General features: G+C 41.9%; 2 protein-coding genes, 1 long non-coding RNA gene and 1 pseudogene across 4 annotated transcripts; 2 read left to right on the top strand and 2 right to left on the bottom strand.

The window, feature by feature from the left end:
- Positions 1-105563: 105563 nt before the first annotated feature.
- Positions 105564-144208, top strand: LOC124721822 (RING finger protein 11). Of its 2 annotated transcripts, XM_047246942.1 has the most exons (4): positions 105564-105723; positions 105819-105969; positions 117453-117604; positions 143497-144208. In XM_047246942.1, the coding sequence occupies exons 2-4, from the start codon at positions 105856-105858 to the stop codon at positions 143669-143671; spliced, it is 441 nt and encodes a 146-aa protein (XP_047102898.1). In that variant the 5' UTR covers positions 105564-105723; positions 105819-105855; the 3' UTR covers positions 143672-144208. The 2 variants fall into 2 exon arrangements, with proteins under 2 accessions (XP_047102898.1, XP_047102899.1); XM_047246943.1 differs by having other exon boundaries at positions 105569-105969.
- Positions 144209-300524: 156316 nt separating this feature from the next.
- LOC124722006 (hepatocyte nuclear factor 6) lies at positions 300525-894187 on the bottom strand. The gene is made up of 5 exons (XM_047247178.1): positions 892969-894187; positions 892443-892848; positions 434607-434630; positions 335772-335884; positions 300525-303952 (listed from the first exon to the last, which is right to left on the bottom strand). The coding sequence occupies exons 1-5, from the start codon at positions 894040-894042 to the stop codon at positions 303710-303712; spliced, it is 1860 nt and encodes a 619-aa protein (XP_047103134.1). The 5' UTR covers positions 894043-894187; the 3' UTR covers positions 300525-303709.
- Positions 894188-894683: 496 nt separating this feature from the next.
- On the top strand, positions 894684-1148487 carry LOC124723059. Its single transcript, XR_007006490.1, has 3 exons — positions 894684-895215; positions 966109-966166; positions 1148150-1148487. It is a non-coding gene; the product is annotated as an uncharacterized LOC124723059 (long non-coding RNA).
- LOC124723499 lies at positions 1038713-1038830 on the bottom strand (annotated as a pseudogene).
- Positions 1148488-1153433: the final 4946 nt, after the last annotated feature.

Here is a 1153433-nt window from a genome sequence, read left to right as displayed (position 1 = left end):
GTGACTTGGCACGTGACTTGGCACGTGACTTGGCACGTGACTTGGCACGTGACTTGGCACGTGACTTGGCACGTGACTTGGCACGTGACTTGGCACGTGACTTGGCACGTGACTTGGCACGTGACTTGGCACGTGACTTGGCACGTGACTTGGCACGTGACTTGGCACGTGACTTGGCACGTGACTTGGCACGTGACTTGGCACGTGACTTGGCACGTGACTTGGCACGTGACTTGGCACGTGACTTGGCACGTGACTTGGCACGTGACTTGGCACGTGACTTGGCACGTGACTTGGCACGTGACTTGGCACGTGACTTGGCACGTGACTTGGCACGTGACTTGGCACGTGACTTGGCACGTGACTTGGCACGTGACTTGGCACGTGACTTGGCACGTGACTTGGCACGTGACTTGGCACGTGACTTGGCACGTGACTTGGCACGTGACTTGGCACGTGACTTGGCACGTGACTTGGCACGTGACTTGGCACGTGACTTGGCACGTGACTTGGCACGTGACTTGGCACGTGACTTGGCACGTGACTTGGCACGTGACTTGGCACGTGACTTGGCACGTGACTTGGCACGTGACTTGGCACGTGACTTGGCACGTGACTTGGCACGTGACTTGGCACGTGACTTGGCACGTGACTTGGCACGTGACTTGGCACGTGACTTGGCACGTGACTTGGCACGTGACTTGGCACGTGACTTGGCACGTGACTTGGCACGTGACTTGGCACGTGACTTGGCACGTGACTTGGCACGTGACTTGGCACGTGACTTGGCACGTGACTTGGCACGTGACTTGGCACGTGACTTGGCACGTGACTTGGCACGTGACTTGGCACGTGACTTGGCACGTGACTTGGCACGTGACTTGGCACGTGACTTGGCACGTGACTTGGCACGTGACTTGGCACGTGACTTGGCACGTGACTTGGCACGTGACTTGGCACGTGACTTGGCACGTGACTTGGCACGTGACTTGGCACGTGACTTGGCACGTGACTTGGCACGTGACTTGGCACGTGACTTGGCACGTGACTTGGCACGTGACTTGGCACGTGACTTGGCACGTGACTTGGCACGTGACTTGGCACGTGACTTGGCACGTGACTTGGCACGTGACTTGGCACGTGACTTGGCACGTGACTTGGCACGTGACTTGGCACGTGACTTGGCACGTGACTTGGCACGTGACTTGGCACGTGACTTGGCACGTGACTTGGCACGTGACTTGGCACGTGACTTGGCACGTGACTTGGCACGTGACTTGGCACGTGACTTGGCACGTGACTTGGCACGTGACTTGGCACGTGACTTGGCACGTGACTTGGCACGTGACTTGGCACGTGACTTGGCACGTGACTTGGCACGTGACTTGGCACGTGACTTGGCACGTGACTTGGCACGTGACTTGGCACGTGACTTGGCACGTGACTTGGCACGCGACTTGGCACGCGACTTGGCACGCGACTAGGCACGCGACTAGGCACGCGACTTGAACCAGACAATCGTCGGAGACGTGTGTGGAGGCAACCTGGTCAGGCTGAAAGCCTTGGACACACTGTCCAGCGAGTGCATAATGGTGGAGGTTCCCTGCAGTTTTGGGGTGGCGTTATGTGGGGCTGAAGTACGCTGCTGGTGGTCATGGAAGGCGCCGTAATGGTGAATGCCATCCTCTGAGCGATAGTGCATCCATATCGGCAGAATAATGACGAGGCATTCGTCTTCATGGACGACAATTCGCGCCCCCATCGTGCACATCTTATGAATGTCTTCCTTCGGGATAACGACATCGCTCGATTAGAGTGGCCAGCATGTTCTCCAGACATGAACCCTATCGCACATACCTGGGAGGTATCGAAAAGGGCTGTTTATGGACGACGTGACCCACCAACCACTCTGAGGGATTCACGCCGAATCGCCATTGAGGAATAGGACAATCTGGACCAACAGTGCCTTGATGAACTTGGGTATAGTATGCCACAACGAATACAGGCATACATTAATGCAAGAGGATGTGCTACTGGGTATTGAGGTACAGATGTGTACAGCAATATGGACCAGCACGTCTGAAGGTCTCGCTGTATGGTGGTACAACGTGCAGTGTGTGGTTTTCATAAATAGTAAAAAGGACGGATACAATGGTTATGTTGATCTCTATTCCAATTTTCTGTACAGGTCCCGGAACTCTCGGAACCAAGGTGATGCAAAACTTTTTTTTGGTGTGTGTACATCTAATGGAACACAGTATTGATTTGTTCCAGGTTTGGAAGCATGTAGGCATGTGGATATACAGTTGTGATTGTTACATTCATAAGCCCTCGTGCAAATCATTCAAACTCTCTCTTGACTATTAGTTGGCACGTTATGTTGATCACGACATTTCTTTGCTTCTGTAGTGAATTTAGGACGTATCTGTGCAGTCCTAGTGCTGTGACTGCTCACCGACAAGCGCAGAGTTGCGGATCAGCATCAAGAAGATGCTGCCCACACGTCAATGCGGGCAGTGCCACACCTCCAGGAAGGCAGAGTTCAGTGCCCCCTGTCGACGCTGATTTAACCAGCCACCCATCGCTGGTCGGACTCAGTTCGGTTGCAGACTTCAACAGCATCAGTACTGATTAATAGGAAGAGTAACTTAATCTGCATTCTGTGACTAGTAATTGAAAGTAAATGTAGTTGCATGTAGGAGCCACAAGAAGCAAATCAAGCCAGTTCATAACGAGAAGTTCAGTTATGTTTCTTTCTTTTGTAGGGGTAAAGAGTTCTATTAATTTGAAAGTGAATGTACAGATCATTTTGGATTCCTGCCACCGGCCATTGCAGTTTCTTTCTTTCCTTGTTTGTGTCAGTGCGGACTCCGATAGTAGCCGACACAACAATATTCTACATCAGAATCCGCAGCCACAGCTTGGGTCTTAGCCAATCTTACAATTTCCTTATCAGATAGCTGTCGAAACCCTCCACATGGCAGATATTGTTAAATGACATACCAGTGTAAGTTGTAATGTTTACAGCCAAGTACAGAATGTAACTCGAGTCGTCAGATGCCTTGTACTCCTCACTCATTCACAGGTCATTAGCCTTGGCATACTTTATCACCCACTAACAAAGTCTCCCACAGGTTTTTATGGCTGCTTCCACGTGTCCCGCGAAATGCAGGGAGTTGACTGGACAACTGAAGACGTGAAGTGATATCAGAGAGGGATATTGAAAATTGGTGGCAATGATCGCGATTCCTACAAAATGTGGGATTTGGCGGAGTGCACTGAACACAAAGAATTGGTGCATTTTTCCGCTGTCTCATACGACTGGAATCATTCGAGCGTGGTGGGGTCGCGAAACACTAGTTTTCAGTGTTAGTGCGCTGAGAATGAGAAGTGTTCTCTGAACTTCCAAGGGAATGGGTATTATGATAGTGTCTCCTCCCGGAAATACTCTTGCACAGGATTAGAAGTAAGATTGTCTCACTGATCAAAACAGAAGCTTGGATTCTATCCAAAATTTCTCTCATTGGGTTTTATCCGCGGTCCTCGACCACCAGAGGGACTGGCAGTACAGCGGTCAGCGGCTGCACCCTCATTCTGCTGTTCGCTGTCTGCACACTGCCTGAGATCTTGGTGTAAAATATTTGCAGAATCGGCGTAATGGGACCTGTAATTCTTCTGATACCCTCAGCAGTGTATGCTCTTATCTTGGCGCTATAGTATCCATGATTTTGCATGTGGATTTTTCACAGATTTCTAATATCCGATAGGCATTCTGTCCCACATTCAGGCTATCATTGATTAACCCACTCATAATAGATTACCATGTTCAGTATTTTAGAATAGATGCCTCATGTTTATTAGATAAATGTTTTGTGATACTTAATTTGTTTATCATTTAGTAGTCTGATACATTTGTTTTCCTTCCTATTTTTATAACTACTGAGTGTGGAGATTGATTAATAACGTCATTAAATTATAGGATTGTGTAACCCTTTTTACTACTCATCTACAGGGTAATTTTATTAATCCTTTTAGTGTTGATTTCTCGTTTGTGCTTACGTTAAGATGGTAGTTAAAATGGAGGGGGAGGAGGTTGAGTGTATGAGCAGCTCTCACACAAATTCAGTTGAATCCAAGTGTTATACAAACTTCTCCACCCCGATAACTCGCAACGTAACGACTAAGAGCAGCGGCCTTTCCGTAGACAAGCAACACTGCGTGATATGACAACAGAAGTCAATGTTGGACTACAACGAATGCATCCATTAGGACACTGCTGCGTAATTTGGCGTTAACGGGCTACGAAAGCAGGCAACCGCGCCTGCAGCACCTCTCCTGGGCTCTTGGCCGTATTGGTTGGACCCTAGATGACTGGAAAAGAGTTGCTGAGTCCCGATTTCAGTTGGTTCGAGCTGATGGTACCGTTAGTGTGGCGCAAACCCCACGAAGCCATGGACTGTATTGTTAACAAGGCACTGTGCAAGCTAGTGGTGGTTCCATAATGGTTCGAACTGGGTCTTCTGTTCCAACTTAACCGATCACTGACTGGCAATGGTTACGTTCGGCTTCTTGGAGACCATTAGCAGCCGTTCATAGACTTCACGTTTCCAAACAACGATGGAATTTTTATGGATGACAATGCGCCATGTCACTGGGCCACAACTGTTCACGATTGGTTTGAAGCTCCCTTTCCAAAATGGGTTGACATGCATAAATGAATGTGGCAGGCTCTCTGTAGCTCACAGCAGAACTGTCTATGGGTATATGCAAGATCCAGTCCCCAAAACTGGCTGCAGCTACAGAGTAGTTCAAAGTGGACGTGCGTCTAGCCTGGAGTTCACTAACAGGATTGGTTGGTGGACTGCTGCTAGGCCCAGGATAAGGTGAAGGCACCTGTTGAAGTGATGACCGATGCAAGATGTTCTATGGTGCAGCAAGCCTGTCATCGATGGACCGAGCTGGGGTGACACAGTGAACATGGTATCGACAGATAAAAGATGCTGTTTGTGAACAATTTGAATCCATCTTCGACGGGGTCCAGACGCACTGTTGTGGCGCAAGCCTGCCTCCGGATGTTTCCAACACTCTTGCAAAGGAAGAAACTTAAATGAAATTGATAATTATCACTTGTAACGATTAAGAATAGACATATGGAGTATGTAGAAAATCATCAGTTTCCATATTGGTAAAATACAAACACCTCATCTCATCATCAGTTGAACTGCCTCTTAGCTGCGTTTCCAGGTCATAAATGTCCTTTTCCTCCCCCATTGCAATATTTTTATCGAGTGCATCTAGAAAAAAATCATAAGCATTACATGCAAATTTATAAAAATTATTATTGTAGAATAGAAAAGAAACGAACTAGTACAACTTATGCATCTATCCCTGGACAATTGGTGTCATTTCAGATGAAGTCACGCTGGAGAAAGATGTCATGAGTACAGATAAGCTAAAAAACGTGTCATTGAGATGGATCTCAGCAGATGCAGCATAAACCCATTCTCCCATAACCATATCGTTATCGGTACCATCAAGAAAGAAACAAACTCTCGTCAGCCATGCATACAAGGGTAAATTGTTATAGAAGAAGAAAAATCAACATACATACATACATACATACATACATACATACATACATACATACATACATACATACATACATACATACATACATACATACATACATACATACATACATACATACATACATACATACATACATACATACATACATACATACATACTTTGTATTTGTTAATACTAAAGTGCGCGTCATTTATGTTGGCGGCCGAGTTTAGGTTCGTTCTGCGCATCTGACGTCACAAAAGTCAGCCAATGAACAGAGAACGACGGTGCCACATCTCTAATGCAGTGCAGAGCATGGACGAATGTCTTCAGTTTTAGAAAGGTTCAGTCATAAATAAAGTAATAGAACAAAAGCAATGTCTTGATAGCAGACTTTCTTTTATAGAAAGTTTGGAAAAAGCATTCTTTATACCAATTGCTTCTTATTCTATTAATTAAACCAAACAAGCAATAAGACTCCTAATTCAGGCGATAGCAAGGAAAGGTGTTTGTATCACTCTCACGAACCGCTTTCCTATTGTACTTCGACGAAGCGTGAGTAATTCATAGTCATACCAACAGTGTTTGTCAGTATTTTGCGTGTCGTGTTATAGTCATCATGGTATTATGTAGTCGGACGAGGTGCGTTAGCGTAACGGTTAAGGTGTTGGGCTGCTATGCGAAAGGTTATGAGATCGAACCCGCCGGCACGGTAGCTCAACGTGTTCGGTCAGAGGGTGAGCTGCCCTCTGTAATAAAAAAACTGAGTGAATTGACCAATAACGAACTTCAATGGGCGTCAGGAAACGTCCGTCACGAACAATTGCAACGAACTATAACGAACAAAATGAGATAAAAAAAACCTTATGCGGTGCTTAATATTTTCATTATTTAAAAACAATATCGAAGTGCCTTACTTCACGAATTATATTCGTTTGAATGCAGTGTTTTGAAATTTCTAGTGCTTTCTCATCATCAAGCCTTTCGCTGCTGCAGACACGTGCTCCCCGCATTCCGCGCTGTGTGCGATTTTGTCATCACTGCACTGCTCGCCTGTGCAGGCACATGGTGTTCCCACTGCTTTGACACACTTATCATTCGATTTCACAAAAAACTAATTGGCCCAAAAATTTGATTTTTACAAGTCTTCTTGACTGATACCTTCCCCCCCCATAAATGACTTAATTTTGTTTCGATGTTCAACGCAGTTATTATGTAGCATTAAATGTAGTAAACCATTGCACGAAATTTTGAAGAGTTTACAGAGGTAGAAGTCCATTGCGTATACTTTCCGTATGGTCGATTTTAGTTGCCACAATGTTGAGAATGAAATGTGGACAAGGTACCTAAATTTCATATAAAATTTACTGTATAACAGTATCTCATTTAAGTACGACATAGGTGTCGTATGTAATATTGAGAAATATTCAGTCTTTCGCGACTGTAATAAAAGTATTATTTACACCGGACGCGTTTGGCTTTATTTTAAAGCACTTCAGTCAAGGAAAGGTATGGCACATACACAATGGTATTCATGTTCTTTCTCGTTTTTGTTCCACAGTCGCTGTTTTACCAATGGTACTGAAATATATTCCTCTTCTGCAACTGTAATAAGGGACTTATTTAGACCAGACGCGTTTCTCTCTTTTTGAAGCATCTTCAGTGGACAGTATTTTGTCTCCTTCATTGCCAAGTCACCTTTCGTAGTTTTGTGCTGCAGTAACACAATATTCAACGTTTGTGTTGGCAGATCAGTGTTTTAGCAAATAAATGTTTGTGTGTGCCACACACAAAAATTATATTTGACATAGCTCAGAGCACTTCACTGATATTAAAGTCCTAATGTTTTTTTAAGTCCACAGTTTTGTTTAATGTATTTTGTCTACTTCCTTTTGATTGATTGAAGTGCTTTAAAATAAAGCCAAACGTGCTCAGTGTAAATAAAACTTTTGTTACAGTCGCGAAAGACGGAATATTTCTCACTATTACATACGACACATATGTGGTACTTAAATGAACTATTGTTTTACAGTAAATTTTATATGAAATTTAGATATCTTGTCCACATTTCATTCTCAACATTGTGGCAACTAAAATCGACCATACGGAAAGTATACTCTATGGACTTTAATCTCTGCAAACTCTTCAAAATTTCGTGCAATGGTTTACTAAATTTAATGCTGCATAATAACTGCGTTGAACATCGAAACAAAATTGTCATTTACGAGGGGAAGGTATCAGTCAAGATGTGTAAAAATCTAATTTTCGGGCCAAATAGTTTTTGTGGAATCGGTTGATAAGTGTCAAAGCAGTCTGAACACGATGTGTCTGCACAGGCGAGCAGCGCAATGACAAAATCGCGCACAGTGCGGAATGCAGGGAGCATGTCTTTGTAGCAGCGAAAGGGTTAATGCGGCCGTGGTGGCTTTACTTCACTTCATGAACTGCGCGCTCCAACACCCCCCCCCCCCCCCCGCCCCCTGACGTAAGCTTGCGAACTATGCTATACTATGGCGCTGCTTCTATTGGCGCGTGCGTCGTGTGCAACTGGCAACGCAGCGATCTCCCGCGTCTGGGCGGTCATGCGCGAGCCGCCAAGATAAAAGAATTGAACTAGCCCATTCCTGTGAATTTGTACCAGAGAAAGGCTTTATAACTTGGAATGGATAAACCTCAGATTTATGTGATAGGTTGGGAAATGTTAGCAGCTTCTTCCCTACGACACATCTCTGTGATATTATCAAAGGCTCCTAGAAAAGGATATCATTTCCTAATCATCGTATTCATGCACACTTATGTAATGCTCTTATGTGAATTACTAATACGTTTTATGTATTTGACTGTCCATAGTCAAGCCTTGGGAGCCCACACTACAGACCTGATCAGCACTAGGTGTTTCAATAAAAATACAGGAGATGGTGTCGTAAAAGTATCATGTACACGCAGGCGGAGGCCGGGAGGCGGAAACTTTGCTGTAGGGCGGGTTGGTCAGAGACAGCGCGAGGAGGTCTTTCAGTCTCTAATTTTATGCTAAGACTGCGAGAATGCTGTGTGACTCCTATCTGCATAGAGATAGATCGTAAATTAAGCACTATGCTCGAGGTGCTAGGTATATGTAGAGCGGTGTCTGGTATACTTTGATGATGTCTGTGTTCGTGAATTAACAATGAATGGACCTAATGCACAGTCATCTATCTACATTGGCAATAATACTCACAAAATGGAGAAGGGACAGTTTAGCTATGATACTGAAATTGGAAAACATGCTTCGCATCATTGGTCAGTGTTGAAATTATTGTAAAATTGCTAAAATTGTACACACTATCAGTTGTGATGCTTATTATTTCAGTACATTGATGGCGTCTTTTCTATCCCATTCGTCCACTGGTATCCTGTTGGTTACCACATAACGATCGACTGACATCACTTGTTTGAGTTGGAGAAAGAGTTTTGGTGGAGGGGCAACATCTTCTGGGGATGGCTAGCAGCAAAACAGCGATCGCGTACATGACTGCAGTATGAGGAATCAGTCGAAATGGAACGCAGAGCCATCAGCTATTCCGTCACTGTGACAGATGAGTTTATATGTAGAGATCGTCAATCACCTTCCGACAGCAGTTTGGAAATTCCCAACAAAGCCGCCGAACTCTTCCAGTTTCCTTATGTAGTAACTGTTTTTTATTTTAAAAAGTCATCCAGCGTGTGTGGTGTGTTATGGTAGCAGCAGTGAGAACATGACTTACACCGTGCGACGTCTAGTTTTCTGTGAGAAGCAATGGATCAGAACATGTTACTGACAGTTTAGAACCTGACACAAACCTCGTAGTCGCGGCGGAAAACACAAAATGTGTAGCAGTGTACAAAGCATGTTACAGCAGAAAAAAAAACGTTTCAAACAACAACACTGGGTCGCAGGGAGGGTCTCTTCGACTTATAGTATAGTTTGTGGGATAGGTCATCATCCTGCAGTACAGGCGGTGCAGTTTTACACTGGTCCGTGGAATGGATCAATAGCTGTATATTTAATAGGATCGTCACATGTGCTCGATGCCAGCATGCAGACAGTATTTATTTTCCATATATGGGGAGACAGAGATGCAGTAAAAATCTTATCGAGTTCTCTACTGGATGAAGTTAGTGGAGCTTTTATAGTTCGTAAGTTTTCTCTATTGGATGGTACAGAATAACAAAGATAGCATGTTGGAGTGATAGCCGTGAATGGGCCCTGAGGGACACGGATCTGCTTTGGACAGCAGTACTTGTATGTAGTTTGAGGCCGCACCACACTGCAGTAGTAAAATACTCGTCCTTCTACTAGTTCCCGCACTGTCTTTTATACTACTTCGTGTTGCATGAGAGCCTTCATTTGGCGCTGACCTTACACATCGTGTATACAGGGCTATTACAAATGATTGAAGCGATTTCATAAATTCACTGTAGCTCCATTCAATGACATATGGTCACGACACACTACAGATACGTAGAAAAACTCATAAAGTTTTGTTCGGCTGAAGCCGCACTGCAGGTTTCTGCCGCCAGAGCGCTCGAGAGCGCAGTGAGACAAAATGGCGACAGGAGCCGAGAAAGCGTATGCCGTGCTTGAAATGCACTCACATCAGTCAGTCATAACAGTGCAACGACACTTCAGGACGAAGTTCAACAAAAATCCACCAACTGCTAACTCCATTCGGCGATGGTATGCGCAGTTTAAAGCTTCTGGATGCCTCTGTAAGGGGAAATCAACGGGTCGGCCTGCAGTAAGCGAAGAAACGGTTGAACGCGTGCGGGCAAGTTTCACGCGTAGCCCGCGGAAGTCGACGAATAAAGCAAGCAGGGAGCTAAACGTACCACAGCCGACGGTTTGGAAAATCTTACGGAAAAGGCTAAAGCAGAAGCCTTACAGTTTACAATTGCTACAAGCCCTGACACCCGATGGAAAACCGCTGGATCGGTCGTGGTGGAGATGATGATCCGCAATTCATGTCATGGCCTCCACGCTCTCCCGACTTAACCCCATGCGATTTCTTTCTGTGGGGTTACGTGGAAGATTCAGTGTTTAAACCTCCTCTACCAAGAAACGTGCCAGAACTGCGAGCTCGCATCAACGATGCTTTCGAACTCATTGATGGGGACATGCTGCGCCGAGTGTGGGAGGAACTTGATTATCGGCTTGATGTCTGCCGAATCATTAAAGGGGCACATATCGAACATTTGTGAATGCCTAAAAAAACTTTGAGTTTTTGTATGTGTGTGCAAAGCATTGTGAAAATATCTCAAATATCTCAAATAATGAAGTTACTGTAGAGCTGTGAAATCGCTTCAATCATTTGTAATAACCCTGTAGTTGCGGGAGCTACGACAGTATGTTCCCATTCCCATCGAATGGTCAAAATACAGTCGTGTAGCACTTACTCAGCTTAGCCTGTTTCTACACAAGTTGCAGAAGGTGGTAGATATAGCTTTCTCTGACTTCTACTCAGTTCCGACTTAAAAGTGGAACGATCTCGTGCGTAAAGCTGCAGAAATGGCAGCAGTTGCAAGATGCATAGGGACTACCTAAAACGACGTTGGAATTTTACTGTAGCAGATAGGTACGAGAAAGGTGACAGTTTTCGAGATATGAGAGTGCCAGAAATATGATTCACTAGTGGCTGTAATCATTAAAGGACTTCTCCATATGATCCAACTCAGGTATGTGGTTGAATGGAGAGATTTGATTCCGAATCCCAGACAGCATTTCTAGCAGATAGCGGAACACCAGCGATCTGAAAGCTAGTGTACATTTCTTACCTCAATCAGCACACCATCTACTGTTTGTGAGCTTTCTCAATCAACCATCGCCTATAACCCAGTCGATATATCACGGAACCTCTGACATGATATCGAGACTGAATGTGTTACAAATACTGGAGAAATATCTAGCGGCGGCGGCGGCGGCGGCGTGAGGGAGTTGCAAATACCGGTTTCATACCACGTTCCTTAGCTGAATCACTTTCTAAATTCGGTAATTTCATTACGAGGTTGCTCTGTCAGCGACATGTAACCGCACTGTTGGTCTGGTCACCATCTATATTCTGTGTTACAGTATTTGTCTGGAAGAAAACACTTCATGCAGAGGTAAAGCTATTCCTCGATTTATAAAGACAGTATACCTTTTAACATGGATGCTTGTATGCACCTGTAGAACCAAGGCCGCTTGCGAAAGTAACACGCAGTAGTTGTTCCGATCGGGTTTCTTAACATCTGGCTGTTTGTAAGACGATTATGCCTCTCTTTTTAAGACACAGCGGTACCACTCACAAGAAAAACGTATGAGCCATGTCCACCCATCGTTGAATTTCGGTCAGTATTATTTCGTATCGCCAGCAATCAGTTATTGACGAAATATTATACTCTGAGCATCAGGCTTATAAAGTACGTGTTTGTGTTCTGACATGGCAAAGGAAATGACTATGTCCAATCGTAAGGAAGGTATGGTTTTGACGTGGAATACTGTGATAGCAAAGGGAGTCAAGTCATAAGAATGGTAAAGATATTTCTATTTCCAGAGCCACTGCCGTCAGCAGGGTCTATTTCCGATACTTCGTTCATTGTCGAATGTCGTTCAACTGAGACCGAAATCGTAACATTTATTTGTAAGACTGGCAATCAAATATATTTGTGACCGATTTCCTAGGACGATTATGTCTAGGTGTGCGTGGCACGCCGGCGGTGGCCTGTGGTGGGAATGATTCACGTTTCCCGTTAACGGCAGGAGCCGTCCGAATGAAAAGGCCTGTTATGATGCAGGAATGTAGCTGACTTAACCGTGTCATCCTCTACACGGCCGAATAATGAGCTAATACTTGGTATGTGATGGACAGCTTTTGTGATTGCGTGGAAATTTCGGAAGACTTAATATGAACATGTTTGCGCTGGACCATTATTTCCTCCCATGGAAATTGTCCAATTAACTGCTTCTCATTTCCCATTTTTATTTGGTTGAGAGAACATCGATTGTGGTGTGTGTTGAGTGCATCTAGCAGGTGAATGACGGGTGGAGGACATGTTCGCTGGTTCTCTAGACATGACAAACACCTTAGTTGAGTTTGTAAATTATAAGGATGATTTGGAATCTTTTTTATCACCGATGTCGGTGACATCGAGTTTTCACATAAAGGTCATCGCAGATGGGATAAGTTTCTAGTTACTCAATGGTTTACAGCACGCTCCACCTCGCTAAAGTTTGGGGTTTGTAGAGAGATTGTTTCCAATCTATATCTTCAGAATTCTGTTGCGCGAGCGATCGGTACGATACTGCTATGTGCTTGATATCGGGAAGCATCGGGTAAATGGTATAATGTTCTGGCAAACCATGTGAAAATACGTGTGTGCTTGTAATCCAAGAGTATGGAGATGTGTGTAGAAAGCAAGCAAATATGTCGGGACCAGAAGCAGTGACGCCTTTGTGCCTAGGGGAACCGACCTAGCCTTTGTACAACAGTCTTCACGGTATATGTACGAGTGTCTGGTCGTCGCTACTGCCTGTCCTATCGTGAGGGAGCTATAGATTCAGCACATCGATAGCTGTGAGGGGAATGAAATGTTTTTTTTTTTACGTGGAATATTATGTGCGCTATAGATACTAAAATTCGTTCGAGAACCACGGTTGCAAAGAGGAGACATGTCCAGTACATTGCTAGGTGTCAGACTGTGGCAGCAGTCCTAATATTTAATTGTGGTTACACTGATAAATGTGTGTCTGGTTCCCAATAGTCTTGTGAGCCTGGAGATGGCCGTAGAAAGTGTGACAGTAAACGAACAGGTCGGAGCTGGAAACAGTAATGCCTATGTTCTGAGTTGGGGCTTGCCCATCCTTAGTACATCAGTTCAGAGAGTCCGAGAAAGCTTATGGCTTATGACGATTTGGCTCACGGCTCCCCCTGGGTGGGTGAATGGTGAACTAATACTCAGTTTGCGTTGAGTTGCCTTCAGGACCGCGTGTGTCATGTGTATACTCGGCAGAAATTTGGAAAGACTCAATATGACTACTGTTTGTGCCCGGGATGAGGGGTCGTCCACGGCTTGCTGCCCTCTCTGGCTGACATGCTCTTCTACACCTGTAATCATGGTCCGCATTTATGGTGGTGGTTTCCTCCGTCGGCGTTGCACAGCGGCACAGTGAATATGAGGGATGTATTTGACGATCTGTAGATCACTTTTGCAGGGTTTAACTGTCACTGCAATATGGCGATCTGTACAAAATAGGTCTTTACTGCTGAAAGTCTCGTCTGTAGAAGAAAAAGACGGACAGTGTTTCCACACCGGCAGCTTCAGTATTTTGGCGGCTGAATTCAGTAAGAGCCAATTAGAATGCTCCTTTCATTCATAAGACATCCTTTGTGCTGGGGCATAGGAGTCTCTACATAGCGGTGAGAACGTTTGTGTTTTGGAGATGTTTGTTTAAAGCAGGACGATGGTTTCCAGGAATGATAACACATGATGGATGGGTTGTCTCGTTAGGACCATCAGGAAGGGTGCAATCGGTGTTATTTTGGGCTATTTTCGTGAACACGTCCTGTTAGGACAGGAACTTCCTTTCAGACAAGCTGAGACGTCACGAAAGCTACAACAAAAGCGACGGTTAACTATTTCTGTGAAAGGTTACCAATTCCTAGAAGGTACTGATAAATAATGGACAGGCTGTCCCATTAGGATGGCGAGGGAGAAAGCATTTGGTGTTATTCTGGGATATTTTCGTTAACAGTTTCTGAAAGCATTGCAGAAAATTTCTATAGTGCACCCAGAGGGGGCCTGGTTGTTATTTACATAGACACGAGATATCAGTATAACATTGAGAGCATTTAACTGCTCCTGTGCAGGTGAGTGCCTTGGCAGACAACTCTTGCTTGGCAATTAGGCTTGCACTGGACCGGCAGGTATGCGTGGTGGCTGGGTAAGCACGTACGTGGCCAGAGGCATCTTGCATGTCCCATTACGATCACTAGGAACAATGCATCCTGTGCTATTCTGGGAAGCATTGGAACAGATTCCTATAGCACCACCTGTGACGCGAGTATCCATAGGAAGAGAGTTTTTGGGCCAGCAACGGTAAAATGCGCGAGCGGCCCCGAGGGTGACTTGGCGCTTATTTACATAAACCTGTGATATCAGTATAACACTCGAAGAATTCTAACTGTAGACACTACTTCCACCTGCCATCTGCAGTGGCGTGAGAGTGATGGCTCGCTCTCCGGCTGGCCCTGCAATTCCCGTGTGCACGGTGGAACATCTGATGGTTGTGGTTGATGATAGTTCGAAAGTGTTTTTTACCTGCAATGAGTGTTTCTGCAGAGCATGATTTTTGGCAGTTTAAGCATTGTGAGTGTGTTTTCAGAGCCTTTTACATCCATTATTTTTTGACAATTTACGAGTTGTTTTCTTATCTGCGCATGAGTGTACTGCATTATTTCGGTGTTTGAGTAGTTTGCAGGTCTGTATGCTGTGTAACTCATTATTTCTGTGATTTACGAGTTGTTTGCGTCTCTCTACATCAGTCTACTGCATTATTTACGAGTAGTTTGCAGTACTGTAGACTATTTACTGCGACCTCAACCACGCCAGTGTGAGTGTTTTGTATCAATGTAATAAATATACTATGTCAAATCCGTCCCTAAATAAATTGTTCCAAAATAAATAAAGTACACTCCTTCCTCTCTCCAGCAACCCAGCGCAGGCTGAATCCTTTTCCTGCTATTTTTCGCCTCCAGACCGCCATCTTAGATCGTGTCACAGGAGAGAGAATGGCGCACTCTGGTGGCAGTACTGTGTACTATGTCAGTTAGACTCCAGACCTCATGGTGAACACACTGGATGGAGCTACTGCTTCAAATTGTTTAAGTAAAGACTGTTTAAATAAAGATTTACGTCCATCGTATCCAGCACAGGCTGAGTCCTTTTCCTGCCAATTCCTAGGAAGAGGTGGCAGCTGGATGACTTAGGTTAGTGGCGGTAGCCCAAGTGACCTATTTTCCCGCCATTTTCTTGGGTTAGTGGAGGTAGCCACGGTGTGTCCCATTGTCCTGCTGGAATTTGAACTTATCGCCATTTTCTGGGGGTTGGGGGTTGGGAGTGGGGAGGGTAGGAGTTGGGAGTGGGGAGGGTAGGAGTTGGGAGTGGGGAGGGTAGGAGTTGGGAGTGGGGAGGGTAGGAGTTGGGAGTGGGGAGGGTAGGAGTTTAGGTTAGTGGAGATAGCCTGATTGGTCTACTTTGCCGCCAAAATTTGAACTTCCCTCCATGATGTCATTGCAGCATTTTCATATCTATCGCCGCCATCTTGGATCCACCATGTTGAATAAATTTGGCAACAATGGAGAGTTGGGTAGAACATACTTGGTTCTACTAGTAATGTTCCTATTCTAGAGAACAATCCATAGATTGTACAAATTATTCTGTTGTTGAAATAGGAATTCATTGTGATATTACAGTCAACATAGATCATACAAACTGGTAGTATATCTCTTGATTGATCTACCTCGTAAATTTTATCAGTATTATTCTCAAAAAATGACATCTTGAGAAACCTTCCTTGCTAAAGTCTATCGTCTGCTTTGTCGTTTTTTTCTCTGTTTTTAAACGGATTAACGTTTGCCTGTAAGTCAAATACACTCCTGGAAATTGAAATAAGAACACCGTGAATTCATTGTCCCAGGAAGGGGAAACTTTATTGACACATTCCTGGGGTCAGATACATCACATGATCACACTAACAGAACCACAGGCACATAGACACAGGCAACAGGGCATGCACCATGTCGGCACTAGTACAGTGTATATCCACCTTTCGCAGCAATGCAGGCTGCTATTCTCCCATGGAGACGATCGTAGAGATGCTGGATGTAGTCCTGTGGAACGGCTTGCCATGCCATTTCCACCTGGTGCCCCAGTTGGACCAGCGTTCGTGCTGGACGTGCAGACCGCGTGAGACGACGCTTCATCCAGTCCCAAACATGCTCAATGGGGGACAGTTCCGGAGATCTTGCTGGCCAGGGTAGTTGACTTACACCTTCCAGAGCACGTTGGGTGGCGCGGGATACATGCGGACGTGCATTGTCCTGTTGGAACAGCAAGTTCCCTTGCCGGTCTAGGAATGGTAGAACGATGGGTTCGATGACGGTTTGGATGTACCGTGCACTATTCAGTGTCCCCTCAACGATCACCAGTGGTGTACGGCCAGTGTAGGAGATCGCTCCCCACACCATGATGCCGGGTGTTGGCCCTGTGTGCCTCGGTCGTATGCAGTCCTGATTGTGGCGCTCACCTGCACGGCGCCAAACACGCATACGACCATCATTGGCACCAAGGCAGAAGCGACTCTCATCGCTGAAGACGACACGTCTCCATTCGTCCCTCCATTCACGCCTGTCGCGACACCACTGGAGGCGGGCTGCACGATGTTGGGGCGTGAGCGGAAGACGGCCTAACGGTGTGCGGGACCGTAGCCCAGCTTCATGGAGACGGTTGCGAATGGTCCTCGCCGATACCCCAGGAGCAACAGTGTCCCTAATTTGCTGGGAAGTGGCGGTGCGGTCCCCTACGGCACTGCGTAGGATCCTACGGTCTTGGCGTGCATCCGTGCGTCGCTGCGGTCCGGTCCCAGGTCGACGGGCACGTGCACCTTCCGCCGACCACTGGCGACAATATCGATGTACTGTGGAGACCTCACGCCCCACGTGTTGAGCAATTCGGCGGTACGTCCACCCGGCCTCCCGCATGCCCACTATACGCCCTCGCTCAAAGTCCGTCAACTGCACATACGGTTCACGTCCACGCTGTCGTGGCATGCTACCAGTGTTAAAGACTGCGATGGAGCTCCGTATGCCACGGCAAACTGGCTGACACTGACGGCGGCGGTGCACAAATGCTGCGCAGCTAGCGCCATTCGACGGCCAACACCGCGGTTCCTGGTGTGTCCGCTGTGCCGTGCGTGTGATCATTGCTTGTACAGCCCTCTCGCAGTGTCCGGAGCAAGTATGGTGGGTCTGACACACCGGTGTCAATGTGTTCTTTTTTCCATTTCCAGGAGTGTATTTTATAAATGCATTTAATTCGCCAATATCATATGAGCTACGGTTTATTACCACAACTTTACTACTTCCTGGATATACTTTGTTAGAAATGCTGTTGTATGTTTAAAGACCGATCGGTGCAATACTCCACTACTTCTTGCGTAAACCTATTGCCAAAAAGTAATATGCGTTTTTAACGTTGGAGTGCACGACATCACTTCTAAACCTCAAATGCTACAGTGATGTGTATGCTACTTGTTTTTATGCAACTGGCAGGAGGAACGTTAGGCAGAGATATGACTCCAAGTCTTGGTAGTTGTTGGCAAAATTATTGAGGCAGGCTTAAATTACAACAGAAAGCAAAACATGTTATTTCGTTTTGTTAACATACGCTACCCAGTGGGTTCCGAATTTTATTGAAACATCTATATTTATAATCCCACATTCTTTGTATTTCCACACTATTTTTGGCAAACTATTCCTCATAAACACTCCATGAAATCTTGGAATTTTGAATTTGTTGACGAATTGAAGCAGACGTGTATTCGTAAAGTGATCTGTTGGGTAGCATAGCTAGCAGTTTTTTTAAATAGTCCATGTCCTTTCTCATGCAGGTTTAAATACAGTACTTTTTTGATACCCACAGCCTCCATCATTCTATTACGCCACTTAGCCTTCTGTTGTTGCTTTTCTACGATTCGTGACTTTTTCACTGTTTGGGCTATGGCTGCCATTCCTTCAGCTAAAGAGCCAATAACTGATAGTTCCACATGCGCTGAAATCAGGCAGGGGATAATTCCATCAGGTGTCTTAGGTATTGGTAAAGCCCTAGATGTTTTTACTCATTTTCCTCATACTTCTTTCCACTTCACTGCACCTGCAGCTGCTGACACCACTGATTGGATGCTGTTTATCAAACATCCCATAGGTTTTTTCTATTGCTTCTTTAGTGTCTGAAGAGCTGCATTCATAACTTGCCAGAAATTTATTGCAGCACCCTATTTAAGTTTGTCACACATTGCTTTATCAACTGTGAACGCTGCAATATGTTGTCCAATGCCTATGTCTCTTTTTTGATGTATTTGCTAGGTTTTATCGGCTAATATTCGACCAGCAGCGTGGCATCCTTCCATGCCTTTATTTCAGCATAAGTAAAACGTTATTCCTTGAAGCCCTCATGTAGGATATTAATCCCTTTATCACTATGAGCTAGTTGCTTTTCCAGCTCCATTCCAGGTCTACAATAGTTATTTTCAGGGACATGGACTTCAACTGATAGTTTGTCGAGAGTACCACCATATCTCTGATGCGTGTCCTAGCACTAATGCTATGTTACTGCTCTGTGTGAGGTTTGTGCACCCAGTTCTATACAAAATCATGAGCATTCACCTATCTGTTGTACAGAGAAAACTGTGCCATTTAACTAAAGCCTTGTCCCCTTGATGTCTTTTGATATGCTTTACGAGAAACGTGTCTAGTTCAGAGGTTCACTGTAATTGTTCTGTGCAAGAACTCCTAGCAACTTCTTCACTTTTACTGTCTTTAGGATGTAAATTCTTGGGTATGTTCGTTGCAGTCTGGAAACTGTAAATGTCTCCATTGACCAGTTCGGCAGGTAAAATTTCTCAGACACAGTTTTTCATTTTGAAATATGCACCAAATTTCCTACATTGAATTGCTTGCACGAATCCACTATTTTAATCTAATAGTGACTGTATTTAGCTCTTTTTCAGGAACATCAACTGGCCTCACTCATTCTTATGGCATGATTACAATTTAGTTATATTCCTCAATTACTTGTGGGAGAATTTTTAGTCATTCGCATGATCCTTGAAGATTAAATTGTATTTACATACGGTTTTTTGTCGTTCTGTTCAAACATCCCACAATACTCGCTTTCACGTGGGAGAATGTCAAGTAGTATAAACCACGCGACTACCATTTGAAATACCTATTGTAAAATTCGCCTCCATGGTTATTTTGAAGGTTGTCAGGGCACCCATTCGTTCCCATCTGCAGCAATTCTTCAAGTTGTTCAATTCCTTTCACAGTTAGGACCCATGCGAATTCGGAATACGTATCTGAAACCATTAAAATATACTTATAACTTCTATTCGTCCAGTCAAAGAAAATCTCAAAAGAAACTTATGAATCATTTTTAGAAATGACATCAGATTCAAGCATGAAATCATTGTTCAAAATAATGTAATTTGATGATTTTTGATGCAGCGTTTGTCATGAATATGCACAACGAGCCACACAGACTCTGACTATTCTTGTCCCATTCCCAACAACATGTAAGTTTGACAGGAGATTTTCAGCATATGCTGCTTCAAAGACAATGTACCACAATAAATTGGATGCTGAACCTGACACGTGTCTTCAAATCTCTTCAATGAAGCGTGACACTACAAAAAATAAATGAATAATAAAACTTCGCACCTCATTAAATGTAAACAAATTTATTAATTTACAGTAGAAATAATACAGAGTCATTTTGTGTGTTGTATTATTATGTGTTGTTTCATGTATTGTTTTAGAAGTCAGTTGTGTATAACGTATCTATTTTTGTATGATTTTCATTAAATAATTATAAATAAAGAATGAACATAAGAACAGGTTTTTCCTTATTCCATAAGATATTTAGTACACACAAAAAAAAAAGTTTTGAATCACTTCGATTCCGAGAGTTCCGGAACCTGTACAGAAAACTGGAATAGAGATCAACATAAAAATGGTTTCCGTCCTTTTTATTGCTCATGAAAACCAGACATTGCATGTTGTACCACCATACAGCGAGACCTTCAGAGGTGGTGGTCCAGATTGCTCTACACACTGGTACCTCTAATACCCAGTAGCACATCCTCTTGCATTGATGCATGCCTGTAGTCGTCGTGGCATTCTATCCACAAGTTCATCAAGGCACTGTTGGTCCAGATTGTCCCACTTCTCAATGGCGATTCGCCATAGATCCCTCTGAATGGTTGGTGGGTCACGTCGTCCATAAACAGCCCTTTTAAATCTATTCCAAGCATGTCCGATAGGCTTCATGTCTGGAAAACATACTGGCTACTCTAGTCGAGCGATGTCATTATCCTGAAGGAAGCCATTCATAATATGTGCACTGTAGGGGCGCGAACTGTCGTCCATGAAGATGAATGCCACGCCAATATTCTGCCGATATGGATGCACTATCGGTCCGAGGACGGCATTCACGTATCGTACAGCCGTTACGGCGTCTTCCATGTCCACCAGTGGCGTACGTCGGTCCCACATAACGCCACCCCAAAGCAGCAGGGAACCTCCACCTTGCTGCACTCGCTGGACAGTGTGTCTAAGGCGTTCAGCATTACCGGGTTGCATCCAAACACGTCTCCGACGATTGTCTGCTTGAAGGCATATGCGACACTCATCGGTGAAGAGAAAGTGATGGCAATCCTGAGCGGTCCATTCATCATGTTGTTGGGCCCATCTGTACCCATGGACGTACGGGTGAAGTTGCGCATCATGCAGCCTATTGCGCACAGTTTGAATCGTAACACGACGTCCTGTGGCTGCACGAAAAGCATTATTCAACGTGGTGACGTTGCTGTTAGGGTTCCGCCGAGCCATAATCCGTAGGTAGAGTTTATCTACTGCAGTAGTAGCCCTTGGGGCAGCCTGAGCGAGGCATGACATCGACAGTTCCTGTCTCTCTGTATCTACTCCATGGCCGAACAACATCGCTTTGGTTCACTCAGAGACGTCTGGATACTTCCCTTATTGAGAGCCCTTCTTGGCACAAAGTAACAATGAGGACGCGATTGAACCGCGGTATTGACCGTCATGGTTGAACTATAGACAACACGAGCCATGTACCTCCTCCCTGATCTAATAGGCGCTGCTCATGCATGGTTGTTTACATTTCTGGGCGAGTTTAGTGACATCTCTGAACCGTCAAAAGGTCTGTCTCTGTGATACAATATCCACAGTCAATGTCTATCTTCAGGAATTGTGGGAACCGGGGTGATGCAAAACATTTTTTGATGAGTATTTCAAAATGGTTCCAGCGCCAAAATAATTTGAGAAACGCTGGTCGACAGGGTCGATCGCCTACCCGATTCGTCGCTATTATTATTCTTTAATAAGGTGTGACAAGAAGCTCGCAACACTTCCGACCAATGTCTAGACCCAAAAATGCTTGTATAAGGGGCGATAAAAAAAGTTTCCTTTCAAAGGCCGTACAGTGCAGAATTGGTATGTCAGGCAGTCAAAACCGCTGTGAGCATTGAGGCAATCATCCCTTCCATGTACCAAGATGAAGATTTCCGCTTGGTAAAACACTTTGCCCTGCGGTGTGAAGAAGTCTGTAACTTCCTGCTGCACATCCTCAACTGACAGGAATCGTCGACCTTCAAGGTCTTTTATAAGGGATAGAAGGCGTGATAAAAGCAGGGAGAGAGATGAGGATTATTGGATGGGTGCATGAGTGACTCCCATTACAGTTAGAGTAACTTCTGCGTTATCATGAAGCAGGAGCACCTCATATCGCACCATTCCACAATGGTGGTTTTTGACATACAGCCCTATATACATTCTTCAATCTCCAATGGATGTCTACCGTTATTTGTCCTTCGGCGGCCAAGACAATAACAGCCCTAACAGGACGTCTGTCCTATTTTGATGCATTTGGTAACAACGTCGCCAGAGTTCACGATTCCACTCTACCACACGCACGTCTGAAAGACACGAATGTCACACTAATACCTTGCCTGCATGTTGTTGCTTATATACCTGCATCGGATTCGCGTTGCGCCGGCTGGAGTGGCCGTGCGGTTCTAGGCGCTACAGTCTGGAGCTGAGCGACCGCTACGGTCGCAGGTTCGAATCCTGCCTTGGGCATGGATGTGTGTGATGTCCTTAGGTTAGTTAGGTTTAATTAGTTCTAAGTTCTAGGCGACTGATGACCTCAGAAGTTAAGTCGCATAGTGCTCAGAGCCATTTTTTGATTCGCGTTGCGTTGCATATAAGCTGCAGCAACGGCCTTAAACGGAATCTTTTTGATCGTGCCTCACATTAACAGGTAAATTTATTATGTTTTAACACTACAGTTTACCAATGCCGTATTGCTTTCCCGAATCAATCTTTCACGTTATACACCGTCCAGTCACGTCAATGTGACCACCTATCAAAAACCTGAATAACCACCTTTTGCGCAAAGAACTGCTGTGAGACATGCAGGGAGAGAGTCAGAAGATTCTGAAAGGTACCGAGAGGAATGTGGAGCCATACTGACTCCAGTGCTGTGGACAGCTGCGCTAGGTTTCTCGGTTGAGGATCCATGACGTGAACGGCCCAGTCGAGCTGGCACTACAGATTCTCAATTGGATTTAAATCCGAGGGCGTTTCGTGTTAGAGGAGTAGGGTAAACTCAGTCTGGAACACTCATGTACACTGCCAGCTGTGTGACAAGTTGCATTGTCCCGGTGGTAGTCGCTATCGTGCCGAAGAAAAACAAACTGCATGTAGGGTTGGACATGGTCCCCAAGGATAGATACATGCATGCGTTACTCCATTGTGCCTTCCAAAATACCGAAATCGCCCAGGAACCGCCACGAAAACATTTCCCAGACTATGACGCACCCTTCTCCAGCCTAGGCTCTTCCGAAGATTGTTGCAGTGTGTTTGCTTTCAGACTTTTCATGACCATGGAGCATAAAACGTGAGTTACCTGAAAAGGCCACCTGTCGGCACTAAGTGGACATCCGATTGAGTTACTACCGTGCATGAACACTGCCCCTGCTGCAGAGGCCCATACGCAGCAATGTTCACTGAATAGTCATTGAGGAGAAATTATTGGTAGCCCCCTTGGTTCATCTTGGTGGTCTGTTGGTCAACATTTACATCTTTATTCGCCCGAACACATCGCCACAACTGTCGTTCACCCCTGTCATCTATGGCCCGTGGTGAACCACAGTTGCCTCAGAGTCGGTTTTGGATAGCACCAGCTTGCCATGCAAGGTATACTTTAACCACTGCGGCACGCGAACCGTTTACGAACTTAGCAGTTTCGGAATTGCTTCCACCCTTCGCTCAAAAGCCAATGATCATGCCCTTTTGGACGCTAGATAAATCGCTCTGTTCCTGCATTACGACAATGACTGCACCGTTAACCTCGTCCCGCAACACGTTTTACGTACCCTCCACTGCCAGTGCTACCACCATCCGTCTGTGCGTGGTTAAACCACGTTGATGTTGAGCATAGATGGTAGTCAAATTACAATAGCTTGATTGTGTAGCCTTTTTATAACAGTTCGACTAATATGTTCTGCCTACGGAAGCATCTGACCTACAACGATGATACTGTTTCGTCCAATGATTTCATAGGAAATTACATGCTACCCTTCGCGAATAAACCGAATCCGTACTCATTATTACACTAACAATCGACTTAATAGTTCTAAACTCATAATTCATCACTTTAGCCAACTATTCAAATAGTGAAACTTCCTGGCAGATTAAAACTGTGTGCACCGACCGAGAGTCGAACTCGGGACCTTTGCCTTTCGCGGGCAAGGTTCGCAGGAGAGCTTCTGTAAAGTTTGGAAGGTAGGAGACGATATACTGTCAGAAGTAAAGCTGTGAGGACCGGGCGTGAGTCGTGCTTCGGTAGCTCAGATGGTAGCCGGCACGGTAGCTCAGCGTGTTCGGTCAGAGGGTTAGTTGCCCTCTGTAATAAAAAAACTGAGTTAATCGATCAACAACGAACTTAAACGGATGTCTTACGACGTCCGCCCCGAGCAGATGCAACGAACGAAAACGAACGAAATGAGATAAAAAAAAAAATAAAAAGATGGTAGAGCACTTGCCCGCGAATGGCAAAGGTCCCGAGTTTGAGTCTCGGTCGGTGCACACGGTTTTAATCTGCCAGGAAGTTTCATATCAGCGCACACTCCGCTGCAGAGTGAAAATCTTATTCAAATAGTTTTGATGCGATGCAACTACGCACATTCGTTTTGCACGAACAGCGACTCCTCCTCGTCTTCTGGCGCAGCCGTTAGCGCTTGGGCATCGTTGAACGTAACAGCAAGAAAATTCCCCTTGCCGAGAAAAGACACGTTCAGCTACGAAAGTTCCAGAGAACCAGCGATGCATAAGGGATACAATTTACTACGTTACATTACTGTGGTTGGTACTACACATTATAACTTGCGGTCTAAGCATATTTAATGCCAGTGCTACATCTGAAGAGCTGTCCAAGTCGATAGCAATGATCCGATAACTGGCGCAGTGAGAAGATTCTGAAAATGTACACGGGAAACGCAGCACTACATGTGAGCTGCGCAGCTGGCCTCTTTGTGCGCAGGCCGCGGTCAAAGGTGTTGCTTAGGAGATTAAAGCTCTGTATACAGAGCTTTACACGAGATATCACGCGAGCTGCGCTGTATGGATAACACGTACGATGTCTGCGGGTCTGTTGTAACCACATCGTGGGTCCACGGTGCATGCGACTCTCCATCTCCGAGATCGTCCTGGCGGTTGATTTAGCACGCGATATTGTCTTGAGAGCGTAAAACGAGTACTTCCTTACGGGCAACACAACGGTAGCCACTCAGTTGTCATGTGCGTAACGTATTGATGATGTTCTAATATCCCGTCACTCCAGCAGTACGGAGAAGAGATCGGAGAGTAGCGGCGATGTGTTTGTGAGGTAAACAGTTCAGCTTTCGGCTGCCGTGTCTCCAAGTGTCGCCGCAAACATGTCACATAAGGATAGCAGCTAGTCCTCTACTGGAAATAAATACCCTGCCTGGTGGGTGAATCACCAGTTCGTACCTCGTCTCTGGAGCCCCCATTGCGCTGATTCACGAATACAACTATTACTTTGATTTTCTGGCCCTTGTAAGCTCTCACTACTGCCCCGTCCTTTTCCCATGCTCTCACATTTAAGAATTAATATGTTACAGGCCTATAGGTAACCTTGCCATTACGTTAGACTATGGGCGTTTGCAGAAATTTGTCCAGCAGTGGGCAAAAGTCTAAAATTGCCTTTTCTCAAAAGTCAAAAAAAATGGTTCAAATGGCTCTGAGCACTATGGGACTTAACTTCTGAGGTCATCAGTCCCCTAGAACTTAGAACTACTTAAACCTAACTAACCGAAGGACATCACACACATCCATGCCCGAGGCAGGATTCGAACCTGCGACCGTAGCGGTCGCGCTGTTCCAGACTGTAGCGCCTAGGACAGCTCGGCCACTCCGGCCGGCCTTCAAAAGTCATTCGATGAGTTTGGGGACTTGGAATGTCTCAACAACGAAGTTCGGCAGGATGTGCAAGAAATTTATTATATCTCAAAAGTTTAATAGTTACCCAACAATTTGTTTAATGTAAACTACTTTGATACTTAAAAAGATAAGCATAGTTCACTAGCCCATGCAAAGCGTATGGTTTTTATGTTATTTATATGGATGTGGATGCCACCTTTTTGAAATACCGATTTGAAAACACTTCCTTACAGTCAGAGTAGCCAATGAGTTAGGAAATACAAAATATTCAATAGCAGCTTTTATTCATGTACAAGTAATATTGGTTTGATTCTGAAAAGTAAACGTTTTAAAGAGAAAAAAGACAGATTGCTTGATGAAATTCTGTTCTACGTCGACAGTAATAACCCGCAAAAACCTCCACTGATTATTTCTCTTCTGACTGGAGAAATAGGTAACTTCTGAAAGCTTTGATGTTACCTGTAGCACTCTTTTCTTCTAAAAAAACCTGATATTTGATCATGTTAATGTACTTAATTATTCTTAATGCTGAATGGCATAATAAAAGTTGACCTAGATAAGATTTGAAAGCTACATCTTTTAAGTTGCTTGCGTGGGGTATAATACAGGACCAGCGTTCGACTAGATGAATTCGGGAAGCCTTCCTAAAAACCCTCAAGTTGGCCGGTAGAACATACTCATCTCCCCAGTTGACACGTTATTGTGTAGCCCTGCAAAACTGATTCAATAATTCGTAACTATAGGATTGCTTGTTGCTCTTTGTTGCATCCCGTTTTGTGTAGAAGGCCACATCTCTTACATATGTCATCTCTTCAACATTGAAGTTACACATTCTTTCTTGTGTCTCCTATGTTATAAAATGGTATTCTTGTTTTCGATTGAGTAATTTGGGTCCATGGCTGGAGTATCGATGAACTCATTACAGTACAGCATGGCGGTGTCCGTCAGAGACAACTACAGCCGCTCTGCTGTCAGTGTAGTTTCAACATGGCTTGGCGAGTCATCTTCCTCCGTACACAATGGTAAACTACGGTTGTGATTAAGTCGTGCAGCAACGGAAGAGTAAGTGGGGCCGTATTTACTTTGTGACGTGTGTTGAACTGTCCCCTCTTTCAACTTGATAGGGGATGTACGAAGAATCGACAGAGACAACAACGGGAATCCTATTTCGGCAATATTCTGTAAAGGTTCATATCCATCATGACTGAAAACCAGCGCAGAAATCGGTGCTGTCAACAGCAAGAGAACAAAACAATCCAATATACGTAGCGCTTGCTAAATGCCAAAACGTTTCTCGTTGCATTTGGTGATACGAAAAGTTCTAGCAGAATCACAATTCTTCCCAGAAATTAACAAATATTCTGTAATGAGTTAAGTCTGTACCCCAGATTCCTGGAGGGGATAAGTGCCCCCTCGTGTCCCCCCCCCCCCCCTCCTCCATGCAGACAGCTACGGGGACCAGTCAAAATCGCGTGCGGTTACCACTGACCGCGATGAACGTGTGAACAATGAGACGAAACAAAACTGATAAACGCTTATAAATGTTTATATCCGTTTTCAGTTGCTAGTGCTTGAGTGTTCTCAATACATTTTGCTCATTTGGATTATGAAAGAGATTTGAAAAGTGCGCTGTTGAATCTTCCTCCGAAACACGAGCTGAAGCCTGATGGTGTTCAAGGTCTATGTCGTCCGTCCTCCAGATGATTTAGGGGATAGTAATGATTTTATTGGCGACAGAAGAACTGAAGCACAAAAATAAGTTACCATAAAGAAGTAGAAGGCTTTTACAGGTAAATTTAATACCCACAAATGAAGAAACTACTAGCAGAGAGCAGGCCGGAGTGGCCGAGCGGTTCTAGGCGCTACAGTCTGGAACCGCGCGACCTCTACGGTCGCAGGTTCGAATCCTGCCTCGGGCATGGATGTGTGTGATGTCCTTAGATTAGTTAGGTTTAAGTAGTTCTAAGTTCTAGGTGACTGATGACCTCAGAAGTTAAGTCCCACAGTGCTCAGAGCCATTTGAACCATTTTACTAGCAGAGAAAACATTAACGATGAAAAAAAAAACAATGTTGTAAATGAGAAAGTGCGCATTCTTGACAACAGTTAAGAATTACCGAAAAGAAATAAAAGAGCTTATATAAAATAATAAAGATTTACAGGATCGTTAAGTAAAACACTCTGAAAAAGTGGTTGTAGGTTCTTTTTCTGTCTGTCTACAACAAGTAGTTATGAAAGAATGGTGTATTAAGTGTTTATCTGGAGATATTGCGAGGGCTGTGTCTTGTCATTGTACAGGGTATTTCAAAAAGAATATACGTATTTCGAACACATATATTTGTTAAACTGTAAGACATACAACTATAAAACTTGCGACACGTATTTACGAACCTGTCAAGTTTAGATTACAGATATTCAATATGTCCTCCGTCAGCAACACGAAGAACATCACATCAATACTCCAATTCCTTCCATGCTCAGATAAGCATGTCGACCGTCTCTGATGTTATGACAGTACGGATCAAGTTTTTCATCTCTTCTAGGTTCCGTGGTAATGTTGGCGCATTCACGTTGTTCTTAATGAAACCCACAGGAAGAAGTCAAGGGGCGACAAATCTGGTGACTGTGGAGGCCAGCTGATAGGTACTAAGTCGCTGGCTGTTTGACGATCAATCCAATGGCAAGGTAGGGTTTCATTCAGATATTCACGCCCTTGGCGACTCCAGTGAGGGGTGCCCCGTACTGTTGAAAAATGAAGTTGTCCTCTTTAAGCCTTGAAACAACCAGTTTTGTAACATAGCAAGATACTGCTGGTCGTTAATCGAGTTTCCATAAGAGAAGAATGGACTGTATACAGATGAATGGGATATTGCACAAAATCGATTGACCTTAGGTGAATCTGGCACATGTACAATGTGTTCATGTGGGTTCCGTAGGACCCACATTCGAACTCAGTGCTTGTTTACTTTCCCACTAAGGTGAAAAGTCACTTCATGACTGAACACGATGTGTTGTGAGAAAGTGTTATCATTGTCAATAGGACTCAGAAAATTCCACACGTTTGCGTCTGTCGTCATGGCGTAGAGCCTGTAACAGCTGTAACCTGTACGGCATCATAACCAACCGACCTCCCAAAACACGCCAAACTGTTGTTACAGGCAGTTATAACTCCTGACTGACACAACGAGTTGATCTTGTAGGATTACATTGTACAGCGTATTTAATTCGTGCGGCATTTTCGTTAGAAACACGAGGGCGTTCAGGACTCTTCCTTTAAATATGCACCATCCTGTGTCTACAAACTGTCGATAACACCTGCGAATATTCCATCGATTCGGAAGAACAGTTTGGCACCTCAACCTGAAGCGCCTTTGCACTGTTGTCACTGAATTACACTTCGCAAACTCCAGAACACAAAATGATTTCTGCTGCGGAGTACCCATTTTGTAATACGTGCCGATGACCAACTAAACAGAAGACAATCGACATATAGCAGCAATGGATACAAACTAGACACTGTATTGATTACTCCAATAACCGAGTCGTTCGCAAGGATCCATAGTTATGACAACATAACACTTGGTAATACGTATATCCTTTTTGAACCAACCCATATATCTAATAAAGTCCGCTCATCAGTACCAGTCATTGCTGTGTCTATAAATGAGATAAACGTTGCAGTACCTTCTGATGCCGCAACTGGCGAAACAGATCATGACGGCTGGGTGGTCGTTTTGAGCCACCTTTGGCAGCTCACCTTCTTTGAGGAGGTGTGACATTAGGGCTACAGTCTTGTATACAGGTGTCTCATACATACTGGGTGATTCACGAAGCTATGCAAATATTTTAATATGTTACTCTACAAGTTAAACTAAAGAAAAAAGTTCATATAAATATAGGTCCGCAAATGTTTAGTCACGAATTACGGCTAATATAAGATTTTTCCTTAAATTTTGCAGCTTCGCTAATATGAAGCCATCGCAAAACTGTACGAGGTTAAAATAAAGCACGATTTCCATTTATTTTGTTATTCTTGGTCTGATGAATCTAATAAAACATGTCCCAGATGTGTATCTGCAGTATATTTCCAGAACATCCCGAGAAGCAAAGATTATTATATAAGTAAATCTGTTTACTTTCTATTAAGAATGTAGAAACGTTTATGTCATTGTTTGCAACTGTTAGTGAGTTTCCAGAATGAGAAGGTAGGAGACGAGATACTGGTAGAAGTAAAACTGTGAGGACGGGGCGTGAGTCGCGCTTGGGTAGTTCAGATGGTGGAGCACTTGCCAGCGAAAGGCAAAGGTCCCGAGTTCGAGTCTCGGTCCGGCACACAGTTTTAATCTGCCGGGAAGTTTCATGTTAGTGAGTTGTTTCAGTCGTTTCCTAACCTTGAAACGAGCTAGTTTTCTGTATTGTTCAGTGCAAGAACATAATAACAGTGTATTTAAGCTAAACCACATAGTAACTGTTGTAATTATCTTCGTGAAACACTCTGTATACATGTGAGCTGACACTATCTAGGAATGCTGATGGACTGCAGTGCCAGTATACTCGTACACCTGCCGCAGTGGGCGTCTAAAAACACAGTCGAGTCGCATTGTTGGCCGCCACACGTGGCAGAGCTGTTTTCAACTCTCGTTGTTTCGACGTGAAATGTACGTCTTTTTCGGCTTACAAAGGGGTACTGGTACGTTCATATTACCTGGTGCCAGAATATCAGACACAGTTATGATGGGTCGGCATAGCGGGAGTGTTATTATTATAAACTGTTTTTAAGGAATAAAATGGTCAAGATTAATTGCTCAGTGTTCGTGTATTTCTGTACCCCTAGGAACCAGTGCATGAATAGTCCAGACAAATAAACCCATAATCCCCTATGGTTTATTTATTTATTTATATCACTAGCATACAAATATGTACTTGCATTTATTCTACAATTTTAAACATTCAATTAAACTTACAAAGTTAACTACAGGTACTAATATTATACGCAACCAATTGTTCTTAGAAAATAAGTTAAATAATATATATATGAGATACTGTAATATATCACTTTCCTTGTCCTATATCAAGAGTATATGCTTCTATAACATGTAACCAACAGGACCAAATAAAAATCAAATCAAATCAATCGGATCATGGTCATATACCAATAGTTATTTTTAAGTGCGCAATATGCACAATTATTTCAGAGGCATAGGTGAGGGTGCAAGAGTTTAGTTTAGTTCTATAAATTTACGTCTGCAGGAATGTGTTCGAAGGAAAGTTCATAATGCATGTGATAACCAACTTTTGTAGCTACACTAACCTCCGTATATGTAGGCCTCCAGCAGCTTCGTTTCTCCGATTCTTTTACTGTACAAGACGGTGCAGCAGACACTGCACCGTCATTCACATGAATACCAGTTCCATATCAATCACTTAACAATAAGCACACAACAGTCGAACAAATCGGATATGATGTACCATAGGGCTCAGTTTAAATTCCTGTGTTGTTTCTCAAATAGATAATGTTTCAGAAGATACAAACTTTGTACTTTCTACAAGTGATACAGGTATAGGAACAAAAAATAGTACATCTTCTATCTGAAAAAGTAGCTAGTGAAATTTTCGGAAACATCAACAGACAGTTAAAGGCAAATTGATATTAACTGAATTTCGACAAGGCTCAGTATATATACACTCCTGGAAATGGAAAAAAGAACACATTGACACCGGTGTGTCAGACCCACCATACTTGCTCCGGACACTGCGAGAGGGCTGTACAAGCAATGATCACACGCACGGCACAGCGGACACACCAGGAACCGCGGTGTTGGCCGTCGAATGGCGCTAGCTGCGCAGCATTTGTACACCGCCGCCGTCAGTATCAGCCAGTTTGCCGTGGCATACGGAGCTCCATCGCAGTCTTTAACACTGGTAACATGCCGCGACAGCGTGGACGTGAACCGTATGTGCAGTTGACGGACTTTGAGCGAGGGCGTATAGTGGGCATGCGGGAGGCCGGGTGGACGTACCGCCGAATTGCTCAACACGTGGGGCGTGAGGTCTCCACAGTACATCGATGTTGTCGCCAGTGGTCGGCGGAAGGTGCACGTGCCCGTCGACCTGGGCCGGACCGCAGCAACGCACGGATGCACGCCAAGACCGTAGGATCCTACGCAGTGCCGTAGGGGACCGCACCGCCACTTCCCAGCAAATTAGGGACACTGTTGCTCCTGGGGTATCGGCGAGGACCATTCGCAACCGTCTCCATGAAGCTGGGCTACGGTCCCGCACACCGTTAGGCCGTCTTCCGCTCACGCCCCAACATCGTGCAGCCCGCCTCCAGTGGTGTCGCGACAGGCGTGAATGGAGGGACGAATGGAGACGTGTCGTCTTCAGCGATGAGAGTCGCTTCTGCCTTGGTGCCAATGATGGTCATATGCGTGTTTGGCGCCGTGCAGGTGAGCGCCACAATCAGGACTGCATACGACCGAGGCACGCAGGGCCAACACCCGGCATCATGGTGTGGGGAGCGATCTCCTACACTGGCCGTACACCACTGGTGATCGTCGAGGAGACACTGAATAGTGCACGGTACACCCAAACCGTCATCGAACCCATCGTTCTACCATTCCTAGACCGGCAAGGGAACTTGCTGTTCCAACAGGACAATGCACGTCCGCATGTATCCCGTGCCACCCAACGTGCTCTAGAAGGTGTAAGTCAACTACCCTGGCCAGCAAGATCTCCGGATCTGTCCCCCATTGAGCATGTTTGGGACTGGATGAAGCGTCGTCTCACGCGGTCTGCACGTCCAGCACGAACGCTGGTCCAACTGAGGCGCCAGGTGGAAATGGCACGGCAAGCCGTTCCACAGGACTACATCCAGCATCTCTACGATGGTCTCCATGGGAGAATAGCAGCCTTCATTGCTGCGAAAGGTGGATATACACTGTACTAGTGCCGACATTGTGCATGCTCTGTTGCCTGTGTCTATGTGCCTGTGGTTCTGTCAGTGTGATCATGTGATGTATCTGACCCCAGGAATGTGTCAATAAAGTTTCCCCTTCCTGGGACAATGAATTCACGGTGTTCTTATTTCAATTTCCAGGAGTGTAGTTCAGTATATCTCATAGTACTGCACAGGCTTTAGGGATAGGTTTCTCAAACATTGAAATACAGGAAGTAGAAAGTGTTAAATTTTTAGTGCTACAGACAGATAACAAACTTAAATGGAAAATTCACAGTATAGCCCTTAAATTCACAGTGTTGGATATCGGCAACATGAATTGAAAATTATTTTGTATACTCTAGTGAAAATTTAGTGAACTAATCCAAGATTCACAGATGCAACGAAGTTCTTAAAGAATATGTCTGATACTGTAGTGCAATTCACCAACGATGGCGGTTGACACAAGTCGAGGCATGTGCAGGGGTTGCAGTGTTGCGGTATGAATATATGTGTGCTTTGCGCTTGAAGAAAGAGTGTTTCCTCTAAATTATGTCTCTGGCTTGCTCATACAGGGTGAGTCAGGAGGAGAGGTACATGCTTTGACGGGTGACAGTATTAGTGATTCCGAATAAAAAAACTCCCTATTCCAAATGGTTTCCGAGATACAATACATTTAATGTACCTTGTTATATATTTTCTGTCTTATTCAAACACTGTTATTGTTTATAACGCACCACGCAAGTGTAGAGGAAGTTGGGACGAACAATTTGACCCCGGACACTTGTGGTCTATCAAGTCGGGAAATTACCTAAAATAAGCCTACAAAATCTATAAGCTACAGCGCATGCACGTCGCGCGAGATTTCCAGTATTCTCGCACCTTTTTTGGAGGAAATTTCATGTAGTTTAACTTTGTACTTCGACACGTTTTTAATGGTGGGTGCGGTTTTCGAGTTATTGAAAAAAATATACGTAAATGAGATTAAATGTGTTCTGTCTCGGAAACCATTCAGCATAGGGAATATGTCCATTTGAAGTCTTTTGTTCAGAATCACAAATACTATCATCTTTCGAAGCATGTAGCTTTTCTTCTGAATCACACTGTCCAGAATTTGTCGCTTACCATCATAGTCAGCGATGACAGCTAGCAACAAGTGGAATAAATAACTCATTACGATCAAAATTGGTTGATTTATTCTAGAGAAAGAGCTTCACAAACTGAACGAGTCAGTAACGTGTTGGTTCACATCTGGCCCTTATGCAAGCAGTTATCTGGCTTGGCACTGATTGATAGAGTTGTTGGATGTCATCCTGAGGGATATCGTGCTAAATTCTCTCCAACTAGATCTACTAAATACAGAACCACTTGCAAGGTCCTGCCCACAATGCTCCAAATGTTCACAATTGGGGAGAGATCCGGCGATCTTGCCGGCCAAGGTAGGGTTTGGCAAGCGCAAAGACAAGCAGTGTATGGGTGGGCATTACCTTGGTGAAGTGAAGTCCAGGATGGCTTACCACGAAGGGCAACAACTCGGGACGTAGAATATCGTCGACGTACCGCTGTGCTGTAAGAGGGCCGCGGATGACAACCAAATTGGTCCTCCTATGAAAAGAAACGTTACCCATAACACTATGGTTGTCGGCCCGTATGTCAGGTTGGTATCCCGCCACTGTTCAGAGCGTTTCCAGACACGTCTTCATTGGTCTTCAGGGCTCAGTTCGAAGCGGGACTTGTCACTGAAGGCAATTCTACTCCAATGAGATTCCAGGCCGAAGACGAGTCTGCATACATCCCGGACAGCTGTGGGATATCAACCTGACTGTCACCCGCCATACAGCCCGACAGCCAGGAGTAATGGTCAGGGGTGCCATTTCTTTCCGTGGCAGGATCCCTTTGGTTGTCATCCGCGACAGCCTTACAGCACAGCGGTGCATTGATGATATTTTACGCCCTCATTTTGTTGCCCTTCACGGCAAGCTATCTTGGGCTATTTCAGCAAGGTAATGTCCGCCTACACAGGTCGAGAGCATCTACTGCTCTTCTTTGTGCTTGTCAAACCCTATCCTGGCTAGCAAGGTCGCCGGATCTGTCCCCAGTTGAGAACGTTTGGAGCATTATGGGCAGGGCCATCCAACCATCTTAGGATATTGACGATCTAATGCGCCAGTTGGACAGAATTTTGCAATATATCTCTCAGGAGGATATCTAAGGACTCTGTTAATCAATATCAAGCAGAATAACTGCTTGCATAAGAGCCAAACGTGGCCCATCGAATTACTGACTTGCTCAGCTCTTTCGCTTGAATAAATAATCCATTTTTTTCTGAAATTGTAGTAACTTGTTTGTTTGTACATGTGCATGACATCTACCGATTTCTGTCCCATTCGGGTAATTCCTGCGTGGCGCGCCTTTTTTGTGTTAGTGTGTGTACACATTTATATCTATTAATATCCTTTATCATTACCATTATTTCTCTCTTCACAAAAATAGTGAATAGCATGAATATAATACTACGACCAAATACACTACAGAAAATTCAGGGGGTTAACGTTAGTACAGAAAGGAGTCAGGCACATGGGTGCACATGTATTGAAATACGTACCACAGCGTATTAAATATCATTTAGACAATGTGGTGGAGTTTGAGAGACTCAACACTTTGTGCAGGGAGTAGGTGCTGACAATCAACGTAAGCTAATGTAAAACATTGCATAGAATTTGACATAAAGACCTATCATTGTTTAGTTCATTACCAGGAATGCTTATAAAAGGAGACCAGACTGGCACCAAAAGGGAACATGACAGAGACAAGACCGAAATACTGAATTTAGTCTTCTGAATCTTTTCCACCTCAGACGATCGTCACACGGATGCTCCTTTCAGACACTGCACGAACCCCAAAATGACAAATACTGGGATAAGTGACCATGGGAATATAATAGTAGCTACAATTGTTTAGTACTGGAAACGCATCTACACCAGGTGAGATACCTGTAAGATTCTACAGAGATTACGCGAAAGAATTTGCTCCCCTTCTAGCAGTAGCTTATTGTGGGTTGCTGGAGCAATGAAGGATGCCTGATTACTGAAGAGCAGCGCAGGTCATTCCCATTTTTGAGAAGAGGCGTAGGACAGATGCACATAATTATACACCTATACCGTTGACGTCAATATGGAACATGTTTTATGCTCACATTTTCTGACATAGTTGGAGAATGAAAATCTCTTCTATAAAAATCATCATGGATACTGAAAACAGCTTGAAAGGGGTCAAATTGTGGCCTTCCGAGTGGCGGGATGTTCCTTTCGGAGAATTGCCACACAAGTTGGATGTGCAGCGTCAGATGTGTAACGATGGTGGTATCAGTGGACACATGAACATTCTCACACCTGTAGACGAAGTTACTGACGTCCACCCAACACAGACGCCCGCGCAGTCGTCGTTTTGTAAGGGCAACAGTGACAGAACGTACAGATCCCACAGCACAGATAAGAGAGCTTGTGAGCCCACATGTCTCAACAAGAACTCTTGCGAACCCATTATTAACAGTGGGACCACACACACTTCTAGCCCGTCTTCCAATCACGCCACAGCATCGACGTGCACGGCTCGACTGGTGCTGTCAAAGGATCACTTGGAAGATGGAATGGCGCGCCGTGGTCTTCAGCAATGAAAGCGGATTCTGCCTGCACGCAAGTTATGGTCGTTTGCGTGAAAAACGTAGACGTGGTGAGCGCTGTCTCATAGAGTGCGTTTGTCCCAGACACACTGGTCCAAACCCAGGACTTGTGGTCTGGGATGCGATAAGCTGCAGCTGTCGTTCACCTTTGATGTTTCTGGAGGGGACGCTAACTAGCGCCGATACACGCAGAATATTGTTAGACCCGTTCTTTTACCGTTCTTGCAACAGAAAGGTGATGTGTTTTTCCAAGACGACAATGCTTGCCCACACCATGCCAGTCAAACAGAAATGCTCTGTAAGACGTGCAGCAACTTCCCTTGCCAGCACGATCTCCCGATTTGTCTCCAATTGAGCACTTGTGCGATATAATGGGACAAGAAGTGACTCGTGCGATTAGTCAATCCACAACTCTTACAGAACTATGTGAACAGGCCGAGAAGGCGTGGTATAATGTATACCAGGATAGTAACCTCCATCTGTCCAATCGGCTGATTGCCAGAGTGAGAGCATGCACTGCCGCTGTGGAGGCTACACCACATACTAATATGGCCACATACTAATATGGGTGTCTCATTATGGGTCGACAGTAGTACCTCACAACTGCTTTTGCCATTGGTTTGTAAATGTAATTGTTTCATGTATTCCATACTCATTGTCGCAACAATAACTCTTGAGGGGTTAGGAAACCTCTAAAGGGGTGTACCAGTGTTTTTAGGCAGTGTAGTTCCACATTGTCCTTTTGTGAAAAGAAAATACGAGCTTACCAAGTGTCGGACCAGATTTGTGATTATATTCAAGACTTCTGTTGGGGCATCGGGGGTCGGACTTGGGACTCCAGATGGCAGAGCTGAAGCCGAGACCCACTATGCCGTATTTTGTCAGGAGGCCGAGCAAGTTGAAGAACGCCAAGGGACAGTGCAGACTGATACAGCGGTATTTGGTAACATTTGTTTATTCCGATAATTTACAGTACTCAATGGGTGAAGTGTAGTGTCGGCGTGCCATCCGTGTGCTGTCCTGCGAGTCCAGCCGGCTCAGCAGACTCCTGGTATGCCGACGCTGCTGCTGCTGTCATCAAGGCCGCCCTGCTGGAAGTCGGGCGCCTGGCGATGCGTTGTGACTTACTCTGCACTGCTGCCCACGATTCCGGAGACTGCTCCAGTCCCTGGTCCTCGCCGCCCCTCTGCCCCATTTGGCCTGCTTTGTCCGACCATGGGATGAAGGTGGGTTTACTGGTCACCCGTAGCCCTTGGGCCCCCGCTGCTCCCAGTGCAGGACCGGTCTCGAACCTGCACCCTCCTGCATGCTGTGCTGCAACTTGCCACTAGTTGTGCTTGCCAGATGGCAACACCCGCCACCATCTCTGGCGCTGCTGCAGTGCTGCTGCGCCTCCCGTAGCGTACGCCTTGCCTGGACCCCTGTACGCCAGGTGGGAAGCGAACTTGCCCCGTAGACTCGAGTAGAACCGAGCCCCTCCTGGACCCGCTGCACACCGCTGCCACTGCCCTCTTACAGATAGACCATTCAATCTCCAAATTCCAGGCTGCCGTTCCGTCCCGCCCCAGTGTTGTGTCCCCGGAGGCGGAATATAGCCCGAACAAGTACATAGAAGCAAAGTACAAGTTTATGCAGAATACTTATAATATTGCTGCCAGACTGGCTCCTATAAGTGTAGACAAGCACAGGCCCGTCCCTATGCTCAACTGACCTGGCACATTCTGTGCCAAGCTAAAACTGCCCGTGTATTTATATTGGGTTCTCCCTCACTTCTGACATAGTGTCAGAGAGACAGAAAATATGGAAGGGATAAATTTCCACACGTCAGCCACTTACAAATCGCCACTCTTGGCTCTGCTCTAGTGCCTCATACATCGCAATAACTTAAAGCAACACTGCAGTTTCCCGCCTCGTCGTTGCTCCACTCAAAACAAATTGTGCGTGCAATACCACCGTCGCAGCTCCGCCCCTGTGAGTGCCATGTTTACCTTGCCTGGCCCGCTGGATGTCGACTGATACTACACTCTGCCAGTGGCCACAGGTTTCATCACCCAACTGCGCCTTCATTGAATTTTGATAAAATTTCCCTTTCCCTCGACTAGGACTGATACTAGCGCAGTACTTTCTTGCAGATGGAACTCTACATGTTGCCCTTAATGTAACAAAATCGACGTAGGTAAAGGTAGTTACAACACTACCTCAAGGAAGTGTGATAGGACCACTGCTGTATACAAATGATCTAGTGGATAATATCGGAAGCTCCATGAGTCTTGCAGAAGTCAGAAGACTGCAGCGAATTGCAGGAAGACCTGCAGAGGACTGATAAGCGGTACAGGGACTGATAATGGACCGTGGACGTAAATAAATGTAACTCATTCTCTATAATCATTGTTTTCTAATATATTATGCTTCTTGAGTGGGTATTGTTGCTGTATCTGTAATGGATTAACCAAAAACGATAAAATATAAACGCTTATTTTTGGCACAAATCGGAAATAATAGATAGAAATGGATGTCGTTTATATTGAAGCATTATAAAGCATTTTAAATATATTGTTGAGGAATCGGCACAAAGCAATATGCTTCGTGCCAAACTGATATTTCGCTTCCAACTATGTTGCTTGTGAAAGAAAAGATCTTTCAGTACGATGTTTCAAACTGTTTGTTACCTGACCAAATATAAAAATGATAACCATCGCATTAATATTTAGAATTTCAGAGAAATTAGGTTAACTGTCCCACTACATCTGTAATACTAGTACAGCAAGTCGTTCAGTTGTGATAATCAGTGCTTGAGTTCAGCTACAAATTGATTATCTGCCCCATTTTGCATAGTGTGTAATGACAGAAACTCGACGTTTTGCCCTCTGTCACACAATTCACATGTTGGTTTCAAACGTTAACACGGGAGAGATAGGGCCGTGAGCAGTCCATATGTACTTATGGTCTAAGGTCGTCACATACCGCTTCCTGTTGCTAACATATGATTTTATCCATTGCACTGCATGTCCACGTATACCGTACTTTTTCCACTTAGAGTTACACAGGCGATTATCAGAAACTTTAGACAAATCCAGAAAAATGAAAGACACAGAGTTCATTTTGCATAATACATCGGTAAAGGTTACTGTTTCTTGCTGGCGATAGCTCTTTCTGTAGATTTCACTCTTTTGCCGGAATCAGAATATTGTGTTTCTCTTGGAATTTAACCATTCTACTGTGTATAGGTGTCAATAACATTTTTGAGAAACCAGATAACGAAGACACTACTCTGAAGTTATTTAGTCCATATCTAACATTCTGTGTGGTGTCTTTTGTTCTAAGTCGTGTCTCCCTACCACTTTCGCGCAACGACGCTCTGAGCGTGTTTTTTAGGGAATTGACTAGTTTGAACCTGGGACCTGTTGCTGGTAAGGAGACGCCAGGCCACACATGACATGTAGAGTTCAGTGAGACTAGCGATGATATAATCAAATACTTAATGATTTCAGCGTCAGCTCCACTGCACTCCCTGTAAAAGAATCTTAATACTAACTAAATTTAGTGGAAGGGGTTCAAGTCTTTCCTATTTTTAGTTAGCTGGTAAAATAACGTCGAAAAAGCAGTTAAGTTTACCATTGGAAATTTTATTCTACTCACAAAACATTGTTTATAAATTGCACTATTGATAAAAGGAAATGTTTTAATACAGGATGATAAAAACCAACTGTGTTCAACAAAAATGTGAACGAATATTGCCTGAATGGTTTTCCAAGTTCTACAAAGGATCGAAGGATGACCTATGCCATATCACATCTATAATCTAGGTTTAAGTTAAGTTTCATAAAAAGAGAAAACTATCAAAATGGTCTACAGTGACCCTCAATTATCTTTAATTACTTATCTAACTTGTCGCAAATTACAGTGGCTGATGTGGCTTCTCAATAACTATATAACAGAAAAATCATTGCATTTCAGATTTTTATTTCAAGTGGCAAATGTGAACACCATGAGATTTAATTGACGATCGACACTAGTATTACGTAAGAAGGGGGTGTAACAGATGAGACTTCTGCAGTTCTGAGTGAAGCTTTATGCGCTGTTATGTGGCATCGCATGTGTTCATTACCTTGTCGTTGGTTAGGCAGCGTCAGGGGCAGCTGGCGGCGCAGCTCCATACAGCTCGCCGTCTCGGAAGCAACTCACTCCTATTTTCTCCTTACTACAATTTACCGAAGTTGGTTTTAAAAAAAAACTATCTGGCTGTGTTTTCATCTGACCAATCAGGGTCTCAATGTTAATCTTAAGCTCCGCCTACAAAAATTCTGTCTATCCAATGAGAAACGTTATACTTTTCGTGGTGGGTCAATGTTTTTTAACGTTTGCAACGTAACAGAGACGCGAAAAAGTCTCACGCTAAAACTTGCAGCTGGTGTGGCCCTTTTAGTGTTATCATAAGATCTATACTCTTCTTCTCTAGGGCTCTATCTGTTAACATGGGCTGGGGGGTGGTCCTGGCGGTTGGCTGGCGACGTGGGTGACCGTCCCTTATCGTAGGGCCTTCTAGCTTAACACGGTTCTGCTCTCAGCTTCTGTTCTCGTTTCTCCCCTCGGAACTGCGTCTGTTTCACGGTGGGAAGGTATGACATGCATTTAGGCATTCTTGTGTTCGTCTGTGGTATTCCATTTGCTCACTCGTTAATCGTATTACTTTGGTTAATTTAATGTCACGATTTATTCGGAGCTATGTGACATACTGCTGGATTTGCTTATCATGTCAGGGTTTTCATGGGAGGTGTTGGATTTGCCTGACACCTTACACATATCTGCTGCCTTTCTTATATATTGTTACTCATCTGCTTATTTTTAATATTTCTGGAAACACTCCTTCCCTTAATGAGCAGTTTATCACATCCAAGTGACCTTCTCTTATTGTATTATGCGATTAAATATTTCATCACCTCCTGCAGACTCCTTGAATTTTGGTTATGAATGGTTTTTTCTAAGTTTCTGTTCTGTCACTGGTTCCACGAACGTTAGTTGGGATGACTGTACATGTGCTGTAGGATGCTGTGGTCTTTTATTCTTTCTTTCTCACTTTAATTTTTGTAATACAACATGTATGACATTGTTATTGGGTACCAGTATGTTAGCAATTTTTACTCCATCTGTAAATACGGTGTCCTTAGTTTCCGTTGACTGTATAATACTTCTGTTATCTACCGTCTTTTTGCTACACCTGGCATTGTGAACTATGTCCCATGCTTTGAATTTGTTATGACTCTGTTTGTCGAACTCGTCTTTTCTTCTCTTATTGATTCCCTGTACTTCTTACAGACCAGTTTATATTTGTCCAAAGTCCCTATTTGAATGACATCTTTTAATCTAGTCTCGTATTATTTCTTTGGTAGTCTACTACTTGTTGTGACTGTGCTTTCCTAACAGGTCATTTTCGTGAAAACTACAAGTAAATGGCCCACTGGTGTATTAATTAATTAATCATATTTTTCATTTGTGTCATGAGCTTGCATTGTTTCCTTCCAGTTTTATGTCCTCAGAGTGATTTTTAAATTGTTCATATGTTGTTGACTGATAATCCTGACATCTTTGTACCCTGGTTTCGTTTCAGTTTTACAGCTCCTATGTTGTAGACAATGATGATTTCTTTTAAATGGCCATGGCTGCTTTCCTGTGTCATCCTTCCCGTGTCCGGGCTTGTGCTATGTGTCTAATGAAATTGTCATGGACAAGAAGCTATATACTGATTTCCTTCTTTTTCATGGCCTTGTACAGTAAACGAAGTGTGGATAAACCACAGCACTCTATTAATAGTGTATATGTATTTACTATCCTAGAAATTTTATTTGTTGAGAGAAGCTGTCATTTACTACAGTGTGTAATACAGGAATCTACGAACTAGCGAATTTCATGTATCACCTAATAACTCTATCATGCCCCAGAAATGTATTGAAGGAAAATACCTGGAAAGAGATAGTATGTGTGATACACTAAATTGACGTCATACAGTTCTTGCTTCGTAGACTGAAAAGCTCTGCTTGTTAATAAATGAATTAACGCATCTCAAATAACAATTAGCTGCAAAATCCGGAATGATGCACTTTATAGTCAAATCTCCTGGACTCCTACTGATGTTCATTCCGAAAGGCCATCAGAGAAACTCATAACGTGCAGGACCAACTGCGATTACTGTTACATCTTCCGATATTTGGGGACGCCTTTCCATTAGATTCTGATGCAATTAATGAGGAATTTGTTACCGTTATTCCGCTATTAAGGTGAACAGTGTACGTGAGTTTCCTGACGATTTGATTTGGTATGAAATCACTGCTCTAGTTTGTCTCACTAACACCCATTAGGTGTTCCAATTTGGGCTTCCAGCAGGGCAGGCGTCTAATATATTTGATTTCCTTTTAACAATGTTGGAAAAAAGGAAGCTTAATGTTTAACAATCTGACGATGCTAAAAAGTACACATTAATCGGTAAGATGTTGTTATTGGGTGTGGTATAAATCATACACTGATGAACCAAAACATTATAACCACTACCCTACCCGATACTGAATGTCGCCTGGTGGTATTGCGGGCATGTCAAGCAGTAAGGAAAGTATATAAGCGAAGCAGAGACAAATTGGGAATTATTCTAGCGACGAGACAGCCCTTAAATGGGGAATCCAGTGGAGACAAGCGACATTGAAACAGGGCAGATTGTTATGGCCCAGTGCCTGGAAACGGGCACCTGGGAAACAGCGAAGCTGGTCGGTTGTCGCATGCAGCCATCGTGAGCATGTACAGAAAGTCGTTGAAGACCTCTGGAACCACGAGAAATCGACAACGTGTTGGACATCAGCGTCACCTCATCTCAGAACGTGGCGATCGGAGGCTTACCCACTCTGGAAAGCAGGAAAGGTAGTGATGTACGTCAGATCTGATGACAGAATACAATGCAAATGCAGACGCACGCTGTTGTGTCCGACTTCTTGGACACTGAGGTGGGTAGTATTAGTACAGTTAACTAGAAAACTCTGAATAAGTAATACTTTACTAATTACAATCAAACTTATCTTTGCTCGATAGGCTCAGTTGTAGCTATGAAATGTCACACATGGACTTCTGGTTCCGAGCACTCTAAATGAGCCATGGCTACGGAATTGATGCAAGTTCACATCTGCCATGTAGTGGCTTCACTAGTCACTAGAAAACGGATTTGTAGACACTAGTTGCCACAGTTCTAATAGTGTTGGCGCATAGGCATTTCACAGGAGACGGAAGTCTCTTCACTCGCCGACAGTTGACAAGGGCTGTGTCACAACAAGTAGTCAGCACAACGATGTTACTCAGACAGGAACTTCCTGGGTGTGGGCAGGATTCGACCCCGAACAGAAGTGCCATCTTGGCATTTGGCGACGCTATTCCAGGGGGTGGGCGTGGTGGTGGCACCTCAGAACTATGGGAGGCATGGCTGCTTCTTAGCATCTCATAGGCGCCTCGTGATATAGCATTGGTGTGCGGTATCTCTGTGGTGGTCGATAGCTCTTGCGCCGCTCTCGATATTCGACGACACCGCATTCCTCCCCCCTAAACATCCGCCGCGGCGTCAGTTGCAGTTGCGTCGGCACTCCGTTCTCTCCCCCCACCCCCTTCCACCCACTCACTCTACCGTCGTGTCCCATTCTCATCTCTACAACTGACAATGGTATGCAACATGTCCTTACAGCGCTCTTTCATCCGCAGTTGAATGGTAAAATTGAACGTTTCATAAGTACTTTCAAATCACATATGGAATAAATGTGTGCGCCACCCACGCACAGGACCAGTCTTTAAAAGATTATCTGTCGTCATATCGCTCCCTGCCCAAAGTTGCCAGTGGAGCTTCTGCATGGTCGACGCCATATGCCTCTACCCCATTTGGAACGTCCCCCACAGAGACCTCATGTCCCTGCTGCTGCATCACAGTTCTGGCCTCGGGAACCAGTGTTTTTTCGTGTGTTTGGCAGGGGTCGTAGACGGGAACGGGGTATGGTATCTGAAGTGCTGTTCGTCCCACTCACATCATCCACAGTCCATCAGGGTCGTACAGGCGGTATCAGAACCAGCTTTGGGCAGTCCACTAGGGAGATTCTGCCACCCCCTTTTGATCACAGATACAGCGCATTTCATGCTGTAAGGACATATTGAATACCACTGTCTGCACAAAACCATTCAAACTCGCGAGACTTGAACTGCAGCACATTATCTGACACTGTCATCTCACGTAAGCCTCCTACGCAGAAAATAAACGTAAAAACTGATAGGGTGCTGTGTGGTATGGTGGACTTCATTGGAACGACAAAGGGAAAAAAATGAAATGAGCATTTGGCGTCATGGGCCGGGAGGCAGGTCCGGCAGCCTTGGTGCAGGTCTTATTACATCCGACGTCACATTGGGCGACCTGCGCGCCGGATGTGGATGAGATGATGATGAAGACAACGCAATACCCAGTCGCTGAGCGGAGAAAATCCCCGACTCAGCCGGGAATCGAACCCAGGTTGACCATTCAGCTATTGGGGTGGACACAACAAAGGGAAACTTGCTGTAAGCATTGGCAACCACTAGATATCGTGTGTTCCTGTATAGGCCAGCAAAGTCTATGTGCAGGATATGGCAAGTTCCATCAGGGCAGGGCAACTCAAAGTAGCACTGCAGGGGAGCAGATTTATACTCTGCACACACTGCACACTGTGGAGTCACGACCTCTGTTTGTGGATCCATTCCTGGCTGTGTATAATGGCGCCTTGCCAACTGCTTGGTGCAGACAATACCCCAATGTACTTAATGCAACAACTGAAGAACTTCCAGCAGGAAGGACTGTGAAACCACTTGAATTGCCACTTTCGGTATGCATCAGGAGGATGCCTATCTGGACAGAGATGGCACACTGATCAGCAAATCAGATGAATCACAGGAAGACGGATCTCCTTCAGACTTCGCAGCCACCCACAATGAACAAACTCGAGCACCATCTGCAATGCCAGGTCCGATGCTGTCTCCTGCACCACATGGCTGAAGGTGACTGAAAAACCTTCCGAAGTCCCAGTTTCTTCTGAATCAGTGTAATAACAGGAGGTCTCAGAGAAATCAAACACAGCATTAAGGCTCCCTATAGCCTCTACAGGAGGTCGGCGTTGGAGTGTTTCGTGGTGGGCCAGTATGACACCTCGTACTGGTAACTGGACAAGAGAAGGGTCGACCATTATAACTTCTGTGCTGTACATGATGGAACAGGCTGGGAGGATCTGAACAGAGCCGTCAATAGTCTGAGGTCTGTAACTTGAGAGAAGCGGAGGCCGTACGGGTATTGATGGAGGTGCATGACCCCATAAATGATAGCCAACACCTCCTTTTCATATTGGCTGTAGTTGTATTGGGCCCTGGTTAATCACTTTCACACAAACGTATTTGGCCTGCTATTTGACCCGACTGTGTGGCAGCACTGCTCCAGTCCCATAAGATGCAGCATCTACTGAAAGACTGACAGTCTTGCTAGTGTCGAAAGTAGGGGGACAATTTGTTAGTGTGGCTGCCCACATTCAGGGGTGAACCTATTTTTCTCTTTTGATTGACAAGCCCTTAACCTATTGTTCTGCTAAGAGGATTATGACCCCCTGAGAATAATCCTTCCTTTTGATTGACAGGCCCTTAACATATTGTTCCCCAACCAATCCACCTACCCCTCCTCCTCTCCCCCTCCTCCTACCCCATTACTCTGAAACTCCCCTCATCAATACAAGCACATCTTTGATGTCAGACTGACTAATTAATTATATCAATCAATTAATAAAGCCCTCCCCCATTGGTAAATCACCCCCCCTTCCACCCAAAACCGAAATCTGGCGGGAAAAAGACACAGTTGATCGGCCATTTGGAGGGAAATCGATTGCAGTCTATGGAATATTGTTTAAACAATTTAGACAATGTGTGTAATACTATTCATTTAAACAATTTTCGGTTAGAAGGCGAGATATGGAATATTTAAACAATTGCAGTACTTTTTCATCCCTATCGCTCAAGGAATACCATCACGAAACACTCATCACGCGTAATTACACTGTTAAAAATCTTTCGATGGCGAAACATGCACTGTCAGCCGTCCACTGGTCCCCACAGAACACCAGTTTGCACCGTGCTGGTCGCTCAGGGTCTTGTAAAGCTACTCGTCCATCAGCGGCCATGCCATGCGCCAGTGTCCAAGAGTGTCTACTCGGGCCCTGTGGCTGACAGACCAGATGTCACTCTAAGCCCCATTCAGAGGCATCAGGTGTCGGTAACCCTTTGATACCTGACATCAGAGACCAAACCGCAAACAAAATTGCGTTTACCCTGAATACCCCTGCAGAACACTGACGCACACAAGAACTCCTTCCAGGACAAATGCCTGACAGAATGGATTCCGCCATGGGCTCTAAGCTGCCAACTGTGCTGGAGAGGAAGGTTTCATGAGGGGAAGCTGAACTATATAGCACAGGATATACTGCTTATTTATAAAATTCAATTCGCAGGAACTAGATTTCACATTTATTTGGTGGGAAAAGCTCACGTCCAGCAGCTATACGTCCTAATTATGTAATTACACTGCTACAGATTGGACGTGTCGTCTTACTGGAAAATTTTCATATGTGCACTCACTTTGACATGCAGGGATCGACTGAGCTAGTGCACAGCGCCATTACCAGAGAACGTCCCATCCCCTATCCCTCGCCCCCTCCCTTCCCACCCATCCGAGAAAAAATTGGTGAAAAAAAAGACTCACTCTGTCCTGGAGAGGAAGGATCTCTCGACACGAAATGCAAATCAAAGTCAATAATATATTGATACATATCCTTTATTTAATTAGTTTGCAGGAGATGGGGTTCCCCCCTTGGGTAGGCATCATGACTCCACCCTCCACCCTTGCTCCCCATGACATAATAACTATAATCACCAGGGAATGGGATGAAGTTCGGTATAGTAGCCACTGTTTGAGGTCTCCCATGTTTGTGTCTATCATAACTGCGCCGTCACGAAGATCAAAACAGCCCAATACCCTGATTATAGATCACATTACTAAATACCATCGACCACGGACCGGACATCGACCTCCTTTGACCTCACGGCCGCCAAACAAAGCATCAAGTGTTGGCAGTCTATTGATCGGTAAATTCCAGACTCACTTCCTGCCTCTGCTTGTCTCAAGAAGCCACTCCCTACTTGTCAGTGTGAACCAGAGTCTCCAAAATACGAAGATGGAGGTTTTCATCTCTCCTCAGAATACTGTATTCCTGTTAACTAATGTTGGAGGCAAAGGGAAAGCTGAAGCAATATCGATATTAAACATAGAGTGAAATAATCAATCTACACTACCCTATCAAATTAGTTTTCTAACAATTTACAGGAGACAAATATATCGTTTAAAGACTCATTTCTACTTCATGGTGATCCTTCTTCACAATAATATATATTTTCAACGTTTGAGTATCACAAGCAAACATTATGCAGATCAATAAATGAAATTTCCGTCACAAATAGGTCTTAGCGCTAAATACACACATCAAAAAAGGTTTTTCATCATCACGGTTCCGAGAGTTCCGGAACCTGTACAGAAAATTGGAATAGAGATCAACAGAAACATCATTTCCGACCTTTTTATTGCTCATGAAAACCATCATACAGTGAGACCTTCAGAGGTGGTGGTTCAGACTGCTGTACACACTGGTACCTCTAATACCTAATAGCACGTCCTCTTGCATTGATGCATGCCTGTATTCGTCGTGGCATACTACCCACAAGCTCATCAAGGCACTGTTGGTCCAGATTGTCCCACTCCTCAACGGAGATTCGGTTGGTGGGTCACGTCGTCCATAAACAGCCCTTTTCAATCTATCCCAGGCATGTTCGATAGGGTTCATGTTTGGAGAACATGCTGGCCACTCCAGTCGAGTGATGACGTTATCCTGAAGGAAGTCCTTCACAAGTTTGCACGATGGGGGCGCGAATCGTCAACCATGAAGACGAATGCCTCGCCAATATACTGCCGATATGGTTGCACTATCGGTCAGAGGATGGCATTCACGTATCATACAGCCGTTACGGCACCTTCCGTGACCACCAGCAGCGTACGACGGCCCCACATAATGCCACCCCAAAACAGCAGGGAACCTCCACCTTGTTGCACTTGCTGGACAGTGTGTCTAAGGCATTCAGCCTGACCGGGTTGACTCCCAACACGTCTCCGACGATTGTCTAGTTGAAGGCATATGCAACACTCACCAGTGAAGAGAACGTGATGCCAATCCTGAGCAGTCCATTTGGCATGTTGTTGGGCCCATCTGTACCATGCTGCATGGTGTAGTGGTTGCAAAGATGGACCTCACCATGGACGTTGGGAGTGAATTTGCGCATCATGCAGACTATTGCGGACAGTATGAGTCGTAACATGACGTCCTGTGGCTGCACGAAAAGCATTATTCAACATTGTGGCGTTGCTGTCAGGGTGCCTCCGAGCCATGATCCGTAGGTAGCGATCATCCACTGCAGTAATAGCCCTTGGGCGGACTGAGCGAGGCATGTCATCAAATGGCTCTGAGCACTATGGGACTCAACTGCTGACGTCATTAGTCCCCTAGAACTTAGAACTAGTTAAACCTAACTAACCTAAGGACATCACAAACATCCATGCCCGAGGCAGGATTCGAACCTGCGACCGTAGCGGTCTATCGGTTCCAGACTGCAGCGCCTTTAACCGCACGGCCACTTCGGCCGGCTGAGGCATGTCATCGGCAGTTCCTTCTGTATCTCCTCCATGTCCGAACAACATCGCTTTGGTTCACTCCGAGACGCCTGGACACTTCCCTTGTTGAGAGCCCTTCCTGGCACAAAGTAACAACGCGGACGTGATCGAACCGCGGTATTGACCGTCTAGGCATGGTTGACAACACGAGCCGCGCACCTCCATCCTGGTGGAATGATTAGAACTGATCAGCTGTAGGACCCCCTCCGTCTAATAGACACTGCTCATGCAGGATGCCGGCCGGGGTGGCCGAGCGGTTCTAGGCGCTACAGTCTGGAACCGCGCGACCGCTACGGTCGCAGGTTCGAATCCTGCCTCGGGCATGGGTGTGTGTCATGTCCTTAGGTTAAAATTGTTCAAATGGCTCTGAGCACTATGAGACTTAACTTCTGAGGTCATCAGTCCCTTAGAACTTAGAACTACTTAAACCTAACTAACCTAAGGACATCACACACATCCATACCCGAGGCAGGATTCAAACCTGCGACCGTAGCGGTCGCGCGGTTCCAGACTATAGCGCCTAGAACCGCTCGGCCACTCCAGCCGGCTGTCCTTAGGTTAGTTAGGATTAAGTAGTTCTAAGTTCTAGGGTACTGATGACCTCAGAAGTTAAGTCCCATAGTGCTCAGAGCCATCTAAACCATCATCATGCATGATTGTTTACATCTTTGGGCGGTTTTAGTGACATCTCTGAACAGTCAAAGGGATAAAATATCCACAGTCAACGCCTATTTTCAAGGGTTCTGGGAAACGGGGTGATGCAAAACTTTTTTGATGTGTGTATAAAGATAGCCCCGTCCTGGCTGGGAGAGAGGGGCCTCCACCCGCACCGACGATGTCAGCCCATACCGAACGCAAGCGTGCGCGCAATACAGCTATCGGAAACTCGATTGGGTTTTTAAAAGTACTATAAAATTAGTAAATTGGTTCTCTCCACTACATTCGGAAGGAGGGAGGAAGGTTCTAATGCGTGATAGAACAGAGACCACAGCAAATATTACTGCGAGACAGTCCACTGCGATGCAATGAGAAGCGCTAAACACGACACACTTAAACGACGACCCAGTCCATAGCAGTAGTTGCAGTAGGTAGGTGTGAGAGATCACTGAAACACTCGTACATCCTGCGCACTCTCCTCCCAGACGTCCACACACAGCGCGCCAAACCCCTCAATCGCAGCCGGTGCCAAGGTTCAGGGACCGGAGGAAACCACAACTGCGAACGCAGCCGCACTCGTAGGCCGACATGTACGCCAGAGTGCACCATCCTCGACCGTGGAGGGCATCCGCCGATGATTGGAGTGCTAAGAAATCGGATGTTACCAATACGTCCAGCACAAAAACCCATCTTTTTGAATCTTCTCTCACGCAAAACACATGTCCGCTTCTGCCGCGCTCACCCAGTACACTGGTCACTTCGCCAGCCCTCGCTGCAGTGGGCAAAATGAGACAGGTCGACGCATTCTTCGTACCCGTCACAGGCTGAGCTAATCCGTTACTTCTGGTTGCTGACTCCTCGTGACCGCCACTGCAGCCAGCCGCGATCCACTGCGAAACAAGCAGCTGCATCTTGGACGTATACAATAGTCCTACACAATTCCACCCCGACATAGACCACCCAGTTTAAAAAACCCACTGTATGCTATCCAAAATAGTGATATTGTTGACCGTATACCTCGAATTTCTCACACGAAGTGTAGATTCCTCCCGTTTATACGAGTTATTTTCGGAGACAGAAGAAATCGGTCAATAAATAAGTTTTCACATCGCTTAAGTATCGTTACTTGGTCTGAAAATCCTGTAAAGGACCATGGCGTAGGCTATATTCCCTTTAAGTATTCTTTTATCAAGTAGAAAAATGTCTTTTCTTATCTGTCACGTCCTGCATAACAGGACTAGAATATTAAACTCATTTTTGGCTCATGATGGGATGCTAAGATTTACCACTGTCATAGGATGCCTCTTCAATTTCGGATTCTCCCATGAGGTAACAGCACTGAGAAGTTGTGAATATAAGGTTTATACTACGTATCAGTTTATAAATTTGGTAATACATCTGATTTTATTACGATGGTCGTCTTTCCCTGAGTGGGTGAGAGATTCAAATATCGTTAAAAGAAATTATCGAAACGAAAAAAACGCCATTGTAACGTCCTGTATCCCAGATTTATTTATTTATTCTTTTTTGCGTATCTTAGATGTGTAATGAGGCAAGATCGTCTTAACGTCATTGCCCTTCTTAACTTCAATACAGATGAAACGATGATGCCATATGTGACGAGTTCATATACAGGAATAATTTGAGAAGTATATTTGCAGCCAAAAATTAAAATCTGCGTTTCAAATTTATTTATTTATTTGTCTTGTAAAACTATTGACCTACTTTATCGGACATAAATAACTTTGTGCACCATTTGGTGGTGCTGCCAACGTATTTGCATGCAGCTGGCTGGTTGGGAGGGGCCAACTAATAGCGGTAATACTACCTGTCAGCTTTAACCCATGAACTAACCGCGTTGTCTTGTGTGACATCATGGTGACGTGACGTTTTTGTCTCAGATCTTGTTTGTAGGTGGCGTGTTGTAGTATTTAGCGACGCTCTCTTGTGTTGGATGTTTATGTTTCGAAGTCGTACCTTTTTATTTTGTGTTGTTAGCTCAGTGTGTGAAGTAGTGATTGGAATTCTTTTAGCCAGTTAGCTAGTGGAGTAACTTTGATTTTGCGTATTTTGGCTAATAGATTCGTGCTTTTGTTTGGAATTATTAGTGCCGTGTGTTTCTTATGACCGGAGATTTAGTATTATTTTCCTTGAATGAGATTTTCACTCTGCAGCGGAGTGTGCGCTGATATGAAACTTCCTGGCAGATTAAAACTGTGTGCCCGACCGAGACTCGAACTCGGGACCTTTGCCTTTCGCGGGCAAGTTTGGAAGGTAGGAGACGAGATACTGGCAGAAGTAAAGCTGTGAGTACCGGGCGTGAGTCGTGCTTCGGTAGCTCAGTTGGTAGAGTACTTGCCCGCGAAAGGCAAAGGTCCCGGGTTCGAGTCTCGGTCGGGCACACAGTTTTAATCTGCCAGGAAGTTTCATCATTTTCCTTTCTTGTAAGTTGTGGATTTGCGAAATAAATTTACCAAGAGGTGATTGCATGCAACTATGGGCAAAGATATGTTGTCGACTATCAAGTTCTAGTAGTTATTTGCACTGTTTACTCGTAACGTGTCGTGTGCCATGACGAAATAAGGTATGTGTGTTTACTTTTGTAGTTATGTTTGTACATCGAATGAGGTGATGATGCAAGTTTTTATGATTTTCGGGTTTTTATTGTTAATGTTTGGTAATTGTGTTCGAGTGTGATTGGTAGGTAATGTCATCGTTAGTTAGGGTACGTTTTTGATTTTAGTGATGGGAATGAGTTTTGTGTTGTTGTACTGCGTGCTTCGTTTATCTAGCTAGGATAAGTGACGGTTTGTATAAGGACTTGACGATATAGGTTTTTCGGTATCGTTAGCTTCATGTGAGCTATATATCTCAGGTGAAATTTGCGGTACTGGGTTTTCGAGTTGTGTGCCCTGCTTGGTTTCAACGGCTTTATCTGAACTACATAGGTCAAGTGAAATTTGCTATACCGGGTTTTCGAGTTCTGGGTGCATTACTGGTGTCGCGGTTGTCGTTTGAGCAACAAGAGTAAGCAAAATTTACAATAATAAGTGTTTTGCCTTGTCTGGTTGTCGATTGTTAAAAATTTTGTGTGCTTAATTTTTCAATGTTTCGTTTGGAATGGTGCTTCTATTGGTACTGTCGTATTTTTGGTTGGCCCCACCCAAACTCTCTACTCCCTGCAACTGCCCCATTTGTTTCATTTTTCTTTTTCTTCCTTTTTCTGTTTTTTGCTGGAGTTAAATATTTTGTGTGATTTATGTCTGTTTGTGGGTGGAACTAGTGATATTATGGTCGCCATATTGGCTGTGTTTGAAGCAGGGGTTTCTCCCTCTTGATGAAGTCACAGGTCAAACCAGATGGGTGGCTATCGCAACTTCCGGCTCTGTTGTTGGGGTATGCAGAATATCGATAAAATGCTGGCCACAAGTAAACAAATGCAAAGTTATCTGCCACATATAGTAACTTACGTAATGATCCTTGCTCCCCTCCCCTTATCCAACCCAGCAATATTTCAAGTTGGTGCCTCTGATGGGTAGCATAGCAAGCTTATCGATACTGCGCAAAGTTAAAACGACACATTCTTGATATGCACATGCGTGTCATAAGCGGAAATAACACTGGCAGATTTCGACCATCTGAAGCTCCGTGGGATAGAGGCCATTTTCTGTCAAAAAATGCATCACGCACTGACTGAGGAAGACATGAGTAGTGGGGTGAAGTGGGCATCTTGCAACTCTGCATTGTTGCCACATTTATTCAAGATGGAATGGTAGTCACCCCATTCTGCATGGCTGCCAAATTTATAATCCTCCATTTACCTATGGTTTGCGACTCCCTTGGGATAGTCCGTCCTTCTGAGCAACTCCCTCTCTCCCACCCTTCGCCTCCTTCCACCCCTATGGGAATTCTTCTCACCGACACAAGTACACATTCAGGACTGAGTTATTCGAATATCCCCAGCCCACTCTATCAATTTGATTGATTAATTAAATAGATAAATTAATTAACCCCTCCCCATCTGGGAAATCCCAGTCTTTCCCCTTCCCTCCCCCACCTGGAAATTGGCAGTAAAAAGACTCAGTTGATTGGCTGGTGGAGATTCGATTGCAGTGTATGGAATTTTGCTTAAATAATTTCTGGTAGACAAGGCAATGTGTGGAATATTGTTTATTTAAACAACTTATTGGATACAAGCCAGTGTATGGAATATAGTTTATTTATTTATTTATTTAAAGAATTTGGTAGGAAACCGACTGCAGTGTATGCAATATTGTTTAAACAATTTCTGGCAGACAAGGCAATATGTGGAATATTGTTTATTTAAACAGTTTTTTTGGACACAAGGTAGTGTTAAGAATATAGTTCATTTATTTATTTAAATAATTAGTTGGGAAACTGACTGCAGTGTATGGAATACTGCTTATTTAAACATTTTGAGAGTGACAAGGCAGTATGGAATATTTAATTTTGGCACTTTTTTTATTATGATCACACAAGGAATACCACCAACATAATTCACTATGCATAATTACATTGTTAAAAATCTTTTGATTGTCATGCATGCACCGCCTGCTATCTAGCGGGCCAGCCACCTTGGGTATTCCCCAACTCGTACAGAATGCAGACCGTAAGTTGCACTTTCCCCCAAGCAGAAGCCTCAGGTGGCAGCAAGCTTTTGCTACTCACATGCTCTCTCTCTCTCTCTCTCTCTCTCTCTCTCTCTCTCTCTCTCTCTCTCCCTCCCTCCCTCCCTCCCTCCCTCCCTCCCTCCCTCTCCCTTCTTCAAGTGGATGCTTCCTGTTTGTGTGAACCAAAGTATGCAAACACAAACACACAAAGATGTCCCCTCCTCCCTCTTCCATCCTCCTTCCCTGCCCCTGCCCCTTCGTCACTTATGCAGATCTGGCGTTGGTAGTCAGTATATCCCTCTGTTCTCACACTTCCACTGCTATGGAGACCTGTAGCGGATAGAGCAGAGACATTCGAGAAGAAGTAGGTAGCATCTGTCATGTGCCACACTAAACCCACCTTTGTCCTGAAAAAAGTTGCGGATACCTAGTAAAACCCCCCAACTATTGATGTCTCGGAAATATTCCCTCACTCTATCAGATTGATTGACTAATTAATTAAATCAATACTCTTTGTGTGCAGCCAGTTTTTTCCTCTCATCATACTGCTGGATATTAGGACTAGTGTATTTGGTGGGACTTGATCCCACAACTGCCCAGTTTCCGAACACTACTGGATTTTTTCCCTTGCTCCTATTCGTGGACACAGTTAGGTCATTTCGCAGAAATCCCATTATGATGGAGGTAGCTGAAAAATTTCGAATTTCAGCTCATTTGCATGCTATGTCCTTAAACAAGTTCCAGGATGTGCTGGACAGATGTATGCTCACAATCCAACTATCAGAAACAATAAATTTATCAATCGGGAATTTGACTTTGTGATTAGGTTTTTGAAGCACTAAAGAATTCCTAAATTGGTTCTCTCTACTACATTCAGAAGGAGGAGAGGGAAAGGCCTACTGCATGATATGATAGAGACAATAGCAAATACCACTGCAAAACAGAGTTCAATGTGATGTATTGAGAAGCACTAAACACAACACCCTTAAACCATGATCCAGTCCATAGCAGTAGTTGTCATGGCTAGATGTTGGAGACTACTAACACTCGTATATCCCGTGCACTCATATCCATATGTCCACACACCACACAGAAATTCCCTCATACACCACCGGCGCCAACGCTCAGAGATCGGTGAAAACTACCGCCGTGACCTCAGTCACAGCCATGGACACGTGTGTATGCCAGAGTGCATCACCCCCAGCTGTGGAGGAGATCCAAAGGTGATTGGTGTGGTAAGAATTCATATGTTAGCAATAATCCAGCGGCAAAACTTGGTAGTCATAGATACTAAATCGCTCAATTTTCCATGGAGAATAGACGCAAGACACACAATTGCAGAGACAACCCAATGGATACTTCAAGAGGGCGCCGCCACTGGGACTTGCCCCTGCAGCAATGGGCATGAACAGACTAGCCAGCCAGCTGGAAATTTTCTTTCTACCCACACCTCATGAGAGCCTTAAGCTGGAAATGTCAATTTGTTCCGGCCACAGGCTACCTCCTCCACGCACCCAACATACCAAATGATGTTGTCCTAGGAAAACAGCCATATATTTATCATTGTAATTACAATTAAATATTACGATTGCACGCCCAATCTGACGACATTCAACAATGAGTGAAGTATCAGAAATATCTCCTCCTGACAACTGTAGCTCTGTGACGAATCTCACACTGAAACATCAATATCTATATCCGCCTTATGACTTGACATAATTTTCCACACAAAATTTTTCACCCCTCTTACGGTTTTCGATCTGCTGGAATCGCAATTTTCCACATCAGTTCCATACCTCCCTTAAAAACGGACATCGTCATTTTCTTTGCACATGTAGGAACATTGACCAAAGTAACTTTACACTCCAACACAAGCCTGTCAATCATAGCAAATCTATTACACATTTCCTACAAGTATAATGCTTTACCAATAACTGGAACCTGGTGGCATCAAACAATACTGAGCGAAAATCCGTGATGCATGGACATTCTCGTTTGTTTTTCTTGAGAGTGGTACCAGTGTCTCTTTGGCCATGTCCTATGTGAGCGACTGAAGCGAGCGACAGCGAATGACTTCTGGATACGCGACACTCCAGCGACAAGCAGCAACATTGAGCGACAACCTTGAGAGTTCTGCATGTGATCGACCATGTCGCACTACAAGATGGCTGCTTAGAGCCAACCAGGTGTTTCTATAAAACGGCGTCCTTAACCTGTAGAATACTGTAGCTGAAGAGTAAGGCTACAGAATTAGGTTTACTTAAGAAAACAAAACGAAAAGGAATGCTCTGCATGAAATTTACAAATGGAGGCATCTCCAGGGAGAATTTCATAAGTATCGTCAACTACGAAGATCATCAGACAAGTTCTTCGAATACACGTGAAGGAGCAGAGGAGCATTCGACTACCTCATCAATAAATTAAATACGGATGTTTTTTTACATGATCAAGAACTTTTAACACCCAATAAATGTGGAGGAATAATTATTACATGACTGACTACGCTAAATACAAATATAAGGACAAAGAATGACATGCATGGGCAATAGGTAGGTGTGCTGAAAGGGTAGCATATACAATTCGTAATTGCAAGTGAGGACAAGGTCCTGAGTTTCATACCTGGCAATTCTTATATTTTTACTGACTCAATTACGATTCTGTATACTAAGTTTTATGTATACTGTTTACAATGCATCGCTAAGTATATTTTTAAGGTCTTGCCAAAGAACTTGATCTTCACCCCTATCCCAGTATATCACACACATTTAATTCCTAATAAATTACAATGAACCATGAAATTTTACAGATATTTCATGTTGCGAACGTAATTCATCAGCAGTCAGTGTTAAGGCCAAGCGTTTCAATTACTCTAAATAGTCTGTAAAAGCAAAGCTTACAAATTTTTTGAAAAGAAAGTCAAACGTTTTGTGTAATGATTTGTCTAAAAGTATGAAATAAAAATATTAGGGAAACGTTTGGTGCACCTCATTTTCTGTTCGTGATTTCGAGCATCATTCAAAGGCATGTAGAACGTTTCTCTGATCTACTTATTTCTTTTACACAAATAATTTCATAAAATATTTGAGTGATTTCTTCTATTTTTTAATTTAAAGTTTCATTCAGAAAGCATGATCTTACTGACTCCTCATTTGCCTTCCTGACGTACTTGATTCGAAGGAAGCCTTTTTAACATTTAAATACCGCATCGATGTATCTTTTTATGTGCAAAATAGCTAGGTCTAGAGCAGATGACATTTTTGACACTTCATTTAAATCAGTTTTTCGTGAAATATTTCAATTTTTCCTCAGCTTATTAATTAAGTTTTCGTTCATTACCGTGATTACTTTCAAGCAGTTAAATATTTTCATGCCAAACTAGACCTCATGCGGGTCACTTTGATACCCCGTTTGCCAGTTTCTCCCCCTTTGTTTGCCTATGAAAATTTGGACAAAACCTCATGGTGTAAGTTATAGGGAGTCTTGTTTTCGCTCTGCTCACGTGTTTACAAAAACGTATCGCGTGTTAATCATATAATAAAATAGTCCTTTCTGCGTGCTGTCATTTCCAAACATCGTCATTTCGATATCTTGAACCTTTTATGAGATACGACGATTTTTACGACCACTTGATTCCCGAAGCGCAGGAAAGGTTCGGACTCAACGCGAGCGACCCGTCCGCGGATATAACAACCAATATCTCAAGAATGAAAAGAGGTATCATTTCGGTCTCAACTTTAAATACAACTTAGATATATTGGTTACATTTCATACACAATAATGTATGGCCTTAAATGAACTATATGGAAAGTCCACACAATGTGATTTTACCTCTGCAAATTCATAAAAATTTCGTGCAGCCGTATACTCAATTTCGTACAGCACAGTAACTATGACGAATAACGAAAATAAATTCCGACCTGTATCATTTATGGATATCATGATATAGGTTGCGGAAGAATCAAATTTTTTCACCAAATAGTTTTCTTAAAAGCGGATGTTAAGTAATTCATAGCTGCCATCGCGTCCGCTCCACTGCTTTGCCAAGATGACACGTGGCTGTCGCTCTGTGTCGCGCGTGCTGCAGTGACAAGATGCAAACACGTTACAAAGAAATAAGTTGAATTCGAACGTCACCAGTTGCAGCGGGAGACAGGCAGCGACACAGATGTCGCTCACTTAGGACACTTCCATAACTACACCTGCGGTTGTGTTTTGTCGCCTGAAGCTGTCGCGCGCTGTCGCTCGCTTCTGTCGCTCACGCAGGACACGGCCGAGACGTAATCGTCTTATAAGCGACCACATGTTAAAAACACGATCGCAACGACTACGTTACCGTCACTCTGCATAAAAAGCTGTCTTGATTCTACAGACACACACAAGCATCACGAACGATAGCTGTGTTGAAAACTATACATGATTTATAAATCGAGGTATGGCATTGAATCTGAATGAAGCCACCTTCCACACAAATACGGCGACATTGAATATAAATGGTCGCGAGTTGTGTATTAACTGACCGAAAGTGTGGGTGCAAGTCGCCAGCGGCATAAGCTCGTAATAAATTCACCCTTCTCACCGAATTTAAAGTGATTTGGCTAAGGAACGTGGGATGAATCCAATATTTGATACTCCTTGCCGCTGCTACATATTTCCCACGCTAACAAACAGTATTTGTAACACAGTCTATCTTCATATCATGTAGACAGTGTACCAGAGGTTCTGCGATATATCCATGGGGCTATAGATGAGGGAGTGTGATAGCTGATTGAGAATGACCACATATTTCGGGAATCGCTTAAGAAATGCAATGCTGGATTGAAGTCATAAGAAATGTACAAAATCCTATGATCGACACACTGGCTTTTCAGATCTATAGTCTTACGCTTTCTGGTAGAATTGCTGTCTGCAATTTTAATTCAAATCTCTCCATTCAACCAGATACCTGCATTGGATCCTTTGGAGATGCCTTTTTAATTATTACAGCGACCAGTAAGTCATATTCGTGGCACTCTCATGTCTCGAAACGAGTCACCTTTTTCGAACCTATCTGCTAAGTACCCCATACAGCAAAACTTCTGCATGGTTTTAGACATTCCATCTGTATCTTGTAACTGTTCCTCAGTCTCTGCCCCGTCTTCCCTGCAGCTTTGTCCATGTGATCATTCCAGTTTAAGTCAGAACTGAGAGGAAGTCAGAGAGCGCTATATCTAAGACCTTTTGCATCCCATGCAGAAACAGGGTGAGCTGAGTTAATGTAACAGGAGCATGTTTTGACCAAGTGGAGGAAATGAGAACATGTTGTCATAGCTCCACCAACCGTGTACGATGTGTAAGACCAACACCAAACGAAGCTTCCTCGTGCGGCTCAGGGTAGTAGAAAAGACAGTACAAGCAGTTATGGTGGTGTTTCTTATCATGAAAATTAGGAAGACAGCAAATCACGCAGAAACCGCCACAGCATTGCGATGTGTCTCCAAACTACATACAAGTGCTGCATTCCAAAGGAAATCTGTGTTCCTCAGGGTGCATTCATGTCTGTCATTCAAAAATTCTCTCTCTCTCTCTCTCTCATCGTTATTTTATACCATCCAACAGAGAAAAACTACAAACTATAAAAAATCCGGTAGAGAACTCGATAAGCTATTACAGCGCCCCTCTATTCAGATATATCGAAAACAGATACCGACTACATGCTGGCAAAAAGCATATGTGGTGATCCTATTAAATGCAGAGGTATTGGTCATTGGAGCACGTGGCCAGTGATCAAAGTCGCTTGCACAGACTAGTGTAAGGTTTTGTCACCTGTACTATAGGAGGATCATATCTCACAGGCTATCAATTGCAAGAGAGGGGCCCCTGTGCTGTTCTTTTATAAGCAGTCTGATACATTGTTTTTACTGCTGTAAAACATCCAAGCAGTGTGTGACTACAGCTCTTTACATCTCCATATGTTTTGTTTTTGCACTACGACTTCGAGGTCTGCTTCAGGTGCTAACCGGATATTGGCGTATTTTGACAAGTGCTGTATCATTTGAGAGATCCAGAGGTGAGCGAGTGTGCTGGGACTTACCAGTTCACTGCTACTTGCGCCACATCCTCATAACACACCTGTGTGTAGCATACAAAGTGTTGCCCCGTAATCTAAGAATAAAGTTAAAAAAATAAATCAACTTTTCCTGAGTTTTTCAATGTATGCTTCAGTATATTAATGTTAAAACTGTTAAATCTCAGAATGATCAGCTAACTGTGTTTCACTAAATGTATTATTTTAAGAAAAAATGAGAAGCGCTAAATAATGCAGCCAGAAAGCTGAAAATTGTTCAGACTGTGCAAATATGTTTCACAATTAAATGTTAGAAGTCTCAACTTGATTGGAGCAATATTTTGATCAAAATCGGCGTTTTTACGAAAAATTGGAGGTACTAAATATTAGACTCAGAAAGACAAAAATTCCTATGTAGCCTCAGTTTGATATAGAAACATTAACTATGTTACTCCATTAAGCTACCTCTAATAGTTTTCAAGTAATTTACTAAAAACTAAATTTGGAACAGAAATGTCCTTATCCGGAATAGGTTAAGCATCATTTGTATTTATAACAAAGTTCAAATTACAGCACTTAAATGCATTCATTAAATTATACATCTGTACCAGGTTCAAGACTTTAGTGTGAAAAACAATCAACACAAGGTCTCTTAAAGAAACAGTTCAGAGGTCATGTACTACTGTCAATTCTGTTCTAAAAATTCTAGCTTGCCAAGTTTAAATGCTGTCGAACTGAAGCTTTTTAAGAAGCAAAAGCCAACTTAACTTCATTCATATAAAATTACGAAGATTGTAAATTATCACACAGTAGAGTTAAATAGTACATGCCCAAGGAAGCTGCCATTTAGATGCTGCTGACTGTGCCTAGTGTGGTTGACAGCAGATGTTCCTTTTGGCTGTCCGCTGCGCCCAAATATAAATATGGCCAGAGAGGCAGTTGAGAGAGATACTTTGTGCTAAGCTGTCAATCTGATCTGTCTGCGCCAGTCAAACACCTGCCTACGCTGTCTCTCGGATGATTTCACAGCCAGGCACCTTCCAAACGCATTTTTTGGTACAAATAGGAAGTGAACTTGTGAGGAGTGTACACCGTCCTGGATCTTTTAGATTTCTGGAGAAAGACACTTCGCACTGAGCTGTCAATCCGTGCATATCAGTCAAACACCAGCATACGTTCTGCCTTGGCTGATGTCAGAGTTAGGCACCTACCAAATGTGCTCAGTAGAAGTAGGAAGAGAACTCGTGAGGACTGTACACCATCTTGGATTGTTTATATTTCATGAAGAGAAACTTCACACAGAGCTGTCAATCTGTCTCCATTAGCTAACGCCAGCTTACATGCTGCGTCGGATTATGCCACAACTAGGCACCTAGCAAATGCATGTTTGCAGTAAAAGTAGGAAGTGAATTTGAGATGAGTATACACTGCCCTGGATCGCTTAGATTTCACGTTAGTAACTGTTTGTGTGCCACCCATAATGTTGGCAAAACGGCATGGCAGGTTGTGAGATTGTTTTCCACTTTTCTGGCGAGCCTATTAACTTTGATGATTAGAAATCAGGGTGATAGACCACTCTACTCGGAACTTACTGTAGAGACCGCCTCTGAACTGCTACTAGTGCTGTTTATGATAGGGACATTATTATTATTATTATCAGTAATATTATTATGTTTGTGCATGTGAACATTTACCGAATATATTGGTCAATTAGAATTCAAAACTTTTATTTATATTCATAGTTTCTGATCCCACTGAGCAAATAGCTAGTTGGAACATTATCTTTCAGTGAGCACAAGAATAACGTGGACTTGCAGACTGGAAATTATGGTCAGTATGGTCTCCATCGCTTTCTGGCTGACAGCAAAACTAGTTTTCAGGTTCTTGTAAACACGGCAAAGCTATATTTTACTATCTCACTGGCCGCCCAACACACTGGCTCTCACAGAAAGCTCGATATCGCGTGGTGTAAACTATGCCGCTACCACAACACACCGGATGGTTGAAATAAAAGACAGAGGTAGCGTTTCTTATTGACAAATATGTGGAAGACATTGCAACATACAGAAACTGGAAGAGTTTGCGGCATTGCGGAGCATTTCCAAAAAGCTGTCTAGAGGTGATGACCTCTACATTTAATCTCATTTTTCACAGTGACTCGGTAGCAGATGTCTAGGTGTTCTGTTTTGAAGAGACCAAGAGCGTTGATTCTTTGCATTGCAGCCATGTACATGATCACTGTTTCGGTGCTGGCCATCCCCAGAAGGTATTGCTCCCACCAAGACTGCCCATTTAAAACAATAGGTGATAGTCAACCATTACATTATGTGGTAATCAACAGCGTACCAGAAGATGGAGGGGATGGAAATGACATTGTCAATGTACTGTAATAAGCACCACAGTTAACAGTGCTATTAATTTTAGCCAGTTTACCAGTTTTTTCATAATTTCAATTCCGACCAATGCCATGGATGAATGCTGTCCAATTTCTGTATCATCGCTAAACAATCCCTCCACTATTTTGCATGTACCATATACTAGACTGCAGATGTAGGTAGATGACCGTGTAGTACATCCGTTCATGGTTAATTCCCAAACATACACCAAGGTATACCAGACAGCGTCCTATGCCAATGCAGTTTGGTTATCTACACATTTCTAGCACTTCAGTCATCGTGCGGAATTTACGATTACGATTGCCCATCTTTCCCTATGAGGACGGGAGTTGAAATGAAATGAAATGTCGTGTGGCTAGGGCCTTCTGTCGGGTAGACCGGTCGCCTGGTGCAAGTCTTTTGAGTTGACACCGCTTCGGCGAATTGCGCGTCGATGGGGATGACAGTTACAGAGTATTCTCTCACTAATGGGATAAAGTTGTATATTGAAAGATTTCTGTGCATTGTCTTTGAACAACCCTCCCTGCAACACTGTTGATCCTAATCACGGCATCTATCCAAGTCCACAAGATCTCTCCAGATGCATGCATGTTGAGGAGGTTAGCATCCCTTATTGGTGTATGGTAGATATGGGAGTGTTGTGATGATATAACAGACGGTTAAAAAGAAGCATGTGGTTTATGCATGATGGAGCTCCAGGCGGACAGAGCTTGAAGCATTTTACATAAATCAACTGTGCTATCAATTCTGAAGTATTGTTCTAACGTTTGGGCTCATACCAAGAAGGTATCAGCAAGAGAGAAATGGTCATATAACATAAACACATGCAGTTCTAATGCTACAAAGTTCTGCACTTAAATACGCTATAACATTAAAGACATGTGGTTTCTGAAATATTAGTCATGCAGAGTGCAACGCTTTTAATACTCTACACACCATGCTGCACTAATTCTGTAAACAGGATCATTGCAGTTACCGAATTGAAGGCTCGAATTATGTCCAAGACATGGCACACAAATGGAGTACTTTGCATACATCTTTGTTCATCTAGAGGAGGGTGCTGAAAAAGGATTTCCATTGAGGGACATGGTTCACCACATATTAACGATTGGGGGCAGATAGCGCTGTAAGTTACACACAGAACACGCAGTTTTATACAAGTAGAACGCAAGTTATACCAAACAGCTGATATACCCCGAGAGAACAATGGAAAAAAGTTAAATGCGTGATAAATGACCTGCTGCAACATCTCCCTCTCTATAGATGCATCATCAGTTTACCATTAAATCATACCACGTTACAACCCCTCTAAACCGATCACTTCATCTACTTTCTATCATCCTTTAATGCATAAACCATGTCAATTTAGAGGCAGATGGCTCTTTTTCCCAGGAAAGCATCAAACACAGCAGTCAGTTTAAATATATCCCTATTACGCTAATAGACATACAGCAGAATGTTGTTAAAAACCATGTAAATTCTTCTGTAAGTTATTTGTTAGCTGACACTGTATAGTTGTGACTGGTAGAGAGTACGGAGAAACACATTGCAAATACTGTTTATTAGGGTTTAAAACACCTAAACAGTCTTGCACAGAGTCAAACACGTGATCCACTCTGTTGTTGTATACTGCAGTCCTCAAGCTGGTGATAAACGTTCTTTAGCTAAGGACACTTTATACAAATTTATAAGGTTTGTAAGTAGGCTATTTATGTTTTCTCTATGTAAGTAGGCTGTTTAGGTTTCTTTATGGTAACGCCACCTCTGTATGAAAATCACTGGCTGTGCTGTGTGCAGTCTGTGGCTGCTTTGCATTGTTGTAATACTCGCCATTGTAGTGTTAGGCAGCTGGCTGCGAACAGCGCGTAGCGTTGCGCAGTTGGAGGTGAGCCGCCAGCAGTGGTGGATGTGGCGAGAGAGATGGCGGAGATTTGTAATTTGTCATGAACTGCTATATTTATACATGATGATATCAAGGTAAATACATTGTTTGTTCTCTATTAATATCTTTCATTTGCTAACTATCCCTATCAGTAGTTAGTGCCTTCCATAGTTTGAATCTTTTATTTAGCTGGCAGTAGTGGCGCTTGCTGTATTGCAGTAGTGGGAGAAACGAAGATTATTGTGAGGTAAGTGATTTAGTGATTTGTGAAAGGTATAGTTTAATGTTAGTCAGGGCCACTCTTTTGTAGGGATTTTTGAAAGTCAGATTGCGTTGCGCTAAAAATATTGTGTGTCAGTTTAAGCACAGTCATGTATAATTGTTGAAAGGGGACGTTTCATATGTCGACCCTTAGCCGAGGATACCTCACTGGAATCTTCTGATTTTTTGTTGTAGTTTGTGTAACTAGTGTAGCTATTGTTTATTGCTAGCGCGTAATTGTAGAGAAAATCTCCTTTGTAGTTGCAGACTTTCATTGTTGTACAGTAAAACAGTTGTGGTATGCATGTAGATTTGCACCAAGTATTTCGCAGCTGCAATTAACTAGATATTATGTTCAGTGCTATGTTAATGTGTTCTCTTATTTTTGATCTTCAAATTGTGTTTTTCTGTGTTGTCGTGTGAAATACTGTGACAATAATGGCGTGTGTAAAACGTAATACTAGGCTCCAAAGTAAACTGAGAAATGACAGTGAAAATGAAAGCAGTGTGTTAGCGCCACCGAGTAATGAATTAACTGATGTTCAAAGTAGTAATTTGGTAATTGTGCATAGGGAAATGGAGCGGGCGGCAAACAATGGTGTAGGCAGTGAAACAATTAGTGAAGAGGGAAGCATTATCGATCGATCGGTCGGCAATAGCTCGCCTCAGGAATCCGAAGTGACAGGACACAATTTTGCAAAGACTGTAGATTCAGGTTTTGCGTCCTCACCGTTTTCCCAAATGAGTCAAGACACGTTTTCCGCTTGTCAAAATGTGAATGTTGCCGGTGCAAATTCACTGCCGAAGAGCACTGAGGAACATGTTTCAGACACCAGTGCATTGTTATTACAGTTAATGCAACAAATGGGACAAAAGCTACAAAAGTTAGACACAACACTTGAACAAAATCAGAAACAAATGGGACAAAATCTTCAAAAGTTAGACACAATGGAACAAAATCAGAGACAAACACAGCAACAGTTAGACACACTGGAACAAAATCAGAGACAAACACAGCAACAGCTTCAAAAGTTAGACTCATTGGAACAAACTCTTGAACAAACGCGTGAAGATTTAACTACTGAGTTACATAACATTGAATCGAATTGTCAAAAAGTCTGTAATGACGTAAAAACTCAAATTTGTGAGCATTTTCAACCTATTTTTTCGCGGCATGAAAAGGCATTACAGAATCACGAAGCAGCCATAAAAGAACTGCAAATTATTATTCATGAAAATCATGAGACCTTGCAAGCTAAATTTGACTCAGTTGCATCTACCGATTCGGTTACGCAACTTGCAAAAACTCAGGAAAACTTAAAGAACACAGTAGATTCGATTTCAACACAAATGGACAATCTGAAACTTGGTTCAGAAAAACACATTGAGGAAATGTGTTCACTATCGGAGAAAGTAGCCGAACTTTCGGATCAGTTCACTAACTTATCTACGAAGGTAGATGATAATCTGAACGACACAAAACCGGTAGTCTTTAATGACACAGAAGAGTGCGAACAAATTAGGAAATTCAAACAAAATCAGAATCAAATTAATACGCAACACCAAAGAGAAATCCGGGAAGTACAAGATCAGCTGACTCAGGTAATACAAGAATTACGTATTTCAGAGGCCACTTGCGCTCCAATACGGGAAGAGGGACTTAGAAATACGGAACAACCACAAAATAATAACACAGGACACTTCGGAAGTTATGAAAGAAATTGGCAAGGTGCACCGAATTTTGAAATGGAACCGCCGAAACGACGTAACAATGACCGATATGCGACTCGCCGACATGATGACTTTGACTATAAGCTGTTCATTACTACACGTAAATTCAAAACATTTAAGAATTCTGGCAACGACATTCATCCACAAGCCTGGCTCCATCAATTCTCTCATTGTTTTCCTCCCAACTGGTCGTTAGAACACAGATTAGAATTTATGTGTGGCTACTTAGAGAATGAACCAGCTGTAAGAATGCGGTCGGTCATTCATTATTGCCACAGTGAAGGAGAGTTTTACCATGCCTTCCTCTCAGCATATTGGTCTCAGGCCACACAAGACCGAGTAAAACAAAGCATCATAATGATGAAACGTTTCGAACAATCTGAATTTTCCAGTCTTATGAAATATTTTGAAGACATGTTGCATAAGAATCAGTATCTTTCAAACCCATACAGCCCCTCAGAACTTATCCGCATTTGCTTAATCAAATTGCCTGAACATTTACGACACATTATTTTGGCAGGACGTTGCAAAGACGACATTGAAGCTTTTCAGGGACTGTTACAAGAATTAGAAATTGACACAGACAGTCACGGGATGCGAAAACAGGAAAGCAATCACTACAGGTCACATATGTCGCAATTCCGCGATGAAAGAAGTAATAACTTGACACGACAAGGCTATTCTCACAACACAAATCGTGACCAAAACAGACACCACCCATATGACAACCACTGGCAGAGTAATAATAGTTACAGAGAAAGATCGCATTTCCGTAGTAATGAATATGACAGAGATAACCATAGAAACAGACAATATGGTAATCAGAACTATTATTATCAAGGGAGACAGAATAATTTCAGACGCAACAGTTCAGCGCGCAGTTACGATTCAGGGAGAAATTCTCCACCACTTAACCGACAAGAAAGACTCTACAGAAACTACCGACAAAACGACAGACCTGAATTCCATCAGAACTGGCGAGCTTTAAACAGAGCTGGGCCCTCTCGGCAAGGCGAATTTGTGGAAGTTAGGCCTCCTAATCCCAGTAACGACGCGCGGCAACAAAGAGACAGACAATGACTCGCGCCGCAGGCACCCACGTGCGCCGGCTGGCTCAGAGAAAAATAACATAGACGCTAACCTTGTGAAAAATTCCAGTATTCTTTACCGACGTACACTGCATGATAATTGCGTTCAAGCTGAAATTCTGAGTACTTTGAAGAGTAAAAGATTGTACCACATTTCACATGTAAAACCGATTATTGAAAGATAATCTGCTTTTTAACTTTGTCTTTGCCATATAACTTTTCACTTTATGTTACTAGTATGCTTTAGAATCTGTTACCATGCAACAATGTTTGAAGTTAAATATCCAGTCAAGAACCAAGATAACTTATTTAAACAGAAATTACGAATCCATTGTTATAGTCAACAGACGACACAGTGTTGTTATTTCTACATTCTTGCTTGTTAGCTGCACGATTACGTAACGACTATCTGGCTTACATACTTCGAACATGTACCGGTACTACTAATGAGATTTTAATGCAACATTTTGGTTTACTTGAAAATATATTCTGGATTTAAAGTACTTTCTGTGAGATACCAGGTGACACAGTGGTTAGTTTATGTGACAGCTACACGATTTTATCACGACGCTACTAATGAGTGACAATTTACAATGTTGCTTTTGCAGTGTTTCTGTTTTATATCTGCACAGTTTTTCTGAATTCTTCTGGAAAGTAAAACAGGTTTTAGTAGTAACTTTTGTAGTATAGCTACAATGAGACTGCCTTTTCCGTAGCACAACAATACGTTACAGTACAGTACTTTCGTCATCACGGCAATAAGCGTAATAACTAAGACATTTATACGCAAAGCATTTCATTTTTGTGTATTATGAGGTAAGTACATTGACTTCTGCAGAACTTAGCTTTCGGAGGACGATAACTACGACACTTCCACACAGATTATGTTGCAACAAGACGCACATTTAGCGCTACAGTACACGTATTTGAGTGATTAATTTTGTACTTAAAACATTTATTTTTAAAGATTTTTGAATTACAAAGAAAGTTTTCCGTGATACATTTCATTCCATTGCTGTAATCTGTAACACCTGAGGGTATAATTACATTAATCCTCAGGGGGGTACACACTTACTTTGTGTACCATGTGTGTGGCAACCACAAGGAACCCTAGGTAATATGGTATTTGCTTATACAACTTTACACATCGGTACCATATTTCTCTAACACACAAATTACACAGCTATCTGATCATGTAACTGAGAGATAAACTTTTTTTATTACATCAGTGACAGATGTTTACGCAATTACACAGTTGGATAACTTCACACTTATGAAATTGTATTTTGTCTGTACTTTGTGAAATGCTCATATTTTTTCGGAACCATTGTGATACTATGAGAGCTTTGAATGATGTATTTGGTATGGATTCATGATTTTTAAAGTACATTTGAGGCAGATGACACTTTTGACATGAGCAGAGAATTTTTTTAATTATTGGAGGAAGCTACGACGATTTTGAGATTTGACTGAGGTGTTATAATGTTATTTTTATGACGACGATGTGTATTATGCTGCTGAGGTATGTTTACGATTAATAGGCTGAGGCTATATGAGTTATTTGATTATGCTTCATATTTATAATGACGAAATATTGACGAGTGTCGATGGATACGTATATGTGTAATAAGGTAAGGAATAATGAGTAGTGTTTAGGGACTCTGATTTATGAAAAGGATGTTGGAAACCAAGAAACGTACTTTAAGAGTTATGAAATTCGTGACTGTATCACAATGCTGACGAATATTTTATTTGGACACTTATATTTATAGGATTTTGTTTCTACAGATTTGCAACCCTAATTCTTGACCTGTGAAATATTTTTATATGAGACTGCCACGGTAGCAGAAACTGCTGTCGTAAATATTTCCGTACGAAAGTTAAGTGACCACCTGCACGTAATGCGTCGCGGGCACCCAGCTGTGTCAGACGCCTGGAGAAAAAGCCATTATTGCGAGCCCTTTCAGCGGCACAGGTAGAAAAAAAAAGGGAGGCCATTAACCCCGCTTCTGACATTCCTTTGTAGAAAGCATCGCAAATATTACACGCTCATTACCTGAAAACATATGATTACTCGTACTTTGTGCTAATTACTGCAATGCTTATGAATTGATGGGAAATATTCGTACATCTGCACACCTGATTATGACAAGTGTCTTTCTATGAGAGTTGAGAGCTACTGACTTACGAAATGCCACATGACTACTGAATGATGTTTTTATGCTTTGGTTTGCGTAATTGCTTATTTCATTTGACATCTGGTTTCCAGCTGTGTTGCAGCATTGCTTTTATAAAATAAAATGCATTTGCTAATGTGAACACTTTCTGTCAACAGATCTATTAAATAATTATTTTATGACCCACATTCTTCTATAAAGGAGCTCTTGGAAAGGAAAGGACAATAAGAAGGAACTAGTAACAGTAGCTGCATACATAATTTTCTTTTCAAGTACATGGTAATATTTCTTTTACAATAAGTTGTTGTGGTGCACCACTTTAATTACATAGATATTAAGATGTGAATATACATTTCCTTATCTGCATTGTTGTTTTTACTGTAATATTTTTTCTGCTTGAGCTTTGTCATGTATAGATATAAGTTTTATATTTTTTATATTTTTTATATTTGCTGCTGCTGTTTGCCAGGCATAGTGCTACTGAATTTTAAATTGTGTTACTCTGTTAAGCTAATTTTACTACTGACTTATTTTTCTTGCTACTGTACATTGGCCCATATTAGTTGTAATGTTGCATTGCTTGGTAATTTATATTTACTGTAGCTTGCTTTGCAATTTTCCATTTTTTTGCATTGCTGTTTGTGTTAATTTGTTATGTGCTGCTGCATTGCCTCGTCCCTTAGTTTAGTATCTGAGCTCAGTAGATTTAAGTTAGCTTAAGAGGAGACTATATAAGAAACTAACTATTATAAATTTATAAGAAATGCATTGAGAAGCTATCAGAAAATGGTCTAGCAAAATAAAAAGGATACTGTACAGTGGAGAAAAACTACTATTGACAGAGGATGTGAACAGAATACAGAAAGCAGAGAGAAAAACTATTTTTGACAGAGGATGTGAACAAAATACAGAAGGCAGGCTTAGATAGGACTTTTGGGAATAATGATGAATGAAGGGAGATCTCCAAGATGCAAAGAAAGTTTTGTTTGCAAAATACTGCAGTACAACAAACCCTGTCATTTCCCTTTTGTGTTATCCCACTATATGTTTGTGTACCCTTGTGTATTTGTTTTCTTCCTGTCTCTGTGTAGTTTCATAGAATTTTTTCTTCTTGTAATATTAAGCTACATTCACTATGATGAGGAATACTGTTATCCTCGAATATAATTGGCATTAATAATATGTTATTTACCTTATAAATATGCTTAGACATTATTTATTCTGGTTTGTTGCTCAGATGTGAAGGTGATGTTTCAAAAGTTCTTGTGATCTTTATGTATTTACTTATGTCATAATTCCTGTAACACTGATGTATATGTCTATTTCTATTCTTTTGTAAAGCCTGTACTACAAATATTATCTGTATTATTATGTTCTTTAATGATGTATTTTGTACCTTTGTAATTGTATTTTCATGTTGTAAATTTATAAAATTGTAATTGACACCAGTTCATCTTATTATTAACTTGTAAGTTACATTTCACTGCACACGTTTCTGTTGGTCATAGTACATGGACAATATGTGAGAAGTAGGGACTGTTAGTGTTTGCACGTGTGTTAATAATTCAGCAAGGGACTGGATAACAGCATTGCTGGTTCTAAGGACAATTCCAAATACTTTGTGAGTGCACAAGTGGTGGTTTATGGACTTGCTATATTCTCTGCAAGACTCTTCGATGGTGATTGTGCACCTGCACAGTCGCAACAGATGGCTGCTGGCCATTTCTACAAGGACTACAGTGGGTCTACACCTTTGCTGACTCACCAGTACCATTATTTCTACAAGGCCTGCAGTGGGTCTGCACCTCTGGTGGCCCACCAATACCGTAATCTCTACCAGGACTACAGTGGGTCTGTTCTGTGATGACTTACCTACCAATATTCTTCAAAACGTCGAATGACTCTGCTGTGGGTTTGCTATGTTGTGGCCCATTACCTGTCTGCATGTCAAGAGTCAGCACTGTCTTTCCGTTGGAAGGACCACACTACTTCTTCAAGACTGCATGGAAATCCACTACTTCTATGTGCATTTTCTTTTACTGCTCAGACTTTGAGAAAAACTCTGCATTTTTACTGTGATGAACAATGTGGACTGTCTTTATGGACTGTGAGAAATTTTTAGCTTTTGACCAACATTGTATCAATAAGTGTGTGCATTTGATTTCTTTGTTATTGTAATTATGAAAATTTTTTTTCAAATCTGTATTGGCCACTGCCCAATCCAATTTGTAAAAATTTTTGTGGGGAGCATGGGGGCTATGTAAGTAGGCTATTTATGTTTTCTCTATGTAAGTAGGCTGTTTAGGTTTCTTTATGGTAACGCCACCTCTGTATGAAAATCACTGGCTGTGCTGTGTGCAGTCTGTGGCTGCTTTGCATTGTTGTAATACTCGCCATTGTAGTGTTAGGCAGCTGGCTGCGAACAGCGCGTAGCGTTGCGCAGTTGGAGGTGAGCCGCCAGCAGTGGTGGATGTGGCGAGAGAGATGGCGGAGATTTGTAATTTGTCATGAACTGCTATATTTATACATGATGATATCAAGGTAAATACATTGTTTGTTCTCTATTAATATCTTTCATTTGCTAACTATCCCTATCAGTAGTTAGTGCCTTCCATAGTTTGAATCTTTTATTTAGCTGGCAGTAGTGGCGCTTGCTGTATTGCAGTAGTGGGAGAAACGAAGATTATTGTGAGGTAAGTGATTTAGTGATTTGTGAAAGGTATAGTTTAATGTTAGTCAGGGCCACTCTTTTGTAGGGATTTTTGAAAGTCAGATTGCGTTGCGCTAAAAATATTGTGTGTCAGTTTAAGCACAGTCCTGTATAATTGTTGAAAGGGGACGTTTCAGGTTGTTGTAGATAACTTTGGGATCATATCAGGACTTGTGATCTGACACCTATAAATTTATTACTCTGTGTTTGGTGTCCATCTACATTAAACATTCTATTCCAGCGATCTTATCGTTGTTGACAACAAAAACCCGCATTTTGGCGTATTTTCCAATTTATATGTATTTTCCGTCAATGTTCGTAATTTCATCGAATTTATGTCCCTTCTACCCATGCAGTTCGCCATAACTTCTCACCCTGAGTCACTTTCGAACCCTATCGTGGCTGTAACGCGTGGTGGATCCGCTTCTCAAACCTATCCATGGCCATAATGCATGGTGGACCCACCACCAAACACTATCGTGGCCATAGTGCCTGTTGGATCCACTTTCGCACACTAACCTGGTCATAACACATGGTGGATCCACCTCCGAACCCCATCTCTGGCTATACTGCATAATGAATCCACCCTCGACCCCTATCTCTGATGTAACGCATGGTGGATCCACCTACTAGCTCTGTCCTGATCCTAATCCATACCTACATAATATCATGGTTGGGTCCCATGTGAAAACAATACAAGCACATGCACATACAGCAAAAAAAGTGCATTTGCGCCAGGTGTTGACAACTGTACTACATTTACAAGCAATTGTAGAATATGTGGAAGAAGTTACGTCATGACTGCATGGGTAGAAGTGACATAAATTCGATAAAATTACGAAAATTTATGGGAAATACGTGTAAATGAGAAAACACGCGAAAATGCGGGTAAATTGAGGGGGAATGATGGAGTACTTGAGTGTCTTTCGCTTGATAAAGGAAAAATCTTGTACATGGAGACGAGTATGTGACAGCAAGAGGAATATGAGGAAAAGTTGATATGGAAGCACCGGGAACCAGGGAAAAATTAATTTTTTGTGGACAGACTAAGACGGCAGGAATAGATTTTTTAACGTGAATAATCACCAAATTTAGAGTAACAAACATGTATATGTCAGATCACAAGCCCAGGTCCAAAAAGTTATCGGCAACCGCCTTATAGATTTTTATAAAGTGTTCGTAGATAAAGTGTATTGTATTACCAGCTGGGGGAATGCAATATACAACTACAGAATGGATCATATATCTGACCCTATGGGAGACTGTTTAGGTGTTTTAAACCCTAACAACCAAAGGGGTCAGATAATTCCTTCACGGTGCGTCGTTTTCTTCCTTAAGTGTATATATAGTGTCAGAATACCCAGTATTTTGAAGAGGTCTCTGCCAGACGTAATTCTTATAACATACTTCTTTGTTTTGAAAATATTGTCTCTATATTTTTAGTTCCCTTAAAGACAATTCTGTAGCTCATTAGCGATTGGAAATATGCAAAATAAACTAGTTTCTTCATTTTCAAATTACCTATAGCAGTAATCATGTGGACTGCATACATACCCCACAGATGCTTTATTAATTGCAGCCTTTAAATGCAAGGTTTTTTATTTTTTAAGAAACTGTTTTTGAAGTCTTTAAATGGTTAATAAAAAGTAAAAGAAAAAAGAGAGAAAAACTCCTATCTTCTAGTTTTAGAAATATATATATGCGCAATCTTATGGTGAACAGATTTTGTAGATCTCGCACTAACGAACGTTATGTGTCAATATATGATTGCCAGTCAACATCCCACACAATTCAATATGGAAAAATATTACTTGTATTATTTTTGTTTCTAAGGTATTTATTAAAATCAACTTATACAACACTCTGAATATGCAAGATGATTGTAATTGAAGTTAAACTTTCAGACCACTGTAGAGATAACACCACTGGGCAGATGTCAAATTGCAATGGAATATTAGTAGAGAAGAAAACCTATGGCAGAAGAAAAATAAATAGTTACAAAATATAGTAATAGATGGAACTGTAAGTATCATAATTTAAAAGTGGTCAACTACAGACGATAAATGAATCATACAACAATGCCTAAGGCATATGACTGACGTTAAACAAACTGTACTACTCAGTGAGCATGGATGTACACGTGTGATACTGATAGTTACGTAAGCCCATCCACCACGACAAGGTCATATCACATTGGATGGGAAAAATCGGTTTTTAATTGTCCTGAGGCCAAAAACCACATAAAAAGCGTCAATCAAAATCAAATCGCATTATTAATTTCCATGTGAATGGTCCAAAACATGTTCAATATGCTGTTCACCGTTTCCTGAAATAAGTTGAAATCGAGAAACAGCATGTTCCACAACTGATCGAAGTGTTCCCGGGGTCACGTTCAGAATGTGTTGCACAATGCATGCCTTCAATGCAGCTAAGTCTGCAGTGGGAACACTGCACAAAACGTCTTTCAGATGGGCCCACAGCCAGAAGTCACACAGATTAACCCTGTCACTGCTCCAGACGTAAATATACACTAATCGTTTCAGTGCTCCAGACGTATATATACTATTTGCTATAAAAAATACAGCGGTTCCCTGCTACAGTCGTATAGTTACGTATAACGCCGACAATCAGGCCAGCGAGTCGGAGGTAATTGTTGCGCAAGTATGCATTTTAATTGTTGGAATACTAGGAAATACCTGAACGACCATTGAATGCTGAATTCTCTTTCTGCTGAGTTCATTCGTATCGCTATATTACCTAGTTTGTGTGCGGCCGTTTCCGTGTTACCGAATAAAATGACGCGACGTTACCGTCCGTTTACAGACGATGAGCTGCTGAGTATTCTAAACCAAAGTGACGACTAGGACATCATCATGCCCAATCCAGCTGATTATGGGTGGACAGGTAATGACGACGACGATCTGGCAGATAAATCTGTCACCACAAGTATAAAAAATATTTGTGAATCAACAAAAGTTGAACCAGTAAATGCTGATCCAGATTTTGATGTTACCGTCGATTCTTTCTCCGATTCCGAAGAAGAGCCTGAGCGTATGCCTGAAAAATATCGTAAGAGACACAAAACAGTTGATTTTAGATGGAAATACTCTGATTTGGACCCTGAAGTGTAACGATTACAAAATCGTCAATTTAAATGATTTATGTACTGTATACGACTGCTTCCAAGTTTTTTTAGATAAGAAATTGTGAGTTACATAGCTGAGCAATGTAATTTATATTATGAACACCTTTGCAATGATGCTAGTGAAAAATCAAGACTGCGACGTTGGAAAAACACAAACAGTGACTAAGTTTACTGTTTCCTTGCTGTAAATTTTCTGATGGCTCAAGTGAGAAAAAATGAAATAAACAGTTATTGGACCAATGATCAGTTACTGTCTACTCCAATGTTCGTGCAAATCATGCCGAGAGATAGATATCTTCTGTTACTTAGAATGTTACATTTTGCTGATAGCAGTAAGGACGCTGGAGATGACAAAAACTGGAAATTACGTCGAATTGTGGGTGACTTAGGAAAAGTATTTCCAGATGCTTTCTATCCTTTTAAAAATTTGTGCATTGACGAAAGTTTAGTTCTCTTCCAAGGTCGTGTCTTCTTCAAGCAGTACATTCCTTCCAAACGCCACAGATTTGGTGTAAAACTTTTTGTGTTATGTGATTGTGGAACTGGTTATATTCTTGACTTTATTATTTATGTGGGTGCAGCAACAGACGTAAAATTAGAAAATGACTTTGGTGTAAATGTTGGAATACCTGGAAGCATTGTTCTCACTTTACTTGAAAATTACCTTGGTAAAGGTCACACATTATATGTTGACAGTTGGTACACTAGCCCAACGTTATTTTCTTATTTGCATGACAGAGTGACTAATGCCTGTGGAACTGTGAGAACAAACTGCAAAGACATGCCTGCTTTATCAAAAAAAAATTTAGAAATCGAGTTTATGTCAGCAGATAAACTTCTTGCTCTGAAGTGGCAGGACAAACGGGAAGTGAGGATGCTTTCAACTCTTCATACATGCGAAATTACAGCGACTGACAAAATTGACAGAACCACGAATAAACCAAAAACAAAACCAGCTTGCATCGTAAGCAACACCGAAAATATGGGGGCCGTCGACAGTAGAATGTGTACGAAAAAAAGTAAAATGGTATTTTCATTTGGTGGATCTGTCTCTGCTCAATGCGCATGCATTATATAAAACTCAAACGGGACGAAATATTTCAGTATCTGATTTTCAACAGAAATTTGTCAAGGAGATCCTAGAGATTCACCACCAACCGCAAACAGAGGGATGTCGTGGAAGGAGATCGGCAGATGGTGACAATCCCTTACGCCTAAACGAGCGCCACTTTATCTCGCTAATCCCTGGAACTTCAAAGAAGGCCGCCCAGAGAAGGTGTATTGTATGTGCAAAACATAATAAACGAAGTGACACAAGATACATTTGTGTAAAATGTAATGTGCCTTTATGTTTGAATTTTTGTTTCGAGAGATATCACACTTTGACGTATTACTAATGTAATATGTTTTGTATTTTTTACCCTAATAAAGTATCCTTTTTGAACAAAATAAGACTTTATGAACAAAGATTTAAAAAAAGGAAACGATTTACACCGACAATACTGGATTTTGCGTCTCATTTTTATCTCAATAATAATGGTGGACTGCTACAGTCTTATACACTCCTGGAAATGGAAAAAAGAACACATTGACACCGGTGTGTCAGACCCACCATACTTGCTCCGGACACTGCGAGAGGGCTGTACAAGCAATGATCACACGCACGGCACAGCGGACACACCAGGAACCGCGGTGTTGGCCGTCGAATGGCGCTAGCTGCGCAGCATTTGTGCACCGCCGCCGTCAGTGTCAGCCAGTTTGCCGTGGCATACGGAGCTCCATCGCAGTCTTTAACACTGGTAGCATGCCGCGACAGCGTGGACGTGAACCGTATGTGCAGTTGACGGACTTTGAGCGAGGGCGTATAGTGGGCATGCGGGAGGCCAGGTGGACGTACCGCCGAATTGCTCAACACGTGGGGCGTGAGGTCTCCACAGTACATCGATGTTGTCGCCAGTGGTCGGCGGAAGGTGCACGTGCCCGTCGACCTGGGACCGGACCGCAGCGACGCACGGATGCACGCCAAGACCGTAGGATCCTACGCAGTGCCGTAGGGGACCGCACCGCCACTTCCCAGCAAATTAGGGACACTGTTGCTCCTGGGGTATCGGCGAGGACCATTCGCAACCGTCTCCATGAAGCTGGGCTACGGTCCCGCACACCGTTAGGCCGTCTTCCGCTCACGCCCCAACATCGTGCAGCCCGCCTCCAGTGGTGTCGCGACAGGCGTGAATGGAGAGACGAATGGAGACGTGTCGTCTTCAGCGATGAGAGTCGCTTCTGCCCTGGTGCCAATGATGGTCGTATGCGTGTTTGGCGCCGTGCAGGTGAGCGCCACAATCAGGACTGCATACGACCGAGGCACACAGGGCCAACACCCGGCATCATGGTGTGGGGAGCGATCTCCTACACTGGCCGTACACCACTGGTGATCGTCGAGGGGACACTGAATAGTGCACGGTACATCCAAACCGTCATCGAACCCATCGTTCTACCATTCCTAGACCGGCAAGGGAACTTGCTGTTCCAACAGGACAATGCACGTCCGCATGTATCCCGTGCCACCCAACGTGCTCTAGAAGGTGTAAGTCAACTACCCTGGCCAGCAAGATCTCCGGATCTGTCCCCCATTGAGCATGTTTGGGACTGGATGAAGCGTCGTCTCACGTGGTCTGCACGTCCAGCACGAACGCTGGTCCAACTGAGGCGCCAGGTGGAAATGGCATGGCAAGCCGTTCCACAGGACTACATCCAGCATCTCTACGATCGTCTCCATGGGAGAATAGCAGCCTGCATTGCTGCGAAAGGTGGATATACACTGTACTAGTGCCGACATTGTGCATGCTCTGTTGCCTGTGTCTATGTGCCTGTGGTTCTGTCAGTGTGATCATGTGATGTATCTGACCCCAGGAATGTGTCAATAAAGTTTCCCCTTCCTGGGACAATGAATTCACGGTGTTCTTATTTCAATTTCCAGGAGTGTATATACGCACCAGGTGAAAATAACGCACACAGGGCAGGAGCCGTTGAGAGTAAACGCTCAGTGAAAGGGTTAACATCAGGTGATCGGGACAGCCAGGCTGTAGGGAAATGGCGGCTGATAATTCTAGCATTTCCGAAATGGCGCTTCAGCAGCTGCTTAACTGGATTTGCAAGTGCAGAGGTGCGCCATCTTGCATAAGAATGATCCCATTAACACGTCCACGCTTTTGGAGAGCTGGAATGACGTGGTTGCGCAAAAGACACTCACAGCGCTTACCAGTGATGTTACACGTAACAGGACCGGAAGCACCTGTCTCTTCAAAAAAATATGGCCCTATGGTAAATGATGCCGTAAACCCGTACCACACAGTGACCTTTTCAGAATGAAGTGGTACTGGTTGATTTGCGTGTGGGTTTTCCATTGCCCATATTCGACAATTCTGTGTATTGACATATCCTGTCAGATGGAAGTGGGCTTCATGTGTCCACAAAATCTTCTACGGCCAATCATTGTCCACTTCCATGCAAGCAAGAAATTCTAAAGTAGAGGCCTCTCTTGCTGGCAGGTCAACAGGAAGCAATCGTGCACATGGGTAATTTTGAATGGATAGCAGAAATGATATTTCGTAGGATTTTATGCACTATGCTCGCGGGTATGTCCAATGTTCGGGCAATTCTCAGTGCACTACACATTTTCACATCACCACTCTCCTCCTCTTGCATTGCTGTGGCCACTGCTTCTACTGATGTCGAATCGATTTGTTTCCTCCCTTTACTAGTACTTTTCGAATTTCCTAATCATTTTCTCCAGACCCACGGCAGTCATCCGAGAAACGTCTTTTTTCAATCCCTGCAGTGTCCAGGACTTCTGCACAGCGACGTGTGCAAGGTCATCATTCTTATAATACAGTTTTACAAGCAGAGCCCGATCCTGCAGTGAGATAGATAGAACGTCGCTGACGCGAGAGGAAGAAAAGCCGTGCACACGGCGTGTTTATACCAACTTCAATGAGTCGTGCGAATGACATATGTTCTTATTTATGTATTCTGAAACATACAGCGCCATCTATTGATCAATTTTCACACTATTTATTTCTTCTGTTGTACGTTTTCCTCCTTCTCCGATAATATTCCGTTGCAATTTGACGTCATTCTGACCAGTGGTGTTATTTCTACAGCGTTTTGAAAGTTTAACTTTAATTGTAATCACCCTGTGTAATTAAATATATAATTGTCGCAGTCTGTTGTGGTAACATCGTGTTTGACTTTTCATCAGTGTTGTAGTAATGCTAAGAACATTAATAATAATTTTGTCTTCGTTGGAACAAGGGTACACATCACATTTTGTGCAACTAAAGAATATGTACTCACCACATCCAGGTCACCTGCAACGACTTCGTTTGGCATTCTACATAGGCCAGTGGTCAGTAGAGTTTTATGGTGTGCCAACAGTCCTGGGACGATTTTTCTTTCTTGTCTGAAGTTGCTGGTGAATTTCTTTGCTTCGTCTACTCCTCTTTTGTCCAGAGCTTCCTATGTTATAAAGACATTAGAACCACTGCAGTCCTATTGTTGCTCAGAAGGCTTCTTCTTCAGTAGGACTTCCATATAAAATATCCAAGCATCTGTGCTCGAAAGTTAAAGGAAGTTTTAAAACGGTCTGAAATAGCACTTCTTGGATTTCAGTATTATGTAGTGACGACCTACGTCACTGCCCATCAAATTCGCTCCTCCCGTTTGTTTACTCTACTGTTACAATTTCATGACAGCCAGCTGCTTTATATGTTCTTGAACTTTGTTCATAGCACCACACTTTCGTTTCTGGCACTTTACCTGCGCATGTTGACAGAAAATTTGCACGTTTGTTGTTCTTTCATGTCATAGAAGATACAACAATACCATCCATACTCAATATGGTTTCTTCTTATGTACATCCTGGCAGTTTACTCAGTTCTTTTTCTGTAGGTAACTTCTTGTCAGGAAATCTGTTTCTTCATACTGTTCCTAAATACAATATGCCCTGTCGATCAGTGGCGAAGCGTCCATTAAGGCTCCAAGGCTGAGTCTACCCAAAAAATTTCAAAATAATTCGTCCAAACTGATTTTAACCCGATATGACCTCGTACCCTCGTAAATGTTTTCAAATACTTAACGTTTGAAAGACGTATATTGAACCGTCAGTATAATACATACGTCCTCTAGCTTTGCAGTCAATAGCAGCTCGGAAATCCGTGCTTATTTCGAGCATGCACAGTAAGCCCGTTTCTTTCACTTGGCGGACTTGGTCTACAGCGTGGATACGGTTTTTAAAAGCTTGCGTTTGATTTGTTTCTACTTCTCGCCAGCAGGTGGATACACGCCCAAGTGGAGTGCAAAGTCATTCAGCCGTTTCCTAACAGATAGCGCTACTTTGCATCGTCTAATATGCTAGCAGCAAGCAGGGCAGAATGAAAAACCATTAACTTTCCATTTAAATGTTTATTTGAAACACAAAGAACAAGATAACAGTCATAATTCATAGAAAGTCAATGTAAATGCGTCATTGGATGTTGTTGCAAGAAATAGCTTATGTATTTTCACTGTTCCTCAGATAAAAATTTAGTAGCCTTACTTATTGCAAACGTTGGTAGTTCCGTAATGTGTCTGTAGGTTTTCCTAGCAACAGTACTAGGCGTGTATATGATGAAAGCAGGAACATGAATTTTGTAGTTGAAATGTAGTAAGTAGCGGTAGAGATTAACTGATTAGTGAAGTATATTTCGGTGTGCCCTGTCAAGTGTGAGGTGTCACTGTCAATTTTTCTTGTTGTGTTATCGGAAGGAAAACTGTAAGTAGTCTAGAATTTAAATCAGTATCTTGTAACGCATGGTATTGCCGACTACTTCCAACTGCCATGGACGCGTTTATTTCATCATAAGATCCACTGCAATTTTTAACAGAAAACCCTGCGTTCTTCGCTCGTGTTTCTTTGGCAGATAAACTGGTGAAAGAACGCAAGCCAACGCTAAGTCTGTCTATTAAAAATCTTAGGGAAAATTTTTAAGACATTTCCAAACACAATGGTACAATTCAAAAGCGTGGTTAGGTGGCAGCGTTGCAAGGAACAAACTTTTTTGTTTTTACTGTGTACTATTTGGAATGGGTAATGCGGGTTTTGAATGGCGTAAGTGGGGAGTACGCAAAGAGGGTCTTAAAAATTTCGTTTCGGAAGCTAAAAAGCTTAACTATTCCATTTCACATATCGCAGCGGCTGTTAAATACAATCAGCTAGGTACAGTAAGAATTGACCATACTCTTTAGAAGCAACACACCTGGAAGCTTTGAAGCATAATGAGGAGGTCGATCGAAACAACGACTATCTGCTTTTTAACACGGAAAAAGTTAGCTCTTCGAGGTTATTACGATTGTAAGGTGTCAGTAAATAAAGGAAATTATTTAGAACATTTGGATTTCTTACATGAAAGATCATTCACCTGATAGCGTATTTAAAGGCACATCCTCTGACACATAGAATGAATTCATAGCTTGTATTACGGACGTTGTTAGAGAACAAATTTCCAAGTGAAGTAAAAAGTAGTCCTTTAAAGCAGACGAAACAACGGATGTCTCAACTAGAAGTCAAATGTGTGGAATTTTTCGTTTTGCAGATAACGAATCAGGAGAACCACAAGAGAGATTCGTAGGATTTTATGAGGATCCAAAGAGTGTAGCGCTGGAGACGTGGCCACTGTTTTGTTGCAGCTGCAATATTGATAAAAACAAATTAGTATCGCAGGAAACATACGACTGCTGCAGTGCAATAGCAGGGAAAAATTATGGTGTCAATTCTATTGTGAATGAAGAATATCCTCATCCTCTTTCATCCACTGCTACCGCACATTGGTTGAACCTAGGCCTCCTCTTTGCTTGTACAAAAATTACACAAGTAAAAATTTTTGTGGCACATCTATCAGGATTTCACACATTTTTTCGCCGTGCCAGTAAAAGAAGTGAACTTCTGAGGGAAATGGGATTTAAACTACCATCTCCTTGTGAAACAAGGTGGAATTTTCATTCACGCACCTTACGAATCATTATTCTTCACTATACAGACCTGAGAGCAACATTTAATGATGTGATAAACGACGAAGGGTGGAATGATAATTCTTTACATCAAGCAGTTGGACTAAATATTATACTGAGTGATCAAAATTTTCTTTTTCTACTGCAGCTATACAATTCGATTTTCCAGCAGAGAAGTATCTTGTTTGACATCTTGCAAAGTAAAAACGTGGATATAAAACGCTGTAAGCTCGAAATTGAAACCTGCATTAGGACAGTTGAAAGACGAAAATGTGAGCAAATTATTCTGAAATGCAAGAGCCTCATAAACTCAGCAGGAATATTTGAATTTAATTTTTATGAAACAGAAGCAAGTATTCAGAAACTGAGAAGGCTAGCATTAGAAATAATTGACACAATAGTAGTAAACATGGAAACTAGATTCCAGGACGTCGTTAAACAGATTTTGCAGAACTTATAAATGAGAAAAATTTCGCAGGTTATAGTAGACCAAACAATTTCCCCATACATGAAAATGAAAAACCACTTAAATTATGATGGCCAAAGTGGCCGTGTGGTTATAGGCGCTGCAGTCTGGAACCTCAAGACCACTACGGTCGCAGGTTCGAATCCTGTCTCGGGCATGGATGTGTGTGATGTCCTTAGATTAGTTAGGTTAACTAGTTCTAAGTTCTAGGGGACTAATGACCTCGGAAGTTGAGTCCCATAGTGCTCAGAGCCATTTTTGAACTTAAATTATATCCTTCCTTTTACAGTGAAAAACCAAAAGGAGAACTCACGTTTATTTACAACAATGAAGATAAACGACTATAGCCTCAGGACCTCCTTAAAGCCAGAGTAAACAATGGTTTAAAAATCGTGTACTCTGAATGTGTGATATTACTGTCATTTGTTTATGCAATTCCAGCAACCACCGCGTCGTACGAAAGAAGCGCAAATACATTTAAATGCGTTGAAACCTACCTTCGCAACACAATTACAAATAACCTTTCAAACTTGGTGATTTTGGCTATAGAGAAGAGAACTATGAAATCTGTCACCAAACAACAGGAGTTCATATCCCGTGTTATGGAAGTTTGCATCCAGAAAAAGGACAGGGGGATAGATCTAATCTATAAAAAGATGTAATGATGAGTTATTATGTGTTATATTTTTATTAATCTGTAACTGTTTAATATTTTCATGCATTTACTTACAGCAATTTATGTAGTAGTTACAAACTTAGTAGAAATATGTAACTAAGTTACTTTCACAGTGTTTCTGTTTTACAAGATTTTGTTTTAAGATTTTTTCTTGTTTCGAAATTCGTAATTCTCACCCTACCCTACAATAAACGCCACACTTCACCACTGCTGTTGATATAAATATACCATAAGAGGGATTGATGTGAACGAGCTGTCAAACTTTATGACTGACATGTTTTGGGACGTCTCTTGCAGGTCGGACAAAAACATTCGCTCTTGCGCTGAAATCTGGCTCTGTAGGTAATCGAGCAGGATCATTCTCTTGGCCAGTGCAGATCTCAAATCTGTAGCCAAATCCTGATGTGGAACCCAGTACAAAATCACATGTAACTCCGTTTGTGAGGTTTATTCTAAACACACTGCCACAGATGATGCCTGATTTTTTTGTTGCATACATTTGTTCTTCAAGTGTCAAATTTTCATCCATTGGAACTGCTTAAAGCTTGTTAGCAGAGCTTCAACAATCGATCTGATTTTATGCATATTATTATGACCTGTTTCACCTTTAAGTATTTGGTAAAAGTTCCAGTTTCACAGGAGAGCTTTTGTGAAGTTTGGGAGGTAGAAGATGAGTTACTGGGGGGAGTAAGGCTGTGAGGACGGGTTCTGAGACGTACTTGGGTAGCTCTGTCGATAGAACACTTGCCCACAAATGGCGAACGTCCCGAGTTTGAATCTCATTCCCGCAAAAAGTTTTAATCTGCGAGGAAGTTTCATTTGCTTAAAGTTGTCATTAAAATGTAGACTTGCCCAATTCTTTTAAATATGTTCAACGACATTGTGTTCATCACAATGTTATTTCTAATTATGTCATGCCAAAATTCACATACGTTAGTACTATGGGTGACAGATGTCAGTAAACAGATACCATTGTACGCCCTCAACCTCAGACTTTGTTATGTGTAGGACTTTAGCTAGATCTTTCTGGGAAATATACAACATATTTTCGTCTACTAATTTTTGTAACAATTCATCTTTGAAGAAATATTTGAAAAAGTAGTATGGTGTCGGTAGTCGTTTTATTTGATGTGAAGAATCTAAGTTTCCATTAACTTTCTTTTTTTCTGCAGTGAGGAAAATGTTCTTTCTTTTCCTTTTGCACTGTAGGTTTTTTTAAATTTGCTTTGATGCTTTTATGTGCATCATTCTTGTTTGATTGCTTGTGAGCACCGTTAAGAGTGTTCCTGTTATGGTGGTCGTTTAGTAGCTTCACATAAAGGGAAACATGTTCATTATTGACCCTTTAGGAGGTACCGGCAGAAGAATGTGATTCCTCTACAGTTTATGTTTCAATCTAATAGCGGTCTTATATCCTCTACGTCAGCATCTCTACTTAAAAAACTACTGATATTGAATGATCAATCCACAACCAAAAAATCCATGGTAAATAATAAACTACCATAGTAACTGTATAACCCAAGGAAAAAATATTCCTGACAGTTGAATGACAATATTTATGCAAAAATGTTAACAAGGCAAAATAATCTTACTAGTGCTGTATGTCGGTATTCACACAACATGCACTTGTGTGATATACCAGATTGTCAGGTGAAACATGCGGTTGAATATTTGTACATCTTTTCTTGTAGGATATACACGTTCCAGTCACATGCATTTGACCACTGCCATGTTCAGCGTCAACATGCAATAATCATCCACAGATGGCAGGTGGCAATGCTAGTGGTGGGGGCTATATAAGGCGTGTAAGGGGGGGGGGGGGGGGGGTGGAAAACAGTGCACTCATTCTTGTAATGCGGAAACACAGCATTTTATCTGACGTTCAAAAGGGCCTAATTATTTGCTTTCAGGTCATGGATGGAATTATTTCCGAAATGGCTAAGTCTGTAAACTGTTCCTGTGCCACCATGGTTAAAATACAGTGCATGGCAATCTGGTGCTATCCAAAACCAGTGCTGATGCAACTGTGGTACACCACGGGCCATAGGTGACAGGAGTGAACGGCAGTAGTGGAGCAACATTAGTGTCAATGCATTTTGTTAGTGCAGGTGCTTACATTCGGGTGCAAGCATATATTCAGGGGCAAAAGTGACTGATTTATGTTCTTAACCTATTCTTTTGCGAAGTGGTTTAGGATTCCCTGAGGATTGACTTATGACTCCCTAGGGATAATCGCTCCTTCTGAGAAAGCATCCCATCCCTCTCCCTCCCTCTCCACCTCCCCCACGCCTCTGGAAATCTCCAAACGTCCCCCTCCCCCTTGCCTATGCAAGCACACTTTCAGGCCTGTGTTATTCGAGTATCCCCCATCCATTATATCACTTTGATTGAGTAATTAATTAAGTCAATAAATTAATTAACTCCTCCCCCTCTGATAAATATCCCAGCCCCTGACCGCTACCCCCACCTGGAAATCGGTCGGGAAAAATCCAGTTATTGGCTATTTGGGAGGAAATCGATTGCAGTGTATGAAAAGTTATTTAAACAAGTTCTGGTAGACAAGGCAATGTGTCAAATACTGTTTATTGAAACAATTTATTGGATACAAGGTAATGTATGGAATGTAGTTTATTTATTTCTTTAAAGAATGTGGTGGGAAATCGATTGCAGTTTATGGAATATTATTTTAATAATTTCTAGCAGACAAGGCAATGTGTGGAGTATTGTTTATTTAAACGATTTATGGGACACAAGGCTATGTTTGGAATATACAGGGTGATTGACAAAGATATGCAAATATTTTAATATGTTATTCTACAAGTAAAACTGAAGAAAAAAGTTCATATAAACATAGGTCCACAAATATTTAGTTATGGAGTTACGGCTAATAAAAGATTTTGCCTGAAATTTAGCAAATTCACTAATATGAAGCCATCTCAAAACTGTATAAGGTTAAAGTAAAACATGATTTCCATTTATTTGGTTGTTATTGATCTGGTGAATCTAATAAAACATGTCCCGGATGTGTATCTGCAGTAGTTTTCCAGAGCATCCAGAGAAGCAAAGAAGTAATTTTGTAAAATTTTTAATTTATTAACCACTTGGCCCAATGTTTTTTAAATTCCAGACAATTTCACAAAGTTTTCATCAGAACTTGTAGTGAATTTAATTTTGGAAAAATGATGGTAATGATGTTAACTGGAACTGTATGAATGAGTCAGATAATCTGCTTTTATTAATACGATAGCACACATGAATTCATGTTAAACCAGAAAAACAAAGCTCAGTGTTAAGGAAGTTGTGCAGTGTACATACAATACAGGAATCTAACTCTTCTCAAGATTGGGAAACGACTGAAACAACTCACTAACTTGTCAACAATGACATAAACGTTTCTATTTTCTCCATGGAAAGTAAACAAATTTACATGTATAATAATCTTTGGTTCTCTGGATGTTCTGGAAAATATGTGCGTAGCTCTGTAAAAACTTTTCACTACCTCTATTAGGTGATAAGGATATCCACATTCAGACATAATCTTCCATAGCTCACATGGTCAAAAGCCTTCTCATAGTTGATAAAGGCCATATGGGTTTCTGTATTAAATTCTCTGCATTTTTGTATATTTCTTTAACCACAAACTTGTTGTCTGTGCATGAACGACCTGATATAAATCCATTTTGTTCTTCAGAAATTATAGCTTCTGTGATATTCTTCATGTGGTTATTGATTATCTTTGAAAGTAGTTTGTAGCTAGTGTTTAGAAGACCGATGCCACTATAGTTTTTACAGTCATTGCATTTCCCTTTTTTCAAAAGAGAGATTACTTCTGCTATATACCAAAGGTTTGCGATCTTGAAGTTGTACAACTTTCATTTATTAATTGCAAAATTCTTTTATGTAGTGGTAAACCTCCATATTTAGTTAGCTCTGCATTTATTTCATCTATTCCAATAGCTTTCCTGTTCTTCTAAGCTTCTTGTAGTTTGTCCATAGTAATTGGAATTACTATTTCATTGTACATGCTTTCGCCAGTGTCACCTTTGGCCTTCTGTGTATGCCACAAGCCTGAATAATGATTTCTTAGTTAGTTAGGTAGTTGCGTGTTCTATTGATCAATCACACGGTACGGTAGCCGTTATGGTGTGTAACGTGTCAGGTGCACAAGAGATGCACGTATGAAACAAGATTTAATAATATATATAATACAGAGTTAAAAATTAATATTTCTGTTATTAGCCCCATTCCCTTAAATGGCACAAAATGCATATACTATATTTACAGATTTATTTATTCCTATTCAAGAATTCATCTATGGTATAGAAGGAGTTGTCAAGGAGATATGATTTCAACTTATTTTTGGAGCTATTACTGCTGTCTGTCAGACATATTATTTCATCTGGTAATTTGTCGAAATTTTTTATAGCAGCATATTTTACCCCTTTCTGTGCCAAATATAGGTTGAGTAAAGGATAGTGGAAGTCTTTCTTTTTTACTGGTATTGTAATCATGAATGTCACTGTTGTTTTTAAACTGGTCCATGTTGTTGAGAACAAATTTCATTATTGAGTAAATGTACTGTGAGGCTGTTGTAAGAATTCCCAATCTTTTAAAAAGATGCCTACAAGATGTGTGACTATGAACCCCACACATTATTCTAACCACTTTCTTTTCAACAGTGAATACTTGTTGTCTAAATGTTGAGTTACCCCAAAATATTATTCTGTATGGCATCAGAGATTGAAAGTATGCAAAGTATGTTAGCTTACTAATTTCTATATCCTCAAAATTGGCAATTATTCTGATTGCAAAAGTTACTGAACCTAGTCGCTTTAGAAGATCCAAAATATTAATTTTCCAACTAAAATTCGCATCTATATATACACTCAATAACTTAGTTTGCTCTACCCTGTGTACTGACTTCTGTTGATGTGTTATATGTATTGAATCAACTGTACTTTTTACAGCAGAAAATTGGATGTACTGCGTTTTTTCAAAGTTTAGAGCAAGCCCATTTGTAGAAAACCAATAAATGACTTTTCCAAAGACCTTATTTGTATCATTTTCATTTGGAATTTCTTTTACTGGATTAATAATTATGCTTGTATCATCAGCAAACAGTGTCCGTTCAGCTTCCTGTTTCAGATAGGGAAGGAGGTCGTTCACATATATCAAGAACAGAAGTGGACCCATGGTTGAACCCTGTGGAACACCTGATGTAATTTCACCTCAGTTAGACGAAGTAGCAAACTTATTTAAATCACTTGACCCATATAGGAAACTTTTTGCTTCCTGTCCTGTGGGTATGACTTAAACCACTCATATGCTATTCCATTTATACCATAGAATTGTAATTTCTGTAACATGTCATGGTTCATAAAATCAAATGCCTTGGACAAGTCACAGAAAATTCCTATTGGTGATATTTTACTATTTAAAGACTCTATTATGTGGACAGTGAATGTGTATATTGCTGTCTCAGTGGAACAGCATTTTTGAAATCTGAACTGTGATTTACTAAGTATCCCATTACTGTTTTGATGGCCAACCACTCTTGAGTACATTATTTTCTTGAAGATTTTTGAAAATGCTGTAAGCAAGGATACTGGTGGATAATTATTGACATTTGTGGTATCCCTCTTTTTATAGAGAGGCCTGACAATGGCATATTTTAACCTGTCTGGGAAAATACCTTGAGTTAGTGATGCATTGCATATGTGACTCAGCACATCAGCTGTATTTGCTCCAAATTGTTTTAATTATCGTATTAGAGATGTCATCTACTCCAACAGAACATTTATTTTTTCAAAGATTTAATAATTTTACTTATTTCACAAGAGGTTGTTAGGTGAAACTTAATCTGACTAATTTTTTTCAAAACAGACTCTTCCATGTACTGCCTGGCTTCTTCTTTGAACTGTTCTCACCAATATTTTCTCCTACACTTAAGGAATGGTTGTTAAATACATTAGCTACTTGTGTACTGTTGGTTAGGATTGTCTCATTCTCTTTAATAGTAATACTACCTACCCCAGTGGTTACTTTTCCTGTCTCCCTTCTAACAACATTCCATACTGATTTGATTTTATCGCCAGAGTTGTTAATTTCTTCTCTGACATACATATTTCTTGATTTCCATACAACTTTTCTCAGTATGTTACAGTAATTTTTATAGTGTAAAACTACTTCTGGATCTTTACTAGTTCTTGCTGTATCATACAGTTTTCTTTGTCTTTCTGGAGACACTTTAATATCTGGAGTAATCCAAGGTTTCTTTGAAAAGTGTGTGGTGTTACATTTAGTAGTTTTCTCTGGGAAACAATGTTCAAAAAGGGATATCAATTTATCAAGAAAATTTATCATTAGCATTTGGCTCATTATATACATCTCCCCAATTAACATTTCTTAAGCTTTCTCTGAAATGCTCCATAGATAGTGGGTTGAGCGACCTTACACTTTTAGTTAATGGTTTCCGAACGGTACACCCTGTTAGGTTTTGTAAGTTAATCAGTTGTGCATCATGGTCTGACAATCCGTTTACCATGGGGAAAGCATGTGTTTGTTTCTGTACAAATACATTATCTATTAGCGTGCTACTGTCTTGAGCTATACATGTAGGGAAATTGATCACTGATTCTGAGTTTTATGTTGTTAATAACATGTCTAGTTCACTTTTCCTATCAGAATTACTTAGAAAGTTTACCCTGAAATAACCACAGATTAATAACTTCTTCCTTTTGTCTGACAGACAGCATAATAGGGAGTCAAAATTTTTTAAGAATAGCTCCCAGTCTCCTAATGGGGACCTGTACACTGTTGCTCATATCATCTAGTTGAAGTTCAGATGCACAATCCTCAAAGTGCTGATCAACACAAAATTTGCTTGCTTCTACAGTCTTGCATTTATACCCTTGTTTTATGAAAATGGCAACTCCTTTATCCATCCTAGATGTATAAGTGTAAGATGCTAAATTATACCCATTTATACTAACCCTATCCATGTCCACAGTTACACGGTGTCCGGACAGACAGAGTATATCAATCGCATTCTTATTTTTGAGATCATCTAAACACACTAATAGCTCATCTACTGAATTTTTTATTCCCCTGATATTTTGATGACGTAAGTTGAAACTGCCCTTAGCTTTACCCCTATTTACTTTACATGAAGTTTCTTTTATTCTGTTTATCTTGGTTGTCATCTGTCTGGACTTTGGCTTTAACCTAAAAAATCTGTCTTCCTGGACCCATTAACCACAGCGATCACCCCTTTTGTGACTGTGGACCCTCTTACAGTTTCTGCTGATAGAGAAGATAACTTATTTTTCCCCATCCTATTCAGGTGCAGACCATGTGTAGTGTATCCCCACCTACAAATAGCATTTACTGGAACAACACTTATGTGAGATTTTGCCGGTGTCTGGAGCATCCTGTTCAGTTCAGTGTTAACATGCCTTACAGCAGTGCTTACCAGGGCCGATCATGGCGCTGAAAGACCTCCACAAATCCCACATTTGTGTGCTGTTTCTGCTGCTATTTTATCCAGGTCACTCCTAATACTGTATCTTGGATTCATAGCCAGGCTGTTTTCTGCTCCCCCAACTGTAATTACCTGATCATCCTTCTCAAAGTCCCTGCATAGCTGACCTAAGCTTTCTGTCACCTGGCTAAGGGTAGCACTTGGTTTCACAAAACTTGTGACCTGGTATCCATTACCTTGAGTGCACATTGCTGTCTACCATGTACATCATGTGCTAAGAAATTTATGAATGAGTCGCACATCTCTTGATGTTCTTTGTGCACTATTTTTTCACTGCATTCCTTTTGGTTTTGTATGTTTGCCAGCTTTCTGATGTTTTTGTCTTACAAACTTCAAATAAGCCATTTGTTTTTCTTTGCTGGGTTATTTAATTTCTGTGTTTCTGATGCTGCCTTAATGATGCAAATGTTGATATTAGTCCGCTCTGTATCGATGTCTTAAGTGACTGGTAGTGAAAAGAACTTTCCTTGTAGTCTGTAATGATAAAGTTTACTAATAGTATATTCCCACAGGAGGAGGAGGTGATTAGTGTTTAACGTCCCATCGACAATGAGGTCATTAGAGACAGAGTGCAAGCTCGGGTTAGGGAAGGACTGGGAAGGAAATCGGCCGTGCCCTTTCAAAGGAACCATCCCAGCATTTGCCTGAAAGGATTTAGGGAAATCACGGAAAACCTAAATCAGGATGGCCAGAGATGGGATTGAACCGTCGTCCTCCCGAATGCGAGTCCAGTGTGCTAACCACTGCGCCACCTTGCTCGGTATTCCCACAGGAGATGTACTTTGAGCAACTCATGTTGTGGCTTCTTTGGCGTTTCTTTGTCTTCTTCCAGATTGATAGTATCCTAATCTTACTGCCTAAAAGGAAGTAGTCGCTACCTAGTCGCTTCCTCTACAGACACATAGATCTTGCATAAGATTCTCATTTTATCATTGATTAGTGTATAGTCCATCCCAGGCCTTAATCCTTATGCACTCCATGTAAACTTGTAAGTGTCTTCCTCTCTGTAAAATGTGTTAGTAATTTTAAAATTTTTGTACATAATATTTGTATAATAGTTGCAATCTATAATTGGCAGACACATTTACATATGCACATTGCTGAAAAATAAGCATATGCCTTGCACTCACTCACATTACACGTCTGCAAGATTGTTTTGGTGTCTGGAACTGGATCGTCCAGTGTATGGCAATACCACGGCCACCAAATTTGGACTTCCACATTACGCTGCTCACTTCCTGGATGGCCGGCCACTGTGGCCGAGTGGTTCTAGGCAATTCAGCTTGGAACTGCACTGCTGCTACGGTCGCAGGTTCGAATCCTGCCTTGGGCATGGATGTGTGTATTGTCCTTAGGTTAGCTAGGTTTTAAGTAGTTCTAAGTCTAGGGGACTGACGACCTCAGATGTTAAGTCCCATAGTGCGTAAAGCCTTTTGAACTATTTGAACTTCCTGGATGTAGCAACATCCAGTCTGCCCCTCAGTTGCGCCTCATTGTATTCTTACAGTGCAACAATAAGTTCCCAGAAATGACTTTACATGATTGACATAAACGACAGTTCAAGGAAAAGGGAGTTGGAGGTTAAGAGTGACTAGTGACGACACCTCCAAGATCGAGTATGGTCCTTTCCATACCTTCTTAAACTTTTTGACCTGACTCTTCTTTAACAATTTGTAGCTCAAGTAGAAAAGATTTCCAAGTCGATACTGTGGTGCGACTGCTTGGCGATCGTATTTTTTCGCTTTCTGAAGAAAGGATTGATGGTTCCAGTGTTTCACTCCCCTCCACGCTTCCTTTAGCTTGTGGGATAATTCCTTCACATGCTCATTGCTGATTCTAGTGGTCAGTCAGACAAAGTCCAAGGGTAAATGCATCCTCCTTCCATATACAGTTTCATATGGACTTAGTCCAGTTGACATGAGCATTTTTGCATTGTAAACACTCATGGTACACAGTAGACACACTTCCCAATTACCATGTCTGCTGCTTACATATTTTTAATGCGTGTTCTGTGAACCCAAACAGTGGGCCCATTTCTTTCAGGGTGTGCTGGTATAGTCCTTAGCTGCATTATTCACATCAGCATGCAAGTCAGTTTAAGCAATCCACTCCCAAAAATCCACTACTTGATCTCTGATTATGCTTAATGGTGATCCAAACTTTAGAACCTACTCCTTAACAAAAACTTTAGCCACTGTCTCAGCACTCTGATCAGGTATTGGTCTCATGAGAACATATCTGGTGAAATGATGTATCATAGTCAGTATGTATTTATTCCCGTTTTTAGTCCTAGGTAAGGGTCCAACAATGTCCAATCCTGCTCTTTCGAATATTTCACGAGCCTCTGACAGTTCTTGTAATAGTACCTTAGTTTTTGCCAAAATGTTCTTCATCGAGCCATGTTCGCAGTGCATCTTCATCCAGAAAGAAAATGCCTTGCAGGCTGTTCGACAGAGAGCGAAAAACATGAAAATTTTGGGGTGCAAGAGCAGATGAATAAGGTGGGTGCAGAATGAGTTCCCAGCCCAGCTCCTGTATAGCGCGTTTTGTCAGTGTAGAAGAATACAGGCAGGCGTTATCATGGAGTAACATCACTTCACGCAGTCTTCCTGCTCGTTTTTCTTGAACTGCGTCTGCCAGGCGTCTCAGTTGTTGTCAATAAATGTCAGCAGTGATGGTTACCCCCCAGGGAAGCAAAAAAATGGCTCTGAACACTATGGGACTTAACTGCTGTGGTCATCAGTCCCCTAGAACTTAGAACTATTTAAACCTAACTAACCTAAGGACATCACACACATCCATGCCCGAGGCAGGATTCGAACCTGCGACCGTAGCGGTCGCGCGGTTCCAGACTGTAGCGCCTAGAACCGCTTGGCCACCCCGGCTGGCTCAGGGAAGCAAATTGTACTCACTGCTCTATCATATGCATGTCATTAACTTTTGTGGGTGCATTCAGGTCTTTATATGAGGAGTTGCTGCTTTGTTTGGGCTCAGCCACTCCTTTCTTTTCCTTGTGTTAGCATTAAGACACTATTTCTCATCACCAGTAACGATACAAGATAGGAACGGTCAGTGTTGTTCACGAATCAATTGATGATGAGCAAGCAGAGATGCACATATGGCCACCCGCTGACATTTGTGATTTTGGTGTAGAGCGTGCAGTACCCATATACTCGATTTTTGAACATTTTTCCTTGCTTGCAAATGTCGCACGATGGTGGAATGATCACAGTTCATCACATTTGCCAGTTATCGAGTACATTGACGTGGATTATTGTGGATTAATGTGTTTAAACTATCTTCATAAAATTCCAAAGGCTTCCTGAACATGGAGATCCACTAATGTCAAAACGATCCTCCTTGTAACGAGAAAACCATTTTCTCGTCGTGCTCTCGCCAGTGGCATCATCCCCATACACGGCGCAAATGTTTCGGGTGCCTTGGCTGCTGTCACATCTTCATTGAACTCAAACAGAAGAATATGTTGAAAATGTTCCGATTTCTCAACTTGGCACGCCATATTCTAGCGTCCACAGCTCCACTCACTATCTCCAAATGATAAAATGGCAATATGTAAACTCAAATAGCAACAGTGAACCACAAGTAAATAATGGCAGTCGATAAATAAACTCATAGTAATCGGAATACCAACACACAAAACAAAAACGCTACCAACTTTTGCTTCTACCCCAGTCTAATACTTTCACCTCCTCTGTATAATGTTCTTGGCCTACACATAATTCTTAGTTAACCCCCCCCCCCCAGGTTTGCATAACTTCACGACATTAAACCTGTGCACCCTTAACTGTGGCAACCACAACTTATCCCTTTTATCAATGCAATACCACATTAGTGAGGTCTGTGCTCCTGTGTCAGTAAGTAGTTTCATTCATCATCCATGATATACGGCACCCATCACAAAGATCTTGTCGATCTGATTTTCAGTGGGGCTAACATGAGTCTCTGTCTTGGGCAGGGCACATACATCCCTATACTCGTTTAGTGATCTGCCAAGTTATCTGATGCTCGCATCTTCTTTTCTTTTATTGCAGCAATCCCTCAATATGTATCCCACAATTTTAGCAAATTCGTTTCTTCTTACAGTCTTTACACTTCTGATTAGGTTTCTTACATCTGTAAAATTCTACATTTATGTTGAATACACGACACTCTTCTCTTCAAATATCATTCGGCCGTCTTAATGCTTCCAGGAAGCCAACAGATGGGTATACTGCTACCTGAAAGGCCTTACATCCATCCTGTTTCGCTGCTTTGCTTACTACCTCTCCATACAGCCTGTGGATGAATGTGTCTGAAGCTCTCTGATCGGCCTTGAACAGCTGAATGCCATTCTCAATCTCATCTTCTACTAGCTCGTATGTTTGAAAGTTAATGTCTCGAATTCTGGCGACAACCGCTCAATTGATTCGTCCTATCGCACCCACAAACTATGAAGTTGCCCTCTGTGGAATCTGATACCATTTTTTTGTTTGAATCACTGAACAACTGTCGCTGTAAACTCTTTTGATTTCGCACAAGTGTGCTCCATGCTAATGAAATCTTGTGCGGTTCCCTGAATTCTTGATTTAGCAACTGCTGACTTATCTGAATCAATCCATGAACCCAACAAGGTAGCTGCTTCACGTTTCCGAAAGAATATTTTTACATCTTCGTCGGGTTTCCTGCTAAACACTGGTACTGATGTCAACAATGAGTTCTTTATTAGGCCAGCACTGCATATCAGTTGACAAATCATGTGAAACACTGTGCTCGCTTCTGTCCGTTTTTAACCTGACTCTTGTTTCGCAAATCGTTTATAGCGATTTGGAAACCAACCGTGTTACTCGAATTAGATTCTGCGACTGGGATAACGGAAGTACAGGAAAAAGTTTTACAAATCCATCACTGACTTTCATATTTTAGCCAAATCTGAGTAGACCTACCTCAATCCAGCGTTGGATGTCCCCATGTTATTAGATGATGTCCATGCTGCTCTGCTGCTTTGTCATCTTGGAATTTCTCACATCGTTGCACCTCCTCAGGACTGTAAGGTTCCATAATTGATCCCCATGCTGACATCACTTGGATAGGGGGTTACAGGTTTTGTATCCTCAGCTGAGGACCTCCCATGGTGTTTGTCAGTATCGTGCAGGCCTTGGGTCCTTGAGGTACAGAAATATTTGAACACTGAGTAATTAACCTTCAACAATTTATTCCTTAAAATAGTTATAATACGCTCGCTGCGCCAATCTGTCATAACTGTGCCTGACGTGCAAGTACTGTGTAATATGGACTTGTCAGGACTCTTTTGTGGCGGAAAAAGACATATTCAGCATCCAAATCACACAAGTTGAAAACAGCCTTGCCTTGTTGAGCGGCCAGTGATGGGACTCTACTTTGTCTGTGGAGGAGCTTTGCGGCAGGTGCACACCAACACTGCAGTTCGTCAGCATTCCGAGATGGCGCCAGCTAGCACAGGTATGTTATTGAGATGGCTTGTCCCATCATGTAGCCCTTACAAAACTTACATTTTATCATCACAGTTTAAACGAAAATATAATTTTTTCCATTCCTTACATAGTGAAAGTATCACGTTTTTTCCTGTCAAAAGTATATTTTTACTTAAGTGGTTTCCTCAATTTTTTAACTAAGGTATATTATGAATTCATTAATTTTTAAAAAAATAATTGATCTGCGAGGCATTTTCCTAGTAGTCTTTGAATACATTTACACTATTAATTTCCCTTTTTTATGGGAAGATTATTGTATATTTTTGTACCTGACTCAGTAACTCTTGTGTGTACTTTTGTGTGAGTTGCAGAGCGTTAGTGGGCATTTTTTGCTTGTCTTGTATCATGGTTGTGAGTGCCACAATTAGTCTGAGAGAACTCCCTGTTCTTGGATACAAACTTCATCAGTGAGTACATGTATTGTCCTGTAATAGTAAATGAGAGACTTGAAGAGGTCGCTACAGGATGTTCTAAAGAGGCCTGATATATTATATTACTGGTTGCTTTTGAAGTCTGAAAACATTCTCAATTCCTGCACCATTTACCCAGAAGATTACACCACAGGAGACTATAGAATAGAGACATAAAAAATATAATGATATGATTCATCTGTGATGATGTTGGTTTGTGGGGCGCTCAAAATTGTGATTATTAGCATCTGTAAAAGTTCCAAATCTTTCCATTTCCAGTCTCAGCAATTCCCGAATGATGATGAGATAATGAGGACAACACAAACACCCAGTCCCCGGGTGGAGAAAATCATTGACCCAGCCGGGCATCGAACCCGTGACTCCGTGATCCAGAGACAGCAACGATAGCCACTAGACCATGAGCTGCGGACTGATTCATCTATCAACAAAGTAAGAAATGGTTCTCAGTGCAAAGTGTACTGCACTAAGTTTCTTGAGCAGCTGATCAGTTTCCTCATTCAATCTAATCTGATTGTCCACCTGGTTTCCTAGAATTTTGTATGTATGATTTCATTAATTTTCTGGTAATTAATATCAATTTCAGGAACTCAGAGCTATTTATTTGCTCTCTGAAACTGTATAATATTAGGTTTTGAAAAATTTATAATTAGTTTGTTTGCTGTGAACCATTTGAATGCTTGGTTAGTAACTGTCAGGGCTGCACCCTGCACCGTGAGTTTGGCTCTTTGACAGAATACTTGTGATACCAGAAAACATAAATATTTTTGTTCTGTAATTAATCATAATTGGTAAATCATTAATGTAGATGCACAAAATCAGTGGCACAGGAACTGAAATCTAAGGGACTCAATCCTTTACATTTCCCCAGTCTGAGTTTATTTTTAAATTTGCTCCATTAAGACAACACTTTGTTTCTTCTAACTTCTAACCAAACCAAAGATGTGTCTTTAATGCTGTAGTGTGAAAGTTTTTTAGTAATATCTTCCGGTTTATGCAGTCAAATACCTTGGCAAGGTCACAAAAGAAATTCCATTGTATCATTATCATCATCATCATCATCATCACCATCACCATCCTCATCCTTTCAAGGATTAGGCTGTTGCCTGTTCTGAGCTCTTTTCCAATCCAGCTTGTGGTTGAGGATCTTCTGGTGAGTTCTGTAACCTGCCATTTTCATGAGATGGTGTCTCCAATTTTCACACAATATTCGAATTTTTTTCACCCATGTTGACAAAATTTAATTCTGTTCCAATATCTTCATGTCTACTGTTCCCATTTTATTTTCTTGTTTTGAACCTCCAACACTTTATAGAATTTCATGATGGTCTCTGTTTGTACTTTATGGCCCAATGTTCTGCTAGTTGTATGACAGACAGCTTGGAATTTGTGTATTTTATTTTCAGTATCTGATTCAAGATCAAAACTTATAACACAGTCCAAATAAGAGAGCTGAGAGACTTGTATACCATCTGAAATATAGTCCACTTCGAATTCCATCCATTAGGCTAAATATAGCTCTCTTTATGGAAAATTCCTTGTGAAAGCCAAACTGTGTAGGTGTCAGCAAGCCACCTTCTGTATTGCAGCTATGAATTCTATCATACATTATTCTCTCAAATGCCTTTTGGAAGACTAGCAGCAGAGAGATGGGTCGATAATTGTGTATTACTTTCCTGTCTCACTTTTGTGCATTAACATCACTACTGCATATTTTAGAATACTGAGAACTACCAAAGTTTTCATTGACTGGTTACACAGTTTGCACAATATGTGACTGATTAAGTCTGCACATGATCTTAAAATTTGATTTGATACAGCCTTATATCCAGAGTATTTTGATGTAATTTGCATTCAGTTAGGTAGCTTTATAGGTTCTGTGTGTAACAGGTTATTATAGTTCCCTTTTTCTTCAGCTACAGTGAGAAAAAATTTATTGAAGTTGTTGTGGTTGGCAGGAGAGCCAACACTGTGTTACTAGAGGAAGCCGAAAGGTACGCGTTTTAGCTCACGCAGGCTGGCGTGAGGTATGGAACAGGACAAGGAAATTAGAATTTAGAAAAAACGGACGTAGTTGGTGGAATACTTAACTTTAATCCATTAATGGTGAACGTCGCTCTTGACGGGTCGATAATTGTGTATTACTTTCCTGTCTCACTTTTGTGCATTAACATCACTACTGCATATTTTAGAATACTGAGAACTACCAAAGTTTTCATTGACTGGTTACACAGTTTGCACAATATGTGACTGATTAAGTCTGCACATGATCTTAAAATTTGATTTGATACAGCCTTATATCCAGAGTATTTTGATGTAATTTGCATTCAGTTAGGTAGCTTTATAGGTTCTGTGTGTAATAGGTTATTAACTGAGGAATAGATACCACATAAATTAATAAGTGATGGTATTGATCCCCCATGGTATCCAAAACGGGTCAGATCGCTGTTGCAGAAGCAACGAAAAATGCATGCCAAATTTAAAAGAACGCAAAACCCCAAGATGGCAAATATCCTCGGTGTAGCAAAGCAGCTTAAATCACTTAATAAAGGCAAGGCCTCTTGTCCAGATTATATACCAGTCAGGTTCCTTTCAGAGTATGCTGATACAATAGCTCCCTATTTAGCAGTTATATACAACCGCTCACCCACGCTAAGACCTGTATCTAAAGACTGGAAAATTGCTCAAGTTACACCAGTACCCAAAACGGGAAGTAGGAGTAATCCGCTGAATTACAGGCCCATATCACTAATGTCGATTGCAGTAGGGTTTTGGAACATATACTCTGTTCGAACATTATGAAGTACCTCGAAGAAAACGATTTATTGACACACAGTCAGCACAGATTCAGAAAATATCGTTCTTCTGAAACACAACTAGCTCTTTATACTCATTAAGTAATGAGTGACATCGACAGGAAATGTAAAATTGATTCCATATTTTTAGATTTCCAGAAAGCTTTCGACACCGTTCCTCACAAGCGCCTTCTAACCTAACTGCATGCCTATGGAATATCACCTTAGCTGTGCAACTGGATTAGTGTTTTCCTGTCAGAAAGGTCACAGTCCATAGTAATACAGGAAAAGGCATCGAGTAAAACAGAAGTAATATCCAGCATTCCTCAAGGAAGTGCTATAGGCCCTCTATTGTTCCTCATCTATATTAACGACATAGGAGACAATCTGAGTAGCCCTATTAGATTGTTTGCAGATGATGCTGTCATATACCGACTTGTAAAGTCATCTGATGACCAAAACTAATTGCAAAATGATTTAGATAAGATAGCTGTATGGTGCGAAAAGTGGTAATTGACCCTGAATAAAGAAAAGTGTGAAGTTATTCACGTGAGTAGTAAAAGAAATCCGCTAAATTTCGATTACGCGATAAGTCACACGAATCTGAAGGCTGTAAATTCAACAAAATACTTACAGGTTACAATTACAAATAACCTAAATTGGAACGATCACATAGATAATATTGTGGGTAGTGCAAACCGAAGAATACCATTCACTGGCAGAAAACTTATAAAGTGCAACAGGACTACTAAAGAGACTGTTTACACCACACTTGTTGGCCCTGTCCTGGTGTATTGCTGTGCGGTGTGGGATCTGCATTAGGTGGGCCTGACAGATGACATCGAAAAAGTTCAGAGAAGGGCAGCTCGTTTTTTATCATCACAAAATAGGAGAGATAGTGCCACAGATATAATAATATGTGGCTAGGAGTGGCAGTCATTGTTCGTTGCGACGGGACCTTCTCATGAAATTTCATTCACTAGTTTTCTCCACCGATGGCGAAAATATTCTTTTGGCACCCACCTACATAGGGAGAAATGATCATCACGATAAAATAAGAGAAATCAGGGCTCGCACAGAAAAATTCAAGCGCTCGTTTTTCCCGTATTCGAGAGTGGAACGGTAGAGAGACAGCTTGAAGGTGGTTCATTGAACCCTCTGCCAGGCACTTTATTGTGAATAGCAGAGTAAATACTGATTCACATCGACCATAACAGCGAATTTGACGTTATGAATAGGATGATGTAATAGTATTGCATTGGCCGTGGCATCTTTTACTTCGTAGAAGACCTCCAACATTTCTCTCAGTCCCAGGTACCTTTTTGTGCCCTGAGGTGAATTTGTCTATGAGAAGTCCTGTCAACAGTCCCTGTTTCGCAGCTGCTTGTGGAAGATGGCGCTAGTAAAAATTTAATGTTTCTAAAAACTCATAATTAATTGAGAGATCTAGGAACAGGAAGTTTACAAATAATCTGCATCCTGTTAGGGATTGGAGACAGACCTCCTGCTGAAACGGTGGTACCCAGAAACCTACACTGTCTTTGCTGAAAACAAATTTCTCAGTGTTCACCACCGTCCCAAAATCCTTAAGTCCTGGAATAACCTTTGTAGATCCGAATCATGTTGTTCAGGGGTAGCCGAAGAAACGAAAATGTTGTCTATGCAACACAATAAAAAAAGGTAGGCCTCTTAGAACCTGGTGGATAAACCTTTGCTGGGATTGTATGACATTCTTCAGCCCAAAGGGCATGAAGTTGAAATGAACCAATCCAAAAAGAGAAGCAGCAGTCTTCTCTCTGCCTCCTTCGCCATAGGGGTCTGTGCATATGCTTTGTGGCAGTCTACTACACTGCCCCTCCTACAGTGTTGGTGCAGTCTGCCACCTGAGGCAATGGATATTTGTTGGGAATGGTGTGGGAGCTAAGAACTCTATAGTCCCCACACATGGGCAACTTCTGTCCGTTTTTTATTTAGATGTATAGGCAACGCCTATTTGCTATCAGATGGAGTCACAATGTCTTCACAAATTTGTCTGCTGATGTCTTCTTTTGCCACGGCATATTTTTCTGTTATGAGTCTGCAAGGATGATCCACCACCTGAGGTTTAGGAGATATCCAGATATAGTCTTGTGTGTCATGCTTGCAAATCAAGCCTCTGTAATTTCAAGGAAGTCCTGCAACACATCGTCATCCATTAGTAACTTTAGCTAACTGTGCTGCTTTGAGAAGGCATTTGCCAAAATGTTGGGATGTAATTTGAAGAATTGCAGATAGTCAGCCCCTCAAATAGCTGTGTCACATTTGATACAGTAAAAGACCACTTGAATGGAAGCTTTAGTCATAAATCTAGTGAAAAAAACCTTCCTTCTAGAAATTTCTATTCTGGAATTATTTGCTGCTGTTAGCAGAACTGGCTGCTTAGAACTGTTTTTCCTGTGAAAGATCTTTCCAATAAAATGCTGCAGTGAGAACGAGTGTTCGCCAAAAATGACTGCACATCCATGGAACACACAAATCCGATCTTTTTCTGTAGCTGTATTCTATCTGCAGATTGGAGCTGTTCAAAACAATAGTTCTTAAACTCGTCCATGAAGGCTGTGCTTTGTCCTCTTGTAGACTTCCTTGAAATACAAAAGTTGACACCCTCCGTCGGCCTGTAAACAGCCCCATGCATACCATTATACCTCTGGAATATGTCGTTCTGTCCCATAACTGTATGTGAAACATTGAACAATGACCCAGCACAAATCTCATGTGACATACATGGGTATGTACCGCATTGCCCCACTGAAGGAGTTTGAATGAGTGCACAGACTGTTACACTGACATACTGTTTTTCCGAAGTGCTAATGGTACCAACACCAAGAATTATTATTTGAGTCTCTGCACTCAGGTGGCTTTTGTTTAGCTTCATGTGTGGACATTGCTCCCATCGCTGTGCTTCCACTGTGGCATGCAATTTTCTCGCACATAGTGGCAAGCAAAATTTTGTGTTGGAGCTGCACTGTCTTTCTTCACTGCTGAGGCCTGATTCAGGGACCACAGCCCTGCTTGTCTGCTGCACAATGCAGCAGTCTTTGTGCTCCAAATATACAGCAGTTGCTCCTGATTTATCTGCCAGTGATAAATTAGTATGTGCTGCCAAGACATTGCTAATTGCCTGTGGAAGCTGGCTAAACCTTAAGTGCAAGGAAGTCTAGGCAACAAATTATTACATGTTTATTTTTATTCCGAGAATGGGCTTTTTCGTGAACTATTGATGTTTCCTGATGGCAGTTGCTAGTGTAATAATACACTGTTTCAGGATTTTGCCGCAGTTTCAACTGCATTAGAATATTAGTGGCATGAATATTTGCAAACTCTGCTGTGTTTTGACGAAAGAAGCAGCTTTTAACATGACAACAAAATAAGTTATGTATTACTCAAAACTTGTCATATTCCTTCATAAATCTGTCACCTCCACCTCTTGATATGGCCAACAACTCGATACCTGTCCTCTGGTGTAACATTTGCAATTGCTTCTATTGTTAGCTTTCAGTCTCACTGAGTGTAAAATTCTTGTAGTTTTTTTGTCACATTGCTGTTCATCTAGGCCCATATATTCTCATCTGGATTTAAACGAGCGTGATACTGAGAAAGTCTGATTTATACTATGTCCTTCAGCGTCAACCAGTTTGTCGACCTGGTAGCGTGGAATATGTGGCTTGTACAGCACTACAAGTTCGATTAACTTCGCCTTATTTTGCAAGGCATATTTCTTTGCACCCAGAGCCAAATATCCGTATTCCTTCACTGCAGTGTTGTAGCTGTATAAATCCCGACAGAGTGGTATGGCGCATTCTCCATTACTGTTATCGAATTGGGAGGAATATTTTGCAGCAGAACATTATCTTCAAAGTCTGTGAATATGTTTTTGGAAGACCACTCGTATTGTAAATCTCGTATTCAGTGTGCTGCACTGTTATTATTAGTGGAGCTCCAACACAAAACACTTGTTCACAGCACCTGACGACTGCAGAGCACTTCAACTCCAGAAAAATACTACTTTACAAGAAGAGCTGACGAACGTCGACGCATCTAATGTGCGACACCACATGGTACTGTTTATCCGCGGCATGGCAACCGGGCCGCTTTACCAGCCGAAGTGCTGGCGTCGTGGTAGGGAAAGCCGGCTCACCATTGGTGTTACCCCGGCCAGGGCGTCGCGTCCCCCCCCCCCCCCCCCTGTTCCCCCCTCACCCTACCCTTTGAACCAAAGTCAAAAGTCGCAACTAATTTTAAACGCTCTATTGACCACTCGTACAAAATAAGACCATATATTTAGATACCACTCGAAATTGCAGAATCATATTCATAGGGCAGCATCTAGCGCGGAAAATACAAAAGCAAAACTCAAAAAATACCTCAAATGCTAAGCAAAGGAAACAAACACAAAAAATTGGTCACTGCAGTCTTTGTTATTCAGGACGATATCATGTCGCTTCATACTTAATGGAAAAAATAACCAAGTTGTCATGGAACATGTGCAATTTGTCACAAAAAGAAAGCAAAATAATAAAATAAAGACTAAGGAGACGCAGAAGCACAAAATCTTACATAAATGAATGTGCGCGGTGAAAATAGGTTAACTTCTGATGGTAGCCGACGACGACCCGTTCCACTCACCAAAGTCAGCATGCAAAACTTCCTTCCCGAGAAACCTTGACGGCGATGACCCGTTCCATTCTGTCCCGTTCCATGCTGTTAGTAGCCTGTGCAAATACTGCCTTTTGAAATACTTTGTGGAATATTTTGACGTGACGCTCCATTCCGTTCTCTCATACGAAAATCGGATTTCTATGTACCGACGGGGCATATGCCAAATCAGATGGCGAACCATAGTAAACGACCGTATGAGCTGTGATGGGTTTCATAAATTGGTCACCACATCGCGTATTACACAAAGCAGAAATTTATGGATGGTTTTACACAAGCAAAACGTCGCCATGTAGTTTTGTGGTTATCACATAATCATGGTTACGTAGCATTGTTACTTTGGAATCCATATTACGCGACTATTGCGCTAGTAGCATCTTTGGCTTAAAATGCAGTTGTTTTTTCAAGTTTTGTTTAGAATGACACGGCCGCGGATTGTTTTGGTAAATTCCTTTTCCAGAGGAATCATTTGGCCGTGATTCTCAAAATTGAAAAAAAGCATGTGTGATCGTAATTGATTCCATCACAATTTTAAAATTTCCCGTTAGGTACTTGTTCTTTCGGAGTTTCCTTTGTTATGAACTGAGACGATTTGACAACTCATACTAGCAGGTAGAAAGTGATACATATTTTTTGTTGGCAGAATCGTTAGCCGATGTGATATAAATAAATTAGTGAACATGGGAAACTGTCTCAAAGGAACAACTGCAGACGACATTTCGCTTTTAAGGGGATCGGAAACAAACAGGGATTCAACTTCGTCAGATCAGCTTGGTCCACCACCTCCGTACCAGGTGCGTAGATGCGAAATAATTTGCACATTTGTGTATATGATTAATGGTAATGTGGTCTCCTTTCAGCCTGTGTCAAGTATAAACTGTTTTATTCTTATTGTTTCGTCCTTTTTCTTTCTTGGACATCGTTTTTAATGTCTCGGTTTCTTGTTTCTGGATTAGGTGTTTTGGTAGAAAAGTCTACAATAGCAGAAACCCGTCCATAAATTTTTTAATTTGTACTTGCGAATTTATGACGACGTACGGTAATGCTCACTGGGGTGCCAAACCGATTGGAATTCATCCATGGTTTTGGCTACAGCATCTGCAAAATCTGTTAAAATTTTTCGGAATCTCATCTGATGAGGTGTAGTTAATAGATGCAAAATTTTCCACCGACCTGGTCTGCCTCCGTAATCATGACAAGATGAAAAAGTGCGAGAATAAACTGTTGCAAAAATTTTAAAATTGTTGCTGATTTCTTGGTTTGTACAGTTAAGGATAGACCTGCTTTCAGTTACATGTTTTGCTATGCGACACAAAAAGATTTTATCGCGGAAGTTTGTTACTTCTGATAGGTGCACTATTTATAACAAAATTTTACCACAGTGGATAAATGTTGTGAAACATACAAAAAGCTGTAACAGTCTGATTTGTCGGTTGTCATGTCACTTTCAAAGTAGAAACTAATTCATTTATCCACATTTTTTTAATGTAGAATGTGTGTACAATAAAATACTTTACGTTGTATATTGGAACATAGATCTTCAACATAGAGCATAGACACTAGTAAGTTTTATGTGTATGGGGCACAGTTAATGTTCGGTCATTATTCCAGCTCTCTTTGTTATGTACATAGATTAAAATAGACCATAGGATAGTCATAGGTTGGATTCTGTGTTAAGCTGATAGAGAAACCATATTTATATGTACTATTTAACCATTAACAAAGTAACTGTATTAGTTAATTAAAATTGAGTATGACTTTCAGAGTACTTTAAAATATACTGATTACATGATAGTGCTATGACTGCTGACACAAACAATGTTTTCCTCAAGCCAGTCAGACTATCTGGATTGCATCTACCAGTATCAAAGGATACACTGTCTCTTCAACTTTAGCCTAATATGAAGTCTATCTTGACACACATTTTGAGCTGAATTACTTGGTTTTGAAAGTCAGAAAGTCCCACTCAGGTGTCTAAATGTTGAAGTGTTAAGCCCTATTTTTCCAACATTTTTTTTCTTACATTATCAAGTGTTTATGGAAAAATTCTGAATAACAGTGTTGTTCAGTACCCATGTTAAACTTTAACGTCCTCTTCTCTATCATGCCAAGCACTCTCCTGTTACTAGTTGCAAGAACTGGTGCCTGCTTGGGAAAGCACTACCATTTTCAAACATAGCTTTCTTGTCAATGACAGTGTGTTGTGTTTTGATTTTGAGAAATTATTTTACATTAACATAGTAGGGCCTACTGCAATATGTGGTCTCTCCAGTGCGTAAGAAATAGTGAGACTTTCAGGCAGTAGTGGTAAGAGATGATAAACCCTATATTTATAATTGCTTTGAGAAAATTATGAGCTTGCAGTTAACGAAAACTACATTACAGGTTGAATGCCATGGAAAACTTGGAGGGAGTAAGGTACACATTGACGTTTCACATTTGTAGAGAATTGCTGGATGATTTCTTGCCACCCTATTTTTCTCAGAGACCTTAATATACATCCTGTAATGTTACTTCACTATCACTCACTCACTTGTTTCCTGTCTTTTAGTAGTGTCCTTTTCAATCTTAGGAAGCAAGATGTTACACTGGTAAAAACACTGGCATATCATTCTGGAGAAATGGCATTCAATTCCCTGTCTATCCATCTAGTTTTAGGTATTTCATGATTCCCTTAAGTTGCTTAGGGAAAGTGTGTGGATGGTTCCTTTGTAAAGGACATGTTTGATTCATGTTCCTTTCCTTAGTCAGCAGAGTATTCACTCATCTCTAATTATCTTGTCATTGATGGACTGTTGAACCACTTTCTTCCTTTTTTGTTTCACCTGCCTCGAGATGACTGAAAGTGGCGAGATTGGACTGATCAATGGTTGGGAATTTGTACATGCGCTGATAACCACGTAGTTGAGTGCCCCACAAACCAAGCATCATCATCATCCTTTTTTGTATATTCATCCTCATGAGCTTTCTGTTCTGATGATCTATAAAAATTGCCAGCCAAGTTCAAGGGGGAAAAAAGAGAGTGGTTTCTAATCTTATTTATTACTTAGTGAGGAATGTATTGTTTACAGTATTTACAACTATATCAATGTATGATCCCTGCCTAGATTATTTCTTTACTCTATGTAAAACTCAAGTGTTTGACATTATCTGACTTATGTTTGTAATGTGGTTTGATATATCACTTCCTTCCGGAAGTGCCTTTAGTACAAAAACTACTTTAGCTGTCAGAGTCTTTTCTTGTTTGCTGTAGGATACTGAGATTATTTCTTATTTTTCTTTTCTTTTCTATACTGCTATTCAAACAGTTTGTACTTGCTGAGACTGCTGTCTGAGTCACTTGGTGGTGTTAGCCTACTTTTTTTTGTTGAGGAAATGCTGAAGGTTGTACAGTTCTTCAACGGTGTTGCTACTGCTGCTGCTATCACAGGTAGTTCAGTATTGGACCACCCAAAAACTTGGATAATTTTCTGTCTGGTGTAGAATGCCTTATGAAGTTGGGATGTTTGGCATATGTTAGGAAGTAATTGTTTCTTGTTGTTGTTGCCTTCAGTCCAGAGAGTGTTTTGATGCAGCTGTCCATGCTACTCTATCCTGTGCAAGCCTCTTCATCTCTAAGTAATTGCTGCAACCTACATCTATCTGATCCTGCCTGCTGTATTCATCCCTTGGTCTCACTCTACAATTTTTACCCCCCACACTTCCCTCCAATACTAAGTTGCTGATAGTTTGATGTCTCAGAATGTGTCCTATAACTAATCCCTTATTTTAATCAAATTGTGCCACAGATTTCTAAGAATCAGAAATTTCAATGAGGGTCATATCATTTACAGTACTTATAAGCTGTGCATATTTGACACACAATTGCACTGGCACATGAGAAACTAATAAAACACCTGTTCACTTATTTGTTTTTATTCATCTAAGGATCATATCACTATGATACAGGAGTTGCCGTGCTCATACATTGAAAATACTTTTTATTAACAATTTTGTACACAACTTATACACACATGAGAAAGGTGGCATGCGTTAAACTCTACGTACAGGATTTCATCTCTGTTCAATCAAAATATAGACTGTGAATTGATGAAAACAGTGAAAATTTAGAAGTGTCATCTTATCAGTCAATGAAATTTTGTTTATGTACTCACTCTAAGGCAGCACTTTAAAATAAATCTGTGTATAATGAATAAACAGTGATGTACTGCTATAACCTGCTTACGCTCACCAGGGAGTTGTTTGATAATTTGATGTTCTTTGGTAGATGCTTACAATTGTGAAAGCATAAAAATCTTGGCTGTAGAATTGGAACAAGTTTCACTGAACCTTGCAATGACCTTTAAGGCATTATGTCGGACAAAAAGAGTGGCTCTGGTTTAAAAGCAGACGTAAAAGGCCAATAGAGAAATGTGATAACCATTTGGCCAGCCAGTACTGTCACTAATGTTGTATTAGACGAAATGTAAAGTAAAATGTCCTGTAGTAAAATACTGCCAGTGAAATTTACATTAAGAGTAATGTAAATATAACAAGAGTCAGTGAGTACATGGGTAACATGTAGCTTTATTTCACTGAGAAAATGTATTATATTTAAAATAAATGGCATCTTTTACATAAAGTGAGGTATGATTGATGGAGCATTCAAATAATGTCAGTGAATCATTTCGCTAGCAGAACAAATGAGGAAAACATGTGCAAGTGATGCCAACAAAGAGAACAGTAAAGTGAAAAGACAAGATGAAGAAAATAATACCATTTCCAGGAGACAATATATTTAACACAAATGTGGCAGAGGAAGGTTTCCAGTGAATATCATATATTTTTATGCTACCACTTTCTCCAACACCTGGTTTCATTTTTATTTTATTACATATCCAGTCACAGACAACAAACATTTATCAACTAGTTTATTAATTCCAGTCTGTTGATGGCCAAAAGGTAAGCATACAAAGATAGCTGAATAGATGAAGTATACTACACACATCATGTCATTACATATATAGATGGTACAGTCATGATAATTAGCCATACATGCTTCATCATAAAGTTACAATTTTGAGTACTGTGAACAACATTGCAACTTACAAGTTGAAAGTGTCAGCATCTACATTACAATAGTGTTCATGGTACTCAAAATTGTAATGTTATGATGAAGCTTGTGTGAGTATGACTGCACCATCAATACTGGGTGGTCAGAAGAGAGTGTAGTGGTGTTGCAGGATAGAAATAGTTGTTAAGGAAAAAATGTGATACATTGCACTGCAATTAGTGTCACTTGTTCTTATAGCATAGATGATAGTGCACGAGACAGCCCATGTCCAATTTTTGTGTTGCTCTGTTGTTAGGTTTTAGGAAACAAAACGAAGATTGTGACTGGTGACACCTTCTGTGGTGGGCTGTTTGAAATTGAGCACACAATGGTCTGATTGGCTAACTTCAATGCTAATTAACTTGGGAAAGGTGCAACATATAGAATTTTTACTCAAAAATTATTGCTCAGCACAGCCTACTGTGCAATGTGCTTACAAGCTGTTTCTGGCCACCCTGTATATGTAATGACACGATACTTGTAGTCTATTGCATCTACTCAGCTTCATCTATATGCTTATTTTTAGGTCATTGACCGAAATTAATAACCTAAAACAAAGGTGATGAGACTTACCAAACAAAAGCGCTGGCAGGTCGATAGACACACAAACAAACACAAACATACACACAAAATTCTAGCTTTCACAACCAACGGTTGCTTCGTCAGGAAAGAGGGAAGGAGAGGAAAAGATGAAAGGATGTGGGTTTTAAGGGAGAGGGTAAGGAGTCATTCCAATCCCGGGAGCTTTCCGCTCCCGGGATTGGAATGACTCCTTACCCTCTCCCTTAAAACCCACATCCTTTCATCTTTTCCTCTCCTTCCCTCTTTCCTGACGAAGCAACCGTTGGTTGTGAAAGCTAGAATTTTGTGTGTATGTTTGTGTTTGTTTGTGTGTCTATCGACCTGCCAGCGCTTTTGTTTGGTAAATCTCATCATCTTTGTTTTTAGATATATTTTTCCCATGTGGAATGTTTCCCTCTATTATATTCATATCAGAAATTAATAACCTGATTGATAAACATTTGTGCTCTGTGACAGATGTTATAATGAAATAAATATTCCCTGAAGTACTGCAATATCTTATTGTGACTGTGTAGCATTTTGTGATTTCATTTTTCACATTTTTTGGGATCTATATTTCGACATAGATTCTGAAGGGGAGTTAGGAGCTGCTTAAGATCCAGTGTTTCAGTTTGACTATTTCCCATGCCATATGACTAGTTTTTGTGCACTGTGAACATGAAACTATTATTCATAGGAAAAACAAATATATGTAGTAAGTTACTCATCACTTTTCTTCCCTCTGGGGAAGAGGGAGAAATGTGAAGTATTCAGGTAATAGTTCCAGCCCTGTTGCAAGGGAGCATGTTACATACACAAGCAGAGAAGTCAAAGAACACAAATCAAAAGTAGACAAATGAAATATTGAGATATTAGTAAAACAAGTTTCATGAGAAAACAGTTTTGTTGTCTGGCAGCTATCAGAACAGAAAAGGCAAATCAAGCAGGCTGCTTTAACACAGAGGAGGATGCAGTAGGAAAGAAACTAAGAAATAAATGAATGAATGAACAATGAAAAGTAATGGGAGAAAGATAATCTAGAAGTAAAATAAAAGAAATGAAATAAAGAAGGTACAAAAGCAAAGATTAGACAGTGATGGAAGAAAACTGTGCAATATAAGTTAAGGTCTGTCAAGAATTAAGTACAAGCTGGAGAACTCAGTTCCCACTTCATAATTCAGCAAGTGGAACTCTGAAAATATTATGACATGTGTAGATGCCAAATTTCCAGGCACATAACATTTATACTGGATATTTTTCTTTCATAAATAACAGCATAAATTGAAGAACTTGTAGAAAGCACCTCCAAGAAACACCGCATTGCATTCATTCAATTGAAGCTTATTTGAGTAGCAGTCAGTTCTATGGTCAATTGCAGCAATATTCATAAACCTGGTTGGTTATTATGTATCATGGAGTTCCCACTTCTTCCATACTTACATATACTGTTGAAAGCACAATAAAGTTTTATACAATATGCTTGCCAAATTGAAAAAGAGCTCTTTGAAACATTAATTCAGAGAAGCTTCTTAAAAAGAATGGCTTAGGACAAAAATGTAAAATGTATACACAGTAAACAAGACATCCAGTTCCCCAATATATTCACCATCTTCAGAATGGGGAATAATCACTACAGTTGCACCACAGAGATCAATTCTGGCTCCACACTTGTTATTATTATAAATAAATGACCTGCCGTCATATAGCCAAAAAGCAGCAATAGTTAATTTTGCTGATGAAACAAGTAATGCAATCAAGCTTAATGGAAAAACTTCATTACTTTAAAATGTAAATAAAATCTTCTTGAAAGTTAATGGCTTGTTTTCAACCCTCGTGCATGAATCTTATTGAAGTCTTTCACTATGATGTGGAATGAGTGTTTTGCAGTTACAGTGCATTTTCTCACCGAAAAAAAAAAGGCAGCATGCTGACCACTTCCATTATTGTCTTGGGCTACGTAACTAATATGTAGCTATGTCAAATATATCTCCTTCCCCCCCCCCCCCCCCCCCTCCCTCTCCATGCTATTAACAGTCCATATTGGTATGCTTGGTGAAATATTGCAGGATATGTGGCTTTTGAACCATTTGTTTCAAACCTTTTAATGGATGAATTTGTTGCACACTGTGGCACAGATAAATTCTTTAAGAATCTGTTTTATTTTGTGTTCATGTCCTTGACCAGTTTACATTAATTAGTCCCATTCCTAAGCAGCAAGCTAGTAACTTAAGCAGCACTTAAATGAGTATACAGTTTACATGTGTACATCATGTGTATTTTTACTTCTGAGGCTGTATTGCATTTTCCGTTGATCTCTGTTTCTAATTACTCTTCTCTTCTTTTTTTTCAACCCACTTTCTTTTTTGTGGGAAAATTGAGTAATGTTAACCAATGTGGTGAATAGCACTACTCCAGTTTCTTGACCTGCCTTGTGACCCTGAAAAGTTCCCCAAACAAGTTTATCAGGAAATAGCAAGAACAGGTGTGATACATCATCATCTACAAGGGAGCAGAACTAATAATGATACGAACATAATGCTAATAGAAATGTGCCCATAGATCTGAATCAGACAGTGGGTATGGGATATACACTGAGGTGACAAAGTCATCGGATAGCGGTATGCACGTACGCAGATGGTATTAGTATAGCATACACAAGGTATAAAAGGGTAGTGCATTGGCAGAGCTGTCATATGTACTCAAGTCATTCATGTGGAAACGTTTCCAACAGGATTATGGCACAAAATGGGAATTAACAGGCTTTGAATCCAGAATGGTAGTTGGAGCTAGGCGTGTGGGATATTTCATTTCGGAAATCATTAGGGAATTCAATATTCTGAGATCCACATTGTCAAGAGTGTGCCAAGAGTACCGAATTTCAGGCATTACCTCTCACCACTGGCAGCGCATTGTCCGACAGTCTTCACTTAATGACAGAGAGCACCGGCATTTGTGCAGAGTTGTCAGAGCTAATGAACAAGCACCACTGCATGAAATAACCACAGAAATCAATGTGGGACATATGATGAATGTATTCATTCGGACAGCCGTGAAATTTGACATTGTTTGGCTGCAGCAGAAGATGAGCAGTGCAAGTGCCTTTGCTAACAGTATGACATTACTTGTAGCACTCTTCCTGAGCTAATGATTCTAGGTTATTGGAAAACTGTGGCCTGGTATGATGCACCGTAATTTCAGGTGGTCAGTGTTGATGGTAGGATTAGTGTGTGGTGCAGACTGCATATAGCCATGGACCCAAGTCGTCAACAAGGCACTGTGCAATCTGGTAGTGGCTGGTGTGGGCTGTGTTTACATCGAATGGACTGAGTCCTCTGGTCCAGCTGAACCAATCATTGGCTGGAAATGCTTATGTCCAGCTACTTGGAGACCATTTGCAGCCATTCAAAGTCTTCATGTTCCCAAACAACAATGAATTTTTTATGGACGACAGTGCACCATGTCACCAGATTGCAATTGTTCTTTATTGGTTTGAAGAACATTCTGGACAGTTCGAGCTAATGATTTGTCACTCAGACTGCCCGACTTGAATTCCATCAAACATTTATGGGACATTATCAAGTGGTCAGTTCATACACAACATCCTGCACTGGCAACACTTTCGCAATTACGGATGGCTATAGAGGCAGCATGGCTTACTATTTCTGCTGGTGACTTTTGACGACTTGATGGGTACATGTCATGTCGAGTTGCTGCACTATGCTGGGCAAAATGTGGTCTGACATGATGTTAGGAGGTATCCAATGATTTTTGTCACCTCAGTGTAAGAAGAAACAGTGGTGGAAAGTGAACATTAAGAACAAAAGAGGATTGTAAAAAGGAATAAGAAAAATTGTTAAAAATAGCGAGCAAAAATATGACAAAACCAGTAGCTTAGCGTGGGAAACAAAATGTTTGAAGGGATTTGTTTCTGAATGATAAGTGCATTTAGAATTAAGAAAATGAAGACCAGAAATATATAAACTCTGAGGCTTGATGTCCAAGAGTCCTTTGGCATTCCAAACTCATTTAACAGATTTAAGTATTTCGCATTTGAAAGCCTACATGTTATTTCATTTATTCTCATTTGGACATGAATACTTCTTTCACAGAGGATGAAACCCCCCTCCCCAAATATTATCCCAGAGGACATAAGTAAATGGAAATATGCAAGATGTTAACAATATAATTTCTGTGCCCCCATTGTTGCCAATTTTTCTTATGGCACTAGTAATTGAATCTATTTTGATTAGCAGATCCACTGTTTATGATTTTTCCTTTTTTCATTGGTATGAGCTGAAAAATGTATACTGTTTACATTGTCTTGTTTGTATAATGCGTTACTGGTATGCTTCATGAAGACTGGCATGACAACAGGTACAGTGCATATGTCTGAATAGGATCTTACCGTATTTATTGCAAGTGATTGTAGGCCTCATTGACTACCTGTAACTGTAGAACTGCTATTCAGCACAAAGTTATGTGCAGCTGAATACATATTTGCTTGGCATTGTATTTCCACACGATTTAAAAAAAATCCGTTTTAAAACCACAGTCCTCAATTCTCAAATTTTGTGTTCCGTTTACATTCCTTGTCCATCTTACACAGTCTGTTGAGATGTATTAGGGATAAATTTATTTTTTTGCCACAAATTTACATAATCTACATGGCTGTTTGTAATACGTGCTGTTACAGCTGTTCACCTTTTCATAGTGTTGTGGTGTAATGACATGTATGACATTTAGTTATTCTTTCACATCATGTTAAACACCCCCCTCCAACCTCTCACCTTGTATGTGCCATCTTTTGGATTGATTATTTCAAATTTGTGTCTAAGAAACCATTTTTCATTATTATTGTCATTGTTTTCTTACAGAAACTTTGTATTTTATACATTCTCACTTTTTTTACATTGCTGATTCAGTGTTATATTTTACCTGTGTGTTCTGTTCATTCTGTTCATCTAGCCACAAGTCCAGTTTTATTTTTTATTTGCCAGTTTTATTTATGTATTTATTTATTTTTTTTGTTTAAGTGTTTAGTTGATACTGACAACTTTCTGTCCTCGCTGAATATCATTTCATTTACCTTCCTTTTGGTGTGCCTGTAATTTGCAACAAGATCCATTATGGAAATAACTGTTAAATTAGGTTGTCAGAGTTCCATTCATTGGGAACAAAAGAACAACTGCAGCAACAGCAGTTACTTACTTCAGTCGACAGTGTAAATAAGTCAAAACACTTTCTAAGCTAATAGGTTGCACTGGTCTCCTGCCCGTAAATAATAAATGTGCTACATTTATTGTATAGGATTTCTTGTTGTGATTATTTAGCTATGTAATTAAATATGGGTTGGATATCCTGGAAATATGTTACAGTATGTATAGTGAAGTTCTTTTCGGTCTGTAGTAATTGTATTGTATCTGTCCCCCTCCCCCCTTCCAATAAAAGTGTTAGCAGCTTTGACCAATAACATTGGTTTATTAGCAGATTCTGTCTTTACAGTGACCCAAACTTCAATAGACAATTGTGTAGAGAGAGTTGTCTATGATGTTACATTTCCCTTCCAATACATTCTGAATAGGTGTGACATGCATCAAAAATTTTGAAACAACATATTCATTTGCTGTTTCTGAGGAATTACACATTTGCAAAGATAGAACACAATATGAAGACCTGTTAAAATTTTGCAGTGAAACAATATCAATAGTTATGACGTAACCTGTGTTAGATTGTCTGTCTGAACTACTGATGTGTTATTTATCCTAACACTATAATTTGTTGTAACTTCTGTATCAGCAATTTCGGTTATTAGTGAAAACTGTGAGTGTTCATCCTCTTCTGCGTCTGTGTTTCATGAGGAGTGTTACTGGTTGTTTCATACTTTATTGGGATGTGTTCCACTATGAACATGAAGAAGAATACTTTATATAACAATTTGAATACAAAATGTAAAAAATAAGTATTTCATTCCATATTCTTCAGCTAAACAGATATTATATTTAACAATGAAACTGTTAGGTTCTACTTAAGTTATTTATTCATGACCTGTGCCATATATCGGTGACTAGAAGATCACAAAAAAGCTGCATGCTGCAAACTGCATATCTTTTTTTGTATAAGGTGGGATGTGAACATCTTTCTGTTTGGATAAGTTGTGATTTCAGTATTTACTTCATGCTTTTCACATTGTTGTTTTTGTTGCTCCTTGGGAAACAGACTTCTAGTAACAGTCATTTTAATTTAAAGTACATCTTTTTCATATGATTTTAGTTGTGTAATTAATGTTTGGAGCTTTTTTATGCTCCAACATGTTCATCATGTTTTTTATACAATCAAAGAAAAAAAAGTTCGATTATTTAATACCTTGGAGGTAGTATATAACTGAACTTGAAGACATGAAGAATTCACAAAGTAATTGACTCATGTAGCTGTGAACTGACGTCCAGGAAGTTGCAGCTAAATAATCTCAATGTGGATTTGATTTCTCAGCTAATGTGCCTGTAGTTTGTGACAATAATATCATTTCTGTTGCATACAAATGCTTTTGTGTTACTGTGCATATTAATTTAAGGTAAATTTATATTTTATTTCCTTACTAAAATGTACAAAACTATTTTTATATAGCAAGAGCCTACTCCTGTATATTACCCATCTCCAAATGTAAGTAGGCCAGTGACCCAACTTACGGAAGAGGAGCAGGTCAAAATTGCTAAAAGAATTGGATTAATTCAACATTTACCTACTGGAACATACGATGGTTGTAAAAAGAACAGAGAGTAAGTTGTAGTTTTAGTCACAAACTGTTACAGTTTAAGATTTTTATTAGTAACAACTTCATTAATAAATCATTATTAACAATAGCTTATTGAGCACTGATGATTTGTTCATTACGCAAACCAAAAGTGTGGTTGGTTAGTTATTAGTTAGGTATTGCTGTATGTTCCATGGATCATTTTGCACGATAGAGTGTAATGATATCATATCACAAATTAATTTGCACATACAGTTTCATTCTGAACATTTATAAGTTTATTTATTCATTTGTTATTTCAAAGAGATAAAAGAGATGTGTGTTAGAAATTCCAACCCACCACCTCTTACGCATTACAGTAACAGAAATTCTTCTACGGAATTGGAGTTGTTGTCAAGGAGAAATTTTCTCAGTTTGTTTTCAAATTTTACTTTGCTGTCCGTCAAACATTTTGTATCACTGGGTAAGTGAAAACATTTATTTTTGCAGCATTATACACACCTTTTTGTGCTAAAGACAACATTAATGTGGAGTAATGAATATCATTTTACCTTATGGTATTGTAATTAAGTGCATCATTGTTCCTTTTGAACTGTAGTGGATTATTTACAACAAACTTCATGAGGGAATAAATATATTGTGAAGCAGTATTCAGAATGCCCAACTCCTTAAACATGTGTCTACAAGATGATAATGGGTGAGCACCACATATTATTGTTACAGCACATTTTTGTGCAATGAAGACATTCCTTCTCAAAGATGAGTTACCTCAAAACATTATTCCATATGACTATACTGAAAAAATATGCAACATACGTCAAATTACTGATTTCTCTCTCCCAAGATCTGCAACGATTCTAAGAGCAAATGTGGCTGAAATAAGTTGTTTTAGACATTCCAAAATGTGTTTTCCATTCAAATTCTCATTAATATGGGCCCCTATTTGTTGTAGAATTGTTGTATTCATTAGAAAAACACACACACACACACACACACACACACACACACACACACACACACACACACAGAGAGAGAGAGAGAGAGAGAGAGAGAGAGAGAGAGAGAGAGAGAGAGAGAATACAATGAGAATGTGTAACAATATTTAATAGCTGATAAGATCGCTTCCTTGCCAATTTCTGTACAATGAAGACTAAATTTTGAATGAGAAATGTAGCTTTGGAACAGCACTGTGTAGAAAAGGTTATGTATATTCTGTATTGAGCAGGCAGATGGTAGTCTTCAGATTTCAAGTTATGGTGTGTCATTACAAAACAGTTTACAGTGACCATGAAACCAAAGGGCAAAACCCCAACATGGCTGTTGCTTCATTACAGAAGCCATAATATATTCTAGTGTGACATGTCTGTGTTACTCTGGACTTACGCGAAAAAAGTATATGCGCTCGGCAAGCTTCTGAAGTCTGCCCAAAACCACATCGGCAAATGTTTTTCCAGGTATACTCAGAAATGAGATTCCACGGTGACAGTTGCAATCGTCGCGATCACCTTTACCTTTGTATAAAGTAACAATGTTGGCATCGTGCATGTCTTGCGGCATGGTACCCTCAGCCCAACATTTCAGTAAGAGGTTGAAAAGCAGCAGAAAAACTGGCTTAAGTTTTACAATTTCTGTGCAGATGTTGTCTTTGCCAGGGCTCTTCCTATATTTGAGCTGTGTTATTGTTCTTTGAAGCTCCTCCATAGTAGGCATGAAATTCAAGTCATGGTAAGGTGTCATCTGAGGAATTTCATCCATTGCGTTTGGACTAATGTTGATGAGATGTGAGTAGAGGCTGGAGTAACGTTCTACCCAAAGGTGCAATTGACAATTTTAATCTGTAATGACTTTTTCATCTATTTCCTTGAGTGGTACACTCTTCTTTGAATGCCCAAGCACACACCACCAATGTTGCCAGCATTGAAACACTCATGTATGCCAGTGCAAAGTTACTCCCAATAGGAGTTGACATAGTTACGGACAGTGCATTGAACAGCTGCCTTTGCTTTGCTTAGCTCCCTGCATGTAGAATTGCATGGGTTTTTATGCCAGATGACAGTGGCCTGATGCTGAGCTTCAAGGAGAGGTTTCAGGACATTTATGTTCTCGATGAACCAATCCTGGGATTTTGCTTCCAGATTACCGATCACATTTCCAGCCATAAAGGTAAGAAGTGATTTTATCTTCTGGCAGTCTTCAGAAATAGGAGCGGCTGGGTCCCAGGGATCCACCTCTTTTCATGCCTTGTCACTAAATACCTCTACTGCAGCAGTGTTTCTTGTTAGGCAAAGATTAATTTTTGTTTTGCAAGGTGTCCTGGCAGAGTGAAACATTTTAGTGACGAAGTGCACTTTTGTTGCTACTAGTGCATGATCCGTGTCACAGTCTGCTCTAAGGAAAGAATGTGTATGAAGAAAGTAATACAGATCTTTCGTTTTAGTTAGAACAGGATCTAATTGGTGCCAATGTTTTGAGTGGAAGTGCATCCAGGAAACCTTGTGGTCCAGTTTGCCTTTAAAGTATTTATTGGCGACACACAACTGATATTTTGCACAGAGTTCAAGCAACCGTTGACTATTTTCATTAATCATGCCCACTCTGTGTTTGCCTAAGCAGTCAGGCCCAGTGGCAAAATCACTACCAATACTAGTGTTGAAATCGCCAAGGATGCAAAGACGGTCCACAGAGTGCACTCCTTGTACATCACTGAGTTGTTCATAAAACTGATCCTTGGCTTCTGCAGCTGAGTTATGTGTTGGTGCTTATACAGATATCAGTGTCAGTGGTCCACTATTTGTTGTGAAATGCAGTGAGAATGTGTTCTGAGATCCCAATCGGGTTTTTGGTACAACACAGCAAGTCATTGCACACAGGAAAAGCGATTCCGTGCTGTATGGGGCTAGCAACATCTTTGCCCTTCCAGAAGAAAGTGTAGTTTTTTTCCCATATTGAGCATTCTTCTGTTAGCCTGGTTTCCTGCAGTGCTGAGTCTGACTAGCTCTAAGTCAATAGCAGCCATTTTGCGTAGCTCTTGCAAGCTTCCACAGGTGTCCAGGAAGCCTCGCAGCATAGTGCGGATGTTCCATGTACTAATGCGAAATGAAATATCTTCACTTTTTATTTTATTTTTTATTTTTTTACTTTTGTAGTAGCGGTGCCGAATATTATGATGAAAACTTCTAGCAGTGCTAGTGTTCCATACACCCAGTGGAACAATTGACACCAGGCCGGGCCAGTCCCTAACCGACTGCAGGCTGCTCAGCGTGAAGCATGCAGTTACTGGCCAGTAGACCCACGATGGCTCCTCCCATTGTCAATCGTGACCCGTGGCGGCTGCTGCTACACCCATTAGAGCGAGTTTATGACTGATAACTGCTGCTATCCGTGTTCTTCTCACTTGGATGGAGTGTCCTCTCCACGGATGCTACTGCGCCTGGGACACAGATTTTAGGTGACAGTGAGCTTGCCCACTACTCGTGCCACCCTCTCACCCTAGATGACTCGTTCCACAGGAGCAAAAATACGCGACGTGCAGAGTCAGGTTAGCTGCAGGCGATTGCCGCTCATTTCTGGTTGGACTGTACTCATGCACCCAGAAATGATTCATATGACTTTGATTTCCCAGTGCAAAACTGTCTTTCTGAGAGTAACAGAGTCATTGTATTCTGGTGGCCTACAATGGAGATTGTTTGGATCAAAATGTAGTAAGGTGTGTCAGGGTAAAGAATCTTGTATGTGCAGGGTTAATTGAGGTGGGGTTCAGAGTTGTATTACAGTCAAGGAAAATGGAGAAAATTGGTTTAAGAAGTAGTGATGGGCAAATGGCTGAAAAGAAAGTGAGACGTATAATGTACATCTACATACATACTTTGCAAGCAACTGTATGGTGTGTGATGTAGGGCACTTTGTGCCGGTATTAGTCATTTTGTTTGAAGATGCCATTATGGCCTTACCACTTTAGGACATGGTGTAAAAAAAGATCTGAGTATGGTCATTACGGACTGAAACCAGTCATCGTCTAAACAATTCATATTGTGGTCTAAGACTGGAATAAAAAAATTTCCTTTCCTGTTCCACTCGCAAATAGAGTGAGGGGAAAAACGACCATCCATATGCCTTGGTATGAATCCTAATTTCCCTTGCATTATGTTCATTGTCCTTATGCGAAATGTGCATTGGCTGCAGTAGGGTCATTCTACATTCAGCTTCAAATGCCAGTTCTCTAAAGTTTCTCAGAGCACAAACTTTTTTTATATTCCAGACATCTGTAGCTGTTGAAGGGCATGTTAGGAAGAAATCCACTAACAGCTGGTAGAATTGTTATTTATTAAAACACCGTCTGGTTTTGCAGCCTAAAGCTGCATCATCAAGTGCAACAACATAAAAAGATTATAGACACAAACATTGGTCCTAGTTAAAATTTACTATTCAGTGAATGTCATCAATACAATGATGACTGAAAGGCAACGAAGATGTGCTCATTCATTTAGGACAAAATGCTGTTGGTAGGTGCAGCTTACGGTTATGGAGCCATGTTTTAAATTTTCCTGCATCAGTGACGGCAGGGTAACCTGGTGTTAAACAAATTACAACCAGTCCACACAAACAACAAAGAGAGACGCTAGTAAAAGCACCCTGCACAAACGACAGAGACTCAAGAGTGTGTCTTTTTGTTGTTCGTGTGGGCCGCTTTTAGTTTGCCCAACACCAGGTTGTCCTGCCACACACTGTGGCGGGCCAATTTTAAAACATGGCTCTGTAACCACAAGTTTCACTTAACAGTATTTTGTCCTAAATGAATGGAGCACATCTTCTCTTTATTACTTTCTGCTCAGCATAGTATTTACAATATTCACTGAAAAGTAAATTTTGGCGAGGAGTGATGGATACGCCTATGATCTTTCAACTGTGTTGCACTTGATGATGCAGCTTTAGGCTGCAAAACCAGCTGTGTTTTAATAAACATTAGTTTTACCACCTGTAAGCAGAATTCTTCCTAATATCACGTTTCTCGATAGTGTTCCTCGAAAAGAACGTAGCCTTCACTCAGGTCTTCCCATTTGAGTTCCCGTACCATTTCTGTAATACTTGAGCATTGATTGAACCTACTGCTAACAAATCCAGCAGCCTGTCTCTGAATTGTTTCAGTGTCTTCCTTTAATCTGACCTGGTGGGATCCCAAGCACCTGAGCAGTACTCAAGAATGGGTTGCACTAGTGTTCGGTATGTGGTTGCCTTTACAGATGAATCCTGAAATTCTCTCAATAAAGTGAAGTCAGCAATTTGCCTTCCTCACTACAGTCCTTACATGCTCATTCTATTTCCTAATGCTTTGCAGTGTTACACCAGATATTTAATCAACATGACTGTGTCAAATATCACACTACTAATGCTGTACTCAAACAGTACAGACATTGTTTTTCCTATTCATCTGCATTAACTTAAGTTATTCTATCCTTGGAACCAGTGCCATTCATCACACCAACTATAAATTTTATGTAAGTCATTTTGTATCCTCCTACGGTCACTCAACTATGACATCTTCTCATACTCCACAGAATCAATAGCAAACAGCTGCAGATTACTCCTCACTATGGTCATCAGATCATTGATGTATATAGAAAATAATAACAGTCCAATCACATTTCCCTGGGGCACTCCTGTTGATACCCTTGTCTCTGATGAGCACTCGCAGTTGAGGACAACATGCTGTGTCCCATTACTTAGAGGCTTCCTTTGAGCCACATGCACATCTGGAAACCTAACCCATATGCTCATACCTTTGTTAAGTCACGTTGGGGCACCGGTTCAAACACTTTTTGAGATCTAAGAATATGGAATCTGCCTTTTGTCCTTCATTCTTTGTTCACACGATATCATACGAGAAAAGGGCAAGCTGAGTTTTGCGTGAGTGGTTCTTTCTAAAACAGTGCTGATTTGTGAACAGAAGCTTTTCTGTCTCGAGGAACTTTATTATATTCAAACTGAGAATATATTCAAGAAACGCAAACTGACCTCAAGGATATCGATGTGTAATTTTGCAGGTCACTTCTTTCATCCTTCTTATATACAGAGGTTACCTGCACTTTTTTCCAGCCACTTGGGACTTTGTGCTAGGTAAGAGATTCATGATATATGTGAGCTAAGTAAGGGACCAATGCCATAAAGTACTCTTTGTAAAACTGCATTGAGATTCCATCCAGACCTGGTGACTTATTTGTTGTCAACTCTTTTAGTTGCTTTTCTTGTACTAGAGATGTCTATTACTATGTCTTCCATATGGGAGTCTGTGCAATGGTCAAATGATAGTATGTTTGTATGATCCTTTGTATGGTACTTTCCTAGACTGCTTGATTGATTTATTAACCTTAGTAACCATGGTCGCCAAGATATCATGGTCGCTGGTCCCTGTTTCTATACTGACACCACTGATAATGTAAGGCCTGTTTGTTGTTACATTTCTAAATATTTCCATTGTGTGTAGGCTGTCGAACTAGCTGCTGAAGATGGTTTTTGGAAAACATGTTCAAAAGCACTTCACAAGACTGCCTGTCCATACTTCAATGAATCTATAGATGTCCCAGTCCATTCTCGGTTGGTTAAAGTTGTCTGCAATTAATATTGCATCGTCCATGCTACTGATCATAGTTTTTCTTAGACTGTCTGTAAAACTTTCATGGCATCATCGGGTAACTTTTATGGCGGAATGGAGTGGCTGATAAAAACATCCAACAATTAACTTATTTCACGTAGACCAATTGTACATTATACACATCCAGATAACTTCAAAGTCACACTCAAAATCGACCTCACAAGAGACCATAGTTTTGTTGACTGCAATGGACACTCCCCCTCCTGTGGCATCTAATCTGTCTTTCCGATATATGTTCCATGACTTGCAAAATATTTTGGAGCTTTCCACTTCAGGTTTCAGCCACCTCTCGGTCCTGAGAATAATTTGAGTGAGACAAATTTCCTAGAGGGCAGTAAATTTGGGAACCTTATTACAAATACTTTAAAGATTTACTGATAAAATTTTGACTTTCTGAATGTGGTCTGATTTCACTATTTGGGTGTCAACGAGCGAGAGCTGCTTCTTTTGTGTAGTGCACCCCTGACCTATCAAGAGGAGTCTTACAACTCTCCACCCGATAATGCAGGTCCAGAAATCTGCAGCCAAGACCATCACACAGTCAATAAATCGTTTGGTTGAGACCCTTCACTTGGCTGTAAACCATGGGACCCCAATTAATTCTGGGAACAAGACTGCGAATTGCGAGCTCTGCTTGCATCCCTTGCATGAGGCCAGCGGACTTTTATCATTTCCTCTAGCCACCCATATGAACTGAGGATGACGTCGGAACCCAAGCGACAGGCATCATTGGTGCCGATTTGAGCCACAACATGCCGACAGCTGCACTCGGCACACTTGATAGCCGCATGCGAGGCTTCCTCCACATCTTGGATGAGGCCTACCAGAAGACTTACAGATTGCACCGTGACAAGAACAGTGACACAACTCAGAAATGCAATACTTGAGAAAAATTGATTATATATCCATATTACTGTTCTGTAAAATATAATGGAATTAACTATCAAAAATTCTTACTTGAAATCAAAAGGAAAGCTTACGCAATTTCACTGTGAGTTTTATAGAATTCTCTAAGTTGATTTTTCTCAGGTTCTGGGTTTTGTCACTGTTCTTGCCGCCATGCGATATATAAGGGGCATTCAAAAAGAAACAAGCTGGAGGCATAATTACAGAAACCAGTACCTGTATGTTAGAAGTATTGACCCTGGCTGTTAAGACACTTGTTCCACTGTGACACAAGGCAGTGAATGGCTGTCTCATAAAATTCCCGGGACTGCGATGTTAACCAGTTCCACACGTACAGCTGGACATTGTCGTCTGAGGTGAATTGTTTGCCCCTCAGAGCCCTTTTAAGGGGACCAAAAATGGCGTAATCACAGGGAGAGAGAAACGGACTGCATGGAGGGTGGCCAAGAACCTTTCATTTGAATGTCTGCAGGAGTGCTGTAACTGTGTTGGCCATATGAGGCTTTGTATTGTTTTGTAGCAGTATTGTAAGGTGCTTAAAAAAGTTATTAGGAAGGCAAAAAGTATGTGGTATGCAGATAGAATAGCTAAGTCTCAGGATAAAATTAAAACCATATGGTTAGTCATAAAGGAAGTGGCTGGTCTGCAGAGACAGGTTGAGGATATAGAATCAGTGCGTAGTGGGAATGTCCGTGTTACTGATAAGTCGCATGTATGTACAGTATTTAATAATCACTTTCTGAATATAGCAGGTGAACTAAATAGAAACCTAGTCCCAACAGGGAATCATATAGCGCTCGTAGAAAAAAAGTGTTCCGAGACGGTTACCTGAAATGCTCCTCCATGATACTGACAAGAGGGAGATTGAGTTAATAATTAAATCACTAAAGACCAAGAACTCTCATGGATATGATGGGGTATCTAGCAGAATACTGAAGTATTTTTCCATGTATGTTAGCCCAGTACTTAGCCATATCTGTAACTTTTCCTTTAGGAGTGGTCGGTTTCCTGACCGATTAAAGTACTCGGTAGTGAAGCCACTTTATAAAACGGGAGACAGGGATAATGTTGATAATTATAGACCTATTTCTATGCCATCGGTGTTTGCTAAAGTTATTGAGAGGGTTGTACAGGGTGTTTCAAAAATGACCGGTATATTTGAAACGGCAATAAAAACTAAACGAGCAGCGATAGAAATACACCGTTTGTTGCAATATGCTTGGGACAACAGTACATTTTCAGGCAGACAAACTTTCGAAATTACAGTAGTTACAATTTTCAACAACAGATGGCGCTGCAAGTGATGTGAAAGATATAGAAGACAACGCAGTCTGTGGGTGCGCCATTCTGTACGTCGTCTTTCTGCTGTAAGCGTGTGCTGTTCACAAAGTGCAAGTGTGCTGTAGACAACATGGTTTATTCCTTAGAACAGAGGATTTTTCTGGTGTTGGAATTCCACCGCCTAGAACACAGTGTTGTTGCAACAAGACGAAATTTTCAACGGAGGTTTAATGTAACCAAAGGACCGAAAAGCGATACAATAAAGGATCTCTTTGAAAAATTTCAACGGACTGGGAACGTGACGGATGAACGTGCTGGAAAGGTAGGGCGACCGCGTACGGCAACCACAGAGGGCAACGCGCAGCTAGTGCAGCAGGTGATCCAACAGCGGCCTCGGGTTTCCGTTCGCCGTGTTGCAGCTGCGGTCCAAATGACGCCAACGTCCACGTATCGTCTCATGCGCCAGAGTTTACACCTCTATCCATACAAAATTCAAACGCGGCAACCCCTCAGCGCCGCTACCATTGCTGCACGAGAGACATTCGCTAACGATATAGTGCACAGGATTGATGACAGCGATATGCATGTGGGCAGCATTTGGTTTACTGGCGAAGCTTATTTTTACCTGGATGGCTTCGTCAATAAACAGAACTGGCGCATATGGGGAACCGAAAAGCCCCATGTTGCAGTCCCATCATCCCTGCATCCTCAAAAAGTACTGGTCTGGGCCGCCATTTCTTCCAAAGGAATCATTGGCCCATTTTTCAGATCCAAAACGATTACTGCATCACGCTATCTGGACATTCTTCGTGAATTTGTGGCGGTACAAACTGCCTTAGATGACACTGCGAACACCTCGTGGTTTATGCAAGATGGTGCCCGGCCACATCGCACGTCCGACGTCTTTAATTTCCTGAATGAATATTTCGATAATCGTGTGATTGCTTTGGGCTATCCGAAACATACAGGAAGCGGCGTGGATTGGCCTCCCTATTCGCCAGACATGAACCCCTGTGACTTCTTTCTGTGGGGACACTTGAAAGACCAGGTGTACCGCCAGAATCCAGAAACAATTGAACAGCTGAAGCAGTACATCTCATCTGCATGTGAAGCCATTCCGCCAGACACGTTGTCAAAGGTTTCGGGTAATTTCATTCAGAGACTACGCCATATTATTGCTACGCATGGTGGATATGTGGAAAATATCGTACTATAGAGTTTCCCAGACCGCAGCGCCATCTGTTGTTGAAAATTGTAACTACTGTAATTTCGAAAGTTTGTCTGCCTGAAAATATACTGTTGTCCCAAGCATATTGCAACAAACAGTGTATTTCTATCGCTGCTCGTTTAGTTTTTATTGCCGTTTCAAATATACCGGTCATTTTTGAAACACCCTGTATATACAAGGTTACTGCAGCATTTAAATTCACATAATTTGCTGTCAAATGTACAGTTTGATTTTAGAAATGGCTTAACAACTGAAAATGCTATAGTCTCTTTTCTCTGTGAGGTTTTGGACGGATTAAATAAAAGGTTGCGAACGTTAGGTGTTTTCTTTGATTTAACGAAGGCTTTTGACTGTGTTGACCACAAAATATTACTGCAGAAGTTGGAACATTATGGAGTAAGGGGAGTAGCTTACAATTGGTTCGCCTCTTACTTTAAGAACTGAAAGCAGAAGGTAATTCTCCGCAATATTGAGAGTGGTAATGATGTTCAGTCCCAATGGGACACTGTTAAATGGGGCGTTCCCCAAGGATCGGTGCTGGGGCCACTGCTGTTTCTTATTTATATAAATGATATGCCTTCTAGTATTACAGGTGATTCAAAAATATTTCTGTTTGCTGATGGCACCAGCTTGGTAGTGAAGGATCTTGTGTGTAATATTGAAACATTATCAAATAATGTAGTTTATGAAATAAGTTTGTGGCTTGTGGAAAATAATTCGATGCTAAATCACAGTAAGACTCAGTTTTTACAGTTTCTAACTCACAATTCAACAAGAACTGATATTTTAATCAGACAGAATGGGCATGTTATAAGCGAGACGGAGCAGTTCAAGTTCCCAGGCGTATGGATAGATAGTAAGCTGTTGTGGAAAGCCCATGTTCAGGATCTTGTTCAGAAACTAAATGCCGCTTTATTTACCATTAGAACAGTATCTGAAATAAGTGACATTTCAACACGAAAAGTAGTCTACTTCGCATATTTTCATACGCTTATGTCATATGGTATTATTTTTTGAGGTAATTCTTCTGATTCAAAAAGGCTATTTTTGGCTCAAAAACGGGCTGTTCGAGCTATGTGTGGTGTAAGTTCGAGAACCTCTTGTAGACCCCTATTCAATAGTCTGAGAATTCTGACATTGCCCTCACAGTGCATATTTTCTTTAATGTCGTTTGCTGTTAGCAATATTAGCTTATTCCCAAGAGTTAGCAGCTTTCACTCAGTTAATACTAGGCAGAAATCAAATCTGCATGTGGAATGCACTTCCTTGACTCTTGTGCAGAAAGGAGAGCAGTATTCTGCTGCATCCATTTTCAATAAGCTACCACAAGAACTCAAAAATCTTAGCAGTGGCCCAAACGCTTTTAAGTCTAAACTGAAGAGTTTCCTCATGGCTCACTCCTTCTATTCTGTCGAGGAGCTCCTGGAAGAGCTAAAAAATTAAGCACATTCCAGTGTTACATTCTTGATTTTCTTTATTTAAACTAACAACGTGTCGCCTGAATATGTTTCTTATATTTCATTTTATCTGTTTCTAATATCGTGTTATAATTTCATGTATTGACTCGTTCCATGACCATGGAGACTTCTCCTTAATGTGGTCCCACGGAACAATAAATAAATAAATAAATAAATAAATAAATGACCCAACATGTGAGATTGCCTGGTCGTTTTGATTTGATCACTTGGCGAAGGGTGGTCAAGGTTTGTGAGTAATGTTGGGTATTCACTGTTGTCCCATGCTGCAGGAAGTGAATCAGAAGGGGGTAATTTTGGTCAAAGAAGAATGTCAGCATAGTGGCAAACGATTCACCTTGGACGACGACGTCCAGCTGTAAGTGCGGAACTGGTTCACATTGCAGCCTTGGGAATTTTATGAGACAGCCATTCACTGCCTTGTGTCTCAGTGAGACGAGTGTCTCAACAGCCAGGGTCAATACCTCTGATATACAGGTACTGGTTTCTGTAATTATGCTTCCAGCTTGTTTCTTTTAGAACGCCCCGTATAATAAACCAGAGTTGTGTTATGTGAAAATGGGCATAAATTTGAAGCCATGAGTATATAAGGAACGAATTGCTGACCAAAACAAAGAAAAGATAACATTGATGGGAAGATAAATATGGCAAAGAACAGGTAGAAAAGAACAGAAATAAAATGGTCTTTAGGAAGCAAGGTAGGTTGGAGAAATGTCGGTCATCTAAGAGTAATAAGAGAAGCAAAGAATGCTTATATACTATGAAAAGAAATAAATCATGTCTAGGGAGGAGAAAAGTGCCAGAGAAGCAAAATATAAGGAAAAAGATAATACTTAATGAGATTATGGAAAATTAAAATGAAAGAACTACAGGTAACCAAGCGGGCCAATGGAAACAAAGCTTTCAGTGCATAGGAGACAGTGTGAGCAAAAGCAAAAGAAAATACTCTGACTTAAAATATGGAGTCATTGCAAAAAATACTGCAAGCCAGTTTTGAAACAAGGAAAGGATAAAATCTGGTGCTCCCTCCCCACATGTGACTGTAGTTTGCTTATTTCGGTGAACATGGTGCACAGAACTCCTAAAACTCTGTAGAGCTTAAATGTTGTTGCAAGAAACACAACAGAAATTAGTGAACCTGGTGCACAGAACTCTTAAAACTCTGTAGAGCTTAAATATTGTTGCAAGAAACACAACAGAAATTAGTCCAAAAATTTAGGAACCATTGACTTGGGCTAAAGTATTCTACTGTTAAATGATGCTACTGCAGTAAAAAAAAATCTGTGTTTGATTAGACTTTGTAAATGCATCTTTCTACTACATGAAACCATTCTGACAGAAAGAAAAGCTTTCTATTTGTTATATCTACTCGTAAAATTTGTTGAGTCTATTTACATTACATTGAGTGCAATGCCTGTTTCGACAATTGGGGGGGGGGGGGGGGTTGGGATATACTAGACATGGTGTACACCTGAATAGGAGAGGGAAAGATAGGTTGGGTTAGCTTCTTGCCAATAATATACATGGATCCACCACCAAACAAAGCAAAATCCCAGTGGTTGTAAGTGTCAGGGAGGTGCCCTTTTTAGATTCAATTCTGGATTCAGACAGTCAGTTTTGAAAGACATCAGAATAACACAAGAGCCCCACATAATGCTTAAGAAGGCACAGAAAAGTAAGGTTAACTTATTTCATCAAAATATTAGAGCATTGAGTAATAAGATAGAAGAGTTTCTTTTCTGTTTCGAAAATTTAGAGAGCTCTAACCACAGGGTTAGACAAGTTACATATAAAAGATTACACTTACTCGTGTAGAATTAAAGCAATAAAATGAGGAGTTGTTACATATATTAATACAGAACACAAGTTCAAAAACATGGAGGCACATAGATTTTGTAGTGATCAGCACGTAGAAGTCTTGTCTTGTGCATTAATGCAGGAAAATAGTTCAATTTTAATTGTAACTGTATATAGATACCCATTGGGAAATTTGGAACTGTTTATGAGTAATCTGGATTCCTTACTGTGCTATCTGTCAGACAGCATAACGCAATAAGTAGTCTGTGGGGATTTCAGTTTAGTTTTTTCTAAAGGATTCTGATGGGGAAAAATGATTTCCAAACCTTATTTGGATCCTACAATTTGATCTCATTAATTAACTTCCTAACATGGGTGGATGAAGATAGTAGAACTGTGATTGACAATGCTTTCTTTGGTGAAGCTCAAAGAAAAAAAATAACCATATCCAGTAAAAAATGCTCTCTTAAATCATGATGCACAGTTAGTTAGAATGAAATTTAACCTATTATTTGATAAATTTATACAGTTATTTGGAAATAGCTATCTGCATAAGCTAATCCTAAATTACATTAAACTGGCATGTGGAAAACCATGGATCACTAGAGGCACTGAAGTATATCTTAAAAGGAAAAAGGAAATGCTTATGTTGGCAAGAACAAATAGAGATACTGTAATAGTTGTACATACAAAAAATACTCAAAATTACTAAGAAAGATTATTAAAAAATCAAAGAACATACACAATATGCTAGAAATCAGTAATTCTGACAACAGACTTAAGGCTATATGGAATATAAGGAAACAAGATATATGAAAACCAACCACAGAGTAAGATAACATCATTTTAAACTAAATGGAAAGGCTATAAATGATGTGTCACAAGTAGCAAATGCATTTAATAATCGTTTCATAAATATAGCAGGAAGTATAGGTGCAAACAGTTCAAGAGAGAAATCGTAGCAGTATGTTAAAAACTGTAACTCCATAAAATTCAGTCTTAAAAGTGTATCACCAACATCTCCTTCTGAAATCAAGAAAATTATAAGTTCTTTCAAAAATTAAATCTTGTCAGGTTTGTATGGTGTCTTCAATAGAGTACTAAAGATTTGTTCCCATATAATAAGCCCAGTGTTAACTGAAATATGTAATGTGATAGGACAGATGTCAATAACTACCGACCTGTTCCACTGCTGATGTCATTTTCCAAAATTTTCTAGAATAGGATCTCACCTGAGTAACAGTGATATCCTCAGCAAATCACAGTTTGGATTTCAGAAGGGTTACTATACTGAGAATGCCATTTACATGTTTACTCACCAAATTTTAAAAACATTAAATAATAAAATAGTGCTGGTTGGTATTTTTGTGACCTATCTAAGGCATTTGATTGTGTGAATTACAGTATTCTCCTAGATAAATTGACAAAAAATGGTTCAAATGGCTCAAAGCACTATGGGACTTAACAGCGGAGGCCATCAGTCCCCAAAACTTACAACTACTTAAACCTAACTAACCTACAGACATCACACACATCCTTGCCCGAGGCAGGATTCGAACCTGCGACCATAGTAGCTGCATGGTTCCCTACTGAAGTGCCTAGAACTGCTCGGCCACCACAGCCGGCTATAAATTGACATTTTATGTGGTTGATTGTATAGCCAGCCAATAGATAATGTCATATCCAACCAAAAGAATTAGTAAGTAAACCAGTTAGTAAGTAAACCAATGTACTCTGAGGACATTTATTCTGACTGGAGAGAAATAATGTATGGGGCTCCCCAAGGCTCAGGCTTAGGTTCATTGCTGTTCCTCATGTATGTAAACGATCTTCAATCTAGTATAAAAGGAGGAGAATTAGTTCTTTTTGCAGATGATGCTAGTATTGTAATCATTGTAAGCATATATAAAACAACAGAAGAAATGGTAGACATTGTTCTTAGAAGTATCATTGACTGGTTTTCTGTGAATGGTCGCAACCTCAGTTTTAAAAAGATGCAACATATTCGGTTCTGCACATCTAGGGTTACTACACCAATGATGATGTAACACAGTGTGATGAAATAATAAATATGTTGGAAACTTCAAAATTTGTAGGGTTCCATATTGATGAGAATTTAAATTGGAAAAACAAACTGAGAAAGTTTCTCCTTGACAACTCCTATTCCCTAGAAGAATTTCTATTATTGTTGTGTAAAAGGTCGTGGCTAGGATTTACTAACTCATATTGTATATTTAAAAAAATCTTATAAATGTTCAGTATGTAACTGTATTTATAAATAAATTGGTGATGTGAATGTAAAATGACTGAGTTCACATAATTGTGATTTATCATGCAAAATGATCTACAGAACATGAAACAAACAAACTTAAAATGTCAGACATGCTGAAGTCTTCTTTTCAAAACTTCATTTATGCCTTACTTAATATATATTTGTGTACCGTTACCCTTTCCCTTCATTACTTCAGTGTGTTCGAGTTGTCCATTATCTTGTAAATGTTCTTGTAAATGTGTACACTGGACGAAAATAAGATGGTGAGAACATTTTATTTGAATTGAGTGTGGCTGTCGTTACCAGATGTATTGGGATACTCCATCCTTATAGTATAAAGAACTACATGACCCTAATTATTCATGACATCATTAGAGTATAAGATCCACTACAATGAAGACATTAACATTCACCATGGATGACCCACTAGTCAACTGTAGCTACTTTTTCAGCTGAATCAGCAGAAAATGCTGGGAACAAGTCAGAAACATTAAGCAAACCTTCAGTGACTAGCATAATATTAAAAGTTGTTAAGGGAATTTTAAATGTAACTAACACGACAATGAGACAGTCTTTGGTTCCATGGGATATGAAAACATAAGACACCACCACAGGTTCTTATGTTGAGGTCTTGTGGTAGGGGATAATTGCCTTAACTGGGCTTGAAACGTCTGTATTTCTTACTTGAAACCACTTCTTCTGCTTTGTCATGGGAAGCGTGGATGCTGTGAGCCTTTTTGTGTATGAAGCACTGTACAAGTTGGTTGTGACTGATTGCACTTGCGGGGAGGTATTTTTTGTGGCATTTGCTGGATCCATTGAGCTAGCAGCTGATAGTGGGCCACTCGTATACAATGTATATCCATCCATATATCAATAAAAAGAAAGAAATTATCAAATAGAATGATGAGAGTTCATAGGAGAAGGAATGACCAAGCTTGATTTGATTAATGATTCTGAAAATTTTCTGGTAAGAGCTTGGCCATCTACTTTGTTTGATTTGGACCTAGCCATACATTTGGAAGATGTAGACGCACCTATTCACGATGAAGAAATGTTCTTCTTAAAACAGATGGATGTCCAAATGACATTCCTCAGTATTTACCCCAGAGATTTTTCACCCGTTTACTACGTCAGTATAACAGTAAACTTCTTTGATACATGGAGGAAGTGTGTATGTTCTACAGTGTTAAGTATCGATAATGCAACTTCCCTTCTATGAACGTCATTGATATAATGGAACTCTTCTTTTCCTTACAGAAATAAGCCTCACATTAACCATTTTTACTTAACCATTTAAGGATCATTGCTAATGCCAGGTACAAGAGTAATTAATTTTATCAATAAACCATAACTGACCGAAAATGTTTCTCAAATAATCAATGTGCACAGTTGCTTCCAGAATGTAAATGAAATTTATATGACAAAATACTATTCTGCTTTCTTTATATTGTAAATTATTAAACATAAGTGGTGATAAATTGATTTCATTGCTTTGTTATTGTTGTGGATAAATGGAACAATACTGTAATTTACAAGTTATGTTCCTGTCAGTTTCAGGATAGGAATAAACTTACTTGTGTGTGACTGACAATTGGTCAGAATTGTTTTATTTTAACCGCTCCCAAAAATTTAAAAATCTGCCAATAAAACAATAAAACCAACTACATTTAATTATTAAAATTTAATTAACATACAGAATGTTACATAGTTAGCCTTAAACAAATGAAGAACAGCCATCGTCTTTATTGAAGGCAGCTATTTACTATAACAAGAATTTATTTTATTAATGTTGTGTTTTAACTTTTCTTGCAATATAAAAACACAGCTAAATAACATTTACACTTCCAGAAAAAAAACTTTCAAGTTGATGTAGAAATGTAAGGACTGTAAAGTACAATTTGCCAGTTTTTGTAAGCGTGCAGAAATGTGAAGATCGTCGCTAATTTCTCGCATGTTTTCTCTCCTAAATTATTTATTAATTTTGACCAAACAAGCCCTTAGGTGAAGAAGATTCTCTCAGTGGATGCAGTGGTGGCAGGGCAAGAAAAGAGGCAATAATAAAGTAGCTGTAAGACTGGGTTAGTTGTTTGAATAAATTTATAATAGGAATTTAAATTGAATTATTTAATTGTCAATATGAAAAAAAAATTTTAAAAAAACAACAGTACCCATAAACACCCAATTTTTCCCACTAGGTTGGTGTTTCACATACCTGGATTTTTCTCAACCATGCAATAAGGGTATTTGACTGTTTTCTGGAAATTGTCTTAAATGATTAATTATGTCATTCTATGCTCCTAACACGCTTTTTTTCCTTTTTGAATTTCAGTATTCTTTTATGAAAATGAAATTCAAATAATTTAAACACCTGCTAAAACGCTCCATTCGAGTCATGATGCCTGTGACATCACTGGCTAGCTCACTGCTCCTACTATCGTAATGCTAATTAACAGTGATGTCTTGTTTTGAAATTTATGTTTTGGGGGGAAATAGGTTACAAAAATAGTGTGTAGTATCATACTGTACAAATACATCTAAATTCCTGTAAAGTTGTTTTTGAGTGTCCAAGAGAATAAGAAGATACGTAAAATGTGGTTGCGCTGTACTAGCGAATTGCCACCATGTTGACGCACAAGTTCACTAACTTAATTAAAAGTGTCTGGCACTGTGAAGTTAACATTAACTTATCTCAAAGATATGCTCTCGCGCTGTTACAACGAAAGATAGTGTCGTTCAGCAAAATTAAACTCTTAGTGAAAATTGTCGTTTTACCTAACTACACTTTAATTATTCCGTAGCTCAGTTTTTAGAATGGTAAACCATTAAATGTTATAAGACAATGTTCATAGACCACTGGTTCGAGTCTAACCCAAAAGAACATTTTAACTTATTTGTAAAACAACTCGACAGTCCTCTCATATGAAAACAAAATCACAATTAAAAAACTTCACCACATGAATCAGAAACAGGATATTATTGTGTTTTCCTTGCTGTTTACATGCACATGCATTTGCAATTGCTGTCCACACACATCATGTTCAACAAGACATTTTCTAGTTAATTTAACCACACACTTTTTACTTTATTAGAAGCAATGTTTTTATCTTCATACTGTTTAGCTAGGATCCTTATTGTTTAAACTTTTGAGGTTTCATCATCTTACATACAGATGAAGTAAATCTGCTTCAGAAGCTAACATTAGTTTACACTCACAAACATCACAACCTTTACATTTGTGTCACTTGCGTGTTGTACGCACTTTTTATCTGTCTGTATATCCACATAGTACTACACCTCGTTGTACTGTGGAAGTCTGATGATATCTGCACTACTAGTAATGATTTCCAAAATGTGATGTTTGGTCCCAAATTAAATGCACTTATCCTCTGTTGTCCATTTCTCAGACTTGGACTAATGTGAAACTATATATGTTACATCCCATGATTGAAACAACTACTTCAATCAGTTCGTGCTAACATTATTTTCATACAGGGTGAGGCAGTGAAATGGCACGATTTCGACTCTGGCTGATGGGCGCAGTGGGGGGCTATGGAAGTGCGGGAAACGACCTTGAGCGTATAGACAGGTGGAAATTTCAGCAGTCATGAAGCATTGATCAAGCGCGCAACGTGCGTTTGCTGTAAAAGCATATTATAAAAACACGGATTGTGTGGTTGGTGTCCAATGCGCTTTCCATATTGAGTTTAATCTACCACCACGGTCTCCCATGCCATCAAGGAAAGCTATCCTCTTTGGGTGAAAAACTTTGAAGCCACTGTAAGCACGTCGAAGAAAATAGGTGGTAGTGAAAAAACAATCCGGACCCCAGAGAACAATGATCGTGTGCATGTTGCATTAGCACGAAGTCCGCAAAAATCAGCAAGGTGGCACAGCGCTGAACTTGGTCTCAGCAATCAATCAGTGAGACAGATTTTGAAGACTGACCTACACTATCATCCATACAAAATACAGATAGTGCAAACCCTAAAACCTAACAACTACAACCATCGCATAAACTTTTGCCAAGCGATGCTTAATGTTATCGGAAGAAATGGATAAAGAGTGCATAACTTACAGATGGGTGATGCACACTTTCACCTTAGTGGCTACGTCAGCAAGCTGAACTTCCGGTATTGGTCCGCAAATAACCCACGTGATTTTCATGAAAAACCTTTCCATTCTGAGAAAGCAACAGTTTGGTGTGCAATATCTTCTTGTGGAGTTGTGGGACCTTATTTTTTTTTTTTTTTTTTTTTTTTTTTTTTTAAAGATGTGCATGGTAACGCAGTAACGGTAAACTCTGAACATTATTCTGACATGTTGGCAACTTTTGGTCTGCCTGAAATTGTTCAGTATGATCCAGATGAAGAAACATTCTTCCAGCAAGATGGTGCAGCAAGCCATACCGCTAATGTCTCAATCAATTTGCTTAAACTCGCATTTCTAGAATGGCTAATCAGAAAGAATGGTGATATCCCTTGGGCTGCCCGTTTGCCAGATTTGACCGCCCCAGACTTCTTTCTTTGGGGCTATAAAAAAAAGGGGGGGGGGGCTCTAAACACTATGGGACGTAACATCTGAGGTCATCAGTCTCCTAGAACTTAGAACTACTTAAACCTAACTAACTTACAGACATCACACACATCCATGCCTGAGTTAGGATTCGAACCTGCGACAGTAACAGTCGCGCGGTTCCAGACTGAAGCGCCTAGAACCGCTTGGCCACAGCAGCCAGCTTTGGGGCTATCTGAAATGCAAAGTCGTCGAGGAAAGTCCACCAAGAACAAAAGATGATCTGAAGGAGCGAATCTGGCAGGAAATTAACAACATTACGTTGCAGATGCTACAGAACGTCATGGGCGGATTTAATCTTTGACAATGTGTGCAAAACCAAGGACGCCTCCTTACTGACACCATATTAAAAAAATGATTGTTTTTAACATTAATTTACACTCATGTACTTAAGATTCATGTTGAAGTAATTATACTCTTTTTGTAAATATATTATTGGTGATTTTTTCAAAACTGTGCGGTTTCACTGCCTCAGTCTGTATTTTATGTAAAACTTTTAAAAATATAAGACCCTTCAGGGATTCAAACATTTGATCTCTTTCACTGCAGTCAAATGTGCTATCCATTGCACTATGGAACGCCTGATGGGTGCAGAAGCTCTACTAAGTGCCTTCTACACAGGAAATCAGTACTAAGATTTGCCGAGAATAATTTTGTTGTGTTGTGGTTCGAAGCTCATGACTGATAGTCCACAATCTAGTTATAATATATGGACCCATTTGCAAAAGTTCTAAAGTTCCTTAGTTTTGAGTGAGGTTAATGATGTTGCAGGGAGCAGCAGGGAAAAGAATGTCTGTTGTTGCACATATCACTGCTCTAAATCGGTGGAGCACCTACCTCTTTCCGTATGTGCTCACAACAGTAGCACGTGAACATTCGACCAGCTTCACCATTTTCGAGATACCCATTCACAGGCTTTGCATAATAATAATCTGCCCTTTGTCAAAGTGGCATATGTCTAAAATGGTTTTGGTAATAAATTTGTCATATTGTACTAACTGAAATCAGATGCAGCATTGAGACACTGATTGAGGTCTTCTGAGAGAGACACTGGTTTTCATTACTTGAAGAAGTAAAGCTTTGTACAGCTTAATTTGTGCTAAGATGCATTTTGTGCTACTAGCCATGTTGATTGGCCCAATTCATTGATGTTTTCACCACTGCAGTGATTTTTAGACTGCATTTTGGGTGGAGCAACAGCAGCATTCAAAATGAAGTCAATAAAATCTTTTCTAAAAGTATTACCCCTGTTGAATACATGGTCAAGTCCAAAAGGTGTCTTGGCACAGATAAAGCTATATAAAAAGTTGCTGGTTGCTGTGTTTCTTCAAAATTCATTCAATCCACAGCCACGGAGCTCAACCACGATTAACACAGACAAATTGACATTAATTTTAATTTTTTTGTATATAAGGTTAAGAACTGGTTAGTCATATTTAAATTTACACAGTAAATTTCTTGGAAGTTTGGCCAGTGATAGACAGAGACTGTGTGTCCCACAAGTATACATGCCTTCCATTCCTTCTAATTGGGTGTTCCGAGGACCAAGGTATTAACAGTAATGCAACTGCAAGTATGATGTACTTATACTTCAAAGATGCACCCTTCTCCTTTAAATACACAGAGAATGCATTGTGAAGGAGTCCAGCATGCTACACAAATAGCTCAAGAAGAAGTGACAGAGTTTTACAATCCTACATATAACACAGCATAAATCATTGGCTGGTCGGTGAATTCAGTTTACTAAAATGAAAGTATATTCAACCAATACCTACAAAAATGGTTGAGTAATGGAAAGAGGAGGAATACATCGAATGATATTTAAGAAGTCAGTGGCATAAAAATCTGTATGATTTCAAAAGAACCATAACTACTCTGTACTTAGAGAATATTTACTACATGTATTTCCTTCCACGATATGTGTTCCTACAAGTTAGTGTTATAAAGTGTTGGAGTAATAGCTACTTGTGTCGTATTATGAAGTATACAACTGATTACCAAAACAACTTGAACACCCATGTTTTTTAATAAATAATATTTATAAAACAGTGAGAATGATCTTTGTTTTTTGAATAAAGGAAGTATATTTTGCGGTATGTTAGGCAATAAATATTTGTCCAACCATCTGGTCAGAGAAGGGCGAAGGAAAATGGTTGTCCTTTCATACTTTCAACATAGGCAGATTGTTGGACTGTGTTTAGTTGGAACAAGTGCCCAACAGGTTGCCAGTGCATTCAAAGTATTGATAGAAAAAATATCAGTGGTGGTAATGGCATACACACCTCATGGAAAAACAGCATCAGCCAGTGGTGATAATGGACGATAACCAAACCTTAGTGACAGGAATTGCTCAAGATTAAAGACAGGCACAAAAAGTCATAAACTAACTTACAGTTAAGTGACGTGAGAGCTTTATTGACATTCAAACAATCTGTATCTGCAATCTGTGACCAAGACACGCAGACTGAAGAGCATATCTGGGTAGTGATGTATACATGTCTGATCATAACCAAGGATGTATTATTACAAGGCTAGTAAGTACCAAGGTCATGCATCATAAAGAAAGAGAATAATGTAGTGCAATAAGTCAAGAAGTTAACTTAGTGTGACAAGCTCAAAAGAAACTTGTCCAATGTACTGCCTTTTTTACCATTAAGCTTGTAGGTAGCAAAAGTTTAATGTCATTTTGTCAGTTATAGTCTTTCTCTCAAAGGCTGAATTATAGCGAAGTCCTCATTTGAGACATCAGTACCCCTTCAAACGGGGTGATTTCGGACAGTTTTGTTGTTATTTTGATTGTAACTTTGGTATATATTGTTAGATTAAATTGATTGTTATGGAAGTGGTCGGGTATATGTGTAACGAATAAAATATCCCAGAACCAGAAAGTGTATGTGTAGGTATATTTATTTGAGGCAGTTAAAGTGTTCAAAGTCACCTTATGAGTTGAGGTGATTTCGGACACGTGTATTTTTTAAATCTCTGTCCGAAGTTACAGTATATAGAGGGTGAATTCGGACAATTACTGCCCTTTTTTTTTAATCTACCTGCTTTTTATTTGATTTTGGTGACATTTTACACATTTTAAGGTAGTCCTTTGTTAAGAATAAGTGATACAGAATGGTGGTTTCATCATAGTTGATCATGTTGCTAGGTGGGAGATTTTCCAGCTTTGCCTTGGTGTGTAAGAAAAACATCTTAACAGTCTCTTTGTCCACTTCTGCACGAGTTTAATATTTCCGCTTAAGCGAACGGAAAGATCTTCTGACTGTTGCTTGAGGAATAAATGCACCCATACTTCTCTTGGCAAATTATTATGAAATTTCTTCTCTTTTTGGCCAGGTTTATCAAGGTAGCCTTTAACTAAATATCTAATACCCAATTTAGTGAAGGGAAATCGCCAATGTGCTCAAGATACCTTGCTTCAACATTTCTTCTTCTTCTTTATTTAGCACTGGCTGTCCTCCCCCCCCCCCCCCCCCCCCCCCAGCCCTTTTTTTTTTTTTTTTTTAAAGGGTTGATTATACCGTACAAATGACATGCTTTTCTGTACTATAATTTACCACTCTGAATATCACACGAACAGCTTTATCTAAAAGTTCCAGGTCATAATTACACCGTACTGTAGCACCTCTCCTGCTGTTATATGTTCTTGGCATTATCCGAAATCACCCCACACAGTACACGGTTTTACAAAAACCGTCATTATTTTATAACCTAGCACGAGAAACTCGACAAACTTGTACAGAAATTGTCACAATGCTGTTAGCTACGGAGCGCGTCGACAATTATGGTTACAATAACTTCCCGCTTGACTCAACAATAGAAAGTTTCCACTTTACGATGATGTGTGGATTTTTAACACTGAGACTGTTCGTCAATTATTCACGTAGGGAAACAAGTGACACAAAATAAAAGTTGTGGAAAGCGATAAATGCAATCTTGCGCTTAAAATAACGTGCACGGATGATAAAATAAGTAACTCTTTGTTTTTATGCAGGGGCCAAAGAGCAAATAAGCCATACTGTCTGATTTTGCCCCAGTGTCTGAAATCACCCCCGTTTGATGGTACACACTGCCGAGTTTCTCTAGGTGTGTCCTGATGGACTTCCAGAGTCTTTGCTGGCCCACCCAGTCTCCTCCTTTGGATATTGTGCAGCATTTGTGGCCAGTTTTTGATCAGAGAAGCCAGTCAAGGCTCCCTCCATTATTATTGCTGATGGAACTAAATATCTCATTGTTCATTCAGAATCTCACATATATAAAATTAATGTGGGGACAGTATGTGCCTATTTTGTGTTTAATTGTAGCTGTATGAGTGGCTAAATTCCATACTTCTCATATTTGAGGGGTTATCAGCATTTTGATAACCATAGGTAGTGTTGCACATGTTGCAATCAAGACACACTGTTCTACATGTCATGAACTTTTCAGTTCGCATTATCAACAAGAGTTTCTTGACGCTGTTGATGCATGTTGCTTACAAATAGTTGGGTTCCTCCTCCTGGCAGATATCATAGTACTCTTATGCAATATTATTTTATTCATAGCTGTTATTTTTCAGCAAATGTAGCATATATTTCAGAATAAAATTCAGTCATCAGTTGCACAGATATTTTTATTTTGGTTCACTGGTTTCAACAAATGAGTCGTCTTTAGAAGCCTACAAAATGACGTACCTTAGTTATACTTTTTATATATGCTCCTTGCTCGTGGTGCAACAGCTGGACATGTCCACAGATGTGATTCATTTACTGTAAATGATCAATCTGTTTTTACAGTAATCACATACAGTACATACATTTTTGAACATATCATGGTATAATGAATCTGTGAAGAAGTTGACATCTGCTATACCTATACTAGGTTAGTTTCTGTAATATGTTTCTTATACTTTACATAAATGTGTAGCCCTCTGTTGATTTATAAGACCCGAATTTTGTAGGCTTCTGAAGATGACAAATTAATTTGTCAAAACTGGTAAAGCAAAATAAAAATAGCTGTGCAACTTACGACAGAATGTTATTCTGAAGTCTTGTATGGTAACAAAATTGTGTCGCTGTAATGTAGTTTGTCAGAAGACTGCATAGTATTAGTGTGCATAAGTTTTATGCTGTGACCAGCAATCCCTTTTCTTGTATTGTGTATCTTGCAGAGATCTACATGCTCACAGACTTTACCAAAAGCCTAAAAAATTCTGTTGTATCATGAATGTGAACAACATGAACATGTTTGTGAAGTACGAGATAAATGGTAATAATACAGCTATTCTGCCAGTTGTAATCTACACATCATGTCTACTTACATAAATTAAAACTTTCTTGTTGCTGCAAGCACTCATTTTGCAAGTCCTTTGTTAGATTTCAAAGTGTGAATGTCCCAGTGCATGGACACTCATATTATTTGAAGGGTTATGAGTAAAGAATCTATGCATTTTCCCTTACTAACATTTCCTTTGAAAATTCTTTGCTTTAAGGAGGCAAATGTGTTTCAGCTTGAAAGGTGTCGTAGCTATTGAACTAATGGGAATCATGTCTGGGAGGGACTTGGCAGTAGTTGAAACGTTTGTTAGGTATTCCACATGAAATGCTGTGAAGTATACGGGAGGGGGATTATTTACACTGCATTATATTAAATTCATCTAATTGTATCCAAATTTCAAGAAAGTTATATAATTTTGGAATGTTTGTTGCGTTTTTATTTATTTATTTATTATTATTATTTTTTATTTCAGATGTGTGATCTGTATGGTGGAATTTAATGTGAATGACCCAGTACGATACCTGCCATGTATGCATATTTATCATGTTCAGTGCATTGACGATTGGTTAATGAGGAGTTTCACGTGTCCTTCATGTATGGAGCCTGTGGATGCAGCATTACTGACAAGTTACGAAACGAATAATTAATATTTATGTTTCTCTTGCTCAGAGCAGTGCTCCGTCTTGGAACTCTTTAGGGATGCTGCACCTCTGATGAAGAGGTGACTCCACAAGACTGACTGTTTTATTGTTTTTACAAGCATAAAGCAGATTTGAAATTTAGAACTGTGCTGTGATGTGAATATGAGGTAGTGCTAAGAAAGTTAATAATCAGGGTACTGATAATGTCTTTATACACAAGTATTCTGTTGCTTTCCTTCAGATCAATAGTTGGCTTATACATAATTAATAATGATAAATATGAATAATCATAATAATCATAACAATAATAATTATATTTTCACATTTTATGGTTATAAGTAAAAAAAATCGGTAACTTATATGTGAAATCAGAAAAATACAGAATTATGTCTGGTACATTTAGTGAAATAACAGGAGGTTCTAATACAGTTTTATGCTTGGACAAAATATCAATTTTTATGTGTATGTTAAAAAGTTATTTGTAAAAACATCACACACACACACACACACACACACACACACACACACACACACACACACACAATGGAATGGGGAAATTAAATGAATTATTTTACCAAAAAAGAAAAAGATTGGTGTTTTATATATCTTGAATAAGTATTGATGTATATTTGTCATTTAGTTGAAATGACGATATTGTGCTGTAAAATCTTCTTTTAGCAACATTTGTTATTACAGATTATTGAAAAAGGTGAGTAATCTAGAATATGTAATGGAAAGAAGGAGAAAGAATACTATTACTGTCAGTTACATAGCATGACAATGATCTTTGTAGTCACAACTAAACTGCTAATACCATGCATATCACCACCAATATGAAACGGTTTTGTCATATTGCATTATTGGGGAACAAATGGTATGTATGTATTTTTGTTTTGTGAAAAATCAATTTCAGTTCTCAACAGTCTCCATCAAGTGACTGCTAGCCACTATTAACTGAAAGGGAAAAATGTTACATAAGTCTCTGCAGAATAGTGATTGTGGTTACAGTAGCCTTCTCCGTTTATGGAAAGTGTGTGTCAAGTCATTATATTTAAATGCAGGAACAAAAATAAATCAGCTGAGATCTGTCAAGCTGTACTCAACAGTAGCTCCCTCACTAACTGGCTGGATAAATCAGTCCAAAGACTGGTGGAAAGTGAGGGCATACCACCTTCAGTAGGACCGGGTCTAGTAATGAACTGGAGTGTTCAAACTAACTTTAATGGTGAGGACCGCCATACCTTTCCACTGTTTCCAAGCAACAGAGTGCTTTACAAATTAATTGAAATCTCAGTTCACACAATTTCTTTGTCACAATGATTGATCTGTTAGAAGGCAGACTGTTACACTGAAGCTTCTGTAATTGAGGCAGAGTACTTTAATTTTTCATTTGACTTTATTGGTACCTGAGAAGTGGATTCAGGATGAAGTCATAATTTTATAATCTTGAGAAAAAGTGACACATAGCTTAAATTACATTATGATAATGACTTTGAAAAAAAAGAGGTCTTGACACCATTTTTTTTATTTTTACAGTTTTGTTTCCGAAGAGTAAATGGTGAGTCAATAGTTCAGTGTCAGTCTGCAGTACTTTTTTCTTATATTCCACACAGAGAAATCTGTATGGCTCTTTCAGTAGATCTTGTCTTACCAGTGTCATATTGTGTTAATGCACCTGATGTTCCAATTCCTGCTGTAGATAAGTGCCCTATATAGTTGGACTAGCTGATAACTCCTCTTGGCAAGGATAAATAAAAATTCCATCTGATACACACTAGTAGAAATGACATAGTGAAACAATGGTCTAACAGTTTTATTCACAAAAGTGCACTGGTCTTGTATGTTGTTGCTTGATTGAACACCACCACACTCACAAATGGCCATCAGTTACAAGGCAAACTCTGCTCACACCCAAAGCACAACTTGGAGTTGTTCATCCCTCCAGTTACATCTCTTCCATTACATGATTAGAGACATGCTGCATGATAATGGCCTGTGAGAGGAATCCTGGTGAACAGTACCATTGTTTTTAGTACAGCTTCTATCTAATATTTACTGATATTCTTAGTTGACACTGTACATGTAACATTGGTGCTAATTCATGCTGTAGTGATTGGGAGATAAGCTTTGATTGCTACCAGCAGAGGCATGAATTTTTGTACTCCTGTCATCCAGAACCAGTGTGACAAGTGTTGAGCACCTTCTTGGACAACTGACACCAACATGCATGAGTTGGTTTTCATGTCCCTTTTTTCCTTGGATGGAGGGCAGTCCCCAACTGTTTAATTATTGCAATATTCACACTGCAGAACTAGTAGCATAGAAAGATTTTGTAAGTAATTCACAACTGGTTTCAATGAAACATGGTAATTGCCCTAGGTTATGACAAGCAAGCAAGCATAAGAAAATTTGCCTTACTCCTGTGCAATCAGAATGATGCAAATTATGTTACTCAACTGTCATGTTACGGTCCTCTTGTAGCTAATCAATGATGTTCTCAATTTGAAACACTGAAAAAATTCCAGGATGGTATGATGACAGTATTATGAAAATGATAGTTGCAACTCACAATATAGTGGAGGTGCTGAGTCACAGATAGACACAACAAAAAACCATGTCACTTCATGATAGAAATCTGCCACGGACAGTACTTCTACTTATGGCATGTATCGGTTAGAAAAATGCACCAGTGATGACTGATACCAGTCAAAATCAATTTGCAACAAGATAAATAAATTATGTTTCTGCAACTGGTTGCTACATTCTTTATAATTTTACTGTCAAACAACGCATTTGGCCAAATAGGCCTTCATAAGAATTAGGCAAAACACACACACACACACACACACACACACACACACACACACACAAGACCACAGTCTCTGCCCAGTCTGGCCAATAGTGCCACATGTGAATTTCAAATGCTCTTTTTATGCAACTAGAGCTGAAGTCTATATATTGTGTGGTTTCTGTTTGTTCACACAATTCGTATATATCTCCAATGTTCACTAATGACCTGACCCTGAATGATAGGCCACTTCAATTAAAATACAAATATGGACTCATCATATTCATTCTGAGCATAGTAGTTTGAATAACACAATTACTGCTCTTGTATCAGCACCCCATGGTATTACATTCTAGTCCATGTCGTCAGAGGTGTTGATTCAGTATCATCTGCTACTGTATGTTTAGAGAAACATTCGGACTCATGGTTCTTTTTATCATTGGTTTTATGGGCATTAGGCCATTTTCTGACATGTTTCTGTGCCTAATGTTTTGTTCCCGACTGCAGATGATGATCTCAGAGACTATAAAGACATAATATGTTAAAACTAGCAATTGCGTACCAGTTTCGAAGATTGCAGATTCATGCCATTTGTGCTATTGTGTTTGTACAGCTGTTTGCTTTGCGTAGCACTACGGCACTTCACTTGCTAATTTCAGTCCTCCTCCTTTTCTGCTAGAGTTGTTTGTGTATTTGACTTTCTTTAGTATCTCTGTATATCCTAGTATAATAAAAATTGTTTCATGTAAATCTTTAGCATTGGAGAATCGAATTTGGTGTTTCCTTGGTCCCAGTGCATGATCTGCTACTGCTATTTCATGTTTTCTGGGTGACTATTGTTCCTGTATTCTTTAGTATGGTGTTCATGCTCATGCAAACAGTTGTTGTTGTTGTTGGTGGTGGTGGTGGTGGTGGTGGTGGTGGTGGTGGTGGTGGTCGTCGTCTTCTTCTTCAGTTCAACGACTGATTTGATGCAGCTCTCACACTACTCTATCGTGTGCAGGCCTCTACGTATCAGAGTAACTACGGCAACATACATCTGTCTAAACCTACCCACTATATTCATCCCTTGGTCTCTTACAGTTTTATCCCCATACTTCCCTCTGTTACCAATCTGACAAATCTGTCTTGCATCAGGATGTGCCCTATCAATCAATCCCTTATTTCAGTTAAGTTGTACTGTAAATGCCATTTTTCCCCAATTTCGTTCACTATCTCCTCATTAGTTATTCAATCTGTCCATCTAACCTTCAGCATTCTTGTTTAGTACCATATTTCAAAAGCTTCAATTCTCTTCTTTTCATAACAGTTGATCACTCACATTTCTACACTCTGGACAAATACCTTCAGAAAGACTTCCTAAGATTTAAATTCATATTAAGTGTTAGCAAAGTCCTCATTTTCAGAAATGCATTACATGCTATAGCCTGTCTCCATTTTATGGCCCCTCTAGTCAGGCCAGCATCAGTTATTTAGTCACCCAAATAGCAAAATTCATCTTCTACCTGTAATATCTCATTTCCTAATCTGACTCCCTCAGCATCACCTGAGTTAATTTGACTGCAGACCATTAATCTTGTTTTACTTTTGTTGTTATTTCTCTTATAAACTTTTTTTACAACATCCATTCTGTTCATCAGTTCTTCGAAGTCCTTTGCCGTCTCTGATAGAATTACAGGGTCATCAGCAAACTGCAAAGTTTTCATTTCTACCCCATAAACTTCAAATTTCTTCTCCAAATTTTTCTTCAGTATCCTTTATTGCCTACGTAATGTGCCACTGCTTTCCTTTTCGTGCCCTTCAGTATTATACTGTAGTGTGGTTGCTGCAAAAATTGTAGATAACTTATTGCCCCTTGTATTTTATCCCTGCTGCCTTCAGAATTTCAAATGGTGTGTTCCTGTCAACACTGACTAAAACTTTCTCTAAATGTACAAATGCTATAAACATAGGTTTGCCTTTCTTCAACCTATCTTGTATGGAAAGTATAAAGAACAATATTGCTTCACTTGTTCCTCAATTTCTGTGGAACCCAAGCGGACCTTTCCTGGGATTGGCTTCTATCAGTTTATCCATTCTTCTGTAAATATTTTGTGTCCGTTATTCACACATATCAGTGTGTGCCTTCTCTATAATTGGGATTATTCCATTCTTCTCTGAAGTGTGAGAGTATTTTAGCTGTCTCATATGCCTTCCAAATCAGGTGGAATAGTTTTGTTTGGCTCTCCCAAGGACATCAGCAGCTCTGAGGGAATGTTGTCTACTCCAGGGGCAATATCATATCTCCCATCCTACCTTTATCTGTTTCCCCTTCCCTTTCTTAATACTGCTTTCAAGTTTGTATACCTTTCATAGCCTTTCTATATATTCATTCAACCCTTCAGTATTCCCTTCTTTGCTTAGTACTGTTTTTCCATCTGAGCGCATGATATTAATACAGAGGCTTCTCTTTTCTCCAAGAGTCCCTTTAATTTTCGTGTAGGCAGTATTTATATTTGTCTTAGTTATGCTTGCTTGAACACCCTTTCATTTGTGTTTTAGCCATTCGTGTTTAGCCTCACTTTTTGATCTGCATCTGGCCATCCAGATTAGGTTTTCCGTGATTTTGATAAATCGCTTAAGGCAAATGCCAGCCAACATGGTTCCTTTGAAAGGGCATGGCCGATTTCCTTCCCTTCCCTATCCTTTCCTAATCCGAGCTACTTGTCCATCTAATGACCTTGTTGTTGACGAGATGTTAAACATTAACCTTCTGTCATTTTTTTTAGATATGTATATTCCCTTGTGTCTGTTTTATTAGCTGCATTTTTATATCTTGTCCTTTAACCTGTTACATGCAATATCTGGTGCATTATCCAAAGAGTTTACTGGGCTTTGTCTTTTTGTCTATTTGATCCTATGATGCCTTCACTATTCCATCTCTCATGGCTACTCATTCATTTTCTATTGCGTTCTTTACCCATGCTTCAGTCAATCATTGCCCATTGCTGCCTTTGAAACTCTTTGCAACCATTGGCTGTTTCAAATTATTCAGTTCATATCTCTTTAGTTTTCTTCCTTTTTGTAATTCCTTCACCTTTAATTTGCAGTTCGCAACAGAGAAATTATGACCAGAGTCCACATCTGTCCCTGGAAATGTTTAGCAATTTAAAATCTAGTTTCAAAGTCTCTGTCTTACCATTATGTAATCTACTTGACACCGCCCTGTGCATCCATGTCTCTTCCGCGGTACAACCTTCTTTCATGATTTTTAAATGAAATTTTAGTAATGATTAAATTATGCTCTGAATTAAATTCAATGAAGAGTTCTCCTCTTTCACTGCTTTCCCCATATATGTTTCATAATATTTTTCCTTACTTTCAATTTGATACTATCAAATTTTAGTCCTCTATGACATTAAATTTTTGCTTCCCCTAAATATCTGAATAATTTCTTTAATTTCATTAACCTCTTCACTTGCAGAGCTAGTTGCAGTGGAAGGGGAAGTTTCGTTCTCATTCACAAAAACAATAACTGATCATTTGTACAGAGTGCTAATAAGAGTCAGTGTTTATTAAAACAAGAAAGGTGCATGAATATTTGAGTACTGCAAAAGTCAAACACCCACTGCCTTCCACAGCAGGAGTATACAAAATCTTTTTCTCATGTGGTTAAATGTTCATAGACACTATTAAAAGAAGCATCAACACCCAACTTAAAAAAGAATTGCCTGTAGCAGATAATACACTGGGACTATGATTCCACGAAATTCAATTCTCTGATATTAAAACTGTGTCAGTGTCCAGCCGTTACTGTGCTAGAATGTATAGAGGCCATATAAATTAGCTAAGCTATGGGACTATATTTTCAGCAATCCAATTCACAGAGGCAAAGAAATTTGTTGTAGTTCCTTGAGAATAATCACTTATCGCTTAGCTTCAATTCCTATACTGAGATACTAAGTAATTATTAGGACACAGAATTTTTTTCTTTTCTTTTTTTACATGCTTATGTGACGGAAGAATGATGCTTCAAAACAACAGCTACAGCAAGAAGAATTTGTGTCACAAGCAATTAAGCAATTCACCTTAACATATTTTCTGACAGCCTGTTTACTGATTTACAATTGCTTGGTATCATAGAATGTTTCACAACATTGCTGGGCAAAGGAATGAAAACTTACTAAAACAATGACTTTAAAATTTACACTCAGTTACCAAAACACACACTCTCTCTCTCTCTCTCTCTCTCTCTCTCTCTCTCTCTCTCTCTCTCTCTCTCTCTCTCTGTCTTCAAAAAATACATAAAACAAGCAATTTCTTTTGGGTCCACACGAGTACTGTTGATCAAGAGACAATGCAACCTATGGCCTCAGAATCCAACTGGCTGCCCCCAGGTAGTTATTCAGCGTAAATCTGATATAGACACCTCCCAGATAATTGAGACAATTCTGCGCACGGTGCTAGTAACTGCTGGTAGTATGTGGCAAGAAAAAGGATCTTTAAGTTCAACAAGTAATCTAATCATAAATGATCTTTAGCCTCTCAATCATGGAACTGAACACAATATATTTACGAGTGTAATTACACACCCACATACAAAAAGGGGCCAAAACTAAGCCCTCCAGTATTATAACAAAAATGCAATCACGGCCTTATTACTGAAAACACACACACACACACACACACACACACACACACACACACACACACACACACACACACACACAGATTCACCTGTCAACTGCAATTCAGTTTCAAAACAATGCCCAGTGGCACAAAAGTAACAAGAGGTCACCATGCGGGGCAGAAAATCAATGAGATTTGAATGGATGCACACAGTTGCCAAACGAACTTTGATTACATTAGCAGAAAGTACCTTAAATACAAAGAAATTAGCATGAACCCTTTTCTACCAAAATTAACAAGTTAACTAGCAAGCATCAAAGTCACTCACAGCAATAAAAGAGGTGACTTAAACCACAGTCCACAAAGTTATCATATAGGAAGGTAAAAGTGCAGTATGTCTTTAAATACAGAAAATCATAAATTTATGTTTGTATAATAAGCAGTTAGTACAAACACATGCAGGCGTCTTGAACTCCACCTCAGCATACTCATGACTGGGGCTTAAGCAAGGGGGAAGATTGAGCCGGTATTTTAATGGTTATAATAACTGTGAAGACGGGTAATGCGCATAAGCAAATGGCGGCACACTGGGAGAGACAATAGGAAAGAACATTTTGTGAACCTCATGCTGTCGCCAAATTACCTCAGCAGAAGTAAGGCACCTCACCATAGTTCTAAGATGGCACACTTCCCTCTTAACCAAAGCGCCACAGCCACAGACTTCTGCAATAGGAATAGCTGTGGCCATCTCACATCTTCGGAAGCTAGCGAGATGAAAACTTATTCTCAGACACGTGACCCCGATTGGAATACCGAAGTCCGTTTGTCCAACAGAGAACTTACAAGACTCAAAATCACAACACGTCATGCTTGAAGGGCCCTCCCTGCTCTGCCACCAGCCATTGTATGGCTCACTCCTCACACTGCCACTTGCTTATGTCAAAACAGCACGCCCTCCGTTAGAGACAAAGATGGCATGCGGAAAACATAACGACAACCTATCGACATGGTATGGCTCACCAGAAACTAATGTTTTTATGTTTTGAGTTAGGGGGTTACTTGATGTGTTTATAAACACTTTCTTTGGATGCTGCACATCACTCAGTATCATTTGTAATTAATTTTAATACAAGTATACTTCTCTTTCTATAGGACTGCTGATTTTAAAATTCCAGGCCAGGAAACAAGTCAAACAGGGGCAGTGTGTTCACAAAATCTGTAAATGAATTATTTCAGCTTAATATCAATAATGCATTGATACCATCATTTACACAGGAAAGCATGTAAGTTACTATGGCACAAAGACACGGTGAGAGATTTCTAGTGCGGACGCTAACGCCGGTGATGTTGAGCACCCTCCAAAAGCGCCCCCCCCCCCCCCTCCACACACCACACACACACAAAATCACAACTTGTGGATGGTATAGTATCTTTTTTTAAATCTAAATTGGGAGATATTTTAGTTGCATGAAGATGCAATTATTGTTAAAGCACAGGCCATTAGTACTTCTGGTTTTGAGAATTTGATTCTTGGTGCGAGGGTGTGCTCAGATGATTAAGGCAAATGCTCATGATGAGCAGAAGATCCAGATAGGGATTTTGGTGTGGCTGCTCAAATTTTTGTGTATCACGACACATTCAATATACTGCTTGTTCGACATTTCAGAACAGATTTCGCTAGTGGAATTCTATGTCACTGCATTTCATTGATTTCATCTCCATCTGAATAATGTAACAGCCTTCAGATTAGAAATTTATCATGACATTATTGCTGTCATTGCCGGAACAGCTCAACATAGTGTTATTGTCATACTCTTTCATTGCATTGAATGAGCCCATACACACAGTACATATCTGCCATCTCTTCATCAGTGAACCTATTTTGCTGTGTGTCATTGTCAATGTACAATTAACACCGCCGGAAAAACAAACCTGAGATAGAATGGAGCAAAACTGAAAGCGAACTTGAGGCCAAAGAGTAAACTGGGCTTTACTGTTGTCAAAAGCAGTTGCCATGAATGAATAGAACGCATTTGTTTCCAAACAAAACACACAGCACTTTTGTCAACACTTGCAGTGTTGTGCAGATGTTTTCAGTGCAATACAGATACAAAGGTACATGTGGTTATGAATCAAATAAAATGCAATTACTCTGCAAAGAGCCATGGGAGACTGTGGGTCCCTTATGCCAAAATACACTGAAAATATCCACGATCAAGCTTCGAAATTTTGTGTTGAAGTTCAGGTTCACACTGTGTAATCTGTCACTGAACCTTACGATTGGAAAACTGTGGTGTGGAAATCACAGTTTGGATTCCTAAAGGCTTTGGTACTAGAAATGGCTGTTTGTACATACACTGAGAACGTACTTAATTCTTAGACATTTACTTAGTATTTTGGTGTATTCTGTGGTCTGTCAAAGTATTTGACTGCATAAATTACAACATCCTTATAAGTAAATTAGAATATTGTAGGTTGGTAGGAAATTATGTGACATGGTTGAAGATGTCTAACAGCAAAGAAAGGGTGTGAGAAGTTCCAGTCTTAATGTAAAGGAAAACTAATTGAATGTGGTGTGCCACAAGTTTCCATCTTGTGGCCCTTTTAATTGTGTGTGTCAAAACCCTCCAACAGTAACAGTATTAGGTGCTAAGTTTGTTTTCTTTGCACATTATACAAACATTATGTAAACAGCAAATCAAATGCAGTTGTGGAAAGAGCTGTTAACAAAAGTTAACGGGCATTTGTAAATGGTTATTGACCAGCTCACTTTCATTAAACTTTGGAAAAAGATCCCCTCCCATTATGCAGTTCAGAATCTGGAAAAATTTCTTCCCAACATATACATAAAATATGAGTACATGCAAACAGAAAAGGTTGACAACACTAAATTCCCGTTATGAAGATTTCATAATAAATTTCATTGGGAGCAGCATAAACAGAACTGCAGATATGCATGAACAAATCTTTGTTTGCAATACAAAGGGTGTCATTCTATGCTTACTTTCATTCCATTATGTCATACAGGCTTATAGTGGTAGATCCGTAAAATATTTTAGTGTAATAATAATAATAATAATAAGAAGAAGAAGAAGAAGAAGAATATGAATAATAATAATTTGTTTGCATCAGTGAATACTGCATTGATTTAGCACAATGTCCAAGAAATTGCAATTCAGAAAAAGCATACATCAAAAAATTTTAGAAGTACTGGTACAAGTGTGATACAATTAATTAAGAATTATAATAACACCAAATTAATTCAGCTTTGACGATGTCATAATTTATGCAATGTTGTGAACATGGTTTTGCAGGTAAGACTCTGTAAATGAAGGAATGCTGTTTCTTTTAGACATTTTCTCCTACCTTTGGGAAGGCAGGCTTTTTTATACTCTTTGAATTTCCCTTTCTGTCTTGCCTAAGGATGGGTCCACGTGTTGAGACCAACATTGGCTATATTGGTACTACTCCGTTGCTTGTTGGTATTTCAACCAAACATAAAAGGCTGTTGGGGCTAATAGGGACATGTCGACCAAGCATTGGTACCAACGTTTTCTGGTTTGGTTGTTGTTTCGAAATCTGAATTCGTTTGTTTTTCACTTGTACTTCCAAGTTGGGATTTTGAAATCAAAATGTCTCAGGAGCAATGGAGTAACAGACAAGTTTGTGAGGTTTTGAAACTTTACTAGCAAGAAATACATTTATGGAGTCTCACTGCTGCGAGGAACCACAAAGCCACTCTGCATGGAAATACATCCAGCTAAAATTCGACATGGATTGCACCACAGTCGAATTAAAGAAGAAGAAGAAGAAGAAGAAGAAGAAGAAGAAGAAGTCTTTAATATGGACTTAACACCTCAGAAGAGGTCAAAAGACTCGAGTAGTTGAGGGGCACCAACTGCTGATGTATATTGAGGTTGTATGTTTTGTCTGCATTCTCATGCCTTATTTAATATTTACTGATTTTGACATGTGTGAAGTGTTGTAGCCCATCATCATCTTTTAAATGATTTTCTTTTCTGTTCTGCAATGACAGGGTATAATTATTCACGCCCAAAGTTGCAATGCATGTCCAAGATGTCTGCGTAAGACCTGTTTACATAGGTCCTCTACGAATTCAACTGAAAATGTAGTCTCGAATGTATGGGCACTGTCCTAGAAATGTTGGCACCAATGTGTAGCCGAAGATTACTGAATTACCTGTGATTTGCGGGTTCTGACTGTGAACTCATTTTTGAGACTTAGTTAAGGTGTGTCCAGAAGTAACGGAAATTTTGCAGTTTCGCTTGTTGCATAGGCTAATGAGATGTTCCAATTTTGTCAGGACAGTTCTGGTTTTCATATAAATGTCAGTGGTGTCCCTAGAAAATCTTTTGGGGACAAATAATTGTTCCAGTATGTGTGCAATAATATTTCTCATTTATTTAAATATTTGTGAAAAACAAGTTTCCTAAAAGCAGAACCTTATAGAAATGTGGTGTTGGTTTTCACAATACGTATATAGGACTACCGCATTTCCTTTAACTCGTCTTATGTGTAAAGAAAGAATAAGAGATATGTTGGGAAAAAAAAGCGGGTGTTACTTACCCCCACCTCTAACATTTAGACCTTCTTCTTTATGGCCCTTGAGACAAGTAAAACCAAAACCTAAGAAGATATAAAGGAGCATCACTAAAACCGTCTCCCATATTGGGACTGCCGCCATATGGAAGTTAATTTGGTGAAGAATGTGAGTGATGCAGTAAGTGTTAGCAGCGATCATTGAATATTGGTTTTCATGTATGCATCATTTGTGTCTGATTACTGGTTAGTAATATTACATACTTTTTAGGATTAACAAATTGCACCTAGGTCCCTAGTAAGTGACTAAACATTGCAGACGGTATACTCAGGCTATCACAATAAAAAAAAGTATATATCAGTCTTTCTTATTTCTGAAGAAAAGGATTTTGTGTGTGTAGCGTACCTACATTTCCCTTTACAATTCACGAAATGGAGATACATTCTTGCTATGGGTTTTTCAGCTGCTGCATTGTCATAGCCCTACTATCGATTTCAAAATATCACTATAAGTGCCAAGAAAGGTAAGCATAAGTGTAGTGATGAAGTTAGGTATAGACACTAGAGTTCTGGTTTATTCTCTTTGAAACGCAGTCAACCTATTGTAGCATTTTAGCCCAAGTAGCTCAGTTTCTTCTTTGTTGAGTTGGTAAACATGTCTGAAAAAGTATCTGTACAATGTTAGCCATATCTAGTATTTAGTCTGTCGTCAGTCGTCGAAAAAAGTTATGTGTGGTTTTGTAGTAGAGAAGATGGTTTATTTTGGATAAAAATGTTTCAGAGAAATTGTACTAAATTTTTCTGTAAGAATGGAATGAAGTGCATCAAAGTTTTTCTAATGTTAGATACTGCTTTTGTGAGTCTGTTTTGAGTAAGCCGTGGGTTTATGAGTGGTATAAGCATTTCGATGGCCATGAAGATGCCCGCCCCTCTCCCCAGTACATTATCAACCAAATAAATTGTGGAAAAAGTGAAAGAAATGATTATGAACTATCACTGAATCACAATTAGAGAAGGTGCTGGTGATGATGATCCCATATAATTTTGCTTGTGCTTTGATATTTTTTGCGTGTTGTGGTTATGAAACGTATGACAGCAAATTTACTCCGAATTGATAAATTTTGAACAAAAAAAGCACAAACTTTTCCCATAGTCTCTAAGTTACTTTAAGAAAATCTTACCTATGAACAAATAATTTTTTAAAAAAAACTACTGTTCAGTTTCTCTAGGCACACATTATGTGTAAAAATATAAAGGGTTCTACAAAAACAACTTGGGTGGGATCATGACCCTTCTTGGATCTGCTCCAACAGTCTCATATTTTTGGGTAACAGATCAAAACAAACAAAATTTTTGTAGAACCAAAAGCATGTAAGACAAATCATTTGCAGTGTGAATTCATGAACATTTTGTAAAAGCCTAGTCAAAGAACTTACTACTGTACATTAATGAAAGCTTCTCAGTGTATTTATTATGAAATGAAATTTTTCATTCAGATTATATCTCTCTATAGAACTAACAAAAAACTTCTCAGAACCAGTACAAGAAATAAGAACAATCTTTATAAAGACTTACAACCACTCATAATGGTCCAGGAAGGTATCCATTATCCAGCAACACACAATTTTTTATATTTTGCCAGTAATCATAAAGACATAGTGACTAATAAAGTACAGCTTAAAGGAGGCCAAAGGATTCATTTGTGGCCATGTCTTTCTACTCCACTGAGACTTTAAGAGAATCAACTGATTCATACATTATTACAAAGGCATGCTGAATAGTAATGCCTCCAAATTTTATACATCTATACTCTGAAAACCACCGTGAAGTGCACGGCAGAGGGTACTCCCACTGTACCAGTTGTATGGAGTATGGGAAGAATGATTGATTGAATGCTTCTGTGTGTGCTGTAATTAATCGTGTCCTCATGATATCTATGTGAGCAATACATATAGGTTTGTAGTATAATCTTGGAGTCATCATTGAAAGCCAGTTCCTGAAACTTTGTTAGCAGACTTTTGCGGGATAGTTTACATCTGTCTTGAAGAATCTGTTTGTTCAGTTTCTTCAGCATCACTATAACACTCTCCCATGAGTCAAACAAACTTCCCTTCTCTGGATACATTCAATATCTTCTGTTAGTCCTATTTGGTACAGATCCCACACACTTGAACAATATCTGACAATGGGTTGAACAAGTGATTTGTAAGCAGTCTCCCTTGCAAACTGATTGCACTTTTCCAGTATTCAGTTACATCGGGTGATGAGTCTGGTGAGCAATAGAAGGATCCAATTACAATATTATCATCACCTCTGATACTGAGTCTTGCCCGAACAATATGAATCTTCGATTTCTATCTTGGTATACTTGAATTTCTTGTCTGCTGCCTCCATGTCCCATTAGCCTATCATTTCAGCATACACTTAAATTTCCTCCAGAAATTTCAGGTTTCAACCATCTTTCTATGCTTAGTATTATGTGAGCTTCACTGCATTTCAGGAGCATTTTGAAGTCTCGCGCTTTGTTGCAAATGCTTCAGCAGTTAACCACTAGGATTTTAATATTCTCACCAATAATTCTGGGTTCCTACAGCTATCGTTATCTGGATTGGATGGAGAGTAGCCTGATCTCAAACACCCTTGTGTGCACCCCACACACAGTCAGCTACCTGATTAGCAGCCTCTGATGTGTAGTGCACATCTGGCACATTTAGGGGCACCCTACAGTTCTCAACCCTATGGCGCAAGTGCAGGAAGTCACAGACTAGCATGCCACAGGTCTTCTGAAGTCTCTGGTTCAGTCCTTCCACTCAAGTCAGAACCAAGGGCCCACGATGAGTTCTGGGCACAATGCTGCAAAGTGCGAGCTTCATTGAAACTTCTTGCACAAGGCTGGTCCTCTCAACCTTCTCTACCAGTCACTGGAATGATACAAGTATTACCTCGGAGCCGAGACAACAGGCATAATTTTTTCCAACATGTGCCACAATCTGCTGTTGCTTGCATCCTGTTCCCTCAATGGCTGCCGGAATAGCCTCTTCAACATGTTGGATGAGGCTCCCAGGCATGCAGACTGAGTGCACCTGGTGCCCTGTCCTGTACCTTGCTGCCATTTCCTTTAGGGGTAGCATCATTCACTGTATGTTTGAACTACTGAAGATTAATATGCCCCTAGCCATTTGTGTGTGCCTCCTGTTGATACCAGACAAAACAGGTTTCCACAAAAGAGGTGAAGTGAGTCCCACTGTCTCAGTTTCAGTGAAATACAGCACCTTGAACTTGTTGGCTAGGAGGATTGGTATAATACACTGTGTTCTCCCTGATCCCTGTCCACACTGTACAGTCTGCCAAGATCTATGACTGAAACGCCACTTACAGTCAAGTGGCCGAGTAATGACAGATCCCATACTTTCTGCAGAGGAAACAGCATCCACAGGAGACGATAAGATTTTGTGGTATCTTTGGACTGGTACTGAGGTACATGACTCTTGGGAGCTCTTCCAAGAGGTGGAGCAACTGTCAAGCGTTTGACAGTATTCAGGGCAATTTTCAGCCACTTATGAACCAACCAACTCATCCCATGTTGGAGAACAGCATTCTTAGGGGGATTGCATTTTGGCTGGTGCAATGAATTACAGGACAGTGAACAAATAACTTTAAGCCTGCTAAAAATTACTAATTCTCTACAACAATTGAATCAAATACACAAAAGGCAACAGAAAGACCTGTGGTAAAATTACTAATTCGTAAAACTTTTTGAGCTTAATTATAGATATTAACAAACTCGAATATAGAGTTAATTAACAATAGACGTAAATAATATATATTTCCTCGTAAAGGGAAAACTAGAGGTTACAGAATATGTTAGTTATGATACCTGCAACAGTAAATTACAAATGTCGATTTATTACAGATTACCGCGCGGTTACAGGCGCCATGTCACTGACTGTACGAGTCCTCCCTCGGGCATGGGTGGGCGTGTTGTTCTTAGCATAAGTTAAAGTAGTGCGTAAGTCTAGGGACCGATGACCTAAGCAATTTGGTCCCTTAGAAATTCACACACATTTGAACATATTACAGATTAGACTGTGCAATGGACAAAGGTACCGGTAACTTCCGAAAATTCTCAAAACCGCACATTTATTTGCGTTGATATACGATGAAATTCGGGCTGATCTATTCTTTAGTAGTAACTGTGAAACATAAATGCGGATTTGCTACGAGATAAGTTATCCAAAAACACCCATAACAGTAACTTACGAAAATATAGCTTTGCAAGCGTCCAAAAGTTACCTGTTTCTCATTTGAAGGCTGCTGGCGTCGCACGCGGGGTGCAAGCAGAGCTCGCATTTTGCAGCATTGTTCCCAGAGTTGATCGAGTCCCTTTGGTTTGGAGCTGAGTGGAGGGTCTCAACCAAAGGCTTCGTCAACCCTGTGATGGTCTTGGCTGCAGATTTCTGGACTGCGTTATTGGGTGGGGATTTGTAGGACTCACCTTGATAGGTCATGGGTGCACTACACAAAGGATTGCAGCTATTCGGCTAGCAGAGTACATGTGGATTGCACGTGTTTTTTTTTAGGCTAGGCGGCAGTTTGAGTAGATACGCATATAGGGAAATCGGAGCGTGTTTAGAGTAAAGACAGTTCAGTTCGACTGTAAAAATTTTATTAGTAAATTGTCAAAGTATTCGTAACAAAGTTCCCGAGTTAACTGTCCTCCAAGAGAGTTCTCAACCTCAAATTATTCTTGGGACTTGAGGGCTGGCAGAAGCTGAAGTAAAAAGCTCTGAGATATTTAGCGAGTCTTGGAATGTTTCAGAAAGACAGATTAGATGCCGAGGGACGGGAAGTGTTCATGGAAGTCGACAAAAATATTCTCTCTACTGAGATTGTGTGATAGTGAAGTTGTCTGGCCATGCATAACAGGTCTAGGTGAAACCAAGTTAATTGTTGAAGGTTTTTACCGACCACTCGACTACTCTGCTATGATAGTTCTAGAGTAATTCAAAGAAGGTCTACGGTCAGTTGTGCATAAATACCTAGATAATGCAATACTTGTTGTTGGTGACATAGCCTACCGAGTATACAGTGGGATGTGTGTGGATTCATTGCAGAGGGTACAGACAGATCGTCTTCTTAGTGTGTTGAGCAGCTAGTTCAGCAGCCCACACGCAATACAAGTATATTACACCTTGTAGCTACTTATTGATGGCGTCAGTATAGAGACGGGGATTAGTGATCGTGATGTCATCATAGAGAATACGGTTACGAAAGTTAATAAATCAGTCAAGAGGGCTAGCAGAGTTTTTCTGTCAGAAAGGGCAGATAAGCAGTTGTTAGCATCTCACTTAAACAATGAACTGCAATCATTTAGTTCCATAATAATCGTGCTCTGGACAAGTATGTGCCTAGTAAGTGGATTAAGGACGGAAAACACCCTCCATGGTTTAATAAAGAAATTCGGAAAATGTTGAGGAAGCAAAAGGCTGTTGCACTGTCGGTTCAAAAGCAGACACGCAAATGACGTCAGGCAAGGATTAGTTGAGATCCGTGCGTCTGTCAAAAGATCTATGCACGAAGCATATAACAGCTACCACCACCATCACACCTTGTCCAAGGATATGGCGGAGAAACCGAAACAATTCTGGCCCTGCGTAAAATCTCTAAGCGGATCTAAGGTTTCCATCCAGTCACTCATTCACAAGCCTGTTTTAGTAATAGAAGGTAGCAAAAGGAAGGCCGAAGTTTTTCCACGTTTAAGAACTCATTCATATGGAAGAAATGTAGAAACTTATAGTCGTCCGATCATCGCACAGCCGGCCGTTGTGGGCGAGCGGTTCTAGGCGCTTCAGTCTGGAACCGCGCTGCTGCTACGGTCGCAGGTTCGAATCCTGCCTCGGGCATGGATGTGTGTGATGTCCTTAGGTTGGTTAGTTTTAAGTAGTTCTAAGTCAAAGAGTCCCATGTGTATAACATAGTAATAAGCATCCCTATCGTCGAAAAACAACTGAAAGAGTTGAAAACAAATGAATCGAAAGGTCCAGATGGAATCTCAGTCCAGTTTTACAAAGAGTGCTTACTCTACATCATTGGCCCCTTACTTAGCTTGCATTCATCGCGAATATCTCGACCAGCACAAAGTGTCAAGCGACTGGAAAACGCGCAGGTGACTCCTGTATATTAGAATGGTGAAAGAACGGACCTGTAAAATTACAGACCAATATCCTGAACATCAGTTTCCTCCAGAATTCTAGAGCATATTCTGAGTTCGAATATAATAAATCTCCTAGAGACGGGAAAGGTCATGTCCATGAATCAACAAAACTTTAGAAAGCATTGTTCATGCGAAACTCAGATTGCTCTTTTCTCACAATACTGTGAACTATGTAAGAAGTGCAACAGGCAGGTTCCATATTTCTAGATTTCCATAAAGCAAAAGCATTTGACATGGTACCACACCGCAGATTGTTAACGAAGTTATGTGCATATGGAATAGCCTCCCAGATACGTTACTGGCTCAAAGACTTCCTAAGGAAGAGAACCCAGTGTGTTTATACAACGAGTGTTCATCAGAAGAAGGGGTAACATCAGGAGTGCCCCAGGGAAGTGTGATAGAATCCTTGCTATTTACTACACTACTGGCCATTAAAATTGCTACACCACGAAGATGACGTCCTACAGACGCGAAATTTAACCGACAGGAAGAAGATGCTGTGATATGCAAATGATTAGCTTTTCAGAGCATTCACACAAGGTTGGCGCCGGTGGTGACACCTACAACGTGCTGACATGAGGAAAGTTTCCAACCGATTTCTCATACACAAACAGCAGTTGACCAGCTTTGCCTGGTGAAACGTTGTTGTGATGCCTCGTGTAAGGAGGAGAAATGCGTACCATCACGTTTCCGACTTTGATAAAGGTCGGATTGTAGCCTATCGCGATTGCAGTTTATCGTATCGCGACATTGTTGCTCGCGTTGGTCGAGATCCAATGACTGTTAGCAGAATATGGAATTGGTGGGTTCAGGAGGGTAATACGGAACGCCGTGCTGGATCACAACGGCCTCGTATCACTAGCAGTCGAGATGACAGGCATCTTATCCGCATGGCTGTAACGGATCGTGCAGCCACGTCGCGATCCCTGAGCTGGGGACGTTTGCGAGACAACAACCATCTGGACGAACAGTTCGACGACGTTTGTAGCAGCATGGACTATCTGCTCGGAGACCATGGCTGCGGTTACCCTTGACGCTGCATCACAGACACGAGCGCCTGCGATGGTGTACTCAACGATGAACCTGGGTGCACGAATGGCAAAACGTCATTTTTTCGGATGAATACAGGTTCTGTTTACAGCATCATGATGGTCACATCCGTGTTTGGCGACATCGCTGTAAACACACATTGAAAGTGTGTATTCGTCATCGCCATACTGGCGTATCACCCAGTGTGATGGTATGAGGTGCCATTGGTTACACGTCTCGGTCACCTCTTTTTCGCATTGACGGCACTTTGAACAGTGGACGTTACATTTCAGGTGTGTTATGACCTGTGGCTCTACCCTTCATTCGATCCCTGCGAAACCCTACATTTCAGCAGGATAATGCATGACCGCATGTTGCAGGTCCTGTACGGGCCTTTCTGGATACAGAAAATGTTCGACTGCTGCCATGACCAGCACTTTCTCCAGATCTCTCACCAATTCAAAACGTCTGGTAAATGGTGGCCGAGCAACTGGCTCGTCACAATACGCCAGTCACTACTCTTGATGAACTGTGGTATTGTGTTGAAGCTGCATGGGCAGCTGTACCTTTACACGCCATCCAAGCTCTGTTTGACTCAATGCCCAGGCGTATCAAGGCCGTTATTATGGCCAGAGGTGGTTGTTCTGGGTACTGATTTCTCAGGATCTATGTACCCAAACTGCGTGAAAATGTAATCACATGTCAGTTCTAGTATAATATCTTTGTCCAATGAATACTCGTTTATCATCTGCATTTCTTCTTGGTGTAGCAAATTTTAATGGCCAGTAGTGTATATAAATAAATGTGGCAGAGAGGATGGGCAGCAATCTGAGTTTGCTTGCTGATGACGCTGTGGTGAGCAGGAAGGTGTCGAAGATAAGTGACTGTTGCTTGATAAAAGATGACTTAGATAAAATTTCTTGTTGATGTGATGAATGGCAGCTGGCTCTTAATGTAGAAAAATGTACGTTAATGCAGATGAGGAGGAAAAACAAACCCATAATGTTCGGATACAGCACTGGTAGTGTCCTGCTTGACACAGCCAAGTCATTTAAATATCTGGGTGTAACAGCGTGAAGCAATATGAAATGGAACTAGCATGTGAAGATAGTGGTAGGGAAGGCAAATAGCCGACGTCAGTTTATTGGAAGAATTTTAAGAAAGAGTGGTAAAGGAGACCGAGTATAGGCCGCTGGTGCGACATTCTTGAGTATTGTTCGAGTGTTTGAGATCGAAGCAATTCAGAGGTGAGCTGCTAGATTTGTTACCGGTGGGTTCGATCAGCATGCAAGTGCTATGGAGGGAAGAAGACATTCATTTCGAAGAACACTACTGAGAAACTTTAGAGAAACGGCATTTGAAGCTGACTTCAGAACGATCCTACTGCCACCAGCATACATTTCACGTGGGGGACCACGAAAATAAGATAAGAGTAATTAGCGCTCATACGGAGGCATATAGACAGCCGTTTCTCCCTCGTTCTATTTGCGAGTGGAACAGGAAAGGGAACAACTAGTTATGGTAAAGGGTACCCTCCGCCACACACCGTCCGGTTGCGGAGTATGTATGAAGATGTAGATGTAATTATGCAGTGAAATTAGAGAATGATTTTTTGAATAAGGAGAGGCCTACTGTTCTCAAAGATGTTAAAAGAACACAAGGAAGTTTAAGCCTACAATTGACGATAACAGCAGGAGTTTATCGCGGTGCTCACGAATGTTCGAAATTTCACAGTATATCACAATACAAATGGGTATTGGTACAATCAATGAAAGACAATGCAAAAGTCATGCGAATAGTAAAATATGTGAATCTGGAATTTCAATCGGCACTCGAATCTTGAACACGCTGTCTCGCACATAGGAAAATTACGAAATCGGCTTGTAGATACAAATAAGCGTGCAAATGGTATGGATTTTTTATTTAGCTGTTTCTGTGCCAACTGGTACACGGCATTTGCTGAAAAACAACACTACAGCATGAGTTTATCTCAGTCAAAATCTAGAAAAAATGTGCGGCATCAACAGAACATATCTCCTTCCTGTTGCAGCTAGCGAAAACTCTGAAAGCTTTTTAAATAACATTTTACATCTTTATTCTTCATGCCTACATATTTATTTCTCAACATAGTCAACCTTGCAATGAACACATGTCTCCCAATGAGAGACCAGTTTGTTGATACCGTCACTGCATAATGTTCGACTTTGTTGACAGAGCCGCAACGTCACCCTACGAGCTAACATCCCAAAGATGTTCGGCATCACATGCAGCTCCTCTTCGTAGAAATATCTTGACTCAAACTCGTCTAGGGGTTGAACCGCACGTGTCGCGTTACACGCCCTAAATTAGACAGTTGTGACCCTTTGTTTAAATTGTCTGGCTGATGGCAAGTTGGCGAATTTATAAGGACCATTCAAAGTTTATATAACATATAGCAACAGTAATAATAATATCGGGAACTAAATTAACGTCCCATAAATGATGTAGGCCACACAGTTGTGATTTGGTTAGAATAATGTTTATTCATAAAGCAAACTAATAGCGAAAGTGGTCGTATTTAGAGTTACTGTTACACTCGAGTGCATATCCATTTGATACAGTTCGATCATTCACAATCTCATCGCGAATTAGAAGTCCAATACTCCATCTCGTTAACTATGCGAAGAGTTAGAGTTCATACCAGGCGTGCGGCTGCTCACCGCTCAGAGACTAAGTTTCGTGGTACCACACATCGCGAAATTTTCTAAATCGTTTCACTTCCCAGCTGTCTAAAGACCGACTGTCCGCTTTCGTGTCTCAATCCGAACTGTACCCTCTCGTGTCTCCAGATGAACTGTACTCTTTGGTGTCTAGACCAGAACTGCCCTCTGCCCATCTCCGACCGCGTTTTCCGCGCGCCGAACTTCTTCGCTCAACCGACTAGCGCAGTTCCCTTTCCTGAAGCCGTCATCTGATTGGCTACAGCTTATTCTACATTACTTTACATTTTAACATATTTAAATAATCAATGTTTGACCACTTTCACGTTCTAAATAAAGTAACAATAATATCCATTACATAATAAAGGTTAAATTCTTTTACCGGGTGATCAAAAAGTCAGTATAAATTTGAAAACTTAATAAATCACAGAATAATGTAGATAGAGAGGTATAAATTGACACACATGCTTAGAATGACATAGGGTTTCATTAGAAACAAAAAAAACAAAGTTCACAAAATGTCCGACAGATGGCGCTGGACAGCAAAACCTCAGTGACTGCGCGTGTATAAAAGGAGCTGTAATGGGAGAGAGAATCTTGCTGCTGCCAGCCCGCCCCGATGGGGAATTGAAATACAATAAAGAAAAAAAACAAAAAAAAATGTTCACCTTATTCTCTCCTTTGCTGTTTTTATATGTCTTCTATTGTTTTGTTCTATGTCTTTCGGCTGAAGAGCAGCGCATATGCTGCTGCCAGCCCGCTCCGATGGGGAAATGAAATACAATAAAGAAAAAAAAAAAAAATAGAGAGAGAATGAGATGCGCCAGCAGTCGCAGCATGTTGACGATACCCGATAAGGCCCTTTTAGTGAAGTTGTATTATCAGAATGGGGAATGTGCTAGTTCAGTGTTATGATCCTATCGCCATAGGAAGGGGATTCGAATGGGTAAAGGTCCGTTCACAAATGCAGCTGTGGCAAGAATGATTTCGAAGTTCGAAGCCATAGGTTGTTTAGACGATAGACCCCGTAGTGGCCGACCAAGCACAAGGCGTAATGCTGCTGAGACAGTCCAGGAAGAAATGGAGACTGTAGAGTGTAGCGGGTTCGTCTATGCACGGGGAATTCAGCGCTCGTGCAGTCGCACGTCGCACCGGCATTCCATACACTACTGTTTCGTTGGCGCTTAGGTGTACCCTCCGATGCTATCCGTACAAAATCCATCGGTATCATGAACTGTTACCTGGCGATATAGTGAAGCGGAGGGCATTTGCGGTGTGGGCGTTTCAAAAGATGGGCAGAAGATCACGGTTGGTTGGGTAACATGTTGTGGAACGACGAAGCTCATTTCACGCTCCGAGGGTCTGTCGACGCTCACAACTGCAGAATTTGGGCTACCGAAAATCCTAGAACTGTCGTGGAAACTACATTGCACGATGAGAAAGTCACGGTATGGGTTGGATTTACCACATCTACCGTTATCGGGCCTTTTTTCTTCGAGGAAATGCGTGATTCTGGTTTTGTAACTGCTACTGTGACGGGTGAGAGGTACGCCGATATGTTACAGAATCGCATCATCCCCAGCCTGGCTAATAAACACCTGCTGGAACGTACGATGTTTATGCAGGATGGCGCTCCATCCCATATTGCTAGATGTGTGAAAGATCTCTTGTGCACATCGTTTGGTGATGAAGCACAAGGCGTAATGCTGCTGAGACAGTCCAGGAAGAAATGGAGACTGTAGAGTGTAGCGGGTTCGTCTATGCACGGGGAATTCAGCGCTCGTGCAGTCGCACGTCGCACCGGCATTCCATACACTACTGTTTCGTTGGCGCTTAGGTGTACCCTCCGATGCTATCCGTACAAAATCCATCGGTATCATGAACTGTTACCTGGCGATATAGTGAAGCGGAGGGCATTTGCGGTGTGGGCGTTTCAAAAGATGGGCAGAAGATCACAGTTGGTTGGGTAACATGTTGTGGAACGACGAAGCTCATTTCACGCTCCGAGGGTCTGTCGACGCTCACAACTGCAGAATTTGGGCTACCGAAAATCCTAGAACTGTCGTGGAAACTCCATTGCACGATGAGAAAGTCACGGTATGGGTTGGATTTACCACATCTACCGTTATCGGGCCTTTTTTCTTCGAGGAAATGCGTGATTCTGGTTTTGTAACTGCTACTGTGACGGGTGAGAGGTACGCCGATATGTTACAGAATCGCATCATCCCCAGCCTGGCTAACAAACACCTGCTGGAACGTACGATGTTTATGCAGGATGGCGCTCCATCCCATATTGCTAGATGTGTGAAAGATCTCTTGTGCACATCGTTTGGTGATGATCTTGTGCTCAGCCGCCACTTTCGTCATGCTTGGCCTCCCAGATCCCCAGACCTCAGTCCGTGTGATTATTGGCTTTGGGGTTACCTAAAGTTGCAAGTGTATCGTGATCGACCGACATCTCTAGGGATGCTGAAAGACAACATCCGACGCCAATGCCTCACCATAACACCGAACTTGCTTTACAGTGCTGTTCACAACATTATTCCTCGACTACAGCTATTGTTGAGGAATGATGGTGGACATATTAACCATTTCCTGTAAAGAACATAATCTTTGCTTTGTCTTCCTTTGTTGTGCTGATTATTGCTATTCTGATCAGATGAAGCGCCATTTGTCGGACATTTTTTGAACTTTCGTATTTTTTTGGTTCTAATAAAACCCCATGTCATTCCAAGCATGTGTGTCAATTTGTACCTCTCTATCTACATTATTTCGTGATTTATTCAGTTTTGAAATTTATACTGACTTTTTGATCACCCGGTACATAAAGCCAATATAATTTCCTTCTTAGCTTTGAACCCATGGCCAGTAGCCTTAGACCAATGTGCTTTCTGATGAATAAATAAAGAACAAAAGTAACTATTATGCACTAAACTTTACAACAAATATTCTATTACCTAATTATTCAATAAGGTGTCATACTGTCATCGTTCAGTGTGTTTCGTGTGGAGGAAATGATGATCTGATGCTTAACTGTAAATACTTATAATTTAAATTTACTATATCTTTTAAACAAATGAAGATACAGAGTTGATATTTACAACATTTGTCATTTTAATGATGGGCCTCTATATGATATGTCGATCGTTCAGATCGACTAAAGTGTTCAGATTTTATCATTCAGATCTTTGTTACAAAAACTGTGAATTTCACTTTAACAGTAAATCCTAAACTATTATAGATATGATCAATATTCAAGTTTTATTGGGATCACCACGAAAATTTATGAAGGATGGTAGATTCTAATTACTGTATTTCATTCCCTGCTTTACTACAGAATTAAATAGTTTCCATAAACGTTTCCTTTTATGACCGATCTTAGGTCCGCCATATTTAACACTGCTACGTCTCCTATGACGTAGGTTATCGTCTGTCTCACTCGCACACTACAGCACTTAGGCCTCAATAGAAATAGACACCTGTGAGTTTCCCCATCTCGTGGTGAATCTGTACCCTTTGTGGCAACCGGTCCTGAGCGACAGGGTTCATTTTACAATTCCTGAAGGCTGACTCTTTCGGCCATATACTTAAATGAGAGCAAAATGCTCGTGAACTCACAATCCCTCCTTGCACCACTTCATCACTCTCAAAGTCAAGCCCTCCATGGCGTTCTTTAAGCATTGGAAACACATGAAAATCAGATGGGACCAAATCGGGACTGTCTCGAGGGTGATGTTACGTTACATACTGCCATCTTAACGCTACAGTTCGGAATCATGTAATGGTAGACAGCTGCAACTTGCGTCAATAAAGTGGCAAAATCGGCCGAGTAATATCCACGAAATTCAACCTCAACCGATAGTAAGAACAGGACAAAAATCTCGGAGGCATTACTTTGCGTCTCATCCTCATTGCTATATTATGTAACATCATCAGTTAATCTAATATGTAACTTCAGTACGACTTCTGTGCAGTAAAACAATCTGTGTTAACAAGCCTTGTAAAGTGTTTTGTATTGACAATGCTTGGCTACAGTATTGTAGGAATTACTTTGTCCACATTAGTATGTATATAAATACACTTTTGTGGTGAGCTTCGTAATTGATGTGTAATTGAAAAAATGGGTAAAATTTTTGTCCTCCACATCCTTGAGGATCTTCTCAATGTGGATAGTGCAACTTAAGTCAGTTTCCTTCCTTTTACTTCCGAAAACTACAGCTGCAGATTCCCTCGTATTGTATGTATGGATAGTGAGTCGAGGAGGAGGAGGATTATTGGTTAACCTTTCACATAATAGCTGTCCAGTTGAAAAGTAACCAAAACGGAAAGTTAATATCACCCAAACTAATTTATATACAAGCAGTCAAGTTACATAGCTACAAAGAATCATTTCTTTTTGTTGCTTTCAGTTAAAATGGCAACAGTGCAAGAGCAAATATAGCGTGTGTTGTGACTGGAGGAGGTGCAATGTGTTACTTACGTTAGACGACTTTTTAGAACCCTACAGGATGTTCGGAAATTCCCGTTAGAAACTTCTAGGACTTTTAGAGGAGAGTGAGCATATAATACACACATCAAAAAAAGTTTTGCATCACCCCAGTTCCCAGAACTCCTGAAGATAGACGTTCACTGTGGATATTCTATCACAGACATAGTCCCTTCGACTGTTCAGAGATGTCACTAAACCTGCCCAAAGATGTTAACACCCATGCATGAGCAGCGCCTATTAGACGAAGGGGGGCCGACAGCTGATCCGTTCCAGTCTTTCCACCAGGAAGGAGATACATGGCTCATGTTTTCTGTAGTGCAACCATGCCTAGCTGGTGAATACTGCGTTTCAATTGTGTCCACATTGTTACTTTGTGCCAAGAAGGGCTCTCAACAAGGTAAGTGTCCAGGCGTCTCTGAGTGAACCAAAGTGATGATGTTCAGACATGGAGGAGATACAGATGGGAACTGGCCATGACATACCTCACTCAGGCCGCCCAAGGGCTACTATTGCAGACTACGACCGTTACCTATGGATTATGGCTCAGAGGAACTCTGACAACAACGCCACCATGTCAAATAATGCTTTTTGTGCAGCCACAGGACGTTGTGTTATGACTCAAACTGTGCGCAATAGGCTGCGTGATGCACAACTTCACTCCTGATGTCCATGGCGAGGTCCATCTTTGCAACCACGATCCCATGGAGCATGGTACAGATGGGCCCAACAACATGCCGAATGCACCTCTCAGGATTGGCATCACGTTGTCTTCACTGATAAGTGTCACATATGCCTTCAACCAATCGTCAGAGATCTGTTTGGAGGCAACCTGGTCAGACTGAATGCCTTAGACACACTGTCGAGCAAGTGCAGCAGTGTGGAGGTTCCCTACTGTTTTGGGGTGACATTATGTGGGGCCGACGTTCGGTGCTGTAACAGCTGTACGATACGTGAATACCATCCTCTGACCGATAGTGCAACCATATTGGCAGCATATTGGTGAGGCATTCGTCTTCATGGACGACAATTCGCGCCCCCATCGTGCACATCTTATGAATGACTTTCTTCTGGATAACAACGTCGCTCGACTGGAGTGGCCAGCATGTTCTCCAGACATGAACCCTATCGAACATGCTTGGGATAGACTGAAAAGGGCTGCTTATGGATGACGTGACCCACCAACGACTCTGGGGAATCTACGTTGAATCGCCATTGAGTGGTGGGATAACCTGGACCAACAGTGCCTTGATGAACTTGTGGGTAGTATGCTATGACGAATACAAGCACACATCAATGCAAGAGGTACCGGTGCGTACAGCAATCTGGACCAGCCCCTCTGAATGTGTCGCTGTATGGTAGTACAACATGCAATGTGTGGTTTTCATGAGCAATAAAAAGTGCGGAAATGATGTTTATGTTGATCTCTACTCCAATTTCCTGTACAGTTTCCGGAACTCTCTGATACAAAAGGTTTTTTGATGTGTGTATTTTAAATAGGAACCCAAGTCCGGAAAAGTATCGTTTCTGTTCTACGACGGTTTCAATTCAGAGGTTTAATTCATTCACTCCTGTTTGAGAAATTGAGTTAGGCATGACACAGTGCTATTATTAGGTAACAATTCGAAGGGAAGCATAACACAACATCTGTTAACCACTTACATACATTTGTTCGTATTAACACTTAAATATTACATGTTTACATTATCCCAAAAGAAAAAAGAATCCAGCATAATGTACGTACATAGCTGTTCTGATCCATTACAACAGCGACTCGTAGTGGCGACCACCAACGTTGTTACAGACAATGAACCTGCGAAGAATGTTCTGCTTCACTCTTACCATAACACCTAGTTTCTTCAGTTTCTAGAGCAGCAGCCAGAGCTCATGCGAACAGATCTTCCTTTGTCAACCGAGTGAGGTGGCACAGTGGTTAGCACACTGGCCTCGCATTCAGGAGGATGACAGTCCAAACCTGTGTCCAGCCATCCAGATTTATGTTTTCTGAGATTTCCTTAAATTGCTCGATGAAAATGACAGGATGGTTCCTTTGAAAGCGCACAGCCGATTTCCTTCCCCATCCTTGACACAATCTGTGCTTGTGCTCCATCTCTTATGACCTCGATGTTGACGAGACGTTAAACCCAATCTCCCTTCCTTCTTCTTTCTTTCTCTGTCTCTACAGGAATCTCGTAAATTAAACTTTGCATACGACCCCACAAGAAGTAGTCCACAGGAGTTAAATCCTATTTATCCTATTGCATAATAGGGCGTTGTCCCTACGGGAATCTCATAAATTAAACTTTGCATACGATCCCACAAGAAGTAGCTCATAGGAGTTAAAGCCTGTCTAGCATATTGCATAACAGGGCAAACAACTCTGAAACTTTTCTCTTTCCATTAGGAGATGTGAACACTTTACATATCTGAATTGAAGCTGTCATAGAACAGAAATGGTGTGTTTCCGGACATAGGTACCTATCCAAAATATTATATACTCACTCCCCCTCTGCAAGTCTTAGAAGTTTGTAATGGGTATATCTGAACACAATGTACTGTATATCACCACACTACATGGAAATTAAAGAGGCCTTTGGTGAAAAGAGAAGCAGGTGTATGAATATCAAGAGCACAGATGAAAAACTAGTACTAAGTGATGAAGGGGAAACTAAAACGTGGGAAGAGTATGTAATGGGTCTAAACAAAGCCCTTAAGTAGATGAAATTTCATCAGAACTACTTATAGCCTCAGGGGAAGCTGACGTGTCAAAACTCTTCCATCAGGTGCGCAAGATGTGTGAGAAAGGCGAAACACCCTCAGAATTCAAGAAGAATGTCATGATTCCATTTCCAAAGAAAGCAGGTGCTGACGGGTGCCTATATTAGTGAACTATATTTTAATAAATCATGGATACAGAATACTAACATGAATTCTTTACAGAAAAATTGAAACTGTGGTAGAAGCCAACCTTGGTGAAGCTCAGTTTAGATATCTGAGACATGTAGGAACACGAAAGGCAGTACTGACCCTAAGATTTACCTTAGAAGATAAACTGAAGAAAGGGAAACATATGTTTATAGCATTTGTAGATTTAGAGAAAGTTTAAGTCATTGTTGTAATTCTGAAGGGAGCAGCGATAAAATACAGGGAACGATAAGTTATCTACAACTTTTACAGCAACCACATTACAGTGTAGTACTCACAAAGCATGAAAGGAAAGCAGTGGTTGAGATGGGATCACACAGGGCTGTAACCCACCCCCAATGTTATTCAATCTCCACATTAAGCAAGCATTAAAACAAACCAATGAAAAATTTGCAGAAGGAATTGAAGTTTATGGGGAAGAAACAAAATCTTTGAGGTTTGCTGATGACACTGTAATTCTCTGAGACATCAAAGGTCTTCGAAGAACAAATGAACTGAATGTATGTCGTAAAAAGCGTTTATAAGAGAAATATCAACAAAAATAAAACAGGAGTAATGGTATACAATCAGATTAACTCAGGCAATGCAGATTAGGAAATGAGATACTAAAGGTAGACCGATAAGTGTATTTTGTTATTTGGGCAGCAAAATGACTGATGATGGCCTAAGAAGAGGGTTTATAACATGCAGACTGGCTACAGCATGTAAAGTGTGTCTAAAAAAAGAGGAATTTGCTAACATTTAATATGCATGGAAGTGAAACGTGGGTGATCGACTGTTCAGAAAAGAAGAGAATTGAAGCTTTTGAAATGTAGTACCGTACTAAAGGAGAATGCTGAAGATTAGATGGACAGATTGAATAACTAATCAGAACATACTGAACCAAACTGAGGAAAAATAACATGTATGGTAGAAATTACCTAAAAGAAGAATTGATTGATAGGACACGCCCTGAGGCATGAAGGAATTGTCAGTTTGGTAACCGAGGGAAGTGTGGGAGCAAAATTGTAGGAGACCAAGAGATGAAGACAGTAGGCAGGTTCAGACTGATGTACATTGCAGTACTCACTCGGATAAGAAGAGGCAGAGGATAGAGTAGCGTGAGAGATGCATCAAATCAGTTTTTGGACTGAAGACCACAGCAACAATAACAACTCTCTGCGTGAGCATGACATCCATGCTTAAAGAACCCACGAACAATTGTCACCCAGGAAACACTGATAAAACAGCTGTAGCAGATCATGCATTGGGACCAAGGAAACACCAAATTCTGTTCTCCAATACTAAAGTTTTATCACGAACCAGTGATTACTATACTAGGGTACACTGAAATACAACCGAAATTCAAAAACACAAAAACAACTCTAACACGAACGGAGGAGGGCTGAAATTAGCAAGTTAAGTGCGTTAGTGCTATACAAAGCAAACAGCGTCCACTATTCAACTGTGCAAACACAAAAAAATGTTCAAATGTGTGTGAAATTCTATGGGACTTAACTGCTAAGGTCATCAGTCTCTAAGCTTACAAACTACTTAACCTAAATTATCCTAAGGACAAACACACACACCCATGCCCTAGGGAGGACTCGAACCTCCGCCGGGATCAGCCGCACAGTCCGTGACTGCAGCGCCTGAGACCACTCGGCTAATCCGGCGCGGCGTACAAGCACAACAGCACAAACTGGCATGACTGTGATCTTTGGCACTGTTGCAGTTGCCAATCAACAGGTTTGGAAGTTCTGGCTAGATTACGACGTTCACGTTTGAAAAGTAACGAACTATATATACCTTTATAGTTTCTGAGGTCGTCTTTAGCAATAGCGGACAAAAAATTAGACTCAGAAACATATCAGATCACGGCCTAGTGCCCATATAACCAATGTCACTGAAAGTAACAAGTATAAAATAGAGGGAGCGAGAGGCTATTTACGACTTGTTACAGATATCAGACATTGGTTATAAGTGTCAACAGGCATGAAAGGGAAAGGCTGAGAAGGGAGCCAGACAGAGTTGTAACATATCCGCGATGCTATTCAGTCTGTACATTGAGCAAGCAGTAAAGGAAACCAAAGAAAAACTTGGAGTGGTAATTAAAGTTCCGGGAAAAGAAACAAAAACTTCGAGGTTTGTTGATGACAGCCAGCCGGAGTGGCCGAGCGGTTCTAGGCGCTACAGTCTGGAACCGCGAGATCGCTACGGTCGCAGGTTCGAATCCTGCCTCGGGCATGGATGTGCGTGATGTCCTTAGGTTAGTTAGGTTTAAGTAGTTCTAAGTTCTAGGGGACTGATGACCACAGCAGTTAAGTCCCATAGTGCTCAGAGCCATTTGAACCACTTTTTTTTATGACATTGTAATTCTGTGAGAGCCATCAAAGGCCTGGGAAGAGCAGCTGAATGGAATGGATAGTGTTTTGAAAGGAGGAGATAAGATGGACATTAACAAAAACAAATCATGAGTAATGGAATGTAGTCTAATTATATAAGGCGATGCTGAGGGAATTAGATTAGCAAAAGATACACGAAAAATAGTAGATGGGTTTTGCTCTTTGGGCAGCAAAATAACTGATGATGGCCAAAGTAGAGAGGATATAAAATGTAAACTGCCAATAGCAAGAAAAGCGTTTTTGAAGAAGAGAAATTTGTTAAAATCTAATATAGATTTAAGAGTTAGGAAGTCTTTTCTGAACGTATTTTATGGAGAGTAGTCATGTACAGAAGTGAAACATGGACAATGAACAGTTTGGACAAGAAGAAAATAGAAGCTTTGGAAATGTGGTGCTACAGAAGATTGCTAAATTTTATATGGGTAGATTGCGAGGAGGCATTGGATAGGATTTTGAAGAAAAGAAATTTGTGGCACAACTTGGTTAGGACACATTCTGAGACTCAAAGAGATCACCAATTTACTGTTGAAAGGAAGTATGATGAGTGAAAATTGCAGAGTGAGACCAAGAAATGAATACAGTAAATAGGTTCAGAAGGATGTAGGAGAGCCTTGCATGGGAAGGAAGACGTCGAAGCAATTCAGAGGTATGCTGCTAGATTTGTTAACAGTAGGTTCAGTGAGCATCCAAGTATTAAGGAGATGCCTTGTGAACTCAAATGGGAATCACTGGAGGGAAACAAAGCCCTTTTCCAAAGACAACCGGCATTTGAGGCCGAGTGCTGAACGATTCTACTTGTGCCAACGTACACCCGTTTTTCTCTCGCTCTATTTGTGAGTGGAACTGCAAACGAAATGACTAGTAGTGGTACAAGGTACCCTCCACCATGCACCATACGGTGGTTTGTGGGGTGTGCCTGTTGACGTAGATGTTAAGGATAGAGTAGGATAGAGAGCTGTGTTAAACCAGTCCTCAGACTGAAGACCACAACAGCAACAATGTGGAGTTCAGCCACCTAAAAAGGAAAGCATTCAATTATGGAAAATCATCTGAGAACCACAGGTAATCTGTTATGTGTAAAATCTTCTGGAGAGGTGGAGACTTGCAAAGAAAATGTCGATCACATTAGAAAAGCATTTCAATAAAGCCTGTGTACATCTCTTAGTGTTACTAGTTTGCATTTATAGATTCAGCTTTCAATAGTGCATGATGGGTTTCACAAAAGGCTCTGTGTCAGAGCATGCCATATTCAAATGATTCGCATAATAAAACCTAATGGCAAAGTTGTATGTATGAACTGCCTATTGGAAATGTTAGTTGATAAACATTGTATTTGTGACGCAGTCTGTCCAGCCATGGCTGGTAAATGACAAAGATATAGTAAAGTAAAGTAAAGTAAAGTAACTCACGTGTCTACCTCCAATTTGTGTGTAACTCTCCCGAAGCGATGTCTCGTGTCAGTGGAGTTGTAAACAGACACAGCTGTAGAAGAGGGGACTGTGAAAGTCCACATGTTACATGCGAATTTGAGAGGAAATCCCTGAAAGTCAATATGTGGGCCACCTTAATGCATTAGATGGTGATTGGACCATTCTTTTTCTTAGGACTGACAGTGACAGGAATTTCATACCTGGATATGCAAGAACAGTACTCTTTCCCATAACCACCACATCTTCTAGGAGTGCAGAGCTCCCACACATTTCAGCCTCATGATCAGGGAATCTCTAAATAGAGAAATGTCCGAGAGGTAGATTGGCAGAAGTCGGCCAACTGCTTGGTCTGCTTACCTCCAGACTTAAACCCATTAAATTTTATCTTGTGAGGTTATGTAGAAAATATAGTCTACCAGGATAATATCAACAGCCTTCAGCCCTTGAAAAATCCGTATAGGACGCTATAGCAACAGTTCCACTAAACATGCACCAAGCTACATGGAACAAAATGAATATCACCTGGATATTTGGTGTGCCACAAGGGGGTTCCATATTGAAGTTCAAATGGCTCTGAGCACTATGGGACTTAACATCTGAGGTCATCAGTCCCCTAGGACTTAGAACTACTTAAACCTAACGAACCTAGGACATGACACACATCCATGCCCGAGGCAAGATTTGAACCTGCGTTCGTAGGGGTCGCGCGGTTCCAGACTGAAGAGCCTAGAACCGCTCGGCCACACTGGTCGACCATATTGAAGTCTACTGAGGATGTGACATACAGGGAAAAACTTTGGTAGTGTCCTTTTGCAACACTGTAAGCCATAAACGTATATACACTGCACAACAGAATTAAAGCGCCACTCTTTTGAAACCCCATCGTTGGCTCCCATCCAATGTAGGAGTTGGAAATTTGGTTCAAAAGTGTCTACAACCTTCCTCTGTAGCGGTGCAAGAGCGTGGCACCCTGCGACGCTATCCTCAGGCTCGGTGATGCTTCAAACAGCAAGATGTCGACAAGAGCAGAAGAAAGGCCAGAGCTCAGAAGTTCCTGTGAGGTGTAGGGTGAGTTAGTGATACCACATTTTTACCATATTTTACCACAATTCTGGCCAGTGCCGCCATGGACGTGACAAAACATGTGAAGACCGTCACACATTGTCTTACCCACATCTCACCCCTTCTCTTGGAGCCTCTGTGACAGAAGTCAGAATTGCGATGCCCAGTGTTTAAATCACACAGTTTTCTTATGGGTGGCTGAGGACAACATTTCGGACGCACCGCTGCTCAGATTCGACAAGAAAAGACGTCAGAAGATGTAATAAAGGCATGAATGAAACCACTCCTTCCTCTTCTGTGTTAATTTTTACACATCTCGCCCTTATAAGCGACATTTTGCTGTGTGGTGAGCAACAGGATGTCGTTCTTGACTAACTTTGACACTTCTGACACTCCTGGAGAATTCAACCCTTCTATACGGACATTGTGGAGCTGCAAGCCCATTGAACGTGATCAAATCCCTTTTGGAGTGTAGCATGACTACGATTCTTGCTAGGGACTGATCAAAATCATTTCACAAAATCCGAACATGATCCAAAGCAGAAAATGTGTAAACGTGTTTCTATCCCTCCTCTTCCACACCCTCATGTGGCGTGTGCACTGTGGGGAGTTGGAAGGGGGTGCGTCATTGACACACGTGAGTGAAATGGTGAAGGGAGACCCTAAGACCCCTGAGTTCGGCTACATAGTCAGTGCCATGCATTCACCTTTGTTAGGCACCTTAAAAATGCACCTGTGCACAGACAGAACATTCACTGATTTCTAAGCGCCAGTGGGAAGGACAAGCCTTATGGCACTTTCCAGATTTCACCTGTGGCTAGTAAATGCTAGTGGAGTGGCGTATCGCAACTCAACTGTTTTATTTTGATGCACAATCAAATCAGTCTTTAGACAGCTCTTGCACAGTGCAATGTGTTTCTTTATCTGTTTTCAGAGCATGGCAAGGATTCTGTGAATACTGACATGTACAAAGTACTAACCTCTGTCACATCTCAGTGCAGAAGACCTGGAATGCTTGGTTCGTTTTACAGAATGATGGTAAAGAGAGAACTGTTTCCTGCTGACGTTAGCCTAGCAGTTTCTCTGTCTGGAGGTGGCAAATTACAACGATACACTATGAACATGCTAGGCATGTCACACAATGTGGTAGGAAGGGTGCTGCAGTGACATCGGGAGACTGGCCTTACCACGTGATGTCCAGGTCAGGACCATCGCCATTGCACTGCACCATGGGAGGGTCACGCTATTGGGTGGCAGTTAGTCCAGGACCAATGAGTAACAGCACAAATTCAAGCTGATCCCAATGCTCCTGCTTCTTGTCACATGGTGTCATCTCAATCAGCTTGGCAATGGTCGTGGCAACTGCACATTTGTCAGTGCACATCATTGAAGATTCTCAACTTGAGACTTGCACATCATATTGCCAGGTTGCAGTTTTCCAGACAGCACACACAGTAGAGTGCAGAGTGCTGGTGCCAGGTGCCCTTCGTCACACTTCTCTATGGAGGGCCACGATAGCTGGACCTGTTATGTGTCACCATGAGGAGATGAAGAATCATCCAGACATCATTTTCCTGGAGACCACATTCAGATGTGGATCTCTCATGGTTTGGGGAGGCTAAACAAAAAATGCCAGTTGTCATCATGCCACATCCAGTATTGAACGCCCAGCGCTATTAGACTGAGATAGTGGAGCCATGCTTCACTCTGTAGGCTGCACTGTTTGAACCATGGTGGTGGACAATGCTCAGCCTCACATCGTCTGGGATCATCCCCATGCAGTGGGCATCTAAGTGATGGAATGGCCTGCCAACAGACACAACTTAAACCAAATTGAAAATGTGTGAGATGTTATGGATCGAAGGCTAAAGCACATACATCTGTAGGCAGGAACAGTTGGAGAATTGGCTGATGCATTACAAAATATCTGGAACAAACCCCCCCCCCCCTCCCCAGTCCTACAACAAATTCCTGAGCTGCATCTGTTGTCACCAACGCCAAGCTGTCATTAATGGTAGAGGTAGTGTCATTTGTTACTGAAAATTTATTCAAGCCAATATAGGCATCAATAAAATCGGAATGTGTACTTTTTTCCCTGAAAATAATTTTCAAGGGCATCAAAACAACACAGGTGTGTGGCGCTTACCGCTGCACTATCGTTAGCTGACTGCAAGCGAAATATGAAAGGTGCTGAAAGGACTACCTACCCCACCAGTGCTTTGGAATTGGTGAATGGCCTATCTCTTCAAGAACAATTTTAAGGTGCACACATGGCACCGAGGATGTTGCCAAACTGGAGGGGTCTTAGAGGGAACTTTTGTCGCGAAAAAGGAGGGATGAAAACGTGTAAGCACATTTTTCCGCTTCAGAAGGTGTTTTGATTTCGTCAAATGGTTTTGAACGGTCCCTAGCGGTCCCAACCTGTATACTAGAGCAAGGATCACTGTCATGCTACATTCCAGAAAAGTGTCTCCACGTGCAATTGGGGGGCAGCCCCATTATGTTGAAGGGTTGAAATGGCTGGAGAGTGTCAGCAGTGTCAAAAGTTGTCTAGAACGCTGCCCTGTTGCTTATCACACTGAAAACTGCCGTTTACGACGACGAAATGGGTGGAAATTAATAACCCAAGGGAAGGTATGGTTTTGTTCACGTCTGTCATTACACCTTCTGAGCATTTTAGTGTCGATTCCGAGCACTGATATCTCCGAAATTTCGTCCTCGGCCACGCATAAGAAAATCTCATGATTTCAGTGCTGAACATCGCGGTTCTGATTTCCGCCACAGAGTCTTCAGGAGAAGGGGGGAAATGCGACGATCTTCCCATGGCGTGAGCTCAAATGTTTCAAATGGCTCTGAGCACTATGGGACTTTTAACTTCTGAGGTCATTAGTCCCCTAGAACTTAGAACTACTTAAACCTAACTAACCTAAGGACATCACACACATCCATGCCCGAGGCAGTTACCGTAGCGGTCGCGCGGTTCCAGACTGAAGCACCCAGAACCTCTCGGCAACACCGGCCGGATGGCATGAGCTCTGGGCTTTATTTCGCTCATGTCGACATCTTGCTATTTGCAGCGTCGCTGAGCCTGAGGTTGACGTCGCAGGGCACCACTCTTTTTGACCTTTACAGAGGAAGCCAAATTTCCAACTTCTGCGGCATAATGGGAAAAATGACGTGATTTTAAAAGAATAACATTTTAATTTTGCTGCGCAATGTAATGAATAGTGTGCAAGCTATGTTTTGTTTATTTTTAATATCCTCAAAAAAAAAAAAAAAAAATGGCTCTGAGCACTATGGGACTTAACTTCTGAGGTCATCAGTCCCCTAGAACTTAGAACTACTTAATCCTAACTAACCTAAGGACATCACACACATCCATGCCCGAAGCAGGATTTGAACCTGCGACCATAGCGGTTGGGCGGTTCCAGACTGTAGCGCCTAGAACCGTTCGGCCATCCCGGCCGGCTTGGATATCCGCGATCTGGACACCTAGTATATATGAAACAAATGGAACAATGGGTATGAACTGGTATTAATGAAACTCGTTTGTAAATTCATTATATTGTGCGTAACACCTTACTGTTTCAGATACCGGTAAGTGAAAATCAGCGATCTGTATTACGTATTTCATATTGTAACGGTGTTTATGATAATATAATTTAATAATACGTGGATGACAACTGACTTCAGTTGACTGCAAGCATCCTTTCTGTCTGCTTCCATGGATCTGAAAATGGATTTTAGTCGATCAAAACGGGAAATCATCTAGTCATCATACTACGATGAAAGCCATTAAAGTTTATAATATAGTATATCGTCACATTATAACCAAAATCAAGTCCAAATCACAAAGCAGGATTTTCAACGAAGTACAACAATTAGTACTGAAATCACCTTTATTACTGACACCAATTCGCAGCTAAAACAGAACAGTACTGAGTTCCTGGACAGAGACTGCTGCGATTTATATGTACAGACAGTTGATGTTCCAGAATATGAAAACATTACAAGCATAAGAAATGTCTAGAACTTTCCAAAAATGATAAATACTAATTAATAAATACTAAGTAACAAATAACTGCTAGTGGCCAGGTTTGAGCTAGCGACCTGCATACGCCAGCCAGCGATACTAGCTGTTTCGTCAAACTGCACACAGCACAGCTCATGATGTTGCTTCCCCAGCTGAAGACATAGCGGCCTGCTAATTCAGAAGTTCTCATTAGAGCCGCCTACGTAACCCCAGATACATGTCGTGTCAATTGTCCTCTGTATGGCTTTGTTGGCGGATCCTCTTCACTATGACAAGCATCGAAGGTAGCCCCTACCATCGAAACTTCATTATTGTAAAGCAGATTCTTCGTTTCTTTGACTGAAAAGCCACTATTGTCGATCTGTGGCTCAAAGCTGTGGTAGAGCTTCATACGGAGCACATGGACGAAGACATTTCCTTTTTGCCTTCTTGATGGAAGATCATAATCCTCATATTTGTATGTGACATCGAGAGGTGATGATGGGTATGATATGGCTCAAAGTGGCGCTATAATACCTTTTCTGGTGCAGCAGTGCAACAGAAAGAACGGTATGAAGCCTGTAGTGTCTTGCTTCCTTGCTTTTTATGCGACTGTCTCATTGGGCAGTAGCATCTAACCCTCACTGTTCAGCATCAGTGTACATTGAGAGCATATCTGCCAACGTCATATTAAAGAATTCTATGAGACCATTCGTCTATGGGCGCTAACCACTTGTCATCCAATGGGTAATGTAATGTGAAATTACCCCTGATACTAGTCTCCACTGGAAAATTTTTCCACAAACAGGGTCTTCTACAAGAAGCCTTGCACTTTCTGTAGCCTTCGCAGTTGGCCCAGCTTTAGTGGCAGTGTAGCAGGTGAGGCAATCAGTGCAGACTGTTATCCATTGATTCCCATTTGTCTACTTTGGAAAACTCTCCAAGAGAACAGTTCCAGTTCAGTGGAATGATGCTGCTGCTGGTGGAATGGGTACCATATGCCCCAGAAGTAATTGTGGCATGTGTTTCCATCGCTGTCATTCTTTACAGTGACTCACATATATTGGACAACCAAAACATTATGAACACTGCCCACCAAGACGTTGGATGCCGCCTGGTGGCATTGTGGGCACATGACGCCGTAACAAAAATATGTAAGCAGAGGAGATATGGACAGGGGATTACCCTAGCGAATATGTAGGCTGCAGATGGGGAAATCCATCGAGATAAGCAACTTTGACGAAGGGCAGATTATTATTACGCAGAGCCTGTGAACGAGTATCTCGAAAACGGCGAAGTTGGTCGAATGTTCCCATGCTACTGTCGTGAGCATCTATGGAAGGATGTAGGACAGTGAAACTGCATTAGGTCCTAGTGGGATATGTGGCAAAGTTGTAAATGTCTGGTGTTCACATCCTGGGTATGACTGAAAGACATCCAACTCAGGTGTCCCACAGCTCACTGACGCCATCCAAACAAAGGCCATTATCAGCTCCTTGAATAAATCGTGGGTTTCACCAATCCATTTGGCTGCCAAATACGATGGGCAATTCGCATGTGTGGGGACTATAGGGCCATCATTGTCAGAGCCATCCCTGATCAATATGCTGTACCCAACATCCAAGAATTTTTCCATTTTCAGTATCATAGATTGCTAGATGACATACTTGCAGATACTGATGGTAACAGAGAATATTTCTAAAACTGCTATTATTACACCTTTTTGGTTATTTGAATTTTATGCGTGCTATTCAACTGAGAAATGTGGCACAAACATGCCAGAGATTTATTGACTCCGCAAACTCCCAGTCTGCTTCCCATAGCTGGATGATGTACTCATTATTTCATCACCACATGTGCATGAAGATAACTTAAAACAGGTTTATAACACCCTGGGATGTTAGGTGTAGCAATGGATACTAACAAATGCCACTTATGACAACAGGCAGTAAGATTTCTAGGACACTTAATTTCGTCAGAGGAGATCAGCCCACCAAAGAAATGGACTGAATTGGCTCTGAGCAGTATGGGACTTAACATCTGAGGTCATCAGTCGCCTAGAACTCAGAACTACTTAAACCTAACTAACCTAAGGACATCACACACATCCATGCCCGAGGCAGGATATGAACCTGCGACTGTAGCAGTCCTGCGGTTCTGGACTGAAGCGCCTAGAACCACTCAGTCACAGAGGCCAGCTGGACTGAATTAATTCAATTAACATATAGGCCCTTAGCTTCCAAAGGAATTCATGGATTTTTGGGCATTATCAATTCCTGTTGGCATACGTGCCACAGGTAGTATCTATCCAAGCATCTCTCACCAATGCCTTTTCCATTACTAACACTAAGAGAAACAAAACTGATTAATGGGTTTTCAAATCTATTACTGAAAGCAGTGGTGTTGGCTCACTCCTAATGCATTGCCCACCTGTCTGCCTTAGCTGACGTTAGTGACATCACAACTGATGCAGTTTTACAACAGAATGGTGTCCAGCAACCACTACATTTTTTCTCCTACCGGTTATAAGGACCCCAACGGTTTTGGTCAATGTACAACTATGAGCTACTAGCGCTTTATGAGGCAGTGAAATACTTCAGATAAGACACACAAAGCGGGTTCTGGTACACTTTTGGTATCAAATTGATATCAAATTAATTATACAAATTAATTGAATTTATCAATTAATTACCCCACCCCCTGATGACATCATGGGTTTTCTCCAGCTGGCATGTGCATCCCTTCCTCCTCCTCCCACCTCCCTGTCACCTCCACTCCCCTCTTTTACCTCCCCCACAGCCCATCCCACCCTTGAAAATGGTGGGAAATTAAAATTTATTGGCGGGAATATCAAATTGTGTGTGTTCTCCTTGAGGTTTGGAGACCAACTGACCTAATTCACAACTTCACCACCAGAGGGTGCAGTTGGCCCTTCCTACTCCCCAATCCACATTCCCTACTCCCCTCTCCACCTCCACTTGTGAGGAAGCTTCAGTCTGTGCTGAGCTGCGGGATAGGATGTAAATAAGCATTTATTTTGTATGATGTGTTCAGTGGACAAGATGTCTGTTTTGGAAGAGGGAGAGTTTAAAAGCTATATTAGCTGTAATCATGTAGCTGAGGACTGTGTCCATAGATACCTACACTGTGTTTGGAATGTGATGATACTGAGTGAATGTATGAAGAAGACAAACATGCTTCATGAAATAATGAAGATGCAGCCAGATGGGGATAAATGACACTTCACAACTCATGCTAATAAATGCTTGTGCTGGAACTGTAGACCATTTCAGAAAAGTCCAAAGATGCAAGACGCTTATCTGCTCTGGTCCAAGCATCGATGTGTGCAATTGAGGAGATGCTGATGATGAGCAGGGACAATTTTAATAAGTGTGCTACAGGCAAGCACGCAGCTGAGGATAGCATCCATAGCTCCATACATGAAGTATGGAAAGGAAAGATAATGGATGAATGGAAGAAGAATAATACATTCCAGAAAATAATGAGGATGCACTCCCATCATGCACATCTTATAAACGACTTCCTTCAGGATAATGATATCGCTCGACTAGAGTGGCCAGCATGTTCTCCAGACATGAACCCTATCAAACATGGCTGGGATAGATTCAGAAGTGCTGTTTGTGGATGACGCGACCCACCAACAACTCTGAGGGATCTACACTGAATCGCTGCTGAAGTGTCGGACAATCTGGACCATTAGTGTGTCGATGAGAGTTTGGATAGTATGCCACTATGAATACAGGCATGCATCAATGCAAGAGGATGTGTTACTGGGTATTAGAGGTACCGGTGTGTACAGCAATCTGAACCAGCACCTGTGAAGGTCTCGCTGTATGGTGGTACAACACGCAAAGTGTGGTTTTCATGAACAATAAAAAGGGCGGAAATGATGTTTATGTTGATCTCTATTCCAATTTCCTGTACAGGTTCCAGAACTCTTGGAACCGACTTGATGCAAAACTTTTTTTGATGTGTGTATTTTAATGATTTTGATACATACTACAAATCTACCTGGGCATTACCTGTTAAAACAAAAATTGGGAGAAATGCTGTGGAGATATTTGAGAATTTGTTGCAGACAGTGATGAATGGATACCCTGACAAATTCCAAATTGACCATGGTGCAGAGTTTTACAATAGGTATTTCAAGATTGCGATGGGGTGGTATGGAATATATCACTACTCAATCATCACCCCACTTGAAAGTGAGTATCATGGAATGTGACCAAATGTGGATACATTTTAATCTTTGTGATTCATACAAATGGAAGATATCCTCCCAGAAATAATTGAAAAGTAAAATCAAACCAAACAAAGTCTGATAAAAATGAGACCAATTGGTGTCCGTGATAATGGAATCATGGATATGGTGTGCTATCATATTAAAATGCTTGATCCACATAAACACAGTTATGTATCTCAAAACCAAAGACAGCATTGGAGGAGTTGTGCCTCCCAAACTGGTCAAGTGAGGTATTCACAGTTTCCAAACTGCAGAAAACAAATTCCAGAACTTACATATTAAAAGATACCAGTGGCATGGACATTTCAGGATGCATTTACACCAAGGAAATGCAGAAGAGTGCAGAACTACATGTGTTTCTCATAGAGAATGTCATAAGATGTTGAGGGAAAAGAGCACTAGTTAAATGGCTTGATTTTCCTCCATCACATAACATCTGGATTGAAACTGATGATTTGATATCTAATTGGGTGCACCAAGCACAACCAGTGCAGTGGCATAACTTTCACGATTGGAGACACATTATACGAGGTGGCTGTATTCGCAACAAACTTCCCATCAAAGTAAAAATTGTGGGATATAATTACTGTGAACCTCACACAGAGCTTCAAAAACACTTGGCTTGTGGTGATAATGGGGTTAAATTGCTTAATGAGGTGTGTTTAGAACATGACATTGCACAAGCAAAACATAAAGACCTCCAAGGACGTCATACTGCAGATCCAATTTTAGCTGATAAAGCCAAGGCAATACATGCAAGAAAGGATATTGATATAGGACAGCACATTGCAGCATTTGTAGTTGATAAAATCATGCTGGTAAAATTAAGTTGCATTAGGGTGTGAATTTCAAGCAAGTTATGAACACTGCACACTGCGCACTGAAGAAGAAGAAGAAGAAGATGAAGAAGACAATGAAGAAGAAGAAGGGGTGTTTAAAAATCTGTATCCTAGTGGTAATATATGCAGCTAAAAGTGCCCTGAAGCGTAAGGACTGACTAAAGCACCCAGCGTTCTGCCGATACTCAAGACATCAGGTGGAATTATATCCTTCCTCGTTCTTCTCTCTGTGATGGGTTCACTGTCTGGTGGTGCTGCAGCTATTGCCAGAACAGTCAAGAATGCACAGAAATCCCAGAAGAAGCCAGACGAAGCAAGAAGACATGAACACATGATGGAAGCAGCAACCATCAGAAATGGGCTGTACCTGAAACCATACAAGAAAGTACTAGGTCTCTTCATAAATAAAAAAAATGCCTATTAGCTGTCCTACTGCATAAATCACTTACGAAAATGGATCTGCTCAAGTCTGTCAGGAGAAAATTCAGGATTCCAAGATTCTGTGATGTGTTTATGTGGGATGTATTACCAAAGAATATGTGGAAATCCGGAGAATGTGGAATTGTGAATTTAGATGTTGCTGGGGGCCAGGAACCCACTGAGTGGTTTATCTTAAGAAAAATACAAATAACAGCTACTATTGCAACTCATTTAAGACTTGCAGCTGCCAGAAGAGTTACAATGATACTTCACCAGCAGAAGACGCGTGTTCTGCAATTTCTGTTGCAACCAAGACTTTAATTTGTATTGTATTTGTACGTTTATTGATCCACTCAATCATTCAATGTACATAAGTGTACAACATGACATGGGACAAGTCAAACAAATGATATGAGAACATATATAGACATAGCACTGTTCCTTATAGTATACATCTCACTGAAGATATATTACATATGTATTCATAATAATACCAGAATAAGAATAAGTTCAAATAATGATGCTGGTCATAAAATACCTACTGATGTGGGCATCTGTGCATCATGTACCTCCTAATGTTTATGAAGAAGCATAGATATAAGCAGATGCATTAAGCATCCACCCATCAGTTGAGGTTCACATGCAGTGATGTATACTCTGACTTTAAAAGATCAACCATCAGTATTATGCGCATATTACTTCCCACCAATTGATTTAAGCAATGGGAAATGGAGTATTATGCTGACTGGACTGGAGACCTACGACAGTATTCTAAATATCACAGAGACTAACAACAAACTTCATATGGAAGTTAATGATGGAAAAGAAATTGTGGAAATAGAACATGGTGCATATGGTATTGACAATTAAATGAAGTTTTAAAACGCTCTGGAAAACAAATTTTGCTATGTACAAATATCAATACACTTAAATCTGAAATAAAGACAATGAGTGCAATGACTGACTTTAACCAGAGAGCATCAATAGAATGGCTACTGGGTTTCACAAAAGGACAGGTATGAAGCAGGATACTAACAAATTCTACAAATCTGATCAGTCAGTGAATATACTTCCTTCAGTGCAATCTATGTCCAGTGTAACATTGCAACTAATTCTTATCTCAACAACAGATTGATTCATAGAATTTACAGAACCTTCCCACCAGTGGGAACAGGGTATAAGATCATTGAGACCCCCACCAACACTGTTTACCTCCCAGTAACAATTCAGACTTTGGAGTATCAGAAGCTGAGTATTGTGGACCAGGACAACCAACTTGTTCACGTTTGTGGTGAGGAAATTATTGACTGGCTACATCTAAAGCAGAACCAGCAGTGACTTTTGAAAGTGCAGAGCCCCAGAAGCAGCAGTGGCTTTCAACCAGCTGGGATGTGTTGGAGGCAGAACCTTTAACTTGTTGAACCAGAAGCATTGGCAGTGGGCTTCAACCAGTCAGGGGTCGCAGCATCTCCTCATAGTCAACAAAGACAGGGTGGGTGTAAGGTATAAAACCAAAGTGCACATACACAGTGCAGCCCTTCACAACAGAGCAGCAAGGTGATAACACGCGCAAACTATAAGTTCCCTAAATCAGTAGGTCTGAAGTTGTGCAGCGACATCATTCAATCTAATTAGCCTGGTGGACTATGATGAGTGTATTATATGCCAGGAATACGTCTTCAATAAATCTTATGCATCAACCAGATTTTAAAAAAATGATGAAATTAGGACTTTCATCCAACACCAGGACACTTTAACCTTCCCATGCTCTTAAAGTGTATGTCTCTGCTTCTCCCTCAGATTTTAACAATTTAGAAAATTCTGGGTGGTTCTTTGATGAGCCAGTGGATAGAATGGTGAAAGAATACAAGAGATTTACTGGATGTGTACCTATAAAACTGCTTATGGGATACTTTGATAACATGTGGTGAATTGGTCTTAATGTTGAATGGGAACTTATTCTGGTATGGAGTGCAGTGGGTAACAACTCATATGTTCAAGGAGCTCAAGAGGAGAATGAGATCACCATCAATAAAATAATATGGAAAATGCAACACATAATTGCGTCAGATGACCAGTGTTTGAAGCTTTTAAAAGATCTGAATGCTAGTGTATTAGGTTTTTGAGTATCCAGTGCTACAGACTGCAAGCAGACAAATGTGGTATATTCAAACATCTGTTCTACTTGCATTTCAGACCAATAGAAGAGGGAATGTAGCAAATGATTCCACCAAATTTAATAATTGACAGTTAACTAATGCCAGGATGTACCTGAACTCTGTATTCTATCTGCATGGTAATTTACACCTGCAGTGGGATGAAAATGTATACAGTCTAGCGTATAAAATGTATGTAAGGTTCCATGCTTCACACAGGGAAGAGAGAGGATGTCTACTCGGTCCACGGAAATTCAAGGAGCTGGCACCAATCATCTTAACAGACTGCTCAAAACAGAATGATATAATTAATTCTGGGCCTATAGATGTATGAATTGAATTTGAATCTTTGGTAAATTTCCCAGAACACACTGCAGCACATGCTGTAGTTCTACATGAACATGTGATTAACAACAGCTCACTCACTGGTGTTGTGCAGCGAGCTGTATAAACGAACAGGTGCTGTGCCATACCCACAGCTTTCCACAATGGTATCTCAAGGTGTGAACATCACTGCAGATACTCAGGGTTTCTATGATGAGAGCATAGACAGTTCCTATTTAAAGATGTTGCATTCATAATGTACACAGAAGATGCAGGTATAATAGAAACAGTCTCAGCAAAAATTGCATCATCGAGGTCTTTCAAGGCTGTGAAGTGTGCTAAAACAGGAAGGAGTGCAAAGTGGTATGTTGATGCTGCTTTGATTACTCAACCACACAGATACCATCATCTACATGAAGGGGAAGGAGAAGATCACAGTGATGCATCAAATTTTCCTGTCTGCTGCTATTCAACACCTGGAATTCTGTGGGTGTCCTGTTCTCCATTGACTCAAGACAAAGAAGAAGATGTGTGAAAATACTGTTGTGTCTGCTTATGAGCATGTAAAATTACTTTTTGGTTGGATGAGAAATAAATGAATTTTTATCTCATAATATGTGTGTACTTTTTTTTTTTAAACTGATTTCATCGTGATCGATGTAGTTTAGTCCAGATAATGTGCCTGTGATTTTTCTCAAGCACTGGGAATATAATTTTATACATGTCTGCTATATGTCTTTGGAAATGGACATGGTCGCATGCTATGTGCTCCTATAATCCAATATGGGGAGCACAATAGGCAAAGTCCCATGTCACCATTTCCTGCAGTTTGTTTTTCTTCATCTTAAACATCACCTCCCTCATGTTTCAAACTAATGTCTTGTGCATCTTACACAGCCATTATATACATTTATAAGGGTAGGGATTTGTGAAATAACAACAAAGACATATCATAATAAATTCATTTTTATTCAGAAATAAATATTTCTTTTGTTTCACATCATATCTGTTTGAAATGTTTCACAGGCATAGTTTTGGCTCAGATCAAAGATTCAAAGTACCACTGTTTGAAATATTTTGATTCACATCACAGATTTGTGGTTCAGATCACAGCTGTCTGCAACATTTTACAGACAGAGTTCTTTTGGTACACATCAAAGATTCAAAGTATCACTGATTGAAAAATTTTGATTCACATCACAGGTCCAAAGTAGCACTGTTCAAAATATTTTCACTCACATCACAGATTTAAAATGGAATTGTTTGAAATATTTTGGTTCACATCACAGATACAAAGGACCATAACTAATGCAGAGGTACTTTTTCCTTGCACTAGTACTAATACTAAATAAATTCCAACCAAACAGACAAAATAATTTACAAAACTGGATGGATCTACACATCCACACCAAACAGATGAAATAATTTACAATGAAATGGGTGGATCTATATACATCCACACTTAAAAACTAATCAGGCTCGATGGCTAGTGATAGGTGAAACTTAAAAACTATATCTATTTAGATGACACACGTGGTGCACAAATGTATTTGCAGATGACGCACTACACACAATGTGTACAAATAAATAACTATTTCAATGAATAGCAATAGAGATATTGAAGTATTTCTTTCTATACTTTTTAACTTTTTTTTACATTTTTCCCAGCACACACATTTTGTGTGCATAAATATTTACACCACACACACACACACACACACACACACACACACACACACACACACACACACACAGACAAAATTACTTTCACTATGATAAAAGAGTCATACTATTCTACTCTCTCTCTCTCTCTCTCTCTCTCTCTCTCTCTCTCTCTCTCACTCAGAATCCCCCACCCCTTTTCTTGCTACAAGCGAATAGTGAGAGTGTGGGTGAGTTTCAATCCCATCATCACAAATGGCCCTTTTATTGTCATGAGGCGAATGACCAATTCTGGACTGCAGCACAGTGTGCACCTCATGTCCTCTCAATCGAACATTAGTTTGCTGTACCATATGCAGCGACTGTGGTGCAGCACTGCAGACACAGCAGTACAGATAATGCAAGTAGTCTTTGATAGAGAGGGGTCTCGATGCCATACAATGCACACCCTTTATTCTGCCCCTGGGTAGCACTCTACAGTGAGTAATTTGCATACATTTATGATTGCAGACCTACAAACTCTATAATCAGCAATCCATCCACCTCATCTTTCATAAGGCTGACAATCTTCTTCTTCTGTGGAACAATACCATAAGGATTATTGGCCATGTACATGTCAAATTCATTACCGTGGTACGACATTACTTCACACGGATTGCAGTTCTTCACCCAATAGATAAAGCTATCTGTATCCACATAAAGTAATTTAGAATCTACAAAATGAGTTTTCACAAACTCATAATGAAAGTGGCACATACGGAGTTTGAAAGTCACCAAACAGCAGTGATTTCTGCTTGGCGTGGCCGTATAAGTTATTTACATCCAGGTACATGATGTAACTCAAATCAAGGAATGCACTGAATCTGTCACTGATCTATAGGTTATTTGCCTTGGTGTCCCTAATAATAATTCAATGCTACACTTTGTTTTTTTGAGCATTACATCTCAATACAACTCAGGTGTTGTGTAATAAAATGCAGATTCAGAAAATATGTGATCATGCATAGATTCTGGAATTTCTCAAAAATATCCACAAGCAAGTGCACATATGTGTCCATGTAAAGCCATACATACTCTACTTATATGGGAAAACCCCCTTCCTAGTCACAAGTTGAAACTTTTCCTCATCAGAAATGCTGCTCAAGTGATGTGCGTATCATCCCAAGGTAGTGTTTCAACAAGTTTTTGGAGTGTTGCCTGCATAAAATATAGCCAGCCAAGGATGCAGAGCATAATTCTTGGCATCATTTGTTTGGAAAATGAAATACATTTCTGGAAGCTCTCAGGCCAGATACTGACAAGTGCTCACCAAGAAAGTTAGTGTCATACCCACTTAAATTATGGAAGAAAATGGGTATGTGCCTTGGTAACTGATACTTAAGATTGCATGTATTGTGGGATGTGCCACAGAATTTCCCTGTAAAGTGTCATCCCTACGAGGAGTTTTCACTTTTCTGTCTGATGGCAGCCCACAAATATGACAGCTAACTGTGTTATTGTAAAAAACTTCATTATCCTTCAATCACGTAATGGGAACTTTTTCACTGTAAAGCTTATCAACCTCCATGAAAGTTTTTCAAGTTCAGTGAGAAAACAAACCACGGGATTACCCCTGACACAATATTTGTGGTGGTAAAAACTTGGATCATAGGACAACACAATTTGGTATGCTGCTGCATATGGTACGTGTTATTCTATAAAGGTAATATGTGAGGCTGTAGGGTTGTAACGCTGGAAATGCATATCCTCTTATTTCCATCTATTGTACTATAATTTTTTTTTCCTTATTTTGTCACCTGAAGATATGACATTTCTGTGTCTTTATATATTGTAATTGTTTTACTATTTGTATATATATATATATGCATTTATGTCGATGTATGTTTTGTAAATGTTATTTGTATTTTTATGCTGAGTCTGGCCTACGGAAAACTATGCTATCGAACGATTACATCGATAGGTCGTGTGGAGAACCAAAGTGTTTAGGATCTTTGGTAGGGTTGGCTCTGCCGCATGGAGCGCGGGCAGGGGGAGTCTGGCTGGAGTAGGGCAGTGGAGCAGGTGTGTTGTGTGACGCTCCCGCGAGTTGCTGCACTTTCGGGGTTTGGCAGCATGTAATTGTGCTCGACTTGCTATGATAGTTTCTGCCACAGTGTCGTGGACAGGAAGCATTAGCTGGCGCACATCAAGAGCCCGTTTTGCCTGGTGACCGTCTCGAGAAGCAGGTGCGCCAACATCCAGCTTCTGCAACAGCGACGGCCGACAATGAGTGACTGTCGCCACCTTCCCGATTGATGACTGCAAACCTTCAATCAACCAACAAGGAAGTCTAAAAGCACATAAAATTTTAGAACTGTATGGCAGACCTCAGCTTTTCAAACTGTTGCATCACAAAAATACAGCTCATCGTCCCAATTGCATTACCAAGCAGGGTCCCTTCCTTTTCTGGAATGAACCCGAGTGTCGTTGAAATTCATACGCCAGCATTAAAGTAATATCATTCCATTACACTGCTTTAATTTCAAAGTTCAGTTAAAGTATTCATAGCTGGCTACAATATTTAGATTACACAAGCAGAAATTAAGAGTGCGAGTTTTGTTACCGTATTTTAGCTTACCTGTGACTGCAGCTCAGCTTGGTACATACTAAATATTACTATTGTTAATTGTTCAGAATCATTTAACTCAAGTTCAAAGTTAGATCTCTTATTTCTAAATTGCGTAGATTCCGTATGGAATAATCAACAGCGGGAGAGTGTGCCAGTGTTAAGAGAAAGGAGTGCGCCCACAAGTAGTAGATCAGCTGTATACACGGCAGAAGAAAATACATTCACTGTCAGTGAGAACAATTTAAGTAGTGTTCCGGAAATCGATTATAAAGTGGGAGCTGTAACACCCACAGTGGAACTGGAGATTGAATTTAAGAATGATTCGCAAGTGTGCAGAGAAGATCAGATGCCGGATAACATGTCCGTCATCGAGCGAGGGGATGCAGAGAGGGATGAGGTCTGGTTAAGGAAGTTCGGTCGCTTATACAACGAACCAAGAGATTATAGGGGCCTCTACGGGAGAAGTGTTTATGGGGAGCGCGGGCAGGATTTGTCGCGTCTTGTCCCGCAGGAAGATAGTGTTTGTGAAGTGATAGAAAGTTCTGGCCCTGACCGGCAGACTTTACCAGAAATAGTTGATGTTAATGGGGAGCATGAGCAAGATTCGGCGTGTTTCGTCCCGCAGGAGTTGGATGTTGAAGTAGTAACGGAAAGTTCTGGCCCTAACCGGTAGACCTTACTGAAAGTTATATTGGTAGAAGTAGCCAGCCCATCCGACGCAAAACTCCAGTTTAAACATTGCAAGAGTATTAAGGAGAAAGATTACGAAAATTTTAGTGATAGCCGGACACGATTGGTAGAAAAGCACGTAGATTACAGCGTGTATGAGGTTAGAGCTGACGTTATACGCTCTGACGGTAGCAGTGTGGGTTGCGCAGATGCAGAGGAAGTAATTGTAGATACTACTGGGCACATTCCTCCAGGTAGATTGGCAGATGAGATCAATCTGACCAAAGAGGAATCAACGAAGGTGACAATTAGTGAATTGATAGCAAAGCAACACTCACTAGTTGATGAGTTAGAGGAAAAGGTTTCGGCATTGGAGGCAAAGCTACAGACTAAGCCTCAGGACAAACGTGTTGAAATTAAAACTGTATGTGAACAGAGGCTGAGAAAGCCTCCAGATAAGCCGGATTTAGGATCAAAGCCGGATGGTTTCTGCAATGACCTGGATATAGACGAGGATTTATTGTGGAAAAATAAAGAAACAGTCGAGGATAAGTGTAGACAGGTAGTAGTGTCTGTTAATATGTACGGCCTACAACTAAACGTGTTGATTGACACCGGTGCAGAATCGAGTGCTGATCTGGGAAAATATTTCAGTTACTGAAAGACAGACCTGGTATCTTAGTTATGCCAGTAACAGGAGTGAAAATTATCGGTGCTACTGGGAAGGCCAGTAAACCGGTCACAAAACCGATTTTTGTCAACTTCGAGATATCCGGGGCACAATTTGAACAATAGTTTGTCGTCGTGTCAGACTTAACTACGGAAGTAATTATCGGGTTAGATTGGCTATTAAAGTACCGTGCAGTGATTAATCTCGAACGCAAAACTTTGACGTATACGTCACAAGATAAAACAATAATAGTTAGTTTTGACGACGCAGGAGACGATGTGCATAGGCAATACCAGCCTATACACATAGTTAACTGGCCAGATGCCATTGGCGTAGGTATGAATTTGAACTACTGTAACGTGAAGAATCTCGGCATTGACAATAGTGTAGGAAGTGCATTGGAAAGTATTGTAGACAGTGTGTCAAACGTAACACACGAACAAAGACGAGGCCTGTATGAAGTAATAATGAGGAATAAGAGTGTGTTTTCAGACAAACCGGGACTTGTGGAAGAGATAATCAAATACCCTCCACGGATTGACATTAGCATTGGTGTGAAAAAAGATCGTTTTGCGAGAAATAATGAAGCTAAAAGCCGATGCTCTCATACGTTGTCATGACGCTAAAGCGCATTTTGCTAAGTTTGCAATCGGAGACTTAGTACTTGTAGAAGCTCATCAGAAATCGAGCGAGATAGACAATGAAATCTCTAAATTTAAGTTTGTTTATAATGGACCATATAAAGTCGGTGGTATACCTCACACAAATGCTTATTGTAGAGTATCCAAGCTCTGGAAAACTATTGGGTATACGCGAACATTGTAAACTTGAAATTATACCAACCTAGGATTGATTAATACCACAGAATGGGTAATTTGTACAGTATGTAAATATAGAGTGTAAGATTTAAGGATTTGCTAGATTGCCATGATTTTGCTTGACCAAGAGGATATCAAAAAAGTTGTAATTAATAAGTAATTAATTTTGACTAAATGATTTAAGAGTAACTGATCATTAATCAATTGAAAATCCAAGCTGCTAGTTTAAGTTTTCAGCTGAGTTACAGTACATTAAGGAATGTAAATATGATTTTGTAACTAGCTGTAAGATTTCATAAATATGTGATTTACTAGTCATTGCCGATGTACTTAGACTAAGCTTCAGGCTAGTACATGCGTGTCATAATGGACAGTGTTGAGTTATCTACTGTGATAGTGTTAATGGACTCCTTGAGATTACTCGGGAGTGAGTTTTTCCTAAAGAATTCAGTGAAACGAATGTTCTGGAAATGCCGTTACACAGGCGAGTGAGATCAAGCGTGCCGCACAGGTGGGCGCAACAATACTGGCGAGGCGGAGCTGCTATCGGCTCTTGTGCTGTCAATATTTTTTTTTCGATCTGCTGTGTATTATTTTCTTGTTTAGCGTTAGGTGGACTCTCATGATGAGTTATCCACTGTGATAGTGTTAATGGACTCCTTGAGATTACTCGGGAGTGAGTTTTTCCTAAAGAATTCAGTGAAACGAACGTTCTGGAAATGCCGTTACACAGGCGAGTGAGATCAAGCATGCCGCACAGGCGGGCGCAACAATACTGGCGAGGTTATATAAAAATGTGTATTCTATGTAATTAATTATTAATTTGCGTATTTTGATGTACCTTTTTTTTATGACCATGTATTCTGGTTGATTTTGTAAATAGTATTCCATTTCTTGATACTGTTAGGAATTTTGCTGATTTAGAATAGCTGAAACATTTTCTATGTTTTCTATGAATTTTAATATCTTGTCAACCTGTTTTCTTTTGTGTAAGATGACAGACTGGAATAAGGTTAGGAGTGTCTCCACTCAATTATTATGGTCTAAAAATTGGTTTATGGTTAATTAGCCTAATGTTAAATTTTCTTGATATTTTGAGCATATGCATTTCCGCTGCTTTTTTTTCCTTTTTGGGACATTTTCTGAGTCTGTTTAGGTTACACGAACATCCTCAGACAATGTGGGGCACGTGTAACGCCAGAAATGCATATCCTCCTATTTCCGTCTATTGTACTATAAATTTTTTTTCCTTATTTTGTTACCTGAAGATATGACATTTCTGTATATATATTGTAATTGTTTTACTATATATATATATATATATATATATATATATATACACACACACACACACACACACACATATATATATATATATATATATATATATATATATATATATATATATATATATATATATATATATAATGGAAGGAAACATTCCACGTGGGAAAAATTATATATAAAAACAAAGATGAGGTGACTTACCGAACAAAAGCGCTGGCAGGTCGATAGACACACAAACAAACACAAACACACACACAAAATTCAAGCTTTCGCAACAAACTGTTGCCTCATCAGGAAAGAGGTAAGGAGAGGGGAAGACGAAAGGAAGTGGGTTTTAAAGGAGAGGGTAAGGAGTCATTCCAATCCCGGGAGCGGAAAGACTTACCTTAGGGGGAAAAAAGGACAGGTATACACTCGCACACACGCACATATCCATCCACACATACAGACACAAGCAGACATATTTAAATATGTCTGCTTGTGTCTGTATGTGTGGATGGATATGTGCGTGTGTGCGAGTGTATACCTGTCCTTTTTTCCCCCTAAGGTAAGTCTTTCCGCTCCCGGGATTGGAATGACTCCTTACCCTCTCCTTTAAAACCCACTTCCTTTCGTCTTCCCCTCTCCTTACCTCTTTCCTGATGAGGCAACAGTTTGTTGCGAAAGCTTGAATTTTGTGTGTGTGTTTGTGTTTGTTTGTGTGTCTATCGACCTGCCAGCGCTTTTTGTTCGGTAAGTCACCTCATCTTTGTTTTTTTTTATATATATATATATATATATATATATATATATATATATATATATATATATATATATATATATATAATAGATGGAACATTCCACGTGGGAAAAATATATCTAAAAACAAAGATGAGGTATGTGACTTACCAAACGAAAGTGCTGACAGGTCGATAGACACACAAACAAACACAAACACACACACAAAATTCAGGCTTTCGCAACCAATGGTTGCTTCATCAGGAAAGAGGGAAGGAGAGGGAAAGACGAAAGGATGTGGGTTTTAAGGGAGAGGGTAAGGAGTCATTCCAATCCCGGGAGCGGAAAGACTTACCTTAGGGGGAAAAAAGGGACAGGTATACACTCGCACACACACCCATATCCAACCGCACATACACAGACACAAGCAGACATTTGTAAAGGCACCAGCTGCTGGTGCTCATAGAAGGGTGCTGTAATTGCTGTACGATTTGTGAATACCATCCTCTGACCGATAGCGCAACTGTATAGGAAGCATATTGACAAGGCATTTGTCTTCATGTACAGCAATTCACCCCCCCCCCCCCCCCCATCCCCCACATTTTATGAATGACTTCCTCTAGGATGGCATTGCTCGACTAGAGAGGCCAGCATGTTCTCCAGACATGAACCCTATCAAACATGCCTAACATGCCTGGGATAGGCTGAAAAGGGCTGTTTATGGACGAAATGACTCACCAACCACTCTGAGGTTTCTATGCCGAATCGCTGTTGAGGAGTGGGACAATCTGGACCAACAGTGCCTTGATGAGTGTGTGGATAGTATTCCACGATGAATACAGGCATGCATCAGTGCAAGAGGATGTGCTATTGGGTATTAGAGGTACCGGTGTGTACAGCAATCTGGACCAGCACCTCTGAAGGTCTCGCTGTATGCTGGTACAACATACAATGTATGGTTTTCATAAGCAATAAAAGGGTGGAAATGATGTATATGTTGATCTATATTCCAATGTTCTGACAGGTTCCAGGACTCTCGGAACCAAGGTAATGCAAAACTTTTTTTGATGTGTATAAATAAACCGTGTGAAATCCCTGCTTGCAAATTGGCTAAATAAACAATATTCCATGCTGTTTTTTCTCCTACAAATTGTTTAAAGAGTTTCAAATGCCTTAAATTTTATAATACAATGTGACTGATGACACATTAGCCTCCGGTTGTGAGACCCTCCCAATCCAACAGTCCAACACAGCCTGGGCAATTTTTCTCGTCATTTTTTCTGTGGGGGGGGGGTGGGGGGGGGGGGGGGGGGGGGTATCCTTTGGTGGTGGCATTCAGAATCGTTTAAATAAATAAACAAACTGGGCGAAGCTGTTTAAATAAGTACTATATTGATACTCCCCAGTCTTACAGTCTTACAGCTCAACACAGACTGAACGAATTTCCCATAATTTTGATGGGCGGGCAGGGGGTGGTGGCGCCAGGTGAGGGGATAGAGGGGAGGATTGGATGAGGGGTCAGTGTTTCCCTGAGGGGTGGTGGGGGAAGGGAACCACATGCTAGCTGGAGAAAACCCTCGATGTCATCAGGGTAATGAGGGAAATTAATTGTCAATTTAATTAATTTGCACAATTAATCAGATATTATAAGTGCACCAGAACCGCTTTGCCCAAGTACTGACATTGACAGATGATGCCTCATACTTTTCATGGATCACCGTTGATTCAGCCATGCCATCTGCAACCCTAGTAGAGGCATTTCACCATTCTGTTTGCAAAATCTTGATCCTATTGCTCAATTTTCCACAGATATCTGACATTTGAACAGGAGAGAAAATATAGTGGTGTACTACAATCTTGCAATAATGCCCTCAGTACACTCTTTGATTTTGTGATTTGGCTGCAACATGAGAACAAAACAAACAGGTATGAGACCTTTTATGAAATTAAGCAGATTGCAGGAAATGGTCGTGCATCTACGTCCCATGCCAGCACAGCAAAACCGGACACCATGCATCCCCAGCACATGGCACCTTTAAAATACTGAATGAGTGTTCATCTGGTTTTAGAAGGGTCTTTACCAGAATCTAATGGCTATAAATACATCCTATCAGCTATCAACCGTACAATTCATTGCATAGAGGCCACTCCACTACAAGATATAGTGGCAGAATCAATGGCACAAGCATTTGTAAACTTGTGGATAATTCGCTTTGGAAGCCTATTGTCCAATACAACTGCCACAGTGAAACTTTGCGTCACTGCCTTTGCAGAGGTGGGCCAATTGTGTGGCGTGGAATACTTTCATACAACTGTTTACCAGCCACACAGCAACAGATTAATGGAAATATGACCCCACACCGTAAATGACCACCTTAATGTGCCATGACGCACAATGAACTGATGTGTTGCCATGGGTATTACTGAGTGTCCACTCTGCATGCAAGGATGAAATCAGTTCCTCCCTCACAGAGGTTTTGTGTGGTGAATACCTCATCCTGCTGGCAGACTTCCTCTACCTTCACTGGCAGTGCCCACATCAGACTTACCACCCTTGGTGCACCAAGTTAAACGCCTTATCATTACCACCAGCAACCCCCCCCCCCCCCCCCCCCCCCCTCCTCCCAGCTCCATGACCAAAGCAAAGGCCTGTTTTTGGTCACAGAGCACTATACAACTATACTAATATCATGCTACACAATGAAACAGTTCTTGCAGCGTCTGAATTCTGGGCCCTACAAAGTCCTCCAGTATGGGGAACAGACATTTTCAGTTATAGCTGAGTGCCAGATAACAATTACTGTTACCTGTCTTCCCTCTCTATGTAATCTACTTCTGATTCCAACACCACTGCCAAACGGCTTCATGCTAATTCTGCTGTTTTTCCAGCAGAGTTCGTTGCACATCAACCAGCCCCAGTCATCACTGATGATGACCACCCCCACTCCCCACTTCTTAATGCCTCTTCACCTGCCAGCATGCGATTGTGTAAAGTGTACTCTGATTACATTGCATGTGCAAGAGTTAATGAAATATTAATGTGTATAATCGACAGCTTCAGTACTTGAATATTGTTTGTGGACACCTTCACTCAGATTCCTACAACTTAAATGAGTTAAAGTTAAAAAATGAGATTTTAAATAACAGCAGTCATGTTGTGACAGTAAAAGAAAATTTTGCCAAATTTAAATTAGTTGTTGAGTCACAGTACAAGCAGACTGATGCTTGGATTAATTTAGAGGACACTAAAGTTGCTGAGGTCCATTAGGTTGTGACAATAAAAGAAAATTTGTCGAATTTAAACTGATTGTTGAGTCACAGCACAAGCAGATTGATGCTTGAATTAATTTAGGCGGCCTCTGTGGTCGAGTGGTTCTAGGTGCTTCAGTTCGGAACCATGTGACTGCTACGGTCGCAGGTTTGAATCTTGCCTCGGGTATGGATGTGTGTGATGTCCTTAGATTAGTTAGGTTTAAGTAGTTCTAAGTCTAGGGGTCTGATGACTTCAGATGTTAAGTCCCATAATGATTAGAGTCATTTGAACCATTTGATTAATTTAGAGGAAACTAAAGTTGTTGAGGTCAAATCAGATTTCACAGATACAGTTGGAAAAATTGAGAAAAACTTTGAAATCATACACAATGTAATAAAACAAGACAACCACATTTTAAGGTCCAAAATATATCCGAGAAGATAACATTTTGAACAGGAAAGTGAAATTTAGGAATCCAAAACAGATAATCAGACCTGTGTAATTAGCAGCAAGGTCACAGACGTTGAAAAAGTTGTAGCTAGCAATGTAGAGAAAGTTAATAGCAACATAGGCTATATTAGTAGAAAACTTGGTGAATTAGAAGAGGATTTTGTCACAAAAAATTTCACTAGTAATTGTAATGGTATGTGGGTGAATATACCCTTAAAAGCCTTTCCTGCAGATCATAAAAACTCCACCTGTCTGCTTTTATACAACACATCATGGAAATTTTGTTGCTGCTGACTTGTATGCTTGAAATAAAATTTGTAAAAACCTTTTTCGATGGGGATGCACTTTCGTGGACAAACCAGCACACTAACACAGACATGACTTAAAGTGAATTTGAAAAATATTTTCTGAATAAATTCTCATCAGAGACTGAAAAAGCTAGGATTAAAAGTGAGTTTTTAAATGGACCACATTGTAGGAAAAGGATGAGAGCATGACAGTATTTTGTGAAAAGCAGTTAAGAAGATTAATCCCTCTAGATAGACCTTTTGATGAACTTACACAAATAGCTGCATTAAAAAGGAGATTGCCAGGGAAAAGTTCATTGGTGTTTAGTTTATGGACCTCCATTCAACAGTTCATAAACTATGTAGACAAACTAGATATCGCATTGGAGAGAAATCACAGACATAATTTTCATCAGAATGAATATGGTGGTCTTCAGAATGAGGACTGGATAAAAAATTATAATGTGGAAGTCATGGGAGGAGAGATGTAGGTAATTTAAGAAATGTTTATCAGGGAGGATGTAGCAGGAGAGAATTTCAGTGGAATGACAGAAATACGAATGGAAATAAGGAAGTTGATAACAGGAATAGATCATTGGAAGGGAATAACAGACCATCTGATTAAAGAAGACAAGGTAATAGGGGAAATGTTCAAGGAAACTGAGGTTATACAATTGGGTGCCTTTCTGTTTGGGGCGAGAAGAGATAAAAATGGGCTAGTAAACACAGAGGGAATATCATGAGAGGAGAAATTCAAGATCCTGCAGACAACAAAACAGAAGACATACTACATGAATGGAACATATTTTGATAGATAATTTTGGAAGGCAGTTAATTTTGATGTCTTGGGGATTACTCACAATAATAAAATAGAACTGAATGCAGAAATTCTTACAATTTTTGCAGCAAATCAGGTAATGATGTTTTGGTGAGAAGAGAGATAACTCATAACAACTCTGATTAATATTGGATATATAGTTTGATGAATAATGAGGTGGGGAAGTCAAAATTGAACCTATATTTCTGATGTTGAGGCTAGCGAGTCTGAAATTCGTGTGATTAAGGGGGAAGATATTATTTAAGGTAGCTGAAGTGAGAAGAGTGAAGAGATCATTATAGATGATTATCATCAGAAAAGTGAAGAAGGTGTTTCAGATAATAGTGGAGAAAATTAAGTTGAAGATTTTGTAGCAAGGACAGAAAGAGAGGTTCATTTTTGAGAGAAAAGAATGAAAGGGTACATTTAAAATACATAAACAATGAAATCTTGACGTTAAGTGGGAAAAATTATAGTAATGATAACAGTAACAGCAAATTAAAGTTAAATTACAAGAAATACCAATATTTGAAAGTATGCACCCAGACTGGTGGGGGAAGACGAAATGTGATTTAGATAAATTAGGGTAATCTGGCATGCTTGTGGTTGCCAAGCAACCAAAATGGGAAGCACTCACAAAGATGAGGTAAAGAACATGGAATTCAAGGAAACTGAGGTAAATCGTTTACATTAAGCTGAAAACAAAAACAGTTGTGAAATACAGGGGACTCCTTACATTTTCAATCAAACTGATAACAAGGAGGGCAACTACTTAATTTACACTGGCAATCCTATCTGTGGGATCTCTGAAAACTGAGGGACAGAATTAAACACAGTTCCAATTTTGCTGAGTTGCCTGTTAAAGGGATTAAAATTATCAGAGTTACTGGGAGATATGGCAATGTTGTAAAGAAGCAAGTATTACTGTTTTTTTTTTAAATTAGTAATAAAATGTTTGTTCAGAGATGTCTTGTAATTCCAAAATTGATTGACAATATTGACTTAGGTATGGACTGGATTGTAAAGGCAAAAATAGGAATCCATTGGACAAACAAAATATTAATTTTTACTAATCCTTAAAGTGGGACCTCTCAAACAAAATGAATCATGTTGAACTCCATAAACAGTAGTAATCAGGTTGGGGGTGGTATTACATATGAAAGAGGCTTCCTTTAAGAAGATGAAGCTTACATTGGGGAAAAGCATAGTAATGAACAATACCACAGTTTAGTGGAAACCCAACTACAGGAAGCAGGGAAATTGAACCAGAATCATAAAGAAGAATTCAGGGAATTTTTGTGGGAGTATTGTGAAGTCTTTGATGAGAAGCCTGGGAGAGTTGAAAATTACCAGTGAAAACTAAAACCTCATAAGCCCTAAGGTGTGCCTGTTTCAAAGATGGGGACCCTACAAAAGGAAATGTAAAGGATAGAGAGCTGAGGAACCATTGAGAGGAGCTGTAGCAAGCACTATAATCCTCTTGTTGTAGTGTCCAAAAAGTATGAAAGAGTAAGACTTTGAAATATTTGAACAAAGACAAACAGACCAGCCTGAAACTACAAATGCATTGTTACAGATATTTGAACATATTAACTTCATATCCAGTCTTGATCTCACCTCTGGGATTCATCATAATACCACTTGAATCTGAGTCCTATATGGCAGCAGGTGTTATTAATATTGTATTGTAACTTTTGCTTTAAATGTTTCTGTTGGGGAATTTATATGTGCTGTAAATTTTGTTTGGGGAAAGCAACTGCTAGGAAAACTGACAGTCTCTGTTGATGATATTCTGATTACAGGGAAAAGTTGGGTAAGGGAAGTAGGTCAAAAGTTACAGGAGGAGGTATATCAGTAAAACTGGAAAAATGCAAGATTGCTGTGAAACAGTTAAAATGTGTTAACCACTGACTCACTGAGGAGGGAATTTTGCCTGACAGTGACAAAACCTTACACCCTGCAAAATTCCCTGTGCCTAAAAGAAAAAAGCAATTAAAGCCATTTTATGGGTTGACTGGCTTCTAGAGTAAGACAAGCTCTTTACACTCCTTGTTTAAGTAACCTTTTAACGAAAGACAGCATATGAATATGAGATGATGAATGGCAACAAGCTTTTGAAGGAATAAAGAGACAGCTTGGTGACAGCAAAATGTTGTGTAGTCCAGACCTTACAGACATTATTGTTCTACCTTAAGACTGACAGTAGTGAAACAGAAGTGGGTTCTCATTTATTTCAAGAGAAAAGAAGAACATTGTTCTATATCTTTTATCAACAGAACATTACTAAAACTGTAAAATATCTATCCACACTGTTACAGAAAAATTCACTGGGCCCCTACTAAATGAAAAAAATTACTTACTGGGATACAAAATCATAATATATCATGATCATAAAGCTTGAAGTTACTCACAGGAATGTAAATTGTGTCACATTGGAATCACAAGATGCACATTTTTCTTACAGCAGATTGTTTATAAGTTAAGTGTATCAAAGGGGAACAAAATCTTATTGCAGATGCTTTCTCCAGACTACCAGTGGGGGCTGAATGTAAAGACAGCAGTACACATTGTGAAGGGGATTACAAAACTATGTATATGAAGGGAATTATGGATGAAAAAGAAATCATTTATTTATTTATTGCAATACATATTCCATAGATCCAGTTCTGCGAGTTAACGCATGAATGTGTAACGAGTCAAAAACATTCATGAATATATGTTATGCAGTAAGAAGGAACCAAAATCATGACCAAAATTGGAGACATATAAAAAGTTACCTGGGGAAGAAAGGAAAGGAAAAAATTGAACATTATTATGAAGTTTATGGGGGAACATTATTTAGCAGACAGTCCAGATATTGAAAGCTGGAAATTATGTTGGCCAGAACAGTTTATTGATATTCTCATAAAATATGTACTGTCAAACGGGGTGATTTTGGACACCGGGACTGAGCGAGGTGGTGCAGTGGTTGGCACACTGGACTCGCATTCAGGAGGATGATGGTTCAATCCCATGTCTACCTATCCTGATTTAGGTTTTCTGTGATTTCCCTAAATCACTCCAGGCAAATGCCGTGCGGTTCCTTTGAAAGGGCATGGCTGACTTCCTTCCCCGTCCTTCCCTAATCCGATGAGACTGATGACCTCGCTGTTTGGTCTCTTCCCCCAAACAACCCAACCCCAACCCATCAGACAACGGGGCAAATTCAGACCGTGTGGCTTATTTGATCTATGCCACTGCATAGAAACAAAGACTTACTTATTTTAACATCCGCGCACCAGTTATTTTAAGCGCAAGATTGCATTTATCGCTTTCCACAACTTTTATTTTGTGTCAATTGTTTCCCTAGGTGAATAATTGATGAACAGTCTCAGTGTTAAAAATCCATGCATTATCGTAAAGTGGAATCTTTCTATTGTTGCGCCAAGCTGGAAATTATTGTAATCGTAATTGTCAATGCGCTCAGTAGCTAACAGCATTGAGACAATTTCTGTACAAGTTTGTTGAGTTTCTCGTGCAAGGTTATAAAATATTGACAGTTTTTGTAAAACTGTGTACTGTGTGGGGTGATTTTGGCCAATGCCAAGAACGTATAAGAGCAGGAGAGGTGGTACAGAATATTGTAATTATGACCTGGAACTTTTAGATAAAGCTGTTTGTGATATTCAGAGTGGTAAATTATCCTACAGAAAATCATGTGATTTGTATGGTATACGTAAATCAACCCTACAAAATAAAATGCAGGAAGCACATCTGAAAAAAATGGGAGGATAGCCAGTGCTAAATAAAGAAGAAGAAGAAGAAATGTTGAAGCAAGGTATCTTGAGGGCTGCACATTGGGGATTTCCCTTCACTAAATTGGATACTAGATATTTAGTTAAAGGCTACCTTGATAAATCTGGCTGAAAAGAGAAGAAATTTCGTAATAATTTGCCAGGAGAAGAGTGGGTGCATTTATTCCTCAAACGACAGTCAGAAGGATCTTTCCGTTTGCTTAATCAAAAATATTAAATGAGCTCATGCAGAAGTGAACAAAGAGACTGTTAAGATGTTTTTCTCCAATATCAAGGCAAAGCTGGAAAATCTCTTGCAAAATAAAAACTTATCTGTAATATATAAAATTCATTATATCTTTCCATATCACTTATTCATTACAAAGGGCTACCTTGAAATGTCTAAAATGTCACCAAAATCAAATAAAAAGCTTGTAGAATTAAAAAAAAGGCAGTAACTGTCCAAATTCGCCCTCTATATACTATAGCTTTGGGCAGAGATTTAAAAAACACATGTGTCTGAAATCACCCCAATCTATGGGGTGACTTCAGACACTTTATTTAACTGACTCAGATAAATATACCTACACATACACTTTCTGGTTCTGGGATATATTGTATTAGTTACACATATACCCTACCACTTCCATAACAATCAATTTGATCTAACAATATATCCGAAAGTTACAATGAAAATAACGATAAAACCATCCGAAATCACCCCGTTTGATGGTACCTGAAAGTTTCATACATTGTGGTGCATAAAAGTGTATTGAAAAATTGAGGAAACACTTTTTTTCTTTTTTTTTTCACAGTCTAATCAGGAGAGTCAGGAACATATTAGCTACTTGTGACAGATCTCAGCATGTAAAAGTTACTAATCAGATGTGCAGGGGATATATGCAAACATAATTGCAGAAAAACAGAAGGATCTTGTGGGGGTCAACTTGTTTGGACAATTGTCAAAGACAAAAGGAGGTTCAGCTATATTTTATTGATGCATCTGTGTTCCAAATTCATAAAATTATCCATTAAAGAAAGCAACCAGTAAGAACACAATACTGAAAACCCGAAGAGACTATTTTCAGGATGCAGGTACTGCAAAGGCTATTCTTTCAAAAACTTGGAAAAGTTTTGTAAGTGAAGAAAATACGAATCATGTATTAATTTTAGCATATTATTACAAAAAAGACCAATCTCATATGTGTAAGTATGTAAGAAGCTTTGAGGACACTGCAAACAGTTTACAATGTTCATCAACTGGTTATTCACCTTAATAAATATTATATGATAAGGGACCTATTAACCTTATGGATGAGTTAACAGACTTTCCAGCATGCAAGAATATAACTGTTCAGGAATTGGGAGAAATCAGTGACGTATATCGTGCTGTGACTTAGGCTACCACTAGGCATACCAGATTAGGCAATGAGAGATTGTTCATTAAATGTTAACTTCACAAATAGTTTATTTAAATCAGTTTTTCTTGAAACAAGCTGCAATACAATGTAAGTTAAACAACCATCAACAATTATAAAGGGAAAATGAACAATTTTACTATACATGTTTATACATACATCAATTCCAGCCATCTTTCTTTATAGGTACACTGCACTGTCACACTACAAAAAACAATTCCTTGTTGTGTCTTCTCAATAAAACAAGTACTTTTTTTCTACCAATAGAAGAGCCAAGCTGCTAGGATGTATTTGTCCTTGTGTTGCCTGTAAATGGAATTTTAGGCTCAAGAACTCCTTTCTGCACCTTCAGTGGTGGAAGGAAAGGTTAAAACCAGTTCACTTGATTTATAAACTTCGCTGTATACAGCACAAAGTCCATTTGATTTCATATTATTTAAAATGGTACTTTAGAAAAGATTTGTTAGAAAATTCTTGAAGTGTCTTGAAGTGAACCTTCAGTTCATTTTCCAAACTTAGTATATCAAAATAGGAAAAAAGTTCACAAGATACATTTTTTGGAAATTTTTATTGTAATTTGAGATACATTTTTTGGAAATTTTTATTGTAATTTGTAATATATTTAGACTCCAGTAATGCCAGAAATGTCAACTGTTTCTATGATCCAAATCTTAATTTAGTTTGTGTTGTTAATGTGTCCAGGACTTTGCAGAAAATTCTTAAGTACAAAAGTTGGTTTCATTTTTTGTTTCTAGGCTTTTCTTCATTATTTTTACTAGCAGCACTCATAGTTTCTGGCCATAGTGTTTCAAATACAGTGTTGGCAATAAATTAGTTTACTTTTCTGTACAGTAACAGATATCCCAGTTCTCCTTTTGCAAAATTAAAAAAAGTCTACAAATGCAAAAATTTTACTAAATGGAGTCAAGTAAAAGCTGGCTTGAGTCCTCGAGAGAAATGGCACAAAGCCTGAAACCATGTTGACTCCTGTACTAGACCAGTCCATAAGTTCTTCTTCCATTGAAGACAAGAAACTGAAAAGATAACTTCTATAGTCATGAACTGTGCTTACAAGCCTGCAAACAAAATACCATCATTTAGTTGTGATATTTGGCATTTTCTTTTCCATAAAAGCTTTAAGAGCATCTGTGCCTGGAGCAGAATGTTAGAAAAAAGCCAGTAAACCATTAAGAGAAACAAAGAGGCAGAGGGGTCATTAATTGTCTTCCATTCTTGGATAGCTGCTTGTTGCCTTCTTAGGGAGGGAGGAGCTATATTGCAAAGGGCATGAAGCCAGGGAAATGGGGTTGATTGCACAGTTCCTGAGACAATCCTCCTGGTGGTATTAAGCTGGACATCTATTTTCTTCATGTGTGTGCCCTTGTACCAGACTGGGGTGCAGTATTCTGTCACCTAGTAAACGAGAGATTGTGCTGTGGTGTGTAGGGTGTTAGCTTGAGGTCCCCAGGATGTTTCAGTCAGCTTTCTTAATATGTTATTTCGATGTTTTATCTTTTGACTGGTGTTTTTTGTAGGTTAGTGGCTGGTCAAGAGTTATTTCTAGATATTTTGAATGGCTGTTGTGTGTCAGTCGTCATTGCAGAATGTTACTTGTAACTCTCGTCTTGCCTCATGATTGTTCAGATGGAATACACTTGCCTCAGTTTTATTTGGACTTGGGCAGAGCCTCCATTTTGTATAATACTGGTTAAGAAGTTGACAGAGTAGCTTCCCCCTCTTCGAATGCCTTGCTCTGAGTGGCTATTGCAATGTCATCTGCATAGCAGAATTTTTGCGATTTAGTTGCTGGCATGTCACTCGTGTATAGGCTGAAGAGAAGGGGAGCCAACACTGATCCCTGTGGGAGACCATTGTTTATTGAGTAGGATTTACTCGTAGATTGACCTACGTTCACTCTGAAGTAGCAAATTTTCAGCATTTTTCCAGAAGCTTAGTTGTCTTGTGGCAAGGGATAGCTTTTTTCAGATTGAGTATGAATCTGTCGAGCCAGATGGTGTCATAGGCCGCCGAGAGGTCCACAAAAGCCACACAGGTTTTTTGGGCCCTTTGAAAGCCTGACTTAATGTATGAGGTTAAGGCAAGGACGTGTTCACAGCAGCTCCATTTGTTCCTAAATCCTGCCTGGCCTACGGGAATTAGTCTATCTATGGAGTCATATATTCTGTTGTACAGCAGTCTTTCTAATAGCTTGTAGCAAATACTCAATAGGGCTATTGGCTGATAGCTAGCTGGGTTATCCTGTGGCTTTCCTGGTTTTAAGATTGCGAGGATTTTGGCTATCTTGAACTGATAGGGAACCTGGCTGGTGTTTATGATGTCACAGTAGAATTGTCTAAGCCATGCATGGGCTTAGGGGCACTGGTGTCTGATGAATTCAGGAAATATTCTATCTAGACCAGTGGCTTTCTTCAGTTTAAGAGATTTTATTGCGTTATTCATTTCCAAATCTGTGAACGGAATAGAGAAATCTGTATGTTCTTCAAGTTGGCTGTCGATAGTTTTAATCTCTGCTTTAATCTCTTTCTTGAAGCTATCATCTACTGGGACATTTTCCGCCCATCATTTTATCTGTAGTGCTACATGCGAAGGAGATATTTTAGGGTTGTTATTGATTAGGGGTGTTGCTGTTCCCAACTGGCATAAGAGAGACCATGTCTTCCTGCTAGATCAGGTGAAGTCCAGGTTTCTTGTTGTATGTTCCCATCTTTCCCTTCTGCCTTCATTTATGGCATTTAGTATTTGGTTTCCTATGTCAGGATCTCCAGTTCTTTGGAATTCATTATAAAGCATTTCAGCTTCTTGATTCCAACAAGGGATGTATTCTTTTCTATAGCCACGAGGGATGTTACGTTTTGCTGCTGCAGTAAGGACACCAACAAACCGTGTATAATTCTCTGCAGAGGGTGGACCCATCGCAGGTGTGAGTCCGCTTCCTTGGCATAAGTTGTCCAGTCTGCTTTTCTGAAATTCCATCTTGGTTTCTGTGTGAATCCAATTAGGGGGAGTTGCACTCCAAGGCTCAGTAATACTGGGTGGTGTTGTGTGCAGGGGAAACCAAGTAATACACTTTTAGTATGTAGTAGTGGATTCATCATTTGATAAGTTGTTATGAGGCATAGATCTGGGTTAGTTTCACTTTGCCAAAGGGCAGATCAGAATGTTTTCAGGTCTTTAGCATCATAGGCCAGGTGGAGCCCTAGGTATTCAATCCACTCGGATAAGGTCTCTCCATTTTTGTTGTTTGTTGAGTACCCCCAGTTCGTTCGGTGGGAATTAAAATTGCCGCCGTAGACTCCAGGATGCCCAATAGTTGGTAGGGGAGGGTTGGGCCATGTAACATTAGGAGGTTTGTAGACTGTGGTTATTTTTATTCCAGAGACTTCGATTACCATGGATTCTACACCTTCCCGCACCACGCAGTCGAGCACTTTGTAGTTTTGGATGTCATTCTGTACATATACCATAGATACGTAAACTTCAGATGGAAGATTTCCTACAATTTTGTAGCCATATATTCTTGCTCTAGTTGTGAGTTGAGATTCATCTGCAATAGGTGTCCCTTACAGTGCTATAATGTCTATGTAGTTATCTTTAGCTGTCCTACTCAGTTGTTCACATTTGTCTCAGCTTAAGCCTTCAACATTTAGTTGTACGATATGGACACAAATTCCAATATCTCTTGTCAGGTGGTTCTGATAAGAACCATTACCTTTTTGCTTTTTCATTTTCCTCTGTAGATTTTATTGATTGTGAGAGAAATTCATTCTAGTTCGGTCACCTAGTGTGTAGACTGTTTGCCGTTCCGTTGTCACGGACCATTGCCTGGGGTACACCGTCTTGGAGGTCGTCTAAACTTTGTACCCCACAGATTGGGAAAGTAATAGATTATGTCTATGGCTATAAAAATAGATGAAGGTAGTAGAAGGATACCCAGTTTTAATTAAAGTTTGTAGTCCATAAAGATGTTCGGCCATTACTGCAGCACCATCAAAAGTTTGAGCAATCATTTTTTTTAACATCTTGACATCTATAGTCCTTTTTAATGTGTTGAAATAAACCACTAGCTGTTCGATCATAAACTGTATCAGTGAAATGTAGAAATCATTCTTTGTAATATCCTTTGTCATCAGTAACATAGAATAGTGAACATTTTACTTCTTTTGGTGATATCACCAGTTCCACTGAGCATGAGGCGAAGACAAGTAGCCTTATCAATATCTGATTTAATCTTTCCTCTAACAGCACTGGCCACAGCATCAATGAAGTCATTGTGCATAAAAGTCAAGGTGCCTTTGGAAACAGCTGCTGTTTTGGTATGGTGAGACAGTACCACATCATACTGAGCCAGAAATGATACTAGTTCTACGTAACTGCCTTTACATAATGACTTCTCACTTTCATCATGGCCTTGAAAAGAACACCCTTGTCATGCAAGAAGCACCACTACATCAATCAATCTTTTCAATAGATTTCTATTTTCTTTAACCTTTTCATTGTGCAAACAGTTTGCAATTTTTTCTGATAATTCAGTGAATGGTAGACCCATTGAGTGTCAAAAGTTTTAAATGCTGTAAAGGATTTTATATGGATTGTTGATCATTTATGTTTATCCAAAACTGTGATTAAATATGATACTGTGATTAAATATGATAAATTTGTGAAACCCATCATATTTCATAGCATTTTTCCAGTTGCAAACAACAAGCATGGCCAGTAATAAAGTTTATTTACTTTGCATGAATCAGATAACCAGACACACTTATCATAATTGTTTATATTAAAATACCTTTTGTAAGGGTTTTTTTGCCTTTTGCTTACTTTGTAAGTGCAGAAGAGCTAGAATAGGCATTCCCTGTTTTATCGTCAGTAACTTATCCTCATATTTTAAGTGCAAGAATGGTCTTTCCACTAATTGTTTTGTGGCACATTGTTAATTGGTTTCTAAGAATTAGTACTAGCAATTATCTTGCCACACTGTACATTAAGAAATAAATAATACTAACACTATTACAGATTCTGAGGACTGTAACAATTGTACAAACATGCCCCTTGTTGTTTTTAACAACACGTGATATGCAGACTTCCAAAAGCCTGTCATGCCCATGCAGTCCATTTCAGAGATACTCATATGTAAATGGTGATGTGGGATTCTGAAGCCTTGCCGTGCTCATTCTTGCATTCCTCCACCTCACCCCTCCTTCCCCATATCATAGTGAAGACTGTTGCAGTAAACATCCAAAGCTCTATTCTCCACTCTGTTCGATGGCAGAGAACAAGGTATACCCCACCATATGCACTAATTCTTCATGAAGGAAGCTGGTTGGTATTGCAATTATTACTAATATTACTTGTTGATTTCTAGTTTACTTTAGATATAGATTTTGGTGATAGCATTGATAGCCCACAATATACACCACTGGGAAAAATATTAGGAAAACTGCAGAACAACAGTGTAACAGAAAAAAGAAATATGACAACAGATTGAAAGTAACATGGTTTAAAATAGGTAATCTTATTAATTGAAAACTAATGAAAAATCTAGGGCTATCCATAGTGAAATTAAGAAATTCCCTGATGTTTACGTAGGACCATTTGAAATATTAGAAACTCCCCATCCAAATGCTTACAGACTGATTTATTCAATGTGTAATTACCATAAAATTTTTCCCTTTGTCTATTACCAAAATGTACAGCTCTCTGGGAACCATAAAAGCTGTTTATGGTATGTAATTTGATCACAGCACCCTGAGCTAATGGGGCAATTTTTTCAAAATTTTCATTTTTCCTTTGCACATTCCTTCTCTGTATTACTGGTCAATCTTTCAATTTATCTTCTGCTATCATGCTATCCCTCTTCATTATGTAATAGGGGCAAGCATGTTAGAGATTTTCAAGTGTGGTTGCACATCATATTAATGAAAAATTAATGTACTGTTTTGCCTAGGAGTTGAGAAGTTTTCTTGTTTTTGAAATGAAATTTGTGTCCTAGTGGTACAAACTAAGAATTTTCACAGCAAGATTAAATTTGAGATGATGTACACTGTTTTGATGGGGAAATCTATTTACATTTAGGCTTAAGTGTTCAATAATTTGCATTTCCTTTGGAAAGGAGGTACTTTGCTGTTTTTGAGGAAAAATATTTTGCATGGAATGAACTGAGATGTGATTTGGATTTCTGTCCTGTATGTTTTAATGGACATATGTATACATAAATTTTGGATCTATTTGGGGAACTATTGCGTGGCTTTTTGGGAATTTGTGGCTGGAAAGGTAGGAAGTCAGACTTATTGTTTTACTATTGTCATATTTAAGATTTTTAGCTACCATTTGAATTAATTATTGTGAAAAAAATGGAAGCAATGGTAGGAATTTTGTAGGAAGCAGAGGACATTAAGTTGAAATTTCTAACTTTAATCACTTTTGTCAATTGTCTCATGTATATTTTACTGTGGACAATGCTTAGAGAGAGGAGACTTTTTATCAGATAACATATACAATTTTTCAAAACTGTAATATTTGATTTGATTTTTATTGTTGTAGAGACCTCAGAGATCATCTGAGGTAGTACGAAAGTCAATACTGCACAGTATAAATGTTACACAAATAATTACAAAAGCAAGAAAAATACTACACAATATAAATACTACACAAATAATTATAGTACCTTCACAGAAATACAAAACAGAGAAATTTCTGGTACAAATTGATATTGCATACTAAATTTAGCCACTTACAGACTTACTCAGGTATAGACGCATATACAAACGGATCACATAAAGTGTAGTCATACCATATTCTTTGCCTCTCTTAAAAATTCATCAGTTTTATAAATGCTGGAATGAAAATGTATTCATCTTTAAACTGGTCAAGGTTCAGGATGTTACTAATATATTGAAAAAAAAGAAAAACAGTTTCAGTATGTATTCGTGAAGGTGAACCACTATGGGCTGCTCGTACCTGTACAGCTTGTACCTGTATAGCCACAATCTTTGAAAAGCATTAATATTTAGTATACAGTTAACATTACTTACCAACTTATCGAACAGTTTTATCCCCATGTAGGATGTACCTTTTTGATAGAAACTTGTATAGGCTGAGAGTAAATACAGGTTGCAACCTGTGGCTGCACAGGTACAAGCAGCCCATAGCTTTCCTTTTTATATTTTTTGTGACTAAAGCCCTTCTACACTTTAAATTATTTTATATGTGACATGTAAGTACTGCCTCTGTCTTTTATTGCTAGTCAGAACTTACACTTTTTATATAAAAAATGTCTTTTCCTATAAATTTGTAACTATGTTAAAGGCCATTTTAATTCTGATGAAGGCACTCTTAGAAGTGTTGAAACCTGGTCAATAGGACTAAAAATAATAGTGCCTGAGGGCTCGTTTGTTTCAATTTGAATTTAGAAATGGTCACTGGAACCAAGCAGCCATGTTTAAAACTTTTATATTTTTTAATTTTAACTAAAGCTTTGAACATAGTAAACCACAGAACTCTTCCAAACAAGCTTGAGTACTATGGTATCAGGGGATTAACAAATGAATGGATTTGTTCATTTCTGAGTGACCAAAAGTAAAAAGTATACATTAGACATGTACATGAAAAAACACAAATAGTCTCAAAATACTTGTCAAAAGAATGCCCAATCACCGATAGGGTACTCAAGGATTGGTAATGAGACCTCTTCTTTTTCTGATATCTACCAATGATCAGCACGTCAAACAATGGAAAATCCAGGATGGAATAATGACAGTATCATGAAAAATGCTACTATAGTGTAAATGAATACCTGTCTCAGACTGTGGATTGAAACCTGTACTTATTTTTTTTTAAATTTAAACTAATTTAATTATGTTTTCAACTTTGTAATTATGGTACTTATGAAAAATCTGTTAAATATCCATAATACGTTTTGTGTATAAGGTGTAGTTCATGATCTATAATTGTTTATCATGAGCACGTACTTTTGTTTTTGTGTAATAAGTTCTTGTACACTACTTATGTACTATGTGTATGTAATTTTTTTGCTGTTTGTATATGTTTGTCCATTTATTATGTGTATGTGTTGTTATGTGTTACATGTAATCAAATGACAAATCCTATATCACATGTGTGATCTATTGGATGCTAAATAAATAAATAAATAAATAAATAAATAAAATAAAAAAGGATAGATTATTACTTACCCTGTAGTGGAGATGCTGAGTTACAGACAAGCACAACAAAAGACCATGAAATATATAAGCTTTCAGCCAGAAGCACTTCTTCTGATATAGAAAACACACACACACACACACACACACACACACACACACACACACACACACGCACACACACAAAATTGGTCATGTGTGTGTGAGTTGCATTTGTGTGACTGTGTGTGTGTATGTCGTGTACTTCAGAAGAAGGCCTTGTGGATGAAAGCTTACATGTTTAGTAGTCTTTTTGTTTTGTCTGTCTGTGACTCAACATCTCCACTATATGGTGTGTAGAAAATTATCCTTTTCATAATATTATCAATGATCTGGATGTGCTTGTTGAGTCACAATAAATAGTTCTATTTGCTGATGACATAACAATGTTAATAGAAGCATCCAAAATAATGAGATCCAACATGTAGTAAACTCTGTCACAAATCAATTAAGTAAATGATTGACAATTAATCAGCTTATAATAAACACCAGGAAAACAGTAGCATTAAATTTCCATAGGTTCTAAAAGGATGCATAAATGAACAGGATTTTATGGTCGCCTATTATGCAAATCTTGATGCACAACTAAAATTTGGACTAATATTCTGATGGAATTCACCTGTAGCTCTGGGGACGTTCAGAATCCAAAATAGAGCCATTAGGATTATTATAAAGAACACAGCTAGATCTTAAAACACTGCATGTTCAGTCTTGACACACTAATGTCTATTAAAAAATTTAGTAGCAAATGATAACAGTATTAGAATAAATTGTGACTTATATAATATACACTAGATTACAAAATGAAATGTATTTACTCTCAGCCTATACAAGTTTGTATCAAAAAGGTACAACCTACATGGGAATAAAACTATTCAATAAGTTGGTAAATAATGTTAACTATATACTAAATATTAATGCTTCTCAAAGATCTGTTACAGAATATTTACAGCACCCTGCTTCTATTCAGTAAGTGAATACTTGGACTACAATAAATGTATATATCTGTTACTTTTGTAACATATAACATGTTGGAATATATAATTATTATCTTGAAAGTTGTTCCCTCCAATGATTAGTGTGAAGTCCAGTATCATCTTGTACACTGTACTACATATGATAAGGTTTCCAGATCGTTTTTCTACTCAGAATCATTCAGAAAATCTGCACTGAAGCCACCACAGACTGTTAAATGCCTGCTGCTGTCTGATAAATAGCACAGTGAGGAATCCAGATTCCTCATAAATTTTTCAAAATTGGGCAGTGGGATCTGTACACTACAATTAAAAGAGGACCATTTTTCATTATTAATTGAGAAGCACAAACTTCTATGTGCTGATCATAACAAAATCTACTTATCTCGATGTTTTTGAACTTGTGTTCCATCTTAAAACATGTAACCATATTAGTTCTGCACGAGTAAACTCCTAAGCACAGAATGTCTACCTTTTCAAAGCTCTCTAAATTTTCTAAATAGACAAGAAGCTCTTCCACCTTGTTCCATAACCCTCTAATTTTTTTGTTATTTGAAATAAACTATTGTGCCAATTTGGCAAAATTGTGGGTGTACATGGTGTCTCAAACGTTTTGGGTCGAAGTGTAACAGGTGGTAGTGGGTCCACAACCAGTTGTACTGAGTCAGGGAAACAATAGTCGGAAGTGCATATTTATTGTGTTATAAACACACACAGTGTACAGTGCATAACAACAATGCAGCTCATGGTAATTGTTGAAAGCAATGACTGCCAGTCTCAATGCATGTATTGCAATAGCACATGCAGGTGATAACTGTTGTACACCCCTGGCCACCAAACAGAAATACTGTGCACAACTTAGCTCATAGCATGTGTGTCATATAATGACTACATACATCACACTGGAGCATTAAACTGTGCCACATGCACACCAATATCCCTGTTGTTGGATGTCCATTGCATCACACAGCTTGCAATCTGTTCATAGTGAGGTGTGTATTGTGTACAGTGCATGTCACTGAGTCAAAGCTGGAACATTACTCATCACGAAAGTTGACAGGCATGCATTTGATGTATGGTGTGGCAGGATGTAGTGCCCACAAGGCTGCACAAATGTACAGGAGACACTTTCCCAACATGTGTCATTTTAATTGGAAGAAGTTTATATCTGTGGATACGAACTTATGAGAGGGTTAGTCATACCAAAGAAAGTTGACCAAGGTTACTGCAGAAGACACATCTGAACATCAGAATTTGTGGAAATGGTATTAAATCTTGAGGCTAACAATCCATCAATGAGCACGTGTCAACTTGTTTGTGAAATTCACACTTCAAAGTGTATCGTGTGGTGAGTAGTGCTGTAACAGGTATTACACCCCTACCATAAAGGATGTGTGCGAGCCCTGGGACCAATGAATTTTAAGCCTTGTGTTCACTTCTGTCAGTGGATTATCCACCATAGTGCTACAGTCCCGAAATTCACACAGTTTACATTGTTCATGGATGAGATCTCATTCACCTGTGATGGTGTTCAACATATACAACAGCTGTACCTGGAGTGTGGATATGTCCCGCACCACTTACATTGGTGGCCACTAATGATCCTCTGTCAGCATATGTTGTCCAGGATCATGTAATAGGACCTTATTTGTTGCCTTCTTGTTTGATTGGTCCACATTACCTGGTGTTCGTGCAAGATGTGCTGCCACAGTTCTTGGAGACAGCACCTCTTGTTGTCCGTGAAAGGATGTGGTTTCAACAAGATGGTGCACCAGGCCACTTCAATGTTGATGTCCGTGAGCATCTGAACAATACATACTCTGATTGTTGGGCTGGAAAGGGAGGTGCCGCCTCACCTCATGAGCAGCACAGTTGAATCGGCAGTTGGAAGAAGGAAATAACTCCATAAATCTGTTTGTCGGGAAATTCGAAAAAGCTGTATAACTTATGCATTTTTTATTTAACCAGAAATTATTTTTTATTGCACATATAGAACAATATTTCCATCTACATCTACATCTACATTTATACTCCGCAAGCCACCCAACGGTGTGTGGCGGAGGGCACTTTACGTGCCACTGTCATTACCTCCCTTTCCTGTTCCAGTTGTGTATGGTTCGCAGGAAGAACGACTGCTGGAAAGCCTCTGTGCGCGCTCGAATCTCTCTAATTTTACATTCATGATCTCCTCAGGAGGTATGAATTTGGGGAAGCAATATATTCGATACCTCATCCAGAAACGCACCCTCTCGAAACCTGGACAGCAAGCTACACCGCTATGCAGAGCGCCTCTCTTGCAGAGTCTGCCACTCGAGTTTGGTAAACATCTCCGTAACGCTATCACGCTTACCAAATAACCCTGTGACGAAACACACCGCTCTTCTTTGGATCTTCTCTATCTCCTCTGTCAACCTGACCTGGTACGGATCCCACACTGATGAGCAATACTCAAGCATAAGTTGAACTTGTGTTTTGTAAGCCACCTCCTTTGTTGATGGACTACATTTTCTAAGGACTGTCCCACTGAATCTCAATCTGGCACCTGCCTTACCAACAATTAATTTAATTGATCATCACACTTCAAATAGTTCTGTACGCTACTCCCAGATATTTTACAGAAGTAACTGTTACCAGTGTTTGTTCCACTATCACATAATCATACAATAAAGGATTCTTCTTTCTATGTATTCGCAATACATTACATTTGTCTATGTTAAGGGTCAGTTGCCACTCCCTGCACCAAGTGCCTATCCGCTGCAGATCTTCCTGCATTTCGCTACAATTTTCTAATGCTGCAACTTCTCTGTATACTACAGTATCATCCGCGAAAAGCTGCATGGAACTTCTGACACTATCTACTAGGTCATTTAGATATATTGTGAAAAGCAATGGTCCCATAACACTCCCCTGTGGCACGCCAGAGGTTACTTTAACGTCTGTAGACGCCTCTCCACTGAGAACAACATGCTGTGTTCTGTTTGCTAAAAACTCTTCAATCCAGTCACACAGCTGGTGTGATATTTTGTAGGCTCTTACTTTGTTTATCAGGCGACAGTGCGGAACTGTATCGAACGCCTTCCGGAAGTCAAGGAAAATGGCATCTACCTGGGAGCCTGTATCTAATATTTTCTGAGTCCCATGAATCATTTGCAGTGTTTGGACAATTTCCAGGTATTGTTCTTTGAGTTGTAAAATTAAAAAAAAGTTGATGGATTTGTTTCCTTCTTCCAACTGATTGAAAATGTAACTAAAAATAAAGAAATAAGTCAATAATGCCGTTCACATTTCATTGAAAATTGTAAAAACATAACATTATAGGCTATTGGAAAAATGTATATAGTTGAAAAGTTTAAAAGGGCATCAATTATTTGATTCCAAGAATGCGCAGAAAGTTTTAGAAAAAAAAACTTGGACACACAAATCACTCATCATGATCAGCTGGATCTGAGGATGTACGCCAGGTCATTAAGTCCTCGTAGAAGTCTTTCTTTTCTGTAGGTGTGTAGGTGATTATCTCCTCTACGTCTTGAATTTTTTCCTCATCTGTGTATGTGGTCTCTGTAGGAAGCGTTATTTCATCCAATAACTTTGGTTTTTGAAGGACAAATCTTGTATGAACGATGCCATCAATGAATTCGGAGGCTATTACAGAACCCTTGATGCCATCAATGAATTCTGAGGCTATTACAGAACCATTCAAATCAGTTGAATATTGAAGGTGTCGGTATTTCGAAATACAAATGTTTGAATGTTTGTCAGTACTTTGGCCACCATTCCTTATAGTCCACAATTTGTTCTGAAGTCACCTTTCTCACAGAATATCCAGATTCTCTCGCTGTTTGTATCAACTCACAATACTCGTCTGGAGTGTAGGCCTATATTCTGTCCATTTTCCTAATCTTATGCTTGGCGGTACCAAAGATACTATCACACTACAGGAACGAATATCCACGAATAGGAAAATATTGGTGAATTGTAGCAAAACGGCCAAGTGATACCAAGGCAAGTAGAAACCTGACGTCAGTATTATTTCGATTTTGTCCACCGCAAGTGTCGCTAAAAATGTGAACTTCTTTAACAGTTGGACTCATGTCCTGAATCTTAGCCAAAGTAGGCTACATACCTTATCAGGGCCTCTTTTAGCCACATCTGGATATGTGCAGAAATTTGCTGATCCTGTTTTCACATCATGTATACAGAAAACGTACCACAACAAAGCTTTCTTAGATAGAACATCTCTTGCACCAGAATTTTCGGCATTGGAAGATTTTGCATGTAGTCAAAGACGAGGCACCATACTTCTTCTTTTTCATTGCACAGTTGCAACATTTCTTTTTGTTCGGAGTAAAATTTCTTGGCTCGACGTAAATGGACCATCTTTTCATCGACTGCGACACGTTTTGCGGTGTCGTTGAGAACTGGTGATTTGATCTTCGTTTCCGATTCCTCACATGTGCTACAGACGTCAATTTCCAGCCTCCCAAATCTATATCCATAGTTCTCATTATAATATTTCCGATAAAAATCGTATTTGACGCTAAATGCGTAATGCGGATATTTCTCACAAAACAGGCAGTGCAAAGTTTTTATGTCCAGCTCAGCACTTAGATATTTAATTTCCTTACTGCAGTAATGAGAATGATGTATTGAGATCTCATTCATATGATCATCAATAGCACCTAGTATTTGTGGACTGTGGAGGTAAAACATTACCCCAGTTCATATTTACCACGCATATCAATTGCAGATTTTCCAGAAGCAACTAAAGTAGTCAAACGGAAAAGAGCTTTATTTTTGATGGCATATAAAACGGAAAATGCACTTCTACAAACTGTATTTCTTTTTTTGGGATTAAGAAATCGAAAACGGTGTCTCGTTTCTTAGGGTTTTCGTTCTTTGAACGGCGGCATTTTGGATCACGTCGTATTATCAGACCCATTAGGAAAGTATTGTGTTCATTTTTGTTTCGTCCATCAATAAATTATCTAGAAAATATTTCTTCTCTGCAGGAGGGAAGTTGTCTGTACATTTCAACTTGCAAGAACACGAAATGTTGGTATTTGATTTAGCAGGAATAGTGTTACCTGTGCAGGTACTCACAAATTGTTGATCAAGAAGACGCTGCCTCTTCTGTACGTCACGTTTATAGCAGTGAACATTGCGAACTCCTTTTTTCCGCGTGTTTCTGAACGATGAAGCCACTTCAGAATCACTCTTGGAAATAGATGACATATAATAAGTATGTTGTAGTACGAAGAAATTAATGATTAGTGAAAGCTCTACACGAACATGTAATCACATTAACCAACTGTTTGCAAACTAACTAGTTAAAAAGATATCCAGCAGATGGAGCAAGAACGAACTTGTTCCGTGCCCTGCTGCCGTCTTGTGGCCATGTGTGGCAGTAGTTGGAAGACAGAAATAAATCCAGTCTTTGTTTCCTTCTTCCAACTTACGGAATATTCAGACCTGGTTTTCAAGGCTTGATGGGTTGGTTTTTGTTCCTTTCTTGTATTCTATAGTTGTGTGTACCCTTTCATGATGCGAATTCGGCAAAATCGCGATTTATTATTTTTGGTGTTTATTCCTTTCTTCCAACTAGCGATTCAATTGCTTGACCTCACGTCTCTGGACTTTTTCCTCTGGGGTCATATCAAAATGTTGGTGTATGAAACCCCTTAGAAATGGATGAAGACCACCTTGTTATGGTCCAAGCTGCCTGGTTCCTGGTATGACAGACATCAGCGTCCTTCAGAGAGTGTGACAGTACTTCATGTGCCAGTGTCATACATGCATTGAGACTGGCAGTCACCACTTTGGACAATTACTATGAACATTGTTGCAGAATGGTTTGTGCTTCTTTCCATATACAGTGATGGAGGATAACCACCACTAAGGAGACTGGTAAGATTAGAGGACCTGAGACAACCATTTGTACCTGAAAAAGCCATGGACCCATCCTGAGGTAAGTGTAACTGTGAGAAGTTTATTGATGGTGAATAAGTAGCTAAGTGACTGGAAGAGGGTGTACATACACTGAGCCGGCCACTGTGGACGAGCGGTTCTAGGCACTTCAGTCTGGAACTGTGCTGCTGATATGGTCGCAGGTTCGAATCATGCCTCAGGCATGGATGTTTGTGATGTCCTTAGGTTAGTTAGGTTTAAGTAGTTCTAAGCCTAGGGGACTGATGGCCTCAGATGTTAAGTCCCACAGTGCTTGGTTGGAGTGATTTGAACCATTTGAGCATACACTGAAAATAAGAGCACATTCGGTACGCATGTGGACAGAGGAAAGTGTATGTCTGGAAATATAGAAGGTAATATGGAAGTATTGCATAAGGCACCCAAAGGACAATTATTGAAGCTACTGGAAGAAACAGAAATTTACGTACATAGAAAATGGCAACCAGGATTACTGCTGAATCAACAGAATAAGTTTAACTTGAACGTTTATTTTGATGTGTTCAAAAACCTTCTATTTTGAGCATTGTTGAGCACCATGGCAACTGGGTGTGCGTTTGTGTGCACCAGCCACTAGTAGTGAGGAGTCTGGACCATCTTCCTTGTGCTGCACCACAGGAAAATGAAAACTGATTACAGAGAAGCCACAAGGTGGCGGCACTGAGATTCCATTCTGAATGTATCATCGACTATTGAGAGTTTAATTGTCTTGTTAATTATCTTACACTTCCTGTTATGTTTAATTGTTTGCTATACTGAAAGGTTTTGATTTATAGATGTGATGTTACTGTTAAACTTTTCTGGACTTTACACAATTATGTGTTATTTACTTTGTGAGGTTGATAACTTTCTATTATTACTCTTTACAAGTTTTATGTTAATTTATGTATAGGTTTTATTTCCACATATTTTATGTGAGTTGATATTTTATTGTCAGATGCTTGTGGTAGCTGGGTCGTGTAGGGGTTTGTTGAACCGAAACATACCACTTAATCGATTGAATACTTTTATTGTTGCTAGAAATAGGAACACGAAGTGACACATTGAAAATCCACAGTCGCTTGATTTGACAACATGGCGAACACTCCAATAAACAATTTTTCAAGGAAGTTAGTTCAAAGATGAGTCGGTCGATTGCTTGTGGATGATAACCACCACAGAGTCTCCCACCGGTAGTGCAGAGCACGGTGTAATTGGTGAGGTATCCAGATCCGCGAGGGGAGGACAGATAGGCAAGGAAAATATATAGTCCCTATGCCAGAGAGGAGGCCGAAGCTGACGACCTGCTCTGGGCATGGGGTAGGGGAGAGGGGGACAGTGATGTTGAGGAAGAGGGATGCATGGGGATGGTGACAGTGAGGGTACGAGTCATGTTGATGAATGATGTAATGCTATTGACATCAGCTTCAGGAGGAAGGGAGGGATGCCTGAGCAGTGTAACAGAGGGATGTGAATCGTTGAGAGAGTGGGGAGGGGTGTGGAGGATGAAAAAGGAACCCTCATGGACATGGACTGCTAGATCGTCGGCTGTATACATGGAGATGTCGACTGTGACGTAGACGCTCAATGGAGGAGCTGCTGAAAGGTGAGTTGCTGGCGACGGTGCAGGTGAGACACAATCACTCGACCTAAAGGGGGGCGTAGCGGTGTCGCCCTGAGGGGGAGAAGCGTCACACGGTACACTATGACCTGAGTCAGAACACTTGTTTGGAGTGTGGGTATCACACGGCACATCACTTAGAACACTGTTGTCACTCAGGTGAGTACACTCAACTGGAGTGGTGAAGTTACATGGAATAACGGATGCTGCTTCTGAGATGGTCCATGCCGGCTTTAAATGGTTCACAGACACAGTGTGTGGTTGTCCGTTGATGGAGATTTGGAACGTGTTTTGGGAGTGTGACAGTACCTTGTAAGGTCCTGTGTAGGGAGTTTGTAAAGCGGCTTGCACAGTGTAGTCGCGGAGCATTACATGCTCACATTGAGTCAAGCCTTTATGTGTTTATGCAGAGGGGGTACACGGATGCGTGAAATACATGTGCAAACATGCTCGACCAAGTTGGGGAGCTCGTCTGATGAAAGGGGATGTGAATCCACGCCAAACTCACAAGGAAGAACAAGGGGCTCACTGTAGAGCACTTCCACTAATGATGCTTGCAGGTCTTCTTTGAAGGCTGATCGCACACCTAAAAGCACCCAGGGAAGGGCCTCTGACTACTGTTCCACATGGCACATGAGGGCTGCTTTTAGTGTTTTGTGCCAGTGTTCGACTAAACTGCTAACTTGTGGATGATAAGCGGTTGTATGGAATTTATTGGGCTGCATAGTTGGCAAAGACTGGCGAAAAGGACGTACTCAAACTGCTGACCCTAGTCCGTAGTAATTGCGGATGGACAGCCAAAGTGGGTGAGCCACGTTTGGACAAAGGCACGAGCCACCGAGGCAGCTGAAATGTCAATAGGCGGTACAGCTTCCACCCATCTGCTGGTATGGTTGATCATAGACAAAATCTATCTGTAGCACTCAGAAGGGGGAGGGGACCGACGATGTCGAGGTGGATGTGGCGGAAGCTACCCTTAGGAGCATTGAACTGTCCAAGTGACGGCTGGGCATGACGTCTGACTTTACTGCGCTGACAGGGTATGCACACATGGACCCAGTCACGGCAGTCATGCTTGACATTAGGCCATACAAAACATTCGGTTACAAGGTGTGTCGTAGCCCGAATGCCAGGGTGGGCTAGATCATGGAGGGTACCAAACACTGCTCGACGGAGCGAGGCAGGTACGATCGGGCGCGATGTACCAGTGAAAGTGTCACATATGACTGAGGAGTCAGACCCCGGTAGGCGGCGGTTCTCCAAGGTAATAGATGTGTTGGTGTCCTGTAATAAGTCCTGTATGCTGGGATCTTGTTGAAGGTGCACCAGATTAGTCATGTCAAACGGTGAAGTAATGGCATTTATGCGCGACATATAGTCTGCGCAACATATAGTCTGCGACGACGTTGTCTGCACCTTCTATATAGTGGACGTCCATCATGTACTAACATATGAAATCCATATGTTGGAACATACATGGTTGGAGGTCGGTAGCAAGATTACGAATGGCATCTGTAGCAGACAGTGATCAGTGAAAATAGTGACCTCACGACCTTCGATATCTTCCTGAAAGTGTCTGACAGCTTCGTAAATGGCCAGTAACTCTCTATCAAACATGGACCACTTGCATTGAGAAGTGGACAGTTTTTTAGAGAAGAATCGAAGTGGTTGAGAGGTATCACCGACGTGTTGCTGAAGCACGGCTCTGATACAGGCATCAGTTGCATCCGTAGTAATAGAGATGCGTGTGTCGGGAAGTGGGTGCGTGAGTGTAACCGCGTTGGTCGGGGCAGACTTGAGATTGTCGAACGCAGGTGTCATATCATCGGACCAAACTACTTTGCGTGCACCAGAAGTGTTCTTGCCTGCCAACGCGTCTGTGAGTGGTGCCTAGAGTGAAGCTGCGAGCGGGATGTGTCGGCAGAAAAAGTTCACCATTCCTAAGAAACGGCAGAGGTCACGGTACGTTTCTGGAAGCAGCAGTTTGTTAATAATGGTGACACGCTCAGATGTAGGCCGTATGCCATCAGGGGTGACCATGACCCAGAAACGTCATACTAGAGTGACAGAACTGGTTTTTATCCTCGTTAATCGCAACGCCATTGTCTGAGAGAATTTGTAGCACAGGTGACAAATGTTCTTCATGTTCCGCTTCAGACGCTGAGAAAACGAGGACGTCATCGAGATATGCATTGTAAAAAGGCAGTGGGAGAAGGAGTGAGTCAATGAAGCGTTGCCAGGCGTGCATGGCGTTTTTTGATACAGTATTCATAGAGGACGAAGGGGGGGGGGGGGGGGGGGGTAATAGCCGTTTTTGGAATGTCATCAGTGAGCATAGGGTCTGATGGTACGCTTTTTTACAGTCAATAACGCTGAAAACGCATGCACCGTGTAGTTGTTGTGCAAAGTCCTGAATATGCGGAATCGGATAATTGTCAATGGTGGTGTGCATTTAATTTGCGGTAATCTCCACATAAGTGGTGTGAACCGTCTTTCTTGAAAGCCAAGTGAATTGGAGAAGACCAGTTGCTGGAGGACGGAGAGACAATACCGATGTCTAATAGGTCCTGTACGATAGCTTCTGCCTGGCGAAGTTCGTGGGCTGACAGGCGCCTGGCTTTGTGACGAACTGGAGGGCCTTTGGTAGTATTCAGTCTGTGGCACGTGCCGTTTGAAATCACCGTGATGTGGGGGCGATGGGAGGATATCGAATCACCTGCGGCCCTGACAGTTGAAGTCACTGAACTGTGGTGGAGGCTGTGGGAACCGTGTAGTCGGCGTCGTAACAGGAGCTGCGTGGGGGTGGTCGGTGGAGGGCTTCGTGCAAAGTGCCATCACAGGAAAAGATCTGCCGTCCATGGCTGTGACCTGTGATTAGGTGGGGTCGTGTGTCAGCTCGACGTGAGCAGGCCACTCGACATGAGAGTTAGGGAATAACTTGAGGTGGAGTTCATCAGTAGAGTCTGCGACAGGTGCGGAAATGTGTGTGAGGTTGGCGGTGTGAGTGACCGCAGATGACTGGAGAGCATTCGTAGATAAGAGGTTGACGATCACGCTGCGTACGCGTGCCAGCTCGCGTGATGCATCCGCAATCAATTGTCATAGTCTGTTGTAGTCGTTACGAATAGCATCTATTTCACGACGTTGACGGTTGACTTCGGCAATGGCGGCGATGAATTAAGCCGACAGGTTGGAGCAATCGTCAGAAGCATTGATGAGTGAATCATAAGTAAGAAGCATAGTTGTAGCACGTGGCATGAAGGAGCCAGTGATGCCGGAGGCGTGGTGCACCAGTGCTGCAGACTGTAGGTCTGGAGAAAGTCCATAATGTCGGAGGAAATCATACCAAGCAGCGGCTCGTCGATATCTGTGATGTGAAACGTCCATGGGAACAGCATGTCGGGTGCGAACTGAAGCTGAATCTTGGCTGTTCCGTGAACGCTGATATTATTGGAATTACTAACTGCGCGGAGCATGGAAATGGTAGGTAGCAAGCTCGATGGAGCAAGTGTTCATGGCAGAATGCTGGAGTCCGCTCCTGTATCCATGAGAAAGTGGAGTTTGAAGCATTCGTCGAGAATGTACAGATGGCCAGGTGCGCAGCTGGCATCATGTTTTGTGCGTTGCAGGCGCCCTGAAGAGGCGGCGCGAGACGAGGTGCCTAAAGCGGCTTGCACCTGTAGTTTTCTACCGCGTATGGTGGTCGGCATTTGCCAGCGGCGTCGCTGTGTGTTGCATGGAACCAGCACAGCTGATGAGTGGGAGGGGAAGCCAGGCAAGGAGTTCCCGCCTCCATCGCGGGGCTGTGCAAGGCGCCAGCGGTGGGAGTGCTAGCCGTGGTGGGGGCAGGCAGTGCTAGTAGTTTTCCTGTGTGGCTCCCAGGTGGGGACGCCATTGACTCACGCGATGCATTGGAGTTCACGCGGCCACTCCTAGGCGGCGCTGGTGAGGCACTGACACTTGCAGGTGTGCCACCCGTTGGCGCCTTGTGAACATGGCTTGCAGGGACAAGGTGTCTGTGCGAATATAGTAGATGCATGCTGTCGGATCTAGGTGCTTCAGTCTGGAACCGCGTGACCGCTACGGTCGCAGGTTCGAATCCTGCCTCGGGCATGGATGTGTGAGTTGTCCTTAGTAGTTCTAAGTTCTAGGGGACTGATGACCTCAGAAGTTAAGTCCCATAGTGCACAGAGCCATTTGAACCATGCTGTCAGCCATCCATAGGCACTGGTCCAAAGGTGCCATCGAGAGGGTGAGCAGTTGCATTTGGATGTCATATGGTAACTCAACTGACCAAATGGCCCACAGGGCGGTGTCCAACAGGGTTTGCTGGTCGACCATTGAGCGTAGTCGGCGCCACAGCTGAGATGGCGATTTGTCTTGAATTTGCTCGACATGGATGATTTGCTGCAGTGCCTCACCCGTAGTGCATGCTAAACGTTCCACAATAATTTTCTTCACTGAAATCTAGCGTGGCGGAGGTGGTGGTGAATTAATTATATCACTCAACTACTCAAACCCGTCGTGTAGATGAGTAATCAAACTGGAGTAACGTGCGTCGTCCAAGATAACACCATTAAGTTCAAAAGCATGGTCGACTCGAGCAAACCGAGTGACAGGATTGTCACGATTGAATAGTGGCAGTTTTGGGGGCTTCGATGGCTGTGCGACTGGAGAGAAGGTGGGGGCCCAGAAACTGGTATCCGGCTTGGAGCGAGATGCGACGTCTGGCGTGGTGGCTGAAGGTGCGAAGCGACGTGACACAGTTGGCACGGAAGGCGTGTGGTGTGTTGCCGGTGCGGATGAAACAACCAGAGCTGTTGAAAACACGGAACGGTCCGAAATACAATCAGCGTGTGTTGCGGTAGGTGCAGCAGGGGCGGCCGGTGCCGCCGGAACAAATGAGCGGGTGATTTGGTCGTATTGCATGGCTTGTGTGCCGTACGACGTAGGTAACACAGAATACGCAGCACGTGATGCGTCGTCGATGTCTTGTTTCACGCAAACACTGTCGGGTGGCGTTGTCACAACACAAGTGTCTGTCGTAAGCTGTTACTGTGGAGCATAATAATTCGTAAGAGACACAAACGTAGGATGTGGTGTAAATGGTAGTTGTGCTGGAGCAGTTTGTGAGAATTCACTTGCACTTACACAGGACAGCAGAATCGTAGGCACACTCGCGTTGTTGTTCGGCCACATTGTTTATACACTGAGTTGTATCAGAAGCACACGAAAAAACAAAAGTTCGGGGTCACCAGTGTGGTAGTTGGGTCGTATAGGGGTTTGTAGAACCGAAACATATCACTTAATCGATTGAATACTTTTATTGTTGCTAGAAATAGATATACAAAGTGACACATTGAAAATCCACAGTCGCTTGATTCAACAACATAGTGAACACTCCAATAAACAATTTTTCGAGGAAGTTAGTTCAAAGATGAATCGGTCGATTGCTTGCGGTCGATAACTTTCACATGCTCATTATATCATATGAAGAAATTTTAATTAATGTCTATGTGTGCTGTATTTTAAATATTGAATTTACAATACTGGTTACCCATCCACCCTAGCATCAATCCCCTCTGCTAGCCTCTGTTACTTATGTAAATACTGGACCTTCTAAGACTATCACTAGTATTTATTATGTACCTAGATATATAGATTTTGATGTTCATACCTATATCAGAAGATTTTTGTGTTATGTATGGCTGATATGCATGGCTGTTAATCATCTTAACATTTTTATGCATCACTGGTTCTGTTATATATTCTGCTTCATTTAATTGTCTCAGTTAGTTACTCCACTATTTTTTGATTTGTGACAGATCTGAAGATGTTAATGGTGTAAACTGATGACTGTGAAATGTACAATTTATGCAATCAAGATGGACCTTTACAAATAGAGTGCTATAACATGCTGATGGACTCATTTACAGACCCTGTGTCTTCAGTTCACTCAACATCTGACACTGTTCACACCTCTCCTGTACCCTACTTGGCCTGGTAACAACACTAAACATGAACAACACTAATGCATGCTGGTGGCTCTTCTAACTATAACAGAGAATTGCAACTGTAATTGTTGACATGTCCAGCAATGATGTGTTCGTGTACAAAGTTATGTTGACATCCTAGCCTGTCGTCTGGGTGCTTCACTTTTTTTTGTCAGGCAGTGTATTACATCATCTGAGTGTTGCTGTCTCTTCCTGTCACCACAACACGAACCTTTCCATAGGTGCTTGGTATGCAGTACACTCCTGGTGTTGTTTGTGAATCCTTTTTGTCCTTTGCTAATCTCAAGTACTTTCTGGTTCCTCTCACCAGTTTGCATTTTTGCTATGTGTATATAATATGTGAGTGACTTTCTTAGACACTCAGTGGCTGCATCACAGAAAGACTATTCCTCGTATCTCCTCATGCAGTGTTCACTTTGTTGTGTTTTATGTTTGGTAATGCTTCTGACATACTTAGTGGAGCACTCATTGTTCTTCAGAACATACTCAAAATGTTGCATTTTGTGTCCAAGTACTGCACATACTACTTCTCTGATCAAGATAATAATTAAAAATTTTGTACATATATTGGTTGATGCATGTCAGTTTGCAATACTCAATTTGACCCAGATCTAAACAAACCTCATGACCAACATCTTCATGAAGAGTAGATTTTACAAAATTGTTGAAGCTTTTCTGGCCACTTGTTTATTAATAGCCTGTTGCTTTTTGTCTCAGGATCTTCAGCCAGTATTTGTTTAGCCATTTTCTGACAGTCTGCCAGCGCAATTGGCAGGTATTGTCAAAGACTGACCTTCCATTCCTGGTGAAAGACTGTAGTCAAGCCTGCACATGAAGGTTATATGTACTTTCCATGCCAATGCCTGAGGCCCTTTCCCTGGTCATTACCACAGCAACTCTTTTTTTGTTGCTGGCAATATTCATTAATTGCAGCACATGAATCCAGGATCTGTCTATCTTCAGGCTTTCTTCTTTACTGTTAAAATTATTGATATGCTTATCAATTTCGAGGGTTCCTGAATGAACGATTGTGGTTCCTCTACTCCACAACAAGAACCTGCATGCCAATGAATTTTATTCTGTGGTTAGTCTCACACAGCACATGCTTTAACACAGCCAATTTCTCCAACTGTTCCACCTGAAATACCATTTATGTTTGATGATTCTAGTACTGATGGATTCTCCAGTCATTCTGACATATACTTTTGCACGTGTACATGTTACTATATGTGGTATACTCCTGACATTATCTGTCCATTTGAGACATACTCTCATCCTCTTTGTCAGCATGAATGTTGTCTATACACCATGTCTGCACAATATACAACTGATTCTGTCCACCAATGTGGGGTGTATGGCAGGAAGGCCATATCTGACATTTCTTCTTCTGACATGTCATTTTGCTAGGTCTTATGTTTCTTGACATGTTTTATACAGGGTGAGACAGTCAAATTGGAAGACCAAAAATTGTGCACAAACTGGGAATTTAAACAAATTTTATTTATTTTTTGATATGAGCATAGGCTACCTGAGTGGAAATTAATAGTTTACTTTGAGAGTTATCATTTTTTGAATATGGCATCACTCACATGGCATCCTTGGTTTCACACATATTCTTGGTGTCTGAAGGTGAATCTTGTGTAGCACCTCCAATAGAGTATTGCTTATTTATTGGTCCTTCAAATCATCTCTGATTCTAGTATGGTTTACCTGGAAAATGTTTGACATGAGGTAGCCCCAAAGAGAAAATCAGGAGGTGATAAATGTGGTGAATGGCCATTTCCACTAATGAAACGTCCAGAAATTGTGAGTCTGAAGAAATTCATTGGCATTGCAGGATGGTGCTACAAGCCATATTACTACAGTATCAATTTATTTGCTTAGACTTACATTTCCTGGTCATCTCATCAGCAGAAATGGTAATATTTGGTGACCCCCCCTGTTCACCAGATTTATCATCACCGGACTTTTTTCTTTGGGGTTACTTCATGCCCAACAATTTTCAGTACAACCATCCAAAAGCCAGAAATGATTTGAAGAGCAAATTCGCCAAGAAATAAGCAACATTATGTTGGAGGTGCTACGTAACATCATGGGTGAATTTGCCCTCAGACTCCAAGACTGTGTGCAAAATTAAGGACTCCATCTCAAAAAATTATAACTTTCAGAGTAAACTATTAATTACCACTCATGTACACTATGTTAATATAAAAAAAAGACTTGTTTGAATCTCCAATTTCTGCATTTTTTTTTAATCTTCCTGTTTGACTGTCACATTCTGTAAAACTGATTGAGCAGCAATTGTTCCAGAGAATACATTATGGGTATTACATCTTGCATCTGAAGTGCTGTGGCTCACAAGTTATGGGAATAGAACAGATAAATACACTTACAGTGATTTTGAAGACCTATAGCAAACAGAGAAAAGGCAAGTAATTACATACGGACAAATTAGATAGAGTAGTTCAGCCTAGAACTGAGCAATGTCAGTTGCATTAAGATATGCTGACATGGGGTCTTTAAAGCTGTACTGGTTGGGGCAATCATGATGGGAATATCTGTGATGTTTTGTCTGGACTTTCATAACACTAACAGATGTGCAAATGGAAGATACATATAAGGGTTGCACAAAAATATGGAAACACCATGAGAAAAGCATGCTTGAACATAAATGCGGATACTAGCCAAGCCTGTTTTATTTGATGATGGACAGCACATATGTAATGTCCTCAATATATTATAAGTGTCAGTTGTGGACAGAACAGTATGCTGTGTGGCTGTGTGTGCAGTATGCCAGAGCTAAGTGAATCTGAATGTGGCAAATTGTTGGTGTTCATATGGTAGACGCTTCAGTAACCAAACGAGCTGAAGTGTATGGTGTTTCAGGAGGCACCTTATTGAAGATTTATACTGCATACAGGGAAAGCAGAAAGACATCATCCACTAAGTCACAACATACATGAAAGTGTGTGTTAAGTGACAGTAACAGACAGGTATTGAAGAGGATTGAATGAAAAATTTGAGGACAACAGCTGCAAAAGTAACTGCAGAATTATATGTTGCACTGGCAAACAATGTCAGTACTTAAACAACATGAAGGATGCCATGATAATATGGAGGCTGTCAAACTGTTGGGCTTCACGATAGACAGGAAACCAACAGTGAACAAACACACAGTGTACGTGTGCTCCAAGCTCTCCCGTGTAATATACCTTCTGAGGAGGTTAAAAGGTGTATTGAGTGACCAATATAACAGTATATTATGCCCTATGCCATAGCCACATTAATTATGGCCTACTGTTATGGGGACATTCTGCAGGATGTAAGGATGTGCTAATTCTACAGTAAAAAGCTCTCAGAATAATCACATCAAGCAAAAGACAGGAGCACTGCAGGCCTATATTCAAGCAGTTAGGAATTATGACAGTTTTCAGCCAGTATGTGTTTTTATGTCTCATCAGCTTGAAAGAAAACCAAGGAGTCTTCAGCATGAGGCAAGATATACCCAATCACAATACCCGAAACAAGGGGAGCATCGAAATACCCAGGTGTCGACTGACGGGAAAGCAAGACAGCTTTCCAGTGGTTGCCCTAAAGATGTTCAACTCACTGCCTCAAGAAGTGCAATCCCTGCCACTAGGAACATTCAGAAGGAGAGTAGCACAGGACCTGAAAGAACGCCCATTGTACTCCATTGGTAAATTCTTTAATAGTGACCAAAGTGAATGGACAAACAAATATTGTTTCTATTAAGTATAAATGTATTAATTTTGTGAATATTTTTTAAATGTATATATGTAATTAATCTTGACACAGTCTGTCCAGTCATGACTGGTAAATGACACAGATCTAGTAATAAAGTTATATAAGCAGAGAATTGCAAGATGAGCTATAATTCCAAAACTACGCATCAGTAAATAGAAATGGGGCCCCTCCACGCCCGCACCAATGTCGTGACCAAACCAAAAGTTCTACTGTCGCCTCCGTCAACATGTTAGTTATCTAGTAAATGGATCACAGGATGCTGGGCCGTGATGTTATCTGTGCGTCTGGGTAAGACTACGCATTAACATGGTCCATCAGGTGATAGACAGTGGACGAAATGCGAGTGAGGGTAGCAATTTCAAGAGCAGAGGGGAAAAAAGTGCCAAGGCTTGTGCCGTGGGAAAAAAACCTCTGCAACAGTGGGATGGGTAGTAAGAACAGTAGTGGCTTACTAGCTGCGATAGTTCATGCAAGGTTGGATTTGTTAGTATGGGCATCATGCATCATTACCGTGGCAAGCGATGGCGATGTATCCCAGTTGCTGCAGCCGCTACATTCATGGAACGATCAAGATCACTATACAGTAGCGGGAGATCAGCCATAGATCATCTCACTATGTGGGGGATGTGTGGAGCTTGTCTGCATGCAGTGTATGGAACGACTTCCCTGCGTGGTGCCAGTTTTTCGGCAGTGTATTCCAGCTGGATATCCAGTAATGGTGTCTGATTAATAGGGGCTCACCTGTACCATTGTGTTTGCGTGTGCTAGGCCATAGATGTTAGTTCCTTACAAGTATGTCTTTTGGTCTTTTATGTTTCCATCTATGGTTATTGTCATAGTTCCCCAGATTCAGAATAAACGGGTTCTGTGAATGTCTGGAGTTTCTGTACACTACGCATCAGTGATGCAAATGCCCATAACAGGAAACCATGGTGACAAGACCATAAAACCTAGTCTATGGAGCAATGGAGGAAACTCATTTGGTTAGTTGAGTCTTTTTCAGACTGTTTCCAACTTCTAGCTGTGATTATGCCTAAGAGTGCACCATGATGGGGTACAGTGATTATTTTTGCAGTCATATTGTGGTATTCCATGGGCCCCATGGTTACTCTGCAAAGGTGCATTACTCCCAAGGATTATGTGATCATTTTGCTTGATCAGGTCCATCCCATGGTACAATGTTTCCTCTGTTCCAAGAAGAGGGGGCTCCAGTTCACACAGCTTACAACGTCTACAGCTGATTTTGTTAGCATGGGGAAAAGTTGTTGCATCTTTCCCGGCCACCACAGTCACCAGATATCAGTGTTATTGAGCATTTGTGGTCTACTTTGGAGAGAAGGTTGCACGATCACTATCCACATCTATCATTGTTACCTGAACTTACCACTATTTTGCAGGAAGAATGGCATAAGGTTCCCCTGAGAACCAGACAGGATACGTATTTATCCATTCTTAGGTGACTGTACTCATCCTGAATGCCATTGGTTTTTGTACACCATATTAGACGTGAAAATATGCTGTGTTTGTGGTGTTTCCATACCAAATTTCATGGATTACCTCTCACTACAGACAACACAGTGGCCGATGGCCTTCACTCAACAATGAGAGTAGTGGCATTTGCATGGAGTTGCCACTGTTAACAGACAAGCAACTCTTCATGAAATAACCACAGAAATCAATATGGCACATATGACAAACATATCTGTTGGGGCATTACAGTGAAATTTGGCATAAATGAGCTATGGCAGCAGACGACTGGTGTGAGTGCCTTTGCTAACCACATGACATGGCCTGCAGCATCTCTCGTAGGCTTGTGACCATATCAGCTGTACCCTAGATGACTGGTAAACCATAATGTGGTCAGATGACTCACAGTTTCAGTTGCTAAGAGTTGATGGCAGACTTCGAGTGTGGTGCATACCCCACAAAGCCATGGACCCAAGTGTGTGCAAGCTAGTGCTGGCTCCATAATGGTGTGGGTTGTGTTTACACAGAATGGACTGGGTCCTCTAGTCCAACTAAAATGATTACTAATTGGAAATGTTTGTGTTTGGCTACTTGGAGACCATTTTCAACCATTCACAGACTTCATGTTTAAAAAAAATGATGGCATTTTCATGGATGACAATGCGCCATGTCATTGGGCCACAGTTGTTCACAATTGGTTTGAAGAACATTCTGGACAGTTTGAGTGAAAGATTTGACAACCTTTTATTGCCTGCCATGAATCCCATCTAACATTAATGGGACAAATTGGCAGGCCAGTAGCTGCACAAAATCCTTCACTGGCAACATTTTCACAATTATGAATGGCTTTAGAGGCCGCATGGCTCAATATTTCTGCAGAGGACTTTTACTGATTTGATGAGTCCATGCCACATCAATATGCTGCAGTCCACCAGGCAAAAGGAGGTCTGACATGATATTGGGAGGTATCCCTTAACTTTTGCCACTTCATTGTATTCTCCAGGAACTCTCCATATCCACCCACTAAATAATATCCATAAAAATTGAGTCTTCTGATAATGATAAAAGGAATACCACAAAGATAAGATTAGGGAGATGAGGGCTCGTGCAGAGGCATATAGACAGTCGATTTTCCCTCCATCTATTTGCGAGCGGAACAGGAAAGGAAATAACTGGTAGTGGTGTACCCTCCACCATGCACCATATGGTGGTTTGCAGAGTATATATGTAGGTGTGGATGTAGAATACTGTCTGGCTTTTCAGAAATTAAAGTTGGTCCTACATTCAGTACATTTTCTTATGACTTATCAGGCACATTTGCTGTCTGTGTTGGCCACAGATGCATCCCCACACATCATTGTGGGCTCTCTAACTGACAAACTGACAATCTTCCACTCACTGTGTCATTTCCAACCCAATTCCTAATGCAGATGCACTATCTCATCTTCCGGCAGGTCCATCCAACTCCAGCATCAATCCCATAGTGGAAGTTAAAGGATGAAACAACTAGGACATTACTACATCTACTGGCCTTGTATGTACAATGATTTTGCATGGGTGGTTCAAGAATATGCTTTTCTCCAGGCTTGCCAGTTAGCATCACCCTACTCATTCTCTCCATGCCTCGTTATGATTCAGCAATAGGACAGAGTTCACATTTCATGCTCCTTTCTCAGGATTTACATGGATAATTATCATGGAATTCTTCCCCCAGTTTGCAATGTTACCTGCTTTAGCAAACAATGTTGGCCATTATACGAGGCCTTGGAATGGATCTTTGCAATAGACACTTTTGTACACTTTTGACCAACAATATTCCCCAATTTATGCCTTCCTATCTTCTTGGAGATCCACATTTGTCAGTGGTCAAAGTCCAGCAGAACTTCCACAGGTACACTCTCATAGGACCCTTCTGGATCTCCTCTTCTGGCCTCCAAAATCTGAAGCAGATGCAGCTATGCTGTTCTCTGTGGATACATCGGTGTGGGCATGCACATTTGGGCAGAATCCAGTATGGATACATGGCAGGAGGTGTTGGTGGCGATGACATGTGGGATACTGTGCTGGCACTGCAGTCAGATTTGATTGTGGCATCCTAGTCAGCAGACTCCTTCATTGGGGGATCCACTGCTGCCACTGTTGCAACTGCTCCTGAGCCACAGATGATGGCCACCTTGTTCTCCCTTCCTGCAAGTTGAGTGGCACATTCATGGACATTAATATGGTTTCAACAAAGGTCAAATTATTTGATCTGCCATGTTACATAGGGAGACTGCCAATCTGGGAAGTCTCTGTGCCTTTGCAGGATGCTCTGGATCCACTGCCATTGCCACCAACAACCGTTGATGTCATTTAGGGTCCTTCCAATCATGACATCACCCAGTGCATTTCCAATTTTACCACATTTTCCTCCATCACATTGGACAGGGATGTTTCAACCCTAAATTACAGTTAAAGAAGAGAGAGATTTAGTAACTCTCCTGGATGTGCAGAAGGAAGGTACACATGTATCGATATGTGTAACTTCGAACATGTCTAGAGATAGCACCTTCAGCATAGAAGGCAGGCTGAGCATGTGAGGTTCCATTGTGGGCCAAGAGAATGTCACCTGGTGGCTGGCATCCTGTGAGGTTTTCCTTCATTTGCTGCTATTATCTGACACTGCCTTTGTCAAGTGAACTATGAGTGCTGCTGCTGTTTACCTGTGCTGGATTGAAACTGAGTTTAGACAATGGTTACTGTGCTTTCTGAGTTGATGTGTGATTAGAATGATGGACCTATTATCTGTACTCTGTGAGCTGGTGTAACATTTAGTGTGTAGTGCTTCTATCTGATGAGTGTGTGGTTTACACCACTGTAAGACTTATGTGAAATTGCACTTAATATTATCACTGCTATATGTATAACAACAAAGCAGTCATGCTTGGACTTACATTAATTTCAAACAGGAACTATAACTGTTTGGCTTTGTGGTCTAATGGACAATTTAATCTGTTGTTACAGAATGCTGATGTTCTGTTCAATAAATATTTGTTGGCCCTAACATAAGGATTATAATATGGACCTCACTACAGCTGCACATTTAGACAATATTTGGTTTCATGAGATTTGCTATGGACATTGTTATTCCTGTGCACCATTTATTACAGGATTTCCAGACTTCCCATTTTTTGAGATGGGCATATGATGATAGTTCTTCTGATGGTTCCATACAGTTACTGTCTTTTGAAGATGACCATATCTCCACTTCAGGCTGGGCTGGGATATTTATAGCTCTTGGTTGCGCCAAGGCATCTATTTCTTGACTCTAACTTTTGAATGCTCATCAAGTGCTGCATACTGGGTGTTATTAGGATGTGAAGGACTTCATTTTCCATTTTAGATAGACATTTCCTGTGGAACAACCATTACAAAGATTCCACTCTGATGGCATAACTTATCTTGGGAAAGGAGAATTTAGCTCACTTGGAGATGAAGAAGGAGCAACAAGTACTCTATCTGGTAATGTTAATCAATTAGAATTTTGAAAATGTAGGCCACAAAGAGCATTATAAACAAAACATCCAGAATGATGTCTGTACAAATATTCAACACATCACCTTGGTAAAAAATTTAAAAAAATAACAGTCTTGTAATTCTTGTAAAATGTACATGTGAACTGCAAAACTTGGGATGTAGTGACTTCTGAGGACCAGTCCACTAAAGATATAAAAAATATTACCAAATGTAAAACCCAGTGAAGTGATATGTCCAAAACTAAACATGATAAAATACATCCAGTAGTAATAACCATTCTTTAATCTCAAAAGCTTTGAAAGTGGAAAACATTGCTGTTTTAGGATGCATTTTTCTGAGTACACTTTATATACTTCTTAAGTTAAATTTTATGTGATATCTTTCTATATAGTAGGAAAGTTCTGGTAGCATCTAATAATACTTTAGGACTAAAGAAGAGCACTCACCGAAAACAGAAGCATTGAGCTATTGACAGGAACACACAAAAAAGAAAGAAAACTTCCTAGCTTTATGAATACATCCCTTCTCAAGCTAGAGTATACACACACACACACACACACACACACACACACACACACACACACTACTGCACATAATGATGGCTGGATGCATGATGCTAGGATTGCAATTTGGCAGGTGGGCTAAGGTGGGTTAGATGGTATTGGGTGGGATGGGTAGAGGGAAAGAGAGGTAGGTGGCAGGAAGAGAGGGTTGAGGTATGTAGCTGATGGCTCAGAGACAGCTGATTTTCTGGCTAACAAGGGAACCTCCCCATCGAACCCCCTTCAGATTTAGTTATAAGTTGGGACAGTGTATAGGCCTTGAAAAACTGAACACAGATCAATCGAGAAAACAGGAAGTAGTTGTGTGGAACTATGAAAAAAATAAGCAAAATATACAAACTGAGTAGTCCATGCGCAAGATAGGCTAAATCAAGGATAGTGTGAGCTCAGGAGTGCCGTTGTCCCGTGGTTAGCGTGAGCAGCTGTGGAATGAGAGGTCCTTGGTTCAAGTCTTTCCTCGAGTGAAAAGTTTACTTACTTTATTTTCCCAAAGTTATGTTATGTCCGTACATTCATTGACGTCTCTGTTCACTGTAATAAGTTTAGTGTCTGTGTTTTGCGACCGCACCGCAAAACCGTGTGATTAGTAGACGAAAGGACATGCCTCTCCAATGGGAACCGAAAACATTTGATCGCAAGGTCATAGGTCAACCAATTCTTCCACAGGAAAACACGTCTGATATATTCTATACAACACTGGTGACAGCATGTGCATTACATGACAGGAATATGTTGTCAACCCACCTAACTTGTACACTTGGCGAATGGGTAAATAGGTTTTCTTGTGGATGTGATAACCACTCCCAAAAAAGTGATGAAAACATGAGTTTGTGACATAAACTGCAACAAATGAATGCAACAGTTTCACAGTCACACAGTTTTCCCTGTGCTCTGTCAAAACATATGTTTTTAATGTTTTCAAATTTTTCCGTGTGTAGACCGTCAAATCCTGCATATGTTCAAGCAAATCTGAACATGTCCTGGAATTTTGGAGAGCGAAGTTGATTATGTGTGAGTACCTGAACTTTGATAATTGTATGAAAATAAAAAATTAAACTTTTCACTCGAGGGAAGACTTGAACCAAGGACCTCTCATTCCGTAGCTGCTCACGCTGACCGCAGAACCACGGCACTCCTGAGCTCACACTATTCATGATGTTGCCTATCTTGCGCATGAACTACTCAGTTTGTATATTTTGCTTATTTTTTTCATAGTTCCACACAACTTCTTCCTGTTTTCTCAATTGATCTGTGTTCAGTTTTTCAAGGCCCATCCACTGTGCCAACTTATAACTAAATCTGAGGGGGGTGCGATGGGGAGGTTCCCTTGTAAGGATGTGGTGGGGATGGGGGAAGGGTAGGGGAATGGTAGGTGAACAGGCTAGGCACCTGATACACAGGTGTCAGAGCCAGTGGAGAGCAGCACATGATGAAAGTGACATGGAGATGTGAATTTGGAGGCGCTGGTAGGGCATAAGAAGGAGAAACTGTTGGGTGGAAGGTGTGCAGATAGTGGGTTAACAGGGGCGGAGGCCAGGATGGTAGAGAAGTGAAGGATATCTTGTGTATTTCAGAAAAGCTGTTGGTGGATGGAAGGATCCAGATGACCCAGGTTGTGAAACTGAGCATGTTGTGCCACCAGCTGGTCAACTTTGTTCTTGACCACAGTTTGGTGGTGGCCATTCATTTTGGTGTATGAGGTGCATTCAAGTTCTAAGGCCTCCGATTTTTTTTCCCCGGACTGGAAAGAGATAGAAACATGCTCATTGTTTTAAAATGAGGCCGCATTCATTGTCAATACATCCCAGAGATGGCAGCACCGTATGGCAGATGGAATTTTACCACCAGCGGTGAGAATGAGAACTGTTTTAAATACTTAAAATGGCGACGTTTTTCCTTACTTGAACAGCGTGCAATCATTCGTTTTCTGAATTTGCGTGGTGTGAAACCAATTGAAATTCATCAACAGTTGAAGGAGACATGTGGTGATGCAGTTATGGATGTGTCGAAAGTGCGTTTGGGGGTGCGACAGTTTAATGAAGGCAGAACATCGTGTGACAACAAACCGAAACAACCTCGGGCTCGCACAAGCCAGTCTGACGACATGATCGAGAAAGTGGAGAGAATTGTTTTGGGGGATCGCAGAATGACTGTTGAACAGATCGCCTCCAGATTTGGCATTTCTGTGGGTTCTGTGCACACAATCCTGCATGATGACCTGAAAATGCAAAAAGTGTCATCCAGGTGGGTGCCACGAATGCTGATGGACAACCACATGGCTGACTGTGTGGCATGTTGCCAAGCAATGTTGACGCGCAACGACAGCATGAATGGGACTTTCTTTTCGTTGGTTGTGACAATGGATGAGACGTGGATGTCATTTTTCAATCCAGAAACAAAGCGCCAGTCAGCTCAATGGAAGCACACAGATTCACCGCCACCAAAAAAATTTTGGGTAACCACCAGTGCTGAAAAAATGATGGTGTCCATGTTCTGGGACAGTGAGGGCGTAATCCTTACCTATTGTGTTCCAAAGGGCACTATGGTAACCGGTGCATCCTACGAAAATGTTTTGAAGAACAAATTCCTTCCTGCACTGCAACAAAAACGTCTGGGAAGGGCTGCGCGTGTGCTGTTTCACCAAGACAACGCACCCGCACATCGAGCTAACGTTACGCAACAGTTTCTTCGTGATAACAACTTTGAAGTGATTCCTCATGCTCCCTACTCACCTGACCTGGCTCCTAGTGACTTTTGGCTTTTTCCAACAATGAAAGACACTCTCCGTGGCCGCACATTCACCAGCCGTGCTGCTATTGCCTCAGCAATTTTCCAGTGGTCAAAACAGACTCCTAAAGAAGCCTTCGCCGCTGCCATGGAATCATGGTGTTAGTGTTGTGAAAAATGTGTACATCTGCAGGGCGATTACGTCGAGAAGTAACGCCAGTTTCTTCGATTTCGGGTGAGTAGTTAATTAGAAAAAAAATTGGAGGCCTTAGAACTTGAATGCACCTCGTACAGCTGGCTAGTTGTCACACTAACATTAAAAGCTGTGAAGTAATTGCAGCACAGTTTGTCCTATCACCTTCTGCAAATTCATGTCTTCATGTCACCTTCATTGTGCACTGTTCCCCCCAGCTCTGATGCTCTTGCATCACATACCTTGTCATGCACCTACTGCACCTCCCTCCCACATTCCTAGCCAGCAAATTGGCTGTCTCCCTCTGAGCTGCCAACTACTGACCCCAACCCCTCTTCTTGCTTCCCACCTCTCTCTCCCTCTGCCCACCCAACCTGACACAACCCCACCTGCCAAATTGCAATTCTTTCAATATATCAATGTTATATCATACTTAGACATTTTTATTGTTTTTATGTGCTTAAAAAAGAAAAGCAACCTGTCTTATACTTCAGGGTCACTGACAGGATTAGTTCACAAGTACGACATAAAGACAACATACAAACAATGCTGAAGAACAATGAGTGCTTCATATAACCAAAAGACAAGAGGAATCAACTCACAACACAAGTCCATTCCATACTACACATTTGCCTGCCTTCCACAAACTACCATTGCTGGTAAACAGCACCAGAAATGGCCAAGGGAAGGCCCACAGACAACACCACTGTGGGTTCATATAACATCAGATCATGGATTTAGTTTCAGCCTTCCACTCATAATCAAGAATGAATTATTGACTTCTTGTACCAGAGAATGGAAGATTATTTATTGGGAAGTGAAAGTGTATTTTGTGGCAGAGAATTTAATAAAATATCTGAGATCACTCTAAGTATTAATTACTATGTACAGGAATATACTTCCCTTAAACCAAAGAGAGAAAAAACTGCTTTCACAGACATTGCAGAAACACATTATTCTTTTAGTAATAAAAGCTACCAAGGCCTTGTTTATGCAGACAATTTCAAAATAATAAAGAAAAAAGATATCAGGCAATGTATAATTATTTTGATTTAGTTACTGATGTTTCAGTGGCAGACTTGCTAGTACTTGCAACTGTTTGTGAACCTCAGTTTTTCAAATTATTTTATATGAATTATAACGTATAAAACAAAGAGGAATGTTTAATTCTGAATATAAATTAGACAGATAAAAGTGTAAGTCACAGTATCAAATGAAGTTACAGCTGAAGACACAGATGTTGTTCTTACTACCATCAATTAATGTTTTGTGAGAGGTGTGAATAATGTAGTAATTTTTGTGTAAAACAAAAAAGTATTATTCAGAATGACATTTTCACTCTGCAGTGGAGTGTGAGCTGATATGAAACTTCCTGGCAGATTAAAACTGTGTGCTGGACCGAGACAAACTCAGGACCTTTGCCTTTCTGCTGCAGAGTGAAAATTTCATTCTAGAAACATCCCCCAGGCTGTGATACAGCCATGTCTCTGCAATATCCTTTCTCCCAGGAGTGCTAGTTCTGTAAGTTTTGAAGGAGAGCTTCTGTGAAGTTTGGAAGGTAGGAGACGAGGTACTGGCAGAAGTAAAGCTGTGAGAACAGATCGTGAGTTGTGCTTAGGTAACTCAGTTGGTAGAGCACTTACCTGTGAAAGGTAAAGGTCCCGAGTTCAAGTCTCAGTCTGGCACACAGTTTTAATCTGCCAGGAAGTTTTAAAAAGTATTATGCATGAGCTGCATATTCACCACTGTAATAACAGTGATTTGAAAAATAACATGATAGCCATCCACTACTCCTATTTTCTTATCTGAAATTGTCAAACATTCTTATTTTGTATATAGGAGGAGTGTAATACAACATATAGCATAAAACTGATGTAACTGCAAGTTTTGGAGAATTGAAGGACTTTAGATATAGTCCTTTAATACAATTACTCACAAGTGGCTTCTAATTAAATTGCGTGCCTATGGAGTATTGTCTCTGTTTGCAACTGGATTCATGTTTTGTTATCAGGAAGGTCACAGTATAGTGATTGATGGAAAGTCATCGAGTAAAACAGAAGTGATATCTCACATTCACCATGGAAGTATTATAAGCCCTCTGCTGTTTCTACTCTATATAACTGATTTAAAAGACAATCTGAGAAGCCCTCTTAGATTTTTTGTAGATGATGCAGCCATTTACCATGTAGTAAAGTCATGAGAAATCAAAAGAAATTGCAAAATGATTTTGACAAGATACCAGTATGATGTGGAAAGCACCAACTGATCCTAGAAAACGAAAAGTGAGAAGCCATCTACATGAGTACTAAGAGGAATCCATTAAATTTCGGTTACATGATAAACAGTACACATTTAAGTTTGTCAATTTTACTAAATACTAACATATTATAGTTATGAATGACCTCAGTCAGAATGATCATATAGATAATGTTGTGGGTAAGGTGAACCAAAGATGCATGTTATTGGCAGAAAACCTAGAAGATGCAAGAAATCCACAAGACTGGTTACACTATACTTGTCTCTCCTCTGCTAGGGTATTGCCGCATGGTAAGGGATCCTTACCAGATAGGACTGATGGAGGACATTGTGGTGACCATCAACCACCAGTAACTGCTACCGGCAAAGTGCGGGGTAAACAGTTTTTGGGGACTCATTTTTCTTTGGTTTGGTCTCATGAACTTAGGTTAAGTTGTGTGTGTTGTGAGTTTCTGTATTGCTTTTCTCGTGTTTTGTGTAACTATATGAACATTAATAAAAGAATATGATCATAATAAATTGGAGTTTTATATGTGTGGTCAGTTGCTATAGGCAGAAAGCCCACATTGGTGACCCCAAGTTGCGAAAATTCATTGCGTACACTTGTTGTGTATCACCAGTTTCGCACCAATAGACAATGTTGCAACCTCCAGTTTTTCCGACAGCGCAGGATGCTGCAACCGCAGAATGGACATTCGACTGTGAAGTGCAACTCTTTGGCCTGTGGGCTACTAATACACCAGGAATGTTTGTATCTCTGTTTAACCTCTGCCAGCACACCACACCGGGTGCGGACACCTTCTACAGCATTCTACACTCAACAGAATACTCCTCCAGCACAAGATCCCAAAAACCCCTTGCCCGAGTTTCCACCGCTCAACATTGACCACGCGGCTGTCCAGTTTTGGGGTCCACATGCATGGCCGCCCCCTCCTCAGAGCAGTCCGCTGTTTAATGTGTCCCCCTCCATGCTGGTCAAAGGGACACTCACGTCAACTGTGCCAGGCCATGTATACACCTACCCATCCGGCTGCCCCACGCACATCCCAGGTGACGCACCTGCCGTGGTTCCGCCCTGTCACTCGGTGCTCATTCCCGATTTCGCGCCTCTGCTCGAGACTTCATCTGCATCAGATGTTGATCCTTCTGTGCCTCCTGCACCGTGCTCATCATGTGGCTGTACAGATTTCCTGCCTACAAGGATGGAATATCACATCTCGCCTGCACAGCTAGTGGATGTGCAACGTAACACATTGCCTGTCACTGAGGCACACTTCACATCAGCCAACACCTCGCAGAATCCCCATACGATTCGTGCCTTTCCTACACCCCCACAAGCACTAGTCCTCAGTCATTTTCCAAAGCTGCTGCCATTACAACCAGACAACCCAGTGATGTGGTTTACCTTGGTGGACAACATGTTGGACATAAACAGTATTGCAGACCACAGCACTCGTTTTGTGTGTTTAGTGAACCACCTGCATGAGCACGCTGATCTCATCAGTGATGAGACTTTAGGTGACAGAACCCCCTCACAGCTGTGGCAACACTTGCGTGCATAGGTCAGTACCAATATCTTGCCAAACTTAGCGCTGTGGGCATTGTGGTTGGTGAAGCTGCCACAAGAACTACAATTGCATTTACTCCCACATACCACAGCATCTCTCAAGGATAAACTGTGGCTGGCAGGCCAGGCATATGTTATTATTTGGCACTGCCACCTTCCTCTGTGCAGCACAATGCCTAATCTGGCCGAAGTTGTTAAGCCTTGGAATATACTTCCACCGTCGGGCGGTAGAGGCCAGGCGCATACATATCATGTACAGCACATGGAACAGCAGCCATCTAGAAGCCGAGACCAGGAATCACCAATGGGCCGGCACCAACCTCTCCCCACCCGAACTGGGCTAGCGCCTGCCCGCCCTACCTTCCTCTCTCCTGATGCTTCTTCTGGTGGGAAGAGTACAGCTGACTCACGCATATGCTGGTTCCATTCTACTTACAGGGACGCCCCTTGTAACTGCCTCCCACCCTCCGCATTCCCAAATGCCGCACGTGGGCCGCAGTAGGCACCATGGCTTGGGGGTACAACGCCGAACGGAACCTCGCCATATTGTCAACTATGCAAGCCCTCATCGAGGCACAATGCCTCGTTCAACACCTGTCAATGCCGCCACCCCCCCGACACCAGTGTCACACCATGTGAGACTTTGACGCTGTCGCCCCCCGACACCGGAGACGCACCTCGTGGAACTTTGTCGCTGCCGAAGTGGACAACTTCCCTGGCACATCAGGTTAGTGATTCTCACATGCTACCAACTCCCGTTTGTGATGGCCCCCGAGTAAGTCCGCCAGCCCAGCTGAACTCTATCATGAATGGCATGACACACAAAATTGTCACAACAGATGGGCTACCAGTGCGTCATAAAGTGCGCTGACTGTTGCCACATAAACTATGCCTCGCTAAGGCCGCAGTGGAGGAACTTTGGCAGGCAGTTCATCCGTCGGACAGTAACTGGTCTTTGCCCATACATTTACTTCCCAAAAAGGATGGCACAGTGTGCCTCTGCGGTGACTAGCACCGCCTCAATGCGTGGACCGTATTAGACAATTATCTGATACCTCATATACAAGACTTCACGCAAGTACTTAGCGGAGCATGCGTCTTTAGTGTCTTGGACTGCCACAAGGCATATTTACAAGTACCCATGGAACAGAGTGATGTATCAAAGACAGCATTGATCACACCTTTCGGCCTCTACGAATGTTGTTACATGCCTTATGGTCTCAAAAACGCGGCCCAAACTTGACAACGTTTTATAGACTCACTTCTGTTCAACTGCACAAATTGTTATTCATACCTCGATGGCATCCTCATTATTTCCTCCTCTGACAGGGAACACAAACTCCACCTGGCCACAATACAGGACTTATTGACACACAACAGAGTCAAGATCAATAACAACAAGTCACAACTCTGCTACACTGCTGTCAGTTTTCTAGGGTACACCGTCTGCTTGGAAGGTGTATTCCTCCCTCAGGAGTGGGTTGACTGCATTTGCGATTTACCTCTCCCAGTGTCATTTCATGGTGGCAGCAATCCAAGCCCCTTTGACTTGCTGGGAAACAAACCTCAGGCAGTCACTGAGTACAGTGGTCTGACAACTTGGGGAGAGCTTTTGAAGACCTTAAGTCAGCGTTTGCACATGGTGGCAGTCTCGCCCACCCTTTAGCAGATGCCTGCATCTCTATTACAGCAGATGCAAGTAATTTTGCAAACAGTGCAGTCCTCCAACAGCTTATCAGTGACATGACACAACCACCCTGTTTTTTTTTTCCAAAAAAATATCTACGGCTCAACGTAAATGGTCAACATTTGGCAGAGAATTGCTTGCAGTTTATGAAGCTTTAAAATATTTCTGCACAGACATCGAAGGAAGGAACATAACAATTTTCACAAACCATTGCCCCCTCGCGGAGGCTATCTGTAACCCCACTGTTGACCTTCCCCCATGTAGATTTTGTCAGATGGACTTAATTCGCCAATACACGACATCCATTACATCCGAGGTTGAGAAAATGTGGTGGTCAACTACCTATCACATATCACTGCAATTTCGTCCCCCATTAATTTTGATGAATTGGCCTGCTTACAGAACAATGATACCAAATTGCACAATCTCTGACAGGACCCAGATATTTCGCTCCAGATCATTTCCTGCAACCTACCGGGCCCGGTCAGGCCACTGCGGTGAAATATGTCAATGGGCACTGCCCAATCTATTGTTCCCTCTGTGCTGAATCACCAAGTATTCACTAAATTACATAACCTTTCACATTGTGGTGCTAAGGCTACTACATGCGTTGTTACAGAATGCTTTGTGTGGCTGGGTGTGAAGAGGGATTGTCGTACTTGGGCTCGTGCTTGTTTACAGTGCCAGTGCAGCAAAGTCGGCAGGCACACACAACCCCGTCTAGGTAAATTCCACATCCTGAAAGGCCTCTTCTGACATGTGCATCTGGACCTTGTAGGACCATTACCCATATCCGATAGTTTCAGGTATATCCTGTCTGTTATCAACCCTATTACACGTTGGGTGGAGGCAATACCTCTGCAGGACATCACAGCGGTTTCCGCAGCAAGCACATTCGTATCCTCCTGGATAGCTCAATTCAGCTGCACTACATCCATCACCACTGACCAGGGAAGGCAGCTTGAATCCCTGCTGTTTAACAAACTCTGTGTACTCTTTGGGGTTGATAGGTTCCGTAATATGGCTTACCATCCACAGAGCAATGGACTGGTTGAGCAGTGGCACAGGACTCTGAAAGTGGCCCTCATGTGCCATGGTGGTGAGTGGTCTGACACCCTTCCCTGGGTTATGTTAGGAATATGCATGGCTTACAAGACAGACCTCCAGGCTTCACTTGAGGAGCTCCTACATGGCGAGAACCTATATCTCCCTGCAGAGTTCATCAATGATGAAGCAGTCGCCGACCTATCCGACCTCCCCACTCTAGTTGAGCATGTCCGGAGGCACATAGCTGCGATCCACATGCCCCCTCCTTGAACACACACCCATCCTCAGGTCTTTCTGCATTCAGCAGTGGACTCTTGCAGGTTCGTTACGTTATGGGATGACACAGTCAAACCCGCAATACTCTGGCCTGCATCAAGTAGTGGCTCTCACGGACAATAGTATGGACATTCTCATCAGTGGCTGTCAGCAGACAATTTTCCTTCAATGCATGAAACCAGCCTGGACGATCAAGGAATCTGTACCACACCTTCTCGAGTCGAGTGTTCCTCTGTCAGGTGACAAACCCAATCTCACACAGATCAACCACTCCCCTGCACCCCACCATGATCATATGTGCACTGAGCCTACACCTGTGGGTGACTCAGTGGTTGAGTGTGATGATACTCTATCCTCGTTTCATTCAGGCACTGCGTGTGATGGTCTTTGGGGACTCATTGTTCTTTGGTTCGGTCTTGTGGACTTAGGTTACAATGTGTGTGTTGTGAGTTTCTGTATTGTTTTTGTTGTGTTTTGTGTAATTATACAAACCTTAATAAAAGTGCCTGATCATAATAAGTTGGAGTTTTCTGTGCGCGGTCAGTCGCTATAGCCAGAAAACCCACAACATCAAATAAGTTGAAGTAAGGGCAGCTTGTTTGTACTATTGCAAAGTAGGGGAGAGAGTGTCATGGATATGATATGCAAGTTGAGGTGGCAATAATTAAAACAAAGTTGCTATTCATTGTGGGAAGATCTTTTTACAGTCACCAACATTCTCCTCTGAATGCAAAGATATTCTCTTGATGCACACCTATAGAGAGAAATGATCATCATAATAAAATTAGAGAAATCAGCACTTGCACAAAAAGCTTTATTTATTCATTTTTCCCATATGCTGGCCAAGAGTGGAACAGTAGAAAAATAATGTGAATGTGGTTCAATGAATGCTCCTGCATTAAATTGAGTGTCAATTGCAGAGTAATCATGTACTCTAGGGCAATTAATCAAGTATGTAAATGTTATTTATTTTATTTACTTTTTGAAGATTAACTATCTTGTATTAAATATTTTTTGTCATTTTTCAATCTTGCTATGAGTTACAAATAGCTAATTTGTTAAATAAGAACAATTATGAAATATGTAAAAATAAGCAGAAATTGAACTGTTACAGAAAATAGAAGATCAAAAGGAGATATGCTAAATTATTACCATACCTTGTCATACGAGTTTTCTCTAAGCTATATGTAATACTGTTACTTTTAAATTACAAAGTTTTATTACAAAATATGGCACTTTCCATTAAGAAAATTTAAAAGAAGTATACTTTTACTGAGGTAAGAAAGTGACTCCTGATAAGTGGAAGAAACTCTTGGACTCTTGTCACCAGTTCAAAGAACTATGTATTGCTTCTTTGTAAGACCAACAGTTTGGATTTCAGGGGCAGTGCACTACAGTACCCGATCAGTTATTAAACAAACTTAAAAAAAGAACATTTCAAGAAAAAAATTCTGCTTGTCATTCAATAAAGTTTTAAACACTTTGACAAAGAGTCCTTCAAGATACAAGTTTTGGAATAACTGTGTTTCCATTCTGTGTGAATGATCTCCTTTCAACATTAATCTTTTATAAATTTTATTTACAAGTAGCATGTTGATACTAACTACATATGATAATGCACAAATTCATATAGCATGGCCATGGGGGAGGCGACTTTTCAAACCTCGCTAATAACTATTTTTCCCACTAGCAAGTGCTTTTGTTTTTCCAAGAGGCCATGGGAATGTTTGGCCAAAAGTTCAACAAACTGTTGAGAATTAGCAACACTCTTTTCAAATGTTGTTGTAACTTGTATGAATCTGGGAAACTTGCCACACAATTCTACAGTTTGTTTTCAACCAGCGTTATGCTTCCTTACATGGGAGAGGAATCATTTCTCTTAATAATAGATTCTTTAGGGGGGGGGGGGGGGTTGCCAACCATGCGACATTTATTTCTATCCCTTTATCAAGCGCCTTCAAGACTGTTGATTTCTGATTGACAATGAACAAGAAATTGCTTCTCATGAAGATGCTATTAAGACCCATTCCATCATACATCACCAATTGTCAGCACCTATATTTGCCAAAATGTTGCATTACACATAGTTTGCATCCAAACTATTGGAAAAAAGAGAAATTTTTCAAAATGTCAAAGAGATGTATTTTCCATTAAAAACGCTCAAAATTCCCTGTAAAAGCAGGAAAACTGCATTCATTTGATGAAGTAGATGCTGTTTCAATTTAAGTTTTCCATGTCTGTATGACAAATACCATCCTGCAATGTGTGATGTCAAGAGCACATCCAACAAGTAATTGTACGTTACTCTTGTGGTCTGGTGCATTGTGACTTACTATATTACTGAAGAATGTCATTGGCATAATTGTTTAACAAGTTTTGACTTGGGCTTTCCAAGCCTGTCCCTTGTCCTTGAAAATTTAACAAAAAATAGTAAATAGTCAAATTACATATGAAACTCACTACAACTTCATGAAAATGAATGTGAGCTTTTTTTAATTATAATACCTCTAAAATATCATATAAATTAAATAATATGAGCAGTGATGAGACAAATGCAGATTAAAAAATTAGTTTTGGTGGGATTCAAACCATCACCTTGGTCACGATACTTTTGAGACGAGCCAACACTGACGATTTGTCTCCAGTCACTCTTTAGGGCTGGGGCCTTTGCAGAGCTACATCAGTTACGTAACAGATGTGTAAAACTTCTCTTCCAACTTTCTCAGAAAGACCAGAGTAGTGCACTTTACTACTTGCACTTAATGTTGTTTTAATGGCCTACTAAAGGTGTACAAAGTTTGAAGTAAATCTGTATTTCCAACAACATGGCCTCCCCTTATGAAATTCTTGTTTTAAATAAGCAGGTTGGAACTAATCTCTACAACAATAGCAGTTTGAGAGAATTAACTCAATAAATTAGATTCTGGGATGAACTGAGCATAGAGTTACATTTAATGAAAGAATAACTGCATTAAATTCTATGGAGAGCTGTTACTGCTGTATGGTAGAATGCACAATCAAAAACTCCATAATTTAATAAGATAAGTGTTAAACTGACCAGTAAAACTACCTGTTAAGAAGTATTTTATGGCCAATAATATGATGATGCTACCAGTGCTAAACTATCACAACTCAGAAGTTATAGTTAGATATTTAAGGCAGCAAGTACATCATCAGTTTCTAGTAAAGAAGAGTTTACACAACACCTCACTAAAAATTTTCAATGCAGGTTTTAGTGATCATCTTGCTCAAATATTAAGCATAAAAGTACAAGGCAGTATTATTAACAACATGTCTTTTAGAACAGCATATCGAAGCTATAATCAGCATAATGTGAACTACTTCAACAACTTATTACAGAAAGAAAAATGGCTAGGAGTGTACAAAATGAACGATGTAAATGAAAAATTCGACACTTTCATTGATACATTAACCCATTTCTTTGAACTTGCATTCCCACTGCAAACATTAACCATACAGGGAAACTCTAGAACAAACAGCTGGATCACAAAGGGAATAAGGGTTTCATGCCAGAAGAAAAGACTACTTCATGAAATATGTAACTCAAAAAATTCCTCACCTGTAGTACGCGCATACTATAAAAAATACTCCAAAATATTAAGAAAAGTAATAAAAGCAGCAAAAATAATGCATAATGATGAAATCATTTATAATTCAGCTAATAAATCAAAGGCTATGTGGAGTGTTATAAAAAAAGAATGTGGAGAATACAGACAACCTTGGAAAAATATAACACTATCACATAAAAATAAAAAAGTAACAAACCCCTTAGAAGTAGCTAACACATTTAACAACTTTTTCACAGGTGTTGCTGAAAATATGTTACAATCAAACTTTAAGAGCATCCAGGCAAATGAATATAAAATAAGTACATGTAGAGGATCAATGTACATCAGTTCTGTTTCACAAGATGAAGTAGCTAAAGCAATAAAAGGACTAAAAAATTCCAAATCGGCAGGTATTGATGGTATACCTGCAACAATGTTAAAGAAGAGCGCATCAAACCTAATTGAAGTACTCACACATTTATGCAACTGCTCACTTCAGGCAGGCACTTTCCCTGATGTGTTAAAAACATCAAAAGTTATTCCTGTATATAAAAAATGGGATAAAGACAATGTAAATAACTACAGACCCATCACAATTTCCTCCTGCATCTCTAAAGTACTGGAAAAAGTTATGTATGAGAAACTTATGAAATTTATAAATAGAAACAGCATCCTATGTAATGAACAACATGGATTCAGAAATAAGAGGTCAACGACAACTGCTGTCTATGAGTGCATCACTTCCATCCTAAACCTGATGGACAAAAAACAGGAAACAATAGGAGTCTTTGTTGACTTGTCAAAAGCTTTTGACATGGTGGACCACAAAATTCTGCTATCAAAGCTAGAAAGATATGGTATTCGAGGTCTGTCCAACAAGTGGATCAGTTCCTTCCTGACAAATCGTATGCAGGCAGTGTGCGTCAAGCACACAAATATTGAACTAAAAACTGTATCTAATCACTTATCTGACTATAAACAAATAAAATGTGGTGTACTCCAAGGATCCGTATTGGGACCCCTTCTGTTTCTTCTGTACATAAATGATCTAAGCTTAAATATTGATGCACACAAATCAATCATATTTGCAGATGACACCACGATTCTACTAAAAGGAGACGACGATGAACAGTTACAGCAGACAGTAAACACGGTCACGAAGCAACTTAGCAGCTGGGCACAGAGTAATCAGCTTGTAATAAACAGTAAGAAAACCGTTGCTCTAAAATTCCACAATGTTCCTAACAAGGACATGTTTATCCCATCAGTCTCTATCAATGATGAACCAGTTGGTAACAGTACTGAAACCAAATTCTTAGGACTTTGGCTGCAGAGTAACATCAGATGGAATAAGCATATTAAATGTCTCAATGCAGAACTGAGCAAAACATGTTATCTTCTTTGTTCATTAAAATCATGCTGTAGTGAGAAAACAGTATTGAATGCATATCATGCGTACTTTCATTCTCGTCTTAGATATGGGGTCACCTTCTGGGGAAACTCTAAAATAGCTAATAGCACTTTTAAACTACAAAAAAGGGCCATTAGAATCTTGTTTGGGTGCAAGCCTAGAGACTCTTGTGAACCCCTGTTTAAGAAATCTGGTATTCCCCCATTACCGTGTGTATACATTATGGAAACCCTTTTGTTCTTTAAATTAAATGTAATAGGCAAGGACCAGAGGCTACAAAAAAACTGTGATATACATGAGCACTTTACCAGACAAAACAGGAACTTACATATGACTCAAATCAGCACAGCACTGTGCCAAAAAGGTACTTTTCACATGGGAGTTAAGCTTTATAACAAACTTACTGAAAACATAAAAGCTATCACTGAGGTCAATACATTTGGAAAATCTCTAAAGTCATATTTACAGCATCACTGCTTTTATTCCATTGAAGAATATTTAAATTTATGAAATGTGTTATATAAATACTTGTGTGTAAAGTGTATTATTGTAAGCTTAAATATGTATGCCTTGAAATTACTTTCAGCCTGTATATTTATAACTTGACTTGTCCAATGTCTTATGCATAAGCTGCTATGTAGACAACAGGACCAATAAAATACAATCTACAATACAATACAATCAGATAACCTTTTATGTGACTTCAGTTCTTCCAATCAAATTATGTGAAAATTCAGTGTGATCCAATGAATGAATTGCATTAATAATATGTTATTTATAGGGAGATATGAACGCCTTTATTGGCAGCACATGCATCGGACAATGTTGATATGTGGCACTATTTTCTCGATGTCTAATATTTTTGTTCTGGGATAAAAATTTGCTTCAATTTATACAACAATCACAGTACCATTTACTCTACCCTTTTGCCGAAAGACTGTTTGAAGAATCTGGAAAAGCTATTAACAAATACAATACAATGTGCAGCTGTTGTTGAAATTTTGATACGGGAATAATGATACAAAAACAAGCAAGGCAAAACTACAGGAGAGAATATAATAAAGATGTGCACAGAAGGTAGGATTTACACAAGGACTACTGTGTTTGGAGTTTAATATTCATTTGGAGGTTTGCATTAAGTCTTAAGTATTTTTCTGTATCGAAGAAATTAATTTACACTGCCTGACAAGAAAAGTGAAGCACCCGAAGACTTGGTAGGAGGTCAATGTAACTTTATACATGTACAAAGCATTGGTACGTATACAATTCTCTGTGAAGGGTAAAATGGTCACCAAAGTGTATAAGTGTTGTTCATGTTTAGTGTTGTTGCTAGGCACAAGAGCGTATATAAGGGATGTGAATTGTGTTAGATTTTGAGTGATCACTGTGAATACCCTGGAGATGCCAGACAGCATTGTAGACATTTGAGAAAGTTTAAAGGGGCCTCAGTGTTGGTCTGCATTTGGCCAGCTGGTAAAATCCTGAAATTTTCATATATTTTAAGAATTTGGATGTGACAGTGGCCCAATGTTGAACTGCAAGGGAATGTGAGAGACAAAGTTCCAGTCGACCACATCTGACCACCACAGTAGAGGATTACTGTATGTGCACCAAGCACTTTGTAACCTCTTTGCATCCGTGCCTGCCACCCAAGGATTAGTAATGGACTCCATCCAACAATCTGTATCTCCTGTACCATTGGTCAAAGACTAGCAGCTGTCTGACTATGGAATTACTGTCTCAAGCATAGGCAGCTATTGAAGCCGCAACACAAACTGCTGTGTTTGGATTGTGGCCATGACTAGAAAGTATGGACTGCTGATGAGTGGAACTGTGTTGTGTTCAGCAATGAATCAAGATTCTTCAATACTATGGATGGATGGCCATTGTCTGTGAATATGGTGATGATCTGGGGAGAGACATTGTCTTCCATTGCTTTGGAGAGGCATACTGGCATTACTCCTGGTGTCATGGTGTGGAGAGCAATCAGGTATGACTTCAGGTCTTGGTTGATACTGATTATGAGAACTCTGATGGCACAACAGCATATCACAGATATTCTGCATCCTCATGTGTTACCTCTCATGTGACAGTATAATGCTGTTTTTCAACAGCGCAATGCTTGTACATACATGAGATGTGTCTATGAACTGTCTGCATGATGTTGATGTACTCTGTGGCCAGCAAGTTCCCCATATCTTTCCCCAATAGGACATGTGTGGGACTAGCTCAGATGACAACTCTGGGCTCATACTGCCAACTTCTTTATAAATTTGATTGGCTTTTGCAATCAATGAAAAAACATTACATATCCTCTCAACCTGCAAGGTTTCATTCTGTTTACTCCTCCCCTTTTACATGCTTCAGTTTTTTGTGAAGTAGTCTGATATCTGAAGATCTGATATCTGATAGTCTGATATCTGAAGATGAAAATCGTTGCTGGAGAGCACAAATTTAATATTTTACTTCTGAATGATACATTTCTCTCTATCTTTCTCCAGATCCTTGATTACCCAGCCATCCCCCTCCCTTTATCTTCCTGTCCTCCCTAGTTTCCCTCTATTCTCTGCTCTTAGTTTGTTTTCTCTTTCCTTCTCTTCATTCGTACCTTTACATACCTGTACACACAAAGAGGGAGGGGGAAATGGTTATATAATGTCTGAGTCATCTCTTTAATAAAGAAGAGGTACAGGGTGGGTGAACAGTAGAGAGGATACTTAAGATATGACATTATCTATTAATGTAGATGTTAATCCATGATCCAAATGTGTCATCATCCTTCAACAATGACAGATGCTGTGATGGATGTAATTCAGATAGCCATCTGCCTCAATAGCTGAGTGATCAGCATGATGGAATGCCATGCAAATGGGCCAGGGTTTGATTCCGAGCTGGGTCGAGATTTTCTCCGCTCAGGGACTGGGTGTTGTGTTTCCTCATCATCATCTCATCCCCATCAACATGCAAGTCGCTGAAGTGGCGTCAACTAAAAAGACTTGCACCAGGTAACCGGTCTACCTGACGGGAGGCCCTAGCCACACGACATTTCATTTCATTCGGATAGCCAGCAGATAAAGAGGAATGTTTTGCAAAGCCACTCACATGCACACAGTTTCTATTTATTAGATGTTCAGTTAAAGAAGTGAAACTAGTGGTTGTCCACCTCAAAAGATAATTTAACTTCAAGAAAGCACAATGGGAGAATTTCACACAAGAACTTGATATATAATGCCTAAAATTAGCCCTATCTCCAGAGATGTATGATGAGTTTGTAAGTCAGTTTAAGTCATCTCACACAAATATATTCCAAGAGGATGCAGAACTAACTTTATATCAGGGCTTGTTGGAAACTCCAAATCTCTCTTGGAGATATATGAACAACTATTTGTCAGTGATGTATACTCTAATAAACACAAGTGAAACAGGTGACGATCTCCTTCATGCTGTATCAGATTCCAGAGGTAAAAAATGGTGTGACCAACTATCAACTCTAGAAGTGAAACAGAATACCTAAAAGGCATATAAACTATTGAATACCCTTAACAACGATTCAGCTGCTGTTCCTCCTGATTTGTGATGGCAACTCTAGGCCAAATTATCCATCAATTACTTTTGAATGTTAAGACTAAAGCAATATCAAAAACTCCAAATTCGTGTGACATGCTGACAAAAAAGACTGTCTCCGCACTCCTTTCACCTTAAAATAAATGAATATTGTTTTCTTGCCTATGAAGACCAATAATGCATACCTAGATGAACTCCAAACAGAACAAATTAAAATGTTAGGACCTGCAAAAAGCAGTTGATATTAAATCTTATGAGCACTTCTATTTTAAAATTGAATATACCCAAGATTTGGCACAAAGAAGTAGTAGCACTTCTAAAGCCTGGGGAAGAGCCAACAGACCCAAAAAATTTCCGTCCAGTTGCACTTTGCTGCCATTTGTATAAGGTATTGGAAAGACTAATTCTAAGTTAAATATCGAAGTATGTTCTCAAAAGCCTCATAAAAGAGCAGTCAGGCTTTTCCCCAGGTAGGTCTTGCTTAGGCACATCCTTAATTTGATTGAACACATTAAGGATGGGTGTGAAAGATGTCAATTCACAAATGTGGCCTTGGTTGTTCTCACAGCAGCTTAAAGTGGGTTAGAAAAGTATATTCAGTCACAAAGTATTACTGCTTAATACAGTTCATCCATTGTTTGCTGATAAATACGAGATACTGTCTCACCTCGTGGAACAAGAAAAAGTGGTGGAAAATTCAAAGAAATGACCTCCTCCAGAGACATACATTGTTACCACTGCTGTGTAACATCAACACAAATGACTTACCAATCAGCTCTGGGACTAAAATGTATATTTATGCTGATGACACAGTTGTCGCTACCCAAAGCAAAACATTTGAGGGGGTAGAGGTGTAGCTGACAAGAGTTCTCAAAGACCTGGTCATTTATTTCAGCTAAGAATTAGGAAAGCTAAAAGGAAACTGAAAATCACAAGGAGAGAGGAGAACAACTACTCCACTGCAATACTTCCAGATACATCAGAGCAAAGATGGACTTTTCCCTTACATTCAAAGCCCATTTTAAAGAAATAAAGCTCAAAGTATCTGCACAGAGCAACATCATCCACAAACTTACAGGAACCACCTAGGGCACTAAACTAAAAGCTCTTTGAATGTCTGTCCTGGCACAATGTTTCTCTGCAGTGGAGTACACATCAGATTGGAAAAATTCTGTACGTGCCAAACAGGTGAGTTCAGCTTTGAATGAGACTCAATGCATTGTGACAGGCTGCCTATGACCAACGTCTGTAAGCAAACTGTACCAAATTATACTACCAGGTATTCTTAGGAAGGTAGCTTCAGAAGTGGAGAAGAAGGAACAGGAACTGATCTCAGAAATCTATTCTTTTGACACGAGCCTCCATGAGCAAGATTCAGATCAAGAAAGAGCTTCATGCAGACAACTTCGGCAAATTTCTTCATTTCCCAGAATTGACTAACTGGAAATTTGATGAGATTCTTTGGTCAAAGCACACCAACTAAATCTCAAGTGTATTTTATAAATTATTTTTGTAATATTAATCCCTATATTTTTATTGTTGTTATTTTCTGTCCATATTTTTTTGAATTTCCTCTGTAATTGAGTTTTTATATGTAATGAATCTCTGTGTGTATTTTACTAACACTCTGTCAGTGGTGTAATAATTTCATATATTCTGGACACGTAATATAAATAACAACTCTGCTGATATTTGTGTTCCAGTTCCACGATGGTTTCATCCACTCTGTCAGTTAATGGGAATCATCATCATTGTCTTATCAGTAATGGTGATGAAAATATTTCACAAGGTCATCCATAATGAAAAGCCAGTAACTGTCCCAATTCAATACAAGTTTGATGAATGCCTTTCAGTTTGCTAAATGGGAATCTGATTACACACTTTTGCAAAAGGTAAGCCAAAATTACCTTTTACATAATGTGTCCCTGCCAAGTAACATAGGTTGATGAAGCATGAACTATACATGGGAATAACTGCTGCAGTATAGTACAGAAGGTAACCAAACTAAATATCAATTGAAATGGACAGAAAGACACTTTTATTTGAAACAATTATACTCTGAACTCACCATGATACATGATGGTGCCCTGGACATTAGAAAAGGTGACACGTGGTTCTTAATAGAGTCTGTGATGGTCACAGATAGTAATGAATGCTCCCCAACATGCTCCCACACTGGACACAAGATTTGTAGGGAATTCGTGTGGTAGGGCATTCCATTCCTTCACCAGCACAGTTGACAAACACTAGATAGTTGTTGGTGGGTATGGACATGCTGCAATATGTCTCAGCAATGCATTCCTCATGTCCTGAACAGGATTTAATTTGAAGGAATCCCCAGGCCAGTCCATTCACAGAATATCCTCATGTTCTGAGAGTCCTCATGTTCTAAGAGTCCTCATGTTCTAAGAGTCCTCCACCTGCACAGTTTGTGCAGTCATGCATTGTTGTGCATAAGGATGAAGCCAGAGTCAAATGTACTGGTGAAAAGATGTATGCGGTGAATGTGTACTGTGTCACAATAACACTGACCAGTGAGTGTACCTTATTCAAACATTTGAAGGTCAGTACACACAATGAACGTTAGTTCACTGATCATGTTCAACAATGCTAGACATAATGCCATATGGCAAGACGTGGTAACATGTATTGCATCCTCCTCCACCTGCACTGTGCAATACAGTTATCCATAAAAATAAAGGAACTCTTTGAACAAAAAGTTATTTGGCAAATGGACTGGCTTACCCATTCCCCTGACTTAAATCCCATTGAGTACGTGTGGGATGTGTTAGGGGGGTGCACTGCAGCATGTCCACATGTGCCAGTGACCTACTAGGAGCTGTAGCAATGGAAGTATAACTTCAAATAGCCAAGATCACTATTGTACAGCATTTATTGTGATGACTGGTTTCAGCAAACTATGTTTCAACCATCAGATCTTCTGCAATACATCTGTAGTTGATCTGATGATGGAAACATAGTTTGCTGAAACCAGCCATCATACTAAATAATTGTACAATAGTGATCTTGGCTGTTTGAAGTTGTACTTCTGTTTCTATATTAATCAAGACTGACCCCTAACTTAGTAATGAAAAGCATATATAACTTTCAGGAGGTGTCAACTGTGCTGGTGGAGGAATGGAACACCCTACCACTAAATGTGACCAGCATGCAGAGTGTACATTGCAATCTGTGGTGATCACACACCCTGTTAAGAACCAGTTGCCATCTTTTGCAATGTCCTGGGGACCATCATGAACCATCATGAATTCAGTATAATTATTGTCTTTGAATAAAAGTGTCATTTCTGTACATATCATTTTGGATTTACTTTAGTTACCCACTGTACGTACTGTTGTAGTTCTTTCTTTGTATGGTACAAGTCACATTGAATTATGTTATTCAGCAGTGATTCAATCAGGAAGAATCTAACTCTCTGTAACTCGATGGCTCATGCAGTTTCTGAGTAAAGTGGGTGTATTTACAATGAAATGAACACCCTTAGCTGCTTATAGGTGTTGACATACGTCAACGGGGACAGATGAAATGTGTGCCCCGACCAGGACTCGAACCCGGGATCTCCTGCTTACATGGCAGATGCTCTATCCATCTGAGCCACCAAGGACACAGAGGATAGCGTGACTGCAGGGATTTATCTCTGGCATGCCTCCCGCGAAACCCACATTCTCAACATATTGTCCCGCACTACATTCGTAGTGCCCCCGCCCATTATACTCATTACTCGCGGTGCGTTGCCAATCCCCGTAAGAGTTCGGGCACTGTTTATGCATTCACACAGAAGAAGAAGATGGTCAAGTGGCCGGTGAGCCTTAACTATATATATATATATACTAAGATGGTATCTGTTCTTTTGGACATGTCCGAAAGAACAGATACCAACTTAGTATATATAAAGTGGATGTATTTCATGAAAGATTACAGTATGAAATAGTAACAGTTACTTGTAGGATGGAAGACTTACAAATAACTATGAACCACAAAGTAATCTCGTCCACTCTAATTTTTCAATGATTTGTGAGATGTTAGCATACTGATATATTTAGGAAATCATGTTTTGTTGAGAAAAAGAGTCTCAGCTTAGATTAAATTACACTACAGAGAAAGATATATTATAAGCCATTGAAGAAGTTTTAGTGAAAACAAGCAAGAAAAACTGTACAGTTGGCATTTTCTTAGTTTGGGCCAAGCTCACTGATTGTGCAGATCATAAAATACTATTTTAAGAAGAAAAATGTTATAATGTCAGTGCTATTATCCATTACATGGACCACATCATATCTCTACAATGAAGAAAAATTTCTGTAATGGACTACACATCAGTACTAAAAAAATAACATTGGAAAGACATAAACTATAGCACTCTCATGCTTTGGCTTTTCAAAACTGAAATATTCAATTGACCAAGGGCTCAAAGATAATCAAACATAAAATATTAATCCACATAATGGAAGAAAAGACTTATACTGATTTAGCACACAAGCAGGAGTCAGTAAATAGAACAGAATGCCCTAAATTTCTGGGCGTAAATATTGAAAAAAACTTGATCTGAGTTTCTCAAACAATTAAGTTCATCTATTTTGCTCTTCATACAATTGCTAATCTTGAAACAAACATGTCATCCTCCTCCCATATTTTGCATATTTCCACTCAATAATGTCATATGGAATAATTTTTTGGGATAACTCAACATTTAGAAAGAAATTATTGATTGTGCAAATGTCATCAATAAAAATAATATGTGATTTTCACCCACAGACCCACAGACAGCAGGTATCTCTTCAAGAGCTATGCATTTCAACTGTGCCATCACAATACATATTTTCACTAATGAAATTTGTCATAAATAATCCATCACAATTTGATAAGAACAGTGATGTAAACAGCTACTACACTAGAGAGATAAATGCCCTTTATTACACATTGTTAAAGCTGTCAGTGGCTCCAAAGAGAGCTCAAAATGCAGTAGCAAAAATTTTTGATCATTTGCTCTATAACATAAAATGTATGACAGGTAGTGAATAGAGTTTTAAATGTAATTTAAAATTTTTACTTAAAAACCAGTAAAGAAAAGCTTTGTTTCACATCATTTTGATGAAACAATCATTTAAATGATGTATGGAACATGTAACCAAATACTGGTTCACAGCACATAATTAAGTCTTATTCTTACAAATGTTTCTTTTATGATAATCTAAATAAATAAAACTTTCATGTACACTCAAGAAATGGAAAGTAGCAGTCACCTACAAGTGAAACATCATGTGTACATGTTTACATGCCCAGATGAAGAGCAGACTAAAATAGAACGAACACTCTGACACATTAATAAAAATTACTTAGATCCAGCTTCACTAACAAGTTCTGCCAATGACTTAACTTGCAGACATAAATATTAACATATTTGGTGTGTTTTTATTTCTTGTTACCTTGTTATGGTGTTTTGTGTTGGAGAAATGTGATGAGCTCCAATATAGCAGTTACTCTAGAATATTTTTTAAAAGCAATGCAATGAAGTCCAGGACAGAAGTTAATATGAAAAAAAAAAAAAGCAGGAAGTCTGCTGTGTAAAGTCAACAACCATACACACTGCAGAAGCTTCTTTAAGAACCTAGTGTGGCGTAGAGCGCCATAAAAATCGATATTTGTTCTGTGCGTAAGTGTGCTATCTTTGAGAAGATGGCTTTGGAGAGCATGTTGGACGCTAATGGCAGTTAGCCTCCGGACTCGTATCTGTGTAGACACTAAGTGTGAATAAATCTGTATATGAGAGAATTATAGTTGTTTACCTGCAACTATACCATATTCCCTCACTGGTGACCCCGTTTTTGTGTAATACATGTCCGAGTTACCGCCTGAAGGTTATTTACGCGCCTACCGCGTCGGGTTTCTCCGCGATCGCGAGGGCCTTTGTTCAGCTCCAGACAATGGCCTTTCAGCATTCACCGCCGCCCGGATTCCAGCAACATCTCTCCAGCACTCCTGCCGTCGTAGTGGACATGCCGCAAGAATCTTCGGAATCCTTCAGCCAGAACGTGCAGTGGAATTCATCGAGTGCTGCCAGTTTCTTCCAACTGCCAATGGTCGTGAACTCTGGCTTTGTTAGCCTGGACCTTCCCACGTGTTCTCCACAGAGTGTTGGTCGGAACATTTCTACTCCTGTGTCAAACACACAATTCAATACAGTTCGTGGCGTCGAGCGAGGTTTTGCTACTTTGGAAAATCCAGTAGTAAATTCAAACTCGAATCAGTTCCCGCCACGTGTGTATCCTTCCGCGCCGGCTAGTCAACAGGTGCTCAATGCTCGCCAAACAGCAAATATCACACTGAGTGTGCATCCTAGTGGACGTGTGTGGGATCCTTGTGTTGCTTCTAATCAAGTCAACAATTCTGTGCGGGACAGTAATTACTCCGACATCTACAACCAGCCCCACCACCCACGGTCGAGTGAATACTGTGTGCATAACGGACATTCACCGGCGTACTTAAGCACTTGTGGCTTCTCTCCGAGCTACCACGTCAATGAGAATGCACATTTCGACTACGATCCTCACACCGTTCGAGCGTCCGCTGCTTCTCAGCCGTCCCCCTGGCGTCAAGTGAATTTCGCGATTCCCGCATTACGGGACGCCAATAGTTCGGACTCGCAATCTTCTGCATGCTCTACTTCCGTCCGAAGTAATAGGCGCACCTCCGCAGTGACTGCAGTGCCGAATCTGCCGAAATTACCAGACTTCAAACCCGCTCACCCGGAGTTCTGGTTTAATCTGGTTGAGCAAACATTCAATGTCTGTGCTTTGGGCGACGATGCACGCTTCGCCTGCCTCATGAACCATCTTCATGACCGCGTCGATTTAATTTATGATCTGGTCAAAGCACCCCCCCCCCCCCCCCCCCCCCCCAGCAAGGAAGTATGCTGTGGCGAAATAAACGATACGAAGAGCGTCTCGGCGACAGGTCTCCGTCACAGCTGTGGCGGTGCATCCGTCTTCTCGTCGATGAGCAAGTTATGCCTGATGACACGCTCACAGAAATCTGGACTGAAAAGCTGCCTTTGCCTGTCCAGACTGCAATCTCTGCGTATGAAGATAGGCCAGTAAATGAACGTTTACGCGCCGCCGACAGAGCATACTCCGCCAGGCAACGTGAGCTCCGTGCACTGCATTCTGGACGTGACTGCACTAAGACGCTTTCTGACGCCACGCCCTTGTCTGGTGCTGCTGATAACAAGTTTTTTAAACTAGCCGCCCTGCCTGCGCCTTCAACTCCTCGCAACGACAGTGCATCGGCCTCTGTGGAAGACTCTGGGGCACATACTCCGTCACCTAGCAACTACCCACAGGAGCACAGGCCCGCCCAACCTTACTGTTTCTTCCACGCGAGATTCGGGGAGCAAGCTCGCAAATGCCAGTCACCGTGTTCTTACCCAAACTCCAACCGCAGGTAAGCTACGGTGCCACCTCCTGCGATGTAAACAACGGGCACCATCCCACGTTGCACTCTGTTTCAGAGAATAACAGTAAGTGTGGTCGAGTCTATGTTCGCGATTTACGATCAGGTGTATGTTTTCTGGTAGACACTGGCGCAGACGTCTCTTTGCTGCCGGTTCGCCTAGCAACCAATAAAGTGCAACCACACAAAACAGTATTTCGTGCAGTGAACTTGTCTATCCTACAGTGTTCGGGTTCCACTTTGTATACAGTGAAACTTTCGCCCGAGTGCAAGCTGGAGTGGACGTTTCTAGTGTCAACAATTGCAGAACCTATTCTCGGAATTGATTTCCTCAAGCACTATCAATTGTCACTAGATTTTGTGCGAAATACTGTGTTTTACCTCTCCCTTATTAAACATATTCCTTTCGCTTTGCCGAGTGACAGTTCGGCTAACACCAAACATGTGTGCTGTGCTAAGAAGTGTGTAAACCTATCCTTGGAGCTGCAATCTTGGACAAACAAGTGGCTAGTGGAGTGCGCCAAGTCTTCTAAGTTGCGGATGGAACGTATGGAAACACTGCTGCATCTCCGTGACATACACCACGAGTTGGCCTCCACACAACAACGCCTCGCGGCACTACAAGCAGACGACTCATCGGCTACAGACAAGGTCAGTCCGTGCCAATCTGGTGTTCCCATGCCCGTGCACGTTAACGACAATGTTGTGAACTCTGTAAACTGTGTCAGCACCCCCTTTTGTAATGATAGGGTATGCCCGAGTGCTCACGCTTCTTGCGTTCCGAATGGACAATTAACTTGCCAAGCTCGTGGCAATGAACTACGGCCATCTGCTGTCCGGCCATGCCCACTCGTGCCTACAGCGCTCGTAGCGGCACGGCCCGCTACCAAGAACCAGTGTACCAACCTCGCCCATGTTAACACGTGTGCGGCCTTTACGCAGCCTACGAGCGGGTGGCACACCTGTACTTCCGTGCCCTCAGCGCCACAGCTTGGCCCGTCCGCCACTGCCTACTCCGCTTCACGGACATCTGACTATCGTGCCGCGCCACGTATTGCAGTAGTCACTAACGGCACAGTTCATCGGTTACGTCTAACCGATGGGCCGCCCATATCGCAACGTCCACGCCGCCTCAAGCCAGAATTTATGAAAATTGCAAAAGAACAATTGGACGATCTGTTACAAAAGGGAATAATTGAACCTTCTTCCGGTTGCTGGGCTAGTCCTATCCTGTTTGACCAAAAGAAAGACGGTACTTGGCATATGGTTGGAGACTATAGGCGTTTAAATGCCCGCACCATCATTGATAAATATCCGGTCCCACACATCGCAGACTTCAATCATGCGCTCGCAGGTGCAAAGTACTTCTCTGTTTTGGACTGTAAGCACGCATTTCATCAGATTCCTATGGCTCTGGAGGACATTGAAAAGACTGCCATAACCACTCCCTTCAGGCTGTTCCAATACAAATTTATGCCGTTTGGGTTGAAAAATGCCCCCCAAACGTGGCAGCGTTTCATCAATCAAACTTTATCCCATCTAGACTTTTGTTTCGTACATATGGACGACATATTGGTTTCTGCTTCTACTTTAGAACAGAGTGAGGAGCGTGTTCAAGTCGTGACAGGTATTTTAGCAGCCGCTGGTATTGAACTGAACAATAAAAAGACTCAATTGCACCAGTCATCCGTCACATTCCTAAGCTATGTTGTGTCATCAGACGGTCTGACACCACCACAGGACAAGATCAAGCCTGTTCTCGAGATGCTACGCCCTCAGACCTATAGGGAATTATGCAGGTTCATCGGAACAGTTAATTATTGCCGGAAACATTTGCCAGCTGCTTCTGCGGTGCAGGCTCCTCTCACAGATGCTCTCGCTGGCCCACAAACTTCTGGCACCCGCCAGGTACCATGGACACCAGACATGGACAAGGCATTTAATGAACTCAAACAGCTGTTGGCCTCCGCTGTCACTATTGCTCACCCACGGGTGGACGCCACAATGTTTATCATTACTGACGCTAGTGACAATGCTATCGGCGCAGTACTGAGTCAGACATACAATGATGTTACGACACCCCTGCAGTTTTTCTCAAAAAAGCTAAACAACACGCAGAAGAAATACCCAGCATTCGACAGAGAACTACTTGCAGTTTACGAGGCCATAAGACACTTCAGAACTGATGTTGAGGGACGAGATTTCTATGTGCTCACTGATCACAAGCCGTTGGTTCCTGCCATAAAAAATCCTGCGGCTGATCCGCCCCCACGACGCTTTCGTCACATCGATTACATCTTGCAATTTACAAATGACATTCGCTACATCTGAGGAGCGGATAATGTGGTCGCTGATTTTCTCCCGCGTGTTGGTGCTGTCACAACCTTAATTGACTTAACGGACCTACCTCGGTTGCAATCGGCAGACCCCGATACCATGCAGTTAATTTCAGACCACAGCTCCTCTCTCCAACCGGTATGCTCTACTTTCTCTGGCATATCTGACTTAGTGTGGTGTGATGAATCGACTGGTATGTTGCGGCCATTCATTCCTAAGCCCCTTCAACGCCAGGTCTTTGACAAATTACACACATTAGCACACCCCGGTGTCAAAGCCTCCACCCTTCTGGTAGCTGAATGGTTTGTCTGGAGAAACATGCACCGTGACTGTCAGTCTTGGGCAAGGGCATGCATGGTGTGTCAACAGAACAAAGTTTCCAGGCACACTTCTCCACCCCTTGGCTGTTTTGCCCAACCTCCAGGTCGGTTTCACCATGTTCATGTCGACCTCGTAGGCCCTTTGCCCTCCTCCGAGGGTTTCCGTTACTTGTTTACAGCTATTGACAGGATGACTCGGTGGGCTGAGGCTGTGCCTATTCCGAACATTACCTCTGAGACAGTAAGTCGAGCATTCTTAGATTCGTGGATCTCTAGATTTGGCTCACCTGTTTACCTCACCACTGACCAGGGGCGACAATTCGAGTCTTCAGTTTTCTCTGACTTATGTAAAATGTGTGGTATTGTCAAAATTCATACTTCTGCATACCACCCCCAAAGCAATGGGCTTGTCGAGCGATGGCATTGCACCCTGGAGTCTGCCCTGCGTTGCCATGACTCACTATGGACAGAGGCACTGCCCTTCGTGCTTCTTGGCCTTCGTTCGACTTTCAAGGAAGACCTCAAGGGGTCCGTAGCCGAGTTTGTATATGGCCAACCTCTGGTTTTGCCTGGAGAATTAGTCACTCCGACCCCACTTCCACGGCCCTCTGAACTCCTTGCACTTCTCGAGCGGGTGCGCTTGCACTGCAGCAAAATTCAGCCGCCACCTCCGGCTGCTCATACACCTCCGCGCGTGTACGTACCGCGCGCGCTAGACTCTTGTGAGTACGTGTTTCTCAGAGACGACTCAGTCAAAGCCCCGCTTCAGTTGCCCTACGCAGGTCCTTACAAGGTCGTCAAACGCTCTGAGAATAACATGGATCTCCTCATAAAAGACTCTGTAACCACGGTCTCACTCAACCGAGTGAAACCAGCTTTCATTGAGCCTCAGGTGAACCTCCCTGATTCTGCCCCTATTTCTCCCACTCCTGCTTCGAGCGGCCATCCATCTTCCCACACCATGCATTTGGGCATTGATTTTCCACAGCGTGTTTCTCTGCCGAGCACTGCTCCTTCTCCGCGTTCATCTAATTTGAGTGGCCAATCTTTTCGGGGCTTCACTCCTCACAGGCCTCGCAGTCGAACTGCCAACCACTCGGATTCTACCATTGTGTTACCATCTTCGTGTGACAGCTCTTTGTCACGCCGTTCAACCCACGCTGGCTCCTCGTTGCCTTCGGTCACGCTCCCTCGTCTGTCAGCTGATCGCCCGAGGTTGTCTCCTGCACAGTCTAGTGCACCTGCCACCCCCCTCTTAGCAGACGCTTCCCCCTGCCATGGCTTTCCCACACCTCCCTGCCTCCCTACCACTGCTTGTACAGGTGCCATCCAAGAATTCACAACACATGTGCACCCTGATGACATACATAAATTATCTGTTGTCGTAGATGGCGATACAGTGTGTGTGGTACTCGCGTGTGACAATATTGAGGGAGGAAGTGCAGAATCTCGTGTGGTGCGCCGCTTTAAATTGAGCAGAAGTGCTGCGTGTGGCAATTTGCGTGCCTTTGTTAGGCCTTCTGGCAAGGTGATTCTCCGCCTGCCGGCTGACAAAGTGCTACACCTTCACACCAGGACGGGACGTTGTCTTCAGCCACCGGCGTCGCTTGCTGACTTCACCGTTGACGTACCGGGCTTCACCCCCCGGTCTCCTACCAGTCGACCGCTTCTGCCTGACGCAGAAGAACTGTGCGTTACCTTCCTAACTTCGCACCCCCCCCATTCACAGGGACGTACTCCATACTGCGCGGGAGGGGGGGGGGGGGGGCTATGTGGTGTAGAGCGCCATAAAAATCGATATTTGTTCTGTGCGTAAGTGTGCTATCTTTGAGGAGATGGCTTTGGAGAGCATGTTGGACGCTAACGGCAGTTAGCCTCCGGACTTGAATCTGTGTAGACGCTAAGTGTGAATAAATCTGTATATGAGAGAATTCTAGTTGTTTACCTACAACTATACCATATTCCCTCACTAGGATTTTTACACTTACAAACCAGAAGATTCAACATAGACATTACATCATTGTCTAAGGTTCATAGTCGAGTTCTATATTTTGCTGCTAAAGATCTCATGATTAGATGGGACATTTGATATGATCAGAAATTTAGAAAATACTTTCTCAGTCACTCCTATTAATTATCTGAATATCAGGATTTGGAGACACTAATAAGTAACATGAAGAATAATGTACACAGTACAATAAATCCTATTGTTACAGTACAAAGACAACATTGTTTTATTGAAACTTATAAGTATACTGATACCAATGTGAAGAAAAAAAAATAATCTGCAACTTGATACTACAACTCATATAATGTTAACTACTTTCCCTCTACAAATTACAACAAAAGAAATATTTGTAAATTGCAGATAATGTTACTTGTGAGAGGTACTGTGAAATTCTTCACCACAGCCAAATTTAAATTAATTTATCCAATTACACCCTCAGTGCATCTCTGCGTCCTCTGATACCAAATACCGACCATATCCAGGGCCAGCTGAGTAAATTCTTCATCTAGCAGTCATAAAAGCTCTTCATCCATAGAAAGTCACCACTCTTGTGGAAAGAAGGGGCAACCTCAGTGTTATATGGAAGATACTTAAGAACAGCACCAGCTAAATAGGCAGGGCAGTTTTCAACCAATGTGTTGCAACATTGTCATAATTATACAACCAATTATTCTCAATTTTTGACAGAAGATCTTAAATGTCTGTGTAATTCAATGCATGTTTTTTTTTTTTTTTTTTTTTTTTTTTTTTTTTTTTTTTTTTTTTTTTGCATAATACACTACTGGCCATTAAAATTACTACACAAAGAAGAAATACAGATGATAAAAGGGTATTCATTGGACAAATATATTATACTAGAACTGACATGTGATTACATTTTCACGCAACTTGTGTGCATAGATCCTGAGAAATCAGTACCCAGAACAACCATCTCTGGCCATAATAACAGCCTTGATATGCCTGGCCATTGAGTCAAACAGAGCTTAGATGGTGTGTACAGGTACAGCAGCCCATGCAGCTTCAACACGATACCACAGTTCATCGAGAGTAGGGACTGGTGTATTGTGACGAGCCAGTTGCTCGGCCACCATTGACCAGATGTTTTCAATTGGTGAGAGACCTGGAGAATGTGCTGGCCAGGGCAGCACTCGAACATTTTCTGTATCCAGAAAGGCCCATACAGGACCTTCAACATGCGGTCGTGCATTATCCCGCTGAAATGTAGGGTTTCGCAGGTATCAAATGAAGGGTAGAGCCACAGGTTATAACACATCTGAAATGTAACGTCCACTGTTCAAAGTGCCATCTAAGTGAACAAGAGGTGACCAAGACATGTAACCAATGGCACCCCATACCATCACGCCGGATGATACGCCAGTATGGCAGTATGGCGATGACGAATACACGCTTCCAATGTGCGTTCACCACGATGTCGCCAAACACATATGTGACCATCATGTTGCTGTAAACAGAACCTGGATTCATCCAAAAAAATGATGTTTTGCCATTCGTGTAACCAGGTTTGTCATTGAGTACACTGTCGCAACCATTCCTGTCTGTGGTGCAGTGTCAACGGTAACTGCAGCCATGGTCTCTGAATGACAGTCCATGCTGCTGCAAATGTCATCAAACTGTTCGTGCAGATGGTTGTTGTCTTGCAAACATCTCCATCTGTTGACTCAGGGATCGAGACGTGGCTGCACGATCTGTTACAGCCATGTGGATAAGATGCCTGTCATCTCGACTGCTAGTGATATGAGGCCATTGGGATCCAGCATGACATTCCATATTACCCTCCTGAACCCACCGCTTCCATATTCACCAGGCAACGTCGGTCAACTGCTGTTTGTGTATGAGAAATCGGTTGGAAACTTTCCTCATGTCAGCATGTTGTAGGTGTCAACACCGGCGCCAACCTTGTGTGAATGCTCTGAAAAGCTAATCATTTGCATATCACAGCATCTTCTTTCTGTCGGTTAAATTTTGTGTCTATAGCACGTCATCTTCGTGGTGTAGCAATTTTAATGGCCAGTGGTGTACTTCACAGTATTTATTTTTTGAGAGACCAGCAGCATATGTTTCCATACTCTCATCATAAAGAAGAAAACAGCCTTCACACTTTTCCTTAAAGATTGGAATTTGAGTGTTTTGACAAGAGGAACTCCTCTTCAAACATCCATTTCTTCTTCTGCAACTTGTCTGGAAACTAAATGTAGTGCACTCATGTTTTCTAACCTGCCATAGTACTGTTTGCATATGGAGATGCACCACTTTAGAACTTTGAAGAATTTCTTTACACCCTGAGAAATGATGTGCAGTAAGCTCTTCCATAAAGGAGTATGGTAACCATAAAGTACAAAGCTTTTTCTTTATGCAGAACAATTTAGTATGGCATTAACTGAAGAAATACATAGCTCAAAGATACTTCTCCCTAGTGATGTAATATGCATCAGCATTTCTTTGTTGGTTTCTGTTTTCTAGAAACACTTTCCTTAGAAACCATTATTGTTTTTTGCAATCTGAAGTGCTTATCATCCTTGAGGCTGAAGTAACTCTTCTGACATATTCAGAAGCTTATGAACACAATGTAGAAATGTGAATAGTATCTTCTGAAAGTTCTGGAGACATTATATTCATGCACTCATACAAAATTATTCTCAGAGAAAATGGGAAATGTGTGCCACAAAATTGCTAATCACTTGTCAATCTTTGACTGGAAAAAAGTAAGAACTTGGTTACAGTGCATGTATGAAAAGGCGTGAATATTCAGAGAAGCAGATTGTGATTTGTTGAACTGGGTCCTCAAACTGCATACCTTTCTGGCACTCTTTCCGTTAATGATACACACAGCTAACACAAATAATAGTTAGGTGTTAGTGTAGCACACAGGGACAGTTTTACATAGCAGCCCCTATTGTCATTTTACATAAATGTTTCACATGCCTAGATGTTGTAAATGAATCTGTGGAGCGCAATTTATGTAAAAGTGAATGTGGGTAGCCATGCACTGGTACTAGTAAGCCACTGGGCATATGATCTTCTACAAATAGAAGAAAGATTCCATATTACTATTTTAAAATGTAAGATATGTACCGTAGTAGCACATTTTCTCTTACTTAAACAATGCATAGGGTGTCCCAGGAGCAATGGCCATACTGAGGGGCATGACAGGAATAATAATTCAAAGCAAACAAATTTTGGAAACATGTCTAAAATGCACTCTGTAAGAGCTACGAGCACCTCTTCATATTTGGTACTGTTAAATAAACCTCTTCCAATGCAAGCTCTTTGCATTCCACATTGTGAGAGATAGTAGTATGGACCAAAACAAGTAAAAAAGGTCCAGTAAACATGGGTTCCAATGTGCATACCTTAAGAGCTATGAGCACTTTCATCTTTATTACTATGAAGCACATATCTTCTACTGAACAAGTGGTCATAGCTCTTAAATATATATATTTTAGATTCCATGTTTACTAGAAAATTTTTTCTTGTTTTGGTCCTGGCTATCTCTTCCCAAAATATGGAAAGCAAAATGCTTGCAGTAGAAGAGATTTGTTTCACAGTTTCCAAGATGCAGACGTGCTATTACCTCTTAAAGTATACATTTTAGAGCCCATGTTTACTAGAACTTATTACTTCAAGTTACTGTTCCTGTCATATCCCTGAATATTGACCATTCCTCCTGGGAAACCCTGTGTAGCTCACATATGAGCACTACTATATTTTAAAAATTTGAGTAAGTTAATCTGTAGTAGAAGAAATGTGATATGCATTGATTTAAGGGTAGCACTTACCTGGAAGAGCAATGATGAAGCATTATGACTTTACATATAAATTTCAGATCTGAGAATTGCCAACATTTTTTATCTGAGCTATAGTACTGTTATATTTTTGACAGTACACTCATTTTAATTACTTAGGTATGATTATGCAGAAAATTAATCTGGTATAAGAATTTCATGAGACACTATGTGACCAAAAATCACTAGATGTCCTATTGAAGTGCTCTGTATTAAGTCATGCTACATATCTGTGTGTATATATTTCAGGGAAATGCCTCAACACTTGCATGTCTTGTGTCAGAATGAGTCAGTGTACAAAACTGTGTAAGTCTGAATGGGATATGTTCCTATGGATCCCTAAAGTTGAGCTTTCCACCAGAGAGATTTTTCAGAAGTTATATGCCATCAGATTTCCTGTTGGTGATTCTATTTGTGAAATGTTAAACAAAATATTTCTCAAGCAAATAAAAGAAATTAACTGATAATCTTGGTCAGACAGTGAAAGTTGTTGTGTGGCTGAATCATCAAACATTCCTGTCAACATTTCAGTTACAGCTCAGGTACATACGTCAGTGGCAACAACAGGCCATCAAGAGAAGGCACTACTCTTTTCTTTCTTTTGATACTGCTGCTCAGATGCTACTGATCACAAGAATGATGTTCAGTATTGCTTGGAGTTGTGGAAAAGATGTTATCACTAGGTTTTGGAGCAATGGAAGAAAGTTCTATGGAATAATGAGCCATGGAATGAAATGTGGCAGTCAGATAGATGTGAATGAGCCTGGCAGGTGCCTAACAAATAGTATTTACCTGAGTGTGTAATTGTGCAAATGAAATCTGCTGGAATTGAGGTGATGATCTTTTCTAGGTTTTGGTACAGATCATTAGTTTTACTCAATAAGAAAATGAAGGTATGTGCTCACAGAACCGTTTTAGACAGTAGTCACACTGTGGCGCTGTCTAGATCTTTCTGTATGTGTATAATAATTCTCCTATTCACAAGGCAAGGACTCCTACATTGTGGCTTTGTGAAAACAGATGGATTTTTTAAAAATGACTTGCTCTATGCTCTTACATTAGCTCCATATATCATTTTCAGAAGAAAATAAGACTTTACATGTGAGACACATTAGCACACTCTGAAACTCAACAACAAGTATTCACCATGATTCTCACATGGGGTTGAAGAACATCATCAACATAACACTGGTCCATTAGGGTTCTATGCACCACAATTAGAGGGGACTGGCTGTCATACACTGCGGCCCCCAGACTGTTACACCAGGTGTGGTGCATGACAGGGTGGGTGAAAGTGTACCATTCACCAAGCTGCCCCCACATCCATATACAGTTATCATCTGTCCCAAAAACGAATCATAATTCATAACTGAACATCATATTTGGCCAATATGTGGCAGTCTACATCAATCCGGCTTGGCACAACTGTAGATGGAATCACCAATGTCTCAGTGTTAATGACAAGGTACCTGTATTGCAAATTCACATCAGCAAGGCATTTGTAAATGGTTTCCAGAACAGCTGGTGACTGTACATCTGCTTGTATCATGGAATGAGTAACTGTTGGATACATGATCACTTGCTGAATGATCCTTTGATCCTCTCACCTTGTCATCTTCCTGGTTACCCCAGACCCAGTATGTTGAATGTAGGTGCTATCTCGTGTCCACTGCTCCCAACACTGCCTGATGGAACACTCCAGATGATCAATCTGGAATGCCACACGAAGTGTTGACCAGCTTGTTTTTTGCATGTCAATGATTAAGTCCCTCTCAAAGTAGCATAACTATGAGAAATATCATCTAACATGTCTATCTGGCATTCTGCATGTACTAACATCCTCCTCAAGTAAGAGTGTGATTATCATGTGTGTGACTTGTCTGCTATTTATCATTTAAGTAGGGTGCCCTGCCTGATTGCACCACCACTGCAGAGTCTGTGAAGATGCACATTGGCAACATACATGGATTGTTTGCATATCATATCTCACTGTTCTTGTTTCTTCCCTCTGGTTACACTATTTTCAATTTTCCTGAGTGTACATGCTATTAATTTGATAATGGCACCTTTGGAATGAACAGCCATTGGTGTCAGGTCAATGTGCACTGATGTCCAAATTGAAAGAAACAAATGCAAATTTTGCAAGGTTGCAGTTATTTTGCCAGAAAACAGTATAAACAGGTGATAGTGGAGTAGGAAAACTGTAAGGAATACAGAACATAAACAACTGCAACATGCGTAAGCATAGACAAAAATGTACTTCATTTTTTGCAACTTAACATATTTGCATACACATTCTGATAGCTTTTTTTGTGACCACCTCTGGCAGCAATACAGGCCTGACAACAATGGGGCATGCTTTTAATGACGTTATCAATCTCATGTTGAGGCAATAACATCCATTCTTCCTCCAGAGCTGCTCAGAAGTCTTGGAGAGTGCCTGGTGGACACTGATGTGAGTCAACCTGTCTACCTACTGCATCCCAGACATGCTTTTTGGGATTCAAATTGGGAGAGTGAGCAGCCCATGCCATACTTGCAATATCTTTTGTTTCCAAGATATCAACTACCCATGCTCCATGAGGTCGAGGATTATCACACATCAGTATGAAGTCTGGGCCCATAGCATCCCACAACAACCACACATGAGGTCCCTAGATCTCATCACAATACCTGACAGCACTTAAACCTCTCTAATTCACACATACAATTTCAAGAAGAGGTGTCTGAGTGGTCAACATGATCCTTAAACACATCATTAGGGATCCTCCTCAATATTGGCCTCTTTCCACAATGTTTGGGTCACAAAATTGAGTTCCATGTTCCCTCTACATGTGAATCTATTGAGAATCACTTTCCAGACCAAACTGGGACTCATCTGTGAAAGAACATTGGACCACTGTTTGATCAATGAGATGACAAGTTGATGACTCCACTCTAGATGTTCCCTTCTGTGAAGATGCATTAGAGGTACAGATACAGCAGGTCTCCAACAATAAAGGCCACTCTGCCAAATCCTTCTGCAAATTGTTTGCCTTGATACAACACATCCAGTGGATGCTGTGAGGTCAGATCCCAGTTGCCATGCAGTACTAAGATGGTAATGTCTTGCCCTTATAGCCAAATAATGACCCTGTCTTTCTGATGTCACACATGGTTCGTCCACCCCTGCTCTTCGGGATACAGTTTCAATCTCTATAAACTGTCACCACATCCAAAAAGCAACAGAATGATTCACATTAAGCCATCTGGCCATATCAGTTTGTGACTGTCCTGATTCCATTCTTTCTATGGTCCACCACTGCAGAGAGTCTAGTAGGCATCTTCTCTGTGCCATACTGCACTGTCTGTGACTGTGTATGCAGTGGCTGTTGTTGTGGGACTGCCCAACAAACACTACCCTGTCTGATATGTACCCTGACATTGTCATTGGTGTGATTGACCATTGACTGGAATTCCATTTTCTGTGCAGAACATGATTGTATGGACATCTCTTAACAGTTTGTATGGTTATATCATGAATTAGACACAAGATGGGAAAACAGCAGTTTGTTCCTTTAAATTTGGACACAAGTGTATAAGCATGAAGTCTTGGTTTATCAGTTAGCATGAAAGTGATTGCCTCATTAGGCGTCTGTCAGGCACCCATTCATCACACAACTGCTCACCCATGCCCGGGATGGTGGTTCACCAACATCCTGACCTTGATCTACCATCTCCACCATCCACCACAATGGCCAGCCAACAGGATTGATCACTGGCATGTGCAGTTGAGTCCAGAACTGCATCTTCAGCCACAGTATGTCCATGAGTACAGGTTTGATGAGTGACTCTTTGTTCTTTTTTGTTTTCAGCCATGGTGCACAGGTGAGACAGTCATAGGAACCTTATTGTGAAATTTTTAAAACTCGATAAACCTGTGGAGCCATTGTAATTTAGGGGCAACTGTAAGGAATGTTATTTACATCCAGTGAGGTGTCAATATTGTAACTTAGCAGGGCATGATTTACCATGTATGGAGGTAGTGGCAGCTATGTGTAGCACATGGTGAGGATATGAGCATGAAGCAAATGAGTGTTCTGAGTAATGTTCAGCTACAATACATAACAAAAAATGGTATAATTTTTTCTTTCACCCATGTCTGTTTATGGTTGATATCCTTCATTTAAATTGTGTTGTTAAATAGAGGTTGCACAAATTCCATGTGATTAAATGTACTTGTAACTGTATGTATGATATGAAGAAACTGAATGCAGATGGTGTTCTGAGAGTTTGTACATTAGTTCATGCTGTTTGGAACAGGCAATGTATTTTGGTTGAGCAAGGGGTATGGCTCACTATGTTTATAAAAGCTTAATAGCAAGTGTCATAATTAGTCATTCTGGCAGAAATTTATGTTGTAATAACTGTTGTGCTAGTGGTATATGTAAGTGTCCATATCATCATTTTATTTTGTCCTCTTGTTCTTTGTTGCGTATTCCAATTATTAGAGGGTCAGCCATGTCATTTTTCAGTATCACATGGGCCACCCTGGAGGATACACTGTGAATTTTGTCAGCTGAAATGGCTCAGTTGCAAACAAGCAATGCAAATATGTTTAAGGAAGTGCTGACTTTGGAAGAAGACCATTTTGAACAGAGAAAGAGAAGGTTGGAAAGGAAAAGATATGAGACTGGTGTTTTCTTACACCAAAGGGAATGGAGAAGATGGAGAAAGAATTGAATGCTTGGTGGGCGGAAAACACTGGTTATGTTTGTCCAGTAGTAAAGAATGTTAGGATTTGGAGGAAGTGTGAGGAATTAAAGAACAGTAGTGCTTGCAGAGAAGACAGTGCAAATGCATGTTAGGAGTTAAGGGCTGTGGAAGGAAACAGGCCTGTGTCTAGTTTATCTGCTCATGCAATGTTGTCCATGTAAGGTTGACATAGTTAAACCTGTTGACACACTGAGAAGTGGGGAAAGATGCGATGACTGGTGGAAAGATTTAATGATTCATTGGGGTTTTAGGGTAGATGTTAAGAAGAGCAGTGTAGAATTATCAGCTTCAATGTATTTTGAAAATGTGGAGTCTAAAGTAGCTGTAGTGCCTGACAAAGTAAGTATGCAGTCTACTGAAGTAAATGAGTGTGTGAATAGCAATGTGGATTATATTGATTTATGTGTAGTCACATTGGGGGATAATTGTTGTTGTTTTGAGGCCTTGGATTCAGGGCCAGGTGTTTACTGTAGATCCTGTGACAGCCCACATGTAATAGAAATATCTTAGACCTTATCAGTAAAATTGGTATAGTGATGGGGAGTAGTGATCGTGATGTCATCATAGCAACTATGGTTATGAAAGTTAATAAATCAGTCAAGAAGCCTAGGAGAGTATTTCTGCTAGAAAGAGCAGGTAAGAAGCTGTTAGCATCTCACTTAGATAAAGAATTGCAGACATTTTAATCCCAGCGTGATGGACATAGAGGAATTATGGGCAAAGTTTAAACAGATTGTAAATCGTGCTCTGGACAAATGTGTGCCTAGTAAGTGGATGAAGGATGGAAAAGAACAGCTGTGGTTTAGCAACAAAATTCAGAAAATGCTGAGGAGGCAAAGGCTGTTGCACTCTCAGTTCAAAATAGAATGCACAAATAACAACCACAAAGGTTAATAGAGATTCATACATATGTGAAAAGATCTATGCACAAAGCATACAACCACTACCATTGTCATACTTAAGCAAAAGGTCTGGCTGAGAGCCTGAGAAAAGTTTGGTCCCATGTAAAATCACTAAGCAGCTTCCATCCAGCAAATCACTGACCAGTCTTGTGTGGCAGTTGAAAACAGCAAAATGAAAGTCTAAGTCTTGAAGTTTGCATTGAAAAACTAGTTCACACAGGAAGCGCCTACAAATATACCATTGTTTGACCAACACACAGAGTCCCATTAGGATGACATAGTAATAAGCATTCTTTATGTAGACAAACAAATGAAAAAGTTGAAAACAAATAAGTCAGCAGGTCTGGATGGACTCCCACTTTTGTTTTACAAAAAATATTCCATGGCATTGGCCCCTTACTTAGCTTGCATTTATCATGAATCCCTCACTCAGTGAAAAATCCCAAGTGACTGGACATATAAGACAGACATATAAGAAGAGTAAAAAATGGACCTGTAAAATAACAGACCGAAATCCTTAATATCGGTTTACTGCAGAACTCTAGAACATATCCTGCATCTGAATATAATAAATTTCCTAGAGGTCAAAAATCTTATGTCCATGAATCAGCATGGTTTTAGGAAGCATCACTTGTGTGAAACTGAGCTTGCCCTTTCTCACACGATGTACTGTGAACTATGGATAAAGAGCAACACAAAGATTCCATCCTACATTGCTGACAAGCATTTGACACAGTACACCACTGCAGACTGTTAATGAACACACAACATAATGGTCAGTAGTTCAAATTATTTCATTTTCTCCAATACTAAATCCAGATTGGTTAAAAGCCCTCAGGTTTGCAGCCAGGTGGCAGAGTTAAAATACTGCAACATTTTGACAAGTGTCATACTCATCATCTTCTGATGAAGTGTCAAGATCTGCAGATGCTGTGATATTTATTCTAGTGCAATGCCCCTCCAACTGCCTATTGGTGGCTGTTTACTGTCTGGCTGACAGATGGAGATGGGTTTAGGCTGCGATGGAGGAGGTAGTGGGTGCTCTGTTTGCATCTTGGTATAGGCATTACAATCATGTCTTGTGGGTTGAACAGTGCTGGTCACACTCTCATTGTATTGCCACTAACACCAGATTCCATGCAACGCTTAGTTGGTGTCCTTCACCTCTGTTGACAAAATTGTTATGAACTGCTACTTCAATGGATTCCTTTATAATGCTGTTCCAATAGCCAGTTGCCTGGCAAAGCATCTTGGTGTTTTGGAAGTCACTAATGTGGTCTTCCTTGCTTCTGTGCCCCACTATCATTGATTTTAGTGTCAGTGCCAGTTGCATGTGCCTGATGCATTCCTTGCACTGTTCCAAAATACAGCATTCCGTCCGCACGGCTCCCCCAATCAGAGATTCAAGTCCTCCCTCAGGCACGTGTGTGTGTGTCATCATTAGAATAAGTTAGTTGAAGTTAGGTTAAGTAGTGTGTAAGCTTAGGGACTGATGACCTCAGCAGTTGGGTCCCATAAGCCCTTACCACAAATTTCCAAAATTTTTTTGGCATTGCATTTGCCCAATTTACTCTTGGCTGTGCTCACAGATGGTGCTGCATATCCCTGGTACTTTCATTTCTGGTGGGTCTTTTGCAGAGCCAAACCACTCCTTTGTCTTCAGTGGTGGTCAGTAGATGGATTGCATGTTCGATTTTTTGAGTAGCCTTACAGTTTTGTCTGAGAGTGGAGCCAGGTGTGGAAGGCAAGTGAATCTCTTGTCTTCTTCTCCCTGGTTTCCAGCATCTTGTCTCTTCTTGAATACCCTATTAAGATGCACTTCACTGTACTCATTTTTGCAGAATACTTCCATCAGGTGTTGTAGTTCATCCAGGAGGCTTTGTTTATCACAGATGAGATGTGCTCTCTGTACCAGGGTGATCAGCATTGTCAGCCATTGCACTGGATGATCACAGTTTGTTGCATGCACGTTCAGGTCTTCATGTGACTTCTTCCTATATAGTGAATGGCCTAGTGCAAATCCTCCATTTTTCCTTATTAGTATGGCTAGGAAAAGGAGACAACCATTCTCCTCTATTTCCACAGTAAAAAATATTATAATGGATGCTGTTAAACTGGTCCAGAAACTCATTCAATGCCTGTCCACTGTGTTCTCATATCACAAAAGTATCATCAACATAGTGAAAGAAGTGCTTGGGTTTCCAATGAGTGGTTTAAAGAGCCACCCATTCAAAGTGTTCCATACAGAGCTTTGTGATCCCTGGAACCAGTAGGAATGCCATGGCCACTCCATCCATCTGTTCATAAAATGCTCCAGTGCATAGCCAATTTTATGGTTGTAGTCTTTGGTGCATATCAGCACAATTCCATTTTCTTTGTCTGCTGGAAGAACCATAGCCTCAACGTTATCTCACAGTGACTGGATGGCCTCCCATTCTGTCACCATCATTTTAAGTTTTGGAAGTCAGGACTTGACAATAATCCTACAGGTTTCCTGCCAGATCTCCTCTGCTTCTTCCTTTGGCAGGCCTCAGATTGCTTCCTCCATGCTGCTAAAAATTTCCCTTTTCACTATGGTCTGCTTGCCCTTTTCTCACACAGTATACTGTGGACTATGGATGAAGGGCAATAGGCAAAGTCCACATTCTTAAATTTCCAAAAAGCATTTGACATAATATCCCACTGCAGACTGGTAATGAAGGTACGAGCATACAGAATAGCCTCCCAGATATGTGAGTGGTTCAAAGACTCCTTAAGTAATAGAAGACAATATGTTGTCCTCAATGGCAAGTGTTCATCAGAGATGAGGGTACCATTGGGAGTGTCCCAGGGAAGTGTGATAGGACCTCTATTATTTCCTATATACAGTAATGATTTGGCCAAAGGGTGGGCAGCAGTCTATGGTTTTTTGCTGATGATGCTGTGGTATAAAGGAAGAGTCAAAGACAAGTGACTGTAGGATGATACAAGATGACTTAGACAAAATTTCTAGTTGGTGTGACGAATGACAGTTCGCTCTAAATGTTGAAAAATGTAAGTTAATGCAGATGAGTGGGAAAAACAAACCCATAATGTTCAGATATAGCAGTAGTACTGCCTACTTGACACAGTCACATCATTTAAATTTCTGGGCATAATGTTGCCAAGCAATATGAAATGGAATGAGCATTTGAGGATTGTGGTAGGGAAGATGAATGGTTGACTTCAGTTTATTGGTAGAATTTCGGCAAAGTGTGAGTTGTCTGTAAAAGAGACTGCATATAGGATGACAGTGTGACCTATTCATGAGTAATTCTCATGTGTTTGGGAAATGCGCCAGGTTGGATTAAAGTAAGACATAAAAACAATTCAGAGGTGGGCTGCTAGATTTGTTACCAGATGGTTTGAACAACATGCAAGTGTTACGGAGATGCTTTGGAAACTCAAATGGAAATATCTGGAGGGGAGGTGATGCTCTTTTTGAGGAACACTACTGAGAAAATTTAGAGAATCAGCATTTGAAGCTGACTGTAGAATGAAAGTACTACTGTCAACATAGAATTTATGTAAGGACCACTAATATAAGATATAAACAATGTAGGAAAAGATAGATTGCTACTTACCATACTTTCCTACATTTTTGATATTCCTACCTGGAGTTTTCACTATTTGAAAATAAGATATGAGAAATTAGTGCTCAGATGGAGGCATGTAGACAGTCATTTTTCCCTTGCTCTATCTACGTGTGGAACAAGAAAGGAAAAGACTAGTAGTGGTAGGGATTGCCCTCCTCCATGCACTGTACAATGTCTTGCAAAGTATGTATGTAGATGTACATGTACATGTACATGAAACTACTGATGATGCTGTTAATGCTGCAAATGTTGTGGATAATGAAGCAGAACAGATGCATTTCTTTCTGAGGGATGCAGTTTCATCACCACCAGTGCTGGATTACCTCCTCTATAGGGGTGAAGGAGGAAAAAAAGAAGAAGGGGAAAGCTTTTAGGGCTAAGGATCATGCAGGCATGACTGAATCCTTTCAAGAATGTGAGTCTGGGTATCAGGATGAGGTTCACAACACTTGCAATGTCATAGGTACTGGAGGGAAGAAAAAACATTTTGTAGTTGTAATTAAACACACAATTGAACTCAAAGAGACACTGTTTCAGCCAAAGAACACAGCTGCAAAGGATTCATGGTCACAAGGTTAACCAATCATGAAAGCAGGACCACCTAAATTGTGTAAAACATCATGAAGATGCAATTCACATGATAAAATTTTCACAAGAAAAGTTAAAGGAAGCATGGAATTGCAAGACTTAGTCAATTCATATTTATGAATGTAGGCTCTCCTGGTGTATACTGTTAGTGAAAATCTCTTGAGTTTCCAGTCAGGTATCAGGGTTTAGAAATGCAATGTTTTGACAAGTGTCACACTCATCATCTTCTGGCAAAGTGTCAAGATATATGGATGATCTGGTGTTTGTCTAGTAAAGTGCCCCCCTCCACCTGGACACAGGCTGGCTGTTGGATAGGGGAGATTAGGTTGCAGTGGTGGGCATAGCAGGTGCTCTGTTCACATCTCTGTGTGGACATTCTGGCCACATCTTGGAGTTGGATGTTGCTGGTCCTGCTCTCATCATACTGCTGCTAACGCTGGATTCCATGTCACACTTAATCGGTGTCCTTTGTTTCTGTTGACAAGAATGTTGTGAATTCATATTTCAGTGGATTGCTTTGTGGCAGTGTCCGAACAGTGGTTGCTTAGCAAAGCACCTTGGTATTCTGGAAGTTGAGGGTGCATCTCCCTGTAGGCTGTGCTCTGCTATTGCTGATTTTTCTACCTGTCCCAGCTGCACAGGCCTGATGTTCTTCTCACAGCATTTTGAAATGCAGTGCTGCATTTGCCCAATGTAATGTTGGGCTCATTCACTGGCGGTGCTGTATATTGCCTGGTTCATTCATCTATAGTGAGTTTTTCACTGAGCCAATCTACCTTTATGGCTTTGGTGGTGGTTAGAAGACAGTTTTTATGTTGGATTATTCAAATTGCCTCACAGTTTTGGCAGCAAGTGGTCCCAGGAATGGAAGACAAGTGAGTCCCTTGCCTGCTTCTTCCTCTTCCCAGTTGCAGCATCTTATCTGTTCTTGAATGCCCTACTAATCTGCATTTTAGTATACCCACCAAAAATGGACATACCACAAATACACAGCATTGCCTGCAAATGTGGGCAACAGTACATTTGACAAACACAGCATAGTATTTCAAAATAAAAATACGAGAAGCACATCAGGCATGTGTGACTGTGAAAGACAAAAAAAAAAAAAAAAAAAAAAAAAAAACCCTGATAGCAGAGCATAACTTCAAGGAAGACCACACCTTTGACTTCCAGAACATCAAGGTGCTTTGCTGAGCAACCAGCTACTGGGACAGCACCATAAAGGAATTCAATGAAATATGGGTTCTCAACAATCTTGTCAACAGAGATGAAGGATACCAACTGTGGCATGGAATCTAGTGTTAGTCATAATATGATGAGATTGTGACTAGCACTGTCCAGTGGGCAAGATGTGGATGGAATGCCTGGACAGAAAGATACAAATGGAGCACTCACAACCCACATCAGTCTAGCAGCAGTACACAGTACACAGTGGCCACCTGTAGCCAGGTATGGAAACACTCCACTAGCATAAATATCGCAGCATCCACATACCTCGACACTTCACCAGAAAATGATGAGTATGATACTTATCAAATTGCCATGGTATTTTAACACTGCTACCTGGTTGGAAACCTGAGAGCTTTTCATAAATCTGGATTTAGCTGTGAGGAAAATGAAATAATTGGAACTACTGACCCGTATGTCACTAGTAGTAGTACTGTAGTACTGTATGTGGTTTCAAGAATGTGTTTTCTCCAGAAGCACCTGGGATACCAAACCATGATGGTTAAAAAACCATCTGATAAACAAAATAAGATGCAAAATGTAATAAATAAATGAGTGGAACCATTTGCTGTAGAATAATTTGTTAAAGAAATTTTGCTGAGAAGGAAGAGTTCATAATTTTATTTTACAGGTTATAACTTGTGGTTCAATGGATGCATGGGTATGTGTAGAAATGAGAGAAGGTGGTTGAGTAACCAGTAGTGAACTGTGATTAGTTAAATAAGATTAAAGAAGGAAAACTACATGTTAAAAGAGGGGGAGTGTGGAGTATCAGCAGAAGTGAGTGACATTGTTATTGTGAAATATCTGTCAAGAAACTATGGAGATGACAGGATTTGAAAACATGGTTGTACTAGTTTATAAGTGGCAATTTAGTGAAAAAATGTTCCTATAGGAATGAAAGGTGGTCCAGTGGACTGAATCCAGAAAATGACGTTTAAAATTAGGCACAGGGCCAAGGAGCCTTCTGCTTTATGCTAGACTATTATAAGGCTATGTGCATTCTGTATAATTGTCAATGTGTAAATATATCTCAAAATTTTTCCAGAGGAACCATAAGCAAAATCCAGTGCAGGTTTTCTGAAGGAGGGAAACATGTTGAACCACAAAATAATGTGCTTGATATGGCTGAATAAAACTGATACATTATCCTCAGTTGCCACAAGAATCCAGAGAAGTGGGTCAAGCCAGCTAGACAAGTTATGCAGTACGGCATGTTGATTCAGTAGAAACTGCTGTACTGGTTATTTCATGCTGTCACCAAATGGGATGACCAGAGGTGACAATGACACAGTGGAAAGATGGAGCAACTATGGTGCAGGTTGTCTGATTACCTCACGGCCAGGCCATGATTCTGTAATGACTTTAGTGGAAGAAACCAGTGGTATTGCAAATGAAGCACAAGCCAGGCCCATATAAATATTCCTCATTTTCAGTTAGAATTTTCTCAATCTGCTGGCAACCGGCTATGAGGAAGGTCTGCAGTCTTTATGTCTACTGATCTCCATGGGTCTACATGTCTTCTCATGTGGACTTAAACACTGCTAGCCATGGTGCTGTTGTCATGCAGGTTCCAACACTGGGGACTCGGCACTCAGCAACTGGACGGCCTTGTGGTGGCCTTGGTGGCCTCTAGTTCATGACTGGGTGGGGGCGGGGGTGGAGGTGTGGGGGAAGCAGAGACGCAGCTGCTTATCTGACACCACTTGTGCGGGCAGCAAACTTTCCTCTGTCTGTACTGTCTATGTGGGCAGACTCCACTGCTGGCAGCTGCTCCTGCATGCAGTCTACATTTTTGTTATGCTTGCCCTGGGAACCACTCCCAAGATTGCTAGCAGCTGCTGGGTAGCACGGGTGATGCAGCAAGTTGGCTCAGCAGAATCAGCAGTCTAGTGGTGTCACTTGAGCTGATACCAGTGTTTCTCTTGCTGCCAACTGCCTACAGCTGTGGGTATGTGCTGGCCAGTGCCTAAATCAGCAGGCATATGCTATCAGCACAGCTACTGGTGTATAATGAAGAATAAATGTAGGGTTGGCCAATACTGTTTCAGTTATGTCTCATCAGGCCTCTAGCAGGCACTTACTCACCACACAATTGTTCACCCATGCTCTGGAGTGGTGGTTCACTGACATCTCAACCTCAATCTGCTATCAAAACCATCCACCACAATGGGTAGCCAAACCAATTGTTACATACTGATGATATTCTTTTACCAAAAATTCATACATAAAATTGTGCTTGTAACAAGTGCTGTGTTTATGATGCAGGTTTATGAATACTTTTTGCATAAATCATTTGATTCTCACATTGGTAATTCTAACACCTACACAGCTGTGTTATTTAGAAAATAGATGTAGTGAATTTCTGTCCATTGACAACAAAGTAAATATGAAACTTACAATATTACTTGCAATGAAACAAAACTGACTTAATGATCATACAGACAAGTGCCATGTCATATGTATATCATTTGCTATAATCAATGGAGGGAAAATCCAAGACCTTATGGTATTTTCAGCAGAATGTACATAATATATGTGATTCACGATCACTAACCAGTGCTATAACAATATCGACATCAACAAATTTCTAGATGTGTTGCTAAACATCAATTTGCAGTACAGTTTTGGAGCATGCAGTAATCTTGAGTGTTATGAAATATCTGAAAAAAACGAGCATGGATTCAGAAAATGTTGTGTTTGTGAAATGCAACGGGCTCTTTATTCACATGAATAATGAATACTTCTGACAGGAATGTCTCAATATGATTCCATATATAGACATTTCCAGAAGTTTTTTTGAAGCTGTTTCTCACAAGCAGCTGCTAATCAAACTGTATGCCTATAAAGTATCATCTCAATTGTGCAACTGGATTCATGATTTCCTATCAAAAACATCACAATTCATATTAATTTATGGAAAGTCATCAAGTGAAACAGAACTGATATCTGGATTACCAAGGAACTAATCTATAGAAATGATATCTTTATGAATACCTAGAGAAATATCTGTAGAAATGATTAGGGGACAATCTAAGCAGCTGTTGTAGGTTATTTGCCTTTTTGATCTAGTAGTCATGAGAAATCAAAAGGAATTACAAAATGGTTTAGACAAGATATCTGTACAATGCAAAAAGTGACAATTAACCCTAAATGATAAAAGTGTGAAGTTCTCCACATGAGTGCATACTATAAGCAAAAATTCCAGCAAATCCTAGTTATATGATAAATTATACAAATTTAAAGGCAGAGATAACATTTACAAAATAAATAAATAAATTGGAACCATTACATAGGAAATGTTATGAGGAAGGTGGAGCAAAGACAGAACACTTAGAAAATGCCACAAATTTACATATTTCTGTGCATTATGGTATTAGTACCAGATAGGAATGATGGAGGCAATTGAAAAAAGTTTAAAGAAGGGCAACACATTTTGCATTTTGGTGAAATAGATAGGAAGCAGTACTAAGATATGATACATGAGCTGCAGTGGTAATCATCAAAATAAAGTCATTTTTCATTGTTGCAAGATCTTTCCAGTGAAATTTCAATCACCAACTTTCTACTCTGAATGGGATAATACTTTGTTGCTTGCCATCTATATAGGGAAAGATGAGCATCACAATAAAATAAGAGATGTCTGAGCTTGCATATAAAGATTCAGGTGTTCATTTATCCCACATGCTGTTCAAGAGCAGAATGATCAAGGAATAGTTCAAGAGTGGTTGTTTGAATTGCCTGCCAGGCACTTAACATGTGAATTCCAGGGTAGTCATATAGATGCAGATGTAGGTATTGTGATACTAACAACAAAATTTGTAAATGTTATCGTATCTTTCCTGTGGTTCTTAGTGACTAAGCTGTGTCCACCTATGGATGAGATTACCTATGTAATGAAACTTGTGCATAAATCATGAAACAGTACGGAAGAGATTTTATAGAAACAGCAACTGATTTTATAGGTTGTGACATCTGCTGTTGCACCAGAAAGTCAGTTGGGGTGTTTTTAAATATTTCTTTCTGTTATTGGTTAGATACTTGCTCTTATCCAGTATAGTTATTTCAGTAAGGTATATGTTACCAATACAGTGACAAGTCAAATACTGACTCTTGTAACTTTCTATATAAAGCACAAGACATTGTGACAACTTTCACATAAAATAAATGAAACTACTCATATTTCTACATAACTATTTACTTTGGCATGGTAATGTTGTCATTTTATACTTTAAACTGTGTTCTTATGTTATGATAAGTTTTGTAATAATCTATTAACTTATTGGCAGTGAAGAAAAATTTTATTGCGGACATATTCTAGCTCCATGTCAGAAGGCAATACTAATAAAACTCTTCTGCATTCTCATGGGAAACAAGATGACAGAACAGTTTTTGGCAATATAATCCATGGAATTATATGTGAACTCAACTGGGTGCTATATTGATGGCAACCATCACTAACAGGACATATTTTATAATTCAATAGTTTTGCAGCATCAGTCTTATTTCTTTGTGTAAGGCCTCAAACATGAGTTTTTCAAGGATAACACAGAAACATGTATATAGTAAACTGGTCATCCATTGCCACTAAAGTCACCGATTTTGATGAAACTTGTTACAGAATAAGAACACAACTGTAAATTGTAAAAAGAAAATGCACCTACACGCCACAACAAACAGACACTTATAATATGTATTATGTCATTCTTTTGCCCAAAGGCAGTAGTTTGGATGTAAAGTATTTTATTAGCAGTATTGTCCTAAGCAAATTTCTGTGACATTCATACTATTGTGCAATCATTAGGCACAAATTTGAAGATTTTTAAATGGCTAGAGAAAACAGGTGAGAATTTTGAATGAAAAACTGAATGAATATAACTGACTTACATTTGAAGATGACTTTTGTTATATTTTCTGAAAATATGACAGGTGCTTTAACACAAATTAATCTATTAGAAGAGATAGCCAGTACAACTGAATTAAGAATTTCCACAGTCCAAATTTTTAACAAACACTAAAAATACACTGCATTTTCTGGAAACAGACATTGCTCAAATACAGAAGCTTAAAATATTTAAATATCTTTTGGAAGTAATGCAAGAAAATGGTTTGGGAAAAGCTGCCATAGAAGAAAGAATATATAAAATGGGAAGTGTATATGGTGCAACTAAAGATCTTTACAATAAGAAATGTCTCTCTTTGAAATGCATAAATAATGCATTACAGTATGGTCATGAAGCCAGAATGTCTTAATGATTGCAAACGCTGAACATTAAACTATAATTTTTATAAATTAGAAATATTAGATAGGTGAATCATTAGCAAAATATAAGGACCAAGAAAAACTATGAAAGGCAGGAAATTATGAAATAATGATGAAATCTATCAAAACATAGAAAACATATCACATATAATGAGAAAAAGAAGAATTGTACTATTTGGACATTTGTATCAAGTGCAAGACAGCAGATTAACCAAAAACACCTTGAAATATTTGTGGGATAGAAGTTAACAGAAGCTGGATACATAAAATTAAAAAAAAGGGTTTAGAACATAATACAAAAGCTGAAAAAATAACTGACAGATAAATTTTTAGGCAAAAAGTATTGTATATTAAAGGATTTAAAGGTACCTATGAGAAGGAAAAAGAACTGGTCTTAAGTGGTCAGAAGACGGGAAGAAGAAACATAGCAAGGAGATGAACCAGTACTGCAAAAACAGAAAAGAACAATGAATAATGAATTGAAGCTGACATGTGGTACTTCTTTTGACCCATCTGAGAAAAAAGTACTAAAATAACTGATATTTTGGTCTTGTTACAGAGCTTGTCTTCAGTGTACATATTGTTTTTTCTGGGGATGTGAGCTTCAATATATTGCATTTCTGTTGGTTGCAGCTACTTATTGATCCTAAAATACCACTGGTTAGTAATAGAATGGAGGGAAGGGATGTGCATTGCTTGACAAAAAAGCACCCAGAAAACATGATCAGTTGTTAGTGTAACTTCATACACATATGCATGAACACTGGGTATTTAGAAAATTATAAGTTGTAATTCTCTGTGAAAGGTAGAATGGCCACCAGAGTGTATTAGTGTTGTTCATGTATAGTGTTGTTCCTAGGTCTGAAAGGATGTGAACAGCATCAGATGTTGGATGATCAATGTGAATAACATGGAGACACCCTGCACTCATGTGAGACAGCACTGCCAGCATCTGACAGAGTTTTAAAAAGGCCTCATTGTGGGCCCCCACTTGACTGGTTGATCTAATTGTGCAGTCTATTGATTTGTGGGGCATTTGGATGTGACAGTGACCCACTGTTCAGCTGTATGAGAATGTGAGGGCAGGCACACTCATCATCAACGTTATAGTTGACCATGTCTGAGCACCACCTGAGAAGACCACTATACTGTGCACCAAATACATCATAACCCCTTTATATTTGCACCTGTCATCTGAGAACAAATAAAAAACTCCCTGCGACACTATGTGTCAGCCCACATGATTAGTTGGAAATAGAAGCAGCCTGACTAGAGAGTTACTGTCTCATGCATAGGCTGTCATTAACACCATTACAGAAAAGGCTGTTTCTGGAGTGCTGCCATGTCTGGAAAGCATGGACTGCTGATGAATGTGGTGAAGTGTCTCAGTCTTACGATGTTTTGCAGAGGTACAGCAGTGCTACTCCTGGTGTCTGGTGTGGGGAACCATCAGGTAAAACTTCAGGTCATGGCTGGTAGGGATTGAGGGAACTATGATGGCACAATGGTACATCATGGTCATTCTGCATCCTTAAGAGTTACCTCTCACATGACAGTATTGTGTTGGCATTTTTCAGCAGAACAATGCTTGTACACACATGGTACATCTCTCTTTGAACTGTCTGCATGGCACTGAGGTACTCCTGTGGCCAGAAAGATCCTCAAATATCTTCCCAATAGAACATGTGTGGGACCAGCTCAGATGTCAACTCCATACCAGAGCCAGTATCTGTGATATCAGGGACCAGTTACAACAATTTTCAGGTCGCCTTGCTTCTGGAGAGGTCAAAATGGCTTTATGACATGCTTCTTGACCAGATCAGTGCATGCATCCAGACCAGAGTGGATGCATTGTCATACTGAAAAGTGGAATCATACTGTCGAGGTATTTTGTAGACACATATATCCTCTCAGCCTAAGAAGTTTCATTTCATTTCTTCCTACCATTTTTCATGCTTCACTTTGTTTTTATGGCAGTGTATATGAGAGGCTATTTGTGAATTACAATCGTGTCACACAACTGGTAGCTTTCATTAGATTGGCAACAAATTTGCTGCACACCATGTTTTCCTGCTGGTACTTGTGCTGACGTCACATCCACCCCTGCAGAGGATTTAGATGGTTGATGCAATGTCTAATGAGGCCACTGCTGAGCATGCAGTTGTAATGTATCATACTGAGGATCACTAGTAACCAGAATGTAGTGAGCCTGAAGTCATCCTCTCTGTTGTTGTTATTAGGCTACCTTCCAAACTTGACACAAGGTCTGCAGAAAAACTTATAGGACTGGTAACCAGACTGTCAGCACCATGAGAAAATAAGGAAAATAAGAGCTCATACAGAAATATATAGGTGTTCATTCTTTCCACACGCAATACGAGATTGGAATAATAGAGAATTGTGAAGGTGGTTCAATGAACCCTCTGCCAGGCACTTAAATGTGATTTGCAGAGTATCCATGTAGATTTAGATGTAGATTTGGATGTTGGAAGTCTGAAGTCATCCTCTGTGTTGTTACTAGGCTATTTGTAGATTCCAATTTTCTCTTTTGTTTTATGTGTGCAAATCCATGGCTATATTATCAGCCCTCAAGCTGGAAGTTTGTGGAGACATGGCTTACTCATAGTCTGAGGGATTGTTTTCAGAATGAATTTTTCAGTCTGCAGTGGAGCGTGCACTGATATTAAACTTCCTGGCAGATTAAAGCCATATGTTGAACTGGGACTCAAATCCAGGACCTGTGTCTTTTGCAGGCAAGTGCTCTACCAACCAAGCTACCCAAGCATGACTGACAGTCATCCTCGCAGCTTTACTTCAGCTGGTACCTCATCTTATACTTTACAAATTTCACAGAAGTTCTCTGGCAAAACTTGCAGGACTAGTACTATTGGAAGAAAGAATATTATGGAGGCATGGCTTAGCCACAATCTAAGGTTGTTTTCAGAATTAATATTACACTCTGAAGCATAGTGTGTGCTGATATGAAACTTTGTGGGGGATTAAAACCATGTGCTGGACTGGGACTCAAAACCAATACCTTTGCCCTTTGCAGGCAAGTGCTCTGCCAACTGAGCTACCCAAGCACAACTGATGACCCATCTTGACAGCTTTACTTCTGCCAATACTTCATCTCCTACCATCCAAACTTCGTAGACATTTTGGTTTGAGTCCCAGTCCAAGATATAGTTTTAATCTTCTAGGAAGTTGCATATCAGTGTACACACTACTGCAGAGTGAAAAAAATCATTCTAGAAGCAATCCCCTAGGCTCTTGCAGGAGTACTAGTTGTGCAAGTTTTATAGTAGAACTTTTGTGATTTTTGGAAGGCAGGAGATGAGGTACTGCTGGAAGTAAATCTGTGAAGACAGGTCGTGAGTCATGCTCAGATAGTTCCGTTTGTAGAATAGTTGCCTGCAAAAGACAAAGGTCACAGGTTCAAGTTCCAGTCCAGCATACAGTTTCAGTCTGCCAGGAAGGTTAATCTCAGTGCATACTCTTGTATAGAAGGAAAATCTCATTCTGCAAACAGTCCCTCAGGCTGTGACTAAGCCATATCTCCACAACATCCTTTTGTTCAAGGAGCATCAGTCCTGTAAGTTCCCTGGAGAACTTCTGTGAAGTTTGTAAGGTAGGAGATGAGATATTGGTGGAAGTAAAGCTGTGAGGACAGTCATGAGTCGTCATTTGGTAGCTGAGTTGATAGATCACTTGCCTGCAAAGTGCCAACTTGGAATCCCAGTTCATATCTCATTTTTAATCTGTCAGGGATTCATATTAGCTCACACTTCACAGCACAGTGAAAAATTTGTTCTGGACCATAGGGTCTGTCTTCTCCTGTTGGCCAGCAGGAAACTAGACAGAGGAAAGAAATGAAGAACAGTTCTCAATGATGCTACTTTATGTCAAGAGTCTCAGCAAATGTGTAAGCAACATACATATCTGAGGATGCATCAGAACAATTCCCTAGTGTGACCACAGGATCAAGAATTTAGAAGGGTCCACCAAGAATCCAAAATCACTCTCAACACCGCAGGCATATATGATATACATTTTGAGCTTGATGTCACCTATATAGGAAATACTGAAAGGTACATTAGCACACAAGTGGCATAACATGAACGATACGCTTGACTGGACAGCAGAACAAATCATCACTAATGGAACACCATTGAGATCTTAGGCCACCTACAAAGATCCTAAAAGTTTGAGTGCTTGCTAAACAGCTGTAGATGCAAGCACATATGGTAAGAGGGGTGACGGAAATCTTGAGGCAACCTAATATTATCAGCAGAAAGGTTGGCTACAGGTCCCAACATCCTAGTTGCCAGAAGTTCCTGTATAACAAGTAACAAGTGGTTGCCAGGCAGTTTCCTCACAGATCACACCAGTAAATGTCTAAACAAACTGCAGAGCCAGAAATGGTGTCATCTATATGGCTCTACAATTTTTTTTACTGATTTATAGTGGCCTACCAGTTGTAAGTAAGCTCGATAATGCACAAATGATAGACAACCCGGGATGAAACAATGACAATATAATGAAAAGGATAGACTGGTAATCAAAATATAGTGGAGATGCTGAGTCACAGCCATGCACAACAAAAACACTGCTAAGCAAGTGAGCTTTCAGCCAAAAGACCTCAAAAGTAGACAACACAAACACATTCATGTCAGCACAACACACACACTCATGACCTCTGTCTCTGCCCATGGATGCTGGACTGCAAGAAACTGTGCATGATGAGACAAGTAATCTTGGTGGTGGGGTTAAGGAGGAGGTTGGGGCAGGGAGGGGGGTAGCAGGGTAGGGTGGGAACAGAAAGTGCTGCTGGCGACAGTGTACAGGGACATGCTGGGGACAGGGTAGGGCAGCTAGGTACAGTCAGGAGATTAGACAGGTGGATCAGGGGTTGGGAGAAGGGAGTGGAAAAGGAAAGAAGCAAAGAGACTGTGGCTGTGTTGGTGGCATACAAGGCTGTGAAGTCCTGGACTGGGAGCAGAGAAGGGGATATGTGAGTCACGGAGAGTGACTAAAACAGGTTGAGAGGCCAGGGGAGTTAGAGAAATGTAGGATATATTGCAGGGAGAATTTCCATTTGCGCAACTCAGAAAATTGGGTATTGGTAGCAAAGATCCAGATGGTGCAGGCTGTGAAGCAGTCACTGAAGTCAAGAACATTGTGTTGGGTGGCATGCTCAGCAACTGGGTGGTCAATTGTCTTTTAGCCACATTTTGTTTGTGACTATTCATGTGGGCAGACAGCTTGTTCATTGTCATGCCCATGTAGAATGCAGTACAGTGGTTGCAGCTTAGCTTGTGAATCACATGAGGGGTTTCCCAGGTAGCCCTGCCTTTGCTGGGGTAGGTGATGCTTGTGACCAGACTAGAGGGGGTGGTGGTGGTGATGGCAGGATATATATTGGAGAGGTCTTGAATCTAAGTAAATTATAGGGATATGAGCCATAAATGACCCAGTAGATAGTGTCGGAAGTTCCATGCAGCTTTTCGCGGATGATGCTGTAGTATACAGAGAAGTTGCAGCATTAGAAAATTGTAGCGAAATGCAGGAAGATCTGCAGCGGATAGGCACTTGGTGCAGGGAGTGGCAACTGACCCTTAACATAGATAAATGTAATGTATTGCGAATACATAGAAAGAAGGATCTTTTATTGTATGATTATATGATAGCGGAACAAACACTGGCAGCAGTTACTTCTGTAAAATATCTGGGAGTATGCGTGCGGAATGATTTGAAGTGGAATGATCATATAAAATTAATTGTTGGTAAGGTGGGTACCAGGTTGAGATTCATTGGGAGAGTCCTTAGAAAATGTAGTCCATCAACAAAGGAGGTGGCTTACAAAACACTCGTTCGACCTATACTTGAGTATTGCTCATCAGTGTGGGATCCGTACCAGATCGGGTTGATGGAGGAGATAGAGAAGATCCAAAGAAGAGCGGCGCGTTTCGTCACAGGGTAATTTGGTAACTGTGATAGTGTTACGGAGATGTTTAGCAAACTCAAGTGGCAGACTCTGCAAGAGAGGCGCTCTGCATCGCGGTGTAGCTTGCTCGCCAGGTTTCGAGAGGGTGCGTTTCTGGATGAGGTATCGAATATATTGCTTCCCCCTACTGATACCTCCTGAGGAGATCACGAATGTAAAATTAGAGAGATTCGAGCACACATGGAGGCTTTCAGACAGTCGTTCTTCCCACGAACCATACGCGACTGGAACAGAAAAGGCAGCTAATGACAGTGGCACGTAAAGTGCCCTCCACCACACACTGTTGGGTGGCTTGCGGAGTATAAATGTAGATGTAGATGTAGAAAGAAAGGGGTTGGGAGCAGGGCTGGAGTAGGGATGGACAAGGATATTGTGTGGGTTCAGTGAGTGGTGGAATATCACTGTGGGAGTGGTGGGATGATAGTGGAGAGGACATTCCTTGTATCAGGGCATGAAGAGAGGTATTGGAAACCTTGGCAGGGAATCTGATACAGTTGATCTGGTCCTGAGTGGTACCAAGTCATAATGGGAATGCTTCTTTGTGGCTGGATGCTGGGACTGTGAAAGGGGGTGGTTGGCGGGAGAGATAATGTGGCTGCAAGACAGTTGACCATTCAGTTGCTGAGCATGCCACCCAACACAATGTTCTTGACTTCAGTGACTGCTTCACAGCCAGCACCATCTTGATCCTCACTACCAACATCCAATTTTCTGAGTTACGCAATATACCCTACATTCCTCTAACTCCCCTGGCCTCTCAACCTTTTTTAGTCACTGTCCGTGACTCACCTATCCCCTTCCCTGTTCCCAGTTAGGGACTTCGCAGCCTTGTATGCCACCAACACAGCCACAGTCTCTTTGCACTCCCTTCTCCCAACCCCTGACCCACCTGTCTAATCTCCTGACTGTACCTAGCTGCCCTACCCTGTCCCCAGCATGTCCCAGTACGCTGTCGCCAGCAGCACTTTCTGTTCCCACCCCTACCCTGCTATCCCCCTCCCTGCCCCAACCTTTTCCTTAACCCCACCACCAAGACTGCTTATCTCATCATGCACAGTTTTTAGCAGTCCAGCTTCAGTGGCCAGAGACAGAGGTCATGAGTGTATGTGTAGTGCTGGTATGAAAGTGTGTGTGTTGACCACTTTAGAAGAAGGTCTTTTGGCAGAAAGCTCACTTGCTTAGCAGTGTTTTTGCTGTGCCTGTCTGTGACTCAACATTGCCTTTATAAGATGAGTAGAAATCTATCCTCTTCATAACATTGTCATCATAATACATAAATAGTGTCCTATTATCTCCTACTTCTGTCCTATAAATGACCAGTAGTATTTTATGATCAATGAAAACTGGTTGTTGCGCATCTGATCACACCAGCAGAAACATTGAATCACCTCATCTCCCTAGCAAGATTTATACTGAGAGGAATACCACTACATCATAACCAAAATATCAGTAATGTTACTACTTTAGTGCCTCAGGTATTTTATATGAATATATGGCAATATCACCAGAAGAATTTTAATGAAATTGAAACTTCACGTGGAAGTATATGTATTTAAACAAAAATATTAATGTTTGTCATTAATTAATTAATATGTACTTGTTGAGTGAACAAAATATGGCCAAATGCTCTTGAAGCAGCTAAATGTAACAAAGCTTTGAACTACAGATGCATGTCAGGCCAGTTGGTCATTGTAGCAGTAAGTATTAGCTGCTAACCATTGAAAACTTCAGTGAATCTGTGTTTGAAATGAATTTAAGATTTAGTGACATCTATTCTTCAGTTGACAAATACACCAAATACGCCTAATTTTACTAAGGAGAATATTTAGAAATGCCAGTGACTGCAGTAAATGGGCCATCATATTCATCATCTATGTGAACAAACAGGTATACTTGCTGGAAGCTATTCAGAAAGAAATCATGTGAGTATGCAGCAAAGCTTAATGTTCCAAAAGGGACTCCACAATTCACTACACAATACTGCCATGAGAGATTTAAGGGTAAAGTCCATGAACTCATCTGTGACCTGACAACTGCAGAAGGAGTAAACCATATGCATAACAAACTATAATTCACAAATTGAAAAGTAAACCAGCACATCACTGATTCTAATTTTGCCAACTTCTGTGTCAGTGTTAGCAAATTTACTCACATTAAAAAATAAAGGATACATTTGTGATATTATGCCAAATAGTACATGATCACGATGAGTATAAGTGAATATTGGTGGTACGAAAGACCCAGATTAAAAAGCACATTGTACATCTTCCACCAAGTGGAATTCATAACACAAGAAAGACACATTCTGCCTACTGGGATATGTGTATCCTGTGTTTATTTATTTTATATCTTATGACAGATCTGGTGATGACAGTCTGTCAAAATGTGTTATCCATTCGAAGAAATAAAGTGTGATCTAAATTGACAATTTTTGTGTAAGTGCATCATGATCACAGACATCTATAGGGACTTCCTGTCTTCCATAATCTAGACTTTTAGTCTAGAGCTATGGAATTCAGTTTCTGAATTAATGAACAATGTCCTATAATTATCACAGAAATGTAATGATTGTAAATACTGATAAGAGTTATGGAAATTTTGAATTTAATACATGCAAATAAGTTGTTAATGTAGCAAAGAGAAAATTTCTATGCTCCAGAAAATGTTTTAGCTACAATTTTCCAAGCAGAGGTCTTAGAAAATTTGTGAACTGCTTCATCCACATTGTGAAAACTGGGTAGTGAATGTGAAAGAACCATTAGAATGAAGATTATAATAGGAAGAAAGTTTCCTTAGTACCTCCTGTGTTTTCCCATTGAGAACTAAAAGTTAAAGAAATAAAAAAAATCTGGCTATTCCTGCAATACATCAGGAAAGCATCATATTAACAGTTGAGCATATGAATCTGAGGAATCCTGTCTATTATTGTTGATGATTATTCATGAAACCAATTGTATTTTAGTTTCTGTACATAAATAATTACTTTCTAACCAATTTTTATACATAATCCCACAAAACAACATACAATGCAGCCTTTCTAAGGAAATTACCTGTATAAGCATGGAAGTGTACATTTGAACTCCTTTAAGCTTCTATATCTTGTTGGTGAAACAAATTTCATTTGCACCACTGTTTGTTTATACTCTCAGTCTAAACATGAATATATTTTCAAATTGCAAAGTGTAAATTTGAGAGGTTCTTCATTGCCTGTCTCTTCCAATATATGATCTACTGAATAAGATTCTAAATGTTTTATGTATGTGAAGATTCTAAATGTTTTATGTATGTGTTAGTCATCTTCCACTGCAAACCACTATATTTACATGCAAAGGCCAAATATATTAGCACACACTTCGAAGTTCAGTGTTACTACTTCCAGAAACTCAGTGAGGGCCAATGTGAGTGTAGCAAGAGGCTGCTCCAAGCTGTTACATACTGTGGCATAGTGTTCATCTCTAAAAATAATTGTTGTACTGAAAGTAAAAAAAGTTTCACAATAGCATTATCTGTAACTAAGGTATATTTTGGTGTTTATTGTGTTTCATAACAGATATAATTTTCTTAGTAATGAACATAATCTTTGGCAAATCATTTTAATGACTAATAATATTTCAAAATGCAAAATAACTGAAGGAGAATTCTTTCCCGTTATTTATATAATTCTGCTTACATACATTGTACGTCTGTTTCTACAAGTTGCCATCTCCAGCTCATAGTGTTTATGGTTAACACATTTTTCTACTTGGTTTTTATGTGTATATTTAAAGGTGAACTGCTTAATGTCTGGGTTCTGGTACAATGACTTTTTAAGTACTGTAGTGGAACTTTTATTTCTGAAGAAAACATTCTTCCTACAACACAGTCTGCTCTTGTAGCTGCTCATTAATATATTCCACAACTGTATGCTGCACTAAATGAAATTCATTTTTTTTTAAACTAAAGTCACATAATATTTAGTACGCACTTTATGAGAGCAGAGTGTGATCTGCAGAATGCTATAAATCAACTATGGATAAATCACTGTGTGTATGTGTCTATAAATAAACTTTTTTATCTCAATGAAGAAAATTTCCATTTACTTTAAACTCATTTTAGCTAGTGCCTTTCTCTGAAGTCCAGTGAAAATTTTAAGCATTCTGCAATGACACATATAAAATCCACAATGATATGTTATTAAGATATAATTCACACTAAAACTGAAATAATTATTGCACAGTACAGACTTTATAGCTTGTGGCGAGAACCATAACGCAAGTCTGTTTTGTCACAGCTTTATAGCTAATAGCATAACTAAGTAGCAAAGAAAGAACTTGTATGTGTTTAAATGATATCACTTTCATTTCGATATGTTCAGAAGTAATTACAACTTGAGCACAATGAAACTGTGGAAACTGTTGTGTATAGCTGTCAAAACCAGACAGTGTTTTAAACTGCTCTCAGCACTTGCCATTTTAGGAACCGTTTGTACAGTTTGTGCATTTATATGCTGTACTGATTTTCAAAACATATTTCTTAATATTACTCAATTCACTAACAAAATCATTGTACTGCTGTGAAGTGCCACAAGGCATCAATACATACTGTACTTAGTACAAGCCATTCCAACATGAAACTATGAACTCAATAACTTTTTTAAAGTATTTTGGTACATATTGAGCTTTATAATAATGTAAAAAAACAACATCATATTTTGGCTACAAATGAAGTATGCTATAAAAATGTAAAAATCTGTGCATATCTAATAGAGAAATTACTAGCTCAGCTCAGTATTTATGATTGAGTCCCTTAAAATATTTCAAGATTTATTTTTTGTTCAGAGAAGGTCATTGGAGTTAGTGGATAATCCATGCGATGAGTCATTTAACAGGTACTCCAGTGCTAGACACTGGCTTCATATTTACAAACTAGAAAACTCTTGCACTAGTCTATAACACAGGGACATGTAGAACAATGTATTGGTCAAGTTAAAAGCTTTCAATCACACTCCTAGCAATAAAGCTAAATTTCTCAGCTATTTCTGCAAACACTGGTGAAAAATCTGCTGAAGTTGGGAATAAAATCTGCTGCAAAAGAATTCCACATGCACATTACCCCGCTAATAAATTATAAATAAATTACTGTACATTAGTAAAAATATTAGTTATACAAAAATAAATTAATATTGTGAATGGTAATGAAACAATTCATTATAAATAATACATCCTACAGAAGACTGGAGTTGTATTTTATACACTGTCAACAAGAGCTCTGAAAGTGCAGGGTCACTAAACACTGAAGACAAACAGCAACACACAAGAAAGGCTATTGCTCTGTTATTTAGATAAACCTTGACTACATTTTGCTTTGTCCTCACTCACAATGCCAACCTGTGGCTCTTATTGCTACAAAGGACACAAAGAAAAAAGTACATAAACAATATCATTGTAAATTAGTTGCATAATTTAGTTGCACATTGGTATTCTCATGAATAACTAGCAGCTCCCCCTTAGAGTTGGAGCTAACTGATTTTCTTAAATAAAATGTAAATTCTGTCTGTTTGTGTGTCAAGAAAGCTTAAAATTATGTATAATGTATAAATATATCACAACATACGTCATGTTCAACACAGTTCATACAATATAAAGTTGTACTTGCCATTTATATGAACATTTATACAGCAAAACAATTTATAACTGACTAGTAAAATGTGACTAGATCATTTTTAAATTGAGATCATTTAGGTAGGTCATTTGGTCGAATTACACTGATCAATATTACAAAATAATGCAGCTCCCCTGTCAACAACTGCAAATATCTATTCATCCCTCACAATACTGATTCTCAGAGGGTACTGACTGGTATTTGCATAAAATCACTTTGGACACATGCCAACAAAAAACAAGTCACCTCAACAGCATCAGAATAACATTGTCCAACACTTCGCTATCCAAAAGAGTTATTTTTATACAATCCCCTGAGACTGTAGGTATTACTTTTAATTTATTTTCTAAGAAATGTCCTTTTTTCACAAAAGGGGCACAAGGGAAATTGAATTTTGTGTCAGTTTACCAAGGTTTGCTCAGTAACATCCTCTTTCCAAAAAAGATCATATTTTCTTTTAAATTTATCACTTGTACATATACTTGCTAATCATGTTGTACACAAACTATGAATGTTGTGCAAGTTTATATGTTCACACATAAGCACACACACACAAGTATTCACATACAGAAGCACTTTTGTTTGTGTGCATTCAATTATAAGCACAAAAACATATCTGTGATTTCATCAATGTGTGTGTGTGCACATGCGTCTGACTATGCACATGAACGTGCATCCACACAGCCAAGTGTGCAGTTTAGCCTCAAACTAAAGGTGTTTGTATGACATCAATACAACACCATTCACATTAGATTTATTTTTCATACAAACATGGTCAGTTTCAAAATAAGAGCAAGAGTTTCTCACTAGATGTCACATAATGTTTCTTTCTTTCTTTCTCTCTTTATTTATTTATTTATTTATTGTAGTTAAAGGAAAATATTTCATTCACTCACATTTAAACTGTACCAAACAGGTAACATTACAGCCACTTCATTCATCTTTTTTGCAAAATGAATTTAAAATGACTGTTTTTCTGGAACATGCCAGGGTAAAGTGTCACTTGGTGCTATTCATATTGTCTGTATAGCATTCAGTACACTGGTATATTCCTTCACAGGAACACCAGATGATGGTGCTGATGGTCTCGCATTGGATAGCTTGCATGATGTCACAATATGTCAGGCTGCTGCTGCTGCAGAGGTTGACTGTGACCAGACATGGCTGTGCCAGGGGAGTGCTGCTGTCCATCATGTGCAACGGGAACTACTGTTGTCTTGCTTGGTTCTTCATCTTTCCACTTGTCCATTGATCTACGCCTTGCATTCATGAAAAAGTTGCCCACTGTTGTCGGTTCAAGGCCAAGCTGTCGTGCAATGGTCACCTGCATTTCTTTCGATGGTCTCTTTGTTTCCTGAAAATTGAAATAAAATAAATGAAACATTTGCAAAAAACAGAACTGATTGTTTTGTTCAAGATTTTCTATAAGTGTAACATATAGCATAAACTCAAAATATGTTTCTTTCTGAGGGTGTAACGTATTATCTTAAACTTAGGCATATATATATATACTTGCTAATCATGTTGTACACAAACTATGAATGTTGTGCAAGTTTATATGTTCACACATAAGCACACACACACAAGTGTATATATATATATATATATATATATATATATATATATATATATATATATATATATATATATATATATATATATAAATGCTTACATATTATATTCCTCAGTGGTATTGCTGTACATACTAGAAAAGTGTTTAAACATTATCTGTGTTGTTGTTTCTTGGAAAGATTATGTTAAAATCATTTTCTAAATAGGTCTTAAAAATATGAATTTACTAAATGTCATCCATTGTGTTACCAGGCAACAAAGATGAAATAATTTCCCATTAAAAATATGAAAGTTGACAAAAATAATTCAGTTCCAATGGTTATTAGAAAGAAGAGTTTGTTAAGTGGAAAATAAAAGTAAGAAACATAAGGAGAACTGTCAGAGTGTCATTTTTGTCACAACTGACTGAGAGTGTAAATGTCCAGTGCAAACAGACATTTGTTATGGCTCTTTGAGTGAACTGAACTAAATAACGCGATGATCAAGTACTGGCCTTGGAACAAGAAGAAAGTGATTGATTTGGCCAACAAGTTTATCTGATGTTTTGGAAAATAACAGAAAAGTATTCATTTGTGAATTAAAGTAATTTTATTCAATTATATAATTACAAACAGTAATGAGGAAGAGGAACCACTTACCTGCAAAAGAATAAAGTGAACTGTATAGACACATGTATCAACTAAGAAAATGAACAAATGCTCATAAACAGCCAATACCACCATGGCCACAGAGGAGATTTTCTGTGTGTGTGTGTGTGTGTGTGTGTGTGTGTGTGCGTGTGTGTTCCCCATTTTTATTTGTAGCTTCTTTCCTAGGATTTACATTATTACATGATTATATAATAGCACCATTTTCCAGCATAACTTCCTATACTTATACTATTCCTATACTTATACTATTCCTATACTTATACTATTATACTCTGTTTCAACGTCTAAGGCTTGTTATCAAAGAATGTTCCCCAGTCTCCTTTCATACCACACTAATCTTTAGTCTTTTTCACTCATGGAAGTGGCAAAACTAAAATAAATGGATGACATAAATAAATAAATAGTGTCAGATCCAGCTAGTATAGGGTACAAGAGAAAAAAATGTTGCCTCAATATGTATATTGATAAGTCTTATTAAACAGATTCAGCATTCCATTTAAACTGTTGGTAATTTAGGGGTTTAAAACAGAACAGAACATGCTGGTGTAGCAAATTATCTAGAAGAAAAAAATAGCAGCATCCACTGAGAACAAGCACTTCATTTCTGGGTCAGCTTAATATAAACTGAAGTTTGGCAGATGCATACAGATTACCTGTTGATTGTATTACTGAGTGGTGCTTTGCAGAAGTTTGTAACTTTTTTGTCTACTATACTGTAAATCCAAGAGTCTTGCTCCTTGATATCAACAAAGTTGTTTCATTTCTGGGTACAATGGGATTGTGGGTCATTTCTGATACTTTTATGTTCAACTCTAAAATCTGTAAGAGTCTCCTTTGTTAAACCTACAAAAACAATATATTAAAAAAATAACAGTTACTATATTAAAAGCATTAATTTCATACCTCTCATTAAAATTGAATAAGGAGTAACTTCTACATCTGAACTGCACAGTTTATTAGGATACTATATGCATTTTGCACATGCATCAAGAACATAATTGCGTGGTTGAAAATACTATCAATGAGCTTCACCCTTGACAGTGGAAGTGTGAACCTCATTAGTCCAGTGGGTTGCTATGCACCTTGACCCTCAGTGTGTTGTGTTGCCTCCACTGAGAGCAAATGCATAAATAATTTAGGAGTAAAGCAGACTACTCACCAAGTAGGAGAAATGTTGGGTCATCGACAGGCTCACACAAAAGAGAACGAAAACTTGCTAACTTTTGGAAGAAATCTTTTGACACAAGACACACACACACACACACACACACACACACACACACACACACACACACACACACACACACATATATATATATATATATATATATATATATATATATATATATAAAAAATAGAGGGAAACATTCCACGTAGGAAATATACATCTAAAAACAAAGATGATGTGACCCACCAAATGAAAGCGCTGGCAGGTCGACAGACACACAAACAAACACAAACATACACACAAAATTCAAGCTTTCGCAACAAACTGTTGCCTCATCAGGAAAGAGGCAACAGTTTGTTGCGAAAGCTTGAATTTTGTGTGTATGTTTGTGTTTGTTTGTGTGTCTGTCGACCTGCCAGCACTTTCATTTGGTGGGTCACATCATCTTTGTTTTTATATATATATATATATATATATATATATATATATATATAAAAACAAAGATTCTGGAACTTACCAAATGAAAGCGTTGGTACATTGATAGAAACAATAACAAACACAAACACACACACAAATTTCAAGCTTTCGCAACCCACGGTTGCTTCATCAGGAAAGAGGGAAGGAGAGAGAAAGATGAAAGGATGTGGGTTTTAAGGGAGAGGGTAAGGAGTCATTCCAATCCTGGGAGTGGAAAGACTTACCTTGGGGGAAAAAGGGACAGGTATACAGTCGCACACACACACATATCCATCCGCACAGGGTGGCAGGTGCATGGGCTAGGCTTGTGATACACGGGCACCACAGACAATGAGACACAATGCAAGATGAAGATGGGAGTGACAGGGCAATGGAAAGGGTAATTGTTGGGCAGAGGGCATGGGGACAGTGAGTTAGAGGAGACTGAGGCCAGGAGGATTATGGGAGAGAAGAATGTGTTGCAAGTATAGCTCCTGTTAAGCTGGTCAAACCTATTTAAATGATATCGATATGTGGTTAACTATGTATATGTATCTTTGACTGTGTTTTACAACTTTGTCCCTACATGCTGTTCCCAGTTGTTATCAGTTTGTTTACTTGTGTATGTGTAAGCTAACATGTAGTAAAGTGTACCAATGTGAACCATTACAATAAATTATATTATGTGCACAAGTTTATCATGTTCTCAATATCCACAGAACCTCAACAGGTTGTGGGCCCAGATACGCAGATAACCAACCATTAAAAGTATTAGGAATCACTGTTTAAAACCCACATGTCATGATTCAAAGTCCAGTGTGCTGTTGTTCACAAAGAAGAATTGTTCGAGTCGACAAATATGGTGACAGATTATCTAATTAATGTGCCAAAGCCAAAAGGACATGAGAACTATGGAGATCAGGCATTCACTATTGACACTGTGCTTGGTCTTGAAGGATTAGTGAAGTATGTCTCAGAAGTAGTTTCATTAGAAGATTCAAAGGCCAAAGTGAAGATAATTCTTACGATTGATCCGTCTTTAAATGTGCACAAAAGAGAAGCAAAAATGACAGTGGACTTGTGGAAGAAATTGAAATTAATGTTTGATGACTCTGGTTTTGCAGGAAGAATAAATTTATTGAGAACACTGATATCAACACGTCTAGAAAAATGTGATTCAGTGATGAGCTATGTGAACCACATAGTAGATAATGGCCAGAAATTATGTGGAACAGGTTTTGCTATTAATGATGAATGGCTTGGTTCATTATTGCTAGCAGGATTGCATGAAAAATATTCTTCCATGATAATGCCAATTGAGCACTCAGGAATTCCAATCACAATGTACACAATCGAAAGTAAGCTTCATGACATGGAAGAAGAGGTCACCATGACTGATAGTGCTTTTAGTGCCAAAAGTTGGCAAAGTAAACCAAAGTTTTATCACAGAAATGGAAATACAGTGGAAAACCAAAACAGGGAGGACATTGTTTGCTATAAATGCAAGAAACCAGGACGTTTTAAAAGTAAGTGCCCTAACAGTGAAAATGATTAAAGACAAAACAAAACCCCAAATGTTTTCAGTGCAGTATTTATAAGTGGCTCTTTTGACAGAAATGACTGGTATGTTGATTCAGGTGCTGGTGTGCATCTCACAGCAAATGAAGAATGGATAAAAAACAAAGTGAATGATGTTAACAGTCAAAAGGTGACAGCTGCAAATCAGACAGAAATCCCAGCATTGTGCTCTGGTGAAGTTGATTTAACAACAGTGGTCAGGAAGACCTTTTTTGATATTACTGTAATAAATGTTATGTGTGCTCCAGAACTAACTACAAATTTGCTCTCTGTAAGCAGGTTGATTGAACAAGGAAATTTTGTTAAATTTAATAGTGATCAGTGCAATATTTATAACAAGCATAAAGAACTAGTTGCAACTGCAGATCTTTTCAAATGGCTCTGAGCACTATGCGACTTAACTTCTGAGGTCATCAGTCGCCTAGAACTTAGAACTAATTAAACCTAACTAACCTAAGGAAATCACACACATCCATGCCCAAGACAGGATTCGAACTGTGACCATAGCGGTCGCTTGGCTCCAGACTGTAGCGCCGAGAACCGCACAGCCACTCCGGCCGGCAACTGCAGATCTGATTAATGGTGTGTAATGCAAGCTGAACGTTGACAGAAGAAGTGATTTTTTTGCGAATGATCACAGCATCTGATTGGCATAGAAGATTAGGTCAACTAAATGCAAAGGATCTTATTAAAATGAAAAATTGTGCTGCAGAAGGAATGGTATGTGAAGACATCAGCATCAACATTAGCAAGCAAATCTGTGTAGTATGCAATGAAGGAAACAGACAGCCTTTTCCACTTGGAGGCACTAGAGTGTCTAGACTACTTGAAGTAGTACATGCAGACATGTGTGGACGAATGGAGGTTATGTCATTAAGTGGTGCAAAGTATTTTTTTCATTTTGGAAGATGATTACACCATAATGGGATTTGTGTATTTTCTGAAGACAAAGAATGAGACTTCAGAAAAATTTCAAGAATTTCAGAAAATTGTGGAGAATCAGCAAGAAAGGAAAATCAAAACAGTAACAACAAACAATGGAAAAGAATTCTCTTGTGTGGATTTTGACAGTTTTCTGAAATAAACATGCTATTATACATCAGTTATCCAACAGCTATGCACCAGAACAAAATGGTTTGGCAGAAAGGTTAAATAGAACTGTTGTAGAAAAGGCAAGATGTTTACTATTTGATGGCAAACTTGAAAAAAGATTTTGGGCTGAAGCTGTTGATAGTGCAGTATACTTGTGAAACAGGTAAGTGAGTTCAAGTTTAGGGAATAAAACACCCTATGAACTATGGACTGGCAAGAAACCCAACATTGGTCCTCTCGGAATAATTGGAAGCAAGGTCATGATGCATATTCCCAAAGTCAAGAGGTCAAAATGGGATAAAAAGGCAAAAGAAACGATATCAGTGGGATACCACAATACTACAAAAGGCTAAAGACTCTATGAGCCTGAAGAAAATGGTATTGTGATAAGCTGAGATGCTACTATTATGGAAAAGGCAAGTGATGCAGAAACTGAAATAAAGAATTGTGAAGAAATCACCACCTCAGTGGGGGATGATGAAGAAAATGAGGAGTCTGATACTGTATTAAGAGTCTCCAAAGAAGCAGTCACATCAGAGAAAGAAACTGATGATAAAAAATGTTTTATGCAAGAAGATAAAGTGAAAAATATCAGAAGATCACAAAGGCAGACCAAACCAAATAGAAGATTTGATGATTACGAGGTTTATTTTTCTGCTGGAACTTCAGATCAACAGCACTTCCTATTCCAGTTCTGTCACAGTTTTATCCTATCCCACCAGAGCCATGGCCACCTGTGAAAGCAGCCATGTAATATATCAACTCTGATGCAATTACAGCACAACATTTTATGTTAGCATTACAATCGACCAGTCATCCAACACATTGAATTCTGCTGCCAAAATGTGGCCAAGAACAAAGCTGATCACGTAGTTGCTCAACATACTGTTGAGCACAACATGCTTGAGTTCAAGCACCAGCACCAGCTTTTCTGAAATACACAGATGGGCATTATTCTTGCAACAAACCTTTTGTTCCCGTAATGCTCCTCACCTCAGTCTCTGCTAACCCATTGTCTCCACACTCTCTACCCAACAGTCCCCCTGCTATGTCACACCCTCCCAGTCCATGCCTCCACATAATCCTCATCACGTGTAGCACCTCACTGATTCCAGTACCCATATATCACATGTCTACCCATGCATCTACCACCCCTCTCTCCCGCATTCCTAGCCAGCGTATCTGTAATCCTGGAACTGAGGTTTAAGCCTGGACAGTGTAGGAGCACTGGTATATGTACGTATGTGTCTTTTTCATTTGTATTCTACCTTGTTGAAGGATTTCCTCGGCTACCAAAATTTTCATTATCTTTTGTATGTACCCATCAACAGCTCAAAGCTCCTGCTATTCAGCGAGTGGTCTCCTTTACTCTTAGATTATTTAAATTCTGCCAGAGATTTTCATAGTCTATAAATTTATATATAGTGAATTGTCGGATATGAGTAGCTGATGTCAGTGTTTGATGGTTCATCTGAAGTTGTTTGGCAGGTGCTCAGAGGAAATATAATGTGTGATACTGAACAAGGACTGGCTGCAATCACAAAACATAATGAAGTAGTCATACACAAGGAAAACTTGAAGATTCACATCTGAAAACTTTGTTTTGTAATCAAGTGCACAAAAATGATGTACAGAATACAGAGTGAGGTACATATTAATGTAACTGTCTTCTTTGGTTTCAAACCACACAAGATAGTTGTTTTCTGCTGACTATCTGTAAACTATCACAAAGGTAGCATGTCATATAAGTCCGCCATCAAATTTTCATATCTATGGCACCTTGCCCTAGATATAACACTTGGAAATTGCGTTTTAACCTGAAACTAGTTGTACAAGTAAGAAGAGGTCTTAATAAATATCACAGGTAACATGCAGAAATATCACCTTTAATTCAAAAATATATGGCTATGGAGCCCACTATGAAAAGGATTTACACCTTGCAATTGGCCAACAAACTGAGTACCTTGCACGGTTTAAAAAAGTAGCAATAAAGAAGGTGGAAAATGTTATACTGTCATAAAAATACAAAATTCTGCTAAATGAGTTGGGATACCTACTAAGGTAAGTAAAGCAATGTATCATATAGCAGCAACACCACTGATTCACTTAATCAGTCTTTTGAACAGGGATGCTTTCCCTACATGATTAAATATGCTGAAATTAAATCACAGATCAACCATTGTTGGCAAACTATTGCCCTATTTCTATTCCTCCAGTTCTATTTAAGATCACAAGGAAAGTAGCTATAATACAGTTTTAAAACTTTATTGTAAAATATGATGTCCTTGGTATGCAGTTTGGATTCCAACAAGGAGAAAGAGTTGTGCATGGAGTGAACAACTTTGTTGAGAAGGTAAGCAAAGTAGTATATCAGAGGAGAAATGTTGCAAAGTATCTCCTGTGAACTTATGTAGGTCTTCAACTCTATAATGACTTAACCAACTACAAATTAGGTAAATATGGGAATGAGGGCAGTATTCTGGGATGACTTATATTGTACTTGCAGGACAAACTAGAAAGACAGTCACATAGACTGTAGTATTCAGAAAGTAGAATGGACTTGTGTGAAGAATTTTATGTTATCTGATATTAAAGGAGCTCCACAGTTTTACTGCACAGCGCAATCATTTACAAATGAGTACTATGTGCTTCAAATATAAAAGTAGCTTTGTGTGAACAAAAAAAGGAATGTTATAGGATGATTGCTGCTCACAATATAAACAAATAACATAATAGATAACACAGGAGGCTCCCTGAGGTTGTTTGTTGATGGTGCTGTTGTATTTAGAAAAGATGTGATGCTTGAAAATTGTAGTAAAATACAGGAAGGCCTGCATAGGATCCATGCTTCATGGAAGGATTGACAGTTGACCCTCAACAGAAACAAATATAATGAATTGTGCATAAATAGACTGTTTGAATAAATGATTGCCAAACAATCACATCTATGAAATATCAGTATAGAGTTATTTGAAGTGGAATGATCACATAAAACTAACATAGCAAAAGTAGATGCCAGACTGAAGAAGTGTAGACCATCCATGATTGAGGCAGCTTACAAAACTGTCATTAAACTAATACTTGAGTAATACTTCAGTATTTTTTCTCAGTATGGTACTCTTATCAGGGAGGATTGATAGAGGAAACAGAGAAGATGTAAAGAAGAGCAGTCATCACAAGCTAGACCCAGTAGTATGGTGTATTTTTAATATTTTGGAAGACAAATGGTTGTTTGTAAGTAGCTATAAGAATTTTCAGTTGTAGTCATGTTAAAAACATGTATAACAACAACTTTTAAATCATTTTATTGAAAGTAAAACACTTGAATACATTTTATTTTTTTCCTTTCCCTGAGAGCTTGGGGGTGGGCAGACCCCTCCGCCCATTGCTCGTATGTATGGGCCCTTTGCACATAGGGAACAGTGGCAAGCATACTACCATCTAGTTAGACCTTTAATGGTAACACAGGTACACTAAGAGGTTCCATTGCATACCATATTGACTTTTCTGACAATATATAAGCCCAGATGACATTTGTCTATGCACTGAGCACTTGAAGATGGTTTGCCTGTGGCTATGGTCATTGTGTTATCATCCATGAATTTGCAGTTAAAGTATGAATTTCACAAAGTGCTAATTATAGTGTTACCTTGAATTAGATCTAGGTTTTCCAACAGAGTATAGACTTTTAAAAGCTATTACACCTTATTTATGGAGTCTAATCAGCCTAGCAATGCAAAATGAGAAGCTGTTTGAGCAAAATAAGCAGCACTGAACTGGCATTAGAACTGAAGGGCTTTCACCAGGATTGTAGCCACATGCCAATAAAAACAATAATAATAATAATAATAATAAAACAATGGGAAATCCCAGACAGAATAATGACAATATTATGGAAAGGATACATTGCTACTCTCTTTATAGAGGAGATGTTGAGTTGCAGACTGGCACAACAAAAAGACTGCTAAACAAGTGACTTTTTGAGCAAAAGGCCTTCTTCTAGAATAGACAACACACACACATTCATGCAAGCAGAAATCACACAATCATGATCACCATCTCTGGCCACTAGCCAGTGTTTTATACATGTAGTCCACTTTAGAAGAAGGCCTTTTGACTGAAAGTTCATATCCTTAGCAGTCTTTTTGTTGTACCTATCTGTGACTCAGCATCTCTTCTGTATGGCGAGTAGTCATCTATCCTTTCCATAATATTCTTATTAATCATAATAATAATAATAATAATAATAATTATTATTATTATTATTACACTGGGTATGGTAGTGACCACTGGACCATGTGATACATTGTATGTAAGAATTGCAGAAAGAAGAGACAATGTAAGATACTTGCTGTAATAGAAAGATGGAGACTTGGTAAAGCTTATCAGTAGAAAGTTTCATGAGTCATGATTTACATCATGATCATTCCTTACTTCCCATAAGAAGCTGTAGTCAGAGCACACCATTTACATGGTAGCCAGAAACACATTTCAATAGAAGACTCTGATGTGAGATAATATTAAAGATAGATGGCAGTAAACCAAAATCACAAGCATTCGGCAACATAAGATGTTTCACTAGATTTTGGGAACTAATTACACTGTGTGATCAAAAGTATCTGGACAGCTATTATTCGACATTAATGTGGCTCATGTCCACCCTTGACCATTATGAACTCTGCTGGGAGTGAGGTGTCTGAAAGTCTGTGGAGGAACAGCATCCCATTCTGACTCAAGACCCAAAACTTGGATACAGGGCTCTGGAGCAAAGTAGGTGTTCTAACTGAGCCCAAAGGCATTCCATTGCGTTCAGGTCAGTGCTCTGTGTAGACCGGTCCAGTTAAGGAATATTCTTGTCCAAAAACCTTTGCCTCACAGATGCTGCTTTATGACAGCGTGCACAGTGATCCTGATACAAATCATCATTGTCTCCAAACTGTTTTTCCACTGTACACAGTACACAATGCTGTTAAATGTGTTTGTATCCTTCCACATTTAGTGTTTTCATAAATGGAATAAGGAGACCACACCCTAACCATGAAAAACACTCCTATACCATAACATCACATCCTCTGTACTTCACTGTTGGCACTACACATGATAGCAGTAATGTTCTCCAGGCATTCACCAAACTCAAAACCTTCCATCAAATTTCCACAGGGTATAGTATGATTCATCACTCCAAATCACGCATTTCCAGTCATCCACTGTCAAATGGTGTTGCTCTTTACACCATCTTACATCACTTAAGCATTAACTACAGAAATATATGGCTTATAAGAAGCTGCTCGACCACAGTACCCCATTCCTTACAACTCCAAGGGTGCAATCATTGTGCTGGTGGGACTGTTGATAACACTTTGGAACCCAGAAGTAATTCCTTCTATTGATTTTATGCAACTTCTTACAAATACCCTCTGCAATGCTCGATAGTCCATGTCCATCAGTACATGACGTGCATCTTGTCATGGTTCAGCTATGGTTGCTCCTTCACATCTCCACTTCACAAACACATCACCAGCAATCAGCTTGGGCAGTTTTGAAATGTCCCTCATGGATTTCTTACTCAGGTGATATCCAATGATTAGTCCACATTCGAAGACACTGTGCTCTACTGACCAACACATTTCTGCTGTTACTGCTACTCTAGTGACAACACAATACTTCCTACCTCCTTTTATACTGGCGGATCCACCTTTCATGACATGTGGTGATCAATTTTGCATTACATGGGGATGTACAAATACTTTTGATCAGATGGTGTACATATAGATATGCATGAGTATGAATCAGCTTGCTGCTCATAGAATATTATCATAATGGTGCTATTTTCTTTTTATCAGTACCTCTATCCATATGAGCATTTTTTTTCTATATACTATACACTTGTGCATTTCTTTCCTTAATCTCCATGTAGAGAAGCTACACGTAGATGTAGCTGGAGGTAAGAAATGTGGAGAAATGTAGGAGTGAATTATTAGTAAATAAAGTATGTGGTGTAAGTCCCATTTTCTCATACAATGTGAATCTGGCGAATGGAAATTTCTATGCTGGTTGCAAGAGGGTACTTGGAGAACATGGATGTTATAATTTTGCTGCTTCCAGGAGATGAAGGAAGGGGACATGGACTATGTATGTTAGCCCTATGCCATCCACTTCACAGTGGTTTGCAAATTATAGTTGTAGATGTAGATTCACAAAACTGGTCACGATGAACTTAATTTTTCATCTCCAGATGATATTTTACTTTATAGAAAGAAGATCAAAGCCTTGTAATGCAGTTTACATTTGCTTATAAGATATATCTACTTTTAAATTGTGACATTCCTGTAGGTTTGATGATTAATAAGATATGTAACTAAGAGCTGCACTTCCCCCACAATTGTGCCAACCATTCTTTATCTTATTTTATTTTCACTCTCCTTATTTTTTCTCATGTAATCTTACTTATAAACTGTAAAATTTTTTTGCAAAAGGGGATAGTTATAACGATGAGTATTTTTGTTTTCATTAGTAACTGTTTACATGTAATACACCATTTATTTAACAAAGTCTGTTAAGGGGAAATTTATTTAATTTTTGTATAAATAATATGATGTTTCCCTGAGTAAACATTCGTTTAGAAATAACTCATAGGTGTACAAAATGAATGGAAGTGAGTGCACAATTTATTCCCGGTACATGGTGACTGGATACATAATCAAAAAGCTGTGCATTCTATCTGTGTTTCTTAAAACTGTTAGATGTGTATAATTGATGATGTATTTGAGATATTAATATGTCAAAACGTAAATAAAAAAGGCTACAGATGAAATCTATCCATTATCATTTCTTTTCACCCTGTGGAATATAAAAAAAACTATGTAGTTTTCCACTATCTTGTTGAAAGCTGACATTTTGAGAGCTGTGGTTGTAATACTATAAGATTGAGAATTTAAACAGCAACCAGCCAAAAATATGGTTTAAAAGGTTTCTTAACTTTGGAAAGTGCATATACCATTCTCTTACGACTTAGTCATATGCCAGGTAGCATAAAACAAAGGAGTTTCAACTGTTAGGATAAAAGGGATAAGTCTTATATTTTTAATTGTCACTGAATCTGCTTCATCTTCATCTACCTGTGAGATCAGAAAGTTGCAAAACAGTGAAGAAGTACATTAGTTTCTTTTTCCAGAGATATATTGATGAGTTTTGCATCTCTTCTTACTAATATATTAGTTCGTGCTGGAGGTTTGGCCCTTGTGATTTGGTACAACACAGATCCATTCACAGAGAAAATAGTAAATGATCATTTTATGAAGGTAATTAACTAGTTTTATGTGGATGACTCTGCTTCAAACTTTGAAAAGATGTGTTTTACCCAGGATTGCACTGTAGCTTAGGAACCAGTAAACAAGGCAGGAAGTTATAAATTTTTAGGGTACATAAAATTTAAACCTGGGTTAACAATGTTAACAGCCACATCACAATACATTCATTTTGTTATTTACAAACTTACAGTCTAGTGTGGCAAATATAGGTGACAGACAGGAACCAATCTGTCATTTTCATGAATTAATTTTGGGAAAAAATAAATCTTAACCCAGAGTAGCCATATTGTGTCCAGAGCCTTTGTGCTGTTGAATACGAGTCCAGCTCTCAATAATTCCATGTATACAAAAAATGAATTATTAAATAGAAGACTTTAGATTGAAGAAAGCAGTCAAATACATACCTGCAAGTGACCAGCATGTATTTAGAGTGGAAACCTTTAAGATTTCAAAAGCAGTTTAAGATCCTGAAACACAGCTTTTTGAAAAATGAAATAACACAAAGGTGTAAGTATTATGGTGTGTGGTTGACATCCATAATGTCTAAAACTGTCACAAGATGCTGACTCAAATTTCTCAGCATTGGTTTTTAAGGGACCATCATAATTATCACATACATCAATCAACAGTAGAGAAAGTGGCTACATATTCAGTGATTCATGGATACAAATAATTTATGTACTAAAATAGGTGAGGAATACATTCAATTGTTTACATCTGAATGAGAGGTGGTATCATAAATGACCATGTATTGTAGTTGCCTACATGATCTGTAGTCACATGGACACCACTTCACATATAAATTCCTGCCATTTCTGAGGTATCATTGTGTCAGAGTCTAGCCAATCATAGATCAACTACTTAGCAGAAAAAGAGAATCCATTCATATTTCTCAGTCAGCTGCTTGCTCTCAGGTACACATCAATACATATATCAATTTCCAAATTCCTCACATAACTGTAGGAGAATAAAGCATCACAAAACAGAGTCTTAGAGTCTTGCAAATGGTTAGGAATTCCAGAATTTACAAACTATGTTTAACACAGGGTACTTTCAGTTACTTGCATTAGATGTAGCCTACATAGATAGGCTTGTGGCATGATCACATTCAGAGAATATTCCAGCCAGGAAAAGCTGTCAACATAAAACTAATATGGTTAGTGGGTTCACCGTTAGAAACATCAAACCACGCGAAGTTCACTTAGACAAGATATAAAGGGAAAGAACCTTCACTAAGAAATCAGTAACAAGAGGAGTGATTTGCTGAACATAAGCAAAAGATTCAAAGGAATGACATTCCCCTTATTTACAAGGTTGCATAGGCACAGTCTGCAGACCAGTGTTCACAATAGTGATTCTTAGTGAAATACTGGTATCTGAGTGCACACTATGATTTGATATTACATAGCTCATGATCTTGACAAAGTTCTGAGAGTTTATTAGATAGTTCTCTAATATTCAGCAAAATGCTTTTCAAATGCTATGTTCCTATGAATTGAAATCTGCTGAAGTTACACTAAACCAATGTACTAAACACTGGTCAAAACAAACTATTATTATTATATTAAAATATTTTATTGTAACTAAACTATTTATTTTATTACAAATGCAGGTGATGGCGAGTTATGTTTGGGGTGTGGAGACAGTAACAAATTCCCCTCATGAAGAATCACACATTTATTGACAGATCACCAACATTATACCACTTATTTTCATCAAACAGGGTGAAGATAAAACTTCAAATGTACTGTCAGGTAGAAGGTACACCAGAATGTATTGTCTGGGGATGACTGCTGTATGCTGATATGGTTTATACTGGTTGGGAACTTGGACAATATTACAGTATATTGATAATTTTTACTTTTGGACTGCCTAACTACAACTGAATGAAACACAATTTTTGTGCCATACGTGTTTCACCTTCATTCTCTGCAAGACATCTTCAGTGGCCTAGAATATGTACATATTTTTAATATTTAGTTTATATTTTGGGGCAATGTATCTATAGGTTATAAACAGTTCTGGTGGTTGCTTTTTCTATGATGCAGAAATATTTTAAATTCTACTTACAGGTTCTGTGGATGATTTTCTACATGCTCTGTTTTTGTTCAATTTTAAATATAACACATAGAAAATTGTCCATGGAACCTGTAAGTAGAATTTAAAATATTACCATGTCATAGAAAAGCCAACCACCAGAACTGTTTATAACCTATAGATACATTACCCCAAAATATAAACTTCATAGTAAAAATAATATGTCCATATTCCAGGCCACTGTAGATGCCTTGCAGATAATAAAGTCAAAATGCATATGGCATGAAAACTGTGTTTCATTCAGTTGTAGTTAGCTGGTCCAAAAGTAAAAATTATCAGTATACCATAATATTACATGCAATTGGGGAAGACAGGACTACAAAAGTTGAAGATGTTTGGATAATATTACTGATGACATTTCAAGGTCCATCTGCTGTAATATGAGAGACTGTGGTGGGAGACCAAGAAGCAACAAAGTGAAAAAATTTAAGGTCAACAGCTGCAGCAGATAGATGGCCAACAGGACATGATCAACAAATGTAAGTATCGGACAGCACTCCTGGTGGGTAACAACAATGCTCCCTCTCATTAGGAAGGCATCCCCTGCAATCGGATATCAAGAAGACAACAGTAAAGGCAGATATCACTGCAAGAACCTTCACAGCATCCAATGAACTGACAGAGTGTGCCTACTGATTGGGAAGCAATGGACTGCCTTGTGGAATGTGGCATGCGAAAAACAGTTTCAGTCATTGTTTATAAGGTACTTCAATTAGGTATAACATCCATTAGTGGTAGATATTATGAAAAATGACTGTGATGTAATACTAGTGGTAGAGATAGTTAGTTGTGGTAGTGGATCTAGTCTTAATCAATAGTAGAAGTAGCATTGATTATGCCAAGTATCATTACATTATATGTAATAGTAGTGCATGCAGTTTCATTATTTGTCAATGTTTAGGAAACAGTAATGACAGTTGACAGTAGTGATTTGAATAAAGAATTTGGTCCATATTTAAATTATAGGTAACAAGATACATAGTAACAAACAAACAAATAAATAAATTAGGCAGTCTCGTTTCACTATAGTAGTCATGTCCAATGAGCAGAACATGCTAACCACTAGACCATGGGCTATGGACTGCTCAGCAATAAAATAATATGATGACTTGGGAAAAGATTTAATATAATTTTCTATCCTCTCTGAATGTGCAGACTTAAGAAAGCAATTAACTCTGCATACATACCGCTCATGGCATAATGTTCAGATATGCAAATATACAGAACATGGAAAGTATATTCAAAAAGCCAAAAAGTACCATCAGGATAATGATCAAAACTAGCAAAAGATTCCTTTTCCAAGAGCAACTTAAAAGGGAAATATTTTGACTAATTTTGGTGAACACAGTTTCACAAATAAAGCTTTTATAACGAATAATATTGGCCACTTTTTTAGCAAAATCCTCTATACATAATTTACCAAAGCAGATGAAACTATTGTTTGCTTCTGGACAGGGAAAAAATGTTGTTTTCACATTAACTATTGCAGTTTACAAAGGAGTTAATTAATAGAAAAAAGTGGCAACAGATATTAAATGCATTAAGACTGAAGGTGGAGAATGGATGCTAAGTCCTGCCATCTGGTCACCCCATGAGTGGACAAGGGGTACCTCCTTCAGCAGGATCCATGCAAGCACACACAGAGAGTGGTTTGCTAGTTACTGGGAGTTCCAATGTTAGGAGCATTATGGAGCGCAGTGGGGGAATAGCAGCCAGAACTGGAAAGAAGTCCAGTGTGTGATCAGTATATGTCTACCAGGGGATTTCAGCCCAGATGTGGAGGAGGCCCCCTGTGGTTATCAGGGATGCATGGTGCAGTCATCTGCAGGGTGTGTGTCATTTCAGCTCCAATAACACCTATAGTTTGGTTTTTTAGGCCATTTTAAGTTCATAAAGACAGCTGGAAGAAGTCATGAAAAGGCTTAGAACCAGATGGAGGGTCTCAACTAGAGGCTCTGTTGATTCTCTGATGATCTTGGCTGCAGATTTTGGGATCTGTATTATGGGGTGGAGGATTGTAGGGTTTCCCCTGACAGAACAGTGCAGAACAGAATATGTATTGTGATACTTGGCAGGATTCCTGCTGAATAGGCTGGATTCCAACCAAACTGGAATGGGATGGATCAAGTACTTTCATCAACAACTTACATAGAAGCTGGATTCCAGAAACAACTGAAGACCTCTGCTGCATTTATTGACCAGTCTTCAGCTTGTGATACCATATGCAGGCAGGGTAATGTTTATCAGCAGCTCAGTATAATACCATGCAGAAGAATAGCACAACTTCTTAACACCATCTGACTGACAGACCATTTCAGGTAATTATAGGCAGTACCACTAGTGACCAGCAGCCTATTAACAATATCCTACCTCAAGACTCAGTCCTAGCTCCACTACTGTTTAACTTGTATATTGCAGGTATACTGGCCACTCAGTCTGGGAAGTTTTGTTATGCAGATTACTGGGTGACGGCAACGCAGCATAAAGAAATCAGGGTCACTAAAGATATGTTAACAAAAGACCTGGGTATGATGGAACTATATTTTTTGTAAATAGGGGATTCAAACAAACCTTAACAAAAACCACTTGCTTTCATCTGAGTAATGGCCTAGCCAACCATGAACTGGAAATTTTTTCAAGAGTATTTGCCTGGCTCATATCAAATATTCATGTTATCTTGGAATTATACTTGGCAGAACATTGTCATTTGAACAGCATCCAACAAACACTGCAGCTAAATTGATGTCAAAACATCATATTCTGCAAAAATTGTGTGGTACAACATGAGATTCTGAAACTTTGACCATACAGTCATCCACCCTTCATCTCATCTACTCAGCAACCACATGAAGCCGGTAGCTATGCAACTAAATCATACAATGCAGATCGTTACTGGCAAAATCAAGTCCACTCCAGTATTCTGGCTACCTGCCCAGAGCCACATTCCACCACCTAACATGAGAAGAAAGGATACCCTTCTGAGGGAATATAAGAAAATGTGCAACTACTAGCAGCTGCCAATTCGTGACAACATACCTGTTATCTGAATCAACAGACTCCACTCTCAACATCTCCAACTCTGAATAGCTAGCAACATGGTGGACCATTACTTCAGTCTCCAGGAAGCTTGAACAAAATAATGATATACACTACTGGCCATTAAAATTGCTACACCACAAAGATGACATGCTACAGACATGAAATTTAACCGACAGGAAGAAGATGCTGTGATATGCAAATGATTAGCTTTTCAGAGCATTCACACAAAGTTGGCGCCAGTGGCGACACCTACAATGTGCTGACATAAGGAAAGTTTCCAACTGATTTCTCATACACAAACAGCAGTCGACCGGCATTGCCTGGTGAAACATTGTTGTGATGCGTCATGTAAGGAGGAGAAATGTGTACCATCTCCATCGTATCGCGATATTGCTGCTCGTGTTGGTCAAGATCCAATGACTGTTAGCAGAATATGGAATCAGTGGGTTCAGGAGGGTAATACGGAATGCTATGCTGGATCCCAATGGCCTCATATCACTAGCAGTTGAGATGACAGGCATCTTATCCACATGGCTGTAACGGATCGTGCAGCCACGTCTCGATCCCTGAGTCAACAGAAGGGAATGTTTGCAAGACAACAACCACCTGCACAAACAGTTCGACGATATTTGCAGCAGCATGGACTATCAGCTCAGAGACCATGGCTGTGTTTACCTTTGACACTGCGTCACAGACAGGAGTGCCTGCGATGGTGTACTCAATGAATCCAGGATGAATCCAGGTTCTGTTTACAGCATCATGATGGTTGCATCCAAGTTTGGCGACATCGCGGTGAATGCACATTGGAAGCATGTATTCGTCATCGCCATACTGGCGTATCACCTGGTGTGATTGTATGGGGTGCCATTGGTTACACGTCTCGGTCAGCTCTTGTTCACATTGACGGCACTTTTTCATCATTGCCATACTGGCGTAACACCTGGTGTGATGGTATGGGGTGCCATTGGTTACGCGTCTCGGTCAGCTCTTGTTCACATTGACGGCACTTTGAACAGTGGATGTTATATTTCAGATGTGTTACGGCCCGTGGCTCTACCCTTCATTCGATCCCTGTGAAACCCTTCATTTCAGCAGGATAATGCACAACCGCATGTTGCAGGTCCTGTACGGGCCTTTCTGGATACAGTAAATGTTCGACTGCTGCCCTGGCCAGCACATTCTCCAGATCTCTCACCAACTGAAAACATCTGGTCAATGGTGGCCGAGCAATTGGCTGATCACACTATGCCAGTCACTACTCTTTATGAACTGTTGTATCGTGTTGAAGCTGCATGGGCAGCTGTACCTGTACACGTAATCCAAGCTCTGTTTGACTCAATGCCCAGGTGTATCAAGGCTGTTATTACGGCCAGAGATGGTTGTTCTGGGTACTGATTTCTCAGGATCTATGCACCCAAATTGCATGAAAATGTAACCACATGTCAGTTCTAGTATAATATATTTGTACAATGAATACCCATTTATCATCTGCATTTCTTCTTGGTGTAGCAATTTTAATGTCCAGTAGTGTAATAACACTCCACCAGACTCCATAGCTTTGTCATAGTCAACAAAAACCTTGGGAACTTGACCTGCCCCAGAGGACGTGCTGCACAGTCAACAGGATCCAGATCAATGATAGGAGATGCGGTGACCTACTATACAAATGGGAAAAGACTACCATTGTGGAGTTCACCTGTGGCTCCCAAGACAGACTGTCAGACACCTTGAGTGTCCTCAAAATTTGTATCCTGGAAATCCCTCATATGTCTTGGACATTTTTTGTATCAGTGATCAGTCATATGGATAACATATGTAAATTTGGGTATTATGTACATACTTTACTTGTATTTCTAAAGTCATCCATAATTGTTATACAACTGATAATGATAATGTCCAAAGATGAATAAATAAAAATAAATACTCTACATAAGTAACTATGCACAGATCAAATGTTTTTAATAGATGTAGTATAGGTCCAGGATATATCTGCTACCGATAAACAATAATTGTGGGCGTAAAATTAATTCTCATAGAAGATTCTCTTTTGCCTTGACATGTAATCCATCATTGTTTTTTCTGGTCTCTGCTACCATCCTGTAGTACACTGATCTCTTGACTGACTGTTGCTTCATAAGGTAGATTAGAGTTTAATGCCTCACTGACAGTGAAGTCATTAGAGGTTCATCACAACCTTGGCTTACAAAAGGCTGAGGAAGGAAATTTGCTGAGCCATTTTCAAAGGAACCATCCTAGCATTTGCGTGGAGCGATTTAGGAAAACCTGGGGAACCCTAAATCTGGATTGCCTGACACAAATTTGAACCATCATCTTGCTGAATGCAAGTACTGTTCTCCTTCACTTGGTTGATGCTTCATCATTTGCTGAAGACATCACAGGTTACCAGCTCTGGAGGGGACATGGTTGCCCCAAAAATAAATTAACCCTAGGAATTAGCATAACAGTGCAAACATATAACAAACCTGTAAATGACAAATTTGATGGTTATTAATGCAGTATACCATGTAGCAACATACACATTAGACAGTAGTTTCTATAACATCACTTTTAATCTCAACAGTTCCCATTAGCCTCCTTAATTTTCTAAAAATTCTCTTTCCTGCCCAATGGCACAAAAATCTTAGCCTTTCCATTTCATGACATATACAGTTTCTTTACTGAGCTTCCTTACCATCAAAGAGGCAGTATTGGAGGTCTGAAAGTACCATCATTAGTTTTCTGTGATTTAACTGAGCTAACTTGAAGACGTTAAGAAACAAAGGGAACAAACATAGTTCTCATCATTGGCTATAATTACACTATGGTCTAACTCCTTGTAATCGCATTACATAACTTAAAAATATTGTTTTAATTAAGATGTTTACAGGAATACACAGAATGGAGAAAAATACCAAAACACCAACAACCCTACACATTACCATGCCTAATACAGTATAGAAAAACCACTAGTATTCAAAACAGCTGCCAGTCATCTTGGAATGCATGATTTTCAAGGGAATCTTATACCATTCTTTCTGCAAAATAGTGGGAAGTTCAGGTAACAATGATGAAGGTAGACAGTGATCAAGTACCCTTCTCTCCAAAGTAGACTACAATGGCTCAATAATATTGAGATTTGGTGATTGTGGTGACCAGAAAAGACATGGCAATTCATCATCAGCTCACACAACCAGTCCTGGATGATGCAAGCAGAGCATCACTACAAGAGTTGTCCTTTTTTGTAGTAAAATATACAATTGTTGATGATGTTACCTTGAGCAGTCACCAGTCATCAACCTGATGTCAACCTGCTGCCTCAGCTCAAATCTGCCAATGTATAGGTTATCCACCAAAGGCTTCTACATACCTATTTCACTTAAGATAATTTTTGGTATGATAAATGTGTTGATTTTCTGTTTTACTTTGACAATAGTAATTAAGGCCTTATAAAACAGTGTAGATCATGTTATTTTAACCTTATTAACCACGAAGATGCAAGTATGAAATTGTCTTTTTTGAGTGGAACTGTCCAGTTTTTTGATTCCAGAGTGGCAGTTGTTGAATATTTATGCTGGTCTTTAGGTAGTATCCTTGAGTTAGTTCATTTACAACAAATTCTTTATTCCTAAAGTTGTTAATGTATCTGTATAAAGTGTTTTGAGTCATCAACAATGTATAGGAGGCCATTACGATTTCAGAGATGCTCACTTCAAATCTAAATTCACTGAGGTCCCTAGGTATCATACTGTGTAAACACACTAACTCAAGTTATGACACAGCTTATGCATTACTAAAGACTACTATATTTCAATGTTTCATAAAATACACAGCTATATTTATCTATAACAACAGCTAGTTATTATCTGTGTACAAAGCAGACATTTGTTTCATAATCATACTGACTCTTATTTGAATATTTATGACATCACTTCCTCATAAATGAACATGTTCTCAGTGAAAACTTTGAGATTGAAATTGATATTGCTACTATATGACATGAATATGAATAGGTTACCACACTGCCCAGGGATTCAATAGAAAGTGGCATTCTGTCAGCAAAGAAATTCTCAGCTTAGTTGAAAAGCTGGTCAGATATCCAATACATGTCTACTTTCTTCATGATCTGCCAGTGTGATACTAAATCAAACAGTTATAAGAAGTCCACAAGCATGAATTCATTTGGATACCTCTATGAATTGCTGTTAGTATATTATTTGTGACAAGTAAGAGTTGAGTTTCACATGATCAGAGTTTTCAGGATACATGCTAGAAATACAAAGTTAAATAATACAGGATGAGAGATATGAGGGACAGCACTGCCTGTTTTGTAGATTGGTAATGTTTTATCTCTTTTTTTTATTTGCTAAACTAGAAACCAGGAGAATTTGCAACTTTTGTGGGAATAATCATCTCTACATTGGCCACTGTTCTGGATTTTTTAAAGAGTCATTGAATCTTTTTGTATCTCACATCCACTAATAGCCTTGTCCTTGTCTATAATTATTTTGCTAATTAGAGCTGCCTCTCATACTTATGAAATGTTTCAGCTTCTAGGTCCATGTGTCTGAGTATGCTCATTTTCCTGCACATCTGCAGAAATGTGGCAGCATGCTTGGTAGCATTATTCAGAGAATTATTTAGGGCAATAAACTTTTTTGTTGTTGCAAAAATTTGTCAACCCATAATAAATTTACTTTTTTGTGCACAAAGTACTCAACTTAACCGTGAAGCCATAATTAAAGCTGGCTGCAGAGTATTCTACACCTACATCAAGCACAACTTTGAACATTCAGGGAAAAAATATCATATAAACTCCACAGTTTACTCTGATATAGTCAAATATACTTCCACACCATGCTATTACCACTCCAGTCACACAGGTTACTTGTGAACATTACTACTGCCAATTCTATGGAGGACAGGAGAAAGCACTTTTGTGTAATGATTTAATGTTAATTTAAGTCTTGAAAAATGTATTGACAAGAGTCACAATCACTTTTGCAAACAGTTTTAATAGGTTTGCCACATTTGACAGGGATCAAATGTCCTTTGTAAAATAAGATGGATGTGGGAGATCACTTAAAAATAGCTGAAGGGAATACTATTGCTGAAGGAAAATATACTGGTGAGTCAGCAAGTGAAATAGCATGAAACTCAGACATCTTATGCTAAATGATATAATTTTGCAAAAATGCTCCAAAAATCTATGGAAATCTAGATGGGTCCATACCACTGGAGAGTTCATAATGTATCAAAAGTCTGACAGATAACCAACAATTATTTAAGAAGAAATTAAAAGAATTTCTGAATGACAACTCCTTCTACTCCATAGAGGAATTTTTAGATATAAATTAAGAAAAAAAATTGTTATATTAACTTAATTATGTTGTTAAATTAACTTAATTATGTCATGTATTGTAAAATTTGACTCGTTCCACATCATTACGAAATATCGTATTCATGATCCATGGAACTAGTATTAATCTAATCTAATGGGGAATCTGGAAATTCCTCTAGTTGTATGGTGTTACATAGTTCTTCAGTGCATTTCAAATATCACCTCAAAAAAGACTTCTGGGACTGCAACTGATGACAAAATTTGAGTTAATCAGTATTACTTATTTTCAAAGTGTAGTTCAATTGTAGGTCTTGTCCAAAGTCAATCTATCAGGAAAACTCAAGAAGGCAATAACTGTTTCAAAGTATGTAATGATGGTACTTATTCTTTGAGAAAAGTGGCCATACAACAACAGCAACAAATGGAAATGCAAAACAACCAGTCAGTCCACAATAAATTACAGCAGTTTATTTTGACGAACTGGAAAAGGAGTTTATGAAAACAAGCAAACAATTCAAAATTCTAGTCCATTTCTATCCATGATGACATTATTTTTTTGGACACTCTTCTTTTGATAACACACAAAGATCTGCTGGAATTAAATGTTGTAAATTAAAAGAGCTGCTTGTTTTATTCTGGGAGATGCAACAGTATAAAAAAAGAGCACTTTGTAAAGATAGAATGTTTAGCATTTGATGGGGCATAACATGTACAGAGTATCCCAAAATGTCCAAAGCTTTCCTCATTGAATTATATGACATTTATTTCAAATTGTGATCAATGACACATAGTGGAGGGTCAAATTGTAAACTGCATACCACAGATATAAAATGAATGTAGCAGTGACTCATGTTTACCACAGCTGAATGAAGTTAACAGCAAATTAAATCTTAAATCCTCAAAATAACAAAATCAAATTACATCAATTAAAGTGACTCTTATAAGTATTCTAAATTAACTTGGATTAATAGAGAACCAATTCAGGAGATGTCATTCCTACTCCCATTTGTAGTTATCTTTGTGTCATAACAGTTTTTTAATTTATTTCTGTAGTATTTGATGTTACACAGACTTATTGTAGTACTGTCTACCTCCCTAGTTGCATGATCAATGTGGCAAGATGCCATGAAAGGGAACTGGGTCTGATTCCCAACTGGGTCAGAGATATTCAATGCTTGGGGACTGGATGTTGTGTTGTCTTCATTTTTATGTCATCCTAATTGACACACAAGTTGCTGCAGTGGCATCAATTAAAAAGACTTGCACCAGGAAACTAGTCTATCTGACAGGAGGCCCTATCCACATGCACATTTCATTTCATTATTGAAACACTGATCTTAAAACTGTAAATGTCAGATCCTGAGGATAAAATATTCAAGACATTTTCACTCATCAGAAACATAAACTTGTTATATGATGTTTCAGCACACTGCACCATAACTCAGTGAACATAAATCCATTGAATCTAGTGACTCTATTTTGGGGGCTTACAAGTTGCACAGATAACCAAACACAGTCACAAAGTAGGCAAATACATAGAAGTATTCTGCTCACTAATGCTTTCCCAACTTTTTAAAGATGGTGATGACTCTTTCAGTACTTTTTCAAAGAGTGGACAGTAACCTTCTACTTGAGTTCATCTCCCCACTGGAGTCTGGACATGACAGAAAGGTAGATGTATCCAAAAACATAAAATAAAAGGAAACTATAGAGAAACTAAATGAACCAAATATGTAATGATTGCCATCACTTACCTAAACCACTGCTATTGAAGTGTGGTAGGATGGCACTGACAAAGATTTATTTTTCTTCTTTGTTCTGCATATCCATACACAGTTTTGAGCAAATATTGGCACTGAATGGTCTGCAGTGTGTCAGAATCTATGTCCGAGCCATTCTCTAAATGTTGTATTTAAAATGAGATCTATCTGCAAATCCTTAAAAAATGCCACCTTTCAAGCAAATAGATTATTAATATATCCCAACTTCCCTAAGTAACTGCTGTGGTGCTATTTTCAGTCATATCTCTTTAAGTATCCTTGCTCTAACTTAGGAGATGAGGATGCTCTACCTAACAGCAAACAAATCAAATAAACATTGCTTTATACAAAATTTGCCTCAATTCCTGCATTATCTACAGCAGAAATTGTATAGTTAAGAATACATGGGCAAAAAAATTTCTGGAACATCTAAAAACAGTTGAGGGAGAGAGAGAGAGAGAGAGAGGAAGAGAGGAAGGGAGGGAGGGAGGGAGGCAGGCAGGGATGGAGGGAAGGAGGGAGGGATGGAGGGAGGAAATGAATCTACGTTTAAGTTTCTTTATGAAGTGAAGCCTAAGTAGTTGAAAGTAACATCAAGTAATGCAGGAAGCCTATAAGTACTCCTTCTGAATATGGTTAGATGTATTCTCATTCTGTTGATAGGAAAAAAAACAATATTATCCTTTTCTTATCAACAGATCCTTTTTCCTTCCTTATTGAAAGTGATATTATGCAAAAAATGTGTTGGAATTTTCATTCAATGATCTGCTGACATTCCTGTTCAACAACTGCTCATATTCATCACACATTTTTGTGGTCAAGAACACAGACATCTTACATGAAACACAATGAGATTATGTGAAATAATGGCCTCAGTTTCTGAAACTTGGGCTTCTTCCTTTCACAGTAAAGAGTAGTAGCAAACCTACAATTTCTGCATCACATTAAGCCTTTTGGACTCATCGATAAATTAGCTCTGTTGAAAACTGTAACCATTTAGCAGGAAAATGAATTTATTATTCTGTTCCCTTTTCAATAGGATGAACTCTCCACCTGAGTTCCAGCATAACATGGTCACACAGAAATTACTGAAGAAAGATAAACATATAAATATAATTTCCTTAAACTACTGATGGAGAAGGAAGATGTGGAGATGGAATATTTAGTCTGTTTCACACTTGATTAGTGAACTGAGCCACATTTGCATCAGGCATAAAAGAAAATAGTGAAACTATCAACAACTATAAACTTCACGACTTCTCTCATTCCTTCATGACATATATTTCTTTAGTTGCACTATTTGGACTTGTTTTTCTTTTGTTACATTTTTAGAAATCTGTTATTTTACTTCCAGAAAATATTTACGTGTTTTAAATGTTTTGGTTGTAGCATAGGTTGCCAAACTGTAATGAAACTTTCCATTCAAGCAAAGGGCTGTATTAGCTAAAATTTAAAATTTATAGTTGTTCCAAATAGTGCCACAGTTTTGTCACAAAGATGGAATTTGAGAAGTGTGCTGTGATGAAAATAATTCAATATCAGCTTGTTTCTTTGAGGCCATCTGGAATTCAGGTGTAGAGTTCGGTATCTCCATGTTGGGAAACAATATTATGCTTTGCAAGGTGAAGAGCCTAGTGCAACAGAGTGCACAAGGCTCTCCAAGTTTCACTTTGGTGAAACAAAAATAAATTTTAAAACAATTGCAATAAAAAGAACAAGCATAGACATCTGTACAAAATATATTTTAACATACATAGGTGCAGTCAACACAACACGTAAAGACAGATAAAGTTCCCTTCATTATAGATGGTAGAATCCATTATTATGTTCTTGAAGGTCACTGTACTCCACATTGTCCAATGTTCTAATGCTTGCCAACCTCTGTTTTCTTGAGTAGAACAGTATCAATAGGTGCTGCATTTTAGATTATTTTATGATCACCTGATGAGTGTGGAGTTAAAATCCTTGCCAATGAATTTGTATATGTAGAAAAATATAAATATATATTTATATATTTTTATACATCTGCTAGAAAAATATATATAACCATATAATTTTCTTCTTCATACTGAAAATTATGTCCAATAAAATAGCACCATACGAATATTTCCCTGTCAAGATTCACAACCACACATCATTTTTGTCTGTAAATGATCATAAATTGCACTATATGTATCCACAGTAGCAAAATTAGTACCTATCTAGATTCTTCCAGTACATGATATGTGAAATAACTAAAAGACAGATTGTAAAACAATTTTCATCACTTTTTTTACTCCGTATAATATTTTTGGTAAATGTCAATTTCTTGAAAATTTTCTTCTTGTAGATTCAAACCACACAGCTCTTCTTCAGTTTCAATATTTAACACAGTAATATTAGCATAAGTCAGTTGACAGATGTGGCACATCACATGTAATATTGCCAAGAGCCAGTTAACAATTATGTGCGAAAATAAGAAAAATATAATCATTTATATCTTCACTGTGCAGTTGTTTATGTTTCATACAGCAGCACTCTCTTGAGTATTGTCCTGAAGATTCACACCAATATTCCATTTCTTCTGTGAAGTAACACTGATGTAGTTGTATTGACCTGTAATCATTTCAATACTTAGAATTTGCTTGCTGATAAGCTTGACTGTTTTTTGATAAATATTCAGGCTTGCAGAGTACATTGTATCCTGTGAAGGCTAGGTAGAAGCTGTGTAATTTGTCAATTACTGAATGATTTCTTCTATTCTGGTATCAACTATCTTCAGATTGATAGGAAGTGGTACTAAGATAATATTTCCTTCTTCTTTTAGCTCCGTTTAATAAAATATTTTTGTATTAGAAAAATAAATAACTATTTTATTTTGTGCAAATGATGAAATATACTGTAGTTGCATCAGGGTCCAGAGCCATGATAAATTTCTTGATGATATCAATATGACACAATTGCTGCTATTGTTAGGGTTAAACCATCATTTTATTTTATTTCATTTTGTTCACTAATATGTACTTCCAGCCGCATTGCCATTCTCAAGACTAAAGTGTGACCCATTAATCACTGTCAACATATTCTTCTTTGTCACACAATTTTTGAAGTAGAGCACAGTAATCATACTTTAGAGTTATTAGAGGTAAATTGTATAAATATATGATATCATCATATTGTTGTATTTTCCTGATAGCTGCAGAAGAAATAGTGTAATTACACTACATTCATAAACCATTGGTTAAAAACTGTATTTTGAATCAGTTGAGTTTTGATATCCTGAGGGTAATTCACAATCTACAGTGACTTTTGTTACTAAACTAAAATAAAACATGGTGCTCTTCTGTTTTGTTAGAAGATTCATCTCAAATTTATCCCATGTCAGTGGACAATTTCACACCACATTAATCTTAAAACAGAGCATTTTTTCATCTTCACTACAAAGACAGAATTAATCAGGTTGTCGACGGTGTATAATAATGTTCTTCCATCAAAACTTCATTCACACACATTTATCTGTTCCGAATTTTTTCATTCTTTACACTAACATATTATTTTGAATAACGCACAAACACAATTTCACTGCTAGTAGCATACTACTGATTCATGGTCTGAAAACACTTTTGGTGGTTAAAGTAATTAAAACAGATGCAACAATTTCAAATGTTCACTCGCTGTTTAGTCTTCCTTGTGACTTCTGCCCTATTGCTCCACCATGAATATTCATTCGGAGATTTTAAACTGTATTCTTAATTAAGATTTTGAGTCTACCACCCCTCACAAACTCTGTTTTAAATCATTATTCACATTCAGCCGCTGAACATTAATCCGTTTATAACAGAATATTCATAGTGTAGAAGCTTATTGCAAATATTCTTCAGATTTCACAGTGTAACCCAATTGTCAATTCCGGTAGAATACATATTAAATTGCTTGCAGTTTCATAGTAAACTCTCACTCCCTGCATTTTATTGGATGTTCAGTTTATCAAAGAGGAAACTGTAAACCAAACTAAACATTCGAATGTGCCCTCAGTCTCATATATTCATCCAACATAACGTAGTGTGTAGATCCGCCACAATACAATTACATCATTGCTAATGTGTATTCATTATTATTGTAGAACTGACATAATCAGTTCCAAGACCTTCTGACTACCAACAATATCACTATTAGTTGCATTATGGTAACTGATATAACATATTATGAATTAAGGCACTCCTGTTTTGCAATATTCTGTGGTTTTTCAGTTATGTCTTAAGGACACCTCAAGAAGAAGGTGTTTCTTATAACAAATGCAATATGGTATTAAAAGTGAGAAAATTATTTCTGAAATGATCACTTCATATTGATCACAGGTCATATCTGTGAAAATCTTAAGCAGTAAGGCACCTTCAATGTCATTTGTCTGAAAATCCATTAAATTCTTCTGTTTTGTGCTTAGTTACATCAGTAAAATGACTGATTTGTTAGCTCAGCTCATTCTTCAATAAATCTAGCACTTCAGTGTTCTGAAGAGGTGGAAGGCAATTGTTGTCTTGCTTGTATATTTTTACTAAGATTTAAACCTTCACTTCACCAATGTTGTGTCAATCACTTACTCAGCATGTGGGCAGTCAATTATGTGAACCACTGGCACTTCTTCATGATTGAGAAAATATTGAGTATGTATGTCCATCAGCTGACACATCTGCATGAACATGGCCTTACAGTTCCATCGAATGTCACAGATGACATCTTTCCATGTTTCCAAGAGAGTTTTAATTTTTCCTTCTTCTGTTGTTCATCTTTGCAGTACATATTTTCACATTTCCTCACATCAGTAAGCATAAACAAGTATGACATTCACTACAATAAGTGCACATAATGCACTGTCTCCTTCCAGGTTACTAAATATGTATTCCATTGCTTCACTTAATATGGGTAAACATAAGTAGTTTTTATTGATTTATTTCACTATAAGTGAAAAATCTCTGATCGGCACCAAGTTAGACTTCCTTCTTAATTTAGATGAAGGTAGTTCTATGTGAAAATTCCACATCATTATCACAAAGACAGTTAGAATTGCAAACATCTTGGTAGAGTACCAGCTGCAATTATTCTTCATCGTCATCATCATTATTATTTTCCTCTGTGTGAAGGCAAAAAAAGAAACATTCACTATTCTCTGGATTAGACAAACCTTCATTATGTACTGTTGTGTAGTGTAGCATTCAATCCTCCAATTTCAGTCATATTGTCAAATTGTTGATTTTCATCTGCTACAACATATAGCACACTTAAATTTTGATGCAGAGGCCCATCTATCAATGTATTAGTGTTTCATTTTGAACTAGAAATTATTTCCTGGGATGTTTATCTTCTTTCTTTTTGTTTCCTGTTTGTGAAAAGGTATTCTGTGTGAATATATCCAGATAACTGATGATGCCACTTATACAAACAACATATATATTTTTTAATGGTTGGCTTCTCTTCATATAGAAGACTCAATATGTTCCATCAAACTTCTTCAAAAGACTGCATACCTTCTGAAACTATTGCTAACCACTACTGAAAACATAAATTAACTTGATTTGTAATAAACTGAGGCGGAGTAGTAAACAAATCCCAGTAAACTGTGCATATTATGTTCAGATACAATTTTTAAGTCTACCAGTCTTTACATACTTGTAATATCTAGTGCCCTTTATATAATGTGGTAAGTCGTGTAACTGGAGTTGTGCCCATCACAAAGGTAACCATGATTTTGAACTCTGTTACATATACTAAAATGAGATTTCAGACACTGATTCACAATGAATGAGGATTTGCTGTTTCTTTTTCTTATGGTGAGAGTTCTTGCTGAATCTTTCATGCAGAAACCCATATTTTTGCAACACTGTTTTAAGCATAATATTTGCCTATCATTTGTCAACCAATTTTTGTTATTACAGAATTTAGTGTGTTTTATATTTTGTAGTGACTTTCAAGATATAAAATTTCAGTCATCATTATATGCAACCATTTCCCTCTCCCCTCCTATTTCACAAAAAACTGATCTTGCATCACCTTGGACTTAGGCAACTTTTAATATGACAGCAGCATATATTTCCTCTCTGAGCAATGAAAACAGTAGACTGAATCACAGTTATTTAAAAGTTATGCATGAAAACACTAAGTAAAGCATGTCATTCAGTTACTTTAAGGATTTTCTATAAGTTAACTAGTATCACAAATCAGTGATCTGCTATTCATTTAGATTTTTGAAAGCAGCAACATAAATTTTTAGTGGTTCTTTGAATATTTTATTAGTTCGCATAAGATGTCAGATGCAGATCTGTGCCCATACACCATGCTGAAGTAGAGTAACCTTTAATCAAATAGTATATGAGCCTTCTTCAAAATATAAGGATCTTACAAATGCATCACTAAAAATGACAAAATAGCTTACAACCAGAAGCTGGTTTAAATATTTGCATCCTTCATGATTTCTAGAAGCTCAATAATAACTTTTTTGTGAATACCAACTGCATATTTCAGTTACGTTGCTACCACTCCGTGCTAAATGTCAGCATCGCCAGCAAATACTGTTATTTTAATTTACAAATATATGGCTAATGTCAGTGTTAGTTAATTTTAGTGATGAGCCTTCTGCATCCAAACAAGAGAAATATGTTCAAATATATAGTTACTAATCCATTTCACTTCTGAGAAGACCTACATATTTAAATCTAGTACTGGCTGTATTATTTAATTCTTTCACTATGCTTTTCTTTTCCATGTGTTACTAATAGTTGAATTTTTCATGATTTTTAGTGGTCAGAGTAGAGCACATATGGTTTGCTTTCACTTCTGATCTTTTGAAATAAATATTAGCTCTGAGAAATGTAGTGTTTCTCACAGGAAAATAAAACATCATCATTTCCTCTGTATTACTTTCTTGATAATGCTGTCATATTTGCTATCTTCCATATGAATTTGGAGATACCGAACTCTGTACAATGCACCTGACTTTCCATGGTCAAACTTGTGCCAGGGGACTCAGACTCATTATCCAATATCCAAAGAGGTGCTATTCTTCCTCCATGAGCTAACATATTCCGCTCTCCATATCGATTTCTAACTGCAGGCAAAATATATACATGGTAGTTCCACCTTAAAAATAGCCTGTAGAGTACGGCGCTGCAGGTCGGTGAAAACCAATCGTGGCTTCTTGGGGGCGGGTGAGTGCTCTGGTTGGCTCTGGGGGTCGTCTTTCCTCTTGCAGGCTGAAACATAGTTGTTGATTACTGTAAAACAGCTGACTTTTATTTGTAGCAAAGATTTAAACAACCAAAGTTTTTTCAATTGGCCTGGAAATAACAAAATTGTGGTAACTCATTGAAATGCCACACAAAAAAGTATTTAATTTATTAATTGACATAATCTATATACTATAGCATTACACCCATAATTTGCAAGAAGTATGTAATCAATGTCCGTAATTTCAGAAAAATGTAGTTTTGTGGGCCAAAGGTACATCACAATTCATGTCACAATTAGCATAATGTTGGTGTCTGGCTGAAATATTAATTTCTCCATCTAACAAATAATAACTTGGGAAAGCGATGGAGGAACAACAATGAGATAAGCAAAGAGTATATACACTGAAGCACCAAAGAATCTGGTATAGGCATGCATATTCAAATATAGATATATGTAAACAGGCAGAATATGACACTGCGTTCAGAAACCTCTATATAAGACAACAAGTGTCTGGTGCAATTAGATCGGTTACTACTGCTACAATGGCAGGTTTCAAGATTTAATTGAGCTTGAATGTGGTTGTATACTCAGTACACCAATGAAGTCGGGATTTTCCCATATGATAATTTCATGAGTGTACCATGAATGTCAGAAATATGGTAAAACATCTAATCTCTGACATTGATGCAGCTGCAAAAAGATCCTGCAAGAATGGGACCAATGAATCTTTCAACATGACAGAAACGCAACCCTTCCGCAAGTTGCTGCAGATTTCAATGCTGGACCATCAAAAGCCTTGCCTGGGCCCATCAACACTGAAATTGGATTGTTGATGACTGGAAACATGATGCCTAGTCAGACAATTCTGTTTTCAAATTGTATCGAGTGGATGGACGTGTATGGGTATGGAGACAACCTCATGAATCCATGGACCCTGCATGTCAGCAGGTACTGTTCAAGCTGGTGGAGGCTCTGTAGTGGTATGGGGCATGTGCAGTTGGAGTGATATGGGACATCTCATACATCTAGGTATGACTGACAGGTGACACACACGTAAGCATCCTGTCTGACCACCTGCATCCTTTCATGTCCATTGTGCATTCTGACAGACTTGGGCAATTCCAGCACGACACTGCAACACCACGCATGTCCAGAATTGTTACAGAATGGCTCCAGGAACACTGTTCTGAGTTTCAACACTTCCACTGGCCACCAAACTCCCCAGAGATGAACATTATTGAGCATCCAGAATGAGATTTTCACTCTGCAGTGGAGTCTGCACTAATATGAAACTTCCTGGAAGATTAAAACTGTGTGCTGGACTGAGACTCAAACTCAGGACCTTTGCCTTTCGCAAGCAAGTGCTCTACCAACTGAGCTACCCAAGCACAACTCACGTCCCATTCACACAGCTTTACTTCTGCCAGTACCTCGTCTCCTACCTTCCAAACTTTACAGAAGCTCTCTTGCAAAAGGCAAAGGTCCCGAGTTCGAGTCTCAGTCCGGCACACAGTTTTAATCTGCCAGGAAGTTTCATTATTGAGCATATCTGGGATGCCTTGCAATGTGCTGCTCAGAAGAGATCTCCACCGCCTCGTACTCTTACTGATTTATGAACAGCTCTGCAGGATTCATGGTGTCAATTCCCTCCAGCACTACTTCAGACATTAGTTGAGTCCATGCCACATTGTGTTGTGGCACTTCTGCATGCTCGTGGGGACCCTGCATGATATTAGATAGGTGTACCAATTTCTTTGGCTCTTTAGTGTAGTAACATATTGAAATGGCAGATTACAAAGGTTAAATCTGAAGAAATGTTTTATTGCAATAATAACATTTTTGTGACTTTCTGCCTAAAACTAAAAAAATCAAGAAATTTAAATTACTGTATTTATTAACTAACATTAACATGCATAGGTACAAAAGAAATGCCCTTTAGGTTAGAACACTGACATCAGCTGTTACACTTACATTTAAAAGCAACAATTCACTGCACAGTTCTGCAGTACTGATGGTATTCAATATATGATAAGGGAGGATGATATGTACTAGTGAACTCAATTAATTCTCCTATAATGGTATCGCACAGAAGAAAATGTCAAGTGAGCTAGTAAAATTTCCTTTCAAGATGTTTAGCTTATTTACTGCATCTCTAATCTGAAAGTGGAGTGCTTATGGTATTCAATATATGATAAGGGAGGATGATACGTACTAGTGAACTCAATGAATTCTCCTATAATGGTATCACACAGAAGAAAATGTCAAGTGAGCTAGTAAAATTTCCTTTCAAAATGTTTGGCTCATTTACTACATCTCTAATCTGAAAGTGCAGAACTGAGGCTTCTCTCATGTATGATTTTCCTGAAATGTGGTTACTAACTGCATCAAGATGACTGTGTGAAGAAACAAGATTTTAAATGAAGGATAAGTTATGTACAGAACAGTAAATTGTAAGTTATAATGTATTAGCAATACAGTTCACCAAAATGCTCAATACATGACTACTGTTTTGTGTAATTTAATAGGCTGAAAATACTGCATTAAATACTGACATAGCAATGCCAAAGAAAAAATAAAAACTTCAGTTAACTGTCTGCTTAATAGAGAAGCATGGATTTTTTCATCTTTTTAAAATTTATTTCTGGTTATTTCAACATCAGCTAATCTCACATGACACACATTTTGTTCCTCATTACACAAATCCTATAACATGAATGCTCTCCTTTTATTATTCCAACTTGATTAACATTTTGTGCTGAGACAAAGAAAAATAGGTTATGGACATTGGATTGTTCTTACTGTGAGAATGGACAGTAGCATCATGAAGGCTCTTACATACCACTGAAAAGAAATAATATAATGATCAGAACAGCAGTGTGGCTAAATGTGACCACCAAAGAATTGTATTAGAGAGCAATATGATTATAAAATATATATTTATTGATATTGTATGACACAAAATCACCAGGAAGTACTGTAGTTTCTTAATACCAGAAAGGCTTTTAATCTTTACATTACCCGTTCATTGTAAACTGTAAGTTGACCAGTACTGTGCTGTAAATATGACTGGAAGGGTGAATAGCAAAAACAATTAGGGTAACCATGACATATCACTTGTGGCTGATTCCATAATAGCAAATGTATTTATTAGTATAGAATTTATCCAAAAGGAGCAGGTAACAAAGCTATCACAGAAGATGTGCAAAACCAAAGTCCTGCCATTTGTGAATCTGAAAAAAATAACTCTGAAGAATAAAGATTTAAGTGGCAGCAGGAGTTCACAAAGTTGTGTGTCTACAGAGAAAGAAAGAGAGAGAGAGAGAGAGAGAGAGAGAGAGAGAGAGAGAGAGAGAGAGAGAGAGAGAGAGAAGGCAGCAAAGAGAATGCCCAGAATGAAAATATTTCTTTAAAATGCTTAAGTCTGTATACAGCTTATATCAATAAAATCTAAAAGGTAATTTAAAGCTTTACTCAGTCAACACAATAATTTCTTGATATAGCATTATAAGTTACTACCAGAAGAAATCGTCTATGGTATGGAAGTAGTGCTCAATAAGATATGCTTGTATATTAATGAGATTACTTTGATGTCTAATGCTTTTTACTTCCTGTGAATGACATGCAGCTGTCACAAGAACTTATAAATCTTACACATAGCAGAAGAGCAAGCAATGTCTCAATGTATGAGATACAGCAAGACTGGTGTCACACACTTTGTTGTCTTATATTGTTACTACCATCTGTCTGTACATCAGCTTGGCAACCTATGTTTGAACTGAGGATGTATTCTCATTAAACCCAGTCTCCATAAGACTTGCTACCAATGTAGGTTGGGCCCTACCTAGTGTAGAAGTAATCCAGGCCGCAATGACTTCAACATCTTGCTTTCATGTCATGTGAGTGCCAGTTAAAACAAGTTGTTATTGTGCGTTGTGTGACTGTTTAAAATGAACTCTGTTATATAACATTCTATGAGCTGTGAGGTCAGAGACTTTTCAAAAGGACAGAAGTTCAAATCTGAAGAAATTTACTGTCAGCCAAGGGAAATGTTTGTCAGTTCAAGGGTAACTGAAGGAAATGTGAGTAGTACGAAACGTTAAACAACACATGAACAATACTGTGAATAATGAAACTCTGAGAGTCACATCTCTTCACAGATGATTTGAAAACTCAAGTGCATATCAAAAAATTAGGTGACAGGTACCAGATCACCAGTTTTTTCAAGCTCAGTGCATGTCTTAGCCAAGTGATAGGGGGTGTAGGATCAATGTGCAAGGGTTTTATGAAGCAGGACCATGTTGTGATAGTGGGTGGAGTGCGAAACAGTATTGATGGGGATCAGGGCTACAATATTAAGTGTGACCTAGCAAAAATATCAGCTGCAACAAACCATACAAAGGTTGGCTTGATTTGCGCCAATTGAACAGCTCTATCAGGAGGGTCAATATGCAGATACATCACCTGCTTTGGCTGGCTACATTGTAAGGCACAGGTTTGGTTCCTATTGATGCTATTGGTAGGTAGGACATCATAAGGCATGGTCTGCATCTCAGTAGGGAAGGGAAGGGTACATTGGTTGGGATAATAGCAAAAACTTAAAGGGTGGCACTGAAACTCATGGGAGTACCTCTTTTTTAGGTCAAGATCAGTGTCTAGTTAATTAACATTGAATGAAATTAAGTTTAATTAGAAGCTCAGAGAGCCAGATGCTACAGATGTAAAAATATCACAAGAGTCTCATAAAAGTACAGTGAAAAATAATGTTGGTATGTCACAAGATTCTCATAAATGCACAGTGAAAAATAATATTAGTATATTGCATCAGAATATCAGGGGATTAAAAAACAAACTATATGAGATTCTTGTTTGCTTAGACGATTTAGAAACTGAAGGCAGAATAGATGTACTATGCCTGTCTGAACATCATATAGTCACAGATATGGAAGAGATAAATGCAGGTGGATATAAGCTTTCAGCTCAAGTAAGTAGAGACACTATGGAGAGAGGAGTTGCCATTTATGTTTGAAATTTATCATAGTGTGAAAAATTCAGAAGCTAAAAAATTTTCTGTACAGCAACATATAGAAGTATGTGTATGTGAGCGTAAAATAAATTTTGGTGCTTTTATAATTGTAGGTGTGTATAGGTCTCCATCGTGAAATTTTCAGCTATTTTTGAAAAATTTGGATTCTTTGTTCTGCTATTTCCAGAAAGAGGGAAGAAAATTATTGTTTATGGGGTTTTCAATGTAGATTTTCAGAAAGAGTCCAATAGAAAACTTGACCATGAAGTATTACTTGGTTCTTTCAATTTGATGCCAGTTACTGATTTTCCTACTCATGTGGTACAGGAAAGCAGCACACTGATAGATAATGTTTTTATAGAACAAGATAAATTTAATCAAATAAAACTTTTCCTGTTAAGAATGGTCTGACTGATCATGATGCACAGCTAGTTACAGTATATGACACAGCTCCATACCGTAATGCAAAACAGTCCTACAAGACAGTGCATTCAATCAATGATTTAACAACCGCAAATTTTAGGGAAAGCTTGCAACAGTTAGACCGGGGTGAGTTATACAAGGAACCTGGTGCTAATTTAAAATTTAACCTATTCCATGATAACTTTGTGAGTACATCTGAAAACGGTTTCCCTAAGAAAAAAATGGACTATAATTGTAAGAAACCATCTAAAAATCCATCACTTACTAAAGGAATAAAAAATCTTGTATACAGAAAAGGGAAATGTATCTTACAGCTAGAAGGGGTAATGATCCAGAACTTTGAAACATTATAAAAACTACTGCACTGTATTAAGAAAAGTTATTAAAAAGTCCAGAGGTATGTGCATTATGTCTGAGATTAGTACCTCTGATAATAAAATTAAAACAATTTTGAATATTATTAAAAGGGAAACAGGGCAACTGAGAGCACAGGAAGACTGTATTTGCGTCAGACGCAATGAAAAATTTGTTACCAAAAAGTCAGAAGTAGAAAATACCTTTAATAATCATTTTTATGTATTGTAAAGGAAATAGGATCCAGATATACATTAGAAAATGCAAGGCTGTATATGGAAGAGGCAATACCTATGTAATTTGATAAAACTGAAATTCAACCCAGTTCTCCTATTGAAATTAGGAAAATAATAAACTCACTCAAAAGTAAAAGATTGCGTGGAATTAATAGTATTTCCAATAGAGTAGTAATAGCTTGTTCCTCAACAGATCAGTAGGATTCTCAGTCACATATGTAGTAGCTCACTGAAACAGGGCATTTTCCCAGATAGACTGACATATGTTACTGTTAAACAACCAATGCACAAGAAAGCGGATAGATCTGATGCTAACAACTACTGTCCAATCTCACTTCTGACATCATTATCCAAAATTCTTGAAAAAGTAATGAATTCAAAAGTAGCTTCACATATCTGCAAAAATGAACTGATTGCAAAATGTCAGTTTGGTTTTCAGAAAGGCCTTTTAAGAGAAAATGCTATATACGCTTTCACTGGCCAAATATTAAATGCTCTGAATAACTGAACATCACCCATTTGGATATTTTGTGATCTCTTAAAGGTTTTTGACTGTGTGAATCACGAAATTCTTCTAGATAAGCTTAAGTATTGTGATATGAATGGGACGGTGTGCAAATGGTTTAATTTATATTTAACTGGAAGGATACAGAAAGTTGAAATTAACAGAACAGATAGTCTGCAAAAATCAACAGAGTCTGCTAACTTGGGATGTATCAAGAATGGTGTGCCACAGGCTTCAGTCTTGGGTTTCTTATTGTTCTAAATATATATTAATGACTTATCACTCTTTATTCATGAAGACTCAAAGCTAGTTCGTTTTACTGATGATACAAGTATAGGAATTACATCCATCAAACAAAAATTAACTGAGGAAATTGTAAACAATGGCTTTCAGAAAATTATTAAGTGGTTCTCTGCAAATGGACTCTCATTAAATTTTGAGAAAACACAGTATATACAATTCTATACAGTAAATGGGATAACACCATTGATAAATATAGACTTTGAACAGAAGTCTATTGCTAAGGCAGAATATTCAAAATTTCTGCAGGTGTGCATTGATAACAAATGCATTGATGAGAAATTGAATTGGAAGAAACACATTGATGACCAGATGAAACAGTTAGGTTCAGTTACTTATGCCATTAGGGTTATTGCAAATTTTGGTAATAAACATATCAGTAAATTGGCCTACTATGCCTATTTTCATTCACTGCTTTCACATGGCTTCATATTTTGAGGTAATTCATCATTATGTGAAAAAGTACTCATTGCAAAAAGGCGTGTAATTAGAATAATAGCAGGAGCCCACCCTAGATGACCTTGGAGACATTTATTTATGGAACTCTGGATATTCACACTACCTTCGCAATACATACGAGTATATATATATATACAGACCGAACGTGAGGAGAGGGGCTAGTGTAATTGTTTAATACAAACCATACAAAAATGCACGGAACTATGCTTTTTAACACAAATCTACGTTTTTTTTTAAATGGAACCACGTTAGTTTTGTTAGCACATCTGAACATATAAACAAATTCGTAATCAGTGCCGTTTGTTGCATTGTAAAATGTTAATTACATCCGGAGATATTGTAACCTAAAGTTGACGCTTGAAACCTCCGACGTTCAGTTGCGTGTTGTAACAAACACGGGCCACGGTCGGCGAGCAGCATACTGCATCGTCACCGCTTTCACCCGTTTCATGTGTCGCTACATCAGCAATTACATGGTGATGACTTTAATCATCGAGTGCAATTCTGTCAATGGGCATTAACAGAGAATGCGTTGCAGTTCTACCTGTTTACCGATGAAGCGGGTTTCACAAACCATGGGGCAGGGAATCTACGGAACATGCATTACTGGTCCGTGGACAATCCTCGCTGGCTCAGACAGGTAGAGCGACAGCGACCGTGGACTGTAAATGTATGGTGCGGAATCATTGGCGACCACCTCATTGGTCCTCACTTCATTGCAGGGGCCCAAACAGCTACAACATACATCGCGTTTCTACAGAATGATCTGCCAACGTTGCTCGAAAATGTCCCACTGGAAACGCGTCGACGTATGTGGTATCAGCATGATGGTGCACCTGCACATTCCGCAATTAACACTACGCTGACCCTTGACAGGATGTTCGACGGGCGTTTCTTAGGACGTGGAGGACGCATAAATTGGCCAGCCCGTTCTCCTGATCTTACACCTCTGGACTTCTTTCTGTGGGGTACGTTAAAGGAGAATGTGTACCGTGATGTGCCTACAACCCCAGAGGATATGAAACAACGTATTGTGGCAGCCTGCGGCGACATTACACCAGATGTACTGCGGCATGTACGACATTCATTACGCCAGAGATTGCAATTGTGTGCAGCAAATGATGGCCACCACATTGAACATCTATTGGCCTGACATGTCGGGACACACTCTATTCCACTCCGTAATTGAAAACGGAAACCACGTGTGTACGTGTACCTCACCCCTCATGGTAATGTACATGTGCGTCAGTGAAAAAGACCAATAAAAAGGTGTTAGCATGTGGACGTAATATGCTGCTCCATTCTCTTCTGTACCTAAGGTCCATCACCGTTCCCTTTGGATCCCTACGTAATACGGTGCTCTCCGATACACACGATCGAACAGCGGAGGAGTGGTACTCAAGCGTCAACTTTAGGTTACAATATCTCCGGATGCAATTAACATTTTACAATGCAACAATTCAACAAACGGTACTGATTACGTATTTGTTTATATGTTCAGATGTGCTAACAAAACTAACGGGGTTCCATTTAAAAAAATGTAGGTTTGTGTTAAAAAACATACTTCTGTGCATTTTTTAATGGTTTTTATTAACCAATTACACTAGCCCCTCTTCTCACGTTCGGTCTATGGAATCGATTCGTCAGTATTTGATGTGGTTTACGAAATATATCCAGCGGTAATTTTAATAATAGTGAAGTGCATAGCTGCAACACTAGAGGGATGATCTTCACTACTCTGGGTTAAATCTGACTTTGGTGCAGTAAGGGATGAATTATGCTTCCACAAAAATCTTTGGTCATTTGCCAAATAGCATTCAAAATCTGACAGATAACCAGCAAACATTTAAAAACAAAGTAAAAGAATTTCTGAATGACAACTCCCTCTACTCAATAGATGAACTTCTATATCTGAAGAAGAAACTGTAATTTACAAGGTGGAGAAAAACTGTGTCACGAAATTTTAACCATGGATAGCTGATGTCAGAAGGAACCAAAATTACTAATGTTGTGTAGGTCGATAAGGCACAATTTTGAAACTACGAAAACTTGGCGCCACGCACTCCGATTTGCCGGAGGATTGTACTGTTGCCAGATACTCTGGACAACGCGTGACTGCGAATGCTTTGTCTGCCGGAGATCACAATGTATTCAAGGCGGCCCGCACGCTCGGTGGTAGCTCACCAGCCTTCCACTCTGGGGGGCCTGGGGGCGAATCCGCCAGGGTCCCGACACGTCCATTGTAGTTTCATGATAAGACGTAAAGGGAAAAACCTGTCAACAGCCTGTTAGTTTGCTTACAGAAAGACTTTTAGAAATGTGTCGCTCCTGAAAAGGGCTTTTTTGTTGCTAGGACATAGTTTCCTTAAAGCAGGTGCTCGAACTGGCGACCCTCTGACGCAACACAAGTTTGGTAACGACGAACGGTGTTTTGCCGAACTCTTTCAGAGATTCCTGGCATTACCCTGATGTGATTGGTGGCATATTGAATGCGATCCATTAATGCCTCTTCGTTTCTAGGCAGTTCATGTGCGGGTGGGTGAACTAGAACCTTGAAGAATTCCCACAGGATAAAGTGCTGTGGCGTGAGGTCTGGTGATCGTGGGGCCCATGTCCTATGAACACCTCTGCCAATTACCTGGCCATCGAAGAGTTCATTTAAATATCCACGCATAGCACGACTGTTATGTGTCGGCGCCTCATCATGCTGCAACCACATGCGTACCCATATGTCCAGGGGAAACGTTCCAGCAGGACAGTTAGAGTTTCTTGGAAAAAGTGAAGGTAATTTGCCCTGGTAAGTCGAGGAGGTAGACGGACTGGCCCAATCAGATGGTCACTCACAACACCTGCCCAAATGTTGAGCGATAATCGTTCCTGGTGTCGGTAGACGCACATGACATGAGGCTTTCCCTTGCCCAGTAATGAACGTTTCGAGTGTTGTAAAGGCCATCCTGGCGGAAGGTGCACTCGTCGGTAAACAACACAATGGCAGGGAAGTTGGGATCTCGTCCAACACGTCACAGAAACTATTGGCAAAACCCTAGCCTGTGTTCATAGTCCGCCACAATATTTAGGTCTTGGACAGGATGGAAACTAAATGGATACTGGCTGTCATCCCTCGAAACCTCCCAGACTAACTGATGAGTGACTTCCATGTCGTGTCCAACCACTCTAGTACTTGTAGTAGGTGCTTCCTCGAAGAGCTCGAGAACAGTCTTTTCAAATGCAGCATCCCGTCGTGTTCGAGCTCTTCCAGCATCGCCCTGATATCCCGCTAACGAGCCTGTTTCGCCAAGTCGCCGGTGAATTGCTTTAAACATTTGCGGGTGTGGGTGGCGTCTTTCTGGGTACCGTTCCACATACAGCCGTCGAGCTCCATGCGCACTACCGTCGGCTAATCCATAAACAGAAACCATATCTCGTTGTTCTTCAAACGAATACTGTGCTGCCATGCTTACTGCATGACCAGATCGCAGGTGACGTGTGTGTGCTCCGAAGTAAGCTTACGTGTGAATGCCTCTGACGTGAGGTGGAGACAAACAACAAGATCTATTCGACACGCGTGCGTATCACGTTGGGGCAGTCATGGGGCGAGTGACGTGTGTATGTGTGAAGCGACAACCATAGCGCTGCCCGTCAACCGACGAACGGCAACAGAGCAATCCCATGAATGCGTGGCGCCAAGCTACTATAGTTTAAAAATGGTGCGTTGTCGACACAACATTAATAATTTTGGTTCCTACTGGATCCAGCTATCCAGGGTTAAAATTTCGTAACACAATTTTTCCCCACCCTGTACACAGGGTGTTACAAAAAGGTGCGGCCAAACTTTCAGGAAACATTCCTCACACACAAATAAAGAAAAGATGTTACGTGGACATGTGTCCGGAAACGCTTAATTTCCATGTTAGAGCTCATTTTAGTTTCGTCAGTATGTACTGTACTTCCTCGATTCACCGCCATGATTTCATACGGGATACTCTACCTGTGCTGCTAGAACATGTGCCTTTACAAGTACGACACAACATGTGGTTCATGCACGATGGAGCTCCTGCACATTTCAGTCGAAGTGTTCGTACGCTTCTCAACAACAAATTCGGTGACCGATGGATTGGTAAAGGCGGACCAATTCCATGGCCTCCAAGCTCTCCTGACCTCAACCCTCTTGACTTTAATTTATGGGGGCATTTGAAAGCTCTTGTCTACGCAACCCCGGTACCAAACGTAGAGACTCTTCGTGCTCGTATTGTGGACGGCTATGATACAATACGCCATTCTCCAGGGCTCCATCAGCGCATCAGGGATTCCATGGGACGGAGGGTGGACGCTTGTATCCTCGCTAACGGAGGACATTTTGAACATTTTCTGTAACAAAGTGTTTGAAGTCACACTGGTACGTTCTGTTGCTGTGTGTTTCCATTCCATGATTAACGTGATTTGAAGAGAAGTAATAAAATGAGCTCTAAGATGGAAGGTAAGCGTTTCCGGACACATGTCCACATAACATATTTTCTTTCCTTGTGTGTGAGGAATGTTTCCTGAAAGTTTGGCCGTACCTTTTTGTAGCACCCTGTATACCGGGTGATCAAAAAGTCAGTATAAATTTGAAAACTTAATAAACCACGGAATAATGTAGATAGAGAGGTAAAAATTGACACACATGCTTGCAATGACATCGGGTTTTATTAGAACCAAAAAAAAAAAACTTCACAAAATGTCCGACAGATGGCACTGGACAGCAAAACGTAGGCCGATATGTTACAGAATCGCATCATCCCCAGCCTGGCTGATAAACACCTGCTGGAACGTACGATGTTTATGCAGGATGGCGCTCCATCCCATATTGCTAGACGCGTGAAAGATCTCTTGCGCGCGTCGCTTGATGATGATCGTGTGCTCAGCTGCCACTTTCGTCATGCTTGGCCTCCCAGGTCCCCAGACCTCACTGTCAGTCCGTGCGATTATTGGCTTTGGGGTTAACCGAAGTCGCAAGTGTATCGTGATTGACCGACATCTCTAGGGATGCTGAAAGACAACATCCGACGCCAATGCCTCACCATAACTCCGGACATGCTTTACAGTGCTGTTCACAACATTATTCCTCGACTACAGCAATTGTTGAGGAATGATGGTGGACATATTGAGCATTTCCTGTAAAGAACATCATCTCTGCTTTGTCTTACTTTGTTATGCTAATTATTGCTATTCTGATCAGATGAAGCGCCATCTGTCGGACATTTTTTGAACTTTTGTATTTGTTTGGTTCTAATAAAACCCCATGTCATTCCAAGCATGTGTGTCAATTTGTACCTCACTATCTACATCATTCCGTGATTTATTCGGTTTTCAAATTTATACTTACTTTTTGATCACCCGGTATAAATTTGTCACAAAAACTTATTTTAAACCGACACATTCCACATCATTACGAAATGTCGTATTCATGATCTATGGAACAAGCATTAACGTAACGTAATGCAATGTAACAGTGCAAGACATATGTTCACAAAGCCCAGATGGTTCCCAGTAGGAAAAAGGTTTGTAAATTAATTTTCACAAGAACATACTTGAGCATATATAGGACAAATCTGCGCAAGTATTCGGACTGTACTCGCTGCTTGATACTTCATCTAATTTCGAATAGGCATGACTGTGCAAGCGGTCAAACGTGTGCATGCCTTACCGTTTGTACAGGAAGGCTTGAGCAAGCATTCGTCAGTGGTTTGATTTGATTTTTATTTCCTCCTCTTAAACTACGTTCTGTACAAAGGTTGTAGTCTAATGTACAACAAGTCAAAGAATACATTACACACGAGAAAAAGAGAAGAAAAACAGCAATACTGTGAGACAGGTTTCGTAGCGCGAATAATTAATATGGGTATGATGTTTTCATTTCTTTAACCACTGTTTACTCCACATCACGTTTCCTCTTTTTAATTTTTCGTAACATTATCAGGAAGGCTGTCCAAGCCATTGCATTGTCGTCTGAGTTCGTCACTTTCTAGTAAACAACCTGATGCTTGTACTAGCATATCTGAACAGTATGGAGGTGCGAAAACATTTGAGCATGCATGCCCAAACACACTAGTGCATGTGTGCTCGTTAATCATGCAGTGTTTGGGGTCGCCTTAGACTATCGTTTGAAAAAAGAGATGATGCGGACTTGCTCACCACTTACAAACATAATTACAATACAAAACCAGCAAATGAAAATTGTTGATGAAAATAAATACACTAGCGGAAAAACAATCGACACACCAAGACAGAGTTGTGCGACATAAATCAAAGATGGTAGGCGTGATTCTACATCTGAAAGATGATGTCTAGTCCCATTTCGCTAAAGTCGCATAAGACAGGAGTCAGCAGAGCCGCTATGAGGCTGCAAATCAGTTTTGTTTTAAATACGCGCTTAACGGTGGTGAGCGTTAGTTACCTTTGAGACTGGACGCGGTAAGTTAATGTTAGTGAAGACTGTCTAAGGCGACAAAGACACCGTTATCAGCAACTCACCGAGTTTGATCGAGGTCGTGTAGTAGCACTACGAGAAGCAGAATGTTCCTTCTGCGATCCTTCAGAAAGACTTGGCAAGAACGTAGCCACTGTACGTGATTGCTGGCCGCAGTGGTCACGAGACTGTACGACCGCAAGAAGACCGGGCTCCGGACGGCCACTGGCGCTGCCGAGAGGGATAATGGCTCTGACAAGGGAACCTCCCCATCGCACCCCCCTCAGATTTAGTTATAAGTTGGCACAGTGGATAGGCCTTGAAAAACTGAACACAGATAAGTTGAGAAAATAGGAAGAAGTTGTGTGGAACTGTGAAAAAATAAGCAAAATAGGCAATATAAAGGATACTGGGTTCGCAAGAGCGCCGTGGTCTCGTGGTAACGCAAGCAGCTGCGAAACGAAAAGTCCTTGGTTCGAATCTTCCATCGAGTGAAAAGTTTAATTTTTTATTTTCAGTTTATGTGACAAACTCTTATGTTTTCATCACTTTTTTGGGAGTGTTTATCACATCCACAAGAAAACCTAAATCGGGCGAGGTAGAAGAACCTTTTTACCCATTCGCCAAGTGTACAAGTTAGGTGGGTCGACAACATATTCCTGTCATGTGACGTACATGCCGTCACCAGTGTATATATCAGACGTGTTTTCCTGTGGAGGAATCGGTTGACCTATGACCTTGCGATCAAATGTTTTCGGTTCCCATTGGAGAGGCACGTTCTTTCGTCTACTAATCGCACGGTTTTGCGATGCGGTCGCAAAACACAGACACTAAACTTATTACAGTGAACAGAGACGTCAATGAACGAACGGCCAGATAATAACTATGCAAAAATAAAGAACGTAAAATTTTCATTCGAGGGAAGACTTGAACCAAGGACCTCTCGTTCCGCAGCAGCTCACACTAGCACGGGACCACGCCGCTCTTATGCTCAGATCGTCCATTATGTTGCCTATGTGGCCCATGGACTATTCAGTTTGTATATTTTGCTAAATTTTTTCACAGTTCCACACAACTTCTTCCTGTTTTCTCAATTGATCTGTGTTCAGTTCATCAAGGCCTATCCACTGTGCCAACTTATAACTAAATCTGAGGGGGGTGCGATGGGGAGGTTCCCTTGTGAGTACTATGGGACTTAACATCTGAGGTCATCACTCCCCTAGAACTTAGAACTACTTAAATCTAACTAAGCTAAGGACATCACACACATCCATGGCCGAGGCAGGATTCGAACCTGCGACCGTAGCAGTCGCGCGGTTCCGGACTGAATCTCCTAGAACCGTTCGGCCACCGGCTGCCGAGAGGGAAGACCATCGTGTTCGGCGTATGGCCCTGGTGCATCGTACTGCATCTGCAGCAGCAGTTTGAACAGCAGTTGGCACCGAAATGATACAAAGAACCGTCACAAATCGGTTATTTCAAGGACAGCTCCGAGGCAGATGCCCTGTAGTGTGCACTGCGCTGACCCCAAATCACGGCTATTTGTGCCTTCAGTGGTGTCAGCATAAGCTCATTGGAGGACAGGGTGCAGGTCTATTGTGTTTTCTCATGAAAACTGGTCCTGCTTTAGTACCAGTGATGTCCATGTACTGGTTACAAGGAGGATAGTCGAGGGCTTGCAACCAACCAGTCCGTATGCTGGACACACTGGACCTACACCTGGAGTTATGGTCTGGTGTGCAATTTCGTATGACAGCAGGAGCACTCTTGTGGTTATCTCACGCATCCCGACTGCAAATTTGTACGTCAATGGGGTGATTCGACCTATTGAGCTGCCATTCATGAACAGCAAAATTTAACCGACAGGAAGAAGATGCTGTGATATGCAAATGATTAGCTTTTCAGAGCATTCACACAAGGTTGGCGCCGGTGGCGACACCTACAACGTGCTGACATGAGGAAAGTTTCCGACCGATTTCTCGTACACAAACAGCAGTTGACCGACGTTGCCTGGTGAAACGTTGTTGTGATGCCTCGTGTAAGGAGCAGAAATGCGTACCATCACGTTTCCGACCTTGATAAAGGTCGGATTGTAGCCTGTCGCAATTGCAGTTTATCGTATCGCGACATTGCTGCTCGCGTTGGTTGAGATCCAATGACTGTTAGCAGAATATGGAATCGGTGGGTTCAGGAGGGTAATACGGAACGCCGTGCTGGATCCCAACGGCCTCGTATCACTAGCAGTCGAGATGACAGACATCTTATCCGCATGGCTGTAACGGATCGTGCAGCCACGTCTCGATCCCTGAGTCAACAGATGGGGACGTTTGCAAGACAACAACCATCTGCACGAACAGTTCGACGACGTTTGCAGCTGCATGGACTATGAGCTCTGAGGCCATGGCTGCGGTTACCCTTGACACTGCATCACAGAAAGGAGCGCCTGCGATGGTGTACTCAACGACGAACCTGGGTGCACGAATGGCAAAGCGGCGTTTTTTTGGATGAATCCGGGTTCTGTTTACAGCATCATGATGGTCGCATCCGTGTTTGGCGACATCGCGGTGAACGCACATTGGAAGCGTGTATTCGTCATCGCCATACTGGCGTATCACCCGGCGTGATTGTATGGGGTGCCATTGGTTACACGTCTCGGTCACCTCTTGTTCGCATTGACGGCATTTTGAACAGTGGACTTACATTTCAGATGTGTTACGACCTGTGGCTCTACCCTTCCTTCGATCCCTGCGAAACCCTACATTTCAGCAGGATAATGCACGACCGCATGTTGCAGGTCCTGTACGGGCCTTTCTGGACACAGAAAATGTTCGACTGCTGCCCTGGTCAGCACATTCTCCAGATCTCTCACCAACTGAAAACGTCTGGTCAATGGTGGCCGAGCAACTGGCTCGGCACAATACGCCAGTCACTACTCTTGATGAACTGTGGTATCGTGTTGAAGCTGCATGGGCAGCTGTACCTGTACACGCCATCCAAGCTCTGTTTGACTCAATGCCCAGGCGTATCAAGGCCATTATTACGGCCAGAGGTGGTTGTTCTGGGTACTGATTTCTCAGGATCTATGCACCAAAATTTCGTGAAAATGTAATCACATATCAATTATAGTATAATATATTTGTCCAATGAATACCCCTTTATCATCCGCTTTTCTTCTTGGTGTAGCAAATTTTAATGGCCAGTAGTGTATACAAACTAAATGAAAAACCGACACGGAAAATAGAATAAAAAACAGACAAAAGCAAAGTACATCACCAAAAACATATAAAACAAAAAAGCCTATCGAAATCTGCAAAATTAAAACCTTATAAAACAGTAAAACAACCAGAAGTAACATATACAGATGAAACTGCTATGCACGGGCTGACCGCACTGCTGGCCAGCAATCCCTCGAACACCTCTGTTATGCGAGTGGCCTATCACAGTACAGGCCACTTCAGCAGACGACAACTCAACGATCGTGCACGCTCACCAAGCCGTTACGGGGCAGCATGAGCGGCACCAGAGGTCACTAGCCCCGTGGACCTGCTTGCTTCCGCGGGCCACGTGACCCCTAATAGTTCCTGTTGTATCCTGGAGTCTCCAGGGTACTTCCGCTGGCGCTGAGTCGCTCCAGGCACATCACCCAAGGTCGATTCATACAAGTAAGGTTTTTTTTATGCTTACGCTGCTCAACATGCAGAACAAGGAAAGCTCACCAATAGAGTGTCATGCTCCAGGCAGACTGAATGAGATTTTCACTCTGCAGCGGAGTGTGCGCAGATATGAAACTTCCTGGCAGATCAAAACTGTGTGCTGGACCGAGACTCGAACTCGGGACCTTTGCCTTTCGCGGGCAAGTGCTCCACCAACTGAGCTACCCAAGCACGACTCACGTCCCAATCTCACAGCTTTACTTCTGCCAGTACCTCGTCTCCTACCTTCCAAACTTTACAGAAGCTCTCCTGCGAACCTTGCAGAACAAGCATTCCTGAAAGAAAGGATGTTGCGGAGACATGGCTTAGCCACAGCCTGGGGGATGTTTCCAGAATGAGATTTTCACTCTGCAGCTGAGTGTGCGCTGATATGAAAAATCCTGGCAGATCAAAACTGTGTGCTGGACCGAGACTCGAACTCGTGACCTTTACCTTTCGCGGGCGAGTGCTCTACCAACTGAGCTACTCAGGCACGACTCACGTCCCGTCCTCACAGCTTTACTTCTGCCAGTACCTCGGCTCCTACCTTCCAAACTTTCAGAAGCTCTCCTGCGAACCTTGCAGAACTAGCACTCCTGAAAGAAAGGATATTGCGGAGACATGGCTTAGCCACAGCCTGGGGGATGTTTCCAGAATGAGGTTTTCACTCTGCAGCGGAGTTTGCGCTGATATGAAACTTCCTGGCAGACCAAAACTGTGTGCCGGACCGAGACTCGAACTCGGGACCTTTGCCTTTCGCGGGCAAGTGCTCTACCAACTGAACTACGCAAGCACGATTCACGTCCCGTCCCGTCTTTCAGGAGTGCTAGTTCTGCAAGGTTCGCAGGACAGCTTCTGAAAAGTTTGGAAGGTAGGAGACGAGGTACTGGCAGAAGTAAAGCTATGAGGACGGGACGTGAGTCGTACTTGGGTAGCTCAGTTGGTAGAGCACTTGCCCGCGAAAGGCAAAGGTCCCGAGTTCGAGTCTCGGTCCGGCACACAGTTTTGATCTGCCAGGAAGTTCCAGGCAGACTTTTCCTTGAGGACTCTGGGCCAGATGCCGACTGCACCCACAGTCCTATACTCAGAGCTCTCGCGAGAAACCTTCTGAACCTTCGACGCTGTGCCGTTTTCCAGTCGTCGTCGACCGTGGAAGCTGCAGTGACAATCCGAGACACCACCGGGACGTGCCCTCCACACGCCTGAGACCGCACGGGACTTTAGTATCGGCCGTCGATCTTATCTTTCGTTGTACTGTTCTATTTTTAAAGTGAATCTACAACTTTTGACTTAGTCCGTCATTGGGGGCATCTGACCAATTACGAACGTGTGTAAATTCAGTGTTTACCACCGACTATTGCAAACACTTCTTGTAATTGACTTTCTCCAACGAAGAACTCTTAGTTAATGTATACTTCATAATGAAGCTGTTTTACATTTTTTACCTGGTCTGTGTTCTCATTGCGCCTCAACTGGCGCCGGATATAATAGAAACAATCTTCAGAACAACTGGTACAGCAGAGATTGTCAGAACGCTCAAGACAAAAAGAAGAATAATTAGGACATTCGTAAATAAACAATATCAAGTAAATGAGCACTGGAGAATAGCTCCAAATGAAACAGTATACAAGAAAACAGAACCAGTAATGAGCACGATCAGATAGAAATGCATCTAATCTACTGGCAATCTGATCAGTAAACACCACAAAACATAACTAGTAAGAGAATAAAAGAAAAATTGTGGAATAAAAAGAGCAACATTAAATGGGTAATAGAAATTAAGGAAGATGTCAGAGAACGTCAAATTACAGCAGATGACCTAAAAAGCAAAACAGAAAAAACAAAAAGGCTGCAAGGTACATAAACCAAACTAGAAACTAAGATCAAGGGTGATCTCAAATTAAAAAAAGAATGAAGAAATGTTGGGCAGACAGAAGAGCAAATAGCCCTTTATTTAATAATGAATTATTATAATCCCTTGTATATTTGCAATTATGGAATTTCGATGAACCCTCTGCCAGGTACTTAAAAGTGATTTGCAGAGTATCCATGTAAATGAAGATTATTGACTTATTATAGAAATGAGTTGTATTACTGAATAATAATTAGCCCTTGTGTCAACCTTTGTCAGGGCTGGTTCGAGACCAGTTTTCCGCAAAGCGACTCTTCAGTGTATATCCTCCGCTACAGCATCGAGAAAAAATAAATACGGACTGAAAGCCAGGATGTGATTGAGGACTCTCACCACGAAAATCTTTATTTACTATTAAAAACAGTGTTAATCACAATTTATTTATTACGGTGACCGGTTTCGATCACTACTGTGGTCATCTTCAGACCAATAGTAGGAAGCACCTTCTGCTGGAGAATCACTACTGTAGTGATTCTCCAGCGGAAGGTGGTTCCTACTATTGGTCTGAAGATGATTAGATTAGATTAGATTAGATTAATACTAGTTCCATGGATCATGAATACGATATTTCGAAATGATGTGGAACGAGTCAAATTTTAAAAAATACATGACATAATGAAGTTAATTTAACAACATAATTAAGTTAATATTACAACTTTTTTATTTTTTGTTTTTTTTTAAAAAATTTTTTGTAATTTTTTTGTTTTTTTTCTTTTTTCTTAATTTATATCTAAAAATTCCTCTATGGAGTAGAAGGAGTTGTCATTCAGAAATTCTTTTAATTTCTTCATAAATACCACAGTAGTGGTCGAAATTGGTCACCGTAATTAATAAATTGTGATCAAGACTGTTTTTAATAGTAAATATTTGTAACACATTGATCACTGTCACTCCCATAATGTATTCAAAAGTAACGAAAATCTTTGTTTGGCGCGCATAATGTCTGAAGGTTGCCAGTGTAATACACTGAACTCTTCCTATGTGACTGCCAAACATATTTATATTTCGCGGAAAAATTACAACTGGTTTGTGATAATATGTAGCGGTCTCTGATGATTTAAAGATTTAACAGAACGTGGCAATTTATATGCTTGGCATCGTAATTCGTTCCTCTGTGCTTGTTTTCGTGGATACATGCCTTACATCGTTAGCTAGACAATATCTTTCCATATATCTTCCGCACAACATTTATAGGTTGGAAAGCTCCTTGGAAGTATTAACATGATGTATATATTGTTGATACAGAATCCAATTAATAGATGATGGAAATGAAGAAGAACGCAAAGTATGATCCTGTTACTTACCAGTGAAAGTCCAGTGCTCTAGGGAAGAAATTAAATTTTATCGAAAATTATAAAAAACATGACACATAATTTGGAATTTGTAAAGAATATTTAAGCGAACAGAAGACACATTTCTAAGAATAAACAACTGTAAATAAAGCACACCTACTTTAGTACAACACGTTACCTTTTCCACAACTGTTTGACGCTGTCCAGAGCAATAAAATATAAATTACTGAAAATGCTGTCTGGTTTTATGACATTTGAAGTCTCATTCTTTGCCCTTCCTGTTGTTTTTGGTACAATTTCCATAACTAATACTGCGTTATTACAAAGACGATATTCAGCATCTCCTAAAATTTTATATGGCGCCGAAGGGCTCTCTAGAGTTTCAGTGGCTTTAACTGCTTAGCATATCTACAGGGGACGACAAAAATATGAAAATAACACGGGAAATGCATGCTTGAACGAAAATTGCAGATGTTAACCAAGCCTGCAGGTTGCAATGTTGTATTTGACCACGAACTGCACCTGTGCAGAATCCTCAATATATTGCAAATATCAGAATCGTGTTCTGTATAGTAGTGGATGCATTATGTCGGAACTCAGTGAAGTCGAATGTGGGCAAATCGTTGGTGCTCGCATGGCAAATATTCTACCGTGAACAACGTTGCCGAAGTGTTTGGTGTTTCAAATAGCACCGCATCGAAAATTTATACCGCAAATAGGGAAAGCGATAAAATATTAACCACTGAGCCACAATGCGGACGAAAGTACTAAAAGAAATCAGCTAAATTTCGATTACGTGATAAGTCACACAAATCTGAAGGCTGTAAATTCAACTAAATACTTAGGGACTACAATTACAAATAACCTAAACTGGAACGCTCACATAGATAATATTGTGGGTAGAGCAAACCAAAGGCTGCGATTCATTGGCAGGACACTTAGAAGGTACAACAGGTCTACTAAAGAGACTGCTTACACCACGCTTGTCCGCCCTATTCTGGAGTACTGCTATGCGATGTGGGATCCGCATCAGGTGGGACTGACGGATGACATCGAAAAAGTACAAAGAAGAGCAGCTCGTTTTGTATTCTCGCGAAATAGAGGTGATAGTGTCACAGACATGATACGTGAATTGGAGTGGCAATAATTAAAACAAAGGCGTTTTTCGTTGCGACGGGATCTTCTGACGAAATTTCAATCACCAGTTTTCTCCACCGATTGCGAAAACATTCTGTTGGCACCCACCTACATAGGGAGGAATGATCATCACGATAAAATAAAAGAAATCAGGGCTCGCACAGAAAAATTTGAGTGCTCGTTTTTTTCCCGCGTGCCGTTCGAGAGTGGAACGGTAGAGAGACAGCTTGAAGGTGGTTCATTGAACCCTCTGCCAGGCACTTTATTGTGAATAGCAGAGTAATCACGTAGATGTAGATGTAGATGTAGAAAGTGTGTTGGGTGTTTGTGATGGGCGATCACTGAAGAGTATTGTGACGAAAAATGAGACGTCAGCTGCAAAAGACACTACAGAACTGAATGTCGCACTCACAATCGTTTTCACAACCAACCAACACGAAGGAGGCTTCAGAAGCAGTGAACCCCACGCGACTTCATCACCGCACATCAATGACGCAAATGCCCGTAACAGAAAAACGTGGTGCCGAAGCCATAAAACCTGAACTACAGAGCAATGGAAGAAAATCATTTGAGCGGATGAGTCTTGTTTCACATTGTTTCCAGCTTCCGGTCTACTTTAGAGCCCAGGAGTGAAATATGATAGGGGTTGGGTGATGATTTGGGCAGGCATATAGTGGTATTCCACGAGCCCCATTGTAACTACACTACTGGTCATTAAAATTGCTACAACAAGAAGAAATGCAGATGATAAACGGGTATTCATTGGACAAATATATTATACTAGAACTGACATGTGATTACATTTTCACGCAATTTGGGTCCATAGATCCTGAGAAAGCAGAACCCAGAACAACCACCTCTGACCGTAATAACGGCCTTGATACGCCTGGGAAATGAGTCAAACAGAGCTTCGATGGCGTGTACAGGTACAGCTGCCCATGCAGCTTCAACACGATACCACAGTTCCTCAAGAGAAGTGACTGGCGTATTGTGACGAGCCAGTTGCTCGGCCACCATTGACCAGACGTTTTCAATTGGTGAGAGATTTGGAGAATGTGCTGGCCAGGGCAGCAGTCAAACATTTTCTGTATCCAGAAAGGCCCGTACAGGACCTGCAACATGCAGTCGTGCATTATCCTGCTGAAATGTAGGGTTTCGCAGGGATCGAAGGAAGGGTAGAGCCACGGGTCGTAACACATCTGAAATGTAACGTCCACTGTTCAAAGTGTCGTCAATGCGAACAAGAGGTGACCGAGACGTGTAACCAATGGCACCCCATACAATCACGCCGGGTGATACGCCAGTATGGCGATGACGAATACACGCTTCCAATGTGCGTTCACCGTGGTGTCGCCAAACACGGATACCACCATCATGATGCTGTAAATAGAACATGGATTCATCCGAAAAAATGACGTTTTGCCATTCGTGCACCCAGGTTCGTCGTTGAGTACGCCTTCGCAGGCGCTCCTGTCTGTGATGCAGCGTCAAGGGTAACCGCAGCCATGATCTCCGAGCTGATAGTCCATGCAGCTGCAAATGTCGTCGAACTGTTCGTGCAGATGGTTGTGGTCTTGCAAACGTCCCCATCTGTTGACTCAGGGATCGAGACGTGGCTGCACGATCCGTTACAGCCATGCGGATAAGATGTCTGTCATCTCGACTGCTAGTGATACGAGGCCGTTGGGATCCAGCACGGCGTTCCGTATTACCCTCCTGAACCCACCGATTCCATATTCTGCTAACAGTCATTGGTTCTCGATATGATATGATAAACCGCAATCGCGATAGGCTACAATCCGACCTTTATCAAAGTCGGAAACGTGATGGTACGCGTTTCTCCTCCTTACACGAAGCATCACAACAACATTTCACTAGGCAACTTCTGTTTGTGTATGAGAAATCGGTTGGATACGTTCCTCATGTCAGCACGTTGTAGGTGTCGCCACCGGCGCCAACCTTGTATGAATGCTCTGAGAAGCTAATCATTTGCAGATCACAGCATCTTCTTCCTGTCGGTTAAATTTCGCGTCTGTAGAACGTAATCTTCGTGGTGTAGCAATTTTAATGGCCAGTAGTGTATGGAGGGTTGCATTACTGCCAAAGATTATGTAACCATTTTGGCTGATCCGATAGATCTCATAGTACGATGTGTGCTCCCCAATGGTGTTGCTGTGCTCCAAGACGTGCAGCTCACATTGTCCATGATTATGCGAGCACGAGGATCTCGCCTGATCACCACAGTCACCAGATCTGATATTCTGTGATCTGCTTTTGGGGAGAAGGGTGAGTGATCGCTATCCAACTCCGTCATCATTACCTGAACTTGATAATATTTTGATGCCAGAATGGTATGAGGTTCCGGTGAAAACTACACACTACCTGTATTTATCCATTTCGAGATGATTGTAAACTGTTTTGAACGCCAACGGTTTTCCTACACTATATTAAGTGTGGTAATGAGTTGCGTTTTTGATTTTTTCCGTATTCTTGTTCACCACATGTATCTATACATCAGCTCTATACTCTAAAAATCACTGCGGAGCTTATGACGGAGGGCAACAGGTACAAAAGTTTCTTCCCGTTTCATTCGCTTATTCGCGTATAGAGCGCGGGGAGAGTGATTGGTTAAATGTCTATGTGTGTTCTAATTAGATTTTGTAGCGCTTGCGGGAGCGATACGTTGTTGGTTGTAGAATAAGGGGCAGTCAAATGAAAACTAAACAGCTGAAAAAAGGCAAGTAAACTGTGGTGTGCGTACTGTAAGACCTTCAGTACACACACCATCAGATTATTTGACTTGTCGCTCTAACGAAGTAGGAGAGTGTCAGCAATGTGCCTCGTGGTCTTATCGTGGCGTGTTTATCTTCTGGCGTTAGGTCAGACGATAGAAATGCCACTTGCACGCTTAGAGTAGCAGATTGACAGTGGCCAACTTTAAACATAACTTGATTAATTTTCACACACATTTATTAAAATAAAAATGGCTCTGAGCACTATGGGACTTAACATCTGAGGTCATCAGTCCCCTAGAACATAGAACTACTTAAACCTAACTAACCTAAGGACATCACACACATCCATGCCCGAGGCAGGATTCGAACCTGCGACCATAGCGGTCGCGCGGTTCCAGACTGAAGCGCCTAGAACTGCTCGGCCACCACGGCCGGCTTTATTAAAATAATAAAAACCATAAAAATTACATAACTTGGTTCTGGATGCTATTTACAATTGACAATCTGAAGTTCCTTTGGTATTGGTACGTTAATCTTATTCTCACAGATATCTCTGATACTTGACAAAAGTGTCTATACATTTATCTTCATGGCTATGTACAGGAATATGGTAATCTTATTAGGCACAGACTGAAACTTGACTATAGACTTGTACACTAATGCAGACTGGTACTGACTGGTGCAGACAAATGCAGAACTCGTACAGTCTGGTGCAGACAAATGCAGATTGTCTAATCGGAGGTCTGTACTCGTTATAATACCTCGCACGTTCATGTATCACTGTGCGAGTGTGATCCGTGAGGAGAAAAGGATCTACGTAAGCAGCAATCTCATTGGCTGCGTTACATATTAATATGCAGATCGGCGGAAGCAGAATTTGGTCCGTCTCTATGGCAGTGCCATCTCGTAGTGCGGAGGACAGACGGGCGCTGCGCCTGCAATGTTGTCCTTAGCGGGGCGCGCTCTAGTGGGAAAGTTGTGTACGCACTGACTACGCGGAACTATGTACATAACATAAACTGTTTATTTTTTCAGAAGCAATCGCCATAACTGTTAATACATTTATCTCACTGTGAGAAAAGATGCTCAGTGCCTTCATGGCAAAATGTTCGCGATTACCTACGAGATCATGACTGTACCCAGGCGTGCAACTCTTCGTCTGAAGCAAATCAACAACTACGATTGCCTTTCTTCTGGGTCCAAAGAATATGGAAATCGTATGGGAGAGAGATCGGTACTGTGTGGAGGATAAGGGCTTCGCAGCGAGACCTTTGCAGCATAGTCGAACTACAACTGAGCTACATTTGTTGATCATCTACACTATCACTGCAGCAGTTGGCTTATTGGCAGTTCTTAATCTTAACCACTGGGTCACGTCAGGATTAAGGAAGTTAAATTTTTCAGGAAGCTCCTGTTGCAGAATTCTGGATCTATGGCCTATGCTAACATTACCTACGTCTAAGCGAGTGAGTCCTCAGTTGCTGAGGTCAGCATGTTAAACCTCTAAAACCAGAATTCTAGGAAACCCACACCATTCCCAAACAAATCCGAATCCACTGCGCGTCGGCCTTGAGATGGGGCCACAGGTGAGCTAGCGTCGCGTCTGCAGTCTCACTGGCGTCATTCAATGAGACTTAAGCTCCCCTCCCCCCCCCCCTCACCGCAACCCACAGCCAGCTCTTGATGGGAGACCCACATAAATCATCTACAAGTGGTCGTTAACTGTGCTGGTTCTGCCACAGCTGCCACGTTGTTGGCCATATATCTACTCCTTCTAGTCGTCTTCTATGTAGGGATTAATTCCGTCGTCGGTGATTCCTCAGTGGTATTCACTGGACTCACAGATTCACTTCAGCGCTATCACGTACACTTGGGTTTTGTGTTACAGTAACTTTATTTTTTAAGTTCCGTCTCAGATATTTTATTTTCTTTTTCGTTCACCAGGTGTTATTTTTCTTTGTCTCTAACAGTGTCACTTAGTGTACCAATGCCTGTTACCTGAGTCCACAGATCATTATAGACACTACAGTCTAGTACGATATGGTCTGATGTACCTATTTCGTCATATGCACTAGTATTTGACGGACGGTTCTTTATCCCATATAAATTTTCAGGGTATGATAAATGCTGGTCAGTCAGTGGTTCATGACTCAAGATTCACATTGCTCACAAGCATCCTCTTCTTGATCTTTGGAAACACGTCATATACTCTGCGAACCTGTAGCGGTACTTTCCAAGTCTCTTTGCCACTCACGCACCTTCTATAATTTTAATTCTAATTTTGTTGTTATTTCCTGTCCAGTAATTTCTCTCACCTTGGGAAGATTTCAGACTACCTAACAGATCAAAACGAAAATTTCTGTTCCGACACTGACAATGTTGAGTTTTTATGGAAAAAGTTCAAGGCAATCGTAAAATGCGTTTTAGGCAGGTACGTGCCGAGTAAAACTGTGAGGGACGGGAAAAACCCACCGTGGTACAACAACAAAGTTAGGAAACTACTGCGCAAGCAAAGAGAGCTTCACTCCAAGTTTAAACGCAGCCAAAACCTCTCAGACAAACAGAAGCTAAACGATGTCAAAGTTAGCGTAAGGAGGGCTATGCGTGAAGCGTTCAGTGAATTCTAAAGTAAAATTCTATGTACCGACTTGACAGAAACTCCTAGGAAGTTCTGGTCTTACGTTAAATCAGTAAGTGGCTCGAAACAGCATATCCACACACTCCGGGATGATGATGGCATTGAAACAGAGGATGACACGCGTAAAGCTGAAATACTAAACACCTTTTTCCAAAGTTGTTTCACAGAGGAAGACCGCACTGCAGTTCCTTCTCTAAATCCTCGCACAAACGAAAAAATGGCTGACATCGAAATAAGTATCCAAGGAATAGAAAAGCAACTGGAATCACTCAACAGAGGAAAGTCTACTGGACCTGACGGGATACCAATTCGATTCTACACAGAGTACGCGAAAGAACTTGCCCCCCTTCTAACAGCCGTGTACCGCAAGTCTCCAGAGGAACGGAAGGTTCCAAATGATTGGAAAAGAGCACAGGTAGTCCCAGTCTTCAAGAAGGGTCGTCGAGCAGATGCGCAAAACTATGGACCTATATCTTTGACGTCGATCTAATGTAGAATTTTAGAACATGTTTTTTGCTCGAGTATCATGTCGTTTTTGGAAACCCAGAATCTACTATGTAGGGATCAACATGGATTCCGGAAACAGCGATCGTGTGGGACCCAACTCGCTTTATTTGTTCATGAGACCCAGAAAATATTAGATACAGGCTCCCAGGTAGATGCTATTTTTCTTGACTTCCGGAAGGCGTTCGATACAGTTCCGCACTGTCGCCTGATAAACAAAGTAAGAGCCTACGGAATATCAGACCAGCTGTGTGGCTGGATTGAAGAGTTTTTAGCAAACAGAACACAGCATGTTGTTATCAATGGAGAGACGTCTACAGACGTTAAAGTAACCTCTGGCGTGCACAGGGGAGTGTTATGGAACCATTGCTTTTCACAATATATATAAATGACCTAGTAAGTAGATAGTGTCGGAAGTTCCATGCGGCTTTTCGCGGATGATGCTGTAGTATACAGAGAAGTTGCAGCATTAGAAAATTGTAGCGAAATGCAGGAAGATCTGCAGCGGATAGGCACTTGGTGCAGGGAGTGGCAACTGACCCTTAACATAGACAAATGTAATGTATTGCGAATACATAGAAAGAAGGATCCTTTATTGTATGATTATATGATAGCGGAACAAACACTGCTAGCAGTTACTTCTGTAAAATATCTGGGAGTATGCGTGCGGAACGATTTGAGGTGGAATGATCATATAAAATTAATTGTTGGTAAGGCGGGTACCAGGTTGAGATTCATTGGGAGAGTCCTTAGAAAATGTAGTCCATCAACAAAGGAGGTGGCTTAGAAAACACTCGTTCGGCCTATACTTGAGTATTGCTCATCAGTGTGTGATCCGTACCAGATCGGGTTGACGGAGGAGATAGAGAAGATCCAAAGAAGAGCGGCGCGTTTCGTCACAGGGTTATTTGGTAACCGTGATAGCGTTACGGAGATGTTTAGCAAACTCAAGTGGCAGACTCTGCAAGAGAGGCGCTCTCCATCGCGGTGTAGCTTGCTCGCCAGGTTTCGAGAGGGTACGTTTCTGGATGAGGTATCGAATATATTGCTTCCCCCTACTGATACCTCCCGAGGAGATCACGAATGTAAAATTAGAGAGATTAGAGCGCGCACGGAGGCTTTCAGACAGTCGTTCTTCCCGCGAACCATACGCGACTGGAACAGGAAAGGAAGGTAATGACAATGGCACGTAAAATGCCCTCCGCCACACGCCGTTGGGTGGCTTGCGGAGTATAAATGTAGATGTAGATGTAGAAGATTCACTTTGAGAAGACAGTGAAGAGAACATCTGTATCTGACTGGGCACACTCCAAGCGTGACTAATAGTGCCTCCATCGTGTTATCCCGAAAGATTCTTTTAGTCTCAGCAGCACACTTCTGTGTGTACATCTTAGGATTGACTTACATCGATTGTATCGCAGTTTTTGTACACAGACACGGACAGCTGGACAGACATCAGAACCCTGTGCCTAATAACAAGTTCTACACTATACTTTCATCTATATGCCACAAGCCACCTTACAGTGTGTGCCAGAAGGTACATAACGTAACACTACCATATCGCCTCTTCCCTGTTCTATTTACGAACGGTACGTGATTATTTTTTTATGGCCTATGAGAGATGAAGCAGTACGTTGCTTCACTCTTCTTGGGAAGCGCATTCTCGGGATTTTTACAGTAAAACCTCTCACTGATACACAACGCCTCTGTTTTAGTGTCTGAACTGTAGTTGCATGAACATCCCTGTGGCGCTGACCCGTTTTCTAAACGAATGAATGACGAAAGGTACTATTCTTCTTCGTATTTTCTCTCTTCCATTAATCTTCCCCGGTAAGAGTAGTAAGCCCAAGGCCTATACTCAAGAACTGGTCGAATGACAGATTTTTAAACTACCCCTTTAGTGAGCGAATTGCCTTTTATTAATATTTTATCAGTGAATCTCGGAGTGGCGTCCAATAAGTAGTTTTATGTGTTCATTCCACTTTAAGCCGCTCCAGATACTAGATGTTTTACTGTTGTAATTGATTGCAGTGATAACCATTAATTATATAATCGAACAGTAATGGCTCTTTCCGCCTCTTAACAAGTTGTTGTTGTTGTAGTCTTCAGTCCTGAGACTGGTTTGATGCAGCTCTCCATGCTACTCTATCCTGTGCAAGCTTCTTCATCTCCCAGTACCTACTGCAACCTACATCCTTCTGAATCTGTTTAGTGTGTTCATCTCTTGGCCTCCCTCTACGATTTTTTACCCTCCACGCTGCCCTCCAATACTAAATTGGTGATCCCTTGATGCCTCAGAACATGTCCTACCAATCGATCCCTTCTTCTAGTCAAGTTGTGCCACAAACTTCTCTTCTCCCCAATCCTATTCAATACCTCCTAAAGCTGCATGCCCTCGGGAAAAATTACGGCTGTAGTTTCCCCTTGCTTTCAGCCGTTCGCAGTTAACACGTAGTGCATCAGATTAGTTTATGTTGTGTGCAACTACCGATTATTGCACGAAGTGTCGATTTTGTGTAGGTCTTTCTGAATTTCGCTGTACTTCCTTATATTCAATATCGTCATCCCCGAACAACGCCAAGAAGGAGCTTTCGACGTTAAGCACCTGGTGTTATTAGTAATGGTTCTATAACACTCCCCTGTGCTACACTCAAATTTAATTTCGTAACTGGCGACCTGGCCCCGTTAAGAACACTAAGCCCAACAACATTGCTCTTCATTGCGGTAGTGTCTATGAATATTTTAATGACACTCCTTAACGAAAGCACACTTGCTATAAGCCAGCGAAGATAAAAATACACCCGGCGAGGAATGAGAAACTATACACAACACATGCGAACAGCAGACAATAAGTAACACATACAAACTGTACAGTCTGGAATAACAACAATACGTTTTTCACCCATATATTGTAAATTATGTGACAAACCAATAACATCTGCACATTTTACGAAACGAGATTCCAAAGCTGTACGGTACCGATGGGCGTAAACGAATATTAGTGAAAATGTAGAAGAAAACAGTCTGGAACCGCACGACCGCTACGGTCGCAGGTTCGAATCCTGCCTCGGGCATGGATGTGTGTGATGTCCTTAGGTTAGTTAGGTTTAAGTAGTTCTAAGTTCTAGGGGACTTATGACCACAGCAGTTGAGTCCCATAGTGCTCAGAGCCATTTGAACCATTTTTTTTGGTAGAAGAAATGTAACAGAATGGACAATAGAGATACTCAAATCCTAGCAGTCTGATCGCTATGCTTCCGGTAAAAACACAAATAAAGGGTCGTATGGCACTGTTGACCGGGAGACCACGGGGGATAGGTACAGTAGCATTATCGGAAAGAATTTTCTTCCTCCGCTCACTATTGCTGCGTTCCTTGTGTTGTGTGAGAAATTTTGATTAGCTTTAACTGTTGAGTGTATGTGCCTGTAGTGGGTGTGTTTGTAGTGTGATCTATGACGAGAGAAAGAAGAAACGAGGAGGTGAAACCCAGTGCCAGCACATAACGTACTCATCTCGAATAGCACCAAGGGGACTGGCAAGCTTAACGTCCCCAACTAACGGACGGATCACCATCACGAGATGCACTTGCTCCCATTCCATGAGACGCTGCGGACAGGCTTGGAATTTAATCCAAGACATTGTCGTAAAGTCTGGTGATCGAGGACTTCACGTGACCAGCTCTCCTCCCCTTGCTGGCCAAATACTGGCGCCGAAAATGTCTTTTACCATTAGGATTCGAACCACCTATCTTTCGAGTTGGGCGATACCGAAGAGGCGTAAGTTATTGACCTCGGCAACGGAGAAGGGATTATGGTTGAATTAAAAGTATACACTTGCCTGTGGCAATTACAACATCACGAAGGATGTATTCAAGTGATATAATATTACAGCTCATTCAAAGAATCGCATGACAGCTAAATGAATAGAGTTGTAGAGCAGCAACATTTACAGTGTAGAACCGTTGTCCGCCAGCGGCACGAGCGAAAGTATCTTGAGAGCATATCGCACCTCCTTGACCCCAAAAGGTGCCATATAACAGTTACAGAGCCTGAGCAAATTGTTGTCCTGGTTGAACGTGACTTGTCGCGCTATGAAACTGCTGCTCATACAAGGTGCCAATGCTAATAATAGTGTAGTCCACTCACGAAAGAGGTAGCTTACAAAACCACTGCTCGACCGTTGCCTGAGTACTGCTCGTCAGTCTGGGACGGTTATCAGATAGGGCTCTTTGAGGAAATCGAGAAGACCCAAAGAAGAAAAAATGGTTCAAATGGCTCTGAGCACTAGGGACTTAACATCTGAGGTCATCAGTGCCCTAGACTTAGAACTACCTAAACCTAACTAACCCATGGACATCACACACATCCATGCCCGAGGCAGGATTCTAACATGCGACCGTAGCAGCAGCGCGGTTTCGGACTGAAGCGCCTAGAACCGCTCGGCCACAGCGGCCGGCTGCAAAGAAGAGCAGTGCTTTTCGTCACAGGTGCATTTAGTAAGCTTTCGGAAATGCTCATCCAATGCCATTGGCAGGCGCTACAAGAAAGGCGTTATGTATTACAGTGTGGTTTACTGTTAAAATTCAGAGAGCCGACGTTCACAGAGAAGTCTGTCAGTCTATCACTTCCTTCTATGTATACCTCGCGAAAAATTCATGAAGGCACAAACAGAGAGATTAGATCTCACACGAAGGATTACCAGCAATCGTTCTTCTAGTGAACGATTCGCGATTGGAACCGGAAAGGGGCGGTGACAAAGTACCCTCCACCACACACCATATGGTGACTTTCGGAGTATAGATGTAGATGTGATGAGTGTAAGGAATAAGAGGCTGGAAGAGAGCCAGGCGAGCTGTATATGCGACTACGGCCCACGATATACACTATCGGATCTGGACACCCCTAACACCAGGTAGGGTCGGCCAGGAGAACTCTGCCTTCGAATGTGGACTGCCCCTTGGATGCCATCTGAGCAACAAATCCATCAAGGACACTTAAACCCTCCTAAACCTGCCCATGCTGATAGTTGGCTATGTGACTCTGAAGTGGAAAAGCGAAGGAACAACCACCGCTAAACCGAGAGCAGCCAGACCTCATGTACTAATGGTCAGTCAGCATTGTCGAGAGCGATTGTAAAAAGTAACATGAAATCAGCGGAAGGAATTATTCATGAGTTGCAAAAGTCCATCATTTAGCACAACGACTATGGGTACAATGGTCGAGCAGCTCCCCAGAACCCGCACTTTAGTGTAACCAGTGATGACACTTGAGTAATCAGTGCTAAGTGACACTTGAGGTTGTCCAACGAGCGACACCACTGGAAAGTGGATGACTGAAAACATGTGATTTGCTGTGTTGAATCATGCTATACCCTACTGCAATCCGAATGAAGAGTTTTGGTTTGGCGAATGCCTTGAGAACGTTACCTGCCATCCTGCATAGTGTCAGCAGTGAAGTTCGGAGGAGGTGGTATTACAGTATGGGAGTATGTATCGTGTTCGGGGTGTGGCCCCCGTAGTGCGTTGAGAAAAAGCTAATTGCGGAAGGACATGGACATATTTTACAGGACTGTGTTCTGGTACAGTAGAGGAACAGTTCGGAGACGATGCCGAGCAAGGTGGCGCCGTGATTAACACACTGGACTCGCATTTGATAGAACGATGGTTCAAACCCGCGTCCAGTCATCAAGATTTGGGTTTTCCGGGATTTCTCCAAATCGCTCCAGGCAAGTGTCGGGAAGAGCACAGCCGTTTTCCTTCTCAATATTTAAAACAATCCGAGATTGTGTTTGTCTCTAATGACCTCGATGTCGATGGAACATTAAACCCTAATCTTCCTTCCTTACCTTGGAGACGATGGTTGTTTGTAACAGCATTACGGTGCACTATGTCATTAGACAGCATTTGTGTGGCAATGGTATGTGGACAATATCATTCATGAAATGGACTGTCCTGCCCCGAGTTCCGACCTGGAACAAGAAGAAGACCTTTGGGATGAGACAGAACGTCGACTTAGCCCCAGACTCCAGCGTCCACCATCAGTACTTTCTCTGGTTTCGGCTTATGAGGAAGAATACGCTGCCATTCAGGCATCTCGCTGAAACCGTAATAAAGGCGAAGGGTAAACACACTCCATATTAATGTCCGCTAATAGGTGCCCGGATACTTTTTATTAGTCAGAGTATGTCGTCAGAAGAGGATGCATTGGAGAGGATTTTCTGCACCTGACTGTAAAAGTACGACTGTACTCAGGATTTAGCGGAATTTCTCCCAGCAGTAAACTACGTGGATTCTGGATTTTGGCGGCCGCATGACAAAAGACGAACTGAAGGGTAAATTCCTGTAAGTCTGAACAGCCTACACATTGTGACGATGGTCCTCAGCTATTAGCTCGACTTTTATATGAAATCGGTTTTATTGTTCATATTAATGTGATACAAGTTATTTATTAGAGCGACATATGGCTGGGAATTCCTAGAACAACCACTGAACCCAATTTGAAGCAATGGTGAACAACAATCCATTTGCGTTCATATGCTCTTTATGCAGGGTGTCCCTGTAAGAGTCATCAGACTGCACAAGACTGAATCTTCTACACATATAATCAGAGTACCCCATCTGTCTGCGTCTAGTGTAAATCATGGAAAAGTGCGGATATGTTTCAAATGTCTGTGAGTCGTGGAACTGAGGCGGGACGTGGGGACCAGTCCGGTATTCACCTAGAGGGATGTGGAAAACCGCCTAAAAACCACATCCAGGCTGGCTGGCACACCGGCCCTCATCGTTAATCCGGCGAGCGGATTCGATCCAGGGCCGGCGCGCCTATCCGAGGTCAGGAAGCAGCGCATTAGCGCTCTCAGCTAACCTGGCGGGTACACGTATGAATCTAGATATTTGGGATGAATTTTACCTTTGGCATCGTAACTAGAAGTTTCTCTTGGCGCCAGTTGTAAGTTGGCACCTCATGTGGTTGGTGGTCGCCGCAGTGCAGCTAGCTCTCTCGCTCGTTCGCTACCCGTTGTCGTCCAGTGGAGATGGCGATGACGCAGCAACAAAAGATGCTTCGCGTTCTCCGCTTCAGTGGGTGCAATTCTATAACTTTGTCCCGTAATTTTTTCGAGATTGTGGCACTGCAACTGCTACAGCGTAAGGGGAATACGAATCTCGCATTGTACGAGTACCATTGGCCTCCACTGTCGCCTGAACTTACTGTATGTGATTTTGTTGTTGCAGTTTGGGAAAGACTTATCCTTCGTTTACATATACTTACGTACTCCGAAAGCCACCGGAAGGTGCATGGCAAAAGGTACCTTGTACCACTGTTAGTCATTTCCTTTCCTGTTCCACACGTAAATAGAGAGAGGGAAAAACGACTGCCTATTTGCCTCTGTACGAGCTGTTCGTGGTCCTTATGCAAAATGTATATTGGCGGCAGGACAATCCTTTTGTAGTCAGCTTCAAATGCCGGTTCTATAAATTTTCTCAATAGCGTTCAGCGAAACGAAAGTCGTCTTCCCTCCAGATATTTCCACTTGAGCTCTCGAAGCATCTACTAAATACTATTGCGTTGATCGAACTTACTGGTAACAAATCGAGCAGCTTGCCACTGAACTGCTCCTATGTCTTCCTTTAATCCCACCTACCGGGGATCCCAAACACTCGGGCAGTACTCAACAATGGGTCGCAGTAGTATTCTATACGTCGTCTCTTTTATAGATGACCACACTTTCCTAGAATGCTTCCAATAAACCCAAGTCAGTTATTCGCCTTCTTAACTACCGTCCTTACGTGCTCGTTAAATTTCATCTCACTTTGCAACATTATGCCTAGGCATTTAATCGAGTTGACGGCCTCAAGCAAGACACTACAAATGCCATATTACGTAACTGTTTTTCCTACTCATCTGCATTAACTTACAAATTTTTCCATTTAGAGAAACACCAACTAGAAATTTTGTCTAAGTCATCTTGAATCCTCCTACAGTGACTCAATGACGATATCTTTCCGTGCACCACAGTATCATTAGTAAAAAGCCGTAGATTGATGCTCACCCTGCCCGTCACATAATTTGTGTGTATAGAGAACCTAGACGGGCTGTACTCTCACATTTCTCTAGCACATTCATGACGATATTCTTGTCTCTGATGAACACTCGCCCCGCGGACAACATACTGTCTTCCATTACTTAAGAGTCTTCGAGCCACCCACATTTCAGGGAAGCCATTTCGTGTGCTTGTAACTTCGTCAACAGTCTGCAGTGGGGTAGCGTGCCAAATGCTTTCCGTAAATAGATGAATATGGATTCAGCTTGTTGCCCTTCATCCATAGTTGGCAGGATATCATGTCAGAAAAGGGCAAGCTGAGATTCGCAGCCGGCCGGGGTGGCCGAGCGGTTCTAGGCGCTCCAGTCTGGAACCGTGCGACCGCTACGGTCGCAGGTTCGAATCCTGCCTCGGGCATGGGTGTGTGTGATGTCCTTAGGTTAGTTACGTTTAAGTAGTCCTAAGTTCTAGGAGACTGATGACCTCAGAAGTTAAGTCCCATAGTGCTCAGAGCCATTTTGAGATTCGCACGAGCGATGCCTTCTAAATCCGTGCTAATTTGTGAACAGAAGATCTTCCATTTCAAGTAAATTTATTGTATTCGAACTGATAACATGTCCAACAATTCTGGTGTAGATGTGCGGGTCCGTTCTTTCGCTCTTTTTATATACAGGAGTCACCTGCGATTTTTTCCAGTCGCTTGTCGCACTGCGCTAGGGGAGAGATTCGCGATAAATGAAAGCTAAGTAAGAGGCCAATGCCGCAGACTACTCGCTGTAAAACTAAATTGGGATTTCATTCAGACTTGGCAACTTATTTGTCTTCAGCTCTTTCAGCTGTATCTTTACTCCAGGGATGCCTGTTACTGCGTCGTCCGTGTGGGAGCCTGTTCGATAGTCAATCGTCGGTATGTTCGTACGACTCTCCTGCGTGAATGATTCCTTAAACGTGAGATTTCAAACTTAGGATTTCCTTTTGATTTAGTCAATTGCCACACCAGACTGGTCAACGAGTGATTGGACAGAAGGCTTCAATCCGCTTAGCAACTCTACGTAGGACCAGAGTTTTCTGGTGCTCTCGGCAAGATCTTTTGCTGCGGTATGACTGTGGTAGTTGTATACTTCACCTATCGATATTTTTACAGAGGCACTCATTTCTACTAACTTTTGACTGTCGTCATTTGCGTCTTCTTTTTTTGAACCTAGAGTGCAACTGTCTGGAGTATAACATCTCTGCTTCCTCAGCTAATTTTATAAATTTGCCGACATCTTTGAGTGAACTGTCTCGCTGCACAGCAGGCGCAGTGAATACAGTAACTTCCGACAGGCTTACAAAAATACACTCCTGGAAATTGAAATAAGAACACCGTGAATTCATTGTCCCAGGAAGGGGAAACTTTATTGACACATTCCTGGGGTCAGATACATCACATGATCACACTGACAGAACCACAGGCACATAGACACAGGCAACAGAGCATGCACAATGTCGGCACTAGTACAGTGTATATCCACCTTTCGCAGCAATGCAGGCTGCTATTCTCCCATGGAGACGATCGTAGAGATGCTGGATGTAGTCCTGTGGAACGGCTTGCCATGCCATTTCCACCTGGCGCCTCAGTTGGACCAGCGTTCATGCTGGACGTGCAGACCGCGTGAGAGGACGCTTCATCCAGTCCCAAACATGCTCAATGGGGGACAGATCCGGAGATCTTGCTGGCCAGGGTAGTTGACTTACACCTTCTAGAGCACGTTGGGTGGCACGGGATACATGCGGACGTGCACTGTCCTGTTGGAACAGCAAGTTCCCTTGCCGGTCTAGGAATGGTAGAACGATGGGTTCGATGACGGTTTGGATGTACCGTGCACTATTCAGTGTCCCCTCGACGATCACCAGTGGTGTACGGCCAGTGTAGGAGATCGCTCCCCACACCATGATGCCGGGTGTTGGCCCTGTGTGCCTCGGTCGTATGCAGTCCTGATTGTGGCGCTCACCTGCACGGCGCCAAACACGCATACGACCATCATTGGCACCAAGGCAGAAGCGACTCTCATCGCTGAAGACGACACGTCTCCATTCGTCCCTCCATTCACGCCTGTCGCGACACCACTGGAGGCGGGCTGCACGATGTTGGGGCGTGAGCGGAAGACGGCCTAACGGTGTGCGGGACCGTAGCCCAGCTTCATGGAGACGGTTGCGAATGGTCCTCGCCGATACCCCAGGAGCAACAGTGTCCCTAATTTGCTGGGAAGTGGCGGTGCGGTCCCCTACGGCACTGCGTAGGATCCTACGGTCTTGGCGTGCATCCGTGCGTCGCTGCGGTCCGGTCCCAGGTCGACGGGCATGTGCACCTTCCGCCGACCACTGGCGACAACATCGATGTACTGTGGAGACCTCACGCCCCACGTGTTGAGCAATTCGGCGGTACGTCCACCCGGCCTCCCGCATGCCCACTATACGCCCTCGCTCAAAGTCCGTCAACTGCACATACGGTTCACGTCCACGCTGTCGCGGCATGCTACCAGGGTTAAAGACTGCGATGGAGCTCCGTATGCCACGGCAAACTGGCTGACACTGACGGCGGCGGTGCACAAATGCTGCGCAGCTAGCGCCATTCGACGGCCAACACCACGGTTCCTGGGGTGTCTGCTGTGCCGTGCGTGTGATCATTGCTTGTACAGCCCTCTAGCAGTGTCCGGAGCAAGTATGGTGGGTCTGACACACCGGTGTCAATGTGTTCTTTTTTCCATTTCCAGGAGTGTATAATGTTTGCCGTGCGTTCGGTGGTGAGCACATTATACACTTAATTCTAAACGTAACTTTAAAAGGTATCCTATGGTTGAATGTGCATGCAAGTAAAAGAAATGCATTTCTGAAATTGGATGTTTCTTTTGAAAATGAAAACTTTGTAGTAGGATGTGCAAGCTGAAATTTACCCTAAGTTTCTATCTCCATGCACGTAGAAGATACAGTCTTATGGGTAGGATGATTCTTTCCGAGAAACTATGTATTTTATGTATTGCAAGATCGTACCGCCTGACAAAATAAGGGAAGAACCCAGAAAGCGAGGAGGAAACGAAATGAAACACAAAGGTTGAGAGGGTATGTGATGTGATTACAAATTCGTATCAAATTTACAAAAGATTGGGCACTGAGACCCCTACGGCCTCGATGGATGCATTGATTCGCTTGGGAAGGGTGTCCAAGCTGTTGTATCCTCTCGTGAGGTAAGCTGGCACACAACTAGTCTTTGATATCCTGGGTACTTCCACTGTGATGGAGTTGACGTCATAGCTGGTCCCATACATATTCTATCAGAGATGGGTCTGGAAATCTAACTAGCCGTGGTAGTACCTCAACACCACGCGGACAGTTCGTACAGACACGTCCCACGTCTTAACGAGCATTGTCCTGCGAAACATGGCACCACGGTACTGTCACATGAGAGTCGTGACCTGAGTTATACTCGATGGCTTCCCACACCATGAACCCAGGGCCACATCAAAAGATTGGAAGAACTGGACCATTCCGCAGGTCGCCACCATACTGGCTGGTGATTGTCATCCGTGTAGTGCAGAGCTGCGATTCATCGCTGAACGCAATGCGACGCCATTCATCAGCAGTCCATGCTCCCCGGTTGTGGCACCATTCCAAATGCAACCGTCTGTGTTGTGATACGGGATGCTAATTTCATAGTTCTGCTGCTGCTAGTCTCCGACCTATAATGTGGGTTGACACAAAATGTTGCTGGGAGTTTTTTACTTGTTCTCCAATGGCAGGCGCAGATGTGAAGAGTTACGATCTGCTTAGTGCACAATACGGCGATCATCCCTTGTGGTGGTCAGACATAGCTCGACCGTAACCTCGACGAAGAGCATGGCTGCCCTCGTGTTCCCATGCAGTCCAACGTCGAGCCACTGTCACGTCCGAATGCCCCAAAATTGGGATATTAACACGATTCGACAAGCAAACCAAATGGCGACCCACGATGAGACCTGTTTCAAACTGTCAAGTGCTGATAACGCTGTCTCACACGAGCACGCGGCATCTCGCTCACCTTCAACACCTGGCGCTGTTCACGACTTCACTACCGGGCCTGGTAACGACAGTAAACATGAACAAAAATAATGCACTCTGGTGAAAGTTCTACCTGTTGCAGAGAATTGCAAGTCTAATCGTTTACATATCCAGCAATGGTGTGTACGTATAGGAGGTTACATTGTAATTCGGTCATATCTACCGGAAGCTTCACTTTTTTTGTGAGGCTGTGTAAATGCTCTTGGAACGAAGTCAATTTGCTGCCAGTTGGCATTACGCTATTGTAACGCTTCTGCTATGAAGGTCTGCTCACAACAGGCCGCAGGACACGGAGGCTAGCGTGGGTGCAGGAACACTGCCTTTTGTTATGCTAGGAACGTGAAAAAAGACCACCTCGGCTGATGACTAACGGTGCTCGTTCGTATACGCCGGTCGCAGTGTACGACTATGTCGAAAACCACTTGAGGCGGCGCATCCACCTTGCCTACAAAGCATCGCTGAGAAAGGTAGCTGACCTATGGTAGAGTCGGCGAAAGAAAGTTCCTAACAGTTGGCAGGACTGTCGCCCTCTTTCAACTGCGAACCGCAGACGGCTGCAGGCGAAGCAATAGCCTTGTATAGAGCTGCCACCCCGCTGAGGCATTGCCATAGAGACGTCGTGCACAAAATCGTGTTACATGACTGACTGAGGTAAGCGCGCGAAGCGTCAGAACCAAGCCCACACCAACTGTCAGGGATATTCTTTCGCTGAATCTGCTGTAGTCTCGAGAGACGAACTAGGGCGCTCACTTTCACTGGTGAACGATACAGAAACCTAGTCGCCGATCAAGTGCATCCAGCGACACGCTGTGGAGACTTACACCCTTAGAAAGACAGTGCATGAAACTATCGTCCCTGTTTGTGTTAATACACTCTCCGGAGATAAAAGTGCTTGTGTGGCCCCTGGGTCAGTCTCATTGAGCACATGGGTCACACAAGATGTGCTCACCTTATGCCCGGCTCGACAAGAACCCCGTCATTTGTGGGTTTGTAGGCGGCAGTTGATCAGTCACAGGCCAGGCTGTCTCCTCAATGCAGCCGGCGCCACCAGAGCGGAAGGAGGTAGCTTTCTCAGACTCAATTCCTCAGATGACAGTGACGTATCATATAAGAGATTCTTCTCGAGTGTTGGCATCCCTTTGGAACACTGCTGTGTCCCTGCCGCTGTCTGATGCCTAAACGACTGTTAAGTCGAGGACTGCATGTAATTCGTTCTCCTCATAGGACTATCCCTGATACTGTAGCAAAGATAGCCGCGCGATCTAAGGCGCTGCAGTCGTGGACTGTGCGGCTGGTCCCGGCGGAGGTTCGAGTCCTCCCTCGGGCATGGGTGTGTGTGTTTGTCCTTAGGATAATTTAGGTTAAGCAGTGTGTAAGCTTAGGGACTGATGACCTTAGCAGTCAAGTCCCATAAGATTTCACACACATTTGATTTTGTAGCCATGATACTTCTCGTTACAGTGCGCTCGCCAGCAAGGTAGTCGAGTGCACATTCATTTCACATCACATTTTCTGACGTGTTTCGCTTCGATGTGGGTTGTGACGAACGACGAGTACGCCAAAAATACGATCAACCTTAACAGACGTCACACCAAATGAATGGCAGACACTTTGGTCTGAAGCACCAATGGGGATAATTACGTGTGTTCCCAACAGCGGTTGCCATATAAGAAAAGCTGCAGAGTCGGAAATGGTAAGTTTTCTTGACCGTAATCCACGAGTCTTCTGAGAAAACTGTTTTTATCGGAGTCGCAATGAGAAAAGAATTACATCGCAGCTCATGTATGCTATACCATACATTGATTTTGAAGAGGTAATATTTGGACGATAATTTCTCCATATTAGTAGATGTTTAAGTAGACAGAGACGGACTGTCACCACTCTACACTGATGTGGCAAAAGTCATGGGATATCTCCTAATATCCAGTCGGCAGCAATTCGACGCGGCGTGAACTCAACGAGTCGTTGGAAGTCCCCCTGCAGAAATACAAAGCCATGTGGCTTCTATAGTCGTCCATAATTGCTAAGGTGTTGCGAGTGCAGGATGTTGTGCACGAAATCACCTCTCGATTATACCCCATAAATGATCGATGGGATTCATGGTGGGCGACATGGGTGGCCAAATCATTCGCTCGAATGGTACAGAATGTTCTTCAAACCAGTCGCGAACAACTGTGATCCGGTACATTACATTCTTGTTTGGGAACATGAAGTCAATAAATCGCTGCAAATGGCCTCCAAGTAGTTGAACATAACCGTCAATGATCGGTCCAGCTGGGCCAGAGGACGAAGTCCATTTCCTGTCCTCTAAACACAGCTCACACCATTATGGAGCCATCACCAGTTTGCACAGTGCCTTGTTGACAACGTGGGTCCATGCCTTCGTGGGGTCTGCGCCACACTCGAACCCTACTATCAACTCTTACCAACTGAAATAGGGACTCATCTGAAGAGGACACGGTTTTCCAGTCGTCTAAGGTCCAACCGAAATGGTCACGAGCCCAGGAAAGGCTCTCCTGGCGATGTCATGCTGTTAGCAGGCGCACTAGCGTCGGTCGTCTGCTGCCATAGCCCATCAAGGACAAATTTCGCCGCACTGTCCTAACGGTATGTTCGTCATACGTCCCACATCGGTTTCTGCGGTTATTTCACAAAGTGTTGCTTGTCTGTTAGTACTGGCAACTCTACGCAAACGCCGCTGCTCTCGGTAGTTAAGTGAAGGCCTTCGGCGACTGCGTTGTCCTCGATGGCAGGTAATGTCTGAAATTTAGTATTCTCGGCACACTTTTGACACTGTGGACCTCGGAATATTGAATTTCCTAATTCCGAAATTGAATGTCCCACACGTTCATGTTCTGTTAATTCCCGTCGTACGACCACAGTCACGTCTGAAACCTCTGAACATGAATCACCTGAGAACAAATGACAGTCCGCCAATGCACTGCCCTTTTATACCTTGAGTATGCGATACCACCGCCATCTGTATACGTAGGTATCGCGCTATCCCATGACTTTCGTCACCTCAGTGTACTTTGATAGTATTCTGCGAAAAATTATGAGAACCTTTAAAACAGGCCTGAAAGCAGGAGGAATAAATATTAAGAATCTGGAAATGAAGCTGATGACCTTGCTTTATCAGCTAAAAACCGAGAAGCTGCTCAAAGAAGCTGGGTAATCTTCACGATACTATCCAAAAGCTAATTTCTATATTGCCTGTGAAAAGACATCTACACAACATAATGGGTGTGACAGAAGCGAGAATTGATGCAATCCAGTGGGCTGGATAAAGAGTGGAATAAAGAGCCAAAACAATATACTTAGCATAAAACAATACAGAATAGGCACTATGAATGAGTGATATCTTACGAGACTAAAATTAGCCATAAAATACTTTAATGAAACCGGCTAGATTATTTGGTTGGAACAGTTCTATACAGAACCAGAAAGCAAACCCGTAGTTGCTTGAGGAAAAAGAAAGAAGTATCTGGATGAAAATTTTAGGAGCATTGAAATCTACAAATCGAACGTAGAAGACGAAGAAAATGAAGACAAGTAAAAATACTGAAAGTATCACATACACAACACGGAAATGGAGGTTGAAGTTCTATGGACGAAATTAGGTTGACTAAAAAGATCTTCCAATACAACGTTGGGATGAAGATGAGTGCCAAATGGGTAGAGGAGATGAAGATGAGCCTACAAGAGATACACTGAAGAGCCAAAGAAACTGATACACCTGCCTAATATCGTGTAGGGGCCCCTCGAGCACGCAGAAGTACCGAAACACAATGTGGCATGGATTCGATTAATGTCTGAAGTAGTGCTGGAGGGAACGGACACCATAAATGCTGAAGAGCAACCCATAAATCCGTAAGAGTACGAGGTGGTGGAGATCTCTTCTGAACAGTACGTGTCAAAGCATCCCAGACGTGCTTAATAATGTTCAAGTCTGGGGAGTCTGGTGGCCAGCGGAAGTGTTTAAGCTCAGGAGAGTGTTCCTGAAGCCACTCTGTAGCGATTTTGAGCGTGTGGGGTGTCGCATTGTCCGGCTGGAATTTCCCAAGTTCGTCGGAATGCACAATGGACATGAATCGACGCATGTGGTCAGACAGGATTCTTACGTACATGTCACCTGTCCGAGTCCTATCAAGACGTATCAGTAACCAATCCAACTGCACACGCCCCACACCATTACAGAACCTTCATCAGCTTGAACAATTCCCTGCTGACATGCAGGGTCTATGGATTCATGAGGTTGTCTCCGTAACCGTACACGTACATCCGCTCGATACAATCTGAAACGAGACTCGTCCGACCAGGCAACTTGTTTCCAGTCATCAACAGTCCAATGTCGGTGTTGACGTGCCCAGGCGAGGCGTAAAGCTTTGTGTCGTGCAGTCATCAAGAGAACACGAGTGGGCTTTCGGCTTCGGAAGCCCATATCGATGACGTTTCGTTGAATCGTTGGCACGGCACGCTGACACTTGTTGATGGCCTAGAACTGAATTCTGCAGCAATTTGCGGAAAGGTTGAACTTACGTCTCACTGAACGATTCTCTTTAGTAGTCGTTGGTCCCATTCTTGCAGGATCTTTTTCCCGCCGCAGTAATGTCGGAGATTTGATGTTTTACCGGATTCCTGATGTTCACGATTCGCTCGTGACATGGTCGTACGGGAAAATCCCCACTTCATCGCTACCTCGGAGACGCTGTATCACATTGATCGTGCGCTGACTATAACACCACGTTCAAACTCACTTAAATCTTTATAACCTGCCACTGTAGCAGCAGCAACCGGTCTAACAACTGCGCCAGACACTTGTTGTCTTATATAGGCGTTTCTGACAGCATCGCCGTATTCTGGCTGTTTACATGCATCTGTATTTGATACAGAAAAAGTTCCTGCAAGAACGGGACCAACGACGACTAAAGAGAATCGTTCAGTGAGACATAAGCGCACCAGTTTCTTTGGTGCTTCCATGTATCTACACTCTAAGACAAACGAAACGACGCACTGCGAAGGGATTATCCGAACAGGTCGGAAATAGGTAGATGTTATGTACATGTACGGACAAACAAATGATTACAATTTCTGAAAAATTTGTTGATGTATTCAAGAGAAAGAACTTCACAAACTGTGCAAGGCAATAACGCTTTGGCCCACCTCTGGTCCTTATGCAAGAATTTATTCGACTTTGCATTGATTGAAAGGATGGTTGGATGTCCTCCCGAGACATCTCGTGCCAAATTCTATCCAACTGGCGCTCCAGATCATCAAAATCCTGAGATGGTTGGAGCACCCTACGAATAATGCTCTGAACGTTCTGAACTGTGGAGAGGTCCTGCGACCTTGCTACTCAGAGTAGGGTTTGGCAAGCGCGAAGAAAAGCAGCAGAAACTCTCAACACGTGAGGGCGGGCTTATCTTGCTGAAATGTGAGCCCAGGATTGCTTGCCATGAAGAGTAACAAAATGGGACTCACAGTATCGTCGATGTATCGCTGTGCAATAAGAGTGACGTGCAGAACAACCAAAGGAGTTCTATTATGAAAAGAAATGGCACTCTAGACCATCACTCCTGGTTGTCGGGTCATACGGCGGGCGACAGTCAAGCTGGTATCCCACCGCTGATCTGTGCGTCACCAGATACGTCTTCGCTGTAAGAGTAATGGTCTGGGGTGCCATTTGGTTGTCGTCCGCGGAACACTTACAGCAGAGCGGTTCGTCTACGATATTCTACGACTCGTTTTGTTGCCCTTCATGGTAAGCCATCCTGTGTTTACACTTCAGGAGGATAATGTCCGCTGGCACACGGCGATAGTTTCTACTGCTTATCTTCGTGCTTGCCATACCCTACGTTGGCGAACAAGGTCGATGGATCTCTCCCCAATTGAGAACGTTTGGTGCATTATGGGAAAGGCCCTCCAGCCAGCTATGGATTTTGAGTACCTAACACGCCAATGGGACAGAATTTGACACGATATACCTAAGGAGGACATCCAACAACTCTGTCAGTCAATGTCAAGCCAAATAGCTGCTTGTACAATGGACAGAGATGGATGAATGCGTTATTGACTTGATAATTTCTAAAGCTCTTACTCTCGAATAAATCATCAAATTTTTCTGAAATTGTACTCATTTGTTTGTCTGTACATTTCCATCATACCTATCGATCTCCATCCTGTTCGGATAATTCTTTCGTGGTGCGTCTTTTTTTTTTTGTCTTAGAGTGTATGGTAGAAATGAGGACAGGAATTGCGCTGGTAACACCAAGGAATTCCAGGTGAAAGAACCTACAAGTAGAGTCACCGTTTTGTTGAGCAAGGATAAAAGGAAGATAAGAAGTAAGTGAACTAAGAACCTCTGGGAAGAATAGGAAAGAATAATAAGAAAGCCTTCATTCAACAAGGTACAAAATTAACCAAACTCGACAGAAAAAGTTGTGTAAGTCTGACGTAGACTAAGTTTCAATCATTTCTGACAGCTCCTTCGTGGTACCGGAATTTTTACAAACTGTATTCTTGTATGGATACAATCTCCTTAATTTTAATCCAGTGAAGCAAAATACGGGAGGCAAATATGATCTAGTGTAGCCATATTTTATGTGCAAAATATCAAGAACGAAAAATAAATACCTGGAGTTGCAGATCAGTTGGGGGGTGCTGGTTGTAACAAAGTAATTACGTGGGTGTAACTAATGAGAGTTTTTACAGCCACCTGTGATGTGCTTCAGGATGCATACAATCCACGTGAAATACAGCACTAAAACACCATTACTGTTTACTTTAAACATGCATAACCACTGCACATACTTGTGTATGGCAAAACATTGTTTCCCATTATTGCAGAATCCCTTTAGAGCAGGTAGAAGTATTGCGAACCACAGAACACTTAATACACTGACGGAAAAAGTCGCAACACCAAAAAGTAATTAATGTGGAGTAATGAAATTTTGGGAATTTGTCTACGTAAAATATGTAAGCGATTAACATTGCTAGATTACAGGTTAATGTAAGAGCGAGTTAAGTTCGGAGTAGGTATTAAAATCCATGGAAAGGAAATAAAAACTTTGAGGTTCGCTGATGACATTGTAATTCTGTCAGAGACAGTAAGGGACTTGGAAGAGCAGTTGAACGGAATGGGCAGTGTCTTGAAAGGAGGGTATAAGATGAACATCAACAAAAGCAAAACGAGGATAATGGAATGTAGTCGAATGAAGTCGGGTGATGCTGAGGGAATTAGATTAGGAAATGAGACACTTAAAGTAGTAAAGGAGTTTTGCTATTTGGGGAGCAAAATAACTGATGATGGTCGAAGTAGAGAGGGTATAAAATGTAGACTGACAATGGCAGGGAAAGCGTTTATGAAGAAGAGAAATTTGTTAACATCGAGTATAGATTTAAATGTCAGGAAGTCGTTTCTGAAAGTATTTCTATGGAGTGTAGCCATGTATGGAAGTGAAACATGGACGATAAATAGTTTAGACAAAGAATGCTGAAGATTAGATAGGTAGATCACATAACTAATGAGGGGGTATTGAATAGAATTGGGGAGAAGAGGAGCTTGTGGCACAACTTGACTAGAAGAAGGGGTCGGCTGGTAGGACACGTTCTGAGACATCGATGGATCACCAATTTAGTATTGGAGGGCAGCGTGGAGGGTAAAAATCGTAGAGGGAGACCAAGAGATGAATACACTAAGCAGATTCAGAAGGATGTAGGCTGCAGTAGGTACTGGGAGGTGAAGAAGCTTGCACAGGATAGAGTAGCACTGAGAGCTGCATCAAACCAGTCTCAGTACTGAAGACCACAACAACAACAACGAGTTAAGACATTGAAAATGTGAAATGCTGGTACATTGGTAACCGTCAAAATGTATTATGCTGTGTAGGTGCCGGATGTGTAAGTCTGACGTGGGATGGAGATCCATGACTGTTGCACCTGATCTTTCAAAATAGTGATGGCTAATGCTGTTTGTGAATGAAGCTGTAGTTGTCGTCCGATGATGTCCCATATGTGCTTGACTGGAGACAGATCTGGTGATCGAGCAGGACATTTCGACACTCTGCAGAACATGTTGAGTTGCAACAGCGGTACGTGGACGGGAGTTTCCCTGCTGCAAAACAACCCCTGGAATGTTGTTCATGAATGGCAGCACAACACGTCAAATCATCAGACTGACGCAAAATTTCGCAGTCATGGTGCGTGGGACAACCACGACAGTGTTCCTGCTGTCATACGAAGTCGCACAGCAGGGATAGGCCCAGTGTGTCTAGCACGCAGGCTGGTTAGCTGCACTCCGTCAACTGGCCGCCTCCTAACCAACACACGGCCATCACTGGCACAGAAGCAGAAGCAGCTTTCACCAGAAAACACAACAGATTTCCACCCTGGCCTCCAACGATCTCTCGCTTGACACTACTGAAGTCACAAATGGCCGTGGTTTGGGATCTGTGGAATGTACGCTACAGGGAGTCTGTCTCGGAGCTGTCCTTGAAGCAGCCGATTTGTAACAGTTCGTTGTGTCACTGTGGTGCCAACTGCTGCTCAAATTGCTGCAGCAGATGCAGCACGATGCGCCCGAGTCATACGCCAAACAAGTCTTCCCTATCGGTAGTGCCACGTGGCCGTCCGAAGTCCGGTCTTCATCATGTGCAGAGGCCACATTCCTGCCAAGTCTTTCTGCAGCGTCGTAACCCTGTTACACTACCTCGTTCAGATTCATTGAGGTACTGATAATGGTGTCTTTGTCGCCTTAAAGACAATCTTGACTAACATCAACATCACCACGTCCAGTCTCACAGATAACTAACGCTTAAGAGCGTTACAGCGTGTATTTAAAGCAAACCAGAACTGCAGCCTCATAGTGGCTCCACTAGCGCCACTCCTACGCGACTGGCGCGATATCTGAATATGCCTCATCTTTCAGATGTAGAAACACAACTACCAACGTTCGTTTCTGTCGCACAACTCCTTCTTGTGGTTGGTGATTTTTTTTTTTCTGTTAGTGTATGGAGAGCGCTCGCTAACGCGGAACAGCAGAGCGCAGTGAGATGAGGTCGGTAACGCACGGTTTATCAGCCACCGATGGATCGATTTTCATCAGTGTTTTCACGATGAGAAGCTGCGAAAACACCTTCACAGAGGCTGCACTACGAGTGATAATGCATATCTCTCTTCTAACTGAACCTCGCTTCATTACTTCTTGCAGTTGCCAATGTATATTACTCACTATTTGTTTTGTAAATAAAATATTTGTGTTTGAACTAGCTGTACCCGCTCGTGTGGTATTTTGCCTACTTTGGACTTCTTGATGCAATAAATTTAAGAGCGAATTGAGTCCAGAGTATGCATAAGAAATAAACTGTGGTTCAGATAGTTGACTTATACCGTAGTACTTAGGGATACTGCTGCGCCCGTGAGGTATAGCGAAGTTGTCATTCCTTAACGTGTTGTGTTGAAGGCACTACTGTAGCTAAGGACAACTGTGGTGGATGCTTGTGCAGTGTTATGCAATGTCGTGGTTGCATTATTGTTGGTGATTTGAGAAAAACATAATATTATAAATATCTATGTATGTATATATGTATATGTTCACACATACATATTATGAACATGTATGGATGTATGTACGTCTGTATGTGTGTATGTTCCACATCTCCTAAACCACTGGACTGGTTTCAACCTAACTTCTTACACATATCCCTTACTGTCAGGTAGCAATAGCTGCGGTGGTAAGAACCATCTACCTGTCCCATTTCAGGAGATATGACGTCATAAACAATGAGACGCTTGAAAAACTGCCATATCATGGCTGACGTTTAAATTTATTAGTTCTGTACTACTAACTCTTTTCGCAACAAATTTCGTAGACAGTACCCACGTATGCTGCTAAATAGACCTACAAAATTGTACCATGGGACCCCACATAGGTCAGGAGAGATGACGTCATAAACCCTGAGACAAGTGAAAAAATGCCGCATCATGTATGGAGTTTTAATACATTTATTATTTACTACTATGGCACTCCTACAGTCGAGTCAACTTAACGAAATCCATGACAACTAGTAGCGCTTTTGACAGCTTTCAACAGAGAAACGCAAACGACTGTAGGCGATAACAACAGCCGTCTATAGAGCTATGAAGAAGCGTGGCCAAGGAGACATTTAAAAAATCGCGTTATAGACACGCGAACCTGCTGCGCCCAGGGTACAGAAATTGTCCGGGATACTGTACCTATACATTTGTACATTATACGTATTTCACGAATACGTGGAACTTAAAATTTTTCGATATTACACTTCAAATACAGTTCCTTTTTTGTTTGCATTTCTACTTGAAAAGAGGCAAAATGAATAACCAGGCAATGCCTGCTTTCTCCGTAGTTAAAGAAAAAAAGATGAAACTGCTAGCAGACAGAGGCTATTACTCTCTTACAGCACCTCGTGTTACGGGTGGATTTCTAAGTGTATCGCATCCTTGCACTTCACGTAACACTGCGAAAAACTTCTGTATTTGACACAAGGAAAAAAAAAAAGAACGTACAACTAAGATGTTGTAATCAAACTCTTATGGGTAATTGACCAGCACTTTCTAGCTCTTGGTAGTTTCTTGGGCAAAGAAGGTGGGATAGAGGAGAGCAGGCGTTGATGGTATTAATGTCGAAGTTGTTGATGGACATACCTCTCTTTCTTTTTCAGATATTCGTGGACAAGAAATTTTCTACAAGGGTGGACGTTATGATCCAACCCTGTTCCCTGCCAGTATTGTTTGGGGTGCCATACCCATATCTGTCAGCAGCTATGGCTTCAGTACCCCTCACAGATCACTACTGGTGAAAATGTATGGATAATAGCGTGAACTTTTCTCTTCTCTCACGGAAGCTCGTTGGGAATTGGTGTGAAGAAAACTGGAACTTATCTCTGGAAAGGATTGGCCGTTATTACTCGTTACAGCAACTTAAAAATACAGTAGTCCAACGTGAAATCGAAACTGATATGGGTGAGGATTATAACCAGATGACTTCCTGATAGATGTGCTAATAGAGAGAAAAGGAAGTATAAAGTTTAGTCTGGCGTAGTCGACGAGATTATTTGAATGGCTCTGAGTACTATGGGACACATCTGAGGTCATCAGTCCCCTAGGACTTAGAACTACTTAAACCTAACTAACCTAAGGACATCACACACGTCCATTCCCGAGGCAGGATTCGAACCTGCGACCGTAGCGGTCGTGCGGCTCCAGACTGAAGCGCCTAGAGCCGCTCGACCACACCGGCCGACAGATTATTTGAGACGGAAGAATAGATTCGGGTTGTACACGGAAAGCAGCAATGAGGCACCACCGTTCTGGTCACGGACGGGCCAGTCGCACCGGACGCGACTGCTGTGTTATTCTCAGTCAATGGCGTCATCGAGATGCGACATGGAGAGGCGAGAAGACAGCGGACCGCGCTCCAGCCGGATGCAGGTTAGTACACCTGGTGCCGCCCCGATCGATCAAGTAGCTCCTCAATTGGCATCGCGAGGCTGAGTGCACTGCTTTCCAGTGCTCCCACCAAGGAAAAGACCCTAGCAGTACCAGGAATCGCGAATCGAATTCAAGTCCCCCAGCTGGCCCTCATCCGCGCTGACCACTCAGCTACAGAGACGGATCGATTGGACACTGAGTGGAAAGGAAATTAGGCAGCTGCCTTTTCCAGAGTACCAGCTCTGCTGGAGGCCTTATTCCCGCTGCAATGCGGATTTGACCTTGTTACTATTGATGTGGCAGTGTTAGATCCAGTTGCAGTTGCCGCCACCCCGAACCCCCCAGGACGGAATGAGTGTACCCCAGCTGTGTGCGTCTAGTGTAAGCCATGGAATAGTGCGAACGTGTAGCAAATGTCTGCGAGACGTTTAACTGAACCGGAACGGGGGACCAGCCCGGTATTCACCTAGCGGAATGTGAAAAACCGCCTAAAAACCACATCCAGGCTGGCAAGCATACCGGCCCTCGTCGTTAATCCGCCGGGCGGATTCGATCCGGTGCTGGCGCGCCTACCCGAGTCCAGGAAGCAGCGCGTTAACGCTCCCGGCTACCCTGACGGGTGCATTCACCCTAAGTGATTTAGGAAAACACAAATGTTGATGGCCAGACTTGGTTTTGAGCTCTGCCCTCCCCGAATGCAAGTCCTGTGTACTACACACTGCACTACCTTAGTGAATTGAAAAGTTTTCAAAGATTCCTTATGATAAGAATGGACTTAATGTAAATAGGAAAGACATCAAAAAACATGCAGAACGTCCTAAAGCAGAACGTCGTAAAATGTTTTCTAAGTCTTGTGTGTGTGCCCTTTATTTACTAATGAATAAAAAATTGCTGATGATCATATGACAATGCGACACACACCACCAACCTCCGTAACGAAGATCGGTTATGCACTCCAGTGCGATGAGATTCAATTAAGTGGTAACTTGTTCGAATAACGGTGGTGAAAGCATTTTCATCACTACCTTTGGTTAGCAAGGAAAAGAGACGTAGTGGCACACAGTTTCTGATCAGCAGATTGTACACCACTGCCCTGACTTATATAACTAAAAACCTCTTGGGGTGATGGCACATAACACAGCCGCTGACGATGACTCTTAGGATGAGAACCTTAATCTCAGTGGCTTCATCTATTCGAAAAGAGTAGGCTATATACTGGCACGATCTCTCTTCATTTCATTTCTATAATGATCTATTACAGCAAAACCTATGCAGGTATTTACCACACTCACCCCCATTACGCAGGTGTGTATGCCTCCCTTACGCTGAAGAGAAAAGCAAATCTTACCTCCATGTTTCGGTCTGTCCCACGTACGAAGATGAAAAGAAACCCCAAAGTTCAAGTTTGAAATAATGATCTGGCACATGGTCCACTGCAACCACCTTCATTATGATGCTGGGTAAGTGGCATACATATCGTTGGAGTGTTCCCATGCAGCCCAGTTTCACGAAATCGCCTGCATACCGTACTTACTTACGAATAGAGATCCGAAAATGAAATCCGTATCGTTTATACCTAATCTGTTTCTTAGGCTAACTAATCACATAACTAACTAACGAACTAGAAGAAAGAAAGCAAGATATGGGATTAATGTCTTGTCGACGAGGGTGTGATTAGAAACGGAGTACATGCTCTGATTTTGGAAGGACAGGGAAGTACAAGCACTCCGTCTTCAGACCACAAGTGGCCCATCGGGACCATCCGACCGCCGTGTCATCCTCAGCTGAGGATGCTGATAGGAGGGGCGTGTGGTCAGCACACCGCACTCCCGGTCGATATGATGGTTTTCTTTGACTGGAGCCGCTACTATTCGGTCGAGTAGCTCCTCAGTGGACATCACGAGGCTGAGTGCACCCCGAAAAATGGCAACAGCGCATGGAGGTCCGGATGGTCACCCATCCAAGTGCCGGCCACGCCCGACAGCGCTTAACTTCGGTGATCTGGCGCGAACCAGTGTATCCATTGTGGAAAGGCTGTTGTCAGGGGAAGTACAACGGATGGACAAAAATGTGGGAACACAACACAACACAACACATTACCATGCCTAATACGATGTAGGAAAACCGTCGGCTTCAAAACAGTTTTCAGCCCTCTCGGAATGGATAAATACAGGTACTGTAAGGTTTTCAAGGAAACTTTATACCATTAACCCTGCAAAATAGTGACAAGTTCAGGTAACGAGGATAGAGGTGGTTACAAATCACGCACCCTTCTCTCCATAGTAGACAACAAAGGCTCAATAATATTAAGATCTGGTAACTATGATGACCTGTGGAGATGCGACAGTTGATCCTCGCGTTCACATAACGAGCCGTGGGCGATGTGAACTGTGCGAACAGGGACCCTGTCGTCTTGGAGCATAGCATCATCATTGTGGAAGAAACACTGTACAGTGGGATGGACCACATCAGCCAAAATGGTTACATATTCCTTGGCAGTAATGCGACCTTGTAGAGTAACAATGGGACTCGTGGAATACCACGATGCGCCTGCCCAAATCATCACTGAACCCCTGCCATGTTTTCACTCTTGGGCCGCAAATTCGGTCAGAAGTTTGAAACATTGTGAAAAAAGACTCATCCGTTCAAATGAATTTCTTCCATTGGTCCATAGTACAGGTTTTACGGCTTCGGCATCATGTTTTTCTGTTACGGTCATTTGCATTAGTGAAGTGTGGTTTTGGAATTCCAGCTTGCCCTGCAGTTCCCTGCTTCTGAAAGTTCCTTTGTGTTATTTTGGTGTGAAAGTGCTTTCGAGCGCCACACTCAGGTCTGCAGTGTCTTTTACAACTGTCGTCCTCTTATTTTTCATCACAGTTCTCTCAAATGCCCTTCCGTCACGATAGCTCAACACTCACTTTCCTCCACGTTGTGACTTAGCGGTTGATGTTTTCACGGTTTCCTTGTATGCAGTATAAATTTTCGATCGGATGCCATTTAAAAATCCAACATTGGTTACGAAAGCACCTATACGAGTACCAACGATTTGTCCACCTTGGAAGTAACTTAGCTCAGACGTAATGCACTCACAACTGCACAAAACACTGTTGTGACCACGGATGCCTCTTGCAACGTATTGAGAACCTGCATAGGTGCCATTCGTGGTCAAATACAACAGAGCAACCTGCAGTTATGTACAAGCACGATTTTCTCGTTGCTTCCACATTTTTTCTCGAGCTCCTGTAAATCGGACGTGGCCTTTCAAAGGAACTATTTCTTTTCGTTCCTATATTGAAGCCTTGGGAATGTATTTTATTCTTTAACTTTTTCTTAATTATGGTACAAACTGTTGATCAGACATACTCCTGACTGTACACTTCCTCTCGAAGGTTCCGGTTTCAAAGAGCCAACTGTTAGTCTTAAGCCAGAGGCCCGGACGATTCTTTGACGATCTCGGATGCGGATTCTCGACCTCCCCTCCCCTCCTTAATAGGTCAGGCGTGTGCTAGACGCAGGAAGCGACTACAAGGTTAGCGGAGTTCGTGTGAGGTCAACATGTTGGGTTTTTAGGACAGGGAAATTCCTTCACTGGCCCGAAAAGGCCCGTTCTGAATTCATGCAGTGTAGCATTCGTCATAACAGTTCAGAGAAAGAAAATGCTAATATAGTATTTGCTAACTGCAGGAGCGTCTATGGATAGGTCCCGGAACTTGTGTCATCTGAAAACGGTAACAACGCCCACATAGTACTATGGACAAAGAGCTGGCTGAAACTGCATGTGAATAACAATGGAATTCTAAAGTCCGACTGGAATGTATATTGCAAAGATTGGTTGAACGCTGGTGATGGAGACAATAAGAAATACGATAATATCTAGTGAGATTTGTACAGATTCGGAATCCAAAATAATTTGAATGCAGATAAATGTTAAGGGAGGATCAAATATGCACCGCCCTCCCCCCCCCCCCCCCCCCCCTCTGTCTTCAGCAGCAGTAGTGGCGTAACATCTGAGGGTATACTTGGAGAATACTTCAGATAAATTGTCGGCTATAGACTTGGAGGTTCAACTGCTTAGAACGGGTAGTAGGGGCGAAGAACAGAGTGAAATTGATCTAAGCGCTTTATCTGAAAATTGCCTTGAATATTTAATCAGAACCGATTCGTTAAAGTGTCGTGTTAGATCTGTTGGTGACAAACAGACCAGAACTGAACGATTTGGTTAGCGTAGAACAGGTAACCAATAATCGTAAGGCAGTTACAGCATCACCGAATACGGCTGTAAATAGGAGTAAAAAGCAAGGTAGGAGGATCTTTCTGTTTGGTAAGGGTGACACGAATGCGATTTTAGATTACCTAACAGGTCAAGACGAAACTTCCATCTCCAGCACTCACAATATTGAGCATTAGTGGATGAAATTCAAGAGCATTGTACAGTTCGCATTAGACAGGTCTGTGCCAAGCGAAATTGTGAGCGATGGAAACGAACCACCGTGGTTTCACAACCATGTTAGAAAAGTGCTACGAAAGCAAAGAGAGCGTCTCTACAAATTTAAACGCAGCCAAAGCCTCACAGACAATCAAAAACTAAACGTAGCTAAAATTAGTGTAAGGAGGGTTATTAGTGAAGTGTCAACGAATTAGAAAGTAAAATTCTATCTACCAATATGACTGAAAATGTTGCTAAGAAGTTTTGGTCATACGTTAAATCAGTAAACGTATATAAGCCATCTATCCATACACTCTGACCATAATAACATTGAAACTGATGAGGCTCACACAGAAAAGGCCGAAATACTAAGCGTCTTCTTCCAAAACTGTTTCACGGAAGAAGAGGGGGCTGTAGTTCCACCTTAAATCGTTGTACGAGCGATAAAATTACACATATTGAAATAAGTGACCAAGGGACAGAAAATAAACTAAAATTGCTCAACAGAGGAAACGCCGCTGCACCTGAAGGGATACCGGTACGATTCTACATATGGCATGCGAAAGAACTTCCCCTCTTCTAGCAGCAGTGAGCCATAGGTTTTTGGAGAAGCGAAGTGTTCCGGATAATTGGAAAAAAATCACAGGTAATTCCAGTTTTCAAGAAAGGACGTCGAACAGGTTTACAATACTATGGGACTATATCTCTGACGTCACTCAGCTGTAGAATTTTGAAACATGTTTTATGCTCGCGTATTACGAGATTTCTTGAAACCGAAAATCTCCTCTGTAGGAATCAACATGGGCTCCTAAAGCAATGATCGTGTGAAACCCATCCGCTCTGCACGTCACGAGACCCAGAAAGCAGTAGATAACGTCGCCCTGGTAGATGCGCAGTGCCTTGACTTCAGGAAGGCGTTCGAGACTATTCCGTACTGCGGTTTAATAAACAAAAAATGGGGGGGGGGGGTACGGAATATCTGACCAACTGTCTGCCTGGACTGAAGAGTTCCTAGCCAACCTAACACAATGTGTCATTCTGAACGGAGAGGAGACTTCAGACGTAGAAGTAACTTCGAGCGTGCCACAAGGGAGTGTTACAGAACCATGACTTTTCACATTATACACTCTTGGAAATTGAAATAAGAACACCGTGAATTCATTGTCCCAGGAAGGGGAAACTTTATTGACACATTCCTGGGGTAAGATACATCACATGATCACACTGACAGAATCACAGGCACATAGACACAGGCAACAGAGCATGCACAATGTCGGCACTAGTACAGTGTATATCCACCTTTCGCAGCAATGCAGGCTGCTATTCTCCCATGGAGACGATCGTAGAGATGCTGGATGTAGTCCTGTGGAACGGCTTGCCATGCAATTTCCACCTGGCGCCTCAGTTGGACCAGCGTTCGTGCTGGACGTGCAGACTGCGTGAGACGACGCTTCGTCCAGTCCCAAACATGCTCAATGGGGGACAGATCCGGAGATCTTGCTGGCCAGGGTAGTTGACTTACACCTTCTAGAGCACGTTGGGTGGCACGGGATACATGCGGACGTGCATTGTCCTGTTGGAACAGCAAGTTCCCTTGCCGGTCTAGGAATGGTAGAACGATGGGTTCGATGACGGTTTGGATGTACCGTGCACTATTCAGTGTCCCCTCGACGATCACCAGTGGTGTACGGCCAGTGTAGGAGATCGCTCCCCACACCATGATGCCGGGTGTTGGCCCTGTGTGCCTCGGTCGTATGCAGTCCTGATTGTGGCGCTCACCTGCACGGCGCCAAACACGCATACGACCATCATTGGCACCAAGGCAGAAGCGACTCTCATCGCTGAAGACGACACGTCTCCATTCGTCCCTCCATTCACGCCTGTCGCGACACCACTGAAGGCGGGCTGCACGATGTTGGGGCGTGAGCGGAAGACGGCCTAACGGTGTGCGGGACCGTAGCCCAGCTTCATGGAGACGGTTGCGAATGGTCCTCGCCGATACCCCAGGAGCAACAGTGTCCCTAATTTGCTGGGAAGTGGCGGTGCGGTCCCCTACGGCACTGTGTAGGATCCTACGGTCTTGGCGTGCATCCGTGCGTCGCTGCGGTCCGGTCCCAGGTCGACGGGCACGTGCACCTTCCGCCGACCACTGGCGACAACATCGATGTACTGTGGAGACCTCACGCCCCACGTGTTGAGCAATTCGGCGGTACGTCCACCCGGCCTCCCGCATGCCCACTATACGCCCTCGCTCAAAGTCCGTCAACTGCACATACGGTTCACGTCCACGCTGTCGCGGCATGCTACCAGTGTTAAGGACTGCGATGGAGCTCCGTATGCCACGGCAAACTGGCCGACACTGACGGCGGCGGTGCACAATTGCTGCGCAGCTAGCGCCATTCGACGGCCAACACCGCGGTTCCTGGTCTGTCCACTGTGCCGTGCGTGTGATCATTGCTTGTACAGCCCTCTCGCAGTGTCCGGAGCAAGTATGGTGGGTCTGACACACCGGTGTCAATGTGTTCTTTTTTCCATTTCCAGGAGTGTATATAAATGACGTGGTAGATATCGTCTGAAGTTCTGTAAGGCTTTTCGCGGATGATGCTCTTCTACACAGATGTGGCGCAATGCAAGAAACTTGTGCAAAGCAAGAAAACTATAGTGCAAGAAAATTGTAGCGAAACGCAGGAAGATCTGCAGAGGATCGACGCCTGGGGCAGGGAGTGGCAATTCCCACTCAACTGGAATAAAATGTAACGTATGCGAAGCACAGACAGAAAAACTCTTTACTGTATGATTACACGACTGCAGGACAATCAACGGAAGCAGCTACTTCCATAAAACATCTAGGAGTAAGCGTAAGCAATTTGCACTGGAACGACCATATAAAATTAATTGCGGGTAAGGTAGATCCCGGACTGAGATTCACTGGAAGAATCTTCAGAAAACGTAGTCCGTCAACAAAGGAAGTAGAATACAAAACTTTCGTTCGACCAATACCTGAATATTGCTCGTCAGTATGGTACCTATACCAGATAGGATTGTTGGAAGAAATAGAGAATATCCAAAGAAGAGCGAAACTTTTCGTTATAGGTTCTTTTAGTAAGCGCGAAAGTGTCACGGAAATGCTCAGCCAAGTCCATTGGCAGACGCTGCGAGAGAGGTGTTCTGTGTCCCGGTATGGCCTGCTGCTAAAATTCCGAGGGTGTACGTCGCTAAAAGAGTCAACCAACATAAAAGACGATGAAGATAAAACCAGTACGATTCGAGCCCACACGGAGACTTAGCAATCGTTCTTCCCGCGAACCATATGCAACTGGAATTGGGACAGAGGGATGTGAGAGAGGTATGGAAAGTACCCTCCGCCTCATACCGTAAGGAGGCTTGTGGAATATGTATTTAGGAGCAAAGATATTCTTCACAGTACATGCAACATTTTATTTGAAAGCAATTCTCTTTGGACAAGTAACCTATGAGACAGAGAAACGAGGGAGAAGAGGAAAGCACCAAGGAAGCCAAAATCTCAAACAGAAGATACAACAAGTTAAAAAGTTTAATTCTTTGCGATCTCGGCCATGCCAAGAATATTTAAACTAACGTATCTTTCTTCTCATGAGCGCTACCATTATGTTACTATAATTAATCTTTACAATCCTTAATAAATGGTTATGTGTGTTATACACAGCATGGCCGGTGTCTGAAACTTACTGCACATGTTTTGAAGGTAGGGAATAACTGTAGTAGTTGAGATCCTATCGGAAACTACTGAGTGAGCGTGCACTGTATAATTAAAAGTATCCTGTCATCTCTCTGTAATGCGGAACTGACCACTAGAAATCACAAGAGGCGAACCCGCCAGTGCAAAAGAAGCGGGGAGCATTGTGTTCACAACAGAGAAGCACTAAGACTAGAATGCGTCGATCCGGAAAGCTCCGTGACTTGGAAAATGGACTAGTGCAGCTAGCACAATGAATATGCCTATGGATTTAAAAAGAATGGGGTACGGCAGTCGAGTAGCTCCTCATAAGCTACTTTAGAATGATGCATCACGCTATACCCTCTGGCAATCCAAAGAAAGGGTGTTCGTTTGACGAATTCCAAGACTGCGTTACCTGCCGTCTGTGTAGCGCGATAGTGAAGTACGGAGGAGGTAGTGTTATGGTATATGGTTGTTTCTCATGGTTAGCATGTTGATCCCTTACTGAGCTTAAGAAAACGCCAAATGCGGCAGGATACGTACATGTTTTACAGAACTGTGTACTGCGCACAATAGAGGAACAGCTCAGAGGCGATTGTTCTTCGTATCGGCATGGTAGTGTACCCTGTGAGAAAGCTTCATTTGTGAGAGAATAGTTTGTGTATAATACTTTTCCTGAACTTGACTGTCTTGTACAGAGTCCCAATCTGAACCGAATGGAACACCTCTGGGACGAGTTAGAACATCAGCTTCGCTCTAGATCACAGCGTGCTACATCACTAGGTACTCTGGTTTCGGCTCTTGAGGAAGAATGGGCTGTCATTCCTCCACACACATGCAGAAATCTCAATGAAAGTGTCCCCAGCAGGGTTCAAGTACTCATTAAGGCGAAGGATGGACATATTACATATTAATGTCCATTAATTGGTGTCCGGATATTTTTGATCAGATAATGTATGTCTGAATCTCATTTGTTCGTATCAACCGTCGGCCAGTCTAATTAAGTGACTCGAGACTGCGCTTGAATGCGTGTGGGGCAAGCGGGGAGAAGGCGTCATGGTTGCGTCACTTCTGCAGATTTATGCATTTACATATAAAACCATAACCCGCGATCATTCCGTTGGTGTTTAACACCCTGTCGGTGTCGGATACATTAGAGACGAAATACTGTACATTATCTCAACAGCAATAGAACGGAAGGAAGAATCGGTCTTCCACTGTGGCCGAGCGGTTCTAGGCGCTTCAGTCCGGAACCGCGCTGCTGCTACGGGCGCAGGTTCGAATCCTGCCTCGGGCATGGATGTGTGTGATGTCCTTAGGTTAGTTAGATTTAAGTAGTTCTAAGTCTAGGGCACTGATGACTTCAGGTGTTAAGTTCCATAGTGCTTAGATCCATTTGAACCATTTGAGGAATCGGTCTTGCTGTCCTAAATTTGTCTTAACTGCCAAAGAGAGCCTCACAAAACTAATGTCAGACTGCCTGGATGAGGATTTGTACCTTGTACATTGCGAATACGTTTTGTGTACGAGCAACTGCACTGCATTGCCCAGTAAATGACCAATCACCCTCAGGAGAATGTGTTTTTAACTACTGATAAAGTAATGACGATAAATACGGAAACTCGCATAAGCTACATTTTAAATGTAGAGACGTGCTAACTACATTGAGGAAATATAGCTCATGCACTTTCTCAGAGTTGTCGCAAAAGGAAAAATCTGCCTGCAGGAACCCGAAGATAAACATTTCACAGTTCTTATAGAAAGTGACAGCACGAAAGGATGATCTCATAAAGAACTTTGTGTTGTCTCACACTGATAATTATTTGCCAACGACGCCATGTAGGCGAATGGCGATAGCCTGAATGGATATTATATAACCTTACGCTCCATCGAATCATGGGTAGCTGCTGTGTTGGAGGGAGGGTGCTCTTGTCGCTATGGAAAATGGATTAGTTGAGCGCGTCACGTGACTGGGATGTCGTCAGTCCTCTCCTGGCCGTCGGGTAGAATATGTGCGAGGCGTGCTATATCAACACATTTTAACGTGGCCAGATCGCGGGTGCCCACACAGGGCTCTAACCCTCCAGCGATGTGTTGGCATAGGAGTTTCATGTGCTGAGTGGAACGATGCATCTAGAGCACCTCTATTCGGGGGAAAAATGTCACCACAACCGCCGTGAGTGGGAACGTGTTAATGGCAGCTGTCGCTGTCGACTGTGGGGCGCTGTAGCAATGCCTATAAGGGCCACAGAACAGCAGCAAATCACTCGCATTAAAATCTTGGAATTCAACAACTGGTTAGCAGATACACCGCATCTCGCTATGGGGTACAACAGGCACCGCCTCATACCTGTAACTGTGCTTACCGCGCCAGGTGTATACTGTGGTGTGGCGCAGAAACACTGCCATTTGACTGTACGAGATGCATTCAAGTTCTAAGGCCCCCGATTTTTTTTCTCCGGACTGGAAAGAGATAGAAACATGCCCATTGTTTTAAAATGAGCCTGCGTTCATTGTCAATACGTCCCAGAGATGGCAGCACCGTACGGCAGATGGAATTTTACCGCCAGCGGCGAGAATGAGAACTGTTTTAAATACTTAAAATGGCGACGTTTTCCTTACTTGAACAGCGTGCAATCATTCGTTTTCTGAATTTGCATGGTGTGAAACCAATTGAAATTCATCGACAGTTGAAGGAGACATGTGGTGATGGAGTTATGGATGTGTCGAAAGTGCGTTCGTGGGTGCGACAGTTTAATGAAGGCAGAACATCATGTGACAACAAACCGAAACAACCTTGGGCTCGCACAAGCCGGTCTGACGACATGATCTAAAAAGTGGAGAGAATTGTTTTGGGGGATCGCTGAATGACTGTTGAACAGATCGCCTCCAGAGTTGGCATTTCTGTGGGTTCTGTGCACACAATCCTGCATGACGACCTGAAAATGCGAAAAGTGTCATCCAGGTGGGTGCCACATGGCTGCCCGTGTGGCATGTTGCCAAGCAATGTTGACGCGCAACGACAGCATGAATGGGACTTTCTTTTCGTCGGTTGTGACAATGGATGAGACGTGGATGCCATTTTTCAATCCAGAAACAAAGCGCCAGTCAGCTCAATGGAAGCACACAGATTCACCGCCACCAAAAAAATTTCGGGTAACCGCCAGTTCTGAAAAAATGATGGTGTCCATGTTCTGGGACAGCGAGGGCGTAAAATCCTTACCCATTGCGTTCCAAAGGGCACTACGGTAACAGGTGCATCCTACGAAAATGTTTTGAAGAACAAATACCTTCCTGCACTGTAACAAAAACGTCCGGGAAGGGCTGCGCGTGTGCTGTTTCACCAAGACAACGCACCCGCACATCGAGCTAACGTTACGCAACAGTTTCTTCGTGATAACAACTTTGAAGTGATTCCTCATGCTCCCTACCCACGTGACCTCGCTCCTAGTGACTTTTGGCTTTTTACAACAATGAAAGACACTCTCCGTGGCCGCACATTCACCAGCCGTGCTGCTATTGCCTCAGCGATTTTCCAGTGGTCAAAACAGACTCCTAAAGAAGCCTTCGCCGCTGCCATGGAATCATGGCGTCAGCGTTGTGAAAAATGTGTACGTTTGCAGGGCGATTACGTCGAGAAGTAACGCCAGTTTCATCGATTTCGGGTGAGTAGTTAATTAGAAAAAAAATCGGAGGCCTTAGAACTTGAATGCACCACGTAGAAACATGGAGAAAAGGTCATCTGGACTGGTGGGTCATGGTATACCTTGCTACATGCGGATGCTGGAGGACGAACACGCCGAAAACTATACAACTGCATTCTTCTGCCAACAGGCCTTCGCTCAGGCTTGTGTGTGTAGGACGAAATGGGCTTTCTGATACGTCTTTCATCGTCCATAGACGGCTAAAGACACAGGAACCTACTGTCCCATCATGTGCACCCATTTGTTTCCCTTTAGTAACCAGCAGACAGTCTGTACCTTCAACAAGAAAACGCACTAACACACTGACCGCTAATTGGATGAGAATGGTCTGATAACACTCCCCGTATCTCAGGATGTTTGTGTTGTAAACCAGACCCTCTGATCGCCCCTGAGACGACATCGAGCGAGACGCGAGCGTGCTGGATCCATCTATGACCTATTACTATTAATCTTGGGAGGCGGCCATAGAACTGGATGGCTCTCCAACTCATACGGTTTGTCGTGGAGTCCACGTCACGACAATTTTGCGCCGCCGCCGCCAGGGCGAAAGCGAGTGTTAGACGCTACTAGGCAGGGCTCTCTAATTCATCAACTGAACTAGATTTGCTAACATGAAAATAAAAGAAAGAGTCATATGGCATTATTGGCTGGAAGACCCGAGGGGTAGACTTAGACGCCTAATCGACAAGGGCTTTCTTCTTCCACGTACAATGTCCCGTTTCCTTGCGACGTATGATAGTTGCGTCTTAAGTGTATCTCTTGACTGTAGGTCGCTGTAAAGGATTTGTGCATAGTGTAGCGTCGTCCTGATACTGTATGATAATGAGAGAAGAGAGCGAGTGAAACCCGGTGCTGGCACAGGGCACACTCCTCGTATGGCACCAAGGGGGACGCTGAGCTAACGTCTGCATCTCATTCCATGGGATACTGCAGAGAGGTTTGGAATTTAACCGAGTATTTTAGCACATAAGTCTGGTAACCAGGAACTTGACGCCAACAGCTTCCTTCCCGGTACCATACAAATAATGCAGTTGAAAATTTGAACCACCATTGGGCTCTGAAGCAGCTACTTCGGAGTTTGCGCCCATGGAACAGGCGTGCGTTACCGTCTTCGGCCATTTATTTTAGTGCGCCAGCTTTCAGCTCCCCTCCGCAGAAGATCACCTCCTTTCTGTCGAGCAGTGACACGGAGGTAGGTCGCTGACATGAAATGAATCGATGATGATGCATATGAAATCAGTGAAGATGCAACCACATGAAATGACATCTCCAAAAATCAGTCAGCAATGCTGAACACACGATGTAATGAATCTGTTGTGATTAATGAAAATCTGCACCAGACGCGGGCTGGCACGTATTATTAACAGTCACGATATATTCATTCACTCTCATTCAGTTTCTCACGATTGTATATTCCTACCAACGAAGTATGGAAGTTAGACTTCAACTTCCCACAGGGAAAGAAATAACTAAAGACAGGAAATACCTAAGAACTAATCTGAAAAAGGTATCGGTGAGTATCGGCGGTGGCCCGCGGAAGAAATTGGTGGGAGACGGTGTGAGGTGCTCACATTGTCGTACTGTCAATACTAGAAATATTGAACAGTATTGATCACGACCAAAATATTCTCAGTATTACCAATATGCATTTATTACCAATACGTACTTATCGTGTGAGGGCGAATATTATCTCATCGACAGTTCGCCATTGCCCGTTAGACTTCCGTAAAATACAGCCGATGTATGATAAGTACAACCGGTTTAGACTTTTAAAGTTTCTAAAATTAACAAAAAATGATACCTTAATTTATTTACCCATGCCTAAAGTTGTGAAAAGTAACTTTGAATAATTACTTATAAAATGCTTGCTAAAGAGTTTTACACGAAATTTCAAACACTTATGACCTGCCTATTGCCAAAAACCGCTAAGTTACTGCTAACTACTTGTCGACTGGGATATCTATCTCATTAGCGTGTTTTGTTTTACTATTCTTTCTCGTATTAACATAGTAAACAATTCTTGACCGTTGTGCACGCACTATAATACTTCAGCTGTTCAATTTGAAGGTAATTTATAATGAATTAGCTGCAGTCAGCTGCATTTATTGGGGCTTATTTTTCCGTGATATATCAAGATGCCTGGCATCCTATTTTCAGATGTTTACATTTATTTACTTGTCGTGATCACTGTTTCTTTACTAACGGCTTTGTAGAATTTTACAACGAAAGTTTTTAAGACAGCTATTGTACACCATCATAAGTAAATAAACAATGTTCACGACGCATAAATAAATGTCAACATCTGAAAACGGCGTGAACATAAAACGAATTTACGTTCGAAGACGCATGTTTTGAAGCATAATTTGTTGGTGTGTCGTTTTGGGAAAGTGGTGCTATTCATATCGGCGCGTTACCCTCAAAATGTCACGGACCCTTTGGTATAGCTCTGACTTTGTGCGGTACCAGCGCCACGTGATGAGGTGGCCCGCAAGACTGAGTATGACAATCAGGTCTGCGAGTGATCATCAGGGGAGTCAAGGGAATTTAAAATCGTTTATTTCGAACAGGAGACCATTGCCGTAACCACTCTGCCACTCACAATTTATAGATAATGTTATGTAAATTTTCGTATTTGAAGTTGTTTACGTTCCAGTCTTTTACATTTGGTTTAATTTCTCTTGCAACAGGAATCGCTCTCCAAATCCTCGAGAGCGTAAGGGAAATAACGCCACACATAGGGGATCGCAAACTGCTGCCCGTTGCTCGCACTGCCCTTATTAGTGTCTGACCTTCTCGCGGCTGATAAGATTGTGGGGGGCCGTCCCTCTCAGCAAACTCTCATCGTGGATTCAGTTATAGCGTATGTGGAACACACTATTCCCATTTTGTGGGTCTGATTGATCACAAATCTGGTTTAAATACAAGAACGTCCAACGTATACGAGTGAATAAATATGAGTAACAAGAATGCCATAAACTGTGAGTACGTGGGTTGTTTATAAGTGAAAGATAAAAACTGAAGTTAATCCAATACTCAAGTAGTGAGAGCTGAGGACAATTTGGGTATCTCTAAATGCTGCCACGCGGAGTGGCCGCGCGGTTTGAGGCGCCCTGTCATGGACTGCGCGGCTGCTCTCGCCGGAGGTTCGAGTCCTCCCTCGGGCATAGGTATGTGTGTTGTTCTTAGCATAAGTTAGTTGAAGTAGTGTGTAAGTCTAGGGACCGATGACCTCACCAGTTTGGTCCCTTAGGAATTCACACACATTTGAACATTTGAATTCTAAATGCTGTCCGAGACAAGGTCCTATGGGATGCGGATTGTGTTTGCTTCCCTCCCATCTGTTATAAGATACGTTGCGTATGACTGTGATGAAGAGTTTGCGTAGTGTAGCGTTGTGTTGTGTAGTTACTGTCCGCAGCTCGTGGTCGTGCGGTAGCGTTCTCGTTTCCCACGCCCGGGTTCCCGGGTTCGATTCCCGGCGGGGTCAGGGATTTTCTCTGCCTCGTGATGACTGGGTGTTGTGTGCTGTCCTTAGGTTAGTTAGGTTTAAGTAGTTCTAAGTTCTAGGGGATTGATGACCATAGATATTAAGTCCCATAGTGCTCAGAGCCATTTGAATCATTTTTTTGTAGTTACTGATGGTTATGAAGTGGAAACGTAGCCTACGGCTCTAGAGCAGCGCCAGTGGGGACGCCGAGGTGAACTTCACCATCCGACCAACAGATCATCATCGACAGCTTCAAAGGCCTCCAGTCCTTCAGACATTGCGGAAAGGTTTGAGAGTTAACCCATAAAGTTTGTGTGTAGATACAGTATGTAACCAGGATCGGTACGCCGCCATCCGCCCCTTTCCGTCTAGTTCCTAAGAACGAAAATTCCTTTTTCCATCGTAATTGGAAATGGCTGATTTTTGGACGAGTGCTAACGTACTAACATGTGTTAGGAACGTCGGTTACAATGGTGGGCGAATTAACATTTAAAATACCTAATTTGTTGATAGAAACAAATAAGTTAATCACTGAAATTTCAGAGAAAATGCATTCTTCGAATAACATACCTAATTATGTTCATGAAGAACGGAACTCAGCCGGCCGGTGTGGCCGAGTGGTTCTAGGCGCTACAGTCTGGAACTGTGCGACCGCTACGGTCGCAGGTTCGAATCCTGCCTCGGGCATGGATGTGTGTGATGTGCTTAGGTTAGTTAGGTTTAAGTAGTTCTAAGTTCTAGGGGACTGATGACCTCAGACCTCAGTTAAGTCCCATAGTGCTCAGAGCCACCACCACCAGAACGAAACTCGTGACAGTTATGTAATGTTGGTTGCATGCCATCAGGCGAAACCGTTCACGAAGAGCGACGTGGCACGATCGACGGGTACACGAGAGACACTACCCAGCACATTTGTGCAAAACTTCAACGGATTTTCAAAGTGGTTTTCATTTTGCGACCTATCGGAACTTATTTTCTGAATAGCCCTCGTATTTTTTCGATTTGGTGATAGAGAATTTATCTACCGTCCTGAGCAATCTTCTGAGCTAGGTAGCCAACAAAGTGTAGGGATCTGAGTTGAGACGTCGACTGTTGTCGGGATGATGGAGCGTAGAGTGCGCTGGGTGCTAATGATAGAACATTAGCGGAACAAGCGAGAGGCGTTCAGTGAATTCGAAAGTAAAGTTCTATGTACTGACTTGGCAGAAAATCCTAAGAAATTTTGGTCTTATGTCAAAGCGGTAGGTGGATCAAACCAAAATGTCCAGACGCTCTGTGACCAAAATGGTGCTGAAACAGAGGATGACAGACTAAAGGCCGAAATACTAAATTTCTTTTTCCAAAGCTGTTTCACAGAAGAAGACTGCACTGTAGTTCCTTCTCTAGATTGTCGCACAGATGACAAATAGGTAGATATCGAAATAGACGACAGAGGGATAGCGAAACAATTAAAATCGCTCAAAAGAGGAAAGCCGGCCTCGTATCACTACCAGTCGAGATGACAGGCATCTTATGCGCATGCAGCCACGTCTCGATCCCTGAGTCAACAGATGGGACCGTTTGCAAGACAACAACCATCTGCACGAACAGTTCGACGACGTTTGCAGCAGCATGGGCTATCAGCTCGGAGACCATGGCTGCTGTTACCCTTGACGTTGCATTACAGACAGGAGCGCCTGCAATGGTGTACTCAACGACGAACCTGGATGCACGAATGGCAAAACGTCATTTCTCGCATGAATTCAGGTTCTGTTTACTGCATCATGATGGTCGCATCCGTGTTTGGCGACATGGCGGTGAACGCACATTGGAAGCGCGTATTCGTCATCGCCATACTGGCGTATTCCCCTTCGTGATGGTATGGGGTGCCATTGGTTACACGTCTCGGTCACCTCTTGTTCGCATTGACGGTACTTTGAACAGTGGACGTTACATTTCAGACGTGTTACGACCCGTCCATCTGGATACAGAAAATGTTCGACTGCTGTCCTGGCCAGCCCATTCTCCAGATCTCTCACCAATTGAAAATGTCTGGCCAATGGTGGCCGAGCAAGTGGCTCGTCACAATACGCCAGTCACTACTCTTGATGAACTGTGGTATCGTCTTGAAGCTGCATGGGCAGCTGTACCTGTACACGCCATCCAAGCTCTGTTTGACTCAATGCCCAGGAGTATCAAGGCCATTATTACGGCCAGAGGTGGTTGTTCTAGGTAGATTTCTCAGGATCTATGATCCCCAAATTGCGTGAAAATGTAATCACATGTCAGTTCTAGATAATATATTTGTCGAATGAATACCCGTTTATCATCTGCATTTCTTTCTTGTGTAGCAATGTTAATGGCCATTAGTGTAGCTTTCAGGGTTTCAGCTTGTTGCCTTTCCGCCATAACAGCAGGCTGATAGATGTTCTTGTGAGACTTTGACTCTCTCTACCGTCTTCTCCTCGCTGAGGTCATGTTGCTGAGCCTACGATTCAAGCCTCTCACTCACGCGAGGTGAGGCAGTATCTTTCAGGTTTGATCTGCTTTTTGCAATGTCGTCTTTGTGTCTGTTTGTCGGTTTGATTGCGACACAGGGTGTTGGCCTGGATTGCGCTGGCTTAGTGCTGGCTAGAGAGGACTTTGAGAAAACTGTGTAACCAAAGTGACCTTCCTGGAATGTGCGGATAGAGCGGTGATATTGAGAGCACAGCCTGCCCGCCAACCTACTGTGTTTAAAATACCCTTGTCGGACAGTGCAAGTTCTCCGCATTTCTTCATTTAATGACTGCGTAGATGAATGTAAGGCAATAAATTAATTTGTAAAACAAATGACTCTATCTCAACTATTTAACGGTTTTTTAATATTCCGTCCAATGTGACATGCTACAGGCATCAGATCCATTTTAAAACACATACATTAGAAAAGGAGCACTTACATAATGTGACAGCCAAAGTCTGTTCTTGTACTGCCTTGTACTGTCAGATGAGACACCATAGAAAATAGACAGCAATATCTTCGACAGCTTACATGACTTACGGTGTTGGCATAATGTAGCAGAATAATTATCCTTCACGCTTCTAAGCGTTTACGCAAAAGTAGTTTCTGTTCAGCATCGCAAACAATGGCGAGTATGACAGGCCACTTAGCTAGCTACGGTACATGGTGATGAACATCAGATTGTATGTATCTCGGCAACAATACTGTCTCGCAGACAGCCGGCCAGTCAGCTAATAGCACAGTACTGTTTGTTTTTTTTTTTTTTTTTTTTTTTAAATTCCTGTTGTGTAGTTTGCTAGCGAGAAAATGTAGATTGAAGAGAGCGGCGAATTTTCTGGTCGGTATACCCATTGCTGCGTAATACGGTATTCAGATTGATACGCTCGAAGACATTAGATTACTAGGCTCGATAGTCATACCATAGCTCTCCCCCGATGTAGTCCAAATAAATTTCCAGTTGGGAGAGAGAAAAATAAGACATCCTAGTTGCGACAATAAAGCGTCGCACGACAGCATTACGTAGTTAGCATCCCAGATCCAATGGAGGGGGATGCTGCAGTGGCTTTCAGAAGCAGGGAAATAATCTAGCAACATCAGTCTATCAATGCACCGTATGATGAAAATTGTTGTCGAAATACAGTACATGTCTTCCACAGCCATCCGGCCATTCATCCGAGAAACTTTCGTTCATCATATACGCTGAGAAAAATCAGAGACCAAGAATAGAGTGTGCACAGAGTACATCGCATATCGCTAACATCAAACCGGAATGTTATTGCGTGACTTAAGTTTAACGTTGTATGTTTACGTTTTCTGCTAAGACCGAAACTTTAATATTACCTGTATTTGTACGTATTTATTTGTTAGTAACAGCAATGATGGATAATGTTTGCTGTTACAGATGAAATACGAAATACGTGGCAGGAGGAACAGTTACTTTTCATAGATAGTACCAGAAAGTCACGTTACCTGAGACGCAATGTCTGTCGGAAACGAAACTCCTTTTCTGAGCATCTGAATTCTCACTTCATAAATATTCTTATACCATGCGAAAAATCTGGGAATTACTCAGACTGTTAGGTGAGTTTGTTCATGTAACAGTAACAATCACTTTTAGACTTATTTTATAGATTTAAATATATAACGTGGCGGCGAACAACATTCGCTACTAGTATGAAACCTTTGGACCGAGCCACAAGCCGGTTGCACCCGTTTCACAGCTTTTTATTGTCCCTGGATTCTAGAATGGCATGAAATAAAAAACGAACGTATCCAAGAACCTGACAGAGAAACACCGTATTTACACGCGAAGCATATAAAGGACTGTGATGTGAATGATTTATAGCGCCGTCCTGTTGACAATGGAAAGCTACTTACTGAACCAATAATAACAGCATTTTTTAAAGGATAAGAGCGAGTAGGCCTCGCACTCTGAGAGTTTCGTACAAACTTAATTTTGTATGCAGGTAGTAATAATGATATTGTTTGACTCAGTGACCTGCTGCAAGTGTTTCTGTTGGACGTCACTTCAGTGACTTGAATGTCTCTATTCTACCTAAGTTAGCCAGCTGAGGAAAGGGGACCTAGAGTTTAATTTGGAATCCAAAACATTTGTTGTTTCTGACGACTCCTCACATCGTTGAGTGGTGAACGCTAGGTTAAAACGAATGCTGAAGAAAAGCCGTGGTCCGACTGAAATTCGGTCCCATGACCTCTCTGTTTTCAAACATGCGCTCTATCGCTACCCCACCTCTGAGATTGCGAGTATAAAAATATGTGACAAATGGCCGTATCTTCTGATTGCACTGACTTAGAAGCTTAAACTTTTACACCGCTAAGGGACTGTATACCTTTGTGTCAAACATTTTTCTACTTGCTAACTCTACCCGTTCCTGGAAAAAATGGGTCTTAACAGACAGACAACAAACGGCAAAAAATATTTTTACATGCTAAAATTACAAATTAGCAAATTTCGGATTTTTTCCTTCACTTGTGTTGTGAAACATTCCTTCAAATGGTTCAAATGGCTCTGAGCACTATGGGACTTAACATCTATGGTCATCAGTCCGCTAGAAATTAGAAATCCTTAAACCTAACTAACCTAAGGACAGCACACAACACCCAGTCATCATTAGGCAGAGAAAATCCCTGACCCCGCCGGGAATCGAATCCGGGAACCCGGGCGCGGGAAGCGAGAACGCTACCGCACGACCACGAGCTGCGGACGAAACATTCCTTCTTTCAAAATTTTATCAGTTTAGGTTCACGGGAAATACCCTACAAGTTTTGATGAGTTTGTTTACGAGTTTCGAAATATATGACATAAATGGTCGTTTCTTTCGATTGCATAGACTTAGAAGCTTAAGTTTTTCACACCGCCGAGGGACTTCAGACATTAGTATGTGACATAAATTTCAAGGTGGTAACTTTACTCGTTCCTGAGAAAAAGAGACGTACAGACAGGCAGACAAACAGTTAGATAGACGGACAACAAAGTGATCCTGTAAGGGTTCAGTTTTCACTGACTGACGTATGGAACCCCAAAAAAGAGAACGATTGGGGTTTAGCGTCCCTCAGACGACGAAGTAATTACAGTCGTACGCAAGTTCCGGTTAGTGAGGATGAAGTAAGGGAGTGGGTCGCGTGCGTTACAAAGAAACCATCTTGAAATTAATTTTAATCTGTATATGGATATCACTCACAACTTCCGCCTAGGTGGACGGACGGGGTTTGAGCCACACTCGTCCAGAATGCGAGTCAGGTGCCTTAAAACTGCAATCCATCTGCTGAAAGAGTGGCCTCTTGTTTCGGACATAACAAAGGACTAGTAAGCAGAACTAATTTTCACTCTACTTTGATCTGAAACTTCCTGGCAGATTAAAACAGTGTCCCGTGCCAGGACTCGAACCTGTGAGAATGACTCGTGCTTGGGTACCTCAGTCGGTAGAGCATTTGTTTGCAACAGGCAAAGGACCCGAGTTAGAGTCCCCGACCAGCACCCAATTGTAATCTGCCAAGAAGTTTCAAATCAGCGAAAATGCCGCTGCAGAGTTAAAATTCATTCTGTAAAAAATCCCCCTGGCTGAGACTAAGCTGTATCTCCGCAATGTCCTTTCTTTTCCAGGAGTGCTAGTCCTGTAAGATGAGCAGAAGATCTTCTGTGAAGTTTGGAAGTTAGGAGATGAGGTACTTACGGAATAAAGCTGTGAGGGTGGGTCGTGAGTCGTGATTGGATGGAGCACTTTCCCACGATATGTAAAGGTCCCAGATTCCAGTACCGGTCCGCACACAGTTTTAACCCGCCAGGATGTTCCAGGTCTAGTGAATATCGTAAATGGGCCAGGACTGCCCGACATGTCTGATCTGAGAAGACAGACGTGTGTCAGTATTCGTGGCGGTGGTCCAAGGAAGGAGTGTATGTTTGTAGTCCTGGTTTCCGACGGCAGCAGTCGTTGGTGAGCATATGGCGACTGCACCTTAAATGAGAGTCGATGTTGTACCTACAGTGTCAGTTAAGGCCATTAGTACCGTTTGTCCGGGGATGAAAGACGGGCAAAGATACTCGCCATGCTCCCTCGTGCACCTCATCACCTCACAGTCCGCCTTCGAAGGTTTAACGGAAGGCGCCACTGAAGAGGTGTGTGTTATCAGTCACGAGAGCAGATCTTGGCTTGCCTTCATTTATAAGTGCGGAATCGGCGAAGAGAACGGCAAACTACCAGAGTATATCAGGTAAGCAGCGGCTCCGGGCGTCGTGGTGCGGACAGTCAGAGTGACCGATGTTTGTTGAATGTTTCCAAATAGCGTAGGATACTTGCAGAACGTTGTCCAGCTTGTCCTACACTCTCAGAGGGACTTTCTTTTCCATTCGGATAACGCGCACGCGCTGTATAAGCCTCCTTTAAATAGGTGTGGGACATCATTACAGTACCGACAAATCCCCTAAACAGCAGCAACAATACTACACAATAGCGTGGAGCACTATCTCCCAAGATGGCCTCTTATATCAAAGTGATTGCCTCTGTGTACGAATGCAGAAATGTATTGTAGCTAGAAGAGGCTGTGCAATATACTGAGACCACTGTCCTCGACAAACTGCCTTCAGATGTATGATCTTATAATTACGATCATATAACCTCCCTTCGTACCAAATGGTGGCGCTTGACACGGATCTATGCTTTTTCGGATGCATAGGTGTGAAAGAAATGTTCTCCGCTTGTATTTTGCCGGCAACTAAAGAAGGGGTAGTGGCGTGAAGTTGCTCATAACGAGAGTGGGAGCCACTGTCCTGAGCTAAATTCCAAATCTCTCTGCAGTGTCTCGAAGAGTGGGGGCATGTCAAATTATTGATGGTGATCCTTCTGCCGGTTGGGGACGATGAGCTTGGAGCGGAGAGCACCTTGGTGCTAATCGAGAGGAAATGGTTTTGTGGCGGCACCGGGTTTTATCCTCCCCATTTTCTAATCATCTTACAACACTACACACATATCCATTACAGTCACCTACACTCAATATATACGCTTAAGACAAGTCTCTCACACTGTGAGGGAAGTGGAGGAAGAAACCCATTCCATTTATGCGACTGAAGCAACCCCTCGGGGTCTCTCTGCGACCAAAGCCATTCGGCTCTGTATTTTCTTTATGAGCATAATAGCTGGGAAACCTGGCGTTGTCCCCGTACTTGTTTATTCCAGTCTTCTGTTAGTCCATCTCCTTCTCAGTCCTCTTCCTATCCATCTTCTCCCCAATCCTCTCTCTGCCCATCTCCTCCCCTCCCCCCGTCTCTCTCTCTCTCTCTCTCTCTCTCTCTCACTCTCTCTCTCTCTTTCCATATCCTCCCCCCCCCCCTTGCTGTCTGTCCATCTCCTCTTCCTCCCTGTCTCTGTCCATCTCCGTCTCGCCTCCCTCTCTCTGTCCATCTCCAGCTCCCCCGCCTTCCCATCCGTCTTTTCACCACTCTCTCTGTCCCTCACCTTTTCTGCATCTACACATACTCCGCAAGCTACGGTATGGTGCGTGGCAGAGGGTACCCTGTACCATTACTAATCATTTTTCCCTCTCTCTGTTTACATCCTCCTACCCTCTCTCTCTACCCATCCTCTCTTTCTCTGTCCACTTCCTCCTTTCCATCCTACGTGACCATCTCCTTCTCCCCTCCATCTATCTCCTCCTCCCCCTTCTCTCTGTCCATCTCGTCCTCTCCCTCTGTCTGTCCACCTCCCCCTCTCCCCTCCCCCTCCCCCCGACCCCTCATACAGTATTGCTTTCCAGGTAATAAGTACATATGTATCAAATTTTGCTGAAATTTATCCAGGGCATTAGAAAGAGATGTTTAACATATACGTATGTGACATATATTGCACACATATAAGTTCCAGAGTTATGCTTCAGTGCCATCCCCTTTTAATTTCCACCCCTGTAGGATGTAGATGCCTCTTAACCCCACAGTTCCAGATTGTAAGAAATCAGTAACCTCCGATTCTTTGAACAGTCGAACTTTCCTTACTGAAACACCTTCGAACTTTTGATTGTTTTACAAATGAGTTAATGTACTAAATAGCTGACGTTAAGTACGTAAGCGCGAAAATGCTTAGAAAAGATTGACATTAACCTTAAAATTTGTTGCAAGTCACTAATGCTCTCATTCTCATATACTGGATGAATATATTCTGGGTATTTGCACGCAGTGCGTTGGGCATTTCTTCACCCCTACTCCTTTGAGAGGTAGTCAACGGCCTTGCCGCAGTGGATACCCCGGTTCCTGTGAGATCACCGAAGTTAAGCGCTGTCGGGCGTAGTCGGCATTTGGATGGGTGACCATCCAGGCCGCCATGCACTCACCATCTTGATGCCAATTGAGGAGCTACTCGACCGATTAGTAGCGGCTTCGGTCAAGAATATCATCTTACGACCGGGAGAACGGTGTGCTGACCCCAAGCCCCTCCTATCCGTATCCTCCACTGAGGATGACACGGCGGTCGGATGGTCCTAGTAGGCCACTCGTGGCCTGAAGACGGAGTGAGTACTCCTTTGAGAGGTAGGTCGATCTTGCTTCCACAGCGCTTCTTTCGAGACAGGAAGTGATATATGTATCAAGTTTAGTTGAAATCTATCAATTAGTTTAGGAGATGTTGAACGTACGTATATACATGCATCCCTTTTTTATAAGATATAGAGAAGATAAGAGTTATAGTGTGCAACGCGTATAATAGGTAAATAATATTTCACGAACAAACCATTATCAAGAGGTGTTCAGTTTTCATTTTCCGCTTGTTGCATTTATGCGCTGGTCGTATAACGTATCGCGCAGCGCGCCGGCTTGTGAAACAAGGAGGTACACCAGACCAGAATCGAATCCGTGAGGGGGATAGGTGACGGTGGGCTGGTATGCTGGCCAAGCTGAATGTGGTTTTTGGCAGTTCTCCACGCTTGTTTAGGTAAACGCTGGATTGGTTCACAATTTCTTCCCCAGAGAATACGATACGCAAACAGTTAAAATATGTTACCACACACAAAAAACTTTGTACGATCCACAGTTAGGTGACCTACACGACTTCCCTTCCTTAGGTTACCCTGACGACTGTGGCATCAGCAAGGTTATCTGGCCACGTAGTTAAGTAATAAAACAAAGTTTTTCACGGCATGAACGCGCTATGGAAAAGAAGAAGAAGGAGACTTTTTGCACTCATGCTCAGAGAATGAAATGGAGCCACCATTTAGATATTCTTGTTTGCCTAAGGACATCACACACATCCACGCCCGAGGCAGGATCGGAACCTGTGACCGCAGCAGCAGCGCGGTTCTGCACTGTAGCGCATGCATTGACTACCAAGCCTAAAGACAGTACGAAGATTGACATCTGTCACGTGTGGCATGGAAACCATCAAAAAAATGTTCAAAAGTGTGTGAAACCTTATTGGACTTAACTGCTAAGGTCATCAGTCCCCAAGCTTACACACTACTTAACCTAAATTATCCTACGGACAAACACATACACACAGCCATGCCCGAGGGAGGACTCGAACCTCCGCCCTGACCAGCCGCACAGTCCATGACTGCAGTGCCCTAGACCGCTCGGCTAATCCCGCGCGGCCGGAAACCATCCACCATGGTTTCAATATGAGCGCTATATCTCCACTGTCTGTATTTGTAGTTAATTTGCTCATGAGGGTAGTTTTGTTATCCTAGTATAAAGGAGCCAATGTATTTTTCCTACTAAAATGAATGAACGTTGAGATAAATCTGTGGTCTTCTGTCACCGGTGTCAGTCGCATTATCCTTCTGCGTGTATTGCCACTTTCCATCTTATAACAGACTTAAAATTCTAAAATACACTGCCGGACAAAAGTGATGAAGTACCCAGAAGACATGGTAGGATGTCAATGTAATTGCGTACACGTATACACGGTCGGTGGGTATGTTCAGTATATGAATAGAGTTTCAATTCTATGTGACAGGTAGAACGGCCAGCAGTTCATACTAGTAGTGTTGTTCGTGTTTAGTGTTGTAACCGCCTTGATAGGGTACATAACCGGCTTGAACAGCGTCAGATGTTGAGTGATTACTGTGAAGTACACGGAGATGCTGCATACTGTAGAGACACAGCGTTATCAGCACCTGTCAGAGTTTGAAATGAGCCTCATTGGGGGTCTCCACGTGTCCCGTTACGCGAATCGTGCAGTATCCTGATGTTCGGTCTTTTGGATGCGGCAGCGGCTTAATGTTCGACCACATGGGAACGTGAGGGCAAGCATACTCGTCATCATGGTTCCAGTCGACCACACTGACCACCACAAGGGAGGACAGTCCTGTTGCGTACCAAGAGTACCGTAACGCCCTTACATCTGCGTGTGCCATCCGAGAAAAAGTAATGTCTCCCGGCAACATTCCAAAATATTGGTCAGTGACTAGCAACAGCCCGACAACGGTTATTACCGTCCCGTGTGAAGGCTGCTGTTAACATCACAACACAAACGGCTGTGTTTGGAGAGGTGCTGTGACCCGGAAGATTGATCAGCTGATGAATGGCGTCACACTGTGTACAGCGATAAATAGCAATTCTGCACGAGCCCCGAATGATCATCGTCGGCGAGAGTGACCTTGCGAGAACTCCCATTCTTTCAGTGTTTTGGAGAGGCACAGCGGTGTTACTCCAGGTGTCATGATGTCCTCGTGCGTTATCTCTCGTGCGACAGTATTGTGGTTCCATTATTCAATAGAACATTGCTCGTCCACGCGTGAGGCGTGAGACAGTATTGTGGTTCCATTTTTCAACAGAACAATGCTCGTCCCCGCGTGACTCGTGCGACAGTATTGTGGTTCCATTTTTCAACAGAACATTGCTCGTCCACGCGTGACTGGTGCGACAGTATTGTGGTTCCATTTTTCAACAAAACATTGCTCGTCCACGCGTGACTCGTGCGACAGTATTGTGGTTCCATTATTCAACAGAACAATGTTCGTCCACACGTGACTCGTGCGGCACAATGTTCGTCCACACGTGACTCGTGCGACAGTATTGTGGTTCCATTTTTCAATAGAACAATGCTCGTCCACGCATGACACGTGCGACAGTATTGTGGTTCCATTTTTCAACAGAACATTGCTCGTTCACGCTTGATACGTGCGACAGTATTGTGGTTCCATTTTTCAACAGAACAATGCTCGTCCACGCGTGACTCGTGCGACAGTATTGTGGTTCCATTTTTCAACAGAACAATGCTCGTCCACGCATGACACGTGCGACAGTACTGTGGTTCCATTTTTCAACAGGACAATGCTCGTCCACGCGTGACACGTATCTCTATGAACTGTCTGTGTGTGAGGCACTCTCGTGACCAGCAAGATCGGCATATCTCTCCCAGTGAGAACATGTGTGGGACCAGCACGTACGTCAACTCCGTCCCAGTGCCAGTATCCAAGATATCAAGGACCATTAACAAGAGCTGTCGGCCAGATTGCCTCAGGAAAGGATACGTGAGCTTTGTGCTTGCATCCAGAGCAGAGAAGGTGCAACATCATACCGATATGTGGGCTCGTACTGCCAAACTCTTTGTAAGTCTGGTTCGATTTGTAATCACTGAAATAACATTATATATCCTCTCAATCCGCGAAATTCAACTTCGTTTCGTTTTATTTATTTATTTATTTTTGTTAGGGAGTGTACTAAAATAACCGACGTTTCGAAGGCATCGCAGAGCCATTTCTCAAGGTATAGACTAGGCGAATCGAGAGAAAGTTAAACTCTCAATCTGAATAGTTGCACGTTGCTTTGAACGCTGTTACTCGTTTGCTATATCTTTACTTCACCACGATTTCTCCTCGTCAGTATTTAACAGAGATTCTAGTTTCCAATCTGTTTGAAAGCAAAAACTTTTTCGCCATGAGTTACAGAAAACTACGCAAGGTAAAGCGAAAATAAGGAAAAGGTCTTTCATTCTGCGTGGTGAAGTACACTGAGGTGACAAAAGTGATTGGATACCTTCCGATATCATGTCGGATCTCCTTTTGCCCGGCGTAGAGCAGAAGCTAGACGTGCTAGACGTGGCATGGACTCATCAAGTCGTTGGGAGTCCCCTGCAGAAATATTGAGCCGGGCTGCCTCTACTGCGAAAGCGTTGCCGGCGCACGATTTTTTGCACCAACTAACATCTCGATTATGTCCCATAATTGTTCGATGGGATACATTTTGGGCGACCTGGGTGGACAGATAATTCGCTCGAATTGTCCAGAATGTTCTTCAAACAAATAGCGAACAATTGTAGCCAGCTGACATGGTGCATTGTCAACCATGAAAATTCCATCGTTGTTTGGGAACATTAAGTCCATAAATGGCTGAAAATGGTATCCAACTAGCCGAACATAACCATTTCAAGCCAACGATCTATTCAGTTGGACCTGACGACCCAGTCCATTCCATGTAAACACAGCCCACGTTATTATTGATCCACCACCAGCTTGCACAATATCTTGTTGACAGCTTGCGTCCATGGCTTCGTGGTGTCTACGCCACACTCCAGCTCCTACCAACTGACCAGGCCGTGTAGGGTCCAACCGATATGGTTACGAGCCCGGGAAGGGCGTTGCAGGAGATGTCACGCCGTGACATCGTGCGTACAAAATCGATTTGTGCGATGACTTCACGCAGTGTTGCTTATCTGTTAGCACTGACAACTCTACGGAAACACCGCTGCTCTAGGTCGTTAAGTGAAGGCTACCGACCACTGCGATGTCCGTGGTGGGAAGTAATGCCTGAAATTTGGTATTCTCGGTACACTCTTGAAACTGTGGATCTCGGAGTATTCAATTCCCTAACGATTTCCGAAATGGAATGTCCCATGCATCTACCTCCAACTACCATTCCATCGAGTTGCCATAAATCACTCCGTGCGGAGTAGTCGCGTGGTCTAGGGCGCCTTGCCACGGTTCGCGCGGCTCCCTCCGTCAGCGGTCGAGTCCTCCCTCGGGCATGGCTATGTAGTTGTTCTTAGAGTAAGTTAGTTGAAGTAGCGTGTAAGCCTAGGGACCGATGACCTCAGCAGTTGAAAGCACTTCCTTCTGCAACAGCCAGTTCCTCGAGGACGGCGCGGGGGGCGCGCCCGGCGTCCCAGCAGAACGACGGCCGAATTAGGTCCCCATAGGAACTTACAACAAAATTCCAAAAAATAAATGACGTCAGAAGTATTTTCACTTGAATCACCTGAGGACAAATGACTCTTCCGCCAGCGCACTGCCCATTTATACTTTGTGGATGCTAATCAAGGGAAATATAAATTTAAATGGACGGGTAGAGAACTGAATCGCAGCTCTCCTGAATTTGAATCAAGTGTCTTCCCACTGCGCCAATCGGAGGCCAAGATGAGGGTATAGTCAAGAGAAAGCCTTCTTTGTAGAACAACGGATTTGTTGAAACTTATACACTGATACCGATTGTACTTCGAGTTTGAGGACATTCCAGAAAACGTTCGAATATTTTTTTCTGAAAATATGATACCATATCTCTAGCTGCAAGGGCTGCTAACAAGGGGGCCAGGACCACATAATATGTAGAACAATTTTGAGGTACTTGCTACAGGTCAACGCTCTTGATTTAAAAGAAATGCACTTAGAGACGTACAGACTATGACGCAGTGTACAACGAATTAAATAAGGTAATAAAATCATTCGTTAAGAGAGAGGGCAGATTTTTGACGTAAGGGTTCTTAGATTCAGAAATAACCCAGCTGATAGAAATTTGGATATGAATTAACGTCAAGTTCAGCGATATTAGGATAGAAATAAGAATCATGCAGGAAATGAACATAACGCGATGGGCAATGGCGGCACTGAGAAGCTTTCGATTTTGAAGGTGATTAATGTGTAGTTTCTAGAGACTCTTAGGAAAATAACACTGTAACATATATATGTTAAATGAGATAATGCATGGTAGGTGAGAAAAAGGGATGTCTGAGATCTTCTCAGACTGGCTAAAGAGTCATATTTTTTGTCTTGTATTTTAGGACGCTGTTTCAAGGTGAAGTGGAAGTAGACGATACCAGCTGGGGGGTTGGGTTGTTTGGGAGAAGAGACCAAACAGCGAGGTCATCGGTCTCATCGGCTTAGGGAAGGAAGTCGGCCGAGCCCTTTCAGAGGAATCATCCCGGCATTTGCCTGGAGCGATTTAGGGAAATCACGGAAAACCTAAATCAGGATGGCCGGACGCGGGATTGAACCGTCGTCCTCCCGAATGCGAGTTCAGCGTGCTAACCACTGCGCCACCTCGCTCGGTACGATACCAGCTCTCCAACCACTTATACGTATGAATTTGATATAGAATATAAAGACTGACAGAATAATCATACGATATTTTAGTGTTGTTACCATCGTGATTTGTCTTCACAAGGTGATGCAGTGATATAAAAAAAGTAATAATTTATTTCACCGAGGTCACGGCTGCACCATTAGGCCATCTTTCCTTTGGTTTCTCATATGCTCTATATTTGAAGTACTTCGTACAAGCTGAATACAAAGAAGACAGTATAACTTCAAATAACATTAGGTTCGTACAGATTTTTCTAGTAATTCAGAGATTGTGGTACAAATTTTGTAAATGGTGTCCCAAACTTTTGCGTTAAAAATTGTACAAACAAAAGAGGTTCCTAAACTGAAGACTTTCTGATGACAAACCGTTGGTCGATAACGAATATTTCCGGCTGTACGAGATTTGAATGAGAAACGAGTGCAGAATATATGCTTGTAAACTGGTTATGTTTCGACATCGATGTTGGTAGCGCTACGTTGAAAAACAAGCTTCATTATGATGTATTCAATACGAATTTTTTACTGTGGGGTTACTAACCTAGTTGATGTCAAAAATGTTTCACCTGCCCACACACAAACACCCTGTTAAGCCCTACACCAACTGTTACGTTCCCATGATAACCCTCTTTCTGGCAGTGTTGGCTCATTCATCACTTCACTTATGTATATCTCTATCTTAATCAATCAACAGGGGCCTTTATACTTTTTTAACTTATGCATCTGTCCCTATATCTTTATCTTTTGTGAAATATTCGTTTCCTATTTAATCTGTGCAATCTTTTACTTTATCATCAAATCCGCCTTTTATATTTTAAATTATGTAACTGACTATATGTCTTTTACTATGTCAAACATTCATTTTGTCAACCGCCGTGTCCAATTTTATAATATGTTTCAAACTTTTTGCCGCTGAAGCCCACCCACCACCCATAGAGGACGAGGGGAATAAAATTACAATAAAGGGAAAAACACATATTATCTCATAATCATATCGTTTTAACAATTCTAAATTTGACTTTATTCGATGCTAAGCTGATTTTGCGTATATTCTGTGACGATGCCACTACGGCTCTGTGATATTTTAAGCGCAACTTTACACATCCATGAAAGTAATGATTTTTCGTTATGGCATATGTCGTTGTTTTAAGATGCAATCTGTCCGCAAATCGTATTTCATTTCCCATGTTTTGCAGCACATCTAATAGTGGTCATTGCTGACCGAAACTGGTAGTCTAAGGACCCAAAATTTTTTGATCACTGACGGAAATAAAAGAAATTTATTGACCGTCTTGTCTCACAGTGGAATAAATGTACGAAGAGTTTTGGCGATTAATTTTGGAATAATAAACAGTTTACGTATCTTTTCCATGTGTCTCGTTTTCATTTGACTGCCTCTTATAAGTTCACACAAACAGCTGTATCGGTCCAGAAAAATACGTCAACTTACTGACAGGTTACTGTGTAAAGGTTTATTGGTTCGTTTCCTTGTTGTTGCCATCTTTTTACGTCTCGACAGTGGGAGTATAGCATTTGTTATATGGCCAACTGTTTTAACGCACCTGTTTCCACGCACCGTAACATCCTGTGGCGCGGGCGCTCACGAGTCACGTATGCTTGTTTCATAAAATACACACACGCCTACCTCCGAGTGCGCTGCTTCGTGGTTTTATTGAATACGGGACTCAGAAGACAGATGACACCACCGAAGGCAAGACGTCCCCGCACAATAAAAGCACCTTCATTTGCATAATAGCTTTCTGAGTGATTTCCGAGGACCTCTCTGGCCAGCAGTAGCTGCAGCCACGCTGTTGTCTCGGTATTACCTGACGCACTGCCTGTGTTGACTGTTTACTTACGTTTGATGCTGTATATTGTATACGCATTGCTTGAGGCATGCCATGTGTCGCGTCCAGATTCGTTATACATTCAGAACTAACAGCTGCTTCTTTAAATGCCACGTGTACAGCGTTTTATTGTGTGTTTTCGACATCCACATCAACCCAATACAGCGCACATTCAACAGAAATACATTAATGGAGTTTCCAAATGAAATTTATGCATGCAGGCGTGCGTGCGGCCGCACTTCTGTGTATGTGTGGGTGTGTGTATGCGCGCGCACGTTTTTCACGACATACTGGCGAAAGGCTGAGTTAAATGCCGTTGGGCAGTTGGCCAGAATGGCTTGCAAAGGCCAGAACCTTTTTTTTTTTTTTTTTTTTTTACAAAATAGTCTTCAAAGTACTACTTTCAAGTAGCTTAGCTACATAGACAAATGGCCTTAAGGTGAAATAATTAGATACAGCCTTGCAGTGCATCATAAATAAATTTTAGGAGGTCGCTGTAGACTGCAAATCTTATACAGGACAAGCAACTACAGCCACAACGAGGAGCGTCCGCATCGGAATAAGAAAACCTGTTGACAGTTTCAGGGCCAGCTCTTGGTTTCCGTGAAAAGGACACCCGATGTTACATCACGTACGAGGGCGTGCTGAAAATTAATGCCTCCGAATTTTTATGTGAAGCTCTTGAATCTTTTTAAATGAAAAAAGCGTTTTTGACACTCTATATCTTTAATTTTCGTGTTTACATATTTATTTGTCAACATAGTCACCCCGGCGACGAACACATTTCTCCCAACGAGAGACCGGTTTGTCGATATCGTCACTGTAAAATGTCTGAAAAAAAATGTTCAAATGTGTGTGAAATCTCATGGGACTTAACTGCTAAGGTCATCAGTCCCTAAGCTTACACACTACTTAACCTAAATCATCCTAAGGACAAACACACACACACTCATGCCCAAGGGAGGACTCGAACCTCCGCCGGGACCAGCCGCACAGTCCATGACTGCAGCGCCTTAACCCTCGGCTAATCCCGCGCGGCTAAAACGTTTGACTTTGTTGACGGAGACGCAGCCTCACCTCGACTATTAAAGCGAAGTTGTTGAAGGTGTTCTTAGAGTTTTGGAAACAGATGAAAATCGGGTGGCGACAAGTCGGGACTGCGTGGAGGATGATCGATGACAGCGAACCCTCGGCAGATTGTTGCAGATGTCGTAGTACTTGTGTGTGGTCTGCCATTGTTATGCTGAAGGGGATCGTGTCACATGTGAAGACGAACACTTCTAATTCGATACTCCATTACAGCGTGGTGTTTCTCTCGCACCGTCATAGTTACGTTATACACCACCCTGTAATTCGGCAGAGGGCTGCAAATATATAGAAACGAAGAATAAGGATGTAGAGTGCTAAGAACGCTTGTCTTATTTAAAAAGCTTTAAGGGTTTTCAAATAAAAAATTTTGAGATACTATTTCTCAGCACGACTTCGTAGTACCAGATTCGGTTTGTGTAGACCGTATACACGGATTCAATGAAGAGAAAGAAGTCAACAGTTTAGCGACAGCTACAAAAAAGCTTCTACTGGAATTTACTAGTTCTACATCGATAAATTATCAGAATTTTGAAAAACTTGTTCCTTACTGGCAAAACTAATATTTAACATTAGGCCCAAGTTGTCATGTTTGCTGTTTCAACAACGTAGATTCATTTTAATATAAGGTAAATTTCCCACCACGTTCTTACTGTAAAATCTATTCTTTTGAAGTTTTTTTTCTTGTTTTCCTGTACATAATAATACTGTAAAGCGACTGCCATTTGTTGCCAAATATTGGCTCTTCAAGTCAAAAACGGATGGGTAAGTGAAAAAATAGTAGAAGAACATTCATAGTTTGAGTTTTCATTCTTAAATGAGAACATCTGTCAATGGAGTATAACAGAAGAATCTATAAATGGGGTAAAAGGGCAGTGGGTAATACTTGGAGTCAAACTCGTGTGGCGACCGCTAGTTAATATTTGGTCCGTTAGTCCGGTAGAAGAAGATGATCTGTCTTTCGTAGAGTGCACAGAAAATGTGTACCGCTGTATGGGCTATATAGAATTTTAAGAGTTTTTCGTGTATTACAGCGTAAAAAGAAGGACCATTTTAATAAAACTATATCACATAGTTACAGGCAGGTGACACGTATAATACTGACACTCAGGTTTTCTTTCTTCTCAGTGACTATTAAAAGATAGTACACGTTGAAGCGCTGTAAGGATTTCTCCCAAGAAAGGTTGGGCACATCGCGACCCATAGAGTTGACTTTTGTGGTAAGTTCCTATGGGACCAAACTGCTGAGGTCATCGGTCTCTAGGGTTACACACTATTTGATCTAACCTAAACTACCTCATGGTAAGGACAACACACACACCCATGCCTGACGGAGGACTCGAAGCTCTAACGAAGGAAGCCTCGCGAACCGTGTCAAGACGCCCTAGACCGCGCAGCTACCCCGCGCGGCAGAGTTAATAGCTAATGCTATTCAGTGTTTCAAGTTACCCATATTGCTATGAAGTTGTACAGTAGAGCCATGTCTTTCACATAGATCCACAAGCAGAAATAGCTAGGAATGCATTCTGTGGACTTTGGTCAACAACGCCCTGAAGTCCACCTTCATCTAACCCATCGATCAAATCGATTTTCATTCGAAACAGTTCGAATCACCCAGAGCCAATTGGGCGGAGTTCTGTCTCCATGGAATACGAAACTGTCTGTATATGCTCTCAGTAAACGGAGAAAAAGGTTTTCAGTTTTTTGCGATAGATTTTTCCTCTGTAAGCCCATCGTTACCCAGAAAACGTAAGATATTTGCCTTAAGGGAATCTTTCTAGCGTTTAGCTGTTTCAGTTGACATGCTGAACACAAAACCTGCGCGCTGTGACGATAGACACGGTCATTCGGCCGAACAACCACGTCCTAACTGAAAATTTTACCTGAGAGGAGGGTTCAGCCTGCTTCTATTACACTACTGGCCATTAATTGGTACACCAAGAAGAAATGCAGATGATAAACGGGTATTCATTGGACAAATATATTATACTAGAACTGACATGTGATTACATTTTCACGCAATTTGGGTACATAGATCCTGAGAAATCAGTACCCAGAACAACCACCTCTGGCCGTATAACGGCCTTGATACGCCTGGGCATTGAGTCAAACAGAGCTTGGATGGCGTGTACAGGTACAGCTGCCCATGCAGCTTCAACACGATACCACAGTTCATCAAGAGTAGTGACTGCCGTATTGTGCCGAGCCAGTTGCTCATCCACCATTGACCAGACGTTTTCAATTGGTGGGAAATCTGGAGAATGTGCTGGCCAGGGCAGCAGTCGAACATTTTCTGTATCCAGAAAGGTCCGTACAGGACCTGCAACATGAGGTCATACATTATTCTGCTGGATCGAATGAAGGGTAGAGCCACGGGTCGTAAGAGATCTGAAATGTAACGTCCACAGTTCAAAGTGCCGACAATGCGAACAAGAGGTGACCGAGACGTGTAACCAATGGCACCCCATACCATCACGCCGGGTGATACGCCAGTATAGCGATGTCGAATACACGCTTCCAATGTACGTTCACTGTGATATCGCCAAACACTGATACGACCATCATGATGGCTGTAAACAGAACCTGCATTCATCCTAAAAAATGACGTTTTGCCATTCGTGCAACCAGGTTCGTCGTTGAGTACACCATCGCAGGCGCTCCTCTCTGTGATGCAGTGTCAAGGGTAACCGCAGTCATGGTCTCCGAGCTGATAGTCCATGCTGCTGCAAACGTCGTCGAACTGTTCGTGCAGATGGTTGTTGTCTAGCAAACGTCCCCATCTGTTGACTCAGGGATCGAGACGTGGCAGCACGATCCGTTACAGCCATGCGGATTAGATGCCTGTCATCTCGACTGCTAGTGATACGAGGCCGTTGGGATCCAGCACGGCGTTCCGTATTACCCTCCTGAACCCACCGATTCCATATTCTGCTAACAGTCATTGGATCTCGACCAACGCGAGCAGCAATGTCGCGATACGATAAACCGCAATCGCGATAGGTTACAATCCGACCTTTATCAAAGTCGGAAACGTGATTGTACGCATTTCTCCTCCTTACACGAGGCATCACAACAACGTTTCACCAGGCAACGCTGATCAACTGCTATTTGTGTATGAGAAATTGGTTGGAAACTTTCCTCATGTCAGCACGTTGTAGGTGTCGCCACCGGCGCCAACCTTGTGTGAATGCTCTGAAAAGTTAATCATTTGCATATCACAGCATCTTCTTCCTGTCGGTTAAATTTCGCTTCTGTAGCACGTCATCTTCGTGGTGTAGCAGTTTTAATGGCCAGTAGTGTTGCCTCGAAGGATTCCATCCATTTCACTTTGAAATTTTGTGTAAGCTATTGAAACAGCTGTGGTGTATCCGATTTAATGTGTAAATTACTTCTCAAAAACCGGCAGATAGTGAACGTAAGTACTGAAAGTTTGCAATGGCTAGGGTTGTGAACTTAGGTAAACACTGCTGGAAAGCCTCTCTACGTCTTTCTCAGATTCGCGAGATCAGAGGACTTCTTCCTTCATAAATATGTCCAATACGTTGTAAGTGCCGCAACCACCTTTCAGCATTCTAGGGGAAAAGACGTGTACAGGTCGTTAAGCCTTCTTCAAAAATCGCGCTGTACTATGGGAACAAAATTAGTTCTTTGAATAACTGACAGATGTGAATGAGGCGGAATAACCTGTAGTGATGGTAAGTGACACGTGTCGGTAGAACGCGACTAACTTTATTGGGAGTTTCTATTACAGTTTCATGAACTCGGTTGGTTCATTCTTCTTCATTTACCTAATACCTTAAATACAGAACACGAACTAAATATTTTGCAAAGTAAGTCTTTTAAAGTAAGTTTTGTAACTGAAAACAGCGTTTGCTTCATTCTAACGAAGTAATAGACGGAAATACTGAGGAATCCCCGTAGATTGCAGCTCGTCTGTTAGATACGGATCCTCAGTCATCACACATGAAACCCGGCGAATGTATACAGGAAACTCAGAAAAAGAAGATTAACATGCGATTTCTAGAAAAATCCATTCCGTAACACACGTGAAATTTAATGTGAACTGAGGGATTTTACTTTTAATTACAACGAGCATGAAAACTTGCCAACCAACTAAAATAGTATTATACGTCTGTTTGCATGGCCATCTTCCGCAGCAGCTGTTAAATTCGATTACTATTGGTTATCCGCCTTTAGCTGACAGCAATTTAATTAACGAGAATAATTCTAGACGTGTTTCTCTTTTGTTTATAAAGCATCTTCCGTGGTTATTTTGCAAATTGGATACATACGTTTGTACATTTCTTTTAAGTTGAAAAGAGCTTTTTGTTCATAAAGTTGGTGTGCAAATTACTTACGTTGTTTCTTTATATAATCTGCTTCTTCCCTCCTTGCTTCTGGGGGCTGAAGTCGAAAGACTTCGATTCACATATGCACTTCGCAGTTTTTGCCATTCTGCAGTATTTCTTTGGGTGAATTGTTTACACTTCACTTTTGTAAACTGTTTCTCACTCTGCACAGTAACAATGTTTATGTCTGTTCCTTTGTTTCCGTTCATGTTGTGAGTGTTGCCAAATTGTGATACTATTTGTGTGTGTGTGTGTGTGTGTGTGTGTGTGTGTGTGTGTGTGTGTGGATGAGTTAGTGGAAATTAGTGAAATTGTCTTGTATTTTAGGTACAGGTGTAAGAGGAGAGGTGGGGGAGGGGGGGGTGTTGATTGCAATTTTTTGCAGTCAGCAAGTAAGAAAGCTGAAAATGAAAGTCAAGAAACAGAAAAGAACAAACACCAACTCAAGGACAAAATCACAGCCGGCCGAAGTGGCCGTGCGGTTGAAGGCGCTGCAGTCTGGAACCGCAAGACCGCTACGGTCGCAGGTTCGAATCCTGCCTCGGGCATGGATGTTTGTGATGTCCTTAGGTTTAACTAGTTCTAAGTTCTAGGGGACTAATGATCTCAGAAGTTGAGTCCCATAGTGCTCAGAGCCATTTGAACCATTTGAACAAAATCACACGCAAACAATACGAGAACAGGAACAACACAAAGCGTGAAAGAAACAGAAAATAAAAGGTGATACACAATGAGATACTACCACAAATAGACACACAAAATAACCAATATTTTCAAAAGACAAGACATAAATATAACCCACCAAACCGACAACTAAATTCAGAAATATTTCCCAAGAACAATAGGAAAAACTGATCTGTATCAGGAATCAGGTATATACCAACTGAAATGCAATACACATGGTGCTAGATACATGGGCCAAACCAGGAGGACATTTGATACCAGATACAAAGAACATTAAGAGCATGGAAGTATAGGACAAATCCTTCAACTTTTGCAGAACACCTACACCGAAACCAACATAAAATGACCATCAGAAACACAGACATGGAAATCATAGGGACAAACAACAACAAAAACACCTCCTCACCTTACAAGAAAACTACCACATTCAAAAAACATAACAGAAATTAAACAACTCATAAATGACCAGACAAGCTTCGAAAACCACACACTCTTTAAATTTATTGACCACTTAATATAACATTAAATATACACATACAACCACAGGCTCCATTTATCACTACCATCTCCTTCCAGATCGGTCCTATAATCAACATTCGCACCCGTCCCCACCCACTCAAAAAAATAAAAGCTTACAGATGAGGCAAGGTTCACAAAAGATGGTGTTGCAAATGTCCATAACCAGCAAGTATGGACAGGTGTAGATTCCCCAGCAATTCAGGAAAGAGGGCATCAACATTGATTCTCAATCAACGCAAGGCAGGCATAGGCCTACTTGGCGAGAGATTAATGGGGCCATACGTGCTACCACAAAGGTTAAATGGGGCACATTATTTGGACTTCCTCGTTAACGTATTGCCTACTTTGCTGGAGGCTGTGCCACTGCAGAAACGAATACAAATTTGTTTCATGCATGATGGCAGACCAGCGCCCTTTCGTCACAATGTGCGCCAACACCTGATGCAGACATTTCAGGACCACCGGACTGGCCAGGAAGGGGGGCACGCCTTGGCTGCTTGTTCCAATCCCTTAGACTGTTGGTTATGGGGACACTTGCGTCTGCGTCACGCCAATCAACGATGTGAGGACACTACAGCATCGCGTCAACAATGACTGGGTACACATCAAAGGGTCCGGCCAGTGTGGCCGTGCGGTTCTAGGCGCTTCTGTCTGGAACTGCGTGACCACTACGGTCGCAGGTTCGAATCCTGCCTCGGGCATGGATGTGTGTGATGTTCTTAGGTTAGTTAGGTTTAAGTAGTTCTAAGTTCTAGGGGACTGATGACAACAGTCCCATAGTGCTCAGAGCCGTTTGAACCATTTTTTGAACATCAAAGGGTGCGTCATTCCTTACGCCGGAGGGCGGAGGGGTGCGCTGTCATGAATGGACACCACGTTGAACACCTCCTATAAACTCGTGTTTGTCACAGAAATTATGCATTTTCGGATACATGTTTATTGGACTTATCTTAGTAAGTATGATCTTCCAGACCCAATTTTATTGGAAATTTGTGGTAAGTACCTATGGCACCAAACTGCTAAGGTCATCGGTCCCTAGGCTTACACACTACTTAATCTAACTTAAACTAATCTATGCTAAGGACAACACACACACCCATGCTCCAGGGAGTACTCGAACCTCCGACGGGGAGAGCCGCGCGAACCGTGGCAAGGCACGTAGACTGCATGTCTACCCCGCGCAGCTTTTTATTGGAACTATTTTTCTTGTTTCTATGAGTACTACCACCGCTCAAAGTATTTGACACTTTTTTTGGATACCCTGCATTTGTACAAATATTTTACCTGTATCTCAAGCAAATTTCTCCCTGCAGTTTCGTTTTCACGTAGCTCAATGTTTGTGACGTTATATCTCCTGAACTATGTGTCATACGATGATAAAATTATGTAGACACATTTAGTGGTATATGCGATACTGTATATGAAATGTGTTGCGAATAGAATGACTAGTGAAGAAGCAATAAATTAAAACGTCATGCATGGTGCTGCAGTTTTTCACGCATCTCAGTGTTTGGCAGTGGCACAGTCCACCATTCTTCAGCCAATTGGCTCTACAAAAATTCAGAAGAGTGAGTACATAAAAAGGGGGGTAAAAAGTGGGACATGAAAAACAGTAAATGGAGATGAGTGGAGTTAAAATATACACTAAGATAGGGACACGCACTGGAGGCCAGTTAAAAAGTCGACATAAAGTTAAAAGAACACAGCTGCCAACTCAAAGTGCACTTAAAAACTACTGGACGCAAACCCAAGTTAAAAGTCAGCCACAGGATAAATATCACACAGAGCAAGACACTTTAAAAAAAACCCACTGGAAACGACATAAAAAAAACCACTGGTAGGGACCTGCCGAGGGACTAGAGGCTGTAGAGAAGGAAAAAAGAGGGGACAAAGGTGTGGTTGGTGGGGGGGGGGTGGGGTGGCTGGGGGTTCGGAGGAAGAATAAAAACGGTGGGCAGGAGGTGCACCAAGAGGCATGAGACGCGCAGGGCGGGAGATGAAGAGGGAAGACAAGGAAGGAGGGAGTGCAGAGACACTTAAGGGGAGCACGGGAGAGAGAGGGGGTGTAGGAGGGAGAAAGCCACTCAGGAGAAGGGAGGGGGAGGAGAAGGAGCCCTGAGGAGGAGACAGGAGGAAGGTGGGGTTAGAGTTGGTAGGACGGGTAGATGTCAGGGCAAAGCTCATCACCCTGGAGGGGTAGGTGCTGGAAGTTGTGTTGAGGAAGGAGGTGGAGGGTGTGGAGATGGAGAGAGGGTGGGACACAATGGTAAAGGCGAGGTAATGGGCTGAGGGTGTAAAGGAAGGGGGACACCAGGGGATGAGGGGGTTCAAGTCTGTGGACAATATACAGGGTGTGGATGTGTTCAAGGAAAAGGAGAAGGTGGGGTAAGGGGATGAGGTCGCAGAGGATGCACATGGGAGATGGAAGGTGGATATGGAAGGCGAGGTGGAGTGCATGGCGTTCTAGGATTTGGAGGGATTTATAGAGCCTGGGAGGAGCAGAAATCCAAGTGAAGCTGGCATAACAAAAGATGGGTCGGATCAAGGATTTGTAGGTGTGAAGGATGGTGGAGGGATGCAGCCCCTTGTCTGGCCAGACAGGAGTTTTAGGAGGTGGAGTCTGTTGTGGGCTTTGTATTGGATTGTAAGGAGATGGGGAGTTCAGATGAGGTGGCGATCGAGGTGGAGGCCAACGTATTTGAAGGTAGGAGTGAGGAGTATAGGACAGCCATAAATGGTTAGGTAGAAATCAGGGAGATGGAAGGAGTGGGTGGTGTGGCCTATGATATTCACCTGTGCCGTGGAGGAATTCATACAAAGGACACTTTTTGCACCAAGTGGTGAACTGGTCAAGGTGGGTTTGGGGGGCACATTGGGACCGTTGAAGGGTAGCATAAATGGCTAGGAAGGCGGTGTCATCAGCAAATTGGAGGAGATGAACAGGCGAGGAAGTTTGGGCACACCAGCAGTGTACAGGAGATAGAGGAGAGGTGAAAGGACGGTGCCTTGGGGCGTGCTGGCAGAGGGATAGAAGGTACGAGAGCTGGAATTGCGGATAGTGACATAGGAGTTCATCATTCATCTATCTATCTTCTTCTACACATTCATAAGTTAATCCCCTGCTGCAGTTTCTGTCTGTATATTGGGGCAAATCTCAAGAACTAATGTAGGGAGTTTGATGTGGTGGTCAATAATAGATAAACTGATTCACAAGGAAGGTATGTATTCTTAATTTATGAGTATTTCACTCAAATTGGCTGAATTATGATGAATTTATGTGTACTGCCACTATTAAACAACGCCATTGCCATCTAGCAGTGAATGGCAGAAATCCTTGTAATCTTTTGTGCATAGGCCACCCAATGAACTGCAAGGCCAGACAGCAGGAGGCCATCAGAAACTACCGCCAACGCCCTAAACGACCTTTGATGCAGAGCATAGCAGATATTAAGCTGATAATAACAGATTTTTTGTGCAGAGTTAATGTTTATGGTATGTTATGGGAAATAAGTATTTTGTGCTACCAATGCAAAGCAGGGTGGGCCACTTAATATTGTGAATTTGTGGTCGCATAATTACTGTGCCTACGAAGTTACATAAAACAATGGAAGTTAAATGTGTATCTCGCCCTATATGTCTCGCCTCAGTGTTCAGCAAGCTCTTGGAATCCATCCTTACCCGTTGCATCCATCACCACCTCCACCAACTCCATCTCCTCGCTAACACCCTCTGTGGCTCTTGACTTACCTTCTCTGCCAATGACAAACTCCTATGCCTCACTCATCTTCCCTCCCTCCAGCTTAACTCCCGTCGCTACGTCATTTTTGTCCCCCTAGACCTCGAAAAGGCCTACGATGGTGTATGTCATCCCAGTCTCCTGTTTAAACTCCAGCCTTATGCCCTTCCTATCAACTATGTCCCTCTGATTGGTCTGATTGCCTCCTTCCTCTCCCACTGCCCCTCCTACATAACCATCCATAATGCTGATTCCCAACCATCCATAATGCTTCTACCCCTCCATGGGTGTACCCCAGGGCTCTGTCGTCTCCCCTCTCCTCTACCTCCTGTACACAGTTGATATGACCCAACTCCCCCTCCAGTCCACCTGCTGCAGTATGCCGATGACACCACCTTCCTTGCCATCGCTTTTAGCCTTCAACGGTACAATGCCTTCTCCAGAATCACCTTGACCTTTTTGCCAGTGGCTCCTCAAAATCAAACCTCCCAAGACCCAGGCGATCATCATTGGTTGTACCACTCGCTCCTTCTGGCTCCTTTATTTTTCCCTTACCATCTGCGCCCAACATTTCCACCTCTCCCCCACCCTCACCTACCTTGGACTCACCATTGACCGTCACCTCACCTGGATCCCTCATCTCTGCTCTATCCAATCCAAAGCCCACAACTGCCTTCATTTCTTTAAACTTCTCTCTGGCTAGACATGGGGGTTGAACCCTTCTATCATCATCCACACCTACAAATCCTTAATTCGTTCCATCCTCTGTTATGCCAGTCCCACCTGTATCTCCCCCCCAAATTCTACAAGACCCTCCATATCCTCGAGCACCATGCACTCCACTTCATCTTCCCTATACACGTCTCAGCCCCCATGCAGATCCTCTATGATCTGATTCCTTTCCCCTCTTTGCTCCTTTTCCTCGAACATATCTGAGTCCTCTACACCTCCCACCGACTTAGTCCTCCCCATCCCCTAGTTGCTCCTCTCCTCTCCAACCCCCGTCCACTGCTATGCCTTCATCGTTGTGTCCCCCCTACCCAACACCTCTACACCCTTCATCTGCTCTCCCACTCTCTCCCTCCATTTATCCCTCCTATCAACTCTGATCCTCACCTCTCCCTCCCTCCCTCTGTCCTTTCCTGGGCTTCCTCTCCCCCCCTTCCATCCTGTTTCCTTTTCCCCCACCTACCTTCTCTTTGACTCCTTTCTCTCCCTCGAGTCCTTTTGGTTTCCTCTCCACTGCCTTCCCCACTCCTACTCACATCCGCCCTGCCCCCCCTTTTTTTTGCTTTTCTTCTTCTCCCCCCTCACTTCCCCCGCATCTGTCTGGGTCTTCCCCCCTCCCCCCCCCCCATATGCCATCGTACTCTATAGTGCAGTGTTTCTGTGAGTGTTCAGTGTTGTGCATCCCCCTTTTTATGTGTTGCGAATAGCCACCATGCTGTCGCTATGTGTGTTTTTAACTGTTGTGAAGAGAAACCAGACTGTCTCGTGCATTTTAACTGTACCTGTCTAATTATTATTTGTTTTAATCAGCACCACTGACCTTTATTTTTACATTTTCTTTGCAACTTTTCGCCATATTTTAGTTTTTAACAGTAGCCCCTTTATCGCCTGTATTTCACGTTATCTCCTTTGGATGAGGGAATCAAAATCCAATAAAGGAAAAAAAGTGTGTATCCGTGAATTCATTAACTTGTTATCGAGCAAGGCAGTGCAGTCATAAGACACTGGCCTCGCACTGGGGAGGATGGCGGTTGACTTCCCCGTCTGGCCATCCAGATGTAAGTCTTCTATGGTTTCTCTAAGTAGCTTAAAGCAAAAGCCAGGATGGTTCCTCTGAAAAGGACACGGCGAATTTCCTTCCTCACCTCCTCTTATTCGATGGGACATTAAATAGTACTCTTCCATCATCATCGTGTTCCTTAATGAAAGACTGATTGGTGACTGAAGGACTGGAATAAGTGTAGACAATTACTTTCTACTGGCGAAACTAAAATCGCGGGACAGGAAACAGTGTGCATGGCTCACTTGAAAATTGTGTGGCAAGTAATGTAGAAAGACGTGCGAATACATTATGTGACATCGAACCACGATGATGGATGATAGTAAAGTAGAACAGTAAATACGCGTACATGGCTATTTTACAAACTGAATGCTACATTTTTACACACAAAATGCTTATTATTGTATGGTTGTGGAGTAACTGACATTCTCATTATATTGAAAGTGATTCTATATTAACTTTTACAGATTTGAGAGTTATCTGTAATGATAAGTAGAATATTGCCTCAAAATTCTGATATTATTGTTGTTCTGACCTTTTTTATCTGCGCTGCAGATGTAACACCTGTGTATCTGCAGAAATGGCATAAACAAATAATTAACTTACTCAGCTTATGATGACCTTTGCCTGTAGAAACGTTCTTGGCATAAAAGTAACAACATAAGCTATGTACATAATTATCACTACTCAAGTAACTTACAGACCTGCAATTCATTGCAAACATTTGGTATTAAATTTACCGAGCTAAAAATAAATTAAGAAAAATTTGTGTCCAGATCCAAATTACGCTAATGCTAATAATTGAAATCGGTAGTTTTTCTTAACTGAAAGGTAGTCAGTAATTATGTTGAGCTGAATCAATTTTCCCCTCATAAAATAGGGGAAATCACACAAATAAAAATAAAACTATGTTACACAAATAAAATATACCGTTACTTACTGTATTATAGTATAACATAGCAATACATAACATTCATTAATTTTCTGAAAAGCATTTTAGTTGTAAGACACCTCAATAAAGTTTTTACTATCAGCAGATAAATAAAGGCGGTAATAAAATGATAGATACCAAATTATAGAGAGACAGAAAGATCTGTATTAACCCGAAGCTTGTCCTTCATAATCTCCATATAGCTCTTCAGGCACAGTTAATTGCTTGCTGGAGGCAAAAAGCGACACGCAATCTAAAATTTGAGCTATTGAAAAACTGATGTACTGTTTTTGGAAAGATGAGTTGTATATTGTCACGGCTGCAATTTATGGATTGTACAGCGAGACGTTTTTCAGGCTTTTTCAGTCATACGGCAGTCTGATACTGAGAACATGGGTGGCAATACAGAAGTACGAAAACAGCCCCCAATTAGTAATTTAAACATCGTCAAGGAAACTCATTTCGAGGTTCTTCTTTTCAAAAGCTCACTATTGTCGTTCACGTTTGTTTAAAAAATGTATATATACGAGCCTTGTTTTTCAGTAAGTACCGTATTGGAATAAAAATAAAATGAGGAAACTTTTCCTAGAAATTTTATATTTACACGAAAGCCCGTTCTTTAATCTACTTTTCTACATAATTCCCGCTATCATTAAGGCTCTTACTGTATCGTACTACCACCATCGTATACCATGTTCGTAGAAATCTGCTGCCTGATCATAAAGTTCGAAAATTTAAACGTTCTGTAAAAATTGAATAAAGCACACTTCTTGACACTTGAGGAAAGTCATCACATAACGTCGAAATCGTAAAGCATCTGTTCTCTCTCACTATACAAAAATGTCGCCAGTAATGACTGTAGGTCGTTCATTCCGTCCCTCATTATGCACTTTCTTACGGACATCTGCAAAAGCTTATTCGGCAGATTTCTACGAGGATGGTATTCCAAGCTGGTTGCACGATACGATAAGTACCTTAATATTGTTGGGAAAAATGTAGAAATGTAGATTAAAGTAGAGGCTTTCATGTAAAAACAAAATTGCCGAGAAAGGTCTACCTGTTTTGTTTAGAAATGGAACTGTCTTAAAAAGAAAAAAAAAAAAAAACACGCCTCGTACTTGAGGATAGCCCCTTCGACAAAACAATATCTCCTTCTTCATTATTACCCATAGCTGCTTCGGTGTCGTTATATCAGTGTCAGTGGGTATATTTTTGGTTTACATGACGGTACATTTGCTTGCTCGTGTTGGCTTCTTTATTACAGGTGATTTTTTGTACCTCTCCCCGTCTGCAATTTTGTTGCTGTTAGCCATAGTAAGTATATCACCGTATGTAAAAGCTGAATACTTTAGCTTATCACCTTTTCTTTGCATTACCAGAATTGTTATAAAGTAAAAACCACCACAAAGAGCAACAAAGCTGCAGATAGCGAACCACACAAAAATGTCCCCAGTAATAAAGACGGCAGGCAGCAACACGAGCAACCAAATGTGCTACAAAGTAAAATAAAACGATGATGAAACAGCACCAAAACTTGTGAGGAAAAGTGAGCAAGGAAAACATTGGCGTTTTGCTCAAGGTGCAGTCCTCAAATATATTTTATCGTCAACGATCTCACTCACGTACACAAGTTTATGTATACGGGATGCGGATTTTATTTGGTGCTATTTTTAGCTTCATTAAATACATATTTCTCTCCCTCTTGGAGTGTTACATTCACGAAACTTCAAGAGAAATGCATGTGAACTCTTACACATTTTGCAAGTGCAAACTATCCTAGATGACATTTTTATTGTTGGTTCACTGGATCTTTTCATATTTCTACGTCGTCATCAATGTGTAAAGTATTTCTCCGTATCAAGTTGCCGTACAAAGATGAGCCTATCCCGAAACCTGTCTGGTTAAATAAAGATCGAAGTACAGCTGTGGTAGCGCACAACAAGTTTTCCAAAAACATGTTACGGCTGCTGTACACGATGTACAGTATAGTTTTAACTCTATTGGTCTAGAAAAAACAAATGTAGAGGCTTGATTCTTAAGAGTGCAGAGTGTGTCTGTCCTCTGATGAAAGCATCACTCTATGAACGAGTCATCATTCTCCTACTCACATCGGAACTAGAAGTAACTCCTAGCCTTCCGTCAACTGTAAGTCTAAACAATTAAGATTTAATACGACATTGTAGCTAGAAAGAACTGAAGGATAAATTATTTGGTGTTACACTAAAAAAATTATGATGTCCTAAAAGCGAAAGTGTCGTTAGGTGCTATTGAAGGAAATTCGCTATACCTGAGTTATGATTTTCCCCTCTTCATAATCTGAAAAATAGGCATTTTGTCTGTTGCTTCGCAAACCTGTATGATAAGCTCTAGGATCCGTAACGTTAGAATATTTCTTCCTGTGTTTTAAAAGCTACTACTCACAATCTAGAGTGAATGTCTTTAAAAAAATCCAACTGAGTATACTATACTTACTGCCTCGCTGTGGTATCTGCGCAGCTGAAAAGGAAAATAAACACGTTCACTTAAAATTGGTCAAACACAGACATCGAGTAAATATAGTAACACTTAGAGAAAAACAATTTCTATGCGCACATCAACGAATCTAATCTAAACATTACCACCAAATAATGAGTGCCGATGATACAGGGAACTGAGAGCTCAGATCCGTGTGTCACTGGCGCACGTTTTCAACACACAACATACAACTATGACACCTAGAACATAAAAACTGACAGAATCAACATACAACTACATCAGAAACAATATAACACTGACATCACATAAATATATATTACGTCATGCCACGGTTCTTAAAACCAGTCTCCAAACACAAACATAAAATGACACAAATGAACTAATTGGATTCGTGGGTTAACCTATCATAGTGATACTGAATTCCTAACACGGTCAAGCTGCTCTGACCAAACATCGAGTAATGATTAAAATAACCTTCACAGTAATTAAACATGCAATCTGTACCATAATGCTGGTACTGCATTGTAGATACAAACAAACGCCATGCAAAGAAGCTATCTAGCACTTTTCTCGCCGATACACGCGCTGTTCAAATAGTTCTTCAAAGATACAGTTTCAGACCGTTTTTCACTTGCGTGAAACCGATCAGCACAAAACCCATTACAACGTAACTGATTATTTACCAATATACTTGCCTCTGCAGGCAATTGTCATAACAGATACACAAGCTATCACATTAACATACGCTATCTATGCAACCTAAACAGAACAGTTAGATCCAAACAAATAGTCTATATTGGGATTTCGGATCTCAGAGGAGCAGGATGCATCGCCTTGTGGTGGGATAAAGGAAAGCCTGCGCGTTCTCGTTCGTTTTCTTCAAAGTTATTCAGTGTCCGGCTATATGTAAAATACGAAGCAGTCCTCACGCGAGAGGCTCATTACTGAATGCAACACGAAATTATTATTATTTTTTTCCAAAACTGATATAGAGAAGCTCTACTGCCAACAGATGAGGAAAAGGAAAGGTTAGGGAAAGTTACAATATGATGGGGGCGTCCACGATGCACACCTGGGTAGCTCATGCAAAAATAAGCCACTGGACATCAAGGCAAGTCAAGACAGTAGCTAAGGGTCGGGGTTTCTAAGCGCAACCAGACTATGAGAGGGGAGAGAGAAAGAGAAAGAGAGAGAGAGAGAGAGTTCGGAAACTCAAGAAACTCACAAGCACGAAGACGAGGGTGTTTTCCTTCGTTTCGAGTTGACTGCTCTCACGTTAACATTGCGCATCTGGCAGTCTGCAATGGAAACAGAGAGTAGTCAAAATTTAGACAAGACAAGGATAGCTACAGAACAGCTAGCTATAAGTTTCATGACACTCGGAGTTTAGACAAGGTGCGTCATGGATTTCAAGCGTACAGTTAGGAAAGAGACTGTAGGTACCAACTGGCTCACTGTATCTCCCATATTAATACCAGCCCAAGCGCCAAATTATTTTTAACAGTAACGTTGCGAAAAAAAATTCTTTACTTTTTAATTACTGTCATTAGCATTAACACAGCTTGAATGCCATATATGGTACGTACTCGTATCTTATCCCGCGACGCGCTCATCAACGTTCCCATTTGAATCAGTTACAGGGAATATAGACAGTAACGCGATAATTAATTCGAGTGAGGTTTCACTTAGATAACAAATATTTTGACAGGGTCGGGGAAAAACTGAGTAAAGTGATACTGAGTGATGTACGTGATCTCTGATGTGCGAGTCTAGTGTTTGGACATACACCACTAGTATTCACATTACCAAACAATACTTATTACAGGTACACTTATAAATAGATACAAGGTGAGGTGCAAGCGCAAGGTTTGGGTAAACATAGCAACCGAAAAAAATTAAAACGCCAGAATCTTCCTCAATATTAAACACTCAAAATTTAGGATACGATACCAAACTTGTATATTAAGATAGGTTTTTTATATGCTGCATTCATACTGTGTTGTTTATTATGTGATTTAAGTGATGAACTTCAGAGAGTTTGGGAAGATGTTTGTTGTGTTACAGAAGAGATATCTATGATGAGTTTCGGAGGTAAGAGAGGGTAAGGCTAGTGGAACATGCGAGTAATGTTACACTTGACTGCTACATAAATCGTAGCGTCTGGTAAAGTCTGTGTAACAGAGTTCATTGGACTCATCTGGAATAGCTTTTGTTTTTCGGTGCGTTCTTATAACAACCAGGCCAGGTAGACAATACGCGATTAGGGAGTGACGAACCTCATGAACAATGAGCGGTAAAACTTTATCCGTGAATAGTCGCAAGCAGATTACACAATTCCAGATAGCAAACGACCGATAGTGTCTCCTGTTACACAAGTCCCTACTTTTGGGATATTTGTGAACATACATACCCTGATCCCTAGCGATCTGATTTGTAATGTTTCGATCAGTATTTGACGGTGTTTGCTACTCGCGAGGAAAAATATCTGTAACACTTGCGAAAAACTAAGTTCCAACTCAGATGAAAAATATATTTCCGAGAGACTCTGGCCCAATCTTATCAAAACCGCACTGCTTCATAACTGAGGAGCGTTGTACAGAATCTTCATCTTTCAGATGAACGTTCTCAGTGCAAGTTTTTATGTAAAACTAAGAAGAACCTTGAATTTACTAGAAATGTGTGTTAAAGCGCTTAAAACATTGAGAGGATGACTGACTTAAAGTTGTTCAACTAAGCATCGGACTCGAATGTAATTTACATCACCCACATTCTAGTTATTTCCATATACATCTGCACCCTGCTAGTCAGCATAAAGAATGTCACTAGGGGCGTATTCTGTTCTGTCGTGTATTAAAATGTTTTTCCATTTCGTTTCTTCAAGTTTTGTAACTAAGTTTTCGCAAGATATTAAGCATCTCTATTTTATTGCTCACTAGATCCTTCTCACAATTAAACAATCCTGTGACCATTCATACTGCCCTTTGTGTGCGCTTCGTTTCCCTAGTGCGATGAGTCAATAGGGATCCCGTACGTGAAGAATATACCAGTAGAGTTCGTGCAAACAGCTACTAAATATTTTTCTTCGTAGACATGTTAGAGTTTCTCAGTATTTTGTCCATGAAATGAAGCGTGTAACTTGCTTACTCGTGACTGAAAGTGTGTTGTTATTTCTGTTAAAGTTTCTAAAGTATATTGAGTATATTTGTACGACATATTTGAGTACAGTTGTCTAGCGGTAGGCGGAACGATTGCTGATCAATCATTAGAAATAGTTACTACCCTTAATTACTCAGAAGTATGCGTTCGGGGTGATTTAGAGGGGGACAGGCATATCAGACTAGCTGTGGAACAAGGCGGATGCCAAACTGAAATTCACTGGAGAAAGTTAAAGAAATGTAACCGCCGGCCAAATGAGGTGGCTTGTAAGACATTCGTTGCTCGATTTTAGTCATGACTTTGTTTACCAAGCCACTATAAGATAGCCTTTCCGCATCATGGAGACGTGTACTGTTTAAATTCAGAGAGCCTACATTCCAAGAAGAGTATTTGCACACATATCTGGCTAAACGGTCGTGACGGGAAAGTCAGAGAAATTACAGCTCATCTGGAAATTTATCGACAGTTATTTTTCTCGCAGCATTTGCGACTGGAAACGCTATGGGAAGAAAAGAAAAGTGGTACGCGAACTAACCTTCATTAACCACCATAGTACAGAATAGAATTTGGTGCATCTCGCGTTCCATGAAGTGTAAACGTGACATTTTGAATCAAACTATTTGTCTTTACACCAAGTTAATACCTTTCAAGAGCTAACCGTATATTTGTACATTTTCCCCGATGACGCTTCCTCATACATAACTGCACCATTTGCTAAAATTTTGCAATTGCAACTAATATTATGTGTTAAATCGTTAACATAGAAAATTCCCTGGTAAGAAATGTTTAGATTAGCCAAAAAACTGCTTAGATATATTGTACTAACAAATTTTCCTTCATAGACGTAGATTCTGTGGAGAATCTAAAACTTCTCGAAAGACAAAAAAACAATGAATCCATGTCGTAGTTTTTCTTTGTGGCAGCTGGGATGTGAAAACAGCGTAACGCGAGGTATGTTTTGCGTGATCGGTGTTTTGGATACCATGCTGGAGTACTCGACAAAAACAAATTAGGATATTTCGTACTACTTGGCTCATAAAAAGGACTAGAACTATGCTACAGACAGAGGTAGGTGACAGAAGCGGTAATTCTGTAGACTAGCTCTGCTATACATCTTGTAGATGGGTGTGGTGTGTGGGATCTCCCTGTGAGCATTTCTAAGCTCAAGGGATCTGGAGAAAGACTGGATAATAGTGAAACTAATTAACTTGCATATTCCATTAGAACAAGACAGGGATTCGCTAAAGTATCGACTCTTTGTTGAACTTTAGAGTTCTTGGCTATTTATATACAACACCGGAATCCGTGTGCCAGTGGTCTATTCAAACAACAATTTATGCAGTAGTAAATTATTTGTTCAGCCAAGCAGAAGGAAACGGAAGAAAACGTCTTAAATGGACATAGTGACAACTGTGTGATAGAGCCAAAAGCGTGCAGGAAATTTGATAAAGCCAGAAGGAAAGTAGAATCGAAAGTTGTCGGTGAATTCAGAGAAATAGGAATAGTTCTTCATAGTGGCGTATTTTCATTTTCAGTTAAAAAAATGATCTGTCTCCCAGGTTCGGGGATTCAGAGCAGATGATATTTCAGTGTTAAACTGGTGAATATAGGGACCTGTTCAGAAACCTCGACCTGCATGTAAGTATCAAATTGACTATCACCTCTGGCGCTGTTTTGTGTATGTGAAAAATGTAAAGTCAGATTACTCCTTAATCTATAAAATCCTTTATAACGGACTGGGTGAATCTATTTAGACATCATGGGAGGACGAAGGTACACTTTCCGTCGTAGGATCATGCTCATCAATGCAATATAGCGTTCAGTCCAAGTTTGCAATTATGGTTGTTTTAATTATTTACTGTTTCTTCTTTACTTTTGGATGTAGGAGTGCGTGTGTATGTGTGTGTACTTTTTTCAATCTTTCATTAAACGAGAAAAGCAGTTTTCACAGTTCGTCACTAAAAATGATAGGAAACAGTTGCGTTAAGGAACAGCTGCCTACTCTAGTCCTCGACTATAGAGTTTCCTTCACACGTGAGCTGCAGATAACGTAGACGCAGATGTCGATTGCCTTCTTGTCATCTGTCTAATATGGCCTGAGGGCTCGTGAAAGAACAATGCGGCCCGTTCTACTGGCAAGTTAGAAATGATTCCGACTGGAATAAGGATGCTTGTGCTCGTGCGACCTAAGCGTAAGCAAAGAAAAATTTGCTAGAAAAAGCTAGCTGCCAAGCACAACGATAACTATTGCTAACATGATATTTCAGGTGAAGATATTTTTTGTACATCTCTGCCTGATCACCAATTTTATTGTCAGCGGCCACCTAAGTTAAAATACAAGATCATTCTTTCCTTAGCTATGGAAAAATTGTTAAACACACTGTTCCTTGCTTCAAAATGAGATTTCAGACGACCTCTAAACGTATTGAAGGAAATAATAACTGTAAAAGTTAATTTATAAGGTAATATGTGATCTACCAGAATGTGAGTACAAGCCAAGAAGTTGAGGGTTCTGCTCCAGAACTATATAAGTGGCAGAAAAGATATATTCGTAAAGCTGTTAATCAAGCTCTTTGGTAGAGAGACAATTGTATTTAGAATTCTCAATGGCTCGATGTGTGAAGCAATGGAGCAGATAGTTATTTTCAAGAAAAGAATCTATTAGAATTGTTTATGTACTGCCAGTAAGATTCCCGAGATAATTATTTGAATTTGAGACAGGAGTTCAAAAAAAGAGTTGTACGAAACAAACGAGAGTATTTGGCAGCAATAGAGCGAATTGGTCCGAAATGTCATAGGACGGAGCAAAGCTGTGGACACACAGAAATTCCTGCCGACGCTGTGTTGGTTGGTTGGTTGTTTTGGGGAAGGAGACCAGACAGCGTGGTCATCGGTCTCATCGGATTAAGGAAGGATGGGGAAGGAAGTCGGCCGTGCCCTTTCAGAGGAACCATCCTGACGCTGAGAATAAGTGTTAAGGAAGAGAGCAAAATATCTTTCATGAAATTGGGGAAGGAAACTTATTTTCAAACACAATAAAAAAATTACGGAAAAATTAGCGGCACATACTCCACAGATGAAATCACGAAAGACATAGCGATGACAAAGATGGAAGCAGCTTCAGTGTGAGAAATTGCAACGCTATTGGCTGTGGAGGCATTCCAGTCCAATTAGTCAAGAACTGATCCAACATTTTCCACCAGAAATCTTCAATACTGTTTGATAGGAATTTGCGATACCCAGAATCAATAAAAAGTCCTTCGTCTTTCTTACATCCAAAACAGAGAAGAAGAAAAAATATCATAAGTACAGGAGTATCATCATCTTTATTATTAGATTAGTTGGAAGGCTGTCTGGTCTTGTAATGCAGACTTACAATGACAGGTAACAGAAATACATAGGAGAGAACAGTAGGTTCATGTGTGGTACGTCTCGTATTGATAAGGCCTTTGCTAATGAAATCTGGTACGAAATTAATGTACAAGAAATAGGGAAATTGATCGGAATTTCATATTTAGGGAAGCATACGACTCTGCATAGAGGTTAAAAGGATTGACGGTTTGGAATATCAGCAGAATGTAAACGTTGTATAAAATCTCTAATGTTATTCATACCGAAACTACGTCAAAAGTTAAATTGGGCTGTGGTGTCTCAAACAATGTGAAGCAAGAGAAGGGTTGCTACAGACTGTCTTTTCCGGCTCTGTTTGGAAAAAACTGCCTGACAAAAACGTGCACTGCCCAGAAGACATGGATAGGTACCAATGTAATTTCGTACACATAGGTAAGTAAATTATTTGAAATGAAATTCTTTGTGTCAGGCAAAAAGGTCTCCAGAGTACAATAGTGTTGTGCAATCACTGTGAAAGGCACGGAAATGCCGCATACTCGCCTGAGACAGCGTAATCAGCACCTGTCAGTGTCTGTAAGGAGGTTGTTGGTCTCCATTTGGCCGCTTGGTAGGTTATTCGAACATGACGGTGACCCGATGTTGGACTGTATCAACGTATGGGCAGCGAACCCCCCCCCCCCCCCTCATTCCCCCCCCCCCCCCCCCCCCCGTTCCATTTTCAAGCCACCAGTCACCCATGGAGGATCGCCGTATTGTGCACCAAGCACAAAGGTACAAAGTAACCGTTACACACCTGCGCCTGCCATACGATAACGAATAACGACTCACTGCAACATTCTTTGTCATCCAGCACCACTGAACGGATAAGAAAATACAGTCACATTCTTAGTCTGCAGTTAAATCCACAACTGAAACCGCTGCGACTGAAGTGGAGCCGTGATAGGGAAACATGGACCAATACTGAATGATGTGGCATCGTGTTCAGTGATGAATCTCGGTTCCGTCCTACCGCGATTAACCATTGTCGGCGAATGTGGCGGCAGCCTGAGGAGAAGTCCCATTCTTCCAGTGTTTCGGATAGGCACAGCGGTGTTATTGTGGCGTCAGGCTGTGGTGAACTGCCGGGTATCATTTTGGGAACTCTGACGGCACAATGGTACGTCACGGAAATGCTGCGTCCTCATCTGCGACCTGTGATGCGGCAGTATTGTGGTACCATCTTTGAACAGGATAATTGTCGTCCACAAATGTCTCGGTCACTATGAACTATCTGCGTGATGCTGAGGTATTCCAGTGGCCAGGAAGATCCCAACATCTGTCCCCGATAGAATGTGAGGGACCAGCACGGACGTGAATTCTGTCCCAGTGCCTTATCCACGATTTCAAGGACGTTTTGTAACATTCGTGGGCCAGCTTGCCTCAGGAGAGGATAAAACGGCCTTTCCTAACCGAATCAGTTAACGCGTCCAGGCAAGAGAGGGTGTAGTTTTATACAAATAAGTGGGCTGATAGTGTCAAATTATTTGTAAATTTGTGTCGATTTTGTAATCAATGAAATAAATTCAGACACCCTTTCAATGCGTGACGTTTCATTTCGTTTCCTCCTCCTCTTCTGGATGCTTCACTTTTTTTTTTTTTTTTTTGGTCAGGCAGTGTATGTAACTCACTTCGTCCTAGGAACTAGACAAGGTTGTTAACACAATGGACTTACAAAAAGACGATTCATATTTCAAACTCTTCTGTTTGCAGACCAACAGATCACAATCCCTGTTGATTACACCCATAGGCCTGCTGCTCACTAAACACGGCAGCTTGGGGTTTGGAGGTGAATTTTGATAATACAGAATATTTAAGTCTTCGGCATGTCAGGGATTTATAGAATTAAAGAAAGATTGTTGATAACTGCAAACAACGGGATTGAAAAAATGGTGTAAAATATCGAATTACGAAGTGCCATACGACAACGTAATGACGCCAAAGAAGTAATGTATGGAATTTTATCAAGGAATTTGTTGTAAGCAGGTTACATGTTTGTGGAGGTTAGTTAAAAAGGAAGAGAAGGAGCTGCCAAAGCCTGGATATGAATGTCATGACGCATGCAGTGAAATGTCAAGATCGCAAAATATACTTAACATGATCGAGAGAAAAAGTAAAATAGGCTATATCATATACGACGTAAAATAACAGGTTGATTTAGTACGGGCTGCTAAAAGGAGTGGAAAAGGGAAGATGTCCGTCACATTATAGCTTTGAAGGCGGAAGTAGATGCAAAAAAAGCAGGGCAAGCAGAACAAGAAGCGTTGAACAACAAGGAGCTGCGAATAATGCACATCTGTCACTTCAATGAATACTTTCGTATCGATATAAAATGAATTTTGCACATTAAGCTATACAAGGGCGATGTACTTGAGGACAATATTATGAAAATGGAAGAGAATGTAGATGAAGACGAAATGGGAGATACGATACTACGTGAAGAGTTTGACAGAGCACTGAAAGACCTGAGTCGAAACAAGGCCCCGGGAGTAGACAACATTCCATTAGAACTACTGAAGGCCTTGGGAGAGCCAGTCCTGACAAAACTCTACCATGTAGTGAGCAAGATGTATGAGACAGCGAAATACCCTCAGACGTCAAGAAGAATACAATAATTCCAATCCCAAAGAAAGCAAGTGTTGACAGATGTGAAAATTACCGAACTATCAGTTTAATAAGTCACAGTTGCAAAATACTAACACGAATTCTTTACAGACGAATGGAAAAACTGGTAGAAGCCGACCTCGGGGAAGATCAGTTTGGATACCTTAGAAATATTGGAACACGTGAGGCAATACTGACCTTACGACTTATCTTAGAAGATAGATTAAGGAAAGGCAAACCTACGTTTCTACAATTTGTAGACTTAGAGAAAGCTTTTGACAATGTTGACTGGAATACTCTCTTTCAAATTCTAAAGGTGGCAGGGGTAAAATACAGGGAGCGAAAGGCTATTTACAATTTGTACAGAAATCAGATGGTAGTTATAAGAGTCGAGGGGCATGAAAGGGAAGCAGTGGTTGGGAAGGGAGTGAGACAGGGTTGTAGCCTATCCCCGATGTTATTCAATCTGTATATTGAGCAAGCAGTAAAGGAAACAAAAGAAAAATTCGGAGTAGGTATTAAAATTCATGGAGAAGAAATAAAAACTTTGAGTTTCGCCGAGGACACTGTAATTCTGTCAGAGACAGCAAAGGACTTGGAAGTGCAGTTGAACGGAATGGACAGGGTCTTGAAAGGAGGATATAAGATGAACATCAAAAAAAGCAAAACAAGGATAATGGAATGTAGTCGAATTAAGTCGGGGGATGCTGAGAGAATTCGATTGGGAAATGAGACACTTAAAGTAGTAAAGGAGTTTTGCTATTTGGGGAGCAAAATAACTGATGATGGTCGAAGTAGAGAAGATATAAAATGTAGACTGGCAATGGCAAGGGAAGCGTTTCTGAAGAAGAGAAATTTGTTAACATCGAGTACAGATTTAAGTGTCAGGAAGTCGTTTCTGAAAGTATTTGTATGGAGTGTAGCCATGTATGGAAGTGAAACATGGACGATAAATAGTTTGGACAAGAAGAGAATAGAAGCTTTCGAAATGTGGTGCTACAGAAGAATGCTGAAGATTAGATGGGTAGATCACATAACTAATGAGGAGGTATTGAATAGAATTGGGGAGAAGAGGAGTTTGTGGCACAACTTGACAAGAAGATGGGACCGGTTGGTAGGACATGTTCTGAGGCATCAAGGGATCGCAAATTTAGCATTGGAGGGCAGCGTGGAGGGTAAAAATCGTACAGGGAGACCAAGAGATGAATACACTAAGCTGATTCAGAAGGATGTAGGTTGCAGTAAGTACTGGGAGATGAAGAAGCTTGCATAGGATAGGGTAGTATGGAGAGCTGCATCAAACCAGTCTCAGGACTGAAGACAACAACAACAACAACAACAAAGTTATGTTGTACAGATGAAATTATTAACAAGTTGCTATAGTGACTAGTACTGGAGTGAGAACTCGGTGACCAGCTAATGTTGTTGGTTGATCAAACTTACTGCTATGAGTAACAACTTACAGATTCTATCGTCTGAAATACTTAAGTGGAAACATCATTTCTGACATTTTACGAGATGTAAAGGAGATGGGAGCTGTGTGGTGGCACAAAAAACTTTAGAAGAAACTAAGTCATACGTTTGTAACAGAACCAATTTATTTAGTAGCAAGGAGAATGATAAATTTTCTGATGGCATATGGGAAGTACGCACTGCGTAGTTGAAGATATTCCCAAAGAATACGAGAAGAACGTTTTTGAAGGTGACTTACAATCACATTCATCATAAAAAGCACCAGAGCAGAATGGCCTTTCTGCGGAACTCAGAAGATTGTAGGATCGTTCGATACTTGGATGTCACAGTCCATGTGAGGTATAGAATCTTACTACGCATATTCCATACAGTTCTTACAGGGAATCAGAAAACTGACTAGACATTCACTACACAAAAGAGACTACGTAGAGATTTTGTTCTTATCCCAGAGATCATCAGCGTTGGAGATAGTCGTTCTCTCCAGTCTTACCAAGGAATCACACTGTATCCCACTGGTTGGCTCTCGCTTTGGAAAATAATTTTGTATGGCAGAAGATGTGTATAAAAGTCTCATACGTAACGACAAATGTTCTGAGTGGAATATGAAGCAACTCCCCTGGAATTTCAGGTGCTGGTAAATGACGGCAAATTAGTGTTATCTACAATATGTAGATGCAGTCTACTAAAAACGGGTGTTAAGGTGGGGGCTCTCTCCCTTCTTATACAGTCCGCGTGTTATGACACATTTTACCAGTTCATTAGCTCTTCTCGAAAACTGAGTTCAAAATGTCGTGTCCAGTCTAGGTGTTGCCAAGTGCTGAGATACAAGAAGGAGACCATTATCTGTACTACACTATGACGGGCTACGAAAATTATGGTAGTCCAAGACCCATTTAATAATAAGCGATAGTCGCAAGAGTGAGCCACGAACACTTAAGTCAATGAAGAAACACTTACCGTCGAATTTTTGCGTAGAGACACACTATTAAAGCTGATGTTTACTGAGAAACGTAATCAAAACTGCGTCAGCTAGTTCAAGTCAAACAGCGAAAATGCTGCAGCGAAGAATTTGTTCACTTCACGACAAACCGTATCCGCACACGACAAATGGCATACGGCTAGTCTACCGCGAGGGAAGTTATGAGACGCCCATATCTGTCATCAAACGACTTATGTTTGTTTCTAAAATTCAAGAATACCTGGGTGGGAAGACTTTTCTAGAAGATGAAAGTTCTCAAACGGTTGTGGTAGTATGACTGAGAGTGCACTTCTACGACAGTGAAATGAAAAATCGTACTGAGGCTCGCAAAGTCTATGGACATCGGTGATAATTACGTGGAACAGTAACAAGAAGTGTGTTCTAATCATGCATCAAAGGAATACGTAAATACAGTGCTTCACAAATATTTTATGTGCTTTGAATTTTTAATTTCGGGTTAAACTACGTACCATGTGGCATTCCACCGGAAGACGTGGAACTGGAAAACGCCTTGAGAACATTTACCTGTTCGGTTATTGAAATCTTAAAGGAGTTTGTTACTATGTGGCACTAATTCCCTGGAAAGGGTGAGGGCACTTGTTAGTCTCAATGACAATGATTCGCCAGAAGTTTCCGAAGAACATTAGCACGGATTGCTTGATGCCAAAGATGGAAATCAGTGAAGTCGCCTTCATTGTATCAATAGGACAAACTAACTGCCTATTCTGTGCTCTCTGTGAGGGAATTTTGACATCAGAGTCATGATCTGAAACCGAATGAATGTTTTTCTGATTTATCGAAAGTTGAGATCGCTCCAAATGACAAGAAAAACATCGACTGCTGCTCTAATTACAGTTCTTAGGAAAGATTGGCAGCCATTATTTTAGTAAGTTTTTGCAACTTGCTGCAACGTACTGTGACCGTGTAGAGTTTTACATAATTCTGTCGAAAGGCATCTCTGAAGAAATGAAAGTACCCGAAAAATATTTACTTTTCGTCGAGATGTGCAGAATGGAGCATACGTATTCTTTCTGGAAAAGGATGATGCAACAATGGATTAATGTTTGCTATTGTAACCTGAGTGTAAGACAGCTCTTTCTCCATTAATCTCCAAGGCTCGAAATACTCCATGGAGCAAAGTAATTTTCGCCAGCTACAGAAATGGAGATGCTGATGCGTAAAACAACATTTCAGTCACTGCAGACGTGAAGTCATGGAATGTGTCGAGGTCAAAAAATAATTTCACTGGATCGAACATACGGAAGGTAGATTAGAGCAAACTGAAAGGCAATTTTACGCAATGAGGTCATAACAGCATTTCTTTCATAAATTCAGAGATTTTAATTTAAAAGCGGAAGAAAAACTGAAGAAAGACATTGTTGTTGTTGTTGTTGTGGTGGTCTTCAGTCCTGAGACTGGTTTGATGCAGCTCGCCATGCTACTCTATCCTGTGCAAGCTTTTTCATCTCCCAGTACCTACTGCAACCTACATCCTTCTGAATCTGCTTAGTGTATTCATCTCTTGGTCTCCCTCTACGATTTTTACCCTCCACGCTGCCCTGCAATACTAAATTTGTGATCCCTTGATGCCTCAGAACATGTCCTACCAACCGATCCCTTCTTCTGGTCAAGTTGTGCCACAAACTTCTCTTCTCCCCAATCCTATTCAATACTTCCTCATTAGTTATGTGATCTACCCATCTAATCTTCAGCATTCTTCTGTAGCACCACATTTCGAAAGCTTCTATTCTCTTCTTGTCCAAACTATTTATCGTCCATGTTTCACTTCCATACATGGCTACACTCCATACGAATACTTTCAGAAATGACTTCCTGACACTTAAATCAATACTGGATGTTAACAAATTTCTCTTCTTCAGAAACGCTTTCCTTGCCATTGCCAGCCTACATTTTATATCCTCTCTACTTCGACCATCATCAGTTATTTTGCTCCCCAAATAGCAAAAGAAAGACATTACAGTGTGAAAAGTGTGATACACTGGGTATGATACTAGATATTACAAAAGTCATATACTAGTAGAATTTATTGAGGAGGATGACATGTTTGCTCTTAGCACATTCTTCTGAACGAAAACAAAAATAAAGACAACTTGGCAAGTTCACGATGGGACTAAGAAAGAACATGACTATATTTTATCAAACAAAGACATTTTACGTAGTGTTATGTCCCAAACCACTTTAGAATTTCTAGTCACCATGGTCTAGTAAGAAGCAGCGCTAAAATAGCTATCAAAAACGAGAAAGAAAGAACGGTGGCGTAACTGTTTCATTTCATAAGAAAGGAGACAGACAAGATATATAAAAAAAAGTATGGACCTATTAGCCTTCTATGCGTATCGTGGGAGATACTAAAAAAGCAACCAAACAAAAAGCTTCGGACTTTAATGAAGTAAAGGAACAAACTCTGGTTAGAAATATTTAATCGCGAACGGTGTTATAGAATGGTGCAGTGTGCATCAATTAACACTCTGCCTCAGTTCCTATATATATTCGAGGAATATTTACTCATAGTCCTTGAGAAACCAAGTATTGATTCCATCTATGTTAGTGCACGTTAATGCTACAGCTTCCATTAAACTCTATAAGGATAATGCGAATTGGCAAAGCGATTCCGTATTACCAAAACCACTCTCAGCAGCCTAGAGCAAGATTTGAGATGTGGTAACTCGGAAAACGAACGAAGCAATGGAACAAATTTGAAGCACCTTCATTTTGCTGATCACACTGTACTAGTCGTCTCTGGTACAGAGAAGTTTCAACAGGAAACAGAAGAGCCCAATAAACTAAAGAGTGAAAATATATACTATTAAGAATGAATTAATATAAAATCAACAAATAGGAAAGAAAATAGTAAAAATCAATAATGATCTCCTAGAAGCAGTTGATGAGCCTTTGTAATTAGGAAAGTTGATAACAACGGCCTGATAGACACCAAAATAAATGAGAATAAGTCAGGATATGTTGTTGGTAAACTAAACAGAGTGTTCAAAGGTCAGTTTTAGATGTGTGTGAAAAGTAAAGTTTACACATTCCAAGAAATAAGAAAGACAGATAACATTGGATAACATTAGAAGACATGCAGGAGCAACATGGATCCGTGGGAAAGTCTCGAGAAGGACTTCATCTAGCAGCGAATTCGAAATAGCTGATGAAGATAAGGTCGTAACTGAACATCTTGTCGAGGTCAATGGAGACAGAGTAATAGCTCTCACTAAACAAGGATGATGAAAAAAATCAGCTAGACATTGTTGAAGAAACCGTTTCTGCCTTCTTCACAAATAATTTATGGAAGCCATGGAAAACTCAAATCAGGACGGGAACACAGAGATTTAAACTCCACTTTTCCACCTGCGACAACTCGGTTCCTAGAATTGTCCAGCTTTACATCACAGTGTGAGATTAAGATATAACGACGTCATCATTGGGTCACCGTAGCGTGTGTGTCTCATGTCTTTAATTATGTTGGAATGAAATGCTTGGTGCTTAATGTTGCATGAAGAGGTTACGGAAATTCTGCTACTACATGACGATTTTGGGAAGGCACTCAGAAACATAAGGTGCCATAGACGAATGCGTAATGAGTAATTTTCCACTGCCCATCTGCCGACATCACATTACACAGAATCAGCTGGCGGAACAAAATAGCTACGACGGTTGACAGCTGCCGAGGGAAGGCTAAAACCAGAAGAAAGTGTTCTCCAGTAACAATAAGCTGCAAAAGTGTAGGAGAGGAATATTATCAACGATTTCTGTGTAACGACAAGAACAAAAATGTAGCTGAGAAACTGAAGTAACAGATGTAAGAATAGAAGCTAATGGCTATCTGCGGTCGATAAAAGTGCCATTAAAATTAAAGGCGAAGATTCCGAGCAGATTTGATTGACAATGATATTCTTGTGGTGAGTGAGTGGATAAAATTTATTCATAATTTCTGGAGTTCTGGCTGAAATAAATACATTTAATCTCTAACTTTGCAACAACTGAAGCAGGGATAGAAGATCTATTCTAAGAAGTATATATCTACACGAGCTTACAGCTGCTCTCTTGCAATAATGTACAAATATAGTACTAACGAGGTCCTGTTTTTATAGTCGCTGAGAAAACACATATACGTCTTACTTGACGAGGCCTAATCAAAATGCTTTCATTTACTGGTAGGATGTGCTACGTTTGGACCACTGCTACAATGTGACACGTTATTTACTTAAATAATAGAGTAGTTCGAACTACACTCTGTGAGTTATAGAAGAAAACCGCACAGTGCAGTGTGATTATAGTCATCCTTACAGCTCGTATAAACTAATTTTTTCATCTCTCTTTGGTAGAAACATTTCAAGTTTAATAGCGCAAAGCACAAAATTGTCAATGTTAATTTGTATTTAAAATACTGACTTTGTATGTTTTTTATTACTTACATGCACGAATAACAAGTTAGAAGAGAATATGTACAGCAATTCCGTATAATGGCAGCGAAAGTAGCACTGGAGCTAGGCGTACTGGTGACATTTGATATTCAAGTTGTGCTTTCATAAATAGGACGTGACAGTATAACAGATTTACAACCTGTTTAACAACGGCCGATGGAACCACGAGGAATACACTCGCAGCTACAGAAAACTGTACCACATAGCCCGTACGGTTTCATCATGATAACTGAGAGAACCAGACCGTAGCTGAAATCACCACTTCTCGGAACGAAATATTAATTGAGACTACCGTGAAGTGCTAAAGATGCGATGGGTAGCGGTTCACAAGCAGTTTATCATTGTATACCACGTATCCTGTTTCTTCATCGTTACGCGTTTTTCACAATGTGGCATCTATAAAAAAACGAATAGGTTACCTATACTATTTTCAAGTGCTAATGTTAGAGGAGAAAGCAGAACTAGAAATAAAAAGTAACAGGAAACACTAACTGTTAGAGATGAGAATACCAACAAAAGAACAAGAGATGCCAAAATTGTCCCTCAATGTCGAGCTATCTACATGAGGGAATGGGTGAATATGGGTCTACCATAGCGAAATAGTAAATTGAAATAACAAATCTAAATCGTAATTTTGTAGTGTGTATACAGCAGGCTCGGGGTCGATTCGCGGCCGGGTTGAACATTTTTCTCCTTTCGGGGACTGGGTGTTGTATCGTCCTTATCATCATTTCGTCATCACCGACGCGCAAGTCGCCCTATGTGGCGTTACCCGAAATAAGATTTGCAATCCGATGGCCGAACTTCCCCGGCCGGGACCTCCCGGCCAACAATGCCACGCGATGATTTCATTTCAGTGATAACTAACAGATTTAAAGAAAGGTGAGTTACTGTTCATATAACTTTCTGGAGGGACATGACGACAATAAGTAGGCTTAAACTGTTGAAAATGGCCGCGCGGGATTAGCCGAGCGGTCTTAGGCGCTGTAGCCATGGCCTGTGCGGCTGATCCCGGCGGAGGTTCGAGTCCTCCCTCGGGCATGGGTGTATGTGTGTGTCCTTAGGATGATTTAGGTTAAGTAGTGTGTAAGCTTAGGGACTGATGACCTTAGTAGTTAAGTCCCATAAGATCTTACCACACATTTGAAAATTTGCGATGTGCAGTTGTAACACTGATAAAAAGCACAATTTCATGATTTAGGTCGTCGCACGGATGCGAAGATTGGAGACGAGAAATTCTGCATCGGTATCCGAAAGGAAGCTAAACTCTCGAGGCAGAAGTAGGTACCCAAGCCTCCCGCATGTTATCTTAAATTCTATACTAAATACTTAACAGAACTGCTTCACTCCTGGCGGATATTTCTCAGTGGTCGCTCTAAGAGCGGTGCATCACACGTGAAGAAACCAAAAGAAACTCCCGTTTTATGAAAAGTTGCTGGCAGACTCACATAACCACACAGCTGTATCGCTAAAGTCAATTTATAGTGGATTTCTGCAACGCCTTTTCATTACTTTATTCGAGGAAATGGTAAACCAAAATCGGGACTCAGGAGTGATAGTATGAAACAGATCTCACTCTCTTTATGTGCAAGATACAACAGACTATACGAGGGGCGGTGTCAGAAATTGAAATCCCCGCACCACAAAATAACAGGAATCCGCTGCAGGAGCAAATACAGATTGGCGCAGCCTATTGATATAGTGAAATATTGTGCGGTACTCGCTTCCTTCACTTGAAAGGGAACAAAGGTGCAAGAATCCATGGAAGTGTATGGTATCAATAAACTATCGAACGACACAGTAGTTGATGGCACAGATGCTTCGAGTATGGCCAAACAAAGTCTGAATGTAGAAGAACCAGCAGACCATCTCATTGTCAAGAATCGGGAATCGTAAGACAAGAGGAGGCCCTGGTGCTCCAAGATAGGCCTGTAAAAATCGAGGAGGTAGAGCAAATGTGAAAATAAGTCACGGCTGAGTTTTCAATACGGTGCACGGCATTCTGAATACATCACAGGTCGCCGCCCCCTGGTTTCCGTAACTGTTGACGTATATTCGAGACAGCGGCGGTAAGTTTGCAACAGTATCAGGCTAATCCAGATGATTTATTAAGTCATCTGATCACCATGAACGGGTGCTGGGGTTATCAGTACGACCCCGAAACGAAGGAGCAAAGCAAGCAGTGACAACGTGAATCCATCAACCCCTATGAAGACGAAGAGCCTCATCGAACAAGGCAAATCAGCGTGTTTCATGGGGCTACTACTATGGCATACTAAACGTTATGCTCTTAAGGTGAAACCGTGACAGGAGCATACTACCGATATCTCCTGACGAGGTTACGAGAAGCTGTCAAGAAGAAGCGTCTCAGGAGGCTGTCTTAGGAGGTGTTTTTGCTCCATGACCACTCTCCAGGTCATTTTGCACAAGACACAGTCGCATGCGCTCTTGTTTTGGATTGTCATATTTCGTCTCACCCCCTATATTCTCCTCATATGACACCCAGTGGCTTTTTCCTCTTGCCTCAGATAAATAAACCATAGCATAGTAAGCATTTCTTGAACGACGACGACGTGATTTCATAGATGGAACGTTTCCTGAAAAGCGGAAATGCTGACTTCTACATCCAAGGTCTCCACCAAGCCATCCATCGTTAGGAAAAATGAGTCAGGTTGAATGGCAAACATGCAGAGAAGGGCTAACACTATCACTAAGCATCATGATTTTTTCCCCGTGATAACTGATGAAACTTTATGGCTACGTCTCATACGAAGGCGTGCTAGAAACGTAATACCTCCTAATTTTTTTTATTCTGTTTTCAATACTGGCTGAAATATTACATGTCATGCATATTACTCGTTCGGCTTTGTAGGACACAGAAAAATGGACTTGCACAAGGTAGTGTCTTGGCTCCAATATTATTTAACATCTACACGAATGACCTTCCCATCAGCCACCAGACACGAATGTTCATTTATGCCGATGATGCAGCAGTGGCCACACAGGATAAAACCTTTGAACAAGTGGAGGAGAATCTCACAGGAGCCTTAACAGAACTCGCTACCTATTACGAAGGCAATAATCTCAAACCAAACCCTAGTAAATCTCAAGTATCCGCCTTCCATCTTAGGAACAAACAAGCCAAACGGAAACTCCGAGTCATGTGGCAAGGGGAAGAGCTGAAGCATACAAACAGCCCAAAATACCTGGGAGTAACATTGGACAGAGCGCTTACTTTTAAGCAGCACTGTCACAACACTAAAAAAATGGTCTGTGCCAGGAACAACATACTGCGGAAGCTAACAGGTTCATCGTGGGGAGCTCAAACACACGTTTTGCGCACCACGGGCCTGGCGCTGAGTATCTCAGCAGCGGAATACGCGGCGCCAGTTTGGAGGAACTCTGCTCACACTAAGCAAGCTGACGTCGCCGTAAGCGAAACTGTGCATATTGCCAACTCCCAAAGACAAAATTTATCCCATCATAGGCATAGCACCACCCACTATCAGCAGACAAGTAGCCACCGAGATCGAAAGATCAAAACAAAAGAATGATCCTCGACACCCGATGCATATGCACCGAAAACAACGTGTCCGGCTGAAATCCCGCAGGAGTTTCATTGAAACTACTGAAGAGCTCGCCACCACGCCCGTCGCAAGGCGGCTATCTCTTTGGGAAGAAATGGTGCCACACTCCACAATGGAACTACTTGAGGAGGGATCTGCAGGATTTCAACTACCTTTTACAATTTGGAGGTCATTAAACCGGCTGCGCACTGGAGTAACTGGGTGCAGATCAAACCTATTTAAATGAGGCTACAGTGATAGTGATAGCTGTGAATGCGGAGCAATACAGGACTTGAACCATCTATTGATTTGCCCCGATATGTCTATAACATGCACTAAACACGATATTTTGAAAGTCAATGACAAAGCAACCTACGTTGCTAATTACTGGGAAGGGAAGATATAACTGGTGCATCCGGATACGGAAGAAGAAGAAGTTCGGCTTTCCCACTTCGCTGACGCTAGTTGCAACCCTCTGTCCCTAGAGGGCTGCAAACTGTAGCGTGTAACATGGCCAGTGTGTAACGCAACTATGTCAGAACATGTGAAACAGTTTGCTGTAGTCGAGCTTCTAACTGCAGAAAGCTTAGTCCACCCATAGAGCACCTTCTCCTTCATCACGACAATGCCAGACCACACACGAACGCTACGCAATCCACAACTATCCGACGCCTTGGGTTCACTGTCGGCGATTATCCTCCATACAGTCCGTCTTTTACGCATCTGATGTTCATCTGTTCCCAAAACTTACAGAACACCGTCGGTGACTTCAGTTTGATACTGATGAAGCGATGCAAGCTGAGGATAGGTTGTGGCTCCTTCAACGAAGTCAAACATTCTACAGTGACTGTATCAACAAAGTGGACTTTCATTGGGAGAAACGTTTTCGTTGTCAGGGTGACTATGCTGAGAAATAAATATATAGACATGAAGAATCAAGATGTACAATGTTAATAAAATTTATTGTATTTAAATAATTTTAAGAGTTTTCAAACAAAAATTCGGAGACATTAATTTTGAGTACCCCCTCGTAGATAGCATTAGTACCCAGGATTTCCTGTGTTTCGCTTATTGGAGACTCGTGCATTATCATGTCGTCTATGAGAGACATGGTTACAATATGACTCTTTAGATATACGACTCGAATGTGGGTTGACGTTCAGCCAGAACCAATGTGCAAATACAAATGGATAATAGTAATTTGACGGGAAGGTAATATCTGACGTGCCTCGGGGAGTGTTACCTGATTAGAGTTCCAGATAACGAAGACATCTGAAATATTCCGTACACATGTGGAGGTACTGGAACAAAGCTTTGGACAAGTGATGCTATGGGAAGGGACTACTATTCATCTGTGCGGTTAATATTCCTAAGTTTGTTGCCTGCCGAAAACTGGAATAAAAACGTATTTCTTAAAAAAATTGTTTTAATGGAATTCAAGATGTCTTGATAACAAAAGTTTTCTCCGTTGGTTCAAATGGTTCAAATGGCTCTGAGCACTATGGGACTCAACATCTGAGGTCATCAGTCCCCTAGAACTTAGAACTACTTAAACCTAACTAACCTAAGGACATCACACACATCCATGCCCGAGGCAGGATTCGAACCTGCGAGCGTAGCAGTCACGCGGTTCCGGACTGAAGTGCCTAGAACCGCACGGCCATCGCGGCCGGCTTTCTCCGTTAGTCAGAGGGCTTTGGTATGTTCTGAGTTGTACCTAGAAGCTTGATTTGATAGCTCGCAGTAAAAAAAGTCTTTTGGGGGTCAAATCCGGGGTGTCCCCTACAAGCTATACACACGCCCTGGAACATCACCCTATTAAAGGGTCAAACGCTCCTAAGAAGAACACCATTAGCCACGGGCCAGCAGTAACAAGAACAGGGGTGTAATGATTGTTAAGGCTGCAGTAACACCTCTTCGTAAAAAAAGGCGAAAAATGTGGTAAACACTGCAGCCTGAACTGGAGTTTCACCACCATTTCACAAAATCAGAGAAACTGTTCTCATCTGCCAGCTCTAGTCTGCATATTTACTTGAGTTCCATCCTCTTTAACGAAAAGACTGATAAGCGTTGTGTCACTCTGCTTTTCTTTCCAAGAGGCCTCAGTGGAAGGGGTAATAGTTTTTAACATCCCGTCAAGAAAGTTCGTTGTCGAAGAATGGACAGGGAAATTGAATGTTGATTAGGGGAGGTCCAGTTCGCTTTTAGGAGAAGGAAATTAAGCGGCGCGGATAATAATAGAGGGCAGACTTAGAAAAAAATAACATGGAAACGTACGTTATATTCGCAGACTTGACGAAAACTTTTGGTAATGTGGAAAGAAATCAAATATCTTTTATTCTTAGGCATGTGATGTTAACTACAGGTATGGAATTGATCCTCATTATGCGAGGAAGACTGGAATAGTCAGAACTGATAAAAGAGATCAGAATCATCAAAGGTGTCAGACAGGTTGCTTAATTTGTTTACTGAAGAGGCATTGTAGACAGTAAAGAACTAGTTCGATATGGGAGTGATTTGTTATGGACGGGAAATCAACGTGATAAGGTTCAAAGGCGACAAAGCAGTAAGTGAACAAGAACTGAGTCCGACGATTAATAAAATGAACGCATGTTAGGAGACTGTCACAATACGGACATATAAAAAAATACAGTAATAATGTGTGCCGTAGATGGACATGATGAATGGCTATATGTTAAATTTGGATAGGAGAGTCTTGAAAAGGTGGAAGAACTTTGCTATGTAGGAAGTAGACTAGCGTGGACGTGCTCGAATAGCGTAACCAATAATGCGCTGCTTTGCGAGACAGGAACGTGAGACAGAACCCATTAACTAGCGTGGCTGGTGCACTGGCCAGCCTGAGTGTGGGTTTATCATGCTCGTTTAGGCAAATGCTGGGTTAGTGCCCAACTTACGCCTCAGAAAGTACGATACATTAACAGTTAAAATATGACCATACACAGAACAAAGTTTACGCAGTTCACTAACAGGTGGCGCGTGCGACTTCCCCCTCTATGAGGGGGAGAACTTGTCTGATGAGGTGATGGAAGAAGAAACAGGTACCGACAGGGAAATACGGGATCTAGTATTAGAATCAGAATTTAAAACAGCTTTGGACGATCTAAGATCAAATAAAGCAGAAGGGACAGATAACATTCCATCGGTATTTCTAAAATCTTTGGGGGAAGTGGCAATAAAACGAATACTTAAGTTGGTGTGTAGACTGTATGACACTGGCGATATAGCATAAGACTTTCTGAAAAATACCATCCACACAATTTCAAAGATAGCAAGAGCAGATAACTACGAAAGTTATCGCACAATCAGCTTAACAGCTCATGCATCCAAGTAGCTGATAGGAATAACATACAAAAGAATGGAAAAGAAAATTGAGGATCTGTTAGATGACGATCAGTTGGCTTTAGAAAAGGTAAAAGCACCAGAGAGACAGTTCTGACATTGCGGTCGACAACAGAGGCAAGACTAAAGAAAACTCAAGACACGTTCATAGGATTTGTCGGCCTGGAGAAAGCGTTCGACAAAGTGAAATAGTGCAAGATGTGCGAAATTCTGAGATAGGTAGAGGTAAGGTATAGAGAAAGGCGGGTAATATACAAATGTACAAGAATCAAGAGGGAACAATAAGACTGCAAGACCAAGAACTTAGTGCTCAGATTAAAAAGGGTGTAAAAAGGGATATGGTCTCTTGCCTCTATTGTTCATCTATACATCGAAGAAGCAATGACGGAGATAAAAGAAAGGTTCAAGAGTGGGATTAAAATTCAAGGTTAAAAGATATCAATAATAAGATTCGCTGACGAATTTCTATCCTCAGTGAAAGTGAAGAAGAATTATAGGATATGTTGAACTGAAAGAACAGTCTAATGAGTACAGAATATGGATTGAAGGTAAATCGAAGAAAGACAAAAATAATGAGAAGTAGCAGAAATGAGAACAGCGAGAAACTTAACATCAGAATTGAAAATCACATTTTTATTTATTTATTTATTGTTCCTGGGACCAAATTAAGGAGAAGTCTCCATGGTCATGGAACGAGTCAATACATGAAATTATAACACGATATTAGAAACAGATAAAATGAAATATAAAAAAAAAAAAAAATTCAGGTGACAAGTCGTAAGTTTAAATGAAGAAAATCAACAATGTAACACTGGAATTTGCTTAATTTTTTAGCTCTTCCAGGAGCTCCTCGACAGAATAGAAGGAGGAAACTCTTCAGTTTAGATTTAAAAAGAGTTTGGGCTCCTGCTAAGATTTTTGAGTTCTTGTGGTAGCTTATTGAAAATGGATGCAGCAGAATACTGCACTCCTTTCTGCACAAGAGTCAAGGAAGTGCATTCTACACGCAGATTTGATTTCTGCCTAGTATTAACTGAGTGAAAGCTGCTAACTCTTGGGAATAGGCTAATATTGCTAACAACAAACGACATTAAAGAAAATATATACTGTGTGTGAGGTGTCACCGCCAGACACCACACTTGCTAGGTGGTAGCCTTTAAATCGGCCGCGGTCCGGTAGTATACGTCGGACCCGCGTGTCGCCACTGTCAGTGATTGCAGACCGAGCGCCGCCACACGGTAGGTCTAGAGAGACTTCCTAGTACTCGCCCCATTGTACAGCCGACTTTGCTAGCGATGGTTCACTGACAAATTGCGCTCTCATTTGCCGAGACGATAGTTAGCATAGCCTTCAGCTACGTCATTTGCTACGACCTAGCAAGGCGCCATTATCAATTGCTATTTATCTTGTGATGCATGTATCGTCAGACCGATGTTCACCAATTATGGATTAAAGTTAAGTATTCCAGCAGCTATGTACCTCTTTTGCTAGACTCAATTCCTTTAACTGTTCCAGACCTCACGCCAGCCTGCGTGAGCTTAAACGCGTGCCTTTCGGCTATCTCATAGTGGCTTGGCTGTCTTGCCAAGTCACAACAGTGAGGGCAATGTCAGAATTCCCAGATTTTTGAATAAGGGTCGACAAGAGGTTCTCGAACTTACACCACATATAGCTCGAACAGCCCTTTTTTGAGCCAAAAATACCCTTTTTGAATCAGCAGAATTACCCCAAAAAATAATACCATACGACATAAGTGTATGAAAATATGCGAAGTAGACTACTTTTCGTGTTGAAGTGTCATTTATTTCAGATACTGTTCTAATGGTAAATAAAGCAGCATTTAGCTTCTGAACAAGATCCTGGACATGGGCTTTCCACAACAGCTTACTATCTATCCGAACGCCTAGGAACTTGATCTGTTCTGTCTCGCTTATAATATGCCTATTCTGTCTGATCAAAATATCGGTTCTTGTTGAATTGTGAGTTAGAAACTGTAAAAACTGAGTCTTAGTGTGATTTAGCATCAAATTATTTTCCACAAGCCACGAATTTATTTCATGTACTACATTATTTGTTACTGTTTCAATATTACACACAAGATCCTTCACTATCAAGCTGGTGTCATCAGCAAACAGAAATATTTTTGAATCACCTGTAATACTAGAAGGCATATCATTTATATAAATAAGAAACAGCAGTGGCCCCAGCACCGACCCTTGGGGAACGCCCCACTTAACAGTGCCCCATTGGGACTGAACATCACTACCACTCTCAATATAGCGGAGAATTACCCTCTGCTTTCTGTTCTTAAAGTAAGAGGCGAACCAATTGTAAGCTACTCCCCTTACTCCATAATGGTCCAACTTCTGCAGTAATATTTTGTGGTCAACACAGTCAAAAGCCTTCGTTAAATCAAAGAAAACACCTAACGTTCGCAACCTTTTATTTAATCCGTCCAAAACCTCACAGAGAAAAGAGACTATAGCATTTTCAGTTGTTAAGCCATTTCTAAAACCAAACTGTAAATTTGACAGCAAATTATGTGAATTTAAATGCTCCAGTAACCTTGTATATACAACCCTCTCGATAACTTTAGCAAACACCGATGGCATAGAAATAGGTCTAAAATTGTCAACATTATCAACGTCTCCCTTTTTATAAAGTGGCTTCACTACCGAGTACTTTAATCGGTCAGGAAACCGACCACTCCTAAAGGAAAAGTTACAGATATGGCTGAGAACTGGGCTAACATACATAGAACAATACTTCAGTATTCTGCTAGATACCCCGTCATATCCATGAGAGTTCTTGGTCTTTAGTGATTTAATTATTAACTCAATCTCCCTCTTGTCAGTATCATGGAGGAGCATTTCAGGTAACAGTCACGGAACACTTTCTTCTAAGAGCGCTATATGATTTCCTGTTGGGACTGGGTTTCTATTTAGTTCATCTGCTATATTCAGAAAGTGATTATTAAATACTGTACGTATATGCGACTTATCAGTAACACGGACATTCCCACTACGCACTGATTCTATATCCTCGACCTGACTCTGCAGACCAGCAACTTCCTTTACGACTGACCATATGGTTTTAATTTTATCCTGAGACTTGGCTATTCTATCTGCATACCACATACTTTTTGCCTTCCTAATAACATTTTAAGCACCTTACAATACTGTTTGTAATGGGCTGCTGCATTTAGATTTTGACTGTTTCTAACGTTTTGATATAATTGCCACTTTGTTCTACAAAATATTCTTATCCCTCTAGTCAGCCACCCAGGCTGCCTGTTTGTGCTAGTACCCTGTTTTAAACGTTCTAACGGAAAGCAACTTTCAAAGAGCATGAGAAAAGTCTTGAGAAAAGCATTATATTTATCGTCTACTGTATCAGCGCTATAAACATCTTGCCACTCTTGTTCCTTTATAAGGTTTACAAAGGTCTGTACAGCAACTGGATCAGCTTTCCTGAACAGCTGATGACTATATTTAACACGTGTTGCAGCACAAAAATCTTTTAAAGTTAAAATTTGTGCATCATGATCTGAAAAGCCATTCACCTTTTTGCTAACAGAATGCCCTTCTAGTAATGAGGAATGAAGAAAAATGTTGTCTATGGTTGTTCTACTGTTCCCTTGCACTCTCGTTGGAAAGAATACGGTTTGCATAAGATTATATGAATTAAAGAGGTCTACCAGCATCCTCTTCCTTGCACAATCACTTATACAATTAATATTGAAGTCACCACATATAACTAACTTTTTGTATTTCCTATAAAGTGAACCAAGAACCTCCTCTAGCTTTAGCAAAAATGTTGTGAAATCGGAGTTTGGGGATCTATAAATAACAACAGTTAGAAGTTTAGCTCCGTTAAATTTAACCACACCCGCACAACATTCAAACACCTTTTCAGTGCAGTACTTTGAAACATCAATTGACTCAAAAGGGATGCCGTTTTTCACATACATGGCTACTCCCCTACACCGCAAAGAGCTCCTCGAAAAGCTGCCAGCCAACCTGTATCCTGGTAAAGGAAGCCTCTGAATTATCTCCTTATTTAAGAAGTGTTCAGATATACCAATAATTTCAGAGTCAACATCTATAAGCAGTTCACTAACTTTATCTCTAATACCTTGTATATTTTGATGAAATATACTAATTCCCTCATTACTCGGATACCTAAGCTTTGTCAAAAGTGATTCCCTTGTTAGAGAGACTTCCCTTAAGCAGGAATACCTATCAGCTGACTTCAATCTAAAAAAGGTGCAGCTCTAACACCTACTACTGCAGGAATTTCCCATGAGTGATCCCACCAACCCCACCTATGCTGTCACCTATAAGCTTTGCCAACAACCCGTCCTGCTGATAGACTCCACCGACATCACAGAAATGTGACCCATGCTTTCTGTCATCAGCGCACCCCCAAGTCTCATGTTATTACGCCTGACGGCTGTATTAAGATGAGGCCGATCGTGACGCTGAAACAGTTCCACTCGTGTTGCCAGTCTGAGTGGCTATTTTTTCCAGGTCACCATCTATGTTATACTCCCCATCCCTATCAATACTATTACCAGCCCCACCCACAATCACTACCTGATCCTCTTTAGTAAAATCCCTACATAACCCCCCTATGTTAACAGTCACCTGAGCCAACCCTGAATTAGGCTTCATAATGCTGGTGACCTGGTACTCACTCCCCAGCACTTCCTGCAACTGCTGGCCTACACCTCTGCCATGAGAACTACCTAACAGCAGAACCTTCTTCTTCCTCATCGACTTTGCAACTGTTCTAGGCACAGTAACTACTGAGGTCTGCTGCATACTTGCTATATAGTAGACGAAATTAAGGATTCTGCTGCTTAGAGGGCAAAATAACACATGATGGACGGAGCAAGGAGAACATAAAAAGCAGACTTGCACTGACAAAAAGGGCATTATGGGTGTTTATAAGATACACTGAAATAGAGTCCCATTTTAGTGTGCTACGTGTCGTACACTTGACTGTCCTAAGTGTTTCAGAAGTTTGCTGTAATGACTAATTAAAAACTGGATGGAAGGATACATGGAACGTATTTGTCTTGAGTGTTCTCAGGCGACGGAAGGATGACCTGTGGTTAACGCACTGAACTCATATCAGGGTTCACCATCGCGTCTGGTTATTCAGATTTATATTATACGCTTTATCACTAAATCTATCTTCTTTGAAAAGAAGACGGCCAATTTATTTTTAAGTACACAGTGCACAGGCGAAATGCCGCTATCGAAAGCCGACGCAGGAGCAAATGTGATGAATCACGGGCCCTGCGGGCCGGCAACACATCTAACACCACACAGGACCGAGGTTGCCTATGCCCAAGGTGTAAGCAATGGTAAACATCGGCTGTTTTGGAAACAGACATACCGCGTACTACTTCCTGCAGAGGGAGTTCGAGATGGCCTGCAAGAAGTATTAGTACACCAACATCTGATTGGCTGGCCAATAATATTTAAAGGCTAGGACCAGCACCGGGCGTCAGTTCACGCCGAATACCGACCTCAAGGACGTCTCCACGGAAGACTACGTCTTCGCCATCGGAATAGGACTTGGAATTAAGTGCATGTGTGTTACCGCGGACTCTTGTGGGAAACTTAGAAGTCATCTTTTGTTGCCTCTAGTAGGAAATTCTTACCGAGTTTGTGATTGTGACTTTTCGTTGTTAGTCAAATGGCTCTGAGCACTATGGGACTCAACTTCTGAGATCATCAGTCCCCTCGTTGTTAGTCAGTCATTTCCATGTAGACTCACGTAAATAAAAGTTGTGTTGTAAAAACCATGAAGTTGTCTGTTACAACAAGACTGTTTGATTTCATGACTAGTTTTAGGTTGTTATATGATCTAGAAGCAGTCCATTCGTTAGTTTAGTTATAGCTGGACATTATCCCTCTGTTTGAACTATGATCCCAAGTATTTAAAGTTTTCAACTACCTTCATTTTTCTCTCCCACCTGCAAATCCACAAGCAGATTGTGGTCCATCCTTCTACTTAGTTCCATCACTTCTATCTTTTCTGGGTTTATTCTCAAGCACACCTTCCTTGCAGTGTCACCCAGGTCCTCTACTGTTTTTACCATTTCTTCTCTTGACTCTGATACAGCTGCCATATCATCTCCATATGCTAGCATTTGCAGATTTCCTTTATAAATGATGCCCTTTCCTACTTCTTCATCTCGCGTACAAGTTTTTGAAGGCCACGGTTAAATAACATGGGTGGCAATGCGTCATCTTGTACCACCGTTCGTATCTGCACTTCCTTCGGCATTTATCCTTGACATGTGATTTCAGCTTGCGTCTCTGTTGCACACGATTTCACGAGTTTGATTAATTTCTCAGGTACTCCAATCTCCCTAAGGATGTTATAGAGGTTCGCTCTATAGATACTATCGTAATCCTCTGAAAAGTCTACGAATGTGGCAGACACAGGTTTGTTAAATTCCTAATATTTTTCCCAAGCCTCTCTTAGTAAATATATTGTCAATTGTAGATTTTTCTGATCTGAAACTTACTACTTTTTCTTTTTACCTGTCACTTCCTCTGCTGCCTCAGTCACCCCTTCCTTTATTCCGCTGCACTTCATATCAACATCAATTTCTTCGCCATTCTGTTTCCTTGGCATAAGTGTCTCAAATTTATTCCTCACGGCCCCATGATAACTTTGCGTTATCTCAGTCGGATATAGTTTATCTGCCTGAAATGTTGTGTTGCGCTTCAGTCTGGAACTGCGCGATCGCTACAGTCGCAGGTTCGAATCCTGCCTCGGGCATGGATGTGTGTGATGTCCTTAGGTTAGTTAGGTTTAAGTAGTTCTAAGTTCTAGGGGAATGATGACCTCAGATATTAAGTACAATAGTGCTCAGAGCCATTTGAACCATGCATGGTTGTTTACATCTGTCTGGTTTAGTGACATCTCTGAACAGTCAAAGGGACTGTCTGTGATAAAATATCCACAGTCAACGTCTATCTTCCAGAGTTCTGGGAACCAGGGTGATGCAAAACGTTTTTTGATGTGTCTATAATAAGATAAGGAAAATGTTTGATTGAAAACTATTTCAATCAAAATTTTTCCTTATCTTACTGTATATTCTAAAAGCTTGCTTATAAAATGTTTCAACTGTAAACGGAAAAATGCTAGACCAGTCTCACTAATACAATGACAGTGCAGGCGGTTAAAAATAATGTAGTACAATGGTTCATCAGCTTCCCATGAGCCACTCATTTCTGTAGTAAATGATAAACGAAGCTTGAGGTGGGGTAAAGAGCGTAGCTACTGGACAATGTCCGCCCCCGCTAGCTGAGTGGCGACCCCTGCCCACTTTGCCCACCCCCTCCCGAGCCCAAACCGGTCCACTATAAAAATTTTTTTTTTTTTTAAAAAGTGGTCAGCGCTACAGAGAGTCAGTCCTAAGGGCAAGGGTTTCATTCTCGGCTGGGTCGGAGATTTTTCTCCGCTCAGGGACTGGGTGTTGTTTTGTCATAATCATTATTTTATCCCCATCGACGCGCAAGTCGCCGCAGTGGCGTCAGCTCGAAAGACTTGCACACGACGGGAGGCCCTAGACACAAGACACTTACATTTTACATTTACTGGACAATGGATGACTGGAAGCGAGTGATTTGGAGTGATGAATTACGCTCTACCGCATAGCAATCCAGTGGAAGGGTTTGGCGAATGCCAGGGGAGCGTCACCTGCCGACAGGTGTAGTTCCAACAGTAAGGGGCGTAGGAGATGGTGTTGCGGTATGGGGGTGTTTCTCGTGGTCAGGGTGTGGTCCCCTCATTGGGCTTAAGGAAACATGTTTCACAGCATTGTGTACAGCATACAGTAGAGGAACGCTTAGGGTACGATGTTTCAGCATGACAATGCACCCTGCCAGAAATCAGGCAATAGTTTGTGGACAATAACATTCCTCAAATGGACGGGCCTGCCTAGAGTCTCAATCGGAACCCAATGTAAAACCTTCGAGATGAGCTACAACGTCGATTTCGATTAAAGCCCCACCGTCGAACGTCACTACTTTCTCTGGTTTCGATCTTTAAGGAAGAATGGGCTGCCATTCAGACACCTCATTGAAAATGTCTCCATCAGAGTTAAAGCCATCATGAAGATGGAGGTTGGGCACACCATATTACTGTCCACTAATGCCCGGATATTTTCCATGAGATGGTTTATTTGGCTTTTCACACAGCACTGCATCGGTACTGTATTCCGAATATCACCATTGCGAGAGTCAACTGTCGTCGGCAACAATGTGTTCATGACAGGGGTTGCCCTCGACTATCGCAGAATGTAAACGATAATAGTTGGTAGAGAGTGCGGCAAATTACCCATCAGTTCAGTGCTGAACAACAGTCGTCGAACAGCAATAGCATCCACAAACATCCCCTCTCTGTCGGGGACACAAGTCACTGTCTTATACGTCACTGGGCATAGAGGTTGGTATGAGTAGATTATTAGCACCATTAGATGCATGAAAAAAATATATGGATTGAATTCCAACTCAACTTTCTAGCTCCAGCCTTTCGAAGAATCTGAGATTGATATTTGGAGTAAGATTTCACTGATGATGATCGTGAAATGTTTGCCTACATGAAGTGCACCAACAACGTCTCGACGTACCGCCAACGACGTAGGACACTCCTGCACTCACTTAGTATTAATTAATATCCCACTCTCTTTAGTTGAAAACTGGGGTCGCAGTTAAAGATTACTTCTGACAACCGAACTGCAGTCGCACGTGTGAGGTTCCTACATATTCCAGGCAAATGCTGAGGAATATCATCACACACTTGCTTTCTACATATCCGTACTTGACAGAATCAGAGGATGTTTTTTGTCGGCAGACGAAACCATATTTCACTTGATACTTCCAATGCGTCATTGCTTTATATGGAAGATAAGCTCTGGATTTTGTTTTAAATTTTTTATTGCAGGCTGCTACTTAAATTTACGTTGTCAAATTACCCGTTATATTTTTTGCTCCGAATATTCAGCCGCTTAAAATACAGATCAAACTATGTAACGGGCAGTAAGAATTACGTGAGCACTTCTAGTTCATGGAGTCACATCGCAGAGGTGTCGTCAACGAACCTCCAGGACCAGCGGGGCTTTCGTTTAACAGTTGTAGTAGCTGTGACGTGACTGGCAGCATGTTGAGGACTGACAGGACTTTAAAACGGACTGATACAATAAGGCTAATTAAGGTAGTTGATCTTAAATTCAAGAATATACCGAAGAGACCGTCCACGAAAGAATCACCTCCATAGCACTGAATGATGGATACGGGAGACACGGGTCGATGCGACCAATCGAATAGCAAAAAATAAAAACAAAAACATGTGTCTTGACTGAAATCAATGTGTGTATAGTGTGATGTAATGTTTTTGTTATTTGATGATGAGGGATGGGAAGAGGTGAAGCAGTGTTGGAACACAGCCTACTCCTCTCGAATGACATGAAGGGGACCGCCGAGCTTACGTCCCCTTCCGACGTCCGGATCACCAACAGTGTCACATACACTAACTCCATGTGATACTTACGAGATGTTTGGGATTCAATCCAAAACATTAGTGCAAAGTCTTACTGGCCAAATATTGGCTGTGGATATTTCATCCACCACCAGGATTCGAATCGGCTACTTCTGAGTCGAGCGCCAGTTCACATGTGTATGTTAGCGATCTTGACTACAGAGGAGGGCACAAGAAATAGTGACATTGCATCATTGGCTGGAAAGATCTCGAGGAGCCGTCGTGTCGTATAATGAGAAATGTGGAATTGATTTCTTCGTCTGTAGACACTGGAATTATAGTTTAACATTGTGTGAATGTTTGGTAATCAAAGCCGAAACGCAACCTCTCTGCTCATTGTCGACCGAATAACGCATGTAAGTTTTTGTAATATCTGTATTTGAAGTGGCTTCACTCGAATAGAGTGCCACAACACGATCGTGCGTTAGCGAACTCGGCCGCAGAGGTGCAAAGCGGAGCGAGCTGCTAAGAATGGGAAACACAAGACCGACAAAAAGCTGTAGCATTAAGAACACGCTGCCGAAACCGCCGCATCGCTTGGAACCACCTACACATTTATGGGGGCGCAGATGATTGGAAGAACGTTACATTGGTTCGATGAAACGCGATTTTAGTTGAGTTAAGGTGATATTTAGGTTCTGTGCGTAAGGTGCAGACCACATTGACCATCGTCCCGACTGTAAGCAAGACACTATAGTTCATGAGAAAATGGCCTGTAATCATGGCTGAATTGCATCTTCTGACTACCCTGATTCGAGAGGAAATCGGTACGAAAACAATGTTACAGGATTAGGTTGTGAAAAGGTTCTACAGGACCACTGCACCGTTTCATGTACTACACGTGTCTTGTCAGCGACAGTATGTTCCAGAGGGACAGTGCATGTTCTCACTGTGACAGGATAAGAATTATGTTCACGGCATCGAAGAAGAACAGTTTCCGCGATTTATTAGGCTTTGCAACCCTTATGATGTGTACCTACTCAAATTACTATGCAATATGAACGAAGCATTTTTATTCAAAAATATCCGTCAGCAACAACCACTTAGGTGGACAGATACGGGCGTGACGTAATAGCAAACTGTATTCTGTGGAACTCCAATACTTTGGTAAAGTCCGCACAACATTTAGTTGTTGATGGTTCAAATCTTAGATCTGTAGAATGATATAGCTGCGTATATAAAATCAGCATGTTTAGGATGTAAGGACCTGCAAGACGAACTAGCACAGTAATCCAAACACTATGACGAAAGGAACAGATGTACCAAGAGTAGCATAGGCGGGACGAACGAAAGAGAAAAAAATTTAGAAACCAGAGAGGGAACCAAAAAAATCGCAGATACGGTCCACGAAATCGACATAATATCTTCATCTCTACTCTCAAACAACCTACCGCACGGTTTATAATAGAGGATACAAAACACACCAATTCCTCATCCCCATATCTTTTAGTTTACATTCGCGGATGGTGCTAAGGAGTAACAAATGTTTGTATTTTTCCGTATAGCACTGAATTTTTGTACATTTCCGCCAATTTAATTCCGTGAGGTGTATCTAGGAGGAAGGACTTTGTTACTTGCCTTGTCTTCGAACGTACACATTCCAAGAACAAGGATTTCCGAGATGCACGTTGACTTTCTTGCAGTGTGTGCCTCATTCAATAATTAGAATTGAGAGTAAGCTGAGAGGAACTAACACAGGAGTGACATACACTACGCGATGGAAAGTATCCGGACACCCCCAAAAACATACGTTTTTCTTACTAGGTGCATTGCGCTGCCAAGTACTCCATATCAGTGACCTCAGTAGTCATTAGATATGGTGGGAGAGCGGAATGGGGCTCCCCGCGGAACTCACGGACTTCGAACGTGGTCAGGTGATTGGGTGTCACTTGTGTCACACATCTGTATGCGAGATTTTCACACTCCTAAACATCCCGAGGTCCACTGTTTCTGATGTTGTAGTGAAGTGGAAACGTGAAGGGATACGTACAGCACAAAAGCGTACAGGCCTACCTCGTTTGTTGACTGACATAGACCGCTGACAGTTGAAGAGGGTCGTAACGTGTAATAGGCAGACATCTATCCAGGCCATCACACAGGAATTCCAAACTGCATCAGGATCCACTGCAAGTACTATGACAGTTAGGCGAGAGGTGAGAAAACTTGGATTTCATGGTCGAGCGGCTGCTCATAAGCCACACATCACGCCGGTAAATACCAAGCAACGTCTCGCTTGGTGTAAGGAGCGTAAGCATTGAACGAGTCAACAGTGGAAAAACGTTGTGAGGAGTAACGAATAACAGTACACAATGTGGCGATCCGATGACAGGGTGTGGGTATGGCGAATGCCCGGTGAACGTCATCTGTCAGCGTGTAAAATTCTGAGGCGGTGGTGTTATGGTGTGGTCGTGTTTTTCATGGAGGGGGCTTGCAGCCCTTGTTGTTTTGCTTGGCACTATCACAGCACAGGCCTACATTGATGTTGTAAGAACCTTCTTGCTTCCCACTGTTCAACTGTTGAAGAGCAATTCGGGGAGGGCGATTACATCTTTCAACACGACCAAGGACCTGTTCATAATGTACGGCCTGTGGCAGAGTTATTACGCGACAATAACATCCCTGCAATGGACTGGCCTGCACAGAGACCTGACCTGAATCCTATAGAACACCTTTTGTATGTTTTGGAACGCCGGTTTCGTACCATACCTCACCGACGGACATCGATACCTCTCCTCAGTGCTGCACTCCGTGGAGAATGGGCTGCCATTCCCCAAGAAATCATGCAGCACCTGATTGAACCTATGTCTGCGAGAGTGGAAGTTGTCATCAAGGCTGACGGTGGGCCAACACCATATTGAATTCCAGCATTACCGATCGAGGACGCCACGAACTTGTAAATCATTTTCAGTCAGGTGTCCGGATACTAATGACGTAGTGTATGTAGTGGACAACAAAATGGTTTATGACGTGAGATACGGACAGTTTTTCAAGGAAATTTTGATCCGTAACCAAAAGATTTAGAAAATTGACAAATGGCAGTATGAAAGAGCAAATAAATTACATTGCTCAAGAGATTATAGAAATTTCCGATCCGTACATGCTTCCACAATTTTTAATTTTAACGTCGGTTTTCGTTTTTTTTCAAAGTGTCCATCAGTAGACGCAAATTTAATGAGTCACTCGCTCTATTTACATAAAGTAATTTTATTGAAACTGTTACTAAGATCTTAAGTTTCAAAATCAGACAAAGGCACGCACTCACCTTTTGTTAGAAGTCTGTCCAGCAACAAAAAACATATAAATTTTCTGTTTAGCAAATTACTTCTTAAAGCTTATTTGCTTTTACCCATTCGTCAACAAGCAGTTAAAAAAATTATGTAGCATTGGTACGTTAAAATCGATGAAATAAAGGAATAGGATTTGGACGGGTCATGTCAGTATGTGAGAGGAAAGCAATGTAAAGCACCAAATGACTGGACTACATTAGCACGATAACAAAGATGAAACGCCAACTACTGAGAGGAATTTCTCAGAATAGAAAATGTTACTTCCGAAGAGCGTAGCCCATGGTCCGCCTAATTTAGTTTAACTCTGATGTGAAGAGATCTTCATACATAAGGTAACAAAGGATATTCTTTGGAGAAAGAGTTTAAGCACAGCATCAATCCGTCATGAAGATTCAATAAGATATATGGCTGGTTCTCAGTGAACTGATGAATTATTTGATTTTTTTGGAAAAAAGTTTCTATTAATTGTGAAAAACAGTACAAACAGAACATTTGTACCATTATATACCAGTAACTGGTAAAGGAAGACTTCGCATCTTGTTGTCGTCGATTTCATTAGAGACTTAGAACAAGTATAGGGAATGAACCACGACCTCGTGAAAGAACCATCTCAACATTCTCTGCAAATGATTTAATGAAACCAAAGATAAAAGCAAACATAAGCTGGGATTTCCGGACAGAATTATCACCCTGGTCCGAATACGGGTCCAGTACCTAAAGCATTGCGCCACATCCTACATTCGCCTCCGAGGCAACTGTCAGGTGCATATGTCAAGGACTACGAGGAAATTACTAAGTTCGCCATAAATTTAAGGAGCTAACTAGTCATTTGACACGATCTGATATACGAAGCCGCCAAGTCAGCAACCAACAACTGGGAGCGAGTATTTTGCAGCAAATAGACAATAAAAGGAGGATAGATGTTTACAGTTGTGTTAGAGAAAATGTAGCTAAACACCAATTGAAATTAGTGCTATGAGTAAATAAAAGTGTAAACGTTGTGTTGCCACGTGGTTTCATTTCATGCCCTACAGAACTAAACAACAAATTTTTCAGATTTCAAATGACCAACAAAGGTGAGTGCAGCATCCGTTGGACACGTTTATGATGACGAAACTGGGTGAAAAATAAGCAACAAGTGGATCAGGAATATATTGAAAATTTATAATAAAAAGTGATTCTGCTATTGAACAATCGGTTCAGACGAAATTGTATCTTCGAGACCTCCTATACACTTGCGTTTCCAGGGCCTTTAGTCAACTGGCGATACCACTGTCCACTCTAAAATTTCGTGCCAGATTTTTCATCGCGGGAAAAGTGGTCTATTGTCCTTTTTCAAAAAATAACTTTAGGAGTTGGAGCGCTTTTTACAAATGACGTTTACTAGAGAGTGCCAGATGGACAAAATATTTCATCCGTGCAGATGAGAGAACACTCAGCACTGTTCAGTCCAAAGTACCAAGTATGTATGCGGAACACTGCAACGAGGGATGTGGCCATTGTACAGCCCAAAATGGCGCTTAGCACAGTGGATACCCGAGCTGTGCTTACAGGAAATATGATTAGAAACTCCATACGGTCATCCATACTTATATTTTCCGTAGTTCTCCAAAAATCGATGACGGTGAACTACTTTGAAAAGGACACTGCCAATTTCCCTACCTATCTGATCTTTATTGAGATCATCGTCGACGGGACGCTAGGCCTCAATATTTCTTTCTCCCCGTGTGAAAACAATACTTTACAAAAGGTGATTTGCGGAAACTATCAAGAATAGTTTGGAGCCACGTTGGTTAAAGGAATTGTTCAATTTAATGCAGCCAACGTGCTCGTGAGAGAGGGAGCAGGTGAGCGGGACAAGGGTGAAGAAATAAATCACCCCTGAACTGTTTTCTATGGAACCTGCTGTGTCCACCGTCAGATACGCCACATGCAGGACAGCATCAAGCGCGGCGCCATATCCCTACGATCAGTCGCCACTAGATGGCGCACATAACAAAATCACATCATTATTCCGACACACGGCTTACAAATTCGGGTGCGCAATGTGAACGCGAGAGGACGTGTTTACGAGAGCGGCCGCGGCAGCTGCCTCGACCGCGACGAGTCGGCCAGTCGCTGTCTGGCGGGGATTCCCCGGCGGCAGGCCCACCGGCCGCTCCCACTACGAAGACTATGGCTACGGCAGCAAGCAAACTGCGAAGGGCCAGGCAGCGTACGTGGACTACGAGAGAGCATGCTGTACGGAATTTTCCAGCGAAGAGGAAATGGAATTCGAGCGATCTGCACCAGTGAAGATCTACGGGCGGGAAAGAAGAAATGACAACACTACACCAGGCAGCAGAAGCGGATGAAGAAATCTTCAGTAGCCAACTAAGAAGAGGCAGGCGAAAAGGACGCAAGTCACGGAAGTGCCAGATGTGGAGATCAGCAACAGATACGAAGCCATTTAGGAAGACAACTCAAGCAAATCAAGACACAGCTGATCAGCAGCCACTGCCTAAGCAACAGGGGATCCCTCCTATCGTGTTGCAGTATCCAGAAACATATATACAGCTGTATGACTGGTTAAAGAATAACAATACCCTAGTACAAGGTGGTGGGAATAAACTAAAGCTGATTTTGACATCCATAGAAGTTTACGTCAATGTTGTGGCCATGGTAATAGTGAGAGGATACCGTAATTCACCTTTGCCATGGTGAGGCAGCAGAAGTTAAAGACGGCTGTCTACGGCATTCCTAATGAGATGACTACCGGGGAACAGTCCGCCCCTGGCAGCTGAGTGGTCAGCGCGGCGGAATGTCATGTCTAACGGCCCGGGTTCGATTCCCGGCTGGGTGGGAGATTTTCTCCGCCCAGGGACTGGGTGTTGTGTTGTCCTTGTCATCATCCTTTCATCCCCATCGACACGCAAGTCGCCGAAGTGGCGTCAACTGGAAAGACTTGCACCAGGCGAACGGCCTACCTGACGGGAGACCCTAGCCACACGGCATTTCCATTTACCGAAGAACAAATAGAAGAACTTGAAGTTGTTGGTTTCGTAGCTACTGTTGTGGACTACTTGTACTACCCACACAGAGGAAGACGTGGCGAGCCGTTATACTGCGAGGCACTGCAGAACGTCGAGAAATATTTCAACTGAAGAGGCTTTGCGTGCTAGTCGTCAAAGTCGAGAGAATCTGAGAGCTTCGTATGGACACACACAGTGTTGCCACTGCCAAAGCTTTAACGCTGTGACACACCATTACATTATGCCGCCAGTTTCCGTCATGTGCAGTGGGCCACACGACTACAAATGGTTCAAATGGCTCTGAGCACTATGGGACTTAACAGCTGAGGTCATCAGTCCCCTAGAACTTAGAACCACTTAAACCTAACTAACCTAAGGACATCACACACATCCATGCCCGAGGCAGGATTTGAACCTGCGACCGTAGCAGTAGCGCGGTTCCAGACTGTAGCGCCTAGAACCGCTCGGCCAGTCCGGCCGGCCACACGACTACACTGAGGTGACAAAAGTCATGGGATGCCTCATGGTGTCCAACCTCCATCTGCCCGGCGTAGTGCAGTCCCCTGCATACATACTCAGTCCTGCTGCCTCTACAACCATCCATATGTTGTTGGTGGAGGATTTCGTGCACGAACTGACCTTTCGATTATGTCCCATAAATGTTCGATGAGATTCGTGACGGGCGATCATTCGCTGGATTTGTCTAGAAAGTCCTTCAAACCATTCGCGAATAATTGTGGCCCGGTGACGTAGCGCATTGTCATCCATAAACATTTCATCGTTATTCGGGAACATGAAGTCCATTAATGGCAGCAAATGGTCTCCAAATAGCCGAACATCACCATTCCCAGCCAATGATTGGTTCTGTTGGACCAGAGGACCCAGTCCATTCGATGTAAACACAGCCCCCACCATAATGGAACCACCACCAGCTTGCACAGCGCCTTCTTGACAGCTGGTGACCATGGCTTCGTTGGATCTGCACCACATTCGAACTCCACCATCAGCTCTTACCAACTTAAATTGCAGCTCATCTGACTAGGAAATGTTTCTGTAGTCGCCTGAGGTCCAACCGGTATGGCCACGAACACAGGAGAGGCGCTGCAGGCGATGTCGTGGTGTTAGCAAGGGCACTCGTGGCGGTCGCCTGCTGACATAGCCAATTTACGCCAAATTACGCCGCACTCACCTAACGAATACGCTCATCGTACGTCCCACATTGATTTCTACAACTGTTTCAAGCAGTGTTGCTTGTCTATTAGCGCTAACATCTCTATGGTGATGCCGCTGATCTCTGTCGTTTAATGAAGACCGCTGTGCGTTGCGTTGTCCGTGGTGAGAGTAATATCTGACATTTGGTAATCTCGGCACACTGTAGACACTTTGGATCTCGGAATATTGAATTCTCTAACGATTTCCGAAATTGAATGTCCCATGCGTCTAGCTCCAACTACCAGTCTGTTAATTCCAACCGTGAGGCCGTAATAACGTCGAAAACCTTTTCAAATGAATCACCTGAGCACAAATGACACCTCCAACAATGCAGTATCCTTTTACACTGAGGTGCCGAAAGACACTGGGTAGCGATATGCACATATACAAACGGCGGCAGTATGGCGTATATAAGGTATAAAAGGGCAGTGCATTGGCGGAGCTATCATTTGTACTCAGGTGATTCATGTGAAAAGGTTTCCGACGTGATTATGGCCGCACGAGGGGAATTAAATGGTTCAAATGGCTCTGAACAATATGGGACTTAGCATCTGAGGTCATCAGTCCGCTAGACTTGTTGTTGTTGTGGTCTTCAGTCCTGAGACTGGTTTGATGCAGCTCTCCATGCTACTCTATCCTGTGCAAGCTTTTTCATCTACCAGTACCTACTGCAACCTACATCCTTCTGAATCTGCTTAGTGTATTCATCTCTTGGTCTCCCTCTACGATTTTTACCCTCCACGCTGCCCTCCAATACTAAATTGGTGATCCCTTGATGCCTCAGAACATGTCCTACCAACCGATCCCTTCTTCTGGTCAAGTTGTGCCACAAACTTCTCTTCTCCCCAATCCTATTCAATACTTCCTCATTAGTTATGTGATCTACCCATCTAATCTTCAGCATTCTTCTGTAGCACCACATTTCGAAAGCTTCTATTCTCTTCTTGTCCAAACTATTTATCGTCCATGTTTCGCTTCCATACATGGCTACACTCCATACGAATGCTTTCAGAAATGACTTCCTGACACTTAAATCAATACTGGATGTTAACAAATTTGTCTTCTTCAGAAACGCTTTCCTTGCCATTGCCAGCCTACATTTTATATCCTCTCTACTTCGACCATCATCAGTTATTTTGCTCCCCAAATAGCAAAACTCCTTTACTACTTAAACCTAACCAACCTAAGGACATCACACACATCCTTGCCCGAGGCAGGATTCGAACCTGCGACCGTAGCAGCAGCGCGGTTCCGGACTAAAGCGCCTAGAAGCGCTCGTCCAAAACGGCCGGCTGAGGGGAAATAACAGACTTTCAACGCGGAATGGCAATTGAAACTAGATGCGTGAGACATTACATTTCGGAAATCGTTAGGAAATTCAATATTCCGAGATCCACAGTGTCAAGAGAGTGCCCGAGAACACTAAATTTCAGGCATTACCTCTCAGCACCGACAACACAGTGGCCGACGGGTTTCACTTAACGACCGAGAGCAGTGACGTTTACGTACAGTTGTCAGTGCTAACACAGAAGCAACACTGCGTGAAATAAGTGCAGAAAGCAATGTCGGACGTACGATGAATGTATCCGTTAGGGCAGTGCGTCTGCTAAGGTAGCAGACGACCGACGCAATTGCCTTTGCTGACAGCATATCATCGCTTCTCCTGGGCTCGTGACCATTTCTGTTGGACCTTAAACTACTGGGAAACCGCGGCCTGGTCAGAAGAGTTCCGATTTCAGTTGGTAAGAGATGAAGGCAGGGTTCGAGTGTTGCGCAGACCTCACGAACCATGGGCCCAAATTGTCAACAAGGCACTGTGCAAGCTTGTGGTGGTTCTATAATGGTGTGGGCTCTTTACATGGAATGGGCTGCATCCTTTGATCAAACTGAACCAATCATTGACTGGAAATGGTGACGTTCGGCTACTTGGAAGCCAGTTGCAGCCGTTCATGGACTTCATGTTCCCAAAAAACGACGCCATTTTAATGGATGACAGTACATCGTGTCACCGAGCCACAACGTTCGCGATTGGTTTGAAGAACATTCTGGACAATTCGAGCGAATGATTTGGCGGCGCAGATGGCCCGACATGAATAGAATCGAACATTTATGTGACATAATCGAGAGGTCAGTTCATGTATAAAATCCTGCACCGGCAACAACTTAGCGATTATGGACAGCTATAGAGGCAGTGTGGATCATTCCTGCAGGGACTACCAACGAATTGTCGAGTCCATGCCACGTCGAATTGCTGCAATACGCCAGACAAAGGGATGCCCAATACGATTGTAGGAAGTATCCCATGACTTTTATTACCTCAGTGTATACCATTTGTATGCGGTACTATCGCCATCTGTATATGTGCATATCGCAATTCCTTGACTTTTGTCAACTAAGTGTATAGACAGTGCACACAAGCAAGAGAGAACCCTGCTAAATGCTCTCTTTTTGGGGAGAGACAGCCTGTAAGTTACAGAGGATGCCAAAATCACAAGGAAGCCAGCAGTGGACTGCGAAGACCACCAACGAGGGTACAGAATAAAGCTGTAATATATCTGCAAAACAGGACTTCTGGAGAAAATACACATAAAGACAATTCAGAGTGGTCTACTGGTAACAGACGTCGTCAAGGGAGACAAAAGCCCAGCCCACTCCGACAGAAAGGAATCCCTGATGTATCAATACGTCAGCAGCAACAGCCAAGTCACCTCAGGAGACAAGACAATCGACAGCAGTCACAGCAGACAGCATTATTAAATCTTACCGACATCGCTAAGCTACTCACAAACCAGGCAACAGCAATTGCTGACATCAGTAGAAAACTAGCACGTTTACCTGGCACCATAACTGTAATTATAGACGCAGGCACCAGACGAGTCACCTTTGCAGGAAGCTCAATATGGCCAGGATCAGGAGAACTGAAGACTTACACACAGTGACGTACAGTGCCAATGGACTACTTCCTCATCTGTTGGAATGTCATCAGTTTTGAGAGAAGAAAACGTCGATATATGTTTAGTGACTGAAAATTACCTGAATCCCGGATTGAGAGCAAATGTAGCTATCTAACGATGCTACAGGACTTATCGGCTGACTGCTGGTGGTGGCCCAGCCATATACATAAAGACATCTACTTGCCAATATGCTGCACCAGAATCAAAGCTACAGACGACTGGGACAAGGAAAGCAAGAAAACAGCTGTTGAGACCACTTCAGGAACCATTACATTCATAGCAGCTTGTAGTCCCCCTCTAGGATATCTCGATATACTAGATAACGCACGACAGCTGTTACACCGTAGGGGAAAACTATTTGTGGCTGATGATTTCAGCTCAAAGCACACAACATGGAAATCAATAACCCCCAACCACAGTGGAAGCCGCCTACTGCAAGTGGCTGAGCAACTACATGCACGCGTTTTTGGGCTGAATGAACCAACATGTTACCCACTTACCCAGCAGAGGACGTCCTGGTGTGGTTGATATAGCCATCACAAAAGGCATCAACAACGTTATGGCAGCTGATGTTCTACAGGCTTTGCTTTTTAATCATGTGCCTATCATTTTGACATTGAACTTGGAACCAGTGACCATAGGCATCAAGAAGACTCTCCGGCGGACTAACTGGGATATTTATCGCAACCATGTATCACTCTCCCTCTCTCCCTGACGCGGCCACCGGCTGAAGACGGACTTTGTGTTGACGACCTTGTTGCTGCTTTCAGCATCGCCGTTATTATTGAAGCCCTAACTGTTTCTGCACCACGCCACTCTACCTAGGGAAGCTCAAGAAATGACTAGGCAGTGCAACTGCCTCTGCAAAAATTCGCGCCTTAAGAGAGACCTCAACGGCAAGCAAAGAATTAATTTACTTAGAAGGCAAATTAAAGCGGTGCTCTCCAATCTTAAGCACAAGCAATGGGCTGACAAACTCTCCTCGCTACAACCTGACGCCCCAGCGTGGAACATTGCCAGAACTTTGAGCAACGCCATATCCCAAACAACGACTCTGGAAACCGCAGCTAGAACACTTTACCGGCTTCAAGAAAAAGCAAAAGCCCTTGCGGATGTTTCTCAAGATACCTCAGACCAGCTGAAGACCCCCAAGACCAACAAGACAGACATAATGTTACGGAGAGCGTCATCACATTGCTGGCAGGGAACAGTGACAAAGAAAAAGACATCCCACCAATCACTGCAAAAGGCGTCACCTATGTTATAGGAGTTTTACCAAATAACAAAACTCCAGGACTAGACAAGGTCCCAGGAAAAGCGTTAAAGGAGCTTCCAAACGAAGCCTACGACCATTTGGCAGGTGTCTTCAACAAAATCATCAGATACAAGTAGTATCCAAGCCGCTGGATGCACGCAGCGGTGACTTCAGTGCCCAGACTTGGGTAGTCTCACAGGAGTCAAAGAATTACAGATCATCAGCTTCCTGCCTCAATTAAGTATGGTCTTTCTTGAAAGACATTCCACCATCCAAGAACTCTTAAGGATGGTAGAAGAAATCACCACCACCTATGACAACAAGGAGTACTGTGGACCAGCAAGCTTAGATGTATCGAAAGCCTTCGACGTTGTGTCGCACACGGGGCTGATTTGTAAGCTAAATGAAATGGGTTCCCGTGGAACGTACGTTAAACTGATCGCCTCATACATAGAAGATCGTACTTTTGTGGTGAGGGTCGAAGAAGAACTGTCCACCTTACGAAGAATTCATGCAGGAGTTCCGTAGGGATCTGTTCTCGGGCCGACTCTGTATTGTTTATACACATCCGACGTCCCTAGGACTCCACGAGTGGAACGCGCCATGTATGCAGATGACTCGGCGATTTATACAAGGAGCAAGTGGCCCCAGCCCATACAACGCAGACTGTAGTAAGGATGCCAGGAACTAGATGAAGAATTTCTGTTAACACTCTGAAAAGAAATGCCGTCATCTATACTACAAGGATAACCGCAGACGTCCCTCAGCTGCTGCTCTTCATGGTGCCTTCAGAATGGGCTACCTCAGCAAAGTACTTCGGTGTCACACTTGGCAGCAAGCTTACCTTGCAATGGCACACTACGGACGTCTGGAAAAAAGTCGTGCAGAGAGTGGGTGCACTTTACCTGTTACTTAACGAACGCTCATTCTTACCAACGAAGACAGTATTGGCAATTTACAGGACGTTTAGGCGTCCAGTGCTGGATTACGGCTGTGCAACATAGAGTACGACAGCAAAGACTCATCTTCACAGACTGCAGACACAACAGAACAAGACATTGCGAAAGATATTTCACGTGCCGTACAACTTCCCTGCTAAATACCTGCAGGAAATGGCACACGAAGAGGAAGTCTTGCATCGCTTCAAGAGCACTTCTGCCACACTATACAGGACAGCGTCAGATTCAGCGAATGGTTTAGTCAGAGTTCTTGGCAACCTACATGCAGCCCAAGGTAGATACAAAAGACCAATAGACTCACCACATTGTAGTAGACCAAAAGAAGTTAAGAACTTCAGCTCATGTTCCTCCCAAGAGATGACACAATAACAAAGATAAGTTTGACACCCTCTCCTAATCCTGAATATAGTAGAAAACGCCTTCGGGTGAAAAATACTTTAAAAGCTAAATCGAGAAGAATGTGGTGTCAGCCCGTCAGCAACAGGACTAACAAATAGTCGATCCATCCGCCAATAGTTAGGCCTGATGCCACAGAGGACGCTGATACCGAGAACCGCTTCCAACATCCACAAAATAGCTTGCAGATGGACATTCTTCCACCGACCGCACTCGTTCACTCGGCCAGTCCTCAACGAGTCACCAACAGTTGTTAGCAAGTATCATCACATTTCCGCAATCAACGACTAGTGTCGCGGTGTATATCTGTTAAGTGAGCCTGAACTAAGTACTGTTACTGACAACAGTCTAGACTGACATAAGTCGATTGGTTGTTCATCGTTCAGTGAGTTAGGTTAGACCAATGTTCAGAACTTTTACTTTAATACCACGCCTCTTCATCGACCTAAAGTTGAGTATTGTGTACATTCTTTTAATAAATTATTATTTATTGTTTATCACTGTACTGCCAAATTTGTCTGTTTTTTAGTGACCGACAGTGGCAGCATGCAAGCATGGGACCTCAATACGGCAACTACTTTCTGTGGCAGGGGGTTCACTTGCTGCTACCATCGTACTGGGAGCTAAACGTAGTTGGTGAATACAGCGGAACCAAACTGAAATTGGTTTGCATTGATTTAGAGGCACAGCTTTTAATCTAAGTTAAGATGGCTGCGTGGGTTTTGAACGCGTACGAGTTCAATGTCTCAACCGCTTCACTACTATGGGGTACTTGCCGATACTAATTTGTACCACTACTATAAAATTTTTACTTATTGTACTAACCGCAATTTAGAGAACTCAGCGTGAACTAAGTGTGGCGAAGAAAATTACTGGTATAACGTAAGTGACAGTATAATGTTTCATTTATGGGTGAATATATGTTATATACTCTTAGTTGTCAGACAGTCATGAAACTGTTTTTGTTGTGATTCGTTTTAGGAAGTTGATAAAGAGACAATGGCCAAGTTACCTACAACGTAATCCTATGCGTTTCCGATATTGTACCTGAGCAATTCGGGAAACTTCCTCGTCTAGTGAGCTACAAAAATCGAGTTTGGCATTATCAGTGCAACATAATGCTTAAGAATGATTTGGTGAATTTTGTAACGTTTTCTTTATCTTAAGTTATTAATTAAATAATAATTTTGTATTATGGCATGGAAACAGAAAGGTGCTAAGGAAAGTGGAGCGTAGATGAATTACATTTAGCCGTAATACTATATCTAAATGGGGATCATGGATTAAATTAATGTGAACGCATATATGTAGGACGTGCCTAAGCCAGCACTTAAGAGGCACGCTGCAAATAAACACGGAAGTGCAAACTGAGATATAACATTTTTTGTTTGCAGGAAAGATTTTACCAACGAAGTTAAAAACGAATTGGAACAGCATATTCTAACACTTGAAGAGATAATGTTTGGTTTAAGCATGTCGAACGTAAGAAAATTTGCGTTCGACATCGCAGAAGGAAACGAATTGCCCCCTGATTTCAATGCAAAAGAAGACATGGCAGGAAAAACATGGAATGAATGTGTCCATCCATAAAATATAGCCGAAACCGAAGGACATGATGAAAACTCCAAACAAGACTTCCAGGGCCTAGCCAATGAGCCTGTGGGCTAAGGAGCAGTCCATGCTTAAAAAAAAGAAAAAAAAGAACCAGCGCTCCGCTGTGAAAAGGAAGTGTTTTGGAGACTATGGGGAAGCCACGACAGGATTCATTCCTTAAAAAAAGGAATGGTATAGCGAGTTGTGTGAGAAAGATCGAGTGGAAGTAAAGATCAGATACGTGAAATATAAAATGTATTTCATGCAAACTGTGCAGGGGTGAGGAAAGGAGGAAAAAAATTATATTGTGATGCTTGCAAACAGTGATATAAGAACTGAAATATGGAACATTTCCTTAAACTTAGACTAATATATTTCTTTAAGCTCAGGCACAAAGTTTGTTACGATGGTACATTTTATGCACCCGCTGGTACAAATTAGGAAACACGATTTCTAATTTGTACCACTTACAGATGTTTAGAAATTTAAGTGTAGTATGTTTATTTTTCTCAGAATATTCTGTCTTTTAATCAGGTTCCGAGAACGACATCCTGGAGTTGTAGATGGCATTGTTTATATAGTTTTGTAACTTATGTTTTAGGCTATAAAAATAAAATCTCGAAACTGGTACAATTTAGGCAACTCTGGCCCACTTTAGCTTTTAATGTTGAGGATACAGCGCATGTGTTGAAGAAGGCATTCATGTGTTCATTAGAGTCAATGAGATATCGGTCCAGAAGACCACAAAAGTGGCTCTGTTAAGATCACAGCGCACGACCCTCGCTTGGACCCGTGAAGTTATTGTTGGAACGTGAAATAGTAGGTACATGTGGATTTGACTGGTTTATGTTAACGATGACTTAGAACTTAAGGTCGAATCTGATCATGAGAGGCCACAGATTCTGACCTCCAACATCGTGTTATACTTACTGGTGTTGCGTGATATGGATTCCCTCTATGTTAATTAGGCAGATAATGGGAGTCACTATGTAATGATGCTCACAGAATCTTACACTACTTTACCTTATCAGACAAAATAAAAAATCATCACAATATCGCAACTCACGGGATGTCTAAGGGTAAATCAAACAACATCGCGGCAGCCAAACCCGTCCATTTCGAAACAAGCTGAGAATGGGACGTGACTGGGATGTTCACGCACAAAATCCTCCTCGCCAGTTGTGGTTGTTGAAGCCTTCAGCCCAGAGATCGGTTTGATGCAGTTCTCCACGCTAGTCTATACTGCACAAGCCTCCTCATACGCGCATAACTACTGCAACCTACATACATTTGCAACTGCTTACTTCCGCTAGGTCTTGGTCTAACTGTACAATGTTTATCCCTCAAAGTTCCCTCCATTACCGAAATGAGCATTTCTTGATGCCTTAGCATAGGTCCTGTTAACCGTACCCTCCTTTTAGTCGATTTGTGCCACAAATTTCTTTTCTCCCCAGTTCGATTCAATGCTTCTTCATCAGTAACAAGATACACTCATCTAATATTTAGCATTCTTCTGTAGGTTCAGATTTTTGAAACTTAAGTTATTTTCTTGTCTGAACTGTTTATTGTTTCACTTCCGTATAAGCCAAACTCCAGACAAATACGTTCTCACTCTTACATTTATAAACAATATCAATAAATTTCTCATTTTCAGAAACGGTTTTCTTGCTGTTGCCAGTTTTCAGTTTATATCTTCTCTGCTTGGGCTCCCTTATTATTAACATGGAGACCGAGTTCGTCCGAATCTATGGTATAAGCAGGGCTCGGCGAGAAATGAAAGGGACAGAAGTGAGAGCTCCAGATGGCCACGCGTTTGGGAAAAAACGGACTTTTTGCGCCGATCAAGTGTGGCATGAAACATTTACACTGATCAGCCAAAACATTATGACCACTGCCCACCGCAACGTTGGAACTGCGTGTTGGGGTTGCGGGCACGAGATGCGGCAACAAAAGCATGTAAGCGGAGCAGACACGGACGCGGGATCGCCCTAGCGTAGAAATGGGCTGAAAATGGGGAAGTCCATTGAGATAAGCGACTTTAACAAGGGGCAGATTATCATTCGCAGAGCCTGTGAACGAATATCTCGAAAACAGCAAAGCTAATCAAATGTTAACGTGTTACTGTCGTGAGCATCTACGGAAAGAGACAGAAGGACAATGCAGTTGCCACTAGCCGCTAAGTGGTTGGACGTCCACTACTCTTCACAGAACGTGGGGTTCGGAGGCTTGTCTGCTCTGCAAAGTAGGATAGATGGTGATCTGTGGCACCTCTGCCGAAATAGCACAATGTTGGTGCACGCACAAGTGTTTCGGAGCACACCGTTCATCGTACATTGTTGAACATTGAGCTCTGCAGCGGACCATCCCTACACGTTCACATGTTGACCCAACGACATTGTCAATTACTATTGCAGTGGGTACGGGACCATGGGGATTCGACAGTCGATCAATGGAAACGTGTCGGCTCTTCGGGTGAACATTTTTGCTACACTAGTTATATGGTCGTCTCCACAAACGCCGTCATCGAGGTGAACGGCGGCTCGAAACGTGCAACGCGCCATGGACGCAGGCTGGTGGGAGCAGTATTAGGCGATGTCATCTTTCATCAGTATAACTGTCCACGTCTCGGAGCCAGAACCGTGATAAAGTGGTTTAAGGAGTATTGTAGTGAATTCGCGTTGATGTCTCTCGGCTACCAAATTCGCCTGATGTAAGTCCTATAGAATCCATCTGGATAGCTATCGGGTACCATTACCGAGTACGCATAATCAGCGGCCCGTTATTTAAGCGAATTACATGACCTGTGCGTAGACATCTAAAGCCACATACCTCCACATACCTACTAACAAACTGTTGGATCCCTGAATGCTGGATCAGATTAGATTAGATTAGTTTTTCGTTCCATAGATCCGTGCTGAGGAGATCCTCGTGGATGTGGAACATGTCAATTTTTTTTAAAGCTGAAATAACAATACTAATAGTATGAATATATACAATACATCATTTGTTTCTATTAAAAAATTCGTCAATGGAGTAGAAGGAGTAGAAGTCTTTCAGGCTCCTTTTAAACTGATCTTTATTTGTAACTAAATTTTTTTATGTTTACTGGCAGATTATTGAATATGTGTGTTCCTGAGTAGTGGACCCCTTTTTGAACTAAAGTAAGTGCTTTTAAGTCCTTGTGCAGATCATTTTTGTTTCTGGTATTGTATGTATGAACTGAGTTGTTTGTTGGAAAAAGAGGTATATTATTTAGGACAAATTTCATTAATGAGTAAATATACTGAGAGGCAGTAGTTAGTATACCCAGTTCTTTGAAGAGGTTTCTACAGGACGTCCGTGAATTTACTACACAAATAATACTTATTACACGCTTTTGGACTCTGAAAACTTTTGTTTGACTTGAAGAGTTACCCCAAAATATTATACCATATGACAATATGGAATGAAAGTAGGCAAAGTATGCAAGCTTTTTCATTTTTATGTCGCCTATGTCTGCTAACACTCGAATTGCAAATACAGATTTGTTAAGGCGTTTCTGCAGTTCTGTGGTGCGCTCTTCCCAACTGAATTTATTATCAAGTTGTAATCCCAGGAATTTAAGACTGTCAACCTCTTCTATCTGCTCTTCTTCGTATTTTATGCATATGCTGGGTGGAAACCTCTTACAGGTTCTGAATTGCATATAGTGAGTCTTTTCGAAGTTTAATGTCAGTGAGTTGGCTTTAAACCATTTATTAATATCCATGAAAATATCATTAGCAGATCTTTCTAGAACTACACTTGACATACTATTTATTGCAATACTTGTGTCATCTGCAAACAAAACGAACTCTGCTTCTGGCAGTGTAACTGATGAGAGATCATTAATGTACACAAGAAAAAGCAATGGTCCTAAGATGGATCCTTGTGGGACACCACATGTAATTTCTTCCCATTCTGATGATGACTGATGACTTAATTCACTAGTCCCTTGCACTGACACCCTTTGTTTCCTGTTAGTGAGGTATGACTTGAACCATTTTGCAGCACTGTCCGTGACACCATAGAATTCTAATTTACTTAAAAGGATGTTGTGGTTCACACAATCAAATGCCTTTGACAAATCACAGAAAATACCTGCTGCTTGTAATTTGTTATTTAATGAATTAAGTACATTTTCACTTTAGGTGTAAATAGCCTTCTCGATATCAGAACCCTTCAGAAATCCAAACTGTGTTCTTGATAATATGTTATTTGTGGTCAGATGGTTGAGCAGCTGCCTGTACATTACTTTTTCTAAAATTTTTGAGAATGCTGGCAAAAGTGAAATCGGTCTGTAGTTTGATGGTATCTCTTTATCCCCTTTCTTGAATAGAGGCTTAACATCTGCATATTTTAGCCAGTCAGGAAATGTCCCAGTTATAATTGACTGGTTACACAAGTAACTTAGAATTGTACTAAACTCACAAGAACATGCCTTAATTAACTTTGTTGATATTTCATCGTACCCACTAGAATGCTTTGTTCTTAAAGATTTTATTATGGAAGTTATTTCTTTTGGTGAAGTGAGTGATATATTCATGTACTTGAAGCTATTTGTGAATGCTAGTTTCAGATATTCAAGGGCATTATTTACTGTCCCTGAAAGTCCCATTCTATCAGTAACGGATATAAAGTACTTGTTAAATAGATTTGCCACACTATGCCCATCAGTTACTAATGTGTCATCTACCCTTAGTGCTATTTGCTCCTGTTCCTTTCTGGTTCTACCAGTCTGCTCTTTCACTATATCCCATATTGTTTTTATTTTGTTCCCTGACATTGCTATCTTCTTCTCGTAGTGCATTTGTTTAGACGTCTGAATTACTTTTTTTAATGTTTTACAGTATTCCTTGTATTTAGCTAAATCATCAGCATTGGAGCTATTCTTGGTCGACAGATACATTTTCCTTTTTGTCTTACAGGAAATCTTTATTCCTTGTGTAATCCATGGTTTTATTATAGACTTCTGTTTAATTTGAGTAACTTTTAGAGGAAAACAGTTTTCAAACATGGTACTGACATTGTTCATGAATGTGTTATATTTTTCATTCATGTGATCAGTGATGTATTTCGTTCCAAAGACTGACAAACTGCACTCCCAACACGAAACCTGCGAGCAAGTAATATCGGTGTATAATCCATATGTAAGACATGAGTGACACTGTTAGTTACATTCCTACTAAACGACGAAACGTTAAAATTGAAATATGATGCATGATTCTTGAAAAAGAAGCACCTGTTCTAGGTTAGCGCGGGCTTCAGAACTGTACGTGTGAAGTCTATTGTTAAACATCATTAGTTTGTAGTAGTTACTGCAAAGTATGATATTTTAGGGTTAGAGAATACTCCTAAGCTAACTAATTGTAAATGAGCACAACTTCAATCGACCGACTTGGTGAAAAAGTAAAAAGAACAAGAAAATACAATCACTCGTGTTCTTTTTGCAGCAAGCTGTAATGCGCTACTTTAGTAAACATTCGACCCCTGATATGGAATCGTGAAACAAATTGTACAGAGTACCGTGGCATAGTACTATCTACAAAATATTCACTTAGTTCAAGTCAAAAAAGTGACTCTTGTGCAGCAAAATATAGCAAGCGAAGAACATATTTTTATGCATGGCCTCTGTATATTATCTATTCAGCTATTCGTTAACACCTGAAATTCAGAAACAGTTTATTCGACAAATTATGTTCTGATGGAAGTGCCTCATGTTCTCACATATGAAAATACAGACAATAATCGCAAGCTTACTCATTTGTAACTGTATGGTACCATATTTCAGTACATTATATTATTATTTTAACAGCGACTAAAAATGAAAATATATTGTGTATAAAAAACCGACGACGTTGATTACGTCGTGCTAGACAACAAAACTGGCGATTTTTAATAGCGAACCCTTGTCTGGAAATGCATAATTTGGGCTTTGTGGAGCGTCCAAGTTTGAGAACGGTGAAGTCAGTGTGTGTTCTTTTTGTGATTAGTGGCCTAATTAATTATGCAACCCCCTTCGTGTAAGGGGGATAAATAGTAATATCGCACGTGTGTTGCATCTTCTCATTGTCTTTTGTTCTCATCCTAAACGGATCGTTGAGTTGTGCAGCAGTGCAGTTACATTGTCGACAGTACTACGACGTGAACCAGTACACAGGTACGAAATGAATGATATGCACACGACAAATTTTATGGCAACGGCAGAGATGATGAACGATTATTAAAGGAAAAATTTTGCAAAATAAATATCCACATCATTCGACGTTCGCTACATGACGCGCCTGGATAACCAAACGCATTAAACCTTTGAGTATCAGTGGTTTCTGCACGAAAGCACCGTTTTATTAATTCGGTTTGGAATTACCACTGCCTTTCGCATGAAACCATCGATTCTGTTACAACACAGACGCATATAGTGGTACACTGAGATACTTCTACAACTGTAGTCCATCATAGCGAGCACTTGCAGTGTTCAAAGCAACAGTCGGCGAGACGATTATGCTAAGTGATTTTAGCAAATTGCAAAATGTGTTCCTTTTTAACATGATCATATTGAGGAGATCATTGAAAGTGAAAGTAAATGTATCTAAACTTGTTGTAGCGTAAATTAGAGTTTGTAACACTGTTTAAAGAGTGATTTGGAAATGAAACCAATGGGGCAGTATGTATTTTTGATATAAATTTTACGCCCGTTTTTGATTGTTATCCACGACTATAACTTGTTTGGCATTATGAGTTCGTGGAAGTTTCGATATGTGGGATTGTATCTAGCAAAAATGCGAAATTGCTTTCTAGTGTATCTCATGAAATGATGAGTGGTTGAAAACTTTATGTCCAAGTGGTTCCAACGTGAAACCACCTCCTTAAAACAATTGACTGTTTACATTTTGCGAATTCGTCTTGTATTAGTCGTTTACTACGAGCGTCATTTGGAAAGTAAAGACCGTTTTGTTTTGACACTTTCTGTAGACTCCGACGGGATGGGTGCACAAATTGCGTCTCGGGAGGAGTGGTGGCGTCAGGAAGGGCAACCGGCTGCCAACTGTCACCAACAATACCGGCCCTGTAAAGATCGCAACAACTGAGAAAAGACGGGGAAGTTGCAGGTTCTTACCATTTCTTCAGTGGGAGTTTTCCCAAAATAGCAGCGTGTACATATGGCAAAGTGAGTTTCTTGTGCTTGTAACATTCTCTCTTATGTGTTGTGTGATCTTGAGAAATTTGTTTTACGTGCGGTGGGCATTATGATTACTGTAACAATAATCTGTAATTCTATCCGCCAGTAGTTGTCGATAACAGATGCCGACCCGTGAAAAGGATTTTTTAGGATACTTTCAAGCGGGGCTGCCCACCAGAAATCTCCAAGTGACACAAGTGTTCTTCACAGCTGGTGGTAACGGGCGCAGAGTTGGCTATGAACAGCAGCTTCATTCGTACTGTCTGCAGAGGGTAGTAAGGTACCACTGTCGACAAGTACAATGGTTTCTACACGGCTGACTTCTCCAACCAAAATTCCCGACTTCTGTACTATTTGTTGATGAATGCACCCTTTCTCGAGATGACACTGTAAAGCTGCACTACGCTCATATTTCGCCACACGAAAATTAATGTGCCCGTAAGTGGTTAGAATTACTAGCACTGGTTCACTGTGAAAGTACGGAACGGAATAATTTGTGATGTGAAACCCATTTTTCTCGAAGACGTTCTTTCTAGTCTATCGGATGGAATGTCACTTCGGAGTCGTCAAATAATGTGGCCGCAAAACGACTGGGTTTCAGCTCATCTTGTTGCAATTATGTGGCAGCATATGGAGCCAGATAGCCAAAACGCTGTGTCAGTTGAGGGGACCTGCTCCATGGCTACTACAGGCGCCAGATCATACATACCGTGACTAATTTCCGTGGTGTACTATGAAAAATATGGTGTATGCCACTCTTGTGCCATCAGATAGGACCTTGCAGGAATGCACGCAGATACTGGAATACAGTCTGCACAGCCGCCCTAATTTCACTGTACCGTTGCAAAATGAAGATCAAAATTATAAAGCCTTTTTGCAATGACCTAGGGGGTGAGAGGCTCTTGCCGGATTTGTGAACGAAATGTGGGACACTGTCCATCACCATATCCTAACCGTTCTCTAAGTTCTTACGAGTTTTCTAAGAAGCCATGTCATTGACTGTAGTCCAACGGCGTACGGTTTTCTTCGTAAGAGTGTCGGCAACTTCGTTTCTTCTTGCACCTCAGTGCCCCTTCACCCACACAACCATATTATCTCGACGATGTTGTTCTGGCGTAGTCACAAACGCCGGAACGAAGCCGCAGTACCCAAGACCAGAGAAGGCGGTGAGGAAACGTCGGCCAATGGTGCGAGGAGGTGGACCGCGCCGCGCCAAGAGCGACACCTGGAAGAAGGGAATATAAACGCCGTTCCTGGTAGCCTCGGCCACTCAGATCGGCCCAGTCCGCAACGGACGCTAGTGCTACCCTGTCAGATTGTCGTGATACGTATCAATTGCTTACTTAGACTTTGTGTGCAGCAAGAACTTTATTGTTTTCATGTCGCCCCTCGCTAGCGACGTTTGCTGTAATTAAAGTTAAGTATTGTCAATTGGCTTTTTAGAAATAAAACTACTAATGTTATTTGTTTGAACTGTTGTATAGCATTCCGAGAACGCTGCATCCCTTAGGCACCCCATTAGCGACGAGTGGGCAAGACCTCACAGATGTAATTCTGTTACTAGTTCTACTAAATGACATACCAAGTACTTGTCGGTGTCGTTGAGTAGATGGAACCTAAATAGCGACAACGCTGAACGAAGGTCTGACTGGATACAGTTTATGTACTCCTCTATGTTGTCAGGATAGTTAAGTTTTCCTTTACGGCGTTCCTCACTTAACTTAAAGGCCTCTGAGAGAAGTCTGAATCGTTGCAAAGATTTTCATCATATTATGCGCTACGTACGCCATTAGTTGGTTCAAATGGCTCTGAGCACTATGGGACTTAACTTCTGAGGCCATCAGTCCCCTAGAACGCAGAACTACTTAAACCTAACTAACCTAAGGACAGCACACACATCCATGCCCGAGGCAGGATTCGAACCTGCGACCGTAGCGGTCGCGCGGTTCCAGACTGTAGCGCCTAGAACCGCTCGGCAACCGGGCCGGCACGCCATTAGTAGTAAACGATTCAACTGTATAATTTAGGTGCAATTATCTCATTCAGTTGTTCTCACTTTATAAAATATTAAGAATCAATGTACTGACGTCAGTTTGACGTTTGTTTCTATGAGGACCGCATTTACAGGAGATGTCCCCATTGAATCCATACAGCTTCTAATATTTTCGTAATGACGTCTATCAAGAATTTTTGGTAAAGAGACAGCAGAGGCATCCATAATACATGTAACGTACAGACGTAGTCTCGGTAACATTGTCATGCGTTCAGGTTCTCTATACCACATGGACACACACATGAAGGTTTGGGTGGCGATACTGCTGAAGATTTTCGGTGAAACCTGTCGTGAAACGTCGTAATTGGTGGAGCCATTTGAAGTTCATCTGAAGCTGACATCCAACTCGACTCTCACTCGTGATATAAAACATAAACTGTATGATTCTTGATTAAGTGAACAGTAAATTATTTGAGAACCTGGAACAACAGCGCTTATTGAATGGGCTTGGTGGGGCATTCTGTGCTAATATACACTACTGGCCATTAAAATTGCTACGCCACGAAGATGACGTCCTACAGACGCGAAATTTAACCGACAGGAAGAAGATGCTGTGATATGCAAATGATTAGCTTTTCAGAGCATTCACACAAGGTTGGCGCCGGTGGCGACACCTGCGACGTGCTGACATGAGGAAAGTTTCCGACCGATTTCTCATACACAAACAGCAGTTGACCGGCGTTGCCTGGTGGCACGTTATTGTGATGGGTCGTGTAAGGAGGAGAAGTGCGTACCATCACGTTTCCGACTTTGATAAAGGTCGGATTGTAGCCTATCGCGATTGCAGTTTATCGTATCGCGACATTGCTGCTCGCGTTTGTCAAGATCCAATGACTGTTAGCAGAATATGGAATTGGTGGTTTCAGGAGGGTAATACGGAACGCCGTGATGAATCCCAACGGCCTCGTATCACTAGCAGTCGAGATGACAGGCATCTTATCCGCATGGCTGTAACGGATCGTGCAGCCACGTCTCGATCCCTGAGTCAACAGATGGAGACGTTTGCAGGACAACCATCTGCACGAACAGTTCGACGACGTTTGCAGCAGCATGGACTATCAGCTCGGAGACCGTGGCTGCGGTTACCCTTGACGCTGCATCACAGGCAGGAGCGCCTGCGATGGTGTACTCAACGACGAACCTGGGTGCACGAATGGCAAAACGTCATTTTTTCGGATGAATCCAGGTTCTGTTCACAGCATCATGATGGTCGCATCCGTGTTTGGCGACATCGCGGTGAACGCACATTGGAAGCGTGTTTTCATCATCGCCATACTGGCGTATCACCCGGCGTGATGGTATGGGGTGCCATTGGTTACACGTCTCGGTCACCTCTCGGTCACCTCTTGTTCGCATTGACGGCACTTTGAGCAGTGGACGTCACATTTCAGATGTGTTACGACCCGTGGCTCTACCCTTCATTCGATCCCTGCGAAACCCTACATTTCAGCAGGGTAATGCACGATCGCATGTTGCAGGTCCTGTACGGGTCTTTCTGGATACAGAAAATGTTCGACTGCTGCCCTGGCCAGCACATTCTCCAAATCTCTCACCAACTGAAAACGTCTGGTCAATGGTGGCCGAGCAACTGGCTCGTCACAATACGCCAGTCACTACTCTTTATGAACTGTGGTATCGTGTTGAAGCTACATGGGCAGCTGTACCTGTACACGCTATCCAAGCTCTGTTTGACTCAATGCCCAGGCGTATCAAGGCCGTTATTACGGCCAGAGGTGGTTATTCTGGGTACTGATTTCTCAGGATCTATGCACCCAAATTGCGTGAAAATGTAATCACATGTCAGTTATAGTATAATATATTTGTCCAGTGAATACCCGTTTATCATCTGCATTTCTTCTTGGTGCAGCAATTTGAATGCCCAGTAGCGTAGTTATGCACTACTCCATGGATTGGCATTTTGTTTCCAGTTCGAAGTGATGAACCCGTGTTTCATCGCATATGACGATGTTCGACAAAAAATTGTTTCGATTAGCCTCGTAACGCCCAAGCAGTTCTGCACAGATGGTTCTTCGCTGCTCTTTATGGTCTTCCGTTAGGCGAGGAACCCTGCGGGTAAACACCATTGAGTATACCAACTGGTGGACGAGTGTGTGAGCACTACCAACAGAGCCTTCCAGTTGAGAAGTGAGGTATTTGGCTGTGATCCGTCGATCGCCTCGAATGAGAGTGTCCGCACGTTCCAACATTGCGGGAGTTACAGCTGTCTGCGGCCGTCCGACACGCGGAATGTCGGACAGGTTTACGCGACCCTGTCGCGGTGATGACAGACGCCTCACCCAACACATCACGGTGCTTTTGTTCACTGCCAGGTCTCCGTAGACATTCTGAAAGCGTCTATGAACATACTTGATGCTCTGGTTTTCCGCCGAAAGAAACTCAATGACAGTTCTCTGCTCGGAATACGGAGGCTTACCGACAATCATTCTTCCCAAGCACTATTCGCGAGTGGAACAAGATTGGGGGTATCAGATGGTGGTACCGAAAGTAACCTCAGCCACACACCATTAGGTGGCTTGCGGTGTATGATGTAGATGTTGATATAGATGAACGCATCTTCGTTACAGACGCCGTTTTGAAGCCTGCGTATAGTATCACCACCTATCGAAACTTCATGAAGCTGTAGGGCTGAAGCGGAAATGTTTCAAGATGTCCCACAACAAATTCAGCATTTTTTCACCTGGAAATGGCCGAGAGAAAAAGTGCGTTAGGAGAGACAGACAAATGTTGTAGGTACTGTAAGACAGAACAAAAAAAAGTAGCCTCATGACCTCTCCGAAACAAAATAGAAATGTGGAGAGCACGAAACATGGTCTTCTAACAGCATATTTTGTTTGTGAAATGGCACGATAACAATGACGTCTGTTTTCTGTCTAATAAACATGAATCTGTTGACATGACAGAAACAGGCAAACCGAGAAGAAAGAAAAGTCAGACACTAACAGAGAAGTATATATGTGTCCTATTATATCAAAATGGAATGGATCCCGTGGACCATCAAGACCAGACGGTAGCTTTCTTTACAGTTATAGCACACACAGTGAAGCGCCACCGAAAAATCTATTTGTATCTTCTTGATGCATTTATTTTCAGCTCCTTCATTGTGTATCACAAATCAATGGGAAGAAAGAAGTCTGCTACACCGGCTTCAGGAACAATGACGCGCAGCAACTACTAGACTATGCACAGCTACCTGAGTACTCTGTGTACGAGCGACCAATATCAAGTACCAGCCATATGAGAGTCCTCAAAAAATTGGGAGCTCACTTCCTGGTGCACAAACTGAGAAGGAAGCAGCTACTTCAATGACATTGTAGAGGCCAAGATGGTGATTTGCACCCCTGATTTATAAGATATGTAAAATTTTTAATATTTTTGAATATTTTAATGACTTTGTACATGTATCTGTGGTTTTTGAAACTATCAAATCCTGCGTTAAGCAATCTATTATATCAGTTTGCAACGTTACGAGTACGTGGGTGAGTTATTCGTCGACGTAGGGCTGATACTGAGGAGAGCTGAATTTGCTTGCTTGACTGTGTGCGAGTTGGCGGGACGAGGACGTCACGCGATCGCCCCAGGTACGCTCAGCTGCAGAGACATTGAGTATGCTCCAGGAAATGGCGGAGTGTCAGACAGTCTTAAAGGTGGCTAAGTTATAGCTCTTTGAGATTCGATAGTAACTCACACCAATATTAATGCAATATGAATACATTTGCGATCCCAGAAAAATGAGCTGCATCCAGTGATACAACAATATCTCACTATCTTTAGAACTACAGAAGTTCAGAGCGCGTGAATAAACAATTTCAGAATGACTCTCTGAATTAACATCTTTTAATTACTTCATGCGATTTCGACAAACATTATCTCCAATGATAGTATTGCACGATAGCTGCCATCTATTAAACCTACGCCTCTGTATCTATTTTATTTCTTGATTTGTTACGTTTTTACATATTTTTATTATGCAGATATTTGTCAGAACATTGTATTCTCCACATTTACACAGCAAGAGAACAGAGAAGCAGTACCTCATATTTGCCACACTCGTGCATTTATTTAATGAACAGTTTACTATTTTGCCAGTATCTTTATTTAAATGTTCGTTGCAAGGGCTATTAAAAGCTGTGCTAATTTAAAAGTAGGCAGCTGCATGTGTTAGCAGACACCACGATTAACCAGTGAACCAAAAGACACTTCTGTCAAGTAGGTCTACACAATTGCTGAAACAATATATAAGGACAACCTCTTGTAATTTATCATGAGCGCACTTGTACAAGAATACTGGCTCATTTATTTATGCACAAATCTTTATTTACAATTAGTGTAAATTATATGTATTATGTAATATTGTTGTAATATATTAGTTTAGTCTGGGAAGTGGTCAAGTTGAATCAGATCATGACTGTAGAACTTAAGGATGATGTACTTTTAGTGGGGACGGCCTTCAGCCAATGGAAAAGCAGACAGCAGCAGAACACTATGGGAGTTGTAACGGAACTGAAATGATGGTGGGCTGACAGTAATTTGGAGCCCGCGCGTCGGAAACGGGGGAGCTGGTGTGAGACTGCCAGGGAGTGCACCCTGATGCCATCTATTGGCGAAACTGGGAATTAGCGCTGCACTAAGCTCTCGGAGTCAAATGTATTCTTTTTCTTGGTAATTATAAGCTATTACTGTATGATTTAATGTTATAAAGCGCTAGTAGTAAATTATTATGACTGGTATGAACTCCAGGGTAATAAATATAAATATTCTTAAATACTAAATGATTTCGGTGAAAAGGTGGTAGGGGAACGCCCCCACTCTTGGTGATACGAGCGTATCTAGAGGTAGCTGGAGACACAGGGACTGAACAATGGAATGGCCTGGGGAGGGTTGACGTGACCGGACGTGCGTAACTGTGCTCACGCAAAAGTGATTGTGCAACAGCAAAGAGGCGAATATCGTCGCCGTTTGTGGAGTAGAACGCGACGAATGGTTGTCGAAGCCATCTCTATGCAACTGGTGCTGATTGTAAGAGTTCCTGCGCCCACATTTTATGGCGGACGTGCAGTAGCTTATACGAGTGCTACAGCTCGTAGTTCCAGCCGCCATTAAGGGCATGAGGCGTGAAGAGCTGCGTTAGCCACATGCATTTCACCACCAGCACCGACACGTCTACCCAAGGCAAGACTGCTTGCAATTGTTAAGTTGAACTTTGTATACATGTAAAAGGAGAATACCAGTTTTCTTTTGTGCAAGTGCAGAAGACAGAATATAGTAATGAGTAAAATTACGACGCATGTTGTTCATTGTAAAGTGTAGTAACCTGAAACATAGTGTAGTGCAATCAGACTGAGGCCACCATCGCCTCTTTCATTTACAATTCTTTTGGGTGTAGAATACTTTAGCGTATAAGAATGTCGAAAAGAGCAATGGTCACACCAGAATGAGTCGCCTATTTATAGTTACTTAAATTTTTCTGAGTAACCTTTCAAGTAAAGTCACTTAACTAATTCTATAGCAATTGTCCAAAGAGTAATATCCCAAAATCATTAAATAAGTTGAAGGATAGAATTTTGTTAACCTAAGTTGCATAAGTTGTCTTGGTGGTAATTACCAAGCCAACTCACAGAAATTGAGAGAGTATTTGCTTTGTAGAATCACCTAGAATGATCAGAAATAGTAATATTCAGAATTAAGTTTAAATTCAACTCAAGCCGTTTCACTTTGAAACGAGCCAAAAAATTGATTTATTCTTTTGCTCCTTCAGAGGAGGATTCGACGGTAAGTCTGCTGCTCTCGTCGTGCTGATAGGATTATCCACTGCTGCTAGCAGTGGTGATTGGATACATAAGCTCACTACCAAGTTAAGTGGGTCAGGTAGGCAGTGTTACCGTGTGAACTGTAGGGCACTGTAGGCCGTGGATCGAACCCGTTCAATCATCACAGCTCTTTGGGAAATAGTCCGGTTAGGAGTGTACTAATCCAATAGGTAAATACTGGCGAGTAACGGTCAAAAATGTATACGCAAGTGAATTTAGCAAGGTCCATGTAGCACCTAGGTAATGTGGTGCAATGGCGAGGGTAGGAGTGGAGTAAAAGTGAGCTGAGCTTGTGGCAGCTGTGCTGTCCCCAAAGATTAATAACGTGAATTCACTACTACCTCTTACCATTAGGGCTGAGCTATTTACAGTTAAAATACGTAGCAGTAAGCGCAAAGGCGTGACAGCTACAAGTCCGTATTGGCTTTATACATACGGAAGTAGGAAGCGGGTCATTCTGTCAGTGGAGGGGGTTAAAACAACCGAGTCAGTTGAGAACATACCCCATTTACTGATGGAAAGATTCGGCGGTTCGGTCGCAGAGTCAAGTGGAGACTGGGACTTCTAGAGCGAAGAGCTCTAGGGAGCGATTCTGGACACTCAGTGTCGAATGCTGGAAGAAGGCAGACGTGCCTATGATAAAGTGCGTAATTCGGTCATAAAGGTGATTAAATATGGATAGTGAATGGCCGCTACAATACTCTAACTTTTGACGGGACTTTATATTTCGAGAGGTTTGAATGTGGTCCACAGTAGGGCAACTTTTTCCACTTGACCTACGGAACTGACAATAGAAAGAGTATGAGTTACTACTCCTTGAATTGCATGTGTTTATTTGCGAATCAAGGTGTTAAACTCTTAACTGTTTAGAGCTGGGACTTCTAGAGCGAAGAGCTCTAGGGAGCGATTCTGGACACTCAGTGTCGAATGCTGGAAGAAGGCAGACGTGCCTATGATAAAGTGCGTAATTCGGTCATAAAGGTGATTAAATATGGATAGTGAATGGCCGCTACAATACTCTAACTTTTGACGGGACTTTATATTTCGAGAGGTTTGAATGTGGTCCACAGTAGGGCAACTTTTTCCACTTGACCTACGGAACTGACAATAGAAAGAGTATGAGTTACTACTCCTTGAATTGCATGTGTTTATTTGCGAATCAAGGTGTTAAACTCTTAACTGTTTAGAGCTGGTGAATATTTTGTGTATTGTGATCACAAAAAGTACTTACTTTTGACATACCATTGATAACAATTTAATTTGGGGATTTTGCTGCCATTCTCGTAACGCTCTCAATGTAATTGTACTGCATTTAATAAGGGTGTCTCCTGTCTGTATTTTAATTGAATGTTGTAGGACCACTTCTTGTTTATCTGAGATCTCCTTTCTTGCACAAACACTCTCTGTCACCTACATCAATTACAGACGTTAGCTCGCAACTCTAGCCAATACATGGACTATTTGACAGCAGGATCACAGCTGCAGCAAATTAGCTGCAGGGCATGAAAGCAGACGGGCGTGGCTCGACCCTATGACTATACTAAGCTGTTCTTTTTTAAACAGAACCGTGCACAGCCCATGTACCTAAGGTACGAGCAATATCAGGTAAAGTTGCAAATGGTTTGCTCATATGGGAAGCTGCTAGACAGAGCAACTACTCAGCAGTAACCGTACAGAACCGTCGCAAGCTGTGCCAAATATGCATTCAAAAATGGTTCAAATGGCTCTGAGCACTATGGGACTTAACATCTGTGGTCACCAGTCTCCTAGAACTTAGAACTACTTAAACCTAACTAACCTAAGAACATCACACACATCCATGCCCGAGGCAGGATTCGAACCTGCGACCGTAGTAATCGCGCGGTTCCGGGCTGAGCGCCTGAACCGCTAGACCACCGCGGCCGGCAATATGCATTCAGGTTTTACTTAGATACGTTGCATAATGAACGCTATAAGAATAATTGTTTAGTCTGTCATTAATTTTGTAAACGTAGATTTGTATTTATTTTTGTCAAAGTTTTGGCTAGCACATTGTGATCACATAAATTATTTTTGGAAAGAATATACACGTTACACTGGCAATTCATGTCAGTCCAGATGTCAACGACTATCCTTTAGTGGTCACGCCTACCAGTCTAGTAGCGGCCGGCTTCAATGATGAGCTCTGTTGTGAGTAGCTTAAGGCAGATGTATGTGGTGAATAACTATGTATATACACTCCTGGAAATTGAAATAAGAACACCGTGAATTCATTGTCCCAGGAAGGGGAAACTTTATTGACACATTCCTGGGGTCAGATACATCACATGATCACACTGACAGAACCACAGGCACATAGACACAGGCAACAGAGCATGCACAATGTCGGCACTAGTACAGTGTATATCCAACTTTCGCAGCAATGCAGGCTGCTATTCTCCCATGGAGACGATCGTAGAGATGCTGGATGTAGTCCTGTGGAACGGCTTGCCATGCCATTTCCACCTGGCGCCTCAGTTGGACCAGCGTTCGTGCTGGACGTGCAGACCGCGTGAGAGGACGCTTCATCCAGTCCCAAACATGCTCAATGGGGGACAGATCCGGAGATCTTGCTGGCCAGGGTAGTTGACTTACACCTTCTAGAGCACGTTGGGTGGCACGGGATACATGCGGACGTGCATTGTCCTGTTGGAACAGCAAGTTCCCTTTCCGGTCTAGGAATGGTAGAACGATGGATTCGATGACGGTTTGGATGTACCGTGCACTATTCAGTGTCCCCTCGACGATCACCAGTGGTGTACGGCCAGTGTAGGAGATCGCTCCCCACACCATGATGCCAGGTGTTGGCCCTATGTGCCTCGGTCGTATGCAGTCCTGATTGTGGCGCTCACCTGCACGGCGCCAAACACGCATACGACCATCATTGGCACCAAGGCAGAAGCGACTCTCATCGCTGAAGACGACACGTCTCCATTCGTCCCTCCATTCACGCCTGTCGCGACACCACTGGAGGCGGGCTGCACGATGTTGGGGCGTGAGCGGAAGACGGCCTAACGGTGTGCGGGACCGTAGCCCAGCTTCATGGAGACGGTTGCGAATGGTCCTCGCCGATACCCTAGGAGCAACAGTGTCCCTAATTTGCTGGGAAGTGGCGGTGCGGTCCCCTACGGCACTGCGTAGGATCCTACGGTCTTGGCGTGCATCCGTGCGTCGCTGCGGTCCGGTCCCAGGTCGACGGGCACGTGCACCTTCCGCCGACCACTGGCGACAACATCGATGTACTGTGGGGACCTCACGCCCCACGTGTTAAGCAATTCGGCGGTACGCCCACCCGGCCTCCCGCATGCCCACTATACGCCCTCGCTCAAAGTCCGTCAACTGCACATACGGTTCACGTCCACGCTGTCGCGGCATGCTACCAGTGTTAAAGACTGCGATGGAGCTCCGTATGCCACGGCAAACTGGCTGACACTGACGGCGGCGGTGCACAAATGCTGCGCAGCTAGCGCCATTCGACGGCCAACACCGCGGTTCCTGGTGTGTCCGCTGTGCCGTGCGTGTGATCATTGCTTGTACAGCCCTCTCGCAGTGTCCGGAGCAAGTATGGTGGGTCTGACACACCGGTGTCAATGTGTTCTTTTTTCCATTTCCAGGAGTGTAGTTACCCGCCCAGCTAGCCGCGCGGTCTAACGGGCTGCTTCCCGAGCGGGAAGTCGTGCCGGTCCCCGGCACGGGTCCGGTGTGCCGGCCAGCCTGTGGGTGGTTTTTAAGGCGGTTTTCCATCTGCCTCGGAGAAAGGGAGCTGGTTCCCTTTATTCCTCATCAGTTACACTATGTTGGCGATTGTGCGCAAACACTGTCTCCACGTACGCGTACACCGTAATTACTCTACCACTCTGGTAAGAGACGGTCCTCAGGGGGGGGGGGGGGGGGGGAAGGGGGGGTCCACTGGGGGTCAAACCGCACAATAACCCTGCTGGGTTCGGTGTGGGGCGGCGGCGGTGGGCTGGGTGGACTGCTGTGGCCTGTTGTGGGACTACGGCAGGGCGAAGACTCTCCGTCGTTTCTAGGTCCCCGCCAAGGTCCATGCCCTCCAATTCATGAGAAAGAGTGCGCTCACTACAATTGTTAGAAATATGCAATAACCTGTTTGCCGAGGTATGTATTGTTTCTGGTTTTCCTTTATATTGTAACTGATACCGTATATTACAATTGTTTTGTATATAGTTACACTGTATCACTGTATAAATGCGACCCGGATCTGAAGATGGTAACACTGACCGAATCCGGTTATTGAGAGTAAAGGTTGTTATTAGCTATCTTGGCAAAGAAGTTTATCTTCTCTAGTGGTTGCTCATGAGAGTGCGTGTTTTTATTAAAGACTCCAGCGCGATATCCGGCTAGAGTTATTAATGTACTATGTATTAAATCTTCATCAGGAAGACAGGATTGATATTTAAATCGAAACCCTAACGTTACGTTGATTGGTCTCACATCTCGCTCGGGATTGGCTGACGTGTAGAGGATAAAACCAGCTCTCCATCTTCCATAATAGTGGCGCTATCATTAACAGAAACTAAGAGTGATATATAGACGTTTGTGTGCGTCTCTTGAATATTAACATTAATTAAAACCAGCCACAATCTCAACTGTCGAAATATAAACAGAAACGCTACACCTTTGCGATTTGCATGTGCGCTGTCAACACTGCTGGTACATCGTCGTAACCTCTAACAAGAACCGTAGAGACGAGAAGTTAAGGTACACAAAAGTCCAGATATTAGCGATTATGTTATTAGAAGTGGTACACGTAGCGACAGACGATATGTACTTCTATAATATTACTGTTTCGCATTATAATGCAAAGTAATTTCTTTCTCAGTGTAGCCCACCTGATTATGCAGTTGAAGCTTTGTATAAAGATTTTATCTGAAGTAGGGAACACGAGAGTATTTTCACAGGTACGTGACTTGTGTGTGGTATTAACTAACAGTAGAAAGTGGGCCACGCGCGAACGTCTTTTACGTTCTGCTTGTTCCCAATACCAGGTAACTGTTTCATTATACATGTACGGTTGCGTCGCTGGTACTAATATCTAGAATTTCAAGAAGCTACGAAAGTGCAGGGTATGAGAAGAAAGTTAATTGTTAACATTCACTCTTTGCTATTACGGTTTTAATAGGGCCCATGTCCCATGACACGTAATTCAGACATGAAATGCTATCGACAGAGAAAATTAGATTAGTACCCGTATTTATTTGATAAATGGAGGAGTTTTTGGTGCAGAACATCATCAAAGTGATGTGAAAGCCGGCCATGAAAATTAGCTGCCTACTTGCGAATGAGAACTTTTTTTCGCGTTTGTCACATATTACGAAGCAGTGACAGTCCAATGATTGATTTTAAATCACAGTTTCTGATTAAAATTTGTAAATATAATGAAAAGACAATTACTGCAAAAAATTACTAATTTTAAATTTCGTTTGGAATTCGAAATACGTGAACAATTTCTGGAAGACATGAGCGTCAGCAAAGTGAGTGAAGTATCGCAAAGATCTAAGGGATTTACTATAAGTATCATTACTTAGACATATTATGACAAAGGCTGGCGCATTTTTCGAAAAGGTCAGTAAGCAAAGGAGTAACTACATATTCTACACACACTGCTAACGTCACAAGTATTTCAGGCTCAAAGGAAAGAAAATCCTTTGAAAATGAATAATTTGCATTTCGTAACAGATTGCGAAATGTAGGGACAGTTATCATTGTGTCATTCAGTTAGGATAACGCGAGTACTTCGTTACGGGATCCGTCCATGTTTTGCGCATAATATTCAGCTACTTTAGGCAAACAAGGATAAAAAATACGCTTTTAAAATATATTCGAAACGATTCGTTACTTACTTGTGCATATGTCTACTGCTGGAGACAGTTCAAGAATATAATAATAAACTCAAGAGGGGTATGAATTTCACTGCAAAGAATACTTACCTATAGATCCTGGCATCATTCTAAACCGAAGCAGTCAGACAATATTGGAAGAATCCTCTTGAGTAGCCGTAATTTTAGGCTAATCACAACCTTTCCCATTTTGGGAAAACTCTCTCTCTCCAAACGTTATTTTTTAAATTAACTCTAATATAATTTGCTGTATTTTAGCTACGGAACCCTATAGCATACTGAGTGCTGGAGAAAAAGTGTAATGTTTTCTAATAAAGAAGTTGATACCGCCGAAAACAATGAAATTTATCTTAAAATATTTCGTTGATAAAGGAATAGTAGCTGCTATCACTTTCTTCCCGGATCATTAAATCGAAAGGGACAAGAAAGTACATCACAACCGATAACCTGTAGTTTATCTTCATTCGCATAAACAAGATGCTGAAAACATAAATAGGTCTACAATGCATGCAAATTGTGGACTGGAAACGCCAAATTACTATCCTTGTACCCAAACCGGGAGAAGATCTCTGCAAACCCATGATTCAACACTCCATAATATTTTTGTCACGTGCCAGAAAAACCATTGAGGTGTTAGTAGTACAAAGACTGGCATGGTGGCTGGAAACACATAAAGTGCTTCTAGCAGCTCAATACGGGTCCAGGAAAGATAGACGAATCGTACACAGATTTGTTACGTAAAGTTTGGGCAGTACCACGTTGAAGTAGCTGCCTTTCTGTCACTGTAGAAGCTTATAATAACATACACGTGAATCTGTTGGCAGAAGAACTCGAAGTACTTGGAAACTCTCAGAAATTCATAGTCGTACATATCGTTTACTGCCATAGACGAATGTTTTCTTTAAGTACTAGACTAAATTAGGAGGTCCGTTTACACATGAATCAAGGTTACCACACGGAGTAATACAGATGTATGTTCAACATCCAGTCTGAGTTCATCACTTTTCCGATGATGTCTACATTTATACAGTCTTCCAATATGTAGGTCAAGTAGAATAAGGTGTAGTAGAATGAAGAGTGTTAATAAATGGCTTTTCAACAACGAGTTGTCAGTACAAGCAGAGAAATGCCCAGCCGTGTTATTTTTGGAAAATAGAATTATAAGAGTTTGTTATCAGGTCAATAGACTATTTGCAATAAAACTGGAACATCTCTATAAACAGCTCAGGTAGATACTCGATTTCAGGAACGTGATTAGAATCTACAAATCGGTACTTACTGTTTTTCAATTTGTGTAGCGAGTATCGTGGGGAATGTTACTAAGCAATTTGCTATTCATGTGCGGAGAAGTTATCTTATCTTGAATTGATTACTGTAGCATTTTTTGTAACACCACTAACATTTGCTACATAAACTAGTTAAATGCATTTGGTATAGAGGTATGTCTTGAAACAATGAGGATTATACCCACGAACGCGTTGCTAATAGATGCATCAGAGTAACCTTTGAGTCTTTGCAGACAGCGGCTATCTGATAAATATTTCCACCCCGGATTGACCTTTGTGGAGCATCCAGGTTATTTAAATATTTTGGTATTTGCAGCCATGCTAAGTCGAAGAAGCATTAGCAGAATTATATTACAGTGACAAGGCTCGGGATATTCTAAGGGCTTCGATTGTCCGGCCGAGCCCTATACCACTACATGAAAGCAGTTATTATGTATCAACAGCTCGAGATTTCATTAACAAAGGTTTAATGGAAGGTGGGGAATTTCATGAGCACTATGTTCAGACGGGTCAAAAATTCGGAAGTCCTATAAGATGAGCCTTTTGGCATTCGATGTTCTCAGTAGGTAAATTGTTCTAGCTCACTCTGCAATACTTTATACTGACAGTCGAAAGGATGATGATGGTAGAGGCATTGAAGTTTGTTAGAACAGTATGATTACGCTACTTCCTGATGTATATTTGTAGAATCACTATGAAAGCAATGTGAAACGGTGAATGTTGGAGATAAAAACAAACTTTTGCTGTTATGCAGCAAGAATAAAGTTGCGAGGGACATATTCATACAACAGCTGAGAACATTACGTAATTAGAGCCCATAAAAATCACTTCAGTTTCTCAATCAGGAACATCGGCAAGTTCTTAAAGACGTGGTAAGCCGGTATTCAGAAATGATTTTACAATATAAACTAGTATATAACTTAATTTATGGTTTCATGCCTTGTAAAATATCCTACAAATCTGAAGTGTTGTGCTTAAAATGTGTTAACATTTGTTACGTATTTTAGCTTGATCACTGAAGGATATCTGATTACATAATAATAACATTCGAAATTTTATTCAGTGCACTCGAACATTCTAACACTGTACAGCCAATGTACGAATAGTATAACGCTGAAGTTTTGTTTAGTCAAATCTTAAATAAATAACAAAAGGAAATGCATATTGGCGGATCTAACCACCTACTTTCGAAAACTTAAGGTTTTTACTTTTCAAAGCACGACAGTAAAATTCAAACTGCATTTACTTTTAGCTGGTTCCTTGAACTCAGTTCTGATTTATGTAAGAGGGACGCGTTTTTTTCTGAGAGCACTCAACAGACCAAAATCAGATAGAAAGCTTTTGCTAAGATTAACACGTGGGCGCGCCGGTTGCAGCTTTGCAGTGAGCGGAGACCTGATGTTAAATATTTACAGTGTTTAAGAATTCCATATGTATATGGCGACACCTATGGCATAATATGACTTTTTGAAATTTTGGAAACATTCATTCGTTATTGAATCTTACATTGGAAGTAAGGTACTAGAAAACACTCAATCTTAGAATTTAGGCGCAGTCCGATTACGTTGCTTAGTTGAACTCCATTCATCCTAAGTATATACTTAAAAGTTATGTATTTCAACATGAAGACATGATTCGGGCATGAGTTTCTTTCGTCTCTGGTGTGGTCTATTTCGTATTTCACTCCGTCACTATCGATGCACAAGTAGTAACTTTTTTTCACCATGTCTTTAACGAGGGAGTGGGAAATTCACGTTTTATAAAAATAATCGCTGGGGTGAGTTTTTGAATAATCTAACAAAGGTAGATTAGGATTAAACTTCCTCGTGAAGACAAACTCACTAAAGACAGACCGCAAGTTCGGATTGTGGAAGAGGAGAGACGGGAACGACCAGTGACGTTTTCAAGGGCACCATTCCGGCATTCCCCTTAAGCGATTTACGGAATCAACAGAAAATCTAAATCTCGCTGATGGAACGAGAACTTGAAACACCATGCACCCAACTGTGAACCCACTGTCTTCCCATTACAGCTGCTCTCTCTCTCTCTATCTCTCTCTCTCTCTCTCTCTCTCTGTCTCTCTCTCTCTCAATATCTATGAAAGGGAGACGCAAGGTCTGCATGCCGTCTTAATATACTCAGATATATCAACAACTTTAGCGGCGATTACGAGGAATAAGCTGGCACATAATATCGAATATCTCAAGGAGACAGAGATGCGATAATTTCAGAACACTCAAACCTTAATTAATCACTTGATACTGACACCATATTCACCAGAAGCACAGCAGTAGTGTGGCTGACTGTGCATGAGTGCAGCCTGTATTGTTGCCAGATCTGTTTATGGGAACAAACACATGTCACATTCAAGGTCACCCCCTTCCCACCCTTTCTTCCCTCTCCCACATCTCTAGTCCAATGGGGTTGTTTAAAAACGGAAGGAAATTCCAGTGGGCGTTCTCCTGTTGGTTGTGGATACAAGCGCAGCCTGCATGGCTGCCAGATCTCCAAACCACTCACTTTGCCTATTGGCCTAATATAAACAATGGCATCACTCGCGTAAACGAATCACTAGCCTCGCTGGTGCTATTATATAAAGAATGACATCAGTGTTACGTTTATGCAAGTCTGATTTAAGAGTTTAGTGTAAACAGACTGCTCACTATAAACAATGACCCTACTATAAACAATGATGACACTTGGTCTTGACCCCAAACCATGCATGTGTGCTCTTAAGTTATGTCTCTGTGAGTGTAATTTATGACCCCAGTGTAAACAAATTGTTCTCAAGGTCTACTGGGTGATATAAAAATTGTGGGAAATTCACAAGATGAGGAATAGTACTGTATGTCACCTACAATTTATTACCAAATTTGCTTATCACTATATTTCCTGTTATCTTAATTACTATAAATTATATTATTCCACTTATCTTAATGAATATAATTTATGACCCACTATATAAACATGGCTGCTTCTGTATTTATGTCACACTTACATTACTTATTACAATTTAATGACATCATAGCATTTTCTCCAATGTATTACCACATTAGATTTGTAGCATTTTTTCGCAATTTTTGGCCTGTTTGTTAGAATTTTTGCAGACTTTCTCTGGTATTCCAATGTAGGACCACCCTCCATTTCTATATTTACAATTTTGAGGCAGTTAGTTATAGTTTTGGGGCTGTTTGCTAGTGCCTGCTAGGACTGTATTACGTCAGTATACTTCATTTGAATACGTAACAGAAGAAAAGCTTTGGGAATCCTCAGGGAAAACACAACGTGATTCTCACGAAATACAACTGGGTAAGTTTAGAAAAAAAAGTAGGCAACGTGGACTGCTTCGGCATTATTCCATCACCACTGTATATACGGCACAGCAATCGTCAGATAAGGTGAAACAGATTAGGTCATTAACAGAGGCATATAGACAAACATATTTCCTCGATCAGTATGTGAGAGTGGGACAGGACAGAAAATATATAATACTGTTTGATCCACTCTCCGTCATGCACTGCACTGCTGGTTATAGAATATTCGTATATATGTAGATGTAGACTATTTGTAGACGACGTTATAGAAGGATGGCAACGTCAGTAGGCTGTAGCGAAATGCGCTAAGAAGAACTGCATAGGATAAAAGGAAGTCCGATCCAAATGCACCTTTGATTCCCGCCGAGTATTAACTGAGTGAAAGCTGCTTGTTCTTCGGAATAAGGTAATATTGTTAACAATAAATGACGATAAGGAATATATATATTGAGAGGCCAATGTCAAAATCCCAGACTCTTGAACAGGGATCGACAAGAGGTTCGTGGACTTACGCAACTTATTATTGCCTGAACCGCCTGTTTCTGAGCCAAAAATATCCTTTTTGAATGGGAAGAGTTACCTCAGAATGTAATACCATACGTCATAACCGAATGAAAATAAGCGAAGTAGACTAATTTTCGTGGCGAACGATCACTCACTTCAGATACCGATCGAATAGTAAAAATGGCAGCATTAAGTCTTTGAACAAGATCCAGAACATGGGCTTTCCACGACGGTTTACTATCTATCTGAACACCCAGAAATTTGAATTGTTCAGTTTCACTAATCATATGCCCATTCTGTGAAATTAAAACGGCAGGTTTTGTTGAATTGTATGTTAGAAACTGTAAAAACTGAGTCTTACTGTGATTTAGCGTTAGTTTATTTTCTACAAGCCATGAACTTAGATCATGAACTACACTGTTTGAAACCGAGCCAATGTTGCACACAATATCCTTTACTAGCAAGGTAGTGTCATCAGCAATCAGAAATATTTTAGAGTTACCTGCAACAATAGAGGGCACATCAGTTACATAAATAAGGAACAGGAGTGGCTCCAACACTGATCCCTGGGGCACCCCCCACTTGACTGTACCCCACTCAGACCCCACATCAAAGCCATTCTCAACATTGTGAATAATGACCTTTTGCTGCCTGTTGCTAAAGTAAGAGGTGAACCAGTTGTGAGCTACTCCCAATATTCCGCAATGGTCCAACTTCTGGAGCAATATTTTGTGATCAACACAATCAAACACCTTAGTTAAATCAAAAAATATGCCTAGCATTCGAAACTTTTTGTTTAACCCATCCAGTACTTGGAGAAAAGAGAATATAGTAGTTTCAGTTATTATACGACTTTTAAAGCCGAACTGTACATTTGATAGCAAATCGTGTGATATGAAGTGATCAATTATCCTTACATACACAGCCTTTTCAATAACTTTACAAACACTGATGGCATAGAAATAGGTCTAAAATTGTCTACATTATCCCTTTCTCCCTTTTTATAAAGCGGCTTTACTACTGAGTACTTTAAGCGTTCAGGAAACTTACCATTCCTAAATTAAAAATTACGAATATGTCTAAATACAGGGCTAACATGTGCAGCACAGTACTTTAACATTCTGCTAGGCACTCCATCATAACCATCAGAGTCCTTAGTCTTCAATGATTTAATTATTGACTCAATCTCCCCCTTGTTTTTATCACAGACGAGTATTTCAGACATCAATCTCGGAAAGGCATTTTCCAAGAGAGTTATATGATTCCCTGTAGAAGCTAAATTTTTATGTAAATCACCAGCAATGCTCAGAAAATGATCTCTAAATACTGTACATATATCCGATTTATCAGTAAAAGTAATATTTTTACTGTGAACTGATTTTATATGGTCGACCTTGTGCTACTGACCAGACACTTCCTTCACAACTGACCATATGGTTTTACTTTTATCCTGTGAATTAGCTATTCTCTTTGCATACCACATACTCTTTCCCTTCCTAATAATCTTTTTAAGCAACTTACAATACTGTTTGTAATGGGCTACTGCAGCTTGATTGTGACTACTTCTAACATTTTGATATAATTCCCGCTTTGTTCTACATGATACCCTTATCCCACTAGTCAGCCACCCAGGCTGCCTATTTTATTTATGCTAGTACCCCGTTTAGAACGTTCTAATGGAAAGCAACTTTCAAAGAGCACGAGAAATGTGTTAATGAAAGCATTGTATTTATCATCTATGTTATGGGCACTATAAACATCCTGCCACTCTTGTTACTTGACAAGGTTTAAAAAACTCTCTATTGCTGTTTTTAATTACATGTGACATTTGTTTTTGAGTACAAAAGCCTTTTAGTATTAAAATTTGTGCATCATGGTCTGAAAGGTCATTCACGCTTTTACTAACAGAATGCCCATCTAGTAATGAAGATTGAATAAAAATATTGTCTATGTCTGTGCTACTGTTCCCCTGCACCCTAGTTGGAAAAAACACAGTCTGCATCAGATCATATGAATTTAGGAGATCTACCAACATCCTTTTTCTTGCACCATCATAAACAAAATTTATACTGAAGTCACCACATATAACTAATTTTTGCTAATTCCTACAAAATGAATCAAGAGCCCTCTCTAGCTTGAGCAGCAGTGCTCTGAAGTCAGAGTTAGGGGACCTATAAACAAAAACAATTAGAAGTTTAGTTTCATTAAATTCAACTGCCCCTGCGCAACATTCAAATATCTGTTCAGTGCAGAGCCGTGATATTTGTATGGACTCAAATGGAATACTGTTTTTTACGCACATAGCGACTCCCCACCCCGCAAGGAACTCCTTGAAAGACAGCCAGATAATCTGTATCTTGGTAAAGGAAGCCTCTGAATTGTCAAATTATTTAAGTGGTGCTCCGACATACCAATAATTTCAGAGTCAACATCCGTAAGCAGTTCACTAACTTTATCTCTAACACCGCTTATATTTTGATGAAATATGATAATTCCTTTTCTACTTGGAAATATGACATCCTCTGAAGGTGAGCCATTACTTAGAAGGACTTCCTTTAAGCCGGTATACCTATCACCTGGCTTTAGTCTTAAAAAGGTGTACCTCTAACACCAACTACTACAGGAATTTTTCCATGAGTGATCCCACCACTACCCACTACACTGTCACCTATAAGCTTTGCCAGCCGTGAAACTTATCCACGAATGAACACTTATTTCAGCAAGTTTTAAGTACTGCTCGTCAACCTGGGTCATTTATAAGGCAGGATTAATAAAAGACACAGGGAAGGGAAGCACGTTTCTTCGTGAAATCATTATGGAGATGCTAAACGGAGTCCAGTGGTAGTCACTGCAAAAAAGACTGTGTATCATCAATGAGACGCTTAGTGTTAAAATTTCTAGAGCTTGCTTTCGAAGAAGACTCAGGCAACATTGTACTTACTGGGACATACGTCTCACGAAAAGTTTGAGCTAATACGGAGGTTTACCGACAGGCATTTCTTCCACATACCGTTTTTAAATTGACAGGATAGGCGCTAAATGATGGTAGTAGCAGAAGTTCAGTCTTCAGAACGAAAAATAGGTAGCTTTTGTTTGCTGCTTGGAGAGAGTAGGTGGGGAGGAGGGGGGGGGGGGGCGGCGGGTACCAGAAGATACGTTGAAATTAGGGAGAGAAAGTCCAGCTAGTGTCTCTAGTGGAGACTCATGACCTTGAGTGTGGTTGTTGCAGTCCATTGTTATAACTGTACCTGCAGTTTCATACACTTCATATTTTCAACCAAAGTGTTTGTATAGCTCTATACTGGTAGGAATAGTACGTCAGGAAGCTGGAATGTTAATGACATCTCATTTCTGGACATATCCTCAACAACTAAGAAATCAGCTATACAAAAAATTATTAGACCCCGCCTATCTACGTTACAGTGGCCCCAATGTTGCTGATTGGGGTGATCTGCGTGCTGGCTTGAAGAAGATAGAGACCGCTGTCGGTGGTTGGGGGAGACGGGGCACGCAGTTAATTGTTTGAACACACATGGGGGCGCATGGAACGCCACCTGCCATGCACCTATCGGAACAGTTGCTGGGCCATGAGGCTATAGTTTGTACCGCACCCGCTAGTATTGTAGTAGGAAGACCACAATGGCGGTGGCAGTGATCACTGGTACTCGGCTGTCGTATTGCTGTGTACTTAGAACACACATCGATGACCATGGATGAAACTCTCTCGCATTTTTGGTTGTTAATAATAGAGATGTCGTTATTATTCCTGTCCTATGCATCTGGAAGTGTTGCTGGCAGCACAATCCTGGGAAATTATTTAGAAACGTGGAATACCTGTGTAATTTGTACATAACAAAAGTGTACGTGTTTAAATAATATATTGTGGTAGTTGTTACACATTCAAAGTCTCATATTTATGTGTGCCTTAGTATGACGATTTTGGAAAGTGGGTATTTGTAGTACTGGAAGAAAACTGGCAAAATGTAGGAAATAGATCATAAACTGTAAGCGACTGCCTCGAAACTGTAAATATACAAATGGAAGGTGGTTCCAGAAGAACTCTCAACAAACTGCCACAAAACTGTAAGTAAATGCTCAAAACAGTAAATACTGAAATGGAAGATGGTCATATACTGGAGTGTGAGAGAAAGTGGGCAGAAATGATAACAAATAGCTCCAAAATTGTAACAAATTGCCACGAAATATAAATGTAAATGGCTTATGGTCATACATTGGAGAAAATACAGTGACCTCATTGAGTCATAGAAATTAATGTTAGAGTGATGTAAATATAGAGGCAGCTATATTTTTATAGTGGGTCATAAATTATATTAATTAAGGTAATTGGAATAACATAATTTATAGCAATTAAGATAATGGCGACATAAATTATAACAAAACGTTAATTGGATGATAAATTATAGGTGAGGTATGCTACAATGCTTAATCTTTAGGATAGCACCTCCCATGAATTTCTCTCCATTTTTACGTCACCCAACTGACCTAGAGAAGTGGTGGATGGAGGACGGGGAAGGGGGGAAGGGAGGAGGGGAGATGGCAACTTGGAAAAAAAAGAAAAAACGGTTTGTTTGTATTAGGGTCATACATTACACTTCCTTAAACGTAACTTAAGAGCTCACATGAGTTGTTTGTGTCCAATACCAATTGACGTCGCTGTTTATAGTTTGGTCATAGCCAAGTGATTGGTCTGTTTACATTAGAGTCCCAAATTAGACTTGCATAAGCATGACAGTGATGTCATTGTTTATATAAGGGCACCGGCCAAAAAGTAGGTTGCTTTACAACTGAGGTATCATTGTTTATATTAAGACGATAGTCGATAGCGCAAGTTGAGGCGCAGCACCTTGCATCGCGCCTGTTTAGATCGGAGATCTGTGAACAGGCGTGCAGTATGAGTCACGCGCAGGACAGGTGGTGTCAGATGTCCGAGTGTATATAGTTTCTATGCGATTTTGTAGAGGTCACTAGATGACCGACACTGACATTGCAGTCAAAATACTGTCATTCTTATATGCAGTTCTGTTTGTTTAATTCTCTAATTGTTTGTTAATTACTATTGTAACTGTGTTTTGTTAGGTAAGTGTGAATGTGAAATACTGTTTTACGCTAAGTTTTTACACTATACATTGAAGTAACTGGTCCCATGGGATATATTCGAAAATAACGTAACCGGTAGTCAGTCGTACTGGGGTATTTGTTATAAACTACTTCGTCAGTTAATGGTATTGGGAAAATGAACTTATGATTTTGGTGATGCAGTTTCTTTAAGAGGGGGTTAGTTTTATATTTTAGGGTTTTCAGTATTTATTCATGTTAATTTACTGTTATGATTCTGTGACAAATTTTGATTGGTTCTGTATATATGCACGGGTTTGAGCGGGTTTGGTGCTCCTTTCTGATTGGCTGTGATGTTTCTCTGCCAATAAGAAATTAGCGTATTTGTGTATATTTTGGGAACTAGAAAATTTTTTGTGTGGAGAGATGAGTAGAGTCGGGGCTTGGATCTCATAGTGATCACACTTATTGTAGGTCTCGAATGAAAATTGTAAGTATTGTGATATTTCGGTACCAAAATGTTTGAGAAGTGCCATGAAGTGTGGAAGAGAGTTCGATTTAATGCATCGTGTGAAATTGATAACTTTTGGTGACATTTTAAATAACAAAATATCGCATGGCGTGCTGCTTACTTGTGAACGTGAACATTTTGTTACGTGAGACAGATTATAGCAAACATAAGCGAGCTGTTCTAAAAGAAACAATCCGTTCGTAAACTTTCTGTGAAGGATAACCAATAATTACCATAAACTGGCTATGGTTGTGAATGATATGTGTGTATGGACTTTTGAGACTTTTTAGAGTTTGAAATAAGGCTTGATAGTGACCGGTGTACGCAAGTATACCGTAATAGAGTGAAATTTTATACACATAAATACTTCCATTTAATCATTATTAACCTTCCACCAACAAAACAAATTTTAGCGCGACTTGTGGTTACGAGATGTAGAGCTGTTTTTTCTATATTCTTTTTCCAGCTGAGGCGAGCTTGTGAGAAGAGATTCACCACAGGATGAGTGGAACTTTATTAGCAGCAACACCGCACTGCTGCAAAGTGAGCAGTTTGGAGATTTGGCAGCCATTCAGGCTGTGCTCGTATCCACAACCAATAGGACAACTCCCATTTGAATTTCCTTCAGTTCAAATGGCTCTAAGCACTATGGGACTTAACATCTGAGGTCATCAGTCCCCTTCGCGCAGTTTTGAAGTCACTCAACTGACCTAGATAAGGAGGTGAGATGAGTGGTGGGCAGGAGTGGGGGAGGGAGGGGAGGTGGTGACCCTGAATGTGACACATGCAGAGATACGCGTGCAATGCAGAATGTACTTACGTGCAGTCAGCCCCACTACTTGTAGCTGTCAAAGAATTCCTAAGCCTCTATTACAGATATTACTTCGATAAAATTTTCTGCCGACATACTTTATTCCTCTTTCCTTTTTATTCATTGAATTAGACACTTACCAATTGGCCCAGTTTAACACACGCTTTCGTTTCAGAAGTTTTAGGGATTGGGTAGGACGAGTGTATGGACACGTCGTGAAACGATATAGCGTTCTGCCCTCAATTTTAAATAAAATTGCGATATCTTATCTACATTTCATTCACTGCAATGTATGAGCTAAAAGCAACTATACGCAATGCTTATGCAATGCGTTTGTACCTCTGTGAACTCCTTAAAATTTCGTGCAATAGTTTGATGCAACCCAGTAAGTGTGACGGATAACGAAAAATAATTCTGTGTTTTATTGAATGAAGCTATCAGATTGTAAGATGTACAAAACCAAATTTTTTCACTTAGTAGTTTTCGAAAAATTGGATGATAAGTATTTCATATCGGCTGGAACTCTGTCTCTTAGCAGAGGCCACTAACATTTGGCTAGCAGGACGGACATAACGAAAGACGCCTCAGCACAGAATACAGAGCACGTCTGCAGCAGCGAAAGGGATAAGAAAATAGGAATGTGGGTCAGCTACTATGAACAGCATAGTGAACGCATTATAGTAGCCAAAATAGTCACAAAGCCAACCATTACTACTGTAGCACAAGTTTATATTCCAAATAACTCGGCAGATGGTCAACAGATTGGAAGAATGTATGATGAGATAGAAGAAATTATTCCGATAGTTACGAGATAGAAGAGAGGAATATTTAAATGTGATGCGAGACTGTAATTTGACAGTAGGAAAAGACAGGAGGGAAAATGTTAGGAGGATACCGACCGAGGAAAGGAATGAAAGAATAAGCAGTGGTTGCCATCGATACCACAGGGGTCTGCTTCCGACGACAGTTGGTAGCACTTCGAGAGATTTCGGTGGACGCCGACAGCAGTCACGAGGGGTAATGCCCGCTGGCCCTGCCTCCACCGGCTGGCGACCTCTGCAGACTACAGACTGGGTGTAGGACAGCGCTTCGGTAGCCGTGGCGTCTTGTCATCGCTCTTGTTTATAATATACGTCAACGACATGCCGAAGATTGCAGATGTTCAACTGGCACAGTCCGCTGATGACACTGCGTACTGTAAGAGTGGACGCCTCCATAACGCCAACATCAAAAGACTACAGACACAATTGAAGCTCACCATAGAGTGGTGAAGACATAACAAGATTAACCCAGACAAAACAACAGCAATGTGCTTTAGTAAAAAAGACCTACGACTAGACAGAAAACTTACTATCCAGGGGCAATGGATGGTGGTGGTGGTGGTTAGTGTTTAACGTCCCGTCGACAACGAGGTCATTAGAGACGGAGCGCATGCTCGGGTTACGGAAGGATTGGGAAGGAAATCGGCCGTGCCCTGTCAAAGGAACCATCCCGGCATTTGCCTGAAACGATTTAGGGAAATCACGGAAAACCTAAATCAGGATGGCTGGAGACGGGATTGAACCGTCGTCCTCCCGAATGCGAGTCCAGTGTGCTAACCACTGCGCCACCTCGCTCGGTAGGGGCAATGGAGCTCAACTGTCATGTACCTGTGTGTTACAACGGACAGGCACATTTTCTTCCACAGATTCGTGCAAGAGGTAAAGCTTGAAGTCTCTGGCATGGTTAGGGAACTGATGCCTCTGTTCCACAGTAGGGAGCTCTACGTATTACCAAAAGTCAGTCCCTAAAATGCAACTGTACAATAAAAAATCTTAATGGGAGCACATCATGGGGCCTCGCTACCAAGATCCAAATACAGCATATACAGGTATTTGAAAAAAAAAAAAGGCCTTCGGTATATACAAAGGGCTTCACGACACACGCGGATTCAGAAACTGCACGAGGAGCTCAATATGAAACCTCTTGTGGGAATAATCAAACTCAGGTCCAAAAATAATTGGTACAAATGGCTCTTAACTTCTGCGGTCATCAGTCCCCTAGAACTTAGAACTACTTAAACCTAACTAACCTAAGGACATCACACAGCCGGCCGGAGTGGCCGTGCGGTTCTAGGAACTGCAGTCTGGAACCGGGTGACCGCTACGGTCGCAGGTTCGAATCCTGCCTCGGGCATGGATGTGTGTGATGTCCTTAGGTTAGTTAGGTTTAATTAGTTCTAAGTTCTAGGCGACTGATGACCTCAGAAGTTAAGTCGCATAGTGCTCAGAGCCATTTTGACATCACACACATCCATGTCCGGGGCAGGATTCGAACCTGGGATCGTAGCGGTCGCGCGGTGCCAGACTGTACCGTCTAGAACCGCTCGGCCACCCCGGCCGGCCCATAAAAAGTTCATGAGAAATTAGACCAACTCTGACATGTCATACGTCACATCTGAGAAGTAGGTACTACCAGAGCAGAACCCTGGAATCGGTACAGAGTCCCTAGGGCATTAGGTGAATAAAAAAAATTAGAAATGAGACATTACAAATAAAGAGGAAACAACTAAACCTTACGCTGTCACCGAGAAGTGGTGATAGCTGCATAAGCGATGGGGCTTCTCTCTCTCTTTCTTTTTATTTTAAGAAAAAAGCCCCGTGGCGAGTTCGTTGTGAGGTAGAGAGCAGACTACATAGCGTCGTGGCATTACGGCATTCCAACAGTGTACCGAGTGTTGACGTCTACATTGCACTACGCTTACGGACTGTGCTTCTGGTTTGATCAAATGTGAGTAAATACACGTTTACAGACTATTTGCGCAGATTAATTATTTGCTTTTGTCCAGATTTCGAACGGAAACAGTTTGCTGCTATACTACTCCTGGCTACTCCTTAATCATCGCTAACACTTGGTTTAAGAATCTTGAGAGAAGGTTGCGTGGAAGAGCCCTGGAGACCCCGGAAGGTTTCAGATTGATGAAATGAAATGTCGTGTGGCTAGGGCCTCCCGTCGGGTAGACCGTTCGCCTGGTGCAGGTCTTTCGATTTGACGCCACTTCGGCGACCTGCGCGTCGATGGGGATGAAATGATGATGATTAGGACAACACAACAGCCAGTCCCTGAGCGGAGAAAATCTCCGACCCAACCGGGAGTCGAACCCGGGCCCTTTGGATTGACAGTCTGTCACGCTGACCACTCAGCTACCGGGGGCGGACTTCAGATTGATTATACGGTATAATGGTAAGACAGATATTTCGAAACCAGATTTTAAACTGTATGACATTCCCAGGGGCAGATGTGAACTCTGACCTTCATTTATTCGTTATGAACTGTTGCTTAAAACTGAAGAAATTTCATAAAGGTAGAAAATTAAGGAGGTGGATCCTGGATAAGTTGGAAGAAGGAGAGGTTGTTGAGAGTTTCGGAGGGAGCATCACGCAACGATTCACTACAACATAGGAAATGAGTACAGTACCATACGAATGGGTTGCTATGAAAGACGAAAAAGTGAAGGAGGCAGAGAATCAAACAGGTAAAAAGGCAAGGCCTAGTAGAAACCCTTGGATATCGCAGGAGATATTGAATATCACTGATGAAAGGAGATAATACAGAAATGCAGCAAACGAAGCAGTCAAAAGGGAATACAGATGTCTAAAATATTAGACTGACAGAAAGTGAAAAACTGATGAGCAATAATGGCTAGAGAACAGACACAGGTCTTTAGAAACATATATAACTAGGGCAAAAATACACACATTAAAAAAAGTTTTGCATCACTCCGGTTCCCAAAACTACTGAGACGTTGACTGTGGATATTGTATCACAGACACAGTCCTTTTGACTGTTCAGATATGTCACTAAACCCGCCCAAAGATGTAAATAACCATGTATGAGCAGCGCCTATTAGATGGATGGGGTTCGATAGCCGATCAGTTCCAATCATTCCACCACAAAGGAGGTACACGGCTCGTGTTGTCTGTAGTTCAACCATGTCTAGACGGTCAATACCGTCGTTAGATCGCATCCGCATCGTTGCTTTGTGCTAGGAAGGGGTTTCAACAAGGGAAGTGTCCAGGCGTCTCGGAGTGAAACAAAGTGATGTTGTTCGGACATGGAGGAGATACAGAGAGACAGTAACTGTCGATGACATGCCTCGCTCAGGCCGCCAAGGGCTACTACTGCAGTGGATGACCGCTACCTACGGATTATGGCTCGGAGGAACCCTGACAGCAACGCCACCATGTTGAATAATGCTTTTCGTGCAACCATAGGACGTCGTGTTACGACTCAAACTGTGCGCAGTAGGCTGCGTGATGCGTAACTTTCCACCCGACGTCCATGACGAGGTCCATATTAGAAACCACGACACTATGCAGTGCGGTACAGATGGGCCCAACAACATGCTGAACGGACCGGTCATGATTAGTACTCCGTTCTCTTCACTAAAGAGTGTCGCATATGCCTTCAACCAGACAATCGTTGGAGATGCATCTGGAGGCTACCCGTTCAGGCTGAACGCCTTAGACACACTGTCCAGCGAGTGCAGCAAAGTGGATGTTCCCTGCTGTTTTGGGATGGCATTATGTGGGGCCGACGTACGCCGCTGGTGGTCATGGAAGGCGCCGTAACGGCTGTACGATACGTGGATGCCATCCTCCGATCGATAGTGCAACCATATCGGCAGCATATTGGCGAGACATTCGTCTTCATGGACGACAATTCGCGCCCCGATCATGCACATCTTGTGAATGACTTTCTTCAGGATAACGACATCACTCGACTAGAGTGGCCAGGTCAGCATGTTCTTCAGACATGAACCCTATCGAACATGCCTGCGATAGATTGAAAAGGGCTGTTTATGGACGACCTGACCCACCAACTATTCCGAAGGATCTTCGCCGAATCGCCGTTGAGGAGTGGGACAAAATAGACCAACAGTGCCTTGATGATCATGTGATAGTATGCCACGACGAAAACAGGCATGCATCAATGCAAGAGGACTTGCTACTGGGTATTAGAGATACCGATATGTACAGCAATCTGGACCACAACCTCTGAAGGTCTCGCAGTATGGTGGTACAACATCCAATGTGTGGTTTTCATGAGCAATAAGAAGGGCGGAAATGATGTTTATGTTGATCTCTATTCCAATTTTCTGTACAGGTTCCGGAACTCTCGGAACCGAGATGATGCAAAACTTTTGTGAAGTGTGTAGAAGCCGCCTATAGGAAAATTATGCAGGCATTTGGAGAAAACCGAAGCAGCTCTATGTCTGTCAAGAGCTCAGATGGAAAACCAGTACTAAACAAAGAAGACAAAGCTCAGAAGTGGAATGAGTATATATTGGGGCTGTATAATTTAATAGAGCACGGAAGACTAAGTCGAAACACGGTCCCTGGAGTAGACGGCACTCCGTCGGAACGTTTGATGTCTTTGGGAGATGCAGCCACGACAAAACTACTCCACCTGGTATGCAAAACATATGAGAGAGGTAAATGACCTCAGACTTTAAGAAGAGTGTAATTATTGCAATTCCAAAGAAATCATATGCTGACAAGCTATTAATTTAATAAGTCATGGTCGAAATGTAATGGCCCGAATTATTGCTGAATGTAAAAACTGGTAGAGGCCGACGTTGGGGAGGATCAGTTTGATGCCACAGGAAACGTTGAACAAGCGAGGCAATACTGATCCTACGAATTTTCTTACAAGATTGTTAAGGAAAGGCAAACGTCTGTCTATAGCTTTTTTAGTTCTGGAGAAAGTTTTGACAATGTTAACTGGAATTCAATCCTTGAAATTCTGAAGATAGGAGGAGCAATATACAGGGAGCGAAAGGTTATTTACGGCTTGTACAGAGATCATACAGAAGTTATAAGAGTCGAAGGTCATGAAGGGGAAGCGGTAGCTGAGAAGGGAGCGAGACAAGTCTGTAGCCTATGCCCGAAGTTATTCAGTCTGCATATTGGCCAACCAGAGAAGGAGAACGAAGAAATATTTGGAGAAGGAATTAAAGTTCAGGGAGAAGAAATAAAAACTCTGAGACTTGCCGAAGATATTGTAATTCTGTCAGAGACAGCAAAGGACTTGGAAGAACATACGAACGGAATGAACAGTGTCTTGAAAGGAGGCTATAACATGAACATCAACAAAAGCAATACAAGGGGAATGGAATGTAGTCGTATTAAATCATGTGATGTTGAGGGAATTAGCTTAGGAAATGAGACAGTGAAAGTAGTAGGTCACTTGTGCTAGTTGGACAGTAAAATAACTAATGATGGCCGAAGTAAAGAGGATATGAAATGTTGACTGGCAATGGAAAGAAAAGCGTTTCTGAAGAGGAGATATTTGCTAACATCGAATGTAAATTTAAGTGTTAGGAAGTCTTGTGTGGAAGTGGAACGTGGACGATAAGAAGTTAATACAAGAAACTAACTAATGAAATAGGGAGTTTTCCAGAAAACAACTTTCAATATTTACGAACAATTCCTAGGGTATTTTGTTGCTTGCAGTCACCTAAGACTAAAGCGTGTATTGTTCAATAAGAAATATATGCATCAGTATATCCAGACAGTGCTGGCCTATCGGTCAATGATAAATTATGTTCTAATAAACAGGAAACTACAAAGACAGGCAGAACACAGGGATTTACAGGAACCACAGTATTCGTTCAGACTATTTTTTGTCATCTGTCAGTTGACCTGTTTCCTCTCCACAATATGACTAGCCGTCTGTGTCAGTCTATTTCAGTCACTGTCATGTTCCGTATGATATTTTTCGTTGGGCACATGAGACGCATTAGATCTAGCCTGCCCTTTTATGTACTGTTTGTCTCCTCCTTATGTTTCTTTGCGAGATTCCAAAAATTATCACTTGTGGCCTCCCTGTATTATGCATTTATGGGAATTTAGTGTAATTATTTACCTTATCACAATCTCTGTGCCATCCGAAAGACGCAGTGTTGCAAATAAATTAGCTCACAGCAGAAGGGATAGAACATTCCTTGTATCACTGGTTTCTCCCTTTTTTTTCATTTGTACTATATATAGCTCGCAAGACCCAAATTAGCAAGGGTTAGCAAATTCAAGTATGTAGAGTCAGTAATATCAGAAGATGGATAGAGGTGGATGCCACCCGTCGAATAACCACAGCTTGAAATAAATGACGAATGCTCAGTGGGGTCTTGTGAGATACAAAAATGCGTCTTCGAAGCAAAGACAAAATATTAAAAAAACAGGCGTTAGACCAGCAATCATCTGTGACAGTGTTATGGGCTGTACTGAAGACGCATTAACAAAAACTGCATTTAGCTGTGAAGTGAATTTTATGGTGGTCATGGGGAATGACCCTTAGGATAACGAAGGAAGAAAAGCATCAAGAGTAGTTTGAAAGCACTATGCACTATAGATAAAATTACAGAATCAATACTAAAATGCTACGGCCATGTCTTATACAGATCGTACGACTATATCGTGAGGAAAACATATCTATCGACGCAGGTGAAAGAGGAAGAGGCAGCCGTTGATAACCTGACTTTTAACTGTCCAGAAGGACATGAAGAAGATGGGGCTGCTCGAACAAGGTATACACCAACAAAGCAAATTGTCCCTTAAGATTACAGAAGCCGCACCACTTAGCGGGACTGTGAAAGGAAGACGAGGAAGACAATTGGCATAAATATATATATATATATATATATATATATATATATATATATATACAACTGAGAAACTAAAAATTAATAACTTCAAAATGTGACGTGGAAACACACAATTTATATGAGGCATTGTACTGGGCATGACAACGCTGGCCTGTATTTGACTTGCTGACGCTATTTTATGTTATTTACAGTATCTTAATGGGTTAGAAGCCATTATACACACACCATAGTGGCGTCGACGAGCATATTTCGTACAATTAACTAAGTGTCGAGGGGTCGTATTGTAAATTGCAAAACGTTGCATGGAAGATAAGGAAAGAAGGAAAAACTATTATGACTTAGCGATTCGTCGATGCGGCTGGTCCCGGCGGAGGTTCGAGTGTGTGTGTTTGTTCTTAGGATAATTTAGGTTACGTAGTGTGTAGGCTTAGGGACTGGTGACCTTAGCAGTTAAGTCCCATGAGATTCACACACATTTGAATATTTGATCCGTCGATGACGGAGAAGCACAACCTCTGACTGGAGGATGATGACAGAAAATCAGCCGTGGGCGTTTCGGAGGGATCATCGCAGCAGTTACAGAATTTTTTTTTAAGATAGAGACATGTTCTGGGTGTCCTAGACACAGTTATGCTGCAGTACTGATAACAGGTGCGCCAGCGTATGATCGAAATAGCGCAGCTACAGGAAACGTACTCCAAAGTTCTTGTGGGCAATACGTCTAAATTGCACAAAAATTCACTGTGAAATTCTAGTAGTAAACAGACCAAATGTAACGTCGCGTCCAGCCGTAGTGAAATGGTGCCAACAATTTGACCAAGGCCGCACAGACTGTGTAATGCTGGTCAGGAAGTCCAGACCTTGCACAGCGCGACTTCTACCTTTTCGGCGAGCAGACAGAACATCGGGGAGTAGTGGAAGGAGGGAGCGATTTTGCTTCGATAAAGACGTTTACATGCAGTTCTCGAATGGCTCCGTGGCCAAGGAGCGCATTTCTATCGTCGAAGAACAGAGCGATTGGTAGAACGTTCCGACCATTGTTGACAGAGACTCTGTGACTATGTCGAAAAATAGTGTCATGGATCTGTGTCACTTTGAGCTGTAGTACACTATTCAATAATAGTTACTCGGCGTGCCATGGTAATGTGAAACTTCCGTTTTGAATCCTATTCGCACTTCTCGCGCAGTTCTAGTCAGACCGTAATGAAACTCCGTAGCTTGTAACTCGACCAACGCCCTAGGAAGTACGTCACAGTGTAACATGAGAACGGACGCTCTCGCATTGTTCTTGTTACTGTGGAAATCATTAGAGGGTTTGGGGAGCGGAGGAGGGGAAAGTAATCTCCAACCCATCATAGTCGCTTCGACTGTCTTCATTTTGGTTATCTAAAAGGACAGCTGCGAGACCAACGCTTCGAGACACTGGAACACATCCAGAAAGCGGTGCGTCAGTGTCTACGGGCAGAGGGAACTGACTTCTACTGCAAGGAAATTTGTAGATATACGAAGCGGAGATAAAATGTGTGCTAAGAAATGGAGACTATATTGAGGGGTGACAGAAAAGTTTATTGATTAAGATGATTCACAAAACTGTCTAAAAAACAAAAAATAATATTTATAGCAAAGGGTTGACTACGAGTTTCCCAGGAAACCTAGTAGCGCGGGAGACAGTTTTCACATCTGACACCTCTACTAGATAGTGCCAAAACTTTTCAGCGTAAACTCATGAGAGACCTTTTTTTTTATACTTATCGATTTCAGATTTCTCGCTGTACGTCCTTCGTTTAGTGTTGATATCAGTGGATTTAACTATTTACGGTTTCGGTTATCTCTGGATGACTGCCGTGTATAACCGCTGAAGGTACATTCATATTCTCCATATCCTTTTTTGTAGATTTGATGATTCCGAATCTTCATGTTCACGTGATAGTATAAACATTCGTACCGTCGTTGTCGTTCGTCTGCAATGCTTATACCGATGAGATTCACAGCGCCGCATTCCTTGACTCCAGGAAGTTATTTCATACAGTCATATCGTTTAGTGAAAAAAAATAGGCTTACCAAGTATCGGACCAAATTTGTAACTGGATTCGAAACTTTCTTGTGCGTAAGACTCAATACTTCGCTCTTAACGGAACAAAATCGACAGATGTAAAGGTAATCCCAGGAGTACCACAAGAAAGTGTGATAGCACCATTACTGTTTACAGTATACATAAATGATCTAGTGGATAACGTCGTAAGCTCCATCAGTCTGTTAGCAGTTGACGCGATGGTCTATAAGATGCTAATACTGAAGTGAACTGCTGGAAGGCCTGAGGAGGACTGACGAATAGTGCAGGGACTGGCAGTTGATCCTGATCGTAACTAAATGAAACATACAGCGCATACACAGGAAAAGAAATCCACTAATGTACAATTACACTACTGGTGATAAACTACTGGAAACAGTAACTACCATAAAATACCTAGGAGTGGCCACCCTGTGCAACATTAAGTGGAATGACCATATAAAACAAAAAACCAGGAAAAGCAGATACTATACTGAGGCTCACAAAAAGAAATGTAATTCCTCTACAAAAAAACTTGTTTGACCGGTTCTTGAATATATCTGATCAGTCTGGAACCCTTAAAAGGTAAGATTAAAAGAGGAGATACACAAGATCCGACGAAAAGCGGTGCGTTACTTCGCGGGCTCCTTTTGGCGCGAGAGCGTTGTGGAGGCGCTCAACAGACTCCAGTGGCAGAATCTACACGGGAGACAATGTGAATCACCGAGACGTTTACTACTGAAATACCCAGAAAATGTTACTTCTTCTCACATACGTCTCGAGAAATTATCGCAACGAGAAAATTAGAGAAGTTAGAGCTAATAAGGAGATTTACCGACAATCATTCTTTGCACGCGACACTCGCGATTTGAATAGTGAAACGATGATTAGTTAGTCGTACCAGAAGTACCCTCCGTCACATATTTACAGGTGGCTTGTGAGTTGTAGTTGTAGATATCCAGACGTGACTCATGACCCGTCCATAGAGTTTCACTTCTGCCTCAGCTCTCTCCTACTTTTCAAATCTCACTGAAGTTTTTCTAATACACACATCAAAAAAAGTTTTGCATTACCTCGGTTCCGAGAGTTCCGAAACCTGTACAGAAAATTGGAATGAAGATAAACATAAACATCATTTCCGCCCATTTTATTGATCATGAAAACCACATATTGTATGTTGTACCACCATACAGCGAGATCTTCACAGGTGGTGGTCGAGATTGCTGTACACACTGGTACCTCTAATACCCAGTAGCATGTCCTCTTGCACTGATGCATGCCTGTATTCGTCGTGGTATACTATCCAAAAGTTCATCGCCGCGCGGGATTAGCCGAGCGGTCTATGGCGCTGCAGTCCTGGACTGTGCGGCTGGTCCCGGCGGAGGTTCAAGTCCTCTCTCAGCATGGGTGTGTGTGTTTGTCCTTAGGATAATTTAGGTTAAGTAGTGTTTAAGCTTAGGGACTGATGACCTTAGCAATTAAGCCCCATAAGATTTCACACACATTTGAACATTTGAGCCAAACGTTCATCAAGGCACTGTTGGTCCAGATTATCTCACTCCTCAACGGCGATTCGGCGTAGACGGCCGATGTGGCCGAGCGGTTCTAGGCGCTACAGTCTGGAACCGCGCGACCGCTACGGTCGCAGGTTTGAATCCTGCCTCGGGCATGGATGTGTGTGATGTCCTTAGGTTAGTTAGGTTTAAGTAGTTCTAAGTTCTAGGGGACTGATGACCTAAGAAGTTAAGTCCCATAGCGTTCAGAGCCATTTGAACCATTTTTTGATTCGGCGTAGATCCCTCAGAGTGGTTGGTGGGTCACGTCGTCCATAAGCAGCCCTTTTCAATCTATCCCAGGCATGTTCGATAGGGTTCATGTTTGGAGAACATGCTGGCCACTCTAGTCGAGCGATGTCGTTATCCTGAAGAAAGTCATTCACAAGATGTGCACGATGGGGGCGCGAACTGTCGTCCATGAAGACGAATGTCTCGCCAATATGCTGCCTATATGATTGCACTATCGCTCGGAGAACGGCATTCACGTATCGCACAGCCGTTACGGCGCATTCCATGACCACCAGCGGCGTACGTCGGCCCCACATAATGCCACCCCAAAACAGCAGGGAAGCTCCCCCTTGCTGCACTCGCTGGGCAGTGAGTCTAAGGCGTTCAGCCTGACCAGGTTGCCTCCAAACACGTCTCCGACGATTGTCTGGTTGAGATGAACCTCGCCATGGACGTCAGTAGTGAAGATTCGCATCATGCAGCCTATTGCGCACGGTTTGAGTCGTAACACGACGTACTGTGGCTGCACGAAAAAGCATTATTCAACATGGTGGCGTTGCTGTCAGGGTTCCTCCGAGCCATAATCCGTAGGTAGCGGTCATCCACTGCAGTAGTAGCCCTTGGGCGGCCTGAGCGACGCATGTCATCGACAGTTCCTGGCTCTCTGTACTCCCTCCCTGTCCGAATAATATCGCTTTGGTTCACTTCGAGACGCCTGGACACTTCGCTTGTTGAGAGCCCTTCATGACGCTAACAATGCGGACGCGATCGAACCGCGGTATTGACCGTCTAGGCATGGTTGAACTACAGACAACACGAGCCGTGTACCTCTTTCCTGGTGGAATGACATGGTTGTTTACATCTTTGAGCGGGGTAAGTGACATATCTGAACAGTCAACGGGACTGTGTTTGTGATACAATATCCACAGTCAACGTCTGTCTTCAGGAGTTCTGGGAACAGGGGTGATGCAAAACTTTTTTTGGTGTGTGTACCTTACTGAACTAGTATTCCTGAATAATGGATCTTGTGAAAAATGGCTTAAACACAGCCGAGAGAACTGGTTACACGACGAAACTATCACTCTGCAGCGGAAAGAGCATTGCAAGATTCAGATTTCAGATTCCGGTCCGGCACGGTTTTAATCTGGCAGGAAATGTCAAGTATCATTTCGGTCCCGAAAAAGGAAAAGAAAGTGCGTGAGCCACGTAGATCCTCACATGGCTGATAGATGTGGAAAGGGGTAAGTGCTACGGAGATTGTACGCTAGTGAGTGTACGCTATGTACGCTACTGAGTACTACTTGGGTATATACTTACCTTTATGCTTACGATTATTTTTTTGGAAGTTTTAACACCTTCGCTACCCAGGCGGCCTAGCCTACATACCTGTGACACAAACATTCCTCGCTTCTGATCGGTGGTACCTGGTGCACGGAGACAGTTTACGATGGTAGAGGGTGAGTAGAGGTGCTGGTGATCTCCCATATCAGCCAGACTGGGCCTCAAACAGTGCTGTCTGAGCGCTCAACATTGGCCATCACCCAGTTGACACCTATACCTTCCGGCACGGATGTGGCCGATGAGCTTTATATCCTCAGAGAAGGCATGGTCTAAGTACCTGTACGGTGACAAGCTACACTTGATAATCAATCCCCTACCTCAATGCAAGTGTTTAATTTTGTAAGCTTTCCAAGCAGAAAAAAGGCCTGATGAGCTAATGTCTGTCCCGTGGAAAACACTCATAATTTGATTACATGTATCGTGTGTTAATAGTTTCTCCCTAAATTTCATCCTCTCATAAGAATGACTTAGTGCCGTAATCATAAATCCTTTACAACATTGACATGACGATGGGTACAAAAGGATGTTACTCAACGACGTACTGAGCTATTATGAAAACTTTATAGTCTTACGTAACTCATTAAATTCATGATTAAAACAATATTATATCACTCGACCATATTTTTGAGAATTGAGGTGTAAACTTAAGACTGTATCAACAAAAGATAATCTATAAATAGTATACTATTTCCTGCGAGCAACGTGTGAGACGGTATTAACAAATCCACTGAAAAATTACTAAAGTGCGAAAAAGAGAAGACATCACTGACGTGCAGTCTGTTTTGCACCCGTTGCCAAGCTGTATTGTACATTGATGGTACTGAGATCTGTCCAAAGCGTATTAAGGGTACAGGGACAAATGGAGCGTAACGATAAGGCATTTTTGACTTTCATAGTGGGTGCAGATCTATTATAGTGGGATGACGGATTTTCAGTCGGTATTAATCAGCTACATAGGACGTATTAGGATTGGAGAAAGCAAGTAAAATGAAAAATAAGCTAGTAAGTGGGTTACATCCAACCTTTTTAGACATCGAGAAACAAAACACTGATCCACTCGTTTCTGCTCTTTATCTCGTAGATAAGAAATACGATTACTCAATTTTGCTACTAAATTTTAGAAATTTAACAATTTATACATACACTCTTCCACTCACTGAACAGCATCCCAATGCTGCAAAGGTCTCTGCCTAGTCATTGAATGTTTTATTCTTTTATCAGATAAGTATAGTGAGCGATGCATACAGTACAAGTAATCATAAAAGGAAAAAAGACGCGAAAATTATCAAGATAAATACTAAGAGTAGCATTAAATTTTTCATCAGACACTAGAATGACGCAGAAAAGTGCTTAAAATATGTAATTTCTCACCGCTATAGCAAAATTAAGATTTTTGCGTTTATTGAGAAGCATACGGCGTCTTGTGAGAAGAAGTCCGACTTGCAGGTCAAACACTTAACTGCTACCATAAAGTAAAAGGTGGCTCAGTATTTATAGACAGATACATAAGTTCGCTCTGGATCCAATATTAGCTTTTACTAAATGGATGTGGGACCATGACAATCACTGACTTTCCCGGTAAATTAAAACTATTAACCGGATATGGACTTGAAACTGGCTACTGGCTTTTCACTGCTAAGGCTTATCAACTAAGCTATCTGAACACGCGCAATTGTTTGACTCAAATATGTACTGTGTCAATAGTTCTGTCCTAAAGCTTCTAACGCAATGGATCGTCTGAAATTTTATCTTTTTATTTGATACTGGATGTCAAAATATGTAAGGATTCTAGCACTTTATGTTGTGGATTAAAGTTTCTTTTTCTAATATCGTAATTTAGACATTCAATATGAGTAATTAGTCGACAGATTATGAAGTGCATTAACTTTAAATGTGAACATATTAAAGTGGCCTCGATCGTGATCCAATTTGAGAATACGAATTACTATAATCATTCGCATTTAATGTTCTATTCACTGCGCGTTTAGGAGAATTATACCTCAATCACAAGGTGTCTTGACTACAGTTGAAAGGACGCAGACGGTTCGTATGTTCTGCTTTCCGTGGACAATCTGTGCTACTGTCACTGTTAGTGGTATTTACAACGCAAACCCTTTATAGAAAGTGTATGTAATGTAAACACTACTGGAAAACAAGCCTGTGATCGCTGAAAGACAGTGTCACAAATTGTCAACGAAAATGGGCTGCCTTGGTAATCCCGACGACGGAAATGTCATTAACCGTCGCACCGCTTGAGTGGAAATGGACGTTTATTTCACAATAACAGCGTCCACAGATTTGCTTGTCTGTTGAAAACGCGCTGTAATTTTACTCTGCGAAAGAGTGTGGGTCAATATAAAACTCGTCAATACCATTGATAATAGCCAGTGAAGATATTTGTATTACATTACCGTCGAAAAGGTGCTTCAATAAAAAGCTTTTCCCTGTAATGCAAAACTAAGTGAGACGAAGATCGAAGCCAGAAATGATTGAACATGGAATTTTGCCTTGGATGTACTTCCTCCGACAGAAGCAGTAGACCAAACGAATTGTGGAAACCATAGCAACAATAATTGAAACGTAAATGAAGTTAGGAGCGTATTTGAAGGCGACACTGCAGTTCGGTTAAGGAGATGACAAAATTCTTAACAGTAGTATAGCAGTAGTTGCGTTCTTATTGACATCAGGCACAAATATCAGCCCAAACACAGCACGACGAGACACACAATTTCGCGTGAAGGGATATGGCGAATCACGTATCAGAAAACTTCAAAATGCTGCCACTCCAGTTTCTACGAAATTTCCGAAGAGTCACAGGCGCATTTTCTCTGGTGGCTCCGCAGATAATAACAATTTCGTTTATGTAATATGTAGCTGGAGTCAGCCCAAATAAATACAGTCATGTTCAGAAAAAACAGAACGCCTTGAACCACTGGCGAGAGGACGTTCATAGTCACAGGACATGCACATCAGTATGTTCCGCAGAAATAGTTAGCATTTCAGACACTTTGGTTCATCATGTGTCCTGTTGCCTAGTAGGCACAGCGTCCGTCTTGGACCCTATTAACTTGTTCCAAGCGTGATGGCACTGAGATGCATTCGGGGCCAATGGCGTCCTGTGGTGTAGCCATCCATGCTGCATTCATCTGGTTCCAGAATTCATCTGTGGTGGTTGGCATTGGGTCACACCGCTGCACCCGTCGTTTCACCATGTCCCACACATTTTCGATTGGCGACAAGATTTGTGACTGGCGGACCAGGGCAAAAGACTGACATCCTGTGACACCAAGAAGACACGAGTTGGTGCAGTAACATGTGATCGTGCATTGTCTTGCTGAAAAATGGCGTCTGAGGTGGTGTGAAGAAAAGGTATGGCTACATGCAGCAGGATGTCATTGACGTTGGTCACACTGGTCACAGTGCCATAGACACGCACAAACTGCGATTTTTGGTTGTACCCAATAGCACCCCACACCATAAGGCCTGGAGCTGGCGCTGTATGTCTGGTGCGACTGCAGTCACTGTGATGCTGCTCCCACTGTCTGAGGCGGACCAAAATGGGGCCATCATTGTCAACCAAACAGAATCTGGAAACACTATCTGATGCCATTCCTGTCTCCAGTGATGTCGTTCCATACAAATGCCGTCTAGCATATTTCTGCACATTCGTCAAAGGTAGGCAGAGCAGCGGACGACGCCTACGCAACCCATGCCGTAATAAATGGCGACGGACCCTGATAGTGTACGACGGTTTACAATGTCCCAATATTGACTCGGAGCCGAGGAGGACGCAGATCTGTCCTGCAATGCCATTCGGATGAGGTGTCAATCTTCTTCGATAGTGGTTTGGGTGGTGCGACCTGACCCATCTCGTCTTGTTCTACGGCCTTCCGTGAACCATTCCGCACCCTCCTGTTGCACCGTCGAAACACGTCGTCCCAAAATGGTTTAAATGGATCTGAGCGCTATGGGACTTAACTTCTGAGGTCATCAGTCTTCTAGAATTTAGAACTACTTAAACCTAACCAACCTAAGGATATCACACATATCCATGTCCGAGGCAGGATTCGAACCTGCGACCGCAGCAGTCGCGCGGCTCTAGACTGAAGCGCCTAGAACCGCTCGGCCACTCCGGCCGGCAAACGCTAATCATTTCTGCAGATCATATTAACGTACATGTCCTGTGAATATGAACGTCCTATCTCTAGCCGTTCAAGGTGTTCTGTTTTTTTCTGAACGTGAGTGTATTGCTCATAAAGTCTTTCATGCGACGCCCATTGTCGACGGAAACCGTCCATTTTTCCCGTTCCAAACAAAGTGATTTTTAATGCGAAAGCTTAAGTGCTCATTCTATAGAGCCGTCGCAAATTAGTCTACTGCCATATTCCTTTTATCGATATGTTTTAACAGGGAACTTTAAACACGAACAATAACTAGTACTCGAGCAGCGACTGAGCAGCTCTGCTACAGATGGCAGCTTTCAAAGCTGGCCAAGCCGGTACTGTCGCCGCTGGGGTATTCGTCATTCTTCGTGTTTTACTGCCCCTTTTAATTCATGCCGATAAAGCTAATATCGCACTGAACTAATCTGAGACATCTCTACCGAAGGGAACGTAAAATTACGCTTTAAAAACCATTTTGTTTGTGACGTGAAACAAACCGACGCTTTCCGTCGACACTAACCGTTGCATGAAAGATTTGATAAGAAGAATTTATTTGGGTTGACTTCAGCTACGCACTATGAAAACGAAATGGCAAACATCTGCCGAAACACCACAGAAAATGCGCCTGACGACTCGCAGGAGAGAGACACGGTATATATACATGCGCGTGCGCATAGAACTATGACAACAACACAAAAACTTCACGAACATCACAAAGAGGACAAATACACCGAGAAGCAGACGTACCAGCAGTAATCTCACAGAGGATCTACAGCATGAAGGCCCATAACGACTTCCCCCGTAATGCGTCACGAAACGTTGTGAGATGCGCGTTATGACTGTTAGGCCGCTTTAAACAAGGGATATGTGAGCTAATATTTTCTCGTAAACTGGAGTTACAGCTGAATAATTATAGTCGAGGATGGCAGGTGTACGGTGAATAATGAACTACTGTCCTCAACTTCCGTATGTTCTATATTACAGACGGTAACGTGCATTCACAGCGTAGTAGTTTTAGAAGTTTGGCCGGCAAACACTTAAAATAAGTACGTTGTGTGGTCGCAGTCTCACTCTAGAAACTTACCGACCGACGAACGTCCAATTCACAATAATGCCCATATATTACGGAGAAAGTGCAAAACACAAATTAATGGTGTAAAATATGAAAAAACAGGCACTAAAATTGATAAGGTTACTACTGAAGTAATGCTGCATGAAATTAGGCAAAATCAGGCCACTGAAACCTTGAGACAGGGACAATAGCGGTTGATGTGAAAGTGGAACAAGTTACATTTTACGCTGGATACGCTGCAGAATTAGCTCCTTTCCTAGCTCATATTTATAGAGATCCTCCTTCACAGGAAATAGTCGCATGTTACTGGAAAAGAACGTTGCTCAGTATTGTCTACAAAAAGGATAAAAGGTTGAATCCACAGAAAAATACACCAATATTGCTGTTGTCGATGTGTTGTAGGATGCTAGGGCATATTACAAGCATCATGACTTTCCCGGAAGACAACAAGCTCCTCTTGAAGGATGAGCAGAGATTCAGGAAGAGCTACCCGTGTGAAACAAACATTACTATCACCATACTATGTACTATTTCACAGCCGGTATCTCTGTCCTGGATTTTTTGTGTTTATAGTCTCTGATGATGACTCCAGCATTGGAAAACGAAACGTTTGACAGAGAAATATGCCTTGTGTCACGGCCTAATTCCCAAAAAAAATAATTATTTAAGTAAAAGTCAACTTGCCCGTCCGGTTGGCCGTGCAGTCTAACGCACGGCTTTCCGGGTGGGAAGGAGCGACTGGCCCCCAAGAAATCCGCCCGGCGGATTTGTGTCGAGGTCCGGTGAACCGGGCAGTCTGTGGGTGGTTTTTAGGCGGTTTTCCATCTGCCTCGGCGAATGCGGGCTGGTTCCCCTTATTCCGCCTCACACTATGTCGGCGATTGCTGCGCAAACACGTTCTCCACGTACGCGAACACCACCCTTACTCTACCACGCAAACATAGGGGTTACACTCGTTTGGTGTGAGACGTTCCCTGGGGGGTCCACCGGGAGCCGAACCGCACAATAACCCTGGGTTCGGTGTGGGGCGGCGGAGGGGTGACGTGGACTGCGGTAGTCGTTGTGGGGTTGTGGACCTCTGCGGCTGCGGCGGGGGCGGAGCCTCTCCGTCGTTTCTAGGTCCCCGGTTAAAATACAATACAATACAATGTCAACTTTTAATATACCACTTTTTTTAATCGGACTAAAGAGTGTAAAATTATTTCTCTACGCCCCATACAGATTACTAACCCCATATAGATAGCCCTAAAAATTCGTGATTGTGAATTTTTAATAGCTATGAAAATATTTGTAGAATTAAAAACGAAAAACGGGGAGCGTATGCAGTAGATAATAGTAAGGAGAGGAATTATTCATGCACCGGTTATGTATTGCTTGCGTCCCACAGTTTTCGTTTTGAATCTTACAGATATGTACGTAGCTATTAAAATTCACAATCATAAATTTCTAGAACTATTTGTATGGAGCTAGGTATCCGTATGGGGCTTGGAAAAATTATTTTATACTTTTTAGTCCGACGTACGAACGTGGTATATTAAAAACTTTTTTACTCAAGTGATTATTTTTTGCTTTTTAGTCTCGTGTGTGAGATATTTTCATTCGATTTCAAACATTTTGATAATATTACAACACAAATGCGGTAAATTTTAGGTTTATTTCAGATTTTTCTTCACCTGGACCAACCAATACGTTGCTCCCTCCTACAAATCTCTCGAGAAACGACTGTGATGGTAAAAATTATAAAGATTCGAGCTCAGACTGAGGGTTAGGAACCTTTCTGAAAATTTGTACCGAACAGACAGGCAGGCAAAAAAGCGACGTCATAAAAACGAGGTAAAATCACCGATGACATACTGCTTTACGCATACGTGACATTTGACAGGCAGCAAACACAGGTGAACAGATGGATTCTGTCACCCTAGAAATCCAAAACGATTTCAACACTGTACCATATCATCGATTGTTAACCAAGTTACAGTAATGTGGAGTATCCACGCAGGTATGGGGTTGGCTAGATGAACATTTTACTAATAGGCCCCAGTACGTTATACCGGTCGGTGAATTCACTACAGAAACGAAAGTAACATCCAGTGTGTCTCAAGCAAGTGTAAGAGGACTTCTACTGTTGTCAACATACATAAATGATTTATCGTATTGGGACAGCAGGTTACAAAAGTTTTCGCCGACAATATTATGAACATGAAAGTATTGTTGTTCAACGATCGTAAAGAAATGGAGGAAGACTTTGAAGGAAATTCTATGTGGTGCGATGAATGGAAGCACTCTTTAAGTGTGTATAAACGCAAGACAATACCTATAACAAAAAGAAAGAAACCGATAGTATTCGATTACAAAATTTGGGAATTGCTCCTGGGCCGAATGCCAATTGCGCCACAAATTGTTGAAGAAGTTACTGTTGCCATGGCTGAGAACGTTGGGCGTAATGTGCGAACTTCAAACAGTGCACGAGCTGTGTGACATCAGCTGAACATTCCACGGTCCACCGTTAAAAAGTGCTGCGAACAATTGTGAAACGGTTACAGGCTGTCGTGGATGCATATGGTCGTCATACTGAGCAACATTTGCAACCTGGAACGTAAATACGAGTCCGCAGCTCTTGGTCGCGCGGTAGCGTTCTCGCTTCCCGCGCCCGGGTTCCCGGGTTCGATTCCCGGCGCGTCAGGGATTTTCTCTGCCTCATGATGACTGGGTGTTGTGTGCTGTCCTTAGGTTAGTTAGGTTTAAGTAGTTCTAAGTTCTAGGGAACTAATGACCATATATGTTAAGTCCCATAGCGCTCAGAGCTATTTGAGCCATTTTTCGTAAATATGATACGCAATTAACAAATGTTATCCTCTCATATGGAAATTAAAATGTGTTTCTTTCACGGATAATGCGTTATTTCTCTTCTTTATATCCTTACAAATGTTTCCACAAATCACTCGTTTTTCATAGGGGACCTCTCAAGTAGCGAAAGTTTAATAATACCTACCCTGTGCAATGGAACAATCGCGTGGAATCTGACTGGAAGACTTATAATTGTTGGAACAGTTCTCGAAAAGTCCAGTGCATCTTTAGAGAAAATAGAATACAAGACGCTATTGCAAGTAATTACAGAACATTGTTCCAGCGTTTGGAGTCTTCATTAAGCAGGCATGACAATACACTGCGAACGAATACGGAGACGCGTTGCTAGGATCGTAACACAATGCCGTAGGCCAAATAAAACTGTAGCAGAAATGCTGGGGAACTTAAATGCGAATCCTTCTGAAAAATACGACCTAGTTCTCGCGAAAACCTGTTGATTCAGATGGATAAATATTCTTAATATTATTATTCATAGACTTGAAAGCCATTTAAGATCACAGTTCATCGTCCAGGAGGCTAAGTCGAGAGCTTGCTAGCGACAGAGGCGAGGACATATTTGGTACTATCCACTCGAAAGAACAAGACCACGTCCCCATTCAGACTCCCATAACCTTATCCGCTATGTAACTCATCGTTGGTACCGACAATCGCTTCTACGCCGTTGGCGGTGGATTTGTTTTGGAGCACAAGCAGTGGAGGTTGGCACGTAAGGGGATGTCCATTAACTACGATAGGCTTTTTTTCTTCAAAATTTGGACTCCCGCTTCCCCTTTGATGACATTTGGTGAGATGTAGCGGGAATCCCCCTCCTCCTCACGTGAGGTTTACGTCGTACCCGGGTAAAAATATGTGAAAATGAAAATTCTTTATTTGTTTTAAGCATTTTAAAACGTGATCAAGAACACTTTATTATAAGCGTGCCAACCCTGAGGAGTATTGGGACAGGCAGACAGATGGACAGAAAGATTCCACGAATAGTACGAACCATTTTGACGGATCCTTAAACAACCCACCATTGTGATTGAACCTTTACTTACTTTGCAGATGAAAGACAACATTTTTTGTACCTTCTTTTGAACAATATGATTATGAGCTTTTCAGTCTCTTGATTTATACACTGAAGCGGCAAAGAAACTGGTATAGACATGCGTATTCAAATACAGAGATATGTAAACAGGCAGAATACGGCACTGCGGTCGGAAATGACTATATAACAAGTGTCTGGTGCATTTGCTAGATCGGTTACTGCTGCTACAATGGCAGGTTATCAAGATTTAAGTGAGTTTGAACGTGGTGTTGTAGTCGGTGCACGAGCTATGGGACACAGCAACTCCAAGATAGCGATGAAGCGGGGATTTTCCCGTACGACCATTTCACGGATGTCTCGTGAATATCAGGAATCCGGTAAAAAAAATCTAATCTCCGACAACGCTGTGGCCGGAAAAAGATCCTTCAAGAACGGGACCAACGACGACTGAAGAGAATCGTTTAACATGACAGAAGTGCAACCCTTCAAGGAATTGCTGCAGATATCAATGCTGGGCCATCGACAAGTGTCAGCGTGGGAACCATCCAAGGAAACAGCATCGATATGAGCTTTCGGAGCCGAAAGCCCACTCGTGTTCTCTTGATGACTGCACGACACAAAGATTTATGCCTCGCCTGGGCCTGTCAACACTGACAATGGACTGTTGATGTGGCCTGGTCGTACGAGCCGGCCGGAGTGGCTGTGCGGTTCTAGGCTGGAACCGCGAGACCACTACGGTCGCAGGTTCGAATCCTGCCTCGGGCATGGATGTGTGTGATGTCCTTAGGTTAGTTAGTTTTAAGTAGTTCTAAGTTCTAGGGGACTGATGAACTCAGAAGTTAAGTCCCATAGTGCTCAGAGCCATTTGAACCATTTTTGGTCGTACGAGCCTCGTTTCAAATTGTATCGAGCGGATGGACGTGTACAGGTATGGAGGAAACCTCATGAATCCATAGACCCTGCATGTCAACAGGGGACTGTTCAAGCTGGTCGAGGCTCTGTAATGCTGTGGGGCGTGTGCAGTTGTAGTGATACGGGAACCCCTGACTCTGACAGGTGACACGTTCGTAAGCAACCTGACTTATCACCTGCATCCATTCGTGTCCATTGCGCCTTCCGGCGGACTTGGGAAATTCCAGCAGAACAAGGCGATTCTCAACACGTCCAGAATTGCCACAGAGTGGCTCTAGAAACACTCTTCGGAGTTTAAACAATTCCGCTGGCCACCAAACTCCCCAGACATGAACATTATGCAGCATATTTGGGATGCCTTGCCAGATGCTGTTCAGAAGAGGTCTCAATCCCCTCGTACTCTTGTGGATTTATGGACAGCGCTGCAGGATTCATGGTGTCAATTCCCTCCAGCAGTACTTCAGACATTAGCCGAGTCCATGCAACGTCGTGTTGCGGAACTTCTGCCTGCATGTGTTTCGACTTGTTAGCATGCCGCTCAGCATACGCATTATGAATGTTTTGATACAAATTCATGCTGAACAGAATGCCATCGCCTTTATATACGTTGCAGAATATCACGACTGAGTCACTGATCGACACGTAGCAATTTCGACCGACACGGCATGAAGCTCACCGAATGAGATCTAACACTTGGGTAGCAGTTGTATTAAATAAAGGAATCCCGGACAAGCACACATGTAAAACATTCGTTTCAGTTCAGAGAAGCTATAAGGACTGGTAGTCACTGTAATGTTGCCTATGTTCGGGATTAATCTTATAAAACAAGGTTTAATCCATTATAATGACGTATATCGTTTGTAAGTTTGTACTAAAAGGGTGACGTGAGATTTTAATTGCCCCCCCCCCCCCTGGTCCACCTCGATGTGAGATTTGCAGAGATTTTCCCAGACCCCTCAGAGCCATGGAACGAAATGTGAAGTCAAAAATGTTGAATTATATGTTAAACTAGTTATTAGTGGTGCGTGTGTACCCATTTGTCTCGCCTTAATAGTGACGATGGTCCGCGTAATGCAAAAGTTAATCCGAATCGTGGGTGATATAAGCTTACATATGCGTGTATCTATCCCGCCGCTCATTAAGATTATTAATTATGCACGCGAACAGATGATGACTAGACTTGAGTGACTACCGGCAGCAGTGACCGAGCGGTTCTAGGCGCTTCAGTCCGGAACCGCGCGACTGCTACGGTCGCAGGTTCGAATCCTGCCTAGGGCATGGATGTGTTAATGTCCTTAGGTTAGTTTGGTTCAAGTAGTTCTAAGTTATAGGGGACTGATGACCTTAGATGTTAAGTCCCAAAGTGCTCAGAGCCATTTCAATCATTTGAACTTGAGTGACTGATGCAGACTCAGACTCGTGTATAAAAACAGCGTGTGAAAACTGCAACACTTAGAAGGAACTACTAGAGACTATAGTAAAAATTTCATTAGAACTGTATCATATTAATTGGTAGCATAACATCCACTGATTCCCTCCATATTGAACAGTATATTTAATGAACATTTCAGCATAGCTGTAGTCGTAGTGTCACGGGGGAAGGAGCAGTCTGCGCTGGATATGGCAGGTAGGTGGGAAAGGAACACGCTCGTAAAATATAAACTCTCTTCCCCACGTAGTACCGCATTATCCCAGCTGGGCCGCTTACAGGGCAATATGCGTTTTAGGACTTGCAATTTTCGGATAGGAGTGTTGATCGAATTTGTTAATAAATTAAGAGTAGCTTGGATGTGACGTCACAAGTGCTGTGCAAATGATGAACAAAGAATTTAACTGCACAGTGATACCACTCAAAACAATAACAGGGTGGTCGCACGCAAAGAAGCTTAAAGCAGAGAAGTTAAAGCATAACATTGCCAGCCAACCCCATCGCAACATATGAACAGACGCAACAAGAGGTCATCGGAGCAGTTCGGCAGTAGTTCACAACGAGGCGCACCAATGGAGCTGACTTCTTGAGTGCACAATACGTGAAGATAACGCGGAATGAGTAAGCTGACTTCAGCGTCACAAAGATGCGTACAGTAACCTATGTTTGTCTTTCATTAGTTTGCATTACGAAACCAGATGGCAACTGCGATTACTCCGTATCAGCCTTGAATATGACTGCATTCAAAGTAACTTTGCTACACAAATCAATGTTAAGAATTGTTGCTGGTACACATTGTATGTTTACTGATGTTAAACTGAATTCTGGTTTGAGTTTAGGCGTTGTCATTGTTAACTGGCGCTGAGTTGTTGTCATTGTATGCATCAAGGATAGACCGCGAATGAAATTAATGCAACATACATGGGCAGTTTAATTTATCATGACAACTGCAAACATGTATGTAGATGTGGCAGGTACAGCAGTATTATTTAACCCTTGAACACTAAAGGGGGTAAAATGTTACGTTGTTACTAAACCATCAGAAATTTTACTATTCCGTATTTTATTGAAAGGAAATCATAATTAATAGTTTATTCTCTAGTTAATTACAAGTATATCGTCTCCAATTGTATGCTACATATAAAATAAGTACACTATGTCCTGTTTTACATCCTATACTGACAACACCAGACTGGCGTGAATAGCGAGTTGGTACCAACTGCAATCGCAGATTTTACTGGGTTTTAGTAATCTAGGGTTAAGTGTGAAACTGAAGAGGTGCAGATGGATAAAATAAAGATAGAAATAATTGACAAAGAGTTGACTAATAATTAAAGTATTCCTGAATGAAATTTTCACTCTGCAGCGGAGTGTGCGCTGATTAGAAACTTCTGGGCAGATTAAAACTGTGTGCCGGAATGAGACTCGAACTCGGGACCTTCGCTTTTCAAGTGCTCTACCAACGTCGTGAGTCGTGCTTGGGTTGGTAGAGCACTTGCCCGCGAAAGGCAAAGGTCCCGAGTTCGAGTCTCGGTCCGGCACACAGTTTTATTGTGCCAAGAAGTTTCAACTATAGTATTGATTACGCTAGGATGGTACCAAACGTGTGAAGTTCAGATGCGGATTTGTTACCACCTTTCGGAGCTGTCAAACGGGAAGCTCATGGGAAGCACGTAGACTTACACTACTGGCCGTTAAAATTGCTACACCAAGAAGAAATGCAGATGATAAACGGGTATATATTGGACAATTATATTATACTAGAACTGACATGTGATTACATTTTCACGCTATTTTGGTGCATAGATCCTGAGAAATCAGTACCTAGAACAACCACCTCTGGCCGTAATAACGGCCTTGGCACGCCTGGGCATTGAGTCAAACAGAGCTTGGATGGCGTGTACAGGTACAGCTGCCCATGCAGCTTCAACACGATACCACAGTTCATCAAGAGTAGTGACTGGCGTATTGTGACGAACCAGATGCTCGGCCACCATTGAGCAGACGTTTTCAATTGGTGAGAGATCTAGAGAATGTGCTCGCCAGGGCAGCAGTCGAACATTTTCTGTATCCAGAAAGACCCGCACGGGACCTTCAACATGCGGTCGTGCATTATCCTGCTGAAATGTAGGGTTTCGCAGGGATCGAATGAAGGGTAGAGCCACAAGTTATAACACATCTGAAATGTAACGTCCACTGTTCAAAGTGCCATCTAAGTGAACAAGAGGTGACCAAGACGTGTAACCAATGGCACCCCATACTATCACGCCGGATGATACGCCAGTATGGCAGTATGGCGATGACGAATACACGCTTCCAATGTGCGTTCACCGCGATGTCGCCAAACACGCCAAGGGTAATCAAAGCCATGGGCTCCGAGCAGATAGTCCATGCTGCTGCAAACGTCGTCGAACTGTTAGTGCAGATGGTTGTTGTCTTGCAAACGTCCCCATCTGTTGACTCAGGGTTCGAGACGTGGCTGCACGACCCGTTACAGCCATGCGGATAAGATGCCTGTCATCACGACTGCTAGTGATACGAGGCCGTTGGGATCCAGCACGGCGTTCCGTATTACCCTCCTGAAACCACCGATTCCATATTCTGCTAACAGTCATTGGATCTCGACCAACGCGAGCAGCAATGTCGCGATAGGATAAACCACAATCGCATGGGCTACAGCCCAACCTTTATCAAAGTCGGAAACGTGATGGTACGCATTTCTCCTCCTTACACGATGCATCACAACAACGTTTCACCAGGCAACTTCGGTCAACTGCTGTTTGTGTATGAGAAATCGGTTGGAAACTTTCCTCATGTCAGCACGTTGTAGGTGTCGCCACCGGCGCCAACCATGTGTGAATGCTCTGAAAAGCTAATCATTTGCATATCACAGCATCTTCTTCCTGTCAGTTAAATTTTGCGTCTGTAGCACGTCATCTTCGTGGTGTAGCAATTTTAATGGCCAGTAGTGTACTTACTTCGATGAAGCAGCTCTTGATATGTAGCAACCAGAATAGGCGAGACATCAAACAAAGTAAGAAGGAAACCAAGCAAAGCAGGAACGACGTAAAACCAGGTATGGAAGAGATTAAACATAGGAGGGCATCTCAAGAAATACTCGCAGAACATGTTCAGAAAATACGCGAAGATCTCACTTTAGGGTATCAACAGTTCCATGAAAGGCTCCAAAAACAAAATAAGAATTTGGACACGTAAAAGAAGAGCTAAAGAATAAGATCGAGGAAGTAAACGGAGAATCCATGAAAGACATAAGAGAGCTGCCATGATCACCAAAGGAAAGAATGCGACAGACGATTTACAGAGGTCAGAGCACAGATAAGAACCATGAAAACTCATACAAGCAGCCAAACTGAATTCAACACAAAACTTGTCAAGATACTGAATGATGATGTTTCGCGTCTTGAGTCTGAACAGAACATATGTATGAAACGTTTGGGTGGTACATGCATTGATGTGTAAACCGTGAGACAAAAAGTAGGACAATAAATAAGGAGCAAAGAAGATCACTTTTAAATAATGATAGTGTAGCTCAAAACCACCTAATGGTAATACAGGGTGAAGAAGTATTCATTTATTTAAGAAATTTAAGAAATTATTCGAAATGGAAGATGGCATCCAGTTGTCTTCTTTGATCAATTTAGAGACATATTGCCAAAGCTTCGGGATGATCACAGAAATAAGGTTTGTAGCGTCACGTATGGAAGGAGAAGCAGGTACATGTGGAATGCGGATTGGCTAGAAGTGCGAAACATATGCAGAGTTCCAAAGAGAATTTTTACACCAGTATTGGTCGGCTAGGAAGCAAAACGATGTTCGGAATAGCCTGTATCAAAGCAGAAGACATAACCATGAACGTGAGAGAAGCACGCATAATTTTTTCCAGGAATTATATGAAAGAAATTTGTACTTAGATGAAACAATAAGTACAGGAGCAGAGATACCATTGATGATGTGTAAACTACCAGTGACAATACAGCAGAAACTTATAGCTATACCGAAGGACAATGCAGAAGCTGTCAAAACAGTATTAGGACAGCTGAATACATTGGAAGAAAGTCAGAACGAGGCTGAAGACAGCAAATGAACGCTGAAGAAACACAGAAAAGAGGCTAAACGAAGACATAAGATACAGTAATCATGGTAGAACAGCAATAATAGAGCATCGTGTGGTCGTGGGTTCCGAGAAAGATACAACGACTACAGAGTCACACATAGTCGTTTCAGTCACTATAGTACTGAACGCTGGGATTGTCAATGATTTCACCTCTGAAACGGTTAGCGAAGCAGCAGGGTTCCTTAAAGTTTTGTGGTGGAATTTAGAATGATACAAACGAAGGATGGTTCAAATGGTTCAAATGGCTCTGAGTACTGTGGGACTTAACTGCTGTGGTCATCAGTCCCCTAGAACTTAGAACTACTTAAACCTAACTAACCTAAGGACATCACACACATCCATGCCCGAGGCAGGATTCGAACCTGCGACCGTAGCGGACACGCGGCTCCAGACTGTAGCGCCGAGAACCGCACGGCCACTCCGGCCGGCTTAAACGAAGGAGAAAAACAATATAGTCAGGGGAAGCACAGCTGCAAATCAGCGTCTTGGAAAATGTAGTTAAATAGCAAGTTCACCGTACAGGATCAAATAGAAACAACTCACCCATAGTTATAAACAGACGGTATAAACTGGAAGCTAGTTCGTAAGATAAATACACAGTGTTCCCGTGATTTCGTCAATTGTCACACGGCATGTTATAGTTTTTGTTAGGTCTCACCAATTAACCGGGGATCGTATTGCTACGTGCAGCTTTTATTTTTGACGTACCACCTCTTTCAAAAATGGTTCAAATGCCTCTAAGCACTACGGGAATTAACATCTGAGGTGATCAGTCCCCTAGACTTAGAACTACTTAAACCTAACTAACCTAAGGACGTCCCACACATCCACGCTCCAGGCAGGATTCGAACCTGCGACCGTAGCAGCCGCGTGGTTCCGTACTGAAGCGCCTAGAACCGCTCGACCAGCTCTGCGTTTCCATTGTTACTCTATGGTGTGCCGTGTATTGTACACCCAGGACAAAATTAATAAAAGCAGACACAACTTTTCTTGTACATCTCTCCAATTGAAAGCTATTGCCACTAGAAAATGAGAAAACATACAGAGCATAATGAGTATTTTATAAGGGAGAATAAGTTTTCATTTCTCTCCTCTCTGCAACAAGCAACCGTTATTTTTCATGTTTTCTCTAGTCGTTCATATAGCTTGTTTGAGAAACAAAAGTAATAGTGAGAATTTAGGCAATTCAGTACACGTGGTTTTGCGTAGTGACACTTCTTTGAAGAATCGAGTTGAAGATACATATTCATCATTACTCCGAAGCCTTCTCTGTGTTAAACTCGACCGTAATATTGGTGTCACCAGATGTGCTGAAATTTCCTAATAAGTTAAACCGTTTTTTGGTGAGCGAGCAGAGTCCAGAAGCCTGCATTTCGTGGGAATGTTACTACCGACTGACCTACCAAGACGCGACTCTCCCTCACTACCTAAATTCTGCCTATGGTTCTCTCTTTAATTTCCTTACTCCACAGAAGCTACCCAGCGTACTTTACTGACTGGCACTCCTGAAGAACAAAACACCAAATTCCTTTGTCCCAGGACTGTAACTGCAAGTTCATGTAGGAGAGCTTCTGTGTAAGTTTAAATGTAGGACAGAGTTAGTGGCGGAATTAAAGCAGTGCTGGCAGGTCGTGAGACATCCTGTATAGCTCACTCGGTAAGAGAACTACCTGCGAAGGGAATGGGACAGAGTTTGAACCACTCTCTCACGCACTGATTCAATCTAACAAGAAGTCTCTAAACTGATCATGCACCTGTGCAGAGAGAGAGAGAGAGAGAGAGAGAGAGAGAGAGAGAGAGAGAGAGAGATATTCATTCTATGAAGAGATGTTTTATAGTCAACAATAACTGGAATGAGTAGCTTAATCGTGTAGTATTAATTTGTGCAATTCCAGAGTTAATACACGTTCACACTTCACGTATAAGTAAGTAACCATCGTTAACAATTAATTTCGGTACATCATATGTTACGGCAGCTTCGCCCTGTTTGACCAATGTAACTCGTGGGAGTTGCGAGACATTTATACCGTTAACGAAAAGCTGCTAATACATGGTTCTCGGATTAGTAACCGGAAGCGCTGCTAAAATCGCGGGTATTTCGCCACAGAACTTTCATAGCAACTCCAGGCGTCACGAAATCATTACAATGAACCTGAGATTGAAATTTAACTTAATCGTGCCGATGCTGAACGTGGGTAGTGGTGTACGCGGATAGCCTACAACGTGGCGAGTACTCCGCAGTTGTTGCGTTCCTAAGCCGTTGACGAAACCAGCATGGCTATCTGGGGGAATATTACGCAATTTGTGCACCGTCAACAAGCCGAAAACTTGAGAGAATAGAACAACTATTCCGATAAATAAAACTTAAGGTTTACGAAATCATGCTGTCCCTTCACGTTGTAATGGCAGATATACAAATAAAGAAGGATTTCCTGTCACACGTGAATTTGGGACATACAGGTACACATAGTTACTTCGTAGCCATATCCGTCTGTATGATGCAGTATTAATGACCATAGGAGTCGAGTTTGTGAACTACGGAACATAAATATAATTTCTAATAAGAAACAGTAATAACGCATTTATGTGCAAAAAAAAGTGGACAATGTAGCTAACAAAACTATGAAGAAAAAAACCTATCGTGCTTGTAGTAAATAGAGATAATTGTATTTGCTCTTGTGAGAGGTCGGATAGTCATTGTTTACTCTAACTAGAAAATGGTTTGGAAGTGGAGCCACAAGAGTCGATCGTCGTCGTAATTGTGTTTAGAAACCTGCGATCAACACTTACCTATGTATTTGGGATGAACTGGGAGATGTGGTCTGCACTCATTAGTTTGCAGTCAAGTACATGCCGATGTAAATGTGGCTACGATTACTAATGAAGCCTAGGCTTAACCAACTGCGCGAGGAAGAACTATACCTGCAGCGCATCCACTCTGGTAAAACGACGACATTGATACTTCTAGGGCCACATTAGATAGTACAAGACCCAGCTAGTCACGTAAACGCAAAATATTTCAAAGAATACTTTCAAATGTTTTATTAATTATGTGTGAAGCAATTTTCTTTTTCCAGTGAGTCAATTCCAGTCCTATACGATGAGTCTTTAAATGGTGCATCTTCTAACTACTATATTCGCGTGATTCTTTCAGTTATTAATGATTTCAATATTGTTCAATATACGTAGTCAGTCAGTTACTGTGAATTATTTCTATGACGCACTTGACTGAAACAGCTTGACTGTGTCTTCCTATATTTCACTGAGAAGTCACATTGCACTGTCGTAACAGGATACAAGTCATTCTGGGAGTATTGCGTATATGACAGCATGTGTATTAGCGTGAATGTAGTTTGAAAGAGCTGCTACGGGTGTATGAGTGAATGTGTTTCTTACAGTCGCAGCGTACAGGTGACGAACTTCAGCTGCTTTCCTAAATTCCTCACTATGTGAACAACAGCGCTCTAAATATGTACCAAGTGCTTTAAAACTGTTCAGTTGTGTTCCTAGCTTTGTCATTTTTCTTAATTGCTTTTATCATTCAATTTATGCAAATTCTGGAGAGTACTTTTTGTTTCTGTGGTCTTGCTGGTCTAGCTGGTAGAGCTCTAGACTCCGGTCCTGGCGGTCGCGGATTCAATCCCGGCCGCGGGGTGGGGGGACGGGGACAGGGGGTGTTTTTCGTCGTTCCCGTCCCTACAAGACGACCCAGTTGTACTCAGACAGCTATCAAATGAGTACAGGGATTTTTCCCCGGGGTGAAAAGCGGCCGGGGCAATGGGTTCGCCACACGCTTACTTCTAGTGCCGCGGCGAAAAGAGCCTGAACTATATATTCAGTCAGGCCAATACCCCGATCATGAGTTTATGTCACAGACTTCATCTTTTCTTTTCCTAATTTTCTTGAGTTGAAGTCTGCCCCAACATTCAGTGAGTTAATGTCGGCTTAGTTGAATTATCTGTCAACATAGCCGTAGGCTTTATCTAGCAGTGTCTCTGCTCAACTAAACAGGTTGTCCCAGGAGGAATCGTCAGTATTCAGAGATACGACAGGAACCATCATTCGGAGCAACAACGTCTAGCAACCATGAGCTCTAAAATGCACACCTTAAGAGATATGAGCACTTGTTCAGTGGAAGAGATGCGTTTCACAGTAGCGATGATGAACAAGTGCTCATAGCTCTTAAATGGTTCAAATGGCTCTAAGCACTATGGGACTTAACATCTGAGGTCATCAGCGCACTAGACTTACAACTACTTAAACCTAACTAACCTAAGGACATCACTCACATCCATGCCCGAGGCAGGATTCGAATATGCGACAGTAGCAGCAGCGCGGTTCCGGACTGAAAGAGCCTGGAACCGCTCGGCCACAGCGGCCGACATAGCTCGTAAGGTATGCATTTTAGAGCCCATGTTCATAGGCTTCTCCGCTTCGAATGATCGTTCCTGTCATATCTCTGAATATTGACCGTTCCTTTTTGGCACCCTGTATCTTACGACAGAGGGCGCTAGCAACGACAGTGGCACGTGGTAGGGCTAATTACTTGAGGGGAGAATTTGTTAAAAACGAGGCTGCGGGTACAGTTCCACTCCTCATTATGTTTCCGCAGCCCGTGACTACAGTGGAGAGCTGTCTCGTTACAAATTATATATCACGTTACTTACCAAAGTAAGCTCTGTTGTTGAAGAAAGATAACAAGTATGTTACATTTGTACAGAGTGAGTCACGTATGAGAAAAAAATAATCGAAGGATTACGTGCAACTATGCACAAAAGGTAAAGAATTGCTTCTTTTCCTCCTGGTCTTATTATTTACAAAATAAAGAAAAAAGCTAACCATTTAACGAGTTGTTGAAATTCTGTACATGTTATTCCTCGCAGATGCATAACCTGACGGACCAAAGTCCTAATTTAGATTAGACATTGTAGGAAAGATATGGGAAAATCCGTCTCATCATAAAGTATGAACAATCGTGAAGTATGAATAACGTGTGAAACACACATTGTCGACAGTGACAGTGTGTACGGTCTCGTGTGGTGTCAGATCTAAAGAGCAGCTGACAGAGACCACTGGCTTACGGAGGCGCAAGGAAACACTCGTAAGTTCCCTACTTATTACTGATATTACGAAATTTACTTGTATTGCCGTTTCTTGACTTGGGAACATGGGAAAAGAAATGCTGCCTTTGTAGCTGAAAGGGCGTTACCATTCAAGATATATTTTTCCTCATTTATGATTCATCCTATATATCGTCTTTAATAATGTTGATATCGATAGGGTGCAAAATTCGACTAAACAATATTGTATGCGGAATTTTAACAGCGTTAATCATGGTATTATCGATAACGGAATACAATATTTTATTTAAATATTCAGAACACATAATCAAATATAGTGGCAAAAACCTCTCATAAGTGGTAATAACAACAGGAAGTGAAAGCGTGAAGCGAGAACACACTGGTTGGCGGCAACATGAGCTCTCCCCCTTGAGAAGTTCGCCTGAGGGTGCGAAACCCTGCGCCTAATCACAGTTGCTGGTGCTCCTATGGCACTTACTTAGAGCTGGAACGTTGATAAATGGCTGTCCCCGGCGAAGCGCAGCCAATTGGACAGCAATAACTATTGGCATTCCATCAGCCACATTCGCGCTGGCCACAGGCGTTCCGTGCGCAGGCCGCTAGGGGAGGCTGCCCTGCCCCGCTCTGCTCGGCTAACACTACGTAGACGGCTTTCCCTTGCCCAGGAGACGCTTTTCTTCTCATCTTTTAAAGGACTCCCCCCTTAAAACAGATAGATACACATGCACGCTCAGAACGAAAAAGGACCTTTGTTTCAAATGCCTTTGAAATCATCGTATACATGTGACGCCGTACAAGACGTTTCCGTGGTTGTATTACGGACGTTCAGGGACGGTGGAGAGCAGTAAATGTAACAATAAGAGAAACGGGGCCATGCTCCTGAAACGACTGCAGAATACTATAAACCGAAATGAGAAAATTTCAGAATTGCCGCTAGCCTCCTGTCGAAGATAAAAATGCAAGTAGACAGTTTTTGTAACAATTTTATTCATCTTCACAACGACCACAAGATGGTACATTCGGAACAATAGTTCAATATGGTGTCTCTAGCTTCTACGCAGCGTTGTCGCGAATAGCCCCTGTATTGTTCGAACCACGTCACAGGCAGCGTCATTTCTTGCCAGAAAACTATCTTCAGCCTAAGCAGGTCTCTCGTACACAAGATATTTCAATTGACCACGTACAAAAAGAAATCACCTGAAGGAGATGGGCTCTGCCGATTCATATTTCCGAGGACGTCGGAGGTAAGTGTTCGCGAGCATCAGCCTGTAAGGTTACTGCACATCTGTGTTGATGGCTCTCAGTAAATGTTGCGTGGGTACTCTCAGCGATTCACATATAACTGTTGTGACTATTGGGCATTCTGTCTCAGGCAGAACAGGCTTCACAGATGTGCACAATGAGGAAAGTGGGGAAAACAAGCCAGCACGTTGTGGCTCCACATGAGGCGACGTTCGAAGTCAGCGGAAATTAAGAGGGTTATTCGGAAAGTAAGGAACGATCAGTCGGAAAATGGAAAATACAGTGAAAATCTGATGAAGCTTGGCACAGATGCGTTGGGCACTGTGTCTAGTACGCCCGCCGATCGCACCATATCGCTCTTTTCAGTTCTGAACTCACAATGAGAACTAAAAGATGGCTAGAAATTAGCGTCTCCCGCCAAGTATCAGGGCCTGGCGAAGGATTTCGCCTGAAGCTATGCAATCCACATAACATAACTGTCATGCGGTTCGTTGTACACGACAATTTTCGGCAGCACTCTGCAGGTGCAATGAAGATGCACCTGCAGCGTTTTCGATGGGAAGTGTTTGATCACCCACAATACAGCCCGTAATTGGCTATCCTTGAGGTTCACTTCTGCTCAGATGAACCGCTGGCTGTGAAGACAATATTTTGACACAGACTACAAGCTGCAGTCCAGAGTAGAAAATTGTCGAAAAGCTGTGGCGGCAGTCTTCTATAACGAGGGAATTTAAAAGCTGGTACAATGCTGCGACAGATATCTAAGTCTGGGCGGCGACTGTGTAAAGAAGTAGATAGGAGGTGTGGCTAACTGTAGCAAATAAAACAGTTTTGATTTTCACTGTGGTTTCCATTTCGCGACCTATCGTTCCTTACTTTCCGAATAGCCCTCGTATATCCTGCGCGTTCTTCGTATGGTAGGTGTATATCTGCTGCCCACCTATTATTTTCCACGAACTATTGTGCACGATGCCCATTTCAAGTGCAACTAATCGAACGCTAGTTGAAGTCCATGCATTCACGTGAGCAAGTACAGTTTCTCCCATGTTGATATCCGTACAGTTCGTAGTCCTCCTCGAACATTGTTTTGTGGGTCTACTTTCCCTCTATCGCTGGAATCGTATGGAGAACATAGTGTGTGTCGAATATACTGTACGTTGGTACTTGATCCTATATAATACACCAGCTTCCCTGCACTTTCCTTTTGCTTGTTCCCAAACGAAAATTATGTCTCTTTCTTTTACGAGGTGTGACAATAAATTAATGAGACTGATTTTCTTTGCAAGATGTGGCAACCCTGCAGGCTTACGTAGGCATAATATCTTCGATATTGGTCTATAAGCTGCTTCAAGTCCAAGCGGCACATCGATGCAACTGCTCAGTCGTGAGTTGTGCTGTAATAAGTTAACACATGTTTAAGTCTCTCGTTGTGGAAATGGAATCTCATAATATTGTGCAACGGTATGCCATTTCTTCTGCGTTAAATTGGATGAAAACGCGACGACAACTTACGGTAAGCTTCAGAAGGCTTTTGGAGAGGAGGTTATGTCAAGAGCTCAAGTTTTTCGTTGGCATAAAATGTTTAGTGACGGCAGAACGAGTGTTGAAGATGAAGACCGCAGTGGACGACCATCAACCTCACAGACGGATGTCAACTTGGGCAGGGTGCATGAACCCTACGATCTGATCGAAGATTATCTGTGAAAATGATTGCAGAAGTACTGAACATCATTCGAGAAACGGTTCGTCTAATAATGAATGAAGATCTTGGTATGAGAAAGATTTGTGCAAAAATGGTCCCCAAAAATCACACACCAGAACAGCGAGAAACACGGAAAAATGTGGCAGCCGATTTGTTAGAGCAAACGGAAATCAATCCAGAATTGTTGAGCCGTGTTATCACTGATGATGAAAGTTGTTTTTTTCAGTACGATCCAGAGAAAAAACGCCAAAGTTCGCAATGGTGCTCAAAGGTATCACCGACACCAAAAAAAAGCTCGCATGTCAAAGTCAAAAGTGAAATGCATGGTTGTGTGCTTCTTTGATTCCAAGGGTATTGTTCATAAAGGGTGGGTGCCTCCTGGGCAAACAGTTAACCAATATTACTACAAGGAAATTTTAGAAAGACTTCGTAAAAGAGTTCTTCGTGTCTGTGCCAACATTGCTGATAATTGGGTTTTGCATCACGATAATGCGCCATCCCATTCTACTCTGTCAGTACAGCAATTTTTAACCTCAAAACCAATTTCTGTACCACCACAGCCACCTTATTCACCAGATATCGCTCCGTGCGACTTTTTCTATTTCCAAGAGTCAAAACGGCGGTCAAGGGACACCATTTTCAAACGACACAAGCTGTCCAAAAAGCTGTGACGAGGGTCTTGGAGAATATTACAGAAGATGAGTTCCAGAAATGTTACCATCAATGGGAGAAGCGCTGGAAAAAGTGTGTGCAATCAGAAGGGAACTACTTTGAAGGAGACAACACTAAACTTGACTAAAACGGTAAGCAAAGTTTTTTTCACATCAGTGTCATTACTTTATTGTCGCACCTCGTATAACCCTGGCTATTCACTATAGCAGACCGAATGTACAGTTCAACTTATAAAGACAGACGACCGTCTATACACTTTTACACGAGGACTGATCATGCCAGATTGCAATTCACGCCATTAGCAGAATTCCCTTTCCTTATCCGTCATGATGTCAGTCTTACCTGTCCTACACCATTAGCAACTACGTACGTAATACATCGCCATACTACTTCGTACAAAGAAAAATTCTTAGGTTCTCGCATTCCACTGGCAGAGCTATTCCACAACATATTTGGCTCCGTAAGTTTGGACTCAGTCGTTTGCCGGCCGGCGTTCTTTATCTCAAATTGACACCTTCAGCCTTCTCCATTATGTTTAAAAGTTGGCATCATCTTCGCAGAAACAGATTCGGGCCGCCTGCTGTACAGTGTGTTGAGGCGACACCGAAGTTCGGTAAAAGTCTGAATTGTGGGTTTTTCTTTTTTAGACTCAGACCATTAGTATCAGTAGATAGTGACATGAACACGCGTGTTTGTGAAAACGGTTTTGGCAAAATCATGCTATTCATTCGGTGAAAACGGTTTGGAATCGTCCTGTTCTGTATCAGCAGGACGATGCTCTTACCCACAAATCGAAAGTCATTGCACTAAGCCTCGACCTGCTGGACTGGCCGTCTCATATCCCCTATGGATCTCATTAAACTTCATTGGGATAAAGTACAGTATCAAATACAAATCCAAAATTTTCCGCCAAAAACTCCGTTAAGAAGTAATCACTACGTTTCAGAGAGAATAAAACACATTCTACCATCAGAATTTCAGTACGTAGTGGTAATTCATCTGCATCTACATACATACTTCGCAAGCTACCGCATGGCGTTTGGCGTAGGGCATCTTGCACCACTACTTGTCATTTCCTTTCCTGTTCCATCCGCAAATAGAAAGAGTGGAAAACGAATGTCTATAGGCCTCCGTACGAACCCTTATTTCTCTTATCTTCATGGTCCTTACGCGAAATGTACGTTCCCCAGAAATGATATGCACAAATAGTGGTAACACGTCTTACATGTTATTTGTTGCAAGGTTCACTACTTTGTGAAAAACAGCAACAGTTGTGTGGATACTTTTACCAACTTAGAGTGTTCATCCAAACACACTGCAACCTAAATTATTTTTATTCAGAAAACAATAATTCTTATGGAAACTATTGTATTATTCTTTTTTAAATTTTCACTGTTCTTTTACTGGTTCTTATGGCTTGTCAGAATTATGTGGTACGTGATGTTTTCCGCATTCGTAGGTTTTGAATGTGTAGTTACATCATCTCATTTGCAAACAAGTGCGCTTTCACGAAGGGTTTTAGAAATACTTCATTGGAACTTTCGCCATCATTTTGGGTACAGGACATATAAATTTTAGTCCTACTTAAGCTATTCTGACGTGCAAAACTCGACCTTCGTATAAGAAAGAAACGAGTATTTAAGTAGAATTATCAATCTTTTAGTCGATCTATTCGATTAGAGAACATAACTGTGTAACTAACTCTCTTCCTCTATCTCTCTCTCTCTCTGTCTCTCTCTCTCTCTCTCTCTCTCTCTCTCTTTCTCGCACAACACCACACATAAAATTCTGACCGCATCGTAGAGCATACTATATCAGAGATTAAGAGTTCAGCAGATGGACAGAAAGATCATATGCGAGCTTGAGAAGTCGACTCCGACCATTCTGTGCGCTTTACAGGTTTGATTCAACTGATCCTATTCGAATGTGGTAAGCAGATATTCGAATTGAATCCATGCCATGGTAAGGATTATTTCGAAAATGAGGTGTTTTAATATTACTCTACTGAAGTAAGCTGACAGAAAATACGTAAAACATGACATTAAGCAGAAGTGCTTTCTTAGATACGGAAGTGTCATATAGAAATAAAGCTGTCTTTTAAGTGTTCTGTTGGTAACCGTATGTACAATTAAGTGACGCGAAGAATCGTCTGCCAGTCAAAATTAGTTTTTTGTCCGCTGCGTACTCTTTCGCTGTATTGAGCCAGTTTCTGGGTTTTACTAGTTATAGCACCTGTTTGTTTTCGGAGTGGCTGTGCTAATTTCTAAGTTGGCTCACAGATGACCACACGTGCCTTCGTGGAGTTGACTCCTGCGGCCTTTTCAGGAACATAGTTGAATCTTCACGACTTCTTTTGCCACCCATCTCTATTAGAAGACCTCACGTATTTATGTTACTCTTTGTTAGATCTGTTGAAACACGCATAGATTCGATAATTTGCATGTGTTTCATTAGTGTCATAATCTGCGGAAACTTTGGAATATGAACTTTTTGAGCAAGCTGGCCGAAACTTTTGCACTGGCTTCTACCCCGACCTGTGGAAAACCTCCCGTATCCTGATGTTCTCCAAATCCAACAAGCCTCCATCTAATGCCGCTTCTTATCGCTCTATATGTCTCACCTCGGTGTTCAGCAAGCTCTTGGAATCCATCCTTACCCGGCGTCTCCATCACCACCTCCTCCCCAACACCCTATGTGTCTTTCGACCTTCCTTCTCTGCTGATGGTCAACTCCTACGACTGGCTCATCTCCTATCCCTCCAGCTAAACTCTCGTCGATCCGGCAGTTTTGTCTCCCTCGACCTCGAAAAGGCCTACGACTGTGTATGGCATCCCGGTCTCCTGTTTAAACTCCAGACCCACGCCCTTCCAATCAACTACTGTCCATCTGATTGCCTCCTTCCGCTCCCACCGCCCCTCTTGCATTACCATCCATAATGCCGATTCCCACACCCTCTACCCCTCTGCAGGTGTGCCCCAGGGCTCTGTCCTCTCCCCTCTCCTCTTCCTCCTGTACACGGCAGATATGCCCCAACCCTCCCCCCCCCCTCCCTCCTCGGTCCACCTCCTGCAGTATGCGGATGACACTGTCTTCATTGCCTTCGCTCCTACCCTTCAACGGTCCCAACGCCTTCTCCAGAATCTCCTTTATGCCGCATGGCGTAGCCAGTGGCTCCTCAAAATCAATCCTTCCAAAACCTAGGCAATCATCGTAGGTCGTACTACTCGCTCCTTCCGGCTTCTTGATTTTTCCCTTACCATCTGCGCCCGTCCTGTCCGCCTCTCCCCCACCCTCACCTACCTTGGCCTCACCATTGACCGTCACCTCACCTGGATCCCTCATATCCGCTCCATCCAATCCAAAGCCCATAACCGCCTCCGACTCCTTTAACTCCTCTCTGGCTGGACATGGTGGTTGAACCCTTCTACCATACCACCATCCACACCAGCAAATCCTTAATCCATTCCATCCTCTATTATGCCAGTCCCACCTGGATATCCGCCCCCCCCCCCCCCAAGCAGCATAAAATCTTGGCCATCTTGTGAGATGACCGTCGAAAATTCTGCAGCTCTCTTGCTTTCTTACTCAGCTGCTTATTTCTTTCTTTGCTATGCTTCTCAGTTTTTCAACTGTGAACTCATTAGCCAATAAAATATACTTCCCAATACTTACTTTTAATGTGGACATATATTGCTTCAAAGACTTTTAGAACTCTTTTTTTAAACATGCGTTCATTGATTTTAGTATAAATGTAACTTTCCAGTGCATTCTTGGTAGTTTTGATCAGATGGCTGCCGTTGATCCTCAAAGCCTAAAAAGTTTGCCTTGAATAAAAAATATCTTCTTAAATCTATTCAACTCCTACCAGTGTGCAGTACAGCTCTCTTTGGGAAGGACTAGTCTAGTGGCAGAGGCCATGTACGTCTAGAGATTGAAACCAGCATTGCGTAGTCTACGGGTCGACTACCAGAATCTGACGCAATGGTGATGGGTGATTCGCTATTAAAGGTAGATCGTGTTGCATTCGACACTACTTTTCGCTGAAGCGCCTCTAGAAAAGATGACAATTGTGAAATGCTAATGGTAGAGCATAAGGAAACTATCAGAATCACATGACTGACTGTGCTGGTCATCAGGGGACCCTTCTGACAAAGATATAAAGAATCTCTCATACACTACTGGTAAGAGGAGAAAGAATGAGAAATTAAACCGTTATTCTTTCAAATATTTTGAGGATACTGCCTTCAATAAAGCAAAATTAATTATTCCTCTGTACTTAATAACAGATCTTTTGGTGATGTTGCATGATTTATATTGCGTTTCCTTTTATTATACTTAATAGCACATTTGATTATTTACGTTCACGATGTCTGTATCGTGCAGTACAAATGGTATTTCAACGCAATTTATCAGCCGAAATTTTGTCATTCGTGGTTGTGAGTGTCGTGTTACCATAACTTTAATAACAGCACAGACAACAAACACTGCTTCCATGTTTCTGTCGTCTATACGCATCACCGTTGCTTATGCAAAGGTGTCCACAATTATAGCTGCATCTATAACTATAACTATAAACTATAATCCTCAAGTTAAGAGGCACAAGTAGTAAATCCCCCGTATTGTTTTCGATTCGCGGATACTGACTGCCGACACTCCTTCGTAAAACACCAAATGTCACAAACGTTAAACTCTGGGGTATTGCTCGGGAGGTATGTAGGAGCGAATGATACGTTTCATTACTCGCCGTGGAGAGTCAGCTCAAGGAATTTCAAGAGTAAGCCTTTCCGTGATACATTATAGGTTTCTTGTAAGTGTGCGTGATTCATCTGTTGGCGTACGCTTTTCTGTTCTAAGACTGTGCATCTTTCAGGTCCTTCTGTTCCCTTCTTGACCATTTGTCCTCTGTTATGCAGTCTGCAGCCATACTGACGATGAGATTCGTTGTTTTCGTCGTTTGATTATAGGCAGGAGTACGACTCCCAGAAGATACGACTTCACTTGCATGACGTAATTCATTTCTATCTTATGAATGCTTGGGCCACAAACTATTCCAGCTCTATCGCGTATTTCAGCTGTTCTATGAACGTCTTGTACACATCTACATATCGCGGCGAGGATTGGATGTGGTTATCGCGTATTTCGCTCTTTTGGGAGCATTTTAAGTAGAACACAAATGGTTCAAATGGCTCTGAGCACTATGCGACTTAACTTCTGAGGTCATCAGTCGCCTATAATTTAGAACTACTTAAACCTAACCAACCTAAGGACATCACACACATCCATGCCCGAGGCAGGATTCGAACCTGCGACCGTAGCGGTCGCTCGGTTCCAGACTGTAGCGCCTAGAACCGCGCGGCCATTTCGGCCGGCAGTAGAACACAAAAAATGATTGTAACATCTTTACACTTCCCACATCAGTGTATTGTCGTACGCCGTTGAGGTAATGTCACTCTGTTCCGTTGCTACACCTGCTAAACCGAATATCCACACCAGCATGTACGTGTCTTATCTGTATGTGATTTAACACTAAAAATCATTGATTATGCGAACTGCCAACACTAGGCAGAATGAAGTAACACCAAACAGTTTCCATTAGCATACCGATACAGAACTATTACGCTCAGCTCTAATGTTCTGTTCGAACGTGTAACGGTATTTCAGTATGTAAATTACTCTCTTAACGATAGATGCACCGAGATTCCCAGTAACCGCAGCACCTTCTCGAACGCGGTTGTTCCCCGAAACGCTAGGAAGCGGTAGCGGTGTCCACAGAGAATAGAAAAATCAATATGCGGCTGGTGCTCGCGCGGCGGCCGGCCACGGTAAAGGGGGGAGGGGTGGCGGGGGTGTCGCCGGCCGTCGAAATAATCAATACGCTTCCTCAGCAGCTGGAATACACTGGCCAAGGCCGAACGGCCGGCCGCGCACGTGCTGAACACCTCACAGTACTTCAACGTACGAGGTGTCATCAAAAAGTAACGAGAATTCTTGTTTTTCTTAAAGAATCTTTCTTCATCAACATCAACTTCGTCCCCTTCAAAGTAATCGTCTCAGATTTAATACACTTGTGCCAGCGATTTTACCAGTCTTGGAAGCGTTTCTGGAATTCACTGCGTTTCTGGAACTTTCTTTTCGTTATGGTGTTCAGCTCCTTCAGCGACTCTGTTTTTATGTCACGAATGGTAGCAAAACAACGTCCTTTCATGGTTCTCTTCAGACACGGGAATAGAAAGAAGTAGCAGGGGGTCATGTCCGGCGAATACGGTGGCTGAGACAACATAACGGTTTTGCTTTTTGCCAGAAAATCACGAACAAGTGTTAACATAGGAGTTGGAGCATTATCGTGATGGAATATCCACGAATAGCTTAGCCACCGTTCTGGTCGTTTTATTCGTATTGCTTCACACAAACGGCGCATAGCTTCTAGGTAGTATTCCTTGTTGACCGTACGACCATGAGGCAGGAGTAATCGATCTTGTCGATTTTTTTTTCGGTCTTGGCTCTTCTGGCAGTTTCCATGGGGACGATTGGGCCTTGGTTTGACGTCATACCCTTATATCCATGTTTCGGCACCTGTTATACTCTCGTTCAGAAGTTCTAGATCATTGTCGACTTCAGTCAGTAGTTCCTGAGTGAAGTCTACTCGACATCGTTTTTCGTAGAAATGCAAGAGTTTCGGTACACACTTGGCTGCTGCACGTTTCTCGCCCAAAACACACACACACACACGCACTCACACACACACACACACACACACACACACACACACACACACACAAAATTGCTCGGCATGAGCCAAAGAATGCGCCGACATCATCAGAAACCTCTCTGATGGTGATTCGGCGATTTTACAGAACCATTTTCCTTACTTTTTCCACATTGTTCTCAGTAATTGATGTACTAGGGCGTCCAGGGCGTTCGTCTTCTTCAACGTCTTCTCGACCCTCTTTGAAACGTCTATACCACTCGGAAACTCTTATCTGACTTATAGTAGATTCGCCAATAGCCACCGTGAACATTTAGAATGTGGTGCTGCACTTTATTCTATTTTTCAAGCAAAATTTAATGCAAATTGTCTGATCCATACTTTTCGAAAATAAGAATTGACCGACTGTCATCAATAAACTAAATATTTAAAATAATAAAAAAAAAATTGAAAATGCGAACATCGGTCAGTAACATATGTACCAAAAAGATAAAAAAATTGAAAATCGAATGTATAAAGCCCGTGAAATTAAAAAATTTCCGTTACTTTTTGATCACGTCTAGTATAATGCTGAGAAAGTTGTCTGGGTTAGATAGGAGGGCTGTTGTCCAGGACTCCTTCAAGAGACGGAAAAATTCGTTTCGTTCGCTTAGACAAGTTGATGAGACAACCTTACTGAATGATGACTGTAGTGATCCATAAGACAATGATGTAACAAACGAAAAGCCCCTCGAAGTATTCCCTCAGTCCAAGAAGTTTCGAGACTAAATTAATAGAAAGTGGAGAAAGTTATGATGGTGATTTTAATGCTTCAGGTATTCTATATAGCCTGCCTCCTCTTGAGCACAACACACAACACGTTCATACAACGATGTGAAAGTGCCAGAAAAATACCTCTTTGGGATGTTGTTCAGCTCGCTCGTCACATTGGCTTGCGTGTCGGTTGTCTCCTCATGTAAATTTTTATTTTTGGGAATAGAAATGGCATTCGGCGCCAAATCGGGTGAATAAGGAGCGTGGTTGAAAACTGGCACTTGTTTTCTCGCTAGAAACAGCACTACAGCCGCAACCGTGTGAGCGGGCGCAATTTCGTGCAGCAAAAAGAAATCCCTCCCGTTCCTCGGTTACGAACGAACCGACTGAATCCCTCTGCACACCCGATCCATGACACTCAAATAGCACTGAGAATTTATAGTGATGCCGATGGGAACAATCTCCCAGTGGAAAACAGCATGGTCGTCACAAAGGGTGATATGAATTGTCTTCACTTTCGATTTTGTCATTCGTATCTTCTTCGGTCTTGGCAAACAATCCGAGACCCATTCTACTCTTTGTCGCTTTGTGGTAGGTTCGTACTGATAACACCGAATCTTGTCACCAGTGGTTATTTTTTCCATAAAAGAGTTGTCCGCGTTTTCCAGAATCACTCCCGGCAGGCGTCCACGCGTCGTTGTTTTTTTTTTTCGGAAGTCAAGATGCGCAAGACAAACATTTCAACTACTTTTCACTTCCCTAAATGATTCTGGAGAAAGCCTTAGACGCATAATTTAGGTATGTTCTGGTCTTCAGTGACAACCCTGCGTGAGACATGACGTTCGTTTTTCAAAGGCTCACAAATTTTCGCAATGTTTCCGTCGGACGAACGTATAGTGTGACGTCATGACCTTCCGTTGTCCTGTAGCGACATCTGCTCTACTTTAAAACGTTCACACGCATTGAAACACTCGTGCACGACTTACACAGTTATCGCTGTAGGCCTTCTTCTTGAACTCAAATGTTCTCGTAGGCGTGTTACGGGGTAAGGCGTGAAACAGAATCATTGCTCGTTGCTCCACTGCGATTTGTGACTCAACAACGTTGACACGCCACTGACGTACCTCCACTACTTAACACTGCCTGATCTGTAAAAATGATTATTAGAACGTACATATCTTGCTTGCGGTTGTTAGTTCAATCTTCCATCGTAGTTACTGCGCTGACGTCGCTTATATGCCTTAAATAAAATTTCTCTGGGCGCTTTTTGGATTGACGGTGAAGCTCCATCCTCCAATGGGCAAATTCAGTCTGCCTAAACATACGCGACAGTCACCTGTAGCCCTCCAATGTTCAAAATTTTATGTGTAAATATAATGATGGCAAAAGAAATCGCTACACCAAGAAGGAGTTGTAAGACATGGACGAAAATTGGTAGGTCTGTTTCTGCATCTGAAAGATGATGTCTGTTTGGATTTCGCGCCAGTCGCTTAAGAGTGGAGTCAGTAGAGACACTATCAGGATGTAAATAAAGTTTGCTTTAAATACACTCTGTAATGGTCTTGAGCGTTAGTTACCTTTGATATTGGATGTGGTGTGTTTATGTTAGTCAAGAATGTCTTTAAGGTGACAAAGACGCCATTACCAGCGCCTCACTGAGTTTGAATGAGGTCGGGTAATAGGGGTACGAGAAGCTGGATGTTCCTTCTGCGATATCGCGGAACGACTGTACATGATTTCCGGCAACTACGGTCACGAGAATGTACAGTCGCAAGAAGACGGGGCTTCGGACAGTCACATGGCACTACCGAGAGGGAAGGGGTTCAGCGTGTGGCTCTGCCGCATCGTACTGCATTTGCAGCAGTAATTTCAGCTGTAGTTCGCTCTACAGTGACACAACGAACTGTTTCAAATCGGTTACTTCAAGGACAGCTCCGTGCCAGGTGCCCTGTAGTGTGCATTCCACTAACCCCGAACCACTGCCATTTGCTACTTCATTGGTGTCAAGCGAAAGCTCATTGGAGGGCAGGGTGGAGGTCTGTTGTGTTTTCTGATGAAAGCCGGTGCTGCCTCGGTGCCAGTGATACCCGTGTCTTGGTTAGACGGAGGTCAGTTGAGAGGCCAGCAAGCAACATGTCCGCATGCTAGAAACACTGGGCCTGCCGATTTCGTATGACAGCAGGAGCCGGCCGCGGTGGTCTAGCGGTTCTCGGCGCTCAGTCCGGAACCGCGCGACTGCTACGGTCGCAGGTTCGAATCCGGGCATGGATGTGTGTGATGTCCTTAGGTTAGTTAGGTTTAACTAGTTCTAAGTTCTAGGAGACTAATGACCTCAGAAGTTGAGTCCCATAGTGCTCAGAGCCATTTGAACCATATTTTTAACAGTAGGAGCACTCTTGTGGTTATCCCGGCACACTCACTGCTCAATTGTACTTCAGTCTGGTGACTGATCCGACCTGCCGTGCTGCCATTTGCGAACAGTATTCCCTGGCGTGTTTTCCAACAGGATAATGCTAGCCCATTTACCGCTGTTGGAACCCAACATTCTCTACAGAGTGTCGTCATGTTGCCTTGACCTGCTCGATCACCACATCTGTCTCCAATTGAGTACATATTGGACATCATCCGACGAGATTTCCAGCGTCATCCACAAACAGCATTAACTGTCCCTGTATTGACCGACCAAGGGCAACAGGCTTGGAACTCCACACCAAAAACTGACATATCCGGCACCTGTATAACATAATGCATGCACGTTTACATGTTTGCATTCAACATCCTGGTGGTTACACCGGTTATTAATGTACCAAAATTTTACATTTGCATTTGCTTATTCGCGCCTACATTAAACTGTGATATTGCAATATTAATCACTTAAATATGTTACTTACACAAATGTATTCCCGAAATTTCACTACTCAACATTAATTATTTTTTTGGTGTTTACGATCTTTTTTCCAATCAGTGTATGAGCAACCGGACTGGCCACGAATAGTCCACGGCAACGATCTCAAGACTGAGTCAATAGCAACAGCAAGTCATCACCTTCTGCCTCAATCAGAACACAGCATCAAAGGCAACACTGTGACACAAGTCACTATCTACGCAACACGTCCTTCTGTGCGTCATTGACTACAAAGTAGACAAAAATCTGTTCTACCTTTACTATAAATACGTAGTACGTGGAAGTAAAAAGTAACCAATCAAGAGGACAATCAGACCTGTTAATCACGGATTTTGATGAGCCTGTCCTGAGTACCTGGATAACGGCTTTTCATGGAACGGTCTCTAGTTTCCAAGAAAATCGATGTTGAAGTTTTATGCGTATCTCTTATAGCCGTAATGTTAATTATCTATCGCACGGCGGGCGTAACGCAGCGGTCAATATTCGTGATTAACATGTTGACGGTCCGTGTTCAGAACCTGCCCCCGTACTTCTTTTCAGTTCCATCGTACAGAGTATCATTAAATAGTATATGTCATGCAAAATTATTCAAAAACAGTCATTTTCGCCTTCGTAATTTTATTTATAAATCACTCATTACACAAACTTGCTTCAAATGTGTATTCCGTTTGTAGATGGTAGTTAAAATCCAAAATATTTAGACAACGTTCGCTTTCTTCCTAGTTATGATCTCGCCTGTTGTTGTCCCCTCTCCCTCATGGACCCCTACGGAATTCCCAGGCCCTATAAACAGGCAGCATCACTTGTTCGCAACGGGTCGTCAGAGCTGTGTGTGTCAAATGAATACAGGAAATGGAAGAAATAAGCGTTTCTACAAACGGACAGCCAAAAGACGATTCATCATCAGAAATAGACGAGAGTGATCAGCTGTCGAAGGATGAACTTACTGACGCCATCAGATACACCGAAAGACTGCTACACCATCTGAACCTTCTTACAACCACATCTCCGAACATGATTTTCACTAATTCCAATACAATTGGAGATACGACATCCAGCAAATTACAAGATTTGTTCGCCGAAGGACGAATCATAACTGTAGATGATTTAATAGACGTAATCTATTCTGTAGCAGACGGAATCCACATATGGAGGAAGTTTGCTGTAATGACTGATTTATTAGCGAAATTATTACGGTGAAAATGATTTATTCTGAATAAATTGCGTGATATACTACTTAAAGATATTCTGTACAATGCAGTTGGATGGGAGAGTGGAGGGGTGGGGGGGGGGGGAGAGGGGAAATACTGGAGCAGGACTTGAATCCTGACTACCATCATGGTAATCATGAACCTTAGCTGCTGTGCTAAGCTCGCTCGGCAAAACACGTCTAGTGTTACGGGAATAGCTAGTACGAATAAAACAACAACATCGATTTTCTCGGAAACTAGTGACCATCGCATGAAAAGCCACTAACAAGGTACTCAGGACTGGTCCGTTTACAACACACGCTGACCCATCGAAATCATGATTAACAGATCTGGTAGTCCCCTTGTAAGACTAAATTATCTACAGGAAACAAATATTTCTCAGATGGCTCAATGCCCAGGGGTAGGTCATTCCGAAGGAAATACAGTCATGTTCCCTGATAGAGAACAAAGTCAGGATGATCCTCAGAGCAAACAAATTTACACAATAACGCTAAACAATTACGTGTTGCCGGCCGAAGTGGCCGCGCGGTTCTGGCGCTGCAGTCTGGAAGCGCGAGACCGCTACGGTCGCGGGTTCGAATCCTGCCTCGGGCATGGATGTGTGTGATGTCCTTAGGTTAGTTAGGTTTAACTAGGTCTAAGTTCTAGGGGACTAATGACCTCAGCAGTTGAGTCCCATAGTGCTCAGAGCCTTTGAATTACGTGTTTTTGCCAGACAGGCATGCAGACACAGTTAAAAGCTTCTTGACTTTGAGGAAATACACCGCTACTTACGGTGAGTGTACGTCGACTGCGCGCTGCCCTCACAGTGCACACCGCCGGCCGGTGTGACCGAGCGCTTCTAGGTGTTTCAGTCTGGAACCGCGCGACCGCTACGGACGCAGGTTCGAATCCTGCCTCGGGCATGGATGTGTGTGATGTCCTTAGGTTAGTTAGGTTTAAGTAGTTCTAAGTCTAGGGGACTGATGACCATAGATGTTAAGTCCGTAGTGCTCAGAGCCTTTTGAACCACAGTGCACACCATGTATCCCAACCCATAGCCCATGCAAGTTTTACAGATTAATGCTATGAGATGTGCACTTCTAGTGAAAGATGGGGAAAGACCGAAGGCCGGATGATATCCAAGTCAAAGTAATACAGCATATGATCCTGTCCGCCTGAGAAGAGCAGCGGAAGTCTGGAAGATAGCTGAGACATTTATGGCATAATAAAAAAAAATGCTAGTAAGGATCCTGAGTATTATGAAACAGATAGGTCAGTACACTTTGTCAGTTAGAAAAGTGGGCGAAACGTTGGTTCGGCATTCGACAATATGACGCGGTCTATAAGCCAGAAAAAAATTTGTTGGAACTTCTGCTTAAAGTTCAGGAACGAATATTATGTGATCATCTCCATGTTCACGGAGAGCTTACTAGTATTGGACAGAACTAGTACGGTTTGGAAAGGCAAATACATTGAAGACATCAACAAAGCGGCTCAGATAGTTGGTAGCTCACGACATAAATATCATGTCATGTCACGCCACGTGTAATAATGACGTCACATGTGAAATCGACAGGCTATGATGATTTATGATGTTCGTAGATTGTACTTCAACAAAAATCTCAGCCTTGAAGGTGAGTAAAAAGGTCTCGTGATTGAGCGGAATATTGGACTTGACAACGTGGCAAAAGAAGACTATTAAAGGATGTCTACAAGACTTAATCTGTATACATGTTTCTCGGGATCAATATCTAGACTCTCGCTTACTATATCTACATGAGTTACATGTGCAGATTACACAGTGAGAAGAGTTTCTGAGACACGTGAGCTGTGAGGAAAAATGGTTCAAATGGCTCTGAGCACTATGCGACGTAACTTCTGAGGTCATCAGTCGCCTAGAACTTAGAACTAATTAAACCTAACTAACCTAAGGACATCACACACATCCATGCCCGAGGCAGGATTCGAACCTGCGACCGTAGCGGTCACGCGGCTCCAGACTGAAGCGCCTTTAACCGCACGGCCATACCGGCCGGCAGCTGTGAGGAGACGGGAGGCTGTGGTAGACTTAAACGAAAGCAGTAGTGGTACACACGCATAAACTAGCTATCGCAAGGTATAAAAGTAGTTAACTTACGCTTGATAGGAAGTAATAACACAACAACATCCAGCTCGTAAAACTGGGCCGTACCTCCATCATGGGGAAATGCTACGTTTAATATTCTGGGCTCTTTATGTACACTAAGATGATTTTCTTTCACCACAGAACCACTGTAGCAATTAAAGGTAGTACATTTATGCATAACATTTGGCAAATAGGCACTGCCGCTGACAACGGTATAAGTTGTACAACAGCCCAAGCTTTTTGGTTACGGAGAACATTGCAGGTGGCGTATGGCAGTGTAAGAAGATCCTGCGGCTCAGTGAAGGCTTGGGAAACAGTACAGTGGAATCCTTTCCCGTTACATCGGGTATGTATCCTACAGGCATCACGGCGATGTATGCAAATGCATTGTATCGTGAGCACAGAAGAAATCTCAGTATAATACAATCACAATCTAGAAGATAATCAGTAAAATCCAATTTAACAACTGGAGTGAGGATACGTGGTAGTGGATGCAGGACACCGGCGATAGGAGTCAACGTGTTTACACGTTCTTCCCGAACATTCGGGAGTTATTAAAAAGGCATCAGTTAGAGAACGACATACTATATCAGCGGGCAACGTCCACATCGGCTAAAATGATGCGCCTTCAGAGTCGACAGTGAGACGCCCCAGGTTTCTCATCTCATGAGTTTTCCCATATCCGTTACTGTCATCATATTTGTCTCAGAAACCATCTCCATCTACATCTACATCTACTGCGCATGCCACCATATGGTCCCTGCGAAACATCTTTTGCAGTGTTCAGTCAAATGGTGCGTTTGTGCAAGATAGCGATCACCACCTCAGTGCTAAAACATGGAGTATGTGTATCAAACTACAATGATGAAACGAGCGACGTATGTAATTTTGTTTCTGGAAGTATCAGTGGTGGAAATGCAAGTAAAGCCGCTGTGTGTGAGACTTGAAGTCAGCGCAGTTACGTGTATCACATCAGAGCGGAGCAGGAGTACCGCCAATTCACCTGACGCAGCTAAAGACGGGAAATGAACATCGTTCCTAGGCATATTTACAGCAGCATACGTAGTAGAGTCTAGTCTAGTTGAAGCTGTAAATAAACCGGTGGATATCAGTATAGATGAAGAATTATATGCAGGATAATAAGCTGATTAGAAATTGCAAGACTGGATGCCAATATTTTGTCTTACTCTATATGTTATAATTTTAATCAGCTCTCTAGGCGTAACAGAATTTAATATTAATAGCTTAAGGAGTATCTGTTTTTCTGTTGTATTTTAAATATTGTGGGGTTTTCGTGTTAATTTCCTTAGCTTCATCTATGTATCTTCGCAACTCTATTTCATTTTCTTCCTTTTTTTATTTTCTGTCATACATCGGAATAGTAATTTCGTGACTATATAAGAAAAATAATAACACTGTAAAATCTTGCAATCCCCATTGTAACCAACAGAACGGATTATGCAGCTATGTAGCAAATAAAAATAAGAATAATGTCCTCTCACATCCAGTCAGATAGACGATAGCAAAATATTAGTTAAAAAAGTATATACTATACACCTAGCTGAAATCAGTTGTCCGACGTAAATCTATGTGCAACAGTTAAGACATGTAACTTCATTTTCCTGCGTGTATGTCATGTGTTTGATCAATGTATGTATTGTGCAACAATAATTGCCACTTTGATAATATTCGCAAGAACAAGGACGTGAACATATTTTCCAAAGAAATAATGCTTCTTCACACAGAAAACAACTATTGTTACGAATTTCGAGGAGCACAATCTTCGACGAACTTAGTGATCCCTTCTATCATCACTTTCCGACAAAAGAGTCGGGAAGTAATCGAAGGGATCGCCGTGTCAAAAATTTACAGATACTAGTCACTAAATGCTGACTCCTATTTTGACTGGACGAGAGGTGGGATTCTTCCTATACTACAGTGATGGGGCCTGCAGATGGCCTAATATGGCGCTGAAACTGGTTGCTCAAATAAAATAGGAAATTTAGACGGCTAAATGTGTTTTGATTCGACATTTTATATTGAACAGCCGAGGTCCCGCAACCATCTGTATAAAGATGGATTTACAGGGAAAGATGTAGAATTTTTATAAGACCTCGTGCTTTAGTTCCTGTCTCTTTACATTTGATATGTTATTTCGTATGTAACGAGTAAAAAGCAAATAAGTAGTGGGTTATTCAAGGAACATTCCTATGTTCTCCTGGGAAGCAGGGGAACTACGGAAAACTAAATATACACTCCTGGAAATTGAAATAAGAACACCGTGAATTCATTGTCCCAGGAAGGGGAAACTTTATTGACACATTCCTGGGGTCAGATACATCACATGATCACACTGACAGAACCATAGGCACATAGACACAGGCAACAGAGCATGCACAATGTCGGCACTAGTACAGTGTATATCCACCTTTCGCAGCTATGCAGGCTGCTATTCTCCCATGGAGACGATCGTAGAGATGCTGGATGTAGTCCTGTGGAACGGCTTGCCATGCCATTTCCACCTGGCGCCTCAGTTGGACCAGCGTTCGTGCTGGACGTGCAGACCGCGTGAGACGACGCTTCATCCAGTCCCAAACATGCTCAATGGGGGACAGATCCGGAGATCTTGCTGGCCAGGGTAGTTGACCTACACCTTCTAGAGCACGTTGGGTGGCACGGGATACATGCGGACGTGCATTGTCCTGTTGGAACAGCAAGTTCCCTTGCCGGTCTAGGAATGGTAGAACGATGGGTTCGATGACGGTTTGGATGTACCGTGCACTATTCAGTGTCCCCTCGACGATCACCAGTGGTGTACGGCCAGTGTAGGAGATCGCTCCCCACACCATGATGCCGGGTGTTGGCCCTGTGTGCCTCGGTCATATGCAGTCCTGATTGTGGCGCTCACCTGCACGGCGCCAAACACGCATACGACCATCATTGGCACCAAGGCAGAAGCGACTCTCATCGCTGAAGACGACACGTCTCCATTCGTCCCTCCATTCACGCCTGTCGCGACACCACTGGGGGCGGGCTGCACGATGTTGGGGCGTGAGCGGAAGACGGCCTAACGGTGTGCGGGACCGTAGCCCAGCTTCATGGAGACGGTTGCGAATGGTCCTCGCCGATACCCCAGGAGCAACAGTGTCCCTAATTTGCTGGGAAGTGGCGGTGCGGTCCCCTACGGCACTGCGTAGGATCCTACGGTCTTGGCGTGCATCCGTGCGTCGCTGCGGTCCGGTCCCAGTTTGACGGGCACGTGCACCTTCCGCCGACCACTGGCGACAACATCGATGTACTGTGGAGACCTCACGCCCCACGTGTTGAGCAATTCGGCGGTACGTCCACCCGGCCTCCCGCATGCCCACTATACGCCCTCGCTCAAAGTCCGTCAACTGCACATACGGTTCACGTCCACGCTGTCACGGCATTCTACCAGTGTTAAAGACTGCGATGGAGCTCCGTATGCCACGGCAAACTGGCTGACACTGACGGCGGCGGTGCACAAATGCTGCGCAGCTAGCGCCATTCGACGGCCAACACCGCGGTTCCTGGTGTGTCCGCTGCGCCGTGCGTGTGATCATTGCTTGTACAGCCCTCTCGCAGTGTCCGGAGCAAGTATGGTGGGTCTGACACACCGGTGTCAATGTGTTCTTTTTTCCATTTCCAGGAGTGTAGATGGCCAGGAGGGGGCTTGAGCCGCTCTCCTCCGGCGCCGTCTCGGTAAGTGGATGTCGATGGGACGCTCAACTCCTGCCACCCTTCTCCTTACATTTTGTAGTTACGGATGATTTGAGAACAACTAGTGCTGGTTCAGCAGGCCTGTATTCCGAATATAAGCACATGCAGTGTTATCTGCGGAACTAAGTGAAAATCTCCTGCCTCACTCGAAAATACCGTCAGTATTGAAACATTAGATTCGTCGACATTATATGGGTACTTTTCCATTACCGTTAGTGGCGATGTAAGTTGACAAGAAATGAAAGATAGATGGATTTTATAGAGTTTTCAGATACCGGGGGATCAAAAAGTCAGTATAAATTTGAAAACTTAATAATCCACGGAATAATGTAGACAGAGAGGTAAAAATTGACACACATACTTGGAATGACATGGGATTTTATTAGAACAAAAAAAAAAAAAAAAACAAAGTATTGCTAGACGTGTGAAAGACCTGAAGTTGCAAGTGTATCGTGATCGACCGACATCTCTAGGGATGTTGAAAGACAACATTCGACGCCAATGCCTCACCATAACTCCGGACATGCTTTACAGTGCCGTTCACAACATTATTCCTCGACTACAGCTATTGTTGAGGAATGATGGTGGACATATTGAGCATTTCCTCTAAATAACATCATCTTTGCTTTGTCTTACTTTGTTATGCTAATTATTGCTATTCTGATCAGATGAAGGGCCATCTGTCGGACATTTTTTGAAATTTTTGTATTTTTTTGGCTGTAATAAAACCTCATGTCATTCCAAGCATGTGTGTCAATTTGTACCTTTCCATCTACATTATTCCGTGATTTAGTCAGTTTTCAAATTTATGCTGACTTTTTGATCACCCGGCATATAGTTCAATAGTACAAGCACTTAAGTGTAAATTGCAGTTTATTCTCGTAGATGTAGATGTAAGTTAGAGCAAGACATCTGATACAGCGGGCTACCTTGGATTTCATCTGAAGAGATGTAGGAAAACTGCGGAAATACCTTATCTGGAGAGCTTCGTAAGCCTCAGTTTGTCCGAGTGCGAGTGCAGTGTGTTAACCTCTGTTCCATTTCGTTTGGCGAGCAATTAAAATGAACGCGGTGTATTGAAATGATGAACGCGGTCTACAGTTTCTTTCCTTCTCTTTTTCTCGAAATAAATTTTTCATGAAATATTTCTGAAGCTCATTACTAAGTATCGCTTTTGAATGTTGCTCGTATGTATGTAATCTTTATCACATAACTGGACACTAAAATAGTCCAAAATAGAGCTGCACGATTTGTGACAATTTTAATTGATGATATTATGAACAAGGATGTTTGAAAAAGAACTGCGGTTTAAGATTCTGTCCGAAAGGTGTCATGCATAAGGCATGATTTTAAGGTTCTAAAAATCTCCCTTGAATAAGACTTCCTACATACTTCGAGCGGTAAACACCGAATCTGTGTATTTATAATTAGAGAAATTTACATACACACATAACCATAGAGATAGTCCGATTTTACCGAACTGCATCTGCGCGTGGAATGAAAAAAGTCGCAAAGAAAGTGCTATCAAGTAGACATAGGTTTAGGTTCTACAAGGGTTCGGTAAAATTCCGTGTCAGAATGGAAATACTTCTTCAGAAAGCACAAGCCTCACCGTTCGAGGCAACAGCGGTGAACAGACACGACATACAAAGACAGGACAACAACCAAAATTGGAAGAAGTCGAGTACTAAACACTATATGCAATTTTAGAAGATTAGGATTCTCTCCTAAGCACATTTATCATGTGTTTCCGACTTCATGACCGGCGGTAAAAGATGTTAGGTCCACGAAGCAGAGAGCCTAACCCCTGCTCTAATGAATTCAGTTCTATTGCAGGTGGAAGAGTCTACATTAACAAGTCCATAACATTCCGAATGAAAATAAGCTTAATTGTTGGCCGGTGGCAAAGCAGCTACCGGTTAACTATTAAGCGTATTTCTTTTAGAAATGTTACGGACTTGTTATTTTGGATTCTTCCACCTGCTCTGCTACGCTGTGTGGAGAAAACCGCAATGGAGGTGATTCGCTACTGAATTTCTCTGATTTGTTGACTGACGCTGATCAGTAGGGAAGGAAGAGGCTGCAGTCTGATTTTGGTACCTAGTGTATAGCAACAAAGCGGCCGCCAAGAGTACACTCCATCGGACGGACGTGTCAAGTGCCACACAGTCTCACTCCGTGAAACACAGTGGAGAGCTTTACAACTTAATTATGGTTGTTCCAGGATAGCCTAGTAACCAAGCTCATTGGACCACTACCCCATGTCTCCTTTCTTGCCAAATGAAGGAGTTGAAAATATTAACCACCTACTAACGCAGTAACGTGCGTTTCCAGGTGAAGGTTGGCTATTTGGAGAACAAAGTACAGAGTATAATCGCTTCGACAGAAGCAATCCGCTACAGTCTGGAACCGCGTGACCGCTACGGTCGCAGGTTCGAATCCTGCCTCGGGCATGGATGTGTGTGATATCCTTAGGTTAGTTCGGTTTAAGTAGTTCTAAGTTCTATGGGACTGATGACCATAGCAGTTAAGTCCCATAGCTCTCAGAGCCATTTGAACCATTTTTAGAAGTAATCCACAGACAAACATACATTTTACTGGTTGACAATTGAACAGTCGGAGAAAAATATTTGAATGAAAAGAGTAAATTTTCCCTCGAAATAACATAAATTTTTCGGAGTCGTATCATATGTGATTCACGAGAGTTTTAGCATTGTATTTATTACTTTATTTCTAACCTAGTTCACCATTTTTTTACCTCTATCCCAGCTGGAAAATGAACAGGTTAGAGTAAGGTTATATATTTTCTACTGATACTATTTGAAAGGGCAGAAATTGGAAAATCCAACGGTATAACATTTTCCCAAATTATTTTCTTTTAATTTCCGTGTTTTGGGCGAGTGCACTACGAGAGCATTTTGCTTAACATTGCTCAGCCAACTTGTGTACAATATCATTCATTGACTGTATTAACCTTCATATCATATAACATGTACCTAATTACCCTCGCGTTTCCCATTGTTTTATTTACATTTTATTAGTTTAACTCGCCGTAACTGTTTTATAGGTCAGACTTCTAAGATGCCGAACGATAATAAGAAATAGCAGATATGGTCCTAATCAAATCTTTGGGCTGCAGGTGGTGCTATACACAATAAAGAAGTAGGAACGTTGAAAGCTTAAGAAGATATGCAACTGTTCGAAAGTAGATTTTAGAAATAAAGAAAGAATCCCTGGAAGAAGTCAGTGCTCACAGTAGATTTAGTAGTCGAGCTTGTTTAATACTGCATTTGTTTCTTTAGTCGAAATAATATAAAGACAGCACATTGGCTTTCCAACTAGTTGTGAGGACCATTCTTCTCGAGCCACCCTCTAAGGCAAACGACAATGCTGATCAACAAAAGATGGCTTTAATATGAAGAAAATCCAACGTTGTCAGTCAGAACTCCTCAGCGTCTTTCAAAAGAAGAGATCTTAGATATCGCTGAATAAGAAATGAATTGTGTTTCTGAATTCCATAAACTGAAGATGAAAAAATAAAGCACAATACGATCAGGTAGCTTAATACGAATGAGATGAAATCACAACCGTGCAATCCAAAGACGTGTCGTAGACTTACTTGAATGGAAAATCTACGAGTCATAAGCTTCCTAGAGGGCGACAAGAAAAACCAGTACTCTTATAACCTGCCTGCCGGCCGCTGATCGGTATTACGTTCCTTTCAAATGTTTTCAGTTGTTTTCCGTAGTACCATTAACGCATTCTGTGTTGGTCTTTACATCCGATTCACAAAGCAAAAACTTAATTTTACAATCGGTACATGTGGCAAATGCTCCAAATTTAGCCTGGTAAGTGATTTAGGTACTTAGATAGGTGGAATTAGGAACACATTATTGTAAATTTCTTGTTTAAGTTTTTCAAACTCTGCTGAATAATTTCACTAAGGAAAGGGTTAGAAACGAAATGATTTCCGAAAAGTCAGATGGGGTAGTTACTTGTAATAGTCATTGAATTTCAAGCATAAGTTATCCTCACACGGAGGAGAAATAACTTGAGAATAGTTTGGGACACTCACCATATATTTACAAATGGAATATATTGGAAGAATTCTAATAATCTACCCACCATTTTCTACAGATGAGTCCACTATTATTCGAGAAATTCCACATCGGAGACTGTCTTGGAAGATTCGAGAAACGGAGCTGGAGCAACCCACTCCACAGCCTGGTATAACTCCGATGAAATGAAAAACTATAGCTTTCGATTCATTGCAGAGATCAGTTGTCTCTTTTGAAATCTTGGATTGGTATCAAAGGATCGTCAAAGGCATTTTCATTAGCACTTGATGAACTGTGTACAAGAAAAATGAGGGAATAGTGGTGTTTCACGCTTCGTATGTGACATTGTCGTTAGAAATGAAGCAGTTGCTCAGTTGAACAACGATGAGAAAGTAAATTGGCGGGGAGCCAATCAAAGGAACCACTCGTCATTTGTCTACAGTGAACCAGAGGAAATACGCAAAACTTAAATTTGGGTTGTCAGACACAGGTTTGAAATCCGCTGCTTCCGAATACAAGTTCAATGCTTCACCCACTGTGCTATGTCCTTCGGCCATGCTGCAGTTATTTGAGGACAGCATGACTATGAAGTCTTAGACTAATTTTCTTAAAATAATTGTTGTATTATTAATTTTCATTCTACGTTCATAAGCTTAAAGCTAAGTAGAATTTCTGTAAGTATTTCTGTTCTGTCAAATAGCCTGTTAAAGATCGTTGCCGGCCGGTGTGGCCGAGCGGTTCTAGGCGCTTCAGTCTGGAACCGCGCCACCGCTACGGTCGCAGGTTTGAATGCTGCCTCGGGCATGGATGTGTGTGATGTCCTTAGGTTAGTCAGGTTTAAGTAGTTCTAAGTTCTAGGGGACTGATGACCTTAGATGTTAAGTCCCATAGCGCTCAGAGCCATTTGAACCATTTGAAGTTGCTTTCGAATGGGGACTGCGAACGTTTAATGACAAGGCAACAAGTCAACCGAATCCTCCATCGGAAAACACGTTTGGTGTGTCATACACGGCATTAATGACAGTACGTGTCTCATATGATTGGAATCTCTTACCGACACACCTAATATGTACGACTGGTGAGTGAGATATGCCTCGTTGCCCGGTGTGAATATGATCATTCCCAAGGAAATGATGAAAACATAATAGTTTTCACATAAGCTGCAACAAATGAACGCAACAGTTTCACAATTAGATAGTTTGTCTGTGCTCTGTCAAAACAAACGTTTTTAATGTTTATGTAGTTGCGTCCCGTTTTGGAAGTTTTGACTCTTGAATACCTTTGTTGTAACATAGTTCACACCCGTTTATTTGTTGTTTTCATTTCTGTGAGACGTCTATGTGGTATCTCGCCTACTGTCACTATTCATCACATTTACTTACGACGGTAAGGTATTCTTACCACATGACTCATTTTCCATAACCAGTGTATAGTATCACAACTGCCATGACTACAGAAAGAGGAAAGACATTTCAATGACCGAACGAACAGTTCATAATGTTGTGGAAAAAAAAATCAACATGGAGGCGTGAACACCGCGCGGCGGTTCGACAAACACCGTAATCATATATATATATATATAAAGGCTCAAATGGCTCTGAGCACTATGGGACTTAACATCTGAGGTCATCAGTTCCCTAGAACTTAGAACTACTTAAACCGAACTAACCTAAGGACACCACACACATCCATGCCCGAGGCAGGATTCGAACCTGCGACCGTAGCGGTCGCGCAGTTCCAGACTGAAGAGCCTAGAACCGCTCGGCCACAGCAGCCGGCAATCATTTATCCACGACGCGCTTTGTTTTACCGCATCTTCTATATTGCACTTCTTACTCTTGGGCCTTTCACTTATTTTGTTTCCGTTTTTCACAGTTCAGTACACCTTCTTCCTGTTTTCATGCTTGATCTGTGTTCCGTTTTCAACAGGCAATACGCTAGGCCATCTTAGCACTAAATCTGAGAGAGATTCGATGCGGAGTTTCCCTTGTTGGTGAGCACATCAACTAAAATTATTCCGAGGTTTTACTGAAGATAACTGATTTAACAATAACACGTCCGAAATGTATAACAAGATTCTAAAAATATGAAATATTGAATCGATGTAACAAGAATGGGATGCTGATGTTTGGCATGTTACTAGCGGAAAGCAGCAGCGAGTCATTCCTCGTTACAGCAACGTTTACCGCAGCCAAACAATCGCATCAAATGCTTCAACAAAATTCGGTTCCCACTGATGAGTTTGTTTTAATGATCCTATAGAAAAAAGAAGAAATTTTATCACAAGTAGACATGCAAAGACATTATATACAGAGTGGAGAAAAATTGTGTCACGAAATTTTAACCCTGGATAGCTGATGCCAGCAGGAATCAAAATTACTAATGTTGTGTTGGTCGACAACGCACCATTTTTAAAATACGGGAACTTCACGCCACGAGCTCCGATTGGCCGTGGGATTGCTCTGTTGTCGCAGCGCTATGGTGTCGCTTCACACATACAAACAAACAGCCCTCGCCCCGTCAATGCACCACGTGATACGCACACGTGTCGAATAGGTCTTGCTGTTAGTCTCCACCTCACGTCAGAGGCATTCACACGTAAGCTTTGCTTCGGAGCACACACGAGTCACCTGCGATTTAGCCATACAGTAAACATGGCGGCACAGTACTCGTTTGAAGAACAACGAGATACGGTTTTTGTTTATGGACTAGCCGACGGTAATGCTCATGAAAGTCGACGGTTGTATGAGGAACTGTACCCAGCAAGACGCCACCCAACACCCGCAAACGTTAACAGCAGTTCACCGGCGACTTGGCGAGAAAGACTCGTTAGCCGGATATCATGGTGAGCTTGAAGACCTCGAACACGACTGGATGCTGCATTTGAAGAGACTGTTCTCGAGCGCTTAGAGGAAGCACCTACGACAAGAACTTGAGCGGTTGGATACGACATGGGTGTCACTCATTGGTTAATCTGGGAGGTTTTGAGGGATGATGGTCAGTAGCCATTTAGTTTACGCCGTGTCCAAGGCCTAAATCCTGTGACGGACTATGAACACAGGCTAGGGTTTTTCCGGTGGTTTCTGTGACGTTTTGCGTGAGATCCAGACTTCCTCGCCATTGTGTTGTTTACCGACTAGTGCACCTTCCACTGGATAGCCTTTACAACACTCGAAATCTTCACATCACGTACGTCCACGGACACCAGGAACGATTTTCGCTCAACATTTGGGCAGGCATTGTGGGTGTGACCATCTGATTGCGCCGGTCCGTCTATCTCCTCGACTTACTGGGGCCAAATTACCTTCACTTTTTGCAAGAAACTCCAGCCGGAGTCCTGGAAGATGTGTCCCAGGACATATGGCTATGCATATGGTTGCAGCATGATGGAGCGCCCGCACATAACCGTCGTGCTGTGCGCGAATTTTAAATGAACTCTTCGACTGCCGGGTAATTGGCAGAGGTGCTCGTAGAACTTGGTCCCCGCGATCACCAGACCTCACGCCACCGGACTTTTTACTGTGGGGATTTTTCAAGGTTATAGTTCACCCACCCAGACGCGAACCACCTAGAAATGAAGAAGAATTAATGGATCGCATTCAACATGCTGCCAATCACCTGAGGGCAATGCGAGGAATCTTTCAAAGAATTCGGCAAAACACCGTTCGACGTTACCAAGCTTGCGTCCCGTCACAGGGTCACAGTTCGTGCACCTGCTTTAAGTAAACAATGTCCTAGCTACAAAAAAGGCCCTTTTCAGGGCCGACACAATTTGTAAAAGGCTTCCTGTACGCGAACTAACAGCTGTTGACGGGCTTTTTCTCGGTACGTCTTATCATGAAACTACGATGGATGTGGATGTGTCGGGACCCGTCGGATTCGCCCCCAGAGTGGAAGGCTGGGGCGCTACCACCGACCGTGCGGCCAGCCTTGGATACATCGAGATCTCTGGTAGGCAAAGCATTCGAGGTCATGTGTTGTCTAGAGCATCCGGCAATAGAAAATCCTGCGACCAATCGGAATGCGTCGCGCCAAATTTCCGTAGTTAAAAAATTGTGCGTTGTCGACCTACACATCATTAGTAATTTTGGTTCCTACTGGCATCAGCTATCCAGGGGTAGAATATTGTGAGACAGTTTTTCTCCACCCTGTACAGACTAAATAAATTTTTTGTTAAATTACCCACGTCCGGGTTCCCGGGTTCGATTCCCGGCGGGGTCAGGGATTTTCTCTGCCGCGTGATGACTGGGTGTTGTGTGATGTCCTTAGGTTAGTTAGGTTTAAGTAGTTCTAAGTTCTAGGGGACTAATGACCATAGATGTTAAGTCCCATAGTGCTCAGAGCCATTTGAGCCATTTGTTAAATTACACTGAACGACACAAGTAAAGGGTAACCTTTTCGGAACCCCTTAATTCTCTCCCTTTGTGACACAGAAGTTAGGAATTTTAGCTCAAAGGTGCCTATAGCCTTCCTCTGTAATGGTGAAAGAGTGTTGTTCTCTACGACGTCACCCTCACGCCCGGCGACGTTGCAAACACATGCGAAAAAAAGGCCACAGCTCGGAAGTACATGCGAGCTGTAAGGTGAGTTACCAGATTTCGCCATATTCTGGCCAACACCACAGCGGACATGTCACACGATGAGAAAGTCGTCACATCCCCTCTTACACACATTTCATCCCTTCTCTTTACACCTCCGCGGTGGAGGTCAGAACCGCGACGCCCATTACTGAAATTACGCTTTTTCATATGGGTGACCGAGGAAAATGTGTCAGACATACCGCATTTCAGAATCTCCATGAAAAGGTCTCAAATTCTGTCATAAAGGGCAACAATGAAATAACCCCTTCCCTTTGAGAAGGACCGTTCACAGGATAGTTACGTTATTTAGGGAAACAGGAAGTGTTCAGCCACATGTGAAACGTCAACCACGACCTGCAACAAATGATGATGCCCAAGTAGGTGTTTTAGCTGCTGTCGCGGCGAATCCACACATCAGTAGCAGACAAATTGCGCGAGAATCGGGAATATCAAAAACGTCAGTGTTGAGACTGCTACAACATCGATTGCACCCGTACCATATTTCTATGCACCAGGAATTACATGGCGACGACTTTGAACGTCGTGTACAGTTCTGCCACTGGTCACAAGAGAAATCACGGGACGATGACAGATTTTTTGCACGCGTTCTATTTAGCGACGAAGCGTCGTTCACCAACAGCGGTAACGTAAACCGGCATAATATGCACCACTGGGCAACGGAAAATCCACGATGGCTGCGACAAGTGGAACATCAGCGACCTTGGCGGGTTAATGTACGGTGCGGCATTATGGGAGGAAGGATAATTGGCCCCCATTTTATCGACGGCAATCTAAATGGTGCAATGTATGCTGATTCCCTACGTAATGTTCTACAGATGTTACTACAAGATGTTTCACTGCATGACAGAATGGCGATATACTTCCAACTTGATGGATGTCCGGCACATAGCTCGCGTGCGGTTGAAGCGGTATTGAATAGCCTATTTCATGACAGGTGGATTGGTCGTCGAAGCACCATACCATGGCCCGCACGTTCACCGGATCTGACGTCCCCGGATTTCTTTCTATTGGGAAAGTTGAAGGATATTTACTATCGTGAATCACCGACAACGCCTGACAACATGTGTTACCGCATTGTCAATGCATGTGCGAACATTACGGAAGGCAAACTGCTCGCTGTTGAGAGGAATGTCGTTACACGTATTGCCAAATGCATTGAGGTTGACGGACATCATTTTGAGCATTTATTGCATTAATGTGGTATTTACAGGTAATCACGCTGTAACAGCATGCGTTCTCAGAAATAATAAGTTCACAAAAGTACATGTATCACAGTGGAACAGCCGAAATAAAATGTTAAAACGTACCTACGTTCTGTATTTTAATTTAAAAAACCTATCTGTTACCAACTGTTCGTCTAAAATAGTGAGCCATAGGTTTGTGACTATTACAAAGCGAAAAAAGTGGTCCAACTAAAACATTCATATTTCTTTACGTACTACACGAATATGTAATAAAAATATGGGTTCCTATTTAAAAAAAACGCAGATGATATTTGTTTGATCTATGGTAGCGCCATCTAGCGGGCCAACCATAGCGCCATCTGGTTTCCCCTTCAAGCTAAATAAATTTCGTTCTTGGTACTTTTTTCGTTTGACGCTTATTTCGTGAAATATTTGACCCGGTCATGATCAATGGACCACCCTGTAGAAGGAATAGCAGTCGATCTAAAATTGAACCCTGAGGGACTCCGTGAAATCTCCCTAGTCATTTCACATTGTTGTGAAACAGTCTTATGTATTATTCCACGTAAAGTTTTTTTTTATTATTCATGTAAGCCTAGGCTACCAGAGTCACGACTGATTAAGAGCTTGGAAAGGCTAGCTGCAGTTCGTCCATCTGTAGGAGCCTCACACAAACGGTGACTCACAGCACGTTTTTACGCATGCTTTGGCCAAGAATTGCTGATAGTATCACTTTTAAATTTCGTCAGTTTGTTTAGTTTATCAATGTAATTACTTCGTATGTGTACTTGGAACTTGTAATATAATTTCTTCTAAATTTTTTTACTTTTGTTGAAACCATCTGATCATTAGAAACCTATTTAGTCACTGAAGCATTTTATGTGGATATTTGACTGCAATACAGTTTCTTGTTACCAGATTACAACGTTTCAGTTTGACGTCTTATCAGAGGCAAGGAGGACGTAATCCTCTGAATCCTCATCTGCTTTTATGTAGCACAATCATTTGAAGTTGAGATCAGGTCTGCCAGACGGGGATTTGAACCCTGCCCTTACCGAATGTGATTGTCATTTCCAGGACTTCACATTTACATCTACATCTACATGGCTGCTCGGCAAATCACAATTAAGTGCCTGACATAGGGTTCATCGAACCACCATCACAATAATTCTCTATTATTCCTCTCTCGAACAGTGCGCGGAGAAAACGAACATCTATATCTTTCCGTGCGAGCTCTGATTTCCCTATTTTATTCTGATGATCGTTTCTCTATATGTAGATCGGTGTCAACAAAATCGTCCCTTGATCATGATGACAAGAGGTCACGTGCTCATGACCTTCCCATATCATCTCAGACGTCGTACGCTCCTTCTGTATTAGGAAATCCATAAAGAAGCGATCCATAAGTCACTCCGGTAGCATTTACCTCGACATGGGGAAGTGGAGCTGATAAAATACAAGTAAGAGCCCTCTAAACTAATGTCGAAGACTAGCTGACAAACCCGGCATTGCCCGCGAATACATTTTACCAATTATCTATCAGAAACGAAAACAAAGACTAAACTGTGTTTGTAGTGGAGTAACGGAAAAATTTCGTTTCCATCTACACGTAAAAACACCTTTAAAATTATGAAACAGTCGTACGAAAAAATATGCATAATATAGAAACGTATAAATACAGTGTACCAATTAAAAAACATGATCCCGCGCAGTTTCTGTACGCTGGTCGCAGCTGCTTCGCTTGTCTACAACGCAATTTTGTAAACGTCTCCATGGCAATGCCTCTTCATAGCTCTATAGACGGCTGCCGTTTTCGCTTACAATCGTTTGCGCTTCGCAGTTGAAAGCTGTCAAAAGCGCTGCCAGATGTCAGCGATTTCATTAAGGTGACCCGACTGCAGGAGTGGCTCATTAGTAAGGAATACAATATACCAGTATTAAAACTCTATGCAAGATGCGGCATTTTTTCACGCATTTCAATTTTTATGACGTCGTACATCTTGATCTTTCTGTTATACAATGATATAATGTTGTAGATACATTCAGAGGCAAATGTGGATACTGTATGCAAAATTTGTGGTAATAGAGTTAGTAGAAAATAAGTAATAAATTTAAACGTCACGCACAATGTAACAATTTTTTACGTCTCTCAGTGTTTATGACGTCATACCTCGTGAAAGAAGTCTTGTACCATGATATACACTACTGGCCATTAAAATTGCTACACCAAGAAGAAATGCAGATGACAGACGGTTATTCATTGGACAAATATATTATACTAGATCTGCCATGTGATTACATTTTCACGCAGTTTGGGTGCATAGATCCTGAGAAATCAGTACCCAGAACAACCACCTTTGGCCGTAATAATGGCCTTCTTGATACGCCTGGGAATTGAGTCAAACCGAGCTTGGATGGCGTGTACAGGTACAGCTGCCCATGCAGCTTCAACACGATACCACAGTTAATCAAGAGTAGTGACTGGCGTATTGTGACGAGACAGTTGCTTGGCCACCATTGGCCGGATGTTTTCAGTTGGTGAGAGATCTGGAGAATGTGCTGGCCAGGGCAGCAGTCGAACGTTTCCTGTACCCAGAAAGGCCCGTACAGGACCTGCAACATGCGGTCGTGCATTATGCTGCTGAAATGTAGGGTTTCACAGGGATCGAATGAAGGGTAGAGCCACGGGTTGTAACACATCTGAAATGTAACGTCCACTATTGAAAGTGCCGTCAATGCGAACAAGAGGTGACCGAGATGTGTAACCAATGGCACCCCATACCATCACGGCGTGTGATACGCCAGTACGGCGATGACGAATACACGCTTCCAATGTGCTTTCACCGCGATGTCGCCAAACACGGATGCGACCATCATGATGCTGTAAACAGAACCTGGATTCATCCGAAAAAATGACGTTTTGCCATTCGTGCACCCAGGTTCGTCGTTGAGTACACCATCGCAGGCGCTCCTGTCTGTGATGCAGCGTCAAGAGTAACCACAGCCATGGTCTCCGAGCTGATAGTGTATGCTGCTGCAAACGTCGTCAAACTGTTCGTGCAGATGGTTATTGTCTTGCAAACGTCCCCATCTGTTGACTCAGGGATCAAGACGTGGCTGCACGATCCGTTACAGCCATGCGGATAAGATGCCTGTCATCTCGACTGCTAGTGATACGAGGCCGTTGAGATCCAGCACGGCGTTCCGTATTACCCTCCTGAAACCACCGATTCCATATTCTGGTAACAGTCATTGGATCTCGACCAACGCGAGCAGCAATGTCGCGATACGATAAACCGCAATCGTGACAGGCTACAATTCGACCTTTATCAAAGTCGGAAACGTGATGGTGCGCCCTTCTCCTCCTTACACGACCCATCAAAATAACGTGTCACCAGGCAACGCCGGTCAACTGCTGTTTGTGTATGAGAAATCGGTTGGAAACTTTCCTCATGTCAGCACGTTGCAGGTGTCGCCACCGGCGCCAACCTTGTGTGAATGCTCTGAAAACTAATCATTTGCATATCACAGCATCTTCTTCCTGTCGGTTAAATTTCGCGTCTGTAGCACGTCATCTTCGTGGTGTAGCAATTTTAATGGCCAGTAGTATACTTTTGTAGGTATATTTAGCAGGAGCTGTGGATATTGACTGCAATACTTCTTCCGAATAAAGTTAGCAGCACGAAGTAATGCATTTAAGCATCATACATGATGCAGCAATTTTTCGCGCAGCTCATTGTTTATGACGTCATATATCCTGAACTGTGATAGGTAGGTGGTTCTTGCCCCCACAGCTATTGTTGCCTGACAGTGGGGGATATGTGCTTTGGTTGAAATCGGTCCAGTGGTTTAGGAGATGTGGAACACACAGACACACACACACACACACACAATACATACATACATTTTTATAATATGTATGGATCTAGTCCTCTTACGGCCGCAAAATTAATAATGCAGTTTGACGTTGGAGACAGTGGTTAGGCTCATTCACGTTTCGATGCAGATTTCACCTGAACGCGGTGGGCGTGTCGGTACTCGGTGTACGGGAAGAGAGCTGGCGACAGGGAGACCGTTGTTTTCGAGGACACGGACGCTAACTGCGCACGACCGCGAGACTGCGCGGTCGCCGCTGCCGGCGCTCAATAGCTATTAAAGTTTCATGCTGGCTGAGCGACAGCTAACCTCTCGCTGAGCGACAATTACGCAACCACAGACCGACGCTGCCGAAGGACGCGTCCAGAAATGGACGCCGCTGACCCCGCGTCGCGCGAGGTCAGTCGCTGCACTGGAAGCCCGCTAAAAAACCGTCAAGAGGAAATGCTAGTTAGAGGACCGTGGGGCAATTAGCAGGCCCTAGTTACATTAACAAACCACTATTTCCACAGTCCAACAACCTGTGCTTGCGCTTGTAATTACGTTTTCGTAGCTCAGCAAAGCGCGACCTCTTACGAACATACTCAAACACACACACACTAAATTATGACACAACTTGGAATTACTTTAACAAATTGATTTTCACTACAGTTGTACATGAGATTTTTCGTTAATGCATGACACTACTGATATATTTCAGAGTTCTGTTTTACTTATTCATACGATACTGAAAGACCTGAGTCGAAACAAGGCCCCGGGAGTAGACAACATTCCATTAGAACTACTGACGGCCTTGGGTGAGCCAGTCCAGACAAAACTCTACCATCTGGTGAGCAAGTTGTATGAGACAGGCGAAATACCCTCAGACTTCAAGAAGAATATAATAATTCCAATCCCAAAGAAAGCAGGTGCTGACAGATGTGAAAATTACCGAACAATCAATTTAATAAGTTACGGATGCAAAATAGTAACGCGAATTCTTTTCAGACGAATGGAAAAACTGGTAGAAGCCGACCTCGGGGAAGATCAGTTTGGATTCCGTAGAAATATAGGAACACGTGAGGCCAGACTGACCCTACGACTTATCTTAGAAGCTAGATTAAGGAAAGGCAAACCTACATTTCTAGCATTTGTAGACTTAGAGAAAGCTTTTGACAATGTTGACTGGAATACTCTCTTTCAAATTCTGAAGGTGGCAGCGGTAAAATACAGAGAGCGAAAGGCTGTTTACAATTTGTACAGAAACCAGATGGCAGTTATAAGAGTCGAGGGACATGAAAGGGAAGCAGTGGTTGGGAAGGGAGTGAGACAGGGTTGTAGCCTCTCCCCGATGTTATTCAATCTGTATGCTGAGCAAGCAATGAAGGAAACAAAAGAAAAATTCAGAGTAGGCATTACAATCCATGGAGAAGAAATAAAAACTTTGAGGTTCGCCGATGACATTGTAATTCTGTCAGAGACAGCAAAGGACCTGGAAGATCAGTTGAACAGGATGGACAATGTCTTGAAAGAAGGATATAAGATGAACATCAACAAAAGCAAAACGAGGATAATGGAATGTAGTCGAATGAAGTCGGGTGATGCTGAGGGAATCAGATTAGGAAATGAGACACTTAAAGTAGTAAAGGAGTTTTGCTATTTGAGGAGCAAAATAACTGATGATGGTCAAAGTAGAGAGGATATAGAATGTAGACTGACAATGGCAAGGAAAGCGTTTCTGAAGAAGAGAAGTTTGTTAACATAGAGTATAGATTTAAGTGTCAGGGAGACGTTTCTGAAAGTATTTGTATGGAGTGTAGCCATGTATGGAAGTGAAACATGGACGATAACTAGTTTGGACAAGAAGAGAATAGAAGGTTTCGAAATGTGGTGCTACAGAAGAATGCTGAAGATTAGATGGGTAGATCATATAACTAATGAGGAGGTATTGAATAGGATTGGGGAGAAGAGAAGTTTGTTGCACAACTTGACTAGAAGAATGGATCGGTTGGTAGGACATGTTCTGAGGCATCAAGGGATCACCAATTTAGTATTGCAGGGCAGCGTGGAGGGTAAAAATCGTAGAGCGAGACCAAGAGATGAATACACTAAGCAGATTCAGAAGGATGTAGGTTGCAGTAGGTACTGGGAGATGAAGAAGCTTGCACAGGATAGAGTAGCATGGAGAGCTGCATCAAACCAGTCTCAGGACTGAAGACCACAACAATAACAACAGCATTTTTAGGCAATTTTTATCCTAATAGCCGGCCAGAATGGCCGAGCGGTTCTAGGCGCTACAGTTTGGAACCGCGCGACCGCTACGGTCGCAGGTTCGAATCCTGCCTCAGGCATGGATGTGTGTGATGTCCTTAGGTTAGTTAGGTTTAAGTAATTCTAAGTTCTAGGGGACTGATGACCACAGCAGTTAAGTCCCATAGTGCTCAGAGCCATTTGAACCATTTTTTTATCCTAATACTTATCTTAGAAGATAGATGAAGTAAATGCAAACCCACATTTATAGCACTTGCGGGTTTAGAAAAAAAAAAAGCATTTGACTGTGCTGATTCGAACACGCTCTACAGATTTCTGAATCGGATAAAATACTTATTATTCGATCTGTACGTTCAGCAAGCGGTAAAGGAAACTAAGGAGAAATTTGGGAAGGGAATTAAAGCTCGTGGAGAAGAAATAGAACTTTAGGGTATTGACACTGATACGAATAGAAGTTATAAGATAAATATCATGAAAAGTAAAACTAGGATGATAGAGTAGTTGAATTACGTGAAGTGCTGCTGGGAGATTTACATTAGGAAATGAGGCATTAAAGGCAGTAGATGGATTTCGCTATTTGGGCAGTGGAATAACTGTCGATGACAGAAGTAAAGATTATAAAAAATACAGTAAAGGAATAATTAGGAAAGCTTTCCTAAAAAAGAAAAATATGTTAACATTAAAAATTGGTAAGGTGTGAGTAGGATTCGCGCACTGAGAGTTCCGTACAAATTTAATTATGCATATAGACAGTTCATCCATTCCGGGCATCGGGAATCTCGACAATTCTTGCCTGTTATTGACTTTGATACTAGCAAGATAGCGGTCCCAGGAATTCCAAGATTTTCGAGAATGTTTTAATTTCAGTAATATAAATGTGACGTAAAGTCATTCAGGAGGCAGGCGACCATTGTTATAACATACAGTAATTCTGCATTCAGGCTGACTGGGTCGCGATGGTAAAAGTCAAACGTCACGCAAGGAATGACTTCATCGCTCAAATGATGCGTTTTGGAATTTATCCATCTTCAAATATCCAGGAGCGACTACTGCACTTACATTTGGCGTTTCAGACTAGTCTGCGAATGCCTGTTTCACGCACAACTTGAAGTGCCATACCTATGTGCAGTAATCGGTCCTGCGTATCTGATGATCAATAAATTCCGAAACGCGTCATATGCGCAATGAAGTCATTCTTTGCATGATGTTCGACTTTTACTATTGCGATCCAGTGAGCCTGAATGCAGAACTACTGATTGTTTTAATTTCAAGTTTGACATCGGATAACAAGTGACAAAAGAGATATTTCTTTCATGTAATATAATTACAAATGAAGTATTTTCGGATTTTTTTTCTTTAGTTGTACCGTGAAATCTTCCTTTTTCCAAATTTCATGCTTCTAGGCCAACAGGAAGTTCACTAGAGGTTATGATTTGTAAGTCTGTGAGTATTAAAATATGAGACATAAATGGCCGTATCTTGTGAATGCATTGACTTACAACCTTTAATGTTTCACACCGCTAACAGTCCATGTAATAGACCTCAGTATGCGGCATAAGTTTCAAATTGATACGTGTACCTGTTCATAGGAAGAAGGGTTGTTAACAGTTGGACAGACAGACAGACGGACGGACGAACGACAAAGTGATCCTTAAAGGTTTCGGCTTTTACCGACTGATGTACGGAACTCTAAAAATAAATATACGAGGGTCATTCAATAATTAAAGAGACAAATTGGTCTGGGGAAAAAACTGTTAGGGGGGCAAATCTGGTACTTTTATGGCTTTAAGTTGGCATCATTGGGATGAGCCCTGATCAGCTGATGTATGAACATTGTTTTGTTTATAACCTGAAAAATACGTTCCAAGATGGCGAGTCCACTTGAAACGTTCACGTTTTTTACTTGTTGAAGGCGAGAAACCAGCGAATATATATTGTAGAATGTCTTAAAGTTTATGGTGAAGGTTGTATGAATAGTGCAATTTTTTACAAGTGGGTGGAACAGTTCAAAAATGGTCGCGATTCAGTGAGTGACGAACACCGTTCTGACCGACCAGTTGCAGTTTCAACTCTCTCACTTGAAAGTCGAATTGATGACATTATTCGAGCCGACCGGCGTGTGACTGTGGAAATGATACTTGATAAGGTTCAAGTTAGTTCAAATGGCTCTGAGCACTATGGGACTTAACATCTGAGGTCATCAGTCCCATAGAACTTAGAACTACTTAAACCTAACTAACCTAAGGACATCACACACATCCATGCCCGAGGCGGGATTCGAACCTGCGACCGTAGCGGTCGTGCGGTTCAAGACTGAAGTGCTTAGAACCGCTCGGCCACACCGGCCGGCTTCCGGCTTCAAGTTAGGTTTGGTACAGTTCGTAACATTACCTGTAACAAGCTGAAGTACCGCAAAACATGTGCAAGATGGGTGCCAAAGGAGTTGACGCGGCTATACAAGGAAACAAGGTTGAGAGTGTGCACAGAGATAAAGGAACGTTATGAAAGAGAAGGTGAGCACTTCCTCAACAAAATTTTAACTTGTGATGAAACTTGGGTTCACTATTATGAGCCAGAATCAAAAAGCCAAAGCATGGAGTGGAAGCACATCAACTCAGCCGTCAAGGAAAAATTCAAAACCCAAGCATCAGCAGTAAAAGTCTAGTTCACGGTGTTTTAGCATGCTGAAGGTCCAGTTTTTTTTATTATCTCGAAGAGCAGCGTGAACTGAACAGCAAATATTACTCGGATTTGCTTTTAAACAAGGTGAAGCCAGCCATGAGAGAGAAATGTCGTGGATCTCGGAAGAAAGGTGTGATTCTCCAGCAAGACACTGCGCGTCCTCATATTGCCCAACTAACCCGTGAAACCATTGACACAATGGGCTGGGAAGTACTGCCCCATCCCCCTTACAGTCCTGATTTAGCACCTAGTGATTTCCATTTGTTTGGTGCACTGAAGGAGACATTACGTGGGAAGACGTTCCAGGACAACGAGGACGAGAAAAAGTTTCTGAGAAATTGGTTCAAACATCAAGATAAAGAGTTCCTTGTAGGTTTTAGGAAGTCTTTTCTGAAGGTATTTGTCTGGAGTGTATTCTATATGGAAGTAAAACACGGTTGATAAACACTATAGACAAAAACAGTATAGAACTTTTGAAATATGGTGTTATAAATGGGTGAAGGAAATTAGATGGATAGATAAGGTAATCAATGAAGAGGTACTGATTGATTCGAGGCGTGGAGAAAAGGTCTTTACGGAACAGCACGACTGAGAGAAGGAACAGGTTGATGGGACATATCCGGCGCTCAAAGATTAGGTAATTTTGTAATGAAAGGAGGTGGAGGGGGCAGGAATTGTAAATGAAAATCGAGAGTCGACTTTAATAAGCAGGCTCAAGTATAAGTAGGCTGCAATAACTGTACAGAGACGAAGAGAATTGGCAAGAGAGACTAGCATGTGGTGTTGCATCAAACCAGTCTTAGAATGCGGAACAACAACAGTACATGCATTAAACAGGAAACGGGTTTTTGTGGAAGACGAAATCATGACTGGAATGAAAATGAAATGGAGATGGGCGGAATATATAGCCAGTGGATGTTGTAGCTATACGAAGTAGTCAGTCGTTACATTACTGGCCTTCCCAGTGGCAACGGTACACTGATCAGCGAGAACATTATGACCACCTACCTAATAACTCATATGTCGACCTTTGGCACGGATAATAGCGGTGGCAGGTCGTGGCACGGAAGCAATCAGGCCTTGTTATGTCGCTGGAGGGACTGGACACCACATCTGTAAACACAAGTCACTTAATTCCCGTAAATTCCGGGGAGAGGGCGATGAGCTCTGACGCCACGTTCAATCATAATCCAAACATTTTCGAACGGGTCCAGAACTGGCGTGTTGGAAGGCCAACACATCACTTGGAACTCGCCACTGTGTTCCTCGAACCACTCAGTCACTCTCCTGCCTTGTGACATGGATCATCTTGTTGAAAAATGCCACTGACGTCGAAACATGGGATAAGGCGTGTACTTGGTCTGCATCCAGTGTACGACACTCCTTGGCCGTTATGGTGCCTCGCACGAGCTTCACTGGACCCATGGAGGCCCACCTGAATGTTCCCCAGAGGATATTGGAGCCGTCACCAGTTTGCCTCGGTCCCGAAGCACCGGTTTTAACGAGCTGTCCCCCTGGATGACGACGGAGTCGCGCCCTTCCCCCGGCATGATGAAGTTGGTATCGGGATTCATCAGACCATGTAGTGGTCTGCCACTACGCCACCTCAGCTTGGTTTCGCCACGTCTTGAACACTCTCACCACAGCACTTCTCGAACACCCGACAAGTCGTGCAATATCCGAAATGCTCGTGTCGAGCCTTCGAGCCATCAAAATCTGCCCTCGGTCAAACTCAGATAGACCGCGCGCCTTTCCCGTTCTACACACGAACTGTACGATCACTTATACTGCATGGACTGTGCGTGTGTCTATCAGTCATTCCTCGCGAGGTGACGCTGTTACCATCTGGACGAGTTGATACCGATAGAAGGTCGGTGGTCATAATGTTCAGGCTGATCAATGTATATGGTAATAGTGTCGTGTGTCTAGGGCCTCCCGTTGGGTGGACCGTTCACCGGGTGCAAGTCTTTCGATTTGATCGATTTGACCTCTCTTCGGTGACTTCCGCATCGATGGGGATGAGATGACGATGATTAGGACAACACAACACCCAGTCCCTGAGCGGAGAAAATCTCTGACCCAGCCGAGAATCGAACCCGGGCCCCTAGGATTGACCTTCTGTCACGCTGACCACTCAGCTACCGGGGGCGGACGATGTATATGTTAAGTCGAATTCATAATTTAATGAAATTGTGAATTATAATTTTGCGTTATGTAATTTGTATTGTTCGCATGTGACCCTAAAAGGAGTTGTTGTTGATAATTCTTCCGGGTTATATGGACGTGGTTCATGGAATACTTCTATTCCTAACTTTCCGTCCAATACTACGTTGGACATCCTCAGAGGTATGGCTGGTCCTGTTGAGTCCTGCCGGACTCGGCAGGACTCAACAGGACCAGCCATACCTCTGAGGATGTCCAACGTAGTATTGAACGAAACGTTAGGAATAGAAGTATTCCATGGACCACGGCCATATAACTCGGAAGAATTATCAACAACAGTACCATCCGGTCGTGAAAGCCTTCATTGTATGCCTAAAAGGGGTTGTTTTTCATTGATCCATGAGCGGCGGAGTAAGAAACTGGTTGCGACTGCAATCTTCATATCCAAGAGAGCAGTTAACGCAGCCGAAAATATTCACCATGAATTCGGCGGACACAGGGATGACGGAGATGTCAAGAGCATTAAGTTCTTACGGCTCCTATTTATATTAACAATGAAAAAGCAAGAAAGATATAACTTGTATTGAAAAAACTTTCAATCGGTCTTGAGATCTTGAAATGCAAACAGCTGTAAACTGATCTTGTTATTTAAAAGTTCTTCTGTTATACGTCGTAGTATGCATTGTGTGCCTATAACACTTTTGTGAAGTTGTGAGAATTAATTTGAAGATATCAGTGTTCTAATTTATCTTGAAAATTTCCTGAAGATAATCTTGAAGGAGTAGTACTGGAAAAAATAATATCATTTTTCAACAATACGTTATTAAAGATGAGATTTAGAAGTGATAAAGGTTATCTTTAGATTCAAAATATTTACGCAAATGTATGTTTTGTTCTGATTGGTGATAGTAAATCAGTTCAACGTGAACACTGATACTGAAATATTCTTTAGTTAGACCGCTCTAAATAGTTTAATGAAGTGATTGTTGGAAGTTTTGCCTTTAATTTTAGAAGAGGATATTACTTATCAGAGACTATACCATTCAACTGCGTGGAAGTAATTATGATCTCTGGTGAAAACAAACCATGCAAATTGCAGATAAAAAATGCAAATGTTTGAATTTTCATGATATTATAGGCCCAAACCTCTCTGATAAGTGAAGAATATTCAAGTCAAAGGTACAATGTTTATAAAGAAATATATGATACATTACTTAAAGGGGTTTTAGAGAACAGAGATATTATGACGAGCCGAGCTGAGGGATAGTAAAGAATACTGCATTTAAGCGTGATCTATGAGTCGGAATAGCAACGGGAAAATTAAAGAATCCAGTTGCGACTAATTTCTGGATTGTTTTGGAAAAATAACAGTATTTACATCGTATATTACAGAAACAAGCCCAGAATGAGAACGTCAAAACGTACAAGAACCTGTCAGTATTAAATTATTTTCGGATGTATGTGAGATGCGATCTTCGTGGTTATAACTTGCGATCTGACGAAGAATAGGTATGTCGCGTTAAATACATGCTGCTGGCTGTATAACGAGTTTCTGCCACATTAAGAAAGTCGTACCACTACAGAATGAGATATAAATAGTAGCGAGGGTATAAAGTACCATCATAAAAGTATTTTGAAAAAGAAAATTCCGTCAGGAAGAAAGAAGACGATCGTAAGAACCAAAATGAAAGTGAGAAGCTGAAGAACAAGATTTATACGAAGGCTCACGAACAGAGCAAGAGGCCTTGGGGGACGAGGGGAGTTTATTTGTGCTGGAGAGATTCAGCACCGGCTGGGGGACTGTTCGGAGCCCTCTGGAAGCGATCAACGCTCCGAGGAGGCACTGTAGCAGTTCGCTGTGCACAATTCAGGACAGAAGTCACACATAGAGCGGCTCTCAAACCGCCAGCGCATTCCTGCTACCCTTAACGTCGTCTGCTGATGGAGAACACACTTCAGTTTATATCAGCCCTACTGAGTGAGATCGACTGCTGAAAACTGTGTATTGAAAAGAAAACTCTGTGACTGTGAAAGTGATTTGTGTTGATGAGAATTAAATAGATTTGACAAATAATAATAATAATAATAATAATAATAATAATAATATCAGGATAAAGTTGACATTATACCAATTATACTATCAACTACAGGAGTCATACCACACAATATCCACCAGTACATGAACGCAATACAGCTACATCCAAACGTATATATACAACTACAGAAATCTGTAATTATTGATACATGTTCAATTACCCGAAAGTTCCTAAATGCAATGTAACATATGCCGTACAGTTAAAAGGAAGTCACGCTTGATCAAGGTCCGCGTCACTTTCTATTTTCAACCAGACATAACGTCTGAGAAAGGAAAGAAATAATAATAATAATAGCTAGTGATAGCTAAAGAAGCTATATCAAGAGCGGTACTCTTGAATTCAGTATTTGGGAGTTGTATTTGTCAAAGATCGATAGATCCCATATCTGTAATATTTATACGTTTATCATAGTAACTAGACGATCAGTGACTTGAGTATTCACGTAGTGTCTGAGTATGTGCGTTAGATATGAAAGATTTATTGGTCGCTAATCTAGGGCGAATGAGTGCAAATATAAAAGGCATTAATGACAGTTTAGCTTCAAGAAACGCTAATATAGACCATAATTTAATAGGAGTGAATACTAACATGGAACGCAGTTTAAAACAAATGAATGACAGCCTATCGACTGTAAGCGAGGAATTAAATACTCATATTAATAAACCACGATTAGAAAAGGAACTTATTAAAACACAAATAGTACAACTTGTAGAAGAACTTTCGGGTAAAACAGACGATGACAACAGTGCAAAATCGAATAATCATGTTAGGGAATCTAAGCCAGAGACGGAAGTAATGAGTAAGACAATAGATACGTTAGCTGAAGTGATTCAACAAACTGTGGATAATAGGGTAAAGAATATTAGAAATGAATTCAATGCGTCTTTGGACAATTTTAAGACTAATCATGCTCGGCTACAGGAGAACAGTACGGAAAAAATAGGAGATACGGATGAGTATTTACGGGGCAGGTGAGTAATATAAAATTAGAGCGTGAAAGAAACAGGACTGGTCTAGAGAATAAAAGAATTCGGGTTAAGAGTCGTTGTCTTTCTCAGGAATATGGAAAAGGATATAGGTAACCGAAAAGTTATAGAACTAGAAACACAGATAAGTCAACTGTAGAGAGTAAGCCTACGGAGGCGCCATAAGACAGTCATGGTAATAGTCAGCACTGTAGCATGAATTGCTGTAATGAGAGGTTTCGAGAACGTTAAGCGATAGAATGGGACAAGGAATCCTCCCGTTCAGTCAAAGACTTTTTGGAGGAATGGACATTTGAGAGTGGTGCGGAGTTATCTAAAGAGGTACAGTCGTTTAACCGAGGGAATAGATTGCATCCGGTCATTTTTTGAAGTCATTTGATGTGGGTTAGCTTCCACGTTGAGTGGCTACAAATAGATAGAGTTTACCATTAGTAAATTGGAAGATTTGGAACAAGAGTGGAGAATACTGAATACGAACGATTTTACTGATTGCAAAGAATTTTGCCGCTTATTCAGTGAGGAATATTGGAATACAGGGGTCCAAGAGAATCTTGCTTTCGAATTTTCAGATCCTAAACCCTATGGCAGAAAATGGGGAGGATATAAACGCTATTTCAAGTGGCATTCAGACAGGGCGAATTTCCTAGATAAACCAGTAGATGTAGAATATTTAATTCGTGTATTAACTGACCGCTTGCCTATACAGTCCAAGTTACGGGCGAAGGCTGTACCAATATTAACGAACTGTTGCATTATTTAGGAGAGTCAGACACTCTCCACGAAAAGGAGAGAGTGGGTCCGGAGAAATCGGAATGGATTTTCGGAGAACCAGCGAAATTCCAAAAAAGAGGCAGAAATAGTCAGAAGTCAGTTCTGTGAAACTAAAGAAGCAAATTTAATAATTGAGGAACGAGAAACCAGACTAATTATCAAGGTCAGCGTCCTCGTAGCATGTCCTACAGTCAGCAGTAAATCGTAACGACAGTAATAGAACACGAGGAAAACGAAGAAGTTCCTATGAGAAGTGCCATTCCACGGGACCAGCAATTATGAAATGTAGCCCCAAGAGGTTAGGGTTCCAGACCTAAGGCCAAGAAAGCAATTGATAGAGGAATTATTAGAAGAAGGAGAAATATGTCCAGAAAATGAAACTACAAAACCAATAACATTAAAAAAAGTGGAGGAATACACTACGAAAATGATTATAGCATCGGGCGGCGATGTTAGTGTTGTAAGTAGGGAGTTTTTTGAGAAACAGAAGACTGAACGGAAGTATCCTACATACCATACAAAGGTACATACCGGTGTTCGGGAAAATTCTGTAAGAGAGGAAGTATTATTACTCTTCCTAAGTGAACCACTGAAGTGCGATCAAAATTTATTAGACTGGACTGGTACCTGATTTTGCCCGTAAGAAGTTAATTCTGTCAAATCCACGTCATGTAATAGAAATTCCGTTCTTTGAAAGTGGGATCGATGGGAAAGCAAGGAAAACCTAGATGGTGATTTTCTCAAATACCTGTGAAAAGACAACTGTAGGAAGAACAACAGAAAACTAGAAATTGCTCTGAGCACTATGGGACTTAACATCTGAGGTCATCAGTCCCCTCGAACTTAGAACTTCTTAAACCTAACTAACCTAAGGACATCACACACATCCATGCCCGAGGCAGGATTCGAACCTGCGACCGTAGCAGTCGCGCGGTTCCGGACTGAAGCGCCTAGAACCACTCGGCCGCAGCGGCCGGCTCAGAAAACTAGATCATGGAGAGTGAGGATAGATAATTTGACAAGAAAATAACAGAAAAGGATCGAAGCAGTGAACTGTTAGCTAGTCAAGGAAAGAAGGAGCTATTAGACATGCTCATGCGACGTACAAGTATTATCAGATCAGCCCGGGACTACCCAGAGTTATGATGTCAACTAAAATTCAAGAGACGAAAACTTTCTTTGTGAAGCTTTCCACAAACCCCTTTTCACTGAAAGAATACGCTAGCAAGCAAGTCAGCAAGATGGTATAACAGGAGAGTTTAAGGTGGGCACCATAAAAAAATCTTGAGCAGTCATATAACGGGAGAGCCTTTATTAAACTAGTTAAAATCGCAACCCCAGTGTAAAAGAGAGGTTACTCATGACGTGGTTGAACAACAACTGAAACAAAGTACACAGAAACGAATAAAAGTACATCATAAGGTAGCGAAGATACCTAGGATGGTGTTGGATATTTATTAATGGTGCGAGGACAGAAATGTTGTGTTCAGTCTAAAACGAAAATAAAAAGCTTCACCCGAGATACCACAGACCTTGCGAAGTCGTGACGATTGAACACTAAAAGATTTGGTTACGGGGAATACAAAGATCTCTATAACATCGAAAATATCGAGAAATATAGAACGTTACTAATGAGAAAGGTGTCTAAGGCGATAAATTTAAAAACATTACAAACAATGAGATATGGTAGAGCTGTGTTCCAAATTTTTTTACGGTTACATTTAAGTTTCCTTGTTTATGACAAGAAAGAAGTAGGAATGAAGTACATAATGGGGTATTGTCTAAGTTGGACAGGACTAAAAGACAACAGTTAGGGACACGGCATAAGAACGGGTATAGTAAGACTTATAAATTTAATCGGACACCAAGTAGGAAAAAGAGATCGGAGAGATCGAATATAGAAAAGGCATAAACCAGCAGAGTGTTTCCTAGTCTATCATGTGACGAAAGAAGGAGGGACCTTAGAGGACCGCAAAATATGGAAGGAAAAAGAAAAAAGAAAAACAGTTCTTCTGACTGAGAAAGAGTGCTGTAAATCAATCTAAGTGATACACACGAAAATTTTAGACGCTATAACACTATATTTACAATGTCTGTCTCCTGTGGAAACCAAAAGTAACAATTTATTTGGTGCCAGAGAGGTTTACTATTATTGTTATGGCGTGATCATTAATGTTATATATATTAACATACAACTGAAAACTGTAATTTGCATCTTTGGCCTCATAAATATATTCATTAAACTTTAATAATTTTGTGAAATTCGAACAATGGATTGCAGAAGGACCAGAAACTTTATTTAATTTTGCTATTTCTTTAATTCTCTGTTCTGGTTGCGCTCCCTGTAAGTATTTGTTCATTTTCAAACCACTACCAGCACCGTTCACATGAAAACGACGCAGGTAATGGTTTGAAAACGAACAAATACGTTCGAAATTACTAGACACTATAAAGTCAAATGTGAACACAACGAAGACTGTAAGCTAAGGAAATAATAAGCTTTACTAATTTTATTTGTAGTTGCTACATTGTATAATTTCTTGCGGTATTAACTATTGGAAACGTCCTTGGCTTATTTTCTGTATTCAGTGTGACAGATATAATTCTTCCACTTAAATGTAAATATCTTAAATTTGAAAATGTAAATATAAATTAAATTATTCAGTTGAGCGTAATTATATTTTATGGCATTGGTGATGTTTTCAGAACATATGTGAAACACGTTTGATGTGATGTTACGTATTATTTTCGTTGCCCGAAAGACGGAAAATGTCAATTACGTTGATTGCGACTTAGCTGCAATTATAAAATTTTGCCTCCGTAGTTAAGGCACTTGTTAGGGAGGACAGTGGTTCAAATGCACTTACGGTCATCCTGATTTAGATTTTCCGTGGCTTCGCTAAATGAGGTCTGAAAGGTGTTTGATTTGACATCCAGTAGCGAACAGCCGAGTGCCGTAAGTATCTCTGAAAAGATGGACGTACAGAGAATTATGCCATTGTTTTTGTAGTTCTCTGTATAAAAAGGAAGAATAAATTTTTATGTTCTATCGATGACAAGGTCATTAGAGACGGAACTCATGTTCCGATTGGGCAATGATGAAACAAGAAAGAGTCCACGGCCTTCTCAAAGGAACCACCATCCTGCAGTGCACCTGACGTGATTTGGCGAAACCACGGAAAATCTGAATCAGGGTAACCGGAAGTGCATTTGAACCATTGTCCTCCCTAACACGACGCAAGTGCCTTGACTACCGAGGCGCAATTTTATAATTGCCACTACGTCGCAAAAAACTATATACGTTGCATGCCGTACATGTGAAATCTTAAAAAAACAACAACAAAAAAACAAAAAAAAACAAAACAAAAAAAACGTAATTTTAACGCGAGAACTGTTTGTGATGTCGTTAAACTGATTTGTAAACAAAACCATAGTTGTTTGTTACACTACCCGCTGACGGTGCCTTTAAATAAAGGGAAACGAATTTGGTCTGAATACGACTTTATACAGTAAAAAAAGATATTATTTGTGAAGCATAGTTTGTGTCGTCATTACTATTTCACGCTTTATAAATTATGATGGCGGTCGGTTACAAGCAAAGATAGATGTATAACTTCATAGGTGCCAAAAATTAACACGAAGTGAGACTAAGCTTCTGATTTAAATTGCTGAGGAAGAAATGGGAGGCTTTTAAGAATATTGCATGGCAGCACTCTGTTTTCGTTACGGTATAATGTCAAGTACTCAACTTCATAGTTTACATACATGGAGCTAGTAAATGAGCTGAGCCGGCCGCGATGGTCTAGCGGTTCTGGCGCTGCAGTCCGGAACCGCGGGACTGCTACGGTCGCAGGTTCGAATCCTGCCTCGGGCATGGGTGTGTGTGGTGTCCTTAGATTAGTTAGGTTTAAGTAGTTCTAAGTTCTAGGGGACTTATGACCTAAGATGTTGAGTCCCATAGTGCTCAGAGCCATTTGAACCATAAATGAGCTGAGTCATCACCTCTTGATCAAAGTAATTATGTAAAAAAATGTGCAGTCGTGTCCGGTAGATAAAGTTAACTGTCGAGTAAACTGGAGTATCCGTCTAGTGCACTCCGGTGGTTATCTCCTATACTACCGAAGGTGGCGACGAGCGAGACCGCTGAGTCTGTCGTTAAATCAGTCTAGGGCTGACAGAGGATGTGCTCTTACTGACCACTGCGCTCCGAATAGCTGCTTTGGTACAATCGTAGAAATCTTTGAGAAAACAGAACATTTGACCAAAGACAGTGAACGGACTTCCACTGTGTGTGTGTGTGTGTGTGTGTGTGTGTGTGTGTGGGTGGTTGTGTGTGTGTGTGTGTGTGTGTGTGTGTGGGCGCTCGCGCGCTTCAACAAACTTTACGTGCCACACAGGAAGTACATCTACATCTGTATCTGCATGGATACTCTGAAAATCATACTTAAGTGCCCGGCAGAGGGTTCATCGAACCACCTTCACAGTAATTCTCTAATATTTTAGTCTCGAAAAACGCGCGGAAAGGGCGAACACCTATATCTTTCCATGCGAGCTCTGACTTCCCTTATTTTATTTTGATAGTCGTTCCTTCCTATGTGGGTCGGCGTCAACAACATATTTTCGCACTCGTAGGAGAAAGTTGGTGATTGAAATTTGGTGAGAAGATTCCGCCGCAAAGAAAAACGCCTTTTTTTGATGATGTCCATCCCAAATTCTGTATCATGTCAGTGACACTCTCTCCCCTGTTTCGCGATAATACAAAACGTGCTGCTCTTCTTTGAACTTTCTCGATGTACTCTGTAAATCCTATCTGGTGAAGATCCCAGACCGCGCAGCAGTACTCCAAAATAGGACGGACAAGCGTAGTGTGGACAGTGTCTTTAGTGGATCTGTTACATTTTCCAAGCGTTCTGCCAATAAAATGGAGTCTTTGGTTTGCCTTCCCCACAACATTTTCTGTGTGTTCTTTCCAATTTAAGTTATTCGTAACTGTAATTCCTAGGTATGTAGTTGAATTTCCGGTCTTTAGATTTGACTGATTTATCGTGTAACCCAAGTTCAACGCATTGCTTTTAGCAATCATGTGGATTACCTCATACTTTTCATTATTTAGGATCAGTTGTAATTTTCGCACCATACAGATATCTTTTATAAATCGTTTTGCAATTTATTTTGAAGTTCTGATGATTTTACTAGCCGATAAACGACAGCATCCTCTCTAAAAATTCTAAGACGGCTGCTCAGATTGTCTCTTAAATTGTTTATAGAGATAAGGAAAAGAAGAGCGCCTTGGGGAACGCTAGAAATCACTTCTGTTTTACTCGACATCTTTCCGCCAATTACTACGAACTGTCAGCTTTCTGACAGGAAAAAAAAATTGATCTGAGCACTATGGGACTTAACAGCTGGGGTCATCAGTCCCCTAGAACTTAGAACTACTTAAACCTAACTAACCTAAGGATATCACACACATTCATGCCCATGGGAGGATTCGAACCTGCGACCGTAGCGGTCGCGTGGTTCCAGACTGAAGCGCCTAGAAGCGCTCGGCCACTCTGGCCGGCTCTGACAGGAAATCACGAATCTAGTCACATAACTGAGACGATATTCCATAAGCACGCAATTTCACTACAATGCACTTGCTTGGTACAGCGTCAAAAGCCTTCCGGAAATCTATAAATATGTAATCAATTTGAAATCCCTTGTCAACAGCACTGAACATGTCATCTGTGTAAAAACCTAGTTGTGTTTCACAAGAACGATGTTTTTTAAATCCGTGTTCAGTGTGTGTCAATAGACCGTTCTCTTCGAGGTAATTCATAACGTTCGAACACAATATATATTCCAAAATCCTACAGTATATCGGCGTTAATGATATGGGTCTGTAATTTAGTGGATTACTCCTACTACCTTTCTTGAATGTTGATGTGACCTGTGAACTTTTCAGTCTCCGGATACGAATCTTTCGTCGAGCGAGCCGTTGTATATGATTGTTGAGTATGGAGCTATAGCATGAGCATGCTCTGAAAGAAACCTAATTGGTATACAGTCTGGAGCAGAACGCTTGATTTTATTAAGTGATTTAAGTTGCTTCACTACTCCGAGGATATCTGCTGCTAAGTTACTCATTTACTTTGAGAATACTAATGTATATGTAATACGGCAATTAACAATTTCTTGGTATTTCAAAACTCAGGTTTTTGAAAGAGTAGAGGACAGAAAACTAATTTCCTTCTATTAATATGTCCATGAACACTTAATCCATAACTTGTAGCTTCTCTTTTGGCATTGATATGCATAGTACACACACTTTACATTTTTAGATAGATGCACAAGTGGCAGCTTTAGGATTTAAAACGCAGACGATAAAAATTTTGTATTGATTAAAATATAAAGGATAAACGTATTACGCCGACTAAAGATGAGAGAAGGCCCGAAACACATGTTGGCATAAATAAAGTTAAATAAAAACAGCTGCTTGCTGCAGATGATTTGACCGAAAGCTACGAAGCTCAGTCACCTTTATCATCGGTAAACTGATAGAATAAAATTAGTTTTGGGTCTTCCAAAGACTTAAAACTTGACACAGGACTAACCTCAGTTTCTATATAGCTACAGTTACGAATGTGATAGTATTCTCATCGAAAATATTGAAGATATACTCTATCCTGAAACATTCCTCCGATATTGCCCATAGCTGGTCTAAGGAGTGGAAGGGGGAGCCATTCTTGCAGCACTAAAATTTTAGATCTTATCCGGAAACCATTGTTAATACTGCTCTCCATCTACTTTAACAGAGCAGAAGAAATGAGACAACTAACTTGAATGAGGAATAATTTGTTGTGACATGTTAGTGCGTGACTGTTTTTCGAACTACAGCTTTGTCCTTACGATGTGCCATGTTTTTTCAAAATCGATCAGCTCCGTGATAGTGAACGAGCAGTTTACTACAGACATGTTTTTGCACTTTCTCAAAAAGCGTCGTGTAGGAACGAGTGTTTTACTTTGAGGGTAGTGTACACAGAAACACTTAATGTTTCCTGGTCAGTGCTTTAGTCTATTGACAAATTTTAGAATCACGTGAAGGAATGCGCTCTAGTGACCATCTTAAGTGGTTTTCAGCATTTTCTACAGTTTTTATTGCTTTTAGACATGAGGTTGGGTTTTGTGCTACATTTATTAATAGTTTGAGATCTATGCATTTAAGTGCTGTAATACTATATATTAAGGCTATTTGGGCGTAACTGTTAATTCTTCAGTTACAGAATTTTATGGTGAGTAAAGGTCTATATATTTTTAAAATTGGTTACATAACGTGAGGACAGTTAAGCCTTACTTCCTCGATCGTGCACCATCAGGTACCTTGTACCGACAGCAGGGAGAACGTGCGATATTTGCAAATGAAATGACTAGGGAGCGGTCCACTCCGACATGTCGAAACCTGACCCGAAATTTTTTGTGCAGCAAAAACACACCCAAAGAAACACAATGTAAGAATTTTAGCTGCTAAGACACGCTACAAGTATTTTTTTTTAATGTTGAAACTTTTCAAATTCGTAGCTCGCCTGGCGGCTGAAAGAACTGTATACTCCTACCGTTGCGTAGCAGACAGCTAACGCGCAACACGGCGGGCACATATCCTTGATTGACGGCACATCGGTAAACAGATAACACGGCACAACGCGATCGTAATTTGCAAAGCTGATTTCAGTTTCCACTGATAGTTTCACTGGCACAGTTGTACAGTTACTATTCGCTTGAATTTGCAACTCACTTAATATCCATAACAATTAGCAATTGCATTTTAGGTGTCGCTAAGTCTTAACAGTGGAGGTAAAACGAATTAATTTTCTTTGTGTTTTCTCTATACACGCTTGCTATTAGCATCTGTTTTTGTGCACTTTCCAGACTTTCACAGCAATGTGGTATCCAGTTAAAGTTTCCGACCTTGCAAGGATAAAATGCGAAGAACGAGGTATGTAATCGAAGTACCTACTGCTCCTGAACACCTACACGTGTGCTCGTTTTATTATTAATTTCATCTGAATCATGTCGACATTTCGTTAGAAATTGTAGAAACACTAGAAGGAAGAAGAGGTAAGTCTGACGTTTCTGTGAATTGTGGTTTGAACGATGATTGTAGTGTTAATTAAAGTATAGAGCAAAAATAGAGTACCTTCTTGTCCCAAAGAAAACATAGAGAGTAAATCTCTAAATTGTTTGTTTAAACGAAGGACGCAGAAAACGCTTCAATTTAAACTGTCTGTACAACCAGTTTCGTTTCGTAAAATCTGAACGTGAGACGTATAAATGGAAGAAAGATTTACACGCAGCATGAAATATGCGCCAAAACGAAACTAGCAAACGTGTGAAAGGAAAATTATTCAAAAGATTTAGAACTGTTCGTCAGAGGCAATGCTCCGTTACCGAGGGAAATGTGCGAGACCAGGCGCTTTGAATTGCAAGTGAGATGGACATTATTTATTCTGCTCAAAGAAGCCTGAAAATCAGTAGATTCAGAAAATTACACCGAAAACGATGTTGTGAAATTACGGACTTTACTTAAAATTAACGTGTATAGGAGACGTCATTAACAGGCAGTAGTATAAATAAATTTGTAGCTTCTTGTTATATCCTAAAATACTATGTATAAAGCCAATGTGTCAGGTTTCGTGCATGAACTGAGTGCGAACCGCACTTTATCATTTCGAGCGAAAAAAAGAGTCGCTTGTGCAGTCGATAAATGGTATGACACATTCGTATACAACAATGCCAATGATAAGTATCAGTGGATTACTCTTTCCGCAGCTGTCTTCAGGAACATCAATGCATATTAGGGCCAAAAATATTTAAAAAAGATGATTATTTAGTTGCAAAAGTCTTTTAAACGACGTTGCAAAATTTGGAAAAATGGGAATGAATGACTTTTAATACTACGTCCGAAACGTCTTCTTACCAGCTGCAGAAAATAATTCATTGCTTTTGCTGTGATCTAGGCCTGGACATAACGACACCGCCCTCTTTCGCAGGAGGCCGGCAAAGTTGTTAATATAATTCGTATTCCATTCGGAACTAATAGTCTGATCTAGGCCCTCAATAAAGAAATTTTTCAACGGTGTGAACCATTTGTCACTTCAGGTTTGTCAGTGTAACACTATTGTTGAACTGAACTTAGTTTGCTTCGGCACACTTTACGACTTTGATCAAACATTCTTGGTACGGAGCACAATTTGCAGAACAACGGCCACTTCTTATTTCGCCCCAAGTCTGTCTAAATAAAACTAGTAATTAGTGTGATAAAAATACACTTTGCATTTTTGTTACGACTGCAGGGAATAAACTAGGAATCGTTTCATCGTTAGTAAAATATAGATTATTCAAAAATTGTAATAAGAACTGCGCTACAGTAAGTTTTATAAAATATTTCATGTCAACAAATTAAAATTCCGATTGATGGAAGTCATCAGTAATGTAACATAACACACGGCCTTGATATTGTTTCCTGTCAGTCACTTGTGTAACAGTTACGTCTGCAACAGTGTAGTTGTCAATATGAACTGCAAGCTATTGAAAATTAAAAATCTGAGACATTTTTCCTATGGTGTAAGTGCTTCAAACCTGCGTGTGGGCACTTCGGACTTGGCGCTACGCAACACTACGTTCTCTTGTCACGACTGTCTCTGCTCTTTCGTAGGATCGCGCGTAGGCAGGAAGCGCTGTACGAACGCCTGTTATACACGGTTCTTCGTGCAATGAAACTGAGAAACTTTGATTAAAAAAAAAAAAAAAAAAAAAACTTGCAGTGTGCCTTAGCGGCCAAAAATTTTTACAATGTATTTCTTTCGGTGTATTCCGGGACTGGACCACTCCTTCGTGAGTTTCATTTATGTCTTAACGTTTTTACCTGTCAGAAAAATGGAATTTTTTTTTAGTTTTCAGTAGCTTCTATTTAAAAATATATTTAACTTGTAACTGGTTTTTACAGTACTTCTATTTAATTTGATTTCACTTATTGATTGCTGGTATGTAGTAGAGCAATAATGTAACATATAGGTCGTTAAATACAATACTACCAATGTTTTGTCGATTTCAGCACTTTTAAATTTCAGTAGAATTTTTTGTTCTAAGATACATGACCATGTTGTACGTTGGAATACTTTTTTCACATTTGGGAAAACCTTACTTCTCCGAAGTAGTTTTTGTAATTTTAGAAAATGACTGCAGCACACAAAAGTGAGTGCTATCATATATAAAATGGAATAATAAAGTATATTAAACTCTCTCTCATGGCTGGGGATGAAAGTCTGAGAAGTATTCCAAGGTACCGAAGTCTCTCGTACAAGGCATGACAGAAAAGAAAGGAGACCGATTCTGCAAACCTGCCTCCTTACCAAATATGTTCTGTTATTGGTAATTGCCCTAAGATCTGGACCTACCTGTACACACACACGTCTGTATTTGTCCCTTCTACCTTTGAAAACATTTGTAGGGGTCGTTTTCCGGACGGCTACGTAGGAGCTCCACAATTATTTGCCTTCCGGTGGAACATACGAAGACGCCTATATTAAACACCTCAGTCATTAGCACTCACTTGATCGAATTTATTGATACTTGTTACAGCTCAAGATCGAAAAAAAGTTACGCTCTAATACTCCATGACAAATAGTCTCCTACTAACGTGAGCAGTCTCATAAATTTTGTGCCGAGGTTGGTTATTATCTAACTGATTAAAAACATGTACAGTTTCAAACAAAGGCTAGATGTGAGTAACCCTCGCATTATAGAGGAACACATGTTTTGAGAATTACGGCAGTTAACATTCATTGTGGATACCAATCATGCTCAGTAAATCTCTTAATATTCACTATGTGATCAAAAGTATCCGGACACCCCCCAAAACATACGTTTTTCATATTAGGTGCATTGTGTTGCCACCTACTGCAGGTACTCCATATCAGCGACCTCAATAGCCATTAGGCATCGTGAGAGAGCTGAATGGGGCGCTCCGCGCAACTCTACGGACTTCGAACGTAGTCAGGTGATTGGGTGCCACTTGTGTCATACATCTGTATGCGAGATTTCCACACTCCTAAACATCCCTAGGTCCACTGTTTCCGATGTGATAGTGAAGTGGAAACATGAAGGGACACGTACAACACAAAAGCGTACAGGCCGACCTTGTCTGTTGACTGACAGAGACCGCCGAAAGTTCAAAAATGGTTAAAATGGCTCTGAGCACTATGGGACTTAACTTCTGTGGTCATCAGTCCCCTAGAACGTAGAACTACTTAAACCTAACTAACCTAAGGACATCACACACATCCATGCTCGAGGCAGGATTGGAACCTGCGACCGTAGCAGTCGCGTGGCTCCGGACTGAGCGCCTAGAACCGCTCGGCCAACGCGGCTGGCATCTGCATCTATAAGAGGCAGTCAAATGATAACGATCAAAGGGAAAAAAAGTAACTGAATTGCTTATTATTCCAAAAGTATTCGTCATAACTGTTAATACATCTAACCCACTGTGAGACATGACGGTCAGCGCCTTCATGGAAAAATGTTTGTGATTGTCTATGGGACCATGATTGTACTCAGGCGTGCATCTCTTTGTCCGAAGTAAATCGACGGCCACGAATGTCTCTCTTTATTGCTCGACAAATATTTAAATCTCATTGGGAGGGATCGGGACTGTACAGAGAATGTATAAGTGGTTCCCAGACGAACTTCTGCAACGTATTCGAAACCACCCTGGCAACGTGTGGGCGGGAAGCCGTTACACACCCTCCGCACGACAGGGATTCAATCCCGAGACCTTTCGGCTATCAGGCAGGGATCTTACCACTAGAATATCAGGTCGGAATTGTTAAAAGTGTATTGTTTCTTGCTTTATAACTACATATGTTCAAATATTACTTCGTTGTTTCTTTTTTAACTATTTTTATCTTATTTATTACTGTTGACACTAGTTAACAGTAATTTTCTTTCAAAATAGAAAATAACTGCAGAAGATACAGTACGAGACAAAGTAACGACTATAGAATGGATAACCTTAGTGTGTTGACCAATTTGTCCTTGTGCTGAAGACCACTCGCTTAGTTCGGTGTTGATTCCCGATATATCTTCTTTTATGTACCCAAGAAACTCGTAAAATGACGATATTGAAGTTCAGTGATAACTGGAAATTTTCTTTCATCAGCACTTACATCGTTAAGCAACATACAGGCTACTATATATCTACTCAGTCCAGTGACAAACACACGAAGTTTTCGCATTTTCCCAACCATTTGTATTTTATTTTTTAATCTAATTGCGAAGAAAAAAATTACTTTATAGGATGCCATTCTCTCAACTTACTATTCCTTCGATCAGAAGCGAGGAACTACTCCAAAGTTGCACCACCAACTCATCAGTTCCTGAATCCTCTTGTAACAACCGTTGTCATTAATGACGTCACAAGTGTCGTTGGCGAGGCCTACGAGAAAGACAGGCCGCGGCGCGTACGTCACGAAGGTAGTACTGTGCTCGCTCGCTCGCTCAAAGCAGCAGACAAACTACGTTTCTACACCTGTTGATTCGTAACTAGGAGCGTCCGTACAAACGAAAACTGTATCTTCTACTGGAATCAGTTATTATGGAATCTCACTGTTATTAGTCCTATAATGATGGGAAGTCCAAGGGCCTATTTATAATTTGTGACGGCTGTACTGGCGCAAAATAAAATAAAATCATGCTAAAATGATTATCAGTTGCATAAGGCACCACTTCCAGCATGTAAGCCGGCCGGAGTGGCCGTGCGGTTCTAGGCGCTACAGTCTGGCACCGAGCGACCGCTACGGTCGCAGGTTCGAATCCTACCTCGGGCATGGATGTGTGTGATGTCCTTAGGTTAGTTAGGTTTAATTAGTTCTACGTTATAGGCGACTGATGACCTCAGAAGTTAAGTCGATCTAGTTAAACCTAACTAACCTAAGGACATCACAAACATCCATGCCCGAGGCAGGATTCGAACCTGCGACCGTAGCGGTCTTGCGGTTCCAGACTGCAGCGCCTTTAACCGCACGGCCACTTCGGCCGGCTGTAGTACTGTTAATCAGTAAGACTTCATAATAGCACATTCCAGTGGAGGATCCAATTCTCCTTGGTACTTACACGCCCAGCTGCTAGTTAACAGTTTTAGAAACGCATTTTGTCTGCTGAGCTGAGTGAGCGAGTTCAGGACTACCTTCCTGATGTACACGCCGCGGCCTGTCTTTCTCGTGGGCCTCATGTCGTTGACGAGCCCACTAGATATGCCCTGTGGCATGCGTTACAGCACGTGACCCTACAGGTCTTACGAATCCCAGTGATCCTCTCTGGTTGGCGGCCAGTTGCTATTTCAGATGAGTTTAATAATTCTTATATGCGCCGGGGGCGCCACTTCGGCGACTTGCGTGTCCGGACCTATCCCAGGGACATAAGGTTTAATCTGAAATCCGAACCACGTGTTGTTCCTGGTGGACCGTTACGTCTTGTGAAGGCTGGGTTAAAGATGGACTGAAAGATTCCCGTGGCTCGACAGGGATTCGATCCCACGACTTCTCGGTTTCCAGACACGCGCTTTACTCCTAGACAACCACGCCCGACTTAAGTCACATTAATAACCTCTTAGTAAATGGCTGTAGCGTGTTGTGTCCGGAAAAAGCAAGCACCATTTTCAAGCATTAATGTTCCAATTTCGACGGGGGAAGAGTTTCCTCGTTCACAGTATTAGCTCGAGGTTTGGGTCAGCCTGCTACGTTACAGGAGAGTCACTGCCGTCAGAAATCACTTTAGACTCAATGTTCTACAGTCGTTTTCAACTTATTTTGTCCTGAAGGTGCTGCACAAGGCCGGTTTGCATGCTTCAGTTACTAACCCTGAAAACAAGTTATCAACATAAAATTTTGCAGTCTGTTTGATTTATCTAAATAAGAAGATTGGCAAGGGCAGTAAGGAAAATGACGAGTATTTGAATGATTGATTAGTAAGCACCATGGTTTAATAACAAAATTCGGAAAATGTTTGGCAAGCAGAGATTGTTGATTCATTGCTTCAAAAAAGAACGTAGAAATGTCGACAGGCAAAGTTCAGTAGAGATTCGTGCGTCTATAAAGAAACCGACGCACGAAGCATACGGCAACTTCCGTCTTCATTCCTTAGCGAAAGATCTTGTCGAGAACCCAAGAAAATTATAGTCCTATGTAAAATCGCTAAGCGGGTCGAAGACTTCTGTCCAGTCACTTGTCGACCACTCTAGTGTGGCAATAGACAGCAGCAAAAGGAAAGCTGAAGTTTTAAATTTCGTGTTTAAAAAATCATTCACGCTGGAGAATCGTACAGACACGCCATCGTTTGGCAGTCGGACAGACTTCCGTATCTCGGACATAGAAACAGGCATTCCTAGCATTGACATGCAACTGAAATAGTTGAAAAAAAAAGGGCGTCAGGTCGGATGGAATCCCAGTTCGGTTTTACAGAGAGTACCCTTCGGCATTGGCCTCTGACTTAGGTTGCACTTACCGTGAATCAGCGTGAAATGCCAAGTGACTGAAAGAAAGTGCAAGTGACTCCTCTATATAAATCACGAGTATTTCGTAGATGCTTTGTGAATTCAAATGGGAATCCTTGGAGGAGATTTTCGCGTAACACTATAGTGAAAATTTAGAAAACTGGCATTTGCGACTGACTGTAGAACGATTATACTACCGCCAACGAACATTTTGCGAAAGGACCGCGAAGACAAAAGAAATTATGGTTCGTTGAGGAGTCGTATAGAAAGCCGTTTTTCCCGCGCTCCATTTTCGACTGGAACAGGATAGGGAACGGGTAGTGGTGGTACAAAGTACACTCAGCCATGCACCGTACTATGGATAGTGGAGTATGTATGTACAACGGTCAGTCAAATGAAAACGAGAAAGATGGAAAAAAAGTAAGTAAATTGTTTATTATTTAATAGGTAATCGCCGTAACAGTTAATACGTTTATCCCTCTGTAAGAGAAGACGGTCGGTGTCTTCATGGGAAAAATGTTTGCGGTTGCGTACGAAACCATACTCGTATCCAGGCGCGCTACTTTTCGTCCGAAGCAAATCAACGTGCTCGAATGTCTTTTTTCAGGGCTCCTAAAATACGGAAATCACATGGGGAGAGATCGGGACTGTGCGGAGGGTGTGTAACGGCTTCCCGCCCACACGTTGCCAGGGTGGTTTCGAATACGCTGCAGAAGTTCGTCTGGGAACCACTTATACATTCTCTGTACATTCCCGATCCCTCCCAATGAGATTTAAATATTTGTCGAGCAATAAAGAGAGACATTCGTGGTCGTCGATTTACTTCGGACAAAGAGATGCACGCCTGAGTACAATCATGGTCCCATAGACAATCACAAACATTTTTCCATGAAGGCGCTGACCGTCATGTCTCACAGTGGGTTAGATGTATTAACAGTTATGACGAATACTTTTGGAATAATAAGCAATTCAGTTACTTTTTTTCCCTTTGATCGTTATCATTTGACTGTCTCTTATAGATGCAGATGCCAGCCGCGTTGGCCGAGCGGTTCTAGGCGCTCAGTCCGGAGCCACGCGACTGCTACGGTCGCAGGTTCCAATCCTGCCTCGAGCATGGATGTGTGTGATGTCCTTAGGTTAGTTAGGTTTAAGTAGTTCTACGTTCTAGGGGACTAATGACCACAGATGTTAAGTCCCATAGTGCTCAGAGCCATTTGAACCATAGATGCAGATGTGCTCCTCTACCCAATTTTTTAAATATGTAGTGCCGCGCAGGATTAGCCTAGCGGTCTAGGGCGCTGCAGTCATGGACCTCCCGGCGGAGGTTCGAGTCCTCCATCGGGCATGGGTGTGTGTGTTTGTCCTTAGGATGATTTAGGTTAAGTGGTGTGTACGCTTAGGGACTGATGACCTTAGCAGTTAAGTCCCATAAGATATCACACACATTTTTGAAAGATGTAGTGATATGCTGTAACTGAATTTCACAGTTTTTGAATAAAGTGTTCGTGAATTCCCCTCAGCAACTTCACTGACGAGGGTAGATAATAGTTTTAGCAGTACACGTTTTAGAGAAGCACTGTTTCCGTTCTACGGCGAAAGACGTATGTAGCAATGCGTCGCATCCCTGGCGTTTGCTGGATGAAAGATCTATTAGACTTCGTTGTGACTCAGGTAATTATTATAACACTAAGTAATTAACTACAGTGGGAACAATACGTAATGCTAACATCCGCTGCAGCAGTGGAACTGGAGGGGCACCGTCAGCTGAAGAAGAAATACCGAGGGTGTAATGTGACACGAGAATAGTGAATACTGTACGTTGCTAGTGTAGCTTAGCACTGGGCGTTGTTACTGTAAGAGGTAGTAAATACCAGAGTCGGAATAAACAGCTGTGCCTATAACTCACAACTGACGCGGGGGACAGCAAAACATTGTTTTAGTCGTTGAGAATTAATTCCTTTACTTTAACAAGGCACATATTCCAGGCCAACAGATAAAACAGAATAAAATGATTTTAAATTCGTTTATGTGTCTGTACTACCATTCATCACGGTTACTTACTTGTAAAATTCTGTACTTGTGTGCCATCGATACTTGATAGTTAACTACTCTAAAAACTCGGAGTTGAAGAGACTACTATGCCGTGTAGCACACAATAATCACCAATAGAATCACAAGAGACATAAATGAGGTACTGGCTGACGTAAAGCTAAACATTTGCTTGAAACAATGTACAGTGTGATACTGACAAACTTCTAGGAATTGTAGAGGGTATCTTGATCAGCAAACTGAGGATAATAACACCTGTCCGGGAACCTCTTCGAACTTATAGGCATCGGCGCCTGCCACTAGACCACCACTTCGGCAACAGACATGGCTTTGTACGCTGACGGATCGTAGGCGAAACGTTTCGCAATGTTGTTTGTTATTCATTGATCGCAACGGAATGCCACTGATCCCGCAGTGGAGAAGACTGCGTCGACAGGCCTTGTCTCCTATGAATGCGATGCTCTGCTACCTTGGTGGATGACTGTTTCGGGCACTGGTTTCAACCGCAGTTTATTTTGCTTCTGTATACCGTAAGACATTGGAGATTTTAGAAGATTCCAACAGAAATATAAACTGCAGTTGGAAGCCACTGTCCGAAACCGCCATCCACTGAGCAACAGAGTATCACATTGATTGGAGACAATGCCTAAGAAGCAGCTAGCTCCATCTTCTCCAGTGTCGATCACTGAATAACAGACATTGCTAGACGTTCCGCCTACGGTCCTTCAGCGTACAAAGTCACGTCTGCCTAGTGGTAGGTGCCGGTGACTGTAACATCGACGCTCTGTAGCGTCATTGGATGACGTTTCGAGCACTGTTTCCCGTCCTCAGCTCGTTCCTGAAGATATGCTTTACAGCCCCTCTAAGTTTGTCAATGTTATTTTGCAACATTCTGTATATTGACACATGTACTTACTAAAGTTCGCCAATCGACTGGGTGTTGAACTAACATTGGCCAAAATAGAAGATTCTGTGATGTTGTAATTTCTTCCCTTATACGCCATAGAAATATAAATGCGGAATTTTAGATTGTCGCTGATTATTCTTCTGTTACCAATTTTGTCCTGTGCCACAGAAGAAAGTATGTTCCCGAACATGTTCCTGCTCAAATATCAACATACGTCTTCATGTCCTGAGAATTTGTAAAGGGGTTTGGAATCACTCTGTGTTAGATCTTTTAACGCATGCGCTGAAGTATTTCGCACATTTTCCGAAAAATATTCTAACACTAAACGCTAAGGCCGTCGAAGTTTTCACGCGGTAGTGCAGGTCTACATCTACATTCTACATCTACATTTATACTCCGCAAGCCACACAACGGTGAGTGGCGGAGGGCACTTTATGTGCCACTGTCATTACTTCCCTCCCCTGTTCCAGTCGCGTATGGTTCGCGGGAAGAACGACTGCCGGAAAGCCTCCGTGAGCTCTCGAATCTCTCTAATTTTACATTCGAGATCTGCTCGGGAGGTATAAGTAGGGGGAAGCAATATACTCGATACCTCACCCAGAAATGCACCCTCTCGAAACCTGGACAGCAAGCTACACCGCGATGCAGAGCGCCTCTCTTGCAGAGTCTGCCACTTGAGTTTGCTAAACATCTCCCTAACGCTATCATGCTTACCAAATAACCCTGTGACGAAACGCGCCACTCTTCTTTGGATCTTCTCTATCTCCTCTGTCAACCCGACCTGGTACGGTTCCCACACTGATGAGCAATACTCAAGTATAGGTCGAACGAGTGATTTGTAAGCCACCTCCTTTGTTGATGGACTACATTTTCTAAGGACTCTCCCAATGAATCTCAACCTGGCACCCGCCTTACCAACAATTAATCTTATATGATCATTCCACTTCAAATCGTTCCGTACGCATACTCCTAGATATTTTACAGAAGTAACTGCTGCCAGTGTTTGTTCCGCTATCATATAATCATACAATAAAGGATCCTTCTTTCTATGTATTCGCAATACATTACATTTGCCTGTGTTAAGGGTCAGTTGCCACTCCCTGCGCCAAGTGCTTACCCGCTGCAGATATTCCTGCATTTCGCTGCAATTTTCTAATGCTGCAAACAATGGTTGCTTCATTCAGCAACAGAATAACGAGTAATAACTACACAACAATTTACTTATCTCATTGCTACTTGTCAAAAAACATTGTTTCTAAATCGTTAACCTTTTGTGTTAAATATTACAATGGACAACTCTTATATGAATGCATGCGTTATTGTATTTGCACAAAGGCTTGTTAAAAGTACAAGCTTATTAATAAAGGCAATAAATGCCTTAAATGGCTCTGCTATCACTATGAATTTTTGGGAGTAATACCGTTTAGTGCGCCTTAATGTATTTTCATTTATTACGATATTTTTCGGCCACTGTGATCGTCAGCCCTAAAACTTCGAACGAGTAAAGCAAGGTTCATTGTCAGTTACATTAAAATCTCTGCAGCTGGCACTGAAATATGTTTCAGGAATTTTAAACTTTTGCATCTGACGATTTGCTATAGACGAAACACGTCGTAATAATTGAAAATATATGAAGCAATCTACACAGTATTATTCTCGAAAGGTACCTGCGGCGTAGAAGGAAATGTTATCTCATAGTCCAGTACTGAATAATAGTTGGCTGTGGGATCACTCACTTACTCGCGTATTCATAAACGTAACAGAAGCTAGACTCTACAAGTTGCGGCTGGTCGTTATGCAACACAGAGTCAGTTTCTCCAGACAACAGCGGGCGACTGACACGTGCCGCTCCGGATGTTTCGCTTCTGTATGCTGTATATTCTTACACAGCTCAACGCACAGGGAGGCATTTCAAAGCAAGTCGAGAAAGTCCATGAGTCCATGCAAAGCGCACACGGTGGCTACTCCTGGCCGAACTGCGTTCCGTTTTACGCCGGAATATCGCTCGCTACAGCCGCGGCAGGCGCTTAAATTAAATCCCAGATATGCGTGAGGGCTCAGCAGGGTGCTGCTGCCCGCAGTCGCAAAACAAAATAACGAGAAAAGCTTCAAAAAACAAAAAAAATGCCGGGCGGAACAACCAGTGTGCGGGAAACCAGCGGTGCGCGGCGGTGCCTTTGAGATTTGAGCTGACCACGAAACTTTCGCCACGTTCGGCTCTCTCGGTGAATGGGCAGCGCCTCTCAGATCGGTCGTTATTACTCGCGAGCGGCGTATCAGCAGCCGCTGCCCGTTCTGCCAGCCAAGTTGTCCGCTGGATGTTTGTGTTGCAACGACTAGCCACAGCTAGCCTCGCAGCATTGTTCGCCAAAGAACGATGCTCGTGTGGAAAGTTGTACAATTTGTCATAAAAACTGGTTCTCTGACGATGTTACAAACATTCAGGGATGTGTCAATTTGAGACAAAGAATTCCGTTGCTGAAACAGCTCTGACAAAAGTTCTAAGAGAAAAAGAGAATCTTGAAAAAGAGAAACAAAGACTCATACATTATTATTGGCTTGGGACACTACAAGAGGTAGGTTCAGGAGCCTAGTTGGGAAGGGCTCTTCCCCTGCGCACAGTGACCTTTTCGTGGCATGTAAGATTTGTTTCTGCAGCAGCGGCTGAATTATTAGAAAGAAGCACCAGAACCGCTGCTTTTAATAATTAATCTTTAGCAGTGACAGACTGTTTCGCCATCTATCGCTATTGTCAAGTATCTGCGAATACACTTTTGGTGAAACCGTGTATAAATGTGAATGCATTTATATTAAAGTGACTATAATGTACTCGCGTCTAGAATGATGTGATGACCGTATTACGTCGTTAACGAACTGTCTTATACCAATCAGTGTTTTGATTAGTTGGTAAACGATATAAATATACAGAAAATAATAGGTTAATTATGGTTTGACAGGAGCTAGACAGGTCTACCCTTGCGACATTACATGTTTAGAAAGCTTATACAGATTATCTTTGGTTGCTGCACATGTTATTTACGATTTATCCTTTTCCGTGTTCTAAAATTCAATGAAGTATTTGAGGTAGTATCTGCGTCTAAAGTCTGTATGCTTCTTTAATATTTCTTGTGGGTATTTTCTCGTGTGTATACAGATCTCAAATTCTTCAAGAATGTTCACAGCAAGACCTTTGGGTAATCTGGGCAGCATTTGGAGTTTATTTTCGATTGCATAGGCAGTGCAGTTTCTATTCTTCAAATGTAGAAAGAAGCCCAACTGATTATTCTTACTGTTTCTGATGTGTTGTTTATATCTGACATTTATAAAATCACATGTAGCAACTGTAATAAATTTTGTATTGGCCAAACAGGGAGAAATTTTAACGTCAGATACAAAGAACACATCAGAAAAAGCTAGAATAATCAGTCGACCTTCTTTCTATATTTGAAAAACCAAAACCACACGTCTGATACAATCGAAAATAAACTCCAAATCCTGCGCAGATTAACAAAAGTTCTTGCAATGAACATTTTTGAAGAATTTGACATCTACATACACACGAGAAAATACCCCAAGAAATATTAAACGAGCATACAAAATTTATACCAGATACTACCTCAAATACTTTATTGAACTTTTAGAACAGGGAAAAGGATAAATCACAAATAATACATGCAGCACCCAAAGATAATCGTCACAAAATTTAACTAACAAAATAATATCGCTGTTCATCTGCATAAGCTTTGTAAACATATAATGTCGTAAGAGTAGAACTTTCAGGCTACTGTCAAACCACAATTAACCTATTATTTTCAATATATTTACATAATTTACCAACTAATCCAAACACTGGTAGGTATAAGATAGCTCACTAATGACGTAATATGGACGTCACATCATTCTAGACGTGAGTACAATATAGTCACTTTAATATAAATGACATTCACATTTATACACGGCCTCATCAAAACTGCATTCGTAGGTACTTGACAATGGCAATAAATGCCGACACAATCTGTCGTTTATAAAGTTTAATTATTAAAAAGCAGCTATTCTGGCGCATCCTACTAATAATGTCACCATCTGACATATATCATGCTGCTGGTCCTAAAGAAGAAAAAATGGTTCACAATTATAGGGTGAGAGCAAGTGACGTGCATATTAGGCGGTGTCATGTTAGTGTTGTATGGTGATGAGAGAAGGGAGACGGTAAATGGCGGTGCCGGTACATGACCTCCACCTCTCAAATAGCACCGAGGAGGTCACTGAACCTAACGTCACCATCGGAAGGGCAGTTCACCATTAACACTGTCACATGTTCACATTCCGCGAGACAATGCGGAGAGGTGTGGAATTTAATCCAGGCTACCAATGCGGAGAGGTGTGGAATGTAATCCAGGATACCGGCGCAAAGTCTTGTGACGTTCCTGGCAAAATTCCGGCGGTGAAAATTTATTTCACCACAAAGATTCGAGCTGGCTACTTTACAGTGGAGCACCGAGCGCTGTTCAAAGTGGCGTCCCCTAGTTTCTATGAAGTAGAAGCATGACATCCCGGAGCGTCAGCGTAAAATGGAAGTGTGTTGAATATAGACAGACCGAGCGAGTGGATCAGTGGTTAGCACACTGGACTCGCATTCGGAAGGACGGCGCTTCAAACCCACGTCCGGCCATCCTAATTTAGGTTTCCGTGATTTCCCTAAATCGCTTTAGGCAAACGCCTGGACGGTTCCATTAAATGGGGACGGCAGACTTCCTTCCCCAACCTTCACTAATCCGGTGGGACTGATGACCTCACTGTTTGGTCCCCTTCTCCAAAAAAACCAACCAACCATTAGACAGAACTTCAATATAACGTCACCCTGCTTAGTGCAGAACTGAACGACAAAAGTAAGGTTATGGGACAAGGTCCGTTTTGAAAACGTCGAAATAAATAGAACTGCGGTGATGATGGGGATATATGATCCTCCAGGGAATTACTGTAAGTGTCGTCAAAACATATCGAAACATCAACATTTATTTGTTCAAATGGTTCGAATGGCTCTGAGCACTATGGGACTTAACATCTTAGGTCATCAGTCCCCTAGAACTTAGAACTACTTAAACCTAACTAACCTAAGGACAACACACACATCCATGCCCGAGGCAGGATTCGAACCTGCGACCGTAGCATTTATTTGTTCGAGAAAACATATAAATACAAACATATCAAACGATACTGAGAAGGCAATACGTAACACCCGTTTCATTTTAACGAATGTGTTTTGTCTTCCTTCTAAATACCAAATAACGTCAAAGAATATAGTGGTCGCTTGCACACGGCCAAGAAAGTTTTTAAACTGAAAGCTGCTTCATCTGTTTATGTCCTTTATTCAAGTGTAGTGCGGGTATTACAAAACTTAAATTATTTTCCGCTTTTAGTTATTTGGTCTCTTTCGTGGAAGAAAACTCATGAGAAAAATATATCTATCCTCGTGAAAACTTCTCAGTGTGTCACGAAAATAAAACGAATATTAAGCTCAAGATAAAGATGACATAAAAGCACAAAATCCACTGCCTTTATGTAGGTGGATACACACGTTACGCCGTGTGAATGCAGGACGTGGACACACGGTGACATACGGGCGTGTCGGTCGGTCCACGGAGCGTGCCCGGATACTGAACTGTTTAAGGCGACCATTCGCGTAAATCGGAAAATGTGGATTCCAGTCCTGGTCAGGCACAAATTTTCATATGTACCAATAAACAGTGCAGCTGAAGTCTAATCGTATTTGCAGATGCGAATACGTTTCTTCTATTTCATATATCTGTAGATGGTAGCAGTGTCTGCTCCTTCAGATATGCATGTATGCAATATAGAACATCTCAAATTCGACTGCGACCGATTCCTCGTCAAGGCAACCATAAGTAACGTAGGCAGTTGTGCATGCAGCTATTACTAATATGCAGCGTCTATACAGACAGTGTACTATGCGACGTCCTTCAGACATGTATGACAGACAGACATTCGGTCGCAATAGAATTTTAGCTGTTCTGTATGGTAAGCGGTTCTGTGCACGGCGAGGTACTAATATTTTAACTTTTTGGTTTAGATTTAGAATTTCACTGAGACGAACAATGTAAAGTTTCTCTCCAACATTTGTTGATAACACGAGTGCTCCGATACGCCCAGTCGCTTCAAAACAGTTCCTGTGAGATGTATCTGATGTCAGTTTTTAGCGGCCGCTCCTCAGGATTGTTGATCCGGGATGTTACAAAGGTTGTAACAACAGAAATTTTCACGACGTATTTCTTCTTCTAATAATTTTCGGTTGTGCAGTCGGATCCCGTCGACATTTTGCCACGATATTTCAGCCCAGAGACGTCCGGCCATCTTCAGATGAGTAAGCAACTCCTGAATAGCCCAGGTGCATTCATGGTAATATATCGTGGCAGATTGTCGACGGGATGCGGTTGCACACCCGAAACTTATTACAGAAGTTTTCTGTTGCTTAAGCCGTTGGCACTTCGATTTCGCAATAAGTGAATGATACCTACTGATTACAAGTTTTAAGTGTACATTATGGTGATAAATTCACTTAGGATACAACTTTGTTTCTGTTGTTGACAATAGAAGGAAGAGGCGAAAAGGTCGTCAGATTTAATGTTCTTATAGGCAGACGGATGAATCTTCAAGAGTGACCCAAGTCCTTGCTTCACAACGTCCTCCTGACAGTTCCGGAGTGTAACTCACGAGACTGATGTAAAGTCCGCAAATTAGAAATAGTATAACGTCACCTTCTCTTGCTCCGTATGTGAGAATTTACACCCTAGTCGGGCAGCTATATCTGAATCGTTTCAGTTACATGTAGCTATGCGCTAATGACGATAGATCATATGTTTCTGTGTCGTTTTCCGTATGGAATGATTCGTAATATCATTTATTAACGTACAGTAAGCACGTCTCAACCTAAAACAGCATCTATAGGTAGTGTATCGTCAATTTAAATTTCAGTTTGTATGTAAGATACGTATATACTTTCGAAGATGTATGTTATCAGTCATCGTGTGATACAGACGATGGTCGGCTTTGTACACTGCCAAGAGCGGCATCCGTCTGTCAACTTTTACGAAACAGACTTCATGTTGCTACTAGATACACCGTACACCATAATTCCACTCAAAAAAGAATACTCATTTGTTATTCACTAACCAGAAAAGGACTAATTTACTATGTAAATTTAGACGTAGTACTTGAATAATCCGCTCAATTATGAATTAGCACCTCTTTATTAACGTTAGAAGTCATTTGCAAAATTTATCAGCAGCGGATATGATGACAGTAGACAATATCTGACCATTAAATATTGCAGGAAAGAAAATCGATGACTTTACTTGCGAGTAACTCAGGTGAAAGACACACAAATATTAAGCTACGTCACTGTAACATGCGCGTTAGTAAATGCACTTCAAAAGTGTTTTTAGTGTATTTGAAGCTTTTCACTAAAGTAGGCGAGCTAATTTCTACACATCAGAATAGCAAGCAGAAAAAATTCAGCTCTGGGGAAGAAGCCATGAAAGATGACACAAATTCAAAAGTATTTTCCAACACGCTCTGGATAAGTAAGTGACGTTTATGATAGCCATTGTACAATTGCCAAGTTATTAAGCTACCACGAAAGCAAACACAACTTCATCTCAGATTCAAAGTAACTAGCTGACAATAAAAGATTAACGAAATCAAAATAAAAGTAACGACAGCTATGAAAGGAGAATTTAGTGAATCTGAAGCAAATCTCGAAAGAGTTTTGGTTCTACATAAAGTAAGTCAACGAGTAAAAATCACGTATCCAGTCGCTGACACTGAAAATTGTTGTATTGTGTTACAAAATTTCGGTTACACAGACGTGACAGATATATAGATAAGTTATTTTGAAATCGAAATGCAACTTACGCCACACGAAGGATGGGTTCAAGAGAAGTGACGCAGCGGTTAGCTAACTCACATTCGGGACGACGACGGTTCAAATCCGGATCTAGGTTTTCGCTCCAGGTAAATGCCGGCATGGTTATTTTGAAAGGCCACGGCCGATTATCTTCCCCATCCTTGAAGGATGTCCTCGACGTCGACGAAACATTAAACCCTAATTTTCCTTCCTTCCTTTTTCGATGGAGGGAGAACGTTGGACGTGACGTGGTACCTATTACGATTTACAGCATACCGATTTTGTGAAACAGCTGCCCTCTATCACAACAGCATTTTGAGAATCAGATCTTCTCATTTTTTTAAAATTCTTATGGGACTTAACTGCTAAGGTCATCAGTCCCTAAGCTTACACACTACTTAACCTAAATTATCCTAATGACAAACACATACACCCATGTCCGAGAGAGGACTCGAACCTCCGCTGGGACCAGCCGTGCAGTCCATGACTGCAGCGCCTTAGACCGCTCGGGATCCTGTTTTTAAGGATATTTGAACTATAGATTCTTAAACACACAGCTATATATGACAAACGCCAATTTGAGGTAAATTAAGGAACATAGGTAGTACCTGCGTATTATGTACCTATTTTTAAAAATATTCGATGAAATTTTGCTCAGTAAAAAATATACTTGCTTTTGGGATGTCTAATCATGTATGTGAGGAGACTGAAGACCTCTTCCACACAAATCATTACGTCGGTCGCGATGAGAATACATACTGAAATGCGAATGTAATGGGACATGAAGTTAGCGCCGTCTACGAAACGGAAAGTGAAAAACGTTGCAATCATTACAAGATGATTCGGTCGTAATGATCCTATTTTCTGGGGAGCTACGTGCAATATAATAGACAGAATCTTTGGCAAATGTTAGATATGTTTTCCGACTGACGAAGGAAATAACAGAGATGCTGCTCCTTGTGAAAGATAGATTAGTTCTCGAGGTTCCTGGAATTTATAAAATGTCAGCAGCAACCATATTAGTTATTCCATACGCATAACTTCGAAACGTTGTGTAGAAAACCAAGGGAACACAAAATATAAAGATTTTGACATAATTTAACTAGCATAAAATTGAGTTTCACACGACAAAAATATTGTTCACTCGTCAAGCTACTGAATTTCTGTCAACAAGGAGGCCAATTCACATCCCCCCACTGCAGACATCGACGTAATCTCTGGTAGCAAAGGCAAATTCATTGACGTCTCTATAATGTTACGATGACGCATTTAGGCCAGCCATAGGTCGTCTATTCATTATAAAAGGTAACCACTGAAATGTCGTGATAACGCCGTAAAAATATTACAGTTTTAGAATAGAGAAAATCCAGCTGAGACTAATAGTAACGAAGACTCAAACCTAGGCATTTGCTCTCATGGTTGGCCCCTTTCCATATTCCATGATGACATTTTGCAAACTATAGCAATTACCAATATTTTCCTCGATATTTAGAAGAGCAAAATCGCAAGAATCACATTATGAAACACGTTAATTACTGAGTGTTCATACGGTGAATTATATCGCAAGAGCTGACTGTCAAGTAACGGATAGTAGTAGTAGTAGTAATAATAATAATAATAATCTGTTACTTGACAGTCAACTCTTGCAACATAATTCAACGTGTGAAAGTTCACTGACTGACGTGTTTCATAATATGAATTTTGCGTTATTCCGCTTCTAAATGTCCCGAAAAATATTGGCTCTCTCTTTGTTTAGACAAGCTACCGTGCAAATTCTCCAGGGAGGTCATACTGCTTACTTGGATCTTTTTCACGACTGTGTCACTAAATTTAAAATTCATCTTCTGTTATCGTTCCTGCTCTCCATAGGTGTAGAACATTGCATAAAAGCTAGTCCTTCGAAACTTTTGACACGGTCTCTGAGCTAGTATAGTCTCATTTCTTTCTTCATCCTCTTTCCTTTATTACGATCTTAAAACTGATGGGATGATTAAGAAGTGTGAATTACTCTTAGGAAGTGTCTACTGGGTCTCATATAAAATTATCGCTCATCAGGAAACTGAAACAGTTAATTATCTTTTATGAATATACATAAAATTCGTCCTTTTCTGTGAATACTACGACGAATGGTTAACTAACAGGAAAATACTTTCTTTGCTACAGAAACTAGTGTATCTCTGCAGCACTGATAAATTACACAATGTATGTGTAAGGAAGAGAGAGAGAGAGAGAGAGAGAGAGAGAGAGAGAGAAAGTTCTGGGAGAGCAGCAACTGAAATGTATTAAATATGATGGGAATTTGCTATCCAGTAATTTAGACCTCCACAACGAATCATATTTCCATACCTACTGATCATCTATATCTATACTCTGCATGCCACCCTGTGGTGTGTTGCGGGGGTTACTCCACGTATTATGGTCATTTCCCCATTTCCGGTTTACATCGTGGATGGTAGCGGGAAGAACAACTGTTGGTCAGACTCCGTATCAGTTCCGATCTGCTTAAGTTTATGTTCATGATTCTGTAGCGAGATATGTGTACAAGGAAAAATCATTAGGTTTACCCTTCTAGGAATGCACTCACTCGAAATTTTAATAGTAAATCACATCGTGAACCACAATGTCTCTCTCTTGCAGCATCTGCCACTGCAGTTGTATTACAATCTCCGTAACGCTTTCGCGTTTACTAAACGAACCTGTAGCGAAACGTGCTGGTCCTCTTTGGACTTTCACTATCAACTCTATCAATCCCACCTACTCAGAGTCTCAGATAGAGGAGTAATACCCAAGTGTCAGTCGAAAGAGAGTTTTATATTCAGTTTATTGCGTGAGTCGACTGCACTTCCTGAGGATTCTTCCAGTGAACATTGTTAAAACCATACTCTCTCTGGACGTCCATGACACCGAGAAGGTAGTCGCTAGTGTTATTTATATTAAAGTAGCATGTAATGAACTAACTGATCGACAGATGGCATACATAATGATTCCAGACATGTAAAATATACAACAACCCTTCAGGAGATCGTATAAAAATCTGGGATGCTGTTTAACATAACCGTAGTTTCAGCACAATATGTGGATCTTTCGCGTAGTGATCTGATTCTACTTTCATTTTTCAGAAAAGGGCTCCGAGCCGTCGATGTTAACGTCAGCGACTAAAACTCCCCCCTTTTAAATATAAATAAGCACACTTCCACAGCACTTAATTGACTCCAATTACACAAGGGAGCCAACGTGCAGCCCGTGTCGGGTGTGAGATAAACGGTGCGTTGACCGTCACTGCCATCTGCGTCGTGGCTACAATTAATTACAAGCGCTGGTAAATGTCGCTCCACGCCGACTATCAATCTCCGGCGCTCGCCCGTTTTATAGTTCTTCAGATATTACCCCTGAGAAAAGCATCCGTTATCCTGTCGCTCTGACGGCTAATCTTACCTAAGTTCTATCCACATTTTGCTTCCTTCCGTCTGCCTCAGTGAGTGATTTTCATTGTAGTTGTGTTACTGGACGAACTTCTGTTCATGAGGTTCCAGTTGTTTCTACCTGAGCAACGCAGCATTCTCCGTTTAATAGTTCGAAGCTGAAAATTAATTATCCAGGGAGAGATAGGTGACACACGCACGAATTTTGAGCACGTCATCTCAATAACAGCATAGAAGTGACACTTCCCAAAATGAAATTTTGTAATACACCGAAGCCCATAAATCAAGGAAGAAACAAAAAAGCAACAACTCGGGAAAACGGCGAACAGCTGAGAATACTGTTGACTATATTGTTGCATATTATAGTTCAATTCTTTTATCTTGGCGGTTCGCGCATGCCCGCCCAGACGCGGGAGATTGCTGCGTTGCCAGTTGTATGCGCCAAGAGAAGCAGCGCCATAGTATAGTTCGCAAACTTACGTCTAGGGGGGAGCGCGCAGTTCATGAAGTAAAGCCACCACGGCCGCATTAACCCTTTCGCTGCTACAGAGACGTGCTCCCCGCATTCCGCGATGTGCGCGATTTTGTCATCATTGCACTGCTCGCCTGTGCAAACACATACATGGTGTTTCGACTGCTTTGACACAGTTTATCATTCGATTTCACAAATACTATTTGGCCCAAAAATTTGATTTTTACACATCTTCTTGACTGATACCTTCTCCCCATAAATGACTTAATTTTGTTTCGAAGTTCAACGCAGTTATTGTGCAGCGTTAGATGTAGTAAACCATTGCACGAAATTTTGAAGAGTTTGCAGAGGTTAAAGTCCATAGCGTATAGTTCCCATTGTAAATTTTAAAAAATTACATTCAAACGAATAAAATTCATGAACTGAGACACTTCGATATTGTTTTTAAATGAAGAAAACATTAAACACCAAATAAGGTTTGAACTCAGAACCTTTCGCTTCATGGCCATACACTATACCATTACGCTAACGCAGCTCGACATTCAATACATCTCCCGGAGGAATTTAACATATCACGCAAAATACCGACAAACACTGTTGGTATGACTATGAATTACTCACGTTTCGTCGAAGTACAATAGGAAATAAACAATTACCGCTGTTCTTTATTGCGAAAAAGCGGTTAGTGAGAATGATACAAACATTTTTCCATGCTATCGCCTGAATTAGGAGGCTTATCGGTTATTTGGTTTAATTAATTAATAAAATATGAAGCAATTAGTATAAAGAATACTTTTTCCAAACTTTCTATAAAAGAAAGTCTGCTATCAAGACACTGCTTTTGTTCAATTACTTTATTTATGACTGAACGTTTCTAAAACTGAAGACACTCGTCTGTGGTCTGCACTGCAGTCGAGCTCTGGCAACGTCGTTCTCTGTTCATTGGCTGACTGTGTTTTGTGACGTCAGATGCGCAGAACGAACCTAAATTCGGCCGCCCTCATAAATGACGCGCACTTTAGTGCTGCACGAAACTGAGTTATACACACGAGCATCGCCCCGAACTGCTTTGTGACATACACAGTCTGGTCTCATCAATGTGACCTCCACCTATGTTCGACGTCAACGTGCAATAACTACCCCCGAATGGAACGTGGCAGCACTAGCAGTGGAGAGTATATGAAACGTGCCAGGGGGGGGGGGGTGCGGGAAACACTTCACTCGTTATCGTATTGCGGATACGGAGTGATTTCAAAAATGGTTCAAATGGCTCTAAGCACTATGGGACTCAACATCTTAGGTCATAAGTCCCCTAGAACTTAGAACTACTTAAACCTAACTAACCTAAGGACATCACACACACCCATGCCCGAGGCAGGATTCGAACCTGCGACCGTAGCAGCCCCGCGATTCCGGACTGCAGCGCCAGAACCGCACGGCCACCGCGGCCGGCACGGAGTGATTTATCTGACTTCCAAAAGGGCACGATAGTTGGGTCTCGGGACAAGAATGGAAGCATTTCCGAAAAGGTTAAGTTTATAAAACGTTGGCGTGCCGCTGTTGTTAAAGCATATCGTGCATGACAAAATGACGCTATCCAAAACCGGCGCCGAGGTAACTGTGGTGCACTACGAAGCTTCTATGCCACGGGTGAACGACGGCTGCTGACATGTGTGCGGGCTTCCAACAGTGTGTCCTCAACGACCGTTCTTCGTTGAGCCATTATGGATCGTGGGACGACGGCTGGCATGAACTTCTTGATGCAATAATTTACCAACAGCCCTATGTACTGTAGAAATTTATTTTATTTTATGAACTTCTATGTGCTACCAGCTTCGGCATTACATTGATGCCATCTTCAGGCCCCACTAGTTATAGTCGTAAAATCGCTATACACGGAAGGAGCCATATAACTGGATCCGTGAATCAAATCATCCTGCAACAGCTCTTGGTGGCCAGGCGACTGAGCTGTTGCAGGAAGATTTGATTCACGGATCCAGTTATATGGCTCCTTCCGTGTATAGCGATTTTACGACTATGACGAGTGGGGCCTGAAGATGGCATCAATGTAATGCAGAAACTGGTAGCACATAGAAGTTCATAAAATAAAATAAATTTCTACAATACATACGGCTGTTGGTAAATTATTGCATCAAGAAAATCTACGACCGTTGGTCGAACGTTACTGCGTATGGGCCTCCGCAGCACGCGCCTAATCCATGCACCCATGCTGACTGCTATTCGTCGGCGAAGAAGGTTGGAATTTGCACGCGAATACTGCAGCTGGAACTTCACTGAGTAGCGAAAGGCAGTTTTTTCAGATTTATGCTCCATCGGACTGAAAGCACACATCTTGCATCAGTCTTCGGAAGTGTTCAGGCTGGAGGAGGGAGCGTTATGTTCTGGGGAATGCTTTCATGGCAGTTTGTTTTTCTTCGGCGCGACGCCGTCTACCAGCAGCACAATGAAACGTGTCACACAGCTCGCAGTGTACGTGTGTGGCTCGAAAAGCACCAGGGTGACTTCGTTGTACTCCCCTCGGCACAAAATTCCCCTGATTTAAATCCAATAGAGAGTATGTGGGACCACATGGACCCTCAACAGTGTAACCAAACACAGCTATCCACGGCACTGGAGTCGGTATGGCTCCAGATCCCTGTCAGTGCCTTCCAGAACTTCACTGACACTCTTCCTGCACGTTTCGTAGCGATCCACTCTGCAAAAGGTGGTTATTCAGAGTTTTGACATGTGGTCACGCTAATGTGACTGGGCGGTGTATGTATGCAGAGACTACATAATGTTAGTGAATAGAATCCAATAGCTGTTGTAAATATGAACGGCGTCTAACATTTCCCAGACGAACTACAATGCAGTAACAGGCCATAAGCTGAGTTTGCAACGAAACATATGTCTCCTGTTGTTCAAAAACTTTGCAAGAATTTCTGACGACATATTTGACGTCCATGGAGCTCATTCAAGTACGGTCAAAGTCTGTGACGAATGTCCTTCGCCTTTCAAAAGGCTAAGCCTTCCCTCTTCGCCGGCCGGGTGGCCGAGCGGTTCTAGGCGCTACAGTCTGGAACCGCGCGACCGCTACGGTCGCAGGTTCGAATCCTGCCACGGGCATGGATGTGTGTGATGTCCTTAGGTTAGTTAGGTTTAAGTAGTTCTAAGTTCTAGGGGACTGATGACCTCAGAAGTTAAGTCCCATAGTGCTCAGAGCCATTTGAACCTTCCCTCTTCTGCAGTCCTCTTCATCTCTGTGTATGAAGAACATCCATATGTAATGTCAGGACTCTCCATAAAGAGTCTTTACAATTATTTTCTTAGTGTAGACACGTGATTGGTCCATAAAATTTCGGGCATGCAGCAGCATAAATTTGACTTCTTCTTCTAATACTTCGGCTGAATACAGTCCAGCCATCTTCAGAGTGATCCGAGTCGCTTTGCAAGAAGGAAGGCTTAGAATCACCTCGGGTCACTCTGAAGATGGCTGGACGGTATTCAGCCGAAATATTAGAAGAAGTCAAATTTATGCGCCTGCACGCCCGAAATTTTATGGATCAGTATTTGCGCCACGAAAATATGAAGATGCGCACTTACGTGATTGTTCAACAGAACGTCCTTACATTGGGACGCGTTCTTGCCCACTGCTATTCTTCTCTTGATTTCCATAAGACATCTATCGTTTTCCTCCGCAGTACTACCGAGACAGTCAAACTGGTTACTTCCTCGAGTTGCTCACTGCCTATTGCTATGTATTTTCGCCTCCATTCTTGTCTATAAATATGGCTTCTATCTTCTTGGTATTAATTTTTAGTTTTGTTATCTCTTGATTTAGGACCATTAAGCGTTTTATTTAGTTCCCTCTCTGAGTCGGCCACTATCACAATGTTATCAGCAAATCTGATGCACTGAATATGCATACCATTAATTTTGATGCCAATCTTTTCATTATTGTTATTGCCCCCTCGATGAACATATTAAATAAGTAGGTTGATGAAGGGTACCCTTTTTTTCTCTCATTATGATTTTGGCTTGGAGAGAGTTGATATCAGACGTCAGCATTTACGCTTGACATAATGATGTGACGTGTGACTTCACAGCGTCCATCAGGGAAGCACCCTTATTGTTTAAATGCTGTGATGAGTTATTCAAACTATAAAAATACAGAAACAAAAGGCGTGGAAACTTCCGTATGCCGATGATGTGTCATCATTAATAATAGCATCGAGGAAATTCACAAAGTCCATGAGTTCATGATGTGAAACTTCAGCCTCGATGGCATACAAACCATACATATCTAGCTAGACAACGTCACACTTTCAAATGTTAAGACTTTTAGGCATCTGGGATTAGTAATATTGGAGGACGGATCAGCTGAAGAATACATAGCTCGTAGAATAAGATCTGACTGGAACAAGTGGCGTATACTTTCAGGGGTTCCGTGCTATGCAAAAATTCTCTAAAAACCACTAGCTCAGTTTATAAAACAGGAGTAAGACAAGGGCTATTGTGTGACAGTGAAGTCAGGGCATAAAAAAGAACTCACGAATAGAAGATCCATATAACAGAAATACACGTGTCGTGATGGGTGGGAGCAGAAACGTTGAATGACAAAATGCCCAATGAATTCACAGGAGGTAGTTTTAAAGTCATCATACAAATGAAAAACTCTCAGAATCCAGGGTGCGCTGGCACGGTCACAAAGCACGCAGACATGATGGGCCCATCGTTGGAAAGTGTCTTTCCATGGCTACAAAGAAGAGAAGACCTCGATGAAGATGACTGACGAATATTATGCTTACAGGCGGTATAGGTACCGCCGCATGATTAGGGAAGCCGACCGTGAGGAAGGGGAAAAGGAGAGGAGAAAAATAATTACTTTCATGAATTCAGGTTGTGGTGATACACTGACCTGTAGCGATGCCCGAGGTCTAGGTTGGACTGCAAGGTGATAGTTTGGCTGTTAGTTGATGAAACCAACGAATGTGAATAGGAAATCAAGTTGCCGTGACATACTTATCTGTAGAATAGCGTGTCTCGGTTAGACTGAAAGATAACGGTTCAGTTGCGAGATGGGAAAGCTAGCGAGTGAAATGTCTAAGGGTAATCATAACCTTTGTTACAAGTTGTGATTTAAACATATTGAATGAAAATGAGTGGTTTACGTCCGCCATTTTGATGACGTCATGGGTCAAAGCAGACGGGTGGTATCGTTACGTTCAATACTTTCAATATCTGTTGTTATGAACTCGAAGGTGTGGCACTGAGACACCATTCCAATTACAATCTGCCAATTTTGCAGCCACCGGAAACGAGATGCCATAGAGTACCCTGCACAGAGAGCTTAATGAACGTAGTTTGCATGCCCGGCGTACAGGCACGTCTGTATCGCTCAATGCTGGCGATATTTCAGTGGACACGTCTAAATGTACAAGATATCGCAGATCGATGCATGACCTCCAGGTGAACTGCTACCGGTTTAGCTCGTAAAATGACGATGGTCAGGTTTCTGTTAGGTGAGAACCAGGAACCCGTTGTTATCCGTTGAACACACAGGAAAGGGAACCTTGAGACGAAGCAGTGTCTATGTCTGGAATTATATGTCTTTAGGAGGACAACAGACTTAACTGTTTTTCCATGTGAAACTTTGACTGTCCAGGTCTGACGACCTGAAATCTTTGAGACTTATATACGCGCTTGTGCGGTTCAATATAATCCTAATAAACGACCCCGCTGATGCCGCAAAGGTCTCATCTTTTCAACAGTAAAAATATGGCACATAAGGTTGCCAGTTGAATTTACTGAATTGATGCCACAGCGCACATTTGATTTCTGTCTGGAGGCATGCTGCTGCTTCAGGACCTGCAGTTCATGCCGTTTGGTCGCTGACAGCAGCTTTTTAGTAAGTGATGTACTTGCTTCCTATGAATATTATAGACATCAAATTAACAGCAGTACACTTTGCTATGTACTGTATTAAAAAGAATGAAAGATTTGCGTTGAACATCATATCGATGATGAGGTCAGTAGGGCGGATTGACAAGTTCGGAATGCTCAAGGAAGGAAATAAGCCAGTTTTTATTCAAAGGAAACATCCCAAATTTCGCCTTGATTGAATTCGTAAAAACTACAGAAATCATAAATTTGGATGACAGGACGGTGATTTGAACCCCACTCTTACAGAATGAGAGTCCATTATGATGTACGTGAACGAAAATAGACTTCTGTCAGACAGTCAGTACGACTTCACAATAAACAACTGACGATACTTTGCAAGTAATAGATGCGGGCGAATAGGTAGTGTGAGCCTGCCTAGAGTTCCGGAAGTAGTTTGATATTGCACCACACTATCAACTGATAACGAAGATGTGATCTTAAGCAACATATTCTCATTAGTGCGATTGGCTCGAAGAATTTCTAACCGAACCTTGTACGGTACCTTGAATGTTGAATGCGAAACAGAAACGAAAACAGCATTGAGTATGGCCTAGACAAGCGTAATACTCGTAGGACCACTAAAATTCTCAATGTACGCTGCTGTGCAAAACTTAAGGACGAAAGTAACTTTCGCATGATGTGTCACTGCCTAGTAACATCGCTCGATGAAACTTGGACCAGACACAGAAAGAACTGCTACAGTATAGTACAGAAGATAACTAAAAGAAATACGCAATGAGACGAACACAAATGACACTTTTATTCAAAGACGATAGTTACACTGAAGACACCGCGAATCATGATGGTCCCCCGGGTATTAAAAAAGACGGGGCATCGGTCTTAATAGGGTGTGTGATCACCACGGACGGCAATGCATGTTCTGGAACGTGTTTCCATGCTGGACTCAGGGTTGGTAAGGAATTCTTGAGGTAAAGCGTTCCATTCCTCCACCAGGCAACTGCTGGATGGTCGTTGGGTTCGAACGGGTGGGAACAGCGTTCCCAGAAATATTCAGTCCAAAACATGTCTGTATATACTGTGTAATGTTATTGTAGTATAATTTGATTACTATTAACAATCATGAAATTCGTTGAGTACTAGGAGACGTCTGTTTTCCCCTGACTACAGTCTTGAAGCTACGCTAGAGCGACACTACATCTACATCTACATACATACTCCGCAATCCACCATACGGTGTGTGGCGGAGGGTACCTCGTAACACAACTAGCATCTTCTCTCCCTGTTCCACTCCCAAACAGAACGAGGGAAAAATGACTGCCTATATTCCTCTGTACAAGCCCTAATCTCTCTTATCTTATCTTTGTGGTCTTTCCGCGAAATATAAGTTGGCGGCAGTAAAATTGTACTGCAGTCAGCCTCAAATGCTGGTTCCCTAAATTTCCTCAGTAGCGATTCACGAAAAGAACGCCTGCTTTCCTCCAGAGACTCCCACCCGAGTTCCTGAAGCATTTCCGTAAGACTCGCGTGATGATCAAACCTACCAGCAACAAATCTAGCAGCCCGCCTCTGAATTGTCTCTATGTACTCGCTCAATCCGACCTGATAGGGATCCCAAACGCTCGATCAGTACTCAAAAATAGGTCGTATTAGTGTTTTTATAAGCGGTCTCCTTTACAGATGAACCACATCTTCCCAAAATTCTACCAATGAACCGAAGTCGACTATCCGCCTTCCCCACAACTGCCATTACATGCTTGTCCCACTTCATATCGCTCTGCAATGTTACGCCCAAACATTTAATCGACGTGACTGTGTCAAGCGCTACAGTACTAACGGAGTATTCAAATATTACGGGATTCTTTTTCCTATTCATCTGCATTAATTTACATTTATCTACATTTAGAGTTAGCTGCCATTCTTTACACCAATCACAAATCCTGTCCAAGTAATCTTGTATCCTCCTACAGTCACTCAACGACGACACCTTCCCGTACACCACAGCATCATCAGCAAACAGCCGCACATTGCTATCCACCCTATCCAAAAGATCATTTATGTAGATAGCAAGCAACAGCGGAACTACCACACTTCCCTGGTGCACTCCAGATGATACCCTCACCTCCGATGAACACTCACCATCGAGGACAACGTACTGGATTCTATTGCTTAAGAAGTCTTCGAGCCACTCACATATTTGGGAACCAGTCCCATATGCTCGTGCCTTAGTTAGGAGTCTGCAGTGGGGCACCGAGTCAAACGCTTTCCGGAAGTCAAGGAATATGGCACCCGCCTGATACCCTTCATCCATGGTTCGCAAGATATCATGTGAAAATAGGGCGAGTTGCGTTTCGCAGGAGCGATGCTTTCTAAAGCATGCACGGACACTAGCGGCACAAGTGTTTACTCCACTTTCGTTGAAGGGCGGAAACGGAATTAGTATCTGCATTTGCGATGTGGCTCTTGTGCTGATTAGTAATAAGTAACTTTGCTCTTATATCGTATTCTTATTTTGCCGTGATGACTTTGATGAAATGGCTGAAGAGCACAGAAGAGACTGGTGAAACTATAACTAAAAATCAGTGTGTTGAGAACTTAAACAGCGCACGTGGTATTGAAAATTAGAGTTCATTCCACGTGACTTACGGTGAAAGTAATGCATATATGGTGACTTGTGGAACTTCAGATTTCCTGTTGGTTGGAACGAAGAATAGCACAAATATTTAACTTCTGAAAATTCATGGCTTGAAGTGACAAACAAATTTCTAGGATCTCGCGTCTCCTGTGACATCAGTGCACTTGATAAGGGAACACAGAGGGGCGCAGGAGTTAAATTTCGAAGGAGTGATGGACTGTAAAGTTAACGACAATAGTGACAACAAAGTGAAAGAAAATCTAGTTTGAGGAAAAAAATCGTATAACGAAGATTTCAATTTTCGATAGAGCTTGTGTGTCAATAAAACTGTCGTTGGAGCATGTGGACGTGCTGCAATACGGCTATACGGCTCCCCAACGCACCTCCCACGTGCTCGATGGAATTTAAGTAGGAAGAACGGGCATACCAGTCAGTTCACCAAATATCCTCACGTTTCAAGACCTCCTCTACTTACACTGTTCAGTGCGATCGCGCGTTGTCGTCTATAAAAATGAAGTCAGGAACGAAAGCACCTCTACCACAAAAACTGGTGCCACAGACAGGGATTCGTGTGACATAGTTCTGGACGTATTGTCCGAAAATTACTTTGCGCAGACAGAGAACCAACTCGTAAGGATAACGTCTTAGACCTCTTGGCAACAAACAGAAGTTATCGAATCACTTAACGTAGAGGAAGATATCAGTGATCACAAGGCTGTGATAGCATCTGTGACAGCGGGTCTTACAAAGAATTTTAAGAAAGGCAGGAAGATGTTTTTGCTTAGCGGGAGTGATAGAATACCAATTTCAGATCATCTGAGCAGTCAGCATCAAATATTCGGCTATGAGGACGAAGATGTGGAGGACAAGCGGAAAAAATTCAAAGGCATCGTGTAGTATGCCCTAGACAATTATGTTCCGAGTAGGGTGTTAAGGAATGGGAAACACCCACCGTGGTTTAATAGCCGTGTCAGAAAACTGCTACGTAAACAAAGACAACTTCATCTCATATATAAGAGATGTAAAAACCTAGCTGACAAACAAAAGCTGAACGAAGCGAAAATGAGCGTAAGGAAAGCAATGAGAGAAGCATTCATTGACTTTGAAAGTAGAAATTTGTCAACCTATCTGAGTAAAAACCCTAAGCGGTTTTAGAACAGAATGTCAAATTAAACGCCTTTCAGCCGTCTAATTTCCAAACTGTTATTTTATTTAGCTACCAATTTCGGCGATTTACTACGCCATCTTCAGGCTCCTTTTACAATGTTGAGTGCAGTCTCTTTGTCCACTTATTCCTTACTTTGCAGGCATCTATTTGACATTGATCACGGCAAGAAGTAGGATCGCAGTGTAGCTCGATCCTTTCAGAAATCTTGATTTTGACCGAGCGAGGTGGCGCAGTGGTTAGTACGTTGGACTCACATTCGGGAGGACGGCGGTTCAAACCCGCGTCCGTGATTTCCCTAAATTCTGGTTCCTTTGAAAGGGCACCACAGGATTCCTTCCGCATCCTTCCCTAATCTGATGGGACCAATGCCCTCGCTGTTTAGTCCCCTCCCGAAAATCAATCCAGCAACCAACCTATCTGATTTTGAGATGTTGATGGTTTTTCTTTTCGTAACAAAGACAGCCATTGAGATTTAAAAATCAGCTTATCTGAAAGGATCGACCTGCACTGCGGTCCGACCTCTTGCTGTGATCAATGTGAAGCAGATGCCTGCAAAGAAAGGACACGTCTTTTGGAATTACTGGATAAAGAGACTGCACTCAACATTGTAAAAGGCGCCTGAAGATGGCATAGTAAGTCACCGAATCTGGTAACCAAACAAAATAACAGTTTGGAAATTAGACAGCTGGAAGGTGTTTAATTTTACATTCTGTGCTGAACAGCTGAGTTCCGAAACCATCTCTGAAAAGGTGGACATACAGAGACTAAGAAGTTTTGGTCACACGTAAAATCAGTAAGTGGGTTAAAATCATCTATTTGTTCACTCACTGATCATATTGGTACCTAAATGGAAGATAACAGAGAGAAGGTAACACGGTCCCTTTTTCCAATCGTCGTACGAACGTCGAAATGGCGGATATTGAGATAACCGATCGCGGAATAGAGAAACAACTACAATCGCATAGCAGTGGAAAGGCTTCAGGACCAGAAGAGATACCTATACGATTCTACAAAAGTTACGCGAAAGAACTTTCTCCCCCTTCTAGCTGTAATTTATCGTAGGTAGCTTGAGCAACGAAGGGTACCTAGCGACTGGAAGAAAGCGCAGGCCATTCCCGTTTTTAAGAACGACCGTAGGACACATGCACACAATATAGACCTATATCGTTGACGTCAATCGGTTGTAGAATTTTGGAACATGTTTTATGCTCAAGAATTATGACGTTATAGAAGAATGAAAATTTCCTCTATAAAAATCAACATGGATTCCGTAAACAGAGATCCTGCGAAACTCAGTTCGCTCTGTTCCTCCGTGAGATCCACAGTGCCGTAGACAATGGCGCTCAGGTTGATGCTGTGTTCTTTGACTTCAGAAAGGCATTTCACACCGGCCCGCACTGGCGTTTAGTGAAAAAAATACGAGCCTGTCGGGTGTCTGAGACGATTTGCGAGTGGATTCAAGACTCCTTGCTGACAGAGCTCCACACGTCTCTCTTATCGGAACGATATCGACAGACGTAAAGGTAATTTTCAGAGTACCCCAAGAAAGCGTGATAGGACCGTTACTGCTTACAATATATATAAATGATCTAGTAGAAAGCGTCGGATGCTCTCTAAGGCTGTTCGCAGATGATACGGTTGTCTGTAAAAAAGTAGCAACGCCAGAAGGCAGTAACGATTTGCAGAATTACCTCCAGAGAGTTGATGAATGACAGTTGACCCAGAACGTAAATAAATGTAACATATTGCGCATACATAGGAAAAGAAATCCACTATTGTATAGCTGCACTATTGATGACAAATAGCTGGAAACAGTATCTGCCGTAAAATATCCAGAGCGACCTTAAGTGGAATGACGACATAAAACAAGCAATGGGAAAAGCAGACGCCAGACTCAGATTCATAGGAAGAATCTTACGGAAATGTAATTCATCCACAAAGGAATTGGCTTATTGTTCATCTGTCTGTGATCCCTACCAAGTAGGACTGACAGAAGAGGTAGAGAAGATCCAACGAAGAGCGGCGCGTTTCGTCACGGCATGAGAGCGTTGCGGAGATGCTCAACAAACTCCATTGGCAGACGTTACAAGAGAGGCGTTGCGCATTACGAAGAGATTTACTATTGAAATTTTGAGAGATCAATTTCCAGGAAGAGTCGGAGAACATATTACCTCCCGCCACATACGTCTCGCACAGTGACCATGAGGAGAAAATTCGAGAAATTAGAGCCAATAGAGAGGCTTACCGACAATCATTCTTCCCACGCGCTATTCGCTAGTGGAACAAGGTTGGAGGGCTCAGTTAATGGTACAGAAAGTACCCTACGTCACACACTATTAGGTGTAAATGTAGACGTAGATGTAAACATCAGGAGCGGCTAAAAACTTTTGGGTAACACTAAGAAGCGATATGAGAAGGTACGAAGACATAAAATCAGTAGATAGTTAGATGAATAGAAATTTAGATTTGTTGGAAGAGTTCTGGGAAAGTCCCGTATATCTGTCGAGGAAACTGCGTACAAGGAATTTGAACGACCTACTCTAGAGCACTGTTCTAATATTTGGAGTTCTTATGAAATATGCATAGCAGCAGGTACGAATAAATTTCAGAGGGTACTGCTCAAATTGTGATGGGTCTGCATAACCCATGCAAAAATGTAACAGAAGTGCCCGAGGGAACTTAAATGAGAATCTTTGAAAGAAAAACGACGTTATTCTTGCGAAACTCTGTTAGGTAAAGAGTAAGAGTGTACTACGATTGCGGGCCGGGGTGCCCGAGCGGTTCTAGGCGGTACAGTATGGAACCGCGCGACCGCTACGGTCGCAGGTTTGAATCCTGTCTCGGGCATGGAAGTGTGTGATGTCCTTAGGTTAGTTAGGTTTAATTAGTTCTAAGTTCTAGGGGACTGATGACCTCAGAAGTTAAGTCCCATAGTGCTCAGAGCCATTTGAACCATTTTGTACTACGATTCTGTTGTCTCCATCATATACGTCATAGGGATGAGAATAATATAGGAGAGGTCAGAGCCTCTATTAAATCATACAGACAGCCATCTTTCCGTTGTTGCAGTCTTGAAGATAATACGACACAAATCCTCTGATTATGATGCGATGTACCCTTTTCTATGCATTGTGCAGTGGAAGTATGTATGTAGAGGCAGAGCGCGTCTTCCGTTAGCTAAGTGCTGTACTGGTGCCCTGATTAATCATATATGGTATTGTGACATACTGAAATGATACGTTAATACTTCACACTGCAAATTTTTCCAACTTCACTCCTGAATTACCGATCGAGGTGGCGCAGTGGTTAGCACACTGGACTCGCATTCGGGAGGACGACGGTTCAATCCCGTCTCCGGCCATCCTGATTTAGGTTTTCCGTGATTTCCCTAAATCGCTTCAGGCAAATGCCGGGATGGTTCCTTTGAAAGGGCACGACCGATTTCCTTCCCCATCCTTCCCTAACCCGAGCTTGCGCTCCGTCTCTAATGACCTCGTTGTCGACGGGACGTTAAACACTAATCTCCTCCTCCTCCTCCGCACTCCTGAATTCTTTGTCTGTTATTCTGTTGTTGTATTTATTTATATCTTGTTACGCATTCTATAAATTGACTAAGTTTCATAACATTCGTATAAACTATGAGTTATCTTCATTTTTATGACTTTTCTTCATTGATGAAATACAGCTTCGAGATGTCAGAAGGAGAAGGTGCTAACATGGGAGCTCCGGAATGTCTGTAAATCGTCTTTTAAACGTCAAAGTCTGAAGACTGTGCAAGAAAGGGTCTTATATGGAAAAAGAGAACACCTCGACCACTAAAATGCAGTCGGATTAATGCAAATGACGGTAAAACAAGGGCTGGATTCGAAGAAAACTGGCAGGCGTCACTAAGAAACACAACAGAAACGAGGAAAATCTCCAATTATTTTGTGAAGAGACAGTAGGTGGTTGTTAGAATAGCAGGGCAGGCTGTTAGCGGGATCCGCGACGAGACAGCGAACGTGCTCAAGCCTGACGCTTTTTCCTCTCAAATGAGGGGGACGCGCCTGCTAATCGCTGCCATACACAACAGCCGGTAGACCTCACGTGCTGGAAACCAAAGGAGCAGAGGAATCTCTTCTTAACCGCGCCACCGAATTGGACGCAGAGAGAAAAGCGGTCTACGTTTTCTCTGGATGCCATATTTTGTTGTTGCCGCATATGGAGAAGGCCCCTAAACACTATAGCTTCTTACCACCTTATAAGTGAATAATGATATTAACTGTAAATTGTGTGTGATTAGAATCATGCAGGGTAGGTGCCCTGCACTCTCGGGTGTGCCAGAGACGTGGACATACAACGTCTAAAAATACGCACTCTGATGATGAAGTTTTCTCGGGTAATCAGCTGAGTCAAGGCGTCGTTCTGCAGCAACGTTTCGACGAGTTTCCTACTCGTCATCTTCGGGTGAAGTCTACCTGAAGATAACGAATAGGAAACTTGCCGAAAGGTTGCAGAAGAATGACGCCTTGACTCGGCTGATAACAGAAGAAAATTTCATCATCGATAGTCGGCGAGAAAGTCTGCATTGCCATAAATACGCATTTTGTTACCATGTTATAAATCTGTGTATGTGTCAGCGTATTGTCATTGTCATTTTAAATAAGAGAGGAATAAGACAGAGATCTTTTAGGAAGTTGTGAATTGGGTCATTATGTTCTAATTGTAGGTAAATAATTGTATTTGTAGTATTCGGGCGTTTTTTTCTGATGGTGTTTGTTGTGGACTGACAAGACAGCCAGTCCACAGTGACGGGTAACCGAAAGGCACGCGCTTAAACTCACGCAGGCTGGCGTGAGGTCTGAAACAGGATACGTAATGAATGCTATAAAGAAAAGTACGTAGCTGCTGGAATACTTAACTTTAATCCACAATTGGTGAACATTGGTCTTGTTACTGTACATGCTTCATTAGATACATAGCAAAGGATAAATGGCGCCTTGCTAGGTCGTAGCAATTGACTTAGCTGAAGGCTATGCTAACTATCGTCTCGGCAATTGAGAGCTTAATTCTCAGTGAACCTTTCCTAGCAACGTCGGCTGTACAACTGGGGCGAGTGCCAGTACGTCTCTCTAGACCTGCCGTGTGGCGGCGCTCGGTCTGCAATTACTGACAGTGGCGACACGCGGGTCCGTCGTATACTAGCGGACCGCGGCCGATTTAAAAGGCTACCACCTAGCAAGTGTGGTGTCTGGCGGTGACACCACATTGTTGTATGGGATGTAGCTTCTAACGGAAGTGAAACGTGAACGACAAGCAATTCAGACAGGACGGGAATAGAAGCTTTCGAAATGTGGTGATACAGAAGAATGTTGAAATATAGATAGATCGAATAACTAATGAGGAGGAACGGAATAGAATTTGGAGGAAAAGGAATTTGCAGAACGATTTAACTAAAAGAAGAGATCGGTTGATAGGACACATCTTGAGGCATCAAGAAATCGTCAGTTTGGTGCTGGAAGAAAGTGTAGAAGATAAAATTTTTCCAGGGAGACCAAGTCTAGCATACAGTAAGCAGCTTCAAGTAGAAGCAGGTTAAAGTAAGTATGTAGAAATGAATGGGCTTGCACAAGATAGACTAAAGCAGGGAGATGCCGTCTGCAGAATAAAGGTCACAATAACAATAGCAACAGTAATTATTGAAGGATGTGATAAAGTGAAACGGCGTTAAATGAAGTGATCATGTTAAATCAGAAGTGAAGAGGAGGTTGAGATTTAGTGGGAGATTCCTTGGGGACAGCAGCACTTCTGTTAAGGAAATCGCATATAAGAAGTCAGTAGGTCTAATTTGGAGGACTATTCCGGTGTTTGGAGCCGTTATCAAGTAGTCATTAAAGTATACATCGAATGTTCAAAAATGGCTCTAAGCACTATGGGACTTATCATCTGAGGTCATCAGTCCCCTTGACTTAGAACTACTTAAACCTAACAATTCTACAAACCTAAGGACATCATACACATCCATGCCCAAGGCAGGATTCGAACTCGCGACCGTAGCAGTAGCTCGGTTCCGGACTGAAGCGCCTAGAACCGCTCGGCCACAGCGGCCGGCAAACATCGAAGGATTACAGAGACGCACCGCTATGATAACAGGTCTGCGTGAAAATGGAAACGAAAGTGGTATTATTAACGCGGCAAATGAGGAAAATAATTCTTCTTCCGTTTTAATTTATTTTGATGATTCAATTCTCTCCATGGTATATATTAATCAAAATGTCTTTGAAACGGTTCAGCAGAGTTATAAGATTGCATGCATTTCTTGGACGCCCATGTATGAAATTTACAAAAAAATCCAAGAGCATTAGCGCAGAAAAAGGTTTTGAAATATTGCACGGGATTAGTAACAGACGGAACTAGACTAATAATGAAGCATATATGTCAAAAAAAAATATGGTTCAAATGGCTCTGAGCACTATGGGACTTAACAGCTACGGTCATCAGTCCCCTAGAACTTAGAACTACTTAAACCTAACTAACCTAAGGACAGCACACAACACCCAGTCATCACGAGGCAGAGAAAATCCCCGACCCCGCCGGGAATCGAACCCGGGAACCCGGGCGTGGGAAGGGAAGCGAGAACGCTACCGCACGACCACGAGCTGCGGACCAGCATATATGTCCCTCAACTATTTTATTTTATTTTTTTTGTAGCAACTAGCAGGGTAGTAAAAAGTGTTGTTACTCTGAGAATCTTCACCTGTGTACAAAATTAGACTTAATCAGAATGTAAATTTCTTTCACTGCATATTTACGACTGCTGCGGAGGAAGAGCGATTTTTTTAAGCACAGATGAGAAGTGTAAAACCCGAACAGTGGTGTAGGAGAAGCGAAAGGTATTGCGCAGCGAGTGGATGCTAACAAAGCTGGAATATTGAAAGACGGAAGCACGTGTGGGAGGTTACGGTAAATTCAGATGCGTAAGCACAGCTCCCCTCGCGGAGGAAATGTGTAGCAAGTGCAGTCACACGGCGGCGAATGGGGTGGTAACAAACTGCTGAAAGCGTCGTGGGAACGTCGCAGGCTGGCTTTCCTTCGTCCCCTCGCCTTTTCTTTCTGCACTGAACTCCATCATCTCCCGACCCGCGCCAACTGCCAGCTCTGGCGCCAGCAACTAAGCTTTTCGGACGCTACTGACTGTAAGTTGGCGTACACAGCAGACGCGCCTTTCTGGCGGTTGTACCCCACGAAGTAAGTAACTGCGCACAGAAACTGTTATGTTAAACAAATCAAGGAATCCCGTTGTTAGGTGATAATCCGTTTCATTACTCTTGTTTCCAATCACTTCTTTTTCCCCTACGCGAATAAAATTTGTGTGCTAAGGCAGAACGCTAAGCAGAGAGCCGAAATAAATTTATATAATCTCACCGACACACAGTAATTTAGACACTGCCCCAAGTTCATCCAGGCAGTATGCGTCATGCTAAATTATCCACATAGGCACGTATGAGGTAAGTTTGGACCCAGCCGCTACCGTTGCACGCATTCTCACGCGTCACTGCTTCGTACTTGCCCAACGACTTCTTTCCCGTACAACCACATTGAAGCACGTGTTTACTGGCGCCGTAATTCACCTGAGAGAACATCAGCGTACGGTAATGTAACTAGACAAGTTTACGTTCTCGTAATCGGTTTGTGTTGTACTTATTAGCGAACGCAGGATTCACTTTCAGTTTTATTTGATTACACCACTCTCTCTGTTTCTTTGTTCGATTTGAAAACACAGAAAATACCTTAGAAAGCCGACTACACACAGAGGGAATGTTACTGAAAAAGAGCGAGGAGACCTAAGTCTAATACAAAAATGAATAATAATTTTAAAAAGCGTAACCAGTGCGTATGTGCATGTGTGAGTGTGTGTGTGTGTGTGTGTGTGTGTGTGTGTGTGTGTGAGGGGTAATCACTCCCAACAATGGAACTTCTCTGTCTCGTAACTATTTACAACACAATAAAGATAATTTATTTAATTTTTACCTGTGTAAGTAAACTAAATTGTCATTAATATTCGTTGATTGAAAAAAAAAAAAATCCTCTAGCGATGTGGTGTTAATCCAGACGCTGTAACATGGCAATGTACAGTTATTTCCGACAAAAACTGTCAAAAAAATTTATGTCTGTGTTGATTATTTGTTCCTAAACAGATGTATTCGCATTGTCATAGTATTAATGAGTGACAGTATTTATGCTGAAAGTTTTTTGCTACGATACAAACTGAGTGAACACGTCCACTATGTTTCGTAAACGGTTGAAGATACCGAAGTAAGGTTCTCCACGCGGATAGGATGAAATGGAGTATGTATGTTGTTATATTATTAACACAAACAATATTTTTTGCAATTTTGGTTTTGAAATGACTAATTTTTAATGGTACGAACTATTTTTAATGACATTTTGGAGCTTCTGTTAGTCTTTGGAGTCACTTACTGTTTCTAAAGGAGATAAATGTGCTATATGTGGAGAGTACCGATGGCGGATCAATGCAGATTCCGCTTCACCGTAATATCGTCTCTTTTCCATTGTAAATATTAGAAAGCTTCCTATAAGTGCAGTTTTCTTGTTAAAAAGACTAAATAAAGTTCGAAACGTACATCATTCTATTAAAAAAACATACTTGTCCCATTTTGTATTATTATTTGACGCTTCCTTCGTTAAATATTTATAACAATTCATGAAATATTAGGAGCGACCACGTTAATGTTTCACAGTTTAGTCTTGGATAAAAATATAAATATATTTTGAGTTTCCCGCCTTAAGGAGAAGACAATAGAGATTTCAGTGACATTACAGGATCACCAGTGGATTTATCTCTGTTTACTCTAAAACATAAGTAACATTATGTTAAAATACATGTAGGGTGTGATTATGATTAAAAGGAAATGTTCGCACTGCTATCTGTCTTGTGCAGTGCAACCGGAATTCCTATATAGTTTGTCATCAATAACTGATAAGGATTGTCACATTGCTGTACTTTCCATGACAAACTTAAGAAATGTCGCCTGTAGTTCACAAGGCTGAATGCAACATAACGACATAATTTGCTGCCAATGTGAACGTTTTGTAGAAACCGTTTTGAGAATACAGCAACCAAAATTTCAAACTTCATGTATTTTATCCAACTTAAGTTACGTTCTACACTGAAATAAAGGAAACCCAGTGAAGGTACAGTAATTTAACACTGTGGCATAACCAGCTATGTTGGTTTCCGTAACAGGCTTCTACCGGCTGCAGACGCAGCTGGCTTCAGTTTAGCAGTAGTATAGTGTTGGAAAAGCTTTCCCAGGAATGGGTAATTAAGAACGACAGCTTGCGATGAATTACAAGCGCTCCAGGAGTAGGCACAGACTGAGGGGAACCTGGGTCAGAAAAGCAAAGTGACTGACAGCTAATTGTTTACGGGGCAGCTACCACAGCAACAATCAATCAGAGAACTGCGTTGATCACAACTACTGCTGTAATCACTGTTGTCGTAGTGCTTTGCTGCTCCTGGTGGTGCTTACCACAGAGTAGTTGCTAACGGGATGTGCGACCGATAACCTTCTTATAGTGATTCGTTTTGTTGTTTGTCCATGAGGCATTTTTAATCTAAGCAACGGAATGTCTGTAATTTTCTTTGATACTATGCAGAATAGTCAGAAGGCTACTGTGTGCTTGCAAAGGGCACTCAATAATTTACGTTAGAGGACTGTGTGGAGGAATTTAGTTCTGAACAGCTGTTGTTGCAGCAGCCACAATGCGCGAGTGGATAGTAGCGAATCAACAACTCAGATGGTTCTCGTGCAAAACTGTTCTCGGTCGCCTCTCACTTTGTTATTTTGATCCATATTTAGTGGGAGAGACGCTACGAAACGCACCATATACGCAGAGACAGTATTGATGATTTTAAATGTAAAACGTGTTTTCACCGCCGTAGAGTATGCACCGAAGAACACATTTACCTCATTGTATCAGCTTATCTTCTTTAGAGTAATTTCGTGACTAATTAAGCGAAACAAAAGACTAACTAGAATGATTATGGTCAGGTGCGAACAGACACGAGGCAGTACGATGTTTGAGACTGCTTCACATTAGCATCGTTGGTCGGAATGAATTCCAATACAGTTTGTCGGTGGATTTCATTGTGTCTCTGCGTATTGGAATATATGATACTGCAAGTAGAATTTGACAGAGCACTGAAAGACTTGAGTCGAAACAAGGCGCCTGTAGTACACGACATTCCCTCAGAACTACTATGTCCCTGGGAGCGCTAGCCATGAAAATACTATTCCATCTCGTGCGCAATGTGAATGTGGCACTGAAAATACCGTCAAATTTCACGAATAATGTAATAATCCAGATCCAAGGAAAGCGGGGGCGACACATGTGAACATTACTGACCTACCAGTTTTATAAGTAATGGTTGCAACATACTGACACGAATTATTTACAAAAGAATGGGAAATCTGATAAAAGCCAACCTCGAGGGGCATCGCTTTGGATTCCGGAGAAATGTAGGAAGACGCGAGGCAATAATAATCCCACTGTTTGTCATAGAAGATAGGGTAAAGAAAAGCAAACCAATGTTTTTAACATTTGTAGATATAGAGAAAACTTTTGACAATGCTGACTGGAATCAACTCTTTAAAATTCTGAAGTTAGCAGCAATAAAATACAGGGAACGAAAGGTTATATACTACTTGTACAGAAACAAGACGGCAGTTCTGAGAGTCAAAGGGCATGAAAATGAAACAGTGGTTAGGAAGCGAGTGAGACAGGGTTGTAGCGTATCCCCGATGTTATTCAGTCTGCATTTTGAGCAAGTAGTAAAGGAAACCAAAGAAAACTTTGGAGAATGAATTAAAATTCAGGGAGAAGTGATAAAAACATTGAGGTTTGCCGATGACATTGTAGTTATATTGCAGACAGCAGAGGGCTTGGACGAGCAGTTGAGCGGAATGGACAGTGCCTTGAAAGAAAAATAAAATATGAACAACAAAAAAAGTAAAACTAGGATAATGGAAGGTATTAGAGCTGAGTCAGGCGATAATAAGGGAATTAGATTAGGAATTGAGCCACTAAAAGGAGCAGATGAGTTTTGGTGTTTGGGATGTGAAATAACAATGTTGGCCAAAGTAGAGGGGATACAAAATGTAGACGAGCAATAGTAAGAAAACTATTTCTCTAAGTGAACAATTTGTTTACATCTAATACAAAATTTCAGCATTAGGAATTATTTTTGAAGGTATTTGTCTGGAGCGCAGCCGTGCGCGGAAGTGAACGTGGATGATAAGTAGTTCAGACATGAAGAGATTAGAAGCTTTTGAACTATGGGGCTGCAGAAAAATACTGAAGTTAGATAGCTAGATCGCGTAACTAATGAAGTACTGAATACAATTGAAGAGAAAGGAAATTTGTGGCATAAATTGACTATATGACGGAATCCGTTAACATGATTTAATAAAAGCTCGAAATTTAGCGCGAACTTAAATGCGAGACGCTTTTAATAGCTTGCGCAACGAAATTCTTGTCTCTAAATCTGGCAGAATAGCGAAGGAGATTCTGGACGTATGTAGAGTACACCAGTCAAGATGTATTCAATACCTTATTGCGCGATAACAATGGTGATGTTACTGATGACAGTACCACTAAAGCAAAGTTTTTAAACACAGTTTCCCGAAATTCCCTTACCAAAGAAGACGACGTAAATATTCCAGAATTCAAATCTACAACGATTGCAAACATCAGTAATTTAGAAGTAGATATCCTAGATATAGCTAAGCAGTTAAATCACTTAATAAAGGCAAGGTCTATGGTGCAGATCGTATACCACTCAGGTTCCTTTACGAGCATGCTAATACAATACTTTCATACGTAGCAATCTTATACAAGCGCTCGCTCTTTGAAAGATTCGTACATAAGGACTGGAAAGTTGCACAAGTCACACCAGTATCCAACAAAGGAGATAGGATTAATCCGCTGAGTTAAAGACTCATATCACTAACGTCGATTTGCAGTAGGATATGGAACATATGCTGTGTCTGGCCATTATGAACTACCTCGAAGAAAACGATTTATTGATAAATAGTCAGCATGGATTCATAAAATATCGTTCTTGTGAAACACATCTTGCTGCGTATTCTCACAAAGTAGTGAGTGCTATCGACAGGGAATGTCAAATTGATTCGTTATTTTCAGGTCTCCAGAATGCTTTCGACGAAGTTCCTCACAAGCTTCTGCTAACCAAATTGCGCGCGTTTGGTGTATTGTCTCAGTTCTGTGATTATATTCGTGATTTCGTGTCAGAAGGATCAAAGTTCGTAGTTGCTGACGGAAAGTCATCGAGTAAAATAGAAGTAATATCTGGTATTCCTCAAGGATATGTTATGGGCCCTCTGCTGTTACTGATCTACGTAAACGATTTAGGAGACAATGTGAGCAGCTCTCTTAGATTGTTTGCACATGCCACTGTCATTTACCATCTTTTAAAGTCATCAGATGATCACAACCAATTGCAACAAGATTTAGGCTAGATATCTGTACGGTGAGAAAACTGACAATTGATTCTAAATAATGCAAAGTGTGAAGTCATCCATACGACTACTAAAAGGAATCCGTTAAATTTCGGTCACACGATAAGGCACACAGATCTACAGGGTGTAAATTCAGCTAAATGCTTAGGGATTACAGTTACGAATAACTTCAATTGCAACGATGACACAGCTAATGTTGCGGGGAAAGCAAACCAAACACTGCGATTTATTTACAGAACACTTAAAGAATGCAACGGGGGTTCTGAAGACTGCTTACATTACGCTTGTCGGCCCTCTTCTGAGACACTGCTGTGCGATGTGGGATCTGCATTGCTTCGTAATGACGGAGGACATGGAAAAAGTCCAAACAAGGGCAACTGGTTTTTTACAGTCGTGAAATAGGAGAGAGAGTGCGACGCATATGATACTAGAATTGGGGTGGCAATCATTCAAACAAAGACGTTTTTCGTTGCAGCAGGATTTTATCATGAAATTGTAATCACCAACTTTCCCCTCAGAGTGTGAAAAAATTATGTTGGTGCCTACTTACATAGGGAAAAATGATTATCGTAATAAAATAAGGGAAATCAGAACTAGCACTTAAAGACTTAAGTGTTCGATTTTCCCGCGTGCTGTTCGAGAGTGGAACGGTAGAGATATGGTTTGAAGGTGGTCCAATGAACCCTCCGCCAGGCACTTAATTGCGAAATGCAGAATAATCATGTAGATGTAGGACACATTCTGAGACATCAAGGAATCATCAATTTAGTACTGGAAGTAAGTGTGGAGGGTGAAAACCTAGAGGTAGACCAAGAGACGAATACACTAAGCAGATTCCGATGAAGTTTGGTTGCAGTAGTTATTAGGAAATGAACAGGCTTGAAACCGTCTTCGGACTGAAGACAACAGCAGGAACAACACTGAGTGTAATGTAGTTTTCTTAGTCAGAGCGGTCGTTCACCCCCTAAAGTGCTCTGATAGTGTTTAGAACTGTGCGAAGCACAAGTACGAGGGTTTGCCAGAAAGTAGTGCACCGCATTTTTTTCTACAACAATTCTTTATTGAACATAATGGGAATTACACACACGAAAAAATGGTGTTTTATCTACACACCCTACTTTTCCATATAATCTCCATCCCTTTTTATGGCCTTCCTCCATCGCGAAACAAGGTCGTGTATGCCCTGTCGGTACCAATCCTTGTCCTGGTGGCGGAGTCAGAGCTTCAATGTGCGAATGACCTCCTCATCGTCCTCAAAATGTCTTCCACGAATGGCGTCCTTTAATGGTGAATGACAACATCAACTCGCTGCAACATGTCAGGTGTTACAGCCGTGGATGGTCTCCCTGACCGCTGCAAATCGTGGAGCTCCACCGAACCGCCTTCTGATGACCTCACCCTCCGTGTCCAGCAACTAACTGTACTTCCGTCGACAGCAGATGCTCCATAGACTTTGCACAAGCGTTTGTGAATTTCCCCGCAGTTTCTTTCTCTGCAGTAAGAAATTCAATGAGGGCACGTTGCTTGTTACGCACATCACCTTTAGACGCCATTTTGAAACTGTTCTGCAGCTACGCTATCTGTCGGAAGCGACGGAAACTTGGCGTGCTGACTCAGGAAACTTCAAATAATACATGCGTACCGTTTCACATTCGTAGCCTTATTTTCGGTTGAGAAAAAAAATTCGGAGCATTACTTTCTGTGCAAGATTGTCTGTACAAGATGCCAGCTTAGTGCTGACCCTTCGGCACCTGTTTCGGGGCTGCACGGATAGCTGGTGACCAGTCACAAGCAAAGCCCACTGCAGGCCACTTCATAGACTATGCGGCTCTCACTCCAGTTGTCTAACGAAAGGTGGTTGGGCAAAAATGTCATGACACCACTGCAACATCTACGGGAAAATTGTGAATAACAAGAAAATGTCTTTACCTAGAAATATGTTTATTGTCTTACCTTTCCAACTAAGTCACCTGGAGAAGAGTATTTGGAAAGAAAAATGAGTGATTTTGTCTGAAGCCAATAAAAATTAAGAATACTGCACACATCTGAAACAGTGTTTAAAAATGAAAATATTCAAAGGATTCTTGTAACAGTTAAATATTTTATAAAAGTGTTCCAGGCACCCTTGATTTAACAACGACAGGAGTTTACGGAGCAAAGAACTTATTTTTTCTAAGAAATGATTCTCTGATATTCATTCCTAAACGGGTTAGCACAAGGAGGAGGAGACATACTGAACTCTTCACAGTACTATAAGATTTCATTGCAGACTGGCCTGAACACAATGGTAAATAAAATTCAATTTTCACACAGAGTTTAGCTGGATTTATGTTCCAAAGTTGTTTACTAATTGATTTTAATTTGAACTATAGCAGTGACGGATTCAGATCAAGTGCCGGTACAGAAAACGAGATGGGCGTCACAAAATTTACCGCAGAGTAAGCGCTAAGTAGATAGCAAATACCGATGACATCGACTGTGGGAGGAGAATGGAGGGGGGTATTAGTACGTTTGTGGAGTACTACAAACTCAAATAAATAAAATAATACTTAACTATTAGTTCGTGTCACCTCACACCACCATACCAGGCGTGAGCGCCGTGAAATTCCGTTGTATTAAGTTCTGCGGCGAAACACGTCACTGCGGCCAACATTGAAAGATCAGCATATCGCTGTATATATCAACAATTTTCTTCGAACAACTATCAGAAAATATTTAAAGACGCTACTGAAGTGGGACTACATTGACTAATCTACGTGCGAAAGTGGACAAACTATGGACACATGCTTCAGTGCCTTGAAAGTGATTACACACACCGATGGCTTCAAGGCCTACGTGGGTCAAAAAGGGAAGCATTCGCTTGTGAGTGTCACTTGGATAAAATTCATAAGCAAGGAAATAATCTCTTGCAGAATACTACCTCAATTTCCCCTCTCAGGGTTTCATATGGCTTCATAATAACTGTCAGCTGTAACGGTCCGCCACGCGGTACTCAGTAGTGCTAATTTTTTTCACTGGTTCCGAAGAGGTTATTCTAAAAACCGATTATAGAATAAATCTTGTCTTTTATTTATATCCACAGACAAAAAGTAAAGAGATTGCTTATTGAAAAGTGTCATGACACTAAAATTAGCTTACAACTTATTATAACTATAGAATTATTGGTACATTATAAAGTCGACTTATCTGTAAAACTGAAATTTAGTAGTTAAATGGAATCGGTTGACACTTTTTGAATGTGGCATGGCACTATTATTTCGTATTTGGCATGACATCTACTGTATGAATAGTTTAAAAAGAAATTCAAGCAGAAGAGAATTCAGCTGACATAAAAATATTAGCGATAGAAGCTGGCAAAAGCAATTTCCTTCTTATGAAATATGTTGAAGTGGTTAAAGTAGTGTTATATTAATCACATATTCGCAAAGGAACTTAATTATTAATGCTATGGCTATTACATGAATTCATGAATGAGACTTGCAATTACTTAATAAAGCAAATGGAACAAGTGGCCAATTGCAAAGCTGGCTTTTTAAATTACGCAAATGAATAGTCAAATGTCTTTAAGGGGTTACAGGAAAAGTACTAGTTGTGCGATTAGTGTGCGTGTCACTCAAAAAGCTGAGTGCTGCTTACCATGCCAGAAACAGCGATATGGTCACCAGGACACCTCACCACTTACCTGGAACAAAGGAAAAAGCAATTAACCTAATGTACCTCTTTTGCTTTATCTTAATACACAACGTACGGGATATTTTCCATCTGGGAGCTTTCAAAAGCGGTTTCATTTGTGATACTGCCTCATGCTGAGAAAACGGACGTTAAGCACGTCACCTATGTGTATTCGACCTACATACAAAAACTGAAAATTATTCGCACTGACAGACCGTTAATCGCCGTCCTCTCCCCTATCTACATAATGGCTTGGATAGCCAAGTACAAATTGATCTCACACCTTACCGAGAAACGTCTTGAAGTATGATCACAGAACGTTCTCTTGCAACGATCTTACGCCCTCTGAGCTCTCATTGTTGACTAATATCATATTACTGGATCAAAATTTTTATAGCATCGGTTCCTGACATATGGTTTGTAACACACCAGAAAGAAAAGATTACATACTATTCAAATAACCTATTTCTACAGTTGCCCTCGCAAAAAAAAAAAATTAAAAAAAAGCCTGATGTGACCTCTTCAGCCCATGAAGATTGCTCCCAACTGACAGTCATTTCTGAGCACGTGCCATAGCCGTCTCGTGAGAAGTTAAGATTCTGATCTCGCATTCCGGAAGGTTAAGGTACAAATCCCCAGTCTGCCACATCAGTTTAACTACTTTCCTTTTATTTCCCAAAATTGAAATGGTTTCTTCTATAGAATACTAAGCATTAAGCTCTAACCGCCCTTCTTTCCGTCAGCACATTTTGTAAAAATAACAATGGTCGTCTTCTACATCTAAATTTCAACTTCGAATTGTTTTTCAGCCATTCTCTTTCATAGGCGAACTGCAGTTTCCCAATTTCTTGTCAATAAATTAGCCAATAGCCAATGTGTCATGAACTAAAAGGCATAATAATTTTCCACACCTAATCGTCAAATTACTTCATAGTAACAGAATTCCCTACATCCAACATTACTTGCTGTATCCAAGATTATGTCAGGTGCGATATTTACTCGGTTTTGTTGTAATTATGACAGCTCGTGAACAGGGTGCACTTATCAGCCTTTATGCTCTCCTGAAAACAAAAAGTGTGCTTCTCAACTCGCTACTACACGTAGAGCTCTAGTCACAATGGAGCTAGTGCTGTGTACAGCATACAAATCCTGATCCTACAACCTTGCCTTCTGCATATATGAACATACACGGAAGGAGGATAAAGTTTAGCGCTCCGTCAATATAGATGTCATTAGGGACAAAAAACAGTCTCAAGTGGTCAGGAAGTAACAGCAGCCTGTACAAGAATCCATTCTGTCATTTGCATGAAGACGTCGCTCACGTAAACCAGGGTCCACATAAAACAAGATTTCTGTTTAGAAAGCTCGAAACAGCGCTAACGGTTGCGCATGCACACCACACAAACGACTACGCCACAAAAAGAAGTAAATGATATTATATGAGTCATTTTAAACATTAATATGGCGTCTCCGTAGTTACAAAATTATGTATTTCTTCCCTTCAGCAGGCATTGATCTGATTGCTCTACACTTCGTTTAACCCTACTGAAAATCAGAAATAATCGAATGAACACCGAATGTGTGTGTTTTTTTTAAACTCTGATCTTCTGACTCGGTATACAAAACAGCGAATGATCCTCAAAAGTTCCCCATGCAGCTACTTCACACCGAAGGAGAGATCTATCTCGCCGACTATTCGTCAAAAAAAAAAAAAAAAAAAAGAAAAAAGAAAAAAGTGTTACTTGACACTATCCTTTTGAGATTTCCTTTCAAAAATCACGTCTGCGGCACTTTTCTGAGAGCTGATTAGGAGGTGGTTGAGAAATTAATGGAAATTTGATGTCACGTCAGCGTCAGCCAATCCATCACGCGGGGTAGCGAGTTCCATTAGCTGCGGCCAGCACCGGCCTCGCCAAAAACAACTCGTCCGCGCCCGTTTAAGCGACAATTCTCTTACCAGCGAAGCTCGTACAGAAACTACTCCCCGGACAAATATCGACTCTTCAAAATGTTTCTCGTAATAATTCTTGTATTAAACTAATATACTAAAGATTACATTCACTTTCTATATGTAAACGTTTTGCTTCTCTTAATGAATCTCTGTAGGGTTGGTATTGATTGATGTGGTACAAAGTAATACAGTTTTGTTTCTTTTTGATTGGAAAAGGCTGCTTGTTACAAATATTGGAGAGCCTATGAATAATGGTCGGTATGCTAAAGACTAGAACAACCCATTCATGTAATGTACTGTAAGTATTGTAGGTCTCAGGGGGTGATAATTATTACACTGTAGGAAGTACTGCAACCAGCCACAGCTTTTTTGAATGATTTTATTGTACTATTACTAGTTTCATGCCTGAGACCATCGTTAGTAGGTGGCATTGACTCCATTGCAAATATTTCATTTGCGATCTAAAATCTAACAAAGTTTTTGTGACGCATAGTTTACAAAAGGTTTTATATTTGCGTCCTAAAATATAACAAACTTTTTGTGACTGGATAGTTTTATACTCTATACATTGTACTTACTTCGTGAAAATCTCCCCTATACATATTATACGGCAGAGTTTGACTTTCGTTTACTATCCATACTGATTAATGAACCTGATAGGTATGGACTGTAAAAGAAAGTCGAACCTCTGTCCTACAACATGTAAAGGAGGGCTTTTCATGAACTAAGTGCAATGTATAGAGCGTACATAAGTGTAAAATTACTTAATCACAAAAACATTGTTATATTTTAGAACACAAATGTAAAACTTTTGTAAACTATGCATCAAAAGTCTTTGTTATATTTTAGGACACAAATGTAAAACTTGCAGAGAAGTCAAACGCTACCATCTGACGATGAGCTCGGGCCCGAATCTAGTTATGGTTCAATAAAGTCATTTCAAATAAACTTATGGCTTGTTGTAGTACTTCCTACAGCGTAATTTACGAAAAAGGCTGCTATGTTCTCTAACCAAAATTCATAAAATAATGGTGATAATTATTTTACTATAAAGGATTTTGATCATTTCGGCTCTGAGCACTATGGGACTTAACATCTATGGTTATCAGTCCCCTAGAACTTAGACTACTTAAACCTAACTAACCTAAGGACATCACACAACACCCAGTCATCACGAGGCAGAGAAATCCCCCTCACCCCGCCGGGAATCGAACCCGGGAACCCGGGCGCGGGAAGCGAGAACGCTACCGCACGACCACGAGCTGCGGACGATCATTTAGGTGTGGAGAAGATCAGCGCTTCGTGCAGATAATAGAGGGTGAAGGTAAACGTAAGTAACTGCAATACAATGTTTATATGAAATGGAAAAAGCTCTATAATTTTTGACTCTGATAGCGTCAATTAATTACATTACACAACGAAAAGCTCGCAAAAATCCTTCCCTACACGTCATTGGAATTTGAAAGATTCTGACTTACACTGAGGCGTAAAAACCGTCGTTTCTCTCGTATACTATCCGCGAACAGAATAGGCAGAGGGAGCACAGAGCTGGTACATTACATACTGTTCACAACATCGTAGATTGCGGTATGTTGAACGTTAATGTATCTGTAGACGTACTTTACGGTCAAAAAATTATCAAAGGAAAACGGTGACGCCATCAAAATTTCTTACTAGACTTGCCGGTTACCACGTTTAACTTTAAGATAGTAAGACACTTATCCCACTGAGAGACAAAATTGTCGTAGAGGTCTAGAACGCTGGCGCAAAGACAGTTCCCTGCATTCGGACTGGTAAACGTCTTGTAATAAGTACGACGGATATTTGTTCCATGCCGATACGAAATTAGTTTTGCAGGAGTCTCACACGGAGAAAATTCTTCACCATGTATATAACGCGATATTGTTTACGTCACTTCTTTCGCGTTCCATAACTCTTATAGTACGCAACACTCATGGTGGTGCCGGCCGGAGTGGCCGTGCGGTTCTAGGCGCTGCAGTCTGGAACCGAGCGACCGCTACGGTCGCAGGTTCGAATCCTGCCTCGGGCATGGATGTGTGTGATGTCCTTAGGTTAGTTAGGTTTAATTAGTTCTAAGTTCTAGGCGACTGATGACCTCAGAAGTTGAGTCGCATAGTGCTCAGAGCCATTTGAACCATTTTGAACTCATGATGGTAAGAGGCGATGCAGGTAAAAATTGATTAGGCTACAATATACGAACGGCGCTGCAAAATACTCGCCTCATCAAATTTTGTCTGTGCCGACTATTAAAATGAGGCAGTTGTAATTACCTGCAAAATGATTCTACAGTTCGTACGACGGCGTGAGTTTGAGAGGTAAGGAAAACACTTCAATACAGACTAAAAACAAGCTACACAATGACAGACACATTGTAATGCAAGCCAGTGATCACAGCAGTACTGTTTTGTTTTCCTTTTGATATTGCTGAAAGTGTACAGTGTTTCGCCAGAAAATTTTCCCGGCTTCGTGACTACTGAGAATCCAACAAATATTTGGAGACTGGCTCTTCAGTTTGCAGAAAATACCCTGCGAATATGGTCTGACTTTCAGTGGTTAAACCAGGTAAACGTGGAGATCGCTTCTGCAAGCACCACCTGAGGTAGTTACGCAATTGCGGAGAACTGCGTTTCTCCGGGGCATTTAATTGGTTTATCGTAAAAAACGGAAAATTTTAGAAATCGCACACTTCTGGGATTCAAATATTAAACAAGGCATTTCTATCGTCAGCAAATATCGTAAATCATGACTCCTTGGCTATACTCCGTTCACCATAAGAATAAACCTGATGTAAACAAACACAAACGCGAGGAATGGTCAGCAGCCGTAGCTCTCGTACACTGGTGTTGTTCCGCTCTTGGAAGTAGGTCCAACTTATATACTACGGAACTTATTACTAATGCCACTGTAAATGAAACTTTAAGAATTCCGATGCATTGACAGCCATCATAGTTTTTCTTACTCATCCTTTAGCTACGTAATTTTTATTTTAACGTGGTGTACTGTTACAGTCTCTGTAAGCGCTACTTGTGCTCTGATTGTCTCGCTGTTCATACGTACCGGGAAAATTGATGACACTGCTTCCTACTTCGTAGTGAAACACGCGAACGGAACACCGTTAATGGCTAGAAACAAGTTGTTCTTAATGTGTTTTCACATAATTACGTAGAAAGTTTCAGCTTCGACGTTTTTCGAGAAACACTATGTAATAAATATAAGGGAGGTTGCTGCAATTTTATTCGTGTGTAATCGGTAGCAGAGGGTGGCCGGCAGTTCGAAACCAGTTGTAGTCTACAATTCCTTTTTTTTTGTTCGGTTTGAATACCTAAGCACTTTAATATGAAATATATGTTAATTAACTCATACTTAGCCATCATTTTCCTCAAGAAAAATTCATGTCTTCTAATTTCTAATTACGTATCACAACCGAAATTCTGGTTTTCATTGCTAATGCACATTTTTAATTATCCATAGTTAATAAAAGATTGTAGAAGATTTTAAGGTTAAGAAGACATTACACGATTAAATTTTTTGGAGAAAAATGTAAAATCAAATACTCTTTGTTTGAATATGTCCATTGTTTAGTAAGACACATGTGGTCTCACTCGATTCAGAGTGTTAAGCGTCGTAGAAACTTGGGAAACAACCATTTTCACGACGTCGGGCACACTGTACAAATGCCGCATGTTTGCAGTTGTCACCTTGACACTGCAATCCCAATAGAACTGATCTAGAGCCAAGTTAAGGGATTTGTAGCGAGAAATAGCAAGACATTTAAGCTGCCAAACGTACTGGAAGTAATGCACGAAGCTATATGACTCGTCACTGCCGAACGATGGCGGAATGCAGAACCAGCACGTCATAAAAGAGGGAGCAGGAAATGTGGAATTTTTGGCGGCTTAGTATTCTGTTTCTGATCGCCTCGTTATCAACATAGCAGTACTGAAATGTACGGTATTCATCGGAGTCCGATATGGAAAGAGTTCAGAGATTACCAGACGACTAACTGTCATACCTTCAGTGGCTTCTACATTAAACTGCATGGTAAAATCCGAGCAGTGCGCTTTTAAGCCACGCGTATCTCATGCAGAAGTTTACCCTTGTTAAAGTCAATAATTTTCATCACTCTAGTTCTTAATTACAGTACTGGGTTAGCTAAGATGGAGAGCGTGTGATGTTTTCCATCAGATCACCAAAGAAGCGTATCGCCAGAGTTTTATCATTATTTCCTTGTATTCAAGGCTACGTTGTACTCTGCTTGTCTCTCTTTATGTCTTTACTACAACTATTCACATCACTGCAGGTTGGTTGGACCAGGTGGCTGGCCAAGTTAAATGCACCGGTAAAGCTGTTATCCCGTATTTTCGCTGGATCGACGAACGCGTAACGCACGGCATAAAACGTATCCTCATTATGCCGCTTGACTGTACACGAGACAGCTTGGTTTCTGCTCCACGTGAAACGAAATCAAATGAGGTTCCAGAAAACGCGGAAGAATACATAGTGTAATTTTTACGTAACGTTTATTCTTATTATGAAGGGGGATATAGAATCGCCAGCCCACCATCAGTTAAATCAACTCGAAATTTCAGTCTCAAATTGAGCTTAATATTTCACAGTCCCAGATAGCCCAACAAGGTAGTTAGCCGTCGTATTATGCACTTTTAACTCTCGAAGAAAAGACATTTTAACACAAAACGCTGTTGTTTTTTTACTGGCTGACTAGTTTCAGGCTTAGCCAATTTCCACAAGCCACGTACTTATATTTAGGTTATGTGTGGTGTGGATAGTTCTGCTTTTTCAAATGGCTCTGAGCACTATGGGACTTAACATCTGAGGTCATCAGTCCCCTAGAACTTAGAACTACTTAAACCTAACTAACCTAAGGACATCACACACATCCATGCCCGAGGCAGGATTCGAACCTGCGTCCATAGCGGTCGCGCGGTTCCAAACTAAAGCGCCTAGAACCGCACGGCCACACCTGCCGGCGTTCTGCTTGTGTCATCACCCTTAGATGTATCTCTTATCTTAAGTTTCCGTGGTGATATGATACACGTGACAACGATATTTTATACGCAATGGATAATTTGTTCCTGGAGTGTACTGGGTTGTCACACTCGCTTATTTATCGTAGCTGTTATCGTAATTTTTATAGATTATCTTGATGCTTAATGAAGATATGAGATTCACTTAAGTGTGCTGCCGTAAACAGAGCCGCCTACACCGACCATATCCTGTGGCTAGTAAAAATGGGCTAAGCCTCAAACTAATCAGCCTGTAAATAAGCAGCAGCTTTGGTGTTAAAATGCTTTTTCTTCAATATTTGAGAACTGGAAGACGTGACGTACTGACAACTTTTATACTTTTTCCTGTCATCCAACTGAACATCTGGTATCATAAACAATTATTCAGCCAGAAAAGCCTCAAAAGTTAACAACGTTTGTTGTTTCATTTCTGCAGCTATAATGACACACATTTATCGGTTCAGGAGCCCGTTCCCTGAAACGTTGGTTCTCCACAGTAAACAATATTAATATGCTTTTACTCCATTATTGCAATTAATCTCACAAAGATGTAGATAGAAACACATAATAGAACCGCAGAAAATCAAAGGTTTGCGTACGGAACTAAAATCACCTAATGTTGTTAATTTCACTCAGTTTCATCAAATGTGTCGCTAAGAAAATGATAGCCAAATTGTTAATTTATTTGCGATTCGTCGGAGAATACTAAAGTTTTGCCCATTCTTAAGTCAGATGGTTTTATTTGTTTAATAATACTTCACCCGGAGAAACATGCGCTAAAATGTAGTCTTGCGAATTGCCGTTCATACTGAAGTGAACTTATAAAAGCACATCTCCCACGCACATTACTCTTTATCTGTCACGTTTGCCATTCCAGTTTTACATTTTCCTACAACTTACCTCTATAATACATGAGGCTTGCACGATACTGTCCTCCTTAAGAACAACATTTCTGCTTTATAAAATACAGTTAATTTCAATTTAATTGCTGGTTTAGACTAAGAATATTGTGATAGAAAACAATGATAATCAACTAATGCTCGTAGATACAGACACCTTCGATTCCATGAACCATTATCGTTGCCTGCTTGTTTATTCGAGCAATAGATAACCGTCACATCGTGGATACATTTCTCTGACGGCTCTTTCTAACATTAATTTGTAAGAGTCATTTAATCGCGCTGTTGGTCTTGTCACATCGTGTCACACTACAATAACTATGATATTTACAAATGAGTGTGTCTGTAACAAAAGTGGATATATTTTTTTCGTATCTGAGTATTGTAGCAAATATCATGTAAACTTAATTTTGAAATGACTGTAGTCTTATTTCGCAATTATTTAATAGAGTCGCATCTCGCACTTTGTAGATGACAATTCAAAGTTTAACTTCATCTACGGCGTAATTTCAGTTTTGCAGATCACTTGCATATGTTTTATTGCCGTATGCGAATTTGCTTGTCAGATAAACAGAATTTACACTTCGTCAACAGATTCCTCCGGTATTAATCAATTTGCATTAACCGTCTTAATTACAACAAAACCCAAAATTCTACGTTTTTAGAAGTACTGGAAAAACAGTCTACTTAATTACACAGAAAAGCATGTAGGTGAGCAAACAGAATTTTGAGGTAGTATATCAGATAAAAATCTGATGACTGTATTCCAGCACTAATAGTCCCACTGCTCTGTTAGCTGAACAATAAGCTTTTAATAGTTGTCGGTAGGTGCAATACTTTGGCCGGCTCCTTGCAGTGGCTTCCCTAGTGGCAAACAAGCCGTAAACACGTCCTTCTAACGCTGCCGACTACCCACCTATCACCGAGTTGAGTGATTGAACCTGAAATTGATGTTGAAATACGGGCTGAGGTGCGCGAAAACAAACCCCTACCTCCCACGTGAGAAAGTAAGATCCTGCTTACGACGGCATGCCGACAGTAAAAACCCACCTGTTTTCTCCGTTGAGCTGGACTTCAATCCTTCCACGAGAAATATTTAAGTTCTCTTTTAAAATAATCACCCTGAAAGAAATCTACGCTTTGTGCTGTGCATTCTCGGATTAATCGTAAAATGGTTTGCGAGAATGCTACAGTGAAAGTGAAACAGCATAGTTCGCAAATGTACAACTATAACGTACTGGTAACTGAAGTCCGAGATAAAATGAAACATTATTAGAATGAGTGGCAATAATCAAAATATGGAGCTGAAAAGTGTCGTTAGTATCGTTCGAAAACTGTACATGTCACGGTTACGTTACTATTGGTTGTGAAGGTGAGAGTCGCCTGCAAGTACAAAACGAAAACTCAGTATTGCATTTGGCCAGGAAAATTCTCATGCGAAATGTTATACAACCCTGAGTGAGGAAAAGAATCCACTTGTTCATCGTGTCACTTTGAAATGTCTAGTGAGGAATTAAACAATGACCCTGCTTAAAATATCATCATTTTACTATTGTGGAGAACATCAAACTTAACAATGACACACAATTGTTTCGAAATAAATACTGTTCTAAGAACACTTACGAGGGTAAATTAATGGCGGACTGCCTATGAATTTGAAGGAAACTGAGCTTCTTAAGATTTTCCAGGAGTACTAGTACAACGCAAATAGAAACTTCTCCGCTTATAATGAGAAACGTGTTAAGTAGGAACAAAACATCAGCGACGTTATAAAAACGTAGCCTTTTATCAGCTAATTTATTTTTATATGTGAGAAATTCCAGCAGTATGTCTGATGGTTCTATAAGTTCCCAGCCTCTGCGTAAAATCTAAAAAGAAGTATCAACCGGCACGCAGAGAGACAGCCGGCTTTCTTTGCATTACATTGTTCATAACATAATGGTGGACGCTGCTACATCCCCCACTCTCTGTCGTGTTCATTTGATTCGCCTGGTTGTTGAACCACATATCAGCCCTAATCCTATCTTCACGCTCCTCGTCTTCGTACTACCTCCTGAAAACTGCTTTTATTTTACGACCTCTTCAGACACCCATGTACGCCGATACACTTTCCTCTATTGTCTCTTCGATAGTCTTTCGACAAGTTGATAAATTTTAATTATATTAATGTACCCATAACCTCCCGTACATGAGATGGAAAAATTAGGAAGACGAGCGTCTGAAATCCCGTCATTACAGATGGAGCACTATCTCGAATAGGGCAAAGGTGGGGAAGGAATCGGACACGTTCTTTTTAAAAGAATCATCCCGATATTTGCGTTAATCGCTTTAGAAAAACTATGTGAAAACTAAATCTGGACGGCCGGATGGAGATGTTGCCCCGTTCCTTCTGAAACCGAGTCTAGTGTCTTAAATATCACTTGATAACCGCTCTAAAATGGCACTACAAAAGCCTAAACCATTCAAATGCTTATCAACACACAAATATGGTTCAGTTGTTTGTTTCTATCCATAGAGAATCGAGTAGGCTGCTTACGTGAAGACGACGAGAGTCTACTGGATTTGAAAGAAGAGGATGGGTGCCAGACGCCTGAGAGGCAGTGACTCACAAGTTTTATGGAGATAAAAACACCCTTTCTCAAAGGCACCGGATGCCCTTTCCCCCTGATATATCGCCCGGCCTAAACATAACAATTCTTTTGTGTTTGTAACCGTATAATTACCTTGCCATAACTTCGTCTTACATTAAGTTGGGTGGGGGGGGGGGGGGGGGGGGAGGGGATGGTCGTCTCGCCTTATTTCTGTGAAACTTTATTCTGAGGGTGTTTGTGTTTACGTGTTCGGTTGTTATACTTCTGAGACGGGAGTGGGAAACTAGCCCTGATATGCCTTGACGAGTGCGAGAAACAACGATCCTACTGATGCTGGCACCTGTACCAGACCAAAGGACGTTAACTGGACGTGAGGAGTGGCTTAGATCCGGCTCATTCCCTGCTACGCAAATTCGTTACACCTCTACCATCCGCTGTGATACGACTTCCAAGGTACCTGAAGACGTGTACCAGTGACGTGTACATGAATTTTAATTTTTATCTTAAGTTTACGGTCCTGATGGTACCATACGTTTAACCTTTAACAACTTTACGTATTTGTACGGCGTGCATTTGACACGCGTATATGAGACGAGTTAACTATTTGCATAAATGTAAGCAGCATACATACCACGTTTCTGTTGTCACGTCATATTATCAAGCATTAGGCCGATTATTGTATTAGAACCGGAAGTGTTTCATCCTTCCTATTTAGCTGGACATACGACGTGGGCCAATTGCTGAGTGGATGGGATCTTTTCCCGGCAAATGAAATGTGGGGCTAGTAGGGAAAGGCGGGGTGCGGACGGCCAACGTGAAGGAAGCCGCACGTGAAGGGCCGAGAGCTGCAATTACCGCCGCCTGCGATTGTCCTCCGTCCTACGTGCCTCACTGAACCGGCGTTATTACTCTTTCTTATCACCGCTTCTTAGGCTCTGACGAAAAAAAAACGCTTAAATTACGAGTTTAAAGGGAAATTATACCGCAATCTCAGCTTCTGCAAAATGAACTCCAATTCTTAACATGAACGAATTGACTGGAAAATCATTCTCTCGTTCGAGATAAGAGAGGGGCACAACGAAAAGGGCGGACAGTCAGCTCAACGACGGGGTGGCCGGGTCACTGGAGTGGGATAGATAGGGGCAGAGGGGAGTGGGGGGCGGCGTGGAGGGCCGGTAGTTATCGGCGGTCACCACGCTGCAGAGGACAGTCGCGCGCGACGTCACGGAAGCCAAATCACACAGCCAACCAACGAGTGAAGGCTCGGTCAGAATGCAGCTGGGTACTACACCTGACACGCAAATTTGTCAACAGTCCGCGTGCCTCCTGGATAGAGTACACGCAACGTATAAACGAAACGGAATCTTAGTGGTTAACGCAGCAGAGCACAAGCACAGCATGGAGGAGGAATACATAGGAAATAGGTTGTGATAATTTGAAAGGGGCCATCCCGGCATTCGCCTGAAGTACACTACTGGCCATTAAAATTGCTACGCCACGAAGATGACGTGCTACAGACGCGAAATTTAACCGACAGGAAGAAGATGCTGTGATATGCAAATGATTAGCATGCACACAAGGTTGGCGTCGGTGGCGATACCTACAACGTGCTGACATGAGGAAAGTTTCCAACCGATTTCTCATACACAAACAGCAGTTGACCGGCGTTGCCTGGTGAAACGTTGATGTGATGCCTCGTGTAAGGAGGAGAAATGCGTACCATCACGTTTCCGACTTTGATAAAGGTCGGATTGTAGCCTATCGCGATTGCGTTTTATCGTATGGCGACATTGCTGCTCGCGTTGGTCGAGATCCAATGACTGTTAGCAGAATATGGAATCGATGGGCTTAGGAGAGTGATACGGAACGCCGTGCTGGATCCCAACGGCCTCGTATCACTAGCAATCGAGATGACAGGCATCTTACCCGCATGGCTGCAACGGATCGTGCAGCCACATCTCGATCATTGAGTCAACAGATGGTGACGTTTGCAAGACAACAACCATCTGCACCAATAGTTCGACGACGGTTGCAGCAGCATGGACTATCAGCTCGGAGACCATGGTTGCGGTTACCCTTGACGCTGCATCACAGACAGGAGCGCCTGCGATGGTGTACTCAACGACGAACCTGGGTGCACGAATGGCAAAACGTCATTTTTTCGGATGTATCCAGGTTCTGCTTACAGCATCATGATGGTCGCATCCGTGTTTGGCGACATCGCGGTGAACGCACATTTGAATCAAATGGCTCTGAGCACTATGGGACTCAACATCTTAGGTCATAAGTCCCCTAGAACTTAGAACTACTTAAACCTAACTAACCTAAGGACATCACACACACCCATGCCCGAGGCAGGATTCGAACCTGCGACCGTAGCAGTCCCGCGGTTCCGGACTGCAGCGCCAGAACCGCTAGACCACCGCGGCCGGCGCACATTTGAATCGTGTATTCGTTATCGCCATACTGGCGTATCACCCGGCGTGTTGATATGGGGTGCCATTGGTTACACGTCTCGGCCCCCTCTTGTTCGCACTGACGGCACTTTGAACAGTGGATGTTACATTTCATATGTGTTACGACCCGTGGCTCTACCCTTCATTCGATCCCTGCGAAACACTACATTTCAGCAGGATAATGCACGACTGCATGTTGCAGGTCCTGCACGGGCCTTTCTGGATACAGAAAATGTTCGACTGCTGCCCCGGCCAGCACATTCTCCAGATCTCTCACCAACTGAAAACGTCTGGTCAATGGTGGCCGAGCAACTGTCTCGTCACAATACGCCAGTCACTACTCTTGATGAACTGTGGTATCGTGTTGAAGCTGCATGGGCAGCTGTACCTGTACACGCCATCCAAGCTCTGTTTGGCTCAATTCCCAGGCGTATCAAGGCCGTTATTACAGCCAGAGGTGGTTATTCTGGGTACTGATTTCTCAGGATCTATGCACCCAAATAGCGTGAAAATGTAATCACATGTCAGTTGTAGTATAATATATTTGTCCAATGAATACTCTTTTATCATCTGCATTTCTTCTTCGTGTAGCAATTTTAATATCCAGTAGTGTATTTTTTAGGGAAACAATGGAATACTTAAGTTTAAATGGCCGTAAGAAGACTTAAGTGGAATACCGTCAGCGTGTGAGTATTGTGCCTTAACCGCAGCACCAACACTTTCGTCGGCAGGAATAGAACACAACTGCTGTCTACTCGAAAGTCTATTTATCCGTTAGTTCTGTAATTCATAATTAATACAATCGTTTAATATTCCTCTGTTTACTTAATAAAATATCATAAATAGTAATAGATTCAGATATCTGGCTGACCTCAATACGCTGATACTCAGTGGAAGAGAACATATTCTGTGCTCAAACGAAATGAGAGATATCTAACAGAATGACCTCTTCCACGCCAACCAGCATCGATTCGAAAACCATCGATCGTGTGAAACACAACAAATGACATCCTGAAAGTCATAGATCAAAGCGGTCACGTAGATGCAGTATTTCTCAATTTCCGAAAAGCATTAGACTCAGTAGCACAATACGCTTATTGTCAAAAGTACGATAGCATGAAGCATCACGCGAAAATTTGTGACCTGAATGAGAATTTTCTGACAACATCTACTGGATGGAAAGTCATCGACAGGTATAAAAGTAACTTCAGGTGTGCCCCGCGAAAATGTCTTGGGAGCCTTGCGTTTCATGTTGTATATTAACGACCTTGCAGTCAATATTAATAATATCCTTACACTTTTTGCGGATGATGCAATTATCTATAATGAAGTTGTACAAACATTTCGTCAGACCTTGATGAGATTTCAAAACGGTTCATAGATAGGCGACTTGCTTTAAATGTTCAAAAATATAAAATTTCGCTTCAAAAAAGGAAAAAAAGTAGTATCCTATGAGAATAGTATCGACTAGTCACAGTCGGAACAGGGCAACTCAGACACTTAACTGTGAGTAACAGTTTGTATGGATAACAAATGCAACGATCCCATAGGTCCAGTCGTAGGTAAAGAAGGTTGCAGGCTTCAGGTTATGGTAGAACACGTATTGGGAAACGCAAGGAGATTGTTTACTCGTGCGATCCATCCTAGAATATTGCTCAAGTGTGTGGGGTCCGTGCCAAGTGAGACTAACAGAAGATATTGAACGTATGCAGAGAAGGGCAGTAGAGTGGCCACAGGATTGACTGAGCTATGGGAGAGTACCATAGATATGCTGAAAACACCGAACTGACAGATACTTGAAGAGAGACGCAAACTATCCCGAGAAAGTGTACTTACAGAGTTTCAAGAACCGGCTTTCAATGATAACTCCGGGGATATGCTACACCCCCTAAGCATCGCTTACAGCTCTCCTCACAAGGCATGTTTTTCTGATCTTGAAGCACGCGAGATATTGTGCCCATTGTGGGTACAACACGCTCTGAAATGACCTGCTACATCTCATGGAACGTGCTCCTCATCGCGATCTGCTGCCGCAGCACTCTCCAGCGGCAGTTCTTGACTGCATCTGGCGAGCAAATTATACAGTTTTCTGCACGAAAGCGGACGCGGGTAAAATAGCAGTGTTAACTCTCTTAGCGGCTGTCGAAGAACGACGGAGGAAGCTTGAACAGCGAATTGCTAGTAGAGGAACACCATATAACACTGCACAACGATCTGACATACATACTAGTAGAAGTTATTCGTTAACTCAGTTGGAAATTCATCTCATTTTCGCCTTTAAATTGGCTATAAATAAAGTATAATGTCTAACGTCAGTTTGCGCGTGCACAACAATATCCGTATTCTCGATGTTGTATTCACTACCATCAATTTGAAGTAACGTACTTCATGTAGGTTTCGTAATTCCATTCGAAAGGAAGAGAAAATTTTTTTCGAAAGTTGCTCACCATCACAGAAAATACAATATTGGCAAGATACAAACACTGGACAGTTCATAACACCAAGAGATAGGTATATATGTTTTACACGAGTTTTATAATAGCAAAAACTTCGAGTGTGTAACATGTGTTTACTTTCTGACACAGGTTGGCAGTCACATAAAACTTTCTGGTCACTGGGTAAACATTCCAGTCATTGGCCTATGCAGCAAGAATAACAGCAAATACGTTATTTATAATAAATAACATCGACTGTAGCAGATAATACTTCTATTAAATTAATAAGAAAGACGAAGAATCCTTTAGAAAACAAAGGGCGAAACAAAAATTTGGAAGTAGCTAGACGCGAACTATGAAGTTCATCAACGCCATCAACTATGTTACAGCTTCAGCATGGCTGCCGCACCTCTGCACATTGTATACACTGTGTAACGGCTGTATCTACAAATGTCGTTATTTGGTATTTAACAATGACAAATTGTACCCAAATGACGCACTTTTGTTACATCATCATTGTGTCACAGAACTGAAACAATATACTTTCATAGCACGCAAGTTATGTCATAGAAAGCATCAAATATGGAAAGCCTGTAACTATCAATATGTATATCCTGTCATTTTATTATAACAAATTGTACCTAATATAAAACGTTTTTTGAGAGATTCACAATGTGCTGATGGTTTGAAACAACTTATATTCATAGCGCGTATTCGGCAGTGCGCTTCTCAATAGGTGAACACGGTATTCCTCGCTGTGACGTCACCATCTCCTTGTTCACTTAGGTTCTCACGTCCCGTGAGAGGACGGCTGTAGGGATCGTGGAGATACGATTATATTTATTACAGCGCTCTCTGAGGCATTTAAACAGTCATTATTCTCATGCTCCGTAGGTGAATGGTACGGGAAGAAGCTCTATAGACTGATAGAATGGGAAGCATCCTTTGCCGCGCAGTTCGCTGTGGTTTGCAGCGTATGGATGTGGATGTATGTGTAGATGTAGAATCATCTGCATATTCTGCGTGGCATTATTCCATTTTCAGAAGAGCAGTGCGGTTTCCTCCTCATCATCAATACCACGCTCCATGCGTCGAGAGGTATAGGTATTCCTATAGCCCCAGCGGAGGTCAGAACTAGACGTCTTTCGTATGTGTACGTCTCTAGTAACTGGACTTTCTATTTGCTGTAAGTGCTCATAAGTATCCAATTCAAAAAGCCTTGAATTATCACCCCGAACACATCAACAAATTTCAAGTGAATCAAGAATAAGCCGAGAAATCATCTAAAATAGCTGAATATGTGAAATGTTTGCATCAACGATAGCCACACAAGCTTCCGAATTTAACTTCATTACCGTCAATGCGGCGTAAATATGGTGTCTTATGTTTACAGTGTACGATATTCACGAATTTACATACGGATTCTACACTGATTTCCGATTTCTGACTCAAATATATGGCCAATAAGTGTGTACAAACGCACATAAAGTGAACACGCACGCACACACACACACACACACATACACACACACATACTAGAGCAGGCGCGCATGGGGGAACACATGGAAAACACACAGGCACGACTCAGCTCCCCTGCTTAGGGCGTCAGAGGATAAATACTATGTGAGCGTCAAATCTCGACTCTAATCCTCAGTCGTTAATATCAGCTTTCCGTACAGCAACCGCTACTTCGTCTTCTAGTAGTTCGTCATTTGCTGTCACGAGACTGAATAGCGCCGTCTACAGTTCACCCAATAATTTAAATATATTGGGGGATCAGGGATCGAACCGGAATCCTTATTGCGTCAATCATACATGCTGACCTCCCTCCAACGAACAAACGTAAGTGTTTCACACAACATTTTCCATTCATAATTTTAGATAGGGTAATATAGTACGATGAACCTTTTCACGCTGCAGACAGAGGAAAGAAAGGATTAGTTTCTGGGACTGCTTCAATCCTAAAAGATAATGGCCCACAAACTGCATGCGCAAAAAACACTAACGAAAGTTAATTCAAAGCAAAAACCAGAAAACATTTAAAAACAATGGAATAAACATTAGTTACTACGATAAAAATTTTGAACGTTAGACGAAGTTGCTCGAGAACAAAGTTTGGCTGCGCAGGTTAAAGGACTTGCAAACAGTGTAAGAATACTGACAGATGTCTCTATAGTCGTAGATATACAGAAAATCTCAGTAAATCGCCGGAACTCCTGAAAGAATAATACCCCAAATTCTTTAATATTTTTTTGTTAGTAAGCAGTCCTCTGTGATCATCCGACCAGCTATCCCTAGAAAATAGCAACCAGGCACCGTTAATAATGCTATTTATTTATACACATAGTGCCGTTACCGGTTTCGAACCGACAGGTTCAAGTTCAGACTGCTGTTCACGTTTAGATTACAGTTGTTATAATGTACATTAGGCGTAGGAAGTTTGTTCCACCTTGTGGCTAAAGTTGCTTGGGGTGATGGACCCCTACGGGAAAAAAACGTCAGAATAGACCTGTTGAACTACAACTATATCTAATAACGAATCAAAACAATGTAAACAACCCTCTAAGTAGAACTGAATTAGGTTTAGGTTCCTTACGTTGAAACTACTGAGTCATTACGTTTTACTATCGACTGCTTGGGTCCACGAAATGGTAGAAAATATGTAAAACATCTATAAAGTGTAAATTTTCTTCAGTCTCAGCAATGCAAGTATCGTAACATCTCTGAGAGAGAAATTCTTTGGCACTATTTTATCTCTGACACCGCCATCTTCGTACAGTCTCAAGTTAGGGAGCTTGTGTTGCTCCATACTATGTTTATATTTCTACATTAAAAACGGTTTCATATATTTCTTACTTTTCGTGAACACAATCAGTCAACAACGAACACAGTGAAGAGGAATTTCAACGTAAGTAACCTAACACTAATCTAGTTCTGCCTTAGAGAGTTGCTTAAATTATTTTCATTCGTTAATAGGTACAGATACAGATTTCGCACGTCGTTTTTTTTTCTGTATGGTACCATCAACCCAAAGATATCTTGGCACAAGAGGGAAATAGCAGCAAACAACTAATGTAAACAACAACAAATGAAAATAAATTTGTACAGCCGCCTAAAGATGAACCTATTGCTGAGAAACCGGTAACGGCACTGTTTCAGTAACTAAACAGCGTTGTTAACAGTGGCTGGTTGCTGTTTTCTTCTTTGCAAGAATCATCTTGTACTTTGTATATAACAAAGGTCCCAAAATGTAAGTTTCTGCAAAACAACATATAAACCGAGAATAATTTGAAGGGGAGGGAGAAACGAATGAGCCCTGTTCGGAAACCATTTCGATATACAAAGAGGAGTTTAGCGTAAGCACATGCAGCCCACAATGAGAGCAGAGTACAAATGTAAGCCGGGTTACAAGATCCTGCTGAAAGTCTACAACTGTACCACATTTAATGTTACATTTCTTGATTTAAAGTTGTCATGCTATCGTAGCAGTGATTACGATCGTAGGTCAAGCAAAAAGAAGTAAGTACAGAGCTTCGAAGTTTGTCAGAAAATGTCGCAACCTGCAAAGCTTTACTGTTTAGGAATAGCCATCACAAGTTACAACAAAGAAATGGAGAAATGATATCCCGATCTATTTGAGTTGAAATAACCTCTTAAAAAATGATTCTCGTCATATTGTTAATGTCGAGTTCATCGCCCGGAAAATGAGAAATAACAGTGAACGGAAGTAGATACATACAAACGATAACGGCTGGAATATACTAAAGAAAAGGAGGAAAAGAAAACTATGTAAAAGTAATGAACACTTCCTCATTTTGCTACAGCAACATCACGTGGTCGAAATTGTATCGCTTGCTTTCTAATTCTGAACATCTATATCATAACACGGAAGGATCTGGAGACATTTCTTTCAGTAATGTGTACCCTGCACGTCTTTTACTCAAAATTCATTTAATATGTTATTTTATGTAGAACAAATTTCGCAGGTAATAATGTCTCAAAAAGCTAATACCACGAGAGTTCAGAATGATTAATTATTGAACGAAGTACACAGTACTATGTTAAAAAAAATTGTGCGTGTGTGTCTTTTGTGATATGCTTGCTTCGAGATTACATCAGCATACCACCAACGTTTTGTAAATTCTATGCCCACAAAGTCTTATAATCCCAAAAATGCATTAAGTGCTGCACTGAATGATAGTAGATCTCAGCTCCTGTTTTTTCCGAGCTTATTTAAGCTCAGCATCGACATTATAGTAGTCCGTAAAGTGACCATACGGAAGCCGGGATGTGCCAGTTCGTTCTCTGAAGAACAGCTAATTTTTGGCAAGGCACAGGTTAGTTTCAAGGTATAAAACAGTGGAAGAAGTTCAACTATGAATGAAAATGATCTGATATACAGAATACCAGATTTACCAAATAGCTAGTGAGAATGAACAAAAACAACGCTTACTCTATCTCTTCCATTAATAAGTAACCACATTTTATGATTAAATTATCACGACTCTGGATGCGCAGCTTTTTTAATTTTTTTTGTTTTTTTTTTTTGGACACAGAAGTGGTTCTTAATATTAGAGTGGTACTGGTGGTGGTGTTTCTGGATACAATTGAAGCTTACGCAAAAGAGTTGCTATGCTTCTGTACGTTTACAAAGCACTGTGCGGAGTGATGTTCATTGTGATGTTGCGTTCTGCTCTCTTCCTTTTTTTTCTCGAATGCACCGGGAAGTACCTGTGCGACGACGCAAGGCAGTAGCACGAGCGCTTGTTGGTATGTAAGTTACATTCCATTCTTGCCCAGTCTAAAGCAAAACGGGATACAGCACGCCAGCCATTACAACAAAACGACCACAATGCAGCGGAAACACGACATTATAAAACTCTCAAGTGTAAAAGGAACGCAAACTCAGGCCGCAGAACAATGACGGGCGCTGTTTCACAGGGAGCAACGCAACTTCTATCTACAAAACTTGTTTTGCGCATGGCGGTGAAATGCCGGAAAAACACTATGTCGAAATCTTCGCGTACATTAACACTGTACCAGTAATCGTTCGCGTGGTGAACGCACAGATATTACAGTACATAAATAATTCGATATACATTTTTGTATGCTTTCCTCAGACAGATTACCTTTTTACCACGCTGTGAGCCCATAGTATTCTTAAGGATAACTATTTTTGTTTCATATAAGAAGTGACGAGACAGTAACAAATATAAAATTCAGTTTATTTCATTTTCCAGGAAATTAATGTCCGCTATAGATGCAAAAGACTTAAAGGACTTACAGTTCTGGTGCGAAATTACACTAGTTTTCGACATCAGATTAAATAGCAAATTTATGCAACAGGGATAAGGAACTGCAAGTTTCTGGAATTGGAAAGGCCTGGATTCGTGAAGCACCGATCATTCAAAACTCAAAACCGGCTCTTCGCATACAGTATCATAACAGCCATAGAGAGGGGTAGTACAGAAAATGTTTAGATTTAGTGACGTATTATTATTTAATTATACGCGTTAGAAAAAGATTTGTATGTGTGAAAACCAGGCGCCACGTAAGAGAGTACCGTACCTGAAGTCACTAATATGATCAAGTAATGTAAACAAATAAACAACTCTATAATGTGAAATATGTTCGTGCGTCATATCGAGGCAAGTTTTCGGAGGGACTAATAATTTACTGATCGGTCCTTAATTGAGCACTGCACCATGTGGAAGACGTACTATTTTTTTCACTGTCTCATGTGGTCCAAACATTCTTCGATATCCGATGGTAGCGGTACATTTCTGAAACCAAAGTACTGACAGCTGATAATATAAACCGAATTTTTCTCGAAGAAAGCTAGCAATGTAAATTTATGTTAACTCGAACGATATTAGCAAACCCTTTACATGTCAGCGTTTGGTGTCAAAAGATTAAAATGGTAGTTAGTTAATTCTGTTTTCTTTACTGGAAGATGTATTATTATATCACGGGCACCAAAAATAATTTTTCTTCACGTGGTCATCAGCTAGTTAATAGGAGCCAGAACTCCATATTAGTTTGAGCCAGAATGAGTGCTAAGTAATTCCCCAGCAATGTCCTGTAGGGCCTTGGAGGAAAACTGGAGAAGAAATACCGTCAACGGAATTTGAAGATTACTGTTTCTGCAGTCGAACTGACTCAGCACCTGTTGCTAATGAGACGACGGTTGAAGACTATCAGAGGATTTACTCGGCACTTCGAGTATTACTCTTAATGTCCACAAACATTATTAGAAATATTATTAGTGTCATAGCTATTCCAACTCACGTATTACTTTTGATGTTGATATCATGAATGATTAGAGTTAAACTGGGAGTGTTAAAGCATCATTCTGTGCTCTTATAAAGCGAGACATTTTGCATATTTAGCTGTCAAGCCTGTCATCGTTTTCCGATGACTCATTAAATCGCAATGTTTTGCGAGCTAATGTTAGCTGTTGTAAACACAGCTCGTGTTTGGTTAATTAAGGACCCAGGAAATAATGAACTGTGAGACAACTGGTTCCAGAAAAAAATGTACAGTAACGGTGACACAATAAAGTACGAGGAATAAGAAAGACTGATGGGCAGATGTGTGAACGTTTGCTTGCTTAAATGTGGTTCTAGCGCAAAATCGAAGAACAACAAACTTTATATTCATAAGTAGCTGGATTAGAAGACATCATATTTTAGGGAGCTCAGTTTATAGAGGCTCGGCTTTTTCTGTGCAATATTTTGACGATAGACTTCATCATCGTCGTTAGGCGCTGCGAGCGACAGACTCGTCCAATTATTGCCCATAAAAATGGAATCGTGAATACTGTAAGACATTCGTTAACACATATTCTATCTATGGTGCATGTAAATCATTATAAATAAGAATTGACATTATTATTTTCCATACGAAAGAAGCATTGTTGTTGCAGGAATAAAAAATTTAAGTCTGAAGGGTATGATCAAATCTGGACGTTTTGTGGGGGAGAGTGTTGTACCGTGCGACACTTCTCAGACTTTCAACCTTAGCCAGCTCTGTAACTGGAGTTTAACATATTTTATTATTCCACTTTTAAATGATGGCATTCACTTTTTGTGTGCAGCAGTCTTTTGCTTACATTACAAAAATTACTCGGGGAAATTAAGGTTTTGTCTAAAAGGCATGTTTCAAGGTGCGACATGATCTTGTACTCAGGAGAAAATATTCTATTAAAATTTAAAAGCGTTGAAATCGAGAAAATCTTGTCAACACTGTATTTATTCATCCAACTGTTACATTATTACTGTATTTGACACCAATAATCTGTACGTGAAGTCAAAGTAAGCAGAAGAGTTATCAGAACTGTATTACAAGTTAAATACTATTTGAAACTGAAGCTATTGCATACTAATACAAATTTCCATTTTAAAGAAAGGTAAAATTGTTAAGCCATTAGGAAACTCAGTTAATTTGCAAATATCCCATGGTCAGTCTTAAAAAAAATTCTTCTGTTTCAAGATACAAGTTGGTGCACGACCGACGAAGTATGGCTTTACCATGCACACGTTATATGGCAAGTTTTGTAAGTATGAAGAATTTTAGTTGCAATAACATTTTGTAACTGAAGAATCAACAGCTTTAAAATATTACACAGCAATTAAATGTGTACAAGTGCGCATTCCTTCACGTGATTCTAAAATTAGTCACTAGACTGAAGTATCGCCCAAAAAACAACATGTGTTTCTAGCTGCACAATCCGCTACGTATAATACTCTGACCTACTCAAAAGTAATGATGGTATAGAAATTTCACGACCTGGTAGTTTAGTGTAAAAGAAATTAGGCAGAAAACTACAATGATACAATGTACAACAAATGAGATAGATTTTCGGCAGAGCGGTGACAAAAAAGACTGGTGTAAATATGCATATAAGTAACCTCCAATGTACCTATAGATAAATTTAAGCGGGAAATATTAGAAGCCAGTCATAGGAGCAGGTGTTTTTTAAGCAGATTAATGGCGAAGGGAATACATACTTTTGGTGGTAATAATAGCTCACTGTTGGACATCAAATTCTGAGACTACCAAAATACTTTCTTCTATTTTTCGTCAGTAAAAACTCGTAATATTAGACGTTATGATGGATATCAATAATTTTTCTAGGTTAGTAGTGTCGACAACGCACCAATCACAAATATTCTTGCTTTGTTACGTTTCAAAACGTGTGTGTCGACCGTTAAATATAATTTTTCATTAGTTTCCTTACTACCATGCGAGAAGAGGCCGCTTCTCTTACTAATGGTTGGGTGTTACATTTTGGTAATCACAAATTTAATAAAACGCACTAAAAGGAATCTATAATGAACAAGCGTGGGGAACTTACTAGACAAGCTCGCAGGAACGTTCAGTGGTGTTATATTCGCCTTTACGTTTGAGAACTTCTTTTCACAAAATGTGCACACATCTATTAGCATGGCCGTTATTTCGCAATTTTAATAAGTTTTTATGCTTTTTTCTAGGCTAACCAAACAGTTTTGTTCAGTTCCATGTACAATATAAGGGGAAAGAATGCCCCTTGACCTTCAAAATAGGAAAATCCGTTATTTCTTCATCACAAATTCATTTATTACCAAATATGCGCATTTTTTGATTCAGTCTCCTTAACTGACTGGTTGAATGACGTGACGGGTTGGTAAGGCAAAGAGAATAGAGAGGGCAGAGCAGAGCGAATCCAGCCTGTCCTTCATATGACACAACTCCGACCATCTCGGTAATCTTTCATTTTCGAGGGAAGGTAGCACTAGTAGCAAGGACAATGTCTTCGTCTTCAGTTCGTTTACGGGAGAAAATTTATTTACTCGAATATTAACTCCCATGAAGTAAGGAGAAGTAAATTACCATCTGTAAAACAAATGTTTAATGTTTTCTCTTGCAATTTGCCGGTGTGTACATTAACTGTGCGACAAAATGCCACACTTGCTATGCGGAGAGTGATGATTTATTGGTGAAAAGCCACTGATTCGGATACATGAGCTGGAGAAACTGCATACTGAAATTGTAAGCTTTGTATCGACTATGGAGGAAACCACAAACAATATGCTGGAAGATCGTCGAAAGTTGATAAGCGTAAATAAACATATTTTGTTAAGAGACTTGACATTTTTGGCCTATCACATGCTAATGCTTTAAATATCATTATTATTAAAAAGATAAGCAGTTCTTTTGTCAACCATCGGCTGAAAGTAATGACAGTGTTCATGCATCGATTCGTCGATTACCAGCTGCCTGACAAAGAGAGAGCATCTGAACGAGTAGAGACAGAGATTTCGGAACCAGACATTAAACTGTAAAACATTTCCAGGGGCTGATGTGGACTCTGATCATAATTTATTGGTTATGAACTGTAGATTAAAACTGAAGAATTTGCAAAAAGCTAGGAAATTATGGTGATAGAACCAGAATGAGCTGAAAGAAGCAGAGATTGTTGAGAATTTCTAAGGTGGGATTAGGCAATAAAGACGAATGGATAGCTTTGAGAGATGAAATAATGATGGCAGCAAAGGGTAGAATAAGTAAAAAGACAAGACACAAAACAGATCCTTGGATATCATAGGAGCTATTGAATCTAACTGATGAAAGGAGAAAATATAATAATGCAGGTGAAAGGAAATACAATCATCTAAAAATGAGATTAACAGAAAGTGGAAACTGGCTAAGCATTAACAGCCAGAGGAGAAATGCAGGTCTATAGTAGCACTATAACTATGGGAAAGATAAATATTGCCTACAGGAAAATTAAAGAGGCTTATGAAGAAAAGTGAAGCACCTATATAAATATTAAGAGCACAGATGGAAAACCAGTATCAAGCAAAGAAAGGAAAGCTCAGATGTGGAAGGAACGTATAGGAACGCTGTAAAAGGGAAATGAACTTCTAGAAAAATTATAGAAGAGGAAGAGGACGTAGATGAAGATGAGGTGAGAAATATTGATGCTGCGATAAGAATTTGACAGAGAACTAAAAGACCCATGACGAAGTAGATTAGATGAAATTCTGTCAGAATTGATGATATCCTTGGGACAGCCAAAAATAACAAAACTATTCCATAATGTTTTCGAGATATGTGAGGCAGGGAAAATACACACAGACTTCAAGAAGAATCTAATAATTCCAATCCCAAAGAAGGGAGGTGCTGAACTATCAGTGTAATAAGTCACGGCTGTAGGACACTCAGACGAATTATTTACAGAAGAACGAAAACTAGTAGAAGTCGACCTCGCGGAAGATCACTTTGGGTTCCGGAGCCTACGACCGAACGACTTATTTTACAAGTTAGATTAAGGAAAGGTAAATCAACTACTATTGCTTTTATAGACTTAGAGGAGGATTTTGACTATTTTGACTGGAATATATTCTCAATACAGCAGGGGTAAAATACAGGAAGCGAATGATTATTTATAACTTGTCCAGAAACCTGACGGCAGTTATAAGAGCCGAAGTGCATGAAAGGGAAGCAGTGGTTGAGAAGGGAGTGAGACAGGGTTGCAACCTGTCCCCGATGTTATTCAGTCTGTACCTTGAACAAGCATTAATGGAAAACAGGAAGAAATTAGGAAATCGTATTAAAGTTCGGGGATAAGAAATAAAAACTTTGAAGTTTGCCGATGACATTGCAATTCCGTCAGAGACAGCCATAAATGCTGCCGGAAGTTATTTGGTGAGAAGAAATGATGTGTCTTCTATTGTTACGGTTTTGTTTAATGTCGATGATTCTAAGAGGAACGAAATTGATGCATTAGTTGTCCTCTTCCTTTACAACGAATTTTATGTTTTATAGAGAGAGTAAAGCAGCGTAATTTTGGGTAATATTAAACAATATTGCACCTTAGCGGTATGGTGATGATTACTTACGGCAAGAACTTTTATTAAAAACTGTAAAGTAATGGCGACAAAACAGTTATTGCAACCTCCAACATAGTTTTCTTTCAGATTAAGAGACCTGTTTGGTAATTATCGCTCCGTCCATCCGTCGCACGAAATTGGAAAGTAAATACATTTAGAAAATATTAACGAAAGTAGCTAGCCCAGAAACATAAAGTACTGGACATGAATATGTTACAATATGTTGTCCAACCCAAAATGCCTTGGCTCAAGGAACCGGTGCGCTTTGGGAAACAGGAATACGGAGAGACAGGAGTAGTTCATGCCATCACTAAAGAGTAGAATTTTTTTTGCGATTCTGGATCTCGAATCAGTTTCAGTTAGCGTGATATGATCGTAACATTTGGAGTGCAACTAAAAATTGTCAAGGGAACCTCTAATACAGTCGCTTAAGAAAAAGCCTGGCGAATAATTTTTCGAAAAAGTGACAGTAACGTTGAACTACAACCCCTGTTTCGAAGTAAACATCTTCTGCCAAATTCAAAACTTATTGTTTCCTCCGTGTAGGAAACGTCATCGATATCGATTGCAGGAAAGAATCGTCTGTAGCGCAGAGCAGTTCTGCGGCGAACCCTCGCACAACTGCTGCCACTAAGAATGGAATACAGGGGAGCCCTTGGTGCCCCGTCTTTCTCGAGTGGGCTCGTGGCGAGTTTAGTTTTAATGGCAGCGATAAATTAAGGCAATCTCGTTCCTTCCACTTCCTACCTTTGCCATCTTAGCCGACGCCCTCGCCAATAGCAAAGCACATTACTTGCGGCGCCTAGTTGCAAGCTCAAGTTGACCAAATCGGTTTGCAATTAAGGAGGCACTGCAGGAAGTGGACGGCTGTGAAAATCAATAGGTGTTCCGAACAGTCGTGATACAGTGTAAACCTCACGGCCCACCGACTTGCTCTTCGCCGTTATCCGTATCTAAAATCATTACTTGCGTTAGTATACAAATAAAACTCAACGACAAAAAAGACACGTGCTTGCAGGAATAGGCACCGAGTGAGGTTCTTACATATTTGTATTTTAGGCGTTATATGAAACTATTGAATAGATTGAATAGAAATACGTAACGATTCCCGTTCTCTGCTTCTAGCTGTTTTACAAATCGAGAAAAATTAGGCAGATAAAACTCATTGACAAATCTATGCATACCAAAATCTAATGAAATCTGTAGTTTATTGGCGCAGTTTCTATCTTACACCATAGTTCTGACATAATTCCATGTAAACAAAAATTCGCAGCGCAAATGAACGTACTATATTTTGACTTATACTGTATGGGACAAATGGAAAAGTCGTGTACATTTAAGGGAGAATAAAGTTTCCCTTAGTTAGAGGAGAAAAGAGGCACTGTTATGAAAAAAGAAAATGTTGTTTTGTAATCTAACGCTAAGTATCGAATAACTCGTATGGTACCCACGAGTGTCAAATCACCCGTCGAGACGTCCACTTCAGAACAGTTGATTGGTAGAAACAGAGCGCAAGTTTACAATTAAAGAAAGAGAGTTTCCTTACACAATATAGAGTGAATTCGAAATTTTAAAATGGAATATACAGACATAGACGTAGCCAACGTTTGTAAATAATTGTATTTATATACTACGGTGCTGAAATATGTTGTTTCATTGCCGGCCGGAGTGGCGGAGCGGTTCTAGGCGCTGCAGTCTGGAACCGCGCGACCGATACGGTCGCAGGTTCGAATCATGCCTCCGGCATGGATGTGTGTGATGTCCTTAGGTTAGTTAGGTTTAAGTAGTTCTAAGTTCTAGGGGACTGATGACTTCAGCAATTAAATCCCATAGTGCTCAGAGCCATTTTTTGTTGTTTGATTGAGTGAGATGGTAATTCGTGGGAAGACAGCCTCATTGCAAAATCATCCACAAAACTGGACGGATAGAGTATGGAAAATCACTGAATTCTCAGTACATTGCGCAAGAGAATAAATTTAACGAAGAAAGGTTTGGTCGCTACTTTTAAGGAATTTTTTCATCTCATTATAAAGAATACAATAGTTACTCGTAGATGCGTTCTTCACTTCTGGGACAAGTCATACGATTAGTGTGCCTGGTCTAGCTGAATGTATTGTTAACGGCAAGCATTTATTTACATAGAACGGTACGGGCGTAAGTCAGTCGAATGCAGTATGTTTCTGTATTTCCATTAGACACTTTCAGGGCTTGCAATGAGTACCAAGTACGCATCATTTTGAACATGAACTCTGATTACACACTTGCCGTTTCTATGCTCCTGAGACTGCTGAATGAAAGAACAGTAATAGTTTTCAGAGACTGGTAAGTGGAATATTTTCAACCACTTGACTGTGAAATACTTTTGTGTTTCCATTTCGATTGATGGCTCTTATAGTGTCGCACTGCCACTTCAATAGTTAGAACTGGATTTTGTTACCACTTCAGTTGCTTAATTAGAAACACACTAATTACCACAGTCACAAAATATCACTGTCAGTCTTTGACTCGGCAGACCCATGGTACACAATACATTTTCATGGTATAGTGCGAGAATGATGTGTTTTGCGGACAGGAGTTAATACTGAATGTGATATTTATGTGTCCCCCATAAGAAATTCCCAAAGAGTGTAATGGGATATTAGAGGTACCCTTGTGTTGTGCTCAATGAGTAGAGCTGTTTTATAAAGTAGAGCTTCTTGCGACTGCCTAGGCGTATACGAGGACAGGCACCTCACGGTGTGTTTCTAAATTAGAATTATGCACCCTGAGGGTCTGCAGTGCGTATGTTTTTCACATAGGCGCTTTTTGGGAAAGATTTCGTTCTGCACTGCAGAGATAAATATATAGAACAGCGCAGTCCACTTTCAAGCGTTTATCGCGCAAAAGGTAAATAGAAATTCACTGTGACTTCAGAAATTATTACATCTGTGATAACAGTGTCCGATGACAACTGCTGTTGTAGCAGTGGATTAGGGTCGGACTATAAGCGGAAGATGCGAAACCAAGCGTAAAGTGTGACACAAAAATGTTACATGTTTCGACTGTTCCTAGGTATTTTGCAATATTGCCACATCGGCTAGTTGGTTACCAATGTTGTAATTTGCAGAATCGTAACGAACTACTACCACACTTTTATCCACCATATTCGGGAAACTGTACTATACTCTTTTATATGCTTGTTCCAAACAGTACGTTTCGGAACACGACTCATATTAAAAATGGCACTTACACGGGTCCCATTACTGATCCTTAAAGTGTCTGATGGGAATGTACAAGCATGTGACATAGCTTTCACGTACGCCCAGCATCTTCAGTGAAAATACTTCTTTGCCGTAATCTGTACAGCCAATCTACCTTCTACTTATTCTCGTACTGAAGCACTCATCTAAGATATTTGCAGCAGCAAGAGAAAAATTAGCGAAAGGTGACTACCTCGAACTATCTCTACTTGGTTTGTTTCAGTTTCATCGTTTTTGTTACGTACTGCTGGCTGCCTCAAAAAAAATATAAATAAATAAATAAATAAAAATTAAAAAAATAAAACAAAATAAAAAATAATTAAATAAATAAAAATGTCGGTTTTATAATATGTCTGCGACTGCATATAACAAATTCATAACTAACTGTCAGGTGATAATTAGATTTCTTACCTTTTTGCGATTTCAGAGCAGTAGGATCTGCTTCTACATACCCGCATTTTATGATATGTCCATCCAGTGTCATTCCAAAATTTCCAGTGAGTCAGTTTCTTTCGTTTCCATCATTATTAAGCAAACAACATATTTCAGAACCGTACGGCAAAGAGCCAAATGCCGTTAGTGTCGCCGGTCGGAGTGGCCGAGCGGTTCTAGGCGATACAGTCTGGAACAGCGCGACCGCTGCGGTCGCAGGTTCGAATCCTGCCTCGGGCATGGATGTGTGTGATGTGCTTAGGTTAGTTAGGTTTAAGTAGCTCTAAGTTCTAGGGGACTGATGACCTCAGCCGTTAAGTCCCATAGTGCTCAGAGCCATTTTTGGACCGTTAGTGTCTGTAGCCTTTGTTCGACATACAGACAACTATTTAGTAATTTTCAAGATGTTTATTACTCTAATTCTTCATTATGAGTTACTGAAGGCAAGATGAGTCTTATATCAACCTCTCAGCAAGGAACTCTGATAAATCTCTTCAAAAGTATGTGTAGAGTTCGGAATCATCTCTTTCAATAAGGGCACAGATAGATCGAAGAAGAAAGTAGCACCAGGGAATCTTTCTTACGCAAAGTATTTCTCAACGAAATGGGCAAAAATATTTTGCTCCTTCCACAGAAGGTTTTCAGTAAGAGACTGAAGCTTCGGTACGAAAAAGAAACAGTGCCCGTACGGAGACACAACGACACCATTTCATTTTCTGCAAGTTTTTCCTTGAAACTTTTTGGTAACATTTTCTGGAAAAGCGAACTTGTAAGCTACATAAAATTAGTGAGAAAACAGTCTAGATCGGAATGGTTATTTTATTTAAAATGCCCGGTTTCGACGTAGTCTTACGCCATCTTCAGAACAGCACCATCGACTGAAGTTGACGATGTCCAGAACAGTCAGTAGACCTCAGTCGCTGAAACTGCAAGTGAGTGTAAACGTGCATGTGTACGCGTACTTTGCTCTGTGCAGATGCAGCCCCAAACTCTTCCTATACATGCACACTGGACATCTCTAACCGGCGCACTTCGTTGCGGTTTTACAGAACATGGTACTCTCATTATGGTTAACGTGCACACGAGTCTTTACGCGGTTCTTCGCATTTTACAGGCAAAAATGCTGTGAATATCCTCAAGTTCCGATTTCTGAAGTCTATTTACGATCTGAAATAACGTAATATATACCGAATCAAGTACACATGATCACCTAACAAGATATTGGGGTACAGACATTAGAAATTCCAACATGTTAAGGAAGAAGCTCTCATGACCCGACTGTGGATGCACAGTCGTCTGAATTTTTACGTGTTATATAGGAGGAATTACAGTGATGAAAACTGGCTAACCATTTTTGTGCTCATATAATAAGACTAAATATGTTGAAATCTGCGAAAACTATCAGAAGTGATAGAGAAAATCAGTATATTTGCGTGATATTGCCCTATATGTGAGCATACAATGGTAAATATTACGATGGAAAACAACACTTATGTTTGATTTCAGTGTATATCAAAGACTTTTTTTTGTACTGCTGTTTCACATTGTACATGTTATGCATGCAAGTGATGCAGCTAGTGAAAGACGAATACTTCGGTAAAAGAACTTAAGTCACAAAATTCAAAAATACGAAAACTATTTGACCAGAACAACGATGGCAACAAAGGAAGTCGTAAACATACCTAAGTTAAGGGAAAACGTCTAACTTTAATAACTCATGTTAACTAAAACATTTCACCGCTTTTTCACACCAAGTTGCGGTATGTATCTTTGTTTTTTTTTCTTAAGCTGTAAGTAGATATCATATCTACATCAGATAACCACAACGTATATTTCCTCTTTCCGCAGTGTAAAGCTATGTGCACAGATTTTGTGATCGTTAAGTGACACAACATAAAAATCACTATTATGAACATTACAGTCGAAGGTTTTCGCATATAACCTGTAAAAGAAAAATCGGAAACAGTTAATTTTTAATATATTCTTCTTGTGGCATTCGTGGAATTCCACTTTCTCGTGCGATACTCACATAAGAAGTTCCTTTGTAACTTGCAATACACTCGTTGCGTATCCTCCTGCGCAGCAGGAGAGGGCAGAGAGGAACAGGAAATTCGGAGAAGGATGGCTATTACACTTTCGAAAAATCCCGAAGTTGCTCAGGACCGTGTAGTGTATTGTCAAATTTCGTTTTGTTACTATATGGCGTTTCGGCTGATAACTGACAGACTTCACTCTAAAGCAACACAAATCATTTGAAAGCAATGAAATGATAATTAAATCAAGACCCTAAGCTGTCGACGGGCGTTGATATACATCAACGGGGACGGCTGAAAATGTGTGCCCCGACCGGGAATCTCCTGCTTACTTGGCAGACGCTCTGTCCATCTGAACCACCGAGGGCACAGATAATAGTGCGACTGCACGGTTTTATCCCTTGCACGCTCTCCGTGAGACCCACATTCCCAACTTAATGTACACACACGACATTCGTAGTGCCGCTGCCCACTACACTCATTACTCGCGGCAGACAATCTTACCGAGTCCCGTAAGAGTTCGGGCAATGCGTGTGCATCCGCACAGAAGAAGGTCAATGGCCGGTTAGCCTTAACTTCATGAAGATGGTATCTGTTCTTTAAGACATGCCCGAAAGAACAGATACCATCGGTGACCATGAAGCTCTCTTAGAATTTTGATTTGATATCAGACCACATTGAAATTGATATGGTATGTGCAAGACAGAAAGAGTATCCCAGAATTGTTACCGGTCTACTCTCAAGGGACGATATGCGTATAAGAGGATCTCTATCAGCATATCATGGAATGTGCGTCAATGTATTTCCTCTCAAGGCTACATCTGAGTTTAAATATACAGAAAGTGTGGCGGACGGTACTTTCCTCTAGCGTCAGTGATTTTATATCGCATTCCGTTCGCATAAGAATCATCATCATCATCATCATCATCATTTAAGACTGATTATTCCTTTCAGCGTTCAGTCTGGAGCATAGCCCCCCTTATAAAGTTCCTCCATGATCCCCTATTCAGTGCTAACATTGGTGCCTCTTCTGATGTTAAACCTATTACTTAAAAATCATTCTGAACCGAATCCAGGTACCTTCTCCTCGGTCTGCCCCGACTCCTCCTACCCTCTACTGCTGAATCCATGAGTCTTTTGGGTAACCTTGCTTCTCCCATGCGTGTAACATGGCCCCACCATCTAAGCCTGTTCGCCCTGACTGCTACATCTATAGAGTTCATTCCCAGTTTTTCTTTGATTTACTCATTGTGGACACCCTCCTGCCATTGTTCCCATCTACTAGTATAAGAAGCGAGGATAAATTCAGAGTACTCGACTTCATCTCTCTTTTCTTATGTTTACCATCCCTACCCAAGATGTACGGTAGAATCGGCAGGTTTGTTGCATAGCCTTCTTCGAACATTGGTTCTCTAAATTTACCCAACAGTGTTGTGCGAATACAGCGTCGTCTATCTTCCCAAAATTCCGATTTAAAGTTCCAGAGCATCTCTGTTGCAATGGATATGAATTCGTGCCATGCCCGTCGTTGACTACCTAGTTGGTACGGATTCCGAACACTGAAACAGTACTCAATAGGTCGTTTTTCCTATACAGCTTCAGCTTACTTTCCTAGAACCCCCCTTTCAAATAATAATAATAATTCTATTCGCGGCTACTGATTTTACATGTACTCCCAATTAATACCACTTTAATCTTTGTGATATGCTCCAGATCTACATTCCAATAAGATATTTTTCTCTTTGTAATCAGCATTGTATAGCATTTCATCGTACTTAAAAGGAACGGTAATTCATCAGACCGAAGGTTCAAATTCGTTATGTATGTCCTTATGATCATCAAGGGGCGATATTTTCCATTAAGCATTGTCATTAACCAATACTTTCCTGTAAGCATTGCCACTAAACAACCCGTGAGTACTGTTGACTCAAGCTCGTAAACCGTTGGTATATATTAATAATATTAGCGGTTGTATTACGTTTCGGGGTGTTCGTTTGTTTCTTACGAAGTTACCCCTTATCATTATATTTGGGTTATCAGTTGACAGTGTGGTACAGCGGTGAATAACTTTAGGATTGTAAGAAGACAGAATTTATCAGTATACTCACGTCAACAATTTACGAAATACACTGAATGATTAATGCGACCTGCGTGTCTACGAGTGGGTTGGTATGATAGTATCTTTGTATGAGAGCCATAATTAAATATTTCAGCATTTTGTCTGTTGTTTTCAATTGCAAAACCAGATGAATCAACGAACAGATCCGTTCTTTGACTTTACACATGACTAGATTAAACTATAGCTCTACTTACGGGTGTATGAGTTGCCGTTAAGATTTATCAATTTCCCTTCATTCTGTTTTGTAGCAAGAGTGTAGCACTATGTTTACGCAACATTCTCCAAATGGAACCATTAAACCATGGTGATTTTTCTACGTCTTTTATTGCTTTTTGTGATATTTGTACTAACTGTTCTCATTTCGTCTTTCCAAGTAGCGTCTGTGATATTAATGACTATCTATCAAACTGGCGACCACGTAGAAGCATTTTCTTGAAGAACTTTTGCCTATGGTGACGATTGTCTCTGCATTGGCTTCGAGGTCAGCAAACCATGTGTCTTGGCGACACCCTCGAAAGGAGCGGTCTACTTGTAGCCAAGAGGCCTAGGATATTTTTCTTGCGTGCTGTTCGAAGCAGTTTTATGATAAAGCAATCAGTATTGCTTCACAACATTACTTTTCCTTAATGCTGGTCATTGATGCGGAGTTTCCTAGGCGATACTAGGCAAATTAAAGTCACTAATACTACTGCGGTATATGGTCGGGGTTTCTAAGTGCTACCCAGTTTAGGCTAGTATTAAATCAATCTACACTTAATGTTTCTAAAATCGGTGGCCGTAAGAAATAGTCTATTATTACTCAGTCTACCGTCACCTGCTACTCTTATCCATATAGTTCACATTCGTATTAATTTTGAACTTTGTTATACGTAATGTTGTGCTTGTTTCTATAAACACTATCTCCCGGGGAGAGCAATCTGTTTTATATACGTTCTACATGTTTTCAAAAATTTATCTCCTTTTTCCTTCAGATTTCAGCTAACTCTCTGTTCCTAAGTGGGGGCGACTGCTTTGTAGAACAGATGAGAATTCTTAAAATTTGCTTTGAATGCCTAGGCAATTACGAAATACTTTTATAATAATCTCAACCTCTGTATTTGTTATCTGATTGGTGGCAATAGCAGGTTTCTCAGATGGCAGATTTACGTTTGGGGGTGTTGAAGCTTCGTCACACCTAAAAGGTATCTATAATTCGCCATTTACGTACTCACTCGTACATATAAAATTATCGTAACGCCGAAAATTTTTTTGGAATTCCGTCGCCCTTTCAGAGTTGGGCGCGTAAGCTATCGGATGCAGGTATTCGAATTTCTTGGCCTTGCGGATTTAGTCTCTTAATTTATATCTTGGGGGGGGGGGGGGGGGGGGGGGAAGCGAATGCGAACTTGGGTTATTTCCAAAGGAGGCAAACAATTAGTTTGTCACACAGTGAGATGTAACACACACGGCTTATGATCTCGAAGTCAGCAGTATACTAAAATTCAATTACCTTCCATTAGAGTTTAATTTGTCACGTAAGATGGTAGATTCATGCAATGACCGGCAACACGTTCCGTCGTCGTTTAGCTTGGGTAGCCCTCACAGATCCCACCTGCAATATCAGCTTACGCTAATTTTATCTGTAGGGAGAAGCCTTTTCGTGTACCACTTTGCACTGAGCCGCGGGACTTTTCGCTAACAGAAGACAGCATCGCTTTCATCCACAACTTCACTTTAAGCTGGGAACTCTGTGATGCGCCGCTCACTACTAAATAAGACCAAACCGCGGAATTAATTGCGGTGAGCGGTACATCGCATAATTTTGACAGCTTCGCCAGCTATTAATGACGAACCGAAAGCAGCGACGCAAAGCCAGTTACCTTTAACGCATTGCCGCGCCAGATTACCAGTTTGTTGCAAACCGGAATGGGGATGCACTCTCGGCAGCGCTCGCTAAGCCACTTAGTCTTTAATGCGTTGCCATGCCACACGTTAATGAACCCACGGGCATGTGATGGCTACAAGGGTGGGGTAGATAACGGGCCAAAAACACAACTAATTGCTGTAAAAAAAGCATTCACGACATAGAAGATGAATAATGCTTTATTCCTGCGGTAGAGACTTTAAAAAACCACCACATTCACTACTAATCAACTGAAGCATTTAACAGAATAATTTTGAAAACAGACGAGCCTACAAAAAGGACCTCAGAGACTGAAGATTGTTACGCCCAATTAATTCAGTTCCGACACCGTAGATGATACTCCGTAATACTTCTCATTCCTGCGTGCTAATAAAAGTAGATATAGGTGTACTGCACCATCAGAGGAATTTCATAAATAGATACGCTAAATTACGACAGAGTTCCTAAAAAACTGGAAAAACAAGGAACTATGCACAACATGCATTGCGAGCATCTCATCTCAAAAATAAGGAGCAAGAATTGGCCCATCACGTGTTTCTTCGAGCACTCCTCCTTTCCTACAGTATATATGTCGCTCTCGGACGTCGGACCGGTCAGTCGTCAAGACGTAGCGGAGGAGCGCCTCTGAGGATGTCCAGCGCAGTCCTGGACGAAACGTCAGGAACAGAAGAGTTTCTTGGACCACGACCTCACATCCCGAAAGGTTTACCAGCAGTTACACAAGCTGGAAACTCATAATGTGGATATATACAGAAATTCTAATGTACCTACCCCGTCAGTCCAAAAAATTTGAAGACTGGATTATTAAAAAAAAATGGAGAAAAGTTAAGGTGGTGGGTTTCAAGCTTCAGATGTTCTACGTACATAGTGTGCCACAACCTGAGTACAACGCACAGAACGTTCATCCAACCATGTGAAACTTTCAGACATGTCTTTCTTTGAGATGTTGTTGAACCCTCGCCACCCTGGTTTAGGTTAACCGTGTTTTCCCTACATTACTTCAGGCAAATGCCGGGATGGTTCCTATTATGAGGCTACGGCCGGCTACTTGTCCCATTCTTGTCATATTAGACCTGAAAGTATGTAAATGCCTGTACATATGAATAGCATTATTTTTGTTGTTCTTAAATTTTAATACCAAAACATGTGCAATATCCTTGTAAAAGTGGTCTACTAATGAATAAAACTACTACTACTGAACCTTCATGTGAATTTCTGCACCTTGTCGTTTTACGGTGCGTTCGTATTGATAACAACAAGTCTTTTCACCCTTTTTTCCGTCCAATGTTGTTTTTGTTTGGGAGCCAAGGTGTGCGGGGCAAGCGTTGAACACACTTTTCTCTTCTTCAAAACTTTCTGGAGACTATCTTGAACACTTGATTTAGAGGTGTTACTGCACTGCGATTTGTGACACAACGACATTGACATTCTACGGCCGCATGCCCACTACTTAACACTACCTGCTCGCAACTGATTGGTCGGATGCGCATCCGTTGTTTACAGTTGTTAGTTGAAGCTACCACCGTCGTTGCCGCGCTGACAACGCTTATATGCTATTAATAAAATAAGACTCTAAACTTTCTGACGGATGGTGTAAATACTACTCACAAAACCAAATTAAGAAATTAGGGGTTCATATACCCTTGAATTCCACGCATAACGATGTCGTTCATTCTCTTGCTTACTTGTATATTTCAAATACCTTCTCTCCTTTGAAATCCTTAGAAGTTTCAAAAGATTATGGTGAATATTCTTTTTCTCTTTATCTACATGTTTGTGGCGACTGTATAAATATACGGGCAGATAGATCCTATTGTCTGTCGTAATCTGAACACTTAAAAATTCTTAGGAAATCTAAAGCCATTTCCGAACACTGATTCGGTCTGAAGGAATAATCAGCCATCACAAACTTTACGTTCCTGATTAACAATGGCCACATAAAAATATATTTTTTGCAAATGCTTATTAACTCACATCATAACATGTCTAAGTCGGTAAATGGTCCATAAATTTAAATTAGCTGTGATGTGTGAATGTTACAAAAAAATGTCCCCTCTCCAACTCATGTACGTACATATGTGTGCAAGTGTCATGCAGTTACATGTCATTTATCCTGTCGTTAAATTATAGATTTAGCAGCTGTTCTGTTGACTAGTAACACACAAGGTAACAATGAAATGGATCTATGATTTTGGATAGGTACAACTGAAATCAGGTATATTTTTCAAACGTACTTTCCGCAGACTGCACGTAGCGCCTGTATTCAACGTTAGAAAAGTGCAAGATAGATTTAGGTTACAGAAATATTAAATAAAATGCATGTTAGTAACGTCGGGAAATATATGTTATGTTTATGAAAGTGACTCAAGAACTCCTTGAGAAGTGAGCGTGAATACCTGAAACAGGTTTGAGTAGCGTCTTATTTTTGTTTTAAATACCGTAAGATCCCAAATATTTACGAGTACTAATCCACATATGACATTTCCACTGATCCAAGACAGCGCAGCCCTTACGTTTATCGTTAATACGATCCACCATGCGAAAGAAGTCGAACGTAAGGCATGTTTAATTATTCCCGAATGAAAAGAGAAGTAGAATACTTTATATTCTTAAGGGGAATTTGGAGCGAGCCAAGTTGGGTTCAGTATCTTCCCTGCAGCAGCTGGCACATGAAAAGAAACATGCCTCCTTTCTCCTTCGGAGACTCTTCAAATTAGTTTCGGGGCTCAACAACAGGTTAATTTATTCGAGATTTGTGTGGCTCCCCCAGGCGCGTATTGTTGTAAAACTCTCGTCTAATAGATGGGATCCGATGGCTGCAGGAGTGACTCCCTCTTTATCGCACACTGCTCCATTCGCCGGATGGCGCTACGTTATATCCTTTTGTAACAGGCCACAAACGTCTCTTATATTCACGGATGGCTCCCCAGTAATCTTGCAACTATTCAAAATTTCAATCTGGAGTACTCCATTCCAGCAGTGCATTCAAAATTTGTAAAAATGAAGCGCGACCTTACAAGACGCCGTTAGTGTTCATTGCGATGTTGACGTACGTACGCCATTACACCTTAATGTTCGACGCTTTACATTCTACGTATAGGTAACATTAAATCTGATACTACATTCGCAGTTTTATAAGCCTTCTACGACCAGATTTTAGTTAGCCAGATCTTTAGTCCCTACTTGATTGTTTTCTGCCTAATCGTTTTTGCAATAACACAGAACTAATTGTCAAGTATCTTTTCATACTCTTACTTAATGGTAGTCATTTTTTAACCCAACGTGTTTCTCTATGCGGTGTTTCAAAGCATAGTTGACGCTTAAGTATATGCATGGTGAAGCGGTTAAGACAGGCCACCCCAAATACATCCAGAATGAATAAATAAATCGAAGTGCGGTTTTTGCCAAGTTAAAGCGAACAGTATGACGAATTTCCTGACGTTCGCAAGTAATTTTTATCGTTTACAGTCGCCGAATTACGAAACTGACTTTCCTTTTTCTAAGGGAGCTATATATTTCTTTCTGTGGCATTTGAAAGATGCTGCTAAGAAAACTTCAACAACATGACACGTATGGGACTTAATCAAATGGTATCAACGTAACAGCGCCGCGGACCGCTGTCTCGCCGTCAGAAGGGATTCCATAAACGTCTGTCCTATTATACCAAATACAAACAAACACTTAACTCAGGTACGGTTCCTGTGTTTATCATCACGGCTGTCGCACCAAGTGCTCAAAATGTTGACTTTGATTTATTTATTTATTTATTGTTCCGTGGGACCAAATTAAGGAGAAGTCCCCATGGTCATGGAACGAGTCAATACATGAAATTATAACACGATAGTAGAAACAGATAAAATGAAATATAAGTAACATATTCAGGCGACAATTCGTAAGTTTAAATAAAGAAAATCAACAATGTAACACTGGAATTTGCTTAATTTTTCAGCTCTTCCAGGAGCTCCTCGACAGAACAGAAGGAGTGAGCCATGAGGAAACTGCCGGCCGGTGTGGCCGAGCGGTTCTAGGTGCTTCAGTTGGGAACCGCGCGACCGCTACGGTCGCAGGTTCGAATCCTGCCTCGGGAATGCATGTGTGTGGTGTCCTTAGGTTAGTTAGGTTCAAGTAGTTCTAAGTTCTAGGGGACTGATGACCTCAGACGTTGAGTCCCATAGTGCTCAGAGCCATTTGAACCATTTTTTGTTTGAGGAAACTCTTCAGTTTAGACTTATAAGTGTTTTGGGCTACTGCTAAGATTTTTGAGTTCTTGTGGTAGCTTATTGAAAATGGATGCAGTAGAATACTGCACTCCTTTTTGCACAAGAGTCAAGGAAGAGCATTCCACATGCAGATTTGATTTCTGCCTAGTATTAACTGAGTGAAAGCTGCTAACTCTTGGGAATAAGCTAATATTGCTAACAACAAACGACATTAAAGAAAATATATACTGTGAGGGCAATGTCAGAATTCCCAGACTATTGGATAGGGGTCGACAAGAGGTTCTCGAACTTACATCACACATAGCTCGAACAGCCCGTTTTTGAGCCAAAAATACCCTTTTTGAATCAGAAGAATTACCCCAAAAGAAACAATACTGCACACTGAATTTCATCTGGAGTTAACGACAGCACACACACGTGTTATAAGGCATTTCATGCCCTTGGGAGTCGTCGTTGTTTTCTAATAGACCTATTGTTTTAATTTTCACCACAGATAACAGTATAGAAGAGCAAAGTTTGATGTTGGTACAGACCATTCGGTGCTTCGTGGACTACCATTCCAATGCTCTCAAAATGTTCTCTTAAGAGGGTCTGTCATTATATGTGTGGAATGGGAGGGACATCCGTCATGTTGGCAACACAATGATTATCTTATGTGCAGTGGGATGTCTTCGAATAACTGAGCCAGCGTCATATTTTAGGAACTAGAGGTACTTTGGTGTATTTAAATTTCCCTCAGTAAAACAGGGACCAATGATGGGGGTCGTCAAAAACACACACCAAACATTGATAGACCAAGAGCGTTGTTTTTATCCACTTCTTTGAGTCAGCGTTTATTTTCAACTGACGATTAATGCGTATACAAACAAATATGCCGCATCCCTTTGCACTTTTCGTAGGTAACAATCGGAGAACTGTAACCAATTTTGAAAGTCATTGCCATGAAGCTGTAGATGCAACATAATGTGAAGAGGATGATATACGATGGAGTGTAGTGTTCGCAGAACACTTGCTTGTTTGATCCCTCCCGTGCTTCCGAGACGCCTCTTAATGACATCACATTTCTTTCACCAGTTGCTCTTCTTTTTCCTTTGCGTATTTTATTCTCCATACTTCCGGCTTATAGGACATTTTAGAATGGTTCCGAAGATGGATCGTGAGCGCTTAGCACGATACAGATAGGCCTACACTTCGGCATGCAACCTCACCGCTGCTCTAATGGTTTGATGACATTCGCTATAAACGATATTCACTTTTTCGACTGTCGTATACAATGTGAATGTCTCAAAAGCTTTACGAGCAAGGTATCTGATTGCTACAACAGCAGAATAGTCTGATGGGCTTCAACCGCACAGGTAAACACAAAAAACATACCTGAGTTACGCGTTTGCTTACATTTCGTGCAATAGGGCAGACGATTGTGGAACATCTTCTGATGGAGGAACAGTCGTTTGTGCCCGCTGTTATCTTGGTACTATTTGATAAGTCCTATACGTGCTATTATATCGTTCAAGTTCCCTTCTAAGGTATTTTCAAGTGTCACAGAAAAAAGTATATAGTTCCCTTAGATAAAAACAAAGTCAATAAATATTACTTGCGAACGTCAGGACATTCACCATATTGTCCGCTATAACTTGGTGAAATCCGCACCTCGTTATATTTATTCATTTTAGATATATTAATAATGGGCTGTCTTAGCTGCCTGGCCCTATATATGCAGATTTTAACAACATGTTTATTGGATGAAACTGTATTACTTAGGTTGCACTAGTTGGTATTGTGTAAGATCTAAGACGTCAAATCTGAAATAGAAGGATATTCATTTATAAGCTGACGATGAACAACTATTGCAAAACGTATTTTCCCGATAAGTGAGGAACCTGCTATTTTACCAAAGATTCATTGAGTTAACAAAAGTAGCATCGTGTACACATCGAATGTTATAATGAAATACATAAAAGCTACACAGATGAAATGAACAGTAACAAGCATAATTTTTAAATCCAATTCTATACACGCGAGGAGTCTTCTTTCTGCATGTGCTACAGCAGAAGCTTTTCTTAAGAGAGCGTTGTGTTGCGTGCAATTCAGACAATGGAGCGTATATTTCTGAAACAGGTTTAATTCTGTTTATGCCGCACATCGCTTGAGCATTATGTGAAACTTTTTCCAACGTTTCTGAAGCTATACTAATTTTGTACCAAAACAGACATTATGCTTGTCTTATTTCGTATCCTACGGTGGTTATGAATTTCGTTTTACCCAGTAGTAGGTCTTTCTATTGCAGGAAATTAAGAGCAAACAGTGGCACACATTCTTTGAGCCAAACTGCGTGGGTAAATGTTCGACAAACTACGAAAGAATACAGCGAATAGCGAATGTAAGCCTGCTGTGATCAGAACACGATTCACGCCGATATCGAGAAAACCGCCCGCATCTCGTGGTCGTGCGGTAGCGTTCTCGCTTCCCACGCCCGAGTTCCCGGGTTCGATTCCCGGCGGGGTCAGGGATTTTCTCTGCCTCGTGATGGCTGGGTGTTGTGTGCTGTCCTTAGGTTAGTTAGGTTTAATTAGTTCTAAGTTCTAGGCGACTGATGCCCTCAGCAGTTGAGTCGCATAGTGCTCAGAGCCATTTGAACCATCGAGAAAACCAAATGGGTTTATTACCGTTTTTATTGTTACCAGTACAAGGACGTTAACGGGTGTTTTAGTCAAAAAGTGAATTAAAGTTATCTGAAATATCGCAGACGGGACCAATTCAAGTTATTCTCATCAGTCTAAGCTAGGTGTGAATTACAACACACATGATTTAAATACGTGAGGTATCTTTTAGCCTCTGTCTTGAGTAACAAGAATGACTTCATACATTTTTTAACTGTCAGGGACTTTCGATACGTTTTGTATTCACAAATCCTCTTATTACGATTCTCCAGTTGCCTTACTTCTATACAAATTATTAAAATCATTACAAAGAAACTTTGATTTCTGGTTATTTTAGATAATAAATGTGAGCTTTGACTGACCAGTTCACATTTAAAATGATATCTCTTAGTTGTTTCTAGATTTTGCCGGTAATATTAATACTTCATTTATTTCCGTTCAAAAACATATTTAAATCAAATGAATCAGCTATTGCCTAACTTATAATCTTCCTACAAGATTTATTTCTTACTTTGCCAGTATTCGTCGGTTAACGGAAAATGCCTTCTGAGACTAAGGCAGCCAGAAGTATAGTGAACATGTTAAGACTTCCCAGCGTGCGTATTTAACTGCTGGAAATATGTTGAGTATTCACAGGTAACATGTAAAATGGTGGCAGACTATCTATTAATTTTTCCCCACTAAATATGTTGACAACTCCATTAGACATGCCCTTTCATTTGTCCAACTATCCTGCGCAGCTAAATTATCAATTATACGCAAATTCAACACTGAAATTGTACATTAAAATATAAGGCGACAGTAGTGAAGAGTAAGAATCGAAATCAGTTCACTGCACAACTTTTATTTACTTTTCAGTCATGGAAGATGGGCTTAGGAATAGTCGAAACATACAAAGAATTATATCGAACAATGCCAAAGAAAAATATCTCAATTATGTTAGAAGTGGTTATCCAAATGATAGTACAGCTGACTAGAAAGGTATTCAACTTAATGTAATTTATTATCTCTTACAGAAAGAAACATACGGTTGTGAGAAGAGAGTGACTTTCCACTAATTCGCAGAAAAACAAGAATAAAATGCTAGATGGTGTTTGACTGACAGAAAATATTCACCGTCAGTCAGTCACCTAGTAACTTTCTCTGTACCGAACTAGTGATTATAAGAAATGTAATATATTGTCACAGCAGTTTACATAACTGTAGGTCCTTGGAGAATAACGTGAAATAATAAAGAATACGCTCATTTGTGAAAATATAGCCTATTAATTTATTTAAAAAAATTGTTCGTGTTATGTGATCACAAGCTGCATCGTAAGTATAATAATCTGAATTGGGATAGAAGGACAACAAAGATAAAAATGTTATACGTTACAAATTCAGATAGTTTAAGTAGTTTTTAAAACCTCACTCAAGTACTCACTTTTTATTTGCTGAAAACTACACAACTACACTTATCAAAGTATCTCTTCAGTTTCGGTTTTCCATAAATATTTAATTTAATACGAGTGTGTTGCCAGAAAAAATAAATTTCGGGAATGTAATGCCATCTAGTATCACAAAACGGGCTCGTAATCCGATACCGCTATCGTTTAACAGCAACACATATTTTATGGGACCTGCGTGAGCAAAAAACTTGTTTTTTTTTCTTCAGCAATGTATTATGATTTTTATAACACACTTAATTTGCAATTAAATCTGCTCCATTGTAAAGTGAAGGAATTTTCTGTTAGATTATAAAGGACAGCTTCAACGACGGTGACAACGTTCGTAAAAGTGCTTGACTACATGAAGTATCAGGGCAGAAAAGCAATTTATGAAGTTCTTGTCACGAAAAGTCTGTTGAGTACAAGAAAGATACATTGAACTAGAAGTCTGCACATCTTAACTGTAGTGTCTGCACTTCTTCTGCTGCGAATGTATATCAGAAGTGTAATTTCTTATAGATACTCTCAGCCATCAGAAACACACAATACTGCTAAAGGAAAACAAGAATAACCCAATGTTTAATATTCTCAAGTAATTCCAAATCAGAATAATATCAAAGTCAATAGGAGCGTTCACGTACACATTTCAGGTTCCATATTTTCTTCTAAATTATAATTCGCGCTTACGCTGCAGCGGCGCATATTGTTTAGAGTGTAATATTTTATAATTTATGAACAGGAAATTTCATGATTCAATACCTACTGAAAATTTAGTCAGTTTGCGGATATTTACCAATAATTTTCGATAATGTCATAAACTGCAGACACGGAGAAAGGAATTTCTGATAAACGTTTTTTAGCGGTTCTAATAGTTTCTCGCTGCTTTGGGACCTATTACTGAGTGTGTGCCGTAGAGTGACTGAAAATGAAATATGCCTCAGACTGGCCTTAGAACCTCGTCCACACAAGACAATTCTGGTAACAAGTTCATCGAAATTGGCTCATGGAATAACACAATATGTGGAGAAGCTTTTCAGCTTGACACATTCTTCCGTGCACTTCGACGCATCACAGAAAAACCCAGTGCGTCACATAAATTTTATCAGTGATTCCTAGGCAAAGGCTGCAGGATACGGTTGGTGTCTGTGGAAACAGATTGCGTAATAAAGTTTCTTATCTGGCAGACACTCATTTAGTATCGCAACAAAATAATGTCGTGTTGTCAAAATGTTAACTAAATAAACGATCTACTTTATCAAGCGTTTACTGTTTGTCTAGAGAGTCGGAGTTATTGACGAGTTTCTGCAATCTGTTTCACTTTTGCAAGGAGGTCATGGCTTAACACACTTCGTGTTGTCTTTCAATGTTCTTCCACCGGATAATTAGTGAAGCTTTATCTAAACTACTACCTTTCAGAAATACTTATTAGTATATCATCATGCATAAATGTCTTCAAGAATCTTGGGGCTCTGAAACGTACATGCATTCCTTTATTGGCACGTTTCTAATAACTCGAGGCTTACCCCCATACTGTCATCTACGTAGCACGAGATATATATATAGCGCACGAACGCACACACACACACACGCACACACACACACACACACACAAACGCACATATGCATTCGTACAAGTATAGCTTTGACCGCAAAATTATTAAGGAGGTATTATCCCATAACAGTCAAAACTAAATGAAAACACATGAAATCTCTTCGTCTGAATAATTTTACTATGTCGGCAAAGACCGAACACAGGAAGTCCTTCCTTTAACATACATTCAAAAGCGGGCTACCTCCCAACAACCAGGAGAAACTTCGTGGGCACGCTGTAGCCCTAGAGATAAGACGGGTGCGATGCATTAGTTAAGTCTTTAAATAATTAATCTACCATAAAGCCGATAGATAGGGGGTTCTTGCTTTCATTTTTTTTCTTTTTGAGAAAGTGTGCGGTCGATAATGGGCGAAGGTTTCATTCTGACAAAACCTGGGTTATCTTTATTTCTTAACTTGCACTTGGGCGATGCTGCACGCTGATGTAGTACCCACCGTGGCTCATTTGCAGAGCCTAATAAGAACGGAACATCAACATAAACGCGGAAGTGCGCGGGGAGCAGTTTATCTACTGCAGTTAAAATGCACAATGACGTTATCAAAATTTATACATCATTTGACTAAGCGGAAACGATCAGGTCTCCTCGCGGCGTGCCCACGAACACCAAAACATAAGCCTAACGATGGAATAATGCATTTTCGGAGTGCCGTTCACTGCGCCTCCAGTCGGCAAAACATTATCTCCGGGTAAACGTTTTTGTATTGTGAGGCAATTTAGAATATCTTAGGCGCCGTTCAACCGAGTGGAAGCACGTAACGTTTCCAGCACCGCGATAGGCAGGTGAATTCCCTTTATTTCCCTTCGTTTCTTTTCTTTTCTGTCAAACGATATATTTGACTGCTGAAATATGAAAATGTTTGTCACAGGAAAGAGAGTGTGTTACACCTCGACGGCATCTTTCCATTTTCAAAGACTAAAGACAGCTTAATGAATAGAGTTGTGGTGAACGGAATTCAAACGATAAAAGGCTAAGTGAAGACATATCGCCGCAAACATACTACGCTTTTATTACATAAAGTAGGCGGTTCATGTAATTTTCTATGTGTGTCATCCTTCACAGGTATTAAGCTTGTAATACTTATGATATTCTTAGTATTAATAAAGGCTTAGCATTCATCGAGTAACAGCGTTTACCTTTCTTCTTCAGTTTACCTAAGTATTCAAAGACTGGGATAGCATTTTTATAAAAAAGAAGCCACATATTAATTTAAACGTTTTTTTCCCAAGGAAATATATTTACCACGAAACAGTTAGCAGTACATCTACGACGCGCACTGCTGCAAAGTCAGCGTTTCTTCGGAAGTTCCACAGTATTAACTGCTCAGCGAGGATCACAAAACATTTATTTAAATTACAGAACATAATTACAAGTACCGCACGGTTCCTCGGAACTGGAAGGGTACAAGTAACAAGCACATTTTTAGGGGCACTTGTTCTTAAGGACCGTCAGTTCTCACCTAAAAGTCATTACGCCTGGAGTTTTTCGATGCTACCTGTTGAAAATTTTAGTCGTTTTATTTAGTTTGATAAAAATAAAGCTACCTGAGAATTGAATGCTTTTCCTATAGCAAATTCCCCGTGCAGGTGAACAGTTTGCAGTTCACTTAGAGACGCGTTTGGCTGCAAAAATGCTTTCTCCTTTAGTTAAGGCATAGTTCAAAACTTCATTGTGGTAAATAATCGTTAAGAATTACTATCTTACTGGAACAGTGGAAATGCTGATGAGTCATAAAATGATTTCTTGCCACAGAAGTGCAAGTACTATCTAAGGGAATAAAACGTATTAATTCATATCTAACAGAATATCATACAAACTGTGGTGTAGATTCACAGGAATGGAGCCACTGTGCATTTACTATGATCATTGTTTACGTTTAATACAGTAAGAAATGCTGAAGACCGAATACGTAAATCTGTACGTCTTTCACGGAACAGTTCAGTCATTAAAAACTAAATTCTGAGCGTTAACATCTCACACATTTTGAAGCATTCTTAAAATTTCACCGAATTTGCAATGTAATAGTCTTTTACAATTTTTTATCACGTTTGTGCTACTCAAAACCAATTCTTCAGAGTTACATATAACCGAAACAAACAATGATAAGATTACTGGAGAGAAGGTAAGAACGCTTCACACTGCAGAAGTAAATATCTCTGTTCCTGAGTCAACAAGGCGTCTTGGTCGTACGCTTGTACCTCATAATAAATACAAGAACTGATCTGACTAATCACACCTACAGATGGAGACATTTCATAATTATTCTCTCTAAACGTTATGTACTTTCGAACTCTGATTACTTTTGATTTTTCAGGAAAATACAGGTTTGTACAAGATTGTTGCTGTAACTATTTTCCGCAGCAAGTATATAAATAGTAGTTTAATAAAACGAAATGCCTATGTCTTGCTGCAACCTATATTTATTTATGGTCCAGAAGCATTTCGCCTTTTGAATTATGACATCTTCAGTAGATTTAATCTGGAATAATACAAATTTTTTATATGCGGTAATAATAGATTGTAGGACATGGCGTCAATATTTTTTTCTAATCTATAAGTATCCCTTATGTAATCTATAAGTATCCCTTATGATAACAAAACTGTAATATTCCAAATTAAATCTTCTGAAGACGCTTTATGTAAAAGATGAAACACGTGTAGAACATAAATGAATATAGAGTGCAGCAAGAAAAACCTGTTATAATTTATAAAAAGAACGTTTGTTTACGTTTTAATGAGAAGCAACAAGTTATATTGGACAGGATAGTTGTTTAATTCCGAACGCAACGTATTTCGGGATTAAGATATAGTTATCAAAGATTCAACTATACTCCCGTTATTTTGATCACTTTAGATGCCATATTTTAGTTCATTTACAATGCAACTTGTTCAGTATACGACGGCATCTCCGGAAAGTAAAACAGCTCCTCTTGTAGCACCAGCGAAAACCTGAAACTGGAAATTATTTTGAACAAAAAATGTTTAAAGTTGGCGCACTGATTTGATTTTTTGCTGCGGACCATATGGGAATGACTTTCTTTGCCAGCTAAAGTAGTTGCTGCTACCATAAACAAAATTTTAGACAGTGATATATGCCGGCCGGGATGGCCGAGCGGTTCTAGGCGCTACAGTCTGGAACCGTGCGACCGCTACGGTCGCAGGTTCGAATCCTGCCTCGGGCATGGATGTGTGTGATGTCCTTAGGTTAGTTAGGTTTAAGTAGTTCTAAGTTCTACGGGACTGATGACCTCAGAAGTTAAGTACCATAGTGCTCAGAGCCATTTGAACCATTTGAACAGTGATATATATTCCGGCTCATTGAGAGACGCTCCTTCGAAGGTATCAATTTCAGTAATACCTCAGTCCATCCGTCACAGAAATTACTTAAAAGATCAAAGATTTAGGTAAATCACTGTATCAATTTTATTTCGCTTCCGGTAACCACGTCGTCATTAACCACGTCGTTATACCCATCGATTTCTGCGATTACTGGAATTACGTCAAACTATGGCGTGAGTGTATCTCTACAAAGATTACACTTATAAATGATATCTGTCGCTTCATGCGGCGTCCGTTGGAGACGAATTGACCAACAATGGCCACTGATTTGTTATGACTCTAGTATTCACTAACTGATGCACAAAGGAGACTAGTGTGCAAGAAACAAAGCAGCATCAAACTACACAATATTTCATACAGTATGAAACTTCAGAATCATTGAGCCGTTGCCAGTGATACCTGCCGCCCAGTGTCTTAAAATAGGGTTCTATACGTGGTAAGTCCACCACAGCGACGAAAAGAGCGTATGCTGAATGACACCAATTTTAGCAAACATATACAACAGCTCGCTTGACGAACTATCAGTATCTTTATACTTGAAAATTGTACGGGTCACACCAATACACAAGAAAGAAAATAGAAGTGATACACTGACTTGTAGACCCGTGGCACTGACGTCGATTATCAGTAGGATATTGAATCATATCCTGTGTTCCAACATCATAAAATACCTCGAAGAAAATTATTTACTAACAAATAGCAAGCCCGGATTCAGGAAATAGTTCTTCTGAAACAACTGGCTGTTTACTCACACTAAGTAATGAGTGCCATCGATAGAGAATCTCAAATTGATTCAATATTTTTAGATTTCCAGGTTTTCGACACCGTTCACCACAAGCAGCTTCTAATAAAATTGCATACCTATGGAATATCGCCTCACTTGTGCGAGTGGATTTGTGTTTCCTATCAGGAAGGTTACAGTTCGTAATAATTGACGGGAAGTCGTAGAGTGAAGTAGAAGTGATATTTGGCGTTCCCCAAAGACGTGTTATAGGCCCTCTGCTGCTCCTAATATACGTAAAAGAGTTGGGAGAGAACTTAAGCAGCTTTCTTAGATTTTCTTGCTCAAGATTCTGTTCTTTACCGTCTACTTGAATAGCATTGGAGAGAACAGAAATTTGTGGCACAACTTGACTAGAAGAGGGGATCAGTTGGTAAGGCATATTCTCAATCATCAAGGGATCACCAATTTAGTATTGGAGGGCACTGTGGAGGGTAAAAATCGAAGAGGGAGACCAAGGGATGAATACACTAAGCAGATTCAGAAGGATGTCGGCTGCAGTAGGTACTGGGAGATGAAGAAGCTTGCACAGGATAGAGTAGCATGGAGAGCTTTATCAAACCAGTCTCTGGACTGAAAACCACAACAACAACCGTCTAATCAAGTCCTTAGAAGATCAAAACGAAACGCAAAATTACTTAGACAAGATACCTGCATGGTGCGAAACGTGGTAATCGACCATAAACAATAAAATGTGTGAGGCCTTCCACAAGAGTACTAAAGAATCCGTTAAATTCCAGTTGCAAGACAAATCGCACAAGTTTAAAAGTTGCCGATTTTACTAAACATCTAGGAACTACTATTACGAACAACTTAAATTGGAACCGTCACATAGAAAATGTTGTGGGGAAGGCGAACCAAACACAGTGCTTTGTTAGTAGAACACTTGGAAGATGCCACAGATGTATTAAAGAGACTGCCTGCAATACACTTGCCCATTCCCTTCTGGAGTATCGCTACGCTGTACTAAGTAGGACTGACGCAGGCCACTCAAAAAGTACAAGGATGGGCAGCTCGTTTTATATTATTACGAAATAGGGTAGATAGTTTTACGGATATAACACCTGAGTTGGGGAGGCGGTCATTAAAACAAAGGCGGTTTTCTCTGCAGCGAGATCTTTTCACGAAAATTCGGTCACCAACTTTCTCCTGCGAATAAGAAAATATTTTCTTGACGAGAAGTGACCATCTTAACAAAATAAGAGGAATCAGAACTCGCGCAGAGAGATTTAGGTGTTCATTTTTCCCACGAGCTATTCGATAGTAGAACGGTCGAGAAATAATCTGAAAGTGGTTCTATTTACCGTCTGCCAAGCACTTAAGTGTGAACTGCAGAGTAATCGTGTACATGTAGATGTAGATGTCGACACGAACGTCAGTCTTAAAATGTAAATGAAACATCTAGGGAATGACATTCAACGCTTCAGGAGGGCAGGCACGTCTCCGAGTGTCCTGGAAAACGAACACGGCAGCGACACGAAGCAAGATAGAACATAGATGAGAACTACGTTTCACCATCTGATCTACAGCCGAAAATACGCTCGTGGTTTGTCTAAACGCACGATAACTTCGCTGTTCAAGAATGGTGCCTTCCTAAAGCCTTCCTATACCTTTGTTTTTAGGTTCAATACATTGCGCATCAGCTTCGGTACCTGTTTTTGAAATAACTACATGACCATCCGGAGGCTGTCAACTTCTTGGTTTATTTTCATTTACAGGTGGGCGGTCATAGAGCCATTTTACAAGTTTTTAGCAACCATGGACCGACGCTCAAGGAAAACTATTAGATTCAAATGTTTTACGAATGGGTATTGTTGATGATTTTGTGACAACAAGGCATGAATATAGCTTATAAACTTTGCTGTAAAGGATCGCTGCCCGAATATAATTAACAATAACAGGAAGACAACTGCTGCACTTCAATATTTGAAATTAAATCGAAGGATGTGTAGTCTTCGTTCAATTGTTTGAGCATAATGGAAGTGTCACTGTCTTGGATGTTATGGTTTGATATATTTACAACAGGAAACTTGTGTCATACATTTGTCACTTAAGAGTAGACAATCTCTTCTGTCGCAGCCACGTTATGGTTACGAAACTGGGCAGTTTATCTTCTGTGAAATGTTATCAGATTAACTTTACCTATATATTTTATAGGTTTCGTATCTTTTTTTCCTTTTTCTCCATGTTTCATTCCCGGTAGTAATATCTTTCAAAGTATCCGTCTCTTTGTGTACTTTTTTTTATCAGAACTGCATTACCTATGCATCGAGGTGAAGGTACGGGATTTATCAGTCTTCCGTTGGCTTTAATCTGCTCTAATGATTTGTACACAACATCATCCCTTTAAAGAATATTTTGTTATCGGCAAACAATTTTACTTATTTTCAACATAAAACAGCAAAGAGCGCCACTTGTCTTGAAGTAGTTTTTCACATGTGCACAAGACGATAAACGTTCTACAGTAATAATTCTCACCAGAGTTTGGGCAGTTATATCCAATTTTGGCGTTTGAGAATACCCCAGATTTCATATCTCTGAGGAAACTAAATTATCTGGCGTATTTCGGAATATGTAGTTACAATAATACGAAGACTACTGCACATTAACAATCACATTGGTGCGTAACACTGATTTTAAACGGACATTTCACTTTAAGAGGAAATTTCTCAAGCGTTTGGGTTTTTCAAGTAAGCCTCCCGATAGCCAATTTATTTTTCGTTTCTTTCATTGCTTAAGACTCGTGTCAGAATTAGGTAGATAATAATTGGGAATCTATTGATAAAAATGAACGTAACACCCTAATCTCTCTCCTGGAAGGAGATGTAGTGATTCAGTGTGACTCCCGAAACAGTTGAAGAAGCGTTGTAAGATGCGAGTCTTACGCATAGCTACAATGTCGAGTTGTATTATTCTTTGGACCTTTATTTATGTCATTAAATCACTGAAGCGAGATTCTGTAACAGTTCCGGTAATAATCATTAAACTTTGAGCGTTTTTGAGTGGACATTTTCTTTAATCTGAAGTCTGGAAATTTGGTCTCATTGGTGGCCTGTCAGATTTCTAATATAAAAAATTGACAAAACGTTTGTTGTTTCATAAATTCGGCACTATTTCAGGAGCGAGGTAATAGCACTACACTCGGCTCTTAATACCAACCGAAAAGAATATGTGAGCACGTTGTACCTTTTACCTGTACATACCACTAATCTTCACAATCGGATTCGCCTTATGAGTCATTACGTGAACAACTGAGGAAATACTCCTATAGAGTGTTGTATCATGAATCGGACATCCGTCAGTTAGTTACGGCGGTGGCTGACAAAACGGTAATGTGTAATGGAAACATTCTGCTATCTGTCACATTTCTCCTCACTCAAAGGAATAACCTCGCACACCTACACTTTGATATCCAGATCATTTACTTTCATCTTTTTCCGAGAGTTTCCAGTTCCCCAAATGCTAAAGAAATGGCTCTGAGCACTATGGGACTTAACTTCTGTGGTCATCAGTCCCCTAGAACGTAGAACTACTTAAACCTAACTAACCTAAGGACATCACACACATCCATGCCCGCTGCAGGATTCGAACCTGCGACCGTAGCGGTCGCGCGGTTCCAGACTGCAGCGCCTAGAACCGCTCGGCCACCCCGGCCGGCAATACTAAAGAACTTCGAATAGAAACAGAATATCATAAAATTAGAAGATAGAGTTTGAGGCCATCGCACGGAATGTTAACTTCACATTCATACAGGAAAATGATAAACGTACCCTTGAACACAGCAAATATTAAGTAACAGGTAGAAAAAATAACTCATCATTTTCCTCATTCCGAACGAAATAAATACTTAATAATAATGATACTTACCTTAGCCTGTTACATATTTCGCCTTAACGAAATGGTAGCCATAAGATTTGTTCCATTACCCAACTGCGGCAGACCGTCCTGAACCGTGTACTCAAGCCATAAATTATGGCAAAATATTAAGTTCATTCAGTAAATTTTCTTTGTTCTCATTTAATTAGTGAAAATATTGTCGAATTTCACAATTAACGGAAGATTCCTTCTTATACAGTTTACTGATATCGAGAAATCGCAAGATAATGTCATATCTCTGCACAGTTTTCCATTTTGAGACAACATTAGTGCCTCCTGGGTAGTACCACAAGGAGAGTGTTAAAGAATGAACTTATAGAAGAAAGTCTGGTAGTGTGAACGTGACCTTTCCTTAGAACATGAGAGAACAATGTTATCTGAGGGGTTTTAAGTTTCACTCGCAACAGTAGTTATTTTTCATAACGACACAAAATTAACCGCCATTCCGTTACACCCATTTTTATTGCCTAAATCAAGCAGCTTCCGTCACTTATTTTCGCATATTTGTGCAACATGAATAAGAAGCACAGTCCAAATATTTTGATTCGTATCCGCAGAGGGAATTGTCTTTCTTGTGCCGTTCAGCAATTTTACCGAAATCAAAGTAACAGGGCACTGCCTCATATCACTTAAGTCTCCGACTGTTACTGCCTGTCTACAAGATTCGACCCTGTTCAATCGCAACAGAAAGAACCGACACAACTTCAAAAGTCGACAAAAAACTTCGACTTCATTTAAATATATTTACAGCATCGATTCTGAAAGTTTCATTGTCTACTAAGAATTAAGTAAGTCAAGTGACATAATTTTGACACTTTTATCTGGTATTTTAAACCTTTGTCGAATACCACAAACTCAAGGATATCATTAGGATCCTCATAGATGTGGAATCGGAATTTCGTCGCCGAATTACAGAAACTGTTAGAAAATCACTGTAAATACTTTCTCGAACAACGCACTGTAGTTCTTATCACCTATGCCGTAAGTTAAATAATGAAGAAAAACTTACAAGGGTTTCCGTATGTTTTATCAGTTCTTCGGATGTCACTGTAAATTTTTCCCTGTGTTTATATGTTATAAGAACCAGAAAAATCGCCCAAATACCTGACCGACATATTAAGAGATTAAATTTGTTGTGCTCCATCTGGACTATGAATTCCTGGTATTGTAACATGAGGAATGTTTCTTGTATGATACTCTTTCTGGTCACTATAGTGTTTTTTTCTACTTCTATACTTAATAACACTTTATAGTCACGAAAATATAAGACTATAATCGGAACAATAAAAGCTACCAAAATATTCAACATTTGTGAGAGCCAAATTATTTACAGAAATTGACTGATGAGCATAGCAAACATTCGAAATGTTATCAGAAGATAAACAAGAAGGTACCAGATTTAAGAAAACCTTTTTTTGCGTGTTAACAGGTTAGTATTGCAAGAAATTCTCCATTATACAAAGAGTATCAGGTCTTTGGACGCGTATGTTTCGATTTAAATATCTGCTATGAAATGTTTACAAATATTCATCTGCATAATTTCATTTGTCGGCTACATTTCAAAATTACCAACCTTATTCGGCGTCTTAGCTTTGAAAGCTTCCGAATAGCGTGCAGTACATTTATCCAAATGTATATTACGCCAAAAATCGCGATTATGTCGCAAAAGAAGTGAATTTTCATCGAGCAATCGAATAGTTCTCTAACTGTGTGAAAGTTACGTAACTAACGAAGACATTCTAAGCACATGTAGAGAAAACAAGCCTCTCTTCTGGTGTACATTACGCGATAAGGCAAGAAGTTTTTATCAACAGCAACTGTAAAAAACTTTATTATTTCTAAGGCATTACTGCTGTACGAAACGTATTTCCGATGAGTCGACGAGTTACATAAAATAAATTCGCCTAGTTGCTTTACTGTTTTTTAGTTGCAAACGTAATTTAGGCTCTAGCAGAACGTTTCCTCTAAAAGTACTTTATACCAAGTTTTAATACTTTTGTTGACCTCCACGCAATAATAAGTACATTGTATTTCTCTGCTACTCTGTACTCGAGTTTTGTAGAGAAGGAATAAGATCGACAAGAAGAAGTGAAATTCTGCGTTATTTGAGTGAAGCAACAATAGAGCTAGTGAGGTGGCGAGCAGGGAATGCGGCCCGTGCCCTCGTGTTGTGTCGCCGGTTGCCTAGCAACGCGCACACCCCCGCACTGCTACCAATCATAGGCGAACGCTTGCCCTCCAGCGCGGATATTCTGGGGAAAACTACTCACCCATTCACGCTGTTATAATTGTTTGCATTTACGTTTTGAAATCCTGCAGATCGCATTTCAAGCTTGTCAATGAACGACATGTGAATTCAGTGTCGTATTTTACTCTCGTGGAATTTCTCAGCCTTTGCTCCCACATTCTTTTAATGTAATTACGTTATATTACTCGAGTCTGTATCTGCATCGAGGCAGTATTGATTCAGTAGACTATAACCTGTTTAGTTAACAGGACTTAGAAATCGTAAATACATATTAGAACGCAATAACCCTAGTTATCTGATTGGTTTCTTGCAATCAGACGCTACAGCCTCAATAAATTCCAAGAATTACATCATTTCCGCGACAGCTGTTCACCTGGTATAAAATTTCTTATTTTATTCCGACCTGCCGATCGGTTTGGGAATTTGCGCCATTTTCAAGTGCATGTGGATTATACGTTTGTCACCGGATAACCAATAGTAACTGCATATGGATTAGAACGTCATAATGCTAGGGTCCCGCTAAAAATTAAATCGTAACCTAACGGCGTGCGCGCGCAGTAAGGATGTTGTAATCTGTGAGTACGTGACAATGGCGTAAATGCCGAAACCAATCAGTAGTGCGTAATAATATAAAATCATTTACTCTAGCTGAACAACTGTCGTAAATATAGTGATCTCCTTTTTGGAATACTAGTTACCTACTGATGCATGGAAAGTATTTCCAGAGAAAGAGTGATTCCAAATTTCAGTAGAAAACCTCCAAAACCTCATGTGGATAGATAAGCCATAGAAGGCATTCACAAAAATCTGTGGTGTCAGAAGACAGTATGATAAACAATATCTCATGCCTTTGAAAGACTTTTTTCACTACTGGATTACAAGCTGTGATGTATATAGTTAATCTTTGGATATTCATGAGCAAGAGAACTAAGTTTTGTGTGTTGTTCCTGTTGAAAGCTGTCTTACATGAGATTTCGCCAAGTAGTAAACAAGGAAGTTTACGTTATTTAAGCCGTATTAACGTTATCAATGAAATTTCTGCACAGATAGAGAAATTATGCTTTATAAAACGCAGTGAAACATAGAGAAATTTTGTTGTTACAAACGAAATACCGAAACCAGAAGTTGCAAATGAAGTATTTAGAATACAAATGACAAACTAAACATTAGCTGCATATATCGTATTTACGTTTACATAAGGTCATTGTAAGGCCACGTGTCATTAGAGAACACGAAAAACAAAACACGAAGTCGCTGGTGATCTCTCTAAATAACAACCATAAGGTACCATATTTACAGAAATCGTAATCAAACGTGAGTAAAAACACGTACTTCTGTACTTTGAAAATGAGAAATATCTTATATTTTAACTTCTTTCCTATTGACAAGATCAAGAATAATATGAATGCACTAAAAGAGAAGGAAGAAGATATATTATATCTCTGAAGTCCATAACAACCAATAGCAAACGATTCGCATTTAATTCTCACCTTATTTTTCTCGAAACTTGCAAATTCTGCTTCGCATCCAAAACTTGAATTAGTAACATACATATTCAATCGCAGATCTAACTGTCCCATTTTTATTACGTACATTCCATTGAATTCACTTCAATGGCTTCATTTTTTATTTTAATAACCATTTCAGTGTTTCAACTAACTGCAAGTTTCGAGCAACATTTAGCACTGGGTAAAGGTGGCATATACCAGTTGCGAACTTCAAAGAAAAAAGCCACTATATCCACTAAATGTCTGTCTCAGTTCTATTATGTATTCACACTATAAATTGGAATCTCAAAGTAAATTTTCGTAATGGTTGTTGCTACTTCCCACATCGTGTAGGGGAGCAGCAGACGCACACTTTAGCAACCTCTCTTCCTTATGTCGATGATCTACCGTTCAAGTATCTGTTACTTGATGTCCAATTTTTAATTAGCGCATCTGTTTAGTTATAAAATAACCTACAATTTAGTAATAAAAAATAAACGGCAATTTTTCAGTATTTTATTGCTGTGATTTGTTCCGATAATAATATTCTTCAAGTCTAATCACATAATTCGCTTCCTGACGGATTTCGTCTCTAAGTCATCTTGCATGAGTCATCTTGCGAAAGAAAATACGAACGAAACGTCATAATCAACGCTCGTCTTATAAATACGATAATTATTCTGTAAGAATAATTGGGATTAAAAACAGTGGTTTCAACGTTATTACGCAGCAGAGAAATACCCTCCTCTTTCGTAACAGCACGAAATTCGTGATTTTATCTAGCAAGAGAATATCTTTACATTTTACACTGACAGAACCTGGAAGACGGATTTACAAGAGCGGTAGGGAATATTTCTTGTCAACTAAACCCCGAAGTGCTGTTCCCTTGAATACCACCGGTTCATTTGCATTTAATTTGTTTGCGCAGATCCTTGCTATGCAAGGGACATTATTTTAAAAATAAGATGCTCCGAAACAGCTGGCGGCGTTATAAGGAGCGGACAGATATTGGCTTCAGGCCGCTAAGCCTTTTAAGTCAATTTCTCTTAAATATTCCTCATAATACATAAATAAAACATAGTCACTAATGTTTTGAATTTTTTGTTCATCGTCACAACCAGTTGTATGTGTTGTGTCCTCCAAAGCATGCTTTTCAGGAGGTATAATATATCAACAAACAACATTTCAAAACTTACGTATCAGTTTCTGATTATCAGTACGTTCTTCACTTGTGTGGCTACAATTTTTGTTGTTGCTTTATAATTATTGGAGGTATTTTAAATCTGTCTGTACAACTATAAGAAAGTTCGAATTTTCTCATCAAACACGTATCGTTTTGTAAATTATAGAGCACAGCAATCAGTCGTCCTTTTTTTTGCACGTTTTATTAGGCAAATCCAGATTTCGGCTAGTGCCTAGCCATTATCAATGCACTATTTTCTAATCTCGATGCATGTTAGTTCCCTGTTGTTCGGGCGTCAGTCACAGTTCTTTGAATACTCAAGTATTCAAACAACTGTGACTGACGGCCGAACTACAGAGAACTAACATGCATCGAAATTAGAAAATAGTGCATTGATAATAGCTAGGCACTAGCCGAAATCTGGATTTGCGTAATAAAACCTGGAAAAAATAAAATAAAACAAAAGGATGACTGATTGCTGCGCTCTATAATTTATAAATCACATAACAGTCGCTGAGTGCGCCCACTTTCCGAATGCAAAGTAACCTGACGTTTCGCTTTATTAATATAAAAACATCGTCAGTGGTCTGTAATGAAACATATTCACAATATGCTTTGTTTTCTAGATCTAAATAAAACTAAACGGAACGCATTTAGTGTTAAAAACACGCACTTTCTTGTAGCTGCACGGACGGTTTTAAAATACCTCGATACTAATAATGTGTGTTTAAAATTTTATACAGAGTTTGAAGCTATTATTTGCTTTGAATTTCGTACAGAAAATATTTTTTATCGAGCATTTTCTAAGAAAATCTGTTTGTGAATGAGCTTGTGAAACTACCCTGTACATGATAAACAAACGCATGTTGAGATTACTGCCCTCGAAAAAAGTAATTCACATGAAACTGTCCTCACCGATATTTTCGTCGACCGTAATTCGTAGTTGTTGCCTCTGGTAAAAATAACATAGTGTGTCTCTTAAGCTAATTAATTCAATTTTAACTGTGGTGTTCTAGATAGTTAATATTTAAGTGCACGTAATACGTACTGGTAATAACTTAGCAATGCCTGATGATGAATCTGAAGCGGACGAAATGCATCGAATATCGACTTGCAATAAATATCGGACTGTAGATACAAATACAGAGCAGCTACTACGTCAAAGAAATGGAAAAATCTCCGGTGCTACATTGTTGCCAATTTGTCATATTTTTCAAAGTGTTCACATGAAAACAAGAAGTAGTTATATCAAGAATCTTTTTCAGAAATCGTCACTATGAATGTCTTTATCTAATTACTGACATTTCATTTTCCTCGTTGACAAACTGATTTCACAGACACTTACGATATACTACTGTAGTGAACTTTTCTGCATATCATAACGTGATTGTCTCTATTTGCACTTTTTCGCCCCAAAGGTCTTGATTTTGTGTCCACAGTGTAACGACGAGAGTTACCTCAGGAAAAAAAAAAAAAAAATGCGCGCGAACTTTGTAAAATATTTATTAGGTTTTTATATTTTCGTTACAGCAAAATTTACATTATTCTCAAGATGAGGCTTGATAATTTACTGCAGATTTCCATTTGATACCAAATAAATAAAATGTAATGTTCCTGTGTGTATACTGACCTTTGAAGGAAGAGTGCCAGTTCTAAAGGCTTTATATATTAATGTAGACTCATTACATGGCATGGTTATGAAACCTCAAGCTATTCATAGAAGCATCGCTACATATTTCGATTTATATTCTGCAGTTCTGCGTCTTTTACAAGCAAGTGTTACAAAAACAAGGCAAAAACCTGATAATCATGACTCAAAGTCTACAGTTTTAAGAACTACTCAAACAATGGGAGGTACTTGTCGTTAGAAGAACATAATAGTGTCTATAAGTGTTTGAAAGTTAAAGACCAAGGTTTCAATTCATATTGAAGATGAAGTGACTGCAATGAAGCATAAGCAATTTGTAAAAGTTTGCCACAATTTGAAATAATACGTCACATAACTTACATTTTTTATTTTCAATAAAATTAGGAAGTATATAAATATGTGCTTAACTACAGTTAAATATCATCACGATAAATTATAATCGCAGTCATCTATCACTTTAGAGATCAGTTTCACTACTAAAGACCACCGAGAAGGATTCGCAATTGACAGAGACCATTAATCGTGATCTATCAGCTAATAAAATGAATGTATCCTCTGGATTTCGTAAATTACACAGAATAACAAATTTCAGTGCGTAGGTGTTGTAGCTCGCAGCAGCAAAGAAAGGCTGATTGGAAACAGATGGTGCATCCGTCACGGGGCGATAGACGCCTGCCTTCTCTCCGAGCCTCGGGTGTGAACAGAGGGAACAAAGATATTGCAGATTAATATCGGACTATCTCTTTGTGTCTAGTCTCATCTGGTACTCGTTAATGAGAGTGGCTTTTGCTATTGTCATCACTCTTTCCTGCTCGCAGGTTGAAAATGAGACGCATTCATGGGGCAACACGCGGCCCTCGGCAAGAATTCTGCGCCGCAACTTCACCCTCATTCGTGACCAACGTCGAATATTTACAAACACGTCCTGCTGCCAAATTAAAACATTTAGCGAGCGCAAGTTGTGTAAACAAATTACTTTGCGAAACAAATGATATAATCTCTGTATCTTCAGTTTCGTTGTGGCCAGCACGACCGCTATAACTTTTTATTTGGGAGACGGCAAGACAGAGGAATTATACTGCTTTATTGTCATAGAACTGTCAATACATGGAAGTCAGCAAGTACCCCTTTTCGGAACACACTGTTGTAAGAGCAATCGTTATAATTAGTAGAGGTGCAAAGTTTCGAAAATACTGGCTATGGATGAAACAAATTCGGGAAACAGCTTCATTTCAGGAATTAGGGTTCGAGTTTTTCTGCAATAAAAACAAATCTATAAAGGAAGGAAGATTAAGTTTTAACGTCCAATCGACAACGAGGTCATCAGAGACAGAGCACAAGCTCGAATTGACTTAAGGATGAGGAAGGAAATAAGAAAACAGTGGATACCAAAATGGTTTCTTCAAGGCACCTGGTATAAGTACTAAAACGTCACTGAAAATTAGTCAGCTTGTTTGCGCAAACAACTTCATCACTGCGAAAAATGCGCACAATATCATCGAAAAGGAAGTTTTGGACAGCTGATTTCGGTTTGTAAACAGTAAACACACTAACGGACGATACGTAATGTTCTAGAGTATGAGTCTACTCACAGCTAACAATTTATTACATGGCGAATAACAACCGAGCTAAAGTACTTCTAATACAGCAATTATTGCAGATACGGAAAGTGAATAGTTAGGAAATAATTGGTAGTGAACAAAGAAACAAAACGTTTTTAATCCGTCACAAAGGAAAATATTGATAATAGTAGGAGAGTTTATAAAGAGTAAGGCTTTGAAGTAAAAGGACAGATTCTAATAATCAGTTATTTTCCACATTTCCTGATTAATTTTCATGTACCAAATGCATGATATAAACTAATCAAGATATGAAAATGGCGGAGTTGCGCATAACCAATCAGGAAATGTGTACTTAATTTCGTTCATCGTATTCGATGTTTCAGGAAATCCTGCATTCTTTACAAACTTGCCAGTAAATAAAGAAAACTACACCAGTTACTGATGCTACGTAAGATTTAGAAAACACATGGCACCAAATATGTCTCGTCATTCCTAAACTTCCCTGACGTAATTTTTTTTCTAAAGTGACAATTTCTCCTTCTTTATAACAACGAGTAAGTGTTTTTTCACAGTAAAATAGTGTGACGGTGATTTACGTAATCAACAGGTATTGAAATATGGTTTTTGGTACATTGTAGTCAAGTAACTTTCACATTCGACGAAACTTATGTTTATGTTCCGTTTCTGGTAAGATATAATGGGATGATGAAATCCGACAGCGAACAAAAAAAGACAACTAGTAAATAATAATAATAAAAAGGAGTAGGAGGTACAAGAGAACAATTGGAATTCCACGCACCTCACCTTCGATGATGTGGTACAAGAGACGGAGCTCTATCTTAGCTGCAGTTGGCCTACAAGATGCCTCCTCTTCAGGGAAAAACTAAACTCTACAAAGCATTAGTTACACCAAAAAGTCTCTATGCTATGGCAGCACTATTCAGAAAAAATCTATAATATGTAAAAGGAAAGAAAATTCCTGAGGAAGATATACTGACAAAAGAAAGATTGACAGAGGCTTAGCTTCCACCTGAAGGGTAATAAAAAGTTGTGTGAGAGGAGCGGAAAGATGACAAAGAAAATGCGTAAGAGGAGAGTGGCAACTGATAAGACTGTCACAGGAAAGATAGCCGCATAGGTAATCCAGGCATCTGGAGAAGTGATAAACCACTCTGACGCTGGTAGACGGAGCTGTCCAAAGCTGTAGCTGAAGAATGAATAAAACCTGCAGATATTTCTGACATAAATAACTTCAAGGACAGTTGCAGAACTATTCGGTAGTTACGATATACGACATGCCAAACTGCGGAACGGCTCTGTTGGTTTTTTTTTATGTTTTCCGACGCTTATCTCATTTAATTTAGCCGGCACACACTGTATACTCGTCTGCGTGTCCTAACGATGCTGTTAATAACGGAATGCTAAAGTGCACTGCCAAAGAAAGAAACATGCATCATCCGCAAGGCCTGTGTTCAGTGGCACCAGGCTATACTGTGTGCATATTGAGGAGTTGTAGTGTTAGTCATTTACTTTTCACGGTCGTCGGCGATAAGAGGGCTCTCAGGAGGCTTGTCTGTGTGTCCTATGATTTTTCTCTGCAGGCAGGAACTGTGCTGCTCTGGGGTGAACATGTTAGCAACATTCATTCTCGGTTACAACCGTACACCGGCGACGAGTACGTACCCCAGCTGAATAACTGCAGCCATTTGAACGGGGCCGTCTTGTGAGTCTGCGGGATGTTGGCTGGGCGCATCCACAGATTGCTCCACGTGTTGGGCACGATGTATCGGTGATATGTCGCTGCTTTCAGCAGTGGTCTGTGGTACATTCCCACACCTATAGACAAGTTCTGGACATGGGCGCAGTATAGACGCACATCAAGATCGACGCTTTCTTCTAGAAGCGGTGGCCGACCGAACATCATCTAGGGAAGAAATTCTGGCACATGTTGCACCTGCTGTCGCAGAGGACCATTGGGAACTGTCTGCTTGGAGCAGGACTATGATGACGTATGCCTCTGGTCTCGTAGCCACCGACACCACGACACCGCCAAGCACAGCTACTCTGGTGTTGCGAAAGAGTCGACTGAATGGGGAATGGCGCTCTGTCGTCTTTCAGTAATGAGAGTAGGTTCTGTCGTGGCCTATTGCGCAGTGCATTCGCCCACGCCACACAGGTGCACGCCAGGCTTCATGGTGTGCCTGTGGAGTGGGAGGGGGGGAGAGAAGGGGCATCAGTTACAACTCGCGGTCACATATTATGTTTCTGCGAGGTAAAGTAACCCTTGCCTGCTACCTTGCACATATTGGTATCCCTCTGTCATTGCCATTTCTTCGTCGGGAAGGTGGTGTACTTTTTCAGCAGGACTTTACATGTCCACATACGGCTGTTGCTATGCAACGTGCTCTTCGTAGTGTACAGCAACAGCCCTTCAGGAAGAGCACCAGACCTCTCGCCAATCGAACACGTATGGGACATCGTGATGTGGTAACTTACTCGTCCTCCAGAGCCTGCAAGAATCATTCCTGGATTGCGACAAATTGTGCAAGATGCGTGGGACAATCTACTGCAGGACGTCATTCGGCACGTTTATGATCGTTTGCATGCGAAAATAGACACCAGCGTTACCGCCGTCGCTAGATTGTGGGCGGTTTACTTTGTCTATTGATGCGACTGTTTGGGCACCCTGTACTGCGACTGAGTTTATTATCATATACTCCTACAATGATGAACTATCTCTCAGACTGCTTGTCAGTAAAATGACCTTGTCCTCTTGCGTGTTGCATCTTTTTCCCAGCAGTGTGTACATATACACACATACGCCACAAGTCACTATACAGGACGTGGCAGTTTCTGTTTCGAGCTGGGGAGAACGTGGCCTTTACAAGCGTCGTAATCTCTCTTATCTTATTTTCATGAAACATGCGAGAGATATCCGATGACGGTAGCAGAATTTTCGCACAGTCTTTCCCGAATACCGTTCTCTCAATTTACTTAAAAAGATTTTGCAAGAACATCGTATCCTTTCTTTCAAACATACCCTCTTATGTTCCCCGTGCACCTCTATTGCTCTTTCGCTTTGGTTACACCTTCTTGTTACGATCCTAGCAGCAAGCTCCCCAATTCATGCTGTATCAGCTGTCAAGCGAACTTGATAAGGATTCCAAAAGCTAAAGCCATATATAATTGGTTGCAATGGCGGCTTCGTTCGTTAAGCGATAAAGTAAAGCTGTCATCAACACCAAGACTGGTTTCAACATCACAGTGTTTCACTGGGCACAGTCCTATAGGAGGTGACACGGCGTTGTTTTCTTCTGACAGTTGAACTGACTCCGTCTGCCAATTATAGGTGGACCTACAGCTCAACTTTGACTCCGAACCACGGTGCAACTTAGCATTTTCACAAACATTGACAGAGATAAAGAAATGGTAGGTCTCAGATAAAAATCCTGGAGCCAACGGGGGATCGAACCGGATAGATGGATTTGACCACTTTCTTTTCTTATACATAATGTGAAGGACAATCAAACAATTTAAAATCAGAGATGGTGAAATAGTGTCTATTAAAACTGAATGAAAATCCAAATCTGCAATAGCTGCTTATTGTGTTTTCACTGTATGACGACCGGTTTCATACCCTGGAGGTATACCTTCAGGTCATATAAAACTAATACTACATATGCCACGAACTCCAAGGTACAAGTGCGCGTAAAAACATGTCATTCCTCGGTAAAACCTGAGACGGAACGACAGATGGGCATCCGATCTGACCCATGCTAAAATATATTGGCATGCGTCAAACACAACTACAAATTACAACGCCAGCCACACATCATACATGGTTAGGATTATGTATGTGGGGGGAAGTAACATGTTGTTTGACTCCTCCTGAAAAATGCTGTCCCGAAATTTCAATAGTAAATAGTGATGCACAACGTAGGCTCTGTGTTCTGATTACTTTGCCTTCTTCATTGGTTCGTTATCTTTGCTGTCGTGCCATCTGTTCAGTCATTGTATGTCTTACCGATCGGTAAATAACTAATAGCGAATTTTTTTCTTTGAAACTCCAGTGTAACAGGAAGACTCAAAGGACTTCTTAAAGTGATAAAATGAAATAAAGAAATAAAGGTTGCTGAGTGAGTAAAGCATCACGCGAAGTTTATCATGAACTCTTCATTACAAGTAAAAATGTAAATAAAACTTAACTTCTTATAAAAAATAATAGTTCTTGGTAACTGACTCTTAAAGGAATACACTCAAATTCTTGAGGAAATGTACATTAGTGTTTTTGGAGCACGTGACGGAAGCTTCTGCAGAAATAAAATCTTATAGTCTGTTGGTAATTCTTCTTTAGACCTAAATTGGTAGGAAAACGAAAATTTTTAGTCTCTGACCTTTTTGTTGATGAATAAATTTACAGTTGAAATTGGAACTCTTGTTAGCAACTGTTTAAAAAACGCAAAATTCATTTTATTTCTGCCGATAACGCAGAAAGTTATTGAACCATCTTTTATACTTTGCGGGTTTTCTGATATTGTGGACATGATGAAATCTTGCACGATTCCCGTTCTCGTCTCAAACGCTGAGCCAGTGAAACACCCTTGTCAGTTTTATATCTTTTAACTGGAGTGAGCTGCGCACCTTTCCATTCACATAGGACAATTCGTTGTGCAAAGAAGAAGGGAGGGTCGAAGGATAATTACTCGAACGAAACATAAATGTCTGGATTAAAATGATTTCAGGAAATTCCATATACTCGCTGTATGTAGCTCATTTTGAGACGGATACGTACGACAGAAATAACGAAGCTAGTAGCTTTTAGCAGCACCTGGGAAGGCAGCAGCAGTGGCAGCAGCAGCAGTATTTAGCCGAGGCGGCGCGGATGAGGCTCGCCCTCCCAGAGGAAGGCGGAGAGGCGATTACGAGTGGAGGCCGCTGAAAGCCCAAGGAACTGCTCGCCAAAGAGCGTCTTTTATGCCGAGCAATTTTTATGCTGCATTGAGGCTAATCGGTGCGGAATAAAACCGACAATGACAGCTCGATTACCTGAGTATGAGGAGGCTAGCGAGCAGCGGCTATTGATTCCACGGTCTCTAACAATGTGTAGCCCTTTTCTTGCTTAGGGGTCTCACGGCTTCGCTCCCGGCCACTACCGCTGTCTCCAAATTTAGCCGCCGAAACTTTAAAGACTAAATATAGTTCGGAAAATAACTCCTAAATATCTTGGCATTGTTTAGCAGTTCCAAGAAACTAATTCTCACGGGCAGAAAACTGGAAATAAAAAAAAAAAATTCGGGAAAAAGATTAAAGAGTGAGTGTAACATCCTGAAACTCCCAGTAAAATAGTATTAATGATTATGAACTATCGGATTGTCTCATAAATCCTATACAGTGTAAATCGTTAGTGTATGGTAATCGAGGGCGAAAGAAACATTTATAATAAATAAACAGGGAAACATGTGTACAACATAGGGTCCACAATCATTCATGAGTGTGATCGTTTCCCTGTAACTTTACGAGTGCAAATACCTTACACAACCATAAATTGGAAACCAGCTGTATTTTTTATTTATTTGATTGTTTATTTCTATCATTTTCTTCTGACTGGTGTGATACGGCTCACCATCATTTTCCTTAATGCGCCACTGAAGAGATTGGTAGTTGTGATTCAGACCCGAAATTTGACGTATAGCTAAATATTTCCATAGCAGGCTTTATACAAGACGGCACTACGGTGATTACCCTACATTACGCAGGGGTTTACACCTTCCAATTGCTTACGACTTTGTAGCCTGGCGCTAAAATAATTTGACATGATTTTTAAGTAATCAACATGAGACTAAAAGTAAACAAATGTCTTCTTGTTGGTATTCGCTAATCCCTATAATGATGTATCGAGAATGACGCAAACTACTGCAATGCGGTGACTGCCATGCACGGTATAGGTGCTATTTTTGTTAGCCTTGAAGGGAGCAAATTTTTTCTTTTTTTTCTGAGTCACTCATAGAGTGACAAAAACATATATCACTATGTTCTGATCGTTTGTTGGTAACCTCGAAGTTCGATACGTAGTGCGTGAGTCAATTAGCTACACTGTTACCGTAATCACCGTTAGTCCCTCCGGCGTTCTCAGTGAACAGAAAACAGTACACATCTCATTCGCCTACTAAAAACGGAGTCCTATAGCAGTCATATATATTTGTAACAGAATCTTCTAACATATTCTGAGAGCAAACATTGTATTTACCTGGAAAAAGGTAACTATCTACATGGACACTAGCATGGGTTCCGAAAATATCGATCATGCTGGACTCAAGTTGTCCTCTTCACATATGAAATCCCCAGCACCATGGATAAAGAAACCAGGTTGATTCGATGTTTCCAGACCTTCGAAAAGCTTTGGATTGTTCGCAGCAAGATATCTTTAATAGACGGTCTTCAACTGACACTGATGTCATATTGGACTGCATAAAATTAGGTGCAATATCTGGCTTTTCGCAGATGTGTTGTTATCTGTGAGGAAATTAGATCTGTTAAAAGTTGCAGTAATATCGAGTTAGATTTCAAAAAAATACTAGCCCGGTAAAAAGACTAGCAGCTAGCTCTGAATGTTGACGAATTTGAAGTTGTGTGCTTCACAAATGCGTAAAATCGTGCTATTTTTCAGGTATATGATCAATAAATCACAACTATAGGCAGTCTTGTTTTTTAGAGTATCAGCATGTAGAGATATGAAGCGGAATGACCAAATATGCCCATTTAAGGGTAAAACAAATGACAGGTTACGATTCAATTGTAAGATGTTGGGAAACAGCAGTTGGTCTACGGAAGTGAAACACTTATACGGACCAGCCTGAATACTGGCCAAGAGTACGTTCAAAAAATGTTCAAAAGTGTGTGAAATCTTATGGGACTTAACTGCTAAGGTCATCAGTCCGTAAGCTTACACACTACTTAACCTAAATTATCCTAAGGACAAACACACACACCCATGCCCGAGGAAGGACTCGAATCCCCGCCCGGATCAGCCGCACAGTCCATGACTGCAGCGCCCTAGACCGCTCGGCTAATCCCGCGTGGCCAAGAGTACGTAACTGATCTCAAGTCGGGCTAACAGGAGGCATCGAGTATTTACAAAGAAAGTTAGCGCGAATAGTCAAAGCGTTGTTTGACTGGAAAGATAGTGTAATTGAAACATCGAAAAATTTTACCAGGCTGGCAGTCGGAAAAAGATACCGTACATCTCCCTGTAATCTTCTGAGTAACTTCAAGAAACGTCTTTAAGGGCAGCAACTACAAATATTACTTAGCCCCCACCCCCTTACGTGCCATCATGTAGAGGTCCAATAGAAAACACTAAGCTCACACAGAGGGGTACAAGCTGACATTCTTCCCACACTCCATGAATGACACGGGAAGAAGCCTTAATAGATGTACCCTCTGCCACGTATTTCACAGAGATTCGCAGAATAAAGATATAGACGTAGTTCATAGAGAAAGAAATATTGTGGTGTGGAACACAGTGTACGCATAACCATCGAAAAGGTTGTTATACTTTCCGTAAATTTGCATTTCTTTTTTAGCTGTGTGCTATTGATGAGATCAAGCTAAATGTATAGCAACAGTATTGTTCTTCCATACTCTGGAAGTGGTCAGCGTATCCCATGGACATTATGTCTTTGATTATGAAATATATGCCCTGTCAGGCGGCGAAAACAATAAAAAAGTTGAAAAATCTGAAGTTTAAAACAATGAAAGAGAACACGAAGATCAAGCTTCATAAGACATGTTTATAACGTGGCTTATTCCCAAGATATGCTAAATTAAAGTCTTTCTGCACAGTGAAAGTGATCACGGTGCCCTGTGAACCTTAAGTTTTTAATTGTCAATCTAAACGGTAGCCACGATATGTACAGAGGGTATTCCAAAACATTTGCTTCAAATATGTAGGGGTGATAGAACACGTAATGAGAAATAACTTTAGTTAAGAGACAAAATATTCGCTGACGCTTCCCAGTGACTCTTGGCGTCATTTGTTAATAGTTACGAATCTGTGAAGCGACAGGGCTTAGGCATTGTACGGAGTTCGTATGCAAAGAGTGTTATCTATAAGCGAGTCATCTCTGTCCTCTACTCCTTGTAAAAGGTTTAGGCTGAGCATCTAAAAGATCTTTCTCCACTTCAAGACACTGATTCTTAAAGCTTTATTGTTGAAAATCACTCTAGCTATTTACTGGGGTAGGTAACATGCAGAGGAAGCAGAATTGGTTAGTACATCCTGTTAGTTCGGTGAAAGCTCGTCCTCCCAGAACCGGTGAATATTTTCCATCAGCCTGACAATTTTTCTCCATCATACACTAATTCTGCGCAAAATGTGGGTGATTAGTGTGTAATGTAGTAAACAGCACGCGTCCCATTTTCATCGCTAGGCATAATGTGTCTTAACACAGTAAATTGAGTCTTTCTTATGCACTCACAGTAAATTGACACTTTCTATCTACTACTCCCGTCTCAAAACAAAAAGAGGGAGAAAAAGGTGATTATCATTCGTCGTACTATGATGATTGGAGTCGAGCGGGAATCCAGTCATTTTCATACCAGGATCCTCATGTTTCTCGTGCATCCTTATATGAATATTAGCGCTGTAACATAATAGGAGCACAGACATTTTAGAACTGTACGTGTATATGCTGTAGGCCCTAAATTTACGACGGCGCAATTAGCAAAGAATCGTAACACTGAGTTAAGAAAATGTCGACATTTTAATTGAAAAGTGATAGCACAAGACGTAACGACAGCATTACATATTAGAAATGAGAAATATGACACACCGTAGCTTAGTTGTTCGGCGGCAGTTTCCAGAAAGTAAATTTTGCAACGATTTGTTATAAAATGTTATGTGCCTTTGCTAGCAAACAATGTTTCCTGTTAAACCTTTTGCATTCCACACCAGTTTATGAGAATAAATTATTTAAACGAATGATAAAATAAAAATCTGATATTAAAGTACAAGACAATCACTCATATGCTTCAGTATCAGTATATTTGTATTTTCAGTGTGTGCACCAATTAAAAAGGACGGAAGCTCACATCCAAGCTAATTTTAAACATAAGCTTTTTCCCGACCTTCATTACGTAAACAAGAAAATGACGCAGTCTTTTATCTGTTACATATACGGATATGTCATTCAGTCTTTATAATACTTTATGGCGGTATAGTCAGTTGTGAACCGCATCTAATTGTTTGGGAAAATTCGTATCATTGAGTTCAGATAATAACGTTAATTTAAATTTATACGTGATTATCCAAATCGGTCGATTAACTGCATATTACCGAAGACTGTATTCAGGTACGTGGAAACACATTTTAATCATATTGGATCGAATACTGGCGCTTGCGGAATTCTGAGAATGCAAAATGCCATTATGCGCAGTGCCAAATTCACACGAACGCAGAGCAAACTACGTTGTGTATAACGAAAGAGCGGATTCCTGGTTCGTTAACACAAATCTCTTTCACGACTTGTTAAAAACATTATTCTCAACATACCTCGCAAACTTAGAGGACTTCATATCTCTTCCTAAGCAATATGTCTAAACTTTGCACCTACAAATATTTTAAAAAGTATCGAAAATATACAAAAAACTAACAATTAACTTTAATTGCCAGTTGTCCTGTAGCGAAGCGATATTTTATATGCATTATTACTGTAACTATCTCTGAAATTCAGTCTTAAATTTCATAAATAAGACTGAAAGATTATTTGCAGTTTCTACTAAACTACATATTAGTTTTTGCAGATCAAAAATTCTTCTCAAATTGTTCATATGGATCTGAGCACTATGGAACTTAACATCTGAGGCCATCAGTCCCCCTAGAACTTAGATCTGCTTAAACCTAACTAACCTAAGGACATCACACACATCCATGCCTGAGGCAGGATTCGAACCTGCGACCATAGCGACCGCGCGGTTCTGGACTGAAGCGCCTAGAACCGCTTGGCCACAACGGCCGGCAAATTCTTCTCGATATCCTTTCCCAGGTAGGTTCCAGAATGTCTTTGCCACCATCAATGAGTCTTTCTTTACTACGCATCCAAAAACATGAAATTATTTAACACCAACAGTGGCAATAGTATTTATTATTATTATGATTCATTTCTTTTCTTAGATTTGTAGAACATTCTTTAATTGTTTGGGTAGCAGATTCTTTGTTGATAGCATTAGTTTGTGCAAAAACAAATTAAACTCTATGCTGTACTCTATCTGTAAACATATCTACTTTAGAGCATCTGACACCAAATGATGGGATTGTCTCGCTAGCAACCGAGACTGTTTCTTCATATAATTATGAAAACCGGTTACTGTACCAGTCAATGTATCATGAAATGGAATAAGCCTTGCAAAGGGTGGTATTACCTGCTCAATGTCCCTCATTTCATACGACGTAAGAATGACAGATCTAACATCACGGAGTCATTGATACGACTGAATATTATTGCCCCAATAGAGGGTAACAAAAATTGTTGTGTTTTCTTTTCTGTGTGTGGAAATGCTACGAGAAATTGGTCATTTTACGAGCTTTTAGCATTAACTGTGTTTGGGTTAGTGGATTCCTAGGAAGGCGTTTTCTATGATCTCGCCATCGAAAATTTTTGTGGAAGGGGGAAACTGCGATTTCACACAACCTTGTGGCCTCGAAGATAAGAGGAGGGGTGGTGAAAGCGGCATTTATCAACTAAGATTTTCTACAGTTATTTTGGGACATAATACACTTCACTGTTGCGTGGCGCCGTTTAGAAGTGTTGTAGATTTAAAAGCGTTAGATGTACAACCCAGAACAAGTGGATCTCGCTTCCTCATATCTTAATATCGCCAAAGTAGTTAAAGGAAAACCTGGTACCTAGTTATCTCCATTTATTCTCCATTCTACCCCCCCCCCCCTTCCAAAGCCCTGCGATATTCACTTACATACTTTAATTTGTTAACATCGAGTGTAGATCTAAGTGTCAGGTAGTCGTTTCCGAAAGTATTTGTATGGAGTGTAGCATGTATGGAAGTGAAACAGGGAGGATAAATAGTTTAGACAAGAAGAGAATAGAAGCTTTCGAAATGTGGTGCTACAGAAGAATGCTGAAGATTAGATGGGTAGATCACATATCTAATGAGGTGGTATTGAATAGGATTGGGGAGAAGAGAAGTTTGTGGCACAACTTGACTAGATGAAGGGATCGGTTGCTAGGACATGTTCAGAGGCATCAAGGGATCACCAATTTAGTTCAAATGGTTCAAATGGCTGTGAGCACTATGGGACTTAACATCTGAAGTCATCAGTCCCCTAGAACTTAGAACTACTTAAACTTAACTAACCTAAGGACATCACACACATCCATGCCCGAGGAAGGATTCGAACCTGCGACCATAGCGGTCGCACGATTCCGGACTGAAGCGCCTAGAACCGCTCGGCCACACCGGCCGGCCACCAATTTAGTATTGGAGGGCAGCGTGGAGGGTAAAAATCGTAGAAGGAGACCAAGAGGTGGATACACCAAGCAGATTCAGAAGGATGTAGGTTGCAGTAGGTACTGGGATATGAAAAAGCTTGTACAGGATAGAGTAGCATGGAGAGCTGCATCAAACCAGTCTCAAGACTGAAGACCACAACAACAACAACAACTTTGTGCTTAAAACTCCATCATTAAATACTACAATACTTTCTGAAAAAAGACCTCGATTCCCTATTGTGTAGTACATAGAACCCATCTGTGACTACACCGTAGCTACTACATCACCAGTATCTCCCTAATAATTTTTTTTATTGCCTGCTGTAAGTTCAGGATGCAATTAGAATTACCACTCAGTTTCTTTGGTAGTTGTAGATCCTTTATTTCATATTACTAGAGAACATGAATAACAGCAGACCACTAGAAAAGGAGCTCGGAATGCGAAATCAGTATTGTACGAGATAAAAAGTTGTGAAATAAAAGTGAAAGTGTATTTTCTTGGTTAATAACTGAGTTAGGATTAATTACGATAGATGTTTTGGACACATTTACTGCTGTGAATATGAGATTGTGCTGACAGAAGTGGATGGTTTTTCAGGAGCAGACGTGCACGTCGCCGATCGGCGCCGTCCGCGCCCCAGGGAGAGGAGGCTGGCCGTCACACACGCCACACGCCGGCCGGATAGTGGTCGATAATCGTCTGTCACGATCCGAGCTCTTTCTTTAAAGTCACCCTCCCCCGCCGGATCATTCAGAGGGGCTGGCACGCTGTCTCCTCGCACGGCGTCGTCACATTTGAGATGAAAATTCATTGAGCCGCGGACGTTCCCAAGTCTCAGACAATCGGTCGCATAATTTAACACGGTTTAGGATCGTTCGAGGAGCAAACTGCACGTGATTATCATATTCGAACCTAAGAAACGCCAAATTAAATAAGCTGCGTAATACTTGCTCAGAGTATGCCTTTACTGTCGATATCTGCGCTGTTCCTTCAGACACTGCAACTTGCGCTTGTTTATTTACACTAGAACCAGTTGATTAAATGACTTTAAATTCTTGTGGAGTTTCAAAACTCGGCAGCATCAAACAGTCTAGCAGAAAATAGACGGCTGTTACAAATGCAGTGAATCAAGTGATTGCGAGTGTAAACAAAACAATGTAATTCGGTTTCCTTTGTTTACTCGGAATTGTTTCCATACTGCAGAAAAATAAATCTAGAAACGACAAACCTCTGTATCTCTGATTTAATTTCGGGGTTACACTCTCTCCAACCCCTCCCTCTTCTCCCTCACGACTGCTGCGGTAGGAGTGCCGAAACATAAAACGTCGTCTACTTTATAGTCACGTTATGAGTTTTCACAGCAGCACTGGATTTCTGATCTCAGTGAGTGAATTGTTTCCCAACACTCGAAATAACTATTAGCCACGCTCAAAATGTACTAAATCGGAATGGAACTCAAGCAATGTCCGTAATTTGCCTCAATCTGCGCATTTCCCAAAGGTCAAGTGCAAAACATAACTTCGAAGCGGTCCACATATACTGCGTACTGGAAGAGACACCTAAAATGTGAGAAAATATCTCACACCAGTCATGAAAAGTGGTCTTATTTTCTGAAGCGGGAAGAATGCTAAGAGCTGAAGTACCGAAGTAACATTTTTACCGCAGCAAAAACAGTACAAGAGTAACAAATTAATGAAATCTCTCGTAATCTCGAATTTCATCCGGCGCCTCCCACATTACAAAAACTTCCATCTTCTTTTAAATGCATGCTCTGAGCACCACTACATGCTATCTAACAGAAGGAACAGTATGTTGTAATTTAAATTATGTTTTCTTTCCGTTCGATTCGAGGCAAGAGCTTTTACAGAAGGGCAACTTTTATATCATTTCAACATTTGGGAATACTCTGTCCTCGTTTTTACGAGCCTTACAATTAAGATGTGTATTCCTAAAAGCAATTCCTGATACAGGCGGCTGGAATTTTAGATGGCGTTTCTGTGAAAGATTTACCCTCTGCCATCAAGCATTTGTCAGTTCATTATTTCTCATGCCTCTGGGAGTTAGGTATTTACGTACCACTCAAGTTACATAGGATCCAGTCACTCTATATTCAGTTTATTACGCTCGATTTCTCTTGTTAGTTTGTTCAGAGATACCCCGAAGAAAATATGAAATTTCTTTTTCTATGAATGGAAAGTACGAACTGAGAGAACGTTTTATGTTTCTTCTTAACCTGTTTTCAGCTCACAATAACCACGCAAGACGAGACCTTTACTCGGCCAGAGGCGATAACTTATTGATGTAAAACTTACAACGGTGTGGTCAAGTTCAAGTGTGTGTGAATTCCTAACGGACTAAACTGCTGAGGTCATCGGTCCCAAGACTTCCACACTACTTAAACTACCTTAAACTAACTTATGCTAAGAACAACGCACACACACACACACACACACACACACACACACACACACACACACACACACATGCCCAACCGAGGACTCGAACATACGGCGGGAAGGGCCGCGCAATCCGTGACAAGGCGTCTCAAACCGCGCAGCCACAACTCGCGGCCAACGGTGTGTAATATGCAGGCAACGGAGAAATTGTCATTTATAGAACAGTAATAACAACAACAGAAGCTGTCGAAACTAGGCTCTGTATTAAATGCAAGAGAACGCGTAGGAAAGACAAATTAGATTGTTGCTTAAAAATAACAAAAAAAAATGGTTCAAATGGCTCTGAGCACTATGGGACTTAACATCTGAGGTCATCAGTCCCCTAGAACGTAGAACTACTTAAACCTAACTAACCTAAGGACATCACACACATCCATGCCCGAGGCAGGATTCGAACCTGCGACCGTAGCAGTCCCGCGGTTCCGGACTGAGCGCCTAGAACCGCTAGACCACCGCGGCCGGCTAAAAATAACAGTCAAAGATGTTATTGCATAAAGCCATATGACAATTCATTTCAATGAGTAAATTACAGTTACGGCTATCTCGATGTTATCCATGAAAGGAACGTGACTAAACTGTTCAGACGATACAAACGACCTCTTTTAATACTATGTCACTTAACACTCATCTCTACACATTTCACCATACCGAAATAGAACATAGTTTGGTTGGCAAACAAGGATTCCCAACAACAGCGGTTACTGATATTTGACAAATGTCGACCGATTCGGTGAGACAACAGGCCAAGGACAAATGTCTAACACATCGCATTATACATCTACTGACTTGCAACGTTGAAAATGTGCGAATAATAGTACATGTAACAACCTCAGATTACAGATGTGGTGTACGAATGTCAGTAATGGCGTCAAAAAAGTAACAGAGATTAGTAATTATCCATCAATGAATTTCTATTATCTAATTTACCACCACGTGAAAACACTGCATCCATCAACTACAAACAGATGTTATATATTAAAAATTGAGTACTTGATTATTTTGTGGATTTCACTTGGAATAATACATATCATGCCTCCAGCGTTTTTTATCCGTTTATGAATTTAAAAAAAAAACTGTCTAAATATTTCCCATACTTCGTGTTACAAGCAGCAATCGTCAAATAATTACCACTTATAAATAATCAGAGAGAAGGAACACAAAAAATGTATCGCCCAAACCATAAATAAGACAAACATCTTAACGAAGACATATCTGTCTCTATTTCTGAAGTTATCGACGTACCACCAATGAAAACAACATTATTGGCCCGAACCTCTTGAAGGGCGGTACAGATTTCAGTTAAAAAATGCTTATTGTTTGGAGAGAAATTTTGTAAGCAGCGTCTTATTGAAAACTCAATCCAACAGAGCTGGATAGGTTCAATGTAGGACACAGAATGAGGCTTAAATAAGTTTATATGAAAAAAGATACTCTACAAATCACAAATTATGCTGAGAACAAATTACTGTTGTGTAACCTCTTTCAAGATCCACACAGTAGAATTTGTGTGAAATGAAGCGATGGTTGACGCCACATTCCAAAGCGCTGGTTACGTCAGTCGGGTGCCACTCGCACCAATTGCCAAGTCGACAACAATATTTGTATATGCGACACGTCAGTACCGTAAATAGTAAAGCAGGTCTTCAGAACTGAAGATCATTTCAAATGAGAAAAGGCAGAGCAGGTGTGATAGCAGGCTATAGGTATGATGCCGGCACCGCTGCTACTGTTGTAATCTTCTGTCTTTTGCATGCTAATTAGAGGCTTTTCTGCGCTCGACGTTGATTAAAACGTGCCAGAGGCCTAGTGAAATGAATACGCTCTAACCGCACCCACACATAAAACAGCGACTCCTCCTGACTGCGACGCTACGCTAAAATCAGTGTAGTCTTTCATTTTTGTTCTCGTGTTTTTGTTTTGTTTCTCTCAGAAGATGCAGACAGGCGGGGCTGTGTTGTTTGTGAGCCGAATACAAAAAAAAAGTAATGAATCGTGATTGTCAATCCCGAATAATTATCTCTCGCCACGCCAAATTCCCCATAACCTGAAAACTCCGCGGCGGGAATTCGCCAGATGTGCCCGAGAGACAATTATATAAAACCCGAAATTATCGGACATTACTGATACATCGACGAAATGAAACCGCAGGAGGTCTTTTGTGCAGAATTTTAAGCCGAGTGCTACGACGTCGGTACGAAATCTTTGGAACGAGACTACACACCATTCTTTTCAGTATGCTACCTAGTACTAGCTGCAAACAAATATGTGAAAACAGGAGTACATTTAGATTCAGATCTATCTATTATCGTAAAGGAACTCTGTTTCTCGGTCAACACCTCCATCCTCCTTCCGTCCGATTAAACTTTGTCCGTTAACGACTATGTCAGTGAAAGTATGTTTACTAATCGAGGTATCAGTTGCTTTTTCCAATAGTCGGCCATTGGCTTATAGTTTCGTATTCAAGGTGCTGTTAATTTTTCGTTTAGTGCATATGTAAGTCAGTAGTAGTTCTAACAAACTATTGCCGCAGAGCATTATGGACAACTTCCCAAAAAAATGGCAACTATTGTAATTCCTCAACGACTGAAATGGCTTTCTGTCTTGAGTATGTGCTTTAATATTTGTGCCTATTTAGGAAAGAGGGGGGCAATAGTAGGCAATATGCATTTATTTTTCTGCTGAGATATCCTTTATCAGCAGTTCAGAGAGAACTGTCCATGAAAATTGACTCAATTTCTTCATGAAAGCCACAGTGCTGGTTAATACCGCCCAACCTCAGATTCACGCCCCACATATAGTGAAGCGTCGTCAGTTTCATTTAAAAGGTCAGTTTTTGAACTCATTAGTATCACAGATCGCTCACTGCGATCTATCATTTTTACATTAGGATACATCTGAAATTCATCTAGCTCTCTGATTTACATTCTCACGCTAAATGTTTCATCCGTATTAGAGCAGTATTTGATAAAATATTACATCTGCGCCACCAGATAGTTACGTTTCTTGTCTAGGTGTGTTTTCAGTGTTTTTTGTACTTCGACAGGCTTGCTCAATTTTCTTCCGTAGATACCATTTCTTTGTATTTATATTGACGTTACCATATCCTATTTAGCACCACGTTTTGTCGTTGCTACTTCTGTTCGTAATTTGGACTTTCCTTTCATTTCTTCCATGAATGGAATCTTTGGATTAGCCTTCCGTCCATTCCAGCACTCCACATTTACTGGTAGTACTCTTTCCTTTTAGTTTTTTTTTCTAGTCTAAAATTTACTCCCATTTCAGTATTTTCTTTAGACGCAAAATCATGTCCACATATGAGATAACCCGAAGAATTACTGTTTTATATTTTTACAATTAATGAAATTTATTTAATCTGTTAATTTCATTATGGGCGCTTGAGGCATATTCATGTTGTAAACAAGTGTACTGGTATGCAACCTAATATTTGATTCCTTCAGACCCTCGTTACCACTTGTTATATATAAATACCATAACTGAACAATAGTTGGTCCTCCAGCGATGTACTACTCTTTTGTCATTAGTTATTTTCATATTAAACGAACCATCACACAAAATATCTAACGTAATTTAGAAAATATCGCCTAACTGTACCATAAATTTCCGAACCTCTTCACACTCTAGTATTACATCTCTGGCTATCTACACATCAATATTCTCTCTTGCACATATCATTGTAGTGAATGATATTTAAAAATATACATCTCAAACGGTCTCATTGGAAAACCTCCTTAACGCAGGTGAGTTATTTATTTCCTAAGGCCTAAGCGTATATTAATTCGTTACCGTCTCATTTTTTCTTAGTGATCTATTTAAATACGGTGTATACGGCGACGGGTCTCCCTAATATTCCTCATACTTTAAGGAGACTACTTTTCCAGTCTTCCCCGTTGAGTATATTATCAATCAAAGAATTTAACTCTCTCGTCTTATTCTGCGTAGGTTTTTCCCTCTCGCTGTCACTGTATTAATAGTGCACGCGCAGTTCAAAATAATTCGAGCCTCAATTAACTGATTTCTTGTACCTTCATCACTGTTAACACGGAATGAACTTTCCACATCATTTGAATCGTTTGTGCCTATCTGCTTTATCAAACTTCACATTTTAATAGTACACTTGGATATTCTCTTGGATCTCAGTGGTTGTACGAAATTCAAGCTGTGGGGTTGGTAGCGATATAGAGAAGCTGAAGAGGAAAGAGACAAGTCATAATTAATGCCGTTGCCTCACAGTGTGGTTGAAAATGTAATATTTGCCCTTTATTCGGCATTTCAGTGTTGAGACTATGGCGAATGAATGGATTCAGAAGAGTCTCGAAAGTCTTCAGGACTATATCATTGTATGTGCGTTAGATAATGTATGTAAGTATGGAAATAAAATTTATAAATAAGTTATAAATTTTATTTAAATACTTATATACATTGTCAATTAATATGGTGTGTTACGAGTGTAATTTGACGATGACACAATTTACGAAGTCAACGTTTCACGTACTTTTGTTGTAATTTCTGGAAGCGCGTGTTTCCTCGAATCTTTTGCAAATAGTTTTTCGTATATCTCAGTACAGAAAAGACTAATGTACCTGCAACCTTACCAGATACACTTGTAAAGGATTTTTCTCTCCACGACAGTTCGAGAATTTGGTGGTTGCTTAGACGCACTGCCAATAAAGGTTCAACACGGAAAGTAAAAGGAGTTTTGTATTCTGTATTATTTAGCACAAGCCCGATTTACTTGGGAGTGAATAAAATTTCGCTGTATTTAATTAATAGTTGAATATCTTATTAAGCACTTTTATTTGTTCATACTAAAGGAGAAAAAATATAAAATTAATGCATAAAACGAAAGGGACGGTGAGAAAATAATTTAAGGCACGAAACTAAATTATTCTAATACTAGCTAACAAACACGGCGTTGCCCAGTTAATTACTTATAGCTCTGTGTCCAAGCCCATACCACACAGCGTCTGGCCTTGTGCTAATGTTTATGACGCCACATTTCCTGAACTATGTGTCGTAGAATGATATAATTTTGTGCGTTCATTCAGTGGTATATGTGGATGCCGAGGGCTAATGTGTTGCAACAAAATAATAAACTTAAACGTCATGCACGATGAGTCAGTTTTTCACTCTTTTCATATCTCCTGATAATATATGTCGTACAGTGATACAATATTACAAGTGCATTCAGCGGCAAGTGTGGATATTGTCTGCGAAATTTATTGCGAATAGGGTTAGAAGCAAATAAGTAATAAAACAGAACTGAAGTTGTGGAATCACATGTGAAAACAGGTTTGATTAAGGAAACTCGCGAAATTTTCAGGGTGACGTATCCAGATAGAGGACTACCAGCAAAGATAGCAATACGAAGTCTGTATAAAAATTAGCACGCCTACGGATCTGTGCAAAATGTAAAACGACAAAGAATTCCTTCATTTATCACACTAGAAGTTAATCCAAGACCAAAGAAGTCTGCACGTAAATTGACACAACTGGTGCAAAAATGGTTCAAATGGCTCCGAGTTCAAAAATGGTTCAAATGGTTCTGAGTACTATGGGACTCAACTGCTGTGGTTATCAGTCCCCTAGAACTTAGAACTAATTAAACCTAACTAACCTAAGGACATCACACACATCCATGCCCGAGGCAGGATTCGAACCTGCGACCGTAGCAGTCGCACGGTTCCGGACTGCGCGCCTAGAACCGCGAGGCTCTGAGTACTATGGGACTTAACATCTGAGGTCATCAGTCCCCTAGAACTTAGAGCTTCTTAAACCTAACTAACCTAAGGACGTCACACACATCCATGCCCGAGGCAGGATTCGAACTTGCGACCGTAGCAGCAGCGAGGTTCTGGACTGAGGCGCCTAGAACCGCTCGACCACAGCGGCCGGCCCACTGGTGCAAGTAAGCAGGACGACTTGCCAGCGGATATTGAAAAGTCTTAATCTGAAGCCGTATCGTGTGACGGTTGCGCAGAAATTACGGGAGGATGACAGTCAGAAACACATAGATTACTGCACGTGGCTTTGGAATAACATCAACGATAGTTTGTTATACCCTTCGCATTACATCATGCGTGATGCAGCATAGTTTCATCTTTCCTATTATGTGAATTCACAGAACACGAGGTCCTGAGCAACGGAGAATCCTAACATTGTGTGTCAGCAACCACTTCATGATGAAAAAAATCGGAATTTGGTGCGGTATAACAGGAACGAACATCATTGGACCGATATTTTTTGACACTACCTTCAACACGGTTGCTTATATAGAAATTTCTGATACATTTTGTACTCAACTAACTGTTTACGAGTGCCCGCCGTGATGGCCGGGCGGTTCTATGCGCTTCAGTTTGGAACCGCGCGACTGCTACGGTCGCAGGTTCGAATCCTGCCTCGGGCATGGATGTGTGTGATGTCCTTAGGTTAGTTCGGTTTAAGTAGTTCTAAGTTCTAGGGGACTGATGATCTTAGATATTAAGTCCCATAGTGCTCGGAGCCATTTGAACCATTTCACTGTATATGAAAAACAGTTGTGTTTCTCCAGAAAGATAGGGTAACATACCAAATGTTTAAGGTATCCCTGCAACGAGTCGATGATGTCTTCACTGAGGCACTAAGTGTTAGCAAACATTTACGGCCACCACATTCGCCGGATCTAACAGCACGTGATTTTTTTCCTGTTGGGACATTTGTAGAGGAAGGTCTACGAAACAAATCCACTCACAATACAGGAACTGAAAGACGACATCAACCGTGAAGTTGCCGCCATCGATATCCGAACTTTACGCCGAGTGTATCTGAATATGCTTAGATGCGCACAGTTGTGTATTGATGTTGTAAGAGGTCACTTTCAACATCTTCTATAAATGTATATTTCATGTTATTTTTCATTGAAATAAATGGTAAGTCCATTTCAGCTCTTCTTTTCTGTAATTTCACTGCATTTCCTTTACACCTTCACGTATTACATTTATCTGTGCCACCCTGTAGCTCTTAAAGTATGCACTTTAGAACCCATGTTCACTGGATATTTTTTTCTTGTTTTGGTCCGCACCTCCCAAAATGTGGAAGGCAGAGATCTTGCAGTAGAAGAGATTTGTTTCACAGTATCGATAATTAAGAAGTATTCATAGCTCTTAAAGTATGCATTTTAGAGCCCATGTTTGCTAGACATTTTTTTGCTTCGAATGATCGTTCCTGTCATATACGTAAATATTGACCATTCTTCCTGGGACACCCTATGTAATCTACGAGTTCTCTGTTGGTGTGACCTATTGTGGATCCCATACACTAGAAGAGTATTCAAGTATATGCTTAAAAATTGTTTCGTAAACAATGTTCTCCTAAGAAAACTGCAGTTCTCAGAAAATAGGAACTTGCTACTGGTCCATTGGTTCTCGCAGTTGTGAGTGCAGTCAGGGGCTACTAAATTCTTAGGTTTTGTGATGAGCATAATTTCATTTGGCTCTACATTAGCAGCAGTTTTTCAATCTTTGCTCCGTCCTGATATATTTCAGTAGTTTCACTGAATATCAATTCAGTTTTAATCGCATAATAAGATATCAACGTGAGTTGACTGTCGTGCTCCACAAACCAATGCAGCAGGGTTCTAGTATTGGGACACGGACAGTTATCCTGCTGGAAGACCTCATCACCATTAGGGAAGACATCAAGCATGGAGGGATGTTGCTGGTCGGCAACATTATTCACCAACTCCACAGCTGTCACTGTGCCTTCGATTGCTACCACTGGTCCCGTGGAAGCTCAGGTGAATGTCCTCCACGGCTTGGATCCGTGGCGCAGTGCGTGTTTCGAGTAGCTATTCACCTGTAAGTAGGCGTATCCGGACACAAGAAAGGTGTCACCCGACAAGGCGATACGTTCCGATTGATTCACGGTCCAATCTCGAAAATCGTTTGCCCATTGCTATCATAACTGAAATTTTTGGAAGTTTGTGGTAAGTTCCTATGGGACCAAACTGCTGCGGTCATCGGTCCCTAGGTTTACATAGTACTTAATCTAACTTACGCTAAGGACAACACACACACCCATGCCCGACGGAGGACTGGAACGGCTGGAGGTAGGGGTGATGGGGGGGGGGGGGGGGGCACGAACCGAGGAACCGTGGCAAGGCTCTTCAAATGGCACGGCTACCCCGCGCGGCTACCATAATTGACGATGTCGTTGGGTCAGCATGGCAGCAATATGGAGGGGTCGCCTACTGTGGAACCCATTTTCAAAAATGTATGCTGAACGCAGTGCTCAGAGACACTTGGACCTGTTCCAGCGTTGTACGGAGTCGTCAGATCTGACACGGATCGCCGCCGTCTGTCCTGCTCTACAGAAAGGCAAGACCCCGACTTCCTCGTTCTGCAATGGTCTACTCGTGGTTTGCCGTCCTTCAATCCTTTTCCACAAATGCTCACGACGTTTCCTCGGGAACAGCTAAGCAGTTTCCCCGTTTCCCTGTTACCAAGCCGCTGTTTCTCAGACGTAGGGCCATAACAAGCTACCCTTACTCAAAGTCGCTAATTGCAGTTGATATCCCCGTACTGTCGCTAGAATGATTCCCCGTTCGTCTCTGGTCCGGTAATTTACTTTCCTTACCAGGAGCGCCACAAGGCGGCATTCAGTATCGTGGTGGGATGGTGGGCATAATGTTTTGGCTCATCAGAGCCGCTTCGAACAGAGAACGTCACACTATCATACGACATCCTGTCCTCTGAAAGTTTAGAAGCAAAGTTTAGAAGCAGTGGGGCTCGTTGAGGTGTGATTCCATATTGTTGACCTTCGCGCAAAGAAAAACGTTTTGCAGTTTTATAACAATGGGAAGAGTCGTATGTCTGGCACTATTGCTTCGTAGCAGACGTAAGATATCTCACGTCCACCCGCGAGACAATATATCGGTGATAGAGTTAAGTATTGAAGGTTATGTCTGCACTGCAGCTTAGCGTAGGTCTACATAGTATATTTCGGTATACTGGTTTATTTACTCCCTTGCGTGTTTATAGGACACGTTTTTATCAGACAGAAACCTGAAACTCTTCTGACTGAAGCAGTACACCCAAAAAGGCGTTATTTTTTCTTTCTTTCTTTCTTTCTTTCTGCGTTGACCGTTACTCGCCTTGTGTTGGTTTATTGGAAACTGAATGATTATGAATATAAAGATATCGTGTTGAGATTTTACATTTATTACATCTTCCTAAGGTAAACAAAAAAGACTGTAAACATAGTGGCTGTTCTTGGTAAAACGAGCCAATTTAATAAATGGAAAATTTAATTACAGCATCCATCGACTGTCTTGTAAACAGCGTTTGTACTTCCCCAATTTATTTCTCGAAGCACAGCTTCACCGTTAGGACTTCGATGGTTATGCAAAGACTTTCATTGCGACTTCAGCACGTAACGCGGAAGAATCGTTTTCAGTATGGAAGAGATTTGTTCTCTGTTTCACTGCCAGCAGTTCGCTGACGTGATTGTGATATAGAAAGAGGACATTACAGCCCTAGATCAACAATGAATACATGAAAGTATCATTTTATAAAATCTACTCTGCTTTTGTCGTAAACGTTTGGTAATCGATGAATAAACAAGTCTTATCGTAACATTAAGCAATGAGCAGAGACTGAAAAACACTAGTGCACTTGAGTGATATAAAATAGCACAGTATATAACGTCAGCAGAACCTGAAGACGACGGAGCAGGTATTCAAGTATAATCGGACGCCATGTGTGGAGTAAATATCTGATTTTGACTTGGGTTTCTTCGTTGAGACGTAAATATAATTTTATAAACAGAGGGTGTATTAGATATAGTGTATGTACCGCATAGAGATCAGAAATATGTGCTTAACTGCACTCTGTTAAAAGAAGATACCTAACATGACAAAGGGAGTACAGTGAATAAGTCCAGTTTGTGAGTAGACAGATGACATTCCACTTAGCGATAACATGTAGAATATAATATCGTCTGCACTGCGAACGGAATAACTGGCTGCGTTGTATTAAAGGCGAGGAATGGTGAAGTTGTGGTAAAAAACTGACCTTATCTCAGATTAAACGAATAGTTCTCATGAAGCTCGTACATATCTTATACCGTTGACATAGTATACATTTCTCGAATATGTAAGCACGTACTTAAATGTGAGGAAAGTATGGCAAATCATGTTTGAAAGACACGTATGAACGAAGCTTTGTATTCCGTTAAACTTAACATGAAATTTACTTACGGATTTCTCTCGACTCTTATGTTTTTACTGTGTTTTACCACAAAATATGCAAAACATCTCCTCTTGTGGATGCCGCTGACGGCTTTTATTGATGGAATTCATGTTTAATGTTCCATAGAAAATCTAGGGTATTGGCTCAGCAACGCGGTAATTGATCAGATTTATGGTAACCAAGACGACGCAAGAAGAGATTTTCCTGTTAGAGAAAGTAAATGGAAGTAGCCGGCAATTTTCCTTCACATATGGCGCAACCCGTATACAAAAAATAAGGACTACGTAAGAGCAGTCGCTAACAGTTACACGCCTTACAACGTCGTGTGGAACAGCCAGCTTAACTGCTGCGTCTGCAGAACTCATTTCATGTTTATGTAGAATTTGCAGTTGTTGCAATGATTATTTACTCAATTCTGTTACGTTTTCCATCCAGTTTCGAAAAATAACATAGCGCAAATGAAATCCTAATCCTTTCATATAGTTATTCGTTCTTAAAAAGAAAACCGCCGATTGCCAAAACGGAATGACTAGTATTCGCAACACAGTAGACGATCGTTCTGTTGACGCTTTCGGCATTAGAATGAAACTCTTTTTCTTACTCTCTTTACAGTTTCATAATTTCATATCACTCTGTGCCTGATGAACTTCTCTGATTCGTTCAAAACATTGCTGAACTATTCATCAAATACAGTCGTGATTGCGAGGAACCCTTAAGATAAAACATGCTAACAATTCCTCTAAGTAGGAAAAATAGTCTTCTAAAATTGTACCAGCTGCACGTCTTATTCTGGCGCACTGTGGATATCCCAGCAACTATTTGAAAATGGAAGTGTCCCTTGGATCCACCTCACGAGTAACTGAAACGTAAATATACAATATTCCTTCTCGAGTTCCTGTGCATGCAAAATCCTAAGTCTCTGATGTTGTAAAATAAAAAAAATTAAAAATGTTAACACCATAGATATGTTATCAGATTCTTCGACGGTGCTTTTAGGGAACAGAGAAAACAGCTCGCTACCATTCAAATCATTTACCACGTCACAACCTACTACGTTTCAACACGTCAAATTTTAAATATAACTAAAATAAACGAAAATACGTATTACAAATGAATTCCGGACCGAACAGGCGAATTCTGCACATTAATTCAGTTAAAAATTAGTACCGAATGCTACACTTCTGGTGCTGCTCTTCCTCTGGAAACACATAATTCAGCTACGAAAAGTGTAAAAATTCGGACGTGAAACTAAACGCTGTAAATGAGATACCGTAATCCGTCCCCCAGTTTCTTAACAAAAAAAATCTCCGAGTGATTAGGTTGTTTAATACACACAAGAGCTCCAATACAGCACTATATAGAACAATTTGATGTACATAATAAAAGAATCTGGGCCTTATAATGATTCATTTTTGGTCGAAATCTCTTGTAGGGTGCACTGCGAAGATAATAAATGTGGAAATACACGATGGGCCGATGCTATTGATCTGTTGATAAATTCTTAAGTTGTCGTGTGCACTGAACTGATAAAGACTTTCTGGAATTATTATACTGGAAGTGTAGATAACAAAACCCCCAAGACAAAACAGATAATAGATGCATGTTTGCGTCAAAGTTACTGGAAGTGCTGAAATTGAACAGACTTGTACTCAAATAAGACTGAAGTTTCTTCATCTTTTTAGATAAATGCGAAAAACGAGGAAAACGAAATTTAGAGATCAACATCCGATCTACAACTACATACATCGTTGTCAGATACAGTCTGAAAAGCTTGTAAAGGTGTTGCAGGGTAGATTGTGCTGAGAAATAATTGATAAAAAAATTTACCCCGTTTCTTGCTTAATTAGTGTTTAAGTTAGCCGATCAGGTAGCTTCGCGCACAAATTCAAACAGTATGCCAGAGACTGTGTCGCCAAAGTGCTCTAATTTGGTTTCCTAACTTAAATTATCACTTCCGAAAAAGGGACATTTTAAACGGTCATGAGCTTTTGAACAAGTGGTAACTCCTGGACCCACATTTTAGGCTTTCTAAGAGCCTGAACTAGCGCGCGCGACGACCCGATTGGCTAACTTCAGTGCTAAACAATTCTGAAACAGAATTATTTTCTTAACAATTATTTCTCAGCACCACCTCTCCTAAAACGCCCTTGCAAATTTTCAGACTATTTCTGATCACCAAGCCGCTATACAGTGGTTGCTGGAGGGTACTCCGTCCTAACGTTAGTGACATAACAGTCCATTTCGAGAGGAAAATGTGTAATTATATTCCTCGGTACATGCCATAACCTCCCTCACCTTATTCTCATGATCCCTGTCGGAGATATACAGCATTGTTCATAAGTAAGTGTGGTGTTTCAGAAGAGGACTGTGCGAAAGGTGCAAGACGTATAGGAAATAGGCACGTATCAGTGGAGTGAGCATCTCTCCAAGGCTTTAACTCACATTACAGGTGCTCAGTATGGTCACCATGTGTAACGCGGCAAACGTCAATAAGTGCGTCTACTTCACTGAAATCACTGATACGGACTGCCGAGGGGGACGCGGCAGCAGCCCGCTTTGGGAATCTGTTCATTGGGTTGCCTGGTTGCAGGCGCGAACTAATTCGAAGGGACAATACTTAGCAGAAGATTTGCCTACATGTTCTGACACGCCGTCCCCTAGTGAAACTACGCCACAGTGCTTACTACAAATCAAGATTTGGAGAGATATTCATATGCATGGAGAGTAAAAGCCACCGATCTGGTCATTTTTCTTAGTTTTCGTACGGTCGCTTTCTAAAACCCTGGAGATACTCATGTACAACCCTGAATAGTGGAGAAAGTAGAGGTGTTGTGCAATCTTCGTCAAATTTAGATTCTCCAAATTTACCCAATATGGAATCACAAGAAAATCGTCGCCTTTCTTCCAAATATTTCTTTCTAAGTTCCCTTAGCATACATGACACACTTCTGTGTGAGCTTTACCGTCCTGTCACAAATTAGAATAGCGTTTCTGGATCCGTGTCATTTATGCTGTCATACATACCTGAAAAGGTCTCCAGAAGCCGGAGTAATACTTTAGAACTGGTTGCGCTAGAGCATAGTACGCAGTTTCCTCTACAGGTGCATCACACTTTACCAGGATTCTCACACCAAATCGAAGTCTGACAACTGCCTTATCAGCTACTGATTTGACGTATTGTTCCCATTTCGTATCAGCACCTGGTATTGACTTAAAATATTTAAAAGGTGTGACAGGCTTCAAAAGTGTACCACTGAACTAGCAATTGAAGGCAATCGGCGTTTTTATTTGTTACGGGCATTATCTTGCATTTATCCCACATTTAAAAACAGCTGCTGTAGAGATACCAAGTGGCAATACGGTCACAGTACAAGCTGAAAAAAGTTTTGCGCTGATGCGGCACGAATTAGTGATCGCAGCAGTCACATTTCTTTTGTGCCAGTTCAGTGAATCTTCTTCGTCTTGTTCCTTGTCTGTTCCCATCGCTCTACGACACCGGCATTTTTATTGCAAATGTGCCATTATTAGTGACAATTGGTGGCCTGAAGGCTACCCTGACGCCACTAATCCCCCAGAGTTAGAATCTGTGTACCCCATTTGTCTGCGTCGAGAGTAAATCTCACATTTAAGGCGTTCTGCATTTACTTACTTGCACTGTCGTCTAGCGATGATACTATCCTGAAGATAACAGCACCGTTAACTTGAGAGTGCTGCTGAACAAATCTCATAAACCATTTATCTGTTTAGAGATCGACAGAAACGGGGCGCCAGCGCTGTGGGTGAGAGGATGTAACAGGGAATCAGTTGCGACTATTCTGAAGAGACCATCTGAGAACTGTACAGAAGTCATTGGTCGAAACAATAGAAAACTCAGAACAGGATTTTCGAGAGACTTCGTGAATTCCGATTCGAGAACAGAGCCTCAACTACAGAACCCCTCGCTATAATAGCGTGCGATGATAAAGTCATAAGTACGAAGAAAGCGGTCAGCTCAGACACTGGTTTTTTGTGGTGCTGAATTAACAAGTAACAAATTTCAGAGAAGGAAGAAAAATATTTGTGGTTACATGTGAAATTAACTGATCTCAAGCTGATAGCTTTTAGTTGGGAACATACACTAGTTTGACGCACCCGTCTCGATAGACGAGCACGTTAACGCGCCGCTTCTGGTATTCTGGGAGGCGAGTTTTCCTCATATCGAATCGCGGATTAACGATGATGGCTGGTAAGCCGGCCAGTCTGGATGTGGTTTTGGGTGGCTTCTCACGTCCAACTAGGTGAATACCAGGCCGGTATTCACGTCCCGCCTTAGATCTACCCTACACAAGCACTTAGAAAGCGTTCCCATACTTGAACGTGAGATTTCCTCTAGACGCAGACAGATGGGTTAGTGGCGTCAGGATGGCCTTTCGGCCACCAGCTGTCACTAACAATGGCACATGCGCAATAAAATTGCCGTCCTCGTAGAGCGATGGGAACAGACAAGGAACAAGACGAAGAAAATGGCGGCTCTGAGCACTATGGGACTTAACTTCTGAGGTCATCAGCCCCCTAGAACTTAGAACTACTTAAACCTAACTAACCTAAGGACATCACACACATCCATGTCCGAGGCAGGATTCGAACCTGCGACCGTAGCAAAAGAAGTGTGACTGCTGCGATCACTACTTCGTGCCGTATCAGTGCAAAACTTTTTTCACCTTGTACTGTGATCGTATGCTGTGACACGTTTCATCAAAATCTGTCAACTCAGTGGCGGTGGACGAGCAGTCTACTATAGACGTTTTCCTGTGCTCCTATAAGATGTGGTGTACGAGTTCTGACTCACATAAAACGAAACTGATACTGTAAATTTGAGTACTTACCACATATGTCCAATTAATGGGGGCCATCTAAACCAGTAGGACCCACTTGAAACAACACAAATAAACTTTCGCTCCTTCTGCTGCATTTTATTCTCCTTAAGGTTGCCCACAGAAACTCCCGGCGTACAGCAAGAAGACGTTTGTCGTAAACTACTCGTTCACTACCACAGAGTTGGTCTATTTTAATGAAACTTCTCACAGGCAATCAAATGTATTCCGACACCTGTTAGTGGATATTAATAAGAGGTGTGTCTACCACTCGCCTTTATGACAGTTCAACTGCTGGAGACGCTTTCAATGAGATGTCTAAATGTGTGCTGAGAAGTGGCAGCCCATTCTTCCTCAAGCACCGAAACTAAAAAGATAGTGATGTTGAATACTGGGGTCTGGAGCGAAGGCGACTTTCTAACTCATCCCGAAGGTGTCCTATTCTAAATGTGCCCAAGCTGAATGTTGATGGCGTGGTAAGTCAGTGGAAACGTGAAGGAACCAAAACCATACAGACCTCATGCACGGACGGACAATGACCGTCGATCCGTGCAGAGGGTATATGGGGACTTGGCAGGTCAGTCCATTTTAGGATTGTTCTTGGCCACAAACCGCTGCCTCACAGATGCTGCTTCATGAAGGGGTGCGTTTTCATGGTGATACAAACTGTCATCTTCTCCTAACTGTTCCTCTAATGAACGCAGAAAACAATGCTGCATAATGTGTTCTGCTCTTCCGTATTTAGCATTCTCTTAAGCTCAGCAAGAGAGTCGTAGCCAAACACGAAAATCATTCGTACACCGCAGTACCACCACCTCTGTACTTCAATGTTGGCACTGCATATGATGACAAGTAACATTTTCCAGGCGTTCGCCAGACCAAACCATTCAGTCGGATTGACGTAGGGTACAGCGTGAATCATCACTCCACCGTGTTCAAAGACGTCGCTCTTTACATCACCTCACGCGTCGCTTAGGATTGACTGCAGAAATTTGTGCATTATGGGGAGCTTCTCGACCATCGTACCCCATTCTTTTAACTCCTTATGCACAGTCACTGTGCTACTTGAACTGCTGGTAGGAAAAATTGGAACTTTGTGGTAAGTTATTATGGGACCAAACTGCTGAGGTCATCGGTTCCTAGGCTTACACACTGCTTAATCAAACTAACTTACGCTAAGGACAACACACACACCCACACCCGAGGGAGGACTCGGAACCTCCGACGGGGGAGCCGCAAGAACCGTGGTAAGGTGCCCTTGACCGCGCGGCTCCCCAGCGTGGTTGCTGCTGGTAGCACTTTGGAACTCACGATTGATTCCTTCCAGTGATTTCATGCGATTTTTTGCAACTACCCTCTGCACGTCTCGACAGTCATTGTCCATAAGTACATGAGGTCTCCCTGGTCCTGATTTAGCTATGGTTGTTCCTTCACGTTTCCACTACAGAGTCACATCATCGACAGTCAACTTGCACAGATTTAGAAGCCTTGAAATTCTCTTGATGGATCTGCTACTCGGCTGACATCCAGTGACTAGCTCACGTTCGGAGTCACTGAGTTCTCCTGACGGACCCGTATTGCTTCTACTGCTTCTCTGCTGACAATGCAATTCTACCCGCGTGCTTTTACACTGCGGGTCCGCCTTTCGTGGCATGGAGTGGCCAATTCCACATTACGCAGTGTGTCCGTATAATTTATATGAGACAGTGTAGTTCCTTAGTAATACGAGCAGTTGCATTTTTTCTTATTGAGGTAGTGCAATGGTTTAGCACGTTACTAGAGTTGTTAGCACCACTTAAGGGACCCATAGGTATGGGGTTAGCTTCAAGGTGAAAACTAATTTATACAGTTATTGATGTATTGTGCCCAACCCAGTAGCAACTCACTTTCATAAAGACAAACGGCACTCGTAAAAATATACCTAACATAGAGGCAATATCTATCCGACGGCTAGTTCCACATTAGTGGAGGACGTGTATTGAATGATGAGTCTCAGCGCCGCTAGGGAGAGCCTGAACAAGACCATAAGCTGCTTACGCTGCCGTTCATATCGAGAGAGCATTGCTGTTCGCGCGCAACAGGCGTGTAGCTAACAGGCCTATCCAGAACTAGAAAGAGCTAGCAGGATGCTATTCCGCGCAACATTCCATTCTCAAGACAAATTTCCATCACTGCACTGTATATGATGCTTAAGCAAGAGAAATGAAAAACGATTTTACACACGCGCATGTTTGGTAAGCTGTCTCCGTGACAGATTAAAACAGAAATGAAAACACTACGTAACCATTTACTGCACGACATAGACGGTTTTCCAGGAGCACTGCTCCAGCTCTGAACACCAGAGATGGTACCTGATGATGAGCAAGGCGTCCGAAACGTGTCATAGGTAAGAAAAGTTAAATGTAGTGAGTGGCAACGTTGTGTTTTTATTCATATTTTTTAATAGAAGAACGTAGCCTTTTCGTTTTGAAAGGTCTTCACAATATAGATAGCTACTCTCTAAGTCTTTTTCGGGAAGAGAAAACGTGTAGTCGAATGGGACTGAATAGGCTTTTGTCACATGAGTAATACATGGTCCAGTCGCATTAATGTGACCACCTGCCAAAAGCCTAAATAAGTACGTTTTCTAGTGCAGACGTGCAGGAAGAGAATGAATGAAGTTCCGGAACGTACCGAGAGGGGCATGGAGCCATGCCGACCCCAATACTGTGGTCAGCGGCGATAGGTTTCACGGTTGAGGATCTATGGCGCCAACAGCCCGATCGAGGTGATCACACATATTGTCGATTGGGTTTAAATCCGAGGAGTTTGGTGGCCAGGGGAGTAAGACAGACTCATCCTCGTGCTCTTCAACCCACGTAGTACAGTGCGAGCTGCGTGACACGTTGCATTGTCCTGCTGGTAGATGCCATCGTGCCAACGTAAAAAGAAACAGCATGTAGGGGTGGACATGGTCCCCATGGATAGATATCTGATAGTATTGATCCATTGTGCTTTCCAGAATGCGGAGATTTTACGGGGAAAACCACGAAACCATTCACTCCTGCGGCCTGGACTCTTTTGACGAGTGTTGCAGCGCGGTACAAGTCAAAGTCCATCTGTCGAATGGAGCACAAAACGTGATTCATCTGAAAAGGCCACTCAACGGCCGGCCGGAGTGGCCGTGCGGTGTGCGGTTCTAGGCACTGCAGTCTGGAACCGAGCGACCGCTACGGTCGCAGGTTCGAATCCTGCCTCGGGCATGGATGTGTGTGATGTCCTTAGGTTAGTTAGGTTTAATTAGTTCTAAGTTCTAGGCGACTGATGACCTCAGAAGTTAAGTCGCATAGTGCTCAGACCCATTTGAGCCACTCAACGGACGTCCATCTGCGGTACTGGCGTGCAAATTCCAGCCTTCGTCGCCGATGAACAGCAGTCAGCATGGGTGCAGGAACCAGGTGCCTGATGTAGAGGCCCATACGCAGCAAAATTCGCTGAACGGTCATTGATGAGACGCTCTTGGTAGCCCCTTGGTTCATGTGGGCGGTCAGTTGCTCAACAGTTGCACGTCTGCTCGCCCGTATGCAGCCGTCGTTAACCCTTGTCACCGATGTACCGTGATGCACCACAGTTGGCTCGGCGCGGGTTTTGCATAGCGCCATTTTGCCATGCACGGTATACTTCAACCACTGCGGCACGCAAACAGTTTACAAACTTAGCAGTTTCGGAAATGCTTCCACCCTTGACCCGGAAGCCAATGATCAAGTTCCTTTGGACGTCAGATAAATTGACAACTACGACAACGACTGCACTGTTTTCCGCGTCCCCCGACACGCTTTATACACCATTTACTGCTAGTACTGCCACTTGCAGTCTTTGAGTGGTTATTGCACGTTGACGTCGAACACAGGCGGTCGTCAAATTAGTGTGATTGAACCGCGTATATTCGTTGCTATGTCCATTCTAGGAGAAATTTTCTTCCATTCTATGTCAACTGTACTGTCTACTGGCGTACGGAATAATCTGGCCCGTATCTGACTACAGTACGCTTCTTTCAGATTGGATTCATCTGTAACTTCCTAGAAGTGTGCTGTTGCTGAATACTTTATCACAGCCGGTCACATCATGGATTAAGATAATCTCAAAATCTTAGCCTCGACCTTATCTGCTTTCAGACTGAATAATCAAAGAAATTGTGGATGTTTTGCTGGCAGATGAGCTAATTAACCGTAATGATAGCTATTTTCTCGATAAATCTCCATACTAAGCCCTTTCTTGAGTTCGATCTGAGTTTATTACAAGCTGACGCAGCATACGTAATAGAATTTCTCTGACTGTCAGAATTTTTAATATCTGTGATGTGTGCGTTTTCTCACAGGCAGGAAGAGAGTAAGCAGTTGACATCCGGACTATCGCGACTGCCTTTGACTCAGTCTAAACACGGCTGCAAGTATGGCAAATGAACTGGTTTTGGAAGAATTCAGTTTCATCTGCCTCTACCCACAAAATACCGTAGGCTGTCATTCAACAGTACAATACGAAGCAATTAAGTTATACATCAGACCCCATTGCTAGCGACACAGATGCTGAATAAGTCTTTCTAAGGTAGCCAGTAACGTAGACCGCTCTTTATCACGGAATGTAACAGAAATTATTCTGTAAAATCTGACGAGACAAAATTCAATTTATGGCTATCGGGAACAAATAGGATGATTTTAAAGCCCAAGATAACTTTAAATTGCTTTTTTTTTTAAATTGAAAAAAAAATAAAAATAATCAAAAACCTGTGAGCTTAACATTGACGATGGTTAGTGATAATGAAACTTTCATTTCGTTTCTGGTGAATTTATGTAAGTATTATTGATCTGAGGGAGATCATTTGTTCAAGACGACGATACAAGATTTCTTGCTCGCTATAAATTCTTCAGTGCTCTTCTAGACTGCAGATCAATAACGGGTTGAATGAGTTGCTGCTGATTAAACGCCACCTATAATTGAGAGAAGAGCTGCTGAACTATGTTCAAAAGTAATTGTGAGTCCTTTAAATCCTAAGTGTGGATTGAAGCGTTCGAGCGACATATATTATTCTTCGCAATAATGTTAAACGAGATGTCAGTCGTACCTTCACCGAGCGTTTAATAAAAATTTATATTGCCTGTGGAGCCACGTCATTCTGGCGGTGAAAATCTGCTTATTACGGAGCTATCCAATATATTTATCGACAAGTAAGTTACGAGTAACAACTTTGTTGATGTACTAGTAATGCCACCGGGCGACACTGCAGCCCATGATAGTTGAGATTAGTGCTAAATGGCTTTAAAATCCAATAACGCCCATGTACTTGTTGCTCTGTTGCCGCCTATCAACACAGTTTCTTCTTGCAATTCTAAAACGCACGCAGGTCAACATGAGTAATTAGTGTCCAGATAAGCAATGAGGCATAGCAAAAACAACGCGTTCGTACACTAATTCCATCACTAAAATGTAATAAGGTCGGGCACAATAAAATATGCCATGTTTTTCACGTAGGTGGCAACATACAACAGAAATTTGCATTAACAGTGCCAAACGCCGAGCTTGACAGTTAACAGTGTTATTGTAACAGATTAAACATTTTGAGGTATGACTGCATACAGTGGCTGAAAATAAACTTCCTGGCACTTGGAAACCACCGCAATTAGTCAATCAAAGAGGGAAAATTTTGTAGCTGTTATCTATTACGCAAAATATAAAGTATTTAGACAATTTATGCGCTGGCTTTAAAATATAACGTTTCAGAAAAGAAGATACATATTTTGCAGCCCTAGTGACGCAAACGTAATGTAGCAACTGCAACATACCTCGTCACAGACTCCGTAAGTTTTGACGTCCGATCACTATGCCACTTCACAAATGAAGCTTGCACTAGTCTTAGATGAGCTTCTGCTTTATAGAAGGGAAACAAGATTTTCATTTGCCACGGATAGTTTTAGAGGGCTGACCGTATTCGGTCGGAAATAGAGAAGATCATTGCAGACGAAAGTTTTCTGTATTTAATTAAAGGAACACAGTAAAGCTAGACAATTAGATATTCATTGCAACAACTTTGTGTAACTGTTCAAATTTACAGCGTTAAATTAAATTTTGACGTTTAGTAAAAATATTAAATGAAATCACATTATGAAAGACATCGAAGAAGGAAATTAAACTTATTGAGAGAAATATAATGGAAGAAATAGAGGTATAAATTAAACAAGAAAAAGCCTGTTTCCCGGATAGGTGTGTCAGGTACACATAGGTACATACATATTTCGGACAGGAAGAAAACACGGATCATGTTCTATTTAGCTTCAAGTACAAGAAAACCTAGGTCGATAATCTCTTAAGAAGACTTCTAGACTAAGTAACAGCTTAACAACTTAACTCAATACGATTACATACACTGCGTATCAAGAAATAGATTACTATTTCAAAAATATTTGTTTCTATATATAAGGTTTGTATATTTAACGTCAAATAAAGAACCGTGTGTGTGTGTTTCTTCCAGTGTCATTTTTGTCACGACATTAATGACTATAAAGGACTTATGAGCCAAAATTGTTGAACATTTACCTTTTGATGACTATTTTCGAAAGAGTGTGCAAAAATCCGAGTTATATCCAAGCTTCCAAACGATTGCTAAAATACACACAGTACTAATTAATTTCAGCAGACCGGAGCGGCAAATAACAGGCCATTGCTTAAAAATTGTCTGTTGATGAACTATAGATGAAAGTTAATAGAAATTGTAAGAAATAAGTAGTGATATTTGAAGTTGACATGTTCGGATTATTGGAACTTCTAATATTACGGAAAATTTTTCGTCGTTTCATTCTGTCACAAGATAAAAAGTACTTGTGCCTTTCTGATCACTTTCTTCCGCGAAAACATTTTTTTTACGAAGCTCTCTAAATTTTTCTACGCTTTCCGGAATTTATTTTCCAATTTTTTTATTATTCTGAAGCTCGATAATCTATAGGGGAAAACACAACCCCTTCCCCAGTGAGGAAGACTTAGGCGGGGTGGGTAAACGTTTGGTTCCATCGCCCGACAAAAGGGCGCCCACGCACGCGTAGCTCGGGCATAATCACATAATTTTATCATAGGTAGTCCCCCTTTGATATTAAAATATTTTAGGCTGCTGCGGCTTTGTTGAAAGGCAAACTAATTAATTCCCGGCTGCCAATCATTACTCAGGCGGCCAGGCCGGGGTTACCTTCTGCAGGTAGAGCGCCCCCACCCCTTGTCTCGTTTTAATATCACTTTTGAACTCGCAATTCCTGCTGCCGAAATATGTTTGGAATTCGCTTTTACAGCGGAAGAAGAATGTGCATTATCCGATTCTGCAGCGGCGGCGGCGGCGGCGGCAGCGGCGGCGGCGGCGGTGGCGGCGTCTGCGGCGGGGCAGCCGAGGGCCAATTTGCTTGCACAGACGAGTCAATCAATCCGGCGCGTGCGGTTTGACTAAAGCACGAATGACAAAGTTAATCCCCGCCCCACATCCCTCGTCCATCCCTCTGGCAAGGAGATGGAACGGTTTTGTGGCCTGCGCAGAGAGGCAAGTTTAAGCAAATTCCCCGGGCCGCCCACACACCGCAGCCGCTCCGCGCCGCGCCGCGCCGCGCCGCGCTTGTTTGTTTTGGAATGTTGCGAGCCACGTTTTCGGGCATCTCCGCACGTCATCAGTCTGGCCAACTATGCGATAATCTTCATCTTCCCGTATCGAATTCCAGTTCTTTCGCTACGTATGCGTACGAATGCTATATCAAATTAATACGCGCGGTCTGCGCATTGCGCAAAGAAAACGTGGCAAATATTTCGAAATTATTCTCTGCCAGTGGGATTCATAATATGACTGAATTCCGGAAAGAAATTGTCAAACATTTCTGGAACCTTAATTCTTACCTGAATCCTATACAACAACTAATTAAATAAGGTCGTATTTGACACATAGATCTTATATTACACAAAACACAAACATTTCTTGCATTGTGCAGTACAATAGAAAAACGAGCGAACTTTCCATGCTCTGGCCCTCTTCTGCTCCTCTTGAAGGAGACTGTCAGTTATAGGGATTATTTATGGCAATCGACTGAGACCGCGTTAACAACAACAAGTCCCGTTGTCGATCTATTATCTAACGTAATTTACACAACTGTTAAGGCATATTTATCGCTGGCGTATAAGGTCGTCAGTAGTCCCCGCCGAAGAAATCTACGCCGCTAATGAAACCAGATCGTGTGGTGTGCTACACGAAGTTGTCTCTTGCAAATTGATTACGTTGACGAATTCTTCCCTACAGGCAACCGAGAAGTTTACAAGACACGTGGAAAAGACTGTGCTGTAAAAAAAAAAATCTCAAGTAAAGCATGTGCATTTTTCACAAAAAAACAGTCTCGCTTGCGAAATTATTTAATATCAATTACACATCATCAGACTGTTTATAAAAACAAGAAACCAAGCAATTAGAAACAAATAGCGAGGGGGCATGGTTCTATCTTGGATAGATACGCAGGTAAAATGAACGAGAAGTAATGGAAACTTACGTAAATGTGCCTGGATATGTAAGCCATTCGTTATAAAACTGGAAATGGACGCTACGGTAACTGGATATGTAATCCATTTGTAAGAAAAAAATATGAAATGCGAAGTGGACTTATTTAAAAGAAAAGAAAACCGCCAGTATATCAGCAAGAAGAGAAAAGGTGGCAGAATTAGTTGGTCAAGGTAATATGCGACAGACATCGAATTTTTTCCATCTCCCTCTTGTACCTTCTTGATGATATACTGGCGACTTTCATCCCTTTTCATTTCGTGCACTTTGCATTTCATATGTTTTTATGACGGAAGGATTGCATATTCAGTTACTGTTGCGTCCATTTCCCAATTTATATGGCTTTGTGACGGATGGTTTACATATTCAGCTACTTTTGTGTAAGTTTCCAGTACTTCTAGTTCATCTTACCTGTGTAGCCGTACAAGATAGGACCATGCCCCTGCCTCTGCTTCTGACTGATTTGTTCCTTGTTTTTCGAGACAATCTGATGGTACCTCAAAACAATGAAACGCGTCACTGATATTAAATAACTTTCCAACGAAGACTATTTTTATTCTGAAATAATTCGTAACAGGTTGCTGTAGCACGCAGCAACAATGGAAGGGGAAAACTTATATCTGCATCTTATCTTTCAACGGTTCCACGAAAGTTATACAAAGAAATTTTACAACCCACACTCTTTCAGTTTTTACAGTTTTAGTGGCCTTGTGAAATAAGTTAGTGAACACCATTTTACGACGAATTAGAGAGTGAGCGGGGGCAGGGGTGGGGGGGGGGGGCGGGGGAGGAAGGGAAAGATAGTGATATTGTGGTAATCGAGTGTCCTGCTAAGGACTTTTACGATGAAAAGATAAATCTCTGGTCTTCCAGTGAGATTAATGTTACAAGAGCTCCAAAACTCTCTTGTATTTTACTTATTCAACATACTATTAATAGATGTATCACTTTATTTTACGACCGATAAAGTTAAGTGATTCATGTTTCAGGCGTAGTTACAGTGCTGCAATTTCTTCTTTTTTTTTCATTCTAGAGCACTGTAAGAATATCAGGTAATGCTACAGGTATTTTATAAATAAGACATTCTAACTAGATTAGTTTCAGGACGTATTGCTAAGTGTTCGATGATTACTCCTAGATATTTAAATTCAGGATTTTGCAATATTTTTCCGACCTGACGTAACTAATTTTGGCCACTGAAACACAGGAGAAGGTCTCCAATAAGATGCATTTTTATTTTGGAGATTTGTACTCGAATTTTTAGTGCAGTTTCATAGTTTTTTGAAAGGAATAGAACATTGTTGCTGGGAAATGCATTTAGGCCTCCCACGAATGCCAAATAACGTAAGATATTTTCAGTTTCACGATGTACGCCATTTGTTTTAATTTGGGTTCTGTTGTCCAGGTCCTTATTATCGCTTCCTGTACAAGACTGAAAAACAACTGACTGAACAGTCTCCCTGCCGCAGCCATGTCCTAGTTTATTTCACCATGCCATTTAACTGTTGAAGTGCAGTCGACTGATATTTATATGATCACTTGTTTTGCCTGCCACTCCATTTTGAATTTCTCTAGTACAGGGTTATTACAAATGATTGAAGCGATTTCACAGCTCTACAATAACTTTATTATTTGAGATATTTTCACAATGCTTTGCACACACATACAAAACCTCAAAAAGTTTTTTTTAGGCATTCACAAATGTTCGATATGTGCCCCTTTAGTGATTCGGCAGACATTAAGCCGATAATCAAGTTCCTCCCACACTCGGCGCAGCATGTCCCCATCAATGAGTTCGAAAGCATCGTTGATGTGAGCTCGCAGTTCTGGCACGTTTCTTGGTAGAGGAGGTTTAAACACTGAATCTTTCACATAACCCCACAGAAAGAAATCGCATGGGGTTAAGTCGGGAGAGCGTGGAGGCCATGACATGAATTGTTGATCATGATCTCCACCACGACCGATCCATCGGTTTTCCAATCTCCTGTTTAAGAAATGCTTCTGCTTTAGCCTTTTCCGTAAGATTTTCCAAACCGTCGGCTGTGGTACGTTTAGCTCCCTGTTTGCTTTATTCGTCGACTTCCGCGGCTACGCGTGAAACTTGCCTGCACGCGTTCAACCGTTTCTTCGCTCACTGCAGGCCGACCCGTTGATTTCCTGTTACAGAGGCATCCAGAAGCTTTAAACTGCACATGCCATCGCCGAATGGAGTTAGCAGTTGGTGGATCTTTGTTGAACTTCGTCCTGAAGTGTCGTTGCACTGTTATGACTGACTGATGTGAGTGCATTTCAAGCACGACATACGCTTTCTCGGCTCCTGTCGCCATTTTGTCTCACTGCGCTCTCGAGCGCTTTGGCGGCAGAAACCTGAAGTGCGGCTTCAGCCGAACAAAACTTTATGAGTTTTTCTACGTATCTGTAGTGTGTCGTGACCATATGTCAATGAATGGAGCTACAGTGAATTTATGAAATCGCTTCAATCATTTGTAATAGCCCTGTATATAAAAAGGAGTGTCTTCTCTGTTGAGTCACACAATAAATGAGACCTCCAGTTGTAAGACGATCGTACATGTAAGATATTTCAAGTATGAGATCTGGCCTTTCTGAGTCCTTCGCGATATAAGATACCTTGTCCAAGCAACAATTTTATTGAAGTAATAATATTTCAGTACAGATTTCTGGTCAACGAACTAGTTTTCATTTCAACGCCTGATTAGAGACGGAGCACTAGGTGGAATTTGGAAAGGATGGTGAAATAAGGTATGCCCTGTTCAAAGACACAATTTTGGCATTTCCCTTAAGCGTTTCAGGGAAACCACGGAAAACGTCAGTCTGAAATTTATGATGGTGATCTTAACCGGTGTCTTCCCGAGCGTGTGTCCAGCGGGAAATTGTATTATGTAGTAAGCAGTTGTAACACAGTCTAATAGTAGGATTTCGAGAAACAGATACTCATTCTTGTTTATTTCTAAGCGCCCAGTAATCAAAACGGGGAGCGCTTGATGTATTAGACGGCCAATAAACTGAAAGATGCATCAAGTTTGTTCCGAAGACAGTGGCTGCGACTTACGTTCGTAAAATTTACGACATGCCACCTGCGATAACTAATGGTCTAAATCAAGTAAAAGCAAGATGCCTAATTGTTCATGACAGTACGGGAAGCCTATGATGCTGTACCTGAAAACACACCGCTCTCTGAAACAAGAGATGTTTTAAGAGACAGGGTGCTAACTAACGTAATACTCAGCGTTTCTTTAAAGCTACAAACTGTTTGTAATTTTTTTCGGCGAACAATATACTTGCTGAATGAAGGTCACAGTTTAACATCGTGGTTGTTAGTGAGAGGCATCAGCTAGCCGATGAAGGATGAAGGGAAGATGAAAAAAATGAAGAATTAACGTCTATATCCAGATGATTAGAGCCGGAGCACGAGCTCGGACTCTGGAGGATGGGTAAGGAAGTCGGGATGCTCTGTCTAAGGGACCATCTTGGTATTTGCCTAGAGCGATTTAGCGAAATCATAGGAAGCCTAAATCTCGAAGACCGGGCACTGATTTGAATCAACGTCCTCCCGAATGCGAGCTCTGTGTGTTAACCACAGCGCCACTTCGCTCGGTGGGAAATAAGCGATAGAAGCGTGGTATAAGGCTAAACAACTACCGCGGGTTTTGGCTAAAGCGATTTTGAGAAACCGTGAAGAACTACACTCATGGTGGCAGGACGGGTATTTAAATCCCGCTCGTTCTCAGTATAAATCCTATGTTTGAACCAGTGAGACACATACGTTGAAGTATTATTACGAACAACGTAAGACAAATTTTACACACATCGATATAAAATTCTTGAATTAAAAAATCAGAAGTGTTGGTTCAGCTGCATTCGAAATCGGGCGAACAGGAAAGGAATGAAATACTATGTTTGTAAAACGCAGGCAGGCAAGCAGGCAGAATTTATGTCGCCGGAAGCGTGACGGCAGTGTTTCGTGTCAGTATGTGGCTGAGCTCAATTATTTCACGTTTATGGAGGTATATACATTATACGGTCTAAGTAATCGTAACATCTGCACGCGACGAGGAAAAAAGAAAGCCATTAAATTTGGCACAGTATTATCTGATATTACCACACAAATAGATGCCGGAATGCTACGCGAATCTTTGCAGCTGCTACAAAAACCACCTATACTTCACCGGCTTCTGCTACACACACACAAATTTCTCGTCGACAAAGAATGTGCTTAGGTTAAGACACTGTCCTCATATTCGGAAGGATCGAATTGTAAATGCACGTCTGACAATACTGACTTACGTTTCTCCTAAATCGCTCAAACGAATGGTTTCTTCGGAAAGGTTACGGCCAGTTCCTTCTCTGGGCACTGTCAACCGGAAATAGTGTTCCGTATTAGCTCAAACTCGTCGGTATGGTGAACTCTAACCTTCCTTAGAATACCAATATATCAGAGAAAGTACTACCATGTTACAATGACATCTTCAGAGAATCTCATATTCTTAACCAAAATATGTTTTCAGGTGAAACAGGCTCTTTTTAGCACCTGGTTATTGTCTAGTAGTACTTCCTATTCGTAATTCTTTTTGTTTCCAATCTATTAAGCTAACAGAGTATAAACGCGCCAACATAGAGCATGCCACATACCCAGACAAGCAAAACAACAATTATCCACTTGGACGACTTGGCTCCTAAACGTTGTAAGTAGGCTGTTTAGGTTTTTATATTGGTAACGCCACGTAGTGCTCTGTATGAAAATCACTAGCTGTGCTGTGTGCAGTCTGTGGCTGGGTGGCAGTGTTGGAATAGTCGCTATTGCGGTGTTGGGCAATTGGATGTGAACAGCGCGTAGCGTTGCGCAGTTGGAGGTAAGCCGCCAGCAGTGGTGGATGTGGGGAGAGAGACGGCGGAGTTTTGACAGCGGATGATCTGGACGTGTGTCCATCAGAGACAGTAAGTTTGTAAGACTGGATGTCATGAACTGATATATATATATTATGACTTTTGAACACTATTAAGGTAAATACATTGTTTGTTCTTTATCAAAATCTTTCATTTGCTAAGTATGCCTATCAGTAGTTAGTACCTTCAGTAGTTAGAATCTTTTATTTAGCTGGCAGTAATGGCGCTCGCTGTATTGCAGTAGTTCGAGTAACGAAGATTTTTGTGAGGTAAGTGATTCATGAAAGGTATAGGTTATTGTTAGTCAGGGCCATTCTTTTGTAGGGATTTTTGAAAGATAGATTGCGTTGCGCTAAAACTATTGTGTGTTAGTTTAGTGTTAATCAGAATAAGTAAAGAGAGAAACGTCTGAGTACGTTCAGTTCTGCTCAGCTGTTTGAAAATCAAATAATATAAGAGGTTTATCAGTCATTCATAAATTTTTCTAAGGGTATGTTTCAATGTGGATGGCCACCTGAGTAATACAGTGTCACTGCTAATCAAGAAACATCACAGTTATTTTGGTGAATTACCACCCTAAAATTAGAACCGACACAGGATATAAACACAAAATCGCAGATTACTTTGCAGCTTCTGATGACAGAACAGTGCTGTAGCTCAACGTTTGGATTCCAGCTGTCATACATACAAGCCCAGCAATTTCAAGTTTACTATGGGACTGAAGCTCAAGAATCAGAATTATGTTGTGAGTAACTGCTGAACGATGATTAATTTTATGCTAATGTGATGACATGAACTACCTCCGTTAACTCGTATTGGTGGACTGGCTAAAATTCACATGCCGCAACTGATACAGATTTTCGACATTGCTTTCTGTGCAATCAGTTACATAGATCAGATGTGACACCAAGTGGTCCTACATGGATTATACAAGCAGACTGTCTGAATAAAGAGTTACTATTATTATTGATAGATGCTCATTTCACGACAGCGCTCTTATAGTACGCTGAGGTCTAGCCGCTAGGTCACTTGTGGATTACATCTAGCGTTTGATGACTGGTGTATCGGATGCAGCCTTCTCGTTCTTTGCCAAACAAAATGCGCGGATGGTAGGCAGTTAGATTTTTGTTTCGATTAGAAATCGTTCTGTAGGATACAGTATAAGATCTCGGCGTGTAGTTGATGTGTCAGTGTTTGGAAAGAAATAGAATAATCCCAGACGTACGTCATTAGCTACGCGCCGATGTTCAGTATAGCCTTTACGTTGACTCGCAATATCAAAATGTGAGCTAAGAAGAAGAAATAATATGAGACGTTCAGCAATTCGGCAATAACTTTACGATACCTAGGGAAACGTATGCAAAGAGCTGTGTAATACTTTTAGATTATTCTACAAACATGATTACTTAAATAGAGTCTCGCAGCTTGAGCGTTTTTCGGTGAAGATATATCTATTTTTTCATTCGTGTGGCTCTCTTTTGTGAACTTAACTAGCACCTGAGCGTTGGTGGTGTCTCGTGTTATTCTAATACGACATTCCACAATCTGGAATAAAATTGTGAGATCTCACGAGTATTCCACATGCACTCGCTTTCGTAGATAAACGGCAAGTTGCTATTGGGAAGCCACTGACAGTCTATCAATCACTGAGTGGATAAGTGTAGAAGGACAAGATTCAATCCTCAGTCCGTTCAAAAATGCCTTCACTCTTTTCACCTTTGAAAATAATTTCGGTACGTGAAAAATGCCATCTTCTACCGAGTGCCAATATTTCATGGTATTCTGCAGATATCCTTAAAAATGGTAATGTAAATTCAGCGGTTGGACGAAGGAAAATGAAAATCACATCCAATGGGACCGTACCCAGTAGAGTACTCTGCACTTCAAACCAACATTTGGCTTGCGAAAAGCTTAACCAGTTAATCAAGGTCTACATCAACATGATTACGCTGCAATTCACAGCTAAGAGCTTGGAAGAGGGTGCAAGATATCACGTCTAAGTCGTTCTGTGCGAGCTCAGATTCTTCCTTTTACAATAAGAAGACTACAAAATGATTTAGCATTCGGAGCCGGCCGTGGTGGCCGAGCGGTTCTAGGCTCCACAGTCTGGAACCACGCGACCGCTACGGTCGCAGGTTCGAATCCTGCCTCGAGCATGGTTGTGTATGATGTCCTTAGGTTAGTTAGGTTTAAGTAGTTCTCAGTTCTAGAGGACTGATGACCTCAGTCCCATAGTGCTCAGAGCCATTTGAACCATTTTTCTAGCATTCGGAGAGGAATGTGTGCAAATCCGTGAAAATATTTCGATGCTATGAGAAACGTAGTTTTTTCGTGATCATCAACCCAACTAGCTTATCATACCCGTGTAACTCTCTCCCCTATTTCAAGACGATACAAAAGAAGCAGTCCTTCTTTGAAAATTTTGGGTGTCTTTTATCAGTAATATCTGGTTAGATGCCATAATGCACTCCAGTACTCTAAAAGAGGACACACAGGTGTAGTGCAAGTATTCTCTTTACTGGTTTTGTCGTACCTCCTAAGGTTCCTGCCAGTAAAACGCAATCTTTGGTTCGTCTTCCCTACAACGGCTTCTACGACCTAAAGTTCTCTGAGTGCTTTACACATGGCTGAATTTATTCTAGAAGAATGACAGGAAACAGCAAACAGAACGATGACAGGAAATAGCAAGAAGTCACAATTTCATTATTATACTCCTTCGGTTTACCATGAGCAGTTTCAAGCCTAAAATCAGCTTCCGCAAATGAAATTATTGCAAATTCTCTCTTTATAAAATTACGCATCAACAGTTGCAGGTTGACAATTGAAAATGGATTTAGGCATCACACGGGCAAAGGTGAAACAAAGAGTTCCACTAATTAAATCAGCTTCGCTTACAATTTTCTGTGTACATTTTATCATTGAAACTGTTCCAACTCTTGTAGATAAAATATTAGGAACTAGCCTGAAATCGTATTAATACCTGACTGGAAATTAGAAGCGGAAAAAATTGTAGCTACATGCAGTTTTATATGTCAAGTAGTTTGCATATAGAAGAAAAATAACAGTAGTGTTATGTTTCGTGAGGGACATGCGAAGTTACCTCAGGGTCTACTGATGACTTTTTTCCAGGATCATGCACTGCAGCATGCTCGTCAAGAAATTCTTATTCCAACACTGAACCCCACACTCGTGAACAAATGAATTAAGAACATCTTTCTTGTAACGTGTTGCATCCTATTTTGCCTCGCTAACTCCGGTGACGGGTCATGAAATAGACTCCACGAAAGCGGAGAAGCATTGTGGAACTGCGCTGATCCACGGCCACTTATTTAACAGTCACGTACCACTCACAGATATTATTAGGAATTAGGTCCACAGAGCACATATCTCTTCGAAGGCGTTCCTGATGTGCTCGACAGGATTATTGCCACATAAGCGAGAAGGGTGCGAGGTAGAGCGATGGTATAAGGGAGAGAATAAAAGCGAGGTCACATAAGCGTCCCCATGTCCTGGTAGTGTTCCTCAAACCAGCAACACAGAATTCGGTAGCGATGAAGCCTTGCTCAGTTCATCTGTGTGTGCTGTATGCTAACAAACGGATGTACGTGATTTGACTGTACGTTTCTGTATCATTCGGCTCTGAGAAAAGATACAGACATGTCAGAGGCGAGATTTCGTCCCGTGTAAACGTTCCCCACGTGAAAATACGGCCAAAACCTTCCTTAATGCGCCCAGTTGGCATTTGTAATGCATCGTGCTATGTGGTTTTCGAAATATTCGAGTCCTATTATCAGAGTTTCTTTCTTTAATTCCAGTCAATGATCCCAAATAAATCATTGGCAGACTATCGATTTCAGTTCATTATGACCATCTTCAGACCTGATTAAAATAGAAAAATCTGCTGTTATTTTGATACTAGCGAACCTTCCCGGATTCGCAAGAGTAGCGCTAAAGTATGTACGGTCAGACGACTTGTCTGGTGTAGCGGTAATAGATTGTGTAAACAAACCTTCCTCGTGTGTTAGTGCAGTTATCAGTAAAAGCCTTAACATAATGTCTACAGCAGTTCCTGAGATAAGCCTTCACATTCAGACAGAAAACGCAGCAGGGGACTCTAATTCATCAAAGTTCAGCCAATTTGCACGAATTATTTATAAATTATTCACACAAACCTTCGTCGTGAATCAGTCTACTATTAGGTAATCCCTAAAGCAGATCCAGAGATTTGCCTTCAAATAAAGACAGAAAACCGCGGCGGGTGACTAATTCATACGTGTAGCTGATTCAGACAAAGTGGCATCGACCCAGGATGTAAACAAAGTTAGCATGCCATCGTCGAACAACTGTAATAAGAGGGTCGCCCTGAAAGTAATGCACCGCATTTTTTTTCAACAGTTCTTTATTGAACATAATGAGAATTACACACACGAAAGAATGGTGTTTTATCTACACACCCTATTTTTCCACATGATCTCCAGCCTGTTCTCTGGCCTTCCTCTAGCGCGAAACGAGGGCGTGTATGCCACGTCGGTACCTATCCTTGTCCTGCTGGCGGAGCCAGTGCTTCACTGTGTAAACGTTCTTGACTGACTGACAGATGCAGCCCCAAATGCTGCGTCGTAATGTGTCCCTCCTCGCGAATGACATCAGTTCGCTGCAACATGTCAGGTGTGACAGCCATGGATGGTCTCGCCGACCGCTACAAATCGTGGAGCTCCGCCGAACCGCCTTCTGATGACCTCACCTTCCGTGCCCAGAGACTTACTGTACTTCTGTCGACAGCAGATGCTCCATTGGCTCTGCACACGCTTTTCTAAATATTCCCCACAGTTCCTTTCTCTGCAGTGACAAATTCAGTGACGGCATGTTGCTTGCAACGTACATCAACTACAAACGTCATTTTGAAACTGTCCTGCAACTACGCTATCTGTCGGAAGTGACGGTAACTTAGCGCTCTCACTCAAGAGTCTTCAACTAATACACACGTAACATTTAGCATTCGTAGCATTGTTTTCGGCTGAGAAAAAGAATGCGGTGTGTTACTTTCTGGGAACCCTCGTAATACAGTTCTCACAGGCCACAGTCTCAGAATGATCATAATGTGTTCAGCATTGCTGTTGTATCAGAGTATGAAAGCAAGTTCCACGACTCATCAGCACAGGCTACGATTTTCCATATTTCGAGCGTCCAATGCCGGTATTCCTACGACCATGCTAACGAGTGTATTGTGTGAACTGTTGTAGGCAGAACCTCACATGTGGGACGGTGGTATCTGTACCCCATAGCGAGGAGATGATTCAAGGCTGATTCTGACAGTACTGATTTTCCCACAGTTGAACTATCTACGGTAAAATTAATTCCACCTTTATGATACGCGATACTGAGTAGTGACTACAAAAGTTGAATCAATCTGAAGTTGAAATTCCATTTAGATTGTTAATAACTTATATCTAAAGATAATTATATCTTGTAAACTTGTACGAGCGTATGCTGAAACATAATGCCTGCGAAAGTTTTACAGGAATACTCTTAAAACTATTTCAATAAAATGAAATTTATTAACATCTAAATCTTTATTCTTCATGTCTACATATTTATTTTTCAGCATAGCCACCCCACGACGCACACATTTCTCACAACGAAAAACCATTTTGTTGATATCGCCACTGAAGAATGTTTGACTTTGTTAACAGATCTACAGTCCCACCTCCTCCTGAACCGCTTCATCACGATCAAATTGATATCCTCGGAGGTGGTCTAAAAGTTTTGGAAACTGGTGACAATCGGATGGGACAAAGTTGGGTCTGGGTGGGGCCTGATCGATGAGAGTGAACCCAATGCGTTGGAATGTTGCAGATGTCACAGCACTCGTGTGTGGTGTGGCCTTGTCATGTTGAAGCAGAGGGTACTGACGTCATGCATCCCAGACATTCTCTATTGGATTCAAATTGGAAGAGCGACCAACCCATGCCATGCGTGCAATATCTTCCGTTTGCAAGAAAACATTAACCACCTGTGCTCTATTAGGTCTAGCATTATCATCCATCAATAAGACTTCTGGGCCCACAGCACCTCCAACAACCGCAGATGAGGTCCCAAGATCCCGTCACGATACCTGACAGCAGTTAAACCTTGCCGATTCATCTGTAAAATATCATGAAGAAGGGTTCGAGTGGTAAACATAATCCCAGCACATAGCATACGGGATCCTCCCCAGTTTCAGTCTCTTTCCACAATGTTTGGGTCCCGAAATCGTGTTTCACGTTCCCTCCAGATGCGAATCCATCTAGAATCACTCTCCAGACTAAATCGGCACTCATCTGCGAAAGCAACATTGGCCCATTATTCGATTGTCCAGGTGGCATGTTGATGACTGCACACTGGGCGTTCCCTTCAATGAAGACACGTCAGAGGTAGAGAAACAGCATGTTCTGACAATAAAGGCCACTCTTCCGAAGCCTTCTCCACACCGTTTGTCTCGATACAATACATCCAGTGGGTGCAGCCAGCTCACATGTCAGTTGCCGTGCAGTAATAAGGAGGTAATGTCGTGCCCTTGTAGCCAAATAACTGTCCTCTCTTCTGAAGTCAGCCGGCCGGGGTGGCCGAGCGGTTCTAGGGGCTACAGTCTGAAACTGTGCGACCGCTACGGTCGCAGGTTCGAATCCTGCCTCGGGAATGGATGAGTGTGATGTCCTTAGGTTAGTTAGGTTTAAGTAGTTCTAACGTCTAGGGGACTGATGACCTCAGAAGTTAAGTCTCATGGTTCTCAGAGTCATTTTTGTTCTGATGTCACACGTGGTCGGCCCTGCCTTGGTCTTCGGGATACAGTTTCGGCCTCTATAAATCGTCGCTACATCCCAGAATCCGAGAAACAAAAGAATGATTCACATTAAGCCATCGGGCCAAATCAGTTTGCGACTGTCCTGCTTCCTTTCTTTCTGTGGCCCTCCACCGCAGAGAGTCTGGTAGGCATCTTGTCTGTTCCATACCGCACCGTCTGTGACCGTACACAGCGATTGTCGATGTGGTGCTATCCAGCAAGCTACGTCGTTTCGTAGGTGCCCTGACGTCATCTTAGGCATGGTTGTCCTTTGACCGAAATGCCATCTTCATGTGGTTGGACTGTTTGTACGATTATATCTTGAATTAGATATAGGAAAGGGAAACAGCGGTTTGTTGCTTTAATTTTGGACACCAGGGTAGTTATATTACGCACCGCCATGTTGCACGCTATCATTCGAAGCCTTCTAAAGGCAGAGGGCTGCAACTGGGGCCAGAGAAGCGGGAAAGTCGACGTAAAAATGTGCATGACATGTAATACCTCAACCGATATTGGGAACAGAATAAAAAAATTTAGAGGCACTACTTTTCATCACGTCCTCGTAATATACTTATAAACTAGAAAGAAGATCATGGGTACTCAAACAAGAAAGTAAACGAATAGAAAAATATGAAAAGAGTTCCACACCAGCACACCTGTACGTTGCCTCACATTAAACGGCCGGTTTAGAATGGCATCGCAATGACTGTTGAGTTTCACACTGGCCTGCCGGTTCACGGTACACCCGGTATACGGTGGTAAGTGGTAGCACTACCACGAACACTGAGTATCTAATCGGTGTTCGGTCCTTGGTTTGACAGGGATCACATATGCTCATGGTATGCGTCTTGCCCAGTCTGCATTGGGCTGATGCGCCGACGGGCAGAACGATTGACTACATACGAGTCGCACAGTCGCCTGACATGGCCAACTGTACTGTTCGCTGCAGTTAGAGGAGCACTCGTTCCGTCAGAAAATGCAAGAGGCACAAATCTTGAATTTTGAAGCAAGCAGCGGAAGAATCACTGTCGGAGGTAGGATGGAAATGAAAGCTATAGCCTTACGACTCATTAGTACTTAGTTATTTAGAGACGGGAAGTTTAAATATTTAGCGTTAATAATAAGAAGTAACATGAAGTAGCAAGGACACGTCAGTTTACTAACAGGAAAGGCGAATGGAAGACACTGAATTGTTGGGGAGGGGGGTATTCTGAAAAAAAAATGCATCTTTAAAGAATTCCGCGTACAAGTCGCTAGTGGCCGAGTGCTAGAGCACTGCTGCGGCGTTTGGAGATTTCATGAAGTAGGCATGACATCGAACAAGTTCAGAGACGGTCATCTGAAATGTAATCCATACGAAGGTGATATCGAGGTGCTCGACGCACTTAAATTGGTATCTTTCGTAGAAAGACGATTTTTTCAGGCGATATCCCTTGAGTACACTACGTTTGTATACATAACTGAGAAGTGATGCCGAAACTTTGCATGGACGGATCCAACAAGACGGAGCAAGTATCTTACTTAATCGAAACATCCGTACTGGAAAATGTGGAGCGAACTGGTTTTTCTTGAGTAAAGTCTGTTCGATTACGTATTTAGGTGCGACGAGAGCTATACACAAAGATGTGTCATCATTATTAAATTATTACGACACACAGAGAGACTTGCAGATGATCAGCATACGGCATGTAGTCTGACAGCTTACTCTGAACATAAGTAAGTGTGATGTAACGCACGTAAATGCGCGAAAAGAATCGATTTAGTTTTATTACACAATCGGTGATTAGACTGTGGAATCAACGGCTTATGTATATGCCATGTAGGATTACCGGAGGGGATAGTAAAGATTCAAAGAAGAGCTGTGCCGTTCGTCACGGCATTTTTAGTCAGAGTGAGAATGTGCTACAAACACTCAACAAATTTCTCTGGCTAACGCTACAAGGAAGTTATTATTCATCACGGAGAGCTTAGTGAGAAAATTACGAGATCTAACGTTCCAAAACAACTCAAGAAAAATGTTACGTTCTCCAACATACAGGCTGAAAATTATTTAAACCGACAAACTCTGGGAGGTTGCACGGGACACCAAAACAAACATTTTTCTATATTATCATAATTACCGGTAGAGAGCGTAATCGCTCTCAGCACTCCTGCAATTGCGCATAACGTGGGGACGAATTAGACGACTATACAAAACTTCTTTCATGAGAAATTGTTAATCCAGTTCACTCAAAATGTATACACAACCTGGAAACAGATTATTATCCTCTCAGAGCACAGTTTTCACAGTGGTCCCTGGAACAGTGTCAAATTAACCTTACATTTCCATCCTCTGTGCCTATTACAGACGAAGCAACGTACGGGCGTGGTGGGATCTTCAACATACACAATTCACATGTCTTGAGTGAGGTTAATCCACATGCCACATTTGCTCGCGCTCTTCAATTGCAGTTGGACGTGAATATGTGAATGGACAGCGGTTGTGTCTTTTTATCTGGACCGTATCTTCTGCCTATGCCATTCAATGACAACCTTATTACAATTTCCTCGCCAGAGCATTGCCGGAGTTGCTGGATGACGTGCAGTTCGGTATAAGACAGCGCAAATGGTTTCAGCACGACGGGTCGGTGACACATTTCGATCGTCCTATGTGTAGATTCCGTAATCGACAGTTTCCAGAAAAGTTGAATGGCAGTGGCGGACATGAAATATGATCTACTCGATTCCCTGAGTCGATTCTCTGGACTTCTTTGAGTTACGAGAGATATGCAACCTTGTTTATAAAACCCCTGTTGAATCAGAAGAGGATCTGGCTACCTGGATAGTAGCAGCAGCAGTAGGAATTAGGGACAATCCGGCAGACTTTGAGCGTGTCAGACAGAACATGGACAGAACATGGCCCACCCGTGTAACCTCTGTTTACAAGTCAATGGAAGCATTTTTGAACCTCTACTGTAATTGAAGTAACTGTGTGGGTTAATGCTGTTGTCTCTCGGTAATAAAGAGTTAAAACTTGTTTGTGTCACTTTTAGTCCTCTCGGGAAAACAGATCAGAAAATTTATATTCATGGTCCCAAGCAACCTCTCAGAATTCGTTAGTTTAATTAATTTTCATCCAGAGAAAACTCCCTGTACTGGTTTAAAAAGTCCTCACACGAAAATATGACATTGGAGAAAAATATTTGTTTTGGTGTTCTGAGCAACCTCCTAGAGTTTGTCGGTTTAAATAAATTTCATTGTGTATACTGGCTGGTCAGAAACAGTCAGAAAAGTTTGTAAGGTTGTTGCAGGGTAGGTTATGCTGAGAAATAGTTATTAGGAAAAACATTCGATACGTTGCGCCGTTTCCGAGTTAATTAGCACTGAAGTTAGCCAATCAGGCCGCTGCGGGCGCAAATTCACGCGGCCCGCCGCAAACGATGTCGCCAGACGTAATCATCGTTTTGTTTCCTAAACCCTAACAAGAGAGAGAAACACAAGTTGAACATGGGACGGTAGTAAGAATCTAACCAGAGCCAAAGGCTGAGCACCCCATGCGCTATCATCAACGCTATCAGAACAGCTGACACCAATTGTATCTGGCGGGCCGCTTGATTTATCGCTCGCAACTGCCTGATTGGCTAACTTCAGTTCTAATTAACTCGGAAACGGGGCAATGTATTGAATTTGTTTCTTAGCAAGTATTTCTCAGTACAACATACCCTACAACAGCCCTACAAGTTTTAAAATTCCTTCTGTCCATCCTGTACGTCGCATAATGATCTAGACGGTACAACTGAAGCCGTTCCAAGTTCACACAGAGGAGCACATACATTTTTTCCTCCCGTGCCACGCGCAGACGGAAGAGGAAGAGCGAAAAAGATTCAGGTACTCTGTGCACACGCAACCACACACCATGTGATGGTTTACAGAGTAATATCGTGGTTATAAACGAAATCACATTAAGAAGATAAACGCTTAGAAAAGTTAATAAAATCGCCCGATGCCTCAGACGCTCTCACATAACGAGGGTGCTTATGAAAATTAAAGCTGTTAAGCAACATTGCACTAATGGACAGCAGAAAAAAGTGATTAGAATGTAAAAGTTTCCACAACTGCTAACGTATGCGTGAAGAGTACAGATCTTCAAACAGACCAATTGTCGATCTTCTCCTCACTTCTTCTAAAAACTACATTAATTACCCACATGTAACGGGCTCTATCTGTGTGAAATATTGAGTCCTAATTAACAGCAAAGAGGCCCTTTCCTGTACGATTAGCCAAATCATCATCGCCATGAGACAACTAAATTCCGGGATCTATTTGCGGCTTTCGTGCCCTAGCGTTCTGCCTTGATTTAGAATAACATTATCCAGCCATCACTGAATGCCTGGAATACGTGCTAAGTTCGAGTTTCTACTAAAATGACATGCAGCTTAAAATCGAGAGAATTTTATTAATGGCATTACCGCAAAAAATCCAGGTCTTTAACTGACAAAAGTCTCTCAAGATTTGTCCTCACAGTACACTACTGGCCATTAAAATTGCTACACCACGAAGATGACGTGCTACAGACGCGAAATTTAACCGACAGGAAGAAGATGCTGTGATATGCAAATGATTAGCTTTTCAGAGCATTCACACAAGGTTGGCGCCGCTGGCGACACCTACAACGTGCTGACATGAGGAAAGTTTCCAACCGATTTCTCATACACAAACAACAGTTGACCGGCGTTGCCTGGTGAGACGTTGTTGTGATGCCTCGTGTGAGGAGGAGAAATGCGTACCATCACTTTTCCGACTTTGATAAAGGTCGGATTGTAGCCTATCGCGATTGCGGTTCATCGTATCGCGACATTGCTGCTCGCGTTGGTCGAGATCCAATGACTGTTGGCAGAATATGGAATCGTTGGGTTCAGGAGGGTAATACGGAACGCCGTGCTGGAACCCAACGGCCTCGTATCACTAGCAGTCGAGATGACAGGCATCTTATCCGCATGGCTGTAACGGATCGTGCAGCCACTTCTCGATCCCTGAGTCAACAGATCGGGACGTTTGCAAGACGACAACCATCTGCACGAACAGTTCGACAACGTTTGCAGCAGCATGGACTATCAGCTCGGAGACCATGGCTGCGGTTACCCTTGACGCTGCATCACAGACAGGAGCGCCTTCGATGGTGTACTAAACGACGAACCTGGGTGCACGAATAGCAAAACGTCATTTTTTCGGATGAAACCAGGTTCTGTTTGCAGCATCATGATGGTCGCATCCGCTTTTGGCGACATCGCGGTGAACGCACATTGGAAGCACGTATTCGTCATCGCCATACTGGCGTATCACCCGGCGTGATGGTATGGGGTGACATTGGTTAGATGTCTCGGTCATCTCTTGTTCGCATTGACGGCACTTTGAACAGTGGACGTTACATTTCAGACGTGTTACGACCCGTGGCTCTACCCTTCATTCGATCCCTGCGAAATTCTACTTTTGAGCAGGATAATGCACGAGCGCATGTTGCAGATCCTGTACGGGCCTTTCTGGATGCAGAAAATGTTCGACTGCTGCCCTGGCCAGCACATTCTCCAGATCTCTCACCAATTGAAAACGTTTGGTCAATGGTGTCCGAGCAACTGTCTCGTCACAATACGCCAGTCACTACTCTTGATGAACTGTGGTATCGTGTTGAAGGTGCATGGGCATCTGTACCTGTACACGCCATGCAACCTCTGTTTGACTCAATGCCCAGGTGCATCAAGGCCGTTATTACGGCCAGAGGTGGTTGTTCTGGATACTGATTTCTCAGGATCTATGCAGCCAAGTTGCGTGAAAATGTAATCACATGTCAGTTCTAGTATAATATATTTGTCCATCATCTGTATTTGTTCTTGGTTTAGCAGTTTTAATGGCCAGTAGTGTACATTATAGAGCTCTGAGATCACTTTCTGCTGATTTCCAATAGCGCCTCCTTTCCACTTGAAAATAATAGCGACAACAGTGCACCTGGTCAAATGCAACTCATATAAAGCACGCTCTCGAAAATAGCCGGGCGGTCAAGAGCGCCTTGCCACCATTCACACGGCTCCCCTATTCGGAGTTTCGAGTCCTCCCTCGAACATGGGTGTGTGTGTCCTCCTTCACGTAAGTTAGGTTAAGTAATGTGTAAGCCAAGGGACCGATGACCTCCGAAGTTTGGTCCCATAGGAACTTATCACAAATTTCCAAATAGCTAATTAGCCTTCATGTCTCTAAAACGATGTACAAAGTCATCTCGCTCCATTAACTATTCGTGACTGAATGAAATATAATGCTGGTAACGCATTGTACTTACGAGCGTATAACCCCAGGTGCACTGCCTGGCGTCACACGGCCGGCCGCGGTGGTCTAGCGGTTCTAGGCGCTCAGTTCGGAGCCGCGCGACTGCTACGGTCGCAGGTTCGAATCCTGCCTCGGGCATGGATGTGTGTGTTGTCCTTAGGTTAGTTAGGTTTAAGTAGTTCTGAGTTATAGGGGACTGATGACCAGAGATGTTAAGTCCCATAGTGCTCAGCATTTGTAGACTTAGAGAAAGCTTTTGACAATGTTGACTGGAATACTCTCTTTCAAATTCTAAAGGTGGCAGGGGTAAAATACAGGGAGCGAAAGGCTATTTACAATATGTACAGAAACCAGATGGCAGTTATAAGAGTCGAGGGACATGAAAGGGAAGCAGTGGTTGGGAAGGGAGTAAGACAGGGTTGTAGCCTCTCCCCGATGTTGTTCAATCTGTATATTGAGCAAGCAGTAAAGGAAACAAAAGAAAAATTCGGAGTAGGTATTAAAATTCATGGAGAAGAAATAAAAACTTTGAGGTTCGCCGATGACATTGTAATTCTGTCAGAGACAGCAAAGGACTTGGAAGAGCAGTTGAATGGAATGGACAGTGTCTTGAAAGGACGATATAAGATGAACATCAACAAAAGCAAAACAAGGATAATGGAATGTAGTCTAATTAAGTCGGGTGAAGCTGAGGGAAATGAGGCACTTAAAGTAGTAAAGGAGTTTTGCTATTTGGGGAGCAAAATAACTGATGATGGTCGAAGTAGAGAGGATATAAAATGTAGGCTGGCAATGGCAAGGAAAGCGCTTCTGAAGAAGAGAAATTTGTTAACATCCAGTATTAATTTAAGTGTCAGGAGGTTGCAGTAGGTACTGGGAGATGAAAAAGCTTGCACAGGATAGAGTAGCATGGAGAGCTGCATCAAACCAGTCTCAGGACTGAAGACCACAACAACAACAACATAGTGCTCAGAGCCATTTGAACCATTTTTTGACGTCACACGAAGGAAGTTCAGCTGTCATCTGAGAATGCTCCGAAGAGTAACAACAGCAATCAGCTTTGTTTACGATGTCGCGTGAACAGCCCGGGAAGACTGTCAGGAGGAGAAAGAATTCGCGTACGCCGAATATCGGGCATCAACGTGCGGTTGATCTCTGTAATGAAATTGCTATCGGCTGAACGCCTGCTCGACGCGTCGCTTCCGATTCAATAAGCTACGGGTTCTCAGATCCCTTCCTTATTCTCTCTCTCTCTCTCTCTCAGTCCCCCCTCCCTCTTTCTGCCTCTCTCTCTCTCCCCCCCTCTCTCTCTCTCTCTCTCTCTCTCTCTCTCTCTCTATCTCTTTCTCTTCTCTCTCCCCGTTTCTCTATGAGACCATGAATCGCTCTACAGCAAGGTACCTTTTAAGTACTTCTTTAATGAATTTATTTACCACGTACATTCTTTCTGTAAGAATATGAAATTATAGAGTGGTCAGGTTTAGATGAAAGTGAAAGAAAGATATAACACTATCCATGTTGGAGAACGAAGGAAACTTAGGTCCCGACGACGACAAGGTGACTAGACCTGGAGCATAAGCTCCGTCTGGGCAAGGAAGCAGAAAGAAATCCTCCGTGGCCTCTTTGTAGAAACCATACCTACATTCGCCTGAATTTTTTTCGGGAAACCACGGCGACATTGAATGTAAATGTGGAAGGGTATGTGGTTAGCTCACCGTCCTCCCCGTCGTTAATATTGGCTTCTCTAAACATGAGACGCTCTTTTGCTTTCAAGCAGCTACTCAGGTTGAGTGCGCTCTCTTACTGTTCTTTCTTGGCAGTACCGGGAATTACAGCCAAGTCCTCCTCGTGGCAGTCAGACCGTGCAACTACAGAAATCGAAATCCACTGCGCTTCGCAATAAATAACAGTATTAATTTCGGACAAAGATTCTCGATGAAAGTGTAAAGTGTGCTATGTGATAGAAAAGGGAAACTACTCCGTTAAGATACAAGGAATACCTCAAATGTCTCAGTAGAGCTTGTATTCGCAAGCAGTGGATTAGCGGGAAGCAAGCACTTACAAGCAGACCACTTGGCAATCGGATTTTTGTACTTTTTTATGATACGTGAAATTCGAAGCTCAGATATCATTCCCCTAAACTTTTTCGATGCAACTCTCAAAAAGTCTAGAGAAAATCGATTTTGAAGTGTTACGAGCATCTGCAATACCCTACGGCAATGTCACTTTTTAGAGGGGTCGCGTGGTTGTGTGGTAGATTGATCGCCTCCTGTGGCAGTGGGCTAGGTTCGATTCCCAAATGTGGTAAAATTTTCAACAAAGGTGAATGTTCCATGAAAATTTTCGTGAAGCGTAGAAAACAGAGAGATGAAAAAAATTAATTTTATTTTTTTAATTTAAACCATGTTTATTAACAGTATTTTATAAGAGGTCGGTAATTACGGATTTATATTTTCAATGGAAACTGGATTTTTGTTTGCAATATGTAATTAGATATAAGGTGACGTGAATTTTTCTTAAAAATAATAATTAGATCCGTATTATTGTCATATAGTTGATGAATTTTATATTTAAGTGGCGTTGGTATTCGAATTGAACAGTAAAAATACTAAAAAGGTAATGACCGAAACGAGACTACAACAACAATCCATTGATTACCGGTTTCTAGCGATACTGATTTTTTAAATGTATTTTACACTTCACAGATATGCTCGTAGAACACGTAACTTTGTCAAAAAAATTGCATCGGATGAAAATCGAACCCAGGAGCTCTATGGAGCAGGCGAACTTTCTACCAAAGAGCCATACTGTCTGTCGAAAATTAGAGCATATTTCATGGTATTAAAGACGCATGGAAAACTTCAAAGTCGATTTTCTGGAGATCTTTTGAGAGTTGCATCGAACTAATTTAGGGGATTGATATTTGAGTTCTCAACTTCACTTACCATAAACATAAAAAAATTACTATCCTATGTCATCTCCTTGTTAGATCCTGATCCTCAGCGTTCTCTGTCGGGAAATGATGGAAGCCTGCAAAAAATGCGAGGACCTGAAATAAAATGGACCAGTAGATTGCCATACTTGCTTCTACAAGCGGTTAATATCAGAAACAATATAAGCAATGTTATTCACAAGGAGGCGCTATACAGACAAGGGTCAGACTGCTGATAATAAAAAATTATTTGCCACCGGTGAGGTAACACGTTTTTTACCAGTTTTACATCAGTCCTGCTTACTTCTTCGATATGTAAGTCACAAAGCCTAGGTATAGTATGTATGGCTCTGAAATACTATGTCATCAAAATTTCTCTTGAAGAATCAGCATTGAATAACGGAAGCCGGCTGGTGTGGCCGTGCGGTTCTAGGAGCTACAGTCTGGAACCGAGCGACCGCTACGGTCGCAGGTTCGAATCCTGCCTCGGGCATGGATGTGTGCGATGTCCTTAGGTTAGTTAGGTTTAATTAGTTCTAAGTTCGAGGCGACTGATGACTTCAGAAGTTAAGTTGCATGCTTGTGGAAAATCATCAAATCGACGCTAAAAAAAAACTCTTCGATGTGATCAGTCCCTATCTTCTGCTTGCTGCGCTAGTTGATGCTGTAGTTTAGGCACAAGACTCCCCGCCCAGCTACCAAAATTCGGTTTCTCTGTGGTTATCCCAATCGACTAAAGCGGATTTCACTATGGTACCACTAAAAAGGACTCACTCAGATTCCTTGCCCACTCTTGCCATTAAATGAGCTTGTGCTCCGATTTTATGATCTAGTCGTTGGTGGGATGTCAAATCCCAGCTGACTTTCATCCTTACTTACCAGGCAAAGTAGATGGAAGGCAGACGGGTAACGCTCCATTCAGGACATTATACGAAAAGCTAACAAACTGCAGCTCTTTCCACGTCTTTGTTTAGGATCGATTGCTGCCAATGAAACACTGTGTGTACAGCCACAGCTGCCGTTATTCGCATCACTGACGCCCGCTAAACGAACAGCTCCCACAGCGAGAATGGGTTTACTACAAATGACACGTGTTACATACTTTAATCAAACTACGTTCAATTAACACTGAATTGTTGACTGCAAGGTAGCACTGTAGTAACGTACCTTAGCACCTTACGTTCAAAAACTTTTCCTGGACATCGTGAACTCTGAACCAGAGCAGCTAGTAAGCTGATGATATGAGAAATAAAGTTTTTGGAGTCTGTAAATGTGCGATTCGAAAAACTCACTTTAAAGCGAATGTTCTTTTATTTTTATTCGTAATTCTAACCATCAATTTTACTTGAGACCTTGTGAGTGCATCTACTTTCGACTTTAAAAACAGGAATCACAGCAGGCGAAGGTCAGTGTCTGTATTAATGAACATCATTACAATAAATTTTCGTCAGTCGGCGAAACGGAATCATCAGATGAAAGTTTCACTACTGTAGCGTAAAATAAAGTTACGTTCCACATGACTAATAATAATTATGAAAAAATAAGTAATAATAATAAATTAAATCGAAAAGATAAATTAAGTATTTTAACTTTTACAAAAATACAGTTTTTGCAGCGAGCTACAACATTTGTGTGGCATTTATGGATGATTTAGTGTCGTAAAACATGAAATTTTGGTATGTAAGACATCCAGCTCTGTAGTAATTGTTGTAGTTATTTTCCGACTATTAATTTATTTTTTTATCGTTTGGCATACATTGTGATACACGTATACTTATATAACAATATAATCACTCGCCTTATCTATTGCAGCAAGGAAATCATTGAATGATCCGTTGTAGGCTCGATTTGGGCATCCTTCCACTATGTGTCGATTCGTTTGCTTTTCGGATCTGCAGCCACATTTTGAATGTGGTATATTCCACTACTTACAGAGGGCGTCAGCACTTCTGCCGTGGAAGTGCTTGTTTGGTTTAATGTCGTCCACATTATGTCTGATTAAAACTAATGAGACGGATGTGACTGATGTACTAAATCTACATCGTGAAACAACACACACACACACACACACACACACACACACACACGACCGCGCACGTGCGCAATTACTTTTCATCTTGAACAGCATTCCGTATACTTTGTATGATTTGGGAAACAAAATTCAGGACTGTCGCATCTAAAGCAATATGAAGCGACAGTCTCTGGTAAAACTAACTATTCATTATGCTACATATATAGCAGTTATTGAATGTGATTACATCTAACATTCGCCAAAAGCGGTTCACTGAAAACCAGTGACCTGGAGTTTTAATATATTTAATTTTTCTGTACAGGGAGCCGTTAAACGAAAATTTTACAAAGAGAAAATAAGCAGAAAAAGTGCACTCATCACCAGCGTTATGAATGTTTCACTCTTAATGAAACGTAGACGAAATATGAACGTTTATATCTATGCTTTGCGTGTCATTGTAATGTATTTCTCAGAGGGTGCTTTATATTGTAGTTTTTCTCTCTTCCTGTTCTAGTCTAGACTGCAACATGGGGAGAAAGTATGTATCTACACCTGTGTGTGTGAGGTTATGAGACTAGTTTTTTCTTAGGTTTGTCTACGGTATCGATAAGTAGATCCGAAAGACGTTAACTCACTGTAAATATCCATAAACCCTGAAATAGTTCTAACACGATACCGATAGAAAACTGAACTTAACACATGTAAGAACATTTTCGTATGTTTTTGACCTGCCTAGCTTTAATAATTCAGTTGTATTTTTTACACAATTAAAAATTCTGTTATGTCTTAACGAAAGGTGGGATTCACACTTTACTCCTAGAAGCATCATCACCGGTTCCCTTTGGTAATAACAGATAGTATTGAGGTATCTAGAAATTGGATTTTGTTGTTTTGACGTATTCGTCCTGGTTAAAACAGTTATCGCAAACTTTTTGATGTAAGCCTTCATGTCCTTCCAATGTTATACACGATAGGAAAGGTATCATGAGATGAAGTTCTTTAACAATAGCACGACGTCAAAAGTTACTTATTTTGAGTCATCTGAAATGTAGCGTGTAGGACAAAAGCTAACTATAACAAGTTCAGCCTAATGGGCTTCTCTTTGCAAGGACTGTCGAGCGCTGCTTCAACACCTCTGTAGTTAAAACGTGAGAAAAATGTTCTTTATTTTGGGTAGTATCAATTCTCAAGATCTCAGCTTTGATACCATGACTGGCTTTTAACACATTAGGACGTCACACAACGTAACGTATCAGTCATATCTTATTAATTACAATGAATACGTACCTGATTCAGAGTAGGTTAGAGGAAAATATCAAGCTGGGCCGTATTTACCTACGTTCATAGAAGAAAGCAGTCTGTAAATGAGTTCAAGAATCCTGTGCACCACGTCCGATAAATCGCAGACGCGGCTTCCAAGATTCAAGCTACTATTCCTGATAATTCAGAAATTAATATGCACGAATAAATCAACTAGAAAAAGTAATAAACTAGAATCTAAATGACGTTGGAGGTTCAATGTACCTACCGGAGAGACAACCCCATTTTACGTGATGGAACTGAGTTTCCGGTCCACGTGGTTATCTCGTTGCTCTGGCGCTACGACGGGCAATCAATGACACCAACACGCAACGCGAGCTGCACCTGATGATTAATCTTCTAAGAGTTTATGCCACCGTGCATAGCGTTATAAATTTGTTTTATGTACACACCTAACTACTGAAACAAAAAGGAGGTCGCAGGGTAGTAACAGCTACATAATGTGAACGTTTCCATACTACCCGATTCTCTGGGAGAAACAGCCCTTCGAAATTACTATTTCTCAGTTATTCACTTTATGCAGTATCCACCTACTTCCTGAACCAGCAACATCTACGTCTACATCGATACTCCACAATCCACCGTATGGCACGTCGCAGAGGGTGCCAGTATCACTACTAGTCATTTCCTGTCCTGTTCCACTCGCAAATAGAGCAAGGGAAAAAGACTATCTATATGTCTCCGTATGAGCCCTAATTTCTCGTATCTTATTTTCGTAGTCCGTAGGTGCAATGCGTGTTGGAGGCAGCAGAATCTTTCTGCAGTCAGCTTCAAATGCCTGTTCTCCAAATTTTCTCAATAGCGATCTTCGCAAAGATTGTCGCCTTCTCTCCAGGAATTCCCATTTCAGTACCCGAAGCATGTCCGTAAACCTCGCCTGCTTTTCGCACCTACCAGTAACAAATGTAGCAGTTCGCTACTGAATTGCTTCGCTGCATCATATATATCCACGACAACCTTGTACATGAAGGGGCTAGATGTGATTCAAGTATTAACTGAGGTATCGAAAATACGCTGATGAGCCAAAACATTTTGACCCCTTCTAACGCTGCATTGGATGCCACCTGATAGGGACACGGTAAGGGAAGGATATCATCGGACTAGAGACGAATGGAGAATCATTCTAGTGGCAATGCTGGCGACGAATGCGGAAATCCACTGACATAAACGACTTTGACAGATTGTCACTCCTTGGCGCCTGGGAACGTCGAAGCTCGTCCGCCGAGTGTTCGCGTGCTTCTGTTGTGATAGTCTATAGAAAGTGACTGAAGGATGGTGAAACAACAAGTAGACGACAAGGTGTTGGATGCCCACGCCTCATCACAGAACGTAGAGGCCGGGGGCTGGCCGGCGATCTAAAGCCGAACGGGCGGCGATTTGTCGCTGATCTGAGGCCAGGTTACAATACTGGTGCAGGCACAAGTGTTTCGGAGCACACCGTTCAGCGTGCATTGTTGAACACGGGCTCCGCATCAGACAATTGGGGTCGTGACCAAACGACATCGTCAATTACGATTGCAAAATGCACAGTTTCGTCTAGATTGGGCAATGGATCAATGAAACCGCGTCGCCCTGCCGTATGAATGTCGTTTACTATTATATGAAGTCGATGGCAGTTTCCGAGTACGCCGTGATCCAGGAGAACGGGTGATCCAAACATCCACCACGCCACTGATGAACGTCGTTGGTGCATTATTATCCTATGGTTGACATCCACCTGAGGTTCCATGAGAACTGTGGTACTAACTTATGTTACCGCGACAGCTGTGGACTACGTGAACATAACTGCGGACCACACGCATCCCTTAATGTTTGATACAATCTCCGACGGCGATGGCGTCTACCAGCGAGACGACTGTCAATGTCACAAGGCCAGAATCGTGCTACAGTGATTTGTGGAGCCACCAGATTTGCCTAATCTGGACCCGATGGAGCGCATCTGGCAGGTAAATCGAACGCCAGTTCTACCTCCACAAACTACCAGCCCGTAATTTACGGGACACAGATGATCTATATATAAACGGGTGGTTCCAGATACCTCCAGAAATCAACGAAGAACTTGTCGAGTTCTTGCCAAGCAGATACCTTGCTTATCACGTTTGGGAGGTGGATCAGCACGCTGTTAAAGAAGTGGTCATAATGTTTGGCTCATCAGTGGAGCTGATGAAACTATGTGGGAAACACTCCCTTCTCTCTTGATCTTCAGGCTGAATGAAATATTAACAACATATCGTATTTATGACAATCGTGCAGACGTAATGGACAGATACGACTGATATGTCCATTGCCGTGTAGAAAAGATGTGCTCAGGCATATGTGGGACGCGCCCACTTTTCTCTTGGCCTCAAAACAGAACGGTCACGGACCGTCACGAAGAAAGAGTCAGTGTTTACGGACGACGCAATGACAAGCGTCAAATATGGCCAATTCTTCTGAATTGGCCAGATTTGACGCTTGTCCGCTCCTGTCCGCCCCTGGTACCTGAGTGGTGAGCGCCACAGAATGTCAATTCTAAGGGCCCGGATTCGATTCCCGGCTGCGTCGGAGATTTTCTCCGCTCATGGACTGGGTGCTGTGTTGTCCTGGTCACCGTCATTTCATCCCCATCGACGCGCAAGTCGCCGAAGTGGCGTCATCCGAAAGACTTGCACCCGGCGAACGGTCTACCCGACGGGAGGCCCTAGTCACACGACCCTTATTTTAGAAGGCTACTACCACTCAACGAGTTTCTGACTATACCTGAGTGGTTAAGTTTATTATCGGATCTAAACACCCCGCCTACACGTAGAAGCAACAACGTTCATTTTATGAATACTGTGAAATCTAGAAGCGCTATGGAATTTGTATCTAAACCCCAACGAAGCAAGAGGACAAATGAAAAAAACCTTGCATATCCGGTCAATTTACGACGAAAGTGTTGAGCGACGCAGACGTCGTGTTCATTGAGATAAATGCACGCTCGCAGGAGCTACTGAACTTGCAAAGGATTATTGCTGGATACTGTATGCCTGTTGACATAATTCTACCGCTTTGTCACGGACAGAGCAGTCTCTGAGTCAATGTAAAGCAAAGTAGTATTGGCTGCGAAAGAAGGAAAGAAGGAAGCAAGATTAAGAGTTTAACAATCCGTCGACAGAGTGGTCATTAGAGACGGTTGGCTGAGAGACCGCGAAAGGCAGGTTCAGCCGCCTAACTGTGAAGGTTTTATCTGTCTTTCACGCACAGTGGCACATTTCCTTCTCGATGTATGAGAGTTGTGTGTTTAAGTGTATCTGATAAGTGTTGGTGACAGTAACAGGTATGTCATGTTTATTTTGCATGATGATGAGAGAATGGGAGAAGGTGGAATCCGATGTTGGCAGCACGCAGCCTACTTCTCTCGAATAGCTCCAAGGGGTCCGCCGAGTTTAACGTCTCCATCCGACAAACAGATCACCATCAACAGTGTCACATGTCCTCACTTCATGAGACATTGGGGAGATGTTTGACATTTAATCCACGACAATGGCGCAACGTCTGGTGATTAACGTTTATACGGTATCACCCCTCCATCCCCTTCACAGCCATGCAATAAAAAGCGTATTTCCACTATTATTAGGAAGACGATCATGCAAAGGGAAGCGTTTATAAGTAAGCTGATTAAGACTAATGTTCCTCAACCGACTTCCACCAAGTCTTCCCTGTGTAACAACAATCCATGCAGACACGATTTTCAAATGGGACATATTTTCGATGAGAATATTAGACAACGGTGACTAGATTGCTATGTTCCTTAACTTCCAGAAGGCATTCGATACAGTTCCGCACTATCGTTTAATAAATAAAAGACGAGCTTAGTATTGGACAAGATTTGTGAATGGATTCACGATTTCTTAGCAGAATGAACCCAATACGTACTTTTCAACGGAACAATAACTTGGGGAGTAACAGAAGGTAGTGTAAGAAGGCCCTTACTATTTACAATATCTATAAATGATCCAGTGGTCAATGTCGGAAGCTACGTGAGGAAGGATGCAAAGCTAAAGGACAGTAGCGAAATACAGGAAACCTGCACATAATCAAAGAGTTTTGCAAGGTCTGGCAGTTGATCTCGAACGATTTAAATATAACGTATTGGGCATGCATAGTTAAGATATCCATTACTAATCGATTATTTTATTAGAAATAAATTACTGCAAACAAAAAAAGCGTATTATAGCTAAAGCGATTAAAAGCGGGACGATCTCATTAAACTCGTTATAAGAAAAGCAGATGACAGGCTGAGATTCATTGGAAGAATCTTAAGGGAATGTAAATCAGACACTAAAGAAGTGGCTTACAGAAAACTCGATCGATTCTTGAGTTTTGTTGTCACGCTGGGATCTAAATCAGCCTGGGTCAATAGACGAGACAAAGAAACTCCAACGAACAGCAACGCACAGATTCGTGCAGTAAGCCGATAGCGTTTGGATATGTTCAACGAATTTCGTTGTAGATGCTACTAAAGAGGCTTGAGCATCAAGGCGAAGTTTATTGTACAAAGTTTGAAATTGCGTCTTCCATGAAGACTCACGCGACATGTTACTTCTTCCAAAGTACGACGCACCATATGATGACGACGAGTTCTCATACGTAGCCTCACCGGCAATGATCCTTCCCATGTAACGCAACATTCGCGAATGGAATCTGAAAGCGGAAGGGGGCGGGAGGGAGGGAGAGGAGGAAAAGGGTGAGGAAATGATAGTCCTAACAGAAGTATCCTTTAGCACATACCGTAACGTGGCTGCAGAGTAGTAGATGGAGATATGTTTACGAGAGACCTGTTCTGTAGCCGAGAAGGTTATGGCAGGATAGTGCAGTTGCGCCCGGCAGAAAGACAGTAGGTGAAACAAATTTTGATCGCCAATCGAGAGTAATAGACGACTGACGTAACATTACTGTGCACCACGCTTTTTGCAAATGTCCTGCGATGAATTCCAAGCCGTTTCGCAATAACCACAGGATTGAGGGCCTGTGACGCTGTAGAACATTTGCGAAACGTTAAAACTGTATGCCGCTGTTGATGATGAACACTACGTGATACGGTAAAATTAAGCTAAGCAACCAATGTGATCTTGTTCTACAGGAGAAGGCAATATGTCAGTAACAAGTTTCAGTATCTCCCACAAACACGACGGCACACTGTACAAGAACCCATCACTCTCAGCGACACTATATATTTACAACCCACACACACAAGCAGCTGAAATAGTCTTCAACAGAGGCGCTCTCACGGGAGGATGAATGGACCAGAAAATTAGTGTAAACTAGTAGAAACTAGCCATAGTTTTGCAGCAAGTACAATATTAATTGTGTCAGGGTAGCGTAAGGGAAAATACTACAGTTTTTCGATCATTTGTGCTTAAAAGCTAGCGATGCAGGCCATATGCAGATGACACTACCGATAACGAGCGTGACACGTGACCCGCGCTGTACCTCTATGCATGCGTCAGTATCTCCATAATGCTGAAATTGTGGCAAGCAGAACGCACGAATTTCGTGCCCAGCAAACATAAAAACGAAAGAGATATATGTCGACTCTATACTACTAATATCTGTACAGCAGAGCTTCAGTCATGTCACAGAAACACAACACAGCACTGTGTCTGCCCCTGCGCCGATTTCTTTGCTGAATATCAACACCTGATAGCTCTCGACATTATTTCTAAAGTTGCCTACGTAGTAAAGTTACTGTTTCATCCCAGATAAACAAACATGATGCAGAGAATTTATTTACTGTTACAGTCGCCTTCAACTTAATTTTCTGAAAATTATAATCCGTCAATGGAAGTCGTCTAATAAAGATTCTGCAGCCTCTAGTGACGTTAACAGCTAGATAAATTAAAGGCGACTATGACTGTGATTATAATCTGGATGTCTCCACTGCCAACCTTTGTTGTTTTATCATCGAATCACAAAAATAAACAACGACGCATCGCCATTACTTACATCCAGACTTTGTGGCATATTTTAATTTGCGTTAATTGAATATGCAGGTACTCTGCGATGTAACCTTACTTCTTACCTGACGTCAGAGTCTCAAGGGAAATAATTTGGAATGTTCCGACAACAATTACTACTGTTGTATGCTTGAGTAATTTGGTGCTGCGTTTGTGTTGGCGTCACTGTTGTTTATGTTAATTATCGTGTTGACAGTTGGATAAAAGTTAGAAGGTGAAATCAGGTGTCTTATTACGGAAAAGGTAGTAGCCGGTGGCGGCAAATTCCACAAATTTCTTCCTTCACACGTAATCGAACCATACATTTCCTTTTAGAACGTTGCGGCACTGGAGCGCGTCAGCGACATCCGCTACTCTACAAAATTCAGATTCAAAAATAGGCAAACTACTAGTGATCGTCTCTTGCAAGACGAGCACGCTAAGTTACATAATCGAATATCAGGAATGTCTTGCTTCCGTCCACCAGAACAGAAAAAATCGTCAGGTGGCAGACACAAGCTGTAGGGAGGATGTCGAACGCCCAACCATGCTGATGAGCTCACCGTGCTAACGGTCGCGTACAGGACATGCACTGGGTTACACGGGGTCAACAAATGAAAAATCGCTCTACAGTCCAGATATTTTGATGTATAACTTTTACATTCCTGCAGTCTGTAGAGAGGGGGCAATCTGTTGAGTGGGCGGGTGGGGGGAAGTGGGGGGGGGGGGAGGGGATGCGTTTTATGTAGTCCAAAAGCCATGGAAATAGCTGGAAAGACATGCTGGAAACATCCATAAGCCACAGAGATGAGTCGTAGCCGAGTCCCAGGAGTACGTATCTCTCTAGTGGTGACCCTGACATGCTGAGGAATGCCCTTCAAATCTTTGGGAAGAGATTTGCACTGAAGTTTTCTTGTCTTGCTGAGGAACAAATGGCGTGTGCGGTTTTGTACGCGAGAAAACGGAAGCACGTGATCTGACTGTACTTTCCCGTACCGATAGCCGTAGTAAAACGATAGTAGATGTATCAGAATCCCCAACTCATCCCGTATGAAACGCTCCCACCCTAGAAAATCTCCACCACGTACCTGACCACTGCTTTCTAGTATCAACCGCACGCAATTGACGTCAACAAGTGTATGGGCCTGAAGATGACGTTGTTACAACGTTGAAACTAGTTGCCAAAATAAAATCGACACCTTAAATGCAGAAGGAGGAATTTCTTCATTTTTAATATAAATTTATACCCAGCTGACGTACCACTGTCCATTTTATCTATGGATGCACCTGTAAAGTTTCATGCTGGAATGTGGGATCGCAAATATGTGGTGTTCGACTTATCCGTACCATACTGCCATTGGGATGGTTCAGCGTCTAACGCAACGCATCAGCCCAGGCAATATTTTCCCACAACTGGGGCGTCAAATTGCAGTGTTTCTGTCCCCATAGTAATCACTGTGTGGTGCGGTGAACACTATTATGGCTTCCTATGCTCCATAGCGATGGTTCAAATGGCTCTGAGCATTATGGGACTTAACATCTGAGGTCATCAGTCCCCTAGAACTTAGAACTACTTAAACTTAACTAACCTAAGGACATCACACACATCCATGCCCGAGGCAGGATTCGAACCCGCGACCGTAGCGGTCTCGCGGTTCCAGACTGTAGCGCCTAGAACAGCTTGGCCACACCGGCCGGCTCCATAGCGATGAGCTGCCTCTAGATGGCATTGGTTGCTATTGTCTAATAATGAATCGGTGAGTGATATGCAACCCTGTAATCGTGACTACAATCAACGGCAATTGATGACGATACCCCTCTTAAAGTGTCCTTTACATCGCACACCTACTATCTATCTGCATTCAGATACACGGATGGATATTTTGTATCTTGCCCAATCTGCGCTCGGTTGCAACGTCGTTGACCGGTTCAAGGTCTCACGACATCCTCGTCACGTGAACGAACTCTTACATTCGCCGTGGTGATGGATTACTCTGTATCTCTAATTCTGTTTATGAGTGTGTTTAATGTTTCTGACGTTGAGATGGGGGTATGGTATTAGCATAAAGTGCGGAGAGTCGTCTAAAATTGTGGCTCAGACTGAAATTTCACCAGACCTGTTAGACCGTGCGTGGATCGGTTCTCTCGCAGCTATCCCTCTACACCAGGGCTTAACAACTGGCCGGTTTTGAGCGCGAGTACTCGCGTCTGCTCAGGCACGTGCTCGCGAGCAGGTGCATGGTGGAGGAGTAGGGAGGGAGGGGAAATGCGCACGCACGTTTGAATGTGATCTCGTGTTCTTAGCATATTTAACCAGCAACCTGAATGCCTTGAACATTTCACTACAAGGTAAAGATCTGCTGATTACTCATTTCATAGATCGAATACGAGCTTTTAAAATGAAATTGACACTGTGGGTGAGTCAGCTGGAAACAGGAAACCTAGCTCATTTTCCTAAATTATCATCCATGCAAGATGTTCACAAAGACTGTGAACGTTATTCACATAGTTTAGTTGATCAGCGCTTTCAAGATCTGACAGCACTAGACAGTGATTTTGATCTGTTCTCTCCATATTCAGCGAATATTTAAGAGATTCGTCCTGAGCTGCAGCAAGAAATTATTGACCTGCAGTGTGACAGACAATACAGAGACAAATTTCAGAACAAGAAAAACATTTTGGAATTTTACAGACACTTCCCTCAGGATAGATTTCCTCGTTTGCACAAACTGGCGGCTACAATAATATCAATGTTCGGTTCCACGTATGTTTGTGAACAACTGTTCTCTGCAATGAAATGTAACAAGACGCGCCTGAGAAACGCATTGTCTGATCGAAATTTAAACTGCACGCTGCGCCTACAATGCACAAGAACAATTACTCCGAACATAAACGCAATTGTAAAGGGCAAAAAGTACAAGATAACCGAGAATACCACACTTCAGTGACACCTTTTATTGTGTAACAGTTCACAAATTAATGCGAATGTAGAGGCATACACTAAGCTATTAAAATTATGTGGCATGTGTACATTCTCCTTTATTTGTTTCATTTGTCGCAGTAATAATTCGTGAGTGATATCCCTACAGGTGGCCACGGATTTACATTGACTGGCGGCAGCTGTTGTGTGCCCCACGTCACTTTCCCCACTCTCCACTCTGGTCCGGTAGTGGGGGTAGCGTGCTCGCGCTGCTCCGTGCTCGCGCCTTGCTGCTCACAACTTGCTCCGCGAGCACGTATGTTGTGAAGCCCTGCTCTACACCCTTCAGTATAGTATCATGGCTTCTAGAGGATTAAATATCTATCACTCAGGATTATTACCACCCGGGCAATAGTTCCTCAATAAGACTTTCTGACAGGTCACTTGGTTTTAGTTTGGTTCATATGGTAAACGGATAGTTAATATATTGAGGATACTTATTGTCCATTTCAGGGATAATGGAAACAGAAAATCTGCACAGTTTATGCTGTCCTCTCGCTTTAGTTTATAGCAAGAATAAAAGATTCAAGACATAAAATAGAACCAATACTTGTTCTAAAACAGTAAGAGGGGAAGGAAGTTATTCTGTCCGTTTCATGTTCTATGATCCTACGCTATAAACATAATTCTCGGATACGGCGGGAGACATATTCGACGTTGTTTCAGGCCGAAGCTACAGACCCTAAAGGCCCAGAAACAGAAGACGACAAGTTGGATAAGACAACGGTGAATCTGCTTTACGCCGGCAAAGTGTCTTGGCTCGACGAAACACTGAATGCGATTTTCGTCCACCTCCGAAAAAGCCTGCACTAAGACTTTGGGTTCCGCGAATAGGGTGTCTACCTTATTCTATATAAATGCGGGAGACATAAGTCAGGCAGACTGTGCGGACAGTGAAGAAAAGGTACCAGGACCGCAGGAAACAAACCGAAACCAAGAAACCAACAAAATCTGTGGTTGGTTGGTTGATTTGGGGGCAGGGCACCAGACAGCGAGGTCATCGGTCCCGTCGGAAGGATGGGGAAGGCAGTCGGCCGTGCCCTTTCAGAGGAATCATCCCGGAATTTGCCCGGAACGATTCAGAGAAATCACTAAAAAGCTAAATCAGGATTGCCGGACGCGGGTTTCAAGCGTCGTCCTCCCGAATGCGTGTCTAGTGTGATAACCACTGCCCCACCTCGCTCGGTCTGCGGTTGTGGAACACTGCATAGCTACAGGGTCTCTAAGAAATATGAACAAAAGAAAGTGCTAAGACAGACCTCGTCGATTTGGAACTGTGTTCTAACGAAGACAGAGACAGTGGCTTCACTCTTAGTATAGCGTGGGACTCAGAGCACACCGAACCCAAGTACTAACGTCGGCCAAGATCGACTTCCGCGCCCGATGAGGGCGGCAGAAGCACTGAGGGACCGGAGTTCGTGCCCAGCATTCGGCGATCGCATTCCCCCGCCACTCCACCTAAAGCGGCGTGCGGCCGTGTAGTGGGGGAAGCGGTGGGGCGCGACAAGAATATAAAGGAGCCGCAGTGCAGCGAAGACACATATTCTACAGGTATCACCTGAAGATCAAATATCGTGTTTCGTAAATGACTGCACTCGGCGGAAAACCCGAGAGCAATGCAAACAGTTGATTCAACGTGAAAGCTTACGATCACACATCTGCCTTAAGGATACAGGGTTCTTATAAATGGTGGAAAATTCGAAATTTTTATGACTATTAAATTCTACAGTCTTTCCTGAATTCATCGATAAATACTTTATAGGGTTTCAAATGAAAAATGACCTATATATACAGAATTTTAAAGTTACAGTCATGTGTGCTGCCACGCTCCCTTTATTTCTGTCACAGAAACCAGTATTATTTCGAAAAGAACTGTGAACTTTCTGTTTCCAGCGATTACACGTATGATATATTGTATGTGTCGGTAACAGTGCAGGTTTCTAGTGCCTGTAAATGATTATCTTTGCTAGTATTTAGATTTGTTTCGCTGAAGCAGTTTGTTCACGTGTTACTGAATGTTGGTTGCCCAAGTGCTACATATATTTTTGGAAGTACATATCCTTTAGTGTGCAATAAATACGAAATATGCCACGCATCATGAAGTTCAATAAAAGGAAATTCCGTGGTAACCAGTTCACAAACAAAGCAAGCCACACTGTTAAAAGTAACCTATGTATCAGTATTTCAGGGAAGAAATTCCCACATGGCACGCCTCCTGGTGATTCAAATTTTTGTGTTAACAATGACGCTGTTTGTAGTGGATTTTTTGTTGTTGATGTGGGCTTCTTTGATAAAGGAAGTGGCGAAATGTAAACAATGTGTTGGTGTAGGCTGTCTGGAAATAACTGAACAACAAAGTAGCGCCGGCCTCGGTGGTCTAGCGGTTCTAGGCGCTCAGTCCGGAGCCGCGCGACTGCTACGGTCGCAGGTTCGAATCCTGCCTCGGGCATGGATGTGTGTGATGTCCTTAGGTTAGTTAGGTTTAAGTAGTTCTAAGTTCTAGGGGACTGATGACCATAGATGTTAAGTCCCATAGTGCTCAGAGCCATTTGAACCATTTTTGAACAAAGTAGCAAGAAGGGTTTAGCGTCAAAATTAGTTGTTATGTGTAGATCCTGCAATAAATCTACCTCGAAAATGACTTAGAACATTGTGCATAATTCTTATGATGTGAATTTGAACTTAGTGTATGCAATGTGTGCAATAGGAAAGGAAAAAAAGTCTGCTCAAACGTGTTGCGGTTTGATCGACCTTCCTCCTCCTCCCAGTAAGTTCAGAAAGTACTTAAAAGTACTTTTAGGTGTCTTCACGGTTGTGTCTAAAGCATCTATGAGACGTGCAGTAGAAGAAACTGTAAATATTAGAACCAGGGACATTGCTGTTGCACTTGATGGGACATGGTAACGTCGAGGACATTGTTCTTTGAATGGTGTTGTAAGTGCTACTTCTCTGGAGAATGGAAAAGTTGTTGATTTTGAGTGCTTATGTAAGTACTGCCACACCTGCCATGGTAACACTGAAGGATGTATTGAACATCAGTGTTATAAGAATTATGATGGTTACGGTGGAGGTATGGAATGTGATGCAGCTCTAAAAATATTTCAGAGGTCGGTGCCCGTTTATAGAGTTAAATATACGAAATTCCTAGGCGATGGGGACTCTAAAGCTTTCAATAAAATTAATGGTTCAAATGGCTCTGAGCACTATGGGACTTAACTGCTGAGGTCATCAGTCCTCTAGAACTTAGAACTACTTAAACCTAACTAACCTAAGGACACCACACACATCCATGCCCGAGGCAGGATTCGAATCTGCGACCGTAGCGGTCGCGCGGTTCCAGACTGTAGCGCCTAGAACCGCTCGGCCACCCCGGCCGGCCTAAAATTAATGAGTTCAATGTTTATGGTGGTACCTAGTTCGCTAACAACTCTCGAGCATAGCTTATCAAGAACATCAATCATTTTATTACATACTTGCGTCATCAACTCAACAGATAAACAGGTTATAAGAATTAAGGATTCTGTGTAACACCATTTCACTTAGTGAACCGTAAACTATGGACCTCGCCGAGGTGGGGTGGCTTGCATACCTCAACAATACGCCTCAAAAATACAGATAGCCGTATCGCAGGTGCAACTAAAACATAGGGGCATCTGCAGAGAGGTCAGACTAACACGTGGTTCCTGAAGAAGGGCACCGGGCTTTTCATAAGTTGCAGGGGCAATAGCCTGGATGATTGAGTGATATAGCCTTGGAACATTTGCGATATGCCCTTGCTGCGAACGGCTGAAGAAAAGGGGAAATTATAGACGTTATTTTTATCCGGAGGCCACGCAGCTCGACTGTATGGCTTAACGATAATAAATTCCTCTTGAGTAAGATATTGCAGAGGTGAAATAGTCCCCCATTAGGGGGACTATTCAGGAGGATTTCGCCATCAGGAAAAACAAAAGCGGAATCCTACGATCGGAGCGGGGAACATTAGATCCCTTAATTAGGTAGGTAGGTTTGAGAATTTAAAAACGTGAATGGATAGGTTGATGGTAGATACAGTGGGAATTAGAGAAGTGCTGTGGAAGGAAGAACAGGACTTTTCGTTGGGAAAGTACAGGGCTATCAACACAAAATTAAATAGGGGTAGTGGAGGAGTAGGCCTAATAATGAATACGAAAATAGGAATGTGGGTAAGCTACTATGAACGCGTTACACTACCCACGAATTACACAAAGCCAACACACCTTCCACAGTAGTACAACTTTGTACGTCAGCTAGCTCCGCAGATGATGAAGAGATGGAAAGAAAGTATGACCAGATTAAGGAAATCATTCAGATAGTTAAGGCAGATGAAAATTTAATTGTGTTGGGTGACTGATACCAGGTAATAGGAAAAGGAAGAGAACGAAGACTAATAGGCGCACATGGACTAGGAGAAAGCAATGAAAGGGAAGGAAGGCGTCTAAAAAATGTGATTGTCAGAAAGTGCATAACGGTTTAGCAGGTTTAGGGTACCAATGCAAGGTTGTAGAAGCAAACATAACTAGGAGAAAGATGCAGACATCTATAGTAAAATTAAAGCGGCCTTTGGAGGAAAGAGAGGCAACTGTATGAATATCAAGAGCTCAGATCCCAAGTAAGCACTAAACAAGAAAGGGAAACCTGGCAGGTGGAAGGAGTATATAGAGGGTCTATGTAAGGGAAAAAAACTTGAGTACAATATAAGAGAAAAGGATGTAGGTGAAGATGAGATGGGAGATGTGATACTGCTAGACGAAATTGACAGAATACTAAAAATCCTCAGTCAAAACAAGGAGAGCCATCTATGACAAAATTATTCCACCTGGTGTGCAAGATATATGAGATAGATGAAATACCCTCAGATTACATCAGGGTGATGTAATAATTCCAATTCCAAAGAATACAGGTGCTGACAGGCATGATTACTATCAAACCATCAGTTTGGTAGGTCACGGTTGCAAAATATCGACAGGAAGCTGTTACAGAAGAAGGGAAAAACTGGTAGAAAGTGAAATAGGGAATATCAGTTTGGGCTCCGGAGAAATGTAAGAACGCATGAGACAATACTGGCCCTACGACGTATGCTACAAGATAGACTGAAGAAAGGCAAACCCATGTTTACAGCGTTTATAGTTTTCAAGAAAGCTTTTGACAATGTTTACTGAACTACACTCGTTGAAATTTTGAGGGTATAGCGACAAAATACAGAGAGCGAAAGATTATTTACAACTTGTATAGAAACCATACTGCAATTATAAGAGTCGAGGGACATGAAAGGTAAGCAGCAATTGAAAAGGGGCTGAGACAGTGCTGTAGCCTAGCAACAATGCTATTCAATCTGTACATTGAGCAAGCTGTGAAGGAAAGCAAGGAGAAATTTGGAAGGTAACTGGTGTTCAGCAACAAGAAATAAAAACTTCGAGATTTTCCGATGATACTGTATTTGTATCAAGGATGACAAACGACTTGGAAGAGCAACTGAACAGAATAGATAGTGTTTCGAAAAGAAGATGAGCATCAAGAAAAGTAAAACAATGGTAATGGAATGTAGTCGAATAAAATCAGGAGATGCCGAGGGATTTACATTGGAGAACGAGACGCTATATGTAACAGATAGATTTTGCTATTTGGGATGCAAAATAGGTGATGGTGGCTGAAGTGAGGATAATATAAAATGCAGACTGGAAATAGGAAGAAAAGCATTTGTGAAGAAAGGAACGTGTTGGCGTGTAACATCAATTTAAGTGTTAGGAAGACTTTTCTCAAGATATTCTACTGGAATGTACCCTTCTATGTATATGATACATGGTCGATAAGAAGCTCAGACAATAAGAGAATAGAGGCTTTTCAAATGCATTGCTGTAGAAGAATGTTGAAGATTTCATTGGTAGATCGAATAATTAACGAGGAGGTAGTGAATCGAAATGATGAAGAAATAAATTTATGGCATAATTTGAGTAAAATAAGGGATCGATTGATAGGAAACATCCAGAGGCATCAAGGAATTGGCAGTTTGCTAATCGAAGGAAGTGTGGGGATAAAAACTGTAGAGAGAGAACAAGGTTTAATACAGTACGTTCAAATGAGTCTCGTTACGTTAGCTATCCAGAGATGAAGAGACTTGTACGGAACAGACTAGCATGGATTGCTGCAGCAAACCAGCCTTCGGATTGTAGACCGCCACAACAACAGCAGGAGCAGCAGCAGCAACAACAACAATAAAAACAAGTTGATGAAAATATTATTTCATATTGTTAAACGATTATGTGATAGTAAATGATTGCGTGGAACTCACTATATGCGCGAAAGAAATTTACACGCAAAAGTCAACTAAGTAGCTGATAATGTTTTTGTGTACAACTCATTAAGATTCACGCGTCCCTTCACTGTCATCACGAGTGTCCGATGTGTCACTCACATACAACAGTAAAATATTTTTTTTTGCGATATCGGGTAGTTGTCATCTAGGTACTGTATATTCGTTTTATCAGTGACAGGAAACCGCTCTCGGGAATATTTTCTTATACGTCTGCTCCCATGGAGAACATACCTAGCGAATAAGAAATTAGACGCAGTGGAAATTCTCTGGGTTTAGAATTGTAGGCCAATAGTTAATGCGCCTGCTACACCCTTAGTCAAAGCCGATCACATTGAGTTCTCCGCGAGAGCACGAGTAGTCGATGAAGTCTCACAGAAATAGCAACCCTTGGTAGGTCTCCACCGATCTCTTCCACGAGCCGACCTTAGCGTGTGTGCCAAATACTTGAATAACACATGAGTTTGAACTTTCAACAAAGTTGTCTTTCTAAAGCAAACATTCTTCAGATTGTAGCTCCTTCGTATCAGCCGTGAACTAGGTCATCAGTTCCGTATGAATCACATCAAGATCAAGCTGAATTATTCGTTTTTCACGTGTGAGTAAATATATTTTAATTCTGTCTTGCTACCTCATGTTGAACAAGATTATCAGCTACACCTTTTTTAAAGCCTTCCTTTCACTACTGAAACATGACTACAGCTCATGAATGTATCTCAAATTTTTGTGACCTTCAATTTCTTGGACTCGTTGTTCTTATGTTAGATTGCGTTTATTCTAAGACCGTCTTCCTCGTGGACTGAAGTGTTTAGTTTTCTCTTGGATCGTAGTTTTATTGTCGTCTCCTTGTCTCGGAATTACATATCCAAATAAAGTGAGGCTTCTGCGATATATACTGAGGAGGGCCTCGTATCTATCTGTGTCAACTAATAACGTGTAACTCTTTACTATGATGTAGTTTCTTTCTTTTTCAATCATTATTGCATTTGCTGTCCTTCCAGACTGTGGATCAAACATGAAAAGATCATCTATTCAATATCCTGCAAAAAAAGTAAGTGTTTGCGGCAGAGATTACTCACCATCCGTTACCATAATTTTGGTGTAGCTTTTGTTTAGAGTTAAGCCAAATCCCTGATTTCTTATGCTTTAAATTTCAGATGGTGAACTCTAGTGCCGAGAGGAAACCTGAGATGGTTAATACGGAAGCCTCCAACTATGATACTTACATACTAGTCGATTACAGTTCATGAATTCAGTAGAATATTGTGATGGCTTTGACAAAGCTCTCGATCCGTCTCCCACTAGCAATTTTAGTTTCGATCTTTCCTATTTAGGCTGTGTTATAACAGGTTCTCACTAAACATGGATAATATGTATACTAGTAATGGCATGACTCTACAACACGCCCCAACTTCGTTAGAGACTGCGACGCACTGACCTCGCACGTGACGGGCTGTGCCTATGAATCTGTCATAAGTCATCCAAAATTTGTACACATGTGAGATGATTCCACATGCCTTCCACCAATGAACTCTCACCGATCTCATACAAACATTTCTCTACCGCTAATTGAAAGTATTTTGAGATGTTGAGTATAGTGACTCCTGTCCAAATCCCTGACGATGGCAGTCTTGTGTGGAACCTCTTCAGTGTGTCTCCGCTTATAGGCGTAACACGATCGTTCTGAAGGCACTGCGAATTTCAGTGATGCACGTTTACGCCGAATATCGAATCATAAGGATATGTCACCCTAATCTGCGAGTTCAATAAGTGTTCATTTTTCATAACGAACCTATTGTGCTGCTACAATTTTTACGTACATAAAATTATTTCCAAAGGATCTACTGATGAAGTAGTAAGCAATGGGATATTTAGTGCATCAGATGTGTTCTGATGTTTGTCTTGGTACTTGTACTGAACTAGACATCATTCGCCACACGGGGAAATGTGGGGAATGCCACGAATAGTTCGAATTGGGCTGTTCCTAGGAGTGATACACTTACATTCTGTTGGCAGAGGAGGGTGACGGAGAATCGAATGGAAATGAAATACAGAATGCGAAGTATCCTTTGCTGTGTACTGTAGCCTGGAAACTGTTTTCAGATATGCATGTATATTAAATGTAGATGTATATGTAGACGTAGATGTAGAGACGAAATCAAGCTGGCTGAACCCATGCTAGGAGCTTGCGCCTCCCGTGTCTGGAGGGAGTTTCATTCGCTAGTGAGCTCTTTGCATAATAAGCACCCATGCAGTCCCTCTATTAGAACTGGGTGTATGACAAATGTTGGACAGTGCTTCAGGAACCGTTCTTGGTTCACCTAGGATAGTATAGAACGCCTAAGCACACTCAGATCAAGAGGTTAGTACCAATATTCGTTCCAAGGCCCTTCCCATTTTAAATCACTTAGAATCGGGGAGCTTGTTATGTGCAAGAGTACAGAAGGCCTGATCTTAATATTACACTCGTTTTCGAATCATCTAAAACATTTTTAAGCTGTTTAACTTAATGGTATGAGAAGATAACTCAAATATACAAGTTGGTATGGTAAATATTTTAGTAAGTTGTAGTATACACCAACTGGAAAAAACATACCGCATAACAATTGCCTAATTATTATTGATTATAGAGATAGAGCTGTAAACACCACCTACGACTTAAACACACTTTGTAATTCTGTTGACAACAGAACGTATAGCTCTTCTGAAGCAGCCTTGGCCTTCTTTTATGAGGACAGCACTATTCCTAATCCTAACGACCAGTTCCTGTGTGTTTACTTTGTACTTGTAGACTTCGGCTCTCAACATTCCCCACAGGATAAAATCTGAAGGGGGAAGTTTGCGGACCTCGCTAGCCAAGAAACATGACCATTTCTGCCGATACATCTTGCTGGGAATATTAGACCTATATGATGTGTCACATGACACCTAGAATTTGCAGGGGCCCCGTCATGCTGGAAGAACATACCCATCCCTGTAGACAAAGCAATTTCTCACAATAAATCTGTAGCCAAAGCAATTTCTCACAATAAATCTGGAATCTCGTTTTCAAGAAGCTCTAGGTAACGGACGATGCAGTAGAACAACACACCCAATCAGCCGATTGTCTACCGTAACACACCAGTCGGACCACCGAAGTAGTTATGAGTGTTACTAATTTCGTTAGAAGTGAAAGTGGTTTCATCAGTGAACTGTATAAGCGACTTCTAATTAGTCACAGACAAACTCCATTCGTCTACCTCCATCTCCTTTTGAAAAGTGTTGAACACGGTGTAAAATATATGGATAGAGGTCGTGCACACGTAATCTGCGCCATATGGGAACACGAATAAGTGTAGAAATTCTGTATGAGTTTGTATAAGGAATACGGTGTACTAGGTAAATAATTTTTTCTATTTCATCGACACACTGTTTTGCACATTCAGATGTGAGATGGATGCACTATTCTCTCGCAGTTTAATTAGAAATTAGTAAAAACACTTAAATCAGGCACTCTTCTGTTAGGAAGTCAACTACCATATTCTCTACAAACAGCAGCAGCATTTCCATTACAAAGCACGCCCAAAAATACCATATCGACATACTCAGTATTTGTAAATACGTACGATGCAGCAGAAATATCCAAAAAATCTCAAACTGAAACACAACTTCACAACTTGAAAGACTTGTAGGTATATCAATGGAATACCTATCTTCCAAGCAACTTGTGAGTGTTTTCTCTACGGTGTCGCAAGTTCCTTATACTTCCTTCTGCTTTTAAATTTGTAAAGCAAATGGAACATTGTACTTTATTGCTATCGCACTTAGTAAAATACTTCCAAACTAGGAATCGTGCGATTCAGCAATACAACCGACGTGCCGCGCGGAGTGGCCGCGCGGTCTCAGGCGTCATGTCACGGATTGTGCGGCCCCTCCCGCCGGAGGCTCGAGTCCTCCCTCGGGCATGGGCGTGTGTGTTGTACTTAGGATTAGTTAGTTTAAGTTTGTGTAAGTATATGGACCGATGAGCTCAGCAGTTTGGTCCCTTAGAAAAAAAAAATGTCCGAGGACGACAACGAGAAACTGCCGTATAACCATGTGTGGGCAAGTCTTGCGCACTGAACGTGCAATCGTACCGTTTAATACACTGAAGAGCCAAAGAAACTGGTACAACCGCCTAATATCGCAGAAGTGCCGCAACACGACGTGGCATGGACTCGACTAATATCTGAAGTCGTGCTGGACGGAATTGACACCATGAATCCTGCAGACCTGTCCATAAAGCCATAAGAGTACGAACGAGTGGAGATCTCTTCTGAACAGCACGTTGCAAAGCATCCCAGATATGCTCAATAATGTTCATGTCTGTGGAGCTTACTGGCCAGCGGAAGTACTTAAACTCAGAAGGGTGTTCCTGGAGCCACTCTGTAGCGATAATGGACGTGTGAGGAGTCGCATTGTCTTACTGGAATTGCCCAAGTCCGTCGGAATGCACAACGGACATGAATGGATGCAGGTGAGCAGACAGGATGCTTACGTACGTGCCACCTGCCAGAGTCGTATCTAGACTTATCAGAGGTCCCATATAACTCAAACTGCACACGCCCCACACCATTACAGAGCCTCCAGCAGCTTGAACAGTCCCGCTGATATGCAGGATCCATGGATTCATGAGATTGTCTCCATACCCGTAAACGTCTATCCGCTCTATACAATTTGAAACGAGTCTCCTCCGACAAGGCACGGGTTTCGAGTCACCAACAGTCCACGAGTGGGCCTTCGGCTCCGAAAGCCCATATCGATAATGTGTTCCGCTGAATGTCTCTCACACTGACACTTGTTGATAGCACAGCATTGAAACCCGCAGCAATTTGCTGAAGGGTTGCACTTCCGTCACGCTGAATGATTCTCTTCAGGATCTTTCTGCGGCCGCTGCGATGTCGGAGATCTGATGTTTTCACTAGTGAAGTGGTCATACGGTAAAATCCCCACTTCATCCCTACTTCGAAGATGTTGTGTCTCATCGCTCCTGCGCCGACTCTAACACCACGTTCAAACTCACTTAAATCTTGATAACCTGCGATTGTAGCAGCAGTAATCGATCTAACAACTGCGCCAGGGTCTTATTGTCTTATATAGGCGTTGGTGACAGCAGCACCGTACTCTGCCTCTTTACGTATCTCAATATTTGAACACGAATTCCTATACCAGTTTGTTTCGTTCTTCAGTGTACATCATGCCACCCAGTAAAAGGTACATTTATTGTTTCATCAGTGCTGTACCGATTCCAATGCTATGTGTTTGTTGCTAGTTTCTAACTATCGGCGTTGTTACAAAACTGAACCGATCGCTTTTCCCGTTTTCTGTAATAATCCAATATTTCAAAGCAATGGAAAATTTACAAATAATCGTTAATCGCTTCTTTAAAAAAGTTTTACTCAAAAACTAAAAAATTTACTACTTCTTGTATGACAAATTGATATGCCAGTTTTTTAAACGGTTTTTACTCAAAAATGAAAAAAGCCCAAACAAATACCAAAAAATACAGGCTATGCAGAAAGTACCGGTATCGGTTTAACCCGTCGGTTTTTTCCCACCCCCAGGTGGCACCGTTTGCGATGGTGCCAAGAGCATAGCGGCTGGACCAACGAGCAATGGGACCGCGTGCTCTTCTCGCATGAGAGCAGATTCAGTCTGAGAAGTGAATCTGGACGGACCTCATATGGTGAGAGGTGGGAATGCAGACAGGAGCACTGTCGAATATGCTCGTTTTCGTGGTCCAGGTGTTATGCTGTGGGAAAGAATTATACTACTGGCCATTAAAATTGCTACACCAAGAAGAAATGCAGATGATCAACGGGTATTCATTGGACAAATATATTATACTAGTACTGACATGTGATTACATTTTCACGAAATTTGGGTGCATAGATCCTGAGAAATCAGTACCCAGAACAACCACCTCTGGCCGTAATAACAGCCTTGATACGCCTGAGCATTGAGTCAAACAGAGGTTGCATGGCGTGTACAGGTACAGATGCCCATGCACCTTCAACTCGATACCACAGTTCATCAAGAGTAGTGACTGGCGTACTGTGACGAGCCAGTTGCTCGGCCACTATTGACCAGACGTTTTCAATTGGTGAGAGATCTGGAGAATGTGCTGGCCAGGACAGCAGTCGAACATTTTCTGTATCCAGAAAGGCCCGTACAGGATCTGCAACATGCGCGCGTGCATTATCCTGCTGAAATGTAGGGTTTCGCAGGGATCGAATGAAGGGTAGAGCCACGGGTCGTAACACATTTGAAATAAAACGTCCACTGTTGAAACTGCCGTCAATGCGAACAAGAGGTGGCCGAGACGTGTAACCAATGGCTCCCCATACCATCACGCCGCGTGATACGCCAGTATGGCGATGACGAATACACGCTACCAATGTGCGTTCACCGCGATGTCGCCAAACACGAATGCGACCATCATGACACAGTAAGCAGAACCTGGATTCAACCGAAAAAATGACGTTTTGCCATTCGTGCACCCATGTTCGTCGTTGAGTACACCATCGCAGGCGCTCCTGTCTGTGATGCAGCGTCAAGGGTAACCGCAGCCATGGTCTCCGAGCTGATAGTCCATGCTGCTGCAAACGTCGTCGAACTGTTGGTGCAGATGGTTGTTGTCTTCCAAAAGTCCCCATCTGTTGACTCATGGATCTAGACGTGGCTGCACGATACGTTACAGCCAAGCGGATAAGATGCCTGTCATCTCGACTGCTAGTGATACGAGGCCGTTGGGATCCAGCAAGGCGTTCGGTGTTACCCTCCTGAACCCACCGCTTCCATATTCTGCTAACAGTCATTGGATCTCGACCAACGCGAGCAGCAATGTCGCGATACGATAACCCGCAATCGCGATAGGCTGCAATCTGACCTTTATCAAAGTCGGAAACGTGATGGCACGCATTTCTCCTCCTTGCACGAGGCATCACAACAACGTTTCACCAGGCAACGCCGGTCAACTGCTGTTTGTGTATGAGAAATCAGTTGGAAACTTTCCTCATGTCAGCACGTTGTAGGTGTCGCCACCGGCGCCAACCTTGTGTGAATGCTCTGAAACGCTAATCATTTGCATATGACAGCATCTTCTTCCTGTCGGTTAAATTTCGCGTCTGTAGCACGTCATCTCCGTGGTGTAGCAATTTTAATGTCCAGTAGTGTATGTTAGCCTGGCGTGCTCACCTCAAAATCACTGAACACATTACAGTCACCAGTCAGTAATATTATGGCACTGTACTCCTTGCCCATGTGCGAATTTTTATCTTTTTAGGAGTGCATTCGGACCGCACTACATTTTTTTATGGATGACAATGCGCGACCACATTGAACAGCGCAGGTGGAGGAGCCATTGGAACGTGAGGATATTTGGCAAATGAAGTGGCCTACACGTCATCCGGACTGAAATCCCATCGAGCACGTGTATGATGCGTTGGGGAGACGTACTGCAGCGCGTCCACGGGCACCAAAGACCATCCAGCAATTGTCAACTCCGCCGGCCGGAGTGGCCGAGCGGTTCTAGGCGCTTCAGTCTGGAACCGCGCTATCGCTACGGTCGCAGGTTTGAATCCTGCCTCGGGCATGGATGTGTGTGATGTCCTTAGGTTCGTTAGATTTAAGTAGTTCTAAGTTCTAGGGGACTGATGACCTCCGCTGTTAAGTCCCATAGTGCTCAGAGCCATTTTTTGAATTGTCAACTCCGTTGATGGTGGAAATGAACACAAGAGCTGCTTACGAACTTTGTGGCCAACATGGGACAGCATGTTGCAGAGCATGCACTGCAGTCGGTGACGATCACAAGGCCTACTAAGAATCACGTCCCGTCATCTGTAATGTCCAAGGGACTATCATAAGTCGCGGAAACTTCAGTGTAATTTTTGTTTTTAAGTAAAAGTATCATTTCTGTTCGTCTCATTGCCTATTTCTTCCAGTTACCTTCTGCACTATGCTGTACTGCGCTGTACTATACTGCAGCAGTTCTTTATCGCTATACAGGGTGGTCCATTGATCGTGACCGGGCCAAATATCTCACGAAATAAGTGTCAAACGAAAAAACTACAAGCAACGAAACTCGTCTAGTTTGAAGGGGGAAACCAGATGGCGCTATGGTTGGCCCGCTAGATGTGCTGCCATAGGTCAAACGGATATCAACTGCGTTTTTTTATAAAGAGGAACCCCCATTTTTTATTAAATATTCGTGTAGTACGTAAAGAAATATGAATGTTTTAGTTGGACCACTTTTTTCGCTTAGTGATAGATGGCGCTGTAATAGTCACAAACATATGGCTCACAATTTTAGACGAACAGTTGGTAACAGTTAGGATTTTTAAATTAAAATACAGAACGTAGTTACGTTTGAACATTTTATTTCGGTTGTTCCAATGTGATACATCTACCTTTGTGAACTTATCATTTCTAAGAACGCATGCTGTTACAGCGTGATTACCTGTAAATACCACGTTAATGCAATAAATACTCAAAATGGTGTCCGTCAACCTCAATGCGTTTGGCAATACGTGTAACGACATTCCTCACAACAGCGAGTAGTTCGCCTTCCGTAATGTTCGCACATGCATTGACAATGCGCTGACGCATGTTGTCAGGCGTTGTCGGTGGATCATGATAGCAAATATCCTTCTACTTTTCCCACAGAAAAAAATCCGGGGACGTCAGATCCGGTGAACGCGTGGGCCATGGTATGGTACTTCGACGACCAATCCACCTGTCATGAAATATGCTATTCAATACCGTTTCAACCGCACGCGAGCTATGCGCCGGACATCCATCATGTTGCAAATACATCGCCATTCTGTCATGCAGTGAAACATTTTGTAGTAACATCGGTAGAACATTACGTGGGAAATCAGCATACATTGCACCATTTAGATTGGCATCGATAAAATGGGGGCCCATTATCCTTCTTCCCATAATGCCGCACCATACATTAAGCCGCCAAGGTCGCTGAATTTCCACTTGTCGCAGCCATCGTGGATTTTCCGTTGCCCAATAGAGCACATTATGTCGGTTTACGTTACCGCTGTTGGTGAATGACGCTTCCTCGCTAAATAAAAAAAAATGGCTCTGAGCACTATGGAACTTAACATCTGTGGTCATCAGTCCCTTAGAACTTAGACCTACCTAAACCTAACTAACCTAAGGACACCACACACATCCATGCCCGAGGTAGGATTCGAACCTGCGACCGTAGCGGTCACGCGGTTCCAGGCTGAAGCGCCTAGAACCGCACGGCCACACCGGCCGGCCCTCGCTAAATGGAACGCGTGCAAAAAATCTGTCATAGTCCCGTAATTTCTCTTGTGTCCAGTGGCAGAACTGTACACGACGTTCAAAGTAGTCGCCATGCAATTCCTGGTGCATAGAAATATGGTACGGGTGCAATCGATGTTGATGTAGCATTCTCAATACCGACGTTTTTGAGATTCCCGATTCTCGCGCAATTTGTCTGCTACTGATGTGCGGATTAACCGCGAAAGCAGCTAAAACACCTACTTGGTCTTCATCATTTGTTGCAGGTCGTGGTTGACGTTTCACATGTGGCTGAAAACATCCTGTTTCCTTAAATAACGTAACTATCCGGCGAACGGTCCGGACACTTGGATAATGTCGTTCAGGATACCGAGCGCCGGCCGCGGTGGTCTAGCGGTTCTAGGCGCTCAGTCCGGAACCGCGCGACTGCTACGGTCGCAGGTTCGAATCCTGCCTCGGGCATGGATGTGTGTGATGTCCTCAGGTTAGTTAGGTTTAAGTAGTTCTAAGTTCTAGGGGACTGATGACCACAGATGTTAAGTCCCATAGTGCTCAGAGCCATTTGAACCATTTTTTTGATACCGAGCAGCATACATAGCACACGCCCGTTGGCCATTTTGATCACAATAGCCATACATCAACACGATATCAACCTTTTCCGCAATTGGTAAACGGTCCTTTTTATCACGGGTAATGTATCACGAAGTGAATACCGTCCGCACTGGCGGAATGTTACGTGATACCACGTGCTTATGCATTTGTGACTATTACAGCGCCATCTATCACAAAGCGAAACAAGTGGTCCAACTAAAACATTCATATTCCTTTACGTACAACACGAATATGTAATAAAAAATTCGGGTTCTTATTTAAGAAAAAAAAAACGCAGTTGATATCCATCTGACCTATGGCAGTGCCATCTAGCGGGCGAACCATAGCACCATCTGGTTTCCCCCTTCAAGCTAGACGAGTTTCGTTCTTTGTAGTTTTTTCGTTTGATGCTTCTTTCGTGAGATATTTGGCCATGTCACTATCAATGGACAACCCTGTAGTTCACGTTTTATACAGCAATATTATATGGCAGCGACACATCACACGAAATTGGCTTTCGTCCTTAAGTTTTGCACACCAGTTTACTTTTTACGGAAAACAGACTATGAAGTTGAGATTCTCACTGACGCAACGTGATTGCTGATCCATACTTGTCTTGTAGACCTACGAAAACGTGTGGCAACGGCAAACCCATATTTGAAAGTGTCTCGTGGTCTATACGACGACATTATACACTGAAGCACCAAAGAAACTGGTATAGGCATGAGTATTCTAATACAGAGATACGTAAAGAGGCAGAACACGGCGCTATGGTCGGCAACTGCTATATAAGACAACAAGTCTCTGGCGCAGTTGTTAGATCTGTTACTGCTGCTACAATGACAGGTTATCAAGATTTAAGTGAGTTTGAACGTGGTGTTATATCCGGCGCACGAGCTATGGGACTCTGCATCTCCGAGGTAGCTGTGAAGCGGAGATTTTCCCCTACGAACATTTCACGAGCGTACCGTGAATATCAGGAATCTGAAAAAACATCAAATCTCCGACATCGCTGCGGCCGGAAAAAGATCCTGCTAGAATGGGGCCAATGATGACTGAGGAGAATCGTCCAGCCTGACAGAAGTGTAACCATTCCGCAAATTGCTGCAGATTTCAGTGCTGAGCCATCAACATGTGTCAGCATGCGAACTATTCAACGGAACATCATCGATATGGAGCCGAAGGCCCACTTGTGTATTCTTGATGACTGCACGACACAAAGCTTTACGTCTCGCCTGGGCCCGTCAACACCAACATTGGACTGCTGATGACTGGAAACATATTGCCTGGTCGGACGAGTCTCGTTTCAAATTGTATCGAGTGGATGAACGTGTACGGGTATGGAGACAGCCTCATGAATGCATGGACCTCATATGTCAGCAGGGGACTGTTCATGCTCAAAAATGTGTTTGTGAAGTCCTATGGGACCAAGCTTCTGAGGTCATCGGTCCCTAAGCTTACACACTACTTAATTTAACTTACACTAAGTTACGCTAAGAGCAACACACACACCCATGCCCGAGGGAGGACTCGAATCTCCGACGGGGGTAGCCTCGCGGACCGTGACAAGGCGCCGCAGACCACGCGGCACTGTTCAAGCTGTTGGAGACTCTGTAATGGTGTGGGACGTGTGCAGTTGGAGTGATATGGGACCGCTGATACGTCTAGATACGACTCTGACAGGTGACACGTACGTAAGCATCCCGTCTGCTCATCTGCATCCATTCATGTCCATTGTGTATTCCAACGGACTTGGGCAATTCCATTAGGGCCGGCCGCGGTGGTCTCGCGGTTCTAGGCGCGCAGTCCGGAATCGCGCGACTGCTACGGTCGCAGGTTCGAATTCTGCCTCGGGCATGGATGTGTGTGATGTCCTTAGGTTAGTTCGGTTTAAGTAGTTCTAAGTTCTAGGGGACTCATGACCACAGCTGTTAAGTCCTATAGTGCTCAGAGCCATTTGAACCATTTTTGAATTCCATTAGGACAATACGGCATCCCACACGTCCAGTATTGCTACAGAATGGCTCCAGGAACACTCTTATGAGTTTAAAAACTTCCAGACATGAACATTATTGAGCATATCAGGGATTCTTGAAACGTGCTGTTCAGAAGAGATCTCCACCCTCTCGTACCCTTACGGATTTATGGACAGGCCTGTAGGATTCATGGTGTCAATTCCCTCCAGCACTACTTCAGACGTTAGTCGAGTCCATGCCAGGTCGTGTTAAGGCACTTCTGCGTGCTCTCGGGGGCTCTACACGATATTGGTCAGGTGAACCAGTTTCTTTGGCTCTTCAGTGTATATTCGTAGAGGAAGCTGAAATGTTGCCGCTATACGGTTCATAAATGAAACTCGTGTGACAAGCTCGTGAGTGATCACAACAAGAACAAAATATATATAAAAGGCAAAGGTCCCGAGTTCGAGTCTCGGTCGGACACAAAGTTTTAATCTGCCAGGAAGTTTGAGTCTCGGTCGGGCACACAGTTTTAATCTGCCAGGAAGTTTTATATTTAACCTGTCGGTTACTGCGCCATCATTATAAACGAGTGACATACTCAGAAAAGAGACGCTAAAAAAATTATACTTTCTTTCACAGGTAATGATTTACAGAACCAGGGAAAAATAAGAAAGTGAGGACTGGAAGGCTCATAAATCGTGTTCTGGGCATAGAAAGTGAGCGGCATGGTGGGGGAGGGGGGGGCGTGGGGGGGGTGTAGTCGCAACAGAGTTTCTGCTGCTGATTTTCGCGATGAGAACTGATAACACAAATAAAAGAAAGGAAAGGAAAGAGGACAAGTAACTATATTCCTGCATAATTGTTACTAATATTATATCTTCACCTACTGTTATTCATTACTACGAAGTTCATAACTACACATGCGCAAATTTCTTGACGCTGATGGAACAGTTGAAGTATCATGCATTTCTCTGATCCGAGTACTTTTTAAGTTCCTGGCGAAGATACTCGCCAAAACTTAGAGTGGTCGCGAGTGAGTAGGTTGATATGTCGTGTTGGCCTTGACGATAGGAGGTGCCGCAAGTGAGATCGCTTAGTCACAAAGAAGTAGCTGGGGGAGAGTGTTAATTTGACATTCCACACATTTTATTTCGCAACGTATTTCACCATTTAACAAAATTAATTCATATTAAAGTCATAAACCAACAGGCAATACTAGATGATAGATTCATGTCCTACGTAAAATTAATGTCTGCGTTTTTCTTTTCATTACAATCTGGTGCCCGCAGATACCTAACTTTTTGTGGCATTTATTGGGTTAGTACCTTGCATTTCTGCTAGAGTGATTTACGGAAGCCACGGGAAACTTAATATTAGAATTTCCGTACTATTATTTGACCAGTGATCACCAACGGAAACACAGTTGCTGTTTTACTTCTGTACTATTCCACTCCGTTTCGAGCTCTAAACGCAGTATTACTCGCTATAAATTTCGTTTCATGATTTCTTTGGCGTCCAATTCCGAGAACTTAATATAATAACTCGATTATTTCGATGAAATCTGTGCTCCTCTAAATATCTGCGAATTTTAGGTGTAACATTTTTTTTTCCGGAGGAGATAAGAAGTACATCCGCCAAAACGAGTCTATGGAAATAGTCGGCTGGTGAAGAAGAGGACTCAGCCGGAAGCGGCGCGGCGACACATAAACGTATTGATCGGCTGGCCCTCCGCTCGATACAATTACCTGTAGCCATGGACTCACTCTAATAACACAACACCCGAGCTACGGCGCGCTGCTCAAAACGTGCGGCAGTGTACCGCAAACGAGTGCCTTATGGGCATTCCCGTCGCAATAAATAGCCGTCGGCGTGAAGAACGCGACAAGCAGGCAGACAAAAATAATCAAATTCGGCACTCACGCGAAAATTAAGTACTGTTTTGTTCGATAGGCATTGCTGAATAGCGTTAACTCTGTCGGTTATGTGCACACTGTAAAAGTTACGGAAGGAAACGACGATATCGCTCCGCCCCCCAACGGCCGTGTTGTTTATGAGCGTTAATCTTAAACGATGAAAGAGAAAGAAAAGTAAAATAGACACGTATTAAACAAATACACGATAAATCTAAAGTTACATAAACTATTACGTTATTCGAAGAATCGTCGCATTTCAATCAAAGCGAGTTTTCCAGAATTTCAGTACATTTTTATTGTAGGATCAAGCACATGCTCCTCGTAACAGTTTAACAACGTCAAACCGTACATGAGAATGTCTCACCAGTAAATTGTGATTATCGGCTTTCTTCGCACATCCTGATTGAGGGCACGCAACTGTTACGTCGATCACGATTAACTGATGATATTCGTCAAACTTTCCAACATACAAATTAGTCTAGTTTATTGTAACGCTTGTGTTAGCCACAACTAATTATCAGCGGTGATCAAAAGTAACCGATACCCTTGTAATGGTATTTGAATTACGCAACCACTACGGTACCTCATCTGAACTTCTCGATACCAGTAATATTCTACTGTTTTTCTGTTAACTACTTAACCTATTTCTGAGACAACATTCAGATTTGATTTCATTTGTGATACATCGATATGTTTATATTGCATTGATATTATTCTTATGTGTATTCTTTCTTTTGTCACTATGATCTTTGACGTACTTGTAACTCTGATTTTTGGGTGCGTAAGCGATTATTAGTTAGTTGTTGAGTTGTTAGAGTCTTGGACACCATGTTGGAAAGACGCATAACGTAGTCAGCTTATAAAATGTGAACTTTAACAGTGACTGTGAGGAAGATGCCGGCCGGTGTGGCCGTGCGGTTCTAGGCGCGTCAGTCTGGAACCGCGTGACCTCTACGGTCGCAGGTTCGAATCCTGCCTCGGGCATGGATGTATGTGATGTCCTTAGGTTCGTTAGGTTTAAGTAGTTCTAAGTTCTAGGGGACTGATGACCACAGATGTTGAGTCCCATAGTGCTCAGAGCCATTTGAACCATTTTTGTGAGGAAGATGTTTTCAAGTATGTTTTGTATTGTGAAGTGATGTTTTGTGTTTACGTGATATTGCAATTAAAAGGAAGTGTAACTTAAATTCGGAGTGCTGATTGCTTTTTTTACATCACCATTGTCCAGCAAAAGTGTAATCTTCAAGAATGGTTTGTGAATCGCATCTACAAAACTTTTGAATATAGCGGAATAAAACCTAGGCCTCTTTGCATCCGAGCTGGGAATCATATCCACCTAGATTTTCAACGATTGAGCCATGATTTTACAACGAGACCAGCGTGGGAAACACGAAAAGATGAGTGCGTAGTTTATTCATTTTTACATGAAATGACTATTAACTGTGCTCTAAACACACCTGACACATAATATGACTGTTGTTGCCTGATAATGCAGTATTTAGCAGCGTGAGCAACACCGCAATCGTTATTAAAATTTTGACCTTTGCTGTGGTAGGGTTGTTAGACCCTGCACCAGGTGTTTAACGGCCTCCCAAGATCGATGTAATCAGGCATACACTCTATTTGATTCCGTCTACTGATGTCTGGAGAACCTCGTCTACGGGTTAGGATACCACTCTGTAGTGAGCCAGAATCTACCCTATTTCTCAAAATCTGCGTAAATTATCATTTGTCGCTTTTGTCGATGAATTCGGCTGAGAAAATTTATGAAAAATGCAGGTGTATTAAAGCCAGTCAGCCAAAAAAAAAAGTTTAAATGGCTCTGAGCACTACGGAACTTAACTGCTGAGGTCATCAGTCCCCTAGAACTTAGAACTACTTAAACCTAACTAACCTAAGGACATCACACACATCCATGCCCGAGGCAGGATTCGAACCAGCAACCGTAGCGGTCGCGCGGTTCCAGACTGTAGCGCCACTCCGGCGGGCCCAGTCAGTCATTTGGGAGTCAAATATAAGGGATAAAGGAGGTAAGAGTGTAACGGCCAATCGACGACAGGATCATTAAAGAAAAGGTAGCAGCTCAGATAGGATCTTTATCATAAAGAAAATCGGCTTTCTGCATTTAAAAGGAACCATCCCGGAATTCACGTTAATCGAACTAGGACACAGTGGAAACCACAGAAAAACTAAATCTACTTGAACGGACGGGGATTTGATCTAGCCAAACACAAGGCTTTCAGAATATTATACAGTGGTCTGACACCTCCAGCAGGAAGTTCCCTTTGAAAGGTTTTTTGTCAATCGATTTTTACATTTGATCGTGCATTGTGAATTAATATGAACGCATCGCAGTGGCGGAAGAGAAACTTTATGACAAGTACGAGAGGAATGTGCCGAAAGCTGTCGGTGCCACCGACGTTCGATACCTTGTAACATTCCTCCTTCAAGAATCGTAAGTCCGATTTCACCACCAAACACTTCAAGTCTAAACACGAAGTGTTTTTCAAAACAATATCCCTCTTGAAAACCAATTAAATGGGAAATAATTTAAATAGAAAGCACTTCCTTTCTGTTGAAATGATTCTCATAGCGTGATAAAAATGCGCATATAAATAAGTTTCTGAACTGACGTCTTAGCTAACTTAATTAGCACAAGACTGCACATGTTCCATTACCCCCCCCCCCCCCACTACACGTTGTATTTCAGTGAATGGTACACTGTGACATGTTTTTGAATAGACCTTTAGGAGCAGAAATGAATTACCGAATATAAAATACCGGGTGCCATTTAAAAAAGTCATACCGCTGTTCATATCTTTATAGAAAACAAAGCTACAACGAAGGCAGTTCTGCTGATTGATGTCCCTTTGACGGCCAAAGAACATTTGCTTGAAACATTTTGTAATTTGCATCTGGACAAACAGTCATTTATGGTGATAAAGATAAATGGGACATCCTGTTTAGTGCTGTGCATGCAAGCTGCTGCATCCTCCAGAGCCATACTGCTGACGTAACAGGTTCGAGTCGCGAGCGGATCCCACCCAGCATATCTGTAATGAATATCCATCTGGGTGAATACATCAGTAATTTGCAACACATTTCATTATATTACCTTGAAACATTACTAAAATACCACAGACTGTCGGAATATACTGCAGACCCAGATTTGTTAGTTTTTGAAGAGTAAAATAAACTATGCTTTTAATTTGAAAGAGAAGAGTTACAAAAAAAATACGATCTTGGCTACAAATTCTTTGGTGACGGAGTCCTTGGATAAATAGTTCTCGGTTCACGCGCCGCATCACATTCGGATAAAATCCCAAGCCATCAAAATCTTGAGATTTCTTCCGAATTTGACGCGGTAAGTTAACCGAGAACTTTTTATCCAGAAATCCACTTTCTTTCACAGTTATTGGGAATATAATGTGACAAGCCATATATAATAGTTTTCCAAATCATTTGGCAGTCATTTCTGTTGCAGATTTCCTCTCCTTGTGTAGAAGACTGACAGTTGAAAATATACTGATGGAAAAAAATCGCAACACAAAGAATGGGTTGTGCGACATAAATGAAAATTGGTGGGCGTGTATCTAGATCTGAAAGATGGTGTGTATTCAAATCTCACGCCAGTCACATGAGAGAGGTGCCAGTAGACCACTATGAGGATGCAAATCAGGTTTGCTTCAAATACACGCTGTAATGGTCACGAGCGTTAGTTACCTTTGAGATTGAACGAGGTGAATTGATGTTAGTCAAGAATGCATTTAAGGCGACAAAGACACCATTACCAGTACCTCTCTGAGTTTGAACGAGGCCGTGTAATAAGGTTACGACAAGCTGGAAGTTCCTTTTGCGATACTGCAGAAAGACTTGACAGGAATGCAGCCAATGTACATGACTTGCTGGCAGCGGTGAGCATGAGCAAGACCAAGCTCCGTACGGCCACGTGGCACTGCCACGTGTTCGGTGTACGGCTCTGGCGCGTCGTACTTCATCTGCAGGAGTAATTTGAACAGCAGTTGGCACCACAGTGACACAACGAACTGTTACAAATCGGTTGCTTCAACGACAGCTCCGAGCCAGACGCCCTGCAGCGTGCATTCCACTGATTCCAAACCACCGCCATTTGCGAATTCAGTGGTGTCAAGCGAGAACTCCATCACAGGCGGTTGTTAATCTACCAGCACTTCACATTTGCAATAGCTCACCTCGCACTTACATTAACCTGTCATCTGGCAGTGTCTGAGCACTTAAATACAGGGTGTTTCAAAAATGACCGGTATATTTGAAACGGCAATAAAAACTAAACGAGCAGCGATAGAAATACACCGTTTGTTGCAATATGCTTGGGACAACAGTACATTTTCAGGCGGACAAACTTTCGAAATTACAGTAGTTACAATTTTCAACAACAGATGGCGCTGCAAGTGATGTGAAAGATATAGAAGACAACGCAGCCTGTGGGTGCGCCATTCTGTACGTCGTCTTTCTGCTGTAAGCGTGTGCTGTTCACAACGTGCAAGTGTGCTGTAGACAACATGGTTTATTCCTTAGAACAGAGGATTTTTCTGGTGTTGGAATTCCACCGCCTAGAACACAGTGTTGTTGCAACAAGACGAAGTTTTCAACGGAGGTTTAATGTAACCAAAGGACCGAAAAGCGATACAATAAAGGATCTGTTTGAAAAATTTCAACGGACTGGCAACGTGACGGATGAACGTGCTGGAAAGGTAGGGCGACCGCGTACGGCAACCACAGAGGGCAACGCGCAGCTAGTGCAGCAGGTGATCCGACAGCGGCCTCGGGTTTCCGTTCGCCGTGTTGCAGCTGCGGTCCAAATGACGCCAACGTCCACGTATCGTCTCATGCGCCAGAGTTTACACCTCTATCCATACAAAATTCAAACTCGGCAACCCCTCAGTGCCGCTACCATTGCTGCACGAGAGACATTCGCTAACGATATAGTGCACAGGATTGATGACGGCGATATGCATGTGGGCAGCATTTGGTTTACTGACGAAGCTTATTTTTACCTGGACGGCTTCGTCGATAAACAGAACTGGCGCATATGGGGAACCGAAAAGTCCCATGTTGCAGTCCCATCGTCCTTGCATCCTCAAAAAGTACTGGTTTGGGCCGCCATTTCTTCCAAAGGAATCATTGGCCCATTTTTCAGATCCGAAACGATTACTGCATCACGCTATCTGGACATTCTTCGTGAATTTGTGGCGGTACAAACTGCCTTAGACGACACTGCGAACACCTCGTGGTTTATGCAAGATGGTGCCCGGCCATATCGCACGGCCGACGTCTTTAATTTCCTGAATGAATATTACGATGATCGTCTGATTGCTTTGGGCTATCCGAAACATACAGGAGGCGGCGTGGATTGGCCTCCCTATTCGCCAGACATGAACCCCTGTGACTTCTTTTTGTGGGGACACTTGAAAGACCAGGTGTACCGCCAGAATCCAGAAACAATTGAACAGCTGAAGCAGTACATCTCATCTGCATGTGAAGCCATTCCACCAGACACGTTGTCAACGGTTTATTATTGCTACGCATGGTGGATATGTGGAAAATATCGTACTATAGAGTTCCCCAGACCGCAGCGCCATCTGTTGTTGAAAATTGTAACTACTGTAATTTCGAAAGTTTGTCTGCCTGAAAATGTACTGTTGTCCCAAGCATATTGCAACAAACGGTGTATTTCTATCGCTGCTCGTTTAGTTTTTATTGCCGTTTCAAATATACCGGTCATTTTTGAAACACCCTGTATGTTACCTAGACAAATGCACTGCTAAAATTTCATTACTCTGCATTAATTATTTTTCGATATTGCGATTTTTTGACCGTCAGTGTATGCTGTCGTATTGTCGTAACAGAGTAAAAACGAACGCTAAAGTTGAATACGATGCTACATCGCAGGCCAAGGGATGGTGCAATATCGCGGTAGGCCTTTTGAATCACGGAATTGATATAAGAACGACCATAATATTGCGGAGTAGTAGTACTATAAGAGTCCTATGGGACAAACCACGGTCAGCTGCAGCTCGTCAGAGAATATCACGATCATGCTATGGGCTGTATAACTCGTTCATTCTACAGTGTCTTAATTTTCAGCAAAATAGATCCGCTCAGATTAGTCATAAAAGGTCATCCGGTATGTCAAAGTAATGATCTCGGGAGACGAGGTACTGGCAGAAGTAAAGCTGTGAGGACGGGGCGTGAGTCGCGCTTGGCTAACTCAGTTGGTAGAGCACTTGTCCGCGAAAGGCAAAGGTCCCGAGTTCGGGTCTCGGTCCGGCACACAGTTTTGGTCTGCCAGCGCACACTCCGCTGCAGAGTGAAAATCTCATTCTGAAGTTTCAAAGTAATGATCTGATCGTTGAGAAAAAAGTATCAGTAAGCGAATTTTTTTTTGATTGACCAAAAGAGGTCAAATCAGTTTTATATGCATCATATTAAACTTTCAATGGAAAAGAGTTTTAACACAGGAAGATAGCTATCGTTCAGGTGTTAAGGCATTATTGAATTTTGATCTATCTACGAACTAAAGAGTAGTGAAAATGCTGAAAAAAGCAGACAAAACCTTTGCTCCTTACACATCAGACTGTTTTTGAAACTAGTATGTTGGAAAGGAAAGCTCATGGTACAAGAGAAGTTTACAGTAAATTCACTTACATTGTGTCTTTCCGCATATTTTCATATACGGAAGATCAAATCAGCGCTGGTAATATCTAAAAGTTCGTATGTTTTCTTGTTTACCCTAGACAAAAGCTGTTCAGTCCGAACTCTACCGTGTATAGTTCTGGTTTTCCAGGGTGATGCGAGACTGTAGTATGCACCAGCTGCCTGTTACTTAAGGGCTCTGGCTGACATGCTGTAGCGTCGTTGATCTTATAATTAAGAAAAATATATTGCCGTGCTGAATTCCACGTCCTTTGTGTACACTCTAGCTCTGTGTTAGTGCTTCACAAGCCTCCGTAGCTTAGCTGGCGGGAGCTGTATGGAGTCTCAGTATCTCCTTCCGGTTCGACGAGTTATACGCGGGAAGAATGACTCTCGGTGCTCTTCCGCATAAGCCAGAATTTCTTTAATTTTACCATCCTGGTCATTACCTCAGATATATGTGGGGGTAAGTAATAATATTTATTGACTCGTCTAGCAACGTCTGCTCTAGAACTTTCAAGACTAGGCCAATCTGTGACCGACATTATCCAAGCAATCACTCTTAAGATCTCCTCTGAGTTTTCTGTCTCTCTTCCTTTAATCGAGCTTAGTTTGGAACCAAAGCTGATGGAAAAGACTCAGAAATCGATTGGATAATAACTGCTTGTAGCTCGTTTGCTTTTTTGTCACGTCTGGACACTAATCACGCAATTTGCGAATGATAATGTATGAGTCTCTATTAAATCGTTGCACGATAAACAATACAAATTAGAGAAAATGCTGTAGTAGAGCAATTAACTTAAAACAGGAGCTCTGGGGGTACGCTGGCGTAAAGCTCCTGGAGCAGACAACTCTCGATGACTCAGGGAAAGTCCATTAAGCGGTTAGAATGTACGAGAAGAAGCAAAGACAGTGTGGGCATAGTTGGCAGCGCCGTCCATTGAATGAAGGCGCCGGCTTCGCTTCCGGCGCGGAAAGCAGAAGCGCAAACATGGCGGACAGCCACAAGACGACACGTCACGGCAAACAAGCGGTGCGCGTTACGTAGCAACGGGCCACAACACCAACACCAGCACGCACGCGGCCGCGCCGAGCCGCCTCATCCAGCGACGAATGTTTTCAGCCAGGGCCGCAGCCCTCACCGAAAATCAATGCGAATCATACGGCTGCGCAGCGGTACACAAAAACTCACGTCTACGAGGGCCGAAATTTGAGACGCCGGTACAACAACACCTCTCTCCACGTCCTGGGTATTTCTCAAGATCCCTTCGAGCAATTGCCGAAATATATTTTGAAATACGGACTGGTGTTATTCTCACATTGATCGACAATGGTATCAGAGTGAGATATTGCAGCCAGGGACAAAGACTTTGGATTTAACCTCACTTCCGATGAATCTTTAGTTAGTCAACTTCCCACTTGGCGTCACAAGACTGAGTGATCACCGATCTACCCCTCCCCACCAAGGAAACACGTCGTGATAGTAAACCAAATACGAATCCATAAAACCACTAGGTCCAAGAGGTGGTGTCAGGAATTATTCACTAAAATGGTAGTAGGATATTTCTGTAATACAATTACACTATAAAATGTGGTCGTATGAATTTTCTATCGAAACACAATGTTTTCTACCCGTTGCTGCTAGCTATCGGACCTTCGAAAGAGCTGCAAGCCCCGCTTATACCCCCCCCCTTCCCATCCGCCATGAAGATGTCCTCCACAGACGGGGACTAAACGTACGTTGAGTTTCGACAAGAAATTCTTCAGACCGCGGTAAAATCTACCGCAATATTTTAATAAGTATGAATAAAATTACAGTTATTTTCCTTACTTCAAACCAAAAAGCGTTTTTCTGCACTGAATACATCTCTTACACCTTCGAAAATACTCTCCGAGCCTTTTTTCCGGTATATGTTGTATTGGCTGGGGAAATTCATCATCTCCTTGACTTAGAGACACTTTATTCACAGGAATTTACGTCCTTTCCGAACACCTACGAAAGGATGGTTTCTGCTCCATCGACGTCGAGCCCACTGGAGACGGAAGCATAAAATCATAGAAGGAAATCTATCGAAGTGTATTCAAAAGAATCATCTCGAATTCGTACCATGGTAAATCACAAAAAATCCTGTATCGGCGGTCTAGGACTAAACCTCTTTTTTCCAGAATATGAATTCAGTGCCTTAACCACAATGTTAACTCGATCGGTCCTGATGAAAACAAAGCCACATTGGCTATAAAGAGTGTCCTCAACAACTCTGAAGCCTATCACAGCTAAACAGAGTAAACGTAAATTAGTATCGATGTGCTTGGAACTGTCGCGCTGATAAATCAACTTGTGGGCCTCATTGTCATATGGCTGGCTTTAAGTGTCTCTGTAGTCATAACGAAGCAATTCTCCAACGTTCATTCCATGATATGTTTGAAAGTCGGACAACAGCAGTTTCAACACCACTCTTAAACCGGAAACCACAACGGTTTCCGGAGTGATTTCTCGTCTACAAATACCCCCTTCTTTTCTCTCGTGACTTGTTTCGTTCATCACAATGACACTGAAAGATTTCGTTCCTTTCAACAATGGTGTTTACAAAGTGTCATTCGTCCCGTCCGAACTTTTTGACTTTTTCTGTAAATCACTATGTACTCTCTGCTTCTCATGGAAGAAGTGCCATACTTATTAACGTGTAACAGCAGATCGGGTTTGGAATTTCTCCATTTGATCCTGTAACACACTCCTGTATTTCTCTAATATTATCCATCTAGCAGCAACATTCTTTTCAGTGACCCATGAAGCTTCTTTCTCGCATTTCCCGTTGTGTTCACGATAAATGATCAATAGCAACGGTGAAACTGATGAGAATAACGCCAGCCTTGGCTACAGATAGGGCTGAATGTTCAGATTACATCGGGAATAACTCTGGATTCTTCAAAAGTATTTTAGAACAACCACGGAAAATTAGATTTAGATTCTCTTCCCTAAAACGCTTGCCTTGTACCTCATCCACTGCGCCAGATCACATGGTAGTATATCTAGTTGTTACCATTTTGGCCCTTGCATCAGAAGTATATAAGAGGCAATAACGTCGCACTGACTTCTCTCTAGAGGCTGGTTATCTGCATTTCAACAGTAAACGTAAAGTGATTCCTTACTCTCCTCCTCACAATGGAATTCTTGAAACATTTCTTTAGTGTTTCCTATATAAATAGTGTATTCCTTTATTCGAAACCCTATGCTTTATCAGAATTCGTCAAATGAACAGTGTCTATCGATTTTGCATTCTGAAATACATCCACCATTTCGTCCTTTGTGCTTACACTGATTCTGATTACCTCCCACCAATATTTTTACTAATGAATTACGCATCATTGCTTACTCTCAACTAATATGGTTTCGGAATTATTCACCTAAGTAAGAACTCTTCACTCATTTTATTGACACTAGCATTTAGCAACTGTCTCAGTACTGTTCTTCCTTGATTCTTTGCGATACCATCTTTTTGCGAATAAGCTGATCTGCAAACAGTATTATAGTTCCAATCGTCCTCGTTATATGTTTATGTCCTTATTTTCCCAAAGCAAAAGTCACAGTACAGTTACTCGAGACAAGTAAAACATTACGTTCATTACTGTAAAGACTATCCGCTCAAAACGCCACGTTAAGAAATCGTCAGTCCTGTCTCATATTTGTTGAGACGTTCCATGAAATTTCATATGCGCTACTGCAACACCTCGGTCTAAGGCGAGACCTATCAATGTAAAATTGCAGTATCTGGAGCTTATCTTGTAAAAACATTAACAGAAGGTAGCAAATCTGCAAATGATCTGTAATTTATACTATTCCAATACCCCAGATGCTATAATCAAAGGCCACATAAATAGATGTTAAATTTAGTGAGGAACTATTTCCTGTGAATTATGCAGGTTGCGAATGTTTAATGCCTTTGTGTGTGTGTTTTCACCAGTTAGGAAGTCAGTCAACTAGGCCCTGTGTGTTACTCCGCTAATAAATGAATGGATCAGTATTTTATCATTTCGTTGAATACACTACTGGCCATTAAAATTGCTAAACCAAGAAGAAATGCATATGATAAACGGGTATTCATTGGACAAATATATTATACTATAACTGACATGTGATTACATTTTCATGCAATTTGGGTACGTACATCCTGAGAAATCAGTACCCAGAACAACCACCTCTGGCCGTAATAACGGCCTTGATACGCCTGGGCATTGAGTCAAACAGCTTGGATGGCGTGTACAGGTACAGCTGCCCATGCAGCTTCAACACGATACCACAGTTCATCAAGAGTAGTGACTGGCGTATTGTGACGAGCCAGTTGCTCGGCCACCATTGACCAGACGTTTTCAATTGGTGAGAGATCTGGAGAATGTGCTGGGCAACAGTCGAACATTTTCTGTATACAGAAAGGCCCGTACAGGACCTGCAACATGCGGTCGTGCATTATCCTGCTGAAATGTAGGGTTTCGGAGGGATCGAATGAAGGGTAGAACCACGGGTCGTAAGACATCTGAAATGTAACGTCCACTGTTCAAATTGCCGTCAGTGCGAACAAGAGGTGACCGAGACGTGTAAGCAATGGCACCCCATACCATCACGCTGGGTGATACGCAAGTATGGCGATGACGAATACATGCATCCAATGTGCGTTCACCGCGATGTCGCCAAACACGGATGCGACTATCATGATGCTGTAAACAGAACCTGGATTCATCCGAAAAAATGACGTTTTGCCATTCGTGCACCCAGGTTCGTCGTTGGGTACACCATCGCAGGCGCTCCTGTCTGTGATGCAGCGTCAAAGGTAACCGCAGCCATGGTCTTCGATCTGATAGTCCATGCTGCTGCAAATGTCGTCGAACTGTTGGTGCAGATGGTTGTTGTCTTGAAAACGTCCCCATCTGTTGACTCAGGGATCTAGACGTGGGTGCACGATCCGTTACAGCCATGCGGATAAGATGCCTGTCATCTCGACCGCTAGTGATACGAGGCCGTTGGGATCCAGCACGGCGTTCGGTATTACCCTCCTGATCCCACCGATGCCATATTCTGCTAACAGTCATTGGATATCGACTAACGCGAGCAGCAATGTCGCGATACGATAAACCGCAATCGTGATAGGCTACAATCCGACCTTCTTCAAAGTCGGTAACGTGATGGTACGCATTTCTCCTCCTTACACGAGGCATCACAACAACGTTTCACCAGGCAACGCCGATCAACTGCTGCTTGTGTATGACAAATCGGTTGGAAACTTTCTTCATGTCAGCACGTTATAGGAGTGACCACCGGCACCAACCTTGTGTGAATGCTCTGAAAAGCTAATCATTTGCGTATCACAGCACCTGCTTCCTGCCGGTTAAATTTCGCGTCTGTAGCACGTCGTCTTCGTGATGTAGCAATTTTAATGGCCAGTAGTGTATTAAATGTTACGTGTTTGTCTGGAAATTTTATCATTTTATTTAAGAGGAATACAAACCAGATGTAAAACGTGACAACGTCCTACAGGCAACGTCATGTCTCTCGGAACGTTTTTATTAGCCGAAACTGGAAGGTTCAGCCGTCAGAAATATAAAATCATTGCTATGAGGGCAACGGAAACCAAGGACGGAAGAATTTTCTGCAGCCACCTGGATCTGATAAACGACGAGAGAGAGCTGCTCATTAGGTGATCACAGTATGTCTAAATTTGTTTTCATTTATGCTAAGTTATACATCAGTTTCTATTAATGCAAATCATATTTAAGGTCCTTTAGTGGTAGACAGACCTGCGTATTGAATTCGGTCCAGTTAGTCTAATTTGGTTTTTCGTGGCCTGGCTGTCAAATTTACGTAATCTGCGACCTTGTTCATCCGCTTACAGTCGAATAAAGTGTTTATAATATTGCTCAGGCATATCCGGCGTCACCTCAAAAGGAGTGAACTTTAGTAGTAATTTTTCGCGGACTGCTGCTGCGTCAATATATTTAGAAAAAAAAAAATTGTCTGAGTTATTGTGAAATCACACTCGCGCTGATTCAGAAAGGTAAGAAATTCAGTAGTAAGTGCCAGACGTGGATAAATAGCATTTACAAAATCACTTTTGCAAACATAAAAACGTATGGGATCTGAATGCTTTCTGGAATGAGTGTGCCTGTAGTGTGTATAAGTGTTAATACGTCTGTTACAGAGAGAGAGAGAGAGAGAGAGAGAGAGAGAGAGAGAGAGAGGGAGAGAGAGTAATTCGTGGCGAGGGGAATGGGTTAAGAGAGAGAAATTCTCTCTGAATTGTGGCTGTAGCTCGCTATCGAAATAACGAACTCTGTGTATGAGTTGGGAGTAATTAAACGTAGCGCGTAAAGCCGGTTAAACAGTAATTAGATCACCTCACGCTCCACGGCCATTTATTGACTTCCACATTGCAGTTAATGACACCTGTAACAAGAGCATACAAAGCGGTTGCTCTGAATGCTGCCGATGATATGGGAATCTACGACAGTGGGGAGGTAGCGGTAATCTTCGTCTACTTTCGTCGTTGCGAAAAGCCAAAAACCACTTCATGAGATAACTGCGTGCTATACAAAATCAGCTGGTGTTTTTACTGATAGAATAATATTATATACTGACGCCCGTTTATAAATAATGCTCACCCAGAACTAACACATGCATTGTAACTAATAGGAAATAATCAATCTGTTGTAACCCTCCTCCAGTTCTAGTTTAAGAATAGGTAAAAACAGCTGAATTTCAGAACAAACGTAAAAATCAGTTGCTGAGAATACAATGAAGTATACTGCAGACGTATCATACATTCCAAAAAAATTATCCACGTATAATTTGAATGAATTAGCTGATGTTTTATATACTTTCAGGGCATTTCATTACGAATGATTGAAGTATCGCACCACGTGGAGGCGAGGCTTATCCCTACCGCTTATGCAACACTCATGCCGTGTCACTTTTGCAGGTTGCCTATACACCAGTTAGTCTCCAGTATCATGACTAATCACACTGACTTAAAAATATTATACCACGCAGTTTTTTTATTCGAGAGTGACTGCTTGTGAAATTCTGTTCTAACATCTAAATATGTAAACTATGTCCCGGTTTCCTATTTATTTTCTGAAAATTAACAAAATTATTTTTCTTTTATTACTTTCAAGACTTCTCTTTGATCTGAACGAGTAACAAGATTGCCTTTATTTGCTTGCACACCGAACATTGCTCAAGGCGAGAAATTTCGGACGAAAATTACTTCGATGTACTTTAATTCCAATTACAGAAAAAGTTAAAAGTCTATCGGAAGTAACTGTCGGAACATTCATAGGGTGTCAATGCGTAACCAAAAGAGGATAACGGGACTGAATCGGAAATACAGACCTATGGGCCATCAATCAAGCAGAAAATGATTAAAATAATTGAAACTCGACAACTTTTGTGTAAATTTCGGAAAACGGTGCATTCATGATATGTAGCTCTCGATCTTCAGCCATGAGACTCATAAGACTGCACATAACGATAGTAAGACAGTTTCGGTTTACTTGGTTTGTGGAAAACTGATAGTATGGTATTTCAAGATTTTAAACATGGCTGCAACAGCAACTGTTGAAATTCTTCACGATAAAGGATGACAGCCAAAAACAGTTGCAGGATAAAAATTTATTAAAATTCTTGACGACGCCTTTGGCACAATTGTTTTATTAATCTCCATTGCATGATGTAATTTTAGATTTTTTACTTCTGATGAAGGTATATTTATATGTACCGAAACCTTGGTCAAGAATTTTAATAAATTTTTATCCTGCAACTGTTTTTGGCTGTCATCCTTTATCGTGATAGTATTGTTTTACAGTGGCGTGTAACACTTATGACAATTTCATCTTTAAGAAACAGGCGATAAAGCATTACGTAGGGCACTTTTCAGAACTGGGTAACAAACACAATCCGTAGAGGTAGTTTCTCACAGGAATGTAGATTTCCTCATAGCGTGTCGTTGTGTTTTACGTAACATTGCATTCTTATCAAATAAAATAATAAACGTAATTTCAAAAAGTAACAAGTAACATTTTATGTTCAATGAAATGATGACACACTTACCCACTCATTCCTTAATCGATTAATATTTACTGACTAATTGACTGCTTTCCAGGCTGGTGGAAAAACATAAGTAGACGTAAGGTATTCGCAGCCTGGAACATAAGCACTGTCTAATTAGCTAACTTCTTCATGACTCGACTGATTGTGACGCCCAGGTATCAGTATCTTGAAAAATAGATATTATTTACAGATTTTGTGCATTTAGAAAATATATTATATTTAAAATGTCGTCTCTTCGACTGTCGTAAGGCCGCCTGCGACGTACGAGTAGTGCTCAAGAGTTTCTATGACGTATCTGAGCAGATACATGACACTGAGCTGAAAATTTCTTGACGGGTCACATTCAAGGGATTAACGTGTAGGAAATGAACATACGTCAGACTAGCGCATCGCAAACTGTGTTCCACGGAACATGGGTGTTCCGCGGGAAGTGAAAAATTGCACCGTGAAAAAATGTTAATAAGCCATGGTTTTTCCGACGTTTTTACAATATCAATTATTTTGCATTTTTGTGATTTCCGTGTTATTAATTTTGATTTACAATTGAGGTGTTCACTAAATCAAACAACTGTTTCTCATTTCTTAAATTTTATTAACCTTCGAAATAAACAAGTTAATCCATCAAAGTACCAGGATTCTCAAAGTGTCCCGCGAGCAAAAAGGTTTGAGAACCCCTGCGTTACACATGTCTGTAGTATATGTGATACGGCTGTCACTCTTGGCATAACACCTAACAAGTAACTTAGAAGAAGGAGGAGTGGAACTGTAAGATTAGTTTCGTATGAAGGTTTTCACGGAGAGGTGGCGCCACCAGAAATCGAGAAAGAAAAGCGCACCAGTCAAACAATGCTTGTTCCCACAACTGGAGCTGAATGCAGAATCACGAATGAGGTGGCATTGTTAAATATTTTGGAAAGAGACCAACACAATAACGTACCACCTACTCCCCGTCGAAAAGAATGCTAAATAGGTACAGAGGTACTGGCATAAACGCTCAGGTGGAGAGTGGTACTATTGCCGTTAACACTTAGAGAACTTTATATTACATCCCAGTTCCAAAACATGTTTTATTTTTATGTCTGTTGAAAGTTATCTTTTTACATCAGTTTATGATGTTCAGTGTATTTTGTCTGGATAGAGGCTTTTGATATCTCATAATGAGAAAGAAAAAGAAAATATTCGTGTGACAATGCTGCTTGTCGACTGACCTCGAACCAGACTACTTAGGATGTGTTCAGTTCTTGGAGCAAATTGGTGGTTCCGTTTCTGACGTATTTTCCTTTATGACGGGTAAGTAGCGTTTCTTAAGTGTATCTGTTTAAGAGTACGTGATTGGATTGCACCCAGTGTTTTGTTTAGTGGCACAGGCGAACAGTCTAGTAATCAGACACAGTACAGTATCATCTTCTTAGTGATGATAATTGGATTCTAACTGGCTTCCCCAGAGAAGAGAGGCACCACACTATCGTGTGTTAACGACTTCGGTCATGGAAGCGTGTCTCACAGTGTCAGAACAGACAAGGGTTCAGCGTATGTAGGCAGCCACGTCACGCAGGTCCATGTAAAGAAACACAGCTGAGTAGGCTAAAGATTTCATAAGCTAGTTTCGTGTTGTGTACATAGTTAGGGATGGTTTAACAGGACGGGTTGTAGGTTATTCTACGAAGGATTGTGATACCATCTCGTTTCGAAGACCCCGGCGTCTACGTTACGGAATGGTGGTGTTTAACACCCTCAGCCTCATATCACCTCCTTTCCTCATCTGCAGGTCCTCCGCTTGACGTAGTCGCATATATGCCAAAAACATATTGTCGTTCTTCTGCATACAAAGCATATGCCAACAACAGATTGTTGTTCTTTTGCATACAAAATGTTACATGATAATGATTGGCGACAACTAATAACTTAAGTGACTGCTCATAATATACATTAAGTTGTATTCCCGGTGGACTGTACATGAAATACGCCTCTACAGTCAACGTTGCTAACCCACGAATGTAGATGGTGCTTGAGTCAGTGGTAGCCGGTTTGATTACTGGTTTTGCAAGAAATGTCCACTGTCGATATATGGCCGAGAAGGGGAGGAGAGCTGGTACCGTAAAATTCCTATCACCAGACTCTGCGCGAGGATCCAGGACTAAAGCCCAAACTTCTATACAGTGTTTTATAGAGTGAGGGCATGCGACACTTTTCGGCGGATGTGGACATTCGGCTTGAGTGCATACGGGGGTTCACTCTCAAACTCCCCAACATCCCCAACAACACAAACACAACACAACATTGTATACACACTTACCATGGTCACACACACGAGATAGTTATTGATATAGAATCATTCCACAATGCATCAAGTATTAGTTGACCATGGTATTACTGCACGTGGAAATGAAGGCGCTTCGGTCAGCTTATCGCGAGTTTTTATCATGATGTTTCATGAGGACGCACCGAAACACTTGATAGTATACGCACAACTGTCCTGAAATCTGTCATAGTGGCATGAGTCTTCCTTAGTCACCTCTGGAACTGCGTTCTACCAAAGCTAAGGTTCGGTCGTTTTGATACAATTAAAGAAACACGAATGAATGGGTGAAAGGGGAACTGGGGCACTAGGTGCCGACGACTTCTCTTTGCTTTTTTATTGTTTGCACATTATCAGAACCGCACATCGTTCAGTGTTTGTCCATCGAGTATGCTATATCCTTACAAAATATAAATTGCATTTTATAGGTAATAAAAATTAGTTGGTCGCGTAACCTCCGCGCTTCTATGTACTCAAAACAATTACATTTGATGCAAATACAGTTTACATGCACAAACACAAAAATGTCTGTACTGTTATCGTTGTTTTTTCTACTTGATAGAAAGTCCTTCGTGATGATGAAAGACAAGAGTTTCCTGTTATTATTTAAAAGTGCTAAAGCTGTTTATGAATAACAGAAGCATGTTTCATATAAGCTCGACGAAGTACTGAATCGATGTTTGATATGTCTGTTTTGTATATTTTTTTAATTTTATCTTATTTTTTTTGAGAAAATTGCATTCTCTAGCGCTATACGATAAATCTGTATTTTTTGTTTATTTTTACTACAACATCCCTCAGCTGCACGTTACAGATCAACAGTTTTCGAATAAAACCTGAACTAAATATTGACAATTTCAATTTTGCTATAAATCTTGTTTATTTTTAAGTAACAGACAGGACGATAAATACGTAGAACAAAAATGTAACTACGTAGAACAAAAATGTTCCGTAGGTCACGTGGCCCTTTATATATCCTCACACAGTTTCTAGACGATTCACCCTTTCGGTTGGTAGGGAAATCTAGTAAGACACTGATGGCATACGCAAACAGAGCGATCGAAATTAGGTAACACCTAATGGGTATGCGGCACACGTAACGTACAGGTAAGGAAGTTGCCATCTTAACAGACCAAAGCTACTGTAGTATACTCTTACTTAGGAGAGTATACGGTTGTTTCACAACTGCACTTGTTTACTGTAAAGCCGTCGCGTGTTTCTGATAACGGCCACGAGAGGCCACGTGCAGTAATATCGTGGTGGGGTAGAACAGCCACTTGCAGCAGGCCACGAACCACGCGAATGTTTGGTTCTTTTAGTGCCTGATATTAGTTATACAAATGCAGTACAACAGCTCGTAAGTGCTGTACTATTATCCACCTGATAATCAGTTTGTCTAATTCGGAGGCAGATATTGTCTGTGACCTTCGAAAGAACATGGCCAAATGGTAAGCAAAAAAAAAAAAAAGGTAATGGTGACCTGTTGTTTCAATGCAAATAAAAAGTTTATGAATGAATAGAAGTATTATTCAGCTTCCACATCTTCCATGACAACAAATCTGATAGTACATTATCGATCACCATTCTCGTCGTAAGTAGCACTAAGAAGTCTTAAGTACTACATCACCTTACTTAGCAAAGTACGTAAGTCAGCAAGTAGCAACAAGAATCAACCGGAAAGCACTTTCAGGTTCCACTTCATGGCAGGTCAAGTATATATATATATATATATATATATATATATATATATATATATATATATATATGTGTGTGTGTGTGTGTGTGTGTGTGTATGTGCGTGCGTGCGTGCGTGCGCTCTACAGTTTCCTAACAATTCTTGAGTCAATGATATAGGTATGATACTGTAAATTATACTTGATAGGGTTCAAGAAATTATAAATAAACGGCAACTGTTCATGAACACAAATGCCACAGTGAAACGGAGGTGTGGATGCAGGTAGAGATTTATTGATTTTCCATAGAGTCGAATTTGTTATGCCAGACGAATTCCAAACTGTCAATATTTATTAACATCATCTTCAAAGCGCTGTTACTAGAAGTAGTTAATGGAGCGCAGCAACCCAAAAAATGTAGCAGAAAGCCTCGCTGAAAGCAACTCTCACACAGGAGCTCCCAGAATGTGACCGATAACCTCGCTTGCAGAGTGAATAAGGACTGCTTGTCCCTAGTTACCAGTATCCTGTATGCGGAATCGTTACAAGCTGCTCAGAACAATCCGGAGAATCCAGAAGTAACAGCGGTTCTCACAAATAAGTTAAATATCAGAGGAAATAAATTAAATCTATCACACTACCGGTACCATAGAACAGAATCTCTTGGGTGTTATTCGTTTTTATAGTCATGGTCCGAGAGGAGGAGAAGTGTACAAGCTACCGTCCAGCCTCTCAGAGCTATGTTTTCCCTGGTTTCCTTTAACCGATTCGCGCAATTGCCGGAATGGTTACGTTGAGACGGTCGTGGCTGGTCTTTCTGTCCGTCCTTGTCCAATCAGAGTTTGTGCCCCTTCTCTAAGGACTTTTCATGGACGTGACGTTAAATTTCAGTTTCCCTTCATCATCGTTTGGATTTAAAATTCTAGTAACAGCCACGCTTCCAGACTAAATTACGAGATTGCAGGCCCGCCTATTATGCAAGGATCTAATCATTTATTGTTTAAAAGTGACTGAACACATTAGTGCCGCCATCAGTACGTATTTTTATTTAGCTCTGCAAAATACAAACATGCTTTAAGCAACAATTATTGGAACCAAAAGTAATCCTAAATAATTTTGTGCCTCTAGAACGTAATTTTTGCTCTACAGTGGAGTGTGCGCTGATATGAAACTTCCTGGCAGATTAAAAATGTGTGCCAGACCGAGACTCGAACTCGGTACCTTGCCTTTCGCGGGCAAGTGCTCTCGCTACTGAGCTACCCAAGCACGACTCACGCCCCCTCCTCACAGCTTTAATTCCGCCAATACCTCGTCTCCTACCTTCCAAACTTCACAGAAGCGCTCCTGCGAACCTTGCAGAACTGGCACTCCTCGAAGAAAGGATACTGCGGAGATGTTTCTAGAATGAAATATTCACTCTACAGCGGAGTGTGTGCTGATATCTTCCTGGCAGATTAAAACTGTGTATCAGACTGAGACTTGAACTCGGTCTGGCACACAATTTTAATCTGCCAGGAAGTTTCAATTTTGTGCCCATTGTGATTAGTATCTTATTTTCTAGACTTTTAGGTACTGCGGGACCTTCTTTATATCATATAGCTCTCCATATGCCAATTATTTAGCATGTCTGGGCAACAAAAAGATTAATAGTTGGATCTGATTTCAAACACTCGATTTGCCTTCATAATTATGAAACGACGTTGATAACGTCGGGGTTCAGCGCCGGTAAGCTCCAATTATGAAACGGGCTGTGTCAAAAAGAGGCCATTTAACAATATATGCACTTTTTAATTGATACAAGTTATAACAACCCTTTACAGATGCTGTGGATTTGTGGTGGGGACCAAGACAGTTACGTTGAACATAGGACCTCATGTCCGTAAACGTACCGTTTCCCGATACACGCAAAATACTACAACACACGTTCAAACATCCCGCATTTCCGGCGCCACTGTTTAGGGTCGAGGCTCACGAGAAAGACAGGTCGTGGCGCCTACGTCACAGCTCGTGGCATTGTAGGTCCTACGAGTGCAGTCAGTGAGAGAGCGAGTAACTATTTCAGGCCCGCCCGGTTGGCCGTGCGGTCTAACGCTCGGCTTTCCGGGCGGGAAGGAGCGCCTGGTCCCCGGCACAAATCCGCTCGGAGGACTTGTGTCGAGGTCCGGTGAGCCGGCCAGTCTGTGGATGGTTTTTAGGCGGTTTTCCATCCAACACGGCGAATGCGGGCTGGTTCCCCTGATTCCGCCTCAACTACACTATGTCGGCGATTGCTGCGCAAACAAGTTCTCCACGTACGCGTACACCACCATTACTCTACCACGCAAACATAGGGGTTACACTCGTCTGGTATGAGACGTTCCCTGGGGCTTCCACAGGTGGCCGAACCGCACAATAACCCTGGGTTCGGTGTGGGGCGGCGGAAGGGTGAAGTGGACTGCGGTAGTCGTCAGGGGTTGTGGACCACTGCGGCTGCGGCGGGGACGGAGCCTCTCCGTCGTTTCTAGGCCCCCGGTTAACATACAATACAATACAACTATTTCAGAGGAGTTTAATAAGACCTGACTGCACGTTTAAATGCAAGCAAGCTCTCGACAGGATACGACAAAGTTTCCAATTACGTATTGATTTCCCTTGGACCCTGCACGGTGCCGATCGTTCACGAAGTGTGGCGGACAAGCCGACTAGTATGACGTCACAAGTTCGTTGAGGGACCCGTCTTCTCATGGGCCCGTCTAGGATATTGCGTACGTCTTTCACCGATCACATGATGTCCCACTCCCACTGAAGGTTTGTTTACGTGCCGTTCAGTTGACTGCTACCTGTGGGGTCACATGAAACCCTTGACTTATGAGAACCCTGTGGCGTCCGAGAAAGACCTATCGGCGCTGGTTATGGCTGCGGCGGATTCCGGAGGACCAGGGATTGGTGGTCGTGTCTGCCGGAAAGTGGTACCGTGTCTGTGTTCACGTCGTTGGCCGTTACGTCGAGCCCTACTTGTAAGTGAACCCAGCCGAGAAGCAGCAGGAAAAAGGCACGTTTCCGGACATGAGTTCCTATGCTGAACTTTACCGTCCTTGTCCCCACTATAAGTTCTCAAAATCTATAAGGGGAATTTATTTACATCCTGTACATACGGCGACAAAGGACACTAGTATAAAGTGAGGTAGCGCCGTTGTCCCCAGAATTTCTGTAGGAACGAGTGTTCAAACTGACGCAAAGCAATCTCGTGGCGATTTTCTGTGGTTCTCCGTAATCAGTTCACAACAATGCCGCGGTGTTTTCTTAAGGGCCACGGCCGATTCCTTCCTATATCCTCGTCTAGTTTGGCTTTCTGATCTCTGCCTACCCACGTCGTGGACGGTGCTACTGTCTATATGATGGCTGCAATGCCAGAATACAGTAACGCAGGAAGACCTACAGACGGTCAACGAGTGGTACTGGGACTGGCAGTTGACCCTGACCGAAAATAAATGTAACGTATTGTGTTTAAATAGATGAAGATGTCTATTACTGCGCACTTACACTATTAGCGCGCCGGCCGGGACGGCCGAGCGGTTCTAGGGGCTACAGTCTGGAACCGCGCGACCGCTACGGTCGCAGGTTCGAACCCTGCCTCGGGCATGGATGTGTGTGACGTCCTTCGGTTAGTTAGGTTTAAGTAGTTCTAAGTTCTAGGGGACTGATGACCTCAGCAGTTAAGTCCCATAGTGCTCAGAGCCATTTTTGTTTTTGAACCACTATTAGCGATAAAGCACTGGAAAGAGTAGAACCGTAAAATCCGAAGTGACCTAAAGGGGAATTAACACATGAAACGCAGACGTGAGGCTTAGATTCATTGGAAACATCTTAAGTACTGACATTCCGAATGCGTGCGCTCCAAGAAGAGTCGGGCAACGCATTATTTTCTCCCACATACTACGGTGAGAAAAACAGAGAAATTATTGCTCGTACGGGCGTCTAGCGATAGTCGCTATTCTCATGCACCATTCACGACTGTAACGGGAAAGGTTGAAAACTGATAGTGGGACAAGAAACACCCTCCACCATGTACCGTAAAGTGGCTTCCGAAGTATAGATGCAGATTTCTAAACGCCTGCAGAACCTTTAAAATATAAGCACGACTCCATTTTCTGTAAATGTGTGGTGAACTGAAGGTTCCTAGGTAACAGAACGCAGCATGTCATTCTCAATGGAGAGAAGTCTTCCGAAGTAAGAGTGATTTCGGGTGTGCCGCAGGGGAGTGTCGTAGGACCGTTGCTATTCACAATACATATAAATGACCTTGTGGATAACATCAGAAGTTCACTGAGGCTTTTTGCGGATGATGCTGTAGTATATCGAGAGGTTGTAACAATGGAAAATTGTACTGAAATGCAGGAGGATCTGCAACGAATTGACGCTTGGTGCAGGGAATGGCAATTGAATCTCAATGTAGACAAGTCTAATGTGCTACGAATACACAGAAAGAAAGATCCTTTATCATTTAGCTACAATATAGCAGGTCAACAACTGGAAGCAGTTAATTCCATAAATTATCTGGGTGTAGGCATTAAGAGTGATTTAAAATGGAATGATCATATAAAGTTGATCGTCGGTAAAGCAATTGCCAGACTGAGATTCATTGGAAGAATCCTAAGGAAATGCAATCCGAAAACAAAGAAAGTAGGTTACAGTACACTTGTTCGCCCAGTGCTCACCACTGTGGGATCCGTGCCAGATAGGGTTGATAGAAGAGATAGAGAAGATCCAACGGAGAGCAGCGCGCTTCGTCACAGGATCATTTAGTAATCGCGAAAGCGTTACGGAGATGATAGATAAACTCCAGTGGAAGACTCTGCAGGGGAGACGCTCAGTAGCTCGGTACGGGCTTTTGTTGAAGTTTCGAGAACATACCTTCACCGAAGAGTCATGCAGTATATTGCTCCCTCCTGCGTATATCTCGCGAAGAGACCATGAGGATAAAACCAGAGAGATTAGAGCCCACACAGAGGCACACCGACAATCTTTCTTTCCGCGAACAATACGAGACTGGAATAGAAGGGAGAACCGATAGAGGTACTCAAAGTACCCTCCGCCACACACCGTCCGGCGGCTTGCGGAGTATGAATGTAGATGTAGAACATAATGAATAATCACACTGGGCCATGACAGGCACTGCTGTTATTCCATATTTCGGCTGCAACAGTTCAGAAGGAAAGTGAGGAACCATCTCCAATAAGCGCTGTTGACAAATGGCCTCACGAAATCGTCATAGCAATAGCCTGGGGATCTGAGGGCACGAAATATACGAAATGAGCGTGATTTTTCCAACAATAACCCCATTTGGTAACCCTTTCTCCAGCAGATGAACTTGTTTCCTGCGTCTAGCGACATCGACCTCTCCTCAGTTAACAATTAACTGCAAAAATTCGAGCTCTGAACTCCAGACGAAGCACTTTTAGGTCCGAACTTAAAGAAAAATTGAGAAATGATTAGATGTGTTGTGTCTACCACTCTCTAAACGCCTAGCTTACCGATATCCGATGCCTGTGTTTCAAATATGTTACCCTCCTGTCGCGATTTCTGACCCGGAAGGAAATAAACGAGAAGAGGAAAAACAAAGCTACTCCCTGGCGAAGAGCCACGCCCTGCCACAGTTTTCCTTGTATCGCTGCGCGCAGCTAATATGGACAGACAAAGTCTGTTAGCTCGGATTAGACACGGAGTGCCGACGAGACATAAGAATGCCGACAACTCGCCTCTGCACAGCCCGTGGTTGCATCCTCGAAGCTGACATATCTGCGTTTAGCCCATCCACTGGGGGTCGGGAGTATTACCACGAAACACGATTATTCGAGTGCGTGGCTTACACGGAACCCAACCAGGGAGCATATTCGTGGCAGAGAGCAGTCTAGGGCCGCCACCGGAATGCTTATGAGGGTAGCTGTGGTGTTGTGTTATATTCTGATTTACTGAGTGGAAGAAGTGGGCATTGCCCCTGTCATGGTCATGCGAGACTACCGAATTCGCTAGATGACTGTAGGACCTGCCTCATTGCTTTAGGATACCTGTGATTCATAAACAGAAAAGTAAAGGAATGTTAGAGTTGAGCGTGGCACAAATGCCAACATCATTAGTGCTGACTGCATGTACACTCTGTAAGCTATCTTACGGTGCTTTGATTACCAGTATAATATTTATCGTTTCCTGGCACATTTCACGAATTTTGAGCGGAAAAACTACTGTCGGAAAGTCTCCATGAAAACTTGAAGTTTTCTGCTTTTCTCTTCATAGTGATTTCGTCAGAAGTGTATTGGAATAAATAAGATGTTGCCTGTCTATCTGGGAACTTTAAAAATGAAAGTAAAGTTCGGCGTTGTGGCCCTAGACTGACGAATCGGGCCCGACTAACCGCTTTGTCATTCTTTGCAGTGGCGTAACTGGATGTGGTCAGCTCACGGGTCTCCCAGTCGTTCTCGGGTTTGTTGACCTTGGAAACGCTACAGATAGGTGAAGTAGCGCCTCAATTGGACTCACGGGGCAGAGTGCACCCCATCCCAATCGTCCCACCAAGGAAAAATCCCCGGCAGTACCGGGAATCGAACCCAGTAGTCAGCTTTTTGGAACCTGCGACACCGAAATTTTTAACAGTAAGTCTATCTGTGATCCATACGTCTCTTTTGTAGCGTCTGCTAGTAATGTTGGATGAGCATCTTCGTGACGCTCTCACGCTTACTAAACGCGCAGCTCCTCCTTGAGTCTTCCGAATTCCCTGTCTTATTCCGACGTGGAGAAGGATCCAGGGTGACGAGAAATACTCAGGCACCCGTCGAACGATAATGTTGCAGGCCACTTCTTTCGTAAGTGAGCTAGAGTTTGTTTGAGTTATTTCGGTGAATCTCAGTCTCACATATGGCTTTTTTACAACTAGTTCCATGTACTCATTCTACTTTAGTCCGTTCCCTGGATCTGTTACGATTGTTACTATTTCCAGTGATTGATAATCATTCTTCTTATCAAACAATGACGGTTCTGTCCGCCTGTATATATGGAATGCATAACATTTATTTATGTCAAGGGTTAACTGCCAGACCATACGCTAAGCATCAATATTCTGCATGCCTTATGAATTTAGCTACAGTTTTCTGCAGTTGCGTCTTTCCTGTACAGGGTGTCCCAGGAGAGGTGTTGAATATTCAGGGATATGACAAGGACGATCATTGGAAGCAAAAAAGTGTAATAAACTTGGGCTCTAAACCGCATGCCTTAAGAGCGATAAGCACTTCTTCATCTTCGATACTGTGAAACATATCTCTTCTGCTACAAGCTGTTTGCTTCCCCTATTTTGAGAGGTTGTAGTATCGATCAAAATAAGGAAAAAGCCCAAGTAAACACGGGCCCTAATTAAAGTTTCCTTCTATGAGAAATGTGTAATGCACTTTCCTTTCAGGTTTTACTTAGGCAAATCTAGATTTCGGCAAGTGAAAAATTGTGACAGAAGCCCCGACAGAAGGGGACTGACGAACTAGGACATGCATTGCAACTATGTACTAGTGCATTGATAATGGCTAGGCACTAGGCGAAATCGATATTTGCTTTAATAAAGCCTCAAAAGAAAGGACGACTGATTGCTGCGCTCCATCATTTTGAAAGATGGGCCCTAAAGTACGTACTTTAAGAGCAATGAGCAATTGTTCCCTTTCTTTTTAATTGGTTTTTGGGGTCTGCCCATACAGCCATCTCTACAGTGGAAGATACAACAGTTTATTTCGACAGTTCAGAACATTCATTAAGGCCAAGCATACCATAGTGAGGGTAAATTACCCAGATAGTTGAACATATCGTTTCATTTGTTTTGATTCCGATTAAGGCACCGATTGGATTCCGATCACGGCTTCCTATCACATCATTATCGACTCAGTACCCTATATGAGATTTAGGAGCTTGTATGTTGAATGAATAAATAACTTATGTAATTAGGAATTATTTGTTTTTAACAGGGTTTTTGTATTTGGGGATATCACCACGGATCGCACCAGTCGCGAAGTGTCCAAATTCATATAACATTGGTGTCTGGGACTACATGTGAGGGCGTAAGTGGATTTGAAATTTCTACTGCATTTCTATTTCCATACCGCTGTTTCTTTGCGAGAGAACGTGCAGTTGTGACACAACAAGTTGATTGCATGTGGATTTCGTGCTATCCACTGAAGGATATATTTGCGAAATTCAGTTTTTCGCACCACCGGATTAATAAGCGTCAAACTCGAGGCTGTGTTGCATGATTGAATACGGTGGGCATTCCTGGAACCGTCGGATAGAAACCTTTTTCGTGTAGCACTACCCACGCTGCGCTCTTAACAAGTCCGCTCCGCTCAGCTATTCTTCTCATACTCCTACCGCAATTGCGTCAGCAACAGATTTTTCGCGTTCGGTAAAGAGGTATACATGACCTTGTTTCAGAAATGTGTTGGTGACGCGAGCTAATTCTAGAAACGCGAAGAAAGAGCCTGTGATGCGCTGCTATATGCGCTAGGTTCCCAGATATGTGATTGGGTAATAGAACCCAGTGCGTTGTCCTCGGCAGCGATTGTTCACCAGAACAAGGTAATCGTCAGGAGTGCTCCAGGAAAGTGTAATAGGACCGTTCCTATTCTCTCTATATGTATAAATGACCTGACGAACAGGGTGAGCAGCAAATTACGATTGTTTGCTGATGACGCTGTGATGTACGGGAAGGTGTCGAAACTGAGTGACTGTAGGAGGATACAAGATGAATAATATAAAATTTCTAGTTGGTGTGATGAATGGCAGCTAGCTATAAATGTACGAGGACTGTTCGGAACGTAAGGTCCGATCGGTCGTGAAATGGAAGCCACCGTGAGAATCAAAAATATTTTATTTGCAACAGTTAGCTACAGCTTCCAGTTACTTCTCCACACAGTCGCCACTCCGACTTAGACATCCGTCGTAGCGTTGTACTAACTTTCAAATACTCTTCTCATAGAAGGCAGCCGCCAGTGCTTTCCACTAATTTTCTATAGAGATCTATAGCTCGTTGTCTGTGCCAAAATGTTGTCTTCATAGCCAGCCATTCATGTGAGCAGAGATGATACTCAGAGGAAGCCAATTAGGGGCTATATTGTGGGAGATCAAACATTCCCATCGAAAACGCTGCAGGAGCTTCTTCAGTGCCCCTACAGAGTGTGACGGAGAATTGTCATGAAGAAGGAAACACATGGCAGTTATGTTATGTGGGCTACATAACATCAGGCGAAAACTATCACCACCTCCCCATACTTGGCGGGAGACACTGTTTTCTAGACATCTTTACGTGGTCACTGTGAGCTAGAACTGGGCAGAGGGACGTGATGCGATAGACAGGTACATTAGAGACACTGGCCAACAAGTATGTGCAACGTTTCATTGGATTTTAACTGTGGTTTCCATTTCGATAATATCTTACTTTCTGAACAGCCCTCGTAGATAAATGTAAGTTAATGCTGATAAGTAGGAAAAACAATCCTGTAACGTTTCGAATACATCATTAGTAGGGTGTAGCTTTACACACTCCTGTCAATTAAATAACTAGGCGTAACGCTGCAAAGCGATGTGAAATGGAGTGAACACATCAGGTCGCCAGTATGGAAGGGGACTCTTCGACTTCGCTTTATTGGGGAAATTTAGGGGAAGTGTAACTCACCGATAAAGGGGACGCCGTATAGAACGCTAGTACTACTCATTCTTGAGTACTGATTGAGTGTTTGGGATCCACACACGGTCGGATTAAAGGAAGGCATCGAAGCAATTCAGCGGCGTGCTGCTAGATTTGTTACCAGTAGATCCGATGAGCACGCAAGTATTATGGAGGTACTTCGTGAACTCAAATGGGATCTCTGGAGGGAACTTGACGCTCTTTTCGCAAGGCACTATTGCGGAAATTCAGAGAAACGGCGTCTGAGGCCGACTGCAGAACGATTCTACTGCTGCCAACGTGCATTTCGCTTACGAACCACGAACATAAGAGAAATTAGGGTTCGTTCGGAGGGTTTTAGACAGTCGTTTTTACCTCGGTCTGTTTGCCAGTTGTCTCGGTCAGACAAAACGGCGCGATTTTGGGAATTATAGCAGAGAATTTATCCAGTTTACATGTAATACTTCGCTACAGTCCAATTTCAAGCGTGCGTTTTTGTAAATGTAGCGTCATCCACGTCGGGTAACCAACGTACCGTGATGCTCCTAATTCAAATGGCTCCAAGCACTATGGGACTTAACATCTGAGTCCCCTAGACTTAGAACTACTTAAACCTAACTAACCTAAGGACATCACACACATCCATGCCCGAGGCAGGATTCGAACCTGCGACCGTAGCAGCAGCGCGGTTCCGGACTGAAGCGCCTAAAACCGCCCGGCCACAGCGGCCGGCTGCTCTTAGTTACTTTTCACGTAGTGATCATTGTGAAAATTTGCGATATCTTCCAATATAGCGTATCCTAAGATCATACATTTTAAGTTAATTTTTCGTGATACCTCGATCTCTAGTCCTCAACAAGAAAAAAAATGTGTACTTCGGCCCATCAATATTTAATCTCTAGACATTTTTGTTCAGAAAATATCGAAGCGCAGTAGTATCCAATTTTGTACTTCGTTTTGTTTTGTTCCATTGTGCTGTATTTGAATGGTGGCGTGCTAAATCACTTTAAGCCCCGTAAGTAGCTGGTAAGAAGATCCAATTGTAAGTTCAGTGCTGTTGTTGGTAACACTAAAACACGGTCGTAGACGTTGATACGTCCACTCCTCTTCAATGCCCCCTTTGCATAGACCACCACGTGCTTGGCAGTACTTCCTGATTGCTACCTGCACCCCCGCAAAATAATCAAAGAAATTTTGCGTCAATTGTAACTAATTCTGCTGCAAATAAACGATTATAGCTTCGGCCAAGAAAAGAAACATTACTCGCTCAGGATCAGCGTTTTGAATTGTGATACCGAGGTGCAGTAAAAACTGTTTTATGAGTCATGGCAGGCAATCATACGTTCCTCCGATACAGCTAGTCACAAAGTGTCGATCGCAAAGCGCAGCTGATTGATACCAAATGCTATAACAAAAAGGTGGTTCACCTGCCAAAAATTCACATGTTACGTTCAGCTACTAGGTAGGAAAACGAAAAAGCGGTTTCTACTTATGGTCGAGCTTTATCGTGCTTACAAATAGCCTCAAGAATATGACGACAAACGGATATCTTTCAGGCCTCTGCAGCTATCCTGCAACCTTCCATCGGGGCAGATGATCAAAACGCCTGGCATCATATCTGCCGAATATACTCTTCTGTGCCCCAGTGTTCATCCAGCGATGCGTACAAATCGGATGTACATAGTACGTATTATACTCATGAGGGATTTAATTTGGAATCTCTACTATAATGAAATAGCTGAATGTGCCAAGTGACTGGATTTCGTTTCGTCTTGTACCGGCTGTTGGGATGGCACAGGAGATGACCTAGTTGCCCGATATCAAAGCATTTGATCGCGGACACATAGGGCACCTCACTTCCCAACATTGCCCCTTACCTTACAGGCATGTAGAATTTCCAAGTGTTTGTGACTGTAGCGAGGTGGAGGGTGCGGTGGATGAGAGGGGCAGTGTTTACATTATATCAAATGGAGCCTCTGTTACATCTGCCATCGTCTCTCACCGGCGATAAAGCAACATTACGGTCCGATTACATGCAGCCATTTATTCACCTACAGCACAAAAAAGGTTCGACCTGTACTTCTGGCAAATGAACGCATCAGCCCATCACTTTCAGAAAGGTTTTAATGTTAGAATTCTACAGACACGATATTGGTTTTGCAACCCTCTCAATCTGTTTACAAATATTAGCACCACCAGCGTGCGAGATGTGACTACCTCGAACTACCTTGGATTGATCTCTGTGAGTTGTGGGTGGTGGTTAAGACGTCATGGGTCAGTATGGTTCTCCAACGCCGCCATCATAATGAAGCGAATGCAAGTGTAATGCATCTCTAATTCTGTAACAAGGAGGTGACAAAAGCCATGGGATACCTCCTAATATCGTGTTGAATCTCCTTTCGCCAGGAGTAGTGCGGCAACTCGACGTGGCGTGGACTCAACAAATCTTTGGAAGTCCCTTGCAGAAAACTGAGCCATGCTGCCTCTACAAACGTCCATAATTGTGGAAGTGTTGCCGGTGCAGAATTTTGTGCACGAACTGACCTCTGGATTATGTCCCATAAATGTTCGATGGGATTCATGTCGGGCGATCTAGGTAGCCAAATCATTCGTTCGAATTGTCGAGAATGTTCTTCGCACAATTGTGGCCCGGTGACATGGCGCACTGACATCCACAAAAATTCTATCGTTTTTGGGAACATTAAGCCCTTGAATGATTGCAAATGGTCTTCAAGTAGCCGAACATAACCATTTTGACCATGGGACCCAGTCCATTCCACGCAAAGACAGCCTACACCGCCCGCATCTCGTGGTCGTGCGGTAGCGCTCTCGCTTCCCACGCCCGGGTTCCCGGGTTCGATTCCCGGCGGGGTCAGGGATTTTCTCTGCCTCGTGATGGCTGGGTGTTGTGTGCTGTCCTTAGGTTAGTTAGGTTTAAGTAGTTCTAAGTTCTAGGGGACTTATGACCCCAGCAGTTGAGTCCCATAGTGCTCAGAGCCATTTGAACCATTTGAACAGCCTACACCATTATGGAGCCACTACCAGCTTGCGCATTGCCACTCTGGGTCATGGCGTCGTGCGGTCTGTGCCACACTCGAACAATACCATCAGTTCTTACCAACTGAAATCGGGGCTCATCTGACCAGGCACAGTTTTCCAGTCGTCTAGGGTCCAACCGATATGATCACGAGCCCAGCAGAGGCGCTGCAGGCGATGTCGTGCTGTTAACAAAGGCACTCACGTCTGTCGTCTGCTACCATAGTCCGTTAATACCAAATTTCGCTCACTGTCCAACGAATACGTTCGTCGTACGTCCCACGTTGATTTCGGAGGTTATTTCACGCAGTGTTGCTTGTCTGTTAGCACTGACAATTCTATGCAAATGTCGTTGCTCTGGGTCGTTAGTAAAGGCCGTCGGCCATTGAGTTGTCCGTGGTGAGAGGTGTACAAATCATGAATAACAACGGATATCATTCATGTCTTGCAGGAGAGAAGGGGCATTAGGGTTTAACATCCGGTCTACGTAACAGAAATGCAATGTACAGTATTAAATCTGTCGGCGACTGCGGCAACGGCACGTAAAACGCTAAAGATTATTCGTCCATTCCATCCTGAAATACCTATCATTTTATAAGAAGGCTTTCGCGGGTTATGAACAGAATGTCTTCAAGTGTCTGCCGATTGATACTTGGAAACATTTTTGTCATACTCTCTCAGCAGTCAAACACACGTGACCACTCACACTTCCATTCTCTGTAGACGCTCAATAGCTTGTATACGTCTAAGTTGATATGAGCGGTTCATACTTTACCAGGATTCCTTTATACACTCTGTAAGTGTCTGGTAACTAGTCTTTTCGTTGGGAAAGCAGCAGTTTCCCAATAATCTACCAATGAATCGAAGCCACCGTTAGAGCGAGTTAGATGGCGCAGGGGGTTTAGAGACTAAACTCGCGTTCCACCCATTTAATGTAGTTTACCGGGATTTCCGTAAATGGCTTAAGGCAAATTCTGAAAGCATGTAGTTTTAAAGGGCATTATTGATTTCCTTCTCTATTGCTGCTCGAACCGAACTTGTGACAATCTCCTGGTTGAGTGAAAAGTAAACCAGAAGCTAACTTTACTTCCACACAGTCCTTTTCTTTACCTGGAAATATGCTGTTTGATTGTTCCTCTACACGTATGTACACGTTGTTACTCTCATGTATTTGTATGACATGACGGATACAAACTGTGACTCATTAACAGTGTAGTCTAAAGCTATAGTATCTGCATCTGTCTTTTTAATATCTTTACATTACCTACTTTAAGAGCTAGTTAACAGTCTTTCCTCGAAGTTCGTTCTTTTCTCTCAAACTCTGACAGAATATTATTAGAAAGTTTTATCACATAACTTATCCTCACCGCTAACAGCTTGAGACTGCAACTGATGCCGTTCGCTAAGTCGTTAGTTTATAAAATTGACATCAACGACCGTGTCCCACTTTCATAGGGCGCATCAGTAGTTACTTGTGTCTGAGGATACGTCTACGTTCACTGTAACACCTTCCATTCCCAGTGTCAAGAACTTCTCATTTCAGTATATAACACGAAGGTATTTTGTTCAGTAAATGTCAGTGTAATACTGAAACGAAAGTTTCCCAAAAGTCTTTATGCCAGTTTAACTTCCTTAACATGATTTCGAGAAATCTTTCCAGCCCTATATGGCGTTCACTTTCTCACCGATGACATTCGTGGAACCAGTCTCATGCCTGAACGCCGTGCGTAGTTTTAATTGATGATAATGGAGAACAATATGCACCCCACATAGACGCCATTCGTTAATTATTTGTATTCATACGTTTAGTACTTCTCTGTCTTAGCTATTATCTGGAGTAGTTTGCGGAAATGGCCGAAAAAATAAAACTGTGCCATTAAACAGTGATTATAACCATCAGCATGGGTATTATCACTGCTCCCCATCGCTAACAGAAAGCACAGCTACACAAAACCCACCGCAAAGTTCATCCCATAAATTGCGCGAATATAGTCTCATTGGTCTTCTCCTTGTCTATCCAACTGCTCGACGTTACCGTGCATTGCAGCATTCATATCCTATGAGTCGTTGTTCACTGTGGATCTGAAACTAATTTCTGTGGGCTGATTTCATCCTGCCATCATTGCCTCTTTTCAGTCTGCCGAAGATGTAAGATGGTTTGAATTTAACGTCCTTAGGTATGGAAGTCATCAAAGACTCAGCGCTGTAGTGACAGTTGGTGGGACTGCTTCGCTCGTCCACCACGATCAACCACGTAAAGTGATTTCGTTTCGTTCACGTTTGCACGGGCAACGGCCGTGCCGCAGTGGATATACAGGTCCCCTTGAGATCACCGAAGTTAAGCGCTGTTGGGCGTGGCCGGCAGTTGGATGGGTGACCATCCAGCCGACATGAGCTGTTGCCATTTCTTGGGGTGCACTCAGCCTCGTGATGCCAATTGAGGAGCTACTCGACCGAATAGTAGCGGCTTCGGTCAGGAATACCATCATAACGACCGGGAGAGCGGTGTGCTGACCACACGCCTATCCGCATCCTCCTCTGAGGATGACACTGCGGTCGGATGGTCCCGGTAGGACACTCGTGGCCTGACGACGGAGTGCTTTTTTTACGTTTGTACGAGTCTCTCTCTGTTGCCGCAGTTCTAAGTAACTATGAATTTCAGTCAGAGTCGCCGCAGCCTTTTACAGTTTGCGGTTGAAAGCTGGCACGAGCGCTGCTGTCAGGGGTCTTCCCTCGTCGATGGGAGTACAGTCCGGATGGACTCGGATGAATGAGAATCAGCCCCGATGTCTTTCATGGAACCATCTGGGATGTTTCCTGAAGTGATCATTAAAAGCCGCGCAAAACTTTAATCAAAACAGCTGAACGGGGGATTTGAACCGCGTTCGTCCACTATATGAGCCCAGTGTCGTAATAACCACGGGACGACTTTCCAGATTTGTGAGCTAGAATAAAAAAAATGCCACTTGTACCATCTTTCGCCAAATCGTATAAACTCTGCCCTGCGTATTTCTGTGTTTTCACTCGCTCCGTATTGCTTTTCTCAGATGGGAAGGACTAGACAACCCAGAATTTTCCTAAACGGCGGTGGTAAACGACTAAAGTTTTCATTCTGACTTGATGGTTAAAAAAATCGTTAAGCCACCTTGCAATTCGATCCGGGTTTGTCTAAGAAGTCATGGGTCACACTGCACCAGCAATATGCTACAAAGCGATATTAGTTGGTACTATTTATGATCGCTCCCATATCAGGCGAACAACGATCCTCTGGAAAAATTATGTTTTTCGTATGCAGTGAATTATTCAACAGTGAACAGTGAGATTCTGAATTTGGGTTACTGTTTGCCTACGTCGTCAGCTTTCCGGTCACTTGGTTATCAGCGTAATGCGTCAAGACGTTTAGTGCGAGTGAGCACGCGAGGTTTTTCGTTGTTGAGTAATTCAAAATCACACCTCGAGTGACCACTGGCTGGATAAAGAGTACGCGCTCGACAGTTCCCCTCGCCGTGGGGCCGGCCGTTGGCGCACCTGGCCACGCACGCTGATACGAGACCAGCTGGCGTCGCCTCTGTGGACACGATAGCCCTCCGGCTCCACCGCCACGCAGCGCTGCGATACAGCGGGAAACAGAGTAAAACATATTTTAGAACAAATGTCGGTTTGCATTCAATAGGAGAGAACAATAGGGTTTACTGTCCCCTCTACGATGCGGTGATTAAAAAAAAATAGTGACACAGCACAAGAAATCCGTCGTGCACTCTCGTAGGAATGATTTAGGGAAATCACGGAAACGTAAATGTCGATAACTGGACTAGCAATCGAACTGCCATCCTGTGAATTGCCGCTGAGCCACCTCGCTCAATCATTCGGTAGAAGCAGATACGTCTTCTTTGTGAGACATTTATTTGACCCATATACTTCAAGCTGTGGGTTTCCTTCAAGTATGACTTGAGAGTATACATGTCGCCTGGTCACTTAAGTCCGGAATAAAATTAGGTGACGTAATAGTACACAGTTCCCTTGACAGCCATTTACTGTCGTCATTTAAGAGTTTTTTGGGGTACATTTCTCAATAAAATTAGTATTTTATGTTAGCATAATCTATATTTGTAGTACACCCCTCACGAGTAAGTGTGTGTTTGTTGTACATATTTTATAATTCGCGCAAATTGACGAAGAGGCAAGGTAAATAAAAAAAATACGTTTAGAGATAATAAATATGGTGGAAAAGTGCAAATTGCAATTGTTCTACTAGTGTTTGTTTTGTTACAAAACAGTTTCCAGACAAGTTTTTTATTCGCTTATTTACCTTTTAGTTTTCTGTTATATTAGTTCAGGTATCTTACGGTCAGAGTGTGCAGACACTTACGTTTTCATGACATCTTAAGACAATACATAGAAACTGAGACAAGAAAAATATTCCCAGAACGCTTTTTTGGAATATGATGACATACGATTGAGAAAATTGGACATTGAGAGAGAAGGAGGAGAAATGTTTGGAGAGATTACAAAAGTGGTCGTGGGAGGAATAGAATGGAGAATTATAGCTTAACGTACTGTCGACGACTGGGTAATTGCAGAAGGAGCTCATGGCAGGCTCTGGAAGGAAATCGGTCGTGTCATCGTTCAAAAATCTATCCCGTTATATTGCTGAATCTAGTTATCGAAATCACCAAAAACCTAAAGCAGGATGGGTGAACGGGAATCGAACTTGTCCTCTCGGAAGTGGGTCTAGTGTCTTATCGACTGCGCTACCATGCTCGGCTGGAGAAGAATGGAGGAAATTAAAGTGGCAGACGGAGTGACGAATAGCAAAATGCTCAAATGAGTGAAGGAAACAAATAATCTCAAGAAGTGTATCACGCAGAGAAAAGCGAACTGAATCGAACTCGTTCTAAAGCAAAACTGTTTGCAAAAAATACCACTGAAGGAAAAATAGGCGAGAAAAGAAGTAGAAGAAGGTATGCTGACAGTTTTTAGGGAAGGAACACTACCAGGAACTAAAGGAAAAAGAAAAGTGATTGGCTAGAGGAATATTTGACTAACAGAACCCACTGTGTTATACTGAACGACTAATATTCAACAGAAGCGAAAATAGCATCGGGTGTGCCCCAAGGGAGCGAAATAAGACCTCTAACGTTTTCAATGTCGATTTAGCAGCTGAATTAGCAGCATGATGATGTAGTTGTGTACAGGAAAGTATCGTCGTAGGACGATAGTAAGGAACTGTATAAAGACTTGGACAACATTTCCACTTGATGTAATGAATGACAACTCTCCTCAAATATGGATAAACGTAAGATAATGCGTATAAGAAAGGTACAGTAACTGACTACAAGAATGGTTGTGAACATCATATAAGTATTTAGGGATAAAGCTAAGAAGCGAAATGAAACGAGACGTCACGTAAAATCATTATTAGGAAATGTTGAGGGAAGCGTTGGGTTTGTTGGAAAGATTGTGGAAAAGTGTGGTGTACCCATAAAGAAAATCCATTCAAGCTAATGTGAACGATTCTTGTTCCAGTCTTTGGAGTCCTTATCAAGGAGGCACGACAAAGAAATGGTTCAAATGGCTCTGAGCACTATGGGAGTTAACATCTGAGGTCATCAGTCCCCTAGAACTTAGAACTACTTAAACCTAACTAACCTAAGGACATCACACACATCCATGCCCGAGGCAGGATTCGGACCTGCGACCGTAGCGGTCGCGCGGTTCGAGACTGTAGCGCCTAGAACCGCTCGGTCACTCCGGCCGGCGAGTCACGACAACAGACATAGAACGAATTCAGAGACGAGGATAGTAACAGGTCGGTATAGCCCATATCAACGTCTAACAGAAGTGCTCGGAGAATTTACACGGGAATCCTTGGAAGAAAGACTATGAAGTTCTCGCGAAAGTCTGTTGGCTAAATTTAGAGAATCTATATTCGAAAGATGGTTCTGCGACCATTATGCTCCCACCAACCTACATATTGCGTAGCGATCGCGAAAATAAGAAAGAGAGGTTAGGGAGCGTACAGAGGCTTTTAGACAGTCATTCTTCCCTCACTCAAAACTCGAATGAAATAGGAAACGAAACTGATAATACGGGTGCTATGTGTCCGCCGCTATGCACTGTACAGTGGCTTGCTGAGTATTTATGCATATGTTCATATAAAATAGGACATTGTGAAGGACAAAGTTCAGCTAAAACAAATTTCTCACTGATTCTATGTGATGATGACGACATGATAGTTTATAAATTAATCATAGTATAGTAACCATCTAATTACACTGTAACAATAATAATAAGATCAAAAGTTCAAAAGAAGGATGTCGAAGAGCTGTAAGTACGAGGGGCGTTCAGTAAGTAGTGCAAATCATTTTTTTCCTTGGCCAGTTTCGGCTGAAAAAATGCATAATTTGCTGTAGGACATCGTGGAATATTCCCGCTTTTGCCCTTGCGGTTTCATGAATTTCCGATATGTGTCGGCGCTATACGTAAACTTCAAAACGGCGTCTGTAACGGAGGTGAGTTCCAAGCAGAGAGCTGTCATTGAGTTTGTCTTGGACGAAAACCAGAGCATCACACATATTCATAAGCGCCTGCAAAATGTCTACAGAGACATGGTAGTGAACAAAAGCACGGTGAGTCGGTGAGGCGTCTGTCATCATTGCAACGAGGTCCCGCAAACCTGTCAGTTCAGCTTCACACAACTGTGACTCCTGGAGATGGGACGTGCGGACACTCTCATTCGATGTGATCGACGGATCACAAACACCTCGCTGCACAACTGGACGTCTCTGTTGGTAGTGGTGACACACTAGTCCACCAGTTGTGGTTCTCAAAGATATGCCCGCTGGGTTCGTTGCCACCTAACAGAAGACCATAAAGAGCATCAAAGGACCATCTGTGCGGAACTGCTTGTACGATACGAGGCTGATTGTAACAATTTTTTGTCGAGGCCATGAAAAATGGCTTCATCACTTCGAACCGGAAACAAAACGGCAATCCATGGAATGGCACCACACCCCCTTTTCTCCTAAGAAAAAGTTCAAAGCCGCAACCTCAGTCGCTGAAGTCATGGCGACGGTCTTCTGGGACTGTGAAGGGAGTAATCTGTTTGATGTCCTCCAACATGGTGCAACGATCAACTATGAACTGTACTGCGCTACACGCAGTAAATGGATGAAACGACTTCAGCGTGTTCGTCGCAACAAAAATGCAAAAGAACCTCTCTTTATCCATGGCAACGTGAGGGGTCACACAAGTCTGTGCAGCCAAGAGGAGCTCATAAAACTTCACTGGACTGTTCTTCCTCATCCACCATGCAGCCCGGATCTCGCAGCTTCCGACTTCGATCTGTTTGGCCCAATGAAGGATGGACTTCGCAGGAAGCAGTACGTGCATGTTGGGGATGTTACTGGTGCAGCAAGACGTTGGCTGCGATGTCGACCAGTAGAGTGGTACCCTGCTGGCATACTGGTCCTACCAGTAGGGGGCGTATGGTCGTCGCACTGAACGGAGATTGTGCTGAAATGTAGGATTTTATAGCCAAAAGAGCGGGGAACACTATCGTGTACTGGAGTCCTGAATGAAACCAACCCGATTTCAGGAAAAAATTGTGTTGTGTTACTTATCGAACATCCCTCGTATATTGGCATTGGACATTATAGTATGTATGGTGTGAGTGGGAAGTAAAGGGATAGATGTACTTCTTAATAGGAGAAAATGTGCAGTTTATCTTATGTTAAAGGGCAGTTTATTCTAAGCTTGAGTGCTTGCAACACGGAAGAACCTGCATGAACAATTCCGGTATGAAGTGGGACTGGAATTAATTTATAACGTAAGAAGCTGGTGTCTCGTGAAAGTTCTGATGTAGTATGTTTGATTTGAGCACAAATATAATATTTGGGGTTCCTATTATCACGAGTCGATAGTATAATTCCTTGTAAGAAGGTATATGATGATCGTACACTGTTTCGTCGGTGAAAGATTTTGCACAGGAATTCAAGTCGACGCGACGGGAGTTCTCACTGTGTAGCCCTTGTTGGGCAGCCTCGTCAACTGAAATTATTTGGGAGGGCACAGTGTCATTGTGCGTAACAGTGGGCACCAAATGTTAACCATTTAAAAAAATTTACTAAATCTACGTGGGGAACAGTGTCACACGTCTGACAGCGTCAGTAATTAGTGTCTAATGATTGTTAGCCCGGATTACTGCATTATTAACGTATTCGTGGACGGATGGCAGGGTATGCAGGAAGACTTGGAAAAATTTCTGCTTAATGTAATGAATGGCAGCTCCTTTAAATGTCGATAAATGTAGGATAGTGCCTCTGCGAAAGAGAAAAATCCCGGTAGTATATGATTATAAGATTAGTGGGGAACATTTTAAGTACGTCACATCGTATAAATATTAACGAATACTGATAACCGATATGAAAGAGCACTATCATCAAAAATCAGTATTAGGGAAGGGGAAGGGAAGACTTCGATTTGTTGCAAGGGTGTAATGTAAAATGTAATGCGTCTGTGATGAAAACTGTCTACAAGACGCATGTGCGACTCCCTACGTGTAATTTTCCCAGTGTTTAGCGCTTTTATCGAGTAAGCATGACAACAGACATCGAAAGAATTCAGAGACGCGCTGTTAGGACTGTAACGGCTATTACATGTATAAAATCTTTTCTGCGTTTACACCGATTTGGCGCTGACTGAACGCCGAGAAAAGTTTGTATAAGAATGCTTCTTCGAAAAGCTCCAATCTCAGGTCGATATACATCAGAGAAAGTGTAGTAGAAATTGTCGGGGAACTTAAATGGGAATCCTTGAGAGAAATAAAAGACTAATTAGTTCTCGCGAAATTCTGTGGGATAAATTTATAGAATAGTATTCGAAGAAGGGAAATTCTGTAGGATAAATTTATAGAATAATATTCGAAGTAGACTGTGCGACCATCGTGTGTCTCGTATAGAGATCATGAGAGTATCATAACAGAGATTAGGATACGACAGAATCGTATAGATAGTCATTTTCTTCTCGCTCAATACGCGAGTGGAGTACGACAGAAAACTGATAATACGGATACGTGCAGCTATCGAAACTTGTGCGTTTTCCAACCTTAAAATATGAAATTATTATACAATGAACAGACGGCAAAATGCAATAACATGATCAGATTAATTACTGTAATATTATATTAGAACGAGCATCATTATCATCTGGATCTTCAGCACGGTAATATTACAAGAATGCACGCCGTACTGGTTCTCCCTAATTGCCTGTAACAAAATCAATTCAAACTAAGTGCTTTGAGATGCGTTACCAAAGCTGCCTTGCATGATCGCTTAGTGTGGAACAGGATAGGTGTCTCTCGCCTAGGAAGTAGGTCTCCTCGGTTTCGATTGAGCTTCTTATAGCACTGACACGAAGTGCCCCAGGATACAGTTACAGACGGGGTGAGAGATACACTATTTGCGGCGGCCTTCGTAAATGTCAGACAGTCGTACGCAGTCTAATCAAAAGATTAGGGAAGGTGCAGCTCATATGTTAGCCGTATCCAATACCAAAGTGGGCAGCTGGCATATTACACACACTCTCGCGGTGAATCAGATGTACAATTTCAACAATACGGACAGTTAATCCCGAAGGAGCGCAAAGTACTTCTCGGCGTCCATGTCGGGCTGCACGAAACTGGGTCTTGGTTCGCGTCCTGCAGCTGAAGCGAGTGCAGGGAAAAGGCGTAGCTTGTGTGGTATGCGTACTCGGTGCGAGTGCGGGAGTACGAGGTGTGCGGTTGTGGGCAGGATGCAGGGTAGGCGCCCCCATGACGCTGCCAACATCTGCCGGAAGCGAAACGCGAGCCCGCCGCGACACACTCCAACGCGCTTCCCCAGGGCCCGCGGCGAGCACGCGACCACAGCTGGCTGCGGAGTGCGGCTACCCCAGCCCAGTCACGCATTCTCACTTCGCCTAATTCAAACGGCGCGCCACCGCTAGTAACGATACCACTCCGGCTTGAGCCAATCCGATACGCCGATGCAGCTTACACGTCTTCACAGTCACCTGCCGAAGCGTTCATTCAGTATTCACCCTCTGTGCTACTTTCCCTGCTAGGAGACAATTTGTTGTGATTCGATCAGTACGACAATCTGACCTCTGTACACTTTTATTTTTCTTCTTTCAGAACAATGTATTATGATCAGAACCTCGACACTTACCACAGCCTGTTTAGTCGATTTCCGCCGTCAACTCGGCGAGTGATGGGCAGGGGTGAGAAGTTTTATTGAATATACACTGCCTTGTTCAGCATTTACATAATTTTGTTGTTAATATAGTCGCTGCCTAATGTCAACTATCTGACATCTGCTCTGTTCCACAGACTCTCTCTCTCTCTCTCTCTCTCTCTTTCTCTCTCTCTCGCACACACAGAGCTAATATTCTATAACTGGGATGACAATCACGGTTTCCTCTTGTCGGTATGATGATCACACTTCTCCTCTCGCTTGTGCAACACTAAGGTTAACTTGTGAGCAGCTGAGTCCAGTTTTGTTCCTGTTATATTTACGAACAGAAATATTACTTTTAAAATATGTCTGATTCTTAAAAAGAAAATCTGTGCGATAGTTAATACATTTTGATACTATTGTTACTACAAGTAGCCTTTTAAGCAGTTTCCCACACGATATTCGGGAATGCACGCGACACATTACTCTTCAGCATTTCTTCTACCTGTGAGTAATAGCAGCGGCGTACTTTTTTAGTATATGTATTGTCAACAATGTCATGCGGGACGGGAATACCTTAGATCCCGAAGAAGAAATGTTCAAATGTGTGTGAAATCTTAAGGGACTTAACTGCTAAGGTCATCAGTCCCTAAGCATACACACTACTCAACCTAAATTATCCTAAGGACAAACACACACACCCATGCCCGAGGGAGGACTCGAACCTCCGCCGGGACCAGCCGCGCAGTCCATGGCTGCAGCGCCTTAGACCGCTCGGCTAATCCCGCGCGGCGGCGAAGAAGATGATTCATGACTTGCTAATATAATCATCCTCTCATTCCCCGAGGGATTTAACGGTATTAAGCACTATCTAGTCCACAACACTTGGCCTCCAATTCGAATCAAATCCTTAATGATCATGATTCTACCGGATTAGCGATGTACTTGTCCGTTCGCTCCCGTCGTTGTGCCCCTTACCGCTCATGTTATACGACTATCATAGCATCGGTCAGTCTACTTCAGGTATGACTGCAGACACACTTACAAACACTCAATAGTTAACAAACCGACGTCGGAGTCACCCTTCGTTTCCACCACCTCATTTTTTCTTATAGTAATATCAACTATCTAGTTTTCGAATTGAACTTTAATAAGATCCATTTTAAGTACTTACTTAACGGAAATCACGAAGGATCGAATCGCAAATTAGTAATAAGTATCCATGATTTCTTATCCTGTGGGAATCAGTAATACAACAGCACCTTTGAATGGCTAATCTTTAATAATGTAGAATCTGAAATTTCTACACAGATATAGAAATTTGAGGTAGTGGAAGTATTCTTAACATTTACTCTATCCACTAGTTGTGATAACCACCGCCAAGAATACGAAATTTCCATTACATTTCGCGTTTTTCTTTCCTTTAGTTAAGTTACGGTAGCTTCCGGACTACAGATGTAGGTAGAGTATTAAAACACTATTAATGCACATTTCTTGAATAAAAGCTTTTATACCACCGAGAACTGTTGTCAGATAAACTGTAACACTAAATGGAAACGCATAATGAATTATTTATTTCGAAATATCTGCCGTCCAACGCAATTGGATAAACTATTGAATGAAGTTCATATATAACTATTCGAATGACAGTGAGGAAACAACTCATATTCTTCGTTTGCTGATCTCAGGGCAACACACACAATTCAAACTCTTCAAGGTATGGCGACTCATCCGACTCTTTTTAAAAATCTATTAGTTAGTATCAAAACAGGTCTGAAGCATTTAACACAAAGGGACGAGTTGGTGATGGAGACAATTTATATCAAAGCTATTACTTATTAATTATAAAGAAGTCTGTTTCGTAGGGTTAAATAGTTCGGAAAATTTATAGACGCAGGAAAGGTAAAAGTCTTTCACATAACGCGCGAAATGAATAAAATACAGCTAGTACGAAATTTGACTCCTGGGAGTTAATGGATGGAACGTAATATGGGTTTTAAAAAGTTGAGCCTAATAGATAGCTGGGTTTCTAATTATTGGCACAACCTGTGCCGTATATATAGGAAAATCATTCTGTACCAAGCGTGTTTCTAGAATGGGGCAATGAACTGAGTTGAGCAATTTTGACGAAGACCGAATGCGACGATGAAGCAGCTGTGAACGAGCATTGTGGAAACAGAGAAACTCGTTGGATTTTTATGTGGAAGCCCTATTAGAATTTATTGAAACTTCTTTACTGGCACAATAGGAGCTCATATGTCATTCATCGAGAAAATACTGTAATACTGGAGACGACAAAGTGTTCCGACGTTAAATGTCCACCTGGTATTGTTACGAGCCCGCAGAACCAGAACAGTACATGTTTCATTGTTAAAGCATCGACCTCGTCAGTTATTATTGTAGAGCTTACAGGGACACTACAGCTGCCGACCAAAAAATGGAAACGAGATGCGTGGTCTACAGCTGCCGACCAAAAAATGGAAACGAGATGCGTGGTGAGATGAGTCAAGCTTCCCATTACATCAAATTGGTATGCTATCATCCAAGATAAGCTAAGTGGGCGCTAAACACATGGGTCTTACCGTCGGACGAAGTGTTGTGGTGCGGGGGCTTGGTTAATACCAATATTGACCATTGTCGCTTAAGAGATGATGTTTTACTCCAGGAATATGGTACTCTCCAGTAGGACAATTGTGCCATGATGTTACAGTGATCTGATGTACGTTGTGCTGGTTTCCAGTTGATGTACTAGACAAACATTGTACCCATTATCGACGAAGGCCAACTTACAGCTCACTACATCGTAATATACGGGAACTTCGTGTTTTATGCGGTGACGTCTTCTCCTTCCGAAGTGCAAATTACTTGTACAACCCATGCAGGCAAAGGCAGCCCAGCACGATGTAGGCTGTACGGTCACACCACTAAGGCTTACGAGTGAACTGTGTTACTAGGAGAGGTAGCGTAACTGGAAATGCCAGCTTACACGGAACACGCGATGACCTCGCCTCGTGAATCACCAGTGGCCATCCCTCGCGCTCGTCAACAGCGCTCTAACTCCACAAGGGACAGCGACACGTCAGAAAGTTTTAGAATCACAGCTGTTCTCAGAACGTGGCATTCACATTAGTCCCGCCTAACCGCTAAACAACTGTGACTCTGAAACTTCGTACAAGCAGTTAACGGCTGCTTACAACAAAGGTCACTTCGTAAGTGAACTGCTGCATATACAGCGGTGATCAGAAAGAGCCTGAAAAAGAAAAGGGTGTTGCAGGGGAGAATGTGCTGAGAAATAATTGCTAAGAAAAAAATTCGATATGTTGCGCCGTTTCCGAATTATTTAGCACTGGAATCAGCCAATCAGGTCTTCGGACGCACGAATTTAAGCACTTTCTCGCGCTAAATGCGGTAATGCAGAGACATCTGTGGATCCGTGAGTCAGCACTTATTCAATTGCTCATTACCAATTAATATGTGCCTTTTTGGGGAGTGATAAGTTTAAGTTACGAAACCAAACAAAGAATACGTTTGGCGACACTGTCTCCGGCAGGCTACTCGAATTTCCTCGCGACGACGTGACTGGCTAACTTCAATGCTGATTAAATCGGAAACGACACAATGTATTTTTTGTTAACAATTATTTCTTAGCTCAACCTATTCTGAAACACCCGTACATGCTTTTTAGGCTGTTTTTGACCATCCTGTATATATCTGTGTATTTACACCAAGAGTACTGTAAATTGTTGAGTGTTGTTCGTCAGAATTTTGTTACCTGTATTACAGCAGAATTGGTTGATATCAGAAAATGTCTTACGAAATTCACAAAATTGCACGCTTTCTAGTTTTGCATGACGCCTTTTCGGCAGAACGCGGCATTCTTCAGGTACCCACATGTAAATGCGTTATTTTGTGACACACACTTTTCAGCGCGATTTGTTTGCTGGGTATTCCAGTCAGTTTAGATTACGAAACATTGTCATGTATGATCAGAATAAGGGAGCATTAATAAGTTTGGATGAACAAGTGACTGGCGTGCATTTTGCCTTATGGGGTAAAATCTCACGAGTTGTGGAAGAACAAAATGGCTCTGAGCACTATGGGACTTAATATCTGAGGTCATCAGTCCCATAGAACTTAGAACTACTTAAACCTAACTAACCTAAGGACATCACACACATCCATGCCCGAGGCAGGATTCGAACCTGCGACCGTAACGATCGTGCAGTTCCAGACTGTAGCGCTTAGAACCGCTCGGCCACCCCGGCCGGCTGTGGAGGAACAGAATACTTTCCCGAACACCAAGTGAAGATATCACCGCGTACTTCTCCATTATAGTGATGTTTAGAGAGGCTACAACTGACCAAAGTAACACTCCGTCCGAACAGGTCACGGAAGACCCAACGGTGCCAACCGACCGCCGTGTCATCCTCAGCCTAGAAGCGTCACTGGATGTGGATATGGAGGGGCGTGAGGGCATCACACGGCTCTCCCATCCGTTGCCAGTTTTCGTGACCGGAGCCGCTACTTCTCATTTAAGCAGCTCCTCAATTTGCCTCTCAAGGGCTGAGTGCACCCCGATTGCCAACAGCGCTCGGCAGTCCGAATGGTCACCCATCCAAGTCCTACCTCAGCCTGACAGCGCTTAACTTCGATGATGCGACGGGAACCGGTGTTACCACTACGGCAAGGCCGTTGACGCTAAAAACCTATATTCGTATAAAATAATTTAATGAAATCAAGGAAACTCCAAAGGAGGATGGCAGGACGTGTATCTGAACCTCTCTCCTCTCGCAAACGTTTCTTGGGCCTCAACCATTGCACGATTTTTCTGGGTAACATGAAGATGGGTGGAATGAAGAGGTGGAAAATGTTACTTTAGAACAGAGACTGAATCTTGCTCCTCCTCAATACAAGATTAGAAACCACTGATCACAGTAAACTGGGCGAAATGCGCGATTCGTGGCTCTTTTGATAATTTGCGGATGCAAACATGCGCGGGCTGAGCCAATGGTTAATGTTTGTGCCTCCTTCTTCATTATCAGTCGGTGCATGTTCAGCGTTGCAGTGGAAATTAAAAGACCAGCACGACCGACAAGATTTCCTGTAAAGACGTTTTATGAGACATAGCTGGTTCATCCATGGTACTGCTACTTTATTCGATATTACGGCCCAAAATGATGAATTTCACACGATCTAGACCCAATTCCATACTTTTATGCCATTGCTTACCGTTCATTCTATGAATGACCGCTGTGAAAATACTTAAAGCTTTTAAAATAAAGAAATTCTTCTAATCCGTATGTGGCATACTGCAAACCAGTGCTTAACAGTATTGGTTAAAAACAGTCTTGGCTGCAATTTTAGTTTTTTGTTTTTCAACGATGTCTTTCGCCTTTTTAGGCATCTTCAGGTTATCTGAATAAATAAGGTGAAACGCGTCGTTGAAAAATAAAAAACTAAAATTGCAACCAAGTCTGTTTTTAATCAATACTTTAAAATAAAGCAAACTTTATTGACATTATACATTTTCATTCTTGATGTCCGCGTATTTACTTCTCAACACAGTGACCCTGACGACGAACACATTTCTTTCAACGGTGACCAGTTTGTTGGTGCCGTTACTATAGAATGTTTGAATTTATGGACGGAGCCACAATCTCACCTCTGCTTGCACCGCTTCATCACTATCAAAGTGATGTCCTCGAAGGTGTTCTTTAAGTTTTGGAAACAGATGGAATTCTGAAGCGGCCAAGTCGGAACTCTGTGGACGATAATCGATGACAGTGAACCCAAGGTGTCGGATTGTTGCCGATGTCGCAGCGCTCGCGTGTGGTCCGGCACAGTCAAGCTCAAGGAGAGGGTACTCCAAGTGTGGACGACCTCTTCGAATTCGAATCTCGATTACACCGCGTTGTTTCTCACGCGCCGAGATAGTGAGCCGACGACCCACACACCATAATCTAGTATCAAATATTTTACGTGTATTTGAGGACGTGTACGATCTCAGGTACCTCCCTTTCGCTAAATGTAGCGGAAGTATGACTGATCACTTTGAATGATGAATTCACGTAGAGCGTATCTCTGGTACACCGCTGAGGCTGACTCGAGTCTAAGACTCTTAACTGGTTCCGTTCTTCGGGAATTGCTAATACCGCATCATTCTGGATGAGTCTCAGAGGACTTGGGGAAAAAAAGCTGAGGAGGAGCCAGTAGCAAGCTGAAGCTGTGAGAATATCCTCCAAGCACGTTCGTGTAGCTCAGTAAACAATTTATGCACGAAGCATGTATCTGAGTTTTAAGTGGTTACTCATCTTATGTCAGTAGGGCTGGTCGTTTACCTCCAGGTTTATCTAATCTGCGCTAGTGCATATCGAAGTCACTAGTCACAGGGACGTGCTGTTTTAGTTGCCGCCTCGTCTAGAGTGTAATCTAGACTTTCAGCGTAAGTGTTGTAATGATCCGGGAAAACATGAACTGCTATTTTCAGAAACTGAAGATGTAGCTCAAACACTGTTTATCAAATGCACAAAGCGATATAAAGCAACTCCATCTTCCGTGTGGTCCACTGTCGATGTGTGATAGCAATCCAGTAATAACAAGTTTTCCTCTTCCGCCCTCTTCCAGGAAATCTCATTCGATTTTATCTTCTAACGGGATAGTTAAATGTCGTCGGGGCCTTCACGTCCCATATCGGAAAACGCCGGTACTGTGCTCTTAAATTGCCCAGCGAATCTGAAGAGAAGCCGCGATGAGATCGGGAGTCGGCGCTCGCACAGATAAGACGTCCCTCTGCGGGCAGCGTCGCCGTCTTCACGCGTCTGTACACGCTTTCACCGTCCGACGTCACGTCCACGTCAGAATCATTAGAGCATTAAGAACCGTGCAACTCTTCGAATATTAATTGATCTTTGTGGGAAGGTTCTGTTGCCGTCTCACTAATTGGTTAAAAGTGTGACAATCTCAGAAGCGATACGGTACTGCACAGAACGCGTATCTGATAACCGAGCATCTTACTAATAACTGGTTCCTCAAAACATGGCCGCATTTTAACAGTTCAAACCGTGTGCTATATCTCAGACTTACACTTCAATGAAGCATGACATACTGGTTAACTACCCATAACTTATCTTAGCCCACTGAAAATATAGCATGTCACTTAGCGAAACGGTGCCATTCCTAAGGCACTGGGCTCCTGTTAGGGACTAGCGTAGTTCAAATCCCCGTCTCCCCACACTTGGTTTTTCGTTGTGCACCTAAACCATTTCATACTAACGTCTTTAAACAGGCCACGGCTGTTTCCATTCTCCACTCCTGTCCACTCCGTTTTCCGTCTATAGTAATCTCGACGCCAACAGGATGTTAAACAACAATAATAAAAATAAGAATAACGATAAAGCGGTGTGGATAACTTGTTAAGCGCTTTTACAGTTTCGTCAACACGAGACACTTAGAAGATGCAAGCAATATCCATAGAACCACGAGAGAAGAGAAAATGTTCAAGGTTTAATAACAAATGGCGCTGATGCTATCTTCATGACGTAACGCCAGAGTAGGACAACAAATGTTAAAGAGCAACATGAAAGGTGACTTACGCAAACAATACCATGAACAGCGGCCGTCAATGCAGTTCCTTGCTGGGTCAGACGAGAAGTCTGTTTATTCTTTCACACTAAGAATAGCACCGCAGTGCTATCCGAGAAACAAGAATACGTGCACAAGACAGAATTCAACTGACAGAGTCAAAGAATGAAAGTGTTTCCAGTACGCCTTATTTATCGACCTACTGCTCCAAGTATACCTAGTTTCTGAGACTCACCAGTCCTTCAGTGCACATGTGATGATTTTCTTTTGTCCCTGCGAATACTTTTCAGCGTTATCTGCAATCAGTAGCAAACAAACTAATTGAGCATACGGAAATTTTCGTGTAGGGCGCGCATACGTTGAATGTGTTTAGTTGTCATGACCTGTATCGTGTAGACTAAACAATAAATCATTACATCACTGATGCCACCAGATGACAGCATGGTAATGCCAGATATTCAACACAGCGAATAAACATCATGTATGTTTCTCAAGCTCCTCGCACAGCTGTACCAACACTTGGCGAGGACAAATGTCGGGTCTGCTTGTAACTAACCGATCAAATCGTGCACCGGACAGAGATCTCTAGCGTTCCCTAGAAAAGGATATTCGTATAATGTGCCAAATTTACACGTCCTATCACTTCCACATGACACAAAATCGTTAGACATAATATTTTATGCGCTGGTCAGCGTATAACGTTGGAACTGCCTTCGGTGGCGTTAACAACCCGTCTGGGTGTCGCTCATTTCTACACTCAGGCAAGGTGTAGTACATTTAATATGCTTCTATACAGGGTACCCCTAAAATGTAGCGACAAACTTGAGGCGTTGTAGAGTTGGTCTTGAGGAACAAATCGAGGGTAGGAACCTGTGTCCGGAAACGTCATCCAAGTACTCTACAGAGTGTCCAAGTTGTAAGCGCCGGCGCCTGTCACTAGGCCACCCCTACAGCAGCAAATGTGTCTTTGTACACGAACGGACTGTAGGCAGAAAGTCTCGCAATATTGTTTGTTATTCAGTGATTGCGACTGGTTGCCAAATCACCACTGGAGAAGTTCGAGCTAGCTGTTCCACAGAAAGGCCTTGTCTCCTATGAATGCGACGCTCTGTTGCATCGATGGATGACAATTTCGGACACGGGTTTCAATCGGCAGTTTATTTAGGAGATTTTGGAGCAGGGGTGTCCAACGCGCGGACTGCGGACCGCATACTGCTCAAAGCAAGTATCAGTGAGGCCCAAGAAGTGAGCATCTATGACACGACTGGTAAAAAAAGTAAGTTCCATAAAATTTATAAACTGAATATTTTCAATCTGAAACTCCCGCCACACGATACTGTTGTCTCATGCACATTTTTTTCTTTTTGCTCAGCGGTCGTTCATTGTTACTAGTGTAATGCATAATATGTGAAGCCCAAACATACTCATCTTCTTTCAGTGTGGCCCAGGTAAGATAATACATTGGCTTCTCCTGTGTTAGAGGTTTCCAGGAGAAAAATAAACTGCGTAACCTGCGGGTAGAAACCTGTGCCCGAAACCTTCATCCGCTGAGGCTCCAGAGCATCGCCTTTCTATGCAGCGGCTAGCTACAACTTCTCCACAGGCAATCGTGGCAGTCAGTCGCAGTCACTGAATAACAAACAACATTGCGAGACGTTCCGCATAAGGACCGTCCGCAAAAAAATTCACGTTTGCTGCCGAAGGGATGGACTAGTTGTAGGCGCCGGTGCATGTAACTTCGGCGCTATGCAGCGCCGTTGGATGACGATTCCGGACACGGGTTCCTGTCCTCGATTTGTTTTTCAGGACACCCTCTACAATCCCTCGAATTTTTCTACAACATTCCTGGGACGCCCTATATAGGCTACGGAGTCCTCATGCGTGGGGACTAGTCAATATATGGAATTTCTGGTGTGTATACAGCAGTGCGCCACGTGCTACTAGAATGCTTTCCATTTGATCATTATTTTACTCGACAACGAGAGAGACATGAAGCATCTCATATGTTCGAATGCGAACTCACGACTTGTACCTAATACAGAAACTCAAAAGGAATGCAAGTTTAAATAAGCAAGTTTTACACATTTACCATTAAACAACATTTTATAAAAATCTGTACCTCACTTTAGTTTAGCTTTCATGAATATTCTTTACTGATATTCTTCCATTTTCTGGATGCAACATTTTATTCATTGTTGCACCGATGCCAATACAGGTGCATGGACAAGGAAAAAAAATTCCCGGGTTTTTCCCGGATTTCCCGGTTGAAATTACACTTTCTCCCGGGTGAAAATACACTTTTTCCGTGTTAAGTGACAGTACACTTTTCCCCGGCACTGTAAAACTTATCAATCCTTTGAACGTTTATGGTTTTATACACCGACGTAGAATTTCCGGACACTTCAGAAGTCGAAACTCAGGTGGAAAAAAAACACGTTTTGGAAAGATCTTTTATGTGCAGCAACATGTACGCTGCATATTTTCGTGTTACGAAGGTATAAATTCGAATTCCACCAAACACCGCTTGTTACTTTTCCGAAGGATAGAAATCGAGATTACGCTGCGCTAATGTAAGCCAGTCACCGCTCATGTCACGTGATCTCGCCAGCTGATGACAGCACAGGACACAAGATGTAGTCAGCCAATAGCAAGATCACTCTTAAGTAGCGCGAACACACAAATAAGAAAATTTAATAGTTTAAATTAATATACATAGTGTTGCTACGAGAAAAACAAAGCTTTCACATATAATATTGGTCTCGAAGATAAATAAGCTGCAAGAGAAGCTAAGCTTTCACATATAATGTTAATCTTTTTTGTGATGTGTTTCACTTTAAGATACATCACACAAATGTGCGAGTAAAATTTTTAATAACGATGTAAATGTCTGATCTTCTACCATGCAAGGACAACAGAGTGTCTCCCATAGCATAATACAGCTCCCACCAGCCTGTGTCCGTGGCGCGCTACATGTTTCGAGGCGCCGTTCACCTCGATGACGACGTTTGTGGAGTCGACCGTTGACCCAGTGTAGCAAAAATGTGATTCACCCGAAGAGCCGACACGTTTCCGTACAGCAACCGTCGAATCCCGATGGTCCTGTACCCGCTGCAACCGTAATTGACAATGTCGTTGGGTCAACATGTGGACACGTAAGGGTGGTCTGTGCGGAGTTCCATGTGCAAGAATGTATAATGAACGGTGTGCTCCGAAACACTTGTGCGTGCACCAGCATTGTCCTCTTTCGGAAGAGATGTCACAGGTCACCATCTATCCCAATTTCGGGAGCAGACAAGTCTCCAAACCCTACTTTCTGTGAGGAGTCGTGGACGTCCAACCATTTAGCGCCTCGTGGTAGTTTCATTGACCTTCTGCCTCTTTCCGATGTTCACGACAGTAGCACGTGAACATTCGACTAGCTTCCCCGTTTTCGAAATACGTGTTCACAGGCTGTGCGTAACAATAATCTGCCCTTTGCCAAAGTCGCTTATCTCAATGGATCTCCTGATTGGCAACCCATATATTCGCTAAGGTGATCCTCCGTCTATGTCTGCTCCGCTTACGTGCTTCTGTTACCGCGTCACGTGCGCGCAACGTCACCAGGCGGCATCCGACGTCGCGGTGGGTAGTGAATGTTTTGGCTTAGGGTACAACAGGTACCTCACAGTGAGCGAGTGAAATGGCGTCGCAACTGGAAACCTACTTCAAAACTGAAGTACGCTGGACAGTACCATCCTTGTGGGCAAAATGTCTACATTGCCCACCTATTAGCCGGCGGGGGAAGAGGGAACGATTTTTCAACGATGAGGACGTTCACACAGCTCTTTTCGAATGGCTCCGTGGCCAGAGCGTGTATTTCTGTCGTTGAAGAATTGAAAGCTTGGTAGAATGTTCTAGCCGATGTTTACAGAGACTTGATGGATATGTTGAAAAATGGAGTCGTGTATCTTTATCACTTTGAAGTGTAGTGCAGGCGTCAACAAAATTCACTTGGCGTGCCGTAATAATGTTTACCCACGGTAACATACCCAGGACCTGTGAGATCTTTACTTACTTCTTGACGTCCCCTCGTACGATAGACCCCCCCCCACCACAAAAAAAAAAAAAAAATTGATCATAGCACAAATGGAGGGGAAGGCGGCGTAAGTATTACTTTAATCAAAATGAAATGGAAGCGAGTTTGACCTGTACCAAGGTTAGACTGACCAAGGAAAGTACCAAAGTAACTCTAGTGGGTTTCAAGAGGTAAGGAGAGACCGAGACAACGATCTGGTAGCAGATGAAATCCAGCATCAACATCACACAAGACCGGAATGCAACACGCCGGGAGAATGTAAAATGCCTGATGGTGATGATGATGGAATGAAAGGAAGGGAGACATCAATTCGGGTGGCGGAATGTGGCCTCAAGTAGGGACGCCAACTTTCCAGTCCGACTATAGGTCACCCACTTGTTCTCTAAGATCGAAATCTGGTGACGAATATGTCTTTTACCATCAATATTTAAACCATGGATTATGCGTTGCTGCAGTACGAAATGTTAACGATTTTCCCTACGGACGTGGCGATTGGTTAATTCTGAGTCTCCTTACTTAACCATTTACATTTCGGGTGTACATTTTACATAATCACTTGCAATCATTCATTAAAGTTATGTTATTAAAATGAAGCACATATACAGAAATGCTGCAACTGAAAGCTGCTATAATAGAACTTTCTGAAATCTGTACGACCTCTGTTGTTATTTGTACAGGTTAACTTAAATTCAAGTTAATCAGAAGATTCAAATTACGGTTCATATTTATCGACATTTACCTGGATAGCAGAACTTGTTAAGGTGACTTAGACTGCTAGCAGTTTATGTTCGAGGCTGTGCTCCGAGCTGAAACATTTCTGGTATTGCATCGCTATCTGGCGTGCTCTAACAGACAGTGAAGCACATCGCTACAAATGGTATGAATCTATATATGTTTCAGTGTTTCATTACACTACTCATGTTCATGAGACTGTGAAGCAAGTGGAATACTAAGTCCGGAAGTAAAACCAGCCTCGCGTCTAAAACCTTCCCGACAACTTGTGTCATGCATGTCAGCTGTTTAAATAGCTCTTACTCTTTGTATAGTTGACAAAACTTACTTTGTAAGGGAAAGAACAGTCTGAAGAAATGCTACACGCAGAAATTCTAATCGGTAAATAGGTTTCGTCAGACCGAAAAATAAAGAACTTATGAGGTTGTATTAAAGACAACCTCGAGTAAAACATCCATGTTGTTGTTGTTGTTGTTGTTGTCGTCGTCTTCAGTCCAGAGACTGGTTTGATGCAGCTGTCCATGCTACTCTATCCTGTGCAAGCTTCTTCATCTCCCAGTACCTACTGCAACCTACATCCTTCTGAATCTGTTTAGGGTATTCGATTCTTGGTCTCCCTCTACGATTTTTATCGTATAAAATCGTATGATAATGCACGTCTCCATGCTGAAACTCAAGTGGGAGACACACCAGGGCCTGCCTACAGTCGTGATATCTCACCATTTGATTATCACGCCTTCAGTCCCTAAGAACGGGCCTTGAAGGCTTGACGGCTGCCGTCGAACGAGGATGTGCAGCAGATAGTTATGGACCGCTGTACGCAGCAGGACGCGGTTTTTTACCAAACGAGTATCTTCAACCTGGTGCAGCGGTGGGATGATTGCCTTAATGCACACAACGATTTTACCTGACTGGTTTACCGGTTTTAGGCTGTATGGCCTACGAACGAAAACTGTTTGATCGTCCTTCGTACTTTACCTTCTCTCCCAAATTTCTTCTACCATTAAGCAACGGTGTAACTTATCACCTTCGGTCCTGCGCAAAGAGCTCTGATACCCACATATCACTTTTCTCTGGTCGCTGTTACTGAATGGTCGATATCAGATATTTCGCGTCCTATCAGATTTTGCAGTACAATATACTGCTCTGGTAAGTAACTGTACAGTAACCTGGACACAGTAGGACTGCTGAAGAGAATTAGCACAGAAACATGACACCAATATTTAGAAATAAACCTCGGGAATCATACTGAAGAAATGAGTGTCTAGAAACGGTCACACATATCATGGGTGGTTAACACGAACAGTAGCAGACGTTACAAGAGAGGCGTTGTGCATCACAGAGAGATTTGCTATTGAAATTTCGGGACAGCACTTTTCAGGAGGAGTCGGACAACATACTACTTTCCCCCACATACATCTCGTGTATTGACCACGAGGAGAAATTTCGAGAAATTGGAGCCAATACAGAGGCTTACCGACAGTCATTCTTCCCACGCACGATTCGCGACTGGAACAGGGTTGGGGTGATTAGATAGTGGTACGGAAAGTACCCTCTGTTACACACCATTAGCTGGCTAGCGGAGTATGATGCAGATGTAGATGAGAATATCAGCGATCGTTGTACGGCTATACATGCTCGTTACTGAAGCAGACGAGTGACCCCCATAAACAAATAAGGAAAATGGAAATCCAAAAGATTAAAACTATGGGAAACATTGGAGCAATATGGCATTCCAATAAAATGAATAAACAACATCATGTAACGTTATACAACACATTCATAATAACTAACAACAACCACCCAAAAATTGAAGAGGATTTAGACAAGTGTGTAAGCTTTCTTTTACAGTTTTTGACAGTTACATTGATAAAATCCGACAGGAATGGAAGCTGAACAACCCCACGTAAACAATATCTTACTCGCTTATGATCAAGTACTGCTAATTGACTGAGAATGCTATCTACAAGAAAATTTAACAAATGTAAACATAGTGTTAAAATAATATGAAAATCCCTGGCAATCTTAAGAAACGACAATAAATGAGCTAATATTGTTAAAGACGTTCAAAAAACAAGACAACGAAGGTCATTCAGATACTTAGGTTGTGAAATTTCAGTGTACCTTATGCCAAAAGTTTAGTGAGGAATATACAAAAATAAAATAGGATAAAAGAATGTATAGAAAGATATACGGGCAAAATATCAGAAAAGAGCTAATGATAAGATTAAATAACGTGACAAAATCTGAAATATTGCAAGCCAGTGAAACTTATATTCTGAGAGAAAGTTATAGAACAGAATAGAAGCATCAGAAATAAGGTTTCTAAGAGTTGTATTATATGCAGATTTAAGACGTGATATTAGAAATTTTGACTTGGAGTCAAAATAATTCTAGAAGAAGATGTGAAAGAGTACCAGCAAAGGTGGCTATAAGAACGTCCCCAAAGAGACGGCCGCTTCAGGTATTTAGATACTCCAGCAACACGATGGCACGGTGGTGAGCAGTTCCTCCCTAGACTTTGGAATGGGAATTCAATAAGTCCTAGATTTGTAACAACAAGTAAAGAGAAACTAAGGTCATTTGCGTATAAAAGTGGCAGCTCATAACGATCCGTCGAAACATCACGTTGCATTAGCCAGATTGTCTTTGTACAATATCAAGACACAATGACACCTCGGACAAGAAAAGGAAGCTTAGGGTTTAATGTTCCACTGACGATGATGTCATTATAGACGGCGTAAAATGTCAGACTGAACACGGATGAGGAAACAAACAGACCGTGAAGTTTTCAAAGAAATCACGTTGAGTAGAGTCAGCTCAATCTACCACCCTCTTAACTGCTGTGGGATGTCCGTTCAACAAGCGTTTTGGTCTATTTCGTTACTTCAGATTCACGGGTGCAACATAAAAATCAATTTTCCGATGTTTAATATCCGACCAAGACAGTTAATATTGCAGTGATTATTGTGGTGATAGTGACAATCCGATAATGGTCGACCTAAGCGTAATTTAAATGACAGGCTCCTACGGTGGCTCATAATCTGTATTTACCTCTCGAGTCCTTCTTACAATGCTACTGAATCTTCCTGTGATCGCGTTATCATGCGTCATCACATCTACTAACCACTGAAATTTCTTTACGTTCTAAAATACTGCATCTTAGTTCGGAGGTACTGTTTCCTTCACAGTTAGCTCGGAAAGGAAATCTGACGTAAATGTCTTTTTTGCATTTGTCACTAAAATTCTCCTGGTGTAAATTATTTCCACACCTTAATTCTGCGCATCACTGTGAAGAGCGTCGCAGTGGGTACTTTTTGTCATACTGTGTATATGAAGGTTTCTTCCCTTTCGGTTCATGGACGGGGCCTGGGAAGAATGACTGATTGCATGCATCTGCGCTAGCTGTTATTTGTCTGATGCTACCTGCATTATCTCTACGCCATAGATACGTTGAGAGTAGAAGAACATTTGAAGTTTCTTACCTGAAAGATGGTTCTTGAAGTTTCCTAAGCAGGTTCTCACGAGATGTACAGCGCCTTTCTTCGAAATGCTGCCATTTATTATTTTTCAACATTTGTGTTACACACACTCACCAGTCAGACAACCACGAGAATATTCGTCTAGGTGATAATTTTCATCCTATATCTTTTACACATTGTTATCTCCCAAATATTTGTGTTACACACCTACTCTAGTTGTAACTCATTAATCCTGCGGTCAAAGGATGTCACGCTTTTCCAATGAGTGAAGTGCACAACCTTTTAAACTTTTCATTTCTTTACAGGAAGAGACAGTTACCAGTCATTGCACTGGGCTAATATTTCGACAAGATATAACTGCGTATTACCGCAATTTTTAGTGAACAGAATTTCTTCGTAGACAACAATAACATCTTAACTTGGGTCCAAACAAATTTTTTTTTGATTAACCAAACGTAACTGTCATTTATGATTTCCAAAATGATAAAATTTTGCCCGGAAACAATACGTGCAGGTACCATTCCGAATATTACTCAGATCGTAACTACGTAATTACCATCGCGTCGCATCACAGCAAGCTGTTTTGCAACAGTCGCGCAACAAGCATTCTGAACAGAAATGAACAAACTGATTATTAAATTTTCAAAGTGCGCTTGGTTAATCGAGTCACGTACACTCGTGGTCAGTTTCGTTTTCGCCGCCTAAGAGTGTGCTCAAATCTTGGCGACAGTTAATGTTCCGGCTACAAGGACGGATTAGATGAGGTTTGGGAGGCAATCGAAAGTGCTTTTGTAGAGGATCCGTCCCTGCTGTCGTCTGGAGCAATTCAGGAAGACGTCGCCAAAGGTAAACTCGAATAACCTGATCGGGAAAGGAATTCGCCTCATCTCGAATAGCAAGATAAGCTTCGTATCATTGTATCGGCTCGTTTCAAAGCCCTTGCTACGTTTGATACATTTACTTTCATAGTGGGAAGTAAAGTCAACTTGTAAAGGGCGAAAATTTATGCACCTCCAACTGAATAGGAACGGATCGACGCGGATCTACAAAACGGTTGAAAGATCATGAATGAATAATCAAAAAAAGTTCTATAATGACGAACGGCAATAAAACTAAACTAATACAAATTCAGAATAACACAAATATACTAGCGTTACATTTGGTATTTTTGACATCATCTCGAGTTTCACCACCTCATTTATGTCATGGTATAAAACAAGAGACTTTTGTTATGATTTTTAAGTTTCATCTCCAACGTCCCTTCGGCCTGGATGTACATAATGTCTGAATTTGTCGCAGGTTATAAAAGCTTATTGGAATGACTGTGAAGACTTGACGGTTCTATCAGACTTTAGCCACTGTATTACGAAGCTGTATAGTCAAAATTATAATCTCGTTTCAGGTAAAACCTGTCGCTACGTTTCAATAAGGTAAGGCACAACAACATCATGATCATAATTTCAGGTGTTCACAAGCCACAGCACCACAGCAAGAAACGTTTATTTCTTGGTCTACGCATTTACCTTATACTAACTGAACCTCCAAAGGTCGTGGATCTTAGTAATTAGTTCTTCAATTTTCGCCTGCAAAAAACGTACCAGTGACTTGGGACTTCTTTTGAAGCAGACTGTTATTGAACATCATGGCAATGAGATAAATTTTTCTCAGTCTTCGGAGGAGTAAACATGTTGAACATTTATAACCAACTAAAACGATGTGTCCGGATTCGTGTCCAGACCTGTGTACAGTCTTATCTATCTACAAACTTGTAACATTAAGATGCCTTCAGACAATACTGACGTCTGGCAGTAACCGGACTCAAAAAGTTTATTCATCGTCTGTTAGTCACATGCGGAAGAAAATGAAAAAAATCGATAAATTCGTTATGCAGAAGTATGCTGTGCAATACTTGCCTATAACCTATTCATTTAGAAGGCACCACGTTTCACCGTCGGTCTCCTCCGTATATCAGCAACGGATAAAAGAAGAAGAAAGAGCTGTTAACGGTCACTATTTTTTCTTGCTTTTTACACTGCTCATTTAATATACCATAGTAGGATGTGAGAGATTTTTTATACGACTCGGTCACTGTCGGATCATTTGTTAAGAGTGCATTAGCTGATCTTTAGTTACTTACACTGACAAGAAGGTTTCTAAATACGATCTTCTCCTTTCATTAGAATTAAAAACTACATTACTAGATACTTAGCCGAAACGAGAGCGCAGGCAGCAGCACTTCCCGAGGCTATCCATTTCCAAAATTACGTCTGCGTACGACGATGGAACATTTTCGCACAGCACAGAAAAACTTGGTGTACTAGCGGTGGAAGGTATTATTTGAAAGCTCCTGTTTGAAAGCTTTTTGCAAGCTGTATGTATCGTTTGTGGCGAGGTCCACAACCAAAGTGGTAGATGTCCTCTACAGCAATTTTCACTACACCACAGGATCCCGATGTCCTTCCTGCCCTCAACAGCACTCCAAGCAGATTGCCCACTTTTTCGTTCCTCCTGGTGCAAGCCCTGCGACAATGACTCTTTCATTTCCCCGTTAGGCAAGCTGCAAATAAATTTCTCGTTAAGATACTGCCACCTGGAAGAAAAAGTCACTATATTAAACGCCTAGCGTTGCTACTTTACGAGATTTGAGGCTGCTTTCTCTTACTTAAAACGAATAGCCTCCCGCATTACGCAAGCACTTTTCCAATGTTCTGATTTCGTTTGATCACTTCACTTTCGGTGCTGATTCATGCATGCATGCAGTATGCGGGACTCAAACGTTCTACCAATCTATAGTGAACTGTCACGAAAACAAAACAAACAAAAAAACTATGATTTAGTCTTCATGAAACATTAAAACTTGTCTTACCTAAATCGTTCCCAAAGTACATAACAAATGCTTCATAAAAATAAATCTACATCTACATCTACATTAATATTCCGCAAGCCACCCAACGGTGTGTGGCGGAGGGTACTTTACGTGCCACTGTCATTACCTCCCTTTCCTGTTCCAGTCGCCTATGGTTCGCGGGAAGAACGACTGCCGGAAAGCCTCCGTGCGCGCTCGAATCTCTCTAATTTTACATTCGTGATCTCCTCGGGAGGTATAAGTAGGGGGAAGCAATATATTCGATACCTCATCCAGAAACGCACCCTCTCGAAACATGGACAGCAAGCTACACCGCAATGTAGAGCGCCTCTCTTGCAGTGTCTGCCACTTGAGTTTGCTAAACATTTCCGTAACGCTATCATGATTACCAAATAACACTGTGACGAAACGCGCCGCTCTTCTTTGGATCTTCTCTATCTCCTCTGTCAACCCGACCTGGTACGGATCCCACACTGATGATCAATACTCAAGTATCGGTCGAACCAGTGTTTTGTAAGCCACCTCCTTTGTTGATGGACTACATTTTCTAAGGACTCTCCCAATGAATCTCAACCTGGCACCCGCCTTACCAACAATTAATTTTATATGATCATTCCACTTCAAATCGTTCCGTACGCATACTCCCATATATTTTACCGAAGTAACTGCTACCAGCGTTTGTTCCGCTATCATATAATCATACAATAAAGGATCCTTCTTTCTATGTATTCGCAATACATATAGATAACTGCCGAAGTATGATTAAGCTGGATTTCAGTTCGATCTCCTGGTCAAGTTCACATAAAACAAACATTGAAATGAATGCTTCCCTTAGATTTATCACATTATCGATAGGATGAAGTCATAAATTTGAAAAAAAAGAATGTGTCATTTAACATCTGCGCCGGCCGGAGTGTCCGAGCGGTTCTAGGCGCTACAGTCTGGAACCGCGCGACCGCTACGGTCGCAGGTTCGAATCCTGCCTCGGGCATGGATGTGTGTGATGTCCTTAGGTTAGTTAGGTTTAAGTAGTTCTAAGTTCTAGGGGACTGATGACCAAAGCAGTTAAGTCCCATAGTGCTCAGAGCCATTTGAACCATTTGAACCTTTAACATCTACAAATGGTTCAAATGGCTCTGAGCACTATGGGACTCAACTGCTGTGGTCATAAGTCCCCTAGAACTTAGAACTACTTAAACCTAACTAACCTAAGGACAGCACACAACACCCAGCCATCACGAGGCAGAGAAAATCCCTGACCCCGCCGGGAATCGAACCCGGGAACCCGAGCGTGGGAAGCGAGAACGCTACCGCACGACCACGAGATGCGGGCTTTAACATCTACACATTGTGTCTGTTATAACTGCGGCATATTCATAATCATCATTAATATCTATTACGTTTCTGTATCTGCATGCACGGCCGTGTGTGTGTGTGTGTGTGTGTGTGTGTGTGTGTGTGTTTGTGTGTGTGCGTGTTTTAACTACACGCAGAGACTGTGTGTTTGCATTGTGTTGGTTTTTATTTTCATTCATTTATCCTCTTAACACAGAGTTCTCCATGTGACTTTCGTACAGTGTGACAGTGTCTGTTGTCATTCATTTATCTAGAATTTCTCTGTCACATAGCAAACATTCCTGGTTCTCCGGGCATATAATTAATAATGGTTGTTTTGTGACTCACACATGGGCTCATATTGTACTCTCACTTCTCGAGTTATGAACGTACCATTAAGTTATCTGTTCCACATAATACATTTACACTCAACAAAATCCGAAATCGTTCACTAGTCTACAGAGAAATAGGAAAATATTACGGGATGAAATAACACGGTTCTAGCATATCAATTCAAACATTTGTAGGACTGCTGGTAGTAAGTGACAAACGTAAGTGGCTGAGAGTTGTGTGTAGCTTCGAGATATGGAGGTGGAACGTGGAGTGGTTCCTGTGATCCGCTCGCCCACATAAACGGTCTCGGGTTACACGTGAGGGGGATCCACTCCTCTTACCTTACTTGTTAGTAGCGCGCTCCACTACGTTGTGCCGAGTATGCTAACGCTGGCTTCGTTAAATCACGACTGACTGCTCCTGCATATTTCAGCACAGGATGCGTACAACATACTATATCAGGGGTTCCCCAACTTTTTCTCTGGTGGAACGCTTTGAGAATCTTGCTTCTTTGATGGAACACCTTATTTATTTTGAAGGTTAATAAAATTTTTAAAAAATGATAAAAACTTGTTTTATTCAGTGACTACTTCAGTTTTAGGTCATAACTAATAACACATATACCACAATAAAAAAATATTTAATATCGTCAATATCTCGAAAAAGAAAACGCCATGTTATTAAATAGTTTTCGCGGAGCACGTATTCGCTTCCCGCAGAACACCAGTGTTCTGCGGAACACAATTCTGGAAACCCTGTACTAAAGGGCTCCCAATCTTGGACGATAAAGTACAATTTCGTAACATCAAAGAATATGGGGCGTTCCCTACGGCAACCGCCGCCTCGGGGTACTAGAGACAAACTATTTCTTCATTACATTCTTTGTGGTAAATTCGAAAAATATATATTGCCAATACGCCTTTACTTAAACGCAAGCGAATTCTTTTGCAGGAGAGCAGATACCAGTGCTTGTCTGGCTTGACTATCCGCGTCAGTGTTTCCATCCTGATCTTACGATGTCTTATAAAGGGTAGTACTGTTTGAATGTGTCTGTTGTCAAGAGCAGCATGACGCTTACAAGGAGATCACCCGTCAATCGGATTTTTGTAGGTTTGTGTATTTATTGTATGTGAAGCTCAAGAAATACCAATCAGCCAAAACAGTTCAATGCAGCTCCCAAAAATTCTCGAGAAAACCAACTTCGAAGATTTCCGAGGCGCCATAATTCACTAAAGACGAGGCCCTTTTTCATGACGGCAGAGTGGCTCACGGGATAGCGGCTAGGTATGGTAATTGGGTAATCAATGGACCGGTGGTTCGCATCTCATTTTGGCACTTTTTCCGTTTTATTTTTTTTTTCATGCAGTTCGGATACTTACATCATTTAAATATAAAATTCATCAAATACACGCCAACACACATCTAATCACTTTTAATATGAAAAATCGACATCTTTTGCTTGCAATTACAAATCACACGCAATGCAAATACAAACTATTAACTATCGATCTCTTATAAAAGACTGTTAATAAAGATTATTTGAGTTTAAAAATTACAAATTTATTAATAATCTTTTATAAAATATCGATAATTAAGAATTTTTATTTGCAAAGAAAACTAGAGTTGTGTGTGCTATGTGTAAGCAGAAACTAGAAGATGTGCATTTTTCACAAAAAAGTGATCATTAGACGTGAGTTAATTAGCATATATTTGATGAATTTTACATTTAAATGACGTAGGTATTCGAATTGAACGAAAAAATAAAACAAAAGAACAGACCATAAAGGCCATAGCGATATGTCGTTAACACAATTACCATTTCCAACGGTACCGAGTGGGCCACGCGGCCCGTTGTGAAAAATCCCCTTAATTTTAGTTAATTTATGTTCCTCGGAAAACTTCAAAGTCGATTTTCTGGGGAATTTTTAAGAGCGACATCGAAATGCTTCGGCGGATTGATATTTGTTTGTGTTCTGGACTTCTCGCACCATACACAAAAAAAATTACAAACATTCGATTGCTTTTTAGATTGTCAAATACCAATTTAATGTGATCCTAAGAACTAGTTTCCAAGTTCATAAAGTATTCAGATGTAGAAGTGCGTGTCTTGTAGCCTGAAAATTTCATTCTCCATTTTAGCCACTGTTAGCCGAATATTAGGTAATGATTCTTTCGCGAGTTTTATGGAAACGTATTAAATACATCTCATGCTCAAGAAACTAATGACTACAAAGGTCTTCATGAGGAAGATGACTTCATCGCCGTAACATATAAGTATGAAATGTCAAAAGCCGGAGGAATGGTACATTGTGAGGATTACAAAGTTAATACAGAGAGCAGCCGAGAGATGAAAGGCACTATGACACCTGTCAGTTGCGAATACTGTGCGGTGCATTTATCCCCGTACAGTGCTGACAGCCCAGATTCAAAATCTGTGTCGATCTGACTCACAGCAGACCGTAGATATAACTGTATGGCTCTACGAGGGTTACGTGACGTCCTTTCGTCACACACTTGGGCGGTGGTTTATGGGTATGGAAACATTGTCTCTGCAATATTTGGTGTACACCCTCGGTTACATTGGAAAAAAATTCTTGTGAAATCATCTATATACTTTACCTATATGATACACCTATGAGTCTTGCACCGACTATCATTCCATATTCAACGTCGGTTAACTCGCTGCATGCTATCACGTTCACTAGACACCTATCCGTAAGGCCTTCGTCATACGGGGTGAGTTAGCTAACGCTGACGTGGCGCTGGACGTATTTTTGACGTCATTTTCTGGTATTTCAAGTTGAGAAGCCTTTTCGTAACGTAAAACATGAAATAATTTCTACGATATTTCGGGAACGTGGCACGTAAGGTAGGACCAATAAGAAGCAAGAGAACTCCCTATATCAAAAGCAGAACATGCGAGACTGCATATTATACATGGGTTCAGTAGAAGCCCATATCCGATGGGTTTTATGTTATACTGTGCTATTTATAAACACCAGCACACTGAATGTCTCGATAATGCGCCGCTTTTGTATGATTTGTTGTAATAAAATGAAGGGAAATGTCATACTGGTGGTTAAAGAATTTTAGAATTTTCTTATTTAGTTACTTTCGCGTTATAACTCTCGTGTTATGAGAGTAAGCTCTTTCAAGGCAACGGCACATTAAAGATTCATGAAAACGTGTCGTTCTTGTTAGCATTTGTTATAATTAAACGTCAATCAATAATGTATCGGCGATTAAAGCCTTTACAAGACCGTAACATTAAACACAATTTCGATCATTGCAGAGCTTCACCGTAGCGTAGTTTGAAAGGGCGCCACATTACGAAATGCAATATTCAAACCTAGATGAGTTTGGTTTCCTGCTGTATCCACATTTTCTCACCTTCAGGGGTTCAAAAAGGTTGTGGGATTTCTTATGAAATTAACAGAAATAACTTCCGTAATATTTGATGTTCTGTAAATATAAATGCACTCGCCGCCAGGAATGAGTTTGTTCGATTTTTTGAACTTTCATAAGCTGATGCCATTACTGACTGGACATGCATTTTTCCTTTTTGTCTTATTACACGTTCACGGATATTGAAGTTTTTATTTATGTATACGACAGACAGAACAAAATAACTAGCATACGGACAAGGGACAAAATGTGCGTTTTAAGAGAGCTAACGTATGAATTTTTCGCGCGTCCATTTTCGTCAACAAACTGTATAGTGTGTGATCCAAATAAAGCTCACAACCTGGTGGTTGAAATAAATTTCAACGCCAGTATTTGGCCGTCAAGGGGTGGAGAGGTGCTTGCGTCAAGTTTCTGAACACTAGATTTTGCGCCACTGCCCTGGTTTAAATACCAAACCTCTCCACGGTGTCTAACGAAGTGACGGTGTGTGACACTGTTGATGGTGATCCTTCTGTCAGATGGGGACGCTAACCTCGGCGGCTCCCTCGATGTTCTTCAAGAGGAGAAGGCTATGTGGCAGCACCGGGCTTCACCCTCGCCCTTCTCTGAACATAATGATCATCATCATCATCACCATACAGCACAAACATTACACAACACTCTAACCTACCCCCTCCTCCCCCCCTCCCCCCCTCCCTCCCCCCCCCCCCCCCACACACACGACACTACTTACTTGTAGTATTAGAAATATTGTAATGGTGCATGTAGCGAATAAATAAACAAATAAAATAAAGCCAACAATTGCCGCTGGAGAGCGCGAAATCAGGTTAACCGTCTCGTCCCGTGTGCCGACGGCGCTGTCTTACGTGGCGTTGGATATCCCATTCGCGTGCACGTCAACGTTAGCTGCCTCGTTCCCTGTGACGGAGACTTAAATCTGTGGTCAGAATTCGTGCTTACACGCAAGTCATCGGCAACATCTAGCCGCAACATTGGGGCCTCATACGCGGCACATCTTCAAACGGGACAATCATTCCTTTGACTTTGGCTACTCAGCTTAATATTAAAACAAACAATAGTCCGCTGATTGCAATGCAACCATCGTAAAAGACAAAACCAAAATAAATCCCATGCTGCCTCCTAGGCAAGGTTCTGGCGGAGGTGGTTCGCCAGTGGCTTCCTCAGACCTATCTGTAGTGAAGACGTATATTGTCTAGGTGAATGTGACACGTTGTGTGGCGTTGTCTTTTTGTTTCTACGGATGATATCAGGTGAAAATAAGGGCAGAACGGAATCCGTAGCCACCAAATATTCTACCCTCTTCGAACAACACAATAGGAGGTGTGAGTTTAACGTGACAAGCCCACGGGCTGATTATCACTTCTCATCATAAGATAATGGGCAGAGTTTTGGAATTTGACCCACGATGTAGGCGCAGGAACTGAACACCGCCGCAGCTTGCGGACCAAATTCTGGTGGTGATGACTTTTTCCAACAACATGGCACTAACCAGCCTCTCTGGGTACTACGCCATAGGGGGGTGTAATCCGTATACGAAACATCTAATTCAGATACTGTTGTATAAGAATTATTTTATTTGTATTCAGATGGTATACTTGGTGTCTTATGAAGGGCAAATGATGCTACCCGTTTACTAGGCACGTGCCCAGCAGTTACTTCTCTTAGCTAAATTACAAGAAAAACGCCGTGTGCTTGAGCTGAATACCTCGCAATGGACGGCTGCAGATAACGATGCAAAATAACCTAAAAAAGTAATATGTACATCTGAACAAAACATCATAGCTGTCCCTGAGATAATGCAATACACCGGAATGACTGACATTTTTGAGCGGTAAAGAGTCGTTGATTACAAATACCAAGTTGGAAACACAGCACTTCGGAAAATATGTATGAGTACGCTCACTCTTTGTAAAATGGGCGTTATTCGAGATGGAGCTTGATTCGACAAACAAAAAGCAGATATGTGAAATTATTTCCAGTGCACAAGTATTTAACTTCGGTCACTATTGAAATGATATGAAGCAGAGTGGCGAGTAGCCTACAAATAGCGAGTACATATTACAATTACAGGAAATTTGTATGGCACTTTAGTGTGAAAGAGAGAGAACATTAAATACCTGAACGAACTGTCGACAAGATATCTGCCACAGCGCCTTTGTGTCGAGGGTCGTCCAGGATAGTACTAAAGCTGTTCGGGTGGACTTAATTTGTATGCGAGCCGACAAATGTTGGTTATCACAGCTTTCATTGAGCAAGCGAGAACATTCTGACTACGGACACTCGGTCAGCACCGCAATTCTGCTCCAGGCAAGCGCAAGGACGAAGAACCACGTCAACAGGTCGAAAATATCGTGATATCTGCCTCCTTCCAAGAGAAAATATTAACTACCCAACCCATAACTGCTTGCTATCAAAACATCTATATAATAATAGTTTTGTGGCGCTGCTGTCTGTGTCGGCACCTAGTTGGACCGGTTAACATATGCCGATATGAATAACTGTGACGCGCGGAGTGGCCGCTCGGTTTGAGGCGCCGTGTTACGGATTGCGCGGCCCCTCCCGCCGGAGGTTCGAGTCCTCCCTCGTGCATAGGTGTGTGTGTGTGCTGTTCTTAGCATAAGTTAGTTTAAGTAGTGTGTAAGTCTATGGACTGATGACCTCAGCAGTTTACTACCTTAGGAATTCACATACATTTTAACACATTTGAATAACTATAAATATTATTCAGGATATTTATTACATCTGCACGTCACAGTAATTAAATTTACGCAAAGCATGTTATTAATTTCGCACTTCGCAAACGTGTGAATGTAATACTAGAGACGGGATACAAATATAAATTCGATCTACCAGAATGCCCCCGCGTGGTCTTAGGCGCCTTGCCACGGTTCGCTCTGCTCGGCTCCTCCCTCCCCGTCAGAGGTTCGAGTCCTCCCTCGGGCATGGGCGTGTGTGTTGTCCTTAGCGTAAGTTAGTTTAAGTGAGATTAAGCAGTGTGTAACCCTACGGCCCGATGACCTCAGCAGTTTGGTTCCATAGGAACTTACCATAAATTTCCAAATAGCTAATTAGTCTTTCCTTCAGAATGACTTAATTACAACGATTCATACAAGGTAAGGTTCCTGATACAGTCAATTACATTAGCCGATTTTTTCAAATACTTTTGTGAATAATTATTATATATATTATGTTATATTATATATAATTATGGAACGTAACAGTTCTCTGAAAAAGATTGTTATTTGGATCTATTCAAGTTAAATGTCCAGGGAAGAAATGCTACGGAAGTTTAATTGTAGCGACATAGGGTGTTGCTTTGAAAAGTATTTTGTCATAGGCCTGCTGTCCGTTTCTTAACTAAGAACGTTAAATAGGGCTACAGCATTGTGTTTATTTAGTACAATGTTCCAGCTTCTTCCAGACCATTGTTCTCCACTTGTTCTTTATGGAATATATTATGCTGAGGTTCCTTATAATATATTAGATATTTCCTGAAACCTAAGTAAAGGATAAACGATCATTTAGTTAGATTATTACGCCAGATGCAAAGTAAACCTGATTTGGAATACTGCGAGAGTTTTGGCATCGTAACGGCTGCGAATTATTTTACACTCACAATGTAACTAAATATTCCGAAACTGAATTTGTATCTTTATAGCCTGTATATCCTAAATAAAATTGTCCTTATTTACCTTTAAGGTTAAAAAATGCGCTCAACGACATTCGGCCAATATTTTCGTGAAAATAGAGTACAAAGTTAACTGGCTGCAAGTAAACTGAAGAACAGGACGAATTTTTCAATGGACAAACTGATATGGCAAACGCCACGTTCCTATAACATTCTCTAAAAATAATTACAGTTGGATTCCTTGAAAGTTAGCACCCTGTTTCAACATATCTTAATTTGGTACATTTCCGAAATGAGATTCAATTGTTCACGGTTGAGTCGGCCGCCTGACCCTTTCAGAAATCAGAGGGAATTGCCTTACATTTTCTGAAAATGTCACCTTCTGTTTTTGCATATTTTCTGTACTCTTGGCAAGCTGTAGGTCAATATAACCTACAGCAAATTAACGGCATTTGACTTTATTTAAGCATTCGTTCCCTCAACACTGGTACTGTTGTTCACGTTGCGTTTTCGTTACATAAGAAGGTACCGTAGTGAGTTACGCAACCGTGCTCCAATTATCTGCCAAGGGGAGGACAGTGATTTTCTCCAAGAGCTTACCTTAAATCATATATCAAATATGAATAAGATAGTTGCCAGTTCAGCAACAGGTACTCAGACATAGTTAATAATTTTCGAAAAATTTTACCAGCTTTAACAGCTGAGTCTTTCGTAATGGATGTGAAAGTAATTTTCAGTTGAATTATACTAAACCACAAGTATCAACACGCTGCTAGCAACCCTCATTAGAGTGCAGCTGATGAATTCAAACTGTTACGAGGACGGTGAAAATAACACGAGACCAAGTGGTCGGGTTTATTACTTTGCCGTCTCTTTACAAACATTGCTGTTTGCATCGCACCAGTCAAACGTATAGGCAGTACACTAATATTATTTTATTCACATATGAGGAGCCATTAGCTGCTACTAGAATGATATCCTCGCAAAAAGGAAACGATAGCAGCAATAACGGCGCATGTGCTTAGAGAGACACTCGACAAAGAAAGTAGCAGCGAGCAGCAGGGAGCCCGCGGCCCGCGGCCGCCAGTATGTGATTGGTGTTTCCGCTATTGTGCGACGTGACAGCTAATTTGCGTGCTCGGTTTTTCGTTATTACTTGTAATCCCTTCTGGCTGTTCACACACGCCGCTGCTTCTGACGGAAAGGAGAAACACCGCCCATACACCGCTACTACATTATTAACGTGATTGTCGCGTGCATTCTCTCCGTGTATTACAAGCAACAACAACAAAATGAGAGTCCAATAAGAGTTACGGCTCACGCCGGGGATGTGGTACTTACAGCATTTACTACAAGACGCCGGTAATCATTCTTTTATTACGCGATATTAGGTGGTTATGGGCACCTGAGGCTATTTACGTCATCAGCTACGTTTCCAGTATTTGAAAATAATATTCTATGTTTTTCAAACATACATTACCATTACATAAACCCTTCATTTAAAATATTTTAAGTATCAATTGCCAGCCAGGAATGTAAAAATTTTTGGTGTCCTCTGTACATTTTAACTAAGATTTTTTTAAAAAAATCATTCGCGAATTAAACTTTTTTTCACTTACAAAGAAAGAAGCTCGATATTGTGCAGTTAGTATCGGGGGTTTATTATATTACATTTACTAACCTATTTCTGATCAACGCAGGTAATTATAAAGGAATTTCTTACTGATTCTAGTTAGATTTCCTCGTTAATTAATGACATATTACTGAAGCTCTCTGACTGATTGAACCTGGATCAGGATTCTCGACATTCACAGGAAATGCTATTAAACATGACATATCCAGAGGTGCCTCACACTTCAGCTCAAAGCCACAATCCTATAGTGCCTTCTTTGCACTATAAAAACACCACAGCCTTCCTCCGCTCCAGAGGAAAATATTGTTACGTCGAGCATATTACTGTTCTGACGTGTCATCTCTGAATCCAGTACGACTTAGACATACACTACCAAGAGCGATGTCATGCGAACTAATACAAATAACCAGATGATATACTACTATGGTACTGACTATTTATGACATAGTTAACATCATAACCATCAAATAAATGACGGAACTAGATTTAAAAAAATACTAGAGTTTTTTTAATATTCCCCATGTAGATACGCCTGTCCTACAAGGGTACTGCACAGTAAGACGAAATCTAAACCCAGTTATTATTTTACCTGCAGTGCATATGCATATAAATGAGAATTCATATAAGAAATAGGAAAGAAAGAACATGTCAGCATTAGCTGACTGCCCAGTGAACAGGGTTAATTCGAGTAATACCTACACAACATTAAATGGCACGAAACACTTTTCAAGAAATCACATGCCATCGATAACATCACAGTGTGCAGCTTTCGTAACGGTACAAGAGATTAATCTACCAATATTTCACACTGGTATGAGGTCCGTCTTACTTACCTGACAGTAAGAGAAATATAAAAACTTCTGAATTAGTAATGAAAACCATAAGAGTTACTCAGAATTAAGATGAATTGTTTACAGTTGTGCGTTGTAACAATTAACTGTCATTGTAGGTACGTTATATGTTTCACATCTTACCTGTCGATACACCTGCTAGCGGGTGAGTTCCATGTCCTCTGGAGTTAAAAATCAACACCAATGAATCCGCAAATAGAAGATGAATCATTTTCGATTGCTTGCCGTAATTATTAACCACCGTTGCAAGTGATTTGTACTTTCTAGTTACACGAAAGCAGGAACAATCAACATTACTCGGAAATATTCACTTCAAGTACAGCGATAAGCTCACAAAGCAGACAACATATATCTTGGGACTGGAGTCGTACATCAGGCAGCAAAGAGAAAAAGATCGATCCATATCATTCCAATAGGTGTCTACAATCGACGCGCAGGTCGCCGAAGTGGCGTCAAATCGAAAGACCTGCACCAGGCGAACGGTCTACCCGACGGGAGGCCCTAGCCACACGACATTTCCATTTCCATTACTTGTTAAGTCTGAGTGGATAAACTTAAGCAAGAACAGATCACTGTAGCACGTCTCAGGAACATTAGTGTGTTGACATCACCCTCATGGTTACCTTTCTTTTTTTAATGTCTCGAGAATGCACATCATCAAACCAAGCGTAGAACATATATTGCCGTAAGAGACAGTTCGCTGTCCTAATAAGGTAATAGTTATTTTTTAAGGTATACGAAGAGTAAGAAAGGGCCCTTGCTAGAAGTCAACTGATTTGTGTAAAAAAGCTCACTAGACTCATTCCGCACCGCCTCAGTGGCAACACTGCCAACATGTTTAGTCCCTCCCTGGTGACGAGCACGGATCAGTGGAGCAGCACCATATTCAGACCTGAAAATCAGTTTTTAATAGTTGATAACGTGATTCTTCTGGCCAAATGGCACACTTCCGGACTTAAATTATCCTATAATCGATTTTACGTCTCATGCACCGTAACCGATGGAAATAACCCACGCGTTGGGACACTGGTCGTTTGTCGAGGGAAGCGAGATGAAATCCCCATCCAGTCATACTGATTTATGTTTCTCATGGTTTTCCTATATCATATGATACGCACTTTATGCTGGTTGCTTCAAAATATCATCTATTAATTACCTGTTTCATTTTCTACGACGAAGCTAGAGCTTCATCTCTAATGGAGTCTATGTCAATAGAAAGTTAAAGCACTCCATGTTCTCGTTTTAATAGAGGCGTTCTGGTGTATCTTCTACTCCTACACTTGCTTCACTGTGGCATCGTTTAAGCATTCTTATGTCAACCAATGTGGCTTGTCGATACTTGAGACAGTTTTTGGACATCGTTCCTCTTGTTTGTAATGTACCCATTCTTCACCCCTGCATTGGCCGCGGGAGACAGAAATCGTAGATCGACTAGTAATGAACGAATCCCCCCTCCCCCATCCTCCACCAAAGTCGGAGATAGGATTTTCATTTTTAAGACCCCTACAAAGGCCGTAAAAACTTCCCATGGTGTAAGAAAATATAAGTAAGAGCCTTCTCCAGCCGTTGAACGGTGTATGCAACTGAAAGCCGTACTTCACTGTGTCTGTTTTTGGATTGGGTCCAGCTAATATACAACCAAAAAAACAAAACCTTGCCGGTGGAAATAAAAGCCGGAAAGCTTACTAGCTCTTACCCGAATGGAATCCAGCACTTCATATTTCCAGTTAACGTTGAGTAGAGCCAGAAGAGGTAATGTTAGTGGGATATTCCGCGAAAACTAAACTGCTGTAAACCTATTCCACGGAAACACAAAAATTGTGCAAAAGCAATAAATGCAGTGCAGAGTTGCTGAACAGGTGGAAGAATAGAAAGGTGGAGGAGGGGTGGTACCGTAAAGGCGACAATAGCTAAATTATTAACGTATACTCTCTCTACTCTATACACGGGATGGTCAGAAACAGTCTGAAAAACTGGTAAGGGTGTTGCAGGGCAGGCTGTGCTGAGAAATAATTGTTAAGAAACAAGTTCGATACGTTGTGCCGTCCCCGAGTTAATTGGTATCCAAGTTAGCCAATCAGGCCGTTGCGCGTGTAAATTCAAACGCCCGCCAGATACAGTTGGTGCCAGTTGTTCTCATAAGCGTATATGGCAGCGCACGAGACTGCTCAACCTTTGGCTCGGGTTCTATCCTTAGTACCGTCCCACGTCTAACTTTTATATCCCCTTCATTTTCGTTTTTCGGAAACCAAACGAAGGACACGTTTGGCGACACGGTCTCTGAAGACTGATGACGTCAACAGTTTGGTCCCATAAGACCCTACCCCCTACGGTCTCTGCAAGGCAGCCTAAATAATGCGCGCGCAACGGCCTGATTGGCTAACTTCAGTGCTAAGACGGAAACGGCGCGACGTACCGAATTTGTTCTTAACAATTATTTCTCAGCACAGCCTACCCTGTGGAACCGTTACAAGCTTTTTAGACTGTTTTTTTACTATTCCGCATTACACCTCACACCGTGGTGTGTGGTAGGGAGTACTTGCGGCAACAGTTATCACTCTGCCCCTTCCTCGCTCCGTTCACGAATGACGCAGGGGAGAACGACAATTGGTCTGCGTATGAACTCTAATTTCTTTGATTTTATTTTGCTGGGCATTTCGTGAGACGCATGAGGACGGATGTAATATGTTGACCGAGTATTACTGGAATATACACTCTTGGAATTTCAATAGTAAACCTCTCCGTGATGCATAATCTGTCTCCTGTAACGTGTACCGCTGCAATTTATTGAGAGTCTCACGCTAACTACACGATCCCATGACAAAGCGCGTTGCTCTTCGTTGGAACTTCCACGATTTGCTCTAGTAATACAACCTACAGAGTGCCCCGCAAAGAAAGGAATATTACGGTTTAAAATCACGTAGGCGATGTCATTAAACAATGGAGCACAAGCTCAATTCCGAAAGATGGCCAACAAGTAGGTAACTTTATTTTCTTTATATCAGTTTCCAAGTCACTGTGTAGTAATTTTAATAAATGAATTAAGGAAATATCATAGAAGGCAGTTGCAGGTGGAATAACTCTCATTACCAGGATGAGAAAATCATTCACTGCACTCTTCCGTTCTGTTTACTCTTGCAGATAAGCTTTGCGTATTTTAACGAAATCAGTCACTTGATTTAAAATAGCTTCAAGGCTTGTTGAAAAACTTTAAAATAATGCCGTCACAATACAATGTTAAGCGTAATTCAAAAATGTCGTAGGCGACTGGAACAAGAGCTTGATACAGTTATTAACACTAGCTGTTGCCCTTCACGCTGGGGGCTACGTCTTCGACATTGTCGTGGTGGAAAAGGAGATTTATATGGACAAACGTGGAAGTACGAACATGTTTAACGTTCCTACAGGGTCAGCTCGTACGATAAACACTGGAATTTCGAAATGGTTTTATTGCAGAATGGTGTGTCTCGTTAGAAGTTATTACCACAAAAATAGGGGAACTACAATGTAGCTCCACTGATTATATAACTCTTTGAACTCAGTGAGAAACAAGACCAATACACGACCCATATTTAACTGCTCATCGTCAATACACATGTTGTACAAATCGGGACCCGAATTTCGGAAGAAACCACTCTTAAGTTGAAACGAAAGTGCGCACTTGGAAACTGGACACCTTCTTACTTTCCGCTCTATTGCTTACGTTTTTCCAAATTTATGGATCTTCAACAAGGAAGACGATGCATTACGTTGTTCGTAGTGAGAATCATTCCACCGCATTCGTAGGCTGGTTTATAACAGGAACATTTGAGCAACCTTCAGGACGGACCTGTAATGTATGGAGATATATTAATTTTCTTGGCACGCTATTCGGTTGGGCAGGAGCTAGATGAATGGCATTTTTTCGAAGCGCCGGGTGCTCGCAAATAACAACCCTCAATCACTAAATCTGTTTTTGGACATTTCTGTTTAATTAGGAGGCCTATGAGATGGCATTGTCAGGATCAGAGGTGGAGTTTGCCGCAATCTTCATTAAGAAACAATTCTACATATGCATCTACATGACTACTCTGCGCTACTGTCTCAAATCAGAAAGGTGAAGAGAACAGTTGGTGTTTGTTAATGGGACCAACTGAGACATACTGTTACAAATGCGAAAATGCAGAAAATAAAAATTCTAGCGCTAAACTGTTAGAAAACATTATACAACCAAAAGGATCTAATGCCATACTCTGTAAATATCTTTCATAACTACGGCTTCATTTAGCTGCATCAGCTCGTCATATCTAAAAACAATTTAGCTAAGTGTATCAACAATATATATTTCAACACTACTAAGTAAAAGTTTACCCTTTGTATGTAAAAATGTGCGAGACTACGATACAGGGTAAAAAACAAATTAATCTGATCGAAATATCTCTACTCACTCCATGAAGATGTTAACCTTCTATCACGTCGCTTAAGTCTGCGCTGCGCCACATTTATGACGTTATGAATATTTGACAGGATATAGCAGGTCGGTGCATTGGATTCACAGGCCACTAACAAGAATAATGAAATGCGCCATAACATAACATTATACATGGACGGATGTCTTCACAGACAGGGATAATACTTTGACAAATTGTCTTCATCCGTCTTCGTACGCCATAGGCACTTGACTCCAGATTCTGTTCTCGTGTGTCAGGTGTCCATTCCTTGCATTATTTTGAGCCGTGGCTGAAACTGAAAAGCTGAATTTTCTATTAGTACGACACACAGCGACAAAATGCAGTAAAGCAGTAATGGTACCACTGCAAAGCCGAAGCTTCACACCTGAAAACCTGTTGTACATTAGTAGCACCCACACTCAAAGATATTACTGTTTACAGATTTGTCTTAGTAAGTCGCAGCTTGTGATGATAAAAGTTTTATTATATAGTATTTGAGCCAGCTAAATTTTCTCAGCACTGCTCACTCTAATCTTCCTGCTACCCTAATCTAACCGTCATCATCATCATCATCATCATCATCATCATCACCACCACCACCACGACCACCACCACCAGCACAAAAAATCTGTCAGTATAATTAATATGTATAGTAACCGACTAAATTAAGTGAACAGTTCCATACTTTTCTGCGTGCACAGGCTCCGAAATAAGAAAGAGGCTAGCCTAAAACCTTACAAAGAGCGTCCGTTATGTCTCTATGAATCACACGATGTAAAATAAACTAATGACTGTACAGTTACTTCAGAAACCTCCGTTGCCCATGTAACATAACCCACTTTACAGTGAATACTAATGTCTACTATCTTCTTCTTCAGTTCACATTTTCATAATCGGCCTAGATGACATCTAAAGCTGCGAATATACAGAAACATGCGATGTTGGTCGTCAGTTCCGACTTGTATTTAGTATGGAATAATCTTCGTGAGTTTCTATACGAGTCACAATAACTCGCGAAACTCACTTTCACGCAGCATATGCGTTTTCTTTGATTAAACAGTGCCATTTCTTTCTCATCTTTTTTTAAACACGTAAACAGTGTTGTACATAAAATACAAATAGATACTGTCGACGATCACATGAAATGGATTTTACGAATCTTAAAAGTAAAGCAGTCATCAATCAGAAGATCGTTCTGAACACCACAGTGCTTTACTAGGCATGCTCCTTTTGGAGATGGTATACTGTTGAACTCACTGAACCAGCCAGTTATTGGGGGACTAATCATCTTAGATTCCAAGAAATTGCAAGTGAGATTCCTGAAGGAAGTAAGAAGAACCGTCAAAACAAAAGGTTCGGATTTGACGTCCCGTTGACAACAACCTCTTTAGAGATCGAACTGAAGCTCTGAATTCGCTGGGACACGGAACAAAAATGAAGGTTTCCTTCTCAAAGGAGCCAAACCAGCATTTATTTGAACTGTAAGTTACGGCAAGCCTTAATCCGAACGACCCAGTCGGGAATTCCAGCTGCGGTCCAACTGCGAGTTGTGCCGCCTCAGTCGGGAAGACTAACCGCTGTATGTCTGTGAAACTTTGGTTCTTGATAGTAAAAGCACGTGTTACGCAGGAAAAACGCAGCAAAGCTTTTAACACACATCCATAAGTCTCTCGCTCTCTTTCTCTACAAACACAGGGACGTCCATTTTTGTTTCTCATTTATCGTGTAACTGCTGCAATTGTGGTTCACAACGTATGAGGTTGTCGAGCAGTGATATTGTTTCCTCGAACTTATTCTTTCTCTTTCTAAATGCAAGTGTTTTCACCAAAGAAATATTTTATCTTTTTACACTACGCCGTAATTAAAATGAAACGATGACTTTAGATAATTTCCCAAAAGTGGTCACACTAGCCGATCTTCACTGGGATACAGCGAGATGTGGCTGTGTTTCAGATACGTGCAGTTTACTTTCGAGAACTACATAAATTTTCCTACTAAATATTTAAACAAAACATGTTTAACGGCCCGGTGCCCTATCTTCCTCTCATCTTTATCCGATTGCAACTGGCTTACAATAAAAACATCTACTTCATTTGGCTAGTTCGCCTATTGCGTATTATTATTGCATCTATACCACAGATCCCGAGAGCCAAATACATGACAGAGACGTAACACTCGTAAAGGCACATTTTTTCAACCAAGTTTCGGCCGTGCTTTTTAAATATGCCTTAGTGTAGGTGAGAAATGAACGCAGGATGACGATAAAATTATATCAACATTTAGTTATAAATACAGTGTTCTCAATAAGTACATATAATGTTCTCAAAAATTACGTTATTAACGAAAGTTTAATTTGATTTTAAATTCCTCAATCGTCGTCAATAAATGGATGTTTGCAATACGAAGAATCAGTGTGATTTGTGCTACTGTATAGCTGAGACTCTTAATTAGGGGAAAAAGAGGCATAATACTAGCAATAAGCGAAAAGGTCAAGCCACACTGTCGCGCCAACTTCCCGCTGCTTCTGATGCACATCTCTGCAAGTGTCGCAGCCTGTGCACCGTTCAACGGTAGCAGCAGCCCTGTCATATCAGACCTGGAATATATTTCAGTTCATATCATTTTGTAGAGTCGGTTAGAAAGAACCAATACCGTCTCCGTGCTGGTGTAGCGTTACGGACTCCGACTCGTGACGCAACCAGCGGGACGGCGTAGCTAAGCCAAAATTCTAGGAACTAGCTTTTTGTAAATTCAAACGGAAATATTTAACACGACAACTTTTCGCTCTTTTATGTTGTTAAAACGATGTATAATATTTACAAGTATTCGATCCACATGTTATCTGAGCTGTTGACGAACGCTCGTTACTAGTGTTACCGAGAACGTGTCTAACACCAGCAGCTTCATGGCATAGGAGGAACACCTTCATGGTATCCACATAATTTGCATGTTACTAACGTTATACATACACAATAGACGCCATGTGACACATAAAAGTAGTGTTACATTAATCGTGATGCATACAACAGTATGCTTCATCTTGATGCCACATTTGTTGTTCATAAAACAGACGCAGTGGAATATTATGACATAGTTGTTGGTCTTTCCTAAAATCAGATTCAGAGAATTCAAATCCGCAAACTGACGGGGGTTCTGCTCTGTACGAGATTTTAATAAATCAGTTTACAGAAAAATTAAAAATATAACTCCAGGTCCACCACAAAAAATTTTAAAACCATTTACTACGCGTAAAGAAAGTATCAGCTAACGCTGAAGTATTTTAGCTGTCATTTCATACTCGTAGAGCCTGCTTTGTGTATGTAACAAATGCTTTCAACTGTCTCAGGCTGCAGCGTAGGTAATATGATTCTTCACATATAACGCTGGAGAGAAGTAATTAAGGTATATCTGCAATATAATACTGTTTTACCAGAGATGTTGTACGAGTTAAAGGGCGGTTTTGAATCAAAGGCACTGTCGAAGAAAATTTAACTTACTATTGTGCGTGAAATTTTGTGCCTTCTACGTTCCGTAAATATTCTACGAAACGGATTACTATAAATTAACTTCAATGCGCGCCTTTCCATCAGTGCCGTGCAAATAACGTTGAAGAGATATTTTAATGCCACTTAAATTCTCCTGCTTTTGCCTCACCTTGCTCCTGGATTATGAGAGCTCCGTCGGAGCTTATTTCCCTCTACTCAGCCGTCACTCTCTCAATCGTGTGAACGCTGATCTTACCCTCCGTTTTTCGTTTTTGTCTCAACGTAAAACTGAAAGTTTACTTACACTTCTCCATCTCATAATTGTCTGAATTGAGACTCATAAGCTCCGTGATTGTGTCTACAACGAAATAACTGTAGTTCTGCATAAACTACGAGGTTTATTTTCATTTGATATTTACTGTGACTATGACAGTAAATCCTCGTTGTCCAGTTGAAACGTATAAATCTAAGTTACAATAGCTCTCATGTGCGACTGGTGTGCCGAAGGCGCAATATCACGCGAATTTCCTTCCACGTGCAGCAGATCTCAAGAAAACACTCCAGAAATCTTACCGTCTCGGTCGCGCACATTCACGGAAATTACATAGTAAAAAGCTCGAGACATACATAAATACAAATAGAATATATTTGAAGTGGCTTCTGACACCTTGATGAAACACAGTGCAATTTACCCAAAATACACGTATCGCAGCAGTCCTCGATTAGGGCAGATTTTTACAATTTATCACGGTGCAGGTCCCACATGCTGACAAGAGGGCCCAACGCGGAAACCGAAAGTGTGATCCGTACCAAGCCCTTCCTCGTACTCCAACCGGATTTTTTCGGCCCTTCCCCCGTAACGACCCGCTCTAGTGTTGCAAATGACTGGGAGGGAGCAATGCGCAGCGCAAGTCGCATACAACAGGGAGAGATGATAAACAAAACAGACTGGAGGTGAACAGCCTGGCGACCTCCCCGGTCTGCTGACAGTCGAGTGACATCTCGTCCGCATACAGCCACTTCATTTAGGCCCATAAGCAGCCAGCCGCATATGGAGATTACCGTGCCGATTAGTTTTGCTACTAGCTAACAAATCTAATGAATAAATTGCAAATTCACGTCTACTTAGCCACATTTTTAAATGCGTTTTTTGCACTCTACGCATTATACTTCGATGGCTGACGTCTAGTAGAAGTCCAAACAGCGAGCAGAGCTCTCTCAGTAATTGAAGATCACCGAGACAGTCGTCAAAATATTGTGCGGAAACTAGAATCAACAATACGAACATTTTGTATGGCAGCTTAGAGCAGGACACACCTTAATACCGTTAGTATCTGCGCAGTGAAACGCCATCACCAATGGTGGTCTCTCCATAAGAAGGACCGTTAAAGATATGACGCCTATCTTAAGGAGACTGCTAATATCTTACACGGAAATCAAGTTGTATTACATTAGTTCTATCGTCATAGAATTGGTACGTTTTAAGACTCCTGATTGTCGTTATTCCTCGTACCATATTTACAAAATATGTAGCGAACAATGAAGCGCACGATAAACATATCACAGATCATATTGTAACGTGCAAATATAGCACATAAAAATTATAATATTTTTAAATAAGGCATTTTACCAGCTTTATACGACATGTCAATGTCTTTGCGTTTTTTTAATTATATATATATATATATATATATATATATATATTACATTTCTCGTAAACTATGATAACCGTGTACGTACATACAGATGCTCCCCTACATTTTAGCGTACTATCACAAAATTAAATGTGGAAATTATCCTTCCACGGCTTAGGAAATATGAATAATCTTGTTTTACATTCGGTATGCGGTTAAGATTCCAACGCGAAAACAAATTCACTATAAACCTCGTACCCTCGTCTTTAGTTGAGCACAGATTTATTTTCCTCGGGCAGATTTTTCGCAGTCAGTGAATCAGTAGTGTGTCGTGAAATTCACCATGTAAGTGCAAATGTTTTAGACATGTATCACAATTGTAGCCAGACATAGTTTCGGCACAGTACGTTGTTTAAATAATTTCAGGTAGTTATTCCGGTGAACATGTACTTAATTAAGAGAAACAATAGAGTCACATTATCTGATTCACAGCGTCGCTTAGCAACTGACGACTGAAGGCGTGATCGGAAAGCCTAATGATTAAAGTGGCTGCTTGCAAAAAGCAGGAAATAAGGGCTACAGACCCGGTTTGACAGAAGCTTCCATATTCACTACTAGACAGTATTTAACTTACGTGCATCTGTTCTTGCAATACTGGATTGCGGGACAACCGCCGATATGTATGTAATAAACATCAAAAAAAGGCGTCTGCTGTAAGTTCATCTTGTTTATTTTATAGGCTACGGGTTTCGCCAATATAATACGCCATCATCAGGCCCTACATTCTGGATAATGGTTGAATTTTTCAGTGACAAAATGTATGTACGTCATACACGAAAAATAACCAATCTTCGCACCAGCTTATGTACGAACGACCTTAACACTCGCCAACGTCGTCTGCTAGCTGTTGACATCGAGCGAGGTGGTGCAGTGGCTAGCACACCGGCCTCGCGTTCCGCCATCTAATTTTGGTTTTCAGTGATTTCCCTAAATCGCTCCAGACAATTGCCGGGATGGTTCCTTTGAAAGGGCACGGCCCATTTCCTTCCACAGCCTTAAACGCAATCCGAGCTTATGCTCGGACTCTAATGACCTCTATGTCGACGGGACGTTAAACCCAATCTTCCTTCCTTCCTTTCTGGCTGTTGACGCGTGCTAAAATCGTGCGTACATAAGCTGCTGCAGAGACTATTTTTCATATATGAAGTACGTACATTTTGACATTGAAAAATTCAACCATTATCTAGAATAGAGGGCCCGATGATGGCATATTATATCGCCGAAACCGTCAGCCTATAAAATAAACTGGAGACGAACTTACAGCTGATATGTCTTCCATGATGGGTAGCAGCGTACCCTGTTAGTGGACTAACGTACATTTTATCTTCTCAACTTCGTGCTCATGTCGAAGTCATCAAGGTTCGGCTGTTAACTGACTTCAGCCCGTGACTTTATGAATTTGTCACTATTCCATTCACTCTAAATATTTGTAGAAACCATGGAAGACTTACAGCAGGATGGTCCAAGCGAAATATGAACCCTACCTCTTGGGGTAAAGAGACGATAATCTTAATCTTTGTGCCATCTTGCTCATTTGTGTCTTGTGGGAGTGCTGGAAGCTTGGAATGAATCCACTACTCCAAGCTCCTCCATTCAGTCGTCTTCTGGTGTCATTAACTGAGGCTAAAAATCACTCGGTGCACAAAACAATACGCGTCTGCAGGTCGTCGAACTAGCAAGCGGTATTGGATTGGATTGTTTGGGGGAAGAGACCAAACAGCGAGGTCATCGGTCTCATCGGATTAGGGAAGGAAGTCGGACGTGCCCTTTCAAAGGAACCATGCCGTGCGTACTCCTCCAGGCATTTGCCTGGAGCGATTTAGGGAAATTACGGAAAACCTAAATCAGGATGGCCGGACGCGGGATTGAACCGTCTTCCTCCCGAACAAGCAGTATTACTCGGTTCCGTCACGTTAACGGTATAGAGAGGTTTACTGATGTGTTAGCCAATAAATACCTCATTTACGGGTCCACTGAATGCAACGAAGAGAGGCACAACGACGCTATGATGAGCTGTTTCCTTTATGACTGTAACCACATCACAGTACTTTGCATATGTACGTATGCACCTACGCGAAACCAGGTTCTTCCGTGTTAGAATGGAAGATACTGGCCGCGAGAGGTATACCAGAACACGAAATCACAGAAGAGAATGTGTTGCACGTGACTGGTGACAATCGTGACGATAACAGTCCGCGCGTTGCACGGACATAAATCATAATTACATTGTTACGCTGTAACGAGTACGGGAGATCACGGACGTCTTATGCCAAAATATTCAGAAAATATTCCTGAACAATCTAGGAAATATTTTGGATAGTGTTTGGATTTACCCCGTATACGATATTGCAGTGCCTATTTTGTTTAGACCTACGATGTAAAGTTCCTTCGTGCGGCACTGCGGCGATTACAGCCGTTATGAATTAATGAAATGTACTTGCAGTTGCGAATGTGGCAGCCATCAGCTTATAACGGAATGACGACAATGAAAATTTGTGCTCCGCGCGGGGTAATTACTTTCTCTAAGGCACCTTGTCACGGTTCGCGCGACTCCCCCATCTGTGGTTCGAGTCCTCTCTCGGGCATGGGGCCGCGTGGGATTAGCCGAGCGGTCTCAGGGGCTGCTAATGGTTCAAATGCCTCTGAGCACTATGGGACTTAACATCTATGGTCATCGGTCCCCTAGAACTTAGAACTACTTAAACCTAACTAACCTAAGGACATCACACACACCCAGTCACCACCAGGCGCTGCAGTTATGGACTGCGCGGCTGGTCCCTGCGGAGGTTCGAGTCCTCCCTCGGGCATGGGTGTGTGTGTTTGTCCTTAGGATAATTTAGGTTAAGTAGTGTGTAAGCTTAGGGACTGATGACCTTAGCAGTTAAGTCCCATAAGATTTCACACACATTTGAACTTTCTTTCGGGCATGGGTGTGTGTGTGTTGTCTTTAGCGTAAGTTAGTTTAAGTTAGATTAAGTAGTGCGTAAGCGTAGAGACCGATTACCTCAGCAGTCTGGTCCCACAGAAACTTACCACAAATTAAATTAAAATTCGTGTCGGACCGGGTCTCCAAGCCAGATTTCCCACTTATCGCGAGCGGGCACCTCACTATTTGGCTGTCCGAACACGCCTCAAGCCCAGACCCAATGAGTGGCGACATATGGTTTCGGTCTGGCGGTGAGTCGTGTTCGGATAGCCTAACGGTAAGGCAACCGCTAGCGATAAGCGGGAAATCTGGGTTCGAGTCCCAGTCCGGTGCAAATTTTCATGGTCGTCTTTCCATTACACTGCTGATGGTTGTTCATATTCGCAACTGCGAATACCTTTCATGTATTTCACCCTGTATATGTTGCTCCTGTGAGGCACGAACAGTTCCCTCCAACAGCATTCTACTACAGCCCTTCCGTTAAATAGGCTGCCACGATAGTGATAAATTCTGCAAATATCGAACTTTACACGATGTGTTGGAGTGCTCACAGTTTGCGAATAAGCGTCCTAGACGTGTGTAACATTCGGAAACAGTTCCCTGAACAATTTTATCTGATATGGTGTTGGCGGGAAAAGCAATCCGAATTTTTACCATGTCTTGGTCCACATACTCGCAGACAAACAAAGAAAAACATTATGCCAGTATTTGCAAGGATATTGGTTCAGATCTTCGTCAGAAGATTCCGATTAATTAAGTTTGTTGTGTTTTTATTATATCACTTCATGTGTGTGGGGAAATGATTCCCCCCTTCATATTTGTCAGAGCGTGGAGTCTGCTTCTACAGACCTCGTTGACTACCAGATAATAAACCCATTAAGAAATAATTCCAGATGCAGTTGATGAATCACAAAATAGGATTTTTTAATTATATTCCCTTTATCAGTCTGTCTAACGAAAATCGTTACGCAGTATCACCTGCAATACGCGACGCACCTCATACGACTTAAGCATTCGATATATGGAGCGCATGGCACCTACACCGTGCAAGTCTGATTTACTTCAACTGTAATAACCGCACCGTTCTCCAATCTGAACGCTATTGCTGCAATTCAAGGCAGTCTTATGAAATTGTCTTATAACGTCTGAAGGAACTCTGATTTCTTAGTTTTTGTCTTCGAATTTAAAGGGTTTTATTATTTGGAATCTTGTTAAAACTCGGTATCAGTTATTACACCGCCGGTTTGTTGTTCCTTTGAGCCAGAACCAGTCTAAATTATTCTTGGCTCACGAATGAGTAATTTAATTTCGATCGCGAAATTTAGATCTAAAAATATAACAATAATAGTCACTATATTTCATTTTTTGGCGAAACAACATATTTGGCAACTAGTTACATCAGTAGTTATTAACTGACGCAACGCATCCCTTCCGAATACTGTCTGCGAAGCAGAACTAACAGAAATCCTAGAGTTCTCAGTTCCTGCTGGAAACCAATATTTTGTATCTTATTTAAGTCAATAGCTACCAATATTAAAATGCCTGTACTTTCAAGAAGTCACAATATTTCGATTCTCTGCAGACGATTGCCTATTTTTGTGAATCTACATTACTGAGGGAGCCGTTTGTATCCGTTGAAGATGGAGAGACTTGAGTTTTCCGTCACGATCGCGTGCTATGAGCGACTTTCTGTAGCTGTCAAACAGGCGACTGGGGAGGTGAAGTGGGAAGGTAACAGTCTATAGAATGAAATCATCTGAAGAATGCAACGAAAGTATGAACACTAGGTTTATGAAATTATGAGCCAGCGTTGAATGAATACATGAAAGTAATTATACAACGATAGTTCAGTCAATATACGTCGTTGTATGTAATTTTACAGAGAATAATTCGTTGTCCTGCTTTGGTGTGTGTGACAGTGCTTTGCTTCGTATTGGATATTTCTTAGTTTTCACGCATGATCACGCATGACGATCAATTGCATTCACGTTTAAAACTAATTTCAAGGTTTAGTTTGATGGAATTAAAGCGAGTTCAAGCATCTGGTACAAATTACTTAGCACGAAGGTTGGTTTTTCCCCCTCGCACGAATGAAATGAACTAATGTATTGGGAAATAACGAGTAGTTTGAAACATATTTATAGCGTGATTACCTAACCGTACAGAAATGTAAAGAAATGGAAAGGGGATGATGAAAAAAGAAACTTCGCCTTCCGAATGATGTTTAACTCGATATCGTTATTGTAATTGGGGTGCGAAAATTACGGTAATACCACATTGCTGGAAGAAAACAATTTTAAGAAAACTGTAATAAGTATCTAACTTGTGTATTCACGAGGACTCAACATCTGGAACCGGTCGTAGACTTACTCTTTTCGACACATAAAGAGAATCGGAGACACACACTAAGAATCCATAATTTTGTCCGGTACATATCGTCGTAGAATTAGATTATAGATCACTCCAATCCCCAGTTCTAACAAAGATTTTCGGGAGATTTCCTTTGGCTGTACAGCAAATGTCGACACAGGAAATCCGTTCCCAAATATTCCCAATTAGAATTCTCTGTGGCTCACTATCATATCTCCAGATTTTTGTTGAAAAGAAGTGCAGTCGGGTGAGTCGGATGTCGAACAGGCCGCTGTAGCTTTGGAAGTAGAGAACGAAACGCGTTAAAAGAAAAGAAAATCACAATCGTGGAAGAAGTGAAGTACCAGCCAGAGCTGTACGGAAACAAGCGGACCCAATACTCGCAAAGACCGGAGGGGAAAAAGAATCTCACTATTTAATAACAATGCAATAACTGGAGTGGACCATGAATGAGAATTGACACCGCGGTAACAGGTATAGCAAAACATGGGACAGAAATAAGTGAGGTAAAACAGTGCTCTGCGACTTTGCACAAGACTGAAATACGGATGCGCACTCATACCCGACCGACTAATGAGTTTCCGAACGTCTGTCGCACTTGGAAATTGAGAAGCACGCCCGAAAGTGAAACATGTACACTATGCACATGACTAGAAAATTCCCATCCAGAGAGTGCCTTTTGTTGTGCCATTTATTCCGATCTTTTTTTCCTTTGAAGGGTTGGGAGTGGGAATACGGCTTGTCTTTATTTCTAAGCGGGAATTGTCGTTAGTCTGAGTTTATCTTGAAAGTTTTTACGGGCACAATACGTAGGAGATTGAAGAATGTTCATCCATCTTTACCTTAGAAATCTATTCTGAGCATGATCTCACGCTGTGGCAATGTTTGTTAGAGTTTTTACCATTACCATAAGAAAACCTGTGAGCTTTTGTGCTCTTTCTTTTCTTATATTTTATGATGTATATATGCAGACTGAAGCGACGAATGAAGATCTGTTTACCAATTCTCGATGTCCCCATTTAGTTTGACCTGATTTGGTGCCACACACGTGAGCAAGATTCCAGCTATTCTGATAGAAGAGTTAGTTTCCCTGTGCGTTACAAATAAAGACATCTAGGCGTGGACAAAACTTCGAGAAATGAGATTGAATCCGAACTGAAGAAGAGATTACGGTCGGGAAATGCGTGCTACTTCTCACTGAATAGATTACTTTCATCACGGATATTGTCTATGAATTTAAAGATTAGAATATACAAAACTATTATTCTACCAGTTATGCTGTATGGGTGTGAGACTTGTTCTCTCAATGTGCAAAATGAAAAGCCGTTTCGAGTATTTGAAAACAAAATTTTGAGGAAAATTTTCGAAGCGAAAAGGGATGACATTAGCGGAGAGTGGCGAAAACTGCGTAACGAAGAGGTTCACGATCTCTATTCAAGCCCTGACATAATCAATAGTATTAAATCACGTAGGCTGCGATGGGCGGGTCACGTAGCTCGAATGGACGAGGGCAGGGCAGCGCGCAGAGGACTGGTAGGGCACCTAGAAGGAAAACGTCCCGTGGGGAGACCGAGGCGTAGATGGGAGGACAATGTGAAGGCTGATTTGAGGAGCCTAGGTATTGAAGGTGAATGGAAGGAAATAGCCCAAGACAGGGACAGATGGCGAAAATATGTTGCTGCGGTAATGGACGCTAGAGTCCGTTATGACCAGTCAGTAAGTACGTAAGCTACATATAAAGAGGGAGTCTTTATTTACGTCTGTGATAGTTCCGCTTGATCTCTCAACTGATTGTCTCGTATTTGTATAACATGATTGAGCCCAGCAGTGATACCTAAATTGTGTTTCTACGATTCCTTAAGTGTACAACTGCACACTAATTTACGTTAAGGTCTTTATCTCAAGCTCTGATTTTCTCGTGATCTAAGTGGAAACCAATGCAGTGTTTTTAAACGATAATAATTTTTCTAGAAATTACCATATCACGTTTTTCTCAGGCGAAAGTTACTTCTGTGTAGGCGGGCGAGTTTACATGCAACAGCTGTCAAAACATGGGACTGCGAAGTGAAGCTCTAGATTTGAGATATGCCGGGCTGGGGAGGGAAGCTAAGTGAATGACGGCTTATCGTGTGTGCGGAAGGCGGCGCGTGCGGCGGCGGCGGCGGCGGGCCAGCTGTGCGCCATGCGGGCTGCGGCCGAGCGCGCCTGCGCATGCGCAGCTGCCATGCCGCTCCCCCACCACCGCCGCTCTCTCATTTGCATCGGCCCTATGTTGACATGTGCGTCTAACGAATTCGTCTTATTCAAACCATCCCGTTCGTAAGACCTATCGAACATCTAGCGGAATGCGTTCCACGAGTGCCGAGTTCCACGTATAAGCACAGAGCCGGTCTTCACGTTTACTCCGCTCCGTGTGAAACTGGCATTCGTGTAGCTTACATTTAATGATACTGGATGCACGTCATGCCATATCCATCCTCAGATGCATGCATGCCCTTTCACAGATATATGTGGAGTACACATCATTTCCATAGTAGTTTCCCTACGGTTTTTTAATGCAACATTATAATCAAGAATTTACAGTGACATTGCTATCGATGATTTACCAAAACTAACGGTATTAAGTTACGTCTAACGACTCGAATTTTACCTCCCCCCCCCCTCGTCGCATAACTAAGAACATTCCATGAAACATAAGCCCCTGTAATTAATAAGAAAAAGACGTGCAGCGGTCAGATTTTGACTGTCGCCTGTGGCTTTATCGTCTCAGTAAATTCTACAGTCTTGCTGTTTCATCCCTCAATCATTCGATGCCATTATACTCCTGTAAAAGGCAACACCATAAATTAAACACAAGGTTAAGAAAACAATTATTCAAAAAAAAAACATTGTTACCAGTCTTTTCATCGGCTCCTCTTCAACGAGGCAATACATCTGTGCTGAAATTTTCTTCTTTTGGCAAATGTTAACCAGATTCGTAACAAAATTTTAATTATTACATATGTTAATGATTTCATATATTTAAGTAAACGCAACACTGTGAATTTAAAAGGAAATGTCAGAATATGCTAACACAACAGTGATTAGCGGAAGTACAGGGTGGCGCACGAAAAACTGGCCCCGAGTACGGACTGCTCGCCAGTTACGCACGAACTGTTGCCCGCCACGAACAAATACAACAGCATTAGCTTATTTGTCATTCTTTATTATACGATTATTACGTATGTACCTATTTATTGTTGTATCTGCTTGTGGCGGGCAACAGTTCGTGCGTAACTGGCGATCAGTTTGTACTCGGGGCCGATTATTCGTGCGCCACCCTGTAGTATTCCATGATAGCGAAAGCAAAAACAAGTTAATTTGTATCTTGCTTTTAAAATTATACGTATAAAATTTGTTTAACTGTCACTATTAGAAAGCAATTAAAGGAAACCATCTATATTTACACAAATATGTCATTTCATTAAATGTAAAGCAATATACCGAGAGCTAAGTACTTGCAGAGAAATTAGTAATTTTGCTATAGAAAAATATACGAGACTAACTAATGAAACATAGGTGCAAGACATTATTTTGAACACTAAACAAGTACTGCGGCGATTAATGAACGCCAAAGCATCACTGGAATAGTTATAATGTAATTATTCATTAACTTCCTAGATATCGTACTACGATTTAGAAACTGTGCAAAGGCGTCATATATATTTAGAGAAACGCTACATTGTGAATTTAAAAAGAAATGTCACAATATTCTAACACAACAGCGAAATGTAGAAGTAGTATTTCACAGTCAAAGTGACAGTGAGGCATTAAGATTTACTTATTATTTAACAGTTATGACTAATGCTCTGCATAACACAATTGTAAGTCTAGTGCAGACGAGAGCAGTAGAAGTTGAGATGGGTTAATGTCTCGAGCAACCGTCGTTCTGTAACTCAGACGGCGTACAACTCATCGCTAAGAAAACGTAGCGGTTATCTGAGAAACGGCAAGGCTCGCGCGAGGCCGCAGACACAGGAAGCGGAGTGCGGCTGGCTCGTCGTCACGTGCAGTTTACCCAGTGACGGAGGAAGCGCAAACTCGTGCCGAACGAAAATCGATGCTCTGCGCGGAGAGGGGTGAGCGTCAGGCTCGATAAAACCTGCAGACACGCCCCCTCACGTGCTCGCCACGTGCTCGTCCACCTTGTTTACACACAGTGGCGACGGCACATCAAAACACAAACGTCTACTCGCGATTGTTCGAGACAGCACCACTCAAGAAGCGAGAATGAGAAGTGAAGGACTTACCTGCCAATCTGAGTGCTGACATCCGTTGAAACTCGGGTTCCTGCAGCCATTTCCACATGCGGCGAAATGTCTCTCTGCCAGATTTGAGCTTGGACCAGGGCTTCGGGTTGCGGAGGAGGTCGGACAGCGTGCCCTGTGACCGGCAGAGGACGCGCTGCGCGAAGATGGCTTGCGGGATGCTGTAGCGCTTGAGCTCGGCGCTGATGCGCTGCGCCAGCTCCTTGGTGTTGATCTCCTCGACCTCGCCGGCGGGGGCGGGCGCCAGCGTGACGCCCACGCCGACGCCGACGCCGACGCCGACGCCGACGCCGGGAGGCAGCAGCCCGCCGCCCGACGGCGCGCCCGCCTTCACCTGCTGGGGAGGCGGCGGCGGCGCCTGCTGCGGGGGCGGCTGCGGCTGCTGCTGCTGCGGGGGCGGCGGCTGCTGCTGCGGCGGCGGCTGGGGCTGCTGCTGCGGCGGCTGCTGCTGCGGCTGCTGCTGCTGCGGGGGCGGCTGCTGCGGGGGCGGCTGCGGCGGCTGCACCGCCTGCTGGAAGGCGGGCGGCGACGGCGACGCGACGGCCACGCGGTCGCGCGGCTGCGGCGGCGGCTGCTGCGGGGGCGGCTGCTGCGGCGCCTGCTGCTGCGGGGGCGGCTGCGGCTGCGGCGGCGACTGGTGCGGCGTCATCGTGGCCATCCCGTTCATCGCCGCCGCGGCGCCCACGAAACTCGTCACCATCGGGTTGGGAGGCGAGTGCAACGACGCCGACGGCGGGCTGAGCGTCGCCCGGCCCACCGTGTACGGCGAGTCGTAGCCGCTGGGCGACAGGCTCTTCTGCGGAGACTGCAGCCCGTTCTGGCTGTACGTGCTCTGCGGCGACAGCGGCGAGTGCTGCTGCGGGATGTTGATGGTGCCCAGCCCGTTGTTCGGCGACGAGTAGTGCGGCGGCGGCGACATCCCCATCGTAGACAGCTTGTCGTACGTGTACGGCGAGTTGACACTCATGCCCAAGCCTATATTGGCGAGTCCGTTGTTTTGCATTACTGTAAAAGATCCAGAAACGTTACTCGTGTGACCGTAAGCGAATTTGTCCGACACGGTGGAAATGGGTGGAAGGGGCTGCAGAGGGGTCAGCGTGGCGTAGGAGGAACTGGGGCTGAAACCGGGAGGTGACATCCTGCCGTTGACGGACGTCAGCGTCTGGTACGTCGGCTCCGGCTGCAGAGTGCGGAAATCTGTGGCGTCGATCATGCTTGCGACACTGACTGAAATTCCCGAAGTCGGAGAAAGTTTTCCCGGACTCAGCAGCTCCGAGTCCTGCGAGTCTTCGTGTGGCTGCACTATCACAGAGAGCGTCTCCTGCTTGATGTCGACCGAGTGTTCCGACAAGTCTTCGGACGCAGACGGCAGCTCCTCCTTGATGTGAGTTGATGTAGACTCGCCGAGCGACTCGTGCGAAGTGGTCACCGAGCCAGTCACGGCCTGCCGTGAAATAGTGGGGCTGAGCTCCGCCGGCGACATGCTGAGGCCGGCATGCGTAGACGCAGCTGGCGAATCGACCGAATCTTGCATCGGCTCACCGAGCGACTGCTGATCGGCCATTTCCTCCACGTTTTCCATCGCTCAGCACGCCCCTTCCCCACACGAACGCCACCCTCAGAAACTTCACACTTCACTTTACACAGTAATCGATGCCAGAGCTTTAACACTGTCCCACGGTCGAAGAAATTACCTTCGTAAATGTCCCTTGCACGAAATTTTCACCGACCGACGGACGTCCATATTTGTATGGCGAGTTACTGCGCATGCTACTGCGCAGGAGGGACTGTCGCGGTACGGTGAACGAGGCGGGCGCGCCGCGACGGTCCGACGGCGAGGTGGTGGGCTGCGGCGCGTCGCTCGCTGGCGTACTGCGGCCGGGGCCCCGGGGTTCGCCGCCGCCGCCGTTTTGTTCGGAACCGGTGTCCCGCATCTGCCGCCGAGGGGGAGGCGGCAGGCAGCCGCACGACTGCACCCCCCCTTCACCCGACCGCGCCAGTCCCAGGTGGCGCGGAATGGCGGCGGCGCTGCCGTATGTTGGCACGCACCTATTGTCCCACATTTACCGCCTTCCTCACGCTGACAGCTGCTGCCGGCGCTCCACGCGGCTCCTCGCCGCTTTCCTTACCGAAACGGCTGCCCCTCGGCGCCTCTCCGTGTTTCGAAAACCACTTCTTCGCACCTCTCTGCCGGCCGCCGAGCACATGGTCGGCTGATATTGATTCGGCCACCAAGAAAGGCCGATAATTTTGAAGCCTTAAAATCGATAGCAATTACAGTGTAGCTCAGAGCGGCGTCGGTCCTCTTCACGGAAGGACAACTGTTCGCGATTGTGCTTTTACGTAGGGCGAGTAGCGATCTAGAAGTTACAGAGTGGTCGCAAGACGGTTTGTGGTGAGAGTTAACTACTGGCGTGTTCGTGCCTGTTTTGTGTTGCTGCGTGACGCCTGCGGTTTGTGGAAGCGGTATCACGACAGTTCGAGTGTAAAATGCTGTTCGACTATTTGAAGGATCTTTTCTCGAATTTTAGTTGCAATAGAGTCGTTTGCTTCGCCACGAAAAAGAGTGAGACGTCTAAGCTGAAAATACAATCGTCCACGCGAGCCACGGCATAGCGTATTTTGCGGAATGACCTAGACGGTAGTTTTTATTTCTTTTATCTTTTTTGTCGCTTTTAAGATATGCACGTTTGCAATTTCATTTACGCAGAAGTCAGTAAGAAATAGTCGGTTTCGAAATTTCTCGTTCTTGCAGGTGGGTACCAAAAACTAAAACGGCCGTCCTTTGACGATATTTATATTTTGTCGGTGCATTGCTATTGCTTCTTACTATGAGATACGTAAAGCGTACATTTAACTTTTTTTTTAATAAATAAGCGCTTGTTGGTATTTTTCTCATAAGTTCTCTGCGCTTCACAGGTACCAACCTAAAAAAAAGTTATTGCTGTTCCGTAAATGTAACATCTTTGAACTATTTTTTTTTTTGCAAGAAATGCTAAAAATAGAATACTTTACTTATTAATTCTTAATTTTTATCTCATACGCGGTGCATGTGAGGATGTGATCTACTTTAATGAAAAGGAAAAGATTTTTCTTGGAAAATACAGAAGCAGACGAATATACGCGACAAATTATTAACAATAATAGCTTTCAACATCTGGATTCTTCATTTTCAGGCACCTACCTAAAAACATAATGTGAAAATAATGTACACTGAGCATAACGGTCGTAATTTATTTATTCTACTAATGAATGTTTAATAATGTTTATCACCACAGAAATCTTAAATAATTGGCTGTGGTGGACCATTCGTTCTGTACAAGGGTAAGGAAATTGAATATATCCGAAGTCTACACGAATGTTAAGGATATAGTCAGTTTTATTGTCGAGTTGACAAGTTGTGTATGATGATAACAGTATTAATTTGTGTTTCCTTTCAATACATGAATCCTTTTCTATAAATTTTTAAGATACCCTTTGTCACAGAGGCATCACATATCATAAAACACGTTTATGCCTACCCATAAAAATTTCATAACGAAAATAACCCTTACATTGAGTAAGATAAAATTTTTATGCTCTTACTCCGAACAGCAGTAAAACTTTGCGTCAATTTACTACATGGGAAGTAATGAATGGACTATGGGGTGTTTGTGACATTTAAATATACTTATATACGTATATGTAGAAATATTTTGAGCGTTTCAACTTGAGAAGTGCTATTTCATGGGATTATTTTTCCACACTTATTCCAAACACTGCCATAGTATTGTGAAGGGATCTATCTGAAGTGATCACACTGTGAGATGGGCAGTAGCAAGTAGATGAAATCTTGACGTAGAAGATTTTGTAATATATGACTACGTTCTCCTTGAGAGATATTATTTAGTTTATTACCTCTGTTTTCCAATGCTTTCTTCTAAACTCATTAATGTACATCATCTTGAGACGTTGAGGATGACAACTGTACTGCTCTGCATAGTAGGTTAATTTATTGTTTGCAGCAAATGTATGAGATAGAAAACATTGTTATAATAACTTACGGCAGTACAATTGCTCCTTCAGATTACGAAACACACACACACACACACACAGATACACACCGCTTAATTACAGAAAGCACTGTTAAGTGCATATATTTTAGACAACAGTTATTATAGTAAATAGTATAGGTTTCAGAAAATAAAAAACGTAGACGAAATTTTTACAAGTTGGCACAGGCTGGCAAATATAAGAGGCAAAGACAAGCGAGTAACCGTTTGTAATTAGAGTGAGTATAGGTTTGGTACAGTACCGCGCGTGTACTGGCAGCAGTTGGCTGCCGTTGCATGCTTCATTTACAGCACTGTAATCACACGCGTTGTCGTGGGTTTCTGATGTATTCTGGGTAGTGTTACCACATTACAGACAATTCAGCTCAGGTGATTTTACAAGGTAGGCTGTATTAGCCGTTAAGTTGGAATTTTCCATGCTGCATATATGGCCTCAGTGTTCAGTTACGTACGTTTTGTCGCAAGGCAATGTTTTATGTTACTCAGTGCCGATTTCGTTCATTAATTGCGATCACTCTTCCGATTACAATTAGCGCTTATGTGTGGATAACTTACTTCCAGTTTTCATTACGTAAACAAGCCAAGTTCAATTAACTCTTTCGGGCAGTCAACTGCGTTATAAGTTTTTGTTTTTTTAGTTTCTACAAGAAGCGTCACTGACAAGCAAGCCACCGAGGTGGCTTCGCATCAGACTGGTATCCACACGAAACATATTCATTATATCTTTTCCAAAAGCAGTTTATCATTTTTTTCTACATTCAACATCTTCAATAATACTAATAAAATTTGTTGGTATCCCTCCAGAGATTTCCATTTGAACGGTTATGTTTTTCAATAGGAAGAAAAACTTATATGGGAATATTATGAACTGATTTGCCAATATTCAACGATTTGCAGCCTCGGCAGAAAGTAAATGAAATACATTGCCGATAGTTGTGGCCGAACGGTTGTAGGCGCTTCAGTCCGGACCCGCGCGACTCTTACGGTCGCAGGTTCGAATCCTGCCTCGGGCACGGATGTGTGTCATGTCCTTAGGTTAATTAGGTTTAAGTAGTTCTATGTTCTAGGGACTGATGACCTCAGATGTTAAGTTCCATAGTGCTCAGAGCCATTTGAACCATTTCTGAAATACATTGCAACTGGTCTTGTAAGACTAGAAGAGTTTACAATGGTTTTTTACGCTCTTTAGTATATTTATTACTTGATTTCATTAATTGTAGAACAAGTTACATAGAAAAACGGTGTAGCACACAGCAGGGCGTTAAGTAATCTACTACTGTACACATTTCTGTAGTTTAAGTATGTTCTAATCCGTTGCTACTCCACAGAGTGATACGACAGTCAAGCAGTTCAGCGACTATTTAAGAATAGTAACGGCACACTGGAGCTGTTCTAATTTTGTGTGCAACATTTTATCTCATTTACTACAGGGAAACTGTTTATCCCCAAGTGGAATCACACAAATTTTAATTTATTTGGAAATACGACAATCATAATTTTGACGTTGCCTTTTCACTCTTCCCTTTTGATCTGGTTACGTGGAGAACAGATGTCGATTCGTGTATATAATTGCATTTGATGTTTCTATCTGTCGTAATAATGTTATCATTATATTCAAATGGCTCTGAGCACTATGGGACTTAACATCTTAGGTCATCAGTCCCCTAGAACTTAGAACTACTTAAATCTAACTAACCTAAGGACATCACACACATCTATGTCCGAGGCAGGATTCGAACCAGCGACCGTAGCAGTCCCGCGGTTCCGGACTGCAGCGCCTAGAAACGCACGGCCACCGCGGCCGGCATCATTATATTTTTACGGTACTTTACAGATACAGTTTATTTCGGAACTACGTCTCTCTTCAAAGTTGCCATTTATCACAAAATTTTCGCAGGCAATAGCCAATTAATTTTTTCCTTAATTAAGGAGTTGGTATCTGATAAAAAGGGAAGCTATATGGCCATTGTACTGCTCTATGTTGCTTCACAGTCCAAACAATTCGTGTCCTTATCGTAGCTCTTAGACTGCGCCGACGCACATTTAATTTTCGGTCGAATTTCTGTGCGGATTTCGCAGGGAAATTGAAATTAGCTGCGAATAAATAAAACAATACACATGAAAGACAGCGGCTGTTTGTGGATAAATCACATCGGGTAAGACTTGAGCAAATTTTAATGATGTTGCAAACACTTTTATCTTTTACGAAGTTTTCAACGAAACTAAGCAAAAGACGGTTCTGTCAACATGTCTCACCACAAGGTCTGAAATAGTTCAAAAAAAATGGTTCAAATGGCTTTGAGCACTATGGGACTCAACATCTGAGGTCATCAGTCCCCTAGAACTTAGAACTACTTAAATCTAACCAACCTAAGAACAGCACACACATCCATGCCCGAGGCAGGTTTCGAACCTGCGACCGTAGTAGTCACGCGGTTCCGGACTGAAGTGCCTAGAACCGCACGGCCACTGCGGCCGACTCTGAAATAGTTTCATGGCAAGTAGACTAAGCCCGATTTTCACAGCCAACATTCAGTGTCACTCGGCCTAGCAACAGGCAGTTCGAATCCTTACATACACCTGAATTTGGACGCCAAGGGAAGGAGAGGTCGTATTGTACAGTTCTACTCATTAATTTCCGTGGAGCGGCCTTTGTGTTAAGATCCAGTCGCCTCTACAACGCCACACGAAGTGAAAGGCTAAAATTATGATGTAGCTATCCGTCTGTTCGGTGCTTTTAAAGCTGAATGTGCTATTTGCCAGCAGTGAGTTCCACTCCCTATTTTCCTTTCGTTTCCCCATACGTGCAAAACAAGTGAAACGAAAAACAAAACTCAATATTCACGCTCTATAGTCATCGTACACGCTATAATCCAGCGATACAAGTAGTTCTGGCCAAGGCACCGATGCCATTAAAATTATGCCAAGTTTCATAACGTAGAAATTTTGTATTGTTATCATCTCTTGCTGAATATCATAACTTTGTAATTTAAGGCCATGGCATTTATGTCATATTTCTTCTCTCTCTACTCCCTCCCCCTCCCCCGTCCCCCCTCTCTCTCCCTGTTGACCTTTATGATGGCAGCATGAAACTAGTGAAGGGTAACTATTGCCCAAAGTCGTAAACAGATCCTGACCATTTTACTTTCAATATTGGGATAATAGTCAGCCTTGTGTAGCGTAATTTTTATCCAAGTAATGACTATCAGCGACATAGTTTAAGCTGTAAAATGATGCTACATGAAACAAACTAATGCCGGTATTTTGTGCTGCCGGCCGGAGTGGCCGAGCGAATCTAGGCGCTACAGTCTGGAATTGCGTGATCGCTACGGTCGCAGGTTCGAATCCTGCCTCGGGCATGGATGTGTGTGATGTCCTTAGGTTAGTTATAAGTTCTAGGGGACTGATGACCTCAGAAGTTAAGTCCCATAGTGCTCAGAGCTATTTGAACCATTTTTTATTTTGTGCGAAATTTGTTTGTAATTGATCGTCTGCTGTTTGATGTGACTTGTGGCTGTGTAGATGTCTTGCCTGACTAACCATTTGACACAAATGAAAGGTTTTCTTGCATCCACCAGTTGTAAGTTTACCGGTAAGTTTTGAGCTATATATGCTTTAGTTGTTGCTGTGGCATACTAAACTGTGCGATATCACCTGAGCGAAACAAGACATAACATTTGCTCAGCAGACATAAAAAAAAACTAGCGAGAAGTCATCATAATCGGTTCGAAGGGCAATTGCCCCCAAACGGTGTCCACAAACGAGCCATATATTGCAATCCACAATTATCACAACAAGATTCGCATATGAAGAGAAAGCGGGCAGCGTCAGGGGGCGAGTGTTTTCTGTAGCAACACAAAGGTCCCGTGGGATGGGGATCAAGGAGAGATGCTGGTAATCGCTTCTCTAGGTACTGTTGAACAGGGCAGTAACGATACACCCATAAATCTATCGCAGAATGTTTTGCAGCGACACAATATTTTGCTTCCTTCTCATACTCGGCAGCACTCTTTCCTACCACTATATTATATCGTCCTTTTTGATCTTTTCTGCATTATAAATTACGTCTTTCACGTTTCACAGGATGAGGAGCCTCCGTAGTCTACATTCAGTAGTATTAAAAACTTCCCATTTTACGGAATAGACAGCCTTTCTGGTGATAGCTGAAAGTTACTCGCCCAAAGATCTGAACTACAGGAGTAATAAAGAAATAAAGAGATAAGATACGAGAAATCAGGGCTCATACGGATGCATACAGACAGTCGTTTATCCCTTTCTCTATTTGCGAGTGGAACAGCAAAGTAATGATAAATAGTGATTTAGAGTACCATCCGAGTACGGTGACTTGCGGAGTATCTATGTAGATGTAGATATAAATGAAATGTTACGGTATTCTTTAAAAATCTAAGATAAAAACCTAAGATAGACAGCTACCCGATATTGTTTTATGCTTCACTTCACCACAAAGCGTTTTGTTAGACGGGCGAAGGCCGAAAAAGGGCTGACAGCGAAATAAAATATAAAATTTCGTAGCTGCAATTGTTTTTGTTTTGATTGATTGAATACGAAATCTCAGTGCTTAAATAACGTAATTATGGATGAAACAATGTTATGGTTTCCTGTCCAGTCGACATGATGTAATTAGGAACGGAGCACTAAGTCAGCTGCATGACCCATAGTCAGAAAACCGGGCGCGGGCTTGAATGAAGCATGCCCACGTCAGCACAGCTTCAAATGTACTCTGGATGGTCGGCTGGTGATTTCAAAATGTTCTTCTCGAAAACGAGGACAGTCACTTGTGACCTGAATCAGCAGACTGCAACAGTTTCAAATTTTGTTCTAAATGCGATGTACTCGTCTATAATTCAAATCTTGCCGTTATTTAGAATCTTGTTTTACGTCACGTCATTGGTGTCAACTGTTGATACGAATTTTGTAGAAACCGTTATATTCATTTCTATCGTCCAGCATTTATTTTAACTACTCTCGCATGTGAAACATAATTATACATTTATTTGCACATACAAGCTATTGTACCATGTATCTCTATTCTCGATTCGGACGTTTACAATTACTAGCACACAATGTGCTAGTAATTATAGTTCCAGAAACTCTTTGTAACGAGGAGCGTATAGACTTTTGTAAATACAATCTGAACATCAACAGTTTTCAGGCGCCTTGCTTACTTAACAGTTGCTTATTGAAACGAAATGCCTGCAAAAAATTTTGTTATGAAAAAAAAGGAAATATGCCTAACTCCAATATATCGCAGTCTTAGCTAGTGTGCCCCTCTATTGGTCTGAGGAGAACTGGTTCCATGGTAAATCTGGGAATTGTATCGTACAGTAGGTAGACGGGTGGTATCATTATGAAGATTAATCACTTGTGGTGCATTGCAACGTTTCGAAAAAGATACCATTACTATACTGTTGCAGGCGCTTTTTCAGTGTAACACGACACGTCTCTCTACCAGTCTCCACGTCGAGGAGACATTAAGCTCTCACGTCCTTTATTTAACGACGTGCGTCACTGCAATGAGCAGTTAGTTTGGTTGGCTGATTGGTTGCCTAGGGGCAGGGGACCAGACAGCGAGGTCATCGGTCTCATCGGATTAGGGAAAAATGGGGAACTAGAGAAATCACGGAAAACCTAAATCAGGATGGCGGAACGCGAGTTTTAACTGTCGCCCTTCCGAATGCGAGTCCAGTGTGCTAACCACTGCACCACCTCGCTGGGTCAGTCAGTTTGACTGCAGCTAAACGAAGTACAACTGGGAGTCGGTTTTCCCAGCGAGATAAATTTTTGTGTTTAAATTTGATTAGTCAATCTCCAGCAATATGTTTTGGGAAGGAACCCAGTTTTACTTGATTCTCCAAAGTAATGTGACAGAAAAAATAGTGTGTGAAATCTTATGGGACTTAACTGATAAGGTCATCAGTCCCTAAGCTTACACACTACTTAACCTAAATTTTCGTAAGGACCTACCTACACACCCATGCCCGAGGGAGAACTCGAACCTCCGCCGTGACCAGCCGCACAGTCCATGACTGCAGCGCCTGAAACCGCTCGACTAATCCCGCGCGGCTATTGTGACGGATATTGTGTAATTTTTGTTACTGTGATTTTAGAGTTCCATTGTCGTTATTGAGCGCAAATTAATTGCACGTGTAGTGGGATCAGCTGACGCACATTGTTTATCTCTCTCTACCAACGTCTTCTGCACATTCACCTCGCTAAAATGTAATAAAAGTTGTTCGAAAATTAATGTTGTAATTGATTTCAAAATTAGTGCTGTGAAGGCATGTACAATGAGTTACAAGGGCAACCGTCAGTCTAGATTCTGCAAATGGCTGAACACGCACGCACCCCTACGCACAGTGTCCCTGCGTCCAACGGTACTCTTGATCATGATACTGATGCCATACCTACGCTTATTATCGAAAGTACGATCGTAGGGGTATAAAGCGAAATTTTTGACCAGCTTGAGGATACCTTAGTAGGGAGAACGCAGCATGTTATCACAGATGGAGAGTCATAGACCAATGCAAAAGTTACTTCGGGTGTACCTCAGGGAAGTTTATCGGGACCCTTGCTGTTAATGTTGTATATTAATGACCTTGAAGAAAATGTTAACAATAACATCAGATTTTTCGCAGACGAGCAGTTATCCATAATGAATTACTGTCCGAAAAATTTTTCACGAATAGTGTATTGGGTCCTGACAAGATTTAAAAGTGCTGCAAAGATTTACAACATGCTTTAAATGTTCAGAAATATAAAATTGGGCACTTCACAAAACGGGTAAATGTAGTATCCTACAACTGCAATATTAACGAGTCACAGCTGGAATCGGACCCCTCATACAAATACTTGAATGTGGAGCGATCACATTCGCCCAATCGTAGAGAAAGCATTTGTCAGACTTGAGTTCATTGGTAGAATGCTAGGGAAATGCAGTCATTCTACAAAAGGAGATTGCTTTCAAAACACACGGGCGATCCAAACTAGAATATAGCTTACGTGGGTTGGACCAGTACCGAATAGTGTGATTCACATAGTCAAATGCCTTAGATAGGACAAAGAAAATAGAAACCAGCGCTATTTTATTATTTAATGCTTGTATAGAGAAAACGGCAGCACGAATGGTCGGAAGTTTGTTTGTCTCATGGGAAAGTGTCACGGAGATGCTAAAGAAACTGAAATGGCAGACAGATAAGGGTAGACGCAAACTATCCCGAGAAAGCTCACTTACATTGTTTCAAGAACTAATTTTAAACTATAAATCTGGGATCATACTACAACTGCTTACGTATTGCTCCCGTAGGGATAGTGAGGACAAGATGCGATTAATAACAGCGCCCGCAGGGCCGTTTGAACATTCCTTCCGTGCACCAGATGTGAACGGAACGGGACAAAACCTTAATAAGTGGTATAGTAGGAAGTATCCTCTTCCATGCGCTTCACAGCGGAGTATGGATGTAGGTGTAGATGCAGATGATGATGATGGCAGGGGTGGTAGTGGGGGTAGGAATGGTGGTCGAGTGTTATCTACTTATCCAGAACTTTGCTGTATTCAACATTTATGTGATGTAGCTTTATGTACGAGATTCCTTTGCTGTTACTGTATACAAAGAAGCAATGTTCTGCAATTTTGTAAGCGTAGACAGATAAAACCAAACTCCGCGCTTCCTTCTTCAATGCGGACACCTGTTATGTCTCTAATAATTTGTGTTATTAGACATTATTGTAGAACACAAAAAGTAAGAGTTTGATACACAGGGGGAATTGATATGTTTTAGTACATAAGGTAATTCAGGAAGACGCAGGGACCGTATAAAAATTCTGTTGCTTCCCTTGCGGATATACTATCTTCCATTCTGTGGGGTAGAATTTTTATACACAGTACACACAAACAAAGAATAGAACTAATGGGAGTCCGCATCTCATGGTCGTGCGGTAGCGTTCTCGCTTCCCACGCCCGGGTTCACGGGTTCGATTCCCGGCGGGGTCAGGGATTTTCTCTGCCTCGTGATGACTGGGTGTTGTGTGCTGTCCTTAGGTTAGTTAGGTTTAAGTAGTTCTAAGTTCTAGGGGACTGATGACCATAGATGTTAAGTCCCGTAGTGCTCAGAGCCATTTGAACCATTTGAACTAATGGGATTACATTAAATGTATAAACAATGAGAGTTACATAATGTTTTAATTAATTTATTTTTACTAATTTTCAAAGGTGGTACTTTTGGAAATACATTAAGTGAGTAGCATGTGCCTTTTTGAGACGAAGATGTTCTGAATAGTCACACTTATGTCTTGCTGGATCACAAGCTTAACGTAAGCTACGATCTTCGACTTGAATTCTCGAAAATAATAAATTTATCATTGCCCCTTGTGTTGATTTACGCTTACATGAATAGCGTTGTGTATGGGATGTTTGGAAACAATAAATTTCTAGTATCATGGATACCACTGTACTGCTACGTAGTTAATATAACTTTATTTGATGGTTACTACTGTTTCCTCACATTCGCTCCTAGCTATTGCTAACTTAGGCACCCGAACACTATTCTGAATCGCAGCTCATCTTACGTGCAAGTATAGTTTTGCATAACTTGGTTACGTAGCTCTGTGGTGATCATGGCTGGTTGCATGTTGAGCGGCATGCGAGCGACAAATTCAGCTGGTAGCCGAAGTGCACCAACTATATTATTACAAATAATAAAATGTTCCGGGTTATTATGCGGTGGTCGGATGGATTACACATTTAAATCCAACGTTTCGTCCCCATCTGCGGAGGACATTTTCAAGGGGGATCGTAACTTTTTTGAGTGTCCGTTTCACACCCTGGTTCGCTACTGACTGCAGCAAAATTCCGTTTACGTGTGCTTCTGCGCAGTGGTGTGACGTCACATGTTTTCAATACCCGAACGCAATTGGTCGTTGTCGGTTACCGTCGTCCTCTGTTGCTATCACCCCATGGTGGAAGACTGGTACACATCTTCTTCAGCACCGCGATCCAAATGTCATTTAATTTCACGCCTTCCTCTTTCCTTCTGAAATTCCTGGAGTGTTTTACAATCTCTATGACCTCTTTGTATAGCCTTTCATGGTTACCCCTAGTGGCTGCCAATACCTGGGTCCTATCAAAAGGAATCTGGTGGGCTCCTGGCTGCAAAGCGTAATCTGCAGCAGCTGATCTGTCAGTCTCCCCCCGTCTGCAATTGCCCTTGTGCTCTTCTACTCGTTTTTGACCGTTCTTTCTGCAATACCCACAAATACACGGAATCCTATAATTTCTTGCTTTTTCCAGAGATTTGCGAGCATCATTGGACAAATTTTAGGTGATCTTGTGTCTTCCACGTGAGTCTGTAGATTACAGAAATGCTGCGTTTCTTTTTTTTTTTTTAAGGTTTTTGCTATGCGGTCAGTGACGTCCTTAATGAAAGACTTTCAATTTCACAGGCGCTTCTGCATCGCTATGATTTCTGCGTGGTAGTCTTAATTCTCAGACTAATAACCATTATTGAACAATGCATTGGTGAGATGTTTTAATTCTGCGTCAAGCATCTCTGGTTCGCAGATGTTCCTTGCTTCATCCGCTAACTTTTTATGATGCCTCGCTTTTGTTGTGGTTAGTGGTTCGAATGCTGGTGTAAGTAACGGTGTGTGCGTGGGTTTCCGGCAAACTGTACGGCCTAAGCTACCGTTTTCTTTCTTGAAAACTAGCAAATCAAGAAAATCTAACTTTCCGCCTGCCTGCTGCTCTTTCAAGAAAGAAGATGGTAGCTTAGGTCACACAGCTTACCGAAAATGCACGATTACAGACCGTTACCTGCAACTGAATTCGAAACGTCACACACAACAAAAGCGTGGCACCATAAAACCGTTGACGCATAGGCAAGGAATACCTGCGAACTAGAGGTGCTCGCCGTGGAATTAAAACATCTCACCAATCCATTGCTCAGGAATAGTTATTCGTCTGTTGATATAAAAAGAGCATTAAGACCACCACGAAGAAATCATAGGGATGCATAAGCGCCTGTGAAGTCGAACGTTTTCCTGCGTTTCATTAAGGATGTCACTGACCACAGGAAAGAACCTGAAAAAATGAAACATCGCGGTGATCTTTAAACCCACCCGAAGATACACAATCACCTAAAATTGGCCAAGCATGTTCGCAAATTGCTGGAAAAAGCAGAAATTTATAAGATTCCATGTAGTTGTGGGGAGATGCAAATGGATACTACAAAAAAAGGTCAAAAAACGAGTAGTAAAGCCGAAGGGCAAGGAGACTGACAGATCAGCTGTCGGAACACGCTTTGCACTCAGGAGACAACCAAATTCATTTTGTTAGACTCAAGTACTAGCACCCACAAGGGGATACCATGAAAGGCTATACAGAGAGGCCATAGAGACCGTCAAAAAAACCAGGAACTTCAGTAGGAAGGCGGAAGGCGTGAAATTCAACGACATTTAGATCCCGGTGCTGAAGATGATGTATACCATTGTCCGGAATATTTTATTAACTGTGACATTTTCACCCGTGAAAGTTTACGTTTTACAACTATATTACTACGCATAAAGCCGTTCACCGACAAGAGACACATTGAAATGCGTTTTCGAAAGCTGAAGTTTACACTTTCGGCAGTACCAGATTAGTTGCCTACAACATACTCTTTCGCAGTGCTGACGAGAGCGCCGGGTTGTGGCTTGAAGCCCACGAGAATCCTAAAGCACTGTGAGAGAGCATTCCGATCCACGACCATCCAGCCACTGACCACAATTCACAGAGATTCGTCAATTCTAGGCGCGCACATCTCTATTGCCCAATAGGATTGAAGTCAGGTGGCCACAGGTGAGGGAAAGGGGAGAGTGTTCCTCAAACTTTCATGACACTGTTCAGGATCGATGGGGCGCTTCATTGTCTTGCTGAAGGTGCAGGTCACGTGTGGGGTGTTGTAAGCGAAAAAAGAGATGTACCTCAACAGACAGCATGCTCCACATTTATATCTACATCTACATATACATCTACTTACATACCACGCAAGCCGCTATGCAGGGAATAGTAGAAAGCACTTTATCAGTTCCTTTTCTGTTTAACTCGCAAACGGAGAGAGCAAAATGGTTGCCTGTATGTCTGTCCGAAGTTCTAATCTTCTCTTCTCTTACCATTGCGGCGAGATGTGCGTAGTAGGAAACAGAATACAAAGTTTGTTCAAAAAGTAACTGCAAATTTGTAATTACGTGTGTTGTATTGTTGCGGTCCACGCGATTATTTCGTTGTTATGTTGATAAACATGTATGAAAAGTATCAGATATATCTGCTGTCGGATGACAAAAAGGTTTCATGTGTTTTTGCAGTATAATCGATTATTTATTTTGTATAAAATAAGAGAATCTGTTTTAAATTTTACTATAAGAACGGAAAAAAGTACAGCGAAATTTTATAAGTGTTACGGAGGAGGAGGAGATCATTGTTTAACGTCCCGTCGACAACGAGGTCATTAGAGACGGAGCACAAGCTCGGGTTAGGGAAGGATGGGGAAGGAAATCGGCCGTGCCCTTTCTAAGGAACCATCCAGGCATTTGCCTGAAGCGATTTAGGGAAATCACGGAAAACCTAAATCAGGATGGCCGGACGCGGGATTGAACCGTCGTCCTCCCGAATGCGAGTCCAGTATGCTAACCACTGCGATAAGTGTCAAGTATTGCTTTTGGTGATTCTGTTTTGATTAAAACAAGGGTTTACGAGTAGTATAAGCGTTTCGAAGACAGTCATGAAGGCGTTGATGCTAACGAGCGCCTTTCGAGCCCCAGCACAACATCAACCGATAAAATCGTGGAAAGAGTGAAATAAATTGTAATGAACGATTGCCGAATCACTGAAATGTGCCATCGCAGGTGTTGAAATATGTCTTTACAGATACGACCGAAACTAAGACTCTGTTGTCCCAATGGAAGCTTCTGGTTTGCCAAAACAGAAAACAAGCTCGACAGGTGCGGTCAAATGTGAAAACTTCCCTTCAATGTGTTCACCGCTTTTAACATCACAGAAATTAGGAGTACTACTTACCAATTCAATGACGTTAACGAGAAGTACTCCGAAAGAAGGTCCGAATTTGTGGTGGAACAGTTCACAGTTTCTGCGCCACTATAATGCACCAGGAATGTCGGTTATCGCTGAAACAACCGGTTTTCGGTTACACCGGTTTCTTTCATCTTCAGTTTAACCTAACTGTTAAAACTGCTCGAAATAACCGGTTTCTGAAATAATCGATTTCCGGTCTTTTATTGCTGTTATTTCCAACAATAAACGTATACATTGCACAAAGGTTGAAAGACTCTACGACTCACTGAGACTTTTGCATTTTACATTTTAACGATACATAAAATCAGAGCATCAAATAAAATACTTAAATGAAGGAAGACTTAGTCTGACCACTGTTCAGTGTTTTTCTCGAAAAGTAATGAAGGTCTGAATATTGCCAAAAATACACTAATATTTTACTACTGATCTAGTTTTTTAAATCTCCGTTAAAAGTCACGTTTTAATCAAGGATCGTACCACTATTTGGGCATTACGAATAGTCAGTGACAAAGGGTGAAAACTGATGTCGAACTGTATTTTTCGTGTCAAGTTGTTTGGCTGTAAGCAGATAAAGGCATGTTATGTACACTCTGAAGAAATTGTTAAATTTTTAATTTTGTACTCTTGCCATAACTTCCTTTCTCTTTTATTATTTCACAGAAATGGCAAACAAGTAATATGTTTTTATGCCGGCCGGTTTGGACGAGGGGTTCTAGGCGCTTCACTGTGGAAACTCGAGACCGCTACGGTCACAGGTTCGAATCCTGCGGCGGGTATGGATGTGTGTGATGTCCTTAAGTTAGTTAGGTTTAAGTAGTTCTAAGTTCTAGGGAACCGATGACCTCAGATGTTAAGCCCCATAGTGCTCAGAGTCATTTGAACCATTTTTTATGTAAAATATGTAGCGTTCTTTTCCTTTCACCATTTCGAATGAAAACACCGTTTTTTACTCAATTATACATCTTTATTTTTTAGTAGGAATCCGAATACAATTGTTTTTCGGCGACAAAACCAAAATTACTGTTTCAAAAAATATAAATGAAGATTTCACATTGTGGGCACAATGTAACATTTGCCAGGAATAATTACATGACAGTAGTTAAAATTTCAATAATGAATTAATCCAATGGCGAATATTTACTGTTCAGTCTTTTTATAAATACTCGGTCTATAATGTGTCGATCTATAAGTTGACTCCTTTCGTCAGAAACAGTATCATTCAGAGACGATAACAACCTTTCAGAAGTGACACAACGCCGTACCAAACTCGTCTTTAAAAATTAAAATTATGTGATACCAAAAATTTTAGTACCACTACTATGGTAAATTAATGCATCGGTTATACACCCAGTTTTTAGCAAGAAAGAAAAATACCTGTTATGACTGACACCAAACAAATACCGAAAAATACCGGCTATTCAGAACTAAAATACCGGTATCGTTTTTAACCGGTCGGTTGTTCCATCTCTCTATAGCACACCTGTTCACATTTCGCTGCTTGTTCGTGTCTTTTTTTGGCAAAAACAATACTATAATGATTCCCCAGCCTCCATATCCTTCAGAAATAGTCAGATGTGATTTATTTCTGTTCCTAAAAATATATAAAACCTTGATAGGTTGTCGTTTTATAAGCACACATGAGTTTAAAAACCAATCTCAAACATCGAATTACAGAAGTTTTTCGGGAATTGAAAAAGAAGGGTCATAAGTGTATAATTTCTAGTGGGGATTATTTTGGAAGCGTTAACATTGTTGTAGACGAATAAATAAAATTAGTTCCAAAATACAAAAATTACTCTCTATTTTCTTAACACACTTCGTAGTTCTTAAGTCTGTTACAGACGGTGTTTCAGTGAACATTGTTCTATGGCATTTTACGATTCCTCAGTGAGAGAATATCGCACACATGTCAGGGTCTTCATTTCATCTCACGTAAGTAGTGGGTCAAAGAGAGAGCGGGAGGAGATAACGATTTTAACTCACGGTTACGGCCCACGCGTCTTGAGCGCTATGTAACCTGATACATGTCACGAATCAAGATAAGACATCCTCCCACTTCCACCGCCCTCGCGAACAGAGCTATTCTGGGACATAAAAGTGGCGGGAAAAAATGGTTCAAATGGCTCTAAGCACTATGGGACTTAACATCTGAGGTCATCAGTCTCCTAGACTTAGAACTCGTTAAACCTAAGTAACATCACACACATCCGTGCCCCAGCCAGGATTCGAATCTGCGACCGTAGCAGCAGCGCGGTTTCGGACTAAAGCGCCTAGAAACGCTCGGTCACAGCGGCCGGCAAATGGCGGGAAAGTGAAGGTCACCCATCCACTGTGAGAGATATTGCTGAATAATGATCTAAGACAAGGTCACCTTCCCCCAATTGAGCCAGGCCAATAGCGAGAATTAAAAAAGGCAGAAAATCAAGTCTCCCTCCCCTTCCCCATTCTCCTCTCTCTGTACTCTAACTGCGGGCTATTAGTCATTTGTACAGTTGCACAAGTCACACCAATGCCTAGGAAAGGAAATAGAACTAATCCGCGAAATTACAGACCCAGATCACTTACGTCGATATGCAATATGATTTTGTAACATATACTGCGCTCAATTACCTCGAAGAAAACGACTTTTTGACAAATAGTCAACACGGATTCAGTAAATATCGTTCAGTGAAACACAACTAACTCTTTATTTGCACGAAGTAATGAGTCCCATTGACAGGGGACGTCAAATTGATTCCATATTTTTAGATTTTCGCAAGCTACTTCTAATTGAAATTGCGTACCTATGGAGTATCGTCTCAGCTGGGTGCCTAGATTCGTGATTCCCTGTAAGACAGGTCATAGTTCGTAATAAATGACGGAAAGACATCGAATGAAACAGGAGTAATATCTGGTGATCCGTAAGGAAGTATTATAGGCCGTTGTTGTTCCTGATCTACACAAACGATTTTAGCAGTCCTCTTTGATTGTCTGCAGATGATGCTGTCATTAACCATCATATTAAGTCATCAGACGATCAAAACGAATTGCAAAATTATTTCGACAAGATATCTGTATGGTGCAAAAAGTGACAATTGATTCTAAATCGCCGGCAGGGGTGGCCGAGCGATTCCAGGCGCTGCAGTCTGGAACCGCGCGACCGCTACGGTCGCAGATTCGAATCCTGCCTCGGCATGGATGTGTGTGATGTCCTTAGGTTAGTTAGGTATAAGTAGTTCTAAGGTCTAGGGGACTGATGACCTTAGAAGTTAAGTCCCATAGTGCTCAGAGCCATTTGAACCATTTGATTCTAAATCATGAAAAGTGTGAAGCCATCCTCATGATCACTAAAATGAATCCACTAAATTTCAGTTACACGATAAATCACACAACTCTAAAGGCTGTAAACTCAACTAAATACTTAGGGATTACAATCACGGTTCGCTGCGGCAGAACCTTCTCATGAAATTTCAATCACCAACTTTCTCCTGAGAATGAGAGAACGTTTTGTTGGCGTCCACCTACGTAGAAATGTCCATCATCATAAAATGAGGGAAATCAGAAATATCGTGGAAAGATTTAAGTGTTCGTTTTTCCCGTGTGTTGTCCGAGAGTGAAACAGTAGAAAAGTAGCTTAAAGATGGTTCGATGACCCATATGTCAGGCACTTAACTGTGAATTGCAGAGTAATCATGTAGATGTAGATGTAGATGTAGATCCTCAATTTTCTCAATAATAGTTCGTTAAAAAACATTGGCATTTGCTGCAAACACTCGAACGTATGACCACCTCCTATTGCTATTTACAATTTTGGGGTAATTTGTTATATTTTTTGACCAATTCTCTCCCACTTTTCAAGATGGTCACCCTAGGACACATTTAAGTACGAGAATTTAAATATTAAACAAGTTAGCAGACATCACACATTAAACAATTAGCACACTGCAATGAGTATGCTCATGCTATGTGAAAAGTTTGAGAGGAACTTATCCCTCCAGTGTTAGTGATTTAAAACAATGACGTCACTATCAGGCTGCCTTAGACGAGTCTGATACTATAGGGCTATAGTACATGGCGGAGAAATTCAAGTACGTACACACACAACACATCGATAATTTACACTGTAAGTGTAAACAGTTACTCTCACAAGAATAAAATGGGAGTGGGACTGACATGCACATTATAGAAAACAAATTTTTTAAAAATGCGAAGAGCATTCCCACTTTGGTGGCACTTTTTATTTTGAGAAGTGGGGTTTGGGTTTCCTAATCTTGTTCTGCCTCTCATCTCATAAGTTATTGCTTTCTGTCGCGTGGGAGGGTACTGAGATCCTGACATTTGCCCGAGTGGTTAGGGAAACCTCCCTAAAACCTCAGCAAGGCTCGGTTGAAGCTTCTCTTTCTTGTGTTCTGTTGTTTTCTCTTCTTTGTTGTCTTGTTAGTGTGTGGTCGTGATTTTCATTCTTGTTTTATGTGTCGTCTTCCTCTTCCGATTCTTCGTCTTGTAGGTGTTTTATCATGTCCTGTTGTATGTCATCGTCAGTGAAGTTTGTTGCTGAGTTCGCATCCATTGCCTTTATGCTTGTTTTGATTACTATAGGCGGATAGGGGTATTTTGTTTGTGGGTATCTCAGTACGGTGTAATTTCTTAGTAAAATGTCTGTTGTGGCTGTTCCATTGTGCAATCTGTTGGTGCCGATTTTAGCAGTTAATTCTAGCCATCTTCTCCTTAGGGGGTGCACTTGTGCGTTCCTGTATACTACTTCATTTCGTGTCCTGGGGTTCATCTGGCCTGTTATTCTTAGTATTTTCCTTTCTGTTGCCATTATCCTCCGAGTCACTGTTTTGTTCGCCATCCATACCGGAGCGGCATATTCCAGTATGGGGCGGACAAAAACTTTGTAGGTGTATATCATTGTATCCCTTTTGGCTCCGTTTGTCCTGCCTCTGAGTAGGCGAAGTAGGTTTAGTCTTGTTTTGTCTTTTATCATGATGTCCCTTGAGTGTGCCTCCCATGACATATATTTGTCGAGTGTAATGCCCAGGTATCTTGCCGTGTCTTTCACTTTTATGGTTTGTCCCCATAGTTGTAACCTGCAGTCTTCTTGGTTCTGTTTGCGCGTTTGTGTTTGAACAGAATAACTGCATCGGTACTGCCTCGCGTGTATTGTAACAGCGTCCAGCCAGAAAACTAATACTGCCACAATGGCTCGCTGCCAGCAGACACTGGCCGCTGCACGCCAGGAGCTGCAGCCGGCAGGCTTCAACTGCACATCACGCACCTTGGCTGAGAGGAGCCGTCAGAATCGACCACATATCTGGTAGGTGATGCTACTAGAATGCGAATGAGTGGGGCTATGACCGAGGGCCCACACCCTCGACACACAATGCCAGCGGAAGGAGAGTGTTTGAGGAGGATGAGCTCTGTGACGCTCTCTGTGACACGTGCCAGCAATGGTAAGAAGCATCTCACGCACCTTTTATAGAGAAGAGCGAAAGATAGAAGGAGGATGGCCGCTCATCGTCGCTCTGGCAAGTGTGAAATTTTACGGCAAGGAAATAACAGTCCAGTCTCCTTCCACAGCGGCAGCTGCCTCGATAACACCGGCAGCCCGTTGCCTCACGAGAGTATTTCCAATAAAGTGTAGTTATTGGCATTTACCAATCTCGACGTACTACTACCGTAGGCAACTTTCACCTGTAGAGTAACAATTTTGTTAAGTCAGCTATACTAAAGAAAAAAAAAGTTCTGGAACATTGGAAGTGACAATTATACAATGAGTTGTTTCATGGTGACTACCTGACTATGACTAACAACCTTGATGGAATCATTAAATTTACTTATGCAGACGGAAACTGTGATCGCTCTAAATTTCTTATGATCCTTCGATAATACTCTGATTATTTATGTTACGTTTCTCCGTCTTTCACTTCTTATGCACGTGGATAGTGCGGACCGTTGTCAAACATTTTCGTTACAGACAATCTTTGTGAGTTGGGCAAAGATGGTTCCCAACTGTGGCCGAAAAAACCTACTGAATACATATTTTTGTAAATAGTGGTAAGCTTACAGCTTACGTGGTATTATTTAACAATCATTGTGAGTGTGCTTACTTCCCCGTAATCTAATATATTTTCGGAAAAACAATACACACTACGAATAAAACACGAAAAACGCTCTTGGTAATCGCAATCTTTTCTCGAAGCGTGTCATGCAGGCGATAAATAATTTTAATTTACATCGGTGCCGATGCGTAATCCCAGGTATTTTACGGCAGCGTATTCCCAATAGCGTAGTGAGGACTGCGACAAACAGGGTGTTTGTTTTAACTTCACACAACTAAATAAATATCTCGAAAGCGATGCAGTGTACGAAAAAACTGTTGTAGATGAAAAGTCAATATTAGTAAAGTGGGCATCTGTCTTTTCTACAACTGGTGACCTCGTAACCACATCACCTGCGTGGGCGGTGTCAACTTGATATTTTCGAACGGGAATCCCTCATTTTATTACATATTCGGATTGTACGCTAAAAATTTGCACGGAATACTCGAACCATTTTTTTCCATTCATAGTAGATGGCGCTGAATCCGATAAATATAAAGAGCGCCTGTTTTTGCCGTTAAGAACCGACGAATTTCATTCTGCACTTCATTTACGATGTAAATACAAACCTTTGTTTTCTAACGGTTAGTACTGATTTTCAAGCGTTACTTGAGTGTTGCAAATATGGTTGTACAGTACACATAACATGGTAAGATATTGACTTTTCTGGCAAATAAGCTACTTATATGGCAACGTATTTTTCTGTTCTCTACTTTTCAGATCTTGGTGAGTCCACAAACCATCGGAATGCTTGATTTCCGTGGCCACCCACTAATCCCTCCATCAGGATGACTGATTTCGGTGTGTGTTTCCATCAAACCTCTGCAACTCTCGCGGTGGGCGCTACGCAGCCACCGGCGGAATACAAATGGTTCAAATGGCTCTGAGCACTATGGGACTTAATATCTGAGGTCATCAGTCCCCTAGACTTAGAACTACTTAAACCTAACTAACCTAAGTACAGCACACACATCCATGCCCGAGGCAGGATTCGAACCTGAGACCGTAGCAGCAGCGCGGTTCCAGACTGAAGCGCCTAGAACCGCACGGTCACAGAGGCCGGCTTGGCGGAATACAAACCACAACCATAGTAGTAAGATAAAAGCCCACATGAAGTGACAGTGACAAGCGCACGTGCCATGGAGTCAAGCAACCCAATGGTGAGAGGCAAGGTGACTCACCGAAATCAAGCATCCCGAACAGAAAATATTACATCCATGTCGTTGTTCCTGTATCGCGCTTGACGTGAATTTTAACCAGACATTGAAACGGCCTACTATATTGTACTGTACAATCAAATTTGCAACTCAAAAGCAAGTTTCGAACATAAATATCAACCGTTAAAACACAAAGTTTGACATCTGCATCGTAAATGAAATGTAGACTCAAATGCGTCGGTTATTAATTGCAAAAACAGGCGCACTTAATGTTTGTCCATTACAGCGCTATCTAAAACGAATGGGAAACAGTAGTTTTATCAAAAAAAAAAAATGGTTCAAATGGCTCTGAGCACTATGGGACTCAACTGCTGTGGTCATAAGTCCCCTAGAACTTAGAACTACTTAAACCTAACTAACCTAAGGACAGCACACAACACCCAGCCATCACGAGGCAGAGAAAATCCCTGACCCCGCCGGGAATCGAACCCGGGAACCCGGGCGTGGGAAGCGAGAACGCTACCGCACGACCACGAGATGCGGGCAGTAGTTTTATCAAACCGTACGTATTTTTTGGCGTGAAATCAGAATATACAATAAAAATGGAGTGTTCCCATTTGTAAAATTCAAAGTTGACCCCGCGAACACCGGAGGGATGCTTAGGAGATGACCAACTGTAGCAAAGACAGATGCTCCCTTTACTAGTATTAAGTTTTCACCTAGAACGCTTATTTTGTACGATTCATCGTATTCGAGATATTTAGTTGTTAGGGTTAAAACAAACACCCAGTATATTGTTATGTGTGTGTAGAATTAGAGCAGTAAGGACTCTGACATACTGCTGAGACCATCAGCATCTAAAGCACTTCGGAAACATCACGAACAAACCAAGTACGTAACGTGAGCTTCTCACTAATGTCAATACGTGTTCTAATTTCAGGAGTCTTAACTAGAAAAGATGTCATAATAATGTGACCAGCATGACATTCTTAAAGACTACTCCAATTAAAAAAAAGTTATGAACATCTGGCTGCAATAGCAAGATGGATAGCAATTGTGCACGAAAAGTAAAGGTAGAAAGAATGGATGATTTAATTTGTATGTGATTTGAGGTTATACAGGATGTGGTTATTAGAACATAGATTTAAAACTATATACAGTATAGCTGACAAGAGAGCATTCCTAAGTGTTAATAAACGATCTTGATAAAACATGGCGAGTGTGTACAGGGGGCAAAATAGTGGGATACGTATTTTTTTTGGTTGTGCCCCATTTCACTTTTAGGGGGTAAAACACCCCCCCCCCTCTCCCCGAAAGGTAATTTGGCGTTCTACGTTTAGAGGGAGTATCTTCGAAACGGTGACATGTAAAAAAGTTTTTCATATAAAAGTTGATATGTAATTAATGTTCTTGAAGACAGCGTAATAAACTTTTGTAATAATTTGAAATCTTGCTCAATACCTCACTATCATTAATTAATTTTGAAAAATAAAACCTTTTGTTACAACAATAATTAAAGAAGCTTTTAAGCCACATACTTCCCCGTGTAATAAATCTGGTTCCTGATACAACATTTTTGGAAAATAAGCTGTACACAATGTGCTCCCTCAGCATTCAGTACTACTCTAATCATTTGTTTCACTTACATTTGTCTTATGTTTCCAGTTGTTATTTTACGCTTTACATTTACTTTTCTTGTTTCTTAATTCACCGTTTCACTTACGTGTATTTTGTTAATTGCAAATAACAAATAACACATTATTATGATAGAAAATAATGACAATAATGATAATCTGTAAAGAAATGCTTAAAAATTAGGTGTTTTTACACCACGTACATAAAATGATCCAAATTTTTTCATTTTTCTCGTAATATGCACAACAGAGAAGATAATATAAAACAAAATTCAGCAAAATTTCAAACTGTCACGGGTGATCCTCTAAATATCCTGATTTGTGTCAGGCATATTTCAATACATTGGCAAGCTTTGGCGAAGGGAAATGATTATGCAGTAGTGACTGGAGCTGGAATGCATTGTTTCCCAAGTGGTGATTGACATCATAATCATTCAACAGAACTGCATCTGAAAATCTTCTCACAAAGTTTTTCCAACGTCGGAAGCCGTATACGTTCCACGGATGTACCTGTGCTATCTAGCCCTTTGGCATCAGCAGACGTTTCGTGACCTTGGATACGACGCTCAAAACGGTTTTTGTCACACTGACCACCGTCCTTTTCATAGTTTCAAAAGAAACTGATGGTGAGTTTGAACTGAAAATTTTAGGATCTCTTCTTGAAGTCCCAAATGATCTTGTGATAGCAACGAAATCTGGAAAACAGCATGTGACCCGGTCAAAAGATATTTGAAAGGTGTTTTCTTTCCCGTGAGGCAAAAAATCATTGTGAAAGAGTCCGTTAGATCATCGCAATTAAAGGCAGGAAACTTGTTCATACGGTGATCCCAAAGGACTCGACGACACAGGTACAGATGTCGACGTATACAGCTTTAGATGTTGGATGAACTTTGTGAGAAGATATTCATATCTAGTCCTGTTGAATGATTATGATGCCAGTCTCCACTTGAGAAGCAATATAATCAAGTTGCAGTCATTAGTATAATTCGCGAAAGCTTGCGAATGTACTCACATATGCCTGATACAAGTCAGACTATTTAGAGGATCACTCATAACAATATGAAATCCTACTGAATTTTGTTTTATATTCTCTTCCCAGTCGCGTATATTATGCAAAGGAATTTCGTTCATTTTATGTGCACGGTGTAAAAAAACGTTATGTTTTAAGCATTTCGTTACAGATTATCATTATTGTCATTTTTCAGTCATAATAATTTGTTACCTATTGTTTTCAGTTAACAAAATACGTATATAAACGGTAAACGAAAAAATAAAAAACCATGAATGAGAGCATAAAATAACAATTTAAAACATAAAAAATATAAGTAAAACAAATAATCAGAACAATAATGCATGTTTATATATTTTAATTAGGTTTGTAGAAAATACTCTGGCAGCACATTGTTTACAGCTAATTTTCCAGAAATGGTATTTCAGAAACTAGCTTTATTACGCAGTGATGTATTTGCCTTGAAATGTGTTTTAATTTTTGAGAATTAATTAAGAGTGGTGGGGTATTTAGCAAAATTTCACATTATTATAGAAATGATCATACAGATTTCAAGAATATTAATATCATATCAACTTTTATACGAAAAACATTTTTTATGTATCGCCGTATCGAAGATATTCCCTCTAATCCTGGAATGCCAAGTTATCTTTCGGGGTGTGTTCTACCTCTCAAAAGTGAAATTGGGCACAAACAAAAATATACGTGTTGCACTATTTTTCCCCCTCTACGCACTCGCCAAGTTTCATCAAGATCGTTTACTGACGCAACACTTCACTCACTATACACACACACACACACACACACACACACACACTGGTGATCTCTGGGCCATTTTCTGTACCGCAGCTTCCCATTTGCTATCTTGAAAAACTGAGTCAACATCACTCCATAATTAGTGAGATGTTGAGTTCAGAAACAGGAAGAGGTCAAGTGGGAGAGTATCTTGTTTTTTTTTCCAATTTTACCTTGAGAGAGAGTTTCTAGCGGCTTGTATCTAAGGGCGAATTGAAGATGATGGGTGATTGCCATATGTAAATGTAACGTACCGTACTACATATAGATAGGCAAAGAGATACGCTAATGTTCTATTACTACTACATTATTGGCGACAAGTCGTTGGATATTTTCTGCTGGAACTTTTCTGCTAGTGTTGCGCATGCACACATAGCAATCTCTTTCTCTCATAACCCCCCCCCCCCCTCTCTCTCTCTCTCTCTCTCTCTCTCTCTCTCTCTCTCTCTCTCACACACACACACACACACACACACACACACACACACACACACCTCTAAATCAGCAGACTTTTCGTGATTTTGTATCAGTAGTAGCAGTGTCAATACGTGATCCATGTATATCGCTTTTCTCTGGCATTTGGTTTTATGGAATCATCCTATTTTAGACTACGTTAGACGGTAACTTTCAAATATTTTATGATTGCAAGTACATGTGACTCACAGCTCACACGTATTGTGGAAGAATACCTCGGTACCCAGAATGTTATGTATGTCAGAGCCATATACTCGTATATTTGGAATCGTAAAATATTTGGCAGTTACCATCCGACGCAATCTAAAGTGGAATGATTCCATAAAATGTTGACACTGCAACTACCGATACAATCACGAGAAGTCTGCTGATATAGGTGTGCGTGCTTGTGAGGGTGGGAAGGGAGGGTTTGATAGAAGGAAAGTGCCCTGTGTGCATGCGCAACACGAGTAGTAAAGTCCCAGTAGCGTACATCCAGTAATTTCTCACCAATACTGTAACAGAACAGTAGTGTGTCTCTTTGTATGTAGTACGTTACATTTGCCTTTGGTAATCATCCATCCTCTGCAGTTCGCCATTCGATACAAACCTACAAACCACTGGAAAATCTACTAAACGTAACAGTTCATTGATTTCAACGCAAAACTGAAAAAAAAGAAAAGCTGCTTTCTCACTTGTTGTTGGAGTCCATCAGTCGAAGATGTATGTGAAATACAGCATTTCCCCGTTAAGGTAGGTTGCTCAAATTCTACGTAATACCCCATGACGCATTAAATACCTAAGCAATCAAATATTATAAACGACACTCAGCTATATATAGTTTTATATTCCCATAACCACATCCCGAATACCCTTAAATCACATTCAAATTATATCACACATTCCTTCTACTTTTATTTTTCGGACACAATTGCTATCCTTCTTCTTGCTATCAGAAGTAGTTGTTCATTATATTTTCTTATTTGAGTAGTCACATTAAAATGTAATGTTTCTCCGACCACTAGCGCGCTTTATATTTATAAGTTGGTCACGTGATTATGACGCCTCTTCGGGTTAAGACTCCTAAAAGTAGAACACATATTGACACTACTGGCAACATCATGTTACGTGGCAGGCTGGTTTATGATGTTTTTTATGTGTTTTAGATACTGATGTCCTCAGCCATGTGTCAGAGTCTATACTGCGCTAACGCAACAAAAAATGGTTCAAATGGATCTGAGCACTTTGGGACTTAACATCTGAGGTCATCAGTCCCCTAGAACTTAGAACTACTTAAACCTAACTAACCTAAGGACATCGCACACATCCATGCCCGAAGCAGGATTTGAAGCTGCGACCGTAGCGTTCGCGCGGTTCCAGACTGAAGCGCCTAGAACCTCTCGGCCACTCTGGCCGGCGCTAACGCTACACATAACAGCATATGTGAAAATGTGTTGCAGTAGTCAGTAAGCTTGCCACTATTTGCAATGCTATGAGTGCATCAGGTTTTATTTTATTTCCTAATACTTAATTACCTTTGACCAACTCATCGAGAATTGTCTGTAACGAAAGATTTTCACAATGGTGTGGCCTGTCCACGTGCATAGGAAATGAGAAATGGATAAAAGTGACGTAAGGAGTTAAGGTATTATGGAATGGCCACAAAAAATTTACAACAGTCGTAGTTTACTATGCATACGTAAACTTATTGAGTCCGTTCGGTTGTTAATTACGGTCAGGTAGGCAACACGATACAACTCATTGTGTAATTGTTATTGCCAATGACCCAGAACATTTTGTTTAGTGTAGTCGACTAAACAAAATTGTCATTGTAGCGGACAACTTTTCCAGTGGGAGTAGTATGTCAAGGTTGTTAAATAATAATAACGAGCCGTTATGGGAAATATCCTGTAGTGGTAGCAGAGTGCCGTTGTTATCGAGGATGTTAGCTCTGTGGGAGGAAGTAGGACTGTTTACCTCCTTGGCTGCTAGCTGTCTCATTTGCCAGAACGACAAAGAGATACTCCTCCTTTCTCTCGCTCTCATCTATCAGGAGTGCGAGACGTGACTTACCATTCCTGGCACGTGCGACAGAAATCACCCAAGAGGCCATTCCCTTCTCACTCACTCTCATAATGTGTATCAGGCATGTGGGCACTCGGCCGCTGCCCGTCCAAGTCGCACTAGAGGAGAATTATCTACACTACTGGCCGTTAAAATTGCTACACCACGAAGATGACGTGCTACAGACGCGAAATTTAACCGACAGGAAGAAGATGCTGTGATATGCAAATGATTAGCTTTTCAGAGCATTCACACAAGGTTGGCGCCGGTGGCGACACCTACAACGTGCTGACATGAGGAAAGTTTCCAACCGATTTCTCATACACAAACAACAGTTGACCGGCGTTGCCTGGTGAAACGTTGTTGCTACTCCCGTTGGTCGAGATCCAATGACTGTTAGCAGAATATGGAATCGGTGGGTTCAGGAGGGTAATACGGAACGCCGTGCTGGATCCCGACGGCCTCGTATCACTAGCAGTCGAGATGACAGGTATCTTATCCGCATGGCTGTAACGGATCGTGCAGCCACGTCTCGATCCCTGAGTCAACAGATGGGGACGTTTGCAAGACAACAACCATCTGCATGAACAGTTCGACGACGTTTGCAGCGGCATGGACTATCAGCTCGGAGACCACGGCTGCGGTTACCCTTGACGCTGCATCACAGACAGGAGCGCCTGCGATGGTGTACTCAACGACGAACCTGGGTGCACGAATGGCAAACTGTCATTTTTTCGGATGAATTCAGGTTCTGTTTACAGCCTCACTATGGTCGCATCCGTGTTTGGCGACATCGCGGTGAACGCACATTGGAAGCGTGTATTCGTCATCGCCATACTGGCGTATCACCCGGCGTGATGGTATGGGGTGCCATTGGTTACACGTCTCGGTCACCTCTTGTTCGCATTGACAGCACTTTGAACAGTGGGCGTTACATTTCAGATGTGTTACGACCCATGGCTCTACCCTTCATTCGATCCCTGCGAAACCGTACATTTCAGCAGGATAATGCATGACCGCATGTTGCAGGTCCTGTACGGGCCTTTCTGAATAGAGAAAATGTTCGACTGCTGCCCTGGCCAGCACATTCTCCAGATCTCTCACCAATTCAAAACGTCTGGTCAATGGTGGGCGAGCAACTGGCTCGTCACAATACGGCAGTCACTAATCTTGATGAACTGTGGTATCGTGTTGAAGCTGCATGGGAAGGTGAACCTGTACACACCATCCAAGCTCTGTTTGACTTAATGCCCAGGCGTATCAAGGCCGTTATTACGACCAGAGGTGGTTGTTCTGGGTACTGATTTCTCAGCATCTATGCACCCAAATTTCGTGAAAATGTAATAACATGTCAGTTCTAGTATAATATATTTGTCCAATGAATACCCGTTTATCATCTCCAATTCTTCTTGGTGTAACAGTTTTAATGGCCATTAGTGTATCAATGTGTTGGCGGTTCTGAAGATTTCCGGCGGCTAAGGTGCGTGTCGGCTGCCACTTCTGACGTAGGCGGCGGCCGGCGTCTGCAGACGCTGTTAAAATACACGCAAGGCAGTGGCGTTGCAGTGGACCCTTCGCCGGCAATCTGGAGGACCGTGCAGTGTCACGGAGATGATCACGTGCTAGACTAGACTACTCCTCGCAATTTTTGTTTTGGTTTAAATATAATGTATGCCCATCCTATTCCCATCCTATGGCGGTTGGGACGGCTGTTTACACTGTAAATTTAACGATGTGTTGTGTGAAGAAACGTTACTACTTGGATTTTCCACTGTTATTTTCAAGTCTGCTACAATCCTATAGTGTCAGACTCCTCTAAGGTGGTCTAGTAGTGACGTCATTGTTTTTAGCCCAGTAATAATGCAGGGATAAGATCACCCGCCAGGTTAGCCGAGCGCGTTAACGCACTGCTTCGTGTACTCGGGTAGGCGCTTCGACCCCTGATCGAATCCGCCCAGCGGATTCACGACGAGGGCCGGCCAGCCTGGATGTGGTTTTAAGGCGGTTTTCCACAGCCCCCTAGGTGAATACCGGGCTGTTCCCCACGTCCTGCCTCAGTTACACGGCTCGCAGACATCTGAACACTTTCGCACTATTCCATGGATTACACTAGTCGCAGACAGTGCACTAATTCCTTCCCGGGGGGTCTGGGGTGGCGGCAGGAATGGCATCCGGCCACCCCTTCAACTAATATTGCCACATCCGATTAACCATGCTGACCCTGCGTATCCTCGAGAAAAACGGCACAAGCAATAGAAAGAAAGAATGCATGGGTAAGATCCTTGTGGACTTTGCGCATTGCAAGCGCGTATTTGTTACACTGTGCTAATTGTTTAATGTGGGATATCAATGTATTTGTTTAACATAAACGCCTCCTGTTTACTTGTGTCTTTGGATGACAGTCTTGAAACGCTGAAGAAAATTGTTCAAAAAATGTGACAAATTACCCGAAATTGTAAATAGAAATGGGAGGTGGCTATACATAGGCGTGTTCACAGAAAATGCCACTATTTTTATCAAATTATTATCGTAGTGAGAGTAATAAGTTAATAATACTTACATTCCACTATGCAGTTTCTTTTTAATATGCCTGTGGGGCGGTGGCTGATCTTTCTGATGAGCCTTCCACTACGGTGTACAGAGCACGAATGGAGTCACGCTATAGGTCTACAGAGAGAGAATGGGGAGGATGAGGGAAACGTGATTTCTCTCCTTTTCTAATTCGTCCTACTGGCCTAGCTCAATGGCAAAGGCTGACCTAGTCTTAGATCATTATCTGAGCCAGACCTCTCGCAGAGGATGGCTGACCTTCAGTTTCTCGCCATTTTTATGGTACACAATTGCCCTACACTCGTGGGCAGCGGAAGGATGATCCTTATCTTGACACGTGACACGTATCAGGATACATAGCTACTTTGAACGTACACCACAGAGTTGCCCGAGAGACACAGGCAGTGACATTGAGATTAGATCGTTATCTGCTCTCATTCTCTCTTTGATTCATTACTGATGCAATATGTCTACCGTCTTCCACAACAGGGAGGAGGCACGATTTCGAGTAGTTTCTGACGTATTCGCATCTAGCCATAATCGAGTACCAACTCGAACCGAAACTCGACAACCTGTTTCCATGTTTCGATCGTTCAGTTGTAGTATTCCAGTCCCATTCCCTGTAATATGGTATGAGTAGAGGTTCAAACTTGGAGCAGTAGCTCCTGCACCCTAAAACGAGAAGGTACTTTTCAACCGTATGGCTAATCTTCACTTTGGGAAAGTGAGCTACTGCTCTGTAGCCCTTCCATGTGCTTTTTCAACACGCAGTAATCGACAGCGACTCCTGCCATCATTCGTTGACGCGCACGGTAATTGACTGTGGCTGCGGTTTCCCCTGAATGGAGGCTATCACAAAGCACCCTTGAAGCGACACCATGTGAAAAATCCAATGCCTGTAAAACGTCTGTCATGGATTGTGTGGTGTCACCGCCAGACACCACACTTGCTAGGTGGTAGCCTTTAAATCGGCGCCGGCCGAAGTGACCGTGCGGTTAAAGGTGCTGCAGTCTGGAGCCGCAAGACCGCTACGGTCGCAGGTTCGAATCCTGCCTCGGGCATGGATGTTTGTGATGTCCTTAGGTTAGTTAGGTTTAACTAGTTCTAACTTCTAGGGGACTAATGACCTCAGAAGTTGAGTCCCATAGTGCTCAGAGCCATTTGAACCATTTTTTTAAATCGGCCGCGGTCCGCTAGTATACGTCGGACCCGCGTGTCGCCACTGTCAGTGATTGCAGACCGAGCGCCGCCACACGGCAGGTCTAGAGAGACTTCCTAGCACTCGCCCCAGTTGTACAGACGACTTTGCTAGCGATGGTTCACTGACAAATTACGCTCTCATTTGCCGAGACGATAGTTAGCATAGCCTTCAGCTACGTCATTTGCTACGACCTGGCAAGGCGCCATTATCATTTGCTATTTATCTTGTGATGCATGTACCGTCAGACCGATGTTCACCAATTACGGATTAAAGTTAAGTATTCCCGCAGCTACGTAGGTTCTTTGCTACTATAACTTCCTTTACCTGTTCCAGACCTCACGCCAGCCTGCGTGAGCTTAAACGCGTGCCTTTCGGCTTCCTCTCCTAGTGGCTTGGCTGTCTTGCCAAGTCACAACAGATTGTCCCACAATCTAGCAGTGGTAAAGTCGCTAATAACGCGCGTCTCCTCGGCTGTTACGCTGACAACCAGTACTATAGTTGAGCCGGTGAGAGAATATCTCTGACAACTGCAATGAGCTTGGCGCGGCTGTTTCGAGCGTCTCACTTCACCGATCACGTAACGTGATAGTGTACATGTCTCCATCGCAGCATTTCATTGTTGTCGCAGCTCAATAGACGACCTCTATTTCGCCTGTAGTCGTCTGCGCTTCGCTTTTGAAAGGTAGCAAAAGGGCTGCTAGCTGTCAGAGATGTTCTCCCGCCGACTATTCGGCAAGTGTGATGACGTCGCAGTCAGCTAGAATGCCTATTACATTCACTGTGGAGACAGAGCGCTCTCTCTACATCACAGAAACTGTATTTCATGCAGCTGCTCATGAGTTTATGTTCCATATGTTTCCAAAACAATGGTTCAATTGGTACTGAGCACTATGGGACTTAACATCTGAGGTCATCAATCCACTAGAACTTAGAACTACTTAAACCTGACTAACCTAAGGACAACACACACATCCATGCCCGAGGCAGGATTCGAACCTGCGACCGTAGATCCCTTATCATTTAGCTACAATATAGCAGGTCAGCAATTGGAAGCAGTTAATTCCATAAATTATCTGGGAGTACGCATTAGGAGTGATTTAAAATGAAATGATCATATTAAGTTGATCGTCGGTAAAGCAGATGCCAGACTGAGATTCATTGGAAGAATCCTAAGGAAATGTAATCCGAAAACAAAGGAAGTAGGTTACAGTACGCTTGTTCGTCCACTGCTTGAATACTGCTCACCAGTGTGGGATCCGTAGCAGATAGGGTTGCTAGAAGAGATAGAGAAGATCCAACGGAGAGCAGCGCGCTTCGTTACAGGATCATTTCGTAATCGCGAAAGCGTTACGGAGATGACAGATAAACTCCAGTGGAAGACACTGCAGGAGAGACGGTCAGTAGCTCGGTACGGGCTTTTGTTGAAGTTTCGAGAACATACCTTCACCGATGAGTCAAACAGTATATTGCTCCCTCCTACGTATATCTCGCGAAGAGACCATGAGAATAAAATCAGAGAGATTAGAGCCCACAGAGAGGCATACCGACAATCCTTCTTTCCACGAACAATACGAGACTGGAATAGAAGGGAGAACCGATAGAGGTACTCGAGGTACCCTCCGCCACACACCGTCAGGTGGCTTGCGGAGTATGGATGTAGATGTAGATGTAGCAGTCGCGCGGTTCCGGACTGAAGGGTTTAGAACCGTTCGGCCACCGCGGCCGGCATATGTTTCCGAAACGTTTTGTTCTATACCGCAGACGAGCAAGTCTGTAGTGTGCACACGTTTGTGCGAAGTGGCTTCTCTCCTACTGACAAATGTAAGTATTATGCCTGGAAGCTTGAAGCTTGTTTCTCACCCCCCCCCCCTCCCTCCCAACAGCTATTCACAATTATTCCCGTGTCTTCGGGAGGTCAGCGAGTTATTCTGGGTCTGGCAATGTAGAGGATGGCCAGATACCCTGTCGTCCTCCCCTCCCCCGGGAAAGTGTTGGTGTACCCCATCTATCTCCGTTTAGTGTTATTCAGTGTGATAGTGTGAGAACGCTCTCGAATAGTGGAACAGAGGCGTGACATCGGTACCAGCCCGGTATTTACCTAGTTTGATTTGGAAAACCGCCTAAAACCCACATCGCAGCAGGCCGGCACACAGATACGACTGTTAATCCACTAGATGTATTCCATCCTGAGCAGACGCGCCTTCTCAAGCCCGGAAAAGTCGTGTTAAAGTGCGGCTATGCGGGTAGGTTAAACGGTGTTTCAGAATTAATATTCGCTTACTGTCGTTGGCGATGTTGTGTATCACCTAAAGGCCTACTGTTAACGTTCTGAGGGCATATATTCCAAATGAAAGAAAGAGCCGCAATACTGAGATAGATCGCTTCTACGTACAAGGTGATTATACTTAAACTTTTGGTACTTAAGCCAGTGTGAGTACCAAAGTTTATATGAATGATGTCCAGACTATGCACTGCAAGATTTGTGTAATTAACTGCGTTAGTGTCATGACTTGCCGTTACGCGCCGGTCTGATACAGCGACGTAGGGTTGAAATACAGACATCAGTGTGCATTACAGTCGCAGGCTGTCAACATGGCTCTGGACAAAGTGAGCAGGGCTTTACTCATAAAGCTAGTTTACCAAAACAATAACAATAGTGCTGCTGCCCTTCGGGAGCATCAGCGCATGTAAAGACAGGAGAGGTCCTCTTTCCGCACAGGAGTTCAAAAACATAACTCGGAAGTTACGATTAACTGACAGTTGGTGATTGCTTCTAGGAAAGGCAGGCGGCTAATAGCGTCACTAATTGTTGAAGAAGTTTCTGGAGCTTTTGGTAAGAGTACTGGACGCAATGTGCGATCATCAAGCAGTGCACGATCTGTGTCACGACAGCTGAACAATCCATTGTCCACCGTTCTGGTGGTATATCTAGTGCGATTCCAGGCTGTCGTGGATGCAGAGGGTAGTCACATAGAGAAACTTTTTTAACCTGGAACGTAAACGTGGTACGAAATTAACAAATTTTAGAGTCTTATGTGTAAATTAGAATATGTTTGCTTCATTCGTTTATTCGTTATTTCTAGCCTCGCGGCATTAGCCGAGCGGTCTAGGGCGTTGCAGTCATTCACTGTGCGGTTGACCCCGGCAGAGGTTCGAGTCCTCCCTCGGGTATGGGTGTGTGTGTTTGTCCTTAGGATAATTTAGGTTAAGTAGTATGTAAGCTTAGGGACTGATGGCCTTAGCCGTTAAGATTTCACACACATTTGAACATTTTTTTTTCTTTATTTCTCTTCCGCATGTACATAGAAATGTCTCCAGAAAGTTTCATTGTTTTACGATCACTCATTTTATATGAGGTCCTTCTCAAGTAGTAAAAGTTTAATTATAACCTTTTATATTACGAAATATACGCGTTCTGGAGGAACTGGAAGTACATTTTGGCAAACCGAGCCCGCATCTCGTGGTCGTGCGGTAGCGTTCTCGCTTCCCACGCCCGGGTTCCCGGGTTCGATTCCCGGCGGGGTCAGGGATTTTCTCTGCCTCGTGATGGCTGGATGTTGTGTGATGTCCTTAGGTTAGTTAGATTTAAGTAGTTCTAAGTTCTAGGGGACTGATGACCATAGATGTTAAGTCCCATAGTGCTCAGAGCCAAGTTGGCAAACCGATACTTTGAGTGTGACCTTGAGGTATGTTTGATTGATATAGTTAATAGTGCACTGCCCAGTAGTCGCAGGTATAGACTTATAACACGTCATACGTAATAACTCTCAAAACATTTGAATTTACGCGGATGCGTTATAGCGCACATCGTTCGAGAATGGAACAGGTAGGAGGTAAAACGACACTGCTGTACACGCACACTCTGACGCACACCTTACCATGAATTTGAATTGTATTAATATAAGTATAAATGTTCATTATAAAATAATGTATACAGAAACAGTAGCATCATAGCCGAACATGCAGCGTGAGTTTTATACCTTCTGTAACTCTGCTATCGCAGAAGTACAGTGGTGAGAGTAATGGAGATTGGGAGGAACCGGATTTCAAATCTCATCTGTACTTCCTGGTATCTGTTTTCCTCAATAGCTCTGTACCATTTCGGGAGTATGCCTGCACAGTTTCTTGAAGCAGGCCACACCCTTGTCCAACACATGGTTCCAGTAACGACTCCAGAAGCACGTCACAAGATATTCGCTGGAGTGAATTAAGTTAAACATCTATGACTGATTATTGCTCAACTGCGAGAGATCTGCCTTAGAAATGAAAATATGATTCGAGTTCCTGACGAGCATAAAGTTTTAAGTTGTAGGCATGCTGAACTCAAAGCATGCTGTGCTAAGTAGGTGGAATCATTTGATCGACGTCCATTCATAAATTTTTTCATCATGTTCCCTAAATAACATCAAGAAACGTAACCTTCAAGGATGTGAAACGGGTTGAAACTTCCCCTTCAAAAATTAAGAATGACTGTGATGGTAAACTTCCACGTTATTTGATTTTCAAGCAGCTGAGCAAAATTGAACGTACTCAGACAGTTCTCTCTTTACTTATTCTGATCATCACTAAACTGACACACAATATTTTTTAGCAAAACGCAATCTGACTTTCAATAATCCCTACAAAACAATGACCCTGACTAATAAAATAACCTATACCTTTCATGAATCACGTACCTCACAAAAATCTTTGTTACTCGAACTACTGCAATACAGCGAGCGCCAATACTGCCAGCTAAATAAAAGATTCTGACTACTGAAGGCACTAACTACTGATAGGCATAGTTGGCAAATAAAAGATTTTGATAGAGAACAAACAATATATTTACCCAAATAGTGTTCAAAACTCATAATATATATATATTAGTTCATGACATCCCGTCTTACAAATTTCCTTTTTCTGACGGACACACGTCCAAATCGTCCGCTCTCAAAACTCTGAACTCTCTCTCCCCATATCCACCACTACTGGCGGCTCACCTTCAACTGCCCAACGCTACGCTCTGTTCACATCCAACTGCCCAACACTACACAAGTGAATATTCCAACAATGAGTCCAACCAGCCATAGACTGCACACAGCGCAGTCAGCGATTTTCGTACAGAGCACTACGTGGCGTTACCAACATAAAAACCTAAACAGCCTACTTACAGGGTCATTGGTATACATTAACAAAATACAAGCAACTTCTACAAACTTAATCTGTACAATGTATTACCAATAAATTTTCAATTACTCTCCAAAATAAATATTTACTCCGTAGCAATGTGTGCACTGATTTGAAATTTATTGCCACATTAAAAATGTGTGTCGGGCCAAGAATCGAACGCCGAAACCTTAGCGTTTCTGGGACAGACGCTCTACCGGTTGGATGCATCGGCATGACTCACGACCCACTTTCACAACTTTACTTCCGCCAGTACCTCTCTGCTATCCTTCAAACTCCACAGAAGTTCTCCGGCATCCATTGCGGCACTAGCATTCCTGGAAGAATGGAATGGCTTGTTTCACGAACTCATTTTCACGCTGCAGAGGAAGGAGACAGATACTGGTCGGTATAAAGGTGTGAGCGCGGGTCGTGAGGAGTGCTTGTTAGCCAGAGCATTATGAAGAAATGATCGCAAAAAATATTACCTGAAAACAAAAAATTTGAGCCTGTAGGACACTGAATTTTAAATAGTGTTTTTTCCATGGTAAAAAGGATCCACAAAGTTGCAAAAAACCTTTTTTTAAATAATTAAAAAGTCCAATGAGGTGACAAAAGTCGTGGGATACCTCCTAATACCGTGTCCGTCCTTCTTTTTCCCGGAGTAGTGTAGCACGTTGACGTGGCATGGAGCCAACAATTCTTTGGAAGTCCCCTGTAGAATTACTGAACCATGCTGCCTGTAATAGCAGCACATAATTGACAAAGTTTTGGCGGTGCAAGATTTTGTGCACTAACTGACCTCTCGATTACGTCCCATAAATGTTCTATGGGATTCTTGTCGGGGTGATATCGGTGTCCAAATCATTCGGTCCAAATATTCAGCATGTTATTCAAACCATTCGCGAACAGTGGTGGCCCGTGACATGGCACATCGACATTCATAAAAATTCCACCGCTGTCTGGGTGCAAATGGTCTCCAAGTAATCGAACATAACCATTTCCAGTCAATGATCGGTTCAGCTGGACCAGAGGACGCAGTCCATTCCGTGCAAACACATCCCATACCATTATCGAGCCATCACCAACTTGCACAGTGGCTTGTTGACAACTTGGGTCGGTGGCTTCGTGGGATTTGCGCCACACTCGGACCCTGCCATCAGTTCTTACCAACTACAATTGGAGCACATCTGGCCAGGTCACGGTTTTACAGTCGTGTAGGGTCCAACCGATAGTATCACGAGCCCAAGAGAGGCGCTCCTGCGATGTCATGCTGTTAGCCAAGGCAATTGCATACGTCTTCTGCTGCCACACTATCCTAACTCTATGAAAACGCTGTGCTCTCGGTCGTTAAGTGAAGGCCGTCGGCCACTACGCTGTCCGCAGTGAGAGGTGATGCCTGAAATATGGTATTCTAGACGCACTCTTGACACTGTGGATCTCGGAGTATCGAATTCCCTAACGATTTACGAAGCGGAATGTCCCATGCGGCTACCTCCCTCTACCATTCGCGTTCAAGATCTATTAATTCTCTTCTTGCGGTCATAATCACGTCGGAAACATTTTGACATGCATCACCTGAGTACAAATGACAGCTCCTCCAATGCACTGTTCTTTTATACCTTGTTTACGCGATAGCACCGCCATCTATGTATGTCCATATCGTTATCCCGTAACTTTTGTCACCTCAGAGTACAGTTCTGATCGAAAAATTTTAAATGAGAATGTAGGGCTTAGAGACATATATCGATTGCTTTTTGTTGTTTTTTTTAATAAGTATCTATTGTTTTATTTGGTTACGAGATCTAGCGAAAGAACCGCTAGAAATTGGATTCTCTCTAACTCTTTAATATTCGCGTTCGCATATTAGCTATTTACTGTTTGTATAGCAGGCGGTATGTCAGAAAAGTAGTTGTTACAAAAACTAAGAAATTTTAATGATTTTTCGAGATATATCGATATTTGAATAAAAGGCGATCTCGATAACTGGGTAGATCTTCTCAGGGGATGGCCGTACAATAACGGTTTTTGTCTTATTTTCTTCGCCAGGAGTTGTGCTAGCAAGCCACTGAATAATTTTTACGATTTTACTAATTGTAAGGATCAAAAAACAACTTTGAAAGACTTGCACTTATATCGAGCGTGTTTCTTTCTGAGTACATACCTAAATTTTTATTTGATGAAAATAACTTTTAAAGAAAGTAGTCGCTGGCATTTCTTTAACAAATTAAAAAAAATTCTAGGACGTTCTGGAGCCGAGATAACTCTAAAAAATTCTTGTGAGCGCAGTTAATATTTTACAACGATACGCTTAATGGAAGTTGATACTGAATACTTATATTGTCAAGAAAAAAATACTAGGGTATGTTTCACTGACTTTTAGTAGCAGTAACTGAGCAACAAAGCGACGCGTGCAAGCACGGAGTGCATCAGCAGGAGCTGGGTGCGGAGTGTGGGTAAACGGCGCGCGCTCGCTCTAGAAAGTGATACTAAACGTGCCGCGCTTGATTAATCTTTGATATCTCGGCTTCTGGACGAAGTACAAAATTCCTTTTGTACTCACTCTGTGTTACCTTGACGAGATAAACACTAATGATATAGTCGTTTCCGTCTTCGAAGCAAACTAGCCCAGGTAATATTTAATTTTTATATGTTTTTCATTTCAGAGCATCGCGCAAAGTTCCGACACTCTGCCGCCCGCTCTATCTGACACAGTCGGCGCTTGCAAGCTTCATTTTATTACTTTGTTACTAATTCTAAAAATCTGTTAAACATTTCCTAGTATTTTTTCTTAAAAATACTAATCTTAAAAAAATGCTAATCTCCATCACGCTCACCGCTGAAAAATATTAATAACGTCAACTAGATCTTTTTAAAGAAAAGTTATGTTGGCTCCAGAAAGTCGAACTTTTTTTTTAATTCGTGAGAAAATGTCAGAGCTTATTTCTTTAAATCTTATTTCCATAAAATAAAAATTTAGATAGTTAGCTAAATAAATATTCCCAACTAAAGTACAAGTTTTTCGATGTCATTTTTTGTTCCTTTCAGTCAATAAAATCGTAAAACTATTTAAGGACATGGTGACAAAACTCTTTTTGAAGAAAATAAGACTAAAACCGTTTCTATACCGCCATCTGCTGAGAAGGTCTACCCAATAATTGCGAGCTCCTTTAAAAAATCGATATGTCTCGGAAAATAATTAACATGTTTTAATTTTTCAAACAATTAGTTTTTACTTAACACGGGCTGTATTTACAGTAAATAGCAAGGATGCGAACGTGAATATTAACGAGTTAAAGAGAAGCGAATTTCCAACGGTTCGTTCGATAGTTCTCGAAAGGAAATAAAGCTGTCGACACTTGTAAAAAGACCAGCAAAACCAATCGATATGCCTTTTGAAGCCGGCCGCGTTGGTCTAGCGGTTCTAGGCGCGCAGTCCGGAACCGCGCGACTGCTACGATCGCAGGTTCGAATCCTGCCTCGGGCATGGATTTGTGTGATGTCCTTAGGTTAGTTAGGTTTAAGTAGTTCTAAGTTCTAGGGGACTGATGACCACAGATGTTAAGTCCCATAGTGCTCAGAGCCATTTGAACCATTTTTTTGCCTTTTGAAGATCTACATGTTTCTCATTTAACGTTTTTCGATCGTAACTATAGTTTTTTACTTAAGTAAGAAAACCGTTTTTTTACAACTCTGCGTATTTTTTGGCCATATTCGGCACTTTGGATCGAGTTTCATAAAAAAGGTACAATTTTTAATATTCTATAGCTCATTTTTTTGTTTTCAGGTAACAATTTTTGCAATCACTTCTCCATAATGCTTGGACTTACAGACACGCGTCACTACTCGCGCTCACACCATTACTCCCGCCAGTGCCTCTCTGGTTCCTCTGCAGCGTGAAACTTAATTCTTGAAACAATCCCCTAGGCTATGGCTAAGCCATTCCTTTGTTTCAGTAGTGCTAGTGCCGCAATGGACGCAGGAGAACTTCTGTGAAATTTGGGGGGTAGCAGAGAGGTACTGGCAGAAGTAAAGTTGTGAAGGTGGGTCGTGAGTCACTCAATCGGTAGAGCATTTGGACCAGAAAGGCAAAGGTTTCGGGGTTAGAGTCTTGGTCCGGCATACAGTCTTAATCTGGCATGAAATTTCAAATCAGTGTATACTCCACTGCGGAGTAAAAATTTATCCTGGAGAGCTATGTCAAGCTTGTATAATGAACTGTTATTTACTGCTGGGAACTACTTTTAAAGAAATGCCGTAAATTGATTTAAATTACAATGCTCTAATTACATTAAGTAATTATACGAAGGCTGTTCGGAATGTGAGGTTCGATCGGTCGCAAAATGAAAACCCACAGTGAAAATGAAAAATTTTTTATTCGCAACAGTTAGCCACACCTTATAGCTACCTCTCTAAATAGCCGTCGCTCCTACTTAGACATCAGTTGTGGAGTTGTACAAACTTTCCTGCACCCTCACCGCAGAAAGCAGCCGTCTGTGCTTTCCGCCAATTCTATACACTGGTCTGCCTTTCGCTTTTTGTGCAAAAACGTTGTGTTCGTAGCCACACATGAGTGAGAAGAGATGAACAACGGAGGGAACCAATTAAGGGCTGTATTGTGGGTGATCAAACACTTCCCGTAGAAAACGCTGCAGGAGCGTCTTCATTGTCGCCGCAGAATGCGACTGAAAATTGTCTTGAAGAAAGAAACGCATGACATTTATGTTGTGTTGGCTGCTTAGCTCCAGGCGAAATCTCTCACCAGATCCACATACTTGGTGGGAGATACTTTTGTTTTAGGCATTTGTACGTGATCACTTTGCGCTCTGAACTGAAAGGAGCGACCCAAGCGATCGATAGGCGCTCTAAAGACACATCTGTGCAAAGTTCCTTCGGATTTTCACAGTGGCTTCCATTTCGCACTTAATCGGACCTTACTTTCCGAATAACCCTCGTAAATCAAAGTATCTCAATAATCCATAGAAGTTTTTGTGTTTTAACCGATATTCTTCAACTGAATATAGATAACAGTTCTGGTAGGCTTCACTGTTTCCTGCATCACAAGTGCTTATGTGTTTCCGTATTGTGTGAGCTGTTCTAACAGCTACTTTCAATAGTACTGCTTTTAGTGTAACATTCGATATTAATTTGACAGTAACATTTGTAGATACGTTTTTAGAAAGATCCCAAAGCCACTTTTATCAATTTCATAAGGAAGTCAAAACCAGTTTTATGAATGTTAGAAAGGTTCTAAACCCATTATTATGAATTTGAGAAATATTTTAGAGGACGAGCAACAATATAATGAATGCTGTGAAAACGATTTGTATCTACTGTCATACTGTTTCAAACTGCTTTAAGGCCTGTTTAAATACGTCTAAAATACTTTGTCAGGTATCAAATACTAAAAAACTATACTATCGAAAACTAGCGACATATACTAACGCTGTGCTATGAAGACAGTGCGCAAAAATACATAAAAAATGCAGATGGTGCCTGTCATATACTCCTACTACCTTCTGTTAACAGATGACTCAATAAATAGTAGAGACTTACGTTAAGGACACAGAAGTTGAACAGATGTGAATAGCTGAAAACGTACAAATGTTATTTCAGTAAACAATTCAGAACCACTCACTCAGGTATGTTGTAACCATTGTACACTACTGACCATTAAAATTGCTACACCAAGAAGAAATGGAGATGATAAACGGGTATTCATTGGACAAATATATTATACTAAAACTGACATGTGATTACATTTTTCACCCAATTTGGGTGCATAGATCCTGAGAAACCAGTACCCAGAACAACCACCTCTGCCCGTAATAACCACCTTTATACACCTGGGCATTGAGTCAAACAGAGCTTGGATGGCGCGTACAATTACAGCTGCCCATGCACGTTCAACACAATACCACAGTTCATCAAGAGTACTGACTGGCATATTGTGGCGAGCCAGTTGCCCGGCCACCATTGACCAGACGTTTTCAATTGGTGAGAGATCTGGAGAATGTGCTGGCCAGGACAGCAGTCGAACATTTTCTCTATCCAGAAAGGTCCGTACAGGACCTGCAACATGCAGTCGTGCATTATCCTACTGAAATGTAGGGTTTCACAGGGATCGAATGAAGGGTAGAGCCACGGGTCGTAACACATCTGAAATGTAACGCCCACTGTTCAAAGTGCCGTCAATGCGAACAAGAGGTGACCGAGACGTGTAACCAATGGCACCCCATACCATCACGCCGGGTGATACACCAGTATGGCGATGACGAATATACGCTTCGAATGTGCGTTCACCGCGATGTCTCCAAACACGGATGCGACCATCATGATGATGTAAACAGAACCTAGATTCATCCGAAAAAATGACGTTTTGCCATTCGTGCACCCAGGTCCGTCGTTGAGTACACCATCGCAGGCGCTCCTGTCTGCGATGCAGCGTCAAGGGTAACCACAGCCATGGTCTCCGAGCTGATAGTCCATGCTGCTGCAAACGTCGTCGAACTGTTCGTGCAGATGGTTGTTGTCTTGCAAACGTCCCCATCTGTTGACTCAGGGATCGAGACGTGGCTGAACGATCCGTTATAGCAGGGCTTAACAACTGGCCGGTTTTGAGCGCGAGTACTCGCGTCTGCTCAGGCACGTGCTCGCTAGCAGGTGCAAGGTGGCGGAGTAGGGAGGGAGGTGAAATGCGCGCGCACGTTTGAATGTGATCTCGCGTTCTTAGCAGATTTAACTAGCCATCTGAATACTTTGAACATTTCACTACAAGGTAAAGATCTGCTAATTACTCATTTCATAGATCGAATACGAGCTTTTAAAATGAAATTGACACTTTGGGTGAGTCAGCTGGAAACAGGAAACCTAGCTCATTTTCCTAAATTATCATCCATGCAAGATTTTCACAAGGACTGAACGTTATTCACAAAGTTTAGTTGATCAGCGCTTTCAAGATCTGACAGCGCTAGACAGTGATTTTGATCTGTTCTCTCCATATTCAGTGAATATTTAAGAGATTCGTCCTGAGCTGCAGCAAGAAATTATTGACCTGCAGTGTGACAGAGAATACAGAGACAAATTTCAGAACAAGAAAAACATTTTAGAATTCTACAGACACTTCCCTCGCGATAGACATCCTCATTTGCACAAACTGGCGGCTACAGTAATATCAATGTTCGGTTCCACGTATGTTTGTGAACAACTGTTCTCTGCAATGAAATGTAACAAGACGCGCCTGAGAAACGCATTGTCTGATCGAAATTTAAACTGCACGCTGCGCCTAAAATGCACAAGAACAATTACTCCGAACATAGACGCAATTGTAAAGGGCAAAAAGTACAAGATAACCGAGAATCCCATACTTCAGTGACACCTTTTATTGTGTAACAGTTCACAAATTAATACGAATGTAGAGGCATACACTAAGCTAATAAAATTATGTGGCACGTGTACATTCTCCTTTATTTGTTTCATTTGCCGCAGTAATAATTCGTGAGTGATATCCCTGCAGGTGGCCGCGGATTTACACTGACTGGCGGCAGCTGTTGTGTGCCCCACGTGACTTTCCCCACTCTCCGCTCTGGTCCGGTAGTTGGGGTAGCGTGCTCGCGCTGCTCCGTGCTCGCGCCTTGCTGCTCACAGCTTGCTCCGCGAGCACGTATGTTGTGAAGCCCTGTGTTATAGCCATGCGGATAAGATGCCTGTCATCTCGACTGCTAGTGATACGAGGCCGTTGGGATCCAGCACGGCGTTCCGTATTACCCTCCTGAGCCCACCAATTCCATATTCTGCTAACACTCATTGGATCTTGACCAACGCGAGCAGCAATGTCTCGATACGATAAACCGCAGTCGCGATAGGCTACAATCCGATCTTTATCAGTCGGAAACGTGATGGTACGCATTTCTCCTCCTTACACGAGGCATCACAACAGCGTTCTTCCTGTCGGTTAAATTTCGCGTCTATAGCACGTCATCTTCGTGGTGTAGCAAGTTTAATGGCCAGTAGTGTATTTTACGTTTTGAGCAATGATGTACTTTTAAAGGTGCCAGAAAAGTGTTAATGTATGTTAACATTTCAATTTTGCGTTTTGGTCAACGATGTACTTTTGACCTGCTCGTATATTTTCATTTTATTTATTGCATATTTAGAGAAGTGTTGTCTAGTGTTTTAAGAGGTTGTACATTTTATAGTTTACGTGTGATAACATAAATCATTAATTATTCCAAGCAAATATTGTACTCAGCAATGGAAATCGAGGTAACAGTAATGAGAAACAAAAAATGTATTCCAAACTGCGAATGTGGAGCGACTCCAGCCGTACAGTTTATTTGCGACATATGAAAAGTTGTGCTGGATCTGGTCTCGAACCCTGATTTCCTGTTTTACGCAAGCGGTCGCTTTAACCACTTCGGATCCAGGATCGAGTCAAACCTCCATATGTCACCGAGTATCTACGTCCTGCGCACGCACAATCGCTGTGGTTCCCGCACAGGACGAGACTTACTTAGTACTGTCACGGCCTTTGCCTAGGCATGGAATACTACACTCATGTTCAGAAAGACAGGGAACACCTTCAACGACTGGAGATAGGACGTTCATATCCAAAGGACACGTACATTAGTATGTTCTGCAGAAGCGATTAGCATTTGAACATGTCGGCCCGCGGGTTCAAGGTCAACATCAATATCGAGGCGCAACACCACCTACCGGTAAAATGTGCCTGTCACTCTCTTGTCGCTATAAACCGGAGATAATGGATCAGTGTGAGTTGAACAGACGTGGATGACGCCGCACAGACGTATGCGCGAACCGCACCGTCAAAACAGTTAGAATGAGGGCGCATTATTAGCACGAGAGAATGTGATACCACCCTCCGGGAAATTGCTGCTCGTGTCGGACGAAGTGTTTCGACAGTGCAGTGGGTGTGTGCAGAATGGTTCACGGAAGGCCATAGAACACGGTTAGATGGATCAGATCGTACCACCCAGACCAAACCCCTAGAAGATCGACATCTCATCCGAATGCCGGCCGCGGTGGTCTCGCGGTTCTAGGCGAGCAGTCCGGGACCGCGCGACTGCTACAGTCGCAGGTTCGAATCCTGCCTCGGGCATGGATGTGTGTGATGTCCTTAGGTTAGTTAGGTTTAAGTAGTTCTAAGTTCTAGGGGACTGATGACCACAGCTGTTGAGTCCCATAGTGCTCAGAGCCATTTTTTCATCCGAATGACAGAGGGAGCGGCATCACAGTGACTACATTCATTCAAGACACACAGTGCCAGCTCAAAGCCTTATGGTGTGAGGTGCTGTTGGGTACAACCACAAATCACAGTTGGTGCGTGCACAGGGCACAGTGACCAGTGTGACCTGCGTGAATAATATCCTGCGATCCACAGCCATACCCCTTCTGCACAACACTCCAGACGGCATTTTTCAGCAAGACAATGCACGACAAAATGTTCCTGCACGACCAAGTGCCCTCTCGGTGTCACAGGATGTCAGCCTTTTGCCCTGGTACGCCAGATCACCTTACTTGGCGCCAGTCGAAAATGTGTGAGATTTGGTGAAACGATGGGTTCAGCGCTGTGACCCAATGCAACTATCACAAATGAGCTTTGGAACCAGGTGAATGGAGCATGGATGGCTATACCACAGCACGCCATTTGCGCCTTATGCGCGTGGATGCCATCACGAATGGAACAAGTTATCGTGGCCCTTGGTGAACTCTGTGCCTACTACGCAACAGGGCACGTGTGTTTGTAGTGTCTATGTTTAACGTTCTACTATGCCGTGTCCTTCAGATATGCCTAGACACAGGCCGCGACATTAGTAAGTAAGTCTCTTCCTATGCGAGTGCAGGACGCGGAGACACAGTGACATATGGAGGTTTGGGTCGGTCTTGGAAGTGTGCTCAGATGGCCGAAGTTGATAAGGCAACCGCGAAATCCGGTTTCGAGTCCCGGTCCGGCACAAATTTTCGTATGTCGCTAATAAATTTTTCAGGGGGAATCTCGTCGTATTCGCAACTGTGAATACATTTCTTGTATTTCATCCAGCTGTAGGCCGCAGCAGTGTCTGTTCCTTCAGACATGCATGCATGCCTGAAAAACATTGCATAGTAGACCCTTAAACACAGACACTGAATTTAGCAACAATTATGAGTTACAAAGAAACATTAATTTAATTAATGGAAACGAAAGGTGTTAAATAATATCGTTAGCTCGTATTGCGTAACACGCAGCGTGCTAGCTTGCGAGACCGGAAGGTGAACCAGACCGGGATCGACTACGAGCGGCGGTTTAACGATGATGATGGCTCTGAGCACTATGGGACTCAACTGCTGAGGTCATTAGTCCCCTAGAACTTAGAACTAGTTGAACCTAACTAACCTAAGGACATCACATACATCCATGCCCGAGGCAGGATTCGAACCTGCGACCGTAGCGGTCTCGCGGTTCCAGACTGCAACGCCAGAACCGCGCGGCCACTTCGGCCGGCTGCGGTTTAACGACCGTGGCTGCTGCACCCACCACCTGGAATATGGTTTTTGGGCAGATCGCCAAGCTCGTTTAGGCAAACTCTGGGTTGGTCCCCAAATTCCGCCTCAGAAAATACGAACCACAAAGAGTTAAAATACGATCACACATAGAACAAAGTTTATACAATCCACAGACAGGTGGTGCACACGACTTCCATCGCTTTGGTAACTGACGACTGCGACGACAGGGAGGGCATCCGGGCGCAAAGTTAAGATAAAAATAAATTTACCAAATACCGAGTACAGATGGTCCAGTGCTACACGGAATAAACGCTAACGAAGAGAAGAAGACTAATGATGTACCTTCAAAAAAAATGGCTCTGAGCACTATGGGACTTCACTTCTAAGGTCATCAGTCCCCTAGAACTTAGAACTACTTAAACCTAACTAACCTAGGGACATCACACACATCCATGCCCGAGGCAGGACTCGAACCTGCGACCGTAGGATATACCTTCGACACAGCGGACACGTTCGAAACTAATCACCAAAAACCCAAACTTCCAGGGCAACAGAGTCATAAAATTAAACAAATAATTATACATAACTGTGAGTTGGAAGTAACACTCAAGGGTAATACCTGAAGTTTGTGCTAGTTCTGTTTTCAGTAGTATTGGTTTTAATTCCCATTCTACCAAAATCTTTTCCAACACACAGTTCAATGTTGTCGCTACATCCCATGTATATGGTGATCGCCACTTTAATTTAAAAATAATTCGAAACTTCTCCAATAAATAGATTTCTTGCGCTGTATCATTGATGATCATTTTAAATACTTGTCCCACGATTGGCTGTCTACACCAGAGTCTTAACAATTTCAGCAGCATGCACTCGTTCATTCGCAAGATTTATGTTAGTCAGAAGACTTCCTCGTGGGAAAGATTATTTCTTTACAGTGGAGTCATTGTGGAGAGGAGATTGGTTTGGCGATGGGTAGGGGCAAGGTTAGAATGACGAAGCAATGCCTCATCGTTAGGACATGTAACTCGTTTGAAATTTCGCTAATGGGATGCCCGAAATTACAGAGCCCTATAATCGAGATTCGCTCGAACTCTATCAGCTCAATCCATTGACTCATTCTGAAAGATAGGCATCCATGTCGCTCATGTACGTACCTGCAAGTACATAGGTCTACCGTGTCAATTAGTAGATCATCCGAAGACGTTTCACCAAGTGTCTTGGGTTACCATTCAATATCCAACCAAAAGCATCCGGATATCTCTTAGTGGACATTAATCTGAGGTGTCGGGTATTGACGTTGATCTCTTGGCGCTATCTTATTATTGTCAATTTTTATGTGTGACATTGTCTGCGTCCAAATTTTTTTCATCAACTTTGTACCGGATGATCAAAAAGTCAGTATAAATGTGAAAACTTAATAAACCACGGAATAATGTAGATAGAGAGGTAAAAATTGACACAGCTGCTTGGAATGACATGGGGTTTTATTAGAACAAAAAAAAAAAGTATTACTAGACGCGTGAAAAATCTCTTGCGCGCGTCGTTTGGTGATGATCGTGTGCTCAGCCGCCACTTTCGTCATGCTTGGCCTCCCAAGTCCCCAGTCCTCAGTCCGTGCGATTATTGGGTTTGGGGTTGCTTGAAGTCGCAAATTTATCGTGATCGAACGTCATCTCTAGGGATGCTGAAAGACCACATCCGACGCCAATGCCTCACCATAGCTTCGGACATGCTTTACAGTGCTGTTCACAACATTAGTCCTCGACTACAGCTATTGTTGAGGAATGATGGAGGACATATTGAGCACTTCCTCTAAAGAACATCATCTTTGCTTTGTCTTACTTTGTTAAGCTAATTATTGCTATTCTGATCAGATGAAGCGCCATCTGTCGGTCGTTTTTTGAACTTTTGTATTTTCTTTGGCTCTAATAAAACCCCATGTCATTCCAAGCATGTGTGTCAATTTGTACCTCTATATCTACATTATTCCGTGATTTATTCAGTTTTCAAATTTATACTGACTTTTTGATCACCCGGTATTTTGATCATCTCATGATGGGCTACGACGAAGCGCGTAATGCAATGAAGACGTTCAGCTAACATATTTTGAGTGTTACTAGCAACCTATAGTTTTTATAAATGTTAATATGGTAACAAACTTCATACATGACTATTTATCATATTTAAAAAAATATGATGTGTGTCAAACCTTCTCAATTATGATGACTTGAACCCTGCTGGGGTGTCTGTATGTATGAGGAGGAATGACAGTCCGTTCTTCCTCAATAGCCAAAAACAAAAGAAGGTAGTCATGTCGGATGCTGGGGTCTGGAGAACTGGGTTCAATCATCATCTCACAGAAGCTGCTTTATGACTGGTTGCACTGTCATGCTGATGCAAACAATAATTTACTCCGAACTGTTCCTCTACTGTACGCTGCATACAATGCTGCGACATGTGTTCATATAGTTCCGCATTTAGCTTTTTCTTAAGTGCAATAAGGGGACCACGCCTTAACCAAGAAAAACAGCCCCCTACCGTACCACCACCTCTTCCGTACTGCACTGTTGACGCTACACATGATCTCAGGTAACATTCTCCAGGCATTCATGAAACTCAAATAATTCCATCGGACTGCCACAGGCTGTTGCGTGATTCATAACTGCAAATCAGTCGTTTCAAGTCACCCACTCTCTTTACACCACCTCAAGTATCTACATCTACATCGATACTCTCCAAATCACATTCAAGTGCTTGGGAGAGGGTTCATTGAACCACCTTCACAATTCTCTATTATTCCAATCCCGTATAGCGCGCAGAAAGAATGAACACCTATGTCTTTCCGTATGAACTCTGATTTCCCTTATTTTATCGTGGTGATCGTTCCTCCCTATGTACGTCGGTGTCAACAAAAGGAGAAAGTTGGTGATTGGAATTTCGTGAGAAGATTCCGTCGGAACGAAAAACGCCTTTCTCATAATGATTACCAGCCCAAATCCTGTATCATTTCTCTGACACTCTCTCCCATATTTCGCGATAATACAAAACGTGCTGCCTTTCTTTAAACTTTTTCCATGTAATCCGGCAGTCCCATCTGGTTAGGATCCCACACCGCGCAGTAGTATTCTAAAAGAGGACGGACAAGCGTAGTGTAGGCAGTCTCCGTAGTAGGTCTGTTACATTTCATAAGTGTCCTGCCAATAAAACGCATTCTTTGGATAGCCTTCCCCACAACATTTTCTATGTGTTCCTTCCAATTTAAGTTGTTCGTAATTGTAATACCTAGGTATTTAGTTGAATTTACGGCTTTTATATTAGACTGATTTATCGCGTAACCAAAGTTTAACGAGTTCCTTTTAGCACTCACGTGGATGACCTCACACTTTTCGTTATTTAGGGTCAACTGCCACTTTTCGTACCATTCAGATTTCTTTTCTAAATCGTTTTGCAGTTTGTTTTGATTTTCTGATGACTTTATTAGTCGATAAACGACAGCGTCATCTGCAATCAACCGAAAACGGCTGCGCAGATTGTCTCCAAAATCGTTTATATAGATAAGGAACAGCAAAGGGCCTATAACACTACCTTGGGGAACGCTAGAAATCACTTCTGTTTTACTCGATAACTTTCCGTCGATTACTACGAACTGTGACCTCTCTGACAGGAAAACACAAATCCAGTCACATAACTGAGATGATATTTCATAAGCACGCAATTTCACTACTTGTGTGGTACAGTGTCAAAAGCCTTCCGGAAATCCAGAAATACGGAATCGATCTGAAATTTCTTGTCAATAGCACTCATCACTTCATGTGAATAAAGAACTAGTTGTGTTTCACAGGAACGATGTTTTCTAAACCCACGTTGACTGTGTGTCAATAGACCGTTTTTTTCGAGGTAATTCATGATGTTCGAACACAATATATGTTCCAAAATCCTGCTGCATATCGACGTTAACGAAATGGACCAGTAATTTGGTGGATTATTCCTACTGCCTTTATTGAATATTGGTGCGACCTGTGCAACTTTCCAGTCTTTGGGTACGGATCTTTCGTCGAGCGGACGGTTGTATATGATTGTTAAGTATGCAGCTAATGCATCAGCATACTGCGAAAGGAACCTAATTGGTATACGGTCTGGACCAGACGACTTGCTTTTATTAAGTGATTTAAGTTGCTCCACTACTCCAAGGATATTTACTTCTACGTTACTCATGTAGCCAGCTGTTCTCGATTCGACTTCTGGAATATTTACTTCGTCTTCTTTTGTGAATGCATTTCGGAAGGCAGCGTTTAGTAACTCTGCTTTGTCAGCACTGTCTTCGATAGTATGTCCATTGCTATCGCTATCGCTTAGCATTTAACAGAGAAAGTGTGGCTTATGAGGAGCTACTCTACCATTGTACCCCATTTTTCTTTACTCCCTACGCGCAGTCATTGTGCTAGCTGGACTATTGGCTGCACTTTTGGGACTCGCGGGTGATTCCTTCCAGTGATTTCACGGGATTTTTTAAAACCACTCTCCGCAATGCTCGACGTTACTTCTCCGTCATTACGTGAGGTCTCCCTCGTCTTGGTTTAGCTGTGATTGTTCCTTCGCCTTTCCACTTCACAGACACATAACCAACAGTCTATCTGGGCAGCTTGAGCAGGGATGAAACGTCCCAGTGCTGACATCCAATGTGTAATTCACTTTTGAAGTCACTGATCCCTGACCGACCCGCTCTGCTGTTACTTCTTCCGACTGACAACGCTACACACCTCGTCTCCATTTATACTGGCGAGACAAGACTATACACCTCGCCTCCATTTATACTGGCGAGTCCGTTCTCGTGACATATAATTATCAATTCCGCAATATACTGGAGTGTCCTGATACTGATGAGCATTTTTCCTTCATTTATTTGATGTTGAACGCCCCGTAGTCAAGAATGATAAAGCCGAGCGCATGCTGGACAATCGTTGTGAAGGAGCAGTTCGTGCTTTCGAGACTGACACTGAAAACTAGCTGCCCCAGGAAACAAGTGTGTTTGTTATAGGATTCTAGAACATATTCTCAGTTCGAATATAATGAATTTCCTTGAGATGGAGAAGTTGCTGCCCATGCATCAGCACGGCTTTAGAAAGCATCGCTCCTGCGAAACGCAACTCGCCCTTTTTTCACATGATATCTTGCGAACCATGGATGAAGGGTATCAGACGGATGTCATATTCTTGACTTTCGGAAAGCGTTTGACTCGATGCCCCACTGCAGACTCCTAACTAAGGCACGAGCATATGGGATTGGTTCCCAAATATGTGAGTGGCTCGAAGACTTCTTAAGTAATATAACCCAGTACGTTGTCCTCGATGGTGAGTGTTCATCGGAGGTGAGGGTATCATCTGGAGTGCCCCATGGAAGTGTGGTAGGTCCGCTGTTGTTTTCTATCTACATAAATGATCTTTCGGATAGGATGGATAGCAATGTGCGGCTGTTTGCTGATGATGCTGTGGTGTACGGGAAGGTGTCGTCGTTGAGTGACTGTAGGAGGATACAAGATTACTTGGACAGGATTTGTGATTGGTGTAAAGAATGGCAGCCAACTCTAAATATAGATAAATGTAAATTAATGCAGATGAATAGGAAAAAGAATCCCGTAATGTTTGAATACTCCATTAGTAGTGTAGCGCTTGACACAGTCACGTCTATTAAATATTTGGGCGTTACATTGCAGAGTGATATGAAGTGGGACAAGCATGTAATGGCAGTCGTGGGGAAGGCGGATAGTCGTCTTCGGTTCATTGGTAGAATTTTGGGAAGATGTGGTTCATCAGTAAAGGAGACCGCTTATAAAACACTAATACGACCCCTCTTGAGTACTGCTCGAGCGTTTGGGATCCCTATCAGGTCGGATTGAGGGAGGACATGGAAGCAATTCAGAGGCGGGCTGCTAGATTTGTTACTGGTAGGTTTGATCACCACGCGAGTGTTACGGAAATGCTTCAGGAACTCGGGTGGGAGTCTTTGGAGGAAAGGAGGCGTTGTTTTCGTGAGTCACTACAGAGGAAATTTAGAGAATCAGCATTTGAGACTGACTGCAGTACAATTTTACTGCCGCCAACTTATATTTCGCGGAAAGACGACAAAGATAAGATAAGAGAGATTAGGGCTCGTACAGAGGCATATAGGCAGTCATTTTTCCCTCGTTCTGTTTTGGAGTGGAACAGGGAGAGAAGATAGTTGTGGTACGAGGTACCCTCTGCCACGCACCGTATGGTGGATTGCGGAGTATGTATGTAGATGTAGATGTAGAAAGTCTAGCTCGCGCGGTTTGTGCCTCCTACACCGTGTACAGCCTATGCCACTTTCTTCTTCACCGTTCCTAACTTTTTCGTACTTAGGATCCTGTCTAGCCATTAGATCGAACCACTTGTGACCTAAATTCATGTGCGCTCGGAAAGGAAAGAAGGAAGGATGATTACTGTTTAACGTCTCGTCGATGTCATTAAAGACGCAGCATAAACTCAGATTAGAGAAGGATGGCGTGGGTAATCGGTGATGGCCTTTTCAAGGAAACCGTATCGTCATTTGTCTCAAGCGGTGTAACGAAAACAAGAAAATCTGAACCTCGACTGCCAAAAGGGGATTCGAATCGCCGTCCCTCCTAATACGAGTGGGCGTTCGATCGATATGCTGAGACACGGAGGTGAATCACTCCACTCTCCTCATTGTGGTGTGTCAAGAAAGTGATGACTGCTTGTGCAGCGCAGTGTTGTGTTTGCTGTCTTGCAGATGATTACCGAAATGAATGGAAAAGGGTAGCTGAATCCCATTTAGCGGTGCGTATCCTACTCCTCTGGAACAAAAGCAAAGTGCATTGACTTTCATATCTCCATATAAGTCAGGCTGCCACCATTAGTCACATTTTTGTGCAGAGGCCGGGCAAGCCAGCACAGTAGTAAGATATTAAAGCCGTATTTGGGAGGACAGTGGTTCTAATCCCCGTCCAACCATTCTGATTTTAGTTCCCAGAATGGGATTTTCACTCTGCAGTGGAGTGTGCGCTGATATGAAACTTCCTGGCAGATTAAAACTGTGTGGTGGACCGAGACTCGAACTCGGGACCTTTGCCTTTCGCGGGCAAGTACTCTACCACCTGAGCTACCCAAGCACGACTCATGCCTCATCCTTACACCTTTACTTCGAGTCTCTGTCCGGCACACAGTTTTAATCTGCCAGGAAGTTTCATATCAGTGCACACTCCGCTACAGAGTGAAAATCGCGTTCTGGAAACATCCCCCAGGCTGTGGCTAAGCCATGCCTCCGCAATACCCTTTCTTTCAGGAGTGCTAGTTCTGCAAGGTTCGCAGGAGAGCTTCTGTAAAGTTTGGAAGGTAGGAGACGAGGTACTGGCAGAAGTAAAGCTGTGAGGACGGGGCGTGAGTCGTGCTTGGGTAGCTCAGTTGGTAGAGCACTTGCTCGCGAAAGGCAAAGGTCTTGACTTCGAGTCTCGGTCCGGCACACAGTTTTAATCTGCCAGGAAGTTTCTAATTTAAGTTTTCCATGAATTTCTTAAATCAGTTAAGACAAATGCTGAGGTAGTTTTTTTTTAACAGAACACAGCCGCCTCGCTTCTCAGTTCTCCCCGAATCAGAGCTTGTTCTCTGTCTCTAATGATAACGTCGCCGACGGGAGTATGCCCTAATCTTCCTTGATAATGCAAATAGATCTGATGTTCAAATCAGGCCGCGGACACATAGTCTGGTGTCCATAACAGGCCGGCTGGTGTGGCCGAGCGGTTTTAGGCGCTACAGTCTGGAACCGCGCGACCGCTACTGTCGCAGGTTCGAATCCTGCCTCGGGCATTGATGTGTGTGATGTCCTTAGGTTAGTTAGCTTTAAGTAGTTCTCAGTTCTAGGGGACTGATGACCTCAGAAGTTAAGTCCTATAGTGCTCAGAGCCATTTGTCCATAACAGTATGCTACTCTCCTTTGCTTGCCATCACAGAACTGGTGATATAAACTGTTTTGCTTGACACGATTCGAGCTGCCTTCCTCTGGATGATGCGTTACTGTACTAATGGGTGTTAATATCAGTATGGAGGTCGGCATATTTAGACGTGTGTCCTACATGTGAAATAAACACCTAATGTGATACTGTAAGAGGAGCTACAGCTGCAAAACAGTGATCTCCTAAATTAGTCGTATTTTAGCCGCATCCTGTTGCATGATTTAAGTTCATCTAGTTCATTGCTGATTAGAGTCAATACCATTCACTCGACGAAGTCTTTCGCTTTTATTCATAGACATACTGTCTTTAATAATCTGGCAGCCGACGAGATGGTTTACACCAAGAAAGCGAAACGGGTTCTTCAGATCGCATTATCTGCCACCACTGTGTAGATCTCAGTGCCGATTCTGGGATGTGTGGAAAGTATCGAACTGTACTCAGACTCAGGATTTTAATACTTTCCCAGAAACAATCATAACGGCTCTAATCCTATAAATTAATTCAGGTCAAACGCTCTTACGATCGATTTGAAAAGAAAGCTCACAATTTTGTTTCATACAGGAGTTGGACAAAAATATGGAAAAATCAAAAATAGAACCCATTACATCTACATCTACATCCATACTCCGTAAGCCACCTGATGGTGTGTGGCGGAGGGTACTTTGAGTACCGCTATCGGTTCTCCCTTCTATTCCAGTCTCGTATTGTTCGTGGAAAGGAAGATTGTCGGTATGCCTCTCTGTAGGCTCTAATCTCTGATTTTATCCTCATGGTCTCTTCGCGAGATATACGTAGGAGGGAGCAATATACAGCTTGACTCCTCGGTGAAGGTATGTTCTCGGAACTGCAACAAAAGCCCGTACCGAGCTATTGAGCGTCTCCCCTGCAGAGTCTTCCACTGGAGTTTATCTATCATCTCCGTAACGCTTTCGCGATTACTAAATGATCCTGTAACGAAGCGCGCTGCTCTCCGTTGGATCTTCTCTCTCTCTCTCTCTCTTCTATCAACCCTATCTGGTACGGATTCCACACTGGTGAGCAATATTCAAGCAGTGGGCGAACAAGTGTACAGTAACCTACTTCGTTTGTTTTCGGATTGCATTTCCTTAGGATTTTTCTAATGAATCTCAATCTGGCATCTGCTTTACCGACGATCAACTTTATATGGTCATTCCATTTTAAATCACTCCTAATCCCTACTCCCAGATAATTTATGGAATTAACTGCTTCCAGTTGCTGACCTGCTGTATTGTAGCTAAATGATAAAGGATCTTTCTTTCTATGTATTCGCAGCACATTACACTTGTCTACATTGAGATTCAATTGCCATTCCCTGCACCATGCGTCAATTCGTTGCAGATCCTCCTGCATTTCAGTACAATTTTCTATTGTTACAACCTCTCGATATACCACAGCATCATCCGCAAAAGGCCTCAGTGAACTTCCGATATTATCCACAAGGTCATTTATGTATGTTGTGAAGAGCAACGGTCCTACGACACTACCCTGTGGCACACCTGAAATCACTCTTACTTCGGAAGACTTCTCTCCATTGAGAATGACATGTTGCGTTCTGTTATCTAGGAACTCTTCAATCGAATCACACAACTGGTCTGATAGTCCATATGCTCTTACTTTGTTCATTAAACGACTGTGGGGAATTGTATCGAACGCCTTGCGGAAGTCGAGAAACACGGCATCTACCTGGGAACCCGTGTCTACGGCCCTTTGAGTCTCGTGGACAAATAGGGCGAGTTGGGTTTCACACGACCGTCTTTTTCGAAACCCATGCTGATTCCTACAGAGTAGATTTCTAGTCTCCAGAAAAGTCATTATACTCGAACCTTATACGTGTTCCAAAATTCTACAACTGATCGACGTTAGAGATATAGGTCTATAGTTCTGCACATCTGTTCGGCGTCCCATCTTGAAAACGGGGATGACCTATGCCCTTTTTCAATCCTTTGGAACGCTATGCTCTTCTAGAGACCTACGGTACACCGCTGCAAGAAAGGGGGCAAGTTCCTTCGCGTACTCTGTGTAAAATCGAACTGGTATCCCATCAGGTCCAGCGTCCTTTCCTCTTTTGATCGATTTTAATTGTTTCTCTATCCCTCTGTCGTCTATTTCAATATCTACCATTTTGTCATCTGTGCGACAATCTAGAGAAGGAACTACAAGCCTAATACAGTCTACTAAACCCGTCGGCATTCGAAACAGCTTCCAGTTGTCTCGGAATGCATAAATACGGGTCCTGTATGGTTTTCAGTGGAATCGTAATCTCTCTTCCTGCAAAACAGTGGCCATTTCAGATAACATACTCGGAGATGGATAGCGATGAAGCACTGTCCTCTCCAAAGTAGACAACAAAGGATAAATAATATTGAGATCTGGTGACTGTGGTGCCATGTACATACATACTCCGCAAGCCACCGCACGGTGCGTGGCGGAGGGTACGCAGCTGTGCTTTTCTTTTCCTGCCCATGTGCAGATAGAGTAAAGGCAAAACGAGTGATATATGCCCCCCTATGAGCTCTTATTTCTCGTATCTTATGTTCGTGGTGCCTACTCGAAATATACACTACTGGCCATTAACATTGCTACACCAAGGAGAAATGCAGATGATAAACGGGTATTCATTGGACAAATATATTATACCAGAACTGACATGTGATTACATTTTCACGCGATTTGGGTGCATAGATCCTGAAAAATCAGTACCCAGGACAATCACCTCTGGCCGTAATAACGACCTTGATACGCCTGGGCATTGAGTCAAACAAGGCTTGGATGGCGCGTACAGGTACAGCTGCCCGTGCAGCTTCAACACGATACCACAGTTCATCAACAGTAGTGACTGGCGTATTGTGACGAGCCAGTTGCTCGCCCACCATTGACCAGAGGTCTTCAGTTGGTGAGAGATCTGGAGAATGTGCTGGCCAGGGCAGCAGTCGAACATTTTCTGTATCCAGAAAGGCCCGTATAGGACCTGCAACATGCGGTCGTGCATTATCCTGTTGAAATGTAGGTTTTCGCAGGGATCGAATGAAGGGTAGAGCCACGGGTCGTAACACATCTGAAATGTAACGCCCGCTGTTCAAAGTGCTGTCAATGCGAACAAGAGGTGACCGAGACGTGTAACCAATGGCGCCCCGTACCATCACGCCGGGTGATACGCCAATATGGCGATGACGAATATACGCTTCCAATGTGCGTTCATCGCGATGTCGCCAAACACGGATGCGACCATTATGATGCTGTACACAGAACCTGAAATCATCCGAAAAAATGACGTTTTGCCATTCATGCACCCAGGTTCGTCGTTGAGTACACCACCGCAGGCGCTCCTGTCTGTGATGCAGCGTCAAGGGTAACCGCAGCCATGGTCTCCGAGCTGATATTCCATGCTGCTGCAAACGTCGTCGAACTGTTCGTGCAGATGGTTGTTGTCTTGCAAAAGTCCCCATCTGTTGACTCAGGGATCGAGACGTGGCTGCACGATCCGTTAGAGCCATTCGGATAAGATGCCTTTCATCTCGACTGCTAGTGATACGAGGCCGTTGGGATCCAGCACGGCGTTCCGTATTACCCTCCTGAACCCACCGATTCCATATTCTGCTAACAGTGATTGGATCTCGACCAACGCGAGCAATCGCAATAGGCTACAATCCCACCTTTATCAAAGTCGGAAACGCGATGGTACGCATTTCTCCTCCTTACCCGAGGCATCACAACAACGTTTCACCAGGCAACGGCGGTCAACTGCTGTTTGTGTATGAGAGATCGGTTCGAAGCTTTCCTCATGTCAGCACGTTGTCGGTGTCGACGCCGGTGCCAACCTTGTGTGAAAGCTCTGAAAAGCTAATCATTTGCATATCACAGCATCTTCTTCCTGTCGGTTAAATTTCGCGTTTGTAGCACGTCATCTTCGTGGTGTAGCAATTTTAATGGCCAGTAGTGTATGTTGGCGGTAGCAGGATAGTTCAACAGCCAGCTTCAAATACCGGTTATTTAAATTTTCTCAGTAGTGTTCTTCGAAATGAATGTCTTATTCCCCCCAGGGGTTCCCACTTGAGTTCCCGAAGCATATCCGTAATATTTGAAGACTGGTCGAACCTACCGATAACAAATCTAACAGCTCGTCTCTGAACTGCTTCGATGTCTTCTTTCAATCCGACCTGGTGCTGATCCCACACACTCGAGCAGTACTTAAGAATAGGTCGCACCGGCGTCCTCGATGCGGTCTCCTTTACAGATGATCCACACTTTCCTAATATTCTCCCAACAAACCGAAGGCGACCATTCGCCTTCCCTACGACAATCCTCAGATGTTCGTTCCATTTCATGTCGCTTCGCAACCTCACGCTCAGATATTTTTACGACGTGACTGTGTCAAGCTGGACACTGCTAATGCTGTATCCGAACATTACGGATTTGTTTATGCTACTCATCCGCGTTAACTTACATTTCTCTACATTTAGGGCCAGCTGCCATTTATCACACCAACTAGAATTTTTTTTAGATCATCTTGTATCACCCTACAGTCATTGATCATCGACACCTTCCTGTACACTATGGCATAATCCATGACAGTTAATCCTCGTGCTCACAAAACCAGTCCTCGACGATGCGGGCTGCGAACAGGGCTCTGTCGTCTTGGTACACAGCATCACTACTGGATAACAAACGTTGTACGATTGGACGTTAACTCGTCCAGAAATTGGAAACTCCATAGTCCGCGTTATATGGCTTCGGCGCCAAGTGTTCCTATTACAGGCATTTGCGTCATTGCACGGGTGAGTGGTATTGGCGTTACAGCACTAACTGCAATTCCCTGCTCATGGAGCTGCCTTCGTGTTGTTTTTACGATGACAGGGTCCGCGAGTGCAACATTTAGTTCTGCAATGACCTTTGCAGCTGCCGACCTCTTCAATGATCGTCCGTCACTGTCAAACAACACACACTTTCGTTCTCGTTGTGCCTTAGCGGATGATGTTTTTCCGCTTTCCCTGTATGCGGTACAGATGTTCGATACGGTGCCTCTTGGAACACCAAATCGACTGCCTTGGTTACAGAAGCACCGACCACACGAGCATCAATAATTTTCCCACGTGCAATTCACTTAGCTCCGACACAGTGCACTCACAGCGACAGTTCTGATTTCGACTGACGCTTGCATCGTACTGAGGACATTTCACAGGTGCCTTTCGTGCTCACATGCAACACCCTATCTCCTTGCTTCGCAAGCATCTGCAGTTATGTTCAAGCATGCATTTCTCTCAGTGTCTGCTTATTTTTGTCCAACTGTTGTATTTCATACCTTGTAAAATGCCGGGATGCTTCCTGCACAATGGCCACTCTTAATTGGTTTTCCCATTGGCGAAAACGAATATCTTTATTCCCGTGATTTCGAAGAAAAATGCGATGCTTCGGGAAGAAACAGTGAAGCTATTGTGTTTTTGTTGAGAATTTTGAAATGAGACACTCGTATTTAATTTCTTCTGATTCCATTAACTGGGGCGCTGCAAGTCACAAAGTTTATATAGGGCAACATTATGTTTTAATATATTTAAAGCAATAGACAACCACCGGCGAAAATAAAAAGACTAGCCTTCTAAACTCGCCTGGAAATGTTTAATTAGTGACCAGCGACTTTTTTACTTTGAAATTATACGTAATTTATCAACAATGCATTCTCTAATCCAGCAATGGACAACAAATAATTCCCATCATTGCACTTGATATCTCTACTGGTAGCGTTTCCATTGTCTATGGAATATGTCATTAACAAAAAATGGTTCAAATGGCTCTGATCACTATGGGGCTTAACTTCTGAGATCATCAGTCCCCTAGAACTTAGAACCACTTAAACCTAACTAACCTAAGGGCATCACACACATCCATGCCCGAGGCAGGATTCGAACCTGCGACCTCAGCGGTCGCGCGGTTCCAGACTGTAGCGCTTAGAACCGCTCGGCCACCCCGACCGGCTGTCATTAACACTAACGGCATTGTAGTAGAGGTACAGTCAATTGTTTTGCACTGCCCACTTGCAACATTTTTTACTTCCCAGCTTTCAGTATTACGTCCACCATACCAATCGGAATTTTTTTCTAGTCGATCCTTTAATGAATGAAACAATGGCCAGTACGGTTTACGAAATTATCCTCAAATGGCTCTGAGCACTATGGGACTTAACTTCTGAGGTTATCAGTCCCCTAGAACTTAGAACTACTTAAACCTAACTAACCTAAGGACATCACACACACCTATGCCCGAGGCAGGATTCGAACCTGCGACCGTAGCGGTCGCGCGGTTCGAGACTGAAGTACCTAGAACCGCTCGGCCACTCCGGCAGGCAAAAATTATCCTCAATTCGTCCATTACATCATAAGAAATCTCACAATATGTAAGTAGGCTGTTTAGGTTTTTTTATTGGTAACGCCACGTAGCGCTCTGTATGAAAATCACTGGCTGTGCTGTGCGCAGTCTGTGGCTGGCGTGAATTGTTGTTTGCTATTGTAGTGTTGGGAAGTTGGCTGTTAACAGCGCGTAGCGTTGCGCAGTTGGAGGTGAGCCGCCAGCAGTGGTGGATGTGGGGAGAGAGATGGCGGAGTTTTGAGAGCGGATGATCTGGACGTGTGTCCATCAGAGACAGTAAATTTGTAAGACTGGATGTCATGAACTGATATACATAATTATGACTTTTGAACACTATTAAGGTAAATACATTGTTTGTTCTTTATCAAAATCTTTCATTTGCTAACTATGCCTATCAGTAGCTAGTCCCTTCAGTAGTTTGAATCTTTTATTTACTGGCAGTAGTGGCGCTCGCTGTATTGCAGTAGTTCGAGTAACGAAGATTTTTGTGAGGTAAGTGATTCATGAAAGGTATAGGTTATTGTTAGTCAGGGCCATTCTTTTGTAGGAATTTTTGAAAGTCAGATTGGGTTGCGCTAAAAATATTGTGTGTCAGTTCAGTGTTGATCAGAATAAGTAAAGAGCGAAATGTCTGAGTACGTTCAGTTTTGCTCAGCTGTTTGAAAATCAAATAGCGTAAGGGTTTTATCAGCACAATAATTCATAAATTTTTCTAAGGGGATGTTTCAAATATACGGATTTTCGCTAGTTTCTTGTACATGAGCCTAAATCTGTTGTAGATGTCCTAGGAGGCCTATAACGTCAGCTCGTGTGGTTTTTGTAGACAGAGGATGCCCGGTCTCGGAAGTTATATAATACTATTCATCTTACAGTTTCCGCCTGGACTGCCTCAAGGGACAGACTCCTTCAGCGAAGTCTCCTAACTCTGAGGAGACTGTGACGACAGTCCCTCTCGTAAAGCTGACCTCGACCTGTTTACAGATCGTCCCAGGAGCCACGACCTGTATACAGAAAGATCCAGATTTAATGGCCAGTATTCAATGACATGCCAGCAACGATCACATTAAGCAAAATACTTCATAGGGACATATACTCTATTCCGAATGGTTTCCGAGACAGAACACTTATAATGTACATTCTTATTTATTTTCTGTGTTATTCTATACATTGTCAGCTTTACATACGTTCACAAGTGCAACGGTTCATAAACATAACAACATGCATTTAACGAAACATTAATTGAAAAATGTATTCCTTTAACATATTCATCTCTAAGCGTTAGCGTACACGTGTCATTACAGCTGTTGTACAGTTCACAAAATTTTTTTGAGTATCCCACTGTCAATTTCACTGCACGTGTGCACTCTTTGGAGAACACGTATTGCTCGTCTGAGTGCCTCTTTACGTTCCTTAATGAGAGCAGCAGCACCGATGATGCGGCCAAAAACTTCGTATCGTGAATTTCACCTTTCGTTTATACACATCAGATTTCATCCAACTCCAGAAACAAAAATCTAATGGCGCAAGGTCTGTCGATCTTGATGGCCAGTTAGTTGTATTACCACGACCAATCCAGCGACTGAGATGTGCCGTCACATGTCTGATAAAATGTGGAGAGCTCCGTCATGCCGGAAGTCTACTACTGGCCATTAAAATTGCTACTCCAAGAAGAAATGCAGATGATAAACGGGTATTCATTGGACAAATATATTATACTAGAACCGACATGTGATTACAGTTTGGGTGCATACATCCTGAGAAATCAGCACCCAGAACAATCACCTCTGGCCATAATAACCACCTTGATACGCCTGGGCATTGAGTCAAACAGAGCTTGGATGGCATGTATAGGTACAGCTGCCAATGCACCTTCAACACGATACCACAGTTCATGAAGAGTAATGACTGGCGTATTGTGACGAGACAGTTGATCGGCCACCATCGACCATACGTCTTCAGTTGGTGAGAGATCTGGAGAATGTGCTGGCCAGGGCAGCAGTTGAACATTTTCTGTATCCAGAAAGGCCTGTACAAGACCTGCAACCTGCGGTCGTGCATTATCCTGCTGAAATGTAGGGTTTCGCAGGGATCGAATGAAGGGTAGAGCCACGGGTCGACCACATCTGAAATGTAACGTCCACTGTTCAAAGTGCTGTCAATGCGAACAGGAGATGACCGATACGTGTAACCAATGGCACCCCATACCATCACGCTTGGTGATACGCCGGTATGACGACGACGAATATACGCTTCCAATGTGCGTTCGCCAAACACGGATGCGACCATCATGATGCTGTAAACAGAACCTGGATTCATCCTAAAAAAACGACGTTTTGCCATTCGTGCAACCAGGTTCGTCGTTGAGTACACCATCGCAGGCGCTCCTGTCTGTGATGTAACGTCAAGGGTAACCGCAGCCATGGTCTCCGAGCTGATAGTCTATGCTGCTGGAAACGTCATCAAACTATTCGTGCAGATGGTTGTTGCCATGCAAACGTCCTCATCTGTTGACTCAGGGATCGAGACGTGGCTGCACGATCCGTTACAGCCATGCAGATAAGATGCCTGTCATCTCGACTGCTAGTGATACGAGGCCGTTGGGATCTAGCACGACGTTCCGCATTACCCTCCTGAACCCACCGATTCCATATTCTGTTAACAGTCATTGGATCTCGATCAACGCGAGCAGCAATGTCGTGATACGATGAACCGCAATCGCGATACTCTATAATCCCACCTTTATGAAAGTCGGAAACGTGATGGTACGCATTTCTCCTCCTTACACGAGGCATCACAACAATGTTTCACCAGGCAACGACGGTCAATTGCTGTTTGTGTATGAGAAATCGGTTGGAAACTTTCCTCATGTCAGAACGTTGTAGGTGTCTCCACTGGCGCCAACCTTGTGTGAATGCTCTGAAAAGCTAATCATTTGCATATGACAGCATCTTCTTCCTTTCGGCTAAATTTAGCGTCTGTAGCACGTCATCTTCGTGGTGTAGCAATTTTAATGGCCGGTAGTGTACATTTCAGTCCGTGTGGCCAAAGAAACCCCCAAACATACGAAAGAAAGTAATCCAATTCCGTCATTCGCTCTTCTAAAATAAATGTATCTACCAACATATTACCGATCATGCCGCGCACAAACTGATCGAGAAACGAGCTTTGAAACTGGTATCCACTCTGATGTGCTGATCTTCCTAGGACCATCGATAATTATTACGTGTATTGTTGAGTCAATTTCGTGTAAATGTGGCTTCATCAGTGAGAAGTATTAATGGAAGCAAATTACGATTGTCATTTAAGCAGTGACAAAATTGGTGTGGCACTGTCGTCAGTGTAAAATTTGTGCACCCGCTGTATGTGGAATCGGTACAATTTTTACACATACAATGTTCGCCATATACATGTTCTTGAGACATTGATACGTGCAGAAAGCTGGTAGTAGGACTACGCTGCACGTTCAGAAGAAAAATAGAAGCATGGAAGAATTTCTGTTACGCGCACTGTGCTAAAAACTCTGGTAAACGCTCTACGATTAGGAATTCGATGCGTCGGAATGCGCCGACGGTATTCTTCGATGGCAGCATAAGCACTACCATCACAGAAGCCGCAAACATACCACACTTCTGCATAATCTTCATTGGTGTAATGTGTGGCAGCTTAGCCAGCGCGTGTACAAACACAGTTAATCGACGCTTCTGGTTGATACACTCTCAATTAGTTGCACTACTTCACTCTCAGCACACAAAATTGGATTTGTCCCTACGATATTTGTAGCTTCAAATGAGCGTTCGTAACATACCCCTGAACATTGAGGATTCCTCATGGGACACCCTGTTTATGTCGGTTTTTCGCACCGCTGTGGATATATCAGTCCGCTCACGGTACCGATATTATACTCAGAACCTGCTCCCTTTCCAAAATCCTTCACTTTAAGAAGAAGAGACGGTTCTGGCGATATAGTGCCGTTGAAAAACATAGCGCTCCTTACTGTTATGTAGGTCAAGTTGGAAATCAACACTACACATAAGACTGTTTTTTTTTCAATAAACTGAAGAAAACTCTGAAACATAACGATAACTCAAACTCTAATGTGACGAATGTAATGAAATTTAACATAGCCATGTCCGTCAATTGAGCTGGCCACTTCATGCGCTGAACTCTTTGCCGTAGATGATACGGGTTCTTGTTATACAGGGTGGTCCATTGATAGTGACCGGGCCAAATATCTCACGAAATAAGCGTCAAACGAAAAAAGGTCGAAACTCGTCTAGCTTGAAGGGGGAAACCACATGGCACTATGTTTGGCCCGCTAGAAGGCGCTGCCATAGGTTAAACGGATATCAACTGCGTTTTTTAAAATAGGAACACCCATTATTTTTATTACATATTCGTGTAGTACGTAAAGAAATATGAATGTTTTAGTTGGACCACTTTTTTCTCTTTGTGATAGATTGCGCTGTATTAGTCACAAACGTGTAAGTACGTGGTATCACGTAACATTCCGCCAGTGCGGACGGTATTTGCTACGTGATACATTACCCGTGTTAAAATGGACCGTTTATCAATTGCGGAAAAGGTCGATATCGTGTTCAAGTACGGCTATTGTGATCAAAATGCCCAACGGGCGTGTGCTATGTATGCTGCTCGGTATCCTGTACAAGTGTACGGACCGTTCGCCGGATAGTTACGTTATTTAAGGAAACAGGAAGTGTTCAGCCACATGTGGAACGTCAACTACGACCTGCAACAAATGATGATGCCCAAGTAGGTGTTTTAGCTGCTGTCGCGGCTAATCCCCACATCAGTAGCAGACAAATTGCACGAGAATCAGGAATCTCAAAAACGTCGGTGTTTAGAATGCTACAACATCGATTGCACCCGTACCATATTTCTGTGCACCAGGAACTGCATGTCAACGACTTTGAATGTCTTGTACAGTTCTGCCACTGGATACAAGAGAAACTACGGGACGATGACAGATTTTTTGCACGCGTTCTATTTAGCGACGAAGCGTCATTCACCAACACCGGTAACGTAAACCGGCATAATATGCACTATTGGGCAACGGAAAATCCACGATGGCTGCGACAAGTGGAACATCAGCGACCTTGGCGGGTTAATGTATGATGCGGCATTGTGGGAGGAAGGATAATTGGCTCCCATTTTATCGATGGCAATCTAAATGGTGCAATGTATGCTGATTTCCTACGTATTGTTCTACCAATGTTACTACGTTTCACTGCATGACAGAATGCCGATGTACTTCCAACATGATGGATGTCCGGCACATAGCTCACGTGCGGTTGAAGCGATATTGAATAGCATATTTCATGACAGGTGGATTGGTCGTCGGAGCACCATACCATGTCCCGCGTGTTCACCGGATCTGACGTCCCCGGATTTCTTTCTGTGGGAAAAGTAGAAGGATATTTGCTATCGTGATCCACCGACATCGCCTGACAACATGCTTCAGCGCATTGTCAATGCATGTGCGAACATTACGGAAGGCGAACTACGCGCTGTTGAGAGGAATGTCGTTACACTTATTGCCAAATGCATTGAGGTTGACGGACATCATTTTGAGCATTTATTGCATTAATGTGGTATTTAGAGGTAATCACGCCGTAACAGCATGCGTTCTCAGAAATGATAAGTTCACAAAGGTACATGTATCACATTGGAACAACCGAAATAAAATGTTCGAACGCACCTACGTTCTGTATTTTAATTTAAAAAACCTACCTGTCACCAACTGTTCGTCTAAAATTGTGAGCCATATGTTTGTGACTATTACAGCGCCATCTATCACAAAGCGAAAAAAGTGGTCCAAGTAAAACATTCATATTTCTTTACATACTACAAGAATATGTAATGAAAATGGGGGGTTCCTATTTTAAAAAAACGCAGTTGATATCCGTTTGACCTATGGCAGCGCCATCTAGCGGGCCAACCATAGCGCCATCTGGTTTCCTCCTTCAAGCAAGACAAGTTTCGTTCTTTGTAGTTTTTTTCGTCTGACGCTTATTTCGTCAGGTATTTGGCCCGGTCACTTTCAATGGACCACACTGTATATTGTGCATGGTCAAACGTTGACGTGTTCTAGAAAAATAACTACATTCAGGACATACATAAGGACGCAGGATGTCGCCTATTCAGTTAGAGCTTAAAGTGGAGAATCCTGGAAGTTCACCAATAGACAGACCACCCAACACACAGAAGGTATCGCTTTCACAGATGTTGAATGGATGTAGGCGAGTTCCGGTACACACGCAGTTGGTTGTTCATATCCATACCACCTTCATGAAGCTTTCTGAGCTCAATTTCCCCGTACATTTCTTCTATACTTTGGATTTCTTCAGCTTATAGTCAACATGAGATCGACTAAGGAAGAAATATATTGAATAATGATACATCACAAAAGCAGTTTCATAAATTCATCCTTCATATATTTGGTATAGAACTCCCATTAATTCATGTGTTACTCAAAAATGCTTCGAAGGTTCTTTAAGAATTACAAAAAGATAGAGTGAGATAATTTGGATTCCTTGCAGTTAAACTGCTGGTAATGTATTTTAAGGTGAGATGAAAACTGAATAAACCGATTTTTGGACCATGTGCATATGAACAAATGTGTGAACTTGGATTTAAGGGGAAAAGAAAATGAAAGACTAAACCTTGCAAAACTAAAAAAAAGCGTAACTGTGAAATAAAACCAAAATCATAACGTATATAATGGCAGTCTGTTCGAAAGTGCACATTCAAGGACATTTGTGAAGTGAACATCTGCTGCAGAGTAACATTCAACACCATACTACTCCGGTCTGTACATTCTAACGCCCTTCGATACTACTTGGCATGCTATTGCAGAGGGGAGCGCATAAGCAGAGACACACCCATGTGATGTCGGGTGGCTAATGGGAACCTGTGAACCGTCTTTGACGCTAGTAAAATATTGTTCAATTTAAGTCATTTATTCACTGTGTCTGCAATTCGTTGCTCTCCCGCACCGGTCTCGGCTGATGCTTCATTCAGCTGAGTGTTAGATTCTAGCTGATGTCTGTTTAGTCGGCTAAGCATCTGCACGTACAGGCGATGGTGTTAGTGATCTCGGCGCAACGGAGGGTTGCCGGCTGGCAGGCGCCGGCCATGCCCAGCGCGAAAGTTTGGTCTTGCACTGGCTGTTGGAGTATCCTTGGTCCACTCCAAATTCTACGATGACCCTCGGTAACCCATCAGCGATGCACTTGCCGGTAGTAGTTGGTCGGCTGACCTCCTCCTTACTGGCCTGCTAAGTTTTAACATCCTGAGACACCTGAGTGTTGAATGGGAACATGGACCCCCAAGAGGCCCTATTGCTGGGTTCCACGCTGCAGTTCGGTGCTGGCAACACTCTGAGATGTGGTGTTGTCGTAAGACAGTCAGTATCCCCATCAGTAGATAGTAGATGGCGATCAGCGTGAAGTTCATCATGTGAAGACCACCATATCGAGTATATCTCCGGCTAATTCATAGACTGTGGCGGAGCATCTAGGGTATACATTCACTGCAGTATCGTAATAATTCAATCGAGTACAATTACTGTGAATGCCATGGATCCTAGTAATCAACTGACGAGAGCTGGAGAACTGGAGTGTTTAAGGGAGCTAGTGCGAGCCTATGACGTGAGGCTCGGTTCGTAATGACTGCATGTGTCCTCCTTATCCTGCTATATTCACTTAATAAGCTGTTAAATGCTGTATTAGGTCCTCGCTATGTGTTCTTGTGTAAGAGCTAGATTTCCTTGCACTATGTCTGACGAGCTAACGAATATACTTGTTTCTCTTCCCTTGGTTTTCTGTCACAGTCTTCTTTTTGCTGAATGCATATTTATTACTCGGCAGACGGAGTCGTAATGTGTCGAAGGCCTGACCAACTTGGCACATACCAGGAAACTTCATGCTTCAGCCTCTGTCTTTGGCTAAACTTGATATTGGCTGTCGCAATGTGAACGAGTTTTAATAAAAATTTCTTATTTCATACCCCTTACTATTGTAGCGCATAACATATCCCTCGTCTTTAATAAATTCGTCCCGCATTTTCCCTTTTATCTTACTACTAATTAGTCTACACCTCGTTTGTACTCAAAGAATTGCTCTACAACTCTTACTTCTCAACCTAAGTCTTGAATCTTAGTTAGCTTAATTAATCTACTTTGTCCATCGGTCCTGCTTACATGCGTTATTTACACTTTCTACTTCCATTACTTATTACTAGTTCGTATACACTTCACAGGTATCTGATGGATGGTTACCTAGTTTGAATGAGATATCTTACACTTTATACAAAAATAAGTTGCAGAGGTAAACACTAGAGCCAAGATTATGCTTGGTTTAGTTTGCTTAATTAATCTACTTTTTCGTTCTGTCATAGTTATACACATTATTTACACTTTCTCCTTCCAGTACTCATTACTAGTTTGGATCCACTCCATTGGTATCTGATGGATGGTTGCCTTAGTTGAATGATGTATCTTACGCCTTGTACAAAATTAAGTTCCACAAATAAACACGAGCTTTTGCTTGTCGACACACTGAAAATAATTGTGTTTTGTCTACGTTTCTCGTGATATTGTACCACATGTTGCATTATTCGAATGACTGAAATTTGTCCTTTTTCTGAACTGATTAATTCGTCTAGGGATTGTAGCAAAGTGGAAGCTAAGTTATCGTTAATAAAAGTTAGGATTTGATTAGATAATAGGTGTGGTGGCTCCTTCGACCAATACTACACCGACCGGGACCCATTAATAATTGTTGTGCTAGTAATGGTAGCTGGGAAGTGAAATTAGGAGATCGTTTCAAAACGTATTAAATTAAGCCGAGGTCAAAATACAGTTTGATGCATTATCACCACAACTGTGGTATGCTCTTTAACGCTGTTGAGTCAGATTGGGCCATTTATTGTTCTTTCCCAAAGTAATTTAGTGTCGAAAACCTTGAATCGGATCAAACTGTATAACGTACACTGCAGCCGACAGTCAAAACGTATTATGTTCAAGGCAAGTTTCCTAGTCCACATTACTAGCCTGCTCTTTTGCTTTCTGTTTCCACTGTTTTCATCCCACAGCTCACAATGTGGTGTCGATTACGTGACTGTGCACTTTCTATAGTCATGAAGGGCTATTTACGCGAGGGAGAGCGATCTAAAGGAAGTATAATCGGAATTAGAGCTGCGAAAAATAAAAGACAGTGTGGAAAGGAAGCTCGGTAATTAATAATAAAAAATGGTTCAAATGGCTCTGAGCACTATGGGACTCAACTGCTGAGGTCATTAGTCCCCTAGAACTTAGAACTAGTTAAACCTAACTAACCTAAGGACATCACAAACATCCATGCCCGAGGCAGGATTCGAACCTGCGACCGTAGCGGTCTTGCGGTTCCAGACTGCAGCGCCTTTAACCGCACGGCCACTTCGGCCGGCCAATTAATAATACATGATGTATTTTACGAATGATCATTTTCAGTGAAACTTGTGATGTCGCTGCATTGATGTGTTATTCGTGAGGGAAAAATTGCAAAAGTGCATGTTTTTATACTTTGATTGATCTTTAGTATCTGTAATTTTGACGTGACGAGACGTATTTCATTTTAGGTACTTGAACCGAGATTCACATTTTTAAGTAATTTTAAGTCTCCTTGTAATCGCAAAAAAGGCAGATTCGAGCGTGGAAGCATTCAGTATTCTATCTGGCGAAAGCAAAAAATAAAGTTTACGGCGTACCGAACAAAGTGGAACAAGATCGTAGACTCAGTTATATGATGTAAGTTACATCTCCAAAACAGCGAAGAACTGAAAAGCATTAGGCAGGAAAGTGCACTCAAAATTACATTGATAAGCCGAAAGGATTACGTGACGCTAAGAAACTGGATGTCGATAAACTGTCGAAAACGAAATATGAAGACAACTGGAAGGAGGTTGATAGTTTGCAGTTTTATGTTTCGTCACTAAACATCGATGCGATATCGCTGAAACTGGTAGGGCGACTAGTGAGGACGATGACTGAGACTGTTTGCAAGCCTCTAGCACATCGATCTACCGTCAACAACATGTTAATAACTTTATCTTCTTACGTCATGGCCTGCGTCCGACAATAAAATCAGCAAAAATTGAAACGAACGTTTCAAATCATATTATGTGAAAACACGATATGATCAAAACCTATTTTGTTAAGTGCATCGTTTGAAATCGTATTAAGTGCAATTTAAAAATTAAAATGTCGCCTTCATGCAGTGAGAAATGATTTCAGTCAAGACTTATTCTGGAATAAAATTCCTGCAGTCGAGAATTTTGACATATTTCATTTGGTTAGGCGGAGAAATATTTTTCGCTTCCTGTAAAATTATGATCTGTGCATTTAATACGATTTGAGACGATGCTCCACAAATTGCCTCCCTGTTATTTCGCATCTAGTTCCATTAATTAACAATCCAGTGCCTTGTAACTAGTTTCTATGTGCCAATTGGTTTACCATTTTCGTAAAAAATGATAATTACTGTTTCAGGTGTAAATATGGAGTAAATCCAGTGATCTCCAACTACCTGGAATTTTGGCTAAAGGAGGTAAGACTTTTTTCTCACAGTTTGCATATTCCTTAAAAACAACTACAAATGGCTCAAATGGCTCTGAGCACTATGGGACTCAACTGCTGAGGTCATTAGTCCCCTAGAACTTAGAACTAGTTAAACCTAACTAACCTAAGGACACCACAAACATCCATGCCCGAGGCAGGATTGGAACCTGCGACCGTAGCGGTCTTGCGGTTCCAGACTGCAGCGCCTTTAACCGCGCGGCCACTTCGGCCGGCAAAAACAACTACATTTCACATGACTTGTTTTTCGTTTGTATCACCCTTGTTGGACAAATGTTACTGTCTCTAAATACAATCTTTCAAGTTTGTTACAGACTTAATTGCACGAGCAACTCTCTGTCTGGAAACTAATAATAATTCATGAGGTTGTATTTGTATACATTTTCCAATTGTATTTCGTTTAATCGGATATGGATGTATCGTGTAACAATGGTATTGCGCGTTGACAGCTACTACTGGAAATCGGATTTTTTGTACAAACTCGCTTGATCAGTATATGTTCTTACATCAGTTGTGTGATAAAATATAGCTGCACTCTTTCTTCGTATTGGCATGACATGTTGTAATCCCTCTGGAAAATCTGTTTGTGCTTTCTGTAATGCCATCAAAATGTGACTTGGATTTAATGACATTGAAATCAGTTGCCCATAATTAGCGTGACATACTGCTTCATGCAAAGTTTCTATCTCGATCCCCACTTTCTCATCTAGTTTGCTTAACTGGGTTTGTATTTTCTCCAGATTACTATTTAAGACATTCATAGTGTTCTTTGCATAGTGTTGTAATCCCTTTGTTAAGTTCCGTACCGTTTTAGTAACACTGAGTATTCCCTGCTCTATGTTCCCTAACCCTGTTGTGTGCGGGTCTACCTTTGCTTTTGCATCTTTCGCTAATTCTTGTACATATCCAGTTGTGCAGTTTAAATTCTTGATATCCTCATTATCCGCTGTTCCAAATACATTTTTCAACTGTTTGCTTTCTGTATCTAACCAGCTCCGTTTCTTATGTATTGGGATTCGTGATACTATTTTAGTTAACTGTTGCAGTTGAGTCCTCAGTTTCTCATACGAGAGTTTTAAACTCGTTCTGCATATGTACCAATAATCCTTTCCCTGCCTCTTTTTGTAGCGTTGTAAGTCTATCTTGTAGTCTTCGTACATAATTCCCTATTTCGCAAATACTGACTGTAAACGCGACTGTCCGGGCGTGACTTGTAAGTAGAACATCTGATTGCAGTAACATCTTTGTACGTCACCTGAGAGAAAAGTAAGTCCCGTCAATCCACTCCCTCCTTTATACAAGTACACAAACACAGAACATGACAAATGAAGAAAATTAAGACTAACCTAAGTAATTAACGAACACCACATGTGCATTCCATATGAGCATTTACGCTATTTGCTCCCAGACATCAGTGCATAAGGTATGTTTCTCTTATGTTCCTTTTTCCTTGGTAATCCTTCCCTTTCCGCAACAGCTGAAGGAATCTGTGGCAACCCATCAATCTCACCTCTGAACTGTTTTACTCTATATACTCTACATACATGCTCTAGTTGGCAACTGTAATTTTACGTTGGCTGGCGACATTATCTCGATAACTTGATAAGCTCAATGATATTTCGTTAAAAACCTTTTTTGTTTTGCCGTTTGGGGTATATAGGTTAGCTAGTAATACACACTGTCTTATTCTGTACTGTGGCAGTTTACTCGTCCGTTGCCCAATACTTTCTCGTTTCTCTATTGCTTCTGTATTGGCCTGCTTTACCTTTTGTCAAATTTCTTTAAATTTCTTCGCAAAATTCTTCAGTGGTTCACCCTGTGGGCCAGTTTAGGCTGAACTACGTTAAAAGATGACGGCATTTTCCGCTCATACATTACTTCGTACAGCGAGAGTATGAACCATTGTACTAAATGAACTGACAGCAAAACTTAAATATACGACGGAATCTGAATGCTGTGCATTCATTTAATGGCTTAATATTCTTTATAACGCACGGTGCACCCGTCTTGCCCGTCCATTCGTTTGAGGATGGGTTGGGCTGATACGTAACTTCTTAATTTTCAGCAAGCGACATAATTGTTTCATTGCTTCAGGTACAAAGTTAATTCCTTGGTCTGTAATTTCAGTAACAAGTTGTTTACCATAGCCTGTGCTATCGTATTCGCCTTCTTGATCTGTGATGCCTACCAGAAACAAATATCGTAAAAAATGATCTAACATCGTAAGGACATACTTATTACCCAACTGAGCTCCATTAAAAAGTCCTAAGACATCTAATCATAGCACTGAAAATGGTTTGTCAGCTTCAGGTAATCTATGTAACAAAATTTTCTGATGACTCCAATCTGCTTTTTGCGCACACGGGATGCAGTTTCTTTCATATTGTCCTACAGCACTGCGACAGGTTTTCCGTCAAAATCTTTCAGCTAAACACCTATCAGTTGCTTTTTTTTCCCTCTGTGACCTGATAATACGTGGTCATATGCTTGACGTACTACTTCCACTCTAAGCACTGCAAGATCTACAATGTGAGGTCGATACTTTATGGATTTGCATAGCAAGTCTTATTACGTTTCAAACTTAGATTGCGTTTGAAATAATTGCCAGTCACTGTCAGCTGATTGTGCCTTTATCCAATCTGCCAAGATTGAATCCACTAGTTGTAAAATAGCTATCATCCTACTTAGGGGGTTGGGTTGTTTGGGGGAAGAGACCAGGCAGCTAGGTCATCGGTCTCATAGGATTAGGGAAGGACGGGGAAGGAAGTTGGCCGTGCCCTTTCAAAGGAGCCATCCCGGCCTTTGACTGGAGTGATTTAGGGAATTCACGGAAAACCTAAATCAGGATGGCCGGACGCGGGATTGAACCGTCGTCCTCCCGAATGCGAGTCCAGTGTGGTATCCACTGCACCACCTCGCCCGGTATATCCTACGTAGCGTATCAGCATTTGTATGCTTCATTTCCAGTTTCTGAATTAATTCATAGTTGAACTCATTTAATTTTAACATCCATCTTGGTAACTGAATTGATGGATGTTTCATTTTAAGAATGGGTGGTCCGTAATCAATTTCAGTTTATGACTGTACATATAGCAAAAAAAAAAGTGATTCCTTAAATAACTGCTAATATTTCTTTTTCAGTTGTCAAATAATTAGTTTCAGTCTTATACAATTCATTAGAGGCTTATGCCACCGAATGTTCTTTTATTGTTGCTGGCATTACACGAAGGTATGAATTCCTGCTCAAAGGCAGGGAATATTAACACAGGATCTGATATTAACACCTCCTTGACCTAGCAACTTAGTTAACAGCTGTGCTGTTTCGGTGAATCCCCTCACAAACTTATGACAATAATTACATAACCCAATAAACGAATGTTACTCTTTGTTGTCTGTGGTATCGGAAATTCACATACGGTGGAAGAAAGTCGAGCATCTATTCTCACTCTATCTTGACTGACAATATTCCGAAGGTAACTGACTTATGTCTGAGCAAAATGGCATTTCTCTACACTAAATGGAAGGAGTACTGCCCTCAATCTACGAAATATTTTATCCAGAGGCTTAACAGGATCTACTATGGTTGTTGAATAGACGAGTATATCGTCAGTGCATACCATACAAGCAGTGTGCCACTGTGGGCTCTAGATAACCTGGACCCAAACCTAGGGTTCACTCTGGGAATCCTACCACTCTCAGGCAAGTGTGCTTATTATATTTCGCTGACGTCAGCATCAGCACTTCCTCATCTCCAGGGCCATTCCAGGAATCATGACATCCTGCCGCATGTCAAGATCAATTTGGGGTGGGGGAGGGGAAGGGCGAGGAGGGGATTGAAGAGGGGAAAGGAGAGGAGAGGAGGACATGGGAAGGTCCTGCCTTCCCCCCTGTACGTCCGCAAATTTTGCGTGAAGCACCCTCACCCTACATCCAGCACACCTGCGCTCTCCAGCCAAATACAGTAAAGTATCTGAATTGCCCAAAAGTTTGTCAACTATATTATTACTGATTTCCAAAAATCCGTTTACAGACTAGCTCACCAGTCACTATGGTTATTTTGATTTGAAGCTATATATCATTCACCACGGAATAACGGGATGAGTAGACAGCATATTTCCCTATAAATAGTTAAAAACCAACATTTTCTTGTAAAATACAAATAACGAAATAGGAATTCTTGTTTGTTGAATGTGAATTCTTTTACCTTGAATACTATCCCACAAAATCTGAAAACGTAAATAAAAGCAAGTATACTTTCACATCTTATTTGCTATTTGCTCCTGTCACCACCAGGTTACTATGGTGTAGAAAACGAGTACTTAGCGCCACCAGCAGACTGCTGCACTAAAAATACACCTTAGTTCGATCTCTGTACAACATCAATGGATGGCTCCATCGTTAAAAATCACCCGTAGGTCGTTGGTTATGCCATGAGTAAGCAGTTCTCATTGTTAGCAACACAAAGCTCTCGAGTAAAAAGAACAACAGATTAGTAAATTAATTATTTTCCGCTGCTAAGATATTACAATATTCTTAAATGTCTACAAAATACGCCGCACTGTTTACACCAAGTATCAAGGGCTTAGTTGAGGTTAATAATCAAAAACGTTGTAACACTCAAATAAATTAATGATACGTCACTACCCTGCAAATAAAAAGCGTACCAGAGTTGTAAATTAATTACTTTATGCAGCTATGTTGTTAAAAATGTTCAAAAATATCTGCAAAATACGTCAGCAGGGCGAAAAATGCGATGATTACATACTGCTTGAGGGGAAAAATGATCTTCAGACCACGAGTTCGTACTGCTGCCAATATGTTCCTGCAAGGTTAAAAATACAACACAGTTGTAAATTAATTACTTTTCCTCAACTGTGATCTTGAAAAAATTCTAAAATGTCTGCAAAATATGTCAGTAAAGCGAAGAAGTGCGATTTTTATACTGTTAGTTGAGGTTAATACATGAAAAAGAAAAAAAAAAAAAACACTGTAAGACCCAAATCTATTAAAGTGAATCGCATACGTCTGCAGTGTAAAAGAAAGTGTGAGTTAATATCCGTATATACAAATACTCGTCAAATCAGTGCACCCTAGATTCTGAAGTACGTGTCTCAATGCTAGACTAATGACAACTGAATTTTTAAAAGTTTGGCCTAACAACTTTGTGTCGTAAAACTACCCTGACCACGCTGATAGCTGCAGAAAAATACGTTAGCTCAGCAGGTTAACACACTCTCAAATAAAATATTTCTGAGGCACTGAAAATAGTACGATGTTTACCTTGCTGTTTGAGGTTAACACATAGAAAAAAATAAACTGTAGGACTCAAATAAATTAAAGCAACATCACATACGACTGAAATGTAAGATGAAGTGCGAGTTAATTTCCACATAGTCCTCAATTCAATGCCCCAAGATTCTAAAGTGTGTGCCTCAATGGTAGATTTCAAAGCCTAATGAGAGTTGACATTTTATAGGTTAAAATTAATAATTTGATGATGTGAAATTGCCCTAACTAGGAAAAAGTTGATTTTATTACCAAAGATATTACTCAGACAATGGAAGAACGTGTAGCCTAGAGTTGTAAACACACGACCAAAAACGATAACTGTGACAGATGTGTCATATCCAAAGAAAATGTCAGAGTCGGTACCTCGGAAACACGATTTACCTTATACTGTGTGACGTCTCATACTTTGTAAGCACAAATTAAATACTGCCGCATCTAAATTTTCTGTGTAGCTCATTAAAATACAAGTTTATCATAATATAAATAAAATCGCTATGAAAATTCGATTTCGTACGCCTTGCAGACACAAAGAGCCACCATAATACACCTAACGCCTACTGAAAAGATATTGTATAACCACCGTCCATTGCTATAAATGCTAAACAAGTGCAATAACACATACTAAAGCGATGTTATACTCTACAACACACATATATGCAGACGTAGATAGGGAAGTGTTAATGTCCTAAAAAGGTAGTGGAGCACATCCAGAAATGAAGTCAAAGATTCGGCCAACCCATGCTACTGCCTCAGCTGAAATATACGTTTAATATCAAGTCCTCAACCACATAGTTAATTCTCGGACATCCAGTAAGCAAAGCTTAAACAAAATGGCTCTAAATATTGCGCGGTTTGGTACCTCAACATTGCAGTGTGGCAGCATGACAGTGCCTGCTTTCAGAGACGAAGACATAGACGCCGTGATACACAGAAAACAGAGACGAAATAATGTGAAGCATTGCCAATAATTGCCGAAGTGATGTAATTATATTCCATAACAAAGTAGTTGAAAAGAAAGATACAGGTCATCGTGAAAATATCCGAGCAGTATTGCACAGGCAAGAAACACACGATACATTCTGCAGGGATCTTCGCCAGCCGCTGTGACGGACCGGTTCTAGGCGCTTCAGTCCGGAACCGCGTTGTTGCTACGATCGCAGGTTCGAATCCTGCCTCGGGCATGGATGTGTGTGATGTCCTTAGGTTAGTTAGGTCTAAGTAGTTCTAAGCCTAGGGGACTGATGACCTCAGACGTAAGTCCCATAGTCCTTAGAACCATTTTTGTAGTGATCTTCAGCGAGGTAATACAACGTTCAGTCACGTGTCTGGACACTTTATAAAATCTATACGGCGGTTACCAATAACGTAGCCTGCTTCTGCGCGTGTGATTTGACGTATATATAATATATAATAAAGTTTTACTCTACATTGCAGGTAACCCATATTAAACAGTCAAACCTATGTGTCTTGTAGTATAGTATAACCGTAGGTATCGCTGTGCATGGGAGACGTCGCCTGCAACCGATAATTACGCTCCACCTAGGAAAATCTCTATACAGCTACCGAAGCAGGCTGGTACGTTAACGTAGATTTTAAGTGCAGTTCAGTGAGATAGAGTAGTATGTGAATCCCATGTGCGTTGTGAATAAATTAAAGACGTCATAGCATATTCCGCAAAAAATGGCGCCGAATGATAACAATGTAATAATTTAATTCCGTGATTTGTCTGACAGAGTATCAAATAGTGATGGACGGACTGTACCACCGACGGTATTGTGGAGAGCAATGCTCCCCCTGTTTTAATATAGCACTTCTGTTGTGGTTAGAGTATATTATTATAGCTATATGCTGATAGAATATTGTTAATGGTCTACATGTACATCAGTAGACAAAGAACAGACGGCTTCCGACCCAATGCTAGCAGAACTGATGAAGCGACGGCAGACAAGTGCAGCAGACACATTACAGGATTGGGTGCTCAAATATAATGAGTCGAACCTGCCACAAATGAGTGAAGGTAAACTGTCATCTGTCATCCAGTTCTCATGCACTCTAACGATATGATTGCAGCATGACGGTGGAGTTGCCAAACCATGTCATTAGACATGTAACAATTCATAAAGGTCACTCGTATGGCTGTATATATGGAATTATAGTAAGCCTACCAACTTACATCACAATATTAGCGCGTACAGTAGGCGATGTGAACACCGTTGGCTAATGTGAATTTCCAAACAAGGTCTGAACGTTGCTGTGTATCAATCAGACACTCTGTACAGCACGTTTTAATTTATATATACAACCCACCATAAAATTTGTATGCTGGTTTATGAACTGCATAGAGTTATATAAGTGAATTTGCTTGCAATAAAGTATGTATATTGTGCTTTACAACGGGTGTATATCAATTTGGGAATTGTCGAGTTAAAAAAAAAAAAAAGAAACAGTATCTGCTGATGCAGTCTTAATTACGTTGAATGAATACTCTAACTGTAGGTGCTATAGGCTCTAAACACACTAAACACAAGAAAGCGGAGATTGCGCATCTGATACGGGTAGTAACGAGTCCACATAGATGGAGCATTGCACACACCTCGTCCTGTAAGAAAATTGTGCACAGATCAGTTCGCTGAACCACATGCTATTCAGATGACATAACTTTGTTCACAATATCTGCCTCAAATCGGAAATTTAAAACATCGTTGTCTATAATTGTCGCATTTGCCTTCGACTGATAGTGTCCACAAATTGTGTGCCTATTTTACAAATGATAAACATACATTTGGAGAATGACAGAGCTTGAACTGTCCTCAGACGTCCTTTTCATGCCAATGCTTCAAACCACCATCACATGACTATTACTGGTGTGAAAGTACTCCACTTCACTTGGCTCATCCAGTCACTACTTATTGTTAGTAGCAAAGATGCCACTCATCAACTTTGTTAATTTATCCTTCAGCATGCTGTATTCAGGCCACGCTGGTCCTGACATGATTTCAGTTGAACTGTGTTGAGACGTAGGTTCTGAAAAGAGATATGGACATTATTTCCACTCTGTGTAGGTCTACGTTCTGAAACTACACTACTGGTCATTAAAATTGCTACACCAAGAAGGAATGCACCTGATAAACGGGTAGCAGTCGAACATTTTCTGTATCCAGAAAGGCCCGTACACGACCTGCAACATGCGGTCGTGCATTATCCTGCTGAAATGTAGGGTTTCGCAGGGATCGAATGAAGGGTAGAGCCACGGGTCGTAACACATCTGAAATGTAACGTCCACTGTTCAAAGTGCCGTCAATGCGAACAAGAGGTGACCGAAACGTGTAACCAATGGCACCCCATACCATCACGCCGGGTAATACGCCAGTATGGCGATGACGAATACACGCTTCCAATGTGCGTTCACCGCCTGGCGCCAAACACGGATGCGACCATCATGATGCTGCAAACAGAACCTGGATTCATCCGGAAAAGTGACGGTTTTCCATTCGTGCACCCAGGTTCGTCGATGAGTACACCATCGCAGGCGCTCCTGTCTGTGATGCAGCGTCAAGGGTAACCGCAACCATGGGCTCAGAGCTGATAGTCCATGCTGCTGCAAACGTCGTCGAACTGTTCGTGCAGATGGTTGTTGTCTTGAAAACGTCCCCATCTGTTGACTCAGCGATCGAGACGTGACTGCACGATCCGTTACAGCCATGCGGATAAGATGCCTGTCATCTCGACTGCTAGTGATACGAGGCCGTTGGGATGCAGCACGGCGTTCCGTATTACCCTCCTGAACCCACCGATTCCATATTCTGCTAACAGTCATTGGATCTCGACCAACGCGACCAGCAATGTCGCGATACTACAAACAGCAATCGCGATAGACTACAATCCGACCTTTATCAAAGTCGGAAACGTGATGGTACGCATTTCTCCTCCTTACACGAGACATCACAACAATATTTCACTAGGCAACGCCGGTCAACTGCTGTTTGTGAATGAGAAATCGGTTGGAAACTTTCCTGATGTCAGCACGTTGTAGCTGTCGGCACCGGCGCCAACCTTGTGTGAATGCTCTGAAAAGCTAATCATTCGCATATCACAGCATCTTCTTCCTGTCTGTTAAATTTCGCGTCTGTAGCACGTCATCTTCGTGGTGTAGCAGTTTTAATGACCAGTAGTGCATGTATCAACCCATCTACATCTACATCTACATCTATACTCCGCGAGCCACCTTACGGTGTGTGGCGGAGGGTACTTATTGTACCACTATCTGATCCCCCCTTCCCTGTTCCATTCACGAATTGTGCGTGGGAAGAACGACTGCTTGTAAGTCTCCGTATTAGCTCTAATTTCTCGGACCTTTTCGTTGTGATCATTACGCGAGATATATGTGGGCGGTAGTAATATGTTGCCCATCTCTTCCCGGAATGTGCTCTCTCGTAATTTCGATAATAAACCTCTCCGTATTGCGTAACGCCTTTCTTGAAGTGTCCGCCACTGGAGCTTGTTCAGCATCTCCGTAACACTCTCGCGCTGACTAAATGTCCCCATGACGAATCGCGCTGCTTTTCGCTGGATCATGTCTATCTCTTCTATTAATCCAACCTGGTAAGGGTCCGATACTGATGAGCAATACTCAAGAATCGGACGAACAAGCGTTTTGTAAGCTACTTCTTTCGTCGATGAGTCACATTTTCTTAGAATTCTTGCTATGAATCTCAACCTGGCGCCTGCTTTTCCCACTATTTGTTTTATGTGATCATTCCACTTCAGATCGCTCCGGATAGTAACTCCTAAGTATTTTACGGTCGTTACCGCTTCCAATGATTTACCACCTATGGCATAATCGTACTGGAATGGATTTCTGCCCCTATGTATGCGCATTATATTACATTTATCTACGTTTAGGGAAAGCTGCCAGCTGTCGCACCATGCATTAATCCTCTGCAGGTCCTCCTGGAGTACGTACGAGTCTTCTGATGTTGCTACTTTCTTGTAGACAACCGTGTCATCTGCAAATAGCCTCACGGAGCTACCGATGTTGTCAACTAAGTCATTTATGTATATTGTAAACAATAAAGGTCCTATCACGCTTCCCTGCGGTACTCCCGAAATTACCTCTACATCTGCAGATTTTGAACCGTTAAGAATGACATGTTGTGTTCTTTCTTCTAGGAAATCCTGAATCCAATCACAAACCTGGTCCGATATTCCGTAAGCTCGTATTTTTTTCACTAAATGTAAGTGCGGAACCGTATCAAATGCCTTCCTGAAGTCCAGGAATACGGCATCAATCTGCTCGCCAGTGTCTACGGCACTGTGAATTTCTTGGGCAAATAGGGCGAGCTGAGTTTCACATGATCTCTGTTTGCGGAATCCATGTTGGTTATGATGAAGGAGATTTGTATTATCTAAGAACGTCATAATACGAGAACACAAAACATGTTCCATTATTCTACAACAGATTGACGTAAGCGAAATAGGCCTATAATTATTCGCATCTGATTTATGACCCTTCTTGAAAATGGGAACGACCTGCGCTTTCTTCCAGTCGCTAGGTACTTTACGTTCTTCCAGCGATCCACGATAAATTGCTGATAGAGAGGGGGCAAGTTCTTTAGCATAATCACTGTAGAATCTTAAGGGTATCTCGTCTGGTCCGGATGCTTTTCCGCTACTAAGTGATAGCAGTTGTTTTTCAATTCCGATATCGTTTATTTCAATATTTTCCATTTTGGCGTCCGTGCGACGGCTGAAGTCAGGGACCGTGTTACGATTTTCCGCAGTGAAACAGTTTCGGAACACTGAATTCAGTATTTCTGCCTTTCTTCGGTCGTCCTCTGTTTCGGTGCCATCGTGGTCAACGAGTGACTGAATAGGGGATTTAGATCCGCTTACCGATTTTACATATGACCAAAACTTTTTAGGGTTCTTGTTTAGATTGTTTGCCAATGTTTTATGTTCGAATTCGTTGAATGCTTCTCTCATTGCTCTCTTTACGCTCTTTTTCGCTTCGTTCAGCTGAGCAAAGCAATACCATACCTGCTGCGATCTGGTGATGCAACCTGAGAGAGAGATCAGGACTGCAAGTTTGATCTTAGCATCAGCCAAGTTTTACAACTCGAAAATCAACGACATGGCACCGTGACTGTTGGGATTCACTTCCAACCATCTGGGTTCGGAATACTCTTATGAATAAGTAGTAGCATTGTATAGATTACTGTCAGCATAGATGTGATACTTATTCCAAGTAAGTGTCATGTTATGTATATAAGTTTTATCTAGTGGCAAGCAAGCATCTATCTGTGTCTTAGAGCCTTAATGATTCACTGTTGCGTCAGGCTACAGTGGTTGGGCATCTTGCGACAGTCGTCGGGCGTCAGGCGTCAGGCGCGAGACGTCGGACATAATGCGTTTCGCATATTATACTTGATGTTTGCGCTGAGGGCAGCTGTCACGCGAAAAGTGAATGTGATCGGATGCTTCCAACAAATACCATCACGTAGTCCACAAAAAAAAAATGTATACAGAACTTTGTAGTTCTTTACTAACTTCCTATTTCCACTTCCTCACTGGCTTCAGGTAAGCATTAAACACACATCATCTATGCTCACCTTGAAGAATAGGTGAAATAATTTTGGTGACGTTGTCAATACGAGGATCAATTGCTACTTTCATCCAGGATCACGTGCGAGTTTGTCTATATATGGTAAAATCCCAGCTGTGGAATACGTAAACTGATGTGCACACGGGGTCCAGAGAGCGAACTCGCTTCCTGGGCGTCATGTCTCCAGCACCCGCCGCACAGCTGTTGCTGGTAAATGGGGGATCCGCCTGTTCTCTGGTTCCACCAGCAGGCACGGTGCCAAGTCTATGGTTTTCATTTCTCAACCTTGGTTGATACTAAGGTCAAACTTTCGGACCCGACCTCTCTCACAGATTGCATCAGCAGGTCGCAGTAGGAATGGTATTGTTTTGCTGAGTTGTCAGTCCTCCAGTTCAAATGGTTCAAATGGCTCTGAGCACTATGGGACTCAACTGCTGAGGTCATTAGTCCCCTATAACTTAGAAGTAGTTAAACCTAACTAACCTAAGGACATCACAAACATCCATGCCCGAGGCAGGATTCGAACCTGCGACCGTAGCGGTCTTGCGGTTCCAGACTGCAGCGCCTTTAACCGCACGGCCACTTCGGCCGGCCAATCCTCCAGTTCCACTGCTGCTCCACGTAGTGCTGCAGTGTGCATTATGATTTCAATTCAGGGCATTTGCAGATCGATAATGGTCACGTAACCATCATGGGTATATATAAACATGCGGCAGACCTGCAGCGAATGAGAAAATGGAAAAAAACTGTGGTGATTGTTTGAAGCATTGATGCAATGGCGTGAAAAGGATGTCCAAGTGACATATGAGTAGAACGTGGTTAAGGGTACTCATCTGCGGAAAATTTTCTTCCAGGACAAGGTGTGTGCAATTATCCATCTATATGGACTCATTAATACCTGGGAAATTTGCATCAGAAAACGGCATTTACATCGCCTACACTATACGCTACTATTGTGACGTAAATTGGTACGCTTGCTAGAGTTCCATACATACAGCAATTCACGTGAACTTTAAGATTTGATATACATACACTGAAGCGCCAAATAAACTGGTATAGGCACGCATATTCAAATACAAATACATGTAACAGGCAGAATGCGGTGTTGCGGTATGCAACGCCTATATAGAACAACATGTGTCTGGCGCAGTTGTTAGATCGGTTACTGCTGACACAATAGCAGATTATCAAGGTTTAGTGAGTTATAGTCGATGCACGCGTGATGGGACACAGAAACTCCGAGGAAGCGATGAAGTGGGGATTCTCCCTTACGACCAGTTCACGAGTGTACCGTGAATATCAGGAATCCGGTAAAACATCAAATTTCCATCATAGTTGCGGCCGGAAAAGGATCCTGCAAGAATGGGATAAACGACGACTGAAGAGAATCGTTCAACGTGACAGAAGGGCAATCCTTCCGCAAATTGCTGCAGATTTCAGTACTGGCCATCAACAAGTGTTCGTGTGCGAACCATTCAAAGAAACATCATCGATATGGGCTTTCGGAACCGAAAACTCACTCGTGTACCCTTGAAAAGTGCACGACACAAAGCTCTACCCCTCGCCTCGGCCCGTCAACACCGATATTGGACTGTTGATGGCTGAAAACATGTTGCCTGGTAGGACGAGTCTCCTTTCAAATTACACTCCTGGAAATTGAAATAAGAACACCGTGAATTCATTGTCCCAGGAAGAGGAAACTTTATTGACACATTCCTGGGGTCAGATACATCACATGATCACACTGACAGAACCACAGGCACATAGACACAGGCAACAGAGCATGCACAATGTCGGCACTAGTACAGTGTATATCCACCTTTCGCAGCAATGCAGGCTGCTATTTTCCCATGGAGACGATCATAGAGATGCTGGATGTAGTCCTGTGGAACGGCTTGCCATGCCATTTCCACCTGGCGCCTCAGTTGGACCAGCGTTCGTGCTGGACGTGCAGACCGCGTGAGACGACGCTTCATCCAGTCCCAAACATGCTCAATGGGGGACAGATCCGGAGATCTTGCTGGCCAGGGTAGTTGACTTACACCTTCTAGAGCACGTTGGGTGGCACGGGATACATGCGGACGTGCATTGTCCTGTTGGAACAGCAAGTTCCCTTGCCGGTCTAGGAATGGTAGAACGATGGGTTCGATGACGGTTTGAATGTACCGTGCACTATTCAGTGTCCCCTCGACGATCACCGGTGGTGTACGGCCAGTGTAGGAGATCGCTCCCCACACCATGATGCCGGGTGTTGGCCCTGTGTGCCTCGGTCGTATGCAGTCCTGATTGTGGCGCTCACCTGCACGGCGCCAAACACGCGTACGACCATCATTGGCACCACGGCAGAAGCGACTCTCATCGCTGAAGACGACACGTCTCCATTCGTCCCTCCATTCACGCCTGTCGCGACACCACTGGAGGCGGGCTGCACGATGTTGGGGCGTGAGCGGAAGACGGCCTAACGGTTTGCGGGACCGTAGCCCAGCTTCATGGAGACGGTTGCGAATGGTCCTCGCCGATACCCCAGGAGCAACAGTGTCCCTAATTTGCTGGGAAGTGGCGGTGCGGTCCCCTACGGCACTGCGTAGGATCCTACGGTCTTGGCGTGCATCCGTGCGTCGCTGCGGTCCGGTGCCAGGTCGACGGGCACGTGCACCTTCCGCCGACCACTGGCGACAACATCGATGTACTGTGGAGACCTCACGCCCCACGTGTTGAGCAATTCGGCGGTACGTCCACCCGGCCTCCCGCATGCCCACTATACGCCCTCGCTCAAAGTCCGTCAACTGCACATACGGTTCACGTCCACGCTGTCGCGGCATGCTACCAGTGTTAAAGACTGCGATGGAGCTCCGTATGCCACGGCAAACTGGCTGACACTGACGGCGGCGGTGCACAAATGCTGCGCAGCTAGCGCCATTCGACGGCCAACACCGCGGTTCCTGGTGTGTCCGCTGTGCCGTGCGTGTGATCATTGCTTGTACAGCCCTCTCGCAGTGTCCGGAGCAAGTATGGTGGGTCTGACACACCGGCGTCAATGTGTTCTTTTTTCTATTTCCAGGAGTGTATATCGAGCGGATGGACATGTACGGGTGTGCAGACAACCTCATGAATCCATGGACCCTGCCTGTCAGTAGGGGACTATTGAAGCTGGTGAAGCTTTGTAATGGTGTGGCGTGTGTGTAATTGGAGTGATATGGGACCCCTGATACGTCTAGATACGACTCTGACAGGTGACACGTACGTAAGCGCCCTGTCTGATCACCTGCATCGATTAATGGCCGTCGGCCGAAGTGTTCGTGCGGTTCTAGGCAATGCAGTCTGGAACCGAGCGACCGCTACGGTCGCAGGTTCGAATCCTGCCTCGGGCATGGATGTGTGTGATGTCCTTAGGTTAGTTATGTTTAATTAGTTCTAAGTTCTAGTCGACTGATGACCTCAGAAGTTAAGTCGCATAGTGCTCAGAGCCATTTTTGATTAATGTCCATTGTGCATTCCGACCGACTTGGGCAATTCCAGCAGGGCAATGCGATACCCTACATGTCTAGAATTGCTACAGAATGGCTCCAGGAATACTCTTTTGAGTTTAAACGCTGCCGCTGGCCACCAAACATTCCCCATATGAATTTTATTGAGCATATCTGGGATGTATTTAATATTCATTCACTGAAGCGCCAAACAAACTGGTATAGGCACGCATATTCAAATACAAATACATGTAACAGGCAGAATATGGCGTTGCGGTATGCAACGCCTATATAGGACAACAAGTGTCTGGCGCAGTTGTTAGATCGGTTACTGCTGACACAATAGCAGATTATCAAGGTTTAGTGAGTTATAGTCGATGTACGAGTGATGGGACACAGCATCTTCTGGCAACGTGCTGTTCAGAAGAGATTTCCACCTCCTCACACTCTTACGGATTTATAGACAGAGTCCGCAGCTCGTGGTCTCGCGGTAGCGTTCTCGCTTCCCGAGCACGGGGTCCCGGGTTCGATTCCCGGCGGGGTCAGGGATTTTCTCTGCCTCGTGATGACTGGGTGTTGTGTGACGTCCTTAGGTTAGTTAGGTTTAAGTAGTTCTAAGTTCTAGGGAACTGATGACCATAGATGTTAAGTCCCATAGTGCTCGGAGCCATTTATGGACAGCCCTGTAGGCTTCATGGTGTCAGTTCCCTCCATCACTACTTGAAACATTAGTCGAGTCCATGCCCCGTCTTGTTGCGGCACTTTTGAGTGCACAAGGGAGCCCTACACGATATTAGGCAGGTGTACCAGTTTCTTTGGCTCTTCAGTGTATCTCTATATTTGAATACGCATGTTTATAGCAGTTTCTTTGGCTCTTCAGTGTTATTACGTCACTTCGGCAGTTATTGGCAAAAAATGGAAATGAGCGTTTGGCGTCATTGGCCGGGAGTCCCCTTGCGGAGCAGGTCCAGCCGCCTTGGTGCAGGTCTTATCACATTCGACGCCACATTGGGCGACCTGCGCGCCGGATGGGGATGAAATGATGATGAAGACAACACAACACCCAGTCCCCGAGCGGAGAAAATCTCCGACCCACCCGGGAATCGAACCCGGGCCCGTAAGACGTCAATCCGTGACGCTGACCACCTTTTTCTTTGCATTTTTTTCGTTGTTGATCGACGTGTTTGGTCGTTGCAGACGTCACATGAGATCCGTTCAAGTTCGTTTTGTTGATCCTTCCACTTAGTTTTTTATTACAGCGGTCAACCAGCTCTCTTACACCATTCAGCTATCGGGGCGGACAGTTATTGGCCAAGCCTCACCGCCATTACTGCTGTAACCACCATGGCGATATCTTAGCATATTTAGAGCCATTTTGTTTAAGCTTTACTTATAGTATTTCCGAAAATGAACAATGTGGTGCAGGACTTGATGTCAAGCGTGTATTTCAGCTGAGGCAGTGCCATGTGTTGGTAGTAACTCTTGACTTCATTTCCGGCTGCGCTCCACTACCTTTTTAGATCATGACTTCTACATCTACGTCTACATATGTGTGTTATAGGGTATAACATCACTTTAGTACGTGTTATGGCACTTGTTTAGCATTTATAGCAATGGAAGGTGGTCATACAATGTCTTGCATTAGGCGTTAGGTGTATTATGCTAGCTTTTTATATCTGCAAGGCGGAAGAAATCGAATTTTCGTATATATTTTGTTTATATTTTGACAAAAATGTATTTTAATGAGCTGCACATAAAAATTTAGATGCGGCAGCATTTAATTTGTGCTTGCCATACTTCCCGGGAATGCGACTACGCAGACTAAATGCATACTTAACTTTTTTATGTGTTTGAACATCGCTTTTTTCTTGCTGCTAACGCATTTTTTAAAATATTGTGAGCAGCAATATCGGTCAGATACAGTCTACAAATCTGTTATTGAGCCTTGTGACTACAATCTGTTGTTATACACACAGCCTTTAGTAAGCCTGTATCATTTGTAAATTGCTATAAGTGGCAATGAATAACTTCGTTTATAATGTTTCTAGTGAATAACACGACGCATTACGTTTGTTTCTTCTAAAATGGTGTTGGAGAACCTTTGTAAATGCTGGAATTTATGCTTCGGGATGTGTTGTGAGTATCCCTAATTAATTACAATAAGTTTGTCTATTTGCCTGCTTCGATAACACATTTTTTTCTGCAGCTATGTGCATGGTTTGGGCAGTTTCGCAACATCAAATTATTAGGCCTAATCTCTAAAATGTCAACTTTTATTAGGCTTTGAAATCTACTGTTGAGGCACATACTTTAGAATGTTGCGGCATTAATTTGAGGAATACGTGTATATGTGGAAATTAACTCTCCCTTTCTTTTACAATGCAGACGAATGTGATGTCGCTTTGATTTATTTGTGTCCTACAGTGTATTTTTTTTTAATGTGTTGACCTCAAACAGCGATGTAACCACCGTAATTTTTTAACTGCCTGAAAAATATTTTATTTGAGAGTATGTTGTGGATAGATGTAATTTATTACATTCAGTCTGTCTATTTAGCTGCTTAGCTACCACTTATTGTTCTGTTGTTATAAATTTGGCCAGGTAAGTTTTACGACATCTAATTTTTGGCCGTTGAAATGTGCCACTGAAGTACATACTTCAGAATTTGGGCATTAATTTGACGAATATGAATATACAAACGTATTAACATCACACTTTTCCGCGCTGGTGACGTATTTTGCAAGCATTTTAAAATATTTTCGACATCTTAGGTGCAGAAAATAATTAACTGAAAACACTGTCACGTTTTTAAAGAGCACTATGGTGACATGTTATTAACTGATTTGAGTCTTATAACATTTTGTCTTATATTTATCTCAACAAAGCCCTGAGTACTCGGTGTAAATACTCCACTTTTCGCGCTGCCAACGTATTTTGCAGACACTTAAGAATATAGCAGTACCTTAGTTGTGAAAAATAATTAATTGACGAGTCTGCAGTGCTTTTTAGTCAAGACCCATGTGTTGGTAACAGTGAGAACTAGTTACCCATGGCGCAATCAGCGACCTAAGGATGATTTTTCAGGACGGAGCCATTTATTGTTTTAGTAAAGAGATCGAACTAAGGTCGATTTTTTAGTGCAGCCATCTTCTGGTGGCGCTAAGCACTCGTTCTCTAGAGGCAGAAATCTGCTGGTGACAGTAACAAATGGAATGTGAAAGTGTACTTTCTTTTATTTACGTTTTTAGAGTTTGTGGGACAATATTTAATGTAAAAAAACTCATTTTCAACAAATAAGAATTAGTTTTTGGTTATTTATTGTGGAATATGCTGTCTTCTCATTCCAGTATTCCATGGCGAATGATATATAACTTCAAATCAAATTCACATATGATGACATATGGCATTCCAGCCATCTCTAGACATATGCACTTCCAACCAACTATGTGCACCTTATTGCATCCTTCCTCTCCAAACGCCCGTCCTATGTTACTGTTATCAACATCAGTTTCCATACCTTCCACCCAAGAGTGCTTTAATGTTCGTTCTCTCCCCTCTCCTTTACCTCTTATACACTGCTGGTATGTCCAGTCCATCTCCTCATATCAACATCCTTCAGTATGCTGATGACACCACTTTCCTTGCCCTCTATCCTACGCTCCAGAAGTTCTAACGATCACTCCAAATCCACCTCATTCACTTTACGTTCTGGCGTAATCAATGGCTTCTTAAGATTAACCCCTTCAGAACCAAGACAACAAGTATAGGACGCTCCACTCGCACCTTCTGTCTCTATGGCTTCTGCCTCACCATTTACGATCATCTCATCCAGCTAACCAACATACCTTGGACTAACCTTCAACCGGCAACTAACGTGGAAGCTTCACCTACTAACCATCTAACAGAAAGCCCACAATGCACTAAAACTACAAAGCAGCTGAACATGGGGACTACACCTCTCCACTGTTCTTCCCACCTTTGCTATGCAAATGTTGCATGAATGTCTGCCACTCTTGAGTTCTATAGGATCCTCCAGATCCTTGAACACCACGCTCTCCTCCTCGCTTTCTGGATCCGCTTACCTTTCCCCACAAGGGTCCTTTACCAACTCATCGAATTCCCACCTCTCCTCACTCATACTAATCACCTCTGAATAATCTGCACCATCCATAAACTCGACTCCAACACTCCTGTTGTGTCCCCTCTCCTTTCGAATCGTAGTGTGCTGCCGCGCCTCTACCTACACATCCCACCAACCCGTCACCTGAACACCCTCCAAGTTCTCTCTCAAAGAAATTTCAACCCTTTCCCTCTCACGGACCAAGAACCCCGCCCCGACGTATACTCGATCTACTAACTCTGAATTTACCCAACTTTATCCACCCCCCACACCCCCAAGGGCTGCCTCCTCCTTCTCTTCCTGCCCCCATGCCATACCTCCTCCTTTTCCCCCTCACTGTCACCCCTCGTCCCATTTTTCCTCTACAATCTGTAGATGTCAATAACAGTTACCCTCTCTCCTTGTTCCCCACAGGCACTCCTGTCTTGTCGCCAGCTCTTACTGGTCCTCAGTCCTCATCATCACCACTCTCCTATCTCCCTCTATAATTACCCTTCTTCTCACATGCAATATACCATCCCAGGGTACCTCGTTTTACAGTTCTCCTCAGAGTATACGGTGCTTAATTTTTAATGGTCTGTGTGTCTCCTATCATGCTCAGTATTTTTGAAGTGTTTTTCAAATGTTTAGTGTTCTTCAGGTGTTTCTTAAACCTTTTTAATTGTGTTGCCTGTTCACATTTTATCACTATTTTTAAACAATCACGAAGACAGTATTTTATTATTTATATTTCTTCCATTCATGTCATCTTTTCAACTAATTTTAAATTCATAGTACGTATGTCTCTTTGTTATTTTTTTTGTTTTAGCATCTAAGCGTTAAATTCTACTGATTGAAGAGCGGGTTATTTGTACCTCTGACAGCCCACCCCCTCAACTTCATGGGGCAAGCGTGGATGAAATAACAATAAAGAAACAGTTGTCTATGTGACTCGTGAGCCAAACCTTAAACTAATTTTTGGAAGTCAATAATGCAGACGTAGTTGAGATATTTTTGGCAGTTCAGATGCTTTTCCGTATTTTGCTTCACGGCGAGTGGGGCACGCGGTGTGCACAGGCCGGGGTGGTGACGGGATGGGGTATGCTTCATGCAAATGTACAGAAGTGCAGAAAGCGGCAGGACCCTCCCCTCTCCACCCCTCCCCTTCCGTCACCACCACTCTTCTCCCCTCCCCTACTCTTCTCTACCCTCCCTTCCTCTCCTCTCTCCTCCTTTAACTCGGCATGTGGCAGGATGTCACGAATCCTGGAATGACTATCGAGGTAGGGAAGTGCGGATGCTGATGTCAGCAAAATAGAATGAGGTAACAAAAGTCATGGGATACCTCCTAATATAGTGTCGGACCTCCTGTCGCCTGGCATAGTGTTGCAACTCTATATGGCATGGACTCAATAAATCGTTGGAAGTCCCATACAGGAATATTGAGCCATTCTGCCTCTATATCGGTCCATAATTATGAAGCATGCCAGTGCAGCATTTGGTGCATGAGCTGACCTCTCAATTACGTTCCACAAATCTTCGATGGGTTTCATATTGGGTGATCTGGGAGGCCAAATCATGCACTCGATCTGTTCAAAACGTTCTTTAAACCAATCACAAACAAATTCCATCGTTGTTTTGGAACATGAAGTCCATTAATGGCTGCAAATGGTCTCCAAGTAGCCAAAGATAAACATTTCCAGTCAGTGATCGGCTCAGTTGGAACAGAGAACCCACTCAATTCCATGTAGACTCAGCCCACCCTATTGTGGAGTCACTACCACCTCGCACAATGTCTTGTTGACATGTGTCCATCTCGGTGTGGTCTGCGTCACACTCGAATCCTACCATTAGCTCTTAGCAACTGAAATCAGGACTCATCTGAGCAGCGCGGAGTGGCCGCGTGGTTAGAGGCGCCATGTCACTGACTGCGCGGCCACTCCCGTCGGAGGTTCGAGTCCTCCTTCGGGCATGGGTGTGTGTGTGTTGTTCTTAGCATACGTTAGTTTAAGTTAATTTAAGTAGTGTGTAAGTCTAGGGACCGATGACCACAGCAGTTTGGTCCCTTAGAAATTCACGCACATTTGAACATTTGACTCATCTGACGAGGCCATCGTTTTCCAGGCGTCTAGGGTCCAACCAATATGGTCAGGAGCCCCAGAGAGGAGGTGCAGGTGGTGTGGTGTTAGGAAAGGCACTCATGTCGGTCGTCTACTGCCAAGCCCATTAGCGCCGAAGTCTGCCACACTGTCGTAAATGATACATTCGTCGTACATCCCACACTGATTTCTGCGTTTATTTCACGCAGTGTTGCTTGTTTGTTAGCCCTGACAACACTACGCAAAAGCCGATGCTCTCGGTCGTTAAGTTAAGGCCGTCGGCCACTGCTTTGCCCATGGTGAGAGATAATGACTGAAATGTGTTGTTCTCGGGGCACTCTTTACAATGTGGATCTCGGAATGTTGAATTACATAACGATTTTCAAAATGGAATGTCCCATGCGTCTAGCTCCAAGTACCATTCCGCTTTCAAAGTCTGTTAATTCCCGTCCTGTGGCCGTAATCACGCCGGAAACCTTGTCACATGAACCACCTGACTACAACTGACAGCTCCGCCAAAGCATTAACACCCTGAGTACATAATACTACCGCCATCTGTATATGTGTATATCGCTATCCTATGACTTTTGTCACCTCCGTGTGTAAGAAGCACACTTTCCTGGGCACTGTAGCATTCCCGGTACGACTTCTAGGTCGAGTTCACGGTTATGTAGAGCCTACAATGCCACACTGTTCATACAGATTCTTGGTTTTAATCCACGAAGTAACCTACCTAATAGGCGTTGGAAAGTATCCAGAGCATTTTTCAGTCCGAACGGCATTCTTCGGTATTGGTAATGACCTGAATGTGTTGTGAAAGGTGTTTTGGGTGCGCCTTCGGGAAACACTTCCAGTTGGTGATAACCGCTACTATGATCAAACGTTGAAAAATATGTACGTCTTTCTAAGTTATCTAAAGTATCGGTGAAGTACCGTCCACTGACTTTTTCACTACAATAATGATATTTGATGACCATGGGCTATCGCTATGCTCGATAATACCCTAATGTAATTGCTGATCTATAGATTTTTCGTCTGCTAGAGGCTGTACGTGTCTGCTACTCTTTATGGTTTCCTGTAGACTGGTGGATTATCTTCTGTTGGTATGCAATGATGAGTGATAGGAGTTGCTGGTAATGGGCCGTCGGAACTGAATAAATCTTAATATACTAACAACAGAGCTCCCGTTGCTTCCAGTTCACTGTCTTTCAAGTGACAAAAATTGGCACATAGTACAGATACTTCGATCACCTCGTGATCCATCGATATCGTAATCTTCGAGTATCTCTGAACTCGCTATTTACTGCCCCAAAGTTATAAAAGCTTGCTGGGGTGATCAGTTCCCCATAGAAACTGGCTATGCATGCAACACTTCTTCTTATAAAACAGTGCATTTCATCTAATGCGTCATTGTTCTGCAGTGGTTCAACTACACATAATCTCTGCTGCGACACATTGGCATCTACAGATATGCAAAGCAATATCCCTGTATCAGCAGGAACTTTGTCATGCGTAATTATCTTTAATGTACGTGCGTGAAGTTCAGTTGGTGACACATTAGCAATCGGTGTACCATGCAACACTGAAGCATTCACAAGAGTTTGACTCTTCGGAAACAAGTTCCGGGCAAATTCAACTGTGTGCTGTGCAAATTTAATTTTAGCATGATGCCTATCCAGGAAGTCAAGTCCGAGAATCGCGGAATAACCTTGTCCCACAGTTAGGGACACTTCCAAATGCTCACGAAACTCTACAACTCCAACTCTAAAAATAAACTGTGTTATTCCCAGTGACATCAATTAATTATTTCTCACTCCTGGTAATTTATACCTCGAAGTGTCTGGTCTTCTTCTATCGTCGAGGCCGAGCGAGCTGGAGCTGTAGTTAGCACACTGGACTCTCATTCGGGAGGACTACGGTTCAAATCCGCGTCTGGCCATCCTGATTTAGGTTTCCCGTGATTTTCCTAAATCGCTTCAGGTAAATGCCGGTATGCTTCCTTTGAAAGGGAACTGCCAACTTCCTTCCCCATCCTTTCCTAATCCGCTGGGACAGACCAACCAACTACCGTCAATGTTTAGACTAATCATAGATAAATGTGCAGCAGTATCGACTAAATTTTTATTATTTAGAAAGCCCATCAAGCAGCAGTCCATCTCTGGGCTAGTGTCTGCAGTTCTTTGACTCACTGGAATGTTTTTCGACTGGAAACACCCCCGCTTATGTTTAAAGTTTTTCATTGCTTATTGCCATTACCTCGCCTTCTGTGCCCAAACTCGTTTGCCTTGTGGCCAAAACTTACACATTTGTAAAATTGCAGTTGATCGCACTGCACCTTCAAATACCCTTTTTTCACACAACGATAACAATGCATTTCAGAAGCACACATTCGGTCATCATTATGCACTCGTGTAGCAATGTCTAACTCCTGCAGATGCGTGGCAACACGCAGTGCTGCAGCTAAATTCTCTGGATTTTCCATTCGTGCACTTCGCGAAAACTCCGCAGGAATTCCCCGGAAAAAAAAAAAAAAACGAAAGCTCCGTTTTCTGCGTCCCTGAGTATGACGCGATCTTGATTCTGGATTTCTTGTCAGCTCATATATTTGCGCATTTACTTTACGAATTTGTCTGAAAAAGTCTCCACAGTCTCGTCTGCGTTCTGTGTCAACCCATTTCACTTTTGTATAAAAACCTAGTGCTATTTTGCTTAAGGTATCTCTGGTGGAAGCTCTCGGCTAATCGTTCGAATGTTTTTGCCTTGCTCAGCGTTTCGTGATACATGTACATGTCGGCTTCACCGGAAGGCATAAATTGGCCATCCGTAGAGTAGTTTCACCTGACCAATTGCTCATTTCAGCTGTAGCAAGGACACCATTAATGAATATCGCGACGTCCTGGGCCTTTTTGCAGGAGAAAAAAGTGATTACGTCAGAAACTGAAGAATTTACTGAAAAGTGGGGCAATCCTATTGGCAACTTACACTATTGGCCATTAAAATTGCTACACCAAGAAGAAATGCAGATAATAAACGGGTATTCTTTGGACAAATATATTATACTAGAACTGACATGTGATTACATTTCCACGCAGTTTGGGTGCATAGATCCTGAGATATCAGTACCCAGAACAACCACCTCTAGCCGTAATAACGGCCTTGATATGCCTAGGCATGGAGTCAAACAGAGCTTGGATGGCGAGTACAGATACAGCTGCCCATGCAGATTGAACACGATACTACAGTTCATCAAGAGTGGTGACTGGGATATTGTGACGAGCCAGTTGCTCGTCCACCATTCACCAGACATATTCAATTGGTGAGAGATTTGGAGAATGTGCTGGCCAGGGCAGCAGTCGAACATTTTCTGTATCCAGAAAGGCCCGTACACGACCTGCAACATGCGGTATTCATTATCCTACTGGAATGTAGGGTTTCGCAGGGATCGAATGAAGGGTAGAACCACGGGTCGTAACACATGTGAAACCTAATGTCCACTGTTCAAAGTACCGTCAATGCGAACAAAAGGTGACCGAGACGTGTAACCAATGGCACCCCATACGATCACGCCAGGTGATACGCCAGTATGGCGATAACGAATACACGCTTCCAATGTGCGTTCACCGCGATGTCGCCAAACACGGATGCGACCATCATGTTGCTGAAAACAGAACCTGTATTCATCCGAAAAAATGACATTTTGCCATTAGTGCACCCAGGTTCGTCGTTGAGTACACCATCCTGTCTGTGATGCAGCGTCAAGGGTAACCGCCGCCATGGTCTCCGAGCTGATAGTCCATGCTGCTGCGAACGTCGTCGAACTGTTCGTGCAGATGGTTGTTGTCTTGCGCACATCTCCTTCTGTTGAGTCAGGGATCGAGACGTGGCTGCACGATCCGTTACAGCCATGCGGATAAGATGCCTATCATCTCGACTGCTAGTGATACGAGGCCGTTGGGATCCAGCACGGCTTTGCGTATTACTCTCCTGAACCCACCGATTCCATATTCTGCTAGCAGTCATTGGATTTCGACCAACGCGAGCATCAATGTCGCGATACGATAAACCGCAATGGCGATAGGCTACAATCCGATCTTTATCAAAGTCGGAAACGTCATGGTACGCATTTCTCCTCCTTACACGAGGCATCACAACAACGTTTCACCTGGAAACGCCGGTCAACTGCTGTTTGTGTATGAGAAATCGGTTGGAAACTTTCCTCATGTCAGCACGTTGTAGGTGTCGCCACCGGCGCCAACCTTGTGTGAATGCTCTGAAAAGCTAATCATTTGCATATCACAGCATCTTCTTCCTGTCTGTTAAATTTCGCGTCTGTATCACGTCATCTTCGTGGTGTAGCAATTTTAATGGCCAGTAGTGTATATTCTCTGAAACCTGACCGTGGCTCTCGAGCAGCTTGGAAAGATTCTGTCCATCAAATCATCATGGCGTAACTTCCGTTGAGCATTCTTCTCTAACAGTTGTGATACCTGCTCCGTCAGAGTGATTATACTGTTACTAAAGTAGCGGACCTTGTGCCTAGCATTTTTATGCAATTTATCACTACCTCAGATTTACATTGAAAATATTTGCTTCAAACCGACAAACATACATCAAACAAGAAAAACACGACTATAATGTACGAAATCAGATTCAACTAATTCTTTTGCCTGGCCATCGCCTAGCGACACAAAATAGACTCGTCTCCTGTATGATTGTACCGTGTACAAGTAAAACAAGTTATTGGTACAAACTGAGAGCATGATTCACCATGACCCGTTAAATTGCAAATAGTACATCTCATTTGTAACAAATATGTTGCTTTACAATTCCCTCTGAATTCTGACAAAGCAACAGATTCCGTCGGTTCTACAAAATGCACTATGACACAGGACGGCAATCAGTACTCCTAAACTCTGCCATATTACAACCAGAGAAAGAAAAAAATGTCTTTCGTGCAAAGCGTGTTGCAGTTACGACTGCAAAATGAGAACACCATAGGTGCACTGATTCCGAATTCTAGGCGTAGGGGTCGAACACTTTCAATGTCAAATTCGCTGATGATGACGTTGATGTGCACACTTCTGGCACCAATTTGCAGGGGGCTGTGAGGAGACACCCCTGCAAGCAGGTAGGGTGCCTGCTGGGTATATGTGAAGCGTCTTCGACGATAGTGTAACATAATTAAAGTTCAATAATTCATTCGTGTTTACAATTCATTACTCTCCTGCACCAGCCTCGACTGATGCTTCCTTCAGCTGAGCGATGCATTCTAGCCGACGTGCGTTTAGTCAGCTCAGTGTCTGCACTCCCAGGAATGGTGCTAGAGACGCCAGCACTGAGCGGGTTGCCGGATGGCATATGGGGACCACGACCAGCGCAAAAGTTTCATTTTGTGCTGGTTGTTGGAGTGTCCTTGGTCCCACTCCAAATTCTGAAATGTCCCTTGGTAACCCATTAGCGATGTACATGTCGGCAGCCGCGTAGTCGAATGATCTCCTCCCTACCAGCCTGGTAGGTCTCAGCATCGGGAGGTACCTAGGCGTTGAACAGGAACGTGGACCCCAAGAGGTACTATTACTGGCTTCAGCATTAAATTTCAGTACTTTCAGCACTCTGCGTTGTGATGTTGTCGGAAGACAGTTAGTTTCCCCATCAGTAGATGGTAGACAGAAATCAGCATGAAGTTCGTCAGGTGAAGACCACCATATCGAGAAAATCTCCGGCTAGGTCATAGACTGTGATGGAGCATCGAGGTCATAGATTGACTAAAATATTGTAATCGTTACTGTGAATTTCAACGATCCCAATAATCGTCTGACTACAGCTGAACAAGTGGAATATTTAAAGGGAACTAATGCGACGCTGTGATGTGGGGCTCGGTTCGTAATGACTTTGTGTGTCCTCCTTATTCTACTATATTCACTTACAGGCTGTTAACTGCTGAATCATATCCTCGCTAGATGTTCTTGCGTAAGGCAGAGAGTTTCTTGTATCATGTCCTACGAGGTAACGAATATGCTTGTCTCTCTTTCCTTCGTTTTCTGTCACAATTTTCTTTCTGCTGAATGCGTATTGCTCACTCGGCGGACGGCGTCAGTGTGTCGAAGGTCTGACCTACTTGCCACACACCGCCAAGGTTACTGACTCAGCATCTGTCTCTGGCTTGACTTGATATTACCTGTGACAGGCCGAATGAGTTTTAACAGAAATTCTAATTACCTACCAATTACTATTCTGTGCCATTACATTGCTAACGGCACTGCCGAAATGTTGTTGCTCAAGTCCGTCCCTTCTTACGAAGGTCGCCGTCCTGAGTTCATGCAGTGTGTGAGTAGGTTTTCTGTCTTACACTACATATTTCAACTGGTCTCCAGAATTCTAGTGTCATTAGATACCGCCGGTCATTTTATTCCGAGGAGGGTTGTGTCCCGGTGTTACACAACCTTAAAATTACCCTCGATAAGAGAGATGTCAGAAATTCGTACATTACACGGCCTAAGACACGAGAGACTGACTTCTTTTCTGAGTTAGTGGGACTGTATTAATTAGACATGAACTGAAACCTGTCGCACTAAAGCTCTTCGACGACGATCATCAGCTATCAGACAAACCCTGCATATTTCAGTGAAGGTAACCCAATGCCACTAACGCTGGTTTCGGTCCAGAACTTCCCTCGCGCACCTTCTTCGCGCAGAGTGTGCAGAAGGTTTTTACTTCTACGCGTAGGTGCCAAACTGATTGTGTGGATACGGCTGTGTACTGTCTGTGTCCACACAGCCCTCCAACGTGCCCCAAAAAGGCTGCACGCTGTCCTGAGGCAGTTCTCTTGGGAAGTGTATGAGAAGCCATTCTTAGGTACCGATCATCTCTTTGTATTGATGACCACTACGAGGTGGACGTGTGGATAGATGGTGAATGTTCGAATGACTTCGCTATGACGTACGCAAATTAGGTGGGCTCATTCCTGTGCTGACAATTTTTTCTGTCGTACTTCCACAATACCCGCACGTTTTAAGTTTGAAATGACACTTGGAGGCATGTGGACACACTGAGCAAGCCTTATTTTCCCGTTCACAATTGGAGGCACAGCGCACAATATTCAACTGCAATGCGAATAAGATTTACATTTACCTCACATAACAGGTGGCTATACGCAGCGTCTTTCACTAGTCAAAAGAGTATTCAAAAAGAGGTTTCCGTCCAAGAAAAGCACAAATTCTGGAAGTCGTGAGATTGATATCAAACGTTTATTAAATGACTGGCAGTAAGATAGCCCATACAATTCCTTCTGGAGGACAATTATTGTTAGAACCAAATAAATTCGCAGAAGGCAGAATAGAGTAACTTAGAAGGTAGCTCGTTTTTTGCCAAGAAACGTCTTTACAACTTATTCGGCATCAGCATTATTTCCGACTTGACATGGGAGGATATGTTGAACGAGTAATCGAATAATGTTCTGCGGTGGCTATTGACATGAATCCAACTGAATATGATGTGTTACGTTAAGACTTGCAGCATGTAGAGACGGTACCACACGAAACATACTGGATGCCTTCAAGGCGCTGCTGCCAAAGGGCGGAACAGACTCGACCAGCAACCTCGCCATAAATTTGTATACAGGATGCCAGGGAGCATCAAGCTATGACGCATAGGGTAGAACAACACGTTGTTTGGTTGGCTCTGAGCACTATGCGACTTAACTTCTGAGGTCATCAGTCGCCTAGAACTTAGAACTAATTAAACCTAACTAACCTAAGGACGTCACACACATCCATGCCCGAGGCAGGATTCGAACCTGCGACCGTAGCGGTCGCTCGGCTCCAGACTGTAGCGCCTAGAGCCGCACGGCCACTCCAACCGGCCACGTTGTTTAATGTTATCCGTCAGCAGTTTTGATTTCACAGAAAGGCTGCCTTTATTTTGGTTACTTACAGTTTTCTTTTCTCACTGTGAAATTTCCTTAGAGGTTTTGTAAAGGTTTCTTTCCCTTCTGTCCTTGAATGAAAGTAGTGTAAAACATGTTTTGATTACTTGTTTAACCAATATTACACACAAATAGATATATTAAATCTTAATTCCTTCACAACAATCACAGAGTTGCGTCTTTTTTCGGGCCTAGGAACTTAATGAACACTGGTGGGAAAAAATCGCAACACCAAGAAGAAGTTGTGAGACATAAACGAAAGTTGGTACGCATGTTTCTATAGCTGTAAGATGATATACACTACTGCCCATGAAAATTGCTACACCAAGAAGAAATAAAGATGATAAACGGGTATTCATTGGACAAATATATTGTACTAGAACACACATGTGATTACATTTTCACGCATATTGGGTGCATAGATCCTGAGAAATCAGTACCTAGAACAACCACTTCTGGCCGTAATAACGGCCTTGATACGCCTGGGCATTGAGTCAAACAGAGCTTGGATGGCGTGTACAGGTACAGCTGCCCATGCAGCTTCAACACGATACCACAATTCATCAAGAGTAGTGACTGGCTTAATGTGACGAGCCAGTTGCTCGGCCACCATCGACCAGACGTTTTCAGTTGGTGAGAAATCTGGAGAATGTGCTGGCCAGGGCAACAGTCCAACATTTTCTGTATCCTGAAAGGCGCGTATAGGACCTGCAATATGCGGTCGTGCATTATCCTGCTGAGATGTAGGGTTTCGCAGGGATCGAATGAAGGGTAGAGCCACGGGTCGTAACACATCTGAAATGTAACGTCCACTGTTCAAAGTGTCGCCATGCGAACAAGAGGTGACCGAGACGTGCAACCAATGGCACCCCACACCATCACGCCGGGTGATACGCCAGTTTGGCGATGACGAATACACGCTTTCAATGTGCGTTCACGCCGGCCGGGGTGGCCGAGCGGTTCTAGGCGCTACAGACTGGAATCGCGCAACCGCTACTGTCGCAGGTTCGAATCCTGCCTCGGGCATGGATGTTTGTGATGTCTTTAGGTTAGTGAGGTTTAAGTAGTTCTATGTTCTGGGGGACTGATGACCTCAGAAGTTAAGTCCCATAGTGCTTAGAGCCATTTGATCCATTTTTGTGCGTTCACCGCGATCTCGCCAAACACGGATGCGACCATCATGATGTTGTAAACAAAACCTGGATTCATCCGAAAAAATGACGTTTTACCATTCGTGCACGCAGGTTCGTCGTTGAGTACACCATCGCAGGCGCTCCTGTCTGTGATGCAGCCTCAAGGGTAACCGCAGCCGTGATCTCCGAGCTGATAGTCCATGCCGTTACAAACGTCGTCGAACTGTTCGTGCTGATGGTTGTTGTCTTGCAAACGTCCCCATCTGTTGCTTTCCTCGTGTCAGCACGTTGTAGGTGTCGCCACCGGTGCCAATCTTGTGTGAATGCTCTGAAAAGCTAATCATTTGCGTATCACAGCATCTTCTTCCTGACGGTTAAATTTCGCGTCTGTAGCACGTCATCTTCGTGGTGTAGCAATTTTAATGGCCAGTAGTGTACATTCAGATTTCATGCCAGTCCCATAAGAGTGGTGCTAGGAGCACAGTGTTCCAGGAGGTGTTTTCTGAAAGAACAACGCTCGCCCACGTACCTATGATGAAACCCAACATGCTCTGCAGAGTGTTGACAATTTGCCTTGGCCTACTTCATCACCATATCCGTCTCCGATCGAGCACATGTGGGAGATCACCAGACGACCAATCCAGCATCAGCCACGAAGAGCATTAATCGTTCCTGTATTGACAGACCAATTGCAACAGGCATGGACCTCCATTTCACAAACTGACATCCGGCACCTGTACAATACAATGCATGCACGTTTCCATGCTTGCATTCTACATTCTGGAGGCTACACCGTTATTAATGTACCAGGATTCAGATTTGCAGTGGCTTATCTCGCGCGTACATTAATCTGTGATCTTCCAATATTAATCACTTAAATATGTTACCTAGACAAGTGTATTTCAGAAATTTTTATTACTTTACAGTAATCACTTTTTAGTGTTGTGATTTTTTTCCCATCAGTGTATACCTATACACGTTGTGATTAAACAGCCCATTTTGTGCAACCTGCAGTGTTACAGGTAGCCTTCATACACCAGGGGCGAGAATTTGATATTCCCTGGCTTGCTACGAGCAAACTATCACTCCTATATAAAAATGAACAGGACTTTTTTTGTAGGAAATCTACTAGCTAATTTTTGTACTGGATTAAGTTTTTGCTCGAGGTCACAGTCTGGAGTTATTCAAGAAAAACGTAGAAAAGTGACCTCTAAACACATCTCAACCCCATATACATCCTTCACCAATCAGGGAATTCTAGTATGTGGTTTGTAGCAGCCACGCTGGGTAGCCGTGGTGCGGTCTCGAGCGCCTTGTGTCACTGTTCGCACGACTCCCCCCGCCCCCCCCCCCCCCCGTCGGAGTTTCGAGTCCTCCCTCCGGCATGGGTGTGTGTTGTCCTTAGCGTAAGTTATTTCAATTTAGATTAAGTAGTGTGTAAGCCTAGGGACCGATAACCTCTGCAGTTTAGTCCCATTGGAACTTACCACCACACACAGTTCGTGGCACTCGCTCCTACCACTGTACAAAGAGTTATGACTACACGAACTATTCCCGATATTCTACCGTTTTTGATCTGCACTGACTGGGCTTTTCTTAACATTATCAATTTAAATTTAACAACGACTTTTGTAAACGTTACACTAAAACTAATTACGTTGACAGTTCGATCCAAGAGTAGCCTTCACAAGCACAGTAGTCACAAGGCTTGATAATTATAACGATGTAATTGCTTATTTTATGCTGATAAAATTTGGAAATATTTAGGTAAAATTTAGAAAAACGTGGCGTTATAAGGCCAGTCAGTGAAGACGAATGTATGAAAAATTCATGCCGTCGCAAATGTTCGTACTGTGGCAGGAGAAAGTGAAATGAACAACATACTAGAATTTCTGACTGGTGGGAGCTCAGTGTGGTAGTGGGAGTACATTTGAAGATTATGTCCGTAGGTTGTTCTTCAATATCTCGAAAAGTACAGCCTTCCTACAAAACGGTCCCAATCATTTTTTCTCTGGGATTAATAGTGCGAGCGTAGCGAGTGAGAGCATATGAAAACCTCGCGTGTGGTTTTTGAAGGCCAGACATAACGTTGCAGATTACATAAAACCACTTCGGTAGGGGCAGGTGAATTACTCTGTACACCGAGTGAATCACCGAAACCTTGCACCGCAAATATTGCAGGAATGGAAAGTGTTGCTGATGTCCGGTATTCACAGACTGGATTGATAGTCAGAGACTCGAATTGTTAACCAATCAACAGACTGAAGTAACACACTACTGGCCATTAAAATTGCTATACCACGAAAATGACGAGCTACAGACGCGAAATTTAACCGACAGGAAGAAGATGCTGTGATACGCAAATGATTAGCTTTTCAGAGCATTAACACAAGGTTGGCACCGATGGCGACACCAACAAAGTGCTGACATGAGGAAAGTTTCCAACCGATTTCTCATACACAAACAGCAGTTGACCGGCATTGCCTGGTGAAACGTTGTTGTGATGCCTCGTGTAAGGAGGAGAAATGCGTACCATTACGTTTCCGACTTTGATACAGGTCGGATTGTAGCCTATCGCGATTGCGGTTTATCGTATCGCGACATTGCTGCTAGTGTTGGTCGAGATCCAATGACTGTTAGCAGAATATGGAATCGGTGGGTTCAGGAGGGTAATACGGAACGCCGTGCTGGATCCCAACGGCCTCGTATCACTAGCAGTCGAGATGACAGGCATCTTATCCGCATGGCTGTAACGGATCGTGCAGTCACGTCTCGATCGCTGAGTCAACAGATGGGGACGTTTTCAAGACAACAACCATCTGCACGAACAGTTCGACGACGTTTACAGCAGCATGGACTATCAGCTCGGAGACCACGGTTGCGGTTACCCTTGACGCTGTATCACAGACAGGAGCGCCTGCGATGGTGTACTCAACGAAGAACCTGGGTGCACGAATGGAAAAACGTCACTTTTTCGGATGAATCCAGGTTCTGTTTGCAGCATCATGATGGTCGCATCCGTGTTTGGCGCCAGGCGGTGAACGCACATTGGAAGCGTGTATTCGTCATCGCCATACTGGCGTATTACCCGGCGTGATGGTATGGGGTGCCATTGGTTACACGTCTCGGTCACCTCTTGTTCGTATTGACGGTACTTTGGACAGTGGATGTTACATTTCAGATGTGTTACGGCCCGTGGCTCTACCCTTCATTCGATCCCTGCAAAACCCTACATTTCAGCAGGATAATGGACGACCACATGTTGCAGGTCCTGTACAGGCCTTTCTGGATACAGAAAATGTTGGACTGCTGCCCTGGCCAGCACATTCTCCAGATCCCTCACCAATTGAAAACGTCTGGTCAATGGTGGCCGAGCAACTGGCTCGTCACAATACACCAGTCACTACTCCTGATGAACTGTGGTATCGTGTTGAAGCTGCATGGGCAGCTGTACCTGTACACGCCATCCAAGCTCTGTTTGACTCAATGTCCAGGCGTATCGAGGCCGTTATTACGGCCAGATGTGGTTGTTCTGGGTACTGATTTCTCAGATCTATTCACCCAAATTCCGTGAAAATGTAATCTCATGTGAGTTCTAGTAAAATATATTTGTCCAAAGAATACCCGTTTATCATCTGCATTTCTTCTTGGTGTAGCAATTTTAATGGCCAGTAGTGTACTTAGAAAGTATATTTTTTGAGCAAACATATACTTTTAAATAGAACAAAGCCTATTGACATTAACAAACTAAAAGTAGGGTAAATTAGAACGACAGTGGTGTTTGGTGTAAGGATTGTAGTGCGAGTCGTTTACGAGTATCGTATTTTGAAAAGTTCCCACACCGACACTTGCACAAAGGGCAACACAAGTGCATGCACTAATTACATGGATTCTGCCCAGTAAAGAGAAAACTGACCATCAGGGGTTGTGCGATATTGCAGTGCCTGTGTTATTCTGATTATGATGCAAAGTTCCTTTGGACAGGCATGCATGTCTAAAGGCACTGCGGTGACCACAGCCGTGACGAAACACATGGAATGAATTCGCAATTGCGAATAAGGACTACCCTCAGCTGTAGAATGGAGTGACTGCAATGAAAATATGTCCCAGACCGCAATACGAACTCGGATTTCCCGCTTATCGCGAGCGTTCGCCCTACGATTTTTTTTCTGCGTTTTGTTCATTATTGTTCGTTGTATTTGGTGATAGAGGACGTCACATGACATCTATTGAAGTTCGTTGTTGATCGTTTAACTCAGTTTTTTTTATTACAGAGGCAGCCAGCTCTCTGACCGAACACGCTGAGCCACTGTGTCGGCTCCATTTGGCTATCCGTGCACGACTAACGGCTAGACCCAAACTTCCATATGTCGTCAACCATGCGTCTACGATCAGAATTCGTACATCTACATCTACGTGGATACTCTGCAAATCACATGTAAGTGCCTGGCAGAGGGTTCATCGAACCACCTTCACAATTTTCTATTATTTCAATCTCGTATAGCGCGCGGAAAGAATGAACACCTGTACCTTTCCGTACGAACTCTGGTTTCCCTTATTTTATCGTGGTGATCGTTCCTCCCTATGTAGGTCGGTGTCAACAAAATAATTTCGCATTCGGAGGAGAAAGTTGGTGATTGGAATTTCGTGAGAAGGTTCCGTCGCAACGCAAAACGCCTTTCTTTTAATGATGTACAGCCCAAATCCTGTATCATTTCTGTGACACTCTCTCCCATATTTCGCGATAATACAAAACGTGCTGCCTTTCTTTAAACTTTTTCGACGTACTCCGTCAGCCCTATCTGGTAAGGATCCCACACGGCGCAGCAGTATTCTAAAAGAGGACGGACAAGCGTAGTGCAGGCAGTCTCCTAAGTAGGTCTGTTACATTTCCTAAGTGTCTTGCCAATAAAACGCAGTCTTTGGTTAGCCTTCCCCACAACATTTTTTGTGTTTTCCTTCCGATTTAAGTTGTTGGTAATTGTAATACCTAGGTATTTAGTTGAATTTACGGCTTTTAGATTAGACTAATTTATCGTGTAAGCGAAGTTTAACGAGTTCCTTTCAGCACTCATGTGGATGACCTCACATTTTTCGTTATTTAGGTTTCAACTGCCACTTTTCACACCATTCAGATATCTTTTCTAAATCATTTTTCAGTTTGTTTTGATCTTTTGATGACTTTATTAGTCGATAAACGACAGGATCATCTGCAAACAAACGAAGACGGCTGCTCAGATTGTCTCCCAAATCTTTTGTATAGATAAGGAACAGAAAGGTCCTATTACACTACCTAGGGGAACGCCAGGAATCACTTCTGTTTTACTCAATGACTTTCCGTCAGTTACTACGAACTGTGACCTCTCTGACAGGAAATCACATAACGGAGACGATTTTCCATAAGCACGCAATTTCACTACGAGCAGCTTGTGTGGTACCGTGTGGAAAGCCTTCCGGAAATCCAGAAATACGGAATCGATCTGAAATCCCTTGTCAATAGCACTGAACACTTCATGTGAATTAAGAGCTAGTTGTGTTTAACAAGAACGATGTTTTCTAAACCCTTGTTTACTGTGTGTCAATAGACCGTTTTCTTCGAGGTAATTCATAATGTTCGAACACAATATGTTCCAAAATCCTGCTGCATATCGACGTTAACGATATGGGCCTGTAATTTAGTGGATTACTCCTACTGCCTTTCTTAAATATTGGTGTGGCCAGTGCAACTTACCAGTCTTTGGGTATGAATCTTTCGTCGAGCAAACGGTTGTATATAATTGTTAAGTATGGAGCTAATGCGTCAGCATACTCTCAAAGGAACCTAATTGGTATACAGTCTGGAACAGAGGACTTGCTTTTATTAAGTGATTTAAGTTGCTTCACTACTCCGAGGATATTTACTTCTACGTTACTCACGTTGACAGTTGTTCTCGATTCGAATTCTGGACTCCTTTATGTATATCCCCGTACAGGTCAAACGTTGTAATTGAAAGTGGATTGTCCGGTGTCGGCAGGTACATATGATATTGCAATACCACTGTTGTTCTGATTATGATGCAAAGTTCCTTTGGACATGCATGCCGGCCCGGCACAAATTTTCACTGTCGTCATTCAATTCTACAGCTGTTGGTTGTCCTTATTCGCAATTGCGAAATCATTTGATCGCAGGTTGTGTTCAAAGTGCCCACGACAGTGGCAACACACGCTTCCAATCTGGTACGGAACGACAGCTGCACACCTAATAGCATTTTAGCGGAGATGTCCAAGCAGGCCGCAATATTACATCGGTGCATATTATCGGGTGTAGTTGGTATGTCCTTGCAGACAGCGTCTTTCAGCTTCTCCCACGGGAAAACGTCTACTGGTGCCAAATCCGAGAAACGGACCGGACAAGGTACGGGTTCTCTGCGTCCAGTCCAGCGACCTGGAAACAACTCGTGAAGACATAGTGTAGCATCCGTGGAAGATGTTCTCTTAGGAGGCTGCGATACTTGCCGGTGTTCACTGTTCTGTCTACGAAACACGGGACTATGAGCTGATGGTTCACTATCGCACACCACACATTTTCATTTCATGGACGCTGACGTTCCACCTGAGGAAACCAACGGGGATTGCCAACAGATCAATAGTGCATTTTCCGGTAGTTTAACTGGTCATGACTGGTAAATGTGAATTCATCGCTAAACAAGTTAATGATAAATCCGGAGTATCCTGTCTTGATGTCCATGTACAGAAGTTAACACTATTCTAACAATCATTTCCACGCAGCTCTTGATGGAGAAGAATATGCTAGAGATGTAGAATGCGTAGGACACATGCCTGACTCTGCCACTTCCTCGTGCTATTGCTCGGGAGCTAACGTGCTGATCAACTGCAACAGCAGAAAGAACATTAATTTCTCTCTCGTCTGTCGATATTTGTTTTCTTCTGTTACGTTGTTCAGATATTGAACTATTACTTTCACCTAACTAGTTGAAGGGGTTAATAAATAAATGCCGATTGGCTGACGTCTGTTGGGATATTTTGCTGCATACACCGTACCAGGAAGAACTAAATTACTCCTACACTCTCCGTACACCAGGAGCATTTCTGCTTTTTCTGCATTGATAAATCTCGTTGTCCTCTCACGACGTACTGCTTGGACTCTCACACACTAACAGGCTAGCAAACATCTGTACACTCAAGGAACACAGAAGTATACTGTAAGCAAACGTAACAACATCGTACCTAGCAACTGCGCAGGTTGAATGGTACAAGCAAGTGTCAGCGTGGGAACTTTTAAAAATACGACATCTCGTAAAAGACTCGCACTAGAAACTCTTAAGAGACACCACTGACATTCTAATTTAACCTAATTTTAGTTCGTTAAAGTCAATAGGCAATGTTCCACTTAAAACGCGTATGCTTGGGGAAAAAATACATTTCCCAGGTTTTATTATAATCTGTTGATAATCTAACTGTACGAGGCACAGAATGCCAAACGGTACATCAATAACACTTTCCGTTTCCGCAATATTGATAGTCTAACTGTACGAGGCACTGAATGCCAAACGGTACATCAATAACACTTTCCGTTTCCGCAATATTTACAATGTAAGTCTTAGGTGATTCACCCTGTACAGAAACAGACTAAGCTCCTAGACCCTAAAAAAGACTCTACTACGTGATTGTGGTGAAGGAATTAAGATTTAATATTGATATTTGCACGAAATATTATTTAAACTACAGTAATTAAAACATGTTTTTCACCACCTTCATTCAAGGAGAGCAGGAAACGAAATAATAAACTTTACGAAACCAATAAAAAATATTTCACATTGAAAAAAGAAAACTGAAAGTAATCAAAATGAAAGCAGTGCAAATCTTCACCCAGCCTACCTGTGAAATCAAAACCTGTGGCGGATAAAACTAGACAACGTGTTGTTTCACCCTATGCGTTATAACTTGATGCTCCTTGGCATCCTGTCCACAAATTTATCGCGAGGTTGCTGGTCGAGTCTCTCTCACCCTTTGACAGCAGACCCCTGAAGGCATCCAGTATGTTTCGGATGGTACTGTCTTTATATGCTGCAAGTTTTAACGTAACTCATCATATTCAGTCGGGTTCGAGTCAGTAGGCACCGCAGAACACTACATTCGATTGCACGTTCAACGTATCCTGTCCATGTGAAGTCGGAAGTAATGAGCGTTTGGCGTCATTGGCCGGTAGGCCCCTTACGGGGCAGGTCCGGCCGCCTTGGTGCAGGTCTTATTACATTCGACGCCAAATTGGGCAACCTGCGCGCCGGATGGGGATGAAATGATGATGAAAGCAACACAACATCCAGTCCCTGAGCGGAGAAAATCCCCGAGCCTGTCGGGAATCGAACCCGTAGGACGGCAATCTGTCACGCTGACCACTCAGTTATCGGGGCGGACGTCGGAAGTAATGCTGATGCAGGATAACTTGTAAAGAAGTTTCCTAGCGTTACGTCGAGATATCCTCTATGCTATTAAATACTGACTTCCGCAAATTTATACTGGGTGGTTATTTTAACTGGAGACATTGAAATATTTCGAAGACTACACATTGGACCAAAAAACGTCGTAATTCCTATTTGTTTAATTATTTATTTCAAGTTTCTGCTACCAGTCACTTTTTATTTTATGCTTAATCTAACATAACGCAACGCGTTTCGAACATGTTCTGTTCATCTTCAGGCGTTTATACATACATACATAGAGAAATGTTAATTAAAAATAAACAGTCTTAAACTAGATTAATCTAGAACACTTTGTCCGTTGTTTTTTACTGTAGCTGCTGGCATGGCATTTGGGGGGAAAGAGGGGGAATGTATGGCTAGAAATCGAAGTCAGTGATGTCTTCTGCAGGTTTTCTTCTTTGTGGTTGACTATATATATATCACAGCCTGTATAGGATGCAGATAGATTTGCATCAGTTACGTGTTACGAAAATAGTGTGAAACGCTTTTATATGGCAGTTGATCACTTACAATTTCATCATCTTGCTGCTTTACTTGCATCACTGGTGTAATGGCGGAGCTATTGGTTGACATTGCACTGTTGTTCATTATGTCACTGACTACCAACGTAATTCATTGCACAAAATGCTTCGATGTTATACAGACAACACAAGATGGCAGACTGTAGCATGTGAGTCTGTATCGATTGTCAGGTTTTGTATCGATATTCATGGTACTGACAGATTTGTAGTCAATTATTTACACTGACATATCTTGAATCTATTGAGTTAGAACTGACTTAAGACTGCTGAAAAATTTTGAGTTTTTGAATTCGGTTATTTCATTAAGAATGTTATCTCCATGCTTTGTGTTATGCATGAAAATTTCCATTTCTTCCATGATATCCATTCTTTAACTTTTTCCTATTTTGTGTAAAATTTCGAGGTTGTCTTCGATTTTCAAAGGATGGCCTGTGTCTTTAATGTGAGTTGCTACTGCTGATTTTTTACATTTATCAAGCCTGTAGTAGTCTAAATGTTCTTTGAGTCGGGTTCTGAAATTTCTACCTGTTTGGCCTGATAATCGATACAGACTTACATGCTACAGTCTGCCATCTTGTGTTATGTGTATAACATGGAAGCAATTTGTGCAGTGAATTACGTTGATAATCAGTGACATAATATAATGTGCAACAGTGTAATGTCGATCAACAGCTCCGCCATTACACCAGTGATGCAAGTGAAGCAGCAAGATGATGAAATTGTAAGTGATCAACTGTCATATAAAAGCCTTTCACACTATTTTCGTAAAGCATTACCGACGCAAATCTATCTGCATCCTATACTGGCTGTGATATACATAGTCATCCACAAAGAAGAAAACCAGCAGAAGACATCACTGATTTCGATTTTTAGCCATACACTGCCCCCCTCCTTGCCCCCCAAATGCACACCAGCAGCTACAGTAAAAAACAACGGACAAAGTGTTCTAGATTAATCTAGTTTAATACTGTTTATTTTTAAGTAACATTTCTCTATGTATGTATAAATGCCTGAAGATGAACAGAACATGTTCGAAACGCGTTGCGTTATGTTAGATTAAGCATAAAATAAAAAGTGACTGGTAACAGAAGCTTGAAATAAATAATTATCCCACACTGTCACGGTTCACAAACATAGCCATTATGGCTGAAAATAATCCTATTTGTTTGTCTCGGAGGAGGACATCAAACGATACCACATTCGACCACCCACCCCACCCCACCCCATGCGCGGGTGGCGGGATACAACTTTGAAATCTTCAATAGAAACCACCGTTTTTTATTGCACATTACGATTCTGCAGCAAAATATACTTGACGTATTAGCTGAAGCATTTTCTTCGTTTCGCTACGGATGGCGCTGTAGTCGGTAGAATAGAAATGGGTCCATAATCGTAATTTACAAAATACTACTGAATGGCTCTTGAACATTCAATAGCACGTGAAACCCCAACGCCATGCTGTGAGGTAAGGACAAGCCAATATTTCATAATTTCTAATTGGAAAGCACATTCGCAACGTTGTATTCCGCTGACATATCGAACTGGGGACAACTCCACACGCCACAGTGGACGTGTACCGAACTACGACGTATCATAACACGCAGTACACTGCAACCGGATCTCACATATGTTGCAGACGTAGAACGGATAGCGGCTCTAAACATTACAATACTTGCGCAGTGTTTATTGTCTGCACAAAAAAAATGTCTCTGAGCACTATGGGACTTAACATCTGAGGTTATCAGTCCCCTAGAAAAGTTAGAACTACTTAAACCTAACTAACCAAAGGACATCACACACATCCATGCCCGAGGCAGGATTCGAACCTGCGACCTTAGCAGTCGCGTGGTTCCGGACTGAAGCGCCTAGAACCGCTCGGACACAGCGGCCAAACACCCTATGAATAAAATGTCGGGAAACTAAAAAGTAGCCGAATTGCGCCAGTGCGTTTCCTATGGAAGCAGGGATGTTGTCGTACATATGAAAAGGCGGGAAATCCAAGCTGACACAGTGTGATGCCGGAAATCTGAGACGTGGAGTACGAGCCAAACTATGACATCATTATCCAAGATGGCAGACCTGGAATAGAAGAAGGCGATCGAACATGGCGACCGGAGCACAATGGCGCAGCTCTATGGCGTCATCATGTAGCTCATACGTGTTGGGCTATTTATAACAGTGTAGATTTCCGACATACTGGCCTAGATTTGAGATACTTTGGCATACTGCCCCAGACATGGAATTCTGGCCCTTGCTCTATGGTGTCACAACCCACCGCAACGCACCATGTTTTTGTATAACATTGTAGAATTCCGTCATAATACCCTGGACTTGAAATATTGGATGGACATTTCTTCTCCTGAATCTAAGGTTGGATTGTGAGAGGAAGAGCTGAGGGAAGAGATATACGTGCGTATTATGAACCCTTTCTCTCGAAAATACTTCTCTCCTTCATACCTCCTCTGTATGACCACAGATAACGTGTCACTGATCTCATTTGTACTAAGACTGTAGTAAACTCGAGGTGCCTATTTGCTTCCACCACCCTGAGTGGAACACACAAGTTGTAACAAATGTTCACCAACATGCAGTCCCCTGCGCAGAAAGCATCACGGAGGCCGTAAATCCGTTAGCTTGAGGCTGTAAGAAACTCTTCGCGAGGAACTGTTATTTTAGACATAATTAATTTCCAGTCAGTTTGTTCATATGGAATGCCACTCGCTTTTTATTAGCAGAACACGAGAAACTGCATAATTACATTCCACTTTAGAGTTACAAATAATTTCTATTCTTCAGCAAAATAATGAACTGCGTATTTCCGTAGTTACTGTCACACTGTTCTCAACTATATGTTACAAATAACCATACATTGCCAATAAAGTCTTAACTAACACCGACCCCGACAGACAACGTGTCTGTCCTCCGAGACTTCCCAACCAATTCTGATCTTACCGCCGAACCACTTCGCCCGCCATGCAAGTTAGGCGCGATCCGAATATGACCGAAGTGCTTCGTCTGCCTTTTCGTTTAGCAATTGTTTATTATTCTGCTGGTTATTAATACTTGTGAAATTATGGAATGATATTACGCTATTGAGAGATGCTTCAATTTGAAATTCAAGGAAATACGCTGTTTAGTTTCTCTAATATTAATAATGATATGGCCCTGTTTGCTGAAACAATGGAAGAAGCACTGGAGCAAATCGTTGAACTAAAGAAACAAGCAGCTAAAATAGGTTTTCACATCTCCTTTGAAAAGACTAAGATATTGACAAACATCAAGCACTCACGTAAATACCTCAAAGTTAAAGAACAGAAGATTTTAATAGTAAAAAAATTCAAATATCTCGGAGAATGGATTAGTTGGAATGCTGGGGAAAGCAAAGCAATGGAATCCAGAAAAAAATAAACTTGAATTGGCCTTCCAACTAACAAAAAATACATACAACAAAAAATTCCTTTCATGGGGGTCCAAAATTACGCATTACAAGACAGTGATTAAGCCAGAAGCACTGTATGCAGCAGAAACACTAAACATGAATTTCAAAGGCCAAATGGAGAAGGGTGGGGTGGCCGAGCGGTTCTAGGCGCTACAGTCTGGAACCGTGCGACCGCTACGGTCGCAGGTTCGAATCCTGCCTCGGGCATGGATGTGTATGACGTCCTTAGCTTAGTAGTTCTAAGATCTATGGGACTGATGACCTCAGCAGTTAAGTCTCATAGTGCTCAGAGCCATTTGAACCATTTGACCCAAATGGAGAAACTTGAACTAAAGGAAAGAAAAATTTTAAGAAAAATCATAGGGCCAAAATTTGAAGACAATAAGATTATATACGTAAAAAATGAAACTCTCTACAAGAAAATTGAAAAACTTTCAGATACTATGCGAAAAAGGAGAATAAATTTTTATGGTCATCTTCTCAGAATGAATTCCAACAAATTAACTAAACAAATCTTTTTTGTTTTTTTCCGTAAACACAAAACGAAACCCAACTAGTTTAAAGAAACTGAGAAAGAGCTAATAGAATTAAAGATATCAGAAAATTCTCTTATTGATCGAACAGCTAAATTAATTACTAAAGATAAAAACATAAGGCTCCAAGACAAATCTACACAAAAGTCCAAACCCTTCACCTCGGAAGAAGAGAGGAAAAGAAGGTCGGAAAGAATGAAGAAATACTGGGACTTAAGAATAGAACAACGCACAAACAAATGATTGATCCAGCGTACCCCAAAGAGGGTGAAACGAAAGAAGAAGAATGGTAGATTACCATTTTGGCCCACAACTTCCGAACGCAGCAGCAGATCGCGGAGAATGACCACAATTTAGGTGCTCTTTCTCACGATGCCTGTACCGAAAAAAACACCTTTCATCGGTACCTCACACCACATTACGTCATCTTGCCGCCGCTCCCTTCTCAACTGCTCCAAAAAGAGATTCTTGTACCTGAATACGACGGCTGTAAAGTCATAAATACTACAATTTCTGCACTTGCGTCTCTAAAGGGTATTTAAACAAACACTGGTGAGGGAAGGCGAAGGCTCTCCGCCACCTCACCACGCCGCCACCCGCCACCCCCTCCCACCCACACTTACGGTGCCAGCGGCCGCGAGCGCCCAAGCCGCCCCCTGTCCGCACCGCTCTGCAACGTGAGGGGAGCACGGCAGCCGCCCCGCATGCGCCGCTGCCACCGCCGGAGAACAGCCCTCATTTATTCCCTTAAGTTAAAGTCTAAGTCTTTATTTAAACAAATACCTTGCCAGGGAGAGCTCCCTATTCCGCGATTGCAAAGTTCACCATCACCAGACCGGTTGAGAAGTCCGTCAGCATCCCGTCCGGCGTTTCCCCGTTAATACACTACTGGCCATTAAAATTGCTACACCAAGAAGAATTGCTGATGATAAAAGGGGTATTCATTGGACAAATATATTATACTAGAGCTCACATATGATTACATTTTCACGCAATTTGGGTGCATAGATCCTGAGAAATCAGTTCCCAGAACAACCACAGCACGCCGTAATAACGCCCTTGATACGCCTGGGCATTGAGTCAAACCGAGCTTGGATGGCGTGTACAGGTAAAGCTGCCAATGTGGCTTCAACGCGATACCACTGTTCATCAAGAGTAGTGACTGGCGTATTGTGACGAGCCAGTTGCTCGGCCACCATCGACCAGACGTTTTCAATTGGTGAGAGATCTGGAGAATATGCTGGTCAGCGCAGCAGTCGAACATTTTCTGTATCCAGAAAGGCCCGAACAGGACCTGCAACATGCGGTCGTGCATTATCCTGCTGGAATGTAGGGTTTCCCAGGGATCGAATGAAGGGTAGAGCCACGGGCTGTAACACATCTGAAATGTAACGTCCACAGTTCAAAGTGCCGTCAGTGCGAACAAGAGGTGACCGAGACGTGTAACAAATGGCACCCCATACCATCACTCCTATTGATACGCCAGTATGGCGATGACGAATACACGCTTCCAATGTGCGTTCACCGCGATGTCGCCAAACACGGATGCGACCATCATGATGCTGTAAACAGAACCTGGATTCATTCGAAAAAATTACGTTTTGCCATTCGTGCACCCAGGTTCGTCGTTGAGTACGCCATCGCAGGCGCTCCTGTCTGTGTTGCAGTGTCAAGGGTAACCGCAGCCATGGTCTCCGAGCTGATAGTCCATGCTGCTGCAAACGTCGTCGAACTGTTCGTGCAGATGGTTGTTGTCTTGCAAAAGTCCCCATCTGTTGACTCAGGGATGGAGACGTGGCTGCACGATCCGTTACAGGCATGCGGATAAGATGCCTGTCGTCTCGGCTGCTAGTGATACGACGCCGTTGGGATCCAGCACGGCGTTCCGTATTACCCTCCTGGACCCACCGATTCCATATTCTGTAACAGTCATTGGATCTCGACCAACACGAGCAGCAACGTGGCGATACGATAAACCGTTATCGCGATAGGCTACAATCCGACCTTTAGCAAAGTCGGAAACATGGTGGTACGCATTTCTCCTCCTTACACGAGGCACCACAACAACGTTTCACCAGGCAACGCCGGTCAACTGCTGTTTGTGTATGAGAAATCGGTTGGAAACTTTCCTCATGTCAGCACGTTGTAGGTGTCGCCACCGGCGCCAGCCTGGTGTGAATGCTCTGAAAAGCTAATCATTTGCATATCACAGCATCTTCTTCCTGCCGGTTAAACTTCGCGTGTCTAGCACGTCATCTTCGTGGTGCAGCAATCTTAATGGCCAGTAGTGTAGCTAAGCCACCTTGGAGTCGTGCCACTATGCACCAGTGACAGCTCCAATCAGAGAGACACCACAGGCATACTATAGATTCGGTAACGGAACACGAAATGAAGTATTGAAGTCCCGATCTTCTACCACTGTTGTGACAGCACTGCAGCGGCAGCCTGCATGACTGGAGTCAAAATTATGGGAAACAGGAAACATGCAGGAATCACACTCGTACTTTAACCCAGATGACAGGATGTCAAAATTAAAAAGTCCACTTAGTCCAAGTTTAAAGTGATGGGAAGACTGTTGTCTGTCGAAGTACAAAGCACTCGTCCTAACTTTAAAACTGAATAGTCCACTGATTCAGCCTGTATGGTTGTCAAATTCTCGTCACTGTCTTATGTAGTTGGGGGGAAAGGAATAAGAGAGGTATTCACTTACGGTGAAGTTAAGTAAGTCGTACCAGAACCGAACTCATATTTCAGTAATACCTTATCACTGGTATATAAAATGCTACATAATGTATTTTAAAACTTAGCTTAACAGCTATACGAGTAGCCGGCCGGTGTGGCCGTGCGGTTAAAGGCGCTTCAGTCTGGAACCGCGTTACCGCTACGGTCGCAGGTTCGAATCATGCCTCGGGAATGGATGTGTGTGATGTCCTTAGGTTAGTTAGGTTTAAGTAGTTCTAAGTTCTAGGGGACTGATGACCACAGATGTTATGTCCCATAGTGCTCAGAGCCATTTGAACCATTTTTGAAGCTATACGAGTAAACAAGAGCGGACCGCTGGCTGTTGTGACAGAAAAATAAACAAGTAAGTTTGTTTGACTGTTTTTATTACATTCTCTCGCTCATTTGTAAACCGTTTCAGAGAAGAGATAAACTAATTGCTGTGTATGATGTCTATCTTTGTGTTACAGTGCCATTCATTTCAGCATAATCAAACGGTACAAAACTTTGAGGTTAAACCTGTAGTTCTGGTTTGAAATGTTAAAGATCTCACTGCCTAAGTCGTACCTGTTGAGAATTCGTTAATCGTACCGGTACGACTTAGGCGTTGACGGAAATTACATAAAAACTAAAAACTGTTTCAGCTGAACAATATGTCGAAGAGTGCTTACAGCAAGTGGCAGCAGGACGATATGGATAAAGCTATACTGAAACATCGGTATGGTGAAACTTGGTTTAATGAGGCATGTAAAAGATATAATATACCAAAACCTACACTACGTCGTCATCCGGAGGGTTTAAATAAAACATCAGCATTTGGGAGACCCAACGATATGACAACAGAGACCGAAGATGAAGTAGCACAGCACATAATTAATTTATAGTCAAGTTTCTTCGGAGATTACTGAATTAAGGTAACTTGCCTGCAAACTTGATGAAAAATGTCATCTACGGCATCGCTTCAAAAATGAAATAAAGATAGCGGGTGAAAACGGTATTACAAGCTCATAGAAAATCATACTACTTTGTCCTTGCGAGTTCCCGAAACAATATCAATGGTACGAAGGAAGCGATTTAATAAATATCGTTAATAAGTTTTTTGATAACTATGAGGAAGTACGATGTGAACATAAGTTTACTGCGGACCAAATATATTACGTGAATGAAACGGAATTATCCGCAGTTCACAAACTGTCTAAAGTAATTGCCCGAAAAGGCTAACACCAAGTGGGCGCAATCACAAGCGGGGAAAGGGATCTTACAACATGTGTATGTGCAGCGAACACAGGTGGCGACTTCATACCTCCGATGTTAATACGAGGGTTGGAACTTAAATAGTGGCAACTATTTATTCACAACCGATACAAAAGAGTTACATGTTTGCACCTGTTACTGTCCTTCAAAGTAGTCACTAGCGTTGTGTAGAACCCGTTGCCAGCGATGTGGAAGGCGTAATATACCGTTAGCAGAGCCTGTCCTGTTGATGGTGCGAATGGAGCTGTCTACTGTCTGTCCCAGTATGGTGAAAGTTATGGTGATTCTCGTGTACGACTGTGATGGTGTTATCCTAACGCATTATGTTCCTCCACGGCAGACCGACAATGCGCAGTATTGCTGTTCGTTTTTGGAGCATCACCTGCGACTAGCTTATCGAAAGAAGCGGCAACACTTTCTGCGCAACCCACCCTTCATTTTGCACGACAATGCGCGGGCGTATACAGCGCAAGCTGTGGCTGCTTTGTTCATTCGATGGGACTGGGAAGTATTGTACCATCCACCATACTCCCCGGACTTAAGTCCTTGTGACTTTGATTTGATTCCGAAGATGAAGGAACCACTTCATGGCATTCGCTTCAGAACCCTCCAGAGATTCGACAGGCAATAGACCGCTCCATTCACATCATCAACAGAACAGGCTCTGGTAACGGTATACTACGCCTTCCACATCGCTGGCAACGGGTTCTACACAACGCTGGTGACTACTTTGAAGGACATTAACAGGTGCAAACTTGTAACGCTTTTGTATCGGTTGTGAATAAATAGTTGCCACTATTTACGTTCCAACCCTCGTATTTAAGTGCAGCAGGGGAGCTCCACCAAACACAGCGTTTGGATGCTCGACAAGTGAATGGATAATATGAGAACTATTTGTCCGATGGCTAGAGCATTGCACAAAATGTACAAAAGCTATACTGCGTGGTCACAGCACACACACCAAAAATTGAGGGGCAAATCAGCTTGATCGTCATTACAGGGCTATTACAAATGATTGAAGCGATTTCATAAATTCATTGTAGCTCCATTCATTGACATATGGTCACGACACACTACAGATACGTAGAAAAACTCATAAAGTTTTGTTCGGCTGAAGCCGCACTTCAGGTTTCTGCCGCCAGAGCGCTCGAGAGCGCAGTGAGACAAAATGGCGACAGGAGCCGAGAAAGCGTATGTCGTGCTTGAAATGCACTCACATCAGTCAATCATAACAGTGCAACGACACTTCAGGACGAAGTTCAACAAAGATCCACCAACTGCTAACTCCATTCGGCGATGGTATGCGCAGTTTAAAGCTTCTGGATGCCTCTGTAAGGGGAAATCAACGGGTCGGCCTGCAGTGAACGAAGAAACGGTTGAACGCGTACGGGCAAGTTTCACGCGTAGCCCGCTGAAGTCGACGAATAAAGCAAGCAGGGAGTTAAACGTACCACAGCCGACGGTTTGGAAAATCTTACGGAAAAGGCTAAAGCAGAAGCCTTACCGTTCACAATTGCTACAAGCCGTGACACCCGATGACAAAGACAAACGCTTTGAATTTTCGGCGCGGTTGCAACAGCTCATGGAAGAGGATGCGTTCAGTGCGAAACTAGTTTTCAGTGATGAAGCAACATTTTTTCTTAATGGTGAAGTGAACAGACACAATGTGCGAATCTGGGCGGTAGAGAATCCTCACGCATTTGTGCAGCAAATTCGCAATGCACCAAAAGTTAACGTGTTTTGTGCAATCTCTCGGTTTAAAGTTTACGGCCCCTTTTTCTTCTGTGAAAAAAACGTTACAGGACACATGTATCTGGAGATGCTGGAAAATTGGCTCATGCCACAACTGGAGACCGACAGCGCCGACTTCATCTTTCAACAGGAGATTGGAAAACCGATGGATCGGTCGTGGTGGAGATCATGATCAGCAATTCATGTCATAGCCTCCACGCTCTCCCGACTTAACCCCATGCAATTTCTTTCTGTGGGGTTATGTGAAAGATTCAGTGTTTAAACCTCCTCTACCAAGAAACGTGCCAGAACTGCGAGCTCGCATCGACGATGCTTTCGAACTCATTGATGGGGACATGCTGCGCCGAGTCTGGGAGGAACTTGATTATCGGCTTGATGTCTGCCGAATCACTAAAGGGCCACATATCGAACATTTGTGAATGCCTGAAAAAACTTTTTGAGTTTTTGTATGTGTGTGCAAAGCATTGTGAAAATATCTCAAATAATAAAGTTATTGTAGAGCTGTGAAATCGCTTCAATCATTTGTAATAACCCTGTATTGTAGTGTCGGCTACTACGGGAGTCAGCACTGACACAAACAAGGAAGGAGAGAAATAGCGATGGCCAGTGGCAGGAATACAAAATGATAATTTATTAAAAGAACTCTTCATTTCTAAAAAGGAAAGAAACTTAACTTCTCGTTATGAGATGGCTTGACATGCTTCCTCTGCCTCCTATATGCAGTTACTTTTACATATGATTACTACTCGGAAAACAGAGGCTAAATATCGTCCTCTTATTACTCAGTACTGGTGCTCTCAGTATCTGACCGAACTGGATCCGACCAGCGAAGGGCGACTGGTTAAGTCAGTGTTTTGGGATGGGGGGGGGGGGGGGGGGAGCACTGTACTCTGTCTTCCTGCCCGGTCTTTCCACTGGCGTGTGGTCAGCGCCTTCTTGTTGCCGTTTCGCGGCTCTGCGGTGGTCGGTGTCTGTAGACGGTTTTTAAGGCGGTTTTCCACCTGCCTCGGCGAATGCGGGCTGGTTCTGGTTCCCCTTATTCCTCCTCAGTTACACTAAGTCGGCGATTGCTGCGCAAATACTTTCTCCACGTACACGTACACCATAATTACTCTACCACGCAGATATTCGGGTTACACTCGTCTGGTGAGAGACGTTCCCTGGGGGGTCCACTGGGGGCCGAACGGCACAATAACCCTAGGTTCGGTGTGGGTCGGCGGTGGGTTGAGTGGACTGCTGTAGCCTGTTGTGGGGTTGTGAACCATTGAGGGCTACGACGAGGACGAAGCCTCTCCTTCGTTTCTGAGTTCCCAGTTCCATACAATACAATACCAGTATTGCTCGGAGCGCACAGCTAGATGTCACGACTCCCGAATTCACCGCTAGAGAGAGGCTGCTTTCACCTGCCGTACTTACGTAAGTGAACTGGCCAGCTCCAGTCCTATTATCCGCTAACGCTACACCACAGTCCGCATTCATTCTGTTGTATTCTTAAGACTACACGATTTTGCACTTACATACAGTCTAACTTTAGAACAGGACTGTGTCGCGTTGTATTAGAGGAATGCGACAAACAATTCCACACCTGGAGCAGCCTACATGGTCTCTGCACATTGCTGCTGACGGCACCTCGCCAGCACGGCAGCATGTCCCTACGCACCAAGAGATAAGAGTCTGCGGCCACAAACCTCGTATTTGCAACAATCGGATAGACGCTCCAGCGGGCCGCATGCTCTTGTCTGTCCCGGTGGCTTTCACTACTCAGTACAACTTCAGAACAGCAGGTGCTACGTCATACAGTAAGGAACGCAAACCGACATCTCAATCCTTTTGCCGATATGGACCATGTGCCTCGCCACAATCGGTGCTCACTGTAGTAGGAGGAAAAACATTTCCGGCATCTGATATACATTCAGCTACGAAGTTACTCTTGTACGGACCTCCAACCACAATGCTCTCAAACAATACGAGGATGACACTACTACTCTGTACATTGAATACAATATCGATTCAGTCTGATACAAAATATTATACACTCCTGGAAATGGAAAAAAGAACACATTGACACCGGTGTGTCAGACCCACCATACTTGCTCCGGACACTGCGAGAGGGCTGTACAAGCAATGATCACACGCGCGGCACAGCGGACACACCAGGAACCGTGGTGTTGGCCGTCGAATGGCGCTAGCTGCGCAGCATTTGTGCACCGCCGCCGTCAGTGACAGCCAGTTTGCCGTGGCATACGGAGCTCCATCGCAGTCTTTAACACTGGTAGCATGCCGCGACAGCGTGGACGTGAACCGTATGTGCAGTTGACGGACTTTGAGCGAGGGCGTAAAGTGGGCATGCGGGAGGCCGGGTGGACGTACCGCCGAATTGCGCAACACGTGGGGCGTGAGGTCTCCACAGTACATCGATGTTGTCGCCAGTGGTTGACGGAAGGTGCACGTGCCCGTCGACCTGGGACCGGACCGCAGCGACGCACGGATGCACGCCAAGACCGTAGGATCCTACGCAGTGCCGTAGGGGACCGCACCGCCACTTCCCAGCAAATTAGGGACACTGTTGCTCCTGGGGTATCGGCGAGGACCATTCGCAACCGTCTCCATGAAGCTGGGCTACGGTCCCGCACACCGTTAGGCCGTCTTCCGCTCACGCCCCAACATCGTGCAGCCCGCCTCCAGTGGTGTCGCGACAGGCGTGAATGGAGGGACGAATGGAGACGTGTCGTCTTCAGCGATGAGAGTCGCTTCTGCCTTGGTGCCAATGATGGTCGTATGCGTGTTTGGCGCCGTGCAAGTGAGCGCCACAATCAGGACTGCATACGACCGAGGCACACAGGGCCAACACCCGGCATCATGGTGTGGGGAGCGATCTCCTACACTGGCCGTACACCACTGGTGATCGTCGAGGGGACACTGAATAGTGCACGGTACATTCAAACCGTCATCGAACCCATCGTTCTACCATTCCTAGTCCGGCAAGGGAACTTGCTGTTCCAACAGGACAATGCACGTCCGCATGTATCCCGAGCCACCCAACGTGCTCTAGAAGGTGTAAGTCAACTACCCTGGACAGCAAGATCTCCGGATCTGTCCCCCATTGAGCATGTTTGGGACTGGATGAAGCGTCGTCTCACGCGGTCTGCACGTCCAGCACGAACGCTGGTCCAACTGAGGCGCCAGGTGGAAATGGCATGGCAAGCCGTTCCACAGGACTACATCCAGCATCTCTACGATCGTCTCCATGGGAGAATAGCAGCCTGCATTGCTGCGAAAGGTGGATATACACTGTACTAGTGCCGACATTGTGCATGCTCTGTTGCCTGTGTCTATGTGCCTGTGGTTCTGTCAGTGTGATCATGTGATGTATCTGACCCCAGGAATGTGTCAATAAAGTTTCCCCTTCCTGGGACAATGAATTCACGGTGTTCTTATTTCAATTTCCAGGAGTGTATGTTTCCAAACGAGTAAATCTTGCTTCTACCATTAGGGTAATAAACTACTGGCCATTAAAACTGCTACACCACGAAGATGACGTGCTACAGACGCGAAATTTTAACCTACAGGAAGAAGATGCTGTGATATGCAAATGATTAGCTTTTCAGAGCATTCACACAAGGTTGGCGACGGTGGCGACACCTAAAACGTGCTGACATGAGGAAAGTTTTCAACTGATTTCTCATACACAAACAACAGTTGACCGGCGTTGTCTGGTGAAACGTTGTTGTGATGCCTCGTGTAAGGAGGAGAAATGCGTACCATCACGTTTCCGACTTTAGTAAAGGTCGGATTGTAGCCTATCGCGATTGCGGTTTATCGTATCGCGACATTGCTGCTCGCGTTGGTCGAGATCCAATGACTGGAATCGGTGCTTTTAGGAGAGTAATACGGAACGCCGTGTTGGATCCCAACGGTCTCGTATCACTAGCAGTCGAGGTGACAGACATCTTATGCGCATGGCTGTAACGGATCGTGCAGCCACGTCTCCATCCCTGAGTCAACAGATGGGGACGTTTGCGAGACAACATCTGCACGAACAGTTCGACGACGTTTGCAGCAGCATGCACTATCAGCTCGGAAAAAGTGGCTTTGGTTACCCTTGACACTACATCACAGACAGGAGCGCCTGCGATGGCGTACTCCACGACGAACCAGGGTGCACGAATGGCAAAACGTCATTTTTCGAATGAATACTGGTTCTGTTTACAGCATCATGATAGTCGCATCCGTGTTTGGCGACTTCGCAATGAACGCACATTGGATTCGTGTATTCGTCATCGCCATACTGGAGTATCACCCTGCGTGATGGCATGGGATGCCATTGGTTACACGTCTCGGTCACCTCTTATTCGCATTGACGACACTTTGAACAGTGGACGTTACATTTCAGATGTGTTACGATCCGAGGCTCTACCCTGCATTCGATCCCTGCGAAACCCTACATTTCAGCAGGATAATGCATGAGCGCATGTTGCAGGTCCTGTTCGGGCATTTCTGGATACTGAAAATGTTCGACTGCTGCCCTGGCCAGCACATTCTCCAGATCTCTCACCAACTGAAAACGTCTGGTCAATGGTGGCCGAACAACTGGCTCGTCAAAATACGCCAGTCACTACTCTTGATGAACTGTGGTATCGTGTTGAAGTTGCATGGGCAGCTATACCTGTACACTCCCTCCAAGCTCTGTTTGACTCAATGCACAGGTGTATCACGGCCGTTATGACGGTCAGAGGTGGTTGTTCTGAGTACTGATTTCTCAGGATCTGTGCACCCAAATTCCGTGAAAATGTAATTGCATGTCAGTTCTAGTATAATATATCTGTCGAATGAATACCCGTTTATCATCTGCATTTCTTCTTGGTGTAGCAATTTTAATGGCCAGTAGTGTACATTCAGCTAGGAAGTTACTCTTGTACGGACCTCCAAACTCAATGCTCTCAAACATTAAAAGGATGAAACTACTACTTTGTACATTGAATACAATATCGATTCAATCTGATACCAAAAAATTATGTTGTGATTCTTGAGTTTCTCCAGGCGTATTTGATAATCAAAATATCCACGGGTATGCTGCCGGTCTATAGTGTCCAACGGGCACAATATTTCGGCGATCAAACATGTCGCCATCATCAGGTGAACTGACGGACTGAGCTCCTGTGAACGTGCCGGCACGGAGATCCGTACGCTATGGCTGCTCAGAGGGAACTGGGTTCGGTCGCGGCGGCGGCCGATTTAAATACCCTCCGCCCGCGGCGCGCTCCCTCCGCCGTCCGCGCCCAGCGCCACGGTCGCGCGGTTGAACAGATTGCGACGGCGTCTGAGATGACGTCGGTGTCATGGCTCTGTCCGCCGTGGTCGTCACAACTATACGTCTGCTCGCTTTACTCTTGATTAACCCGATCGCTGGTTCCCAAGCCTTGCTAAGATTATAGCCACAGTCACGGTTTATGAGGTCGTCATTGGTGCGAATTTCGATGGCCTCTCTAACAACGCTGTCCCAGTATCTCGACGTCTGTACCAGAATCCTCGTGCGGTCATACTCCATGGCGTGATTTTCCGACAAACAATGTTCAGCGACCGCCGACTTGCTCGGATACATCAGTCGAGTGTGCCTCTGGTGTTCACGGCATCGATCCTCGACGGTACGCATCGTCTGACCAATATACGACTTGCCACATTGACACGGAATCTGGTACACGCCGGCCTTCCTCAAACCGAGGTCATCTTTGGCGCTCCCCACCAGTGCACGAGTTTTATTTGGAGGACAAAACACAGTTCCGACCCGGTGTTTCTTCAGAATGCGGGCGATTTTCCCCGAGAGTGCGCCTGTGTATGGAATAAATGCAGTGCCTACCACCTCCCTCGTGACTTCTTCCATCTCAACAGGTTGTGCTGCAGTGGTTGGGCGGAGAGCACGTTGAATCTGCCAAACGAGTAAATCTTGCTTCTACCATTAGGTTAATATATGTTATGGCGCTACAACCACAGCCCAATGTGACCTAAGTTAAAATGCAGGGACATTTGAGAATGGGAGCATCTCACATATGCTTTACAACATGTTGAGGTAAATGCTTGATTTCAGTACAAGTGTATAGCCATTAGCTATGAAATTTTAATATTCAGAGTTTAGAATTTATCGTACTAGCGTCTTCTATGCTAGCTTGTTAGCCGAGCGCTCTTAGGTGCTGCAGTCATGGACTGTGCGGCTGGTCCCGGCGGAGGTTCAAGTCCGCTCTCTGGCATGGGTGTGTGTGTTTGTCCTTAGGATAATTTAGGTAAGTAGTGTGTAAGCTTAGGGACTGATGACCTTAGCAGTTAAGTCTCATAAGATTTCACACACATCTGAACATCTGTTCCCTTTCTACTATATCACAGTGCACTGACTCGCATTAGCTAGGAATAGATCAAAATAATTTTTTGGATGTGTGTGCAGCCGTTCCTTTCACGAGACGTTATTGAGAACGATTAGATATTAAATTGATATAATCATCAGTTGCATGCAGGTTATGCTAGCTGACATTTGCCACGATTACAAATTGACCAATAACATTGACGGAGGAAGCGAGAACACTGCGCAACACAAACCTGCTTCGTTCATCCAGCACACATCCAAGCCAAATCACACAACTTTGTGATTAAATCGATGACAGTTTGACCGAAAGAAGCGGATTTCACGTCATACCGCTATAATTCCTTCTGGACTAGACACAAATATTATGACGATAACAGGATGTGTGTGATTTCGTTCGATATCTGTTTGTCATGGGCTCGGAAAACTGATTGTAACAGCATTGTCGCTTACAGATCATATCGTTACCAATGTGTGTGTCCGCGTGCGTATTTGCTGTAGGACAGAATAGAGCAGGATCAGAATTCAAAATAACAGCAATGTTCAACTCTGAAGTGATGATAGTGTTGCTGTATTACAGTGTGTAAGAATCAGTCAAGGATAGTGAATGCATACCTCAGCAACGAGAATACCATGCAGTGAGCGATTCACATGTCATGTAAGGACATCAACAAAGTATTGTTACTCCGTAGTTTTGCGTGTTTAACGGAAACCATAATGACATCAGACGCTTCCACTGGATCTGTGACACCGGAATCGAAGATACCGATGGAAGATGACTGATCTGAAATAAGGGCTCCATAATAGTGGAATCAAAGACTTGATATACTGGACTGGCTCTACGACGTCAGAATACAATGTGGCAATCGAACACTGTCACCGGGGGCATACTGGCGCAGACTTCAGTATCTAAAACTTGGAATATTGGCACTGGCTCTATGACGTCAGAATCCAGCACAGACCTGTCGAGCTATTTAAAACAGTGTAGATATCAGGCATAATAGCCTCTCAGAGATGTGTGCTCACTACGTACTACTTCTCATAAGTCAAAGTTTTGATCTCTCCACTTTATACCTTAAACAGACTCTGGGGAGGTAATGTAATGGCTCCTCTATCGCATGCTGACACGCTTCCCCCCCTCCCCCCCCCCCCCAAGTTCACTTGTGCTATGCTCCAACAAACCTCCACACCACCGCCCCCCTGACATTACAGTTTAAACAATTTATCCATACACACCGGCTACCAAAATTTCAAAGGGTGCGGATATCGACTTACACCAAGTATAAAACGATGGGAAGACTGCTGACTGTCAGACTATAGAGCACACGTCCCAACTTTAAATCTGAGTAGCCCACTGATGCAGTCTTTATATTTGTCAAACAATTGTTACATGTAGCTGTGGGAAAGGAAAAGGAGAGGTACTCACTTGCGCGTTTATTTAAACACCGCTACATCCACACTGTGCCGAACGTCAATCATGCCAGTTCCCGTCACTCACGCCACACCTCGCTGCGCATTCGGTGGCCCGAGGCTGGAGCTTCGATATATCTTTACAAAAAGTGTAATAACACAAAGATGATAGACACCAACTTTACTAGGAGAATGTATGACACCTAAGGACGTCGATTGTCATGTTTTAGGATACAATAGGGGAGGAATGATCTAAAAGAACACTGCGTTTTGAGATAACCACACAGCGCACCCTGTATATAACACCAACCAGAAGTCAGGAAGGCTGCTTTATGTTCCAACAAATACTTCACAACATAATCGAAGAGTAGTTTAAGATATGCCCACCATAGATTCACTCTCGCAATGTTGTTAAGTATAAGTTGCACAGATTCATCACACTTGAACGTTTAGTTACTTGACGGAAGCAGGTGTTCGCCCTCTGATTGCTCCACATGCAAGTAGAATAGCAAAAGACACTGCCTAGCAATGATATTAGATATTATCCACAATGATTTGTATGCAAGTTAGCTACACATCAGGAGTATATCGGAACAAGGCGAGATCAAAATCTTTAACACCACATACAACACACACAAATGACACACCAGAAATTGTACATCTCATTTCTGATTAATGGTAAGGATACTTGTGCAGTAAAAATTGTTATAATAGCTCCAAATCAGCGGCTAACTACTTTCCAGATTCTAGATGCACAATGCCGACTTCTTATATCAAAATGTTCAAATGTGTGTGAAATCTTAGGGGACTTAACTCCTAAGGTCATCAGTCCCTAAGCTTACACACTACTTAACCTAAATTATCCTAAGGACAAACACACACACCCATGCCCGAGGGAGGACTCGAACCTCCACCGAGCGGGGTGGCGCAGTGGTTAGCACACTGGACTCGCATTCGGGAGGACTACGGTTCAATCCCGTCTCCGGCCATCCTGATTTAGGTTTTCCGTGATTTCCCTAAATCGTTTCGGGCAAATGCCGGGATGGTTCCTTTGAAAGGGCACGGCCGATTTCCTTCCCAATCCTTCCCTAACCCGAGCTTGCGCTCCGTCTCTAATGACCTCGTTGTCGACGGGACGTTAAACACTAACCACCACCACCACCACCACTCGAACCTCCGCCGGGACCAGCCGCACCGTCCGTGACTGCAGCGCCTTAGACCGCTTTTTTTGTATTGAACAAACTGAGAGTATATATATATATATATATATATATATATATATATATATATATATATATATATACAAAGCATCAGTTCTTCAAGGTACCATTTAAACATATACAAATGAGTGTTAGTTAAACAAAATATCAGAATAACATCAAATACAACAAAATATAACACACTCTGTCTTCTTCCTTTTTTTTTTTTTTGGATGCATGATGGCATGGCACACCCCGTTGGGGGGGGGGGGGGGGGTCAAGGAAGACACTGCGGAGCTAACAGGCAAAATTTTGTCGGTAAGATGGTTTTCGGGTGAGGGTGCTATGCGCGGTCACAACTGTGGACCAGAAGTCAACGACTGTATACGGACCACTGTGAAAGTGGTATTCTAAAGCCTGTCCTCGCAACCAGATTAGGGTATGGTGCTTAGCAAGAGGGTAGTGAAATGTCTGAGGCAACAACAAGAAATTCGGGGTTACCGTCGTTGGCGGGGCTTGGAGGTAAAAGCCCACGATTCGTTGGATGAGGAGCCATACGTTTCGTTTCAGGGGGCACGTAAGACGGTGCTCGTCGGTGTCTTGGAGCTGACAGTCATGGCAGGGTGGAGGGGGGGGGGGAGTCCTATGCGATAAAGTCGACTATTAGTCGGGAATTTGCCATAGACTAAAACATACCAGAGTGCAGACACAGACGACGGTAGAAAGGGTGCATGCACACACCCCCAAACCGTTCGTCAGTTAATGTCAGGGTGCTGTAGCACCATGGGGTCGTAAGGGTTGGACAGCAAAAACAAACGATAGTAATCTTTTGTTCGGGGAGGAGGGGTGAATGGAAGATTGGCCCGAACGTAGCTCAATTCTGTGAAACAATTGTCGACGTGGTACAATAATGTAGAAATAGGTGGCACATTGATCGGTGGATCGAGAGAAGCTGGTCGGAGGATATCTAAGAGACTGTGTGTTAAGGACGAAACCGGCCCCTGCCAATGCCGCAACATAATATGGACAAAGAGTGCAGAAGATCGTGCACGGTCGGCTAATCCCGCGCGGCGACTTCTTATAGCTCCGACGCACATGTGGAAGATCACTTTTACGTAGTCTACATCATACAAAAGCTTATGTAAAAGGTTCTGGTTCCTAGCGTGAAAAAAATGCCTAGAGCGCCTTGGAATAGCTTAATAATATATTCTTTAAGTCATCAAACTTGATAAATTCATCTATAAACCGCAAGCACCTAGACTGAAGTCAGATCACAACACAGGCGCAGAATTAGGTAACATTCCGCTATGCAGGGAAAAATATGCTGTAACTGTTACGAGGCCTGTTTCCAGCAATACACCTCTTACTTACGCTATTTCTAGTGCACAAACGTTCCTTTTCCATAACCGTCTGACCTACTTCACATTTGGTATTCGATGAGAATGATGTTGTGTGGAGGGACTTGCAATTGTGGGATGATTCTAAGGAATTACACAATTCTCGTCGGTGTTAAATACAGGGTGTTATGTGTAGTGACCTCAGAACGCAGTGTTTGTTTAGATAGATAAACGTTCATGCCCTATTTGATGCTAAAACAAGTTGACTGATGGTCTTACGTGTCATAACTCAACCCAGTCCAGATAATGTTTACCATCTTCGTGTTATTACACATTTTGTAAAGACATTCGTCGATATAATGTATGATAATGGTTATAACACGACTTCATAAGAAAATGTGAGAGACATGCTCCGGAAACGTAAACCGAATTCCATGGAAGAACGCCTACGTAGTTCTCGCAAAATGATTGCGAATAAAGAGATGTGAATATTAGAGTGGAAGAAGGACATCGCCAGCAGGAGTGGCTTAAACAATCCAAAACTAAAAGCTCTTATACAGTATAGTACATACAATGAATATTACTACAAATTTACGTAACTTTATTGTGTTTCCTCTGTGTTTGTGGTGGTATTGTACAACATTACATTGGGAACTCTCAAATGTGACTATTATCAATATGTATACGTGTAATCATGAACGAAAGGTGTAGGAGATAGAGTTTCTGGTATAGCCTCCCTTAGTTTCAACCAACAGATGATCATAGTCTACCTCTTCCCTGGAGAATAATTTCCGTTTACATATTAGACACTAGCATTGCAATTTCAAGTGGATCTTGACCTAAAATACAGTGTGTATTGGGTAATGGAAATTACTGCTGAAGTGTGATTGTCACAGAATGGGTTGGTAGACATGGGCTCGTATTGTTAACCAATGAAGAGATTATAATAATACTTAAAAAGTGTATTTTCTGTCCAAGTATTCTGTGTATGAAAAACGGGCCTACAACCTGACACTTCACTATCCAACACCACACATTTACACTCGATGGACACAGACGTTCCACCTGACGAAGCCAATAGTACATGTTGCGGCTGTTTACGTGGCTATGATTGGTAAATATGACTTCATCACTTAACAACAAGATACATGATGCATCTGGGGTATCCTGTCTTAATTCTTATGTACATAACTTAACGTGATTCTCATAATCGTTTCCACGCAGCTCTTGGTACAAAAAGATGGGATAGGGATGGAACCTGCGTCGATGGAGAATGCATAGGACGCTTTTCTGCAACATGTCACTTCCTCGTCGGATTTCGCGGGAGCTAACGTACGGATTAACTCCAACAGCAGCAAGAACATTTATTTCCCCCTCTTCTTTCGTTACTTGTTTCCTTCTGTTACGTTGTCTAGGTGATGGACTACCACTTTCACGTAACTGGTTAAATAGGTTGATAGATAACTGCCGAGATGGTTGACGACTTTTGGGATATCTTGTCCTATAACATCGTACACACACCATACAAGAACGAACTGCGTTCTTCCTACACTCTCCATGCACCGTCATCATGTCAGCCTTTTCGTCGTTGGTAAATCTCATCGTCTGTTCAGGACTCACTACTTTGACTGTCACACACTAACTGACAGGCAAATTGCAATGCTCTCAATGAACGCACAAGCACACTGTAAGCAAACGTAACAACGTCGTACGCAGTAATTACGCAGTTTGAATGGCACAACGAAGTATCGGAGTGGAAACTTCTCAAAATACCATATCTCGTAAACGATTCGCACTAGAGTTCTAGAATCCTGCTACAAACACTACTGACATTTTAATTTACCCTTATTTTAGTTTCTTAATGTCAGTAGACATTGTTCCTTTAAAAAAAGCGTATGTTTGCAAGGAAAACACAATTTCTAACTATTATTACAATGTGTTGATTGGCTACCAGTAAGAGCCCCTGACGAGCAATCCATTCTGCTAAAACCTAACATTAGTAGCACTTTCCATTTCCGCAATACGTGATGCATGATGTCAGAAGCCAGAACATCCCATGTGAGTGAAAGCTGTTGATGGAGAGCTTTTCTATCTCTGGAATAACATAACCCCATGACATACGCGGGAATTTTGTCACACAAGCCAGGGATTGAGAAGTTTGAGGTATTCTGAACCATCCTATTCGAAGCACTCTACGTCTCTACTCGGGAAACATTTATCTAACAGAATACAGTGTGTTATAACAGTAGAACATAGTCGAGACCTTCCCAGGAGAGTACTCTGATATATCCAGTTAGGGACACACTTGAGCTTGCAGCTGCAAGTGTATCTGCTGCAGTTATTAATCTGTACTATCAGAAATAGGAGCTAAGCGCCACAGTCTACTAGAAATGTATAGAGGTACCGTATCTTGTGCTACGCAACATACATAGTCCCATGACATATTGGGGCAGGACACACAAATTGTCTCCAGATTTTGCTATTTCTAGTCTGTCCCTATATCGTCACCCTATAGGTAGTACCAACATGGCTATGTTTAAACCAGAAGCACATTCCATCAGGTATTTATAGCTGTGCTACTCTCACTCCAATACTATTTCAAGTCTACAAACACGTTTCTCACATGTCCGGAAAGTGGCACAGTAAACAGCTTGGGAGGTTACAAACCTGCACGTATTTGTTCCATCGAAGTGTGTTATAGTTTCCACTGTAATAGCAGCATAAATCAGTCCCCGACAAGCGGACTTTAACTTGTAAGTTAGGTTAGTAGTACTAAGTTGTTCGTCTTGTAATTTTATACAACGAATTCTTAAGAATTTTTATCAATAACGCCAGAAACCATCACAGTCTAAGTGTTGTTATGAAGCGAAACGTCTAAGAGTTAAATTTCTGGTACAGCTTCTTGCAGTTTGATCCAACATGTGACCATTACCGAGTATCTTCCTATCCCATTGCTGAAGTGGTGGGAAAAATCTGCGACACATTCTACTGCCGAGAGGGTAAATTTCCGACGAGAGAGCGAATAGGTATTTGAAATTCTAAGCAAAATAATCTTAGGTTATAGAGGAAAGTATTTTAACAAACAACATGTGGAACAAACTAGTGTAATGTAAGTTCAAGAGCGAGATGGTTGGATTGACAAGTGGAAAGACAAAATTACAGCACTACTAAACTAAAGTTGATCCCTTATATCGAAGAAGGACCGAGAGCTACAGCGATATTCCAGACATAAGTTCCATCAGAACACCAATTTTAACGTCAGCCGTCTCCAACTGATATGGTAAGATCATGGGTCTTCTAAGTGCTTTTAAACATATTTACCTAATTTCCACACTCGAAGAAATAGATTCCAGCCTTGACAGAGATGAACTATAGAAATTTACCAAGCAGATAACTGTTAAATGTACCACACACGTTTCAAATTGTTCGTTTTGGAGTCATCATCCCGTCAAGAAGTTGAAGCACACATGACAAATCGCATTTATATTATCGAACAGATCAACGACAGCCGGCCGTTGTGGCCGAGCGGTTCTAGGTTCTTCAGTCCAGAATCGCGCCTGCTAAGGTCGCAGGTTCGAATCCTGCCTCGGGCATGGATGTGTGTGATGTCTTTGGTTAATTAGATTTATGTAGTTTCTATGTCTAGGGCACTGATGACCTCAGATGTTAAAGTCCATAGTGCTTAGAGCCACTTTTATATCAACGACACAATTTGTTTATTGCAGGAGGGGCGGGGGGCGGGGGTGGGGAGGGGGGGAGGGACTGCTCTACGTAAGGGTAGTACAGCGCAGTTCCCAGGCTGTATAGTATAGTGCTGTACGCGGACGCAGTTTCGGACAGGGTGCAACAGCGCCTTGGACGGAAGGTAGAGTATAGCGCGGTACACGAACGCGTACTTGAATGTGGTTTCGGGTGCGGTAGTACAGCGCGTTAGTCAGACGGTGTAACACTCTTACGGTCCTGTACTCAAACACGGATCCGGTCGGGGTGGTGCAGCGCCTTGGACGGAAGGTGGAGTATAGAGCTGTAACAGAATGCGGTTTCGGAAATGGTGGTACAGCACATTAGACTGTGTAGAGCAACGATGTACCCGAAGCCGGTTGCGGGATTATGCTGCCCTGGACAGACTGCTGCTCGCAACATCCAGTCTCCCAAACCGGGATAAACACCGTGCATGGTTCTTCTTTTCGATTAGTGATTCGTCAAGTATGTTTCAATTTCTTGGCAGGATGAAAGATTGGAAATCTGTTTGTGGTATATTTAACACCAGTCTACGTAGAAGATTTCTCAAGTTCTTCTCTGTCAAGGCTGCAAAACATTCTCCTTCATGAGGATGGAGGTATCGTAGCAGAAGGGAAACTGATGGAATGTGCTTCCGGTTTAGACATGCTCATGCTGGTTATTACCTGTAGTGTAATGATACAAGTGTAGACTAGCAAGTCTGGAGACAGTTCTGTGTACCCTGCTCCAATGTATCATGGAACTATGTATGTTGCCGTAGTACTAGATACGGTACCTCTACACGCTTCTAGTATCCCTTGTATTGTCCTTGTTCAGGTTTGTTAGTTCAGATAACACATAATATTAACGACAGGAGACGCATTGACATCTGTAGTATCAAGTGTTTGCCTAACTGGCTATCTGAAATTACTCTCCAGAGAAGATCGCGACCATAGTCATTTGTTACAACACACTATATTCTAATAGCTAAAGTTTCTCCAGTGAAGACGCAATGTGTTTCTAATAGGATGATTCAGAAAACGTCAAACTCATTCCGTGCGCTCCACACGACGTATTTGGGTGCTTCAGATCACACCCAAAGATTTCTTTCAGCCTTATGTAAGATTTGCCCGCTTAAGACTCCTACATGTGCCTTTACAACAGTTCTCAAGTGCGTAATCCGGCTACGTCCTTCCATTAGCAGCTTTCAACCATATGAGATGACCGACTTTTGACATCACGCATCACGGCTCAGTCTGGTGTTTCCAGTCTTCTGGTTAACATGAAACACCTATAATTTAGGCGAGGACTCACTTGAAACTTCAGCCGGCCGGAGTGGCCGAGCGGTTAAAGGCGCTACAGTCTGGAACCGCACGACCGCTACGGTCGCAGGTTCGAATCCTGCCTCGGGCATGGATGTGTGTGATGTCCTTAGGTTAGTTAGGTTTAAGTAGTTCTAAGTTCTAGGGGACTTATGACCACAGCAGTTGAGTCCCATAGTGCTCAGAGCCATTTTTTGAACTTGAAACTTCAATGCTGGTGCTTAACAAGTAATCGGAAATTATGCTCCAGAGAAGAGGTCGACTGTGACCACCTGTTGGATTAAACTATGGGAACCTGTACCAGCAAATATATCTCCTACACTTTTTGTTTCATGAACATGCATATACATACTGATAAGTCAGTTTTAAAAGTTCTCTGAGCAAAGCTGTACGATACCACCGGACTTAACAGAGGAAACAATCGAATTGCACAAATTTTTATTAAAATTCGTTGTATGTACTAAATTGTGTACGAGCATTTAATTTTGGATTGTTTAAGTCACTCCTGCTGTTAGTGTCTTCCTTCCACCTTGATATTCACATCCCTTTACTCAAAATTGCTTTGCGAGAACTACGTCGTCGTTCTTTCATGGAATTCAGTTTTAAGTTCAAGTTCTCACGCTTTCCTATGGAGTCTTGTTATATCCATTGTCATACATTTTGTCCTTGGTTTTGTGAAATTCCTAAGAATGTCACTACGACTGTAATACTCTCCACCCAAAATCATTATCATCGAACACCAAATGTGAAAGTAGGTCAGATGGTTATGGCAGTGGAAGGTTTGTGCACTATGAATAGGTTAGTAAGGTGTGTATTGCTGGAAACAAGGTCTCATAACAGATACAGCGTGTTCCTACAGGAATTGTGGATTGCTATCTAGTTCTGCGCCTGTGTTGTGACCTGACTTCAGCCTAGGTGGTTGCGATTTACAGAGAATTTTATCAAGTTCTATGACTAAAGGAATACACAATGAAGAGCCAAAGAAATTGGTACACCTGCCTAATATAGTGCAGACCCCTGCGAGCGCGCGAAAGTGCCGCACACGACGTGGCATGGACTCGACTAACGTCTGAAGTAGTGCTGGTGGGAACTGACACCATGAATTCTGCAGGGCTGTCCATAAAACCTTAAGAGTACGAGTGGGCTAATCTCTTCTGAACAGCACGTTAATAATGTTCATGTCCGGGGAATTTTGTGTCCAGCGGAAGTACTTAAACTCAGAATAGTGTTCCTAGAGCCACTCTGTAGCAATTCTTGGCGTGTGGGGTGTCGCATTGTCCCACTGGAATTGCCTAAGTCCGTCGGAATGCACAATGGACATGAATGGATGCGGGTGATCAGACAGGATGATTACGTACGTGTCGTCTGTCAAAATCGTATCTAAACGTATCTGGGGTTCCATATCACTCCAACTCCACACGCCTCACACCATTACAGAGCCTCCACCAGCTTGAACAGTTCCCTGCTGACATACAGGAATCACGGATTCATACGGTTGTCTACATACCCGTACATGTCCATCCGCTCTCTAAAATTTGAAACGAGACTCGTTCGACCAGGCAACATGTTTCGAGTCATCAACAGTCTAATGTCGGTGTTGACGGGCCCAGGCGAGTAGTAAAGCTTTGTGTCGTGCAGTCATCTAGTGTAAACGAGTTGGCCTCCAGTTTCGAAAGCCCATATCGACGATGCTTTGTTGAATGGTTCGCACGCTGACACTTGTTGATCGCTCAGCACTGAAATATGCAGCAATTTGCGGAAGGGTTGCACCACGCTGAACGATTCTCTTCAGTCGTCGTTGTTCCCGTTCTTGCAGGATGCACTCGTGAAATGGTCGTACGGGAAAATCCCCACTTCATCGCTACCATCGCTCGTGCGCCAACTATAAACCACGTTTAAGTTCACTTATATCTTGATAACCTGCCACTGTAGAGAGACACTTATCGTGTTATATAGGCGTTGCCGACCGCAGTGCCGTATTCTGCCTCTGGACATATCTACGTATTCGTTTGCGCATGCCTATACCAGTTTCTTTGGCGCTCCAGTGTATAATTAAGTTGCTCCTCGCTGCTGTTAGGTATAGTTTCACACTAAGAACCAGAAGCTATTCCAAATCTTTTTTTGTGAGGTAGACTGTATAACAGTGCTCTCTGATGCTTAAATGGGAGTTGTAAGATGATCACATTGTGCATCTAGATGCTGGAAAGCCGTTTACCGCCGATGTGGAGTTATTATAAGCCTTTTTCCTGTACAAGCAGCGTTGCAGTTAATCAGAAATGAGATTTGCAGTTTCCGGTGTGTGTTTTGTGTGTGTTGTGTGTGGTATTAAAGATTCTGATGCTGTCTTGCTGTGATATATTCTTGATAGGTGGTCAGCCGGTATACAACCCATTGTGGAGAATATCTAATATCAGTTCTTGGCAGTGTCTTTTGTTATTCCACTTGCATATGGAGCAATCGGGGGACGAATATCTGCTTCCGTCAATCAACTTTAAGCGTTCTTGTGTGCTGAATCTGTGCGACTTGTACTCCGGAATATTGTGAGAGAGAATGTATGGTGGACATTTCTTAAACTACTCTTGTATTTGTTGTCAAGCATTGACTGGAACACGAAGTTAGCGCTCCTGGCGTCTGGTCGGTGTTAAATACAGCGTGCACTGTGTGGTGATCTCAAAAGGCACTGTCTGTTTAGATAAATAAAAGTTCCTGTCTGTTATATCTTATTACATACTGACCGATGGTCTTAGGTGTCATACCTCCTCCTAGTACAGTTAGTGTCTACCATCTTTGTGCTGTTTTACTTTTCAGAAAGACATATGAAACTGCTAGCCTCGGGACAATGGTATGCACAGCAAGGTGTGTGAAATCTTATGGGACTTAACTGCTAAGGTCATCAGTCCCTAAGCTTACACACTACTTAACCTAAATTATCCTAAGGACAAACACACACACCCATGCCCGAGGGAGGACTCGAACCTCCGCCGGGACCAGCCTCACAGTCCATGACTGCGGCGCCTTAGACCGCTCCGCTAATCCCGCGCGGCTAGGTGATGGAAACCCGCGTGACTGACGTTCGGCACAGTAGGGATCTAGCGGTGTTTGAGTAAAGACGCAGGTCAATACCTCTCCTATTCCCTTCCACCATCCAAATACGACGATGACAATTGACTGCAGCAGTGGGCTATTCAGTTTCGAAGTTAGGACGTGTGCTCTATAGTCAGCAGAAATCTTTTCATTTTGTACTTGGGATAAGTGGATTTTCTCACATTTAGAAATTTTGGTAGCCGGTTTGGAGACGTAAATTCTTTAACTCTAATGTCAAAGAGGGTGTTGAAATTTGTTGGAACATGGCACGACTGAACCTTCAGGGAGAGAATTGAGCTAGCATGGGGCAGATGGATCGTTCCCTCCACAATGTCTGTTTAAAAGATATAAAGTGGAGAGATCCTAACATTGACTTAGGAGTAGTGGTAGGCAGTGACCATACACTTCTGAGGGGCTAGTATGCCTGAATTCCACCCTGTTATAAATAGGGGACAGGTCTGAGCTAGGTTCTGACGTCATAGAGCCAGTGCCAATATTTCAAGTGTTGGATTCTGAGGTCATAGAGCATGTCCAGTATACCAAGTATTTGATTCCACTGTCATAGAGCCAATGTTTCAGGTCAGTCACCTTCCATCGCCATTTTGGATTCTGGTGTCGTAGATTCAGTGTAAAGACTGACGTCATTATACTTTGTGCTAAGCATGCCAAAGTACGGAGTAACAATACTTTGGTCAGGTCCTTACGTGAGATGTGAATCGCTCACTGCATCGTATTCTCGTTGTTGTATACATTCACTATCTTTGGCTGATTCTTACACGCTGTAATCCAGTAGCACTATCAGTGCTTGAGAATTGAATAATTAAGCTGTTTGTGATGAATTCTGATCCTGCCCTATCATATCCTGCAAAACCCACCCACCCACCCGCCACCCACCCACGCACACACACACACACACACACACACACACACACACACACACACACACACACATCACTGCAAGTTTAAACGCAGCCAAAACCTCTCAGACAAACAGAAGCTAAACGATGTCAAAGTTAGCGAAAGGAGGGCTATGCGTGAAGCGTTCAGTGAATTCGAAAGCAAAATTCTATGTACCGACTTGACAGAAAATCCTAGGAAGTTCTGGTCTTACGTTAAATCAGTAAGTGGCACGAAATAGCATATCCAGACAGTCTGAGATGATGATGGCACTGAAACAGAGGATGACACGCGTAAAGCTGAAATACTAAAAACCTTTTTCCAAAGCTGTTTCGCAGAGGAAGACCGCACTGCAGTTCCTTCTCTAAACCCTCGCACAAACGAAAAAATGGCTGACATCGAAATAAGTGTCCAAGGAATAGAAAAGCAACTGAAATCACTCAACAGAGGAAGTCCACTGGACCTGACGGGATACCAATTCGATTCTGCACAGAGTACGCGAAAGAAATTGCCCCCCTTCTAACAGCCGTGTACTGCAAGTCTCTAGAGGAACGGAAGGTTCCAAATGATTGGAAAAGAGCACAGGTAGTCCCATTCTTCAAGAAGGGTCGTCGAGCAGATGCGCAAAACTATAGACCTATATCTCTGACATCGATCTGTTGTAGAATTTTAGAACATGTTCTTTGCTCGCGTATCATGTCATTTCTGGAAACCCAGAATCTACTCTGTAGGAATCAACATGGATTACGGAAACAGCGATCGTGTGGGACCCAACTCGCTTTATTTGTTCACGAGACCCAGAAAATATTAGATACAGGCTCCCAGGTAAATGCCATTTTCCTTTACTTCCGGAAGGCGTTCGATACCGTTCCGCACTGTCGCCTGATAAACAAAGTAAGAGCCTACGGAATATCAGACCAGCTGTGTGGCTGGATTGAAGAGTTTTTAGCAAACAGAACACAGCATGTTGTTATCAATGGAGAGACGTCTACAGACGTTAAAGTAACCTCTGGCGTGCCACAGGGGAGTGTTATGGAACCATTGCTTTTCACGATATATATAAATGACCGAGTAGATAGTGTCGGACGTTCCATGCGGGTTTTCGCGGATGATGGTATAGTATACAGAGAAGTTGCAGCATTAGAAAATTGCAGCAAAATGCAGGAAGATCTGCAACGGATAGGCACTTGGTGCAGGGAGTGGCAACTGACCCTTAACATAGACAAATGTAATGTATTGCGAATACATAGAAAGAAGGATACTTTATTGTATGATTATATGATAGCGGAACAAACACTGGTAGCAGTTACTTCTGTAAAATATCTGGGAGTATGCGTGCGGAACGATTTGAAGTGGAATGATCATATAAAATTAATTGTTGGTAAGGCGGGTGCCAGGTTGAGATTCATTGGGAGAGTCCTTAGAAAATTTAGTCCATCAACAAAGGAGGTGGCTTACAAAACACTCGTTCGACCTATACTTGAGTATTGCTCATCAGTGTGGGATCCGTACCAGGTCGCGTTGACAGAGGAGATAGAGAATATCCAAAGAAGAGCGGCGCGTTTCGTCACAGGGTTATTTGGTAAGCGTGATAGCGTTACGGAGATGTTTAGCAAACTCAAGTGGCAGACTCTGCAAGAGAGGCGCTCTGCATCGGGGTGTAGCTTGCTGACCAGGTTGCGAGAGGGTGCGTTTCTGAATGAGGTATCGAATATATTGCTTCCCCCGACTTATACCTCCCGAGGAGATCACGAATGTAAAATTAGAGAGATTCGAGCACGCACGAAGGCTTTCCGGCAGTCGTTCTTCCCGCGAACCATACGCGACTGGAACAGGAAAGGGAGGTAATGACAGTGGCACGTAAAGTGCCCTCCGCCACACACCATTGGGTGGCTTGCGGAGTATAAATGTAGATGTAGATGTAATGACAAGTTTTTTAAGGGAAGATACTAGTACAATAATTTTTAGAGTGGACAACAAACAAATATCGAATGAAATCACAGACATCCTTTTATTGTCATAGCATTTATCGATAGTCCGGACAGAAATGCAGCGGTATGACGCGAAATTAACTTCTTTCGGTAAAATTTTCATCGATTTAAGGACAAAGTTGTGTGTTTTGGCTTGGTTGTGTGCTGGATGAGCGTAATCGTAGCAAATGTGAGGCAGCATTACTTGTGTGCAACTATCGATTGTGTCAGTTTAATTCCCAATCGTTCTCACAACGTCTCGTGAAGAGAACGGCTGCATACACATCCCAAAAATTTTTTTGATCTCTTCCTAGCTGATGTGTGGTGGGGCGCCGTTCTATACTGTAAGTACAAAGGGAATAGCTTAGAAGGCTTTAGTATGATCAGTTTCAGACTCTGATATTGAGCCGGCCGTTGTGACCGAGCGGTTCTAGGCGCTTCTGTCCGGAACCGCGCTGCTGCTACGGTCGCAGGTTCGAATCCTGCCTCGTGCATGGGTGTGTGTGTGTTGTCCTTAGGTTAGTTAGGTTAAAGTAGTTCTAAGTCTAGGGGACTGATGACCTCAGATGTTAAGTCTCATAGTGCTCTGAGCCATTTGAACCAATCTGATATTGAACTTGACGCCTTCTTCTCAAAATGCTTTGAAGCAAATGTGCGATGTGTCCTGTTGCAAATTTCCCTGCCATTTTAACCTAGGTCACTTTATACTGCGGTTGTCCCGCCATCACAAACAGTATGCTATGGTATAGGAACGATGCACCCGTTGGAAACCTATAAATGGTTTTCGTCAGACTGAATGTTGTATTTGATGTACAAAACAGTAGTTTCATCCTCTTAAAGTTTGCGAGCATTATGTTTGGAGCTCTGTACAAGAGAAACCTCGTAGGTGGACGTATGTCAGGTGCTGGAAATGTATTTCCCCGTACTACAGAGAGCACTGACTGTGGCGGGGCGCATGGCCTGTTGGAGCAAAAGGTGTGAGATGTCGGTTTGCATTCCTCACTGCATGATGTGGCGCCTGCTGTACTGAAGAAGTGATAGAAGCAGTGTACAGCAAGACCATGCGGACAGCTGGAGGGTCTCACGGTCAGTAGTAAGTAAGATGTTTGCGTCAGCCAACTTCATCTCTCCATACGTAGGGACGTGTTGCAGTGTTGGCGAGTTGGAGTTGGCAGCTGTGTGCAGAGACCATGTAGGCTACTCCAGCTACGGAATGTCAGAAACGCTTCATCGCATTCCTCTAACACAACAGGACGCGGTCCTGCTCTAAAATTAGACTACCTTTAATTGTAAACTCGTGTAGTCTTAGAAATATGTCAGAAAAAATGTGGTGTAGATTCAATGCCTTAGCGGATAATATGCTTGGTACTGGCCAGTTCATTTACGTATCCACTGTAGATGGAAGTAGCCTCTCTCTACCTGTGGTTTCAGGTGCCGTGTGACGTAGTGCTGTGTGTTCCGAGTAGTACCGATGCTAAGTTACACGCGGTCTGCCATCATGAGGCGGAGCTGATGCGAGCTGGCGTCAGGGAGTCGACCGACGGTTGGGGAGGCGCTGTATGGGGGGCTGCGGTGTTCAAATAAAAATACAAGTGATTACCTCTCCCATTCCTTTCCCCCAACTACATGCGACAGTGACGACTATTTGACTACGATTAAGGCTGCATCAGTGGTCTATTCAGTTTTAAAGTAAAGTAAACTAAACTAAACTCCTCCCGAACAGGCCACGAAGGCCCAACTGCACCGACCGGCTGCCGTGTCATTCTCAGCCCACAGGCGTCACTGGATGCGGATATGGATGGGCATGTGGTCAGCACACCGCTCTCCCGGATGTATGTCCGATACCGGAGCCGCTGCTTCTCAATCAAGTAGTTCCTCAGTTTGCCTCACAAGAGCAGAGTGCACCCCGCTTGCCAACAGCGCTCGGCAGACCGGATGGTCACCCATCCAAGTGCTATCCCAGCCCGACAGCGCTTAACTTCGGTGATCTGACGGGAACCGGTGTTACCACTGCGGCAAGGCCGTTGGCAGTTTTAAAGTAAGAATGAGTGCATTATAGTGTGACAGGAAGCAGACTTCCGTTCAATTTAAACTTGAGGTAACTGTATTTTTAATTTTGACTCCCTGTCATTCGGGTTAAAGTAGAATTGTGGTTACTGCATTTTTAATGTTTCTTGTCATTTTAACTCCAGCCATTCAACCTTTGTCTGCAGTGCTGTAGCAACAACATACTAGCGTTGGCAATTGGAACTTATATACTCCATTCCGCGTTGGGTTATGGAGTCTTCAGGACGGCCTGTCTGTTAACGGGGGTAATGCGGACGGGATAGTGACTGTCTTCTCGACTGGTCTGGTGATCGTGAACTTCGCGATTGCGGAATAGGGAGCTCTCCCTGGCAAGGTATTTGTTTCAAAATCGTTCAAATGGCTCTAAGCACTATGGGGCTTAACATTTGAGGTCATCAGACTACTAGACTTAGAACTACTTTAACATTTTAGCGTTCAGATAATAAGTTGCCGTGTCGTTAATCTAAGAATAGTTAATCAATGCAGCTAGCCGCTATCTCTGTGTAATGTGTTGTCTGTATAAACGTGTATCTGTTGTCTTTAAGATCCCTTCACCTTCACACATAAGTCTATACAGTAAAGTAAGACCCTCCCAGTTCTTGGCTGATCCGTGATAAGACAGGCGAAATGGAGGATTATTAGTATTATCTCTATTTTCATTCGCTCTCTCACTCTTTCTCTCCTTTATCTATGTATAGTTTTTAATATAAGATTTCATTACGTGATATAGTGATAAAAAGAATCAGCCAAATAGAATCTTTGGTGGAGTCCTTCGTCTTGGTAATGAGCGGCTGGCTTTCTGTAAGAGATCTTTACATTTATTATTACTGTTAAACACTGTGGTCAGTCGGGAGAATCAATCGTTTGGACAATTTGTTCCTTTTACGAAAGATTGCGTATTCCAGATGTGTACGAAGCCTTTTTGGACGATTTAACACAGACTCAGTGATTGCAGGCTCTCTTCGACACAGCTGAAACTTCCCCACTAATTACAGGGCCAACGTGATCAACAAATGATTCAGAAAAAACTCATTCGCTCATTCACTCCAGAACAAAAAGTCACAAACCTTATTTATGGAGGAAATCGTGTATTAAATCCATCTCCATTACATGTCCAGATCTCCGATGAATCCACGCCTTAATTATTTTCCTTTTACAATCTCTTTCTCTTCAAAACAAACCACTAGCGGCACAAATGTTAATTGGCTCGCTTTAGCGAGAAGAAAAGCAGAATAGATATCTCTCAGAAACACGTCAATCCTTCAACAGATACTCCAGAAGCTGTCCTAGTTACCACTCTAACAACCATGGAGAATGCATATATGCATCTCTGTTATTTCAAAGAATAAATGCACTAGAAAATACTTTGGCGTCGACGAGCTGTCTCCGCATATATTACGAGAAAATCAGATCAGATAACTTTTCCAAAGTGAAGGAATGTGGATGGTTTGATTGAAAATGATTAATTGGTGCGTGGTAGAGGGTATCTGCTGTGGGGACATTACACTACCTAAACCTAACTAACCTAAGGACATCACACACATCCATGCCCCAGGCAGGATTCGAACCTGCGACCGTAGCAGCAGCGCTGTTCTGGACTGAAGCGCCTAGAACCACTCAGTCACAGCGGCCGGCGGTATTTGTTTAAATAAGATTAAAGTGTTCCTGCTACAGGTTGTATTTTAACTCAGGGGAATAAGTGAGGGCTGCTAGGCAGCAGCGGCAAGGACGGGGCGGCTGCCGTGGTCGCCGCACGTTACAGAGCGGTGCGGAGAGTGGAGTGGCATGGACGCTCGTCGCTCGTGGGTGGCTTCACGTGTAAAGGGGGGAAGGTCGTTGAGGAGACGGAAAGCCTTCGCCTACCCTCAAACAGTGTTCATTTAAATACCGGCAGAGACGCAAGTGGAGAGATTGACAGAGTTACGAGAAGCAGCGATCATAGGCCTACATCTCCGAGTGAAAAAATAGCTTATATAGCTTATAGTAGGACTCAGCCAGTATCTCAAGCCTGGGCCAGTATGCCGGAATTTTACATTGTTGTAAATAGCCCAACATTCTGAATTGGATTGTGTAGTCATAAAACCAGGGCCAGTGTTCCAGCTCTGGGCTGGTATGCTCCTCTATCTCAAGTCTCGGCTAGTAGGCCGGAATTCCACGCTTATAATTAACCCGACAGGTCTGAGCTGGATTCAGACGCCGTAGAGCTGTGAAGTTGTGCCCCAGTCGATATATTCTATCACCATCTTGTTTTCCAGGTCAGTCGTCTTGGATTATGATGTAGTTAAGCTGGCGTTTGTATCCCAAGACTCGGATTGTGACGCCATAGAGCCTGTCACTGTATTCCAAGACAGCCAGATGACAATGCATAATCTTGGATTCCCGCCAATTTGTAATTTGGACAACAACCGTGCTTCCGTAAGAAACACACTAGTGCAACTGGGCTATTTTTTGAATTTCCCGCTAAAATATGAATTTCCCTCTGTTTTATAGGGCAAGTGACCTTTGTTAGAGGGCGGAGGGATGGGGATTGGGGAAAACCCATAACTCGTCGATGACGTCATCGGTGACACTTTTGGGACCAAATGCCCACAACAAATGTTTATAGGTTCGCTATAGTTACTCAGACTGTTTCGCGAGTACTGGTTGTCGCCTTTTCTTTCAAGGATTCCACGGTAGCATGGTCATTGCTATTGTAGTTTTGTATGATGTGTAAAGGACTATTACGATCTCAGCAGTGCATCTCTTTATTCGTTCGATGTCTATGCTCGTGCCTGCTTAAAAGGCCTCCGAACATTGGAACAGTACTCTAGAATTTGTCACACTAGCATCTTGTATGTGATATCCTTAACAGATCCATTGCATTTTCCCAGATCCTTTCCACCAATTCTAAATCTTCCATTAAACTTCCTTAATACTGATTTTTCTACACGTCCCATTTCATATTATTTCTTAATATTACCCCTAAATACCTATACGATGTTCACCGCTAATCAGATACTATATCGTTCTTTTTTGTTGTTGTCCTTATCCTATATTTATCCACATTTAAAGAGAGCTGCCATGCATTACACCAAGTGGACGTTCCGTACAGGTCATTCTGCTTTCACTACGACGGTCAGGCGATAGTGCTTTGTTTTGCATCGCTAGCGAACAATTTCAGCTTGTAGCTGTTTCTGTCTGATAAATCTTTTATGCGTTTTGAGAACTTTAATGGTCCTATCAAGCTTCCTTGGGAGGCACCCGGTGCTTTCATTTCCGCGGAACATTGGCTGCCGAGTATAGATCGATTAATGCAAATACTGAAACAGTGCCTTTGAAAAGAAAACGACCTCTCTCGTCATGGCTAGTACTCCGTCTCTAATTAACTCGTCGTCGACGTGATGTTAAACTCTATTCTCCTTCCTTTTTTATATTTTTCTTCCAAAAATTTGGACCTCATTTACCGTGAACACCTGTCTTCAGTTTTTTATTTATAGTTTTGGATACGAAATAATTTAAAACTACGTTTCAAGAGGTTCTCCCGCTTTTGCCGGTTGCCATTGGTTCTCGTCTGGTGAAGAGAGTTCCGTGTGTTCCCACCGCGGCAGGCTGCCCCGTGGCCGGATCTCCTGTTCCCACAGCACGGCGTCCAGTGTTGTAATTCACACCACTCGTCCGCCCTGCCGGATGGACGCCTGCACTGTATACTGTGTCCCTGCTCGCCCTCGGCGTGCGAGATCCGAAGAACGAGTCTGTGAGCGTCGCGCCGACTCCCCTATGGAGGATGTAGTAATGGACACCCCTGGCGTAGACAAGCAACTTGAAGAGTTAAACAAGAAAAAGTCACAAGTTCGGATGGAATTCCAATTATGTATTACAGAGAGTATACTACGGCGTTGACTCCTTACTCAGCTTGCATTTATCGCGATCTCTCTTCCAGCGCAAAGTCCCAAGCGACTGCAATAAAAGCACAGGTGACTCCTGTACGTAAGAAGGATAAAAAAACGAACCCGCTTAATTATAGACCCATTTCCTTAACAAAGTTTTGCTACAGAATTCTTGAACATATTCTCAGTTCGAATATCATAAACTTACTCAAGACGAAAAAGATTCTATCCACAAATCAGCACAGATTTAGAAAGCCCTTTTGTCACATGATACCCTGCGAACTATGGATGAAAGGCAACAGGCAGATTCCATATTCCTAAATTTCCGCACAGCATTTGACATGGTGCTCCACTGATGACTGTTAACGAAGGTACGTAATACGGAAGAGGTCCTGAGATATGTGAGCGGTTCGAAGACTTGTTAAGTAGTAGAACACAGCAAGTGTTCATCAGAGACAAGAGTATCTTCAGGAGTGCAACAGGGAAGTGTGTTAGGACAGCTCTTGTTTTCTATACAGATTGAATCTCATAGGACTTACACCGCAAGTATTCCGGATATGGAAACTGCTATTGATACGCGGTTTTTGCAGAATGGATTGGTAAACAGGGACTCGTATTGCTAATCAATAAACATATTGTAATAATACTTAGAAAGTGTATTTTTGGTCCAAATATACTCTTTTTAAATGGAACAATGCCTATTGACATTAACAAATTAAAATTAGGGTCAATTTCAATCTGATTGGTGCTCGTTGCGCGATTCTAGTGCGAGTCGTTTCAAAGATCATGTATTTTGTAAAGTTACCACACGACAGTTGTACAATACATGAGGTAGCACACATTAAAGAATAACGCAAGTGAATTCACTGTTACATAGATTCTATCCAATAAAGAGAGAACTGACCATCACAGCTTGTGTTCAAAATGATCACCGACAGCGCCAGTACACGCTTCCTGTCTGGTATGGAACGACTGCTGCACACGTTATAGCATTTGAACTGAGATGTCCGAGCAGGCTGCAGTAATACGTAGTTGTATATCATCGGGTATAGTGGGTATGTCCTTGTAGACAGCGTCTTTCAACTTTCACCATAGAAATAAGTCTACAGACGTCAAACCCGAGGAACGGGCCAGCCAAGGTACGGGCCATCTGCGTCCTATCCAACGACCTGGAAACAATTATTAAAGACGTGCTGTAGTGCTTCGTGCACTATGGGCTGGACAGCCATCATGTTGGTACCACGGTTTTCTCCTAGTATGCAGAGGAACGTCTTCTAGCATCCATGGAAGATGGTCTGTTAGGAAGCTGCGATACTTGTGCGCAAACCAAAACTATTTCAGATGAGAATAGCTCGAGGTTGTGCCAATACCTTCTCATCTGAAACAGGTAGAAATAGGCCATTATTAACCAACATGCTACTTAGACTGTATTACACATCCAAATACAGCATATCATTTCCCTCTACATACTGCAAATTATTTTCATCACGCTCATTCTGTTACATTTTCTTTTTCTTTTTTATTTATTTTTCTTTGACATTTGCATTATATAAGCTATATTCTCATCAACTAAGTAGTAACAAATTATATGTAACCATTTTAACAATCGTTAAGCATTCAATTCGCTGTAACCTCAGAGAAATCTTTATTATGTTCTTTATATTATTAAAAAGAAACATTAACAACTGTATACCAATAAGACTGTAACAATGAGAAGATTCAGAAGCATCCGACCCACCTTACATTTCAAGGTAGTGGGTTACTCTGTACTGTAAATGAATAAATAAATAAATGATTCTTATGCTCGTTCAGTATTCCATCTACAAAAACGGGCCTGCGAGCTGACAGTTCACTAGCCCACACCACACATTTACACTCGATGGACGCTGACATTCAACCTGACGAAGCCCATAGTACATGTTTCTGCTGATTATCTGGCTATGATTGGTAAATACGACTTCATCACTTAACAAGATACATGATACATATGGAATATCCTGTTTCAATGCCCACGTACAGAAGTTAACAGGATTCTCATAATCGTTTCCACGCAGCTTTTCGTAGAGGGAGATGCGTTAGGGATAGAACCTGCGTCTGTGGAAATTGCGTAGGACGCTCGTCTGAATGACGCCATATTCTCGTGCAATGCGAGGGAGCTAACGTACGGATCAACTGCAACAGCAGCAAGAACATTAATTTCCCCCTTTTCTTTCATCACTTGCCTCCTTCTGTTACGTTGGTTAGGAGTCACACTACCACTTTCACGTAACTCGTTGAAGAGGTTGATAAATAATTGCCGAGAAGGATGACGTCTATTGGGATATCCTGTCGTATAAGAACGTACACACACTTTACAAGAACGAACTGCGTTCTTCCTACACTTTCCATACACCATGAGCATTTCGGCTTTTTCTGAGTTGGTAAATCCCATCGTCCACTCACGCGCTACTACTTGGACTGTCACACACTAACTGACTGGCAGGTCGCAGTGCATTCAAGGAATGCACAAGCTCACTGTAAGGAAACGTAAAAACTTCGTACATACTAACTACGCAGTTTGAATGACACACCCAAATTTCGGTGTGGAACCTTTACAAAACACGATATAGCTCGTAAACGACTCGCAGTAGAAGCTTGGAAGAAACATTACAGACATTCGAATTTACCCAACTTTTAGTCTGTTAACGTCAATAGGCATTGTTCCTTTTAAATAGTGTATGTTTGCAAGGAAAATAGACATTGCAAGCATTATCTGTAGTGTTGGCAGAAGAGCCAACACTGTGTTTCTAGAGGAGGCCGAAATGCACGCGTTTAATTACACGCTGACTGGCGTGAGGTCTGGAACAGGACAATATCTTGAGAATTGCAAATAAAGTACGTAGTTGATATAACACTTAACTTTAATCCACAATTGTAGAACATCTCTCGTCACGGTACATGCTTCATAATATTAATTATCAACTGCTATGGCGCCTTGCTAGGTCGTAGCAAATGACGTAGCTGAAGGCTATGCTAACTATCGTCTCGGCAAATGAGAGCGTAGTTGTCAGTGAACCCTTCCTTGCAAAGTCGGCTGTACAACTGGGGCGAGTGCCAGTACGTCTCTCTAGACCTGCCGTGTGGTGGCGCTCGGTCTGCTATCACTGACAGTGGCGGCACGCGGGTCCGACGTATACTAACGGACGGCGGCCGATTTAAAGGCTACCACCTCGCAAGTGTGGTGGCTGGCGGCGACACCACATTATCACAATCTGTTTATTGGCTAACAATACGAGCTCCTGACTACCAATCCTTTCTTTTAAAACCCCACATCAATAGCACTTTCTATTTCCGCAATATCTACGGTGAAAGTTTTAGGTGATTAACCCTGTATACATAAATAGGAGAACGAACATGATGAGGAGTGAGCAGCGGCTGTTTGCTAACATCGCTATGGTGTACGGGGACGTGTCGTCATTGAGTCACTGTTGGACGGTACAAGGTGACTATGGCAAAACTTCTATTTGGTGCGATGAATGGTAGCTTGCTCTAAATGTAGAAAACGTAACTTAATGCAGACGAGTACGGAAAACAATCCTGAAATACTCGAAAGCAGCAATGGTGGTGTTCTGCGTGACACAGTCAATTCGATTAAATACTCACAAGGGAACCTCCCCATCGCACCCCCCTCAGATTTAGTTATAAGTTGGCAACGTGGATAGGCCTTGAAAAACTGAGCACAGATGAATCGAGAAAACAAGAAGAATTTGTGTGGAACTATGAGAAAAAGAAGCAAAATATACAAACTGAGTACTCCATGCGCAAGATAGGCAACATCAAGGAAAGTGTGAGCTCAGGTGCACTGTGGTCCAGTGGTTAGCGTGAGCAGCTATGGAATGAGAGATCCTTGGTTCAAGTCTTCCCTCGAATGAAAAGTATACATTCTTCATTTTCGGAAAGTTATGATCTGCCCGTTCATTGAAGGTCTCTGTTCACTGTAATAAGTTTATTATCTGTGTTTTGCGACAGCACCGCAAAACCGTGCGATTAGTAGACGAAAGGACGTGCCTCTCCAATGGGAACCGAAAATATTTGATCGCAAAGTCATAGGTCAACCGATTCCTCCACAGGAAAACACGTCTGATATATTCTATACGACACTGGTGATGGCATGTGCGTCCCATGACAGGAATATGTTGTCGACCCACCTAACTTGTACACTAGGCGAATGGGTAAAAAGATTCTTCTACCTTGCCCGATTAGGTTTTCTTGTGGATGTGATAATCACTCCCAAAAAAGTGATGAAAACGTTAGAGTTTGTCACATAAACTGCCACAAATGAATGCAACAGTTTCACAGTCGCACAGTTTTCCCTGTGCTCTGTCAAAACATACGTTTTCAACGTTTTCAAATTTTTCCGTGTGTAGACCGTCAAATCCTGCATATGTCCAAGCAAATCTGAACATGTCCTGGAATTTTGGAGAGCGAAGTTGATTATGTGTGAGTGCCTGAACTTTGATAATTGACACACGATCACGTAAACAACACTGCTCTGTATACCTGCGCAGCTTCGCAAAATCATAGAATCTTTTCACGAAGTATTTCACTTGCCGAAAACCAAACACATCTAACGGTTGCACAAGAGTTGTACAACCTGGAGGAATGGTAATCACGTCTACTCCCACACTAAAATTAATGCTTGATCCTTCTGTCCTGTATAGCTGTCAAGGAGTATGGCAAAATCTTTGTCCGCCTAAGGAGCAATCACACGTTCATTAAAGTCTTTCACTAGTCTTTTCTCCATTTTTCCTGACGCACTGCAATTCACAACGACATTCGGCGTTTGCGCAAGTACCCTATTCACCTATTGCTGAACTTGCGGTCCAAATACTCCATTTTTTCCTGCAAACATAAATGAAATGTAGGTAAAAGAAATCATGCTTTGTTCAGAGCATATTGTATGGTATAACTATGTGATGTGGCATGTAGCTGGTCTACAGTACATTTCGTGTCGCCTTCTCCAACTAACGATAACGTGCGGGTCGATTTCATTTCATAGTTAAAACCGGACTGATCTGTGTTGATAATACATGCGTCTTCATACTGTTGGAATCTGACGTTAGTTTCTGTAACAAACGTCTTGAAACACTCTAAAAGTTCTTCCAGTTTATTCGCGTAGTTCTTGCTTACATATTTCGTAATCTTCCTGCTCGTAATTTTGTATTTGCTTTTGAACGTGACAAGCCAATGAGATGAAGCCTTGAAGTCCAGGCCGATTTGCTTAGCGTAATGCAATCCCCAAATCTGTAGGTCTGTATCATGCTCTGCACTTAATTCATTTCTATCATGCTCTGCACTTAATTCATTTCTGGCTTTAATAAATTGTAGGTGTACGTGGTTTTCTAGTTCACTGAACTTCTGTCTTCTGGTTCCACCTCGTTCCACGACTTCTTTGCAATATTTAATTGTGCTTTTTTCCTCCATCCCTTTAAATTTCTTAAATTTATTTGTTACTTCACTCCATAATCTATATTTGCGTCTTTTAATTGGTTTGGACAGTAACCTGTATTGAAGCATTTCCTTCATGTAACCCAAAGATATACCATCAGATTGAAGTCGCAGTATTTCCTCTTCGTGTTCTTCGTACGGATCGTCAACAATCTCATCATCTGGTACATAGAGCCCCGCAGCAATCAGCAAGGTATCGTCATCACCACGCGCACTGTTTATCAACAAATGTAGGAAATAATCATACAAATGTTCGACAATCGTTCGATCCCTTAAGGAACTTTCCGATTCCTTACAGTTCAGAAATTATTCATTGACCTTGTTATTGAAGTTGCGAGCTATATTTGCTGGATCCATATTGCCCACGGAATACATCTCACGTATTTAATGCACTCTCGCCCAAGGTAGCGAACAGTCAATTGCCAGCCAGGGAGCCTCGTTAGCAGGAATACTCTCTATACCGTGTCTACCGTGCGCTGTAGTCGACTGACGTCGTGTATTTCGACGTTTGTTTAGGTGAAGCGTCCCCATACTACGGCGCAGTTACATTGCATCGGACGGACGGACGGACAGATAATAATTTGGTGCAAGGACTACGAAGATAAGAGAAATTACGGCACGTACGGAAGCATATAAACTGTCGTATTTCCCTCGCTCTATTTGTGACTGTAACAGGAAAGGAAATGCAGGGGTAGAAGGTATTCTCTGCCACGCATCGTATGGTGAATTGCGGAGTATGTATGTATATATAGCCGCAGATATGCTTTGTTAAACACTAAGCGAAATATTGAGCACAAAACGGGCATAAAAATAGCCTGTATGACTGAAAGCGTCATAACCTCTCCGAAACTGTAGCTGTGGGCCTGGTGAGCAACAACGCAAATAGTGCGTATGAAAAAAAAAAAGATTGATATTCTTTATCGCACCAGAAAGTCATAGGAATAGAACTGGTGATCTTGACAGAAGGCTCTACAAGCTGATGGCACTCTGGACTATGGTGTGTATCGAAAGAAAACGCAAGCTGACCTTTACTTGCACGCAGGAAGCTGGCACCAACCATGCAGAGAAATGAACTACTAGAAACATTAGTTTTATACAGTGTGCGCACCATCTAAGATGCAGAGAGTCACCTAGAAACAGTGTACCACAAAAACGGCTAGTCTCAATGTGAGAACAGCGCTCTCTACGCCTCCCCCCCCCCCCTTCGGCCACCCCTCCCACGCCAGCACACCTCCACCACAGCGAACCCTGCCGAGACGGCCGAAGACACGGAGAAAGAGGCAAGCTCTGCCCTTTTACAGTATGCCGACGAGCTACCAGGAAAGATCAGGCGTATACTGGAAAAACCCTTAATTAGAACTGTCTTTTGACAGCCTAATAAAACACGGGAATTACTGGGGAGGTAGAAGATGACCTCGGTTTACGGAAGGCCGGACGTGGAGAGATGTCATAACTAAAATTTTGCTATTTCAGACAGCCCCAATGAAAAACGACTGATCGTAGGACAATGTGTAGAAACTGAAACTTCCTGGCAGATTAAAACTGTGTGCCGGACCGAGACTCGAACTCGGGACCTTTGCCTTTCGTGGGCAAGTGCTCTACCACCTGAGCTACCCAAGCACGACTCACGCCCCCCCACCTCCCTCACAGATTTACTTCCGCCAATACCTCGTCTCCTACTTTCCAAATTTCACAGAAGCTGTCCTGCGAACCTAGCAGAACTAGCACTCCTGGAAGAAATGATATTGTGGAGACATGGCTTACCCACAGCCTGGGGGATGTTTCTAGAGTGATATTTTCACTCTGCAGCGGAGTGTGCGCTGATATGAAACTTCCTGGTAGATTAAAACTGTGTGCCGAACCGAGACTCGAACTCGGGACCTTTGCCCTTCGCGAGCACTTGACCGCGAAAGGCAAAGGTCCCGAGTTCGAGTCTCGGTCCGGCACACAGTTTTAATCTGCCAGGAAGTTTCATATCAGCGCACACTCCGCTGCAGAGTGAAAATCTCATTCTGTGTAGAAACTGTTTTAAGGTCATGCGGAAGAGAAATAACGAATTAACCACAGAACAAAACAGACTTTAATATCCAAATGAGACTGTAATATTTGTTAATTGCATACTATATTTACGTTCCAAGTTGCGAACATTGCTCAATATGACGAACACGTGCATCCACGACAGCCTAGAATCTCACTAGACAATGCTCTGCTGCTGCCCGCCAACATTCAAGTGCACCAAAATGTTCAGCTGTCATTGCGTCCAGCATTCTGAGCTATAGCAACAGTAACTTGTTCAACAATCTGTGGTGCAATTGGCCGTCGACCTGTCCCAGGAGCAATTCCCATATCGCCAGTTAATTGGAACCTCCGAATCTTGTTCTTGAGTCCCGGCGCAGAAAGAGGACATCTTGGTATTACTTTAGTGCGTCCATACACCCGAAGAGCAGCAGGACTATTGCTGTTGCTTTGATAAAACAGCTTTATGGGTAAAGCCCTGCTCTCGTTGTCCAGAACCACGTTGATTGTGTGCAACTGTAACGCACACTAATGCTTGTGTTTCAGCTCTACGTAGCCCTACCAGTGCCGGCGCCTAATGACACGTCATGACACTAACACTACTAACAACGCAAATCGTGCAGCGCACAGTCTGAACATCATTCCTGTATAGTTGCGTACCTGTACGATTAATTCACTGAAGAGCCAAAGAAATTGGTACTCGTGCCTAATATCATGCAGGGCCCCGCGAATATGCAGAAGCGTAGCAACACGATGTGGCATGGACTCGTCTAATGTCTGAAGTAGTGCTGGAGAGAACCGACACCATTAATCCTGCAGGGCTCTCGATAAATCCGTAGGCGTACGAGGAGGTGGAGATTTCTTCTGAACAGTACGTTGCAAGGCATCGCAGATGTGCTCACACTGTTCATGCCTTGAGAGTTTGGTGGCCAGCGGAAGTGTTTAAATTCAGAAGAGTGGTCCTGGAGCCACTCTGTACCAATTCTGGACGTTTGGGGGTGTTGCATTGTCCTGCTGGAATTGTCCACGTCCGTCGGAATGCACAATGGACATGAATGGATGCAGGTGATCAGAGAGGGTGATTACGTACGTGTCACACGTCAGAGTCGTATCTAGACCTTTCAGGGGTCCCACATCACTCCAACTGCACACACCGCACACCATTACAGGGCCTCCACCAGCTTGAAAACTCCCCTGCTGACATGTAGAATCCATGGATTCATGAGGTTGTCTCCATACCCGTACATGTCCATCCGCTCAATACAACTTGAAACGAGACTCGTCTGACCAGGCAAAATGTTTCCAGTCATCAACAGTCCAATGTCAGTGTTGACGAGCCCAGGCGAGTCGTAAAGTTTTGTGTTGTCCAGTCATGAATGGTACTCGAGTGCGCCTTCGGCTCCGAAAGCCCATATCAATGATGTTCCACTGAATGGTTCGCACGCTGACACTTCTTGATGGTTCAGCATTGAAATCAGCAGCAATTTGCGGAAGAGTTGCACTTCTGTCACGTTGAACGATCTCTTCAGTCGTCGTTGGTCCGTTTTGCAGGATCTTTTTCCGACTGCAGCGATGTCGGAGATTTGATGTTTTACCGGATTCCTGATATTCACGCCGGCCGCGGTGGCCGTGCGGTTCTGGCGCTGCAGTCCGGAACTGCGGGACTGCTACGGTCGCAGGTTCGAATCCTGCCTCGGGCATGGGTGTGTGTGATGTCCTTAGGTTAGATAGGTTTAAGTAGTTCTAAGTTCTAGGGGATTTATGACCTAAGATGTTGAGTCCCATAGTGCTCAGAGTCATTTGAACCATTTTGAACCTGATATTCACGGTACACTCGTGAAATGATCGTACAGGAAAATCCCCACTTCATCGCTATCTCGGAAATGCTGTGTCCTACCGCTCGTGCCCCGACTATAACACCACGTTCAAACTCACTTAAATCTTGACAGCCTGCCATTGTAGCAGCAGCAACCGATCTAAGAACTGTGCCAGACACTTGTCTTATATAGGCGTTGCCGACCTGTTTACATGTCTCTGCATTTGAATACGCATGCTTATAGCAGTTCCTTTGGCGTTTCAGTGTAGTTATCCGTCTACAATGGCTCAAGTAAGGAAAGATTAATTATAACCACATTTTGAATTGGCCGAATAGTGCGCACTGCGAAAATCGATGCCGAGAACACCAACAGCACACTCGTCTAATGAATCCCAACGAGTCGTTGGTCGCAGAGCACCGATTGTCCAAGACATGCGACAGAAACTGGGGCGCCCTGCCGGCCGTCGGTGGCCACGACGACGCAATCGCCCCCACCGTCCCGCCGACACGCGGCCTCGGGCGCGGATCGCGTAAAGCTAAGTTTCCCTAGCTACAGTAATTTCCCCCAGCGTGCTGCCTAAAGCGCTTGCGAGATGGCGCTCCTCACTCCCACAATGCAATTATACCAGACCGTTTTCCTAGGGTGCGGGAAACTCACAAGGGAACCTCCCCATCGCACCCCCATCAGATTTAGTTATAAGTTGGCACAGTGGATAGTCCTTGAGAATCTGAACACAAATCAATCGAGAAAACAGGAAGAAGTTGTGTGGAACTATGAAAAAAATAAGCAAAATATACAAACTGAGTAGTCCATGCGCAACATAGGCATCATCAAGGGTATTCCGAGTACAGTAGCGCCGTGGTCCCGTGGTTAGCGTGAGCAACTGCGGAATGAAAGGTCGTTGGTTCAAGTCTTTCCTCGAGTAAAAATTTTTACTTTCTTTATTTTCGCAAAGTTATGATCTGTCCGTTCGTTCATTGACGTCTCTGTTAACTGTAATAAGTTTAGTGTCCGTGTTTTGCGACCGCACCGCAAAACCGTGCGATTAGTAGACGAAAGGACGTGCCTCTCCAATGGGAACCGAAAATATTTGATCGCAAGGTCATAGGTCAATCGATTCCTCCACAGGAAAACACGTCTGGTATATTCTATACGACACTGGTGACGGCATGTGCGTCACATGACAGGAATATGTTGTCGACCCACCTAACTTGTACACTTGGCGAATGGGTGAAAAGATTCTTCTACCTTGCCCGATTTAGGTTTTTCTTGTGGATGTCATAATCACTCCAAAAAAAGTGATGAAAACTTAAGAGTTTGTCACATAAACTGCAACAAATGAATGCAACAGTTTCACAGTCGCAGTTTTCCCTGTGCTCTGTCAAAACATATGTTTTTAACGTTTTCAAATTGTTCCGTGTGTAGACTGTCAAATCCTGCATATGTCCAAGCAAATCTGAACATGTCCTGGAATTTTGGAGAGCGAAGTTGATTATGTGTGAGTACCTGAACTTTGATAATTGTCTGAAAATAAAAAATTAGAATTTTCACTCGGGGAAGGATTTGAACCAACGATCTTTTGTTTCGCAGCTGCTCACGCTAACCACGGGACCACGGCGCTACTGACTTCACATTGTCCTTGATGTTGCATATCTTGCCTATGGACTACTCAGTTTGTATATTTTGCTTATTTTTTCATAGTTCCACACAGCTTCTTCCTGTTTTCCCGATTGATCTGTGTTCAGTTTTTCAAGGCCTATCCACTGTGCCAACGTATAACTAAATCTGACGGGGGTGCGATGGGGAGGTTCCCTTGTCAGTGCTGCTGTGGGTTCTACCCGATGGTAACGCTTGCGCGATTCGGGAGGAATCTGTCTCGCACGCCGCAGCGACTTGCTTAGTTGGATGAGTGGGGGAAGTCGAACTGAGCAGCAGCATTCTATTAGGTGACAGGTGCAGTATGTCATCACATTATGCAGGACAAGACGTCTGGCCTAAAAATGCTGGGAGCTCTCCTCCCATTTCTGAAGAGCTCGTACCTCAGGCAACGCACGAAACTCCAGCTGTACCACGCCACAGTTGAACCATATATTTTCTATGGATCGACCTCTCGGGGTACTACGTGTGCCACTAACTACAAGAAGTTACAGGTTACACAAAGCAGATGCCTACTATGGATCACTGGAGCCCAATGGTGGATCCGGAATCATGATATTCTTCGAGCCTTAAGCGAACCTTACCTCTCAGACAAGGTCAAAAAATTCAAATGGCTCTGAGCACTATGGGACTTTACTTCTGAGGTCATCAGTGCCCTAGAACGTAGAACTACTTAAACCTAACTAACCTAAGGACATCACACACATCCATGCCCGAGGCAGGATTCGAACCTGCGACCGTTGCTGTCGCGCGGTACCAGACTGTAGCGCCTAGAACCGCTTGGCCAACCCAGACAAGGTCAAAGAGAAGGCACGAACCTTATTTCGGAAGTTGGACATGATACGCGACAGTACACCACAACTCACCACAGTAGGTAGGGCAGAACCCTCAAGCAACCACAAATATAAAGTACCGAAGGCGACAGTATTTGAACCTCCGTAAATGTTATCCCTCCATAATTTAAGGACATAAAGTCCTTTAGCACTTCTACACACGAGTTAAAGGATCCCTCTGTGTACCCAAACTAAAACTGAAAGAAAAATAAATAAATAAAGCGAAAATTTTTACCCTTTGCATTCCCTATAGAAGTAAAAACCACCACTAAAAAAAAAAAAATGCAGTATTTGTTTCGCGCACACGGGCAGTATCAGAGAAGCTAATTCTTCCGATCTAATTACTGAAACATTCCCAAGAACTGTCGGCTGACCGCTTGTCCGCCTCATAATATGAGCAGCTTATCGAGTTGGTACCCTAACAGCATGTTTTGTGGTACATGGCTGATGTCGAGTTGAAAAGTAAATGCAAAATGAGTGAATTTGGGCATAAATGGGAAGAAAAGCGAATGAAACATGTAAGAAGAACTGTCTCTTTTTATCTCTAATGTGATACATTTGTAAATGTATTCGTACTGAGGGTTTTATTTATGATGAGTCGGCTGTTGTTGTTGTGATCAGCACGGTGAATGACGATTAAAATTCGGGCCGTTGAAGTAATCAGTGAATTCGCTTCTCATAGCGAAAACCCCCAGCTTTGGCGCAACCGCCGACCCCAACCAAGGGTATCATGTTGTTCTTGGGCAGCTCATGAATTTCAGAAACATCTGCATTATAAAGCAGTGGGGACTGGCATTCCTCCACATCATCGAGCGACTGTTTTGTTATTAAATGTTAAACGCTCGTTCTTCTCCTCAGTGTAAGACTTTAGTGTGACTACTTTGCGCTTCCTGTGCACTCTTTCAGTAATATGCAGTCTTACTCCTCTTCCGTAACATCCATGTATATTCGGAGTGCGAAAATCCGATCCATGTTCAGCAGGTTTTGTCTTTGCTGCCCCCACTACTGCTGTCGCGCCACGCTGCACCGAGCCTACAATAGCAAAATGTTACTCGCAGCGCGTTGGAATTCGCGTCGCGCCAATGAACCACACAATACTGCTCTCGTCTAGGGGAAACTGTAGCACCCAACGACTTCCAACAAATTGTAAAAGTAAATTCAAACCTTTCTGAAACTTTTTCTCACTTTGACCCACCTTCCCCTCCGCCACAAAAAGTGAAAATGGAAAAAAGTTTGTCGCTGACTACATTTCGGACGTTGGTTTGCTAAAAATTACGCGTCATACGTGACATTTGAATTTATGACTTCAGTGTTACTAATTCTGTTGACCAGACGTTCTGCACACGATGTCAGCATGTGCTACTGAAGCTAACCATAAAAATGTGTTGTTGTACGCCACATAATTTGTGAGAGGTGTTGTGATTGACTAGCACAAAAACCAACTTTTCTTAAAAGCTTAAATATTTCTCTATTTTCAATAGCACAAAATTTGCATTGAATTAAAAAAAGGAGTCGGAAGGTAGTTCTCATATCAATCTATCATATACAGTTGTCAGACTATAAAGAACACCATTTTCTTTTCTTACTTTCTGACGCGCACCGCACACGCCTGCGGCCCGCATCGGACAGCGAAAGATGCAAGCATATTCCGCAGCACGCTGCGACAAATTTCCGCATCTATGGAAACACAGTTTAAAGAACGGCCCGCAGGAGAGAGATATAATATGTCGGCCGTGTGCCCATACGAGGTCAGCACGTCAGCGCACCCGACGATGACTACACGTACGAAATATTAAGCCAGCTGTGTGAATGGACTGAAGAGTTTTTTTGCAAATAGAACACAAGGGCATTCTGAAATAAGAGAATTCTTCGGACGGAAAAATGACTTCGAGTGTGCCCCAGGGGAGTGTTACGGGAACATAAAAAAAATGTCCCTGAGCACTATGGGACTTAACATCTGAGGTCATCAGTCCCCTAGAACTTAGAACTACTTAAACCTAACTAACCGAAGGACATCACACACATCCATGCCTGAGGCAGGATTCGAACCTGCGACCGTAGCGCTTGCGCGGTTCCAGACTGAAGCGCCTAGAACCGCTCGGCCACACCGGCCGGCAGTAGCATCACTTTTAACAATATATATATAAATGACATAATAGATAAACTCGGAAGTTTCATGAAGCTTTCCGCTGATGATGCTGTTGTATGCAAGGAAGTCACCTCGTTTGAAACTGTAGGGAAATGCAGGAAGACCTGCAGAAGATGGACACTTCGCGCAGCGTAAGACAAAACAAATGTAACGTATTACGAATACACGGACAGAAAGTCTCTTCATCGAATGATGACACAAGTAGTTATTCTACTAGCGCAATGTAGGTCACCGATAATGTCATCGATGGCATCATCGATGTTTCACGGAATTTTCCTATCCCCATCTGGCCCATTCTGACAAAGGTTAACTGCCCTATGTATAAGGAAAGGGGGATGAGGGGTTCTTGGTGCACTGTTGATATCAATTGAATGTTGTTGTTGTTGTGGTCTTCAGTCCAGAGACTGGTTTGATGCAGCTCTCCATGCTACTCTATCCTGTTCAAGCTTCTTCGTCTCCCAGTACCTACTGCAACTTACATCCTCCAGAATCTGTTTAGTGTACTCATCTCTTGGACTCCCTCTACGATTTTTACCCTCCGCGCTGCCCTCCAATACTAAATTGGTGATCCTTTGAGGCCTCAGAATATGTCCTACCAACCGATCCCTTCTTTTAGTTAAGTTGTGCCACAAATTTCTCTTCTCCCCAATTCTATTCAATACCTCCTCATTAGTTACGTTGATCTACCCATCTAATATTCAGCATCCTTCTGTAGCACCAAATTTCGAAAGCTTCTATTCTCTTTTTGTCTAAACTATTTATCGTCCACGTTTCACTTCCACACATGGCTACACTCCCTACAAATACTTTGAGAAATATACTTCCTAACACTTGAATCTATACTCGATGTTAACAAATTTCTCTTCTTCAGAAACGCTTTCCGTGCCATTGCCGTTGCAGTCCACATTTTATATCCTCTCTATCTCGACCATCGTCGGTTATTTTGCTCCCCAAATAGCAAAACTCCTTTACTACTTTAAGCATGTCAGTTCCTAATCTAATACCCTCAGCATCACGGGACTTAATTCGACTACATTCCATTATCCTCGTTTTGCTTTTGTTGATGTTCATCTAATATTGTCCTTTCAAGACACTGTCCATTCTGTTCAGCTGCTCTTCCAGGTCCATTGCTGTCTCTGACAGAATTACAATGTCATCGGCGAACCTCAAAGTTTTTATTTCTTCTCCATGGATTTTAATTCCTACTCCGAATTTTTCTTTTGTTTCCTTTACTGCTTGCTCAATAGACAGATTGAATAACATCGGGGAGAGGCTACAACCCTGTCTCACTCCCTTCCCAACCACTGCTTCCCTTTCATGTCCCTCGACTCTTATAACTGCCATCTGGTTTCTGCACAAATTGTAAATAGCCTTTCGCTGCCTGTATTTTACCTCTGCCACCTTCAGAATTTGAAAGAGAGTATTCCAATCAACATTGTCAAAGGTTTCTATAAGTCTACAAATGCCAGAAACGTAGGTTTGCCTTTCCTTAATCTATTTTCTAAGATAAGTTGTAAGGTCAGTATTGCCTCACGTGTTCCAACATTTCTACGGAATCCAAACTGATCTTCCCCGAGGTCGGCTTCTACCAGTTTTTCCATTCATCTGTAAAGAATTCTTGTTAGTATTTTGCAGCCGTAGCTTATTAAAGTGATTGTTCGGTAATTTTCACATCTGTCAACACCTGCTTTCTTTGGGATTGGAATTATTATGTTCTTCTTGAAGTCTGAGGGTATTTCGCCTGTCTCATACATCTTGCTCACCAGATGGTAGAGTGTTGTCAGAGCTGACTCTCCCAAGGCTATCAGTAGTTCTAATGGAATGTTGTCTACTCCCGGGGCCTTGTTTCGACTTAGGTCTTTCAGTGCTCTGTCAGACTCTTCACGCAGTATCATATCTCCAATTTCATCTTCATCTACATCCTCTTCCATTTCCATAAAATTGTCCTCAAGAACATCGCCCTTGTATAGACCCTCTATATACTCCTTCCGCCTTTCTGCTTTCCCTTCTTTGCTTGGAACTGGGTTTCCATTTGAGCTCTTGATATTCATGCAAGTGATTGTGTTTTCTCCAAAGGTCTCTTTAATTTTCCTGTAAGCAGTATCTATCTTACACCTAGTGATATACGTCTGTACATCCTTACATTTGTCTTCTAGCCATCAAATGGATATGCAAATCAATTAATTTGTGACAACTGTTTGAGTTATAACCTTAACTTATTGTTCTACTGAGTCGTTTATGGTCCCCTGCGGTTAATCCGTCCTTATGAAAAACCCCCTACCCCATCCCTATCTCCCTCCACCTGCCCACCCCTCTGGGGAAAGGGAAAATTTTTCAGTTCTTTTCCCGATACTGGGAAATCCCCCAGCCCTCGCTTTCTCTCCTCTACTTCCCCTCCCACCAGAAAGTTGGTGGTAAAAAGACTCAATCCGTGCTGGAGAGGAAAGATCTCACGATATGAAATCTATGTGAGTTCCATAGTAGAGGATAGACTGTTTATTTACAAAACTCAATTTTAAGGAGTTGAATCTCTTTATTTGACGCAAAAGCTCATATCCAGCAAGTTGCAAATTGGAGATGTTGTCTTGTTGGAAAATTTGCGTGTGTGTGCTCACCTTGAGGTGAAGGGATCGACTTAACTAGTGCACAGTGCCACCACCAGAGCACGACCCAATCCCCTCCCCCTCCCCCACACCTCTCACCACCTTCCTCCCACCCTACCCAGAAAATATTGGCGGAAACTATCGCTCAGTCTGTGCTGAGCTGCTGAACTGGAAGAATCCTACGACAGGAAATTCAACTACATTGCAGGGGGCACAATAATACATTGTTTATTTAAATGGTTCAAATGGCTCTGAGCACTATGGGACTTAACTTATGTGGTCATCAGTCCCCTAGAACTTAGAACTACTTAAACCTAACTAACCTAAGGGCATCACACACATCCATGCCTGAGGCAGGATTCGAACCTGCAACTGTAGCAGTCGCGCGGTTCCGGACTGAGCGCCTTAACCGCGAGACCACCGCGGCCGGCGTTTATTTAAAAAATCAGTTTATGTAGTACATCGAAAAGAAGTAATTAAGTACGTAAGTAGCTCACTTATTTACGATCGCGTAAGGAATACCGTCATGATATCGAAACCAACAAAAAACACTCAGAGCGTGTAATTATACCGTTACATATAGCGCTAAGTGTATCGGGCGAAAAATCCCCCCACCGCGCCTGCGCGCACGGCAAAACGCATCACACGCGACGGACCCTGTAACGCCGGAAATGCATATCTTCCTATTTTCATCTATTGTACTATTATTTTTTTTCCTTGTTTTGTTACCTCAAGATATGACATTTGTCTCTTTATATATTGTAATTGTTTTACTGTTTGTATATATATATATATTTATGCACTTATGTCGATGTATAATTGGTTTGTTTCGTAAATATTATTTGTATTTTACGCTGGGTCTTGCCTAGGGAAAACTGCTATCGAACGATTACATCGATAGGTCGTGTGCAGAATCAAAGTGTGTAGGATCTTTGGTAGTGTTAACTCTGCCGCGTGAAGCGCGGGCGGAGCAGAGAGACTGGCGGGAGTAGCGAGTGGAGAGGGGTTGTGTGACGCTCCCGCGAGTTGCCGCGCTTTCGGGGTTTGGCAGCATGTAATTGCGCTCGACTCGCGATGATAGTTTCTGACATGGTGTCGCGGACGGGAAGCATTAGCTGGCGCACAGCAAGAGCCCGTTTCGCCTGGTGACCGTGTCGAGAAGAAGGCGCGCCAACATCCGGCTTCTGCAACAGCGACGGCCGACAATGAGTGACTGCCGCCACCTCCTCGATCGACGGCTTCAAACCTTCAATCAACCAACTAGGAAGACTAAAAGCACGTAAAGTTTCAGAACTGTATGGCAGACCTCAGCTTTTCAAATTGTTCCATTTGCCTCGCAAAATTACAGCAACTTAGCATGAACCTTTGTTGCTCATTGTCCCAATTGCATTGCCAAGCAGGGTCCCTTCCTTTTCCGAATTGAACCCGAGTGTCGTTGAAATTCAAACGCCAGCATAATTCCATTTCACTGCTTTAATTTCAAAGTTCAATTCAAGCATTAGCTGGCTACAATAGTTAGATTACACAAGCACAAATTAAGAGTGCTAGTTTTGTTAGCATATTTTAGCTTACCTGTGACTGCAGCTCAGCTTGGTACGTACTAAATTTTACTATTGTTAATAGTTCAGAATCATTTAATTCAAGTTCAAAGTTAAATCTCTTGTTTCTAAATTGCGTAGAGTCAAGTTGCTTTTGAAATGATTGTTGAGGTAGTCCAAGACTAACCGTATTTTACTGGATTTCGATGTGCTTCAGAAAGAAAGCTCACTATTAACTTCAGTCACTAAATTAACTTTCGATTTTCCGGTTTTATTAATTCTTTTGCTAAATTAAGTCAGAGTGTAGCGAAATTTATTACTTCTGACAAACTTTCAGTTTTCACACTACACGTGTCAACCTTCAGTTGCCACGCTTCTAGTGTTAATTATATGTGTAATAACCTTTCTTTTCAGTTACTATAGTAATTGTCCTTAGGACTGGCGACCGTGATTTCCCCCAAATCTCAAATATCTAATTACCGCTAGTTAATTGTTAACGTAACGGCCGCACATTTACTTTCTTTATTAACTTTACCCCTTTTCAAAATTAATTTCCACCAGTTTCTTTTGCATTTTTCCTTTCATTTAGATGTAACCCTTTCCTCCCTCTTTACCGACAGATTAACTTCGGTGACGATTGCTTTTCCCAAATTTCCATTAGGTGCACGCGGTTTAATTTTTCACTGTCATTAAGGTCGATAAGTGAGGGGGAGGTTACACGTGGCGACCTGGTGACAGGACAATCTTCAGATTTGAGGTTGTTCTGGACACGAATTTTCTTTGGTGCAAATGTCGTAACAAAGTACTGGTTACGTACAGGCCGTTACGTCAGCGAGAATAAGTAGTGGGAGTAATCCTAATTACATTTGAGATTTGTCATTTATATTGAAAATTATTAAAATGAGTGAAGGCAACAATTAGCAAAATTTGGTAGACTTGGATACGGAACAATCGGTCGAACAGTGGGCAACGCGCACGGCGGTTCCCATTGTTCAGGGGCAGGCGGCTAGCATGAAAGACGCGACCGCCGAAACGCAACAAAGAGCAGAAATGGAATTCCAAACTTTAGAAAATGTTTCGGAATCGGAAGTGAAAATCAAATCTGAATCCCTTGATGACGAATACGGGGGGAAAATTAAAGAGGAAGCCGCTGTGGAAGTAAAACCGGTAGTTTCCGGGAATTTAACTGATTTATTGAATGTTTTGATTAACGAAATCAAGAGTCAATCGGCCAAGCAAGAAGATCAGGCTGCCAAACAAGAAGCTCAGGCTGCCAAGCAAGAAGCTCAGTCTGAAAAATTTGAACGGATGCTAGACAATCAGAACAAAGCTATTAACGTTGTTATCAACAATGTTGGAGTTGTTAACACAAAAGTTGATAAAATCAAAGAAGATATTGTTGTAATTAATACCGAAATCGGTAATCTTAAACAGGAAATGATAGGCGTTCAGGCGGAAATTGCGAGCATAAATACTCGTTTTGATTCCGAAATTAGCAGAATCGAGAAAAGTGTAGGAGACGCAGTTGCTCCGATCATCGAGAATACGGTGACGGAACAAATTCAATTAGTGAGAAAAGAGGATCATCAGAAGGTGGAAACTTTAAAGGCTTTAGTATCCGAAGTAGATACCAAAGTGACGAAGCAGGCTAATACCTGCGAAGAGAAAAAGAGGGAAGTGGAAACGCTTGCGACAACCACTTGCCAAGTAATTACGAGAGTGTCGGAATTAGAAAAGAAACTTGACGAAAAACACAGCTATGTGCCAATCTATGCACATAGTTTGGAATTGTTGACGAAAGATGAGCGGTTCGACCCCTTGAAAAAAGGCGGTATACACGCGACGGATTTCATTAAGAATTGTGAAAGAGTTTTACCCAGATCATGGACTAATGAGAGAAAAATTAATGCGGTTATTGATGTGTTGGCTGGTGGTGCCAAGCGTTGGGGCTTAAACCTCAACATTACGAACCTGACTTTTGACGAGTTTAAAAATTTGTTTCTGGCTGAATACTGGTCAGAGCAGAAACAGCAAGGTGTCTGGCGCGAATTTGTCGTATCGAGGCCTTTCGATGCGAGTTCGCGCGGCTCGATGAAGGAGTTTTGTGAGGGCTGGATCCGCAAGTTGGAATATTTGCGTGATCGCCGAACGGAATCCGAAATAGTCTGGGAACTCTACAAAAAGCTTCCAGATGATACAAAACGCTACGTAGGAAGCAATTACAGGACAATAAATGATTTCCTGGAAAGAGTGGAGGACGAGGACAATTGGCGCAATAATCGCGACAGTGGTAGAGGCCGTGGTAACAACAACGGGTACCACAGCTACCACAACAACGATAACCATGGGAATAATGCATACCGCAACCATGGCAGCAATAACAAAAATGGTTCGGACCGTAATAACAATCGGTACAATGCAAATAATAACCGGAATGACGGAAACCAGTATCATACTAGCGTGATACGGGCTGCGCAGAATAGTAATAACGCCAGAGGGTGTGACCAGCCGCCTCAGCAGTATCCGGGGAGCGTATCTGCTGGGACGAGACAGGGAAACCATTAGCTGCGCCGGTGAGGGGCCGACCGGGCGTGGAGAAATTTTGGCGGCCCAATAACAGGAGAAAACCCAGGTGTCGTCATTATGAAAATTCCGTGTGGAATAATCAACGGCGGGAGTGTGTGCCAGTGTTAAGAGAAAGGAGTGCGCCCACAAGTAGTAGATCAGCAGTATACACGGCAGTAGGTAGTACATTCACTGTCAGTGAGAACAATTTAAGTAGTGTTCCGGAAATCGATTATAAAGTGGCAGCTGTAATACCCACAGCGGAACTGGAGATTGAGTTTAAGAATGATTCGCAATTGTTGAGAGAAGATCAGATGTCGGATAAAACGTCCGTCATTGAGCGAGGGGATGCAGAGAGGGATGAGGTCTGGTTAAGGCAGTTCGGTCGCTTATACGACGAACTAAGAGATTATAGGGGTCTGTATGGGAGAAGTGTTTATGGGGAGCGCGTGCAGTATTTGCCGCGTCTCGTCCCACAGGAAGATAGTATTTGTGAAGTGATTGAAAGTTCTGGCCCTAACCGGCAGACTTTACCAGAAATAGTTGATGTTAATGGGCAGCACGAGCAAGATTCGTCGTGTTTCGTCCCGCAGGAGTTAGATGTTGAAGGAGTAACGGAAAGTTCTGGCCCTAACCGGCAGACTTTACCGAAAGTTATAGTGGTAGAAGTAGCCGACCCATCCGACGCAAACCTCCAGTTTAAACATTGCGAGAGTATTAAGGGGAAAGATTACGAAAATTTTAGTGATAGCCGGACACAATTGGTAGAAAAGCACATAGATTTCAGCGTGTATGAGGTTAGAGCTGACGTTATGCGGTCAGACGGTAGCAGTGTGGGTTGCGCAGATCCAGAGGAAGTAATTTCAGATGCGACTGGGCACATTCCTCCAGGTAGATTGGCAGATGAGATCAATCTGACCAAAGAGGAATCAACGAAGGTGACAATTAGTGAATCGATAGCAAAGCAACACTCACTAGTTGACGAGTTACAGGAAAAGGTTTCGGTATTGGAGGCGAAGCTACAGACTAAGCCTCAGGACAGACGTGTTGAAATTAAAACTGTGTGTAAACAGAGGCTGAAAAAGCCGCCAGATAAACCGGATTTAGGATCAAAGCCGGATGGTTTTTTCTGGAATGACCTGGATATAGACGAGGATTTACTGTGGGAAAATAAAGAAACTGTCGAGGACAGGTGTAGACAGATAGTAGTGTCTGTTAATATGCACGACCTACAACTAAACGTGTTGATTGACACCGGTGCAGAATTGAGTGCTGTATCTGGGAAAATATTTGAGTTACTGAAAGACAGACCCGGCATCGTAGTTATGCCAGTAACAGGAGTGAAAATTATCGGTGCTACTGGGAAGGCCAGTAAACCGGTCACAAAACAGATTTTTGTCAACTTCGAGATATGTGGGGCACGATTTGAGCAAGAGTTTGTCGTCGTGCCAGACTTAACTACGGAAGTAATTATCGGGTTAGATTGGCTATTAAAGTACCGTGCAGTGATTAACTGCGAAAGCAAAACTTTGACATGTATGTCACTAGGTAAAACGATAGTAGTTAGCTTTGACGAGGCAGGAGACGGTGTGCATAGGCAATACCAGCCTATACACATTGTTAACTGGCCGAATGGTATTGATGTAGGTATGAATTTGAACTGCCGTAAAGTGAGGAATCTCGGCATTGACAAAAGTGTAGAAAGTTTAGTGGAAGAGATAATCAAATTCCCTCCACGGATTAACATTAGTATTGGTGTGAAAAAAGATCGTTTGCGAGAAGTAATGAAGTTAAAAGCCGATGCTCGCATACGTCGTCATGACGCTAAAGCGCGTTTTGCTAAGTTTGCGATCGGAGACTTAGTACTTGTAAAAGCTCATGAGAAATCGAGCGAGATAGACAATGAAAACTCTAAATTTAAGTTTGTTTATAATGGACCATATAAAGTCATTGGTATGCCTCACACAAATGCTTACGGAATATTGTAGACTTGAAATTGTACCAACCTAGGATCGATTAATACCACACAATGGGTAATTTATACAGTATGTAAAATAGAGTGTAAGATTTAACGATTTGCTAGATTGCCATGCTTTTGACTGACCAAGTTTATTAAAGAAGTTGTAATTAACAAGTAATTATATTTTACTAAATGATTTAAGAGAGAGTGATTATTAATCAATCGAAAAATCCAAGCTGCTAGTTTAAGTTTTCAGCTGAGTCACAGTAGATTAAGCAATGTAAATATGATTTTGTAACTAGCTGTAAGGTTCCACGAATATGTGATTTACTAGTCATTGCCGATGTACTTAGACGCTGTTTTAAGTTTCAGGCTAGTACATGCGTGTGATGATGGACAGTGTTGAGTTATCCACTGTGATAGTATTAAGGGACTCCTTGAGATTACTCGGGAGTGAGTTTTTCCTAAAGAATTCAGTGAAACGGACGTTCTGGAAACGCCGTCACAAGGGCGAGTGAGATCAAGCGTGCCGCACACGCGAGCGCAACAATACTGGCGAGGCGAGCCGCTGTCGGCTCTTGTGCCGCTGTTGGCTCTTGGGCCGCTGTCGGCATTCTTTGTACTTGCGAGTACGGAAGGCGGAATTGTTTTTCTTCCTGGACAGCTGAAAGAATTCTACTGTCAATATTTATGGTTTTTTCGATCTGATGTGTATTATTTTCTTGTTTAGCGTTAAGTAGATTCTCGTGACGAGAATATTAATTATGAAAAGGTTATATAAAATGTGTAGTCTATTTAATTATTTATTTGCGTATTTTGATCTACCTGGATTATGACCATGTACTCTGATTAATTTTGTAAATAGTATTCCATTTCTTGATACTGTTGGGAATTTTGACAGTTTTAGAATAGCTAAACCATTTTCTATGTTTTCTATGAATTTTAATATGTTGTCAACCTGTTTTATTTTGTGCAAGATGACAGAGTGGAATAAGATTAGGAGTGTCTCCACTCAATTATTGTGGTCTAAAAATTGATTTATGGTTAATTAGACGAATGCTAAATTTTGTTGATGTTTTGAGCATATGCATTTCCGCTGTTTCTTTTTTGGGACATTTTCTGAGTCTGTTTACGTTACACGAACATCCTCAGACAATGTGGGGCACGTGTAACGCCGGAAATGCATATCTTCCTATTTTCATCTATTGTACTATTATTTTTTTTCCTTGTTTTGTTACCTCAAGATATGACATTTGTCTCTTTATATATTGTAATTGTTTTACTGTTTGTATATATATATATATTTATGCACTTATGTCGATGTATAATTGGTTTGTTTCGTAAATATTATTTGTATTTTACGCTGGGTCTTGCCTAGGGAAAACTGCTATCGAACGATTACATCGATAGGTCGTGTGCAGAATCAAAGTGTGTAGGATCTTTGGTAGTGTTAACTCTGCCGCGTGAAGCGCGGGCGGAGCAGAGAGACTGGCGGGAGTAGCGAGTGGAGAGGGGTTGTGTGACGCTCCCGCGAGTTGCCGCGCTTTCGGGGTTTGGCAGCATGTAATTGCGCTCGACTCGCGATGATAGTTTCTGACATGGTGTCGCGGACGGGAAGCATTAGCTGGCGCACAGCAAGAGCCCGTTTCGCCTGGTGACCGTGTCGAGAAGAAGGCGCGCCAACATCCGGCTTCTGCAACAGCGACGGCCGACAATGAGTGACTGCCGCCACCTCCTCGATCGACGGCTTCAAACCTTCAATCAACCAACTAGGAAGACTAAAAGCACGTAAAGTTTCAGAACTGTATGGCAGACCTCAGCTTTTCAAATTGTTCCATTTGCCTCGCAAAATTACAGCAACTTAGCATGAACCTTTGTTGCTCATTGTCCCAATTGCATTGCCAAGCAGGGTCCCTTCCTTTTCCGAATTGAACCCGAGTGTCGTTGAAATTCAAACGCCAGCATAATTCCATTTCACTGCTTTAATTTCAAAGTTCAATTCAAGCATTAGCTGGCTACAATAGTTAGATTACACAAGCACAAATTAAGAGTGCTAGTTTTGTTAGCATATTTTAGCTTACCTGTGACTGCAGCTCAGCTTGGTACGTACTAAATTTTACTATTGTTAATAGTTCAGAATCATTTAATTCAAGTTCAAAGTTAAATCTCTTGTTTCTAAATTGCGTAGAGTCAAGTTGCTTTTGAAATGATTGTTGAGGTAGTCCAAGACTAACCGTATTTTACTGGATTTCGATGTGCTTCAGAAAGAAAGCTCACTATTAACTTCAGTCACTAAATTAACTTTCGATTTTCCGGTTTTATTAATTCTTTTGCTAAATTAAGTCAGAGTGTAGCGAAATTTATTACTTCTGACAAACTTTCAGTTTTCACACTACACGTGTCAACCTTCAGTTGCCACGCTTCTAGTGTTAATTATATGTGTAATAACCTTTCTTTTCAGTTACTATAGTAATTGTCCTTAGGACTGGCGACCGTGATTTCCCCCAAATCTCAAATATCTAATTACCGCTAGTTAATTGTTAACGTAACGGCCGCACATTTACTTTCTTTATTAACTTTACCCCTTTTCAAAATTAATTTCCACCAGTTTCTTTTGCATTTTTCCTTTCATTTAGATGTAACCCTTTCCTCCCTCTTTACCGACAGATTAACTTCGGTGACGATTGCTTTTCCCAAATTTCCATTAGGTGCACGCGGTTTAATTTTTCACTGTCATTAAGGTCGATAAGTGAGGGGGAGGTTACAACCCTCGATTCCCGAGCGCTGAATAAGGAGGCAACGGCTACCTGCGGAGAAAGGCGTGATACCACATGTCGGCACCCTTTGAAATTTAATACCAGAGTCACTTCCTGTTTTTCTGCCAAACACATACCTTTCGCATCAAGGCAGTGAAAGCAGTTGCTCTGTGTGCCCACCGTGATGTGTAGATATTGACTGAGTTAGTTCACAATACCACCACCAGAGGATGCTAGGAGAAGCAGCCTCTACTCATCTCTTCCCTCCAATCAACTCCTCCCCACCTCCCCTCACCCTGTTGGTGGCGGCAACTCTGATAAAATTTTCAAATGCGTGTGAATTCCTAAGGGACCAAACTGCTGAGGTCATCGAACCCTAGACTTACACACTACTTAAGCTAACTTAAACTAACTTACACTAAGAACAACACACACACTCATGCCCAAGGGATGACTCGAATCTCCGGCGGGAGGGGCCGCGCAATCCGTTACATGGCGCCTCTAACCACGCAGCCATTCTGCTCGGCAACTCTTTGATACTGATATCTGGGAAATTCCTGTCAAAACACATGCTCTCTCTTTCTCTCTCTCTCTCTCTCTCTCTCTCTCTCTCTCTCTCTCTCTCGACACCCCACTTTTCTCTCTCTCTCTCTCTCTCTCTCCCTCTCTCTTGTGGCTGCTACCCGACCAGCGAGCATCTGTTATGTGCCACTGGAAACAGCACTGACACCTCATTTGTCCTCAACAAAGAGGCGGATACTTGGTAAATCCCCAGCCCTCTCCAAAATACTGGTCTGTTAATGTCTTGGAAATAGTCCATTTTGCACTAACCCACTCAGTCAAATTGACTGACTAATTAATTAAATCGATGCCCTCTCTGTCGGACAATTTTTTCCTGCTTCCTATTGGTAGATACTAGGACTGGCCTATTTGGTGGAAAATTCTAGGGCTATCCGGGACTCCATCCCATATCTACCTGGTTTCCAAGCCCTACTCTTTCCCCTTCTGGGTTTTCCTTGCCTCCTATTCCTGGATACAGTCGAGGTTAGGTCGTCTGTCGGGAAATCCATTACGTTGGAGGTAGATGAAAGTAGCAGTGAGAATTTCAGATTTCAGCTCAGTTACGCTATGTTCTTAAACAGCTTGAGGGAGACGCGGCAGGGATATGACTAAAGTGTGCTCGCAGTGCCACTATTGGAAAAAATAAACTTATCCATCAGGAATCTGATGTCATGACTGGAAGCAGTGCTGTATAAAATGGCAAAATTTCGGAATTTATAGAGTCGTGGTTGTTTAATTCCCGACAATCTACGGGTGTGCTCAGTGCATTTTTAAAGCAGCATTGAATTGCCAAGTTGGTTCCCTCTGCTAAACCAGGAAGAAGAAGGAGGCGATAGGGTCTCCTGCATGATAGGAAAGTAGCAACAACAAATCCTCATTTATTAAAACAAATACCACTTCACATTTCCACCGCAAGACAGAGTCAACTTGTATGTATTTAGAAGCACTCATCACCACTCATAGCTGACGTCACCACATGGACAGAACACTTTGTAAACACATACACTTAAACCATGGTCCATTCCATATAGTTACCTGGGTTAGATGTCGGAGATTGCAGGAACTTGTGTAGGCCATCACCGGTAGTTTTCTTCATATCCCACATATCCCGGCATCCACACAAATGCCATAGTGGACGCTCAGAGGCCAGAGAGACTGCTGCTGTGACTGCCGAGTTGTCAACTGATTAATTTACATGGGGGGAAATAATCATTCAGGGCAAACACTCACCATATTAATTCTTCTCCCACAACACACGTAATAACAAAGGCTGCCAAACACATCAACACATACTGAGTATCAGTTCGCTATTCACCTGCCCAATGGGCGACATGGTTAGGTCAGTTGCACCCTCATTCCCCGTCTGATCGGTTTGGAAGACTCAGCGGGGGCAACTATATGTTGTAAATGTCCTCGCTACCTCTGCCAGGTGCCTGGGCACGAAGTCCATCCACATTTTTGTCATATTTTTCCTCAGTTTCACGTATTTCCCATCAATCTCGCAATTTTACCAGTTATTTCTGTAATTTCAACGCGTTTTACAGAATTAATCGAGTTCAACAGTAGCCGTAAGGGATATGAGCTATTTTACGTGGAAAATTATGTCCAGTCATAAGGATATTAGACACTGAAGCGCCAAAGAAACTGGTATGGGCAAGCGTATTAAAATACAGTGATATTTAAACTGGCAGAATACGTCGCTGCGGTCGGAAACACCTATATATGGTAACGAGTGTCGGGCGCAGTTGTTAGATCGGTTTCTGCTGCTACAATGGCAAATTATGAAAATTTAAAAGAGTTTGAATTTTTTGTTATAGTCGGCGCACGAGCGATGGGACGCAGCATCGACGAGGTAACGATGAAATGGGGATTTTCTCGTACGGCCATTTCACGAGTGTACCGTGAATACCAGGAATCCGGCAAAACATCAAATCTGCTTCATTCCTGCGATAAGACGAAGATCCTGCAGAAACGGGACCACCAATGGCTGAAGAGAATCGTTCAATGTGACAGAAGTGCAATCCTTCCACAAATTGCTGCAGTTTTCAGTGCTGGGCCATCATCAAGTGTCAGCGTGCGAACCATTCAACGAAACGTCATCGTTATAGGCTTTCGGAGCCGAAGGCCCACTCGTGTATGCTTGATGACTACACGACACGAAGCTTTACGCCTCGCCTGGGCCCGTCAGCACTGGCATTGGACTGTTGATGACAGGAAACATGTTGTCTGGTCGGACGAGTCTCGTTTCAAATTGTATCGAGTGGATGGACGTGTACGGGTATGCAGACAAACTCATGAATCCATGCAACCTGCATGACAGCAGGGGAGTGTTCAAGCTGGTGGAGGCTCTGTAATGGTGTGGGCCGCGTGCAGTTGGAGTGATATGGGATGCCTGATATGTCTAGATGCGTCTCTGACAGGTGACACGTACGTACGTATCCTGTCTGATCACCTGTATCCACTCATGTCCATTGTACATTCCGACGGACTTGAGCAATTCCAGTAGGATAATGCAACACCCCACTCTTTTAGAATTGCTACAGAGTGTCTCCAGGAACAATCTACTGAGTTTAAACACTTCCCCTGGTCACCAAACTCCCCTGACATGAGCATTATTGAGTATATCTGGGATGCCTTGCAACGTACTGTTCAGAAGAGATATCCAACCTCTCGTACTCTTACGGATTTATGGATAGCCCTGCAGGATTCATGGTGGCAATTCCTTCCAGCACTACTTCAGACTTTAGTCGAGTCCATGCCACGGCGTGTTGCGGCACTTCTGTGTGTTGTCCGGGGCCCTACACGATATTAGGCATTTCAGTGTAGATTGTGTGAGAAATTGATATTTCCAGAACCACAGTCATAATAAGAGGCTATTTCTGGTACTTCACTCATTGTAGAATGTCATAAATTTGCGCTGCGATAGTAATATGTAGTTGTAATTATACTGATTAATATCTGGGTGGTTCCCTAGGAAGATTTGTCTTTGTGTCCAGGCGCCTGGTGGAAGTAGCCAGTGGCCAGAAAGAATGGAAATATCTGGCTTAAGGCGCAACCCGCCGCTTAGCCTCTTGAACCGGTTACATGGTGTACCAGAGTGCAGCTGACCTAATCGTGTCGTCCTATGGGTGGGTGAATAGCGAACTAATATTCGGTATCAGGGGGGCAGCCTTTGCGATCGCTTGTATTGTGTCAAAACTTTCAATATGGTGAGTGTTTGCGCTGGACGATTAGGTCCCTAGGCCCACATGTAAACTGATCAGTTGACAGCTTGTTGGTCACAGCGGCAGTTTCTCTGGCCTTTGAGCGTCCACTATGGCCTGTGTGAATGACGGGAGAAGTGGGACGTGAAGACGACTTGTAGCAGTGGCCTACAGAAGTTTTTGCAGTCTCCGACATCTTATCATGGTATCCATATGGAATGGATCGTCGTTTAAGAGTACGTGTTTACAAAGTGTTCTGTCCATGTGTTTAAGACTCCTGTGTGTGGCGCTGAGTGCTTCCAAATACATCCCAGTAGACTCTGTCTTGCAGTAGAAAGGTGGAGTGGTATTTGTGTAAGTAAGGGTGGACTTGTTGTTGTTACAGTCGTATCACATTTTCATTTCCTGTTGATTTGTTAAAAGACTACAGACATCGCTAAATGATAGTATTTTTGAAAATGTAACAAAAGGGAAAATTGAAAAATTGGAATAAAGAAACCAAAAGTAATAGAGATCTGAATATATTTTGGGTAAACACTTTGTTCCCAACCGTTTGACACATGAATTAATACATACACACTTCTGAGTCTTTTCTCATTTTTTCTTTCTGGAAAAATAAACTATGAAAATTTGTAACTTTTTGCGAATTTGAAAGTTATATTTTGAAAATATGAATAGTCAGTGGATGTTAACTTGAGATTTTCGCGTACAGAAAATTATTAAAGATTTTATTACAACCTGACACATCATGAGTGAGACTCTAGAACATTAACGACCTGACCAGACATTGATGGAGCCTGGTAGGGCACTAAAAGTATGAGGTATTTTTATGATTCTTAGCTCATAGAAACATCTTGTTGGGAGTTGAAAGCAATTGGCAGCATGCCCATCCCCTAGTAGATCTTGCCGGACAGGCCCACAGCCATACAGGGCACACAGGGCAGTCCCTTGTCGAGATATGTCTCCAGCAGAACAATGCCGTGATACCTGCTGTGGCGCCAGCAGAAGCATGGGCTGGGGCGACGGTCTAAAGGAGTGTGTCTACACAGTGGAGTCATAAGCTGGGCACTGTGGGCAGAGCCACGCTTAATAAAAATTCACACGTTTTCATGTTCACTGATAGTGAAAACAGGCGAGTGAACCACTCCCCTTGGCCGCCTCGCTTGTATAAGAAAATTCTGGCATCTGAGAATCGTTTAGAGATATAATCTTTATTACACCTCATGGCTAGAACTAAGCTCCAAGGCACAGGCGGTTTAGATAAAGTACTTTGAGATTGTATTTGTTTGCTTGTTGCTGTGGGAAGTGACACGACTTCGGACAATCATCTCTTCCCCCTCTGTAAAAACTTAAAAAGAGCCAGTTATTGACGGTTCCATTTTTTTCTTCAGAGACACAGGTTTCTTAACTCTTGTCCTGGTTCGACATGAGTTTGTGCTGTCGTGTGGGAGGGGAGATTTGGCGCCTCTAGAGCCCTGTGATTGACTGAAGACGGTGTGAAGGCGTGCACTTTGCTGGAAAACGGATTCTTTTTCTGGAGAGGTGTGAGGCACTTGGGTGAGGGAGTTTGGTTGGTAAGCACTTCTGGTCGAAGGTCTGGAATGTGCGATTGGTACTTGGGACTGACTTCACTTGGGAATAGTTTAGATTGGGGAGCCTGTGGTGAAGTTCTTACTGTAACGACAGTGTGACTTCAAACGTCTCGGACTACTAGTTTGCCGAGGGAACACTTATTCGTATTTGGTTCACCAGTCTTGACGTTTCGTATCCTTGTGCACTCTGCTGTATAAGTGAGCCAAATTGGTCCTTGGTATGACGAGCGAACGGGTGTGTCACACATTGAAATCTACCATGATTTCAGGGCTCTGGTAATGAGTAAATTGCGATCCGTCTGCCTGATCGCTAGACAGTGAGATTTTTGCATTTACTTCGTGGCCGCGGTAGATTCACAGGTGCTGCGTCCACGTCTTATCTCCGCCGCAAGCATCTCGCCAGCTGTAAGCTACATCGCCGCAACGAAGTAAACAGGGTAACGTACTGCCGCTCCGGCATTTTCAGGGCATACAGATCTCAATCGCCACTTGCTCTCAGCTGCATCTATGTAGAGAAACTTCAGCAGATTTGATCAGTCAAAGTCTGCTCTGCGTCAGATCAATTCAACTAGCGTTCTCCACATTCTTAGGGCTATAGTACTTGACACACTGAACTAGTTAAACTGTCTTTGCCAACCAGGATCCACAAAGTGAAGAATTAAATCACCTGTTAGTTGTTTCGGGTATTCAATCTATAACTTGTTTAGTACAATCTATGTCTGGTTTAAAAAATAAATGTTGTTCGTACACTAAATTTTGCCTACATTATCAATCATTTAAATAGTCCGACCAGAGTTACCTTCCATTGTGGCGTCCCATGACAGGATCTCGGATTGATGACATATTCTGTGACCGTCAGATCAACTTGTCTAGTGTAGTCATTCAATTTGACGTCCCTTGCGCAGAATTTTGAATTGATGGCACCTTCTGTGACCATCAGATCGTAGATAGTGTTGCCTAGTGAAGGCTCTGTTCCCCATTTTTAATGTGGTGCATTGGGTAGAGTAGATTCGCGTTGCTGGCGCCTAGACAAAGTACTAATATTTAATTATTGTATGTGTGTATTTTCATGTTGTGGTTGTGACTTCTGTGTCTGGCGAATGGCGTTGTGATGGTTTGTTAGGTCTGATTGAGATTTTCGTTTGTGAGTATAGACAAGCGTGCTGTTATTTGAATTCGTTGTTAGGAACTAGGAATCAGTACCTCACGGGAGCATGGTTTAGTGTAGAATCTGTGTGGCATAGGAATGTGTAGTGTTTAAATTCGTTTGGGTCAGAATTAGAGTGCATGCTTACAAGATGCAAGGCACATTTCCTACAGAGTAGCATAAGTAATTGTGTTTTGTTAACCATTGATCCTCGTCAGATTATTAACGGTGACCAGACACATATTACACGGGATTTTCAGGTAAATGCGGTAGCAGACCGGGCAGAAATGTCGAACGTAGAATCTGCTGAGTATGACGACATGCCTCAGTCAGTTGACGAAAGTGAACAGGAGACCGCAGCAGAACTAAATGTAGGCGCTGCTGGTACGAGACGCACCGTCAGTGAAACTGGCAAACCAGAATCACGAACGAAACGTCACAGAATGTTGGAACCTCGTTCATCTAGGCCTGGAGGTTTTAGCGGTGTATCTCAGTTTGAGGCTCTCACGCAATTCATGTAAGAGGCAGAAAGGAAGGGACAAGAGGCAGAGAAAAAGAGACGGGAGGGAGAGGAGGAAAGATACAAATTAGTCATAAGAACGATCACAGATGGTATAGATGGAGTCAAGAAAGAGCTCGCAGGAATCCAAGATAAGCTAGAGAGTGTCAAGAACACGACAGCAGAAACGCATAAGTTCGCGGACCAGGCGAAGCGCGATGCCAAAACAGCGCTACTGGTAGCGCAAGTAGCATGAAAGGACGCATCAGTGGCCAAAGAACAAGATAAACTATCAAGGATTGAGGTGTGTGAGACAAAAAAGGCGCTTCCAACTCTCAAAAAGTAAGGCAAAAAAAATAGTTCAAGAAACGCAGGAAAAACTGAATGAGGCTGCGAAGCGAATCCAACAGATTGAAATCTCTGAAGTTCAAGATCAGCAGACCCGAGTCACCGCGCAACAAAACGAGTTGGCTAAGGACGTTCGGCAGGCACATGAGCGGGTGGCGTGATTGCAAACACAATCTCGTCCGGTAGAGCGCCATCGAGAGCATCACAGAAGTGAAGAAAATGTTTTGCGACTTTCCGAACCGCTATATAAGGACACACCCCCTGCGCATGGGCGAATGCAGCAGGAATATGCTCCTGCCGCGGCGAAACGCGTAATAGAACACGATCCGTCGGTAACATGCGGCATGTCAGCGACCGAGCCGGTAAACAATTGTACACGTCTACGGAGGTCAGAAACGTTATTACGTGAATGTGACAACACGAGGGACACCATAACAGTGCACGAGGATCGTTTGGACACGGATACATGGAATCACGCGCTGCAAACGAGAGGGAAAATTCGTACGGTGGATACGTCGAACCTTTCGACCACAAACTTTTCTTGACCTCCAGAATTTTCAAGTCTACAAGGAGGCAAACAATGCATTACATCCAAAGACCTGGATGTCACAGTACAATCACTTGCTACAGAATCGTGGCCACTTAAGTACAAGCTCCAGTTTATCTTTGATTTCTTAGAAGGGTTGATAGCAGAACATATGCACGGAGTTGAGGAGAATTGTCGCTCCCACCAAGAATTTAAGGACGCATTCCTTAGCACATTCTGGTCACAAGACACACAGGAAAGGATAAAACAGGAGATCATGTCAGGAAAGGACTTAGAAGCGTCAGGATTCCGCAGTCCGGTCAAATTCTTCGAATCCCTGGTCAAGAAGAACCGATTCTTGGATCAACCGTACAGTCCCAAGGAAATTATAAGGCACTGCTACATTAAATTACCTTTACGTTACCAGCAACTGCTCATCGGTAGATGCAGCGATTCAATCGGAGCTTTCAAGAGTGTGCTGTGAGAACTTGATTACGTGAATGAAATTGAAAACTCTAGGGAAAGAAGTAGAAATAATGACCGTAACTGGCCTGATTCTCCAAAGAGGAATGGCGATGGACCAAATGGGGCAAAACATTGATCGAATCGAAACCAAAATTCAAACTTCATTGGGAATAACCAGCCGTCATGTGAAAACAGAAGGCAACGAAATTATAATCGTAACAATAACAACTACCGACGAAACGGAAACTGGAGAGAGCAACAGAACTCGAACCAGGGCCAACAGGATTCTAGGGACCAACAGCAAAGCAATAGCAGGATATACAACGGTCAAGAGCAATGGAATGAACAATGTAGCGAACATATGGAATCGAGGCCACCTAACCCACCGCGGGGGTCACGCAGAGAAAATTCAAACAGGAGTTGATACACAGCCGCTGCGGACTCAGCTCAAAACAATGCCGCAGAAACTACCGGAACGGGCGCTATTAACCTGTTAGAGAACGAAGATACAAGAGAACTGCTACGGGAAGAGAAGGAGATCATAACATAATCGGATTTACACCCCATCATTCACATCACAGCCGGCAAAGTCAATCTAACAGGGATGGTGGACAGTGAAATCCAAGTGACGGCGATGTCGGATTCGGCACACAAGAAATGCTCAGCGAATCATTCTTGACCGGCACTCACCCTGAGGAGAACCAAAATCACCGGCGCTCTGAGAGGGAAGCATATAGATGTGCAGTTACAAACCGGGTTATCGTTCAGCTGCCAAGGGCATACCTTAGAAGCGAACTTTCTTGTCGTCCCCTCTTTGGAAACGTAGATAATATTTGTCATAGATTTCCTAAACCAACAACAGACCGTATTCGACATAGAGGTGGGGGGGGGGGGGGGAGGGGGAGAACTGACTTTACATTAAGACGGCGCCATGAAGATTTCCTTTGCCGACCACGCAATACGTGCACAAATCCCTACCGAATGCCTCAATCTAAACTACGCAGAAAAAAGAGGGGAAGAAAAAAATCAATCGTGGCACCATGAGAGTAGCCGCAACACTCAAGATGTTGAGCAAATTCGACGAGAGGTGCGCGATACTATTGACAACATGCTAGGGAATTTAGTAAACATCCCGTCGCAGGAAAAAGTAGAGCTAGGAGAAATATTAAAGGAAAACGCGTATGTCTTGCTACCGAAAACCGGAGCAATCCGAAATTTTATGTATGCGTTTCGGGTTTGGGAACACACTAAATTCTTCGTGTCTCCCTACCAAATCCCACACGCCTACAGACAGAAGGTTTTTCTCGAGCTCAAGAAGATGCTTGACGAAGACATCATTGAACCAACAAGCTCCACGTACAGCAACCCGCTCACAGTGGTAGAGAAGGCTGACGACTCGATCCGTTTGGTGCTGGATTCGTGCGAAATCAGTACATCATTAAGCCAGAGACAGACCGTCCGGAAAAGCTGGAGGAACACCTGTAAAATTTCCGTGGTGTTACGGTTTTTTCATCTGTTGACTTGCGGTCTAGTTCCTGGCATATTGTGCTCCACCCAGACTACAGGAAATACACGGCGTTCCTTGCATTGGGGAAATGCTGTCGATTTAAACGTCTACGTGTTTCCATCTGCCTTCATCAGAGAGCTCGATAGCATCTTAAAGGATTTCATAAAGCAAAGGATAACTCAGAGAAATCCTACACACATTTAAAGAATGCGGCGTAACCGCCAACATCACGAATTCATGCGTAGGAACCTCACGAGTAAAATTCCTCGGACATACCATTACCGCGGAAGGAATCACACCAGACCCGGACAAAATAGAAGAAATTACAAATTTTGCCACGCTAGCAGCCAAGAAACAAATACGTGACTTCCTTGGCATCGCAAATTTCTATAAATGATTCGTCCATGTGAAGAAATTAGCGACACCGTGGCTATGCCAGCCCACAGGAGAAAAGGCGCCGTGAGAATGGGACGTCGTGGCGGAAGATGAATTCCAAGGCCTCAATAATGTGCTGATTAATGCGCCAATTTTTTCGCACCCCAACCTGGAGGAGGACTTTCGCATGGCGTCAGACAGCTGCTACTCTGGGATTGCTGTAGTGATTTTCCAACGATATCAGTAAGGGGGGAAAATGGTGTACAAACCCATTGCCTTTGGAAGCCGAGTCCTCAACCAGTGTTAAAGAAATTATTCGGTTACTGAATTAGAAGCTTTGGCGGTCGTTTTCGGATTCGGGATGTTTAGTTTCTTCTTGTATGGGAGAAAAACAAGAGTATACACCGACCGCAAAGCCTTGGAGTTCCTACTCACAGCGAGACTCCGAAACAAACGTCTAACGAGATAGGGAATCTTGCTGCAGGTGTATGACTTCTCGATCGCACACATATCAGGGAAGGAGAACATTGCGGATGCGCTGTCACGTTCACCTGTGGGGCTAGAAACAAGTGAGGCCAACCCATATGAAGACGATCACTACAGCTTGTTCCATAAGAAGAAGGTTGCATTTGAGAATTATGTAACCTCGAGCCTCAAGGACATCAGCAAGGAGCAGGACAAGGATCCAGGTCTATTTGCTGTAAAACAGAGGGTGAAAAACAAGAAGGAATCAAACTGAGGCAGTTTTACTTGATACGAAAAGGCATTCTGTTCTTTACAAGTGAGGGAGAAGGAGCGCCTTGGCCCGTTTGCATTCCATATGAACTGGTGAGCAAGATCATCTGCCACACGCACCTGATTTACGCACATTTTGGACCAAGGAAGTGCTACTTAAAATTACGCACACTGTTCCATTTCAAGAATTGGACAGAAGAATCCGGAGGGTTTTGGCTGTCTGCAAAGCGTGTCAAGTCAAAGCACGTCACTGTGGCAACGCAAGCACCTCAGTATCCCATCATCCCCTCAAATTTGAAGCACCTTGCAGCAACAAATTTAATGAGCCCACTAGTACGAGCAAATAGAGGATACTGCTACATCTTTGTGGTAGTAGAGCTTACATCCAAGTATGTCACTTTAACGTTGCTCAAGAAATCAAATACGCATTCAGTATGTAGAGCATTCTGCAAGGATTTCCTCACGCAAGTCGGCCATGTCGACAGGATCGTCTCCGACAATGGATATCAGTTCCGTTCAGAGGAGTGAAAAGAGATGTTGCGGAAACACAGAATCAAACCCATATTCGCTTCCATACGACATCCACAATCGTCGCCAGCAGAGAGAGTGATGAAAAGTCTGGGAAACCTCTGCCGTATCTACTGCGCGATACGGCACGCCACCTGGGATATTTTCCTACGTGGCTTCCAGGACGTGACGAACGAGTTGCCACACATCCTCACCAAAATATCACCAATAACAGTTGTCAAGAACAGGCAACCCACAGACCTCATCCGTGAAGTTGTAAATTTTCCCCCGCGAACTCGAGAACAATACCAACAAGTTGTTGACCTCGCACCCAGGAGATTGCGTGAGGCAGGACAGAAACGGAAAGAGAGTTGGGATAGAAAAGCACGCGGGAGAGAGTACCTAATTGGCCAAAAAATGCTCGTTAGAAGTCTCCGTCTATCTAACAAACAGAAACAGCTGTGACACAAGTTCTATCCCATCTATTGTGGACTTGTCCGTGTCCGGAGAATCGCTCACTTTATCTCTCTGAAGCTAGAGACCTTGAAATCAAGGAAGTCTCTTGGCATCCACCATGTCTGTCATGTCAAGCCATTCACAGAATAAATGTACATAGTAGATTAATAGATCAGAGAATGTGCAGTATGTAAATAGTGTCCATGGATGAACTGATTTAAGTAATTTAATGTTGATACTGTGTTGCTTAGTGTAATTTTCCATTTGTTCTATTTCGCTGTTATTTTGTTTGTTTGTCATTTCCATTAGTTTTCAGCATGAGTCCTTGTTGAATGTGGTCAAATGAGATGCGTAGTGGTGGCATCCTCACGCCAGCATTCACTGGCAGCTGGCAGATTGAATTAAAATTCCGTTGCAAGTCATATGTCATCACCAATTGGCACTTTTTGTGGCATACCAAACCAAGCACGTTGCAATACTGAGTACTGCAAACAACTAAGTACTGCTGTTATTACTTTGGACCTCACAACTGCTGTCCGATTTCCGCTCCCAGGAGAGCAAGGAGATCTGTTGTAATTTGACCGCAATTGAGCATCGTACTCTGTCATAGCATTCCCGCAGAAGAGCCTTCACAAGTGTCACCACGGCCAATGAAATTGTTTCTTTCTACTTTCCGTGGTTTCTTGCACACTGCCCAAGGGACGGGTAAACGTCACTTTATGGTTTCCGTGGTGTAAAGACAGTAAATCGTGCAATAGAGTATGTACGACTCGATTTTCGGATGTGTTTCGGATGGGGTTAGCGGTCCATGCTTTGGGCGCATGTCGACGCTAAGACTCGGTGTTTTATGAGCCATCACCTATCGTGTGGTGTAGCCTGTCTCGTGGTGGTATTTTGCTTGCACCATGTGATGTGTATGGGGAATTAGCACGGACAAGTGCAAGTCGCAATAGAGTGGCGAACCACAGACCTGAAAATCGGAAGCAGAAATGAAATGATGGACCATGGATGAGACTTATATTAGAAAAAAAGAATATACAGGGTGGTCCATTGATAGTGACCGGGCCAAATATCTCACGAAATAAGCGTCAAACGAAAAAACTACAAAGAACGAAACTCGTGTAGCTTGAAGGTGGAAACCAGATGGCGCTATAGTTGGCCCGCTAGATGGCGCTGCCATAGGTCAAACGGATATGAACTGCGTTTTTTTAAATAGGAACCCCCATTTTTTATTACATATTCGTGTAGTACGTAAAGAAATGTGAATGTTTTAGTTGGACCACTTTTTTCGCTTTGTGATAGATGGCGCTGTAATAGTCACAAACATTTAAGTACGTGGTATCACGTAACATTCCGCCAGTGCGGACGGTATTTGCTTCGTGATACATTACCGGTGTTAAAATGGGCCGTTTACCAGTTGCGGAAAAGGTCGATATCGTGTTTATGTATGGCTATTGCGATCAAAATGCCCAACGGGCGTATGCTATGTATGCTGCTCAGCATCCTGGGTGACATCAACCAAGTGTCCGGACCGTTCGCCGGATAGTTACGTTATTTAAGGAACCAGGGAGTGTTCAGCCACATGTGAAACGTCAACCACGACCTGCAACAAATGATGATGCCCAAGTAGGTGTTTTAGCTGCTGTCGCGGCTAATCCGCATATCAGTTGCAGACAAACTGCGCGAGAATCGAGAATCTCAAAAACGTCGGCGCTGAGAATGCTACATCAACATCGATTCCACCCTTACCATATTTCTATGTACCAGGAATTGCATGGTGACGACTTTGAACGTCGTGTACAATACTGCCACTGGGCACAAGAGAAATTACTGGACGATGACAGATTTTTTGCACGCGTTCTATTTAGCGACGAAGCGTCATTCACCAACAGCGGTAACGTAAACCGGCATAATATCCACTACTGGGCAACGGAGAATCCACGATGGCTGCGACTAGTGGAACATCAGCGACCTTGGCGGGTTAATGTATGATGCGCCATTGTGAGAGGAAGGATAATTGGCTCCCATTTTATCGATGGCAATCTAAATGGTGCAGTGTATGCTGATTTCCTACGTAATGTTCTACCAATGTTACTATAAGATGTTTCACTGCATGACAGAATGGCGATGTACTTCCAACATGATGGATGTCCTGCACATAGCTCGCGTGCGGTTGAAGCGTAATTGAATAGCATATTTCATGATAGATGGATTGGTCGTCGAAGCACCATACCATGGCTCGCACGTTCACCGGATCTGACGTCCCAGTATTTCTTTCTGTGGGGAAAGTTGAAGGATATTTGCTCTCGTGATCCACCGACAACACCTGACAACACGCGTCAGCGCATTGTCAATGCATGTGCGAACATTACGAAAGGCGAACTACTCGCTGTTGAGAGGAATTTCGTTACACGTATTGCCAAATGCAGTGAGGTTGACGGACATCATTTTGAGCATTTATTGCATTAATGTGGTATTTACAGGAAATCACGCTGTAACAGCATGCGTTCTCAGAAATGATAAGTTCACAGAGGTACATGTATCACACTGGAATAACCGAAATAAAATGTTCAAACGTACCTACGTTCTGTATTTTAATTTAAAAAACCTACCTGTTACCAACTGTTCGTCTAAGATTGTGAGCCATATGTTTGCGACTATTACAGTGCCATCTATCACAAAGCGAAAAAGTGGTCCAACTAAAACATTCATATTTCTTTACGTACTACACGAATATGTAATAAAAAATGGGGGTTCCTATTTAAAAAAACGCAGTTGATATCCGTTTGACCTATGGCAGCGCCATCTAGCGGGCCAACCTGGTTTCCCCCTTCAAGCTAGACGATTTTCGTTCTTTGTAGTTTTTTCGTTTGACGCTTATTTCGTGAGATATTTGGCCAGGTCACTATCAATGGACCACCCTGTATAGTGTGTCGGGGGGAAGCGTAAACCATCATTTCATTTCTGCTTCCGATTTCCAGGTCTGGGGTTTGCCACTCTACTGTGACTTATATATATATATGCAGTATGGCTGTATTTCATTTTAGCAGCAGCGATCCTGGCATCCTGGCAGAGGAGACAGGAGGCGTCCTTGTACTATGTATAGTTACGTGTACACAATCATAAAATGCCACTAGAAACATTTCAGGCAAATCACCAGCACCAGAGTGAGTAGACGCACTTCCTGACCGCTTCAGAGTCAGCAGACAACACTGCAGGACATCGAAAAATAAATGAGGAGTATACAAGGAATAAGATGCATGAAATTTCGCTTAGGTATATTAGAGAAGGCGTATGGTAGTACAATAAGTTAGTATTTAGTATTTGGAAAAGTCTGCACGTTTGGTGGAGGTGTAGAGGTAGCGCCAGCGTAAAATTAGGGCGTATGACAGGAGTGGAACTAACCGAAAACTAACGAAAACACTTGCACACACAAACACAGATACCTCGCACCACATAATTTACGTCCATACAACGTTAAGAGAGCCCTGCAGTCATTAAATTTATTTTTGGATATTGCGCCCTTAATAATATTTCCAAAAGAAGAAAAGACAAAAAATATGTATTAGTAAAAGAAATTTTTACTCATAATTATTTTCTTTTTTGTAAATAAATTATATCGATGTAATGACATTTGAGAGAGAATATGGCACTTGACCATACCTGAGGATTGTTCATACTCTGAAACCAACATGGCAGGCTGGACGTCACAGCCCATGCCAGCCAGCGAGGGGCGAATGGAGTGGGCAGCTGTAATGGTCAGCTGTAGTGGTCCCAGTGCGGGGGACCCCCCGCTGCGACAGAACTGGCCGCTGCCGCCTGACACGCCTATGTCACGCAGCCCCAGTGGAGGTGGCACATCTCAAGCCAGCTCAGACAGCGGGACACAACCACGTGCCGGCAACAAACCCCTAGCGGCCAGACCACTAATCGAGGGACAAGCGAGGCGCATGGCACCACAGTCGATACATGTGCCGAGCCTAACCAACTCAGTGGGCTGCTGAGAGTGACGTGTCCCATCGACAAAAGGCGAGCTAATCCGATGTCCTGCACCGGCAGGCGCACCTTCAGATACAGAGGCGAACGGGAAGAGTAGGGCTGTCCCATGTCCCGCTAATGCTGAATGGATTTCTACGCCAGGGGGCGGGTTGTTATGTCAAATGCAACGCTGTCACGCCAATCCCTGACAGGTGACTGGATTGTGAGGTCTATGTTTTTTCTGCACATTTATTAATGCTCTCGACACTGATTATGTGCCTAGAAAAAATACACAAATTTACACAACTTAGGTAATAAGACAAACAGATTACACATGTGACTCACTTGTTCATTCAGAATTTGAGAATGTATGTGTTTGATGATTGAGACCAAATGAGTGATAGAGTAGGGGTAAATCAATTAGCAAAGAACAGTTCATACTCCAGGACATTGTAGATGATAAGGGACATTAGACATCTCTGACCTCAGGATACGGTGTGAATGGGTACATTTCTTTGCTGCAAGACCTTTTAAGTGCATATCAAATGTTACACGGAAGTCTGTGATGTAGCAATGACCCCTGGGTCTAACGTAATTCATACTGCTCACAACAATGTTTACATGTACTCTTGCTGCCTTGCAGCTTCATGTGAGTGAATGATGCCTGGAATGCAAGAGGTTAAGCTAGGATGTGTTTTAGCCGTGGGAAATCCTGATAGGCAAAGTTATCTTTCTCACATCTATATCGGTTATCAGGATGAGATTCTCCTAATATTTTCAATGATTTTTTCTGGTTCGTTTCACACTAAACAACACTGAACTGAGACACTACCCACGCAGAGATCAATGGCAGGGAGGGGGCAGAGAGTGAGGACAAGTTACTCTCCCACCTGTTTTTCATATACAGAAAATTATTAAGGATTTTATTACAACCTGATGCACATAGAGCGAGAATCGAGAAAGTTTACGGCCTGAGCAGATGTTGTTGAAGCCTGGTAGGGCACTAAAAGCATGTAGTATTTTTATGATTCTTAGCTCACAGAGCAGCCGGCCGGTGTGGCCGTGCGGTTAAAGGCGCTTCAGTCTGGAACCGCGTGACCGCTACGGTCGCAGGTTCGAATCCTGCCTCGGGCATGGATGTGTGTGATGTCCTTAAGTTAGTTAGGTTTAATTAGTTCCAAGTTCTAGGCGACTGATGACCTCAGAAGTTGAGTCGCATAGTGCTCAGAGCCATTTGAACCATTTTTAGCTCACAGAAACAGCTTGTTGGGAGTTGAAAACAAATGGCAGTGACCTGATCCCTTAGTAAATCTTGCCAGACAAGACCAGAGTCATTCAGGGCAGAGAGGCACCCCCTCAGTAAGACAGGTCCCCAGCAGAGCAATGCCGCAATACCTGTTGTGGCACGAGCAGAAGTCTGGGCTGGGGCGACTGTCTAAAGGAATGCGTCTACACAGTGGAGTCATAAACTGGGCATTATGCGCAGAGCCACAAATAGTAAAAATTCACTTTTTTTCATGTTTGCTGATAGTGCAAATAGGCCAGCAAACCATTCCCTCGGCTGCCTCGCTTGTATAAGAGAACTCCAGCGTCTGAGAAACGTTTGGAGATAGAATCTTTATTACACTTCATAGCTAGAACTAACAAGCTCCAAGGCACAGACGATTTAGATAAAGATCTTTGAGATTGTATTTGTTCACTTGTTGCTGTGGGAAGTGACACGACTTTGAAGAATCATTTCTTTCCCCTCTCCGAAAATTTAAAAAAAGCCAGTAATTGGCGATTCCTTTTTTTTTTCAGAGACACAGGTTTCTTAACTCTTGTCCTGGTTCGACGTGAGTTTGTGCTGTCGTGTGGGAGGGGAGATTTGGCGCCTCTAGAGCCCTGTGATTGGCTGAAGATAGTGTGAAGGTGGTGTCGTTCGTGAACTTTGTGGGAAAACGGAATTTTTTTTCTAGAGAGTTGCGTGGCACTCGGGTGCAGGACTTTGGTGTGGTAAGCACTTCAGTCGAAGCTCTGGCATGTGTGGTTGGTTCTTGGTAAATGTCCTGAGACTGACTTCACTTAGGTGTAGTTTGGACTGGGGAGCCTGTGGTGAAGTTCTTACTTTATCGACAGTGCGACTTCAAACGTCTCGGACCACTCTTTTGCCGAGGGCACTTTTATTCGTGTTTGGTTCACCAGTCTTGACGTTTCGTATCCTTGTGCGCTCTGTCATATAAGTGAGCCCAATTGGTCCTTGGTATGACGAGACAACGAGTGTGTCACACATTGAAATCTACCGTGATTTCAGGAATCTGTCTGCCTGATCGCTAGACCTTGAGATTTTTGTATTTCTTTCGTGGCCGCGATCGAGTCACAGGTGCCGCCTCCATGCCTGTTCTCCGCTGCACGCATCTCGCCAGCTGCAAGTTACATCGACGCACGAAGTAAACAGGGTAACGTACTACCTCTCCGGCATTGTCAGGGCATACAGATCTCTGATCTCAGCTGCACCTATGTAGAGAAACGTCAGTAGATTTGAACAGTCAAAGTCTGCTCAGCGTCAGATCAATTCAGCTTGCGTTATCCACATTTTTAGGGTCAAAGTACTTCACTCACTGGATTAGTTAAACTGTCTTTGCCAAACACGATCCGCCCAGTGAAGAATTAAATCAGCTGTTAGTTGTTTACGGTATCCAATCCATAACTTGTTTAGTATAATCTACGTCTGGTTTAAAAAATAAATCTTGTTAGTACTCTAAATTTTGCCTACATTCTCAGTCATTAAAATAGTCCCACCAGAGTTACCTTTCAAAGTGTCTGGAGAAACGATAGACTGGAAGGACTGCTAACTGTCAGCTATGACATTAATGAGTGGAGGTCTTAAACTGTCATAATATTTGTACATAAAGATGAAGGAATCTGAAAATTTTTGTTTATTTAGAAATTATTTTCTCCAAAATCCCCATCCTAAATGTTCTAAAAATTTCATGGTACGTTAGTTAGTCATTGTACGTAGAGAATGTACAATCAGAGTGGGCAATACTTATCTGTACAAAATGTGAGAAAGGTCAAAAAATTATGGACAATTAAATATTTAAATTGGTCGCTGATTTTAAGTAAATGTCATGCAAAACAGGTATTTCTTAATCAAAATAATTATTTTACAACATGATAAGTGAGTGGGAAACAATCTATAATTTTGTTCGAAAGCATTTTATAACAGAAATGAGACATAATATTTATACACATTTTTTTTACGATATTATTCACGTAATATTATTTTCTTCTGTTATGATTTTACTTCTTCATGAGTTACCATGAATTAAAATTGCCTACAATGTAACAATCAACACTGCACCGTTGAAAAGAGTTCATTTGCTTTTTTCATCTTCTTCTCATTGAACTTGAATAGCCGAGCTGAATTTGCACACAGGCAAGGATTATCCAACAAGAGCAGTACTTGGAAAGTGGGAAATGCACACTGATCTTTTGATGCTGGTCATTTGAAAGCATCAACAGGACCATGAGGTGCCATAAAGGAGATGTTCATATCTTGCAACTCGTGAGAGACACTATCTGTCCAACACACCGCCGATTTTCATAGACACAAGAAATGAAGTGGCTCACTACAAAGTCTTCTAATGTATTCTGTGGTCTCTGTATTTCACACATAGTAGACTACATTTCTTGGAGAACCGTTCTTGCAATGTATGTGCCACTCCAGGATGCAACCAAGTAGTGACTTGATTGAATTCCTGCCACAGGCTTCATAGCAGACCACTCTTCTCTCTTTTTTAAATGGAATCCCCTTAACGTACTTTCATTTAAAATTAAGAGTTTAATGTTCGTTAGGAATGTTTATATGATGTTTACAAATCCAGTTGGATCTGTTATAGGATCAACAGCTTCATGTTGGGGATTAAATCTTGTTGCAAGATGTTTACAGGGCACTTTTTTCATGACCTATTGCTGAAAATATCCATTTTTGTCTTAATTCCTGTACTACAGTGTTGACCAAGTTCATAAAACTGAAAGCGGTTTTTGACATGAGATGCTACACCATCAGTTACATATACATGTTTGGGAAATGCATGACCTATAGATGCTATGTCACCAATTATCATCCTGACAGCGTAACATGCATGTGTAGTGTCATGATGAGATACTCGCTGACAATAGCAAAATAGTGTGACGTTCCAAAGAAGTGAACAACACATGTGAATATTGATACCTGCGATGTGTGCCAGTGGTAACTTTGAGTATAGTTCTGCATAGCAACAGACTAGTTCTTACCAAAGTCGAAATGAAGGACCAATGGGTCAGTATTCCGGGATGTGGCTGATTTTACTTCTGCTATGGCCTGTCTCTGAATCCTCCAGAAATGATGGTGAGCTATTTCTTTCATGACCCAATGCCTTACCTCTGTAACAAACTTCTCTTACTCTACTGCACTGCACACTTCTGCAACCAACTTTTATCTTGCGGCTCTTGACATATACACAAAAGCATTAGGTCCATCTCTGTGTACTTCTTTCCTGTGATAAACAAGTTTCAAAATGGCTCTGAGCACTATGGGACTTAACTGCTGAGGTCATCAGTCCCCTAGAACTTAGAACTACTTAAACCTAACTAACCTAAGGACATCACACACATTCATACCCGAGGCAGGATTCGAACCAGCGACCGTAGCGGTCGCGCAGTTCCACATTGTAGCGCCTAGAACCGCTCGGCCACCCCGGCCGGCAAAAAGTTTCAAATTTGTGCAGTAAATACATGTGGATACTTCCTTCACTGGCTGGCATTTTATCCATTTTGGTCGTAAGCCGTAGAGTTTTGTGAGACCAATTTTTAAATTCGGGCTCTTCTTTTTCATTAGGAGATATGTTCCTCTTATTGATCTTGTCATATATCATTTTACCTTAACTTTTTAATCAGCCTTGTTAGGACTTTGCCTGCTGCAATCTTTGTCATCACTTAGATAATATTCCAGAGCAACATTAAGCAACGGATGCCCACGGTAAGAATCTGGGCATGTCCAAATACTTTTCTCATTCTTTATTTTACGAGCTTTTGTAGTCAAATAATGTGAGGAAGGGGGTATGTATTTCTGTATCTGCTTCTTAGAGTATCTACCTGATATCAATGTCAGTAACTGTACTTTCTCAGCATAGGTGGCTGATGAGATAGCAATATTTAGCTTTTGAAACCACACATCACATGTCGTGCGCATATCACTGTCTACAGATTCTACAGCAAGTGCATCTACATTTAACACTTCACAAAGTTTTGAAGATGTTGCTTGTGTAAAAGCTGTTTCAATTTCTTCCACTTCTCTTCTTACGTACTGTTTTCTTCTTCTACTTCTTACGTTTCCTGGATGTTCAAGGGGGGGGGGGGATATAGTAGGCGCTACAGCAGAAATGCTAACATTCAACGCATTAATAACTTCACATCCAGGAATATAAACATCTGCACTGTCTTTTTCAGTTTCACATCCGGGTTATGGTGATCATTCAGGTGGGTTGCCACTAAATTTCTTGCTGTAGTGAGTGTATCAATTCCTGCACAATGGACGTGATGCTAATACCGTTACTTTAGGATCAAGATATTTCTGCAATACCTCTGACAGATTTCCAACAACTGTCAGGTGTTTTTCACTTTTCTTAAACATCACCTTCTGGTGTCTTTTTTCATAGTCCACACACCTCGCCCTTTCACAAATGTATTTTCTCACAGACTTTGTACCTAACAAAAAGTTAAAATCAAACACAAAACTCGATGCACAATGGTTTATGTGTAAGTTCTCACTCGTTTGTTATAAGCAGAAGAGCGCAGGAAACAGTGTTGCCAACATGCATATTTTACATTAGAAACTCAGTGATGCGAAATATACAGAATGTTGAAAAATTTTTAACACTTTACACAGAAAAATATTGCCCACTGTGTTTGCACTGACTAATAACATATTAACCAAACAATATTTTGTGTAGTTCTCAAAAGTTTTCGGATAAAAATTTTCAAGTAAATAATTGGTGAAAACTCGTATAAATGCAATGTTTTACGTAATATAGGTTGTCTCTTACATAGAACATGACAGCAATCAGCTTCTTTTTACTGTGCTATTTATTTATTTAAGTGGCGCCGTTATTGGTTTCAAATCGAACACGATCATCTTCAGATGGCCAGTTCACGTTAAGATACATTTTACATTGGCTTTCGCCTTTTTGTTTTCCAAACTGATGAAATTTACATGGGGTAGTGGTGCCCTGCAAACAAAACAGCATGTGAGACAGTGTCTTTTTAACTGTAATTGTGCCTCACAACGATTTTAAATGGTGTAAAGAAATTATTAAAGGGAAGATGATTCGGTTACTTACGATGAAAAATCCGCGCGGTTACATGATTTAACAATTTGTTTACATCACTTAAAATTGTTGTGAGGCACAATTACGGTTATAAAGGCATTGTCTAACATCTGTTTTTGGTTGTAGCGCATCAACACCGAAAGCAAATTTCATCAGTTTGGAAAACAAAAAGCGAAAGCTAATGCAGAATGTATCTTAACGTGAACTAGCCGTCTGAAGATGAACCCGTCAGTTCGAAACCGGTAACGGTACTACTTAAATATGATAAATAGTTTCTAAAAAGTGGCTGGTTGATGTTATCTTCTATGTAAGAGCCAACCTATATGTTGTTCACAGCCACGGACTAAGAATGTCAGTTTTCAAGAAAACAGCAATTTTTTTACATTTTTTCAAATAAACATTTACATAATACAGATAGCTGGAGCGGAGAAGATACTGTTTATAATTAAGTCCGTGGTATGACAGAAAAGATGTGACTTTCCAAACGAGAAAAAAAAATCTTAATGGAAAAATTAATTTAAATTTTATATTTTCGTCGTAAATTTGTAAGCTAAAGGAAGTCCATTAGTGTGAAGGTGTCAACTAAATTTCAACACACTAAGAAGGAACATTAACGCAAAACATCTGCCAGGACTCCAGTACTTTTGGTTTATTAGTTAATTTTTTTTTGTTCTCAACTATTTTAAGAGTTATTTACAAAATATAAATTTTTCAAAGGGCCGTACCATTTACAAAAATTAAGATAAAACGAAAATACTTTATTTCGTGACACTTATGATACAGAGGTTTAATAAATATTTTTTTCAGAGAAAATAATGACCACAAATTGAAATGACCTGCATGATTTGAGATGAAATCACCCAGTATACCATTTCGCCTCCTTCTTCTTCCTGGCTTAGTAGATAGAACCAACTTCGAAATTCTATAGTGCTTTAAAAAATACACTTAGCAGACCTGTAGGTGGTCAGGAATTACACAACCGCAATTGTATATATTCTCACCGAAATATACAATTAAAACTATCATTTTATACAGCACCACTTCCAATCGCAATGTCAAATTTCCGATTGATGATTTTTTTTGTTTCGAAAAGTGGTATTGCGAGCACACTCCAGTCAATCCCCTGCTCTGTATCCTGCAAATTGTTTAAGGACATAGCGTAACTGAGCTGAAATTTGAAACTCTCACTATCACTTTCAGTTATCTCCAAAGTAATGGATTTCCCGACAAACGACCTAACTGTGCTTGTATCCACCAATAGGAGACAAGGAAAACCCAGAAGGGGAAGGAATAGGGTATGGAAACCAGGTAAATATGGGATGGAGTTCTAGATAGCCCCAGAATTTCCCACAAAATATACCAGTCCTAGTGTCTAGCAATAGGAAGCGAGTAAAAATTGTTCTACACAGAGGGCTTTAATTAATTAGTCAATCAATTCGACTGAGTGGGTTAGTGTAAATGGACTATTTCCAAGACATCCGTGGTCAGTATTTTGGGGAGGGCTGGAGATTTATCAGGTATCTGCTATTATGTTCGGGACAAAAGAGGGGTTAGTGTAGTTGTTGATGGCACTTGACACATACTCGCTGGTCAGGAAGTATCTACTTGAGCGAGAGAGAGAGAGAGAGAGAGAGAGAGACAGAGAGAGTGAGAGAGTGAGAGAGAGAGAGAGAGAGAGAGAGAGAGAGCATGTGTTTCTACAGCAATTCACCACTTTCTCAGGTATTAATATCAAAGAGCTGCCGCCACCTGCTTCTTTGCCTAACAGGAAGTAACCAAAGGGGTGAGAAGGGAGGGGAGGGGAGGAGAGGATTGGAGGGAGGAGGGGTGTAGAGATTGCTTCTCCCAGCATCCTCTGCTGGCGGTATCGTGAAGTGACTCAGTCAGTATCTGCACAGCAGGACGAGCACACAAAACACGTGCTTCCACTGACCTGGTGTGAAACGTGTGAGTTTGAGAGCCAACATCTGGTATCACGCATTCTTCTGCAGGTGACCGGCACCTCCCAGTCTAGCGTTCGGGACTCAAAGGGTTGCTGGTGGCCCGGAACATGTAGTGTCGTTTGGCATGTGTGTAGACACGATCGGGAGATATTTTGCCTGATATGTTTAGCACTTATGTAACAGTGTAATTATGTGCTGTGAGTGTTTTGTGTTGGTTTCGATTTCATGATGGTATTCCTTGCATGATCAGAAAGAAGCGATCTATTTAAATATTTAATGTATTTTACAAGATCGACATTTGCCAAAAGTAAATAAACAGCAGAGGATGATGTGCTTCTGCCGCCAGATAAAGAGATCTAACTCCTGCAAATTCATACTGAAATAGAATTTTATAAATTAATAGTATATTATTATGCCTTCTGCAATGTAGCTGAGTTACCTGCCATAGGGTCCTTCCAATCCACTAGCTCAGCACAGACTGAGCGATTTTTCTCTCCAATATTTTTCTGGAAGGGATGGGAGAAACAGGGCGAGGTTTGTGGGAGGGTTGGGATGCCCTCTGGTGGTGGCATTGTGCACCAGCTCAGTCAATCCTTCACATCAAGAGAGCACAGACACCTCCAATTTCGTAGTTACTGGACATGAGCTTTTCTAGCCAAATAAAGAGATCCAACTCCTGAAAACTGAATTTTATAAATATACGGTACATCCTCTACTTTATAATTGACATTGATTTCAATTTCGTATTGTGGGATCCTTCCTCTCCAGCACAGACTGAATCTTTTCCCGCCAATTTCCTGGTGAAGGAGGGGGGGGGGGAAGTAGCTCGGAACTGAACGAGTGTCCCATTTCCCAGAGGGGTTGTAAAACAGGGGGGAATGAGATGGGGTGGGAGATTTCTCAGAAGGATGGATTATCTCCAGAAGGTGGTATCCCACGTAGCAAGATAGTAGGTTAAGGCCATAAATCAATCAGCTGTCACAGTTTAATTAATTTGCGTATTAATTTGGTATCAAAAGTGCACCAGAACCCCCTTCACCCCACTACATGTACATGGGCAGGAATTTAAATTCTCTCTAGATGGTGATGATGTCTGGTTTGTGGTGCGCTCAACTGTATGGTCGTTAGCACTCGTACGAAGTCCCAAGTTTTACACAGTCCAATTTTTACACAGTATACTCTAGCCACCGTCGCGAATGATGATGATGATGATGAAATGATGAGGATAACACTAGACCATGAGCTGCGGACTTTCTCGCAGGAAAACCAAAAAATTACCAAATTGCGCTAGTGTATTTTCTATGGAGGTAAGTCAAATTCCCATTGTATAAAATGGTGGGAATTCAAATTTTGGATGGAATTTCAGAAACTAGCTCTACTGCACTAGTGTGTTTCCTGTGTGAGTAAGACTGTTGTCCTATACATAAAAAAGAATGTTTAAATGTTTGTGATTTCTTAAGGGACCAAACTACTAAGGTCATCGGTCCCTAGACTTACACACTATTTAAACCGACTTATGCTAAGAACACCATACACACCGATGCCCGAGGAAGGACTCGAAATTCCGGCGGGAGGTTCAAATGGCTCTAAGCACTATGGGACTCAATGTCTGAGGTCATCAGTCCGCTGGACTTAGAACTACTTAAACCTGACTAACCTTAGGACATCACTCATATCCATGCCCGAGGCAGGATTCGAACATGCGACCGTAGCAGAAGCGCGGTTCCGGACTGAAGCGCCTAGAACCGCTCGGCAACAAAAGCTGGCCCGGCGGGAGGTGCCGTGCAATGCGTGATATGGCGCCTCTAACCGCGCGGCCACTCCTTGCGGCTCCTATGTATAAATTGGAGAGAAATTCAAAATGGTGCATTGTCATGCTAGTTGACATATAATACTGGGACAGAATCCATGACGTCATAATCTGAGACTTGGAGTAGGAGCAGCAGCCTAGGTATGCGATCAGAATCAAAGATTGCGAGCCAGGAATATATGATGGCGATCGAACATCATGGCCAGGACATACTGTCGCAGGTCTATGACGTCACAATCCAGCTCAGAAATTTCGAGCTATTTATAATAGTATGGAATTCTGGCATACTGGTGCAGAGTTGAGGCCATGGAACACTTTCTATGATATCACAATCCATTTTGTGGAACACTAGCACTACGACGTCTGAGACCAAGGATGTTTGTGCACATCCAGATCTTTCTGATGACCTACTTGACTAGTTTTATCAAGCTGCTATTCATTCAAAGGTTTATGGCTACTGCTTCTGCTAACTTTAAGTTTGGATGTCTCGACTTGAACCTCTATTTTAACAAACACCACGAAAGGAAGGGGAAAGATCTCCACCTCTGCACCCCGCCACGTACTCCACCTCTGACTTACCCTATCACACAACGGATTCCTGCTGGGCCGGCCGAAGTGGCCGCGCGGTTAAAGGCGCTGCAGTCTGGAACCGAAAGACCGCTACGGTCGCAGGTTCGAATCCTGCCTCGGGCATGGATGTTTGTGATGTCCTTAGGTTAGTTAGGTTTAACTAGTTCTAAGTTCTAGGGGACTAATGACCTCAGCAGTTGAGTCCCATAGTGCTCAGAGCCATTTGAACCATTTTTTTTGGATTCCTGCTGGAAGCTGGAGCCGCTTAGCATTGCAGGGCCGCAGCCGAGCGCTGTCCCTCAACTTGCCGCACCAAATGCCCCGCATATTGCTTGGACGATCCAGACTCAGCTGCATTGTGTTCTCCCACCACGGCCGGCCGGAGTGGCCGTGCGGTTCCAGGTGCTACAGTCTGGAACCGAGCGACCGCTACGGTCGCAGGTTCGAATCCTGCCTCGGGCATGGATGTGTGTGCTGTCCTTAGGTTAGTTACGTTTAATTCGTTCTAAGTTCAAGGCGACTGATGACCTCAGAAGCTAAGTCGCATAGTGCTCAGAACCATTTGAACCATTTGAATCTCCCACCACGATCTCACGGCCGAGTGATTCACACTCCACCTACAATATGCTGGCACTACACCTGTTGTCCGCTACGTGGACAATACCTGTCGGGCTGTTTATAACAATGTGGAATTCTGGCATACTGGCCCAGACTTGAGATATTGGCGAAGCTCTGCTATGGCATCAGAATCCGAGATGGGTGACCTGCAGTTCTCGATGGAGATCAAAATTGGCGACCAGGGCATACTGGGAAGGGCTCTATGTCATCAGAATCCGAGTTTAGGAATACTGGCCCTGGCTCTATAATGTTAGAGACAAAGAAAGTTTGTGCATGTCCAAGCCTGTCTGCTGGGCAAAGGACGTCCTACTTGACATGTTTTCTCAAGCTACTATTCACTCAGAGGTGTATGGTCACTGCATACTGCTTCTGCCAACTCTGTTTGAATCTTTCCATTAGCGTCTTTATTTGAAGAACGACGGGAGAAAGGACACTCGGACAGCCACCCTGACTTAACCCCCCTAAGTTAAAGTTCATACTGTATGCTGTGTCGTAGGAACATTTGCACCTTTATTAAAACAAACGCCACACAGGGGAGATTCACTTCCATGCGCATCCCGAAGCTTAGCGTCGCTGTATCGCTGTCAGTTGGGCGGTGAGCCAGGCAGCGCTGTTGGCACATCCTGACTCCTGCATCCTGCAACGTGCATGATGCACCGCCATGGCGAGCACGCTTCCACTTAGGAGTCAAGAGCAGCCGGTGGTGTGGCATACAGTGAGGAATGTCATACACTGAGGAATGCGACGTTCCTCGCCCCTAGAGCCCGATACAAGTCCAGCCACAATCAACGGGCTCTGTAAGACGACACAGTTCTCAGATGTAGTCGTAAGACTAAACGATTTCACACTTAAACAATCCTAATTTTAGAACAGGACCGCATCTGTTGTGTTAAGGGATGGCGGTGGAACAGTTCTGACATTCCATAGCAGGGGTAGACTACATGGTCTTGCAAACTGCCTGCTTGGAGCTCGCCGTGCTCCGCTTGACGTCACGCAGTTCCACATAATTAAGAAAGCACGCGGTGCTATGACTCCACAGGCTAGCTGCTGACGTTTCTGACGAAATAAAATGGTTCAAATGGCTCTGAGCACTATGGGACTTAACATCTGAAGTCATCAGTCCCCTAGACTTAGAACTACTTAAACCTAACTAACCTAAGAACATTACACACATCCATGCCCGAGGTAGGATTCGAACCTGCTACCGTAGCAGCAGCGTGATTCCGGACTGAAGCGTCTAGAACCGCTCGGTCACAACGGCCGGCGACGTTTCTGACAGCGACAGCGCACTTTCTCCTGCACGAGACGGGTCTGGAGCATCTGACACCTCGGCATGCTGTCTGAATGATAGGATATGCTCTCCTATTGTACTATAGGGGCTGTGAGCCCCACTACAACCGGCGCGATTTATAATAGGCGGAAATCCGTTTGCAGAACCTAACATACATCCACCTAGCAAGATCTCCAAAAACAATGCTGGCAGCCTTTGACAGGATGAAACTACTAGGATAAGGTACATCAATTCAAACCCCTTAAGGGAGAAGTGCTGTGTTTGGTGGGGTAAATTAAATAACACAATTTGTTTTGGGTAGAACAAATATATTTTACGCTATCAGCCAGCTTACACATAAATATAAAATCTCTTCTTAGAATGAGTTTTCAACCTTTTTCAGTTCTGTACTTTTGTACGTATAAGGCGACTCGTTTACTGATCCAAGCCGCCTGTAGCCTATTTCGTACTTACAACACGAAGTCAGCGACGATATTATAAATCCATGACATAACGTAACACAACGTCACAGTAAAAATTACAAACGCTAAACGTAACGTTACTTCTATAGTTACACGTCACTAATTTACACATAGGAAACAAAATACAAATTTTTAACAAATTAATTTGTTTGAATTGACTTATCGAAAATCAGTTGGTTTGCCACAGGTATCAAAGAAACCCTATATGCCATGCATCCTGTCCTTACATTCCATACACTGAATGATGTATTCCTCTCAATCTGCCTTACACAGTTGACAGCAATTAACTCTGTCTTTTATTTTTTTTATTCTTGCTAAAATTTTCATACATCTGTATCTTTTTACAGGTTTTTGTACTCGTTTCTACCTTTCATTTGCCTTTTCTTCGGCTTCCATTTCGTTTTTGTCAGGACTTGATGTTAATTCCACTGGGGGTATATGTCGTTTCGTAGTTCTCTTGATAACAGTTCTCATGCACGGAATAGAAAATAAAATGTTCAAATACGACTTTATTAGTTCACTGTTAATTTCGGCAACTGTTGCACTATTAGTTTTAGGTGCACATTCTTGACACACTGCAGAAGGTCCACACTGAAAATTGAATGGGTTGCCACATTAGGCGGCCTTACAGATTTTCGCGTTGTTGCTTCAGTTCCATCAGCCAATCCTTGGTCTGATTGATCAACAATATGTACAGTCGTGCTCAAAAGTATCCGAACGACCTGAACTGCATTTCGCCTGATTCGCTTGCAACCCGCATAACGCAGCTGTCTAGCAGGTCCTCTAATCGCTCCTCAGTACAGTCGTTTGACTATTGAAAATGGTTCCAACAAGTCACCACTAGAAAACACTGCTCTGTATCGCATAAACTCAAGATGTAAAGTAATACCACGATACTACAAATATGAGGGAACACCTTATCACAGATAAGACTATCCTTAAGGCTTGTAAGCTTGAAATGTTACCACTCACATTATTACATCAGATAGGTAATGCACGTAGTAAGTTCGCCATATTCATGATTTACTCTTCAAAGTAACAAACCGTACTTATTATTTGACACAAAAGAACATTAAAAATTTAACTTATTCACGAGCAGCTAATTGAGAATATGTATGAACTTCAAATGACACGACAAACCGTCTCGTTCTGCATATGGATTCAATTCCAGGTCATGCACACTAAGCAAAGATTTCGTGACTGACGGAAACTAACAGTCATTCCTGACTAGGCATACAGAGAGTGATATACCTCGATTTTAGACAGTATCAGTTAGCAAATATCAACTTTAAATTACATAACGTAAACATTTTTAACGGACGCGAATTCCTACCTCGCATCTATTGTCCCTGTTAACGAAATACGAGAGATATTAAATATTGCTACTTCACGAGTAACTTAATGAAATGCCATGAGGTAAAACTTTGTGTTGGACAGGGATTCGAACCCAGAAACTAATCGGATTATTATGGAAGAAATATCAACTGTGACATATCGGATTTTCTCGGTAGTAGCAAGACGTTTTAACTGTAATGACGAGACAAAACATTAATTTTTTCCTGGCCAGGACTCTGACCCGGCACCTATTGCTGTTATATTCTAGAGAAAACGAACGATCAATATGGATTTGCTACACCAGCAGCGACAAATGAGCATGTTTGAACTAGAAATAATATGATGAAGAGTTCAGTGCTGGCTGGTAACCGAACCCCACACATATCGTTGTTGACTACCCACAAAGAGACATCAGCTACCGAATTTTTCTCCAGCAGCAGCTCAGAATAACATCACCGAAATAAAATCACGTAAGTGCCACCTACACAGAACTGCCAACAGTGTAGGATGCAGAAATTTAAATTGGAGGTGTTCCTTTCCACTTGAGCTACTATATTGCACTATCTGTTTGTTGAGAATGTCGTGCAGTGCAAAAGAAAAGCTGTAACTGTGTGTCTCTCAGAAGTCTAGATCAGGCCACATGCATTATCTCACAGCACTGTGGAATGTGGATGTTCTGGAGGAATTGTTGTTGACTTCTGGAGCTGCTGTAGCTATGTGTCAGCTTGTAGCGTAACAGTAAGTGTCGTGCACCATATATAAGACATTGCGAGTTCGAGTACATGCACTGCTTCATTTTTTAAACCACTATTCTGCTCTCTGCTGAAGTTATCAATCTAATGGAACTTTGAACATAATTCCCTTCACTTCTCAACCCAAAATAGTCGCATGTGGAAAAAAGGCTAGCATCTGAGACATTTTGTTATTTTCAGGTTTAATAGGCCAGGCAGCAGATGCATCTCGAAACTTTTGTATTACGTATGGGGAGAGTGCATCGTGCCAAAATACATCAGAAAAGTATTTTCTACATTAGCTGTCGTGTGATAGTGGCATTTTATTCTTCTTAAAACCTTGTTTGACAGCTTTAACTCAGAACAAGTTTTCTACATGCATGTAATCAATAAACTGCATGTACATTGTTAGACTGTTATAGATAACATCAGAGAACTCGCATATAACGTTGATAATTAATTCCTCTCCCATGATTAATATTGTTTGACAACACTAAAAGAAACCTTACGAAAATTGTGCACTGTATTATAAGAAATCAAATAAAACTATCCACGATAACCTTACGACGAAAGTCTGTTTCAATAAAACTGATTGTCTGTACACAAGCGTGCCTCTATCGTCAGGAATTAGTAAAATACTACTCACTTAGATTACGATTGGGTCTGTGTTTAATTGATATGCTGCGTCATACTCAAGAGGTATGCAAATGTGGTATTTCACAAATAAATTTATGTATTCCTAGAAACCCAAAATTTGATTGTCAGCAGCGGAAAGAGGCGTTACCTGTTGTACAGCGTTCTAAGTTTTTCACCATTGCACTATGAGCCAAAAGTATTTCCTTGCGATTTCCATATCGATGTATGATCTGACTGCTTGCAGATCTTCCAAAGAAGGGATAAAAACGTTACAATCACCGAGACTGGAACCGCGAACTATAACAAAGCTTTTTCACAGGTCAGCACGTTATCACAGAGCTCGCGAAGAGGATGTGTCTTGGTTTCCTCTTATGAGGACAATAGTGCCTAAAAATCGTAAACCACTATTTAAAGGACGAGAGTATTTGTGATTTCCACGTGCAACGACTTTCCTGGGCTGAAAACCGTAAATTTACAATCTTTTGTTACACCTCAAGCAATAAGAACAGAAATTATTCAGTGGAAATGACGGGAAAAATCAAATGAATTTGAGGCTTAATTCCATGCAGACCAGGAAGTAACTTGTTGATCACAGAGTTGCTAAACATACCTTGCCTTGTTACCAAATCTCAGTTACAGTACCAGCAGGAAGAAGACGAACCGATGTGTTCTTACAGCGGGCTGGGAAGTGACCATAGCTGGCATCTCAAAGACGTGGTTGCCATGGCCTGGAATACGAATGCGTCTGATTCGCATTTCTGTAACTAGTTTTAGGGACTGGAGCGTAGTTACTAATAATAATCGGAACTGACTGCAAACGCCGGCCGGACTGGCCGTGCGGCTCTATGCGCTACAGTCTGGAACCGAGCGACCGCTACGGTCGCAGGTTCGAATCCTGACTCGGGCATGGATGTGTGTGATGTCGTTAGGTTAGTTAGCTTTGATTAGTTGTAAGTCCTAGGCGACTGATGACCTCAGAAGTTAAGTCGCATAGTGCTCAGAGCCATTTGAACCATTTTTTGACTGCAAACTAAGCATCAAAAATCAGTATCTCTCGTAGTTGTTTTAATATTTCTTTCGTAAGTGTACTCAAAACAAAGAAACTCATTCATGGACGTTTTCGTGCCTCGCCGATAGTCGAAAACTACAACCAAATAAAAAAGAAAAGAATGTGTGTGCGCGTGTGTGAGAGAGAGGGGAGAGGAGAGAGAGAGAGAGAGAGAGAGAGAGAGAGAGAGAGAGAGATAGCGAGAGAGAGAGTAAAAAGCCGTTGTAAAGAAATTGAATCATGCTATTTAAAGAAATCTTTCATTAAAATGACATGTTCCACATCATTACGGAATGTCATAGTCATGATCTATGGAACAAGTATTAATCTAATCAAATCTAATGTCATCATATTGCTCACTAACCATGAATTACCGAAATTTTCGCCAATATCAGTAACCAAATCTAAACCTGAAAAAAAAATGACGACAGTTTTTGTAGTAAACTTGGACTCCTATCAACACACATTCGTGCCTGTTAACTAACGAAAGATGTCTGGTATACCTCCATTCAGAAGTAACAATGTGTGCATGCATTTAAAGATGCAGCACATGACGTGAAGTTCTGTGACGGTGATACGAACACGTAACCAGATTGTTCACTAAGTAAAATCAAATATTACGTATCGGTTTTTATTTCCAGCTGCTAGGTGTTTGAATCTAAGATAAGGCTAGAAATTTTTGTACCTCAGCGACAATCGAACCGCACTCCTACCGTCCATCTTTATCATCCACGAATATAGCTTAAGTATCAATTGCTTACTCGCCAACAGTAAGATGGGGTGCGCGTTTGACCAGAAATAACAACACCTATTGTGATTGTTTGCAACGCATGAACAGACGTAAAAATGCATGTTAATTTTCACTGGCAGGCCGGTGTGCACGTGATAGAGCTTGGAATGAAATTATGAATATTTTTTTACTGGATCAGGATTCGGACCGACGTACTTACCTTTGGAGGAGACCTACAGAAGATTGCAGTCTTGGGAAAAGGAACGAAATGATTAAACTATGCTGTTCCGAGAGATTCACATCCTCGAAAGAGGAGATACGAATTCGATTCACAGTCCAGAACCAAATTTTTGAACGTCTCTATTTCAATCAAATACAAGTAAAATAAGAGCCCTGTTCCTTTAAATGGCTATCGGTTCATCAAATAAAAATAAATTTGTAATATAAGTAAGTTTACTGGCGACAGTATTTCTGTTTACCATCACTTCCGCCTATGTCATTTCCCAACGTAAATCGACTCTGCCCACTTGATAATGAAGGAACGTGATGTTCAGTGGGGATCCTGGATTATAACGTCATTCTCTTTAGGTTACCAGAGGTAAAGTAAATCTGTTTGTGCCCCTTTAAAGTAAGTGCCTAAACCCGCGCATTGCACCTGTGATAGTTCGTTCCAGCAGACCATTGTGGCCACATTTCCCAGCCCCAGGAGTGTGCTGTAAAGGATGATGAGCTTAGCTTACAAAATTAGTCACGGTGGAAAAAATGCGAGTCTATTAAATGGTTAAGTAGAAGCAAGCTTCTGAGGCGTAGATTATGCTATTCTCATGTCAGCAGAATATGAAGACTCTTCTAGGCATCATAGCATCGATGTGAAGCCATTTTGAAATTTTCACTAATTCAGCAGATTTCTTAGTTCCAGAAAATCCTCTGTGAAGTGTGAAGTTGCCTGATAATTCGATTATTACTGTCATTATTACTATCATTTTCTTCATACCGCTGCTAGAATATATGTGTTTGAAGATCATTTAATGCATTTTGGTCATTATAGAAGTAGTTGCCCAAGAACAGGTTCATTCCCTGTCTACGGAATCCTTTTCATGTTAATATCAAACACGAGCAATTACACGTAGATTACATTAAAACTAAAGTGATTGATGAAGACGTTAGTTAAAAAAATAGGGCTGCATTTCTTCATTTACGAGCGCCTAGAAATGGCTGTCGAATACTGCCATACCAAAAGCCAAGGGATCTTACTGCCTTCCGATATACGTCGCTGTCAGTTTTTCCATATGATTTGGTCGACGTGACCTGTTTCAAGTTCTGTATGACAGAGAATGTTTTAGGAAAACAATTGTTTTCGTTTGCAATAAACAGAAACATTTTCATTCTAAGATATCCAAGTTCAAAATTTTCGCAATATTAGTTCAAATTTAATATTCGCTTCTATAATGTAGGAAAGGATTTCACAGTTGAAAAATCTGCATCCGACTCATTGACCTTACACTTAGTCACTGACTATAAATTCTAGCTCAGAGTGACACCAGTTTAAGTAACCTAATGTAGCGAAGACTGTTTGCCAGTGCACGTTCTCACCAGAAAATACGCAGTTCACTCATTGGGCTCCATACGTACACTGCAACAGTAATTTCTGTGTGTATACAATGCATATGAATTGTAGAATTTTGTGGTGCTCTGTTTTCCACAGAGAGAGAAAACAGAAATGTATTTCAAATATAAGCTCGGTGAGGCCATGTTCGTCTCGTGATGTAAAGAAAGGATAATTGATAGGTAATATATCGTTGTACTAGCGATATGTAAGGCTGCAGGGTTCTTTCTTTTCTCTCTGCAAACACCCAGAACAGAGTTCAGTAACAAAGCGGTAAGAACACTTATGCTGTGCGCCAATGAAACACTCAGCCTTTATTGGATATTTTGTTAATCGTTAACAATTGTCTGTAATGCAGTCAACATCCTTGATTACCGATTTGTTATTACTACCACTGTTATTGATATTCGTCACCTCACAACAGCTTTCCTATCACGCACTGCTGCCGATGCATGCAACGAATGGATCGCGATGAACGGAATGTGCGATGTTTCGTCACGGAGAATATACACATTTATCTCAGCGTCTTGTGTTCAGGGTAATATGAAAATCTCAGTACGAGAAGACGACAACGGGATACCGGTGATGAAAAACAATTGTTTTCGTTTGCAATAATCAGAAACATTTTCATTCTAAGATATCCAAGTTCAAAATTTTCGCAATATTAGTTCAAACTTAATATTCGCCTCTATAATGTAGGAAAGTATTTCACAGTTCTAAACCTGCATCCGACTCATTGACCTTACACTTAGTCACTGACTATAAATTCTAGCTCAGAGTGACACCAGTTTAAGTAACCTAATGTAGTGAAGACTGTTTGCCAGTGCTCTTTCTCACCAGAAAATATGAGTTGTAGATACAGTCTTAGACAAAAAAATTGACTGCCGAGTTGGACAATACCCTCAATACTCTCATAATTCTATATACGGCAATATGCTCGATCTGGCAACTTTGTAGACTGTGGCACTTCCCGGAGGAAGTCTTTACTTCAGTCTGTGTACATCATTCTTGACTACGAACAGAGTCTTGAGATAAAACGCGAGACTAGCTAATACGAAGTCTGGCAACCGAAAACACATGTCGACAAAACTATTATCGCTCTTTCCCTCTCGGTCCTGAAGCTATGACTGTAATTCAAGCGAATCTACAATATATTTCGTTTTATGTCACAATGGTAATAACAGTTTGGTCTAACAATTTTTAGCGAGAGATTTCTTGGCCGACCATCTGCCTCTGAACACCACATGCGTCTGAGTCCTCTGCGATCCGTTTGCTGCCAACCGGCGGAGGCTGGGGCACTGCGCTGCCTATCCTTCTGCTGACAATGTCTGCTCATCTCCTCACTCTCGACGTTGCAAAATTCTTTAATGTTTTTGAGTGCTGACCGAAAAAATCGGTCTACGATTTATGTTTCATACTCGATGGCAACGGAGGCACAAAACCATTTTTATTTGATGAGTATTTTATTACACTAATATGCAATACATCAATGTGGCACGGAATTAATTTCATTTTTCTGATCCAGTCCGCTTTAATTAAAGTGTCACTTCCTGTTCTTTTTCCTTTCACAGGACATTCTTCAAATAATTTATTTTTGTCATAGATTCATATGTGCTCGTCAAGGCACAGAGAGTAAATGCAATTAATGTGTTTGGTTTCTTTCTTTGATTCCCTATGGTAAATGGATGCGAAACATTGTGTCAATACTTTTCAGAACCAGCTCTATAGCTACTCAGGCAAATTGTTTGTTTTGAGGACCATATATTAATTAATGGAGAAGTGAATGCAGTTAAAAAGTGATATTTATAATATTCAATTGGATTTAAGGCGACAAAATTGCCCATATTTGAAACTACACAGAGAAAAAGTAAGTTGCTACAGCCGCTGGCTAAAATGGCTCTGAGCACTATGGGACTCAACTGCTGAGGTCATTAGTCCCCTAGAACTTAGAACTAGTTAAACCTAACTAACCTAAGGACATCACAAACATCCATGCCCGAGGCAGGATTCGAACCTGCGACCGTAGTGGTCTTGCGGTTCCAGACTGCAGCGCCTTTAACCGCACGGCCACTTCTGCAGCCGCTGTTAGAAAATGTCTGCAGAAGGTTCCTATTTGTTACTGTGTAAATTTAGCATAGAGGCACTGTAGCAATCAAGAGGTTTATTTCCTTCATACTTATCACCCTGGCATGTGAGTCTTATGTCAAGAACAATATTGGAATTCGTATCGTTGACGGTCGATTCGAATTTCTTCAGAGACGCTTGTATTGTGAAGCAGCTTGGTAGTCAGAAAGCCGAGATCTATGACCATTAACACAACTTACTGAGCCGAGCTACTAAGAGGGCTTTATGTGTGAAGGTTTTCTTCCGATTTCGTTACAGATTTTTTCTGGAAATTCGCAGCTATATAAAATAAATCAGAAAAAAACCTCACACATGCAGAGCCCAACAACAGTCAGAACTGACGACCCACTGAACCGTTGCGACACGAGCGGGCGGTACCATGGGGCTACGGACACACTGCTGTCGGCAACCCGCTCTCATCATAGTATTGATCGCTCAGTCTGCTAACGCATCGTGAGCGATAATAAAAGTTGTCACTTATGTGAAGAATAGCATTTCCTTAGCCAAAAAATTGAATTTTCTGTCTTAGTGTCTTAGTTTACATGAGGATTATATAGCGCAAGTCATTCAAATGGGAAGGGAATATCAAGTGAATTTAGAGAGTCAATTCAGTACCATACGCGGAAGTGATTGCACTGTCACAGTGTTGCCAAATGTTTGTGATGATGCTGCCAATTCTCAGCTGCACGAGGAACAGCTCTGTAGCAGTATGTAGGAGAATCCCGTTCTCGTGTCATAGGAGGATACGGAGAGGAGGCGCGGGGTTTGATTAATATGCAGCGTTTTCTCCTACCAATTGTGTCAAACATTCTGGTGTATAATCGTCCATCTCGATTACAATTTATCACAAAATATATACGAATGAAACACTTACCTTGTTACTTTGTGACAAAAGATTATTTCAGTACAATAAAAAGTCTTAGGAAATCAACTTTGCCCAGTTAACTAATTATTCTGTACCACGGAGTAATCTATTCATTTGAAAATTCAGAAGGGAAGAAACAAAAAATTATGCCCATTAAGACCGAAACTAAAGTGCAGATGTAGGAACTGTGCAGATCTGTACTTTTTCATCTTCAGATCTATACAAATAATGTATACTAACCAGCGTATTCATTGCTTTCGTAATGTTTCCCTCTTGTTTAGTCTTCTAATGATGAACTGCAGCTACACCCATGAATCTCATTGTTTCTTTGTATCCTTCCATCTACTATCTTTGTGTGTTATTACTCGGTGTTCAAAAAGCAAAATATTATACCTGCTCCCACGAGGTATTGGAACGAGGTAGCAAAAAGGCTAACGAATTGTAATCAAAATACACTGAGACGCCAATTTGTCTGTCGTCATGGTGTTAAGTCGACAGAAATAGTTGGGTATCATAGCCTGCATCACCGGTATCCCGTTGTCGTCTTCTCGTACTGAGATTTTCATATTACCCTGAACACAAGACGCTGAGATAAATGTGTATATTCTCCGTGACGAAACATCGCACATTCGTTGCATGCATCGGCAGCAGTGCGTGATAGGAAAGCCGTTGTGAAGTGAGGAATATCAATAACAATGATAGTAATAACAAAACGGTAATCAAGGATGTTGACTGCATTACAGACAATTGTTAACGATTAACAAAATATCCAATAAAGGCTGAGTGTTTCATTGGCGCACAGCATAAGTGTTCTTACCGCTTTGTTACTGAACTCTGTTCTGGGTGTTTGCAGAGAGAAAAGAAAGAACCCTGCAGCCTTACATATCGCTAGTACAACGATATATTACCTATCAACTATCCTTTCTTTACATCACGAGACGAACATGGCCTCACCGAGCTTATATTTGAAATACATTTCTGTTTTCTCTCTCTGTGGAAAACAGAGCACCACAAAATTCTACAATTCATATGCATTGTATACACACAGAAATTACTGTCGCAGTGTACGTATGGAGCCCAATGAGTGAACTGCGTATTTTCTGGTGAGAAAGTGCACTGGCAAACAGTCTTCGCTACATTAGGTTACTTAAACTGGTGTCACTCTGAGCTAGAATTTATAGTCAGTGACTAAGTGTAAGGTCAATGAGTCGGATGCAGATTTTGCAACTGTGAAATCCTTTCCTACATTATAGCGAATATTAAATTTGAACTAATATTGCGAAAATTTTGAACTTGGATATCTTAGAATGAAAATGTTTCTGTTTATTGCAAACGAAAACAATTGTTTTCCTAAAACATTCTCTGTCATACAGAACTTGAAACAGGTCACGTCGACCAAATCATATGGAAAAACTGACAGCGACGTATATCGGAAGGCAGTAAGATCCCTTGGCTTTTGGTATGGCAGTATTCGACAGCCATTTCTAGGCGCTCGTAAATGAAGAAATGCAGCCCTATTTTTTTAACTAACGTCTTCATCAATCACTTTAGTTTTAATGTAATCTACGTGTAATTGCTCGTGTTTGATATTAACATGAAAAGGATTCCGTAGACAGGGAATGAACCTGTTCTTGGGCAACTACTTCTATAATGACCAAAATGCATTAAATGATCTTCAAGCACATATATTCTAGCAGCGGTATGAAGAAAATGATAGTAATAATGACAGTAATAATCGAATTATCAGGCAACTTCACACTTCACAGAGGATTTTCTGGAACTAAGAAATCTGCTGAATTAGTGAAAATTTCAAAATGGCTTCACATCGATGCTATGATGCCTAGAAGAGTCTTCATATTCTGCTGACATGAGAATAGCATAATCTACGCCTCAGAAGCTTGCTTCTACTTAACCATTTAATAGACTCGCATTTTTTCCAACGTGACTAATTTTGTAAGCTAAGCTCATCATCCTTTACAGCACACTCCTGGGGCTGGGAAATGTGGCCACAATGGTCTGCTGGAACGAACTATCACAGGTGCAATGCGCGGGTTTAGGCATTTACTTTAAAGGGGCACAAACAGATTTACTTTACCTCTGGTAACCTAAAGAGAATGACGTTATAATCCAGGATCCCCATTGAACATCACGTTCCTTCATTATCAAGTGGGCAGAGCCGATTTACGTTAGGAAATGACATAGGCGGAAGTGATGGTAAACTGAAACACTGTCGCCAGTAAACTTACTTATATTACAAATTTATTTTTATTTGATGAACCGATAGCCATTTAAAGGAACAGGGCTCTTATTTTACTTGTATTTGATTGAACTAGAGACGTTGAAAAATTTGGTTCTGGACTGTGATTCGAATTCGTATCTCCTCTTTCGAGGATGTGAATCTCTCGGAACAGCATGGTTTAATGATTTCGTTCCTTTTCCCAAGACTGCAGTCTTCTCTAGGTCTCCTAGAAAGGTAAGTATGTGGGTCCGAATTCTGATCCTGTACAAAAATATTCATAATTTCATTCCAAGCTCTATCACGTGCACACCGGCCTGCCAGTGAAAATTAACATGCATTTTTAGTGTCTGTTCATGTGTTGCAAACAATCACAATAGGTGTTGTTATTTCTGGTCAAACACGCACACATCTTACTGTTGGTGAGTAACCAATTGATATTTAAGCTATATTATTGAATGATAAAGAAGGATGGTAGGTGTGTGGTTCGATTGTCGCTCAGGCACAAAATTTTGTATCCTTACTTTAGATTCAAATACCTAGCAACTGGTAAGAGAAACCGATACATAACATTTGATTTTACTTGGTTAACAATCCGATTACGTGTTGAGTCCGTATCTCCGTCACAGAACTTCACATCATGCGCTTCATCTTTAAATGTATGCACACTTTGTTACTTCTGAATGGAGTTATGTCAGACATCTTTGATAGGAGTCCCAGTTTATTACAAAAACTGTCGTCTTTTATTTTCAAGTTTAGGATTGGTCACTGATATTGGCGAAAATTTCGGTAATTCATGATTCTTCATGGTTAGTCAGCAATATGATGAGATGAAATTAGATTAGATTAGATTAATTTCTACTTGTTCCATAGATCATGAATATGACATTATATAATGATGTGTAACATGTAATTTTAATGAATGATTTCTATACATACCATGATTCAATTTCCTTACAACAATTTTTATTCTCTCTCTCTCATTCTTTTTTATATTTATCTCTCTCTCTCTCTCTCGCTCTCTCTCTCTCACACACACATACACACACACATTATTTTTTTTTTATTTTCATTTGTTTGTTGTGCTCGACTATCGGCCAGACACGAAAACCGCCATGAATACTTTTCCTAGTTTCGAGTACACTTACGAAAAAATATAAAAACAACTACGAGAGGTACTGATGTATGACACTTCGTTTGCAGTCAGTTCTGAGTATTATTAGTAACTACTCTCCAGTCCCTAAACCTAGTTACAGAAATGCGAATCAGACGTATTCGTATTCCAGGCCATGGTAGCCACGTCTTTGAGATGCCAGCCAGCTAGGGGTCTTCCCAGCCCGCTGTAGGACTAGATCGGTTCGTCTTCTTCCTGCTGGTATTGTAACTGAGATTTGGCAACAAGGCAAGGTATGTCTGGCAACTCTGTTACTTCCTGGTCTGCATGGAATTAAGTCTCAAAGTTCACTTGATTTTTCCTGTCATTTCCATTGAATAATCTCAGTTATTATCGCTTGAGGTGTAACAAAAGAGTGTAAACTTCCGGTTTTCAGCCCAGGAAAGTCGTTGCACGTGGAAATCGCAAATAATCTCGTCCTTTAAATAGTGGTTTACGATTTTTAGGCACTATTGGCCTCATATGAGGTAACCAAGACACGTCCCTTCTCGCGAGCTCTGTGGTAAAGTGCTGACCTGTGAAAAAGCTTTGTTATGGTTCGCGGTTCCAGTCTCGGTGACTGTAACGTTTTTATCCCTTCTTTGGAAGATCTACAAGCAGTCAGATCAAACATCGATAAGGAAATCGCAAGAAAATACTTTTGGCTCATAGTGCAATGGTGAAAAACTTAGAACGCTGTACAACAGGTAACGCCTCTTTCCGCTGCTGACAATCAAATTTTGGGTTTCTAGGAACACATAAATTTATTTGTGAAATGCCACATTTGCATACCTCTTGAGTATGACGCAGCATACCAATTAAACACAGACCCAATCGCAATGTAAGTGAGTAGGTTTTTACTAATCCGTGACGATAGAGGCATGCTTGTGTACAGATACTCAGTTTTATTAAAACAGACTTTCGTCGTAAGGTTATCGTGGATAGTTTTATTTCATTTCTTATAATACAGTGCACAATTTTCATAAGGTTTCTTTTAGTGTTGTCAATCAATATTAAACATGGGAGAGGAATTAATCATCAACGTTATATGCGAGTTCTCTGATGTTATCTATAACAGTCTGACAATGCACATGCAGTTTATTGATTAAATGCATGTAGAAAACTTGTTCTGAGTTAAAGCTGTCAAACAAGGTTTTAAGAAGAATAAAATGGCACTACCACACGACAGCTAATGTAGAAAATACTTTTCTGACGTATTTTGGCATGATGCACTCTCCCCATACGTAATACAAAAGTTTCGAGATGCATCTGTTGCCTGGCCTATTAAACCTGAAAAGAACAAAATGTCAAAGAAGTAGTTGACTAGTGGGGCATCTGGGACACATTTTGGGACGTATATACGCAGCTAAGGTTAGCTGCGGTACCGTACCCAAGCTGCCGTCGCTTGTCATCTGTTCATTACGTCACACTTGGCAGCCCTCCAGCTGGCGGGCTACACAGGCACGCACGCACACACACACACACACACACACACACGTAAACACACACACACACACACACACACACACACGTAAACACACACACACACACACACACACACACACACACACACATACATACATTCACACACACACGCACACACACACACACACACACACACACACACACACAGAATACACCAGATGTTGCAGATGTGTGTTTTTTTTTTATGAAGGACATTCCTTGGACTCATCACTTTAAACGAGAGGGAAAAGGAAAACAAATAAAAAAATTTTAAAGCAAGGCTTTTTAAGTGAGAAAATGTTTATTGCAGGATTAGCTTACAAATAATTTTTCTATAAACATACATAGAATGATGAATTAATAGACTACATAAATTCATATATTAATCAATAATAGCAGCTTCTCGAAGTTCTTCCTCTATTGAAATAATTTCATTGTCGTGCGAGCTGTTGCCGGCTGTTTTTGAAGCAAGCAGGAAAACTAAACGTTCGACAAGTTCGTTAGGGTTATTCCAGTGAATGTAGTCCGTACGTGATTTAGTGGAGTACCTCTTCCACTCTTTAATGCCAGTCTTTTCATTTTCTTCATCTTTTTTATCTTCTTCTTTGGCAGATTCATAGTAGATTCCTTTTCCTGCACGTTTTTCACAAAATGCGAATGCATTTTCTGAATTGAATGTAAAAATAGTGCAGCTACTTCAGAAGGACTGTTTTAAGGAGGGGGAACATTTTGCTGCCTTCGAAGTGTATGATAAGTACGAATGCATCTACTACACAGACGTATTCGTTAGCATGTATAATAACCTAGTTGACTACTATATCAAAGAAATCCTGTTTGTTCTATACACAGTCTGCTCTCATAATGCATTCCAGTGCCAGTTTGATTTCTTTAATGGCGCTGCTTGTCTCAAATCGTGGGTAGAGGCTGGGGACGTTTCTTTTATTTATTCAAATTGTAAAAATCTGTTGCTTGCAATAGATGATATTTTGACAAGTGCAGAAAGTGAACAATGAGTCAACCATCTCCAAAGCGCATTAAAATAAACCAAGATCAGCGGGAAACCAATGATCTGGAATGGGTTTCTGTAGAATGTGCTTTCAAGAGTCGAATATGTACGGGTGAAATATTTAATCGGTCTGGTTTCAAGGATCCTCCGTACTTCTTGGATGCATATTTTCCAGTCATTAACAATAGAGTACAAAATGTTAACCGGGCTCTTAAAATTAATTTTGTACTTATCTGCAATTTTGTGTTGCCTAAGTCAGGAGAAGTAAAAGAAATGGGCATAAACACAAAGAATGTGGAAATATTACCTTCCAAAATTGACAGTGATTGGTATTCAACTAAAATTGAAAAGAAGTTGTTAAAGAAACTGGAGGCTTTCCAACAGAGAGATTCCGGTTGGGCACTAAGAGACATAGTTAAACTGTGTGTTAATGTTAACGAAAATCGAGGGTTTCATGGAGGGCGTTACAGAAAACTGCCAAAAGTTATAGCAAATAAACATGCAGTAATTAATGTTCGCTCAAAAGACAATGCCTGTTTCAAGTGGGCAATTTTAGCCGGTTTGTACCCAGTAAATATTCATCCAGAACGTGCTTCTGCATATGTATCACATGCAAACAAACTGAACTTTGATAACATACCTTTTCCTACAGAACTGAAACATGTGCACATATTCGAAAAACAAAATGAAAACGTCTCTGTTAACGTGTATGGTATCCAGTATTCTGATTATCAGTGGATAGTAGTTAGTGATGGAGACGATGATGAGGAGGAGGAGGAGGAGGAGGAGAATGAGAGGAAAAAGCAAAGGGAAAGATGGGGGAGAAATAAAAAAGGAAAAAATTTTCAAGTTGTCCCCCTGCATGTTACGAAGTACCATCGTGAGAAACATGTAAATCTATTAATGTTACAGGTCATAAACACAGATATTTACCATTTCTATTATATAAAAAACTTGTCAAGGCGAACGCATTATAGCATTACTAGTCATAATAAATCTATAGTGGTCTGTCATCGCTGCCTGTGTTATTTTCATTCCAAAGAAAAGTTAGATGTACAGTTGACTGACTGCGTACAATTTAAGCCAGTTTGCAGAGTTATGCCTAGTGGTGAGAAACAGTATGTAAAATTTAGCAACTTCAGAAACAAGCTAAAGCTGCCTTTTATAATTTATCCCGATACGGAATGCATGCTAGAACCAGTTGCTACTTGTAGTCGTAGTATTAATTCAAATCAAGTACATTTACAAACTCCATTCAGTATAGCCTATTATATTCACTGTACCTACAATGATGAATATTCAGAGTTTAAACTGTACAGAGATCGTGATTGCATGGATTGGTTTACTCAACAGCTCTATGCAGTCGCTGACATTGTGAATGGCTTTTTAGCGCGAAATAAAGAGATGATTATCAGCGCTGAGGAAGAATTAGCTTTTCGCTCTGCGAAGAATTGTCACATTTGTGAGAAACCCTTTCAGGAGGATGACGTGAAGCATCGTGACCATTGTCATTTCACAGGCGTTTACAGAGGCGTGGCTCATGCCGGCTGCAACGTGAACTATAGACCTCATTTTACAGTACCTGTAGTGTTTCATAATCTGGCAAACTACGACGGGCATTTCTTGATGACAAGCATTTGCGAAAAAACTGTGCCTGTTGATGATAATGATAACGATGATGATGAAAAAATTACATTAAATCCAGGCTCTGTTTCCATTCTACCATCAAACATGGAAAAGTATAAATCATTTACGAAGAGCATTCCAGTAATGCACCGAGGTAGGAGATGTAGCATAAACTTTCGATTCATAGATTCCTTAAATTTTCTGACATGCTCGCTTGAAAAGTGTGCCTCATACTTGAAACCAGAGGAACTCAAGATAATTAGGAAATACTTTCCCGGTGATCAAGAGTTTAATTTAGTCAATCAAAAAGGTATATTCCCATATGAGTATGTGAGCAATGAATCTGTTTTACTAGAGGACCACTTACCTCCAAGTGATAATTTTAAAAGTTTATTGACAGGCGGTAGAACTGTCTCGGAATCCGATTACCAAAGAGCATGTGATGTATGGCATTTATTCAAATGTAAAACACTAGGAGAATATTCTGATTTGTATTTGAAAATTGATGTATTGCTGTTGTCTGACGTTTTTGAGAATTTCCGCAACCTGTGCATTAAAACATATGAGTTAGACCCTGCTCATTACGTTACTTCTCCTGGCTTGGCATGGGATGCTTTACTTAAAACTAGCAAAATAGAACTACAGCTTATTACTGACATTAAGCAACTTCAGTTTATTGAGCGAGGTATTAGAGGTGGGATTGTTCATTGCTCTTGTCGGCATGCTGTTGCAAACAACAGATTTATGTCTAATTATAATGCAAATATTGATGAATCTTACATTATCTATCTCGATGTTAATAGCCTTTACAGCTGGGCAATGATGCAACACCTTCCTGTGTCAGACTTTACTTGGATTGACTCAGAAACATTATTAGATACTTTTGATGTGACAACAGTGCCAGATGATTCTGATGTAGGATATATTTTAGAAGTAGATCTTGAATATCCTGAAAATATCCATGATCTGCATTCCGATCTACCACTGTGTCCTGAGAAGATCCTACCACCACCACCTCCAACAACAACAACTGACTGTAACAGTACCAAATCTAGTGCTCCAAAAAAGTTAATTTCTACTTTGTATGATAAGAAAAATTATGTAATACATTATAGGAATTTAAAACAGTGCTTACAACATAAGTTACAATTGCGAAAGATTCACAGAATACTATCATTCAAGCAAGCGCCATAGATGAAACCATACATTGTCATTAATACAGAGAAACGTATGAGAGCAAGTAATGACTTTTTCAAATTTCTTCAAACTTATGAATAACAGTGTTTTCGGCAAAACCATGCAAAATGTAAGAAAAATGGTAGATATAAAACTAGCAACACGCTGGGGTGGTAGATATGGAGCAGCTGCACTGATTGCTAAACCTAATTTCAAAAGGAGTGTAATTTTCAATGAAAATTTAGTTGGTATTGAACTAAATAAAGTTAATGTTGTGTTTGATAAACCAATAGCAGTAGGTATGAGTATTTTAGATATATCAAAGACTCTTCTCATAGAGTTTCATTATAACTACATACTAAACAAGTTCCCAGCAAATAATGTGAAACTGTGTTATACAGATACTGATAGCTTAATTTACCACATTAAAACTTCCAATATTTATGAAGATATTAAGACTGATGTTCATAAATGGTTTGATACCTCAGGTTACCTGTAGATAACAAATATAATCTTCCAATTGTCAATAAGAAAGTGGTAGGGTTATTAAAAGATGAATTAAATGGTGATCCTATAACAGAATTCATAGGTCTGTGAGCTAAAATGTATGCTCTTGAGACTGAGTCACAACGTGTAATGCGTAGGGCAAAGGGTGTGAAGCAATCTTCTGTCAACGAGTTGACCATTGATGATTACAGAAACTGTGTATTGAATTCAGATGTTAAATCTACTACACAGTATGTTATACAGTCCAAAAGTCATGTTGTATACACTATTGATCAGTACAAGCTAGGTTTATCAGCTCAAGACGATAAACGATTTATACTTACTGATAAAATTAATACTTTAGCTTGGGGTCACTATCACCTAAAGAAAGATGATGATTCTTAATTTATTTTTATTTTTTTTTTACTGTTTGAAAACTGATTTATGTATATAATACATTATATGTGCTTTGAAACTGATTTATTGTGTGAAAACTGATTTCTGTATGTAATGCCTTATATATGCTATGAAACTGATTTATTGTGTGAAAACTGATTTCTGTACATAATACATTATATATGCTTTGAAACTGATTTATTGTGTGAAAACAAACAAAAAATGTTTTGTAACTGATTTACAGTGAGCAAGGAAAAAAAAATGTGATTTGTAACTGATTTATTGTGTGAAAATAAAAATACATATTACATTATTTTTCTTTCATTTCATCCTGATGTTCCTTTCTGCAACCTCTACAGTTCATTTTAATAGGAGGTGGACCATCAATCTGACAACGTGCATTCAAGTTGTAATGCTTATAACAATGCTGATACTTAGAAATAAGAGCATCATTCTTAAACACTTGTGGCAACCTGTGAAAGTTGTGTGAAATATCACATATAGATGGTAACAGTTGTGTAGGAAATAAATAACAGTCAATTGCATTCAAATGTTGACACTGGACAAGTTTCTTATAAATTTCAGAAAGCACTTTACAAATGTTTTTCGATTTAATCCACTCGAACAAGAAGTTAGCATCGGCATCAGCCATAAAAGTAGTAGCTCCCTCTTTCTTTCCAGCACACCAGTTGAATCCATAGTCTTCCAGTCGGAGCATTTCGACATCTTCAGGAATAATTTGTTGCAGAATACTTAAGACGAACGGACACAGTAGGTCTTGTGAAAACACCAGCGTTTTACAGTCACTGTTTTCTTTTAGTAGTGATTGAATGGAAGAGTTCAGTGCATTGAAAGAGGCTTCTGTGTCTAGAACCTGTAGTATACATTCACTTCCAGCACTTAAATTTGCCACTAACACTCTCACTGACTGCTCGTCTGAACTGGTATTAATCATCAAAACTTTGTTCATTCTGTCCTGTTTCTTCACCCCCTCCGACGATGTAGCACACTAATGATGAAATGGTTGAGAAGCACTTCCTTTTATATCTGTGTACGCTTTGCAACCTGATTGCTTGATGGAGTCATTTCAATTACTGAATCATGAATGACCAAGCAGTAAGCTATTGTATTTTTTGCAAATGCTTTTTTTGTTTCTATTTCGATCTTCATGTCAACGATGGAAGATTTCAGTGTTTCGTCCTGATGTGAACAATCAATGAAAAATATAGGACAGTTCTGAAATTCGGTACGGTTCATGAGTGGGTTTCCTCTTCTTCTTACACCGCTGTCTCCATAATACAGTGACTGAAAATTCGCGTACATTTCAAACGCTTGTGCTGTATTCTTAGCGTCAAAATCAACAGCAAAATTCTCCTCTGGGAATTTAGATGAATTTAAATATACTTTCAAGTCTGATATGTTTATTTTGTCGAATACACTAGAGTCAGCAGTAATCGAATTTCTATTTGACTGAAAAGCCAATATTACATACCTTGCGGTTTCAAGGGCTGTATTAAATTTAATTTGCCATGTCCAGGAGTTAATTTCTGGTGCAACGCTTTCAATCAAATCCCAGTGACGAAAAGCTAATCTGACACTGATATCATTTTTCAAAATATTCCACAGTGATATTTGTTGCTTTTCAGAAACTTGAACATGTGGCATTTCCCAGTGCATGTTCTCCAACACAATTTTCGATTTGGTATCTGCTGTTTCTGAGACAATACAGTTAATATCTTGTCTACTACGAATCAGTACCAATTCATGACGAGCATTTAAAATTATCTTTTTGTAATCCTCTGCAAAGCCTAAGATCATTTTAAGCGGAATGCAAAAATTGAAACGTCCATCGTTATCGACTAACTCTTTCAATTCACTTCTTGTCCCCCATCCGGCATTTTGTAATGAGTTTGCTTCACCTGTGGTAAAAGATGCATATCCTTTCATTAATGCTGCAATTCCAGGATTACGCACATGGTCGATAATTTGGTTATTGAGACGGTACTGAATTTCTGAAAACAGATGAAGCGCGCAGTTTTTTGTTAACTCAATATCAGTAGCTTTTCCCTTTCCCTGTGCATTGACAAGTCGTCCTTCTATATACAGCAGACTCTCTGAGGGCAGTATTTTCATTTTGTATAACAATTGATATGGAATCGTTCTGAGCAAAAGCTGGTTGACCAAAAGGTTTATACTTATGATACTGAAGGCGAGTAACCGAGTCGTCGACGAGAATTTTTTCTCTTACATTCAACATTTTCTTTTCCTCCTCCTTAACCTCCTTCTGTTTGATCAGTGAAAGTCGGAAGACTCGAATGAGAGGTTACAGAGAAATGTATCAGTATTTATAGCACTCTATATCCCAGTGATGACAGTATTTGTCTATTGTACGGAGTTAAAACGTTTTTCACTTTACTCTTCTTTGCTTTTCTTTTCTTCTTATTATTCTTGTTGTTGTTATTGTGGCTCGCATTGTCAAGACATCTAGTGTCTTTGCTTATGCAGGCATCCTGTTGGTATTTGATACACACTCCTTTCTCTCTTTTTTTTTGACGTATTTTCATCAAATGCAATCGAACAGTTATCTCTTCCCCGTCAAAATCCACAAGATTCCCGTCTTGATCTCTAATTGCCACACTTAATTCTGAAACGTATCTTGCAACTACTGGCATGTAAATGGGTGAATTCGGCGTTTCCACAATCTTATATCCTGGTGGGACAGTAGGCCAGAACTGATGTAATGTATGTGTAGGTTCTCCATTGTGAAACGACCCTCCTGAGATATTACAGTCAACACATAAGACGTTAACACTTTGAATGTTAACTGCATATTCAGCCGTCTTTGCGACTCTTTTGTCAACTACAGTATTTGCAAAACCTAAAACTGAACCTATGTTGTTAGAGATATTAAAATCAATAGTAACATTACTCTTAATCTGACATCGATTCAGTGTTTTATTGAAGGAAATATTTAACTGTACTTCATATTTTTTTCTTGATGGTTGAGTTATCATTGGCAATCTTCAAGTTGTATGCTTCAATTTCTTTCATTAACGCTGAAAAAATGTCATGCAGTTCATATGTTCCATGTGGCAGACTAACTTTGTCCAAAATTTCTACATCGTTTAAGTAGTTGTAGAAGTAGAAATTATTATTTGCTGATGTAATATTTGCGATGGAATTATACGTAAAAAGGTTTAGCAGAGCAATTTCGTAAACATGAGAGGATAAATTTAGTGCAGGATTGAAGACAGCAGTTAGAAGTGACTCTTTACCCGTCAGACTTAATGTTACACCGTGTTCAATGTCCATTGTTAGACTGAAACAGTGACCTGCAAAGCTGACTGTTTTATTTGGAATTCAGAAACTTTAAACATAAATGACCACATCTCTGGCTGTTAAGTGACTGAAACGTATTGTAATTATATTTTATGGTACAGTTTTTCAGATATCTTACTATTTCTGGAGGAGGTGGTAAATTTCCAAAGCTGTCGAAATAGTACACAATATTACCTTTCTTTTTGTAAGCTACCCAATGTGAACGTGGTTCATCTTCGGTATTAAGATTAATAATTGCACTCTCACGAGTGTTAGACTTTGAAGGTAAAGTATCTCTCATAAAGACACCTCGAAAGTGTGGTATCTGCAGCTTTTTAGCATAGTGCTGTAAGTCAATGTTGGAAAGTGGTCTTGTAGGAAGGCTATTTATGGAGAATTTCTTTTTCCTCATTCCATTTATACCAGTTAGATACAGACCGAATCCATTTTTCCTGTATGGACCTAAGTACAGTCCTTTTCCATTGCGCAAAGCAATTGCCTCAAGTACACGATTATGCCTTTGCATTTCAGCTAACTGCTTTCGAGCACTCTTTGCATCATTAACTGTCTTAGCAATTCCAGCAGCACCTCCGGCTAGTCCTCCGAGTGCCGATAAAGCAACAAATATTGGAATTAGAGGTATTATTCCACCTGTTCTGGGAATAGGTATTATTCGTTCTTTGTCGAGCAATTTCCCCCTGGCTTTTGTCGGTGCAACTTGTGAAGCAATTTTACGAGCTACTTTCACAACTGTCATCAGATTACTGCCTGGCTTCACATATTTGAGACCACTTCGAACTTTTTTAATTATGTTATTCAGTACTGCACCAGCTGCTTTCAACCTTTTCTTCACACCCATCCCCATTTTAAGTTTAGCTTTCATTGCACCGGTCACAGCTAAAGCAGCCAACTTTTCCTTCAAATTGGCATCTTTTGCCTTTACTCTGCCCCACGCTTTTCTAGCCAGAATTCGATCTGCTCGATGTCTGTCAGGCAAACTGTCTGGATGAGTTGCGTACGCTATGTCATGTTCTTTACACGCTTCATCTAGTGGATTGATACCAGTGTCACCTCTTTTGAGTCGTTCCTCTAACATTGTCCCTGGACCGCAGTACGAGTAACCAGGTAAATGAAGTTCGACAGGTAACTTATTAATCATGCGATTAAGAAGAGAACCACCATGCTTCTTCTTCCTTTTCTTTTTCTTCTGTTTATTGTTGTTACTGTGACACATCTTCATTGCTCGAGTGTTACCTAAAGACTGGTCTTTTACAGTTTAGAATGTTCTCTTATATTAGCAATTGTAATATGAGAAGACTTCTTAGTGTGCCTGAAGATGCATTTCAAGAAACATGTACTTCAGCTTCCCATCAGTCCTATTAATGAACACAGAGATGGAGTGCTAATGCAAGATCGAAGACATGGTGATCTATTTCCTGATACGATTAGATGTATAGTAGCAGGTCCCTCCAACTGTGGAAAAACAAATGTGGTTGTTAATCTCCTAATTCACGAAAATGGTCTCAAATTTAAGAACGTTTATGTGTTTTCCAAATCGCTGCAACAATACAAGTACAAATTTGTAGAAGAAGTTTTAAAGAACCTAAATGATATTGGGTATTTTACATTTTCCAGTAAGGAAGATGTTATACCACCAGATCAAGCATGTCCGCTTTCAGTTTTTATATTTGATGACATTGCTTGTGACAAACAAGATCACATGAAAGCTTACTTTTCCATGGGACGTCATTATGGTATAGACAGTTTCTATTTATGTTAAACATACAGTAAAATCCCGAAGCAATTAATCAGAGATAATGCTAATGTTATTGTGCTCTTCAAGCAAGATGAGCGTAATTTGAAGCATGTCTTCAGTGATCATGTCAATCCCGATATGACATTCAATGAATTCCTTGAAATGTGTAAGCGAGCATGGAGTGGGAACACCTATGATTTTCTCGTTATTAGCAAAGATGATAATTTAAACAATGGACGTTATCGAGTAAATTTTGACAATTATATTTGTATTTAAGTCGAGTCTTGGAGCAACACAGATTATTAACGCCATGGCTTCTGCAAAGGCAACATCATCATCATCATCATCAAGCATGAGCTGCAGCAACAATAACAACAACAGCAGCAGCAACGCTCTGCTGCTGGTGCTAGATCCTCAGTACAATAATGACATTGCTAATAAAAAGTATGTGGATTCAAAATTCCAGTCATACTCCAACGTTATAACAGATCTTATCGATAAAGTACATCAGTTATTTTAGAAAAACGTAACAGATACGAATAGTGAAGGTTTGTCGCCGAAAGCAAAAGTAAAAGAAAATGCTGAAACAAAATCTTATACTGATAGTCTCTTGGCAAAATTATTGCCGCAGATGGCTTCTTTCTATTCTACCATATATGCTACTGACATAGCAGTGTATTTCAATAATAAACGTTTAAGTGGTTTGCATGAACCTGCTGAGAATCATGACGCTTGCACGAAAGCCTATGTAGATAACGCAATGGAAAAAATACACGCATTCGATGTAACTGAAAGCTCACTTAAGCTCAAGAATCGTACAACTATCGGTAATTTAGCTGATCCCGCAACTGATCATGATGCAGCTACGAAAAAATATGTTGACGATACTCGAAGAAGAATTGAAAATTCTGTGAGACGTGTGAAGGAAAAAGTCGATTCTGAGATGGCAAAGCCACAGAGGAGTGAAGTAGCAAGTAAACTGTATGTTGATCTGTTGTTCCATAAGCTGCAAAATCAGCTTAGCAGCTTGAATGAGCTAAAAACAATGTACGTGTAAATATGGCTGCAAAAGTTGAAGAGTTTTTTGACCTGATTAATGTAACTGAACGCGTTTTAGACGTTCAGAACAAACGTATTACAAATGTACGTGAACCGATTTTGGATTCAGATGTGATAACGAAAGGATATTTTGAAAAGCAAGCAAACTTGAAGTTTTCTTTCATTCTTAGAATTGACGGCATTCCTTCGGGAGATCCCAACGAATTGGCTTACGTTTTACACAATGGTCAGTATGAATATATATTACCCTATGATGGCGAAGTTACTTTGCGCTCTATTAGCCCAGATATCGAAACAGTTGTCTTTGAACTGAATGGCGACATCCGCCAACTTTCGATGAACACAGAGATTGCTGTACGCAAGGGGGACAGATTCAAGTTCACCAGAACCGATCGCTTAGTAATCGGAAATCACTTCATGCCGAATTTGACTATCATGTTATATAAATTAAAGGAATCACTTAAATTATGTTCAGATGGTGACTGGTCAGTTGGCAATGACAACATGCTTCGGAATTCTTCTTCTTCTTCGTCTATCGAAAGAAACATTCATCTTAAAAAACAGATCGTCAAAGCTCGATAGAACATTCGAAGAAAGCTGTTAGCTCTTCACAAAAGAGAAGCTCTAACCAAGTCTGCGCTAGAGAAGACATTTAGACCCCTTTCACAGCCGCTAAAAGAACTGATTTCCATTAATAAAGAACGACTTCCGAAACATGAAAAGGATAGCACTACGGCTGCTGCTGCTGCTGCTGGTGCTGATGATAATAATGCTGCTGCATATGATGGCGATATCAATTTCTGTGATGTTAAAGAAAGAAAAAGTAAAAAAACGTCAAATACACGTGTAGCAGAGACTGCAGCAGCTCGACTGCCAGCCTCATACTTTAATAAACCAATAGACAGAACCTGTGACACCGTGTATGGTATCAGATTCGAGCCGTCAGGAGCTGGATGGATGATTGGAAACTCACCAGCGGACGTCGATGAAAATGATTTAATAATTCACAATGTAAGATATCCGGGAACTAGAGGTTTATACAATTTACTGTTCAAAATCAGGCCTAAGAATTACACCACCCGTGATCTTCAAAATTACGCCAAAATTCTCAAAGCAACCAATGCCTTTAGACAGAATTACTTGTCCTTCAAACCTGTAAATGCAAACAGAGGGTATAAGTATACACACATCATAAAGCCATTGATTAAACTACTTGAGTCTCCAAAACATCACACTGTTGGTGCAGAAGGAGCGTCAACTTCTTCCCTAGCATACTCTGCAGTAAAAGATGACGACGATGATGATGATGAAGAAGAAAAAGACACTAGTGACAATGATGATGAAGAAGAAGATGATGATTACAAAAGTGACAAAGCGGTGAAAATCAAAAGTGAAAAACGTGCAGGAAAAGGAATCTACTATGAACCTGCCAAAGGAGAAGATAAAAAAGACGAAGAAAAAGAAAAGATTGACATTAAAGACTGGAAGAGGTACTCCACTAAATCACGTACGGACTACATTCACTGGAATAACCCTAACGAACTTGTCGAACGTTTAGTTTTCCTGCTTGCTTCAAAAACAGCCGGCAACAACTCGCACGACAATGAAATTATTTCAATAGAGGAAGAACTTCGAGAAGTGCTATTATTGATTAATATATGAAATTATGTAGTCTATTAATTCATCATTCTATGTATGTTTATAGAAAAATTATTTGTAAGCTAATCCTGCAATAAACATTTTCTCGCTTAAAAAAGCCTTGCTTTAATTTTTTTTTATTTGTTTTCCTTTTCCCTCTCGTTTAAAGAGATGAGTCCAAGGAATGTCCTTCATAAAAAAAAAAAACACATCTGCAATATCTGGTGTATTCTAATGTGTGTATGTGTGTGTGTGTGTGTGTGTTTACGTGTGTGTGCGTTTGTGTGTGTGTTTACGTGTGTGTGTGCGTGTGTGTGTGTGTGAGTGTGTGTTTACGTGTGTGTGTGCGTGCGTGCCTGTGTAGTCCACCAGCTGGAAGGCTGCCAAGTGTGACGTAATGAACAGATCACAAGCGACGGCAGCTTGGGTACGGTACCGCAGCTAACCTTAGCTGCGTATATACGTCCCAAAATGTGTCTCAGATGCCCCACTAGTCAACTACTCACAGAAGCTAGCCTTTTTTCCACATGCGACTATTTTGGGTTGAGAAGTGAAGGGAATTATGTTCAAAGTTCCATTAGATTGATAACTTCAGCAGACAGCAGAATTGCGTTTTAATAAATGTAGCAGTGCATGTACTCGAACTCGCGACGTCTTATGTATGGTGCGCGACGCTTACCGTTACGGTGCTGGCTGCCACGTAGCTACAGCAGCTTCAGAAGTCAACAACAATTCTTCCAGAACATCCGTATATCACAGTGTGTGAGGTTATGCATATGGCCGAATCTAGACTTCTAAGAGACAGACAGTTACAGCTGTTCTTTTGCACTGCACGACGTTTTTAACAAACAGGTAGCACAATAGAGTAGTTCAAGTGGAGAGAACACTTCTTATTTAAATTTCTGCATCCTACACTGTTGGCAGTTCTGTGTAGGTGGCAGTTACGTGATTTTATTTCGGTGATTAGAAAATAGAGTCTAATATATGCACTGGGTAGCTGAGGCAGCTAGTTCATGTCAATTTGGTCAACCAAGTAAATCAATGTACTGAACGTGCTGCAAACTGCTACAGGTAGCCTGTGTGGCAGAAATCTCATCTAGTGTTGCCTGGTGAACGTGCAAGCGATAAGTCCCTGCTGGCGCAGTATCCTCTGTGCCCTCGGCAGCTCAGATGAATGGAGCGTCTGCCATGCAAGTGGGAGATGTCATGTTAGAGTCCCGGTCGGGGCACACATTTTCAACATGTTCTCAATTATGTATATCAACGCTTGTTTGCAGGTAGGGTGTCGATGTAATTATTATTTCACTCTACAGAAGCTGCACGGTCATCAGTGGTGTCTGTTATTTGGGGAAGAGATACAACCTTCATATATAGTCAAAATATGGCTACCCGGCCATTGACCTTCTTGTGCGAACGCACACGCTATGCCCCAACTCGTACGGGACTTGGGAGATTAATCTGCCACGAGTAATGAGTGTGATGGTCAAACATCTATTAGACTCACTACGATGTAGTGATGTGGACATGTTGGGGATGTGGGTTTCACGGGGAGCGTGCACGGGATAAGTCCCTGCAAGCGCACTATCTTCTTTGTCATCGGTGGCTCAGATGGATAGAGCGTCTGCCATGTATGCACGAGATCACGGGTTTGAGTCCTGGTCAGGGCACACATTTTCAACATATACCCAATTATGTATATCAACGGGTGTTTACAGCTATGGTGTCGATTTAAGTATCATTTATATTGAAAAATAGTTGTCAAGTTCAATATAGTGTATAGGTCTCACTGATGAAGTTTTGAAAATCAGAGTCTAGAATTGATCATACCAGTATTTTCTGTGCTATTTCCTTTATATTACACATAAGCGCCCCACCTCACATTAGCTAGGGAGAGATCGAATCAATTTTTGGGGCGTGTTTGCTGGCGTTCTTCTACAGAGACGTTATTGAGAACGATGAGATATTACATTGACACAATCGACAGCTGCACACAAGTAATGCTACCTCACATTTGCCACAATTACAAACTGCCCAATAACATCGATGTAGGAACCAAGACCACATCGCTAAAAAAATCTCCTGTGTTCATCCAGTGCTACCCAAGCCCAATCAACCAACCTTGTCCTTAAATCGTTGAAAACTTTAGCAAAAGTAATGAATTCCTCGTCATACCGTTACACTTTCGTCTGGACTATACATATATGTTATGATGCTGACAGGATGTCTATGATTTCGTTCGGTATCTGTTAGTCATTCGCTCTAAAGTTGATCGTACTAGCGTTTTCCTTTTAAGAACAAGTTTTTAACGCTATGTGTGTGTGTGTGTGTGTGTGTGTGTGTGTGTGTGTGTGTGTGTGTGTGCGCGTGTGTATGTTGTGGTACAGAATAGGGCACGATCAGAATTCAGCACAAATAATTGCTATGTTCTGTTCTTAACTGCTGAGTGTGTCACACCTCACCGCGTATACTGCGTGCGTTGGAGGACGGCAATTTGAAATTTCTCCAAGAACAGAGTAATGACACAAAGATGATAGACATCGGCTGTACTAGGAGGAGGTACGACACCGAAGACCATCGGTTAGTATGTTGTAGAGTAGAATAGAGCAGTAACGTATATTTATCTAAACAAGCACTGCATGCTGAGATCACCACATAGGACATGTTGTATTTAACAAATGGTTCAAATGACTCTAAGCACTATGGGAGTTAACATCTGAAGTCATCAGTCCCGAAGACTTAGAACTACTTAAACCTAACTAACCTAAGGACATCACACACAGCCATGCCCGAGGCAGGATTCGAACCTGCGACCGTAGCAGCAGCGCGGTTCCGGACTGAAGCGCCTAGAACCGCTCGGTCACAGCGGCCGGCGCCGTATTTAACACGAACCGGACGCCAGGAACGCTAATTCTATCTTCCAACAAATACTTGACAACATAAGCAAGGCCGGCCGGAGTGGCCGAGCGGTTCTAGGCGCTACAGTCTGGAACCGCGCGACCGCTTCGGTCGCAGGTTCGAGTCCTGCCTCGGGCATGGATGTGTGTGATGTCCTTAGGTTAGTTAGGTTTAAGTAGTTCTAAGTTCAAGGGGCTGATAACCACAGCAGTTAAGTCCCGTAGTGCTCAGAGCCATTTGAACCATTTTTTGAACCAACGTAAACAAAGAGTAGTTTAAGATATGTGCACCACAGATTGACCCTCATCACGTTGCGAAATACCGCATAAATTTGCCACACTTGAATGCTTAAAGTTACGTGACAGAGACACATATTCATTCTCCAATGGGTCCGTATGCAAGTGGAACATCAAAAGACGTGGACTGGCACAGATATTAGATATTAGTCAAAATGCGTTGTGTGCAGGTTTAGGCTACTACACATCAAGGATATACTGGAGCAAGGCAGTATGCAGGTCTTTAACACCACACGCAACACACACTAGAAATCTCACAACGCACCTTACATTTCCTGTGAAATGCTTCCCAGCTTCTAGATGCACAATGTGGTCTTCGTATAACCCTGCAGTCACGTCAGAGAACACTATCACACGGTCTACATTACACAAAACCATATGACGTAAATTCTGCTTCTTAGGGTGAAAGAAGGATATAAGATGAACATCAACAAAAGCAAAACAAGGATAATGGAGAGTAGTCGAATTAAATCGGGTGATGCTGAGGGAATTAGATTAGGAAATGAGACGCTTAAAGTAGTAAATGTGTTTTGCTATTTGGGGAGCAAAATAACTGATGGTGGTCGAAGTAGGGAGGATATAAAATGTAGACTGGCAATGGCAAGGAAAGCGTTTCTGAAGAAGAGAAATTTGTTAACATCGAGTATAGATTTGAGTGTCAGGAAGTCGTTTCTGAAAGTATTTGTATGGAGTGTAGCCATATATGGAAGTGAAACGTGGACAATATTTAGTTTAGGCAAGAAGGGAATAGAAGCTTTCGAAATGTGGTGCTACAGAAGAATGCTGAAGATTAGATGGGTACATCACATAACTAATAAGGAGGTACTGACTAGAATTGGGGAGAAGAGAAATGTGTGCCACAACGTGACTAGAAGAAGGGATCGGTTGGTAGGACATATTCTGAGGCAGGAAGGGATCACCAATTTAGTATTGGAGGGCAGCATGGAGGGTAAAAATCATAGAGGGAGACCACGAGATGAATACACTAAACAGATTCAGAAGGATGTAGGTTGCAGCAGGTACTGGGAGATGAAGTAGCTGGCACAGGATACAGCAGCATGGAGAGCTGCATCAAACCAGTCTCTGGACTGAAGACCACAACAACAACACGGTGGAAAACTACCTAAAAGCACCGTGGACCTGCATATAGCATATTCCTTTAGCCACAGAACCTTACAAGCTCATCTATAAACCGCAACCTCCTAGGCTGAAGTCAGATAACAACACACGAACAGAACTATATGGCAATCCTCCATGCGCGGAAGAATACGATGTAACTTTCGTGAGACCTATTTCCAGCAATACAGCTCTTACTAATGCTGTTTCCAGTTCATAAACCTTTCACTGCCGTAAACGTCTGACCTGCTTTCACAGTGATGTTGTGCGGAGGGATTTGCAGTCCAGGAAGATTCTAAGGAAGTGCTCTAAGCTAAGAATAAAAAGTATGTTAATGGCTATAACACGATTCCATAGGAAAGTGTGATCGACATGCTCCGTGAGCCTAAACGGAATTCCATGGGAGAACGACGGTATAGTTCTCGCAAAACTATTTCTGTTATAGGGATGTGAATGTCAGGATGGAAGAAAGGAACCAACAGTAGGAATGCTCGTACACAGTATAGCACATACAGTGAATTTTGCTACAAATTTACGCAATTTCATTGCGTTTCGTCAGTAACAGCGGTAGTATTGTACATTATTACGCAGAGAACTCTCGAAACTTACTGTTATCAATATACGGCCATGAAACGAAACGTGAAGGAGGTAGAATTTCTGGTATCGGTCTCCATAATTTCATCGAACAGATGGTCATCGACCTTTCCTCCGCAGCTTAATTTCCGATTACATGATAGCATCAGCACTGCAATTTCAAGTGAGTTCTCACCTAAGCCGCATGTGTTGGAGACACCAGCGTGAGCTGTGGTGCATGATGTCAGGTGCCAAAGTCGTCCCATACCGGTGAAAGCTGATGACGGAGACATCTTCTACGTTCGTAAGGGCAGAGATGGCATTAGACACACGAGAACCGTCGCCGTACACGCCAGAGAATTGAATCTTAAGCGTATAAATCTTACACTGGTCGGAAAGAAATCTTTGGGTGTGATCGAAAACACCCAAATACTTCGTTTGCAGCCCAAGGGAGGAGTTTTGAGATATTTTGAATCATCCTATTCGAAACACTATACGTCCTTATTTGAGAAATATTTAACTACTAGAATTCAGTGTGTTACAAAAGCTAGCTATAGTCGACATCTTCTCTGGAGTGTAATTTCAGATCGCCAGTTAGGCACGCACTTGATCCTGCAGCTGCTAGTGCTTCTGCTGCCGTTAATACTCGGCATGGCAAAACATGAGCTAGACGTCACAGTCTACTAGAATAGTGTAGAGGTACCGTATCTACTGCTAGGCAACATACATAGCTCCATGATCCGTTGGAGCAGAACAAACAAATTGTCTCCAGATTTAGCTTTAACGAAGCATGCGATTTCTAATCTACCACTACATCGTCACTCTGCAGGTAGTAGTCAACATGACGACGTTTAAACCAGACGCACATTCCATCAGGTATTTATAAGTTTCTGACTTTCACCCCAATACTATTTCAAGTCTAGAAACAGCTTTCTCACCTGCCTGGAAAGTATCACAGTAGACCATGTGGGAGGTACTAACCTCCACGGACCTGTTCCATCGAAGTGACTTATAGTTTCTACTGTAATAACAGCATAATCCAGTCACCGAGAAGCACCCTAACTTTTAAGTTACGTCTGTGGTACTCACATATGTGCTTATAAATTTATAGAACTAATCTTTAAGTATTTTTATAAATAGCACAAGGAACCGTCGCTGTTTAAGTATTGTTATGAAACGAATCGTCTAAGAGTTAAATTTTCTGGTACATGTTCTTGCAGTTTCCCCCAACACACACTGCGGAAAAAATTAGTACATTTTGAAAAAAAGGACGTCGATTTTGACCTAATAGCGGCATGTGCCAACCTGGGGGCAGTAGATGTGCAGATAATGCCTTCAATGATGATAGCGTAGTAGCAAAGCTGTCAGAGTGCCATCTTTGTCTACCCTTGAATAGGGAATACATTCCGCCAGGAGGCTGCGTGTGTTGCAAACGAGTGAAGGAAGCGCGCAACCATGCCACAGAGATGTACTCATGCTTCCTACAGCCAACTGAGTGAGTTTGGAAGGGGTCAAATCGTGGCCTTCTGAGTGGCGGGATGGTTCTTTTGGAGAACTTTGACACAAGTTGAACGCTCTGCGTAAGTTGTGCAACGATGCTGGTGTCAGTGGTGAATGTTCTCACACCAGTAGACGAACTTTTGGACGTCCTCGCAGCACAAACGCCCGTCAAGACGGTTGTATTATAAGGGAATCAGTGGCAGATCTTACAGCTACCGCAGCACATATAAGAGGGCTTGTGAGCAGACGTGTCAAACATGAACCGGTTTTAGCAGTGGGGCTACGGCCACGCACATTTCTAGCCTGCCTTCCACTCACGCCAAAGTATGGATGATCACAACTAGACTGGTGCCGTCAGAGGATCGTTTGGAAGATGTAACGGTGCGCCGTGGTCTGCACCAATAACAGCAGATTCCGCCTGTACGCAATTGATGGTCGCTTGCGCCTACGGCGCAGACCTGGTGAGCGCTGCCTTGTAGAGCGCGTTCGTCCAAGACGCGTTGGCCCCATCCCAGGCCTTATAATCTGGGGCGCGATAAGCTACAATTCTCATTCACCTTTGATATTTCTGACGTTTTTAGACGTATTATTTTTGTGTTCTTGCAAAAGGAAGGTGATGTGTTGGTCCAACAGGGCAATGCTGGTCCCCACACTGCTCGTGAAACTCAACGTACCCGGCAGGACGTGCAGCAATTTCCCTGGCCAGGACGACTTCTGGACTTGTCTCCAATCAAACACGTGTGGGATATGATGGGTCGAGAAGTGACTCGTGCGACTCGTCAACCAACAACTCCTACAGAGCTACATGAACAGGTCGAACAAACGTGGCATAACTCATCCCAGGGCAGTAGTCGCTCTCTGTACGATCGACTGGATGACAGAGTTGGCGCCTACATTGCCGCCTGTGTAAGTTACACCACGTATTAATATGGGTGTTTCACCACAGGTCGATACCTGGTACCTCAGGACCGCCTGTGCTATTGATCTGTAAATGTAATCATTTCATGTATTCCGTATGCACTGTTGCAGCAACAAATCTTGACTGAATTGGAAACTTCTAAAAGGGTGTACTAAATTTGTTTCCACCAGTGTATGACCGATAACATGGGTTTTCCTATCACATTGCTGCAAGTTGTGGGAAGAATGTGCGACACATTCTACTGTCAGGAGGGTCAATTTTCGACGAGGGAGCGATGAGATGTTTGACATTCTAAGCAAAATAAGCTTGGGCTATAGGGGAATGTATTATAAAAAACTACATGTGGAAGAAAGTACTGGAATATAAGTTTAAGAGGAAGGTGGTTGGATTGACAGTTGATAAGACGAATTCACAGGCCTACTAACCTACACTTGACTATGTACATCGAAGACGAAGCGAGAGCTACAACGATATTCCAGACATTTGCTACATCAGAACGCCAATTATAACGTCAGGCAGTTCCATTTGATATGGTAAGATCATGGTTCTTTTAGACGCTTTCCAACTGATTTTTACCCAGTTTCCCTCGTGCTATCTCACTGTCATCCCCACGTAGGCGAAATGGTTTGCAGTCATGACACAGATGAACTTGAGAAATTTACCACATAGATAGCTGTTAATTGTATAACACATGCATACACACACACATACATACTCTTTCTCTCTGTCTCTCTCTCTCTCTCTCTCTCTCTCTCTCTCTCTCTCTCTCCCCCTCTCTCCCTCTCACACACACACACACACACACACACACACACACACACACACACATACACATACATTTTCAAATCGTTCGTCAGTTGGACTCAACATCTTTCCAAGAAGCTGAAGGCTGCTAGACGCTTTAGAGCAGAGCAGTCATGTACATGACTGTAAATCGCCTCCGGGTACCGCACTATACTTTACGATCCGCTATTGCCCTGTACTACACATACGTAAGGGTGACGCTCGAGATTGGCAGTCTCCATCCCTGCCACAAACACCTTGTTTGGTTCACCTGTTCATACTTTAATTCCAATTTCTTCAATACAGATATATACATACACGCTCTGATCTACCGTGTCTAGCAGCCTTCAGCTTCTTAGCAGGCTGATGAATCCAACTGACAAGCAGTTTGTAAGTGTGTGTGTGTGTGTGTGTGTGTGTGTGTGTGTGTGTGTGTGTGTGTGTGTTATATTCAACAGCTATCTGCATGATAAATTTTCTGGAGTCCATCTCTGTCATGATAGCTAAAGAGAAACTGGGTGAAATCAGCTGGAAAGCTTCTAAGAGTCCCATGAGCTTACAATATCAATTGAAGCTGGCTGACACTATAATAGGTGTTCTGATGTGGGAAATGTCTCGAATATCGCTGTACCTCACGATTCCTCTTCGATGTACGTGACCAGCTGTAGGTTACTAGAGATGTAACTTTGTCTTACTACTTGTCAGTCCAACCTTCTTGCTCTTGAATTTACGTTCCAATAGGTTTTCAACATGTTGTTTATTAGAATACGTTACCCTATAGTCTACGCCTATTTTGCATAGAACTTCAAACATCTATTTAATCCCTCGCCGGAAATTTACCTTCTTGACAGTCGACTGTCGCAAACTCTTCCTACCACAGCAGCAATCTGATAGGAAGATACGTGGTAATATATATTGGAGAAACTGCAAAAGGCGGCACCAGAAAATTTAACTCTTAGACGTTTCGTTTCATAACAATACGTAAACCGTGACGGTTTCTTGTACTATTTATAAAAATACTTACAGATTACTGCTACAAATTAAGAAGCACATATGTCAGTACCACTGACGTAACTTAAAAGTTAAAGTGACTGGATTATCCTATTATTACAGTGGAACTATAAGACACTTCGGCCGAGCAGGTCCGTGGAGGTTAACACCCTCCCACGTGGTTTACTGTGTTACTTTCTAGGCAGGTGAAAAACGTGTCTGTAGACTTGAAACAGTTTTCGTGTGAAATTAGGACAGCTATAAATAGCTGATGGAATGTGCGTCCTGGTTTAAACATAGTCACCTGCAGGGTGACGATATAGGGGTAAACTAGAAATAGCATACTTCGTCTAACCAAAATCTGGAGACAATTTGTGTGTGCTGCTGCAATGTATCATGGAGCTATATTTGTTACTAGCACTAGATACAGTAGCTCCACACGACTGTAGTGGATTGTGCCGTCTTGTTCCAATTCTCCCCCCCCCCCCCCCATCACCCTGCAATTAGTTCTGTTAGTTTTGATAATGCCGATTATTAACGACAGCAGAAGCACTAGCAGCTGCAGGATCAAATGCGTGCCTAACTGGCGATCTGAAATTACATTCCAGAGAAGATGTCGACTATGGTTAGCTTTTATAACACACTGTATACTAGTAGGTAAAAATTTCTCGAGTAAGGACGCAGAGTGTTCGAACAGGATGGTTCAAAAATCTCAAAACTCCTCTCGTGGGCTGCACACGACATATTTGGATGTTATAGACCGGACCCAAAGATTTGGGCCTTATGTAAGATTTAGTTGTTGTTGTTTTTTTGGGGAAGGAGACCAGACAGCGAAGTCATCGGTCTCATCGGATTAGGGAAGGACGGGGAAGGAAGTCGGCCGTGCCCTTTCAAAGGAACCATCGCGGCATTTGTCTGGAGCGATGTAGGGAAATCACGGAAAACCTAAATCAGGAGGGCCGGACGCGTGATTGAACCGTCGTCCTCCCGAATGCTAAGATTTAGTCGCTAGTGATTCAATTCTCTGGCGTGTATGACAACCGTTCTTGCGTGTGTAATGCGGCTCCGTCCTTCCAAACATAGAATATATCTCCATCATCAACTTTCACTGGTATGGGATTACTTTGACATCTGAAATCACGCGTCACAGTTCACGCTGGTGTTTCCAGCCTCCAGTTTCCAAATCCCTACATCTTTCGTTTCATGAACATGCATATGCGTATTGATAATGGCAAGTTTTGGGAGTTCTCTACGTAATGCTGTACAATACCGCCACAATTACTGACGATACGCTATACAATTACGTAAATTTGTAGTAAAATAGACTGTATGTGCTATACCGTGTACGAGCTTTTACATTTGGTTTGTTTAAGTCACTCCTGCTGGTGGTGTCGTTCTTCCATCCTGATATCCGCTTCCCTTTACTCGAAATGGTCTTTCGAGAACTACATCGTCGTTTTTCCATGGAAATCTGTTTTAAGTTCCCGGAGTATGCCCCACACACTTTCTTAAAGAGTCGTGCCATAGCTATTAACATACATTTTATCCTTGGTTTTGATCGGTTCCTTAGAATATTTCTTCGATTGTAAATCCCTCCTCACTCTAGCATTGCCATCGAGCACGAAACGTGAAAGCAATCCAGACGGTTATGGCAGTGGAAGGTTTGCGCAATATAAATATTGTTTGTAAGAGGTTTATTGCTGGAAGTAGGTCTCACTGCAGTCACATTGTATTTCCCCGAGAGTAGGCGACTGCTATTTAGTTATGTGACTGTGTTGTGACCTGACTTCACCCAAGGTAGCTCCAGTTTATAAATGAATTTATGAAGTACCTTTACTGGAGGAATATATGTATTATTAAACTGTATTTGCAGCTCCACGGTGCTGTTATGTACTTTTCCACACGAAGAAACAGAACCTATGCCATACGCTTTTATGTGTGTAAACTGTGTGACAGCGTTCTGCGACTTGTCCACAGGGTGATAAGAAGACCACATTGTGCATCTAGAAGTTGGGAGCTGCTTAGCGCTGCTGTGGAAGCATTATAGCACTTTTTCCTGTACAAGCACCCTTATTGGTAGTTCATCAGAAATGAGAGGTTTGTTGTGTGGTTTCTGATGTGTGTTGCGTATTGTGTTAGAGACTTCGATGCTGCCTTACTCCAGTATATTATTGATGTGTGGTATACCTAAGCCTGCATACAATACGAAGAATATCTAATGTCACTGCTAATCGGTGTCTTTTGCTATTTCACTTTCATGTGGATCAATGCGAGAAGGAATGTGTGCCTCTGTTAAGGAACTTTGAGCACTTGTAGAGAATCTGTGTGACTTTTGCCGCTAAATACGGTGAGAGTCAATCTATGGTGAACATATCTTAAACAATAATTTCATTATGTTGTCAAGTTGCCCCGTATGCCGATCTCAGGATGCATTGTTTGTTTAGATAAATGTTCCTGCCCTATTTCATTCTACAGCATGCTGACCGATGGTCTTACGTGTCTTGTATCCTCCAAGTGCAGCCAGTATCTAACATCTCTAAGTCATTACACTGTGCATAAAGACATTCGAATCGCCGGCCTCCGAGGTGGCACGCTCAGCGAGTAGTGGCGTAGGTCAAGTGTGCAGCCACAACTGACGTCCGGCACTGTTTGGTTGTAGCGGTGTTTAAATAAAGATGCAAGTGAATACCTCCCGTGTTCCTTCCCCCTACTACTTACGACAGTGGTGAGTGTTTGAGAACCATACATACTGCATCAGTAGACTATTAAAAGAAAGCAAAATCCGCAAGATTGGCGAAGTTTTAAGGAAGCTCGAAATTTAGCCCGAACTTCAATGCGACATGCTTTTAATAGTTTCCATTACGAAACTCTGTCTCGAAAACTGGCAGAAAACTCAAGGAGAGTCTGGTCGTATGTAAAGTACGCCAGTGGCAAGACGCAGTCAATACCTTCGGTGCACGATAGCAGTTGTGATGTTACTGATGATTGCGCCGCTGAAGCAGCGTTATTAAAAACGGTTTTCCGAAATTCATTCATAAAAGAATACAAAGTAAATATTCCAGAATCGGAATCAGATATCCTTGGTGTAGCGAAGCAGCTTAAATACTTAAGACACTCAAGGCTCCCGGTCCAGATTGTATACCAGTCAGGCTTCTTACACAGTATGCTGATACAATAGCTCCATACTTAGCAATCATATACAACCGCTCGCTCGTAGAAAGATCCTTAACCAAATTCCGGAAAGTTGCGCAAGTCACACTGTTGTTGTTGTTGTGGTCTTCAGTCCTGAGACTGGTTTGATGCAGCTCTCCATGCTGCTCTATCCTGTGCAAGCTTCTTCATCTCCCAGTACCTAATGCAACCTACATCCTTCTGAATCTGTTTAGTGTATTCATCTCTTGGTCTCCCTCTACGATTTTTACCCTCAACGCTGCCCTCCAATACTAAATTGGTGATCCCTTGATGCCTCAGAACATGTCCTACCAACACTAACACCCAAGAAAGCAAATAGGAGTGATCCGCTGAATTATAGACCATATTACTGACGTCGATTTGCAGTACTGTGCTCGAACATTATGAATCACCTTGAAGAAAACAATTTATTGACAAACAGCCAACGAGGATTCAGAAAATGTCTTTCTTGTGAAACACAACTAGCTCTTTATTCCCACTAAGTAATGAATTCTCTCGACAAGGGATGTGAAATTGATTCGATATCTTCTGATTTCCAGAAGGCTTTTTTACACCGTTCCCCACAAGCGACTTCCAATTAAACTGCGCTACGGAGTATCTTCTCAGATGTGCGACTGGATTCGTGATTTCCTGTCAGAAAGGCCACAGTTCGTAATAACTGGCAGAAAGTCATCGAGTAAAACACAAGTAATATCCGGCGTTCCGCAAGGAAGTGTTATAGGCCCTCTGTTGTTTTTCCATCTACATAAACGGTTTAGGAGACAATCTGAGGCAGTCCTCTTAGATTGTTTGCAGATGATGCTCTCATCTAACGTCATGTAATGACATCAGATGATCAAAACGAATTGCAAAATGATTTAGACAAGACATTTGTATGGCGCAAAAAGTGGCAATTGACTATAAATCACGAGAAGTCTGAAGTCATCCACATCAGCACCAAAATAATTCGCTAAATTTCAGGTACACGATAAATCACACAAATGTAAAGGCTGTAAATTCAGCTGAATACTCTGGGAATACAATTAAGAATAATTTAAATTGGAACGATGACATAGATAATGTAATGGGAAAAGCAAACGAAAGACTGCGATTTATTGGCAGAAAATTTAGAAAATGTAGCAGGTTTACTAAAGAGACTGCTTACACTAGGCTTGCAGCTCTCTTCTGGAATATTGCTGTGCAGTGTGGGCTCTACATCGAATAGGATTGACAGAGGACATCGAAAAAGCTCAAACAATGGCAGCTCGTATTGTATTAACGAGAATTACAGGATAGAGTGCCATAGATATGACACACGAATTGAGATGGCAGTCATTAAAACAAAGGCGTTTCTCGTTGGGGTAGGATCTTCTCATGAAATTTCAATCACCAACGTCCTCCTCAGACTGTGAAAATACTTTTTGGTGCCCACATACATAGGGGGAAATAATCATCATAACAAAATAGGAGAAAACATAGCTCGCACGGAATGCTTTAAGTGTTCGTATTTCCCGCGCTGTTCGAGAGTGTAGAGAAGTAACTTATAAGTGGCTCGACTAATCCTCTGCCAGGCCTTAACTGTGAATGGAAGAGTAATCATATTGCTGTATTCAGTTTGTGAGCCAGCAGAATCACTATCATTTTAAACATGGGGTAAGTGGATTTTCTCATCATTTGAAATTATGATAGATTTCTCTGGAGAGATAAACTGTTTAAACTATAATGTCAGAGGGGCTGTGGAGGGTTGTTGGAGCATAGAACACGTGAAATTCGGGTGGGTGAAGCGATACATCAAGGGGTAGAGGGGTATTTCCCTCCACAGTGTTTGTTTCAGATATAAAGAGGAGATCTCCAAACTTTGAGTTAGGAGAAGCAGCATGCAGTGACCATACAACCCTAAAGCGCTAGTATGCCTGAATTTTACATTGTTATAAATAGCCCGACAGGTCTGAGCTGGATTTCAACATCATACAGCCAATACCAGCATTTCAAGCTCGAATGCTGCGCCAGTATACCACCAGTCGACACGTCCGAAAGCCGTCTTGCATTCTGATGTCACAGAACTTTTCCCAGTGCTCCAAGTCTTGGATTATTGCGTCATAGAGATAATAATGAAGGTCAGCGAAACCATCTTGTATCTCCACCTTCGGTTCTGACGTCATAGATTTACTGGAAACGTCTGATGGCATTATACTGTGCGTAAAACATACTGAACTATGTTGTTGATGTATGTCTCCATTGTCCTTGGATGGTTCTAGCACACTGTAATCCAGTAACACAATCGGCACTTGAGAGTTAAATATTGCAGTTATCTGTGCGGAATTCTGATTCTGCCCTGTTCTATCCTACAAAACAGAAACACATCGGTAATGACGTATCCTGTAAAGGAAGACACTAGTACGATCAACTTTAGAGCGAATGGCGAACAGATACCGAACGAAATCATAGACATCCTGTTAGCATCATAACATTCAGGTATAGTCCAGACGAAAGTGTATCGGAATGACGCAGAATTAATTAATTTCGGGAAAATTTTCATCAATTTGAGGACAACATTGGGTGCTTTCGCTTGGGTATGCGCTGGATTAGTAAAGGAGATTTCCGTTGCGCTGTGCTCTTGCTCCCTACGTCGATGTTACCGGTCAGTTTGTAATCGTGGCAAATGTGAGATAGCATTATTTGTGTGCAGCTATCGATTGTGTCAACGTAATACGTAATCGTTCTCAGTAACGTCACTCGTTAACAACACCAGCAAACATACCCCCCAAAAGTGTTTCGATCTCTTCGTAGTTGATGTGAGGTGGGGTACTGATGTATACTGTAGAGGAAATAGCATAGGAAATATTAGTACGATCAGTACTAGACTCTGATTTCTGAAGTTTCACCGGCGAGGCTTATACATCTCATTGAACTCGACAGTTAATTTTTTCAATATATTTCGAAGCAATTGTGCGGTGATCGTAATCTGAAATATCCTTGACATTTTAACTTACGTCGCATTGGGCTGTGGTTGTAGCGCCATCACAAACATTATACTAGATCTATAGGAATGGTGCACCCCTTTGGGAATCTATTAATGGCTTATTTCAGACTGAATCGATGTTGCATTTGATGTACCAAGCAGTAGTTGCATCTTCTTAAAGTTTGCGGGCATTGTGTTTGGAGTTCTGTGTAAGAGAAACTTGTTAGGTGGACACATGTCAGGTCCTGTAAATAGATTTCCTTTGTTATAGTGCATACCGATTGTGCGTGGCACACAGCACCTGTCGTAAAATAGGTAAACATAAGCTTGGATTCAAACTGTATGTCGGGGCGTCGGATGCTCCAGACCTATCTCGTGCAGGAGAATGTAATCTGTCTTGGTTGGAGACGATAGCAGTCGGTCTGTGGAGTCATAACGCTACGTGGTTTCTTCCTTATGTGGAACTTTGTGACGTCGTGCTGAATACGGCGAGCTTCGAGCGAGCAGTTTGCATTATCATGTAGTCTACTCCTGCTATGGTACGTCGGAATTGCACCATCGCCCAAACGTAACACAACAGGACGCGGCCTTGTTCTAAAATTATTGTATGTTTCAATGTGAAATCGTTTAATCTTATGACTACGTCTGAAAACTGTGTCGTCTCACAGAGCCCACCGATTGTGGCTGGACTTGTATCGGGCGGGAAGCGAGGGACGTCGCATTCCGCACTGTATGGCGTTTCTCACTGTATGAAGTGCTGGATGCTGCTCTTGACTCGGAAGTGTAAGTGTGCTCGCCATAGCAGTGCATCATGCGTCTTGCAGGATTCGGTGGCCAGAGTACAGCCTTGGAGTGTCACACAGCGCAACGCGGCCTCTGGCGGTGGTGGTAGCGGCGGCTGCGGGCCAGCACTGCCCTGGCTCATAGGCAGACCGATGGCGGTAGAGTGTCGCTAAGCTTCGCGATGCGCGCGTACGAGATCTTCCACTGTGTGGTCTTTGTTTTAATAAAGACGCAGGTGTTCCTACTACACAGTATGCAGTTTTAACCTTAACTTAGGGGGATAAGTCGGAGTGGCGGCACGGGGGTATTTTCTGTTCCCCGGTGACTGGTTAAATAAAGGCGCTAGTGAAGAGATTCAAACATATAGTTAGGAAAACAGTATGCAGTGATCACACATCTCTGAGTGAATAGGAGTTTGGAAAAACATGCCAAGGAGAACATCCTTTGTCCAGAAGGCAGCGTTCGACCTGCACAAACTTTCTTTGTCTTTAACTTCATAGGGCCAGGGCCAGTATTCCTGCACTCGGATTCTGATGACATGGAGCCTGTCCCAGTAAGCACTAGTCACCATGTTCGATCGCCATCTTGTGTTCCAGGTCACCCACCTCGGATTCTGATGTCATATTAGAACTGCACCAGTATCTAAAGTCTGGGTCAGTATGCCAGAATTCCACACTTACAAATAGCTCATAAAGTCGTAGCAAGATTCTGATGCCATAGAACCAGTGCTAGTATTCGCGCTCTGGGACAATATACCAAAACTGCACACTGTTGTAAATAGCCCGACAGGTCTGGTCCACTTAGTGGACAATATGCCTGGTGTTTGCCTAGTGTAGTAGAAAGTTTATTACTCGGCTATGATCTCTTCCTGGAAGGGTACTATGCTGCTGCTCTCAGAGTGCCCACACAACATGCAAGACACATGTTGCGGCGAGTCGAGGGGGCAGTACTTGGCTGTGGCCTGTGACACGCGATGTGGCTCCAGTTGGCGTCTGGCAAGTGTTAGCGTAGGGTGGTGGTGTGGTGCAGTGTGGAGGTGGAGGCAGAGAGCCTTCCTCTGCCCTTTTTTTTATTTTTTATTTGCACGTCAAGTTCCGTGCGACCAAATTGAGGAGCATATCTCCAAGGTCATGGAACGTGTCAGTACATGAAATTACAACGTTAAAATAATAACAGATAAAATTAAATATTCATGAACCTGAAAAAAGTTAGTCCATAAGTTTAAGTAATCGCTATCAGCAATACAATAAGAATTAGCTTAATTTTTCAAGGAACTCCTCGACAGAATAGAAGGAGTGACCCATGAGGAAACTCTTCAGTTTCGATTTGAAAGGGCGTGGATTACTGCTAAGATTTTTTAATCCGAGTGGCAGCTTATTGAAATTGAATGCAGCAGTATATTCATACCTTTTTGCACTAGAGTTAAGGAAGTCCGATCCAAATGCAGGTTTGATTTCTGCCGAATATTAACCGAGTGAAAGCTGCTTATTCTTGGGAATAAACTAATATTGGTAACAAGAAACGACATTAAGGGATATACATATTGAGAGGCCAATGTCAAAATACCCAGACTCGTGAACAGAGCTCGACAAGAGGTTCGTGAAGTCACACCACTTATTGCCCGAACCGCCCGTTTCTGAGCCAAAAATATCCTTGGAGAATGTGAAGAGTTAGCCCAAAATATAATACCATACGACATAAGCGAATGAAAATAAGCCAAGTAGACTAATTTCCGTGTCGAACGCTCCCTCACTTCTGATACCGTTCGAATATTAAAAACGGTAGCATTAAGTCTTTGAACAAGATTCTGAACATGGGCTTTCCGCGACAGTTTCCTATCTATCTGAACACCTAGAAATTTGAACTGTTCAGTTTAACTAATCATATGCCCGTTCTGTGAAATTAAAACATCAAGTTTTGTCAAATTGTGTGTTAGAAACTGTAAAATCTGAGTCTTACTGTGATTTAACGTTAGTTTATTTTCTACAAGCCATGAACTGAGGTCATGTACTGCACTATTTGAAACCGAGCAAATGTTGCACAAAACAACCTTTACTACCAAGCTAGTGTCATCAGCAAACAGAAATATTTTAGAGTTACCCATAATACTAGAGGGCATATCATTTATATAAGTAAGGAACAGTAGTGGCCCCAACACTGATCCCTGGGGCACCCCCCCCCCTCCCCACTTGACAGTACCCCACTCAGATCCCACATCACAGCCGTTATCAAAATTGTGAATAATGACCTTTTGGTGCCTGTTGCTAAAGTAAGAGAAGAACGAACTGTCAGCTACTCCGCGTATTCTGTAATGATCCAACTTCTGGAGCAACCTGTCCAAATACATCAAGTTCAGCCCAGTAATCCGGAATTCTACATTTTTGTAAATAGCCCGACAGATTGAGCTGGACTGTGACGTCATAGAACTGCTTCAGTATGCCCTGGTTGCCATGTCAAACGCCATCTTGATTCCTGGTCAGCTGTCTTGGATTCTGACCTCATAGTTTGGCTGGTGCTCGTATTTAAGTCTCATATTGTGATATCATAGAGGCTGTTCGACTATTCCTGGTCAGCCAGCATGACAATGCACCATTTTGCATTTCCCACCAATTTATACGTAGGACAACCACTCTACTTCCATAGGAAACACACAAGTGGAACTGAGCTACTTCTTGAATTTCCCACCAATGTTTTGAATTTCCCACCAGAATTTGAATTCCCAGCATTTTATACATAGGTCAGTTGGCCTTTGTCAAATGGGGCCATGAAGTGGGGGTGGCGAATACCATGACTCATCTAAGACGTCATTGGTGACCTACTTTGCGCCAGAACTGTCCTAGAATAACTAATGACACAATTGCAGAACAATCACTGGAAGCAGTTACTTCCATAAAATATCAAGGAGTACGGATAGTGGAACGACCACATAAAATTAATCGCGAGTAAAGCAGATGACACACAGATTCGTTGGGAGAATCTTCAGGAAATTTAATCCAACAAAAAAAGAAAGTAGTTTACTACACATTCGTTCGACCAATGGGATCCGTACCATATAGGACTCTAGAGGAGATAGATAAGATCATTTAGCAAGCACGAAAGCGTCACGGAGATGCTCAGCCACCTCCAGTGGCAGACGCTGCCTATATCTACATATGTTTCTACATCTGTATTTATATACTGCGAACCACTGTACAGTGCATGGCAGAGGGTTGCTTCCCGTTCCATTCACATACGGAGCGCGGGAAGAATGATTGTTTGGATGCCTCTGTGCGTGCTGCAATGAACCTAATATTGTCCTCAAGACCTATACGGAAGCGATATATAATGTTTGTAGTATATTCGTACAGTCATCATTTAAAGCCGGTTCTTGAAACTTTGTTAGTAGACTTTTTCGTTATAGTTTCCGTCTATCTCCACGAGACTGACAGATCAGTTCTTCTGATACACTATACGCGGGTCATACAAACCTGCGACAATTCGTGGCCGCGCGGGTTTAGCCGAGCGGTTTAAGGCGCTGCAGTCATAGACTATGCGGCTGGTCCCGGTGGGGGTTCGAGTCCTCCCTCCGGCATGGGTGTGTGTGTTTGTCCTTAGGATAATTTAGGTTAAGTAGTGTGTAAGCTTAGGGACTGATGACCTTAGCAGTTAAGTCCCATCAGATTCCACAGACATTTTTTTTGACAATTCGTGCTGCCTTTATTTGTAAACATTCAATGTTCCCTGTTAGTCCTATTTGGTACGGGTCCGACACACTTGACCAATATTCTAGGATGGGTCGCACAAGTGATTTGTAAGCAATCTCCTTTGTAGACTGATTGCATTTCCCTACTATTCTACCAGTAAATCGAAAGTTCAGCCAACTTCAGTGATAGACACTGCATCTAAATTTACATCTTGCTCTACTTTTACCATGACTGAACCTACGTGATCGTTCCGTTTCATGTCCCTACTATGTGTAACAGACATGTATTTGATTGAGTTTCCCGATTCCAGCTGTGAGTCACGGATATTATGTTATAGCATACCATGTTTTTTCGTTTTGTGAAGTACACAGTTTTACGTTTCTGATCATTTAAAGCAAGTTGCCAACCTTTGTACCACTTTGACATATCATAAGGATCAGACTAAATATTTGGGCAGTTTCGTTGAGACAGTACTTCATTGTAGATAGCTGCATCATCTGCGGAAAGTCTGAGGTTATTGTTAAGATTGTCCCCAAGGGCACTAATATGTAACATGAGCGGCAAGGGACCCAACACACTTGTCTGGGGTAGACCCGAAGCTACTTCTAAATCTGTCGAAAACCCTCCATCAAAGACAACATGTTGCGTCCTCCATACCAAGAAATCATCACCCCAGACACAATTTTCACGTGATACCCCACCCACTCGACCATACTTTTGATAACAAGCGTAGGTGTGGTACTAGTCAAATGTTTTTCGGAAATCGAGGAATACTGCATCTTTCTGACTGCCTTCATCCATAACTTTCAGGATATCGTATGAGAAAAGTGCGAGCTAGGTTTCACATGATCTATGTTTCTGAAATCCAAGCTGATTTGCATGGAGGAGGTCATTTCGTTTGAGAGACCTCATAATATTTGAGCTCGGAATATGTTCTAAGATTGAACAACAAATATATATCAAAGGTATCTGCTTCTACATGATTTCTTTGCAATTCACAATTAAGTACCTGACAGGAGGTTCATCGAATCACCTTCAAGCTGTTTCTCTACCGTTCCACTTTCGAACAGCGCGCGAGAAAAACGAACACTTAAATCTTTCGTGCGAGATATGATTTCTCTATTTTATTATAATGATCATTTCTCACCATCGGGGTTGACTCCAACAAAATACTTTCTCATTCGGAGGACAAATTTGGTGACTGAAATTTGATGAGAATATTCTGCCACAACGAAAACCGCCTTCGCTTTAATGACTGCCACCCCAATTCGTGTATCGTATCCGTGGCACTCTCTCCACCATTCCGTGATAATACTGTTACGACTTCTGCACCACTTGTAAGCAGCAGACACAGTGGCTGCACCAAAATACTGAGGCGGTGTGGAGTTTTACAATTATTTATTGAACTTTCTTTACAATTTCTCCCTCGTCGTCGCCGCCCAGCCCTGCGGATCCCTCCGCCTGGCTGCTGCTGTGTAGATTCTCCGGCAATGCGCGCAACTCGCGCCGCTGATCGCACTCGGGAGCCTCAGGCCACCAGTGCTCCGCTGAAGTCAGGATGCTCTGTGGTTGAGATGAACTGGTCGCCGCTCGGCGCCCCAGCACAGGCACGCCCACGGAGCCGCGTCGCCGTGAGGTCAGCTGCCGACACCTACTGCACCGGCGGCTGGGAAGCCGTCAGTCGCGATGTCCGCGAGGTCCCGTCATGGACGGACCACGCGCCGTGGGGCCGGGTTGCCGTGAAGTCCGGGCGTCAGTCCCCGGCGGCGCCTGTGACCAAGACCGCGTTGCGGCCGGTCCTGCTAGAAGTTCTCGCTGTAGCTAGTCAGCCATGGTGCCAAGCGAAATCGGGCCGACCTCCAGAGCTGAAGCTGACATCTGGCGGTGAACAGATGACTCCTGCGAGCTGGAACAGACTTCCGAAATCGTCACCTACGAAGATTGAACATTCGGACACGGACCACGTCCGTCCTCAGATCCGAACTGCTTCCTAATGGCTTCTGTCTGTTGCTACCTGCGCTTCACTGTATATCCGGCAGGAGGACGTTTTTTACCGTCAGAGGTAGCTTTTTGTTATTACTCCCGCAGTATAATGCAGCGTAACTTAGCGTGCTGGCCTCACTTCCCCTTACTCAGCATTCTCCAGGCTTCGCTCGGCGCTCGGTCTGTGTGCGTCCTTGCGTCTGCCTGTTGGTAGACTGCTGCAGTCAGCGAGGCTATCTGTGCGTGCTTACTTCGCAACGCCTCGGTCGCTGGCGTCCCTCTGTTTTGCCATTCTCCACTGCGTGAAGCAACGCTTACTACATGTGGCCGCAACAATACAAAAGTAGGTGCCCTTTCCTCGAACTTTTTCAGTGTTCTTCGTCAGTCCTGTCTAATGTGGATCCCACACAGCAGTTCAACTACCTATGCTGTAGACAAGTGTGACATTTGCTTTCTTCCAGCGACAGGACATGGCTATTTGTTAGAGGGATTTGCGATGGAATACTATAGTTAACAGAGGGGCTAACTCAGTCGCAAATTGTGTATAGAATCTGACATCACTTCCATTGGGCCCTGGGGCTTTGTTCAATTTTAACGATTTCTGCTCTTTCTCAATGCCACTGACATTAATATCTGTTTCACTCACCTTTTCACTGTTACGAGGATTAAATTGGAACAGCACTTTGTAAAGGAACATTTGAAAACAGATTTCAAGCATTTCTGCTTTTGCTTTGCTGCTAACAGTTTCAGTTTCTGTTTTGTCCATGACTAACAGGACACTAACTTTGGTGCCATTGACAGCCTTTACATACGATCAGAATTTCTTTGGATTTTGTGGAAGATCTTTCGACAGTATTCCAAGAAAGGCGTTCTGCATCACGTTATAGTCTTCTGTTAAAATTCTGAGAGCGTACGTTTCTAGAAGAGTAAACCAATATATTGCTTCCACCTACGTACATCTCTTGGAAAGACCATCGAGATAAAATTAGAGAGGTTAGAGCCCACACAGAGGCTTACCAACAATCGTCGTCCCGCAAACCATATATAAGTGGAACAGGAAAAAGGGAAAGTGATGCAGGTACACAAAGTACCCTCAGCCACGCACTGTAGGGTGGCTTGCGGAGTACATATGTAGATGTAGATGATCACCGAAAAACTGTGCCCGTTGTACACTGTGAACCGAAAGTACATCCGTGGACTGGCTGGCTCTGAGCACTATGGGGCTTAACTTCTGAGGTCATCAGTCCCCTAGAACGTAGAACTACTTAAACCTAACTAACCTAAGGACATCACACACATCCATGCCCGAGGCAGAGTTCGAACCTGCGACCGTCGCGGTCGCGTGGTTCCAGACTGTAGCGCCTAGAACCGCTCGGCCTCCCCGACCGGCTCATCCGTGGACTGTTCGATCAACAAATACGCCGGTAGAAACTCAAGAATCACACGTCTTCTAGTGCCTTTGTTTGACGTACAAACAGTCTAGTTTTGGTTTCGAGTTATTCATCTAGTTTCCTTTTCTCAAGAGCGTCATAAAACTGGCTCTTTGCAGGTTGTTAGTGCTATCCCATCATTTCATCTACATCTACATCTACATCTACATACATACTCCGCAATCCACCATACGGTGCGTGGCGGAGGGTATCTCGTACCACAACTAGCATCTTCTCTCCCTGTTCCACTCCCAAACAGAACGAGGGAAAAATGACTGCCTATATGCCTCTGTACGAGCCCTAATCTCTCTTATCTTTGTGGTCTTTCCTCGAAATGTAAGTTGGCGGCAGTAAAATTGTACCGCAGTCAGCCTCAAATGCTGGTTCTCTAAATTTCTTCAGTAGTGATTCACGAAAAGAACGCTTCCTTTCCTCTAGAGACTCCCACCCGAGTTCCTGAAGCATTTCCGTAACACTCTCGTGATGATCAAACCTACCAGTAACAAATCTAGCAGCCCGCCTCTGAATTGCTTATATGTCCTCCCTCAATCCGACCTGATAGGGATCCCAAACGCTCGAGCAGTACTCAAGAGGGGCCGTATTAGTGTTTTATAAGCGGTCTCCTTTACAGATGAACCACACCTTCCCAAAATTCTACCAATGAACCGAAGACGACTATCCGCCTTGCCCACAACTGCCATTACATGTTTGTCCCACTTCATATCGCTCTGCAATTTTACGTCCTAATATTTAATCGACGTGACTGTGTCAAGCGCTACACTACTAATGGAGTATTCAGACATTACGGGATTCTTTTTCCTATTCATCTGCATTAATTTACATTTATCTATATTTAGAGTTAGCTGCCATTCTTTACACCAATCACAAATCCTGTCCAAGTAATCTTGTATCCTCCTACAGTCACTCAACGACGACAACTTCCCGTACACCACAGCATCATCAGCAAACAGCCGCACATTGCTATCCATCCTATCCGAAAGATCATTTATGTAGATAAAAAAACAACAGCGGACCTACCACACTTCCATGGGGCACTCCAGATGATACCCTCACCTCCGATGAACACTCACCATCGAGGACAACGTACTGGGTTATATTACTTAAGAAGTCTTCGAGCCACTCACATATTTGGGAACCAATCCCATATGCTCGTGCCTTAGTTAGGAGTCTGCAGTGGGGCACCGAGTCAAACGCTTTCCGGTAGTCAAGGAATATGGCATCCGTCTGATACCCTTCATCCATGGTTCGCAAGATATCATGTGAAAAAAGGGCGAGTTGCGTTTCGCAGGAGCGATGCTTTCTAAAGCCGTGCTGATGCATGGACAGCAACTTTTCTGTCTCAAAGAAATTCATTATATTCGAAATGAGAATATGTTCGAAAATCCTGCAACAAACCGATGTTAAGGATATTGGTCTGTAATTTTGAGGATCCGTCCTTCTACCCTTCTTATATACAGGCGTCACCTGCGCTTTTTTCCAGTCGCCTCCATCAAAGATGATTAAATGTTAAAATTCAGTAGTTTATTTTCAGTGTTATCTAACGTTTACTTTGGACAGCAAAGCTCAGTGAAAAACCTGGTAATATTTAATCTGTTCCAGGAAAGCGGATGGTGCTGCAGTTCTTGGTCACGCGGCGAGCGGATTGTGCTGTCAGGAGTGGCAATGGTGGGCTTCACGGCGTCTGCGGAGCTGTTGTTCACTTCTGCTCTTGTAGCGCAGGCGAATATGACTGGGTACTGTAGAAAATAATGTGTGAGAACCATAAGGCGCAAGTTTGTTGAGAGTCACAGCCGGAAAGTTTGGTTGTGTAAATGGTCATTTCCCCATCAGAGTGTGAAGTAGCCTTTCCTGTACTTCATCCAACTTTGTATCAATATAAAATTGGTTGCATTGTACAAGTGCTATTTTTTGTGTGGAGACATACAACACTTTCTGTATAACTGAGATATTAAATAAAAATACAAGCCTCTTATTAAACTATGATGAAAGCTCGGATCTTCAAGTAGAGTAATTATGTGTCATTATTTGTAGTCGCTTTCATTCGCCGCATGTCGTCGTTTCTGCAAGGACAAACGCCGTTTTCGCCGCTACCTGGTGCAATCGTGGAAGACAGTTGCCTTCGAAAAAAGATTTTAAAAGAAGCTGCTGCTACAGCACACACATGGAAGTGACAAGTGGCTGATACGGAGGAAGTGCGGACCTCTAAACTCTTTCCCCCACGTTCACGCAAAACCTGCCACGATATGCGACAAAAAGGTGCGTTCTGTACTACCGCTTGCCGGTAAATCATGGAAAATCAGGACAGATTACGTCATCGCAGTGTTTTGTATGTGCTCCAACAGGTTGCTAACAGTCTTTCGGAGATGGAGCAGCATGTCTGTTTAAAACAGGCAATCATAACGAAGTGAAACGTCATATTACCTCTGTCCGAACTGTAAATGCCAACTCCAGTCATAGAATCTGAATACTCAAAAGTCATCCGGTGATTAATATTAGAAATTGGCATTTCAGTCGTCGATATCGTTACACTTGTTTTGTTTCAAACCGCAGAAAAAGTAAAGAAATTAAGTCTTTACAGTCCTATTACCTTTTTCGCAGTAAAATTTTACCGCTATTACTCATTAACCCTAGATTACTAACCGTCGTAAAATTTACCATTGCAGTTAGTACCAATTCCCGGTTCCCGCACAATCTGATAATGTCACTACAAGGTATTAAATAGGAATTTTAATTTTACAAATCAACAGCCTCAGTTGCACCTAGATTTACCTAGGTTTCAGTCGGGATAACCCAACCTTCTTCAGAATAAAATACCTACCGTTTGTCCATAATGGACATCGTCAAGCTAAAACTACAAATCCATAAATGATCTTCAGTCTGTAAAAACTTATCTGAATCTGCCTCGGCCCCACTTCGCGACCGCAATGCGGCAGCTACGAGTGCTGTACTGGAACTGACCGTATAGTCATGAGGCCCGCCTAGGCGGACACAATACCTTGCGCCTGCGCATAAGCTGTGTGAATGGTACTTGCTTGGACAAGACGCGAACCTAACTCCTGACCTTGAATTTACTAGTAAAGTGAAATAAAAGAAAGGTAAAGCTGGGGAAAAGAGCGTATATGTTATCCCGTGCAGAACGTACTTACATCGACTGTCTTAACATTTATGAAGTATTCGTTGGTCATGATATGAGGAAGACATCACGTGCTTACAACGTGTGGCCTCTCTAGCAAAATTTTGTGCTTAAGTACGAAGCTTAATCAACTTAAAGAACTTAGGAGTGGGAAGGATAATATGAAGCCAACATCGTCATTATTATGAAAAGGTCTAAATTTTTATGAGATGTAAATGTTAAGCATTTGCTTAGCTATGGTTACAGCGCATGAACATCGTATTGACTTAGCACACAAATGGACATGAATGAACCTATGAACAAGTCTACATCTAATTTCTTACACCTAGTCATAATAATGACGATGTTGGCTTTATATTATCCTTCCCACTCCTAAGTTCTTGAAGGTGATTAAGCTTCGTGCTTAAGCACAAAATTTTCCTAGACGGGCCACACGTTGTAAGCACGTAATGTCTTCCTCGTATCATATCATATCATGTTAAGACAGTCGATCTAAGTACGTTCTGCACAGGATAACATATACGCTCTTTTCCCCAGCTTTACCTTTCTTTTATTTCACTTTACTAGTAAATTCAAGGTCAGGAGTTAGGTTCGCGTCTTGTCCAAGCAAGTACCATTCACACAGGTATTGTGTCCGCCTAGGCGGGCCTCATGACGATACGGTCAGTTCCAGTACAGCATTCGTGGCTGCCGCATCGCGGTCGTGAAGTGGGGCCAAGCCAGTTTCAGATAAGTTTTTACAGTCTGAAGATCATTTATGGATTTGTAGTTTTAGCTTGACGATGTCCATTATGGACAAACGGTAGTTACTTTTTTTTCTGAAGAAGGTTGGGTTACCCTGACTGAAACCTAGGTAAATCTAGGTAATCCGTGCAACTGAGGCTGTTGATTTTTAAAATTAAAATTAACATTTATACAGTTACTGACAGGGCCACGAAATGTTGAAAACAGTAAATAGGACACTTTGCACTTGATTTGTATGTACATACCTTTGGAGACGTTATGCACTGAGGTGACAAAAGTCGTGGGATACCTCCTAATATTGTGGGATGCCTCCTAATATCGTGTCGTATCTCCTTTTGCCCGGCGCAGTGCAGCAACTCGATGTGGCATGTGCTCAACAAGTCACTGTAAATCCCCTGCAGAAATGCTGAGCCATTCTACCCTTGTGACCGTCCATAATTGTTAAAGTTTTGCCGGTTGGCTCTGAGCACTATGGGACTTAACATCTGAGGTCATCAATCCCCTAAAGTGTTGCTAATGCAAGATTTTGTGCACGAATGGACCTATAGATTATATCCCATACAAGTTGTGTGGAATTCATGTGGGGCGGTCTGGGTGGCCAAACCATTCGTTCGAATTGTCCAGAATGTTCTTCAATCCAATCGCGAACAGTTATGGCTTGGTGTCATGGTGCATTGTCAGCCATAAAAATTCCATTGTTGTTTGGGAACATGAAGTCCATGAATGGCTGCAAATGATCTCCAGATAACAGAACATAGCCGTGGACCCCATTCCATGTAAACAGAGCCTTATTATGGTGCCACAGCCCATTAACGCCAGACTTTGCCACGCTGTCCGAACGGCTATGTTCGTAGTACGTACCACATTGATCTTTGCGGTTAATTCACGCAGAATATTGAATTCCCTTGCGATTTCCGAAGTGGAATGTCCCATGTGTCTAGCTCCAACTACCATTCCGCGTTCAAAAACTGTTAATTCCCCACGTGCGCCCATAATCACATCGAAAACCTTTTCACATGAATCACCTGAGTGCAAATGACAGCTCCATTGTGTGTGTGTGTGTGTGTGTGTGTGTGTGTGTGAGAGAGAGAGAGAGAGAGAGAGAAAGAGAGAGAGAGAGAGAGAGACAGAGAGAGAGAGGGGTGAGCCTTGCACTAAGGCTGGACTTTTGGGATGGCTGCGTACAGGGATTTATTCAAGCTTTATTCAGACGTAAGCAGTGGGAGGGCTCGTAGCTCGTGCCGCTACTAAAGGTGTTAGTTATTGTTGAATGCAATTACTGGGGGACCTCGATGATAGCATGAAGCACCCACACTCGGTGTCACCGTTGTGGAGCGATAGAGCCAGTATATTAAAGGTGTCCGCTGGTGGGCCTTAGTTCATCGATCCTATGAAGGAGTTTCTGCGTTTCATATGTGATGTTATCGGAGATGCATGGGATGTTCAGTGCGGCGTGAAGGTCAGCAATCCAGGCCTATTTTGTTGAAGCTCCTAAGATGAGGCGGATCTGGTTTCTATGACTTGCAGTTGCTGAAGATTGCATGGGCTGGTAGTTCCCCACATGGATCAGCTATAAAGAAGTGCAGGTACAACTATCGCTCGATACAGCCGAAGCTTCGTTTGATCATTCATTTGGCAACTGCACAACAATGGATACAATTCACATAGGAGGTATCCTGATCATAGAATGAAGGCTTTCACGACCAGATGACGTATCTGCTGGCAAACCTTTCGGGATGTGAGGTCGTGGTCCAAGAAACTCTTCCGTTCCTGACGTTTCGTTCAGGACTACGCTGGACATCTTCAGAGGCGCTCTTTCACTGAGTCAGGAACGTCTGGAACCGAAGAGTTTCTTGGACCATGACCTCACATCCCGAAAAGTTTACCATCACCTACAGGAGGTAAAATAGTTGAATCCTCTTGTTGTGGATATGACGTTTGAAAAGGAATTTGCTGTCCAGGGCGACCCCCAGGTGTTTTACTTCGTTCGTCCAAGCAACTTCTCGATGGTAAAGGAAACCCTGTCCCGCAAGTCGGAGCGTTTGCGAGTAAAGAGGACAACTTTAGTTTTGTCGGCTTGAAGAGGAATGTGATTATCCAATTGCTACTCTTCCGTCAGCGTGAGCTGACGCTGTAGTCTCCCTACGGTTGCAGTAATCCGCCGGCTACCTGTGAGTAACGCTGTGTCATCCGCAAACTGACCTGGAGCAGGATGGGTAAGTCGGTAACATAAACGATGAAAATAGTTGGGTATAAAATCGATGAAAGCTCCGCCAATGCACTGCCCTTTTACATCACGTGTACGCGATACTACCGCCATGTGTACATGAGCATATCGCTATCCTATGACATGGTCACCTCAGTCTAATTGTAATAAAGTTGTGCATAAACTGTAAATATGAATTCCTTTGAATAAAATATAGAGTAGTAAAATTTACGATGGTTTAGTAACAATGAACCATTTTCTCTTCTTTAAGGTTCTAGGATTAAAGATCGCTATGTAGAATTATCTTACGTCAATTTTGGAAATGACAAGGGTAATAACGTATGTTGCAGACAGATGCTAGCGACTGCTCGTCGTCCACGTTAGAACGAAGAGCGTCCACGTTAGAACGAAGAGGAACATTCTTTATGAACATTGCAAGCTTTACATTTAACAACGACCATTTCCTGTCAAGGTCAAAGTCAGTTGGACAGTCTTCAACAAGTGCTGGATGCATTGCGTCTCATCGTGCTGCTGTCCTGGGCAAGAAACTAGCAGGAATGGCTTGCTGTTACTTAAAACTGTCAACTGCTATCTATGTCTTGCTAATGACCACTCAGTGCTGCCCCCACGACTTTTCCTTAAAACATTTGCTCCTCGTAAGGGATTTTGATGCTATGTATTAACAGCCATAGGGGATGTTGTGCGATCGATTATGACCGTTTGTTTGTAGGAGGGTGGGGGGGGGGGGGGTGGTGGAGGACAAACAGTCATGCAAATCGCTAAAAATTCTGCTTGAACTT

Source organism: Schistocerca piceifrons, chromosome X, assembly GCF_021461385.2.
Source record: "Schistocerca piceifrons isolate TAMUIC-IGC-003096 chromosome X, iqSchPice1.1, whole genome shotgun sequence".
Lineage (NCBI taxonomy): Eukaryota > Metazoa > Arthropoda > Insecta > Orthoptera > Acrididae > Schistocerca > Schistocerca piceifrons.
Note: the sequence above shows the minus strand (reverse complement) of the source record. Positions and strands in the feature narration are given on the sequence as shown.

What these genes read in the sequence shown, in the direction of transcription:
- LOC124721822 (XM_047246942.1), top strand. Translation starts at nt 105,856, where the DNA reads ATGGGAAACTGTCTCAAAGGAACAACTGCAGACGACATTTCGCTTTTA. An exon ending in GTCCACCACCTCCGTACCAG is followed by an intron (nt 105,970 to 117,452) that starts GTGCGTAGATGC and finishes ATTTTTATATAG; the next exon opens with CAAGAGCCTACTCCTGTATA. An exon ending in GGTTGTAAAAAGAACAGAGA is followed by an intron (nt 117,605 to 143,496) that starts GTAAGTTGTAGT and finishes TTTTTATTTCAG; the next exon opens with ATGTGTGATCTGTATGGTGG.
- LOC124722006 (XM_047247178.1), bottom strand. Translation starts at nt 894,042, where the DNA reads ATGGAAAACGTGGAGGAAATGGCCGATCAGCAGTCGCTCGGTGAGCCG. An exon ending in GTCAGCACTCAGATTGGCAG is followed by an intron (nt 434,631 to 892,442) that starts GTAAGTCCTTCA and finishes TTTCCTTTTCAG; the next exon opens with CTGCGCAGATACCACAGCGA. An exon ending in GCAGATACCACAGCGAGGCA is followed by an intron (nt 335,885 to 434,606) that starts GTAAGTATAGTA and finishes ACTATGTTTCAG; the next exon opens with CCTGCAAGAGGAAAGACGAC.